This window comes from Scyliorhinus torazame, chromosome 17 (genome assembly GCF_047496885.1).
Source record: "Scyliorhinus torazame isolate Kashiwa2021f chromosome 17, sScyTor2.1, whole genome shotgun sequence".
Classification (NCBI taxonomy): domain Eukaryota; kingdom Metazoa; phylum Chordata; class Chondrichthyes; order Carcharhiniformes; family Scyliorhinidae; genus Scyliorhinus; species Scyliorhinus torazame.
In genome coordinates this window covers 136,844,056-137,815,055 of record NC_092723.1, presented here as the reverse complement: position 1 = coordinate 137,815,055, position 971,000 = coordinate 136,844,056, and the positions used below count along the sequence as shown (strand labels likewise).

Below are 971,000 nucleotides of genomic sequence, written 5' to 3'. Positions count from 1 at the left end.
TCCGTTCCCATTCCCTCCCTCCCTCCCCGTTCCCATTCCCTCCCTCCCCCTCCCCATTCCCTCCCTCCCCCTCACTGTTCACTCCCCCGCTCCCCCTCCCCGTTCCCCCTCCCCGTTTCCTCCCTCCCCATTTCCCCCCCCGCCCCCCCCCTCCGCTCCCCCCCTCACCGCTCCCTCCCTCCCTGCTCCCTCCCCGCTCCCTCCCTCCCCGTTCCCTCCCTCCCTGCTCTCTCCCTCCCTCCCCATTCCCTCCCTCCCCGCTCCCCGTTCCCTCCCTCCCCCGCTCCCTCCCCATTCCCTCCCTCCCCGCTCCCCGTTCCCTCCCTCCCCCGCTCCCTCCCTCCCTCCCCCGCTTCCTCCCCGCTTCCTCCCTCCCTCCCCCGCTTCCTCCCTCCCCATTCCCTCCCTCCCCCGCTCCCTCCCTCCCCCACCATTCCCCCGCTCCCTCCCCGTTCCCTCCCTCCCTCCCCCGCTCCCTCCCTCCCTCCCCCGCTCCCTCCCTCCCCATTCCCTCCCCCGCTCCCTCCCCGTTCCCTCCCTCCCTACCCGCTCCCCGTTCCCTCCCCCGCTCCCTCCCTCCCCGTTCCTTCCCCCGTTCCCTCCCTCCCCGTTCCCATTCCCTCCCTCCCTCCCCATTCCCTCCCTCCCCCGCTCTCCCCTCCCCGTTCCCTCCCTCCCGTTTCCCCCTCCCCCCACCCCCCCTCCCCGTTCCCTCCCTCCCTGTTTCCCTCCCCCCTCCCTCCCTCCCTCCCCCCCTCCCCGCTCCCTCCCTCCCCCCCTCCCCATTCCCTCCCCGCTCCCTCCCTCCCCCCCTCCCCATTCCCTCCCTCCCCCTCCCGCTCCCTCCCCGCTCCCTCCCTCCCCGCTCCCTCCCTCCCCGCTCCCTCCCTCCCCGCTCCCTCCCTCCCCCGCTTCCTCCCTCCCTCCCCATTCCCTCCCTCCCCATTCCCTCCCTCCCGCGCTCCCTCCCTCCCCGTTCCCTCCCTCCCCCGCTCCCTCCCTCCCCATTCCCTCCCTCCCCCTCCCCGCTCCCTCCCTCCCCATTCCCTCCCTCCCCCGCTCCCTCCCCATTCCCTCCCCCCCTCCCTCCCCCTCCCTCCCCGTTCCCTCACTCCCCGTTCCCTCATTCCCCCTCCCCCCTCCCCCTCCCTCCCTCCCCCGCTCCCTCCCCGTTCCCTCCCCCGCTCCCTCCCTCCCCATTCCCTCCCTCCCCGCTCCCTCCTCCCTCCAGCTTCCTCCCTCCCTCCCCATTCCCTCCCTCCCTCCCCGTTCCCTCCCTCCCCGTTCCCATTCCCTCCCTCCCTCCCCGTTCCCATTCCCTCCCTCCCCCTCCCCATTCCCTCCCTCCCCCTCCCTGTTCACTCCCCCGCTCCCCCTCCCCGTTCCCCCTCCCCGTTCCCTCCCTCCCCATTTCCCCCCCCCGCTCCCCCCCTCCGCTCCCCCCCTCCGCTCCCCCCCTCACCGCTCCCTCCCTCCCTGCTCCCTCCCCGTTCCCTCCCTCCCTGCTCTCTCCCTCCCTCCCCATTCCCTCCCTCCCCCCTCCCCATTCCCTCCCTCCCCGCTCCCCGTTCCCTCCCTCCCTCCCCCGCTCCCTCCCTCCCTCCCCCGCTTCCTCCCCGCTTCCTCCCTCCCTCCCCGTTCCCTCCCTCCCTGCTCTCTCCCTCCCTCCCCCTCCCCATTCCCTCCCTCCCCGCTCCCCGTTCCCTCCCTCCCCCGCTCCCTCCCTCCCTCCCCCGCTTCCTCCCCGCTTCCTCCCTCCCTCCCCCGCTTCCTCCCTCCCTCCCCATTCCCTCCCTCCCCATTCCCTCCCTCCCCCGCTCCCTCCCTCCCCCACCATTCCCCCGCTCCCTCCCCATTCCCTCCCTCCCTCCCCCGCTCCCTCCCTCCCCCGCTCCCTCCCTCCCTCCCCCGCTCCCTCCCTCCCCATTCCCTCCCCCGCTCCCTCCCTCCCCATTCCCTCCCCCGCTCCCTCCCCGTTCCCTCCCTCCCTACCCGCTCCCCGTTCCCTCCCCCGCTCCCTCCCTCCCCACCCGCTCCCCGTTCCCTCCCCCGCTCCCTCCCTCCCCCCGTTCCCTCCCCCGCTCCCTCCCTCCCCGTTCCTTCCCCCGTTCCCTCCCTCCCCGTTCCCATTCCCTCCCTCCCTCCCCATTCCCTCCCTCCCCCGCTCTCCCCTCCCCGTTCCCACCCTCCCGTTTGCCCCTCCCCCCACCCCCCCTCCCCTCCCTCCCTGTTTCCCTCCCCCTCCCTCCCTCCCTCCCCGCTCCCTCCCTCCCCCCCTCCCCGCTCCCTCCCTCCTGCCCTCCCCATTCCCTCCCCGCTCCCTCCCTCCCCCCCTCCCCATTCCCTCCCCGCTCCCTCCCTCCCCCCCTCCCCATTCCCTCCCTCCCCCTCCCGCTCCCTCCCCGCTCCCTCCCTCCCTCCCCGCTCCCTCCCTCCCCGCTCCCTCCCTCCCCCTCCCGCTCCCTCCCCGCTCCCTCCCTCCCCCGCTTCCTCCCTCCCCGCTTCCTCCCTCCCTCCCCATTCCCTCCCTCCCTCCCCGCTCCCTCCCTCCCCGCTCCCTCCCTCCCCCGCTTCCTCCCTCCCTCCCCATTCCCTCCCTCCCCCGCTCCCTCCCTCCCTCCCTCCCCCGCTCCCTCCCTCCCCGTTCCCTCCCTCCCCCGCTCCCTCCCTCCCCATTCCCTCCCTCCCCCTCCCCCGCTCCCTCCCTCCCCATTCCCTCCCTCCCCCTCCCCCGCTCCCTCCCTCCCCATTCCCTCCCTCCCCCGCTCCCTCCCCATTCCCTCCCCCGCTCCCTCTCTCCCCCTCCCTCCCCGATCCCTCCCTCCCCGTTCCCTCCTTCCCCCTCCCCCCCTCCCCCTCCCTCCCTCCCCCGCTCCCTCCCCCGCTCCCTCCCCGTTCCCTCCCCCGCTCCCTCCCTCCCCCGCTCCCTCCCTCCCCATTCCCTCCCTCCCCCTCCCCCGCTCCCTCCCTCCCAGCTTCCTCCCTCCCTCCCCATTCCCTCCCTCCCTCCCCGTTCCCATTCCCTCCCTCCCCCTCCCTCCCTCCCCCTCCCTGTTCACTCCCCCGCTCCCCCTCCCCGTTCCCCCCCCTCCCCATTTCGCCCCCCCGCTCCCCCCCTCTGCTCCCCCCCTCCGCTCCCCCCCTCCGCTCCCCCCCTCACCGCTCCCTCCCTCCCTGCTCCCTCCCCGTTCCCTCCCTCCCTGCTCTCTCCCTCCCTCCCCATTCCCTCCCTCCCCCCTCCCCATTCCCTCCCTCCCCGCTCCCCGTTCCCTCCCTCCCTCCCCCGCTCCCTCCCTCCCTCCCCCGCTTCCTCCCCGCTTCCTCCCTCCCTCCCCGTTCCCTCCCTCCCTGCTCTCTCCCTCCCTCCCCCTCCCCATTCCCTCCCTCCCCGCTCCCCGTTCCCTCCCTCCCCCGCTCCCTCCCTCCCTCCCCCGCTTCCTCCCCGCTTCCTCCCTCCCTCCCCCGCTTCCTCCCTCCCTCCCCATTCCCTCCCTCCCCATTCCCTCCCTCCCCCGCTCCCTCCCTCCCCCACCATTCCCCCGCTCCCTCCCCATTCCCTCCCTCCCTCCCCCGCTCCCTCCCTCCCCCGCTCCCTCCCTCCCTCCCCCGCTCCCTCCCTCCCCATTCCCTCCCCCGCTCCCTCCCTCCCCATTCCCTCCCCCGCTCCCTCCCCGTTCCCTCCCTCCCTACCCGCTCCCCGTTCCCTCCCCCGCTCCCTCCCTCCCCACCCGCTCCCCGTTCCCTCCCCCGCTCCCTCCCTCCCCCCGTTCCCTCCCCCGCTCCCTCCCTCCCCGTTCCTTCCCCCGTTCCCTCCCTCCCCGTTCCCATTCCCTCCCTCCCTCCCATTCCCTCCCTCCCCCGCTCTCCCCCTCCCCGTTCCCTCCCTCCCGTTTCCCCCTCCCCCCACCCCCCCTCCCCTCCCTCCCTGTTTCCCTCCCCCTCCCTCCCTCCCTCCCCGCTCCCTCCCTCCCCCCCTCCCCGCTCCCTCCCTCCTGCCCTCCCCATTCCCTCCCCGCTCCCTCCCTCCCCCCCTCCCCATTCCCTCCCCGCTCCCTCCCTCCCCCCTCCCCATTCCCTCCCTCCCCCTCCCGCTCCCTCCCCGCTCCCTCCCTCCCCGCTCCCTCCCTCCCCGCTCCCTCCCTCCCCCTCCCGCTCCCTCCCCGCTCCCTCCCTCCCCCGCTTCCTCCCTCCCCGCTTCCTCCCTCCCTCCCCATTCCCTCCCTCCCTCCCCGCTCCCTCCCTCCCCGCTCCCTCCCTCCCTCCCCATTCCCTCCCTCCCCCGCTCCCTCCCTCCCTCCCTCCCCCGCTCCCTCCCTCCCCGTTCCCTCCCTCCCCCCGCTCCCTCCCTCCCCATTCCCTCCCTCCCCCTCCCCCGCTCCCTCCCTCCCCATTCCCTCCCTCCCCCTCCCCCGCTCCCTCCCTCCCCATTCCCTCCCTCCCCCGCTCCCTCCCCATTCCCTCCCCCGCTCCCTCCCTCCCCGATCCCTCCCTCCCCGTTCCCTCCTTCCCCCTCCCCCCCTCCCCCTCCCTCCCTCCCCCGCTCCCTCCCCGCTCCCTCCCCGTTCCCTCCCCCGCTCCCTCCCTCCCCCGCTCCCTCCCTCCCCATTCCCTCCCTCCCCCTCCCCCGCTCCCTCCCTCCCAGCTTCCTCCCTCCCTCCCCATTCCCTCCCTCCCTCCCCGTTCCCATTCCCTCCCTCCCCCTCCCCCCCTCCCCCTCCCTGTTCACTCCCCCGCTCCCCCTCCCCGTTCCCCCCCTCCCCATTTCGCCCCCCCGCTCCCCCCCTCTGCTCCCCCCCTCCGCTCCCCCCCTCCGCTCCCCCCCTCCGCTCCCCCCCTCACCGCTCCCTCCCTCCCTGCTCCCTCCCCGTTCCCTCCCTCCCTGCTCTCTCCCTCCCTCCCCATTCCCTCCCTCCCCCCTCCCCATTCCCTCCCTCCCCGCTCCCCGTTCCCTCCCTCCCTCCCCCGCTCCCTCCCTCCCTCCCCCGCTTCCTCCCCGCTTCCTCCCTCCCTCCCCGTTCCCTCCCTCCCTGCTCTCTCCCTCCCTCCCCCCTCCCCATTCCCTCCCTCCCCGTTCCCTCCCTCCCCCGCTCCCTCCCTCCCTCCCCCGCTTCCTCCCCGCTTCCTCCCTCCCTCCCCCGCTTCCTCCCTCCCTCCCCCGCTTCCTCCCTCCCTCCCCATTCCCTCCCTCCCCATTCCCTCCCTCCCCCGCTCCCTCCCTCCCCACCATTCCCCCGCTCCCTCCCCGTTCCCTCCCTCCCTCCCCCGCTCCCTCCCCGCTTCCTCCCTCCCTCCCCCGCTTCCTCCCTCCCTCCCCCGCTTCCTCCCTCCCTCCCCATTCCCTCCCTCCCCATTCCCTCCCTCCCCCGCTCCCTCCCTCCCCACCATTCCCCCGCTCCCTCCCCGTTCCCTCCCTCCCTCCCCCGCTCCCTCCCTCCCCCGCTCCCTCCCTCCCCATTCCCTCCCCCGCTCCCTCCCCGTTCCCTCCCTCCCTACCCGCTCCCCGTTCCCTCCCCCCGTTCCCTCCCTCCCCGCTCCCCCGCTCCCTCCCCGTTCCCTCCCTCCCCCCCCGTTCCCTCCCTCCCTCCCCCCGTTCCCTCCCTCCCTCCCCCGCTCCCTTCCTCCCCGTTCCCTCCCTCCCTCCCCCGCTCCCTCCCCCCCGTTCCCTCCCTCCCTCCCCCCCGTTCCCTCCCTCCCTCCCCTGCTCCCTCCCTCCCTCCCACCCTGTTCCCTCCCTCCCTCCCCATTCCCTCCTTCCCCCGCTCCCCGTTCTCTCCCTCCCTCCCCATTTCCTCCCTCCCCCGCTCCCCCCCTCCCCCCTCCCCGCTCCCTCCCTCCCTGCTCCCCCCCTCCCCGTTCCCTCCCTCCCTGCTCCCCCCTCCCCGTTCCCTCCCTCCCTGCTCCCCCTCCCCGTTCCCTCCCCGTTCCCTCCCGTGCTCCCCCCTCCCCGTTCCCTCCCTCCCCGCTCCCCCCTCCCTCACCGCTCCCTCCTCGCTGCTCCCTCCCTCTCTCTCTCTCGCTCCCTCCCTCCCTCCCCGTCCCTCCCCACCCTCCCTCCCCCGCTCCCTACCCGCTCCCCCCGTTCCCTCCCTCTCCCGCTCCCTCCCTCCCCCGCTCCCTCCCCCGCTCCCTCCCTCCCAATGCCCTCCCTCCCCCCGCTGCCTCCCTCCCCGCTCCCCCCCCTCCCCACCTCCCCGCTCCCTCCCTCCCTCCCCGTTCCCTCCCACCCCATTCCCTCCCTCCCTCCCTGTTCCCTCCCTCCCCCTCCCGCTCCCTCCCCGCTCCCTCCCTCCCCGCTCCCTCCCTCCCCGCTCCCTCCCTCCCCGCTCCCTCCCTCCCCCGCTTCCTCCCTCCCTCCCCATTCCCTCCCTCCCCATTCCCTCCCTCCCCCGCTCCCTCCCTCCCCGTTCCCTCCCTCCCCCGCTCCCTCCCTCCCCATTCCCTCCCTCCCCCTCCCCCGCTCCCTCCCTCCCCATTCCCTCCCTCCCCCGCTCCCTCCCCATTCCCTCCCCCCCTCCCTCCCCCTCCCTCCCCGTTCCCTCACTCCCCGTTCCCTCATTCCCCCTCCCCCTCCCTCCCTCCCCCTCCCTCCCTCCCCCGCTCCCTCCCCGTTCCCTCCCCCGCTCCCTCCCTCCCCATTCCCTCCCTCCCCCGCTCCCTCCCTCCCAGCTTCCTCCCTCCCTCCCCATTCCCTCCCTCCCTCCCCGTTCCCTCCCTCCCCGTTCCCATTCCCTCCCTCCCTCCCCGTTCCCATTCCCTCCCTCCCCCTCCCCATTCCCTCCCTCCCCCTCCCTGTTCACTCCCCCGCTCCCCCTCCCCGTTCCCCCTCCCCGTTCCCTCCCTCCCCATTTCCCCCCCCCGCTCCCCCCCTCCGCTCCCCCCCTCCGCTCCCCCCTCACCGCTCCCTCCCTCCCTGCTCCCTCCCCGTTCCCTCCCTCCCTGCTCTCTCCCTCCCTCCCCATTCCCTCCCTCCCCCCTCCCCATTCCCTCCCTCCCCGCTCCCCGTTCCCTCCCTCCCTCCCCCGCTCCCTCCCTCCCTCCCCCGCTTCCTCCCCCGCTTCCTCCCCGCTTCCTCCCTCCCTCCCCGTTCCCTCCCTCCCTGCTCTCTCCCTCCCTCCCCCTCCCCATTCCCTCCCTCCCCGCTCCCCGTTCCCTCCCTCCCCCGCTCCCTCCCTCCCTCCCCCGCTTCCTCCCCGCTTCCTCCCTCCCTCCCCCGCTTCCTCCCTCCCTCCCCATTCCCTCCCTCCCCATTCCCTCCCTCCCCCGCTCCCTCCCTCCCCCACCATTCCCCCGCTCCCTCCCCATTCCCTCCCTCCCTCCCCCGCTCCCTCCCTCCCCCGCTCCCTCCCTCCCTCCCCCGCTCCCTCCCTCCCCATTCCCTCCCCCGCTCCCTCCCTCCCCATTCCCTCCCCCGCTCCCTCCCCGTTCCCTCCCTCCCTACCCGCTCCCCGTTCCCTCCCTCCCTACCCGCTCCCCGTTCCCTCCCCCGCTCCCTCCCTCCCCACCCGCTCCCCGATCCCTCCCCCGCTCCCTCCCTCCCCCCGTTCCCTCCCCCGCTCCCTCCCTCCCCGTTCCTTCCCCCGTTCCCTCCCTCCCCGTTCCCATTCCCTCCCTCCCCATTCCCTCCCTCCCCCGCTCTCCCCTCCCCGTTCCCTCCCTCCCGTTTCCCCCTCCCCCCACCCCCCCTCCCCTCCCTCCCTGTTTCCCTCCCCCTCCCTCCCTCCCTCCCCGCTCCCTCCCTCCCCCCCTCCCCGCTCCCTCCCTCCTGCCCACCCCATTCCCTCCCCGCTCCCTCCCTCCCCCCTCCCCATTCCCTCCCCGCTCCCTCCCTCCCCCCCTCCCCATTCCCTCCCCGCTCCCTCCCTCCCCCCCTCCCCATTCCCTCCCTCCCCCTCCCGCTCCCTCCCCGCTCCCTCCCTCCCCGCTCCCTCCCTCCCCGCTCCCTCCCTCCCCGCTCCCTCCCTCCCCCTCCCGCTCCCTCCCTCCCCCGCTTCCTCCCTCCCCGCTTCCTCCCTCCCTCCCCGCTTCCTCCCTCCCTCCCCATTCCCTCCCTCCCTCCCCGCTCCCTCCCTCCCCGCTCCCTCCCTCCCCCTCCCGCTCCCTCCCTCCCCCGCTTCCTCCCTCCCCGCTTCCTCCCTCCCTCCCCATTCCCTCCCTCCCTCCCCGCTCCCTCCCTCCCCGCTCCCTCCCTCCCCCTCCCGCTCCCTCCCTCCCCCGCTTCCTCCCTCCCCGCTTCCTCCCTCCCTCCCCATTCCCTCCCTCCCTCCCCGCTCCCTCCCTCCCCGCTTCCTCCCTCCCTCCCATTCCCTCCCTCCCCCGCTCCCTCCCTCCCTCCCTCCCCCGCTCCCTCCCTCCCCGTTCCCTCCCTCCCCCGCTCCCTCCCTCCCCCGCTCCCTCCCTCCCCATTCCCTCCCTCCCCCTCCCCCGCTCCCTCCCTCCCCATTCCCTCCCTCCCCCTCCCCCGCTCCCTCCCTCCCCATTCCCTCCCTCCCCCGCTCCCTCCCCATTCCCTCCCCCGCTCCCTCCCTCCCCCTCCCTCCCCGATCCCTCCCTCCCCGTTCCCTCCTTCCCCCTTCCTCCCTCCCCCTCCCTCCCTCCCCCGCTCCCTCCCCCGCTCCCTCCCCGTTCCCTCCCCCCGCTCCCTCCCCGTTCCCTCCCCCGCTCCCTCCCTCCCCCGCTCCCTCCCTCCCCATTCCCTCCCTCCCCCTCCCCCGCTCCCTCCCTCCCAGCTTCCTCCCTCCCTCCCCATTCCCTCCCTCCCTCCCCGTTCCCATTCCCTCCCTCCCCCTCCCCATTCCCTCCCTCCCCCTCCCTGTTCACTCCCCCGCTCCCCCTCCCCGTTCCCCCCCTCCCCATTTCGCCCCCCCGCTCCCCCCCTCTGCTCCCCCCCTCCGCTCCCCCCCTCCGCTCCCCCCCTCACCGCTCCCTCCCTCCCTGCTCCCTCCCCGTTCCCTCCCTCCCTGCTCTCTCCCTCCCTCCCCATTCCCTCCCTCCCCCCTCCCCATTCCCTCCCTCCCCGCTCCCCGTTCCCTCCCTCCCTCCCTCCCCCGCTCCCTCCCTCCCTCCCCCGCTTCCTCCCCGCTTCCTCCCTCCCTCCCCGTTCCCTCCCTCCCTGCTCTCTCCCTCCCTCCCCCCTCCCCATTCCCTCCCTCCCCGTTCCCTCCCTCCCCCGCTCCCTCCCTCCCTCCCCCGCTTCCTCCCCGCTTCCTCCCTCCCTCCCCCGCTTCCTCCCTCCCTCCCCATTCCCTCCCTCCCCATTCCCTCCCTCCCCCGCTCCCTCCCTCCCCACCATTCCCCCGCTCCCTCCCCGTTCCCTCCCTCCCTCCCCCGCTCCCTCCCTCCCCCGCTCCCTCCCCCGCTCCCTCCCCGTTCCCTCCCTCCCTACCCGCTCCCCGTTCCCTCCCCCGCTCCCTCCCTCCCCGTTCCTTCCCCCGTTCCCTCCCTCCCCGTTCCCATTCCCTCCCTCCCTCCCCATTCCCTCCCTCCCCCGCTCTCCCCTCCCCGTTCCCTCCCTCCCGTTTCCCCCTCCCCCCACCCCCCCTCCCCGTTCCCTCCCTCCCTGTTTCCCTCACCCTCCCTCCCTCCCCGCTCCCTCCCTCCCCCCTCCCCATTCCCTCCCTCCCCCTCCCGCTCCCTCCCCGCTCCCTCCCTCCCCGCTCCCTCCCTCCCCCTCCCGCTCCCTCCCCGCTCCCTCCCTCCCCCGCTTCCTCCCTCCCTCCCCATTCCCTCCCTCCCCCGCTCCCTCCCTCCCCGGCTCCCTCCCTCCCCATTCCCTCCCTCCCCCGCTCCCTCCCTCCCCATTCCCTCCCTCCCCCGCTCCCTCCCCATTCCCTCCCCCGCGCCCTCCCTCCCCGTTCCCTCCCTCCCCGTTCCCTCCTTCCCCCTCCCCCTCCCTCCCCATTCCCTCCCTCCCCCTCCCCCGCTCCCTCCCTCCCAGCTTCCTCCCTCCCTCCCCATTCCCTCCCTCCCTCCCCGTTCCCTCCCTACCCGTTCCCATTCCCTCCCTCCCTCCCCGTTCCCATTCCCTCCCTCCCCCTCCCTGTTCACTCCCCGTTCCCCCTCCCCGTTCCCTCCCTATTTCCCCCCCCGCTCCCCCCCTCCGCTCCCCCCCTCACCGCTCCCTCCCTCCCTGCTCCCTCCCCGTTCCCTCCCTCCCTGCTCTCTCCCTCCCTCCCCATTCCCTCCCTCCCCCTCCCCATTCCCTCCCTCCCCGCTCCCTCCCTCCCTCCCCCGCTTCCTCCCCGCTTCCTCCCTCCCTCCCCCGCTTCCTCCCCCGCTCCCTCCCTCCCCCACCATTCCCCCGCTCCCTCCCCGTTCCCTCCCTCCCTCCCCCGCTCCCTCCCTCCCTCCCCCGCTCCCTCCCTCCCCATTCCCTCCCCCGCTCCCTCCCCGTTCCCTCCCCCGTTCCCTCCCTCCCCGTTCCCATTCCCTCCCTCCCTCCCCATTCCCTCCCTCCCCCGCTCTCCCCTCCCCGTTCCCTCCCTCCCGTTTCCCCCTCCCCGTTCCCTCCCTCCCTGTTTCCCCCCCCCGCTCCCTCCCTCCCTGCTCCCTCCCCCTCCCTCCCCGTTCCCTCCCTCCCTGCTCTCTCCCTCCCTCCCCGTTCCCTCCCCCCTCCCTCCCGCCCCCTCCCTTGAAGACACAGGATTCTGCAATGTCTATGAGCTCTGACAAGATTCTGGCAATAGTACTGAAGACTTGTGCTCTAGAATCTTGAATACCCTACACAGCCCTGCACTTACCCAGCAATGTGACAAATCGGCCCCATCAGTCTACTGTTAATCATCAGTAAAATGACGAAAGGTGTCATCAAGTGGCACTTGCTTAGCAGTAAACTGCTCACTGACGCTCACTTTGGATTCGTCCAGGGTCACTCATCTCCTCCATGAAGCTACAATTCAGGACTACTTGCATCGCAAAGAGCATAAGCAGCAAGTGACACAACCTTGGTTCAAACATGAGTAAAAGAGCTGAATTCCAGAGTTGAGGGGAGAGTGATTGCTCTTGACATCAAAGCAGCATTTGATGAAGCATCAAGGAGCCCCAGCAAAACTGGAGTCAAGGGAATCAGGGATGGGAAACTCTCCATTGATTGGAGTCATACTACGCACAAAGGATGGTTGTGGTTGTTGGGGTCAATTATCTCAGTTTCAGGACATCACTGCAGAGTTCATCAGGGTAGTGTCTGTAGCACCATCGATCACACACGAGGCGAGACGTAAAGAACTTCAATCGAGGCTTTAATTGAGGAGACTTGTTCAGACACGTTCCCCCAGCAGCTCAGTCCCAGAATGCAGCTGCGGGGATTAAACCCAGGTTCTTATACCCCTATCTGGGTGGAGCCCAGTAGGTGAAGGATCCAATCGGGATCCAGCATCTGTCCTCCAATAGCTCCTCGGCATTCCTGGTGTACCGTATTACCCCTAATACATACCACCACATTCTCCCCTTGTTAAACAAGAACCCGGCCGGGTGGTAGGGGTTTACAGGGTCGGTACCTTAACCATTGAGCTATATACAACCATGCCGCTTTTACTGGGCCACCGAATTATTCACATTTTACCCGATTTGCAGCGTTAACTATTTACAACAATGCCGCTTTACTGAGCCACTGAATTATACACATCTTAAGTCGATTCGATGAGTCGAGATGGTGCTCTGGTCGCCCTTTCCGATCGTCTCAGCCCGGGTGGTGGTGGTGGTGCTAGCTCGGGTCCGGTCGACTCTGGGAGCATCGCGCTGTCCCTTTCTGTTTCCTTACTCCTGGATGGGCCTGGGAGGAGAACCGATCCCCCCTGGAAGGGGGTGGCTGTGGGATGCCCCGGCGGGAGTGAGGGGGAGGTGATGTGTGTTGGGTGGGGGTGGGGAGCTCCCGGCGGGCGGCAGGTCCCGCAGAGAGACCGTGTCCTGTCGGCCGTCTGGGTACGCCACGTAGGCGTACTGCGGGTTTGCGTGGAGTAGATATACCTTTTCCACCAGCGGGTCTGATTTGTGCGCCCGCACATGTTTCCGGAGCAGGATGGGTCCCGGGGCCGCCAGCCAGATCGGAAGTGACGTTCCAGAAGCGGACCTCCTAGAGAAGACAAGGAGGCGCTCGTGAGGCGTTTGGTTAGTGGTGGTACACAGCAGGGACCGGATAGAATGAAGGGCATCCGGGAGGATTTCCTGCCAGCAGGAAGTTGGGAGACTCCTAGACCGTAGGGCCAGAAGGACGGTCTTCCAGACCGTTCCGTTCTCCCTCTCTACCTGCCCGTTCCCCCGGGGGTTGTAGCTGGTCGTCCTGCTCGGTGCTATGCCCTTGCTGAGCAGGAATTGACGCAGCTCGTCACTCATGAAGGAGGACCCCCTGTCGCTATGGATGTAGGCGGGGAAACCGAACAGGGTAAAGACGGTGCCGAGGTCTTTAATGACTGTGGCCGCGGTCATGTCGGGGCAGGGGATGGCGAAGGGGAAGCGGGGGTATTCGTCAACGACGTTAAGAAAGTACGTGTTGCGATCGGTGGAGGGGAGGGGGCCTTTGAAATCCAAACTGAGGCGTTCAAAGGGACGGGAAGCCTTTATCAGGTGCGCTCTATCTGGCCTGGAAAAATGCGGTTTGCATTCTGCGCAGATTTGGCAGTTCCTGGTGACTATTCGGACGTCCTCGACGGAGTAAGGGAGGTTGCGAGCCTTTATGAAGTGGTAGAAACGAGTGACCCCCGGGTGGCAGAGGTCCTCGTGGAGGGCTTGGAGACGGTCCACTTGTGCGTTGGCACAAGTGCCGCGAGATAGGGCATCGGACGGCTCGTTCAGCTTTCCGGGACGGTACAAGATCTCGTAGTTGTAGGTGGAGAGTTCTATCCTCCACCGCAAGATCTTGTTTTTTATCTTGCCCCGCTGTGCATTATCGAACATGAAGGCTACCGACCGTTGGTCAGTGAGGAGAGTGAATCTCCTACCGGCTAGGCAATGCCTCCAATGTCGCACAGCTTCCACTATGGCTTGGCCTCCTTTTCTACTGAGGAGTGGCGAATTTCCGAAGCGTGTAGGGTCCGGGAGAAAAAGGCCACGGGTCTGCCCGCTTGGTTGAGCGTGGCCGCCAGAGCTACGTCGGACGCGTCGCTTTCGACTTGGAAGGGGAGGGACTCGTCGATGGCGCGCATCGTGGCCTTTGCGATATCCGCTTTGATGCGGCTGGAGGCCTGGCGGGCCTCTGTCGACAGGGGAAAAGTAGTGGACTGGATTAGTGGGCGGGCCTTGTCTGCGTACTGGGGGACCCACTGGGCGTAGTAAGAAAAGAAGCCCAGGCAGCGTTTCAGGGCTTTGGCACAGTGGGGGAGAGGGAACTCCATGAGGGGGCGCATGCGTTCGGGGTCGGGGCCTATCACTCCATTATGCACTAAGTAGCCCAGGATGGCTAAACGGTCGGTGCTAAACACGCATTTTTCCTCGTTGTAGGTGAGGTTGAGGGCGTTAGCGGTCTGGAGGAATTTGCGGAGGTTGGCGTCGTGGTCCTGCTGGTCGTGGCCGCAGATGGTGACGTTGTCGAGGTACGGGAACGTGGCCCGTAAACCGTGCTGGTCGACCATTCGGTCCATCTCTCGTTGGAAGACCGAGACTCCGTTCGTGACGCCGAATGGAACCCTTAAGAAGTGGTATAGCCGCCCGTTTGCTTCGAAGGCAGTGTACTTGCGGTCACCGGGGCGAATGGGGAGCTGGTGGTAGGCGGACTTAAGGTCCACGGTGGAGAAGACCTTGTACTGTGCAATCCGATTGACCATGTCGGAAATGCGGGGAAGAGGGTACGCATCTAGCTGCGTGTACCTGTTGATGGTCTGACTGTAGTCTATGACCATCCTTTGCTTCTCCCCTGTCTTCACTACTACCACCTGGGCTCTCCAGGGACTATTGCTGGCCTGGATTATGCCTTCCTTCAGCAGCCGCTGGACTTCGGACCTGATAAACGTCCGGTCCTGGGTGCTGTACCGTCTGCTCCTAGTGGCGATGGGTTTGCAATCCGGGGTGAGGTTCGCAAACAGGGAGGGCGGTTCGACCTTGAGTGTCGCGAGGCCGCAGATAGTCAGTGGGGGTATAGGGCCGCCAAATTTGAATGTTAAGCTCTGGAGGTTGCATTGGAAGTCCAACCCCAGGAGGGTGGGAGCGCAGAGGTGGGGAAGGATGTACAGCCGGTAATTTTTGAACTCTCTCCCCTGCACCGTTAGGTTTGTGATGCAGAACCCTTTGATTTCAACGGAGTGGGACCCCGCCGCCAGGAAAAATGTTTGGGTGCTTGGCCGTATTACAAGGGAACTGCGTCTTACCGTGTCCGGGTGAATAAAACTCTCCGTGCTCCCCGAGTCGATCAAACACGGCGTTTCATGGCCGTTCACCAGCACCTTTGTCGTTGTCGTCTGGAGCATCCGGGGCTGCGACTGGTCGAGGGTCACCGATGTCAAACGTGGTTGGTGTATCAGACCCTTGTCGTCAGGCAGTGTGGAGCCGTCCACGCCGGGGTCCTTGCCTGTCAGCCAAGATGGCGGCGTCCATGGATCGCACGCGGTTGGGGGTGGACAAAATGGCCGCTCCCATGAGTCGCACGTGGCTGAGGATGGACAAAATGGCCACTCCCATGGGTCGCACGCGGCCGGGGGTGGACAAAATGGCCGCTCCCATGGATCGCACGCGGCCTGTGGGTAGGAAGATGGCGGCGCCCGTCCCCCCCTCGTGGTGTCCGGGGTCCAAAATGGCGGTGCCCGTTGGCCACCCGTGGGTCGCTGGGGGGGGGTGGAGCCCATGGTCCCATTTGTTCCCCGGAGATAGCGGCGACCCCACGGGACTGGCACACCGCTGCGTAGTGCCCCTTTTTACCGCAGCTTTTGTGGGTGGCCGAGCGGGCCGGGCAGCGCTGGCGGGGGTGTTTTGACTGTCCGCAAAAATAGCAGCGGGCCCCCCCCCGGGTGGTTTGGGATTCTGGCTGCGCACGCTTGCGGAGGGGTTGCCGGGGGGTCGGTCGCGGCGGGGGTCCACGGAGCCCAAGGGGCTGCAGCGCGGTCGGGAGCATAGGCGTTTTGGGAGGCCACGTCGTGGGAGGCTGCGAGGGCCCATACCTCTGTGAGTCCGAGATAGTCTTTCTCTAAAAGTCTCTGGCGAATTTGCAACGATGCCAAACCTGCTACGTAAGCGTCTCTGATCAGGAGGTCCGTATGTTCGTTCGTCGTAACCGCTGGGCAGTTGCAGTTTCGTCCCAGGATCGTTAGAGCGTTGAAGAAATCGTCTAGCGATTCCCCGGGGATTTGTCGTCTCGTCGCGAGCTGGTAGCGTGCGTAGACCTGGTTGACGGGCTTAATGTAGATCTCCTTCAGCAAGTTGATCGCCTCTGGGAATTCTTCCGCGCCCTCGATGAGTGAGTAAATTTCGGGACTCACCCTGGAATGCAGGACCTGCATCTTCTGGTCTTCCGTTGGTCTGCCGGGGGCCGTTCGGAGGTAACCCTCAAAGCACACCAGCCAGTGTTTAAACGCAGATGTTGCGTTTGCTGCGTGGGGGCTGATTCGCAGGCACTCCGGGGTGATCCGGAGCTCCATATTCCTTTTTAAGTCTGCTCAATAAATTGTAGCACCATCGATCACACACGAGGCAAGACGTAAAGAACTTCAATCGAGGCTTTATTGAGCAGACTTGTTCAGACACGTTCCCCCAGCAGCTCAGTTCCAGAATGCAGCTGCGGGGATTAAACCCAGGTTCTTATACCCCTCCTATCTGGGTGGAGCCCAGTAGGCGGAGGATACAATCGGGATCCAGCATCTGTCCTCCAATAGCTCCTCGGCATTCCTGGTGTACTGTATTACCCCTGATACATACCACCACAGTGTCGTAGGCCCAAACATCTTCAGCTGCTTTATCAATGGCCTTCCTGCCATCATAAAATCAGAAGTGGGGATGTTTGCTGATGATTGCATGATGTTCAGCACCATTTGCAACTCCTCAGACAGTGAAGCAGCCATGTGCAAATGCTTGGATGTGGACAGTACCCAGGCTCAGGCTGACAAATGGCAAGTAACATTCACGCCACACAACTGCCAAACAATGACCATCTCCAACAAGAGTGAACCTAACCATTGTTCCTTGACATTCAAAAGCATTTCCATAGCTGCATCCCACACTATCAACATCCTGGGGTTACCATTGACCAGAAACTGAACTGGACTAGCCATATAGATACTGTGACTACAAGAGCAGGTCAGAGGCTAGGTATCATGCAGCGAGTAACTCACCACCTGACTCCCCAAGTCTCTCTACAATCTATTAAGTAAAAGTCAGGAGTGTAATGGAATACTGTCCACTTGCCTGGATGAGTGCAGATCCACCAACACTCAAGATATCGACACTATCCAGAACCAAGCAGCCTGCTTGATTGGTTCCCTCATCCACAAACATTCACCTCTATGGCCAAAAAGGAAAACTTTTTCCAATGTACCTGGGTCTTGGAACACCAGGCTCAGGGAGACACAAGAGTCCAGAAGGTAATCCGGTTTGAAGCAAGAAAACGCTGCAGAACCTGGTGCACGACATTGTTCCAAATGGGCCATTTGAAGAAATGCTTTCGCAGATTGCTGATGCTTTTGTTGCTGATGTGGTGAATGCTGCATGTAACTGGCTCGTCACCACTGGTTAAACACGCTGGATGTCACGGATGTTCAACTGCACCAGTGCCAGTGGAATATGTGGATGCCAGGATCTAGTTCAGGTGAGACTGGACCATTTGGGAGGGCCTGCACAGCTGCAGCTCCTGGATGGAGAATGGCACTGATACGTGGAACGAGTAACACATTGATGGACAGATCATTTCTACGGCAAAGTTCTGGACATAACACATTCTCAGGCTTTTCCTCCGTTTCTGTTGAGGAGGGGTGATACCGTGTGTTTGATTTTCTTGTGAAAATGAGCTGATAGAGCTTTGTATTGGTACCAATATGGAATGGTGATGTTTCCTAGTTGTTTGATGGTTAGTGTGACATGTGGAATGTTATGTAGTTGATTTTCAAATCTTTGTTACTGTTGATTGTTTAATAAACAATATTTCCACTGAAGCACAGTGGCAGCAGTATGCACCATCTGCAAGAAACCCTGCAGGAACTTACCAAGGCTCCTTAGTCAGCACCTTCCAAACCCACAACTGTGACAATCTAAGACATGGGCAGCAGATGCATGGGAAACATCACCAGGTGGAAGCTCTCCTCGAAGCCACACCATCCTGACTTGGGAATATATCATTTCTTCACTGTCACTGGGTCAAAATCCTAGAACTTCCTCCTAAACAGCATTGTGGGTGTTCCTACATCACATGGACTGCAGTGATACAGAAAGGCAGCTCATCACCACCTTCGCAAGGGCAATTAGGGGTGGCCTAACCGGCTATGCCCACATCCCATCACTGAATAAAAAATGTTTGATTATCCCTTTGATACAGACAAGTGCCACAACAATATCTTCGGAGACTTTCGGGTGACCAGTAGATATACGGAGAGATTAGCAGGCACCCTTGTAGACTATTACCCTTTTAAATTTAATTGAACACTGCAGTCTTATGGTTAGATGTCTGCAAAGCTGACAGTATTTGTATTGTCGAAGGCCACCTAGCAAGGTGACATGTTAAAAAGAATTCTGTCTTGGATGATAGAAAAGTAATATATGCATAGGAGTGTTAGAATACCTTTGCTAGTTCTTGAATTTATTTAGTGCTCTTCAGCTCAAGGGTTTGATTGACTGATCTATCAGGATGTGTAAAATAGAAGTCACTGAAAGGAATATTGGGAACTAAGAAAACGTGGCAATATTGGGAAAAACAATAGATATTTCTGGAACTGAGACTTCAGAATGCAATGTGGCGCTCACCTGTTTCCAATATTGTTGTTGAGATGTGGATTCAATGGTGACCGCACAGCATTTTGCTGTGCGTGTTGCTGTCAATAATAGTTATCACATTTTTAATAAATCTGTGACAATCTACACATTATAATGTGAATCCTATTATTTTGTGGTGTAACATAAGTAACTACATTCACCCTCAATCAGGTGCTCTCACTGGAACCAGTGTAACATTGGGAATATCTTTGTGCTTTGGACCTCTTTCGACAGGAGCTGGCTGAAACTGACCACAGCCTGAAGAGAGGAGACTTTAATTGCCTCAATATGCAGTCAAAGCTGAGGGGGAAATTATTTAACCAACACTGAGTGCTAACTTGTTACTCAGGTATATGGTGACCAATTTAGCCCGATTGCTTGTACCATTTGTGTAATATGCCTCGATTCATTGAGAGACAAAGTTAATTCAGCAGAAGTCATGTTAAAGCATTGCCATATTCAGACCAATACTGATGTCACGTGATTGTAGTTAGTCCCACCAGGTGAAGGCTCTCTACCTTGAGTGAATACTCCAGACTTTGTTGCAAATGTTTCATTATGGAATTTTATTTCATTGTTTGCGATAGAACTCAACATTTTGGAAGCATTCGTGCATGAACATTCTGCCAACAACAGAGACGGACACATAAGTCATGCAAATCAATTCATCCAGTAATTATTGCAATACATTTTTGTTTAATTTTTGGCAAGCTTCAAAACACATTAATTTATTTGCTATCAACTGTACGAACACTCTGTGATCCTGTGAAAAAGGAGATGCATAGACGTCACAATGAAAGAAACCTTCAAGGACATTACACTCCATGAGATGTAACTGAACAGAAAACATTTACATCCATAATATGGAAGACACTTCTTAAAACTTTAGACTTAATTCATCCATGGTTAACCTTGTCTCATTCTCTTTTCATTGCCCATTAATTTTTACCCCAAAGCTGTCCTTAGCACCAAGTCCCATACCTTAAGATTATCATAGAATTTACAGTGCAGAAGGAGGCCATTCGACCCATTGAGTCTGCACCAGCTCTTGAAAAGAGCACCCTACCCAAGGTCAACACCTCCACCCTATCCCCATATCCCAGTAACCCCACCCAACATTAAGGGCAATTTTGGACACTAAGGGCAATCTATCATGGCCAATCCACCTAACCTGCACATCTTTGGACTGTGGGAGGAAACCGGAGCACCCGGAGGAAACCCACGCACACACGGGGTGGATGTGCAGACTCCGCACAGACAGTGACCCAAGCCGGAATCGAACCTGGGACCCTGGAGCTGTGAAGCAATTGTGCTATCCACAATGCTACCGTGCTGCCCACATGATTGCTTGAATTTTCTCAATATTTGCACCCAGAGCCACACATAACCTATCTGGAAATCAATTATGAAGCCTCAAAGGCTGTGGAATTTTGAACATTGAATCAACTATGCTAATATCCTTTTAAAAAAATTGTTCCTTATTCAACATCTGAATGTATCTCAGCCCATAAACTTGCTTCATCCACACGTTCAGGGTAGGACTGATGGGAGAACCAGGTTCAATTCAGATAAGTGAAGATTGCATTGTGGAATCTTGAACTCTTGTACCCTGGATAATTAGTCCAAAGCATTGGTTTACTAGTCCGTAACATTGGCCATTATACTATTGTATCCAAATATAGGCTATAAACCAAAGAATTTGATTAAATTAAAATAAATTACAAGATCTTACAGAAAACATCTTTAATATTGGAGTTCTTTCTGCTGGTTGGTCTCAGTGGTAGTTAATGAAAGGAAGAGGGACTTCATTACACAATTATGGTAGTATCCAAGGAGGTGTGGGGGGGGGGGGAACACTTCAAATAACAATCAAGTATTTTAGGTGTAGGAGAACCAGACCTGCCATATCTTTTTATTAAAACAGTAAAAAATATACACAAGGCCAAACGCTACAAACACTAATTTTGTGTTGGAGAAACAGGGTACCCTCCCCTCAGTACGGGGACGGGGGTGGATACTAGACCGACCAGCACAATTTCATGGTTCAACAAATTGAGTGAAAATAGACAAATTATATGCAACACCTTTCACCTGTTACTGGCAGACCTCCCGATTAGCCATTGACTGATTGCCTTGTGTTTGATTCACATGTTTCCAGCCTTATTCTGATTTGCTGCTGTTTACTGGGTGGCAACCATCAAAGTGTGATGGCTGAAATGAGAGAAAAATAACCGTGATGCTAACAGGAAGTGCATACTCTTGGTAAAGTTTTAAATATATTTTTGCTTGATATAGCTGTAAATACAATATCAAAAATGTTTTTGAAATGTGAATTAATTCCCCCCCCACTTAAAGTGTCTTATGGGGTACAGTTGGCATTATTTGGGTGTTAGGCAGGCAGAAAGCACACGCTCATTACAAGTTGCAAGTGCGCCAGCTGCCATATTCGTGCAGGCATCCAAGGGCTCAGGCCCAAAACAGGCGTTAGCCTTTTACATATGCAAATAAGGGGTCTGAGGTCTGTTTGCCGCTCCCTGTGCAAGATTGAGCAGCTCTGAATGCAGTGGCTTGAAACCTCTTTGCCCACAGGGCCCCCTACCTGCCCCCCCCCCTCCCAAGTGGGCATTCACTGCTTTCATGTAAGTTGGGCGTGCGCCAGATATTGTTGTCTACACCCACTTTGCACTGGCCTGAATTTCTAGGTATGTTGCTTACAAGATCCTTCCAGAACGACTCTTCTTATTCCAGCTCCAACATTCACCTGGGCTCTGGAGATAGGTACCACTGCCAGTGCAGATCTCTCAATGTTCCATTGAACGGTGGCTACTTTAGAAATTAAAGTTTTGCATTGATTTTAGTCATCACCAGGCCCTGATTCTTCACCCTGCCTTCCCCTATTCTGCCTGTCGGGATTTGGGATCAGCAACAGGTCAGAATTCACGTTCCAATGTCCATTTGTTTATTTCACATGTCTCTGCGATTCTGGCCACTATCCGATTATTATTTACAATCACCGAGACAGAGAATCAGGTATAAAATGTCGAGTGGCGCTGTATTAAAACCTCATGTTGAACTCGGGGTCTGGAGGAAGGAAGATCGATATTTGAAAACATTTGTGTTCTGTGTTTCGGATTAAAAGTACAACTGCAGCTTTGAAGAAATAAGCCTTCACCCGATTCCTTAAACCTGAATAACAAATTCAGGATTCACATAAGAAAATCCTGCAAATTCATTCTGATCCAGGTTCATGATGAAGAGTTTGTCAGTGGGTGTGAGCTCCACAGGCTGGCGCGTGAATTCACGGTCAAAGTTGCCGGTGTCTCTGTGATTTTTCTGTCAGGAGAATAAAAAAAGAATTTTCAGTAAATGCGCTTTTGCAACATGTGTTTGGCAACAGGATTTACTGCTGTCTCACCGTCAGATGACAGTGTAATTCTCCACCGTTTATCCGTCGCTGCAGGAACCTCCCCTCATAAAGGGAGCCAGGGAGACCAGGACTCAAATAAACATCGACCTATAGACCAGGTGCAAGGCCCACTCTGCAAAACGACACAAACCAAGGTGGGTAACATCAAATTGCGCTATGAGTGACCATCTCTGTTAAAAAGGTGGTCTTATTATCCTCCCGAGCTCTCACCATAATTGCATCAACACCTTGCACGTGAAGAGCAGAAATGGGCCAATCGGTCCCTGGAGCCCCCCTCCCCCCATAACCTTTCACCCCCTTGCCTAACAAGAATCTATCTACCTCTGCCTTGATAATATTCAATGACTTCACTTCCACTGTCTTCTGAGGTAGAGAGTTCCAAAATCACACAACCCTTTGATTAGAAAGAATTATCCTGATCTCTGCCCGAGAAGGATGACCCCAAATTTTAAAACAGTGCCCCCTAACCCTGGGCACATCCCAAAGAGGAAACACCCTTTTCATAAGACCATAAGACATAGGAGCGGAAGGCCATTCGGCCCATCCAGTCCACTCCACCATTCAATCATGGCTGATTTCAACTCCATTTACCCGCTCTCTCTCCATAGCCCTTAATTCCTCGAGAAATCAAGAATTTATCAACTTCTGTCTTAAAGACACTCAACGTCCCGGCCTCCACCACCCTCTGTGGCAATGAATTCCACAGACCCACCACTCTCTGGCTGAAGAAATTTCTCCTCATCTCTGTTCTAAAGTGACTCCCTTTTATTCTAAGGCTGTGCCCCCGGGTCCTAGTCTCCCCTGCTAATGGGAACAACTTCCCTACATCCACCCTATCTAAGCCATTCATTATCTTGTAAGTTTCTATTAGATCTCCCCTCAACCTCCTAAACTCCAATGAATATAATCCCAGGATCCTCAGACGTTCATCGTATGTTAGGCCTACCATTCCTGGGATCATCCGTGTGAATCTCCGCTGGACCCGCTCCAGTGCCAGTATGTCCTTCCTGAGGTGTGGGGCCCAAAATTGCTCACAGTATTCTAAATGGGGCCTAACTAATGCTTTATAAAGCTTCAGAAGTACATCCCTGCTTTTATATTCCAAGCCTCTTGAGATGAATGACAGCATTGAATTTGCTTTCTTAATTACGGACTCAACCTGCAAGTTTACCTTTAGAGAATCCTGGACTAGGACTCCCAAGTCCCTTTGCACTTCAGCATTATGAATTTTGTCACCGTTTAGAAAATAGTCCACGCCTCTATTCTTTTTTCCAAAGTGCAAGACCTCGCACTTGCCCACGTTGAATTTCATCAGCCATTTCTTGGACCACTCTCCTAAACTGTCTAAATCTTTCTGCAGCCTCCCCACCTCCTCCATACTACCTGCCCCTCCACCTATCTTTGTATCATCGGCAAACTTAGCCAGAATGCCCTCAGTCCCGTCATCTAGATCGTTAATATATAAAGAGAACAGCTGTGGCCCCAACACTGAACCCTGCGGGACACCACTCGTCACCGGTTGCCATTCCGAAAAAGAACCTTTTATCCCAACTCTCTGCCTTCTGCCTGACAGCCAATCGTCAATCCACGTTAGTACCTTGCCTCGAATACCATGGGCCCTTATTTTACACAGCAGTCTCCCGTGAGGCACCTTATCAAAGGCCTTTTGGAAGTCAAGATAGATAACATCCATTGGCTCTCCTTGGTCTAACCTATTTGTTATCTCTTCAAAGAACTCTAACAGGTTTGTCAGGCACGACCTCCCCTTACTAAATCCATGCTGACTTGTCCTAATCCGACCCTGCACTTGCAAGAATTTAGAAATCTCATCCTTAACAATGGATTCTAGAATCTTGCCAACAACCGTTGTACATATTGGTACTAACGACATAGGCAGGAAGGGGCATGAGGTCCTGCAGCAGGAGTTCAGGGAGCTTGGCAGAAAGTTAAAAGACAGGACCTCGAGGGTTGTAATCTCGGGATTACTCCCTGTGCCACGTGCCAGTGAGGCTAGAAATAGGAAGATAGAGCAGCTAAACACATGGCTAAACAGCTGGTGTAGGAGGGAGGGTTTCCGTTATCTGGACCACTGGGAGCTCTTCCGGGGCAGGTGTGACCTATATAAGAAGGACGGGTTGCATCTAAACCGGAGAGGCATAAATATCCTGGCCGCGAGGTTTGCTAGTGTCACACGGGAGGGTTTAAACTAGTATGGCAGGGGGGTGGGCACGGGAGCAATAGGTCAGAAGGTGAGAGCATTGAGGGAGAACTAGGGAATAGGGACAGTGGGGCTCTGAGGCAGAGCAGACAGGGAGAAGTTGCTGAACACAGCGGGTCTGGTGGCCTGAAGTGCATATGTTTTAATGCAAGAAGTATTACGGGTAAGGCAGATGAACTTAGAGCTCGGATTAGTACTTGGAACTATGATGTTGTTGCCATTACAGAGACCTGGTTGAGGGAAGGGCAGGATTGGCAGCTAAACGTTCCAGGATTTAGATGTTTCAGGCGGGATAGAGGGGGATGTAAAAGGGGAGGCGGAGTTGCGCTACTGGTTCGGGAGAATATCACAGCTGTACTGCGGGAGGACACCTCAGAGGGCAGTGAGGCTATATGGGTAGAGATCAGGAATAAGAAGGGTGCAGTCACAATGTTGGGGGTTTACTACAGGCCTCCCAACAGCCAGCGGGAGATAGAGGAGCAGATAGGTAGACAGATTTTGGAAAAGAGTAAAAACAACAGGGTTGTGGTGATAGGAGACTTCAACTTCCCCAATATTGACTGGGACTCACTTAGTGCCAGGGGCTTAGACGGGGCGGAGTTTGTAAGGAGCATCCAGGAAGGCTTCTTAAAACAATATGTAGACAGTCCAACTAGGGAAGGGGCGGTACTGGACCTGGTGTTGGGGAATGAGCCCGGCCAGGTGGTAGATGTTTCAGTAGGGGAGCATTTCGGTAACAGTGACCACAATTCAGTAAGTTTTAAAGTACTGGTGGACAAGTATAAGAGTGGTCCTAGGATGAATGTGCTAAATTGGGGGAAGGCTAATTATAACAATATTAGGCGGGAACTGAAGAACATAGATTGGGGGCGGATGTTTGAGGGCAAATCAACATCTGACATGTGGGAGGCTTTCAAGTGTCAGTTGAAAGGAATTCAGGATCGGCATGTTCCTGTGAGGAAGAAGGATAAATACGGCAATTTTCGGGAACCTTGGATAACAAGAGATATTGTAGGCCTCATCAAAAAGAAAAAGGAGGCATTTGTCAGGGCTAAAAGGCTAGGAACAGATGAAGCCTGCGTGGAATATAAGGAAAGTAGGAAGGAACTTAAGCAAGGAGTCAGGAGGGCTAGAAGGGGTCACAAAAAGTCATTGGCAAATAGGGTTAAGGAAAATACCAAGGCTTTTTACACGTACATAAAAAGCAATAGGGTAGCCAGGAAAAGGGTTGGCCCACTGAAGGATAGGCAAGGGAATCTATGTGTGGAGCCAGAGGAAATGGGCGAGGTACTAAATGAATACTTTGCATCAGTATTCACCAAAGAGAAGAAATTGGTAGATGTTGAGTCTGGAGAATGAATACTTTGCATCAGTATTCACCAAAGAGAAGAAATTGGTAGATGTTGAGTCTGGAGAAGGGTGTGTAGATAGCCTTAGTCACATTGAGATCCAAAAAGACGAGGTGTTGGGTGTCTTAAAAAATATTAAGGTAGATAAGTCCCCAGGGCCTGATGGGATCTACCCCAGAATACTGAAGGAGGCTGGAGAGGAAATTGCTGAGGCCTTGACAGAAATCTTTGGATCCTCACTGTCTTCAGGGGATGTCCCGGAGGACTGGAGAATAGCCAATGTTGTTCCTCTGTTTAAGAAGAGTAGCAAGGATAATCCCGGGAACTACAGGCCGGTGAGCCTTACTTCAGTGGTAGGGAAATTACTGGAGAGAGTTCTTCGAGACAGGATCTACTCCCATTTGGAAGCAAATGGACGTATTAGTGAGAGGCAGCACGGTTTTGTGAAGGCAAGGTCGTGTTTCACTAACTTGATAGAGTTTTTCGAGGAGGTCACTAAGATGATTGATGCAGGTAGGGCAGTGGATGTTGTCTATATGGACTTCAGTAAGGCCTTTGATAAGGTCCTCATGGTAGACTAGTACAAAAGGTGAAGTCACACGGGATCAGGGGTGAGCTGGCAAGGTGGATACAGAACTGGCTAGGTCATAGAAGGCAGAGAGTAGCAATGGAAGGATGCTTTTCTAATTGGAGGGCTGTGACCAGTGGTGTTCCACAGGGATCAGTGCTGGGACCTATGCTCTTTGTAGTATATATAAATGATTTGGAGGAAAATGTAACTGGTCTGATTAGTAAGTTTGCAGACGACACAAAGGTTGGTGGAATTGCGGATAGCGATGAGGACTGTCAGAGGATACAGCAGGATTTAGATTGTTTGGAGACTTGGGCGGAGAGATGGCAGATGGAGTTTAATCCGGACAAATGTGAGGTAATGCATTTTGGAAGGTCTAATGCAGGTAGGGAATATACAGTGAATGGTAGAACCCTCAAGAGTATTGAAAGTCAAAGAGATCTAGGAGTACAGGTCCACAGGTCATTGAAAGGGGCAACACAGGTGGAGAAGGTAGTCAAGAAGGCATACGGCATGCTTGCCTTCATTGGCCGGGGCATTGAGTATAAGAATTGGCAAGTCATGTTGCAGCTGTATAGAACCTTAGTTAGGCCACACTTGGAGTATAGTGTTCAATTCTGGTCGCCACACTACCAGAAGGATGTGGAGGCTTTAGAGAGGGTGCAGAAGAGATTTACCAGAATGTTGCCTGGTATGGAGGGCATTAGCTATGAGGAGCGGTTGAATAAACTCGGTTTGTTCTCACTGGAACGAAGGAGGTTGAGGGGAGACCTGATAGAGGTCTACAAAATTATGAGGGGCATAGACAGAGTGGATAGTCAGAGGCTTTTCCCCAGGGTAGAGGGGTCAATTACTAGGGGGCATAGGTTTAAGGTGAGAGGGGCAAGGTTTAGAGTAGATGTACGAGGCAAGTTTTTTTACACAGAGGGTAGTGTGTGCCTGGAACTCGCTACCGGAGGAGGTGGTGGAAGCAGGGACGATAGTGACATTTAAGGGGCATCTTGACAAATACGTGAATAGGATGGGAATAGAGAGATACGGACCCAGGAAGTGTAGAAGATTGTAGTTAGTCGGGCAGCATGGTCGGCACGGGCTTGTAGGGCCGAAGGGCCTGTTCCTGTGCTGTACATTTCTTTGTTCTTTGTTCTAATCGAGGTTAGGCTAATTGGCCTATAATTTTCCATCTTTTTCCTTGTTCCCTTCTTGAACAGGGGGGTTACAACAGTGATTTTCAAATCCTCTGGGACTTTCCCTGACTCCAGTGACTTTTGAAAAATCATAACTAACGCCTCCACTATTTCTTCAGCTATCTCCTTTAGAACGCTAGGCTGTAGCCCATCTGGGCCCGGAGATTTATCAATTTTTAGACCTTTTAGTTTCTCTAGCACTTTCTCCTTTGTGATGGCTACCATATTCAACTCTGCCCCCGACTCTCCGGAATTGTTGGGATATTACTCATGTCTTCTACGGTGAAGACTGACGCAAAGTACTTATTTAGTTCCTCAGCTATTTCCTCGTCTCCCATCACAAAATTACCAGCGTCATTTTGGAGCGGCCCAATGTCAACTTTTGCCTCCCGTTTGTTTTTAATGTATTTAAAGAAACTTTTACTATCATTCCTAATGTTACTGGCTAGCCTACCTTCATATTTGATCCTCTCTTTCCTTATTTCTCTCTTTGTTATCCTCTGTTTGTTTTTGTAGCCTTCCCAATCTTCTGACTTCCCACTACTCTTTGCCACATTATAGGCTTTCTCTTTTGCTTTGATGCATTCCCTAACTTCCTTTGTCAGCCATGGCTGCCTAATCCCCCCTCTGATAACCTTCCTTTTCTTTGGGATGAACCTCTGTACTGTGTCCTCAATTACTCCCAGAAACTCCTGCCATTGTTGTTCTACTGTCTTTCCCACTCGGCTCTGCTCCCAGTCGATTTTCGTCAGTTCCTCCCTCATGCCCCTGTAGTTACCTTTATTTAACTGTAACACCTTTACATCTGATTCTACCTTCTTTCTTTCAAATTGGAGATTGAATTCGACCATATTATGATCACTGCCTCCTAAGTGCTCCCTTACTTTAAGATCTTTAATCAAGTCTGGCTCATTACATAACACTAAGTCCAGAATGGCCTGTTCCCTCGTGGGCTCCATCACAAGCTGTTCCAAAAAGCCCTCCTGTAAACATTCAATGAATTCCCTTTCCTTGGGTCCACTGGCAGCATTATTTACCCAGTCCACCTGCATATTGAAGTCCCCCATGATCACTGTGACCTTGCCTTTCTGACATGCACTTTCTATTTCGTGGTGCATTTTGTGCCCCCGGTCCTGACCACTGTTAGGAGGCCTGTACATAACTCCCATTATGGTTTTTTTGCCTTTGTGGTTCCTCAACTCTACCCACATAGACTCCACATCATCTGACCCTATGTCGTTTAGTGCTATTGATTTAATTTCATTCCTTATTAACAAGGCAACCCCGCCCCCTCTGCCCACCTCCCTGTCTTTTCGATAGGTTGTGAATCCCTGGATGTTTACATGCCAGTCCTGAACCCCCTACAACCACGTCTCTGTGATGCCTACCACATCATACCTGCCAGTCACAATCTGGGCCACAAGCTCATCTACCTTGTTCCGTACACTGCGCGCATTTAAATATAGCACCTTTAATTCTCTATTGACCGTCCCTTTTTGTTTTCTTAGTGTGGTGGACCTTGGTTTACTGAGCCTTTCCATACACTGTGTCATATTTTGTGGGATGGGGACAATCGTAACCACTCTTGAGTTTTGTCTGTTCGTGTTTTTTTGTATTCCTAAGCAGCTACGCTTCCCACTGATTACTTCACCTCTTGGTTCCCTGACTTTCCCTTCCCCCCCAATCTTTAGTTTAAAGTCCTCAGTTTAATGTTTCCCCATCCACCTCGTCAATAGCATTCAGAATCATATACACTTCAGTCAAGTCACCCCTCACTCTTCTGAACTTTAATGGAAACAAGTCCCTCTGCCTGCCCTCATTCCAGCTATCAATCTAGTAAACCTCCTCTGAACCGTCTAAAATGTATTTGCATCCTTCCTTAAATAAAGAGACCTAAACTGAACATAGTATTCAAGTTGTGGTGTCACCAATGCCATCGTCTAACATCCTTACTTTCATGTTCAATTCCTCTGGTGGTAAAGGATAACATCCCACTAGCCTTCTTGATCACACGCTGTACTTGCATACTATCTTTTCTGACTCATTCATGAGCATACCTAGATCCCTCTGCACCTCAGAATTCTGAAGTCATTCTTCATTTAAGTGGCTTAAATGATAATTTATCCAGATCGGCCATCGATATTCGGACAAACCCTCACAAAAATTCAGTCACAATTCGTGCAATACCTGTACTATTTAGAGGACAATATATCTGTCCTGTATTATGTCAAACGTCTTAACTGGTTGAAAATTACCGCATTTCTCATGAACTTGAATACAAACATAATTGATCCATATTCATGGCCAGTTCCGTCTTTGATTAACTTCTATTCCTGGGAGCAGTAGAGTTGAAAATTGGGCTTGCTAAACATTTCAGCACTGAGCCGCTTGGCAGTGGGCAGTACCTGAAAGTAACATTTCAGACTGCAATCAATTGAGTGTTTGTGTGAGTGCTAGTGGACCAACAAATTAACTGAGGAAATGAAATGAAATGAAAATCGCTTATTGTCACAAGTAGGCTTCAATGAAGTTACTGTGAAAAGCCCCTAGTCACCACATTCCGGCGCCTGTTCGGGGAGGCTGTTACGGGAATTGAACCGTGCTGCTGGCTTGCCTTGGTCTGCTTTTAGCCCTGTGCTAAACAGGCCCAAGGACTGGGGCAATGGGTCCCTCTGGAAACTAGCAAATACTGGGTAATGGGTTATCCGAGAGCCAACTAATGTGGTTATCCGGAAGCTGGCTCTGAGGTACTGTGATTGGTTGGGAGCTGATACCGAGTACTGTGACTTTCTGGGGACATTATTGGGTAATACGTCTGTCTGGGAGTGACACTGGGTAACGGGGCAGCCTGGTGGCAGACACTGGGTAACGGGACGGCCTGGTGGCAGACACTGGGTAACGGGACGGCCTGGTGGCAGACACTGGGTAACGGGAATGCCTGGTGGCAGACACTGGGTGACGGGAATGCCTGGTGGCAGACTCTGGGTAACGGGACGGCCTGGTGGCAGACACTGGGTAACGGGACTGCCTGGTGGCAGACACTGGGTGACGGGACGGCCTGGTGGCAGACACTGGGTAACGGGGCGACCTGGTGGCAGACACTGGGTAACGGGACGGCCTGGTGGCAGACTCTGGGTAACGGGGCGGCTGGCGGCAGACACTGGGTAACGGGACGGCCTGGTGGCAGACACTGGGTAATGGGACGGCCTGGTGGCAGACACTGGGTAACGGGACGGCCTGGTGGCAGACACTGGGTAACGGGACGGCCTGGTGGCAGACACTGGGTAACGGGACGGCCTGGTGGCAGACACTGGGTAATGGGACAGCCTGGTGGCAGACACTGGGTAATGGGACAGCCTGGTGGCAGACACTGGGTAACGGGACGGCCTGGTGGCAGACACTGGGTAACGGGACGGCCTGGTGGCAGACACTGGGTAATGGGACAGCCTGGTGGCAGACACTGGGTAACGGGACGTCCTGGTGGCAGACACTGGGTAACGGGACGGCCTGGTGGCAGACACTGGGTAACGGGACGGCCTGGTGGCAGACACTGGGTAACGGGACGGCCTGGTAGCAGACACTGGGTAACGGGGCGGCCTGGTGGCAGACACTGGGTAATGGGACGGCCTGGTGGCAGACACTGGGTAATGGGATGGCCTGGTGGCAGACACTGGGTAACGGGACGGCCTGGTGGCAGACACCGGGTAACGGGACGGCCTGGTGGCAGACACCGGATAACGGGGTGGCCTGATGGCAGACACTGGGTAACGGGACGGCCTGGTGGCAGACAATGGGTAACGGGACGGCCTGGTGGCAGACAATGGGTAACGGGACGGCCTGGTGGCAGACACTGGGTAACGGGGCGGCCTGGTGGCAGACACTGGGTAACGGGACGGCCTGGTGGCAGACACTGGGTAACGGGACGGCCTGGTGGCAGACACTGGGTAACGGGACGGCCTGGTGGCAGACACTGGGTAACGGGACGGCCTGGTGGCAGATACTGGGTAACGGGACGGCCTGGTGGCAGACACTGGGTAACGGGACGGCCTGGTGGCAGACACTGGGTAACGGGGCGGCCTGGTGGCAGACACTGGGTAACGGGACGGCCTGGTGGCAGACACTGGGTAACGGGACGGCCTGGTGGCAGACACTGGGTAACGGGAATGCCTGGTGGCAGACACTGGGTAACGGGACGGCCTGGTGGCAGACACTGGGTAACGGGACGGCCTGGTGGCAGACACTGGGTAACGGGGCAGCCTGGTGGCAGACACTGGGTAATGTGGCAGCCTGGTGGCAGACACTGGGTAACGGGACGGCCTGGTGGCAGACACTGGGTAACGGGACGGCCTGGTGGCAGACACTGGGTAACGGGACGGCCTGGTGGCAGACACTGGGTAACGGGACGGCCTGGTGGCAGACACTGGGTAACGGGGTGGCCTAGTGGCAGACACTGGGTAACGGGGCAGCCTGGTGGCAGACACTGGGTAACTGGACGGCCTGGTGGCAGACACTGGGTAACGGGACGGCCTGGTGGCAGATACTGGGTAACGGGACGGCCTGGTGGCAGACACCGGGTAACGGGACGGCCTGGTGGCAGACACTGGGTAACTGGACGGCCTGGTGGCAGACACTGGGTAACGGGACGGCCTGGTGGCAGACACTGGGTAACTGGACGGCCTGGTGGCAGACACTGGGTAACTGGACGGCCTGGTGGCAGACACCGGGTAACGGGACGGCCTGGTGGCAGACACTGGGTAACGGGGCAGCCTGGTGGCAGACACTGGGTAACGGGGCAGCCTGGTGGCAGACACTGGGTAACGGGATGGCCTGGTGGCAGACACTGGGTAACGGGGCAGCCTGGTGGCAGACACTGGGTAACGTGGCAGCCTGGTGGCAGACACTGGGTAACGGGACGGCCTGGTGGCAGACACTGGGTAACGGGACGGCCTGGTGGCAGACACTGGGTAACGGGACGGCCTGGTGGCAGACACTGGGTAACGGAACGGCCTGGTGGCAGACACTGGGTAACGGGACTGCCTGGTGGCAGACACTGGGTAATGGGACGGCCTGGTGGCAGACACTGCGTAATGGGACAGCCTGGTGGCAGACACTGGGTAATGGGACGGCCTGGTGGCAGACACTGGGTGACGGGACGGCCTGGTGGCAGACACCGGGTAACGGGACGGCCTGGTGGCAGACACTGGGTAACGGGGCGGCCTGGTGGCAGACACTGGATAACTGGACGGCCTGGTGGCAGACACTGGGTAACGGGATGGCCTGGTGGCAGACACTGGGTAACGGGACGGCCTGGTGGCAGACACTGGGTAACGGGGCAGCCTGGTTGCAGACACTGGGTAACGGGGCAGCCTGGTGGCAGACACTGGGTAACGGGACGGCCTGGTGGCAGACACTGGGTAACGGGACGGCCTGGTGGCAGACACTGGGTAACGGGACGGCCTGGTGGCAGACACTGGGTAACGGGACGGCCTGGTGGCAGACACTGAGTTACGGGACGGCCTGGTGGCAGACACTGGGTAACGGGACGTCCTGGTGGCAGACACTGGGTAAAGGGACGGCCTGGTGGTAGACACTGGGTAACGGGACTGCCTGGTGGTAGACACTGGGTAACGGGACGTCCTGGTGACAGACACTGGGTAACGGGACTGCCTGGTGGTAGACACTGGGTAAAGGGACGGCCTGGTGGTAGACACTGGATAACAGGACGCCTGGTGGCAGACACTGGGTAAAGGGACGGCCTGGTGGTAGACACTGGATAACAGGACGCCTGGTGGCAGACACATGGGTGACATTCTCCGGGCTCCCAGCCATGTGGTTCTCTGCGGCGGGAGTCAGCGCACCGTTCGCTGGCAGTAGGAGTCTTTGCTCCCGCCACTGTCAATGTGAATTCCCATTGAAGCTAACCCATGCCACTGGGAAACCCGCATGTGGGGTTGTGCTATCGGCAGAACGATTGAATCCCGACGCCAGTCAGTGGCCGGAAATACCAGCCTGGGTTATCGGACTGCCTTGCGGCAGGCCCTGGGTGGCGGGACGGCCTTGCGGCAGGCCCTGGGTGGCGGGACGGCCTTGCGGCAGGCCCTGGGTGGCGGGACGGCCTTGCGGCAGGCCCTGGGTGGCGGGACGGCCTTGCGGCAGGCCCTGGGTGGCGGGACGGCCTTGCGGCAGGCCCTGGGTGGCGGAACGGCCTTGCGGCAGGCCCTGGGTTGTGGGACGGCCTTGCGGCAGGCCCTGGGTGGCAGGCGGCCTTGCGACAGGCCCTGGGTGATGGGACTGTCTTGCGGAAGGCCCTTGGTGATGGGACTGTCTTGCAGCTGACCCTGGAAATTTACTTGGTTCTATTTCCAAGAATCGCACAGTATCACTGACTCATTAACCGTATGATCTCCCCGCACATCACACAAACATAGGAAATAGGAGCAGGAATAGGACATTTGACCAACCGTGCTGTACCATTCAACTAGGTAGTGGATGATCTTCTACCTCATTCTCACACTATTTCCTTTTCCTTTATATCTTTAACCTAATCAACCTTATATCTGGAATCAATTCACCGTGACCAATATTTGGTTTATCAGACAGGATCAGGAAATGTATATTCTCAGAAAAGAAATTTTCAATGCAAATGATTTCGTAAGGGAGACTAATTTAATTTCAGGTGATGCAAGATCAAATGCTTGTCCTATTCCTGCCCCCCAAAAACTTTAAATTATTCACTTACCTGTGCTGTTGTATTTCCTGCCCTAAATGTAGTCCTTGGTGCGACCCATTCTGTGGCTCAGCTTGAAGAGTTGGTGGAATTAGGGTCATACAACATGCACAGGACCTTGATTATGGAGGCACGGGCTGCCTGCAAACCAATGGGCCCTGATACACAGATACAGAATAGAGCCCCCTAATAAACACAGAGCAATGATGCTTCCAATAAGCAGATTAGAGAGCCCCTTCCCCCCAAAAGATAGGAATCCTCAAAAATGACTTGAGAGAACCACAAAGAACACAGAACTGACGCTTCTAACAAATAATCACCAAAGACTCCATTAAAAACAGACAGGAATCCCTAATACTGATGTACAAGAAAACCCTGATAAGCATAGAGTAGACACACCTCACAAATAACATCAGACACCCATTAAAAACATATTAGACATAGTGTGAAATGGCCAGCTGGAAAAGGAGGCGGAACTGGACAGCACAATATTATTCGTATCCACCTTCTTTTACGAGAACCCTGATGAATCATCCCACGCTCTTTCAGGGCTGCCATTTCATCCCTGACAAGTCATCAATTACAAAACGACCAGATATAGTCTCATAAAAACATACTGAACAGACCATAATAAAGGGACCACAGAAACCCCATACATACACAAGCTGGAGTGACATAAGAATGAAGATCTGCCACAGACTCAGGGCAAACACAGAAACACAGACGAGCCCCCAATCAATGCAAGTAAGCCACAATAATGTAGATTTTTAAAAAAACTTACAATAAACGTACACTAGAAATATTGCCAGTGAGGAAAAGATCAGAGCCTCCAAGAAAGAAAAATCAGTGCAATCAAAAAATGACCTAGCAGATAAACCCAACTAAATATCTCAATGGATAAAGGCCAGAGAATCCAAAAAAATAGACCAGGAACCACCCAATAATGACAAATGAATACCCCTAATATACAACTAACATGGGCGGCATGGTGGTGCAGTGGTTAGCACTGCTGCCTCACAGCACCGCGGACCTGGGTTCGATCCCGGCCCTGGGCCACTGTCCGTGTGGAATTTACACCTTCTCCCAGTGTCTGTGTGGGTCTCACCCCCACAAACCAAAGATGTGCAGGTTAGGTGGAATGGCCACGCTAAATTGCCCCTTAATTGGAAAAAAATAATTGGGTACCCCAAATTTAAAAAAATATATACATCTAACATATATCGACCAGAGACACCAAGATATACAGAGCAGAGACCCCCAAAAACACTGATTTGAAACCCAACATATAAAGGTGAGGGAGCCAGAGAAATATAGACCACACATCAACATAGACTGACTATACACCTCAACATATTTAGATTAGACACCTCAACAAATATATAGAATACAAGCCCCAAGATATATAGACCCAAAGATATACAGAGCAAAAACATCACAGATCAGAAATTCCATAACATGCAGACCAAATTTCTCAATAATTACAGATGACAAGCCCCAACATTTACAGACCAGAGACCCCGGGATATAGAATTGTGGAACCAAGGCGCCCAGATATAAAGGCCAGAGACACCAAGATATACATATGAGATCAGACGAGAGATCTCAACATACACAGACCAGAGATCCGAACACATACAGACTAGACATCCCCAGACCAGAGATCTCAACATACACAGACCAGAGATCCGAACACATACAGACTAGACATCCCCAGACCAGAGACACCTAGATATACAACAAGAGATACTTTCCTGATCTCAACATATACACATCAAAGACCCCAAAATATATACATCAGAGACACTGGATATAAGGACCAGAGATCCCAAGATATTAAACCCCAAGATGTACAGACACCAGAGATGTCAACATATACAGATCATAAATCCAAGATATACAGAACAGACCTCAAGATTTACAGATCAGAAATATCAACATATACAGATCAGAGACTCCAGGAGAATATCGATCAGAGACACAACATATATAGATTATACACCCAAGATAGATTAAATAAAAGCCTCAAAATATCCAGATCAGGCAGTCCAAGGTATGCCACCAGACCTCAAGATATACAGACAAATCAACGGATCCTTAGAAATACAAAAATCTCAACCATATATAGACTAAAATTCCCAAGATATACAAACCCAAAGTTATACACTCCAGAAACAGCAAAATGTACAAACTAAAGACTTCAGAAATTCAGACGAGATATACCAAGAATTACAGAACAGATACTCCAACAAGTACAGATTTCAGACCGTAACAAAGCCAGTTGAGGGATCCATTAAAATATAGCATACACTTCTCAACATATAGACTACAAACCTCAACATATACAGATCTGACACCTCAACATATACTGACCAGAGACCAAAAATATATAGAAAAATCAATGTATACAGACCAGAGACACCAAAAATATGTAGACCAGAGAACAGAACATGCACAGGCTACAAAAACCCACGGTATACTGATGAAACTTCTCAAGATATACACACCAGAAATCTCAACACATATATATCAGAGATCTGAACATACACAGACTAGACAACCCAAGATATACAGACCAAAGAATCCAATATACACAGTCCAGACACCCCAAGAAATACAGATGAGAGACAGTAAGATATACATACCTGAGATCTCAACATGTAAAGATCAAAGATCCCAAGAGACACAGACCATGGAAGTTCAACATATACAACATAGCCTAATATACATACAAGACCCAAGATTTACAGACCAGGGACCCCTAAGTGGACCAGAGAACTCAATATTTTCAGACCACCAACTTCAAGATATACAGAACAAAGAACCCAGGATATAAAGACCAGAGATCTCAACATACACAGACCAGAGATATCGAGAAATACACTCTAGAGTCACCTAAACCAGACAGAAAGAGATATATACCCAAGATCTCAACAGATATAACACAGAGATCCCAAAGGTATGAACACCAGAGATCCAAGATATCCAGACCAGAGACCCAAAAATACAGACCAGAAACATCAACATATACAGATAGCAGCCCCCCCCCCCCAATTTATATACACCAGAGAATTCAATATATACAGACCACACCCCCAAGGTGACCATGACCTATATAGATCAGTGGAATCAAGATAGATTAAAAGCTTCAGGGTATGCAAACAAGACAACCTAAAAAAAACCACCAGACTTCAAGATACATCCATATATACAGATCAAAGATCTCAAGATATACAGACCAGAGATCTCAACATGTACACACACCAGTGACCCCAAGACAGGCCTGACACCAAGATAAACGGACCAGAGACCCCAAGACATACACACCAGACACTGCACAAATTACAGGCCTAAGATTTCAACATATATAGACCAGAGGCATCAACATCACAGAGCCCTAGAAATACAGACCAGGACTCACAACATGTACAGCCACAGACCCCTAGATATATAGACCAATGATCTCAACATATAGACCCAAAACGGGCCAAGAGCTCTACATATATAGATTGCAAGACCCAACATATACAGACCAAGGATATCAACATAAAGAGACCAGAGAGATATATAGAGCAGACACTTCAACATATATAGTGCAGGATCATCAACATATATATACACCAGTGACCTCAACATATACAAACCAGAAATCCCCCAATGTACAGACCACAGGTCTCAACATATACATATCAGTGACATCACACAAACAAAATCTCTCTCAACAAATACGGACCACAATTCTAAAGAAATACAGGTTAGACCAGATCAGAGACTGCAAGAAATATAGACTAGAGGCTTCAACATACACAGATCAAGACCTGAACATGTACAGACCAGAAATTCCACTTCCAAAATACAGACTGGAGCAAGTGTTCCTCTGCAGTATCCATGAAAAGAAGGGATATTCATTCACGGTGTACTAGATTAAAAGGGGCATTGATGCATTGCTTCCTAAGAGGAGACAGTTAGTTATTACATGGTGCACTTCCACCTCTTCTCACACTCTTAGATGAGACATTGATAAATATGAGAGATAAAAGAAAGCATTTAAAATTCAAGATTGTTAAGAGGGGCATTCTTTTAGTGAACTTAGGTATGGTGATGTCCCTTACTGAGTAAGGAATGTAATTTGTTCTGTGTATTCTGGATAGCAAGTGGGATTCCTGGAGTGCATGCTGGGCATATAAGGATATAAACACAGAATAATGCATGTTGTGTCATGAAAAATTATTTATACTGTAGACATTAGTTAACAGTATATCCTGAGGGGGAGACTGTCAAATAGTGCAGATCAGGTAATATTATACCATTGGTGCCATTTGCACTAATTAATAACACAAACTAAATAATAAGAAATAACTAATACTGCATACACTTGAGAAACAGAAAATGGCCCATAATATACACAAAGTGACAATGCAAAGTACAGGAAATGCTTAATAATGTACATATGGTGTAATGAGAAACTATTAATACTGCATACACAAAATAATAGGGAAAATTGTGATAACATGCTCACAGTAATGATGCAAACTGAACAGGAAAGGATTAATACTGCATACAGGAAACTGTATGTACTGAATAACAATACAAAATGAGTAACAGAAAATAATATTGTACATGAGCAACAGGAAATTATTTTTGAAGTACCACAGACAGCAACACTGCAAATGGGCATCAGAAAATAATATTGTATAAAGCGGTAAAAAAAATGATTGATAACATACATATTGAGCAAAATTCAGTATAACATAAATTAATACTGTACATGAGTACAAGAAAAAATGATAATGTACGTATTAATAATACAAACTGAGTAACAAGATGTAATTGATACCATATATACGGTGTTAAATCAGGGTGAGGACATATTGTTACATTTGTGTTATATTTGTTAAAGTCTGGGTGAGGTAATTGAGGGTGTGGTAAGTTATTAAGGATGTTTACATCAATCAGACGTAAGTTATGTTTGTGTCAGTGTATTTTATATTTGAGTGATATCAGTGAGGGATGGTGTTACACAATTTAGGGTGTAGTCTTCATTGCTATGTCTATGAGAGTTTTCATGTTAATAAAGGAGTGCGTCATATATTCACTAGAACATTATGAAAGGGTTTTGAAAGGGTAAATAGTGACAGATTGCGTTGAGTTCATAACAAAGGCACAGATAATGGTTATCATTAGAAGAATGAAGACGGAAGTTTGAATAAACCTTTTCACAGAGAATGCTATTAGAGCACAGATTGATTTACCATAAGTGACCATTGAAAGGGAATTTGATATGTATTTGAAAAGGAAGGATACAGGAGGATAATGGAAAGGACAGGGAAATGAAATTAGAGTAAATGGCCCCAGTTGATGAACTCGTACTGGTACAGGTGGGATCACTGAATGGATTCTTCCAGCGCGGTAAATTCTGCAATGCAATGTAATACTTTGCATTATATGTATTAAATTTAATCAATTTTAATAACGCATGTGTACAGATGACTGCCTGCAAATTCTCATGGTCCAGAAAGGACCTCATTAGTTAAAGCATCTCCACTCAGTCGAAACTGCATTAGGCATTGGAGCCTATACTGCATTTGACATTGTTCTTTTGTGAGGTCCAGTTAGTTATGTCCATTGAGTAGATCCACCATCTGGAGTAGCTGTGCATCCTCTGCGCCTGGACTCTGGCATCACTGTCTCTTCAATGTCCCACTGTGTCCTTGTTACGAGGATAAAGGTCCATTGAAATATTCAGTGCTCTGTTCCAACTCTGGAATCTAGCCTTCCTTCAGAAGGCTATATTTTTCATGTCTGGAACGATCTGCCTGGACTGTATGCAGAACAATACTTTTCACTATATAAATCTAAATCTTATTCTCACTGTGAATAGGGAACTACTTGATAATCCCACGCCGAGCTAACATGCATGAGTTTAAGAGGAAATAGACTTTTAGAATGTTCTTTTAGCTCGGCATTCCATTCCTGGGTGAACCTTTACAATCACAGTATGCCTGAGTGTGCAAGACTTGATTGAAGTAGAGAAACTCACAAAAGGAAACATGTTCTTGATAAGTTTCTAACTTTTTTATGTTCTTTACCCATCTCTACCTCTTTAAACAAAGCTCTACCCTTACCTATCACACTGTTAAATTCTACGCTTCTTTATCCGTCTCTTTACCACTCTTCCCTTCCATCTCTATCCCTTCATGTGTTCCCCTCTCTATCTCATTCTCTACATTTTCTGCAGCATTGTCTACTTTCTCAACCACCACTCTACTGCTTACTCACCTGGTTATTAATCTTCACTGACAACATGATGTAACCCCAATCATTTCAGACTGCGCGGACGGACAGGAGCAAAAATATTTTTTAAATAGCGGCACATCACCATGAGGCTGTTTCTTTAGCGACTCCTTTACTAGGATGTTGGCGTCTACTGGAAACTAGGGGCGGCACGGTGGCTCAGTGATTAGCCGAGGACCCGGGTTCGATTCCGGCCCGGGGTCTTTGTCCATGTGGAGTTTGCACATTCTCCCCGTGTAGGGCCAACCCAAAGATATGCAGGGTATGTTGATTGGCCACGCTAAATTGCCCCTTTATTGGGAAAAAAGTGGGCACTTTAAATTAAAAAAAACGTGTACTAGAAACCAGAAACCAATGAAACGGTGCACACCGGGTAAAGGGTGTAATTTGTGTTGTGTATTCTCGATTGTCAGAGGTATTCCAAGCAGACTTCTGGTTGCGGCTATGCGGAGCTAAGCCGCACGATTTGGCAGCTCACGCTACTACGGACTTTCGGGCTCATTGGAGGAGCCCCAACGGAACTTTTTTGACGACAACACGTGGGGAAGTGAAGAGAGAAGTCCCCCTCCAACTTTTATGGACCGGACCAGAAGTGCAACGGCCAACAAAGCGGCATTGGAGCAGCAGGAGAAGCGAGGGAAAAAAACAAAATGGCGGTGGCCGGGGACAAAGCGGAGTGCGGGCCGGAGCTGCAGGAATTCATCAAGCGCTGCTTCGAGGAGCTGCGCAAGGAGATGCTGGCGCCTATGCTGGCGGCAATTGAAAGACTAGGGATAACCCAGAAGGCCCACGAGGTGAAGATCCAGGAGGTACAGAAAAGAGTGAGTGAGAATGAGGATGAACTCTTGGGCTTGGTGGTGAGAGTGGAGCGGCACGAGGCGCGACACAAGAAGTGGGCGGGAAGACTCGAAGACCTGGAGAACAGGTCGAGGAGAAATAATCTGCGGATCCTGGGTCCTGAAATGGGCCAAGAAGGAGCGAAGCAGGATGTGGGGCAATGCAGAGACCCGAATATACCCGGACTGGAGCACGGAGGTTGCAAAGCGGAGAGCGGGTTTCAACCGGGCCAAAGCGGTGCTGCATCGGAGTGAAATTTGGAATGCTGCAGCCAGCGCGACTGTGGGTCACATACAAGGGCCAATACTACTACTGCGAAACGCCTGAAGAGGCGTGGACCTTTATACAAACTAAAAAGTTGGACTCCAACTGAGGGTTTGTGAGGGTGGGGGGTGTTTGAGGGTTGATGTGTGATGGTTGTTGTATATAGGAGGTCAATCACGCGCAGGAAATGTTACATGGGCTGGGGGAGAGAGACAAGGCCACGACAGGAGCAGCGCCAGAGGGGGCGGGGCGGGCTTTGGAAAGCGCGGGGTTTTCCCCGTGCGCGGGAAGAAAGGCGGGAAGGGGAACAAAGGAACGTATATTGATTGGGAGACTACCACACGGGGGGGTCAAAGGCTCAGCGGGGGAAGCCGGGGTCAGCAGGTGTCAGCTGACTTACGGGAGTGATATGGGGGGAGCAAAAAAGCTAGACAGGGGTCTAGCGGGGGAGAGGGGAGGGAAAGGGGGGGGGGAAAAAGGGTTGCTGCTGCATTCGCCGAAAGGGAATGGGACACAGAAGATGTGGTCGGGACGGAGGTCCCCCGGCTGGGGGACTGGAGGGTGAGGGAGACGCGGACACGGGACTGGCCCAGAAAAGGAGATGGCTAGTCGGGGGTGGGGGGGGGGGGGGGGGTGAGAGCCCCTCCAATCCGGTTGATAACGTGGAACGTGAGGGCCGGTGAAGAGGGCTCGAGTGTTCGGGCGCTTGAAGGGACTGAAGGCGGACGTGGCCATGCTCCAAGAGACACACCTGAAGGTGGCGGACCAGGTCAGGTTAAGAAGGGGATGGGTAGGACAGGTATTCCACTCGGGACTGGACGCGAAGAATAGAGGGGTGGCAATTTTGGTGGGAAAGCATGTGTCATTTGAGGCTAAGACTATCGTAGTGGATAATGGAGGGAGATATGCGATGGTGAGCGGTAGGTTGCAAGGGACGTGGGTGGTGTTGGCAAATGTATACGCCCCGAACTGGGATGATGCTGGATTTATGAAGCGCATGTTGGGGCGCATTCCGGACCTGGAGGTAGGAGGCCTGATAATGGGAGGGGACTTCAATACAGTGCTGGACCCAGCACTGGACCGCTCCAGATCAAGGACGGGAAAGAGGCCAGCGGCGGCCAAGGTGCTTAGGGGGTTTATGGATCAGATGGGGAGAGTAGACCCATGGAGGTTTGCAAGACCGCAGGCCAGGGAATTTTCTTTCTTCTCCCACGTGCACAAAGCCTACTCCCAGATAGATTTTTTTGTTCTGGGCAGGGCGCTCATCCTGAGGGTGGAGGGGACGGAGTATTCGGCCATAGCCGTTTCGGACCACGCCCCGCACTGGGTGGAAATGGGGCTGGGAGAGGAGAGGGACCAACGCCCGCTGTGGCGGCTGGATGTGGGACTGCTGGCAGATGAGGTGGTGTGTGGGACGGTGAGGGGGCGTATCGAAAGGTACTTGGAGGCCAACGACAACGGAGCGGTGCGAGTGGGGGTGGTATGGGAGGTGTTGAAGGTGGTGATCAGGGGAGAGCTAATCTCCATCAGGGCTCATAGGGAGAGGACAGAGGGCATGGAAAGGGAGAGGTTAGTGGGGGAGATTTTGAGAGTGGACAGGAGATACGCAGAGGCCCCAGAGGAAAGATTACTTGGGGAAAGACGACGGCTCCAGACGGAGTTTGACCTGTTAACCACGGGGAAGGCGGAGGCACAGTGGAGGAAGGCGCAGGGGGCGACCTACGAGTACGGGGAAAAGGCTAGTCGGATGCTGGCACACCAGCTCCGTAAGAGGACGGCAGCGAGGGAAATAGGGGGAATCAAACATGGAAGGGGAGCCACAGTTCGGAGTGTAACGAAAATAAACAAGGTATTCAAGGCCTTCGATGAAGAGCTGTACAGATCCCAGCCCCCAGTGGGGGAAGGGGGGATGAGACGATTCCTAGACCAACTGAGGTTCCCGAGGGTGGAGGAGCAAGAGGTGGCTGGTTTGGGGGCACCAATTGGGTTGGAGGAGCTGAGCAAGGGTTTGGGGAGTATGCAAGCGGGGAAGGCCCCGGGGCCGGACGGGTTCCCGGTGGAGTTCTACAGAAAGTACGTAGACCTATTGGCCCCGCTACTAGAGAGGACCTTTAACGAGGCAAGAGAGGAGGGGACCTCTCTTGACAATGTCGGAAGCGACAATTTCCTTGATTCTAAAGCGGGACAAGGACCCACTGCAATGTGGATCGTACAGGCCGATTTCGCTCCTCAATGTGGACGCTAAGTTATTGGCAAAAGTGCTGGCCACGAGGATTGAGGACTGTGTCCCGGGGGTGATCCATGAGGACCAGACGGGATTCGTAAAGGGCAGGCAATTGAACACTAATGTGCGGCGGCTCTTAAACGTGATAATGATGCCATCGGAGGAGGGAGAGGCGGAGATAGTGGCGGCTATGGACGCGGAAAAGGCTTTTGACCAAGTAGAGTGGGAGTACCTCTGGGAGGTGCTGCGTAGGTTTGGGTTCGGGGGAGGGTTTATCAGCTGGGTTAAGCTCCTTTACAGAGCCACGGTGGCGAGTGTAGTGACGAACCGGCGGAGGTCGGAGTACTTTCGGCTGTACCGAGGAACGAGGCAGGGGTGCCCCCTGTCCCCCCTGTCGTTTGCATTGGCGATCGAACCCTTGGCCATGTCACTGAGGGAGTCTAATAAATGGAGGGGGGTGGTCCGAGGGGGAGAAGAGCATCGGGTGTCGCTATATGCGGATGACCTGTTGCTGTACGTGGCGGACCCAATGGAGGGGATGGTGGAGGTCATGCAGACTCTAAGGGAGTTTGGGGAGTTTTCGGGCTATAAGCTCAATGTAGGGAAGAGTGAGCTCTTTGTATTACAGGCAGGGGACCAAGAAAGAGGGATAGGGGACCTACCGCTGAGGAGGGCGGCGGGGGTTTTTCGGTATCTGGGGATCCAGATAGTCAGGAGTTGGGGGGCCCTACATCAACTGAATCTGACGAGGTTGGTGGAGCAAATGGAGGAGGATTTCAAAAGATGGGACATGTTACCGCTCTCGCTGGCGGGTAGAGTGCAGTCGGTCAAAATGGTGGTCCTTCCGAGGTTTCTGTTCGTGTTTCAGTGCCTCCCCATCGTGATCACCAAGGGCTTTTTTAAGAGAATAGGTAGGAGTATTATGGGGTTTGTGTGGGCGAATAAGACCCCGAGGGTAAGGAGAGGGTTCCTGGAACGCAGTAGGGACCGAGGAGGGTTGGCGCTGCCAAACCTAGGGAGCTACTACTGGGCAGCAAATGTGGCAATGATCCGCAAGTGGGTTATGGAGGGAGAGGGGGCGGCATGGAAGAGGATGGAGATGGCGTCCTGTAAAGGAACGAGCCTGGGGGCATTGGTGACGGCACCGCTGCCGTTCTCGCCGTCAAAGTATACCACGAGCCCGGTGGTGGCGGCAACGTTAAGGATCTGGGGCCAGTGGAATCGGCACAGGGGTGCAGTGGGAGCCTCGGTGTGGTCCCCGTTCAGGGGTAACCACCAGTTTGTCCCGGGGAAGATGGACGGGGGCTTCCAGAGCTGGCATCGGGCGGGGATTAGAAGAATGGGGGACCTGTTCATTGACGGGACATTTGCGAGCCTAGGGGCACTGGAGGAGAAGTTTGAGTTACCCCCAGGAAATGCCTTTAGATATATGCAGGTGAGGGCTTTCGTGAGGCGACAGGTCAGGGAATTCCCGTTGCTCCCGGCACAAGAAATTCAAGACAGGGTGATCTCGGGTGTATGGGTCGGGGAGGGCAAGGTGTCGGCAATACACCAGGAGATGAAAGAAGAGGGGGAAGCGCTGGTAGAAGAGCTGAAGGGTAAATGGGAGGAGGAGCTGGGGGAGGAGATCGAGGAAGGTCTGTGGGCTGATGCCCTAGGCAGGGTTAATTCCTCCTCCTCGTGTGCCAGGCTCAGCCTGATACAATTTAAGGTGGTTCACAGAGCTCACTTGACAGGGGCGAGGTTGAGCAGGTTCTTTGGGGTAGAGGACAGATGTGGAAGGTGCTCAGGGAGCCCGGCGAACCATGTCCTATGTTTTGGTCATGTCCGGCACTGGAGGGGTTCTGGAGAGGAGTGGCGGGAGCAATATCTCAGGTGGTGAAAGACTGGGTCAAGCCAAGCTGGGGGCTAGCAATATTTGGAGTAGTGGACGAACCGGGAGTGCAGGAGGCGAAAGAGGCCGGCATTCTGGCCTTTGCGTCCCTAGTAGCCCGGCGAAGGATCTTGCTAATGTGGAAGGAGGCGAAGCCCCCTAGCGTGGAGGCCTGGATAAACAACATGGCTGTGTTCATAAAGCTGGAGAGGATTAAGTTCGCCTTGAGAGGGCCTGCGCAGGGGTTCTACAGGCAGAGGCAACCGTTCCTAGAATATCTCGCGGAGCGTTAGAGGAAGGTCGGTCAGCAGCAGCAGCAACCCTGTGGGGGGGACGTCTTGGGAAGGGGGGGGGGGGGGGGGGGAGAGGGAATGGGGGATGTGCTTGGGTGGATGGATGAGCAGGAGATAACATGAAGGGTGGGGGAAACTGGCATGTGCGGGAGAGAGCCAGTGCATAAAGCTATGTAAATATACCATTTTGCCATGTATATATCTTGCTCAGTGCGATTTCGGGTTATTTTGTTACGGGGGGGGGGGGGGGGGGTTATTGTTTGTAAGGGGAAAAAATTGTGTTGTTAAAAAACTTTAATAAATATATTTTTTTTAAAAAGAGGTATTCCAAGCAATGGAGAGCTCAATAGATCAGAGCCAGATGAATAGTGTGCACTTTACTCAAAGCTATCAACCATTTTGTTTAGTCCATGTGAATTATTTTTGTAAACTTGGAAAGTGTGGGTTGATGAGTGACTCAGGCTCTGTAAATCAACTCTTAACCCCCATTTCTTCTTCAAAATAATGACTACTTAATGTACCACAGTGCAGTTTCTGTTTATTCAGCAGAGTAAGGATTACTTTGGGATTGTGCAGAGAGCTGCTATCTATTTAGTGGGCTCAGGGTTACAGAGGGTTACGTGGAATTGCTGGTGGCTGGTACTTGAATGCCTACGTCTTCTCACCGGGTTATTACTTCCTCTGCTGGTTGATGTATTTTGTAATTTATACTGGAGGTTGTGGGGCAGAGGATTAAAATTGAGTAACTGTTTAAAGAGACTGAAAGCAGCGTGTCAGTGGGCTGACCTGTTTGGAGCTGATAGGACTCAGAACTTCTGATAAGCACTCAGCGTCAATGTGAGACAGATTTAATTAATTTACTTCCTGGAAAAGCCCTGTGGTACGGAAAACATCCAAACAGAAAATATAAGCGGCTGTTAAATAGGTGACTAAAGTGATGCTGAGTTTTTTTTTCTTTTGGGTGCGATTTTCTTTATTGTATATCAATACTGGAAAAATGTTTGGCACATCAACTGCAGGTGTTGTTAGCAACATACTACAGACAACAGTCATGCATCACTTTATTTCTTTTAAAGATTTCTTGCAAGGTTTCATGATCAGTTAAAACATGCCAGTGCCCTCCTGAAAAATTCACCAACACCCAGGCCAGTCCAAGCAGGTTAGGAGGGGGGAGACTGGCCTTCCAAATATCATTCAGCCCAAAGAGAGAGGAGGTTACTGCTTCACAGCAACATGGAAAAGGACACAGTCACAATCACTTCTAGAACTGAGCAGATTTTACAAACACTACTTTTGATTCGAACAAACACGTCAACCGTCAGGATTACATTATATTGGGAATAAAACATTTAGAAAGGAGTTTGTTTGACACATTTTAGAACAGCTGAGATTGACATCCTAAATCTTTTGACAAAGATTTTCCTGGTTCGAATTTTGCACATGGCCACAGACAGATTTCGCGAGAAACATCAACCAGAGGAAACTTTCACCAGCATACTTGCGATGTCATGGCAAGTCTCACTCTGCAGTAACAAAGTGTTATGGGGGGGGGGGGGGGGGGAATTACCATTGTGTTTTGCAAAAAGTCAAGTGAAAGAAAAGCCACTGGGTTGAGGCAGTTACATAGTACAGCTTTTGGCAATCAGGCAGCAAATAATTTTGCAAAACATCTTCATACATACTGAATATAAAGGGAAGCACCTGCGATATGAACTGGTCAGCAGCACCTGTCACAGCCGCTGTGTGCACTCTATCTCGCTGTGTGATGAGGTGATGGATGAAATACCGCAATCCCAACACGCTTTGAGAGATTTTGCAAAGCAAACATGACGGCACAGTTAACAGCCTCTGAACATGCTGCACAACCCAGAATAAGGGCCCCTATTCTGAAGGGGACATCTGACCCCCCTCTCTTTTACCCCCCATTCTTCCTCAGGCGCTTTTTAACATGTAACATCAGGATTTAGAAATTCCGTGTTAATAAAGGAGAACCCCTCGAACTCTGCCTGGTCAATATTCATGATGACCTCTTGGTCAGGTGGAGTTAAGACTGGTGGATGACGGGTGAAAAATCGATCGAAGTTCTCGGCGTTGCGCCCGCACTGTGGGAGGAGAAAGAAAAAGGATGATGGGATGGAGTGCCGCGGATTTCAAAATGGGTTAGTTCCGTATAAAACAAACTAATCTTGGAGGGTGATTAATGCAATGGACACAGATGTCATCAATTATTAACATCCCACCGTCCCAGAATAATACCAGTTACACTCCCATTCACACTCCGCTCGATCACAGTTGTCAAACTGACCAGTTATCATTTGTATCTTTTTTGTTTCCAAACTATAGCTGAACATAGGACCAGGAGGTGGCCTTCCAGCCCCTCAAGACTGTTCGGCCATTCAACGCCATTTACCAAACTCCATTCGCCTGAAGGTCTCACTAGTTCTGGGTGGGGACAGTGCGATGGACATTCAGTGCCTCTGTCCAGTGACCAATCTTCATTTAAGGGTAGGGCAGTGGATATTCACATTATAACTTTAGATTTATGGAACTTACCATTCAGCATTTCTGACGAAAGGTCATCGACCTGAAACATTGATGCTTATTCTCTCCATAGGTGCTGCCGGATCTGAGGATTTCCAGCATTTTCTGTTTTTATTTCAGTAGTTCAAAACTTGTGGCATGAAGTGGACAAGGGGGAAGAAGAGTAAGGGGGAGGTTAAACTCCCCAGGGAATGAACTGGGATGAGCCTTCACTGGGATTGTGTTGCTCTTCTGGGGCAGCCAGTGGAATGGCATCTCGAGGTGATATCCATGCAAAGCAGAGCGTCTCCTCTGGGAGGGAGTTGTAAAGGCAAGGTCAATTGACAAATCACATTGGATGTGGAACTGAGAAGACATGTTGTAAAATGGGAGCAGAGGAAAATGGAATAATGGAAGACAGACTCAGGTAAACAGGAGATGATCTGAACAGAGGTAGAAACACAAGGTGTCCAAGTCTGCAATGATAATCAATTTACATGTTCTATCAGCATGTATTCCACATTCCACTGTATATATGTATATATAAAAAAATTATATATATTATACATGTGTATACATATATATCCCTCAATTTCTTACATTCTTAATATAAATCTTCCACTTTTCATATATTACACTTCTTCATCCCTTAAGAGTACAAAAGCAAGGAAGTTATGTCAAACCCATATAAAACACTGGTTTGGCCAACTACATTTGTCTCTCTGGTTCATCGAACCCATCTCAATCCTGCTCTCCATAACTCAACAGCACACTCATGCTCCCCTCGAACCCAACCACTCCAATGCCCTCTTTCATAGATTTTACAGTACAGAAGGAGGCCATTCGGCCCATCGAGTCTGCACCGGCTCTTGGAAAGAGCACCCTACCAAAGGTCCACACCTTCACCCTATCCCCATAACCCAGTAACCCCATCCAACACTAAGGGCAATTTTGGACTCTTAAGGGCAATATAGCATGGCCAATCCACCTAACTTGCACATCTTTGGACTGTGGGAGGAAACCGGGGCACCCAGAGGAAACCCACGCACACACGGGGAGAATGTGCAGACTCCGCAAAGACAGTGACCCAAGCCGGGAATCGAACCTGGGACCCTGGAGCTGTGAAGCAATTGTGCTATCCACAATGCTACTGTGCTTTCTCCCTTCTAACCTAACCATTTACACCTCTAAAACTATAAATTGCAGCTCCTTCACTTTTCTAACTGAACCGTTCCCACATCTCATTTACATCTTACTCCTGCTCCTCCCTAACCCAGTCACGTCTCTCACTTGCTCCTCTCAAGCCCAGTCACTCCTATCTCCTGCCTGCTCCTTTCTAATCCACTCACACCTAACTCCCTCAACGTTTCTCTCAAACTCAATTGCTCCCCTCTCCCTCCTGCTCCTAACTAACCAAACTGTTTCCATGTCCTGATACCTGGACATTGCCACTTTCTTCCTCATCCTTTAAGCCACTTTCAAATCTGTCGACTCTCTTCTGACCGAATCATAATAATCATGGCAGAGAACGAGAGAGAGAGACACACACGCACACACACACACACACAGAAGCGGACAAACATAACTGATAAAGATACTGATACAGGTCTAAACATTCCAAGCATGTGTTTAGATTTCACTATTGCCAACACAGATTCGGAAGCAGCTGTTGATGGGTGAAGTACTTTACTGCTGGAACCCACTTAGAAAATTACTCTTTAAGACACACACACACTAAGGTTATTATTCCTCTAGATTGTCCTGAAGCCTCCAGGAATTAAAGATTAGTACCCCTGGAAATAGCTAGGAAATGCCCAGGAGAAAATAAGTGTTTTAAATTTTCTTTGAACATTTTTGTTTATTAGTCACAAAAATATTGGAGATAGGGAAAAATAGTGAATGGGTAGGATGGCGGGGATGAGAGGTCATGTGATGAAATCTCCATGAATATGTCCATTAAAGTTGGCAACTGTAATGCATGCTCTTATACACAACACAGCCAGCAAGGCTGATCCAGGGATTCAGAATCTCAGTGAGGCCAGTACTCAGTTTAACATTCTGAGTGTTGGGATGATGTTATCCATTGTGCTGGAGCGAATTCAATGAGAGCAATGAGAGTTATTATAAAACTGCAGATTATATTTCACAGTGAACCTATGGTAAACATTCTGCTGAACATCCTAAAATCACACTGAAACATCAGGCAGATTTCAACCCATTTAGTGATTCGCTTCTACTATACGATCAGATTTTCTTCAGAACATTCAGGAACTCTCCATCCCTCCACGTCCTTATCAATTGCAAAGTATTTTAAACATACTTTGTAATTTTATATTTGTAAGACAATCGCACTGGTGTGTAAATGACTGAAATACAAAACCTTGTCCTCACAAGAGGTGTCTGCAATCACAAGTTGCAGACTCAGGTTCACACTGACCTTGAAAGCTTCAATGACTAAGCTGAGGGAATTCAAGGAAATCACAAGCCACTACAATAGGCTCTCAAATTCTATGAAATAACACATACTAGAAAGCCAGGTTTTCCTCATGTACTCACTTTCACCCAGCATTTTAAAACTGATGCTTAACTCAGTGTTCGACTTGCACAGAGAGTCCACACCTGGTGGCATGAGACAGTGGCATTACCAGGTTGTATGGTAATTTGGTGCTCTACAGTCTGTGGGGGGGTGTACGTTTGCTGGGGCATCTGCACTGGGTGCCTGTTTGTACAGGAGTCAACATGGGGTAGATGGTTATTGGGAATGGTACACTGGACTTCCGGTGGGGGCCATGGTGTGAGTGGTTGCAGGCATAGGAAAGAGCTCTTTTTACCCGATATTGGGTGTAATTTCAACAAAAAGGTGGAGTTGATGGTTGGAATAGTTTCCCCCAGGAGTGGTATGTCCGCTGGCTACCAAACCCGGCAGATGATGGCGAGAGACCTGGCCAAAGAGTTGGAGCAAACTAGTGGCGCAGAGGGGGAAGGATTGGTGCAAGGTGGAAAGCCCCAGATGGAGCAGTTGATGGCTTTCATTAAGGAGGAATTCCGCCAGCAGAGGAAAGAAATGCGAAGGCCATCGAAGGAGCTGTGGCACCCCTGAAGAGTTTGATGGAACGGGTGGAGAAATGCTTGGAGGTGCAGGGGTCACAGATTCGAGATATCGAAGGAGTGATCTTGGACCACAGCGATTATGTAGTGGCACGGGAGGCGGAGGTGGGGCTCTTGGGAAACCTTTGCAAAACATTGAGGGCAAAGATGGAGGAGCAGGAGAACACCTCGAGAAGGAGAACTTGCGAACTGAAGGAGTGGAACGTGTGAGTGCCATGAAGTACGTCTCGAGGATGCTGGCGGGGCTGGTGGTGGTGCTAGATAAGGCCCCTTAAGTGGACAGAGCACACAGGTCCCTGAGGCAGAAGCCTAGAGCTTGGGAGCTGCTGCGGGCAGTGATCGTGATACTCCACAAATTTGTGGAGAAAGAGAAGATCTTGCATTGGGCCAGGGAGAAGCGCACCTGCGAATGGGAGGGGAACAGGGTCCGAATATATCAGGACATTGGAGCCGAGTTGGCGAAACAGCAGGAAGGGTTCAACAAGGCCAAGGCGGTGCTGTACCAACGGCGGTTCAAGTTTGGGGTGCTCTACCCGGCAAAATTATGGCTGAATATTACTTCGGGACCCCAGAAGCGGCAAGGAGCATAAATTGGGGGAGAACTGAGTGGACAATGTTTGGGAACCAGGTTGCTTGTATTTTGTGATGGTTGGGAATACGTTTGAACTGGGGGTAGGGATTGGGGGATTTTCACTCCCTCCGGTTTCGAAGGGGTTCTTTTTTGGGTTTGCTGTTACTGTTGGGATTTAAGGGATGGTGGGGTGAAAAGTTTATGTGGGGATGGATGTTCCCATCCCCCTCCCTTCTGTTTTATGGGGCTATTTGTGTTTAGCGTTTGTTTGTTTGATGCAACGTGGCAGGGGGTGAGGCATGACATGGTCAGGGACGGATAAGGGGGCCATCTGGGATGGGCTAGGTACAGGGTGGAATTAATGGGGCTGGAGTTAAGTGGGGAAGATGACGGACGGTAGAGGGGAATGGAGGTGTAAGCCTCCAGTAAGGTTGGAAATGTGGAACATCCGGGGACTTAATGGAGCGGTTAAAAGATCCTCACGAGCTTGAAAGCGGAGGTGTTCTTTCTGCAGGAGACACACTTCTGAGTGAAGGACCAGGTTAGGTTAAGGAAGGGGTGGGTCGGGCAGGCTTCCCACTCCCGGTTTGATTTGAAATCGAGGGGAGTGGCAATTTTAATGACCAAATAAATAGGATTTGTGAGCGTGAAGTAAGTGAGGGATCTGGGTGGGAGATATGTGATTGTGAGTGGGGTATTGGAAGGGATGCCAGTGGTGTTGGTAAACGTGTATGTCACAATTTGGTGCAATGTGGGTTTTATGAGGGGGTTGCTGGCAGCGATCCTGGATTTTGCCACGCACCAGTTGATCATGGAAGGAGATTTTAATTGTGTCCTAGAGCCGAGGGTGGATAGGTCGAGCCCCAGGTCAATGGGTAGGGTACGAATGGCAAAGGAGCTGGGTGGGTTTATGGAAAAGATGGGTATGGTGGAACCCAGGGGGAAGAGAGTATTCCTTTTTTTCGCACGTTTATAAGGTGTATTCGAGGATTGATTATTTTGTGGTGAGTTGGGAGATTTTGGTTGGGGTGGAGGGAGCAGAGTACGCAGGCATAGTTAATTCGGATCATGCGCCCCACTAGCTGGAGATTCGGCTTAGACCGGGACGAGAGCAGAGGCCGGGGTGGAGGGTTGCTTGCGGATGTAAGATTTTGTGACAAGTGCGGGCGGTGATTAAGGAGTATGTGGAGTTGAATGAGAAAGGGGAGGTGTCGGCAGCCATTTTTTGGGAAGCGCTGAAGGCAGTGGTCCGGGGGGAAATTATCTCGTTCAAGACACGCATGAACAGGGAAAGGAGGGAAGAATATGACCGCCTAATGAGCGAGATAGTGGAGGTGTTGACGCCCTCCTTTCTCCCTCGCCCTCCTTTCTCCCTCGCCCTCCTTTCTCCCTCGCCCTCCTTTCTCCCTCGCCCTCCACAATGGGGAGGGCGGTTGGGCAACTACGTATGGCAAGAGGGGTGCAATGTGAGTATCGGGAGAAGCCGAGTCGCATGCTGCCACATCAGTTGCGGAGGCAGGTCGTGTCCAGGGAAATATTGAGGATACGGAATGGGGCTGGGGATGTGGGTCGGAGCCGGGGAAGATAAATGAGGCATTCAGGGAGTATTACCAGGGATTGTACAAGGCGGACCAGGGGGGAGAGGAGGGGGACATGGGACGGTTTCTGGACAAGCTGGAGTTTCCCCAGTTGGAGGAAGCAAAGAGGCATGTGTTGGAGGAGCCCCTGGGATTGAGGAAGGTGCTGGATAGTATCAAGGGTATGAAATCAGAAAAGACCCCGGGGACGGATGGGTATCCGGCGGAATATTGCAAGGAGTTTGCGACGGACTTGGCACCTCATCATTTGGGGGCATTTAATGAAGCATTGGAGAAGGGAAGCTGCCGGAGACGATGATGCAGGCAGTGATTACGTTAATCTCGAAAAAGGGGAAAGACTCGAGGAATGTGGGTCGTATGGGCTCATATCACTGTTGAACACGGATGTGAAAGTTTTGGCTAAATTGTTGGTGGGGAGGATGGAGGATTGTGTCCCGAGGGTGGTTGCAGAGGATCAGACAGGCTTTGTGAAAGGCAGGCAGCTTGTGAATAATATAAGAAGGTTATTGAATGTAGTTATGAATCCGTGGGGAACCCTGATACCGGAGGTAGTGGATGCATGGCGGCACTTGTTCGAGCTTTAGGTCTGGGCCGAGATTTGTGGCATGGGTGCGGTTGCTGTATGTGGCACCAAGGGCAAATGTGAGTACGAATGACGAGTGCTGCAAAGCTTTGAATTAAACGGGTACGAGGCAGGGGTGCCTGCTGTTCTTTGTGCTGGCCTTAGAAAGTTAGCGGAGTGGCAGGGGACTATGAGGGGACAGAGGGAACATCGGGTGTTGCTCTATGCTGATGACCTATTGTTGTATATTTCAGACGCGCTGGAGAGTATGGGAAGGATCGTGGGCTTGTTGGGAGGTTTGGGGAGTCTCGGGGTATAAGCTGAATGTATCTTCTATGTATCTATAGGCTATTGAGTTGGATGATCAGCCATGATTATGATAAATGGCGGAGCAGGCTCGAAGGGCCTAAAGGCCTCCTCCTGCTCCCATCTTATATGTATCTATGTAAGGAAAAGTGAAGTTTTCCTGGTGAATGAGCTGGGACAGCGAGCCAATTTAGGGGGGATGCCATTTAAGGTGGCGAGGGATATGTTCAGATATTTGGGGATTCAGGTAGCGAGGGAATGGACGGGGCTCCATAAGTGGAACTTAACGAAGCTGGTGGAGGAGATGGGATACACTGCAGTTGACTTTGGCAGGGGGGGGTCCAAGTGGTAAAAATGAATATTCCGAGGTTCTTGTTTATTTTTCAGACACTCACAATCTTTATACCAAAGGCCTTTTTTCGGAAACTGGACATGATTATTTCAGACTTTGTATGGAAGGGGAAGGTGCCGAGGGTCAGGAGGACAATGCTACAGAGGCAGCAGGAGGGGGGGTGCGGGGGGGCTGGCGTTGCCGAACATGCTTCATTATTACTGGCGGCGAATGTGGAAAAGGTGTGGCGATGGTGGGAAGGAGAAGGGGTAGAATGGAGGAGGAATCTTGTAGGGGGTCCAACTTAAGGGCCATGGGGATGGCAGTGTTGCCAATGATGCAGAGTAGATATTCAGGGAGCCTGGTAGGGCAGTTCACGGTGAAGATTTGGAATCAGTTGAGGAGGCATTTTAGGGTGGAGGGGATGTGGGTGTTAACATCGCTGTGCAAGAATCATGGGCTTGATGGATAGTGTATATAGGAGGTGGAGGAAAGTGGGGCTGACCAAGATGAGGGATCTGTATTTGGAGGAAGGGTTTTCCAGTTTGGAGGAGCTAAGGGAGAGGGTAGAGCTCCTGAGAGGGAGTGAGTTCAGGTATCTGCAGGTTAGGGACTTTGCGCGAAAGGTCTGGAAGGAGTTCCCTAGGTTGCCGAGATACACCCTGCTGGAGCAACTGTTGCTTCCGGAGGTGGAAGGGGAGGGAAGAATTGGGGATATATACAGGTGGCTGGGGGAACAGGGTGGTGAGCGGATGGTGAAGATCAAGGCAAAATGGGAAAGGGAGTTGGGAGGGGAGATCAATTGGAGAGTATGGAGTGAGGCACTGCATAGGGTGAACGGGACCTTCTCATGCGCAAGGATGAACCTGACACAGTTTAAGGTTGTACACAAGGGTACATATGACTTGGGCGAGAATGAGTGGGTTCTTCCAAGGGGTGGCAGATGTGTGAGAGAGGTGTGGGCGAGGGCCAGCGAATCACGTGCACATGTTCTGGGTTGTGAAAAATTGGAGAGATTCTGGGTGGGAGTGTTCCCAGTCCTAGCAAGGATAATGGGGGAGGAGGTAGATCCGGATGCTTTGCTGGCAATGTTCAGGGTTTCGGAGAAGCCGGAGCTCATGGAGAGGAGGAAGGCCAATGTCGTGGCCTTCGCCCTCCGATTGCCCGGCGGTGAATTTTACTGGAGTGGCGGTCGACATCGCCACCAGGTTAACAACATGGTTGGGTGACCTGTACGACTTCCTGTGCTTGGAAAAGATTAAGTATGAGCTAAGGGGCTCAATAGAGGGGTTTGAGAAAAGGTGGGGGATGTTCATAACCGTTCCTGAGGAGCTGTTCGTCACAGCGGGTGGTGGGTGAAAAAGGGGGAAAAGTTGTACAAATTGTATAGTTGACTGTTGGGAAGTATGTTTCCCAGGGTATTTATGTGCTGTAACCTGTTTTGATACACGTTTGTAATGAAATACATGTAAAAAATGGGAATGGTATTATAAGACAGTACCACCCGACAGGCAAGGAGGTGCTATTCCACCGTTGTTTTCTGTGCCTCTGTCACTATAAGTTAGGACAACTGTTCAATGTTTGCAGCGTCATCTCCTGGGACAGTGTCTGGAGAAGGGCAGCTAAATACAACTTACCGCCTTTGGTTTGAATGGAGGCTGAATCTCCATGCGTTCCAACTTTTCCCAATCAATCCATCGGAAAAAGGCATGTTCCTTGATGTCTCGCTCACCCTCAGGCCCACACCCCAGACGTTTCGCTGGATGTTTCGTTAAAAGCTGTGTCCAAAAAGTATATCACAAAATAAACACAGGTGAAAATTAGCCATCCCACACATCTTAGCATACCCATCCAGAATAACTTACATTAACAACCATGTGATCCAATATCTTGAATGACAGGGTTTCACCTCAATTACCCAATCTGAAAATCCCTTCAACAATTCTTCACTTTTTCTACGAAGAAATGAAATAGTACATAAATGTTCTTGTACCGGTTTTAAATCATGCTCATTCCTGCAAGGCCTTGTCATTCTTTGTCAGCTAACTTTTGGCTGAGACATTAAACCAAAGCCCCATCTGCTCTCTCGGGGGGGGGGGGGGGGGATGTAAAACATCCCATGTCATTATTTTGAAGAAAAGCAGGGACTTTTCCCAGGAGTCCTGACCAATATTTATCCCTCAACAAATATCACTAAGAAACAAATTATCTGGTCATTTGCTCTTTGCAGAGGCTTGCTGTGTGCAAATTTGCTGCCACACGTGCTACATTATAACTGTGACTATATGTAAAGTAATTTTTCAGCAGTAAAGCACTTTGGGCCATTTTAATAACTGGGGGAGGCCATCTATCCCCTCGTGCCTGTTCTACCATTGAATGAGATCGTGACTGATCTGCAACTCAATCCGTATACCTACCTTTTTACTATATTGGTAACACCTTCGGCTAACAAAAATCTGTCAATCTCCGTTTTTAAATCAACAAGTGATCTAGCATCAATTTCCATTTACAAAAGAGAGTTCCAAACTTCTAGCACCCTCGTGTGAGGAAGTGTTTCCTAAGTTTACTCCAGAAAGGTCTGGCTCTAATTTTTGACATGACACCTAGTTCTGGACTCCCCCAATCAGTGGAAATTGTTTTTTTCCCCAATCCACCCTATCTGCTCCTCGAAAGATCTTGAAAACCTCGATCAAATTACCTTCCATCTCTAAATTCCAAGGAATGCGACCCTAATTTGTTTACTTTCTTGCAGCTTAACCCTTGGGAGTGCAGATATAATTCTAATAAAACTACGTTGCACTCCATCCAAGGCTAATATATCATCTCTAAGTTGCAATTCCCAGAACTGCTCACAGTCCTCCAGGTGTGGTCAAAACAGGACTTTGTATATCTGAAACACGACTTATCCTGCCTTGTATTCTATTCCGCTAACTATAAAGACTATTAGCCTTTTTGATTATTTTCTATACTAATTCCTGACATATTAATGGTCTGTATACATGGACCCAAAGTTCTTTTATCTGCAGCTTCGAATTTTTCTCACCATTTAAGAAGTATCTTGTTCTGTCTGTTTTAGAAGCAGATGACATCATGTTTGCTACATTGAAAGCCATTTGCCACAGTTTTGCCCACTCACTTAATCTATCAATATCTCATTGTACTTTTATGCTTTCATCTACACAGCTTACAATACCCCCTCTTATGTCATCAGCAAATTTGGATATGTGGCTCTCTATCTCACCACCTAAGTCATTAATAAATACAGTGAATAGCTGAGGCCTTAACACAGATCCTGGCAGGATGCCACTAGTAACATCCTGCAATTACAGTTAATGTTCATTATCCCTATTCTCTGTCTCCTGCTCAATAATTTGCCTTCAGTTCCATAAGCTTCAACCATAGCTAGCAGTCTCTAATGAAGGACTTTTGGAAGCTCAATAATATAACATCCATAGACATTCCCTTATCCACCACTCATATCCTCACAAAATGCAATTATCTACATTTGTAAATGTACAAAACTATTGGTTTTCTCTGATCCACTGATAATTTTCAAGGCATTCATAAGACCAAAAGACATAGGAGCAGAATTAGGCCACTCGGCCCATCGAGTCTGCTCCACCATTCAATCATGGCTGATATTTTTCTCCTCCCCATTCTCCTGCCTTCTCCCCATAACCCTGATCCCCTTATTAGTCAAGAACTTATCTATCTCTGTCTTAAAAGACACTCAGTGATTTGGCCTCCACAACCTTCTGCGGCAACGAATTCCACAGATTCACCACCCTCTGGCTGAAGACATTTCTCCTCATCTCGGTTTTAAAGGATCGTTCCTTTAGTCTGAGACTGTGTCCTCTGCTTTTAGTTTTTCCTACAAGTGGAAACATCCTCTCCACGTCCACTCTATCCAGACCTCACAGTATCCTGTAAGTTTCAATAAGATCCCTTATAAACTCCAACGAGTACAGACCCAGAGTCCTCAACCATTCCTCATACGACAAGCTCTTCATTCCAGGGATCATTCTTGTGACACTTTCCAAGGCCAGCACATCCTTCCTTAGATATGGGGCCCAAAACAGCTCGCAATACTCCAAATGGGGTCTGACCAGAGCCTTCTATTGCCTCAGAAGTACATCCCTGGTCTTGTATTCCAGCCCTCTTGACATGAATGCTGACATTGCATTTGCCTTCCTAACCTGCACGTTTATCTTAAGAGAATCGTGAACAAGGGCTCCTAAGTCCCTTTGTGCTTCTGATTTCCTAAGCATCTCCCCATTTAGAAAATTGTCTATGCCTCCATTTCTCCTTCCAAAGTGCATAACCTCACACTTTTCCACATTATATTCCATCTGCCTCTTCTTTGCCCATTTTCCTAGCCTGTCCAAGTCCTTCTGCTGCCTGCCTGCTTCCGCAATACTACCTGTCCCTCTACAGATCTTTTTACATCTGCAAACTTAACAACAGTGCCTTCAGTTCCTTCTTCCAGATCATTAATCTATATTGTGAAAAATTGTAGTACCAGCACTGACCCCTGAGGCACACCACTAGTCACTGGCTGCCATGCTGCAAAAGATACTTTTATCCACACTCTCTGCCTTTTGCCAGTCAGCCAATCCTCTATCCTTACCCTTAACCCCATGAGCCCTTAACTTATTTAACAGTCTCCTATGCGGCACCTTGTCAAAGGCCTTCTGGAAATCTAAATGAATCACGTCCACTTGTTCTCCATTGTCAAACATCCTTGTTACTTCTTTCAAGAATTGTCAGACATGACCTCCCCCCTTGATGAAGCCGTACTGACTCAGTCCTATTTTATCATGCACTTCCAAGTACACCGCAATTTCATCTTTAATAATGGACTTTAAAATCTTACCAATGACTGATGTCAGGCTAACCGGCCTATAATTTCCCGTCTTCTGCCTCTCTCCCTTTTTAAACAGCGGTGTTACATTAGCCACTTTCCAGTCCTCTGGGATGCTTCCTGCCTCCAGTGATTCCTGAAAGACCACCAATGCCTCCACAATCTCCTCAGCTATCTCTTTTAGGGCCCTGGGGTGTAGTCCATCCAGTCCAGGTGATTTATCCACCTTCAGAACTTTCAGATTCCCCAGAAACTTCTCCTTGCTGATGGTCACTGCACTCACCTCTGCTCCCTGTTTCTCCTGGAGCTCTGGCATCCCACTGGTGTCTTCCACCATGACGACTGATGTAAAGTAACTATTCAGTTCCTCTGCCATTTCTTTGTTTCCCATTATTACTTCTCCAGCAACATTTTCCAGTGGTCCATTGTCTATTTTTGCCTCTCTCTTACCTTTTATATATTTGAAAAAAAATCTTCCTATCTTCCTTTATATTACTAGCTAGCTTGCACTCATATTTAATCTTCTCCCCACTTATTGCTTTTTTAGTTGTCCTCTGCTTGCTTTTAAAGGCTTCCCAATCCTCTGGCTTCCCACTAATGCTCACCACTTTGTATGCTGTTTCTTTTGCTTTTATGCTGTCCTTGACTTCTCTCATCAGCCATGGATGCCTTGTCCACCCCTTGGCATGTTTCCTCCTCCTTAGGATGAATTTCTGTTGTGCCTCCCGAATACCCCCCAAAACTCCTGCCATTGCTTTCCACTGTCTTCCGTGCTAGGCTCCTTTTCCAATCAACTCTGACCAGTTCCTCCCTCATGTCTTTGTAATTACCCTTATTTAATTGTAATACCATTACATCTGATTGCAACTTTCCCTCTCAAACTGCAGGGTAAATTCCATCATATTGTGGTCACTGCTCCCTAAGGGTTCCTTTCACCTTAAGTTCCCTAATCAAGTCTGCTTCATTACACATTACCAAATCCAGAATTGCCTGTTCCCTAGTCGGCTCTGCCACAGGCTGCTTCAAAAAACATCTCTTAGACATTCCACAAATTCCTTTTCTTGGGATCCACTACCAACCTGATTTTCCCAGTCCACCTGCATATTGAAGTCCCCCATGATTATATGCCTTTCCTATCTCCGGATTCATTTTCTGCCCCACATCCTGACTACTGCTAGGGGGCCTGTACATAACTCCCATCATGGTCTTTTTACCTTTTCCTCAACTCTACCCACAGAGATTCTATGCCTTCTGATCCTATATCGCTCCTTGCTATCGATTTAACTTCATTCCTTACTAACCACCCCCTTTGCCCATCTGCCTGTCCTTTTGATAGGAAACATCTCCTTGGATATTTAGATCCCAGCCCTGATCTCCTTACAGCCACGTTACTATGATGCCCACATTCAGTTACCATATTCTTAATTACAGCTTCAAGCAATTTCCTCACAACAGGATGTTTGGTTAACTAGCCTGAAGAAAACAGGGATCCTTAGAGCAGGAGGAAAATCAGGAAGAGGGTGTTGGCTAGAAGAGATAGAAACAGAAAGTTATGGGGTCTACATTTCCCCGATTTCTCCTCTCACCGTTTCTTTTTTTTTTAGAAAATATTTTATTGAGGCATTTATAATTTTAACATTTTAAACAGAGATCCAACACACACAAAAAACCCACAATAGCATACGCAACCCCCCTCCCCACCCAAGCATAGACCCTAATTACCCATACATTAGATTCCCTACCTTATTCGTCACTTCCATGCCTCCCCTCCCCCACCCCCCGCTGACAGTCAATTTTCCTTGAAGAAATCGATGAACGGCTGCCACCCCTGCAGTGAACCTCTTAAGGCGAACTTAATTTTCTCTAGCCTAAGAAACCCTGCCATGTCACTGACCCAAACACCAGACTTTGGAGGCTCCAAGTCCCTCCATCCCAACAAAATCCGTCTCCGGGCCACCAGGGAGGCAAAGGCCAAAATGTCAGCCTCTCTCCCCCTCTGGTCTCCTGGATCTTCCGACACTCCAACTATTGGCACCTCTGGACTTGGAGTCACCCTCTCTTCCAGGACCTCTGACGTGACATCTGAAAATCCCTGCCAAATTCCCCTCAGCCTTGGACACGCCCAAAACATATGTACGTGGTTCGCAGGACTCCCCCCCCCCCCACCCCCCCACCCACATCTGTCCTTCACCTCCTCAAAAAACCTACTCATCCGGGCCACAGTCGCTCTGTGGACCACCTTGAATTGGATAAACATAAGAACATAAGAACTAGGAGCAGGAGTAGGCCATCTGGCCCCTCAAGCCTGCTCCACCATTCAATGAGATCATGGCTGGTCTTTTGTGGACTCAGCTCCACTTTCCGGCCCGAACACCATAACCCTTAATCCCTTTATTCTTCAAAAAACTATCTATCTTTAGCTTAAAAACATTTAATGAAGGAGCCTCTACTGCTTCACTGGGCAAGGAATTCCATAGATTCACAACCCTTTGGGTGAAGAAGTTCCTCCTAAACTCAGTCCTAAATCTACTTCACCTTATTTTGAGGCTATGCCCCCTAGTTCTGCTTTCACCCGCCAGTGGAAACAACCTGCCCGCATCTATCCTATCTATTCCCTTCATAATCTTATATGTTTCTATAAGATCCCCCCTCATCCTTCTAAATTCCAACGAGTACAGTCCCAATCTACTCAACCTCTCCTCGTAATCCAACCCCTTCAGCTCTGGGATTAACCTAGTGAATCTCCTCTGCACACCCTCCAGTGCCCGTACGTCCTTTCTCAAGTAAAGAGACCAAAACTGAACACAATACTCCAGGTGTGGCCTCACTAACACCTTATACAATTGCAGCATAACCTCCCTAATCTTAAACTCCACCCCTCTAGCAATGAAGGACAAAATTCCATTTGCCTTCTTAATCACCTGTTGCACCGGTCAACCAACTTTTTGCGACTCATGCACTAGCACACCCAGGTCTCTCTGCACAGCAGCATGTTTTAATATTTTATCATTTAAATAATAATCCCTTTTTCTATTATTCCTACCAAAATGGATAACCTCACATTTATCAACATTTTATTCCATCTGCCAGACCCTAGCCCATTCACTTAGCCCATCCAAATCCCTCTGCAGACTTCCAGTATCCTCTGCACTTTTTGCTTTACCACTTATCTTAGTGTCGTCTGCAAACTTGGACACATTGCCCTTGGTCCCCAACTCCAAATCATCTATGTAAATTGTGAACAGTTGTGGGCCCAACACTGATCCCTGAGGGACACCACTAGCTACTGATTGCCAACCAGAGAAACACCCATTAATCCCCACTCTTTGCTTTCTATTAATTAACCAATCTTCTATCCATGCTACTACTTTCCCCTTAATGCCATGCATCTTTATCTTATGCAGCAACCTTTTGTGTGGCACCTTGTCAAAGGCTTTCTGGAAATCCAGATATACCACATCCATTGGCTCCCCGTTATCTACCGCACTGTTAATGTCCTCAAAAAATTCCACTAAATTAGTTAGGCACGACCTGCCCTTTATGAACCCATGCTGCGTCTGCCCAATGGGACAATTTCCATCCAGATGCCTCGCTATTTCTTCCTTGGTGATAGATTCCAGCATCTTCCCGACTACCGAAGTTAAGCTCACTGGCCTATAATTACCCGCTTTCTTCCTACCTCCTTTTTTAAACAGTGGCGTCACGTTTGCTAATTTCCAATCCGCCGGGACCACCCCAGAGTCAAGTGAATTTTGGTAAATTATCACTAGTGCATTTGCAATTTCCCTAGCCATCTCTTTTAGCACTCTGGGATGCATTCCATCAGGTCCAGGAGACTTGTCTACCTTTAGCCCCATTAGCTTGCCCATCACTACCTCCTTTGTGATAATAATCCTCTCAAAGTCCTCACCTGTCATAGCCTCATTTTCATCAGTCACTGGCATGTTATTTGTGTCTTCCACTGTGAAGACAGACCCAAAAAATCTGTTCAGTTCCTCAGCCATTTCCTCATCTCCCATTATTAAATCTCCCTTCTGATCCTCTAAAGGACCAATATTTACCTTAGCCACTCTTTTTTGCTTTATATATTTGTAGAAACTTTTACTATCTGTTTTTATATTCTGAGCAAGTTTACTCATAATCTATCTTACTCTTCTTTATAGCTTTTTTAGTAGCTTTCTGTTGCCCCCTAAAGATTTCCCAGTCCTCTAGTCTCCCACTGATCTTTGCTACTTTGTATGTTTTTTCCTTCAATTTGATACTCTCCCTTATTTCCTTAGATATCCACGGTCGATTTTCCCTCTTTTTACCGTCTTTCCTTTTTGTTGGTATAAACCTTTGCTGAGCACTGTGAAAAATCACTTGGAAGGTTCTCCACTGTTCCTCAACTGTGCCAGGCTAAGCCTGGCACACGATGAGGATGCATTGACTCTCCTCAGGGCCTCCTCCCATAACCCGACTTCCAACTCCTCTCCCAATGCTTGCCTCACCTTAAATAGCATTGTGACGTGTGCAATTTTCCAATCTATAGGAACATTTCCTAGGCTGAGAATACTTCGGAAGATTATCGTTGGAGCATCTAAAGCGTTCGCACCTACTTCTTTTAAAATCCCTGGACGGAAACCATCTGGTTCTGGGATTTGTATCTCTTTAGTGCCATTATCGTTTTCATTCGTTATCTTGCTTAAATTATTATTGTTCTGCCTCTGTCCCAATAACAGTTTCCATGCAATGGGGTAGCACAAGTGGATATCACTGTGGCTTCAGAGCGCCAAGGTCCCAGGCTCGATTCCCTGCTGGGTCACTGTCTGTGCGGAGTCTGCACGTTCTCCCTGTGTCTGCGTGGGATTCCTCCGGTTTCCTCCTGACACCATTCCTGACTGTTACTCTACACTCAGTTCGGCTTGCTTAAATACTATTCATATGACCTTTTTCACCCGAGCCAACTCTCTGAAACCTATTATTTAAAGCCCTATGCCTGTCCTATTTATCCTTTCTGTGAGGATCCTGGTCCAAGCATGGTTCAAGTGAGGCAATTGCAGTGATAGAGTTCCTTTCTGTCCCAATGTTAGTACCAGTGCCCCATGAAATGGAACCTTTGTTTTACGCCCCCCTTCAACCACATGTTTACTTGCATGATATATTTATCCCTCTGCCAATTTGCATGTGTTTAGGTGAGGTCCTTTTGTTGAGCTTCTAGTTCTGGGTATTCTCCTACATGGACCATAACAATTGGATCCTCCTCCCACTCTCCAATATTCTTTTCAGCTGCTACAAGATGTCCCTCAATCTGGCACCAGGTGGGCATAAATCATGCGAGACTCTCAATCCTGCCAAAGGGTTCTATTTGTCTCACTGAATACTTCACAACAGTTATATTAGGCTTCCCCCTCCTCCTGCCGTCCCCCACACTTGGCCAGCATGCTTGCTGTGCTTCTGACGGTCTTTATTCATATATTCACATGTAGCAAGTTAATTGTAGCTATTGATTAGAATAACTCTTGTGCTTCCTTATTCTCCAACTTACCGGGCTCCCCTATACACAGTTGGTCATAAGACATAGGAGTAGAATTAGGCCACTTGGCCCATCAAGTCTGCCCCACCATTCAATCATAGCTGATATTTTCTCATCCCCATTCCATTGTCTTCTCCCCATAACCCCTGATCCCCTTATTAATCAAGAACCTATCTATCTCTGTCTTAAAGACACTCAGTGATTTGGCCTCCACAGCCTTCTGCGGCAAAGAGTTCCACAGATTCACCACCCTCTGGCTGAAGAAATTCCTCCTCATCTCTGTTTTAAAGGATCGTCCCTTTAGTCTGAGATGGTATCCTCTGGTTCTAGTTTTTCCTACAAGTCGAAACGTCCTCTCCATGTTCACGCTATCCAGGCCTCGCAGTATCCTCAATAAGATACCCCCACATCCTTCTGAACTCCAACGAGTTCAGACCCAGAGTCCTCAACTGTTCCTCATACGACAAGTTCTTCATTCTAGAGATCATTCTTGTGAACCTCATCTGGACCCCCATACCAACCTAATTCTGAACCTATGCCTCTCTGCAACTTGTGACAGTCTGGATCAAATTGTTCAAATACCACTCCCCCTTCTCTTATATGTTGGTGTGTCTCCAACTCAATGATGCTGAGCTAGAGAGGTTAAAGACAATCTACTGCAGATATGTTCACTCGGGACAGTCTCGCTGTCCACAAACTCCGACAGGTCAAGACACATTATTTATAGAACATAGAACGATACAGCGCAGTACAGGCCCTTCGGTCTACGATGTTGCACCGAAACAAAAGCCATCTAACCTACATTATGCCATTATCATCCATATGCTTATCCAATAAACTTTTAAATGCCCTCAATGTTGGCGAGTTCACTACTGTTGCAGGTAGGGCATTCCACGGCCTCACCACTCTTTACGTAAAGAACCTACCTCTGACCTCTGTCCTATATCTATTACCCCTCAGTTTAAAGTTATGTCCCCTCGTGCCAGCCATATCCATCCGCGGGAGAAGGCTCTCACTGTCCACCCTATCTAACCCCCTGATCATTTTGTATGCCTCTATTAAGTCTCCTCTTAACCTTCTTCTCTCCAACGAAAACAACCTCAAGTCCATCAGCCTTTCCTCAGAAGATTTTCCCTCCATACCAGGCAACATCCTGGTAAATCTCCTCTGCACCCGCTCCAAAGCTTCCACGTCCTTCCTATAATGCGGTGACCAGAACTGTACGCAATACTCCAAATGTGGCCGTACCAGAGTTTTGTACAGCTGCAACATTACCTCCTGACTCCGGAACTCAATCCCTCTACCAATAAAGGCCAACACTCCATAGGCCTTCTTCACAACCCTATCAACCTGGGTGGCAACTTTCAGGGATCTATGTACATGGACACCTAGATCCCTCTGCTCATCCACACTTCCAAGAACTTTACCATTAGCCAAATATTCCGCATTCCTGTTATTCCTTCCAAAGTGAATCACCTCACACTTCTCTACATTAAACTCCATTTGCCACCTCTCAGCCCAGCTCTGCAGCTTATCTATGTCCCTCTGTAACCTGCTACATCCTTCCACACTGTCGACAACACCACCGACTTTAGTGTCGTCTGCAAATTTACTCACCCACCCTTCAGCGCCTTCCTCTAGGTCATTGATAAAAATGACAAACAGCAACGGCCCCAGAACAGATCCTTGTGGTACGCCACTTGTAACTGAACTCCATTCTGAACATTTCCCATCAACCACCACCCTCTGTCTTCTTTCAGCTAGCCAATTTCTGATCCACATCTCTAAATCACCCTCAATCCCCAGCCTCCATATTTTTTGCAATAGCCTACCGTGGGGAACCTTATCAAACGCTTTACTGAAATCCATATACACCACATCAACTGCTCTACCCTCGTCTACCTGTTCAGTCACCTTCTCAAAGAACTCGATAAGGTTTGTGAGGCATGACCTACCCTTCACAAAGCCATGCTGACTATCCCTGATCATATTATTCCTATCTAGATGATTATAAATCTTGTCTCTTATAATCCCCTCCAAGACTTTACCCACTACAGGCGTGAGGCTCACCGGTCTATAGTTGCCGGGGTTGTCTCTGCTCCCCTTTTTGAACAAAGGGACCACATTTGCTATCCTCCAGTCCTCTGGCACTATTCCTGTAGCCAATGATGACATAAAAATCAAAGCCAAAGGTCCAGCAATCTCTTCCCTGGCCTCCCAGAGAATCCTAGGATAAATCCCATCAGGCCCCGGGGACTTATCTATTTTCAGCCTGCCCAGAATTGCCAACACCTCTTCCCTACGTACCTCGATGCCATCTATTCTATTCGCCTGGGTCTCAGCATTCTCCTCCACAACATTATCTTTTTCCTGAGTGAATACTGACGAAAAATATTCATTTAGTATCTCGCCTATCTCTTCAGACTCCACACACAACTTTCCATCCCTGTCCTTGACTGGTCCTACTCTTACCCTAGTCATTCGCTTATTCCTGACATACCTATAGAAAGCTTTTGGGTTTTCCTTGATCCTACCTGCCAAATACTTCTCATGTCCCCTCCTTGCTCGTCTTAGCTCTCTCTTTAGATCCTTCCTCGCTACCTTGTAACTATCCATCGCCCCAACTGAAACTTCACACCTCATCTTCACATAGGCCTCCGTCTTCCTCTTAACAAGAGATTCCACTTCTTTGGTAAACCACGGTTCCCTCGCTCTATGCCTTCCTCCCTGCCTGACCGGTACATACTTATCAAGAACACGCAGTAGCTGTTCCTTGAACAAGCTCCACTTATCCATTTATCATCTGCATTTTTAGTTTGTTGTTTTTGCGATGCATTAACTTGAACTAAGCAGTGGACAAAATTTTAAGTACTGCTGCTAATTTCCATTGCATGTATTGGAGATTTAAAACAACAGTGGGCTAGATTCTCCTCTTTGCGACGCCAGAAGCAAGAATCACGATCGGGCGGAGAATCGCTCAAAATGGGAAAATAATCGTTTTTGTGCCTGTGCTGATTCAGACGCAAAGCTGTGGTCCCTCACTGGCGACGATATCGAAGTTTGTGCCCCCACGCCGGCAGATCCATGAAAAACCATCATTTGCATGGATTTTATCATTAATGGTTTGGACATTTCATGCTCCCCGCAATGCTCTGCCCCATTTAGGCGGAAGTCTTGCTGGTGTGAATTAGCGCAAGTATTTACAAGCAAGGTCTGGATATCATGGCTGCAGAGGGGCGAGTGGGAGGCTAACAGAACTGTGAAAAAGCCTCAAATATTTTCTGGCTTGCTGGCGGGTGGCTGTCTGGGTCGGGGCAGTATTAGGAACAACTTTGTGCCACGTCTATTCTCGGGGTGTCCACCTAGGGATTGGGATGGCCTGGCTCAGACCGTCATTGCTGCAGTACTTGTTTTAAAAGGAACCCTCTATTGCTACTTGCTGGCTCCCGGCTGCTCACACTGCTGAGTGCTCACTGCGTCCTATGAATGCTCAGAGAGCCTCTGGTCATTGCTGCAGTACTTGTTTTAAAAGGAACCCTCTATTGCTACTTGCTGGCTCCCGGCTGCTCACACTGCTGAGTGCTCACTGCGTCCTATGAATGCTCAGAGAGCCTCTGGTCATCTGGAAGCTCATCCAGGCCGCCCTTCTGGATACCCTCGGATCCCAGCTGCATCATCAAGGGGATAGGCGTGGCCAAGCTCAATCAGAGGCCCACCAGGTGCTGTCACTCCTCTGAAGTGCTGCCCCACTGCATAGGAAGCAGGGGATTAGCAGAGCTCACCCCAAACAAAGGCCACCTGCACCGTTACAGTAGATGATTTGGCCTTTAATCTCTTTGGAACCCTCCATGGTTCTCCTACCCCTCTCAAGGCAGAGGCTTTACCTGTGATCCCTACCCCTTAGGATCACCAGCTGTTTCCTCCTGGTGAGGCTGGCAGCCCTGACTGCCTCTGCTACCACCTCCCAGGCATTGTTCAGGAAGGCAGGTTTGGGTCTGCAGCCCTTCCTGGGGAAGGTGTCTCTCCTCACCGGTATGGAGCTGTGGGTCTACCTCGGACTCTCAAACTCAGGAGGCACATCTTCACTGAGCCACCTTCGCGGCTGCAGTGTGTGTGAGATAAGTGGTGCACTTAAAAACACAGCTCCATTTGTGAGCCTCTTTGGCGCTAATTCTGGCCCCAGCAGTTACAATGCCCGCAGGGCAGGGAGATATTTTCCTTTCGCTCCGGCAGAGTACTGACCCGTTTAAGTGTCGTGACTTGCTTACCGAACAGCACCCGCTACAGAAGTGAATCTCACACTATTCAGTCCTGTCGGGAACACTGGGTGCAATCGAATCGTAAAGGTTCACCAAAAAGCAGCACACCAAGGCACAACATGGCACATAGAAGCCAGGAGACCCCGCTTGCAGAATCTACTCGGATCACGTCTCGCGAAATTTAACGCAATCTCATAAGACGTTGCGATGTGAATCTCGCCCATTGTGTGCAGGATCACGTTTCGGCAAATATGCATATTGGAGCGAGACATCTGGTCACACTTTACTGTGCAGTTTCCTCAGGCACCTGAGGCATTCGGATCTATCCCCTTTACCACAGCGACCGCGGGTAAGCGCTGCTCAGTTCTCGACTCCAAAACGGCATCGTGGGGGTCTCCTAGGGGATCGGAGACCCCCAGGTGCTTGCCCTCTGGGCAGGGTGATATCCTTGCACTGCTGGTGCCACCTGGACACTGCCAGCCTGCCACTGCCAAGATGGCACTGCCAGTTGGCAGGGACATTGCCAACGTACCAGGTTGGCCGTGCCAAGCTGACATTTTACGCGTGGCGGAGATTGGGCTGGGGTGGCCTGAACAGGTGTTAGGGTAGGTGCGGGGTTCCCGGGGACCCCCTTAAAGTGAGTTGAGGCTTGGTGGGAGCATCCTGATCTCTCGATGCACTGATGTCCGGCGAGCGAAGCTCCTCAGTGCAGAAAACGAGGCTACGTGCAGCCTCGGCCGCGCATTACATGGCTAAACGTGCTCACTATGGGACTTATTCCATTTTAGTTAAATTGCGCCTGCTGTCTCCTAAACGGAGAATCCTGGCCAGCATCTTTATTTCTTTCTGCACCAAATTCTCACTTGTAACAAATTCCCATTCTATCTTGTCTACATTGGTGGGTGGAGGTGTTGAGTTTGGGTAGGGTGCTCTTTCCAAGAGCTGGTGCAGACTCAAGGGGCCGAATGGCCTCCTTCTGCACTGTAAATTCAATGATAATCTATGATTAATCTAGGACAAAGGTTCGGCACAACATCGTGGGCCGAAGGGCCTGTTCTGTGCTGTATTTTCTATGTTCTATGTCACAAAAATGTGCTTTTTGTCAAATAATGATTTTTAATTTGCTGGCTGGAAACCCAAATTGAACTTCTTAAAAGCAGTGACTAAAGGTGACTTGAGCTTACAGCAAAGATGGCTACCCAATTTGCATCACTGCATCTTTCACATTTCAATCCATTTAGATGAAGACACCATGACCGCAAAGACCCGACAAGGAAAATGAGCCAATGAATATATGAGTGAACCGCATACCCTGGGTGAAATTCTCCCCAAACGGCGCGATGTCCGCTGACTGGCGCCCAAAACGGCGCCAATCAGACGGGCATTGCGCCGCCCCAAAGGTGCGGAATGCTCCGCATCTTTGGGGGCCGAGCCCCAACATTGAGGGGCGAGGCCGACGCCGGAGGGATTTCCGCCCCGCCAGCTGGCGGAAACGGCCTTTGTTGCCCCGCCAACTGCCGCCGAAATGACATGTCGGGGCGGCGCATGCGCGGGAGCGTCAGCGGCCGCTGACAGTTTCCCGCGCATGCGCAGTGGGGAGAGTCTCTTCCGCCTCCGCCATGGTGGAGACCGTTGCGGAGGCGGAAGGGAAAGAGTGCCCCCACGGCACAGGCCAGCCCGCGGATCGGTGGGCCCCGATCGCGGGCCAGGCCACCGTGGGGGCACCCCCCGGGGTCAGATCGCCCCGCGCCCCCCCCCCCAGGACCCCGGAGCCCGCCCACGCCGCCTTGTCCCGCCGGTAAATAGGTACTCTAATTTACGCCGGCGGGACAGGCAATTTATCGGCGGGACTTCGGCCCATCTGGGCCGGAGAATCCAGCGGGGGGGGGGGGCTGCCAACCGGCGCGGCCCGATTCCCGCCCCCGCCGAATATCCGGTACCGGAGATTTCGGCAACTGGCGGGGGTGGGATTCACGGCGGCCAACGGCCATTCTCTGAACCCCTGGGGGGTCGGAGAATGACGCCCCCTGTCTCCATTAGCAAGGCATCAAGGCAATCACTTGAGATATTCAAGTGGTGAAGATGAGCCATTAAACCTAATAATCACTTCAACAATAGGACCCTAGCTGAGAGGGTTCTTAGACACTAACTCAACAAGCTTCAATGGGAATGCCTTAAACCCAATCACTTTAACAACGGTAACCTAACTGAGAGGGGTTTTTTCAAACATGAACTGATTAAGTTACAAGAGGGAATATACTGGGTGGTCATGTGACAGGCCCAGATGACGCTAATATGAGAGAACCTGAGTGGGGACCCTCCTCCTCTCTTCAACCCATCCTGTAAGCTTTTGAGACCTGTTTGCTGACTGCGACCATCTAGGAATGGCCCTAATGAAGTCAGATTTCTTGAAGGAAATCAACCCTGAACTACTGCCTCCAGAAGGACAGTCAAATCAGCTAGCTACATCTTTAAAATCACATCCGCAAGGGAACCAGCAGGACTACCAAAGTCATCCTAAAGCCACTCGTCACCAAACTATGGACTGTATTTCGCTGCACTCAAATTCATTTATCTATCTTTCTTGGTTCTGTAATCTACCCACGCACACACAAAGAGAGAAACCCAGAGTATATTTAAGATGGGGTTATGTATGATGAAGCTAACTTTTTTGTTAAAGAATAGAAAACCTGTCCAATTGGTTCTTTTATGATCAGAGTATGTAAGAGTTAAATACTCACTGAATTAGCAATTTTTTCACAAAAATCCTGTTACAATCCAATGAGGAATTGGAAACATGGCGAGTCATTCGACCCCCTCCTCACATGATCGTAACAATATGGTTGCAGATAGTGATTCTTTATATAAACCTTTGTGAATCACACCTAAATTATAGCTGCTAACTCAGTTTCCAGCGTCCAGTAATGAGCACCCACATCTTACAGTTGATTTGACAGTTTACTGCCACTGATTGGCAGTTTCTATAAACTAGGTAGTTTAAGGCTTGCAGTTTATGTTCACAAATTCTAAATGTTAAACTAAGTTACAAAATTCCTGACTTTAACATGGTGCTCATATCATGACCACTATGCTACCACTCTCAAGAAGTGCTCTATGAATGCATTTCTTGAAGTAATGTTCCCGATTATCTTATCTGTCCCATTTCATGTCTCGTGCACTTATATAAAGTGCTCTTTTAGTCATTTCCTTTAATATTTAAATAGTCCCAAGTTTCTCCAGTCTTTCCTTCCAATTCAGTTCTTTGTTACTCGAGATCAGCCTATTGACCATCTCCTGTCTGAATATTTCCCTTGGGTCTCTGATTTGCTGCATTTTTTTGGTGAGCTCTGGCAAAACACCTGGACCAGGTCCTCCAATGTAGCTTCCAAATTCCTGGACATCAAGACCACGCTTCTTGTGGTAAACCATTGTTGTACTTGTATTAGAGGATGTACGGTAGAACCTGCACTACAGGTTCGACTGTGGCCCCTGCCTGCTGGCTCCGCCCAGGAGGCGGGGTATAAATATGCGTGTCCTCCAGCTCGCAGCCATTTCGCCAGCTGCTGTGGGAGGCCACACATCTGATACCAATAAAGCCTCAGTTTGGATTCAACTTTCGTCTTTAGTCAAATTGATCGTGCCTCAATTTATTGCTATCAGTTTCTAAGGATGGACCTCCGTATTAAACCGGATCGCCTGCAGCTGGATCCGCACTCAAGCGACGCCAGAAAGGACTTCCAGCATTGGCTAGCTTGCTTTGAAGTGTATATCAACGCAGTGCCGACACCTGTTCCGGAACCTCAGAGGATCCAGATCTTATATTCCAGGCTGAGCTCCAAAGTCTTCCCACTGAGCCAAACTATGCCGAAGCCATGACTCGACTCAAGGACAATTACGAGCAGAAGACAAACACGCTCTTCGCCAGGCTCGCGCTCGCAACTCGTTCTCAACTACCTGGTGAGTCCATAGAAGACTTCTGGAGGGCCCTAATCCCACTAGTCCGGGACTGTGACTGCCAGGACGTTACAGCTAAGGAACACTCAGACCTCCTTATGCGGGACGCCTTTGTGACTCGAATTGGGCCAGACATCATACATCAGCAGTTCCTAGAAGGGGCCACGCGCGACCTCACAGAGACTAAAACGCTAGCGCTCTCCATGACGGTCGGCCTGCGCAATGTCCAGTCCTACGCCCCACCCCTCCTACGTTTCATGGAACTCACAGGTAGCCACCCCAGCGGGGGCGCTGCCTACCCAATACGCCTGCGCTACATGCCAGCCAGCAAACCCCGGGGGAACCCCGATGCTACTTTTGCGGCCAGCAAAAGCACCCCCGCCAACGCTGTCCGGCCCGCGCTGCCCTTTGTAAAGCCTGTGGGAAGGGCCACTTTGCTGCGGTGTGCCAGGCCCGCTCAGTAGCTGCAATCGCCCCCCCCCCCCCCCAAGTCACGGACAATGGGCGCCACTATCTTCACCTCTCCCCCAGACAATGTGCGACCAGTGGGCGCCGCCATCTCCACCTCCGTGCAACACGTGCGTTTCATGGGTGCTGCCATCTTGCTCCACCCCCGCAACGTGCGTTCCATGGGCGCTGCCATTTTGTAACCCCCAAGATCTTCGGGCGCCACCATCTTGTCTACCCCTCAGCACATGGACACCAGCAGCGTTCGAGGATCTGAACTCAACGGCCGCCCCATTACCCAACGACCAACCAAGGCTTGCCTCCATGTCACACGACCAGTCTCGCCCGCATAACCTGACCAACACATCCACCAGCGTGAAAGTCGACGGCCATGTGACCTCTTGCCTGCTGGACTCCGGGAGCACCGAGAGCTTTATACACCCAGATACGGTAAGTCGCTGCTCCCTCACGATACACCCCGCCAATCAAAAAATCTCCCTGGCCTCCGGATCTCATTGCGTAGCGATCCGGGGGTACTGTACGGTCACGCTCACGGTCCAGGGTGTAGAATTCCACGGCTTCTGCCTCTACTTTCTCCCTAACCTCTGCACTGCACGTATCCTCGGCCTGGATTTCCAGTGCAACCTCCAGAGCCTGACCCTCAAATTCGGCGGACCCTTACCACCCTGTGGTGAACCACTGTAATAGGAGATGTAAGGTAGGACCTACACGACAGGTTCGCCGGTAGCTTCTGCCGGCTGGCTCCGCCCACGGAGAACTGTATAAATATGCATGACCTCCAGTGCCCTGCCATTTCGCCAGCTGCAGCAGGAGGCCACGCATCTGACTAATAAAGCCACAGTTGTACCCAACTTTAGTCTTTGTGCAATTGATCGTGCATCAATTTATTACAGTCAGATTTTCCACAGAATGGATATCAGAATTAAGCCCGATCGCCTGAAGCTGGATCCGCACTCGCCAGACGCCAGAAAATACTTTACTCACTGGCTAGCATGTTTTGAGGCCTACATCAAGGCTGCGGACCCCGAGCCAACGGAGGCTCAGAAGATAAACGTCCTGTACTCCAGACTGAGGTCCAGCGTGTTCCCCTTGATCCAAGACGCCACGAATTACACAAAAAAATGGAACTCCTTAAGGAACAATACGCGCAGAAGGCGAACACGCTCTTCGCCAGGCGTGTACTCGCCACCCCAAAGGTGCCACCCGCTCGCAACTACCTGGTGAGTCCATCGAAGACTTCTGGCGGGCCCTAATTCCACTCGTCCGGGACGGTGACTGTCAGGCCTTCATGGCCGCCGAACACGCGAATCTCCTCATGCGCGATGCCTTCGTGACGGGGACTGCATCGGACCGCATCCGAGAATGATTACTGGGAGGAGCCATGCTTAAACTGGCGGAGACTAAAACCATTCCGCTCTCCATGACGGTCGCATCCCGTAAAGTACAATCGTACCCCTCCCGCCGCACTGCCCACCCTTCTACTTCCTACCGCTCCTGGACCCCGCCGATGACCTCCTCAGCCGGGGCCCTGCCTTCCCAATACGCCTGCACCGCACGCCGATCCGCGCACCCAGGGGGTCCCCGCTGCTACTTCTGCAGTCAGCAAAAGCACCCCCGCCAACACTGCCCGGCCCGCGCTGCAGTTTGTAAAGCCTGCAGTAAAAAGGGCCACTTCGCGGCGGTGTGCCAGGCCCGGGCAGTCGCTGCGATCGCGCCCGCTATCGCCCCCTCCCCCACGCCAGACGCACAACAATTGACCTGAAATCCGCCTACCACCAGCTCCCCATCCGGAAGTCGGACCGGCCATACACTGCCTTCGAGGCAGACGGTCGCCTCTACCATTTCCTTAGGGTCCCTTTCGGTGTCACAAATGGGGTCTCAGTCATCCAAAGAGAGATGGACCGAATGGTCGACCAGTACGGTTTGTGAGCCACCTTTCCATACTTCGATAATGTCACCATCTGCGGCCATGACCAGCAGGACCACGATGCCAACCTCGATAAATTCCTCCGCACTGCCACTCTTCTCAACCTGACCTACAACAAAGAGAAGTGTGTGTTCAGCACGACCCGGTTAGCCATTCGCGGCTATATAGCCCAAAACGGACTTCTCAGGCCCGATCCCGACCGCATGCGCCCCCTCATGGAACTTCCCCTCCCCCACTGCCCCAAGGCCCTCAAACGCTGCCTGGGGTTCTTTTCCTACTACGCTCAGTGGGTCCCAAACTATGCAGACAAGGCCCGCCCACTCATTCAGTCCACCCAATTCCCCCTCGCGGCCGAGACACAACATGCTTTTCGCCGCATCAGAGCAGACATCGCCAAGGCCGGGATGCGCGCAGTGGACGAGTCACTGCCTTTCAAAGTAGAAAGCGACGCTTCAGACGTCGCCCTTGCCGCCACTCTTAAATCAGGCAGGCAGACCCGTGGCATTCTTTTCCCGCACCCATCATGCCTCGGATATTCGACACTCATCCGTCGAAAAGGAGGCCCAAGCTATAATTGAAGCTGTGCGGCATTGGAGGCATTACCTGGCCGGTAAGAGATTCACTCTCCTTACGGACCAACGGTCGGTAGCCTTCATGTTCGATAATACACAGCGGGGCAAGATCAAAAATGATAAAATCTTGCGGTGGAGAATCGAGCTCTCCACCTATAATTACAAAATCTTGTATCGCCCCGGTAAACTCAACGAGCCCCCAGACGCCCTCTCCCGAGGTACATGTGCCAGCGCACAAGTGGACTAACTCCGGGCCCTACACGACAGCCTTTGTCCATGGGGGTCACTCGATTGTACCATCTGGTCAAAGCTCGCAATCTGCCCTACTCCGTCGAGGAAGTAAGGACAGTCACCAGGGGCTGCCACGTCTACGCGGAGTGCAAGCCGCACTTCTACCGGCCGGACCGTGCGTGCCTGGCGAAGGCTTCCCACCCCTTTGGACGCCTCAGCGTGGATTTCAAAGGGCCCCTCCCCTCCACCAACCGTAACACGTACATCCTCAGTGTGGTCGATGAGTACTCCAGATATCCCTTCGCCATCCCATGTCCCGATATGACGTCTGCCACCGTCATCAAGGCCCTCAGCACCATCTTCGCTCTGTTCGGTTTGCCCGCCTACATCCACAGTGACAGGGGATCCTCATTCATGAGCGATGAGCTGCGTCAGTTCCTGCTCAGCAGGGGTATAGCCTCCAGCAGGACGACCAGCTACAACCCCCGGGGAAACGGGCAAGTAGAACGGGAGAATGGGCCGTCCAGCTGGCCCTATGGTCCAGGAACCTCCCAGCCTCTCGCTGGCAGGAGGTCCTCCCTGACGCTCTGCACTCCATCCGGTCACTATTGTGCACCGCCACTAATAACACACCCCATGAACGTGTTTTTACCTTCCCCAGGAAGTCCACATCCAGGGTGTCGCTCCCTACTTGGCTCACTGCTCCAGGACCGGTCCTTCTCCATAGGCACGTCCGACTCCACAAGGCAGACCCCTTGGTGGACAGGGTTCACCTGCTCCACGCCAACCCTCAATATGCCTACGTTGAGTTCCCCGACAGCCGCCAAGATACTGTCTCACTCAGGGACCTGGCACCGCCAGGTTCCACCCCAACACCCCCCGAACCAATGCGCCCACCTCCCACCGCACCGCCAATATTGACCCCACCAGACCACCCCCCCTCCCCTTTTCCGCACAAGAGGACGAAGAGGACTTCTGCACGCTCCCAGAGTTCCCCGATGACTGGCCAGCATCAGCACCGCCACCACCGCCATCGGTGCCACCTCCACCACCGCCAGCACCGACTTCGCCGCCACCGTTACGCCGCTCCCAACGAAGCACCAAAGCACCGGACCGGCTGAACCTTTGACGGACTCCGGACCATCAACATGGACTTTTCTTTCCCTACCACTGTACATAATTGCACTAATTTTATATAGTTTCACGTCACCCCGCCGGACTCATTTTTAACGGGGTGAATGTGGTGAACCACTGTAATAGGAAATGTAAGGTAGGACCTGCACTACAGGTTCGCCGGTAGCTCCTGCCGGCTGGCTCCGCCCAGGGAGAACTGTCTAAATATGCATGACCTCCAGTGCCCTGCCATTTCGCCAACTGCAGCAGGAGGCCACGCATCTGACTGTAATAAAGCCACACTTGTACCCAACTTTAGTCTTTGTGCAATTGATCGTGCATCACACCCCTTACTGTGTGCGGTCTCGCGACCCTAAAGGTTGACCCACCTTCCCTCTTTGCTAATCTAACTCCAGATTGCAAACCCGTCACCACCAGGAGCAGATGGTACAGCACCCAAGATAAGACCTTCATCAGGTCCGAAGTCCAGCGGTTGCTTCGGGAAGCCATCATCGAGGCCAGCAACTGCCCCTGGAGAGCTCAAGTAGTAGTGGTTAAATCTGGGGAGAAACACCGAATGATCGTGGACTACAGCCAGACCATCAACATGTACACACACGCAGCTCGACACGTACCCCCTCCCACGCATATCTGACATGGTTAACCAGATTGCACAGTACCGGGTCGTCTCAACGGTGGACCTGAAATCCGCTTATCACCAGCTCCCCATCCGTAAATCGGACCGTCCATACACCGCCTTCGAGGCAGACGGCCGGCTATATCACTTCCTTAGGGTCCCCTTCGGCGTCACTAACGGGGTCTCGGACTTCCAAAGGGAGATGGACCGAATGGTCGACCGGTACAGTTTGCGGGCCACGTTTCCATACCTAGACAATGTCACCATCTGCGGCCAGGATCAGCAGGACCACAACGCCAACCTTGCTAAATTTCTCCGCACCGCTACTCTCCTAAACCTCACTTACAACAAGGAGAAGTGTGTGTTCAGCATGAACCACTTAGCCATCCTCGGCTATGTGGTCCAGAACGGAGTTCTGGGGCCCGACCCCGACCACATGCGCCTCCTCATGGAGCTCCCCCTCCCCCACTGCCCCAAGGCCCTCAAACGCTGCCTGGGGTTCTTCTCATGTTACGCGCAGTGGGTCCCAAACTATGCGGACAAAGCCCGCCCGCTCATACAGTCCATCCACTTTCCCCTGACGGCCGAGGCCCAACAGGCATTCGCCCGGATCAGAGCTGATATTGCCAAGGCCGGGATGCACGCAGTAGATGGAACATTGCCCTTCCAAGTAGAAATCGACGCATCAGACGTCGCACTTGCCGCCACCCTCAATCAGACAGGCAGGCCCGTGGCATTCCTTTCCCGCACCCTTCATGCCTCTGAAATTCGGCACTCATCCGTCGAAAAGAAGGCCCAAGCTATCGTTGAAGCTGTGCGGCATTGGAGGCATTACCTGGCCGGCAGGAGATTCACTCTTCTCCATGACCAACGGTCGGTAGCCTTTATATGTTGAACGAGCCCCCAGATGCCCTATCCCGAGGTACATGTGCCAGCGCACAGGTAGACCGACTCCGGACCCTGCACGACAACCTGTCACCCAGGGGTCACAAGGTTGTACCACTTCATTAAGGCACAAAATTTGTCCTACTCAGTCGAGGAAGTAAGGACAATCACCAGGGACTGCCAGGTCTGTGCAGAGTGCAAGCCGCACTTCTACCGGCCGGACCGTGCACGACTGGTGAAGGCCTCTCGCCCCTTTGAACTCCTCAGCGTGGACTTCAAAGGCCCCCTCCCCTCCACCGATCACACATATTTCCTCAGTGTGATCGACGAATACTCCCGGTTCCCCTTCGCCATCCCCTGCCCCGACATGACGTCTGCCACCGTCATTAAAGCCCTCAATTCGATCTTCACTCTGTTCGGTTTCCCCGCCTACATCCACAGTGACGGGATCCTCATTCATGAGTGATGAGCTGCGTCAGTTCCTGCTCAGCAGGGGCATCGCCTCCAGCAGAACGACAAGCTACAACCCCCGGGGAAACGGACAGGTAGAAAGGGAGAATGGGACGGTATGGAGGGCTGTCCAGCTGGCCCTACAGTCCAGAAATCTCCCGGTCTTCAGCTGGCAAGAGGTCCTCCCTGATGCACTACATTCCATTCGCTCATTACTCTACACTGCCACTAACAATACACCGCATGAACGTCTTTTTGCCTTCCCAAGGAAGTCCACATCCAGGGTGTCGTTCCCGACTTGGCTCACAGCTCCGGGAACCGTGCTTCTCTGTAAACATGTCCGACTCCACAAGGCGGACCCGTTAGTGGAGAGGGTACACTTGCTCAACGCAAACCCCCAGTACACCTACGTGGCGTTCCCCGACGTCCGCCAGGATACCGTCTCCCTCGGACCTGGCACCAGCAGGTTCCACCCCCACACCACCCCCGGCGCCACCCTCCTCTCCCCTGTCGATCACACCACCACCCCCCCCAGGACCGCCAGTTCCCCCCACCCCCCCCCCCCTGTCCACGCCCGTCGATGAAGAGGTTTTCGGCACGCTTCCGGAGTCACCTTCGACCAGGTCAGCACCAACATCGCCATCACCGCTTCGCCGCTCTCAAAGGACCATCAAGGCCCCGGACCGGCTGAACCTCTGACCGGTCCACCGGACGCCAAGGGACATTTGTTTTGCTGTGTAAATATTAAAATCATGGGCGGGATTCTCCGCAATCGGCGCGATGTCCGCCGACCGGCGCCAAAAACGGCATCGCGCCGCCCCAAAGGTGCGGAATCCTCCGCATCATGAGGGGCCGAGCCCGAACCTTGAGGAGCTAGGCCCGCGCCGGACAGATTTCCGCCCCGCCAGCTGGCGGGAAATGCCTTTGGTGCCCCGCCAGCTGGCACGAAACTGACTTTGCCATACGGCGCATGCGCGGGAGTGTCAGCGGCCGCTCACGGCATCCCCGCGCATGCGCAGTGGAGGGGTCTCTTCCACTTCCGCCATAGTGGAGACCATGGCGAAGGCGGAAGGAAAAGAGTGCCCCCACGGCACAGGCCCGCCCGCGGATCGGTGGGCCCCAATCGCGGGCCAGGCCACCGTGGGAGCACCCCCCGGGGCTAGATCGCCCCGTGCCCCCCCCAGGACCCCGAAGCCCGCCCACGCCGCCTTGTCCCGCCGGTAAGAGAGGTGGTTTGATTCTCGCCGGCGGGACAGGCATTCCAGCAGCGGGACTTCAGCCCATCGTGGACCGGAGAATCACCGGGGGGGGGGCCCGTCAACCGGCGCGATTCCCACCCCCGCCGAATATCCAGTGCCGGAGAATTCGGCAACCGGCAGGGGCGGGATTCACGCCAGCCCCCGGTGATTCTCCGACCCGGCGGGGGGTCGGAGAATCCCGCCCCAGGATTGTATATAGTTATCCACCACCCCCGCCAGACTCAATTTTAACAGGGTGAATGTGGTAAACCACTGTTGTACTTATATTATGATGTGGAGATGCCGGCGTTGGACTGGGGTGAGCACAGTACGAAGTCTTACAACACCAGGTTAAAGTCCAACAGGTTTGTTTCGATGTCACTAGCTTTTGGAGCGCTGCTCCTTCCTCAGGTGAATGAAGAGGTCTGTTCCAGAAACACATATATAGACAAATTCAAAGATGCCAAACAATGCTTGGAATGCGAGCATTAGCAGGTGATTAAATCTTTACAGATCCAGAGATGGGGTAACCCCAGGTTAAAGAGGTGTGAATTGTACCAAGCCAGGACAGTTGGTAGGATTTCGCAGGCCAGATGGTGGGGGATGAATGTAATGCGACATGAATCCCAGGTCCCGGTTGAGGCCGCACTCATGTGTGCGGAACTTGGCTATAAGTTTCAGCTCGGCGATTCTGCGTTGTCGCGGGTCCTGAAGGCCGCCTTGGAGAACGCTTACCCGGAGATCAGAGGCTGAATACCCTTGACTGCTGAAGTGTTCCCCGACTGGAAGGGAATATTCCTGCCTGGTGATTGCTGCGCGATGTCCGTTCATTCGTTGTCGCAGCGTCTGCATGGTCTCGCCAGCCTCTGATCTCCGGGTAAGCGTTCTCCAAGGCGGCCTTCAGGACCTGCGACAACGCAGAATCGCCGAGCAGAAACTCATAGCCAAGTTCCGCACACATGAGTGCGGCCTCAACCGGGACCTGGGATTCATGTCGCATTACATTCATCCCCCACCATCTGGCCTGCGAAATCCTACCAACTGTCCTGGCTTGGTACAATTCACACCTCTTTAACCTGGGGTTACCCCATCTCTGGATTTGTAAAGATTTAATCACCTGCTAATGCTCGCATTCCAAGCATTGTTTGGCATCTTTGAATTTGTCTATATATGTGTTTCTGGAACAGACCTCTTCATTCACCTGAGGAAGGAGCAGCGCTCCGAAAGCTAGTGACATCGAAACAAACCTGTTGGACTTTAACCTGGTGATGTAAGACTTCGTACTGTACTTATATTAGAGGATGTACGGTAGAACCTGCACTACAGGTTCGCCTGTGGCCCCTGCCTGCTGGCTCCGCCCAGGAGGCGGGGTATAAATATGCGTGTCCTCCAGCTCGCAGCAATTTCGCCAGCTGCTGTTGAAGGCCACACATCTGATACCAATAAAGCCTCAGTTTGGATTCAACTTTCGTCTTTAGTCAAATTGGTCGTGCTTCACTTCTGTGCTGTACTACATTGGCTACATCATTAGACTTCACTTCATACCTCTGCTGCTCAATTAATTTGCAGCCCTTCTGCCAACACTTCGGTGATTGAGAGACTTCAATCTCCTACTGAGTTTATGATAGGTCTCTGGCTATACTGGTTTTTCAGGTTCAATCAGTCACTTGGCCAGAGAATTACTCACCTGGACAGTACAAACCTTTGCAGCTTCAGGATTTTATGGTGACCTCCAACTTTGCCATCATCTTTCTGCCCTGAAACTGATTGTGTACACATCCTGGATCTTAATTCCCAAGGGAATACCTCCATCATTGCATCCTCTGATTCTCTATTTTGAAATAGCCTCATCTGGACTTAACTCGTGACATTTGTCTCTGAACTTCGACAACAATTCATCAATGATCCAGGCTGACTCCATCCTACCTAATTTAACGTTATCTTACCATGGTACCTGTTGAAACCAAAAAAGAAAACACTGGAAAATTTCAGCAGGTTTGGCAGCATCTGTAGGGAGAGAAAAGAGCTCACGTTTCGAGTCCAGATGACCCTTTGTCAAAGCTTAGTGTTGGACAATGTATTTACCTTACCAAGACTCGCTTCCACAGCCATATCTCCTTCCTTAGTGATTGTCTTCATCTCCGACTTACCCCACGAGGATTGACAAAGGGTCATCTGGACTTGAAACGTTAGCTCATTTCTCTCCCTACCGATGCTTTTAGACCTGCTGAGATTTTCCAGAATTTTCTTTTTTGGTTTCATGGGACCTATTGACTTCGGACCGGATTTTAGCTACATAGGCAGGTAGCTCAAGTCGAGAAATCCCCAGACTCATCTCAGTTTAAAAGGCCCGAATTGCATGAGTTTCCCTCCAAAAAGGTGGGTGCAGCATGGGACCGGATCTGCCAATCTCCGAAGTGGATCCTACATGGCCACAGGAAGTTGAGTGCCAAGGCTCACCTGGGTTCTTTGATCCAGTTGTAATTAAAGTAGTTGAGCCCCTATTCCTCATATCCCCCCAACAGCCACCTACTCCCATCTCCCATGGCCCCTCATATCCTCCATGTTAACCCAGTCCCTGCCAGCCATCTCCCAAAGCCACTCATTTTCTCCACACCAACTCATGCCTGCCCCCCCCCCCAACTACTCTTCATGGCCCCATATACTGTATGCCAACTCAATGCCCTTCCATGCTCAATTATCAAAAAATAATATACATATCAATGAGCCATTGAACAACAATGTGTGGAAATACTGAAAGAAAAACCCAACCGTTCAGAAATGGTTTGGCCAGACATCTGGGGTTCTACCTGTCCTCATTATGCACGCTTGACTGAGAGCCCAGACCAATAAAAACATGAGCTCATCAGGGATTCTGTTTTGACAAGTGAATTGTTGACTTCGCTTGATCAACATCTTTAAGTGGTTATGATAAGTTCTTTCTGTGATTTTTTTTTGTCAATATCTCTTTATGTTGACAAGATTGAGTTGTAAAGTATTTGAAGCGTCTCATTGATAATTTAATGGTCTATCTGACTGACACATTTATCGGATTGTAAGATTAAACACGTCATCCTTCAACTGTACAGAACCTTTCACTTGTATGTTGGCAGATAGTATTTGATACAGATAGGTTTCATCAAACACTTGTGCAGGTTTATGGTTTTGTCCAAATTAACTAGCCCAACCGTGAATCTGTCTGTTTTCTTAGAGTTTGTACCTGACTAAAAAGATAGAATGGAAGCAGTCAAGGGGCAGGATAGTCCCATGGGGTATCTCACTATCTGCACACAAACATAACTCTCCTAACAACAGTCAAATGCTGCATACCCCTTCTGTCAATTCCTTATGTACACCAGATTGAGAAACATAGGAAATAGGTGCAGGAGGAGGCCATTCAGGCCTTCGAGCCTGCTCCACCATTCATTATGATCATGGTCGATCATCCAACTCAATAGCCTGACTTCACCTTCCCCCGCCCCCCCCCCCCCCCCTGCCCGGCCATATCCTTTGATCCCCTTCGTCCCAAGTGCTTCTTGAAAACAAAATGTTTTGGCCTCAACTACTTTTTATGGTAACAAATTTCACAGGCTGACCACTCTCTGGGTGAAGAAATTTCTCATCTCAGTCCTATATGGTTTACTCCTACTGTGACCCCTGGTTCTGGTTCTGGACACCCCCTCCATCGGCAACATCTTTCCTGTATCTACCCGGTCTAGTCTGCTAAAATTTTACCCGTTTCTATGAGATCCCCCTCATTCTTCTGAGCTCCAGCGAATACAATCCTAACTGACTCAATCTCTCCTCATATGTCTGTCCTGCCATCCCAGGATTTGATTTGTCACATGTACCGAAGTACAGTGAAAAGTATTTTTCTGCGGCTGAGAGAACGTACACAGTACGTACATAGTAGACAAAAAGAATAATCAACAGAGAACATTGGTAAATGGTACTTCGACAAACAGTGATTGGTTACAGTGCGGAACAAGGAGCCAAACAAAGCAAATACATGAGCAAGAGCAGCATAGGGCGTCGTCAATAGTGTTCTTACAGCGAACAGATCAGTCCGAGGGGGAGTCGTTGAGGAGTCTTAAAGCAGTGGGGAAGAACCTGTTCCTATGTCTGGATGTGCGGGTCTTCAGACTTCTGTACCTTCTGCCTGATGGAAGGATCTGGAAGACGGTAATTCCTGGGTGGGAGGGGTCTATGATCATGCTGTCTGCCTTCCTGAGGCAGCGGGAGGTATATACAGAATCAGTGTGGGGGTGGCAAGCTTATGTGATGCGTTGGGCTGAGTTCACAACACTGCAGTTTCTTGCAAAAGTCTGGTAAACCTTCTCTGCACTCTTATGTATAGCAAGTACACCCTTCCACAGATAAGGAAACCAAAATTGCACACAATATTCCAGGTGTGGCTTCACCAAGGCCCCCGAATAATTGCAGCAAGAAATCCCTGCTCCTGTACTCTAATTTTCTTGCTATGAAGGCCAACATACCATTTGCCTTCTTTATCGCCTGCTACCTGCATACTTACCTTCAGAGACTGAGGACATGCACATCTTGTTGCACATTCCCCTCTCCTCCTTCCCATTTTTGCTATTAAGGTGGATAACTTCACACTTATTCAAATTATACTGCATCTGCCATTCATTTGCCCACTCAATCAACTTGTCCAAATCACACTGAAGGATCTCTGCATCTTCCTCACAGCTCACCCACCCACCCAGCTTTGTGTCATCTGCAAATTTGGAGATATTACATTTTGTTCCCTCATCTAAATCATTAATATATGTTGTAAGTATCTGGGGTCCCAGCACCGATCCGTGCGGTACCCCACCTAGTCACTGTCTGCCATTTGGAAAAGGACCCATTTATACCTACTCTTTGTTTCCTGTTTGTCAATCAGTTTTCTATCTATCTTAATACACTACCCCCAATCCCATGCACTTTAATTTTACACGCTAATCTCTTATGTGGGTCTTTGTTGAAAGCCTTCTGAAAGTCCAAATAAACCACATCACCGGCTCCGCTTCATCAACTCTACTAGTTACCTTCAGTTTAACTTGATTTTCAGTAGAATTTAAAAAAAACTTTCAACAGATCCCATGGAGTTGATTTAGTTTTTGATTAGTTTTGTTTTTAGCTTTTAACACTCCCTAAGCCTTGTAGAACCAGACTGCGTGTAGGAATTTCCAATCAGTAATATAGTGATGTTGAGATATAAATGTGAATAGCACTTTGGATTGGTAGAATGGACTCTTCTCAATGTGACCCATGAATTTGTGTGCTTTAACATCTTTTTTTCTCATTCTCCACCCTCCCAAGAAGCAGATTCTACCATATGATAGACAGTTGTGTTTGGTTAGGCTACTGTTGGCAACAAATAGGTTAAACTATCATGAATAGCTGCACCTTTCTCACACGGGATACATGGAAAAAAATGATGCGGCACTTTGGTTAGCAATACATTTCACTGGTCAGTTATTGACAGTTTTATTGGTCCAGACACAGGTACTTGGTAGATTGTTCATTTATCTTTCCCTTCATGCTTGAATGCATCTCCAATACCCTGCTTTGAAGCTAACTACAATGTTTATAAACACTCTTGCTATGACTGACAGCTCCTCACCACATCAAAAGCAGCTAAGTGATTTCTGCTCCTCACCACATCAAAAGCAGCTAAGTGGTTTCTGCTGTGAAAACGAGGAAGTGAAGCTACTTTGCTGCTTTTGATGTGGTGAGAAGCTGTCAATCATAGCAAGAATGTTTATAGACATTGCCTCTGAGACTTGTAACAGCTGCTGCTTTAAATAAGTTTGTCTGCAGAAGCAGGTGTTCGGAAAGGGTAAGTGAAAACGCAATGGTCTTTCACTATACTGCTTGGGCAGCTCATCAGCTTTCAGGCAGCAGTGACTGATGGGGGGGGGGAACCCACTCTCAGGACTCTTGTGGGACCCCTCCCTCTGCAGCCTGGCAGGAGCTGAGGGGTATTCCATCAGTGCCCTGACCTCCTTGATCCCCCCTCAGGCTCCATAGCACGTTGGCGCCAAACCTGCTTTCCAGGCTACTCGCCATTATCCACCCGATATCAGTGTCAGTTAACCTAACTCCCGTGTACAAGCTCTTAGTATTCAGGACTTTATAGCAAATCCCAAAAGTCACAACCATGGGTGATATTTTCCACGCACCCCGCAGTGTGTTTCGTGGAGGCAGCCTACCATTGGTTGGTGGTGGGACCTTCTGGTCCCACCGATGTCACTGGGGTTTTCTGTTGTTTGCTTGCACACACACACACACACACACACACACACACACTTCGCTGGGGAACCTGTGGCAGGGGTTTGCCGTCAGTAGATCCTGCTGGCAGGAATGGCCAGAAAATTCCGGCCCGAGAATTGCCCGAACCTTTTGGAATGATGAGCAGCTCTAGTGGTGAGGAACTGAATGGAGTGGTTTAATTCATACCATTTTGGGTAATGCTTCACTTTCACTCCGACACCATGGTGTAATATATTTGTCTGGTTGGAATAGTTACCAAGAGGAAAGAGTTGACAGCTGAAAGGGCTAATCCTAGAGCTGAGTGCACCTTCATAAGAAATGAATGAATAAGCCAGTGACATGTGTGACTAAAACAGGGATTCGACACAGACATTGCATGATGTTTAAAGAACTTGCAGCCAAGCGGACTAAAGTAACAGCTACAAACACGAGAATGCTTTCAGAGAGTGATTAATTTCTATTTGTTTCACATAACATACAATTATATGAAAGAAATCTTTATCTATTTGTGTCCTATGTTTAATTTTGTTGTAAGAATCAGTTTGTTAAAGAGTTGACAGTAAGTTTTTGATTTTTATATAGTGTTCAATATTACTCAAGAGTGAGTGTTTAAAGATTTCCCATGCCACACTTATCTACTTTCCTCCTACACTTCAACTTTAATAGACCTGCAAACACGAACTTGGCCAATTCACGAAGTTAAACTGCTGACTGTGCAACTTTTTTGTTTTATTTTTGCAGCAGCTGATTCTACAGCCATGTGAGAAGTCATTGCATTATGGATAACAGATGCTGCAATGATCATCTCTTTGTTGACAGCATTCTGCTTTCCGGTTTGAATGACACTATGGGAAATAAAGCTGACAGATAGGATTTAATGTTGTTCCAATTTGCAATGGCTTCTGGGCGATTATCCCAGAAGACCTGTGCCAAAATTCACTTCAGCCTAAGAGAGCAGCAAGCTACTTAGTGCTCCGATTTGCCAGCAGATGAGTAGAAGCAGATTGGATGCAAATCCCTGGCAAGTTGTCTATCCATGCTGGGTACTCCCTGATGTCTTCCATGTGCACAGCCCATGTGTGCACCTTGTTATGCAGATTGATGGCTAACCCATCTGGGATGTTTAAACCTCCAGATTTATTTCAGAAGATGCTGCTGTCTGCTGTAAATTGCACAGTATTATAATCTGTTGTATAAGAACATGAGTTGTATACTCTATAGTTTTATAACCTAATGTATAACATGTATTGGCTACTTATTGCATTGTATTAAAAACTATACAATAAATGTATCAGTATATATTACATAGCATTGTAGTGTATAATCACATATCCAATGTATCGTACACCTCCATAGCATACCCCATGAAAGCAAAAAACACGGCCAAGAAATTCTTCAGAGCTGCTTCTACTTTGAATCCTGATTCACAGTAGCAGGGAGGAGATGTCAATGAGAGTATTTATATAGAGCTGAGGGCTGACCTGGTTTGGATCTGGGTTGAAAATTGCAACCAGAATGATGAAGAGATTTTTTTGTTCAACGTTCATCCTGAACTTCATAACATTTATCACCTTGCTGAGCTACACCAATGGTTTCCTTCGACTGAATGTGGGACTCACTAGAGAGCAGTTTGAACCAGAGATCAATCAACACTTACTCCTTTGCAAATGGACACCGCTTCTTTGGACATCGATTTGGGGTAAGTTACGTTGTGCTCCATGATAGATTGGAAAAGTTCATCTTCATCCTCACCATCAAAAGGGGGCTGGAGAGAAGAGGAAAAATTAAAGTTAGTAATGTGTTTGTAAAGGGCATGAGTGGAGAAACATGGACCCAGACACACACACAGAATCATATACAAATGGATATGCACACTGACTGGGACAAATGGGCATGCACACACAAACCCAGACATGCACAAACACAGATCTCTATGCACCACCCAAATGTTTGATATAAAAGCCATTTAAAAAAAAAAAATTCTGTTCCTCCAGCAGTCTCTACTCCCTCCATCCGACTGCCATAAACATTTATTCCAATCACACAAACCATACTGAAGACTTCAACGAATTAAACATTACCTGTCCCGCCAGCATTTCATACAGTAACACTCCGTATGCCCACCAATCCACAGACTTTCCATATGGCTGATAGGCAATGATCTGGAAAGACAGAAATTATTGCAATAGTTTGCCAGATGGTGCAGCAACTACACAAAACAAATATTGATTTAAAACATAGGACTATCTGTCCATGCTCCAATAAACTGTGCCACCATGTGCCAAGACAAGGTACATTCCTGGAAGATATGTCAGGACAAGGTAATGAAGTGTTATCTCAAGTCGTTGATATGACCAGGCTGGGCTGTAGAAACATAGCAACTATTAGCAAGTTCGACAGGAAGTGACAGATGACACTACAATCTCCATCTTTTCTTTCTCCCAGTATGGTTGTATGGAAATAGTTTGAGCAGAAAGATGAGGCGTAATTCAAGAGAAACTTTTATATGAGAGACAAAGAAAACATACTCCAAATCAATGGAAATCAGCCAGGTAACAGCTAGAAGCTTGAGGTAGGCTGGTTAAGGTTTCATTTGTTCCATTGTGATAAGGCCCATTTCTGAATACAACACAGTCCAGGCCTCGGGCACCATCATTTGCTACTTCTGATCAGCAGATTTTGAATTTGCAGTTACAGCAGAAAAAAGGCTGTGGTATTATAGGTATTACGGTACCTGATAGACTAAAGCACCATTGGTTGAAACTGTATGCTTTCTATTGGTTGGAACGTATGATAGCTCCGCCCTGCTAGGTGGAGTATAAGAACCAGTGCCACCCCAGCAGCCTTCATTCTGTACCCGAGCTGCTGGGAGAAACATCTAGCTTATTAAAGCCTTCAGTTGGACTACAACCTTGCTTTAGTGGTCATTGATTGTGCATCAATTTAATAAGCTAGTTTTTTTAAGAAGAAAGGATGGAGCTCCGAATCAAGCCGGAGAGTCTGCAACTGAGCCCCCACGCGGCGAACTCAGCGGCAATCTTTAAGCACTGGCTGGCGTGCTTTAAAGGGTATCTCGGGATGGCCGAAAACGCACCCACGGCAGAGCAGAAACTGCACGTCCTGCACTCAAGGGTGAGCCTGGAGATTTACACCCTCATCGAGGAAGTGGAAGACTTCGATGCAGCAATAGAGCTGCTAAAAGGACACTATATTCGCCCGGTAAACCGGTCTACGCCCGGCACCTGCTTGCAACAAGGCGACAAACCCCTGGGGAAATCGCTGGAGGAATTCTACCATGCACTCCTGGTGTTGGGAAGAAGCTGCATCTGCCCGCAAGTTTCGGCAAGCGAACACACGGACGCTTTCGTGGCAGGTATGCTATCTTCACAAATCCGCCAGCGTCCGTTAGAAAAGGACACCCTGGGTCTCAGGAAGGCACAGGCCCTTGCAGGCTCCCTGGACATGGCCTCCAGAAACGCCCGCCCTTACGTTCCTGACCGCGTGGCAGCGCCCTGGGCAGCGTGGAACCCCTCCGCGGCTGACCCCGAGACTTCCCCCATTCCCCCACAGGCCTGCGCTGCAAGGCGGCCTGGCAATCCCGAGGGGCCCCGCTGCTACTTTTGCGGGCAGGCCAAGCACCCCCGCTAGCGCTGCCCGGCCCGCACATCCACCGGCAAGGGATGCAGCAAAAAGGGCCATTTCATGGGGGTATGCCAGGTCCGTGCGGTTGCCGCGGTCTCCGCCGGCGAATGCGGACTGCAACCACAAACTTCTCCACGGGCCTCGTGCGGCCAGTGGTCGCTGCCATCTTCATATTCCAGGGCCACGTGCGGACCCCGGGTGCCGCCATCTTGTTCCGCGGCCACCATTTTGTGCACCCCCAGCCATGTGTGACCAATGGGAGCTGCCATCTTGGATGAACCCCCAGGACCATAGCTCGGCTGACCACGCACTGCCCGAAGAGAACTCTCAACTACTGCGATTAGCCTCGGTGACTCTGGATCAGTCTCGGCCTCGAACACTCTCAACTGCTACGACGACCGCATTCATCAACGGGCACGAGACGTCCTTCCTAATCGACTCTGGGAGCACGGAGAGCTTCATACACCCTGACACGGTAAGGCGCTGTTCACACTCAGTGGAGATAAAGGGGTTTTGTGTAGCAAACCTCACAGTCCGGGGAAGGGTGTTCAAAAATTTCCGTCTCTGCGTCCTTCCCCACCTCTGCGCGGCTACACTCCTGGGTTTAGACTTCCAGTGTAACCTTCAAAGTCTGACCTTCAAATTCGGCGGCCCTATACCCCCCCCCCCCTTACTGTCTGCGGCCTCGCGACCCTTAAGGTCGACCCGCCTTCCCTGTTTGCGAACCTCACCCCGGATTGCAAACCTGTCGCCACCAGGAGCAGACGCTACAGTGCCCAGGACCGGATCTTTATTCGGTCAGAGGTCCAAAGGCTACTGAGGGAAGGGGTCATTGAAGGCAGTAACAGCCCCTGGAGAGCTCAAGTAGTGGTGGTAAAGACCGGGGAGAAGCATAGGATGGTCATCGACTCCAGTCAGACCATCAACAGGTTTACGCAGCTGGACGCGTACCCTCTCCCCCGCATATCCGACCTGGTAAACAGGATCGCGCATTATAAGGTCTTCTCCACGGTGGATCTCAAGTCCGCCTACCACCAGCTCCCCATCCTAGTGACCGCAAATACACTGCCATCGAGGCAGATGGGCGGCTCTATCACTTCTTAAGGGTTCCCTTCGGTGTCACCAACGGGATCTTTATTAGGTCTTCCAGTGTGAGATGGACCGAATGGTTGACCGGTACGGTTTACGGGCAACATTCCCGTATCTTGATAAAGTCACCATCTGAGGCCATGACCAGCAGGACCACGACACCAACCTCCGAAAATTTCTCCAGACCGTTAAAATCCTTAACCTTACATACAACAAGGATAAATGCGTGTTTAGCACCGACCGCCTAGCCATCCTCGGCTACGTAGTGCGAAATGGAGTTATAGGCTCCGACCCTGAACTCATGCGCCCCCTTATGGAGTTCCCCCTCCCTCACTGCTCCAAGGCCCTGAAACGTGCCTAGGGTGTTTTTGCTACTACGCCCAGTGGGTCCCCAACTACGTGGACAAGGCCCGTCCCCTGATCCAATACACAGCTTTTCCCCTGTCGATAGAGGCCCACCAGGCCTTCAGCCGCATCAAAGCAGACATTGCAAAGGCCACTATGCACGCCATCGACGAATCCCTCCCCTTCCAGGTCAAGAGCGATGCATCTGACGTAGCTCTGGCGGCCACCCTCAACCAAGCGGACAGACCAGTGGCCTTCTTCTCTCGTACCCTCCATGCTTCCGAAATCCACCACTCCTCAGTCGAAAAGGAGGCCCAGGCCATATTAGAAGCTGTGTGACATTGGAGGCATTACCTGGCCGGCAGGAGATTCACTCTCCTCACAGACCAACGGTCGGTTGCTTTCATGTTTGATAATGCACAGCGGGGCAAGATAAAAAACGACAAGATCTTGCGGTGGAGGATCGAACTCTCCACCTACAACTACGAGATCATGTATCGTCCCGGGAAGCTAAACGCGCCTCCTGATGCCCTGTCCCGCGGCACATGTGCCACTGCACAAGTGGACCGCCTCCGAGCCCTCCACGAGGACCACTGCCATCCGGGGTCACTCGCTTTTTCCATTTTGTCAAGACCCGCAACCTGCCCTTCTCCATTGAGGAGGTCAGGACAACCACCAGGGACTGCCAAATCTGCGCGGAGTGCAAACCGCACTTCTACCGACCAGAGAAAGCGCACCTGATAAAGGCTTCCCGTCCCTTTGACCGCCTCAGCATGGACTTCAAAGGCCCCCTCCCCTCCACCGACCGCAACACTTACTTTCTGAACGTGATTGACAAGTACTCCCGGTTCCCATTCACCATACCCTGCCCCGACATGACCGCAACCACCGTCATCAAGGCCCTCCATAGCATTTTTGCATTGTTCGGGTTTCCCGCTTACATACACAGTGATGGGGGTCCTCCTTTATGAGCGACGAACAGCGTCAATTCCTGCTCAGCAGGGGCATTGCCTCGAGCAGGACGACCAGTTACAACCCCCGGGGTAACGGACAGGTAGAGGGGGAGAACGGAACGGTCTGGAAGACCGTCCTACTGGCCCTACGGTCCAGGAACCTCCCAGTCTCCCGCTGGCAAGAAGTCCTCCCGGATGCCTTCCACTCCATCCGGTCACTGCTTTGTACGACCACCAATCAGACACCTCACGAACGCCTCCTTGTCTTCCCTCGGAAGTCCTCCTCTGGGACCTCGCTCCCGACCTGGCTGGCAGCACCCGGACCCATTCTGCTCCGAAAACACGTGCGGGCGCACAAGTTGGTTGAGAGGGTCCATCTGCTCCATGCTAACCCCCAGTACGCCTATGTGGCGTACCCCGACGGCCGACAAGATACGGTCTCCCTACGGGACCTGGCGCACGCCAGAACCCCAGGCACATCCCAGCCACCATTCTCACCCTCCCCTCCACCGCAGCGCCTTCCAGGAGGATCGGTCCTTCCGCCGGCCGCGTCTAGGCCCACCCACCCACCGACTCCCCCCGCAGGCGCTCCCTTCCCAGGTCAACCGTTTTCCCCACCAGCGCTGTCTAGGGATGCCGAAGCTGCCATGGAGATCGAAGCCATGCTCCCGGAGTCAAAGACGCCCGAGCCGCCACCGGAGTCACCACCGAAGCTCCGACGATCACAGAGGACGACCAGGGCCCCCAATCGACTGATTGCTTCATTTTAATTGTAAACTGTAAATATAAACCATCAAATGTACATAGCTAGCAGAATTGTAAATAGTTACTAAACACTGTACGGAGGTATTACGGTACCTCCATAACTAATTATACCACGTTGCCATGTTTTGTAGTTTCAGGCCACCACACCCGCCAGACTCTTTTTTAACAGGGGGTGAATGTGGTATTATAGGTATTATGGTGCCTGATAGGCTAAAGCACCATTGGTGGAAACTGTATGCTTTCGATTGGTTAGAATGTATGATAGCTCCGCCCTGCTAGGCAGGGTATAAGAACCAGTGCCGCCCCAGCAGCCTTCATTCTGTACCTGAGCTGCTGGGGGAAACATATAGCTTATTAAAGCCTTCAGTTGGACTACAACCTCGCTTTAGTGGTCATTGATCGTGCATCAAAGGCCTACAATCACAGACAGAGCCAACAGCTCACAGCAAGCACGACTCTATTGCCCATGTATCAGGTTAATTTCAACTGTATAATAATATCAGAGTGAGAGAATTGCTAATGAGGGAGCAAGAAAATGGAGCGGGGGACACACGAAAAAGGAAGGGCAGCGGGAAAGAGAAGATGCGAGCAAAAGAGGGAGAACGAGTGCAAGCGCACGAGAGAGGACATGCAAGGGAAAGGAGTTTAGTCACAAAAAGAACAAGGGAGAGAAAGAAAGAAAAAGAGACTTGGGTCTGCCCAATGAGCTACTGCTGTCAACCTGCTCTTTAACGCTTTGGATTTGGAACATGTAGAGTAATGGGACTCCATATTGGGCAGCAAATTCTACATCTATTTCCTTGGCCAGAGGTTTATATGGATCGGGCAGGCGGGTGGAGGTGCGCCAAACCCTGAAGCACCCAAACTTGTTGGAGAAAATAGCGGGTGTGCATCCTGCCACCATCGCGCACTATTTCAGTTGGCAAACACACACGAGTGTCGAAAGCATGCCTGCCAAAAATCAAGCAGGCAATTTAACATATTAAGGGGACAATCAAACACAATTCTACGTGGCCGTCTGCTTCTACGATTGGCAGGTGGGCCAATTGGCAAGGCGGCCTTTACATTTCAGCTGCAACCTCAATCCAGGGACAGGGTGAATTTTCAGGGTTGAAATAAAACTAACAAAGGGCAGCACGGTATCATAGTGGTTAGCACTGCTGCCTCACAGCGTCAGGGACTCGCGTTCAATTCCAGTCTCGGGTGACTGTGCGGAGTTTGCCCATTTTCCCCATGTCCGCGTGGGTTTCCTCCCACAATCCAAAGATGTGTAGGTTAGGTGGATTGGCCAATCTAAATTGCCCCATAGTCACCAAAGATTAGGTGGGGTTATGGGGATAGGGCAGGGATGTGGGCCTAGGCAAGGTGCTCTTTCAGAGGGTTGGTGCAGACTTGATAAGCCTAATGGCCTCCTTCTGCACTGTAGGGATTCTAGAATTCTATGAAATGTGTCCGGGGACTGAGCTTTGTGCTGCCGAGACACTCATGGCATAGTTTTGAAATCAATATTTATTTTTTACGGGTCAGCAGCTCCCCGAGACACATCCGCAGTGGTTCTCCCCCTGAGGGAGTGCATTAGAAACACCAGCTAGCCCCCTCCCTTTTCTTGGCACCCACCCTGAATCATGTCAACAATGGATGTCAAGTGGTGCTTGGTTCCTCTAGCCTTCTAAAAGGAAAATGGCAGCTTTTAATAATGGCAGTGCTTAGCCTTTCACAGAGAGCATTTCACACTGGGTGACCATTAATTGGCCAGCTAGTGTGAAATTACACTCCGGACTGACCAGCTTCCTGGTCCGCCGGGTACGCACCCTGACGGGCCAAAAATTCAGACCTTGTATATCAGATACCCAATTGATTCCATCTTCTCTAAATAAAATCTAGTTCTGAGTAAGCAGAAAGTGACTTCAACATTCCAAGCATAAAAATATCCAATCGCTGCATCTCTTCTGAACACTACTGGAACAAAGTCTGAAATAAGACCTTGAAATAAGTATCAAAACTCATTCAGTCAGATCAATGGTAAAACAAAACACACACACCCAGAAACTGGGCACTGATAGTTCAGCTGCAACTTGGATCTTGAGAGTGACGAGCTCCTTATCCTAGATATTGCACTTGTCCACAGGATAAACATACCCCATCTGATCCTCTTCCTGGTTAACACCTCACACTCTAGTGTTTGGTTGAATGCACAGATACTGGCATAATCAGCGAGATCTCAACCATGACAACCAGTCTATACAATATTGGTTCCCCAGCCACATCCAAGGGAGGGAGTAATAAAGATCTGCAATCACTCTTTCAGAGAGCAGAAGTTGTGCATGTCTAAGGAGAAAGACTGCTCAATATTGATTGTCCCATTTCCATTGTAATGCCGAAGGAATAAAAGTCAGCAGACATTTTTATACAAAGGGTAATGGAAGTCAAAATTGTCTTTTTCAAAAGCTGCAGAATCGAATCAATCGATAAATTTCATAATTAGGATTGATAATTTTTCTTGTTGGGTAAGGGTATTCAGGAATATGGAGCTAAAGTGGGTTAAAGGAATTTAGATACAGATCAATCATGATCTAATCGAATAGCAGAACAGGCTCAAGGAATTGAATGGCCTATTCCTGTTCCTAAGTAAGCCTTCTAATAATGCTCATATTCTTCGTATTGCTCACATGCAGGAGTCAGTACTTGTTCAAAGTTAGTGTGACGCCAATGGAAAAGTAAATATTAAGTTAATCCATACCTCAGGTGCGATGTAGTCAGGTGTACCACAGAAGGTTTTGGTTGTTACCGCATCCCACATGTTCTCCTTGCACATACCAAAGTCAGCTATTTTTATATGTCCTTCTGAATCCAGCATCACATTATCCAACTTTAGGTCTCTGTTAGGAAAGTAACAGCAGTTAAAGTGCAGATAGTCATCTGTAAACATATGCTTACGTTACTTGTACAGAGAGGACACATAGAGCATGCACCTTCCCTTCTGACCGTGCCAGAACTCGGAGACCTGCTGCCTTGGTTGAGGTTCTTCGTAGATACCTGATGGGCTGCCGACAGAATCCCCATTGCTGAGATGGAGCCTGCCGTTGCCCAGTAACAAAGATCTGGCGATACTGTATTAAAAACAGAAAATGTTGGAAATACTCAGCATGTTGCGCAACATGTGGAGAGAGAAGTAGAGTTAATGTTTTGAGTCCAATATGACTCTTCTTTTCCTGGTGATACTGTGGGGCGCCATCACATGAAGCGTCCTGGAAATTAAAGGGGCAGAAATACCTGGAAACTGGCAACTTAGTCTGCTTTGATGGAGATAGAGGTCTCAAAGACAGCGGGTTGGAATGGAGAGAGAAGCTGCTGTTAAGACCATCTCCCTCTACAGATGGACCTCTTGTGGTAGATTGCAGAGAAGAATTTGTCGCGCATAAACTAAAACTATGGCTTCTCTGGAAGGGGCTGTGGGATTGTCTATGCTACAGGAAGGAAGCCTGGCTAAAGGAGGGGCAAAATTGGCAGCTCAATATCCCTGGTTATATAATCTTCAGATGCGATGGAATGGGAGATAAAAAAGGGAGGAGTAGCACTAATGGTTAAATGATCAATTCCAGTTATGAGAAGGATAATATACTAAACTGCTCCACAAACAAGGCTTCATGGGTTGAGCTTAGAAATAAAACAGAGACAGTCACACGACTGGGCACATACTATAGATCCCCAAATAGTGAAAGGGAGATAGAAGATGAAATATGTTGGCAAATTTCTGCCTGTAAGAACAAGAGGGCAACAACAGTAAGAGACTTTAACTATTCCAATATCAACTGGGATTCAAACAATACCAGGAGAAATGAGGGAGAAAAATTCATGCAGTGTGCCCAGGAAAATGTTTTCAACCTATTCGTGACAAACCCAATGAGAGGACATGGAATTCCTGACCTAGTCTTGGGGAAAGAAGAAGGGCAAGTGGGCGAAGTGACAGTTGCCGACCATATCGGGGATAGTGATTGCAATTCAGTTAGATTCAGTGTTACCATGGAAAAGGACACAGATAAAGCAGGATTAAAAACTTTTAACTGGGGAAGGCAATGTTTTCAGAAATGAGAAGGGCCTTGACTGAGGTGAACTGGCCAACACTGAAGGAGGATAAATCAGTGGGAACCACTAAAAAACCTGATCCTAAATGTACAAAGTAGACATCTCCCCTCCAAAGATAAGACTGGTACTGCTAAATCTAGACCTCCCTGGTTTTCTAGAGAACTACAGGGGAAGATCAACAGAAAAAGAAAGCATACAATAGGCGTAAAGAACTAAGTACTGCAGATAGCTTAGATGAGTATAGGAAGTGCAGGGACAAAGTCAAAAAGAAAATAAGGAAATCAAAGAGAGGGCATGAAAAAAGATTCACAAGTAAAGTTAAAGAAAACCCAAAGATGTTTTACCAATGGTGAAAGGTTAGCTAAGGAAAAAGTGGGACCTATCAGAGATGAAGAAGTGAATTTGTGTGTAGATGCAGAGGCTGTTGGAAAGGTTTTAAATGAATATTTTGATGCCATGTTTACAAAGGAAATGGATGATGCCGATATAGTAGTACAGGAGGAAGTGACATATTGGATGGGATAATCATAAAGAGAGAGGAATTACTCGAAGGGTTGGAATCCTTTGAAAGTTGATAAGTCGCCAAGGCTAGATGGATTGTTTGTAAGGCTACTGGAGGAGGTCAGGGAGGAGTTTGCAGATGCTTTGAGGACGATTTTCCAATCCTCACTGGATACAGGGGAGGTACTGGAGGACTGGTGAAATGCAAATGTGGTTCCATTGTTTAAAAAGGGATCGAAGGAAATTACAAACAATTATAGGCCAGTTAGTCTTATGTCGGTGGTGGGCAAATTACAAGAATCAATCCTGAGAGAGAGGATTAACTGTCACTTTGAAAGGAATGGACTAATCAGGGATAGTCAGCATGGATTTGCTTAACAAAAGTCTTGCCTCACAAATTTGACTGAATTCTCCGAGGAAGTGACAAGAAGGGTTGATAAAGGAAGTGCAGTGGATGTTGTGTGCATGGATTTTAGCAAGGCGTTTGACAAAGTCCACATGGCAGATTGGTCAAAAACGTAAAAGCCCACCGGATACAGGGCAATGTGGCAAACTGGATAAAAAGTTGGCTTAGTAACAGAAAACAAAAGGTAATGGTCGATGCCTGCCCTTGCAAATGGAAAGTTGTTTCAAGTGGTGTTCCACAGGGCTTGGTGTTAGGACCCTTACTGTTTGTTGTTCTATATTTGGACGTGAAGTGGGGGGCACAATTGGGAAATTTGTAGACGAGTGGTGGACAATGTAGAGGATAGCTATAATCTCCAAAATGATATAGACAGGTTGGTGCAGTGGACGATAAAGTGACAGGTGGAAATTAACACACAGAAATGTGAGGTCACGCATTTAGGGAGGTCAAACCGTTATAGGGAATACACAATAAACTAAGTGGGGTAGATGAAGTGAGAGATCTTGGCGTACAAGTGCACAGGTCCCTCAAGGCAGCAGTTCAAGTAGACAAAGTTGTAAAGAAAGCGTATGGAATTCTCTCCTTCATTGGCAGAGGTATAGAACATAAAAGTAAGGACATAATGTTAGAATTGTATAAAACGCTGGTGATGCCACAACTAGAGTATTATGTGCAATTCTGGTCACCACATTAAAGGAAGGTTGTAATTGCTCTGGTGAGAGTGCAGAGGAAGTTTACAAGAATGTTGCTAAGGCGAGAAAAATGTAGCTACGAGGAGAGATTGGAAAGGTTAAGGTTATTTTCCTTGGAACATAGGCGGCTGAGGGGTGAACAAAATTATGAAGGGAAGAGATAGAGTGGACAGGATAAAATTGTTTTCCTTGGTGGCGAATTCTACAACTGGGGGCATAGATTCAAGATAAGTGGCAGAAGGGGTTAGAGGGGACATGAGGAAGAATGTTTTTATGCAGAGGGTAATGAGAGTCTGGAATTCACTGCCTGGGTTGGCAGTGGAGGCAGAGACCCTAAATCCTTTAAAAAAGCATCTGGATCTGCACCTTAAGTGCTGTAAGCTACAGGGTTATGGACCGGTGCAGGAAGATGAGATTAGAAAGGGCACCTGGGTGTCCCTGGGCTGGCATGGACAAGATGGGCCGAATGGTCTCCTTCTGAATTGTAACTTTTCTATGGTGAATGGAGTGATGGTCACTTTGACCATGATGGTTTTTAGTTTCTCTCTTTTTAAAAAAAAATATTTTTATTCAAGGCATTTTCATATACAGGAACCAGAAGAAAACAATTCAGTAAAAAAAAAACCACACCCCACCTGCTCCCTTGACGCCAACCCCACCTCATATCCCACCTTCCCCGTTTTAACCCCATTACCTCCCCCAAACCAACCCCCCCCCCCCTTGCTGACCCCTGAAACCTCCTCAAAGAAATTAATAAACGGCTTCCACCTCTGAGTGAATTTCTCTGCCGACCTCTTCACAGCGAACTTGACCTCCTCCAGCCTCAGAAATTTTGCCAGGTCGCTCACCCACACTCTCGCTTTCGGCGGCACCGAGTCCTGTCACCCGTGCAAAATTCGTCTCTGGGCTGTCATGGAGACAAAGGCCAAAATATCGGCGCCTCTCATCCCCTGGACTCCCGGGTCCTTCGACATCCCAAATATCGCCACCTCTGGACCCAGCACCTCGGACATCACATCTGGGAATCCCTGCCAGAACCCCCTCAGTCTCGGACACACCCAGAACATGTGGATGTGATGCGCGGCCCCCCCGTGCACCACCCACACCTATCCTCTACTGCCGCAAAGAACCTACTCATCCTCGCCACCGCCATATGAGCCCTGTGTACTACGTTAAACTGGATGAGGCTTAACCTCGCACATGACAAGGATGCGTTTACCCTCCACAAGGCCTCCACCCATGTCTTGGCCCCTACCTCCCCTCGCAGCTCCTTTCATTTACGTTTAGTATCCCCCACCAGGATTCCCTCCCACTCCATCAACTCCTTATAAACATCCAACACCTTTTCCTCCCCTATTTCGTCCTTCGACAGCACCTTGTCCTGCAACCCCAGGAGCAGCAGCCCAGAAAAGGATGGCAGCCCTCTCCATACAAAGTCCAGAACCTGCAGGTACCTAAAGCCATTCCCCTTGGGCAATTCATACACTTCCTTCAGATCCTGCAGCCCTGCAAAGCGCTCAATCCCTGCCTGCCGCCACCCCCAAACCACTCATCCAGCCCCGCCGGTGCAAACTCATGGTTATTACAGATCAGTTCCCACACCGAGGCACCATCCAGCCCCAGATGCTGTCTTCTTTGCCCCCACACCCTTCGGGCCAAGACCACTACTGGGCTTGCGGAGTACCTCGCCAGCGAAAATGGTAAAGGCTCCAACAACAATGCCATTTTGGGAGATCATAATTAGTCCCAGGGAGCATACTGACCCTGATTTATATCACAAGATACCGAGCTCTTGTACAAGGTGAACTCCGCTCTAGTCAGCTGAAGTCTGAAATGCAGATAAAGATCGGTTTGACAGCTGGTCCAGATTTATAAAGAGAAGTCAAAAGATGTGCTGCCAGCTTGATGTGAAAGTTGAGTCAGTGTGATCCAGACCCCTCTCAACCACAGTATGATGTTACTAGTGAAGGCAGTTGCACACATCAGTGATACATTGCATTCATCAGCTTTTGGTGAGGCTTCCTGGAGAATCTAAGCAGGTGAGACACAAATAAGTATTTTCTAAAGAGTCCCAACATGTGGGGGCGGGGGATTGGGAGGAGCTATCTGCTTCATCCATCTGGACTATGTGAATATTAAATGCCATCAAGATTCACAGTCATGCACACCTGCTCGTCTCCAATATCACGGTGGCACAGTAGTTAGCATTGCTGCCTCACAGCTCCAGGGACCGGGTTCAATTCAGGCCTCATGTGACTGTCTGTGTAGAGTTTGCACTTTCTCCCTGTGTTTGCGTGGGTTTCCACCGGTGCTCCGGTTTCATTCCACAGTCCAAAGATGTGCAGGTTAGGTGAATTGGCCACGCTAAATTGCCCCTTAAGAGTCCAAAGGTTAGGTGGGGTTACTGGGTTACGGGCATAGGGTGGAGGTGGGAACTTAAGTAGGGTGCTCTTTAAGGGCCGGTGTAGACTCGATGGGCCAAATAGCCTCCTTCTACATTGTAAATTCTATGATCATAAACGTAGCCCCGACCCTTGGGATTATTAGATGAATAGACCATCATTAGTGAAGACTTGCACATTTTTTTCAGTTAACTATTGATTAGCTGCTTAGTCAGCAATGATTTGTCATATGTTCCATTGGAATAAGCTGCTATCACACTCACCTATAAACGATTCCGTGACTGTGGAGAAAAAATAGACCAACAGCAATCTCAGCTGCATAGAATCTAAAAATTGAGAGACAAGTGTAAGGAATATTGCAAAGTAGACCAGTTTTTCCCAAACCTTTTCCCGATGTGACATCATTTTAACACCTAAGACTTTGCATGCTCCGCCCATCTCAGCTGTCCATCTTCACGCTCCCCCCATCTCCCCCATCCACCTTCACGCCCCCCCCCCCATCTCGGCCATCCACCTTCACGCTCCCCCATCTCCCCCATCCACCTTCACGCTCCCCCCCATCTCTGCCATCCACCTTCACGCTCCCCCATCTCCCACCACACTCCCCCATCTCGACCATCCACCTTCACGCTCCCCCCATCTCCCCATCCACCTTTACGCTCCCCAATCTCCCCACCACGCTCCCCCATCTCTGCCATCCACCTTCACGCTCCCCCATCTCCCCACCACACTCCCCCATCTCGACCATCCACCTTCACGCTCCCCCCATCTACCCATCCACCTTTACGCTCCCCAATCTCCCCACCACGCTCCCCCATCTCGCCCATCCACCTTCACGCTGCCCACATCTCCTCCATTCACCTTCATGCTCCCCATCTCCCCATCCACCTACACACTCCCCATCCACCTTCACGCTCCCCCATCTCCCATCCACCTTCACGCTCCCCATCTCCTCCATCCACCTACACGCTCCCCATCTCCCCACCACGCTCCCCCATCTCCTCCATCCACCTTCACGCTCCCCATCTCCCCACCACGCCTCCCCATCCACCTTCACGCTCCCTCATCTCCCCACCACGCTCCCCATCTCCCCATCCACCTTCATGCTCCCCCATCTCCCCATCCACCTTCACGCTCCCCCATCTCCCCACCACGCTCCCCCCATCTCCCCCATCCATCTTTATATTCCCCCCATCTCCCCATCCACTGTCACACTTCCCCCATCAGCCCCTCCACTTTCATGCTCCCCCCCACCATCACCTCCTCCCATCTCCCCTACCGTCACGCCTCCCCACCCCCCCCCACACCTTCACGCTCTCCCCATCTCCCACCCCCCCCCACCTTCACACTCCCCCATCTCCCTTCACGCTCCCCCCATCTTCCTCCCACCTTCACCCCCCATCTCTCTCCACCTTCACGCTCACCCATCTCCCCATCCACCTTCACCATCACCCCCCCCACCTTCACACTCCCCCATCTCCCTTCACGCTCCCCCATCTTCCTCCCACCACCCCCCATCTCTCTCCACCTTCACGCTCCCCCATCTCCCCCATCCACCTTCACCATCACCCCCCCCCCCACCTTCACGCTCCTCCATCTCTCCCATCCACCTTCACGCTCCCCCACCACCTTCACGTTCCCCCATCTCCCCCCTACGTGCACGCTCCCCCCCACCTTCACGCTCCCCCCATCACCTTTACGCTCCCCCTCACCTTTACACTCTCCCCTCACCTTTACGCTCACCCCTCCACCTTCACGCTCCCTCCCTCACCTTTATCCTCACCCCTCCACCTTCACGCTCCTCCCATCTCCGTCCCCACCTTCACGCCCCTCCCAACACCCCCGCCACCTTCACGTTCCCCCATCTCCCCCCACGTGCACGCTCCCCCCCACCTTCACGCTCCCCCCATCACCTTTACGCTCCCCCTCACCTTTACGTTCTCCCCTCCACCGTCACGCTCCCCCCCTCACCTTTATGCTCACCCCTCCACCTTCACGCTCCTCCCATCTCCGGCCCCACCTTCACGCCCCTCCCATCTCCGTCCCCACCTTCACGCTCCCCGATCCCCACCCCCCCTTCACTCTCCCCCTCCATCTCCCCAGTGACCCGAAAATCTCATCTAAAGACCACATTCAGGGACCAGGGCCCATATTTTGGGAAGCCACGAGGTAGCTATTCCGCGGTTAGGCACTCTCAGTCAACTGTAGCCACGGGAAAGCCATAGATTAGCTTTAAACGAGCTCTAACATTGAAGAATTATAATTCCATGATGTGGGCATTGCTGGAAAGGATGCCGTTTATTGCCTATCTCTAATTGCCTGAAGATATCACATTATTTTGCCAGGCCATTTCAGACAGTGATTAAGAACGACAATACTATGGGACTGGTATCATATATAGGCTAGACAGGGCAGCTCGGTAGGGGAGAACGACAGATTTCCTTCCCGAAAAGACGTTAGTGAGTAGCTTAGTTTATACAACAATCTGTATGGGTCACTTTTACTGATGCCAGTCTTTATAAAATTGAATTTAAATTCAATTTGGTGTGGGTCAGTGGGTATATATCTCGTCTAAAAGTCAGAATGGGTTTAAGTATCACTCTAGAGACTTCAGTACAAAATCACAACTGACACTTGTGTGCAATGCTGAGGCAATACTGTCCTGGAGGAGGTGCTGGGATTCAAACAGGACATTAAACCGAAGCCGTGTCTGCTTTTTTCAGCTGGACTATTTTGAAGAAGAGCAAGGAACGTCTCCCTGGATCCTGGCCAGTATTTATTTCTCAACTAATGTCACTAAAAATAAATGATCTGATCATTACCTCATTGCTGGATGTGAGATCCTGCGGTGCACAGTTTGGCTGCTATACTCCCCTAAATTACAACAGTGGCTACACACAAAATATTTAATTGGCTGTTAAAAATGCTTTGGGATATCCTGAGGTTGAGAAAGGCACTATAAAAATGCAAGTCTTTTTCTTTCTTCTCATACTGTCATAATGGAATTTGAACGCGCAAACTTTGGATTATCAATCCAGGCCCGTGGATTGCTAGGGCAAGGATGGCAAGTGGGAGCAGAAGATTGGCAGACAGGAGAGGGAACCAAGCACTGGAGAGGAGTAAAAAATTAAGGACTGGGAACAAGACACAACCCATGTGAACAACAACATATAGAATAGCAACTGACTCGCATTGTGCTGCAAGTCTGTAGCTACATTGCAATAAAGATTAGATTGCTTTTGTACAGCACATTCCACACAGACAGAGACTTCATTTCTATAACAGTTTACAACCTGTATGCCTCACAGGGTTTTACAGCCAATGAAGTGCTTTTTGGTGTAATCACTGCTGCAACATTGGAAACACAGCAGGCATTTTACGAATAGTCAGGTCGCACAAATAGCATTGTGATAATGACCAGATCATAAGTGACTCAGGTTGAGGGATAAATCTTTGCCAGGATAACTCCCCTCTCTTTGAATAGTGTCTTGGGATCTCTAATGTCTGCCGAAGAAGGCAGACATGGCCAGAGTTCAACAGCCCATCCAAAACATGGTGCCTCTTTTAGTACTGCCCTGGCTACACAAGGTGTCAGGCGGGATTATGTGCTCAAGTTTCTTTATTTTACAAGCTTCTCACTTAGAAGCATGAGTATTACCACTGAATCATGGCTGTGACTTTGCCTTAGGAGACTGATGGATGAAACTAGACAAATTCTGGGCTATCCATTCGGAAATGAAAAGCAAAGGGGTATTCTGCACTGAGGCAGATACTTACACCGCATGGGGCTCCTTGAATCTGCCAACCTGCTGGATCTGATACATGAGATCACCTCCATTAACATATTCCATTACAAAGTACAAACGCTCCTGATAGAGGAATAAAGAGACAGTGACAAATTAATTGTTTATACAGAAGGCAAGCTGATCATGAATTCATACATGGCTTTACAACGTAATACACTATGGGCAGAATTTAATGCTCTACCATGTGGTGTGTTTGGTGGCTGTGGCCACTTAATCAGGCAAGAGGGTGGAGACTCTACTGCCCTCGTGTCTCCAGCCCGTTTGAGGCCGTGGTGAGGAAGGTCTGTGGATGCTCTTCCCAACCCATTGCCAATTAATACCCATTACGTGGATCCCGGCCCTGGGCCACTGTCCGTGTGGAGTTTGCACATTCTCCCAGTGTCTGCGTGGGTTTCACCCCCACAACCCAAAGATGTGCAGGATAGGTGGATTGGCCACGCTAAATTGCCCCTTAATTGGAAAAAAAATAATTGGGTACTCTAAATTTATTTTAAAAATTAAAATAAAGCTGCCAGCCTCGGTTTGCACGGCAGCTCTTGTCAGGTGAAATTTCTGTCCCTGGGGTCCTTGATCCTAGGGAAAGGCCTGCCTGCCACTATTCAGTGGTACTTAATTTGGCAAATCTTTCCAAAAAGAGGGGACATGGAGCTCTCACTGATGCTCCAGCCAGCAGGTGAGATGCCATTGCTTCCACTGAATATCACCCTATGGCACCTTCAGCATTCATTGCCCAATTTCCATCTTCAGTTTGAACATGGGGTGGCACAGTGGTATAATGGTTAGCACTGCTGCCTCACAGCTGCAGGGATCCAGGTTCAATTCCAGCCTTGGGTGACTGTCCGTATGGAGTTTACATATTCTCCCAGTGTCTGCTTGGGTTTCCTCCGGGTGCTCCGGTTTCCTCCCACAGTCCAAAGATGTGCAGGTTAGGTGGATTGGTCATGCTAAATTGCCCTTTAGTGTCCACATGTTAGATGGGGTTAGGGGGATGGGCAGGGTGTTGACACTCTTCCGTACACTTCTTAGAAGCGCAGCCCGACTGCAGGGGGAGCAAGACATTCAAAGAGCTTACCCTAAACAAAGGACACATGCATCGGTGCCACTGGAACCCTCCCAAGCACATCGCCCCTTTCAGAGCCAAAGCCTCAGCAGTGACACTATCAACTCTTCCACTCCTGAGTATCATGAGCGATGAGCAAGCCACTGCGCCCCTGATCCCATCCAGCCCGCCCCAGCCAGGAAACATGGCCAGCTCTCTGTCACAACCTATGTGTAGAACCCAGGCTCCACATCACACTGCAGCTAAGATCCCAGCAAACACACACGCCCTCGCTCACCCCAATCTGTAGGACCTGCCTGCCTGCACACCAGTATCTTAAGCTTAGAGCCGTATGCCTGCACTATGAACGTTTCCACCATACAACCAGTTGCCACTATCTGACAGGACAGCTCAAGGCTCACCCAGTGAGGAGACCCACAGTAGACCCCACTGGGAGAAACAGGACAGGGGATGGGATTCTCCGCAATCGGCGCGATGTTCGCCGACCGGCGCCAAAAACGGCGTGAATCAGTCCGGCATCGCGCCGCCCCAAAGGTGCGGAATTCTCCGCATCTTGAGGGGCCGATCCCTCACCTTGAGGGGCTAGACCAGCGCCGGACTGAGTTCCGCCCCGCCAGCTGGCGGGAAAGTCCTTTGGTGCCCCGCCAGCTGGCGCGGAAATGACTTTGCCGGGCGGCGCATGCGCGGGAGCGTCAGTGGCCGCTCACGGCATCCCCGCGCATGCGCAGTGAAGGGGGTCTCTTCCGCCTCCGCCATAGTGGAGACCATGGCGAAGGCGGAAGGAAAAGAGTGCCCCCACGGCACAGGCCCGCCCGCGGATCGGTGGGCCCTGATCGCGGGCCAGGCCACCATGGGGGCATCCCCCGGGGCCAGATCGCCCGCGCCTCCCCCCAGGACCCCGGAGCCCGCCCGCGCCGCCTTGTCCCGCCGTTCAAAAGGTGGTTTGATTCTCGCCGGCGGGTCAGGCATTCCAGCAGCGGGACTTCGGACCACCGCGGGCCGGAGAATCGCCGGGGGGGGCCTCGCCAACCGGCGCGCCGCGATTCCCACCCCCGCCGAATATCCGGTGCCGGAGAATTCGGCAACCGGCGGGGGCGGGATTCACGCCTGCCCCCGGCGATTCTCCGACCCGGCGGGGGGTCGGAGAATCCCGCCCAGGAGCCTCAAAGCTTTGAAAAAGAATCATCCACGCTTGAAATGTTAGCTCCCCCTCTCTCCACAGATGCTGTCAGACCTGCTGAGATTGTCCAGTATTTTCTGTTGTTACTTCAGATGCTAGCATCCACTGTAATTTGCTTTTATACTAGCTGCCTACCTGGTCACTGCTGCCATCGTGGATGCATGGTGGTGAGAGCCCAGGGAAGAACCTGTATGGCAGGAGCCTGCCCCGGAGCAGCAGGGGCCAGCTGGTGAAGCTCAAGTGCTAGCTGGCCACCAGGCCAAAGAGACAATAAGTTGTCTTTCCATTTTTTTGACCAAAATGCATGACCGCACACTTATCCACGTTAAACTCCATCTGCCACATGTTGGCTCACTCGCCTAACCTATCTATATCCATTTGTAACATTCTTATTTCCTCATTACATCAATGTGGGCTGCATGCTGGCTCATTTTCAGAATATGAATTGATCCTCTATTTAAAAAAAATAAATTTAGAGTTCCCAATTCATTTTTTCCAATTAAGGGGCAATTTAGTGTGACCAATCCACCTACCCTGCACATCTTTGGGTTGTGGGGGCGAAACCCACGCAAACACGGGGATAATGTGCAAACTCCACATGGACAGTGACCCAGAGCCGGGATTGAACCTGGGACCTCGGCGCCATGAGGCAGCAATGCTAACCACTGCGCCACCGTGCTGCAGGAATTGATCCTCAATTGAGTCACCCTATATTGAGTCACGTATGTTCATCCTTTCCTGATAAGTATAACCTCACTGTTCTGGTTATCATCCTGGTCTCCATTGGTTCTAATGCAGTGACCAGCAATGTATGCAGTGCAGTCTAACCAAAATTCAATCCAAGTTTAGCATAAATTCTGTGCATTTTATCCTACTGGAAATAAAACAAGTGCTTGATCTGCTTTTATTTTTACTGGTCTTATTAAACTGTGTTGGTACTCCCAAGAGTAATTTATTTATTTGTACTCCAAGATCCCTTTTGTCTTCTAGCCCTTTAGGTAATTATTTTCCAATTAACATGTGACCTCCTTAGTTTGTTGATCGCTTCCCTCGTTTCCACAAGTTTACCAGGCTAAACTTCCTCTAAAGCTACCCCTGACCTGACCATGAACTTGTATCTTTCGCTGATTTCTCGCTATCCTCCTCTCAGGCCTTCTCCAAGCTCATCTAATCCATGAGAGCCACCTCCTGCTCCCTCGATTCTATTCCCACTCGGGTGCTAGCTATCCAACTTCCTTGGCTGGTCTCCCTTGTAGCTGATATTTTGTGGTTTACTCCCTTCAGCCACTGTCCCTCTTCTTCAAATGTCTCCTCAAAAATCCAAACCTTGACCTCACCGTCCTTACAAACTGTTGCCCCATCTCCAAGCTCCCTATTTTCTCTAATGTCCTTGAATGTGTTCCTGATCCCCAAATATCTCCCTAATTTCCAGGGATTTCACATATCAATCCCTCTGATCAGGTTTCTATCCCTGTCACAATACTGAAACTGCTATTATCCAAGCCGTAAATAACATTCTATGTCACTATGACAAGGTAAACTGTCCCACCTCATCTTTCTCAACATATTTTTAGCTATTGACATGGTTGACTACACTATCCTCCTTTCTTCTTTTTCTGTTGGGTAGAATGGTGCTCACCTGGTTCCATTCTTATTAATCTAATATAGCTATACAAACTCAGGCTATGGCTTCTTTTCCCTCTCCATTATGTCTGGTGCCCCTACGGAGGACCTATCCTTGACCCCACTCTATTTCCTATCTCCATGCTGTTCCTTAGGAACATCATCCAAAAACATTAGCTTTCACATGTGTGACCAGCTGTCTGAACTCCTCCACTATGGCTAAATTGTTAGACTGCTTGTTGACATACAGTACTGGATGAGCAGAAATATTTTCCTATTGAATATTGGGAAGACCAAAGTCTTCAGCCCAGCTCAAAATCTTTTCACTAGCCATGAACTCCATCTGGAGGCTGAACCAGACTGTTTTTCAACCTATGTGCCATATTTGACCCTGATGTGAATCTCTGATCACATATCCACACCATGAAAACCACCTATTTTCACCAACTGATTTGCCTGTTTTAGTGCATTTTCTCATGAAACTCTCATTCATGGCTTTACTACCTCTGTACCTGACTATCTTCCCTCCATACCTGACTATCTTCCCTCCATACCTGACTATCTTCCCTCCATACCTGACTATCTTCCCTCCATACCTGACTATCTTCCCTCCATACCTGACTTATCTTCCCTCCATACCTGACTTATCTTCCCTCCATACCTGACTATCTTCCCTCCATACCTGACTATCTTCCCTCCATACCTGACTATCTTCCCTCCATACCTGACTATCTTCTCTCCATACCGGACTTATCTTCCCTCCATACCTGACTATCTTCCCTCCATACCTGACTATCTTCTCTCCATACCTGACTTATCTTCCCTCCATACCTGACTATCTTCTCTCCATACCTGACTTATCTTCCCTCCATACCTGACTATCTTCCCTCCATACCTGACTATCTTCTCTCCATACCTGACTATCTTCCCTCCATACCTGACTATCTTCTCTCCATACCTGACTTATCTTCCCTCCATACCCGACTTATCTTCCCTCCATACCTGACTGCAGTTCACTGGTGGGCAGCCTTCCACTTTCTACTCTTGGTCACCTTGAGGTCATCCAAAACTCTGCTGCCCATGTCCTTACTCACACCAAAACCCTTTTAACCATCACCACTGTGCTTGATGACCTACACGGACTGTCAGTCAAGTAATGCCTCAATTTTAAAAGTCTCATTCTTAATTTCAATTCTCTCTGTGGTCTCATCCTTCCATATCTCAGTCATCTCCTCCAGCCCTATAATCCTCTGAGCAATCTGCACTCACCTAATTCTTGAACATTTCCGATTTCAATCGCTCCCGCATTGGTAGCCAGAATTTCAGCTGCTGAGGTCCTAAACTTTGAAATTCCCAACCTGAACCTTTCTGCCTCCCCTTTCCTCCTTTAAGATGTCCCTTAAAAGCCTACCTGTCTGACCAAGCTTTTCACCATCTATCCTAATGTCACCTTGTGGTTCGGTGACAATTAAGATATTTTATTATGGCAAAGATGTTATATAAAAACAAGTTGTCATTATTTCCCAAAATGTAATACCTCACACGTATCTGTGTTGACATTCATTTGCCAATAAAATGCCAATTCTTTTATAATAATAATCTTTATTGTGACAAGTAGGCTTACATTATCACTGCAATGAAGTTACTGTGAAAAGCCCCTAGTTGCCACATTCCAGCGCCTGTTTGGGTATACTGAGGGAGAATTCAGAATATCCAAATTACCTAACAGCACATCTTTCGGGACTTGTGGGAGGAAACCGGAGAACGTGCAGACCCCGCAGTCCGTGGCCCAAGCCGGGAATCGAACCTGGGACCCTGGGGCTGTGAAGCAACAGTGCTAACCACTGTGCTACCATGCCGCCCTGCACATTTATTGATATCTTGCAATTTGTTGCAGAACTCCTCAGTATTGACTACCTGCCACCAATTTGGGGTCACCTGCAAACTTAGAAATTATGTTTTAGACTGCTAAAGTCTAAGTCATGAATATAAGTCATAAACAGTGTTAGCTCCAGCACTGATCCTTGTGGAGCCCGTGTTCTATTTCTGTTACTTTGTATAGCCACTCAACACTCCAGCTATCCATTCTGCTACTTGTCCCCTGATTTCATTAGCTGTGATATTATTAATTGCTCTCTTATATGGTAAAGGCCTTTTTGGAAATCTAGATAAATTACATCCAGGACATAACTCTTGTCTACTTTCTCTCTTACTTCTTCAAAGAATTCAGGGGGTTGATCAAGTAAGACTTTCCCTTTTGAACTCCATGCTGACTGTTATATTATTTTGGTTTCTAGATGTTATCCTAAGGTGAAAACACTTTCACAATTGAAGGAGTTCCTTTGAACATTTCTTATCGCACTTAATCACGAGCATTTAATGTGGTACAGGAATAAAAATCATAGAAAAAGAAAGGGACATGGGAGAGTGAGAGATAGAGAAATAGAAACAGTGAGACATGGGAGGAGAGAAAGAGATGGAGGATGCGATGGGGGGGGGGGGGGGGGGGGGGACACAGGTGACTAGAGGTAGATGAAGAGAAGACAAAACAGTTAAAGTGTGGGTAGACAGCTAGAGGCAGGGATGAAAGAGGCAAAGGAATCAAGGGAAAGAGATGGTAGGAGAGAGACAGATAAATAGCAAGAGAAACAGAAAACCAAATAGAACGTAACGAGATAAGGCAAAATTGCATTTAATAGACCATGATATGAAGGGCCGGTTAAATTGGAGTGGTGAACTCACCCATTGATTTGCTGCACCTATCTAGCTGACTCAAATTTTAAGTTCTTCAACGTCAGGGCGTTCACTGAAACCTGCTGGCCCCACATTGGGTCTTCTCTGCTCAAAACCCCCAGAATGCTGGGGACAATTCCCCTGGCCCTAATAGCTGCCCCCTGTCACTTGATCTTCAAACCCAGGCAGATGCTATCCACCAGCAGCATGCTAATGAGGCTGATCATTAAAATCATAGAATTTACAGTGCAGAAGGAGGCCATTCGGTCCATCAAGTCGACACTGGCCCTTGAAAGAACACCCTACTTAAGCCCAGTAACCCCACCTAACATTTGGACACTAAGGGGCAATTTAACATGGCCAGTCCATCTAACCTGCACATCTTTGGACTGTGGGAGGAAACCAGAGCACCCGGAGGAAACCCACGCAGACACGGGGAAAAAGTGCAAACTCCACACAGTCACCTGAGGCCGGAATTGAACCGGGATCCTGGAGCTGTGAGGCAACAGTGCTAACCACTGTGCCGCTGGCTAGCTGGCCTCTCTGCTAAGCCAGGCTAATCTAGTGAAAGAGGACAAAGAACAAAGAATACAGCACAGGAACAGGCCCATCGGCCCTCCAAGCCTGCGCCAACCATGGTACCTGCCTGAAGTAAAACCGTCTGCACTTACAGAGTCCGTATCCTTCCATTCCCACCCTATTCATATATTTGTCTCGATGTCCCTTAAATGCTGCTATCGTACCTGCTCCCACCACCTCCCCAGGCAGCGCATTCCATACATTTACCACCCTCTGTGTAAAATACTTGCCTCGCACATCTGCTCTAAACTTTTCCCCACGCTTTAAACCTACGTCCCCTAGAACTGGACTCTCCTACCGAGGAAAGAGCATCTAACTATCCACTCTGTCTATGCCACTCATAATCTTGTAGACTTCTATCATGTCGTCTCACAACCTCCGTTGTTCCAGTCAGAACAGACAGAGTTTATCTAACCTCTCCTCACCGCTAATGCCCTCCATACCAGGCAACATCCTAGTAAACCGCATCTACACTCTGTCCAAAGCATCCACGTCTTTCTGGTAGCATAGCGACCAGAATTGTACACAATATTTCAAATGAGGCCTTACTAAGGTCCTGTACATCTGCAACATGACTTGCCAATTTTAATGCCCCGACCGATGAAGGCCAGCATGCCGTATGCCTTCTTGACCACCTTATCCTCATGCGTTGCCACTTTTCAGTGATCGGTGACATGCAAGCCCAGATCTCTCTGCCTGTCAGTACTCGCAAGAGTTCTACCATTTACTGTATTTCTTGGTATGAAGCGATCCAGAAAAGCAGGATCATTTATCACAGAATTATCTAGTACAGAAGGGGCCATTTGGCCCATCGTGCACGTGCCAGTCTTGGGTGGAGCCATCAAATTAGTCTTGCTATTTCCCTTTGTAGATTTTTTCCTTTCAAGTTTGTGAAGTTACAAATAATGTTCTTGTCCAAAGTAAAAATAAAAATGCTTTATCTCCAGCTCTAAAACAATGTTCAAGTGCTGAGACCTCCCCAGGTCCTGCCCTCTCAATATTCTGTAGTACTGCATATCTACCACCAGAGGTCCCCATGGTAGCTCAACAGATAACTCACAATTTGCCCTGGTGGATGAAACCTGGTACTGCATAGTTTAAATTTCATCTGCAATCCTGGATCTTGGGCCTCGACAAATTTTGTATCCTTTTCACAAACTAACAATTAAAAGATAAACACACATGTTTGATGGTCACAGGCAGTACAGGCAGTTTGAAGGCAAAACATTTTCCGAGTATAATTTCCACATCTGGAAGTTATGAATTTCACTTATGGACGATTGCAAGTTACAATCTGCAACTACCAGTAAATGTTTAATTTATACTTCATGTTCAGTTATTCTAGGAATCTGTTTTCTCCTCTTCTCTCCCCCTCTTGCTGAGGTGCAATTCTTTGATGTGCACAGCTAGTTAGTAAGCGTCAGCGAGCAATTCAATCATGGGAGGAACAGTTGAGACCAAAGCTGCTCTTACCTAAAGTGCACACTATTTCCTAAATAACATCAGACTGAGAAACCTCTCATTACCTCTCAGGAGCAGAGAGGGTAAATGTAGCATTTCCTCTGGCCTAGGTCAGTTAACATCTCATTGGCCAGGCAATGAACCCAGGACTACTGTTCTGTTTGACTTAACCAGGCACAGGTTTAACCAAACTAGACCTCAAGTATAGTCACCCTGGCATTCTTAATGCTGATGTATGAAGTGGGGAGAATGGACTAGATGATTTTCCTAGACTCAACGAGGAGTTCTTGTGGTAGCCTACCCGTAAACACACAGAACACTAGCAAAGTACACCTCAGCTTCAAATGTTTTGTCATTATGTAGTTAAAATGATCACAATGATCAGGTACTACATTGTCTTAGTTTATTACACAAAAACCAATGAGGTGCATACTGTGAATAAAATTGTTTCCATAATGATCACATGACTCAATGTTCAGACTCGATGTGCTGAATAGCCTCCTTCTGCACTGTAAATTCTATCATCTGTGACAAATTTGAAATGTAAATTTTATACCAGCTGAAATCTTTGAATGAAGCACTGGATACACTGTATTGTTCTGATGAGACACAGGCTCATTGAAACACATCACAACAGGTCAGGGATCAAGAAAGATGGATTGGTTAATTACCCACACTGCAGCCACTGGAGAGATGGGATTTGTTCAAGGTCATTTTGCAGCTGATTTAAGCGGATTAATTTGGTGCTGGTTAGAGGTAGCGCTGATGTAAATGAGTTGTCGTGTTTCCATTTAATGAAGTACGTGTGTGTGTAATGTTAGCAATAACTAATGACAACAATTATGTGACTCACTGCCACTGATGCGATCGTAACAGAAGCTCTGAAATGAATGCAAATTCGCATTTTACCAGCATCTGTTTTATGTCGGGTGGGTTTTTAGCGAGTGTTCAGTTCCCTCATTCTCAGAAGTGCATTACTGGGCCCTATCTACCCCGCTCTGCTCTAAGGAGTCATGTGATGACTCACACGCCCTTTGAACCACTACAGTTAATCTCAAAATGACTGCTGCCCATAAACATTGAACACTTTTGTAAGGCATTCACCAGCTACTAATGATACTAGTACATTCCACCTCAAATTTCTTTCTCCTTTAACGTTGATATTTTGCTTGATGTAAGGGTGTGGTGTGCAAATCATTAATAACAAAAATTAACAATGCCTCCCTCATCTGAAATAGTGGCAGAGCTAAAATTAATAAAGAAACAAGGAATGTGGGGTGCTGGAGACAATACTAAAAGGAGAGAGAATTATAGTGTGATAATCCTCATGAGGACCACGAAGGATCACTTACTGATCTCCCCGTGGGGCTTGTGGAGTACAAGATCCCATGGTAACGGGTGGAGGCCCGTCCGGCTGGGTCTTGCTAGCAAGCCTTTTAAATACCATCCCAGACTCGGATTGGGAGTTCCTGTTAGTCCTGGCTGGGACACTAGTGTTGTACAAGTTAAAATAAATGTTATCTTCATGTCTCCTGGATGACTACAGATAGCATGTGTTGGGACTCTTATGTTACCTTCTAATAAGAATCGGTAGTCTGGTGGTTGGTGGGAGATGTCAAAAATATGACTTTACTGTTAATTATTCATTGCTATACAATTGAATAAGAACCAAATTAGAAAATCTCGCAACAAAAAAATCAAACAATGCAATAAAAAAGTCAAGCACATGGAAAAAAGCATAAAGCACAAAAGAAATGACTGTAAGCACAAACAGATAGATGATTCAAGAATTCAGGAACAAAGAACCTCGGCCACGAGGTTCTATTTTTAAGGGCATTCCTATCTCTAGTTTAACCCCTCATTTATGTTCATTGGCTTCTAATTTTCAGTTGAGACCTCCTGGTTTGCTCAAATGAATGTCTGTTACTCAGAGGATGATTTGTTAATCAAACATTGGACATTACTTAAGATTGACTAGTGCCTATCAAAACTAGCTTAGCTTCTGCGTGCGCAGTCTTAGGAAAGTACTGGATGTGTTTCCTCACATTTTGCTATGTTTCATAGCTTGGCAGAGACCTAGCTAAAATTGATTAGTTGATTAGACAGAGAACAATACATTCTCAGCTCTGAATACACTGGAATACAATGGTTAATTCATTATATGAGAAAATGACTTGGTCCCCACAGTCAAGACACTTTTAATATTTGCTTCTTTAGCTATATGCATTCAATTAGCCCCTCAGTATGTCTGAAAGCAATGTTTCCACATAGAAGGGTAACAGCCAATCACCTCTACCCTGAGCCCTGATGTGTATGCAGAATGGAGCAGAGGACAGGACTGAGGTCAACATCATGTACAAATTCTGAAGGGCGTGAAGTATCCATGCCTGTTTGCAGTTTGTTCAAAAGGCTCCATGAAACCCTCAAAGAATCTTGACATGTCTGTGTTGGGGCAAAAGGAAGCAACTCCTATCTTCCCAGCCTTAACTGGCCCCATCCCCAGGATGTGTGGCTGCGTCCGGAGAGTGGGTTGTAAATTTCCCCTACAATGTTGTGAATCCAAGCAATGTAGCCTCTAAGATGTGCATGTGTGGTGTGCAGCAATCTGGAATACACCCCACTTTGAAATAAACAGGCACTCACAAATTTTGACAGTTTGTCTGGAGACATTTTCGGACTAAAGTCAGTCATGACCATTAAAATATAAAGTTCCAGTGTACAAAAAGGTAGAGAAAGAACTTTGTAGACCAGCCAGCACAAAGAAAATTTAGAGAACATATTGGACCCAATCAATGCAGTTCACTCCCAAAACTGTTATTTGCAATAATGCAACTAGTAAGGGCACATTGCTTCCTTCTGCCTCCCTGACTTACCATCGTCTGGAAGCAGGAGTGGAGTTGAGTCAGGAACTGGGGCTTTCCAGGAGCAGCCAGAACTCTCTTCTCCACCATGGTGCATTCCACATCATCATCCTGGATCACCACATCCTTCTTCAGGATCTTGATAGCATAGAGCTCATCAGTGCCTTTCCTTTCAGCCAGCATCACCTGCGAGGCACAGAGAGAACATACAAACATCCTGAGTCCATGTTGGCACACTGCTGGTGAACACTACTTATGCTGGGGAATGAATTAAACACGGTTGCCAATTTCCTCCCTCCCTTCACCTTATCTCTGAATTCTGGACACCTGCTTACTGCTTGGTACTTACTGGCCATACTTCACTGTGGAGCTAAGCACTGGGTGTCTTCAGCATTGGAGGATATTACAACTGAGCTTGAATTTGTCTTTACTTAACATTTACAGATCCAAAACTTGGCAGAGTGGGTTTCTAAATTATAAAGCAGGAATCCTGACACATTTTTCGAGACAGGAGCACAGAGATCAACAGTAACATTTGCACTGCTGCCCCATCTCTCAATGAGGCTATTGCAGCACAAACCAAAGATCAAACCTGGGACTTGCTGTGTTGTGTGGCTTTGTGCTACACCAGGCCACACCTTTGACCCTTGAAATACTAAGGTGAGCTACATTGTCTGACCTTGGTAAGAAGGGTGTGGTAGATTGGAGCGTGTGGCATACCAAAACAGATGCCGGAAGTAACTTCACTGCAGTGTTAATGTAAGCCTACTTGTGACAATAAAGATTATTATTAGTAGTATACAACATAAACACAGAGGGCTTGCAGGGTAGTCTGATTCAAATGTAGAGGCTGGCTGGATTTCTGCTTTTGGAAAATGCAATTATAAACTCTTCCCTGGAATGCTGTGAACTGTTTACACCAATTCTTTGGAGTTTCCCCAGATTTTCCATTGGGGTTACAGTAATGAAATTCCCCTCGATTGCTTAGCCATCAGAAACACATTTATCTTTGAACTTTCTACTTTTCCAGCAGTACTGAATCTGTGAACATGGTCCCCACTAAATGCATTTCTTTACACTGGTGTTCCAGCTCTGTTACCAGCAACACATCACACTGCAATACTATAACACTGCCACAAAACATAATATAGCATTATATCAGCAACATGACATTGAACAACACAAAATACCAGTGACACAGCAACAAATAAAATGCAATAGAGCATCAAGCCAGCACAAAATAAAAGACATGACATAATAAAATGTAACATTATGTAACTACATACAAAAATGGACCACAAACACATCAACTAATACCACAATAAAATGACTAGAATATAACAGAATAAAATATTAAAACCTCACCATATGACACTAGAATACGAGACCAGGGATGTACTTCTGAGGCTGCATAAGGCTCTGGATCAGACCCCATTTAGAGTATTGTGAGCAGTTTTGGGCCCCATATCTAAGGAAGGATGTGCTGACCTTGGAAAGGGCCCAGAGGAGGTTCACAAGAATGATCCCTGGAATGAAGAACTTGTCGTATGAGGAATGTTTGAGGACTCTGGGTCTGTACTCGTTGGAGTTTAGAAGGATGAGAGGGGATCTTATTGAAACTTATAAGATACTGCGAAGCCTGGATAGAGTGGACGTGGTGAGGATGTTTCCACTTGTAGGAAAAACTAGAACCAGAGGACACCATCTCAGACTAAAGGGACAATCCTTTAAAACAGAGATGGGGAGCAATTTCTTCAACCAGAGGGTGGTGAATCTGTGGAATTCTTTGCCACAGAAGGCTGTGGAGGCCAATTTGTTGAGTGTCTTTAAGACAGATATAGATAGGTTCTTGATTAATAAGGGGATCAGGGGTTATGGGGAGAAAGCTGGAAAACGGGGATGAGAAAATATCAGCCATGATTGAATGGTGGAGCAGTCTCGATGGGCCGAGTGGCTTAATTCTGCTCCTATGTCTTATGGTCTTATGGCACATCATCAATGCTGATTCTCAGAATCTGGACCATTTGCCACACACATAGCCCCTCTTGCCCCTGCACATATCATATGTTTTTTTTCCATTTACTGTTACCATAGACCTTTTATGATAATGGAAGAATGTCTGTTGAGGATAGCATTGTAATTTGCAATGAGTTTCAGTGAATCCACAAGTTTGTTCTTGGGACAGTGCAGAGGGAGCTTTAGTCTGTGTCCAACCTGTGCTGTACCTGCCCTGGGAGTGTTTGGTGGGAAAGTGCAGAGGGAGCTTTATGCTGTGTGTAACCTGTGCTGTACCTGCCCTGGGAGTGTTTGGTGGGAAAGTGCAGAGGGAACTTTATTCTGTATTTCAACAACACTGCTCCTTTTAATTCATTCATTGGATGTGAATGCCACTGGCAAGGCTATTTATTGCTATTCCCTACACTACTGAATAGTTTGCTCGGCATTTCAGAAGCAGGTGGATTTCTACAATAATCCAATAGTTTCATGTGGTGGGATTTTCCGGTCACAACAAAGTCGCTGGACTCTTGAGCGGCGCTCTCCCCCACCACAACAGAACTGGAAAATTCCACCCAAGTCACCATTCCTGATATTAGCTGCTTGATTGAAATTTATTTAATTAACGGAATTTAAAATTTCCCAGCTGCATTGGTGAACGCTGGATTATTAGCTCAAGCCTCTGTATTACTAGTCCATGAACTTAACAACTATGCTACTGGACAATGCAATAGTACACCACAAATACATCAACCAATACAATAACACAAAATAACTAGAACATGCAGAATAAAACATTAATATCTGATATATGATCAATGTTGATACTCAGAATTTGGACCATTCATCTGTACTCTTGCTCCCACAGGGCTGCTTTGGGGACTGTTTGATGGGATAATGTGAAGGGAAAGTGTTTGAATGGAGATTCATGAGCAGGCCTCTCAGCATTTGGTGAGCCTGACTCAGGATCTTGCCTTGGCTGATGCGAAAGCTACCCCCAAATTAACCAAAGTGTCATTTAATTTTCCGTTTTATTCAACAAAATGATTCTGTCCAATTTGTGAGTATAATATCTCAGGATCATCAAATCTAAAAACCAAAGAATCTGGAAATTAACCAGACGATTGACTTGTTTGATTATAGGGCATCAGTAGGACATTTGGGAAAAGAGACTGGCAGGTAATGAAAATATATTCATATCTGGATCAGAGTTAATGAGATTTTAGAACAGAGAACCCTGAAGCTCCTCCTGGGCACACTACTGATTACAAACATCAATTCAGAGCCATCTGCTTGGAACAAATGCGGTGGATGTGAATGATAAACTTGAGGCCCAACTCTTGTTCATCCAATTTGGATTCATACCCTCAGGATGTGGAGTGAATGTCATGAATCCAGCTATCGATGCAGAATGTGTACCTCATTCCTCACAAAACGCATTGGAAAGATTCGGTGAAACTCCCCACGGTGCACAAAAGGAGGCACTTTTCTCTTACACATTAAAACCTGAGAATGTACAAATTACTTTCAGCTATGTCACTGCCTCACAGCCCTCTACCAATTCATTGGCTTAATCAATGTTGTATCTATTAAATGATAGGTGGTACATGCACCATGACTTTTCTCCATCATTTCCCATCTGCCATATTGAAGGTCAGACATGATTCAGTGGGTAGCAGATTTCTGTCCATATCGGGCATTAATGAAACAGGTGGATTTTTACAATAATCCAATGGTTTTGTGTGGTGGATATTCTGGTCCTAACAAAGTTGATGGACTCTTGAGCAGTGCTCTGCATTTTCTGAATCTCTCCCCCCACCTCCCCCCCCCCGCAACAGGACTGGAACATTTCACCCAAATCACCATTCCTGATATTAGCTGCTGGATTGAAACTTATTTAATTAACAGAATTTTAAATTTCCCAGCTGTATTGGTGAACGCTGGATTATTAGCTCAAGCTTCTGTATTACTAGTCCATGAACTTAATAATTATGCTACTGTACAATGCAATAGTACACCACACACATCAACCAATACAATAATACAACACAATAAAATAACTAGAACATACAGAATAAAACATTAAAACCTGATATATGACCAGAGTCAAAAGCTTGCGGTTTCCAGGCCGACACACTGGCTCAGTACTACAAGGGGGTTACACAGTCGGCGGTGCAGTCTTTTGGATGAGACGTTAGACTGAGGCCCTGTTGGCTCCCTCAGGTAGATGTAAAAGATTCCACGGCACTATTTGGAAGAGAAGCAGCAGGTTCTCCCAATTTTTGACCAAACATTTATCCCTCAACCAATCATCACTAAAACAAAAGATCTGACTCCTGCTACAATTTGGGAATGTTCCCCCCATTTGTAACGCATTGGGGAGAGCTTGTGCAAGTGTATATTGGACAGGTTACTTCCTAAATACAATAGAAACTGAACCAATGGTGCAGTGTAACTCTTACTTTCCCAAAGCTGCCCTTCCCCAGCACCATCAAGAAGTTGAAGTCAGCCAGCTTCATCCGATCCCGATTGCCATTGTTGTCAATTTTGGACCACGAGCTGGATCGTTTCTCCTCGGCTGCCTTAGAACCTGGCCCAATTCTGGCTCTCTGCAAATAAAATAAAACAGCAGCTAAAACTAAAGCTGTGGGAGGCACTTGGGATAGCCCATAGAGTGAGGGTGGCTATTACAGACTCCCAAATGTAGAAGCAGTTGGGTGTGGAGCCAGTATAGTGTGGGGGCAGGGGGGTCGCGAAGATGGAGACACAGGAGTGGACCACAAGGATGGAAGTACAAATGGGAGGCGTTGGAACAGAGCTCCAAGAACTGCTGGAAAGATACAGCCCAAGATATACTGGGGGAGGGGAATACTGTTACATTAGTGACCGGCACTGGGGGCATAGCCTCAGGATAGGAGGCACCATGGAAAATGCTGAAGATGGAGGATCAGGAGTGGGCTGGTAATGTGTGAAATGGTTTTGTAGTGCTGCATGGGATCCAAGGAGTACGAATGGCTGCGATCCCAGAAGTGACATTGGATGGGACGGCTGGGAGTCACTGGATGCGTTTGTGAAGAGATGCCATCAGTAGTTCCGAGATTAAGCTCCAGGAACGATGGGGAAGAGGACGCATGTCGAAAGAAATGCTGAGGATGTGGGGATACCGAGAGTGGTTAGAAACCATTGTGTGAGGATGCAAGATGTACACTGTTAAAGTTACCCCAGTGCAACACCACAGACAGCAGGGTTATGCAAGCAATAAAATCAAAAATAAAACAATGAATGTTGCACAACTCAATAAGAATAACATTTTTAAATTATCCAAAACCTTTGATCAGCATCCATCAGACAAGCTCAGCACTCAATGCTGTTTCTCTCCTTCGCAGAATTTGAGTAACATAAACAACAGTGTCATCTTCCTGAATGTTTTACAGGAATTCTTCCTCATTCTTCCAGCGGAGTGGGCAGAGAGGGGAGCGATTTTTGGAGGGGAGAGCTGGAAGGTAAGCTGCGTTTTTGATTTTTAAACTTACTTTTTGGAGCTTTTTTTTTCTCAGAACAGCAGGAAGTTGGCCGTGGGGAGACCTGGGAAGGTTTGTATTACCCAATAAATTTGAACGGTGAGGAAACCCGACACACTACACGTGTAGTGTCTCCCACCCTCCCTCCTCCTCTAACCTAAAAAAAACTCAGTTCTGTGAGCAGGTAAGCTATTTACTTTTTTTTTTCTTCTCTTTCTTTTTTATTGGGAGACTAAGTCGAGGCGATGGCAGCTAGGGCAGTGGAATGTTCCTCCTGCAGAATGTTCGAGGTAAGGGAGACCACCGGTGTCCTTCCTTCCTGACATCACCTGCGGGAAGTGCAGCCATCTCCAGCTCCTCACAGACCGTGTTAGGGAACTGGAGCTGGATGAACTGAGGATCATTCGGGAAGCTGAGGGGGTGATAGATAGAAGCTACAGGGACATAGTTACACCTGAGAACAAAGGTAGCTGGGTAACAGTTAGAGGTGGGAAGAGGAGGAAGCAGTTAATGCAGGGATCCCTGTGGTCGTTCCTCTCAACAATAAGTATACCGCTTTGGATACTGTTGGGGGGATTACCTAGCAGGGGTAGGCTGCAGTGACCGGGTCTCTGGCACGAGGTCTGGCTCTGGGGTACAGAAGGGAAGGGGGGAGGTAGGAGAGCACTATTTATAGGGGACTCAATAGTTAGGGGTACAGAAAGGCGGTTCTGTGGGCACAGGCGAGACTCTCGGATGGTTTGTTGCTTCCCGGGTGCCAGGGTCCATGACGTCTCGGATCGTGTCTTCAGGATCCTTAAGGGGGAGGGGGAGCAGCCAGAAGTCGTGGTGCACATTGATGTAGGTAGGAAAAGGGGTGTGGATGTAATAAACTAGTTTAGGGAGTTAGGCTGGAAGTTAAAAGCCAGCAGACAGAGTTGTCATCTCTGGTTTGTTGCCGGTGCCACGTGATAGCGAGGCTAGGAATAGGGAGAGTGCGCAGTGGAACACTTGGCTGCAGGAATGCTGTAGGAGGGAGGGCTTCAGGTATTTGGATAATTGGAGCGCATTCTGGGGAAGGTGGGACCTGTACAAGCAGGATAGGTTGCATCTGAACCAGAGGGGCACTAATATCCTGGGAGGGAGGTTTTATAGTACCCTTCGGGAGGGTTTAAACTAATTTGGCAGGGGAATGGGAACCGGATCTGGAGTCCAGCAACTAAGGTAGCCGATGTTCAGGACACCCAAGCGTGTAGTGAGGTAGTGGGGAAGGTAACACTGACAAAGGAGAGTAACTTGCAGGCACGGAGATGGGTTGAAGTGTGTATACTTCAACACAAGAAGCATCAGGAATAAGGTGGGTGAACTTAAGGCATGGATCGATACTTGGGACTACGATGTTGTGGCCATCACGGAAACTTGGAAAGAAGAGGGGCAGAAATGGTTATAGATGTTTCAATAAGATTAGGAAGGGTGGTAAAAGAGGTGGGGGTGGCATTGTTAATTATAGATAGTATAACAGCTGCAGAAAGGCAGTTCGAGGAGGATCTGCCCACTGAGATAGTATGGGTTGAAGTCAGAAATAGGAAAGGAGCAGTCACCTTGTTGGGAGTTTTCTATAGGCCCCACAATAGCAGCAGAAATGTGGAGGAACAGATTGGGAAACAGATTTTGGAAAGGTGCAGAAGTCACAGGGTAGTAGTCATGGGTGACTTCAACTTCCCAAATATTGAGTGGAAACTCTTTAGATCAAATAGTTTGGATGGGGTGGTGTTTGTGCAGTGTGTCCAGGAAGCTTTTCCAACACAGTATGTAGATTGTCCGACCAGAGGGGAGGCCATATTGGATTTGGTACTTGGTAATGAACCAGAGCAAGTGATAGATTTGTTAGTGAGGAGCACTTTGGAGATAGTGACCACAATTCTGTGACTTTCACTTTAGTAATGGAGAGGGATAGGTTCGTGCAACAGGGCAAGGTTTACAATTGGGAAAAGGGTAAATACGATGCTGTCAGACAAGAACTGAAGTGCATAAGTTGGGAACGTAGGCTGTCAGGGAAGGACACAATTGAAATGTGGAACTTGTTCAAGGAACAGATACTACGTGTCCTTGATATGTATGTCTCTGTCAGGCAGGGAAGAGATGGTTGAGTGAGGGAACCATGGTTGACGAGAGGTTGAATGTCTTGTTAAGAGGAAGAAGGAGACTTATGTAAGGCTGAGGAAACAAGGTTCAAACAAGGCGCTGGAGTGATACAAGATAGCCAGGCGAGAACTGAAGAAGGGGATTAGGAGAGCTAAGAGAGGGCATGAACAATCTTTGGTGGGTAGGATCAAGGAAAACCCCAAGGCCTTTTACACATATGTGAAAAATATGAGAATGACTAGAGCGAGGGTAGGTCCGACCAAGGACAGTAGCGGGAGATTGTGTATTGAGTCTGAAGAGATAGGAGAGGTCTTGAACGAGTACTTGTCTTCCGTATTTACGAATGTGAGGGGCCATATTGTTGGAGACGACAGTGTGAAACAGACTGGGAAGCTCGAGGAGATACTTGTTAGGAAGGAAGATGTGTTGGGCATTTTGAAAAACTTGAGGATAGACAAGTCCCCCGGGCCTGACGGGATATATCCAAGGATTCTATGGGAAGCAAGAGCCGTTGGCAATGATCTTTTCGTCCTCACTGTCAACAGGGGTGGTATCAGGGGATTGGAGAGTGGCGAATGTCGTGCCCCTGTTCAGAAAAGGGAATAGGGATAACCCTGGGAATTACAGGCCAGTTCGTCTTACTTCGGCGGTAGGCAAAGTAATGGAAAGGGTACTGAGGGATAGGATTTCTGAGCATCTGGAAAGACACTGCTTGATTAGGGATAGTCAACACGGATTTATGAGGGGTAGGTCTTGCCTCACAAGTCTTATTGAATTCTTTGAGGAGGTGACCAAGCATGTGGATGAAGGTAAATCAGTGGAAGTAGTGTACATGGATTTTAGTAAGGCATTTGATAAGGTTCCCCATGGTAGGCTTATGCAGAAAACAAGGAGGCATGGGATAGTGGGAAATTTGGCCAGTTGGATAACGAACTGGCTAACCGATAGAAGTCAGAGAGTGGTGGTGGATGGCAAATATTCAGCCTGGTGCCCAGTTACCAGTGGAGTACCGCAGGGATCAGTTCTGGGTCCTCTGCTGTTTGTGATTTTCATTAATGACTTGGATGAGGGAGTTGAAGGGTGGGTCAGTAAATTTGCAGACGATACGAAGATTGGTGGAATTTTGGATAGTGAGGAGGGTTGTTGTCGGCTGCAAAGAGACATAGATAGGATGCAGAGCTGGGCTGAGAAGTGGCAGATGGAGTTTAACCCTGAAAAGTGTGAGGTTGTCCATTTTGGAAGGACAAATATGAATGCGGAATACAGGGTTAACGGTAGGGTACTTGGCAATATGGAGGAGCAGATAGATCTTGCGGTCTATGTTCATAGATCTTTGAAAGTTGCCACTCAAGTGGATAGAGCTGTGAAGAAGGCCTATGGTGTGCTAGCATTCATTAGCAGAGGGATTGAATTTAAGAACCGTGAGGTGCTGATGCAGCTGTACAAAACCTTGGTAAGGCCACATTTGGAGTACTGTGTGCAGTTCTGGTCGCCTCATTTTAGGGAGGATGTGGAAGCTTTGGAAAAGGTGCAAAGGAGATTTACCAGGATGTTGCCTGGAATGGAGAGTAGGTCTTACGAGGAAAGGTTGAGGCTGCTAGGCCTTTTCTCATTAGAATGGAAAAGGATGAGGGGAGACTTGATAAGAGGTTTATAAGATGATCAGGGGAATAAATAGAGTAGACAGTCAGAGACGTTTTCCCCCGGGTAGAACAAACCATTACAAGGGGACATAAATTTAAGGTGAATGGTGGAAGATATAGGGGGGGATGTCAGAGGTAGGTTCTTTACCCAGAGAGTAGTGGGGGCATGGAATGCACTGCCTGTGGAAGTAGTTGAGTCGGAAACATTAGGGACCTTCAAGAGGCTATTGGATAGGTTCATGGATTACAGTAGAATGATGGGGTGTAGATTAATTTGTTCTTAATCTAGGACAAAAGTTTGGCACAACATCGTGGGCCGAAGGGCCTGTTCTGTGCTGTATTTTCTATTTTCTATGAACAGGATTCCAGCCTCCAACTCACTCTTCAAGTATCCATTATTCTAAATGGAAGCACCTGACCCTGCAAATAGATTCCAGCATTTAATTCACTTCCAGGTATTTGTTATTCTATACATAAACTTTGCTGTAGTATTTCCGCAGCAGTGTGGTTCATATGGAGTGATAGATACAGTGGACTGTCAGGCTGAAGAATAATATCCTCACCTCTAATGAATAGAATTATTTGCATTGTCCCAACATTCCTGTCCCTTTGAATTGAGTACAGTCAGTTATCAGCAAGCAGCCAGCAGCAATCACGGAGCAACACCAGGGTAAATGAGAAGTGTGAGGCAGCAAGTACAGCAAATAAAGGTTACTTAGCAGACTGATAGACAGAGATGGGTGATGTGTGTGCAGACAGAATTTCAATTAATTGTATAGATAAATGCCGCAGGCCGCAAAATCCATTTGTCTGAAGTACTGACAATAAATGCTGCTCCTCTGGGTCATTCATTGGACAAACAGTCCATCATCAGCATTTTCGTACATTATAAATAACACAGGAAAGAATAACTTTAAACTGCTTGCAACATACACATTTTAAGAAGGGTTCTTTTCAAATGTCCCACTGATCCTTCTGGTCTTGAAATCCAACATCCTGCATGGTTTCCCTAGTGTCTCATATTTCCCACGTAATATATTGACAGTCCAACTTTGAACACCCATCAAACAGTTCAGTGAGAGTTATAGGTGGGAATGTAATTGAGAGGCACCTGTGGCCTATGTGTAAAATAATGGATACCCAGGAGTGAGTTACAGGCTGGAATCTAATTGATGGATTTGGCATGAGTTACAGGCTGAATGTTAAGATTGTGTACTTACATAATTCTCCATTTGCAAGACGGTCAGCTCTCTCTGCCTGTGTTAGTTATTTATTGTATGTTGTTAAAAGAACCACTTCATCCAGCTATCCTGAATCTGATTTGTCCTGAGACTTACCTCAAACTTCTGCCTGAGCTCCTCATTTCCTTCAGAGTCCTCTTCCGGTGGCACTGGCACATTGTAATATTCACCTTCCTCCTGGCTCAGCAACTTGTACCTGTGTAAGAGGGAATTTAGTTTCTTTTTGGAACTGGCTGCATATTTTTGAAGCATTCGCAATCCTGCAATCTCAGCTTTTGAAATATTTCATAGTGTGTGAAGGCAAATTCATATCTTGAATGTAAAACATTTAGTATTAATGCAATATTTCCTGATTGTGACTTTGGAGGCGATTTAACGAAAAAAACAACTGAGACCATTCTGGGCGGGATGCAACAGGAACGACTACGCTATTGAACGACATACGGTGCGAGTCAATGGAAAGATTTCGAAGTGAATTTGTGACGGGTTTTCAGGGAACCCGCTCTGCTGGCGGGTTCCCCACCACTATCCAAGGACATCTGGTCACTTTTTTAAAACTCTGGTTCCACCAGTTTCGCCCACACTTAGGGTGCGTTCCACCGGCCGCGTTGCACTCTTGCTCGAGCGCAGTGTGGCTGGTGAATCCCAGGAGAGGCCTCTTACGGGATTCCTGGCAGCCTTCATGCCTCGCGGGATCCACCCAAGTCCCGCGAGGTATCGGAGTCAGGATCCCACCCAAAAGGAGCAGGGCAAAACGGCACGTGCCAAAGTCGGTTTAAAACGGACTTCAGCAAATTTTACCGGCCTCCCAGGATCTACCGGCCTCCCCAGGAAAGCCGCAGCCAGATGCCATTCAGCACTGGTCCACACAAACGTGGACCAGGCGGAATGGCACCTGGGGGGTCGCCTTGGCTATCGAGATCCCTGGGGGATCAGGGTCAGTGCAGGGTAGCTCCCTGGCCCTCCCCCTGGAACGTGGGCACCTTAGCACTGCCACCCTGGGACTGCCAAGGTGCCCAGGTGACACTGCCAAGCTGGCAAGAACACTGCCAGCGTGGCAGTGCATGGGTGCCCGAGTGCCAGAGTGGCACTGCCAAGGTTCGGGGCCGAGGCGGGCCATGGCCGTAAAAGAAGGATGGATGGGGGTATGAATGGTTTTGGGGGGGGGGGGGTACCTGAAGAGTGGGGACCCTCAGGGACCCCATAGCGAGGTGTCCCCACTTGGGGGAAGTGCCCTTATGTGTGAGGGGTGACTTTACTCATGGTGGGGAGTATGGGGGACCCACAAGCTCACTTAGAGATCGGAGCACCCTTTCAAAATGGTGGCTCGATCTTGGGGTTCAGCTCCTATTATGGGCCAGGGCTTTGAGAACACCAAAGTATATCATGGAGTTCACCTGACCTACAACTTTTAATAGATTTTGGTTATGGGGAGCACAAGGCCCACATTACAGGTGTAATGCAACAGAGATCTAAAGTATTTTAAAAACAAAACAATGTTTTTTCTATGAATCCGGTTAACATTTTATAAACACACAGTAAACATCTTATCAACTACCAACACTGATAACTCCCCAAAAAGATACAGTACTCTATAGGTAACCCTTAGTAACTTTCCGAACAACATCCATAAGTCAAAAAACCCTTTTTAACAAAGACAGTAGGTTTGAATTCTCTACAGAAACAGGTATTACTTTGAAATCATCAAGTGATCTGGAAACATTCTTTCGAGAGAGACAGAGATATTCACCTTTTTGTTTGAATGCAGCTCTCCAACTGAAAACGAAACTAAAACACAGAGCCAAAAAGAGCTTCCAACTCAAAATGAAAGTAAAAAGCAAAATCACATTCTAGCTCCACCCACACAATGACATCACTGCAGCCATTTGATAAAACACACTTTTCTTAAAGGGACATTCACATGACACTTCCCAGTGCTGAAAAAAAATTGTCGATTCTCCGGAAAAATTTCTAAATTCATTTATGCCGAGTTTTTCAGGGAGTTTCCCATTCAGCCCATCAAGACTACACAAACCCTCTGAAAGAGCACCCTACAGGCCCACTCACGCACCCTATCCATGTAACCTCATTACCCCACCTACCGAACAATTTCGCATAGCCAATCCACCTAACCTGCATATCTTTGGACGGTGAGATGAAACCAGAGCACCTGGAAAAAACCCACGTAGACACGGGGAGAACATGTAAACTCCACACAGACAGTCACCTGAGGTTGGAATTGATCCCGGGCCCCTGGTGCTGTGAGGCAGCAGTGCTAACCACTGTGCCACCACTTAATTAATGTGAAAGTGCTCAGAAATATTCAACTGACATAGGCATCAAAAATTATATAGCTCTTAAGCAAAATCATTTCTGATCATTGAGCATCATTTTTTTGCCTTCAAAGCACTCAGAAGTACTCAACTGACTTCAAAAGTGATAATAAATTATTCTTCAATGTGATACCCCCATGAGATCCACCCGATTGACCTCCCGTGGGGCTCGTGGAATACGAGCTCCTTGCTGAGGGGCGGAGGCCTGAGAGTGGGACTGGTTAAAATCTGCCAATGAAGGACGACCAGGAAGGGAACCGGCATTTTCTGATGGCTCCGGCTGGGACTATTTGTACTCCCCGTCACTTTGCGGCTTGAATTGACTTTTGGAATAAAACAATCTGCTTTGAACCTCTTTGGAACTCTTGTGATTGTAACTGTCATAAACAAGTTCTAGTGATCACAACCGAATTTGACCAAGTTTCAGGCATCAGTTGATATAAACAATATCATACCATGGATTTTTTGAATTCCCAGCTGATGCAGTCTGTTATGCATGCATTGTGTAGATTGCATTCATCCAGAGCCCATTGAGGCACACTATAATTTCCGGGCTTTGGTTCAAGTGGGACTGCCGGAGGTTGCAGTGCTATTGTGACCCACCATGGCAGTGAATGTCTCAGCATTAACTACTTTTGGTAAAGGAAACTCAATGGGAAAAGCCATTGACAAAGATAGACCTCACTGAAATTAGGTTCTTGAGAGGCAACACCCCAAGATTAACACTGCCACCATCACAGCCACATTAATTCTCTATTATTTCAAAGTTAATTCGGGGATATAGATAATAGAATTTGGGTAAATAGAATTGAGCTTGAAGATCAGCCATGACGTAACTGAATTTCAGAACAGGCTTTTGAGGGCTGAATGTTCTCCTCCAATGCTAGGAACCAAAAAGGTGACTGCAAAATAACCTTGCCCCGGACTATGGCCGGTGTGGTTAAACCATTCTTTCTTAACTTCCAGTGGCAGCCATGCACGAGGCAGTTTTTTTGTCCTTTTCCCTGTTTGTTGGACAGATGTTTTGGTGGAAAAAGGTGTAGAGGTGGTCGAGGGAAGTTAAACTCCACTGGTGTGGCTGGTGGATGGATCCACGGACCAGAAGTGGGTCGAGAAGAAGGGAGCTGTTAGAGCAAGAAATTCTTTGTGCGCCACAGGTGAAGATGATGGAGGGTAAAGGGTCAGCCCTGCCTGCGCAGTGGTCAACAAAGCAGCTGGTGGACCTCTTAAATGAGATGTTCACCTGGCAGAGGAGCGAAGTCCAGGAGGACCTAGCCAAGGCAGTGGAACCACTACAAGCTGGAATTGATTGGGTGGAACAGATGCTGGAGTACTATGGCCAGGCTATTCAGAAGGTGGAGGAGGCGGTGGGAGAGCACGAGGGGCAGCTTGCCTCGTTGGCGGCAAAGATTGGAATGATGCGCGAGACCCATTAGCGGCTAAAGGACAAAAGGCGGAGGATCTGGAGAACCACACTTGGAGGCAAAACCTAAGAATTGTGGGATGCCTGAGAACATCAAGGGAGCGGATGCTGGCTCATATTTAGCCAAGATGTTGGAGAAGCTAATGGGGGAGTGGGCCTTTGACCGACTCCTGGAGGTCGACTGGGCGTATTGGGTGCTGATGAGGAAGCCGCATGCAAATGAGCTGCCGAGGTCGATGGTGGTATGGCTCCACCGATTCTGCGACAAGGAGAAGACATAGCGGTGGGCAAGGCAGACGAGGTGGTACACCGCGGAAGGTAATGAGCTCCGGGTGTACCAGGACTTGGGCACAGAACTGGCGAAGAGGGGAGCCGGGTTTAATCGAGTGAAGGCTGCCATCTTTAAGGGGGTGAAGTTTGGGATGCTGTACCCGACCTGCCTCTGGGTGACTCACAGCGGCCGATTATTTTGGTACACCAGAGGAGTCGATGGAGTTTGAAAGGAAAATGGACTGGCAGGAGGTGGTGTACATTGAACTGTGGAGGTGTGAGGAGATGTTGGTTTTTTTTTCTGCCTTCTTCGTTTTTGTTGCCTTTTATTTGTTGATTATGGGAAAACCTCTTTTTTGAGAGGTCTTGTTGGGTTCTGTGGCGGGGTCTTTGGGAAACATGGAGGATGAGTGCACCTTTTTCTTATTTGATTGTTGTTTTTGATATGGAGGTGTGAGAGCGGCGGGTGGTGAATCAGTGAGGCCTCGGAGGTTTGGCACCATGTGCGGGGTGTGCCAGGCTAGCTGGGCAGGCTAGCTAAAGCCAGGGCAGTGGGGGGTGAGCAGGTGTTAGTGCAGCAGAGGGAGATGGGATTATTGTTCTGCTTGGGGGGGGGGGGGGAGAGAAGAGGGGATGGGGGCTGCTGACAAAGGAGTGGTTGCTGTGGCACAGAAAGAATGGAGGTGGTGACAACAGATATCTGAGGATGGGCCTGGAGGATTGCATCATACGGGCTGGGGGCTGGCCCAAGAATGGATATTGTGGACTGGCGGCGGGTGGGGGGTGACCAGGTTGGTCACATGGACTGTGAGCGGGCTGAATGGGCCAGTCAAACGGTTGCGTGTGTTTGCTCACTTGAGGAGCTTGAACGCAAACATGACCTGTTTGCAAAAAACGCACTTGAAGGTCGGGGATCAGACTAGACTAAGGAAAGGGTGCATTGGGCATGTCTTTCATTCGGGATTAGATATGAAGACGCGGGGATGGCAATGCTGATAAACAAATGGGTGGCCTTTGAGGTGGGGATCATGGGAGGGAATTTTAACACAGTCATTGAGCGAGGGATGGACTGGTCAAACCAGAGGTCGGGGAGGGTGTCGGCGGTGGCGAAGGAGAGGAAGGGTTTCATGGAGTGCAAGGGGTGGAGGGGGTAGATTGGTGGAGGTGTCGGAGGTTGAGTGCGAAGAAGTTTTTGTACTTCTCCCATGTGCACAGGGTGTACTTGCGGATTGATTATTTTAGACCATAAGACCAGTAAGCATTGCGCAGGTCAAGGACACACAGCCTGAGTGAGAGAGATACAGACCGAGTGAGAATTTGGTAATTTGGTGCAGTGAGGTAATTCGGTGAAGAGTGGGAGAAGGTGCTTTTTCCCTACTGTTTTGTTCTCTCTCTTTCTTCGGGCCTAATTTCGGGAGCCGTTCGGAGGAGGAGGAGCAGTCTCTGTGAGTATAAAAACCTTACGGAAACTTCCTGTTTTCCAGTTTGTTTCCCAAAAGTGACGTCAGAGGGAAGCTGTGATCTGAGTGGTTGATAGCAAATCTGCCGCAAATTTTAAAAAAAACACAGCTAAACTCATAAACTTAAATTAAACTAATTAATTAATTAGTGATGGCTGGTCAGGTGATGTGCTTGAGCTGCTTGATGTGGGAGCTGGCAGATCCCATTGCGAGCTGCAGCGACCACATCTGCAGTAAGTGTTGGCTGCTCGAAGAGCTCCGGCTCAGAGTTGATGAGCTGGAGTCTGAGCTTCAAACACTGAGGCACATCCGGGAGGGGGAGACTTACCTGGACACTGTGTTTCAGGAGGCAGTCACACCTGTCAGAGTAAGTAGTTTAAATCCTGCCAGTGGCCAGGGACAGCAGGGTGTGACTGCAAGTCAGGCAGGTAAAGGGAACCAGCAGTCAGGAACTCAGGAGCCTCAGCCCTTGACTCTGTCCAACAGGTATGAGGCACTTGCTCCCTGTGTGGATGGCGAACAGGGCTGCAGGAAGGATCAGTCAGCTGACCAAGGCACCATGGTTCAGCAGGCCATTCAAGGGGAGGGAGTAAATAGGCAAGTTGTAGTTGTAGGGGATTCTATTATCAGGGGGATAGATAGTATCCTTTGTGAGCAGGATAAAGAGTCCCGCATGGTATGTTGCCTGCCCGGTGCTAGGGTTCGGGACATCTCTGACCGGCTTGAAAGGATGCTGGAGAGGGAGGGGGAGGATCCAGTTGTTGTGGTCCATGTCGGTACCAACAACATAGGCAAGTCTAGGAAAGAGGACCTGTTTAGAGATTATAAAGAGCTAGGATTCAAATTAAAAAACAGGTCCTCAAGGGTCATAATCTCCGGATTACTGCCCGAGCCACGTGCAAATTGGCATAGGGAGGCAAGAATAAGGGAAGTTAACACGTGGCTGAAAGAGTGGTGTGGGAAAGGGGGGTTCCTTTTCATGGGACACTGGCATCAGTTTTGGGACAGGGGGGACCTATACCGTTGGGATGGTCTCCACCTGAACCGAGCTGGGACCAGTGTTCTGGCGAAAAGAATAAATAGGGTGGTCAATAGGACTTGAAACTAAAGATTGGGGGGGGAAGGGAAAGTCAGGGAACCAAGAAGTGACGTAATCAGTGGGAAGCGTAGCTGCTTAGGAATACAAAAAAGCACAAAAAGACAAAACTCAGGAGAGGTTACGATAGTCCCCATCCCACAAAATATGACACAGTGTATGGAAAGGCTCAGTAAACCAAGGTCCACCACACTAAGAAAACAAAAAGGGACGGTCAACAGAGAATTAAAGGTGCTATATTTAAATGCGCGCAGTGTACGGAACAAGGTAGATGAGCTTGTGGCCCAGATTGTGACTGGCAGGTATGTGGTAGGCATCACAGAGACATGGTTGCAGGGGGATCAGGACTGGCATTTAAACATCCAGGGATTCACAACCTATCGAAAAGACAGGGAGGTGGGCAGAGGGGGCGGGGTTGCCTTGTTAATTAGGAATGAAATTAAATCAATAGCACTAAATGACATAGGGTCAGATGATGTGGAGTCTGTGTGGGTAGAGTTGAGGAACCACAAAGGCAAAAAAACCAAAATGGGAGTTATGTACAGGCCTCCTAACAGTGGTCAGGACCGGGGGCACAAAATGCACCACGAAATAGAAAGTGCATGTCAGAAAGGCAAGGTCACAGTGATCATGGGGGACTTCAATATGCAGGTGGACTGGGTAAATAATGCTGCCAATGGACCCAAGGAAAGGGAATTCATTGAATGTTTACAGGAGGGCTTTTTGGAACAGCTTGTGATGGAGCCCACGAGGGAACAGGCCATTCTGGACTTAGTGTTATGTAATGAGCCAGGCTTGATTAAAGATCCTAAAGTAAGGGAGCACTGAGGAGGCAGTGCTCATAATATGGTAGAATTCCATCTCCAATTTTAAAGAAAGAAGGTAGAATCAGATGTAAAGGTGTTACAGTTAAATAAAGGTAACTACAGGGGCATGAGGGAGGAACTGACGAAAATCGACTAGGAGCAGAGCCTAGTGGGAAAGACAGTAGAACAGCAATGGCAGGAGTTTCTGGGAGTAATTGAGGACACAGTGCAGAGGTTCATCCCAAAGAAAAGGTTATCAGAGGGGGGATTAGGCAGCCATGGCTGACAAAGGAAGTTAGGGAATGCATCAAAGCAAAAGAGAAAGCCTATAATGTGGCAAAGAGTAGTGGGAAGTCAGAAGATTGGGAAGGCTACAAAAACAAACAGAGGATAACAAAGAGAGAAATAAGGAAAGAGAGGATCAAATATGAAGGTAGGCTAGCCAGTAACATTAGGAATGATAGTAAAAGTTTATTTAAATACATTAAAAACAAACGGGAGGCAAAAGTTGACATTGGGCCGCTCCAAAATGACGCTGGTAATTTTGTGATGGGAGACAAGGAAATAGCTGAGGAACTAAATAAGTACTTTGCGTCAGTCTTCACAGTAGAAGACATGAGTAATATCCCACCAATTCCGGAGAGTCAGGGGGCAGAGTTGAATATCGTAGCCATCACAAAGGAGAAAGTCCTAGAGAAACTAAGAGGTCTAAAAATTGATAAATCTCCGGGCCAGATGGACTACATCCTAGAGTTCTAAAGGAGATAGCTGAAGAAATAGTGGAGGCGTTCGTTATGATCTTTCAAAAGTCACTGGAGTCCGGGAAAGTCCCAGAGGATTGGAAAATCGCTGTTGTAACCCCCCTGTTCAAGAAGGGAACAAGGAAAAAGATGGAAAATTATAGGCCAATTAGCCTAACCTCGGTTGTTGGCAAGATTCTAGAATCCATTGTTAAGGATGAGATTTCTAAATTCTTGGAAGTGCAGGGTCAGATTAGGACAAGTCAGCATGGATTTAGTAAGGGGAGGTCGTGCCTGACAAACCTGTTAGAGTTCTTTGAAGAGATAACAAATAGGTTAGACCAAGGAGAGCCAATGGATGTTATCTATATTGACTTCCAAAAGGCCTTTGATAAGGTGCCTCACGGGAGACTGCTGAGTAAAATAAGGGCCCATGGTATTCGAGGCAAGGTACTAACATGGATTGACGATTGGCTGTCAGGCAGAAGGCAGAGAGTTGGGATAAAAGGTTCTTTTTCGGAATGGCAACCGGTGACGAGTGGTGTCCCGCAGGGTTCAGTGTTGGGGCCGCAGCTGTTCTCTTTATATATTAACGATCTAGATGATGGGACTGGGGGCATTCTGGCTAAGTTTGCCGATGATACAAAGATAGGTGGAGGGGCAGGTAGTATGGAGGAGGTGGGGAGGCTGCAGAAAGATTTAGACAGTTTAGGAGAGTGGTCCAAGAAATGGCTGATGATATTCAACGTGGGCAAGTGCGAGGTCTTGCACTTTGGAAAAAAGAATAGAGGCGTGGACTAATTTCTAAACGGTGACAAAATTCATAATGCTGAAGTGCAAAGGGACTTGGGAGTCCTAGTCCAGGATTCTCTAAAGGTCAACTTGCAAGTTGAGTCCGTAATTAAGAAAGCAAATGCAATGTTGTCATTCATCTCAAGAGGCTTGGAATATAAAAGCAGGGATGTACTTCTGAAGCTTTATAAAGCATTAGTTAGGCCCCATTTAGAATACTGTGAGCAATTTTGGGCCCCACACCTCAGGAAGGACATACTGGCACTGGAGCAGGTTCAGCGGAGATTCACACGGATGATCCCAGGAATGGTAGGCCTAACATACGATGAACGTCTGAGGATCCTGGGATTATATTCATTGGAGTTTAGGAGGTTGAGGGGAGATCTAATAGAAACTTACAAGATAATGAATGGCTTAGATAGGGTGGATCTTGATGCCTCCCAGTGTGTCCGAAATATAAAGCAACGGGTCGTCCACATATAACGTCCACAAACAACTAGAGAAGTTGTTTCCATTAGCAGGGGAGACTAGGACCTGGGGGCACAGCCTTAGAATAAAAGGGAGTCACTTTAGAACAGAGATGAGGAGAAATTTCTTCAGCCAGAGAGTGGTGGGTCTGTGGAATTCATTGCCAGAGGGCGGTGGAGGCCGGGACGTTGAGTGTCTTTAAGACAGAAATTGATAAATTCTTGATTTCTCGAGGAATTAAGGGCTATGGAGAGAGAGCGGGTAAATGGAGTTGAAATCAGCCATGATTGAATGGCGGAGTGGACTCGATGGGCCGAATGGCCTTACTTCCGCTCCTATGTCTTATGGTCTTATGCTGGCCCACCAACTTAGGAAGCAGGTGGTGGTGAGGGAGATCAGAAAGGTGAAGGATGAGGGCAGCACGGTGGTGCAGTGGTTAGCACACCTCACGCGCCGAGGTCCCACGTTCGATCCCGGCTGTGGGTCACTGTCCGTGTGGAGTTTGCACATTATCCCCGTGTCTGCGTGGGTTTCGCCCCCACAACCCAAAGATGTGCAGGGTAGGTGGATTTACCACGCTAAATTGCCCCTTAATTGGAAAAAATGAATTGGGTACTCTAAATTTATTATTAAAAAAAGCAGGGTGAAGGATGGGAGGGGAAGGATGATTCTGGACCCGGTGGGGGTAAATGGGGTTTTTGAGGAGTTTTTTTAGGAGACTTTACGAATCGGCGGGGGGAGGGAATACGGTGGTTCCTGGACAGGTTGGAGTTCCCCAGGATGGAGGAGGACTTGGTGGAGGGGCCCCCATTGGACTGGGTTTCGTTATATGTGGACGACCCGTTGCTTTATATTTCGGACACACTGGGAGGCATCAGGGGAATTATGGGTGTTTTAGAGGAGTTTGCCCGGTTTTCCGGATACAAGCTAAACATGGGGAAGAGTGAGGTCTTCTCGATCGAGGCCAGGGGGCAGGAGAGGAGGTTGGGTGAGCTGCCGTTTAAGGTGGTGAGCTTCAAATATTTATCCAGGTAGCACAGGGATGGGAACAACTTCACAAATTGAATCTGGCACGGTTGGTGGAACAGATGAAGGGGGATTTTAAGAGGTGGGATATGCTGCCGCTGTCGCTGGCGGGGCAGGTGCAGACAGTGAAAATAACAGTGCTCCCGAGGCTTTTATTTGTTTTTCAGAACCTTCTGATCTTCGTCCCAAAGATCATTCTTTAGTAAAATGAATTTGTTGATCTCGGGGTTTGTGTGGGCGGGGAAAGTCCCACGGGTTAAGAAGGTTCTGTCGGAGCAGGAGAGTGCGGGCTGGCCATGCCAAACGTAATGAATTATTATTGGGCAACGAATATCGCTATGGTAAAGAAGTGCGTTGTGGGGGAAGGGTTGGCATGGGGGCGGGTGGAGGCAACCTCTTGCAGGGGTACAAGTCTGGGGGCATTGTTGACAGCGCCTCTGCCTTCCTTGACAGCCAAGTACTCCACGAGCCCGGTGGCAGGCGAGGAGACAGTGGCAGCAGCATTTGAGGTTGGAAGGTGCCTGGAGGTTGTGGGCACCAATTTGCGGTAATCATAGATTTGCACTGGGGGGCTGGATCGATTTGGAGACCTGTTTGTGGGGGGCAGCTTTTCGAGTTTAGAGAAATTGGACGAGGAATATGAGCTGCCCAGCGGGAGCAGGTTTAGCTACTTACAGGTACGGGACTATGTGAGGAAGCAGGTGACATCTTTTCCCATCTGCCATCCCGGGACTACAGGTCAAGGATGTGTCGAAGGAGGGTATGGGGAGGGCAAGGTGTCCAAGATTTACAAGGAGTTAACGGACTGGGAGGGAGCCCCGATAGGAGAGGTCAAGAGGAAATGGGAGGAAGAGCTGTGTGTGTGTGGGGGGGGGGTTTGGGCATGTCCGAAGCTGAAGGCGTTCTGTCAGGGCTTCGCGGACATCATGTCCGAGGTGCTGAAAAAGGAGACATGCTGTCGAAGCATTTTGTCTTGCACTCATCGCAAGAGTACAAAATGTCAAAGGGAACAATATATATTGCATAATAAGTGGGTGCGGATTGGTTGGCAAGTCCACTCTGATTAAGTGTTGTCATGGCGAATGCATCAGGGAACAGTTAAATGTCAAGCTTTTGTTGAAATTCAAACTAGACAGGTCGACTCTGATTGGTCAAGGCATTGCCATAGGGAGTGGACCAGAGAATGGCTGTCCCCCAAGCTTCTCTTCAGTTGGAAAAGACGTGTGGCCATGCTCCTTCTGTCTGCAAAGGGCTGTGTGTAAATATATGCACCTTTAATTTTAATAATCTTTATTGTCACAAGTAGGCTTACATTAACACTGCAATGATGTTACTGTGAAAAGCCCCGAGTCGCCACATTCCGGTGCCTGTTCGGGTACACAGAGGGAGAATTCAGAATGTCCAAATTACCTAACAGCATGTCTTTCAGGACTTGTGGGAGGAAACCGGAGCACCTGGAGGAAACCCAAGCATACACAGGGAGAACGTGCAGGCTCCGCACAGACAGTGACCCAAGCCGGGAGTCGAACCTGGGACCCTGGTGCTATGAATCAACAGAGCAAACCAGTGTGCTACCGTGCCATCCCTTTCTAGCATGTGTAAGTGGGCCACAGTGGGCCCAACTGATAATCTTAAATTGTTTTTCAGTGTAATTCTTAGTACAATCAGGATTGTTTAGCAAGTGTTGTCTGATCGTGGAATCACATCTAATGCTGGACACTATGGGTGGGATTTAGTGGCCATTCAAGCAAATTATGTAATGGCCGCTAAATCTCACGAGGGGCCAAAGATGGGATTTGCACCAGCGAGATTTCGGGACGTAACCTTTCTGTGCCCTTCTTGATAACGCGATCAAGTTCACGCCCAGGAAGGACGCAAACATGATTGTCATGAATCTGAATCCATTATAATATACTTAGCGTGGTTAATGTCACAACTTCAGCCCTCATTGAATCTTCCCATCCAACCGACTTGATGTCACGCTGGCTCAAATTCTACTGCTTTTTATAAACGGGAGCTAGGCACCATGATCTCTGAGAGGGAGTAAGGAGGTGAGCACTGTTTCCACCAGCACCAGGGGTCTGTTCCCCAGCTGTGGTATTACAATTATGGACACGTGGGTTTTTAAAACACAAAACAATGTTTATTCCATGAACTCAACTTAACCTTTTAAATAAACATTGGATCACTTAACACCCCTTACTGCAAAGATAACCCCGAAAATAATACAACACTAAATAATCTTTCAGTTATTGCTTTCAACATCCAAGAGACTGAACACCTTTAAACAGAAACACATCAGGTTAAAGGCATTACTATTATGAGTTTAAATCACCCAAATGATCCAGAGATAGTCTTTCATGGCAGAGATTACAGCAGATCCAGCTCACTGCAAACACAGACACACCCAAGCTCTTTTTCTCAGAACTGAAACTAAAACTGCAAAATGGCTGATCTAAAGCCCAGCTCCACCCACACTCTGACATCACTGCATTTCTTAAAGGTACATTGCATAAACATCCATTTCCTAAAGGCACTCTCACATGACAGCAGTCTGAGTAAGATGGGTGCCTCTAAGTATTTTCTATCCCTGAAGTAGAAAGCAATTATGCCCTCTACCGTCCGGATACTCGTGCTCGTCACACTAATTGGCCATCAAGAGTTAACGCTTAACAATGCCAGCTGGTGTGGCACGTGGCACAGTGGTTAGCACTGGGACTGCGGCGCTGAGGACCTGGGCTTGAATCCCAGCCTTGGGTCACTGACTGCGTGGAGTTTGCACATTCTCACTGTCTGCATGGGTTTCAGCCCCACAACCCAAAGGTGGATTGGCCACACTAAATTGCCCCTTAATTGGAAAAAAAGAAATAATTGGGTACTCTAAATTTATCCAAAAAAAAAAACCAATGCCAGCTGCCCACATTTTCAAAGTGAAGGGATTAGATGAATACTCGGGCTTCAAGGCTAAATGCTTGGGTGTACGGGATCAAGAGTCAATATAAATAGTTCCCTTTGAGATATGGTACTCTTGCAAATCTGCCCTGCTGAGTGCAAGTCATAAAGCTTTGACAGCATGGGCACAATCCAACCGTCACACTGCGCCTTAAAAATAGCTTGCTGTGGCGCAGCATGGTCGATAAAAGCCATGAGAACCCACTCCCGGTATCTACCCGGCTTGCAAAACCTACTGAGATCCAATGCGATCTCACGAGACATTGTGATATAAATCCTGCCCATTGTGGGCAGAATCACTTTTTAGCAAATCTGCATATTAAAGCAAGACTCACTTTCTAAAAAAAATATTTTTATTAAGGGTTTTTCAAATTGTACAGAAAAAAGGCAAGCGTGACCAGAACAAAAAAAACCAAACACATATCACATTATTTACATCAGTTAACGTTTGTTATTTACAATAGTTAAGGCTTCTCTTTTGACTTTCTCCAGTAGGCGTTAGTTCGAGCTGGGTCCCCTGCCTCCCTCTTCCCCTTTTCTTCCTGATCCCCCTCCCCTTCTGGTCTTCTGGCATGCCCTCTTCCTTGACCAGTTTTTATGTCTTATTCCTATTTAGTTGGCGTGACGCTGTGTATTATGTTGTTTGCTATGCATGTTTGGCCTCTATGTCTCTTTATTCACCCCCCTCCTCCCCACCTTTTGTTTGCGTTCATTGTTATACTGTGGCTTCCCTCTCCCTTCCTTTGGCTTATTGGCTGTTGGCTACAAACAAGTCTTGGAACAACTGGATGAATGGCTCCCATGTTTTGTGGAAGCCTTCTTTGACTCCCGGACGGCAAATTTAATTTTCTCAATCTGGAGAAATTCCGATAGGTCGGCCAGCCAGCCTGCAGCTTTGGGTTGTGCCGATTGCCAACCGAGCAGGATTTTCCGTCAGGCAATTAGGGAGGCAAAGGCAAGGGGTCGGCCCTCTTCCCCATGAAGTGATCTGGCTGTTCTGACACCCCAAAGATTGTCACTCTCGGGCATGGCTCTACCCTCATCCCGACGACCTTCGACATTGCCTCGAAGAAGGCTGTCCAGAACTCGACAAGTCTGGGGCAAGACAAGAAAATGTGGGTGTGGTTGGCCAGCTTCCTTGGTATCGTTCGCATTTGTCCTCCCCTTGTGGGAAGAACCTGCTCATTCGGGTTCTGATTAAGTGGGCTCTGTGTACCACTTTCAGCTGCATTAGGCTCTGCTTTGCGCACGTGAAGGTGGAGTTGACCCTGTACAGTGCTTCGCTCCAGAGTTCCCACCCCACTTCAAACCCTAGGTCTTCCTCCCACTTTTCCCTGGTCTCGTCCAGTAGTGTGCCTGCCCTTGCCCATACAGGTTGCAGCAGTCCCCCCTCCCCAGTATGTCCGCATCTAGGAAGTCCTCTAACAGCGATTGTTGCAGTGATTGTGGGTACGCTTTTGTTTCTCTATGTAGGATGTTTTTGGCTGCATGTATCTCAGCTCATTAACCCACATCAGCTGGACATTCTGCTAGTTCCTTGAATGTTGCCAGTCTGCTGTCAGCGTTGAAGTCCCAAACTGTCAACTACCTCCCATCTTGTCTCCACCTTTTGAAGGTGGTGTCCATTATGGCTGGCGCAAACCTGTGGTTGCTGCAGATGGGGGCTTTAACTGACATTTTGGTTAATCCGAAGTGCTGTCACAGTTGGTTCTACGAGCAGAGTGTTGCAATCATCACTAGGCTCGTTGAGTGTTTGTTTGGTGGGGATGGGAACGCAGCTGTGGCCAAGGCCCGAAGGGAGGCCCCGTGCATAATTCCTCCTCCATTCGCACCCACTTAGTCCCCCCCCCCTCCCCCGCGCCCCCCCCCCCCCCCCCCTGGCAAATGGTTCTCGTTCTCTAATGTACCTTTTTGGGGATCCTAGGATTCTTCCCCCCCGACACAAACGCCATGATCAGTTTTTCTAATGAGTTGAAGGTGGCCTTGGGGATGTAGATCGGTATGGATCTGAACAGGAAGAGGAACCTGAACAGTACGTTCATCTTGATCGTCTGCACTTTCCCTGCCAGGGAGCGTGTGAGTGAGACCCACCTCTGCGAGTCCTTTTTTACTTCCTCCACCAGAATGGTCAGGCTCCATTTGTGGATCAGTGCCCAGTCATGGGCGATTTGGATCCTCAGGTAGCTGAATTTGTATCGGGCTCGTTTAAATGGCAGCCCCTCCAGCTCTGCCCCACTTCTGATTGGTTCACGGGAAGATTTCACTTTTGCTCAAGTTGAGTTTGTCGCCTGAGAAGGCTCCAAACCCTTTCAGGAGCTTCACGATTCCGTCCATGCTGCTTTGCGGGTCCGGGATGTAGTGAAATGTAGAAAATAGGTGCAGGAGGTATCAACATGATCATGCAAATTCAGTATCCCACTCCCGCTTTCTCTCCATACCATTTGATCCCTTTAGCCACAAGGACCAGGTCCAGCTCCCTCTTGAACGAACTCTATACAACGAACTGACCCCAACAGCTTTCTGTGGTGGAGAATTCCACAGCTTCACATCTCTGAGAGAAAAGAGTTTCTTCCTTATCTCAGTCCTGAATGGTTTTCCCTTTATTCTTAGGCTGTGACCCCTAGTTCTGGTTGGCCCCAACATCGGGAACATTCTTCCCGCATCTAGCTTGTCTAGTCCCATCAAGATTTTATCAGTTTCTGAGATCCCCTCTCATTCTTCTAAACTTCAGTAAGTACAAGCCCAATCGATCCAGTCTTTCTTCATATGTCAGTCCTGCCATCCCGGGAACTAGTCTGGTGAACCTTCGCTGGACACCCTCAATAGCATGAATGTCCTTCCTCAAACTAAGAGACCAAAACTGCACACAATAATAAAGGTGTGGCCTTACCAAGGCCCTGTATAACTGCAGCAGGACATCCATACTCCGATACTCAAATCCTCTTGCTATGAAGGCCAGCATGCCATTAGCGTTCCTCATCGCCTACTGTACCTGCATGCCAACCTTCAGCGACTGTTCCATCATGACACCCAGGTCTCGTTGCATTTCCCCTTTTCTTGAACTGCCATCATTCAGATAATAACCTGCCTTCCTGTTTTTGCCACCAAAGTGGATAACCTCACACTTACCCACATTATATTGCATTTGCCAAGTATTTGCCCACTCAGCCAGCCTGTCCAAGCCACCCTGCAGCCTCTCTGTATCCTCCTCACAGCACACACTGCCACCCAGCTTAGTGTCTTCTGCAAATTTGGAGATATTGCATGCAATCCCTTCGTCCAATTCATTAATGTATATTGTGAACAGCTGGGGTCCCAGCACTGAACCCTGTGGTACCCCACGAGTCACTGCCTGCCATTCTGAGAAGGACCTGTTTATTTCCACTTTCTGCTTCTCGTCTGCCAACCAGTTCTCTATCCACGTCAATACATCACCCCAATACCATGAGCTTTAATTTTGCTCATTACTCTTGTGTGGGACCTTGTCAAAAACGTTTTGAAAGTCTAGGTACACAACATCTGCTGGTTCACCCTTGTCTACTCTACGGGTCACATCCTCAAACAATTCCAGAAGATTTGTTAAGTATGATTTCCCTTTAGTGAATCCATGCTGACTTGGACCGATCCCATCCCCACTTTCCAAATGCTCAGTTATTTCATTCTTAATAATTGACTCCAGCATTTTCCCCACTACCAATGTCAGGCTAACCGGTCTATAGTTCCCCATTTTCTCTCTCCCTCTTTTTTTAAAAAGTGGGGTTACATTAGCTACCTTCCAATCCATTGGAACTCTTCCAGAGTCTGTAGAATGCTGGAAAATGATCACCAATACATCTATTATTTCTAGGACCACTTAAGTACTCTGGGATGCAGAACATCAGGCCCTGGCGACTTATCGGGTTTTAATTCCATCAATTTCCCCAATGTAATTCCTGACTAATAACAATTTCCTTCAATTCCTCCTTCATGCTAGACCCTCTGTCCCCTAGTATTTCCGGAAGGTTATTTGTGTCCTACTTAGTGAAGACAGATCCAAAGGTGCAGGTCATCTGCATAGAGCGAGACTTTGTGGTCTCAGTCTCCTCTCCGGATCCAATTCTTTGACGCCCTGAGCGCAATCGCAAGTGGTTTGATCGCTAGGGAGAACAGCAGCGGGGACAATGAGCATCTCTGCTTTGTGCCTCTGTGCAGCTGGAAGTATTTAGAGCTGGTGGTATTTGTCCACATGCACGCTATGGGAGCACTATAAAGGAGTTTCACCAGGCGATGAACCCTGCTCCAAACACAAACCACTCCAGTACCTCTATGAGGTGCTGCCATTCAACTCTGTCGAAGGCCTTTTCTGCAACCAGGTAGATGATCACCTCTGGTGTTCTCTCCCCGATGGAGTCATTATCACATTCAGCAGGCGCCTGATGTTTGAGGTTAGCTGTCTACCCTTGACAAAGCCCATTTTGTCCTCTGCTACCACCTCTGGTATGCAGTCCTCCAATTGCCTGGTTAGGATCTTGGCCAATATTTTCACGTCGACGTTTATCACCACAATGGATCTGTAGGACCCACATTCTGTTGGGTCTTTGCCTTTTTTGGGTATCAGTAAGATTGAGGCTTGTGCTAGCACAGGTGTCCCTCGCCTGCGAGTTCGTGAACATCTCCCTCAAGTGCGGGGCCAGTAATGTAGAATTTATTTTTGTAGAGGTCCACCGGGAATCCATCTGGGCCCAGTGCCTTCCCCGCCTGCATGGAGTTGATACTCTCCATGATTTCTCCCAGTTCTAGTGGTGCCTCCAGCGCCCGTTTTCTGTCTTCCCCCACAACTGGCACGTGCAGTCCATCAAGGAACTGTCTCAACCCCAAGTGCCCTGCAGGGGTCTCGGAGGTGTACAGCCCCAGGTAGAATGTCTCCAATGCTTCGTTGACCTTTTCCGGCTCCGCTACTAGTTTGCCGTTGTTATTTCTAATCTGAACTATTTCCCTCATGGCTGCCTGCTTTCTCAGCTAGTGAGCCAGCAGCCGGCAAGCTTTGCCTCCATGCTAGTACAGCGTACCCCGTGCGGAGTTGGTGCACTGCATCCTTGTGGAGAGCAGATCAAAGTCCATTTGTAGATTTTTCTTCTCTGTCAGGAGCTCTACGGTCAGGGCCTTGGGGTGTCGCCGGTCTACCTCCAGTATGGAGTCGACTAGTTGTTGCCTAGCCATCCTCTCTTCCCTGTCTCTACATGCCTTGTAAACAATGTTCCTTCCCCTCATTGTTCCCGTTGCTGACGTGTACCCCCCCCTCTTTGCCAGGCGCTCTTTCCCTTGTGGGAGATGCGCCGCGGCCCCTCTCTTGCTCATACTTTCTGGTACTAGCTTTCCCGCTAGTGTGGTGGCCCCCCTCCCAGGGTCACCCGCTGTCTATTCTCCCTAACTGCTATTCTCCTCACCCTGTCCTGCACTCTGCTGCCCTCGCTCTTTCTTTCCACCGTTGCAATTTCCAGTCCCCAGAACGAGGCAGTACTTCGAGTGTCCTTCGAGAAAGTTAATTAAATAAAGAAAGTCTCTTTGGGTGTTCTTTTCATCGCTGTCCCTGCTGCTGTTTCTCCAGCCTATTCTCCGGTCTTGATACCAGTGCATTTTAGCGATTATCGCCCTTGGTTGTTCTCTAGCCTTGGATTTTGGATGGAACGACTGGGGGGCTCTGGCTATTTATGGTGGGTTGGGGAACCAATCCATTCCCACCAGATTGGCCAGCACTTGGGACACATAGTCCGTGGGGTCTCTGCCTTTGATCCTCTCCGGCAGGCCACCTATCCCCAGGTTTTGGCGCCTTGATAGTTTTTCCCGATCCTCTATCTTTCCTGTCAGTCTCCTCTGCATCGCAACCAACCTTGTTATCTCTTTCTCCAGGATGGCGATCCAGTCGCTCTGATCTGTTGTGGCCTTTTCTGGCTCTTTTATGGTGCTCTCCTGGGCTTCCAGCCACCTCTCCACCTTGTCCAGGGCTACCTGCGTGGTTACCAGAGCTCCCCAAGCTGCCGCCCTGACTGCAGCCTTAATATCGTTTTTTTGTCTCCTCTCTAGGTTCTCTCAGTTCCCTTGAGAGAAAAGCCCTCCATCCACCCTCTGGCTCCTTGTGCAGAGTCTCCTTGCAGGAGGGCCTCCTGCCAGTCGGAAGGTATATTGTAGCCCGCCTCTCCATCACGGCGTTCAACAAACTACCAAGGACCCCCTCAGTAAATCTAGGAGCTGGTTTCCTCACAACCACCCTCCTGGTTTGAATGAAAGTGCCGTGGAGCCGTTTAAATGCACTTTGTCATTTTTCTAAAGAAAATTCCACCCTATGTTTTGAGTTTTGCGAACATGAGTTGGGTGGGTATGGTCGGTTCTTTCCCTGTTGCAAACAACCAAAGAGATGTGCTGCTTGACATGACCAACCAGTCATTGAGACTTACAGCCTACATTCCTGGCATCACCCCGGCATTGAAATTCATATACCACATTACTCATTTGTGTGGTAGGCACAACGTCTTTGTGGCGTGTTGGCAGCATTTCTCTTTTCTCAGCAATACATTAAACAGAGTTTCGTAGTTACCATCACCTTCCGTCAGAGAGAAAGGGTGAACATCACAATGCATTAAAGGAACACTCATCCACCTACCAGCCATTGGCCCCAATTTTCTGCAGCTCTGAGATTCCAAAAGACAGGGATCCCATGAAATCATTTCTGGTGGTTAGATCCCAGTCCCATATCCCAATGGAAAGCCTCCGATCCTTATCAGAATCCTTTAGATTGCTGTTGGCGGCAAACAGACGTGAAGATTCAGTTAGAGGGAAAGGAAGTTATTGGAGGAACTGCAGAGAGACTAACTAGAGTACTAAATTTGGACCATGAACATAGAACTAGAGCAACACAGTCTGCAGTGAATAAATCTTTCACAAGATCACGACCATCAATTGTGGACGTAAAACTAATTCACACTTGGAAAGCAGTTGAGGCCAGGTTTAAAAAATAACTCAGACGTAGGTATAGCTGGAAATTCTGGCATTTATTGCCGATTGCTAGTTTCCCCATGGGAAGGTGATGGTGAGCTTTTGCCTTAAACTACTGTGGCTCATGTGCTCCCATATTGCTGTTAGGAATGGGGCTTCAAGATTTTGACCAGCCATGATCAAGGAACTGCCGATATGCCTCCAAGTCAGGATGGTGCAACTCCTTCTGGGCAGTAAAGGTCACAATTATCAAAGAAGCCTTGGTGAATTGCTCCATTACATCCAGTTGATGGGGTACCCTGCAGTCATGGTGTGCAGTTTTGGAAGGAGTGAATGTATAGATGGTGGGTTGGCTGCCAATCAAATGGACTGACTTAGACCTGGATGGATAATTTGATCAAAGAAAAGGGAGCCGGATAAATATTGAGTTAAGATTTGGACTAAGGTTGATAAATGAAGTGAGGACACCAACACAGTCAGGTTCAGAGCTCGGATGTTTTGGTGCAGTTCAGACCGGTATTCACCCACACTTAGTCATTTTTTGGAGCATGGGCAATTTCTCCACGGTAAAAGCCACACTTAGAATTTGTTTTCTGCAGTGGGGAACTAAAGACACCAGCTCCTCAGAGATCGGAGATCCGTTGTTAAAGGGTGGTCAGATCTCAAAGTGAGGTTAAGGGTCCCCCCCCCCCGCCTGTCAGACATAGGCAACATCCTCAACCCTTGACGCCGAGGGACAACTTCCTCCCCCACCATCACTCAGTCCATGTGAACCCCCCCCACCCCCATGAGGGTGACCCGGCCCCACAACCATCCATCCTCATGGGCATCGGGGCATGCCCCCCCCCCTCCCCACCCCCAAGTGATCAAACCTGCTATGTGGTGACTGAGGGACCCCCAGCTTTAGAGCCTCACATTCACCCACCCCACCCTTCATAACCACCCTTCACCCCTTTCATGGGCATGGCCCACTCAGGCACTGCCCTGGCACTGCCAACATGGCACCCCTGCATGTGTCACCAGGCACCCATGCAGTGCCAGGGTGGCAGTACTAGGGTGGCACTGTCAGGGTCCAACCGGTGAACTCCAATGGCCACCGAGCTCCCGTCATGGCCATAACGCCTGGTCTCAGTTTGTGGAGACCAGTACAATTCCGCGCCTAAGTGAGGCCTCACCGATGCAGCTGGTTACTACTGGGAGCATGTGGCCTCAAACGGACTGCACATATTTAAATGAGTCTAATGGTTCATTTGAATATGACTATCTGGATTATGCCCAGTGAGTGCATGATCCAGATCACAGCGGGGATAGTGAGCCGGGTACATCGCGGTCAGCTTGGCGCCTGGCACAAAACCAGTTTTGGGCTTCTCCAGCTATGCACCAGGCACAACAGGATCAACGCTGGGCACAATTGGGAGGGAAAATCGTGCCCAATTAACTCTCTTTATTTCTAAAACTTTGTATATAATTTGGATGGTTATGTCCTTACAATGTGAAACTCTCATTCCAGGCTGGATTCAAGGAGCATTTGATGGTCTTGGTTTTCTGTTTGCTCTCACTCTTAGGATCAGGGATCAGTTTCAGCTTCACATATGGATCAGAGAGACCATTGGGGTCCATTGGAACCAAGTTCTTAGCTTCCTTCACTGTTAAAAATACAATTCAAAGAGGAAGCAAAAGATTTAAAGTAAGATATAATTTATCTTAGTATTGTCAATGTTGTTTTATTTCAATAAATATTAACTTTAGACATCAGTTTGAATGTTAGGAACTATTTCCTCCACCAAACACCCAACGACAACAATCGTAGAACTGATAGCACAGAAAGTCACTATTCAGCCCATCAGCAAGTGCTGAATCAATTAGTTTAGAGACTGGGTTCCTAGCTTTCATTTATTCTAATCATTATGTCATATTATTTGAGATGTCAGCAGGACAATGTAGAGAGAGTTTAACTCTATCTAGCCCATTCAGTTCCTGTCCTGAGAATGTTTGATGAGGCAGTATAAGAGGGAGTTTATCTCTGTATCTACCCTAGAAATGTTTGATGGGATAGTACAAGAGGGAGTTCAACTCAGCATCTAACCCAGTGGTGGGAAACCTGTGGCCAGGGGGTCACATGTGGTGCATCTGGATTCTGAGTGTGGCCCACGAAACATTTTGTTGACCGTTGCCCAGGCACAGAGTAGCCACATTCCACTGGTTTCTATCCGGTATAAAGTGGAGTGATACGCACGTAAAGCAAGGGCGTCATGATAGCACAGTGGTTAGCACTGTTGATTCGCAGCTCCAGGGTCCCAAGTTCGATTGCCGGCTGGGTCACTGTCTGTGCGGAGTCTGCACGTTCTCCCCTTGTCTGTGTGGGTTTCCTCCGGGTGTTCCGGCTTTCTCCCACAGTCCAAAGATGTGCAGGTTAGGTGGATTTGCCATGATAAATTGTCCTTTGTGTCCAAAAAGGATAGGTGGGGTTACTGGGTTACGGGGATAGGGTGGAGGTGTGGACCTTGGGTAGGGTGCTCTTTCCAAGGGCCGGTGCAGACTCGATGGGCCGAATGGTCCCCTTCTGCGCTGTAAATGCTCTGAAAAGTGAAGTGAGGTACATGCTGATTGCGCAACATTGACAAAGAGCCATGCGCTCCCTCTGCATCCAAAGTGTAATTCGTTATTTGGTTTTCACCATTTGAAATTGATGACAGTTGCATTAATATATGAATGATTAAGCATTTTCTATAACTCATTATGAAATACTCGGTGTGTATTAAATTTATTTATTCATGGGGTCATGGTTAGTGAATTTGCCGATTTCAATCTTGTGGCCCACTGAGATGAAGGAGGGCCATTCATATGGCTCACCCACTAGCATAGGTTGTCCACTGATCTAACCCATGCAGTACCTAAACTAGGAATGTTTGATGGGGCAGTGTTGGGCAACCTGCAGCCTCTGGACCGTATGCAGCCCATCAGACATTTTGTTGACCATTGCCCATGCGCAATGTTGACAGATTCCACTGGTTTCTGATGGTGTGGCCTTTTTCCTATTGGTATTACCAAAGTGATATCTACTGAAATGAGGTGCAAGCTGCTTGCATACAACATTGACTGAATGCCATGCGCTCCCTGTGTGTCCAATCAGATTGCACTGTGCAAGTAAACATAAACTTTTCCTTTTAGAATCATATAATCATAGAGTTTCTAGAGTGCAGAAAGAGGCTATGCGGCCCATCAGGTCTGCACCGATCCTCAGAAAGGGCACCCTACCTAGGCCCTATCCCCAGCCCTATCCCCCTAACTCCATAACCCCACCTAACTTGTACATCTCTGGGCTGTGGGAGGAAACCTGAGCACTCGGGAGGAAAACCACGCAGACATGGGAAAAACATGGAAACTCCACACAGGCACCCAAGGTGGGAATTGAACTTGGTTCCCTGGCACTGTGAGACAGCAATGCTAACCCATTGTGCCACTCTGCCGCCATTTGAAGTTGGAAGGTTTTTACCATTTGAAGTTGATGACAGTTTGATTAATATATGAATGAGTAAGCATTTTCTATAACTCATTATGAAATATTCGACACGTATTAAATGTATTTAATCCTATTCACGGGGGTCACAGTTATTGCTCTTGCCCAATTTAAATCTTGCAGCCCACTGAGATGAAGGAGGTCCACTTATGTGGCCCGCTCCCCAGCCTAGGTTACTTATTATTGGTGTAGAGGGAAATTGTATCTAACCTATATTGTACCTGCCTGGGAGTAAAAACAGAAAATGCTGGATCAACTTAACAGGTCAGACAGCATCTGTGGAGCAAAACAGTTAACGTTTCGGATCTAAACGACCCTTCTACAGAAACTTGCCTGGGAGTGTTTGATGATTATGATGCTCTGATTTTTAAATTATTGTTCTACTGCTAGTATTAAAACACCATCAGTCAGAAGGCCTCAGGTAGCTGAAATGGAAAGTGTCTGGTCCAACATTGTCCATTTTAGAATGCACAACACAAATCACTAAAACAAGTATCACATTTTGCAGAATTTAAATAGTTAAATGATTATCTAGTTTGATAAAGAGCTGCTTGAAGAATCTGTCCCCATTTTGTTTCAAAACATTTTTCGAGGTTAAAATTCAAAAGCAGCAGAGGGAACGCATGTTGAAAAAGAGGCAAATGTGATACTGATGTCAGAGGCTCTTCATAAAAGACCAGCAAGCAAGCGGAATGGAATTATGAATCGGGAGATGGAGTTAAAACTCTGAAACACAGAGTGAAATCTTGTGACGGCCACGCTCAAACACATCCCAGAGACTCTGCATGCAGGTTCTATGCTGTTTGAACCTCTAGTGGTGGTTTTGGGACATAAGATGGAAATCTTCAGCAACAAACCCCAAAACATTAGGAAGCAGCTCATCACATCTCTCAGAAACATTCAACATATCTCCGACACAACAGGAATGTAGTGAATGACCCATTAATCGGTTCTCTGGAGGTATTAGATGAGAGGGGAACCCTGGATGAACTAACTCACTGTTGATTACCAATGCAGCAAATGGGACCTTTAACATTGACCTGAACCATCAGACACGACCTTGATTTCATTTCACAATCTGGTGTTGGAATTTTTTGCCACATCCAGATTCAGGAGCAGCTCAGCCCAACACCTATTCCAAAATGAAGCATTGCCATCTGCTGGCTAGTTTTCAAATTACACCACAAGAAATGTTTTCTTTAAATTACATCATAGAACATACAGTGCAGAAGGAGGCCATTCGGCCCATCGAGTCTGCACCGACCCACTTAAGCCTTCACTTCCACCCTATCCCCGTAACCCAATAACCCTCCGAACCTTTTTGGTCACTAAGGGCAATTTATCATGGCCAATCCACCTAACCTGCACGTCTTTGGACTGTGGGAGGAAACCGAAATACCCCTGAGGAAACCCACGCAGACGCAGGGAGAACGTGCAGACTCTGCACAGGCAGTGACCCAGCGGGGAATCGAACCTGGGAACCTGGCACTGTGAAGCCACTGTACTGCCCCATCTTTACAGCCTAACGGGTGATCAAATCATGAACTTTTTAAAGTGTAGTCAGGGTTTTGGAGCAGATGTCTCCTCTCACCCCAGGCCCATACAATTGTACACTCTTAATTAATCCCTTAATTTTAAACTATTAATTTTCAAATATATCCAATTAAATTTTGTGTGAGATTTCTTTGATCATTCCTGCAGGTCCGCCTCATTTGTTTACAGCTGGATAAATATTTCACTAACTATGAGTTAAAGGGAAAGACAGCTGATCCAACCTGATGTGGATCACTTGCTGATGGGAAGAGGTGCAATTGGCAGTATTGCAAGCTGCAAGACAAGATCCTTCAGCTTTTCTCAAATACCCTTCAGCTCGATTTTACTTGCATTTATTTAACTACCTGAAATAGTGTGAAGAGGAGTCCACAATGACACAGGTTGTTAGAGAGCAGAAGGTGGGGCGGGAAGAGGGAGCGAGAAAAGGAATGAATTTGGGGTCGAAAGATAGAAGGAAGAAAATGGAGGGGCAATAAGTGGAGGAGTGGGACATGATGTTAATTCTTTCAACTTAATGATGAATGCTTAATCTGTGAGCCAAACCTTCAACCCAGAATTGTAAATCTACTCATCATTCCAGGTTCAATAACAAAAAGCCTTTGCATTTATATTGCAACTTTCATGACCGTGGCACATTCCAAAGTGCTTTACAGTCAATAAAGTACTTTTTTTTACTGTTGTAATGTAGAGAAATGCAGCAGTTATTATGCATGTAGAAAGATCTTAATTGTGATAATTATCAGATCACTTGTTTCAGCAGTGCACTGAAATGTGCACCTGGATTTTGTGCTGAAGTCTATGAGGCGAGAATTGAACCCACCTTTTTTGATATTCACACTAACCCCACTCAGACACATCCCAAGAGTGGTGTCATAACCCCCATGAGGACCATGGGGAAACCACCATTGATCTCCTTGTGAGACTCTTGGAATACGAGCTCCCTAGGTAGGGGGCAGAGACCAACCACCTGGGGCTCATTAAGGTAGGCGACAAAAGCAGGCCCAACTCAGGGCCTGATCAGATCTGTCCTCCAGCAAGGTCTGTACTGGGAGTGAGATGCAGTACTAAGCATGTAATTGTAAATAAATTCACCTTCGTTTATGACAGCTTCCAAACTTATTATAAGTATCAGCATGCACAAACCTTTCTGACCGAGTCAGTACAGCCCACTGAGCCACAGCGGACAATGTAGGATGCCAGTTGAGGTTACCCCATGATCTAAAGATTATCATTTTCAGGACATGTGCAGGAATGGGGACATTGCACAGCTGACCCTGCAGGTATTTTCTGCACTGCTTATGAATGAGCACGATGTTTAGTTGTATTAATATATTTCTTCCACAAGATGGCACCAATACACCACCAGTTGCTATGGTCTATTAATGTGTGCAGGTCAGAAATCTATTTGCACTGATTCCAGATACAGATTGGGCCTGGTGTAAACAGGTCCGAAGGTCAGAAACAGATTCTAAACAGTCTATGATCCCAGAAAAACCATGTTGTACTTACCTAACACAGTGAGTAGATCTTTGACTATCTCAGCCTTAATGAAAATGCGGCCCCTTCGTTCAGTGTGATCCATCCCGCACATGCTGGGCACATTGGATACGCATCGCTTGTGCACATTCATCATACAGGCTGAAAAACAAAATCTCTTCAATTTTTTTACTTTCCTCTTTTTATCATCCATCAGTTTGCCTGGTTCTTTCCTGAGAGTGCCTACCTATGCTGGAGCCAGCTGTCCTCTGGGACCTCACAGAATTGCCAGTTCTCCATGTATGATCTTAAGTCAGCAGATGTGGGCTGTTGGATCGGATCTAGACCTCACCTAACTGGGACACATATCACTATCCAGCAGAGGTCACAGGGTAGTGATCAGGCCTGGTCATTAAACTACCTTTCCACAATGCACAGATAGTCATTACCCACCCTTCCCCCTGAATAGTTGCAACTCTCCATAAGCACTCAGGATAACTGCATTGGTCTGAATTCATTTGAGTGAACTTAGCTAACACAATACAGGCCTCAATGTGGGGCCCCGTGATCAGGACCCAAATCCCCAGAATACTGTTGCTTTTTTGTTTCTCTTCCCACACTTGGTGTTGCACAGGGCTTACTTTCTTCTGTTCCCATAGCCAGTTTTTCCTCAAAGGCTTATAGCTCGAGGGACATAGCTGATTCGGAGACTCTCTCACTCTTACCACCTGTCCACCTGTGTGTTGGAAGGATTTCAATGCTCGCCGCATTATGAACGCACCTTCAAGTCCTGGAGTCGGACTCGAATCTGGAGCTCCTGGCTCAGAGGCAGGGGCGCCACCCACTGAGCCACAAGACCTTTGTACAATTACGTAAATCCAGAATCTTAATCTTCCCTAAACAAGAATCCCAAATCCCCGAATATTAGCCACACATTAATCTAAAAATATTCATCTCCAACCACAGAAACATTACCATTTAAACCCAAAAATATTAACCCCAAAACATCAAACATATCCTTCTAAGGCCATTCGGCCCTAACAGATCAATCCCCAAATTCCCAAACATTAACACTCAAGCTCAAAAATATTAACCCCCTAAACCTCAGCAAAACCTTCTCATTGCTTTAGTGAACCTGTAGTTATTGTGTATTTGTAAAAACTCCACTGTACATTATGGCATGTTTGAGACAGGAGGCTCCATTGTTCCACCCAATTATCCTCATTCCCGGTGACCCCTGTACATTCTTCATTAAACATGAAGCTTTTCAGATGTAATTGTATGGTGGTGTAGTGGTTTATTACTGCTCTAATATTCTGAGAACATGAAAATTCATATCTCACCGTGGAGAATTTGAACATAGTTTAAAACAAATCTGGAAACACTTATAAAGGAAACTTGCCATCCTCATTGGTCTGGCCTATGTGATTCCAGACTGTACCAATGTGGTTGACCATTGACTGTCCTCTTAAGTGGCATAACAATGTACCCACTTATATCTAACAATTATCAACAGTTCAGGAAGCTGGTCCACCATCACCTGCCCAGCTCTAGGGATGGGCGATAAATGCTGGCCTTGCAAGTAATACTCACATTCTCCTTTGTAAAATCTTTGCATTTTCCGATCTCTATCTGCAGCTCAGTAAGCAAGAGTGATAGGACCTAAATTTCAACCTGAATTTTTGGCACTTACTGTCACATTTCATGCCCTGGTGAATGAGGCCATACAGCAGTGAACCACAGTGGTCACAGAACGTTGGGCTGGAATAGGTGTGAACCTTAAAACCATGTTTGTTCCGGGGATCCTGGAATCAAAAAAGAAAATCAAGAAATGGGGTTAGAAGTCAGCAACAAGTAAAAGGAGCCTTTGAGGGTGATGAATGGGGGGGGGCGGAGGTGGAGAAGAGGCATTGCAGGGAAGAACACATATATACTGTTGGCTCTGAACCCATTAAAACTCATGATCGATGTAACCTAAAGCTAAACATCACAGAAAAAACAAGAGCTTAAGGCAGTAAAAGCATTGACAGTTGGTTAACAAACTGGTTTGATAGACCAAACATTCCAGTGCTTCATAGGGAGAGGTCGGCATTGAGGGTGAGGAGTTCTAAAGATAGCTGCCAAACAAATGGCCAGCAAGCAGAGTTTTGAATGTGAAGAGAGAGGTAGCTTGACAATGAAAATTATGAAGCTTGCTCAAGAGACTGAATGGTTTGCACATGTTCATAAAGTGTAAGTCATCCTAGTCCCAGGTGACCATAGGCTGCTTTCCCTTTGAGGGAATTTAACTTCTCTTTCCAGAGTTCTTGAGCTTTTCTCAAGTCCACCATTATTGTAAGACCCTAATAAAGCTGCTGGTTTTATGGCCGTTACCATAGCGATTCCAGTCAGGTAGAGTAAATGGAAACATAGATTATGGAGTATAACTACTAACATAGATCTATTGGCTGAGTGGCTTATTTCTTTGCTGTATGTTCCAAATACTCTCTGGCCCCCGAGGATCTATCTTTGTCACTCTCCAATTTCTCCACCTCACCACCATCTTGCTTGCCTCCTCCGCTGTAACTAAATGATCAGACAGCTTATTCTACATCCATACTGGAAGAGCTGAAATTTCCTCCGATAAATATTGGGAAGACGGAGGCAATTGTTTTCGGCTCCACTCCAAATTCAATTCCTTAGCAACTGAATCCATGGCTTTCCGTGACAATAGCCTGCAATTTAGGCAGTCGATTCACACCTTTCGATGTCACATTTGACCCCAAGATGAGCTTCGTTTATATTCACTGTGGTAGTATGTATTAGGGGTCATGTGGGACTGGAAGCCCTAATGTCATTGGCTGACAGATCCCGGGTCCTGGTTGGCCGTTGACCTCTAGCTCCGCCCTGAAGGCGGAGTATAAGAAGCCGGAGTCCTCCCCCGCAGGCCATTCTACTATCGAGCTGCGGGGGAACAGACACGCTTAATAAAGCCTCATCGACTTCACTCTATTCGTCTCACGGAGTCTTTGTGCGCTACATTCACATCATCGCGATGACCACCTATTTCCACAACTTAATTCCTCCCTCATGTACTGAAACCCTCACTCGTCTTTGTTATCACTAGATGGACTATCCCGGTGTACTCCTGGCTGGCCTCCCACATTCTATTCCCTGTAAACTTTAAGCAATCCAAAGATTTGCTGCCCATGCCTCAACTTGCCCAAGTCCTGTTCCCCTACCACCTCGGTGCTCGCTGACCTACTTTGGCTTCCAGTAAAGCAACATCTTGATTGAAAAATTCTCATCCTTGTTTTCAAATCCCTCCGTGGTCTTGCTCCTTTTCTTTCCCATCTCTGTAATCTTTTTCAGCCCACAATCCTCCGAGGTATCTGAGCTTCACTTAATCTGGACACTTGAGTATCCTTGAATTCAATTGCTGCACCATTGGTGGCTGTGCCTTCAGCTTCCTAGGCCCCAAGCTCTGAAATTCCCTCCTTACACCTTTATCCCTTTCTTCATTTAAGACACTCCTTAAAACCTACCTCTTTGACCAAAGCTTTGGTCATCTGACCAAATATTTCCTCCTTGTGTTATACTTTGTTTTATAAACACTCCTGTGAAACACCCTGGAGGTTTTATTACATTAAAAAACACAAAGGTTGGTGGAATTGCGGATAGCGATGAGGACTGTCAGAGGATACAGCAGGATTTAGATCGTTTGGAGACTTGGGCGTCAAGATGGCAGATGGAGTTTAATTTGGTCAAATATGAGGTGATGCATTTTAGAAGGTCTAATACAGGTAGGGAATATACAGTGAATGGTAGAACCCTCAAGAGTATTGACAGTCAGAGAGATCTTGGTGTACAGGTCCACAGGTCACTGAAAGGAGCAACACAGGTGGAGAAGGTAGTCAAGAAGGCATAAGGCATGCTTGCCTTCATTGGCTAGGGCATTGAGTATAAAAATTGGCAAGTCATGTTGCAGCTGTATAGAACCTTAGTTAGGCCACACTTGGAGTATAGTGTTCAATTCTGGTTGCCACACTACCAGAAGGATGTGGAGGCTTTAGAGAGGATGCAGAAGAGATTTACCAGGATGTTGCCTGGTTTGGAGGGCATTAGCTATGAGGAGAGGTTGAATAAACTTGATTGGTTCTCACTGGAATAATGGAGGTTGAGGGGCGACCTGAGAGAGGTCGACAAAATTATGAGGGGGATAGACAGAGTGGATAGTCAGAGGCTTTTTCCCACGGTAGAGGAGTCAATTACTAGGGGGCATAGTTTAAGATGCGAGGGGCAAGGTTTAGAGGAGATGTGCGAGGCAAGTTTTTTTTACGCAGAGGGTAGTGGGTGCCTGGAACCTGCTGCCGGAGGTGGTGGTGGAAGCAAGGACGATAGTGACATTTAAGGAGCATCTTGACAAATACATGAATAGGATGGGAATAGAGGGGTACGGACCCGGTAAGTGTAGAAGATTTGTTTAGACGTGCTGCATGGTCGGCGCAGGCTTGGAGGGCCGAAAGGTCTGTTCTTGTGCTGTACTTTTCTTTGTTCTTATTATATAAATATAAGGTGCTGTATGACAGCTGACAAATGTGAGACAGAAAGAAAAATGGAGCGAGAGGAAGCGAATAAGGTGACTTAAAGAAAGAACAAGACACATTGTAGTCAGAGAGGTACCGACACAGAGACGACAAGGAGACATGGAGAGAAATGGAGAGAGACAGTGAAAGACAAAACTGTCAGAACAAATATGTGGATGGCGTTTTAATGGGATGGATGATCACCTCCTGATCCTCTCTGATAGTGGAGAGAGTTAAAGATATAGAAAGAAAGAGACTCTGAAAGACAAAGAGCAAAGACAGAGTAAGACAGAAAACAAGAATGTGCCAAAGACAGATGATAAAAAGGGGAATGGAGGTAGAGACAATGAAATAGCGGTCAAGAATTCACAAGAATGTGAAAGAAGGTGTGTATCTTTGTTCTGAAAGGGTTGGAGCTGAAATTGAAGGTTGAACCGTCGGTAATTTCAGAAGATATTTGAAACTGAAAAGCCCAATCATTGAAGAGCAGCTCTTTTGGTTCATTTCATTTCGGACTCAGTTGCTGTCTTTCTGAAAACAGATTGGTCAAAGGAGCAGCAACGTTACAGCACAGATTCACTCTCACACACACACATGCAAATGTATACGCACAGGTACAATTCCTAGCTTAACAGCAGATTACTTCTTGCTAGCCTGTGACTTGCAGCAAAGTCAGCCCTGTGAATACTAGAACAGAGTAAACCCGTGCAGTAGTGACAATCGGTGCTCAGACTGTGTGTTCATTGATATCTAAAACCAGTACAAATCGACTGGCAAGAAGTAAAATTGTACATTCTTGAGAACAATCACTGAGAATTGAGGGACAAATGATGTCTGGGAAAATAAAGCAGACATTGTTGACAGGGATCGCTCATGCAGCATAATATACTGTAGTAATATAATCAGAGCCTAGTTTTAAGGCCGATTAAATTGGATATCTTAAATCTTAAGTCCCACTTAAACAGCTAAATCGCTGGCTGTGAAAGCAGACCAAGGCAGGCCAGCAGCACGGTTCAATTCCCGTAACAGCCTCCCCGAACAGGTGCCGGATAGGGGCTTTTCACAGTAACTTCATTTGAAGCCTACTTGTGACAATAAGCGATTTTCATTTCATTTCATTTTCATTCAAGAATTGGGCACTTCAAAAACCAGAGTCTGCAGAATCCAAATATACAAAACTCAGACAGGTTGCCGGGGCTTATCTGAAGCCGCCCCTGAATAACTCATCAAGTAATTATCGCTGCTACTTGAGATGCATTGGCCTATTGTCCACAGCTCCTGATACCCATCAAGTGATTATCACTCCTACTTAAGGTGCATTGGCCTATTGTCCACAGTTCCTGATAACCCATCAAGCAATCATCGCTCCTCCCAGGGCAGGCTCAGTTGCCCTGTCAACAGGACCATTGGGCACTGAGACCCTGTGTAGCCACCTAAGTTGGCCAACTCCCGATTTAAAATGGCGAACGGCAAAGGCTGAAGGGAAATTCAGCCAACACAGGCAGAAACCAGCAGGTGCAGGTTTGCTGTGTATTAAAACTCTGCAAAAGCCCAGACAGCATCGATACCAGCGACCATCAGCATAATAATGTAGCAGCCATCTACATACTAATGAGTATTCCCCGGGGACAAGAGCAACATTTGGGACACACAAAATTAAGCCAGACTCCCCGGCGCCAGCAGGAGCCAACACAAAAGAGGTTAACGAACACTTCAAGACCGCCCATCGATCAGGGAACCGCTCCAGTATTGGAGAAATCGAACCAAGCGATTGGAACGGAGTCCAATCACCGAGAACCAGGTACAGGGTCCGCCCCGAAAGGCGGGAAGCCCCTGGGGACTATAAGGTTAAGCCCCCAAGTTCAACTCGCTCTCTTCTTCCTGCCCGGGTCACCCAGCAACGCGAACCAACCTTGACCGTGACCGGTGCAGTGACCGCCGAAAGACCGTAAGTCTTAATTCAACGCTCGCTACGAGATAGGCGCTCCTAGCTACCAATCCGTACCAACTTCGAATCCCGCAGACTCAGAACCCAAACGAAAGGCCATTTGTTCATCTGACCTGGTGGGCCAGTCCGAAGTTAAGTATAGGCCTGTTAGTTGTAGAAGTAGCTTAGATGTAGAATTTGTGCATGAGTAGCGATTACAGTGTATAATAAATGTGCTTTGATTTGAATCTTACTAATCGGTGTATTGAGTTATTGATCATTACTTGGACTTGAATCTCATGGCGGTATCATAAAGATACCTGGCGACTCGAGAGAAAAGGTAATAAAACAGAGCAATTGAACCAACCAAAAAGTTAGCAACATTATTTGGCGACTCTGGTGGGACCCGATCTAGAAGTGGCATAACCACTCCGGCAGAACCCAGAATCTGAATTAGCGATCCAATTGGGAACAGAAAACCACAAGCGTTCAAGCAGTTCTGATCAATCCTCATAATTCGCAAGTGTGTGTATGCATGCGTAACTAACAGGGCGATAAGGTAAAACTGATAGATTTTTTGATGCAACAAAACTGTTGGGAGTTTGTATTTCGGAAAGTAGCGAAAGCCGTACCCGTATTTACAGCACCGCCTTAATACCCCTGTCACAAATTTGAAGAGCAGCATTCAGATAGGAAAGATGGCAATGCAGGCAATGCAACGCCTCATGAACCCTGAGGAATTTGCGGTCTCAGCGAACAGCAGCAGTAGAGTGGGACAATGTCCCATTTGGGAAGAGGAGATCAGGAAATATCTGAAAGGGAAAGGATGGCCCCTTTGGAGAGAATTCTGTAACAATGAGGAAACAGGTCCCGGGAGTATAGGACATACTTGGTGGGAGAACCTGAGCGAGATCCACAAGAAGAGCTGAAGGAAAGCTCGCAAGCCACTGGCAATTGTGTCCTGCTTGGCACAATTCCGAGGCACAGAGGAGGTCGTTAGGACGCTCCGGAAAGAGGTAGAAGGCATACATCGATTGAGTAAGGTCGATGTAAGTGAGGTAGAAAGAGAGAACGTAGAGTTAAGGAGGAAGTTGGCAGCAAAAGACGGAGAGGTGGAGGATGCCAAGAGAGCACACCAGTCTTGTCTGGCGCACTTGAGCAGCTTCCAGTCCCAGTATGAAAAGGCCTATCAGGACACGCAACGTGCATTCCTGGTACGTGAAGAAACCGAAAAGCAGGCAGAGACATTGCAGAGGCAGTGTAGTGACCTGAAGGCAGCGTTAAGAGCACTCCATGCTGCCACCACAGAGCAAAGACAAAGCTCACGAGACCACACAAAGTGCCGGAAGCAGATTGCAGAACTGCAATCGCTGCTTTCAGTCCAGGAAACCAGGAAAGGATTCCAGGAAACCTTTGGAGCAAAATTAGATCAGGACGATGGCCCTGATTGGGAGGAATTAAATGAAACAGCGCAGAGACATGTTCAGGTAACATGTGCGCAGGGAAAGCCACAGAAGAGGAAAGCGCCCCAACCCCCCACAGAGCAGATAGTTCAGGCTCCAATGAACCCACTAACCACCCACCGCACAGCCATATCGGACGACGCGGAATTTCTATACACCCCCCCCTTAACAGTGACCCAATTACGGGATGCATGCGATAAAATCACACCGTTCCTCCCACCTCAGACCCCCACCATTTCTTGGCCAGAGAAAAGCAGGAGGCGACCATGTACAGCCTGGATGAGCGCGAGCATGTAAAGCTCACAGTTTTGAGTCCAGACCCTTCGGTTGTAGCAGCCCTTCCCAACCCACAGAATGTAGGAGGAGGCACCCTTGCAAAAATGCATACCGCGATCCTGGATGCGATCAGGTATAACCGGGGTGACCCCGTAGATGGCCTCAATAAAGGCAGGCAAAAGAAAACCGAGCACCCCACAGCGTTCGCTGGACGCCAGTGGATCCACTTTGCAGCAGTCTTTGGAGACGTAGACCGCACCCATTTGTCCCCAGACAACATGGTCAAATGGAACCGCATCTTTATCTCCCATGCCTCAGAAACAGGACAGAAAGCATGCGCAAATTATGATCCCTCAGAGGAGACTCATAACAAAAAATGGGTAGTAAAAAGATTGTCCCGCGCCTGGGAGCAGTCTGTACAAAGCAAACCCGCAGTTAAAAATCCCGAAGAAAAGCAGGCCGACGCAGATATACAGGCAGTTACAACACACCAGAACCCCGCATGGGTGAGTGAAGGAAAGAACAGCCCCCCACCCAAGTCACAGGAGTGTTACAACTGTGGACAGTTGGGACACTTTGCAAGAGAGTGCAATGCCCCACGAAAGCCACAGAGAGCCCAGCAGACGGGCACTCTGAGTAAGAAGAAGACAGAGCCCATACATAGTGTGAGCACCCGTTCAGATCCAACGGACCTGACCGGAACGGACTGACGGTGTTCGGGCTCCCCAAATTGGGTCTGCGACACCCTTTGGGATAGGTCCGGACGACCGGTAGTTGCAGCGAAAATTTGGGGACAGCCCATCGAATTTCTATGGGACACAGGAGGGTCCCGCACCACAATAAATTCCTCCACCCTGTTTCAAAAAGACACATGGCCCACTACAGCCACCATCACCCGCAGCAGCTTTACAGGCCACTCACAGCAGGGACACATCACAGCCCCTGTACCCATTCAAATCGGCAACATCACCACCAAGCACCCCGTGCAGAACGCATTCTAGGAATAGACTTCATGAATTCCCACAATCTTTCATTTGATCCAGTCAACCAGTGTGTCTGGAAAATGGCAAAGTCTGCAAGAGCCCCCGCAACGCTCAACATAGGAGAATACGCCAACAAAATTAGCGCAGTAGGCAAATTTTGGTTCAACCCGACCACGCTGAGCACGGACAAGCACGTTAGGGCAGTTCTGCAAAAGAACAGGGCAGCATTCGCGACCCACAAACACGACTGTGGCCAGATGACTGGCTCCGTGCAAATCACAGGACCTGACCCTAGACCCCAAAAACAATATGGATGTCCCCAAGAGGCAGAGGGAGAAAGCTTATTAGAGCAGTAGCCACCACTAATAATGCCACGATTTGGCCAGTGAGAAAGCCAGATGGATCATGGCGACAGACCATCGATTACCGGGAACTCAACAAAATCACCCCCGCAACAGCCCCCACAGTAGCCACAAGTCCCGAGACCATGCTCAAGCAGGGACTCAATTCCCGATTCTTTACGGTTTTGGATGTCAGTAATGGATTGTGGTCCATTCCATTGGCAAAGGCGTGTCAGTACAAATTTGCCTTCACTTTTAAAAAATCAGCAGTACACGTGGACATGTCTGCCACAAGGATTCCACAACTCCCCCTCCATTTTCCACAGACAGCTGGCAAATGGTTTAGCCAAATTCTCTCGCCCCGAATGTCTGGTCCAGTATGTAGACGACCTACTACTGCAGACAGACACCAAGGAAGAGCACATCGAGCTTCTGTCCGAACTCCTGGAACTCTTACACTCAATTGGTTGTAAAGTTAACCCCAAAAAGGCCCAGATTTTGGAAGACAAGGTGATATATTTGGGAACAATTATCACGCACGGTAAACGTGTGATCGAGCATAAAAGGATTGACTCGATTGCTAAATTGGCCCTTCCCCAGAACGTTTCAGCCCTCCGGTTGTTTTTAGGACTGGTTGGCTACTGCCGAAACCACATTGACGGTTTCGCCAGCAAGGCAGCACCCCTCTCAGACCTCCTAAAGAAAGGAGCCCCCTGGGAATGGCTTCCGCAGCATACGGATGCTGTGGACTCTTTGAAAAGAGCACTCATAGTAGCCCCCACACTACAAGTTCCAGACCCGCTTTCCCCTTACGCTATAGAGGTAGCAAGCACAGACCGCACCCTTTCGGCCATGCTCCTCCAGGAACGGCACGAACAGTTAAGGCCCGTAGCTTACGCCTACAGAATTTTAGATGCTGTGGAGCAGGGATTTTCAGCCTGTGAGAGGCACCTGCTCACAGTATTTTGGGCAGTTCAGTATTTTTCATACATTACCGGACTGAACCCCATCACAATCCTCACAGAACACACCCCCACCCAACTTTTACTGGACGGACGACTCTAGGACGGTACGGTAAGCCAAATAAGAGCAGCCAGATGGACCCTTCTTTTGCAGGGACGGGACATCACTGTTAAAAGGACAAAGACTCACACTTTTTAAGCCGACAACCTACAGTACCCCGGAACCCCCCATAAATGTGAAATTATCTCTCCACACCACAACACAGGCCCCTTTATTGCGAACCCCCCCCCAAAAAAGATAGGTAGTTCAACCCAGAGCCCCAAGCACACAGACACGTGCGAGCCCATAAAGATATATGTGGATGGATCTTCCACAGTATTGGAAGGCAAGCGCATAACAGGATGCGGTATTTATGTCGAGGACGCGCAGGGACGCGCCCTAGAGGAAATATCATTAAAACTTCCAGGCCACTTAGGCGCGCAGGCAGCAGAGCTTGCGGCCATCGCGTATATAGTGGAACACCCAGATTCCTTCCCCAGCCCAGCAGACATATACTCGGACAGCCTCTAAGTCTGCAACAGCCTTACGGAATTCCTGCCCCTCCCTTCAGCCCCATTGCTCTGTCACATCTTAGAGAGAGCACAGAACATGACTTTTGGTATAGTCAAAGTTCGAAGTCACCATCGTTCCGCCCCCCCTGGAAATGTAAAGGCCAACGCACTGGCTAAAGCAGGTTCCAGACATGGATATTTTTGGACACCCCCCGAAAGCGCACCAGTAATTGCAGTTCAGGTCTCGCAGACTAATATCGAGGATTTAGTGCAGGCCCAGAAGCAGGACAGCAATCTCAGGGAGATTTTGAAAGGAAACTATCCAGCACCCTACGAGAGGTTTAAAAATGCTCTGACCACACATGACGGTGTGGTGTTAAAAGACACCAATTATGTGGTTCCTGAACAGGACAGGAATCAACTGATTTGTTTGTTCCATGACGGTCATGAACATCAGGGTATCGATCCCACTACAGCCCACCTCAGGCAGCTTTGTTGGTGGCCGAATTTAAAGGATGATGTAAATCACTACATCGAGAATTGTCTTATCTGTGCCCAGAATAATCCGGACAGATATGCCAAAAAGGCTGAGCTTAGTCACACCCGACCCGTTAATGGCCCCTGGACTAACCCCCAGATCGATTTTATAGGACCATTGCCCCCTTGCAGGAATGGTTATAAATATGTACTCGTGGTGATAGACACGTTTACAAAATGGGTGGAAGCATTCCCATCCAGAACAAACACGGCAAAGACCACAGCCAAGATTTTAACCCACCACATCTTTACGAGATGGGGACTCCCCCGCAGCATTGAATCCGACCAAGGTTCCCATTTTACGGGACGTGTCATGAAGAACGTCCTCACGATATTTGGCATTACCCAAAAATTCCACATTGCATACCACCCACAGTCGAGTGGTATCGTGGAGCGCATGAATCGGACCCTAAAATCCACCCTCAGAAAAATGGTCCAACAAAACACCACTTGGGATTCAGTCCTCCCTTTTGTGCTGATGTTTTTGCGAAATACAGTTTCAACTTCCACAGGTTACACCCCACACAACTAGACACCACCTATTGGCACAGAGATAATTCGTGCAGACTCGTCCGGAATGACGAGAGCGATCCAAAATCACACCATGCAGCCCTATCAGCCCTGATACACTCGAGAGTTTGGCATCCGGGAGAAGATGACAACCTTGAGTCTGACTCCCAAAACGAGAACCCCTTTGCGACCCTGTTCGCAACCGATAACTGAGGTGTCCAGATGATGTTTTAAAAGGAACCGCTTGGGAGAAAACGGTGTCCTTTCTGATGGAACCTGTAGCATGTTTTATGTTGTTTATAGTGTTTTGTTACATGTTGTTTGTCAGACCGGAATTTTTTTTTCCACAGCCCCACGCCCTTTCAGCAGAAACCTCTGAGAACTTGCCCGCAGAGACTTGTTAAGGTCCCAGGCGCCAGTTCAGAGGAACTCGTCTGTCGACGGAAACACAGACCCCCGTTCACTGCCCTTCTGGTTCGAGGGAAGAACCACTACGGCAACCCCCCACGATGACTACATTTCTTGCCCGTTCTTGTCGGTTGCTCAGGCAGTGGAGAAACGGCTTGGGACCCGGCCTGCCTGGGAACCCCCCTCTGGTCAGCTACGCTTGGGTAGGGGACACACGACATTGGTCACCGTCCTACCCGGGGACTCCATCCAACTCTTACCCGTCGCAGCCCATACGCACCTCATTTTGGAAAGTTTTAGTTCAAAAAGTTTTGTTTTGTTTTAGATAACCCTTAGGTTGCCAACTACATGCTATTTACATCCTCAAACATTTGGATGGTAAATCGCACAGTCTGTGAGACGGCTCGCACTGGTTCATTATTTGTAAGTGTGTCTTGTCCTGAAATTCATTTTTTTTTTTTTTTAAATGAGGGAGTCACACATTGTGACCAATTATAAAGGGAGTAATTGGCACTAAAGGACAGACAGGCTATCATACGAGATGTTACACCAAGATATAAACAGACACTATGCTTGTTTCCACAGAACTCCAGAAACTCCAGGACCGGAGAAGAGAAGAGAAAAGAGAAGAGAAGTGAAAGAAGAAGAACCATGAGGACATCCTCCGCGTGGTTCATCGTTATAGTGGACATTTGGTTGCGCGTGACCGTGAACCCCATGACCTCAAGCCCCCCCCAGCCGTTAATGATTCACTTCCCCACAGTACCCAGAGCCCAGACACCAGCGACACCACACCATCTTGGTGAGCCAGGTTTATAACCTGGTACTCCCTGTCCTACTTGATAGAATCCCTATTGGTATTGGCGATACTCTGCTGCATCGTGCAGATTATTCATCTGAGAAAATGGAGAAGGAGAGCCTACCACACTCGCACCCCGGTATATAGGATCAGATCCCCTATTTTCGGATACGACCAGACCCCCGACCCCCGTAATTTATAATAAAGAGCATTCGTTTGCGTTTTTGTTGTAAATAAAGAAATGTTCATGAGCAATTGTACGATCCTGAGCTTGACTGCCAAGCCAGGAAAAATGTGTATAAACTGCTATGATTTTGTTTGGATGGTCGAGGAAGTTAGAGTGATGAAATGTTTAACTGAGTGTAGTGTATTAAGGATAGTTAGAGGTTCCCATTTTCTTGTTTTGTAATGCATGTCCCTGTTTGACATAGCGCCCCTTAGAATTGTCAGTTAAACATTTTTTGTATAGTTATGGTCAGTGCAGAGGCCATGAAAGAAGTGCTCACCGGGTCAGGGAATGAAGCCAACGCAGTTATGTGATCCTTCACGCTTCGCGTTAGGATCACAAGGAGGATGTGTAGCCACCTAAGTTGGCCAACTCCCGATTTAAAATGGCGAACGGCAAAGGCTAAGGGAAATTCAGCCAACACAGGCAGAAACCAGCAGGTGCAGGTTTGCTGTGTATTAAAACTCTGCAAAAGCCCAGACAGCATCGATACCAGCGGCCATCAGCATAATAATGTAGCAGCCATCTACATACTAATGAGCAATCCCTGGGAACAATAGCAACATTTGGGACACACAAAACTAAGCCAGACTCCCCGGCACCAGCAGGAGCCAACACAAAAGAGGTTAACGAACACCTCAAGACCGCCCATCGATCAGGGAACCGCTCCAGTATTGGAGAAATCAAACCAAGCGATTGGAACGGAGTCCAATCACCGAGAACCAGGTACAGGGTCCGCCCCGAAAGGCGGGAAGCCCCTGGGGACTATAAGGTTAAGCCCCCAAGTTCAACTCGCTCTCTTCTTCCTGCCTGGGTCACCCAGCAACGCGGACCAACCTTGACCGTGACCGGTGCAGTGACCGCCGAAAGACCGTAAGTCTTAATTCAGTGCTCGCTACGAGATAGGCGCTCCTAGCTACCAATCCGTACCAACTTCGAATCCCGCAGACTCAGAACCTGAACGAAAGGCCATTTGTTCCCCTGACCTGGTGGGCCAGTCCAAAGTTAAGTATAGGCCTATTAGTTGTAACAGTAGCTTAGACGTAGAATTTGTGCATGAGTAGCGATTACCGTGTATAATAAATGTGCTTTGATTTGAATCTTACTAATCGGTGTATTGAGTTATTGATCATTACTTGGACTTGAACCTCGTGGTGGTATCATAAAGATACCTGGTGACTCGAGAGCAAAGGTAATAAAACAGAGCCAATTGAACCAACCGAAAAGTTAGCAACACCTGCCTCCTGAGACTCCATTAGCCGAAGGCGAAGGGCAGGTGGAGAAAGGAGGTGGGTGGCGACCGGGGGATAGAAATAGGCATTCCAGACATCTAGGGAGCAAAAGACTGGAAGCAAAAGACTGGAAGCAAAAGTCTGGAAGCAAAAGACTGGAAGCAAAAGACTGGAAGCAAAAGTCTGGAAGCAAAAGACTGGAAGCAAAGGACTGGAAGCAAAGACTCGAAGCAAAGACTCGAAGCAAAGACTCGAAGCAAAGACTCGAAGCTTGGTGTGTGAGGTGACTTTGACCAGACCAGAAGGAAGGAAGCAAGCAAGCAAGCCAGTGAGAATCACCTTTACAAAGAGGAACCAGAGGAACTCAGGGATCGGATCTGCAGCTTACCAAATCACTGCGGGTAGCATAGTCAAATCCTGGGTGTTTCTTGTATGTATATGGGGTAATTTATGGGTTAACTATATTTAATAAAGAGTGTTGCATTATATCTGTGTCCTACTTTGTTCTACTCAGAAATAAAGACACCGGTGTAAACTTTAATTGAAGAGCTGGTTGAAGCATCTGAATTGGACAGATACAACAATGTATTTCCAGCCCTGCCTGGGCACCTTTCCCGAGTGGAACCTCAGCAGCATTGTGATGATATGCCTGTAGATAATATTACATGTACTCAGCAGTGTGACCTCCCACCAGCCAGTGGCCATGTACTCAGCAGGGTGACCTCCCACTAGCAGGTGGTGTCCGATATAAGTCAGGTGACTTCCGGCTACCAGCAGAAGGTTGTAGGATATACATGAGGACAGTCGTGCATAAGGGTAGTTCCAGGCGAGTCTAATGTAACTCTATGATAACTTGTTCTGTAACTGCTCATTACCTTAGCACGTGTGCATTAATAAATCCTACTTCTGGCTAAGTCACCAGCAGTTCTGTAGATTCATTGCTAGACAAGAACACAGAGCACAACATGGTACCAGAGTGAAGGTTTGAGGGTAACGTCGGAAGAGACAAAGTTGAACCTAACTGGTGAACTGCGCCCTTTGGTGACTCAGCGCAGTAGCAGATACCAAAGTTTGAGATGGACGTTTTGAAGCCACCCCACCAGCTTAAAGTATCAGCTAATGCAGACGGAAACCTGCATGTCTTCAAGCAGCAGTTTAAGCTCTATGTTTTGCCTCTTGGCCTGCAGGCACAGCCTGACGAAAGACGAATTGCATTGCTGCTCACGGTGGCGGGTCCGCAAGTAATTGAAATATATAATACTTTTGCTTTTGACAATGAGGAGGACACCAACAGATACAATGAAGTAATTTGGTACTTTGATCGACATTGCTACCCCAAAAAGAATGAGACACTTGAGAGATACATATTCCACGTGTGTACCCAGAAACCAGGCAAATCTTTGAACAGTTTTGTCACTGACTTGAGGTTGAAGCCCAATCCTGTAATTTCAGTAGCCCGAAATCGTCTATGATCTGCGACCAATTTGTGTTTGGTATATCAAATGATAGGCTACGTGAGAGGTTGCTGCGGGAAGAAGATTTGGTATTGGAACAAGCAATAAAGATTTGCCATGTGAGTGAGTTGGCTGCACATCAAATCAGCACACTCAGCTCAAAGCATTTTGGCGCTAACATAGAGGAAGACGCCAGCGCCATTAGCACGTCATAAAGAAACGTGGTCTCAGTGCGGGCGGACATTTTAAGCGGCCGAGCGAGCCGCCATCTTGTACCAGAAATGTGGCAATCGACATGGCCCACCACAATGCCCAGCCTTTGGAAAAGTTTGTTCCATGTGCGGCCATGTTGGTCATTTTGTAAGACAGTGTTTTGCACGTCCTACAGTGGATCAAATCAGATCAATCGACACGGTGGATGAGATTTCTCTGGACGAACAGTTTTTCATCGATCTCATCACAACCAAGGACCTGAACAGTCCGACCGATAAAGATGGAGCGATAATCTCAAAAAATAACAACCTTACTAAGGACAAACCTGAAGTCATCAAAACTAGATGGAAAACAATGGTGTTATTGAATGACTCATTACAATCTCGACATCGAACGAGAGCCAACCTCATCAGTTGGTCCGCTTTGCACAGGCTGGACGTGCAGCTGAAAGACTTTGATCGGCCACGACTGCCGATACACCACGGCACGAAAAAGATGGAGATGATCGGTGAATGTGAACTTGAGCTTTGCATAGAAGACACGACATACATGTTACCGTTTGATATAATGGGCATGAAAAATCAAGTCCATCATAGGAGTGGATGCATGTGAATCCCTGAACTTAGTTGAATGACTGTACATTCAAGGCGATGGGTGGCTAGCGAGTTCAACAGATCCCAGCGAGATATAATAGTGCAGTTATTCGATGATGATTCAGCAGAAATTCAGGCAGAAGACAACGAATCAGAAGAAGAAAAGGAAGAGCCAAAGAGCATTCCAGATTTCTGGTTAACAGTCTTCAAGAAGGTGTATGTACTTAGTGGCATGATACAGAAGCACGATGAGCCCATATTAAAATATCTACAAGACGTGAATGTTAAATGTTCAGAGCATGAAAAGCCGAGGAGCCTCACTCTGGAGTTTAAGTTCGAGCTTAATGAGTGCTTTACAAATGAGGTAATAACGAAAATATACCAGTTGGAATTGCAGCCTGACAAGCCTGAATCTTCATTCTTTGACAAACTGGAAATAATGGGGTGCACAGGCTGCAAGTTTGACTGGAAGAAAGGAAAAAATGTCATGCTGAAAACAATTAAAGCCAAGGCGAAGCACAAACGTCGAAGTACTTGCAGAACAGTTATGAAAACTGTACTAAATTACTCATTCTTTAATTTATTAGGTCCTCCTGAAGTTCCCCAGCGTGTAATGTTAAGTAAATGTTCGGCAGCAAACCTCTTTGAAATTGGTTGCCTTCTGCACGAACACAGAATACCGTCTGTGATGTTGTATTTTACAGGAGAAATCATTGCAGACGATGCTGAATCAGATGATGAATACTACAAAGACATATGATGACTTTGAAGATGATGCGCATATGAAAGACATGGAAGGTGAGCCAGACGAAGACGAATATGAAATGTTCGTAAATCTATTTTGCAGGAGCAATAATGGGAATGATGAGGTGGTCACAAGGGATGCCCAAACCATGCTGGACACGGAGAAGGGCGAGAGCTCTAAGATGGCGCACTCTAAAATAAAAAGCGAGATCACAGTGGCTGTTACCTCAGAGGAACAGCTTTTGAACAAGCTAGTAACAGACAACATCGTACCAATCTTAGAGAAGTTTGCTCCAGAGGCACTGGGTGAATCGTTTCAGGCCTCAGAAGTGGTTTCGATAGTCGACTCCCTGATCCTCGAGGTGACTCCACCGGAAGATGAGATGGAGGAGCTGATGACTATCTCACTATGCAGCTCGGCTGCTCACGTAAATAGTCAATCAAGACCATGGTGACCCAACGCCTGAATCATCAGGGCCAGAGAGTGTTTGCATCATCATTTCTAGTGATGATGAGCCATTGATCATTACTCCAACAAGCCAAGAAGGGACAGACCTGCTGTCGTCGATGTGACTTCCATCCAGTCACCATAGAGCGAGGCGCTCCAGCCTGCAGAGGAGGGTGCAGAATTGGGCGTGGCCACACAAATACATGGAGACACGCTGGCGCCTCAGGTCCCAGCTGAGGATCCGCATAATTCTATGCACAGGGTGCAGACCAGCACTGAAATAGGGGTTACCAAACCCAAACATAAAAAGAAAAGAATTTGCAAAATAATCGTTAAAGCAAAAAGGCGGAAGAGGAGAAGAGTGGGAGAGCTCGCTCATCCCACTAACACAAACAAACGAGAAGAACTTGATATTATGAGTGACAAGCCAGAGACAGAAAACTTACAATGAAGTGGCAAACAGCCTCATGGCAAGAAACAAAAAAAGGTGGTGACACACGGCTGACCATTAAGGAGGCATCCCTCCAAAAGGCATAATTTTCAAAGGAAATGAAGCAAGAGATCGGCGTGCAAACTGGTCTTTGGAAAGGCTGGCAACAGCCCAAATGATCACGGAGTGATCCCATAAGGGAGGCGAAAGTGATGGACTCTGACCAGACATATCATGTCTATGGAGACCCTAGTTAAATCTGTTTATATTGTTTATGCTTATCACAAATGTATAAAGTAAAGACCATAAGACATAGGAGCAGAATTAGGCCACTCGGCCCATCGAGTCTGCTCCGCCATTCAATCATGGCTGATATTTTCTCATCCCTGTTTTCCTGCTTTCTCCCCATAACCCCTGATCCCCTTATTAATCAAGAACCTATCTATATCTGTCTTTCAGACACTCAGCGAATTGGCCTCCACAGCCTTCTACTGCAGAGTTCCACAGATTCACCACCCTCTGGTTGAAGAAATTGTTCCCCATCTCGGTTTAAAAGGATCGTCCCTTTAGTCTGAGATGGTGTCCTCTGGTTCTAGTTTTTCCTACAAGTGGAAACATCCTCTCCACGTCCACTCTATCCAGGTCTCGCAGTATCCTGTAAGTTTCAATAAGATCCCCCCCATATCCTTCTAAACTCCAACGAGTACAGACCCAGAGTCCTCAAACGTTCCTCATACGACAAGTTCTTCATTCCAGGGATCATTCTTGTGAACCTCCTCTGGGCCCTTTCCAAGGTCAGCACGTCCTTCCTTAGATATGGGGCCCAAAACTGCTCACGATACTCCAAATGGGGTCTGATCCAGAGCCTTATGCAGCCTCAGAAGTACATCCCTGGTCTAGTATTCTAGTGTCATATGGTGAGGTTTTAATATTTTATTCTGTTATATTCTAGTCATTTTATTGTGGTATTAGTTGATGTGTTTGTGGTCCATTTTTGTATGTAGTTACATAATGTTACATTTTATTATGTCATGTGTTTTATATTGTGCTGGCTTGATGCTCTATTGCATTTTATTTGTTGCTGTGTCACTGGTATTTTGTGTTGTTCAATGTCATGTTGCTGATATAATGCTATATTATGTTCATTCTTGTGAACCTCCTCTGGACCCTTTCCAAGGCCAGCACATAAAGAGAGTAATCATGTCTGTATATAAACATCAATGTCTCCTGAGGAAGGGCGATGTGGTAATATGCCTGTGGATTATACTCAGCAGTATGACCTCCCACCAGCAGGTGGCCATGTACTCAGCAGGGTGACCTCCCACAGGCAGGTGGCATCCGATATAAGTCAGGTGACTTCTGGCTACCAGCAGAAGGTTGTAAGGCGTACGTGAGGGCAGTCGTGTATAAGGGTTATTCCAGGAGAGTCCAATGTAACTCAATGATAACTTGGTCTGGATCTGCTTGTTACCTTACCACGTGTGCATTAATAAATCTTAGTTCTGGCTAAGTCACCAGCAGTTCTGTAGATTCATTGCTAGACAAGAACACATAACATAACCAACCTCACTGCCACCAACCTCATAACATGGAGGTGGGGAGCTCAAGGGTTAGCACAAGTGAGTCACAGTGCACAGGTGAAGGAAAAAGCAAAAGGACAGTGGTCCAGAGGTTAGTTTGATTCCCTGTTCAGCTGCTGTACCTTGAGATTTGGATCTCAAAGGGGCTGCACAGAAAAGGTGATTTTGTAATGTACCTAACTGTAGGTATGTCTATGTATGTGAACAAGTTGTCATGCGAGAGTCCTTTTAAGAAAAGTGTGTTTTATCAAATGGCTGCAGTGATGTCATTGTGTGGGTGGAGCTGGAATGTGATTCTGCTTTTTACTTTCGTTTTGACCTGGAAGCTCTTTTTGGCTCTGTGTTAGTTTCGCTTTCAGTTGGAGAGCTGCATTCAAACCAAGCAGATGTATACTGGTCTCTGTTAAACAAGGTGTTTAGATAACTTGATAATTTAAAAGTGATAACTGTTCTCTGTCGTGAATTCAAATCTACTGTCTCTGTTAAAAAAGTGTTTGGGCTTATGGATGTTGTTCGGAAAGTTATTAAGGGTTACCTATAGAGTATTGAATCTTTTTGGTGGGTTATCAGTGTTGGTAGTTGGTAAGATGTTTACTGTTGGTTCATAAAATATTAACTGGATTCATAGAATAAACATTGTTTTGTTTTAAAAATACTTTAGATCTCTGTTGCATCACACCTGTAAAGTGGGCCCCTATGCTCCCCATAACCAAAATCTATTAAAGGTTGTGGGTCAGGTGAACTCCATGACATACTTTGGTGTTCTCTAAACCCTTGCCCATAACAAAGTACTTCTGCAAGCATGTGAGTCGACTGGTACGTGTGCATGTGTGTGAAACTGAGTAGTCTGTGACTACATGCATTTACATAACCACAGATACCTGGAGAATTGTTACTTCAATGTAAAGGCTTTCCCTGTAGATCTGACATTTAACTGGTGGTTACATTCCTCAAGATTCCCATCAGCCATCCTGCCTACAGCCATTCAAACCTCTAAAAATCCCCTTGCATTGCATATTCAACAAGCAATCATTTTCTGATTGAAAAAAGGCAGAATGGTCAGCATAAGTGCACTTAACACAATGGTTCATTCAAATGTGCCACTCAATAGAGTCTTGATGCACAGGTTTATAAATAAAAAGTCTAGCAAACATTGGGAGGGTTACTGGGAACTTTCAAATGTTTCTCATTATTTTTTCAGACTAGTTCTTGGTTGTAAAGAAACAACCTCACAGTAGCCAGGTATTGCTAAGACTACAGTAAGTCAACCAACACTGACAGATTCAATTATGCTTCTGTGATGTTCATTAGGGAGGTAGTGTATCTACCAACTGTTTGAAGAAGTGGGAAAAAATCCTAAGTTTTAAATGGCACAGCACACTAGAGGACTGAACCACTAGAGTTCGGTATTCATGAGCATATCACATTTTTTTAATGCATTAAGATAGAGAACCTCAAGCAGCTGCTCATAATTTCCCAAGGCTTCCCCAACTGCATGAACTCAGAAAACTGACCCGAATAATTGTTTTATTTTTATTAGTCCCGCTACATGTAGAATTGTGTCCTCATCTTGATTCACTGCCTTTGTTTCACATTTGCTCAGAGAATTCAAGACAATCAGAGACTTGTAATCTGACACAGCATTGAGAATTTTAGTAATGCACCCTAATCTCTAGCTTATTACTCAGTGCAAAAAAGTTTAGAATGAAAAAGGAGTGTTTCAACCATCAAACCCTTTCTCTCCTTCCACATCTGTCATTGGGAAAATGCTAGAATCTATTATTAAAATGATGGTAGAAGGACATTTAGAAAATTATAGTGCAATCAGGCAAAGGTCAACATTGTTTATGAAAGGGGAATCATGTTTGACAAATTTATCAGAGTTTTTTGATGATGTAACAAGCAGGGTAGATAAAGAAGAATCAGTAGATTTAGTATATTTATCTTTACAAAAAGCATTCAATAAAGTGCCAAAGATTACTGCATAAGATAAGACCTGATGGTGTTGGGGTGATGTATTATCATGGATAGCAGACTGGCTAACTAACAGGAAAAAAAGAGAGTTGGGATAAATGGGTAATTTTCACAATGGCAAACTGCAACTAGTCTGGCGCCTCAACTATTTGCAATCTATATTAATAACTTGGATGAAAGGACCGACTGTATGGAGCCAAATTTGATGATTATATGAAGATAGTAGGAAAGCAAATTATGAGGAGGGTACATAGAGTCCGCAAAAGGATATGGATAGGCTAAGTGAGTAGGGAAATAATTGGCAGATGAAATATAATGTGGGAAAATGTGAAGTTGTCCACTTTGGCAGGAAGAATAAAATAGCAGAATATTATTCAAATGGAAAAAGAGACTGAATAATGCTGTGGCACAGAGAGACCTGGGTGACCTTATACATAAATCACAAAAACTGAGTATACAGATAAAGCAAGCAGTAAGGAAGGCAAACATAATGTTGTGCTTTCTTGCAAGGAAGATGGAGTATAAAAAATAGGGAATTTGTGTCCCAACTGAACAGGGCACTGGTGAGGCCACACCTAGAGTACTATGTGTACTTTGCATTCTTTAATTAAAAACAGTTCAGAGAAGGTTCACTAGGCTCATTCCTGGGATAAGATTGGATTGGTTTACTGTCACGTGTACCGAGGTACAGTGAAAAGTATCATTCCATACATGAAAAGAAAATACATAATAGGGCAAACATAAAATACACAATGTAAATACATAGACACAGTCATCGGGTGAAGCACACAGGAGTGTAGTACTACTCAGTAGAGAAGACGTGTGAAGAGATCAGATCAGTCCATAAGTCCATCAGTCCCTGAGAGGGTCGTTTAGGAGTCTGGCAACAGCGGGGAAGACGCTGTTTTTTAATCTGTTACTGCATGTTCTCAGACTTTTGTATCTCCTGCCCGATGGAAGAAGTTGGAAGAGTGAGTAAAGCGGGTGGAAGGGGTCTTTGATTATGCTGCCTACTTTCCCAAGGCAGCAGGAGGTGGAGATAGAGTCAATGGATGGGAGGCAGGTTTGTGTGATGGACTGGGCTGTGTTCACGAGTCTCTGAAGTTTCTTGCGGTCTTGGGCCAAGCAGTTGCCATACCAGGCTGTGATGCAGCCAGATAGGATGCTTTCTATGGTGCACCTGTAAAAGTTGGTAAGAATCAAAGTGGACATGACAAATTTCTTTAGTCTCCTCAGGAAGTATAGGCGCTGTTGTGCTTTCTTGGTCGTAGCGTCGATGTGGGTGGACCAGGACAGATTTTTGGTGGTGTGCACACCGAGGAATTTGAAGCTGTCAACCATCTCCACCTCGGCTCCGTTGATGCAGACAGGGGTGTGTACAGTGCTTTGCTTCCTAAAGTCAATGACCAGCTCTTTGGTTTTGCTGACATTGAAGGAGAGATTAAGGGCATGGCTAAGGAGGAAAGATTGAGCAAGTTGTGCCTAATACTCGCTGGAGGTTAGGAGAATGAGAGGTGATCCTATGGAAACATAGGGTGGATACTGAGAGGATGTTTCCTCGCATGAGGGAATCTAGAACTAGAGGGGATAATTAAAAAATATAGGGTCTCCCATTTAACACAAATGAGGGGGGATTTCTTTTCCCGGGATCATTAGTGTTTGGAATTCACTTTCCCATTGAGGAACGAAGACTGGGTAGTGTGTGTATTCAAGGCTGAGTTACCAGAAAGGTGAGAGCCCACTCAACAGCAACTACGTCAACACAAACTGGGCCCCAGACCGGTCAACTCTGACCACCCCGAACAAACACGGATTTTAGCATTTTATCTCTAAAATGTAAATACTATCCATAAATTTTAGTAGAAGAGTTAATCCACCATTGGTATTCTAAATCCAACTCCAAAAATACTTACAATCTTACTTCTTCCTGACCGTAATAAAGCCATACCTTGCTTTCTCTTGAAGAATGAAGTAACTCAGTCCCACATTTTCACCTCATCCAGTTCAGACTCCACAAAAACAGGGGGATGATCAGACTTGAGAATTTACATCGAGCATCAGCCATTTTGAACCAGATGTTGATAGGAACAGAGCTTGGGCCCAAAGATAGAGACAAAAATTTCTTATTCAGCTCTCAACCACCAAAGCTCGATGTTCATCCTCTCTCCTGAAAGTCAATTCCACCCCCTTTGACTGTGAGCAGCCACCAGTTTCACAGGTGAAGGGTATTTCAAATGAGGACTTCACACTTCTGAACTCTCAAGTGCTTCCTTGAAGACCATGTCTCAGAGGATGATTAGTGCATTGTATGTTCAGCAACCTTGGATGCCTGAACAGTGTATCTGGATTCTAGGAGCGTCAGCACCATAGAGGCAGCTGCCAACAATCAAATACTAAAGTTCAGGACTTTACCACTGAGGACTCCCTAATATTCCCAGCAGAGGTCTGGGGTCTAGGGGCTCCTGATGTGGCTGGGGGCAAGTGCGCAGCGCACGGTTTGCCAGCACAACTGTTTGCTGGATGGCACTCGAGAGAAGGCGGGACCACATCTGCAGGGGGCTGCCCCACACCATGAAGACCTGGCCACCCATCAGGCAGAGGAGGGGGCCAGAAGGGGAGGCCAGCAACAGTCCAAGGTGTATAGGCATTGCTGGTCTTTCCATGAGCTGATGGACAGCATTTCCGGCATAAGACTTTGTCTCAGCAGGGAGACAGTGCAGCACCTGCGCAATGTCCTCACTGATATGGCATTCCAAGGAGGAGGATGACACCTGTTCCCGGAGGCCGTGATAGTCAGTACAGCACTAAACGTCTATGCCACCAGGTCATCCCAGGGCTTGAACAGGGACCTGTGTGGCATCTCGCAGTCTTCAGCCCACAGATACATCTGGGAGGTGACGGATGCTCTGTATGCCCGGGCATCAGACTATATCATCCTCAACCTGGACCAGGCCCACCAAGATCCCCGGGCTTCGATCGATGGCATGCATGTTACCCTGCAAGCACCGGGGCATTAGGGAGTGCCCATTATGAACAGGAAGGTTTCCACAGCCTGAATGTTCAGATAGTGTACGACCACCGCCTCAGAATTATACTACCCTGTGAGCATGCATGACAGCTACATCCTGGGGCATTCAGAAATCCCCGGTGTCTTAGAGGACAACCCCAGGATGACAGGTTGCCTCTGGGGGGACAAGGTATACCCTCTGAAGATATGGCTGATGATGCCGATGCAGAGGCCTGAGACCGTGATGGAGACCCAATACAATAAGGCCCACTTGCCACCCGTGTTGACATTGAGTAGTGTATCAGGCTGCTCAAAATGCAGTTCAGATGCCTGGACCATTAGGGCTGTGCCCTGCTGTACACCTTCCAGAGGGTCTCTCCCTTTTTGGTGGTCTGCTGTGCCCTCCACGATCTGGCACAGCATCTGGGCGACATGCTGGAGGAGGCAGACAGGGGGGTGACCAACAAGAGGAGCCGGAGGATGGAGGACATGCTGCAGCGAGGGTCTGCCATGCCAGGAGAACCAGGGAGGCCCTCATCATCTCCAGCTTCTCCCTGGACATGGCTGCGTCCACCAGCTTAACACCCCCCCCCCCATCACTATTCAAGGCAGGAGAGTGATGATTACTCGCTGTGAAGAAAGCTCTGGCGGTCTTGCTAAAGCCTGACTCCTGTCTTTTTGCTGACGGTGTAATCACACCCATCCTTATGACGGAGCCTGCATCGAGAGCATAACCTCGAACCCCGTAGCCGGGGTGGGGGGGACGTGCAGAGACTTTACATCTATCAGGTGTGACCAAGTTTTAATAGTGAACATTTTAATGTGACCGATTTCAATTCCCCCTAACCACAGTGACCTCACCAGTGCCCACTCGGTGCTCCCCACACTTCTTGATCTTCCATGGTCTCGTGCTGTGTCTAGATGTGTCCCTAGGATGCACATAAGAGATCGAGGCAGCCTTCTGCTTTCAGCACCCCGTGGACTTTGATTCCATTGGTGGATGTCTTCTGGAGAGCCTGGAGCTGGAGGTGCCAGCTGACTTACTGGTGTCACTGGCACCGCCGTGCCATCTGTTCTGCCTGCTGTCCTTGAGATGCTCCAGTGTCAGGAGGGAGGAGGGTGGGGAGAAATCCATAAGAACTGGACACCACCGTAGTCTCCTTGGTGGTAGTTCCCGGTTGGGCTCCAGTGCTACTCCTCCCAGAGGGTGCCCGTAGGGTCCTGGGTGACTCCATGGGATGGAGGGGCAGCTGGAGTGAGCTCCAGAAGCCTCAGAGTAATCTGGTTCTGCCAGTCCTGGAGGCTCCCCATTGCCTGCACCATGGTGTCGCGCTCTCAGCGATGGCCCTCAGTGACTGAGCCATGATCTGGAGTGCCTCGGCAATGTCCACCTGCAACTTCGATGTGTTTCTCATTGACTGGGTAATGACATCAAGGCCCTCAGCCATAGTCGTCACAGACTGCCCCATGCCTTGGACAGCACCACACAAGACAATGACCTTGTGCTCCAGGTTTCCCACGGTGGTCGGCATCCTAGCAGTGTTGGTCGGCATGACACACATTGCTGGCACCATCTCCTGTGCCTGAAGGCTTTGGGACTCCTCCAGTCGGCCTTGCAGTCGCTGTAACGACATCCCCTCCTGAATATTATGGCCCAGGCTTATTATCTGCATCAACTCTGGGAGAACCTTGTTCAGAGGCTCGACATCTAGCTGGGACCCTGCTGAGTCCTATGATCCAGCAGACCTCTGACTGCCGATTCCCTTGGATGTTCCTGTATCCTCCTTATGTGCATCAGCAACTGTGCGGTGCTTACCAGATAGTACCCTTGAAGCCTGCCCACTAATGTCACCACGGAGGTGTGTGTCTTTGCACTGGAAGGTGTGGGTGATAGCTGTGGCAGATCGCCAGTGTGCTCCTCGGAGCTCTCCTCCAAGATTTTCTCTTGGGTGACCGGGCATTGGGGGGTGCAACTCGAGATGGCCTGGCCTCATCAGATGGCGATCCTGCAAGACAATGCGCATGTGTTCAGTGAGAGGGAAGGATATTTTTGTGAGACATCAACAACTCACTTGGCACAGGTCATCTGGGTGAAGGAACAGTGGATCCTCACTTCTCTGCGGCAGGCCGACCTCGCTCTCGGTCACTGCTCTCTCCTTGGGTTGGGGGGATCTTTTGCAGGTGGCATGTTTGGGCACCACACCTAGACATGTGCGAGCACCACACCTAGACATATGCTGATGGGTGCCAGGGGGTTCTGAGGAACAAGATTGAAGATCAGATGTTGGGAGGGTGCGAGGTGTAGCTAGTTGATTGGGAAGTGAGGAGGGGGTTTGGAAATGAATGGGCAGAACTGATGCCAGGAGAGAGGTGGTAACTTACCCTTGCAGCTCGTTGGAGGTCATTCATTTTCTTCCTACATTGAACGACAGCCCTCCTGGTCATGCTGCCCGCACTCACTGCAGCTGCCACTGCCTCCCAGTTAGCATTGCTGACCCTGCTGCTGGTTCTCTGAGACCTTCAGGGGAACAGGGTGCACTGTCTGTCATCAACATTGTCAAGATGCCTGGTCAGATTGGCATCGCCAAAGCGAGGAGCAGGTCTGCACGCTTGTGTGTTGAGTGGGAGTCAGTGGTGGGGGGGGGGGCATTTAAAAGCAGCTCCCCCATGAGAGCAGCGAGCAGCTGAGGAGCAAGTCGGACAAATCAGATGGTGATGGAGTGAGGCATGTCGAGATTTTCATGGGGACCCATTTTTGGGATGCGGTTAAATACAGGCTGCGATCTCACCAATGCGGCCGATGTGAAAAACCCCGCCAAACCCGCCCAAAATGACAGGAAGTAGCATAAACAAGCCTTTTACAGATTCCTCCTGTCTACCAATAAACTTAGAACATGGTGAGAACTCCTCAGCAATTTTGGGTGCTATGAACCCTGCAGATACTCAATATGAAGGCATGTCAAATCCCAGAAGGGAAACTTGGAATGCTTGTTCTTAACTGTTTATTTTTATAATTTGGAAAAGATGTGAGGAAACAGATGAAACCTGGTGGGGGAAGGGGTCCGTCTTGTTGCAAATTATTCAAATAACAAAAGGTTTATGAAACTTTAAAATACACAAGAAAAGTGACAGTAACGAACCTCATTTACAATTAACTACAATAATGGTTACCCAGGCAGTATACTTAAATTACCACCCCCACCCAAATCTATCTACTTTCCTAAACTCCGAGAATACATCTTCCCAAAACAACACCCATGAGCCAAATCCAGCAAATAATTACCACAGTATCTGCAGCTTTCCTTTGGCAACCTTTATTTTAGTTTAGGGTAGAACTTATGGGGTGTCATGTGAGAGTACCTTTAAAAAAATAGGTATTTAAGAAATGTACCTTTAAGAAATGGGTGTTTATCAGTGATGTCAGAGTGTGGGTGGAGCTGGGCTGCCTGTCAGCATTTTACTTTTGTTTTAGGCTGTTTGCTGCAGGGTGTGTTTTAGTTTTGTTTTCAGAGCTGGATAGCTGCAGTCACTGCCAGAAGGTGTATTAGTCTTTCTCTCTGTAATCTAAAAACTGTAAATCGATCCTTTGGTGATTTAAAACTAATAACTGCTCGCAGTAGTGACTTTATCCTGATGCGCTTCTGTTAAAGGTTTTGTTTTTAAATCGTATGGCTGTTAAAAGGAAAGCTTAAAGGATTACTTAGTGTTGTAGTCTTTGGGGGTTGTATTTGAATTAATGGGTGCTTTTAAAAAGGTTAACTTGAGTTCATAGAATAAACATTATTTTTTTAAAGCAAAACACTTTTCCACTTCTGCTGTACCACACCTGTAGAGTGGGCCGTGTGCTCCCCATACCACAATCTATTAAAAGTTGTGGGTCAGGTAAACTCCACGATACACTTTGGGGTTCTCTAAACCCTCGCCCATAACAGGGGTTTCACACAGACAGACTTCTTCTGCTCTCCTTTTCTGCACACCAACTGGATTTTGAGAGAGCCCCACTTAGCAATTGGATACGGCTATGATCTAGGTCCTTAGACTGCTAGTCTCCACTTTGCTGAACAAAGTATCTGTATCACCCTGCTACCATGCTAATGTCCTCGGTTCAGCTAAATTCCTATCAGTTCCTTTGTCATCCAATTCTTTACTTTTCATTTCATCCCAACTTCTGAACGGGGTGAAAATATTTGTAACTTTCTTTGCCAAGTGGTTATTTTTGGTGTTTGAGCAATTGATTTATTGGAAGCACACTTTTCTCCTTTTCAAAAAAACATAGTCCCCCTTTCTTTCCTGAAGGAGCTTAACCCCTGCTGGGGTGGAGGTTCCACATCTAGCCATTAGACTCCGAGGAAAACTGTGCACCCAGTCATATCAAGGTGGATTAAAGGTAATAATTTTCCAAATCAGAGAATCTAACAGCATAGAAGGGGATCATTTGGCTCAACCATCATGCCTGGTAAAATATACATCATGGTTGGTGTCATAATATACACCAGTATATCATGGTGCAGACACACACTGATGGACACACAGCAAGACCAATCAACACACAGAACACCGCAGCCAATCACCAGTTAGAGCACACTCACTATGAAGCCAGGAGGCATCAGAGTTCCTGCTCATTCGGGATGTAGCCTCTCAGAAGGACAGAGCTCACAGCTTACAGCACAGATCTTCACCATGTGCTGAGTGCATAGATGGTCAGGACAGGCATAGGTCTTTAGTTTAATCTAACATCGTGTTAACCCACAGTGAAAGTATGTTCAACGGTTTCTAACTTAATAAAATAGTGTTGCACTATTTTAAGTGTTGGTGGCCTGTATGTGTTCCATGGATCCAGAGCACCCAACACATCAGTTGGGATTCTGTGATGGGAGTCCACCCCGCTATCAGTGACGATGGTGAATTTGGCACTCAGCCAAATCTTCCATTAACTGCAGTGGGACCGGAGAATCTCGCTGCTGTGAACGGATGGAGAATCCTGCCCCATATTCCTAACTTTCACAATACAGACTTTATTCAATGTAGAATCTTAGAAATTGATTTTTCCTTTAAAAAGTGGACAGTGTGCTGCAAAGATGGCTGCTGAGGTCAGGTGACTTTTTGCGACTGCTGGGCAGATGAGAATTCATTAATGTCCGAACGTGATTCTGGAAAGTCATTAAATGCAAATGACCATGGGTGGAGTGCCCTCCCTTGAATAGGTATGCTGGACATAAAACCAGCTGAAAATTTACACGCCCTATTGTCTGGGTGTTTACTGAAGCTCAAATCAATGGTCCTACCACTCCTACCACCCCCCCGCCCACTGCAACCCAGTTTTAAAAAAAGAGCCCTATAGCTCTTTCCTTACACCTCTTCATCTCCCCATACTCGCCATGCCCCATCCATGCCACCCCCACTCACCTCCCCAGCACATCAAACACTCCATACCGCCCTATATCTATCCACCCACCTTCCAGTGTCCTTCATACCCACAATGCAAAGTTATATCCTTCCACCCACCCCTATGGCCCTTTATAGCCCCATGCCAACTTGGTACCAAATCATGCCCTCCACCCTTAGCCCTTAACCGCCATGCCAACTCACCCAGTATCCACCATGGGCAGATCTCAGGATCCAGGCGGAGATGAAATGAAATAAATTCCTACTGTCAGAATTTTTACTACAATGAAGAACTTCCATTATAGTGAAAATGGCTGATGCGGCCAGAAATTGGAAGTCCCTCCTACGAGCACAGCACCTACTATTTGCACAGGAGTGGGAATAGGCCTGGATCCGGGCCTTTATGTATGTGTTTCATGGAGGCAGCTGCCTGCATAGATCAGCAGCTGTCTTCACCCACGTCAGATTTTGGTCCCTCAGGTGTTTAAAATACCATGGGCGGGATTCTGTGATCCGGAGGCTAAGTGTTGATGCCGTCGGAAACGCCGTCGCATTTCTCGACATCATCAACACGGCCTCGGTATCAGCAATTCTGGCCCCTTTCGGGGGCCAGCACGTCACTGGAGCGGTTCACGCCACTCCAGCTGCTGATCCCGGTGTGAACAGGACGTCACGGGCCCGTGCATGCGCAGTGGCACGCCACCAGCGCGCGCATGCGCAGCGGCTTCCTTCAACGCGTCGGCCCCAACACAACATAGCGCAGGACTAGAGGGGCCTGCGCGGAAGAAAGGAGTCCACCAGCCAGAGAGGCTGGCCTGCCAATCGGTGGGCCCCAATTGCGGACCATGCCACATCGGAGGCCACATCAGAGGCCAGCCAGCCCCCCCGCCCCCCCCCCCCCCCGGACCCTTGCACGCCGAGTTCCCGCTGGCTGAGAGCAGGTGTGGACGGTGCCGACGGCCGCTCGGCCCACCCCGGGTTGAGAATCGGTGGGCCGGCTGCGTAGAACGGCTCCCGGCCGGCGGCGCACCAACCACGCCGGCGCCAATGGCGCCGATTCTCCACTCTGCGGATAATCTCATGCCGGCATTGGGGCGGCGTGGCGCAATCCGTGCCGGTCGCGAGGATTCTCCGGCCTGGTTCCGGGCTGAGATAATCCCGCTCCATGTGTGTAGAGAAGACCTGGTAGGTGTAGGTTTGAACTTTGTGCATTTCCATGGATAGCCAGGGAATCCCCTTTGGAGAGATCAGGTACCCGTGTGGAATCAGCTTTAAACTTCTTTTAATTATTGAGTAATTGGCAAAAAACCCAGTTCGAGCTCTCTTACTTTAAGCCAAGAGTGCCGGAGGATGGATATGCTGGACTTGCAGGGCCATTTTATTTGCCCCAACTGACATGTACACCCAAGTACCTGGAAGAACCTCTGTTTGAGAAGGTTGCATTGTGCTTTGTGCAAAGGAAGATACAAGATGGGAATGGCACTCGTGCACATTAACGCCACAGAGCCAGCCGATGTGCGCAGCCCAGAGAGAGGGTAGACGGTCAGGAGGAAGAGGTAGCACCACCGGAATCAGAAAAGAGAGGCAGGAAAACCAGGCGCTACCCTATGGGAAGGGTGTACATTCCTAGGACGTCGTACTTCAATATGACGGTGAACCATTGCGGATGGTGAAATACAAAGGTAGCATGGTCCAGAAACAACTCAAGTCACATTCTATTGACCCCAGTGGCTATACAAGGTAACCATAACTCTCAGTTTTTATGCCTCCGGTTCTTTCCAGAGCTCAGCAGGGGAACTGTCTGGTACATCCCAGTTAACAGCACACATATGTATTAAGGTGGTAACTAATACCTTGTTGGCTCATGTGGAAGTTCACTTTAGTTTCCCTGTGGATTTGCTGTCTCAGATTCAAAGAGCCTTGACCTCTCGGGTGCTGGTGTAACTGACTGCACCCATATTGCCACAAAGGCTCCAACTGACTATGTAGACACCTTCATCAACCAAACGTCCTCCCAATCATTCAATGTACAGGTAGTTTACGACCACAACGAGGTCTTCTTTGAAGTGTATGCAAGGTCCCTTGGCAGCTGCCATGACTCGACATACTAAGGAATTCCTAACTCCTTCAGCTATTTCAGCCACACCGTGTAGGTTTGTGATTGGCTTCTGGCCTTCCCATAAGAACCTGGTATTATGGGCCAGGGTTTAGAGAACCCCAAAGTGTATCATGGAGTTCACCTGACCCACGACTTTTACTAGATTGTGGTATGGGGAACACACGGCCCACTCTACAGGTGTGGTACAGCAGAAATGGAAAAGTATTTTTTTAAGCAAAACAATGTTTATTTTCTGAACTCAAGTTAACGTTTTTAAAACAGTGAACATCTTAGCAACCATTAATTAAAATACAACCCCCAAAGAATACAACACTAAGTAATCCTTAAGCTTTCCTTTTAACATCCATAAGACTTTAAAAAAACTTTTCACAGAAGTACATCAAGTTTAAATTCACTACTGAGAACAGTTATCACTCTGAATTCACCAAATGATCAAGAGATAGTCTTTACATGGCAGAGAGAACAACATTACAGCTTCTGTGGCTGACTGCAGCTCCAACACTGAAACAAAAACCAAAAAAACAGACACACCCAAGCTTTTCTCAAAGTGAAACTAAAAGCTGACAGACAGCCCAGCTCCACCCACACTCTGACATCACTGCAATAATAAACACCCATTTCTTAAAGGTACACCCACTACAGTTATTCTATAAAAACACCCATTTCTTCAACGTACTTTCACATAACACTGAGGCAGAGCACGACTATAACAGCAACAATGTTGTCAAAAGGAATACAATCAAGCAGGAAATTGTCATTTAAAAAATGTGCTCCAGGTGCCTCTGTCACTCTAGTTGGGGCCTGAGGTACGCCCTACCAAGGATATCAAGAATAGTAGTGGTGTGCTGCATGCTACACAAAACTGTGCAGTTGAGGGGCCTAGAAATCAATAACAATGAATCCATGGGCATGGGAGGAATATTATTCTTTATTGTGTCCATGCATCACAGTACTCATTCCAACGTGTTCTCTGCACACCTACAGGAGCTGTGTACATACACAAGCCTCAATTCTGATGCCGAAATATGTACCAGGGTCGCACCTTAGTCGCAGTATGCAGATGTGACCCTTCTCTTGCACCTCTGCGTAGATATGCCAAGCTACTCACCTTGCCGGAGCGCACCAGGTCTTTGAACCTTTTCCTGCACTGAATCATGAACACTGATGGACTTCTGCTTGTGGTGTTCTTCGTGCTGCTGTACTCAGGGTGGATTTCATAGTGTACACAGAGACCACAAAATGCCAAGAGTAATAAACAATGCTAAATTTATTACACTACTTATTATACAGTTCAATCACAATTCTTAAAGCAAGCAACATTATAACTACAATCTACACTGTACTCACATCTGTCTCATGCACTCTATCTTAAATTGTTCTCTGAACTTCTTCTTTCAGAGAGTTGTGAAGTTTTGGAATTCTCTCCCACAGAAGATGTTGGGGCCAGTTTGTTGGATATATTCAAGAGGGAGCTAGATGTGGCCCTTGCGGCTAAAGGGAAAGGAATATGGAGAGAAAGTGGGAGTGGGATACAGAATTTGCATCATCAGCCATGATCATTATCATAGATTATCATAAAACAAAATCCAGGGGGGGGCTTGCCCTCCCAAACCTACAACTTTACCACTGGGCAGCGACGGCCGAGCGAATAAGGGGATGGATCAAGGAGCCAGAAGCCGAGTGGGTGCGCGCGAAGAGGCCTCCTGCATGGGGACCTCCCTCTGGGCCCTCGCCACGGTGGCACTCCCATCCCCATACAAAAAACACTCCAGCAGCCCGGTGGTAATAGCCACCCTCCAGTCCTGGAACCAACTACGGCAACAATTTGACCTGACCAGAATGTCGGGTAAAGCTCCCATCTGCAACAACCATAGGTTCACGCCAGCACTGACTGACGCCACCTTCAAAAGGTGGGGACAGGACAGAAGGACACTGACAGTCAGGGACCTATACACGGACGGCAGGATCGCAACACTGGGCGAACTGACAGAGAAATTCCAGCTAGCCAGGGGGAACGAGCTAAGGTACCTGCAACTAAAAATCTTCCTACGAAAGGAGACAGGGACATACCCACAACCACCATGACAGACACTACTGGAAGAGTTACTGGACCAAGCATACTAGATAAAGAAAACTGTAGTGACATGTATGACTGACTGGTAGAAGGGGCCGACACCGTATTGGACGCAACAAGAATGAAGTGGGAGGAGGACCTGGGGATCGAAATAGGGTGGGGACTCTGGGGCGAAGCACTGCATAGGGTCGACTCCACCTCCACGTGCGCAAGGCTCAGCCTGATGCAACTAAAAGTGGTACATGGAGCCCACTAAACAAGAACCCATATGAGTAGGTTCTTCCAGGAGGTGGAGGACAGATGTGAGCGGTGCCAAGGAGGCCCAGCCAACCACGCCCACATGTTCTGGTCCTGCTCCAGACTTGTGGAGTACTGGACAGCCTTCTTCGAGGCAATGTCCAAGGTGGTGGGGGTGAGGGTGGAGCTATGCCCGAAAGTGGCGGTCTTCGGGGTTTCAGACCAGCCAGATCTATTTCTGGGGAGGAGGGCGGACGCCCTTGCCTTTGCCTCCCTGATCGCCCGCCGTAGAATCCTGTCCGGCTGGCAGTCAGCAGCACCACCCAAAGCTGCAGACTGGCTGTCCGACCTCTCGGAATCTCTCCAAATGGAGAAAATCAAATTCGCCATCCGAGGGTCATACGACGGCTTTCACAGAACGTGGGAGTCATTCACCCAATTGTTCCGAGACCTGTTTGTGGCCAACGAACAAGCAGAAGAATAGCCAGGTAGCCAAGAAACAGGGGAGAGTAGCCAAAGCATGAGAGGGAGAGATAGACCGGGAGAGGGGGGGTGGGGGGGGGGGGGGGGGAAGACAGCTAAATTGCTGTTATATATTCTCTTTTTGCACTATGTTAATGTTCACTCTATTTTGCTGTGTTAGGATTATTACTATTTATTATGCAAAACTTTAATTAAATTTTTTTTTTTAAAGTCTGCACCGGCTCTTGGAAAGAGCACCCTACCCAAGGTCAACACCTTCACCCTATCCCCATAACCCAGTAACCCCACCCAACACTAAGGGCAATTTTGGACACTAATGGCAATTTATCATGGCCAATCCACCTAACCTGCACATCTTTGGACTGTGGGGGGAAACCGGAGCAAACCCACGCACACATGGGGAGGATGTGCAGACTCCGCACAGACAGTGACCCAAGCAGGAATCGAACCTGGGACCCTGGAGCTGTGAAGCAATTGTGCTATCCACAATGCTACCGTGCTGCCCTATAATAATTGCTTATTTCACAAGTAGGTTTCAATCAAGTTACTGTGAAAAGCCCCTGGTCGTCACATTCCGGTGCCTGTTCGGGGAATGGTGGTGCAAGCTCGAAGGGCCGAATGGCCTACTCCTGCACCTATTTTCTATGTTTCTATGTTTTTTTTTTAAATCAATGTCGACCCCTTTTTTTTCCACATTATAGTCCATCTTAAAAAATTTTGCCCATTATTTCACTTAACCCATCTATATTGTAAAAACTTACTTTCCTACCTATCTTCGTATCATCAGCAAATTTACTTAATACAATTGGTCCCTTCATCCAAGGCTGATGTGCCAGTTCTCTGAAAGAGCTATCCAATTTCTCCCATTCCCATGCTCTTCCCCCATAGCCCCGTATGCATTTTTGTTCCAGCATTTATCCAATTCACTTTTGAATGTTATTATTGAATCTACTTCCATCACCCTTTCAAACTGTGCATTCCAGATTTAAACAAATTGCTGCAATGGACGTTCTTATCTTGCCTCTGGTTCTTTTGCCAATTATCTTTAAACTGTGTCCTCGGGTTACCAATGCACTTGTCAGTGGAAACATTTTCCCCATATTTATTCGATCAAAAACCGTCTTAATCTCTACCATGTTATTGTGAGGTTTTCAATTCTTGCATTTGAGGAAAATAAACTTATATATGCAGATGACTAAATGACAGAGTACAATGTGTAAGAGTCATTCAGTAGGGTGCTTTGTGAATGTAGAGACCTCATAGTCGACAGTCCAATGTTGGGAAATCCGCAAAGTACGGAAATTGTCGCTTTAAACTTATTCTGCAACTCGGTCCTGCAACAACCCCTTTGGGGCTTGGGAGAAAGCAGCATGAGAGATTAAGCAGGAGTTTTCTAGATGGATCTTTAAATTGTTGTTTGTGAAACCTCTGACAGGTTGTGCAATTGAGCACCATGTTGGCTATGTCTTCATTAATACCAGGCCAATATACCGCCTCTCGGGCCCTTCGTCTGCATTTTTCGACGCCCAAGTGGCCTTCGTGTAGTTGATTAAGAATCATCTGGCGCATGCTGTGCGGAATAACGATCCTGTCTAATTTCATAAGGACCCCGTCTATGTTGGTAAGGTCATCTCGCACATTATAAAACTGGGGGCACTGCCCTTTGAGCCACCCTTCCGTCATGTGGCGCATCACTCGCTGCAGAAGGGGGTCAGTCGCCGTCTCTGCGCGTATGTGGGCCAGACTTGGATCATCAGCTGGCAGATTTGCTGCTGTCAGAGTCACGTGTGCCTCAATTTGACGCACGAACCCCTCCGCATCTGGTGGTGTGCTCACTGCTCGGGAGAGCGTGTCCGCCACGATGAGATCCTTCCCCGGAGTATAGATCAGTTCGAAATCATACCTCCTGAGTTTAAGTAAGATGCGCTGAAGGCGAGGGGTCATGTCGTTCAGGTCTTTGTTAATGATGTTGACCAGGGGGCGGTGGTCAGTTTCAACCGTAAATCGTGGCAGGCCATACACGTAGTCGTGGAACTTGTCCAGTCCAGTTAACAAGCCCAGGCATTCTTTTTCTATTTGCGCGTAGCGCTGTTCGGTAGGGGTCAAGGCTCGTGAGGTATATGCAACCGGGGCCCATGACGACGTGCTGTCTTTTTGCAGGAGTACCGCTCCAATACCAGATTGGCTGGCGTCTGTTGAGATCTTTGTAGGGCGAGTCGTGTCAAAGAACGCCAGCACTGGTGCCATGACCAGTTTGTGCTTGAGCTCCTCCCATTCCAGCTGATGCGATTGCTGCCAGTGGAATTCTGTTGATTTTTTTTACGAGATGGCGCATATTCGTTGTACGAGAAGCCAGGTTGGGAATGAACTTCCCAAGGAAGTTGACCATGCCCAGGAATCTTAGGACAGCCTTCTTGTCAGCCGGCCGTGGCATGGCATTGATGGCGCTAACTTTGTCTGCATCGGGACGGACCCCTGATCGTGAGATGTGGTCCCCGAGGAATTTCAGCTCCATCTGGCCGAAGGCAGACTTGGCGCGGTTGAGACGCAGGCCATTTTGTCGTATGCGGGTGAAGACACGTCGTAGACGATGCATGTGTTCCTGCGGAGTGGTGGACCAAATGATGATATCGTCCACATATACACGTACCCCTTCGATGCCTTCCATCATCTGCTCCATAATGCGGTGGAAGACTTCAGATGCTGAAATGATGCCGAATGGCATCCGGTTGTAGCAGAATCTGCCAAAAGGGGTGTTGAACGTGCATAGCCTTCGGCTGGCCGGGTCCAATTGGATCTGCCAAAATCCTTTGGACGCATCCAATTTGGTAAATATTTTGGCTTGCGCCATCTCGCTGGTGAGGCCCTCTCGTTTCGGGATGGGATAGTGTTCCCTCATGATGTTGTTATTCAGATCTTTAGGATCTATACATATGCGGAGCTCGCCAGAGGGCTTCTTTACACAGACCATGGAGCTGACCCATGGCGTGGGCTCCGTGACCCTGGATAGGACCCCTTGGTCCTGAAGATCCTGCAGCTGCAACTTGAGGCGGTCTTTGAGTGGCGCAGGAACCCTGCGAGGTGCGTGAACGACAGGGATGGCGTCCGGTTTGAGTCGAATCTTGTACGTGTATGGCAATGTCCCCATGCCTTCAAAAACCTCCTGGTTGTGAGCAAGGAGGGAATGGAGATTTGCGTGGAACTCAGCATCCGGGAAGTCGGATATCTCATCTGGAGAGAGAGACATAATGTGCTGTACCAGGTGAAGGACCTTACACGCCTGTGCGCCCAGTAACGAGTCTTTTGATGAGCCGACAACTTCGAAGGGGAGTGTGGCCGTGTGCATCTTGTGAGTTATCTGTAGCTGGCAAGATCCTATGGACGGGATGACGTTCCCGTTATAATCAACCATCTTGAGCCGGGATGGCGTGATGGGTGGTTTGACCTTCATGGCCTGGAATGCAGAATATGCAATCAGGTTGGCGGATGCGCCGGTGTCCAGACGGAAGGTGACGCGCGATCGGTTGACCGTCAGGGTGGCACACCACTCATCGGCTGGATTGATGGCATTGACCTTGTTGACATCGATGACGGAAACGCGGAAGGCATCCTGGTCATCTGCATCACTTAACTGGAAGTCTTGATGCGTGGGCTGGACGGTCCTGACTTGTCTGCGAGATTGTCGGGGATGTGCAGGATCCATGGGTTGAGCCGAACGACAGTGGGCAGCATAGTGGCCCATCTTGCCACATCTGAGGCACTGTCGGTTTTTAGCAGGACATTGCACTTTTAAGTGTACAGCTCCACAATTGGCGCACGTCATGACGTCACGGCGTTCGTTGCGCCACTGCGCAGTGCGATCTTGCGGTGGGCGCGCCTGCGCAGTGCGTCCCTCGATGTGGCCGTTATTTTTGGCGCGCACCAGCGCGGGAGACCGCGAAAAGCGGCCGCTGTATTCCGGGCCGTGGGTCGGGAAGTAATCGACGGCCTGGATGCGTTCGGCGTCGTGGGCGGCCTGGCTTGCCGATTCGACGGCTGGGGACCCCCTCTGTGCCAATTCGGACGCCTGAAATCGGGCAAAACGGCAGGTTGCATTCTCGTGGAGGACACAGGCTTCCACAGCAGACGCTAAGGTGAGGCTTTTTATTTTAAGAAGCTGCTGGCGTAGGCCACTAGAGGCGACGCCAAAAACAATCTGGTCCCTGATCATGGACTCTTCCAGACCCTTCCATCAGGCAGAAGATACAGAAGTCTGAAGACCCACACATCCAGACATAGAAAAAGCTTCTTTCCCACAACTACTAGACTCCTCAACGACTCTTCCTCGGATTGATCTGTTCCCTGTAAGAACACTAGTCATGTTGCCCTATGCTGCTCTTGTTTGGCCCTTGTTCCACACTGTAACCAATCACTATTTGTTTATGTACCATTTGCCAATGTACTCTGTCAATTATTCTTTTGTCTACTATGTACGTACTGTGTACGTTCCCTTGGCTGCAGAAAAATACTTTTCACTGTACTTTTGTACATGTGACAATAAATATCAATCAATTGTGACCAACTTTACAATAATACTGAAAAGTACAAAGTTCGACACTTGATAAAAGATATGGATAAAGTAGACGTGGAGCAGATGCTTCCTCTTGTGGGGCATTCTAGAACCATAGAGAGGTCATAGTCTTAGGAGAAGAGGTAGCAAATTTAAAACAGGGTTGTAAACCTGTGGAATTCGCTATACCAAAGTGCGGTGGATGCTGGAACAGTAAGTAAATTTGAGGAATTAGACAGATTTTTAATTGGTAATGGGTTGAAGGGTCATGAACAATGGGCAGGTCTGTGGAGTTATGGCCAGGAAGAGATCAGCCATGATCGAATGGCAGAGCAGACGTGCTGGGCCAAATGGCCTAATTCTGCTCCTATATCTCATGAACACTACAAGTTTTACAGACATTTTTTGAAAGGAGGTTAATAAAAAATGGAATGAAAGGAAATATAGGATTGTCAAGTCAGGTTGGATGTCTTCCTAAAGGTTTCATCACAAAACCTTCTGTCTCCAAAGCCCTGGATAATCAGTTTCATTTCCAATACTTATGTAACTCATAGACACAAGTATTCAAAGAAAAAAATAACAATGTCCCTGTGATTTTTCTCTTGACTTTTTCCACAGTCGTGTCCAGGAGATTAATCTTTAATTCCTGCGGATTTTAAGACAATTCTGGAGCGGTGGAAACATTACAGAGGAGATACACAATAAACTTTTTTCCACTGTTGGGAAAGGAAGAATTGAGGTTTGTTTTGAGAACAAGCATTTAAACAGTAGGAAACAGATGGGTCCAATGAGGTTAATGTGCAGACAACACACTTACAGGACAGTCTTAAATTATTCCTACCATTGCCTCTGCCAACACTTGGGATAAAGGTTTGGTGACTGAATCAGAATTGTGGGGGTAGTTTTGAGGCCACACTAGACATGGGTAGGATCGCCAGCAAAGGCGCAAATCCTGCGCAAACAGGGAAATGTGATTCTCAACAGCGATTGTGTTTCCCAATTTTCTCTGCCCCTCCCCATCGACGTAACATACATTTCCATCAATTTACATCTTATTAGCGGGCCCCCGCCACATAATACCCCCCTCACTGAACATTCATACTGTGCCAGGTTTGGCTAGACATAAGGCAGTCAAGGGAATGGATACCTCCAGGGGTGTAGAGGTAAATATATCCCGGGGGGGAGGGACATTAATGTGTGTGAGAGTGGGATGGGGGAGCACCAGCTATATCTCCGCGGTGTTGGTGGGGATGGAGGGGGTGGAATGCCGGCATTGAATACCGGGTGGGGAGAATGCCAGCAAGTATTGTCGGATTGGGGGGCCACTAGGCTATAGCACTGATTGGGGCACCCTTTAAAGATGGTGTCTCGATCTCTGTGGAGCTGCTTGCCGTCTGAGGCCCCACCAGAGTGACAGCATAAACCATGTCCACTCATATTTTTCTCTTTAAGAGGCTCAATATTTGGAGAGAAACCTGGTCTGTGCAACAGGAGGTTTACAGACTAGTTTTCAGTCTGAGCCTGACACTTGGCCAAATTCTAGCAAGATTCAGTCTCATTAGAAAATTATCACACAAGGAGGCCATCATGTTTGTGATGACTGGAAAAAAACTATCTTAATCCCACTTTTTAGACCTTGGTCTGCAGTCTTGTAGTTCTGGCACTTCCATGTTCATATTCAAGTACTTTTTAAATGCGACGAGGGATTTTGCCTCTACTATCATTTTAGGCTAAGTTCCGAACTCCTCTAACCACTGGGTGGAAAAAGCTTTCAACTTCCCTCTAATCCTTTTACCAATTACTTTAAATCTACGTCTCCCTGGTTACTAACTTGTGCCAACGGAAACTGGTCCGCCCTATCCATTCTCTCTTGGTCCCTCACAATCTTATACATCTCAATTAAAATCTCCTCTGAGCCTCACTGCATTCTAAGGAAAATGACCACAGTCTATGCATTTTCCATTCTCAGCAGCATCCTTGTAAATCTCCTCTGTACCCTTCCCAGTGCATGCTCATCCTTCCCATAATTCGGTTGTCGAAACTGTATGCGATACTCTAGCTGCGGTCTAATTAGTGTTTCATGCAGTTCTATCATAACCTGTCTGTTGTTAGACTCTATGCCTCGGACAATGAAAGAAAGTACTACATGTGCCTTTTTAACCAACTTACCTACGTGTCCTGCTACCTTCAGGGATTTGTGGTACTGCACTCCATGGTCCCTCAGTTCATCTGCACTTTTCAGTATCCTATCAATTATGGTGTGTTCCCTGGTCTTGCTTGCCCTCCCCAAATGCATCATCTCACACTTCTCCCAATCAAATTCCATTTCCTAATTTTCTGCCCACATGACGAGTTGATTGATAGCTTCCTCAGGCTGTAGCTTTATTCCTCATTGTAACAACAATGTCAATTTTTGTATCATCAATAAACGTCTTAATTATGCTGCTAGGTTCAAGTATAAATCATGGCTATAAGGCACAAAAAGCAAAGGACCTAGGTGCTGAGTCCTTCAAAATCCCAATAGAAACAGCTTTCCAGTCACAAAAACACGCGTCGACTAATACCCTCTGCTTTCTGCCAATGAGCCAATTTTTGATTCAACCTGTTCCTTCAAATCCCAGGGGTTTGTAATTTACTGATATTTCTGCCAAGCGGGATTTTGTCAAAGCCTTGTGAAAATCCAAATAGACTGCCTCAAAACGTGCTACTCTCTTGTTATCTTCGCAAAAAATCCAATCTACCTAGTCAGACACAACCTTCCTTTATCGAATCTGGTGCTGACTGTCCCAGATTAATCTGTGCCATTTTATATGCTGATTTATACTGTTCCTCATAATTTGTTTCTGATAATTTTCTCCTGACTGAGCTTAGGTTGATGAACCTGTAATTACTCAGACTATCCTTGCCTCCTTTTTAAATAATGACACAATGTGAGCAGTTCCCCAGTACCTAGTCAGAGAAAGTTGGAAAATGACGGTCAGAGCCTCCATTGTTTCTTCCCTTGCTTCTATTAGCAGCCTGGGTTACATTTCATCCAGACCTGAGAATTTATCCATTTTGAAAGATTCTAAACCCCTTAACATTTCCCCCCTCACTATGTTTATCCACTCCTTCTGGTGGTTGTGGGATGGAGTTGGGCCCATCATCCCCAGACACAGGTCAGAGTGGTTACAGGGGCTTCAGAGTGCCCAACAGGCTGGTTAACAGGCCGACCTTTGGTTTTCTGGAACTTTATCCCAGTTGTTTTCTGAAACATTAAGCCCTCTAGACTTCACCCCTCACATTCTCTCAAGCCCCACCCACACCCCATACATGCCAACTCCACTCATCCCCATGGTCTCTTCTAGCTCCTATGCCAACTTAGTGTCAACTTATGCCCTCAGTTACCCCCATGGCCCCTATTCAAATTTATGCAGTATCCACAATGGAGAGATCTCAGGAGCCATGCAGAGATGAAATAAAATAACGTTCTAAATATTTATTATGACTTCACTATATAAAAAACATTAATTAAGGCAATCCCATTTAATACATTAAAATTGTTTCAAGTACTTAATTCAAAAGAAAAGCAAACATTTGTATTCATAATCCCACAAAGACAGCTGAACCTTTCATAACTTCTTTTAACTGTGAATTTACACAATCCCCGACTGTGATCATGATAGTTCCTGGAAAGCAGTCAAGCAGTAATAATGCTACAATGATAGCACTTAGGGTTATATCAGCAAATATCTATTGAAAGTGCTAACATGGAGTGTTTTAACTCTCAGACACAGGCAGGCAGTTTTATTTTTCCATTTTTAAAAGGTAGGCCATTTAAATAATGGCCTTCTACACTTGACACTTCTACAGACCTTGGGCGGGATTCTCCCAGCCCTGGGCCGGGCCGGTGAATCCCCGTGAATGGGCCCCGATACGCGATTCTCCGCAGAGTGGAGACTCGGCGCCATTGGCACCGGCGTGGTTGGGGCGGCGCCGGTCGCGGCTGCACTACGCGGCCAGCCCGCCGATTCTCTGACTCATATGGGCCGAGCAGCCATAAGCAAAGAGCTGAGTCCCGCCGGCGCCGTTCTAACCTGCTCTGGGCCGGCTGGACCTCGGCATGTAAGGGTCGTGTGGCGGCCTTTGGGGGGTGGGGGGGGTCCGACCCCGGGGGGACCTCTGATGTGGCCTGGCCCACGATCGGGGCCCACCAATCGGCGGGCCGGCTTCTGTGGCTGGGGACCTCCTTTCCTTCGCGCCGGCCCCTGTAGTCCCGCGCCATGTTGCGTTGGGGCCGGCACGTTGAAGGAGGCCACTGCGCATGCGCGCGTTGGCGCCGGTGCCACTGCGCATGTCCTTGTTGGCGCCGGCGCAACTGCGCATGTCCTTGTTGGCGCCGGAGCAACTGCGCATATGCGGATTCCGCGGCGCACAGTTCGCGCCGGGATCTGCAGCTGGAGCGGCGCGAACCGCTGGCCCCCTGTAGGGGCCAGAATTAGTCATGGGAGCGGCCCGTTCACGCCATCGTAAAATGCGATGGCGTTTACGACGGCCTGGACACTCTGCCGCGGGATTGGAGAATCCCGCCCCTTGTTCGTCCTTCATAAGCATTTATGTCTCTTCTAAATATTTGTAACTCACAAACTGCAGGATACGGTCCTTACTCTCGTAAACATTAGGTCTGTTTGAACTCAGCACTGTGTTTAAATGGCCTTGAGTTTGGATTTCCCCATGTGTGAGACACATCCACCCCGTACCCACCTGGTGAAAATAGGATCTGCTAGAAATTGAGATGGGACTTTGTATCTGCGTCCTGCCTGCCATTTGTAAAGGGCCCGGAGTCTCCAAAACTCAGAAGATCTGGGCCTACATGTCCAACATATGCCCCACCTTTGTGAAAATAGATGCAAGTTATTCCTTCAGAACCTCTTCACGCCTTCTGCCCGGCACACAAGTTGCCTTTTTCATCTCATCAGTCTTACTTTCCTCAGTTATTCTCTATTTGTGTTTATAAACACATCTTTGGGCTTTCCTGAATTTTACTTGACAATATTTTTTAAAGTCCTCCTTGTCTTCCCGATTTCCTTTTGAATTTCATCTCTGCGCTTCCTCTCGGTTTTTTAGGGTGTTGCGCTTTTGGCATTTGACACATGCTTCCCTTTTTTACAATACAATAGACTTGGTTTCTTAGTGGAAATCAACGTGTTCTGAACCCTCCATCTGCTCCGTGAATGCCTTCCACTCCTGACATTGAAGGGCAAGAGAAAGCAACAAAAAGGCGGTTGCAGGATAAATTTAAACGATCAAAAGCGGTGGTAAAAGGATAAGTAAAGAAACAACAGATGGGTCTAGAGTAGCTATAAAATCTGGGTTATTAATTCAGTTTGTCTCTACACAGATGCTCCCTGACCAAGGAGTATTTTCAGCATTTTCTGTCTATATTGCCAGAATCCTCAGTATTTTGCCTGTTAGATTATGGTCTATTATCTGTACATTCCTCATTTGTTTCCCCAATTTAACAAACTTAATTGACACCTGCCCACATGAATCAGTAAGCAATTTACCAGGAATTTGTGGGAGAAAACATAGGGACAGGTTTAGGCAACTCAGCCCCTTGAGCCCGCTCAATTAGATTATAACTAATCTGAACCTATTTAGTGTCTTTGTTCTATATCCCTTACCTAACTTTTAAAAAACACGACTGATTGCTGTAATGATATGTATATATGTACATAACTAAAGGGTTAATTATAACATCTAGCTGTAACACTACCACTAGAGGGCATTACAAGATCCAGTATAAATAGCAGCTCCTAAAGGATTTTGGTCTCTTTCTATCCAGGAGTGTTTAGTAAGCAGTTGTGTATTTAGATAGCTCCCAGTATAGTTAGTATTGATAGTTGTGAATCAGTTAATTCAATCATATTCAATTAATTGATTTCTGGAGATAGTTCTGTAGAGTGTCGAACTCAGATATAATCAATTGTTACTTTAAATAAATTAGTTTGCTTAAGTTGAAGACTTGTGGTTTCTTCAGGATCACACTATCGGCATGAACAGCAACTAGTAATGATACATATTACTAGACCCAGTAATATAACATGGTACCAGGGTTGACTACAGTGAACTACCTAGAATAGATTAGTTAAGTTAGAAAGGAAGAAAAGATTTTTGCAACTTTCGGCAACAGAAGCATCACTTTCCGAAAAGATTTGATGATTCCCAGCTCGACGGACAGAACACAAGCTCCTCGACACCTGTAACTTAAGTGTAAACTGCCGTTTGTTTAAACAACAATTTCAGCTTTACTTAGAAGCTTCTGACTTAAATAACGCCACAGATGCTCGCAAAATAGCACTGTTACTAACTATGGCTGGTCCATACGCGATAGAGTTCTACAATTCATTTAATTACACAGAAGGTCAAAACAAAACAAAGTTTGAAGTAATCCTTGACAAATTCGATAGCCACTGTAAGATTCAAACCAATGAAACTTTTGAGCGCTACATATTGAAGAAGAGATTGCAAGGAAAAGATGAATCCTTTAACAGCTTTGTAACAGATCTTAGGCTACTAGCACAATCCTGTAACCTTTCTGCACTTCATGATTCAATGATTCGTGACCAAATAGTGTTTGGCATTACTGATGAACATTTAAGAGAAAAATTACTAAGGCAAAAAGCATTGACTTTAGAAATTGCAATAGAAATGTCTTTGGTTCATCAACAATAAAAAACTCAGTCCCAACAGTATTTTCTCCGTGAAAGGGCATGAAAATACCCGACAAGGCAGAGTGTGTAACGGCAGTGACGCAGATGGAGAAGATGCACATTTTGGATGGCAGCCATCTTGCGCGTGCGCATTCTAGCACCGCATATGCGCACTTCGCTCAGAAATGCGAGACGGCCGAAAACCAATCTGTGCATGCGCAAAGAAATATCATGCGTCATGACGTCAATGCAATGACGTGTACAGTGTGTGGAACCTCCCACTTTCAGAAAAAAATGCCCTGCCAGAGGAAAACAATGCTCACAATGTGGCAAATGCAATCATTATGCAGCACAGTACAGATCGACATTCGCATTTAAAACTTCCAAACCGATTTCAAGGCAGATAAATGTTAGGAGTGTACAATCAAAAGTAGAAGAGTTAGAGCAAAACTTTTCGACAGATTAAAATAGTTACTCCCTAGAAAATACATTCCTTGTAGGGATCATTGAAAAATATGAAAACTCCACAGAAGTAACTTCGCCTACCAAACCAAATAAATTCCATTACTTCAGATTCTGAATGGAACACAGTACTCAAAGTAAATGAATGCCCAATAAATTTTAAACTGGACACAGGCGGGTCAGCTCATTTGTTATCCAAGCTCGACCTCTCAAGACTCAAGTGACCTCCAAAAATTCTTTCAGCTGCCTGTAAACTTACAAACTATAATGGCAATGTTATCTCATCCATGGGATCGTGCTATTTACTTGTTTTCAACTAGGATATTGAAACAAAATAAGACTTGAGATTGTCAAGTCAGATAAATCGTTACTCTTAGGTGCACAAGCCTGCAAGGAGCCACGCCTAATTCAGCGTATTTATTCTGCAACCTCATCTCATCCTGATCTACAAAAGGATATCCAAACAGTCCTGTTTGTGTTCTGCTGCTTTTGTGTTCTGCTGCTTCATGTAGCATAAGCTGCTTCCTTGATGTATGCTTTGACAAAGGAAGTTCCAGACTATGAAATGAGTTCAACGTGTTTATTGAACTATTAACACAGTTCTTAAATGAGTTTGACTCTCTGCTAATCGAACTGTAGTAAGTCAGTCTATCTTTACAGCCTGCTCTAAGCCACGGGCTGGGTGTGATGCTGTTGATCAACCCTGATGTACTCTCTTGATGTCTGTCTGTGGAATGAGACAGAGCATGTGTGCCCTGTCCTTTTATATGGGTTGTGTAATGACCCCTTGTGGTAATGCCATCTCTGGGTGTCTTGACTGCTCATTGGTGGTGTCCTATTCTAAGTGTTCATTAGCTACATGTTTGCATATCATGACATCTCCGGTGCTCCCTCTAGTGTTTACTTAGTTGTAGTGTATTTACATTAACCCCTTGTGTATATACGATGATGCATATCACCACATCCCCCCTTTTTTCATGTTACATATTTTGTACTTTATTAAAGAAAATTGAACAAAACAGGTAGATAAGTGATGTAATGTACAAGTTATGACATTGATGAATATACAATACAAAATATTTATGAGTCCAAAATTTATGAATTGGTACAGTCGAGTGGCTTTCTTCTTTTGTTCCTGAAGTGGCGATGTTGATGTTGTCATTGCTTTGTGAACGCCGTCAGTGTTCCTGCGCTTGAGTAACCAAAAAGTCATCATGAGGTGTTCAAATGGACAAATCACTTCGTTGTCTGATTTGGACTCTTTTTTTTTTAATGCTTATGGTAGCGATTCTGTATGTCATCTTTCCTGAAAGCCAATTTGCTTGTTTGTAGTGGAGCAATCGTGAGGTTGTAAGATTCGTTGTCATGCCACGGTATTTTTGTGCTCTTGCCAGTGTTTTGAGCTGTGCAGTTACATTGTCCGTCATGTGCAGAGTTGTACCAGGGCGGACAAGCTGTTGTCCTATTGTTGTTGTTGCTTTTGTTGTTTTTGTCGTTCTGGCTGTTGCTGCCTTTGTTTCGCTTCTTGGTGTTGTTTTTGTTGTTGTTTTTGGAGGTTTGTTGTTGTGCTTGTTGCGCTCAATGACCATTCCGAGTGGAGAATTCGAGTCCTTCACAAAATTACTTGTGTTAGTGTCCTTTGTGGCATCTGCTGTTTCATTGAGCGTTTCGTCTTTGATTCCTCGGTGCTCCCCGTCTGGAGTCATGTCCGGTTCACTTGAATCATCTTTGGCTTGTTGATGCTCCCCGTCTGGAGTCCTGTCTGGTTCACCTAAATCATCTTTGGTTTCTTGATGCTCCTCGTCTGGAGTCAAAATGTTCAAAATTTCATTTTCTTGTGGAGAGGCTCGAGTGGATGAGGTTTTAATTGACGTGGTCTCACTGGACGCACTAGTAGTCTCACTTTGATCATCGAGTGCCTCTGTACATAGGAGCTGAGATCTGTCAGTCTCGCTGTGATGTTGCACACCTTGTATGGGAATTGTGAAGCCTTTGTCACTGTCTCACATACAGTGGGTAGACCTGCAGTGTCTTCTTGTTGGTTAGACAAGCTGGGTAGACTGTCAGAGTCTTCTTCTGGTGGCTCAAGTAATTTGGGTAGACTGTCATAGTCTTTCTGTTGTTCACGTGAGCGTGGCAGACTTGCATCATCTGCTACTGGTTGCTCAGATAAGGTGGATAGACCTTCATGGTCTTGTTCATGCATTGACTGCGCTTTGGAGTCTTGAGTTGCTCCCATTGTGGAGTCTGTCAACGATCTCGCTGTGGAGGCTTGTATCGCTCTGTCTGTGGAGTCTGGCATCGTTCCGTGTGTGGAGTTGTGCAGTGGTTGAGCAGTCAAGACACTCGGGTGGTATCTCACTATAGAAGGGATGAGGCACTCACACCCCGCGTCTTTCCACAGACCAATACCTACAGAGTGAGACAGGGTGTATCCTCAGCATCACACCCCAGCACGTGGCTTAGAGCAAGGCTGGTTCAGTTAGACCGAGTTACTACATTTAGATTAGCAGAGAGTCTAACTCATTGAGAACTGTGCTAATAGTTCAATAAAACACATTGAACCCACTTCAAAGCCTGGAGCATCTTTTATTCAAAACTGCATCAAGTTGCAGCTTGTGTTATTCCAAATTACACAACACAACATGATACCAGGAGTCTGTTCAATCTAGTTCGTTCAACTCAGCAAGATCCGTGATGACCAGCGAACATATACCGGCACAATGGAAAAGATTCAGGTTCCTCACCAGCTCAGGACCTCCGACAATCTCAGTGCCAACTGGTGGACATTCAAGCAGAAATTTCAGCTTTACGTCAAAGCATCAGACCCCAATGGTGCGTCTGATGCACGGAAGATAGCTCTTTTCCTCACCACAGCGGGTGATCACGCCTTGGAAATATTCAACTCCTTTCACTTCGCCGAAGACCAGGACAAGACGAAGTTTCAGACCATCCTGGACAAGTTTGACAGCCACTGTGAAGTGGACACCAACAAAATCTTCGAGCGCTACATATTCCAGCAACGATTGCAAGGTAAAGACGAATCCTTCAACTCATATTTAACTAACCTTAGACTGCTAGCGCAATCCTGCAACTTCAGTGATACCACTGACTCCATGATCAGAGACCAAATCGTTTTTGGAATTCACTCTGATCCTCAGAGAGCAGTTACTGAAGATCAAGCATATGACCCTGTCAGTCGCGAGCACGCTGAAAATCGCTATTCCCAATACAAGACGGCAGAAAATGATGGACAAGCCTCCCACGAGGCAGAGTGTGTGCAGGCCATCTCTCGGTTGTTGCGCCTCAACATTGACGAAAGCGGCCATTTTGCTGAATTGGAGTTTGGTTTGGGGGAATAAATAAAGAAAACAGTTAAAAGGGTTGGGTTAAAATGGATGCTTCAGGGGAACTTTGTGCAATTTTCTTCTGTGTCTTTATGGGAAGGACTGAAGAGTGCCTGTTATTTCTGATCTCTTTTTTTCTTGTTTAACTTGAATTGTGCTATTGTGGGGGCTGTTTATGACTTGTATAGAGTGTTTGCTTAAGTAGGGCTGATCTGGGGAAGTGGTGTGGAGGGGTCGGGGGTCGGGGTGACTGGGAACAATCGGTGGGAGACGGGCTGGAGCCGAGGCTGGGAGCCCCAGGCTCGGTGAGTGCAGCTAGTCAATGGGAGCCGAGGTGGGGGGTGTCCATATAGTTAGATTAGAGCAGGGGTTAGGTGATAGGATGGTGTTGTTGGGGGGGAGGAAAGAGAGAGTGTTGTTCTGCTGACGGGGATGGAAACTGGGCATGGTAACAGTGAGGAGGTCATGGGTGGAGCTGGCCAGGGGGCGGGCCAGAGGAAGCACGACACATGGCTGGGGGGTTGGCTGAGCAAAGGGGATGGCTGATCGGCAAAGGGCCCCCCAACCAGGCTGATCACCTGGAACGTTAGAGGGTTAAACGGGCCAGTGAAGAGGGCGCGTGTGTTTGCACATCTGCGGGTTCTGAAGGCGGACATAGTCTTGTTGCAGGCGACGCACCTGAAAGTGGCAGACCAGGTTAGGTTAAGAAAGGGCTGGGTCAGTCAGGTCTTTCATTCGGAGCTTGATTCTAAGTCGAGGGGGGTTGCGACCCTGATTAATAAAAGGGTACAATCGTGGATGGGGATGGCAGGTTCGTTATGGTGAGGGGTAAGCTCAAAGGGGTGAGAGTAGTCCTGGTCAGTGTGTATGCCCCTAATTGTGACGACATGGATTTTATTAGGAGGATGCGAGGGAAGACCCCTGACTTGGATTTGCGCAAGTTGATCATGGGCGGGGACTTTAATATGGTCCTGGACCCGAGCCTGGACCGGTCATGCTCAAAAACGGGCAGTTTGCCAGCAATGGCAAAGGAACTGAGAGGGTTCATGGAGCAAATGGGGGGAGCAGATCCGTGGAGATTTAGCCGGCCAACGGCGAGGGAGTTCTCGTACTACTCCCACGTCCACAAGGTGTATTCCCGAATTGACTACTTTGTTGTGAGTAAGGACCTGCTGGCCGGAATGGTGGGGGCAGAATATTCGGCAATTGCCATATCGGACCATGCTCCGCACTGGGTAGACCTGCAGTTTTGTAAGGACAGCTTTCAGCGCCCACCATGGAGGCTGGAAGTTGGACAACTCGCAGACGAGGCGGTGCGCGAGAGGCTGAGGAAATGCATGCAGGTGAACAATACTGGAGAGGTCTCGGCAGTGGTGCTCTGGTAGGCACTGAAGGCAGTGGTGAGAGGGGAGCTGATTTCAATCCGCGCGTACAGGGACAGGACAGATAGGGCACAGACGGACCGACTGATTAAGGAAATTCTACGGACAGACAGGAGTTATGCGGAATCCCCGAGGCCAGAGTTACTCAGAAAACGACAGAGGCTGCAGGCCGAATTTGTGGTGCTGACTACAGGCAAGGCTGTAGAGTAGCTGAGAAAGGTAAAAGGCACGATTTATGAGCATGGGGAGAAGGCCAGTAGAATGCTTGCGCAGCAACTGAGGAAGAGGGAAGCGGCTAGGGAAATAGGGAGGGTAGTGGATGGGGAAGGTAATCTAGTGGGTGATCCAGCAGGGCTGAACAAGATCTTTAGGGACTTTTATAGGAACCACCCGGGGGGGGGGGGGGGGGGGGGGGGGGGGGGAAAGAGAGAGGGGAGGAGGAATGAGGCGGTTCTTGGATGGACTGACCTTCCCAAGAGTGGGGAGGGGGTTGGTGGACGGACTGGGGCCCTGGTCAGGATCGAAGAGGCGTTGGGGGGCCTGAAGGTCATGCAGTCGGGTAAAGCCCCGGGGCTGGATGGGTATCCGGTGGAGTTTTACAAATGATTTGCCGGGATAGTGGGGTCGGTGCTGGTCAGGGTCTTTAACGAGGCAAGAGACAGAGGGAGTTTACCCCCCAACGATGTCGCAGGCCACCATCTCGCTCATTCTGAAACGGGATAAGGACCCGGAGGCCTGTGGGTGAATCTCTTTGATTAACATAGACGCCAAGTTACTGGCCAAAATTTTGGCGACCAGAATTGAGGACTGTGTACCGGATGTAATTGTGGAGGACCAAACCGGGTTTGTAAAGGGGAGGCAGCTGGTGGCCAACATAAGAAGGCTGCTCAACGATTATGATGCCCCCGGAGAGTAGGGAGGTAGAGATAGTCGTAGCCATGGATGCTGAAAAGGCTTTTGACTGGGTCGAGTGGGAGTGATCTGTGTGAGGTACTCGGACGGTTCTGGTTCAGGGGGGGGGGGAAATCATCGACTGGGTTAGGCTATTGTATCAGGCCCCGGAGGCGATTGTAAGGACGAACAGGACGACATCGGACTACTTTAGACTGCACCGTGGGACAAGACAGGGCTGCCCTCTCTCCCCACTGCTGTTTGCGCTGGCCAGAGAGCCGCTGGCAATTGCACTGAGAGCTTCTAGGGGCTGCAAAGGGCTGGTCTGGTGGGGAGTGGAACATAGAGTCTCGTTATATGCGGATGATCTGCTGTTATATGTATCGGACCCAATGGTGGGGATGGACAGTATTATGGCAACCCTGAGGGAATTTGGCCGGTTCTCCGGATACAAACTGAACATGGCTCAGAGCGAATTGTTTGTAATTCAGGTGAGGGGGCAGGAGAGTAGGCTGAAGGGGTTGCCGTTCAGGCTAGTGAGGGAGAGTTTCCGAATTTGGGGATTCAGGTGGCACGGGACTGGGGCAGGTTGCATAAGCTCAACCTGTTCCGACTGGTGGAACAAGTGAGGGAGGAGGTCCGGAGGTGGGATGCGCTCCCCGCTGTCATTGGCGGGGATTGGTGCAGACTGTTAAGATGACGATTCTCGGGCAGCACGGTGGCGCAGTGGTAGCACTGCAGTCTCACGGCGCCGAGGTCCCAGGTTCGATTCCGGCTCTGAGTCACCGTGTGGAGTTTGCACATTCTCCCCATGTTTGCATGGGTTTCGCCCCCACAACCGAAAGATGTGCAAGGTAGGTGGATTGAACACGCTAAATTGCCCCTTAATTGGAAAAAATTAATTGGGTACTCTAAGTTTAAAAAAATGACGATTCTCCCGCGGTTCTTGTTTGTTTTTCAGTGTCTCCCCATCTTTATCCCGCGGTCCTTCTTTAAGAGGCTGAATAAAATTATTCTGGGATTTGTATGGGCAGGGAAGTCCCAGGTGAAGAGGGTGATGTTTGAAAGGAACAGAGGAGAAGGGGGGCTGGCGTTGTCGAACTTCAGCAACTATTATTGGGCGGCCAACATAGCGATGATAAGGAAATGGATGGTGGGTGGGGGGTCGGCTTGAGTGCACGCCAGTTAGCACTGAGATTGCCGTGGTACCTGAGTCGATTAGGAACCAGAATCTCGATCATCGTGCCTGGGTTCGGTTGTCACAGATCTTGCTGAGTTGAACTAAATTGATGTCACAGGCACTCCTGGTATCATGTTGTGTTATGCTGCTTCGTGTAGCATAAGCTGCTTCCTTGATGTATGCTTTGACAAAGGACGCTCCAAACTATGAGTTCAACTTGTTTATTGAACTATTAACACAGTTCTTAAATGAGTTCGACTCTCTGCTAACCTAGCTGTAGTAAGTCAGTCTATCTTTACAGCCTGCTCTAAGCCACGTGCTGGGTGTGATGCTGTTGATCAACCCTGATGTACTCTCTAGATGTCTGTCTGTGGAATGAGACAGAGCATGTGTGCCCTGTCCTTTTATATGGGTTGTGTAATGCCCCCTTGTGGTAATGCCACCTCTGGGTGTCTTGACTGCTCATTGGTTGTGTCCTATTCCAAGTGTTCATGAACTGCATGTTTGCATATCATGTCATCTCCGGTGCTCCCTCTAGTGTTTACTTAGTTGTAGTGTATTTACATTAACCGCTTGTGTATATACAGTGATGCATATCACCACAAGTTCTTGATCAGTATCCAGATGTCTTCAAAGGAATGGGCACTCTACCATTTAAGTACAAAATTTTACTTTGATTGGATGCTAAGCCAGTAGTCCATCCGCCAAGGAGAATTCCTGCTCCACTAAGAGAAAGGTTGAAGTTGGAATTAGAAAGGCTACTGCAACAAGGTACACAATCAAGAGTCACAAAACCGACTGACTGGGTCAGTTTGATGGTTTGTGTGAAGAAACTGTCAGGTGATCTGCGGATATGTATTGATCCCAAGAATCTCAATGTGAACATAATGAGGGAACACTATCCCATACCGAAGAGAGAGGAAATCACCAGCGAAATGGTGAATTCTCGCATCTTCACCAAGTTAGATGCATCACAAGGTTTCTGGCAAATTCAATTGGAAGAGTCAAGCAGAAAGCTCTGCACTTTTAGTACACCTTTTGGCAGATTTTGCTACAATAGGATGCCTTTCAGAATTATCTCTGCATCTGAAATATTCCACCGCATTATGGAACAGATGACTGAGGGAATAGACGGTGTACGTGTCTACGTAGATGACATCATCATATGATCATCAACACCAGAAGAGCATGTCTCGAGACTGAGTAAAGTCTTTCAATGCATACATAAGTATGGCATCAAGCTTAATCAAACCAAATGCAGTTTTGACGTTTCTACTCTTAAGTTCCTAGGAGACCAAAATTCAGAAAAAGGCGTGTGACCTGACACTGACAAAATCGCAGCCATTCAAGGAATGAAAGTTTCGGAGGTCAAAAAAGCAGTTCTTCATTTTCTTGGCGTTGCGAACTTCCGAGGCAAATTAATCCCGAATTTGTCCAACCAAAAAACAGCTCTGAGAAACCGGATTAAGGAATCAACGTTGTTTGAATGGCAGGTGTGTACACCAAGTTGAAGTCACCATTGCACCGATCTTAGCATTCGTCGATCCAAATAAGGAGACAAAAATTTCGACTGACGCGTCAGAACAGAATTGGAGCAGTTTTGTTGAAGAAGGATGACAACTCGTCTTGGGTTCCTGTCGCATATGCATCGAGGGCGATGATGGCAAAAGAATGTTGCTACGCTCAAATCGAAAAATAATGTTTGGATCTACTAACCAAAATTTTAAAGTTCCATGATTACGTTTATGGACTACCCACTTTCACTGTGGAGACCGACCACAGACCATTGGTGCACAGTATAAAAAAGGATCTCAATGACATGTCTCCACGACGCCAAAGAATTCTAATGAAACTCTGCCGTTATGATTTCGACCTCATCTTCACACCTGGGAAGGATCTGATAATAGCAAATGCGTTATCACGCTCCATTACTTTGCAAAGTGAACCACTGGAATTCATTCAACACATTGAATCTCAGGTACAGATATGTGCAGACAACATTCCAGCATCAGATGAAAAAATCAATTTAATAAGACAGGAGACTAAAAAGGATGCATTGCTACAACATGTCATTCACCACATCAATAATGGGTGACCGAAAGGGCAATATCCATAATTTCACAATGTTCAAGCAGATTTAACGGTGATAAATGGTCTACTTCTGAGACTCAATAGGATAGTCATTCCACTGTGTCTCAGGCCCATGATACTAAGCCAGATTCATGAGGGACACCTTGGGATTGAAAAATGTAAGAGACAGGCTAGACAAGCTGTCTACTGACCAGGCATAAATCGGGACATCACTAACATGATTTTGGGATGTGAGACGTGTCGAAAGTTCCAGCCTGTGCAGTGCAAGGAGGCTTTGCAGCAACACGAGTTGGAAATCTCTCCTTGGGCCAAAGTAGGCATTGGCCTATTTCATTCCAATGGTCGTGACTCTGTGCTCATTATCGATTATTTCTCGAACTATCCAGAGGTATTGAATCTACTGGATCTAACCTCCAAACCGGTGATAAAAGCAAGCAAAGAAACATTTTCCAGACATGGAATTCCAACCACTGTCATGACAGACAATGGACCATGCTTCGATAGCAATGACTGGGCTGAGTTTGCAAGGCTCTACAATTTTAAACACATAACATCTAGTCCACATTACCCACAGTCGAACGGGAAAGTAGAAAAAGCAGTACATATTATTAAACAACTGATTAATAAAGCTCTGGATTCTGTATCAGACATCCATCTTGCACTGCTCTCTTACCGAGCAACTCCATTACAAACAGGTTTGTCACCAGCACAAATGCTCATGAGAAAACGTTACCTGCGTTACAGTTTCCAAATCCTGATCATCTTCCAGCACTACAAAAAATGCAACAGCTACATGATTGTCAAAGATTATATTATAACATGCATGCTACCTTCTGGACTCATTATCTCCAGATGACACCGTTAGGATAAAAATTCTTGATGGAGGTTGGTCTGCTCCTGCAAAGATCGTCAGACAAGTAGCACCCAGATCACACATAATCAAAACAACTGACAGTAACATTCTACGTAGAAATCGTAGACAACTCAAAAAGATTCAACCTCAGAAAATTTTTACGGATCTACATCTGAACGAAATCATCTTTCCAGATATGCTAATCAACACTCAAAAAAACACTGACACTCAAAGTAACATTGACATGCAAAGAACTGTCAAGAAATCAGAATCACCACCTTGTTTGCTCAGAAGGTCTACGAGAAGAAGAAAGATACCTACTAGACTTAACCTTTAAAGGCTCCATAGTCAGTTTGTGTATTTGTTACTCATTTTGCTCTGCACTACATTATACATATCATGCTTTGGTTTACTTACAGTTTTACATTTTTCCTTTGTTAAAACAAGTCAGAAATGTAAAAAAAAAGGGGATGAAATGATATGTATATGTGTATATAACTAAAGGGTTAATTATAACATCTAGCTGTAACACTACCACTAGAGGGCATTACAAGATCCAGTATAAATAGCAGCTCCTAAAGGATCTTGGTCTCTTTCTACCCAGGAGTGTTTAGTAAGCAGTAGTGTATTTAGATAGTCTCAGTATAGTTGGTATTTATAGTTGTGAATCAGTTAATTCAATCATATTTAATTACTTGATTTCTAGAGATAATTCTGTAGCGTGTCGAACTCAGATATAATCAATTGTTACTTAAATTAAATTAGTTTGCTTAAGTTGAAGACTCGTGGTTTCTTCAGAATCACACTATCAGACCATCGGCATCAACAGTAACTAGTAACGATACATATTACTAGACCCAGTAATACAACATTCTCGGTCTTGGAAATTTCAAATGGCCCCCAGCATTCACAGCTTTTTATGGGGAATGTGTTGTGGATTTCCATGACCCTCTTGTGAGAAAAAGTGCTTCCTGATTTTATTTCTGAACAACCTTGCTCCAATTTAAATTTTTATCCCTTCTTGATCTGTACTCCCCCCTCCAGAGAATATGGATTCTCTCCACCTCCCCTATTGAATCCTTTTGAACTCCTCAATAAGGAGCTATGTTTATGTGACCATGTCATAATTTAATCCTCTCAGTCCCAATTAATTCTGATGAACCTGTTGAGTTATGAATCCTTTGAAGAAGCCCTGACCATAAATTTAAAATATATTGTAATAAATGTTATTTACCCAAGAAGCCCAAGTTTACATGATTATTTATACTGAGCTAGAACAAAACTATGAATCAGGTTTTAATTCCAAGGAATTAGGCCCTTGGTTTGAGAGAGAAGTTACAAAATAACTACTAAACTTCAGTCAGGATTTAATGATTAAATGAGAGAGTGGGATTTAGAAATACTGAAAACACTCAAGTGTTTTTATTAACTAAAATGAAAATGAGGAGCATTGATGGTGGCAGATTGTAAAATATAATGTTCGAGCAGGGATGACCATCCTGCTGTCCTAAGGGAACCTCCTCATAAATCAGTGCAACATTCAATACTCTGCAAATCTTATCAGCAGCTACCATACAGGAAAACAAATGAATTACTGCATACAAGGAGCCTAGAATGGCTTCCCCTCAATCATTAATGCATCCTGACTCCAGTTACTGACCTCAGTTCCTGCCTCATGTTTTGCAGTCCCAGCCTCGGGATAGAGGCCCCTGTCTCTGCACCAGATGGTGTGCAATACAGAAGGATTCTGTATACTCCAATACAAGTCCTGAACTAAGCCAATACTTTCTTTTAAATGCTGAGTTTTCTGACAGTTTCACACTTCTATGTTCCAGTAACTTATATATTCTGGAAATGTTTCAATTTTTTTTCTAATTCTGCTTCATCTGTTATGAACAATACCCTGATCACACCTCCGCTCTGTTTTTAAACAAAGAGAATCATCCAAGTTCCCAAGCTTTTGAAGTAGCTGTGATTCTCTTCTGTTCCAAAATTCTAGTCAATCAAAACACTTCCAGAAATTATCTGAAGAAATGTCCTGGTTACTGGAATAGTAATTGTTTAGTGTTACTCCAGAAACCTGGACTATTGTTCCAAAAATGCAAATTCAAATTTCACCATGGCAGTTTGAGAATTTGAATTCAGTGTTTTAAGAATTTGGAAATAAGAATTTGGCATCTTTAAAATTGATCAGGAAGCTCTTGGATTGTCATTAAAAAACTAACTGGTTCACGAATGTCCATTAGAGGTGGAAATCTGTCATTCTTACCCTGTGTAGCCAATATGTGACTCCAATCCAGCTCTAAAATCGTTGATTCTTAATTGACTTAAGTGGCCTATCAAGATTCTCAGTTGTATCAAAACAGATTTTCAAGTGGCTCACGCACCATCATCTCAAGACATTCAGAAATGGCAACAAGTGCTGACCTTGCCAGCAACATCTACATCCTGTACATTAATTGCGGATTAAGTTCATTAAGTGACGAGCTCCAGCAGATGACAATCTAGCACAGTAACAGCAGAGACACCCACATCTTGGAGGTGGGTAGAGTGGAGGGCACAGGGCTCTACACGGGGACTGTGGAGGATAAGGGTTGATTATTTACTGAATGGAAGCAGGAACTGAAGTGGTAACTTCACATCTTATACTTAAGAGATAAAATTGGAATGCAAAGTGGCTGTACATTTACAGAGATATACAGTACAAAATTAAGATTGAAATGGCTGCTTCTGACACATGATAGCAACAACAGCCCTGACCGTGTAAGATATGCAGAGTTACACTGGGTGGAGCAGAGTTGGTGGACTTCTTGATTCTAGGCTAGATTTCCTATGGATACTTCAAATACCATGGGCAGGATCTGCATCAAAAAAGTCACCGTAAAGCTTGCCTCTGCTCTGGCAGGCCACCCGCTGTCATTTAATGCTCTGAGAGGGACATGGGTTCTCGGTCTGTGGCTGGAGGCGTGGACAACCGGTGAGAAAAGAGGGCCTGTGAAAGAGGATTTTCCCACCTGAAGCTCAAACAGGTTTACTTGCCTAGCTTTCCGTCCATCATAACCTCCTTCTACTGGACTGGAAGTAGGCATTAATTGGCCATTCAAGGGCGTCAATTGTCCCAATCGTAGACTGGCCACCCAATGCCTCATCCATCACCTGATAAATTGCATTCAGACAGGGGGAGGGATAGCAAAGGCACCCTCAAAGTTTTATGTACTGCCCAGTCTCCAAACCTGTCCACAGAGGATTTTAAATTCTGTTGCATTAATGCATATTGGAAAACAGAAGAAGAATTATAGGCAGCCAGTCTTTTGATGCTATGAGATTTCTGCGTCCCTCCAGTTCTGGCCTCTTGCCCTTCCTAGATTTCTTTTCAACTTCCATTAGCAGTTGTGCCTCAAGCAACCTGGCCCCAACATCCAGGACTTCCCTCTCTAAACCACTTCATGTCTCCACACCTTTTTCCTCCTTTAAGATGCCCCTCAGAACCTATGCCCATGATCTAACTATTAGCTGTCCGTCGTATTTGTCCCAATGTATAACTCAGTGTCAAATTTTTATCTGAGGTCCTGAGAAGTACATTTGGGACATTTCATTATATTAAGGTGTTTTACAAATGGAATTTGTTATTATGTTGAATTGATTATAAAATCCCCGAAACAAATTGTTTCCTTCATTGCTGGGGCAATAATCTGACAGGGTGGATCAGTGATTTTTACAGAACCTGCATTTCAATTGGAATCATAACCAGACAGTTTCTGTAAAGGGCAGGGGATCCATTATTAAAGGTGAACATTTACGTTGCTCACTCTAGAATGGAACCCACCTGTTATAGAAAGCAAGCTATGTAATAGTGTATCAGCCAATGGACATCTAGTACAGTTTTGACTTCACCACCTACTGGGAACAGCTTGTGTTTAACCCTTTTTTGATGGAGCTTCTGTCCCTCACACTTTAGGGGAAGAATCCAACAGGAAATTGCATTCAAATAGTACCTTTAACTTAGAAAACACCTGAATCTAGTTCATAGGGGAGAGAAGTGGACACCAAGCTGCAGTGAGGAAACTCAGAGAAGATTGAAAGCATGTTCAAAAGGACAAATCTTGAGGAAGGGAGAAGGAGGCAAAGTGACTTAGGGAGACTGTTGCATTACCAGTAGCAGCTCAGATAAAGGATATTTCATGTTGGTAACTCTGAGGAGCTAAAGAAAGCTCAAATGCAATAATGTCTGAGATTGCTAAAATCAGACGGCCCGACCTCCCAGCATTAATTAATAGGAGATAAAAACAGGAACTAATCAGAAAATGGGAAACTAGCAAATCAGAATGCCTGCCCTTCAGCCACTGCCTTTTCCATAGGATACATGTTTACCATTTGAAGACGAGTCAAGTAGATGTAACTAACCAGGTTATCGTAATGCCGGTTTATGAACCTTGAAACCACATTCTGCTTCCTAACTTTCCAACTAATTTCTTTTCCTAACCTTTCCATAACACTAGCTGGGGAACACTGCACAACAAAGCATGTCTAATGATGATGATGCTAATCAGTAACATTACAGAGGGAACCAATACTTGTCTCAAATAGATTCTCTGTCGGAACATGAATGTATGTATATCCTCTCCTTTCCTTCAGCTACCCCAAACATGGGCTGGTGGAAACCAATGAAATTTATGGACCAAATACAGAATTTCTAATGAACTGTTCATTAAACATGTCAGTGGGTACAGTACTAGGGTTTCTATGAGCTGGGGATCAACAATGTGATTAATTTTCACAACATCTGGCAACCAGTATCCATTCGAAATACAAATCTGTCTCAGTTGTATGCATGTACACTCATATATATGTAAACACACACAATTACATACACATAACTTGCATTTATACAGCGCTTTTAATGTAATAAAATGTCCCCAGGTACTTCACAGGAACATTACAAAGCAAAGTTTCAAACTGAGCCACAGAAGGAGCTATTAGGGCAGATGATTAAAAGCTTGGCCAATGCGTAAAGTTTTAATGGGGAAAGGAGATGGAAGGGCAGAGAAGTTTAGGAAGTAAGTTCCAGAGTTCTAGGATCTTGGCAGCTAAAGGCAACGCCACCAACAGCGGAGCGATTAAGATTTATAATATTCAGAAGACCAGAGTTAGAGGGCCATGGATATCATGGAAGGATGTAAGGTTGGAGGGAATTACAGAAATGCGGAGGATGAAAGTTTGGAGAGGTTTGAAAACAAAGATGAAATTTTAAAATCAAGGCACTACTTAACTGGGAGCCAGTGTTGGTCAGTGAGTAAATGGGTGAATGAGAACTGGTGAGAGTTAAGACGCAGAAAGCAGACCTTTGGGGGTTGGCCTTAAGCTTATGGAGGATAGAATGATGGAACAGAGATTGTCATGGGGATTGAGACATTGGATTCATTCCTCCCAATACTGCAAAGGCAATGGGCCCTGACAATGTCCCAGCAATAGGCCGTACCCCTAGCCAACCTCTTCCAGTACATCTACAACACTGGCATCTACCTGGCAATTATGAAAAATTGCCCAGGTGTGTCCTGTACACAGGAAACAAGACAAATCCAACCTAGCCAATTACCTAGTCTACTCTCCATCATCAGCAAGTGATGGAAGGAGTCATCAACAGTGCTATCAAGTGTCACTTACTCAGCAATAACCTGCTCAGAGATGCTCAGTTTGGGTTCCGCCAAGGTCACTCAGCTCCTGACCTCATTACAACCTTGGTTCAAACATGGACAAAAGAGCAGAATGCCAGAGGTGAGGTGAGAGTGACTGCCCTTGACATCAAGGCAGCATTTTACTGAGTGTGGCATCAAGGAGCCCTAGCTAAACTGGAGTCAATGGGAATTAGGGGGAAAACTCTCCACTGGTTGGAGTCATACCTGGCACAAAAGAAGATGGTTGTGGTGGTTTGAGGTCAATCATTTCAGCTCCAGGACATCACTGCAGGAGCTCCTCAGCGTAGTGGCCTAGGCCCAACTATCTTCAGCTGCTTCATCAATGACCTTCCTTCCATCATGAGGTAAGAAGTGGGGATGTTTACGGATGACTGCACAATATTCAGCACCATTCGTGATTCCTCAGCTAATGAAGCAGTCCATGTCCAAATGCAACAAGACCTGGACAATATCTGGGCTTGGGTTGACAATTGGCAAGTTACATTCGTGCCACACAAGTGCCAGGCAATGACCATCACCTTCAAGAGAGGATCTAACCACCGCCCCTTGAAATTCAATGGCATTACCGTGACTGAATTCCCCACTATCAACATCCTGGGAGTTACTACTGCTCGCTCAGAAACAGAACTGGACGAGCCATATTAATACTGTGGCTACCAGGGCAGGTCAAAGACTAGAAATCTTATGGCGAGTAACTCACCTCCTGACCCCACAAAGCCTGTTCACCATCTACAAGGCACAACTTGGGTCACTGTCTGTGCAGAATCTGCACGTTCTCCCGTGTCTGCATGGGTTTCCTTTGTGCACTCTGGTTTCCTCCCACAAGTCCTGAAAGAAGTGCTTGTTAAGTGAATTGGACATTCTGAATTCTCCCTCACCCGAACAGGTGCTGGAGTGTGGCGACTAGGGGATTTTCACAGTAACTTCATTGCAGTGTTAATGTAAGCCTACTTGTGATACTAATAAAGATTATTATTATTAATGGAATATGCTCCACTTGCCTGGGTGAGTGCAGCTCCAACTACACTCAAGAAGCTCGACACCATCCAAGACAAAGCAGCCCACGAGACTGTTCCCCCTTCCACAAACATTCAAAACCTCCAACAATGATGACCAGTGGCAGCCTAGTGTACCATTTACAAGATGCCTTGCAGTAACTCAACAAGGTTCCTTAGACAGCATCTTCCAAACCCACAGCCACTACCATCTAGAAGGACAAGAGCAGCAGATACCTGGGAACCCCGCCACTGGAGGTTCCCCTTCAAGTCACTCACCACCTCGATTTGGAAATATGTTGCCGTTTCTTCACTGTCGTTGGGGCAACATCCTGAAACTCCCTCCCTACCAGCCCAGTGGGTGTATCTGCACCTCAAGGACTGCAGTGGTTCAAGAAGACAACTCACCACCACCTTCTGAAGGGCAACCAGGGATGGGCAATGAATGCTGGCCTAACCAGCGACGCCCACATTCCGTAAGTGAATTAAAAAATACTCAATTGGAGGAAAATTCAGCTCATCGAGTATTAGATGCTGGGCAACCAGTCACATTCACAGAATTGTATGCACACATACTCATATATGTGTGCATACTCATATAGCTGCCATAGCAAACAGTTCCCCAGTCCTTATGCTCTCTAACAGGACATGAAATTCAGCAGCATTAGACAGAGATAAGAATCCAATCTCTACAGATCCAGGATAAATACCACTGAAGATACATGAGAATAATTAAAAATTCTACTACTAGAGTAGTTCCACTTGGATAGTTATGCTATTTTCACGTTCAGTACTTCTAAGAATCTGAAAGAAAAGCAGATTCAACAATCATAAGATTGTATCTGATTACAAGTATTTATTATGTAGCTTGAAACTTCAGCTGTGATTAGTGATAACATCCCATCACCAGCTAATTATAATATTTTACAAGGAGTCAGTTTAAGAACACACTTCCCTTTATATTCCCATGTGTCAGCACAGTTTTCTTGCAAGACGTTTTACTTTAACACACGAGCTTGTTGTCAGAAACAGATGGTGAAAGAGAGGCAGAACAACTTTTGCAATACTGACACACTAGACTGAGAACTTTGTGGATTTAGAAATGACAGTGTGGGAGGAATTCCTTAATAAAAGGAAAACATTCCCATCGAGTTTAAAACCATACTTGTCAATAACCCAATAGCTAATGGACATGACTGGATACACTAAGTGTGTTCAAGATGATGTTTTCCTCGGGTCTTCACACCCTCTGTGGGGTTCCATTTAACATCTACTTAACCCTCTGCGTAGTGGTTAGACTGGATGTGGCAAGGCTTCACATCTTTGATCTAATCTGTTGGTTGTGGGATTGCACAGCTGGCTACAGAATGCTGATCCATTGTTTAGACAATAAGACCATAAGTTATAGGAGCAGAATTAGGCCAGTTGGCCCATTGAGTCTGCTCCACCATTCCATTGTGGCTGATATTTTCTCATCCCTATTCTCCTGCCTTCTCCCCATAACCCCATATTAATCAAGAAATCTCCTTATTAATAAAGAACACCAGATTTGTGCTCGAGATGCTGTTACCTACAGGGTTACAGACCAAGAACTGGAAGATGGAATTAGACAGAATAGTTCTCTCTTAGAACATAAGATCTAGGAGCAGGAGTAGGCAATTTAACCTCTCGAGCCTGTTCCACCTTTCAATACGATCTCATTCTCCTTAACCCTTCAACCAATTACTAATTAAAAATCCGTCTAACTCGTCAAATTTACTCACTGTCCCAGCTTCCATTGTACTCTGGGTAGAGAATTCCACAGATTCACGACCCTTTGGGAGAAGTAGTTTCTCCTCATTTCGGTTTTAAATTTGCTACCCTTTATCCTGAGACGATGGGCGTGATTCTCTGGCCTCGTTACGGTCTTGCTCAAGCGAAACGAGGCTGGTGAATAGCGAGAAAGGCAGAAAATGAGAACTGCGACAGGCGGCAAACAGTTTGCGACGCAACCGGCCCGTTCTCCAAGGAAAAATCCGGACCTCGCCATAGCGAGGTGAGAAACCAATTATTACCACTTAAGCCCAATTTCCATACCATTAACAGGAGCCACCCCTTATCCTGAGGCCTCTCGTCATTCATCGGCCTTCCTTCAAGTAGTCACGCTGGCGCCGATTAATACTCCTTTTTAAAAATGTGAACCTGGCTGAAGGGCTTCTGTGGAGAGCCGAGGAGGTGAGTAGCTATCTTTGCTCGCAGGCAAAGAGCACGGGGGCACAGGGCTTACCGCTCCAGTGCTCACCAGGAGAGGGAGAACCTTCGGCTAGGGGTGGGCCGCCATGGGAAAGGGGGGGGGGGTGCAGGGGAGGTGCTGTGGGGTGCAACCGCTCGCCGCACCACCATGCCAACCCTTGGATTGTGTTTGTGGTAATATGCATTGATGCATATATGTATATAGCTGTAGAAATGTACAAAGTTGTTTATCAGTACATGCAATGATAGATATGACCTCCTGCCAGTGGATGGCGCCAGACATGCATCACGTGACTTCAAACAGCAGTTTGGACTCTTATGTCTTCGCCCTTGACATACAGGCACAGCCTGCTGCTCATGGTAGCAGGTTCTCAAGCAATTGAACTCTATAATATCTTAATTTTTGATGGCGGAGGGAACAGGACTTATGATGAAGTGATTAATTACTTCAATTGTCATTGCTCACCGATAAAAAACGAGACATCTGAAAGATACCTATTCCGTACATGTACCAAAAAAGCTAATGAATCATTCAATAGCTTTGCGACAGACTTGAGGTTGAAGGCCATGTCTTGTAATTTCGAAAATCTGCATTCATCGATGATCTCGGACCAAACAGTTTTTGAAACTGTTGAAACAAATCGAATGATAGACTTAAGAGAGAGATTGTTGCGGGGGACGGGACGGGGGGGGGGGGGGGACGGGGGGGGACACACAACCTCACATTAGAGAGTGCCATCAAGATCTGCCAGGCAAGTGAGTTAGCTGCGTAGCGGATCAGCATTCTCAGCTCAATAAATGTTGGCGCCAATCTCGGAGAAGACGCTGGCGCCATAAGCACTGAGACGCAGTCCGAAAAGAACCATGGTCTCCGTGTTGGCAGCCATTTTAAGGGCACTGTGACATAGTCAAAGAAGAACTGTGGTCTCAGTGCGAGTGGCCATTTTGAGCACACCATTTTGAGCATTACGCAGCATCCAAAAAAACAAGGTCTAATTGCGGGCGCCCATTTTGGCCAATAGACCAAATCCGCCATTTTATGTCAGTAATGTGGGAATGGACATTTGCCACAACGATGGCCTGTATTTAAGAAAGTTTATCACAAGTGTAGCAGAAAGGGTCATTTTCCAGGTGATGCACCCTCGGTCCGACAGTTCTCCGAACAGAAGCGAAGAGTTTAAGTAAGGATAAATGCATCGGTACAGGGGTGCTGGAGGGTAGGTTAGTGGCGCTGTTAAGTGTAAACAATTGGGACAATGTGGGATTCGCAAAGAAGGTGTTTGGGCCCATCCTCGACTTGGACACACACTAACTGATAGTGGGGGCGGGGGGGACTGGAACTTGGTGCAGGAGCCAAGGGTGGACAGGTCACGGCCATGCTCGCTGGTCCCACCAGGGGGGCAAAGGCGTTGGCTGGGCTAATGGTGGAAATGGGAGGGATGGACCCTTGGAGGTTTCTGCACCCGAGGGAACGGGGGTACTCATTTTTCTCAGCAGTCCATAAGGTATACTCGCAGATCGACGTTTTCGTGGTGGGGAAGGCTCTGCTGGCTGGGGTTAAGGGGTCGGAATATTCGGCAATTGCAGTGTGAGATCATGCTCCGCATTGGGTGGATATGGTGCTGGAGAAGGGGGTAGCTTAGAGGCCGGGGTGGAAATTAGATGTGGGACTTTTGGGGCACCAAGTGTTCTGTGACAAAATTGAAAAGGTAATTAAGGAATATGTAGGTTTCAACTGTATTGGTGAGGTGTCGAAGGCAGTTGTCTGGGAGGCTCTAAAGGCAGTGGTGAGGGGGGAGGTGATTTTGTTTAAGGCCATGGTGGACAAAGAGGAGAGGTTGAAGCAGCAGAGGGTAATAGATGAGATGTTGGAGGTAAATAGGAGTTATAAAGATGGGGGACCCAGCAAAGCTGTTAAAGAGGAAGGAACTATAGGCGAGCTTTGACCAACCATCTACCAGGAAGGCGGTGCGTCAACTGAGACGAGCAAGAGGTGCAGTTTACGAACATGGAGATAAGCTCCGGAGGGAAGCAGCAGCAAGGGAAATTGTGCAGGTGAGGGATAGGGCAGGGAAGTTGGTGGTGGCTCCGGATGTGATTAACAAAGATTTTGATGAATATTATGAGAGGTTGTACAGGTCAGAGCCACCTGGGGGAGACCGGGAGATGCAGGAATTTCTAGATGGGCTGGAGTACCCAAGGTTAGGGGAGGGGGACAGGGCTACATTAGATGGAGCGATTGTGGAGCAGGAGATAAAGGATGCGATTGGGAGGATTCAGTCGGGGAAGGTGGCAGGGCCGGATGGGGTTCCAGTGGAATATTCAAGGATAAGCTGGCACCCCTGATGGTGGGGATGTTTGAAGAGGCAATAAACCTTGGGGCAGGCATCGATTTCCCTGTTGATAAAAAAAGATAAGGATCTGACGGAGTGTGGGTTGTATAGGCCCATATCGCTTCTGAATGTGGACGCAAAGGTATTGGCGAAGGTACTGGCGAGTAGGCTGGAAAGTGCCTCCCAAAGGTGATAGGTGAAGATCAGACGGGGTTCATGAGAGGGAGGCAGCTCTTTACGAACGTTAGAAGGGTATTGAACGTCGTTATGGCACCGGCAGAGGGGAAGGAAACAGGTGGTTGTGGCTCGACGCTGAGAAGGTGTTTGACCGGGTAGAATGGGGTACTTGATGGCAGTTCTGGAGCGGTTTGGGATTGGAGCAAGATTTCTGGACTGGGTAAAGCTACTATACAAGGAGCCGAGGGCGAGTGTCCGTACAAACAACATCAGCTCGAGATACTTTTCTCTCCACCGTGGTACTAGGCAGGGATGTCCTATGTCCCCCTTGCTGTTTGCACTCGCGATTGAGCCGTTGGCCATCGCATTAAGAAGTTCGGGGGTATCGAAAGGAATAGTGCGGGAGGGGGGGCGGGTAGAGCATAGGGTGTCCTTATATGGTGTCTCAGCCGGGGGTGGGGGCAGCGGTGGGGGGGGGGGTGCTGCCATTCCGTAGGGCAGGGACTCACATTTGGTACCTGGGGATGCAGGTTGCCCGGGAGTGGGGGGGGACTCCGCAGGTACAACATTTCTAGTTTGGTGAGGAAAGCGAAAGCTGATCTGGCAAGGTGGGATGGTCTCCCTCCGTCACTGGCGGGTCGGGTACAGGCGGTTAAAATGAACGTGTTGCCGTGATTTCTGTTTATTTTTCAATGCCTGCCAATTTTCCTGCCAAAGGCTTTTTTCAGAGAGACTGAGGGAAGGATTATGTCGTTCATATGGGGAGGGAAGGTGGCCAGAGTTAGAAAGGTGCTGCTACAGAGGGGAAAGCAGGCTGGGGGTCTGGGTCTTCCGAACTTGATGTATTACTATTGGGCGGCGAAGTAGAGAAGGTGCGGAGCTGGGTCAGAGGGGTTGACTCCCAGTAGGTCAGAATGGAGGCGAGTTGGGCAGGAGGTCAGTATAGAAAGCGCTAGCAACAGCGCCACTCCAGATAGCCCTGGGGAAATACACAGGGAGTCCGGTAATAATAACTTCATTGGGAATTTGGAGGCAGTTTCGGCAACACTTCAGGTTGGGGCAGGATCAAGGGAAATGCCGATTCGGGGGAACCACAGATTTGAGCCAGGGAGGTGGGATGGAAATTTTCAGAAATGGGAGGAGAAGGGAATTAAGACACTGAAAGATTTGTTTCTTAGGGGTTGGTTTGCAGGACTTAAGGAGCTGGAAGCGAAGTATGGGCTGGAGCAGGGGAAAATGTTTAGATACATGCAGGTTCGAGATTTTGCCAGAAAGGAGATACATGGCTTCCCGGTGGAGCCGGCCTCCACATTGCTGGAGGAGGTGCTGACGACAGGGGGACTGGAGAAGGGATAGTGTCAGCGGTGTACGGAGCTATTTTGGAAGAGGAAAAGGCACCACTGGAAGGGATCAAAGCAAAGTGGGAGGAAGAGTTGGGAGAGGATATGGAGGAGAGGTTCTGGTGTCAGGTGCTCCGGAGAGTGAATGCCTCCACCTCGTGCGCGAGGTTGGGGTTGATACAGCTGAAGGTGGTATACAGAGCACACCTCACAAGGGCGAGGATGAGCCGATTCTTTGAAGGAGTAGAAGATGTGTGTGAACATTGCCGGGGGGGGGGGGGGCTAATCACGTTCATATGTTTTGGTCCTGTCCAAAGCTAGAGGATTACTGGAAGGAGGTTTTTAGGGTAATTTCTAAAGTGGTGCACGTGAAACTGGACCCGGGCCCCGGGAGGCCATATTCGGGGTATCGGACCAGCCAGGGTTGGAAACGGGTGCGGAGGCAGATGTTGTGGCCTTCTCCTCGTTGATCGCCCGAAGACGGATCCTGATGGGTTGGAAAGCAACCTCTCCACCCTGTGCCCTGGTGTGGCGGGGGGCCTTGTTGGAATTCTTGACTCTTGAGAAGGTTAAGTTTGAACTGGGGGGAAGGATGGAGGGGTTCTACAATTCATGGGCATTATTCATCATGCACTTTCAAGAACTGGATAACATCGAACATTAGTTGGGGGGTGGATGGGTGGGAGGGTTGGGGGTAGGGGGGCGGTGTGTGCTGATGGTTAGTATGGGTGATTTCGGTTTTCTTTTTGTCATTTGTTTATGTGAACATGCAGGCTAATGTTTGGGGTTTGGTGGGAGGATGGGATCGTTGTTATTGATATGGGGATTGACATATTTGTTACTGATTATTGTTTATTGTTGGTGGGTGTAAATTTGGGAGAAAATGTGAAAGAGGAGGAGAATAAAACATTGAAAAAAAAGGAAGCATCGACAACCAGGCTAATGTGAGCATGATTGTGGATAGCGACACAATCAGTTCGACCAGCCAAAACAAATACGTTTTTCTGGATATTTGCAGCCACAGTGAGGCAAATGCGGGGACCATTGAGGACATGTGGGTAATCCTACTAATGGTCAATGGCACAGGAGCAAGGGCCAAACTGATCCCATTAACGGAGGTGCAACGGCTAAATGTCAGGCCAAGAATCGTCCCATTACAATGGTCATCAGATCCTAACAAAAGGGGCATGCGAGCTCGAAATCGCCGTCAAGGATGCAACATGTAATATAGTATTCTCCATAGTGGAGACAGACCATGAATCTCTCATTGGAGCTGCAACATGTGAAGAACTGGGGCTCGTCAAGAGGGTGTATGCTGTAGCACACATGATGCCCCGCAGACACATCTCAGTGGAATCGATTTTGAAGACCTACTTGGAGGTGTTCCAAGGTTTTGGCATCCTGCCCTTTACATATTGCATCCAGCTAAAAGAGGATGCGAAGCCGGTCGTGCATGCACCCAGACAGGTGCCGGCTCCGCTCAGAGGCAAGCTGAAGGCTGAATTACAGAGAATGACAGCCTTAGGCGTCATTAGGCACATAGAAGTGCCCACTGACTGGGTCAACTCCATGGTGGGTGTAAAAAAGAGAAATGGCGACCTGAGGATATGTATGGGCCCCAAGAATCGCAACCTGAACATTAAGAGGGAGCACTACCTTATCCCGAAGAGGGAAAAGATCACGTCCAAAATGGCCGGAGCGAAGTGCTTCAGTAAACTGGATGCATCACGAGGCTTCTGGCAGCTTAAGCTCGATGGTGCAAGCACAAGATTGTGTACCTTCAACACACCCTTTGGGCGTTACTGCTTCCAACGAATACCGTTCGGCATAATCTCGGAGTCTAAAATTTTTTATCGTATCATGGAGCACGCAGTGGAAGGACTACCAAGTATTTGCGTCTAAGTAGACGATATTATAATCTGAGGGTCCACGCGTACGGAGCATGATGAAAGGCTTCTTCAAGTCCTCCGAAAGGTAAGCAAGGATGGCCTCAAGCTCAATCAGAAAAAATGTCAAATCGGAGTTGACGCCAGCACCTTTTTCGGGGATAGGCTCTCGGCAAAAGGTGCGCAACCAGATAATGAAAAAAATCAAAGCCATTCTAACGATGCCATGGCCCACGGACAAAAAGGGCAAAAATTAAACTGCAAAATGGCTGACCTGACCTCAGCCCCACCCACTCTCTGACATCACTGTTTTCTTAAAGGTACATTGCTTAAACATCCATCTGGCAGAGCAGAAACAGCTAAAGACGCAGTCCTGCAAAAGGTCGTCAAATGTCTCAGAGAGGGCTGGCCTGGAGGCTCCTTCTCTGCATACTACAATGTACGTTCCTAGCTTAGTGAGGCAGATGGTCTGCCGCAGACAGAATTGTCATCCCACATTCATTGAGGCGACTCGTACTTAAGAAACTGCACGAAGGGCACTTGGGCATTGAGAAGTACAAGCGCAGGGCCAGGGAGACGATCTATTGGCCGGGTATCACCCAACTCATTGCAGGCAAAGTCGACCACTGCGACATATGCCAGAAATTTTGCTGTAAACCAAGCAAGGAGCTGATGCATGTGGGTGACATCATTGCCAGTCTGTGGCAAAAAAGTGGGTATGGACTTGTTCCATTTCAATGGAAGTGACTACCCAGTTGTAATTGACTACTTCTCCAACTATCCAGAGGTGGCGCCGTTGGCGAACGCGACTGCTCGCTGTGTAATACAACATGCCAAAGCGATCTTTGCCCAGCCTGGCGTGCCATCTATTATCATGTCAGACAATGGGCTGTGTTTCAATAATTATGAATGGACTGAGTTTGCCCGCCTCTATGACTTCAGACACATCACCTCCAACCCGCTGTGTCCTCAATTGAATGGAAAGACGGAAAGGGTGTACACAACGTGAAGGAGTTGCTGACGAAGGCTCTTGATAGTAAGGGAGATATGTATTTGACACTACTCGGTTATCGCTCGGCAGTACATGTAAATAGACTGTCGGCAGCACAGCTGCCCATGAACAGACAACTGTGAACAACCCTGCCTTCCATGGTGGCTCCCACTGTAAATCGGTGATTCAAGGGGAAGCTGATCCTTCAGAAGTAAAGCAGAAAGGGATTTATGACAGGTCTACGAGGATGCTCCGGCCACTGCAGCTAAAGGATACCGTCAGAGCTGAAGACCCCAGTGGAAAGGGCTGGGCAAAACTGGTGAAGGTCGTGCGACAGGCAGGTCTGCACTCATTCATGGTGATCACGGAGGAGGTTCACTACTGCGTCGGAACCAATGAGCGCGATTAAAAGTACAACAACCTTTCGAGCCGAACCCAGTGGAAGAATTTGGGTGTAATCCTAAACTTGTGGAAGGCATCGACGGTCCAGCAGAGCCAAGAGTTAATGATGCATCTGCAGCGACGCATGGGGAGAGACCTGCAACAGATGAAAGTGGGGCACGCTCACCAGATCAGCCATTGCTCAGGAGGCCGACCAGAGTAAGGCGCAAAGTCTGACAGGCTGAACTTATGACACAATGTGTATCACATATGTTTGTAAATATCAATATCTCCAAAGGGGGTTGTGGTGATTATGCATACATGTCTGTAGCTGTATAAATGTACAAAGTGGTTTATCAGTACATGCAATGATAGATATGACCTTCTGCCAGCAGGTGGTGCCAGACATGCATCACGTGACTCGGCAGTTGGTAGTAGGATGTACAGTAGGACAGTCACACTTAGAGTAGCTCCCGAGGAACTGGAGTAAAATTGTTTGAATATAGAAGTGTTAGCTATCTTCCCACGTGTTTGACAATGAATCATCGTTCTGGTTGAACTATCATATGTTCTGAATGTGTCTTTATCATCGGGGGATCCATGGAACACAAGTGTTTACCCATTCCAGGGGCAACCTTTGTCCCTGCCAGTCAGGCCACTGTCCATCCATAACTCCCACCGACTACCGAGGCCTCTGGCCATGCGGCTGAAGGCTATTGCTAATAGGGAGTTGGCAATCGTTAAGTGAGCACTTCACACAACCCAAGTGGATTCCCATGGGTAGGTGGGCCATGTAGCAAGTGGGAGTCATTGCCTAGCATCCCAATCAGACCGTGATGCCTGGACACTGTGCCTGAACACTGCGGGAGGCAACATCACACACGCAACAGCCAACACCCAAACACCCAGGGAATGGAACACAGCTCCAGGGACATGTCCACGGGGAGCGAACCAGCGGTCCAGGTGGCGTTACGAGTGGGGTCCAGGGTCTGGAGTCCTGTGAGTAGGGGGCCCACTGCAACTGGAAGTGTGTGGGCAGGCCGTTCAGAGTTGGGAGGAGAGTGAGGGGAGGGATCAACGGGGCAAATAAAGGGTCCCGGGGTGGGAGCAACTGCTGTTTGTCAGTCTAACACCCTCTCCCAATTCCTTAGATATTGATTGCTATGGCAGGGATTTTGGACAGCAGAATTTTCCCTAGTGGTGCTGCTGCTTGGCCGTGTGGCCAGATGCTGGAGAGAGAGGCAACAGCAACGCCTGCAGATGCTCGGGGCGTTGGCCCATGTGCTGGATCCCGTTCTACATCCTGAGGATCCGGCCACTCATCAAGCCAGGGAGGGACCCAGAGGAGTCGTCCCGCGACGGCCCACGGTGCACAGACGTCGCTGGTCATTTGAATAGATGACAGACAGTGGTGCCGCAGGAGACTCCGCCTCAGCAAGGAGATGGTGTGGCACCTGTGTCATGTCCGTGTGGACCTGGAAACACATGAAGGAGGACGACACCTGCTCCATGTGGCCGTCAAGGTCACCGCAGTTCTGAACTTTTGTGTCTTGGGATCATTCCAGGGCTTGAGCAAGGACCTGTGTGGCATCTCGCAGGCCACAGTCCACAGGTGCAGCCGACAGGTCATGGATGCCCTATATGCTCTGGCGAAAAATTAAATAAACTTTGACAAGATGCCCAGCCAGCAGATTTCTCTGCCATCATTACGATGCCCCAGGCCCAGGGGGTCAGGATGGCACGCATGTTGCCCTGCGCTCACCGGGCCATCTGGGGGTGCCCGAAGTTAAGCGAAAGGGGTTCCACTCCCACAACCTACTGCTCATGTGCAACCACCAGATGAAGATCATGCATGTGTGCACACACTTCCCGGGGAGTGTCCGTAACAGCTACATTTTGTGGCAGTGGCTCATCCCCGGCCTCTTCTGGCGCACCCTCGGCTGGGCGGCTGGCTCTGGGTGTCTAAGGGATACCTGCTGAGCGAAGACATTGCAGGGTTTGTTGTGTTTGGTCCTTTGTACTTTACGAAGGAATCCACCAAACACTTTGACTTGTCCGAACCAGAATCTTTTATTGAGTCTCGTGTGGTAAGATAGCAATCTGATACAGAGTACGTTATCATGGAGTCTGCGAACTACTCCTCTGGAACTCGCACCTAGCACTGACTATTCACATGTACGTCGTATTACCCTTTCAATCTTCGTCTGAAGATGGCGGGATGTGTCTCCCCTTATATCGGAGCCTCAGGCCATGTGGCCTTAGCCTAAAGACCGCATGGTGCGCCTTTACCGCCACCTGCTGGTTGGAGGTCACACACCTTCCAACTATGATATAGTCCAAAGGTATATCACCACGGGGTTGACTAAGCTGCGTGAAACATTGTTGTGACTGCTGTCAAGGTTTGATATTGGGTGGTCCATTTGGTTTTATTCTTATTATAGTTTTGTGTTGCACTTTGATACAACAGAGTCGCTTGGTGGACCATTTCAGAAGGCAGTTCAGAGTCAATCACATTGCTGTGGGATTGGAGTCACTTGTAGGTCAGATCAGGTAAAGATTTCCTTCCCTAAACGACATTAGCAAATCAGATGGGGTTTTTGTATGACAATCCTATAGTTCGATGATCACCATGACTGGTGGTGGTTTAAAAAAAAAAGATACTTGTTTTTAATTAGGTGCATTGAAATTAAACAGCTGTCATGGTGAGATTTGAACTCATGTCACTAGATCATTAGTCTAGCCCAGAACATGACCAACATGCATTTTGAAATTATCTCGTCACTCCTACCCGCTGGGCCTACAATTCTTTGTCCATGTATACAAAATAACAGCAATCAACAGGAAGACACTAGAACCCTATCTGATACTCCTACCTGCTGGGACTTGGCAGTTTTTCTTTTTACTCTGGCCACTGCACATTGCGACAGTCTTGCTTTTCTTTAGCCTGACTTGTATTGGTCAGTGTTGAGTTACTGAACGGGTATATCCAATTAGCTCCATTGATGCAATAATGCTCCCAATATTGCAGCAGCTCAGTAACAGCAAGTAAGAAACACTGGCCCAATTGCCAGATACCCAGGATACCAAGTCAAGCTGCTATCAGATAGGGTTTTAGTGTCTTCCTGTTGATTGCTGTTAGTTTGTATACATGGACAAAGAATTGTAGGTCCAGTTAGCACCTTGTTTCAGCTTAGGTCCCCATGTTGATTACATTTGAGCAGAAGAGGAGGCTGGGAGAAGTGAAATGGTGGAGGAGGACAAGGCGAGGGGGACAAGAGAAGGTGAATGAGGGAGGGGGAGATGAATGAAGGGCGGAGGAGACTGTAGACCGTGTGCTTCTTACTCAGGCGCTGTACTGTAGGCGGCATTAAATTCTTGGTTTTACTCCAGCTCTGGGCCGTGGGAGTTTTTGATAATCAGGCTGAGAAACCTGCTGTCATTATCAAGAGAACATTTGCAATATTTGAGAGGAAGAGGGGCAGATGCATTAGAATGTCGGCTCGTGCCTATTTAATGATTTTCCTGAGGATTCTGACAGATCCTTTCTGTTCAGGAAATGTGGAGGCATCAGCTGCTCAGTCCCTGACTTGATGGCTTTTAACCAGACAAGAAAGGATTTATCTTTCCACTAGAACTCCTACAGATAAATATATAAAGGAATTATGAGTGGATTTCCTGTTCACTAATGTCCCACTTGTACTGGAGGTTTAAACTATCGCACAAACCCTGTCCCCCATGCTGCTGTGTCCTAGTACTGCTTGAGCCACTGCCATCCATGTGCCAGCAGAAACTTCTCAAATACTTTTTATTTTTCTCTCTTTAAAACTCAAAACGCAAGTTGGTGCAGAGAAAGAGGAGAAGCATTAATGTTCACCAATTCTCTTCTACAGACCCAGCTACAGTTTTCAAGCCTGATTATTTGGACCAGTATTTCCTTACTGAGGAGCTATTGTGCTTTCCACAAATAATGGCAATCTTTAATACATAGAAATTGCCCCTGTTTACCGCAGTCTCTCTAACCATCAGTGAAAACCAATTAACTTGCACAGCTTCACACCATCATGTGCCAGGGCAACAAGACTATTTTAAAACTTGAATCTTGCAGCCTTCTAACCCATTGGTTAGGTTTCCTTTCCAGATTGTGAAATGATTGTTATAATGTTTGCCAGCCCACTATGGATTCTCAGCCATTGTACGATGCTAATTGGACAGCTAGTAACAGAAAAAGAGCAGAGTTCAGTCGTGTGATTTCTCTGCCCACATTTTCAGCCTGGTGTTGTTTTTGCTGGGACAAGGCATCTGTGCTTAGTATACTCGGATTTGAAAATTCCTGTCTGTCACACAGCATTCAGTTCAGGACCCTACAATTCATGAAGGATATATGGATATTGAGGGGGTACAGTGCAGAATGCCCGAGAAAGTCCTGCTAGCCATAATTCTTGACCAAGAAGGTTTCAGTGAACCTGCAAGCCAGTCATGTTGTCCCTTTAAGAGCCCTTGTGTTTAAATGCTCAATCCCAGTTCTCACCGGATAGATGTACAACTCTATTCAAAGTGAGCAACTGATCCCCGATCAACTTTTTGAGAGTCTGCATCACATGCCTTCACTCGTGGAGTGAAATGCTCAAAATCAAATTTGTTTGGCTTTTGTATTTTGTAGATATGCCCCCAGATCCATACTCTCATTATTTTCAGGTTGAATTTCATATTTCAACCTCACCTGTACCAAATTAACTAAACGTGGGGTGGGATTTTCTGGTCCTTCCTGCTGGCGGGATTTACATGTGTCACTGAAGTCAATGGGCGGAATTTTTCCAAAATTGCACAAAGTGCTTGATCAGGTGATAAAAGCGGTGTGAAAGTCACTGGCTTCACAGATGCCTTTGGTCACTTGATGCAACAGCATTCTGTGCAATTTCAACGTGCTGGCAAAGATCTCACAGCAAGAATAGCAGGATGGCTGGCACTGCTGCCTCACTGCACCAGGGACTCGGGTTCGATTCCGACCTTGGGTGACTGTGCAGAGTTTGCACTTTCTCCCAGTGTCTGAGTGGATTTCCTCCAGATGCTTCGGTTCCTCACACAGTCCAAAGATGTGTAGGTAAGATGGATTGGCCATGATCAATTTACTGGTTATGGGGATAGATGGGTGGAGTGGGCCTCTTTTGGAGGGTGATGCAGACACAATAGGCTGAATGGCCTCTTTCTGCACTGTCGGGATTTTGCAGGCGGGGGGGGGGGGGGGGGGGGGGGGGGAACCTGGGCTGCCCCCTCACGCCTCGCTGTCATCAGGGCTCTCATCCTTTTCTCCCCCCCCCCCCCCCCCCCCGCCGAAAATGGAGGAGGGTTACCTCCCCTGCTAGAGCCCCCTTGACACTGCCCCTGGCACTGCCAGGGTTCCAGAGGGCAATGCCCAGCCTTTTTCCCTGAACCACTGAGGCCTCAAGGAAGCTTTCCGCCCTTGGCATGATCATCACAGATGTTGTCTGCTTTTGAAAACCAGTAGTGGTTTGCGCCACCATAATGTCTTGGAGGTGGGTGGGGAGATATGCTGTGGATGGACCCTATGACATAAACCTGTTTAATTATACTAAAGTTAATTCAAATTAATGGAAATAATGTTCTCATGATCACATCAGTGGTGCGTGGGGCTAGGAAGATCTCAAACCAATATTTCACTGGTGTAAATCCCATTTTGGCTCTCTTGAGAGTTTTAGCGGCCATAACGGGATTTGCGCCTGCAGCAAACAAGGCCGCTAGCTCTTGCCCAATGGATTTGAAGTTTCAACAGCTTCCAATATTATGTCAAACTAAGATATTAATTTGACTCATAGTATGATGGACGAATAATACAGCAGTTGGTCTTTTACCTTCAGCAAATTCTACATACAGCTTAGTAGAGATACAAACTCCTTATAACTCCCCCACCACAACTGTTTCGGCTGTGTCCATTTGTACTCTTTTGGAGGCTGATCCAATAATCATTACCTGTCATTAATAAGGCAATTTAGCTTAACAATGCACTTGCTGATACAGTGATAGCAGAGAACAACAAAACATTTGAGGCCAAAATGGTGGATCATAACTTCCAAGCTCCAGGGTGTCATCGCTAAGTGGGTACTTCAAAGATGTGCTAGAGAGGGAGTTTCCCTCAAAGATGTGCTGGGGAATCCCCCTACGCCACCCTGGGAGGTTCCAAACAATGTTTGCACAGTAATTGCCTGGACAATTGCCCCGCACCGTGAACCATCTGAAAATTGTGATTTCATTAACAAACTTTGGATGGTTTTGACTGTGTTACATCAATAGTTATCCAGGAAGAATTAAACCACTCAGGACAGGACATCCCATCCACATGGGACTTCCTCCAACCCCCAACTATGCCCCCATAAAAGACCTGGCCAGACTTCCCACGCCAAGGCCTGACCCCAACCCTCTTCCCCTTGAGGCCCGATCCAACATCCTCCCTCCAAACTCAAGGCCTTAGCTGACCTGGCCCAGACAGACCAGACCAACTCCCCACTCCAAAGCCTACCCACCTACCCAGTATACATTGTGTCAAAGACCTTTAACCTTGGCTGAATCTTTAAAATTACCTGGTTTATGTCATCTAGTGCTATGACTCCACAGCCCTCGATGCAAGGCCCTTGGAGCACATTGCGCTTCCCAGACCTTATCCAACCCGCGTTAGGAGTCAGGTGAGATAGGATTGCCTGGACTTCAAGGTAAGAACTTTAAAACAAGAGTGGCAACTTGACTCAAATGTCACCATTGGAAGTTACAGCAGTATCCTAATTGCAACAAATGCAAGATTCCAGTTAGTCTTTCACCAAAAACTTTAAAGGAATCAAAACTGCCCACCGTGGAACATGAATCCATACATGTAAGTGTCATTTTTGGTGAGTTTGGCGGGATGTTTCTCGCCGGCTTTTTCGGTGAGATCCAACCCAGTATTTATCCACTTGGGGGCCTTGGGGAGTTTCTCCCAATCTAGCCACACTTAGAAATTTTTTCAGCAATGGGGAGCCAAACTCACTGCGAGACCAGCTCCTCAGAGAGTGGACTGCCATTTTGAAAGGGTTCCCCAAAGTCGAAGTGAACTTGAGACTACCCCACACCCCATTGGCAATGGCACTCCATGCGCATATTTTGAAAAAATAAATTTAATGTACCCAATTCTTTTTTTTTCCAATTAAGGGGCAATTTAGAGTGGCCAATCCACCAACCCTACACATCTTTGAGTTGTAGGGGTGAGACCCACGCAGACACTAGGAGAATGTGCAAACTCCACACGGACAGTGACCCGGGGCTGGGATCGAACCCGGGTCCTCAGTGCCATGAGGCAGCAGTGCTAACCACTGCACCACTGTGCCCCCCAGCCTCCCCCCCCCCCCGCCCCCTGGGCATCACCCCACTACGGGATTGCTGAGGGGGGGGGGGGCCCCACTTTTCAGGCCTCCCAATCCCTTTTGGGCTCACCCTTTCAAGACCCCCAACCTTCAGGAGGACTGCCCTTCACCCCCCCCTCCCTTCACGCCCCCCTCATCCCCCTTTCACGGACATGACTCCTCTCACGCCCCAGCCCTTGGCAGTGCCACCCTTGGGAGTGCCACTCAGGCACCTTGAAAGTGCAGGGTAACAGTGCCAAGGTGCCTGGATGCCAGAGGGAAAGCTAGGGTGCTACCATACCCTGCCCATGACCATTCAGGGCCTCCATTGGGCTGGGAGACCCCCCCAGGTGCCGCTACCTCTGGCTCACATTTGTGTGGACCAGTGCTAAACAACACTGTGGCGAAGTCTCCCTGACATGGGCGTTAGTTCTTGAGCCACGGGAGAATCTGGGTGCGACATATTTAAATGAGCTTAATGGCTCATTTAAAAATGTATGGGCGTGATGTAACCAAAAATAATCAGAGTCTGTTCTGGGTGGGATTAGTGGGGTTGTTCCTGCTTTTTAATGGCACTCTGTTCCATCGGGTCCCAGAAAGAATGTTTCTCCCCCTCCCCCACTGCACTTTGGCGTAATTTCCTGCACTGAGCTCAGACGAGCGGAGCTCCTCAGTGCAGGAAAAGATCGGGATGCTATTTTTAAATGGCACCCCAATCTCGCGACCCCCTGGCACAACCCCCGGACTCCCCAACTCATCTGTAAGAGGGTCCTCAGGCCGCACGTACTCACATCATACGGGCAGGGCACCCCCGGGCCCGATCCTCAGCACTGGACCAGCAGCGCAAGGGTGCCAGCCTGTCCAGAACCCGATCACCCGGGGGTCTCCGATCACATGGGAGATTCCCCCAAGTGCCATTCTGCCTGGTCCTCGTTAGTGGGGACCAATGCTGATCGTCGCCCGGCTGTGGCGAGGCTGATAGATGCCGGGTCGCTATTCGACCCGGTGCTAGCACGCCCAAGTGGTTTTCCAAACACATTTAGCGGGTTCCAGATTGCGTCATTGCGTGAGATCTGATTAGATCTCGCAAGGTGTAATGGCTGTCGGGAATCCCGTGGAGACATCTCCCAGGGTCTACCAGCTGTATCCCGTTGATTCCGACCAGATGCAGCCAGTAAATCGCGTCCGAAATCTGGATCTCGTCCAACGAGGGTGAGATCCAGATTGTGAGATCTCGTTAGAGGCCGTTCGATCGCACCCATACATACTAATTTTGTTAAGAGTTTGGTGTTGTGATTGATTTATAGTTGTAGAATATAGAAGTCTGATTGGGAACACTTCCCTCCCGAATGGAAAAGATATGGGCTGAATGAGGACATTACAAGCAAGGTGGACAACGAGGAACAGGTGGATGTGGTGTATCTGGATTTCCAGAAAGCATTCGACAAGGTGCCACACAAAAGGCTGCTGCACAAGCTAAAGGTTCATGCGTTAGCATGGGTAGAGGATTGGTTAACTAACAAAAAGCAAAGAGTGGGGATGAATGGGTGTTTTTCTGGTTGGCGATCAGTGGCTAGTGGTGTGCCTCAGGGATCAGTATTGGAACTGTAATTGTTTACAATTTACACGGTTGATTTGTGTAATGTGTGAAAGTTCTCAGATGATACTAAGATGAGTGGTAGAGCAAACTGTGCAGAGGACACAAAGTCTGCAGAGGGATTGAGATAGTTTAACTAAGTGGGCAAGGATCTGGCAGATGGAGTACAATGTTGGTCATGTGAGGTCATCCATTTTGGTAGGAATAACTGTAAAATGGATTATGATTTAAATGGTAATTTTTTTTAGCATGCTGTTGTGCAGAGGGACCAAGGTGTCCTGTGCATGAATTGCAAAATGTTGGTTTGCAGGTGCAGCAGGTAATTAAAAAGGCAAATGGAATATTGTCCTTCATTGCAAGAGGGATAGAGTTTAAAAATAGGGAGATTATGTTGCAGCTGTAATAATCTTTATTATAATAATAATCTTTATTATTGTCACAAGGAGGCTTACATTAACATGGCAATCAAGTTGCTGTGAAAATCCCCTAGTTGCCACATTCCGGCGCATGTTTGGGTGCACTGAGGGAGAATTCAGAATCTCCGATTCACCTAACAGCATGTTGTTCGGGACTTGTGGAAGGAAACCAGGGGTGCTGGTGAGGCCACTCCTGGAATACGGTGTACAGTTTTGGTCTCCTTACTTGAGAAAAGATGTACTGTTACTGGCACTGGAGGAGGTGCAGAGGAGATTCACTCGATTGATTTCGGAGTTGAGAGGATTGGCTTATGAGGAGAGACGGAGTAGACTGGGACTATACTCATTGGAATTTAGAAGAATGAGGAGGGACTTTATGGAAACATATAAAATTATGAAGGGAATAGATGAGATAGAAGCCGGGAGGTTGTTTCCACTGGCGGGTGAAAATAGAACTACGGGCATAGCCTCAAAATAAGGGGGAGCAGATTTAGGACTGAGTTGACCTCTTCGCCCAAAGGGTTGTGAATCTGTCAAATTCCTTGTCCAGTGAAGCAGTTGAGGTCACCTTGTTGAATGTTTTTAAGGCAAAGATAGATACATTTTTGAACAGCAAATAAATTAAGGGTTATAGTGAGCAGGCGGGTAAGTGGAACTGAATACATGAAAAGATCAGCCACGATCGTATTGAATGGTGGAGCAGGCTTGAGGGGCCGGGTGGCCTACTCCTAGTTCTTATGAATATCATTGAAGGAATAAACATTCGATTGTCTTTGAGATTTTCCTGTTATAAGTCAGAATCTATCATTGAAGAAACAGCTTCCCAACTATATATTATTGTTAAAGGTCTTGATTAGAATTCAAGTTTCAGAGTGACATTTTAACTGTTCCTTTTGTGTTATGTTACATTGTGTAACATAAGCTGCTTCCTTGATGTAGTCTCTACGAAAGGATGCTCCAGACTATGAAATGAGTTCAACGTGTTTATTGAACTATTAACACAGTTCTTAAATGAGTTTGACACTCTGCTAATCTACCTCTCTAGTAACTCAGTCTAATTATACCAGCTTGCTCTAAGCCACGTGCTAGGGTGTGATGCTGCTGCTGATCGACCCTGTCTAACTCTCTAGGTGTCTGTCTGTTGTCATGTGAGAGTACCTTTAAGAAATGGGTGTTTAAGAAATGTGCCTTTAAGAAATGGAACTGCTTATGTTACTGAAGTGATGTCAGAGTGTGGGGGGAGCTGAGCTTTTTGAGTTTCAGTATGAGAGAGCAGCTTGGGTGTGTCTGTGTGTTTCCAGTGAGCTGCATGAAGAAAACAAAGGGGCTGTAGCTGAAGTATCCAAAAGCAGCAGCACGGTTGAACCCTTTCTCACTATATATATATTGAATGTAACCTAATGTGCTCCTGTTTGAAGGTTGGTTAAGTCTTTTGGCTGTTAAAAGGACAGCTGAAACGATTACTTAGTCTTTGGGGGTTATCTTTGAATTAATGGGTGTTAAGATATTCAATGGTTGTTTTAAAAGGGTTAATTTGAGTTGATAGAATAAACATTGTTTTGTTTTTAAAAACACTTGTCCATTTATGCTGTATCGCACCTGTAGAGTGGGCCGTGTGCTCCCCACACCACAATCTATTAAAAGTTGTGGGTCAGTTGAACTCCATGCTACACTTTGGGGTTCTCTAAACTCTGATCCATAAAACTGTGGAAGAGGCAGAGCCTGTGTGCCCTGTTCTTTTATATGGGTTGTGCAGTGCCCCCTTGTGGTACTGCCATCTCTGGGTGTCCTGATTACCCATTGGTTGTGTCCTGTTCTAATGATCCATTGGTTGCGTGTCTGCATGTCATGACATCTCTGGTGCTCCCTCTAGTGGTTACTTAGTTGTAGTGTATTTACATTAACCCCTTATGTATATGCAGTGATGCATATCACTACAGCTCCTTCCTTGAATCTTAGTTTACATGATGGCATTCTGATGACTCTGGACTGTTGTGATCATCTTCATCTATAGTATTGATCCTGATTTATTCACTTAACTTATCTGACAGCTTTAAAACAGAAAGTTCAGATAATTGTCCTGCCATTTTGCCACATTTAACCAATTACATTTATTACGATCCCAGACCAGACCCCAACAGTGACTAGTATACTGGACCAAACCCCCAATATTTTAGTTTATTTTAAGACTGATTTATGAAAATGATTGCATGAAAAAAAAAAAAAAAAATAGGGCTTCGATATGTCTAAAACAAAACTTAAAGGAGGCGGGAACCCTAAACCATGTATAGTTATCTGCTGTATAAAGTTGGCCGGTTTGGGTACCAGCGGGAGAGACTCTGCTGGGATATTTTGTGCTGTGTAAATAATAGTTATTGTAATAACCTTTATTTCTTCTTAACAACTCTGTGTGGTCTCCTTTGTGGTCTACAAAAGTCCAATAGCTGATGACATCACTGTGAGGCAAGAAGTAAATGAATCTTCAGGTAAGTTGGACCGTGTTCAGAAATTCTCGAATACCTACTTTAATTTAAGCAGCAATAACATTTTAAAGTGAGGAAAGGTGAACAAGTGAATAGCCTAGAGAAGCTGGTGAAACTTTCATAAACAAATTTTACAGATTGACCGAAGGCTGTGACTACAGCACCATGAAGTCAGAACTCATATGAGACTGAATAGTAGTCGGAGCGGCGTTGGCGAAAGAAAATCTGACTCTGGATAAGGCAGTCTGAAATTCAGCAAGAATGAGAGTCCATTTTAAGTAGTGAGGTGAAACCATGACATAGAAAATACCCAACTGTCCAGCTCATAAAGCAACATAAGGGCAGGTACACACCATGTCAAGGAAGGCAATACTCAAACAGACCACATGATGGTGAGAGACTATGTCAGAGTTGTGGAGCCAAAAGAGCAATGTCCAGCAATCTCAACTGCAATGTTTCAATTGCAACCAGCTGGAACACTTTGGAAAGTTGTGCAAGTCTAAGACATCGAGGTGTGGAGGATCCCAAAATGTTCATGCTAGGAGAAAACTGGACTAGCCTATGGTCTCGGAATAAAGCAGATGGATTGTTGATAAGGCAAAGTTCAACGCAAAGAGCACAAACAGTAAATCAGAGGGAGACAGTCAAGTGCTGGAAACACAGAATACGACGATTTCAACTCCAAATCATCAAAGTTTGCCCAAAGTAACCAAGACTATAACTCCTCAAAATGAGACCAGAATGACTGAATTTATAAAGTCAAAGACTTGAGGGTGAGAGAAGGGGTAGCACTAAAAGAAAGATTACACTGTAAACATGTTGGGTAAAGACTTGAGGGAAGTATAGTAGTGGGTGTTTGGCATAGCGAGGATAAGTTGGAGCTGGAGAACAGGAACACCCAGTATAATGGATTGGATTGGATTTGTTTATTGTCACGTGTAGCGAGGTACAGTGAAAAGTATTTTTCTGCGAGCAGCTCAACAAATCATTAAGTACATGGGCAACACAAGATATAAAATGAAACGACATAAAAGCACTGGCATCGGATGAAGCATACAGGGGTGTAGTGTTAATGAGGTCAGTCCATAAGAGGGTCATTTAGGAGTCTGGTGACAGTGGGGAAGAAGCTGTTTTTGAGTCTGTTCGTGCGTGTTCGCAGACTTCTGTATCTTTGCCCGATGGAAGAAGTTGGAAGAGTAAGCCGGTTGGGAGGGATCTTTGATTATGCTGCCCGCTTTCACCAGGCAGTGGGAGATGTAGATGGAGTCAATGGATGGGAGGCAGGTTCGTGTGATGGACTGGGCGGTGTTCACGACTCTCTGAAGTTTCTTGCGGTCCTGGGCTGAGCAGTTGCCGTACCAGGCTGTGATGCAGCCAGATAGGATGCTTTCTGTGGTGCATCTGTAAAAGCTGATAAGGGTTAATGTGGACATGCCCAATTTAGTAATCACATGATGAGGGACCTGGGTTAGTCTAAAAGTATGCAGATCATGTGTAGCATCATGGAGCTAGGTCATAGTTTGGGCTATATTGTATAGTTTGGGCTATATTGTGTACATACGTAAATAGTTGTGTTATTAATAAACAGTACCATTCAACTGTACAAACCTCTGAGACCTACAAAATAAATCCTTACAACAGAAAAGAGTGTGAGGGAGAAGAGGGAGAGAGATAATAGTGGGAGAAAATGGAAATAACAATCATGCGATATGTAAAATGAGTTGAAAACCCACTACAACTCATTTTACACCATCACATAATGTCATTTATCCTCCAGAAAGAGGCCCACAGATAAAAGCTATCTAGCTCTCTTTCTCAGAGACGCCTGACATTGAAACCAGGAATAAGCTCTACTGATGAGCAAAGATCCTCATGGGCTCTTGAGGTGGGTTTAAACAAAAAAGTTTAGGGGGATAACAGCAAACGGAAGTGGCATAGGCTGCTGGGAAGGGAAGGTAAGCTTTGGCTGTACAGGTAACTCCACATCAGTAGAAAGGTTGAATGAAAGGTTGAATGAAGTTAAAAAGGCAGGGTAGTAGAAAAGAAAATCAGAATGCGAGAAGATAAACAAGAGTTGTTAGCACATCGAGAAAATACAAAAAAAAACACAAAACACAATCAAAAGTATATAAATGCATAGATCAAATGAGGGAAATTGTGTTATTGCATGGGATTAACCATTTACTAGATGTCTGGTACAAAGTTGGTGTAGAGGGCTTTATTGCCTTTTCGTAGCTTTTTCTAAAGCCTTTTGCTGGTTTAGTCCTTTACAAATATATTTTGGTAGTTCTGCTGATTATACTGGGGACCCCCTTATGGGAAATAACTAGATGGCTTTGCTGCAAAACATTCTCCTGCAGCAGACTGAAGGCTGTGTGACCCAGCTAGACAGTGGTATGTAAGGGCCTCAAGAACCTTACTGCAAAACCTGACTGAGTGGGTATCAACCACAGTTGATTGTGCTCACTGGGGAGGATCATTTACATTTTAAACCCCCTGGATCCTTCTTCAAAATGGCTGCTACAGTCCAGGCTGTTGTGATGCCTTTAAACCCAGTCTCTACTTGAAGTCCCACCACCATTCCATCAGTTCTGACTGGCTGCCAAACCCACCCCCCCGTCAATTATCTCTGTCAAAATCTCAAACTGTGACAAATTTCCTCCTGAGGCTAGGACCTCAAAATGGCTCTGATGTTGGCTTCTTGAGTTTGAAGGCAAAATCCTGCCCAAGTCTCATCCACCAAAAATTAACCAACAATTACGTCGGGGCCTTTATCTTGGGTTTCATCAATGAGTCGGAAATAGGAATGGTAGAAACACAAGAGTGTGTAGTGTTGCTAACTTTTGGTTGGCTCTTAATTCGTTGCCCGTTGGGTCTTTACTGAATTTGCTCTGTTTCTATGACCTTTGCTCGAGAGTCGCCACGTATCTTTATGATACCGCCACGAGGTTCAAGTTCAAGTACTGATCAATAACTCAACACACCAATTAGTAAGATTCAAATCAAAACACATTTATTATACACAGCAAATCACTATTCATGCATAAACTCTACTTTCTAGACTATTCTCCATCACTAAAAGACCTATACTTAGCTTCGGAATTGGCCCACCAGGTCAGGGGAACAAATGGCCTTTTGTTTGATCTGAGTCTGCAGGATTCAAAAGCTGGTATGGACTGGTAGCTAGGAGCGCCTATCTCATAGCGTGCGTTGACTGGAGACTTACTTGGTTGATGCGGCAGCTTGGGAAGTTCACTCTCAAGGGTTGATTCGCGGCTGAGTGACCCTGCCAAGGAGGACGATTTGAGCTTGGGGACACTATTTTACAGTCCCCAGGGGCTTCCCACCCCTTTGGGCGGACCCCGTACCTGGTTCCAAGTGATTGGACTGCGTTCCGATCACTTGGATCGATTTCTCCAATACTGGAGTCATTCCCTGATCGCTGGGCGGTCCCCGAGTGTCCGTTGGCCTTCCTTTGTCTTGGCTCCTGCTGGCGCCGAGGAGTCTGGCTTGGCCTTATTCACCTTAAATGTTTTGATTGTTCCCGGGGATCGCTCATTAGTATGCAGATGGCTGTGAGTTTCAGTGCTGTCTGGGCTTTTGCAAGTTCTAATACACAGGATTTCTGCACTTGCTAGTTTTTGCCTGTGTTAGCTGAATTTCCCTGTAGTCTTTGCGTTTCTCCATTTTAAGTCGGGAAGTGGCCAACCCAGGTGGCTACAGTAGTGAAGGTTATTATTCTGGGAGAGTTGCTACTGAAGAGATTACTCACATTAAAGACAACTCACTGTAGCCTAGTGGTTTACAGCGGAGGACCCTGAGGTAAGCAAAAAAACCATGCAGGTCCTAATTATGACTCAAGCAAGATTTTGTGGAAAGGAACACAAGGCTAGAGAAGGGCAAATATGTTTCCTCTCGTCTAAAAGTGAGATTAGTTCTGGATCACCCGTCTTCAGCAATTGGCTAATTACTACATCTGGGATGTAATTATAAAATAAGGTATGAAATAGGAGTTGGAGTTAAAGAGAATGAGCTGGGTACTAAAAATGTAGGCCATTCTTCACCAACCTTGTTGAATTATTTGAGGGAACAGACAAAAGAGAAAAAGATAGGCCGGAATTTTCCGTCGGAATCTTCCAGTCTGGCTAATGGCGCACCCCTGCCGCAGGTTTCCCGACAGTGAGGGGTGCATTCAATGGAAAACCACCGTTGACAATGGTGGGGCCAGAAGATCCTGCTGCCAGCCAATGGCACACTGCCTCCACTGCCGTGAAACAGTCGGCAGGTTGCGCAGAAAATCCCTCCCGCAATTTGATACAGCTCACTAAGATTTTGAAGGGTTAAGATAAATGGTGGTAGATGGTTCCACTGTGAAAAGTCAGCAATGAGAGACCACAAATTTAAAATGATCTCAAAAACAAAGGAGAAATAAGAACAAAAATGTCTTTCTGCAGAGGGTAGCTAGAATGTGAAATTCTCTGCCACGTAAGGTTACTGAAATGGAATCCATAAATTCTCTTGAAATTTAATTCGGCAGTGCTTTAAAAAAAAAGGAATAAAAAGGAAATGGGTGCGCAGGAGAATGAGATTTGATTAGAGCTCCATGTGCTGAAACCAATGTTTAGTTTTTGTTGGATCCAATAAAATTTCAGCCTCTTTTGTGTTCTGAGTTAATGGAGACAGAAAACTGAAATGACAGCATCCTTGTGCAAACATTGCTGTGTTTGTCCAAGGTTAGTACTATTTCTTACAGTCAATTTCAGCAACTGATCTGTCATTCTCTGAAAGACCCCAGTGGGTCTGGAATTGATGTCTGGGAGAGGACTTTTTGCTAATATTATTTATGAACATTGAATACAGATTTGAGATTACAGCATTTAATTGGAGTTCGGTGCCACATGTAAAGAAAATTTAAGGAACAATCCTCTCGTGACAAAGCCAAAAAATTAATATTGACTTTGCTTCTGTGGTACATGGCTATTATAAATGCAAGGATTGTAAGCTGATCTCAGCAAATCAGTTCGGCACCAACCTCAGATTCTATTCAAAGGTGACACATTTGTATAGCTCTCTGCTGCTCCAGCACTGCCTAATTCAATTTCAAGAGGATTTATGTTTTTTGTTTTTGTAATCCTATGTGGCAGAGAACTTCACCAGTACACAACATCATAGTACATGTGGAATCATAGCACAGAGGGAAAATTGAAGGAGTATTTATGTGCCCTTGGCTATGATAAAGAAGGAGCCTGTCATAATATCCACTCATGTATATAATGAGATGCAGACAGGCAGTGATTGACACACAGGATGACCAGTAAGCACACACCACAGTGCAGCCAATCACCAGACAGGACACTACTACTATAAAGCCAGAGTGCATTAGGTTTCCCGCTCTCTCGCGACCCTGCCACTGAGACAGTCAGAGTCCACGAGCGAGCAAGTGCAAACGCCATGCGGTAGTTAGTAAGTCTGGTCAGGCTACTAACAAGGTCTCTAGTCAGTTCGGTATAGTGTCGACCCACAGCTGAATATGTATATCAGTTCTATTGTTGAATAAAACAGTGTTGGATCTTCTCCAGCATTAGACGTCCGTTTCTAGCTTCCCTGCATCGAGTGCAGTCCACATCGAACCTACCTGCCTAACACATCAGAGCCCACCATTTTTGGAATGGTGAGGAAGGTAGTTTTGATACTGTTGACTTAAGGTTGTAGACTGCAGCACGGAGAAATGTTTTAGCTTGATACTCACTGGTGTTCAAACTTGGAAGTGCCATCTCTCTTTGCTGCATTGCTGGGTTAGCACCAAATTTTCATAATCATTTTGAATTCTTTCTTTGCCACAGTTACCTTGATTTCCCAGAAACCATCTTTGCACTTTCTCTCTTCACATTCAGATAAGGATGACACAAAAGGCTGCCTTAAATGAATGGGCAGTGCGGTAGCACAGTGGTTAGCACAGTTGCTACACTGCTCCAGGGTCCCAGGTTCTATTCCCAGCTTGGGTCACTGTCTGTGCGGAGTCTGCACGTTCTCCCCATGTCTGCGTGGGTTGGTTCCGTGTTCTCTAGTTTCCTCCCACAGTCTGAAGATGCGCAAGTTAGGTGGATTGGCCATTCTAAATTGCCCTCAGTGTCCAAAAAGGTTGGGTGGGGTTGCTGGGATGGGGTGGATGTAGGGGCTTGGTAGGGTGCTCTTTCCAGGGGCCAGCGCAGACTCGATGGGCCGAATGGCCTCCTTCTGCATTGTAAATTCTACGATTCCATAAATGCTTCATTTCAGCTTCTAGGGAAGGCACTGTCCTGTGCAATTCTTTTAAAAAAAATTTAGAGTACCCAATTCATTTTTTTCCAATTAAGGGGCAATTTAGCGTGGCCAATCCACCTAGCCTGCACATCTTTGGGTTGCGGGGGCGAAACCCACGCAGACACGTGGAGAATGTGCAAACTCCACACGGACGGTGACCCAGAGCCGGGATTGAACCTGGGACCTCGGCGCCGTGAGGCAGCAGGGCTAACCTACTGTGCCACCGTGCTGCCCTGTGCAATTCTGTGCATTGTCATGTACCAGCCGGTGAGTGAATAATGTCCCTTTTGGTTCACATTCGGGATTGCTTTGCACAGGAAACTCTGGTGAGTGAAAGCAATAGCACCATGGATTTAGGGAGAGCCAGCAGCTGTCTTCTCTCAATTTGTTCAGTGGCAAACATGATAAAGATTTTGGCCCTGGTACGTGATACATCTGTCATCGCCTGACACAGCACATATCCCCATTATTAACAGCAAAAGGAGTTGGGTGCAAATTCAGCCTCTCTGAAGTATTTTTTTGAAGGAGATGGCACAGTTGCACAGCTAAACCTCAACCACTTTAAGCACACAATGTCCATAATTACTGGATGGCTGTACATGATGCACTAGGCCTCAATTGGATTCCTCTTAGTATTTTCCTGATCCTATAGAATTTCCTCCACCAATGGTGTGGCAAAGGGAGGGAGGTACATAAAGATCGGAGTTAAAGAAAGGAAGCAAGGATGAAGGAGGTTGTGAGATTGATTGGGGAGAGAAGGGTTGGCAAGTGGGTCTGGACTTATCCAATGACCCCAGTGGAAGAATATATCATTTTATAATATTTATCTCATCAAACCAACCAAAATCAACATAAATCAAGCATGAATTAACAGTCAAATTGTATTCAAGAGAAATGATAAATTACATTTTAAATAGCCCCAACAAAGATAGATCTCTGATTTACTGGCTGTCCCCTTAACACAGGCCACCACACTCAGCCACACAGTCCTTCAACATTGTCTTCCTCAGGTAGCTCAACTCCTCTTGATGAAAAAACTGATCATAGAGTTTCCTCTGACAACAGCCTTACTTCACCGGGATCCACGATACAGTCATCAATAAAAGAATGCACTTCTTAGTTCAGCTCACAGTTATTCTGACAGCAGGAGTTCACCAAAATAACTGAATCAGCACTCTCCCTGATACAAGATTCAGCCTTCAGGTACCACTCTTCTTAGCTGTCACACAGACACACCCACACACATACACAGACACACCCACACACATACACAGACACAGACACATGCCAGCCTGCTCTGACCGCCTGCTGAAATTTTATTTCTGAGCCCTGTGTTTTCTCCTTTTGGTTTCAATCAGCGTTCATTGCCTTGGCAAGCTGAGGTCATGGTCTGATTTCCCAGAAATCTGATGTCAGATAGGACACAAACTTTCAGGTCCAGAGTTTTGCTTCTGGGTCGGGTGCCGAGACAAAAGGACATTTCCCGACTCTGTAAACCCAATCTTTAAAAATGGTGGCCTGCAGTTCGATTTCTGTCTTGGGGGGGGGGGGGGGGGGGGATTTCCTCGTATCCCTTTATAATCCCTATGCTGATTTAGTGCCAACTTAATGCCAACCCATGCCCCCACCCACCATCCTTTCCCCTTGCCCCCCCCTCCATGCCAGCCCACCTGGTATCTACCATGGGCAAACCTCAGGAGCCATGCTGACATAAAATAATGTCCATTAATTACGCCACTATGTTAAACAAAAATCACTTGGTAGAATACATTCAATACACATATTATTTAAACGAATCTCTTCTAAAATCAAAAATTTCTATAACCACTTGGAGATGTCAATCAAACTAAGCTTAACAAACACCCTACTGTGATAATGTTAGTTTGTAAAATCAGTCATTGCAGCACTAATCTGATACGGAAACATCAAGCACTAATTTTTCTTTTGAACACCAGACATTTTTTTTTAATTTAAAGCCCAGAGTTAAATCCATTGACAGCTCCAATGAGTTTTCACAGTTCTAATGACTTTATGCACTTGAGTTTATGCACTTTTTACACACAATTATATTTACTTTAAATAATCCTAAAAGGGTACCTGACCTCTCCAAAAGGTTGCCTTTCCAAGGGTGTCCCAAGCCATATTCGAAGGTGTACCGGGCTATCCAAAGGAATCTTCCAAGATTAGATCACCAAAGTGGTCTAATCTGCACATGCCAGGTTTAACACTCCTGGGTTACCAAGATCCCACTTCAGTGGAGGCAGTTGATGATTTAAATGGCCAGCTGCCTCCACGAACCACGGGCGAGGTTTTCCGACCCCCCGCCGGGTCGGAGAATCGCCGGGGGCTGGCGTGAATCCCGCCCCCGCTGGTTGCCGAAGTCTCCGGCACCGGAGATTCGGCGGGGGCGGGAATCGCGCCGCGCCGGTTGGCGGGACCCCCGCTCGATTCTTTGGCCCATCCGGGCCGCTAAAATGCCTGTCCCGCCGGCGTAAATTAAACCACCTACCTTACCGGCGGGACAAGGCGGTGCGGGCGGGCTCCGGGGTCCTGGGGGGGGGGCGTGGGGCGATCTGGCCCTGGGGGGTGCCCACACGGTGGCCTGGCCCGCGATCGGGGCCCACCGATCTGCGGGCGGGCCTGTGCCATGGGGGCACTCTTTCCCTTCCGCCTCCGCCACGGTCTCCACCATGGCGGAGGCAGAAGAGACTCCCTCCACTGCGCATGCGCGGGAAACTGTCAGCGGCCGCTGACGCTCCCGCGCATGCGCCGCCCGGAGATGTCATTTCCGCGCCAGCTGGCGGGGCACCAAAGGCCTTTTCCGCCAGCTGGCGGGGCGGAAATTTGTCCGGCGCCGACCTAGCCCCTCAAGGTTGGGGCTCGGCCCCCAAAGATGCGGAGCATTCCGCACCTTTGGGGTGGCGCGATACCCGTCTGATTTGCGCCGTTTTGGGCGCCAGTCGGCGGACATCACGCCGTTTCCGGAGAATTTCGCCCCACATGTGCGTGAACACTGGCCCAACTCCAGTCTCACAAACTCTCTTCCCACCCCCTCCCCTCTCCCCAGTCTTACAATCAGAGGGTTTGATCACAATAGGATGCAATAAATTTACAGAGAGTGGAGAATGGGATGCTGTCACATGAAATATTGGAGGATCCAGTCAAAAGCTGACAGAAATATTATTGGGGGTTTCAGGGACAGAGGTGTCGAGGTAGGGTTCAAAGAGATCTATCTACATGATGGAAGCAATGTAGGGTTTGAACTAGAGCTCCAAGTCAAGCAAGGTCATTGTCATAATACTACAGCACAGAACAAAACCTTCTCTCAAAAGCAAAATGTAATGGGTAACCTATCAATATCACAGTAGTTGGGCTCAATGCAATAATAATTGACAGGTTTAAGTATTGAATTAATCTTATCAGATAATAAATCTATCAAGGACGAAGCGATAAAACTTCCACTGCAACTCTTAGAAGACTGTTTTAAACTCCTAAGACAAACTTTGATCTTCCTAAGACAACTTTGATCTTTCTAAGACAAACTTTGATCTTTCTAAGATAACAGTTTCTACATTTTGTTTCATATTCTGCAGAAACGTAGCTGTCCCAAATTATTCAGTCCACAAATCAACTTCCCACAGATGCCTCACTGGATTTTTTTTTTTCTTGATCACCTATTCATACACCTTACAGCGCAGCATACATGTTTACACACTATCCAGATCCTTTGGTGACACCAGGTTTAAATTGTTCGGCTGTTGCAACAGACCTCTACTCTAACCTCAGAGCAATGACCAGCTTACCTTGTCTTCAGTCTAGAGGGAGGCAAGCTGGACCATATTGACACTATGGAGCTCATTTCACCCTCGCCACCTGGGGGGTAGATCTAGTAGAACAAATCATCTGAACTGTTATAGATTGGGTTGATTTTCATCCCATTGGTTTCAGCTTTAGGGTTCCATAATGGGCAAACAATCTGCTCCACTAAATTTCCACTTCGGTGAAGGTAAAAACGATCCCTCCAGGGGTCTGGCGAGCTGAGATTGTGGAAACGTTTACATTGCAAAGCAACTAGAAGCAGCTGAATAGGCTGTAACATTTTAATAAGAGCTGGGACTTTGCAAGTTTAACACAGCATGGTGTCGTTTTATATTTTCTGCTGATTAATTAACCCTTTTATGATAAATAACCAAGCAGGATCTAATGCAAGGCAATTTACAAGCTGATAAGTTAAAGCCTTTTTCTGTTTCAGATTGACCCATCTTAACTTGTGATAAACTCAGCAATTATCAGGCAGCAAATATTGGTTATTTTTTCCACCAATTGTTAATTTAAGCGAAAACGTTGCTTTGAACATGTGATCATTCCACCCACACCTATGGTGGAATCATCCCAGAAATCAGCAACGTCCAATTTCGGGCAAGGAAAATGGCTCTTGACTCAGCTTCGATAATGGGGGCTCTTTTCCGGAATATTGTGCAACATATCGTAAAAAAAAAAATGAGCAGGCATGGGCTTCAAGTCAGATTGCTTGATTCGCCAACCTCACCATCACCGCAGTGTTCCAATCGCCCGGGAGCCATATTTAAATGCTGCCCCAACACACAGATGTCAGACTTCAGGAAGTCACTGTGAAGTTATGGCTGCCAAAGCTAAGAAACATACAGCCCCAAAATTCTCTGGAGCCTCCCTCAAGCACCTGCTACTGGATGCAGTTAAGGCCCGCCACGATGTTCTATTCCCACTCTCCAGGTGAAGACCCGCACCCAAGGTGATCAATCCAGCATGGGAGGTGGTGGTGGCAGTGGTCAGTGCCAACACAATGCAGAAGAGGATACCCAGCCAGTGCTGCAAGAGGATGAATGATCTCTGTTTTCATCACTCTTAACCCACACACACATCAAGGATTTCACTTAATGCCAGCTCAAGGGACACCACCACTTGTCCTCCCATACACATCTTCGCCTCTCTGTGGGTCACGTTCTCATCACCTCCATGATCCCACTCAACATCCACACGTACCAGGCACCCTTATCATTTGCCCTGGCACCCATTCGGTTTACACTTTCTCCAACTGTCTTCCTTCAGGACAAACTGGCACTCAACAAATGGGAAAGATGCCAGATGAGTCGAGGGATGCCAGTACTCAAGATCCTAACAGACTCTGAGAAAAGAGTCCTTTGGCTGGCCAATCAGGACGTGGACCGTTCCTGTGCTGATGGCGAGGTCGGCGGTGCTCAACCAAGTGAGGATCCAGCACTATAACATCCATCAAACAATCCTGCTAGGAGTGCTGGTACCGGTTTCCCAGGCCCCTGCATGCACTAAAGGACAGTACAGTAGCATAGTGATTAACACTGTTGCTTCACAGCACCAGGGACCCGTGTTCGATTCCCAGCTTGGGTCACTGTCTATGTGGAGTCTGCACGTTCTCCCCATGCCTGTGTGGGTTTCCTCCGGGTGCTCCCAGTTTCCTCCCACAAGTCCCAAAATTGAACATTCTGAATTCTCCCTCAGTGTACCCGAACAGGCGCTGGAATGTGGCAACGAGAGGATTTTCACAGTTACTTCATTGCATTGTTAATGTAAGCCTACTTGTGACACCAATAACATGGGATCTTTCCCATGTTTTCCGGTAGCACAAGTGGATAGTACTATGGCTTCACAGCGCCAGGGTGCCAGGTTCGATTCCCCGCTGGGTCACTGTCTGTGCGAAGTCTGCACATTCTCCGTGTGTCTGCGTGGGTTTCCTCCGGGTGCTCCGGGTTCCTCCCACAGACCAAAGACGTGCAGGTTAGGTGGATTGGCCATGCTAAATTGCCCTAAGTGTCCAAAAAGGTTAGGAGGGTTATTAGGTTATGGGGATAGGGTGGAAGTGAGGGCTTAAGTGGGTCGGTGCAGACTCGATGGGCCGAATGGCATCCTTCTGCACTGTATGTTCTATTATTATTAATGACCGCTCCTTTCTGTCGCAGGTACATATGGGAAGCAGCTCCATGAAGCAGGTCTCTGACTTCAGCCTCGAGAGCAGCAACAAATAAGACTTCACATACAATTAAGACCTGTCATAGCGCTCACCCACACCCTCCACCAGCGCAGAGACACACTGCTAGGTGGGACCTAGTTCTACAGTAGCCTCAGGGTCACAATCTGGTAAGCACATCACAATGGCTGATCCATAGCTGGCGGAGGCAGGGGCATCCAAGGATTTTGGTAATCGGAGGAGTAAGAGAGGCCAGGATTTTTCGGAGTTCATGTCAGATGACGTACCTGTGGACTCAATCATGTCTCAGTTGCTGGAGCTCCTAAGGCAAAGTATGGAAAATCAGGAAGGGTTAACTGTTGCACTCAAGGTTCCATGGAGGCGTTTGTCCACCTTCTGTCAGAGATGACAGGGTGGCAGGCCAATGGAATGAGGTCAACACTGATAGGCTGGTGGCCATCATGGAAAACCTGGCCCAAGATCTCTGTCCTGCACTGCTGCACTCCATGGCAGTAGCACTTGCTGGTGTCTATCAGTGTCAATGTCAGAGGGGGCAGGGCTGTTTGCGCTCATTCCAGCTGTCCCTCCCTCTCAAAGAGGCAGCCATAGACCCTCAGGCACCCATAGGGAGGAGGATCATCTGGTGCACCCCGTGGGGTCATCCATCCAGGTGACTCTGCGTGTCCCACCCATCCGAATAACCTATTCCTGTGACCGCTTCAGCTCCAGCTCTACAGGCCTAGGAGAGTGGCACTGTCACACAGGAACCTGAAAGCAGGCTAGGGCCCTCCAGGTCTTGGTCCTCCAGAGAATGCCCACCAATGGTTTAACAGACAACAGGACATGGCAGACAGCAAGCACCAGGATGTAACGGCAGGGTAATGGAAATGTAGTTGCACAGAATGGGCACAGGTGTTAAAACCACATCTACATAATATTCACTTCTGTAAATAAACTCCCATTAATTACACCCTTACTATGGCTCCTTGTTATTATGAGCTATGTTACTGCCAGTTTGAAGTGTAAACCTGATAGCTGCACAAGATAAAGGCAGGGGTGTTAGTCCAGGGCTTCTTCCCTGTGCTTTGTTCAACCTTCCCAGCACATCATGACATTCCTTCACAGTGACTGAACACATCAGCCATGCCTCAGTGGGAATTACGATTTCTTCCACAATGTCCTAGCCTGGCGTCACAGAGTTCAGTCGTTCTCCCAGTGTGCTCTCTGCACCTCTGAGGTGCAGCCGACACCCCCATCCCATTCGTTTCTGCCTCCAGTCACACTGTATTCCTGCAAGGTTCAGCTTATGAAGGATGCCATAGGATCAGGAGAGGTTAAACGTTCCCCACTGTATTGCCATTGAGAGCAAGCAAGCTGCCACCAGCCAGAGAGGAGTCAGACATTTACATAAGCACCGTGTGCCTCAATGGACTGACCCCACTGCAAGTCGTCATCGTCCTCCCGGAATGTAGAGACTATGGGCATTCGCTGTATCTCCATGACTGGAGCCTTAGAAGAGGGTGTGCAATCAATCAGATGCAAGTGTAATGCTCACAGATGCCATGTGAAGATAATGGGATGTCATCATTACCCTCCACAAATCTAGCAGCTATGAGCACATCTCAAGCTCATCTGCTCATCTGGACATCATCATGGCCTCAAGGCCGACATCCTGGAGGACCTCCTCAGCCTCATCCACATTGATGTCCTCCTCATCGGAGATGTGCTGCACTTCTGTGCCATTGCAGTGCCAGGTTGTTTTGGGCACAGCATGCGACAACGATGTGAGAGACACCATCTGCGAATTGTATTGCAGGACTCCACCAGATTGTTCCAGGCTTCAGAACCTTATCAGCATCCCTATGGTTTGCTCGATCAAAGTGTGAGCTACAGCATGTGCCTCGCTGTATCTAGTCTCAGCTGTACAGTGGCCACTGCACAGGCTTAATCATCAGTGCATAGCCCTTGTCCCTGAAGAGCCAACCCTGCAGCTTGTGTCGACCCTGAAGCATGTCAGGGATCTGAGCGCGGTTGAGAAGGTCGGAGTTGTGGACATTCTCGAGACTCGTGCACACACTTGCAGGATGCATTTGGTATGGTCGCAGACCAGCTGAACATTTGATGAAGCCCTTGCTATTCTCAATTGGCAGCTTGATGCCACGGTGTTCTGAGTGCTCTGTGAATGCAGTTAATGGCACCCTACACCTGTGGAAAACCAGAGATCTACACAAATCCTATTGTTCTTGCTGCCTGGCTTGCCTGATCCTGGTCACAATGTGTCCAGGATGTGTTTTCTATGGTCGCAAATCAGCTGAACATTCAGCGAGTGGAAGCCCTTGCTGTTTACATAGTTGACAGATTGATGCCACATTGCTGCCCACATGGGTGCAGTCGATGGCACCCTGCACTTGTTGAAAACTAGACGTGCTCAAATTCCATTGCTCTTGCTTTCTGACTTTCCTGATTCTAGTCGAAATGCATGGAGTTGTGCGCCCTCAAAAGATTTTGTCTGTGACCTCCTGGATGCAGTTGTGTGCAGAAGCTTGCAAAATCTCACAGTGGTCACCTGTGGAGTCCTGGAATGAGCCACTGGCCTAAAAATTGAGTGCCACAGTCACTTACAGTGACACTGGCAATAATCTCCGACAAGTTACCATGGCACTAAATCCTGCAGCAGGCGGCAGATGTGACTCACCAGTTTCCTGGACATGCAGTGACACTAGTTCTCAGACAACTGCAGGGCAGCATGGTGGCGTAGTAGTTAGCACAGCTGCCTCAAGAGTAAATAGTGTGGACACATTCCAGGGAAATACTACAGAATGAAATTGGTATTGTGTGCCACCCCACCACTCACTCCACCTGCCAGCTGTGGGAAACATGTTTGCATCATCATGTCCAGTAAACATCTAATCATTGTATGAAATGAATCACCCGGTCATTCAGGAAGAGCATAATGCTCAGCATTAATGAGAATGAATGCAGATTTTCTTTAAGAAAGCAAGAAAAAGAAGGTAGCCTCCTATTGCTCACTGGGTAGATTTAATAACCATTTCTTTTCTTTTTTAATGGACCTCTTATCTCTCTTGGTTTTTAAAAAAACAGTAGTGCACTCAAAAAGGGTGGGATTTTCCAGTCCTGACTGAAGTCAACAGATCTTTTCCTGGACCATCAAATTTTAGGTCCCGCCCGCGATGATTCCTGCAGCGAGGGAAGCAGAAAATACCGCCGTGAATAGAAGGGGCTAGGTGTTATTGATAGTAACACCAAGCCCCACACATTCCTAATTCCACTCCAAGCAGGCAAAAGTATGACCACTGTTCTCACCAAATCACAATCACTGCACACCTCTCAAATAGTTTATCTGGTGGTGAGCTCCTTAACACTGGAGAGAGATCTCAGTCAGATCTCCATTACCTGGAAGGAACAGAAAGATGAGGCAGCATCACAGCAAACAGAGGATGGCCTCAAAGAGGATACAAGAATTCTGAAGATAGGAATAATATTCTTATGGAATGATTGAATTGGTAAGCAGATGGAGGTGGGGTGGGGTAGGGGCAATACTAAGCCCTCGCCTCTGTAGAGTGGTGAGAACGATTGTCACCATTATCCAGGAGCTACTGAAACCCATCTCTTGAAAATGACAGTAGCAAAGGAAATCATGCAGAAGCCTGGGTACCACACTTCTGCTGTCATTAACATGTGGTGGATGAGGAAGAGATAGTGATGGCCTTCCTGGCACAGAAAGAAAATTATAGTTAGAGCCTAAAAGCAATGAATGGAAATTACTCATTTGAACAATCTACTACCCACTCCATTTGAGCATCCTCAAAAATCCATTACACTCCCACATTTATCACTACAATGCAAACATTACTGACAGTGCACCAAATCTCTACAACCTAGTCATCACTGAAGCTGCATTTTGAACTCCACACAATTCCATCGTAGCAATGCACCTTTTTCAACCCGGTGTCCTGTAGTTCAGCATTTATAAAACTAGTAGCACACTCACTCCTACACAATCATCAATGGATATACTTGAAATCTGTTGAGCATTGACGAAAATGTTCTTACCTCAGAGGCTGGTCCTATATCTGCACCTGGGCAGGAGAAGGTGACAAATTCATGACATCGTTTGTGGACTACAAAGGAGCAAACTGTAAATGAGAACATAGAATATTATCAGTGAAATGATACACCAATTAACCAGCCAACACCTATCCAAGTGCATCAACCGACACATCAATCAAAATATACAAACCAATCAATGCACATCAACCAATCAGTGGCATTAGAACAGATAATTGAGTGTTTACTGCACTTGGGATTCATATGACTCTGAAATGAAAATTTGAACTGATTTACACATGAAGTTGAAAATTGGCCTCAATGTTTGTGAAAGTGAAAGGGGGAGAAAAGGTGAGAAACATACTGCACCTTTTTCTCACTTTAATGCAAAATTGATTTTACTTGCATTGTTTAAGCTTTGCTCAATCCCCATCTTAACCATTTACAGTGCAAAATAACAATGAACACCAACAGAGCATCCAGAATATCTCTGCAAATAATGTGCATGAAATAATGGGTCCTCTTTGTGAGAGTTCAATTACAACTGAAACAAATTATTTCATTAAGCTGAAGAAACAATTGTACCCGTCAGCTTTTGACAAAGCTTGGAGAGCTCGGGATAATAACTACCAGCTGCATACACTGACTGCTTCTGAACCACCAGCCAATTCATTAGGTGCATTTGGCCAATTCATGAGGTGCATCGGGCTCATGACAATTCATCAGAATTGCCTCCCAGAGGACTTCCGGTGATGAGGATCTGCTGAGAAGTCGCACATCAGGTGGCTCTCCTCCCACAAATCTGAAAAGTAGGCTCGTCGCCCGAAAAAGCCTGCTGACACCAAAGAAACCATCCCCACACCACTACCAACAGCACGACGAGAAGAAAATGCCAAATAGCAGTCATTCCAGAAGACATGTAGAAACCAGGAGCGGAAAAAGCCTGGACAAACAAAAGACCGAACCAACTGACGCACGTGGCAGCGAAACCCGAGCCTTGCCAGAGCGAGGGGACCGGGCCACCGCTCAAGACTCCCCCGCACCAGGAGATGGGTGGAGAATGTTTCTCTCAAGAGAATTGAGAGAAACATCAGGAAGAGACAAAATCAGGCATCCAAGCTGCGGTCAAGGGTTTGGTTGGCGAGGCTCTGGTGACCATGCGGGCGGCCCTAGATAAAGCAGAGAGGCGACTGGAAGCCCAGGAGAATGCGATCAAAGAACTGGAAAAAGCTGCAACAGACCATGGTGACCGGATTGTCGCCCTGGAGAAAGAGGTGGCAAGGCTGGTCGGGACATGGGAATTTGAAGGGGAAAATCGAAGACCGGGAGAATCGATTGAGGCGTCAAAACCGACAGATCATGGGCCTGCCGGAGGGGACTGAAGGTAGGAACCCTATGTGGCCCAAATTCTGGGCAACCTGGTGGGAAGGGTTAGCTTCCCCAACCCACCAGAAATCAACAGAGTACATTGGTCACTTCGCACAAAGCTCAAAGCCAAGGAGCAGTCAAGGACAATAATCGCCAAAATGCACTGGTACCAGGGCCGGGGACGAATCCTGCACTGGGCGAGACAAACTGAAAACTGTAATTGGGAAGGCCACCAGATTCGGACATACAAGGACATTAGAGCTGACCTGGCCCAGCGCCGGGCAGAATTTAATAGGTCAAAGGCCGCGCTGTACAAAACGGTACAATGTTTGGGATGCTGTGCCCAGCCAATCTCTGGGTCATGCTGCTAGGCAGTGAGCACTTCCTCACGGCCTCTGCGGATGTGAACAAGTTCGTCACAGAGAACGGACTAGGGAAGATGCAGCAGGGACAGCAATGAACAGGACGAGACTCTTATTGTTTCTTTTCTACTTTCCGAATTGCCAACTGTGACCCATCATGTTGATCACTTAGTGTGGGATTGTACTGCCTCATTCTGGGGACGAGGGAGGAAAAAGAAGAAGATAAGAATGAGAGCAGCAGAGCACAGAAGGTGGTGAGGGGAATGGCAGACACGAAGCTCAGGGAACGGATGATGGGAGGATGCACAACTAGCCTCGGGAGAGGGGCCACAACACTGGTGGGGTAGCTAGCACTGGGAAGCATTCAGGAGAGGCCGCGGTGCATCTCCCGCAAGGGGGAAAGCGCCAGGTGAGCGGGGGGGGGGTCAGACATCGGTAACAGGGGGACAACTAGGGGAAGAAACAGAGGGAAGGGAGAAGGGGGGCAGCTACAGGGCGGGGGGGAAAGGAAGATGAGGGGGGGAAAGAAAACACAAGTGAAAAATGGGTAAAAATAGAGTGAGAGCATTAGGTTGGCTACAACAGGCCTCACATAGCAACCTGGAACAAAATGGCTCTGCAAGCAAACATTTTGCTGGGTTGCTGAACAAAGGGAAACGCTGGAGTGCAGGGGCTCACCTACATGGTGTACTCACAGTGGGCGGCCATGTTGGGTGCTACCGGGACAAAGGGAAACCCTGGAGCACAGGGACCCGACCTCACGGGGAGAACGATGCCCGTGGCTATCTTGGATGGCCCCTTAACAAAGGGAAACCACGGAGTGCAGGAGCACGTCCACAAGCTAAGTATGGTTGATCCTGCAGGAGCAGGGGCATAAACACCCCCCCTCCCGCAAATCAGGACAGTCACCTGGAACGTCAGAGGACTTAATGGCTCAGTGAAAAGATCCAAAGTCTTTGACCACCTGAAAAGTTTGAAAGCCGACATTGTCTTCCTCCAAGAAAATACACCTGAGGGAGAAGGACCGACTGCAAGTAAGGAAGGGCTGGGTGGGACAGACCTACCATTCCTGCTATGGGACAAGGGCCAGGGGGACAGCCATACTGTTAAATAAGAGGATGATGTTTACGGCGACAAGGACGGTTACGGATCCAGGGGAACGTGGTCAGAGGTTTTCTGGACAGGACACTCATACTGGTGAACGTGTACGCTCCCAACTGGGATGACACGGAGTTTATAAAGAAGACCATGGCAGGAATCCCCGACAGACCCACACCAAATCATCATGGGGGAGACCTTAACTGTGTACAGGACCCACGGACAGACAGGTCGAATCCCAAAATGGGGAAGACCACCAACATGGAAAAAGAACTTGGCAGCAGATGGGGGCAGTGGACCCATGACGGTTCACCCACCCAACGGAGGAGTTCTTCTTCGCCTCCCAAGTACACAAGGTATATTCACAGATCAACTTCTTTGTAGTGGGGAAATCTGTGCTTCCAGGGCTAGTAAAAGCCATCGTTATCTCAGTCCACGCTACATGGATGTGAGGTTGGAGTCGGGCTGTGTCCAATGCCCTCCATGGAGGTTGGACACGCCCTCCTGGCCGATAAGGCTTTCTGCGAGAAAATATCACAGGCTATAGACGGATATTACTAATAACCAGAATTGGGAGGTCTCACCCTGCACATTCTGGGATGTGCTGAAGGCTGTGATCAGGGGAGAAATTATCACATAGAAAGCATGGAGAGATGGGGAAGAGAAGGTGGCTAGGTAACAGTTAGTCGACTCCATACTGGAAGTAGTCCGGCGATACTCCAAGGCCCCGACCGTAGAAGTCCTAGCAGAGAGGGAAAAACTACAGATGGACTTTAACCTGCTCTACACAAGGAAAGCAGTGCACCAACTCCGCCAGCACGGTGGACCCTGTACAAGCACGGACACAAGGCTAGCAACCTGCAGGCTCATCAACTGAGAACGCAGGCAGCCACGAGGGAAGTTGCCCAGATTAGGGACAACAAAGGTAAATTAGTAGAGGAGCCGGATAAGGTCAATGAGGCATTCGAAACCGTCTACCGGGAGCTGTACAACTCCGAGCCACCAGCAAGGGACTTGAGGATGAAGCAGTTCCTCGATGGACTGGACATGCCAGTCGTGGGGGAGGATGGGAGATGGGGTCTGGAAGCACCGCTAGAACTGGGAGAAGTCATGGAGAGTATTAGCTTCATGCAGGCAGGGAAGGCGCCGCGACCGGACAGTTTCCCGGCAGATTTTTACAAAAGATTCACGATGGCACTGGCCCTAAACCAGCGGGAGATGTTCACCGACTCACTGACGAGGGACACCCTGACGCACAATCCTCAATCTCGCTGGTACCGAAGAAAGACAAAGACCCAACAGAATGCAGTTCCGACAGACCCATCTCGCTGCTAAACGCAGATGTAAAAATACTGGCCAAGATCCTAGCCAAGAGGCTGGAGGACTGCGTATCAGAGATGGTAGCAGAAGACCAAAAGGGCTTTGTCAAGGGTAGACAGCTAACATCAAACATTAGACGCCTGCTGAACGTTATGATCCCATCCAGGGAGAGAACACCAGAGGTGAGCAGGGAGACATGGAATCCAACCATGCCCAACAAAAAACACGAGACATAGCACCACACCAACGTAACTGGAGCAGGGTACAAGAACAGACGAGGGAAGAAGGCACGCCAGACAACTAGGGTTGTGGGGGATTGGGGGGTGGCGGGGTGGAGGAGAGAGAGAGAGAGAGAGAGAGAGAGAGAGAGAGAGAGAGAGAGAGAGAGAGAGAGAGAGAGAGGAGGACCCAGGAAGGAAAATGGGAGGGGGAACAGGGAAACCAGCCAGAATCAAAAAACTACTGGAAAACAAAAAGCAGGAAACCGTAGCCACTATTGTAAATAATGTAAGACAACTGATGTAAATGATCAAAACAGACCGATGTGCAAATATTTTTCTTTATCCTTTATCTCCTAATGTGTGTTCACACTTATCCTTGCTTTATATCCAAAAATCTCAAAAAGATATTTAGAAAAAAATTATATCCCAGTGGCAACCCAGGAATGAAATAAGGAAAGAATTATTTAAAATACTGTAATTGTTATCACTGCGCAAAAGGAGTATTCCAGGGCAATGGTTTTAGCAAAAGATGAGTATTGTATAATATTAAAGCTATGCCACTAAATAAAGAAGATGATAATTCTGGTTGGTATGCAAGAGGAAAATGGATGAAAGCAGCTGTAACTGACAACTGCTGAATGAAATGATTGTGCCCCCATTCCGCAACATCTGCTTGGGTAGTTTTAAAAACACAACTTGTTTAAATATGTTCTTTTTCCTAAAGTGTGTACCAATAGTACCAATATGGTAAACATTTCTAGTGATAACTTTGCAGAACTGAAAATCCCACCAAATCTATTTTAGCCCATGAAGGATAACCGAAACACAGAATGATTCTTCAACCAGTGGTTGGAGTTGCCTCTGCTATCATTCCTTACATACATTGGGATCTTTTACCTCTTCCTATTTCACCCTTAACCCATCATCCAAGTGCTGGGGACATTTATTTGAGGAAAATGTTCTGCCTTAACACTCACCATGTGTTACTCAACGGACAACTTTAAAAGTTGCTCAAAAGAAAATCCCCATCAAATAGAACAAACAATAATAGGATTTAACAAATGGAAAACATTGGATCTCAGGAGGTAAGAATAACAAAGCAATTCTGCCAGACACCCACCGTGGAAGATTGACACAATATTTAATGGATGCAACAGCAATTACTTACTGCTGCTCTGTGCTTTAAACATCTTCCTCTTACCTCTCAGAACCAGACAAAATAATTGCCTTCCTTATCATAAATAGGAATCTTTAAAATTAACTCATTGGGTTCAAAATTCAGAATCATAGTGCAGCTGGAGACCTTCCAAATCAGAGAAGGTCTCCAGTTTCCCTGCACTATGCCGGGAAGGATGAGCAGATATGCATCCACTGCTTGCGCCAGTAATCTCTGAACTAGTGCTATCTTGACATCACTCAGCCATTCTGGTTGATTTGGAGCTTTATAAAATAAAATATAAAATAAAGGATACACTTTTCAAGGTAGTGCAAGAACAGAGATTTAATGGGATATGTACAAAACTTGAAAGTGACAGGGAAGGTGGAGAAAGTGGTTAAAAGCCGTTCATGATCCTGGGCTTTATAAATAGAGGCATAGAACTCAAGACATCCATTACAATTGCCTCGATGAGTGCAGCTCCAATAAAACTCAAGAAGCTCATCATCATCCAGGACAAAGCAGCTGACTCATGTGGCACCCCATCCACTACTTTAAACTTTCATTCTCTCTACCATTGATGCACAGTGACAGAAATGAGTACCATCTACAAGATGCACTGCAGCAGCTCACCAATGCTCCTTTGACAGCACCTTCCAAAGCAGTGACCTCTACCACCTAGAATGACAAGGCAGCAGATGCGTGGGAACATCACCACCTGCAAGTCATACACTACTCATACTTGGAACTATATCGCTGCTCCTTCACTGTTGATGGGTCAAAATCCTAGAACTCCCTTCCTAACAGGAGTGTGGGTGTTCCTACAACACATGGGATGCAGCGGTTCAAGAAGATAGCACACCACACCACATTCCATGAATTAATCTAAAATAAGCTTAAGTGGTTTTGAAGGTTTGTGGTTTTTGATATTTTAAAGGGTCTGGATGATTGCCACTTGTATTGTCTTCCAAGTGAAATTACATATTTTTAAATAGCTAAAAGTTATGGATGCATTACTTTTTATAAAGCAAATTACAATGGATGCTTTGACAAAGTGATCTGAGTCGGAACATTAGCTCCCTTCTCTCTCTCCGCAGATGTTGTCAGACCTACTGAGATGTCCAGTATTTTCTGTTTTTGTTATTTTTTATAAAGCTTTTTTTACACATACTATGTAGGGTTCATTGATTTTGTACAGTGTATAGTGAGTGGGTCAATAGGCATGGAAGTGCCATAGCTTGGAATTGGGGACATGATGGGCCATAGTGGGTTGGGTGGAAGAGCAGAGCTCGGTATAGGGGCCATGTGGACGACCTTTTGAACTCGCCTTTTGAAAGATTTACTCATGCAGCCTGGGGTTCATAACGCCTCTGAGGGGCTGTGAACCATTACTCTTAAAACATGGCCTGAATTCATGAAAATTGCGAAGGAGTAGGACATGTTTATCTCTACAATGGAACCAGCCTACTACCTTAAAAGGCACTCCCGAAAATCAGACAACCTGGAAAAGGGGCCGGGAATCTGAGAATTTGGCCAGACCCCAATCAGACATTTTTACAGGACTCCTGAGTCATACATATCAACTTGGTGAAAGGCCAGGCTTTTGTATCCAGTTCTGAGCACCTGACTTTCAGAAGGATGTGAACGCTTTAGAAAGGGTTAAAAAAGATTCACGAGTCTGATTACAGGGATGAGGGACTTTAGTCAGGTGGGTAGAGTGGAGAAGCTTGGGTTGGTCTTCAAAGGTTGAAAGAGATATAATTGAGGTGTTCAAAATCATGAAGAACCTTGACAGAGTAGATGGAGAGAAACTGTTCATTTGGCAGGATAATTGAGAATCAGAGGACACAGTTTAAGATAATTGACAAACGAACCAACAACAGAAGGGACACTTTTTATGCATTGAATGGTTAGGATACGGAATCACTGCCTGAGAATGTGGTGGAGGCAGATTCAATTGTGCTATTAGACCTGGGGAAAACATTTAGAGGACTACATGGAATGGGCATGGAACTGGGACTAGCAGGGTTGCTCTCACAGAAAGCTGCCATAGACTGGTGTCAATGGTCTCCTTCTGTTGCAGCTATTCTATGATTCCATTTGCAAACGTAGACCTCACAGGATCTATCAAAGTATCTGCTCGTCAGTCACCTAACAAGATGTGTTTAGCAGCAAGAGGGTTCAGAACTGGTATTACTTAAAGGGTCAGGCACCCAACTTTCATGTTAGATAAATTAGAATAGCTTCTGCCAACTGTCTCTGGAAGTACAATGTTTTTGGAAGTGTTGTGTTTAGTTCCAGAGTTCTGTGAGAAGTGTTGCTGCATTCTCACAAGAAGGGAAGAGGATTTGGTAGCCTGTCCACATAAAGGCCTCAATATGTACAGAGGCCACAGTTGTAATTCATCAGGGTCTGCAACATGACAGGAAGACTGAGCAGAAGTGTGGAGAGCGGGTGTTCTATATATGATGGCAGAGCTGGATTCCTTCATGCTCCTCGACAGTGACAGGAGGCTGCAGGCAGGCCAGCCAATACACCCAACATCTCTACATGCATTCCATTGTCTGCTGCCCCATTGAGGCCTTTATCTGGGCTCACCATAACAGAACATAAATGTGATCTCACTCTTTGGTGGGCTTGCATACAAACGATCTATTTATCCTGGTCCAGCTACAGCCCAGTGTTTCACCAGGTACAAATTCCAACACTACTCGGTATGTGCTGTCCCAGTATCTGAGCTGATAGCTCTGTGTTTCACTGTTGCTCTGTGTTGCACTGTTGCTCTCTTCCTTCCTCCTGTGTGTGGTGGGCAGGCAGGCAGACAGTTTTTGTGTGTCTGAAAGCAGGAAATCTGAAAGGGAAAAGGTCAATATGAGGGAAAGGGGGGAGCAGAGGAAGGCAGGGGGTCCATGGTCACACCATCATGCCAGACAGGAGGATGTGGGCGAGCTGGAATTTGAGAAGGTTCATACAGCATGAACCGCCATCCTCAAATTTTCTTAGCATGAACCGCCATCCTCAAATTTTCTTAATGATATGATGCAGCTCTCCCCATTTTGCAGAGAACCATCTCCTCCATCGGACTTAGGGAGATAGATGCATTTTCTTTTTTATTCATTCAGGGGAGTGGGCGTCGTTGGCTAGGCCACCATTTATTGCCCATCCCTAATTCTCTGTAAACTGAATGGCTTGCTGGCCATTTCAGAGGGTATGGAGCCATGTGTAGGCCAGGTTAGGTAAGGACAGCAGATTTTCTTCCCTAAAGGACATGAGTGAACCAGGTGGATTTTTACCCCAATCGACAATGGTTTCTTGGTCAGATTTTTATTGAATTCAAATTTCACCATCTGCCATGGTGGGATTCAAAACCAGGTCCCCAGAGTAGTACCCTGGGTCTCTGGGTTACTAGTCAAGTAACAATACCACTTCACCACAACATCATTGTCTCCCAAGGATTCTGCTTTGTGCTCTTCTGTCGTGCGCTACCTTGTCCTGCAAGAAAGCGGGCAGAATGTCAGTAATTGTGTTGTACTGTGGTGATGTGTCAACCACGACAGCGGAGTAGTTGGATGTATGCACAAGCAGTGGGAACTGGGTGTGAAGTGAGTATCATTGGAATGTGTGTGAGGGTGGAATGAGGTGAGAGTCCTGAGTGTCAGAGAATGTTAATGTGTGAGTAATGGGAGTGTGATGCCATTGAGCAGGTGAGAGGTTTGTTGTGTGGTGAGTAGGAGGTGCTGTGCAAAGATGCATTCACTGACTCAAACACACTTGTTCTTTCGTTAAGCATCTTTTGGCACATCTGTCAGGTCCTCAGGTCAGACTTCCGAAATTCTGAGAGTGGTGTTTGAGGACTTCCTGCCACTTCCACCTGCCAATCCACACAGAACCATGGCATCTCTCCTTCTGTCCACCTCCATAGCTAAAGTCTCCGGCCTCGCAGCCATGTATCTGCCTGGCGTTTCATTTCAAAGTGCAATAAGAGAACTCCACAGGGTTCACTGGGTTTACACTTTTGCAAGTATTTCTCGTCAGTTATCACAACTTTGCCTTCTTCCCACTGGTTTTTTAAGGTTTGAGCATTCCCTAATAAGAAAGTTAGGCAGAAATGTTTGCACCACTAGGAGATGAGAGCCAAGACAAGCTGAATTGATTCACTGAAATTTCCTCTGCATCTTTGAGCATGACTAGCTGACCTTTCACGACTTGGCTGAGGTCAAAGGAACTAAAGGAATTGTGAACCGAGTGTTAGTATATGAATAGACTGCAGGGGCAGCACGGTGGTGCAGTGGTTATAAGTGCTGCCTCACGGCACCGAGATACCAGGTTCGATCCCGACTCATGGTCACTGTCCATGTGAAGTTTGCACATTCACCCCGTGTTTGCGTGGGTTTCGCCCCCACGACCCAAAGATGTGCCAGGTAGGTGGATCGGCCATGCTAAATTGCCCCTTAATTGGAAAAAATGAATTGGGTACTTTAAATTTATGGGGAAAAAGTATATTAATAGACTGCAATATCCCTGAAATGAAGAACTTGTCGTATGAGGAATGGTTGAGGACTCTGGGGCTGTACTCGGAGTTTAGAAGGATGGGGGGGGGGGAAATCTTATTGAAACTTACAGGATACTGCGAGGCCTGGATAGAGTGGACGTGGAGAGGATGTTTCCACTTGTTGAAAAAACTAGAACCAGAGGACACCATCTCAGACTAAAAGGGACGATCCTTTAAAACAGAGATGAGGAGCAATTTCTTCAACCAGAGGGTGGTGAATCTGTGGAACTCTTTGCCGCAGAAGGTTGTGGAGCCCAAATCACTGAGTGTCTTTAAGACAGAGATAGATAGGTTCTTGATTAATAAGGGGATCAGGGGTTACGGGGAGAAGGCAGGAGAATGGGGGTGAGAAAATATCAGCCATGATTGAATGGCAGAGCAGACGCGATGGGCCGAGTGGCCTAATTCTGCTCCTATATTATGGTCTTATTAGGCTGCACCAGAGTTAGTGCAGTTCAATGAGCAATAGTAGAAACTATTTTGGGTTTAAGTTCACAGAAATAGAACCTCTTAATATTTCTGCAGGAAGTCAAAGAGGAACTATGGGAGGTTCGGCCGTAATTTGTCAAACCTCCTTGGATATGGAAGTTGTGACAAGGTTGCCAATTTATTACCTCTATTCAGGAAGGGAGAAAGTCATGAACCAGATAATTATACATCAGTCAAGCTAACACCGTAGTGGGTTAGCTTCTCGAGATTATGACGTGATAAATGTAATCATCACTCAGAAAGACATAGGTTAATGAAGAACAGCTAGCACAGGTTAGATAAAGTCAAGTTACACCTGATAAATTCAATACAGTATAATGTGCTTACACAATGAAGACACAATAGTGTACTTGTACAATTGCGGTTGGTTTAGCTCAGTTGGTTGGACAGCTGGTTTGTGATGCAGAGCAAAGCCAACAACACGGGTTCAATTCCCGTACCGACTGAGGTCATTCACAAAGGCCCTGTCTTCTCAACCTGAGGTGCGGTGATCCTCAGGTTAAATCACCACCAGTCAGCTCTCCCCCTCAAAGGGGAAAGGAGCCTATAGTCATCTGGAACTTTGGTGACTTTACTTTGTACCTCATTTGGTGTAACATAAAAATTACAGTGTGGTATGTGGTATGATATACTTAGTACTAGGTAGTACATGGTACAACACAACATGTATACTGTGGGTACATAGTGGGCTATATATCATATATTATGATAATTTCTACACACAGTACATCATAGTATTGCATAAAGATCAATGTAGTACATGTTTCTGATTTCAGCCAGGTCTTTAAAGGCAAGCTAGTCATAACCACACATTTCCTGGGATAGAGGAAACATTGGCACAAATCTTCCGGTCTCCAGATTGTCAGATGCTGGAGATACGATGGAAGATGCACGTCAAGAACCGGTGGAAATTCTGATGCACAGACCTATGTGGGAATTGCCCAGGATGTTTAAGCTTCCGGTGGACAATTCTCCTGCTGCTTGGGACTCTCTGTAAATGTCTCAGACTTTGAGACTTGGGACAGGCACAGATCCATGCAATTTACCTTAAGAGTTATCCAGGATATGTTAAACAGATTAAAACCTAGTCTAACATCTGAGTAACTCTGCAATTGACACCTCCTCCCACTGCCTCCAATCACCTCCTTTTTCAAAAAATATTTTTATTCTCCTCCTTTTTCACATTTTCATCCAAATTTACACCCACCAACAAACAATCAACAATAACAAATACAATATCAATCCCCTGGCCAACAATTCCTTCCCCCACACCAACCCCCAAACAACCCTCAACATTTTAAATACAAACATCAAAGAAAAGGAATCAGGAATCCACCATCAACCCATACATAGTCACCAACAACATACACAGTCCAACCCTACACCCTAATGTTCAATGTCATCCAATTCTTGAAAGGGCATAATAAACAAAGCCCATGAATTGTAGAATCCTTCCAGCCTTCCCCTAATCTCAAACGTCACATTCTCAAGTGTTAAAAACGCTCAACAGATCCCCCCCGCCTCACCAGGGTGGGGAAACTGACCTCCACCCCAACAGGATCCGTCTTCGGGATCCCGCACCCACTTCCAACCCCGGCCGATCTGATACCCCAAATGTGGCCTCCCGAGGACCCGGCTCAAGCCTCACATGTACCACCTTCGAAATGACCCTGAACACCTCCCTCAATACCCCTCCAGCTTTGGGCAGGACCAAAACATATGAACGTGGTTTGCGGCCCCACCCCACCCGCCCCCGTAACATTCACAAACATCCTCTATCCCTCAAAGAGTCAGCTCATCCTCGCCTTTGTGAGGTGCGCTCTATACACCACCTTCAGCTGTATCAGCCCCAACCTCGCACACGAAGTTGAGGCATTCACCTTCTAGAGCACCTCACACCACAACCCCTCCTCCATGCCCTCTCCCAACTCTTCCTCCCACTTTGTCTCAATCCTCTCCAGCAGTGCCTTCTCATCTCCCAGCCGACACCACCCCCTTCTCCATCATCAACACCTCCTTCAACAGTTCGCCACTGGAAAGCTCTGTATCTCCTTCTTTGCAAAATCTCAGACCTGCCTATACCTAAACATTTCCCCCTGCCCCAATCCATATTTCACCCCAGCTCCTTCAATCCCGCAAACCGTCCCGCGAGAAACCCCGACTCCCTTCTCCCATCTCCGAAAACCCCCATCCCACTTCCCTGGCTCAAATCTGTGAATCCTCCGAATCGGCATTTCTCTTGACCCCACCCCCAGCCTAAATTGCTGGCACAGCTGCCTCCAGATTTTCAGCATCGCTACTACTACCAGATTTCCTGAATATTTCCCTGGAGGCGTCGGGAGCGGGGCTTTTGCCAACGCCCTCAGCCCCGACCCCTTATACACTCTCCTCCATTCTAACCCACTGGGAGTCTCCCCCCCCCCCCCCCCCTAACCCAGCTCTCTTACCTTCTCCGCTTTCACTGCGCTGTAATAATATAGTAAATTCGGAAGACCTAACCCCCCTGACTACCGTCCTCTCTGCAACAGCACCTTCCTCATCAAAACCACCACCACCAACCCCCCGCCCCCATATAAACAAGGTAATCATCTTTTCAACCTCCTTGAAAAATGCCTTTGGCAGGAAGATCGGCAGGCATTAAAAAATAATCAAGAATCGCGGCAACACGTTCATTTTAATTGCCTGCACCCGACCTGTCAGCGACAGAGAGAGACCATCCCACCTTGTCAGATCTGCTTTCACCCTCCCTAAGACTAGTAATGTTGTACCTGGGGAGCACCGCCCCCCCCCCCACAAATCACGTGCCACCTGTACCTCCAGATACTCCAATCACCTCCTTGATCAGATCTGACTACACCCCTGACCCAACACAACTACCTCCTGGCCCAGCTTGTAACTCCCACATGACCTGATTAACCTCCTTCATAATTGGACTACCCAGCACAACCTCACACCCCGTTGGATCTACTAACTGTTTGGGGTTCTTTAAAAAATCAACTAAACACATACTGGGAAATAAAATGATACTCAGAAATGCTGAGTCTGCAAAAGTATAGTCAACTTATTAAAAAACGAGTGAACTATTGAATCCTTAATGTCATGTCTACGGATTCTAACAATGTTTCAAAGGATGTACCATGTAAACCCTACTGAAAGAAACAATATGAAGCCATATTCAGCAAATTGCAACAAACTAGTAACATAGTAAGGCTAGACTAGTCATGTAGTAAAGACTTGAGCCGTGAGAGAGAGTACATGGGAAACTGTACTGTCAGGGGAATAATAATTAATCTTGTGATTACTGTCTAATTAACTAATTGTCTATTAAGTGATTGACACCTTTCTGAACGAATCAGGGAAGGGTCTCAGCTGAGAGGAAAAAAATAATGAAAAATGAATAAGGGACTAAACGATAGATAAGGATTTACTTAAGAATATGATCGTAAGAAATTTTTTTTTAGAAGAAAAGATTCGTAAGAATCATGTGCAGTGTAAAACAGGTTAATGATTCACCTTGAGCCCATTATGCACTCCTGTCCTGGAAATCTCACCCCATGAAGCCCATAGTAAACTTTTACTTGCAACAAAATAAACAGAACTGCAGCCATGATTCCACTTTTTGTTTGCAAGATAATTATGGACGCAAAAGCCATCTAACTCCATTCATCTCATCTATCCCAGAATGACATCCTGACATACATAGTTGGGGCAGGAGTAGGCCATTCAGTCCCTCAAGCCTGCTGTCAGTCAATAACATTGCTACATCATACCAGTCACTACAACCCAAAAGTACTTAATTGGCTGTAAAGAGATTTGGGACATCATGAAAGGTGCTGTCTAAACATAGGGACAGAATTCTCCCATCTGGGAATAAGTCTGTTGGCAGGAAAGGGAATGGAGAGTTTTCCCCAGTGCGGAGTCCGGTGAGAAACCACACCACATTTTCTGACATTAACCATATTAATTATGTAGCTGGGAATTTAGCGCCATATTCCATGGCAGGACAGGCATGATGCCGCAGGTCCAGCTGTCATGTCTCTGTGCCATAGGATCATAGAATCACTGCAGTGAAGAAGGCCATTCATCCCATCGAGACCACACCGACCCTCTGAAAGAGCACCCTATCCAGGTCCATGCCTCAATCCTATCCCCGTAAAGCAGTAACCCCACCTAACCTTTTTTATGAACACTAAGGGCAATTTAGCACAGCCAATCTACCTAACCTGCACATCTTTGGACTGTGGGAGGAAACCGGAGAACCCGGAAGTAACCCATGCAGACACAGGGAGAACTCACAAACTCCACACAGACAGTGAACCAAGGCTGGAATTGAACCCGGTCCCTGGCGCTCATGCAGCTGTGCTAACCACTGTGCCACTGTATTAAGAAGGCACTCATTATAACTGACCCAACATTGAAGAAAGAAGATGGACCTCCTGAAAAAGATGGATCTTCAGGAACACGAAGGCTGGAAGATGGCCCTCCTCAATGATACCGAACCTGAGTGATTCACCTGTCGATGCTCTCGCCCACTGCTGTGGAATTCCAGAGTCCAAGTTTACTGGCAGCCTCCATCCTGAACTCCAGGCACAACCCAAGCATTCTTCAGGTGAGCCCCGACTTCTGCATGTCTCGTTGTTTCAGACATGTTCTGGACTTTTTGCTCCCTGCTGATGTAGCAGAGAATTGGGTGTGGGTGGAAGATTCCGGTTGGGCCTTCATCTGCATCCCATTAAAAGGATAAGAATCATTCTAATGCCAGTTTCCAGCAGGTTTCATGGAGAATACTAGTGAAAGATCCCGTGGGAAATTCAACCAGCATAAAACCGATTTTTGGACCCCAGCTGAAATCACTCCGCCCCCCCCCCCCCTCCCCTTCATGGAACCCACCAGTGGCGACAGGGGAGAATTCCACTGTACGGTTCGTCTTTCTTTCATGACACCAGTGTGCAGTAGGCAGAGATTGTAACAATGGTGAAACTAGAGGCCTAATCCTGATTCTCCAAGGATAATTCATCACAGTGCAATTGACTGATGTTCGCAAAGTGGTGAAAAAGAAATAACTGAATTTACAAATCTTCAGTTAATCTCCCACCAAAGCCCCCAACCTCCTCCAAATCCCCCCCCTCCAACTTCCCCCCAAACCTATGACCCCCTTCAACTTTCCCCCAAACTCTCCTCCGACCTTCCTCCAGACTCCCCCAAACCACCCCACATAGCATCCAATTGGTTGCAAAATTACAGGGATTTGACTGATCATTTTTCAGGCAGGACCACTCAGTTACTGCTGCTGCTTGTCACCTTTAGGCAGCTGTGTGGTTTCCTAGCAGGCATTTAAAAAAAACAATTGCAAAACTGCCAGAAAGTCGGAAGCAACAGTAGCAACTAGTGAAATTGACCTGACACTGACAGGTCGGCATAGAAATATCGGAATTATCAATCGGACAGATCTATTCTAATGCCTGTCTTTCGGATTTGCAGCTCCGGCTGCTCAGCGTAGACGAGAAGCTGTTTGAAACATTTTTAGCCGCCGGACCCTGGTATTTGGCTGTACCCTCCCCATCTGGGTCCTGGAGCCAATTAGCCACTCACCCACCTATCCAATCATTCACCCGTTCACTAACCCACACTGAAAGACTTTAAATTTCCCTGGCTCTACTCCACTCAACGGAGCGCCATGACAGATGCTGCACTGCACATTTCTTTGACAGCTGGAATTGGAAGATCCCAGAAGAAATCCTCGCCATCAATGACAACTCTCATAGCATTGCTGCTGACTGGAGGATTCAGGCCATTGTGGTAGACAGGATACCACAATGTACCATGTACACGAACCATTTATTGCATATATTATATGCCATAATGTTCAGAAACTGTTTACTATATCACATACTACAATTCACTGTATGTACTGTATCTGTTGCACAATCGACTGCGCATACTTTACCACATGCAACAAAAAAAAGTTTCCATACAAGAATCATTCTCACCAGAGGGAAACAGAACCTCCACGTGGTAGTTCAACTTGAAAACATGCAAACTAATTCAGTGAAGTACCCCCAGTCTAAACACGGAAAACCTACTGAAAATTCTATCATGCAAAGTGATGCAAATAGATATTGATAAGTTCGGTGAGTAAGAAACAAGATGGAGGATAGGGTATAATGTAAGAAAATTTGAGTTACTGACTTTAGCAGTAAGAATAGAAAGCATAATGTGTTTACAAGGCGTGAAACTTTTAATGTTGATGTTTAGAGAGACATTGGCTGTACTCGCACAAGGAATACAGGTAAAGGTACAGCAAAAAATCAAGGCAAATAGAATGTTGGCCTTTACTGCGAGGTTTCCATATTGAAGGGAGGATATGCTTGCCTTGGAGGTAGCATAGTGGCACAGTGAAGGTTCCCTTGGTTGGTTACTGGGTTAAATAGGTTGTCCTTTGTTGAGAGGCTGTATAAATTGGGCCTATACTCTTCAGAGTTTAGAAAATGAAGATGGGATCTCATTGGAATATACAAGATTCTGAAGGAGCTCAACAGAGAAGGCACAGATATTATTTCCCTCGATGGCAGAACCTAGAATATGGGGGCACAGTTTTAGGATAAGGGGTTGAACTTTAGGAGCGAGATGAGGAGAAATGTCTTTCCCAAGAAGGTTGTGGATTCTACCCAAAGGGTCCATTACTGAGTACATTTAAAACTGATAGATTTCTGGTCTCAAAAGTATCCAGGAATATGGGGATCAGGCAGGAGAATGGAGGTTTTTTTTGAAAAATATTTGTATTCAAATTTTAACATAACACGCATAACATTTACCAAATAAAACCAACCCAAACTAAAACAAAACCCCCAGCCTCACTTCCTAAAGCCCCCCCACCATCTTCCCCACCTCTCCCCTCCCCCCTAGCAGCTGGCGACAACCAGCTCCCCACAATGTAATACAAACAAACGCCATCTCTTGTGGAACCCCTCACTCACCCCACTCAGAGCAAATTTCACCTTCTCCAAATACAAGAATTCCATTAGGACTCCAGCCGTGTAGACGCACAGGGTGGAGAAGCTGACTTCCACACCAACAGAACCTGCCCATGAGCGATCAACGAGACGAAGGCTAAATCACTGCCCCGGTCCTGTCTGCAACTCCAGCATGTCTCACACCTCAAGTATGGCCCCCAGGGCACTGGCTCCCAAGTCCACATGTAAAATTGCCGACATGGGGCTGAAGAACGACCCCTAAAACTTCTCCAACTTCGGGCAGGACCGAAACACGAGCACATAATGTTCCAGAAGATGGCGTCAGAGCGAGGCGACACTCTGCGAGCTCTCCCCAACAGATCCACTTTTTACTCAACTTATACTCGTTCTAATCTTTTAAAATTTAATTCCAAGACTAACATTATTACGAACCTCTCTCTTTTATCTTTTCTTGCAGGCTTGAACATCTTCCGAGGCCCGTGGAGACATTTTGACCCGACCCGACCTCTGCGACCTGGAAGTGGATTGGGCTCAAACCGGAAGTGAAGCCCTGACCTCGATTTGGAGCTGACACGGACCTCGGAGCTGCCATCCCGGCCTAACAACCGATGCCAGGCCCTGGATCGCCAGGCCCAGTCCTCGGAGCTCCCAACCCGACCCTCACCAACAAGACCCAGCCCAACTCGACCCCGAGAGACCCGCCCAGCAACCCGACCTACCTGGAGATGGAAGAAAGAAAAATCCACGTGGAGTCCCGACCGGGCCTACTTCAAGACCCGACCCCAGGAGCGCCCAGGGAGGGAACAGAACACGAGACTCAGCCCAACCTGCCCCAGGAAGCCCCTGCCCACGGCCCAGGACCCCCGAAATGGCAGAGACCCCGTGCAAGGACCCAAACGCGCTGCAAGGTATTCACGTGCCGCAGAACACCGGGACCCATCTGGATCGCAAACATGTCCCCCTAGCAACCCCTCTACCTCAACCATTGCCCGGGACCCTGCCAGACGCGACCCCGGAAACGTAACCAGCGCCCTGGTTCCCGCCAGCACCCTGGACTCCGCCAGACGCAACCACCTACCTTCCACAAGGTCAGACTTCTCACATCGGATCCCAGGATTATCCAGCCGCAGCCGCCGACCGTGGAAGCGAGGGAAACGTGGTGGTCTGCAGGTTAGACTGAAGCAACGCGGTTTCAAGACCCCTCTCCCCAGCATACTCCTGGCAAACGTCCAAGCGATCGAAAACAAGCTGAATGAACTTAATGCCAGACTTACCTCTCATAGGGAAGTAAGAGACTGCTGGGTGTTCTGTTTCACAGAGACATGGCTCACCCCCGCCTCACCAGACTGTGCCATACAACCTGAAGGCTTCTCAATTCACTGGGCGGTGGAGATTTCTCTGGGGACAAGCTTAATATGGGGAAGAGTGAGTTGTTCGTAGTGCACCCGGGGGACCAGGAGAGGGGGATTGGTGAGCTCCCGCTAAAAAGGGCGGAGAGGAGTTTCAAGTACTTGGGGGTCCAGGTGGCTAGGAGCTGGGGGTCCCTACATAAGCTTAACTTCACGAGGCTGGTGGAACAGATGGAGGAGGAGTTAATGGGGTGGGATGTGCTGCCACTCTCCCTGGCGGGTAGAGTGCAGTCAGTTAAAATGACGGTGCTCCCAAGGTTTTTGTTCCAGTTCCAATGCCTCCCCATCCTGATCCCTAGGGCCTTCTTCAGGCAGGTTAACAGGAGCGTTATGGGGTTTGTATGGGCGCAGAAGACCCTGAGGGTGAGAAGGGTGTTCCTGGAGCGGTGCAGGGATGGGGGGGGGGGGGGGGGGGTCGGCGCAGCCTTACCTCTGTGGGTATTATTGGGCCGCCAACGTGGCAATGGTGCGTAAGTGGGTGATGGAGGGGGATGAGGCGGCATGGAAGAGGCTGGAGATGGCGTCCTGTGTGGGCACGAGCCTGGAGGTGCTGGTGACGGCGCCGCTGCCGCTTCCTCCGACGAGGTACACTACGAGCCCGGTGGCAGCGGCTACCCTCAAATTTTGGGGGCAATGGAGACATCACAGGGGGGAGGTGGGGGCCTCGGTGTGGTCCCCGATTCGGGGGAACCACCGGTTTGTCCCGGGGAGGATGGACGGAGGGTTTCTGAGCTGGCACAGGGTAGGTATTAGAAGGGTGGGGGACCTGTTTGTGGACGGGAAGTTCGCGAGCCTGGGTGAGCTGGAGGAGACGTTCAGGCTCCCCCCAGGGAACACCTTCAGATATATGCAGGTAAGGGCGTTTGTTCGGCGGCAGGTGGTGGAGTTCCCACGGCTGCCGCCACGCGGGGTCCAGGACAGGGTGCTGTCAGGGGTGTGGGTTGGAGAGGGAAGGATCTCGGCAACATATCAGGTGATGCAGGAGGAGGAGGAGGCCTCGGTGGAGGAGCTGAAAGGTAAGTGGGAGGAGGAGTTGGGCGAGGAGATTGACGAGGGGACGTGGGCAGATGCCCTGGGGAGGGTGAACTCTTCCTCCTCTTGCGCGAGGCTCAGCCTCATACAATTTAAGGTGCTGCATAAGGCTCACATGACCGGGACAAGGATAAGCCGGTACTTTGGGTGCGAGGACAGGTGTGTTAGGTGCTCAGGGAGCCCAGCAAATCACACCCACATGTACTGGGCCTGCCCAGCGCTGGAGGACTTTTGGAAGGGTGTGGCGAGGACGGTGTCGAGGGTGGTAGGTTCCAGGGTCAAGCCGGGCTGGGGGCTCACAATATTTGGGGTGGCAGTTTAGCCAGGAGTGCAGGAGGCGAAAGAGGCCGGTATTCTGGCCTTTGCATCCCTGGTAGCCCGACGAAGGATTCTTCTTCAGTGGAAGGATGCGAGGCCCCCAAGCGTGGAATCCTGGATCAGCGATATTGCGGGGTTTATTAAATTGGAGAGGGTGAAATTCGCCTTAAGGGGATAGGTACAAGGGTTCGTCAGGCGGTGACAACCGTTCCTAGACTTCCTGGCAGAACGTTAGAAGATGGTCAGCAGCGGCAGCAACCCCGGAGGGCGGGGGGGCTGGTTTGTTTGTCTTGAGTGGGCGTGTATTTTTGCCTTTGTGTTGATGAAGGCTGTTAATTTATTATTTATGTATATGGGGGGGGGTTGTTCTTTTCTTTCTGTATTTTGTTGTTGATATTTTGTGAAAATTTGAATAAAAATTATTTTAAAAATAAAAAAAATCACCGGCCGGACCGCACTGCGTCATCAGGCAAAGCGAAGGGTGGAGGGTATGCCTCCTCATCAACTCCTCCTGGTGCTTGGATGTGGCGACCCTGGCGACCTACTGCTCCCTGGACCTGGAATACCTGACCGTGACGTGTTGCCCATACTATCTTCCACGCGAGTTAACTTCAGCCATTATCACAGCGGTCTACATCCCACCGCAGGCAGAAGTGAGGAAGGCGCTGGACAGACTGTACACAGTAATAAACAACTACGAAACAGAACTCCCGGAGACCTTGTTCATCGTGGCCGGAGACTTCAACAAGGCCAACTTCAAGAGTGTACTGCCAAAATTCCACCAGCACATCTCCTGTCCCACCAGGGACGACAACACTCTTGACCACTGCTACTCAAAAATCAAGGACGCCTACTGTTCCATCCCCCGACCGCACTTTGGGAAATCAGAACATAAGACGGTGCTCCTTCTCCCAGCATACAAGCAGAAACTCAAGCGGGAGAATCCAGCTAAGAAGGTCGTGCATGCTGGTCCGAGGAAACAGAAGAGCTCTTACGTGACTGCTTCGAGACAGTGGACTGGTCCATATTTAAGAACTCAGCGATCAACTTCAATGAGTATGCCACCATCGTCACAGACTTCATCAGCAAATGTGTGGACGACTGCGTGCCAAAGAAAGCAGTACGTACGTTCCCCAAACGGAAACCATGGCTCAATCGCGAGATTGACTCCCTACTGAAGGACAGATCGGAGGCGTTCAAGTCAGACACAGAACATAGAGTGCAGAAGGAGGCCATTCGGCCCATCGAGTCTGCACCGACCCACTTAAGACCTCACTTCCACCCTATTCACGTAACCCAATAACCCCATCTAACCTTTTTGGTCACAAAGGGCAATTTATCATGGCCAATCCAACTAACCTGCACATCTTTGGACTGTGGGAAGAAACCGGAACACCCGGAGGAAACCCACGCAGACACGGGGAGAACGTGTAGACTCTGCACAGACCGTGGCCCAGCGGGGAGTCGAACCTGGGACCCTGGCGCTGTGAAGCCACAGTGCTATCCACTTGTTCGGGCAGCTACCGTGCTGCCCGAACAGACGACCCTGACCTACACAAGAAATCCAGGTACGACCTCTGCAAAGCCATCCGAGATGCCAAGAGAGAATATCAAACCAAGCTAGAGTCACAGACTCTCGGCGATTGTGGCACGGACTAAACAACATAACGGGCTACAAAGCGAAGCCGAGCAGTAGCTCCGGCAACAGCGCACCCCTCCCCGATAAACTCAATGCATTCTATGCTCGGTTCGAGCAGGTAACGAACAATCCGCTGTTGAGTGCCCCAGCAGCCCATAACTCACCCATACCCACCATCACAGCTTCCAAAGTCAGATCGGCCTTCCTGAAAGTGAATCTTTGGAAGGCGACGGGCCCGGACGGGATCCTCGGTCGTGCACTCAGAGCCTCAAGAAGACCACCATCATACCGGTGCCAAAGAAGAACCAGGCAACGTGCCTCAATGACTACCATCCAGTGGCCGACTTCAGTCGTAATGAAATGCTTCGAGAGGTTGATCATGAAGCGCATCACCTCCATACTCCCAGAACGCCTTGATCCACTGCAATTCGCATACCGCCACATGCGGTCCACAGCAGACGCCATTTCCCTGGCCCTACACTCATCCCTAGAGCACCTCGACAACAAGGACTCCTACTCAGACTCGTATTTATTACCTACAGCTCCGCCGTCAACACCATAATCTCAGCCAAGCTCGTATCAAAGCTCCAAAACCTAGGACTTGGCTCCCCACTCTGCAAGTGGATCCTCGATTTTCTGACCAACAGACTAGAATCAGTAAGAATGAACAACAACACCTCCTCCACAATAGTCCTCAATACCGGGGTCCCGCAAGGCTGCGTACTTAGCCCCCTACTCTACTCCCTGTACACACACAACTGCGTGGCAAAATTTGGTTCCAACTCCATCTACAAGTTTGCTGAAAGCGAACCCTCAGAAGGCAACGGGCCCGGACGGGATCCTTGGTCGTGCACTCAGAGCCTGCGCGGACCAGCTGGCAGAGGTATTCGCGGACATCTTTAACCTGTCCCTACTCCACTCCGATGTCCCCACCTGCTTCAAGAAGACCACCATCATACCGGTGCCAAAGAAGAACCAGGCAACGTGCCTCATTACGACTGAAGTCAATTGCTGATACGACCACAGTGGGCCGGATCTCGAATAACGATGAGTCAGAATACAGGAGGGAGATTGGGAACCTAGTGGAGTGGTGTAGCGACAACAATCTCTCCCTCAATGCCAGCAAAACTAAAGAGCTGGTCATTGACTTCAGGAAGGCAAGTACTGTACACGCCCCTGTCAGCATCAACGGAGCCGAGGTGGAGATGGTTAGCAGTTTCAAATTCCTGGGGTGCACATCTCCAAAAATCTGTCCTGGTCCACCCACGTCGATGCTCCCACCAAGAAAGCACAACAGCGCCTATACTTCCTCAGGATACTAAGGAAATTTGGCATGTCCACATTAACCCATACCCACTTCTACAGATGCACCATAGAAAGCATCCTATCTGGCTGAATCGCAGCCTGGTATGGCAACTGCTCGGCCGAGGACCGCAAGAAACTTCAGAGAGTCGTGAACACCGCCCAGTCCATCACACGAACCCGCCTCCCATCCATTGACTCCATCCCGCTGCCTGGGGAAAGCGGGCAATATAATCAAAGACCTCCTCCCACCCGGCTTACTCACTTTTCCAACTTCTTCCATCGGGCAGGAGATACATAAGTCTGAGAACACGCATGAACAGACTCAAAAACAGCTTCTTCCCCGCTGTTACCAGACTCCTAAATGACCCTCTTATGGACAGACCCAATTAACACTGCACCCCTGTATGCTTCATCCGATGCCAGTGCTTATGTAATTACATTGTATATGTTGTGTTGCCCTATTATATATTTTCTTTTCTTCCCTTTTCTTCCCATGCACTTAATGATCTGTTGAGCTGCTCGCAGAAAAATACTTTTCACTGTACCTTGGTACACATGACAATAAACAAATCCAATCCAATCCATAATTGGCTGGGCCCCACCCACAAATATCCTCCACCCCCTCAAACAACCACCTCATCCTCGACTTCGTTAGGTGCACTCCGTGTACTACCTTTAGCTGCATCAACCCCAGCCTCGCGCACTAGGTTGAAGCATTCGCCCTTCGCAGCACCTGACACCACAGTCCTTCCTCCAGCGCCATCCCCCGCCATCTTCCCACTTGACCTTAAACCCGTCTCCAGGGAGGCCCTATCCTCCTCCAAAATCTTAATCCCTCCCTCCAACCCCATCCACCTCCCTCCAGCAAAAAGGAGGGCAGTGCAACCGGAAAGGTCGGACCATTTTCACAAAATCCCACACCTGCATGTACCCGAATCCCTCCACTCACCTCAAACTTTACCTCAGCTCCTCCAGACTTGCAAACCGTCCTTCTAGGAGCAGATCCTTGATTTCCACCACCCCTTACTCCTTCCATCCCCAAAATCTCGCATCCATCCTCCCAGACTCAAACCCATGGTTCCCCCGAATCACCATCAACTTCAAGCCCGCCCCCAACTTAAAAGTGCTGCAGAAACTGTCTCTATATTTTCAGCGTGGCCACGACCACCGGACTCCCTGTGGCAAACGGAAGCGGCACTGTTGCCAATGCCCGCAACCCCGACCATTTACAAAAACCTGCCTCCATCTTCATCCACAAAGCCTTCCGTTTCCCTACTCTACCTTCTCAGCGATCGCTGCCCAGTAATAGTATAATAAATTTGGAAGGGCCAAGCCCCTGAACTGTCGCCTTTTCTGGAGCACTGACCTCCTAATCCTTGCTACCTTACCTGCCCACACAAATGACAAAATCAGCCTCTCCACCCCCATAAAAAACATTTTGGGCAAAAAGACCAGAAGGCACTGAAACAGGAATAAAAACTGCGGCAAAATGTTAATCTTAACCACCTGCACTCAGCCTGCCAAAGATAGGGGAAGGCGCAAATCCGGCTTAACCCTGTCACCAAACCCGTGAAGTTCAATTTACGGAGCCGAACTTATTCCCAAGCCATTCTCAGCTACCTAAAGGGGGTTGTTGGCACCCAAATGGCAAACTCCCCGCCCCAACTCCCACCCTTGAAGATACCACAAAATACTCACTTTTTCCTAAATTTAACATGTAGCCTGAAAACACCCCAAATCTCCTAAGCAGTCCCCCACTGACGAGACCATATTTAAGATGTACAACAGATCATCACTGTAAAGGGACACCCCATGTTATGCCGCGTCCCCCCCCCTCCCCCTGCTCACTATTCCTCTCCATTTATCGGAGCACAGTGCAATGGCCAAGGGCTCTATTGCCAGTGTGAACAGAAGGGGTGAAATGGGCACCCCTGCCTCTTCCCCTGTGCTGAGGAAAGTATCCCAAATTCATCTTGATTGTACGCACATGGGCCATCGGGTCCTTATACAACAGTTTCACCCAAACCACAAACTTAGGCCCAATCCAAAACCTCTACAACACCACATGATCAAACACCGTGTCTGCACCCACGCCACCACCACCTCAAACTCCTTCCCTTCTGCCAGAGAAAGCATTCCACAGACACCGCACATTGAACGACAACTGTCTGTCCTTCACAAACCCGGTCTGTTCTTCCCCAATCACCTTCGGGAGGTACTCCTCCAACATAAGGGCCAACACCTTCAGCAGAATCTTGGCATCCACATTCAATAACGATATTGGCCTGTACGACCCACACTCTATCTGGGTCCTTAGCTTTTTTCAGCAGCAGAGAAATGGATGCTTGTCCCATAATCTCCGCATCCTCGAACATCCCCACCAGCAACGGCACCAACCCATCCAGAAACTTCTTATAAAACTCCACTGGAAAGCCATCCGTCCTGGTAAGTTATCTGTCTGCAACTTCCCTACCACCACACTAACTTCCTCCATCCCACAGACTCCTCCAACCCTACACTCTCCTCCTCTCCCACCTCAGGACATCCAACTGCCCCAGAAACTCCCTCATGTCTGGTTCATCCTCTGGAGACTCGGACTTATACAGGTTCTTCTAAAACTCTTCAAACACCACATTGACCTGCGCCACCAACTCCCATCCTGTCCTGAACCATCTCGCTCGCCGCCACCTGCCGGCGGAGCAGGCCCACCAAGAATGCATAAAGGCTGGCTTTCTCCCGATACTCATATACAACCCCCTTTGCCCACCTTAATTGCTGGGAGAGGTTGAATAAACTCGGTTTGTTCTCACTGGAATGATGGAGGTTGAGGGGCGACCTGATAGAGGTCAACAAAATTATAAGGGGCATAGACAGCTTGGATAGTCAGAGGCTTTTCCCCAGGGTAGGAGGGTCAATTACTAGGGGGCATAGGTTTAAGGTGCGAGGGGCAAGGTTTAGAGGAGATGTACGAGGCAAGTTTTTTTTTTTTACAAAGAGGGTAGTGGGTGCCTGGAACTCGCTGCCGGAGAAGGTGATGGAAGCAGGGATGATAGTGACGTTTAAGCGTCTAGACAAAGACTTGAATAGGATGGGAATAGAGGGATACGGCCTCTGGAAGTGTAGAAGATTTTAGTTTAGACGGGCAGCATGGTCGGCGCAGGCTTGGAGGGCCGAAGGGCCTGTTCCTGTGCTGTATTTTTCTTTGTTCTTTGATTGCCTTTCCCATGGATAGCAGGTTAAACCTTGCCCGCAGCTCCTTCCTCCTCACCTGAAGATCCGGAGTCGGATGCTCCACATACCTTCCATCCACCTCCACAATCTCCTCGACCTCCTGTTGCTGCTCCTCCCTTGCCTCCCTGTCAACCTGAGCCTTAAACAAGATAGCTTCACCCCTCACTACTGCTGTCTTACGCTTCCCACACCACTGACGGTGACACCTCTCCATTCCTGTTAAATCCTACATAATCCTCAATCACCTTTCCCATTTTGGTGCAAAAGTATGGGTCCGCCAACAACCCCACATCCAACCTCCAGGCAGACCTCTGTGCCAACCCCTTTTCCAGGTTCACATCTACCTAATGTGGAGCATGGTCCGAGATTACAATCACAGAATATTTTGCCTTCCTCGCCCCTGCCAACAGCGCCTTTCCCATAACAAAGTCGTCTATCCTCGATTACACATTGTGTACTGGCGAAAAGAATGAATACTCCCTCTCCTGTGGGTGCAGAAACCTCCAAGGGTCCAACCCCGCCCCCATCATCTCCCTCATGAACACAGTCAACATCAGCGCCGCTGGTGGGTTTCCAAATTTGGTATGGCAGCCAACATCACTTTTGTAAATCCTACATCATCACAATTTGGGGCATATATGCTAACCAGCATCACCGACCTCCCCTCCAAAGCACCCATTACTTTTACTATTACCCCCCTAATCCGCCACCACGTCCTCCATCTGGAACCTCACTCTTACCCACCAGTATTGTGTCATGTGAGAGTACCTTTAAGAAGTGGGTGTTTATAAATGGGTGTGGATATAAATATCTGTAGTGAGAGTACCTTTAAGAAATGGGTGTTTACTACTGCAATGATGTCAGAGCGTGGATGGAGCTGGGCTGTCTGTCAGCTTTTTACTTTCGTTTTAGGCTGTTTGCTGAAGGGTGTGTTTTAGTTTCGTTTTCAGAGTTGGATCTGAAGCCAGACCAAGCAGGTGTACTACTGTTCTCTCTGCCATCAAAAGACTATCTCTTGATCATTTGGTGAATTCAGATTTGTAAATGTTCTCAGTAGTGAACGTAAACCTAATGTGCTTCTGTTGAAAGGTGTTTCTTCTGTCTTCTGGATGTTGTTTGGGAAGTTAAAGGATTACTTAGTGTTGTATTTGAATTAATGGTTGCTACGATGTTCACTGTATGTTTTGAAAAGGTTAACTTGAGTTCAGAGAATAAACATTGTTTTGCTTTAAAAAACACTTTTCCATTTCTGCTGTGTCACACCTGTAGAGTGGGCCGTGTGCCCCCCATACCACAATCTATTAAAAGTTGTGGGTCAGGTAAACTCCATGATACACTTTGGAGTTCTCTAAACCCTGGCCCATAACAATTGCTATCCCCGGGCCTTGCTATCAAAGCCAGAGTGGAATTCCTGACTTACCGACCCTTCCGCAGCCTCACCTGATCCCTCACTCTCTTGCAACAACACGACGTCAGCTTACAAACTCTTCAAATGTGAGAAAACACTTGCTTGCTTTATGGGTCCCTCCAAACCTCGCACATTCCACGTCACCACCCAGATTGGGGGGGGGTCTCTCACCCCCCCTTCTGTCAGTCATAACCATCATCCCGGCCCCACCCGGGAAGCGGAACCCAGACCTTCCCCTACTCACCGTCAACTACCTGCCCCATCTCCTTCCCAGAAACCCCCCAGCGACTTCCTCTCAAAACCACCTCACCCAGCATCATGCCCATTCCCACCATTCACACCTTCCAGGCTCATAGAGACCTGTCCATACAGGTTTCAATGGCAGCGGCCCCTCCCCCACCTTGCTTCCCTTCACTAGCCGACTTGCGTCTGCTAGCACAGCGGCCCCTGTTAGAGCCTCCTCCCCCACATAGTAAAAACAAACCAACACCCTAACCCCCCACACCCAAACCTTCCAAACTCCCAACATAATAATCCCTCAAACCCAAAAGCAACAAATCCCAACCGATAAAACCCAAACCATCCCTTCCCAAACACCACTTAACAATAGAAAAAAAACAAAGAGAAAAAAACAGCAACAATGCCAAAAGAAGTAAAAGAAAAAAAGCATAACACCGACAAAGTCCAAACTCAAATCAGTCCCTGTTCTTCAGCTTTCAAGAACAAGTCCGCCTCCCCAAAAATAGTAGCCTTTGGAATTGTGTGTGACCCTCAGCCTCACCGAGTAGACCATCCCAAACCTCACATTGCTTTTATACAATGCCGCCTTTATACAACGCCGCCTTCTCCTGACCAAAGGCCATCCGTCTTATTGCCAGCTCCGCCGTGAGATCCTGTTATGTACGTATACCACTACCGTCCCACATCAGGGGCTGGTTTAGCACAGGGCTAAAGAGCTGGTTTTTAAAGCAGACCGAGGCAGGCCAGCAGCACAGTTCAATTCCCGTACCAGCCTCTCCGAACAGGCGCCGGAATGTGGGGACTAGGGGCTTTTCACAGTAACTTCATTTGAAGCCTACTTGTGACAATAAGTGATTTTCATTTCATTTCACCTCTAGTCTCAGCTTCGCCCATCTCAGCACCTTCTCCTTCACCTGATAGCTGTGGAGGCAGATGATCACAGCCCTTGGTGGCTCATTCACCTTTGCTTTCAGCTGGAGCGACAGGTGGGCGCTGTCCAAATAGTAGAGGGAGGGAGCCTCCTCCTCCCCCATCAACTTAGCGAACATCTCCACAAAGTACTCTGTCGGCTTCTGAACCTCCAGCCCCTCAATCAGTCCCACGATCCTTAGATTATGCCTTTGTGACCTGTTCTCCAGGGCCTCCACCTTAGCTCTTAGCCCTTTGTTACTTTCCACTACCCTCGGCAGCTCCTCTCCCATCGGGGCGAACTGATACTCCTCCACCCCCTCCAACACCTCTCCTTGCTCCCGCATTACCGTCAACATCTAGATGGATGGATTGATTTGTTTATTGTTGCGTGTGCCGAGGTACAGTGAAAAGTATTTTTCTGTTAGCAGCTCAAACAGATCATTAAGTGCATGAAAATAAAAGAAAAGAAAAAGAAAATACATAATAGGGCAACACAAGGTACACAATGTAAATACATAGACACCGGCATCGGGTGAAGCATACAGGAATGTAGTATTAATCAAGTCAGTCCATAAGAGGGTCGTTTAGGAGTCTGGTAACAGTGGGGAAGAAGCTGTTTTTGAATCTGTTCGTGCGTGTTCTCAGACTTTTGTATCTCCTGCCCGATGGAAGAAGTTGGAAGAGAGTAAGCTGGGTGGGAGGGGTCTTTGATTATGCTGCCCGCTTACCCCAGGCAGCGGGAGGTGTCTTTGCCAAAGCCTCCTTCATCGGAGTATTCCTTGAGCAAAGTCACCATCTACGTTTGATGCTGATCAAAGTGTTTCAAACTCCCCCATCATCACTTTGACCAGTTTGTCCACTGTAATGGGTGCGGCCCCACATGGCGAGTTCAGTCCTGCCATCTTTCCTCCCACTGAACTCCCCACCAAAAGTGCCGGTGGACTTTAGCTCACCCCCTTTCTCCCTGTATTCTTTTTCTGGATTTTCGGCATCCTTTAGTTGCCTTCAGCTCTCCCACGAATGATCAAATAAAATTCTCCCCAAAAACTGGGTACAAAGAGCCAAACAAAACATGGCTCCAGCTGGAGTCACCAAACGTGCGACCTCCACAGGAAGTCCCCAGAGAGTGGAGTTGAGGCAGAGGATAAGCTATGATCACATTTAATGGCGGAGTAGGCTCAAGGGGCCAGATGGTCTACTCCAGTTTCTGATGTACCACATTGTACTGGGTATACTATATCATGTTCCGCAATGTCCTGTGCATATTCCAGCACTAGAAATGATGCAGAGGGGATTCACCAGGATGTTGCCTGGGCTGGAGTGTTTCTGCTGTGAAGAAAGGCTGGAGTTGTTTTCCTTAGAACAAGAGAAGACCGAATGGGGACCTCATCGAGGTGTGCAAAATTATGAGGGATATAGACAGGAAGAACCTTTTCCCCTTCGTAGAGGGGTCAACAACCAGCGAGAATGTATTTAAGGGAAGGAGCAGAAGATTTAGAGGGGATTTGAGGCAAAGCTTTTTCAACCAGAGGGCGTTGGGAGTCTGGAACTCGCAGCATGACAGGCTGGTAGATGTGGGAACCCTCAACATTTAAGAAGCATTTAGCTGAATACTTGAAATATCATGGCATACAAGGCTATAGATCAAGTACTGGAAAATGGAATTAGAATAGATAGGTGTTTGATGGCCGGCACAGACATGATGGGCCTAAGAGCCTCTTCCTGTGCTGTAAAACCCTACATCTCTGTGACAAGGCACCATGTACATTATATCATATACCACAAGGTACTGTCTGACACGATATAGAACAAAGAAAATTACAGCACAGGAACAGGCCCTTCGGCCCTCCAAGTCTGCACCAACCATGCTGACTGTCTGAACTAAAAATCCCTACCGTTCCGGGGCCAATATCCCTCTATTCCCATCCTATTCATGTATTTCTGTTCTTCTCTTTTTAAAAATAAATAAATCTAAGAGTACCCAATAATTTTTTCCCAATTAAGGGGAATAATAATAATAATAATCTTTATTGTCACAAGGAGGCTTACGTTAACACTGCAATGAAGTTACTGTGAAAATCCCCTAGTCGCCACATTCTGGCGACTGTTCGGGCACTTAAATTCAGACTGTCCAAATTACCTAACAGCACATCTTTTGGGACTTGTGAGAGGAAACCAGAGCACCCGGAGGAAGCCCACGCAGAGAGAACATGCAAACTCCACACAGACAGTGACCCAAGCCGAGAATTGAAACTGGGCCCCTGGCGCTGTGAAGCAACAATGCTAACGACTGTGCTACCGTGCCGCCCATTAGCGTAGCCAATCCACCTAACATGCACATCATTGGGTTGTGGGGGTAAAACCCACACAGACACAGGGAGAATGTGCAAACTCCACACAGTGACCTGGGGCCGAGATCGAACCTGGGTCCTTAGCGCCATAGGCAAAGGTGCTAACCACTGCGCCACCGTGCCGCCCACGATTCATCTGTTTGTCAAGACGCCCTTAAACATCACTATCGTATCTGCTTCCACTACATCTCCCGGCAGCAAGTTCCAGGCTCCCACCACACTGTAAATAAAACTTGCCTCGTACATTTCTTATAACCTTGCCCTTCGCACCTTAAACCTATGCCCCCTAGTAATTGACTCTTCCACTCTGGGCAAAAAGCTTCTGACTAACCACTCTGTCCATGCCCCACATAGTCTTGTAGACTTCGTTCCACTGAGAATGAACCACGTTTATCCAACCTCCCCTGATAGCTAATGGCCTCCATACCAGACAACATTCTGGTAAATCCTTTCTGGACCCTCTGCAACGCCCCCACATCCTTGGGTAGTGTGGCGACCAGAATTGAACACAATATTCCAAGTACAGCCTAACTAAGGTTTTATAAAGCTGCAACACGACTTCCCGCTTTTTAAACTCAATGCCCCGGCCGACGAAGGCAAGCATGCCTTATGCCTTCTCCACCTGCATTGCAACTTTCAGTGACCTGTGTACCTGTACACCCAGATTCCTCTGTCCATCAATCCACTAGTAGGAAAAACTAGAACCAGAGGACACAATCTCACACTAAAGAGACAATCCTTTAAAACAGAGAGGAGGAGGAATTTCTTCGGCCAGAGGGTGGTGAATCTGTGGAACTCTTGGCCGCAGAAAGCTGTGGAGGCCAAATCACAGTGTCTTTAAGACAGCGAAAGATAAGTTCTTGATTAATAAGAGGATCAGGGGTTATGGGGAACTGACATGATTGAATGGCAGAGCAGACCCGATGGGCCGAGTGGCACAATTCTGCTCCTACGTCTTATGGTCTTATTGACTGTATATTTCCCATCTGTCCTTCTAAAATGCATTACCTCACATTTGACCGGATCAAACTCCATCTGCCATCTCTCCGCCCAAGTCTCCAACCGATCAATATCCTGCTGTATCCTCTGACGGTCCTTATCGTTATCCGCAATTCCACCAACCTTTGAGTCGTCCATAAACTTATTAATCAAGCCAGTTACATCTTCCTCCAAATCATTTATATATATTACACATTTTCCTCCAAATCATTTATATATATTACCAACAGCAAAGGTTCCAGCACTGATCCTTGAGGAACGCCACTACCACTGTTACTCTCTGTCTTCCATGACTGAGCCAATTCTATATCCAGCTTGCCAGTGTCATGATATGCAAACATGCAGCTAATGAACACATAGAATAGGACACGACCAATGAGCAGTCAGGACACTCAGGGGTGGTATGTCACTATAAAAGGGATGAAGCAGGGACTTCCGGGTGCGGCGATGACCAGCTGAGTCGCACGTTTCGGCAGCTCCCGGTGGAACGGACTTTTGGGCTCTTAATAAGAGCCCCAACGGCAATTTTAACGGCTAAAAGTACTGTGCGGTGAACCAGAAGGGAATCCCCCCTGGATACGGATGAAAAAAGGAGAGGAAGGTGGCCGGATTGCGGTGGATCCTTTAGAGCAGCGGCAAGGAAGGCAAGCAAAAACCAAGATGGCGTCGGAAGGTGGCAGTTTAATATGGGGCCCTGAACAACACGAGTTTTTGAAACGCTGCGTGGAAGAACTCAAAAAGGAAATGAAGAAGGAGCTGTTGGCCCCGATATTACAGGCGATCGAAGGGCTAAAGGAGGAGCAAAAGACCCAGGAACGAGAGCTTCGGGTCGTGAAGGCAAAGGCTGCTGAGAATGAGGACGACATACAGGGCCTGGTGGTGAAGACGGAGATGCACGAGGCACACCATAAACGATGTGTGGAAAGGCTGGAGGCGCTGGAGAACAACGCGAGGAGGAACAACCTAAGGATTCTTGGTCTTCCTGAAGGTGCGGAGGGAGCGGACGTCGGGGCATATGTGAGCACGATGCTGCACTCGTTAATGGGAGCGGAGGCCCCGGCGGGTCCGCTGGAGGTGGAGGGAGCATACCGAGTGATGGCGCGAGGACCGAGAGCAGGAGAAATTCCTAGAGCCATAGTGGTGAGATTCCTCTGTTTTAAGGACAAAGAGATGGTCCTTAGATGGGCAAAGAAAACTCGGAGCAGTAAGTGGGAGAACGCGGTGATCCGCGTATACCAAGACTGGAGTGCGGAGGTGGCGAGAAGGAGGGCGAGCTTTAATCGGGCCAAGGCGGTGCTTCACAAAAAGATAACATTCGGAATGCTGCAACCGGCAAGACTGTGGGTCACATATCAAGGGAGGCACCACTACTTTGAGACGGCGGATGAGGCGTGGACTTTTATCGTGGAAGAAAAATTGGAATGAGCGGGTTATTAAAAAAAGAACGTTTGAAACAAAGTGGTGGGGCGAGTATGGGGGGCGAAGAGGGGGGTAAAAAGGGGGGAAAGAGGAGTTTTATGTTATTAATCCTGCGATGTGGTAACTTTTCTCTCTTCCACAGGAGGTGGTGGGGGGAGGAAAGGAGGTGGAGGAGATGGGGCGTTGACCATTGGGGGCGGGGCCAAAGGGGAAGCGCGGGCTCGGTTCCCGCGCTATGATAATCATGGCGGGAATAGGGAAGCAGGAAGGAGGGGGCGTCGCACGGTGCGAGCCGAGGTCACGGGGGGAAGCCGAGGTCGGCCAGAGTTTGCTGACTTCTGGGAGCAACATGGGGGTGTAACTACGCTAGTGGGGGATCTAGCGGGGGGTGGGTGGGAGGGGGGAACTATTGGGCTGCTGCTGCTGGGGAGAGGGGGGAGCTGGTATGGGGTGGGATGGGCTCAGGGGCACCGCCTGGGGGGGACACAGCTGCGTGGGAACCGGGTGAGGAGCTGGAAAAAGGAGATGGCTAATCGACAAGGGGGGGGTAAAAAGCCCCCCAACCCGGCTGATCACGTGGAACGTGAGAGGGCTGAACGGGCCAATAAAGAGGGCACGGGTACTCGCACACCTTCAGAAACTTAAGGCAGACGTGGTTATGTTACAGGAAACGCACTTGAAACTGATAGACCAGGTGAGACTACGCAAAGGTTGGGTGGGGCAGGTGTTCCATTCGGGGCTAGATGCGAAAAACAGGGGGGTGGCTATATTAGTGGGGAAGCGGGTAATGTTTGAGGCAAAGACTATAGTGGCGGATAGCGGGGGCAGATACGTGATGGTGAGTGGCAAACTACAGGGGGAGACGGTGGTTTTGGTAAACTTATATGCCCCGAACTGGGATGATGCCAATTTTATGAGGCGTATGCTAGGACGCATCCCGGACCTAGAGGTGGGAAAGTTGGTAATGGGGGGAGATTTCAATACGGTGTTGGAACCAGGGCTGGACAGGTCGAGGTCCAGGACTGGAAGGAGGCCGGCAGCAGCCAAGGTGCTTAAAGATTTTATGGAGCAGATGGGAGGAGTAGACCCGTGGAGATTTAGCAGACCTAGGAGTAAGGAGTTTTCGTTTTTCTCCTATGTCCACAAAGTCTATTCGCGAATAGACTTTTTTGTTTTGGGAAGGGCGTTGATCCCGAAGGTGAGGGGAACGGAGTATACGGCTATAGCCATTTCGGATCACGCTCCACATTGGGTGGACTTGGAGATAGGGGAGGAAACAGAAGGGCGCCCACCCTGGAGAATGGACATGGGACTAATGGCAGATGAGGGTGTGTGTCTAAGGGTGAGGGGGTGCATTGAAAAGTACTTGGAACTCAATGATAATGGGGAGGTCCAGGTGGGAGTGGTCTGGGAGGTGCTGAAGGCAGTGGTTAGAGGGGAGCTGATATCAATAAGGGCACATAAAGGAAAGCAGGAGAGTAGGGAACGGGAGCGGTTGCTGCAAGAACCTCTGAGGCTGGACAGGCAATATGCGGAGGCACTGGAGGAGGGACTGTACAGGGAAAGGCAAAGGCTACACGTAGAATTTGACCTGCTGACAACGGGTACTGCAGAGGCACAGTGGAGGAAGGCACAGGGTGTACAGTACGAATATGGGGAGAAGGCGAGCAGGTTGCTGGCCCACCAATTGAGGAAAAGGGGAGCAGCGAGGGAAATAGGGGGAGTGAGGGATGAGGAAGGAGAGATAGAGCGGGGAGCGGAGAGAGTGAATGGAGTGTTCAAGGCATTTTATAAAAAATTATACGAAGCTCAACCCCCGGATGGGAGGGAGAGAATGATGGGCTTTCTAGACCGGCTGGAATTTCCCAAGGTGGAGGAGCAGGAAAGGGTGGGACTGGGAGCACAGATTGAAATAGAGGAAGTAGTGAAAGGAATTAGGAGCATGCAGGCGGGGAAGGCTCCGGGACCGGATGGATTCCCAGTTGAATTTTACAGGAAATATGTGGACCTGCTCGTCCCGCTACTGATGAGGACCTTTAATGAGGCAAAGGAAAGGGGACAGCTGCCCCCGACTATGTCTGAGGCATCGATATCGCTTCTCCTAAAGAAGGAAAAGGACCCGCTGCAATGCAGGTCCTATAGACCTATTTCCCTCCTAAATGTAGACGCTAAGATTCTGGCCAAGGTAATGGCAATGAGGATAGAGGATTGTGTCCCGAGGGTGGTCCATGAGGACCAAACTGGGTTTGTGAAGGGGAGACAACTGAATACGAATATACGGAGGCTGCTAGGGGTAATGATGATGCCCCCACCAGAGGAGGAAGCGGAGATAGTGGTGGCGATGAATGCCGAGAAAGCATTTGATAGAGTGGAGTGGGATTATCTGTGGGAGGTGCTGAGGAGATTTGGTTTTGGAGATGAATATGTTGGATGGGTACAGCTGTTGTATAGGGCCCCAGTGGCGAGTGTGGTCACGAATGGACGGGGATCTGCATACTTTCGGCTCCATAGAGGGACAAGATAGGGATGCCCTCTGTCCCCATTATTGTTTGCACTGGCGATTGAGCCCCTGGCAATAGCATTGAGGGGTTCCAAGAAGTGGAGGGGAGTACTTAGAGGAGGAGAAGAACACCGGGTATCTCTGTATGCGGATGATTTGTTGTTATATGTAGCGGACCCGGCGGAGGGGATGCCAGAGATAATGCGGACACTTCGGGAGTTTGGAGAATTCTCAGGATATAAACTGAACATGGGGAAAAGTGAGTTGTTTGTGGTGCATCCAGGGGAGCAGAGCAGAGAAATAGAGGACTTTCCGCTGAGGAAGGCAACAAGGGACTTTCGTTACCTGGGGATCCAGATAGCCAAGAATCGGGGTACATTGCATAGGTTAAATTTAACGCGATTGGTGGAACAAATGGAGGAGGACTTCAAGAGATGGGACATGGTATCCCTGTCACTGGCAGGGAGGGTGCAGGCGGTTAAAATGGTAGTCCTCCCGAGATTCCTCTTTGTGTTTCAGTGCCTCCCAGTGGTGACCACGAAGGCTTTTTTCAAAAGGATCGAAAAGAGTATCATGAGTTTTGTGTGGGCCGGGAAGACCCCGAGAGTGAGGAAGGGATTCTTACAGCGTAGTAGGGACAGGGGGGGGCTGGCACTACCGAGCCTAAGTGAGTACTACTGGGCCGCCAATATCTCAATGGTGAGTAAGTGGATGGGAGAAGAGGAGGGAGCGGCGTGGAAGAGATTGGAGAGGGCGTCCTGTAGGGGGACTAGCCTACAAGCTATGGTGATGGCCCCATTGCCGTTCTCACCGAAGAAATACACCACAAGCCCGGTGGTGGTGGTGGCTTTGAAAATTTGGGGACAGTGGAGACGGCATAGGGGAAAGACGGGAGCCTTGGTGGGGTCCCCGATAAGAAATAACCATAGGTTTGACCCGGGGAGAATGGATGGGGGATTTGGAATATGGCAAAGAGCAGGAGTAACGCAACTGAAAGATCTGTTTGTGGATGGGAAGTTTGCAAGTCTGGGAGCGCTGACCGAGAAATATGGGTTGCCCCAAGGGAATGCATTCCGGTATATGCAACTGAGGGCTTTTGCGAGGCAACAGGTGAGGGAATTCCCGCAGCTCCCGACGAATGAGGTGCAGGACAGAGTGACCTCAAAGACATGGGTGGGGGACGGTAAGGTGTCAGATATATATAGGGAAATGAGGGACAAGGGGGAGATTATGGTAGATGAGCTGAAAGGGAAATGGGAAGAAGAGCTGGGGGAGGAGATTGAGGAGGGGCTGTGGGCGGATGCCCTAAGTAGGGTAAACTCATCGTCCTCGTGTGCCAGGCTAAGCCTGATTCAATTTAAGGTGTTACACAGGGCGCATATGACTGGAGCACGGCTCAGTAAATTTGTTGGGGTAGAGGATAGGTGTGCGAGATGCTCGAGAAGCCCAGCGAATCACACCCACATGTTCTGGTCATGTCCGGCACTACAGGGGTTCTGGGTGGGGGTGACAAAGGTGCTTTCGAAAGTAGTGGGGGTCCAGGTCGAACCAAGCTGGGGGTTGGCTATATTTGGGGTTGCACAAGAGCCGGGAGTACAGGAGGCGAGAGAGGCCGCTGTTTTGGCCTTTGCGTCCCTAGTAGCCCGGCGCAGGATACTGTTGATGTGGAAGGAAGCCAAGCCCCCGGGTGTGGAGACCTGGATAAATGACATGGCAGGGTTTATAAAGCTGGAACGGATTAAGTTCGTCCTAAGGGGATCGGCTCAAGGGTTCACCAGGCGGTGGCAACCGTTCGTCGAATACCTCACAGAAAGATAGAGGGAATGGAAAAGAAGAAGGTAGCAGCAGCAGCCCAGGGGGGGGAGGGGCGGAACCAGAAGGCCTCTCAGGGTTGTTAATATATATGTATAATATGCATAGGTTGTTGCTATAAATAATTGTATATTGGACTGTTAAATCATATTTTTGGAGAGTGTTTATCCGAGACAAGGCAGTTGCCATTTAGTTTTAGTTTTCGTTTTTGTTATATATTATTTATTCTTTGTTTATAAAACAGGTCATTGTTATTTCTACGGTTATATTATTGTGTAAAGGATACACAATGTACTGTGATGGTTGACCAAAAATTTTCAATAAAATATTCTTTAAAAAAAAAGGGATGAAGCACTCACACCCCGCCTCTTTCCACAGACCAACATCTGAAGACTGAGACAGGGTGTATCCTCAACATCACACCCCAGCACGTGGCTTCGAGCAAGGCTGGTTCAGTTAGACTGAGTTACTACATTTAGATTAGCAGAGTCGAACTCATTGAGAACTGTGCTAATAGTTCAATAAAACACATTGAACCCACTTCAAAGTCTGGAGCATCTTTTACTCAAAACTACATCAAGTGGCAGCTTGTGTTATTCCAAATTACATAACACAACATGATACCAGGAGTCTGTTCAATCTAGTTAGTGCAACTCAGCAAGATCCGTGACGACCAGCGAATGTATACTGGCACAATGGAAAAGATTCAGGCTCCTCACCAGCTCAGGACCTCCGGCAATCTCAGTGCCAACTGGCGGACATTCAAGCAGAAATTTCAGCTTTAAGTCGAAGCATCAGACCTCAATGGTGGGTCTGATGCACAGAAGACAGCTCTTTTCCTCACCACAGCGGGTGATCACGCCTTGGAAATATTCAACTCCTTTCACTTCGCCAAAGACCAGGACAAGACAAAGTTGCAGACCATCCTGTACAAGTTTGACAGCCACTGCGAGGTGAACACCAACAAAATCAAGAGCGCTACATATTCAAGCAGCGATTGCAAGGTAAAGACAAATCCTTCACCTCATATTTAACTAACCTTAGACTGCTAGCGCAATCCTGCAACTTCGGTGATATCACTAACTCCATAATCAGAGACCAAATCGTTTTTGGAGTTCACTCTGATCCTCTGAGAGAGCAGTTACTGAAGACCAAGCATACGACCCTGTTGGTCGCGATTGAAACATGCACAGTGCTTGAGCATGCTAAAAATCACTATTCCCAGTACAAAATGGCAGAAAATGATAGACTAGCCTCCCACGAGGCGGAGTGTGTGCAGGCCATCTCCCGGATGCAGCGCCTCAACATTGATGAAAGCGGCCATTTTGCGCGCTCTTCCCGGGGCCTGATGCACTGCGCAGGTGCAGACTTCTGAGAACCGCACTGCGTATATGCAACGACGCACGGAGCGTCAGGACAGCGATGTCATGATGTGTTCAAACTGTGGCACTGCCCATTTAAAGAAACACTGCCCTGCAAGGGGCAGACGCCGTTTAAACTGCAGGAAGCCAGACCACTATGCAGCCCTGTGCAGATCTGCACCACCAGTCAGGAGCCAGCGCTCCCAATTCAGACGACGGCGCATCCGGAGTGTGCAACAAAGCCTACAGGATTCTGATCCCGGCAGTGCAACGGATCCAGATGATGAATGCCTGGACAACGCCTACCGTGTGGTCATTATTACAACATGTGAATATGCCACACCAGACATCGCAAGTCCAACCCATCCTAGGATTCCAAGGACGAATGGCGAGCAGTGATGAAAGTCAACCACTGCCCCATCCTGTTCAAGCTGGACACAGGTGCCTCTGCCAACCTCCTCTCACAGGCACTCTTCAGACGCATTAAGAAGCCCCCCACGGTCCTTCCAGCTGCCTGAAAACTCCTGGATTACAACGGGAATGCCATCACGGCACTGGGATCCTGCCATCTGCACGTATCCAACCGACGCACGGTTACGCTTTGAAATTGTTAAGCCGGACAGGGCATCCCTACTAGGTGCGCACGCCTGCAAGCAGCTGAACCTCATTCAAAGGGTTTACACTCGACATCCTCCCATGTGGATCTTCAGGCCGGCATCGACGACATCCTCGCCCAGGATCCAGATGTGTTCAACAGGATGGGCACGCTGCCATATCGATACAAGATTCTGCTACGGCCTGATGCCAAGCCAGTGGTCCATGACGAGTCCCTGCTCCACTGAGAGGGCGCCTGAAGGTACAGCTCAAGAATCTGCAGCAAAAAGGTAACAAGGTCACTGAACCGACTGAGTGGGTCAACTCGATGGTGTGCGTAAAGAAGCCTTTGGGGGCCCTGTGCATCTGCATTGATCCCAAGGATCTCAATAAGAATATCATGCGAGAACACTACCCCATCCCGAAGCGGGAGGAACTCACGAGTGAGATGGCACACGTGCGCTTCTTCACCAAATTGGATGCAAGACAGGGATTTTGGCAAATCCAGCTGGAAGAATCCAGCAGAAGGCTCTGCACCTTCAACACGCCTTTTGGCAGATACTGCTACAATCACATGCCATTTGGCATCATCTTGGCATCGGAGATATTCCATCGCATCATGGAGCAGATGATGGAAGGCATTGAAGGGGCTTGTGTGTACGTGGACGACATCATCATATGATCCACGACCCCTAAAGAACATGTGTCCCATCTCCAGAAGGTATTCCGCCATGTACATGCCAATGGCCTAAAGTTAAACGGGTCCAAATGTTGTTTTGGCACATCGATGCTCAAGTTCCTAGGCGACCAGATCTCACAGCATGGTGTGCGCCCGGACACAGACAAAATCAAGGCCATCGAGGCGATGAAGGTCCCGGAGGACAGAAATGGTGGTGCTGCGCTTCTTGGGTATGGTCAGTTTTCTGGGCAAGTTCATTCCAAACATGGCCACACACACCACGGCCCTACGCAACCTGGTGAAAAAGTCAACTGCCTTTGAGTGTAAGGCGGCACACCAGACAGAGTGGCTGGAGCTGAAAGCCAAGCTCACCACTGCACCAGTCCTGGCATTCTTCGACCCGGACAGGGAGACAAAGGTATCCACAGATGCGAGTCAGGATGGCATTGGTGCGGTGTTGGTTCAACGAGATGATACATCATCCTGGGCATCAGCAGCATACGCATCGAGGGCGATGACGCCCACTGAAACCAGATATGCACAGATTGAGAAGGAGTGCTTGGACCTTCTCACCGGCATCCTCAAATTTTATGATTATGTCTATGGCTTGCCGACATTCACTGTCGAGACGGATCATAGGTCTCTTGTCCACATCATCCACAAGGACCTGAATGACATGACGCCCCGGTTGCAGAGAATCCTGCTTAAACTTAGGAGGTATGACTTCAACTTGGTGTACACACCTGGCAAGGAGCTCAACATCGCTGATATATTGTCCTGCTCCGTCACCTCGCACAGTGAGCTGCTGGATATCATCCAGCACATCGAATCGCAGGTACAGCTGTGTGCTAGCACTCTCCAGGTGACAGATGAGAAGGTAGTTCTCATCCGTGATGAGATAGCCAAAGACCCCCTCTTGCAGCGCGTCATCCACAACCTCACCAATGGCTGGCAGAAAGGGCAGTGCCCACAATTCTACAATGTGAAGGATGACCTGACGGTGATTGATGGTACCCTCCTCAAGCTGGACAGGATTGTCATTCCACTCAGTCTCCAGAGCTTGGTGCTGCGCCAGATTCATGAGGGACACCTGGGTGTCGAGAAGTGCTGATGCAGAGCCCGGCAAGCTGTCTACTGGCCCGGCATCAGCCAGGACATCACGAACATGGTCCTGAACTGTGCTACCTGTCAGCGGTTCCAGCCAGTGCAGAGCAAGGAGACGCTCCAACAGCATGACATAGTGACCTCTCCGTGGTTCAAGGTTGGCATCGACCTCTTTCATGCGAATGGTCGCGACTACGTATCGATCATCGACTATTTCTCAAATTCTCTGAGGTGCTGAATCTCTCGGACCTCACCTCTCGGACTGTCAGCAAAGCCTGTAAGGAGACGTTCTCCAGGCATGGCATCTCAATCACCGTCATGAGCGATAATGGCCCGTGCTTTAGAAGTCGAGAATGGTCCACGTTTGCCAGGCCATACAATTTCCAGCATGTCACCTCCAGTCCGCACTATCCGCAGTCCAATGGAAAAGTCGAGAAAGGGGTGCACATTGTGAAACAGCTCATCTGCAAGGCCGCGGACTCTGCTTCCAACATACACCTTGCACTGCTCGCATACAGGGCGACTCCATTGTCCACTGGCATGTCACCAGCTCAACTCCTGATGAATAGGGACCTGCAGACGTCGCTTCTAGCCATACACCTGCCAAACCTGAATCACCTCCCAGTGCTGCAGAAAATGCAGCAGCTCAGAGACCATCAAAAGCAGGGCTATGATGCCCATGACACCGATCTGGCCGTGCTATCCCCAGCAGACACTGTCAGGATCAAGATACCGGATGGTGAGTGGTCTGCCCCGGCTGTCTTGTTCGACAGGCCGCGCCCCACTCTTATCTTGTACATATGGCTGATGGCTCCATCGTGCGAAGGAATCGACGGGCACTGGGCAATGTTGCCTGCCCGCAACCACTTTCTCCTCCATTTCCGTATGTTGAATTGCCACCTCCTGATACCTCGCACCATGAGACCACCAGTCAGGCTTCCATCCCGCCTGTCAAGGCGCTGTCGTCCCCTCCGCCACCTCTCCGGCAGTTGACCAGGTCAGACGCCAGCCTCAGAGACTGGACTTGTTGAATGTTTGTTTTGTTTACTCTGTTCTGTTGTCCTCCGTCAGTCACGTTAGACAGACTCATTCACATGTAAATACATTCACATATGCCAACAAAACATTAAAAAAAGGGGAGATGTCGTGATATGCAAACATGCAGCTAATGAACACATAGAATAGGACACGACCAATGAGCAGTCAGGACACTCAGGGGTGGTATCTCATTATAAAAGGGATGAGGCACTCACACCCCGCCTCTTTCCACAGACCAACATCTACAGAATGAGACAGAGTGTATCCTCAGCATCACACCCCAGCACGTGGCTTAGAGCAAGGCTGGTTCAGTTAGACTGAGTTACTACATTTAGATTAGCAGAGAGTCGAACTCATTGGGAACTGTACTAATAATTCAATAAAACACATTGAACTCACTTCAAAGTCTGGAGCATCTTTTACTCAAAACTGCATCAAGTGGCAGCTTGTGTTATTCCAAATTACATAACAACAGTCAGCTCACCTCTGATCCCATGCAACTTCACCTTCTGTACCAGTCTGCCATGAGGGACCTTGCCAAAGGCCTTACTGAAGTCGATGTGGACAACATCTCCTGTCCTACCTTTCATAAGTCATCTTTGCCATTTTCTCGAAAAACTCGATCAAGTTAGTGAGACACCACCTCCCCTTCACAAAACCATATTGCCTCTCGCTAATACGCCCACTTATTTCCAAGTGGGAGTTAATCCTGTCTCTAAGAAACATTTCCAATAATTTCCGTACCACTGACGTAAGGCTGACTGGCCTGTAATTACCTGGATTATCCTTCCTACCATTCTTAAACAAAGGAACAACACTGGCTATTCTCACATCTGGAGCTTTCCATGTAGCCAGTGAGGATACAAAGATTTCTCTCAAGGCCACACCAATTTCCTCCCTTGCCTTTCTCAGTATTCTGGGGTATCTCCCATCAAGTCCTGGGGACTTGTCTACCTTAATGTTTTTCAAGACCCCCAATACCTCCTCCTTTTTGACCTCAACATGACTCAAACTATCTACACACCCTTCCCCAGACTCATCATCCACCAAGTCCATCTCTTTACTCTTGAGCAAAATACTCATTTAATACCCCGCCCATTTCTTCTGGCTTCACGCATAGCTTCCATCCCCTGACCTTGAGGGGGACAACCCTCTCCCTGGCTACCCTCTTGCTCTTTATAAATGTGTAAAAAGCCTTGGTATTTTCCTTAATCCTGCTGGCCAATGACTTTTCGTGACCCCCCTTTAGCCCTCCTGACTCCTTGCTTCAGTTTATTTCTACTTTCCTTGTATTACACACTTGCTTTGTGTGTTCCCAGCCTCCTAGCCTTGACAAATGCTTCCTTTTTCTTTTTGACGAGGCTTACAATATGTCTCGTTATCCAAGGTTCCCGAATGCTCGAGTATTCTCTACCATATAGCTCAATTTGCTGTGTATATACAATGCATTTTGTATACTATGCCATGTACCACAATGTAGAGCAAATATCCCACGTACTGCATAAAGAGCAGCACGGTAGCAGAAGTGGCTAGCACTGTGGCTTCACAGCGCCAGGGTCCCAGGTTCGATTCCCCGCTGGGTCACTGTCTGTGAGGAGTTTGCACGTTCTCCCCGTGTCTGTGTGGGTTTTCTCCGGGTGCTCCGGTTTCCTCCCACAGTCCAAAGACGTGCAGGTTAGGTAGATTGGCCATGATAAATTGCCCTTAGTGACCAAAAAGGTTAGGAGGGATTACTGGGTTAGGGTGGAAGTGAGGGTTTAAGTGGGTCGGTGCAGACTCGATGGGCCGAATGGCCTCCTGCACTGTATGTTCTATGTTCTAACTACACCATGTACCACAACATACTGTGTATACCATTCCAGCATGCTAAACCTTAAAGGGTTGAAATCAAACAGCAATTGTAACAAAAGCAAATTGTGGAAAGCGAATGAAGAAGGCTCAAACCTGCACATATTTTGGACACACAGCAATGGACAAAGCAATGGCCAGAATAACATGTGGTTGAATCACTATGGGCTTCTCTGGCATACCTCCGGATGCCCTCTTCAGAGAGGCTGCATCACCATTGGTTGTTTTCAATTCAAAGAACCTCCACGTTTGGCAGTAAATACATTAAAGAGAGACAGCTGTAAGGACTGTGAAAACATTGGATGAAGGAAACTGTCAGGTTGGCAAATGGATATACTAAAGAAAATAGACAAGTTAAATGAACGGGAACTGACAAGAGGGACAGGAGGAAGAGTAGTTTTGCAGAAGAACGGTTATGGGAATAGAAAATGAAAACAATAAAAGAGATCATCAATTCTGCAACAGAGTTAATTACAACATTAACAAAATCTAGTCAAACAGTTAAAGCTGAAATAAATGGTAAAACAGCACGGGGTAAAGAAATAGCATATTAGTAAAACAGTAGTGCAGAATAAAATATACTGAGAACTGTGTGCTGGTGATCACTTTAAAGTACGTAACTTATACTCAACGGTGTCAGTCTTGGCATAACACACTTACCTTCTTAAGACATAGGAGCAGAATTAGGCCACTCGGCCCATCGAGTCTGCTCCGCCATTCAATCATGGCTGATATTTTCTCATCCCTGTTTTCCTGCCTTTTGCCCGTAGCCCCGATCCCCTTATTAATCAAGAACCTATCTATATCTGTCTTAAAGACACTCAGCGAATTGGCCTCCACAGCCTTCTACTGCAGAGTTCCACAGATTCACCACCCTCTGGTTGAAGAAATTGCTCCCCATCTCGGTTTAAAAGGATCGTCCCTTTAGTCTGAGATGGTGTGCTCTGGTTCTAGTTTTTCCTACAAGTGGAAACATCCTCTCCACGTCCACTCTATCCAGGCCTCGCAGTATCCTGTAAGTTTCAATAAGATCCCCCCTCATCCTTCTAAACTCCAATGAGTGGAGACCAGAGTCTTCAAACTTCCTCATACGACAAGTTCTTCATTCCAGGGATCATTCTTGTGAACCTCCTATAATAATAATATCTGGACCCTTTCCAAGGCCAGCACATCCTTCCTTAGATATGGGGCCAAAAACTGCTCACAATACTCCAAATGAGGTCTGACCAGAGCCTTCCACAGCCTTAGAAGTCCATCCCTGTTCTTGTATTCCAGCCCACTCGACATGAATGCTAACATTGCATTTTGCCTTCCTGACTGCCGACTGAACCTGCACGTTAACCTTAAGAGAATCTTGAACAAGGACTCTCAAGTCCCTATGTACTTCTGATTTCCTAAGCCACAGCCCCCTCTGCGTCCTCAATACTACCTGTCCCTCTACATACCTTTGTATCATCTGCAAACTTAGCAACAGTGCCTTCAGTTCCTTCTTCCAGATCATTAATGTATATTGTGAAAAGTTTTGGTCCCAGCACCGACCCCTGAGGCACACCACTAGTCACTGCCTGCCATCCTGAAAAAGACCCCTTTATCCAAACTCTCTGCCTTCAGCAAATCCTCTATCCATGCCAGGATCTTATCCTTAACACCATGGGCTCTTAACTTATTTAACAGTCTCCTAAGCGGGACCTTGTTAAAGGCCTTCTGGAAATCTAAATAAATCACCTCCCCTGGTTTTCCTTTGTGTGCAAATTGGTTTCCACATTTCATACATTTCAACAGTGATCACTTAAAAAAAAGTTGGTCTCAATCTTCCCAAAAAGGAACAAAGTCCCCTCATGGGTGGGGTCCTGGAAGGGGAGGGGCATGTAAGTGGCCGTGGGGGGTCCTGAAGAGGGGGGGTTCTAGAACGGGGTGTCCTCACTTGGGGGGGGGGGGTTGTGCCCATATGTGTGGGGGTCACATTGCTCAGCGGTGGGGGCTGTGAGGGACTCACAAACTCATCGGAGCACCCTTTCAAAATGGCGGTTCAATCTCCGAGTTCAGCTCCCCAGTGCTAAAAAAATTCTAAGTGTGGGCAAAACCGGTGAGAAACTGCCCAGGTCCCCAAAAAGTGACCAAGAATCATTGAATAGCGGTGGGGAGCTCATCGGCGGGGAACTCCTTGAAAAACCCACCACAAATTAACTTAGAACTTTTTTGGAAGAATCGCATCCACTATTTTTTTAGCAATTTTTTAAGCCTCTTTTAATCTAATACCAGCCTTAACCTCTTCAGTTAAATTCAGATGGATCACTTTTCCGATGGAATTTGTAATTTTTAATGAAATGTATAAGGCGGCTTGGTAGCACAATGGGCAGCATGATAGCACAGTGGTTAGCACTGTTGTTTCACAGCTCCAGGGTCCCAAGTTCGATTCCCAGTTTGGGTTACTGTCTGTGCAGAGTCTGCACGTTCTCCCAGTGTCTGCGTGGGTTTTCTCCGGGTGCTCCGGTTTCCTCCCACAGTCCAAAGATGTGCAGGTTAGGTGGATTGGCTATGCTAAATCACCCTTTAGTGTCCAAAAAGGTTAGGGGGGGTTACTGGGTTTAGGGGATAGGGTGGAGGTGTGGGCTTAAGTAGGGTGCTCTTTCCAAGGGCTGGTGCAGACTCGATGGGCCGAATGGGCCTCCTTCTGCACTGTAAATTCTATGACTCTATGATATTCGCATGAAATTCTGAAATATTTCTTTAACTGCTCACCATTGATTATCTACCGTAATAACTTTAAGGCACGATTTTCTGGCCGCGTCCACCCGGCAACCAGAAAATCCCGCCCAAGGTCAATGGATTTTTCCATCATCGGCGTCTCTCCTGTGGCGTTCTTGTGGTGGGCGTGGCGGGAGAATCCAGCCCTTAATTTCATTTCCCACCCTATCTTAACCCCTCATATCGGTGCAATTAGTTTAACTTAAGTCTAATAATGTTGTTTCGGACTAATGCCGGGCACTCTAAAATTCAAAATGCGAAGTAACACTTAGTTCCTAACCTCGGTAAATATGCAACCACATCTCTATAACAGCTATTAATTCAAACCCATTGTCTCTATTTGCACCAATTTATCCAACTTATTATCAACGCTTTGTGTTTTTAGATAAAGAGTCTTTACTTTTAAATTGTTACCATTTTCCTTGAGCTAAGATTACTCAATGATGCATTATCATTGTTAAACTTTGTCCCTTTGTTCCACAGTCTGCTTTTTAAAAAAAAAATGTTTATTCAAATTTTCCAGCAACATTTTTAACAAAACCCCCCCCCAATAACAAAAAGAAAGAAACGCAAACACAACAGTCAAAAATGATACAAAACTTTTACATTGGGTTTCCCCGTATACAGTAACCCCCCATATGACATTCAAAGATACCCGTAGGGAAGCCCCCCCCCCCCCACCCACCCGAATTCCCCCCTGAAAGAGACCCCCCCCCCCCCACCTTCGGTTGCTGCTGCTGACCTGCTCCTAACTCTCCACGAGGTAGTCTAGGAACGGTTGCCACCGCCTGAAGAACCCCTGCACAGACCCTCGTAAGGCAAACTTTATCGTCTCCAGCTTAATGAACCCTGCCATGTCATTTATCCAGGCTTCCACACTGGGTGGCTTCGCGTCCTTCCATAATAGCAAGATCCTCCGCTGGGATACCAGGGACGCAAAGGCCAGGATACCTGCCTCTTTCGCCTCCTGCGGCTCATCCGTTACCCCAAATAGTGCCAACCCCCAACTCGGCTTGACCTGGACTTTCACCACCTTGGACATAGTCCTCGCGAAACCCCTCCAAAACCCATCCAATGCCAGGCATGACCAGAACATGTGGACGTGATTCGCCGGGCTTCCCGAGCACCTCCCACATCCATCCTCCACCCCAAAGAACCTACTCATCCTCGCCCCCGTCATATGCGCTCTGTGAACAACCTTGAATTGTATTAGGCTGAGCCTGGCGCAGCCCACAGGGCATCAGCCCACAGGCCCTCATCTATCTCCTCCCCAAGCTCCTCCTCCTACTTGCCCTTTAACTCCTCTACCAAGGCCTCCTCCTCTTCTTTCAGCTCCTGGTAGATCACCGAAACCCTGCCTTCTCCAACCCTTACACCCGAAATCACCCTGTCCTGAGTCCCCTGTGCCGGGAGCAGCGGGAATTCCCTCACCTGCCACCTCACAAACGCCCTCACTTACATATACCTGAAAGCATTTCCCGGGGGTAACCCAAACTTCTCCTTCAGCGCCCCCAGGCTCGCAAACGTCCCATCCATAAACAGGTCCCCCATTCTTCTAATCCCTGCCCGATGCCAGCTCCGAAATCCCCCATCCATCCTTCCCGGGACGAACCGATGGTTTTCCCGAATCCGGGACCAAACCGAGGCTCCCACCTCGCCCGTGTCGTCTCCACTGCCCCCAGATCTTCAACGTCGCCGCCACCACCGGACTCGTGGTGTACCTTGTCGGCGAGAACAGCAGCGATGCCATCACCAGCGCCCTCAGGCTCGTGCCCACACAGGACGCCATCTCTAGCCTCTTCCACGCCGCCTCCTCTCCCTCCATTATCCACTTACGTATCATCGCCACATTGGCTGCCCAATAATAGTTGCACAAATTCGGCAGAGCCAGCCCTCCCCTGTCCCTACTACGCTCCAGAAACACCCTCTTTATCCTCGGGGTCTTATTTGCCCACACAAAACCCATGATACTCCTACCTACCCATTTGAAAAAAGCCTTGGGAATCATAATGGGAAGGCACTGGAACACAAAGAGAAACCTCAGGAGGACCATCATTTCAACCGACTGCACCCTGCCCACTAGTGAGAGTGGCAGCACATCCCATCTTTTGAAATCCTCCTCCATCTGCTCCACCAACCACGCCAAATTGAGTTTGTGCAGGGCCCCCCAACTCCCAGCCACCTGGATCCCTAAGTACCGAAAGCTCCTTTCCGCTCTCTTCAACGGCAGGTCGTCTATCCCCCTTCCCTGGTCCCCTGGATGCACCACAAAGAGATCACTTTTCCCCACATTCAGCTTGTACCCCGAGAAGTCCCCAAACTCCCTTAAGATCCGCATGACCTCCGCCATCCCCTCCACTGGATCTGCCACATACAGCAACAGGTTGTCCGCATACAGCGACACCCGATGTTCCTCTCCCCCTCGGACCAGTCCCCTCCATTTCCTGAACTCCCTTAGTGCCATGGCCAGAGGCTCAATTGCCAATGCAAACAGCAAGGGGGACGGGGGCACCCCTGCCTCGTCCCTCGGTACAGCCGAAAGTACTCCGACCTTCGCCGATTCGTAGCCACACTCGCCACTGGGGCTCTATATAGCAGCCTGACCCAACTGATGAACCCCTCCCCGAACCCAAACCTCCGCAACACTTCCCAAAGTTACTCCCACGCCACCCGGTCAAAGGCCTTCTCCGCGTCCATAGCTACCACTACCTCCGCTTCTCCCTCCACCGAGGGCATCATAATCACATTGAGGAGCCTCCGCACATTAGTGTTTAGCTGCCTGCCCTTTACAAATCCCGCCTGGTCCTCATGAATCACCCCCGGGACACAGTCCTCAATTCTCGTAGCCAGCACTTTTGCCAGCAACTTAGCATCCACATTGAGGATCGAGATCGGTCTATACGACCCACACTGCAGTGGGTCCTTGTCCCGCTTCAGGATCAGAGAGATCAGCGCCTTGGACATTGTCGCGGGCAAGGTCCCCCCCTCCCTTGCCTTATTGAAAGTCCGTACTAGCAACGGGCCTAGCAGGTCCACGCATTTCCTGTAAAACCCGACCGGGAACCCATCTGGACCCGGGGCCTTCCCCGCCTGCATCCTCCCCAATCCTTTAACCAGCTCCTCCAGCCCAATTGCCACCCCGAAACCAGCCACCTCCTGCTCCTCCACCCTCGGGAACCTCAGCTGATCCAAAAATTGTCGCATCCCCTCTTCCCCCGCTAAGGGCGCAGATCTGTACAGATCCCCATAGAAGTCCCTAAATACCTAATTTATTCTCACCGCACTCCGCACTGTATTCCCCCCCGCTATCCTTAACTCCACCTATCTCCCTCGCTGCCCCCCTCTTATGAAGCTGGTGTGCCAGCATCCGACTCGCCTTCTCCCCATACTCGTACGTCGCCCCCTGCGCTTTCCTCCACTGTGCCTCTGCTTTCCCTGTGGTCAACAGGTCAAACTCCGTCTGGAGGTTCCGCCGCTCCCCGAGTAGTCCCTCCTCGGGGGCCTCTACATATCTCCTATCCACCCTTAAGATCTCCCCCACCAACCTCTCCCTCTCCCTGCACTCTCGCTTCTCCTCGTGGGCCCTGATGGAGATGAACTCTCCCCTGACCACCGCCTTCAGCGCTTCCCAGACTACCCCCACCTGTACCTCCCCATTGTCATTGGCCTCCAAGTATCTTTCAATGCACACCTCCTCATCCGCCAATAATCCCACATCTAGACACCACAGCGGGCGCTGGTCCCTCTCCTCTCCTAACTCCAGCTCCACCCAGTGCGGGGCGTGGTCTGAGATGGCTATGGCCGAATACTCCGTTCCCTCCACTTTCGGGATTAGCGCCCTACTCAAAATAAAAAAATCTATCCGGGAGTAGGATCTGTGGACATGGGAAAAGAATGAAAATTCCCTGGCCTGGGGCCTGACAAACCTCCATGGATCCACTCCCCCCATCTGGTCCATAAACCCCCTAAGCACCTTGGCCGCAGCCGGCCTCTTACCCATCCTGGAACTAGAGCGATCCAGTGCTGGGACCAGCACCGTGTTGAAATCCCCCCCATTATCAAGCTTCCTACCTCCAGGTCCGGAATCCGACCCAGCATGCGTTTCATAAATCCGGCATCATCCCAACTCGGGGCATATACGTTTACCAGTACCACCTGCACCCCCTGCAACCTACCGCTCACCATCACATATCGACCTCCATTATCTACTACAATATTCATTGCCTCTAACAACACCTGCTTCCCCACCAGTATTGCAACCCCTCTGTTCTTCCAACCCTGAATGGAATACCTGTCCTACCCATCCCTTTCTCAGCCTAACCTGATCTGCCACCTTCAAATGTGTCTCCTGAAGCATAACCACGTCTGCCTTCAGTCCCTTTAAGTGCGCGAACACCCGGGCCCTCTTGACCAGCCCGTTCAGGCCCCTCACATTCCAAGTTATCAGCCGGATTGGGGGGCTGCTCACCCTCACACCCCCCCCCCCCCGGCCGACTAGCCATCTCCTTTTCTAGGCCAGCCACGTGCCCGCGCCTCCCACACCCCCAGTCCCCCAGACGGCAGTACCCGCCCCGACCACCTCTCCTACTTCCAGCACCCCTTTGGCCAATGCAGCAGCAACCCTATACCCCCCCCTCTCCACCCGCTAGATCCACATCGAGCCCTTTTGCTCCCCCATAACACTCCCATAAGTCAGCTGACTCCTGCTGACCCCGGCCTCTCCCGCCATTCCATCGATCCCCTCCAATGTGAGAATCCTCCCTCCCCCTCCCTGGCAGTCAGTGTGCACTCCTCTCCAGCACCACCCATCCCCCCCCCCCCCCCCCCCCCCCCCCCCCCCCCCCCCCCCCGGCCCCCACCCCCGTCCTTCCCTAGGGCGGGAAAAAGCCCGCGCTTTGCTGAGCCGGCCCCGCCCCCTCTGGCACAGCTCCTTTTGCGGCCTTACCCCAATTCCCCATCCCCGGGCCCCCACTCCCTTCATGGGGGTCTGCCCCTCCAACACCGACGCCCACACTCTCCCCATCCAATCCCTTCACCCATCCCCATCCAGCAATCAAACCAGAGGAACATTCCCTAAACGTAATAAACACTATATACACAGTAAACATCCAACAACAAACCCTCAATTTGAGTCCAACTTTTCAGTCCGTATAAAACTCCATGCCCAACTGGCGTTTCGAAATAGTGGTGCCGATCCTGGAACGTGACCCACAATCGCGCTGGCTGCAGCATACCGAACTTCACCCCCTTTCGATGGAGCACCGCCTTAGCCCGATTAAAACCAGCTCTTTTCTTAGCCACCTGTGCACTCCAGTCCTGGTAGATTCGGATCTCCGTGTTCTCCACCTGCTGCTCCGCTCTTTCTTTTCCCATCTCAGGACACACTCTGTCCGTAAAGCGGTGAAACCTCACCACTACAGCCCTTGGCGGCTCGTTGGCCTTGGATCTCCTTGCTAGGACCCGGTGAGCCCCATCTAGCTCCAGATGCCTCGGGAAGGCTCCCGTGCCCATCAGCGAATTGAGCATCGTGCTCACATATGCCCCAGCATCGGGCCCCTCCACTCCTTCGGGGAGACCCAGAATCCGAAGATTCTTCCTCCTCAACCTATTCTCCAGGTCCTCAAATCTTTCCACCCACCTCTTGTGCAGCGCCTCGTGCGCCTCCACCTTCACCGCCAGGCCCAAGATCTCGTCCTCATTCTCCGAGGCTTTTTGCGTTCCTCCCGGATCGCCACCCCTTGGACCTTCTGGGTCTCCACTAGCTTCTCAATCGCCGTTTTCATTGGCGCCAGCATTTCGGATTTCAGCTCCTCAAAGCAGCGTCTAAGAAACCCCTGCTGCTCCTGCGACCACTGCGCCCATGCTGCTTGGTCTCCACCTGCCACCATCTTATTTTTTCTCCCTCGCGCTTTTCGCTGCTCCAAGATCACTTTTTTCACCGCTCCACTCCTGGTCCAATCCATACAATGTTGGGGGGACCTTTCTGTCACCTTCCCACACTGGAAGTCGTCGAACAATTGCCATTGGGGCCCCTCAAGAGAGCCCAAAAGTCCGTTCCCGGCGGGAGCTGCCGAGCCTGCGATCTACCTATGCATAGCCGCAACCGGAAGTCTTCCACAGTCTGCTTATGTTTATTCAAATTGCAACACTGTTATATAGCATTAAGAATAATAAATTGGAAGTACGTTCCCTCGGCCGCAGAAAAATACTTTTCACTGTACTTCGGTATATGTGACAATAAATCAAATCAAAATCAGGACAAATTACCAATCGACTTTGTCACTAGAACAAGAAAGACACACTGTGTCCAGTCATCTCTACAAAGTCCTTCTCAGTAACATCTGGGAACTTATGACAAAATTGGGAGAGCTGACCACCAGTTTAGTCAAACAACATATAGAATATAAAACATAAAAACAGAAAATGCTGGATAAACTCAGCAGGTCTGGCAACATCTGTGGAATGAAATTAGCATAGAAGGTCATTTAGACTTGAAACATTAACTCTACTTCTCTCCACCGATGTTGTCAGACTTGCTGAGTTTATGCAGCATGTTCTGTTTTTATTTCAGATTTGCAGCATCCACCGTATTTTGCTTTTATTTGTCAAGCAACAGCCTACAGTCATACCCATGAATCATACCTTACAGTCAATGTCCCAGACTCCTCCATCACCATCCCTGAGCATGTTCAGTCCCAACAGCAAGGCTGACTCTGGCCCCATACAGTCAGGAGGGAGTGATCCTGGGAGTTCTCAACATTGACTCTGGACTCCATGAGGTTTCCGGATATCAGGTCAAACATGGGCAAGGAAACCTCTTACTATTAAATTACCACAATACACTCCCTCCAACTGATATTGGTGCTCCATCATGTTGAATGTCACTTGGAAGAAACACTGAGGAGAGCAAGGACACAGTATGTACTGTGAATGAGAGATTTCAATGTCTAAGTGGCTCTGCAAACCATGACTAACGGTGCCAGTCAAGTCCTGAAGGACATGTCGAGCCCGAAGCAGGTGCTGAATCAAAACAGTAGGAGAAACCGACTTGACCTCATCCTCCCCAATCCACTGGAGACTTATAATTGATGAAGTATTTGTAGGAGTGACCACTGCACAGTCCTCATGGAGAGGAAAAGCCATCTTGACTATCGTGTTGTCTGGCACTCCCTCGGTGCGAAATGGGATCGATTCAGAACAGCTCAAAATGGGCCATCAGCAGCAGCCATATTTTATTCAACCACAATCCGTAATTTCACGGTCTGCACATCATTAATATCAAGAAAGGGGATCAACCCCGAGGAGATCAATGTTGATTCAATAAGGAGTGCAGACGAGCATGCCAGGAGCAGCAACAAGGATACAAAAAATTGAGATGTCAACCTGGCGAAGCTACAACATAGGACTACATGTATGCTAAACAACAGAAGCAGCACGGTATAGTTAGAGTTAAGCAATCTCACAATCAACGGATCAGATCAATGCTCTGCAGTCCTGCCATATCTAGTCATGAATGGTGGTGGACAATTAAACAACTAACTAGAGGAGGAATAGCCCAGAACATCAGTGCAAAATACAAGACTGAAGGTTACGCAAAATATTCAACAATAAATGTCAAGTGGATGATCCATCTCAACCTCCTCTTGATGTCCTCAGCATCACAAATGCCTTCTTTACCCAACGTGATTCATTCCATGTGATAAATAAATGGCTAAATCCACTGGACACATCAAAGGGTGTGAGCCTCCACATCATCTCCTTGTAGTAGTGAAGAATTGCGCTTTCAAACTAATCGGACTCCTTGCTAAGTGAAATGAAATGAAATGAAATGAAAATGAAATGAAAATCGCTTATTGTCACAAGTAGGCTTCAAATGAAGTTACTGTGAAAAGCCCCTAGTTGCCACATTCCGACACCTGTTCGGGGAGGCTGTTACGGGAATTGAACCGTCCTGCTGGCCTGCCTTGGTCTGCTTTCAAAGCCAGCGATTTAGCCCTGTGCTAAACAGCGTGTTCGAATACAGCTACAATACTGCCATTGACTGATAATTTGTAAATTCCCCAGGTATATCCAGTCCACAAAAAGGACAAATTCAATTAATGCTCATCAGTTTTGTCTCAATCATCAGCAAGCTAACAGAAGGCAGTTTTTCAAATAGCACTTACTCAGCAATAATAACCAGCTCACCAATGCTCGGTTTGGGTTGGGTTAGCGAACGTCATACTGCCATGGTCCGAAAATGGAAGAAGAAGAGTTGAATTCCAGAGGTTACATGAGAATGATCGCCTTTGACATCAGGGCAGGATTTGACGGAGTGTGGCGTCAAAGAGCCTGAGAAAAACTGAAGTCAATGAGCATCATGGGGACAACTGTCCATTGGTTGGAGTCATTTTTAACATAAAGGAAGATAGCTATGATTATTGGAATCCAATCATCTCAGCCCCATGATATTGTTGTAGGATTTCCTCAGTGTAGTGTCCTCGGCCCAACCATATTTGGATGCTTCATCAATGACTTTCCCTCAGTTCAGAACTGGAAGCATTCAATAACGATTGCGCAGTATTCCATATCATTCATAATTTGTAAAATACTGAAGCAGTTCATCATTGCATGGAGCAAATCTATTATAACATTCAGCTTCCGCTGATAATTGTAAACAACATTCATAGAATCAAAGAATGGTTACAGCACTGGAGGCCAGCTGGCCAATCCTCTCCACATCGGTTCTCTGTAAGAGCAATGGGAATCAGGCGGCTAGACACGCTCGCTAGGGGACTTTGTTCCTTTTGGGAGAATCGAGCCCTATGTATTTGGCACATTAATGGTTAAAAGTCTGGGTTAGTGTGTGTATGACTGCTGCAGTGGTGTTTTTAAAATCCTGGTTTGCAAGACAGCTAGGCTTTTTGGGAACAAGAAGTGCAATTAAAGCATCATAAAAGCCTGGGCTAATGGATTTTTGTTTGTTTTAAGAGGGTTCCCTCTGGAATAGTCCGTGAGAGACATTAAGGAGAATTCCCCCCTGGCGTGGGGGTAGCTACAATGGGAAATCCCATTGGCCAGCGACAGAACTGAGTGTCCCACTGCCAGCGACAGTTCACTGCCGAGAAACACTCGGCTGGGGAGACGGAGAACTAATGGGAGAAGTTAGATTATCAAGCATTTTGCAGAAAAGCAGTTTAGCTTTAGATTGGGATGTGAACAGAAGTCAAGCATCTGCCTGTAGACAGACAAGGAGTTTCTTTCCAAACAATTCAGAGTTTAAGTTGGTTCCTGGAAGTCAAGCTATGAAGACAGTTTCTGAAGAAAGGCAGCCAGAGAGATCCTGCATTGTTCTGACAGGGTCATGTCTCTTTCTTCAAAACAGTCAACTAACTAGAGGAGGAATAGCCCAGAACATCAGTGCAAAATACAAGACTGAAGGTTATGCAAAATATTCAACAATAAATGTCAAGTGGATGATCCATCTCAACCTCCTCTTGATGTCCTCAGCATCTTTCCCAAAGTGGAGTATCCAGACATCTCTGTACAGCAGGTATTCCTGAGTGCTAACTGTATTTTAAAAAGTGGATTTGGGTCAGAGATGATTTTGTTGTTAGAGTGAAACAAATATAGCAGTTAGGGTTATTGTGTCACTGTATCGATTAGCATTGTTTAAGGGTTTTTTTCTGTGATCAAATAATAGAATCCCTACAGCGCAGAAGGAGTCCATGCAGCTCATCGAGTCAGCACCAACCCTCCGAAGGAGCACCCCACCTAGGTCCATGCCCTAACCCTATCCCCATAACCCCACATAACGTTTTTGGGGACACAAAGAGGCAATTTAGCTGGGCCAATTCACCTAACCTGCACATCTTTGGACTATGGGAGGAATCAGGAGCATCTGGAGGAAACCCACGCAGACATGGGGAGAACATACAAACTCCATAGAGAGTCATCCATGGTTGGAATTAAACCCAGGTCTCTTGCGCTGTGAAGCAGCAGTGCTGGCCCGTGCCACCATGCCACCCAATGTGATGTTAAAGATATTTTAATACTGTGTTGGTAATAAAGTTTGCTTTAATACACTATATCCGTATTTTGCATGAAATCACTCCTGGAGCAAGGTATCCTTTCTTCACAGTCTTATAAAATCAAAGTAAAATGTTGGGGTTTCTGTCCAGTGTCCGAGCCACTGTTGGGGTCTGGTCCGGGGTCGTAATATCGGAGCCTTCTCGTCTAAGGAGAACAGCCTGAGCTTTGCTATCTATCCACATAACTGAAGTGTCTCATTCCCAGGACCATTTTCATAAATCCTTTCTGCATCTTCTCCAATGCCATCCTTCCCAAGTGATGTCCAGAATTGGAAACAATGTTCTAGTTGAAGTGGAACTAGTGTTCACTATAACTTCATTGTTTTTGTATTGTATGGTCAAGATTTTCCGGCTCTAGCACGGCAGATGGATGTGGCAAGCCAGGCAAAAGGCCACCGACTTAGACTGGAAGATCCCACCAATGGGCGAGGCCAGAAAATCCCATCCTATGCTCTGTTTATAATGCCCAAGATTCAGTATGACTTAATAACAACTTATTCTAGCTGCCCCGCCATATTTAACCAAATCCCTCGACTCCAGCATTCCCTTTAGAATTTTACCCTTTACTTCATATTGTCGTTCCTCATTCTTCTTACCAAAATACATCAATGCCCACTTCTCTGCATTAAATTTCATTTACCATGTATCTATCCATTCCATCAGCTTGCCTCTATTCTCTTAAAGTCTATCATTGTTTGCCTCACAGTTCACAATGGCTCAGATTTTCACTCCCGGGTCAGGTGTGCAGGACAAGAGAATTCCCTGCTACATGAGCCTCACCTTTAAAAATGGCTGCCTGGATGTCAAGTTTTCAGTCTGAATATGTGAGCTGGATAGGAAGCCAGGGGTTGAGCAATCTGGGAAGAACTTAAAAAGATGACGGCTGCGGAGACAGTCTGGACAGAAGAACTGCTGCTGGGGTCCTACCTGTCATAATATACACACAAGTATATGATGGTGCACAGACAGACAGTGAGTGACACAAAGGATGACCAATGAACATACAGAACACATCAGCCAATCACCAGACAGCATACGGCCACTATATAACCAGGGGGCACTAGTTTTCCCGCTCACTTGGGATGCAGCCTCTGAGACAGTCAGAGCCTGTGAGCAACAACTAGAACATCCACCATGTGGTAATAAGATAGTCTGGTCAGGTTAGCCTCAGGTCTCCAGTCAACTCAGCATAGTGTCAACACACAGTTCAAGCAGGTTAATAGTTGAGTTTAATAAAATAGAGTTGCATTTCTTCAAGTGTTGGAAGCCTGTCTCTCTCTCTCTGCTACAGTAAACGCAGTCCTCGCAGACCCAGCTTACCCAACACATCACTACCCAGAGTCCAAAGTTTAAAAATAAAGATTAGAAAATGAAATATCCATCTAGTCGTCAGCCATTCCATGCCCCAGCCATGTAAATCCAGGACACCTGCTGCCTTCACACTGCATAACCTCTCATACCCCACATGTCAACCTCCACCTACCACCCATTGTCCTTTATAGCGCCTGTGCCAACCTATATCCCTCCATCCATGCCGATGGCTCTTCTTAGCCCCTATGCAGTGTTAATGTAAGCCTACTTGTGACACTAATCAAGATTATTATTGCCAATTTAATTAATCTATGCCTCCCATCCACCACCCTTTGCTCTTACTCATTCCAATTCACCTAGTATCTACCTTGAGCTGACCTCAGAGCCCATGCAGAGATGAGAGAGAAACTTATTTTATACAATTTCAGGAGGGGAATGTCTACTCCCATTTTCGTCTGGTGGGATCGGTGAGGGAAGTGGAAAGTCTGATGAGATTTCCAAACAGTGTTTCACTGCTCCATAAATGCGTGATGCAATTGTCCCTACCCCCCACCAGTAACATAACAGATTTCCATATATTTACATCTAATTATCTCATTACAACTGGGCAGGAAAACCACTTCAGGTGAACCGAAGAGTGTGGCAGTCAGAGCATGAAGGTATTCAGATAGAATGTGAAGGAACGTCTGTCAAACATTGCATCAAGGGCAGCACAGTGGCGCAGTGGTTAGCACTGCTGCCTCACGGCGCCGAGGTCCAGTTTCGATCCCGGCTCTGGGTCACTGTCCATGTGGAGTTTGCACATTCTCCCCGTGTTTGCGTGGGTTTTGCCCCCACAACCCAAAGATGTGCAGGCTAGGTGGATTGGCCACGCTAAATTGCCCATTAATTGTAAAAAAAAAAACGAATTGGGTACTCTAAATTTATAGAGAAAAAAAAGTTTGCATCAACATTTGAGATTTTGTTTTAGTCAAACGTGAAGATGAGCATCAACCACATACAGCTAAACTGCTAAAGTTGTTTGAGGATGGTAACCATTCCACCAATTTGCGGTGGTCCAGTGGTTTTCTCGTATTGAGGAAATACCCAAAACAAAGCAGAAGCTATTGGGAAGGGAGACTCACCCTAAGTCTTGTATGGAGTTGCAATGTATGGAGTCCCTGACTGTGGTGATCATATCAGTGCAGAAACCCTTGTTGAGGCTGTAAAGGTGTTCCAGATTGGTCTCAAGGAACCATTTCCTCCCATTGAACCTGATGATGATGTCATGTTTGTTAAATTAAACTGGGATGGAAAGAATTTTAACACCTTACCTAAAAATACATTCCTTGACAAGAAAGGCAATGATGACGATCATCACAAAAAGTTGGATTCCCTATGCATAAAAGAAGGTGGCTGATGTGAATTATTTTCCAAAGCAGACTATTGTTGGGAACTGCTGTGATTTAGTTTCACAGTATAGCTAATGGAGATGGAACACTTGGCAGAAATTCTATTAACCACAAGTGTCAAAATGGCATTGTCAAGATGATTACTGAAGGGAAATCTAACTATTCTGATTTTAAAATTCCAATGATAAGAGGATTACACAAATCATGAATGTGGAAAACGGCAAATCCAAAGTTCAGAGGAAACTTCCATTTTGTGATTCCAGCAAAACCTCCGAAAGTCAGCTGAGGAATGTTTTGTCAAAATTTTGAAATGATGCTGATGATGGTAATGTTTTTGCTAGGAAACGTTGTCAGGTGGTTGTGGTAGTCACCACTGATGTATATATTAGGTAATTTGTGGTAAGGCCCTGTACTACAGGTACGGGAGTAGTTCCCTGCCTGCTGGCATCGCCCAGTAGGCGGAGTATAAATGTGTGTGCTCCCCATACAGCAGCCATTTCACCAGCTGCTGTAGGAGGCCACACATCTTAGTGTAATAAAGCCTCAGTTGCATTCAACTCTCGTCTTTGTGTAATTGATCGTGCATCAATTTACTACACTAAGGTTTTCAGAAGATGGACACCGCATCAAGCCGGATCGCCTGCAGCTGGATCCGCAATCAGGCAACGTCAAAAAGGACTTTGAACATTGGCTAGCCTGTTTCGAAGCTTACATCAGGTCTGCAGCAGACTCAATTCCGGAAGCTCAGAAGATTCAGATCCTGAGCTCCAACGTCTTTCCGCTTATCCAGGGCGCGTCGGACTACGACGAAGCCATGGCGCTGAAAGAAAACTACGCTCAGCGGACTAACACGCTTTACGCGAGACACATCCTCTCCACGCGCTGTCAACTCCCTGATGAGTCAGTAGAAGACTTCTGACGTGCTCCAATTCCCTGAGTCAGAGACAGGGGCTGTTTAGCACACTGGGCTAAATCGCTGGCTTTGAAAGCAGACCAATGCAGGCCAGCAGCACGGTTCAATTCCCGTAACAGCCTCCCCGAACAGCCGCCGGAATGTGGCGACTAGGGGCTTTTCACAGTAACTTAATTGAAGCCTACTTGTGACAATAAGCAATTTTCATTGTGACTGTCAGGCTGTCACGGCCACGGAACACTCGAACTTGCTTATGAGGGACGCTTTTGTCATGGGGATAAGGTCAGATTACATTTTAGAAAGGGCCACGCTCGACCTCGCGGCAACCAAAAAGCTTGCGCTCTCGCTGACGATCACCTCGCGCAACATCCAGGCCTACACCCCCGGCCGCGTGGCCCACCCCTCCTACGCATCGTAGACTCCGCAGACGGCCGCCCCACCAGGGACCCCACTCAGCCAACTCCACGCCTGTGCCGCACGGCAGCCAACCAACCCCGGGGGCCCCAAATGTTACTTCTGTGGGCAGCCAAAACACCCCCGACAACGCTGCCTGGCCCGGAGTTCCCTTTGCACGGCCTGCGGCAAGAAGGGGCAATTCGCGGCGGTGTGCCAGGCCCGTTCAGTCGCCGCTATTGTTCCGAACCCCCCCCCCCCGTACGGCCAATGGGCGCCGCCATCTTCCCCTCCTCGGACCATGCACGGCCAGTGGGCGCCGCCATCTTCCCCTCCTCTGACCACATGCGGCCCGTGGGCGCCGCTATCTTGTTCAACCCCCACCACGTGTGGCCCATGGGCACCGCCATCTTGTCCTCCTGAGGAACATCAAACGCCGCCATCTTACCAGGACCCATGCCCTCCGGGCACCCCATCGTCTGCCACCATCGACAATCAGCCGCGTCTCGCCTCAGTCACAATTGACCAGACTCGCCCACACAACCGAGCAACCGCCTCTACAAACATGAAAATCAATGGGTATGAGATCCCCTGCTTGCTGGACTCCGGGAGCACCGAGAGCTTTATTCATCCCGATACGGTAAGGCACTGCTCCCTCGCGGTACACCCCGCCAATCAGAGAATCCCCCTGGCCTCCGGGTCCCACTCAGTGGCGATCCGGGGGTACTGCATAGCCACTCTCACTGTCCAGGGCGTGGAGTTTACCAGCTTCCGCCTCTACGACCTCCCCAACCATTGCGCTGCCTTACTACTTGGCCTGGACTTCCAGTGCAACCTCCAGAGCCTAACATTGAAATTCGGCGGGCCTCTATCACCCCTTACTGTGTGCGGCCTCGCGACCCTAAAGGTCGACCCACCTTCCCTATTTGCAAACTTAACCCCAGATTGCAAACCCGTTGCCACCAGGAGCAGACAGTACAGCGCCCAGGACAGGACCTTCATCAGGTCCAAAGTCCAGCGACTGCTACGGGAAGGCATCATCACGGCCAGCAACAGCCCCTGGAGAGCCCAAGTGGTAGTGCTGAAAACTGGGGAGAAGCACAGAATGGTCGTGGACTACAGCCAGACCATCAATAGGTACACGCAGCTCGACGCGTACCCCCTCCCACGCATATCTGATATGGTCAATCAGATTGAACAGTACCGGGTCTTCTTAACTGTGGACCTTAAATCCGCCTACCACCAGCTCTCCATTCGTAAGGCGGACTGCCCATACACTGCCTTCGAGGCAGATGGCCGCCTTTACCACTTCCTCAGGGTTCCTTTCGCCATCACCAATGGGGTCTCGGTTTTCCAACGGGAAATGGACCGAATGGTCGACTGGTACGGGCTGCGGGCCACTTTCCCGTACCTTGACAATGTCACCATCTGCGGCCACGATCAGCAGGACCATGACGCCAACCTTGCCAAATTTCTCCGCACCGTAACTCTCCTCAACCTCACTTACAACAAGGAGAAGTGTGTGTTCAGTACGAACCGCTTAGCCATCCTCGGTTATGTGGTCCAGAATGGAGTTCTGGAGCCCGATCCTGCCCGCATGCGCCTCCTCATGGAACTCCCCCTCCCCACTGCCCCAAGGCCCTCAAACGTTGCCTGGGGTTATTTTCTTACTACGCCCAGTGGGTCCCAAATTCTGCGGACTGGGCCCGCCCATTCATCCAATCCACTCTTTTTCCCCTAACGGCCAAGGCTCACCAGGCCTTCAACCGTATTAAGGCAGACATCGCTAAGGCTGCGATGCACGCGGTTGACGAGACACTCCCCTTCTAAGTCGAGAGCGATGCATCAGACGTCGCTCTGGCCGCCACCCTCAACCAGGCAGGCAGGCCCATGACATTCTTTTCACGAACCCTTCATGCCTCCGAAATTCGGCACTCCTCTGTCGAAAAAGAGGCCCAAGCCATCGTTGAAGCTGTGCAGCATTGGAGGCATTACCTGGCCGGCAGGAGATTCATTCTCCTCACTGACCAATGGTCGGTAGCTTTCATGTTTAACAACACACAGCGGGGCAAGATCAAAAACGATAAAATCTTGAGGTGGACGATCGAGCTCTCCACCTACAACTACGAGATTTTGTATCGCCCCGGTAAGCTCAACGAGCCCCCCGATGCCCTATCCCGAAGTACATGTGCCAGCGCACAGGTGGACTGAATCCGGTCTCTGCACGACAACCTTTGTCACCCAGGAGTCACACGTTTGTACCACTTCATCAAGGCCCGCAATCTGCCCTATTCCGTCGAGGAAGTCAGGGCAATCACCAGAGACTGCCAGGTCTGTGCGGAATGCAAACCGCACTTCTACCAGCCAGACCCTGCGTGCCTGGTGAAGGCCTCCCGCTCCTTTGAATGCCTCAGCATGGACTTCAAAGGGCCCCTCCACTTCACCGACCGTAACACGTACTTCCTCAGTGTGGTTGATGAGTACTCCAGATTCCCCTTTGCCATCCCATCCCCCGATATGACGTCTGCCGCCGTCACCAAAGCCCTCAACACCATATTCGCTCTGTTCGGCCCCCACCAACGTCCACAGCGACAGGGGATCCTCATTCATGAGCAAGTTCCTGCTCAACAAGGCTATCGCCTCGAGCAGGACGACCAGCTATAACCCCGGGGGAAACGGGCAGGTGGAGAGGGAGAATGGGACAGTCTGGAGGTCCGTCCAGCTGACCCTACGGTCCAGAAATCTCCTGGCCTCCCGCTGGCAGGAGGTCCACCCCGTCGCACTGCACTCCATTCGGTCACTCCTATGCACTGTGACTAATGACACACCCAATGAACGTCTCTTTGCCTTCCCCAGGAAGTCCACCTCCGGGGTATCGCTCCCGACTTGGCTGGCAGCTCCAGGACCCGTACTCCTCCGTAAGCACGTACGACTCCACAAGGCGGACCCGTTGGTTGAGAGGGTACAGCTACTCCACGTCAACCCGCAATACGCCTACGTAACGTACCCCGACGGCCACCAAGACACTGTCTCCCTCAGGGACCTGGCACCAGCTGGTTCCACACACGCACACACCCCTCCGACCCAGCGCCACCCTCCCCTTCCCCGGCGCACCCCACCGCAGCCCCCGCCCCAGGTCAATCCGTCCTCCCCCTGCCCACGCCCGAGGATGACGATGATTTCAGCACGCTCCCGGAGTCACCGAGGACCAGACCGACACCTGAATCGCCACCACCACTGCGGCGTTCCCAACGGCAGATCAGGGCTCCGGACCGACTGAACCTGTAACTTGATCGGGGCTCCATTTTTTTTTTCTGTAGTTAAAACATGTACTTGTATATAGTTCTCCACCACCCCGCCAGACTCAATTTTAACAGGGGGTGAATGTGGTAGTCACCACTGATGTATATATACGGTGATTTGTGGTAAGGCCCTGTACTACAGATACGGGGGTTGTTCCCTGCCTGCTGGCTCCACCCAGTAGGCGGAGTATAAATATGTGTGCTCCCCATACAGCAGCCATTTTGCCAGCTGCTGTAGGAGGCCACACATCTTAGTGTGATAAAGCCTCAGTTGCATTCAACTCTCATCTTTGTGTAATTGATCGTGCATCAGTGGCAAAAAGCTTTTAAATGGTATTTCAACTGATGCTTTTTCGCCCTGGAAGTTGCAAAATAAGACTACTGCAATTAATAGCATGTCTCCTCTCTGACCAGAGGCAAAGTGAGCGGCACAGTGGTTAGCATTGCTGCCTCACCGCGCCAGGATCCAGGTTCATTTCGGTCCTTGGGTGATTGTCTGTGTTTTCTCCCCGTGTCTCTCTGGGATGCCTCCCACAGTCCAATGATGTGCAGGTTAGTTGGAATGGTTGATGTGTAGGTTAGGTAGGATTATGCGGTTTCAGGGATAGGGTGGGGGATTGGTGATAGGGTGCTCTTTCACAGGGTTGGTGCAGACTTGATGGGCTGAATGGCCCTTTTCTGCACTGTAGGCGTTCTATGCCTGAATCACTCCCCACTGTAAGAAAGTCCATTCATGTCGGCATGAATTACAACCTGCCAGAGGAACTCAGGTGAGTACATTCCTCAGGAGAGGAAGAGGGTCATACTGGGACACCATCAAAGTAGTGTGTGGGGGTGGGTTGCATATGAACTTTGTGCATTGGGGCGGCCTTTAAAAACAACGCCCCGATCTTTATAAAACTAAGTTGCTGGTGGGGCTTGTTCTGATTGAGCCTGCTCCGCCAGTGTGGTGGTGTGGGACCTGCCCATTTACGTATTTTGCTCTCTGTTTGGGACGATACAACAGAGAAAGCTGTCATTTGTGCCAGCAGCCTCAACACTGCTTTTCCTGCCCTCTTTAGGCCTTTGCCAATATTCGGGACAATTCCACCCCAAGTGTCTCTTGCCAACTTCACTATATTGAAAAAAATCCATTCATAAAAACCCATTTACTGTATTTACATTCCTTCAACCAAAAAAAGCCTATAACAAACATTTCATTCAAGGGCACAATCCTTATAACAACAAGCATTGGAATTCATTGCCCCACAAGAGTCTACAACCAGACTTCCGGTTGCGGCTATGCGGAGCTAAGTCGCACATTCGGCAGCTCCCGCTAAAAACTGACTTTTGGGCTCTTTCAGGGTCCCCAACGGAAGCTTTTCGACGTTTCCCAGTGTGGGAAGGAGATTGCAATAGTTCCCCGACAGTGTATTGCTTGGACCAGGAGCGGAGCGACTAAAAAAGTGGTGGTGAACCCAAAGAAGGTGTGATTGTAGAAGAGCAAAATGGTGGCGGGCGGGGACCAGACAGCGTGGATGCAGTGGGCGCAGGAGCAGCAGGAGGTTATCCAGCGCTGCTTCAGAGAGATTAAAGCGGACCTGCTGGAGCTGATGAAGGCTTCTATAGACAAGCTGCTGGAGACCCAGATGGCCCAGGGGCTGGCGATCCGCGAGGTCCGACAAAAGGTCTCCGACAACGAGGACGAGATCTTAGGCCTTGCGGTAAAGGTGGAGGTGCACGAGGCGCTCCACAAGAAATGGCAGGAACGGTTCGAGAATATATTCCAGAATCGTCTTACTATATTATTACAGATCTATCAACCCCCTTCCCTATCGCCTTCTCAAACATCCCCACCAATCCTTGAATTTTTTATAATATTCCACCAGAAACCCAACAGGCCCTGCCACCTTGCCCGACTGCATCCTCCCAATCGCATCTTTTATCTCCTGCTCCACTATCGCTGCTTGTAATGTAGCTCTGTCCCCCTCCCCTAACCTCGGGTACTCCAGCCCATCTAGAAATTCCTGCATCTCCTGGTCTCCCACAGGTGGCTCTGTTGTTTCAAAGATTTAAAATGCCGAGAGAGCTCCCTTTAACTAGTGCTTCTGACAGTTTGACAACTCCCTTTGTCAGGTGTTTCTGACAGTTTGACATGTCTCTGTGACACATTCTTCTGACACTTTCAGACAGTTGATTTTGACATGTCAGTTGACAGTTCTAATCAGCATTTTCCACACATTTATGCCTACTTTAATAATTCCAAAGGCATCTGACCTCAACCAAAGGGCACTTTACCTCCACAAAGGTGTCCTGGCACCAGATTTAAAGGGGTACCATACCTCTCAAAAGGTTATCCTGGTTATCCAAACAAATCCACAAAGTTCAGACCAGCTCTTGCCTAATTTAACTTTCACATTCCTGGCCTACCAAGATCCCATTTCAATGGAGGCAATTGATTATTTACATGAGAAGAATCTTTAGTAGTATCACAAGTAGGCTTACGTTAACACTGCAATGAAGTCACTGTCAAAATTTCCTAGTTGCCACACTCTGGCACCTGTTCAGGTACACTGAGGGAGAATTCAGAATGTCCAATTCACCTAACAAGCACTTCTTTCGGGACTTCTGGGAGGAAACCGCAGCAACCGGAGGAAACCCACACAGACACAGGGAGAACAGACAGCGACTCAAGCCAGGAATCGAACTCGGGTCCCTGACACTGTGAAGCAACAGTGCTAACCACTTTGCTACCGTACTAATCAGCTGACTCTGTAAACCACGTATGCACGAAACATGCCCCATCTCCAATCCTGCCCCCGTGAAAATTGGAAGTGCTGTGTTCAGGGGATAGAGAGCTTCACTATCATGAATGAATAAAACAATTTTTATTGAACATTGAATGGCCTTATGGCATATTCTGATATGATCTCCTGGTGGCCAAGGCTTCTTGCTGTTACTGCAAGTTGGAGAATCAACCAAGTATGTATATGTATGTGACAGCGATATTTGAGTAATAATTATTCATGAAAAATTCAAAATTTGGTTATTTAAACATAGTTTAGGACTTCCGGTTGCGGCGATGACCAGCTAAGCCGCACGTTTCGGCGGCTCCAGCTCGAACGGACCTTCGGGCTCTTTTAAGAGCCCCAACGGGGAATTTTTTCGGGACGAAACCCGGTGTGGGGTGAGGCAACAGGGAGTCCCCCCCAGCGGAAAAGAAAAATATCGGCGGCGGCGGCCAGATCTCGGAGAATCCTCGAGGACAGGGGCAGAAGGAAAAAGGAGCAAGATGGCGGCGGAGGGAGCCCAGGCGACATGTGGGCCGGACCAAGACGGATTTTTGAGACGGTGCGTGGAGCTGCTTCAGGAGGTGCTGGCCCCGATGCTACAAGCAATTGAGGGGCTTAAGGAGACACAAAAGACCCAGGAGATGGAGCTCCGCGTAGTGGAGCAGAAGGTGACGGACAACGAGGACGAGATCCTGGGCCTGGCGGTCAAAATGCAGACGCACGAGGCGCTCCACAAAAAGTGCATTGAAAGGATTGAAGTCCTAGAAAACAGATCACGGAGAAAGAACCTTCGGATCCTGGGTCTCCCCGAGGGAGTGGAAGGAGCGGACGGCGGGGCTTACGTGAGCACGATGCTACGCTCGCTAATGGGAGCTGAGGCCCCCTTGGGCCCCTTGGAAGTGGAAGGGGCCCATCGGGTCCCTGCGAGGAGACCACAAGAGGGAGAACCACCTAGGGCAACGATCGTGCAATTTCATCGCTTCAATGACAGAGAGGTGGTTCTGAGATGGGCCAAAAAGGTACGAAGTAGTAGATGGGAGAATGCGGTCGTACGGGTGTACCAGGATTGGAGTGCGGAGGTGGCGAGAAGGAGGGCGAGTTTTAATCGAGCCAAGGAGGTGCTACACAAGAAGAAGGTGAAGTTCGGGATGTTGCAGCCGGCGCGACTGTGGGTCATGCACCAGGAGAGGCATCACTACTTCGAGACGGCGGAAGAAGCATGGACCTTTATTAAAAACGAGAAACTGGATCAGAACTGAGGGACTGATGTTGGAGGGGAAACGACAATGCTGATGTATATAGAGATGTAAACTGGGGAGGGGGGACACTGAGAAATGTGGGCGCCGGTGGGGGGGGGAAGAAGAAACATAGGCGGGGGATGGGGAATGGGAGTGGGGCGGCAGAGGGAGCTGCGCCACGAGGGGCGGGACGGCTCTAGAGAACACGGGCCTTATTGTTCTTGTTCCCGCGCCAGAAAGATGATGGCGGGAAGATAGGCGCAAGGTAGATGGGAGTTCCCCACACAGGGGGGTCAAGGAGAGAGCGGGAGAAGCTGGGGTCAGTTGACGTCAGCTGACGTTCGGAAGCAATATGGGGGGAGTAATCATGCTAGATGGGGATCTGGGGGGGGGGGGGGGGGGGAGGAGGATAACTGGGTTGCTGCTGCAGAGATCGAAGAGGAACTGGTAAAAGAAAAGGTGGTCGGGGCGGGAATGCGCCGCCTGGAGAACGGGTGGGTGCACGGAACCGGGACGTGGGACTGGCCTAGAGAGGGTGATGGCTAGTCGACAGGGGAGGGGGGCAGGCAGCCCCCCAGTTCGGCTGATCACGTGGAACGTGAGAGGCCTAAATGGGCCGATTAAAAGGGCCCGCGTGTTCGCGCACTTGAAAGGACTGAGGGCAGACGTGGCCATGCTTCAGGAGACGCACCTGAAGGTGGCGGACCAAGTTAGGTTAAGGAAAGGATGGGTGGGACAGGTGTTCCACTCAGGGCTGGATGCAAAGAACAGAGGGGTGGCCATACTGGTGGGGAAACGGGTGTCATTCGAAGCTAGGAACATTGTAGCAGACAGCGGAGGCAGATATGTGATGGTGGGTGGCAGACTGCAGGGAATGGAGGTCGTGTTGGTTAACGTATAGGCCCCGAATTGGGATGATGCGGGATTTATGAAGCGGATGCTGGGACGTATCCTGGACCTGGAGGTAGGAAACCTGATAATGGGGGGGGACTTCAACACAGTGTTGGACCCAGGTTTAGATAGATCTAGATCTAGGACCGGAAGAAGGCCGGCAGCGGCCAAGGTGCTTAGGGGTTTATGGACCAAATGGGGGGAGTGGACCCGTGGCGATTTGTTAGGCCGATGGCCAAAGAGTTCTCCTTCTTCTCCCATGTTCACAAGGTGTACTCCCGGATAGATTTCTTTGTTTTGGGAAGGTCACTGATCTCGAGGGTGGAAGGAACGGAGTACTCAGCCATAGCTGTTTCAGATCATGCCCCACACTGGGTGGACCTGGAACTAGGAGAGGAGAGGGAGCAGCGTTCACTCTGGCGACTGGATGTGGGATTACTGGCGGATGAGGGAGTCTGCGGAAGGGTGCGGGGATGTATCGAAAGGTACCTGGAGGCCAATGATGATGGGGAGGTCCGAGTGGGAGTAGTATGAGAAGCACTAAAGGCGGTGGTCAGAGGAGAGCTGATCTCCATCAGGGCCCACAAGGGGAAAATAGAGGCCAAGGAAAGGGAAAGACTACTGGGGGAGATTTTAAGGGTAGATACAAAATATGCGGAGGTCCCGGATGAAGGACTATACAGGGAGAGGTGACGACTCCAGACGGAGTTCGACCTGTTGACCACAAGGAGGGCGGAGGCACAGTGGAGGAAGGCACAGGGGATGAGATATGAATATGGGGAAAAGGCGAGTCGCCTGTTGGCCCATCAGCTGCGAAAGAGGACAGCGGCGAGGGAGATAGGGGGAATTAGGGATGAAATGGGAGCTACGGTACGGAGAGCAGGGAAGATAAACGAGGTGTTTAAGACCTTTTACGAGAGACTATATAGGTCCCAACCCCCGGAGGGAAAAGAGGAGATGCGGCAGTTTTTGGACCAATTAAGGTTCCAGAGGGTGGAGGAGCAGGAGGTGGAAGGCCTGAGGGCGCCGATTGGGGTGGACGAGGTTACCAAGGGGCTGGGGAACATGCAGGCAGGGAAGGCCCCGGGACCAGATGGATTCCCGGTGGAATTCTATAGAAAATATGTGGACTTGTTGGCCCCGCTGCTGGTAAGGACCTTTAACGAGGCCAGAGAAGGGGGGACCCTACCCCCGACAATGTCGGAGGCGACGGTATCGCTAATCTTGAAGCGGGATAAAGATCCGCTGCAGTGCGGGTCCTATAGGCCTATCTCACTGCTAAATGTGGACGCCAAGTTGCTAGCAAAGGTCCTGGCAACGAGGATAGAGGATTGTGTCCCGGGGGTAGTGCACGAAGACCAGACAGGGTTCGTAAAGGGGAGACAACTAAATGTCAACGTGCGACGGCTATTAGGGGTGATAATGATGCCCCCAGCAGAGGGGGAGGCAGATATAGTGGCGGCAATGGATGCAGAGAAGGCATTTGATAGGGTGGAGTGGGAGTATCTATGGGAGGTGCTGAGGAGGTTCGGGTTCGGGGACGGGTTTGTCAGCTGGGTTAAACTCCTCTATGGGGCCCCAACGGCAAGTGTGGTCACAGGTCGGCAAAGGTCGGAGTATTTTCGGTTACACAGGGGAACAAGGCAGGGATGCCCTCTGTCCCCATTACTGTTCGCGCTGGCAATTGAACCACTGGCCATAGCGCTGAGAGACTCCAGAAAATGGAGAGGGGTGATTAGAGGGGGAGAGGAACACCGAGTGTCACTCTACGCGGATGACCTACTGCTGTATGTGATGGACCCAGTGGGGGGGTTGACAGAGGTCATGCAGATATTGAGGGAGTTTGGAGATTTCTCGGGATATAGGCTTAACATGGGAAAGAGTGAGCTTGTTGTGATACACCCTGGGGACCAGAGTAGAGGGATAGATGGCCTACCGCTAAGGAGAGTGGAAAGAAACTTCCGATACCTGGGGATTCAGATAGCCAGGAGCTGGAGAACCTTACACAGACTCAATCTGACACGGCTGGTGGAACAAATGGAAGAGGATTTCATAAGGTGGGACATGCAGCCGCTGTCACTGGCGGGCAGAGTGCAGGCAATTAAGATGATGGTCCTCCCGAGGTTCCTATTTGTGTTCCAATGTCTCCCTATACTGATCACTAAGGCCTTCTTTAAAAAAAATAGATAGGAGCATCACGAGCTTAGTGTGGGCAGGGAAGGCCCAGAGGTTAAGGAGGGGGTTCCTACAACGTAGCAGAGACAGAGGGGGACTGGCGTTGCCGAATTTGGGCGACTACTGCTGGGCCGCCAACGTGGCGATAATTCGTAAATGGATGATAGAGGGAGAGGGAGCGGCGTGGAAAAGGTTGGAGATGAAGTCCTGCAAAGGGACGAGTTTAAAAGCGCTGGTGACGGCGCCACTACCGCTCTCCCCAAAAATATTTACCACAAACCCAGTGGTGGCGGCAACATTAAGTATCTGGGGGCAATGGAGGCGACAGAGGGGTGTGCTGGGAGCCTCGGTGTGGTCCCCGATCAGGAACAACCATAGGTTTGCCCCAAGGAGGCTGGACGGAGGATTCCAGAGCTGGCACCGGGTAGGAATCAGGAGAGTGGGAGATTTATTTATAGACGGGACGTTTGCGAGCTTGGGAGCGCTTGAGGAAAAGTATGAGCTGCCCCAGGGAAATTCCTTTAGATATATGCAGGTGAGAGCGTTCACGAAACAATTGGTGAGGGAATTTCCGCTGCTCCCGACACAAGGGATCCAGGACAGGGTGCTTTCGGGGGGGTGGATCGGGGAGGGCAAAGTGTCAGAGATATACCGGGAGATGAGAGAAGAGGGGGAGGAGCTGGTGGGCGAACTGAAGGGAAAATGGGAAGAAGAGCTCGGGGAGGAGATTGAGGAGGGTTTGTGGGCTGATGCCCTAAGCAGGGTAAATTCCTCTTCCTCGTGTGCCAGGCTTAGCCTGATCCAATTTAAGGTGCTGCATAGAGCACACATAACGGGAGCAAGGTTGAGCAGGTCCTTCGGAGTGGAGGACAAGTGTGGGATGTGCGGGGGAAGCCCGGCGAACCACACACATATGTTTTGGTTGTGTCCGGCACTGGAGGGGTATTGGAGGGGAGTGACGGGAGTAATCTCGAAGGTGGTGAAGGTCCGGGTCAAGCCAAGCTGGGGGTTAGCTATATTTGGAGTAGCGGATGAGCCGGGAGTGCAGGAGGCGAAAGAGGCCGATGTCATGGCCTTTGCGTCCCTAGTAGCCCGGCGTAGGATTTTACTCATGTGGAAGGAAGCGAAACCCCCCCGGACTGGAGGCCTGGATAAACGATATGGCGGGGTTCATAAAACTAGAGCAGATGAAGTTTGCTCTGAGAGGATCGGCTCAAGGGTTCACCAGACGGTGGCAACCGTTCCTCGACTACCTAGCGGAACGTTAGAGGGAAGATAGATGGCCAGCAGCAGCAACCCAGGGGGAGGGGGGGGGGGGGGGGGGGGGGGGGAAGGGAGGGGGGGGGGGGGTAAATTGTTTGGGTTTTTGGAGGGGGAGAGGGGGCGGGGGGAGGGGGGAGTATTACTTCGTGTTATTTGGTTAGTTTACCATGTTAGTTAAACAACGTTATATTGCAGTTATCATGTTACCTTTTTTTTTGATTTGTAAGGGAAATAATTGTGTTTGAAAACTTTAATAAAATATATTTAAAACAAAAATAAATAAAAATAGTTTAGACTGAGCTGAACAGACTACATGCTTTCACACCCCATATCCTATCTTTCCTGAACTACATAAGCTCATATGTTTGTTTGTATGCTCACTACAATCAACATGCCCCACTCTGCACTACGAAACAGTAAATCAGCTAGGGGTGCTGTTCCTGATTGTTATCCAGTGAACCCTGCTTAAAGTACATGCATGTGGGCCTCAAGTGAGGACAGGATTGGTGTCAGCTACAGTGCTCCTTGCAATCAAATACCATGCAATAATTATGGTGAAAGATCAACGGTGGAGAATGGTAATGGCCATTAAAGGGAGATACTGCTGGGTGCATATTGCGCATAGGAGAAGTCAAACACACCAGAAGGGAAGGGTGAATATTTCATAATGGAGTGATTTAGCACAGACCATCAGGTTTGGGTTGGGTCTCACCCACTGACCAACCTCATTGGGAAAAGGGTAGATCCAAAATTCCAAAGCTGGCTATAGCCATTTGTATTGGCAGGATTCTTAGGTAGTCTCTCATATTCTCAGCTGGAGCTTGAAGGGCGTCATGGGATAAAGAAGCAATGGCGCGGAGGTAAAATTGACTGAACGAGAATATTACTGGGCGGGATTATCTGGTCCGCCAGCCGTGTGTTTCTTGGTGGCCCGCCGTTCACTGGTGGCATGATTCTCACAGCCGATTGTCAATGGGATTGCCCATTGGAACCATCCCATGCCACCACGAAACCTGCTGGCGGGTTTGCATTCCGGTGGGAAAATTGAATCACAATGACCGGAGAATTCTGGCCAGTATTTGTACTGTGTATGAATTTCTCCAAGTCTGCTCCATCCAATTCCATAAAGTAATAATAATAATAATAATAACCTTTTATTGTCACAAGTATGAAGTTACTGTGAAAAGCCCCTAGTCGCCACATTCCGGCGCCTGTTCGGGTAAGTTGCTACAGGAAATGATGTTGCTTTGAAAGCCTGATAACTGCAGCATTTCATGGAGCTAAAGGTTGAATAAGGTTGAGTTGTTCCACCTGCTATGGGCATAATTGGTGGCTGCCAAATTTAGCTCACTCTGCAATCTCTATCTAGAGTGTTCTACTTAAGATTTGAAAGGTCTTAAAGCAGTCAGCAGTTGTTTTTTTTTGTAAAATATTTTTATTCTCCATTTTCACATTTTCTTCAAAATTTACACCCCAGCAACAAGCAGTAAATGGTAACAAATAAAAAGTCAATTCCCTTATTAACAACAACGATCCCATCCTCCCACCACTCCAAACAACGACCCACCTGACAATATAAGCATCAAATAAAACAAACCCTCCCATGGTGGGACAAACAAAGGAGAAAAAAAAAGAAAAAGGGGTCAGGAATAGTCTATGGTCACCGCTGACCAAAAGAGTCCCCCCCCCCTCCCCTCCCCCTAACATTCAATGCCATCCAATCCCCGAAAGAGTACCGTAAATGACACCCATGCATTGCAAGCCCCTCCCCCACTCCCCAAATTCTCCCCTCCACTTTCTCTTACAAAACTCCTTCCCCCAACCTCTAATTCCTTCCCCCCATTTTTCCACCCCGGCTAGTCTCATCGGAACCTGTTCTGCCGGGCTCCGATGGCCGCAGCCCCTCCCCCCACCTCACTGCCATTCACTGGCCGGCTTAAACCGGCCAGCGTGGAGGCCCCCGCCCGGGTCTCATTCCCCCTCTCTTGGTCCCAGGAAAACCAAGAAAAACCCCTTTAGCACACAAACTCCGCACACACACCCAAGCCCCAAAGAACCATCATTGCAAGCGAAAGTCCCATCTCTTCCCTTGTCCAAGTATACACAACATTAGCTCATTTAGCACATACACCTGCCGCAGTGAAAAAGTACAGCTACATGAGGCTACATTGGTACATGACCACTTCTCAATTCAGCCACAGTCCTTCTGCCTTCGCAAACTCCTCCACTGCTTCCGCCGTCCTGAAATAAAAGTCCTTGGATTTGTAGGTCACCCATAACTTAGCTGGGTATACTATGCCGCACTGCACCTTACTGATGTACAGTGCCTTCTTCACCCGGCTGAAAGCAGCACGCCTCCTCGCCAGCTCCACCGTATAGTCCTGATATGTGCGTATACCAGCTCCAGCGCACTGCATCTCCCGCTTCTGCTTTGCCCAGCACAGGGCCTTCTCCTTCACACTGTACCTATGAAAACACAAAGTTACTACTCTTGGCAGTTCACTCTCCTTTGGTACAGACATCCACGACTGATGAGCCCGATCCAGTTCATATCGGGAGGGATCACCCCCCTCCCCCAATAGCTTTGCCAACATCGTGGCAAAATAGTCAGTCGGCCTCGGGCCTTCCACTCCTTCGGGAAGACCCACAATCCTCAGATTCTGTCGCTTGGATCGGTTTTCCAAGTCGTCCATTTTGGCTCTCAAATCCTTGTTGATCTCTATCACCTTCCGCATCTCCTTCCCCATCGAGGTAATTTGATCACTGTGCTGCAATAATGTCTCTTCCACTTCCTTCAGCGCCTCCCCTTGCTCCCGAACCTCCGCCACTGCGCTCAATACCGCCACCCTCACCGGGGTAACCGCCTCCTCCACCAACACTTGCAATACCGCCCCCATCTCCTTGCTCATCGCCTCCATGTGCTTAGTGAACTGCCTTTCGAGTTCCGCGGCCATCACCTCAGTCATTTCTTCAGCCGTGGGCAATGCGGCCTCCCCTGGTGCCCCAGCCTCCACCTTTCTTGCCGTCCTCGCGGTGACCTTTCCACTCCCCGACGGACTTTCAGCTGCTTTTTTCACAGCCGTTTTTCTAACTTGTTTTTGACATTTTCCTTCACTGTACCTTCTCTCTGCTTTTGCCGCCTCTGTTGCCCCTGGGACCGGGCATTAAACCCTGAAAATGCCGTTCCTGCAAGAGATCCCTCCAATGTGCGGCTGCCTCCCGCCCGCCGTCACCGGAAGTCCCCCAGCAGTCAGCATTTGTTAAACGTACACAAGGGGCCAAAGTCACGAACGACATTGTCACGGTATCCACATTAGTATATCATGGTGCAATCACACACACACTGATGGACAGGTAGTTGGACCAACCAACACACACACAACATCGCAGCCAATCACCAGTGAGAGCACACGCACTATAAAACAGGGAACACCACAGTTCCCGCTCATTCTACCAGGAGATAGCTCAGAGCACAGAGCTCACAGCGTGCCACTCAGATATACACCATGTGCTGAGTGTCTCACCAAGATAGTGAAAGGGCTGGGTCCACAGGTTAGCTGGTGAAGCACGAAACTCAGCCAGCAGTTATTAGTTGTTATTGTTTAAGACAATAAAACAGAGTTGTACCATCTACAACAGTGTTGGATCATGTGTGTATCGGAACACCCAACACGACAGACATCTGTCAGACAATGACCTGGAATGTTTACACATGGCATCATGCTACATCTCCGTGCAATCCTGATTGTTAGATCCAGGATCACTGTAAAATAAAACAAACCTACAAATATTTATAATAATTCCCTGTGCGCTTTAGAATGTTTGCATCAGACAGATTTCCCAACAGCTACTAATACTGAATCATTTTTTCTGTTTTGCTAATTACAGGCAACAGTTTAAATTAACTTAGATTTCAAAATATCTAATTACATTCTAATTTAATAGAACACAACATAATTTACACATCTGATAAACATGAAATAGGGAAGAAAATGAGCCATTCAGTCACCTTGGTCACTTCGATTCATATGCTCGTTCCCTCCTACCTTAGTTTCACATTCATATCCCTAGATACCTGGTTTGATCAGGAAACCATTTAAGATGGGAATATTTCCAGTGAATCTGCATTCACAGTGTACATGAAAGTTCCATTATTTTAATGCTTAAGATGTTGTTTCTAAAGTTATCTTTAGAATGAGCTTCCCTTCATTTCTCATCATGTCCTCCACTCCTGGTTCAATGCTGAAAACTATCCCCTCCCTCCCAACTTTAAATGCTTGCATCATGTTGCCTCCCCAGTATCAGTTAGTTTGTTCATACCTTGGCCCCTTTATTGTACCACACTGTAACAACCACAGTTTGCATATAATGAACTTAATTAATGTAGTAAATAGAAGACTATTCATGAAACCGGAGCTGGAAAGGAGCGAAAGGTTGGCTAAAGGTTCTAAGTATGGTTTAAGGAGGTTTTTGAAGTGGGAGAGAGATGAAAGCAAGCTGGAGAGGTTTGAAAACAGTTCCAGAGTTTGGGGACATGAAGACTGTGATGCCAGTGGTAGAACATTGGGTCTGAGCCTTCCCAGAGTGGCAGACAGTGTCAGATTGCCACTCCGTCCCTAGCTTCTCACCCAAAATCCAGTCTCCCCCGACTTTCCAACTCGGGCTGGGTGAGTAGTGTACCCCATCCTGGGGCTAAGCATCAAAGGGACGCGGAGTCAAAAGGGCGGAAGCCACCACCCTTTTTGTACAGCACTAGAACATAGAACAATACAGCGCAGTACAGGCCCTTCGGCCCACGATGTTGCACCGAAACAAAAGCCATCTAACCTACACTATGCCATTATCATCCATATGTTTATCCAATAAACTTTTAAATGCCCTCAATGTTGGCGAGTTCACTACTGTAGCAGGTAGGGCATTCCACGGCCTCACTACTCTTTGCGTAAAGAACCTACCTCTGACCTCTGTCCTATATCTATTACCCCTCAGTTTAAAGTTATGTCCCCTCGTGCCAGCCATATCCATCCGCGGGAGAAGGCTCTCACTGTCCACCCTATCCAACCCCCTGATCATTTTGTATGCCTCTATTAAGTCTCCTCTTAACCTTCTTCTCTCCAACGAAAACAACCTCAGGTCCATCAGCCTTTCCTCATAAGATTTTCCCTCCATACCAGGCAACATCCTGGTAAATCTCCTCTGCACCCGCTCCAAAGCCTCCACGTCCTTCCTATAATGCGGTGACCAGAACTGTACGCAATACTCCAAATGCGGCCGTACCAGAGTTCTGTACAGCTGCAACATGACCTCCCGACTCCGGAACTCAATCCCTCTACCAATAAAGGCCAACACTCCATAGGCCTTCTTCACAACCCTATCAACCTGGGTGGCAACTTTCAGGGATCTATGTACATGGACACCTAGATCCCTCTGCTCATCCACACTTTCAAGGACTTTACCATTAGCCAAATATTCCGCATTCCTGTTATTCCTTCCAAAGTGAATCACCTCACACTTCTCTACATTAAACTCCATTTGCCACCTCTCAGCCCAGCTCTGCAGCTTATCTATATCCCTCTGTAACCTGCTACATCCTTCCACACTATCGACAACACCACCGACTTTAGTATCGTCTGCAAATTTACTCACCCACCCTTCTGCGCCTTCCTCTAGGTCATTGATAAAAATGACAAACAGCAACGGCCCCAGAACAGATCCTTGTGGTACTCCACTTGTGACTGTACTCCATTCTGAACATTTCCCATCAACCACCACCCTCTGTCTTCTTTCAGCTAGCCAATTTCTGATCCACATCTCTAAATCACCCTCAATCCCCAGCCTCCGTATTTTTTGCAATAGCCTACCGTGGGGAACCTTATCAAACGCTTTGCTGAAATCCATATACACCACATCAACTGCTCTACCCTCGTCTACCTGTTCAGTCACCTTCTCAAAGAACTCAATAAGGTTTGTGAGGCATGACCTACCCTTCACAAAGCCATGCTGACTATCCCTGATCATATTATTCCTATCTAGATGATTATAAATCTTGTCTCTTATAATCCCCTCCAAGACCTTACCCACTACAGACGTGAGGCTCACCGCGGTGTCTATAGTTGCCGGGGTTGTCTCTGCTCCCCTTTTTGAACAAAGGGACCACATTTGCTGTCCTCCAGTCCTCTGGCACTATTCCTGTAGCCAATGATGACATAAAAATCAAAGCCAAAGGCCCAGCAATCTCTTCTCTGGCCTCCCAGAGAATCCTAGGATAAATCCCATCAGGTCCCGGGGACTTATCTATTTTCAGCCTGTCCAGAATTGCCAACACCTCTTCCCTACGTACCTCAATGCCATCTATTCTATTAGCCTGGGACTCAGCCTTCTCCTCCACAACATTATCTTTTTCCTGAGTGAATACTGACGAAAAATATTCATTTAGTATCTCGCCTATCTCTTCAGACTCCACACACAATTTCCCATCCCTGTCCTTGACTGGTCCTACTCTTTCCCTAGTCATTCGCTTATTCCTGACATACCTATAGAAAGCTTTTGGGTTTTCCTTGATCCTTCCTGCCAAATACTTCTCATGTCCCCTCCTTGCTCGTCTTAGCTCTCTCTTTAGATCCTTCCTCGCCAACTTGGAACTATCCATCGCCCCAACCGAAACTTCACACCTCATCTTCACATAGGCCTCCTTCTTCCTCTTAACAAGAGATTCCACTTCCTTGGTAAACCACGGTTCCCTCGCTCGACGCCTTCCTCCCTGTCTGACCGGTACATACTTATCAAGAACACGCAGTAGCTGATCCTTGAACAAGCCCCACTTATCCAGTGTGCCCAACACTTGCAGCCTACTTCTCCACCTTATCCCCCCCAAGTCACGTCTAATGGCATCATAACTGCCCTTCCCCCAACTATAACTCTTGCCCTGCGGTGTATACTTATCCCTTTCCATCATTAACGTAAACGTCACCGAATTGTGGTCACTGTCCCCAAAGTGCTCTCCTACCTCCAAATCCAACACCTGGCCTGGTTCATTACCCAAAACCAAATCCAACGTGGCCTCGCCTCTTGTTGGCCTGTCAACATATTGTTTCAGGAAACCCTCCTGCACACACTGTACAAAAAACGACCCATCTATTGTACTCGAACTATATCTTTTCCAGTCAATATTTGGAAAGTTAAAGTCTCCCATAATAACTACCCTGTTACTTTCGCTCATATCCAGAATCATCTTCGCCATCCTTTCCTCTACATCCCTAGAACTATTAGGAGGCCTATAAAAAACTCCCAACAGGGTGACCTCTCCTTTCCTGTTTCTAACTTCAGCCCATACTACCTCGGAAGAAGAGTCCCCATCTAGCATCCTCTCCGCCACCGTAATACTGCTCTTGACTAGCAGCGCCACACCTCCCCCTCTTTTGCCTCCTTCTCTGAGCTTACTAAAACACCTAAACCCCGGAACCTGCAACATCCATTCCTGTCCCTGCTCTATCCATGTCTCCGAAATGGCCACAACATCGAAGTCCCAGGTACCAACCCATGCTGCCAGTTCCCCTACCTTGTTTCGTATTCTCCTGGCATTGAAGTAGACACACTTCAAACCACCTACCTGAACACTGGCCCCCTCCTGCTACGTCAAATCTGTGCTCCTGACCTCTAAACTCTCATTCTCCCTTACCCTAAAACTACAATCCAGGTTCCCATGCCCCTGCTGCATTAGTTTAAACCCCCCCAAAGAGCACTAACAAATCTCCCCCCCAGGATATTTGTGCCCCTCAGGTTCAGATGTAGACCATCCTGTCTGTAGAGGTCCCACCTTCCCCAGAAAGAGCCCCAGTTATCCAAAAATCTGAATCCCTCCCGCCTGCACCATCCCTGTAGCCACGTGTTTAAATGCTCTCTCTCCCTATTCCTCATCTCACTATCACGTGGCACGGGCAACAACCCAGAGATAACAACTCTGTTTGTTCTAGTTCTGAGCTTCCATCCTAGCTCCCTGAAAGCCTGCCTGACATCCTTGCCCCCTTTCCTACCTATGTCATTAGTGCCAATGTGGACCACGACTTAGGGCTGCTCCCCCTCCCCCCTAAGGACCCGGAAAACACGATCCGAGACATCACGTACCCTTGCATCTGGGAGGCAACATACCAAACGCGAGTCTCTCACGCTCCCACAAAATCTCCTATCTGTGCCCCTGACTATAGAGTCCCCAATTACTAATGCTCTGCTCCTCTCCCCCCTTCCCTTCTGAGCAACAGGGACAGACTCCCATAAGACTCCCACTAGCTCCCATAAAGCACATAAGGTAAAGGCCCAGTGAAGTTTAACAGTCCTTGACTGGCCAGGGAGAAGGTAAGTGCATAAAGGGATGAGGATAAGATTCCAGGGGGCGGTGGGGAATGTTGGGACTCAGGGTTGGGGATTAGGTGCTGAGTGTCAGGCCTGGTAGTTGTTGGTGGATGGGGGAAGTGTCCCCATGGGGATGGGGAGAATCCAGTGGTTTGGCATGTGTCATATCGCACACGGGACAGGAATGATCATCTTCTCTGTAGTTCCCGTGGAGTACGAGCTTCCTCACTGAGGGGCGGGGGAACTTCATGCAGCTTTGTATAAAAGGTCAGCCAGTAAGGCACCTTATTGTCCGTATCAAAGCATACTCGAGACTGAGGGTTCCATGGGAGTGAGGGGAGTCTTGTGTGTGTGTGTGTGCGTGTGTGTGGGGGGGGGGGGGGTGTTGGAGGGAGACCCCTGGGGGTCAACGGGTATCCCATGGGATTGTTGTGGGGAGAACGGTGGGGGTAATGGAGTCCTGTGTGAACGAGTCATGTGTGGGGGCGTGTTGGTCTGTACAAAGTTTCACAGAAATTTGAAGACGTTTTAATTCTAACTTTTTCGACGTAACTATTGGTGTAACCCAGTCGGAAACATCCAAAGTCCACGACTTAAGTTGCATTCTTAGATGGCTCCCAGTGCCAGGCAACTGCCCACGGGAGGTTTGTACTTGTGAGCACTGCTGTGCAAACCTTAGCTGTGAATTTCCAAAGGCATTTCTGTGGGATATCCTTCAACATTAGACTCAGCCCAAAGATAAAATACACACTGTAGACCTGTGTTAGGTTAGCAGAAAGTACAAGGACAAAATTGGAACAAATTAATTCAGTGAAATGATGTTGAACAGTTATGCTGTGGGAAAGGAGCCAATGCAAGTAACAGGATGTGTGTAGTTAAAAACCCAGATGTGTTGGAGCTCAGCTGTGTGGGAGAGGGGAAATAAACAGTAAATGGCAAAACCCTTCAGAATATAGAAAGTCAGAGAGATTTGGGCGTGCAGGTCCACAGATCTTTGCAAGTGGCAACACACGTGGACAAGGTAGTCAATTAAGCATACGGAATGTTCCAATGGCGACCAAGGAGTGAGCAGTCGTACATTTGGTGGCTCCCACTCGTGGTGGACTTTTTGGACCTTTTCCCCGGCTAACGGCGGAGCTGAGTGATGGTATAAGGTGCAGGAGAGGTGGAAGAAGAGAGTATCCCACCGGTTTATGGATTCATGGACCAGAAGTGGTCGAAAAAGGAGGAAACAACTGTTGAAAGCTGGTGTGGAGTCTGCGACACAGGGGAAGATGTGGAAGGTCAGGGTCCGAGCCTGCTTGCCCAGTGGTCGACAGAACAGTTAGGGACCTTTCTCCACAAGAGGAGAGCCCAACAGAGGAAGGAGACCTTGGCGAACCTGGCCAGGGTGGTGGATCCTATAAAGGTGGGGCGGGGGGGGGGGGGGGGGGGGGGGGGGGGAGGGAGAAGAGAGAGGAGGAATCAGTAGGGGGTAGGCTGCTTGACATCATGGGCAGGGGCTACCAGGCTAGCTGGGTGGGCTAGTTCACAAATGTGCCGTCAGGGGTGAGTAGGTGGTGAATGTGTTGATGGGGGGTTGGGATTGTTATTTTGTTATGGGATGGCGGAGAGGGAGGGGGAGGGATGAAAGGTGACAGGGTGAAGATCGGTGACGCTGGGCTTCCGAGTGCGGGCCTGATGAGGTGCGGGACGCGGGCTGGAGGCTCGCCGAGGAGGCTGATCACATGGAATGTGAGGGCTGAATGGGCCAGTCAAGAGGGCCGGTGTGTTCACGCATGTGAAAAGCTTAAAGGCGGCCGTGGCAATGATACAGGAGACACACCCAAGGGTGGTGGATCAGACTAGGCTGAGGAAGGGGTGGGTTGGGCAGGTATTCCATTCGGGGCTAGAATCTAAAACATTTGAAGTGGGAAGTATACTGGCGAACTCAGGGGGCACATACATTATGGTGAATGGGAAGCTGGGGGGGGGGGGGGGATGCCGCTGGTGCTGGTGAACATCTACGCACTGAACTGGGACGATGAGCAGTTATGAGGCGGAAGATCCCTGATCTGGGCTTGCACGGCTAACTATGGGGGGCGGGGGGGGGGAAATTTAATATGATCATGGATCCAAGGCTGGATCGGCCATGTTCAAAAACTGGGAGGGGGTCAGCGGCTGCGAAGGAACTAAATGGGTATATGGAACAGATGGGAGGGTAGATCCATGGAGGTATGGGCGGCCGAGAACGAAGGAATTTTCTTTTTTTTCCCCAAGTGCACAAAGTGTACTCCCAGATTGACTGTTTCGTTATGGATAGGACGTTGCTGGCGGGGGGTGGTGGAACATTGAGCACTCGTCGATGGTAGTGTCGGAACATGCCCCACACTGGATGGTTTATGGGTGAGCAAGGAGGGGGGCCAGCGCCCGCACTGGAGATTAGATGTAGGATTATTAGCAGAGGAGGAGGTGTGTATGCGGGTGAGGGAGGCCATCTGGAGATTAGATGTAGACTATTAGCGGAGGAGGAGGTGTGTATGCGGGTGAGGCAGGCCAGTCGGAGATATGTGGAGATAAACGATACGGAGGAGGTTTCGGCAGCTACAGTATGGGAGGCGTTGAAGACAGTGGTGAGAGGGGAGTTTATCTCGATACAAGCGCACAAGGGGAAGTTGGGGCGGCGGAGATGGATAGATTGGTGAGGGAGATCCTCCAGATCGACAGGAGGCATTCGGAGGCAACGGAGGCAGGGTTGTTGAAGGAGCGGCAAAAGCTGCAGCTGGAGATTGGGTTGCTATCTACAGGAAATGTGGTGCGGCAGTTGAGAAAGACGAGAGGGGGGATGTATGAATATGGGGAGAAGGCTAGCAGGATGCTGGCACACCAGCTAAGGAAACAGGAGGCCCGGTGCGGGTAAACAGGGTGTTTAGGGACTTTTATAGTAGGCTATACGAGTCAGAACCCCAGCCGGGGTGGAGGGTATGAGGCAGTTTTTGGAGGGACTGCAGTTCAGAGGGTAGAAGAAGAGCTGGTGGAGGATCTAGAAGCCCGATTGGGCTGTTTGAAGTGGTGATGGGGCTGGAGGCGATGCAGCGGGGCAAGGCCCCGGGGCCGGATGGGCACCCGGCGGAGTTTTATAAAAAGTTTCCAGGAGTGTTGGGGCCCTTGCTAGTAAAGGCATTTAATGAGGCAAGGGAGCGATGGGTACTCCCCCCAAATGATGTCACAGGCCTCGATATCTCTTATCCTGAAGCGGGATAAGGACCTGGAACAATGCGGGTCGTACAGGCCAATCTCCTTTCTAAATGTAGACGCCAAGTTGGTGACCAAGACCTTGGCCTCGAGAATAGATGATTGTGTGCAGGGGTGACCGGGAAGGACCCGACGGGGTTTGTGAAAAGGAGGCAGTTAACGGCTAACATCAAAAGGCTACTAAACGTGATTCTGATGCCCTCCGAGGGAAGGGAGGGAGAAATGGTGGTCGCCATGGACGCAGAGAAGGCCTTTGATCGGGTGGAGTGGGAGTGTCTGTAGGAGGTCCTGAGGCGGTTTGGGTTTGGGCAGGTTCCGATTGCTGTACCAGGCACCGGTGGGGAGCTCAGATTATTTTAGGCTACTCCAGGGGACGAGGCAGGGATGTCCACTGTTATAACCTGCCTGCTTACCATTGGCTGGGGACTAATGACAATCCCACAATCCTGTGGGAGTATGAGCTTCCCCAATGAGGGGGGCGGAGAAACCATTAGTAAACTCCTAGTATAAATAAAGGGGGCAAACAATATCACCGAAAACGAGCGGCAGGTGGTCATATTGCTCACCGCCTGCAGCCCGCATACGTTTGGGGTGATTAGGAGCCTTAGGTACCCAGCTGCGCCGGACACCAAAACGTTTGATGAACTTGTGAATATAGTGGGGTAACATTTTAACCTAACCCTGTCCGCAATAGTCCAGCGTTACCGGTTTAATACCGCTGAGTGGACCCCTGGAGGATCCCTTGACTATTTTCTATCCAGGCTACGCAGGATTGCGGAGTACTGTGACTATGGTGAGACCTTGTCAGAAATGTTACTCGACCATTTGGTTTGCGGTATTAACAATGCGGCCACCCAGAGAAAGTTGTTAGCTGAGCCAACATTGACTTTTCAACAGGCCATTCAAATAGTATTGTCCCGAGAGAGCGCAGAACGAGGAGTGCAGGAGATACAGGGAATGGAAGGGCATGCCTTGGGGCGCAACCCCTTCCATCCGAAAACGTCCCCCCGCACTCCTGCGGTACCTTGGGCGAGGCGACGTCCGGAACGACGCCAGTGGCCGTCGGACATTCCTCCCCGAAGGGAGCCTTCTCCAGAACCAATGGATGAGGAGCCATGTCCATGTCAGACTTGTAGGCGGCGACCCCGTCGCGGACGCCGGTCCTGGGGGCTCCAGAGGCGCCGTCGTTCTGACCGAAACTGGGACCAGCCCAGGGGCCGTACCCACCATGTGGGTGAACCTGCGGCGACTACTCCTGAGGACGTGGAGACGGAGGACGACTGCCTGCAGCTGCATTGTGTGGCAGCTCCCTATGTGGCCCCCATTAAGGTGACAGTACGGGTCAATGGTCACCCGCTTGAGATGGAGTTGGACACTGGCGCAGCGGTCTCCGTGATCGCCCAGAGGACATTCAACCGCATCAAGCAGGGTATACAGACCCTTACATTAACCAACTCACAGGCCAGGTTGGCCACCTACACTGGGGAACCACTGGACATTGCAGGGACTACAATGACCCCTGTTGTTTATGGACGCCAGGAGGAGCGTTTCCCACTTAGCGTGGTGCGTGGCCATGGGCCCAGCCTGTTGGGTCGGCACTGGTTGCGCCATTTGCGGTTGCAATGGCAGCACATCCTCCAAACAGTTTCTGAAGGGTTGACTGAGGTGCTAGGACGATACCCAGATGTATTCCAGCCTGGTTTGGGGAAAATAAAAGGGGCCGTAGCCCGTATCCAAGTCGAACCAGGAGCCACGCCGCGCTATTTCCGGGCGCGCCCAGTGCCTTACGCCTTGCTCGAGAAGGTAGAAGGGGAGCTCACTCGTTTGGAGAGTTTGGGTACTATCAGGTCCGTCCGTTTTGCTGACTGGGCAGCACCAATTGTACCTGTAATGAAGCCAGATGCCACAGTTCGCTTGTGTGGCAACTATAAACTTAGTGAATACGGCTTCCCGACTCGACCGATATCCAATGCCTCGCATAGAAGATCTCTACACGAAGCTTGCAGATGGACTCTCGTTCACAAAATTAGATATGAGTCACGCCTACCTGCAGTTGGAGCTGGACCCTGCCTCCCGACCATATGTAACGATTAATACACACCGGGGCCTGTATGAATATACACGGTTGCCCTTTGGAGTATCCTCTGCCTGCGCTATTTTTCAACGTGTTATGGAGGGCATTTTGAGAGGTTTACCCCGTGTTGCTGTCTACTTAGGTGACGTTTTGATTACAGGGACATTTGGAAAATCTGGAGGTTGTCCTTAGACGCTTTTCGGAGGCTGGAGTCCGTTTACGTCACACAAAGTGCGTATTTCAGGCTAAGGAAGTAGTCTACCTTGGTTATCGGGTGGACCGCGAAGGTTTGCACCCCGTCGCAGAGAAGGTGCGTGCGATTCAACAGGCAGACTGACACCTCGCATCTTCGTTCTTTTCTCGGTCTCGTAAACTATTACGGAAAGTTCCTCCCCAATCTGGCAACTACGCTGGCCCCGTTGCACCTTCCGGTAAAGAAAAATCACACCTGGGTTTGGGGTCAGCCGCAAGAAACCGCTTTCCGGCGGGGAAAGCAACAATCGTCGTCGGCTGGGTTACTAACCCACTATGATCCTGGAAAGCCTTTGCTCGTCACATGTGATGCATCCCCGTATGGTATTGGGGCCGTCCTGTCCCACAAGATGGAGAACGGGGCCGAGCGACCGATAGCTTTTGCCTCCCGCACATTAACTGCAGCGGAGAAAAAGTACGCGCAGATCGAGAAGGAGGGCCTGGCAGTGGTTTTTGCGGTGAAACGCTTCCACCAGTACGTGTATGGCCGCCATTTCACTATCGTGACTAATCATAAGCCTCTGCTGGGACTTTTCAGAGAGGATAAGCCAATACCGCCCATTGCTTCCGCACGGATCCAGTGCTGGGCTTTGCTGCTTGCTGCATACGAGTATTCTCTGGAGCACAAACCAGGAACGCAGATAGCAAATGCCGATGCACTGAGCCGATTGCCTTTATCGACCGGCCCCATGTCGATCCCCACGACCGGTGAGGTGGTTGCAACCCTAAATTTTATGGACACCTTGCCTGCCACGGTATCACAGATCCGTGAGTGGACCCAGACGGAGCCAGTCCTGTCAAAGGTTCGGCACATAGTCCTGTATGGTGGGCAGCATAGACAGCTCCCAGGCGAGTTGCGGGCATTTTCCTCCAAGCTGTCAGAATTCAGCATGGAAGACGGCATCCGCTTGTGGGGGACACGTGTGATTGTCCCGGAAAAAGGCCAGGAGCTGATACTAAGAGACTTGCACAATGGGCATCCAGGTGTGACCAAAATGAAAATGTTGGCCCGGAGTTATGTCTGGTGGCCAGGCCTCGACACCGACATAGAGAAGGTGGCCCAAAACTGCTCCATTTGCCAGGAGCATCAGGAGCTTCCGCCGGCCGTGCCCCTACATCACTGGGAATGGCCAGGGCGGCCTTGGGCACGCTTGCATGCAGATTTCGCAGGCCCTTTTCAAGGATCCATGTTCCTTCCATTAATCGACGCCCAGTCTAAATGGCTAGAGGTGCATAAGATGCAGGGGACAACATCCTGTGCAACAATTGAAAAGGTGCGTTTGTCTTTTAGTGTGCGTGGCCTCCCCGAGGTGCTGGTCACGGATAACGGCACTCCATTCACGAGTGAAGAGTTTGCGAGGTTCATGAAGATGAACGGCATACGCCATATCCGCACTGCCCCTTACCACCTGGCTTCAAATGGGTTGGCAGAGCGCCCTGTGCAGACATTCAAAAGAGGCCTAAAGAAGCAGTCTTCCGGATCAATGGACACGAGACTGGCTCGCTTTTTGTTTACGTATCGGACCACCCCCCCCCCCCCATGCGGTGACTGGGGTAGCTCCTGCAGAACTCCTAATGGGCCGGAGACTTCGCACCCGCCTCAGTATGGTTTTCCCGGACATTGGCGCAAAAGTACGCCACACACAAGAACGGCAGGGACAGGGATTTTCTCGTCATCGGCCGATTCGGCAGTTTGCGCCCGGTGACCCAGTGTTCGTTCGGAATTTTGCTGATGTTGCCCAGTGGGTTCCTGGCGTAATCTTTTGCCAAACGGGCCCTATATCTTACCAGGTGCAAGCCCAGGGTCCTCTCCAGCGCAAACATGTAGACCACGTTCAGTCCAGAAGACTATCCCCTCAAAAGATTCCCTGCCCCCGGAGATCATTTCGACAGCCGCAGAGACCTGAGACAAGGGAAGGTAGTCCTCACAATCTTCCACTGGTGCCTCACTCGAAGCCCGCGCAGGTCGTTACAGAACCGAATGGAGATAGAGACGCTGACATGATGGAGGCAGCAGACTCTGACTCCGAGATGGAGACACAGGACGCATCAGAGGGGGAATCCTCGGGTCCACGGGCCGTGAATGTACAACCGTTACGCCGTTCATCACGGAAGCGCCGGTCTCCGTCTCGTTACACGCCACCTGATCCAGCGCCGCGTGCAAATGGTGTCCGGCCTGCGGCAAAAAGAGTCCGACGCCCTCCTTCGCCAGGGTCTTCGGTGGATTCCTTGGACTTTGCGGGGGGGGGGGGGGGGGGGATGTTACAACCTGCCTGCTTACCATTGGCTGGGGTCTAATGGCAATCCCACAATCCTGTGGGAGTATGAGCTTCCCCAATGAGGGGGGCGGAGAAACCATTAGTAAACTCCAAGTATAAATAAAGCTGGCCAGTTTTGGAACCAGCAGGGAGGAGTGTGCAGCAAGGGAAGTTGCTGCTGCTTTTATATATATATGTTATTGTAAATAAATGTTATTACTTTGTATCCTTAAAACTCGAGCTGGATTCTTCGTGGCCCTCACAAAATCCACTCTCCCCACTGTTGTTTGCCTTGGCTACAGAACCACTGGCGATGGCGCTGAGAGCGTCAAAGGACTGACAGGTGATAGTACGGAGGAGGGGGGTGGAGCACAGGCTCTCGCTACTTTTGTATATTTCTGACCCGCTTGGTGGTGGTGGTGGTGGTGGTGGTGGTGGTGGTGGGGGGGGGGTAGTAGTGGAGAGATTATGGGGATCCCCGGGGAATTCGGCCGGTTTTCGGGATACAAATTGAATATTGGCTAAAGCGAGGTCTTTGCGATTCAGGTGAGGGGGCAGGACAGGAGGTTGTCTGGTATGCCGTTCAAGGTGGTGGGGGGGAGCTTTAGGTATTTGGGCATTCAGGTGGCACGGGAGTGGGAGCAGCTGCATAAGCTGAATTTGGCTCGGTTAGTGGAGCAGATGAAGGAGGACTTTAGAAGGTGGGATATGCTCCCGTTGTCACTGGCAGGGAGGGTGCAGATTGTAAAGATGACGGTTCTCCTGAGGTTTTTGTTTGTATTTCAGTGCCTGCCTATTTTTAATCCCAAAGGCTTTTTTCTTTTTTAAAAAGAGGGTGAACACGGTGATCTATGGGTTTGTATAGGCGAGTAAGGAATATGCTGCTGGAGCAGGGTCGGGTGCGGGGGGCGGGGGGGCGCTGGCCACGTCCAAATTTTAGGAACTACTATTTGGCACCGAACATAGTAGCAGCGAGCTGGGATTGAGCGGTTAGGGGACCTGTTTATTGACGGCAGCTTTCTGTGCTTGGAGGAGGGGTTTGGGCTGCCCGGTGAGAATGGGTTCCGCGACCTGCAGGTGAGGGACTTTTCACCGAGGCAGGTTTTGGTCTTTCCGCACCTACTGCCAGCACCTGTACTGATACAGGACAAGGTAGTGTCGAAAACGGGCGTGGGGGAGGGGAAGGTCTTGGAAATTTATAAAGAGCTCATGGAATAGGAGGGAACCCCGATAGGGGAGGTAATGTGAAAATGGAAGGAGGAACTGGGCAAGGAAATAGAGGTAGGATTGTGGGAGGATGCCCGGAGTAGGGTTAACGCATCCTCGTCGTGTGCCAGGCTGAGCTTGATACAATTCAAGGTGGTCCACAGAGCACATATGACTGTGGCCCACATAAGCAGGTTCTTTGATAGGGTGGAGGATAGGTGTGGGTGGTGTGCAAGAGGGCCTGCGAATCGTGTCCGCATGTTTTCGGCATGTCCGAAGCTTAGTGGATTCTGGCAAGGGTTTGCCGATGTCCTATCCATGGTATTGAAGATACGGGTGGTTCCGAGTCCAGAGGTGACGATTTCTGGTGTGTCGGAAGACCCGGGAGTCCAGGGGACGAGAGAGGCCAATGTTTTGGTCTTTGTCTCCCTGGTAGCCCGGAGACGGATCTTATTGACGTGGAGGGACTCGGAACCCCCGAAACCTAGTTAGTGTTGGCCGGGTTTCTCAGGCTTGAGGAGATCAAGTTCGCCTTGAGAGGATCAATGCAAGGGTTTGCCCAGAGGTGGCAGCCATTTATCGAATTCTTTGGGGAAAATTAAGCTGTCAGCAGATACAAAAGGATGGGGGGGGGGTTAAGGGAGGGAGGGAGGTAGAGGGACATTAGTTGAGGTGGGAAATAGTTAGTGGGGGAGGGGGACTGGGGAACTGTGTATGTAAACCACATTGGCTGGGTGGGGTTGTTGGCTGGGTGGGGGTCATTCACTTTGTTGTTTTTCCTCTTGAAAATTGCTGTTAAAAATTTATACATGCCTTAATAAAAATATTTTCAAAAAAAAAAAAGAAAGCATACGGAATGCTTGCCTTCATTGGACAGGACATAGAGTATAAAAACTGGTAAGTCAAGCTACTGTTGTATAGAACCTTGGTAAGGCCGCACTTGGAATATTGCGCACAATTCTGTTCACCACACTACCAGAAGAATGTGGAGGCTTTGAAGAGGCTGCAGAGGAGATTTACCAGGATGTTGCCTGCTCTGGAGGGTGTTAGCTATGTGGAGAGGTTGAATAGACTCGGACTGTTTTCATTAAAAACGTCGGAGGTTGAGGGGCGACCAGATAGAGGTCTACAAGATTATGAGGTGCATGGATGGAGTAGATGGGTCAGTCACCGGGGGCATAGGTTCAAGGTCCGTGGGGCAAAATTTAGAGGAGATGTGCGAGGCAGGTTTTATTTTTTTTATACAGAGAGGGTGGCAAGTGCCTGGAACGCGTTGCCAGGGAAGGATGTGGAAGCAGATACATTAACGCCGTTCAAAAGGCATCTTGACAAATGCATGGATAGGATGGGTATAGAGGGATACGGCATTAGGAAGTGCTGAGCGTTTTGACCAAGGGTGGCATCATGACCAGTAGAGGCTTGGAGGGCTGAAGGGCCTGTTCCTGTGCTGTATTGTTCTTTCTTAGGAGACTGGCAAAGAGGTGGTTAGGGAAGTCCACCTCAAAAAGTGATAGAGTTGTGAATGAGTGCTTCAGAGGCAGCATGGCTAACTTAAGGATTGAGACGGGAAATGTCTCTTAGATGAAATTGAGCAACCTTAGTGATGAACTGAGTGTGAATTTGAATCTAAAGTCAAGTTAAGGCAGGGCACTGAGACTGAGACAGGGTACATCATCAGCGAATCATGCGCACATGTTTTGGAGTTGCGAAAAATCGCAAAGATTCTGGGCAGGAGTGCTTGCGGTCTTAGCTAGGATAGTGGAGGAGGAGGTGGATCCAGACCCTTTGGTGACGATATTTGGGGTTTCAGACAAACCGGAGCTCATGGACAGGAGGAAGGTCGATGCCGTGGCCTTCGCCTCGGATTGCACGGCGACAAATTCTACTGGACTGGCGGTTGGCATTGCCACCGGGAGTGGCGGCTTGGTTGGGTGACCTGTGCGGCTTGCTGTGGTCATAGAAGATAAAGTATGAGTTAAGGGGCTCTGCAGGGGGGTTTGAGAAAAGGTGGGGGATGTTTGTGACCGTGTTTGAAGAGCTGTTCGTCGGGGGGGGGAGGGGGGGGGGTGTAGCCATGTAAAATGGCTGCGTTCCGATTAATGTGGCCAAAACCCAGTTTAAAACGGCTAACCCGAAAGACTGCTGGGAAAAGCAGCTAACAAGACACATGCAGGCAGCTGCAGACAGTTTTGCATATTCGGCTCTGGGAAGGTAGCCCAGATCGATACACAGGGCTATCAACAGCCCATCAACCCAGGTATTCGCAGTTGCATTCAGGACTGTTTGCAGCCAATCTATTCAGACATCCACAGTTAAATCAGATATCCCCGGGAACAATTGCAACATATTAGCAATTGAATACTGGACCAGACCTGTCGGCGCCTGCAGTGGCCGAAACAAAGACAGGTGAGCGACCACCCCCCGATCGAGGAATCGCCTCACCATTGGACACATCGACCCCAGAGACTGGGGACAGATCCAATCACTTGGGACTCAGGGTCAAGGGCCGCCCCGGGAGGCGGGAAGCCCCTGGGCCCTATAAAAGTGAGGGTCCAAGTTCAGAACTCGCTCTCTCTCCTCTTCGCCTGCTTGGGACCTTCGCAAGACCAGCCACCGGCAACTGTAAGTTTGAATCCAGCGATCGCTATCCGGTAGAGACATCTAGCCACCGACCTGTAGCAGCCTTTTGAATCCCGTGGGCCAGATTTGATTGGACAAGCCATTCGTTTCCCTGACCTGGTGGGCTCTTCCTAAGTTAAGTACTGGCCAGTAGTGATAGGTTTATTATATAGAAAGTAGTATTAGGGTATTAACATTGCTTGTTGTATATAATAAATGACCGTTGTTTTAATCCTTACTAAGCGGTGTGCTGTATTATTAATCATAACCTGAACTTGAACCACGTGGCGGTATCATAAAGATACCTGGCGACTCATGAGCAAAGGTGACGTAAACAGAGCAAATAGACCAAGGTTTAAAAAGAGCAACGGGAGGATCTGTATAGTTGATTGCTGGGAAATATGTTTCTCGGTGTGTTTATTTGCTGTAACCTGTTTTGATACATGTATGTAATAAAATATATATTTTTTTAAATAGGGACTGTACATCAGGTTAAGCTTGAATGGGAACCAAGAGAGTAATTAAAAAAAAAAAATGTATTGGGATCTAAATGCACTGGCAAGCCAATATTTATTGCCCATCCAGAATTGTCTTTGAGAAAGTAATGGTGAAGTGCTGTGTTCGAGGTACACGGAGTGGTATTAGAGAAGGAGTTGCAGGATTGAAGGGACAATTATATTGTTGTGACTGGGAGGGTAACTTGCAGTTAGTGATGTTCCCATCTGTCCATTTCCCTTGTCCTTCTAGGTGGTAGAGGTCATGGGTTTAAAAGGAGATGCTGAAGGAGCCTTGGAGCATTGCTGCAAAGCATCTTGTAGCTGGTACACACTGCCACTACTGTACACTGGTGGTGGATAGACTTGACAGGATGTAGGATTGATGGCAGGTTTGAACAAGATGCTTTTGCTCCTGCCAATAAATTCTGCACTGCAGAAATAAATCACCGATATGAAACAAGCAACACACTGGTTTAGCACAGGGCTAAAGAGCTGGCTTTTAAAAAGTAGACCAAGGCAGGCCAGCAGCATGGTTCAATTCCCCTACCAGCCTCCCCGAACAGGCGCCGGAATGTGGCAACTCGGGGCTTTTCACAGTAACTTCATTTGAAGCCTACTTGTGACAATAAGCGATTTTCATTTAATTTCATTTCACTGTTCACCTTGGGCTATTGCAGATCTGAGTCTATGTCATCTGAAGTATTTTCAACAACAAAACTAGTCTGAGTGTCATGAAAAGAATAAACTAGAGCTTCTGACAGGACCAGTCCATGGGTGGTAGAGAGGGAGCTGTCTTGTAATGAGAGACTTGAAGCAGTTAATAATAACCAGCTTCTATTGCATCACCCCTGTTGTGACATTAGCACCTCCACTGTCTTTGTGCAGCCTTCAGTTAAAATGAAAACATACGGCTTGATGCTGAATTTGCCACAGGTGCGTAGCAAAGTGGGTGTGTTAATTTTTATCATCGAAGATTCTATTAGCAGTTCAAATGCATCAAGCAGTATCACATAGCGTCTTCTCACTGCATGCTTTTTAAGGCGTCACTCATAATTGAATTATTAATAAATGCATTCAGTATTGATGGGATTAACACAAGCCTCTAAATGACACACTAGTGTGTTATTTTTGAATTTTAAAACTCACATGCCACATAGCAATTTAAATTTGCATTTCGTTGGAAATTTAAAAGGTTAGAAATAGATCCCACTGCTGTTCGGTTCAAAATGAATTTTATTGCATTACAGCAAGATTCAAGGAGGATATAAACCTAGCTTCTTACATAGAAGGAATAAGGGAGGGGATTGTTAACAGATGGACACCCTTAAGTTTAAAAGACCATACTGTACAGGACCATAAGAGATACTGAATTTCTAACTCTTCAAATTGTCAGCTGTAAAACACAGGGGCATACAGGCTAAATACTGCAACAAAATATCTCAATTATATATATATTTAATGGTTGGAGAAGAGATACAGGATTTTACATACCAGAGCTCTAAAGCTTTGCGCAGCATTGAGTTTCAGGCAGGAGAGAGACACACTAGCATGTATTATCAAGATGAAAATGAATTAAATCAAGATCAGAACAGGGTTGAATTAAATGTTGACACTCAAGGCCATTTACAGAGTTCACAAGCACATTTTAAAATCGATCAATTGGTCAATAGTTGATCAGGCAACTCAACTGTTACGCAAAGAAAAAGGGTAAAAACTTTATTTTGCCTGCCAGCTTTCCCTGGTGAAGACCTTGTTTCAAAGATGGAGGTATTTGCATCAAAGTGGCAGGCATACACAAACCCAGTCCACAGCAGTACGAGGACTTTGAAAGTCCACCTCAGCACGGAGGCAGGTGTGACCAGAACAGCTAATGTGCTCTATAGTTGATTTTCCACTTAACTTAAAATATTTGATTTCTGTTGAGTGCATCCCGATTGCAGTATTTGCACAGCAAGTGTGTCCACATCATTCACCGCCACTGACTATTTGCTGGAAGGGATTGGTAGATGTCTGGAGGCAAGGCAGTCCAACTTCCAAATGTGATGACAACATGGAGAGAACCGGTGGACTCACTATCCTTCCCTGCAAAACATTTACTTCTGACATGGTTCCCACCTCAAATTCCTCCCTTCTGCCTGGAATGCGCCATTCCCACACTATAAACAGGCAAGAAATTATAGTACAACATCTTTCAATCCTATCTTTGTTAAAGTTCACTGCCAAAAAGACAGGGTGCGATTCTCCAGAAGCGTGGAAGTGAGTGGGAACTGTCATGAGCTTCCCGGCTCTCTGCCCGGAAAGACCGGCAACGCTATTCAATGTTAATCTCTATAGCTATCATGACCTGAAGTTTTTTAAATGCCCCTTTTTCAAACATTTATAAAAGGCTGAAGCTATCAATAACAATTACAATTACAATTACACTGGACTGTTTTGATTAATAGGCCATCTGGTGTAGTTTATAAAAAACACTTCTGGTTTAGTCGAGGACTTTGTTGACATTCCTTCGAGGGTTATTATTATGGCATTATGGCCAGAAGGCCCACCTTGATTCTTTGTCTACAACTGCTGTAAACCAAACTAATCTAGGGTTATTTTTGTTCCCCTGATGGCATAAAGTGCAACTGTAAAATTGTTTAATGGTTAACATTAACCCAGCCATCGCCTGTTTGACTTCCCTCAATAACCTTGGCTGCAGTCATCAAGGTACAACCTCAGATTGATTCTCTGGGGCATTGTCCCAATTGTTTTACAAGCAGTTAGGCTTTCAAATGCTCACCCTTCACACACCCTTACCACTTGTCTTATAGCCTCTCAAACCCGTCATGTTAACGCATGCCCCCTTATCGTGCCCATTCCATCTCCATTGCCACTCACCACAGATCCACCATGTGCAGACCACGGGTGACGAGGCTGTTGAATCTCACGAGAGGCTGCTCGAGATGTCTTGCAAGATGCAACCAAACCTCGCAATCTGGATCTCGCCCGCACTGGGTGTGGTTTAATTACTGGTCCCCACAAATATGGACCAGGTGTAACAGCACCTGGAGAGTCTCCCAGGCCAGTAGTGACCCCTGGGTGGTCAGGAACAGGACAGGATGGCACCCTGGCTCTCCCTATGGCACCCGGGCACCTTGCACTGCCACTGCCAGGCTGGAGGGGGCACTGTCAGGGTGGCAGTTCCAGGATGCCCAGGTGACACTGCCAAGGGGCAAGGCCTGAGGGGGGGAAAGCTAATGGGGCTAAAGGTAGACATGTCTCCTGGCCCTGATAGAATGCATCCCATGCCCCAGGGTACTAAATGAGATGGCTAGGGAAACTGCAAATGCGCTCGTGATAATTTACGAACATTCACTAGACTCTGGGGTAGTCCCAGCGGATTGGAAATTAGCAAACGTGATACCACTGTTTAAAAAAGGAGGTAGGTAGAAAGCGGATAATTATAGGCCAGTTAGCTTAACTTTGGTAGTAGGGAAGATGCTTGAATCTATCATCAAGGAAGAAATAGTGAGGCACCTGGATGGAAATTGTCCCATTGGACAGATGCTGCATGGGTTCATAAAGGGCAGGTTGCATCTAACTAATTTAGGGGAATTTTTTGAGGACATTCCAGTGTGATAGACAACAGGGAGCCAATGCATGTGGTATATCTGGATTTCCAGAAAGCTTTTGACAAGGTGCCACACAAAAGGTTGTTGCATAAGATAATGATGCATGGCATTAAGGGTAAAGTAGTAGCATGGATAGAGGATAGGTTAATTAATCAAAAGCAAAGAGTGGGGATTAATGGGTGTTTCTCTGGTTGGCAATCAGTAGCTAGTGGTGTCCCTCAGGGATCAGTGTTGGGCCCACAACTGTTCACAATTTACATAGATGATTTGGAGTTGGGACCAAGTGTAATGTGTCCAAGTTTGCAGATGACACGAAGATGAGTGGTAAAGCAAAAAGTGCAGAGGATACTGGAAGCCTGCAGAGGGATTTGGATAGTTTGAGTGAATGGGCTAGGGTCTGACAGATGGAATACAATGTTGACAAATGTGACGTTATCCATTTTGATCGGAATAATAGCAAAAGGGATTATTATTTAAATGAAAAAATGCTGCTGTGCAGACGGACCTGGGTGTCCTGGTGCATGAGTCGCAAAACGTTGGTTTACAGTTTCAACAGGTGATTAAGAAGGTGAATGGAATTTTGTCCTTCATTGCTAGAGGGATGGAGTTTAAAACATGGGAGGTCATGCTGCTACTGTATAAGGTGTTAGTGAGGCCACACCTGGAGTAGTGTTCAGTTTTGGTCTCCTTACCCGAGAAAGGACGTATTGGTGCTGGAGGGTGTGCAGAGGAGATTCACTAGGTTAATCCCAGAGTTGAGGGGGTTGGATTATAGTGAGGGGGTTGGATTACGAGGAGTGGTTGAGTAGTCTGGGACTGTACTCGTTGGAATTTAGAAGGATGCGGGAGGGGATCTTATAGAAACATATAAAATAATGAAGGGAATAGATAGGATAGATGCGGTGAGGTTGTTTCCACAGGCGGGTGAAAGCAGAACTAGGGAGCATAGCCTCATAATAAGTGGAAATAGATTTAGGACTGAGCTGAGGAGGAACTTCTTCATCCAAAGGGTTGTGAATCTATGGAATTCCTTGCCCAGTGAAGCAGTTGAGGCTCCTTCATTAAATGTTTTCAAGATAAAGATAGATAGTTTTTTGAAAAATAAAGGATCATGGTGTTCCGGCGGGAAAGTGGAGCCGAGTCCACAAAAGGTCAGCCATGATCTCATTGAATGGCGGAGCAGGCTTGAAGGGCCAGCTGGCCTACTCCTGCTCCTAGTTCTTATGTTCTCATGCCCATGAAAGGGGGCATGAAGGGTAAAGGAACGGTATGAAGGGGCCTCAAAGGTTAGGGGGGGTTTAAGGGTGGGGAGGCCTGACCCAGGGGGGTGGAAGAACCTCAGCGACCCCATAACAGGGTGTCATCACTTTGGGGGGGGGGGGTGGGGGAGGAGAAGAGGGGTCCAATGCCATGTGTTCAGGGGGTGACAATATCCATGGATAGGGATGTGGGAGATCCTCAAGCTCACTTAGAGGTCAGGGCAGTCTTTCAAAATAGCAGGTCTCGCCGGTGAGTTCAGGTCCCCATTGCTGAAAACATTTCTGGGCTGGAATGGGGAGAATCTCCCCCAGTGGGAGGCACAATAGCACAGTGCTTAGCCCTGTTGTGTCACAGCACTAGGATCCCAGGTTCGATTCCAGGCTTGAGTCACTATGCGGAGTCTGCACTTTCTCCCCGTGTCTGCATGGGTTTCCTCTGGGTGCTCCAGCTTTCTCCCACAAGTCCCGAAAGACATACTATTCGGTACTTTGGTCATTCTGAATTCTCCCTCCGTGTACACGAACAGGCGCTGGAATATGGTGACGAGGGGCTTTTCACAGTAACTTCGTCGCTGTGTAAGCCTACTTGTGACAATAAAGATTTTTAAGGCCCAGAAAATTACTATGTATGGGTGAATACCGGTGTGGATCTCACCCAAAAAGCCAACGGAAAACACCTCGCCAAACCCGCCCAAAATGACACTTTGTGGTTGAATTCCGCCCTACATCTTTTGACTAGGCCCACCTGAGTCTCCAGATCTTCCTTTGTGCTGCCTAGTAGTGTGATGTTATCTGCTTACCTGATTTTGCATACACTATGACCTCCTATGATGCAGCCACACTTCACTGGTAACTCTGCTTGCACCATCCTCAGTACCTTCTCTCCCATAGCATCAAATGTATGGGTAACATAAGACACACTTGCCTGATTCTCTTCTCAAAGTGGAATTGGTTTATATGCTCGCTTCAATTAAGACCCTTAACGGCCACTTATGGGCATTTTCCTGCCCACCCTCATTTTTAGGGTTTGCAGGCAAATGATAGATCCTGGGGGGGGGGGGGGGGAACGGAAATGGTGCAGGGTGTTCCGTCCATCAAAAGCCCCCTCCTGATTGGGGGTGCCCTCACCTTAGGGCCCAGTAACCTCCAGACTTCCTTCCCGGCCTGAATGATCCTCAGTGACTCCGATTTCTCTGGTCATCCCTACCCCTCCAATCCTTGACCCCTGCCACAAAGCTTTCCTCTGGGTCCCAGCACTTTGTTCCACTCAGTCAGCTATAATGCCTCTTCTGACCACTACAGCACTGTTCCTGGAATGACTGGACAGCTGGAAACCAATGTGATTTTTGAACAATTCATTGACGGGATGTGGGCATTGCTGGCTAGGCAAGCATTTATTGCCCATCTCTCGTTGCCCTTAGGTGGTGGTGGTAAGGTGCATTCTTGAACTTCTGCTTCCACAAGGTGTAGGTACACCTACATGGCTTCTTTTAGGGAGGGAGTTCCAGGATTTTGGCCCGCAAACAATGAAGGAATGGCGATATATTTCCAAGTCGGAGTGGAGTGTGACTTGGAGGGGAACCTCCAGGTGGTGGGGTTCCCAGGTATCTGCTTCTCTTGTTAACTAGATGGTAGTGGATTTGAATTTGAAAGGTGCTGCCTAAGAAACCTTGGCAAGTTACTGCAGTGCATCTTGTAGATAGTAATAGTAATAATCTTTATTGTCACAAGTTGGCTTACATTAACACTGCAATGAAGTTACTGTGAAAATCCCCTAGTCGCCACATTCTGGCGACTGTTCCGGTACACAGAGGGAGAATTCAGAATGTCCAATTCACTCTCCCATAGTGCGTTGGGGCTTGGGGTTGGTCGGTGGTTGCTTTGAGGGCTCCAGAGATTGGGACACCATTTAAAAATTCTGGCGAGCGGAGCTCCTCAGCGCACAACAGGGCTATGTGCGGCCTTGGCCGTGCAGTCCCTGCTGAGGCCCCTTATCGAACGAGTATTATTTAATAGCGTTATTTTCTCAAGTGCTGTGAGCACTGGGAAACTCGCAGCTAGCCGTGCTCGTTATGGTACTTTTTTCTCATTTAGTTAAATCCCGCCCAATGTCAATGGTCCCACTAAGACTATGGTGAAAGTGAACGAACAAACTTGGGGACTGCCTGTAGTGATCCACTGTAATAGGAGATGTAAGGTAGGACTTGCACTACAGGTTCGCCGGTAGCTCCTGCCGGCTGGCTCCGCCCAGGGAGAACGGTATAAATATGTATGACCTCCAGTGCCCTGCCATTTCGCAAGCTGCAGCAGGAGGCCACACATCTGACTGTAATAAAGCCACAGTTGTACCCAATTTTAGTGTTTGTGCAATTGATCGTGCATCACTGCCGGAAACAAGCTAGTGATAAATCCTGGAATATTGGAGTAATACCCCGATATCGCTACTGGGAGGAATAGGCCTCTTCTTTTTCCAAGGCACGAAAAATGCCTAAAATCAAAACATTGGCTTGCAGTACAGGGGTCCCAAAAACTCCCAACAGTTTCTGCTCAGACTCCAGCAGTAGTGGTGGGCACCCTCTTTGCGATAAGGAATTCAATCCGTCAGGTCAGCTCTGTCCCAACAAAATGGAGGCAAATTTGTGCAGCAGATGCAAGTCCTTCATCACTACTATGTGCCAAGAGAAGATTCTGGCTCCTCCTACCTCTCAGTGGGTTTAGTCTTTCAAGTGAATCCCCCCTATTTTTTTCAAATTTTGAGTATCCAATTACTTTTTCCCAATTAAGTCACAATTTAGCATGGCCAATCCACCTAGCCTGCACATCTATGGGTTGTGGAATCCCCAGAATGTTTTTATATTTATAAACTCTCAAATGAAATCAATTAACTAATGCTCCACCGGGCTATTTGATTAATACCAGTGTAAAGAAAGGGTGAAAACATTTGATTACTTGCTGGAACAGAGAACTTTAAAAATGGCCAACTGAAGAAACACAGAATAAACAAACAGGTGTACAGTTACGAGGCAAGCTCAATGAACAGGTGGAGCAACAGATATCATTCTAGTCACTCGGAAGTAGAGATAAAGTTTCAAACTGTCCACACTCCCCACAAATTCAGCTGCCACAAGATGCCCAGTAACATTGCTTGCTAAATCTGCTTCCTTCTTCATGCCGAATTCCTAAGGCCAGGTTTTCACTGCTGAAGTGGATAAGCTCAAGTTGGGAAATCTCCTGGCTCACTAGACCCTCCTCAGTAGAATGGTACCCAAATGTCATAATCTTTGCTTTGGGGAGAAGGTGTGGGACAGAGTTGGGCGTGGCAACCCGGAAGCAGAGACGGACCCAGTGTCTGGAACACATCTCAGGCACAGTATAAAGAGCCTACCTGTAGGCAGTCCTCGCTGTGAGGCAGGAAGCTGGGGGGGGGGGGGTGCTGTTGGATCTTGCGAGGCCATCATGGGCCATGGAAAATAGAGATTAATGTTGCCTATTAGCCTTGAAGGAGAATACAGCAATAACTTAAGGCTGGCAATATTTCACAAGACCCAGCCATGGAGATGGCAGCATCTTGGCAGAATCAGCTGGTCCAGACACATGCATTAACTGATTAGCAAAATATCACAGGGCTGCAGAATTTTTACCCTTCCACTTTCTCTTTCACCACCCATCTATCAGGGTGTGGGCGTCCAATTGTGTCTTTCTCATTACCCTCAAAGCATCACACTATCATCAAGAGTGACGTAGAAGGAGAAAGATAGCAGGGTCTTGTGCACTCAGTAGCACAGCGTGCCATGGTGATGTGACAGCAACATCTGTCAGGCCACCCTGCATTCACACAACATCAGTCAGTGCTTAACTAGAGAATCAGGTTGCTGTAAAGGAGAGGATCTAGGTTATATGTGGTGACAAATGAAGCATACTTCTCCACATGCTTTCTTCATGCTAGAATGTCATAGAGGAGGCCAGCTGCTTCAGCTGCTGGAACCTCCAGATTCTGGTCAAAGAGGAGCAATGGAGGCGTGAGATTATATACTCTAGAGGAAGGAGGAATGTGCCTAGCTAGTGTGATGAAGAGAGCATGGCAAGAGATTGCATCCTTCATAAGCACAGTAGATGAACATCAATCCTCTAGGATCCAGGAGGTTCTACAAGCTGCTGCTGTGCTCCAGCAAGGCGAGTTGTTTGGCAGAAGCATACAGAGGTCTTCATGATGGATGACATCTAAATACTGAGCCAGTAGGGGCAAACTTGGCAGCAAACTTGGCACATACCTCTCCTACAGCATGGATTATTGTATGTCAAGGTACTAATGTAGGTCCAAACAGTTAAGGGTCAATGTGTGAATTGATCCTGGAGGCACAATTGAATGGGCTTACATTACTCAATGTTGTACTTACAAGAGGACCCACAGTGCCAGAGGGATGGCCCAGACTGGGGTCAGGTCTGCAAGGTTATTTGCACTGTCAAAAAGACAGCAATGGAAATAGCAAGGGGACAAGCCAGGCTTATTATAAGTAATGGACAATTGCCCACAGCAGGTGCCAGGCAGTGTCAGAGGCACATTTAAACATTGTGCTAAATGTGGAGGTGATGGTGTCGGAGCATTAAGCAGAAGGTGAAAGGGGGCGGGGTGGGGAGGAGAAGAGCGTGAATGTTAAGGATTCCACAAGAGAAGTTGCATGTTAAGGATTCCACAAAGATGATTGAAGACGATAACCTGATTCTACGCTAGGGCTTACTCGAATTACATTCTTTTGCATCTCAGATAGGTCCCAATGGCAATTGCCCCAAAACATCCCCACCCCAAGGCTGGTTCATCCCTCAGCATCAGGAGGAGGCAGAGCTGTCGGAGGGTGAAATGTCACACCTGGCCAATCAACTACCTATCAACACAAACATTAGCACTTCTGAGGGATGTGGTGTACGAGTCAGTGTCACTTGGTAAAGGGCACCACACCAGAGTGCATAAGGAGGTGTCAACATCAGAGCTACCTGTGCACAGAGCCTCTTGGAGAATGGAGGACAATGGCAATAACGCTTTAGTAGGAACTGAAATAAGGCTTCAGGAGTTATCTGATGGAGCACAGTAACTGGAGCATCAACAGATATCCGGTAGAGTTCACTGAAGCAATGCAAGCTCATACACTTCAATGGAGGAGCCCATTCTAGTGATAAACTTCATCTTATCTCAGGGTTTTGATAGCATGAACACCAACAAGGTGAGAATGGCCAATCTGATGGAGAGACACATTCAGCATCGTAGAATGCATGCAAAAGCAGTGTGATGCCCTGCGGACGGTTCCAGGTTCATCCAGTAGCCTGGAGAGGGCCATTCACAGCATGATCATGAATCAGTATGTGAGGAGCTGTGGACCTATAACAGGATGCTTAACTGGTAGAACAAATGTGGCTGGAAGGAATGGCTACTGCATCCCATCAACCAGCCCCACCTATCTAATGTGAAAGTCAGCCAGGTCTGTGAAGGTGGGTGAGAAAAATGAGGATACAGAGAACATCTAGGCCCCTCACCTTCTAGTGCTTCCCCATCCCCTCGGTGAGAGTCCTCTCCTGCAGTACATGTCCTAGCGTAACAGCTCACCATGAAGAAATGCAGAGTCTGCTGTCTCAGGTAGATCCCCATTGGATTATTGTATGATGAGGCCAGGCAAGATGCTCCTCAATACCATATTGCAGGAGAGGTGAGAAGCCCTCCTCCACCTCCTCAAGGCAACATAGGAAGCACTTTGTTAAGAGTGACGAGCACAGAACACCGTGGTGAATCGCTCAATGGTGCGTCCACTGTGGTGTTATTTAATACCACTATGTTAAAGGTAGTTTCAAGCACTTTTCAAATAGGCGCACTACCTTCAATGAGTGTTTTCATTTGACATTGTACATTAATAGCTTCAATTACCAGTTTAACAGAAAACAGCAGGTTCTTACCAGAGGCACTGGATACTGCTGACAGGGGTCATACAAGTAATAGTATGAGTGTCATACAAGTAATAGTATGAGTGTCAAGGGTGTGCCCAAGCATGTTCAGCATTGGAAGGTGGTTCATTATCTAGATGTTCAGAGAAGGTAGTTCCCCAAGGGGCATTGGATCTCCCGTGCAATTGAAGCCTTTTCCCATCCAGGTAGCAGAAGCCATTGACGGTGAGTTGCAGCACTGCAGGTTGTAGATGTCACATTTTGTATGTCAATGATGGATGGAATGTGCCAATGGCAGGTGGAACATGTGGAAGAATGTTAAAAGGTATATGTGTGGCTTATACATAGTTCCATTGACCTCTTGCACTCATATCTGCAAGTCTTATAACTTAACTCGTGCTGCTTACATGCATTCTTGACATAGGAGACATACTTTGGCAAAGCACAAGGTGAAGCCTCTGATTATTTGCCAGTCTTTAACAGAAATTTGCAGGCTTAGAATGTCTCAAGGTAAATTTGTGGACAATGTTGAAGAAAGGGTGATCAAGATGCTGGATTCAGCCATGCTGATGGCACTGTTTCCAGTTGGTATTTCCTCCTGTTGGGGTTGGGCATTTCCTTGAAAATATGTGGCTCCAATGTAGAACAGCAACTTTGTGGCTCACCAAGAACCTGCCGAGAGATTTGCTGCGAGATCTGAAAAACCGGTTAGGTGAATATCTTCTACATTAAGATATCTCTGGTGATAATGGCGCTCCATGTGGCTCACCCCTCAGGTTTCTCCCAGTGTCTCTCTCCTGCTCCATGCCATCTCAATCAGATTGTGTTGGGTGGGGTTACTGGGTTATGGGGATTAGGTGGAGGTGTTGACCTTGGGTAGGGAGCTCTTTCTAAGAGCCGGTGCAGACTCGATGGGCCAAATGGCCTCCTTCTGCACTGTAAATTCTATGATAATCTATGAAAAGAGGTGCTCCTCCTCCAATGAGATAGCTCTCTGGCCAGCTTCTGTCTACTTGATGTGGAGGTCCCCTCCAGTGCATCGTTTGTGTAACATGCAGCAAATGACTACTATTCACATGCAGATTCTGCCAATTATTCCTTCAGTATAGTTAAGGCTTCTAAACTGCAACTTCAGAAGCTCAATAGCCTGCCTAATGATGTCCCACATCTACATATGACTGTTGTTGTATTGACATTCAGGCCCCATCTCTGGTCACCTCAAGGGAGTCAGTAGTCAACTCCTTATGGGGTACCCTTTGTTGCCCAGAAGCCAACCCATGGACCGGTGTGTGGACTGGAATAGCTAGGGCAATCGTGAATGCCTCAGGGTAAAAAAAGTCTGCTGCCTAGAAAATGTGCACATTGGTGCCAGAAGGATTGGGGACAGGGACTAAATAAAATTAACCTAAGTAAAACATTGATAATGAGGAAACAAATGGAACTAAAAAGAATGACAAATTCCCAGGACCTGACTGTTTCCATCCACAGGTGTTAAAGGAAGTAGGGGAGCACATTGTAGATGCCCTGACTAATCTTTCAGAGTTCCTGAGATGCAGGACTCGTCCCCCTGGATTGGGAAATTGTTCATGTCACTCCACCTTTTAAGAAGGGCGAAAGAGGAAAACCAGGGAATTACAGACCAGTTAGCCTAACATCTGTGGTAGGGAAATTATTGGAGTCTATACATAATCAAGGATAGGGTACATTGGGTAAGTGAATACCTCAAAAATTTTCAGTTAATCAGGGAGAGTTAATCATGCATTCATGACAGATAGGTCATGCTTGACAAATCTCACTGAATGTTTTGAAGAGATGACTAAGGTATTGGACAGGGCAACATCTATGGATGTTGTTTATGTGGACTTCCTGAAGGCATTTGATAAAGTCCCACATAAGAGACTGCTAACTAAGTTGAGGCCCACAGAATTGAGGGCAAATTACTGACGTGGCAGGGAAGTTGTGAGTGGCAGGTGATAGAAACACGAGGATAAACTGTTTCCACTGGTTGGAGATTCGTGAATCAGGGGACATGGCCTAAAAATTAGGGCCAGACCATTCAGGAGAGATGTTGGGAACCACTTCTACACAAAGGGTGGTAGAGGTTTGTAACTCTCTTCCACAAATGCCAATTGATGCTAGATCAGTTGTTAATTTTCAATCTGAGATAGAGATAAATATTTGTTAAGCAGTGGTATTAAAGGATAGAGACTGAATAGTGGAGCAGGCTCGAGGGGCTGAATGGCCTACTCATGTTCCTATGTTTTAAGGCCTCGGCTTGATTGGATGGAAAGATTTCCTGTTTGTAGCGCACAAAGTCTCCGAGAGACGAATAGAGTGAAGTCGATGAGGCTTTATTAAGCGTGACTGTTTCCCCCGCAGTTCAGTAGTAGACTGCCTGCGGGGGAGGATTCCAGGTACTTATACTCCGCCTTCAGGGCGGAGCTAGAGGTCAACGTCCAACCAGGACCCGGGATCTGTCAGCCAATGACATCATGGCTTCACAGTCCCACATGACCCCTAATGCATACTACCACATTCACCCCTTGTTAAAAATGAACCCGGCGGGGTGATGCTTCGCATGGTGGTAAGGGTTTACAAGGCTGGTCCTGGGAGGAAAAACTTTTGCATGTTATTACAGTATGTACAAGGTTTTTTTTTCCTCAAACTATTTACAGTAATCGTCAGGAAAAGACAAAATGTTCTCGTTAAAAGTCCACATAGTGTACTGTTAGATCGACGCCACAAGTCGGTCGGGCGGTCTGGTCGTCTGTGTCGATCGCCTCGGCCCCGGTGGTGGTGGTGGTGCTTGTTCCGGTGTTGTCGTCTCCGGGAGCCTTACGGTTTCAGCTTGGGCTTCATTCCTGGTCGGGCCTGGGAGGAGGACTGATCCTCCTGGGAAGGGGGCGGTCGCGGGGTGCGGCGGTGGCAGGAAGGGGGGTGGTTGGGTGATTGGTGTCGGGGGGGGGGGGGGGTGTTGCCGGCGGGCGCCAGATCTCGCAGAGAGACCGTGTCCTGTCGGCCGTCGGGGTACTCCACGCAAGCGTACTGCGGGTTCACGTGAAGGAGGTGAACCCTTTCGACCAACGGATCCGACTTGTGCGCCCGCACGTGCTTTCGGAGCAAGATGGGTCCTGGGGCCGCCATGCATACTACCACACTGTTCACAAAGTTTCCAGCTGCTAAATTGGTGTCCTTATAGCCAAGTGTGTACAGTCAACCACTCCCTGAACTTGAGAATGCAGTTGTATCGGTAAAGTCCTTAGCTCATTGTATCTGTGATGCCGCATCTGTTGGAAAGTTGATGTGATCCCCATCTGAGAAATGGGCATATCCGTGATAGTGGAGATGCACCGGTGGGCGGTTGATTGGGAAATGCCAGAGTAAGCCTGGAAGGTGCCAGCTGCATAGAAATTGATATGTGCAGCTGGTAGTGCTTGGGGATGAGTTGCGTATGGCGCCAGATCTTGCTTCACCATGGCATATCTCTCTCCAATGACTTCCCTTGAGACTTGTAGCTTTTGCCTGCACTGGGTCAAGATAGAGCCTTACCTCAGGGTGATATGTCATGTTCCGCCTTCTTCCTACTGCACGCTGTGTTGACTGTGTCAACCTTTGGCTATGTCCTCTGTCTCTGGCAGCATGTTTACACTGCTTGGTCTGGCTCTAGGGTCTCTGTGTGGGATGATGCCATGTCCATTTTTTCCACTTCTTTCAGTATATCCTGCCTCAGGCAAGGAATTATTCTAATGGGCCACACAGATATGCTCTTCGAATTCCACAAGCCCCATTGCCCCTGGACACCACAATTCCCTTGGGACAAACCACAAACCTCTATCTGCGGTCGAAAACCGTGTTCAAACTTTAAATTCTCTGCACAAGGAAAATATACCTTTCTGGAGGCCTGCAGAAGCATTTACAACTTGTCAATGATGTTGCGAGTCACACACTACAGGTTCAGTGACTTCGAGCCACAAAACTCATCTGTTTGAACTAAATCTCCTGGCTGATTCGAGAAACTCGGTGTGTAACATTTTAGTAGGCCCCTTTCTCTCTCCGCAAAAATAGAGCACGGTTTAACAGAAATGGAACAGTCCTATGTCTAGTACCTTTAGCCGGGTGTTTCAAGTTGCTGGCAGTGCCGAGAACGGCTCCGCTATTAAACTGCTTCATTTCATGGCCTCAGCAAGGAACACCCCTCTGAGGCCACACTTAGTCCCATTTCCTGCACTAACAAGCTCCGCTAGCCAGTACAGGAAGAGATCAAATGGCGCCCCGATCTCTAGAACCCCCCCCACCCCTGCGGCCTGCGGCCACCGGATCTCCCCCCCCCACCCCCCCATGTCCCAATTTACGATTGAGGAGATCAAGCCTCCCCCGCATCCCACCTCATAAGGGCAGGGCATTCACGGACCAGATCCCCGGTATGGGCAAGATACCACTCAGACAGGTATCAGGGTGCCACTCTGTCCAGGGCTGAACCCTGTTATGTTCTTGTCGGGTGGTCTGATTTATAGTACAAGAACACTTGTAGCTAAAGCTATAAACGATGTATTAGCATTAACTGTGGGTCAACTATATACAAAACAACAAATAACAGTATGATCATGCGCAAGCCTCTTCCAGCTCTTCAGTCAATCTGAGGTCACCTGACTTTAACATTCACATATACTAATGAGACTCCTAGTGGTCAGTCGTAGAATTACAACACGATATCACCACACACCCAGGGGCCCCGCCAAGTTCTGAGCCTGACTGCACACTGGAATACGGAAGTCGGGATCCCGTCCTCAATGGGCAGGATCCAAATCGCAATGCTTCGCAAGGTCTCGCAAATCATTGAACTGTGAAGTGTAAAACCCATGTGAAACTTGGTTTTTGGGCCACTACATTTTCTCAGACAACACTGGCAAATACCAGCTGGTTACCAAATGAAAACAGTTTGGACCAGTATTATTATTTCGTAGATATTGCTGTTTTTTCCTTTGGGTAATCTGGTGTCAAAACCACATGTGCATGATCCTGTTTGCAATAAGTAATACAAAGAGTTACCCAAATAATCAGGGATCAGCTATTATTAGTATTCACGTCGCCTTCACCGATTCCACTCCAGACCTATACAATTGACTATGTTGTTCAATCCTACCACTGTTTCTGGAAAAAGGTTGTTGCCTTTCTATGTACCACTAAAAATATCCCTTAGCTACACATGTACTGCTCATTTAGGAAATGGGCAGCTTAAATTTCTATCTTTTTGGAACCTAACAATACAAAATTAATTATTGCAAGAATGTTTGTAATTTTAGGCAGGGTAACAAATTCCTCAAAATGCCACTTTTAAACATTAAGTCAAAAGGAGAACGTAATTTTGACTTTGGGTGTAAGTGTAAAATAGGCAAAATTAGATCAATTGTCAATTATACATCTTTCCTGATTTTCATTTCAATTGGTCAATTGTTTCACCCAATCACCCAAAGTCAAAATTATCCTCCAATGTCCGGTCCAGATTACGATGATCAAGCGTTCCTCAGAACAACATGATTCCGTTGTGTTGGGCTGACAAGTTAAACTTTCAGGCAGAAGGGGCAGCACAGTGGGTAGCACTGTTGCTTCACAGCTCCAGGGTCCCAGGTTCGATTCCCGGCTTGGATCACAGTCTGTGGAGACTGCACATCCTCCCAGTGTCTGCGTGGGTTTCTTCCTGGTGCTCCGGTTTCCTCTCACAGGTCCCGATAGACATGCTGTTATTTGGACATTCCGAATTCTCCCTCCGTGTACCTGAACAGGCACCAGAATGTGGCGACTAGGGGATTTTCACAGTAACTTCATTGCAGTGTTAATGTAAGCCTACTTGTGACAATGAAGATTATTATAATAATAGAGCTGTGAAGATGGATGACTATTCTTTAATGTTCCTTTACAAGTACTCTTTGATTCCAAAGACAATATAGAACTTATCCTCAAAAGACAAAATGGATGGGTAAAATAAATGGAGATTGTAAATGGGGAATGGAAGGTGATTCATTGGGTGGGTAGAGTCAATTATAGGGAAAATGTGCATGGAGTGTGAACGGAACAGGATTGAGGATTGACTGGTATCTTCTCATTTCATGTTTTCTTGTGTTAGGACTGAGAGATTAGGGACACATTAGGAGCAGGAGTAGGCCAGTCACCCTTTCAAGCCGGCCCCGGCTTTCAGTAGGAGCATGGTTTCTCTGACTGTGGTCTAAATGCCACTTTCTGGTCTTGCCCCATAATCCTCGACTCGCTTGCTATCAAAAATCTACTAAACACAAACTTGAATATATTCAAAAGACCCAGCCCCACAGATTTCTGGGGAAGAAATTCCACAGGCTAATGACCCTCTAGAGAAAAAAAAAAAACCCTCTTTCTCCCCAAGTTAAAAGACTGCTTATTCTTAAACTGTGTCCCCTAATTATAATCTCCCCAATAAGAGGAAACATTCTCCTTGTGTCGATCCCAGGAGCATCTTATATGTTTCATTAAGATCCACCTCCCATTCTTTGAACTTCAGTGTGCATAGGCCTAACCTGTTCAGCCTTTTTACATAAGATAAGCCCTTCATCTCAGGAATGAGTTCAGTGAACCGCCTCTGGACTACTTCCAAACACAATTATATATTAATTCAGTACTCTATGTATGGTCTCATAAGGCTCTGTCTGTACAGTTGCAGCAACTCTCTCCTACTTTTATATTCTATTCTCCTTGCAATAAACACCAGCATTCCATTTGCCTTTCTATTTTATTGAAAATATTTTATGAAGGCACATATAATTTCAACATCAATTTTCAAGAGGAAAACACAACAGAACAAATAACACCCACCCAACCAACATCCAAACCCAGCCAACGTGGCTTACATACACAGTTGCCCAGTCCCCCTTTCCTACTAACTATTTCCCACTTCAACCATAGCCCCATGTCTCCCTCTTTCCTTTTACACCCCCCCCCCCCCTTATATCTGTTAACAGCTTAATTTTCCCCAAAGCAGCCGATAAACGGCTGCTATCTCCGGGTGAACCTTGGCATCGATCCTCTCAGGGCGAACTTGACCTTATCAAGCCTGAGAAACCCGGCCATGTCAGTAACGCATACCCCCGATTTTGGGGGTTCCAAGTCCCTCCACACCAATATGATCCGTCTCCGGGCTACCAGGGAGGCAAAGGCCAAAACATCAGCCTCTCTCGCCCCCTGGACTCCCGGGTATTCCGACATACCAATAATTGCCACCTCTGGACTCTGAACCGCCCGTACCTGCAACACCGTGGACATGACATCGGCAAATCCTTGCCAGAATCCCCTAGCTTCGGACATGCCCAAAACATGTGGACATGATTTGTGAGCCCTCCTGAAAACTGCCTACACCTATCCTCCACCCCTTCAAAGAACCTGCTCATACGGGCACAGTCATATGTGCCCTGTGAACCACCTTGAATTGTATCAGGCTAAGCCTGGCACACGATAAAGACGCGTTAACCCTACTCAGGGCATCCTCCCACAATCCTGCCTCTAATTCCTTGCCCAATTCCTCCTCCCATTTTCACTTCACCTCTCCTATCGGGGTTCCCTCCCATTCCATGAGCTCTTTATAAATTTACGAGACCTTCCTCTCCCCCCACTCCTGTTTTCAACACTAACTTGTACCCCCTGGGGCAGTAGGTGTGGAAAGGTCGAAACCTGCCTCCGTGCAAAGTTCCTCACCTGCAGGTAACGGGACCCATTCCCCCCGGACAGCTCAAACTCCTTCTCCAAGTCTTCCAATCACGGAAAGCCGGCGTCAATAAACAGGTCCCCAAACCACTAGATCCCAGCTCGTTGCCACCTCCGAAACCCTCCATCCAGTTCCCCTGGTGTAAACTGGTGGTTGCCACAAATAGGTGTCCATACCGACACCCCCTCCAATCCCATGTGCTTCCGCAACGGTCTCCACACCCTCAAAGCTGCCACTACCACCGGGCGTATGGAGTACCGAGCCGGCGAGAACAGCAAAGGTGCCGTTACCAGTGCCCCTAAACTTGTGCTCCCCCCCACTACCCACTTCCTGATCATTGCTATGTTCGCCGCCCACTAGTAATTTCTAAAATTTGATTGGGCCAGCCCCCCCCTTCCCTTCGACCCTGCTCCAGCAGCACCTTCTTAGGGTCTTAGCTGCCCACACAAACCCTGAGATCACAGTGTTCACCCTCTTAAAGAAAGCCTTTGGGATAAAAATAGTCAGGCACCAAACTACGAACCAAAACCTCGGGAGAACTGTCATCTTTACCGTCTGCACCCTCCCCGCCAGGTGACAACGGGAGCATATCCCACCTTCTGAAGTCCAAACCGCCCCAGGATCTCCCACAAATACTCCCATTCCACTCGATAAAAGGCCTTCTCCGCATCCATGCCGGCCATCACCTCCACCTCCATTCCCTCAGAGGGCATCATAATCACATTTAGCAGCCTTCTAATGTTCGCCACTAAATGCCTCCCTTCACAAACCCCGTCTGGTCCTCCCCTATCACTCCTGCCCCACAATGCTCTATTCTCGAGGCCAATATCTTGGCGTCTACATTTAGAAGAGAGATTGGCCTGTACGGCCCGCATTGTTCCGGGTCCTTATCCCGCATCAGGGTGAGAGAAATCAAGGCCTGTGACATTGTTGGGGGTGCACCCCTCGCTCCCTAACCTCATTGAACCTCCTTACCAGCAGGGGCCCCAGAACTTCTTAAAACCTTTTATAAAACTCCACTGGTACCCCTACGGCCCCGAGGCCTTGCCCGACTGCATCGCCTTTAGCCCCTCCACCACTTCAAACAGCCCAATTGGGGCTCCTAGGCCCTCCACCAGCTCTTCTTCTACGCTTGGAAACTCCAGTCCCTCCAAAAACCGCATCATCACCTCCACCCCGGCTGGGGGTTCTGACTCGTATAACCTGCTGTGCAAGTTCCGAAACACCCTGTTCACCCCCACCGGATCGAAGATCGTATTCCCCCCTTTGTCCTTCACTTTCTCTATCTCCCTAGCCACCTCCTGTTTCCTTAGCTGGTGTGCTAGCATCCTGCTAGCCTATTCCCCATATTCATACACTGCCCCTCTCGTCTTTCTCAACTGCCGCACCACATTCCCTGTAGATAGCAACCCAAACTCCAGCTGCAGCTTCTGCCACTCCTTCAACAACCCCTCCTCCGGGGCCTCCTGTCCACCTGGAGAATCTCCCTCACTAATCTATTCATCTCCGCCCACTCCCCGTGTGCCCGTATCGTGATTATCTCCCCTTTCACCGCTGCCTTTAACGCCTCCCATACTGTAGCTGCTGAGACTTCCCTCGTATCATTCATCTCCACATACCTCCGAATGACCTCCCTCACAAGGGACTGGTTTAGCACATTGGGCTTAATCGCTGTCTTTTAAAGCAGACCAAGGCAGGCCAGCAGCACTGTTCAATTCCCGTACCAGTCTCCCCGAACAGGCGCTAGAATGTGGCGACTAGGGGCTTTTCACAGTAACTTCATTTGAAGCCTACTTGTGACAATAAGCAATTTTCATTTTCATTTCATTTCACCCGCATACACATCTGATCCTTCGCTAATAGTCCTATATCTAACCTCCAGTACGGGCGCTGGCCCCCCTCCTTGCTCACCTAAGTCCATCCAGTGCAGGGCATGATCCGACACTACTATCGCCGAGTACTCAACGTCCACCACCCCCGCCAGCAACGTCCTATCCAGAACGAAAAAGTAAATCAGGGAGTACACTGTGTACATGGGAAAAGGAGTACTCTTCCGCTCTCGGTCGCCCAAACCTCTACAGATCCACCCACCCCCATCTGTCCCATAAATCCCTTTAGCTCCTTCGATGCCCCCGGCACCCTCCCTCAAACTCGACCGATCCAGGTTTGGATCCATAACCGGATTAAAGTCTCCCCGCATAATCAGCCGATGGGTGTCCAGATCAGGGATCTTCCCCAATACCTGCCTCATGAACTCTACGTCATCCCAGTTCGGTGCATAAATGATCAGCACCACCGGCATCCCCTCCAGCTTACCACTCACTATAACATATCTGCCCCACCAAGTCAGCCACTATTCTTCCCACTTCGAACGCCTCCCGCTTATTAATCAGAATTGGCACTCCCCTTGTTTTGGAATCTAGCCCCGAATGGAATACCTGCCCTACCCATCCCTTCATCGGGTGTGTCTCCTGTATCATTGCGACATCCACCGTTAAGCTTTTCAGATGTGCGAACACACAGATCCTCTTGACTGGCCCATCCAGAGTTCAATGTCCTCTTTCTCCTGCCAGTTCATTGTCTCCAACAAATTCCATCGCCTCCTCTGGCGACCCAAAGTACAGTTCCCGGCCTTCATACGTTACCCACAAACGCGCTGGGTATAACATGCCGAATTTCACCCCCTTCTTAAAGAGGGCCGTCTTGTTGAAGCTCGTCCTCCTTTTGGCCAGCTCTGCACCCAGGTCCTAGTAGACACGCAGCTCACTGCCTTCCCAAGTAGAGTGCCTCGTTTGCCTGGCCCAACTCAAAATCCGTTCCTTATCCCGGAACCGGTGCAATCGCACCACCATCGCCCTCGGCGGCTCGTTTCCTTGCGGCTTCCTCATAAATGCTCTGTGCGCCCAGTCCACCTCCAAAGGCCGAGCAAATGCTCCTTCACCCAGCAGCTTCTCGAACATCCGCGTCATAAATGCACCGCCGTCAGCTCCTTCACTGCCCTCCGGCAGGCCCACGATCCTCAAGTTCTGCCTGCGCGATCTATTCTCCAGGTCCTCCACCTTGTCCTGCAGCCTCCTCTGTTGATCTCTCATCGACCCCATCTCTGCAGCCATCGAGGCAAGTTGCTCCTCGTGCTTCCCCACCATCTCCTCAACCATCTGGATCGCCTGGCCCTGGGCCTCTAACCTTATCTCCATGCGGTAGATCCCTGCCTTTATCGGATGGTCCACCCTGGCCAGGTCCTCCAAGTTCTCCTTCCTCTGCTGGAATTTATACTGTGGTGGAGGGTGGGGCTGGTTAGGGAGCCAGCAACAGGTGGAGATAGACAAAGATGTTGAGGACAGAAGAAAAAAAGAATGTAAATGGGGGTGATTAAGGCTAAGATGGATGATAGTGGCACATAGAGATTAAAGTGCTCTCCACCACCTTTACCCCATTGTTATTTCTATCAATTTATTTTAATTGTAATTTCTTCCATTGATCTGTTTTTCCCTCCCCATTGTTCCCCTCTCACCCCTTCCTTCCCCATTGTTCCCCTCTCACCCCTTCCCTCCCCATTGTTCCCCTCTCACCCCTTCCCTCCCCACTGTTCCCCTCTCACCCCTTCCCTCCCCACTGTTCCCCTCTCACCCCTCCCCTCCCCATTGTTCCCCTCTCACCCCTTCCCTCCCCATTGTTCCCCTCTCACCCCTTCCCTCCCCACTGTTGCCCTCTCACCCCTTTCCTCCCCACTGTTCCCCTCTCACCCCTTCCCTCCCCACTGTTCCCCTCTCACCCCTTCCCACCCCATTGTTCCTCTCTCACCCCTTCCCCCCCACTGTTCCCCTCTCACCCCTTCCCTCCCCATTGTTCCCCTCTCACCCCTTCCCTCCCCATTGTTCCCCTCTCACCCCTTCCCTCACATTGTTCCCCTCTCACCCCTTCCCTCCCCACTGTTCCCCTCCTCCCCACTCCACTTGGGCCAACTGTTCATTGTTGCCCTTTACACACTGCTCACCTTTGTCTGCCATTCACACATTCTAATCTCTTTATGTGACACCATCAACAGCCTTCTTAGCCTTAATCACCCCCTTTTACATTCTGTCCTTGATATCTTTGTCCATCAAGAGCCGGTGCAGACTCGATGGGCCGAATGGCCTCCTTCTGCACTGTAAATTCTATCTATCTCCACCGATCGCTGGCCCCTTATCTAACCCCACCGCTCCACCACAGTATAAATCTGACCCAATTTCCAGTTCTCTTTGGCTTTAACAAAGAGCCATCCAGACTTGAAACATTAGCTCCCTTTTCTTTCCGGATGCCGTCAGACATGCTGAGATTGTCCAGTATTTTCTGTTTTTGTTTCAGTAATCCAATGCAGTCTTGTTTCTTCATACTTGGTGATTAACTTTATTGACGACAGCATCACAAACAATTGGATACTTTTAATGAATGTTTGATAATCACATTCAAACCCTTTTCTTCTTCCTCGGTCAGTCGGTACTTATCCACTGTTCAGGCATGTTTCACATTTCATGAATCCATCCACATCACCTTACGTTTGTCCACATTGAATTCCATCTGCTATTTCTTAGCCCTACCTCTGGAATCCAGAACTCTTTGAATGCCATCATTCACCAACAGATCACTGACATTATTCAACAACAGCACAGGACCCAGAATATATCCCGAACTTAAATTGTTATTCCATATCAAAGTTTTCTGTATTAACCACCATCATTCCTTTCCATTGCAAAACTAATTTTCAAACCAGCAACCTAATGTACCATTACAATCATTAAGATATGATTTATATCTGCACTAAATGCCTTCAAAAAATTTAATTGTTCCTGCATCTTATTCCTCAAGCACCAGTGATTCATTCACCTGAGAAACGAGTCCGAAAGCTAGTGATTCGAAACAAACCTGTTGGACTTTAACCTAGTGTTGTAAAACCTCTTACTGTGCTCACCCACCCCAGTCCAACGCCGGCATCTCCACAACAGTTTAATAGAGGCGTTCTTCTAAAACACGGCTTCTTCTAAAATCCAAGCAACTGCTCCTACTCGATTAACAGGTACATTTCTTATGATTTCCACTCTACTGAGGTTGGACTAAAAAGATAATTTATAAGCTTGACCAACCCTACAGGAATCCTAATCGTTTGTGTAAAAGGTTAGTTTCAGCTGAATTAGTCATTAATAAAAGGAAGCAAGGGAGAGATGTCTAAACTGGTTCATTATTTGTGCTTTAGAAATTCTGAACTATCACAGACTAAAAATTGGATAACCCTTTTTCTCAGCAGAGGTTGTGATCTGAGATCAGCCCATGACCATTCACAGAGAGATGGGGAACAAAATATTTGGTGTGTCCATTTCATCTAAATCAGGCATTTTCAAAGTGGTGGTCGCAACCCGCGGATGGGTCGCAGGCGGGTGTCGGGATGGTCGCAGAGCCGTCCATCGCGCCGTTCCCAATCGCGTGAATTCACGCGCAACAGAAGCAGCAGCCGGCTTTTAACAATGCCGGCTGCCAGCGGCTTGGAAAGTGATAGCAGCGACCATATTAAAAAATGCGGCTGCATGGCGCCCACTCATCAGTGCGCATGCACGGAAACAAGCAAGAAGTACCGCTTCCTCCTGTCATCAGCGCGCTGCCGCAGGAGAAGATTTAAAAAAAAATTCAATGTAATCTTCCTGCCTGAAGCGAGGCAGAGAGCAGGTCACGCGGCCTGAATTCCCATGTCATATGATTTGGACACGATTGTGATTCCTCCATTTTATCAGCAGCAAACAATTAAAATTTAAAATGGATTGTTTTGTTATAAGGACGAGAGGGCAAGAGACACAAACAGGCCAGAATCTCACAACTAAACCTGCTGGAGAAAGTGGCTCAGGAGAATGCACAGCAGGACAAAGCAGTGGCGGTGTGAGCTGTTCAGGAGGGTCCACAACATGACAAAGCATTGTGAGCTCCAGGGCCACTGGTGAACAGCACGTTAAGAAGAAGCTGAAATCAGGCACAAAGCTGTATTATGATTTTTTTAAGGTATGGATTTATTAATTGTGCCAAGGTCGGCCGGCGTGGGTCACAAAGGTCGGCCGGCGTGGGTCACAGAGGTCGGCCGGCGTGGGTCACAGAGGTCAGCCGGCGTGGGTCACAGAGGTCAGCCGGCGTGGGTCACAAAGGTCGGCCGGCGTGGGTCACAAAGGTCGGCCGGCGTGGGTCACAAAGGTCGGCCGGCGTGGGTCACAAAGGTCGGCCGGCGTGGGTCACAAAGGTCGGCCGGCGTGGGTCAAAGGTCAGCCAGCGTGGGTCCCGAAAGTCGACTGGCGTAGGTCCCGAAGGTTGATTGGTTGGTAAAAATGGGTCCCCGGAAAAAAGGTTTTAAAAACACTGACCTAACGCTCCACGTTACTCTACTCTACTCTCCTAAGCACTGCCAGCAGCCTTTGTGCTTGCAGCGGAGCCAGGCAGCATTGTTAGCAAACCATGTTTCCCAACCAGCCTTCACTTATTAAAAGGTAAACTGACTTTCAAAGGGAAGTTGCACTGCTGAAGTGAAGACCAAGTCATTCGACTGGGAAGACGACATGAAGCAGAATGGCACAATAACAAGAGAGCACACAGTGGCTATGTACATTCAGCTTCTTGGGGGATTGGCTGACTGTGGTGATCCACTGTATTAGGAGATGTAAGGTAGGACCTGCACAACAGGTTTGCCGGTAGCTCCTGCCGGCTGGCTCCGCCCAGGGAGAACTGTATAAATATGCATGACCTCCAGTGCCCTGCCATTTCGCCAGCTGCAGCAGGCCACGCATCTGACTGTAATAAAGCCACAGTTGTACACAACTTTAGTCTTTGTGCAATTGATCGTGCATCACTGACATGCCAGACAGCCTCATGTCACAGTCAAGGGGCATGGCTGCTAGTTGGCATGGAGCATTGTGCAGACTTAGGAGACATCCTATGCAGCATGGAATAAGTGGCAACTAAATGAAAACACGAGCAGACCCATCCGAGAGGCAGAGCTCGATCGCTGCTGCACACCGCTTCCACTGGAGCACAAGCAGAATCCTCCTGACATCTCAGTATTGCCGTGGAAACTCTGCTTTGGAGGCTCTGGTGATCAAGGTGGAATCAGGTAGAGAGGTTATGTTTCCTTAGGTGGGCTGGAAGCTCGATGCAGTAACCTGATACGGTAATGGGAACACGTTGCCAGAGAGACCAATAGCTGAAGTCTGGAGTTGACATGAAAGCGATGCTGGCAAAAGTACAATGACCTCACATTGTTGGTCATGGTGAATAAAAGATTTCTCACATTACACTCCATGTCCATATTGTGATCAAGCGAGGGGAGTCCAACGAGTTTCTTAAAAGTCCTTTATTTCAGCAACAGCATCTTACATGCACAGGGCCCGGTTACCTTTCACCGGTTCCTCATTCATTTTTAGCTGGCTCTACAGCTGCCGGCCTTTTATGCTTGTGCCGGGTTAACTCAGTCCAATTGAGCACAGGGAACAATCATCTCCAGCTGGATGAGTCCTGTGCAGGTTATTAGACCCCTCCCCCGAAAGCCTAAAACCCTTCAGAAGGACGACCATTGAAGAGGAGAGGATAGGAGAGGACTAAACCGATGCAAACCCCAGACAACAAATGCAAAAAACCAAATTGGTTCGGATAAGGCACCACCGAACAGGGAAGCAGAACGGGCCGGCGTGTACTCCACCAAGCATTATGTCCGGCCCGACACCCTCACCATTCACACAGGGGGCAAAGCAGCTAACAGCCGAACCCGGGGACGGCGCGCACCATGGCATCGGACCATCAACCCAAGGCCCAATCGGCGTGGCATGCCTTCCAGCCACAGAGGGAACAGGTGGGGGGGCGGGAACATCAGACAAATCCACCTCAACGTCCCGTAACTCCCAAACACCCCTTAATTAAAAAAATTATCAGGCAGTCTAAATTTTACCTAAAATTAAAGCACCTACCAAACTTTTTATTTTTTATTTTGTTTTTTTTAAATAAATTTACAATACAGAATTTTTTTTTTCCCAATTAAGGGGCAATTTGGCGTGGGCAATCCATCTAATCTGCATATCTTTGGGTTGTGGGGGTGAAGCCCACGCAGGCACTGGGAGAATGTGCAAACTCCACACGAACAGTGACCTAGGGCCAGGATTCGAACCTGGGTCCTCAGTGCCGCAGTCCCAGTGCTAACCACTGTGCCACCCTAGCACCTACCAAAATGCCCAGGGAGCTGTCACCCCAATATTCTTACAGTACCTCAACACAGGCAAATAAACACACAGCACAAATTAAAAAAAACAGCAGGGCTCCATGTAAGCTGCCACAGGATCAGAAGTCACATATGGAATGCCCAGTCAATTCAACACCATCAGAGTCTCTAGGCACAAAACCTGCAGTTGTACAATAACTGTCAGCTCGCAGGCAAAACATCACTGTTGCAAATCCCACAGTCCGAGCAGCCTCAGAACAGTCTTCCAAACACTGCTGCACTCACAACCAGAATGATGTTCCAAAAGGGCAACTCGAGAACGGACTCCCCGGTGGACCACTCTGCCAGCATCGCGAAACGATGGCAGACAGACAGACGAAACGTGAAGTGCATATGTTTTAATGCAAGAAGTATTACGAGTAAGGCAGATGAACTTAGAGCTTGGATTAGTACTTGGAACTATGATGTTGTTGCCATTACAGAGACCTGGTTGAGGGAAGGGCAGGATTGGCAGCTAAATGTTCCAGGATTTAGATGTTTCAGGCGGGATAGAGGGGGATGTAAAAGGGGAGGCGGAGTTGCGCTACTGGTTCGGGAGAATATCACAGCTGTACTGCGGGAGGACACCTCAGAGGGCAGTGAGGCTATATGGGTAGAGATCAGGAATAAGAAGGGTGCAGTCACAATGTTGGGGGTTTACTACAGGCCTCCCAACAGCCAGCGGGAGATAGACGAGCAGATAGGTAGACAGATTTTGGAAAAGAGTAAAAACAACAGGGTTGTGGTGATAGGAGACTTCAACTTCCCCAATATTGACTGGGACTCACTTAGTGCCAGGGGCTTAGACGGAGCGGAGTTTGTAAGGAGCATCCAGGAAGGCTTCTTAAAACAATATGTAGACAGTCCAACAAGGGAAGGGGTGGTACTGGACCTGGTATTGGGGAATGAGCCCGGCCAGGTGGTAGATGTTTCAGTAGGGGAGCATTTCGGTAACAGTGACCACAATTCAGTAAGTTTTAAAGTGCTGGTGGACAAGGATAAGAGTGGTCATAGGGTGAATGTGCTAAATTGGGGGAAGGCTAATTATAACAATATTAGGCGGGAACTGAAGAACCTAGATTGGGGGCGGATGTTTGAGGGTAAATCAACATCTGACATGTGGCAGGCTTTCAAGTGTCAGTTGAATGGAATTCAGGACCGGTATGTTCCTGTGAGGAAGAAGGATAAATACGGCAATTTTCGGGAACCTTGGATAACGAGGGATATTGTAGGCCTCGTCAAAAAGAAAAAGGAGGCATTTGTCAGGGCTAAAAGGCTGGGAACAGACAAAGCCTGTGTGGAATATAAGGAAAGTAGGAAGGAACTTAAGCAAGGAGTCAGGAGGGCTAGAAGGGGCCACGAAAAGTCATTGGCAAATAGGGTTAAGAAAAATCCCAAGGCTTTTTATACGTACATAAAAAGCAGGAGGGTAGCCAGGGAAAGGGTTGGCTCACTGAAGGATAGGCAAGGGAATCTATGTGTGGAGCCAGAGGAAATGGGCGAGGTACTAAATGAATACTTTGCATCAGTATTCACCAAAGAGAAGGAACTGGTGGATGTTGAGTCTGGAGAAGGGCGTGTAGATAGCCTGGGTCACATTGAGATCCAAAAAGACGAGGTGTTGGGCGTCTTGAAAAATATTACGGTAGATAAGTCCCCAGGGCCAGATGGGATCTACCCCAGGATACTGAAGGAGGCTAGAGAGGAAATTGCTGAGGCCTTGACAGAAATCTTTGGATCCTCACTGTCTTCAGGTGATGTCCCGGAGGACTGGAGAATAGCCAATGTTGTTCCTCTGTTTAAGAAGGGTAGCAAGGATAATCCAGGGAACTACAGGCCAGTGAGCCTTATGTCAGTGGTAGGGAAATTACTGGAGAGAATTCTTCGAGACAGGATCGACTCCCATTTGGAAGCAAATGGACATATTAGTGATTGGCAGCATGGTTTTGTGAAGGGGAGATCACGTCTCACTAACTTGATAGAGTTTTTCGAAGAGGTCACTAAGATGATTGATGCAGGTAGGGCAGTGGATGTTATCTATATGGACTTCAGTAAGGCCTTTGACAAGGTCCCTCATGGTAGACTAGTGCAAAAGATGAAGTCACACGGGATCAGGGGTGAGCTGGCAAGGTGGATACCGAACTGGCTAGGTCATAGAAGGCAGAGTAGCAATGGAAGGATGCTTTTCTAATTGGAGGGCTGTGACTAGTGGTGTTCCGCAGAGATCAGTGCTGGAACATTTTCTGTTTGTAGTATATATAAATGATTTGGAGGAAAATGTAACTGGTCTGATTAGTAAGTTTGCAGACAACACAAAGGTTGGTGGAATTGTGGATAGCGATGAGGACTGTCATCCTCAGGAGGGCATACAGCAGGATGTAGATTGTTTGGAGACTTGGGCGGAGAGATGGCAGATGGAGTTTAATCTGGACAAATGTGAGGTAATGCAGTTTGGAAGGCCTAATGCAGGTAGGGAATATACAGTGAATGGTAGAACCCTCAAGAGTATTGAAAGTCAGAGAGATCTAGGTGTACAGGTCCACAGGTCACTGAAAGGGGCAACACAGGTGAAATGAAATGAAAATGAAAATGGCATATTGTCACAAGTAGGCTTCAAATGAAGTTACTGTGAAAAGCCCCTCGTCGCCACATTCCGGCGCCTGTTCGGGGAGGCTGTTACGGGAATTGTGGAGAAGGTAGTCAAGAAGGCATACGGCATGCTTGCCTTCATTGGCCAGGGCATTGAGTATAAGAATTGGCAAGTCATGTTGCAGCTGTATAGAACCTTAGTTAGGCCACACTTGGAGTATAGTGGTGGTGGTGGAAGCAAGGACGATAGTGACATTTAAGGGGCATCTTGACAAATACATGATTAGGATGGGAATAGAGGGATACGGACCCAGGAAGTGTAGAAGATTGTAGTTTAGTCCGGCAGCATGGTCGGCACGGGCTTGGAGGGCCGAAGGGCCTGTTCCTGTGCTGTACTTTTCTTTGTTCTTTGTTCTTTGCTATGCGATCATCACCAGAAGTCTCTCAGAAGATACCGCATCCGGTAGTGCCGGACACTTCAGACTCCAGATCACTCCCAACGGACACACTTCACAAGCCGGCGATAAAAACTCGACCCGGCGCTTGCCTTCCATAACATTACAAGCTCCGAAAAAAAAAACAACAAAAAAAAAAAAAAAAAAAAACTGTGTACCGTCGTCCACTCGTGAAGAAAAAATTCCGGGGATGTAGCTCAGTCGAACAAGCAGCACGCCGACAGCTCCAATTCATCATCGTCGCCAATGTGATCAAGCGATAGGAGTCCAACGAGTTTCTTAAAAGTCCTTTATTTCAGCAACAGCATCATACATGCACAGGGCCCGGTTACTTTTCACCGGGTCCTCATTCCTTTCTCACTGGCTCGACAGCTGCCGGCCTTTTATGCTGGTGCTGGGTTAACTCAGTCCAATTGAGCACGGGGAACAATCATCCCCAGCTGGATGAGTCCTGTGCAGGTTACAGGTTTATACACATATCACGGGATCTAGTAACAGCAGCAATATGAATTTAACACGGCATGATAATTAAAAAGTAATTAAATTAAAATTGCTTATTGTCACAAGTAGGCTTCAAATGAAGTTACTGTGAAAAGCCCCTAGTTGCCACATTCCGGCGCCTGTTCGGGAAGGCAGGTACGAGAATTGAACCGTGCTGCTGGCCTGCCTTGGTCTGCTTTAAAAGCCAGCTCTTTAGCCCTGTGCTAAACCAGATAGGATGCGATTTGTCGAGCAACAGGTAGAAATCTGCTCGTAATAGCGGTAGCCAGTATTAAAGGCATGGCGAGATGCAATTTTCCCAGTAACAAGATTAGCAGGCATCTAGCATCTGGTGTAAATTGTCTATTAGTAGGAAGAACCTACCTGGACGATTGAAATATCAGTGGAGGTATACACATGCTAATTTCTAGAGTCAAAGAATTTTAGAGAGGCAGACAGCCAAATACACAGAATGAAGATTTAAAGGGGATAAAATAGTATAATTTCCAGCACCCTCAGAAGCAGATAAGCCAGTTCACATTTAACAGCTGAGAGGCCAGCCCAAAATTCAGGGGACTAGGCCCACATCAAACTCTTAGAACCATGCTAACGCAGAAACCTTTATAAAGGCAGTTTTGACTTACAGATTTACCTAATTTGGCTGCGCAGGCCATGCAGGAAGCATCTGGTAGTGCACTGTGCCCCATAGAAGGGGCATTAGGTATGTTTAAGCATCATTCAAGATGGCATTACACCAAATTTCTAGTTTTATATATCTTACAGAATGGTGAGTATGTTATTTATGTCAAATATATGTTATGGTTCAATGAGCACTATATCCTGGGGCTTGCTTCTGTATTCCCCACGCAGGTCCCTGGAAATGGCGGCAACAGAGGAAGATTGAAGAAATGGGGAGAAAGTACAAACTCCGCACATGGACAGTCACCCAAGACCAGAATCTTAATAACAGAAAAACCTGAGTGGTTCAAGGCAAGGTGGTATGTTATGGTATGTCAATTGTATCTCATGGTTTGGCGCGTATGCATTAAAGAGAAGAGAAAGCAGCAACAGGACTAATTCAGTGTAACAGTAACAATCTCTAGAATCGACAGAAGGTTTAATGGAAGACCTACTGAAGGACGGAAATGGGATGGTTAAGGGAGGCCTTGAGTGTTGCTGCAGAGTAAATTAGAAAGATAGGAGTAGAAATAAATGGAACTCAATGAAAAGCAAATTTAGAACTCAATATTAGTCTGACATGCAGCAGACAATAAGGGAGAGTGTCAGAAGTGACATCAGCTGTCATGTCATGTCACTATCCAAACTATACCACTCCTATCACTCACTCCCTGGTCAAGATGCTATTGATCTCTTCTTTCTCATCTGCCACAAGTAAAACATTTTTCTTCAATCTTCCTCTGTTGCCGCCATTTCCAGGGACCTGCGTGGGGAATACAGAAGCAAGCCCCAGGATAGAGTGCTATTGGACCATAGAATTCCTGGAGTGTAAGAGGCCATTTGACCCATTGAGGCTGCACCAATCCTGTGAAAGAGCACCCTACCTAGGCCCATTCCCCTCTATACCAATAACCCCACCTAACTTGCACATCTTTGGGCGCCTTTGGAATGGTCAATCCACTGTTTTAATGGTCTGTGGGAGGAAACTGGAGGAACCGGAGGAAACCCATGCAGACACGGGGAGAAAGTGCAAATTCCACACATTGACAGTCACCCAAGGCCGGAATTGAACCCGGGTCCCTGGCGCTGAGAGGCAGCAGTGCCTTAGGCTGAACGGTAACAGTGGTTAGAACTGTTGCTTCACAGCTCCAGGGTCCAGGTTCAAATGCCAATTTGGATCACTGTCTGTGTGGAGTCTGCACATTCTCCCTGTGTCTGCGTGTTCGGGTGCTCTATTTTCCTCCCACAAGTCCCGAAAGACGTGCTGGTAGGTAATTTGGACATTCTGAATTCTCCCTGTGTATCCAAACAGGTGCCAGAATGTGGCGACTAGGGGCTTTTCACAGTAACTTCATTGCAGTGTTAATGCAAGTCTACTTGTGACAATAAAGATCATTATATTATGAACACTGTGCCGCCTAATCCACTGAGACACCATGGGCTGAAAATATTTTGAAGCAGCCTCCTCTCCCTCCAGTTACTTACCCCTGCAATTTGTATTTATAAAGAATCTTAATAATAGAAAAATCTGAGTGGTTCAAGGCAAGGTGGTTTGAAGGTCACATAAAATTTGACATCAAGCCAAAGGAGATATTCTAACTATTGATCAAAAAGATAGAGATTGGCAAGAGATAGAAATATTAAGGAGTATCTTAAAAGAGGATAGAGAAGTTGAGGAAGGGAGTTCAAAGGTTTAGGGCCTAAGACAGCAGAAGGCATGGCTATCAATGGCTGAACAAAATTAGTTGGGGATGCAATAGGCCAAAATTGGAACAATAGAGATGCGAGAGGGCTGTAGGGCTGGTAGAGGTTACAGTAAGAGGGGTAAGGCCGTAAATGGACTTGAAAATCAGAAGCTCAGGTATACAGAGCTGTAAAATAAAATGCGAGGAACAGGTAATAATAATGTGCTGTCTGAATAGTGTAAACTCAGAGCAATAGAACAGGATTACAGCCCTAATCAAAGCGGTGATTATTAAAGAGTGAACGTGACAGGATACCAAGCAGGGTGTGTGTGACTATTGCAATCAGGTTCAGCCATTTTCTCAACACGGAGTTGTTTTATCATTTTTATGATGACTAATTATTGAAGGTCTGCAGAGCAAATGAATATGCACATACACAACAACTGCAGACTGTATAAAACGGTGTTTACACAAAAGGTTTAAGAAGGCAGCCTTGCCTCAATTTGTTTACAAGAATGGACATCATGTCGTCCATTCTGGATGCTACTGCTTTAAGGAACAATTAGTTTCCTTTCCTGCAGTTGTTATTTGTATGACTATATTGGCTTTAACATGATTACTAGGCAGTGGAATATTTCACTCAATTTCAATTCTAGAAAATTTAACAATGGAACAAAAACAAAGGGAAAAAAAGTAATTATCCAGTTGTGGCATTTTCTCTATTTAAATAAAAGAGCAAAATATTGGTGGAAAATGTGTTGTTTCTCAGCAGAGGTTTGTGTGGATGTGAAGAAAATGAGAAAAGGTTTATATTTGGAATATTCTCTCAGGAGAATTCACATTCAAAAAATTTCATATGTACAATGGTATTTTCTTGAGACACAGCCAGAGGCAATCTCTCAGAACGTAGGCAAGAGCAGGCAGAATTACGGAAAAGGTCCACACTGCACTTCACAATGAAGGGCCACAGCTCAGCGCTGTGGAGGCCAGAAACCTTGACATAAAAGGGGGGTGCAAACAAAGTAGAGGGAACATCAAGCCCAAGAACCTCACTGGTGCCAACAGGAAAGCAAATATTGCATAGGTGGAAATCTGAAATTAAAACAGAAAATGCTGAAATGCTCAGCAGATCAGACAGCACTTGAGAGAAACAGAGTTAATGATTCAGGTTGTGAATTATCCTGAGACTTGAGGCTTCAAGTGGTAAGAAGATGGTTGGCGAATTGAAAATTATTGGAGAAAAGGTCAATGAGAATTTCTTCTTTACTATGCTGAATTGATTAAAACCCCATCAAAAAGGTATAGATTGTTCTTAGTCATGAGGACACAAGGGGAATCACAGTTTGGGATAGTCACACATTTTTTATTTTGCTGCTTAGTTGGAATGGCGCATATCTGTAGCACTGACTAAACTGGTAAATCAACACCGGTCATGTCTTTCAAGCACAGTTGATTAGGATTCAGAAAAGCCATGTTCCTGAGAGAACGAAGGATAAGTATGGGAAGTTTAGGGAGCCTTGGATAACGAGGGATATGGTGAACCTCGTCAAAAAGAAAAAGGAGACTTCTGTGGGAAAGTTCTCCATGTCACTATCACCCAGTAGCAGGGAAGATGATTGGATTGCATTTGTTTTATTGTCAAGTAACCGAGGTACATTGAAAAATATTGTTCTGTGTACAGTCCAGATAGATCATTCCATACATGAAAAAAAAACATAGGACAGACATAAATACACAATGTAAATATATAGGCACAGGCAATGGGTGAGCATACGGAGTGCAGTACTACTCAGTAGAGAAGATGTGTGAAGAGATCACTTCAGTCCATAAGAGAGTCATTCAGGAGCATGGTAACAGTGGGGAAGAAGCTGTTTTTGAACCTGTTAGTGCTTGTTCTCAGAATTTATCTCCTGCCCGATAGACGAAGTTGGAAGAGTGAGTAAGCCAGTGGGGGAGCCGCCGAGGGCAATGGTGGTCCAGCTGCATCGCTTTTTGGATAAGGATAAGATCAAGATCCTACATTGGGCGAGGCAGACCAAGAAGTGTGCCTGGGAAGGGAGTGGGCTGCAGGTCCATCAAGACCTGGGTGCGGAGGGCTGGGTTTAACCAGATAAAGGCGGCCCTCTTTGAGGAGGGTGAAGTTTGGAGCTTTATACCTGACCCGCCTGTGAGTGACATTCCAACATATCAGAGGAAGTGACGGACTTTATGAGGGACAATGGACTGGGAGGACATTGAACTGCAAAGCGCACAAATCTCCTCTTAAGTAGCTGGGGGGGGGGGTACTCTGGGATAGGTGTTGGCAGGGGAGTAGTGACGGTGAGTGTGCCTTTTGTTACTCTGTGTGTTGGCGGTTGGGATAATTGGGGAGAACTGGTTTGTTTGATTGCGGGGGGCGGGGGGTTGCTGACAAGGGTGTGGTTGGTGTGGCCCAGTTAGGAAGGGATTGATGGCAGTGGACATCTGAGGGTAGGCCTGGACGGGCACATGACGTGGGCCGGCTCAAAAAGGGGCAAGGTTGATTGGCAGGGGAAGGGGGTGGGGAGGGTGAGGCAGGGTGGGCCCCCCTGAATGTGAGGGGGTTGAATGGGCCATTAAACGATCGCGGGTGTTGACGCATCTGAGGAGTTTGAAGGCGGATATGGCATTTTTGCAGGAGACACATCTGAAGTTGTGGGATCAGACGAGGCGGAGAAAGGGATCGGCTGGGCATATGTTTCATTCGGGGCTAGATATGAAGACGAAGTCGGTGGCAGTGTTGGTCAATAAGAGGTTTGCTTTTGAGTGGGGAGCATTGTGGCCGATCTGGGGGGTAGGGATGTGCTGGTCAGTGGGATGTTGTAGAGGATGCCGGTGGTTCTGGTAAATGTTTATACCCCAAATTGGGGCAATGTGGATTTTATGAGGCAGGTGTTGGGGAAGATTTCTGACCTGGACTCGCATCACTTGATTATGGCGTGAGTTCAATACGTTTATAGATCTAAATTTGGGCTGGTCGAGTCCCAAGTCGTTGAGGGTATCACCAGTGGCGAGAGAGCGGAGGGGGTTCATGGAGTACATGGGGGGCAGCAAGTGGACCCATGGAGGTTTGGGAGGCCGAGGGCAACGGAGTTTTCATACTTCTCCCATGTGCACTGGGTGTACTCCTGGATTTACATTTTTTGTGATGGACAGGGCGCTGCAGGTGGGGGTGGCCGACCTGGGAGCATTCAGTGATTGTGGTTCTCGACCACTCGCCACATTGGCTGGATTTGCGGGTGGCTTAGGGGGCGGCCCAATGCCCGCAGTGGAGGCTAAACGTGGGGCTTGCTGGTGGTGTCTGAACATATGTGGGTTGCCATTTGGGGCATTGTGGAGTTGAAAGACACATGGGAGATCACAGCCACCACATTGTGGGGGGCAAGACTGTAGTTGGAGGGAGTTTTGATTTGGGCGCACAGGGAGAAGGTGGAGTGGAAGGAGAAGGCAAGGTTGCTAGATAAAATGTTGAGGGTGGACAGGAAGTATTCAGAGTTGAAGAAGAAGCAGAAGCTCCAGGTGGCGTTTGGGCTCGTCTCCGCGGGGAAGGCGGTGGGACAGTTGCGGAGGGCCAGAGGAGCAATGTATGAGTACGGGGAAAAGGTGAGCAGGATGTTGGCCGAACAGTGAGGAAACGGACAGCGGCGAGGGAGATTGGTACAGTGAGGGATGATAAGGGTAAAGTGGCGATCGACCCGGAGGGGATGAATTGGGTATTTGAGGCCTTTTATAGGAGGCTGTATGAGTCTGAGCCCCTGACCGGGGAAGAGGGGATGCAGTGGTTCCTGGATGGGTTAGGGTTTCCCAAGGTGGTGGAGGGGCTGGTTCAGGGCCTGGAGACTGTGGGAAGTGAGAGATGGTGTGGGGGCGGTACAGACAGGGAAGGCCCCAGGACCAGACGGGTTCCCAGTGCAGTTTTATAAAAGGTTTGGGGCGAACCGTGGCCACTGCTGATTAGGGCATATAATGAAGCGGGGGAGGGGGTGTGGCGGGAGCTCCCCCTACATTGTTGCAGGTTTTCATCTTCCTGATTCTAAAGAATGATAAGGACTCCGGAGCAGTGTGGGTCATACTACCCGATATTGTTATTGACGTAGATGCCAAGTTATTGGCGAAGGTGCTTGCATTGCGAATTGAGGACTGTGTGCCGGGGTGATAGATGAGGATCAGATGGGGTTTGAAAAGGGGAGGTAGTTGTCGGCGAATGTGCGGAAGCTACTCAATGTAATTATGATGCATTCGGAGGGGCAGGAGGTAGAGATGGTGTTGGCAATGGACGCAGAGAAGGCTTTTGATCAGGTGAAGTGGGTGAATTTGTTGGAGGTGCTGGGGCGGTTTGGGTTCGGGCAGGGTTTTGTAGATTGTGGCTATATAAGGCACCAGTGGCGAATGTGTGGACAAACCAAATGAGAGAGTTTGGGTGACTTGGGGTACACTGTGGCACAAGGCAGGGATGCCCACTCTCCCCATTGCTTTTCGACTTGGCGATAGAGCCATTGGCAGTGACACTTAGGGCTTCGGGGGACTGGAGGATTAAGCCCCAGAAGTGGGGGGGGGGGAAACATAGGGTATCGCTTTTCTTATTCTCCTTTGTGTTTTCTCTTGTTCACGATTCCCCCTACTCGAAATCCTTAGATAGGTTCCCATTCCCCTGCCATATCAGTTTAAACCCTCCCCGCCCCCTGTCATATTAATTTAAACCCTCCCCGCCTCTGTCATATTTTAAACCATCCCCACCGTTGTAGCAAGACCCCCTGCAAGGACATCAGTCCCAGTCCTACCAAGTTTGTACAGGTTCCACCTCCCCAGAACTGGTCCCAATTCACCAGAAATCTGAAAGCCTCCCCCTCACACCATCTCTTCAGCCACATATTCATCTGATCTATCCTGCTAGTCCTACTCGGACTAGCATGCGGCACTGGTAGTTATCCTGAAATCACTACCTTTGAGGTCAGACTTCTCAACTTTTTTCCTAACTCCCTATATTCTGCTTTCAGGACCTCATCCATTTTTTAAAAAACCTATACCAACTCGTTTATACCAATGTGTACCACGACCACTGGCTGTCCACCCTACAGAATATCCTGTAACCGCTCCGAGACATCCTTGACCCTAGCACCAGGGAGGCAACACACCATTCCGGAGTCTCATGTGTGACCACAGAAACACCTATCTATTCCCCTCACAATTGAATCCCCCATGACTATTGCATTCTCACAATTTTTACTCCTCCCATCTGCAGCAGAACCAACCATAGTGCACAAATTTGGTTGTTGCTGCTTTCCCCGGAGTGGCCATTCCCCTCAACAGTAACCACCAAGTGGAAGATCTGCTTTGCAGGGGAATGGCCAGAAGAGATTCCTGCACTGCCCGAATAGCTCTCTTGCACTGCCTAGTGGTCAACTATGCCCTTCCTGCCTGTGGAGTCGGAGCCTGCGGTGTGCCCACCTCTCTCCGTGCTATCCACGATACTCTCAACTCACTCCAGTGTCCCCAGCCGCTGCTCCAGCTCTGAAATGCGGGGTTCCTGGAGCTGCAGCTGGAGACATCTCCTGCACGCATGGTGGTCCTGGGAACTGGAAACAGTCCTGGTCTCCCACATGGAGAAGGAAGAGCAGACCACGGCTTGGGAGCTCTGCTGCCATGTCTTACCCTTTAAATTATTATTATTTTTTTAATATCAAATAATATCAACTAGTATTAGCTAATATTAACTAGTGCCCTCCTTTTCTGCTCCTTGTTATTATAGAATATATAAATGTACTCATCCAATCAGCTCTTCTGATTTCCTGGTTCTACTTTCAGATTCACTTTGCCTTTATCCTCCAAGTTTGGTCCCCTAACTATTAGTTTGAAAAATTATTTAAGTTTCAGCTATTTAGACAGTCCCTAATATCAGTTACCACTTTCCTGTGACGTCACTGTTGATTGTTCTCTACAAACACAGCACGCTGCTTGAACGGCTCCTGAGTTTTGAGAAAGCTGTCCCTCACAGGTCAAAGGTCCGGTAACCGGCTTTCTGCTGCCTGAAGGGGAGTCAGCAGAACCAAAAGATCTGCTGCTGGGAAGAGGCAGAAAATCATGCTCTATATTTTTGTCAGAATGTCTTACTCTCATGCAAGGAGAAACTAAAATTAATTTAATTGACATATTTCTTGTCCAACTACAATCAATCTGGGATCATCTGCATTACAGCACAGGAACAAACCTCGTGGGTGAAGATATGGGACTGGGAAGTCTGAATTTAAAAAAATAATTTAATTGGATGTGGATGTTACTGGCAAAGCAAGCATTTGCTGCCCATTCCCACATCACCTTGAATTGAGTGGTTTGCAAGGCCATTTCAGAGATGCTGATTCTTATCAGCTTTGTTAATACTTCCAAAGTCCATTCGGCAATCTAGAGAAACATGGATTTCAACATAATTAATCAAAATCAATATAATTGAATTCTGACTGTAGGTCAAAATACAGTCAACCAGTATGTGGGATTTCAAACATCTGTTCTTCATGCACCAGACTCCTCGAGAGTGGGTGTGGCAGGGTGCAAGGGTGGGAGAGGGTAACAAAAAACAAAAATCAGCCTTCGAGAGCTAATAAAATAGGATGAAATTAGTGAGCACTTACAAAGTAAGGGGCCATAGAAATGGATTTTTAACAGGCTTGTTATGCTAGACTTACTTAATTTTTGAGGTAGCCAGACAATAGGAATGTAGAGTATTCTGTCAATGATCAAAGGTGAGCAAGAACAAAACTTGCAAGTGTGCTATGTGCCTGCATGCCAATCCAATGTAAAGGTGCTGAGCAGAGCAAGGGTTAACATGGAACTGGAGAATAGCATCACCCATGATATAATGGATAAAGTCAAATGGGAATAGGCTCATAATAATAATAATCTTTATTGTCACAACTAGGCTTACATTAACACTGCAATGACGTTACTGTGAAAAGCCCCTAGTCGTCACATTCCGACGCCTGTTTGGGGACACTGAGGGAAGAATTCATAATGTCCAAATTATCTAACAGCACGTCTTTCGGGACTTGTGGGAGAAAACCCACGCAAAACACAGGGAGAGCGTGCAGACTCCGCACAGACAGTGACCCAAGCCAGGAATCGAATCCGAGATCCTGGAGCTGTGAAGCAACAGTGCTACCCACTGTGCTAGAGTTTCAGAGAACACTCTAGGAGCCTACCTGCATGGAGAAGCAGCACCATGCATGATGATATCTGGGATTAGTAAATAGTTGAAGATTAACAATAAATGTTTCATGTTTACCCATACAAAGTCTCAAGGTCTCATCATGAGTTATCTACAGAATCCATATTACAACAGTAGGTACAGTTCAATACAGAAGAATGTAAAATACTTTGGGGATGCTTTGGGAAAAGAAGAATGAAAGAAAAGATCCTAAAGTACAATGAAAGAAAGGATCCCATAACTGGTAATATCCTGGCAGAGTAGAGGGGCATACTGGGAGCAATTTTAATGGTACTCACTGGGCATAAAACCTACACGGGTGAAGGGAAACACCAATTTTACCCCGGCCAATATTGTTCTGCACTAGGGTAGGTTAAAACTTGCCCAATTGATCTTTACCCTACATCATCAGTGCTCTCCTCAAATAAAAACTCAACCTGGACCCTCCATTCTTGCAAACTATCACTCCATCTTCGACCTTTCGTTTCACTCCAAAGATCTTGAATGTGTTGTCAACTCCCAAATCTAGCCTATCGATTTCCCAATCTATGTTTGAATCCCTCCATACTGTTTCCCTTAAGTGTACCAAAATTGCCCCACATCCTATTGACAAATGAAGAGTTAGCACTGTCCAAATACAATGGGGCAAATTCTATGCTGCAATTCTGTAGCTTTAACACAGACCAGGGAAACACGAGCCTATTGAGTGTGTGAAAATTCCGCTCATTCACCAGCCGTATCTACTCGAGCGCAATTTCCTTGCACGTTCCTCAACTTCATATTCTTCTGCAAACGTTTACTGAATTTCATTTCAAATGCAGTTACTTGAGTGAACCTCAGTAGTCTTTTAAAGCAACTTACTCCAATTTCTAATTACCATTCACATAGAAGAAATTGTTTTAAGCCCCCCACCCCCACCCCCCCAATCAAGTGCACCTAGTACTTTTCCTAAATGTGTATTGACTCACATAATTCACAGGGAAATAATGCTTCCCTGTTTATCCTCTCAAATCATCTCATATTTTAAACACTTCTATTTGTTCCTCTGTAACCTCCTCCCCCCCACCACACCCAGTGTTGTGCCCGGTTCACATCCTGCTATTCCTGGAGTATAGCAGGTGAACCCCGAAACGGGTTTCATGCCTGGCACCAATGGAGCATGATTTTCCCAGCCTGCGGCATTGGACTCAATCTGGTTCATGCCCTCCCTGGGTGTGAACTATATTTAATGAGATTTAAATCCACTCAGTCCGTTTCAAACGAGAGTCTCCCGGCTCCCGGTATTCTCCGCCACTGCCAGCAAAGCGCACACCTGGGGCGGGATGCTCCGACCCCCCGCCGGGTCGGAGAATCGCTGGGAGCTGGCGTGAATCCCGCCCCCGCCGGTAGCCGAATTCTCGGGCACCGGATATTCGGCGGGGGTGGGAATTGCGCCGCGCCGGTCGGCGCCCCCCCTCCCCCACCCAAGGCGAAGTCCCGCTCTGGAATGCCTGTCCCGCCGGCGAGGATCAAACCACCTCTCTTACTGGCGGGACCTGGTGACGCGGGCGGACACGGGACGATCTGGCCCCGGGGGGGGGGGGGGGGGGGGGGGGTGGGTGCCCCCACGATGGCCTGGCCCGTGATCGGGCCCCACCGATCGGCGGGCGGGCCTGTGCTGTGGGGGCACTCTTTTCCCTCCGCCTCGGCCACAGCATTTACCATGGCCGACGCGGAAGAGACACGCGGACTCGCGCCGGCTGGCAGAGTCCTTTCGGTCCCGGCTGGCATGGCGCCAAAGGCCTTCCACGCCAGCCGGGGGAGCGGAAACCAGTCCGGTGCGGGCCTAGCCCCTCAAGGTTCGGTTTCTCCGCACCTTTGGGGCGGCCTGACGCCGGAGTGGTTCCCGCCGCGACCCCCTGCCCGGCTGGGTAGGGGAGAATCCCGCCCCTGGTGTCAATCACAACTTGTCTCCCATCAACAGAGACCATGCATGATGACCATGCCAGGGAGCTCAGAGGCCATTGGAGCCCCCCGTTGATCGGGGATAGGGCAGGGTGCCCCCAACAACCTGCCACTGCCAGTGCACTAAGGAGCACCAGCAAGGGGCAGGGTTTGTTAAGGGGGTGCGGCCATGAATGGGGCAAGAGGGTGGGGGAAGAAGTGCAGGGTTATCTGGAGATCAGGGTGCCATTTTTAAAAGGCACCCCAATCTCGGAGGAGCCAACCTGGCCTGCGTCTTTGGGTCCTGCACATCACTTTCCCAGCAGAAATCACTCCAACAAGAGTGGATGGATTGCGATTTGGATCACACCAACCCACCCAGTGATCTCACCAATTTTCCCACCGAGGACAACACTTACAAATTTTTGGGGAGAGTATAAGGGGCATCTTGACAAATATATGAACAGGATGGGAAGAGGGATATGGTCCCCGGAAGTGTAGAAGATTTTAGTTTAGACGGGCAGCATGGTCGGCGCAAGCTTGGAGGGCCGAAGGGCCTGTTCCTGTGCTGTGCTTTTCTTTGTTCTTTGATCTAGTTCTACCCTAAGGAATTACAATTGTAGCTTTCAAATACACAATTGAAACCCAACAAATTAAAAGTACAAAATGAAACAGCTCCACATAGTGCAGGGGGTGGGGTAGTGCAGGGGGTGGGGTAGCGCAGGGGGTGGGTAGAGGGTTTGTGACCTATTTAATTTCCAGTGGCAGTTGGTTGGTGTTTGGTACATTTTGATTTGTTTGAATCACAACAATCTTTCTACAAGTCTCAAAGGTCAGTGCAAAGCTCATGGCCGGGATTCTCGGAGCCTGTGCCGAAATCGCGCTCGGCGCGGGGGTGGAAAATGGGGCGTCGGACTGGAGAATCAGCGCCAGTCGGGGGCCATTGAAAGAGGCCCCCACAGCGATTCTCCACAGTCGACCGGCCGAGTTCCCACCGGCGTGATTCCCGTATAGTTCCACCCAGTGGGAACTCGGCATCGCAGCTGCGGTAGCCGCCCTGGTGGGGAGGGTGGATCAGTCTCCCGGGGTGGGGGTGGGGTGGCCTCCACGATGGCCAGGCCCGCGATCGGGGGTCACCGTTTGGCGGATAGGCACGATCGGAGAGGCTACCTTCTTCCACGCTGGCCCGCTGTGTGGGTCCGCCATGTCGCGCGGAAGCAGCCGCCGTGCGCATGTGCGGACCTGTGGCCAGCAGTGCAGGGCCGCGTATCGGCAGCTGGACCAGCGCGGAGCACTCCGGCGTTGAGCTGGCCCCGTGGGCCACAGAATCACTGGGCCAAGAGACCCGTTGACGCCGGCGTCAACACTTAGCCGCGTTTTTGGAGAATCCCGGCCCATATCTGTGACTCTACATTGATTATACAGCACAGAAACAGCCCATTTGGCCCAACTATGCCAATGCATATGCTCCACACGCGCCTTTTCCAATTCTGTTCATTTGGTTCCACCGTAACGTTTTCTCCTATTCCTCTCTCCCATCTACTTATTTAGGTTTCTGTGATGAATGTAGGAATTTCAGATACATTCTATTTCAAGTATTTGGTGAAGTAAGGGTTAAAAACCTGGGCTGGAGTGTGTTTGACTGCTGATGTTTTAAAATAATCTTGGTTTAAAATGCAAAGATTTTAGGAGCCAGTGGTGCAATCTGCCACCATAAAAAGCTTGGGATAATGCAATTTTGTTTTGATTAAGGGGATTCCCTGGGGAGTTAATTCGTTTTCAACTTGGTGAGATGATGTCATTGCTGGGTGGAGCTAAGGCATCAGCGTTTTTGAGAAACCATTTTCAGTTCAGTTCTGATCTGGCTGAAGCTGTGGGCACAGTGAAACAGTTCTGTTCTCACTATGTTAGTTAGAAGAAATGAACAGTATTTAAAGCAGTGCAGACCTGTCTGTGGACAGGGGGCAGATGAAACAAGCCAGTTGATACAGCTTTTGAAGACATATAGACAAAGTTCCTGCATGGTTTTGACCAGAGTTGTAAAAGTATCAAAAGATCTTTTCTCAAAGAACTCTGTAAAGCAAGTATTCCTCTGTGCCATTGGTATTTAAGGTGGATTGAGAGCAGAGATGGTTATTTTCTGGTTGTCAAGTGAGAATAAAGATAGCAATTAAGGGTATTGTATTCACTATAAGTAGTAGTATTGTTTAACGGATAATTGCAAGCTATTGGGTGCGATGTTAAAGCTTTTAATAGTTCGTAATAAGTCTGCCTTTAATATATCACATCCCTAGTTCTTCATTCAATCATGCCTGGAGCGAAGTATCCTTTCCTCACAGTCTTACAAAATTAAAATTAAATATTGGGGTTTCTGTCCATTATCCTAGCCACTGTTGGGGTCTGGTCTGGGATCATAATAATTTCCCTGAAATGCAGCCGACTCTGACCATTTAGACAGGTTATTGATAAAGCAAACATTTAGTAACACCAGTTTTGTGCCACATCAGTGTACTTCTCCACATTGATGATCACTTTGCCTGTAGCAGTGACCTGTTAGGACAATAAACCACGTGTCGCAGAATTTGATTGCCACAACAACAAATATACTTGTAATTAAATTTAAGGATCGATTTTCAAAGCTTTCTTCGCTGCAGCTCAGAGGTCCAGCTGCTTTGTCCTGGAGTTTTGAGGCTTCCTGACATGCTTGATTAACATGCAGTAAAACTTTCCAAATACATCAAAAGTTTCAAACAACAGCAGATTGAAGACCAGACAAAAAACCAAGCAACATCCCAAGTTGTTTGTGTGTACCTTCCCTGGGAGTTTTATTTTGAGAACCCAAGTTACAAGACTAAATAACTTACTGTAGTACACTACAAAAGGCTGAAAGAAAACCCTGCATTCATATAACATCTCAGGAACATCTTTGGAAATGTTTGACAATGCATTGCATAAATTACTTATGAATTGTAGGTGTAGGTGTTTTTTTTTTTTTTTTTGAGTGTACCAACATCAATGAGAAAAACAAGTTATTTTTGATTGAAGGATGAATGTTAACCAGGACACCAGATGAGTGGTTCTCAAACTGGGATTGCAGCACCAGGTTGAGGATCGTAGACACTTTTCATGGGACCTGTGAAAGAATCTCTTGAGAAATATGGGCATGAGAGAGAGGGAGAGCGAGAGATGCCCACTTTGAATAAATCAATGGTAGTTTGTGTTAGTAGTCTTGCATGAGTAGCTGATTAAGATGTCGACTCACATCTCCCGAATGCCCAGCCTTCTTTGCAGTGATATGCATCCCATTTTCAGGACATGGTTTTCACACTCGTATTTGCTTTTGAAGGGAAATGGAAAGTCAGCAGCTGCTGTGTTATTTCAGTGCATTCAACTTGGACTCACACAATGAACAAGTGTCATCATAACGCTTTCTGGCCTGCTGAGTATTTCCAGCATTTTGTTTATTACATGTTGGTTTAATTTTTGAAATAGTGGAAAAGCTGTCAATTGGACTTTCTTAAATCTTCCACTGTGTTGCCTGATTAAATAACACTAAAAAACTGGATGTGGTTGTACACTCTCTCTTCAGGTTGCCATTGTCGAAGGGTTGTTAATCATGGTTCTTCACACATCACAATGCCATGATGTCACAATAGGACAAAAGAAAAAGGAGGCAGGTCCCAAGGGCTACCTCAACCAGTACAGGGGCTGAACCCACACCATCAATGTCAATAAATACCACTCTCTAGCCAACTGAGACTCTGCTGAGCTTGAATGGATCTGTAAAATACTTATGTTTTTTTAAAACGTTTGTTTATTGGAATTTTCAGTTTTTACACAAAAATTGCACAAAACAACACAAGCAAGTTGGCTTTTGTGTTTTTCTTCCTTGTTTTTCTTCCTTGTTATGTATATATTTAAAAATGCCTCCAATAAAATGTTTTTTTTAAAAATACACACAAAGCTCAAGAAGATAGCTACAGGTGTCTATGTATAACAGTTATCACAACGTTGGGAATTAGGCCGGATAAATCAGGGTCAAAATCCCTAGCAAGTTTCCTCCCACAGATAAATGACCCATCTGCACCCAAACAGGATACATGCAACAATTCAAATCTTCATCACAGCCAGAGCTTGAAAGTAGAATGACAGAAGGGCAAAACAATAGCCGAGAGCACCAGTACCAAGGGATTTCGCCTACTCTTACAGCACAACTTGAACTCTCTTCCAGAGCCAGACTGGAACAGGGAGCCACCCACATTCTTGAGATGACAAAAGATAAAGACAAAATCAAGAAGAACTGGGAAAAACCAGACCCATGTTAACAATCCATGATCTGCCATATTATGATAAAACAAAGATCAGCCAACCAACTACCACGTGGGAATTAACTAAGGATAAAGATTGGGTCCTGTCGTGTTAATCACCCTGGGGTAACACGGACTGCAACTGCATGCAGTTGTACTGGAAAGTAGACTCAAACATTGATGGCCATTCAACATGTTTTATTGAACCTGCTAAGCAGTGCACACAGTTCGCTGTGGGTTTGACACTACTAACCTAAGCGTGCTTACTATCACTTTAGATCAGACTAGCTCTGAGCCACGTGTAGAAGGTGTTAACTGATATATAACACCTGATTGTCACTACGTTGTCACTTGTGGAAAGAGGCAGAGTGCTGATGCCTCGTGTGTTTTATAGTGGGAAACCCTCTTCCAGTGTTCTGCCTGGTGATTGGTTGTGTTCTGTCCTGTGTGTTGATTGGTTGTACTGAGTGTCTGTCACTGCCTGTCTGTATCTCATTATGTGCATGAGTGCATATTATGACAAGTCCTACCTTCAGACCTACCCAATCTCAATGTCTTTCCAAATGTGCATTGGCCTGCCCTAGCCCAGCACCGTCACAATGCACGAACTAGCCCCAGGACTATTATAACTCCACTAGCCTCCCCCTTAAAGCGGAGCTCAACAAAACCGTCTGCAATTGGATCAAACATAGTCCGGTTGGGCCCGAAGAATAAGTGCAGGCAAAAAAGATACAACTCACACGGGAAGGACCTTCCTCGGACATAGCGAGGACAGAACTAATGCTATTAACCTCTCCCCTCCACCCCTCGTCCCCCCACAAGGGATACATTAGGATTAAGAAACTATGCACACATCCCAAACTCAACACGTGGCACAGCATGATATAAATCATGATACCCAACGGTACAGGACATCATACCCATACATTCCATCTCCCTTCAAGCAAATATGTGGACAATAGTGACATCATCAACAAATAACAACATGATTATCAGAGTGAAGTCCGGGATAAGAATTGAGATGCGAGGCCTTCAACAGGATCAAACATGTCCACTGGTGCACAAAGGAAGTAGAATCAAGGATAAAAGCAGGATCGAAAACAGTGAGCAAACTTGAGGAAACTCCATGGATTCCAATGATCGAAGCATGAAACCTCATTGTTTCCGACATGCTGCCTCACCCAAACCCAGGCAGCCCACAACTTAGGTTCCAGCAGGAAGTGGGGGGGGGGGGGGGGGGGGCCTCAGGAAAACACAGGGGCTCCTGCGCTCATGTCACGTGACCCTCCAGTGACAAATTATTTTTTAAAAATAGTAACCTACTTTAAGCTTGTTGAACATCTAAATATAGGCTGACAGCTGTTGATTGATTTGCCTAAAGGCTGTCTGTATTGGATGTCACCAAAAGGCCAATAAATACCCAATTATGTTCACTGGAGCCTAAAGCGAATAAGCAATACCAAGTAGCCCTGTACCATACACCCGAAGAATATTTTGCAATGCAAAGCTTCCAGCATCTTCCTGTACAATTATTTTCTCAGAGACATTGAGCTAAAAATTCTGAAGTTAAATTTGTGGTCAAATTATGTGAACAGGTAACAGAAAAAAAATGATTTGTGGCACAGTTAAAACTCTAAAAGAAAATAAAAAAATTTCCTGCATCTTTCTTGCATAGTTTCTGCTGAGCAGGATTGAAGGTAGATTAACACTCTTTATCCTATCCTCGGTTCAACGAGTGCACGCAGAGTCAGCCGTGGTTCAATTGGTAGCATTCTCACTTACAGGTATGGGTTCAGATCTCAGTACAGGGCTTGGGTACAAAAATCAAAGCTGGCAATTCTCTGCAGTAGTGGAGAAAAGCTGCACGGCGAGGAGTGGCTGTCCTTCAGGTGAGATGTTAAATTGAGGTCCTGTCTAAACTCAGGTGGACATAAAAGATCACAGTACTATTTTGAAGAGGATAACATATATCCCACTCTCCTCAATATTTATCCCTCAAATCAACATCATAAAATCAGATTGGTAATACTTTGATGGAATTTGCTGTGCACAAATTGGCTGTCGCATTTCCTACATTACAACAGCGATTATAGTCCAAAAGTACATAATTTTATGTAAGGTGTTTGAAGGCATCCTGTGGTTGTGAAAGAGGCTATGAAAGGGTCTTTCTAATATGGCAGGAACCATATTCTGTTGCCTGATCTTTTTCCTGGTAGAGAATATAGATTGCAGGGAACCGAAGCAGGTTGACAATTTAAGTAGCTGAAAAGCAAGTCTTTAAGCTTCTCTTCTGCAATGAATACTTGCTGATTTCAGGGCTGTCTAATGTGATTAGAGCAGAGGGATCCAATATCACAGCAACACTGACAGCGACTGTAGACTGTGGTGATAAATTTCTCTCTACACAGGCTTTCTGTGAAATGCTGTTAGATTATACTGTGATAACATCAAGATCACTTCTTTCTCGGTCTTTCTCCCCCTCTCCCTCCTTCAGATTGCTGCCTGGAAATCTGCCAAACTCACAAGCAGCATAGAACAATTACTCCGCATTCAGTTGTCTAGAAAAGATTTTCTTTCTTCCTCAGCAGAACAGATGCAAATAGACGTTCTGAATCAAATCTCATCATTAACATTTTCATCCCTTCGAGTACAGTATAGCCGCAATACTTTACTTACCATGGTTTTGATTATTCTCAATGTTTCGAACAATCCATTGTTTTCAATAATCCTGCTACATTTCAGGAGCTTTTCTGAACATTTTCCCCACTGAATAGATTTGAGGAAAGAAATTATGTTTAATGCTCAGCTGCTAAAAACAATGGAATCAGTTTTGATGCCTGGTGTTAAGAGGGCAGTATCAAACCTCAAAATGGGTTTGATAGCCTTACCATCCTGTTAACACTGACAGAGGGCTAGTTAACAAAGTGACATATCGCTTGGTGCCCAAAAGACCTGCCCGTCTCAGGCTGAACAAGTGTATGTTACAGTACTGCCTCACTGCTAAAATTTCAAGCTGAACTAATTACACAAACCAATTATTTTGCATTGGTATTCACTTTCCTTTTTACAGTTAACTGAAGCAATTTTGCCATCAATGCAACATCCTCTAAAAGGATACAGTTAAGAATTTAAATCTGAAAATAAAACCTCACTGTCTCAAGGTTTAATGGTAAGGCCAGGCATGTAGGATGCCAACAATTCACAGTTGATACAGCCTACCTCGGAGGAATTATGGAATTTTCAAAAGCTTCCAATGGTTTCCCTGGACACTCCTGTTTGTGTTGAACCAACATTTTCCCGATTCCTTAACATCTCACTGTATTCCCAAATTTCCAATTACTGCTTTCAAGAGTAGAACTTCTCAGTGAACATTGATCAAAACATAAGTGGGAAACCAAAAATCCTGCTCTTCAGGACGACTGTACCACAATGAAAATTTTGAACAAAGAGGATTTCTTAAATCTCAATTCGAAGTTATTTTCTGTAGCATTGATCCTGGGGCAAAATAAAACAAAACCATGGGCGGAATCTTATCATTTTTTTTAGTGTTAGTTCTGGTGAGAAAACTAGGGAAAATTCTGCCAGCATCAATGGCGGGAAACCTCACTAAACATTCAGCCTCTTTAATTAAATGATTTTTTCCCCCCCTCACGCGAAACAGGCAGCGCTCGTGGTGGCTTGCCTCTGATATGATCACCCTAAGAAAGCTTAATCTCTGTAGGGTGCTCTTTTAAACACACCCCAGCATGTGATTCAAGTCCAGTTGGGGGATGGCTGCCAAGGAGGTAGCGCCACAATTCAAGGAGGGAGTAGTCACCAAACTCCAGGATGGTGTGAAACAGAGACGTGACATCCTCTACCCGCGATTGGGCAGACGTCCATTCCCCCCCCCCTCACCACCCCCCCTCCAACCCCACCCCACCCAATAGATAATCTGCTCCTCACATCCCTGCTCCCATTCCCAACCCAAGCATGCCAGCCTTCATCATCATCTGATCCGGCAGGACACCTGCCTACACCCTCCCACCTGTCCCATTGCAGGACAAACTAGAGCACAACAGGCACGAGCAAGCACAGCCTGCTGGAGTCATGCTTGAGCTGAGAACCCTAATGCTCTTTGAGGAGAGCGCCCTTGAGTTGGCAGGTCAAAGACCAGGACCACACCTGCGCAGAGGGCAAAGTGGGGGCAACAGGTAAAAAAGTGAGAACCCTCAAGACATGCAGCAATGGTGCAAGCCTCACACAAGTTAACTTTCTCCCATCATTCATCCCTCATGATGCGATAATGCCATCTTGCTTTGCTTTCAGATCAATCAGTCGACCAGCCCAGACCATTCTCGCACCCTCTGGAGATCACAGACCAGGGTAGCTCGGAGGGAGACATCTCAAAGGCATCACAGGAGGCGTCCCAGCTGTCACCTGTACCGTCCACCAGCACAGATAATCACACCTCGGTGGGATTATCTAGTAGGCAGGCTTCTGGGTCACTCACTGGTGCGCATTTCACAGCTGAAGATATACAGCAACAGCACGCAGAGAAATGAACATTCCAGGGACCTGGCATTTGGAGGGATGCCGGAGCCCAGGATTCTGTTGAGTCCCAGGCAAATGATGTGCCCCTGGGTCCAGTTATCCCAGAGCTACCATAGCTACAAAGGCAGAGTCGCAAGCATCAGGGAGGGATGGCAGCATCCATCCTAGGACGACAAGACTGGCTGAAGGATTCCCATCGCCTTCTGCCGAAGGAGATGGTGCCGTCACTCCAATGCAACGAGGCAAACACTGAGGCGTTGTCTGCAGTAGAGATCTTGGCGCAGAACGTGCATTCCATGGCAGGGTATGTCCTTTCCATGGATCATGACCTCCATGGCTGAGGGCCCTAGCTCCATGGTGCAGGGCTTCAAATGCATGGTGCAGGCATTAGTGGAAATCCACGAGTGTCAGCGCGGGAGGACAGCGGGGTTCTGGATCTCACTCCAGCTCCCTCTCTATCCCACGCAGGAGCCCAGGGACTCCCGGGGACCCAAAGGAAGAAGGACAGGCAGGAACACCAAACTGGGCCTTCTAGGAGACACTGGAGGTGACCAGCCCATTGACATCTCCAGCCCCGGACACAGAAGAGGGCAGCACTGCAACACCCATGTAGCCTGAAAATAAAGTAAGCCTCAAGGTCCAGGCCACCCAGGAGACGTCCGCCAAGGGCATCTCGGGCAACTGGGCATGGAAGGCAGCAGGCCACCTCAATCTCAGCCGTGGATCCTGGGGATAAACCTAGACAAAGCGAGGGTGAGGAAGAGTAAGAAACTGTAGGCATCTCGTGGGCACAGGTGAACCAAAGCGCAAGTAGATATAAGTGATTGGTGTAATATCGCACTTATTAAAAAAATCACTTTGTTCATCATACAACTCCTCCACGCCGTCATGTCATGGCGCCATGCTCCGCAAACCACACGCACTTGGTGCTTCATCCCTGTTGGATGAGAATGGCAGCGCTATATCTCCCACATCCCCCACACGGAACGACTCAGTAAAGACATGCCACTGCTGGCACAGGGCCCCCTGCCCCAGAGAGAGAGGTCTTCACACCTGGACGTCGCCAAATTGAGAGTCAATGTGAGCCCTGGCCATTACCTGAAGTCATTCCTCCTCCACAGGCTGCCCCTCGCCACCCTCTTAGACAACCTCATCTGAGGAAATGTGGTACTCGTCATGTCCTCTTGGTCCAGCTGCTCTCCTGTGTGCAGTGTCAGGTTGTGCGGTTGTGCAAGACCATATGATGCAGGGTTATCCTCTGGGGGCTCTAATGGAGGGCTTCCCCTGACCGGTCCAGGCACTGGAACCACATCTTGAGGAGTCCAATTGCCTGATCAACCAGCGGCATGTTGATGCATGGACCTTGTTATAGCGAGTCTCAGCGGTGTTTGTGGCCTCCTCACTGGCGTCATCTGCCACCCAGAGTGGGTATCCTTTGTTCCTGAGGAGCCATCCCTCCAGCTGCTGCTCTCCATCAAAAGCAACTGGATCTGCGAACGCCTCAAGATGTAACTATCATGGGTGCTCCTCAGTAAACGGGCGCATACCTGCATCTTGAGGATCGAGTGGTCACAGGCGATCTGGACATTGATGGAATGGAATCCCTCGTGTTTCAAAAATGGTGCCCCATGCTGCTATGGGGAGTGCAGCACCATGTGGGTGCACCTGGAGCATGCCTGCTATGCGGGCAAAGTTAAAGAGTTGTGGCTCACCTGATCCTGGTTGATGTACATATGGGCCCTCGCAAATAGCGCATCTGGGGACCTCCCTTATGAATTAGCGCACTGCTGACTGGGGTATGTTGCACAGGTCACCGGTGCAGTCCTGTAATGAACCGCTGGCATAGAGGTACAGAGCGGCAGTAACTTTCAGGACAACAGGCAATGGGTGACCTCTCCGTCCATGTAGTGCCAACTCCTGCATCACCTGGCACATGTAGTCCACCATCCCCAGGACAGACGCAATCTTCTCTGGCACTGGACCCCTGACATTTGGAGGTAGGAAATTCTACGTTGGAATACCCATGGTCAGTAGTCTTCTCTGAGGCTCTGCTCCTGGAAGATCAATGGGCTCTGCCTCCCCCTCCTCTGGAAGGCACTGTTCCTGATACATCAAAGACGCTAATGCTGGTCGGTCACAATCAAAAGAATTGCTGGCTCAACTGGTTTGATGGGTCTCCAGAATCAAAAACTGGAAGGAAGAGAACATGCCAGCGATGAGGAGTCCTGACAATGCCCTGACTCACTGCCCTCTCAGGGTCTGGAACATCCAACAATGCACATTCCCCAATGTGAGCACCACTCCCTCCCCTGTTGGACACTAGCTACTTCCCCATAGTTGTTGCTCCCATCACACAATAGCTACTTCCCCACAGTTGTTGCTCTGAACTCCACACTTTGACCATCGAGAACCTCAGCGGGCCCGTAACTCCCCCAAAGGTGAGGATTTAGGACAGTTGAGTGCATTCAATGGACCTGCGTTCTAACCTCATGGGGGAACAAGACACTGCCCCCTCCACAACCTCCCAGTCATCCCTTGAATCACTTAACCATAATGCCTTGCATTGGGAATCACATCCGTGGCACCTCTCTGTTATGCAGATGCAGGTATCAGCCTTGGAGTTCAATGCTTGGGTGCTAGCCATCTAAAGGGCTAAATATTGGGCGCCAATCAGTAGCAGACTCGTGCATTACAATGCTGACTAAATTGATACAATTGACTCATCGAGGGAGGGTGAGGGAACTAATTAGGTAACTGGCATCCCCTTGTAGCAGGCAAGGCACACCTGATGAATGAGAAGTCTGTAATTAGCATGTCAACATCATCCTTGGAGGACAGCCTCATTCCCCCAGTCCTGATGGGCTGCAGATTAAACAAGTCTTCCAACTTGACAGTTAGCCATTCAGATACTATCCCGGACAGCCTGGCCTCCGTAAACAATGGCTTAAACTTCCATTTAGCTCTTGCCTAGTGGCTTCATAGTGCTGCCTGAAGTGGGGATTCATTATAACTGCAGTTCACCTGACCGAGGTGAGGGTCTTAAGGCCTCATTAGGCTGGAAAACACCCCTTGCCACAGAGTCCCCACTCTGCTCATTCAGCCTTGCCTCTCATGGGAACCTCAGTCACTCCTGCTCCCACCCACAATCCAGCTGCCACTCTGGAAGGGCAATCCCTCAGCAGATATATTGCCACAAGCCCAGCAGGACACGGGAAGCACTGCCTGCATACCAGCCACGCGGCTCCTTTAAACTGATGAATATTAATCGAGGGGAAAGTTGGCTCTCTAATTATATTATGTATTAAAATGAGGTTCCTGGCCTTCTGTGGCATTTTTCTCGATAGGGGCCTGGAAAAAAAACCAAAATCGGAAATCGCAACCTTGCCGGCAAGAACCATGTTTTCTGATTCTCGCCGAATTTTCCACCTGCAATGCCATTCTTGTTGACTGCGAATGTGGGATCAAAATTGTCCCCCATATATTATGCAGCTGACTTAGAAATCCGAATAGTATGGCAAATCTGAATCCTTGCCTAATTTTGGCTACATGGAACAGGATTTCAAACATCAGTATTTCCATGAAATATAAAAAGGTGAAATACAAGAGTTATAGAGAAAGTGAAAGCTAACACCGTGGAATTGCACAATCAGGAATATGAAATCCTGGGTAACTTCCTGGTTACAAATATTTCTGAGATAAACTACCTATGAGATAACCTCTCAATAACCTAATCTTCCACAACAGCACAGTAGGTTTATCAATTCTCTAGAGTCTTCAGCAATGAAAATCTAATCCTCTGAACATTGCTGTGAGAAACCAGGGAGAATAAAAATCACTGTGGCATTAAAAAAGGAAGAATTTCATTTAATGGTTATAAAAATATGGGAAATGAAGAAAAACAATCGAATGGGAAGGTTGGAGACCATACAATGTTTACAGCACAGAAGGGCGCCATTTGGCAAACCAACTCAGCTTGTCCTATTCCCCTGCCTTTTCCTCATAACCCTGCAAATTATTCTTTTCAGATAACCATCCAAATCCTTTTGAAAGCCACAACCAAATCTGCCACCACAACACTCAAGGCAGTACATTCCTGATATTAACCATGCACAGTGTCAAGCAGTTTTTCTTCATGCCACCTCTCGTTCTTTTACCAATCACCTCAAATAGGTGTCCTCTGGCTCTCGACTCTTACATCAATGAGCAAAGTTTCTCTCTATCTTCTCTGTCAGCTCCAGTTTCACCAATCTATCCACATAACTGGCGTCTCTCATCTGCAAACCTAGCTCGTAAAACTTTTCAGCACCCTTTCCAATGCCTTCCTTTCCTTCCTAAAGTGGAGTGCCAAACCAGTATTTTATAAATGTTCATCATCCAGGGTCATAGGTTAAATGTTTTCTCAACCTGTCCTATCAACTTCAATGATTTGTTTACATTTGCCCCACATCCCTTTGCTCTGCACTCCCTCTGGAACTGTAACCCTTTGATTTACATTTCTTTCCTCATCCTTACAACCAAAATCTTTCACTTCACACTTCTCTGTATTAAATTCCAATTGTCACCTGTCTACCCATTTCACCAGGCTCGTTATGCCCTCTTGAAGTTTATCACTGTTCACAACATCTTTGCCATCCTCAAACTTTGAAACTGTACCCTCCCATTATGCTTACCACCTATCTGCCTCCGCTGGTATTGTATTGGTGCAGGGGTAAATTCTGAGTTGCCTCACTGCCTTGGGCCAATTGAGGTCCTTAAGTTGCCAATTAATGGTCATTTAAGGGTCTCCTCCCACTCCACTGGTATCATGATATCTGGCATACACCATCTGTCCAAGCATCCTGTGACTAATTGAGGCCCCACAACAGAATTAAGGCCCCTGTTTGCTCACCTCAGGCCTTCTGATCACTGCCTTCTCCTGTACCTCATCGCTGGGGCCTGCCTGACTAGCCCGGATGAGGCCATTCCACACTGCTCACCATTGGGGACTGACTACGGACCCAGCAGTGGCCACCACTCCTGGTGGCACTGCTGGGACTGGAGAGCTACAGGTCATCTGATTGCCCAGCAGCTCTTGGAGTTGGATACTCTCCCTCATGAAGGCAGAAGCCATGACCCAAGGCAGTTAACAATTGGACTGCTGCAAAATATGGCCGTACCTTACTAAGCTAGTGGAGGCAAGCCTCATATCCGAAGAGGATTAAAAGATTATGACCATTGTCTCCCAATGTTAACCCTTACTTCCTTCAATATCTTCGGATGCATCTGATCCGGTCCTGGTAACTTGTCAACAATCAGGGTATTATCAATTTTAGGTCATTCTGTGTCTCAACTACCTTCTCTTTCATTATTTACCAAGGAAGAAGATGCTACCAAAGACATCATTTAGTACCTCAGCCATACCCTCTGCCTCAAAGAATAAATCCCCTTTTTAGTCTCTAATTGGCCCTACTTTTTCCTTCTTTTACCACCTTTTCACTGTGCACAAGTAATGATGAAACTTCCTGTAATACATCCAGGGCTGGTAACACCACAGCATTGGAAGGTTTGGCTCAAGTGGGGTCAATGAGAAACATGAAAAAAAAACCTGACCCCACAAGACACATGGGGCGTCATTCTCTGACCCCCCAGCGGGTGGGAAAATGACTGTTGGCCGCCGTGAATCCCGCCTCTGCTGGTTGCCGAAGTCTCCGGTACCGGATATTCGGCGGGGGCGGGAATCAGGCCGCGCCGGTTGGCGGACCCCCCCGCTCGATTCTCCGGCCCGGATGGGCCGAAGTCCCGCCAATAAATTGCCTGTTCCGCCGGCGTAAATTAAAGTACCTATTTACCGGCGGGACAAGGCGGCGTGGGTGGGCTCCAGGGTCCTGGGAAGGGGGGGCGCGGGGCGATCTGACCCCGGGGGGTGCCCCCACGGTGGCCTGGCCCGCAATCGGGGCCCACTGATCCGCGGGCGGGCCTGTGCCGTGGGGGCACTCTTTCCCTTCCGCCTCTGCCACGGTCTCCACCATGGCGGAGGCGGAAGAGACTTACCCCACTGCGCATGCGCGGGAAACTGTCAGCGGCCGCTGACGCTCCCGCGCATGCGCCGCCCCGACATGTCATTTCCGCGGCAGTTGGCGGGGCAACAAAGGCCGTTTCCGCCAGCTGGCGGGGCAGAAATCCCTCCGTCGTCAGCCTAGCCCCTCAATGTTGGGGCTCGGCCCCCAAAGATGCGGAGCATTCCGCACCTTTGGGGCGGCGCGATGCCCGTCTGATTGGCGCCGTTTTGGGCGTCAGTCGGCAGACATCACGCCGTTTGGGGAGAATTTCGCCCCTGGTGTCTTCTTCCTGGGATAAGATAAGCCACATTGGGACAGCAGCTGGGAAAAGAATGAAATGGAGACAACAAATTAAACAACATGCAGGACTATCAGAGTGCAAATATGTTCAGCTCCAAGCCCATCTGAACACCAGCTCGTCGCCGGCTTTTAATCACAGGCCTTTCAGTGGATGAGCATATCTTTTCCCTCTTGTATCACTTTTGTTATTCCATTTCTTTTTCACTATTCAACTCTTCTACTCTTCGGTTTCTTGCTACACCACAGGCCCAATCCCTCTCACTCAGTGAAATGCTGTCCGTGACAGTGCAGCATCCATGTGCATTGCTGACACTATTGCCATGCACAGGGAGGTGATTCTTTGTACTAAGTTTTAATACCAATGCTATTTTAGAATTTAATGTTACAAAGTTTAATTATGTTTGAAAAGCAATGTTGATGTATTGAAATGGTGACAGAGCAAGGAATCATATTTAAGTCCCTTGGACACCAAACTGTACTGGGCAAAACTGAAAGGATCAGCATATGTACAGAACAAAGTTTCAGACAAATATTCTTAATTAGATTAATGTTGATAGTCACACAGACACACTTTAAGGCAGTTCAATTAAAACCTCAAGACCTCGCTTACAAGAACCAACAGTAACAATGGTCACTACCATTATGTTAAAAGCCACTCTGCACTGCTAAATTACAGGTATTTGCATATTTTGCAACAAAGAGACAGAAATTATGATGATTGGAAGTTGGATAACACCACAGCTGACAACAAATGCACAGATCTGGCCATTTGAGATTTACTGTCCCTGGTACTCGAATATGATTCATTGCTCTGTCACCATTTCAATACAGCAATATTGCTTTTCAAACATAATTATCTGAACAATTGTCGCCTCCACGGAGGAGATAATTGCCTTCAAAATAAAACATACTTTTCCATCTATGTTTTAAATTCTAGAGATCTGAAACCTGTCAAAGTAATAAGGGGAGAGACTGACAGAACGCAGCATTCCACGCAACCCACTGAATGGTTTTCATCCTAAAAGTGATGAAGAGAAAATTGAGAGCAGCGGGGGTGGAGTGGGAGGTCTTCTTATAATGTACAATATCTCAATGCTGTATTACTATTGTGGAGGTGGGGGCAAGGGGAGTCAAGTTGAAAGTCAATTCTACTGAAATAAATTAAAATATTAAAAGTTTCCATTAAATGCACCCAGATATCAAATCATCACTGTTATAGCCAAACCCCATTCAATACTGGGTCCTGTTGCAATCAAACCCCATTTAACAGGGTCCTAATGCAGCCACACTCAAATCAATACTGGATCCCATTACACCAAAACATTGGTTTGGGTGGCAAGGTGGCTAGCACTGTTGCCTCAGTGCCAGGGACCCAGGTTCAATTCTGGCCTTGGGTGACTGTGTGGAATTTGCACATTCTACCTGTGTATGCGTGGGTTTCCTCTAGGTGCTCCGGTTTCCTCCCACAGTCCAAAGATGTGCAGGTTAGGTGGATTGGCCATGATAAATTGCCCTTAGTGTCCAAAATTGCCCTTAGTATTGGGTGGGGTTATTGGGTTATGGGGATAGGGTGGAGGTGTTAACCTTTGGTAGGGTGCTCTTTCCAAGAGCCAGTGCAGGCTCGATGGGCCGAATGGCCTCCTTCTGCACTGTAAATTCTATGATAATCTATGAATCCAAAGATGTGCAAGTTAGGGGGATTGACCATACTAAATTGCCCCTTCGTGTCCAACGGTTAGATGGGGTTACAAGGATACGGGGATAGGGAGGAGAAGTGGGCCTAGGTAGGGTGCTCTTTCAGGGGGCCGGTGTAAATTTGATTGGTTTTGCCTCCTTCTGCATTGCAGGAATTCTATGATTCTTCTATGATTAGTCACAAGGACCTATCACACCCAAAACTTCTATCATCAATGAGCCTTGTATTACAACAAAATCCCATTTGAGACTGGATCCTATTGCAACAAAACCTCATTCAAAAATGGATCCGATTACAGTAAAACCCAATTCAACATTGGATCCTATCACAGTATAACCCTATTCTTCACTGAGCCCCATTACAGTAAAACACCAGTCATCGGTGCATTCAAACTCCATTGGTGACTGATACATTACAGTCACATCCTAGTTTAGAATTGGCTTTATTAGTTCACTGCCATGTTATTATTCCTTGCATCTGCAGTAATTTAGGACAAGTGCACACCAAGACAATTCCCTGCAGCACCACGGACTTTAAAAACACACAGCTCTGCAGTACACAGTGTCCGACATTTGACCATTCCTACTGAGGCAAATGTAGATAAATGTCAACTTGTGTACATTTACAGTATGCAACAGTTGAGAGAAAATAAACGGTCTGGTACTGTTTGCCTGAGGGAACAAATCCATACCTGTACTACTGTATTACTGCTATGGAGGCTTATAATTAGCTTCTATGCATGTACACCAGGCACTAGGTAATAAATAAAAACATTTCACTCCCACCTTTGTATTTTACAATTTCTGTGGTCCTCAGCATTTAGTAGTTTTGCATGCCATTGAAAATAATGCCCTTGGAGAGGGATAGTTTATGTTAGTGTAAGTGAACACAAGAACCATGAGAGGTTCTTGAAGAAGGTTGAAGACCGTGGGCTGAACTTTCATTGTCCCAATTGGTACCAAAATGAGGCAGGGTATGGAAACATTGGCAGCCAGATTCCGGATCTGGCAGTCCTGCCTCCATTCCCAGTGCTAGACTATTTTCAGCAGCACAGGAAAGCAGGCAGGTTGTGACCCTCGGTTACCTGTTGTTTAAATTTGCGGCCCTGTTTTAAAGATAGCCAGTTCAGATCACCCATGATTTTTATGGCGACGACTACTTTCGGAAAGGCCTCCTGATTTACATCTGATAAGTGAAGTCATAAACGGTGATCTTGAGATAAGAAGAATGTTTCCCGCTATTACGATCCAGGTCCAGACCCCAGCAGTTGCTAGGATACCAGACAGAAACCCCAATATTTTATTTAATTTGTAAGACTGAGGAAAGAATACTTCAGGAGTAATTCCACGCACAAATCGGGGTATGGTATTAAAAACAAACTTTATGCAGTATTACTAACTTAAGCATAAAGAAAATAGCTTACAATTATCCATGAAACAATGAAAATGAAACACTTAACTCCTGTTATCTTTCTTCCCCACTCAAGCCAAAATCCGCTTTTAAAATACAGTTAGCCAACCCAGGAATACGTGCTGTAAATGATGTCTTGGATAAACTAATATGAGAAAGAGATCCTTCAGGACCCAGCATACAGATTCTTGGCCGTCAAACCACTGATTAATCTGCCAGCTTTGTCAGAAACTGCTATTCTGTTTGCAGGCAAAGCTGCTTTGAGAGAAACTGCTGGTCTGTTCAGAGACAGATGAAAACTCATTGTTTCTCCAGAAATTACTAGTCTGTTCACAGACGGATCTAAACTGAACTCAACACTGACTGCTTCAGCCCCTGGCTCCACCCTCTACCTACATCATCTTGCTAAACTCACAATGGGCATGATTGAAAGGAAACATTTCTAAATGTCTTTTGGGCACGATTGGTGGGGTGCTTCCTGACAGACGCATTGGCGAGATCGTGACCCGTATTTAACGGCATTTAGTGCTGGAAATGATCTCTCATGAGCTTCTCGTCATTACTGACTGTCTCGCCTGACTCGCACCTCAGCGCCTCGTCGCTAACAGGGGGGGGGGGGCTGCTTTTAAACACTCCCTCACCACTCATTCCCAGTCAACACACCAGCATGGTAGTGTGCAAACCTGCTCCTCACTTCGAGGATGCCAACCTGGCCAGGCTTCCTGATGCGAGACGAGACATCTTGATCACCCGAGAGGGTCGGAGGCAGAGCAGCAGGGTCACCAATACCACCTTGGAGTCAGTGGCAGTGGCTGCAAATGCAGGCAGCATGACCAGGAGGACCGCCGTATAATGTTGGAAGACCAACGACCCCCACCGAGCAACGGTGAGTTACCACCTCCCTCCTGGCATCAATTCTACCTGCCATCCCTCAGATTCCCAACCTGCACCCTCACAAATCACTGCTTGACACCTCGCACCCTCTCCACATCTGATCTTTGTACTTTCTCCTCAGAACCCACTAGCACCCACCAACATAACCCCTTCACGTCCAGGTGTGGTGCCTACACATGGCACATGTATAGGCCTCCCCCCCCAACCTATCAAGTATGCCGCTCACAATGTCCTCTGTCCCTGCAGTAGCAGATAGCCCATAATAAGCAGGAAAGGGCCAGGATCGTGGTGGGAGCGGAGTAGCAGAGATTAGAATCCTCACCCCCTATGAGGAATGAGCCATGGAAATCGAGGGGGTTGGCCGAGGAGAGGAGTCATCATCAGCGAGGTTGGCCTGTGCCGCAGAGGTGAGGCTCCACTATCTCTTCACCCAGGTAACCTGTCTCAAGTGAGTTGTTCATGGCAGACAAAATGATCCCTCTCACTGACCACCATCTCGCAGGATCTAGATCTGATGGGGACGGGCCACGATTTGGACCCAACCCAACCCTTGGAGCACCCGGTCCGGCCAAAGAACTGATGCCAGCTCCCGGTTCTAACTGATCCAACCGCCGGGGCACCCGGCCCGGCCCAACCCGGAGAGTCCCGCCCAGTGACCCAACTTACCGAAGGATGGAAAAAAGAATCCATCTGGAGGCCCGACTCCAGGAAGGGCAGCACGGTAGTATAGTGGTTAGCACAGTTGCTTCACAGGGTCCCAGGTTCAATTCCCGGCTGGGTCACTGTCTGTGCGGAGTCTTCACGTTCTCCCCATGCCTGCGTGGGTTTCCTCCGGGTGCTCCGGTTTCCTCCCACAATCCAAAGATGTGCGGGTTAGGTGGATTGGCCATTGTAAATTGCCCTTAATGTCCAAAAAGGTTAAGTGGGGGTTACTGGGTTACGGGGATGAGGTAGATACATGGGCTTGAGTAGGGTGCTCTTTGTCAGGGCCGATGCAGACTCGATGGGCCCAATAGCCTCCTTCTGCACTGTAAATTCTATGATCTATGATCTTTGACTCCAGGAACACTCGACCAGATGACCAACGTTGGAGCAGAAGACGTGACCCGGCCCAACCTGACCCAGGAAGCCGCTGCCTATGACCCGGCCCCGGATTAAAGACCCCCGAAACGGCGGCGACCCATGAAACGGCAGAGACCCCATGCGAGGACTCAAACACACAAGGGCGACTGCCCTCGCAGAATGCCGGGACCGACCGGATCGCAAACATGCCCCCCTCCCAGCAACTCCAAAATCGCAACCAGCACCCAGGATCCTGCCAGACACGACCCCCAAAACAAAACCAGTGCCCCGGCCCCCACCACGTGCAACCACCTACCTTCCACAAGGTTAGACTTCTCTCATAAGATCCCGGGAATATCTAGACGCAGCCGCCGATTGAGGAAGCAGGTGAGACGAAAAGAACGTGGTATCAGGACTCCTCTCCCCAGCAAACATCCAAGCGATCGAAAACAAGCTTGACAAACATAACGCTAGACTTACCTTGAAGTAAGGGACTGCTGTGTGCTCTGTTTCACAGAGACATGGTTCACTCCTGCTTCACTGGACAGTGCCATATAACCTGATGGCTTCCCAATACACTGGGCAGACTGCACGGCATCATCAGGGAAAGTAAAAGGATGTGGTGACCCTGGCGACCAACTGCTCCTCGGACCTGGTATACCTGACCGTGAAGTGCCGCCCGTACTACCTTCCACGTGAGTTCACTTCAGTCATTATTTTATTTATTTTCTTTATTACTTTTATTCTCCTCCTTTTTCACGTTTTCATCCAAGTTTACACCCACCAACAAACAATCAACGGTAACAAATACAATGTCAATCCCCTAGCCAACAATTCCTTCCTCCCACCAACTCCCAAACAATATTCAGCATTTTGAATACAAACACCAAAGAAAAGGATTCAGGAATCCACCATCCATCCATACATGGTCACCAACAACAAACACAGTCCAACCTCATTAATATTATTATTATTACAGCAGTCTACATCCCACCCCAGGCAAAAGTGAAGAAGGCACTGGACGAATTGTACACAGCTATAAATAACAATGAAACAGAAAACCCGGAGGCCTTATTCATCGTAGCTGGGGACTAACAAGGCCAACCTCAAGAGTGTACTGCCAAAATTCCACTAATGCATCTGCTGTCCCATCAGGGGCAACAACACTCTCGACCACTGCTACACAAAAATCAAGGGCGCCTACTGATCCATCCCCCAACTGCACTTCGGAAAATCGGGCCATAAGACGGTGCTCCTTCTCCCGACATACAAGCAGAAACTTAAGGGAGAATTTGGTTAAGAAGGTTGTGCAGTGCTGGTCTGATCAACAGAAGAGCGCCTACGTGACTGCTTAGAGTCAGTGGACTGGTCAATGTTTAAGAACTCGGCGACCAACCTAAATGAGTATGTTACCACTGTCACAGACTTTATCAGCAAACGTGTAGACGATTGCGCGCCAAAGAAAGTAGAACGCATGTTCCTCAACCATGGCTTAAGTCGGGAGATTGACTCCCTACTGAAGGCCAGGTCCGAGGCGTCAGGCGACCCTGACCTATACAAAAAATCCAGGTATGACTTCCGCAAAGCCATCAGGGATGCCAAGAGACAATCAGACCAAGCTAAATCGCAGACTGTCGTCGGCTGTGGCAAGGCTTAAACGCCATAATGGGCTACAAAGCGAAGCAGAGCAGAATCCCCTGCAGCAGCGCACCCCTCCCCAATGAATTCTATGCTCAATTCGAGCAGGAAACCATCAAACCACTGTCGACTGCCCCAGCAGCCCTGGACACACCCATACCCACCGTCACAACTTCCGAAGTCAAGTCGGCCTTCTTGAAAGTGAACCCTCGGAAGGCGACTGGTCCGGACCTGGTTCCTGGTCGCGTACTCAGATCCTACGCAGACCAGCTGGCAGATGTGTTCGCAGACATCTTCAACCTATCCTTACTCCGTTCAGAGGTCCCCACCTGCTTTAAGACGACCACCATCATACCGGTGCCAAAGAAGAACCAGGCAACGTGCCTCAACGACTATCTTCCGGTGGCCTTGACATTGATCACAATGATGTGCTTCGAGGGGTTGGTCATGACGCACATCAACTCCATATTTCCAAAATGCCTTGATCCACTGCAATTCACGTAACGCCACAACCGGTCCATGGCAGATGCCATCTCTCTGGCCCTACACCCATCCCTGGAACATCTCGACAACAAAGACTCCTATATCAGACTCCCATTTATTGACTACAGCTCCGCCTTCAACACCATAATCCCAGCCAAGCTCATATCAAAGCTCCAAACCTAGAACTTGGCTCCTCACTCCAACTGGATCCTCAACTTTCTCACTCATAGATACAATCAGTAAGGATAAACAACAACATCTCCTTCACGGTAGTCCTCAATACCGGGGCCCCGCAAGGCTGCATACTTAGCCCCTACTATACTCCCTATACATGCACGACTGCGTGGCAAACATTGGCTCCAATTCCATCTACAGGTTTGCTGACGACACAACCATAGTGGGTTGGATCTCAAACAACGACGGGTCAGAATACAGGAGGGAGACAGAGAACCTAGTTGAGTGGTGTAACAACAACAATCTCTCCTTCAATGTCAGCAAAACTAAAGAGCTGGTCATTAACTTCAGGAAGCAAAATATTGTACACATCCCTGTCTGCATCAACAGGGCAGAGGTGGAGATGGTTGACAGCTTCAAACTCCTAGGGGTGCATATCACCAAAAATCTGTCCTGATCCACCCACGTCTATGACCAAGCAAGCACAACAGCACCTATACTTCCTCAGGAAACTAAGGAAATTCAGCATGTCCACATTAACACTTACCAACTTTTACAGATGCACCACAGAAAGCATCTTATCTGGCTGCATCACATCCTGGCATGGCAACTGCTCGGCTCAAGACTGCAAGAAACTTCAGAGAGTCATGAACACAGCCCAGTCCATCACACAAACCCGCCTCTCATCCATGACTCTGTCTACACTTCCCACTATCTTGGGAAAGCGGGCAGCATAATCAAAGACTCCTCCCACCCGGCTTACTCACTCTTCCAACTTCTTCCATCGGGCAGGAGATACAAAAGTCTGGAGAACACGCACGAACAGGTTCAAAAACAGCTTCTTCCCCGCTGTTGCCAGACTCCTAAACGCCCCTCTGATGGACTGATCTGATCTCTTCACACCTCTTCTCTACCTAGTAGTACAGTATACTTCAGAAGCTTCACCTGATGCCTGTGTCTATGCATTTACATTGTGTATTAAAAAAAAACATTTTATTAAGGCATTTATGGTTTTATAACAACAAAAGATACAAATTGTGGTACGTAACACCGCCCCCAACCAACAACCAGCCAACATAGCTTATATACACAATTCCCAAGTCCTTCCATCTCCTCTCGCTGAACTAGCATCCCCTACCCCCCTCCTTTATTGTATCTGCTAACAGTTTAGTTATCCCTGAGGAAGATGGTTCTTCCTGAAGATGGCGCCGGAGCGAGGCGACTCTCTGCGAGCTCTCCCTAACAGATCCTCTTTTTATTCATTCATCTTATAATCGTTCTCATCTTTTCAAATTTAATTCTAAGACTAACATTATTACTAACCTCTCTCTTTTATCTTTTCTTGCAGGTTTGAACATCCTCCGAGGCCCGTGAGACCATTTGACCCGACCCGACCTGACCTCCACGACCTGGAAGCGGATCGGGCCCAAACCGGAAGTGAAGCCCCGACCTCGATTTGGGCCTGACCCGGCCTACCTGACGCCAGCCCCTGGATCGCCCAGGCCCAGTCCCCAGAGGCCCTGATGTGGCCCAACTCGACCCTGACAGGCCCATCCAGCGACCCGAACCGTAGAGGCGTGCCCAGCAACCCGACCTATCTGAAGATGGAAGAAAGAAAAATCCACATGGAGGCCTGACCGGGCCTACTCCAAGACCTGACCCCAGGAGCGCCCAGGGAGAGAACAGACCACGAGACCCAGCCCAACCTGCCTCAAGGGGCTGGTTTAGCTCACTGGGCTAAATCACTGGCTTTTAAAGCAGACTAAGGCAGGCCAGCAGCATGGTTCAATTCCCGTACCAGCCTCCCCGAACAGGCGACGGAATGTGGCGACTGGGGTCTTTTCACAGTAACTTCATTGAAGCCTACTCGTGATAATAAGCGATTTTCTTTTTTTTTTCAGGAAGCCCCTGCCCACGACCCAGGACCCCCAAAATGGCGGACCTGAATGCGCCGCAAGATATTCCCTTGCCCACGGAACGTCGTGACCCGACCGGATCGCACATATGCCCCCCTAGCAACCCCTCTACCTCAACCAGTGCCCAGGACACTGCCAGAGGTGACCCCGGAAACGTAACCAGCGCCCTGGTCCCCGCCAACGCCCTGGACCCCGCCAGACGGAACCACCTACCTTCCACAAGGTCAGACTTCTCCCATCAGATCTCGGGACCATCCAGCCGCAACCGCCGACCGAGAGTGAGGGAAACGCAGTGGTCTGCAGGTGAGAGTGAAGCAACGCGGTTTCAAGACCCCTCTCCCCAGCATACTCCTGGCAAACGTCCAAGCGATCGAAAACAAGCTGGATGAACTTAATGCCAGACTTATCTCTCATAGGGAAGTAAGAGACTGCTGGGTGCTCTGTTTCACAGAGAAATGGCTCACCCTCGCCTCACCGGACTGTGCCATACAACCTGAAGGTTTCTCAATTCACTGGTCGGACTGCACCGCATCATTAGGCAAAGCAAAGGGTGGAGGGGTTTACCTCCTCATCAAATCCGCCTGGTGCTTGGATGTGGCGACTGACTGCTCCCCGGACCTGGAATACCTGACCGTGAAGTGCCGCCCATACTATCTTCCATGCGAGTTCACTTAAACCATTGTCACAGCGGTCTACATCCCACCCCAGGCAGAAGTGAGGAAGGCGCAGGACGGACTGGACACAGTTATAAACAACTACGAAACAGAACTCCCTGAGGCCTTGTTCATCGTGGCCGGGGACTTCAACAAGGCCAACCTCAAGAGTGTATTGCCAAAATTCCACCAGCACATCTCCTGTCCCACCAGGGGTGACAACACTAATGACCACTACTAGTCAAGGGCACCTAACGTTCCATCCCCTGACCGCACTTTGGGAAATCAGAACATAAGACGGGGCTCCTTCTCCCAGCATACAAGCAGAAACTCAAGCGGGAGAATCCAGCTAAGAAGGTCGTGCATGCTGGTCCGAGGAAACAGAAGAGCTCCGACGTGACTGCTTCGAGACAGTGGACTGGTCCATATTTAAGAACTCAGCGACCAACTTAAATGAGTATGCCACCACCGTCACAGACTTCATCAGCAAATGTGTGGACAACTGCGTGCCAAAGAAAGCAGTACGTACGTTCCCCAACTGGAAACCATGGCTCAATCGTGAGATTGACTCCCTACTGAAAGACAGGTCTGAGGCGTTCAAGTCAGACGACTCTGACCTATACAAGAAATCCAGGTACGACCTCCGCAAAGCCATCCGAGATGCCAAGAGACAATATCAAACTAAGCTAGAGTCAGAGACAGACTCTCGGCGGTTGTGGCAAGGCCTAAACAACACAACGGGCTACAAAGCTAGGCCGAGCAGTATCTCTGGCAGCAGCGCACCCCTCCCCAATGAACTCAATGCATTTTATGCTCGGTTCGAGCAGGAAACCAACAATCTGCTGTTGAGTGCCCCAGCAGCCCATAACTCACCCATACCCACCATCACAGCTTCCGAAGTCAGATCGGTCTTCCTGAAAGTGAACCCTCGGAAGGCAATGGGCCCGGACGGGATCCCTGGTCGTGCATTCAGAGCCTGCGCGGATCAGCTGGCAGATGTGTTCGCAGGCATCTTTAACCTATCCCTACTCCACTCCGAGGTCCCCAATTGCATCAAGAAGACCACCATCATACCGGTGCCAAAGAAGAATCAGGCAACTTGCCTCAATGACTACCGTCCGGTGACCCTGACTTCAGTCATAATGAAGTGCTTCGAGAGATTGGCCATGAAGCGCATCACCTCCATACTCCCAGAACGCCTTGATCCACTGCAATTCGCATACCGCTGCAACCGGTCCACAGCAGAGGCTATTTCCCTGGCCCTACACTCATCCCTCGAGCATCTTGACAACAACAAGGACTCCTACATCAGACTCCTATTTATTGACTACAGCTCCACCTTCAACACCATAATCCCAGCCAAGCTCATGATCAAAGCTCCAAAATCTAGGACTTGGCTCCTCACTCTACAAGAGGACCCTCGACTTTCTGACCCACAGGCCACAATCAGTAAGAATAAACAACAACACCTCCTCCACAATAGTCCTCAATACCAGGGCCCAGCAAGGCTGCATACTTAGCCCCCTACTATACTCCCTGTACACACACGGCTGCGTGGCAAAATTTGGTTCCAACTCGATCTACACGTTTGCTGACAATACGTCATAGTGGACCGGATCTCGAATAATGACGAGTCAGAATACAGGAGGGAGATAGAGAACCTAATGGAGTGGTGCAGCGACAACAATCTCTCTCTCAATGCCAGCAAAACTAAAAAGCTGGTCATTGACTTCAGGAAGCAAAGTACTGTACACACCCCTGTCAGCATCAATCGGGCCGAGGTGGAGATGGTTAGCAGTTTCAAATTCCTAGGGGTACACATCTCCAAAAATCTGTCCTGGTCCACCCACGTCGACGCTACTACCAAGAAAGCATAACAGCGCCTATACTTCCTCAAGAAACTAAGGAAATTCGGCATGTCCACATTAACTCTTACCAACTTTTACAGATGCACCATGGAAAGCATCTGGCTGCATCACAGCCTGGTATGGCAACTGCTCGGCCCAGGACCGCAAGAAACTACAGAGAGTCGTGAACACCGCCCAGTCCATCACACAAACCTGCCTCCCATCCATTGACTCTGTCTACACCTCCCGCTGCCCGGGCAAAGCGGGCAGTATAATCAAAGACCCCTCCCATCCGACTTACTCACACTTCCAACTTCTTCCATCGGGCAAGAGATACAGAAGTCTGAGAACACGCACGACCAGACTCAAATCAGCTTCTTCCCCGCTGTTACCAGACTCCTAAATGACCCTTTTATGGACTGACCTCATTAACACTACACCCTCTATGCTTCATCCGATGTCGGTGCTTATGTAGTTACATTGTGTACCTGGAGTTGCCCTGTTATGTAATTTCTTTTGTTTCCTTTTCTTTTCATGTACATAATGATTTGTTGAGGGCTCGCAGAAAAATACTTTTCACTGTACCTCGGTACACGTGACAATAAACAAATCCAATCCATCCAAGAAGTCGAAAAACGGCAGCCACCTCCGGACGAATCCTAACATTGATCCTCTCAGGGCAAACTTAATTTTCTCAAGCCTGAGAAACCCGGCCATGTCGCTAACCCATACCCCCGATTTCAGGGGCTCCAAGTCCCTCCACGCTAATAAGATCCGTCTCCGGGCTACCAAGGAGGCAAAGGCCAAAACGACCGCCTCTCTCGCCCCCTGGACTCCTGGGTCTTCCGACACTCCAAGATCACCACCTCTGGACTCGGCACCACCCTCGTTTTTAGCACCGTGGACATGACATCAGCAAATCCCTGCCAGAATCCCCTAAGCTTCGGACATGCCCAAAACACATGATTTGCGTGCCCTCCTGCACATCTCGCACACCTGTCCTCTACCCCAAAAAACCTGTTCATCCAGGCCACCGTCATGTGTGCCCAGTGACCACCTTGAATTGTATCAGGTTGAGCCTGGTACATAATGAGGGCGTGTTGACTCTATTCAGAGCATCCTCCCACAGACCTGCCTCTCGCTCCTTATCCAGCTTATCTTCTCACATGCACTTCACCTCCCTTTCTGGGTTCCCTCCCACTTGCGCTTCACCTCCCTATCTGGCTTCCCTCGCGCTTCACCTCCCTATCTGGCTTCCCTCCCACTTGCGCTTCACCTCCCTATCTGGGTTCCCTCCCACTTGTGCTTCACCTCCCTATCTGGGTTCCCTCGCGCTTCACCTCCCTATCTGGCTTCCTCGCGCTTCACCTCCCTATCTGGCTTCCCTCCCACTTGCGCTTCACCTCCCTATCTGGGTTCCCTCCCACTTGCGCTTCACCTGCCTATCTGGGTTCCCTCCCACTTGCGCTTCACCTCCCTACCTGGGTTCCCTCATAGTCTATAAGCTCTTTATAAGTTTCCGAGATTTCCCCTCCCCCACCCCCATTTTCGAAACTACCTTATCCTGTATCTCCTGTGGCGGTAGAAGCAGAAAGATCAAAACCTGCCTTCGTACAAAGTCCTTCACCTGCAGATAGCGATACCCATTCCCAACCGGCAATTCAAACTCCTCCTCCAAGTCCTCCAAACAAGGAAAGTTCCCATCGATAAACAGATCCCCCAGCCCCTCAATACCTGCCCCCTGTCACCTCCGAAACCCCCCATCCAACCTCCCCGGGACAAACTGGTGATTACCACAAATTGGAGCCCACACCGACGCTCCCTCCACTCCCATACGCTTCCGCCACTGCCCCCAGACTCTCCGAGCTGCCACCACCTCTGGGCTTATGGGGTGGCTGGCGAGAACGAAGTGCAGTTACCAGTGCCCCTAAGCTTGCCCCTCACCCCCGCTCCCCACCCCATTTCCTGATCATGTCTATATTTGCTGCCCAGTTGTAATTTCTAAAGTTCGGCAGGGTCAAACCCCCCGCCCCACCCCGCCTCGGCTCTTCAACAGCACTTTCCTTTTTACCCGCTCACACAAATCGCATTAACCCGCTTAAAAAAAGGCCTTTGGTATAAAAATAGGGAGACTCTGGAAAACAAACAAATATCTCAGGAGAACCGTCATCTTTATGGTCTGTACCCTCCCCACCAGTGACAGCGGAAGCATGTCCCACCTCCGAAAGTCCTCCTTCCAATTGTTCAACTAACCAAGCCAGATTTAATTTATGCAACTGCTCCCATCCCCGTGCCACCTGAATTCCCAAGTATCGAAAACTCCCTCAGCCTCCTCTCCTGCCCCCTCGGCTGGATCACAAAAACCTCACTTATACCCATATTCAATTTGTACCTCGAGAACCAGCCAAATTCCCTCAAGATCCACATAATCTCTCCCATTTCCCCCGAGCGGGTCAGAAATATACAGGAGTAGCTTGCCCGCATACAACGAGACCCTGTGTTCCACCCCCCCCACCCCCGGACTCGCCCCTTCCATCCCTTTGGCGCTCTTAGCGCCATCGCCAATGGCTCTGTAGCCAAGGCAAACAACAGCGGGGAGAGTAGACATCCCTGCTAAGGCATGGCCCAGTCACTGAGGGTCATCACCGGCTCCGTCAATGCCATGTTGCAGACAATGAGGAGCCACCAGTACTGAGAGCCAGGTGACTCAGAGGCCTCGGGAGCTCACTCCAGCTGGCCCTCCATCCCACGGAGACTCCCAAAGCCCCCGTCAAGGAGGAGGAAGTGCTGGAGACCAACCGGGGCCTGCCACTAAGCAGACAATGGTGGTCCCCAGTTCTTCCGAATCCCCCCCTTCCTAACACCAATGCATCTCAAGGACAGCAGGCAGAACAGGGGTGGCACAGTGATGTCAGTGACACCGGTAAGCTGGCCAAAGGGCCCCCCATCTCCAGAGGATGTCCACCGAGGGCAAAAAACCACAGGGCACGGAAAACTGCAGGCTGCATCCACCTCTGCTTTTTTACTCTGGGGACACACCTAGACCTGGCTGTAGGTCACGAAAGATTCAACAAGAGAGATCACTGAATGAGTACGGGAGCACTACCTGTAGCTAGGGGGAATGGAAATGTTCAGAATTCAAACATGTTACATCCGATACATCGGATGCCTGTCATGTTAATCTTCACAACAGACGAGCCTGCACATCTATCCCCGTTTCCCCCCCGCAGTGGTCCAAGATCAAATGTCCCAGACGCAGACACCGTTCAGAGGATGGGTGTGAGGTCGCTGTCACTAGAAAGTCAGGATTCAGGCTTTAGCATAATCTGAGGAGCACCCGACCTAACCACATAGTGAGTTATCACTCTACTGCCTTCTATATTGAAGCGCTGATAGTGCCGACACAGGGCCATGATGTTGGGACAGTCCCTTGGAGGGTGAAACAGAATAGTCGGGGAGAGAGGGAAGGAAGTGAGGGGAATGGGAGGAGTGGAGTGATTAGGGTAAAGAGGGGGGTGGTGAGCTGATGGACACGCCTTATCCTCTGAGAATCTGCTACTCACCTCCTTAGTTCCCCTCAGCAGCCATTGCGCCAGCTTCAGGTTTGTAAAAAGGAGTACTAAACGGCGTCCACGTGATTTCTCGCTGGGGAGTCGTTAATTCCCAGGAAGCCATTGCATTTGAGTTCAATCTCGCAAATGTGATGGAAATGAATGAGAATGAGGGTTAATGATATGCTCAACATATTTGGGCATGATCTGGAATTTGTTTTCGGGAGCAGTTAAACAGCAAACTGATTTGTGTCTGTCCTGAATCTTGATTTTGGCCTTTCCTGCTATTTAACCAGGGTGCCCAAATCTGCACCAGTTGCAACACGCTGGTTAAATTGCACCCAATGTCTCTACTCCCCAGGGAACACTCTTTATATAAAGAAAATTCCATTAGCCCAACTTTTACAATGCTTTAATTGCACCGTTCTCCAAAAAGCCATCTGTCTTTCAAAACCCGGATTTTAAAAAAAAAAAAAGAGGACTGCAGCAGTCACACACACACACACCAATCCAGGAATTTAACCCTTACTGCACCAAATACATATCATACAATATATCTGAAATTCCTGCATTCACAGTGCATCAGGGAATGCTGCAACCTGTGGTGTATCCCTATTCAGATGTGCAAAGGCTTTGTAGAGCGGACGTATTTTCCCCCCCCAATGGTTTATTTGCTTTTTATTTTGACAGCTCTGTGGGCATTTGAAGGGATTGCAACATGTTATTATGGGAGCAACGGTGAATATTTGGGTGAGTTTGTTTGGTTGGGAGGGGGGGGGGGGGGGGGATGGCAGCATAAAACTGATCAATCTGCATTGTTTTATTGATCAAGCTGATCTTCTCATCCATGAAGACAGGCCTTGAAACCAGGCTTCATCAACATGGACCCACTTTGGTTTCTGGGCCAATTTCTTCTTCCGACCTTTTGAGGTGGCAGGCTCAACTCCAGCTTATGCCCGCCTCCTTGACACAAAAATGAGGCAGGTGGCCTCCCTCCAGGGACAGGGTTGTGTGGTAGGGAAAATTCCTATCTCCCTATCAATTTCACCCACAAAACCCCAGACCAATGTGTCACAAATGTCTACTAAAATTGAGCCCATCATTACTTTTATATATTAATTAACGAAAATCATGGTTTGCATTAAATATCTTTTGGTGGAATAACAGCATGTGTCACCTTAGACTCGAGGAGGAAAGCAGGAAGCCCAAAATAAAAACCAATAATGCAACAGTAGAGACAGCTGTCAGGGTCCTAACCGAATGCCCTGGGATCAGCGGCACTGCGATCCAAGTAATTATACTCTTCTCTCAGAGATTTACTCCAGCTGGCAATTGAAACTGTCAGATGCGTATCTTCAAACAGCAATTAATTCAACAAGTTAATGTCTGGGTCACATCTTAAACAATATAGCATGTGGGTCGTCTTCAATGCAATACGATATCCATCTGGTTTGAAGGATGTGAGTAGGTGGCAGAGGGAAGAAATACTGAGCCCAAAATAATCCCCAAGATATAGCAACTAAATTGGTTATAAATGAATACACATTAGGAGGAGCTAAAGCTCCATATCCATGATATTGTAAATGTTTAAACCTTTCTGAAGCCATTATTCATGAATGAAACCCGGTGGTAAAGGTCAAATTACAACAAGAATAAGGAGCTTGTTGATGTCCAGTCTTGATTTCTCAATTTTCGGTAATATTCATGTAAATAAACAACGTTTGGTTGGATTAGAAGAGTTAGATATTATAAAAAGAGAAAGAGGGTGTCAGTAAAATTAAGAGGAACGGATTGTTGTGGTTTTACAATGATAAGTTACCAATTGCTCATATGGGATTGGATAAGCACATTGCGAGTCCATTTATTGAGACCAGGTACATTACAACAGATACAGATTGGAAGCTTGAAAACTGCAACGGCAACGGCGGGCATCCCTGCCTCGTACCCCTGTGAAGTCAAAGCTTTGTGAGCTCATATCATTTGTCCTCACCCTTGCCCTTGTTGCCACATACAAACAACCACACCCATGCCACAAGTCTCAGCCCAAACCCAAACCCTCGAACAAGTACCGCCACTCCACGTCCATGGACACCACCGCCTCCAGTACCAGAGTTCCCGACAGATTCATCACCACATTCAACAGCCGTCTTATATTACTCGCGAGCTGCCTGCCCTTCACGAAACCTGTTTGATCTTCTGCAACCAACCCCGGGACACACTCCTTCATTCTCCCCGCCAACAACTTAGCCAATACTTTCACACTCAATACTTTCACATCCGTGTTCAATAGTGATATGAGTCGATGTGACCCATATTCCACCGGGTCCTTCCCTATTTTGGGGATTAGTGTGATTACTGCCTGCGTCATCGTCTCCGGCAACTCCCCCTTCTCCAGTGCTTCATTAGCCTGCTTCATCATCTATGGCAACTCCCCCTTCTCCAGTGCTTCATTAGCCTGCTTCATCGTCTCTGGCACCTCCCCCTTCTCCAGTGCTTCATTAGCCTGCTTCATCGTCTCTGGCACCTCCCCCTTCTCCAGTGCTTCCTTAAACGCCCCCAACATATGTGGTGCCAGGTCAGTCGTAAATTCCTGATAAAATTCTGCCGGGTACCCATCCGGCCCAGGGGCCTTCGCCAGCTTCATACCCCTGATACTATCCAGCAACTCCCTCAGCCCCAGGGACTCCTCCAACACCTGCCTCTTTGCTTCCACCACGTGGCGAAATTCCAGCTCATCCAAAAACCTCCCCATGTCCCCCTCCTCTCGCTCTCTCTCATATTGCACCCCTCTTGCCCCTACGCAGTTGCCCTACCGCCTCCCTGTTGTCAGCCGGTCAAATTGCCCCTGCAACTTTTTCCTCCTCGCCAATCCCTCCACGGTGGGCACCCGTGAATATTCCCTGTCCACGTCCACTATCTCGCTCATTAGGCGGTCATGTTCCTCCCTCCTTTCCCTATCCGCACGAGCCTTAAACAAAATAATTTCCCCCCGGACCACTCCCTTCAGTGCTTCCCAAAATTGGTCGCCGTCACCTCCCCATTCCAGTTCAATTCCTCATACTCCTGAATCGCCACCCGCCCTTATCACAAAAACTCCATCCGCCAACACCCCCGAGCCAAACCTTCACCCGGCCTTTGCTCTCGTCCCGTTCGAAACAGAATCTCCAGCCAGTGGGGCGCATGGTCAGAGATAACTATCCCTACATACTCTACCCTCTCCACCCCAACCAAAATCTCCCAACTCACTGCAAAATAATCAATCCTTAAATACACCTTATGGACGTGTGAAAAGAAGGAATACTCCCTTCTCCCTGGGTTCTGAAAGCACCATAGATCCATGATACCCATCCTCGCCATAAAATCCTCCAGCTCCCTCGCCATGTGTATCCTACCCATCGACCTGGGGCTCGACCTATCCACCCATGGCTTCAGGACACAGTTTAAAATCTCCTCCCATGATCAACAGGTGCGTGGCCGAATCCAGGATCGCTGGAAGCAACCCTCTCATAAGACCCACATCATCCCAATTTGGGGCATACTCATTTACCAATACCCCACTCACAATCACATATCTCCCACCCAGATCCCTCACCTCCTTCGCACTCACAAATACCATTTTTCTGCTCATTAAAATCGCCACTCCACTCAATTTCAAATCAAACCCCGAGTGAAAGATTTGCCCGACCCAGCCATTCCTTAACCTAACCAGGGGCGAAATTCTCCCCAAACGGCGCGTTGTCCGCCGACTGGTGGCCAAAACGGCGCCAATCAGACGGGCTCCGCATCTTTGGGGGCCGAACCCCAACATTGAGGGGCTAGGCCGGCGCCGGAGGGATTTCCGCCCCGCCAGCTGGCGGAAACGGCCTTTGTTGCCCCGCCAGCTGGCGTGGAAATTACATCTCCGGGCGGCGCATACGCGGGAGCGTCAGCGGCCGCTGACAGTTTCCCGGGCATGCACAGTGGGGAGAGTCTCTTCCGCCTCCGACATGGTGGAGACCGTTATGGAGGCGGAAGGGAAAGAGTGCCCCCACGGCACAGGCCCGCCTGCGGATCGGTGGGCCCCGATCGCGGGCCAGGCCACCGTGGGGGCACCCCCCGGGATCAGATCGCCCCACGCCCCCCCCCAGGACTCCGCCCACGCCGCCTTGTCCCGCTGGTAAATAGGTACTCTAATTTACGCCAGCGAGACAGGCAATTTATCGGCGGGACTTCGGCCCATCCGGGCTGGAGAATCCAGAGGGGGGGCCCGCCAACCGGCGCGGCCCGATTCCCGCCCCCGCCGAATATCCGGTACCGGAGACTTCGGCAACCAGCGGGGGCGGGATTCACGGCGGCCAACGGCCATTCTCCGACCCGCTGGGGGGGTCGGAGAATGACGCCTCTGGTTCTTCACACAGGAGGTGCGTCTCCTGCAGAAAGACCACCCCCGCTTTCAAGCTCGTGAGGTGCGTGAACACCAGTGACTTTAAAAAATAAAAAAAAATTATTCTCCTTTTTCACATTTTCTCCCAAATTTACACCCACCAATAAACAATAATCTGTAACAAATGTAATGTTAATCCCCATATCAATAACAACGATCCCATCCTCCCACCAAACCCCAAACATTAGCCCGCATGTTAACATAAACAAATTTTTTTAATGGATCAGGAATCACCCATAGACACCTTTAACACACAGTCCCCCACCCCCAATGCTCCTTCCCCGCACCCCCCTAATGTTCGATGTGATCCAATTCTCGAAAGTGCCTAATGAATAACGCTCATGAATTGTAGAACCCCTCCATCCTTCCCCCTCAGTTCAAATTTGACCTTTTCAAGCGTCAAGAATTACAGCAGGTCCCCCCACCACGCCAGGGCACAGGGTGGAGAGGTTGATCTTCACCCTAACGGGATCCGCCTTTGGGCGATCAACGAGGCGAAGGCTACAACATCTGCCTCCGCGCCCGTTTCCAACCCCGGCTGGTCCGACACGTAAGGCCTTCCGAGGGCCCGGGTCCAGTTTCACATGCACCACTTTAGAGATTACCCTAAAAACCTCCTTCCAGTAATCCTCCAGCTTTGGACAGGACCAAAACATATGAACATGGTTTGCGGGGACCCCCCCGCCGCCCCCCCCTTTTTTTAGTGTCCTAATTCCTTTCTCCTCCCATCTCCAAAAATTTCCTTCCCACTCCCCTGGCTCAAATCTATGGTTCCCCCGAATTGGCATTTCCCTTGATCCTGCCCCCAACCCGAAGTGCTGTCGAAATTGCCTCCAAATTCTCAACAAAGCTATTACTACCGGACTCCCTGAGTATCTCCCCGGGGCCGTCGGGACCGGCGCTGTCGCTAGCGTCTTCAATCCTGACCCCCTACCCAAACTCTCCTCCATTCTGACCCATTGGGAGTCAACCCCTCTGACTCAGCTCCGTATCTTCTCCATATTCACCGCCCAGTAATAATACAGCAGGTTCGGAAGACCTAAACCTGCCTTCCTCTTTGTAGTAGAATCTTTTTAATTCTGGCCATCTTCGCTCCCCATATGAACGTGGTAATCATCCCTTCAATCTCTCTAGAAAATGCCTTCGGCAGGATAATCGGCAGGCATTGAAAAATAAACAGGAGTCGCGGCAGCACATTCATTTTAACCGCCTGTACCCGACCCGCCAGTGACAGAGGGAGACCATCCCACCTTTTATCCTCCCCACCAAACTACGGAGTCCCTCCCAATCTCGAGCAACCTGCACCCCAGATATCTAAAGTGAGTCCCTGCCCTACAGAATGGCAGCACCCCCACCCCTGGCCGAGACACCACAAAATACTCACTCTTGTCTATATTTAATTTGTACCCCGTGAAAGACCCAAACACCCGAAGCAGCTCCAGTATTCCCCCTATTACCCGTAACCTTTTAACCGGCCCATTCAGTCCCCGGACGTTCCACATTATCAGCCTTACCGGAGGCTCATGCCTCCAATCCCCTCTAGCGTCCGTCATCTTCCCCACTTAACTCCTGCACCCTTAATTCCACCCTACACCTAGCCCATCACAGATGGTACCTTCCTCCGCCCCTGACCATGTCATCCCTCACCCCTGCAATGTCACAACAACCCCCCCCCCTCCAACGGCCTTCTCCCCCACCTCACTTACGTTCACCAGCATCACCTGCCAGTGCGACAGCCCGTCCAAAGGCACCACCCACTGGCCTCCCCTTCCCCCCACCCCAAAACTCCTCAGTTCAAGGAGGAAGGCTCCCTGCTGATCTTACCCTCCCCCACCCAAACAAGGACTTCTCCTGAACTCCAGGCAGCCTTCTCCAAAAGCAAACAAACAAATGTTAAACACAAACAGTCCCATAAAACAGGAGGGGGGTGGGGGGTGGGAACATCCATCCCCACATAAACTGTTCACCCCTACAACCCCTTACAATCTCAACATTAAACAGCAACCCCCTTCCCCCAAAAAGCCAAAAATCCCCCAATCCCTACCCCCACTTCAGACATGCTCCCAACCATTACAAAGTGCCAGCACCCCAGTTCCCAAGCATTGGCTGCTCCGCTCTCCTCCCATTTATGCTCCTTAATGAAGTCTTCGGCCACTTCTGGGGTCTCAAAATAATAGTCCCGGCCTCCGAACGTCACCCATAATTTCGCCAGTCGAGCACCCCAAACCTGATCTGCCGCCGGTACAGCACCGCCTTGGCGAAGCCTGCCCACCGCTTTGCCAACTCAGCTCCGATGTCCTGATAAATTCACACCTTATTCCTCTCCCAGTTGCAGTTACCCTTCTCCCTGGCCCACCACAGAATTTTCTCTTTCTCCACAAATTTGTGGAGTCTCACGATCATCCCCCGCGGCGGCTTCCCAGCTCGAGGCTTCTGCATCAGGGGCCGATGCGCTCGGTCCACTTCATGCACCTTATCCAGCACCCCTTCTGCCACCAGCATCTTTGAGACGTACCTCATGGCACTCTCACCCTCCACTCCTTCAGGCAGGCATTCTCCTACTCCTCCACTTTTGCCCTCAACGTTTTACACAGGCCCTCTATGTGCCTTCAGACCCACCATACGGTTGCTGCGTTCAGAGGTCACTCCTTTGATTTCCCGAATGTGCGAACCCTGCACCTCCAAACACCTTTCCACCCGTTCCAGAGAACTCCTCAGGGGTGCCATAGCTCCTTCGATGACCTTTGAGCGATCCTCACACATTTCCCTCCTCTGCAGGCAGAATTCCTCTTCAATAAACGCCATTAGCTCCTCCATCTGGGGCCTTCCAGCTTGCATCAACCCTTCCCCGGCCTGCATGTTTACAGTGGGTGCCGCAGCAAAGGCTCCCTCCAATGTTTCAGCCAACTCTCTCACTGTTTTGCCAGCAGACATACCACTCCCGGGGGAAAACTACTCCTCCAACATTCTCCTATGCCTTTTCATCAAATTTTCACCCAGTATTGGGTAAAAAGAGCTCTTTTCTATGCCTTCAAGCAGGAGCCGCCCAGTGTGTGACCACTCACTCCATGGACATAACTGGAAGTCCATGCTGCTATCTCTTAAAGACATATCACAACTCCCTTTTATTTAAAGATATAGGGCGAGATTCTCCACTCCCGCGCCGGTTGGGAGAATCGCCTGGGCCGCCAAAATTTCCCAGGGCGCCGATCCGACGCCCTCCCGCGATTCTCACAAGCGGCGGGAACGGCCCCGTCTCGTTCCGCGGGCCGGCAAATCGGCGGAGACAGCCAAAATGGCGATTCTCCGGCACCCCCGCTATTCTCAGGCCCGGATGGGCCGAGTGGCCAGGCCAAAACGGCAGGTTCCCCCCGGCGCCCTCCACACCTGATCGCTGCCGTCGGGAACACCACGGGAACGCTGGGGGGGGGGGGGGCGGGATCCTGCACCGGGGGTACCTCAAATGTGGCATGGCCCGCGATCGGTGGCCACTGATCGTCGGGCCGTCCTCTCTGGAGGAGGACCTCCTTCCTTCCGCGGCCCCGCAAGATCCGTCTGCCATCTTCTTGCGGGGCGGACTCAGAGAGGACGGCAACCACGCATGCGCGGGTGATGCCAGTTATGGGGTGCCGGCCGCGTCATCTATGCCTTTACGCGGCGACAAGGCCTGGCGCATGTAGATGACGTGGCCCCAATCATAGCCCATTGTCGGGGCCGGAATCAGTCGGGATCGGGGCCATTTTGCGCCGTCGTGAACCTCGACGGCCTTCACGACAGCGTGGGCACTTCGGCGCGGGAGTGGAGAATCCCGCCCATGTTCTCCACTTCCAAAGAAGTATAACTATTTACAGTACATGCTCATGTTTAGTTACCATTACATGTACAATCAAAGTGGAGGTACAGAATTGCCAGGTTTAGAGTTGATGCCATAAGTTCGCAACCAGAATCCCAGCTGAGATGACAAGGATTTGTATAGTGTCATGATATCCAGATCAGCATATCATGGTGCAATCACACACACACTGATGGACAGGCAGTTGGACCAACCAGCACACACATAACATCGCAGCCAATCACCAGTGAGAGCACACGCACTATAAAACAGGGAACACCACAGTTCCTGCTCATTCTACCAGGAGATAGCTCAGAGCACAGAGCTCACAGCGTGCCACTCAGACTTAGACCATGTGCTGAGCGCCTCACTAAGATAGTGATAGGGCTGGGTCCACAGGTTAGCTGGTGAAGCACGTACCCAAGCCAGCAGTTAGTTGTCACCGTTGTTTAGACAATACAACAGAGTTGTACCATCTACAGCCATGTTGGATCATTTGTGCATCAGAACACCCAACACGACATATAGAACTGATGCATCTGAGGGCTGGGACACCTGTCCACTTGTCGGAGGCTTATTTAATTGTTCACAGTATCTGTGGGATTGTCATTCTTAAATGTTGTTCCTGTTTCCATCTTTCCCTAAATGCAATAGGACTGTTCAGTGGTAGGGCAGCATGGAAGCGCAGTGGTTAGCACCGCTGTCTCACGGCACCAAAGTCCCAGGTTCGATCCCAGCTTTGGGTCACTGGCCATGCGGAGTTTGCACATTCTCCCCGTGTTTGTGTGGATTTCACCCCCACAACCCAAAGATGTGCAGGGTAAGTGGATTAGCCACACTAAATTGTCCCTTAATTGGAAAAAAGGAATTGGGTACTAAATTTATTATTAAAAAAAAGGACTGTTCAGTAGTTGAGGAAGTGGAATGGATCCGATTTGTCCTCGGTTGCACCTCACCATTGCTCCAATGTCTGTGCTGCCTGCATAGGTCCTTAGCTCCAAACAAATCCTTGTCATCTCAGCTGGGATTCCGGTTGCGAACTTATGGTATCAACTCTAAACCTGGCAATTCTGTACCTACACTTTGATTGTACATGTTGGTCACCTTCTCTTGCTCACTAGTTTCTGAGAGCAGATGGGTAAAATGTAGGCAAATTGGTGCTCATTGGTCTGCCAAACATGAGCTCTGCCGGTGATGAAATAGTTGTACTTAAAAGGCGTCCCTCTCAGATGTAACATTTCAATGTGTAGATCTTGTCTGGTACATTTCAGAATTAGGGATTTCACCATGCGAATCATTTGTTCAGTTAGGCTGTTAGATTGAGGGTAATGAGGAAAAAATGTAATACGACTGATATTCCACTTCTTGCATGTACCCTGAAATAGTTCGATAAATTGCACTCCGTTATCCATAATGATCTGTCCAGCCACACCAAATAAACTCAATTTAGCACTTGAGTGCATGACAATTGTGCTTGATGTATTGTGCAATTGCCGAATAATGAGGTACTTGATAAAGTAGTCAACGAAGGTGAAGAAATCAGTTCCATAGGCATGAAAGAGGTCAAATGCAATTTTGGGTGAAGGATGGGTAGAACTTCATGTGGAATCAGTGGTTCTTTGTGCTGACTTGGCACATGCTCTTGACATGTTTCACACTTCTTGACAATGGCCTCAATGCCATTGTTCATATCTGGCCAATAGACTATCCTCTTGCAAGTCTTTTTGTTTGCCACTTTTTCTTGTAGCTACTAGCATTTGCGTTGTACAAAATGCACCATATCAGATGACAGACTTGCATTCACTTGCAAGTGTAACATTGCAACTCCCCAGAAACAGCCAATTTTGTTGAAACAGTCTGGATAGTTCGATGTTAGGATAAGGAACCGAGGTAATAGAGGTAATTTGAGGTTGATCTGCCATACGAGATCTAACTGATACCATGGACTATTACTTGTGAGAGATCATGCTATGCCAGTAGGCCTGCGATTGCTGGGCCTTAGATTCCACATTACAGAACATCCACGACACCCAGAAGGATTGATTGTACTTGCACTTCAGGACTGTGGATCCTGCACATGTATTAGTGAACCATTGTACATCAAAAGTTGCACAATGGTAGGATTTGCCATGGCCTTCCATGTCTGTGGAAACATGTCTTTTAGAATCCACAAAAGTAGTATGTTGGCACTTGCTCCTGTGTCAATCTCGACTTGGTCAATAATGAATAGTTATCAACTTCCTTAGATCAAATAATTCAAATCTTGGCAAACAATTCAGATGGTGTGACAGCATCTATGTTTTCCACTAGATTGACAGTGTGAAACTAGTGTTCACTGCTCATCTTGTCATGCACATTATCATAATTTTCTGGTTCATCAATCACCTCATGTAAATGTTGGTGATGGGATACCAGATGGTCATTTCCATTGCTTGAATGTACCAGTGTTGTACAGTCTGCTTGGATTAGTGCATGGCCCTTTCCCCCACATGCCTTGCAGAATTGATGGAAAGCAGGACATTTCCTTGTTACAAGCAGAAGGCCATGCCATCCATAGGTCTTGCTAGGTTTGGGTATTCTAGTGAGTACCTCAACAATTGAGGACCTGTAAACTTAATTGATTTGCAAAGATCACTTTATACATATTTCCATTCTTGACTAGCATTCTTGATTCAGGGCTGGTTTAGTACAGTGGGCTAAATAGCTGGCTTGTAAAGCACACCAAGGCCAGCAGCACGGTTCAATTCCCGTACAAGCCTCCCCGAACAGGCGCCGGAATGTGGCGCCTGGGGGCTTTTCACAGTAACTTCATTGAAGCCTACTTGTGACAATAAGCGATTTTCATTTTCAAGCAGTAAGGGTACAACTGTAATCATGGGTAACTTAAATTTACATATAGATTAACACACAAACTAGCAATGGTATAGTGGAGAAGGGGTTCCTGAAGTGTGTACATGATGGTTTTTAGAATAATCTGTTGAGGAACCAACCAGAGAACAGGTTATTCTAGACTGGGTGTTATGCAATGATTAAAATCATGTTGTGCAGGGCTCGTTGTGGAAAGGCACATAATACGCTAGAATGACCTCATTAAGATGGAGTTGAATAGTTGAATCTAGGATCCCGAATCTAAATAAGGGGAACTATGAGGGTGTAAAACACGAATTGGAAGGATAGATTGGGGAACCTTACTAAAGGGGTTTACGGTGCATAGGCAACGATGCATATTTAAAGAACATGTGCATGAATAACAATTATTCATTCCTGGCTGGCACAAAAATAAAAGAGGTAAAGTGGCTCAACCATGGCTTACAAAAGCAAGGGATAATATTTAGTCCAAAGTGGAGACATATAAAATTGCTGGAAAAGCAGCAAGCCTGAGGTTTGGGGGCATTTTAGAATTCTGCAAAAGAAAACAAGAAAATTGATCAAGGGGGAAAAAAAAATAGAAAACTGGAGTAAAATTGCAGGGAACATAGAAACTGATCACAAAAGCTTCTATAAATATATGAAGAAAAAAGATTAGAAAAGACAAAACCTCAGAAGCCGGGGAAATTATAATGGGGAACAAAGAAATGACAGAAGAATTGAACACATACTTTGGTGCTGCCTTCACAAAAGAGGGCACAAATAATGTCCCAGAAATGTTAGGGAACACAGGTTCTAGAGAGAAGGTAGTAAGAAGTCTTACAACACCAGGTTAAAGTCCAACAAGTTTTCGAATCACTAGCTTTCAGAGTACAGCTCCTTCCTCAGGTGAATCCTGAGGTCAAGGAGCTGTGATTCGAAACAAACCTGTTGGACTTTAACCTGGTGTTGTAAGACTTCTTACTGTGTGTGGTAAACCACTGTAGTATGTGTATTGTGGTAAACGGCTACTGTATTATATGTAATGTGGTAAACCACTGCCCAATGACTCCACCTCCCCTCGGGCCCGGTATAAAGGTGGCTGGTCTCCGCCTCTGATCCAGTTCGGGATCAGAGGCCAGGAGGCTTTCTGTTTAGTTTATTAAAGCCTCAGTTACGTTCACTACTCGTCGTGTGTTCATTGATGGCATATCACTGTGCTCACCCCAGTCCAACGCCGGCATCTCTACATTATAGAGAGAAGGTGGAATTGAAGGAAATCAGTATTGGTAAAGAAATGGTACTGTCATGAGAATGTCGCTTTAAAAAATGGTTAGGTGCTCATGTTACTGCAGTGATGTCAGAGTGTGGGTGGAGCTGAGCTCTGGTTCTGCTTTTAGTTTCACTTTGAGAAAAGCTTGGGTGTGTCTGTCTTTTTGGTTTCGTTTTTCAGTGTGAAGTCAGCCAATGCAGCTGTACTGTTGATCTCTCTGCCATGAAGGACTATCGCTTGATCATTTGGTGAATTCAGAAATTTAAATATTTTCAGTATTGAATGTAAACCCTGATGTGTTTCAGTTTAAAGGTTGTTAAGTCTTTTGGATGTTAAAAGGACAGCTTAAAGGATTACTTAGTGTTGTATTCTTTGGGGGTTATCTTGGAATTAATGGTTGCTAAGATATTCACTTGAGTTCATAAAATGAACATTGTTTTGTTTAAAAAAATACTTTTCCATTTCTGCTGTACCACACCTCTAGAGTGGGCCGTGTGCTCCCCATAACCACAATCTATTAAATGTTGTGGGTCAGGTGAACTCCATGATACACTTTAGGGTTCTCTAAACCCTGGCCCATAACAGTACTGGGAAATTAATTGGGTTAAAGGTTGACAAATCACCAGGGCCTGATAACCTACTTCCCAGAGTATTAAAACGAAGTTGTCCTGGAAATACGTAGCAATGCTTCAGAAGACACATCTAAAGATTATTGACCAGACGAGGGAAAGGGGTGGGTTGGTCAGGTCTTTCACTCGGGGCTGGACTCAAAGACCAGGGGGGTAGCGATATTGATCAGTAAGCGGGTGGCGTTTGAGGCTGGAAGAATTGTGGCAGATAAGGGGGTAGATATATAATGGTGAGTGGGAAGTTGGAGGGTGTACGGGTGGTGTTTGTGAACGTATATGCACCGAACTGGGACGATGTGGGATTTATGAGGCGGGTGTTAGGCAGGATCCCGGACTTGGAGTCTCATGGCCTGACTTTAACACGGTCATTAATCCCGATCTGAACCGATCAATATCTAGGACTAGAAGGAGGCCTGCCGTAGCAAAGGAGTTGAGGGGTTTTATGGAGCAGATGGGGAGTGTAAACCCATGGAAATTCGAGCGGCCGAGGGCGAAGGAGTTTTCGTTTTTTTCCCCATGTCCATAAAATTTACTCCAGTATTGATTTTTTTTGTTCTAAGCAGTCCGCTAATTCCGAAGGTGGCGGGGACGGAATATTCGGCGATTGCAGTCTCTGATCATGCCTCGCATTGGGTGGATTTGCGGTTGAATGAGAGAGGGCCGCGCCCGTTGTGGAGATTAGATGTGGGATTGTTAGCGGACAAAGAGGTCTGCGGGCGGGTGGGGGGGTGGATGAACAACGTTTTAAAATAATTTTATAGCAAATTATATGAGTCGGAACTCCCAGCTGGAGCAGAAGGGATGAGGCAATTCCTAGATCAGTTGAGGTAGACAGATTATAGAAAAATATAGGAGAAATAGGGTGGCCTTGATGGGAGATTTTAACTTCCCCAACATTGAATGGGACTCATGTAGTGTTGGAGGCATAGATAGAGCAGAATTTGCAAGGACCATCCAGGAGAGTTTTTTTTAAGAGCAGTATGTAAATAGTCCAACTCGGGAAGGGGCCATACTGGACCTGGTATTGGGGAATGATCCCGGCCAGGTGGTTGAAGTTTCAGTCGGTGATTACTTTGGGAATAGCGATCACAATTCTGTTAAGTTTTAGAATACGCATCGACAAAGACGAGAGTGGTCCTAAAGGAAGAGTGCTAAATTGGGGAAAGGCCAAGTATAACAAAATTCGGCAGGAGCTTGTAGCCATGCAAAATGGCTAACTCCCGATTAGAATGGCCAAACCCCGATTTAAAATGGCGAACTGAAGAGGCTGATGGAAAAATCAGCCAACAGGACTCAAACAGATAGCTGCAGGTAAAACAGTGTATTCGCCTCTGGGGAGTCCAGACAGAATCGATACCTGCAGCCATCAACATAACACACCAGCCATCTGCATATAAATTAGCAATCCCCGGGAACAATATGCTACAAATTAGACACACAAAGCCAACCCAGACTTTTTGGCGCCAGCAGGAGATTACACAAAGAGAGGTGAATGACCACCTCGAAACCGCCCATCGATCAAGGAATCGCTCCAGCATTGGAGAATATCGAACCAAGTGATTGGGACCAAGTCCAATCACTTGGAATCAGGTACAAGGTCCGCCCAGAGAGGCGGGAAGCCCCTGGGGACTATAAGAATAGGGGCCAAGTTCAAATCGACCCCTCTTCTCCTCTCCGCACCCTTTGAGACCCTTCTGCTGACCCTCTACAACAGCCGTAAGAAACAGTAAGTTTTACTCCAATGCTCGCTACGAGATAGGCACTCCTGACTATTGGCCTGTACCAGCTTTGAATCCCGCAGGCTCAGAACCCATACGAAAGGCCATTCATTTCCCTAACCTGGTGGTCCATTTCCAAAGTTAAGTATTGGCCTGGTAGTTGTAGGAAGTAGCTTAGAAGTAGAATTAATGTATAAGTATTGATTACTGTATATAATAAATGTGCGTTGATTTAACTCTTACTAAGCGGTGTGTTGGATTACTGATCATTACTCGGACTTGAACCACGTGGCGGTATCAGAAAGATACCTGGCGACTCAAGAGCAAAGGTGATAGAACAAGAGCAATTAAACTAAGGCTAAAACGAGCAACAAGCTAGGGAATGTGGATTGGGAGCAGCTGTTTTAAGGGTAAATCCGCATTTGAAATGTGTGAGTCTTTTAAGGAAAGGTTGATTAGAGTGCAGGACAGACATGTCCCTGTGAAAATGGGGGATAGAAATGGCAAGATTAGGGAACCATGGATGACGGGTGGAATTGTGAGACTAGCTAAGATGAAAAAGGAAGCATACATAAGATCTAGGCGACTTAAAACTGATGAAGCTTTGGAGGAATATCGGGAAAGTAGGACAAATCTCAAACGCGCAATAAAGAGAGATAAAAGGGGTCATGAAATATCTTTGACTAACAGGATTAAGGAAAATCCCAAAGCCTTTTATTCGTATATAAGGAGCAAGAGGGTAACTAGAGAAAGGATTGGCCCACTCAAAGACAAAAGAGGGAATTTATGCGTGGAGTCAGAGGAAATGGGTGAGATTCTTAATGGGTACTTTGCATCGGTATTCACCAAGGAGAGGGACATGACGGATGTTGAGGCTAGGGATGGATGTTTAAATACTCTAGGTCAAGTCGGCATAAGGAAGGGGGAAGTTTTGGGTATTCTAAGAGGCATTAAGGTGGACAAGTCCCCAGGTCCGGATGGGATCTGTCCCAGGTTACTGAGGGAAGCGAGGGACGAAATAGCTGGGGCCTTAACAGATATCTTTGCAGCATCCTGGAGCACGGGTGAGGTCCCGGAGGACTGGAGAATTGCTAATGTTGTCCCTTTGGTTAAGAAGGGTAGCAGGGATAATCCAGGGAATTATAGACCTGTGAGTTTGACGTCAGTGGTAGGCAAACTGTTGCAGAATATACGGAGGGATAGGATTTATTCACATTTGGAAGAAATTAGACTTATCAGTGATAGGCAGCATGGTTTTGTGCAGGGAAGGTCATGTCTTACAAACCTAATAGAATTCTTTGAGGAAGTGACAAAGTTAATTGATGAGGGAAGGGCTGTAGATGTCATATACATGGACTTCAGTAAGGCGTTTGATAAAGTTTCCCATGGCTGGCTGATGGAAAAAGTGAAGTCGTATGGGGTTCAGGGTGTACTAGCTAGATGGATAAAGAACTGGCTGGGCAACAGGAGACAGAGTGGTGGTGGAAGGGAGTGTCTCAAACTGGAGAAAGGTGACTAGAAAGGTGAGAGGAGGAAAGTTTAAGGGAGATGTGCGTGGGAAGTTTTTTTACGCAGAGGGTGGTGGGTGCCTGGAATGCTTTGCCAGCGGAGGTGGTAGAGGCGGGCACGATAGCATCATTTAAGATGTATCTAGACAGATATATGAACGGGCGGGGAACAGAGGGAAGTAGATCCTTGGAAAATAGGCGGCAGGTTTAGATAAAGGATCTGGATCGCACAGGCTGGGAGGGCCGAAGGGTCTGTTCCTGTGCTGTAATTTTCTTTGTTCTTTGTTTCCGAGGGTGGAGGAGGACCTGGTGGAGGGGCTGGGGGCCCCGTGAAGAAATTGGCAGGGGCTGGTTCGGGGGGGGGGGGGGGGGGGGCCCACTGGGGTTCGCTGTACGCGGACGATCTGCTCTTGTATATCTCGGACCCGGTGGAGGGGATGGGGGAGGTTATGCAGATCTTGGGGGAATTTGGCAGGTTTTCGGGGTATAAATTGAACATGGGAAAAAGTGAATTGTTCATGATCCAGGCAAGGGGGCAGGAGAGGAGACTGAAGGAGCTGCCGCTCAGGGGGGTAGAGGAACTTTCGTTACCTGGGAATACAGGTGGCTTGGAAATGGGAGGCATTACACAGGCTCACCTAACCCAGCTGGTAGAGCAAATGCAAGGGGACTTTAAAGGATGGGATATGCGCCCGCTTTCGCTGGCGGAGAGGGTACAGACAGTGAAAACGACGGTCGTCCCCAGATTTCTGTTGGTCTTCCAGCGCCTCCCCATCCTCATCCCCAAGGCCTTTTTTAAGCGGGTGAATAAGATTATTTCAGACTTTGTGTGGGCGATTAAACCCCACGAGTGAAGAAAATGTTGTTGGAGCGCAGTCGGGGGAGGGTGGGTTGGCGCTGCCGAACTTCTGCAACTACTACTGGGTGGCGAATATAGCGATGATTAGGAAGTGGTTGGTGGGAGAGGGGTCGGCATGGGAGCGGATGGAGGCGGCGTCATGCAAAGGCACCAGTTTGGGAGCACTGGTAACGGCACCTCTGCCGTTCTGTTACTCCACGAGCCCGGTGGTGGTGGCAGCATTGAGGATCTGGGGGCAATGGAGGAGGTACAAGGTGGTGGAGGGTGCATCTGTCTGGACCCCGATTTGCAATAACCACAGGTTCGCACCGGGCAGGATAGATGGTGGGTCCCAGAGCTGGCAAAGAGCAGGGATTAGACGGATGGGGAATCTATTCATAGACCGGAGTTTTCCCAGTCTGAAGGCGCTGGAGTACAAGTTCAAGCTGCCGCCAGTGAACAGTTTCAGATATTTGCAAGTGCGGACTTTCTGAAGAAACAGGTGTTGGCTTTCCCGCTGATGCCGCCACGGGGGATACAGGATAGAGTGTCCGGTACCTGGGTGGGGGAGGGGAAAGTGTTGGATATCTATCAGGAGTTGGAGGCAGAGGAAACCCTGGTGGAGGAACTGAAGGGCAAGTGGGAGGAGGAGTTACGTGGGGAGATGGAGGCGGGTCTGTTGGCGAACGCCCTAAGCAGGGTTAATTCCTCCTCATCATGTGCCAGGCTCAGTCTAATACAGTTTAAAGTGGTACACAGGGCACACATGACGGCAGCGAGGATGAGCACGTCTCGGGGTAGAAGATAGATGTGCGAGGTGTGCGGGAAGCCCAGTAAACCACGTCCACATGTTTTGGGCATGCCCGAAGCTTGGAGGGTTCTGGCAGGGGTTTGCCAAGGCAATGTCCAAGGTGCTAGGTACCCGGGTGGTGCCAAGTCCAGAGATGGCGATCTTTGGAGTGTCAGAAGACCCAGGAGTTCAGGGAGTGAAAGAGGCCGACGTTCTGGCCTTTGCCTCCCTGGTAGCCCGGAGAATGATCCTTTTAATTTGGAGGGACTCGAAGCCCCCGAATGTGGAGACTTGGGTCAGTGACATGGCTGGGTTTCTCAAGCTGGAGAAAATAAAGTTTGCCTTGAGGGGGTCAATGCTGGGGTTCTCTCGGAGGTGGCAGCCGTTCGTCGACTTTCTCAGGGAAAATTAAATTGTCAGCAGAAGCAGCATTCTGAAGGGCGGGTTGTTGCAATATGGTTAAGGGATGTACAGAAGGGGTTGGGTGGGAAATGTCTATTTTACCATGTTGTTGTTTATGTCATTACTATTTCGTTTGTTATTGTTATAAAAAATTTTGCAAATACTTCAATAAAAATATATATATTTTTTTAAATGAATAGCAACCTTCTCTGGTGCAATTTCTATGATGGCACGGTTTGCTTTTTTTTGGTTCGATTCTCTATTGCTCATTTTTTGTCTGGCCCAGACCTCGGGTCACTTGCCTCTCCAATTGAGCTAACCCCATGCTGACCCTCTTGATGTGCTGTCCCACTCACAGAACTGGCAGGATAAGTGCTGCACTCTCACAACAAGGGACCACATGGGGCAGCACGGTGGTTCGCACTGTTGCCTCACAGCGCCAGGGACCCGGGTACAATACCAGCCTTGGGGGATAGTCTATCTGGAGTTTGCACATTCTCCCCGTCTGCGTGGGTTTCCTCCGGGTTGCTCCCACAGTCCAAAGATATACAGGATAGGTGGATTGGCTGCGCTAAAATAGCCCCTTAGTGTCCAGGGTTATGGGGATAGGGTGGGGGGAGTGGAGCAAGTTAGGGTGCTCTTTCAGAGGGTCAGTGCAGATTAGATGGGTTGAATGGCCTCCTTCTGCACTAAGGGATTCTATGATTCTACTTGCCGGCTCTTTACTTTAACACTATCTCTGCATGGTGTCTTCAAAGCTTTTCTTTGCAGTCACTGCAACTTCAATACTGTCGGAGGCTGAAATTCTATTGCAGTCTGACCAGGACATCAAGGGCAGTCTCATGTCATGTAGCATGCTGAGATAGTGAAAGAAGAAATCAAGAGGCAGTGAAAAAGAGGCAATAGGGGCGATTCTCCTGCCGCATTGCTCCCGGCGGGAGAATTCTGGTAGAGGCCCGAAACAGAATTTGAGCCCAGCACCAAAAGATTTCCAATACTCTGGCCCGCTCCAACTGGCATGATCTGGTTCACGCCCCCACTGGTTATGAACCAGATTAACGTATTTAAATCTTCATTTAAATATGTAGGATCTATTTCAAGCTGGATTCTCCCAGCTCCTGCAATTCTCACACTCACTGGCACAAATCACTACTGGTCTCCACAAATGGAGACCAGACATGATGACCACACCGAGGGGGTGGCTCCGAGGCAATTGTAGCCCCCTGGGTGTTCGAGGACATGACAAGTTACATTCTCGCCAGTCAATGACCATCTCCATTACGAGAGGTCTAACCATCTCCCTTTGACATTCACTGGCATTACCATCGCTGAATCCTTCACAATCAACATCCTGAGGGTTACCATTGATCAGAAACTGAACTGGACTAGCCATGTTAATACTGCGGCTACTAGGACAGGTCAAAGGCCGAGAAGCCTATGGTGTAAGCAGCAAGTAATAGACAGCTAAGCGATTCCGCAACGAATGCATCAGATCCAAGTTCTGCAGTCCTGCCACATCCAGAAGTGAATGGTGGTGGACAATTAAACAACTCACTGGAAGGAGGAGGCTCCGCAAATATCCCCATCCTCAATGATGGAGGAACCCAGCACATATGTACAAAGACAAGGCTGAAGCATTTGCAACTATCTTCAGCCAGAAGTGCTGAATGGATGATCCATCTCTGCCTCCTCCGGAGGACCCCAGCATCAAAGATGTCAGTCTTCAGCCAATAAATTCACTCCACAGGATATCAAGAAATGGCTGAAGGCACTGGATACTGCAAAGACTATGGGCCCTGACAATATTCCCGCAATAGTACTGAAGACTTGTGCACCAGAACTTGCCGCACCCCTAGCCAAGCTGTTCTAGTTCACTTACAACACTGGTATCTACCTGGCAACGTGGAAAATTTTCCAGGTGTGTCCTGTACGCAAGAAACAGGACAAATTCAACCCAGCCATTTACCACCCTCTCAGTCTACTCTCCGGCATCAGCAAAGTCGTGGAAGGAGTCACCAACACTGCTATCAAGTGGCACTTACTCAGCAATAACCTACTCATGGAATCTCAGTTTGGGTTCCGCCAGGGTCACTCAGCCCCTGACCTCATTACAGTCTTGGTTCAAACATGGACAAAAGAGCTGAATGCCAGAGGTGAGGTGAGAGCGACTGCTCTTGACATCAAAGCAGCATTTGACCGAGTATGGCATCAAGGAGCCCTAAGAAACACGAGGTACATGCGGACCTGGATAAGGCTGATCGCAGTGGTTCCGGGAGACTAGGGGATGGATTCTCCGTTGCCCTAATCTGGTACTGAGTCGGATGGAGAATGGAGCTTGGAGGGTTCCCCTGCCAGTGGCCTCAGCGCACTACCTGCCTCGCGCCAGCAGGAAGATGCAAATTAAGCCTCTGGAAAAGGTGATCCCATCACTGGTCAAGATGCAAATGCAGAGCCAGGCTTTCCACGAGGGGGTGTCAGCGACATTCCAGCAAATGCCAGGCCAACTGGAGGAGCCCAGAAGCCTGCTTTCACAGGATTGAGTGGCACCAGGCCAAGACTACAAGGATGGGTCCACAGTGGAGAGCCTGGCGCAAGGCGTCAGAGCAAAGTCTGATGATGTCCAAGGCTTGGCTCTTTCTGTGATGTCCATGGCTGAGGCCAACAGCAGACATGTCCCAGGCACAGATAACGGTCCTCCCGGCCCACTTGCTGAGGGGCATGCCCCAGTCACAGAGGACTATTGTGGAGGGCTTCAGCACTGTGGTTCAGACAATGGCGGTCTCCAGGACTTTAAAAAAAATATTTTTATTCTCCTCATTTTCATCAAATAAACCGAAGAGAAGAAAAACAGTGCCAATCCCACAAACAGCATCCCATTCAGTACACAGACCAAAACATCAACCGTACATTCCAAGTAAAAAACAAAATTAACAATCAGTAAACAGTGTACTCAAGAACAATAACTCTAACCCCAACCCCTTTTTGTTTGATGGCAACCAATTCTCCAAAGTGCACAATAAACAGTCCCCATGAATTGTAGAACCCTTCCTTCATCCCCCTCAGCTCAACCTTCACCTTCTCGAGAGTCAAAAATTCCAGTAGATCCCTCCAAGCCGAGGCACAGGGCGGAGAAGCTGACCTCCATCCCAACAGGGCCCGCCTTCGGGTAATCAGCGAGGCGAAGGCTAAAACATCTGCTCCCGCACCCGGCTGCAGCCCGGGCTGGTGCGACGCCCCCAAAATGGTTTGGTTCCAAGTTCACGTACACTACCCCAGAGATAACACTGAAAACCTCCCTCCAACACTTCTCCAGCTTACGACAGGACCAAAACATATGTACGTGGTTTGCAGGGCCCCTCCCACATCACTCACATACGCCCTCTACTCCCTCAAAGAGTCGGCTCATTCTCACCCTCATGGTGTGCTCCCTATACACAACCTTCAGCTGTATCAGCCCTAACCTCGCACACGAGATTGAGGCGTTCACCCTCCAGAGCACCTCATATCACAACCTCCCCCAAATCTTCCTCCCATTTGGCTTTGATCCCTTCCATGCGCTTCCCGTGCTCCCCCAAAATCCTCCCATAGATGGCCGACACCACCCCATTCCCCCTGCCATCGATACCCCTTCCAACAAAGAGGGGGTGGCACTATCAGGAAGCTCTGAACCTACTTCTTAGCGAAGTGTCAGAGATGTAGGTACCTAAACCTTTCCCCTTGCCCCAGTCCACATTTCTCCCCCAACTTGGCAAAACCCCCCAGTAACAGGTCGTTTAATACCATAACCCCTTCTCCTCCCATCTCCGAAACCTCCCGTCAGCTTTCCCTCGCTCAATCATATGGTTCCCCTCAATCGGCATCTCCCCTAACTCAGCCCCCAGCTTAAAGTTCTGCCTTAACTGCCTCCAAATCTTCCGCGTTGCCTCCACCACCAGGGCCTTCAGGACTCCAGCTGCCCTGCATCATGGCACCTTCCACCAGGGAAACTCTTGCAATCGCCAGCCCTTTTGAAGCCCCTCTCCTGACACCTGCACATCTCCTCGGCAGCAGTCAGAACAAGGTGACACCATGACTTCCAGTTATCAGGGGCAGGTCTAGATCCACCAGAGGATGCCCACCAAGGGCATCACAGGCCAGATGAGGCAGCTTGCTCTGTATTCTGCACCATGACAAATGTGCATTCTGGTTTGCGGGGGCGGGGTTGTGAGATAGGAAAAAAGATTGATGGGAAAGGGAGGCAAGCTAAGGTTTGAGGATGTGGTGGTGGTTGGGGGGGGGGGGGGGGCAGATTAGGTTTCTGGCAGGGGCGAGTATAGAATAGAACAAGAGAAATGGGATGGGGGGGGGGGGAAAAACAAGGGATCAGTCAAGGCAGGGTTTGAGGATAATGGGGGTGGTGGGGTTAGACGTGCCAGACAAAGACCCTCCCAGTTGCTCAATCAGGATGCTATGAGGCTTTCCTTGGTCCTGTAGGACCCTAATTACTGTTTGTCCAACGTCCTCCAGGTCCTCCTCGACCCCATCCTGGACCTCCTCCTCCATCATGTCACCTCTCGACTGTGCCAGGTTGTGGAGGACACAGCATGTGACCAAGGTCTGCGAGAGCCTCGCCAGAGCAGTCGAGGCATTGGAACCGCATCTTAAGAAGACCCATGCACCGCTCAATGATGCTCCTGGTGGCAGAGTGGTCTTTACTGTAAATCAGGTTTGCACACCAGTTTGGGCCACCACACTGGCGTTATTAGCCATGACATTAGCGGGTAAGCCATGCCCCCCACTAGCCAACCTCAGCCGAAAGTGACCCTTGAAAACGCCGGGTACGTAGAATGTGCCAGGATGCAAGCATCACAGACATGGGCGAACGCGACCTGGATGTTAAGGGAGTGGAACCTCCTTCCAGTTAACAAAGGGCTCCCCCTGGCAAGACAGTGCTCCAAGGGCACCCTGGATCACCCCCTGTATCTGGGGCATTCCGTCAATGGCAGATAATCCTGCTGCCCGGAGGTTCCGGTGAGTCTGGTCCAGGTCAAATGCAAGATAGTCTGATGCCTGGGCAATCTGATGTCTGGGCATACAGGGCATCAGTCACGTCGCGGATGAACCTGTGGACTTGTGGGTGATATACCGCACAGGTCACCGATCGAGCCCTGGAAAGAGCCAGAAACACAAAATTCATGGCAGCCAAGGGTTTCATGGCCACCGGGAGTAGGTGTCCTCCACAAGTCTGTGAGAACCTAGCTGAGGCACGACCCATTTGACTGGAGACGAAGTTGAATCCAAACTGAGGCTTTATTAGTATCAGATGTGTGGCCTCCCACAACAGCTGATGAAACGGCTGAGAGCTGGAGGCCACGCATATTTATAACCTGGCTCCTGGGCGGAGCTAGCATGCAAGGGCCCAGGTGAACCTGTAGTCCAGGTTCTACCGTACAACCCTGAATATAACACACTGGTTTACCATACTAGCACTGGTGCCTCAGTCTCTCCCTGTGAAGCCTGAGTCTGCGTCAGCACATGTTGTCTGACAGCTCGTTAAAAGACCAGCGGCTCTTGTAGACATGTGGCCTACAGTAGTGCGGTCTTCTAACCCACTCCTAGGCCTGATGGGAGGCCAGCACTTGAGCCTCAGCGGAGCCCCCTCATGTTCAGGTGCAGGCTCAAGCCTAGACTTGCTCTGGCGCTCTTGCCACCGTGTATCTGCCTCGGCAGCAGTTATCAGGAATATTACTAGCTAGACTGGCTGTAATCCAAAATTCATCTTTAATCTGTGAGGCAGTGGAGGAGAGTTTGAGACAGTCAGCAAGGTCATCCATCCCTTGGCCCTTATGTCCTCCCAAATCCCCAAGTCATGCTGCCTGTGAAGGAGGACCAACCCTCACCATTTCCACCATCCAGCATAGTCTTAAGGGGCTGCTGTCCAGAGCAGTTAGCTTGTATGATCATGGACATTAACCAATGTCCCTATATTTTCATCCATGGCCCTCCGGTCCGGATGATCCCTCCCTTCACTTCAACAGTAATGGTGTTCATCATGTTTTGCGAGAATGACCCAGCTTATGACTTCCTCTTCCCCTGAGCCAAACTGAATATTGAACCTGGGGGGATAGCTGGTTTATCATTGATGATGGACAGTTGATAGGAGGCTCAAGGTTAGCAGCAATGTGAGATGGCACATGTGCTCTCAGAGGCAAAGCAGGATACCTAGTCAATAATCAGGATTGAACATCACGTCATCTTCTTCCTAGCAGGTAGCCACACTCCAAATGGCAGGGCAACTACTGTAGGACCTGACATATTAAGAACGAATAGCAGCCCATTATGCAGACTCGATAGCCTGAATGGCATCCTTCTATACGGTAGGGATTCTATGCTTTCTATTCGAAAGCAGTTCTGCTCTGTAGTAAGGGTCCAAGATTTTTTTTAAAATGCAGTGACATGGACTGTCTGCCCAAAATGCTGACAGCAGCTACTGGTGCACCTGTTCCTTGCGGAAATGAACCTATGCTAATGCCATCCCTCATCTTCTCTAGAGCTGTCAATCAAAGGTGATCAATGAGGTCTGCCAACACCTGGGGTTCCTGAAATTAACCAAGATGTCCCACTCTTTAAATGGAGTCTTGGGACAACTATGAAGGTTTCCAGATGTTCAGAGTGCATGGAATTCTAAGTGAACAGGAGACCTCACAGCTCTTACGTGAAACAGACAGGAATCAGCACCATCACTGGTCAGGTTCCTGAAAGTAACACCCAAGGACCGAGACTGAGCTTTAACCGTACAAGGAAGAATGGCCCCCCCCCCCCAAAGTCATGGCCCCCCCCAAAGTCAACCCCTACTCACCAGCACCAGCACCCCCACCTAGCCCCAGGTCACTTGATAAATCTCCTTCCACACCCCAGAGTACAGTTCAGAATGTCACTTAGCTCCTTGCTCCCCCTTGGGAATCCTTGACATCTAGTCGCCGCTTTTCAGGACCTGCACCAAATTGCGCCATCGTGACTTCTGACTGGGGGAATGGAGGCATTGGGCTTAAGACCATAAGGCCATAAGATATGGGAGCTGAATTATGCCACTTGGCCCATCGAGTCTGCTCCGCCATTCAATCATGGCTGATATTTTCTCATCCCCATTCTCCTGCCGTCTCCCCATAACCCCTGATCCCCGTATGAAATCAAGAACCTATCTATCTCTCTTTTAAAGACACTCAGTGATTTGGCTTCCACAACCTTCTGCGGCAAAGAGTTCCACAGATTCACCACCGTCAGGCTGAAGAAATTCCTCCTCATCTCCGTTTTAAAGGATCATCCCTTTAGTCTGAGATGGTGTCCTCTGGTTCTAGTTTTTCCTACGTGGAAACATCCTCTCCACGTAGGAAGGGCAGCACGGTAGCACAAGTAGATAACACTGTGGCTTCACAGCGCCAGGCTCCCAGGTTCGATTATCTGCTGGGTCACTGTCTGTGTGGAGTCTGCACGTTCTCCCAGTGTCTGCGTGGGTTTCCTCCAGGTGCTCCGGTTTCCTCCCACAGTCCAAAGATGTGCAGGTTAGGTGGATTGGCCATGCTAAATTGCCCTTAGTGTCCAAAAGGTTAGGAGGGGTTATTGGGTTACGGGGGATAGGATGGTAGTGAGGGCTTAAGTGGGTTGGTGCAGACTCGATGGGCCGAATGGCCTCCTTCTGCACTGGATCCTTAAGGGAGAGGGGGAGCAGCCCCAAGTCGTGGTCCACATAGGTACCAACGACATAGGGAGGAAAAGGGATGGGGTTGTAAGGCAGGAATTCAGGGAGCTAGGGTGGAAACTTAGATCTAGGACAAACAGAGTTATTATCTCTGGGTTGTTACCCGTGCCACGTGATAGCGAGACGAGGAATAGGATGAGAGAGGAGTTGAACACGTGGCTACAGGGATGGTGCAGGTGGGAGGGTTTCAGATTTCTGGATAATTGGGGCTCATTCTGGGGTCGGTGGGACCTCTACAAATGGGATGGTCTGCATCTGGACCAGAGGGGTACCAATATTCTGGGGGGGGGAAATTTGCTAATGCTCTTCAGGGGGGTTTAAACTAGTTCAGGAGGGGCTTGGGAACCTGAATTGTAGCTCCAGTATACAGGAGGTTGAGAGTAGTGAGGTCATGAGTACGGTTTCAAAGTTGCAGGAATGTACTGGCAGGCAGGAAGGTGGTTTAAAGTGTGTCTTCTTCAATGCCAGGAGCATCCGGAATAAGGTGGGTGAACTTGCGGCATGGGTTGGTACCTGGGACTTCGATGTTGTGGCCATTTCGGAGACATGGATAGAGCAGGGACAGGAATGGTTGTTGCAGGTGCCGGGCTTTAGATATTTCAGTAAGCTCAGGGAAGGTGGTAAAAGAGGGGGAGGGGTGGCATTGTTCGTCAAGGACAGTATTACGGTGGCAGAAAGGACATTTGATGAGGATCGTCTACTGAGGTAGTGTGGGCTGAGGTTAGAAACAGGAAAGGAGAGGTCACCCTGTTAGGGGTTTTCTATAGGCCTCCGAAAAGTTCCAGAGATGTAGAGGAGAGGATTGCAAAGATGATTCTGGATAGGAGCGAAAGCAACAGGGTAGTTGTTATGGGGGACTTTAACTTCCCAAATATTGACTGGAAACGCTATAGTTCGAGTACATTAGATGGGTCCGTTTTTGTCCAATGTGTGCAGGAGGGTTTCCTGACACAGTATGGAGATAGGCCAACGAGAGGCGAGGCCATATTGGATTTGGTACTAGGTAATGAACCAGGACAGGTGTTGGATTTGAAGGTAGGTGAGCACTTTGGTGATAGTGACCACAATTCGATTACGTTTACTTTAGTGATGGAAAGGGCTAGGTATATACCGCAGGGCAAGAGTTATATCTGGGAGAAAGGCAATTATGACGCGATGAGGCAAGACTTAGGATACATCGGATGGAGAGGAAAACTGCAGGGGATGGGCACAATGGAAATGTGGAGCTTGTTCAAGGAACAGCTACTGCGTGTTCTTGTAAAGTATGTACCTGTCAGGCAGGGAGGAAGTGGTCGAGTGAGGGAACCATGGTTTACTAAAGCAGTCGAAACACTTGTCAAGAGGAAGAAGGAGACTTATGTAAAGATGAGACATGAAGGTTCAGTTAGGGCGCTCAAGAGTTACACGTTAGCTAGGAAGGACCTAAAGAGAGAGCTAAGAAGAGCCAGGAGGGGACATGAGAAGTCTTTGGCAGGTAGGATCAAGAATAACCCGAAAGCTTTCTATAGATATGTCATGGAATAAAAGAATGACGAGGGTAAGAGTAGGGCCAGTCAAGGACAGTAGTGGGAAGTTGTGCTGGGAATCCGAGGAGATAGGAGAGTTGCTAAATGAATATTTTTTGTCAGTATTCACACAGGAGAAAGACAATGTTGTCGAGGAGAATACTGAGATTCAGGCTACTAGACTAGAAGGGCTTGAGGTTCATAAGGAGGTGTTAGCAATTCTGGAAAGTGTGAAAATAGATAAGTTACCTGGGCCGGATGGGATTTATCCTAGGATTCTCTGGGAAGCTAGGGAGGTGATTGCTGAGCCTTTGGCCTTGATCTTTAAGTCATCTTTGTCTACAGGAATAGTGCCAGAAGACTGGAGGATAGCAAATGTTGTCCCCTTGTTCAAGAAGGGGAGTAGAGATAACCCCGGTAACTATAGACCAGTGAGCCTTACTTCTGTTGTGGGAAAAATCTTGGAAAGGTTTATAAGAGATGTATAATCATCTGGAAAGGAATAATTTGATTAGAGATAGTCAACACGGTTTTGTGAAGGGTAGGTCGTGCCTCACAAACCTTATTGAGTTCTTTGAGAAGGTGACCAAACAGGTGGATGAGGGTAAAGCAGTTGATGTGGTGTATATGGATTTCAGTAAAGCGTTTGATAAGGTTCCCCACGGTAGGCTACTGCAGAAAATACAGAGGCATGGGATTCAGGCTGATTTAGCAGTTTGGATCAGAAATTGGCTAGCTGGAAGAAGATAGAGGGTGGTGGTTGATGGGAAATGTTCAGACTGGAGTCCAGTTACTAGTGGTGTACCACAAGGATCTGTTTTGGGGCCACTGCTGTTTGTCATTTTTATAAATGACCTGGAGGGCGTAGAAGGATGGGTGAGTAAATTTGCAGATGACACTAAAGTCGGTGGAGTTGTGGACAGTGCGGAAGGATGTTACAGGTTACAGAGGGACATAGATAAGCTGCAGCGCTGGGCTGAGAGGTGGCAAATGGAGTTTAATGCAGAAAAGTGTGAGGAGATTCATTTTGGAAGGAATAACAGGAAGACTGAGTACTGGGCTAATGGTAAGATTCTTGGCAGTGTGGATGAGCAGAGAGATCTCGGTGCCCATGTACATAGATCCCTGAAAGTTGCCACCCAGGTTGAGGGTTGTTAAGAAGGCGTACGGTGTGTTAGCTTTTATTGGTAGAGGGATTGAGTTCAGGAGCCATGAGGTCATGTTGCAGCTATCCAACACTCTGGTGGGGCCGCATTTGGAGTATTGCGTGCAATTCTAGTCGCCGCATTATAGGAAGGATGTGGAAGCATTGGAAAGGGTGCAGAGGAGATTTACCAGAATGTTGCCTGGTATGGAGGGAAGATCTTATGAGGAAAGGCTGAGGGACTTGAGGCTATTTTCGTTAGAGAGAACAACAACAAACAAAGAACAAAGAAACGTACGGCACAGGAACAGGCATTTCGGCCCTCCAAGCCCGTGCCGACCATACTGCCCGACTAAACTACAATCTTCTACACTCCCTGGGTCCGTATCCCTCTATTCCCATCCTATTCATGCATTTGTCAAGATGCACTTAAATGTCACTATCGTCCCTGCTTCCGCAGCCCGTACCGGTCAACCATTTGGTCCATTTCCCGTTGGAAGACAGAGACCCAGTTGGTGCCAGATCCCTTAGGGTTCCTTTTGGCATCTTGGTCTTCCAACGTGAGATGGACCGGTCCGGTCTGTGGGCCACTTTCCCGTACCTGGACAACGTCACCATCTGCGGCCATGACCAGCAGGACCACGACGCTAACCTTTCCAAATTTCTCCGCTCCGCCACACTCCTCAACCTAACTTACAACAAGGAGAAGTGTGTTCAGCACAAACCAATTAGCCATCCTCGGCTATGTGGTTCAGAACGGAGTTCTAGGGCCCGATCGCATGCGCCCAATCATGGAACTCCCCCTCCCCCACTGTCCCAAGGCCCTCAAACGATGCCTGGGGTTGTTTTCGTATTACGCCCAGTGGGTCCCAAACTATGCGGACAAGGCCCGCCCACTCATTCAATCCACCGCTTTCCCACTGACGGCCGAGGCTCACCAGGCCTTCAACCGTATCAAGGCCGACATCGCCAAGGTCGCGATCGATGAGACGCTCCCCTTCTAAGTCGAGAGCGATGCATCAGACGTCGCTCTGGCCGCCACCCTCAAACCAGGCAGGCAGGCCCGTGGCATTCTTTTCCCGCACCCTCCATGCCTCCGAAATTCGGCACTCCTCCGTCGAAAAGGAGGCTCAAGCGATCGTTAAAGCTGTGCGGCACTGGAGGCATTACCTGGCCGGCAGGAGGTTCACTCTCCTCACAGACCAACGGTCAGGTGCCTTCATGTTTAACAACACACAGCGGGGTAAGATCAAAAATGATAAAATCTTGAGGTGGAGGATTGAGCTCTCCAGCTACAATTACGAGATTTTGTATCGCCCCGGTAAGCTCAACGAGCCCCCCGATGCCCTGTCCCAGGGTACATGTGCCAGCGCACAAGTGGACTGACTCCGGACCCTGCACGACGATCTCGGTCACCGGGGAGTCACCCGCTTTTACCACTTCATTAATGCCCGCAATCTGCCCGACTCCATCGAGGAAGTCAGGGCGATCACCAGAGACTGCCAGGTCTGCGCGGAGTGTAAACCGCACTTCTACCAGCCATACCGTGCGCGCCTGGCGAAGGCCTCCTGCCGCTTTGAACGCCTCAGCGTGGACTTCAAAGGGGCCCTCCCCTCCACCGACCGCGACACGTACTTTCTTAATGTGGTCAACGAGTATTCCCGATTCCCCTTCGCCATCCCATGCCCCAATATGACGTCTGCCATCATCATCAAAGCCCTCAACACCATCTTCGCTCTGTTCGGTTTCCCCGCCTACGTCCACAGCGACCGGGGATCCTCATTTATGAGCGAGGAGCTGCGGCAGTACCTGCTCAACAGGGGCATTGCATCGAGCAGGACGACCAGCTACAACCCCTGGGGAAACAGGCAGGTGGAGCGGGAGAATGGGACCGTCTGGAGGGCAATCCAGCTGGCCCTACGGTCCAGAAATCTCCCGGCCTCCCACTGGCATGAAGTCCTCCCCGACGCACTTCACTCCATTCGGTCGCTCCTGTGCACCGCGACCAATAAAACGCCCATGAACGTCTCTTTGCCTTCCCCAGGAAGTCCACCTCCAGGGTTTCGCTCCCAACGTGGCTGGCAGCTCCAGGACCCGTTCTCCTCCGCAAGCACGTACGGCTCCACAAGATGGACTCGTTGCTTGAGAGAGTACAGTTACTCCATGCAAACCCGCAGTACGCCTACATAGCGTACCCCGACGGCCGCCAAGATACAGTCTCCCTCAGGGATCTGGCACCAGCTGGGTCTTTTCTCCCCGCCCCCCCCCCCCCGCCCCCCCAGGGCGCCACCCTCCCCTCCCCCGGCCATCCCACCGCAGCCCCTGCTCCAGGACAATCCGTCCTCCCCTTGCTCCCACCCGGGGATGAAGATAATTTTGACACGCTCCCTGAGTCACCGAAGACCCCCGAGTCGCCACCAGCACTGCGGCGCTCTCAACGACAGATCAAGGCGCCCGATCGCCTAAATTTATAACCTTCTCTGTCATTTTAAAACCAACCTGTACGTATCTAGTTTTCCACCAGCCCCGCTGGACTCATTTTTAACAGGGGGTGAATGTGGTAGTCACTACTGTTGTATTATATTGTATATATGGGTATTACGGTAAGGCCCCTGTACTACAGGTACAGGGGTAGATCCCTGCCTGCTGGCTCCACCCAGGAGGCGAAGTATAAATGTGTGCGCTCTCCGAACAGCAGCCATTTCGTAAGCTGCTGTACGAGGCCACACATCTCTGTGTAATAAAGCCTCGATTACATTCTACTCTCGTCTTGTCGTAATTGATAATGCATCAGGGAATAGATAGGAGATTCTGTGGTGGGGAGCGAGTCTCCCGGAAGGTATGTTGCCTCCCGGGTGCCAGGGATGTCTTGGATCGTGTCTTCAGGATCCTTTAGGGGGAGGGGGAGCAGCCAGAAGTCGTGGTGCACATTGCTACCAATGACGTAGGTAGGAAAAGGGGTATGGATGTAATAAACGAGTTTAAGGAGCTAGGCTGGAAGTTAAAAGCCAGGACAGGCAGAGTTGTCATCTCTGGTTTGTTGCCGTTGCCACGTGATAGCGAGGCTAGGAATAGGGAGAGAGTGCAGTTGAACACGTGGCTGCAGGAATCGTGTAGGAATGGCTTCAGGTATTTGGATAATTGGAGCACATTCTGGGGAAGGTGGGACCTGTACAAGCAGGACGGGTTGCATCCGAACCAGAGGGGCACCAATATCCTGGGAGGGAAGTTTTCTAGTACTCTTCGGGAGGGTTTATACTAATTTGGCAAGGGAATGGGAACCGGATTTGTAGTCCAGCAACTAAGGTAGCCGATGTTCAGGACGTCAAAGCGTGTAGTGAGGCGGTGGGGAAGGGAACACTGACAAAGGAGAGTACTTGCAGGCACGGTGATGGGTTTAAGTGTGTACACTTCAACGCAAGAAGCATCAGGAATAAGGTGGGTGAACTTAAGGCATGGATCGATACTTGGGACTACGATGTTGTGGTCATCACGGAAACTTGGATAGAAGAGGGGCAGGAATGGTTGTTGGAGGTTCCTGGTTATAGATGTTTCAATAAGATTAGGGAGGGTGGTAAAAGAGGTGGGGGGTGTCATGATATTCAGATAAACATCATGGTGCAAACATACATACACACTGATGGACAGATCAACGGACCAATCAATACACACACAACATCACAACCAATCACAGGCAAGAGCATACACACTATAAAACGGGGAACACGACACTTCTCGCTGATTCCAGCAGGAGTCAGCTCAGGGCACAGAGCTCACAGCAAGTCACTCAGACATTCACCATGTGCTGAGTGCTTCTCCAAGATAGTGTTCGGGCTAGGTCCACAGGTTAGAGGGTAATGAACGAACCACAGTAACCAGTTTACAGATGTTGTTATTGTTAGTAATAAAACTGCGTTGTACCATCCGCAACCGTGTTGGTTTGTCTATGTAACAGAGCACCAAACACGACATGGTACCAGGTTTGGAACCCAGTAACTGTGAGACATATCTACGCATCTTAAGGAATCCGCCATCCTGCGCCATGGACACCAGCAGCCCAACGCAGCCGCTCCAAATCGCTGGTAACCTCGGCGTCAACTAGAATCTGTTTAAACAGCGCTTCCAGTTCTTCCTAGAAGCCACAGAAAGGGAGAACGCTTCGGACACCAGGAAAATCGCCCTCCTCCTCTCCACGGCAGGGCAACACGCCATCCACATCTACAACTCCCTGGTGTTCGCGGAATGTGAGGACAAGACGAAGTACAAGATGGTCCTTCTCAAACTCGGGCAACACTTCAGCGTCGAAGTAAATGAGAGTTTCAAGAGGTACTTCTTCCAGCAGCACCTTCAGGGCAAGGATGAGCCCTTTCAATCTTTCCTAACACACCTCCGTATCCTCGCGCAGTCCTGCGGTTACGAGGCCACCTCCGATTCCATGATTCTGGACCAGATTGTTTTTGGGGTCACCTCGGGCACCCTACGCCAGCAGCTCCTCAAAATTAAAAGCCTCACCCTAGCCACCGCCATCGAAGCCTGCGTCCTCCGTGAAAACGCAACCAGCCCTCTGGCGAACTCCGGATCTGCATCGACCCGAAAGACCTGAACAACAACATCATGAGGGAACACTACCCCATACCCAAACGGGAAGCGATCACGAGCGAAATGGCCCGGGCTAAAATTTTCACAAAGCTTGATGCCTCGAAGGATTTTTGGCTGATCCAACTGGATCAGTCCAGCAGGAAGCTGTGCACCTTCAACACTCCTTTCGGCAGGTTCTGCTGTAACAGAATGCCGTTTGGCATCATCTCTGCATCAGAGGTATTTCACAGAATCATGGAACAGATGATGGAGGGCATCGAAGGGGTGTGCGTCTATGTTGACGACGTCATCATCTGGTCCACCACACCACAGGAGCACATCAGTCGTCTCCAGCGTGTCTTTGCGCGGATACGGGAACACGGCCTGCGCCTCAACCGAGCCAAGTGTTCTTTCGGCCAAACTGAGCTAAAGTTTCTGGGGGACCACATAGCCTGGTCAGGAGTGCGTCTGGATGCAGACAAAGTGAGCGCCATTACAGCCATGCCGCAGCCGGCAGGCAAGAAAGCAGTGCTGCGCATTCTAGGCATGGTCAACTTCCTGGGGAAATTCATTCCCAACCTTGCCTCCCACACAACGGCTCTTCGCCACCTAGTCAAGAAGTCCACGGAGTTCCAGCGGCTGCCCGCACACCAGAAGGAATGTGAGGAGCTCAAAATTAAGCTCATCACAGCCCCGGTATTGGCGTTCTTCAACACCTCTCGTGATACGAAGATCTCGACTGATGCCAGTCAGTCAGTCATTGGGGCGGTACTCCTGCAACAGGATGACACTGCATCATGGGCCCCGGACGCCTATGCCTCGCGGGCCATGACTCCCACAGAACAGCGCTATGCGCAGATCGAGGAGAGCCTGGGTTTGTTAACCAGCATAGACAAGTTCCACGACTACGTGTATGGTCTCCCCCAGTTCACCGTGGAAACCGACCATCGCCCCCTGGTCAGCATCATACACAAGGACCTGAACGAGATGACCCCGCGCCTCCAGCGCATCCTGCTCAAGCTCCGGAGGTATGACTTCCAACTGGTCTACACCCCAGGAAAGGACCTCATCATTGCGGATGCCCTATCCAGAGCAGTGAGCACACCGCCCGATTCGGAGAGGTTCGTCTGTCAGGTTGAAGCGCAGGTGGCCTTCACATCAGCAAATCTGCCAGCTGATGATTCAAGTCTGGCCCGTATTTGCTGGGGGACTGTGGCTGACCCACTTCTACAACGTGTGATGCGCCACATGATGGGAGGGTGGCTCAAAGGACAGTGCCCACAATTCTACAATGTCCAGGACGACTTGGCCGACATTGACGGTGTCCTCCTAAAGCTGGACCGGATTGTGATTCCACACAGCATGCACAAGCTGGTCCTCGACCAACTACACAAAGGCCATTTGGGGGTTGAGAAGTGCAGATGGAGGGCCCGAGAATCTGTATACGGGCCGGGCATCAGTGATGACATTGCCAACATGGTGCTCAACTGCCCCACCTGCCAAAGGTTTCAGCCAGCGCACCCCCGAAGATGCTTCAGCCCCATGAGTTGGTGACGTCCCCCTGGGCGAAGGTGGGTGTGGACCTCTTTCATGCACTTGGCAGGGACTAAGTCATCATCATAGATTACTTTTCGAATTATCCAGAGGTCATACGCCTGCACGATTTGACATCGTCCGCTGTCACCAGGGCATGCAAAGACACCTTCGCTCGCCATGGCATTCCGCTTACTGTCATGTCGGACAATGGGCCCTATTTTGCAAGCCAAGAATGGTCTTCTTTTGCTGCTTCTTATGGCTTCACACACGTAACGTCCAGCCCTCTGCATCCCCAGTTAAATGGCAAGGCGGAAAAGGGCGTTCACATCGTCAAGCGGCTCCTCTGCAAGGCTGCTGATGTTGGATCGGATTTCTGCTAAGCCCTGCTGGCATATCGCTCGTCCGCACTAGCCACTGGCCTCTCACCAGCCCAGCTATTGATGGGTCACGCCCTCAGGACCACTGTGCCATCCATTCTGGTCCCTACACCCAACTATGCTCCAGTACTGCAAAGGATGCGACAGCAGCGTGCTCAGCAGAAGGTGGCACATGACACTCGGGCAACTGATCTTCCTGCCCTGGCGCCTGGAGACAACGTCCGCATCCACCTACCAGAGGGTGGCTGGTCGGCAACTGCCGAAGTTCTCAGACGGGTGGCTCCCTGCTCGTTTCAGGTTCGCATGCCTGATGGCTCCATTCACCGGTGCAATCGTCTGGCTCTTCGCCTGTTTCCGCGCTCGCTACGTGATCATACACCAGTGCCACGTCCTCCTGTTGTTCCTGATGTCAACTTTGTGGAGCTTCCTGCCACCATGCCCATTCCTCTGTCGCCTGTGGCCAGGCCCATTCCTCAGCCGGTGGATCCTGACCCACCCTTGAGGCGGTCAACCCAAATTCGTCGCCCTACTACTAGGCTGGACTTATGAGCCTGTTTGAACATTGGACTCACTGATGTATTATGCCACAATGTTAATATGTTTCCCTTTTTGTCGTTACACGAGTTTGTTTTGATGCTTGATGTTTACACTTGTTTTGTTTATGGTACAACCTCGTTGCTATGTTGCACCTGACACCTTCCTATGTATATAGTTTAGCCTCATGTACATGTTGTAGATATTGCACACACACATTCAGCTGCACTCAGTACACATCTATATTTATTACCACATAGGCACATATTCTTGTAAAAAAGGGGGGGGGATGTTATGATATTCAGATAAACATCATGGTGCAAACATACATACACAACGGACCAATCAATACACACACAACATCACAGCCAATCACAGGCAAGAGCATACACACTATAAAACAGGGAACACGACACTTCCCGCTGATTCCAGCAGGAGACAGCTCAGGGCACAGAGCTCACAGCAAGCCACTCAGACATTCACCATGTGCTGAGTGCTTCTCCAAGATAGTGTTCGGGCTAGGTCCACAGGTTAGAGGGTAATGAACGAACCACAGTAACCAGTTTACAGATGTTGTTATTGTTAGTAATAAAACTGAGTTGTACCATCCGCAACCGTATTGGTCCGTCTATGTAGCAGAGCACCCAACACGACAGGGGGGTTGCATTGTTAATTAGAAATAGTATAACAACTGCAGAAAAGCAGTTCGAGGAGGATCTGCCGACTGAGGTAGTATGGGTTGAAGTCAGAAATAAGAAAGGAGCAGTCACCTTGTTGGGAGTTTTCTATAGGCCCCCCAATAGCAGCAGAGATGTGGAGGAACAGATTGGGAAACAGATTTTGGAAAGGTGCAGAAGTCACAGGGTAGTCGTCATGGGTGACTTCAACTTCCCTAATATAGAGTGGAAACTCTTTAGATCAAATAGTTTGGATGGGGTGGTGTTTGTGCAATGTGTCCAGGAAGCTTTTCTAACACAGTATGTAGATTGCCCGATGAGAGGGGAGGCCATATTGGATTTGGTACTTGGTAATGAACCAGGGCAAGTGATAGATTTGTTATTGGGGGAGCATTTTGGAGATAGTGACCACAATTCTGTGACTTACACTTTAGTAATGGAGAGGGATAGGTTCGTGCAACAGGGCAAGGTTTACAATTGGGGGAAGGGTAAATACGATGCTGTCAGACAAGAACTGAAGTGCATAAGTTGGGAACATAGGCTGTCAGGGTAGGACACAATTGAAATGTGGAACTTGTTCAAGGAACAGATACTACGTGTCCTTGATATATGTATGTCCCAGTCAGGCAGGGAAGAGATGGTCATGTGAGGGAACCATGGTTGACAAGAGAGGTTGAATGTGTTGTTAAGAGGAAGAAGGATATTTATGCAAGGCTGCGGAAACAAGGTTCAGACAGGGCGCTGGAGGGATACAAAATAGCCAGGCGAGAACTGAAGAAAGGGATTAGGAGAGCTAAGAGAGGGCATGAAAAATCTTTGGCGGGTAGGTTCAAGGAAAACCCCAAGGCCTTTTACACATATGTGAGAAATATGAGAATGACTAGAGCGAGGGTAAGTCCGATCAAGGACAGTAGCGGGAGATCGTGTATTGAGTCTGAAGAGATAGGAGACGTCTTGAACGAGTATTTCTCTTCAGTATTTACGAATGAGAGGGGCCATATTGTTGGAGAGGACAGTGTGAAACAGACTGGGAAGCTCGAGGAGATACTTGTTAGGAAGGAAGATGTGTTGGGCATTTTGAAAAACTTGAGGATAGACAAGTCCCCCGGGCCTGACGGGATATATCCAAGGATTCTATGGGAAGCAAGAGATGAAATTGCAGAGCCGTGGCAATGATCTTTTCGTCCTCACTGTCAACAGGGGTGGTATCAGGGGATTGGAGAGTGGCGAATGTCGTGCCCCTGTTCAGAAAAGGGAATAGGGATAACCCTGGGAATTACAGGCCAGTTCGTCTTACTTCGGTGGTAGGCAAAGTAATGGAAAGGGTAGTGAGGGATAGGATTTCTGAGCATCTGGAAAGACACTGCTTGATTAGGGATAGTCAGCACGGATTTGTGAGGGGTAGGTCTTGCCTCACAAGTCTTATTGAATTCTTCGAGGAGGTGACCAAGCACGTGGATGAAGGTAAAGCAGTGGATGTAGTGTACATGGATTTTAGTAAGACATTTGATAAGGTTCCCCATGGTAGGCTTATGCAGAAAGTAAGGAGGCATGGGATAGTGGGAAATTTGGCCAGTTGGATAGTGAACTGGCTAACCGATAGAAGTCAGAGAGTGGTGGTGAATGGCAAATATTCAGCCTGGTGCCTAGTTAGCTGTGGAGAACCGGAGGGATCAGTTCTGGGTCCTCTGCTGTTTGTGATTTTCATTAATGACTTGGATGAGGGAGTTGAAGGGTCAGTAAATTTACAGACGATACAAAGATTGGTGGAGTTGTGGATAGCGAGGAGGGCTGTTGTCAGCTGCAAAGAGACATAGATAGGATGCAGAGCTGGGCTGAGAAGTGGCAGATGGAGTTTAACCCTGAAAAGTGTGAGGTTGACCATTTTGGAAGGACAAATATGAATGCGGAATACAGGGTTAATGGTAGGGTTCTTGGCAATGTGGAGGAGCAGAGAGATCTTGGGGTCTATGTTCATAGATTTTTGAAAGTTGCCACTCAAGTGAATAGAGCTGTGAAGAGGTCCTATGGTGCGCTAACGTTCATTAGCAGAGGGATTGAATTTAAGAGCTGCGAGGTGATGATGTGCAACTGTACAAAACCTTGGTACGGCCACATTTGGAGTACTGTGTGCAGTTCTGGTCGCCTCATTTTAGGAAGGATGTGGAAGCTTTGGAAAAAGTGCAAAGGAGATTTACCAGGATGTTGCCTGGAATGGAGAGTAGGTCTTATGAGGAAAGGTTGAGGATGCTAGGCCTTTTCCTAGGAGAAGGATAAGCGGCGACTTGATGGAGGTTCATAAGATGATCAGGGGAATAAATAGAGTAGACAGTCAGAGACTTTTTCCCCGGGTAGAACAAACCATTACAAGGGGACATAAATTTAAGGTGAATGGTGGAAGATATAGGGGGGGATGTCAGAGGTAGGTTCTTTACCCAGAGAGTAGTGGGGGCATGGAATGCACTGCCTGTGGAAGTAGTTGAGTCGGAAACATTCGGGACCTTCAAGCGGCTATTGGATAGGTGCATGGATTACGGTAGAATGATGGGGTGTCGATTAATTTGTTCTTAATCTAGGACAAAAGTTTGGCACAACATCGTGGGCCGAAGGGCCTGTTCTGTGCTGTATTTTTCTATGTTCTAATACTCCAAATGGAGTCTGACCAGAGCCTTGTACAACCTCAGAAGTACATCCCTGGCCTTGTATTCTAGCCCTCTTGACATGAATGCTAACATTGCATTTGCCTTCTTACCTGCTGACTGAACCTGCACGTTAACCTTAAGAGAATTGTGAACAAGGACACCCAAGTCCCTTTATGTTTCTGATTTCCTAAGCATTTCCCCATTTAGAAAATAGTCTATGCCTAAATTCATGTTTCCAAGGTGCACTTTTCCACATTGTATTTCATTTGCCACTTCATTGCCCACTCTCCTAGCTTGTCCAAATCCTTGCATCCTCAATAGTACCTGTCCCTCTACAGATCTTTGTATCATCTGCAAACTTAGCAACAGTGCCTTCAGGTCCTTCTTCCAGATCATGAATGTATATTGTGAAAAGTTGTGGTCCCAGCACAGACCCCTGAGGCACACCACTAGTCACCGGCTGCCATCCTGAAAAAGACCCCTTTATCCCCTATCTGCCTTCTGCCAGTCAGCCAATCCTCTATCCATGTCAGGATCTTACCCTTAACGCCATGGGCTCTTAACTTATTTAACAGTCTCCTATGCGGCACCTTGTTAAAGGCCTTCCGGAAATCTAAATAAATCACGACCACTGGTTCTCCTTTGTCTAACGTCCTTGTTACCTCCTCAAAGAACTCTAACAGATTTGTCAGACATGACCTCCCTTTGACAAAGCCGTGCTGACTCGGTCCTATTTTACCATGCACTTTGCGATCTCATCTTTAATAACAGACTCTAAAATCTTACCAATGACCGAAGTCAGGCTAACTGGCCTATAATTTCCCGTCTTCTGCCTCCCTCCCTTCTTAAACAGCGGTGTTACATGAGCCACCTTCCAGTCCTCTGGGACCGTTCCTGCCTCCAGTCATTCCTGAAAGATCACCACCAATGCCTCCACAATTTCTTGAGCTATCTCTTTTCGGGCCCTGGGGTGTAGTTCATCCAGTCCAGGTGATTTATTCACCTTCAGACCTTTCAGTTTCCCGAGAACCTTCTCCTTACTGTGGCCACTGCACTCACCTCTGCCCCCTGGTTCTCCTGGAGCCTTTCACCGTGAAGACTTATGCAAAGTAACTACTCAGTTCATCTGCCATTTTTTTGTGTCCTATTAATACTTCTCTAGCCACGTTTTCCAGTGGTCCAAAGTCTATTTTTGCCTCATATATTGAAAGAAACTCTTCCCATCTTTTATGTACTAGCTAACTTGCACTCATATTTTATCTTCTCTCCCCTTATTGATTTTTTTAGTTGTCCTCTGCGCGCTTTTAAATGATTCCCAACCCTCTGGCTTACCACTAATCCTTGCCACTTTGTAAGCTTTTTCTTTTGCTTTTATGTGGTCCTTGACTTCCCTCATCAGCCATGGATGCCTCGTCCACCCCTTAGTCTGTTTCGTCCTCCTTCGGATGAATTTCTGCTGTGCCACCCATATAACCCCCAAAAACTCCTGCCATTGCTGTTCCACGGTTTTCCCTGCTAGGCTCCTTTTCCAATCAACTCTGGCCAGCTCCTCCCTCATGTCTTTGTAATTACCCTTATTTAACTGTAACACCACTATATCTGACTCCAGCTTCTCCCTCTCAAACTGCAGGGTAAATTCCATCATATTGTGGTCACTGCTCCCGAAGGATTCCTTCAGCTTAAGATCCCTACTCAAGTCTGCCTCAATACACATCGCCAAATCCAGAATTGCCTGATCCTTAGTGGGCTCTACCACAAGCTGCTCCAAAAAATCTCTTAAACATTCCACAAATTCCTTTTCTTGGGATCCACTCCCAACCTGATTTTCCCCGTCCACATTGAAGTCGCCCATGATTATTGTGATATTGCCTTTTTTACATGCTTTCTCTATCTCCGGATTTATTTTCTGTCCCACATCCTGACTACTGCTAGGGGGCCTGTACATAACTCCCATCAGGGTCATTTTACCTTTGCGGTTCCTCAACTCTACCCACAGTGATTCTATATCGCTCCTTGCTATCGATTTAACTTCATTTCTTACTAAGAATGCAACCCCACCCCCTTTGCTCATCTGCCTGTCCTTTTGATAGGACACATATTCTTGTATATTGAGATCCCAGCCCTGATGCCCTTGCAGCCACGTCTCTGTGATGCCCACAACATCGTACTGGGCAATTTCAATGTGCGCAACAAGCTCATTTACCTTGTTCAATATACTGCGCACATTAAGGTACAATACTCTCAGTCCTGCATTAACCACCTCCCTTCTCACACTGGTCACCTTTTTTGTTCTTCCTGATGGTGATGTTCTATTATTTTTGTTCTCTATATCCCCTTCAGTTATGACACCTTCTAAGCCAACACTCTGGTTCCCACACCCCTGCCATATTAGTTTAAATCCTCCCGAGGGACACTAGCAAACCTCCAAGTCAGGATATTGGTGCCCCTCGAGTTTAGATGCAATCCGTCCTTCTTGTACAGGTCACACCTGCCCGGAAGAGATCCAATGGTCCAGAAATTTGAAAGCCTCCCTCTTACACCACTGGTTTAGCCACGTGTTTAGCTGCATTTTCCTCCTATTTCTAGCCTCATTGGCACATGGCACAGGAAGTAATCCTGAGATTACAACCCGAGAGGTCCTGCTTCTCAGCTTACTGCTCAACTCCCTGATCTCCTTCTGCAGGACCTCATCATTCTTCCTGCCTATGTCATTAGGACCTATGTGTACTACGACCTCTGGCTGTTCACCCTCCCCCTTCAGGGTGTCCTGTGTTCGTTCAGAGACATCCTTGACCCTGGCTCCAGGGAGTCAACACACCATCTTGGAGTCTCTTTCACTTCCACAGAAGTGCCTATCTGTGCCCCTTACTATCGAGTCCCCTATAACTATCGCTCTCCTGCACTTTGCCCTCCCCTGCTGAGCAACAGAGCCAGTTGTGGTGCCACTGTTCTGGCTGCTGTTGTTTTCCACTGCAGTATCCAAAAAGGTATACCTGTTAAAGAGGGCGTCAGCCACAGAGGATTCCTGCACGGACTGCCTGTCCTTTTTCACAGTCACCCATCTGTCTGCTTGCACCTTGGTTGTGACCACATCTCTAGAACTCCAATCTATGACGCTTTCCGCCACCTGCATGCTCCCAAGTGCATCCAACTGCTGCTCCAACCGAACCACGCGGTCTGTGAGGAGCTGCCATTGGTTACACTTGCTGCAGATGTAGTCGACCGGAACGCTGGAAGAGTCACAGATCTGCTACATCTCACAGTTGGAGCACTACACCCCACTGAGTGACGTCTTGACCGATAATGACATTCAAATGAATGTAAATTCATGGTCTGCATCTCCTTGACTGCTTTGGGCCAGCAGACTCACGAATGGCAGGAATCCTTTTTGGCCCTCTTGATTCCTGCCTGGGGCTAGCAGCCCTGGAGAGTCTCTCCCATGGTGTGTTTCTGTGATCAATACTGGTTGATCATGCTCCTGTATATTGGATACATTAGAAATTGTCAAAATACAGATTGTTTGATAATGGACCCTATGGTTGTGTTCCTTTAATGGAAACTCTTAGCACAAGACTGCTTAGGTGAAAAGTTAACGGTTTTCAAATCTCCATTTCAATTTCTCCTATCTTGGTCCTCTGGGTCAAATGCTTGCTTCCAGCTTTTTGCCGATGTTGCCCTCAAGAGGATTTGCTCTTAGAACTCCTGACTCACTCATCTTCCTATAATCCTCAGCGCCTCAACCGAACAGGTTGCCATGCATCCTACTCATCCAACCCCACAATGAGGCAGGAACATACTTCTACTTTATCTCAAAAGCAAAATGCTGGAAATCTGAAATAAAAATAGAAAATGTTGGAAAAGCTCAGCAGGTCTGGCAGCATCAGTGGTATAAAGCGTGCGGCAGTGGTTAGCACTTGTCACTTCACAGTGCCAGAGTCCCAGGTTCAATTCCCAGCTTGGGTCACTGTCTGTGTGGTGTCTGCACATTCTTCCAGTGTCCACGTGGGTTTCCTCCCACAAGTCCCGAAAGACGTGCTTGTTAGCGAATTGGACATTCTGGATTCTCCCACAGTGTACCCAAACAGGTGCCAGGATGTGGCGACGAGGGGATTTTCACAGTATCTTCATTGCAGTGTTAATGCAAGCTTACTTGTGACACTAATATAGATTATTATAATATAAGGAAGATAATATATCAGGCATGCCAGAAACACTCCTGGATCACGTTTTTGCCTTCATTCCCCAATCTACCAATTTTCATAAGAGCGAAGGGGGGGGGGGGCGGGCGGAGAGAGAGGAGAGGAGAGTGGGTGGGTTGAACGTAGGAGGAATAGCAAAGTCGCCCACATCATTAATTAGGCACCAATGTGAAGTGTCAAGCTGAACAGTTCCAGCCTGTCTGAACGGGGTCAGCAATGTGGTTTTATTTTGATTGAAAAAAGTGAAGTGTTTCAGAAAATATATTCTACAGCAATGACATTTTAATAAACATGAACATTTCTTTACCTGGGTTACAGATCTCCATCTGCCCATGTCAATTTGAAGATTTGAATGCCTTCATATTTTGCAAATCATGCACAAATGGCTGCCACAGCAATGGCTTCCGAGTCAGGCCAGAATGCCACCCACTTCTTTGGTGTCCCACCTCTACTTCCAAACCCCTGGCTGCTAACTGACCACCACTGCTGATCTCTCAACAATCAACCCCTTGCCTCCACCAAAATCAGAAGCTTTGTGATTCCCATTGGGGATGGGTTGAAGATCCATTGTGAACATCTCTTGAATCCTCTTTCCTCCTTCAAAATTCAATCCTCTGTTTATCTCTCTACAGATGTTGCCAGACCTGCTGAGTATTGTTCATCAAATTAAAAGTTATATGAATAAGAAATCTTGCAGACCTTTATTCCACAGAATTGTAAGGAGTCATAACATAGTCCATATTACTGTAAGAGGCTGACCAGAAAGAAAATGATGAAAATAAGCAAGAAATAAGGGAAGCTTGAGAAGCAGAAGTTGTTTAACAACAAATGCACTACATTAGGTTGCTACAACAAATTTAACATTCTTTTAAGATCAACCCTCTCATAATGCAAAGTGTTTACAAGTGGCTTATACCTCAAATTGTTCCCAAGTTGCCAGTGTCCTCCAATGAGAATATTTATTGCATTGCACCCTTGTAAAATGAAAGTATCTTCACAACAGTGGTAGCTACAGTAAATTCAAATGTTAATTATGTCCTGGTTATAATGGATTCCTTATTAGATTTACAAAGGTTTTCATTATATTACTAAATCAATATGGTGTCATCCCACTGTCAATGGATTGTTGGATAAGATCAGAGATCTAGCTGCAGCCCATCTCCAACTGGTATCTATTCAATGTAAGATATCATTCACAGGAACAGCTTCCGCTGGGGATGAAATGCACAGATCGAGTGTTCAGAGCGCTGGATGTGCCTAAAGATTTATGAATACATTTCCTCCATTTACTAATACTAGCAAAAGTTGCTTTATATTCACAGTGGCTTTTGCTAATGGAACAAATGGAGGAGACTATTAAATGTCAAGGATACAAACATTTTGCTTATGAATTTACTACATTGCAATGGGAAGTCTTTAACATCACTACTTTGACATTTTTGGCACAAGCTATGTTGTCAGTGTTAGATAATGCACCAAAGCGGAAGGCAACAAAACGAAAACATATTTTAAAGACTTTCTGCAGATGGTATACATAACTTACATTTATATAGTGACTTTTGTGATCTCAGGATATCCCAAGACATTTTACAGCTAATTAAGTACTTTTGAAGTGTAGGTCACTATTGTAATGGAAAAAATGTGGTAGCCAATTTGTGCACAGCAAGGCCAAACAAATATGATAATGACCAGCAAATCTGTTTCAGTGAGGTTAACAGAGAGATAAATGGACACTTCCGGTGGCAGCTATAAAGGAGTAGGTCGCACATTTGGTGGCTCCCGCTCGGGTCGGATCTTTTGACATTTTCCCCCGATTTTTTACCGGACTGGATTTGGAAAATTGATGGGAGGGACAATTGTTGATTGGATTCCCACATCGGTGCATGTAGAGGTGGACTAGAAGTGTTCGCAAAGGAGAAACAGACAAACAGAGAAGGCTTGGGCTGAAGCAGGAGAAAGCATGGCGGATGACCGGAGTTCTGGCTTGTCGACCAGTGGTCAATGGAGCAGCTGATGCAATTTATCCAGGAGGGCTTCGCCAAGCAGAAGCAGGAATGCTTGGGACCTGATTAAAGGATCAATTGCACGGCTGGAGCTTAGATTGGATGCCCAAGATCGGGCGATCCAGAAAGAGAAGGCGCTGGCTGAGCAGGCGGAACATCAAATTGCGGTGGAGTCGGAGGTGGGGGTGCTGAGAGACCAGTAGAAAAGGCTCCTGGGGAAGGTGGAGGACCTAGAGAACAGAACCTGAGAATCGTCAGTCTCCTGGAGGGGTCCGAAGGAGCGGACGCTGGGGCACACATAGCGGGCATGTTCGAGAATTTTCTGGGGGATGGGACGTTCTCCCGATCCTTGGAGGTGGACAGGGCTCACAGAGCGCTCGCGAGGAAGCCGCAAGTGGGGGACCCCCGAGGTCAATGGTGGTGAGATTCCACAGGTACTTGGACAAGGGGCGTATTTTACAGTGGGCCAGGCAGACACGGAGTTGTAAATGGGAGAACAGTATCCTGTGGATCTATCAGGACCTGAGTGCAGAGGTGGCCAGGAGAAGAGTGGGGTTCAACCAGATAAAGTCAACCCTTTTTAAGAAAAAGGTGAAGTTTGGACTGCTGTATCCGGCCCGTCTCTGGGTCACGTATGAGGAGCAACATTTTTATTTTGAGTCGCCCGAGGGAGCGATGGACTTCGCGAAAAGGAAAGGATTGGTGGCGGACTGAGGACTGCGAGCTTTGCTGCAACGTTCATGTTAAAAACGTTTCTTGTTCTTCGGATGTTATTTGTAATGCCTTCTGTATTGATTTGAGGCCAGTTGCAGAGCTGAGTGAGTTAAAGTTTACATTTGCACTGATGGGGAATGGAGGTGTGAATGTTAGATGTTGGATCTTCTGTTTGATCTTTTCTTTGTTTATCGTTTTTTTTCTGGGGCAATTGTGTTGGGACTGGTTTTTCGTTTGAATGCGTGTGAATGAGCGGGAGGGGGGAACAATAGGTGGGAGAATGTCTGGTGCCATGGGCAGGGGTCACCAAGCGAGCTGGGCGGGTTAGCTCACGGAAGCGCAGTGGGGGGTAAGCAGATGTTATGCTTATCGAAGGGGTCGGATTACATTGTACTGTTACTAGGGGGGGGGGGGGGGAATGCTGTGCTGATGAGGGAGGGACTTTTGCTGAGGGACAGAAAGCGGAAGCTGCCTGGGGGCAGGCCAGTGGATGCGTGGGGTGGGGACTGGCCAGAGAAAGGCGATGGCTGATCACCGGGGGGGTGGGGGGATGAGCCCCCCCCAGCTCGGCCAACCTAGAATGTAAGAGGGCTAAATGAGCCGGTTAAGAGGGCACGTGTGTTCGCACATCTGAGAGGACCGAAGGCGGACGTGGTAATGCTACAGGAGATGCACCTTAAAGTAGCTGATCAGATCAGATTAAGGAAGGGATGGGTCGGACAGGTTTTTCCACTCGGGCTGGTCTCGAAGACTAGAGGCGTCAAGATCCTGATTAATAAGTGAGTGGTGTTTGAGGTGGGAAGAATAGTTACGGATGTGGGAGGCCAGTACATTATGGTCAGTGGGAAACTGGAGGGGGTGCAGGTGGTACTAGTAAATGTGTATGCGCCAAATTGGGATGATGTGGAGTTTATAAAGAGGATGCTGGGGAAGACCCCAGACCTAGATTCGCACAAGTTGGTCATGGGAGGGGACTTCAACAGTTATTAACCCTGGTTTAAACCGGTCGAGCTGATGGGCAGGGTGCCAGCAATGGCAAAAGAGCTAAAGGGGTTCATGGAGCAGATTGTGGGGAACGGGGACGACCCATGGAGATTTGGGCAGCTGAGAGTGAAGGAGTTTTCCTTCTACTCACACGTGTATAAAGTGTACTCCCGGTACGATTTTTAAAATTTTGAACAGGGCTCTACTGACGGGGGTGGTGGACACAGGATATACAATCACAATCTCAGATCATGCCCCGCACTGGGTTGACCTACAGGTTAGCAAGGAGAGTAGCCAGCGCCCGCCCTGGAGGCTGGACATGGGACTTTTAGCTGACGAAGTGGTGTGCGAGCGGCTGAGGAAATGTATTCAGAACTACCTGGAAGTCAACGACACGGGTGAAGTTTCGGCAGCGGTGGTGTGAGAGGCATTGAAGGCGGCGGTTAGAGGGGAGCTGATCTCGATACGGGCCCACAGGTAGAAGGTAGACATAACAGAGACGGACCGACTGATAAAGGAGATATTGCAGGTCAACAGGAGGTAGGCGGAGACCCAAGAGGCAGGGCTTTTAAGGAACCACGGAGGTTACAGGTGGAGTTTGGCTTGTTATAATAAGAATAATCGCTTATTGCCTTCAATGAAGTTACTGTGAAAAGCCCCTAGTTGCCACATTCCGGCGCCTGTTCGGGGAGGCCGGTACGGGAATTGAACCCGCGCTGCTGGCCTTGTTCTGCATTACAAGCCATCTGTTTAGCCCACTGTGCTATACCAGTTCAGATTTGGGCGGGGCTTTATTGACTGGTCAGGTTCTTGTATCAGGCTCCTGTTGCGAGCGTACGGACGAATAGGACAACATCAGACTATTTCAGGCTGCATCGGGGGACGAGACAGGGATGCCCCCTCTCCCCACTGTTGTTTGCGTTAGCCATAGAGCCGCTGGCAATTGCGCTGAGAGCCTCAAGGGGCTGGTCCGGAGGGGAAGTGGAACACAGTCTCGCAATACGCAGACGACCTGCTCCTATATGTATCGGACCCATTAGAGGGGATGGAAGAAATTGAGGATTCTGGGGGAATTTGGCCGGCTTTCGGGGTATAAACTTAATATGGGGAAAAATTAGATGTTTGTGGAGCAGGCAAGGGGGCAGGAAAGGCGACTGGGGGAACTGCCGTTTAGAGTGGTAGGGGGAAGCTTTCGGTACCTAGGCATCCAGGTGTCACGGGAATGGGAATGGCTGCACAAGCCAAATCTGGCCCGACTAGTAGACCAAATGAAGGACGATTTTCGGAGGTGGGATGCGCTCCCGTTGTCACTAGCTGGGAGGGTGCAGTCAGTGAAAATGACTGTCCTCCCGAGATTCCTGTTTGTGTTTCAGTGTCTCCCCATCTTTATTCCGCGGTCCTTTTTTTAAATGGGTCAATAAGGTAATCACTGGCTTTGTTTGGGCGGGTAAGACCCCGCGAGTAAAAAAAAGGGGATGCTTGAGCGGAGCGGGCGCTACCGAATTTCAGTAATTTCTATTGGGCGGCGAACATAGCCATGATCAGGAAGTGGGTGCTGGGGGGGGTTGTGTGTGTGGTATGGGAGCATGTGGAGGCGGCTTCATGCAAGGGCACCAGCTTGGGGGCATTGATAACAGCGCCTTTGCCGTTCCCGCCAGCACGGTACTCCACCAGCCCCGTGCTAGTGGCGGCCATGAGGGTCTGGGGGCAATGGAGGAGGCATGTGGGAGCATTGGTGTGGTTTCCAATCTGTAATAATCACTGGTTTGCTCCGGGAAGGATGGAGGGTTTCGGAGATGGCAGAGAGCAGGGATTGAGAGGATGGGGGATATGTTTATAGAGGGGAACTTTCCTAGCCTGAGGGAGCTGGAGGAGAAATTTGGATTGGAGAGGTGAAACAAATTTAGGTATAATGCAGGCAGGTTTCAACCTTCCCGCTCCTACCACCAAGGGGGCTACAGGACAGGGTAGTTTCTAGAGTGTGGGTGGGAGAAGGGAGGGTCTCTGACATTTACAAGGAACTCATGGGGTCAGAGGAGACGCAGACTGAGGAGCTGAAGCACAAGTGGGAAGAGGAGTTGCAAGGAGAGATAGAGGATGGTCTCTGGGTGACATGATGAGTAGAGTCCACAACATGTGCCAGGCTCAACCTGATACAATTCAAGGTCGTTCATCGGGCTCACATAACGGTGGCCCAGATGAGCAATTTCTTTGGGGTAGAAGATAGGTGCGCAAGGTGTGCGGTGCGCAAGGTGTGCGGGAAGCCTGCAAACCATGTCCACATGTTCTGGACATGCCCAAAGCTTAGGGTATTCTGGCCGGGGTTTACAGATGTCATGTCCACGATGTTAAAAACAAGGGTGGCACCGATGTCCAGAGGTGGCGATTTTTGGAGTGTCGGAAGATCCAGGAATCCAGGGGGAGAAAGAGGCAGACGTTCTGGCCTTTGGTTCCCTGGTAGCCCGGCGACGGATATTATTAGCTTGGAGGGACTCAAAGCCCCCGGAGACCTGGCTATCCGACATGGCTAGCTTTCTTTGCTTGGAGAAAATCAAGTTCGCCTTGAGAGGGTCAATGTTAGGGTTCACCCGGAGATGGCAACCGATCGTCGGCTTCTTTGTGGAAAATTAACCGTCAGCAGAAAGGGGGGGGGCTGGGGTTAGGTCAGTTTAGAGTAGGGGGTTAGTAAAGGTGGGACCTATAAGGGAGGAAGACGGCTTTTGCACTATGATTATAATTCATGTACATTGTTTATTTTGTTGTTGTTGTAAAACCATAAATACCTCAATAGAATGTTTATAAAAAAAAGAGGGATAAATATTGGCCAGGACACCAGAGAGAATTCCCCTGCCGCTATTACATAATGTTCAAATTGATGTCCACCAGTGAGTGTAGATGAGACCTCAACGTAAACCTCATTAGGGCATTTCTGGCTAAGATGCAATCCCTCTTTTTACTACTATACGGAGGTGCCATCCTAGATTTTGTGCTCGAGTCTCGAGGAGTGGGATTTGAATCGACCACCTCCTGATCCATAAGAATATAAAAGAGTACATGGATAAGGAGTAGGCCATTTGGCCCCTCCACAATTCAATAAGATAATGGTTGATTGTGGCCTTAACACCACATTCCTGCCTGCCTGCATCCAACACTTTCCCTCCTCCTCCTCCCCACAACCACCGCCACCATCTCCCACCCCATAACCCTCAACTCCCTCGTAGATCAAAAATCTGTTCAACTCAAACTTGAATATATTCAATGGGGCAGATTGCATTAATACCTGGGATAGAGAATTCCAAAGATCCATGACCCTCCGAGAAGAAATGTGTCTTTGTCGCCATCTTAAATGGGAAACTCCTTGTACCCCTAGTTGTACATTTCCCCCATGAGGGAAAACAGCCCCTCAACATCTACCTTGTCAAGCTTCATCAGAATCTTGCATGTTTCAGTAAGATTACCTCTCATTCTTCTATAGGTCCAAGCTTATCAACCTTCCCTCATTAGACAACCATTTCATCCCAGGAATCAATCTTCTCTGAACTGCTAGTGCCTTAACTAATGGCCAATACCGTGCAGAGTATTCTAGGTATGGACACAACAATGCTCTGTATATTTGTAGCAAGACTTCCCTACTTTTGTACTCTCCTTTGCAAGTAAGGCATTCCATTTATTTGCTGTATTTGGATGCTAAATGTTTGTGACTCACGCATAAGATCATGCTCTGTACCACAGCATTCTGTAATCTCTCTCTATTTAAATATTCAGCTTTTCTATTCCCCCACCAAAATGAACATCTCACATCCCCACATTAAATATCTGCCAGGTTTTGCCCACTAATGTATCTGTAACTTTTTTCAAACTCTTTTGGCCAGATTTTGGCTGCTGAAGAAGTAGCTACAAATCACTCGACTCACCAGACCCATCTCAGTAAAAAGTACCCTGAAACCCACAATTTCCCCTCCAGAGTTTGGAACGTCAGCCACGCCCCACCTGAGAATCGGAGCATAGACAGCCATAGATTGGCTGTGCCAAGGTAGTCTGGTTATATGGCTTGTCTAGGTTCTCTGGGTTTTCATTCCAATTGTTCTAATTCTCATCCTTCACACCTCATGCCCCACCCATCTCCCATGGCTCCTCAAACCCTTAATGTCAACTTATGCCCCACCCACCCTACTCATGGCTCCTCATATCCTCCTTGCCGCCTCCACAGCTCCTCACCCAGTATCCACTATGAGCAGACCTTAGGAGCCTTGTGATGTGGAAGAAAATTTACAGAATCCATAGGGCAGAAGGAGGCTATTCAGCCCATCAAGTCTGCACCAGCCCTCTGAAAGAGCACTCTACCTAGGCTCATTCCCCACCCTATCCCATAACCTCACCTAACTTGCAGCTCTTTGGACAATAAGGGGCAATTTTCTGTGGCCAATCCATCTAAAGTGCACATCTTTTGGCTGTAAGAGGTAACCGGAGCACCCGGTGCAAATCCACGCAGACACAGGGAGAATATGTAAACTCTACAGACAGTCACCCAAGGCTAGAATCGAACCCGGGTCTCCAACCCGGAGCCACCATGCTGCCCTGATTCTAACAATCTAATATAGTTCTCACTCCTACACACTTGATAAGTGAAACTCGTAGAACCCGCTGTTACCTCTGCTCAAGTGGTTAATTTATTTTAAAAACAAACAAACATCTATCCAGACCCCACAAAGACAGCTAATCCTTTAATAGACTCTAAACTTTCAAACTGAACTCCGAACACCCCTTGCTGAGATAATTGCAACATTTGAAACTTGGCCAGGCATTCATAATGACATTATAATAATACAGTAAGAAGTCTTACAACACCAGGTTAAAGTCCAACAGGTTTGTTTCGAATCACTAGCTTTCGGAGCACTGCTCCTTCCTCAGGTGAATGAAGAGGTGGGTTCCAGAAACATATGTATAGACAAAGTCAAAGATGCGATACGATACTTTGAATGCGTTCAGAATGCATCTTTGACTTTGTCTATAAATGTGTTTCTGGAACCCACCTCTTCATTCACCCAAGGAAGGAGCAGTGCTCCGAAAGCTAGTGATTCGAAACAAACTGTTGGACTTTAACCTGGTAATGTAAGACTTCTTACTGTGCTCACCCCAGTCCAACGCCGGCATCTCCACATCATTATAATAATGGCCCTTGGGGAAATGTCAACAAAGAGCACTATTGAAACTGCATGACCAGATGCTGCATTTTTCTAACTTATGCCTGTCAACCAAAGCCGTCCAGCAAAAGATTTTTTAAAAAACTCTTACTGACAGCAAAAGCCTGTTTTTTTTTTAAAGTTTAAAGAGGGGCATTTTAAAAAAAACTTCAGGGCAGCTATACAGGTGTTGTCTACCCTTCAGAGCATTTGCATCTACTAAACTCCATCAATTTGGGACTTCCAAATTGCAGGTTATGTATGCCTTTGTAATAGCCAAAAGTGTGTGTGTTTGAACTCAGCATTAAGTTCAAATTGCCCTGCTGAGTTCAGATTTCCCCCCTCAAGACCCATATCCTATCCCATTTTCTCTGTTGACAAAAATGGGATCTTCCACATCCAGACCCCGCCCATCATTTTTAAAAGGCCAGAGAGTTCCTGTATCCTTCTCAGAACTTGCTTTCCTACCTTTGTATTGTCATAACATTTTCTTACAATACACGGTCTTTTCATCCAGATCATTAATATAGATCATAAATAGTTGGAAGGTCCAACACTATATCCTGTGGCGTATTACAGTTGGCCAATTTGAAAATGACCCAATTATCCCAAATCCGGCCAAAACTTTACACTCCCACTCCTCCTCTGCCTTTCCCCACCCCACCCCCCCTCCGGCCCACCTTCTTGCAGGTTCTGAGGTGGGGGAGGGGAGCATAAAAAAGAGCATGGACGGGATTCCCTCTGGGATCCCATCCGCCCTGGTTCAGACACGATTTTGCAGTGGGGCGACAAGGAATTGGATAGGAGGCGCACGCATGCCCCAAGGCCATTTAAGGGCCTTTTCCCACCTAGCATCAATTTTTAGGTTGATGACGAGGATGGGAAGAAGCAAAAAAGAGACATATGCCAAGCGCTCTCCATCCTGAAAATTCAGGCTTTTATATTAAAACAAACTTTAATTTATAAACAGTTCTTAAATAAAAGGAAAAACTTGAACTTACTATATGGACCTGCCAATAATTCCAATTAAGCAACCCAATACAGTTCAGATGTCACTTACGAATAAAGTTAAACATTTTGACTTGCTTAGCTGTGCAGACTTTTGTAGAGAGTTCCTTTCAAGAGCAGACCCAGTATACTTCTGCTCAGCCTAACAGCATTTGGCAAAACCGCTGTTCAACTTAAAATTCTATAACAGACTGCAAAACTATAGAAATACCTGGCCCCTCCCATTAATTACATAATCTGTATCAAGTTCCATGACCTACTTAGCTAGGACTAAACACAATCCCTCAAATCAGCTACACTCCAGGGAACCTCCAGCAATCAAAACACTATTCCATTAGCCCTTTATCTGCAGAGGAGTAACTGCTTGGAATGAGTGATCACCTCACCTTTCATACTCCTTAATTACAGCTTTAGCAGACATACTGACTATATGTATTTTAAACCAGGGTTTACTGCAACAGAATACAAAATATAATATATAACAATTTCTACATTCATCACACCACATGGACTCGGATTGATTGGTCTATAATTTCCTGCTATCTACCTCCTTTCTTTAGTGTGTTACATTTGTGGTTTTCTAATCCACCGGGGTCTTTTCAGAATCTAGAGAGTTTTTGAACATGCAACGAACACATCCACTAAAAGAAAGACCCGAAGATGCAGGCCACCAGGCCCAGGGGTCTCATAGTTCTCTCTAGTGAAAAGTTCCTCCCTCCCCTTTGCCCTCTGATCTACTATTTTTGGGATGCTATTTGTGTCTTCTGCTGTGAAGGCAGAATTCTGGTATTTCTTGGTTTTTCATTAATTCCCCAATGTCATCCTCTAAATGACCAGCATTTATGTTAGCTACTCTTCCTTTATACACTTGTAGAAGCTCTTACTGCCTTTTTACATTTCTTGCCAGCTCTCTCTCATATTCTAATTTCTCCATTTTTTTTTTAAGTCATCCTTTGTTGGTTTTTAAAATATTCCCAATCTTTTGGCCTACAACTAATCTTAGCAGGTTTTTATGACTATGCTTTAAATTTGACACAACCCTTAAATTTCCTTGACTAGCCATAGATGGTGCATCCTTCTGGTGGAGATTTTCTTTCTCAGTGGAATATATTTACGAACTATCCCTTTAAATATTTGCCATTACTTTGCGACCATCTTATCTTTTAGCCGATACCCCCAGTCCACTGTCTTCATACCTTTGGAATTACCTTTTAAGTTTAAGGCACCAGTTTTATGCCCAGGTTTCTCACCCTTAAACTGAATGTGGAATTCTGTCATGCTATCGTCCTTTCTTGCCTCGAGGATCCTTTACTATGAGATCTCATTACACCATTCGGTCTCATTACACCTTACCAGATCTAAAAAGGCATATTCCCTGGTTGATTCTGGAACATACTGTTCCAAGGAACTTATTACATGAACACATCCTCAAGGCTACCGTTGGCAATTTGATTTGTCAAATCTCCAAGAAGATTAAGATCAGCCTCGACTGTTGCAGCACGTTTCTTACAAGTCCCCGATAATTCTTGATGTATACTCTGTCATACATGGCGCAATCTGACCAAAAACAGAATCTGCTCTGGGCAGTGTTAGCAGGGTCCTTCTTGGCACTTGCAGTGTCGGGAACAACCCTGCTATCTAACGGCACTCTGGGGGAGGCGGTGGGGGGGGGGGCGGTAAGAGAGAAGAGAGTTTGGCCCTTAGCGGGGAACACCCTGTCGAGGTTGCACTCAAGTCGTATTTCCTGCACTGAGGAGCTCCGCTCGGCAGTGCAGGAAGAGATCGGGGTGCCATTTTTTACACAACACACAACCCTCCTGACACAACCCCTGGATCCCCCAATGCCCCAACTTGGCTGTTGGGGAGTCCTTGAGCCCCCCGTACACCACCTTACACGTGCAGGACCCCCCCCACCCGGGTCAGGTACTCAGCATGGGCAAAATACCACCTGGGCACCTTGGCACTGCCCACCTGACAGTGCCCGTGCCAACCTGGCAGTGCAATCTGGGCACCCAGGCAATGTCAGTCTGGCACCTGGATGGCACTGCCAAGGGTGCCCAGCTGGCATCAACAGTGCTTGGGTGCCACCCAAGGTAGATACCAGCCGCCCAGGAGCCTCCAATCGCCTTGGAGGTGCCACCCTCATTCCACCCGATCCCCGTTTGTGGAGACCAATGCAAACTGGCACCTGGCTGCCGTCTCCTTGTCGATGCCGAAGATCCCAGGCGCTGGTGCGATCTGGCGTCAGCAGAGTTAACTCTGCAAGTCTGTGTCCCGCCCATTTTGAGCAGAATCCAGATCACAACGTTGTGAGGTCTCATTATATCTCGAGGCCTAACAACCATTGAGAATCCTGGAAGAGTTCTCCCGTGATCTAACAGCCGCGTCCCGTCGGGATGCTGCCGGTAAATCGTGCCCACAGCGAAGCAACTATTAGAGGCCTATAAACTATTCCCACCAGTGACTTTATTCCCTTACTAGCCCTCTTCATTCAAATGGATTCTACATCTTGATCTTCCAAGCCAAGATTACTTCTCACTACACTATCCTATCCTTTATTTCAGAGCTGCCCCACTCACTTTTCCTTTCTTCGTACCTTTTTAAAATGTCAAAAATCCTGCAACATTCAGTTCACAGCCTTGGTCCTTTACAACAAAGTACAAGTGATAGCCATCACAGAGTCAATCAATTCATTCATCTTGTTTTGAAAGCTGCTGCATTCAGATAAACAGCCTCCGATTCTGCCTCATCATTTTTCCCGTCTCCAACCTTAGTTGCTGGTGCATTCTTATACGAGCACACTTTGTCCCTTCCTGTAACATTCTGGTTATTATCCATATTGCTACCCTGCACAGTTATCTTGTTAACTTCTAAAACATCCCTCAAGTGAACCCCCCCCCTCCACCCTCACTATTTAGTTTAAAAACCTCAAGAGGCCAACAGTACTGCCAATGAGCCACTGCTTGCAGCAGAATAAACAGTGAATGACTCAGAATCACATCACATTTGGAACTGGATTGTTCACTAACACCACATAACAGGGCAGAAGAACCTTTGTACATAATCAGTATCTTTTATGTACCATAGGGACTGATATCTGATAGGGGGCTGTGACAGTGGAGCTAGTATTTGTTTTATTGGATTTCTGACATGCACCACAATCGTGTAACTGGGACTCCCTTTCAGCACAAATCTCTCGTAGGACAGGCGTAATAGTGTCAGTTTTCACACACCCTGCACTGTATCCCAAAACCACATCTACTATCAGCCATGGGTTATTTTTTACCTACTTCAGTATGAGCCACTTGTCACTCAGGGATGACTTAAACTGAAGGTACATGGACACCAGCTGACATCTGAGAAGGTTCCCAAGGCAGGAGTTGTAAAACATAGTAATACGTGCTGTAATTCATACGATGCCTCAATGACGTGTATTAAATTTAAAACCGTAGCAAAAAATTAGACCTTCTGCACTTTCAACACTTTACCCACAGAAATAAAGTTTGGAGCTTTTAATGTGGATCCAAGTACACACTTGCTTGTTGCATGCACACCTTTGTTTATTTTATACACTTCCTCTTTTTTATGGAGATATCCAATTGAAGGGTTCAAACCCGTAGTGCACGATGACACCAAAACTGAAGGATAAGACAAAATAAATCAAGTAGCATTAATCATGCCTCACCAAGATCAAGTTCTAAAAGCATGTAGGTTGCAGGAAGAAAGGAAGGGTGAATGAGAAGAGTAAAGAAACCCATAGTTCTGATGTTGAGACAAAAATGTATTGGAGTCGGAACAGTATGACAAGCCTCAATACCAATACAATGGGGGTTCAAGCAGTGGTATCATGTGTCTTTGTACCTGAAGGAAAACAAGAGAGTTCCATTCAATGGAGCAAAATCAAATAAATATATCAATAAAAGGAAGAAAGATTGAGGCAAGGGAAGACTGATTTGTCACCAAATGGTTAGCAGAAAAGGGGAATCCCAAGGTTTTCTATAAGCATATAAATAATAAACAGAGGGTAAAAAGTAGGGCCAATTAGAGAAAGAAAGGGAACTTTCAAGTGGAGGCAGGAGAAACAGCGGAGTATTAAACAGGTACTTTGCATCTGTCTTTGCAAAGGAAGATGCTACCCAGGCTGAGGGGAGAGAGGAGGTAACTGGTACACTTGAAGAATTTACAATTGAGGAGAAGGAGGTGTTAGAAAGGCTATCTTTACTTAAAATTGGCAAGGTACTAATTCCAGTTGAGATGCATCCAAGGATACTGGAGGAAATGAGTGGACATTGCAGAGACACCAGGGATAATCTTCCAGTCTTCCTTGGACACTGGGTGGTGTCAGAGGGCTGGAGTGTCATGATATGCAGATATGCAGATAATGATATACAGACAGGCAGATAATAAACACAGAGAACAGGACATGATCAATGAGCAGGCAGGACACACAGGGGTGGTATCTCACTCTAAAAGGTTTGAGGCACTCACACTCCGCCTCTTTCCACTGATGAACATCGACAGAGTGAGTCAGGGTGTATGTACAGTATCACACCTCCAGCACGTGGCTAAGAGCTAGTCTGGTTCAGTCAGACAGAGTAACCACACTTAGGATAGCAGAGAGTCGAACTCAGCAAGCCAGTGATGCCAGCCGGGTCCCGGCTCCGCTGAAGGAGCGCCTGAAGGAACAGCTCAAGGAGCTGCAGCAGCAGGGTATCATTTCCAGGGTAACTGAACCGACTGACCGGGTCAGCTCAATGGTGGTGGTTAAAAAACCCTCTGGAGACCTGCGCATCTGCATTGATCCCAAGGATCTCAACCAGAATATAATGTGTGAACACTACCCCATCCCGAAGCGGGAGGAACTTACCAGTGAGATGGAACATGCACAGTTTTTCACAAAGTTAGATGCGTCACATGGATTCTGGCAAATCCAGCTGGAGGAGTCCAGCAGAAGGCTCTGCACCTTCAACACACCGTTTGGCAGGTACTGCTATAACCGTATGCCGTTTTGCATCGGAGATATTTCATCGCATCATGGAGCAGATGATGGAGGGCATCGAAGGGATTCGTGTGTACGTGGACGACGGTCGTGATTACGTGTTAATCATTGATTACTTTTCCAATTACCCTGAAGTCGTGAAGCTCTCAGCCCTCATACCTCGGACCGTCATCAAGGCCTGTAAGGAAACGTTCCCCAGGCATGGTATCCCACTCACTGTCATGAGTGACAATGGCTCGTGCTTCAGCAGCCATGAATGGGCTCTGTTTGCCCAGTCATATCAGTTCAAACACATCACTTCCAGCCCACACTATCCGCAGTCAAACAGAAAAGTTGAGAAAGGGGTGCACATAGCGAAGCAGCTCATCTGCAAGGCCGCGGATTCTGCATCTGACATTCACCATGCGCTGCTTGCGTACGGAGCGACCCCACTGTCCACTGGCATGTCGCTGGCTCAACTCCTGATGAGCAGGGACATGCGAACGACACTTCCACCCAACAGGGCTATGATGCTCATGCCACCGATTTGCCCGTGTTATCCCCGTCAGACACTGTTCGGGTCAAGATCCCTGATGGAGGCTGGTCAGCTCCAGCTGTCGTTGTTCAACAGGCTGCCCCCCGCTCGTATGTTGTGCGTCTGGCTGATGGTTCTGTTGTGCGACGAAACAGACGGGCACTGAGCAAAGTTGCCTGCCCGCAATCACATTCTTCTCCGTTTCCTTCTGTTGTTTTACCACCTCCTGATACCTCGACTCACAAGGCCACCAGTCAGGCTTCAATCCCACCCCATCAATGCGCTGTCGTCCCCACCACCACCTCTCCAGCGGTCGACCAGGATCAGACGCAAGCCACAGAGACTGGACTTATGAACATATGTTCTGCTTGCTATGTTCTGTGTTCTCGCATTAGACAGCTGTTTTCACATGTACATATGGTCACATCCACTGCATGTATATATGTTAATATTGGCCTATTCTTGTACATACGTTCACGTATGTCATCCAAACATTAAAAAAAAGGGGAGATGTCATGATATGCAGACACACACAATGATATACAGACTAATATCAAGCAGCTAATGGACACAGAGAACAGGACATGACCAATAAGCAGGCAGGACACTCAGGGGTGGGATCTGACTATAAAAGGCATGAGGCACTCACACTCCACTTCTTTCCACTGATGAACATCTAGAGAGTCAGTCAAGGGTGTGGTTATAATCTCACACCTCCACCACGTGGCGAAGAGCTAGTCTGGTTCAGTCAGACAGATTAACCACACTTAAGTTAGCAGAGAGTCGAACTCACAGAGAACTGTGCTAACTGTGCTATTAGTTCAAAAAACCTGATTGAACTAACTTCAAGGTCTGGAGTATTTTTCTGATCCAAGCTGCATCCAGTTGCAGTCAGTGTTAGACCAGTGTACCTAACACGACAGGCACTAATTCCAGTTGAGATGCATCCAAGGATACTGGAGGAAGTGAGTGGACATTGCAGAGACACCAGTGATAATCTTCCAGTCTTCCTTAGACATGGGGTGGTGTCAGAGGACTGGGGAATTGTGAATTTGACAAAGGGGTGCAAGGATAAAGCCGACAGCCAAAGACCAGTCAGTTTAACTTCAGTCTGAAATAAACTTTCTGAAAAGGGTGGTAGAAGTAGGTTTCATAGAGGTATTCAAAAGGGAATTGGATTGACATCTGAAAAGAAAGAACGGGCAAGGTTATGGGGATAATGCAGGGGAGTGCAACCTGGCAGAACTGCTCTTTCAGAGAGTCAGTGCAGACTTCATGGGCTGATGACCTCCTTCGGCACTGTAAAGATTCTGTAATTCTGTTGAGCACGAACATGTCATAGACATGCATGGCTCTTTTTCGCAACTTGAAACCAATTATTGCACTAACCAGATTGCAGATTCACACAAAAAAGAAAAATTACATAGATGACAAAGATACCACATCATGTAAATGGAGGAATCTCAAATATCTTTTGTTCAGAACTAACTCAGCTCAGGTTGGTAGCAAAAATATCCTTTGAAATGAGAACATTTGAAAATTGCTAGTCTAGTTTTTAAAATGGTAAAAATTGTGAGCACAGAAACCAGCTGCTATTAAACAAATCTCAGGAAGAACATTCATGAAAGCAATAATTTCTTTTTTAGAAAATCAATATGTACAATGACCTATATGTCCTCCTGCATTTGTGATGTGCTGTTCCTAATTCCTGCAAACATAAAAGTTCTGGCGCAACCTTTAAAGGGCAACCCCATTTCTCAAAAAGACGGTAGAAGGTGCAATAAAGCTTGTGGTAAGTGTCAGTGTGCATGGAGTTGCTGCTAGGCCAAGAAAGAATGTCCACTGGGTACTGAGGTTAGAGGTCCCTTCAGCAGGTAATACAAGCCATCTGAACAAGGTGGCAATGGCAAAAATGCAACCTTCTCTACCCACAAACTGCGAGAGAGCATAGAAAAGGATTCAATTATCTCTGGAAGCGAAGGTTCTGCTGAAAGTGCACATCCTCTTTACAACTCACAGCTTTGCTCCCCTCCATATTTACCGCATTATTTTTCTCTCAGCACGTGGATAGCACAGAACCTTCCATCTGTGAAGAGTAACCTCTCCCAAACGCTTTGGGCTCGATTTATCCCCAACAAAGTCATGGAGCGGTGGAGATTTGCTGGGTGTTTCCTGGCGCTAGGAGCACTGAGAAACATCCCGCTATCCAATACGTACCCGGGATGAAAGGGGGCCTCAGCAGGAAAATCCTCCATAGCCCCATTTTTTACACTGAGGAACCCTGCTCACCAGAGCTCCTCAGTGCAGCGATGGATCGGGATGCCACTTTCAAATGGCTTCACGATCTCGAGCCCCCAATGCAACCCACGTATCCCAATCTGTAAGGAGGTTTCTAGGTTCCATCACCCCTCCGACCTGATCACCACTGCGCAAAAATTGCCAGCTTGTTACCTTGACAGTGCCAGCCAGGCACCCTGGCAGTACCCCTGCCAGCACCACCTGGGCACCTTGGCAATGCCAGGTGGGCACTCATTTGGCACAGCCAGGGTGTCAGGCTGGCAGTGCTAGGGTGCCACCCTGCCCAGAGAACATGCACCTGTGGACCTCCAGTCCCATGGTGATCCCCCATGACTGCTGTTCTGTCTGGTCCCATTTGTGGTGCATGCCCTCTGGGCAGGGTGGCACCCTGGCTGTGTCAAATGAGTGCCCTCCTGCACTTGGCCAAGGTCTCTAAAGCAAGGGGGGTTAGATCTCATGCCTTGGTTAGATCTCGGGAACACATATTAAAGTGAGACTAGCTCCAAAGATGTGCAGATTAGATGGATTGGCCTTGCTAAATTGGGTGTCGTGTCCAGGGATGTGCAGCTTAAGTGGGGTTACAGGGTTGCAGGGTAGAAGGCGGGAGCCTGGTTAGTGTGTTCTTGCAGAGGATCGGTGCAGATTTGATGGGACAAATGGCTCTCTTCTGCATTGTAGTGATTCTATGATTCAAGATGTCTCACTAATATGCAGATTTGCCAGAAAGTGATCCCGCCCACAATGGACAAGATTCATACAAGTGCCTCAGCACTGCACTTGAATGTCATATTTTTTAACGTTTATATTCAAAATGTGAAGATTACAATGGAGATGCATGTGCAGAGAATGGAGAAATCCAGAAGTCCTTCGGTGGCCCTGTTGAGTGAGCACTGTCATCAGGAAAGACAGACATCATACAACCAGACATCGTGCATGCAGGACAAGGAGGATTTGAAAACCAGTGACTCAGAATTTCAGTTCAAATTTCTGCCAGAAACTGTTATCTACATTTTTTTTTAAGCCAGCAATATCAACTGAGAGGTTGCAGAAGTTAAACAGGAACTTAAAACAAGAATGTGGTTGAACAGCTGTGAAATCTGCAGTTGTATCTTACCTCGTGGGTAAGCAGCATTGCAATGCAAATTGGGTTGCTGTACGGGTTAGATTGCAACTTTTTCTGACCAGATATTTTGACATGAAAACAAAATTTAAATAAAGGCTAAGGCTAAATAGCCAAATGCTGCGAGAGCTCAGAGATGACAATGGGTCAGTTAAGAGCTCTGACATGTGATAGCTGCTACGAAACGGATACTCAGTTCTTCCCCACAGTAGGTTATTATAGGGGACTCTTTTTGTCTTTTTAACATGTAATTTAGTTTCAGGATTAGAAGTGTCCCTAGCAAGCCCAACAAAATTGTTGCCTTTAAAAAGAATTAATTTACGGGACGTGGGCATCGCTGGTTAGGTCAGCATTTATTGCCCACGGCAAGTTGCCCTTCAGAAGGTGGTGGTGATCTGCCTTCTTGAACCGTTCCAGTCCATGAGGTGCAGGTACTCCCACAGTGCTGTTAGGAATGGAGTTCCAGGATTTTGACCCAGTGACATTGAAGGAACGGCGATATATTTCCAAGTCAGCCCGAGTGGCTTGGAGGGGAATCTCCAGGTGGTGGGTATCGACTGCTCACCCTTCTAGATGGTAATGGTTGTGGGTTTGGAAGGTGTTGCTGAACGAACTTGGTGAGTTCCTGCAGTGAATCTTATAGATGGTACTCATGGCTGCCACAGTTCAAAGAAACAGAAAATAGGTGCAGGAGTAGGCCATTCGGCCCTTCGAGCCTGCAGCACCATTCAATATGATCATGGCTGATCATGCAAATTCAGTATCCCATTCGCACCTTCTCTCCATACCCCTTGACTCCTTTAGCCACAAGGGCCATGTTAAGCTCCCTCTTGAGCATATCCAACAAATTGGCCCAACAGCTTTGTGGTAGAGTATTCCACAGCTTCACAACTCTGAGAGAAGAAGTTCTTCCTTATCTCAGTCCTGAATGGCTTCCCCTTTATTCTTAGGCTTGACCCCTCGTTTTGGACGTTCCCAACATTGGGAACATTCTTCCCACATCTAGCCTGTCCAGTCCCATCAGGATTTTATATGTTTCTCGTAAACTCTAGTGAGTACAAGCACAGTTGATCCAGTCTTCCTTCATATGTCAGTTCCACCATCCCAGCAATTAGTCTCGTGAACCCTCGCTGGACACCCACAATAGCAAGAATGCCCTTCCTCAAACTAGAAGACCAAAACTGCACACAATACTAACGGTGTGGCCTCACCAACTGTAGAATTGCAGCAAGACATCCTTACTCCTCTCCACAAATCCTCTCGCCATGAAGGCCAGCATGCCATTAGATTTCCTCACCGCCTGCTGTACCTGCATGCCAACCTTCAGCCACTGTTCCACCACAACACCCAGGTCTCGGTGCACTTCCCCTTTTCATAAACTGCCACCATTCAGACAACAATCGGCCTTCCAGTTTTTGCCACCAATGTGGATAATTTCACACTTACCCACATTATATTTCATTTGCCAAGTATTTGCCCACTCAGCCAGCCTGTCCAAGTCACCCTGCAGCCTCTCTGCATCCTCCTCACAGCACACATTGTCACCCAGCTTAGTGTCGCCTGCAAATTTGGAGGTATTACATGCAATCCCATCGCCCAAATTCTTAGCGTATATTGTGAACAGCTGGGGTCCCAACACTGAACCCTGCGGTATCCCACGAGTCACTGCCTGCAACTCTGAAAAGGACCCATTTATTCCCACTCTCTGCTTCCTGTCTGCCAATTAGTTCTCTATCCACGTCAATACATTACCCCAATACCATGAGCATTAATTTAGCTCTCTAATCTCTTGTATGGGATCTTGTCAAAAGCCTTTTGAAAGTCTACATTCAGAACATCCGCTCGTTCACCCTTGTCCACTCTACGGGTCACATCCTCAAACAATTCCAGAAGATTTGTTAAGTATAATTTCCCTTTAGTGAATCCATGCTGACTTGGACTGATCCCACCCCCACTTTCCAAATGCTCAGTTATTTCATCCATAATAATTGACTCCAGCACTTTTCCCACCACCGATGTCAGGCTAACCAGTCTATAATTCCTTGTTTTCTCTTTCCCTCCTTTTTTAAAAAGTGAGGTTACGTTAGCTACCCTCCAATCCATTGGAACTCTTCCAGAGTCTATAGAATGCTGGAAAATGATCATTATTTCCTTAAGTGCTCTGTGATGCAGAGCATCAGTCCCTGGGGACTTATCGGGTTTGAATCCCATCAATTTCCCCAATACAATTCCTGACTAACAAGTATTTCCTTCAGTTTCTCCTTCATGCTAGACTCTCTGTCCCCTAGTATTTCCGGAACCACTTGTGTCCTCCTTAGTGAAGATAGATCCAAAGTATTTGTTCAACTGATCTGCCATCTCTTTGTTGCCGATTATGAATTTATCTGATTTTAACTGTAATGGACCTACATTTGTCTCCACGAGTCTTTTTCTCTTCACATATCTATGCAAGCTTTTGCAGTCAGTTTTTATGTTTTCTGCAAGCTTACTCGCATATTTTATTTTCCCCTTCTGAATTCAACCCTTGTCCTCCTCTGCTGAATTCAAATTTTTTCCCAGTCCGCATTTGCTGCTTTTTCTGGCCAATTTAGATGCCTCCTCTTTGTCTTTAACACTTTCCCTTATTAGCCCAATCAATATGCAGATTGAAGTCACCTGTAATAACTGCTGTACCCTAACTGCATGCATCTCTAATTTCATGCCATCCCCAACCCGACAACGACTGTTTGATGGTCTGTACATAATTCCCACTAACATTTTTTGTCCTTTGGTGTTCCGCAGCTCCACCCATACAGATTCAACATCGCTTAGGCGAATGTCCTTCCTTACTATTGTGTTAATCTCCACTTTTTAAACAGCAACGTTAGCCCACCTCCATTTCCTTTCCTTCGATCATTCCTGAATATTGAATACCCCTGAATGTTGAGCTCCCATCCTTGGTTACCCTGCACCCAAGTCTCTGTGATCCCAATTACATCATAACCGGTAATGATAGTCAGCGCAGTTAATTCATCAACCTTATTACAGATGCTCCTTGCATGGAGACTGTAGCCATCTGGGATGGCCACTTCCACCTAGGTACAGAGAAACTCGCAAAGCCTGGCGGGTAAAATGGACAAGCCAAGACTCAGGCAGGCTCAGAGCCTGAAATGCATATTTGTCAGCAAAAAGTCCAGACAATATCGAAACTCCGTCCAATCAGCATGTTAATCAGGCTGATTAACATTTGATGGCCCATCTTCACCAAAACAAAGGACTGGTACTCAAGCAGCCGGGACAGTCCCAGACATTTCAGTGCCACTCCCTGTTCAAGGGAAAAGCAAACAATGGGGTCAGTGACCGCTTGGGACATGCCCAGCCATCCCCCCCCCCCCGAGTATAAGAAGAAGAGTTTGCCATATGTTCGCTCTCTCTTGGCCTTGGTACCCCGGTCACGGCCATCTCCAATTGCAGCAACACCAGAAGCGAGTCCAAGTTCAACACCCGCTACCAGACGGATGAGCCCAGCTGAGCAGCAGTTACCCCTTCGAACCCGAGAGATCCAGAATTGAACAGCGGTCACTGTTTTCTGACCTAAGCCAGGTGCCCGAAATTAAGTACAGCTTAGTCGATAGGTGTAGTTAACAAGTAGTGTTTATGTTGCATGACTAATTGTGTGTAAATAAAGTACCCTTGACCTTGAACTACCTAACTGGTGTTTTGCTCTTTGAGTGATAGCTAATTGAAACTTGTGGTGGTATCATTCGATACCTGCCGACTCCAAGTATTTGGGCATAGATGACATAAAAAGTGCAAACTCACTGATTGCCATAATTGGAACAGAGCTACAGAAAAAGACAGAGTAAAAGAAACTCACACTTGGTGACATCTGACGAGATTCGACCCAGAAGTGAGCGTGTCACTCCGAGAGAACCCACAAAAGCATTAGAATTAGAATCCAAATTGGCAAAATAAAAGAAACCACAAGCGAAACCAGTATCAATCAAACCTCCAGAATTCGGAAGTGTGTAATTTGCATGCGTACTAACAAAGGGCTATAAGGTAAACTTGATAGATTTTATTGTGTGAAACTTTCGGGAGTTGCGTAAACCGGAAAATAGCTTGAGCCGTACCCGTGTTTGCACCACCGCTTTATTCCCCCTTGTTCCAAATTTCCAGGAGTCAGAAGTATTTGTAGGGTTGGCCATGAAGGCAGTGGAACGCCTTATGCATCCACAAGAGCCCGAGGTCGCAGCGATCAATAGATCATAATAGTGTGCCTTATGGGAAGAAGAGATTAGGAGGTACCTAAAGGGGAAAGGATGGTCCCTATGGTCTGAGTTTTGCACGAGTGAAGAGACAGGTCCTGGCAGCATAGGACAGACTTGGTGGGACAGCCTGACCGAGATCCATAAAAAGAGTTTGACTAAGGTTCGTAAGCCGATGGCAATTGTGTCCTGTCTGGCACAGTTGCGAGGCACAGAGGAGGTTGTGAGGGTGCTCCGCAAGCAGCTAGAGAAGGAGAAAGAGAAAAGTAGAGAGGGAGATTTACGTGAAAGCGAGAGATTAAATGTACAGCTCTGGGAGCAGTTAGCAGCGAAGGCCAAGGAAATGGATTATGTCAAGAGGGCACATCAATCCTGTCTCGCCCACCTTTGCAGCTTCCAAATCATATATGACAATGCCTACCAGGACACACAGCGTGCTGTAATGGTAATAGAAGAGACAGAGAATCAGGTACAGCAGTTAAAGAAACAGTGCGATGATCTAAAAGTAGCCCTCCGAGCACTCCACAGTTCCATCACGAAACAGAGACAGAGTTCGGTGGACCACGTCAAATGCAGCCAGCAAATTGCAAGGTTGCAATCCCTGCTATCAGTTCAAAATGGGTTTAGAGACACCTTTGGCCCACAGCTAGACCAAGACGGCCCCGATTGGCAGGAACTCAGTGAAACGGCCCAACGGTACGCAAGCGAGACTGAGAATCAAAATAAAGCCCCCCAGGCCCCGAAAAGAAAAGCACCCGCACCAGCATCCAACCCAATGAACCCCATTACCACACTGCGCAGTGTTACCATGGAAGGCCAACCCGATTTAGTGTACACCCCCCATTAACGATCACCCAGTTACGAGATGCCCGCGAGAAGGTAGATATTTTCCACCCCACATCGGACCCACATCACTTTTTCGAGTTGGTGAAACAACAAACCCTCACGTATGGTTTAGATGAGCCAGAACAGGTTAAGCTCATAGTTATGTGCTTAGACCCCTCAGTTAGTTCAGCCCTTCCCGACCCACAAAATGTAGGAGGAGGTAGCCTCCAAGAAATGAAAACGGCCATTTTAGACGCCATCGGATATAACAGAGGAGATCCGGTAGACGGACTCAACCGGTGCAGGCAGAAAAAGGGAGAGCATCCAACAGCGTTTGCTGGACGCCTTTGGATCCATTTTACTGCTGTATTTGGCGAGTTAGCCCGCGCCGTTTATCAGCAGACAATACGGCCAAATGGACCCGTACGTTGGTATCCCATGCCACAGAAGCAGGACAGAAGGCATGTGCCAGTTACGACCCCTCAGACCCAGCACACAATGAAGTGTGGATTCTGAAACGATTGTCCAGAGCTTGGGAACAGTCTGTACAGAAAAAGACAGAGCATGAGAGTAGACGCAACAATGAATCCAGTAAGGGCACACCAAGACCCCGCATGGGTAAATGAAGGCAGAGGTACAGCGCAGCACCCCAAGACACAGGAATGCTATAATTGTGGACACTAAGGACATTATGCCCGAGAATGCAATGCCCTGCCAAAGCAGCAAAGGAATCAGCACCCAAACGCCCCCCAGAAACAATGCCCGACCCATTCACAGAGTTAGCGCCCAACCAGATAATTTGGCCATGAGTGGCACCGATTGATGGTGTTCGGCTCCCCAACTTGGGTCTGCGACCATTTGGGATAGGTCCGGAAGACCGGTAGGTGCAGGCACTCCGAGAACACCCCGTAGAGTTCCTTTGGGACATAGGAGGATCCCAAACCATGTTAAACTCCTCCACCATGTACCAGAAAGAGATATAGCCCACTACGGATACCATTACCCTTAGTGGCTTTACAGGTCACCTCCAGCAGGGACACATCACAGCCCCTGTGGACGTACAGCTTGGTAATATTAGGACAAAACATTCGGTTGTTTTAGTAGACTTGCCCCAGGCAGCAGAACTCATCCTAGGCATCGATTTCATGAGCGCACACGACCTTTCATGGTCGTGGACGTGCCCAGTCAACCGATGCGTATGGAAAATGGCTAGAGCGGCGTGAGCCTCCGCCATGCTCACAGTAGGAGATTATGCACATTGAATCAGCTCGGTAGGAGAGCACTGGTTTGATCCACAAACCATTACCACAGACAAAGTGGTTATAGAGGTCTTGAAAAGACATAAAAGAGCACTTGCCCAGCTCAAGCATGGCTGCGGCAAAATCCCAGTAGTAGTAAACATTACAGGTCCCGATCCCAAGCCCTAGAAACAGTACGGCTTCCCCCAGCAAGCCGAGGGAGAGATAGCCAAGGTAATTCAAAATTTATTTAATCAAGGCGTGAATCAACCCGTTGCATTGATAAATAATGCCCCGATTTGGCCAGTAAGAAAACCCGATGGATCATGGAGACTGACCATCAACTACAGAGAACTGAACAAAACGAGTCCCCTAGCAGCTCCCACTGTTGCCACAAGTCCCGAGACATGTTGAGACTGGGACTACAGTCAAAAAAAAATTTCGGTATTAGATATCATTAATGGCTTTTGGTCCTTTCCACTGGACAAAGCATGCCAGTATAAATTTGCGTTTACTTTCCAGGGACAGCAGTACACGTGGACGTGCCTTCCACAAGGCTTCCACAACACCCCCTCCATTTTACAGACAATTGTCAAACGGATTATCTAAATTTTTCCGCCCTGAATGCCTTGTTCAGTATGTGGACGGACACCAAGGAAGAACACATCTCACTTCTTTCATAATTACTAGAACTCCTTACAACGATTGGATGCAAAATTAACCCGAAGAAAGCCCAAATCCTTCAGGAAAAAGTCACATAGTACGGTCATCACGCATGGGAAGCGTGAAATAGAACTCAAACGCATTGATTCCATTGTAAAATCACCCTTGCCCCAAAACATCACAGCACTCCGGTCATTTTTAGGACTGGTGGGATATTGTCGGAACCATGTAGACGGATTCGCCACAAAAGCAGCCCCACTTTCCGAGCTACTAAAGAAATAGGCCCCATGGAAATGGCTTCCACAGCACACGGATGCAGTGGATGCATTGAAATGCGCCCGGAGCACAGACCCCGCTTTGCAAGCTCCAGATCCCCATTCCCCATACGCAATAGAGGTAGCGACCACAGACCGAACCCTTTCAGCCGTACTCTTGCAGGAAAAGCACGATCGTCCAGAACCCGTAGCCTATGCCTCATGAGTCTTAGATCCGGTGGAACAAGGATTTTCAGCTTGCGAAAGGCACCTGTTAGCAGTTTTCTGGGAGGTACAGTACTTCCCATACATAACCGGACTCAACCCAGTAACCATTTTGATCGAGCACACCCCAACACAGCTTTTATTGGACGGCAGACTAAAAGACGGCACAGTAAGGCAAACCCGATCAGCATAATGGACCCGACTCCTACAGGGACGCAACATCACTGTAAAACGGACAAAAATGCACACGTTTCTGGCCGATAATTTGCACTACGCAGGAACCCCACGAGTGCGAGCTTATAGCCCCAACGCACAGCACAGGCCCCTTTGTTCTCAAGTTGGTACCAAGAAAGACAGGTATCGAACCCCAGCCCACAGACAAAGCACTGAGAATTTACGTAGTTGGCTCCTCCACAGTCCTTGAGGGAAAAAGGATAACAGGCTGTGGTATTTATGTAGAGGAAGCGCAGGGCGCGCTTTAGAAGAGATAACTAAAGTTGCCTGGACACTTAGGTTCGCAGGCAGCCGAGTTAGCGGCCATTGCTTACATTGTCCAGCACCCCGATTCATTCCCGAACCCTGCAGACATATATTCGGACAGTTTGTACGTCTGCAACAGCCTAACGGAATTCCTACCCCTGTGGGAATCGAGAGGATATATTTCCGGTGACGGAAAACCTGTACCATCAGCCCTACTGCTCAAACATATCCTTCAGACAGTTAAAGACAGGAAATTTGGCATCGTCAAAGTAAGAAGTCACCATCGTTCCTCCCCACCCGGTAATGTGAAAGCTGGCGCCCCAGCGAACGCAGGCTCACGACATGGCCACTTTTGGCAAACCGCCCCCCCCCCCCCCCCCCCGAGAGTGCCCCAGTACACGCAGTTCAGGTCTCACAGACCAACATCCAAGGCCTAGCCCAGGTACAGAAAGAAGACGAAGCGTTAAAAGACATTTTAAAAGGTAACTTCCCAGCTCCCTATGAAAAGTTTAGGAATTCTTTGACGGTCCATGAGGGAATCATTTTAAAAGATGGAATTTATGTAGACCCCACCCAGGACAGGAATGAGATAATTTGTAAGTTCCATGATGGACATGGACACCAAGGGATTGAATCCACCCTTGCCCACCTCAGACCCCTCTGCTGGTGACCTGATTTGAAAACCGACATGTCTCATTACGTCCAAAACTGGTTAATTTGTGCTCATAACAACCCCGATAAGTATGTGAAAAAAGCCCAGCTACGCCACACCCGCCCTGTAAATGGCCCGTCGACAAACCTTCAATTGGATTATATTGGTCCCCTCCCCACCTGCAGAAACGGTTACAAGTATGTGTTCGTGGTGATATACACATTTACAAAATGGGTTGAAGCGTTTCCCTCGAGAACAAACACAGCCAAGTCCACGGCAAAGATCTTAACAGAGCAAACTTTTACGAGATGGGGACTCCCCTGTAGTATTGAGTCGGACCAAGGTTCCCACTTTATGGGAAGGATCATGAAAAATGTGATGACGATATTTGGGATTAAACAAAAGTTAGGTAAATTAGGTAAATGTTTTTGACCCATTGGACAGAGTAGACTAGAAAATGTCCTTGGTTAAGGGTACCCGGCATTTCAGAGAACAAAGAAGACCCAGTATTGTAATCTTTCACACTTCGCGTTGAGGATCAAGAGGACGGAGTGTAGCCATCTGGGATGGCCACTTCCAACAAGGTACAGAGAAACTCGCAAAGCCTGGCGGGTAAAATGGACAAGCCAAGAATCAGGCAGCTCAGAGCCTGAAATGCATATTTGTCAGCAAAAAGTCCAGACAATATCGAAACTCCATCCAATTAGCATTTTAATGGGGCCGATTAACATTTGATGGCCCATCTTCACCAAAACAAAGGACTGGTACTCAAGCAACCGGGACAGTCCCAGACATTTCGGCGTCACTCCCTGTTCAAGGGAAAAGCAAACAACGGGGTCAGTGACTGCTTGGGACACGCCCAGCCATTCAGATCCCCGCCCACTTATTGGCTAAGGAATCGAACGGAGTGATCAGGGATCACCCAATTAGTAAGGCCCAAATCGAAGGACTGCCCAAAACAGCACGAACCCCCCCCCCCCCGAGTATAAGAAGAAGAGTTTGCCATATGTTCGCTCTCTCTTGGCCTTGGTACCCCGGTCACGGCCATCTCCAATTGCAGCAACACCAGAAGCGAGTCCAAGTTCGACGCCCGCTACCAGACGGATGAGCCCAGCTGAGCAGCAGTTACTACTTCAAACCAGAGAGATCCAGAATTGAACAGCGGTCACTGTTTTCTGACCTAAGCCAGGTGCCCGAAGTTAGGTACAGGTTGTCTTAGTTGATAGGTGTAGTTAACTAGTAGTGTTTATGTTGCATGATTAATTGTGTGTATAAAGTACCCTTGACGTACCTAACTATGTTTGGCTCTTTGATCGATACTGGTTGATACTTGTGGTGGTATCATTCGATACCTGGCGACTCTAAGCGTTCGGACATAGATGACATAAAAAGGGCAAACTCACCGATTGCCATAATTGGAACAGAGCCACAGAAAAAGACAGAGTTAAAAAAAACTCACAACAAGACAGAGCCTTCAGGCTTGTTTTCTTTACATCATAACTCTAAAAAGGCAATAAATGTCATGTGGCCCTTTTTGATTTTTGTTTTTGGTTTCTCTGCCTTCCACTTTTCTCTTTGCTGTCTTTTATTTCTGTCCCCACATTACTTCCCTCCAACCTCCTGCTTCGGTTCCCGTCCCCCTGCAACTAGTTTAAACCCTCCCCAACAGAACTAGCAAACACTCCCCCTACAACACTGGTTCAGGTCCTGCCCAGGTGCAAACAGTCCATTTTGTATTGGTCCCACCTCCCCCAGAACCGGTTCCAATGTGCGAGGAATTTGAATCCCTCCATCTTGCAGCATCTCTCAAGCCATATATTTATCTTATCCATCATGACATTCCCACTCTGACTAGCACTTGGCATTTGTAGCAATCCTGAGGTGACTACCTTTGAGATCCTACTTTTTAGTTTAAATCCTAACTCCCTAAATTCAGCTTGTAGGACCTTATCCATTTTTTACCAATATCTTTGGTGCCTATATGCACCACGACAGCTTGCTGTTTATCTTCCCCCCTCCTGAATGTCCCACAGCTGCACTGAGGCATCCTTGACCCTTGCACCAGGGAGGCAACACACCATCCTGGAGTCTCGTTTGCGGCCGCAGAAACGCCTATCCATTCCCCTCACAATTGAATCCCCCATCACTATAGCTCTGCCCTCCTGTGCAGCAGAGCAAGCCCCGGTGCCATGAACCTGGCTGCTGCCACCTTCCCCTGGTGAGCCATCTCTCCCAACAGCATCCAAAACGGCATATCTGTTTTGGAAGGAGATGACCACAGGAGACCCTTGCACTGCCTTTCTACTCTTCCTCTGTCTGGTGGTCACCCATTCCCCATCTTCGTCAGTAATGTTATCTGCAGTGTGACCAACTAACTGAACTTGCTATCCATGATTTCCCCAGCATTGTGGATGCTCTGAAGTGAATCCACCTGCAGCTCCAAAGCTGTTAAGCTGTCTGACAGGAGCTGCAGTTGGACGCACTTCCTGCACGTGAAGGAGTCTGGGACACCAGAAGGGTCCCTGAATTCCCATTTCGCACAGGAGGAACATAATATGGGTCTGGGATCTCCTGCCATGTCTTAACCCTTAAATTCAATTTACAACAACACCAAGAGAGAATAAGAGAAAATAAAATAAAAAACAAAAATAACTACTAACTAGTCACCAGCCAATCAATCACTTACCTGCTGGCCATTATATTCTTCTTTACCCTTGCTTGACCTTGTCACAGTGCCTTTTTTGGGGGGTTAGAGGAGGATGGAGGGAGGGAAACACTAATGTAGTGATTTGGGCTTAACCGCTGCTTGACACCAGTTATTTGGCTCACAGTACAGTCGAGGTGAATGAGTTGACTTCTCCAAGAATACTCTTCTGCCACCTCTACTCAATGAACTTCCTCCAGTTTGTCTCTGGAGAGGCTCTTCGGCTATCCACAGTACTGTCGAGGTGACTGAGTTGACTTCTCCCATAAGCATCTTCTGCCGCCTCTACTGGATTGTCGATGGTGGAGGAATTAAATGTTTGTGGAAGGGGTTGGAATCACACGGGTTGTTTTGTCCTGGATGGTGTTGTTGAGTGTTATTGGAGCTGCACTCATCCAGGAAAGTGGAGAATATTCCATTACACTCCAGACTGGTGTCTTGTAGATGGTGGACAGGCTTTGAGGGGTCAGGAGGAGAGTTACTCGTGTAGGATTGGGTCAGCCTAAGCTTGGATATTGTCCAGGTCTTGTTGCATTTCGACATGGACTGCTTCATTATCTGAGTCGTGAATGGTGCTGAACATTGTAAGAACTCCAGTGGAGGTGATTGGCCTCCAACCACCACAACCATCGTCCTTTGTGCCAGGTTCGACTTAAAACCAATGGGGAGTTGCCCCCCTCCCCCCGATTCTCATTGACTCCAGTTTAGCTGGGGCTCTTTGATGCCATACTCTGTCAAATGCTGCTTTGATGTCAAGGACAGCCACTTTCACCTTATCTCTGGCATTCAGCTCTTTGATACATGTTTGAACCATGGCTGCAATGAGGTCAGCAGCTGAGTGACCCTGGCGGAGTCCAAACTGAGCATCGGAGTAGATTATAGCTGAGTAATTGCCATTCCTTCCATTACTTTGCTGATGGAGAGTAGACTGATAGGGAGGTAATTGGCTGGGCTGGATTTGTCCTGTTTGTGTGCAGGACATACCTGGGCAATTTTCCCCATTTCCAGGTAGATGCTAGCATTGTAGCTGTACTGGAACAGCTTGGCTGGGGTTACTTCAGTACTATTGATGGAATATTGTCAGGGCCCATAGCCTTTGCAGTATCCAGTGCCGTCAGCCATTTCTTGATACCATGCAAATCCTATTGGCTGAAGACTGACATCTGTGATGCTGGGACCTTCAAAGGAGACCGAAATGGATCATCCATTCAGCACTTCTGGCTGAAGATTATTGCAAATGCTTCAGCCTGGTCTTTTACACAGATGTGCTGGGTTCCTCCATCATGGAGGATGGGGCTATTTGTGGAGCCTCTTCCTCCAGTGAATTGTTTAATTGTCCACCACCATTCACGGCTGGATGTGGCAGGACTGCAGAGCTTAGAGCATTTGTTGTGGAATCGCTTAGCTGACTATTACTTGCTGTAGGCGGTTTGGCACTGTAATCCTGCATTATAGCTTCACCAGGTTGACACCTCATTGTTAGATATACCTAGTGTTGCTCCTGGCATGCCCTCCTGCACTCTTCATTAAATAGGGTTGATCCTCTACTTGGTAGTGGTAATCATAGAGTGGGGGATATGCTGGGCCATGAAGTTGGTTGCGTATCATTCTGCTGCTGCTGGTGGCTCACAGAGCATCGTGGATACCCAGTCTCGAGTTGTTAGATCGGTTCGACATCGATCCCATTTAGCACAGTGGTAGCATCACACAGCATAATGGAGGGTATCGTCAATGTGAAGACAGGACTTTGTCTCCACAGGGTGGCCACTTCTACCGATACCGTCATGAATAGATGCTCTGCAGAAGGCAGGTAAGTGAGGACGAGGTCAAGTATGTTTTTCCCTCTTCCCTCACCACCTGCTGCAGTCCCAAGTTGGCAGCTATGTTCTTTAGGACCAGCCAGTCTGTGGGGGTGCTATCTAGCCACATTGAAGTTCCCTACCAGAGTATATTGTGCACCCATGTCATCCTCAGTGCTTCCTCCAAGTGGTGTTCAACATGGAAGAGTGCTGATTCATCAGCTGATGGTGCTGGTACATGGTAACCAGTAGGAGGCTTCCCTTCCCATGTTTAATCTAAAGCCAAGAGACTTCATGGGGTTTAAAGTCAATGTTGAGGACTCCCAGGGCAACTCCCTCCCGACTGTGTACCTCTGGTGAAGCTACCTTTGCTGGATCTGTCCTACTGGTGAGAAAGGACAGACCCAGGAATGGTGATAGTAGTGTCTGGGGCATTTTCTGTCAGGTATGATTTGGGAGTATGATTATGTCAGGCTGTTGTCTGTCAGGTATGATTTGGGAGTGTTGCTGGACTTGTCTGTGAGACGGTTCTCCCAACTTATGGCACAATCCCCCAGATGTTAATATGGAGGACTCTGCAGAGTCGAAGGGCTGTTGTCATTTCCGGTCAATGTTAGTTGGTCCATCCGGTTCCATTCCTTTTTGTGTTTTCGTAGCTGAATAAAACGGAGTGGCTTGCTAGGCTATTTCAAAGGGCATTTAAGAGTCAGCCACATTGCTGTTGGTCTGGAGTCACATGTAGGCCAAACCATGTACGGATGGCAGATTTCCTTCCCTAAAGGACATTAGTGAACCAGATGGGTTTTTACGACAATGGTTTCATGGTCATTATACTTTTAAACCAGATATTTTATGGAGTATAAATTCGACCACCTGTCATGGTGGGGATTCAAAGCCTGGTACCCAGATCATTACCCTGGGTCTCCAGTCCAGCTTCACAGAGGTCCGGGTGCCCTAGGCACCTCCCGAACATGGAATGCTGGTCAAATTGTTTCCCCTCCGAACCGCCAGCATCAAGGTCCTCCCAATAGGTAGCTCTTGATGCCTTATCCCCGTTGGGCCTCACTCTGCCCTGCCATGTCCCCGACCACCCAGGGATATAATGGCCTCTGGCACTCCCTCCCCCGTCATTACATCTGGTCTAGGTTTGTGGAGATCAGTAGTGATTCGCCGTGGCTTCACGCTGCGCCGATGGGTGAAGCATTACAGGAGCCAGGAATACCTGGGGTAAAACAGATCCTGCATGCTTAAATGAACAGCATGGGCATGGACCAGATTAAATCTGCTGGGAGAGCCCGGGAACATCATGCATTGTTTGGCTCCTGCGCAAATCCAGTTTCTAGGTTCACCAGGTATTTTCCAGACATAGGAGACCTTGTGCTGGGCACAAGTCGTAAAATTGCCCTCAATATATCTAATCGGTCAAAGTTGTAACCAGATTATGAAACAGTCCTTCTATTTGCACGATTGAAGACCTTTTAGCTAAAAATGTGGAAGGAAGCCATCTGGCTTATGGTTTAAATGTTGGCGCAAGAATCAAGACTTCTTGCTCAGCACCGGCAGTAAAGCTTCACATTAAGTAAATAAAACAAAAATAATGTTTCATTGTGCAACTAACTCATATGCAGAATATTTATATTTATGGGGGTCTGTGAACCTTAATTTGGAGGTGAGCTTCCAAAGCAGAAAGTAGAGGACCTCTGCCTTATATGGTCTTATTGAAAATAATTCTTACCCTTCCTTCCGATTATATACAGATAGAAATCAACAAAACTAGATTCATCTTTGCCCATTCCCGCTGTGTTTGCCTTTCTTACTGATCACATATTGTAGATGGCCACTCAACAGTCACAGCAACAATTAATGCCTTATTGCTAAGGATAAGTAAATGCAGCAAAATCCATCTATTTCCCATGTTGCCAGCATGCAATAGAAAGTGAGACGTCGAAGGGTGAGCAAAAGAGGAGAAATTTTTGCCCAAGTGATGTGCGTGTGCTACATACCACATTAACATAGGAAAAGTGAAACATTTCCTTCTGAAGAACTGCCTGCATTCCATCGAGTTATCAAACTGTTGTGTTTGGTCCCTTGTATGATTATGAAGAACTCACCAAACACTTCAATCTGTCCAAACCAAGATCCTTTTATTGTGTCTCATGTAGTAGGATAGCACTTGTATATAGTAGGAACATGACATGAAGCTGCAAGTGCCTAGTCTCTACCATTGTTATGGACATAGAAGTTTACTTTTGAAATTTGGGAGAAAATAATGAAAAAGCAAACAGAAATTCAGCAACACTGGAGTGCTGTGTAAACAGGCATTTATTGAACGACATTACATTTCCCACACTACTGCCTCATGATAGTGGAACACAACTTTTAAATCTCCATACTCCATTCAATTACTGATCTCAGCTGCAGAGTTGAAGACATGAAAAAGGCAAAAATCAGAGGCTTGGCCAGTTACTTTACCGATCCTCATACCTTGTTTAACGGCAATATTGTCAGAGACTGTGAGCATGTCAGCAATTAGCTATTTACCTATAATCAGTCTACAGCCCAAGGTGAAGAGAAAAATATCAGAAAAATATACAATAGGAACTAACATTTGACTTCTGTGTATGCTTCCCCATTGCCCAAGAGCAGGTATTATGTTGTCCTTCAATCATTAAAATCAGGGGAATCAAAAATTATAAGTAACAACAACGGAGTCGGGTTGAGATGAACAGAGGCAGTTATGTTGAGAACACTCCAATGTCTCATTATGTAACTTTCCCAGCCAATTCTTTACAAAGTGGCAGAAAACAGCTTATTGCTGCACTACAAATGAGATTCAGTGTTTGAAAGGGTTAGATTTCCACCCACACTAACTCATGTATTTGCCTCTCACTCAGCACCCAGATGCAATTAACACGCCTACTGAATTCTAATCGATCAAACCAAGAATAAAGAGTGATTGTTCAATTACATTCTGGCCGCCCCCCCACCGCCTTACTATCCTTTAACATTTTTTCCCAGTATTCCTCCCTTCTATATGATAGCCATACTGCAGGAGTACACCTCGGAGGGCTCATACAAGGAGGCAATCTGGGTAGAGCTCAGGAACAGGAAGGGGGCAATCACAATGTTGGGGATTTATCACAGTCCCCCCCAACTGTCAGCGAGAGATAGAGGAGAAGATAGATAGAGAGAGCTTGGATAGGTGCGAAAGTAACAGGATTGTTGTGGTAGAGGATTTAATTTCCTCTATATTGACTGGGACTCACTTACTGGTAGGGACTTGGATGGGATAGAGTTTGTAAGGTGAATCCAGGAAGGCTTCTTGATGCATATGTAGATAGTCCAACTCGGGAAGTCGCAATTATGGATCTGATATTGGGGAATGAGCCTGGACAGGTGGTTGAGGTTTCAGTAGGGGAACATTTTTGGAGTAGTGACCACAATTCTGTAAGTTTTAGGGTACTTTTGGATAGGGATGAGGTGCTAAACTGGGGAAAGGCAAAGTATGATAACATTAGACAGGAATTGAAGAATTTAGATTGGGTATGGCTATTGGGTGGTAAATCAAAATTGTACATGTGGGAGTCTTTCAAGCGACAGTTGATTAGGATTTAGGAAAGTCATGTTCCAGAGAGAACAAAGGATAAGTATGGGAAGTTTAGGGAGCCTTGGATAACGAGGGATATTGTGAACCTTGTCAAAAAGAAAAAGGAGAATTTTGTACGGTCTAAAAGGGTGGGGACAGTCGAAACCCTTGAGGAGTATAAAGAAAGTAGGGAAGTACTTAAGCGGGAAATTAGGAGAGCTAAGTGAGGTCATGAAAAGTCCTTGGCAAGTAAGATTAAGGTGAACCCCAAAGCTTTTAATTTATTTGTAAAATGCAAGGGAAAAGACCACTTAAGGACAGTGGGGTGGGGGGGGGGAAAAAGAGAATCTGTGCGTTGAGTCAGAGGAAGTGGGCAAAGTACTAAATGAGTACTTTGCATCAGTGTTCACCAAAGAAAAGGAATTTGTGGAAGATGATTCTTGGACAGTCTGGATCATGTTAACATCGAAAAGGAGGAGGTATTGGGTCTTTTAAAAGATATTAAGGTAGATAAGTCGCCTGGGCCGGATGGGATTTACCCCAGAATACTGAGGGAAGCAAGGAAGGAAATTGCTGGGGCCTTGACTGACATCTTTGTATCCTCATTGGCTACAGGTGAGATCCCAGAGGACTGGAGAATAGCTAATGTGGTACCGCTCTTTAAGAAAGATAGCAGGGATAATCCTGGAAACTATAGGCCAGCAAGCCTCACGTCAGTAGTAGGTAAATTATGGGAGAGAATTCTCAGGGTCAGGATTTATACCCATTTGCAAACAAATGTACTCATTAGCAATAGTCAGCGTGGTTTTGTGAAAGGAAGGTCGTGCATCACTAACTTGATCGACTTTTTGAGGAGGCGATAAAGATGATTGATATGGGGAGGGCAGTGGATGTTGTTAACATGGACTTCAGTAAAACCTTTGACAAGGTACCTCATGGCAAACTGGTACAAAAGGTGAAGTCACACGGGATCAGAGGTGAGGTGATAAGATGGCTCGGTCAGTGAAAGGGTGTTTTTCTGAATGGAAGGTTGTGACTAGTGGTGTTCCACAGGGATCTGTGGCTGGGGGTTTGGTTGTTAATATACATAAACGATTTGGAGAAAAATGCAGCTGGTGTGATTAATAAGTTCGCTGATGACACCAGGGTTGGTGGAGTGGCAGATAGTGTTGAGGATTGTCAGAGGATACAGCAGGACTTAGATAGGTTGGAGACTTGGGCAGAGAAATGGCAAATGGAGTTTAATCCAGACAAATGCGAGGTAATGTATTTTGATAGGCCTAACATAGAGGGGAAATATACCGTAAATGGCAAAACTCTTAGGAATATAGAAAGTCAGAGATCTGGGTGTGCAGGTCCACAGAGCTTTGAAGGTGGCAACACAAGTGGACGAGGTAGTCACGAAAGCATACAGAATGCTTGCATTAATTGGACGGGGCATCGAGTATAAAAACTGACAAGTCATGCTCTAGTTGTATAGAACCTTGGTACGGCCGCACTTGGAATATTGCGCACAATTCTGGTCGCCACACGACCAGAAGGATGTGGAGGCTTTGGAGAGGGTATAGAGGTGGTTTACCAGGATGTCGCCTGGTCTGGAGCATGTTAGCTATGTGGAGAGGCGGAACAGACTCAAACTGTTTTCATTAGAACGACGGAGGTTGAGGGACGACCTGATAGAGATTTACAAGATTATGAGGGGCATGGATACAGTGGATGGGCAGGCACTCTTTACCAGGGTGGAGGGGTCAGTCACTAGGGGCATAGGTTTAAGGTCTGTAGGGAAACGGTTAGAGGAGATGTGCAAGGCAGGTTTTTCCTTTTTTTTTTTATACACAGAGGTTGAGGAGTGCCTGGAACGTGCTGCCAGGGGAGGTTGTGGAAGCAGATACATTAACAGCGTTCAAAAGGCATCTTGACAAACACTTGGATAGGAAGGGTATAGAGGGATACAGAACTAGGAAGTGCTGAGGGTTTTGGCCAAAGGTGGTACTATGACCGGTACAAGCTTGGAGGGCCGAAGAGCCTGTTCCTGTGCTTATTGTTCTTCGTTCTTTCTTTTGAATAGTCGTTTGGCACATAGATCCACTACTGAACGTTTTCCCACATTCTACGAAAGCTCGACCTATGGCTGGATGATTTTTGCTTCTCGGTCTACTCCCAAGACAGACTACTTCATTCAAATTGTCCACAGGTTTTTTGCTCATAGGATCCTCTAGTTATTTCACAGAGCAAGCATGCTGGTACATGTTTCGGTTTGTTTGAGCCCACGCAACATAAAACCTGGCCAATCACAATGATTAAAAGCAGTGAATACACAATACTAAAAACATGATTACAAGCAGTACTGGGCGGCACAGTAGTACATTGGTAGCACTGTTGCTTCACAGCGCCAGGGTCCTAGGGTCGATTCCCGACTTGGGTCACTGTCTGTGCGGAGTCTGCACGTTCTCCCTGTGTCTACATGGATTTCCTCCAGGTGCTCCAGGTTCTTCCCACACGGCATTGCGAGTCGCGTAGATCCTGGGAGCGGGGTCTCCCGGCTTTCATGGGCCGTGCTGCACCGCAGCGAGCTGCTTTCCTGGTGCAGCATGGCTAGTAGATCACACCCAGAGTATAAAGTCGATCTGTGAAGTATGTTTTCAATTGTGCTATAAGGTGACTATACTGTTCTGTGGTTTAAAGTATAAGTTCCCTATAAAGATAACGGTTTCAGCAATGTTTGTTACAGTAAAAGTCTTAAAACATGAAACCTTGTGCTAACCTTAAGTTATCAACTGGGAGTTTGAATTTCTGTTAAAAAAAGGTTAATAGTCTCGACGGGGTTCTTAACATTTGCTGTCATTTACAGGTCCTCTAGCCCCAATTTATTTATTTATTTTACTTGACCCCATTACAACCCCTTTTGTTATTATATCAAGCTCTGTAGTCCTGCCTTTCATCTTATTCTGGACCTTCTCATTCATCTCTTCTTCCCCTCCACATTTCCTCTCCGTTGTCCTTGCTCTTCCCCTTCTTTGTACTCGTTTAAAATTTGTTACACCTGTAACATCTTCCAATTCCGATGCAAGTTAGATCAGTTTTGGTCTGCACAGATGCTGCCTAATATGCTGAGTATTTACAGCACATTATATTTATAATAATAATCTTTATTATTGTCACAAGTAGGCGTACATTAACACTGTAATGAAGTTACTGTGAAAATCCCCCTAGTCGCCACACTTCGGGCATGCTGCTCCATAAAAATAGCTCGCCGCGGTGCAGCATGGCCCATGAAAGCCGGTACACTGAGGGAGAATTCAAGACGTGCAGACTCTGCACAGACAGTGACGCAAGCGGGAATCGAAGCTGGGACCCTGCCGCTGTGAAGCAAGTGTTAACCACTGTGCTACCAAATTATTTCTTGATGTAGATGGAGTGAGTTGGGATCACCATGTTCATGTGTGTACTTAAACTTTATTGAATAACGGACTTCCGGTGGTGCCATGGAGTGAGTGGTTGCTTATTTGGTAGCTCCCGCTCATGGTGGACCTTTGGGACCCTTTCCCCCCCGATTTACGGTGGATTTGACCGACAAAACAGGAGACTGGTGAAGTAGAGGAAAAGGATTCCCCACCAGTGTATGGATTTGTGGACCAGAAGAGTCTGCAGCACTGGAGAATACGGCGGAGGGTCAGGGACCGAAATTGCCGGCCCAGTGGTCAACGGAGCAACTGGTGGCCTTTCTCCAGAGAGCTTTGCTCAGCAAAGAAAGGACTACCACCTTCAGATTAAGACGGAGATTGACCATGCGGAGCAGAGATTAGAAGCTCAAGGCCAGGTGATCCAGAAGGTGGAAGAAGCGGTTGCTGAGAACGATGAGCAGCTAGCCGCGGTGGAGATGGAGCTGATGAAGGACCACCAGAAGAGGCTGCAAGAGAAAGTGGAGGATTTGGAGAACACATCGTGCAGGCAGAACCCGAGACTTGTTGGCCTCCCGGACCAGGGCAGTGAGGGATCGGACACAGGGGCATATGTGGCACATATGTTCAAGAAGATGCTGGGGGAAGGTGCGTTTGCTCGACCCTTGGAGGTGATCAGGGTGCAAAGAGCACTGATGAGGAAGCGCTGAGGAATGAGCCGCCGAGGGCAATGGTGGTACGAATGCACTGGTTCGTGAACAAGGAACAGATCTCGAGGTGGGCCAGGCAGATGAGGTGCCGCATATGGGAAGGCAATGAGCTGCGTATTTACCAGGGCTTGGGTGCGGAACTGGCCAAAAGGGAGAGTTTCAAAAAGGTGAATCGGCCCTCTTCAGAACAGGGTGAAGTTTGGTATGCTGTACCAAGCGCGTTTGTGGGTCACCTATGAGGGCCAGGAACGTTATTTCGGATCGCCAGATGAGGCTCTGAACTTTAAGGATAGGGGACTGGCAGGTGATGGAGGACATTGAACTTGGGGCGAGTAGTTGTGTTCTTGATATGTTGCTAAATTTCTTTTCTCTTTTGGTTTTGTATCTATTATTTTGCACTAAGTTTGGGGTGTTGCTCCATTTTGTTTGTTCTTAATGGGGGATGGTGGGTGGAATTTTCTTCTTCGTTATTGATCATAGAATTTACAGTGCAGAAGGAGGTCATTCGGCCCATCGAGTCGGCACCGGCTGTTGGAAAGAGCAACCCACCCAAGGTCCACACCTCCACCCTATCCCCATAACCCAGTAACCCCACCCAACACTAAGGGCAATTTTGGACACTAAGGGCAATTTAGCATTGCCAATCCACCTAACCTGCACATCTTTGGACTGTGGGAGGAAACCGGAGCACCAGGAGGAAACTCACGCACACACGGGGAGGATGTGCAGACTCTGCATAGACAGTGACCCAAGCCGGAATCGAACCTGCGACCCTGGAGCTGTGGGGGATTGTGATGTTTTGCATATGTATGTTCGAGTGGGAGTCAGTGGGAGGTAGGATGCTTGGCGCCATGGGCGGGGGCTACCAAACTAGCTGGGCGTGCTAGCTCACGGAGGCGCAGTGGGGGGCGAGCAGATGATCAGCTTGTTGAGGGGGGATGGTATTGTTGTTGTTTTGTTATGTGGGGGGGGGGGATTTGATCTGCTGACAGGGGAGGGACTGGCGCTTGGAGACAAATTGGGGGTCGATGATGGTGGGCGCCTGAGGGCGGGTATGAGATGGTGCGGGATGCGGGTTGGAGGCTGGCCTAAAAAGGGTTATGGTTGATTGGCCCGGGGGGGGGGGGGGGGGGGATGCGGGGTGCCCCCCGACCAGGCTGAATAGGCCGGTCAAGAGGACTCACGCGTTTGAAGGCGGACGTGGCAATGCTACAGGAGGCACACCTGAGTGTAGTGGATCAGACTAGGCTGAGGCAGGGGTGTTTGGGCAGGTATTCCATTCAGGGTTGGACTATGAAACTAAGGGGTGGGGGTAGGGATCTTGATCAATAAGCGGGTGTCATTTGAGGTAATGACTTTAGTGGGAGACTTGGGGGGGGGGGGGGGGTAGGTACGCTATGGTGAGGGGGATTGGAGAATATCTATGCACCAAACTGGGACGACGTGGAGATTGAGGTGGGTGTTGAGGAGAATCCCGGACTTGGGCTCACATTGGCTGATCATGCGGGGGGGGGGGGGGCATCCAGAATTATTTGGAGATAAATGACACAGGGGAGGTTTCGGCAGCAACGGTATGGGAGGCACTGAAAGCAGTAGTTAGGGGAGGGGGGGGGGAAGGAACTGATTTCAGTACGGGCTCATATGGAGAAGGTGGAGCGGGCAGAGATGGATTGGCTGGTTAGGGAGATCTGTCAGGTGGATAGAACGTACTTGGAAGGCCTGGAAGCAGGGTTGTTGAAGGAGCGGCAGAAGTTGCAGATGTAGTTTAGCCTGATATCCACAGAGAGGCGGTGGGGCAGTTGAGGAACGTAAGAGGGACGGCATAAGAGTATGGGGAGAATGCTAGCACACCAGCTCAGGAAAAGGGAGTCAGCCAAGGAGATAGGAAGAGTGAAGGATAGAGGGGGAAAACACTATTTTGAACCTCACAGGAGTGAACAGGGTGTTCAAGGAATTTTACAGTCGACTGTATGAGTCGGAGCCCCCAGCTGGGGTGGAGGGGATGAGGTCATTCTTGGAGGCTTTGGAGTTTCCGCAGGGTTGGCGGAGGGGTTGGGAGCCCCGATCGGGATTGTGGGAGTAGTAGAGGGATTGGAGGCTGTGCAGTCGGGCAAGGCCCCGGGACCGGATGGATACGCAGTGGAATTTTATAAAATGTTTTCTGGGGTGCCGAGTCCGCTGCTGGTGAGGGCATTTAATGAGGCTAGGGAGCGGAGTGTTCTTCCCCCAACTATGACACAGGCTTTGATCTCATTGATCCTTAAGCGGGATAAGGACCCAGAACATCGTGCGGGTCAGACAGACCAATCTCCCTACTAAATGTTGCACCAAATTGCTGGCCAAGATTCTGTCCTTGAGAATGAGGATTGTGTTCTGGGGGTGATAGGGGAGAACCAGACGGGATTTGTCAAAGGTAGGCAGTTAATGGCCAACGTTAGAAGCTCGAATGTCATCATGATGCCCTCCAAGGGGAAGGAGGTGGCGGTTGTGGTCACTGTGGACGCAGAGAAGGCCTTCGACCGGGTGGAGTGGAAGTATTTGTGGGAGGTCCTGGGGCAGTTTGGGTTTGGGTCCGGTTGCTGTATCAGGCGCCAGTGGAGAGTGTGCGGACGAACCGGGTGAGCTCGGATTATTTCAGACTGAGCCGAGGGATGAGGCAGGGATGTCCACTCTCCCCATTGTTGTTTGCAATGGCGCGGAGAGCGTCAAAGGACTGGAAGGGGCTAGTTCGGGGGGGCGGGGAGGTGGAGCACAGGGTCTCGTTATATGCGGACGACCTACTCATGTATATTTCTGACCCGCTGGGGGGACGGGCGAGATTAAGCGGATGTTAGAGGAATTTGGCTGGTTCTCAGGGTATAAATTGAATATGGAAAAAAGTGAGGTTTTTGTGATCCAGGCGAGGGGGCAAGGGACGAGGCAAGGGGAGTTGCCGTTTAAAGTGGTGGGAGGAAATTTTCGATACTTGAAAATCCAGGTGGCACGGGGATGGGAGCAGTTGCATGAATTAAATCTGGCCCAGTTAGTTGAGCAAATGAAGGAGGTGGGACATGCTCCCCTTGTCACTGGCGGAGAGGGTGCAGACTGTAAAGATGACCGTTCACCGGAGATTTTTGATTATTTTCCAGTGTCTCCCTATTTTTATATCAATCAAAGGCTTTTTTAAGCAGGTTAATGCGGTGATCTCTGGGTTTGAGTGGGCTGGTAAAACCCCACGAGTCAGGAAAGTGCTGCTGGAATGGAGCCGGGGGGGGGGGTTTGGCCCTGCCGAACATTAGGAATTACTATTGGGCGGCAAATATAGCCATGATTTGGAAGTGGGTAGTGGGGAGGAGTCAATATGGGAGCGGGTAGAGGCAGCATCATGCAGGGGCACAGGTTTAATGAAGCGCAAGTGCGAAGGTGAGCTGGTCAAGGAGCTGGAGGCGGGTCTGTGAGAGGTCATGTGCCATGCTCAGCCTGATACAATTCAAGGTAGTTCACCGGGCACACATGACAGTGGCCCGGATGAGCAGGTTTTTGGGTGGAGGAAAGGTGTGTGAGGAGTGGAGGAGGGCCCGCAAATCATGTGCACATGTTTTGGGCATGTCCGAAGCTTAGGGGATTCTGGCAAGGATTTGCCGATGCCATGTCCACGGTGCTAAAAACGAGGGTGGCGGTCTTTGGAGTGTCGGAAGACCCGGGAGTCCAGGGGGCGAGAGAGGCGGACGATCTGGCCTTTGCCGCCTTGGAGACGTATCTTATTCGCGTGGAGGGACTCGGAGCCCCTGAAATCAGGGGTATGGGTTAGCGACATGGCCAGGTTTCTCGGGCTTGAGAAAATTAAGTTCGCCCCGAGAGGATAAATGTTAGGATTCGTCCGGAGGTGGCAGCCGTTTATCAACTTCTTCGGGGAAAACTAAACTGCTGGCAGGTACAATAAGGGGGGGGGGGGGGGGGCGGGGTAAGGGGGGAGTTAGTTTACTTTAGTTCAGTTTAGGTGGGATCAGTGAGGGGGACTTGGAAATTGTGTGTATAAGCTTGTTGGAGGGGTATGGTTGTTGGTTGGAGGGGTGTTACGCACTGAATTATGTTTCCATTTGTATCTTTTGTTGGTATAAAACCATAAATGCTGTCATTTTTTGAAAAAAAATATTTTGATTCTCCATTTTCACATTATCCTTCAAAATATACACCCCACCAACAGGCAACAAACGGTAACAAATACAAAGTCAATGCCTTTAACATCAACAACGATCCCATCCTGCCACCACCCCACCCAACTGTCAATATATGCCTCAAATAAAACAAACCCTCCCACGGTGGGAGAAAAAAAAACAAAAGCAAAAAAGAAAAACGAGTCCGGAATCACCCATGGCCACAATTAACCGATAGGGTGCCCCCCCCCCCCCCCCTCCCTCCCCCCACAACGACAACACTATCCAACCTCCAAAAGAGTACCTTAAATGACACCCAAGAGTTGTAAACACCCCCCTCCCCAACTCCTCCCCCCAACCTCTGTTCCATCCCCCCAACTTCCACCCCGGCTAGACCACTCGCCTTGTTCTGCCAGAGTCCGATGGCCGCAGCCACTCCCACCCCCCACCTCGCTCCCGTTCACTGGCCGGCTTAAACTGACCAGCGTGGAGGCCCCCGCCCGGGTCCCTTTCCCCCTTGCCTGGCCCCAGGAAAAACCCAGAAGTCCCCTTTTAGCACACAAACCCCGCATATCCATACCTATACCCCAAAGAGCCCTCATTCCGACTGGAAGTCCCATTTCTTCCCTTGTCTAAATATACACAACGTTGGCTCCTATTGCCCATACACCAGCACGCAGTGAAACAAGAAAGACAAAAATACAGTCATGAGGCTACATTGGTACATGACCATCTCTCAATTCTGCCACAGTCCTTCTGCCTTCGCAAACTCCTCCGCTGCTTCTGCCGTCCCGAAATACAAGTCCTTGAACTTGTAGGTCACCCTCAGCTTCACTGGATATACAATGCCGCACTGCACCCTGCTAATGTACAGTGCCCTCTTCACCCGGTTGAAGGCAGCCCGCCTCCTCGCCAGCTCCACCGTAAATTCCTGATATACGCGTATACCAGCTCCAGCCCACTGCACCACCCGCTTCTGCTTGGCCCAGCACAGGACCTGCTCCTTTTTCCTGTACCTACGGAAGCACAGAGTCACTACTCTTGGCAGCTCACTGTCGTTTGGTACAGGCCTCCACGACCGATGTGCCCGATCCAGCTCATATTGGGAGGGATCCTCCCCCTCCCCCAATAGTTTCGCCAACATCGCGGCAAAATACTCAGTCGGCCTCGGTCCTTCAACTCCTTCAGGCAGCCCCACAACCCTCAAATTTTGTTGCCTGGATCGGTTTTCCAGGTCTTCCATTTTGCCTCGCAGATCCTTGTTGATCTCCATCACCTTCCGCATCTCCTTCCCCATCGAGGTAAGTTGACCACTGTGCTGCAGTACTGTCTCTTCCACTTCCTTCAGCGCCTCCCCTTGCTCCCGCACCTCCGCCACTGCGCTCGCCACCGCCGTTCTCACCGGGGTAATCGCCTCCTCCACCAGCACGTTCAAAATCGCCCCCATCGCCTTCCTCATTGCCTCCATATGTTTCGTAAACTGCCTTTCGAATTCCACGGCCATCACCTTAGTTATTTCTTCAGCCGTAAGCAATGCGGCTTCCCCTTCCATTTTCTTTACTGACCCCGCGGTGACCTTTTCACTCCCCGACGGACTTTCAGCTGCTTTTTCCCACGGCCGTTTTTTTTTTGCCGGTCTTCGACATTTCCCTTCTTTGTGCTGTCTGCCGACTTTCACTGCCTTCGCTGGCCCTAAGACCGGGCGTTAACCCCCGACAATGTTGTTCCCGAACGGGAGCCCTCCAACGCACAGCTGCCTCCCGCCCGCCGTCACCGGAAGTCCCACAGAGAGGGAATCCTTTTGGCAATGTTCTCTTCACCAATCTACCCCAAAACGTCTGTGAAAACTCCTGAAAAAGGTCTGAGAGTCTGTTCCAGACGAGAGCTGCCGAATGAGTGACCTACTCCTCCATGGCCACCATCGGAAGTCTTGTCCCCGCTTCTTCAATGGCCTTGGTGAGATCTTTACACAGTTGTTCCCTCTGCTGCTAGAATTCACCTTTAATAAAGGCCCTCAAGTCAGCTTGAAGCCTTTAAGCTTGCCCTTCCCCTGCCTGCATGCTGGAAGAGGCTTTTGTCTTTACTGCAGCTCCAGCCAAATCTTTTACTGTTTCTGCCGGGTCTGGTAACCAAGAGACATACCATTCCTGGGGGAAAGTACCCCTCCAACATTCACCTACGTCTTTTCATCAAAATTCCACCCCGTTTTGATTTTTTTAAAAAAGAGCTCTTTTCTGTAACCTTGGGCAGGAGCTGCCTTGTGTGTGACCACTTACTCCATGGTCCACACTGGAAGTCTATAAATGCTGTCATAATATGCACCCATGCACATCATGAGGTAAAAGCAGGCAGTGACAGACACCCAGGTGAGCCAATCAACATACAGAACAGAACACGACCAATCACCAGACAGAACACCAGAGGGGGGCTTCCAACTATAAAACACACAAGGCATCAGCACTCTGCCTCTTTCCACTGGTGACAACTGTAGTGACAGTCAGGGTGTGCAAATCATTCAACACCTTCTACATGTGGATCAGAGCTAGCCTGGTCTAGATAGTTAATGTTAGTTTACTTAGAGTAGAGAGACAGGCAGCTGTGTGCTTCGTTACTGAAGTTCAATAAATCTTATTGAACCAACGTCTATGTTTGGTGTATGCTTGATCATTTAACTGCACCGTGTTGCAGTCCGTGTTACCCCAGGGTGAATAACACGACAAATGCCTTAATAAAATGTTTGATAAACTTTATGTAATAACCATAACCCTTCCTCCAGTCACCAAAATAACTTCAGAAGGCTCAAATTTCAATTTCAAATAGAATCATTTAGCATCAAACTAGCCGAATGTTTCAATAAAAAATAGAATGTGAAACTTCACTGATCAATACCATTTAATATGGTGGACTCAATTACATTTCTATGTATCTCACAGCAGTTTGGGAAAGAACCATAGCACAGATGAAAAGCACTTTTAAGCCTATCACAGCTTCTATTTTGAGTTACTAGTAAAAATGATCGAAACCGACACTGAAACAGGTCATGTGACTAATCAATCAAAATCCCCCATGGCTTCTCTATAAAGAAATGGAGCTTCAAGTTGTAAACACACATTTGATATTCTAAAAGGCATCATTCAGTTGGCATGTGACGGGAAATGACTCCACAGCAATTTATCACCATAAGATGATAAGCAGCTCAAAGAACGATAAGCTAACAGGGTTCTCCTACATTTAAAGTCACTAAGTCCCCAGCATTTACATTCATCAGAGGTCTTTCTTTCTATATTCACCGCACCTCCCACATTTATAGTTTACAGCACTTAATGGTCAAATTAGAATTGCACAGTTTACGCAATTACCAGAGCCTACAGCATTTAGTCATCGGAGCTTCCACAATTTAATCAAAGCTCTCACCATTTCCACAACCAGAGTTCATAATTTACACAATCATCAACATGCATTTAATTCACTCAAATCACCTGGATCACTTAATTATCAAGTTGCCATATTAGTTACATAATTGTCGGGCCCTCATCATTTATATAATCCCTTGAGCTCACATAATTTACACAATCAGCAGAGCCTACATTATTGACAGACACCAAAGTCTTGACCATAAACACAATTGCCATTGGCACCACCATTACAATGGTGTCTTTCATGTATTTAGTCAGCACAGAATTCACCACTTTCATCAGTGCCCTCACTATTTGCATCATTCACAGCCTAATCAGAACTCCTGTCATTTATGTAATCAAATCGCTCAATATGTACAAAAACCTATAGATCACACCACTAATGGTTACCATAAGACAGGACCATGCAAAATTACTGGAGCCACTCCATTCAGAAGCAACTGAGGTTCTACCATTTTTAACTCACCATTTACTGTTACAACTCAACAGTTATAAACATCAGAACTGTCACTATTTACACTAGAGATCTATCATTTAGTTGCCAGAAACCCACTAGAGCTTCTTCTATTAATAGAACCAGAGCCCTCGCCATTTACTTAAATCACAAAACCATCAACATTTACATACTAGAATACTGGGTGGCATGGTTGCACAGTGGTTAGCACTGCTGCTTCAGTGCCAGGGACCCAGGTTCAATCCCGACCTTGGGTGACTGTCTGTGCGTGTAGAGTTTGCACATTCTCCCAGTGTCTACATGGGTTCCTTACGGGTGCCCCGGTTTACTCCCACAGTCCAATGATGTGCAGGCTAGGTGGAGTGGCTATGATAAATTGCCCCTAGGTGTCCAAAAGTTAAGTGGGGTTCCAGGGATGGGGTAGGGGAGTGGACCTAGGTGGATGTTCTTTCCAAGCGTCAGTGCAGACTCTATGGACCGAATGGCCTTCTTCTGCACTGCAGGGGCTCTAATCTACTCAGCACTGAAGACCACTGGAGCCCCTTCCACCATTTGCAATAACAGCTGCTTTTATAAGAAAGCAAAAAGCATCTAAAAATGGTGGAAAATCAGAACAATGGGAAAAATCATTTATTTTTCCAAGGAGGTTTTTAATGATATGATGAGATGATGCAAGGTGGAGGGGTTTAGGGAGATAATTCTAGATTGTAGGGCCATGATGAATGAAGTCTCAGCTACCAATTATGCAGTGACGGGAAATGTTCACAAAGGTCAGGGATGATTGGAGCTCACTAACGGGAAAGATGTGAGCAGTATATTTCAGGTTGACCTGGAACTCGTATGGAGCTCAGGATAGTGAACACATCAGAGAAATTATGCCTGGAAGTGACCAGATCCTCCACTACTCCCTACCAACAGCCCCTCGATATGAAATCAATTTCTGTTTCTAATTTAGAAATATATTATAGTGAAGATCACTAAGTTCCCTCAGATTTCCAGTTTGAGGAAGTCAACCATTATTCAAATCTAACTCTTATATAATCAGTGTATATGAGCAACTAGTTGAGGTCACTATGCTTCAGGTCCTGGAGGTCCAGAGACACTCCAGTAACATTCTGCGATAGCAAGATAAAATTTGCTTTTGATCCCCAAAATTAGTCAGTTTCAAGGAAATGCCATACTACGCACTCTAAATGAACCCCTTGAAGTCTTAGAGGGACTGTGGAGAGGATAGCACTCATCAGCACATACTCAGAGTAATGTTTTTTTAATCTGAGGTTTGAAATCAGCCACAAAATGCAAGACAGTACGCCAAGGTTTATTCTTCCACTGACCAATATTTTTCTTTGATCAGGCTATGGGGACTATTAGTTTCCATATTTATACTAGAGTTGAGAATAGAATCACAAATGTTACATTGCTAAAATGTGTTTGGTTTTCATTTGATAGTTACTGTAACTGTTCTTCCATGCCTCTAGTGAAGAGAAACAACAGCAAGTGGCCTATTCTAAAAAGGTAGAAACAAAAGTCTCTGTTCACCATTTTCCGGTTCACCATAATTAGATTAGGAAACAGAGCATAATGAAATACAACCTATCTTTGGCATATTCCATTTTTCTCATGAATGCTCTGATTGTTGCTATGGTTGCTTTTGAGTTCAAGGTTCCATCCAGTTAATCGAGGCTGCATCAACCCACACAGAAATGATTACAAATAACAAAGGGAAGGAATTCTGACACCTGCATGCCCAGTGTTCTTTACACAGATCAAGTTGGCAGTCATTTAGCACTCCACAAACAAATGCAGACATTGCTTCTGAAAACTCAAAAAAGGAGTTCTGTTAAAAAAAAAGTTGTATCAGGATTCACCACAGAAACAAACTGGAGGCTTGTTGAACCCCTTGAAGCTGAACAGTTCACTGCTTCCGGAGATTAGGATAGATTGGAGAAGTTGAATTGTTCTCCTTCAAGAGGGTTTAGAGGATTTCAGAAAGTTGAAGAGGAACAGCGAATTTAAGGTTTTAAGAACAAAGAATACTTTTAAGATAGAGACCATGACAATATGGTTTTTTAAAAAAATATATTTTATTGAAGTTTTTCAAACAAAGATTTTCCATTTTTACAACTTAATAAAGGAATATACATTAAACGTTATTTAAATAATATATTAAACTAACAACAGATGGAAAAAGAAACAAAAAGCAAATATCAACAACTAAGAAAAAAAAACACGGAATAATACTCCCCCCCCCCCCAAACCCCCGCCCCGGGTTGCTGCTGCTGTCTTTTCTCTTTTTCCATTATCGTTCCGCGAGATAGTCAAGGAACGGTTGCCACCGTCTGGTGCACCCCTGAGCCGATCCTCTTAACGCATATTTTATTCGTTCCAGTCTTATGAACCCTGCCATGTCGTTTATCCAGGCCTCCACGCCCGGGGGCTTCGCTTCTTTCCACAGAAGTAGAATCCTTCGCCAGGCTACTAGGGACGCAAAGGCCAAGACGTCGGCCTCTTTCGCCTCCTGCACTCCCGGTTCTTCTGCAACCCCAAATATAGCCAACCCCCAGCTTGGTTTGACCCAGACCCCCACCACCTTGGAGATCACTCTTGCCACACCCTCCCAGAACTCATGCAGTGCCGGACACGACCAGAACATGCGAGTGTGGTTCGCCGAGCTTCCCGAACACCTCCCACACCTGTCCTCCACCCCAAAAAACCTGCTCAGTCTTGCTCCAGTCATATGCGCTCTGTGTAGAACCTTAAATAGAATCAGGCTAAGCCTGGCACACGAGGACGAGGAATTTACCCTACTTAGGGCATCTGCCCACAGCCCCTCCTCAATCTCTTCCCCTTACTCCTCTTCCCATTTTCCCTTCAGCTCCTCTACCATCACCTCCCCCTCGTCTCTCATCTCCCTGTATATTTCGGAGACTTTACCTTCTCCAACCCATGCCCCCAAAATCACTCTATCCTGGACCCCTTGCATCGGGAGCCGCGGAAATTCCCTCACCTGTTGCCTCGTAAATGCCCTCACTTGCATGTATCGGAAAGCATTCCCTGGTGGCAACTTATATTTTTCTTCCAATGCTCCCAAACTCGCAAACGTCCCATCCACAAATAGGTCCTTCAGCTTCCTAATTCCTGCTCACTGCCAACATTGAAATCCCCCATCTATCCTCCCCGGGACGAACCTGTGGTTATTCCTTATCGGGGACCACACCGAGGCACCCGTCACTCCCCTATGTCGTCTCCACTGCCCCCAGATCTTCAAGGTCGCCACCACCACTGGGTTTGTGGTGTACCTTTTCGGGGAGAACGGCAGCGGCGCTGTCGCCAGCGCTTTTAGGCTCGTTCCCTTACAGGACGCCATCTCCAGCTTTTTCCACGCCGCACCTTCTTCTTCCCTCATCCACTTACAGACCATTGACACATTGGCGGCCCAACAGTAGTCACTCAGACTCGGCAGTGCCAATCCCCCTCTGTCCCTACTGCGCTGCAGGAACCCCCTCTTTACCCTCGGGGTCTTTCCCGCCCACACAAAGCTCATAATGCTCCTGTCTATTTTTTTGAAGGCCTTTGTAATCAGGATGGGGAGGCACTGTACACGAAAAGAAACCTCGGGAGGACCACCATTTTAACCACCTGTACTCTGCCCGCCAATGACAGGGGCACCATATCCCACCTCTTAAAGTCCTCCTCTATCTGCTCTACCAATCGCGTCAGGTTATGTTTATGTAGGGTTCCCCAGTTCCTGGCCACCTGAATCCCCAGGTATCGAAAATTCCTTGCTACTCTCCTCAGCGGTAGAGCGTCTATCCCCCTGCCCTGTTCCCCGGGGTGCATCACAAAAAGTTCGCTCTTTCCCATATTTAATTTGTATCCCGAGAACTCTCCAAACTCCCTGAGTATCTGCATTACCTCTGGCATCCCCTCTACCGGGTCCGCCACATATAGCAGTAAATCATCTGCATATAGTGACACTCGATGTTCCTCTCCCCCTCTAAGCACCCCCCTCCACTTCTTAGAGTCCCTCAGCGCTATGGCCAATGGTTCAATTGCCAATGCGAACAGTAACGGGGACAGGGAGCACCCTTGTCTTGTACCCCTATGTAATCAAATGTATCCCGATCTTTGCCGGTTTGTAACGACGCTTGCCACCGGGGCCGCGTACAAGAGTCTAACCCATCTGATGAACCCCTCCCCGAACCCAAATCTCTTCAGCACCTCCCACAAATAGTCCCACTCCACCCTATCGAATGCCTTTTCTGCATCCATCGCCACCACTATCTCTGCCTCCCCCTCCGGTGGGGGCATCATCACCCCCAGCAACCTTCGTACATTGGCATTCAATTGTCTCCCCTTAACAAACCCTGTCTGGTCGTCATGTACCACCCCTGGGACACAATCCTCTATCCTTGTCGCCATCACTTTGGCCAGCAGTTTGCGTCTACGTTTAGGAGGGAGATAGGCCTGTATGACCCGCACTGCAGCGGGTCTTTGTCTCGTTTCAGAATTAGCGATATCGTCGCCTCCGACATTGTTGGGGGTAGTGTCCCCCTTTCCTTAGCCTCATTAAAGGTTCTCGCCAAAAGCAGGGCCAACAGGCCCATATATTTCCTATAAAATTCCACCGGGAACCCATCTGGTCCCGGGGCCTTCCCTGCTTGCATGTTCTCAATTCCTTTGATCACCTCATCCACCTCAATCTGCACCCCCAGACATGCCACCTCCTGCCCCTCCACCCTCGGGAACTCTAGCTGGTCCAAAAAGTGTATCATTCCCTCTTTCCCCTCCGGGGGTTGGGACTTGTACAGCCTCTCATAGAATGTCTTGAACACCTCGTTCACTTTCCCTGCTCTCTGCTCCATCTTTCCCGTTTCGTCCCTAACTCCTCCGATCTCTCTCGCCACCCCCCTCTTCCGAAGTTGTTGGGTCAGCAGCCGGCTTGCCTTTTCCCCATATTCATATTGTATCCCCTGTGCCTTCCTCCGCTGTGTCTCTGCCTTTCCCGTGGTCAGCAGGTCAAACTCAGTCTGTAATCTTCATCTTTCCCTGTATAGCCCTTCGTCTGGGGCCTCCGCATACTTCCTATCCACCCTCAAAATTTCCCCCACTAATCTCTCTCTTTCTTTACCCCCTTGTTTCCCCTTGTGGGCTCTGATGGAAATCAGCTCTCCTCTAACCACCGCCTTCAGCGCTTCCCACACTACTCCCACCTGGACCTCCCCATCGTCATTGACCTCCAGGTATCTTTCGATACATCCCCTCACCCTTCCGCATACCCCCTCGTCTGCCAGTAGTCCCATGTCTAATCGCCAGAATGGGCGCTGGTCCCTTTCCTCTCCTAGTTCCAGCTCCACCCAATGTGGGGCGTGATCTGAAACGGCGATGGCCGAGTACTCCGTTCCTGCCACTTTCGGGATCAGTGCCCTTCCCAAAACAAAAAAGTCTATCCGGGAATATACCTTGTGGACGTGGGAGAAAAAGGAAAACTCTTTACCCATCAGTCTGGCGAATCTCCACGGATCTAATCCCCCCATTTGCTCCATGAATCCCTTAAGCACCTTGGCCGCTGCCGGCCTTCTCCCGGTCCGGTCCAGCCCTGGGTCAAGCACTGTGTTGAAGTCCCCCCCCATTAACAAGTTTCCCACCTCCAGGTCCGGGATACGTCCCAGCATTCGCTTCATGAATCCCGCGTCATCCCAGGTCAGGGCATATACGTTCACCAGCACAACCGCCTCACCCTGCAATCTGCCACTCACCATCACATACCTGCCCCCACTATCCACCACGATGGTCTTGGCCTCGAACGATGCACGTTTCCCCACCAGTATTGCCACCCCTCTGTTTTTCGCATCCAACCCGGAGTGGAATACCTGTCCCACCCATCCTTTCCTTACTCTAACCTGATCCGCCAACTTCAGGTGCGTCTCCTGGAGCATAAAGAGACTGAAGGCGGACGTAGTTAAGTGTGCAAACACCCTTGCCCTCTTAATCGGCACATTTAAACCTCTCACATTCCACGTGATCAGTCGGGTTGGGGGGCCATTTACCCCCCCCCCCCCTCGTCGACTAGCTATCCCCTTTTTTAAACCATCTCCTCACCTAGGTCTCACGCATCCGTCTGTCCCCCAGACGGCACCCTCCCGTTCCGACCACCTCGTCTTGTATCAGCTCCCCCTTACTCTCAGCAGCAGCAACCCAGTTAATCCCCCCCCTACCCCCACCTCCCCTAGATCCCCCTCTAGCTAGATTACTCCCCCCATATTGCTTCCGGAAGTCAGCTAACTCTGGCTGACCTCGGCTTCCCCCGTTCATCCTTTGACCTCCCTGCGTGTGAGGCTCCCTTCCTTCCTGCGCCCTTTTTCCCGCCACAGTTTCCATAGCGCGGGAAAATACCCACACCTTCCTCTCGGCCCCGCCCCTAATGGCGCAGTTCCCTCATTCCCCTTCCCTGTCCCCTTTTCCACCGGCGCCCACATTTCTTCATGTCCCCCACATCGGGGGGAGAAAAATTCCCCGTCCAACATTATTATACATTAGCCCTCCCCTCTTGACATTTCTATGCCACCACCTCGCTACCCCGCTCCGGGCATCAATTTCTCAACTCTAGTCCAATTTCTCTTCCTGAATGAATGTCCATGCCTCCTCCGCCGTCTCAAAGTAGTGGTGTTTGCCCTGATGTGTGACCCACAAGCTCGCCGGCTGCAGCATTCCAAATTTGACTTTCTTCCTATGGAGCACCACCTTGGCCCGGTTGAAACTCGCCCTCCTTCTCGCCACCTCCGCACTCCAGTCTTGAAACACGCGTATCACTGCGTTCTCCCACTTGCTACTCAGTGTCTTCTGAGCCCAGCTCAGGACCATCTCCCTGTCCCTGTAGCGATGGAACTTCACCACTATTGCTCTTGGCGTTTCCCCTGCCTTTGGTCTTCTCACGAGGACCCGGTACGCTCCCTCCACTTCCAGGGGGCCCGTTGGGGCCTCAGCTCCCATTAGAGTATGGAGCATCGTGCTCACATACGCCCCAGCATCAGCTCCCTCTGTTCCTTCGGGGAGACCTAAAATCCGTAGGTTCTTCCTCCTCGAGCTGTTCTCTAGGGCTTACAGCCTTTCTATGCACCTCTTGTGTAGTGCCTCGTGCGTCTCCGTTTTTACCACCAGGCCCTGTATCTCGTCTTCGTTCGCGGCTGCCTTTGCCTTCACTCCACAAAGCTCCATCGCCTGGACCTTTTGTGTTTCCTTTAGTCCCTCGATTGCCAGTAACATCGGCGCCAGCACCTCTTTTATGAGCTCCTCCACACATCGTCGGAGGAACTCCTGCTGTTCCGGGCCCCATACCATCTGGGCTCCCTCAGCCGCCATCTTGCTTCTCCCTTCTCTTCTCTGCCGCTGCTCCAAAGGATTCTCCACAATCTGGCCACTACTGTCGCTCCTTTCCATCCACACCCAGGGGGACTCCTTCCTTTGTCACCTCACACTGGGTTTGGCCGCAAAAAATTTCCGTTGGGGCTCCCGATAAGAGCCCAAAAGTCCGTTGAAATGGGAGGTGTTGAAACGTGCGGCTTAGCTGGTCATCGCCGCAACCAGAAGTCGACAATATGGTTTTAAGTTAGTTTTAAGTATTTGAAATGGTAAAACATAAGGAGGTTGGGTTCGGGGAAAGTGTGAGGAAATTGGGTTTGAATAAACAGGTCCAGGCAAAATGTTTGTCACAGCATGATCGATTGAAGAGAGAATGACTTGCATTTGTACAGTCCCTTCCATGGCCTCAGTATGTCCATATTGCTTCACAGCCAATTAAGTACTTTTGAAGTGTAGACACTATAACAATGGAACAGCCAATTTACATGTAGCAAGGACCCAGAAACAGCAATGTGATAATGACCAAATAATCTAGCGTGTGTGATGTTGATGGAGGAATAAATATTGGCTAGGTCACCGGGAATAACTTCCCTGCTCTTCTTTGAAATAGTACATTTTACACCCACCTAAGAACACAAGATGGGAACTTGGTTTACTGTCTCATTTGAAAGACAGCAGCTCTGACAATGCAGCATTCCCTTGTACGGAATTAAGATTGTTAACATTGAAATTAAAGAGCAGGAGAACATTAAAACTAGAGTAGAAAATCAAAGGACTCTAGACGGTAACTTCTTTCTATGACTTGGTACAGTGATATCCCACGAATGGGGGAAAAAGAGCAGAAGGCTGTATAAATCAAACTCCCCCACCAACTGAGTCAGAGGCCGGGTAGTTTGCTATTTCACAATCATTGAATCAAACAGCATGAAAGAAGACTGTTCAGTCCAATATAACTGTGCCAGCTCTTTAGAAGATCAATCCAATTAGTCCCACTCCTCAGGTCCCCATGCGTCCTGTATTTTTTCTTTTTAAAATATATATTCAATTCCATTTTGAAAGATGCGCTAGCTAATTGTGTGCGAATGGACGGCCACTCTGTATCAACAATTAGAAAATAAAATGTGTTAAATTATCAAGGGTTGAATAAATAAATATTGATATCAATATTGCAGTGTGATGTGACATACTGGAAAGCTATTTCTCCTTTTCCAGTCTTTGCTGTAATAATAATAATCTTTATTGTTACAAGTAGGCTTACATTAACACTGCAATGAAGTTACTGTGAAAAGTCCCTAGTCGCCACATTCCTGTTCGGATACACTGAGGGAGAATTCAGAACGTCCAAGTTACCCAATAGCAAGTCTTTCGGTACTTGTGGGAGGAAACCGGAGGAAGCCCACACAGACACGGGGAGAACGTGCAGACTTCGCACGGACAGTGACCCAAGCCGGGAATTGAACCTGGGACCCTGGCACTGTGAAGCCATAGTGCTAACCACTATGATACTGTGCTGCGCAAGTTCAAGTTTTCCGATGTGCTGCATTTCACCGTTCGGAGTGGAGGCCCCTGTAGGCCTGGATGAAGTGGGTTGGCGGTATAATGCATGGCGGCTGCAGCACCTCCACTTCACCCTTGTTGCCAGTGTAGAAACTGACAGGAGACACAACAAGAACGCATGGTAGGGTAGAAATGAACAACTGTTTTATTACGATGTACCCAAATACCAAAACTGCAACTCCTCTCCCCAAAGAGCCACCCCCCTGACCTGCACCCAGGACAGGGTTTTTATACAGAGTGGTTCCCCCTTGTTAAGGGGAAACCCCACCCCCAATTACCAGAAGCATTCATATTCAGGTGTGTAAGGGGGCAAAATTGTATAGAGCACAGTCCTTGTCCCCCAAAGAGGTCCTAACAATTTTGCTTTTTCACGACCTCCTGATGTTTCAAAGTGCTTTATGCCAATGAAGGGGTGAGAAACAGTTAATCTTGGAAGTCTATGATCTTTGCATTTGAACCAATTTCTGATGCTCCTCAAATCCTGGCCAACCTGCTGAGTATTTCCAGCATTTACTGCTTTTATTGATGTTATAGTGTTCTTTGATGCCAGCAGTCACACTCCCAGTACCCAATGTATATAACGGTTGCAAAAATCTTGTTTTTTGTTTACAAACATAGGCAAACTTGGCAATATATTCTAAATTATCACCAATGCAATCTATTGCAAGACTAAATATCCATCCAGCTTTAAAATTTACTGGTTCAAATGAGGCTCAAAAGATATTCGATGGTTTTGGGGAGACATGGTGTAGGCATCTGTGAATGTCTTATTGTACTGAACCTAACTGAATCAGAGAGAGCATTATCCTAGCTAAACGGATAGAGACTGCGACACAAACCTCCAGAGCTCCCAGTCTCAGCATGAATGGATGAGATAGGGTGAAAAACAGAGTCAACCAAATATTGTCCTCCGCTCATGTGCAACCTCGAAAGTTCATTTGAAGACATAGGATTCATGGGTATATTTAGCTACAGGCAAATATCTCTGTAGGTATTAAAAAGGAAAACTGCAATGCAGCTAAAGCTTGTTAAATTAAACCTCTGTTCTCCACAGACTGTCCTCTAGATTGGCACAATATTCCAGTCGTCCAACATGCTCCATCACTACCTTTTTAAAAATAAAGCTCCAGTTGGCATGAAACAAACTGCCCGTCTGGTCATTCACAGACACAAGAATGGGTATGAATTTAAAACAGGCCAAAGTATTTGAAAAGACATCCCATGGACATGGACCAGGTTATACAAGTGGTGATTTATCCCAACACTTCCCTCAGTGACAGGAATAGCCATTCAATGTCAGTTTGATCACAGGGGCACATTACAAGGCATTAATGCTTACTAGATTTGATTATAGTCATTTGAAGCCAGTTATAACTCTTGACATGGTCCAAAGTGGGATATGTTATCACCATAGAATCATCAGCATTTACAGCACAGGAGGCAGCTGTTTGGCCCATCATGTACCTGCTGGCACTCTGCAAGAGAAATTCACCTAGTGCATCCTCCCTCTCGCAAATTTTCTTCTTTTCTGATAAAAGCCTGATCCCCTTTTGAATTCTGACAGTGGTGTAGATAGATTCACTCAGGCAGTGCACTCAGACCATATAACCATACACTGAATAAAAAAAAGTTCTCTTTGTGTCACCATTGCTTCTTTTGCCAATTACTTTATCTTGAACCCTTTGGTTCTCCTTTTGATATCTATTAAATGTGCTCTAAACCTTCTCTTCTCCAAAGAGAATAGTCCCAGCTTCTGCAATCTGATGCAACTAAAACCGCACCTCGGGTATCCTAGCAGTTCGTTTATTCTACAGGCAATTCTGAATCTCTTCAGAAACATGATGGACAGGTGGCATAATCAAGACTTCAAATAGAAAACCTAAAAAGCCTTGTTGGGTCTGTGAGCATCCAAACAATAGGGCTTGGTGACACAGGAGCTTCCTTCCACAGCTGTGCTCGAACACAGGACCTTTCTACTTTAATGTCGCCAATATGGGGCGAGGTATCAATCGAAGACATCAAATGTACAGGAAAGAGAGCCAGTTTAGTTGCTTCTGTACTGTAATAATATCATAGTTATCATAGAATTTACAGTGCAGAAGGAGGCCATTTGGCCCATCGAGTCTGCACCGGCTCTTGGAAGGAGCACCCTACCCAAGGTCAACGCCTCCACCCTATCCCCACAACCCAGTAACCCCACCCAACACTAAGGGCAATTTTGGACACCAAGGGCAATTTATCATGGCCAATCCACCTAACCTGCACATCTTTGGACTGTGGGAGGAAACCGGAGCACCCTGAGGAAACCCACGCACACACGGGGTGGATGTGCAGACTCCGCACAGACAGTGACCCAAGCCGGAATCGAACATGGGACCCTGGAGCTGTGAAGCAATTGTGCTATCCACAATGCTACCGTGCTACTGCTGGTAAAGAATCAACCATGAAACAGCTAGAGGACAGGCAAAGAAAACACGATCAGCCAGAGCATTATTCTACCATACAACACTAAACTTTATTTGGAAAGCGGACAATTGTAGCTGGAAGGTCTGCTCCTAGCTACACAAAAGAAGTTGTTCGGCTGTACAGCGGCATTCTTGGATTTTTCACTAAGGTCCCAGTATTGGGTGACATATTACCCCATATGATTCCTGAACTTCACAACAGGCCCATCCTAGCAGCTGGTTCACAGCAAAAGGACTGAAAGGCAAGGCAAGATCTCAACCCCTGGACACCAGAGTGGGGGGGAAAAAATGTACAGAACCAGAAATGAATACACACAGGAGAGGATACACAGACACTGTGGTTGTGGTACAATTTTGAGCCAAATGTCCAGTCTACAAGGACTGCATTTGGAGGAGCCTACCTCTACAGCAGCGTATTTTCCAAGTAGCTAGCAAACTCTGCTCCAAGATAAAATGTCATTTGAGTGTTAATCGGGTATTCCCATTTATTAATATACATCCAGCAGCCGATCACTCATTGGTAGTTGTCAATATGTGCAGCACGGTAGCATAGTGGTTAGCACTGTGGCTTCACAGCGCCAGGGTCCCAGGTTCAATTCCCGGCTGGGTCACTGTCTGTGCGGAGTCTGCACGTTCTCCCAGTGTCTGCGTGGGTTTCCTCCGGGTGCTCCGGTTTCCTCCCACTGTCCAAAGATGTGCAGGTTAGGTGGACTGGCCATGCTAAAATTGTCCTTAGTGTCCAAAAAATGTTAAGAGGGGTTATTGGGGTTTGGGGGATAGGGTGGAAGCAAGGGCTTCAGTGGGTCGGTGCAGACTCGATGGGCCGAATGGCCTCCTTATGCACTGTATGTTCTAATATATTTATGACGTGGAGATGCCAGCGTTGGGACTGGGGGGGGGGGGCACAGTAAGAAGTCTTACAACACCAGGTTAAAAGTCCAACAGGTTTGTTTCAAATCACTAGCTTTCGGATCACCCGAGGAAGGAGCAGTGCTCTGAAAGCTAGTGATGTGAAACAAACCTGTTGGACTTGAACCTGGTGTTGTAAGATTTCTTACTGTAATATATTTATGGAACTGGCTAATACAGGGAATATTTATCAGAATGACTACATTTCAAAATGTATTTGACTGGAAAGCATCCTGGGCCATTCCGAATAGCGCCCATAAATACAAGTCTTTCTTTTTTCTTCCGTTGAATTGTGACATGGACGTGCCAAATTTGTAGAGACTTGAACAAATTATTGGGAATTTTAGGCAGTTTGAACAAAGATCGGCATTGGCCCAGAAACTGCAAATGAAAGTACCACCTGGATAATGTGGGATGGTTTGGTGGTTTGAGGGTGCAAGCTGCATAAGCGTGAGACAAACAGCATCGATGAAGAATAACCCCACTGCAGTGAGGATGAAAAAAACAACCTGAGAATTCACCAAATGGCTCTGTGCAAAGTGCTTCTTCCAGGTACACGATATAGTTTTTAAAAAATGAGCCAACAAACCAAAGTGTAATTGTTTTTAAATGGGAGGCACGATGTCAGTGGTTGGCACTGCTGCCTCACAGTGCCAGGGATCGGGTTCACTTCTGGCCTCGGGTGACTGTGAAATTTGTACTTTCTTCCGGTTTCCTTTGTCAGTCCTAAGATGTGCAGGTTAGATGAATTGGCCATGCTAAAATTGTCCCTTAAATATCCAAAAAGTTAAGTGGGGTTACTGGGATAGGGTTGGGGTGTGGGCCTAGGTAGGGTGCTCTTTCCAAGGGTTGGTGCAGACTTGATGGGCTGAATTGCCTCTCTTTGCACTGTAGGGATTCTATGATTCTATGAAACCACTGCACCAGGACTCCACAAAAACATCTGGTAGGATCACACCATTAGCAGGTTCTTAAATATGAAATGGGTTTTTGTGAAGCTCAATGTCATGAAGAGTATTATTTTCTTAATTAAAAATTTACAGCCCTGGAGATGAGGAAAATAATAGCAAGCATTTCAACTAAAGACAAGACTGTTCCACCGTAATGAATTCCTGCTCTCTAGCTCAGAGCTACAAGTCTATGAATCATAATAGTGGGACTATGGGATAGAGCAGGGTTAGTCTACATTTGATCTCAGTCTAAAGTTTAGTTCAATGGGTATTAACTTATAACATGTGCAAAGCATTTCCATTTCAGAATAATTAACTCCAAATGATTCAACAAATATCACATATATGCCACCCGCTTCAACAAGCTGTGATCAGAGAACCATTTCTGGCATAAGGATGGCTCCAGAAATGTTCAGAATGCAAATTAAACACAAATAACATGCGTCAACTGGATTTCAAATCAGCAATCTCATTCTGCTGTTCAAAAGTCAATGACAAACCACACAAATCTATTCTCAAAAGTCATTACAACACTGTAATCCACCCCCCACCCCCGGGGCAGCACAGTGGCGCAGTGGGTAGCATGGCACCAAGAGCCCAGGTTCGATCCGGGCTCTGGGTCATTGTCCACGGGGAGTTTGCACATTCTCCCAGTGTTGGTGTGGGTTTCACCCCCACAACCCAAAAGATGTGCAAGTTAAGTGGATTGGCCACGCTAAATTGCCCCTTAATTGGAAAAAAAATGAATCGGGTACTCTAAATTTATTTATTTTTTAAAAACATTGCAATCCCCGGATTAAATTATAAATGGTAACTCAATCCTGGGTGTCGTTCTGCACATAAACCACTCTAACCCCTCGGTTAACTCACAACCTGGAATTTTCCTCATGTTCAAATCATTTAAACCTATTAAATCTCAAACTGTAACTCACTCCCTGGTATCATTTTATATGTAAACCACCCAAATTCCTTCATTGTTCTGATTAATTTGATCTTGGGAGGTATATATTTCTGTCTGGACTTGCATTTATTGCCATCCACACATACCCAGAACCTCGGACATAACATCTGAGAAACCCTGTTGGAGCCCCATCAGCTTTGGGCACGCCCAAAACTGGTAGACATGATTCGAGGGCCCTCCCCCGCACACCGCCTATACCCATCTTCCACCCTCACAAAGAACCATCTCATCCTCACCAGCATCATGTGAGCCCTATTCACCAGCTTAAACTGGATGAGGTGTAGCCTCGCACACAACGAGGATGAGGTTTGCAGCCTCGCACACAACGAGGACGCGTTCACCCTCTGCAAGGCCTCCACCCCACCTTCCCTTCACCCAAATCCCAGCCCGCACCTCCCCTCCCAGCTCCTCCTCCCATTTACGCTTAATCCCCTCCACCGGGGCACCCTCCTTCTCCATCAATTCTTTGTAGATATCTGGCACCCTCCCCTCCCCCATATCCTCCTCCGACAACAACCTGTCCTGCAATACTGGAGGCGGCAGCCCCGGGAACAACAGCACCTCTATCCTAACAAAATCTTTCACCTGCAGGTACCTAAAGCCGTTCCCTTTGGGTAACTCATACAATTTCTCCAACCCCAGTTCTCCAACTCCAACAGCCCTGCAAACTTGTCCCCGATGAACAAATCTCTAAAGTACTCCATCGCCACCTGCTACCATCCCCGGAACCTCGCATCCAATCCTGCCGGCACAAACCTATGGTTGTCATATATTGGCGCCCACAACAACATGCCCTCCAGCCCAAAACATTGCCTGCACTGGCTTCACACCTGTAACACCAAAACCACCACTGGATTCACAGAGTCCCTTACCGGCAAGAACGGAAGAGATGCCAACAACAGTGCCCTCAAATTCTTCCCCTACAAGGCACCACCACCATTCCTCCAATCCTGCCCACTGGGTCGGAGATATATAATAACAAATCGTCCGCATATGGCAAGACTCTAGGCATGGCAACCCCAGTCCCCGCCACAATCCCTCAACATCCATAAGTGCCATAGCCAACGGCTCTATCACCAAAGCAAAAATCAACCTGGAGAGCAGGCACCCGTCTTGTCCCACGACGTAACCCCGAACTCATCCGGTTCATCCGCACACTCGCCACCCTGTACAACAGCCAAACCCAATCCACAAACTCCTGCCCAAGCCCCAACCGCCCTAGCACCTCCAACAAATATGCCCAGTCCCCCCGATCAAAGGCCTTCTCCACGTCCATTGCCACTAGTACTTTTACCTCCTGCTCTTCAGAGGGCATCATAATTACATTAAGCAGCCTGTGCCATTCGCCAACAGCTCCTGTCCATTCACAGACCGTGTCTGGGCCTCCCCATCACAGTCCTCTATTTGCAATTCCAACACCTTCGCCAACAACTTTGCATCGACATAGTGTGCTACGACCCACACTGCTCCAGGTCTTTATCTTTCTTTTAAGATCAGGGAGATGGAAAGCCTGCAACATATGGGGGAGGGGGAGAGGGGGGGAAAACTTCCTATAAAGCTCTACTGGGACCCCATCCCGGCCCAGGGACCGCCCTGCCTGCATCACACCCATGCTGCCCATCACCTGCCTCGGCCCAATCGGGCCCCCAGCCCCTGCACCCTCTCCCGCTCCACCTTATGGAACTCCAACCTGGAATCATCTCATCCCCTCCTCCCTGGCCGGAGGCCTTATAGAAGGCCTCAGATGTCCCATTCACCCCACCCCCCCCCGGGTCCATCACCACCCTACCCCTCTCATCCCTCACCCTCCCAAACTCCCTCTCCGCTGCCTCCTTCCCCAGCTGATGGGCCAGCAGCTTGCTCACCTTTTCCCCGTACTTAGAAACTGGCCCTCTGCAACTGCCTCACCACCTTCCCTGTGGACACCAACACAAACTTCATCTGGGGCCTCTGCCTCTCCTTCAATAACTACTCCTCCAGTGCCACCGAGTACCTCCGATCTACCCTCAATCTCCTCTACCAGCCTCACCTTCGCCTCTCTCCCTGTGTGCCCGGATCAAAATAAATTCCCCCCTAACTACAGCCCTAAGTGCCTCCCATAGCATGGCGGCTGTGACCCCCCCCCCCTCCCCCCCGTATTGTAGTACAGGGGTTAACGCTGTTGCTTCACAGTGCCAGGGTTGATTCCCGGCTTGGGTCACTGTCTGTGCGGAGTCTGCACGTTCTCTCAGTGTCTGCGTGGGTTTCCTCCGGTTGCCTCCCACAAGTCCTGAAAGACATGCTTGTTAGGTGGATTGGACATTCTGAATTCTCTCTCGGTGTACCCGAACAAGTGGAGTGTGGCGGCTAGGGGCTTTTCACAGTAACTTCATTGCATAGTTAATGTACGTCTACTTGTGACAATAAAGATTATTATTATTGCGCACCGGGTGTATTCCCAGATCAACATTTTTGTTTTGGACAAGGCACTGCTGCAGACGGTGGCAGACTCGGAATACTCGCAATTGTGGTTTACGACCATGCGCCACATTGAGTGGATTTGCGGGTGGTGCAGGTAGCGGCCGAACGGCCGCAGTCAAGGTTAGATGTGGGACTGTTGCCGGTTGAGGGGGGGGGGGGGGGGGTGAGCAGGTGAGGGCTGCCATTCGGGGTGGATGAGGGCATGTGTGAGCGGGTGGGGGCTCCAGAGATGATATAGTATAATATATAATCATCTTTATTGTCACAAGTAGGCTTACATTAACACTGCAACCAAGTTACTGTGAAAAACCTTAGTCGCCAAATGACCAAACAGCATGTCTTTCGGGACTTGTGGGAGGAAACCGGAGCACCTGGAGGAAACACACACAGACACAGGGAGAACGTGCAGACTCCACACAGACAGTGACCAAAGCTGGGAATCGAACCTGGGACCCTGAAGCTGTGAAGTAACAGTGCTACCCACTGTGCTACCGTACATGGGTGAAGTATAGGAACTCCTTCGCCTTCCCAAACAGTTCTGGCCCCCGTGCGCTCCATGAACCCTCTCAACTCTATATCGCCACCGCGACACCCTCGCCGACTTTGGACTCAACCAGTCCAAACTCTGATCTGGGACCGTATTGAAATCACCACCCATAATCAGCTGATGTGTGTCCTGCTCCGGGATCCTTTCCAACACCCGGCTCAAAGTCCATGCCTTCCCAACTGTGCTCCAACCAAAGAAAGAACCAACCCAAAACCACCATCCCCCAACCTCACTCACATTAACTAGCCCACACAGCTATCATGGTGTCCCCCGCCCAGGGTCTCAGCCTTCCCCATACCCTTCCATTCCACCCCTCCCCCAAACCTTCCCAATCAACAACAAAAAGAGAAACAAAAGGCACACACCATCACCGCTCCGCCATCGAAACAGACCCCCAATTCTCCCAACCAATGTACCCCACAATTCACACAAAACTCCTCCCAAAGGTCAATGTCCACACACTTTCCCAGTCCATGGTCCCTCAAGTCCACCGCCTTCTCCGGGAAGTCAAAATAAAATTCCTGTTTTTGAAGAGTCACCAACAAGCGGGCAGGGTACAAATCCCCAAACCTCACCCCCTTCTTGCAGAGAGCAGCCTTTATCCGATTGTATCCGGCCCTCCGCTAAGCCAGCTCCGGACCCAGGTCCTGGTAAATCCGCAACTCACTCCCTTCCCAGGTGCACTTTGTTTGCCTCGCCCACCTCAGAATCTTTTCTTTATCCAGAAATCGATGCAGCCTCAACACTATCGACCTCGGCGGTTCCCTTACCTGCGGCCTCCGTCTCAACGCCCTGTGCGCCCGATCCACCTCAAGGGGTCAGTGAAAGGCCCCCTCCCCCATCAGCTTCTCCAGCATGTTTGCCACAAACTTGGAGGGTTCCGTTCCTTCGATGCCTTCAGGCATCCTAACAATCCTCAAATTCTGCCTCCTTGCTGGCTCTTCGGCTCCTCCAATTTCTCTCTCTGGCTGCCTATTGCCGTCCCCTATCTCCACCGCAGCGAGGTCAGACGATCCTCATGCTCCACCACAGAATCCCCAGGCCTCGAGCCTCCTGCCTCTGCTCCATTCACTCAATCACCACCCTAAGCGGCTGTACAACCTTGGCCAAATCCTTAGGCCTCTTTCCTCTGCTGCTGAAATTTGCAATTTAAAAACTCCACCAGCTGCTCCATCGACCACTGGGCACGTAGTGCTGCCCCCTTGCCCTCCGTCACCTTCACCTGTGTCACACCACAAAAACCTTCCTGCTCCAACTGGTCTCTTTTACTCGTGGCGCTTCTCACCCTCTGATCCATACACCAACCTCACCAGAGGATTATTACACCTTCCCTCGGCACTCATACATCTTTTGCCCTCAAACATCACAACATTCGGGAGGAAAGGACCAGAAAAATCCACTTGAGCGGGAGCCATCAAATTGTGCGACCACTCACTCCATGGCCGCCACCAGAAGTCCCGTTCCCCAGGATGTTCTTAATGTGGGATTTGACAATGGCAACGTCATTGAAACGAGTGGGGAAATGGTTAGATTGCCTTTTGAAGATTTTCACTGCGGGGCATGTGTGGGTGAATGTTACTTGCCACATATCAAGCCAAGCTGGACTGTTGTACAGGCCTTGCTGCATGCAGTATGGACTGATTCAGTATCGGAGTTGGAATGGTACTGAACATTGTACATACAGCAGCAAATATCCTCACTTTATTATTCTTTCATGCCATGTGGGAATGGCTAGCAACTCCATCCCTAATTTCCCCATGCGGAGGGGTGGAGTTACACCTGCATTGTGAGGAAGTTTTGGGATTTTGATCCAGTGACAGTGAAGAAATGGCAATATAGTTCCAAGTCAGGGTGGTGCATGGCTGGACGGGAACTTTCATGTAGCGTACAAGCATCTGCTGCCTTTATCCTTCGAGGTGGTGGAGGTCACAAGTTTGGAAGGTGTTGTTGAAGTTCATCTTGTGCACCAATGGTGGAGGGAGTGAATGTTTAATTTGGTGAATTGAGTGCCAATTAGTGGACTGCTTTGTCCTGGATGATGTCAAGTTTCTGGAATGCTGTCGAAGCCACATTCATTCAGGCAAGCACTCCTGACTTGGGCCTTGTAGATGTTGAACAGGCTTTGGAGAGTCAGGAGGAGAGTTTCTCACCTCAGAATTCCCAATCTCTGATCTGCTCTTGCAGCCACAATATTTATATGTCAGTCCTGTTAAATTTCTGGTCGATGGTCACCCCAGGAGGATAATAGTGGGGGAATTCAGCAATGGTAATGCTATTCAATGTTGATGAGTGATCCCAATCTCTGACCTGTTCTTGTGGACACAATACTAATATGGCAGGTTCAGTTACATTTCTGGTCAATGGTAACCCCAGGATGTTTATAGTGGGGGATTCAGCAATGGTAATGCTATGGAGTGTTGACAGGTGATGTCAAGGCAAGATGCTAGATTCTCGCTTGTTGGACAGTCATTGTCTGGCACTTGTGTGGCATGAATAGAACTTGCCACTTATCAACTCAAGCCCGAATATTGTGCATCATGTGGATACTGATTGCCTCAATATCTGAAGGGTTGCAAAGGGCACTTACGAGCACAATCAACTGACCTTAAGATGGAGGGAAGGTCATTGAAGCAGCTGAAGATTATTGGGACTCGGACACTATCCAGAGGGACTCCTGCAGTAATTTCTAGTGGATGAGGTAATTGGCCTCCGATTACAATCACCTTCCTTTGAATTAGGTGTGAAGTCAATCAGTGGAGAGTATTCCCTTGATCCCAATGGTTTCAATTTTGCTTGGGTTGTTCTGATGTCATACTTAGTAAAATGCTGCCTTGATGTGAAGGACCACTCTCACATATCCTGTGGAATTCAACTCTTTTGTCTGTTTTGGACCAGACTGCAATGGGGTCTGGGAGTGGTCCTAGTGGAGCTCAAATGGAGCATCAGCAAGCAGATTATTGTTGCGTAAACACTGCTTGATTCTCAATGCATTCTCAATGACAGCTTTGGTTAGAGCTCTTCGATTAACAGATTGACAGGGCAATATTATTATTTGCTCTGCTTTTTGTGGACTGGACCTATGTGGGCAATTTTTCATATTGTCGGGTAGGTTCCAGTATTTTTCCTATACTTGAATAGGTTGTCTTGGGGGAAGGCTAGTTCTGGAGCACAAATCTTCAGTACCACAGCCAAGATGTTGTTTGGGCTGTACCCAGTGCCTTTGGCCATTTCTTTAAAAAAAAAAAAAAAATTTAGAATACCCAATTAATTTTTTCCAATTCAGGGGCAGTTTAGCGTGGCCAGTCCACCTATCCTGCACATCTTTGGGTTGTGGGGGTGAAACCCACGCAAACACGGGGAGAATGTGCAAACTCCACACGGACAGTGACCCAGAGCCAGGACCTCGGCGCTGTGAGGCAGCAGTGCTAACCACTGCCACCATGCTGCCCCACCTTTGACCATTTCTTGATATGGCATGGAATATATTGCATTGACTGAAGACCAATATCTCCGATGCTGGAATCCTTATGAAGCAACTGAGATGGTTCATCCAGGGAGAGGGAGTGGTTTTGAGAAGAGATGGCTGTGGGGTCTCTGGGAAGGCAGGGTAGGGGGCTAATGGGGACTAGGGCCAGGGCTGAGTCCCACCTGTTGGGCAGAGACAGGAGTAGAAGCAATGATTGATAGGAGGAGCAAGGAGGTGAGAGACCTCCAGTCCGGGCGGTGATGTGTGCGGGCTCGGGAGACCAATGAAGCGAGCAAGAATTTTCTTGCATTTCAAGAGCTTGAAAGCTGACGTAGTGCTGCCACAAGAGACCCACCTGAGGGTGAAGGACCAAGTGATGCTTCGGAAGGGCTGGGTGAGTCAGGTGTTCCACTCGGGCTCTGATATTAGGACCCGGGAGCTCGCGATTCTGGTGGGTAAGAGGGTGATGTTCCAGATGGCGGTGTTGGTGCTGATCAGGGGGGGTTCGGCAGTTTACGCAGGCTTGGGGGTCAGTGTAGGAGTATGGAGAAAAGGCCAGCCTCTTGTTGGCGGGCCTGCTCCATTGGTAGGTGGCTGCGAGAGAGATTGTTCAGTTCCGGGATGAGACAGGGGAGCTGGTGGTGGCACTGGAGCAGGTGAACAAGGCATTTGAAGAGTTCAACAAGGATTTGTAGAAGTCAGAGCCTCCGGGGGATGAGTCAGACATCAGGCAGTTTTTGAGGCGATTGGAGTGTCCTGAAGTAGGAGAGGGTAGGGTTGGAGGAGCCAGTAAGGCTGTAAGTAGCACAGCTAGCGATGGGGAAAATGCAGACAGGTAAGCCACCGGGGCCGAATGGCTTTCCGTTTTAAAAATTGTTTATGTATAAGTTGGCGCCGCTGTTGGTGGAGATGTTTGAGGATGCGGTGGCCAAGGGGGCATTGCCAGAGACAATGGGACAGGCATCCATATCATTACTGCTTAAAAAGGACAAGGTCCTGTACAATACTCCCAAAGCGAGCATCCAAACTAACACCACCGCTCTGAGTACTTTCAGCTGCAGAGAGGAACAAGACAGGGCTGCCCCCTGTCCCCACTCTTGTTCGCGCTAGCGGTCGAATCCCTGGCGATAGTCCTGCGGGATGCAAAAAGCTGGAAGGGAATCCAGAGAGGAGACAGAGCACAGAGTCTCACTCTATGCAGATGACCTGCTCCTCTATGTCTCGAAACCACAGGAGGGACTGAAGGCAATACTGCAAATACTGAAAGAGTTTGGAACCTTCTCGGGCTACAAACTTAACCTGGTCAAAAGAGGCATTCCCAGTGAATCCAAACGGGGGAAGGAAGAGAGCTGGAGGGGCTCCCGTTCAGAACGGCCCAGGACAGATTCCATTACCTGGCGATCCAGATAGCCAGAGACTGGACACAGATCCACAAGTGGAACCTGACCAGCCTGGTGGAGGAAGTAAGAAGAGACCTTCAAAGGTGGGGCTCACTCCCACTCTCCCTGGCGGGGAGAGTGCAGACGATCAAGATGAACGTACTGCCAAGGTTCCTCTTCCTGTTTAGATCCATTCCGATTTTCATCCCCAAGGCCTTTTTCTAAAACATAAGACAGGCTAATCATGGCGTGTGTGTGTGTGTGTGTGTGTGTGTGTGTGTGTGTGTGTGTGGTAAGAACCCAAGAATTCTCATAGAGACACTTCAAAGAAGGAAATCAAAGGGGTCTTGGCCTTACCAAACCTACAATACTACCACTGGGCAGCAACGGCAGAAAGAGTGAGGGGATGGATACAAGAACTCAACACAAATTGGGTACAAATGGAGGAGGCATCCTGCAAAGGAACAACCCTCCGGGCCCTAGCCACAGCAGCACTCCCATCCTCTTCAACAAGATACACAACGAGCCCAGTGGTAGCGGCCACGCTAAGAACGTGGACCCAGCTGAGACAACACCTCGGGATAACCAAAATGTCCCCACGGCTCCCATATGCGGCAATCACAGATTCCCCCCAGCCATGCTGGATACCACCTTCAAAAGATGGAGGCGGGACGGGGGCACACTGATGGTTGGGGATTCTACGTAGGGCACAGACTGAAAACACTGGACGAACTGACGAGAAAGTGGAAACTAGCAAAAGGACAGGAAACGAGACACCTCCAAATAAAACACTTCCTCCGCAAAGAGACAGTAGGGTACCCCGGGGTCCCAGAAACCACACTAGTAGAGGTCCTTGTGCCTATGTAGGAAAATATACGGACAGAGCCCGGACTCCACTGGACAAGTCCACACAAAAATGGGAGTGTGAGACCACGGTGTTCTGATATTAGAGGTTGTACGGTAGAACCTGCACTACAGGTTCACCTGGGCCCCTGCATGCTAGCTCTGCCTGGGAGACAGGGTATAAATATGAGTGGCCTCCAGCTCGCAGCCATTTCACCAGCTGCTGTGGGAGGCCACACATCTGATACTAATAAAGCCTCAGTTTGGATTCAACTTCGTCTCCAGTCAAATTGATCGTGCCTCAATTTATTAGTATCAGATTCAGAAGATGGACTTCCGTATTAAACCAGATTGCCTACAGCTGGATCCACACGCAAGCAATGCCAGAAAGGACTTTCAGCACTGGCTAGCTTGTTTTGAAGCGTATATCAACGCGGCGCCGACCCCTGTTCCAGAGGCTTAGAAGATCCAGATCTTATTCTCCAGGCTCAGCTCCAAAGTCTTCCTGCTGATTCAGGAAGCGCCAAACTACGCCGAAGCCATGACTCGACTCAAGGACAATTACGAGCAGAAGATTCATTGTAAATTCAATGATAATCTATGATTAATCTAGGACAAAGGTTCAGCACAACATCGTGGGCCGAAGGGCCTGTTCTGTGCTGTATTTTCTAAGACAAACACGCTCTTCGCCAGGCACGCACTCGCAACTCGTGTTCAACTACCTGGTGAGTCCATCGAAGACTTCTGGAGGGCCCTAATCCCACTAGTTCGGCACTGTGACTGCCAGGATGTTACAGCTAAGGGAGCACTCTGATCTCCTTATGCGGGACTCTTTTGTGACGGGGATTGGATCCGATATTATCAGGCAGCGGCTCCTAGAAGGGGCCACGCGCGACCTTGCAGAGACTAAAACACTAGTGCTCTCCATGATGGTCGCCCTGCACAATGCCCTACGCCCCCAACCGCGTGGCCCACTCTTCCTCTGCTTCATGGGCCCCACACGCAGCCGCCACAGCGGGGGCGCTACCCACCCAATATGCCTGCGCTACGCGCCAGCCAGCGATCCCCGGGGGGCCCCAATGCTATTTCTGCAGCCAGCAAAAACACCTCCACCAACGCTGCCCGGCCCGCGCTGCCCTTTCTAAGGCCTGCGGGAAGAAGGGCCACTTCGCTGCGGTGCGCCAGGCCCGCTCAGCGGCCGCGGTCACCCCCATCCCCCCGCCACGGACAATGGTCACCGCCATCCTCCTCTCCTCCCAGGCCATGTGCGACCATTGGGCGCCGCCATCTTCTCCTCCGCACAACATGTGCATTTCATGGGCGCCGCCATCTTGCTCCTACCCTGCAACGTGCGTTCCATGGGCGCCGCCATTTTGTAACCCCCAGGATCTCCGGGTGCCGCCATCTTGTCCACCCCGCAGCACATGGACACCAACGGCATTCCAGGACCTCAACTCAACGGCCGCCTCACTACCCGACGATGAACCACGGCTCGCCTCCATGGCACTCGACCAGTCTCGACCACATGGCCTGGCCAACGCATCCGCCAGCGTGAAAGTCAACGGCCATGTGACCTCCTGCCTACTGGACTCTGGGAGCACAGAGAGCTTTGTACACCCAAATACGGTAAGGCGCTGCTCCCTTAAGATACACCCTACCATTCAAAATATCTTCCTGGCCTCTGGACCCCATCGCGGAGCGATCCGGGGGTACTGCACGGTCACGCTCAAGGGCATAGAATTCCACAGCTTTCACCTCTACCTCCTCCCTAACCTCTGCGCTGCACTTATCCTTGGCCTGGACTTCCAGTGCAACCTCCGGAGCCTGCCCCTTAAATTCGGCGGACCCTTACCACCTCTCACTGTGTGCGGCCTCGCGACCCTAAAGGTCGATCCTTCTTCACTCTTTGCCAATCTAACTCCAGATTGCAAACCCGTCGCCACCAGGAGCAGATGGTACAGCACCCAGGATAAGGCCTTCATCAGGTCCGAGGTCCAGCGGTTGCTTCAGGAAGGCATCAGAGGCCAGCAACAGACCCTGGAGAGCTCAAGTGGTAGTGGTTAAATCTGGGGAGAAAAACCGAATGGTCGTGGACTCCAGCCAGACCATCAACAGGTACACGCAGCTCGACACGTACCCACTCCCACACATATCTGAAATGGTTAACCAGGTTGCACAGTGCCGGGTCTTCTCAACGGTGGACCTGAAATCCACTTACCACCAGCTCCCCATCCGTAAATCGTCCATCCACCGCCTTCGAGGCAGACGGCCGGCTATATCACTTCCTTAGGGTCCCCCTTTGGCGTCACCAAAGGGAGATGGACCGAATGGCCGACCGGTATGGTTTGCGGGCCACGTTTCCGAACCTAGACAATGTGACCATCTGCGGCCATGACCAGCAGGACCACGACGCCAACGTCGCTAAATTTCTTCGCACCGCCACTCTCCTCAACCTCACGTATAACAAGGAGGAGTGTGTGTTCCGCACAAACTGCCTAGCCATCCTCGGCTACGTGGTCCAGAACAGAGGTCTGGGGCCCGATCCCGACCGCATGCGCCCCCTCATATGGAGCTTCCCCTCCCCCACTGCCCCAAGACCCTCAAACATAGCCTGGGGTTCTTCTCATATTACACGCAGTGGGTCCCAAACTATGCGGACAAGGCCTGCCCACTCACTTCCCCCTGACGACCAAGGCCCAACAGGCCTTCGCCCGGATCAGAGCTGATATTGCCAAAGCGGGAATGCACGCTGTAGACGAAACACTTCCCTTCCAAGTAGAAAGCGACGCATTGGACGTCGCCCTTGCCGCCACCCTCAACCAGGCAGGCAGGCCCGTGGCATTCTTTACCCGCAGCCTCCATGCCTCTGAAATTCGCACTCGTCCATCGAAAAAGAGGCCCAGTCTATCGTTGAGGCTGTGCGACATTGGAGGCATTACCTGGCCGGCAGGAGATTTACTCTCCTCACTGACCAACGGTCGGTAGCCTTAATGATCAACACACAGCGGGGCAAGATCAAAAATGATAAAATCTTGCGGTGGAGAATCGAGCTCTCCACCTATAATTACGAGATTAAGTATCGCCCTGGCAAACTCAACGAGCCCCCAGACACCCTATCCTAAGGTGCATGTGCCAGCACACAGGTAGACCGACTCCGGACCCTGCACGACAGCCTTTGTCACCCAAGGGCCACTCGGTTGTACCATTTCATTACGGCGCAAAATTTGCCCTTCTCCGTCGAGGAAGTAAGGACAATCACCAGGGACTGCCAGGTCTGTGCAGAGTGCAAGCCGCGTGTGCCTGGTGAAGGCCTCCCGCCCCTTTGGAAGCCTCAACGTGGATTTCAAAGGCCCCCTCCCCTCCACCGATCGACACACACATTTCCTCAGTGTGATCGATGAATACTCCCGGTTTCCCTTCGCCATCCCAGGCCCCGACATGACGTCTGCCACCGTCATTAAAGCCCTTAATTCTATCTTCACCCTGTTCGGTTTCCCCGCCTACATCCAGTGACAGGGGATCCTCATTCATGAGTGATGAGCTGCGTCAGTTCCTGCTCAGCAGGGGCATCGCCTCCAGCAGAACGACGAGCTTCTCCCCCCGGGGAAACAGACAGGTAGAAAGGGAGAATGGGACGGTATGGAGGGCCGTTCAGCTGGCCCTGCGGTCCAGAAATCTCCCGGCCTCCCACTGGCAAGAGGTCCTTCTTTGTGCACTACATTCCATTTGTTCATTACTCTGCACTGCCACTAACAGTACACCACATGAACGTCTTTTTGCCTTCCCCAGGAAGTCCACATCTGGGGTATCGCTCCCAACTTGGCTTACAGGTCCGGGAACCGTGCTTCTCCGTAAACATGTGTGGCTCCACAAGGCAGATCAGTTGGAGGAGAGGGTGCACCTACTCCACGCAAACCCACAGTACGCCTACGTGGCGTACCCTGATGGCCGCCAGGGTACCATCTCCCTCAGGGACCTGGCACCAATAGGTTCCACCCCCACACCACCCCCGTCGACCTGGCGCCACCCTCCCCTCCCCTGTCCATCCTCCCCCTGCCCACGCCCGTCGACAAAGAGGATTTTGGCACGCTCCCGGAGCCAACTTCGACCACGACAGCGCCAACATCGCCGTCACCACTTCACCGATCTCAAAGGACTATCAAGGCACCGGACCGGCTGAACCCCTGACCGGCTGCCGGATGCCAAGAGACATTTTTTTTGCTGCTCTGTAAATATTTCTAATTGTATATAGTTATCCACCAACCCCACCGGACTCAATTTTAACAGGGGGTGAATGTGGTAAACCACTGTGTTCTGATATTAGAGGTTGTACAGTAGAACCTGCACTACAGGTTCACCTGTGGCCCCTGCATGCTAGCTCCGCACAGAAGGTGGGGTATAAATATGCGTGGCCTCCAGCTCGCAGCCATTTCGCCAGCTGCTGTGGGAGGCCACACATCGGATACTAATAAAGCCTCAGTTTGGATTCAACTTAGTCTACAGTCAAATTGATCGTGCCTCAGGGAAGACGAACTGGGGACAGAGGTAGGGCGAGGACTCTGGAGCGAAGCACTGAGCAGGGCTAACTCCACCTCCTCCTGTGCAAGGCTAAAAATGCAGCTCAAAGTGGTGCACAGAGCGCACCTGACCAGAACCTGAATGAGCAGGTTCTTCCCGGCGGTGGAGGACAAATGTGAATGGTGTCAAAGGGGCCCGGCCAACCACACCCACATGTTTTGGGCTTGTCCCAAACTTCCTGCGTTCTCGGCAACCTTTTTCGAGGCAATGTCCAAGGTTATGAGGGCGAGAGTGAAGTCGTGCCCAAGAGGGGCAATCTTCAGAGTATCAGAGCAGCCAGAGATACACATGGGGAAGGGGGCCCAGAAGGCACCCCCTTTTTCATTTTTTTCTCCATTCGGTCCAGAAAATAAAAGAAAAGCACAGGCGAAGTCGGTTGGGGGGGGGGGGGGGGGGTGCGTGTAGCATAGTGTGGCTTTGGCTTTGTATGCTGATGGGCTGTTGCTATGCATCTCTTACCTGGGTTCTTCACTGGGAGATATAAATGGGATTGCTTAAGAGATTTGGGGCTTTTTCAGGCTAAAAGTTAAATTTGTGATAAAGAGAGTGTTTTGTGGTGTCTTCTCCAGGGGCGGGAGTTGACATTTGGGGTGGCAATAACCCATTTTAGGTATTTGGGAGTGCAGGTGGTTTGGGACTGGGCTCGGCTCTGTAAGATTGAACTTTACGAGTCTGGCAGCCAGGGTCAAGGCGGATCTATTGAGGTGGGATAGTCGTCCCCTATTGTTGGTAGGTCGTGTGCAGGCAGTTAAGATGAACATTTTGCCACGGTTTTTATTTTATTTCAGTGCTTACCGGTCTTTTTGCTGAACGTTTTTTATGGGGTTGGATGGGTTGGTTTTGTGGTTTGTGTGGATAGGGAAGGATTAGGAGGACGGTACCTCAGAGGGCGACAGTCAGGGGGCTTGACCCTTCCGAACCTGTACTACTATTATTGTGCGGCGACGGTGCAGGGTTGGAGCAGGGAGACAGAGGCTTTGTGGGGGAGGATGGCAGGCTCTTGCAAGGGGTCGGTGTTGCAGGCGCTGGCAACAGTGCTGCTCCCATTTGCCCCAGGGACGTTCTGGAGCAGTCCTGTGGTGGCGGCCACTCTAAAAATATGGATGCAATTTGGGCAGCACTTTAGGTTTGGGGCGGGATCGAAGTTGATGCTGATCCAGGGAACCATGGGTTTGAGCCAGGGTGGATGGATGCGAGGCGCAAGGGGTGATGGAGCTGAAGGACTTGTTTTTGGAAGGGTGGTTTGCTAATTTGGAAGTGTTGGGGATGAAGTTTGGGGTCCCATGTAGGCGCAGGATTTAATGAAAAAGGTTTATTTGATCTTTCCAGTGGCACCACCCTCCTCATTGCTCGAGTGGGTATTGTCAGTGATGGGGTTGGAGGGAGGGGTCAACTCGGCAATCTATGGGTGGATTTGAGGAGGATAAGGCATCTCTGGAGGGGGTTAAGGCCAAGGGGGAGCAGGAGCTGTTTGAGGGGGTGGAAGATACTTGTCAGCAGTGTGGGAGGGGCCGAGCCAATCATGTTCTGGTCATGCCCAAAAGTGGAAAAATTTTGGAGGCTGTTCTTCAGCACCATGTCGCCGATCGTGCATGTCGATTTAGAGCCCAATCTCCTGGGGGCCATACCGGGGTGTCAAAATTGCCGGAGTTGCGGACGTAAGCGGGGGCAGACTTCGCCTCATGGATCACTTGCAGGTTCTGTTGGGGTGGAGGTCAGCTTCTCCACGCTGTGCCCAAGTGTGGCTGGGGGATTAAATGGAGTTCTTGCACTTAGAAAAGGTGAAATTCGGGCAGCACGGTGGCGCAGTGGTTAGCACTGTTGCCTCACGGCACCGAGGTCCCAGGTTCGATCCCAGCTCTGGGTCACTATCCATGTGGAGTTTGCACATTCTCCCCGTGTTTGCAGGGGTTTTGCCCACAACCCAGAGATGTGCAGAGTAGACGGATTGGCCACACTAAATTGCCCCTTAATTGGAAAAAATTAATTGTGTACTCTAAATTTATAGAAAAAAAAATAAATGGTGAAATTCACTCGGGCGAGTAAGGGGTTCCGTAAAAGATGTGGCCTGTTTATACTATATTTTGGGGAGCTGATTGCCGTCAGCTGCCAAGGGGAGGGGAGAGGGCAGGTTTGGCATTGTGTTGGGTTTATTTTCTTTTGCAACGTTGTGTTCTAAATGTTAAAATTTGAAGAAATATGTTTTTTTTCAAATCTGCACCTCAGGCTGAAGATGGTTACAAATGTTTCAACAGACACTTTCCCATCATGGAGGATAAGGATGTTTGTAGGGCCTCTTGCTCTGGTTAGTGGTTTAATAATGTACTACCATTCATGACTGGATACAGCAGGACCAGCTGGGCTTTGACCCGATACGTTGGTTGTTGGGTGCCCTCTCTTATTTGCCCAAATAACTATTAGCACACTAAAGTAAGTCCAAAATTGGTTAGGTATAGATAAAGAAAATCTTTCAGTCCACCTGATCTACTCTTTCACGTTCCCAGCACAACATTCTATCATGTCTGGATAGGTTTTTCTACAACTGGCTCACAGGCATGGCACAACTTAACAGCCTTGCTCACTGCATTAACAAAGATTCATTTTTTCTTGATGATAATCCTTACTGAAAGATGTTCCCTGGGCCAGAAGTGTGAAATTTTATCCACAAATCCAGACTCCGACTTTCAGCTGTACGACCAATTTAGCAACGGGAATTCATTTTTATTTAAGCAAATACTCATCTGCTGATGAATTCTACACAAGAACAAAAACAGAAAATACTGGACAATCTCAGCAGGCCTGACAGCATCTGGGGAGAGAGAAGGGAGCTAACATTTTGGGTATGGATGACTCTTGTCAAAGTCATCCAGACTCAAACGCCATCTCCCTTTTCTCTCCAGATGCTGTCAGAACTGCCAAGATAGTCCAGTATTTTCTGTTTTTGTTTCAGATTCCAGCATGTGCAGTAATTTGCCTTAATTCTAATCAATATATTAATTTCCTTCATCAATGTCACATTTTATAACAAAGTTTAGATTTAGCTGTGCAGTTAGCTTGAAAGCAGTACAGGAAATAGTCAGCTCTGGTGGCAATTTGGCTCAGTAGATAGCATGTCAGGAGACTGAAGAATAATCTCAGGACATCATATGGTTAGACTGCAAGTGTAACATTGAAAGTGTGCTGCATTACCAGCAGTGCAGTCATTTGGGTGAGCTGGTGAAAGTGCAGTGATTCTGGTGCTATCCTCTCTGGTATCTGTTAAAGATCTCACAGCATCGCTTGAAAGAGAACAGGAAGTTCTCCGTGAAGTCTCAATTAACATTACCAAACAATGGTTATTTATCTCACTGCTGTTTGTGCAATAGGCTGTTATGTGTGTACATAACAGTTACTGCACTTCAAAAAATAACTTCTTATCCGTGATGATTTGGAGGCTTTTCGGGGATTTGAAAAGGAGTTTCATTAATGAAACTTATTAATCCTAAAATAATGACTTGCAGTGTTAAAATGGACAGCGGCCTGAATTTTAAACCCAATATAAAATTGGACACTAAATTAAGAATTGGACATTGATGTGTTGGGTGTTCTGGATCACAAACAGGTCACCAACACTGGAAGTGGTGCAACTCTATTTTATTATAAGGTTAACTATATTAACATACTTGAACTGTGGGTAAATGCGATACGAGCTTTAACTGTTGACCCTTGCCTAGTCCTAACCAGGTGATGCACTCAGCACATGGTGAATGTCTGTGTTGCAGGTGTGAGCTGTGCTCTGAGCTGGCTGCTACTAGAATGAGCGGGAACTCTCCTGTCCCCTGTCTTTATAGTGCGTGTGCTCTCACTGGTGATTGGTTGCGGTGTTGTGTATGCTGATTGGTCCCACTGCATGTCTATCAGTGTGTGCGTGTGTCTGCACCATAATATACTGGTGTATATTATGACAGACATTTTAAATTAAACCCACAGTCATCTCCAGGCAGGCCTGCTGGGATTTCGAACTTGGACAAGATCAGACGGCCAGGACATGTCTGGGCCTGCCCTGTCAACAACACATCAGGAGATAATTGGTCCTATTCATATGGATCGATCGTTTTGGGTTCCTAGATAGAGCTAGACATCCTGACACCCAGTTCTCCCACCATTACCATATATGGAGTAAGGTTACATGCAAACAATACACCTAGAAACGGATCCCTGGGGGTGAGTTCCTGGTGTGCTGCAATCGGCTACACCATTGCGTATTACAATCCCACCCAGAGACATAATTGGCTATGGGGAAAGGTGCAAAGAGGGGGATAAAGGTCGATACCAGACCCTACCCAAAGAAGACTTGGCACAGAGGTTGCAGAGGGGATTGGATGACCGACCAGAGATGAAGGAAGCAACGTGCAACAAAGACAAACTCACACTGTCAACCTGCAAAGTCCTTCTTACTAACAGCATTGGGAGGGGGGGGTGGGGGGTTGTACAAAAATTGGGAGTGCTGTCCCAATGACAGTCATACTCACGGAATCATACCCGAATGACAAGGTTCCAGACACCATCATCCCCATCCCTGGGTATGTTCTGTTCCATTGTCAGGTAAAAATCTACATTGCCATAGTCCCAAATGACCATAGGCTACCTTTTCCTCTTTTGGGAGGGGGAAAAGAGATTTGACTGGTGATGGTGATTTAACCCAAGGATCACCACACCTCAAGCGAGGGGTAAGGTTGAGAAGGCAGGCATTCAGGAGTAGTCTCAACTGGTATGGAATTGGACCTATGCTGCTAGCGTTGCTCTGCACCATGGCCCAGCTGCCTAGCCTACCGCGCTGACCCAGCAGAGGTGGAAGCACAGTGGTTACATAGTGGGGAGGCAGTTGCGCTGGAAATCCTCAACATCGAAGTCTCATGGCATCAGGTCAAATATGGGCAAGGAAAGCTCCTGCTGATTATCACCTCGGGATGGGGGGGGGGGGGGGGAAAGAGAGAGAAGAGACTCTCCGCTGGTTGGAGTCATATCTGGCACCAAGGTGTTGTGGTTGCTGGCAGTCAATCATCTCAGTTCCAGGACATCACTGCAGCAGTCCCGACTATCTTTCCACCATAGGTCAGAAAAGGGGATGTTCGTTGATGTTGCACCAGCACCATTTGTAACTCCTCAGATACTGAAGCAGTCTATGTCCAAATGCCACAAGTCATAGACAATATCTAGGCTTGGCTGATAAGTGGCAAGTAACATTCGCACCACACAAGTGCCAAGCAATGACCATCTCCAAGAAGAGAGAATCTAACCATTGCCCCTTGACATTCAATGACATTACCATCACTCAATCCTCAACTATCAACATTCTGCGGGTTACTATTGACCAGAAACTGAACTGGACTAGTCATATAAATACAATGGCTACAAGAGCAGATCAGAGGCTAGGAATCCTGCAGTGAGTAACTCACCTCCCGATTCCCCAAAGCCTGTCCAATATCTACAAGACACAAGTCAGGAGTGTGATGGAATACTCTCCACTTGTCTGGATGAGTGCAGCTTCCTCACTGAAGTAGTTAGACACCATTGAGGCCAAAGTAGCACATTTGATTGGCACCCCATTCACAAACATTTACTCCCTCCACCACCAACGCACAAGGGCAGTGCGTATCATGTACAAGATGCACTGCAGGAACTCACCAAGCTGCCAAACCATCTAGAAGGACAAAGGCAGCAAACAGATGCAAATACCACTACCTGGAAGTTCCCCTACAAGCCACCCACCATCGCGACTTGGAAATTTATTGCCATTCTTTCACTGTCCCTGGGTCAAATTCCTGGACATCCCAAACAGCACTGTGGGAGTTCCTAAATCACATGGACTGCAGCAGTTAAAGGCAGCAGCTCATTGCCACCTTTTCAAGGGAAATAAGGATGGGCATTAAATGTGCGGCCATGCCCACAGCCAGGAATGAGTAAAAAACAATGGGATAAATGCATTTGGTCACAGATCAACTATGATTTCATTGAATGGTCGGCGAGGCTCAAAGGGCTGAATGTTTCTTAAATACAGTATGGCAAAACTGTTAAATCAGAACGAGCAACTAGTCTAACTCATCTCCATTCGCTTTTCATAATACATGTAACAAGACTAGTCTTTTGAAATATCATTCTACACATATTAGCCCATATTTGATTAATATACAGCTCCGCCTTCAACACCATCATCCCAACAAGACTAATAACCAAACCCCGCAACCTTGGACTTGACCCCTCCCTTTGCAGCTGAGTCCTCGACTTCCTCACCAACAGACCACAATCTGTCAGGATAGGTAACAGCACCTACTCCACAATAGTCCTCAACACCGAGGCCCCGCAAGGATGTGTACTCAGCCCTCTCCTGTACTCCCTATACACTCACAACTGTGCGGCAAGATTCAACTCCAATTTAATCTATAACTCTGCAGATGATACGACTGTGGTGGGTCGTATCTCAAACAACGACTGATCAGACTACTGAAGGGAGATAAATCACTTGGTTGCAGTGTACCGAAAACAACCTCTCACTAAATGTTGGAAAGACCAAGGAACTGATCATTGACTTCAGGAAGTGTAGTATGACCCACCCCTCCCCCTCTCTACATCAATGGCTCCGAAGTGGAGATGGTCGATAGCTTTCCTGGGGGGTCACCATCACCAACAGTCTGTCCTGGTCCATTTACATTGATGCAACAGTCAAGAAAGCCCAACAACGTCTCCACTTCCTACGGAAGCTAAAGAAATTGGGCATGACTGCATCAACAGTCACAAACTTCTACTGATGTGCCATAGAGAGCATCCTATCCGGCTTCATTACAGTTTGGTATGGCAACTGCTTGGCCCAAGATCACAAGAAACTGCAGAGTGTGGTGAACTCAGCCCAGCGCAGCACACAAGCTTGCCATCCTCCCATTGATTCGGTCTACACCTCCCGCTGTCTCAGGAAGGCAGACAGCATTGTCAGAGATCGCTCACACCCAGGCTTTGCCCTCTTCCAGACCTTTCCATCAGGCAGAAGATACAGACGTCTGAAGACCCGCACATTCAGACATAGGAACAGCTTCTTCCCCACAACTACTATACTCCTCAATGACTGTCCCTTGGACTGATCTCTTCCCTGTAAGAACACTATTCACGACACCCTATGCTGGTCTTGTTTGGCCCTTGTTCTGCACTGTAACCGATCACTATTCGTTGATGTGCCATTTGTAAATGTACTCTGTGGATTATTCTTTTGCCTACTATGTACGTACTGTGTACGGTCCCTTGGCCGCAGAAAAATACTTTTCACTGTACTTGTGACAATAAATATCAATCAATATCAATGTCAAAAAAAAAGAGGTGGAGAGAATCCGGGACTATAGGCCAGTTAGCCAGACATAGTAGGGAAAATGCTGAAACCTTTTATTGCGGACGTGATAACAGAGCATTGAGAATAACAACACGATTGGGCAGAGTCAACATTAATTTACTGAAGAAAGATGATATTTGACAAACCTGTTAGCGTTTTTTTATTTTATAATTAGCAGGGCCGATAGTATATTGGACTTTCAAAAATTACTCGCTAATATGCTAATAGGTTTTATTACACAAAATTAGGGTTCCCGGTATGAGGGGTTAATATATTTGAATAGATTGAGGGCTGGTTAAAAAGATAATAACTGATTCAGGATAAATAGCTGTAAGTTGTGCCATGCCAGTGAGTCAATTACAGAAACACCTGTCAGGACAAGACAGGATATTGTACTGGTAACATGAAAGGATAATCAGATGGACCATAAGGCCTCCCTTATCTATAATTCAGCATTTATGGACTTACTTTTGTGCATCAGTGACTATTTGGGCAGGTACAGTGCAAGAGGAGGGACATCCCACAGCCAAATTTTCAGGTTAGTAGGCTGTAACAAGTGAAGTACTGCAAGGATCGGTGCTTTAGCCTCAGCTGTTTACAATCTATATCAATTACTTAGATGAAGAAACGGAATGCAATGCAATATAGAGTTTTCTGATGATACAGAGTTGGTGGGAAAGCAAGCTGTGAGGAGAATGCAAAGAGCTTGCAAAGGAATTTAAGTGAGTGGGCAAGAACATGACAGGTGCAACATAAAATGTGGGAAGTATAGAATTATGAATTTTAAATGAGAATAAAAACAGAATGTTATTCAAGTGGTAGGAGACAGGGATATGTCGGTATTCAAAGGGATCTGTATGTCATTGCACACTGATCACAGAAAGTTAACATGAAGGTACAGCAAGCAATTAAGAAAGCAAATGGTATGTTATCCTATACTGCTTATGGATTGGAGCACAAGAGTCCAAACGTCTTACTGCAATTTTATAGGGCATTTGTGAAAGAACATTTGGCGTACCATTTATAGTTTTCTCTCTCGGAAGGCTAAATAATAATAAATCGCTTATTGTGACAAGTAGGCTTCAATGAAGTTACTGTGAAAAGCCTCTAGTCACCACATTCCGGCGCCTGTTTGGGGAGGCCGGTACGGGAATTGAACCCGCGCTGTTGCCTTGTACTGCATTACACGCCAGCTGTTTAGCCCACTGTGCTATACTTGCTTTGGAGGGAGTGCAACAAAGTTTCACTGGACTGATTCCTTGGATGAGGGGACTGTTTTATAGACTAAACTTATATTCCCTAGAAATATAAGATTGAAAGGCAATCCAATTAAACATGCCTCTTAGATCAGGTAGATTCTCAGAGGATCTTTCCCTTGTTTGGGGAATCTAGAACGAGGGATCATAGACTCAGAATAATGAGTTTACCATTTAGGAATCAGATGAAAATTTCTTGACTACCAGGGTTATGAATCTTTGGGATTCTTTACTCCAGGAGGCTGTGGGCACTCAGTCATTGAGCGTACTAAGGACAGAGATTGATAGATGTTTGGAAACTAAAGCAGATGGGAACAGCGCAGGTATGTTGAGTTGAAGCAGAAGATCAACTATTATACTGAACAACATAGCAGGTGCAAAGGGCCAAAAGGCCTATGCCTGTACCAACTTATGTTTTTATATTCTTGCTCTGAAGAATTATTTAATAACGTGAATAACAAGAAATTTCAAAACAGCAGAATTTTGTTGCTCATTACCAACTTCACGAGTGAAAATAAAACTCCCAGAGGTTTGTGGCCAGAGGGAATTACAAATTGCAATTTGATCCATTCTATTTTGGAGTTCTAAAGGGATTAAAATGTCAATATTTTATAAACAAGAACACACCACGTCTGTTCACACAGAGTCTGTGAAGCATATACAAATGAATAGCACCATGACATCACTCACTCACAGTCAGAATTAGCCTAAACAGATGGAGAAATCTCCTGCAGAAAGAGTATAAATTTCAGCACAAGAAAAAAGGTGTAATCTTTCTTTACCGAGTATAATTCCCCTTCCCTCTATCATCTTGATGATGGCATGATTGGGAATTGATGTTAATCTAAAGTATTTGCCACCCGAGAAACAATGCAGTATACCTCCTCTGTAATGTCAGCCATGTTGATAACACTTTGATAGCATCTTGCCTCTGAGTCAGAAGGTTGCAGGTTTAAATTCCATTCCCAAGACTAGAATACAAAAATCCAGGCTGACACAAGTGCAGTACTGAGGGAGGTGCTGTCTTTTACACGAGATGTTAAACTGAAGCTCCACCAGCCCTCTCAATGGAATGTAAAGATGCTATGGCACTATTTTGAAGAGCGGGGGAGTTATCACCACAGTCCTAGCCAATACCTAGCCCTCAAACAACAGGACAGGGGCGGCATGGTGGCGCATTGGTTAACACTGCTGCTTCATGGCACCAGGGACCCGGATACGTTCTCTCATAAATCACCAGATGCTCAAAGTAATTCCAACATATATCGCAAACTCATCCTCACATTTTGAAGGAAAGTCCCTCCTCCCAGATGATGACCAAGTTGAAATTGTGACAGTTACACCTCAAAGGTCTCAGAAATACCTTCGGTTCATCTACATCAGTTGCCGTTCTGCTACTGAACATGTGCAGAGGGCTCTATTCTCAAGCCTCTTGCCAATTTCACTCTACCACAATGCTAGTTGACTCCCCATCTTTCCAGTACAGACCTCACCTGTGCCACCAACTGTACAGGGTCAACTTGATTTTCAAAAATGTCTTTAGAAAGTGTAGAGAAGAGCAGGGATCCAGTGTAATCTGTAGTGATGATTGCACACTCACCAACCATCTTGTCAGCCAAACTGGAAAGCTTCTCCCATAGAGTGGGAAAGCAGATAATGTGGGAAATAGATTTAAAGCCAAGGATATAGGAGCCAGCCAATTCTAGACACACGTGGGATGCGAGATGGTTATCTGTCCCTTAGTTAGCTGTGGACCCGTCCATATTCCATTACCAGCACCACCATCTAATGATGACACCCCTCTTCAGAACGTGAGGTACGAAACTAACTTCTCTATTTTTATGTATCAGGCACACTTGACGTTTCCGCTCAAAGACGGGAAAGGGTGGGGTTAAGAAATAGACTTTTGACAACCGTCCTCGCAAAAAAATGGTTGCACGTTGTTACAAAAAAAGAAAGTGAGGCGGTTCAACAACTGATATTTGTAAAATGGGCAGAAAGACAGTAAAGAAAAATTAAAACTGAAGGAACATTATAAGTGGATTCAACTTTCATAAAACACGCGCCAATATGAATTCGGAAGGAAGCATCACAACGGGAGAGGTACACAGACACTCGAGCGAGAAGGCTGCCTTATTAAGACTGTAACTAGGATAACTATGTTCAGATTAGGAGTCACTGAGGAACTGTCTTTTTTTTTTGCTTACACGCGGCTCCACCTGGCGGGTTCGGAAAATTGTCAAGTAAAGGACCCCCACCTGCATCCGGCTGATTAACGAAAATACAACACAATCTTCAGTTAATCTGTCTGCCAGTATGTACAAAGGTTTTGCACTTGATATTAAACAACCAAGGGACGTTCCGACACAGATATTACTTCAAAATTGATATCGATAAAACAGGTTACAGCAAATCGCCTAATGGCTACCATTTGAATTTATTAAGTTACTCAGATTTGTAATGCTGGAGTTCTCTCCATCTGAGCAAACTGCATCGCCGCTCAATCCTCACAAAGCATCACGTGAGCGCCGACTAAACTATTCGTGATTTTGGTGCAGATAGTGTCCCGAGGACAAAACTGCCCAAAAACACCAAGTTGACACTTAAGACACTGTTGCTACTGTACCCGAGGGAACGCCCACCTTGACATTGGAATCCCTGTTTCCCGAATCCCCTGTTAAAACAAACAGAAACCAAATTAATATTAGAAGCGATACATTTTAGGCATGATAATGCTATAATGTGGCAGCATCGAGACTGTGCTCTCACCAGATAAAGTCGGTGCAGTGGCTGCAGAATGTGGGCTGCTTGAAGAAGCGAGCGGTGAATTTGTGGTCCTTCACTTCGTGAACGTTTTTCTGCCTCAAAGCGCCTTTGCGGGCGAAGCGAACGGTGGTCTCCTCGCTCTCCATCGCATACACAGTATCGGACATCCTTCCAACGCCGAGACACTGCTCAATGGTCACAGCGACAATTAATCGCGAATCAACTCCTTGCTGGACTTCTCCGGCTTTTGGTGAGCCCACCGGTCAACGAACCAAGCGAACAGAAAGCTAGCAGCAGAGTGATGAGCTGAGGCTGCGCCTTCTCTACACAAACATACAACGTCAGCACGCCCCGCCTCTTCTAAATCGACCCACTTTCTATTCACATAACCATACCTAGCTACCATTTCTATCAACGGCACAACATCTGCATTCTTTACACGCTTTTATCTATTATATAAACCCCTAAATCACCACGAGAATAGCAGCTGAAGACCCGGCTCACAGCAAAGCGCTCAACAGGTTTGCTAATGTGGATAGTTGCTGGTGAGAAGTGGATTAGTCACAGTGCATTTCAGCCTCGACCACAAGGAAACGGCGTATCTATGATCTGATTAGTCGCAGCAGCCAGTGAGAGTGGCAATCTTGCAAGGTTCTTCCATTTTCAGTTCTATAAAGATTTGGCAGTTCAGCCACACACTCGCTCTATTTCTGAAAGCTTGCTCTGTTTACTGTAAATAGGGCGAAGTAAAGAAAGATTAATAGAAACCCCAGAATCATTGCATCGGTGCAAAACAATTAAGAGACTGAGTTGACAAATTGTCAGTGTGATATTTCAGGCGTTTTTAATGACCATGTGAACTTCGGCATGGATTAAATGCTGGAACTATTTTAATGTATCCATATTTTATATTTTAAAAATTGATATAGACCTAAGAAAAGAACCATTGTGGCTACTCCTGACAGCTATATGTATACATTACATTATTTTATATCTATTTGCATAGATGTATTAATTCCCTATTAAATAATAATGTATGGGCTTAGAGTTGCCTCCGTGGGTGCAATAGGGAAATCGGGAATAGGAAACAGGAATATTCTCACAAATAAATCATCACAAAGATGGAGTGTAAAATCAGTGCAATATCCGTGTGGAGTTGAAGCGTAATTGGAACTGAATCAAAAGGCTTCTTCTAGTAGCTCGGATTTTGGGGGAGAGGCTGTAAAAGTGCAGGGGAAACATTTTCGGATTGAGATTGAAGACGGCAAGGCGCACTCGGGTCTCCCGCAGATCCATTTTCATTAATTTTAACTGTTCTGCTGCGAATTTGAACTGTCTCAATCTTTTCCATTTTTTCAAACGAATAACTGTCTGGACACATGTGCATGGAAGAGGGAGATATTACTTTTTTGGGAATGAACTTCAATCCCTGTCGGATCAGGAGAAGGCGAACCAACAATTCCTCATTGACTCCTTGATATCCCAGTCTTCGTCCTCATGTACAGTGGAGTAAACGGTGGCAACAGATATGCTGTGTTCCTTTTAATTATCTCAAGCATGAAAGGCCTGACAACAGCTGGTAAATTCATGATAAGAGGCAATCCTGGTGATATGAAGGATATGGAGGATGATTGGTGTTGTGTTCGGTGTTCAATGTCTAGCAAGGAATCTACCAAATGACGTGACTTGTCCAAACCAGCATCTTTATTGAATCAGACATGGTAAGATAGCGATCTGAGACAGAGCAAGTTATCATGGAGTTTTGTTGTACCCTTCTGGAACTACACCTAGCACAACGGTTCACTTGTACGTCCTACAACCATCTCCTGATGGCTGGATGTGTCCCCCACTTATTTAGCACAGTGGGCTAAATAGCTGGCTTGTAATGCAGAACAAGGCAGCAGCGCAAATTCAATTCCCGTACCAGCCTCCCCGAACAGGCGCCGGAATGTGGCGACGAGGGGCTTTTCACAGTAACTTCAGAGAAGCCTACTTGTGACAATAAGCGATTATCATTATTATACTGGAATGCCTTGTGACATGACCACTGTCCTGAGACCGCATGGTGTTTGTACCACCAGCTGCTGGTTGGAGGTCACACTACTACCCATCTATGATATTGTTTACAGGCATATCACCACATCCCCCTTCCTTAGAAAACATTAAGAATTGTTTACAACCAGCATTGATTTTTTTAACTTTATACATTGATGATATGCCTAACAAGGTGAATATTTTTAACTAGGGTGTCCATAAACATGATATGCCTGGCCAGTGTCTGTCTCTTTCGCACAGGTCATTGTGCCTCCCTCATGGGATCACTTCTGTGGTCATTTGGGCTGTTGCCAGCCTCTTCGAAGACTGGTTTATGTGCCGGCCTGTTGCTTCTTCTCCTCTTTGCTTTGTGCCTTTGGAAGGCCTGTTTCCATGATTGCCATGCTTGCGTTGACAATATTGAATTCTTTACCTGTCAGTCTGGCCTCAATAAAACTCGAGATGGATTTGTAGGTATAGTATTATTTATTTTAACCAACGTTCAAGGCTGACTCGCTTCACAGAGACTCAGAACACAGAAGCTGTCTCCTGGACCCCTCGAAAACGAATGAGGTCGGCGACAAAGAGATCTCTGCAAATACATTCAAATGGCATCAAGTTTCACATACATGATTCCCATAGGTCATCCTACACGCCTCCTGACCTGGCCATGCATCCTGATTGGCTCACTTCGCATTCGTTCGCATTCCTTAACCCTGGGCCTCTTGTTACCCAGCATCCTTTTCCCCATCTTCCTTGCCATGCTTTCTGAATTCCTTTGTCCTTTTTGAACTCACTAGAATTAAACTGGCCCACATCTACATTACTGTAACTAATATTTGAACTAACTATTTTATATCACATTCGTCATTCCTTCCTTTTATCATGTCATGATAACCTATCTATTCAATCCGTAGCTACCGCCCCTCATCTAAGGAGATTCGTCGCTGCATTTCCAATTCCTGTTGCAGTACCCCATCATCTGCTGCACCCTCGTGGATCCTAACAGCCAAGATTCTAGGGGCGTCAATCTGTTCCAGTGCACCCTGCATTCTACCCATCACGCATTTAAGGATGGCCAGGCCCACAAAGATGCAGCCGAGTGCCACTGCTAAATACATGGCCATATTTATCAACCAGTCCTTCCAACCTCCGTATCCCCAGTTACCCCAAGTGCCAGGGTCCTGCATACCGTCCAGGTCATCCCGTATGCGATCCATAAATTTAGTGATGTTAGCGGTTAGGTCTTGAACTCCCATGATTCGCTTGCCCTGCACTATGGCGCATACCCCACCCTCACGGTCCAGAAGATAGTCAAGAGCATACCGGTTCTGCATTGCAAACAACCGCAGCTGAGACAATTCCTTGGTTATTGCCCCGAGGGCTCCCAAGGTTTCGTTTCTCAGGATGGTAAGGCCACAAATAAAATAATTCCTATCGCTGACCGCCAAGGAACCCCCCACACCTCCCAGTGTCAAGACGCTCAGAATTCCCTATCCGGCTGAGTGGCCCCGGTTGGGTGCGAGAACTTGAGGTTTTTTCCAGTTCTCGCAGAATTCGGCTGAGACTGCCCGGCGTGCCAACTGATTGTGCAGTATCCACGCCAAGGGGCAGGGGACTGTGGTAGGGACTAGAGTCCCGATAGCAATTTGGCGGGGAAATGGGAGTGACAAAACATTGGTCGCTGTGCCATTAAAAAAAAAAGTAGTATCCTTGCTCCGTGTACAGGCTAGCATCACAATCAGTATATCGGCTGCGTAGGGATCCCCCAGTAGCCCAGTTTATCCAGCTTTGGAACGTCCATTCGGGCCTCCCAGCAATGCGGAAAGCCCTAGTCCCAACAGTGATGTGAGAGACATTCGCCCAGCCACAAAGGAGCTGGTGGCCGGCGTTCAATGGAACGCAGGTGGTGTTGTAACAGACGCAGTGGCCGGATGCCTGAGTGATATGACATCTCTTGTCCGTACAGGTGGGGAACAGACATGTTATATTCGTTTCCACCTCTACCAGCAAACAGCCGTACCCGTCACTGCTGAAACAATTCTCGTACGACCGGGAGTCTCTATTGGGAGTGAAATGGCTAGGTATGTACGCCCTCCACCTTTTGCAGCCTATCATACTGTGAGTGGGAATTATCCCGAGGAAGGGGAAGGAAATAGCCGATGGTGCTTAACCCGGATCGTAAGGAAGAGTGACTTGCTCGGGCGGTGGCTCGGAACGCTGACAATGAACCACCGTTTGGGGAGTGCCCCAAAGCGGTGAAACAGAAAATAACCTAGACACCGCTGCGGGGTTCGGGTAGCAGACAACCCGTCCCTGGCCATACAAGCGGTGGTAGATCTGGTAGAAGAAATTCATACTACCCAGGTTTTCCTCATTCTGGGTCCTAAATGAATTAAGTATATCTCCTGATAACCTACGTTCTAGTTGTACTCCCCTTCTCACACGCTCCGTCCTCTCTCTAGTCCCCCTCTCTCTCTCACAACCTCTTCCTACCCTCTCCTGACGGTCTGACTTTACCTTTATGGCACCAATCTTAGCACATCCAAAATCAAATTTACATGCATTCCAAAAACAAGGCAATGTCCATGTAATGTTCCCTTCCCATCGCCGGGACCGGTGCAATTGCTTCATGAGTCCTGCATTGTCCGTTAACCTGATGACCTTCCATGAGTCGTTACCATGTCCTCGTATATGGGGACAGCGAAGAACGTCACCTCTGCATAAGTGAAATGTCCTTATAGTTTGGTTGGGGTTACAGATGTAGATGATATTTCCCTTTTCCATGTCCATCGCTGATGTCACTCCAAGCGAGGCGAGGCCGAAGATTACACAGGCGGTGCGTAGCCACACCATCATGCTTCACACCTGTAAAACAGCACTGGGGAAGGGAGGCAGGTTAGTGACCGATCTTTTTACAGTGGTGGAGGTGGACCCAAGCACTCTGCCCCTCCACTTTAACTGCAGTGGGGGTGGTAAGGAGAACTTGGAAGGGCCCCTCCCATCGTGGCTCCGACCCTTTCTGAGTCCAATTTTTGACCATGACATAACTACCAGGCTGCACTGAAAGTGAACTAGGTAATGGGGACGGTGGCGGGTGAGCCGCGCAGACCTGGCCATGGAGCTCCTTGAGGGCCTTAGTGAGGGCTAGAACATAGGTGGTAATTTCTTCAGTCATATGGTGAAACTGAACCAGTCTGGGAACATGCAGGCTCCAGGGAGTTCTAAGGGGCCTGCCATAAAGGATCTCGGCAAGAGAGAGCCGGGCCGGTCCCGCAGGTGTAACCCACAGCTGGAAGAGGGCAACGGGGAGCAACTTAAGCCATGTCAGTCCCGTGTCTGCTCTTAATTTAGCCAATTTAGTTTTGAGGGTCTGATTGTGCCTCTCAACCAACCCGGCCGCCTGCGGTCTGTACGCACAGTGTAACTGCTGGCGTATGCCCAACTGGGAGCAGAACTCTTTGTTAATCGGTCCAATAAAATGAGGCCCATTATCAGAACTTAACTGAGCTGGTATACCGTACCGGGGAATGATTTCCCGCATCAGAACTTTAACCACAGTAGCAGCCTTATTATCGGTAGTCGGATACGCCTCAACCCATCTGCTGAACACATCCACAATGACCAAAACATATTTATAACATTGACACCTTTCTAACTCAATGTAATCCATTTGGAGCGTCTCAAAGGGACCACTGGGCAACGGGGTTTGCCCCATACCACAAGGGTTATATTGCCGGTGTTGTATTGCTGACAAATCAAACACCGATTACTGATACTCTGGGCCAGCCCCTGCATTTTAGGGTGCCACCAAGTGTCCAGCAACAAATCACTAGTCCCCCGACCCCACAATGAGTTGCAAAGTGTACACATTCGATGACCCATAAAGCCAGTACATCAGACATACAAGTCTGAGGTGCTGGCGTGGTCCATAAAGAGGAAACAGAATCATATGTACAACCTAACCTTTTCCACATTTGTTTATCACTCTCAGGAGCGTCCTCACGTAACCTTATGATGTCTTGGATGGTTGGCATTGGCTTGTCAGAAGCAGACCTATTTATAGCAGATCGTTTAGTCTGACTTAACATTTTAGGCACCATCACTTGCTGAATTTGCGCGGCAAACTGCTCGTTCATTACCAACGTCAACTGGGGTCTTACCGTTTGTATGGGCAGCGCATTTAATGACGGAAATCTGCGCGGGCATAAGGAGAGCCTGCAGTAGGTCAATAACTAAACCCCGGTGGGATATTTCTGTGCCGGCTGAGGTAATGAATCCCCTATTCTTCCAGAGCTGTCCGAAGTCATGAACTACCCCGAAGGCGTATCGGGAGTCAGTATAAATATTTACTCGACGATCTACCCCAAATATAAATGCACGGGTAAGGGCAAAAAGTTCGGCTTGTTGGGCTGAATAAGGGGTCTGAAAAGCAGCCGCTTCTAGAATCAGACCATCCTGATCTACGATTGCGTAACGGACAGTCTCCGGCCAGTGGGGCTTATTAATGCACGACCATCAACATACATAACCATGTCAGGTTGTTCTAACGGAATATCGCTCAGATCTTCCCTTATTGTGGTAGTTTCCTGAATCAAGGCTAGACAGTCGTGGCCAGGTGCGTCTTCATGGTCAGGGGGACCGTTAAGAAAACAGGCTGGATTGATAATGGTACAGTATTTAAATGTCAGACGTGGATTGTTCAAAAGGTATATTTCATACCTATTCTGACGAGCTGCGGTAAGATGCTGAGTCTGCAGTTGCCCCAGTAGTGCAATGACCGAGTGGGAGCTATACACCGTAATATCCTGTTGGAGAGTGATATTGGCAGCAGCCTGCAAACTATTGTATATCGCTGCCAAGATCTGGGTGCAAACAGGGTGACCCAACGCCACTGGATCAAGTTTGGAAGAGTAATATGCCACGGGCCGGTGCTTATCCCCATGTTGCTGGGTGAGTACCGCTGTTGAACACCCTTCCAGAACAGTACAGTATATCTGGAACGGTCGGTCGTACAGGGGCCTACCGAGGGCCGGTGCTTGTAACAAGGCCTGCTTTAGGCAATGGAAGGCTTTGAGTGCCTCGGTGGTGAGAGTAAAATTCCCCCTTCACTAGTGTAAGGCGTCAGCAGCTTTGTATAGACAGCGATGTTTGGTATCCACTGCCTACAATAATTCACCATACCCAACTAATGACGGACCTCCTTGGCTGTGGTAGGGGCGGGGAATTGGCATATTGGTTCAATCCTTTTTAAAAAAATATATATTTATTAAAGTTTTTTAACACAATTTTTCTCCCTTACAAACAATAACCCCCCCCTCCCACGGTAACAAAAAAAAATGAGAAATCGCGCAGAGCAAGATATATACATGGCAAAATGATATATTTACACAGCTATGTACACTGGCCCTCATCCGTACGTGCCAGTTTCCCCAACCCTTCATGTTATCTCTTGCTCATCCACCCTCCCAGGCAGTCCCCCCTCTCCCACACCCCCACCCACCCCCTAAGGTTGCTGCTGCTGCTGACCGACCTTCCTCTAACGCTCCGCGAGATAGTCTAGGAACGGTTGCCACCGCCTGTAAAACCCCTGCGCAGACCCTCTCAAGGCAAACTTAATCCTCTCCAACTTTATGAACCCAGCCATATCATTTATCCAGGCCTCCAGGCTGGGGGGCTTCGCCTCCTTCCACATTAGCAAGATCCTTCGCCGGGCTACTAGGGACGCAAAGGCCAGAATGCCGGCCTCTTTCGCCTCCTACACTCCCGGTTCGTCCACTACTCCAAATATTGCTAGCCCCCAGCTTGGCTTGACCCAGGCTTTCACCACCTGAGATATTGCTCCCGCCACTCCTCTCCAGAACCCCTCCAGTGCCGGGCATGACCAAAACATATGGACATGGTTCGCCGGGCTCCCTGAGCACCTTCCACATCTGTCCTCTACCCCAAAGAACCTACTCAACCTCGCCCCCGTCAATTGCGCTCTGTGGACCACCTTAAATTGTATCAGGCTGAGCCTGGCACACGAGGAGGAGGAATTAACCCTACCTAGGGCATCAGCCCACAGACCTTCCTCGATCTCCTCCCCCAGCTCCTCCTCCCATTTACCCTTCAACTCTTCGACCAGCGCTTCCCCCTCTTCTTTCAACTCCTGGTATATTTCCGACACCTTGCCCTCCCTGACCCATACACCCGAGATCACCCTATCTTGAACTTCTTGTGCCGGGAGCAACGGGAATTCCCTCACCTGTCGCCTCACAAAAGCCTTCACCTGCATATATCTAAAGGCATTTCCCGGGGGTAACTCGATCTTCTCCTCCAGTGCCCCGAGGCTCGCAAACGTCCCGTCGATGAACAGGTCCCCCATTCTTCCAATCCCCGCCCGATGCCAGCTCTGGAACCCCCCGTCCGTCTTCCCCGGGACAAACCGGTGGTTACCCCTGATCGGGGACCACACCGATGCTCCCATTGCACCCCGGTGCCGTCTCCACTGGCCCCATATCCTTAGCGTTGCGGCCACCACCGGGCTCGTGGTATACTTTGTTGGCGAGAGCGGCAGCAGTGCCGTCACCAACGCCCCCATGCTTGTTCCTTTACAGGACGCCATCTCCATCCTCTTCCATGCCGCCCCCTCTCCCTCCATAACCCACTTGCGGATCATCGCCACACTTGCTGCCTAGTAGTAGCTCCCCAGGTTTGGCAGCGCCAACCCTCCTCGGTCCCTACTGTGTTCCAGGAACCCTCTCCTTACCCTCGGGGTCTTATTCGCCCACACAAACCCCATAATACTCCTACCTACTCTCTTAAAAAAGGCCTTAGTGATCATGATGGGAAGGCACTGAAACACAAACAGAAACCTCGGAAGGACCACCATTTTGACCGACTGCACTCTACCCGCCAGCGAGAGCGGTAACATGTCCCATCTTTTGAAATCCTCCTCCATTTGCTCCACCAACCTTGTCAGATTCAGTTTATGTAGGGTCCCCCAACTCCTGGCTATCTGGATCCCCAGATACCGAAAGCTTCCCTCCGCCCTCCTCAGCGGTAGGTCCCCTATCCCTCTTTCTTGGTCCCCCGCCTGTAATACAAGGAGCTCACTCTTCCCTACATTGAGCTTATAGCCCGAAAACTCCCCAAACTCCCAAGAGTCTGCATGACCTCCACCATCCCCTCCATTGGATCCGCCACATACAGCAACAGGTCATCCGCATTTCGCGACACCCGATGCTCTTCTCCCCCTCGGACCACCCCCTTCCATTTATTAGACTCCCTCAATGACATGGCCAATGGTTCGATCGCCATTGCGAACAACAGGGGGGACAGGGGGCACCCCTGCCTCGTCCCTCGGTACAGTCGAAAGTACTCCGACCTCCGCCGGTTCGTCACTACACTTGCCATCGGGGCTCTGTAAAGGAGCTTAACCCAATTGATAAACCCTACCCCGAACCCAAACCTGCGCAGCACCTCCCAGAGGTACTCCCACTCTACTCGGTCAAAGGCCTTCTCCGCGTCCATAGCTGCAACTATCTCCGCCTCTCCCTCCTCCGATGGCATCATTATCACATTTAAGAGCCGCCACACATTGGTGTTTAGTTGCCTGACCTTTACGAATCCCGTCTGGTCCTCGTGGATTACCCCCGGGACACAGTCCTCAATCCTCGTGGCCAGCACTTTTGCCAGCAACTTTGCATCCACATTGAGGAGCGAGATCGGCCTGTACGATCCACATTGCAGTCGGTCCTTGTCCCGCTTTAGGATCAAAGAAATTGTCGCTTCCGACATTGTCGGGGGCAGGTTCCCCTCCTCTCTTGCCTCATTAAAGGTCCTCACCAGTAGCGGGGCCAACAGGTCTGCGTACATCCTGTAGAACTCCTCCGGGAATCCGTCCGGTCCCGGGGCTTTCCCCGCCTGCATGCTCCCCAAACCATTGCTCAGCTCCTCCAACCCAATTGGTGCCCCCAAACCAGCCAGCTCTTGCTCCTCCACCCTCGGAAATCTCAGCTGATCTAGGAATTGTCTCATCCCCTCTTCCCCCGCTGGGGGCTGGGATCTGTACAGCTCTTCATAAACGGCCTTGAATACCTCGTTTATTTTCGTCGCACTCCGAACCGCGGCTCCCCTTCCATCTTTGACTCCCCCTATTTCCCTCGCTGCCATCCTCTTACGGAGCTGGTGTGCCAGCATCCGACTAGCCTTTTCCCCAGACTCGTAGGTCGCCCCCTGCGCTTTCCTCCACTGTGCCTCCACCTTCCCTGTGGTCAACAGGTCAAACTCCGTCTGGAGCCGTCGTCTTTTCCCAAGTAATCTTTCCTCCGGGGCCTCTGCGTATCTCCTGTCCACTCTTAAAATCTCCCCCACTAACCTCTCCCTTTCCATACCCTCTGTCTTCTCCCTATGAGCCCTAATGGAAATTAGCTCTCCCCTGATCACCGCCTTCAACGCCTCCCATACCACCCCCACCCGCACCTCCCCGTTGTCGTTGGCCTCCAAGTACCTTTTGATACACCCCCTCACCTTCCCACACACCACCTCGTCCGCCAGCAGTCCCACATCCAGCCGCCACAACAGGCGTTGGTCCCTCTCCTCTCCCAGCTCCAGTTCCACCCAGTGTGGGGCATGGTCCGAAACGGCTATAGCCGAATACTCCGTCCCCTCCACCCTCGGAATGAGCGCCCTACCCAGAACAAAGAAATCTATCCGGGACTAGGCTTTGTGTACATGGGAGAAGAAAGAAAATTCCCTGGCCTGCGGTTTTGCAAACCGCCATGGGTCCACTCCCCCCATCTGATCCATAAACCCCCTAAGTACCTTCGTGCCGCCGGCCTCTTTCCAGTCCTTGATTTGGAGCGGTCCAGTGCTGGATCCAACACTGTATTGAAGTCCCCTCCCATTATCAGGCCTCCTATCTCCAGGTCCGGAATGCGCCCCAACATGCGCTTCATGAATCCTGCATCATCCCAGTTCGAGGCGTATACGTTTACCAACACCACCCACATCCCTTGCAGCCGACCGCTCACCATTACATATCGCCTTCCATTGTCCGCTACAATAGCCTTGGCCTCAAATGACACCCGCTTTCCCACCAATATTGCCACCCCTCTATTCTTCGCGTCCAGTCCCGAGTGGAATACCTGTCCTACCCATCCCTTTCTTAACCTGACCTGGTCCGCCACCTTCAGATGTGTCTCTTGGAGCATGGCCACGTCCGCCTTCAGTCCCTTTAAGTGCTCGAATACCCGAGCCCTCTTCACCGGCCCATTCAGGCCCCTCACATTCCACGTTCTCAGCCGGATTGGAGGGGCTCTCTCTCTCCCCCCACGCCCCGCCGACTAGCCATCTCCTTTTCTGGGCCATTCCTGTGTTCACGCCTCCCTCACCCTCCAGTCCCCCAGAGGGGGGATCCCCGTCCCGACCACCTCTTCTGTGTCCCATTGCCTTTCGGCCAGTGCAGCTGCAACCCTTTTTTACCCCCTTCCCCCCTCCCCTCCCCCTGCTAGACCCCTGTCTAGCTTTTTTGCTCCCCCCATGTCACTCCCATAAGTCAGCTGACGCCTGCTGACCCCGGCTTCCTCCGCTGTCCCATTGACCTCCACGCGTGGGAGTCTCCCAATCCATATGCATTCCTTCGTTCCCCTTCCCGCCTTTCTTCCCGCGCGCGGGAAAACACCCCGCGTTTCCAAAGCCCGCTCCGCCCCCTCTGGCGCAGCTCCTGTCGCGGCCTTGTCTCTCTCCCCCAGCCCATGTAACATTTCCTGCGCGTGATTGACCCCTATATACAACAACCATCACACATCAAACCTCAAACATCCCCCGTACCCTCACAAACCCTCAGTTAGAGTCCAACTTTTCGGCTTGTACAAAGGTCCACGCCTCTTCAGGCGTTTCGAAGTAATAGTGTTGGCCCTTGTCTGTGACCCACAGTCGCGCTGGCTGCAGCATTCCGAATTTCACTTCTTTCCGGTACAACGCCGCTTTGGCCCGGTTGAAACCCACTCTCCGCTTTGCAACCTCCGTGCTCCAGTCCGGGTATATTCGGATCTCTGCATTGTCCCACTTACTGCTCCGCTCCTTCTTGGCCCATCTCAGGACCCACTCTCTGTCCGTGAACCGGTGGAACCTCACCACCATCGCCCTTGGCGGCTCATTTTCCTGGGGCTTCTTCGCCAGCACCCGATGTGCCCCGTCCAACTCCAGCGGCCTCGAAGGGGCCTTCGTGCCCATCATCGCCTCGAGCATCGTGCTCGCGTATGCCCCGGCATCAGCCCCCTCCGCTCCCTCAGGGAGACCCAGGATTCTCAGATTCTTTCTCCTCGACCTGTTCTCCAGGTCTTCGAGTCTTCCCGCCCACCTCTTGTGTAGCGCCTCATTCTGCTCCACTCTCACCGCCAGGCCCACGAGCTCATCCTCGTTCTGACTGACTCTTTTCTGTACCTCCTGGATCTTAGCTTCGTGGACCTTCTGGGTGATGCTGAGTCCTTCAATTGCCAAAAGCATAGGCGCCAACATCTCCTTGCGCATCTCCTCGAAGCAGCGCTTGATGAACTCCTGCAGCTCCCCTTTGTCCCTGGCCGCCGCCATTTTGTTTTCTTTCCCTCGCTTCTCCCGTTGCTCCAGTGCCGCTCCTTTGGCCGTTACACTTCTGGTCCGTTTAAAAAGTCTATGGAAACTCCTGAAAAAGGCCTGAGAGTCAGTTCCAGACGGGAGCTGCCGAATGCGCAACCTACTCCTCCATGGCCGCCACCGGAAGCCTCGTCCCTGCTTCTTCAATGGCCTTGGTAGATCTTTTCACAGTTGTTCCTTCTGCTGCTAGAATTCACCTTTGATAGAGTCAAGTCAGATTGCAGCTTTAAGCTTGCCCTTCCCCCGCCTGCATGCTGGAAGAGGCTTTTGTCTAAACCTGCAGCCAAAGCCAAATCTTTTACTGTTTCTGCCGGGTCTGGTAGCCAAAAGACATAACATTCCTGGGGGACACTGTCAGGGGAATGCTGCAGTCTTCTTGCCACACCGGGAAATGTCAAACAAATGCCGTGGGGGCCCTGTAAAAGAGCCCAAAAGTCCATTCCAAGCGGGAGCTACCGAATATGCGACCTAGCTCTGCATAGCCGCACCCGGAAGTCGCCTATTGGTTCAATCCTACTGGCTTTGAGACTTCTTTCTGTGGCTGTAAGTAAAACTCCTAAGAACTTGACCTTTGTCTGAGCCACCAGGACCTTTGATTGTGAAACAACATAACCCAACGAGGATAGGTGGTTTAATAACTGGATCACATCATCCCTGTGTAGCCACCTGGGTTGGCCACTTCCCGACTTAAAATGGAGAACCGCAAAGACTGAAGGGAAATTCAGCCAACACAGGCAAAATTGAGCAAGTGCAGAAATCGTGTGTATTGAAACTTGCAAAAACCAGACAGCACTGAAACCAGCAGCCATCTGCATAGTAATGAGCAATTCCAAGGCACAATTGCAACAGTTAAAGTGAATAAAGCCAAGCCAGACTCCTCGGCGCCAGCAGGAGCCAAGACAAAGGAAGGCCAACGGACATTTACAGACCGCCCAGCGTTCAGGGAACAACTCCAGTATTGGAGTAATCGATCCAAGTGATCGGGACGCAGTCCAATCACTTGGTACCAGGTACGGGGTCCGCCCCGAAGGGCGGGAAGCCCCTGGGGACTATAAAGTAAAGCCCCCCAAGTTTAAATAGTCCTTCTTTGGAAGGGTCACTCAGCAACTTGAATCAACCCGTGAGAGTGACCTGTCCAAGCTGCCGCATCAACCAAGTAAGTCTCCAGTCAACGCTTGCTACGAGATAGGCGCTCCTAGCTACAAGTCCATACCAGCTTTTGAATCCTGCAGACTCAGGACCTGAACGAAAGGCCATTTGTTCCCCTGACCTGGTGGGCCAATTCTGAAGCTAAGTATAGGCCTTTTAGTGATAGGAATAGTCTAGAAAGTAGAGTTGATGCATGAGTAGTGATTTACTGTGTATAATAAATGTGTTTTGATTTGAATCTTACTAATTGGTGTGTTGAGATATTGATCATTACTTGAACTTGAACCTCGTGGCGGTATCATAAAGATACCTGGCGACTCTAGAGCAAAGGTTAAACAAACAGAGCAAATTATGATTTAAGAGCCAACCAAAAGTTAGCAACACCTGTTATTGGGCTCGTCGGGACTCGCTACCAATATGTCATCTACATACTGCACTAGAGTGGAACCATGCTCCAATGTCAAGGCCTGGAGTTGGGTCTGCAGACATCTGGAGAAGAGCGTAGGTGAGTTGACGAACCCCTGAGGCAGTCGGGTCCAGGTATACTGCTGTCCATTGTAAGTGAAGGCAAACAAATATTTGCTTTCAGATGCGAGTGGAAGGGCAAAGAAAGCATGCTGGAGGTCAACTATGGTGAAGACCCGGGCTCGAGCTGGAATTTGAGCCAGTATGTGGGCAGGATTAGGGACAAGAGCATGTAACGACTGTGCAATGGTATTGATTGAACGTAAATCCTATACTGATCGGTACTGGTCTGGTTTGGCTGGTTTAGGCACAGCAAGTATGGGGGTGTTACATTCTGATTGGCAAGGGACCAGAATTTGTCGATAGACGGGGCAGCTTGGGGTTTCAGGGGGTATTGCCGAATGGAAGGCAGCTTTATATGGTCCTTAATCGTTACCTTAATGGGTGTAACATTTGCCTGTCCCAATTGTGGTGGGTATTCCGCCGAGACCTGTGGGTTGACATATTCCAAAACGTCACGTCCCAGGTGATGCTGAAGTCGAGTGTTAATCGTTTCAGGGACCTCAAAATATTTTATGGAAGTGCCGTCTGGCATGACTTGAAGTGCGTACTCTGTTGGATCTGAATGATCCACTGCCCTCCTTACCATAGGCCCCAGATCCTTGGCATGGTACTGGTCGTGGACCTGACGTGTAATATGAGGGCCTACAGATGCTGACTGTGGCCATAAATGTGGTGGTATTGTAACAAAATCGGCTGTACCTTTTTTTCCCGTGACTGTGGCTGTAATCTTGACTGGTCATTCGGTCCCAATTAATGGCCGGTATTTGTCCTCCAACTCCCTGTTTTGTCCGGTTCTGTCATAGGCCAGGGTAACGTGGTGCAGTGAATGTTCAATGTCTAACGTCCACCACTGGTGGGCGATAGAAATATAGCACTGTTGTCTCATCCTCCATGATTGAACCGTTATCCCTTCGTCTCTGCACTCTATCTGTAGCTGGAAGATACACAGTAAATCTCTGGCCAACAAGTTACAGTCCAATCCAGTAGTCACCACAAACTGATGACCTGCAGACGTATTCTCATCAGTGACTGTCACAGGTTCAGAAATAGGATACTCACACAGCTGTCCTTAGAACCCCGACAAATGCTGGGTGTGGTCAGATAGTGGTAGCCGAAGTTCTGATTGCACCGAAGACATGGCTGCTCCAGTGTCGATTACAAATGGGCAGTGTTGATCTCCTATTTGCTAACCTATATATGTCTCTTTGCAGTTTCTTGCAATTTCTCTCTGTGTCACACCTTTAATTTGGTATCATCAGCAAAGTTTAATATTATTCCTCTTGTATCAATATTCAAATAATTTATATAAATGGAAAATTAAAGTCTCAAGACAGATCCTTGGGGCACAGAACGTAACACATCCTACCAATCCAAAATAATTCTGTTTATTTTCCATGCAGCTACATTCCATTGAACACCATGTGCGGGATTCTCCGTCGGTCGACGGCAAAATCAGGAAAGGTGATTGGGCAGAGAATCGTTTTTGATGGCGAAATTGTGGCGGGTGCCGGGTTCATGCCAAATTCTACGGTGCCTCGACAGCAGCACGTACAGTAAGCGCGTTTGCATACAATTAGCAGGTATGACCGGTATTCTTCGGGGCCTCCTTGATGCTTTGCCCCCACTGGGGGGAACTCCGAATGGTGAGGTTTACTTGTCCTTTTAAAAAATCGGTAAACAGGTACTGTGGCGGACGAGGGAGAGACAGGAGTTAGGACACGGAGAGGCGCAGCCATGGGCTGCCGGTCCTGACACTGGCCGGGCTGTCCGTGGGAGGGGGTGCTTGCCAAGGTCGGGGGGGGCGAGGGGGGCAATGGGCCATGGGGTCAGGGTGACCCCCATGCGACTGGGCAGTGTCCAGGCACAGACCGCCATTGCCATCGCCTGCAAGACGGCCATCCCGCCGACAATGTCGAGTGCCCTCTGCTCAGCCACAGTGAGGGTACGCAGGTCATCCGGTCCTTCTCCGGTCTTCTCCCGCTCCCGACGGTTATGCGCAGACATCTCCTGGGGGTGGGTGGGGCAGGGTTGCAAACACAAACAGCAACAGTGTTAGATGGTCCGACGCATGCAGACCAGGGGTTGGGTCTCTGATGGCATTAGTGCACAGGGCACCCAGCCATTGCTGCTGGCATGGGTGGGTGTAGCCATGTGGGTCAGGATGGGGGCGGGACCATCCCCCTTGGGGAGTGGGGGCCGTGTCACATGTGTGTGGGGGTAGGGGGTGGTGCCAGCAGCAGTGCTGAGTACTCACCCTGGCTGCCCTGAGGAGGTCGTGCAGCATCTTTCTGCAGTTCGGGCCACCACCCCAACGGCGTTGACGGCGTCTGCCACCTCCGCCCAGGCACGGCGAATGATGGCACCTGCTGTCCTCCGTCCCAGCCCGGGGGTACAACACCAGCCTCCTTTCCTCCACAGTGTCCAGGAAGGTCTCGAGTTCGCCATCCCAAAATCGCGGCACTGCTCTCCTGGTGGCCATCTTGCCTGCGACGCTGTGTGTGTGGGGGGAGAATACTAAGTTCAGCGGCGGCGGCGGGTCATTGATGGAACCGGCGAATCGGCGGCTGGTCCGTCGTGCATTACACGATGCGCCCATGCTAGCCCCTTGTGGACCGTTGAATAGCTCCACCTGGGGCCCCTTGACGCCGTCGTGATACTCTCATTTTGGGAGAATCCAGCCCAGTGTGTTTGGTTTTCTTTGTACAAATGAACTGTTTGATGCACAATCAATTAAACAAAGACGAGAGTAGGATGTAATCGAGGCTTTATTACACTGAGATGTGTGGCCTCCTACAGCAGCTGACGAAATGGCTGCTGTACTGGGAGCACACATATTTATACTCCGCCTACTGGGCGGAACCAGCAGGCAGGGATCTACACCGTACCTGACGTACAGGGGCCTTACCGTAAAGCACCTATATCAACATCCTATATATACATCAGTGTTGACTACCACACTGTTGTAGCTTTGTGCTTGTATTGATACTCTGTAACGGAAAGGTACTTGTTTATGGCACAATGTCTTTCCCTTGTTGATTAATGGTTAGTGTGATTTATGAAATGTTAAATAGTTGGTTTCCATCGTTTTGTATAAAGATCCTGTTCACCGTTTAATAAAAAGAATATTCTCAAGTGCATTTGCATGAATACACCTGCCATGTCTCAGGCGTGTGTTATTGCCGACATTCCAATCATATTGTGAGGTCTGGACACTTTGCCTGAACACTGGAGGCATCAGCACCACATAGGTAGCAGCCAATAATCAAACACTCTTCAGCTGGGCTTCAGCACTGGGGATATCCCCGCAACCAGAGAGTGAGTGTGTGGATCGGGGAGGGCACCTAATCACAGTCTCCCCAATGTTCCCGGCAGGGGTCTAGAGTCCAAGGCCTCATGCTGTGGCCGGAGGCGTGTGTGTGTAGAGCAGGGACCTCCGGGAGAACTGGCTGGGTGGATGGCACCCTGAAAGAAGGAGGGGCATGTAAGGGTGGGGGGGAAGGGCCTGTGGATGTGTGGGTCCCGGGGTTGAAGCCCCAACTGATTGTTGGTCTTTCTCCTTCTCCAGTTCCTTAAGGCAACCAAGATGAATGGTGTTGTTGACCCCGCAGTGGCAGGCCTCAAAATGCTGGTGGCAGCCCAGGTGTCCAGATGCCGGGGAAGGCAATAGTGTCGACGCCTTCTGGAGGGAGCACACTTCGTGCAGGGGGTCAGCGCATACCCTGCAGACTCGGCCACCCATCAGGCCAATGAAGAACCCAGAGGGGGTCACCAGCGACGTTCCCAAGGTGTACAGGCATCGTTGATCATTTGAGAAGGTGACAGACAGTGTGTGCCGGAGGAGGCTCCGACTCAACAAGGAGAATGTGCAGCACCTGTGCGTGTCCTTGTGGACGTGTCACTCCATGGAGGGGAACACCTGGTGTCTGTCACCGTAGGTCACCGCAGCCCTGAACTTTTATGCAATGGGTTCATTCCAGGGCTCGAGCAGGGACTTGAGCGGCATTTCCCAAGAAACAGTCCACAAGTGTATCCATGAAGACACGGATGCCCTGTATTCCTAACCAGCTGACTATATTAACTTTGAGCTGGACCAAGCCTATCAAGAGGCCCGGGCAGCAGGATTCTGCACCATCGCCGGGATTCCGCAGGTCCAGGGGGTAATAGACAACCCGCATGCCGTTTTGCACACACCGGGGCCTCTGGGAGTGACCTTCTTAAATAGGAAGGTGTTCCACTCCCTGAATGTTCAACTCATGTGCGACCACCACCTCCTGATTATGCACGTGTGTGCATGCTTCCCAGGGGCCGGGCATCACAGCTACATCCTGGGACACTCGGAGATCCCCGGTGTCTTTGAGGACCACCCCAGGATGCCAGGTTGATTCTTGGAGAATATGGCGTGCCCGCTGAAGTTCGAGCTGTGGCGCCAGTGTGGAGGATGGAAACCGATGTCGAGACTCGATATAACGAGGCCCATGTTGACCGCCTGTGCTGTCATTGAGTGGTGCATCAGACTGCTCAAAATGTGGTTTCAATGCCTGTATTGCTCTGATGGCACCCCCCCCAGAGGGTCTCTCATTTTGTGGTGATCTACTGTGCCCTACACAAACTGACACAGCAACAGGGTGATGTGCTGGAGGAGGAGGAGGAGGAACATGCAGCCGCATCTCAGGAGGGGCCGGAATAGGAGCGGCTGGAAGACGAGCCCAGGGAGGACAGGCAATGGCGAGGATCCGGCTTGCCCAGAGGGTCACAGAGGCCCTCATCCTCACTGGCTTCTCATAGGGTGAGGCTTTGTCAGTCAGTTCACCCCCTTTCTGGATGTGCAGGCAGGTCCACGGTTAAGAATAACGTGACAGAAGCTTCACAAGTATCAGGCATCAAGTATCATAACAAACATTCAAAACCCCCATTTTCCCTAGCTACAGATGATGAACCCCCCCCCCACACACCTCCAGTGCCTGCTCACTGATTGTTATAACCTGCCTACTTACCATTGGCTGGGGACTAATGACTATCCCACAATCCTGTGGGAGTATGAGCTTCCCCAATGAGGGGGGCGGAGAAACCACTAGTAAACTCCCATTATAAATAAAGCTGGCCAGTTCAGGAGCCAGCAGGAAAGAGTATGTAGCAAGGGAAGTTACTGTTATGTATATATGTTATTGTAAATAAATGTTATTACTTTGTATCCTTAAAACTCGTGCTGGATTCTTTGTGGCCCTTACAAAACTGGCGATGAAGGTTAAAGTGAATAGCTGTCTACACTGCTGAAGCCACCTCCCTGGATTTTTGTTGGATACAGGTTGGAAGTTGTTTTCTATTATACCATGCCTCTGTACGGACGTTTGGATGTTTTTGATGCTGCGCTGGAAAGCTGGAACCAGTACACACAACGGATGCGTTACTATTTCAGGGCAAACAATATCACTGAAAACGAGTGCCAGGTGGTCATATTGCTCACCACCTGCGGCCCGCATACGTTTGGGGTGATTAGGAGCCTTGCGTACCCAGCTGCGCCGGACACCAAAACGTTTGATGAACTTGTGAATATAGTGGGGCAACATTTTAACCCAACCCTGTCCACGATAGTCCAGCGTTACCGGTTTAATACCGCCGAGAGGACCCCTGGAGAATCCCTTGCCGGTTTTCTATCCAGGCTACGCAGGATTGCGGAGTACTGTGACTATGGTGAGACCTTGTCAGAAATGTTACGCGACCGTTTGGTTTGCGGTATTAACAATGCGGCCACCCAGAGAAAGTTGTTAGCGGAGCCAACATTGACTTTTCGACAGGCCATTCAAATAGTATTGTCCCTAGAGAGCGCAGAACGAGGAGTGCAGGAGCTACAGGGAATGGAAGTGCATGCCTTGGGGCGCAACCCCTTCCGTCCAAAAACGTCCCCCCGCACTCCTGCGGTACCTTGGGCGAGGCAACGCCCGGACCGACGCCAGTGGCCGTCGGACATTCCTCCCCGAAGGGAGCCTTTTCCAGAGCCAATGGATGAGGAGCCATGTCCGTGTCAGACTTGTAGGCGCCGACCCCATCGCGGACGGCGGTCCTGGGGGCGCCAGAGGCGCCGTCGTTCCGACCGAAACTGGGACCAGCCTAGGGGCCGTAACTGGGACCAGCCCAGAGGCCGTACCTTTCATGTGGATGAACCTGTGGCGACTACTCCTGAGGACGTGGAGACGGAGGACGACTGCCTGCAGCTGCATTGTGTGGCAGCTCCCCGTGTGGCCCCCATTAAGGTGACAGTACGGGTCAATGGCCACCCGCTTGAGATGGAGTTGGATACTGGCGCAGCGGTCTCCGTGATCGCCCAGAGTACATTCGACTGCATCAAGCAGGGTATACAGACCCTTACATTAACCGACTCACAGGCCAGGTTGGCCACCTACACGGGGGAACCACTGGACATTGCAGGAACTACAATGACCACTGTTGTTTATGGACGCCAGGAGGGGCGTTTCCCACTTATCGTGGTGCGCGGCCATGGGCCCAGCCTGTTGGGTTGGGACTGGTTGCGCCATTTGCGGTTGCAATGGCAGCACATCCTCCAAACAGTTTATGAAGGGTTGACTGAGGTGCTAGGACGATACCCAGATGTATTCCAGCCTGGTTTGGGGAAAATAAAAGGGGCCGTAGCCCGTATCCAAGTCGAACCAGGAGCCACGCCGCGCTATTTCCGGGCGCGCCCAGTGCCTTACGCCTTGCTCGAGAAGGTAGAAGGGGAGCTCACTCGTTTGGAGAGTTTGGGTATTATCAGGTCCGTCCGTTTTGCTGACTGGGCAGCACCAATTGTACCTGTAATGAAGCCAGATGCCACAGTTCGCGTGTGTGGCGACTATAAACTTACAGTGAATACGGTCTCCCGACTCAACCGATATCCAATGCCTCGCATAGAGGATCTCTACGCGAAACTTGCAGGTGGACTCTCGTTCACAAAATTAGATATGAGTCACGCCTACCTGCAGTTGGAGCTGGACCCTGCCTCCCGACCATATGTAACGATTAATACACACCGGGGCCTGTATGAATATACACGGTTGCCCTTTGGAGTATCCTCTGCCTGCGCAATCTTTCAACGTATTATGGAGGGCATTTTGAGAGGTTTACCACGTGTGGCTGTCTACCTAGATGACGTTTTGATTACAGGGACGTCGGAGCAGGAACATTTGGAAAATCTGGAGGCTGTCCTTAGACGCCTTTCGGAGGCTGGAGTCCGTTTACATCGCACAAAGTGCGTATTTCAAGCAAAGGAAGTAGTCTAACTAGGTTATCGGGTGGACTGTGAAGGTCTGCACCCCGTCGCAGAGAAGGTGCGTGCAATTCAACATGCCCCCGCCCCGACTGACACTTCGCATCTTCGTTCTTTTCTCGGTCTCGTAAACTATTACGGGAAGTTCCTCCCCAATCTGGCAACTACGCTGGCCCCTTTGCACCTTCTGCTAAAGAAAAATCACACCTGGGTTTGGGGTCAGCTGCAAGAAACCGCTTTCCGGCGGGTAAAGCAACAATTGTCGTCGTCTGGGTTACTAACCCACTATGATCCTGGAAAGCCTTTGCTCGTCACATGTGATGCATCCCTATATGGTATGGGGCCGTCCTGTCCCACAAGATGGAGAACGGGGCCGAGCGACCGATAGCTTTCGCCTCCCGCACATTGACTGCAGCGGAGAAAAAGTACGTGCAGATCGAGAAGGAGGGCCTGGCAGTGGTTTTTGCGGTGAACCGCTTCCACCAGTACGTGTACGGCCGCCATTTCACTATCGTGACTGATCATAAGCCCCTGCTGGGACTTTTCAGAGAGGATAAGCCAATACTGCCCATTGCTTCTGCACGGATCCAGCGCTGGGCTTTGTTGCTTGCTGCATACGAGTATTCTCTGGAGCACAAACCAGGTACGCAGATAGCAAATGCCGACGCACTGAGCCGATTGCCTTTATCGACCGGCCCCATGTCGACCCCCACGACCGGTGAGCTGGTTGCAACCCTAAATTTTATGGACACCTTGCCTGTCACGGCATCACAGATCCGTGAGTGGACCCAGACGGAGCCAGCCCTGTCAAAGGTTCGGCACATTGTCCTGTATGGTGGGCAGCATAGACAGCTCCCAGGCGAGTTGCGGGCATTTTCCTCCAAGCTGTCAGAATTCAGCGTGGAAGACGGCATCCTCTTGTGGGGGACACGTGTGATTGTCCCGGAAAAAGGCCAGGAGCTGATACTAACAGACTTGCACAATGGGCATCTAGGCGTGACCAAGATGAAAATGTTGGCCCGGAGTTATGTCTGGTGGCCAGGCCTCGACACCAACATTGAGAAGGTGGCCCAAAACTGCTCCATTTGCCAGGAGCATCAGAAGCTTCCGACGGCCGCTCCCCTACATCACTGGGAATGGCCAGGGCGGCCTTGGGCACGCTTGCATGCAGATTTCGCAGGCCCTTTTCAGGGATCCATGTTCCTTCTACTAATTGACGCCCAGTCTAAATGGCTAGAGGTGCATAAGATGCAGGGGACAACGTCCTGCGCAACAATTGAAAAGATGCGTTTATCGTTTAGTACGCATGGCCTCCCCGAGGTGCTGGTCACGGATAACAGCACTCCATTCACGAGTGAGGCGTTTGCGAGGTTCACGAAGATAAACGGCATCCGCCATATCCGCACTGCCCCTTACCACCCAGCTTCAAATGGGTTGGCAGAGCGCGCAGTGCAGACATTCAAAAGAGGCCTAAAGAAGCAATCTTCCGGATCAATGGACACGAGACTGGCTCGCTTTTTGTTTACGTACAGGACCACCCCCCATGCAGTGACTGGGGTAGCTGCCACAGAACTCCTAATGGGCCGGAGACTTCGCACCCGCCTTAGTATCGTTTTCCCGGACATTGGCGCAAAAGTACGCTGCACACAAGAATGGCAGGGACAGGGATTTTCTCGGCATCGGCCGATTCGGCAGTTTGCGCCCGGTGACCCAGTGTTCGTTCGGAATTTTGCTGGTGGTGCCCAATGGGTTCCTGGTGTAATCTTTCACCAAACGGGCCCTATATCTTACCAAGTGCAAGCCCAGGGTCGTCTCCAGCGAAAACATGTAGACCACGTTCAGTCCAGAAGACTATCCCCTCAAAAGATTCCCTGCCCACGGAGCTCATTTCTACAGCCGCAGAGACCAGAGACAAGGGAAGGTAGTCCTCACAATCTTCCACTGGTGCCTCACTCGAAGCCTGCGCAGGTCATTACGGAACCGAATGGAGATAGAGACGCTGACATGACGGAGGCAGCAGACTCTGACTCTGAGATGGAGACACAGGATGCATCAGAGGGGGAATCCTCGGGTCCACGGGCCGTGGATGTACAACCGTTGCACCGTTCATCACGGAAGCGCCGGTCTCCGTCTCGTTACACGCCGCCTGATCCAGCGCCGCGTGCAAATGGCGTCCGGCCTGCGGCCAAACTAGTCCGCCGCCCTCCTTCGCCAGGGTCTTCGGTGGATTCCTTGGACTTTGGGGGGGGGTGGGATGTTATAACCTGCCTACTTACCATTGGCTGGGGACTAATGACTATCCCACAATCCTGTGGGAGTATGAGCTTCCCCAATGAGGGGGGGCGGAGAAACCACTCGTAAGCTCCTAGTATAAATAAAGCTGGCCAGTTCAGGAACCAGCAGGAAGGAGTATGTAGCAAGGGAAGTTACTGCTACTGTTATGTATATATGTTATTGTAAATAAATGTTATTACTTTGTATCCTTAAAACTCGTGCTGGATTCTTCGTGGCCTTACAAAACTGATCCTCAATCTTCTTCATCTTCCGTGCTCTACCACTACGTCTAGATGGATCTCCAGAATGCACACTGGAGGAGGTGGCAACCTGCTGTTCCGCACACCCTGTGTCCTTTGATGCCCTGGGTGGGAGTCCTCGGGGGGGGGTTCTGGAGCTGTAGGGGTCCCCACCGACTTACTAGTGTCACTGGCATTGCCGTGCCACCCTGTTCTGCCTGCTGACCTTGAGACACGCCAGTGTCGGGGTGGGGGGGGGGGGGGGGGGGGGAGGGTTTCAGTCGAGGTAGAGACAGCTGTCGTCTTCCTGGTGGCAGCCCCGGGTTGGCCACCAATGCTCCCTCCTCCTGGACAGTGCCCGCAGGGCCCTGGGAGTCTCCATGGGATGGAGAGGATGCTGGAGTGAGCTCCAGAGGCCCATGCATCATCCAGCTTTGTCAGTCCTGGTGCTTCACTGTTGTCTGCACCATGGTGTTGATGCCCTCGGCAAAGCTCCTCAATGACTGGGCCACGCTTCGCAGTGCCCTGGAAATGTCCACTTGCATCTGGGACACATTCCTCAGTGACTTGGACATGCTCTTCTGTGCCTCGGCAATGTCCACCTGCAACCGGGACACATCCCTCAGCAACTGGGACATGATGGTGATTTTGATTTGATTTATTGTCACATGTACCGAAGTACAGTGAAAAGTATTTTTCTCTGGCCGAGGGAACGTACACAGTATGTACATATTAGACAAAAGAATGATCAACAGACAACATTGGCAGATGGTACATCAACAAACAGTGATTGGTTACAGTGTGGAACAAGGGGCCAAAATGTGTGGAACAAAGCAAATAAATGAGCAAGAGCAGCACAGGGCGTCGTGAATAGTGTTCTTACAGGGAACAGATCAGTCCGAGGGGGAGTCGTTGAGGAGTCTAGCAGTTGTGGGGAAGAAACTGTTCCTATTTCGAGACCCTCAACCATGGTCGTCGCTGACTGAGCCATGCCTTGGACAGCACCACTCATGATGCAGACGCTGTGCTCCAGGCTTTCCATTGTGGTCGCTACTCTAGCAGTGTTGGGCATGGTGCCACGCATTGCAAAGACCATCTCCTGTGCCCGTAGTCATTAGGACTCTTCCAATCAGTTATACACTTGCTGGAGTGTGGTTGATATTCCCTTCCTGAATCTCACAGCCGTGTCCTAGCATCTGCATCAGCTCTGGGATAACCTTACCCAGAGGCTTGGTGTCTGACTGGAGCCCAGCTGATTCCTGGGATCCAGCAGACCACCAATTGCTGACACCTTTGGATGTTCCTGCTTCCACCTGATCTGCATCAGCAACTGTGCGGTGCTCACCAGATTGTGCCTCAGAAGCCTGTCCTCTCATGTCACCCACCGAGGTGTGTGCCTTTGTCTGGTGGAAGTGATAGCTGTGACACGTTTATGGTGGTCTCCTCGGAGCTGTCCTCTGAGGTGTCCTATTGGATGGTGGGGCGGAGGGGACACACCGGATGGCCCAGTCCCTTCAGGTGGAGATCCAGTGAGAGAATGGACATGTCGTCATTGAGAGGGAAGAATAATTTCTGACATGAACATCTGGGTGAAGGGGCAATGGATCCTCACCTTTGCGATGCAGATCAGCCTTGTTGTCGGTGACAGCTCTCTCCTCAGCCAACCCATGATCTCCAGGGCCTGTTCCCCATAGCGGGTGAGGACTGTGATGTCCGGAATCCCTCCGTCCGTCAATATCCTTTCCTGCCTGTTATGGGCCAACTTCACCTGCGGGAACAGAGGGGAAATTGTGAGCCGCACGCTTGATGCATCGTCAAACTGGCGCCGCCCCCGATTTGGGCATCAGAAAGGATTCTCTGCCCAATCGCCGATTACGATATCGGTGTCGGGCAGCAGAGAATCCCGCCCATTAAATCAGGCACACAGCTAATACCAAACAAGAAGACCCAAGATGGCCACAGAGCCAAGCCAGATGACTCGATAAAGAGAGACCAGCAGACACTGTCAGCAAGCTAAAACTAAAACTCATCCCACTCCCTCTCCCCACCCCAAAGACATCATCACAGTTGAGTATAACCACACCCAAAAGTAAATGGAACAGTGGCAAACAATAACTTAACCTAAAGCCTACAATTAACAAAACCTAAATAAAGACAACTTTAAGCTCATTTAAAAACTATTGCTATGAGCTGCAGAAAACCCTCTAATATCACTCCTGTTAACTAACACACCTAACTGGAGTGAAAACTTATTTAACTTATAACACCACGCTGACAACTAAAAGTTACGCCAAATGATAAAAATTAAAAAAGGAAAAGGAAAGATGGGTTAATGTAAGGAACAAACAGCAGAAATCTGTCAAATATAATTAAGGACATCAAGAATACACCCAAACAATGACCATGAAAAGAAGTGAAATACAAAGGACGGGATTCTCCTGTCGCCAATGCCGAAATCGCGTTCGGCGATCGGCCGGAGAATCCCTGTTCACGACCGAATCTGGGGCGGCGGCGCTTTCACGATGATCCGCCGTCTCCAAACAAGAACAACAACAAGAATGTATCGACGGCCTCAGGACAATGCCTGAAGCCCACCCCCCGATACTCCACACCCGACCGGCCAAGTTCCCAACGGCGTCTGTCGCGTGTGGTCTCATCCTTCGGGAACTCGCCGTGGCAGCATGCTGACTCAGGCCAGCACCACAACAGTCGGGGGAGGGCTGATCCGCGGGCAGGGGGGACTTTGCCAGGGGCTCGGGGCACTGTTGGGTGGTCGGATCCACCCCGCAGGCCAGGTCCGCGAGCGACCACCTTGCTGCGCACGACGCGGCCGCTGCAGACTTCTGGCATGCGCATGCGCAGCCACGGACCCGGAAATTCTCCGGGCTGTATCGGCAGCTAGAGCCGAGTGCTCTACGCTACTTTGATGCTAGCCCTCACCCAAACGGAGGATCGCTGACCATTTTACGCCATTTGTTCTGTCGTAAAACGCCACCGTTCCCACGCCGGCGTGGGGACATGGCCTCAAAACCAGAGAATCCAGCACAAAGTGCCCAAATACAGAACCAAATAACAGATTAAACAGAGCGTAACTTGTGCCTTTGGACAAAGGAATCAGCATCTCCTCGTGAGTGAAAAAGTGCTCTTTTTCTTGGAACGTAATTACTTTTTTAAGGGGCAGTTTAGCGCAGCAAATCCACCTACCCTGCACATTGTTGGGTTGAGGGGGTGAGACCCACGCAGACACGGGGAGAATGAGCAAACAGTGATCCGGGGCTAGGATGAAACCAAGGTTCTCGCCGCCATGTCCAACGTTACTCAAAGGCGAGCAGGATAAACCATCTCAAGCTTGATTTCACCAGATACAGGATGGACTTCACTCCATCAAAAGCGGTGTAGAAGGGACTTTAGTTGGTGGATTAGCTGCCTTAAATACCTTGTATTATTTTAATCGGCTGCTTGACTATATTTCATGGAAATAGGCACTTAGTGAAGCATGATGGATATATAGCCTTATTTTTAGTTTAAAAGTTTGAAGTTCTGTATGAAACAGTCGGAAGGTCACACCATGTAAATAGGCGTACAGCTGCACATTGTTTTGCTTCGGCGAGGAACTCAAGGCCTGTTATTAAACTTTGCTCGCTTTCTGTCTCCTTGTTTAATCTCAAGAATGCCTCTCTGTCCTAGATATTACTTACGATATTATAGAAAGAACTCGCCTTACCTTTGTAAAGCAGGGACATTTGGAAAGACTGCAGTCATTCTAATTCCCTCCACGATCTTCGTGTTAAATAAAGGACCTTTTGCGAAAACTCGAAGTGCTGACTATTTTTTTCTGCAACAATTGGCGGAGTCGTTGCAGTTTCCCTAATTTAACGGGAAGTGAACCCCGAAAGGAATCTCTAAACAGGACTCTCTCAGCTGAAAGGGAGAGAGCCATAGCACGATCCCAGCTGAAAGGGGGGGTCTGCGGCTCGGCAGCCTTAATTACTGGCCAGTGACTCATGCTAGGAGAGTTATCTTAATGAATAAATTAATGCATGCTGCATGAGAAGATAAAGGTGCCTGAGAGAAAAAAAAAAAAACTGAACAATAAACAGGCTTCGAGATTCGCAAAAGGGCTAACACCAGTGAGCGCTCATTATAGTCTTTGTTAATAATTTGCCGCGGCCCTTGTTGTTACTTGTGTGTGCTTTGAAGTGTTTTCCAGAGGCCACGATGGGCAACGAACTCGGTCGCCCCCTTACAAGTCACTCCAAAGCCATGGTACAGACTTCCGGGGCGATAAGGAAGGCGGACTCTGCCAACGAGATGGATAAGGGAGTGAAAATGAGTAAAATAACAGAACAGCTGATAAAAACAATTGTAAGGCAACAGAGAAAGGTAGGAGATCCCCTTGTCCCGCCGGGATCACCAGCTGACACTGTGAGAAGAGAACCCGGAGAACTTCGATATGCGGTAACATTCAGTAGCGATTTGTATGGGTGGTCCCACAGAGCTTGGCCGTATGGGGGTAGTTTTAAAATACTGCTGATTGAAACGTGGGAAGCTTTGACAAGAAATGGGAGTGGAGTGAGTAAAGGATCAGTAAAAAATGAGAACCCAAAGATCAAATGTAAGAATAGTGGAGAGAGTAGAGATACAGTAAAGAATGAAAATATCAATAATCAAGGAGGGTTAAAGTGGGTGAAACAAGATGAAGGAGGGTTAACAAGAGTGAAACAAGATGAAGGAGGGTTAAAGAGAGCGAAAGAAGGCGAAGGAGGGTTAAAGAGAGTGAAACAAGATGAAGGAGGGTTAAAGAGAGTGAAAAAAGACGAAGGAGGGTTAAAGAGAGTGAAACAAGATGAAGGAGGGGTAAAGAGAGTGAAATAAGACGAAGGAGGGTTAAAGAGAGTGAAACAAGACGAAGGAGGGTTAAAGAGAGTGAAACAAGATGAAGGAGGGTTAACGAGAGTGAAACAAGAGGAAAGAGGGTTAAAGAGAGTGAAACAAGATGAAGGAGGGTTAAAGAGAGTGAAACAAGACGAACGAGGGTTAAAGAGAGTGAAACAAGATGAAGGAGGGTTGAAGAGAGGGAAACAAGATGAAGTAGGGTGAAAGAGAGTGAAACAAGATGAAGGATTGTTAAAGAGAGTGAAACAAGATGAAGGAGGGTTAAAGAATGTGAAACAAGACGAAGGAGGGTTAAAGAGAGAGATACAAGATGAAGGAGGGTCAAGGAGAGTGAAACGACGAAGGAGGGTTAAAGAAGTGAAACAAGGGGAAGGAGGGTTAAAGAGAGTGAAACAAGATGAAGGAGGGTTAAAGAGAGTGAAAAAAGACGAAGGAGGGTTAAAGAGAGTGAAACAAGATGAAGGAGGGTTAAAGAGAGTGAAACAAGATGAAGGAGAGTTAAAGAGAGTGAAACAAGATGAAGGAGGGTTAAAGAGAGTGAAACAAGATGAAGGAGGGGTAAAGAGAGTGAAACAAGATGAAGGAGGGTTAAAGAGAGTGAAACAAGATGAAGGAGGGTTAAAGAGAGTCGAACAAGATGAAGGAGGGTTAAAGAGAGTGAAACAAGACGAACGAGGGTTAAAGAGAGTGAAACAAGATGAAGGAGGGTTGAAGAGAGGGAAACAAGATGAAGTAGGGTGAAAGAGAGTGAAACAAGATGAAGGATTGTTAAAGAGAGTGAAACAAGATGAAGGAGGGTTAAAGAATGTGAAACTAGACGAAGGAGGGTTAAAGAGAGAGATACAAGATGAAGGAGGGTTAGAGAGAGTGAAACAAGATGAAGGAGGGTTAAAGAGAGAGAAACAAGATTAAGGAGGGTTAAAGAGAGTGAAACAAGATGAAGGAGTGTTAAAGAGAATGAAACAACATGAAGGAGGGTGAAAGAGAGTGAAACAAAATGAAGGAGGGTTAAAAAGAGTGAAACAAGTTGAAGGAGGGTTAAAGAGAGTGAAACAAGATGAAGGCGGGTGAAAGAGAGAGAAACACGAAGAAGGAGGGTTAAAGAGAGTCAAACAAGATCAAGGAGGGATAAAGAGTGTGAAACAAGATGAAAGAGGGTTAAAGAGAGTTAAAAAGATGCAGGAGCGTTAAAGGGAGTGAACCAAGATGAAGGGGGGTTAAAGAGAGTGAAACAAGATGAAGGATGGTTAAAGAGAGTGAAACAAGATGATGGAGGGTTAAAGAATGTGAAACAAGATGAAGGAGGGTTAAAGAGAGAGAAACAATATTGAGGAGGGTTAAAGAGAGTGAAACAAGATGAAGGAGTGTTAAAGAGAGTGAAACACGATGAAGGAGGGTTAAAGAGAGTCGAAGAAGATGAAGGAGGGTTAAAGAGAGACAAACACGATGAAGGAGGGTTAATGAGAGTGAAACAAGATGAAGGAGGGTTAAAGAGAGTCGAAGAAGATGAAGGAGGGTTAAAGAGAGACAAACAAGATGAAGGCGGGTTAATGAGAGTGAAACAAGATGAAGGAGGGTTAAAGAGAGTGAAACAAGATGAAGGAGGGTTAAAGAGAGTGAAACACGATGAAGGAGGGTTAAAGAGAGTCAAACAAGATGAAGGAGGGTTAAAGAGAGTCAAACAAGATGTACGAGGGTTAAAGAGAGTGAAACAAGATGCAGGAGGGTTAAGGGGAGTGAACCAAGATGAAGGGAGGTTAAAGAGAGTGAAACAAGATGAAGGTGGGATAAAGAGAGTAAAACAAGATGAAAGAGGGTTAAAGAGAGTGAAACAAGATTAAGAAGGGTTAAAGAGAGTGAAACAAGATGCCGGAGGGTTAAAGGGAGTGAAACAAGATGAAGGATGGTGAAAGAGAGTGAAACAAGATGAAGGAAGGTTAAAGAGAGTCGAAGAAGATAAAGGAGGGTTAAAGAGCGACAAACAAGCTGAAGGAGGGTTAATGAGAGTGAAACAAGATGAAGGAGGGTTAAAGAGAGTCGAAGAAGATGAAGGAGGGTTAAAGAGAGACAAACAAGATGAAGGAGGGTTAATGAGAGTGAAACAAGATGAAGGAGGGTTAAAGAGAGTGAAACAAGATGAAGGAGGGTTAAAGAGACTCGAAGAAGATGAAGGAGGATTAATGAGAGTGAAACACGATGAAGGAGGGTTAAAGAGAGTCAAACAAGATGAAGGAGGGTTAAAGAGAGTGAAACAAGATGAAGGAGGGTTAAAGAGAGTGAAACAAGATGAAGGAGGGTTAAAGAGAGTGAAACAAGATGAAGGAGGGTTAAAGAGAGAGAAACACGATGAAGGAGGGTTAAAGAGAGTCAAACAAGATCATGGAGGGATATAGAGAGTCAAACAAGATGAAAGAGGGTTAAAGAGAGTGAAACAAGATGAAGGAGGGTTAAAGAGAGTGAAACAAGATGCAGGAGGGTTAAAGGGAGTGAACCAAGATGAAGGGGGGTTAAAGATAGTGAAACAAGATGAAGGACGGTTAAAGAGAGTGAAACAAGATGAAGGCGGTTAAAGAGAGTCGAACAAGATGGAGGGTTAAAAAGAGTTAAACAAGATGAAGGAGGGTTAAACAGAGTCAAACAAGATGAAGGAGGGTTAAAGAGAGTCAAACAAGATGAAGGAGGGTTAAAGAGAGTCGAACAAGATGAAGGAGGGTTAAAGAGACTCGAAGAAGATGAAGGAGGATTAATGAGAGTGAAACACGATGAAGGAGGGTTAAAGAGAGTGAAAAAAGATGAAGGATGGTTAAACAGAGTCCAACAAGATCAAGGAGGGATAAAGAGAGTCAAACAAGATGAAAGAGGGTTAAAGAGAGTGAAACAAGATGCAGGAGGGTAAAAAGGGAGTGAACCAAGATGAAGGGGGGTTAAAGAGAGTGAACCAAGATGAAGGACGGTTAAAGAGAGTAAAACAAGATGAAGGAGGGATAAAGAGAGTCAAACAAGATGAAAGAGGGTTAAAGAGAGTGAAACAAGATGAAGGAGGGTTAAAGAGAGTGAAACAAGATGCAGGAGTGTTAAAGGGAGTGAACCAAGATGAAGGAGGGATAAAGAGAGTGAAACAAGATGAAGGACGGTTAAGAGAGTGAATCAAGATGAAGGAGGGTTCAAGAGAGTGTAACAAGATGAAGGAGCGTTAAAGGGAGTGAAACAAGATGAAGGATGGTGAAAGAGAGTGAAACAAGATGAAGGAGGGTTAAAGAGAGTCGAAGAAGATGAAGGAGGGTTAAAGAGAGACAAACAAGATGAATGAGGGTTAATGAGAGTGAAACAAGATGAAGGAGGGTTAAAGAGAGTTGAAGAAGATGAAGGAGGGTTAAAGAGAGACAAACAAGATGAAGGAGCGTTAATGAGAGTGAAACAAGATGAAGGAGGGTTAAAGAGAGTGAAACAAGATGAAGGAGGGTTAAAGAGAGTGAAACAAGATGAAGGAGGGTTAAAGAGAGAGAAACACGATGAAGGAGGGTTAAAGAGAATCAAACAAGATCAAGGAGGAATAAAGAGAGTGAAACAAGATGAAGGAGGGTTAAAGAGAGTGAAACACGATGAAGGAGGGTTAAAGAGAGTCAAACAAGATGAAGGAGGGTTAAAGAGAGTCAAACAAGATGTACGAGGGTTAAAGAGAGTGAAACAAGATGAAAGAGGGTTAAAGAGCGTGAAACAAGATGCAGGAGGGTTAAGGGGAGTGAACCAAGATGAAGGGAGGTTAAAGAGAGTGAAACAAGATGAAGGTGGGATAAAGAGAGTAAAACAAGATGAAAGAGGGTTAAAGAGAGTGAAACAAGATTAAGAAGGGTTAAAGAGAGTGAAACAAGATGCCGGAGGGTTAAAGGGAGTGAAACAAGATCATGGACGGATAAAGAGAGTCAAACAAGATGAAAGAGGGTTAAAGAGATTGAAACAAGATGAAGGAGGGTTAAAGAGAGTGAAACAAGATGCAGGAGGGTTAAAGAGAGTCAAACAAGATGAAGGAGGGTTAAAGAGAGTGAAACAAGATGAAGGAGCGTTAAAGAGAGAGAAACACGATGAAGGAGGGTTAAAGAGAGTCAAACAAGATCATGGAGGGGTAAAGAGAGTCAAACAAGAAGAAAGAGGGTTAAAGAGAGTGAAACAAGATGAAGGAGGGTTAAAGAGAGTGAAACAAGATGCAGGAGGGTTAAAGGGAGTGAACCAAGATGAAGGGGGGTTAAAGATAGTGAAACAAGATGAAGGACGGTTAAAGAGAGTGAAACAAGATGAAGGCGGTTAAAGAGAGTCGAACAAGATGGAGGGTTAAAAAGAGTTAAACAAGATGAAGGAGGATTAAACAGAGTCAAACAAGATGAAGGAGGGTTAAAGAGAGTCAAACAAGATGAAGGAGGGTTAAAGAGAGTCGAACAAGATGAAGGAGGGTTAAAGAGACTCGAAGAAGATGAAGGAGGATTAATGAGAGTGAAACAAGATGAAGGCGGGTTAAAGAGAGTCGAACAAGATGAAGGAGGGTTAAAGAGAGTGAAACAAGATGAAGGAGGGTTAACGAGAGTGAAACACGATGAAGGAGGGTTAAAGAGAGTCAAATAAGATAAAGGAGAGTTAAAGAGAGTGAAACAAGATGAAGGAGTGTTAAAGAGAGAGAAACACGATGAAGGAGGGTTAAAGAGAGTCAAACAAGATCAAGGAGGGATAAAGAGAGTCAAACAAGATGAAAGAGGGTTAAAGAGAGTGAAACAAGATGAAGGAGGGTTAAAGAGAGTGAAACAAGATGCAGGAGTGTTAACGGGAGTGAACCAAGATGAAGGAGGGATAAAGAGAGTGAAACAAGATGAAGGAGGGTTAAGAGAGTGAATCAAGATGAAGGAGGGTTCAAGAGAGTGTAACAAGATGAAGGAGCGTTAAAGGGAGTGAAATAAGATGAAGGAGGGTTAAAGAGAGAGAAACACGATGAAGGAGGGTTAAAGAGAGTCAAACAAGATCATGGAGGGATAAAGAGAGTCAAACAAGATGAAAGAGGGTTAAAGAGAGTGAAACAAGATGAAGGAGGGTTAAAGAGAGTGAAACAAGATGCAGGAGGGTTAAAGGGAGTGAACCAAGATGAAGGGGGGTTAAAGATAGTGAAACAAGATGAAGGACGGTTAAAGAGAGTGAAACAAGATGAAGGCGGTTAAAGAGAGTCGAACAAGATGGAGGGTTAAAAAGAGTTAAACAAGATGAAGGAGGGTTAAACAGAGTCAAACAAGATGAAGGAGGGTTAAAGAGAGTCAAACAAGATGAAGGAGGGTTAAAGAGAGTCGAACAAGATGAAGGAGGGTTAAAGAGACTCGAAGAAGATGAAGGAGGATTAATGAGAGTGAAACACGATGAAGGAGGGTTAAAGAGAGTCAAACAAGATGAAGGACGGTTAAACAGAGGCAAACAAGATCAAGGAGGGATAAAGAGAGTCAAACAAGATGAAAGAGGGTTAAAGAGAGTGAAACAAGATGCAGGAGGGTTAAAGGGAGTGAACCAAGATGAAGGGGGGTTAAAGAGAGTGAAACAAGATGAAGGACGGTTAAAGAGAGTGAAACAAGATGAAGGAGGGATAAAGAGAGTCAAACAAGATGAAAGAGGGTTAAAGAGAGTGAAACAAGATGAAGGACGGTTAAAGAGAGTGAAACAAGATGAATGAGGGATAAAGAGAGTCAAACAAGATGAAAGAGGGTTAAAGAGAGTGAAACAAGATGAAGGAGGGTTAAAGAGAGTGAAACAAGATGCAGGAGTGTTAAAGGGAGTGAACCAAGATGAAGGAGGGATAAATAGAGTGAAACAAGATGAAGGAGGGTTAAGAGAGTGAATCAAGATGAAGGAGGGTTCAAGAGAGTGTAACAAGATGAAGGAGCGTTAAAGGGAGTGAAACAAGATGAAGGATGGTGAAAGAGAGTGAAACAAGATGAAGGAGGGTTAAAGAGAGTCGAAGAAGACGAAGGAGGGTTAAAGAGAGACAAACAAGGTGAAGGAGGGTTAATGAAAGTGAAACAAGATGAAGGAGGGTTAAAGAGAGTCGAAGAAGATGAAGGAGGGTTAAAGAGAGACAAACAAGATGAAGGAGCGTTAATGAGAGTGAAACAAGATGAAGGAGGGTTAAAGAGAGTGAAACAAGATGAAGGAGGGTTAAAGAGAGTGAAACAAGATGAAGGAGGGTTAAAGAGAGAGAAACACGATGAAGGAGGGTTAAAGAGAATCAAACAAGATCAAGGAGGAATAAAGAGAGTGAAACAAGATGAAGGAGGGTTAAAGAGAGTGAAACACGATGAAGGAGGGTTAAAGAGAGTCAAACAAGATGAAGGAGGGTTAAAGAGAGTCAAACAAGATGTACGAGGGTTAAAGAGAGTGAAACAAGATGAAAGAGGGTTAAAGAGCGTGAAACAAGATGCAGGAGGGTTAAGGGGAGTGAACCAAGATGAAGGGAGGTTAAAGAGAGTGAAACAAGATGAATGTGGGAAAAAGAGAGTAAAACAAGATGAAAGAGGGTTAAAGAGAGTGAAACAAGATTAAGAAGGGTTAAAGAGAGTGAAACAAGATGCCGGAGGGTTAAAGGGAGTGAAACAAGATGAAGGATGGTGAAAGAGAGTGAAACAAGATGAAGGAGGGTTAAAGAGAGTCGAAGAAGATGAAGGAGGGTTAAAGAGAGACAAACAAGATGAAGGAGGGTTAATGAGAGTGAAACAAGATGAAGGAGGGTTAAAGAGAGTCGAAGAAGATGAAGGAGGGTTAAAGAGAGACAAACAAGATGAAGGAGGGTTAATGAGAGTGAAACAAGATGAAGGAGGGTTAAAGAGAGTGAAAAAAGATGAAGGAGGGTTAAAGAGACTCGAAGAAGATGAAGGAGGATTAATGAGAGTGAAACACGATGAAGGAGGGTTAAAGAGAGTCAAACAAGATGAAGGAGTGTTAAAGAGAGACAAACAAGATGAAGGAGGGTTAATGAGAGTGAAACAAGATGAAGGAGGGTTAAAGAGAGTCGAAGAAGATGAAGGAGGGTTAAAGAGAGACAAACAAGATGAAGGAGGGTTAATGAGAGTGAAACAAGATGGAGGAGGGTTAAAGAGAGAGAAACACGATGAAGGAGGGTTAAAGAGAGTCAAACAAGGTCATGGAGGGATAAAGAGAGTCAAACAAGATGAAAGAGGGTTAAAGAGAGTGAAACAAGATGAAGGAGGGTTAAAGAGAGTGAAACAAGATGCAGGAGGGTTAAAGCGAGTCAAACAAGATGAAGGAGGGTTAAAGAGAGTCAAACAAGATGAAGGAGCGTTAAAGAGAGTGAAACAAAATGAAGGAGGGTTAAAGAGAGTGAAACAAGATGAAGGAGGGTTAAAGAGAGTCAAACAAGATTAAGGAGGGTTAAAGAGAGTCAGACAAGATGAAGGAGTGTTAAAGAGAGTGAAACAAGATGAAGGAGGGTTAAAGAGAGAGAAACACGATGAAGGAGGGATAGAGAGAGTAAAACAAGATGAAAGAGGGTCAAAGAGAGTGAAACAAGATGAAGGAGGGTTAAAGAGAGTGAAACAAGATGCTGGAGGGTTAAAGGGAGTGAAACAAGATGAAGGATGGTGAAAGAGAGTGAAACAAGATGAAGGAGGGTTAAAGAGAGGGAAACAAGATTAAGCAGGGTTATAGAGAGTTAAACAAGATGAAGGAGTGTTAAAGAGAGTGAAACAAGTTGAAGGCGGTTAAAGAGAGTCGAACAAGATGGTGGGTTAAAAAGAGTTAAACAAGATGAAGGAGGGTTGAACAGAGTGAAACACGATGCAGGAGGGTTAAAGAGAGTCAAACAAGATGAAGGAGGGTTAAAGAGAGTCAAACAAGATGAAGGAGGGTTAAAGAGAGTGAAACAAGATGAAGGAGGGTCGAAGACAGTGAAACAAGATGAAGGAGGGTTAAAGAGAGTCGAACAAGATGAAGGAGGGTTAAAGACACTCGAAGAAGATGAAGGAGGATTAATGAGAGTGAAACACGATGAAGGAGGGTTAAAGAGAGTCAAACAAGATGAAGGATGGTTAAACAGAGTCAAACAAGATCAAGGAGGGATAAAGAGAGTCAAACAAGATGAAAGAGGGTTAAAGAGAGTGAAACAAGATGCAGGAGGGTTAAAGGGAGTGAACCAAGATGAAGGGGGGTTAAAGAGAATGAAACAAGATGAAGGACGGTTAAAGAGAGTGAAACAAGATGAAGGCGGGTTAAAGAGAGTCGAACAAGATGAAGGAGGGTTAAAGAGAGTGAAACAAGATGAAGGAGGGTTAAAGAGAGTGAAACACGATGAAGGAGGGTTAAAGAGAGTCAAATAAGATAAAGGAGGGTTAAAGAGAGTGAAACAAGATGAAGGAGGGTTAAAGAGAGTGAAGCAGAATGAAGGAGGGGGAAAGAGAGTGAAACAAGATGAAGGAGGGTTAAAGAGAGTGAAACAAGACGAAGGATGGTTAAAGAGAGTGAAACAAGATGAAGGAGCGTTGAAGAATGTGAAACAAGATGAAGGAGGGTTAAAGAGAGAGAAACAAGATTAAGCAGGGTTATAGAGAGTTAAACAAGATGAAGGAGTGTTAAAGAGAGTCAAACAAGATTAAGGAGGGTTAAAGAGAGTCAGACAAGATGAAGGAGTGTTAAAGAGAGTGAAACAAGATGAAGGAGGGTTAAAGAGAGAGAAACACGATGAAGGAGGGATAGAGAGAGTAAAACAAGATGAAAGAGGGTCAAAGAGAGTGAAACAAGATGAAGGAGGGTTAAAGAGAGTGAAACAAGATGCTGGAGGGTTAAAGGGAGTGAAACAAGATGAAGGATGGTGAAAGAGAGTGAAACAAGATGAAGGAGGGTTAAAGAGAGGGAAACAAGATTAAGCAGGGTTATAGAGAGTTAAACAAGATGAAGGAGTGTTAAAGAGAGTGAAACAAGTTGAAGGCGGTTAAAGAGAGTCGAACAAGATGGTGGGTTAAAAAGAGTTAAACAAGATGAAGGAGGGTTGAACAGAGTGAAACACGATGCAGGAGGGTTAAAGAGAGTCAAACAAGATGAAGGAGGGTTAAAGAGAGTCAAACAAGATGAAGGAGGGTTAAAGAGAGTGAAACAAGATGAAGGAGGGTCGAAGACAGTGAAACAAGATGAAGGAGGGTTAAAGAGAGTCGAACAAGATGAAGGAGGGTTAAAGAGACTCGAAGAAGATGAAGGAGGATTAATGAGAGTGAAACACGATGAAGGAGGGTTAAAGAGAGTCAAACAAGATGAAGGATGGTTAAACAGAGTCAAACAAGATCAAGGAGGGATAAAGAGAGTCAAACAAGATGAAAGAGGGTTAAAGAGAGTGAAACAAGATGCAGGAGGGTTAAAGGGAGTGAACCAAGATGAAGGGGGGTTAAAGAGAATGAAACAAGATGAAGGACGGTTAAAGAGAGTGAAACAAGATGAAGGCGGGTTAAAGAGAGTCGAACAAGATGAAGGAGGGTTAAAGAGAGTGAAACAAGATGAAGGAGGGTTAAAGAGAGTGAAACACGATGAAGGAGGGTTAAAGAGAGTCAAATAAGATAAAGGAGGGTTAAAGAGAGTGAAACAAGATGAAGGAGGGTTAAAGAGAGTGAAGCAGAATGAAGGAGGGGGAAAGAGAGTGAAACAAGATGAAGGAGGGTTAAAGAGAGTGAAACAAGATGAAGGAGGGTCGAAGACAGTGAAACAACATGAAGGGGGGTTGAAGAGATTGAAGCAGAATGAAGGAGGGTTAAAGAGAGTCGAACACGATGAAGGAGGGTTAAAGAGAGTGAAACAAGACGAAGGAGGGTTATGAGAGTGAAACAAGACGAAGGAGGGTTAACGATTGCGAAACAAGATGAAGGAGTGTTAAAGAGAAAGAAACACGATGAAGGAGTGTTAAAGAGAGTGAAACAAGATCAAGGAGGGATAAAGAGAGTCAAACAAGATGAAAGAGGGTTAAAGAGAGTGAAACAAGATGAAGGAGGGTTAAAGAGAGTGAAACAAGATGAAGGAGCGTTAAAGAATGTGAAACAAGATGAAGGAGGGGTAAAGAGAGGGACACAAGATTAAGCAGGGTTATAGAGAGTTAAACAAGATGAAGGAGTGTTAAACAGAGTGAAACAAGATGAAGGAGGGTTAAAGAGAGTCAACCAAGATGAAGGAGGGTTAAAGAGAGTCAGACAAGATGAAGGAGTGTTAAAGAGAGTGAAACAAGATGAAGGAGGGTTAAAGAGAGAGAAACACGATGAAGGAGGGATAGAGAGAGTAAAACTAGATGAAAGAGGGTCAAAGAGAGTGAAACAAGATGAAGGACGGTTAAAGAGAGTGAAACAAGATGCTGGAGGGTTAAAGGGAGTGAAACAAGATGAAGGATGGTGAAAGAGAGTGAAACAAGATGAAGGAGGGTTAAAGAGAGGGAAACAAGATTAAGCAGGGTTATAGAGAGTTAAACAAGATGAAGGAGTGTTAAAGAGAGTGAAACAAGATGAAGGAGGGTTAAAGAGAGTCAGACAAGATGAAGGAGGGTTAAAGAGAGTGAAACAAAATGAAGGAGGGTTAAAGAGTGAAACAAGATGAAGGAGGGTTAAAGAGAGTCAAACAAGATGAAGGAGGGTTAAAGAGAGTCAGACAAGATGAAAGAGGGTTAAAGAGAGTGAAACAAGATGCTGGAGGGTTAAAGGGAGTGAAACAAGATGAAGGATGGTGAAAGAGAGTGAAACAAGATGAAGGAGGGTTAAAGAGAGAGAAACAAGATGAAGGAGGGTTAAAGAGAGGGAAATAAGATTAAGCAGGGTTATAGAGAGTTAAACAAGATGAAGGAGTGTTAAAGAGAGTGAAACAAGATGAAGGAGGGTTAAAGAGAGTGAAACAAGATGAAGGATGGTGAAAGAGAGTGAAACAAGATGAAGGAGGGTGAAAGAGAGTGAAACAAGTTGGAGGAGGGTAAAAGAGAGAGAAACACGATGAAGGTGGGATAAAGAGAGTAAAACAAGATGAAAGAGGGTTAAAGACAGAAACAAGATGAAGGAGGGTTAAAGAGAGTGAAACAAGATGAAGGAGGATTAAAGAGAGTGAAACAAGATGATGGAGGGTTAAAGAATGTGAAACAAGATGAAGGAGGGTTAAAGTGAGAGAAACAAGATTAAGGAGCATTAAAGAGAGTGAAACAAGATGAAGGTGGGTCAAAGACAGTGAAACAAGAGGAAGGATGGTCAAAGAGAGTGTAACAAGATGAAGGTGGGTTAAAGAGTGAAACAAGATGAAGGAGGGTTAAAGAGAGAGAAACAAGATGAAGGAGGGTTAAAGAGAGTGCAACAAGCGGAAGGATGGTTAAAGAGAGTGAAACAAGATGATGGATGGTTAAAGAATGTGAAACAAGATGGAGGAGGGTTAAAGAATGTGAAACAAGATGAAGGGGGGTTAAAGAGAGTGAAACAAGATGAAGGACGGTTAAAGAGAGTGAAACAAGATGAAGGACGGTTAAAGAGAGTGAAACAAGATGAAGGCGGGTTAAAAAGAGTCGACAAGATGAAGGGGGGTTAAAGAGAGTGAAACAAGATGAAGGAGGGTTAAAGAGAGTGAAACACGATGAAGGAGGGATAAAGAGAGTCAAACAAGATGAAGGAGGGTTAAAGAGAGAGAAACAAGATGAAGGATGGTGAAAGAGAGGGAAACAAGATGAAGGAGGGTTAAAGAGAGAGAAACAAGATGAAGGAGGGTTAAAGAGAGGGAAACAAGATTAAGGAGGGTTAAATAGAGTGAAACAAGATGAAGGAGTGTTAAAGAGAGTGAAACAAGATAAAGGAGGGTTAAAGAGAGTTAAAAAAGATGAAGGGGGATTAAAGAGAGTCGAACACGATGAAGGAGGGTTAAAGAGAGTGAAACAAGACGAAGGAGAGTTAAAGAGAGTGAAACAAGATGAAGGAGTGTTAAAGAGAGAGAAACACGATGAAGGAGGGTTAAAGAGAGTGAAACAAGATGAAGGCGGGTTAAAGAGAGTGAAACAAGATGAAGGACGGTTAAAGAGAGGGAAACAAGATGAAGGCGGGTTAAAGAGAGTCGACAAGATGAAGGGGGGTTAAAGAGAGTAAAACAAGATGAAGGAGGGTTAAAGAGAGTGAAACACGATGAAGGAGGGATAAAGAGAGTCAAACAAGATGAAGGAGGGTTAAAGAGAGTGAAACAAGATGAAGGATGGTGAAAGAGAGGGAAACAAGATGAAGGAGGGTTAAAGAGAGAGAAACAAGATGAAGGAGGGTTAAAGAGAGGGAAACAAGATTAAGGAGGGTTAAATAGAGTGAAACAAGATGAAGGAGTGTTAAAGAGAGTGAAACAAGATAAAGGAGGGTTAAAGAGAGTTAAAAAAGATGAAGGGGGTTAAAGAGAGTCGAACACGATGAAGGAGGGTTAAAGAGAGTGAAACAAGACGAAGGAGAGTTAAAGAGAGTGAAACAAGATGAAGGAGTGTTAAAGAGAGAGAAACACGATGAAGGAGGGTTAAAGAGAGTCAAACAAGATCAAGGAGGGATAAAGAGAATCAAACAAGATAAAAGAGGGTTAAAGAGAGTGAAACAAGATGAAGGAGGGTTAAGAGAGTGAATCAAGATGAAGGAGGGTTCTAGAGAGTGTAACAAGATGAAGGAGCGTTAAAGCGAGTGAAACAAGATGAAGGAGGGTTAAAGAGAGTGAAACAGGACGAAGGAGGGTTAAAGAGAGTCAAACAAGATCAAGGAGGAATAAAGAGATTGAAACAAGATGAAGGAGGGTTAAAGAGAGTGAAACACGATGAAGGAGGGTTAAAGAGAGTCAAACAAGATGAAGGAGGGTTAAAGAGAGTCAAACAAGATGTACGAGGGTTAAAGAGAGTGAAACAAGATGAAAGAGGGTTAAAGAGCGTGAAACAAGATGCAGGAGGGTTAAGGGGAGTGAACCAAGATGAAGGGAGGTTAAATTGAGTGAAACAAGATGAAGGACGGTTAAAGAGAGTGAAACAAGATGAAGGCGGGTTAAAGAGAGTCGAACAAGATGAAGGAGGGTTAAAGAGAGTGAAACAAGATGAAGGAGGGTTAAAGAGAGTGAAACACGATGAAGGAGGGTTAAAGAGAGTCAAACAAGATGAAGGAGGGTTAAAGAGAGTCAAACAAGATGTACGAGGGTTAAAGAGAGTGAAACAAGATGAAGGAGGGTTAAAGAGAGTGAAATAAGTTAAAGGAGGGTTAAAGAGAGTGAAACAAGATGAAGGAGGGTTAAAGAGAGTGAAACAAGATGAAGGAGGGTCAAAGGCAGTGAAACAAGATGAAGGATGGTCAAAGAGAGTGAAACAAGATGAAGGTGGGTCAAAGACAGTGAAACAAGAGGAAGGATGGTCAAAGAGAGTGTAACAAGATGAAGGCGGGTTAAAGAGTGAAACAAGATGAAGGAGGGTTAAAGAGAGAGAAACAAGATGAAGGAGGGTTAAAGAGAGTGCAACAAGCGGAAGGATGGTTAAAGAGAGTGAAACAAAATGAAGGAGGGTTAAAGAGAGTGAAACAAGATGAAGGATGGTGAAAGAGAGTGAAACAATATGAAGGAGGGTGAAAGAGAGTGAAACAAGATGAAGGAGGGTAAAAGAGAGAGAAACACGATGAAGGTGGGATAAAGAGAGTAAAACAAGATGAAAGAAGGTTAAAGACAGAAACAAGATGAAGGAGGGTTAAAGAGAGTGCAACAAGCTGAAGGAGGATTAAAGAGAGTGAAACAAGATGAAGGAGGGTTAAAGAATGTGAAACAAGATGAAGGAGGGTTAAAGTGAAAGAAACAAGATTAATGAGCGTTAAAGAGAGTGAAACAAGATGAAGGAGTGTTAAAGAGAGTGAAACAAGATGAAGGAGCGTTAAAGAGAGTGAAACAAGATGAAGGAGGGTTAGAGAGAGTGAAACAAGATGATGGAGGGTTAAAGAATGTGAAACAATATGGAGGGTTAAAGTTAGAGAAACAAGATTAAGGAGCGTTAAAGAGAGTGAAACAAGATGAAGGGGGGTTAAAGAGAGTGAAACAAGATGAAGGAGGGTTAAAGAGAGTGAAGCAGAATGAAGGAGGGGTAATGAGAGGGAAACAAGATGAAGGAGGGTTAAAGAGAGTGAAACAAGATGAAGGAGGGTTAAAGCGAGAGAAACAAGATAAAGGAGGGTTAAAGAGAGTTAAAAAAGATGAAGGGGGGGTTAAAGAGAGTCAAACAAGATGAAGGAGGGTTAAAGAGAGTGAAACAAATGAAGGAGGGTTAAAGAGAATGAAACAAGATGAAGGAGGGTTAAAGAGAGGGAAACAAGATTAAGCAGGGTTATAGAGAGTTAAACAAGATGAAGGAGTGTTAAAGAGAGTGAAACAAGATGTACGAGGGTTAAAGAGAGTGAAACAAGATGAAAGAGGGTTAAAGAGCGTGAAACAAGATGCAGGAGGGTTAAGGGGAGTGAACCAAGATGAAGGGAGGTTAAATTGAGTGAAACAAGATGAAGGACGGTTAAAGAGAGTGAAACACGATGAAGGAGGGTTAAAGAGAGTCAAACAAGATGAAGGAGGGTTAAAGAGAGTCAGACAAGATGTACGAGGGTTAAAGAGAGTGAAACAAGATGAAGGAGGGTTAAAGAGAGTGAAATAAGTTAAAGGAGGGTTAAAGAGAGTGAAACAAGATGAAGGAGGGTTAAAGAGAGTGAAACAAGATGAAGGAGGGTCAAAGGCAGTGAAACAAGATGAAGGATGGTCAAAGAGAGTGAAACAAGATGAAGGTGGGTCAAAGACAGTGAAACAAGAGGAAGGATGGTCAAAGAGAGTGTAACAAGATGAAGGCGGGTTAAAGAGTGAAACAAGATGAAGGAGGGTTAAAGAGAGAGAAACAAGATGAAGGAGGGTTAAAGAGAGTGCAACAAGCGGAAGGATGGTTAAAGAGAGTGAAACAAAATGAAGGAGGGTTAAAGAGAGTGAAACAAGATGAAGGATGGTGAAAGAGAGTGAAACAATATGAAGGAGGGTGAAAGAGAGTGAAACAAGATGAAGGAGGGTAAAAGAGAGAGAAACACGATGAAGGTGGGATAAAGAGAGTAAAACAAGATGAAAGAAGGTTAAAGACAGAAACAAGATGAAGGAGGGTTAAAGAGAGTGCAACAAGCTGAAGGAGGATTAAAGAGAGTGAAACAAGATGAAGGAGGGTTAAAGAATGTGAAACAAGATGAAGGAGGGTTAAAGTGAGAGAAACAAGATTAATGAGCGTTAAAGAGAGTGAAACAAAATGAAGGAGTGTTAAAGAGAGTGAAACAAGATGAAGGAGCGTTAAAGAGAGTGAAACAAGATGAAGGAGGGTTAGAGAGAGTGAAACAAGATGAAGGAGCGTTAAAGAGAGTGAAACAAGATGAAGGAGGGTTAGAGAGAGTGAAACAAGATGATGGAGGGTTAAAGAATGTGAAACAATATGGAGGGTTAAAGTTAGAGAAACAAGATTAAGGAGCGTTAAAGAGAGTGAAACAAGATGAAGGGGGGTTAAAGAGAGTGAAACAAGATGAAGGAGGGTTAAAGAGAGTGAAGCAGAATGAAGGAGGGGTAATGAGAGGGAAACAAGATGAAGGAGGGTTAAAGAGAGTGAAACAAGATGAAGGAGGGTTAAAGAGAGAGAAACAAGATAAAGGAGGGTTAAAGAGAGTTAAAAAAGATGAAGGGGGGGTTAAAGAGAGTCAAACAAGATGAAGGAGGGTTAAAGAGAGTGAAACAAATGAAGGAGGGTTAAAGAGAATGAAACAAGATGAAGGAGGGTTAAAGAGAGGGAAACAAGATTAAGCAGGGTTATAGAGAGTTAAACAAGATGAAGGAGTGTTAAAGAGAGTGAAACAAGATGTACGAGGGTTAAAGAGAGTGAAACAAGATGAAAGAGGGTTAAAGAGCGTGAAACAAGATGCAGGAGGGTTAAGGGGAGTGAACCAAGATGAAGGGAGGTTAAATTGAGTGAAACAAGATGAAGGACGGTTAAAGAGAGTGAAACAAGATGAAGGCGGGTTAAAGAGAGTCGAACAAGATGAAGGAGGGTTAAAGAGAGTGAAACAAGATGAAGGAGGGTTAAAGAGAGTCAGACAAGATGTACGAGGGTTAAAGAGAGTGAAACAAGATGAAGGAGGGTTAAAGAGAGTGAAATAAGTTAAAGGAGGGTTAAAGAGAGTGAAACAAGATGAAGGAGGGTTAAAGAGAGTGAAACAAGATGAAGGAGGGTCAAAGGCAGTGAAACAAGATGAAGGATGGTCAAAGAGAGTGAAACAAGATGAAGGTGGGTCAAAGACAGTGAAACAAGAGGAAGGATGGTCAAAGAGAGTGTAACAAGATGAAGGCGGGTTAAAGAGTGAAACAAGATGAAGGAGGGTTAAAGAGAGAGAAACAAGATGAAGGAGGGTTAAAGAGAGTGCAACAAGCGGAAGGATGGTTAAAGAGAGTGAAACAAAATGAAGGAGGGTTAAAGAGAGTGAAACAAGATGAAGGAGGGTAAAAGAGAGAGAAACACGATGAAGGTGGGATAAAGAGAGTAAAACAAGATGAAAGAAGGTTAAAGACAGAAACAAGATGAAGGAGGGTTAAAGAGAGTGCAACAAGCTGAAGGAGGATTAAAGAGAGTGAAACAAGATGAAGGAGGGTTAAAGAATGTGAAACAAGATGAAGGAGGGTTAAAGTGAGAGAAACAAGATTAATGAGCGTTAAAGAGAGTGAAACAAGATGAAGGAGTGTTAAAGAGAGTGAAACAAGATGAAGGAGCGTTAAAGAGAGTGAAACAAGATGAAGGAGGGTTAGAGAGAGTGAAACAAGATGATGGAGGGTTAAAGAATGTGAAACAATATGGAGGGTTAAAGTTAGAGAAACAAGATTAAGAAGCGTTAAAGAGAGTGAAACAAGATGAAGGGGGGTTAAAGAGAGTGAAACAAGATGAAGGAGGGTTAAAGAGAGTGAAGCAGAATGAAGGAGGGGTAATGAGAGGGAAACAAGATGAAGGAGGGTTAAAGAGAGTGAAACAAGATGAAGGAGGGTTAAAGAGAGAGAAACAAGATAAAGGAGGGTTAAAGAGAGTTAAAAAAGATGAAGGGGGGGTTAAAGAGAGTCAAACAAGATGAAGGAGGGTTAAAGAGAGTGAAACAAATGAAGGAGGGTTAAAGAGAGTGAAACAAGATGAAGGAGGGTTAAAGAGAGTCAAACAAGATTAAGGAGGGTTAAAGAGAGTCAGACAAGATGAAGGAGTGTTAAAGAGAGTGAAACAAGATGAAGGAGGGTTAAAGAGAGTGAAACAAGATGAAGGATGATGAAAGAGAGTGAAACAAGATGAAGGAGCGTTAAAGCGAATGAAACACGATGAAGAAGGGTTAAAGAGAGTGAAACAAGATGAAGGAGGGTTAAAGAGAGTGAAACAAGATGAAGGAGGGTTAAAGAGAGTCAGACAAGATGAAGGAGGGTTAAAGAGAGTGAAACAAAATGAAGGAGGGTTAAAGAGAGTGAAACAAGATGAAGGATGGTGAAAGAGAGTGAAACAATATGAAGGAGGGTGAAAGAGAGTGAAACAAGATGAAGGAGGGTAAAAGAGAGAGAAACACGATGAAGGTGGGATAAAGAGAGTAAAACAAGATGAAAGAAGGTTAAAGACAGAAACAAGATGAAGGAGGGTTAAAAGAGTGCAACAAGCTGAAGGAGGATTAAAGAGAGTGAAACAAGATGAAGGAGGGTTAAAGAATGTGAAACAAGATGAAGGAGGGTTAAAGTGAGAGAAACAAGATTAAGGAGCATTAAAGAGAGTGAAACAAGATGAAGGAATGTTCAAGAAAGTGAAATAAGATGAAGGAGGGTTAAAGAGAGTCAAACAAGATGAAGGAGGTTTAAAGAGAGTCAAACAAGATGAAGGAGGGTTAAAGAGAGTGAAACAAAATGAAGGAGGGTTAAAGAGAGTCAAACAAGATTAAGGAGGGTTAAAGGGAGTCAGACAAGATGAAGGAGGGTTAAAGAGAGTGAAACAAGATGAAGGAGGGTTAAAGAGAGAGAAACACGATGAAGGAGGGATAAAGAGAGTAAAACAAGATGAAAGAGGGTCAAAGAGAGTGAAACAAGATGAAGGAGGGTTAAAGAGAGTGAAACAAGATGCTGGAGGGTTGAAGGGAGTGAAACAAGATGAAGGATGGTGAAAGAGAGTGAAACAAGATGAAGGAGGTTTAAAGAGAGGGAAACAAGATTAAGCAGGGGTATAGAGAGTTAAACAAGATGAAGGAGTGTTAAAGAGAGTGAAACAAGATGAAGGAGGGTTAAAGAGAGTGAAACAAGATGAAGGATGAAGAAAGAGAGTGAAACAAGATGAAGGAGCGTTAAAGCGAGTGAAACACGATGAAGGAGGGTTAAAAAGAGTCAAACAAGATGAAGGAGGGTTAAAGAGAGTGAAACAAAATGAAGGAGGGTTAAAGAGAGTGAAACAAGATGAAGGAGGGTTAAAGAGAGTCAAACAAGATTAAGGAGGGTTAAAGAGAGTCAGACAAGATGAAGGAGGGTTAAAGAGAGTGAAACAAAATGAAGGAGGGTTAAAGAGAGTGAAACAAGATGAAGGAGGGTTAAAGAGAGTCAAACAAGATGAAAGAGGGTTAAAGAGAGTGAAACAAGATGAAGGATGGTGAAAGAGAGTGAAACAATATGAAGGAGGGTGAAAGAGAGTGAAACAAAATGAAGGAGGGTAAAAGAGAGAGAAACACGATGAAGGTGGGATAAAGAGAGTAAAACAACATGAAAGAAGGTTAAAGACAGAAACAAGATGAAGGAGGGTTAAAGAGAGTGCAACAAGCTGAAGGAGGATTAAAGAGAGTGAAACAAGATGAAGGAGGGTTGAAGAATGTGAAACAAGATGAAGGAGGGTTAAAGTGAGAGAAACAAGATTAATGAGCGTTAAAGAGAGTGAAACAAGATGAAGGAGTGTTAAAGAGAGTGAAACAAGATGAAGGAGGGTTAGAGAGAGTGAAACAAGATGAAGGAGGGTTAAAGAATGTGAAACAATATGGAGGGTTAAAGTTAGAGAAACAAGATTAAGGAGCGTTAAAGAGAGTGAAACAAGATGAAGGAGTGTTAAAGAGAGTGAAACAAGATGAAGGGGGGTTAAAGAGAGTGAAACAAGATGAAGGAGGGTTAAAGAGAGTGAAGCAGAATGAAGGAGGGGTAATGAGAGGGAAACAAGATGAAGGAGGGTTAAAGAGAGTGAAACAAGATGAAGGAGGGTTAAAGAGAGAGAAACAAGATAAAGGAGGGTTAAAGAGAGTTAAAAAAGATGAAGGGGGGGTTAAAGAGAGTCAAACAAGATGAAGGAGGGTTAAAGAGAGTGAAACAAATGAAGGAGGGTTAAAGAGAGTGAAACAAGATGAAGGAGGGTTAAAGAGAGTCAAACAAGATTAAGGAGGGTTAAAGAGAGTCAGACAAGATGAAGGAGTGTTAAAGAGAATTAAACAAGATGAAGGAGGGTTAAAGAGAGAGAAACACGATGAAGGAGGGATAAAGAGAGTAAAACAAGATGAAAGAGGGTCAAAGAGAGTGAAACAAGATGAAGGAGGGTTAAAGAGAGTGAAACAAGATGCTGGAGGGTTAAAGGGAGTGAAACAAGATGAAGGATGGTGAAAGAGAGTGAAACAAGATGAAGGAGGGTTAAATAGAGGGAAACAAGATTAAGCAGGGTTATAGAGAGTTAAACAAGATGAAGGAGGGTTAAAGAGAGTGAAACAAAATGAAGGAGGGTTGAAGAGAGTGAAACAAGATGAAGGAGGGTTAAAGAGAGTCAAACAAGATGAAGGAGGGTTAAAGAGAGTCAGACAAGATGAAGGAGGGTTAAAGAGAGTGAAACAAAATGAAGGAGGGTTAAAGAGAGTGAAACAAGATGAAGGATGGTGAAAGAGAGTGAAACAATATGAAGGAGGGTGAAAGAGAGTGAAACAAGATGAAGGAGGGTAAAAGAGAGAGAAACACGATGAAGGTGGGATAAAGAGAGTAAAACAAGATGAAAGAAGGTTAAAGACAGAAACAAGATGAAGGAGGGTTAAAGAGAGTGCAACAAGCTGAAGGAGGATTAAAGAGAGTGAAACAAGATGAAGGAGGGTTAAAGAATGTGAAACAAGATGAAGGAGGGTTAAAGTGAGAGAAACAAGATTAAGGAGCGTTAAAGAGAGTGAAACAAGATGAAGGAGTGTTAAAGAGAGTGAAACAAGATGAAGGAGGGTTAAAGAGAGTGAAACAAGATGAAGGAGGGTTAGAGAGAGTGAAACAAGATGATGGAGGGTTCAAGAATGTGAAACAATATGGAGCGTTAAAGTTAGAGAAACAAGATTAAGGAGCGTTAAAGAGAGTGAAACAAGATGAAGGAGGGTTAAAGAGAGTGAAACAAGATGAAGAATGGTCAAAGAGAGTGAAACAAGATGAAGGAGGGCTAAAGAGAGTGAAACAAGATGAAGGAGGGTTAAAGAGAGTGAAACAAGATGAAGGAGGGTTAAAGAGAGTGAAACAAGATGAAGGAGGGTTAAAGAGAGTCAAACAAGATGAAGGAGGGTTAAAGAGAGTCAGACAAGATGAAGGAGGGTTAAAGAGAGTGAAACAAAATGAAGGATGGTGAAAGAGAGTGAAACAAGATGAAGGATGGTGAAAGAGAGTGAAGCAAGATGAAGGAGGGTGAAAGAGAGTGAAACAAGATGAAGGAGGGTAAAAGAGAGAGAAACACGATGAAGGTGGGATAAAGAGAGTAAAACAAGATGAAAGAAAGTTAAAGACAGAAACAAGATGAAGGAGGGTTAAAGAGAGTGCAACAAGCTGAAGGAGGATTAAAGAGAGTGAAACAAGATGAAGGAGGGTTAAAGAATGTGAAACAAGATGAAGGAGGGTTAAAGTGAGAGAAACAAGATTAAGGAGCATTAAAGAGAGTGAAACAAGATGAAGGAGTGTTAAAGAGAGTGAAACAAGATGAAGGAGGGTTAAAGAGAGTCGAACAAGATGAAGGAGGGTTAAAGAGACTCGAAGAAGATGAAGGAGGATTAATGAGAGTGAAACACGATGAAGGAGGCTTAAAGAGAGTCAAAAAAGATGAAGGAGCGTTAAAGAATGTGAAACAAAATGAAGGAGGGTTAAAGAGAGAGAAACAAGATTAAACAGGGTTATAGAGAGTTAAACAAGATGAAGGAATGTTCAAGAGAGTGAAATAAGATGAAGGAGGGTTAAAGAGAGTCAAACAAGATGAAGGAGGGTGAAAGAGAGTGAAACAAAATGAAGGAGGGTTAAAGAGAGTCAAACAAGATTAAGGAGGGTTAAAGGGAGTCAGACAAGATGAAGGAGGGTTAAAGAGAGAGAAACACGATGAAGGAGGGATAAGGAGAGTAAAACAAGATGAAAGAGGGTCAAAGAGAGTGAAACAAGATGAAGGAGGGTTAAAGAGAGTGAAACAAGATGCTGGAGGGTTGAAGGGAGTGAAACAAGATGAAGGATGGTAAAAGAGAGTGAAACAAGATGAAGGAGGTTTAAAGAGAGGGAAACAAGATTAAGCAGGGGTATAGAGAGTTAAACAAGATGAAGGAGTGTTAAAGAGAGTGAAACAAGATGAGGGAGGGTTAAAGAGAGTGAAACAAGATGAAGGATGATGAAAGAGAGTGAAACAAGATGAAGGAGCGTTAAAGCGAGTGAAACACGATGAAGGAGGGTTAAAGAGAGTGAAACAAGATGAAGGAGGGTTAAAGAGAGTGAAGCAGAATGAAGGAGGGGTAAAGAGATTGAAACAAGATGAAGGAGGGTTAAAGAGAGTGAAACAAGATGAAGGAGGGTCGAAGACAGTGAAACAAGATGCAGGAGGGTGAAAGAGAGTCGAACAAGATGAAGGAGGGTTAAAGAGACTCGAAGAAGATGAAGGAGGATTAATGAGAGTGAAACACGATGAAGGAGGGTTAAAGAGAGTGAAGCAGAATGAAGGAGGGTTAAAGAGATTGAAACAAGATGAAGGAGGGTTAAAGAGAGTCAAACAAGATGAAGGAGTGTTAAAGAGAGTCAAACAAGATGAAGGAGGGTTAAAGAGAGTGAAACAAGATGAAGGAGGGTTAAAGAGAGAGAAACACGATGAAGGAGGGTTAAAGAGAGTCAAACAAGATCAAGGAGGAATAAAGAGAGTGAAACAAGATGAAGGAGGGTTAAAGAGAGAGAAACACGATGAAGGTGGGATAAAGAGAGTAAAACAAGATGAAAGAGGGTTAAAGAGAGTGAAACAAGATGAAGAAGGGTTAAAGAGAGTGAAACAAGATGCAGGAGGGTTAAAGGGAGTGAAACAAGATGAAGGATGGTGAAAGAGAGTGAAGCAAGATGAAGGAGGGTTAAAGAGACTCGAAGAAGATGAAGGAGGATTAATGAGATTGAAACAAGACGAAGGAGAGTTAACGAGAGTGAAACAAGATGAAGGAGGGTTAAAGAGAGTGAAACAAGATGAAGGATGGTGAAAGAGAGTGAAACAAGATGAAGGAGGGTTAAAGAGAGTGAAACAAGATGAAGGAGGGTTAAAGAGAGAGAAACACGATGAAGGTGGGATAAAGTGAGAGAAACAAGATTAAGGAGCATTAAAGAGAGTGAAACAAGATGAAGGAGTGTTAAAGAGAGTGAAACAAGATGAAGGAGGGTTAAAGAGAGTCGAACAAGATGAAGGAGGGTTAAAGAGACTCGAAGAAGATGAAGGAGGATTAATGAGAGTGAAACACGATGAAGGAGGCTTAAAGAGAGTCAAAAAAGATGAAGGAGCGTTAAAGAATGTGAAACAAAATGAAGGAGGGTTAAAGAGAGAGAAACAAGATTAAACAGGGTTATAGAGAGTTAAACAAGATGAAGGAATGTTCAAGAGAGTGAAATAAGATGAAGGAGGGTTAAAGAGAGTCAAACAAGATGAAGGAGGTTTAAAGAGAGTCAAACAAGATGAAGGAGGGTGAAAGAGAGTGAAACAAAATGAAGGAGGGTTAAAGAGAGTCAAACAAGATTAAGGAGGGTTAAAGGGAGTCAGACAAGATGAAGGAGGGTTAAAGAGAGAGAAACACGATGAAGGAGGGATAAGGAGAGTAAAACAAGATGAAAGAGGGTCAAAGAGAGTGAAACAAGATGAAGGAGGGTTAAAGAGAGTGAAACAAGATGCTGGAGGGTTGAAGGGAGTGAAACAAGATGAAGGATGGTGAAAGAGAGTGAAACAAGATGAAGGAGGTTTAAAGAGAGGGAAACAAGATTAAGCAGGGGTATAGAGAGTTAAACAAGATGAAGGAGTGTTAAAGAGAGTGAAACAAGATGAGGGAGGGTTAAAGAGAGTGAAACAAGATGAAGGATGATGAAAGAGAGTGAAACAAGATGAAGGAGCGTTAAAGCGAGTGAAACACGATGAAGGAGGGTTAAAGAGAGTGAAACAAGATGAAGGAGGGTTAAAGAGAGTGAAGCAGAATGAAGGAGGGGTAAAGAGATTGAAACAAGATGAAGGAGGGTTAAAGAGAGTGAAACAAGATGAAGGAGGGTCGAAGACAGTGAAACAAGATGCAGGAGGGTGAAAGAGAGTCGAACAAGATGAAGGAGGGTTAAAGAGACTCGAAGAAGATGAAGGAGGATTAATGAGAGTGAAACACGATGAAGGAGGGTTAAAGAGAGTGAAGCAGAATGAAGGAGGGGTAAAGAGATTGAAACAAGATGAAGGAGGGTTAAAGAGAGTCAAACAAGATGAAGGAGTGTTAAAGAGAGTCAAACAAGATGAAGGAGGGTTAAAGAGAGTGAAACAAGATGAAGGAGGGTTAAAGAGAGAGAAACACGATGAAGGAGGGTTAAAGAGAGTCAAACAAGATCAAGGAGGAATAAAGAGAGTGAAACAAGATGAAGGAGGGTTAAAGAGAGAGAAACACGATGAAGGTGGGATAAAGAGAGTAAAACAAGATGAAAGAGGGTTAAAGAGAGTGAAACAAGATGAAGAAGGGTTAAAGAGAGTGAAACAAGATGCAGGAGGGTTAAAGGGAGTGAAACAAGATGAAGGATGGTGAAAGAGAGTGAAGCAAGATGAAGGAGGGTTAAAGAGACTCGAAGAAGATGAAGGAGGATTAATGAGATTGAAACAAGACGAAGGAGAGTTAACGAGAGTGAAACAAGATGAAGGAGGGTTAAAGAGAGTGAAACAAGATGAAGGATGGTGAAAGAGAGTGAAACAAGATGAAGGAGGGTTAAAGAGAGTGAAACAAGATGAAGGAGGGTTAAAGAGAGAGAAACACGATGAAGGTGGGATAAAGAGAGTAAAACAAGATGAAAGAGGGTTAAAGAGAGTGAAACAAGATTAAGAAGGGTTAAAGAGAGTGAAAAAGAATGAAGGAGGGTTAAAGAGAGTCGAACACGATGAAGGAGGGTTAAAGAGAGTGAAACAAGACGAAGGAGGGTTAAAGGGAGTGAAACAAGATGAAGGATGGTGAAAGAGAGTGAAACAAGATGAAGGAGGGTTAAAGAGAGTCGAAGAAGATGAAGGAGGGTTAAAGAGAGACAAACAAGATGAAGGAGGGTTAATGAGAGTGAAACAAGATGAAGGAGGGTTAAAGAGAGTCGAAGAAGATGAAGGAGGGTTAAAGAGAGACAAACAAGATGAAGGAGGGATAATGAGAGTGAAAAAAGATGAAGGAGGGTTAAAGAGAGTGAAACAAGATGAAGGAGGGTTAAAGAGAGTGAACCAAGATGAAGGGGGGTTAAAGAGAGTGAAACAAGATGAAGGACTGTTAAAGAGAGTGAAACAAGATGAAGGCGGGTTAAAGAGAGTCGAACAAGATGAAGGAGGGTTAAAGAGAGTGAAACAAGATGAAGGAGGGTTAAAGAGAGTGAAACACGATGAAGGAGGGTTAAAGAGAGTCAAAGAAGATGAAGGAGGGTTAAAGAGAGTCAAACAAGATGAAGGAGGGTTAAAGAGAGTGAAAAAGAATGAAGGAGGGTTAAAGAGAGTCGAACACGATGAAGGAGGGTTAAAGAGAGTGAAACAAGACGAAGGAGGGTTAAAGGGAGTGAAACAAGATGAAGGATGGTGAAAGAGAGTGAAACAAGATGAAGGAGGGTTAAAGAGAGTCGAAGAAGATGAAGGAGGGTTAAAGAGAGACAAACAAGATGAAGGAGGGTTAATGAGAGTGAAACAAGATGAAGGAGGGTTAAAGAGAGTCGAAGAAGATGAAGGAGGGTTAAAGAGAGACAAACAAGATGAAGGAGGGATAATGAGAGTGAAACAAGATGAAGGAGGGTTAAAGAGAGTGAAACAAGATGAAGGAGGGTTAAAGAGAGTGAACCAAGATGAAGGGGGGTTAAAGAGAGTGAAACAAGATGAAGGACTGTTAAAGAGAGTGAAACAAGGTGAAGGCGGGTTAAAGAGAGTCGAACAAGATGAAGGAGGGTTAAAGAGAGTGAAACAAGATGAAGGAGGGTTAAAGAGAGTGAAACACGATGAAGGAGGGTTAAACAGAGTCAAAGAAGATGAAGGAGGGTTAAAGAGAGTCAAACAAGATGAAGGAGGGTTAAAGAGAGTGAAATAAGATAAAGGAGGGTTAAAGAGAGTGAAACAAAATGAAGGAGGGTTAAAGAGAGTGAAGCAGAATGAAGGAGGGGTAAAGAGAGTGAAACAAGATGAAGGAGGGTTAAAGAGAGTGAAACAAGATGAAGGAGGGTCGAAGACAGTGAAACAAGACGAAGGAGGGTTATGAGAGTGAAACAAGACGAAGGAGGGTTAACGATTGCGAAAGAAGATGAAGGAGTGTTAAAGAGAGTCAAACAAGATCAAGGAGGGATAAAGAGCGTCAAACAAGATGAAAGAGGGTTAAAGAGAGTGAAACAAGATGAAGGATGGTTAAAGAGAGTGAAACAAGATGAAGGAGCGTTGAAGAATGTGAAACAAGATGAAGGAGGGTTAAAGAGAGAGAAACAAGATTAAGCAGGGTTATAGAGAGTTAAACAAGATGAAGGAGTGTTAAAGAGAGTCAAACAAGATGAAGGAGGGTTAAAGAGAGAGAAACACGATGAAGGAGGGATAAAGAGAGTAAAACAAGATGAAAGAGGGTCAAAGAGAGTGAAAGAAGATGAAGGAGGGTTAAAGAGAGTGAAACAAGATGCTGGAGGGTTAAAGGGAGTGAAACAAGATGAAGGATGGTGAAAGAGGGTGAAACAAGATGAAGGAGGGTTAAAAAGAGGGAAACATGATTAAGCAGGGTTATAGAGAGTTAAACAAGATGAAGGAGTGTTAAAGAGAGTGAAACAAGATGAAGGAGGGTTAAAGAAAGTGAAACAAGATGAAGGATGATGAAAGAGAGTGAAACAAGATGAAGGAGGGTTAAAGAGAGTTAAACAAGACGAAGGAGGGTTAAAGAGAGAGAAACACGATGAAGGTGGGATAAAGAGAGTAAAACAAGATGAAAGAGGGTTAAAGAGAGTGAAACAAGATTAAGAAGGGTTAAAGAGAGTGAAACAAGATTAAGAAGGGTTAAAGAGAGTGAAACAAGATGCCGGAGGGTTAAAGGGAGTGAAACAAGATAAAGGATGGTGAAAGAGAGTGAAACAAAATGAAGGAGGGTTAAAGAGAGTCGAAGAAGATGAAGGAGGGTTAAAGAGAGTCGAACAAGATGAAGGAGGGTTAAAGAGACTCGAAGAAGATGAAGGAGGATTAATGAGAGTGAAACACGATCAAGGAGGGTTAAAGAGAGTCAAACAAGATGAAGGAGGGTTAAAGAGAGTGAAACAAGATGAAGGAGGGTTAAAGAGAGTGTAACAAGATGAAGGAGGGTTAAAGAGAGTGAAACAAGATGAAGGAGGGTTAAAGAGAGAGAAACACGATGAAGGAGGGTTAAAGAGAGTCAAACAAGATCATGGAGGGATAAAGAGAGTCAAACAAGATGAAAGAGGGTTAAAGAGAGTGAAACAAGATGAAGGAGGGTTAAAGAGAGTGAAACAAGATGCAGGAGGGTTAAAGGGAGTGAACCAAGATGAAGGGGGGTTCAACAGAGTCAAACACGATGAAGGAGGGATAAAGAGAGACAAACAAGATGAAGGAGGATTAAAGAGAGTCAAACAAGATGAACGAGGGTTAAAGAGAGTAAAACAATATGAAGGAGGGTTCAAGAGAGTGAAATAAAATAAAGGAGGGTTAAAGAGAGTGAAACAAGGTGAAGGAGGGTTAAAGAGAGTGAAGCAGAATGAAGGAGGGGTAAAGAGATTGAAACAAGATGAAGGAGGGTTAAAGAGAGTGAAACAAGATGAAGTAGGGTTAAAGAGATTGAAGCAGAATGAAGGAGGGTTAAAGAGAGCGAAACAAGATGAAGGAGGGTTAAAGAGAGTGACACAAGATGCAGGAGTGTTAAAGGGAGTGAACCAAGATGAAGGATGGTGAAAGAGAGTGAAACAAGATGAAGGAGGGTTAAAGAGAGGGAAACAAGATTAAGCAGGGTTATAGAGAGTCGAACACGATAAAGGAGGGTTAAAGAGAGTGAAACAAGACGAAGGAGGGTTAAAGAGAGTGAAACAAGATGGAGGCGGGTTAAAGAGAGTCGAACAAGATGAAGGAGGGTTAAAAAGAGTTAAACAAGATGAAGGAGGGTTAAACAGGGTGAAACACGATGAAGGAGGGTTAAAGAGAGTCAAACAAGATGAAGGAGGGTTAAAGAGAGTCAAACAAGATGAACGAGGGTTAAAAAGAGTGAAACAATATGAAGGAGGGTTCAAGAGAGTGAAATAAAATAAAGGAGGGTTAAAGAGAGTGAAACAAGATGAAGGAGGGTTAAAGAGAGTGAAACAAGATGAAGGAGGGTCGAAGACAGTGAAACAAGATGAAGGAGGGTTAAAGAGAGTGAAACAAGATGAAGTAGGGTTAAAGAGATTGAAGCAGAATGAAGGAGGGTTAAAGAGAGTGAAAAAAGATGAAGGAGGGTTAAAGAGAGTCGAACACGATAAAGGAGGGTTAAAGAGAGTGAAACAAGACGAAGGAGGGTTAAAGAGAGTGAAACAAGACGAAGGAGGGTTAACGAGAGCGAAACAAGATGAAGGAGGGTTAAAGAGAGTGACACAAGATGCAGGAGTGTTAAAGGGAGTGAACCAAGATGAAGGATGGTGAAAGAGAGTGAAACAAGATGAAGGAGGGTTAAAGAGAGGGAAACAAGATTAAGCAGGGTTATAGAGAGTTAAACAAGATAAAGGAGTGTTAAAGAGAGTGAAACAAGATGAAGGAGGGTTAAAGAGAGTGAAACAAGATGAAGGATGATGAAAGAGAGTGAAACAAGATGAAGGAGGGTTAAAGAGAGTGAAACAAGATGAAGGAGGGTTAAAGAGAGAGAAACACGATGAAGGTGGGATAAAGAGAGTAAAACAAGATGAAAGAGGGTTAAAGAGAGTGAAACAAGATTAAGAAGGGTTAAAGAGAGTGAAACAAGATGCCGGAGGGTTACAGGGAGTGAAACAAGATAAAGGATGGTGAAAGAGAGTGAAACAAGATGAAGTAGGGTTAAAGAGATTGAAGCAGAATGAAGGAGGGTTAAAGAGAGTGAAACAAGATGAAGGAGGGTGAAAGAGAGTCAAACAAGATGAAGGAGGGTTAAAGAGAGTGAAACAAGGTGAAGGACGGTTAAAGAGAGTGAAACAAGATGGAGGCGGGTTAAAGAGAGTCGAACAAGATGAAGGAGGGTTAAAAAGAGTTAAACAAGATGAAGGAGGGTTAAACAGAGTGAAACACGATGAAGGAGTGATAAAGAGAGTCAAACAAGATGAAGGAGGGTGAAAGAGAGTCAAACAAGATGAACGACGGTTAAAGAGAGTGAAACAAGGTGAAGGAGGGTTAAAGAGAGTGAAGCAGAATGAAGGAGGGGTAAAGAGATTGAAACAAGATGAAGGAGGGTTAAAGAGAGTCAAACAAGATGAAGGAGGGTTAAAGAGAATCGAACAAGATGAAGGAGGGTTAAAGAGAGTGAAACAAAATGAAGGAGGGTTAAAGAGAGTGAAACAAGATGAAGGAGGGTTAAAGAGAGTCAAACAAGATTAAGGAGGGTTAAAGAGAGTCAGACAAGATGAAGGAGGGTTAAAGAGAGTGAAACAAGATGAAGGAGGGTTAAAGAGAGTGAAACAATATGAAGGAGGGGTAAAACGAGTCGAAGAAGATGAAGGAGGGTTAAAGAGAGTCAAACAAGATGAAGGAGTGTTAAAGAGAGTGAAACAAGATGAAGGAGGGTTAAAGAGAGTGAAACAAGATGAAGGAGGGTTAAAGAGAGAGAAGCAGAATGAAGGAGGGGTAAAGAGAGTGAAATAAGATGAAGGTGGGTTGAAGAGAGTGAAACAAGATGAAGGCGGGTCGAAGACAGTGAAACAAGATGAAGGAGGGTTAAAGAGAGTGAAACAAGATGAAGTAGGGTTAAAGAGATTGAAGCAGAATGAAGGAGGGTTAAATAGAGTGAAAAAAGATGACGGAGGGTTAAAGAGAGTCGAACACGATAAAGGAGGGTTAAAGAGAGTGAAACAAGACGAAGGAGGGTGAAAGAGAGTCAAACAAGATGAAGGAGGGTTAAAGAGAGTCAAACAAGATGAACGAGGGTTAAAGAGAGTGAAACAATATGAAGGAGGGTTCAAGAGAGTGAAATAAAATAAAGGAGGGTTAAAGAGAGTGAAACAAGGTGAAGGAGGGTTAAAGAGAGTCGAACACGATAAAGGAGGGTTAAAGAGAGTGAAACAAGATGAAGGAGGGTCGAAGACAGTGAAACAAGATGAAGGAGGGTTGAAGAGATTGAAGCAGAATGAAGGAGGGTTAAAGAGAGAGAAACACGATGAAGGAGTGTTAAAGAGAGAGAAACACGATGAAGGAGTGTTAAAGAGAGTCAAACAAGATCAAGGAGGGATAAAGAGAGTCAAACAAGATGAAGGAGGGTTAAAGAGAGAGAAACAAGATTAAGCAGGGTTATAGAGAGTTAAACAAGATGAAGGAGTGTTAAAGAGAGTGAAACAAGATGAAGGAGGGTTAAAGAGAGAGAAACACGATGAAGGAGGGATAAAGAGAGTAAAACAAGATGAAAGAGGGTCAAAGAGAGTGAAACAAGATGAAGGAGGGTGAAAGAGAGTGAAACAAGATGCTGGAGGGTTAAAGGGAGCGAAACAAGATGAAGGCTGGTGAAAGAGAGTGAAACAAGATGAAGGAGGGTTAAAGAGAGGGAAACAAGATTAAGCAGGGTTATAGAGAGTTAAACAAGATGAAGGAGGGTTAAAGAGAGTCGAAGAAGATGAAGGAGGGTTAAAGATAGTCGAACAAGATGAAGGAAGGTTAAAGAGACTCGAAGAAGATGAAGGAGGATTAATGAGAGTGAAACACGATGAAGGAGGGTTAAAGAGAGTCAAACAAGATGAAGGAGGGTTAAAGAGAGTGAAACAAGATGAAGGAGGGTTAAAGAGAGTGAAACAAGATGAAGGAGGGTTAAAGAGAGTGAAACAAGATGAAGGAGGGTTAAAGAGAGAGAAACACGATGAAGGAGGGTTAAAGAGAGTCAAACAAGATCATGGAGGGATAAAGAGAGTCAAACAAGTTGAAAGAGGGTTAAAGAGAGTGAACCAAGATGAAGGGGGGTTAAAGATAGTGAAACAAGATGAAGGACGGTTAAAGAGAGTGAAACAAGATGGACGAGGGTTAAAGAGAGTCGAACAAGATGAAGGAGGGTTAAAAAGAGTTAAACAAGATGAAGGAGGGTTAAACAGAGTGAAACACGATGAAGGAGGGATAAAGAGAGTCAAACAAGATGAAGGAGGGTTAAAGAGAGTCAAACAAGATGAAGGAGGGTTAAAGAGAGTCAAACAAGATGAACGAGGGTTAAAGAGAGTGAAACAATATGAAGGAGGGTTCAAGAGAGTGAAATAAAATAAAGGAGGGTTAAAGAGAGTGAAACAAGGTGAAGGATGGTTAAAGAGAGTGAAGCAGAATGAAGGAGGGGTAAAGAGAGTGAAACAAGATGAAGGAGGGTTAAAGAGAGTGAAACAAGATGAAGGCGGGTCGAAGACAGTGAAACAAGATGAAGGAGGGTTAAAGAGAATGAAACAAGATGAAGTAGGGTTAAAGAGATTGAAGCAGAATGAAGGAGGGTTAAAGAGAGTGAAAAAAGATGACGGAGGGTTAAAGAGAGTCGAACACGATAAAGGAGGGTTAAAGAGAGTGAAACAAGATGCAGGAGTGTTAAAGGGAGTGAACCAAGATGAAGGAGGGATAAAGAGAGTGAAACAAGATGAAGGAGGGTTCAAGAGAGTGTAACAAGATGAAGGAGGGTTAAAGCGAGTGAAACAAGATGAAGGAGGGTTAAAGCGAGTGAAACAAGATGAAGGAGGGTTAAGGAGAGTGAAACACGATGAAGGAGGGTTAAAGAGAGTGAAACAAGATGAAGGAGGGTCGAAGACAGCGAAACAAGATGAAGGAGGGTTAAAGAGAGTCAAACAAGATGAACGAGGGTTAAAGAGAGTCAAACAAGATGAAGGAGCGTTAAAGAGAGTGAAACAGGATGAAGGAGGGTTAAAGAGAGTGAAGCAGAATGAGGGAGGGGTAAAGAGAGTGAAACAAGATGAAGGAGGGTTAAAGAGAGTGAAACAAGATGAAGGAGGGTCGAAGACAGCAAAACAAGATGAAGGAGGGTTAAAGAGAGTGAAACAAGATGAAGGAGGGTTAAAGAGATTGAAACACGATGAAGGAGGGTTAAAGAGAGTGAAACAAGATGAAGGAGGGTTAAAGAGAGTGAAACACGATGAAGGAGGGTTAAAGAGAGTCAAACAAGATGAAGGAGGGTTAAAGAGAGTGAAACAAGATGAAGGAGGGTTAAAGAGAGTGAAATAAGATGAAGGTGGGTTAAAGAGAGTGAAGGAGAATGATGGAGGGTTAAAGAGAGTGAAACAAGATGAAGGAGGTTTCAAGTTAACGTAACAAGATGAAGGAGGGTTAAAGAGAGTGAAGCAGGATGAAGGAGGGATAAAGAGAGTGAAACAAGATGAAGGAGGGTTAAAGAGAGTGAAACAAGATGAAGGAGGGTCGAAGACAGTGAAACAAGATGAAGGAGGGTTAAAGAGAGTGAAACACGATGAAGGAGGGTTAAAGAGATTGAAACACGATGAAGGAGGGTTAAAGAGATTGAGACACGATGAAGGAGGGTTAAAGAGACTGAAACAAGATGAAGGAGGGTTAAAGAGAGTGAAACACGATGAAGGAGGGTTAAAGAGAGTCAAACAAGATGAAGGAGGGATAAAGAGAGTGAAACAAGATGAAGGAGGGTTAAAGAGAGTGAAATAAGATGAAGGTGGGTTAAAGAGAGTGAAGGAGAATGATGGAGGGTTAAAGAGAGTGAAACAAGATGAAGGAGGTTTCAAGATAGTGTAACAAGATGAAGGAGGGTTAAAGCGAGTGAAACAAGATGAAGGAGGGTTATAGAGAGTCAAACAAGATGAAGGAGGGTTAAAGAGAGTGAAACAAGATGAAAGAGGGTGAAACAAGGTGAAGGAGGGTTAAAGAGAGTGAAGCAGAATGAAGGAGGGGTAAAGAGAGTGAAACAAGATGAAGGAGGGTTAAAGAGAGTGAAACAAGATGAAGGAGGGTCGAAGACAGTGAAACAAGATGAAGGAGGGTTCAAGAGAGTGAAACACGATGAAGGAGGGTTCAAGAGAGTGAAGCAGAATGAAGGAGGGGTAAACTGAGTGAAACAAGATGAAGGAGGGTTAAAGAGAGTGAAACAATATGAAGGAGGGGTAAAACGAGTCGAAGAAGATGAAGGAGGGTTAAAGAGAGTCAAACAAGATGAAGGAGGGTTAAAGAGAGTGAAACAAGATGAAGGAGGGTTAAAGAGAGTGAAACAAGATGAAGGAGGGTTAAAGAGAGAGAAGCAGAATGAAGGAGGGGTAAAGAGATTGAAACAAGATGAAGGAGGGTTAAAGAGAGTCGAACAAGATGAAGGAGGGTTAAACAGACTCGAAGACGATGAAGGAGGATTAATGAGAGTGAAACACGATGAAGGAGGGTTAAAGAGAGTCAAACAAGATGAAGGAGGGTTAAATAGAGTCAAACAAGATGAAGGAGGGTTAAAGAGAGTGACACAAGATGAAGGAGGGTTAAAGAGAGAGAAACACGATGAAGGAGGGTTAAAGAGAGTGAAACAAGATGCAGGAGGGTTAAAGGGAGTGAAACAAGATGCAGGAGGGTTAAAGGGAGTGAACCAAGATGAAGGGGATTGAAAGAGAGTGAAACAAGATGAAGGACGGTTAAAGAGAGTGAAACAAGATGAAGGAGGGTTAAAGAGAGTGAAGCAGAATGAAGGAGGGGTAAAGCGAGTGAAACAAGATGAAGGAGGGTTAAAGAGAGTAAAACAAGATGAAGGAGGGGTAAAAAGAGTCGAAGAAGATGAAGGAGGGTTAAAGAGAGTCAAACAAGATGAAGGAGGGTTAAAGAGAGTGAAACAAGATGAAGGAGGGTTAAAGAGAGTGAAGCAGAATGAAGGAGGGGTAAAGAGATTGAAACAAGATGAAGGAGGGTCGAAGACAGTGAAACAAGATGAAGGAGGGTTAAAGAGAGTCGAACAAGATGAAGGAGGGTTAAACAGACTCGAAGACAATGAAGGAGGATTAATGAGAGTGAAACACAATGAAGGAGGGTTAAAGAGAGTCAAACAAGATGAAGGAGGGTTAAAGAGAGTCAAACAAGATCAAGGAGTGATAAAGAGAGTCAAACAAGATGAAAGAGGGTTAAAGAGAGTGAAACAAGATGAAGGAGGGTTAAAGAGAGTGAAACAAGATGCAGGACGGTTAAAGAGAGTGAAACAAGATGAAGGAGGGTTAAAGAGAGTGAAACAAGATGAAGGAGGGTTAAAGAGAGTGAAACAAGATGAATGAGGGTTAAAGAGAGTCGAACAAGATGAAGGAGGGTTAAAGAGAGAGAAACAAGACGAAGGAGGGTTAAAGAGAGTGAAACAAGACGAACGAGGGTTAAAGAGAGTGAAACAAGACGAAGGAGGTTTGAAGAGAGGGAAACAAGACGAAGGAGGGTTAAAGAGAGAGAAACAAGATGAAGGAGGGTCTAAGAGAGTGCAACAAGCTGAAGGATGGCTAAAGAGAGTCAAACAAGATGAAAGAGGGTTAAAGAGAGTGAAACAAGATGAAGGAGGGTCTAAGAGAGTGCAACAAGCTGAAGGATGGCTAAAGAGAGTGAAACAAGATGAAAGAGGGTTAAAGAGAGTGAAACAAGATGAAGGAGGGTTAAAGAAAGTGAAACAAGATGAAGGAGGGTTGAAGAGAGTGAAACAAGATGAAGGATGTTTAAAGAGAGGGAAACAAGATGCATGAGGGTTAAAGAGAGTGTAACAAGATGAAGGACGGTTAATGAGAGTCAAACAAGATTAAGGAGGGTTAAAGAGAGTGAAACAAGATGAAGGAGGGTTGAAGAGAGTGAAACAAGATGAAGGAGGGTTCAAGAGAGTGAAACAAGATGAAGGAGGGTTAATGAGAGTGAAACATGATGAAGGAGGGTTAAAGAGGGTGAAACAAGATAAAGCAGGGTTAAAGAGAATGAAACAAGATTAAGGAGGGTCAAAGAGAGTGAAACAAGATGAAGGAGGGTCAAAGAGAGTGAAAGAAGGTGAAGGAGGGCTAAAGAGAGTGAAGATGGATGAAGGAGGTTAAAGAGCGTGAAACTAGATGAAGGAGGGTTAAAGGGAGTGAAACAAGATGAAGGAGGGTTAAAGAGAGTGAAACAAGATGAAGGAGGGTTAAAGAGAGTGAAACAAGGTAAAGGAGGGTTAAAGAGAGTGAAACAAGATGAAGGAGTGTTGAAGAGAGTGAAACAAGATGAAGGAGGGTTAAAGAGGGTGAAACAAGATAAAGGAGGTTTAAAGAGAGTGAAACAAGATGAAGGAGGGTTACAGAGAGTGAAAGAAGGTGAAGGAGGGTTAAAGAGAGTGAAGCAGGATGAAGGAGGGGAAAAGAGAGTGAAAGAAGATGAAGGAGGGTTAAAGAGCGTGAAACAAGATGAAGGAGGGTTAAAGAGGGTGAAACAAGACGAAGGAGGTTTGAAGAGAGGGAAACAAGACGAAGGAGGGTTAAAGAGAGAGAAACAAGATGAAGGAGGGTCTAAGAGAGTGCAACAAGCTGAAGGATGGCTAAAGAGAGTCAAACAAGATGAAAGAGGGTTAAAGAGAGTGAAACAAGATGAAGGAGGGTCTAAGAGAGTGCAACAAGCTGAAGGATGGCTAAAGAGAGTGAAACAAGATGAAAGAGGGTTAAAGAGAGTGAAACAAGATGAAGGAGGGTTAAAGAAAGTGAAACAAGATGAAGGAGGGTTGAAGAGAGTGAAACAAGATGAAGGATGTTTAAAGAGAGGGAAACAAGATGCATGAGGGTTAAAGAGAGTGTAACAAGATGAAGGACGGTTAATGAGAGTCAAACAAGATTAAGGAGGGTTAAAGAGAGTGAAACAAGATGAAGGAGGGTTGAAGAGAGTGAAACAAGATGAAGGAGGGTTCAAGAGAGTGAAACAAGATGAAGGAGGGTTAATGAGAGTGAAACATGATGAAGGAGGGTTAAAGAGGGTGAAACAAGATAAAGCAGGGTTAAAGAGAATGAAACAAGATTAAGGAGGGTCAAAGAGAGTGAAACAAGATGAAGGAGGGTCAAAGAGAGTGAAAGAAGGTGAAGGAGGGCTAAAGAGAGTGAAGATGGATGAAGGAGGTTAAAGAGCGTGAAACTAGATGAAGGAGGGTAAAAGGGAGTGAAACAAGATGAAGGAGGGTTAAAGAGAGTGAAACAAGATGAAGGAGGGTTAAAGAGAGTGAAACAAGGTAAAGGAGGGTTAAAGAGAGTGAAACAAGATGAAGGAGTGTTGAAGAGAGTGAAACAAGATGAAGGAGGGTTAAAGAGGGTGAAACAAGATAAAGGAGGTTTAAAGAGAGTGAAACAAGATGAAGGAGGGTTACAGAGAGTGAAAGAAGGTGAAGGAGGGTTAAAGAGAGTGAAGCAGGATGAAGGAGGGGAAAAGAGAGTGAAAGAAGATGAAGGAGGGTTAAAGAGCGTGAAACAAGATGAAGGAGGGTTAAAGAGGGTGAAACAAGTTGAATGAGGGTTAAAGAGAGTGTAACAAGATGAAGGAGGGTTAAAGAGAGTGAAACAAGACGAAGGAGGGTTAAAGAGAGTGAAACAAGACGAACAAAGGTTAAAGAGAGTGAAACAAGACGAAGGAGGTTTGAAGAGAGGGAAACAAGACGAAGGACGGTTAAAGAGAGAGATACAAGATGAAGGAGGGTTAAAGAGAGTGCAACAAGCTGAAGGATGGCTAAAGAGAGGGATACAAGATGAAGGAGGGTCAAAGAGAGTGAAAGAAGGTGAAGGAGGGTTAAAGAGTGTGAAGATGGATGAAGGAGGCTAAAGAGTGAAACAAGATGAAGGAGGGTTAAAGTGAGTGAAACAAGATGAAGGAGGGTTAAAGAGAGTGAAACAAGATGAAGGAGGGTTAAAGAGAGTGAAACAAGGTAAAGGAGGGTTAAAGAGAGTGAAACAAGATGAAGGAGGGTTAAAGAGAGTCAAACAAGACGAAGGAGGGTTAAAGAGAGTGAAACAAGACGAACGAGGGTTAAAGAGAGTGAAACAAGACGAAGGAGGTTTGAAGAGAGGGAAACAAGACGAAGGAGGGTTAAAGAGAGTGAAACAAGACGAACGAGGGTTAAAGAGAGTGAAACAAGACCAAGGAGGTTTGAAGAGGGGGAAACAAGATGAAGGAGGGTAAAAGAGAGTGAAACAAGATGAAGGAGGGTTAAAGAGAGTGAAACAAGATGAAGGAGGGTTCAAGAGAGTGAAACAAGATGAAGGAGGGTTCAAGAGAGTGCAACAAGATGAAGGAGGGTTAAAGAGAGTGAAACAAGATAAAGGAGGGTTAAAGAGGGTGAAACAAGATAAAGGAGGGTTAAAGAGAGTGAAAGAAGGTGAAGGAGGGTAAGAGAGAGTGAAGCAGGATGAAGGAGGGGTAAAAAGAGTGAAACGAGATGAAGGAGGGTTAAAGAGAGTGAAACAAGACGAAGGAGGGTTAAAGAGAGTGAAACAAGACGAAGGAGGGATAAAGAGATTCAAACAAGATGAAAGAGGGTTAAAGAGAGTGAAACAAGATGAAGGAGGGTTAAAGAGAGTGAAACAAGATGAAGGAGGGTTAAAGAGAGCGAAACAAGATGCAGGAGGGTTAAAGGGAGTGAACCAAGATGAAGGGGATTGAAAGAGAGTGAAACAAGATGAAGGACGGTTAAAGAGAGTGAAACAAGATGAAGGAGGGTTAAAGAGAGTGAAGCAGAATGAAGGAGGGGTAAAGCGAGTGAAACAAGATGAAGGAGGGTTAAAGAGAGTAAAACAAGATGAAGGAGGGGTAAAAAGAGTCGAAGAAGATGAAGGAGGGTTAAAGAGAGTCAAACAAGATGAAGGAGGGTTAAAGAGAGTGAAACAAGATGAAGGAGGGTTAAAGAGAGTGAAGCAGAATGAAGGTGGGGTAAAGAGATTGAAACAAGATGAAGGAGGGTCGAAGACAGTGAAACAAGATGAAGGAGGGTTAAAGAGAGTCGAACAAGATGAAGGAGGGTTAAACAGACTCAAAGACAATGAAGGAGGATTAATGAGAGTGAAACACAATGAAGGAGGGTTAAAGAGAGTCAAACAAGATGAAGGAGGGTTAAAGAGAGTCAAACAAGATGAAAGAGGGTTAAAGAGAGTGAAACAAGATGAAGGATGGTTAAAGAGAGTGAAACAAGATGCAGGACGGTTAAAGAGAGTGAAACAAGATGAAGGAGGGTTAAAGAGAGTGAAACAAGATGAAGGAGGGATAAAGAGAGTGAAAGAAGATGAATGACGGTTAAAGTGAGTCGAACAAGATGAAGGAGGGTTAAAGAGAGTGAAACAAGACGAAGGAGGGTTAAAGAGAGTGAAACAAGACGAACGAGGGTTAAAGAGAGTGAAACAAGACGAAGGAGGTGTGAAGAGAGGGAAACAAGACGAAGGAGGGTTAAAGAGAGAGAAACAAGATGAAGGAGGGTCTAAGAGAGTGCAACAAGCTGAAGGATGGCTAAAGAGAGTCAAACAAGATGAAAGAGTGTTAAAGAGAGTGAAACAAGATGAAAGAGGGTTAAAGAGAGTGAAACAAGATGAAGGAAGGTTAAAGAAAGTGAAACAAGATGAAGGACGGTTAAAGAGAGTGAAACAAGATGAAGGAGGGTTAAAGCGAGTGAAACAAGATGAAGGAGGGTTAAAGCGAGTCGAACAAGATGAAGGAGGGTTAAAGAGAGTGAAACAAGACGAACGAGGGTTAAAGAGAGTGAAACAAGACCAAGGAGGTTTGAAGAGAGGGAAACAAGATGAAGGAGGGTAAAAGAGAGTGAAACAAGATGAAGGAGGGTTAAAGAGAGTGAAACTAGATGAAGGAGGGTTCAAGAGAGTGAAACAAGATGAAGGAGGGTTCAAGAGAGTGCAACAAGATGAAGGAGGGTTAAAGAGCGTGAAACAAGATAAAGGAGGGTTAAAGAGGGTGAAACAAGATAAAGGAGGGTTAAAGAGAGTGAAACAAGATGAAGGAGGGTTACAGAGAGTGAAAGAAGGTGAAGGAGGGTAAGAGAGAGTGAAGCAGGATGAAGGAGGGGTAAAGAGAGTGAAACAAGACGAAGGAGGGTTAAAGAGAGTGAAACAAGACGAACGAGGGTTAAAGAGAGGGAAACAAGATGAAGGAGGGTTAAAGAGAGTGCAACAAGCTGAAGGATGGCTAAAGAGAGGGATACAAGATGAAGGAGGGTTAAAGAGAAGGATACAAGATGAAGGAGGGTTAAAGAGAGTGAAACAAGATGAAGGAGGGTTAAAGAGAGTGAAACAAGATGAAGGAGGGTTCAAGAGAGTGAAACAAGATGAAGGAGGGTTAATGAGAGTGAAACAAGATGAAGGAGGGTTAAAGAGGGTGAAACAAGATAAAGCAGGGTTAAAGAGAATGAAACAAGATAAAGGAGGGTCAAAGAGAGTGAAACAAGATGAAGGAGGGTCGAAGAGAGTGAAAGAAGGTGAAGGAGGGTTAAAGAGAGTGAAGATGGGTGAAGGAGGTTAAAGAGAGTGAAACTAGATGAAGGAGGGTTAAAGGGAGTGAAACAAGATGAAGGAGGGTTAAAGAGAGTGAAACAAGATGAAGGAGGGTTAAAGAGAGTGAAACAAGGTAAAGGAGGGTTAAAGAGAGTGAAACAAGATGAAGGAGGGTGAAAGAAAGTGAAACAAGATGAAGGAGGGTTAAAGAGAGTGAAACAAGATGAAGGAGGGTTAAAGAGAGTGAAACAAGATGAAGGAGGGTTGAAGAGAGTGAAACAAGATGAAGGAGGGTTAAAGAGGGTGAAACAAGATAAAGGAGGTTTAAAGAGAGTGAAACAAGATGAAGGAGGGTTACAGAGAGTGAAAGAAGGTGAAGGAGGGTTAAAGAGAGTGAAGCAGGATGAAGGAGGGGAAAAGAGAGTGAAACAAGATGAAGGAGGGTTAAAGAGCGTGCAACAAGATGAATGAGGATTAAAGAGAGTGTAACAAGATGAAGGAGGGTGAAAGAGAGTGAAACAAGACGAAGGATGGTTAAAGAGAGTGAAACAAGACGAACGAAGGTTAAAGAGAGTGAAACAAGACGAAGGAGGTTTGAAGAGAGGGAAACAAGACGAAGGAGGGTTAAAGAGAGAGATACAAGGTGAAGGAGGGTTAAAGAGAGTGCAACAAGCTGAAGGATGGCTAAAGAGAGTGAAACAAGATGAAGGAGGGTTAAAGAGAGTGAAACAAGATGAAGGAGGGTTGAAGAGAGTGAAACAAGATGAAGGAGGGTTCAAGAGAGTGAAACAAGATGAAGGAGGGTTAATGAGAGTGAAACATGATGAAGGAGGGTTAAAGAGAGTGAAAGAAGGTGAAGGAGGGCTAAAGAGAGTGAAGATGGATGAAGGAGGTTAAAGAGCGTGAAACTAGATGAAGGAGGGTTAAAGGGAGTGAAACAAGATGAAGGAGGGTTAAAGAGAGTGAAACAAGATGAAGGAGGGTTAAAGAGAGTGAAACAAGGTAAAGGAGGGTTAAAGAGAGTGAAACAAGATGAAGGAGGGTTGAAGAGAGTGAAACAAGATGAAGGAGGGTTCAAGAGAGTGCAACAAGATGAAGGAGGGTTAAAGAGAGTGAAACAAGATAAAGGAGGGTTAAAGAGGGTGAAACAAGATAAAGGAGGGTTAAAGAGAGTGAAACAAGATGAAGGAGGGTTACAGAGAGTGAAAGAAGGTGAAGGAGGGTAAGAGAGAGTGAAGCAGGATGAAGGAGGGGTAAAAAGAGTGAAACAAGATGAAGGAGGGTTAAAGAGAGTGAAACAAGACGAAGGAGGGTTAAAGAGAGTGAAACAAGACGAAGGAGGGTTAAAGAGAGTGAAACAAGACGAACGAGGGTTAAAGAGAGGGAAACAAGACAAAGGAGGGTTAAAGAGAGGGAAACAAGACGAAGGAGGGTTAAAGAGACAGAAACAAGATGAAGGAGGGTTAAAGAGAGTGCAACAAGCTGAAGGATGGCTAAAGAGAGGGATACAAGATGAAGGAGGGTTAAAGAGAAGGATACAAGATGAAGGAGGGTTAAAGAGAGTGAAACAAGATGAAGGAGGGTTAAAGAGAGTGAAACAAGATGAAGGAGGGTTCAAGAGAGTGAAACAAGATGAAGGAGGGTTAATGAGAGTGAAACAAGATGAAGGAGGGTTAAAGAGGGTGAAACAAGATAAAGCAGGCTTAAAGAGAATGAAACAAGATAAAGGAGGGTCAAAGAGAGTGAAACAAGATGAAGGAGGGTCAAAGAGAGTGAAAGAAGGTGAAGGAGGGTTAAAGAGAGTGAAGATGGATGAAGGAGGTTAAAGAGAGTGAAACTAGATGAAGGAGGGTTAAAGGGAGTGAAACAAGATGAAGGAGGGTTAAAGAGAGTGAAACAAGATAAAGGAGGGTTAAAGAGAGTGAAACAAGGTAAAGGAGGGTTAAAGAGAGTGAAACAAGATGAAGGAGGGTGAAAGAAAGTGAAACAAGATGAAGGAGGGTTAAAGAGAGTGAAACAAGATGAAGGAGGGTTAAAGAGAGTGAAACAAGATGAAGGAGGGTTAAAGAGGGTGAAACAAGATAAAGGAGGTTTAAAGAGAGTGAAACAAGATGAAGGAGGGTTACAGAGAGTGAAAGAAGGTGAAGGAGGGTTAAAGAGAGTGAAGCAGGATGAAGGAGGGGAAAAGAGAGTGAAACAAGATGAAGGAGGGTTAAAGAGCGTGCAACAAGATGAATGAGGATTAAAGAGAGTGTAACAAGATGAAGGAGGGTTAAAGAGAGTGAAACAAGACGAAGGATGGTTAAAGAGAGTGAAACAAGACGAACGAAGGTTAAAGAGAGTGAAACAAGACGAAGGAGGTTTGAAGAGAGGGAAACAAGACGAAGGAGGGTTAAAGAGAGAGATACAAGATGAAGGAGGGTTAAAGAGAGTGCAACAAGCTGAAGGATGGCTAAAGAGAGTGAAACAAGATGAAGGAGGGTTAAAGAGAGTGAAACAAGATGAAGGAGGGTTGAAGAGAGTGAAACAAGATGAAGGAGGGTTCAAGAGAGTGAAACAAGATGAAGGAGGGTTAATGAGAGTGAAACATGATGAAGGAGGGTTAAAGAGGGTGAAACAAGATAAAGCAGGGTTAAAGAGAATGAAACAACATTAAGGAGGGTCAAAGAGAGTGAAACAAGATGAAGGAGGGTCAAAGAGAGTGAAAGAAGGTGAAGGAGGGCTAAAGAGAGTGAAGATGGATGAAGGAGGTTAAAGAGAGAGAAACTAGATGAAGGAGGGTTAAAGGGAGTGAAGCAAGATGAAGGAGGGTTAAAGAGAGTGAAACAAGATGAAGTAGGGTTAAAGAGAGTGAAACAAGGTAAAGGAGGGTTAAAGAGAGTGAAACAAGATGAAGGAGGGTGAAAGAAAGTGAAACAAGATGAAGGAGGGTTAAAGAGAGTGAAACAATATGAAGGAGGGTTAAAGAGAGTGAAACAAGATGAAGGAGGGTTGAAGAGAGTGAAACAAGATGAAGGAGGGTTAAAGAGGGTGAAACAAGATAAAGGAGGTTTAAAGAGAGTGAAACAAGATGAAGGAGGGTTACAGAGAGTGAAAGAAGGTGAAGGAGGGTTAAAGAGAGTGAAGCAGGATGAAGGAGGGGAAAAGAGAGTGAAAGAAGATGAAGGAGGGTTAAAGAGCGTGAAACAAGAGGAAGGAGGGTTAAAGAGGGTGAAACAAGTTGAATGAGGGTTAAAGAGAGTGTAACAAGATGAAGGAGGGTTAAAGAGAGTGAAACAAGACGAAGGAGGGTTAAAGAGAGTGAAACAAGACGAACAAAGGTTAAAGAGAGTGAAACAAGACGAAGGAGGTTTGAAGAGAGGGAAACAAGACGAAGGACGGTTAAAGAGAGAGATACAAGATGAAGGAGGGTTAAAGAGAGTGCAACAAGCTGAAGGATGGCTAAAGAGAGGGATACAAGATGAAGGAGGGTTAAAGAGAGGGATACAAGATGAAGGAGGGTTAAAGAGAGTGAAACAAGATGAAGGAGGGTTAAAGAGAGTGAAACAAGATGAAGGAGGGTTCAAGAGAGTGAAACAAGATGAAGGAGGGTTAATGAGAGTGAAACAAGATGAAGGAGGGTTAAAGAGGGTGAAACAAGATAAAGCAGGGTTAAAGAGAATGAAACAAGATAAAGGAGGGTCAAAGAGAGTGAAACAAGATGAAGGAGGGTCAAAGAGAGTGAAAGAAGGTGAAGGAGGGTTAAAGAGAGTGAAGATGGATGAAGGAGGCTAAAGAGAGTGAAACAAGATGAAGGAGGGTTAAAGTGAGTGAAACAAGATGAAGGAGGGTTAAAGAGAGTGAAACAAGATGAAGGAGGGTTAAAGAGAGTGAAACAAGGTAAAGGAGGGTTAAAGAGAGTGAAACAAGATGAAGGAGGTTTAAAGAGAGTCAAACAAGATGAAGGAGGGTTAAAGAGAGTCAAACAAGATCAAGGAGCGATAAAGAGAGTCAAACAAGATGAAAGAGGGTTAAAGAGAGTGAAACAAGATGAAGGAGGGTTAAAGAGAGTGAAACAAGACGAAGGAGGGTTAAAGAGAGTGAAACAAGACGAACGAGGGTTAAAGAGAGTGAAACAAGACGAAGGAGGTTTGAAGAGAGGGAAACAAGACGAAGGAGGGTTAAAGAGAGAGAAACAAGATGAAGGAGGGTCTAAGAGAGTGCAACAAGCTGAAGGATGGCTAAAGAGAGTCAAACAAGATGAAAGAGGGTTAAAGAGAGTGAAACAAAATGAAGGAGGGTCTAAGAGAGTGCAACAAGCTGAAGGATGGCGAAAGAGAGTGAAACAAGATGAAAGAGGGTTAAAGAGAGTGAAACAAGATGAAGGAAGGTTAAAGAAAGTGAAACAAGATGAAGGAGGGTTGAAGAGAGTGAAACAAGATGAAGGATGTTTAAAGAGAGGGAAACAAGATGCATGAGGGTTAAAGAGAGTGTAACAAGATGAAGGACGGTTAATGAGAGTCAAACAAGATTAAGGAGGGTTAAAGAGAGTGAAACAAGATGAAGGAGGGTTAAAGCGAGTCGAACAAGATGAAGGAGGGTTAAAGAGAGTGAAACAAGACGAACGAGGGTTAAAGAGAGTGAAACAAGACCAAGGAGGTTTGAAGAGAGGGAAACAAGATGAAGGAGGGTAAAAGAGAGTGAAACAAGATGAAGGAGGGTTAAAGAGAGTGAAACAAGATGAAGGATGGTTCAAGAGAGTGAAACAAGATGAAGGAGGGTTCAAGAGAGTGCAACAAGATGAAGGAGGGTTAAAGAGAGTGAAACAAGATAAAGGAGGGTTAAAGAGGGTGAAACAAGATAAAGGAGGGTTAAAGAGAGTGAAACAAGATGAAGGAGGGTTACATAGAGTGAAAGAAGGTGAAGGAGGGTAAGAGAGAGTGAAGCAGGATGAAGGAGGGGTAAAGAGAGTGAAACAAGATGAAGGAGGGTTAAAGAGAGTGAAACAAGACGAAGGAGGGTTAAAGAGAGTGAAACAAGACGAACGAGGGTTAAAGAGAGGGAAACAAGACGAAGGAGGTTTGAAGAGAGGGAAACAAGACGAAGGAGGGTTAAAGAGACAGAAACAAGATGAAGGAGGGTTAAAGAGAGTGCAACAAGCTGAAGGATGGCTAAAGAGAGGGATACAAGATGAAGGAGGGTTAAAGAGAGGGATACAAGATGAAGGAGGGTTAATGAGAGTGAAACAAGATGAAGGAGGGTTAAAGAGGGTGAAACAAGATAAAGCAGGCTTAAAGAGAATGAAACAAGATAAAGGAGGGTCAAAGAGAGTGAAACAAGATGAAGGAGGGTCAAAGAGAGTGAAAGAAGGTGAAGGAGGGTTAAAGAGAGTGAAGATGGATGAAGGAGGTTAAAGAGAGTGAAACTAGATGAAGGAGGGTTAAAGGGAGTGAAACAAGATGAAGGAGGGTTAAAGAGAGTGAAACAAGATAAAGGAGGGTTAAAGAGAGTGAAACAAGGTAAAGGAGGGTTAAAGAGAGTGAAACAAGATGAAGGAGGGTGAAAGAAAGTGAAACAAGATGAAGGAGGGTTAAAGAGAGTGAAACAAGATGAAGGAGGGTTAAAGAGAGTGAAACAAGATGAAGGAGGGTTGAAGAGAGTGAAACAAGATGAAGGAGGGTTAAAGAGGGTGAAACAAGATAAAGGAGGGTTAAAGAGAGTGAAACAAGACGAAGGATGGTTAAAGAGAGTGAAACAAGACGAACGAAGGTTAAAGAGAGTGAAACAAGACGAAGGAGGTTTGAAGAGAGGGAAACAAGACGAAGGAGGGTTAAAGAGAGAGAGACAAGATGAAGGAGGGTTAAAGAGAGTGCAACAAGCTGAAGGATGGCTAAAGAGAGTGAAACAAGATGAAGGAGGGTTAAAGAGAGTGAAACAAGATGAAGGAGGGTTCAAGAGAGTGAAACAAGATGAAGGAGGGTTAATGAGAGTGAAACATGATGAAGGAGGGTTAAAGAGGGTGAAACAAGATAAAGCAGGGTTAAAGAGAATGAAACAAGATTAAGGAGGGTCAAAGAGAGTGAAACAAGATGAAGGAGGGTCAAAGAGAGTGAAAGAAGGTGAAGGAGGGTTAAAGAGAGTGAAGATGGATGAAGGAGGTTAAAGAGAGTGAAACTAGATGAAGGAGGGTTAAAGGGAGTGAAACAAGATGAAGGAGGGTTAAAGAGAGTGAAACAAGATGAAGGAGGGTTAAAGAGAGTGAAACAAGGTAAAGGAGGGTTAAAGAGAGTGAAACAAGATGAAGGAGGGTGAAAGAAAGTGAAACAAGATGAAGGAGGGTTAAAGAGAGTGAAACAAGATGAAGGAGGGTTAAAGAGAGTGAAACAAGATGAAGGAGGGTTGAAGAGAGTGAAACAAGATGAAGGAGGGTTAAAGAGGGTGAAACAAGATAAAGGAGGTTTAAAGAGAGTGAAACAAGATGAAGGAGGGTTACAGAGAGTGAAAGAAGGTGAAGGAGGGTTAAAGAGAGTGAAGCAGGATGAAGGAGGGGAAAAGAGAGTCAAACAAGATGAAGGAGGGTTAAAGAGCGTGAAACATGATGAAGGAGGGTTAAAGAGGGTGAAACAAGTTGAATGAGGGTTAAAGAGAGTGTAACAAGATGAAGGAGGGATAAAGAGAGTGAAACAAGACGAAGGAGGGTTAAAGAGAGTGAAACAAGACGAACGAAGGTTAAAGAGAGTGAAACAAGACGAAGGAGGTTTGAAGAGAGGGAAACAAGACGAAGGAGGGTTAAAGAGAGAGATACAAGATGAAGGAGGGTTAAAGAGGGTGCAACAAGCTGAAGGATGGCTAAAGGGAGTGAAACAAGATGAAGGAGGGTGAAAGAGAGGGATACAAGATGAAGGAGGGTTAAAGAGAGTGAAACAAGATGAAGGAGGGTTAAAGAGAGTGAAACAAGATGAAGGAGGGTTCAAGAGAGTGAAACAAGATGAAGGAGGGTTAATGAGAGTGAAACAAGATGAAGGAGGGTTAAAGAGGGTGAAACAAGATAAAGCAGGGTTAAAGAGAATGAAACAAGATAAAGGAGGGTCAAAGAGAGTGAAACAAGATGAAGGAGGGTCAAAGAGAGTGAAAGAAGGTGAAGGAGGGTTAAAGAGAGTGAAGATGGATGAAGGAGGTTAAAGAGAGTGAAACAAGATGAAGGAGGGTTAAAGGGAGTGAAACAAGATGAAGGAGGGTTAAAGAGAGTGAAACAAGATGAAGGAGGGTTAAAGAGAGTGAAACAAGGTAAAGGAGGGTGAAAGAAAGTGAAACAAGATGAAGGAGGGTTAAAGAGAGTGAAACAAGATGAAGGAGGGTTAAAGAGAGTGAAACAAGATGAAGGAGGGTTGAAGAGAGTGAAACAAGATGAAGGAGGGTTAAAGAGGGTGAAACAAGATGAAGGAGGGTTACAGAGAGTGAAAGAAGGTGAAGGAGGGTTAAAGAGAGTGAAGCAGGATGAAGGAGGGGAAAAGAGAGTGAAACAAGATGAAGGAGGGTTAAAGAGCGTGAAACAAGATGAAGGAGGATTAAAGAGGGTGAAACAAGTTGAATGAGGGTTAAAGAGAGTGTAACAAGATGAAGGAGGGATAAAGAGAGTGAAACAAGATGAAGGAGGGTTAAAGAGAGTGAAACAAGACGAACGAAGGTTAAAGAGAGTGAAACAAGACGAAGGAGGTTGAAGAGAGGGAAACAAGACGAAGGAGGGTTAAAGAGAGAGACACAAGATGAAGGAGGGTTAAAGAGAGTGCAACAAGCTGAAGGATGGCTAAAGGGAGTGAAACAAGATGAAGGAGGGTTAAAGAGAGTGAAACAAGATGAAGGAGGGTTCAAGAGAGTGAAACAAGATGAAGGAGGGTTAAAGAGGATGAAACAAGATAAAGCAGGGTTAAAGAGAATGAAACAAGATGAAGGAAGGTTAAAGAGGGTGAAACAAGATGAAGGAGGGTTAAAGAGAGTGAAACAAGGTAAAGGAGGGTTAAAGAGAGTGAAACAAGATGAAGGAGGGTGAAAGAAAGTGAAACAAGATGAAGGAGGGTTAAAGAGAGTGAAACAAGATGAAGGAGGGTTAAAGAGAGTGAAACAAGATGAAGGAGGGTTGAAGAGAGTGAAACAAGATGAAGGAGGGTTAAAGAGGGTGAAACAAGATAAAGGAGGTTTAAAGAGAGTGAAACAAGATGAAGGAGGGTTACAGAGAGTGAAAGAAGGTGAAGGAGGGTTAAAGAGAGTGAAGCAGGATGAAGGAGGGGAAAAGAGAGTGAAAGAAGATGAAGGAGGGTTAAAGAGCGTGAAACAAGATGAAGGAGGGTTAAAGAGGGTGAAACAAGTTGAATGAGGGTTAAAGAGAGTGTAACAAGATGAAGGAGGGTTAAAGAGAGTGAAACAAGACGAAGGAGGGTTAAAGAGAGTGAAACAAGACGAACATAGGTTAAAGAGAGTGAAACAAGACGAAGGAGGTTTGAAGAGAGGGAAACAAGACGAAGGACGGTTAAAGAGAGAGATACAAGATGAAGGAGGGTTAAAGAGAGTGCAACAAGCTGAAGGATGGCTAAAGAGAGGGATACAAGATGAAGGAGGGTTAAAGAGAGGGATACAAGATGAAGGAGGGTTAAAGAGAGTGAAACAAGATGAAGGAGGGTTAAAGAGAGTGAAACAAGATGAAGGAGGGTTCAAGAGAGTGAAGCAGGATGAAGGAGGGGAAAAGAGAGTGAAACAAGATGAAGGAGGGTTAAAGAGCGTGCAACAAGATGAAGGTGGGTTAAAGAGGGTGAAACAAGTTGAATGAGGATTAAAGAGAGTGTAACAAGATGAAGGAGGGTTAAAGAGAGTGAAACAAGACGAAGGATGGTTAAAGAGAGTGAAACAAGACGAACGAAGGTTAAAGAGAGTGAAACAAGACGAAGGAGGTTTGAAGAGAGGGAAACAAGACGAAGGAGGGTTAAAGAGAGAGAGACAAGATGAAGGAGGGTTAAAGAGAGTGCAACAAGCTGAAGGATGGCTAAAGAGAGTGAAACAAGATGAAGGAGGGTTAAAGAGAGTGAAACAAGATGAAGGAGGGTTGAAGAGAGTGAAACAAGATGAAGGAGGGTTCAAGAGAGTGAAACAAGATGAAGGAGGGTTAATGAGAGTGAAACATGATGAAGGAGGGTCAAAGAGAGTGAAACAAGATGAAGGAGGGTCAAAGAGAGTGAAAGAAGGTGAAGGAGGGTTAAAGAGAGTGAAGATGGATGAAGGAGGTTAAAGAGAGTGAAACTAGATGAAGGAGGGTTAAAGGGAGTGAAACAAGATGAAGGAGGGTTAAAGAGAGTGAAACAAGATGAAGGAGGGTTAAAGAGAGTGAAACAAGGTAAAGGAGGGTTAAAGAGAGTGAAACAAGATGAAGGAGGGTGAAAGAAAGTGAAACAAGATGAAGGAGGGTTAAAGAGAGTGAAACAAGATGAAGGAGGGTTAAAGAGAGTGAAACAAGATGAAGGAGGGTTGAAGAGAGTGAAACAAGATGAAGGAGGGTTAAAGAGGGTGAAACAAGATAAAGGAGGTTTAAAGAGAGTGAAACAAGATGAAGGAGGGTTACAGAGAGTGAAAGAAGGTGAAGGAGGGTTAAAGAGAGTGAAGCAGGATGAAGGAGGGGAAAAGAGAGTCAAACAAGATGAAGGAGGGTTAAAGAGCGTGAAACAAGATGAAGGAGGGTTAAAGAGGGTGAAACAAGTTGAATGAGGGTTAAAGAGAGTGTAACAAGATGAAGGAGGGATAAAGAGAGTGAAACAAGACGATGGAGGGTTAAAGAGAGTGAAACAAGACGAACGAAGGTTAAAGAGAGTGAAACAAGACGAAGGAGGTTTGAAGAGAGGGAAACAAGACGAAGGAGGGTTAAAGAGAGAGATACAAGATGAAGGAGGGTTAAAGAGAGTGCAACAAGCTGAAGGATGGCTAAAGGGAGTGAAACAAGATGAAGGAGGGTTAAAGAGAGGGATACAAGATGAAGGAGGGTTAAAGAGAGTGAAACAAGATGAAGGAGGGTTAAAGAGAGTGAAACAAGATGAAGGAGGGTTCAAGAGAGTGAAACAAGATGAAGGAGGGTTAATGAGAGTGAAACAAGATGAAGGAGGGTTAAAGAGGGTGAAACAAGATAAAGCAGGGTTAAAGAGAATGAAACAAGTTAAAGGAGGGTCAAAGAGAGTGAAACAAGATGAAGGAGGGTCAAAGAGAGTGAAAGAAGGTGAAGGAGGGTTAAAGAGAGTGAAGATGGATGAAGGAGGTTAAAGAGAGTGAAACAAGATGAAGGAGGGTTAAAGAGGGTGAAACAAGATAAAGGAGGTTTAAAGAGAGTGAAACAAGATGAAGGAGGGTTACAGAGAGTGAAAGAAGGTGAAGGAGGGTTAAAGAGAGTGAAGCAGGATGAAGGAGGGGAAAAGAGAGTCAAACAAGATGAAGGAGGGTTAAAGAGCGTGAAACAAGATGAAGGAGGGTTAAAGAGGGTGAAACAAGTTGAATGAGGGTTAAAGAGAGTGTAACAAGATGAAGGAGGGATAAAGAGAGTGAAACAAGACGATGGAGGGTTAAAGAGAGTGAAACAAGACGAACGAAGGTTAAAGAGAGTGAAACAAGACGAAGGAGGTTTGAAGAGAGGGAAACAAGACGAAGGAGGGTTAAAGAGAGAGATACAAGATGAAGGAGGGTTAAAGAGAGTGCAACAAGCTGAAGGATGGCTAAAGGGAGTGAAACAAGATGAAGGAGGGTTAAAGAGAGGGATACAAGATGAAGGAGGGTTAAAGAGAGTGAAACAAGATGAAGGAGGGTTAAAGAGAGTGAAACAAGATGAAGGAGGGTTCAAGAGAGTGAAACAAGATGAAGGAGGGTTAATGAGAGTGAAACAAGATGAAGGAGGGTTAAAGAGGGTGAAACAAGATAAAGCAGGGTTAAAGAGAATGAAACAAGATAAAGGAGGGTCAAAGAGAGTGAAACAAGATGAAGGAGGGTCAAAGAGAGTGAAAGAAGGTGAAGGAGGGTTAAAGAGAGTGAAGATGGATGAAGGAGGTTAAAGAGAGTGAAACAAGATGAAGGAGGGTTAAAGGGAGTGAAACAAGATGAAGGAGGGTTAAAGAGAGTGAAACAAGATGAAGGAGGGTTAAAGAGAGTGAAACAAGGTAAAGGAGGGTTAAAGAGAGTGAAACAAGATGAAGGAGGGTGAAAGAAAGTGAAACAAGATGAAGGAGGGTTAAAGAGAGTGAAACAAGATGAAGGAGGGTTAAAGAGAGTGAAACAAGATGAAGGAGGGTTGAAGAGAGTGAAACAAGATGAAGGAGGGTTAAAGAGGGTGAAACAAGATAAAGGAGGTTTAAAGAGAGTGAAACAAGATGAAGGAGGGTTACAGAGAGTGAAAGAAGGTGAAGGAGGGTTAAAGAGAGTGAAGCAGGATGAAGGAGGGGAAAAGAGAGTGAAACAAGATGAAGGAGGGTTAAAGAGCGTGAAACAAGATGAAGGAGGGTTAAAGAGGGTGAAACAAGTTGAATGAGGGTTAAAGAGAGTGTAACAAGATGAAGGAGGGATAAAGAGAGTGAAACAAGATGAAGGAGGGTTAAAGAGAGTGAAACAAGACGAACGAAGGTTAAAGAGAGTGAAACAAGACGAAGGAGGTTGAAGAGAGGGAAACAAGACGAAGGAGGGTTAAAGAGAGAGACACAAGATGAAGGAGGGTTAAAGAGAGTGCAACAAGCTGAAGGATGGCTAAAGGGAGTGAAACAAGATGAAGGAGGGTTAAAGAGAGTGAAACAAGATGAAGGAGGGTTCAAGAGAGTGAAACAAGATGAAGGAGGGTTAAAGAGGATGAAACAAGATAAAGCAGGGTTAAAGAGAATGAAACAAGATGAAGGAAGGTTAAAGAGGGTGAAACAAGATGAAGGAGGGTTAAAGAGAGTGAAACAAGGTAAAGGAGGGTTAAAGAGAGTGAAACAAGATGAAGGAGGGTGAAAGAAAGTGAAACAAGATGAAGGAGGGTTAAAGAGAGTGAAACAAGATGAAGGAGGGTTAAAGAGAGTGAAACAAGATGAAGGAGGGTTAAAGAGAGTGAAACAAGGTAAAGGAGGGTTAAAGAGAGTGAAACAAGATGAAGGAGGGTGAAAGAAAGTGAAACAAGATGAAGGAGGGTTAAAGAGAGTGAAACAAGATGAAGGAGGGTTAAAGAGAGTGAAACAAGATGAAGGAGGGTTGAAGAGAGTGAAACAAGATGAAGGAGGGTTAAAGAGGGTGAAACAAGATAAAGGAGGTTTAAAGAGAGTGAAACAAGATGAAGGAGGGTTCAAGAGAGTGAAACAAGATGAAGGAGGGTTAAAGAGGATGAAACAAGATAAAGCAGGGTTAAAGAGAATGAAACAAGATGAAGGAAGGTTAAAGAGGGTGAAACAAGATGAAGGAGGGTTAAAGAGAGTGAAACAAGGTAAAGGAGGGTTAAAGAGAGTGAAACAAGATGAAGGAGGGTGAAAGAAAGTGAAACAAGATGAAGGAGGGTTAAAGAGAGTGAAACAAGATGAAGGAGGGTTAAAGAGAGTGAAACAAGATGAAGGAGGGTTGAAGAGAGTGAAACAAGATGAAGGAGGGTTAAAGAGGGTGAAACAAGATAAAGGAGGTTTAAAGAGAGTGAAACAAGATGAAGGAGGGTTAAAGAGCGTGAAACAAGATGAAGGAGGGTTAAAGAGGGTGAAACAAGTTGAAAGAGGGTTAAAGAGAGTGTAACAAGATGAAGGAGGGTTAAAGAGAGTGAAACAAGACGAAGGAGGGTTAAAGAGAGTGAAACAAGACGAACAAAGGTTAAAGAGAGTGAAACAAGACGAAGGAGGTTTGAAGAGAGGGAAACAAGACGAAGGACGGTTAAAGAGAGAGATACAAGATGAAGGAGGGTTAAAGAGAGTGCAACAAGCTGAAGGATGGCTAAAGAGAGGGATACAAGATGAAGGAGGGTTAAAGAGAGGGATACAAGATGAAGGAGGGTTAAAGAGAGTGAAACAAGATGAAGGAGGGTTAAAGAGAGTGAAACAAGACGAAGGAGGTTGAAGAGAGGGAAACAAGACGAAGGAGGGTTAAAGAGAGAGACACAAGATGAAGGAGGGTTAAAGAGAGTGCAACAAGCTGAAGGATGGCTAAAGGGAGTGAAACAAGATGAAGGAGGGTTAAAGAGAGTGAAACAAGATGAAGGAGGGTTCAAGAGAGTGAAACAAGATGAAGGAGGGTTAAAGAGGATGAAACAAGATAAAGCAGGGTTAAAGAGAATGAAACAAGATGAAGGAAGGTTAAAGAGGGTGAAACAAGATGAAGGAGGGTTAAAGAGAGTGAAACAAGGTAAAGGAGGGTTAAAGAGAGTGAAACAAGATGAAGGAGGGTGAAAGAAAGTGAAACAAGATGAAGGAGGGTTAAAGAGAGTGAAACAAGATGAAGGAGGGTTAAAGAGAGTGAAACAAGATGAAGGAGGGTTGAAGAGAGTGAAACAAGATGAAGGAGGGTTAAAGAGGGTGAAACAAGATAAAGGAGGTTTAAAGAGAGTGAAACAAGATGAAGGAGGGTTCAAGAGAGTGAAACAAGATGAAGGAGGGTTAAAGAGGATGAAACAAGATAAAGCAGGGTTAAAGAGAATGAAACAAGATGAAGGAAGGTTAAAGAGGGTGAAACAAGATGAAGGAGGGTTAAAGAGAGTGAAACAAGGTAAAGGAGGGTTAAAGAGAGTGAAACAAGATGAAGGAGGGTGAAAGAAAGTGAAACAAGATGAAGGAGGGTTAAAGAGAGTGAAACAAGATGAAGGAGGGTTAAAGAGAGTGAAACAAGATGAAGGAGGGTTGAAGAGAGTGAAACAAGATGAAGGAGGGTTAAAGAGGGTGAAACAAGATAAAGGAGGTTTAAAGAGAGTGAAACAAGATGAAGGAGGGTTAAAGAGCGTGAAACAAGATGAAGGAGGGTTAAAGAGGGTGAAACAAGTTGAAAGAGGGTTAAAGAGAGTGTAACAAGATGAAGGAGGGTTAAAGAGAGTGAAACAAGACGAAGGAGGGTTAAAGAGAGTGAAACAAGACGAACAAAGGTTAAAGAGAGTGAAACAAGACGAAGGAGGTTTGAAGAGAGGGAAACAAGACGAAGGACGGTTAAAGAGAGAGATACAAGATGAAGGAGGGTTAAAGAGAGTGCAACAAGCTGAAGGATGGCTAAAGAGAGGGATACAAGATGAAGGAGGGTTAAAGAGAGGGATACAAGATGAAGGAGGGTTAAAGAGAGTGAAACAAGATGAAGGAGGGTTAAAGAGAGTGAAACAAGATGTAGGAGGGTTCAAGAGAGTGAAGCAGGATGAAGGAGGGGAAAAGAGAGTGAAACAAGATGAAGGAGGGTTAAAGAGCGTGCAACAAGATGAAGGTGGGTTAAAGAGGGTGAAACAAGTTGAATGAGGATTAAAGAGAGTGTAACAAGATGAAGGAGGGTTAAAGAGAGTGAAACAAGACGAAGGATGGTTAAAGAGAGTGAAACAAGACGAACGAAGGTTAAAGAGAGTGAAACAAGACGAAGGAGGTTTGAAGAGAGGGAAACAAGACGAAGGAGGGTTAAAGAGAGAGAGACAAGATGAAGGAGGGTTAAAGAGAGTGCAACAAGCTGAAGGATGGCTAAAGAGAGTGAAACAAGATGAAGGAGGGTTAAAGAGAGTGAAACAAGATGAAGGAGGGTTGAAGAGAGTGAAACAAGATGAAGGAGGGTTCAAGAGAGTGAAACAAGATGAAGGAGGGTTAATGAGAGTGAAACATGATGAAGGAGGGTTAAAGAGGGTGAAACAAGATAAAGCAGGGTTAAAGAGAATGAAACAAGATTAAGGAGGGTCAAAGAGAGTGAAACAAGATGAAGGAGGGTCAAAGAGAGTGAAAGAAGGTGAAGGAGGGTTAAAGAGAGTGAAGATGGATGAAGGAGGTTAAAGAGAGTGAAACTAGATGAAGGAGGGTTAAAGGGAGTGAAACAAGATGAAGGAGGGTTAAAGAGAGTGAAACAAGATGAAGGAGGGTTAAAGAGAGTGAAACAAGGTAAAGGAGGGTTAAAGAGAGTGAAACAAGATGAAGGAGGGTGAAAGAAAGTGAAACAAGATGAAGGAGGGTTAAAGAGAGTGAAACAAGATGAAGGAGGGTTAAAGAGAGTGAAACAAGATGAAGGAGGGTTGAAGAGAGTGAAACAAGATGAAGGAGGGTTAAAGAGGGTGAAACAAGATAAAGGAGGTTTAAAGAGAGTGAAACAAGATGAAGGAGGGTTACAGAGAGTGAAAGAAGGTGAAGGAGGGTTAAAGAGAGTGAAGCAGGATGAAGGAGGGGAAAAGAGAGTCAAACAAGATGAAGGAGGGTTAAAGAGCGTGAAACAAGATGAAGGAGGGTTAAAGAGGGTGAAACAAGTTGAATGAGGGTTAAAGAGAGTGTAACAAGATGAAGGAGGGATAAAGAGAGTGAAACAAGACGAAGGAGTGTTAAAGAGAGTGAAACAAGACGAACGAAGGTTAAAGAGAGTGAAACAAGACGAAGGAGGTTTGAAGAGAGGGAAACAAGACGAAGGAGGGTTAAAGAGAGAGATACAAGATGAAGGAGGGTTAAAGAGAGTGCAACAAGCTGAAGGATGGCTAAAGGGAGTGAAACAAGATGAAGGAGGGTTAAAGAGAGGGATACAAGATGAAGGAGGGTTAAAGAGAGTGAAACAAGATGAAGGAGGGTTAAAGAGAGTGAAACAAGATGAAGGAGGGTTCAAGAGAGTGAAACAAGATGAAGGAGGGTTAATGAGAGTGAAACAAGATGAAGGAGGGTTAAAGAGGGTGAAACAAGATAAAGCAGGGTTAAAGAGAATGAAACAAGATAAAGGAGGGTCAAAGAGAGTGAAACAAGATGAAGGAGGGTCAAAGAGAGTGAAAGAAGGTGAAGGAGGGTTAAAGAGAGTGAAGATGGATGAAGGAGGTTAAAGAGAGTGAAACAAGATGAAGGAGGGTTAAAGGGAGTGAAACAAGATGAAGGAGGGTTAAAGAGAGTGAAACAAGATGAAGGAGGGTTAAAGAGAGTGAAACAAGGTAAAGGAGGGTTAAAGAGAGTGAAACAAGATGAAGGAGGGTGAAAGAAAGTGAAACAAGATGAAGGAGGGTTAAAGAGAGTGAAACAAGATGAAGGAGGGTTAAAGAGAGTGAAACAAGACGAACGAAGGTTAAAGAGAGTGAAACAAGACGAAGGAGGTTTGAAGAGAGGGAAACAAGACGAAGGAGGGTTAAAGAGAGAGACACAAGATGAAGGAGGGTTAAAGAGAGTGCAACAAGCTGAAGGATGGCTAAAGGGAGTGAAACAAGATGAAGGAGGGTTAAAGAGAGTGAAACAAGATGAAGGAGGGTTCAAGAGAGTGAAACAAGATGAAGGAGGGTTAAAGAGGATGAAACAAGATAAAGCAGGGTTAAAGAGAATGAAACAAGATGAAGGAAGGTTAAAGAGGGTGAAACAAGATGAAGGAGGGTTAAAGAGAGTGAAACAAGGTAAAGGAGGGTTAAAGAGAGTGAAACAAGATGAAGGAGGGTGAAAGAAAGTGAAACAAGATGAAGGAGGGTTAAAGAGAGTGAAACAAGATGAAGGAGGGTTAAAGAGGGTGAAACAAGATAAAGGAGGTTTAAAGAGAGTGAAACAAGATGAAGGAGGGTTACAGAGAGTGAAAGAAGGTGAAGGAGGGTTAAAGAGAGTGAAGCAGGATGAAGGAGGGGAAAAGAGAGTGAAACAAGATGAAGGAGGGTTAAAGAGCGTGAAACAAGATGAAGGAGGATTAAAGAGGGTGAAACAAGTTGAATGAGGGTTAAAGAGAGTGTAACAAGATGAAGGAGGTTTAAAGAGAGTGCAACAAGCTGAAGGAGGGTTAAAGAGAGTGAAACAAGATGAAGGAGGGTTAAAGAGAGTGAAACAAGATGAAGGAGGGTTCAAGAGAGTGAAACAAGATGAAGGAGGGTTAATGAGAGTGAAACAAGATGAAGGAGGGTTAAAGAGGGTGAAACAAGATAAAGCAGGGTTAAAGAGAATGAAACAAGATAAAGGAGGGTCAAAGAGAGTGAAACAAGATGAAGGAGGGTCAAAGAGAGTGAAAGAAGGTGAAGGAGGGTTAAAGAGAGTGAAGATGGATGAAGGAGGTTAAAGAGAGTGAAACAAGATGAAGGAGGGTTAAAGGGAGTGAAACAAGATGAAGGAGGGTTAAAGAGAGTGAAACAAGATGAAGGAGGGTTAAAGAGAGTGAAACAAGGTAAAGGAGGGTTAAAGAGAGTGAAACAAGATGAAGGAGGGTGAAAGAAAGTGAAACAAGATGAAGGAGGGTTAAAGAGAGTGAAACAAGATGAAGGAGGGTTAAAGAGAGTGAAACAAGATGAAGGAGGGTTGAAGAGAGTGAAACAAGATGAAGGAGGGTTAAAGAGGGTGAAACAAGATAAAGGAGGTTTAAAGAGAGTGAAACAAGATGAAGGAGGGTTACAGAGAGTGAAAGAAGGTGAAGGAGGGTTAAAGAGAGTGAAGCAGGATGAAGGAGGGGAAAAGAGAGTGAAACAAGATGAAGGAGGGTTAAAGAGCGTGAAACAAGATGAAGGAGGGTTAAAGAGGGTGAAACAAGTTGAATGAGGGTTAAAGAGAGTGTAACAAGATGAAGGAGGGATAAAGAGAGTGAAACAAGATGAAGGAGGGTTAAAGAGAGTGAAACAAGACGAACGAAGGTTAAAGAGAGTGAAACAAGACGAAGGAGGTTGAAGAGAGGGAAACAAGACGAAGGAGGGTTAAAGAGAGAGACACAAGATGAAGGAGGGTTAAAGAGAGTGCAACAAGCTGAAGGATGGCTAAAGGGAGTGAAACAAGATGAAGGAGGGTTAAAGAGAGTGAAACAAGATGAAGGAGGGTTCAAGAGAGTGAAACAAGATGAAGGAGGGTTAAAGAGGATGAAACAAGATAAAGCAGGGTTAAAGAGAATGAAACAAGATGAAGGAAGGTTAAAGAGGGTGAAACAAGATGAAGGAGGGTTAAAGAGAGTGAAACAAGGTAAAGGAGGGTTAAAGAGAGTGAAACAAGATGAAGGAGGGTGAAAGAAAGTGAAACAAGATGAAGGAGGGTTAAAGAGAGTGAAACAAGATGAAGGAGGGTTAAAGAGAGTGAAACAAGATGAAGGAGGGTTGAAGAGAGTGAAACAAGATGAAGGAGGGTTAAAGAGGGTGAAACAAGATAAAGGAGGTTTAAAGAGAGTGAAACAAGATGAAGGAGGGTTCAAGAGAGTGAAACAAGATGAAGGAGGGTTAAAGAGGATGAAACAAGATAAAGCAGGGTTAAAGAGAATGAAACAAGATGAAGGAAGGTTAAAGAGGGTGAAACAAGATGAAGGAGGGTTAAAGAGAGTGAAACAAGGTAAAGGAGGGTTAAAGAGAGTGAAACAAGATGAAGGAGGGTGAAAGAAAGTGAAACAAGATGAAGGAGGGTTAAAGAGAGTGAAACAAGATGAAGGAGGGTTAAAGAGAGTGAAACAAGATGAAGGAGGGTTGAAGAGAGTGAAACAAGATGAAGGAGGGTTAAAGAGGGTGAAACAAGATAAAGGAGGTTTAAAGAGAGTGAAACAAGATGAAGGAGGGTTAAAGAGCGTGAAACAAGATGAAGGAGGGTTAAAGAGGGTGAAACAAGTTGAAAGAGGGTTAAAGAGAGTGTAACAAGATGAAGGAGGGTTAAAGAGAGTGAAACAAGACGAAGGAGGGTTAAAGAGAGTGAAACAAGACGAACAAAGGTTAAAGAGAGTGAAACAAGACGAAGGAGGTTTGAAGAGAGGGAAACAAGACGAAGGACGGTTAAAGAGAGAGATACAAGATGAAGGAGGGTTAAAGAGAGTGCAACAAGCTGAAGGATGGCTAAAGAGAGGGATACAAGATGAAGGAGGGTTAAAGAGAGGGATACAAGATGAAGGAGGGTTAAAGAGAGTGAAACAAGATGAAGGAGGGTTAAAGAGAGTGAAACAAGATGTAGGAGGGTTCAAGAGAGTGAAGCAGGATGAAGGAGGGGAAAAGAGAGTGAAACAAGATGAAGGAGGGTTAAAGAGCGTGCAACAAGATGAAGGTGGGTTAAAGAGGGTGAAACAAGTTGAATGAGGATTAAAGAGAGTGTAACAAGATGAAGGAGGGTTAAAGAGAGTGAAACAAGACGAAGGATGGTTAAAGAGAGTGAAACAAGACGAACGAAGGTTAAAGAGAGTGAAACAAGACGAAGGAGGTTTGAAGAGAGGGAAACAAGACGAAGGAGGGTTAAAGAGAGAGAGACAAGATGAAGGAGGGTTAAAGAGAGTGCAACAAGCTGAAGGATGGCTAAAGAGAGTGAAACAAGATGAAGGAGGGTTAAAGAGAGTGAAACAAGATGAAGGAGGGTTGAAGAGAGTGAAACAAGATGAAGGAGGGTTCAAGAGAGTGAAACAAGATGAAGGAGGGTTAATGAGAGTGAAACATGATGAAGGAGGGTTAAAGAGGGTGAAACAAGATAAAGCAGGGTTAAAGAGAATGAAACAAGATTAAGGAGGGTCAAAGAGAGTGAAACAAGATGAAGGAGGGTCAAAGAGAGTGAAAGAAGGTGAAGGAGGGTTAAAGAGAGTGAAGATGGATGAAGGAGGTTAAAGAGAGTGAAACTAGATGAAGGAGGGTTAAAGGGAGTGAAACAAGATGAAGGAGGGTTAAAGAGAGTGAAACAAGATGAAGGAGGGTTAAAGAGAGTGAAACAAGGTAAAGGAGGGTTAAAGAGAGTGAAACAAGATGAAGGAGGGTGAAAGAAAGTGAAACAAGATGAAGGAGGGTTAAAGAGAGTGAAACAAGATGAAGGAGGGTTAAAGAGAGTGAAACAAGATGAAGGAGGGTTGAAGAGAGTGAAACAAGATGAAGGAGGGTTAAAGAGGGTGAAACAAGATAAAGGAGGTTTAAAGAGAGTGAAACAAGATGAAGGAGGGTTACAGAGAGTGAAAGAAGGTGAAGGAGGGTTAAAGAGAGTGAAGCAGGATGAAGGAGGGGAAAAGAGAGTCAAACAAGATGAAGGAGGGTTAAAGAGCGTGAAACAAGATGAAGGAGGGTTAAAGAGGGTGAAACAAGTTGAATGAGGGTTAAAGAGAGTGTAACAAGATGAAGGAGGGATAAAGAGAGTGAAACAAGACGAAGGAGTGTTAAAGAGAGTGAAACAAGACGAACGAAGGTTAAAGAGAGTGAAACAAGACGAAGGAGGTTTGAAGAGAGGGAAACAAGACGAAGGAGGGTTAAAGAGAGAGATACAAGATGAAGGAGGGTTAAAGAGAGTGCAACAAGCTGAAGGATGGCTAAAGGGAGTGAAACAAGATGAAGGAGGGTTAAAGAGAGGGATACAAGATGAAGGAGGGTTAAAGAGAGTGAAACAAGATGAAGGAGGGTTAAAGAGAGTGAAACAAGATGAAGGAGGGTTCAAGAGAGTGAAACAAGATGAAGGAGGGTTAATGAGAGTGAAACAAGATGAAGGAGGGTTAAAGAGGGTGAAACAAGATAAAGCAGGGTTAAAGAGAATGAAACAAGATAAAGGAGGGTCAAAGAGAGTGAAACAAGATGAAGGAGGGTCAAAGAGAGTGAAAGAAGGTGAAGGAGGGTTAAAGAGAGTGAAGATGGATGAAGGAGGTTAAAGAGAGTGAAACAAGATGAAGGAGGGTTAAAGGGAGTGAAACAAGATGAAGGAGGGTTAAAGAGAGTGAAACAAGATGAAGGAGGGTTAAAGAGAGTGAAACAAGGTAAAGGAGGGTTAAAGAGAGTGAAACAAGATGAAGGAGGGTGAAAGAAAGTGAAACAAGATGAAGGAGGGTTAAAGAGAGTGAAACAAGATGAAGGAGGGTTAAAGAGAGTGAAACAAGACGAACGAAGGTTAAAGAGAGTGAAACAAGACGAAGGAGGTTTGAAGAGAGGGAAACAAGACGAAGGAGGGTTAAAGAGAGAGACACAAGATGAAGGAGGGTTAAAGAGAGTGCAACAAGCTGAAGGATGGCTAAAGGGAGTGAAACAAGATGAAGGAGGGTTAAAGAGAGTGAAACAAGATGAAGGAGGGTTCAAGAGAGTGAAACAAGATGAAGGAGGGTTAAAGAGGATGAAACAAGATAAAGCAGGGTTAAAGAGAATGAAACAAGATGAAGGAAGGTTAAAGAGGGTGAAACAAGATGAAGGAGGGTTAAAGAGAGTGAAACAAGGTAAAGGAGGGTTAAAGAGAGTGAAACAAGATGAAGGAGGGTGAAAGAAAGTGAAACAAGATGAAGGAGGGTTAAAGAGAGTGAAACAAGATGAAGGAGGGTTAAAGAGGGTGAAACAAGATAAAGGAGGTTTAAAGAGAGTGAAACAAGATGAAGGAGGGTTACAGAGAGTGAAAGAAGGTGAAGGAGGGTTAAAGAGAGTGAAGCAGGATGAAGGAGGGGAAAAGAGAGTGAAACAAGATGAAGGAGGGTTAAAGAGCGTGAAACAAGATGAAGGAGGATTAAAGAGGGTGAAACAAGTTGAATGAGGGTTAAAGAGAGTGTAACAAGATGAAGGAGGGATAAAGAGAGTGAAACAAGATGAAGGAGGGTTAAAGAGAGTGAAACAAGACGAACGAAGGTTAAAGAGAGTGAAACAAGACGAAGGAGGTTGAAGAGAGGGAAACAAGACGAAGGAGGGTTAAAGAGAGAGACACAAGATGAAGGAGGGTTAAAGAGAGTGCAACAAGCTGAAGGATGGCTAAAGGGAGTGAAACAAGATGAAGGAGGGTTAAAGAGAGTGAAACAAGATGAAGGAGGGTTCAAGAGAGTGAAACAAGATGAAGGAGGGTTAAAGAGGATGAAACAAGATAAAGCAGGGTTAAAGAGAATGAAACAAGATGAAGGAAGGTTAAAGAGGGTGAAACAAGATGAAGGAGGGTTAAAGAGAGTGAAACAAGGTAAAGGAGGGTTAAAGAGAGTGAAACAAGATGAAGGAGGGTGAAAGAAAGTGAAACAAGATGAAGGAGGGTGAAAGAAAGTGAAACAAGATGAAGGAGGGTTAAAGAGAGTGAAACAAGATGAAGGAGGGTTGAAGAGAGTGAAACAAGATGAAGGAGGGTTAAAGAGGGTGAAACAAGATAAAGGAGGTTTAAAGAGAGTGAAACAAGATGAAGGAGGGTTACAGAGAGTGAAAGAAGGTGAAGGAGGGTTAAAGAGAGTGAAGCAGGATGAAGGAGGGGAAAAGAGAGTGAAAGAAGATGAAGGAGGGTTAAAGAGCGTGAAACAAGATGAAGGAGGGTTAAAGAGGGTGAAACAAGTTGAATGAGGGTTAAAGAGAGTGTAACAAGATGAAGGAGGGTTAAAGAGAGTGAAACAAGACGAAGGAGGGTTAAATAGAGTGAAACAAGACGAACAAAGGTTAAAGAGAGTGAAACAAGACGAAGGAGGTTTGAAGAGAGGGAAACAAGACGAAGGACGGTTAAAGAGAGAGATACAAGATGAAGGAGGGTTAAAGAGAGTGCAACAAGCTGAAGGATGGCTAAAGAGAGGGATACAAGATGAAGGAGGGTTAAAGAGAGGGATACAAGATGAAGGAGGGTTAAAGAGAGTGAAACAAGATGAAGGAGGGTTAAAGAGAGTGAAACAAGATGAAGGAGGGTTCAAGAGAGTGAAGCAGGATGAAGGAGGGGAAAAGAGAGTGAAACAAGATGAAGGAGGGTTAAAGAGCGTGCAACAAGATGAAGGTGGGTTAAAGAGGGTGAAACAAGTTGAATGAGGATTAAAGAGAGTGTAACAAGATGAAGGAGGGTTAAAGAGAGTGAAACAAGACGAAGGATGGTTAAAGAGAGTGAAACAAGACGAACGAAGGTTAAAGAGAGTGAAACAAGACGAAGGAGGTTTGAAGAGAGGGAAACAAGACGAAGGAGGGTTAAAGAGAGAGAGACAAGATGAAGGAGGGTTAAAGAGAGCGCAACAAGCTGAAGGATGGCTAAAGAGAGTGAAACAAGATGAAGGAGGGTTAAAGAGAGTGAAACAAGATGAAGGAGGGTTGAAGAGAGTGAAACAAGATGAAGGAGGGTTCAAGAGAGTGAAACAAGATGAAGGAGGGTTAATGAGAGTGAAACATGATGAAGGAGGGTTAAAGAGGGTGAAACAAGATAAAGCAGGGTTAAAGAGAATGAAACAAGATTAAGGAGGGTCAAAGAGAGTGAAACAAGATGAAGGAGGGTCAAAGAGAGTGAAAGAAGGTGAAGGAGGGTTAAAGAGAGTGAAGATGGATGAAGGAGGTTAAAGAGAGTGAAACTAGATGAAGGAGGGTTAAAGAGAGTGCAACAAGCTGAAGGATGGCTAAAGAGAGTGAAACAAGATGAAGGAGGGTTCAAGAGAGTGAAACAAGATGAAGGAGGGTTAATGAGAGTGAAACATGATGAAGGAGGGTTAAAGAGGGTGAAACAAGATAAAGCAGGGTTAAAGAGAATGAAACAAGATTAAGGAGGGTCAAAGAGAGTGAAACAAGATGAAGGAGGGTCAAAGAGAGTGAAAGAAGGTGAAGGAGGGTTAAAGAGAGTGAAGATGGATGAAGGAGGTTAAAGAGAGTGAAACTAGATGAAGGAGGGTTAAAGGGAGTGAAACAAGATGAAGGAGGGTTAAAGAGAGTGAAACAAGATGAAGGAGGGTTAAAGAGAGTGAAACAAGGTAAAGGAGGGTTAAAGAGAGTGAAACAAGATGAAGGAGGGTGAAAGAAAGTGAAACAAGATGAAGGAGGGTTAAAGAGAGTGAAACAAGATGAAGGAGGGTTAAAGAGAGTGAAACAAGATGAAGGAGGGTTGAAGAGAGTGAAACAAGATGAAGGAGGGTTAAAGAGGGTGAAACAAGATAAAGGAGGTTTAAAGAGAGTGAAACAAGATGAAGGAGGGTTACAGAGAGTGAAAGAAGGTGAAGGAGGGTTAAAGAGAGTGAAGCAGGATGAAGGAGGGGAAAAGAGAGTCAAACAAGATGAAGGAGGGTTAAAGAGCGTGAAACAAGATGAAGGAGGGTTAAAGAGGGTGAAACAAGTTGAATGAGGGTTAAAGAGAGTGTAACAAGATGAAGGAGGGATAAAGAGAGTGAAACAAGACGAAGGGGGGTTAAAGAGAGTGAAACAAGACGAACGAAGGTTAAAGAGAGTGAAACAAGACGAAGGAGGTTTGAAGAGAGGGAAACAAGACGAAGGAGGGTTAAAGAGAGTGAAACAAGACGAAGGAGGTTTGAAGAGAGGGAAACAAGACTAAGGAGGGTTAAAGAGAGAGAGACAAGATGAAGGAGGGTTAAAGAGAGTGCAACAAGCTGAAGGATGGCTAAAGAGAGTGAAACAAGATGAAGGAGGGTTAAAGAGAGTGAAACAAGATGAAGGAGGGTTGAAGAGAGTGAAACAAGATGAAGGAGGGTTCAAGAGAGTGAAACAAGATGAAGGAGGGTTAATGAGAGTGAAACATGATGAAGGAGGGTTAAAGAGGGTGAAACAAGATAAAGCAGGGTTAAAGAGAATGAAACAAGATTAAGGAGGGTCAAAGAGAGTGAAACAAGATGAAGGAGGGTCAAAGAGAGTGAAAGAAGGTGAAGGAGGGTGAAAGAGAGTGAAGATGGATGAAGGAGGTTAAAGAGAGTGAAACTAGATGAAGGAGGGTTAAAGAGAGTGCAACAAGCTGAAGGATGGCTAAAGAGAGTGAAACAAGATGAAGGAGGGTTAAAGAGAGTGAAACAAGATGAAGGAGGGTTCAAGAGAGTGAAACAAGATGAAGGAGGGTTCAAGAGAGTGAAACAAGATGAAGGAGGGTTAATGAGAGTGAAACATGATGAAGGAGGGTTAAAGAGGGTGAAACAAGATAAAGCAGGGTTAAAGAGAATGAAACAAGATTAAGGAGGGTCAAAGAGAGTGAAACAAGATGAAGGAGGGTCAAAGAGAGTGAAAGAAGGTGAAGGAGGGTTAAAGAGAGTGAAGATGGATGAAGGAGGTTAAAGAGAGTGAAACTAGATGAAGGAGGGTTAAAGGGAGTGAAACAAGATGAAGGAGGGTTACAGAGAGTGAAAGAAGGTGAAGGAGGGTTAAAGAGAGTGAAGCAGGATGAAGGAGGGGAAAAGAGAGTCAAACAAGATGAAGGAGGGTTAAAGAGCGTGAAACAAGATGAAGGAGGGTTAAAGAGGGTGAAACAAGTTGAATGAGGGTTAAAGAGAGTGTAACAAGATGAAGGAGGGATAAAGAGAGTGAAACAAGACGAAGGGGGGTTAAAGAGAGTGAAACAAGACAAACGAAGGTTAAAGAGAGTGAAACAAGACGAAGGAGGTTTGAAGAGAGGGAAACAAGACGAAGGAGGGTTGAAGAGAGTGAAACAAGACGAAGGAGGTTTGAAGAGAGGGAAACAAGACTAAGGAGGGTTAAAGAGAGAGAGACAAGATGAAGGAGGGTTAAAGAGAGTGCAACAAGCTGAAGGATGGCTAAAGAGAGTGAAACAAGATGAAGGAGGGTTAAAGAGAGTGAAACAAGATGAAGGAGGGTTGAAGAGAGTGAAACAAGATGAAGGAGGGTTCAAGAGAGTGAAACAAGATGAAGGAGGGTTAAAGAGAGTGAAACAAGATGAAGGAGGGTTCAAGAGAGTGAAACAAGATGAAGGAGGGTTAAAGAGAGTGAAACAAGGTAAAGGAGGGTTAAAGAGAGTGAAACAAGATGAAGGAGGGTGAAAGAAAGTGAAACAAGATGAAGGAGGGTTAAAGAGAGTGAAACAAGATGAAGGAGGGTTAAAGAGAGTGAAACAAGACGAACGAAGGTTAAAGAGAGTGAAACAAGACGAAGGAGGTTTGAAGAGAGGGAAACAAGACGAAGGAGGGTTAAAGAGAGAGACACAAGATGAAGGAGGGTTAAAGAGAGTGCAACAAGCTGAAGGATGGCTAAAGGGAGTGAAACAAGATGAAGGAGGGTTAAAGAGAGTGAAACAAGATGAAGGAGGGTTCAAGAGAGTGAAACAAGATGAAGGAGGGTTAAAGAGGATGAAACAAGATAAAGCAGGGTTAAAGAGAATGAAACAAGATGAAGGAAGGTTAAAGAGGGTGAAACAAGATGAAGGAGGGTTAAAGAGAGTGAAACAAGGTAAAGGAGGGTTAAAGAGAGTGAAACAAGATGAAGGAGGGTGAAAGAAAGTGAAACAAGATGAAGGAGGGTTAAAGAGAGTGAAACAAGATGAAGGAGGGTTAAAGAGGGTGAAACAAGATAAAGGAGGTTTAAAGAGAGTGAAACAAGATGAAGGAGGGTTACAGAGAGTGAAAGAAGGTGAAGGAGGGTTAAAGAGAGTGAAGCAGGATGAAGGAGGGGAAAAGAGAGTGAAACAAGATGAAGGAGGGTTAAAGAGCGTGAAACAAGATGAAGGAGGATTAAAGAGGGTGAAACAAGTTGAATGAGGGTTAAAGAGAGTGTAACAAGATGAAGGAGGGATAAAGAGAGTGAAACAAGATGAAGGAGGGTTAAAGAGAGTGAAACAAGACGAACGAAGGTTAAAGAGAGTGAAACAAGACGAAGGAGGTTGAAGAGAGGGAAACAAGACGAAGGAGGGTTAAAGAGAGAGACACAAGATGAAGGAGGGTTAAAGAGAGTGCAACAAGCTGAAGGATGGCTAAAGGGAGTGAAACAAGATGAAGGAGGGTTAAAGAGAGTGAAACAAGATGAAGGAGGGTTCAAGAGAGTGAAACAAGATGAAGGAGGGTTAAAGAGGATGAAACAAGATAAAGCAGGGTTAAAGAGAATGAAACAAGATGAAGGAAGGTTAAAGAGGGTGAAACAAGATGAAGGAGGGTTAAAGAGAGTGAAACAAGGTAAAGGAGGGTTAAAGAGAGTGAAACAAGATGAAGGAGGGTGAAAGAAAGTGAAACAAGATGAAGGAGGGTGAAAGAAAGTGAAACAAGATGAAGGAGGGTTAAAGAGAGTGAAACAAGATGAAGGAGGGTTGAAGAGAGTGAAACAAGATGAAGGAGGGTTAAAGAGGGTGAAACAAGATAAAGGAGGTTTAAAGAGAGTGAAACAAGATGAAGGAGGGTTACAGAGAGTGAAAGAAGGTGAAGGAGGGTTAAAGAGAGTGAAGCAGGATGAAGGAGGGGAAAAGAGAGTGAAAGAAGATGAAGGAGGGTTAAAGAGCGTGAAACAAGATGAAGGAGGGTTAAAGAGGGTGAAACAAGTTGAATGAGGGTTAAAGAGAGTGTAACAAGATGAAGGAGGGTTAAAGAGAGTGAAACAAGACGAAGGAGGGTTAAATAGAGTGAAACAAGACGAACAAAGGTTAAAGAGAGTGAAACAAGACGAAGGAGGTTTGAAGAGAGGGAAACAAGACGAAGGACGGTTAAAGAGAGAGATACAAGATGAAGGAGGGTTAAAGAGAGTGCAACAAGCTGAAGGATGGCTAAAGAGAGGGATACAAGATGAAGGAGGGTTAAAGAGAGGGATACAAGATGAAGGAGGGTTAAAGAGAGTGAAACAAGATGAAGGAGGGTTAAAGAGAGTGAAACAAGATGAAGGAGGGTTCAAGAGAGTGAAGCAGGATGAAGGAGGGGAAAAGAGAGTGAAACAAGATGAAGGAGGGTTAAAGAGCGTGCAACAAGATGAAGGTGGGTTAAAGAGGGTGAAACAAGTTGAATGAGGATTAAAGAGAGTGTAACAAGATGAAGGAGGGTTAAAGAGAGTGAAACAAGACGAAGGATGGTTAAAGAGAGTGAAACAAGACGAACGAAGGTTAAAGAGAGTGAAACAAGACGAAGGAGGTTTGAAGAGAGGGAAACAAGACGAAGGAGGGTTAAAGAGAGAGAGACAAGATGAAGGAGGGTTAAAGAGAGTGCAACAAGCTGAAGGATGGCTAAAGAGAGTGAAACAAGATGAAGGAGGGTTAAAGAGAGTGAAACAAGATGAAGGAGGGTTGAAGAGAGTGAAACAAGATGAAGGAGGGTTCAAGAGAGTGAAACAAGATGAAGGAGGGTTAATGAGAGTGAAACATGATGAAGGAGGGTTAAAGAGGGTGAAACAAGATAAAGCAGGGTTAAAGAGAATGAAACAAGATTAAGGAGGGTCAAAGAGAGTGAAACAAGATGAAGGAGGGTCAAAGAGAGTGAAAGAAGGTGAAGGAGGGTTAAAGAGAGTGAAGATGGATGAAGGAGGTTAAAGAGAGTGAAACTAGATGAAGGAGGGTTAAAGAGAGTGCAACAAGCTGAAGGATGGCTAAAGAGAGTGAAACAAGATGAAGGAGGGTTCAAGAGAGTGAAACAAGATGAAGGAGGGTTAATGAGAGTGAAACATGATGAAGGAGGGTTAAAGAGGGTGAAACAAGATAAAGCAGGGTTAAAGAGAATGAAACAAGATTAAGGAGGGTCAAAGAGAGTGAAACAAGATGAAGGAGGGTCAAAGAGAGTGAAAGAAGGTGAAGGAGGGTTAAAGAGAGTGAAGATGGATGAAGGAGGTTAAAGAGAGTGAAACTAGATGAAGGAGGGTTAAAGGGAGTGAAACAAGATGAAGGAGGGTTAAAGAGAGTGAAACAAGATGAAGGAGGGTTAAAGAGAGTGAAACAAGGTAAAGGAGGGTTAAAGAGAGTGAAACAAGATGAAGGAGGGTGAAAGAAAGTGAAACAAGATGAAGGAGGGTTAAAGAGAGTGAAACAAGATGAAGGAGGGTTAAAGAGAGTGAAACAAGATGAAGGAGGGTTGAAGAGAGTGAAACAAGGTAAAGGAGGGTTAAAGAGAGTGAAACAAGACGAACGAAGGTTAAAGAGAGTGAAACAAGACGAAGGAGGTTTGAAGAGAGGGAAACAAGACGAAGGAGGGTTGAAGAGAGTGAAACAAGACGAAGGAGGTTTGAAGAGAGGGAAACAAGACTAAGGAGGGTTAAAGAGAGAGAGACAAGATGAAGGAGGGTTAAAGAGAGTGCAACAAGCTGAAGGATGGCTAAAGAGAGTGAAACAAGATGAAGGAGGGTTAAAGAGAGTGAAACAAGATGAAGGAGGGTTGAAGAGAGTGAAACAAGATGAAGGAGGGTTCAAGAGAGTGAAACAAGATGAAGGAGGGTTAATGAGAGTGAAACATGATGAAGGAGGGTTAAAGAGGGTGAAACAAGATAAAGCAGGGTTAAAGAGAATGAAACAAGATTAAGGAGGGTCAAAGAGAGTGAAACAAGATGAAGGAGGGTCAAAGAGAGTGAAAGAAGGTGAAGGAGGGTTAAAGAGAGTGAAGATGGATGAAGGAGGTTAAAGAGAGTGAAACTAGATGAAGGAGGGTTAAAGAGAGTGCAACAAGCTGAAGGATGGCTAAAGAGAGTGAAACAAGATGAAGGAGGGTTAAAGAGAGTGAAACAAGATGAAGGAGGGTTCAAGAGAGTGAAACAAGATGAAGGAGGGTTCAAGAGAGTGAAACAAGATGAAGGAGGGTTAATGAGAGTGAAACATGATGAAGGAGGGTTAAAGAGGGTGAAACAAGATAAAGCAGGGTTAAAGAGAATGAAACAAGATTAAGGAGGGTCAAAGAGAGTGAAACAAGATGAAGGAGGGTCAAAGAGAGTGAAAGAAGGTGAAGGAGGGTTAAAGAGAGTGAAGATGGATGAAGGTGGTTAAAGAGAGTGAAACTAGATGAAGGAGGGTTAAAGGGAGTGAAACAAGATGAAGGAGGGTTAAAGAGAGTGAAACAAGATGAAGGAGGGTTAAAGAGAGTGAAACAAGGTAAAGGAGGGTTAAAGAGAGTGAAACAAGATGAAGGAGGGTGAAAGAAAGTGAAACAAGATGAAGGAGGGTTAAAGAGAGTGAAACAAGATGAAGGAGGGTTAAAGAGAGTGAAACAAGATGAAGGAGGGTTGAAGAGAGTGAAACAAGATGAAGGAGGGTTAAAGAGGGTGAAACAAGATAAAGGAGGTTTAAAGAGAGTGAAACAAGATGAAGGAGGGTTACAGAGAGTGAAAGAAGGTGAAGGAGGGTTAAAGAGAGTGAAACAAGTTGAATGAGGGTTAAAGAGAGTGTAACAAGATGAAGGAGGGATAAAGAGAGTGAAACAAGACGAAGGAGGGTTAAAGAGAGTGAAACAAGACGAACGAAGGTTAAAGAGAGTGAAACAAGACGAAGGAGGTTTGAAGAGAGGGAAACAAGACGAAGGAGGGTTAAAGAGAGAGATACAAGATGAAGGAGGGTTAAAGAGAGTGCAACAAGCTGAAGGATGGCTAAAGGGAGTGAAACAAGATGAAGGAGGGTTAAAGAGAGGGATACAAGATGAAGGAGGGTTAAAGAGAGTGAAACAAGATGAAGGAGGGTTAAAGAGAGTGAAACAAGATGAAGGAGGGTTCAAGAGAGGGAAACAAGATGAAGGAGGGTTAATGAGAGTGAAACAAGATGAAGGAGGGTTAAAGAGGGTGAAACAAGATAAAGCAGGATTAAAGAGAATGAAACAAGATAAAGGAGGGTCAAAGAGAGTGAAAGAAGGTGAAGGAGGGTTAAAGAGAGTGAAGATGGATGAAGGAGGTTAAAGAGAGTGAAACAAGATGAAGGAGGGTTAAAGGGAGTGAAACAAGATGAAGGAGGGTTAAAGAGAGTGAAACAAGATGAAGGAGGGTTGAAGAGAGTGAAACAAGATGAAGGAGGGTTAAAGAGGGTGAAACAAGATAAAGGAGGTTTAAAGAGAGTGAAACAAGATGAAGGAGGGTTACAGAGAGTGAAAGAAGGTGAAGGAGGGTTAAAGAGAGTGAAGCAGGATGAAGGAGGGGAAAAGAGAGTGAAACAAGATGAAGGAGGGTTAAAGAGAGTGTAACAAGATGAAGGAGGGATAAAGAGAGTGAAACAAGATGAAGGAGGGTTAAAGAGAGTGAAACAAGACGAACGAAGGTTAAAGAGAGTGAAACAAGACGAAGGAGGTTTGAAGAGAGGGAAACAAGACGAAGGAGGGTTAAAGAGAGAGACACAAGATGAAGGAGGGTTAAAGAGAGTGCAACAAGCTGAAGGATGGCTAAAGGGAGTGAAACAAGATGAAGGAGGGTTAAAGAGAGTGAAACAAGATGAAGGAGGGTTCAAGAGAGTGAAACAAGATGAAGGAGGGTTAAAGAGGATGAAACAAGATAAAGCAGGGTTAAAGAGAATGAAACAAGATGAAGGAAGGTTAAAGAGGGTGAAACAAGATGAAGGAGGGTTAAAGAGAGTGAAACAAGGTAAAGGAGGGTTAAAGAGAGTGAAACAAGATGAAGGAGGGTGAAAGAAAGTGAAACAAGATGAAGGAGGGTTAAAGAGAGTGAAACAAGATGAAGGAGGGTTAATGAGAGTGAAACAAGATGAAGGAGGGTTGAAGAGAGTGAAACAAGATGAAGGAGGGTTAAAGAGGGTGAAACAAGATAAAGGAGGTTTAAAGAGAGTGAAACAAGATGAAGGAGGGTTACAGAGAGTGAAAGAAGGTGAAGGAGGGTTAAAGTGAGTGAAGCAGGATGAAGGAGGGGAAAAGAGAGTGAAAGAAGATGAAGGAGGGTTAAAGAGCGTGAAACAAGATGAAGGAGGGTTAAAGAGGGTGAAACAAGTTGAATGAGGGTTAAAGAGAGTGTAACAAGATGAAGGAGGGTTAAAGAGAGTGAAACAAGACGAAGGAGGGTTAAAGAGAGTGAAACAAGACGAACAAAGGTTAAAGAGAGTGAAACAAGACGAAGGAGGTTTGAAGAGAGGGAAACAAGACGAAGGACGGTTAAAGAGAGAGATACAAGATGAAGGAGGGTTAAAGAGAGTGCAACAAGCTGAAGGATGGCTAAAGAGAGGGATACAAGATGAAGGAGGGTTAAAGAGAGGGATACAAGATGAAGGAGGGTTAAAGAGAGTGAAACAAGATGAAGGAGGGTTAAAGAGAGTGAAACAAGATGAAGGAGTGTTCAAGAGAGTGAAACAAGATGAAGGAGGGTTAATGAGAGTGAAACAAGATGAAGGAGGGTTAAAGAGGGTGAAACAAGATAAAGCAGGGTTAAAGAGAATGAAACAAGATAAAGGAGGGTCAAAGAGAGTGAAACAAGATGAAGGAGGGTCAAAGAGAGTGAAAGAAGGTGAAGGAGGGTTAAAGAGAGTGAAGATGGATGAAGGAGGTTAAAGAGAGTGAAACAAGATGAAGGAGGGTTAAAGTGAGTGAAACAAGATGAAGGAGGGTTAAAGAGAGTGAAACAAGATGAAGGAGGGTTAAAGAGAGTGAAACAAGGTAAAGGAGGGTTAAAGAGAGTGAAACAAGATGAAGGAGGGTGAAAGAAAGTGAAACAAGATGAAGGAGGGTTAAAGAGAGTGAAACAAGATGAAGGAGGGTTAAAGAGAGTGAAACAAGATGAATGAGGGTTGAAGAGAGTGAAACAAGATGAAGGAGGGTTAAAGAGGGTGAAACAAGATAAAGGAGGTTTAAAGAGAGTGAAACAAGATGAAGGAGGGTTACAGAGAGTGAAAGAAGGTGAAGGAGGGTTAAAGAGAGTGAAGCAGGATGAAGGAGGGGAAAAGAGAGTCAAACAAGATGAAGGAGGGTTAAAGAGCGTGAAACAAGATGAAGGAGGGTTAAAGAGGGTGAAACAAGTTGAATGAGGGTTAAAGAGAGTGTAACAAGATGAAGGAGGGATAAAGAGAGTGAAACAAGACGAAGGAGGGTTAAAGAGAGTGAAACAAGACGAACGAAGGTTAAAGAGAGTGAAACAAGACGAAGGAGGTTTGAAGAGAGGGAAACAAGACGAAGGAGGGTTAAAGAGAGAGATACAAGACGAAGGAGGGTTAAAGAGAGAGATACAAGATGAAGGAGGGTTAAAGAGAGTGCAACAAGCTGAAGGATGGCTAAAGGGAGTGAAACAAGATGAAGGAGGGTTAAAGAGAGGGATACAAGATGAAGGAGGGTTAAAGAGAGTTAAACAAGATGAAGGAGGGTTAAAGAGAGTGAAACAAGATGAAGGAGGGTTCAAGAGAGTGAAACAAGATGAAGGAGGGTTAATGAGAGTGAAACAAGATGAAGGAGGGTTAAAGAGGGTGAAACAAGATAAAGCAGGGTTAAAGAGAATGAAACAAGATAAAGGAGGGTCAAAGAGAGTGAAACAAGATGAAGGAGGGTCAAAGAGAGTGAAAGAAGGTGAAGGAGGGTTAAAGAGAGTGAAGATGGATGAAGGAGGTTAAAGAGAGTGAAACAAGATGAAGGAGGGTTAAAGGGAGTGAAACAAGATGAAGGAGGGTTAAAGAGAGTGAAACAAGATGAAGGAGGGTTAAAGAGAGTGAAACAAGGTAAAGGAGGGTTAAAGAGAGTGAAACAAGATGAAGGAGGGTGAAAGAAAGTGAAACAAGATGAAGGAGGGTTAAAGAGAGTGAAACACGATGAAGGAGGGTTAAAGAGAGTGAAACAAGATGAAGGAGGGTTGAAGAGAGTGAAACAAGATGAAGGAGGGTTAAAGAGGGTGAAACAAGATAAAGGAGGTTTAAAGAGAGTGAAACAAGATGAAGGAGGGTTACAGAGAGTGAAAGAAGGTGAAGGAGGGTTAAAGAGAGTGAAGCAGGATGAAGGAGGGGAAAAGAGAGTGAAACAAGATGAAGGAGGGTTAAAGAGCGTGAAACAAGATGAAGGAGGGTTAAAGAGGGTGAAACAAGTTGAATGAGGGTTAAAGAGAGTGTAACAAGATGAAGGAGGGATAAAGAGAGTGAAACAAGATGAAGGAGGGTTAAAGAGAGTGAAACAAGACGAACGAAGGTTAAAGAGAGTGAAACAAGACGAAGGAGGTTTGAAGAGAGGGAAACAAGACGAAGGAGGGTTAAAGAGAGAGACACAAGATGAAGGAGGGTTAAAGAGAGTGCAACAAGCTGAAGGATGGCTAAAGGGAGTGAAACAAGATGAAGGAGGGTTACAGAGAGTGAAAGAAGGTGAAGGAGGGTTAAAGAGAGTGAAGCAGGATGAAGGAGGGGAAAAGAGAGTGAAACAAGATGAAGGAGGGTTAAAGAGCGTGAAACAAGATGAAGGAGGGTTAAAGAGGGTGAAACAAGTTGAATGAGGGTTAAAGAGAGTGTAACAAGATGAAGGAGGGATAAAGAGAGTGAAACAAGATGAAGGAGGGTTAAAGAGAGTGAAACAAGACGAACGAAGGTTAAAGAGAGTGAAACAAGACGAAGGAGGTTTGAAGAGAGGGAAACAAGACGAAGGAGGGTTAAAGAGAGAGACACAAGATGAAGGAGGGTTAAAGAGAGTGCAACAAGCTGAAGGATGGCTAAAGGGAGTGAAACAAGATGAAGGAGGGTTAAAGAGAGTGAAACAAGATGAAGGAGGGTTCAAGAGAGTGAAACAAGATGAAGGAGGGTTAAAGAGGATGAAACAAGATAAAGCAGGGTTAACGAGAATGAAACAAGATGAAGGAAGGTTAAAGAGGGTGAAACAAGATAAAGGAGGGTCAAAGTGAGTGAAACAAGATGAAGGAGGGTTAAAGAGAGTGAATGAAGGTGAAGGAGGGTTAAAGAGAGTGAAGATGGATGAATGAGGGTTAAAGAGAGTGAAACTAGATGAAGGAGGTTTAAAGAGAGTCAAACAATATGAAGGAGGGTTAAAGAGAGTGAAACAAGATGAAGGAGGAGGGTTAAAGAGAATGAACCAAGATGAAGAAGGAGGGTTAAAGAGAGTGAAACAAGATGAAGGAGGGTTAAAGAGAGTGAAGCAAGATGGAGGGAGGGTTAATGATACTGAAACAAGATGAAGGAGGGTTTATGAGAGTGAAACAAGATGAAGGAGGGTTAAAGAGAGTGAAACAAGATGAAGGAGGGTTAATGAAAGTGAAACAAGATGAAGGAGGGTTAAAGAGAGTGAAACAAGATGAATGAGGGTTAAAGAGAGTGTAACAAGATGAAGGAGGGTTAAAGAGAGTCAAACAATATGAAGGAGGGTTAAAGAGAGTGAAACAAGATGAAGGAGGGTTAAAGGGAATGAAACAAGATGAAGGAGGGTTAAAGAGGGTGAAACAAGATGCATGAGGGTTAAAGAGAGTGTAACAAGTTGAAGGAGGGTTAAAGAGAGTGAAACAAGATGAAGGAGGGTTAAAGAGAGTGAAACAAGACGAAGGAGGTTTGAAGAGAGGGAAACAAGACGAAGGAGGGTTAAAGAGAGAGAAACAAGATGAAGGAGGGTTAAAGAGAGTGCAACAAGCTGAAGGATGGCTAAAGAGAGTGATACAAGATGAAGGAGGGTTAAAGAGAGTGAAACAAGATGAAGGAGGGTTAAAGAGAGTGAAACAATATGAAGGAGGGTTAAAGAGAGTGAAACAAGATGAATGAGGGTTAAAGAGAGTCGAACAAGATGAAGGAGGGTTAAAGAGAGTGAAACAAGATGAAGGAGGGTTAAAGAGAGTGAAACAAGACGAAGGAGGGTTAAAGAGAGTGAAACAAGATGAAGGAGGGTTGCAGAGAGTGAAAGAAGGTGAAGGAGGGTTAAAGAGGGTGAAGCAGGATGAAGGAGGGGTAAAGAGAGTGAAACAAGATGAAGGAGGGTTAAAGAGCGTGAAACAAGATGAAGGAGGGTTAAAGAGGGTGAAACAAGATGAAGGAGGGTTAAAGAGAGTGAAACAAGATTAAGGAGGGTTAAAGAGAGTGAAACAAGATTAAGGAGGGTTAAAGAGAGTGAAACAAGATGAAGGAGGGTTAAACAGAGTGAAACAAGATGAAGGAGGGTTAAAGAGAGTGAAACAAGATGAATGAGGGTTAAAGAGAGTTAAACAAGATGAAGGAGGGTTAAAAAGAGTGAAACAAGATGAAGGAGGGTTAAAGAGAGTGAAACAAGATGAAAGAGAGTTAAAGAGAGTGAAACAAGACGAAGGAGTGTTAAAGAGAGAGACACAAGATGAAGGAGGGTTAAAGAGAGTGCAACAAGCTGAAGGATGGCTAAAGGGAGTGAAACAAGATGAAGGAGGGTTACAGAGAGTGAAAGAAGGTGAAGGAGGGTTAAAGAGAGTGAAGCAGGATGAAGGAGGGGAAAAGAGAGTGAAACAAGATGAAGGAGGGTTAAAGAAAGTGAAACAAGATGAAGGAGGGTTAAAGAGAGGGAAACAAGATGAAGGAGGTTTAAACAGAGGGAAACAAGATGCATGAGGGTTAAAGAGAGTGTAACAAGTTGAAGGAGGGTTAAAGAGAGTCAAACAAGATTAAGGAGGGTTAAAGAGAGTGAAACAAGACGAAGGAGGTTTGAAGAGACGGAAACAAGATGAAGGAGGGTAAAAGAGAGTGAAACAATATGAAGGAGGGTTAAAGAGAGTGACACAATATGAAGGAGGGTTCAAGAGAGTGAAACAAGATGAAGGAGGGTTCAAGAGAGTGAAACAAGATGAAGGAGGGTTAAAGAGAGTGAAACAAGATGAAGGAGGGTTAAAGAGGGTGAAACAAGATAAAGGAGGGTTAAAGAGAGTGAAACAAGATGAAGGAGGGTTACAGAGAGTGAAAGAAGGTGAAGGAGGGTTAAAGAGAGTGAAAGAAGGTGAAGGAGGGTTAAAGAGAATGAACCAAGATGAAGAAGGAGGGTTAAAGAGAGTGAAACAAGATGAAGGACGGTTAAAGAGAGTGAAGCAAGATGGAGGGAGGGTTAAAGATACTGAAACAAGATGCAGGAGCGTTTATGAGAGTGAAACAAGATGAAGGAGGGTTAAAGAGAGTGAAACAAGATGAAGGAGGGTTAATGAAAGTGAAACAAGATGAAGGAGGGTTAAAGAGAGTGAAACAAGATGCATGAGGGTTAAAGAGAGTGTAACAAGTTGAAGGAGGGTTAAAGAGAGTGAAACAAGACGAAGGAGGGTTAAAGAGAGTGAAACAAGACGAAGGAGGTTTGAAGAGAGGGAATCAAGACGAAGGAGGGTTAAAGAGAGAGAAACAAGATGAAGGAGGGTTAAAGAGAGTGCAACAAGCTGAAGGATGGCTAAAGAGAGTGATACAAGATGAAGGAGGGTTAAAGAGAGTGAAACAAGATGAAGGAGGGTTAAAGAGAGTGAAACAAGACGAAGAAGGGGTAAAGAGAGTGAAACAAGACGAACGAGGGTTAAAGAGAGTGAAACAAGACGAAGGAGGTTTGACGAGAGTGAAACAAGATGAAGGAGGGTTAAAGAGAGTGAAACAAGATGAAGGAGGGTTAAAGAGAGTGAAAGAAGGTGAAGGAGGGTTAAAGAGAGTGAAACAAGACGAAGGAGGTTTGAAGAGAGGGAAACAAGATGAAGGAGGGTTACAGAGAGTGAAAGAAGGTGAAGGAGGGTTAAAGAGAGTGAAGCAGGATGAAGGAGGGGTAAAGAGAGTGAAACAAGATGAAGGAGGGTTAAAGAGCGTGAAACAAGATGAAGGAGGGTTAAAGAGGGTGAAACAAGATGAAGGAGGGTTAAAGAGAGTGAAACAAGATTAAGGAGGGTTAAAGAGAGTGAAACAGGATGAAGGAGGGTTAAAGAGAGTGAAACAAGATGAAGGAGGGTTAAAGAGAGTGAAACAAGATGAATGAGGGTTAAAGAGAGTTAAACAAGATGAAGGAGGGTTAAAAAGAGGGAAACAAGATGCATGAGGGTTAAAGAGAGTGTAACAAGTTGAAGGAGGGTTAAAGAGAGTCAAACAAGATTAAGGAGGGTTAAAGAGAGTGAAACAAGATGAAGGAGGTTTGAAGAGAGGGAAACAAGATGAAGGAGGGTAAAAGAGAGTGAAACAAGATGAAGGAGGGTTAAAGGGAGTGAAACAATATGAAGGAGGGTTCAAGAGAGTGAAACAAGATGAAGGAGGGTTCAAGAGAGTGAAACAAGATGAAGGAGGGTTAAAGAGAGTGAAACAAGATGAAGGAGGGTTCAAGAGAGTGAAACAAGATGAAGGAGGGTTCAAGAGAGTGAAACAAGATGAAGGAGGGTTAAAGAGAGTCAAACAAGATGAAGACGGGTTAAAGAGAGTGAAACAAGATGAAGGAGGGTTAAAGAGAGTGCAACAAGCTGAAGGATGGCTAAAGGGAGTGAAACAAGATGAAGGAGGGTTAAACAGAGGGATACAAGATGAAGGAGGGTTAAAGAGAGTGAAACAAGATGAAGGATGGTTAAAGAGAGTGAAACAAGATGAAGGAGGGTTCAAGAGAGTGAAACAAGATGAAGGAGGGTTAATGAGAGTGAAACAAGATGAAGGAGGGTTAAAGAGGGTGAAACAAGATAAAGCAGGGTTAAAGAGAATGAAACAAGTTAAAGGAGGGTCAAAGAGAGTGAAACAAGATGAAGGAGGGTCAAAGAGAGTGAAAGAAGGTGAAGGAGGGTTAAAGAGAGTGAAGATGGATGAAGGAGGTTAAAGAGAGTGAAACAAGATAAAGGAGGGTTAAAGGGAGTGAAACAAGATGAAGGAGGGTTAAAGAGAGTGAAACAAGATGAAGGAGGGTTAAAGAGAGTGAAACAAGGGAAAGGAGGGTTAAAGAGAGTGAAACAAGATGAAGGAGGGTGAAAGAAAGTGAAACAAGATGAAGGAGTGTTAAAGAGAGTGAAACAAGATGAAGGAGGGTTAAAGAGAGTGAAACAAGATGAAGGAGGGTTGAAGAGAGTGAAACAAGATGAAGGAGGGTTAAAGAGGGTGAAACAAGATAAAGGAGGTTTAAAGAGAGTGAAACAAGATGAAGGAGGGTTACAGAGAGTGAAAGAAGGTGAAGGAGGGTTAAAGAGGGTGAAACAAGTTAAATGAGGGTTAAAGAGAGTGTAACAAGATGAAGGAGGGATAAAGAGAGTGAAACAAGATGAAGGAGGGTTAAAGAGAGTCGAACAAGATAAAGGAGGGTTAAAGAGAGTGAAACAAGATGAAGGAGGGTTAAAGAGAGTGAAACAAGACGAAGGAGGGTTAAAGAGAGTGAAACAAGATGAAGGAGGGTTGCAGAGAGTGAAAGAAGGTGAAGGAGGGTTAAAGAGGGTGAAGCAGGATGAAGGAGGGGTAAAGAGAGTGAAACAAGATGAAGGAGGGTTAAAGAGCGTGAAACAAGATGAAGGAGGGTTAAAGAGGGTGAAACAAGATGAAGGAGGGTTAAAGAGAGTGAAACAAGATGAAGGAGGGTTAATGAAAGTGAAACAAGATGAAGGAGGGTTAAAGAGAGTGAAACAAGATGAAGGAGGGTTAAAGAGCGTGAAACAAGATGAAGGAGGGTTAAAGAGGGTGAAACAAGTTAAATGAGGGTTAAAGAGAGTGTAACAAGATGAAGGAGGGATAAAGAGAGTGAAACAAGATGAAGGAGGGTTAAAGAGAGTGAAACAAGACGAACGAAGGTTAAAGAGAGTGAAACAAGACGAAGGAGGTTTAAAGAGAGGGAAACAAGACGAAGGAGGGTTAAAGAGAGAGAAACAAGATGAAGGAGGGTTAAAGAGAGTGCAACAAGCTGAAGGATGGCTAAAGAGAGTGATACAAGATGAAGGAGGGTTAAAGAGAGTGAAACAATATGAAGGAGGGTTAAAGAGAGTGAAACAAGATGAATGAGGGTTAAAGAGAGTCGAACAAGATGAAGGAGGGTTAAAGAGAGTGAAACAAGATGAAGGAGGGTTAAAGAGAGTGAAACAAGACGAAGGAGGGTTAAAGAGAGTGAAACAAGATGAAGGAGGGTTGCAGAGAGTGAAAGAAGGTGAAGGAGGGTTAAAGAGGGTGAAGCAGGATGAAGGAGGGGTAAAGAGAGTGAAACAAGATGAAGGAGGGTTAAAGAGCGTGAAACAAGATGAAGGAGGGTTAAAGAGGGTGAAACAAGATGAAGGAGGGTTAAAGAGAGTGAAACAAGATGAAGGAGGGTTAATGAAAGTGAAACAAGATGAAGGAGGGTTAAAGAGAGTGAAACAAGATGAATGAGGGTTATAGAGAGTGTAACAAGATGAAGGAGGTTGAAAGAGAGTCAAACAATATGAAGGAGGGTTAAAGAGAGTGAAACAAGATGCATGAGGGTTAAAGAGAGTGTAACAAGTTGAAGGAGGGTTAAAGAGAGTGAAACAAGACGAAGGAGGTTTGAAGAGAGGGAATCAAGACGAAGGAGGGTTAAAGAGAGAGAAACAAGATGAAGGAGGGTTAAAGAGAGTGCAACAAGCTGAAGGATGGCTAAAGAGAGTGATACAAGATGAAGGAGGGTTAAAGAGAGTGAAACAAGATGAAGGAGGGTTAAAGAGAGTGAAACAATATGAAGGAGGGTTAAAGAGAGTGAAACAAGATGAATGAGGGTTAAAGAGAGTCGAACAAGTTGAAGGAGGGTTAAAGAGAGTGAAACAAGACGAAGGAAGGTTAAAGAGAGTGAAACAAGATGAAGGAGGGTTAAAGAGAGTGAAACAAGACGAAGGAGGTTTGACGAGAGTGAAACAAGATGAAGGAGGGTTAAAGAGAGTGAAACAAGACGAAGAAGGGGTAAAGAGAGTGAAACAAGACGAACGAGGGTTAAAGAGAGTGAAACAAGACGAAGGAGGTTTGACGAGAGTGAAACAAGATGAAGGAGGGTTAAAGAGAGTGAAAGAAGGTGAAGGAGGGTTAAAGAGAGTGAAACAAGACGAAGGAGGTTTGAAGAGAGGGAAACAAGATGAAGGAGGGGAAAAGAGAGTGAAACAAGATGAAAGAGGGTTAAAGAGAGTGAAACAAGATGAAGGAGGGTTAAAGAGAGTGAAACAAGATGAAGGAGGGTTAAAGAGAGTGAAACAAGATGAAGGAGGGTTACAGAGAGTGAAAGAAGGTGAAGGAGGGTTAAAGAGAGTGAAGCAGGATGAAGGAGGGGTAAAGAGAGTGAAACAAGATGAAGGAGGGTTAAAGAGCGTGAAACAAGATGAAGGGGGGTTAAAGAGGGTGAAACAAGATGAAGGAGGGTTAAAGAGAGTGAAACAAGATTAAGGAGGGTTAAAGAGAGTGAAACAGGATGAAGGAGGGTTAAAGAGAGTGAAACAAGATGAAGGAGGGTTAAAGAGAGTGAAACAAGATGAAGGAGGGTTAAAAAGAGGGAAACAAGATGCATGAGGGTTAAAGAGAGTGTAACAAGTTGAAGGAGGGTTAAAGAGAGTCAAACAAGATTAAGGAGGGTTAAAGAGAGTGAAACAAGATGAAGGAGGTTTGAAGAGAGGGAAACAAGATGAAGGAGGGTAAAAGAGAGTGAAACAAGATGAAGGAGGGTTAAAGAGAGTGAAACAATATGAAGGAGGGTTCAAGAGAGTGAAACAAGATGAAGGAGGGTTCAAGAGAGTGAAACAAGATGAAGGAGGGTTAAAGAGAGTGAAACAAGATGAAGGAGGGTTAAAGAGGGTGAAACAAGATAAAGGAGGGTTAAAGAGAGTGAAACAAGATGAAGGAGGGTTAAAGAGAGTGAAACAAGATGAATGAGGGTTAAAGAGAGTCGAACAAGATGAATGAGGGTTAAAGAGAGTCGAACAAGATGAAGGAGGGTTAAAGAGAGTCAAACAAGATGAAGGCGGGTTAAAGAGAGTGAAACAAGATGAAGGAGGGTTAAAGAGAGTGCAACAAGCTGAAGGATGGCTAAAGGGAGTGAAACAAGATGAAGGAGGGTTAAAGAGAGGGATACAAGATGAAGGAGGGTTAAAGAGAGTGAAACAAGATGAAGGAGGGTTAAAGAGAGTGAAACAAGATGAAGGAGGGTTCAAGAGAGTGAAACAAGATGAAGGAGGGTTAATGAGAGTGAAACAAGATGAAGGAGGGTTAAAGAGGGTGAAACAAGATAAAGCAGGGTTAAAGAGAATGAAACAAGTTAAAGGAGGGTCAAAGAGAGTGAAACAAGATGAAGGAGGGTCAAAGAGAGTGAAAGAAGGTGAAGGAGGTTAAAGAGAGTGAAACAAGATAAAGGAGGGTTAAAGGGAGTGAAACAAGATGAAGGAGGGTTAAAGAGAGTGAAACAAGATGAAGGAGGGTTAAAGAGAGTGAAACAAGGTAAAGGAGGGTTAAAGAGAGTGAAACAAGATGAAGGAGGGTGAAAGAAAGTGAAACAAGATGAAGGAGGGTTAAAGAGAGTGAAACAAGATGAAGGAGGGTTAAAGAGAGTGAAACAAGATGAAGGAGGGTTGAAGAGAGTGAAACAAGATGAAGGAGGGTTAAAGAGGGTGAAACAAGATAAAGGAGGTTTAAAGAGAGTGAAACAAGATGAAGGAGGGTTACAGAGAGTGAAAGAAGGTGAAGGAGGGTTAAAGAGAGTGAAGCAGGATGAAGGAGGGGAAAAGAGAGTGAAACAAGATGAAGGAGGGTTAAAGAGCGTGAAACAAGATGAAGGAGGGTTAAAGAGGGTGAAACAAGTTAAATGAGGGTTAAAGAGAGTGTAACAAGATGAAGGAGGGATAAAGAGAGTGAAACAAGATGAAGGAGGGTTAAAGAGAGTGAAACAAGACGAACGAAGGTTAAAGAGAGTGAAACAAGACGAAGGAGGTTTAAAGAGAGGGAAACAAGACGAAGGAGGGTTAAAGAGAGAGAAACAAGATGAAGGAGGGTTAAAGAGAGTGCAACAAGCTGAAGGATGGCTAAAGAGAGTGATACAAGATGAAGGAGGGTTAAAGAGAGTGAAACAATATGAAGGAGGGTTAAAGAGAGTGAAACAAGATGAATGAGGGTTAAAGAGAGTCGAACAAGATGAAGGAGGGTTAAAGAGAGTGAAACAAGATGAAGGAGGGTTAAAGAGAGTGAAACAAGACGAAGGAGGGTTAAAGAGAGTGAAACAAGATGAAGGAGGGTTGCAGAGAGTGAAAGAAGGTGAAGGAGGGTTAAAGAGGGTGAAGCAGGATGAAGGAGGGGTAAAGAGAGTGAAACAAGATGAAGGAGGGTTAAAGAGCGTGAAACAAGATGAAGGAGGGTTAAGGAGGGTGAAACAAGATGAAGGAGGGTTAAAGAGAGTGAAACAAGATTAAGGAGGGTTAAAGAGAGTGAAACAAGATGAAGGAGGGTTAAAGAGAGTGAAACAAGATGAAGGAGGGTTAAAGAGAGTGAAACAAGATGAATGAGGGTTAAAGAGAGTTAAACAAGATGAAGGAGGGTTAAAAAGAGTGAAACAAGATGAAGGAGGGTTAAAGAGAGTGAAACGAGATGAAAGAGAGTTAAAGAGAGTGAAACAAGATGAAGGAGGGTTAAAGAAAGTGAAACAAGATGAAGGAGGGTTAAAGAGAGGGAAACAAGATGAAGGAGGTTTAAACAGAGGGAAACAAGATGCATGAGGGTTAAAGAGAGTGTAACAAGTTGAAGGAGGGTTAAAGAGAGTCAAACAAGATTAAGGAGGGTTAAAGAGAGTGAAACAAGACGAAGGAGGTTTGAAGAGACGGAAACAAGATGAAGGAGGGTAAAAGAGAGTGAAACAATATGAAGGAGGGTTCAAGAGAGTGAAACAAGATGAAGGAGGGTTCAAGAGAGTGAAACAAGATGAAGGAGGGTTAAAGAGAGTGAAACAAGATGAAGGAGGGTTAAAGAGGGTGAAACAAGATAAAGGAGGGTTAAAGAGAGTGAAACAAGATGAAGGAGGGTTACAGAGAGTGAAAGAAGGTGAAGGAGGGTTAAAGAGAGTGAAAGAAGGTGAAGGAGGGTTAAAGAGAGTGAAACAAGATGAAGGAGGGTTAAAGAGAGTGAAACAAGATGAAGGAGGGTTGAAGAGAGTGAAACAAGATGAAGGAGGGTTAAAGAGGGTGAAACAAGATAAAGGAGGTTTAAAGAGAGTGAAACAAGATGAAGGAGGGTTACAGAGAGTGAAAGAAGGTGAAGGAGGGTTAAAGAGAGTGAAGCAGGATGAAGGAGGGGAAAAGAGAGTGAAACAAGATGAAGGAGGGTTAAAGAGCGTGAAACAAGATGAAGGAGGGTTAAAGAGGGTGAAACAAGTTAAATGAGGGTTAAAGAGAGTGTAACAAGATGAAGGAGGGATAAAGAGAGTGAAACAAGATGAAGGAGGGTTAAAGAGAGTGAAACAAGACGAACGAAGGTTAAAGAGAGTGAAACAAGACGAAGGAGGTTTAAAGAGAGGGAAACAAGACGAAGGAGGGTTAAAGAGAGAGAAACAAGATGAAGGAGGGTTAAAGAGAGTGCAACAAGCTGAAGGATGGCTAAAGAGAGTGATACAAGATGAAGGAGGGTTAAAGAGAGTGAAACAATATGAAGGAGGGTTAAAGAGAGTGAAACAAGATGAATGAGGGTTAAAGAGAGTCGAACAAGATGAAGGAGGGTTAAAGAGAGTGAAACAAGATGAAGGAGGGTTAAAGAGAGTGAAACAAGACGAAGGAGGGTTAAAGAGAGTGAAACAAGATGAAGGAGGGTTGCAGAGAGTGAAAGAAGGTGAAGGAGGGTTAAAGAGGGTGAAGCAGGATGAAGGAGGGGTAAAGAGAGTGAAACAAGATGAAGGAGGGTTAAAGAGCGTGAAACAAGATGAAGGAGGGTTAAGGAGGGTGAAACAAGATGAAGGAGGGTTAAAGAGAGTGAAACAAGATTAAGGAGGGTTAAAGAGAGTGAAACAAGATGAAGGAGGGTTAAAGAGAGTGAAACAAGATGAAGGAGGGTTAAAGAGAGTGAAACAAGATGAATGAGGGTTAAAGAGAGTTAAACAAGATGAAGGAGGGTTAAAAAGAGTGAAACAAGATGAAGGAGGGTTAAAGAGAGTGAAACGAGATGAAAGAGAGTTAAAGAGAGTGAAACAAGATGAAGGAGGGTTAAAGAAAGTGAAACAAGATGAAGGAGGGTTAAAGAGAGGGAAACAAGATGAAGGAGGTTTAAACAGAGGGAAACAAGATGCATGAGGGTTAAAGAGAGTGTAACAAGTTGAAGGAGAGTTAAAGAGAGTCAAACAAGATTAAGGAGGGTTAAAGAGAGTGAAACAAGACGAAGGAGGTTTGAAGAGACGGAAACAAGATGAAGGAGGGTAAAAGGGAGTGAAACAATATGAAGGAGGGTTCAAGAGAGTGAAACAAGATGAAGGAGGGTTCAAGAGAGTGAAACAAGATGAAGGAGGGTTAAAGAGAGTGAAACAAGATGAAGGAGGGTTAAAGAGGGTGAAACAAGATAAAGGAGGGTTAAAGAGAGTGAAACAAGATGAAGGAGGGTTACAGAGAGTGAAAGAAGGTGAAGGAGGGTTAAAGAGAGTGAAAGAAGGTGAAGGAGGGTTAAAGAGAATGAACCAAGATGAAGAAGGAGGGTTAAAGAGAGTGAAACAAGATGAAGGACGGTTAAAGAGAGTGAAGCAAGATGGAGGGAGGGTTAAAGATACTGAAACAAGATGCAGGAGGGTTTATGAGAGTGAAACAAGATGAAGGAGGGTTAAAGAGAGTGAAACAAGATGAAGGAGGGTTAATGAAAGTGAAACAAGATGAAGGAGGGTTAAAGAGAGTGAAACAAGATGAATGAGGGTTATAGAGAGTGTAACAAGATGAAGGAGGTTTAAAGAGAGTCAAACAATACGAAGGAGGGTTAAAGAGTGAAACAAGATGCATGAGGGTTAAAGAGAGTGTAACAAGTTGAAGGAGGGTTAAAGAGAGTGAAACAAGACGAAGGAGGGTTAAAGAGAGTGAAACAAGACGAAGGAGGTTTGAAGAGAGGGAATCAAGACGAAGGAGGGTTAAAGAGAGAGAAACAAGATGAAGGAGGGTTAAAGAGAGTGCAACAAGCTGAAGGATGGCTAAAGAGAGTGATACAAGATGAAGGAGGGTTAAAGAGAGTGAAACAAGATGAAGGAGGGTTAAAGAGAGTGAAACAATATGAAGGAGGGTTAAAGAGAGTGAAACAAGATGAATGAGGGTTAAAGAGAGTCGAACAAGATGAAAGAGGGTTAAAGAGAGTGAAACAAGACGAAGGAGGGTTAAAGAGAGTGAAACAAGATGAAGGAGGTTTAAAGAGAGTGAAACAAGACGAAGGAGGTTTGACGAGAGTGAAACAAGATGAAGGAGGGTTAAAGAGAGTGAAACAAGACGAAGAAGGGGTAAAGAGAGTGAAACAAGACGAACGAGGGTTAAAGAGAGTGAAACAAGACGAAGGAGGTTTGACGAGAGTGAAACAAGATGAAGGAGGGTTAAAGAGAGTGAAACAAGATGAAGGAGGGTTAAAGAGAGTGAAAGAAGGTGAAGGAGGGTTAAAGAGAGTGAAACAAGACGAAGGAGGTTTGAAGAGAGGGAAACAAGATGAAGGAGGGTAAAAGAGAGTGAAACAAGATGAAAGAGGGTTAAAGAGAGTGAAACAAGATGAAGGAGGGTTAAAGAGAGTGAAACAAGATGAAGGAGGGTTACAGAGAGTGAAAGAAGGTGAAGGAGGGTTAAAGAGAGTGAAGCAGGATGAAGGAGGGGTAAAGAGAGTGAAACAAGATGAAGGAGGGTTAAAGAGCGTGAAACAAGATGAAGGAGGGTTAAAGAGGGTGAAACAAGATTAAGGAGGGTTAAAGAGAGTGAAACAGGATGAAGGAGGGTTAAAGAGAGTGAAACAAGATGAAGGAGGGTTAAAGAGAGTGAAACAAGATGAATGAGGGTTAAAGAGAGTTAAACAAGATGAAGGAGGGTTAAAAAGAGGGAAACAAGATGCATGAGGGTTAAAGAGAGTGTAACAAGTTGAAGGAGGGTTAAAGAGAGTCAAACAAGATTAAGGAGGGTTAAAGAGAGTGAAACAATATGAAGGAGGTTTGAAGAGAGGGAAACAAGATGAAGGAGGGTAAAAGAGAGTGAAACAAGATGAAGGAGGGTTAAAGAGAGTGAAACAATATGAAGGAGGGTTCAAGAGAGTGAAACAAGATGAAGGAGGGTTCAAGAGAGTGAAACAAGATGAAGGAGGGTTAAAGAGAGTGAAACAAGATGAAGGAGGGTTAAAGAGGGTGAAACAAGATAAAGGAGGGCTAAAGAGAGTGAAACAAGATGAAGGAGGGTTAAAGAGAGTGAAACAAGATGAAGGAGGGTTAAAGAGAGTGAAACAAGATGAATGAGGGTTAAAGAGAGTCGAACAAGATGAAGGAGGGTTAAAGAGAGTCAAACAAGATGAAGGCGGGTTAAAGAGAGTGAAACAAGATGAAGGAGGGTTAAAGAGAGTGAAATAAGATGAAGGAGGGTTAAAGAGAGTGAAACAAGATGAAGGAGGGTTAAAGAGAGTGAAACAAGATGAATGAGGGTTAAAGAGAGTCGAACAAGATGAAGGAGGGTTAAAGAGAGTGAAACAAGACGAAGGAGGGTTAAAGAGAGTGAAACAAGACGAAGGAGGTTTGAAGAGAGGGAAACAAGACGAAGGAGGGTTAAAGAGAGAGAAACAAGATGAAGGAGGGGCAAAGAGAGTGCAACAAGCTGAAGGATGGCTAAAGAGAGTAAAACAAGATGAAGGAGGGTTAAGGAGAGTGAAACAAGATGAAGGAGGGTTAAAGAGAGTGAAACAAGATGAAAGAGGGTTAAAGTGAGTGGAACAAGATGAAGGAGGGTTAAAGAAAGTGAAACAAGATGAAGGAGGGTTAAAGAGAGTGAAACAAGATGAAGGAGGGTTAAAGAGGGTGAAACAAGTTGAATGAGGGTTAAAGAGAGTGTAACAAGATGAAGGAGGGATAAAGAGAGTGAAACAAGATGAAGGAGGGTTAAAGAGAGTGAAACAAGTCGAACGAAGGTTAAAGAGAGTGAAACAAGACGAAGGAGGTTTGAAGAGAGGGAAACAAGACGAAGGAGGGTTAAAGAGAGAGATACAAGATGAAGGAGGGTTAAAGAGAGTGCAACAAGCTGAAGGATGGCTAAAGGGAGTGAAACAAGATGAAGGGGGGTTAAAGAGAGTGAAACAAGATGAAGGAGGGTTCAAGAGAGTGAAACAAGATGAAGAAGGGTTAAAGAGGGTGAAACAAGATAAAGCAGGGTTAAAGAGAATGAAACAAGATGAAGGAAGGTTAAAGAGGGTGAAACAAGATAAAGGAGGGTCAAAGTGAGTGAAACAAGATGAAGGAGGGTTAAAGAGAGTGAAAGAAGGTGAAGGAGGGTTAAAGAGAGTGAAGATGGATGAATGAGGGTTAATGAAAGTGAAACAAGATGAAGGAGGTTTAAAGAGAGTCAAACAATATGAAGGAGGGTTAAAGAGAGTGAAACAAGATGAAGGAGGGTTAAAGGGAATGAAACAAGATGAAGGAGGGTTAAAGAGGGTGAAACAAGATGCATGAGGGTTAAAGAGAGTGTAACAAGTTGAAGGAGGGTTAAAGAGAGTGAAACAAGATAAAGCAGGGTTAAAGAGAATGAAACAAGATGAAGGAGGGTTAAAGAGAGTGAAACAAGATGAATGAGGGTTAAAGAGAATGTAACAAGATGAAGGAGGTTTAAAGAGAGTCAAACAATATGAAGGAGGGTTAAAGAGAGTGAAACAAGATGAAGGAGGGTTAAAGGGAATGAAACAAGATGAAGGAGGGTTGAAGAGGGTGAAACAAGATGCATGAGGGTTAAAGAGAGTGTAACAAGTTGAAGGAGGGTTAAAGAGAGTGAAACAAGATGAAGGAGGGTTAAAGAGAGTGAAACAAGACGAAGGAGGTTTGAAGAGAGGGAAACAAGACGAAGGAGGGTTAAAGAGAGAGAAACAAGATGAAGGAGGGTTAAAGAGAGTGCAACAAGCTGAAGGATGGCTAAAGAGAGTGATACAAGATGAAGGAGGGTTAAAGAGAGTGAAACAAGATGAAGGAGGGTTAAAGAGAGTGAAACAATAGGAAGGAGGGTTAAAGAGAGTGAAACAAGATGAATGAGGGTTAAAGAGAGTCGAACAAGATGAAGGAGGGTTAAAGAGAGTGAAACAAGATGAAGGAGGGTTAAAGAGAGTGAAACAAGACGAAGGAGGGTTAAAGAGAGTGAAACAAGATGAAGGAGGGTTGCAGAGAGTGAAAGAAGGTGAAGGAGGGTTAAAGAGGGTGAAGCAGGATGAAGGAGGGGTAAAGAGAGTGAAACAAGATGAAGGAGGGTTAAAGAGCGTGAAACAAGATGAAGGAGGGTTAAAGAGGGTGAAACAAGATGAAGGAGGGTTAAAGAGAGTGAAACAAGACTAAGGAGGGTTAAGGGAGTGAAACAAGATGAAGGAGGGTTAAAGAGAGTGAAACAAGATGAAGGAGGGTTAAAGAGAGTGAAACAAGATGAATGAGGGTTAAAGAGAGTTAAACAAGATGAAGGAGGGTTAAAAAGAGTGAAACAAGATGAAGGAGGGTTAAAGAGAGTGAAACAAGATGAAAGAGAGTTAAAGAGAGTGAAACAAGATGAAGGAGGGTTAAAGAAAGTGAAACAAGATGAAGGAGGGTTAAAGAGAGGGAAACAAGATGAAGGAGGTTTAAACAGAGGGAACCAAGATGCATGAGGGTTAAAGGGAGTGTAACAAGTTGAAGGAGGGTTAAAGAGAGTCAAACAAGATTAAGGAGGGTTAAAGAGAGTGAAACAAGACGAAGGAGGTTTGAAGAGACGGAAACAAGATGAAGGAGGGTAAAAGAGAGTGAAACAATATGAAGGAGGGTTAAAGAGAGTGAAACAATATGAAGGAGGGTTCAAGAGAGTGAAACAAGATGAAGGAGGGTTCAAGAGAGTGAAACAAGATGAAGGAGGGTTAAAGAGAGTGAAACAAGATGAAGGAGGGTTAAAGAGGGTGAAACAAGATAAAGGAGGGTTAAAGAGAGTGAAACAAGATGAAGGAGGGTTACAGAGAGTGAAAGAAGGTGAAGGAGGGTTAAAGAGAGTGAAAGAAGGTGAAGGAGGGTTAAAGAGAATGAACCAAGATGAAGAAGGAGGGTTAAAGAGAGTGAAACAAGATGAAGGAGGGTTAAAGAGAGTGAAACAAGATGAACGAGGGTTAAAGAGAGTGAAACAAGACGAAGGAGGTTTGAAGAGAGGGAAACAAGACGAAGGAGAGTTAAAGAGAGAGAAACAAGATGAAGGAGGGGCAAAGAGAGTGCAACAAGCTGAAGGATGGCTAAAGAGAGTGAAACAAGATGAAGGAGGGTTAAAGAGAGTGAAACAAGATGAAGGAGGGTTAAAGAGAGTGAAACAAGATGAAAGAGGGTTAAAGTGAGTGGAACAAGATGAAGGAGGGTTAAAGAAAGTGAAACAAGATGAAGGAGGGTTAAAGAGAGTGAAACAAGATGAAGGATGTTTAAAGAGAGGGAAACAAGATGCATGACGGTTAAAGAGAGTGTAACAAGATGAAGGACGGTTAATGAGAGTCAAACAAGATTACCGAGGGTTAAAGAGAGTGAAACAAGATGAAGGAGGGTTAAAGAGAGTGAAACAAGATGAAGGAGGGTTAAAGAGAGTGAAACAAGACGCACGAGGGTTAAAGAGAGTGTAACAAGACCAAGGAGGTTTGAAGAGAGGGAAACAAGATGAAGGACGGTAAAAGAGAGTGAAACAAGATGAAGGAGGGTTAAAGAGAGTGAAACAAGATGAAGGAGGGTTCAAGAGAGTGAAACAAGTTGAATGAGGGTTACAGAGAGTGAAAGAAGGTGAAGGAGGGTTAGAGAGAGTGAAGCAGGATGAAGGAGGGGTAAAGAGAGTGAAACAAGATGAAGGAGGGTTAAAGAGAGTGAAACAAGATGAAGCAGGGTTAAAGAGGGTGACACAAGTTGAATGAGGGTTAAAGAGAGTGTAACAAGATGAAGGAGGGTTAAAGCGAGTGAAACAAGATGAATGAGGGTTAACGAGAGTGTAAGAAGATGAAGGAGGGTTAAAGAGAGTGAAACAAGATGAAGGAGGGTTAAAGAGAGTGAAACAAGATGAAGGAGGGTTAAAGAGAGTGAAACAAGATGAAGGAGGGTTAAAGAGAGGGATACAAGATGAAGGAGGGTTAAAGAGAGTGAAACAAGATGAAGGAGGGTGAAAGAGAGTGAAACAAGATGAAGGAGGATTCAAGAGAGTGAAACAAGATGAAGGAGGGTTAAAGAGGGTGAAACAAGATAAAGCAGGGTTAAAGAGAATGAAACAAGATAAAGGAGGGTCAAAGAGTGTGAAACAAGATGAAGGAGGGTCAAAGAGAGTGAAAGAAGGTGAAGGAGGGTTAAAGAGAGTGAAGATGGATGAAGGAGGGTTAAAGAGAGTGAAACAAGATGAAGGAGGGTTAAAGAGGGTGAAACAAGATAAAGCAGGGTTAAAGAGAATGAAACAAGATAAAGGAGGGTCAAAGAGAGTGAAACTAGATGAAGGAGGGTTAAAGGGAGTGAAACAAGATGAAGGAGGGTTAAAGAGAGTGAAACAAGATGAAGGAGGGTTAAAGAGAGTGAAACAAGGTAAAGGAGGGTTAAAGAGTCAAACAAGATGAAGGAGGGTGAAAGAAAGTGAAACAAGACGAAGGAGGTTTGAAGAGAGGGAATCAAGACGAAGGAGGGTTAAAGAGAGAGAAACAAGATGAAGGAGGGTTAAAGAGAGTGCAACAAGCTGAAGGATGGCTAAAGAGAGTGATACAAGATGAAGGAGGGTTAAAGAGAGTGAAACAAGATGAAGGAGGGTTAAAGAGAGTGAAACAATATGAAGGAGGGTTAAAGAGAGTGAAACAAGATGAATGAGGGTTAAAGAGAGTCGAACAAGATGAAGGAGGGTTAAAGAGAGTGAAACAAGACGAAGGAGGGTTAAAGAGAGTGAAACAAGATGAAGGAGGGTTAAAGAGAGTGAAACAAGACGAAGGAGGTTTGACGAGAGTGAAACAAGATGAAGGAGGGTTAAAGAGAGTGAAACAAGACGAAGAAGGGGTAAAGAGAGTGAAACAAGACGAACGAGGGTTAAAGAGAGTGAAACAAGACGAAGGAGGTTTGACGAGAGTGAAACAAGATGAAGGAGGGTTAAAGAGAGTGAAACAAGATGAAGGAGGGTTAAAGAGAGTGAAAGAAGGTGAAGGAGGGTTAAAGAGAGTGAAACAAGACGAAGGAGGTTTGAAGAGAGGGAAACAAGATGAAGGAGGGTAAAAGAGAGTGAAACAAGATGAAAGAGGGTTAAAGAGAGTGAAACAAGATGAAGGAGGGTTACAGAGAGTGAAAGAAGGTGAAGGAGGGTTAAAGAGAGTGAAGCAGGATGAAGGAGGGGTAAAGAGAGTGAAACAAGATGAAGGAGGGTTAAAGAGCGTGAAACAAGATGAAGGAGGGTTAAAGAGGGTGAAACAAGATGAAGGAGGGTTAAAGAGAGTGAAACAAGATTAAGGAGGGTTAAAGAGAGTGAAACAGGATGAAGGAGGGTTAAAGAGAGTGAAACAAGATGAAGGAGGGTTAAAGAGAGTGAAACAAGATGAAGGAGGGTTAAAGAGAGTGAAACAAGATGAATGAGGGTTAAAGAGAGTTAAACAAGATGAAGGAGGGTTAAAAAGAGGGAAACAAGATGCATGAGGGTTAAAGAGAGTGTAACAAGTTGAAGGACGGTTAAAGAGAGTCAAACAAGATTAAGGAGGGTTAAAGAGAGTGAAACAAGATGAAGGAGGTTTGAAGAGAGGGAAACAAGATGAAGGAGGGTAAAAGAGAGTGAAACAAGATGAAGGAGGGTTAAAGAGAGTGAAACAATATGAAGGAGGGTTCAAGAGAGTCGAACAAGATGAAGGAGGGTTAAAGAGAGTCAAACAAGATGAAGGCGGGTTAAAGAGAGTGAAACAAGATGAAGGAGGGTTAAAGAGAGTGAAACAAGATGAAGGAGGGTTAAAGAGAGTGAAACAAGATGAAGGAGGGTTAAAGAGAGTGAAACAAGATGAATGAGGGTTAAAGAGAGTCGAACAAGATGAAGGAGGGTAAAAGAGAGTGAAACAAGACGAAGGAGGGTTAAAGAGAGTGAAACAAGACGAACGAGGGTTAAAGAGAGTGAAACAAGACGAAGGAGGTTTGAAGAGAGGGAAACAAGACGAAGGAGGGTTAAAGAGAGAGAAACAAGATGAAGGAGGGGCAAAGAGAGTGCAACAAGCTGAAGGATGGCTAAAGAGAGTGAAACAAGATGAAGGAGGGTTAAAGAGAGTGAAACAAGATGAAGGAGGGTTAAAGAGGGTGAAACAAGTTGAATGAGGGTTAAAGAGGGTGAAACAAGTTGAATGAGGGTTAAAGAGAGTGTAACAAGATGAAGGAGGGTTAAAGCGAGTGAAACAAGATGAATGAGGGTTAACGAGAGTGTAAGAAGATGAAGGAGGGTTAAAGAGAGTGAAACAAGATGAAGGAGGGTTAAAGAGAGTGAAACAAGATGAAGGAGGGTTAAAGAGAGGGATACAAGATGAAGGAGGGTTAAAGAGAGTGAAACAGGATGAAGGAGGGTTAAAGAGAGTGAAACAAGATGAAGGAGGGTTAAAGAGAGTGAAACAAGATGAAGGAGGGTTAAAGAGAGTGAAACAAGATGAATGAGGGTTAAAGAGAGTTAAACAAGATGAAGGAGGGTTAAAAAGAGGGAAACAAGATGCATGAGGGTTAAAGAGAGTGTAACAAGTTGAAGGAGGGTTAAAGAGAGTCAAACAAGATTAAGGAGGGTTAAAGAGAGTGAAACAAGATGAAGGAGGTTTGAAGAGAGGGAAACAAGATGAAGGAGGGTAAAAGAGAGTGAAACAAGATGAAGGAGGGTTAAAGAGAGTGAAACAATATGAAGGAGGGTTCAAGAGAGTCGAACAAGATGAAGGAGGGTTAAAGAGAGTCAAACAAGATGAAGGCGGGTTAAAGAGAGTGAAACAAGATGAAGGAGGGTTAAAGAGAGTGAAACAAGATGAAGGAGGGTTAAAGAGAGTGAAACAAGATGAAGGAGGGTTAAAGAGAGTGAAACAAGATGAATGAGGGTTAAAGAGAGTCGAACAAGATGAAGGAGGGTAAAAGAGAGTGAAACAAGACGAAGGAGGGTTAAAGAGAGTGAAACAAGACGAACGAGGGTTAAAGAGAGTGAAACAAGACGAAGGAGGTTTGAAGAGAGGGAAACAAGACGAAGGAGGGTTAAAGAGAGAGAAACAAGATGAAGGAGGGGCAAAGAGAGTGCAACAAGCTGAAGGATGGCTAAAGAGAGTGAAACAAGATGAAGGAGGGTTAAAGAGAGTGAAACAAGATGAAGGAGGGTTAAAGAGGGTGAAACAAGTTGAATGAGGGTTAAAGAGGGTGAAACAAGTTGAATGAGGGTTAAAGAGAGTGTAACAAGATGAAGGAGGGTTAAAGCGAGTGAAACAAGATGAATGAGGGTTAACGAGAGTGTAAGAAGATGAAGGAGGGTTAAACAGAGTGAAACAAGATGAAGGAGGGTTAAAGAGAGTGAAACAAGATGAAGGAGGGTTAAAGAGAGGGATACAAGATGAAGGAGGGTTAAAGAGAGTGAAACAAGATGAAGGAGGGTGAAAGAGAGTGAAACAAGATGAAGGAGGGTTCAAGAGAGTGAAACAAGATGAAGGAGGGTTAAAGAGGGTGAAACAAGATAAAGCAGGGTTAAAGAGAATGAAACAAGATAAAGGAGGGTCAAAGAGAGTGAAACAAGATGAAGGAGGGTCAAAGAGAGTGAAAGAAGGTGAAGGAGGGTTAAAGAGAGTGAAGATGGATGAAGGAGGGTTAAAGAGAGTGAAACAAGATGAAGGAGGGTTAAAGAGGGTGAAACAAGATAAAGCAGGGTTAAAGAGAATGAAACAAGATGAAGGAGGGTTAAAGAGAGTGAAACAAGACGAAGGAGGGTTAAAGAGAGTGAAACAAGACGAACGAGGGTTAAAGAGAGTGAAACGAGACGAAGGAGGTTTGAAGAGAGGGAAACAAGACGAAGGAGGGTTAAAGAGAGAGAAACAAGATGAAGGAGGGGCAAAGAGAGTGCAACAAGCTGAAGAATGGCTAAAGAGAGTGAAACAAGATGAAGGAGGGTTAAAGAGAGTGAAACAAGATGAAGGAGGGTTAAAGAGAGTGAAACAAGATGAAGGATGTTTAAAGAGAGGGAAACAAGATGCATGAGGGTTAAAGAGAGTGTAACAAGATGAAGGACGGTTAAAGAGAGTGAAACAAGATGAAGGAGGGTTAAAGAGAGTGAAACAAGATGAAGGAGGGTTAAAGAGAGTGAAACAAGACGCACGAGGGTTAAAGAGAGTGAAACAAGATGAAGGAGGGTTAAAAAGAGGGAAACAAGATGCATGAGGGTTAAAGAGAGTGTAACAAGTTGAAGGAGGGTTAAAGAGAGTCAAACAAGATTAAGGAGGGTTAAAGAGAGTGAAACAAGATGAAGGAGGTTTGAAGAGAGGGAAACAAGATGAAGGAGGGTAAAAGAGAGTGAAACAAGATGAAGGAGGGTTAAAGAGAGTGAAACAATATGAAGGAGGGTTCAAGAGAGTGAAACAAGATGAAGGAGGGTTCAAGACAGTGAAACAAGATGAAGGAGGGTTAAAGAGAGTGAAACAAGATGAAGGAGGGTTAAAGAGGGTGAAACAAGATAAAGGAGGGTTAAAGAGAGTGAAACAAGATGAAGGAGGGTTAAAGAGAGTCGAACAAGATGAAGGAGGGTTAAAGAGAGTCAAACAAGATGAAGGCGGGTTAAAGAGAGTGAAACAAGATGAAGGAGGGTTAAAGAGAGTGAAACAAGATGAAGGAGGGTTAAAGAGAGTGAAACAAGATGAAGGAGGGTTAAAGAGAGTGAAACAAGATGAATGAGGGTTAAAGAGAGTCGAACAAGATGAAGGAGGGTTAAAGAGAGTGAAACAAGACGAAGGAGGGTTAAAGAGAGTGAAACAAGACGAACGAGGGTTAAAGAGAGTGAAACAAGACGAAGGAGGTTTGAAGAGAGGGAAACAAGACGAAGGAGGGTTAAAGAGAGAGAAACAAGATGAAGGAGGGGCAAAGAGAGTGCAACAAGCTGAAGAATGGCTAAAGAGAGTGAAACAAGATGAAGGCGGGTTAAAGAGAGTGAAACAAGATGAAGGAGGGTTAAAGAGAGTGAAACAAGATGAAAGAGGGTTAAAGTGAGTGGAACAAGATGAAGGAGGGTTAAAGAAAGTGAAACAAGATGAAGGAGGGTTAAAGAGAGTGAAACAAGATGAAGGATGTTTAAAGTGAGGGAAACAAGATGCATGAGGTTTAAAGAGAGTGTAACAAGATGAAGGACGGTTAATGAGAGTCAAACAAGATTACCGAGGGCTAAAGAGAGTGAAACAAGATGAAGGAGGGTTAAAGAGAGTGAAACAAGATGAAGGAGGGTTAAAGAGAGTGAAACAAGACGCACGAGGGTTAAAGAGAGTGAAACAAGACCAAGGAGGATTGAAGAGAGGGAAACAAGATGAAGGACGGTAAAAGAGAGTGAAACAAGATGAAGGAGGGTTAAAGAGAGTGAAACAAGATGACGGAGGGTTCAAGAGAGTGAAACAAGATGAATGAGGGTTACAGAGAGTGAAAGAAGGTGAAGGAGGGTTAGAGAGAGTGAAGCAGGATGAAGGAGGGGTAAAGAGAGTGAAACAAGATGAAGGAGGGTTAAAGAGAGTGAAACAAGATGAAGCAGGGTTAAAGAGGGTGAAACAAGTTGAATGAGGGTTAAAGAGAGTGTAACAAGATGAAGGAGGGTTAAAGCGAGTGAAACAAGATGAATGAGGGTTAACGAGAGTGTAAGAAGATGAAGGAGGGTTAAAGAGAGTGAAACAAGATGAATGAGGGTTAAAGAGAGTCGAACAAGATGAAGGAGGGTAAAAGAGAGTGAAACAAGACGAAGGAGGGTTAAAGAGAGTGAAACAAGACGAACGAGGGTTAAAGAGAGTGAAACAAGACGAAGGAGGTTTGAAGAGAGGGAAACAAGACGAAGGAGGGTTAAAGAGAGAGAAACAAGATGAAGGAGGGGCAAAGAGAGTGCAACAAGCTGAAGGATGGCTAAAGAGAGTGAAACAAGATGAAGGAGGGTTAAAGAGAGTGAAACAAGATGAAGGAGGGTTAAAGAGGGTGAAACAAGTTGAATGAGGGTTAAAGAGGGTGAAACAAGTTGAATGAGGGTTAAAGAGAGTGTAACAAGATGAAGGAGGGTTAAAGCGAGTGAAACAAGATGAATGAGGGTTAACGAGAGTGTAAGAAGATGAAGGAGGGTTAAAGAGAGTGAAACAAGATGAAGGAGGGTTAAAGAGAGTGAAACAAGATGAAGGAGGGTTAAAGAGAGGGATACAAGATGAAGGAGGGTTAAAGAGAGTGAAACAAGATGAAGGAGGGTGAAAGAGAGTGAAACAAGATGAAGGAGGGTTCAAGAGAGTGAAACAAGATGAAGGAGGGTTAAAGAGGGTGAAACAAGATAAAGCAGGGTTAAAGAGAATGAAACAAGATAAAGGAGGGTCAAAGAGAGTGAAACAAGATGAAGGAGGGTCAAAGAGAGTGAAAGAAGGTGAAGGAGTGTTAAAGAGAGTGAAGATGGATGAAGGAGGGTTAAAGAGAGTGAAACAAGATGAAGGAGGGTTAAAGAGGGTGAAACAAGATAAAGCAGGGTTAAAGAGAATGAAACAAGATGAAGGAGGGTTAAAGAGAGTGAAACAAGACGAAGGAGGGTTAAAGAGAGTGAAACAAGACGAACGAGGGTTAAAGAGAGTGAAACGAGACGAAGGAGGTTTGAAGAGAGGGAAACAAGACGAAGGAGGGTTAAAGAGAGAGAAACAAGATGAAGGAGGGGCAAAGAGAGTGCAACAAGCTGAAGAATGGCTAAAGAGAGTGAAACAAGATGAAGGAGGGTTAAAGAGAGTGAAACAAGATGAAGGAGGGTTAAAGAGAGTGAAACAAGATGAAGGATGTTTAAAGAGAGGGAAACAAGATGCATGAGGGTTAAAGAGAGTGTAACAAGATGAAGGACGGTTAAAGAGAGTGAAACAAGATGAAGGAGGGTTAAAGAGAGTGAAACAAGATGAAGGAGGGTTAAAGAGAGTGAAACAAGACGCACGAGGGTTAAAGAGAGTGAAACAAGATGAAGGAGGGTTAAAAAGAGGGAAACAAGATGCATGAGGGTTAAAGAGAGTGTAACAAGTTGAAGGAGGGTTAAAGAGAGTCAAACAAGATTAAGGAGGGTTAAAGAGAGTGAAACAAGATGAAGGAGGTTTGAAGAGAGGGAAACAAGATGAAGGAGGGTAAAAGAGAGTGAAACAAGATGAAGGAGGGTTAAAGAGAGTGAAACAATATGAAGGAGGGTTCAAGAGAGTGAAACAAGATGAAGGAGGGTTCAAGACAGTGAAACAAGATGAAGGAGGGTTAAAGAGAGTGAAACAAGATGAAGGAGGGTTAAAGAGGGTGAAACAAGATAAAGGAGGGTTAAAGAGAGTGAAACAAGATGAAGGAGGGTTAAAGAGAGTCGAACAAGATGAAGGAGGGTTAAAGAGAGTCAAACAAGATGAAGGCGGGTTAAAGAGAGTGAAACAAGATGAAGGAGGGTTAAAGAGAGTGAAACAAGATGAAGGAGGGTTAAAGAGAGTGAAACAAGATGAAGGAGGGTTAAAGAGAGTGAAACAAGATGAATGAGGGTTAAAGAGAGTCGAACAAGATGAAGGAGGGTTAAAGAGAGTGAAACAAGACGAAGGAGGGTTAAAGAGAGTGAAACAAGACGAACGAGGGTTAAAGAGAGTGAAACAAGACGAAGGAGGTTTGAAGAGAGGGAAACAAGACGAAGGAGGGTTAAAGAGAGAGAAACAAGATGAAGGAGGGGCAAAGAGAGTGCAACAAGCTGAAGAATGGCTAAAGAGAGTGAAACAAGATGAAGGCGGGTTAAAGAGAGTGAAACAAGATGAAGGAGGGTTAAAGAGAGTGAAACAAGATGAAAGAGGGTTAAAGTGAGTGGAACAAGATGAAGGAGGGTTAAAGAAAGTGAAACAAGATGAAGGAGGGTTAAAGAGAGTGAAACAAGATGAAGGATGTTTAAAGTGAGGGAAACAAGATGCATGAGGTTTAAAGAGAGTGTAACAAGATGAAGGACGGTTAATGAGAGTCAAACAAGATTACCGAGGGCTAAAGAGAGTGAAACAAGATGAAGGAGGGTTAAAGAGAGTGAAACAAGATGAAGGAGGGTTAAAGAGAGTGAAACAAGACGCACGAGGGTTAAAGAGAGTGAAACAAGACCAAGGAGGATTGAAGAGAGGGAAACAAGATGAAGGACGGTAAAAGAGAGTGAAACAAGATGAAGGAGGGTTAAAGAGAGTGAAACAAGATGACGGAGGGTTCAAGAGAGTGAAACAAGATGAATGAGGGTTACAGAGAGTGAAAGAAGGTGAAGGAGGGTTAGAGAGAGTGAAGCAGGATGAAGGAGGGGTAAAGAGAGTGAAACAAGATGAAGGAGGGTTAAAGAGAGTGAAACAAGATGAAGCAGGGTTAAAGAGGGTGAAACAAGTTGAATGAGGGTTAAAGAGAGTGTAACAAGATGAAGGAGGGTTAAAGCGAGTGAAACAAGATGAATGAGGGTTAACGAGAGTGTAAGAAGATGAAGGAGGGTTAAAGAGAGTGAAACAAGATGAAGGAGGGTTAAAGAGAGTGAAACAAGATGAAGGAGGGTTAAAGAGAGGGATACAAGATGAAGGAGGGTTAAAGAGAGTGAAACAAGATGAAGGAGGGTGAAAGAGAGTGAAACAAGATGAAGGAGGGTTCAAGAGAGTGAAACAAGATGAAGGAGGGTTAAAGAGGGTGAAACAAGATAAAGCAGGGTTAAAGAGAATGAAACAAGATAAAGGAGGGTCAAAGAGAGTGAAACAAGATGAAGGAGGGTTAAAGAGAGTGAAGATGGATGAAGGAGGGTTAAAGAGAGTGAAACAAGATGAAGGAGGGTTAAAGAGAGTGAAAGAAGGTGAAGGAGGGTTAAAGAGAGTGAAACAAGATGAAGGAGGTTTGAAGAGAGGGAAACAAGATGAAGGAGGGTAAAAGAGAGTGAAACAAGATGAAGGAGCGTTAAAGAGAGTGAAACAAGATGAAGGAGGGTTTAAGAGAGTGAAACAAGATGAAGGAGGGTTCAAGAGAGTCAAACAAGATGAAGGCGGGTTAAAGAGAGTGAAACAAGATGAAGGAGGGTTAAAGAGAGTGAAACAAGATGAAGGAGGGTTAAAGAGAGTGAAACAAGATGAAGGAGGGTTAAAGAGAGTGAAACAAGATGAATGAGGGTTAAAGAGAGTCGAACAAGATGAAGGAGGGTTAAAGAGAGTGAAACAAGACGAAGCAGGGTTAAAGAGAGTGAAACAAGGCGAACGAGGGTTAAAGAGAGTGAAACAAGACGAAGGAGGTTTGAAGAGAGGGAAACAAGACGAAGGAGGGTTGAAGAGAGAGAAACAAGATGAAGGAGGGTCAAAGAGAGTGAAACAAGATGAATGAGGGGCAAAGAGAGTGCAACAAGCTGAAGGATGGCTAAAGAGAGTGAAACAAGATGAAGGAGGGTTAAAGAGAGTGAAACAAGATGAAGGAGGGTTAAAGAGAGTGAAACAAGATGAAAGAGGGTTAAAGTGAGTGGAACAAGATGAAGGAGGGTTAAAGAAAGTGAAACAAGATGAAGGAGGGTTAAAGAGAGTGAAACAAGATGAAGGATGTTTAAAGTGAGGGAAACAAGATGCATGAGGGTTAAAGAGAGTGTAACAAGATGAAGGACGGTTAATGAGAGTCAAACAAGATTACCGAGGGCTAAAGAGAGTGAAACAAGATGAAGGAGGGTTAAAGAGAGTGAAACAAGATGAAGGAGGGTTAAAGAGAGTGAAACAAGACGCACGAGGGTTAAAGAGAGTGAAACAAGACCAAGGAGGATTGAAGAGAGGGAAACAAGATGAAGGACGGTAAAAGAGAGTGAAACAAGATGAAGGAGGGTTAAAGAGAGTGAAACAAGATGAAGGAGGGTTCAAGAGAGTGAAACAAGATGAATGAGGGTTACAGAGAGTGAAAGAAGGTGAAGGAGGGTTAGAGAGAGTGAAGCAGGATGAAGGAGGGGTAAAGAGAGTGAAACAAGATGAAGGAGGGTTAAAGAGAGTGAAACAAGATGAAGCAGGGTTAAAGAGGGTGAAACAAGTTGAATGAGGGTTAAAGAGAGTGTAACAAGATGAAGGAGGGTTAAAGCGAGTGAAACAAGATGAATGAGGGTTAACGAGAGTGTAAGAAGATGAAGGAGGGTTAAAGAGAGTGAAACAAGATGAAGGAGGGTTAAAGAGAGTGAAACAAGATGAAGGAGGGTTAAAGAGAGGGATACAAGATGAAGGAGGGTTAAAGAGAGTGAAACAAGATGAAGGAGGGTGAAAGAGAGTGAAACAAGATGAAGGAGGGTTCAAGAGAGTGAAACAAGATGAAGGAGGGTTAAAGAGGGTGAAACAAGATAAAGCAGGGGTAAAGAGAATGAAACAAGATAAAGGAGGGTCAAAGAGAGTGAAACAAGATGAAGGAGGGTTAAAGAGAGTGAAGATGGATGAAGGAGGGTTAAAGAGAGTGAAACAAGATGAAGGAGGGTTAAAGAGAGTGAAAGAAGGTGAAGGAGGGTTAAAGAGAGTGAAACAAGATGAAGGAGGTTTGAAGAGAGGGAAACAAGATGAAGGAGGGTAAAAGAGAGTGAAACAAGATGAAGGAGCGTTAAAGAGAGTGAAACAAGATGAAGGAGGGTTTAAGAGAGTGAAACAAGATGAAGGAGGGTTCAAGAGAGTCAAACAAGATGAAGGCGGGTTAAAGAGAGTGAAACAAGATGAAGGAGGGTTAAAGAGAGTGAAACAAGATGAAGGAGGGTTAAAGAGAGTGAAACAAGATGAAGGAGGGTTAAAGAGAGTGAAACAAGATGAATGAGGGTTAAAGAGAGTCGAACAAGATGAAGGAGGGTTAAAGAGAGTGAAACAAGACGAAGCAGGGTTAAAGAGAGTGAAACAAGGCGAACGAGGGTTAAAGAGAGTGAAACAAGACGAAGGAGGTTTGAAGAGAGGGAAACAAGACGAAGGAGGGTTGAAGAGAGAGAAACAAGATGAAGGAGGGTCAAAGAGAGTGAAACAAGATGAATGAGGGGCAAAGAGAGTGCAACAAGCTGAAGGATGGCTAAAGAGAGTGAAACAAGATGAAGGAGGGTTAAAGAGAGTGAAACAAGATGAAGGAGGGTTAAAGAGAGTGAAACAAGATGAAAGAGGGTTAAAGTGAGTGGAACAAGATGAAGGAGGGTTAAAGAAAGTGAAACAAGATGAAGGAGGGGGAAAGAGAGTGAAACAAGATGAAGGATGTTTAAAGTGAGGGAAACAAGATGCATGAGGGTTAAAGAGAGTGTAACAAGATGAAGGACGGTTAATGAGAGTCAAACAAGATTACCGAGGGCTAAAGAGAGTGAAACAAGATGAAGGAGGGTTAAAGAGAGTGAAACAAGATGAAGGAGGGTTAAAGAGAGTGAAACAAGATGAAGGAGGGTTAAAGAGAGTGAAACAAGACGCACGAGGGTTAAAGAGAGTGAAACAAGACCAAGGAGGATTGAAGAGAGGGAAACAAGATGAAGGACGGTAAAAGAGAGTGAAACAAGATGAAGGAGGGTTAAAGAGAGTGAAACAAGATGAAGGAGGGTTCAAGAGAGTGAAACAAGATGAATGAGGGTTACAGAGAGTGAAAGAAGGTGAAGGAGGGTTAGAGAGAGTGAAGCAGGATGAAGGAGGGGTAAAGAGAGTGAAACAAGATGAAGGAGGGTTAAAGAGAGTGAAACAAGATGAAGCAGGGTTAAAGAGGGTGAAACAAGTTGAATGAGGGTTAAAGAGAGTGTAACAAGATGAAGGAGGGTTAAAGCGAGTGAAACAAGATGAATGAGGGTTAACGAGAGTGTAAGAAGATGAAGGAGGGTTAAAGAGAGTGAAACAAGATGAAGGAGGGTTAAAGAGAGTGAAACAAGATGAAGGAGGGTTAAAGAGAGGGATACAAGATGAAGGAGGGTTAAAAAGAGTGAAACAAGATGAAGGAGGGTTCAAGAGAGTGAAACAAGATGAAGGAGGGTTAAAGAGGGTGAAACAAGATAAAGCAGGGTTAAAGAGAATGAAACAAGATAAAGGAGGGTCAAAGAGAGTGAAACAAGATGAAGGAGGGTTAAAGAGAGTGAAGATGGATGAAGGAGGGTTAAAGAGAGTGAAACAAGATGAAGGAGGGTTAAAGAGAGTGAAAGAAGGTGAAGGAGGGTTAAAGAGAGTGAAACAAGATGAAGGAGGTTTGAAGAGAGGGAAACAAGATGAAGGAGGGTAAAAGAGAGTGAAACAAGATGAAGGAGCGTTAAAGAGAGTGAAACAAGATGAAGGAGGGTTTAAGAGAGTGAAACAAGATGAAGGAGGGTTCAAGAGAGTCAAACAAGATGAAGGCGGGTTAAAGAGAGTGAAACAAGATGAAGGAGGGTTAAAGAGAGTGAAACAAGATGAAGGAGGGTTAAAGAGAGTGAAACAAGATGAAGGAGGGTTAAAGAGAGTGAAACAAGATGAATGAGGGTTAAAGAGAGTCGAACAAGATGAAGGAGGGTTAAAGAGAGTGAAACAAGACGAAGCAGGGTTAAAGAGAGTGAAACAAGGCGAACGAGGGTTAAAGAGAGTGAAACAAGACGAAGGAGGTTTGAAGAGAGGGAAACAAGACGAAGGAGGGTTGAAGAGAGAGAAACAAGATGAAGGAGGGTCAAAGAGAGTGAAACAAGATGAATGAGGGTTAAAGAGAGTGAAAGAAGGTGAAGGAGGGTTAAAGAGAGTGAAACAAGACGAAGGAGGTTTGAAGAGAGGGAAACAAGATGAAGGAGGGTAAAAGAGAGTGAAACAAGATGAAAGAGGGTTAAAGAGAGTGAAACAAGATGAAGGAGGGTTAAAGAGAGTGAAACAAGATGAAGGTGGGTTACAGAGAGTGAAAGAAGGTGAAAGAGGGTTAAAGAGAGTGAAGCAGGATGAAGGAGGGGTAAAGAGAGTGAAACAAGATGAAGGAGGGTTAAAGAGCGTGAAACAAGATGAAGGAGGGTTAAAGAGGGTGAAACAAGATGAAGGAGGGTTAAAGAGAGTGAAACAAGATTAAGGAGGGTTAAAGAGAGTGAAACAGGATGAAGGAGGGTTAAAGAGAGGGATACAAGATGAAGGAGGGTTAAAGAGAGTGAAACAGGATGAAGGAGGGTTAAAGAGAGTGAAACAAGATGAAGGAGGGTTAAAGAGAGTGAAACAAGATGAAGGAGGGTTAAAGAGAGTGAAACAAGATGAATGAGGGTTAAAGAGAGTTAAACAAGATGAAGGAGGGTTAAAAAGAGGGAAACAAGATGCATGAGGGTTAAAGAGAGTGTAACAAGTTGAAGGAGGGTTAAAGAGAGTCAAACAAGATTAAGGAGGGTTAAAGAGAGTGAAACAAGATGAAGGAGGTTTGAAGAGAGGGAAACAAGATGAAGGAGGGTAAAAGAGAGTGAAACAAGACGAAGGAGGGTTAAAGAGAGTGAAACAAGACGAACGAGGGTTAAAGAGAGTGAAACAAGACGAAGGAGGTTTGAAGAGAGGGAAACAAGACGAAGGAGGGTTAAAGAGAGAGAAACAAGATGAAGGAGGGGCAAAGAGAGTGCAACAAGCTGAAGGATGGCTAAAGAGAGTGAAACAAGATGAAGGAGGGTTAAAGAGAGTGAAACAAGATGAAGGAGGGTTAAAGAGGGTGAAACAAGTTGAATGAGGGTTAAAGAGGGTGAAACAAGTTGAATGAGGGTTAAAGAGAGTGTAACAAGATGAAGGAGGGTTAAAGCGAGTGAAACAAGATGAATGAGGGTTAACGAGAGTGTAAGAAGATGAAGGAGGGTTAAAGAGAGTGAAACAAGATGAAGGAGGGTTAAAGAGAGTGAAACAAGATGAAGGAGGGTTAAAGAGAGGGATACAAGATGAAGGAGGGTTAAAGAGAGTGAAACAGGATGAAGGAGGGTTAAAGAGAGTGAAACAAGATGAAGGAGGGTTAAAGAGAGTGAAACAAGATGAAGGAGGGTTAAAGAGAGTGAAACAAGATGAATGAGGGTTAAAGAGAGTTAAACAAGATGAAGGAGGGTTAAAAAGAGGGAAACAAGATGCATGAGGGTTAAAGAGAGTGTAACAAGTTGAAGGAGGGTTAAAGAGAGTCAAACAAGATTAAGGAGGGTTAAAGAGAGTGAAACAAGATGAAGGAGGTTTGAAGAGAGGGAAACAAGATGAAGGAGGGTAAAAGAGAGTGAAACAAGATGAAGGAGGGTTAAAGAGAGTGAAACAATATGAAGGAGGGTTCAAGAGAGTCGAACAAGATGAAGGAGGGTTAAAGAGAGTCAAACAAGATGAAGGCGGGTTAAAGAGAGTGAAACAAGATGAAGGAGGGTTAAAGAGAGTGAAACAAGATGAAGGAGGGTTAAAGAGAGTGAAACAAGATGAAGGAGGGTTAAAGAGAGTGAAACAAGATGAATGAGGGTTAAAGAGAGTCGAACAAGATGAAGGAGGGTAAAAGAGAGTGAAACAAGACGAAGGAGGGTTAAAGAGAGTGAAACAAGACGAACGAGGGTTAAAGAGAGTGAAACAAGACGAAGGAGGTTTGAAGAGAGGGAAACAAGACGAAGGAGGGTTAAAGAGAGAGAAACAAGATGAAGGAGGGGCAAAGAGAGTGCAACAAGCTGAAGGATGGCTAAAGAGAGTGAAACAAGATGAAGGAGGGTTAAAGAGAGTGAAACAAGATGAAGGAGGGTTAAAGAGGGTGAAACAAGTTGAATGAGGGTTAAAGAGGGTGAAACAAGTTGAATGAGGGTTAAAGAGAGTGTAACAAGATGAAGGAGGGTTAAAGCGAGTGAAACAAGATGAATGAGGGTTAACGAGAGTGTAAGAAGATGAAGGAGGGTTAAAGAGAGTGAAACAAGATGAAGGAGGGTTAAAGAGAGTGAAACAAGATGAAGGAGGGTTAAAGAGAGGGATACAAGATGAAGGAGGGTTAAAGAGAGTGAAACAAGATGAAGGAGGGTGAAAGAGAGTGAAACAAGATGAAGGAGGGTTCAAGAGAGTGAAACAAGATGAAGGAGGGTTAAAGAGGGTGAAACAAGATAAAGCAGGGTTAAAGAGAATGAAACAAGATAAAGGAGGGTCAAAGAGAGTGAAACAAGATGAAGGAGGGTCAAAGAGAGTGAAAGAAGGTGAAGGAGGGTTAAAGAGAGTGAAGATGGATGAAGGAGGGTTAAAGAGAGTGAAACAAGATGAAGGAGGGTTAAAGAGGGTGAAACAAGATAAAGCAGGGTTAAAGAGAATGAAACAAGATAAAGGAGGGTCAAAGAGAGTGAAACAAGATGAATGAGGGTTAAAGAGAGTCGAACAAGATGAAGGAGGGTTAAAGAGAGTGAAACAAGACGAAGGAGGGTTAAAGAGAGTGAAACAAGACGAACGAGGGTTAAAGAGAGTGAAACGAGACGAAGGAGGTTTGAAGAGAGGGAAACAAGACGAAGGAGGGTTAAAGAGAGAGAAACAAGATGAAGGAGGGGCAAAGAGAGTGCAACAAGCTGAAGGATGGCTAAAGAGAGTGAAACAAGATGAAGGAGGGTTAAAGAGAGTGAAACAAGATGAAGGAGGGTTAAAGAGAGTGAAACAAGATGAAGGATGTTTAAAGAGAGGGAAACAAGATGCATGAGGGTTAAAGAGAGTGTAACAAGATGAAGGACGGTTAAAGAGAGTGAAACAAGATGAAGGAGGGTTAAAGAGAGTGAAACAAGATGAAGGAGGGTTAAAGAGAGTGAAACAAGACGCACGAGGGTTAAAGAGAGTGAAACAAGATGAAGGAGGGTTAAAAAGAGGGAAACAAGATGCATGAGGGTTAAAGAGAGTGTAACAAGTTGAAGGAGGGTTAAAGAGAGTCAAACAAGATTAAGGAGGGTTAAAGAGAGTGAAACAAGATGAAGGAGGTTTGAAGAGAGGGAAACAAGATGAAGGAGGGTAAAAGAGAGTGAAACAAGATGAAGGAGGGTTAAAGAGAGTGAAACAATATGAAGGAGGGTTCAAGAGAGTGAAACAAGATGAAGGAGGGTTCAAGACAGTGAAACAAGATGAAGGAGGGTTAAAGAGAGTGAAACAAGATGAAGGAGGGTTAAAGAGGGTGAAACAAGATAAAGGAGGGTTAAAGAGAGTGAAACAAGATGAAGGAGGGTTAAAGAGAGTCTTACAAGATGAAGGAGGGTTAAAGAGAGTCAAACAAGATGAAGGCGGGTTAAAGAGAGTGAAACAAGATGAAGGAGGGTTAAAGAGAGTGAAACAAGATGAAGGAGGGTTAAAGAGAGTGAAACAAGATGAAGGAGGGTTAAAGAGAGTGAAACAAGATGAATGAGGGTTAAAGAGAGTCGAACAAGATGAAGGAGGGTTAAAGAGAGTGAAACAAGACGAAGGAGGGTTAAAGAGAGTGAAACAAGACGAACGAGGGTTAAAGAGAGTGAAACAAGACGAAGGAGGTTTGAAGAGAGGGAAACAAGACGAAGGAGGGTTAAAGAGAGAGAAACAAGATGAAGGAGGGGCAAAGAGAGTGCAACAAGCTGAAGGATGGCTAAAGAGAGTGAAACAAGATGAAGGAGGGTTAAAGAGAGTGAAACAAGATGAAGGAGGGTTAAAGAGAGTGAAACAAGATGAAAGAGGGTTAAAGTGAGTGGAACAAGATGAAGGAGGGTTAAAGAAAGTGAAACAAGATGAAGGAGGGTTAAAGAGAGTGAAACAAGATGAAGGATGTTTAAAGTGAGGGAAACAAGATGCATGAGGGTTAAAGAGAGTGTAACAAGATGAAGGACGGTTAATGAGAGTCAAACAAGATTACCGAGGGCTAAAGAGAGTGAAACAAGATGAAGGAGGGTTAAAGAGAGTGAAACAAGATGAAGGAGGGTTAAAGAGAGTGAAACAAGACGCACGAGGGTTAAAGAGAGTGAAACAAGACCAAGGAGGATTGAAGAGAGGGAAACAAGATGAAGGACGGTAAAAGAGAGTGAAACAAGATGAAGGAGGGTTAAAGAGAGTGAAACAAGATGAAGGAGGGTTCAAGAGAGTGAAACAAGATGAATGAGGGTTACAGAGGGTGAAAGAAGGTGAAGGAGGGTTAGAGAGAGTGAAGCAGGATGAAGGAGGGGTAAAGAGAGTGAAACAAGATGAAGGAGGGTTAAAGAGAGTGAAACAAGATGAAGCAGGGTTAAAGAGGGTGAAACAAGTTGAATGAGGGTTAAAGAGAGTGTAACAAGATGAAGGAGGGTTAAAGCGAGTGAAACAAGATGAATGAGGGTTAACGAGAGTGTAAGAAGATGAAGGAGGGTTAAAGAGAGTGAAACAACATGAAGGAGGGTTAAAGAGAGTGAAACAAGATGAAGGAGGGTTAAAGAGAGGGATACAAGATGAAGGAGGGTAAAAGAGAGTGAAACAAGATGAAGGAGGGTGAAAGAGAGTGAAACAAGATGAAGGAGGGTTCAAGAGAGTGAAACAAGATGAAGGAGGGTTAAAGAGGGTGAAACAAGATAAAGCAGGGTTAAAGAGAATGAAACAAGATAAAGGAGGGTCAAAGAGAGTGAAACAAGATGAAGGAGGGTTAAAGAGAGTGAAGATGGATGAAGGAGGGTTAAAGAGAGTGAAACAAGATGAAGGAGGGTTAAAGAGAGTGAAACAAGATGAAGGAGGTTTGAAGAGAGGGAAACAAGATGAAGGAGGGTAAAAGAGAGTGAAACAAGATGAAGGAGGGTTTAAGAGAGTGAAACAAGATGAAGGAGGGTTCAAGAGAGTCAAACAAGATGAAGGCGGGTTAAAGAGAGTGAAACAAGATGAAGGAGGGTTAAAGAGAGTGAAACAAGATGAAGGAGGGTTAAAGAGAGTGAAACAAGATGAAGGAGGGTTAAAGAGAGTGAAACAAGATGAATGAGGGTTAAAGAGAGTCGAACAAGATGAAGGAGGGTTAAAGAGAGTGAAACAAGACGAAGCAGGGTTAAAGAGAGTGAAACAAGGCGAACGAGGGTTAAAGAGAGTGAAACAAGACGAAGGAGGTTTGAAGAGAGGGAAACAAGACGAAGGAGGGTTGAAGAGAGAGAAACAAGATGAAGGAGGGTCAAAGAGAGTGCAACAAGCTGAAGGATGGCTAAAGAGAGTGAAACAAGATGAAGGAGGGTTAAAGAGAGTGAAACAAGATGAAGGAGGGTTAAAGAGAGTGAAACAAGATGAAAGAGGGTTAAAGAGAGTGGAACAAGATGAAGGAGTGTTAAAGAAAGTGAAACAAGATGAAGGAGGGTTAAAGAGAGTGAAACAAGATGAAGGATGTTTAAAGAGAGGGAAACAAGATGCATGAGGGTTAAAGAGAGTGTAACAAGATGAAGGACGGTTAATGAGAGTCAAACAAGATTACCGAGGGTTAAAGAGAGTGAAACAAGATGAAGGAGGGTTAAAGAGAGTGAAACAAGATGAAGGAGGGTTAAAGAGGCTGAAACAAGATAAAGGAGGTTTAACAAGAGTGAAACAAGGTGAAGGAGGGTTACAGAGAGTGAAAGAAGGTGAAGGAGAGTTAAAGAGAGTGAAGCAGGATGAAGGAGGGGAAAAGAGAGTGAAACAAGATGAAGGAGGGTTAAAGAGCGTGAAACAAGATGAAGGAGGGTTAAATAGAGTGAAGATGGATGAATGAGGGTTAAAGAGAGTGAAGCAGGATGAAGGAGGGGAAAAGAGAGTGAAACAAAATGAAGGAGGGTTAAAGAGAGTGAAACAAGATGAAGGAGGGTTAAAGAGAGTGAAACAAGATGAAGGAGGGTTAAAGAGGGTGAAACAAGATGAAGGAGGTTTAAAGAGAGTCAAACAATATGAAGGAGGGTTAAAGAGAGTGAAACAAGATGAAGGAGGGTTAAAGGGAATGAAACAAGATGAAGGAGGGTTAAAGAGGGTGAAACAAGACGAAGGAGGGTTAAAGAGAGTGAAACAAGACGAAGGAGGGTTAAAGAGAGTGAAACAAGACGAACGAAGGTTAAAGAGAGTGAAACAAGACGAAGGAGATTTGAAGAGAGGGAAACAAGACGAAGGAGGGTTAAAGGGAGAGAAACAAGATGAATGAGGGTTAAAGAGAGTTGAACAAGATGAAGGAGGGTTAAAGAGAGTGAAACAAGACGAAGGAGGGTTAAAGAGAGTGAAACAAGACGAAGGAGGGTTAAAGAGAGTGAAGCTAGATGAAGGAGGGTTAAAGAGAGTGAAACAAGACGAAGGAGGGTTAAAGAGAGTGAAACAAGACGAATGAGGTTTGAAGAGAGTGAAACAAGATGAAGGAGGGTTAAAGAGAGTGAAACAAGATGAAGGAGGGTTAAAGAGGGTGAAACAAGATAAAGCAGGGTTGAAGAGAATGAAACAAGATGAAGGAGGGTTAAACAGGGTGAAACAAGATAAAGGAGGGTCAAATAGAGTGAAACAAGATGATGGAGGGTTAAAGAGAGTGAAAGAAGTTGAAGGAGGGTTAAAGAGAGTGAAACAAGACGAAGGAGCTTTGAAGAGAGGGAAACAAGATGATGGAGGGTGAAAGAGAGTGAAACAAGATGAAGGAGTGTTCAAGAGAGTGAAACAAGATGAAGGAGGGTTCAAGAGAGTGAAACAAGATGAAGGAGGGTTAAAGAGAGTGAAACAATATGAAGGAGGGTTCAAGAGAGTGAAACAAGATGAAGGAGGGTTCAAGACAGTGAAACAAGATGAAGGAGGGTTAAAGAGAGTGAAACAAGATGAAGGAGGGTTAAAGAGGGTGAAACAAGATAAAGGAGGGTTAAAGAGAGTGAAACAAGATGAAGGAGGGTTAAAGAGAGTCGAACAAGATGAAGGAGTGTTAAAGAGAGTCAAACAAGATGAAGGCGGGTTAAAGAGAGTGAAACAAGATGAAGGAGGGTTAAAGAGAGTGAAACAAGATGAAGGAGGGTTAAAGAGAGTGAAACAAGATGAAGGAGGGTTAAAGAGAGTGAAACAAGATGAATGAGGGTTAAAGAGAGTCGAACAAGATGAAGGAGGGTTAAAGAGAGTGAAACAAGACGAAGGAGGGTTAAAGAGAGTGAAACAAGACGAACGAGGGTTAAAGAGAGTGAAACAAGACGAAGGAGGTTTGAAGAGAGGGAAACAAGACGAAGGAGGGTTAAAGAGAGAGAAACAAGATGAAGGAGGGGCAAAGAGAGTGCAACAAGCTGAAGGATGGCTAAAGAGAGTGAAACAAGATGAAGGAGGGTTAAAGAGGGTGAAACAAGATGAAGGAGGGTTAAAGAGAGTGAAACAAGATGAAAGAGGGTTAAAGTGAGTGGAACAAGATGAAGGAGGGTTAAAGAAAGTGAAACAAGATGAAGGAGGGTTAAAGAGAGTGAAACAAGATGAAGGATGTTTAAAGAGAGGGAAACAAGATGCATGAGGGTTAAAGAGAGTGTAACAAGATGAAGGACGGTTAATGAGAGTCAAACAAGATTACCGAGGGTTAAAGAGAGTGAAACAAGATGAAGGAGGGTTAAAGAGAGTGAAACAAGATGAAGGAGGGTTGAAGAGAGTGAAACAAGACGCACGAGGGTTAAAGAGAGTGAAACAAGACCAAGGAGGATTGAAGAGAGGGAAACAAGATGAAGGACGGTAAAAGAGAGTGAAACAAGATGAAGGAGGGTTAAAGAGAGTGAAACAAGATGAAGGAGGGTTCAAGAGAGTGAAACAAGATGAATGAGGGTTACAGAGAGTGAAAGAAGGTGAAGGAGGGTTAGAGAGAGTGAAGCAGGATGAAGGAGGGGTAAAGAGAGTGAAACAAGATGAAGGAGGGTTAAAGAGAGTGAAACAAGATGAAAGAGGGTTAAAGTGAGTGGAACAAGATGAAGGAGGGTTAAAGAAAGTGAAACAAGATGAAGGAGGGTTAAAGAGAGTGAAACAAGATGAAGGATGTTTAAAGAGAGGGAAACAAGATGCATGAGGGTTAAAGAGAGTGTAACAAGATGAAGGACGGTTAATGAGAGTCAAACAAGATTACCGAGGGTTAAAGAGAGTGAAACAAGATGAAGGAGGGTTAAAGAGAGTGAAACAAGATGAAGGAGGGTTAAAGAGAGTGAAACAAGACGCACGAGGGTTAAAGAGAGTGAAACAAGACCAAGGAGGATTGAAGAGAGGGAAACAAGATGAAGGACGGTAAAAGAGAGTGAAACAAGATGAAGGAGGGTTAAAGAGAGTGAAACAAGATGAAGGAGGGTTCAAGAGAGTGAAACAAGATGAATGAGGGTTACAGAGAGTGAAAGAAGGTGAAGGAGGGTTAGAGAGAGTGAAGCAGGATGAAGGAGGGGTAAAGAGAGTGAAACAAGATGAAGGAGGGTTAAAGAGAGTGAAACAAGATGAAGCAGGGTTAAAGAGGGTGAAACAAGTTGAATGAGGGTTAAAGAGAGTGTAACAAGATGAAGGAGGGTTAAAGCGAGTGAAACAAGATGAATGAGGGTTAACGAGAGTGTAAGAAGATGAAGGAGGGTTAAAGAGAGTGAAACAAGATGAAGGAGGGTTAAAGAGAGTGAAACAAGATGAAGGAGGGTGAAAGAGAGTGAAACAAGATGAAGGAGGGTTCAAGAGAGTGAAACAAGATGAAGGAGGGTTAAAGAGGGTGAAACAAGATAAAGCAGGGTTAAAGAGAATGAAACAAGATAAAGGAGGGTCAAAGAGAGTGAAACAAGATGAAGGAGGGTCAAAGAGAGTGAAAGAAGGTGAAGGAGGGTTAAAGAGAGTGAAGATGGATGAAGGAGGGTTAAAGAGAGGGAAACAAGATGAAGGAGGGTAAAAGAGAGTGAAACAAGATGAAGGAGGGTTAAAGAGAGTGAAACAAGATGAAGGAGGGTTTAAGAGAGTGAAACAAGATGAAGGAGGGTTCAAGAGAGTCAAACAAGATGAAGGCGGGTTAAAGAGAGTGAAACAAGATGAAGGAGGGTTAAAGAGAGTGAAACAAGATGAAGGAGGGTTAAAGAGAGTGAAACAAGATGAAGGAGGGTTAAAGAGAGTGAAACAAGACGAAGGAGGGTTAAAGAGAGTGAAACAAGACGAAGGAGGGTTAAAGAGAGTGAAACAAGACGAACAAGGGTTAAAGAGAGTGAAACAAGATGAAGGAGAGTTAAAGAGAGTGAAACAAGATGAAGGAGGGTTCAAGAGAGTGAAACAAGATGAAGGAGGGTTAAAGAGGGTGAAACAAGACGAAGGAGAGTTAAAGAGAGTGAAACAAGACGAAGGAGGTTTGAAGAGAGGGAAACAAGACGAAGGAGGGTTAAAGAGAGTGAAACAAGATAAAGCAGGGTTAAAGAGAATGAAACAAGATGAAGGAGGGTTAAAGAGGGTGAAACAAGATAAAGGAGGGTTAAAGAGAGTGAAAGAAGGTGAAGGAGGGTTAAAGAGAGTGAAGATGGATGAAGGAGGGTTAAAGAGAGTGAAACTAGATGAAGAAGGGTTAAAGGGAGTGAAACAAGATGAAGGAGGGTTAAAGAGAGTGCAACAAGATGAAGGAATGTTAAAGAGAGTGAAACAAGATTAAGGAGGGTTTAAGAGAGTGAAACAAGATGAAGGAGGGTTAAAGAGAGTGAAACAAGATAAAGGAGGGTGAAAGAGAGTGAAACAAGATGAAGGAGGGTTAAAGAAAGTGAAACAAGATGAAGGAGGGTGAAAGAGAATGAACCAAGATGAAGAATATGGGTTAAAGAGAGTGAAACAATATGAAGGAGGGTTAAAGAGAGTGAAACAAGATGAAGGAGGGTTCAAGAGAGTGAAACAAGATGAAGGAGGGTTAATGAGAGTGAAACAAGATGAAGGAGGGTTAAAGAGGGTGAAACAAGATAAAGCAGGGTTAAAGAGAATGAAACAAGATGAAGGAGGGTTAAAGAGGGTGAAACAAGATAAAGGAGGGTCAAAGAGACTGAAACAAGATGAAGGAGGGTTAAAGAGAGTGAAAGAAGGTGAAGGAGGGTTAAAGAGAGTGAAGATGGATGAAGGAGGGTTAAAGAGAGTGAAACTAGATGAAGGAGGGTTAAAGGGAGTGAAACAAGATGAAGGAGGGTTAAAGAGTGCAACAAGATGAAGGAATGTTAAAGAGAGTGAAACAAGATTAAGGAGGGTTTAAGAGAGTGAAACAAGATGAAGGAGGGTTAAAGAGAGTGAAACAAGATAAAGGAGGGTTAAAGAGAGTGAAACAAGATGAAGGAGGGTTAAAAAAAGTGAAACAAGATGAAGGAGGGTTAAAGAGAATGAACCAAGCTGAAGAAGGAGGGTTAAAGAGAATGAACCAAGCTGAAGAAGGAGGGTTAAAGAGAGTGAAACAATATGAAGGAGGGTTAAAGAGAGTGAAACAAGATGAAGGAGGGTTAAAGAGAGTGAAACAAGATGAAGGAGGGTTAAAGAGGGTGAAACAAGATAAAGGAGGTTTGAAGAGAGGGAAACAAGATGAAGGAGGGTAAAAGAGAGTGAAACAACATGAAGGAGGGTTCAAGAGAGTGGAACAAGATGAAGGAGGGTTAAAGAGAGTGAAACAAGATGAAGGTGGGTTCAAGAGAGTGAAACAAGATAAAGGAGGTTTAACGAGAGTGAAACAAGATGAAGGAGGGTTACAGAGAGTGAAAGAAGGTGAAGGAGGGTTAAAGAGAGTGAAGCAGGATGAAGGAGGGGAAAAGAGAGTGAAACAAGATGAAGGAGGGTTAAAGAGCGTGAAACAAGATGACGGAGGGTTAAAGAGGGTGAAACAAGTTGAATGAGGGTTAAAGAGAGTGAAACAAGACGAAGGAGGGTTAAAGAGAGTGAAACAAGACGAACGAAGGTTAAAGAGTGAAACAAGATGAAGGAGGTTTGAAGAGAGGGAAACAAGACGAAGGAGGGTTAAAGAGAGAGAAACAAGATGAAGGAGGGTTAAAGAGAGTGCAACAAGCTGAAGGATGGCTAAAGAGAGTGAAAAAAGATGAAGGAGGGTTAATGAGAGTGAAACAAGATGAAGGAGGGTTCAAGAGAGTGAAACAAGATGAAGGAGGGTTAAAGAGAGTTCAACAAGATGAAGGAGGGTTAGAGAGAGTGAAACAAGATGAAGGAGGGTTAAAGAGAGTGAAACAAGATGAAGGAGGGTTAAAGAGGGTGAAACAAGATAAAGCAGGGTTAAAGAGAATGAAACAAGATGAAGGAGGGTTAAAGAGAGTGAAACAAGACGAAGGAGGTTTGAAGAGAGGCAAACAAGACGAAGGAGGTTAAAGAGCGAGAAACAAGATGAAGGAGGGTTAAAGAGAGTGCAACAAGCTGAAGGATGGCTAAAGAGAGGGATACAAGATGAAGGAGGGTTAAAGAGAGCGAAACAAGATGAAGGAGGGTTAAAGAGAGTGAAACAAGATGAAGGAGGGTTCAAGAGAGTGAAACAAGATGAAGGAGGGTTAAAGAGAGTGAAACAAGATGAAGGAGGGTTAAAGAGGGTGAAACAAGATAAAGCAGGGTTAAAGAGAATGAAACAAGATGAAGGAGGGTTAAAGAGGGTGAAACAAGATAAAGGAGGGTCAAAGAGAGTGAAACAAGATGAAGGAGGGTTAAAGAGAGTGAAAGAGAGTGAAAGAGGTTGAAGGAGGGTTAAAGAGAGTGAAATAAGATGAAGGAGGGTTAAAGAGAATGAACCAAGATGAAGAAGGAGGGTTAAAGAGAGTGAAACAATATGAAGGAGGGTTAAAGAGAGTGAAACAAGATGAAGGAGGGTTAAAGGGAATGAAACAAGATGAAGGAGGGTTAAAGAGAGTGAAACAAGATGAAGTAGGTTTAAAGAGAGGGAAACAAGATGCATGAGGGTTAAAGAGAGTGTAACAAGATGAAGGAGGGTTAAAGAGAGTCAAACAAGTTTAAGGAGGGTTAAAGAGAGTGAAACAAGATGAAGGAGGGTTAAAGCGAGTCGAACAAGATGAAGGAGGGTTAAAGAGAGTGAAACAAGAGGAAGGAGGGTTAAAGAGAGTGAAACAAGACGAACGAGGGTTAAAGAGAGTGAAACAAGACGAAGGAGGTTTGAAGAGAGGGAAACAAGATGAAGGAGGGTTAACGAGAGTGAAACAAGATGAATGAGGGCTAAAGAGAGTCGAACAAGATGAAGGAGGGTTAAAGAGAGTGAAACAAGACGAAGGAGGGTTAAAGAGAGTGAAACAAGACGAAGGAGGGTTACAGAGAGTGAAAGAAGGTGAAGGAGGGTTAAAGAGAGTGAAGCAGGATGAAGGAGGGTTAAAGAGAGTGAAGCAGGATGAAGGAGGGGTAAAGAGAGTGAAACAAGATGAAGGAGGGTTAAAGAGGGTTAAACAAGATAAAGGAGGTTTAAAGAATGTGAAACAAGATGAAGGAGGGTTACAGAGAGGGAAAGAAGGTGAAGGAGGGTTAAAGAGAGTGAAGCAGGATGAAGGAGGGTTAAAGAGAGTGAAGCAGGATGAAGGAGGGGTAAAGAGAGTGAAACAAGATGAAGGAGGGTTAAAGAGGGTGAAACAAGATAAAGCAGGGTTAAAGAGAATGAAACAAGATGAAGGAGGGTTAAAGAGGGTGAAACAAGATAAAGGAGGGTCAAAGAGAGTGAAACAAGATGAAGGAGGGTTAAAGAGAGTGAACGAAGGTGAAGGAGGGTTAAAGAGAGTGAAACAAGATGAAGGAGGGTTAAAGAGAGTGAAACAAGATGAAGGAGGGTTAAAGAAAGTGGAACAAGATAAAGCAGGGTTAAAGAGAATGAAACAAGATGAAGGAGGGTTAAAGAGGGTGAAACAAGATAAAGGAGGGTCAAAGAGAGTGAAACAAGATGAAGGAGGGTTAAAGAGAGTGAAAGAGAGTGAAAGAGGTTGAAGGAGGGTTAAAGAGAGTGAAACAAGATGAAGGAGGGTTAAAGAGAGTGAAACAAGATGAAGGAGGGTTAAAGAAAGTGGAACAAGATGAAGGAGGGTTAAAGAGAATGAACCAAGCTGAAGAAGGAGGGTTAAAGAGAGTGAAACAAGAGGAAGGAGGGTTAAAGAGAGTGAAACAAGACGAGCGAGGGTTAAAGAGAGTGAAACAAGACGAAGGAGGTTTGAAGAGAGGGAAACAAGATGAAGGAGGGTAAAAGAGAGTGAAACAAGATGAAGGAGGGTTCAAGAGAGTGAAACAAGATGAAGGAGGGTTAAAGAGAGTGAAACAAGATGAAGGAGGGTTAAAGAGGGTGAAACAAGATAAAGCAGGGTTAAAGAGAATGAAACAAGATGAAGGAGGGTTAAAGAGGGTGAAACAAGATAAAGGAGGGTCAAAGAGAGTGAAACAAGATGAAGGAGGGTTAAAGAGAGTGAAAGAGAGTGAAAGAGGTTGAAGGAGGGTTAAAGAGAGTGAAATAAGATGAAGGAGGGTTAAAGAGAATGAACCAAGATGAAGAAGGAGGGTTAAAGAGAGTGAAACAATATGAAGGAGGGTTAAAGAGAGTGAAACAAGATGAAGGAGGGTTAAAGGGAATGAAACAAGATGAAGGAGGGTTAAAGAGAGTGAAACAAGATGAAGTAGGTTTAAAGAGAGGGAAACAAGATGCATGAGGGTTAAAGAAAGTGTAACAAGATGAAGGAGGGTTAAAGAGAGTCAAACAAGTTTAAGGAGGGTTAAAGAGAGTGAAACAAGATGAAGGAGGGTTAAAGCGAGTCGAACAAGATGAAGGAGGGTTAAAGAGAGTGAAACAAGAGGAAGGAGGGTTAAAGAGAGTGAAACAAGACGAACGAGGGTTAAAGAGAGTGAAACAAGACGAAGGAGGTTTGAAGAGAGGGAAACAAGATGAAGGAGGGTTAACGAGAGTGAAACAAGATGAATGAGGGCTAAAGAGAGTCGAACAAGATGAAGGAGGGTTAAAGAGAGTGAAACAAGACGAAGGAGGGTTAAAGAGAGTGAAGCAGGATGAAGGAGGGGTAAAGAGAGTGAAACAAGATGAAGGAGGGTTCAAGAGAGTGAAACAAGATGAAGGAGGGTTCAAGAGAGTGAAACAAGATGAAGGAGGGTTAAAGAGGGTTAAACAAGATAAAGGAGGTTTAAAGAATGTGAAACAAGATGAAGGAGGGTTACAGAGAGGGAAAGAAGGTGAAGGAGGGTTAAAGAGAGTGAAGCAGGATGAAGGAGGGTTAAAGAGAGTGAAGCAGGATGAAGGAGGGGTAAAGAGAGTGAAACAAGATGAAGGAGGGTTAAAGAGGGTGAAACAAGATAAAGCAGGGTTAAAGAGAATGAAACAAGATGAAGGAGGGTTAAAGAGGGTGAAACAAGATAAAGGAGGGTCAAAGAGAGTGAAACAAGATGAAGGAGGGTTAAAGAGAGTGAACGAAGGTGAAGGAGGGTTAAAGAGAGTGAAACAAGATGAAGGAGGGTTAAAGAGAGTGAAACAAGATGAAGGAGGGTTAAAGAAAGTGGAACAAGATGAAGGAGGGTTAAAGAGAATGAACCAAGCTGAAGAAGGAGGGTTAAAGAGAGTGAAACAAGAGGAAGGAGGGTTAAAGAGAGTGAAACAAGACGAGCGAGGGTTAAAGAGAGTGAAACAAGACGAAGGAGGTTTGAAGAGAGGGAAACAAGATGAAAGAGGGTAAAAGAGAGTGAAACAAAATGAAGGAGGGTTAAAGAGAGTGAAACAAGATGAAGGAGGGTTCAAGAGAGTGAAACAAAATGAAGGAGGGTTCAAGAGAGTGAAACAAGATGAAGGAGGGTTAAAGAGAGTGAAACAAGATGATGGAGGGTTAAAGAGAGTGAAACAAGATGAAGGAGGGTTAACGAGAGTGAAACAAGATGAAGGAGGGTTAAAGAAAGTGAAACAAGATGAAGGAGGGTGAAAGAGAATGAACCAAGATGAAGAATATGGGTTAAAGAGAGTGAAACAATATGAAGGAGGGTTAAAGAGAGTGAAACAAGATGAAGGAGGGTTCAAGAGAGTGAAACAAGATGAAGGAGGGTTAATGAGAGTGAAACAAGATGAAGGAGGGTTAAAGAGGGTGAAACAAGATAAAGCAGGGTTAAAGAGAATGAAACAAGATGAAGGAGGGTTAAAGAGGGTGAAACAAGATAAAGGAGGGTCAAAGAGAGTGAAACAAGATGAAGGAGGGTTAAAGAGAGTGAAAGAAGGTGAAGGAGGGTTAAAGAGAGTGAAGATGGATGAAGGAGGGTTAAAGAGAGTGAAACTAGATGAAGGAGGGTTAAAGGGAGTGAAACAAGATGAAGGAGGGTTAAAGAGTGCAACAAGATGAAGGAATGTTAAAGAGAGTGAAACAAGATTAAGGAGGGTTTAAGAGAGTGAAACAAGATGAAGGAGGGTTAAAGAGAGTGAAACAAGATAAAGGAGGGTTAAAGAGAGTGAAACAAGATGAAGGAGGGTTAAAAAAAGTGAAACAAGATGAAGGAGGGTTAAAGAGAATGAACCAAGCTGAAGAAGGAGGGTTAAAGAGAATGAACCAAGCTGAAGAAGGAGGGTTAAAGAGAGTGAAACAATATGAAGGAGGGTTAAAGAGAGTGAAACAAGATGAAGGAGGGTTAAAGAGAGTGAAACAAGATGAAGGAGGGTTAAAGAGGGTGAAACAAGATAAAGGAGGTTTGAAGAGAGGGAAACAAGATGAAGGAGGGTAAAAGAGAGTGAAACAACATGAAGGAGGGTTCAAGAGAGTGGAACAAGATGAAGGAGGGTTAAAGAGAGTGAAACAAGATGAAGGTGGGTTCAAGAGAGTGAAACAAGATAAAGGAGGTTTAACGAGAGTGAAACAAGATGAAGGAGGGTTACAGAGAGTGAAAGAAGGTGAAGGAGAGTTAAAGAGAGTGAAGCAGGATGAAGGAGGGGAAAAGAGAGTGAAAGAAGGTGAAGGAGAGTTAAAGAGAGTGAAGCAGGATGAAGGAGGGGAAAAGAGAGTGAAACAAGATGAAGGAGGGTTAAAGAGCGTGAAACAAGATGACGGAGGGTTAAAGAGGGTGAAACAAGTTGAATGAGGGTTAAAGAGAGTGAAACAAGACGAAGGAGGGTTAAAGAGAGTGAAACAAGACGAACGAAGGTTAAAGAGTGAAACAAGATGAAGGAGGTTTGAAGAGAGGGAAACAAGACGAAGGAGGGTTAAAGAGAGAGAAACAAGATGAAGGAGGGTTAAAGAGAGTGAAACAAGATGAAGGAGGGTTAAAAAAAGTGAAACAAGATGAAGGAGGGTTAAAGAGAATGAACCAAGCTGAAGAAGGAGGGTTAAAGAGAATGAACCAAGCTGAAGAAGGAGGGTTAAAGAGAGTGAAACAATATGAAGGAGGGTTAAAGAGAGTGAAACAAGATGAAGGAGGGTTAAAGAGAGTGAAACAAGATGAAGGAGGGTTAAAGAGGGTGAAACAAGATAAAGGAGGTTTGAAGAGAGGGAAACAAGATGAAGGAGGGTAAAAGAGAGTGAAACAACATGAAGGAGGGTTCAAGAGAGTGGAACAAGATGAAGGAGGGTTAAAGAGAGTGAAACAAGATGAAGGTGGGTTCAAGAGAGTGAAACAAGATAAAGGAGGTTTAACGAGAGTGAAACAAGATGAAGGAGGGTTACAGAGAGTGAAAGAAGGTGAAGGAGAGTTAAAGAGAGTGAAGCAGGATGAAGGAGGGGAAAAGAGAGTGAAACAAGATGAAGGAGGGTTAAAGAGCGTGAAACAAGATGACGGAGGGTTAAAGAGGGTGAAACAAGTTGAATGAGGGTTAAAGAGAGTGAAACAAGACGAAGGAGGGTTAAAGAGAGTGAAACAAGACGAACGAAGGTTAAAGAGTGAAACAAGATGAAGGAGGTTTGAAGAGAGGCAAACAAGACGAAGGAGGTTAAAGAGCGAGAAACAAGATGAAGGAGGGTTAAAGAGAGTGAAACAAGACGAAGGAGGTTTGAAGAGAGGCAAACAAGACGAAGGAGGTTAAAGAGCGAGAAACAAGATGAAGGAGGGTTAAAGAGAGTGCAACAAGCTGAAGGATGGCTAAAGAGAGGGATACAAGATGAAGGAGGGTTAAAGAGAGCGAAACAAGATGAAGGAGGGTTAAAGAGAGTGAAACAAGATGAAGGAGGGTTCAAGAGAGTGAAACAAGATGAAGGAGGGTTAAAGAGAGTGAAACAAGATGACGGAGGGTTAAAGAGGGTGAAACAAGATAAAGCAGGGTTAAAGAGAATGAAACAAGATGAAGGAGGGTTAAAGAGGGTGAAACAAGATAAAGGAGGGTCAAAGAGAGTGAAACAATATGAAGGAGGGTTAAAGAGAGTGAAACAAGATGAAGGAGGGTTAAAGAGAGTGAAACAAGATGAAGGAGGGTTAAAGCGAGTCGAACAAGATGAAGGAGGGTTAAAGAGAGTGAAACAAGACGAAGGAGGGTTAAAGAGAGTGAAACAAGACGAAGGAGGGTTACAGAGAGTGAAAGAAGGTGAAGGAGGGTTAAAGAGAGTGAAGCAGGATGAAGGAGGGTTAAAGAGAGTGAAGCAGGATGAAGGAGGGGTAAAGAGAGTGAAACAAGATGAAGGAGGGTTCAAGAGAGTGAAACAAGATGAAGGAGGGTTCAAGAGAGTGAAACAAGATGAAGGAGGGTTAAAGAGGGTTAAACAAGATAAAGGAGGTTTAAAGAATGTGAAACAAGATGAAGGAGGGTTACAGAGAGGGAAAGAAGGTGAAGGAGGGTTAAAGAGAGTGAAGCAGGATGAAGGAGGGTTAAAGAGAGTGAAGCAGGATGAAGGAGGGGTAAAGAGAGTGAAACAAGATGAAGGAGGGTTAAAGAGAGTGAAACAAGATAAAGCAGGGTTAAAGAGAATGAAACAAGATGAAGGAGGGTTAAAGAGGGTGAAACAAGATAAAGGAGGGTCAAAGAGAGTGAAACAAGATGAAGGAGGGTTAAAGAGAGTGAACGAAGGTGAAGGAGGGTTAAAGAGAGTGAAACAAGATGAAGGAGGGTTAAAGAGAGTGAAACAAGATGAAGGAGGGTTAAAGAAAGTGGAACAAGGTGAAGGAGGGTTAAAGAGAATGAACCAAGCTGAAGAAGGAGGGTTAAAGAGAGTGAAACAAGAGGAAGGAGGGTTAAAGAGAGTGAAACAAGACGAGCGAGGGTTAAAGAGAGTGAAACAAGACGAAGGAGGTTTGAAGAGAGGGAAACAAGATGAAGGAGGGTAAAAGAGAGTGAAACAAGATGAAGGAGGGTTAAAGAGAGTGAAACAAGACGAGCGAGGGTTAAAGAGAGTGAAACAAGACGAAGGAGGTTTGAAGAGAGGGAAACAAGATGAAGGAGGGTAAAAGAGAGTGAAACAAGATGAAGGAGGGTTAAAGAGAGTGAAACAAGATGAAGGAGGGTTCAAGAGAGTGAAACAAAATGAAGGAGGGTTCAAGAGAGTGAAACAAGATGAAGGAGGGTTAAAGAGAGTGAAACAAGATGATGGAGGGTTAAAGAGAGTGAAACAAGATGAAGGAGGGTTAACGAGAGTGAAACAAGATGAATGAGGGCTAAAGAGAGTCGAACAAGATGAAGGAGGGTTAAAGAGAGTGAAACAAGACGAAGGAGGGTTAAAGAGAGTGAAACAAGACGAAGGGGGGTTAAAGAGAGTGAAACAAGATGAAGGAGAGTTAAAGAGAGTGAAGCAGGATGAAGGAGGGTTAAAGAGAGTGAAGCAGGATGAAGGAGGGTTAAAGAGGGTGAAACAAGTTGAATGAAGGTTAAACAGAGTGTAACAAGATGAAGGAGGGTTAAAGAGAGTGAAACAAGACGAAGGAGGGTTAAAGAGAATGAAACAAGACGAACGAGGGTTATAGAGAGTGAAACAAGACGAAGGAGGTTTGAAGAGAGGGAAACAAAACGAAGGAGGGTTAAAGAGAGAGAAACAAGATGAAGGAGGGTTAAAGAGAGTGCAACAAGCTGAAGGATGGCTAAAGAGAGTGATACAAGTTGAAGGAGGGTTAAAGAGAGTGAAACAAGATGAAGGAGGGTTAAAGAGAGTGAAACAAGATGAAGGAGGATTCAATAGAGTGAAACAAGATGAAGGAGGGTTAAAGAGAGTTAAACAAGATGAAGGAGGGTTAAAGAGAGTGAAACAAGATGAAGCAGGGTTAAAGAGAGTGAAACAAGACGAAGGAGGGTTAAAGAGAGTGAAACAAGACGAAGGAGGGTTAAAGAGAGTGAAACAAGACGAAGGAGGTTTAAAGAGAGTGAAACAAGACGAACGAGGGTTAAAGAGAGTGAAACAAGACGAAGGAGGTTTGAAGAGAGGGAAAAAAGACGAAGGAGGGTGAAAGAGAGTGAAACAAGACGAAGGACGGTTAAAGAGAGTGAAACCAGATGAAGGAGGGTTAAAGAGGGTTAAACAAGATAAAGGAGGTTCAAAGAATGTGAAACAAGATGAAGGAGTGTTACAGAGAGGGAAAGAAGGTGAAGGCGGGTTAAAGAGAGTGAAGCAGGATGAAGGAGGGTTAAAGAGAGTGAAGCAGGATGAAGGAGGGGTAAAGAGAGTGAAACAAGATGAAGGAGGGTTAAAGAGGGTGAAACAAGATAAAGCAGGGTTAAAGAGAATGAAACAAGATGAACGAGGGTTAAAGAGGGTGAAACAAGAGAAAGGAGGGTCAAAGAGAGTGAAACAAGATGAAGGAGGGTTAAAGAGAGTGAACGAAGGTGAAGGAGGGTTAAAGAGAGCGAAACAAGATGAAGGAGGGTTAAATAGAATGAATCAAGATGAAGAAGGAGGGTTAAAGAGAGTGAAACAATATGAAGGAGGGTTAAAGAGAGTGAAACAAGATGAAGGAGGGTTAAAGGGAATGAAACAAGATGAAGGAGGGTTAAAGAGAGTGAAACAAGATGAAGGAGGTTTAAAGAGAGGGAAACAAGATGCATGAGGGTTAAAGAGAGTGTAACAAGATGAAGGAGGGTTAAAGAGAGTCAAACAAGATTAAGGAGGGTTAAAGAGAGTGAAACAAGATGAAGGAGGGTTAAAGCGAGTCGAACAAGATGAAGGAGGGTTAAAGAGAGTGAAACAAGAGGAAGGAGGGTTAAAGAGAGTGAAACAAGATGAGCGAGGGTTAAAGAGAGTGAAACAAGACGAAGGAGGTTTGAAGAGAGGGAAACAAGATGAAGGAGGGTAAAAGAGAGTGAAACAAGATGAAGGAGGGTTAAAGAGAGTGAAACAAGATGAAGGAGGGTTCAAGAGAGTGAAACAAGATGAAGGAGGGTTCAAGAGAGTGAAACAAGATGAAGGAGGGTTAAAGAGAGTGAAACAAGATGAAGGAGGGTTAACGAGAGTGAAACAAGATGAATGAGGGCTAAAGAGAGTCGAACAAGATGAAGGAGGGTTAAAGAGAGTGAAACAAGACGAAGGAGGGTTAAAGAGAGTGAAACAAGATGAAGGAGAGTTAAAGAGAGTGAAGCAGGATGAAGGAGGGTTAAAGAGAGTGAAGCAGGATGAAGGAGGGGTAAAGAGAGTGAAACAAGATGAAGGAGTGTAACAAGATGAAGGAGGGTTAAAGAGAGTGAAACAAGACGAAGGAGGGTTAAAGAGAGTGAAACAAGACGAACGAGTGTTATAGAGAGTGAAACAAGACAAAGGAGGTTTGAAGAGAGGGAAACAAAACGAAGGAGGGTTAAAGAGAGAGAAACAAGATGAAGGAGGGTTAAAGAGAGTGCAACAAGCTGAAGGATGGCTAAAGAGAGTGATACAAGTTGAAGGAGGGTTAAAGAGAGTGAAACAAGATGAAGGAGGGTTAAAGAGAGTGAAACAAGATGAAGGAGGATTCAATAGAGTGAAACAAGATGAAGGAGGGTTAAAGAGAGTTAAACAAGATGAAGGAGGGTTAAAGAGAGTGAAACAAGATGAAGGAGGGTTAAAGAGAGTGAAACAAGATGAAGGAGGGTTAAAGAGAGTGAAACAAGATGAAGGAGGGTTAAAGAGAGTGAAACAAGACGAAGGAGGGTTAAAGAGAGTGAAATAAGATGAAGGAGGTTTAAAGAGAATGAAACAAGACGAACGAGGGTTAAAGAGAGTGAAACAAGACGAAGGAGGTTTGAAGAGAGGGAAACAAGACGAAGGAGGGTGAAAGAGAGTGAAACAAGACGAAGGAGGGTTAAAGAGAGTGAAACAAGACGAACGAGGGTTAAAGAGAGTGAAACAAGACGAAGGAGGTTTGAAGAGAGGGAAAAAAGACGAAGGAGGGTGAAAGAGAGTGAAACAAGATGAAGGAGGATTCAATAGAGTGAAACAAGATGAAGGAGGGTTAAAGAGAGAGAAACAAGATGAAGGAGGGTTAAAGAGACTGCAAGAAGCTGAAGGATGGCGATAGAGGGGGATACAAGATGAAGGAGGGTTAAAGAGAGTGAAACAAGATGAATGAGGGTTAAAGAGAGTGAAAGAAGGTGAAGGAGGGTTAAAGAGAATGAACCAAGATGAAGAAGGAGGGTTAAAGAGAGTGAAACAATATGAAGGAGGGTTAAAGAGAGTGAAACAAGATGAAGGAGGTTTAAAGGGAATGAAACAAGATGAAGGAGGGTTAAAGAGAGTGAAACAAGATGAAGGAGGTTTAAAGAGAGGGAAAAAAGATGCATGAGGGTTAAAGAGAGTGTAACAAGATGAAGGAGGGTTAAAGAGAGTCAAACAAGATTAAGAAGGGTTAAAGAGAGTGAAACAAGATGAAGGAGGGTTAAAGCGAGTCGAACAAGATGAAGGAGGGTTAAAGAGAGTGAAACAAGAGGAAGGAGGGTTAAAGAGAGTGAAACAAGACGAACGAGGGTTAAAGAGAGTGAAACAAGACGAAGGAGGTTTGAAGAGAGGGAAACAAGATGAAGGAGCGTAAAAGAGAGTGAAAAAAGATGCATGAGGGTTAAAGAGAGTGTAACAAGATGAAGGAGGGTTAAAGAGAGTCAAACAAGATTAAGAAGGGTTAAAGAGAGTGAAACAAGATGAAGGAGGGTTAAAGCGAGTCGAACAAGATGAAGGAGGGTTAAAGAGAGTGAAACAAGAGGAAGGAGGGTTAAAGAGAGTGAAACAAGACGAACGAGGGTTAAAGAGAGTGAAACAAGACGAAGGAGGTTTGAAGAGAGGGAAACAAGATGAAGGAGCGTAAAAGAGAGTGAAACAAGATGAAGGACGGTTAAAGAGAGTGAAACAAGATGAAGGAGGGTTCAAGAGAGTGAAACAAGATGAAGCAGGGTTAAAGAGAGTGAAACAAGATGAAGGAGCGTTAAAGAGAGTGAAACAAGATGAAGGAGGGTTAAAGAGAGTGAAACAAGATGAATGAGGGCTAAAGAGAGTCAAACAAGATGAAGGAGTGTTAAAGAGAGTGAAACAAGACGAAGGAGGGTTAAAGAGAGTGAAACAAGATGAAGGAGGGTTAAAGAGAGTGAAACAAGACGAACGAGGGTTAAAGAGAGTGAAACAAGATGAAGGAGGGTTAAAGAGAGTGAAAAAAGATGAAGGAGGGTTAAATCGAGTGAAACAAGATGAAGGCGGGTTAAAGGGAGTGAAACAAGATAAAGGAGGGTTAAAGAGAGTGAAACAAGACGAACGAGGGTTATAGAGATTGAAACAAGACGAAGGAGGTTTGAAGAGAGGGAAACAAAACGAAGGAGGGTTAAAGAGAGAGAAACAAGATGAAGGAGGGTTAAAGAGAGTGCAACAAGCTGAAGGATGGCTAAAGAGAGTGATACAAGTTGAAGGAGGGTTAAAGAGAGTGAAAAAAGATGAAGGAGGGTTAAAGAGAGTGAAACAAGATGAAGGAGGATTCAATAGAGTGAAACAAGATGAAGGAGGGTTAAAGAGAGTTAAACAAGATGAAGGAGGGTTAAAGAGAGTGAAACAAGATGAAGCAGGGTTAAAGAGAGTGAAACAAGACGAAGGAGGGTTAAAGAGAGTGAAACAAGACGAAGGAGGGTTAAAGAGAGTGAAACAAGACGAAGGAGGTTTAAAGAGAGTGAAACAAGACGAACGAGGGTTAAAGAGAGTGAAACAAGACGAAGGAGGTTTGAAGAGAGGGAAAAAAGACGAAGGAGGGTGAAAGAGAGTTAAACAAGACGAAGGACGGTTAAAGAGAGTGAAACAAGATGAAGGAGGGTTAAAGAGGGTTAAACAAGATAAAGGAGGTTCAAAGAATGTGAAACAAGATGAAGGAGGGTTACAGAGAGGGAAAGAAGGTGAAGGCGGGTTAAAGAGAGTGAAGCAGGATGAAGGAGGGTTAAAGAGAGTGAAGCAGGATGAAGGAGGGGTAAAGAGAGTGAAACAAGATGAAGGAGGGTTAAAGAGGGTGAAACAAGATAAAGCAGGGTTAAAGAGAATGAAACAAGATGAAGGAGGGTTAAAGAGGGTGAAACAAGATAAAGGAGGGTCAAAGAGAGCGAAACAAGATGAAGGAGGGTTAAATAGAATGAATCAAGATGAAGAAGGAGGGTTAAAGAGAGTGAAACAATATGAAGGAGGGTTAAAGAGAGTGAAACAAGATGAAGGAGGGTTAAAGGGAATGAAACAAGATGAAGGAGGGTTAAAGAGAGTGAAACAAGATGAAGGAGGTTTAAAGAGAGGGAAACAAGATGCATGAGGGTTAAAGAGAGTGTAACAAGATGAAGGAGGGTTAAAGAGAGTCAAACACGATCAAGGAGGGTTAAAGAGAGTGAAACAAGATGAAGGAGGGTTCAAGAGAGTGAAACAAGATGAAGGAGGGTTCAAGAGAGTGAAACAAGATGAAGGAGGGTTAAAGAGAGTGAAACAAGATGAAGGAGGGTTAACGAGAGTGAAACAAGATGAATGAGGGCTAAAGAGAGTCGAACAAGATGAAGGAGGGTTAAAGAGAGTGAAACAAGATGAAGGAGGGTTAAAGAGAGTGAAACAAGATGAAGGAGAGTTAAAGAGAGTGAAGCAGGATGAAGGAGGGTTAAAGAGAGTGAAGCAGGATGAAGGAGGGGTAAAGAGAGTGAAACAAGATGAAGGAGTGTAACAAGATGAAGGAGGGTTAAAGAGAGTGAAACAAGACGAAGGGGGGTTAAAGAGAGTGAAACAAGACGAACGAGTGTTATAGAGAGTGAAACAAGACGAAGGAGGTTTGAAGAGAGGGAAACAAAACGAAGGAGGGTTAAAGAGAGAGAAACAAGATGAAGGAGGGTTAAAGAGAGTGCAACAAGCTGAAGGATGGCTAAAGAGAGTGATACAAGTTGAAGGAGCGTTAAAGAGAGTGAAACAAGATGAAGGAGGGTTAAAGAGAGTGAAACAAGATGAAGGAGGATTCAATAGAGTGAAACAAGATGAAGGAGGGTTAAAGAGAGTTAAACAAGATGAAGGAGGGTTAAAGAGAGTGAAACAAGATGAAGGAGGGTTAAAGAGAGTGAAACAAGACGAAGGAGGTTAAAGAGCGAGAAACAAGATGAAGGAGGGTTAAAGAGAGTGCAACAAGCTGAAGGATGGCTAAAGAGAGGGATACAAGATGAAGGAGGGTTAAAGAGAGCGAAACAAGATGAAGGAGGGTTAAAGAGAGTGAAACAAGACGAAGGAGGTTTGAAGAGAGGGAAACAAGACGAAGGAGGGTGAAAGAGAGTGAAACAAGACGAAGGAGGGTTAAAGAGAGTGAAACAAGACGAACCAGGGTTAAAGAGAGTGAAACAAGACGAAGGACGTTTGAAGAGAGGGAAAAAAGACGAAGGAGGGTGAAAGAGAGTGAAACAAGATGATGGAGGATTCAATAGAGTGAAACAAGATGAAGGAGGGTTAAAGAGAGAGAAACAAGATGAAGGAGGGTTAAAGAGACTGCAAGAAGCTGAAGGATGGCGAAAGAGGGGGATACAAGATGAAGGAGGGTTAAAGAGAGTGAAACAAGATGAATGAGAGTTAAAGAGAGTGAAACAAGATGAAGGAGGGTTCAAGAGAGTGAAACGAGATGAAGGAGGGTTAAAGAGAGTGAAACAAGATGAAGGAGAGTTAAAGAGGGTGAAACAAGATAAAGCAGGGTTAAAGAGAATGAAACAAGATGAAGGAGGGTTAAAGAGGGTGAAACACGATAAAGGAGGGTCAAAGAGAGTGAAACAAGATGAAGGAGGGTTAAAGAGAGTGAAAGAAGGTGAAGGAGGGTTAAAGAGAATGAACCAAGATGAAGAAGGAGGGTTAAAGAGAGTGAAACAATATGAAGGAGGGTTAAAGAGAGTGAAACAAGATGAAGGAGGTTTAAAGGGAATGAAACAAGATGAAGGAGGGTTAAAGAGAGTGTAACAAGATGAAGGAGGGTTAAAGAGAGTCAAACAAGATTAAGAAGGGTTAAAGAGAGTGAAACAAGATGAAGGAGGGTTAAAGCGAGTCGAACAAGATGAAGGAGGGTTAAAGAGAGTGAAACAAGAGGAAGGAGGGTTAAAGAGAGTGAAACAAGACGAACGAGGGTTAAAGAGAGTGAAACAAGACGAAGGAGGTTTGAAGAGAGGGAAACAAGATGAAGGAGCGTAAAAGAGAGTGAAACAAGATGAAGGAGGGTTAAAGAGAGTGAAACAAGATGAAGGAGGGTTCAAGAGAGTGAAACAAGATGAAGCAGGGTTAAAGAGAGTGAAACAAGATGAAGGAGCGTTAAAGAGAGTGAAACAAGATGAAGGAGGGTTAAAGAGAGTGAAACAAGATGAATGAGGGCTAAAGAGAGTCAAACAAGATGAAGGAGGGTTAAAGAGAGTGAAACAAGACGAACGAGGGTTAAAGAGAGTGAAACAAGATGAAGGAGGGTTAAAGAGAGTGAAACAAGATGAAGGAGGGTTAAAGAGAGTGAAACAAGATGAAGGAGGGTTAATGAAAGTGAAACAAGATGAAGGAGGGTTAAAGAGAGTGAGACAAGATGAAGGAGGGTTAAAGAGAGTGAAACAAGATGAATGAGGGTTAAAGAGAGTGTAACAAGATGAAGGAGGTTTAAAGAGAGTCAAACAATATGAAGGAGGGTTAAAGAGAGTGAAACAAGATGAAGGAGGGCTATAGAGAGTGAAACAAGATGACGGTGGGTTAAAGAGAGTGAATCAAGATGACGGAGGGTTAAAGAGAGTCAACCAAGATGAAGGAGTGTTAAAGAGAGTAAAACAAGACGAAGGAGGGTCAAAGACAGTGAAGCAAGACGAAGGAGGGTCAAAGAGAGTGAAACAAGATGAAGGAGGGTTGAATATAGTGAAACAAGATAAAGGAGGTTTAAATAGAGAGAAACAAGATGAAGGAGGGTTAAAGGGAGTGAAACAAGATAAAGGAGGTTTAAAGCGAGTGAAACAAGATAAAGGAGGGTCAAAGAGAGTGAAACAAGATGAAGGAGGTCTACAGAGAGTGAAACAAGATGAAGGAGGGTTAAAGAGAGTGAAACAAGTTGAAGGAGGGTTAAAGAGAATGAAACAAGACTAAGGTGAGTTAAAGAGAGTCAACCAAGATGAAGGAGAGTTAAAGAGATTGAAACTAGATGAAGGAGGGCTAAAGAGAGTTAAAGAAGATGACGGTGGGTTAAAGAGAGTGAAACAAGATGGAGGAGGTCTAAAGAGAGTGAAACAAGATGAAGGAGGGTTAAGGAGATGAAACAAGATGAAGGAGGGATGAAGAGAGTGAAACAAGACGAAGGAGGCTTAAAGAGCGTGAAACAAGATGAAGGAGGGTGAAAGACAGTGAAACAAGATGAAGGAGGGTCAATGAGAGTGAAGCAAGACGAACAACGGTCAAAGAGAGTGCAACAAGATGAAGGACGTCTAAAGAGAGTGAAACGAGACGAAGGAGGGTTAAAGAGAGTGAAACAAGATAAAGGAGGGCTAAAGAGAGTGAAATAAGATGACGGTGGGTAAAAGAGAGTGAAACAATATAAAGGAGGGTTAAAGAGAGTCAACCAAGATGAAGGAGAGTGAAAGAGTCAAACAAGACGAAGGTGGTTTAGAGAGTGAAACAAGATGAAGGAGGGTTAAAGAGAGTCAAACAAGACGAAGGAAGGTGAAAGAGCGTGAAACATGATGAAGGAGGGATAAAGAGAGAGAAACAAGATGAAGGAGGGTCAAAGACAGTGAAACAAGTTGAAGGAGTGTCAAAGACAGTGAAGCAAGATGAAGGAGGGTTAAAGAGAGTGAAACACGATGAAGGAGGGTTAAAGACAGTGAAACAAGATGAAGGAGGGTTGAAGAGAGTGAAACAAGATGATGGAGGGTTAAAGAGAGTGAAACAAGATGACGGTGGGTTAAAGAGAGTGAATCAAGATGAAGGAGGGTTAAAGAGAGTCAACCAAGATGAAGGAGTGTTAAAGAGAGTCAAACAAGATAAAGGAGGGTTAAAGAGAGTGAAACAAGATGAAGGAGGGTCAAAGAGAGTGAAACAAGATGAAGGAGGGTTAACGAGAGTGAAATAAATGAAGGAGGGTTAAAGACAGTGAAACAAGATGAAGGAGGGTTGAAGAGAGTGAAACAAGGTGAGGGAGGGTTGAATATAGTGAAACAAGATAAAGGAGGGTTAAAGAGAGTGAAACAAGATGAAGGAGGGTTAAAGACAGTGAAACAAGATGAAGGAGGGTTGAAGAGAGTGAAACAAGGTGAGGGAGGGTTGAATACAGTGAAACAAGATAAAGAAGGGTTAAAGAGAGTGAAACAAGATGAAGGAGGGTCAAAGACAGTGAAACAAGATGAAGGAGGGTCAAAGACAGTGAAGCAAGATGAAGGAGGGTTACAGAGAGTGAAACAAGATGAAGGAGGGTTGAATATAGTGAAACAAGATAAAGGAGGTTTAAATAGAGAGAAACAAGATGAAGGAGGGTTAAAGGGAGTGAAACAAGATAAAGGAGGTTTAAAGCGAGTGAAACAAGATAAAGGAGGGTCAAAGAGAGTGAAACAAGATGAAGGAGGTCTACAGAGAGTGAAACAAGATGAAGGAGGGTTAAAGAGAGTGAAACAAGTTGAAGGAGGGTTAAAGAGAATGAAACAAGACTAAGGTGAGTTAAAGAGAGTCAACCAAGATGAAGGAGAGTTAAAGAGATTGAAACTAGATGAAGGAGGGCTAAAGAGAGTTAAAGAAGATGACGGTGGGTTAAAGAGAGTGAAACAAGATGGAGGAGGTCTAAAGAGAGTGAAACAAGATGAAGGAGGGTTAAGGAGATGAAACAAGATGAAGGAGGGATGAAGAGAGTGAAACAAGACGAAGGAGGCTTAAAGAGCGTGAAACAAGATGAAGGAGGGTGAAAGACAGTGAAACAAGATGAAGGAGGGTCAATGAGAGTGAAGCAAGACGAACAACGGTCAAAGAGAGTGCAACAAGATGAAGGACGTCTAAAGAGAGTGAAACGAGACGAAGGAGGGTTAAAGAGAGTGAAACAAGATAAAGGAGGGCTAAAGAGAGTGAAATAAGATGACGGTGGGTAAAAGAGAGTGAAACAATATAAAGGAGGGTTAAAGAGAGTCAACCAAGATGAAGGAGAGTGAAAGAGTCAAACAAGACGAAGGTGGTTTAGAGAGTGAAACAAGAAGAAGGAGGGTTAAAGAGAGTCAAACAAGACGAAGGAGGGTGAAAGAGCGTGAAACATGATGAAGGAGGGATAAAGAGAGAGAAACAAGATGAAGGAGGGTCAAAGACAGTGAAACAAGTTGAAGGAGTGTCAAAGACAGTGAAGCAAGATGAAGGAGGGTTAAAGAGAGTGAAACACGATGAAGGAGGGTTAAAGACAGTGAAACAAGATGAAGGAGGGTTGAAGAGAGTGAAACAAGATGATGGAGGGTTAAAGAGAGTGAAACAAGATGACGGTGGGTTAAAGAGAGTGAATCAAGATGAAGGAGGGTTAAAGAGAGTCAACCAAGATGAAGGAGTGTTAAAGAGAGTCAAACAAGATAAAGGAGGGTTAAAGAGAGTGAAACAAGATGAAGGAGGGTTAAAGGGAGTGAAACAAGATGAAGGAGGGTCAAAGAGAGTGAAACAAGATGAAGGAGGGTTGAAGAGAGTGAAACAAGGTGAGGGAGGGTTGAATATAGTGAAACAAGATAAAGGAGGGTTAAAGAGAGTGAAACAAGATGAAGGAGGGTTAAAGACAGTGAAACAAGATGAAGGAGGGTTGAAGAGAGTGAAACAAGGTGAGGGAGGGTTGAATATAGTGAAACAAGATAAAGAAGGGTTAAAGAGAGTGAAACAAGATGAAGGAGGGTCAAAGACAGTGAAACAAGATGAAGGAGGGTCAAAGACAGTGAAGCAAGATGAAGGAGGGTTACAGAGAGTGAAACAAGATGAAGGAGGGTTGAATATAGTGAAACAAGATAAAGGAGGTTTAAATAGAGAGAAACAAGATGAAGGAGGGTTAAAGGGAGTGAAACAAGATAAAGGAGGTTTAAAGCGAGTGAAACAAGATGAAGGAGGTCTACAGAGAGTGAAACAAGATGAAGGAGGGTTAAAGAGAGTGAAACAAGTTGAAGGAGGGTTAAAGAGAATGAAACAAGACGAAGGTGAGTTAAAGAGAGTCAACCAAGATGAAGGAGAGTTAAAGAGATTGAAACTAGATGAAGGAGGGCTAAAGAGAGTTAAAGAAGATGACGGTGGGTTAAAGAGAGTGAAACAAGATGGAGGAGGTCTAAAGAGAGTGAAACAAGATGAAGGAGGGTTAAGGAGATGAAACAAGATGAAGGAGGGATGAAGAGAGTGAAACAAGACGAAGGAGGCTTAAAGAGCGTGAAACAAGATGAAGGAGGGTGAAAGACAGTGAAACAAGATGAAGGAGGGTCAATGAGAGTGAAGCAAGACGAACAACGGTCAAAGAGAGTGCAACAAGATGAAGGACGTCTAAAGAGAGTGAAACGAGACGAAGGAGGGTTAAAGAGAGTGAAACAAGATAAAGGAGGGCTAAAGAGAGTGAAATAAGATGACGGTGGGTAAAAGAGAGTGAAACAATATAAAGGAGGGTTAAAGAGAGTCAACCAAGATGAAGGAGAGTGAAAGAGTCAAACAAGACGAAGGTGGTTTAGAGAGTGAAACAAGATGAAGGAGGGTTAAAGAGAGTCAAACAAGACGAAGGAGGGTGAAAGAGCGTGAAACATGATGAAGGAGGGATAAAGAGAGAGAAACAAGATGAAGGAGGGTCAAAGACAGTGAAACAAGTTGAAGGAGTGTCAAAGACAGTGAAGCAAGATGAAGGAGGGTTAAAGAGAGTGAAACACGATGAAGGAGGGTTAAAGACAGTGAAACAAGATGAAGGAGGGTTGAAGAGAGTGAAACAAGATGATGGAGGGTTAAAGAGAGTGAAACAAGATGACGGTGGGTTAAAGAGAGTGAATCAAGATGAAGGAGGGTTAAAGAGAGTCAACCAAGATGAAGGAGTGTTAAAGAGAGTCAAACAAGATAAAGGAGGGTTAAAGAGAGTGAAACAAGATGAAGGAGGGTTAAAGAGAGTGAAACAAGATGAAGGAGGGTCAAAGTCAGTGAAACAAGTTGAAGGAGTGTCAAAGACAGTGAAGCAAGACGAAGGAGGGTCAAAGAGAGTGAAGCAAGACGAAGGAGGGTCAAAGACAGTGAAACAAGATGAAGGAGGGTCGAAGAGAGTGAAACAAGATGAAGGAGGCCTAAAGAGAGTGAAATAAAGTGAAGGAGGTTTGAAGAGTTTGAAACTAGATGAAGGAGGGCTAAAGCGAGTTAAACAAGATGACGGTGGGTTAAAGAGAGTGAAACAAGATGGAGGAGGTCTAAAGAGAGTGAAACAAGATGAAGGAGGGTTAAAGAGAGTGAAACAAGATGAAGGAGGGATGAAGAGAGTGAAACAAGATGGAGGAGGTCTAAAGAGAGTCAACCAAGGTGAAGGAGAGTTAAAGAGAGTCAAACAAGACAAAGGTGGTTCGAGAGAGTGAAACAAGATGAAGGAGGGTTAAAGAGAGTCAAACAAGACGAAGGAGGGTGAAAGAGCGTGAAACATGATGAAGGAGGGTTAACGAGAGACAAACAAGACGACGGAGGGTTAAAGAGAGTGAAACAAGATGAAGGAGGGTTAAAGAGAGTGAAACAAGATGAAGGAGGGTTAAAGAGAGTGAAACAAGATAAAGGAGGGTTAAAGAGATTGAAACTAAATGAAGGAGGGCAAAAGAGAGTTAAACAAGATGACGGTGGGTTACAGAGAGTGAAACAAGATGAAGGAGGGTGAAAGACAGTGAAACAAGATGAAGGAGGGTCAAAGAGAGTGAAGCAAGACGAACAACGGTCAAAGAGAGTGAAACAAGATGAAGGACGTCTAAAGAAAGTGAAACAAGGCGAAGGAGGGTTAAAGAGAGTGAAACAATATAAAGGAGGGTTAAAGAGAGTCAACCAAGATGAAGGAGAGTTTAAGAGAGTCAAACAGGATGAAGGATGGTTAAAGAGAGTCAAACGAGACGAAGGAGTGTGAAAGAGTGTGAAACATGATGAAGGAGGGTTAAGGAGAGTCAAACAAGACGACGGAGGGTTAAAGAGAGTGAAACAAGACGGAGGAGGGTTAAAGAGAGTGAAACAAGAGGAAGGAGGTCTAAAGAGAGCGAAACAAGATAAAGGAAGGTTAAAGAGAGTGAAACAAGTTGAAGGAGGGTTAAAGAGAATGAAACAAGATGAAGGTGAGTTAAAGAGAGTGAAACAAGATAAAGGAGGGTTAAAGAGAGTGAAACAAGATGAAGGAGGGTTAAAGAGATTGAAACTAGATGAAGGAGGGCTAACGAGAGTTAAACAAGATGACGGTGGGTTAAAGAGAGTGAAACAAGATGGAGGAGGTCTAAAGAGAGTGAAACAACATGAAGGAGGGTTAAAGAGATTCAACCAAGATGAAGGAGAGTTAAAGAGAGTCAAACAAGACGAAGGTGGGTTCGAGAGTGAAACAAGATGAAGGAGGGTTAAAGAGAGTCAAACAAGACGAAGGAGGGTTAAAGAGAGAGAAACAAGATGAAGGAGGGTCAAAGACAGTGAAACAAGTTGAAGGAGTGTCAAAGACAGTGAAGCAAGACGAAGGAGGGTCAAAGAGCGTGAAACAAGACGAAGGAGGTCTAAAGAGAGTCAACCAAGATGAAGGAGTGTTAAAGAGAGTGAAACAAGACGAAGCAGTGTGAAAGAGAGTGAAACACGATGAAGGAGGGTCAAAGAGAGTGAAACAAGACGAAGGAGGGTGAAAGAGAGTGAAACACTATGAAGGATGGTTAACGAGAGTGAAACAAGATGAAGGAGGGTCAAAGAGAGTGAAACAAGATGAAGGAGGGTTAACGAGAGTGAAAAAAATGTAGGAGGGTTAAATAGAGGGAAACAAGATGAAGGAGGGTTAAAGACAGTGAAACAAGATGAAGGAGGGTTGAAGAGAGTGAAACAAGATGGCGGTGGGTAAAAGAGAGTGAAACAATATAAAGGAGGGTTAAAGAGAGTCAACCAAGATGAAGGAGAGTTAAAAGAGAGTCAAACAAGACGAAGGTGGGTTAGAGAGTGAAACAAGATGAAGGAGGGTTAAAGAGCGTGAAACATGATGAAGGAGGGTTAAAGAGAGAGAAACAAGATGAAGGAGGGTCAAAGACAGTGAAACAAGTTGAAGGAGTGTCAAAGACAGTGAAGCAAGACGAAGGAGGGTCAAAGAGCGTGAAACAAGATGAAGGAGGTCTAAAGAGAGTGAAACAAGATGAAGGAGGGTTAAAGAGAGTGAACCAAGATGAAGGAGGGTTAAAGAGAATGAAACAAGATGAAGAAGGTCTAAAGAGAGTCAAACAAGACGAAGGAAGGTTAACGAGAGTGAAAAAAAATGAAGGAGGTTTAAATAGAGGGAAACAAGACGAAGGAGTGTTGCAGAGAGTGAATCAAGATGAAGGAGGGTGAAAGAGAGTCAACCAAGATGAAGGAGTGTTAAAGAGAGTAAAACAAGACGAAGGAGGGTGAAAGAGAGTGAAACAAGATGAAGGAGGGTTAAAGAGAGTGAAACAAGACGAAGCAGTGTGAAAGAGAGTGAAACACGATGAAGGAGGGTTAACGAGAGTGAAACAAGGTGAAGGAGGGTTAAATAGAGTGAAACAAGATAAAGGAGGGTGAAATAGAGTGAAACAAGATAAAGGAGGGTTAAATAGAGTGAAGCAAGACGACGGAGGGTCAGAGAGAGTGAAATAAGATGAAGGAGGGTTAAAGAGCGTGAAACATGATGAAGGAGGGTTAAAGAGAGAGAAACAAGATGAAGGAGGGTCAAAGACAGTGAAACAAGTTGAAGGAGTGTCAAAGACAGTGAAGCAAGACGAAGGAGGGTCAAAGAGCGTGAAACAAGATGAAGGAGGTCTAAAGAGAGTGAAACAAGATGAAGGAGGGTTAAAGACAGTGAACCAAGATGAAGGAGGGTTAAAGAGAATGAAACAAGATGAAGAAGGTCTAAAGAGAGTCAAACAAGACGAAGGAAGGTTAACGAGAGTGAAAAAAAATGAAGGAGGGTTAAATAGAGGGAAACAAGACGAAGGAGTGTTGCAGAGAGTGAATCAAGATGAAGGAGGGTTAAAGAGAGTCAACCAAGATGAAGGAGTGTTAAAGAGAGTAAAACAAGACGAAGGAGGGTGAAAGAGAGTGAAACAAGATGAAGGAGGGTTAAAGAGAGTGAAACAAGACGAAGCAGTGTGAAAGAGAGTGAAACACGATGAAGGAGGGTTAACGAGAGTGAAACAAGGTGAAGGAGGGTTAAATAGAGTGAAACAAGATAAAGGAGGGTGAAATAGAGTGAAACAAGATAAAGGAGGGTTAAATAGAGTGAAGCAAGACGACGGAGGGTCAGAGAGAGTGAAATAAGATGAAGGAGGGTTAAAGAGAGTGAAACAAGACGAAGGAGGGTGAAAGAGAGTGCAACACTATGAAGGATGGTTAACGAGAGTGAAAAAAATGTAGGAGGGTTAAATAGAGGGAAACAAGATGAAGGAGGGTTAAAGACAGTGAAACAAGATGAAGGAGGGTTGAAGAGAGTGAAACAAGGCGAGGGAGGGTTGAATATAGTGAAACAAGATAAAGGAGGGTTAAAGAGAGTGAAACAAGATGAAGGAGGGTCAAAGACAGTGAAACAAGATGAAGGAGGGTCAAAGACAGTGAAGCAAGACGAAGGAGGGTTACAGAGAGTGAAACAAGATGAAGGAGGGCTAAGGAGAGTGAAACAAGATGACGGTGGGTTAAAGAGAGTGAATCAAGATGAAGGAGGGTTAAAGAGAGTCAACCAAGATGAAGGAGGGTGAAAGAGCGTGAAACATGATGAAGGAGGGATAAAGAGAGAGAAACAAGATGAAGGAGGGTCAAAGACAGTGAAACAAGTTGAAGGAGTGTCAAAGACAGTGAAGCAAGACGAAGGAGGGTTAAAGAGAGTGAAACATATTGAAGGAGGGTTAAAGACAGTGAAACAAGATGAAGGAGGGTTGAAGTGAGTGAAACAAGATAAAGGAGGGTTAAAGAGAGTGAAACAATATGACGGTGGGTTAAAGAGAGTGAATCAAGATGAAGGAGGGTTAAAGAGAGTCAACCAAGATGAAGGAGTGTTAAAGAGAGTAAAACAAGATAAAGGAAGGTTAAAGAGAGTGAAACAAGTTGAAGGAGGGTTAAAGAGAGTGAAACAAGACGAAGGTGAGTTAAAGAGAGTGAAACAAGATAAAGGAGGGATAAAGAGAGTGAAACAAGATGAAGGAGGGTTAAAGAGAGTGAAACAAGATGAAGGAGGGTTAAAGTGAGTGAAACAAGATAAAGGAGGGTTAAAGAGATTGAAACTAGATGAAGGAGGGCTAAAGAGAGTTAAACAAGATGACGGTGGGTTAAAGAGAGTGAAACAAGATGGAGGAGGTCTTAAGAGAGTGAAACAAGATGAAGGAGGGTTAAGGAGAGTGAAATAAGATGAAGGAGGGATGAAGAGAGTGAAACAAGACATGGGAGGCTTAAAGAGAGTGAAACAAGATAAAGGAAGGTTAAAGAGAGTGAAACAAGATGAAGGACGTCTAAAGAGAGTGAAACAAGACGAAGGAGGGTTAAAGAGAGTGAAACAATATAAAGGAGGGTTAAAGAGAGTCAACCAAGATGAAGGAGAGTTAAAGAGAGTCAAACAAGACGACGGTGGGTTAGAGAGTGAAACATGATGAAGGAGGGTTAAAGAGAGAGAAACAAGATGAAGGAGGGTCAAAGTCAGTGAAACAAGTTGAAGGAGTGTCAAAGACAGTGAAGCAAGACGAAGGAGGGTCAAAGAGAGTGAAGCAAGACGAAGGAGGGTCAAAGACAGTGAAACAAGATGAAGGAGGGTCAAAGAGAGTGAAACAAGATGAAGGAGGTCTAAAGAGAGTGAAATAAGGTGAAGGAGGGTTAAAGAGATTGAAACTAGATGAAGGAGGGCTAAAGCGAGTTAAACAAGATGACGGTGGGTTAAAGAGAGTGAAACAAGATGGAGGAAGTCTAAAGAGAGTGAAACAAGATGAAGGAGGGTTAAAGAGAGTGAAACAAGATGAAGGAGGGATGAAGAGAGTGAAACAAGATGAAGGTGGGTTAAAGAGAGTGAAACAAGATAAAGGAGGGTGAAAGAGAGTCAACCAAGATGAAGGAGAGTTAAAGAGAGTCAAACAAGACAAAGGTGGTTCGAGAGAGTGAAACAAGATGAAGGAGGGTTAAAGAGAGTCAAACAAGACGAAGGAGGGTGAAAGAGCGTGAAACATGATGAAGGAGGGTTAACGAGAGACAAACAAGACAACGGAGGGTTAAAGAGAGTGAAACACGATGAAGGACGGTTAACGAGAGTGAAAAAATGAAGGAGGGTTAAGTAGAGTGAAACAAGATAAAGGAGGGTTAAAGAGAGAGAAACAAGATGAAGGAGGGTCAAAGTCAGTGAAACAAGTTGAAGGAGTGTCAAAGACAGTGAAGCAAGACGAAGGAGGGTCAAAGAGAGTGAAGCAAGACGAAGGAGGGTCAAAGACAGTGAAACAAGATGAAGGAGGGTCAAAGAGAGTGAAACAAGATGAAGGAGGTCTAAAGAGAGTGAAATAAGGTGAAGGAGGGTTAAAGAGATTGAAACTAGATGAAGGAGGGCTAAAGCGAGTTAAACAAGATGACGGTGGGTTAAAGAGAGTGAAACAAGATGGAGGAGGTCTAAAGAGAGTGAAACAAGATGAAGGAGGGTTAAAGAGAGTGAAACAAGATGAAGGAGGGATGAAGAGAGTGAAACAAGATGAAGGTGGGTTAAAGAGAGTGAAACAAGATAAAGGAGGGTTCAAGAGAGTCAACCGAGATGAAGGAGAGTTAAAGAGAGTCAAACAAGACAAAGGAGGGTTAATGAGAATCAACCATGATGAAGGTGGGTTAACGAGAGTGAAACAAGACGACGGAGGGTTAAAGAGAGTGAAACAAGACGAAGGAGGGTTAAAGAGAGAGAAACAAGATGAAGGAGGGTCAAAGACAGTGAAACAAGTTGAAGTAGGGTCAAAGACAGTGAAGCAAGACGAAGGAGGGTCAAAGTGAGTGAAACAAGATGAAGGAGGTCTAAAGAGAGTCAACCAAGATGAAGGAGTGTTAAAGAGAGTCACACAAGACGAAGGAGGGTGAAAGAGAGTGAAACACGATGTAGGAGGGTTAACGAGAGTGAAACAAGGTGAAGGAGGGTGAAATAGAGTGAAACAAGATAAAGGAGGGTTAAATAGAGTGAAGCAAGACGACGGAGGGTCAGAGAGAGTGAAATAAGACCAAGGAGGGTTAAAGAGAGTGAAACAAGACGAAGGAGGGTTAACGAGAGTGAAAAAAATGAAGGAGGGTTAAATAGAGGGAAACAAGATAAAAGAGGGTTAAAGAGAGTGAAACAAGATGAAGGAGGGTTAAAGAGAGTGAAACAAGATGAAGGAGGGTTAAAGCAAGTGAAACAAGATGAAGGAGGGTTAAAGACAGTGAAACAAGATGAAGGAGGGTTGAATATAGTGAAACAAGATAAAGGAGGGTTAAAGAGAGTGAAACAAGATGAAGGAGGGTCAAAGACAGTGAAACAAGATGAAGGAGGGTCAAAGACAGTGAAGCAAGACGAAGGAGGGTTACAGAGAGTGAAACAAGATGAAGGAGGGCTAAGGAGAGTGAAACAAGATGACGGTGGGTTAAAGAGAGTGAATCAAGATGAAGGAGGGTTAAAGAGAGTCAACCAAGATGAAGGAGGGTGAAAGAGCGTGAAACATGATGAAGGAGGGATAAAGAGAGAGAAACAAGATGAAGGAGGGTCAAAGACAGTGAAACAAGTTGAAGGAGTGTCAAAGACAGTGAAGCAAGACGAAGGAGGGTTAAAGAGAGTGAAACATATTGAAGGAGGGTTAAAGACAGTGAAACAAGATGAAGGAGGGTTGAAGTGAGTGAAACAAGATAAAGGAGGGTTAAAGAGAGTGAAACAATATGACGGTGGGTTAAAGAGAGTGAATCAAGATGAAGGAGGGTTAAAGAGAGTCAACCAAGATGAAGGAGTGTTAAAGAGAGTAAAACAAGATAAAGGAAGGTTAAAGAGAGTGAAACAAGTTGAAGGAGGGTTAAAGAGAGTGAAACAAGACGAAGGTGAGTTAAAGAGAGTGAAACAAGATAAAGGAGGGTTAAAGAGAGTGAAACAAGATGAAGGAGGGTTAAAGAGAGTGAAACAAGATGAAGGAGGGTTAAAGTGAGTGAAACAAGATAAAGGAGGGTTAAAGAGATTGAAACTAGATGAAGGAGGGCTAAAGAGAGTTAAACAAGATGACGGTGGGTTAAAGAGAGTGAAACAAGATGGAGGAGGTCTTAAGAGAGTGAAACAAGATGAAGGAGGGTTAAGGAGAGTGAAATAAGATGAAGGAGGGATGAAGAGAGTGAAACAAGACATGGGAGGCTTAAAGAGAGTGAAACAAGATAAAGGAAGGTTAAAGAGAGTGAAACAAGATGAAGGACGTCTAAAGAGAGTGAAACAAGACGAAGGAGGGTTAAAGAGAGTGAAACAATATAAAGGAGGGTTAAAGAGAGTCAACCAAGATGAAGGAGAGTTAAAGAGAGTCAAACAAGACGACGGTGGGTTAGAGAGTGAAACATGATGAAGGAGGGTTAAAGAGAGAGAAACAAGATGAAGGAGGGTCAAAGTCAGTGAAACAAGTTGAAGGAGTGTCAAAGACAGTGAAGCAAGACGAAGGAGGGTCAAAGAGAGTGAAGCAAGACGAAGGAGGGTCAAAGACAGTGAAACAAGATGAAGGAGGGTCAAAGAGAGTGAAACAAGATGAAGGAGGTCTAAAGAGAGTGAAATAAGGTGAAGGAGGGTTAAAGAGATTGAAACTAGATGAAGGAGGGCTAAAGCGAGTTAAACAAGATGACGGTGGGTTAAAGAGAGTGAAACAAGATGGAGGAAGTCTAAAGAGAGTGAAACAAGATGAAGGAGGGTTAAAGAGAGTGAAACAAGATGAAGGAGGGATGAAGAGAGTGAAACAAGATGAAGGTGGGTTAAAGAGAGTGAAACAAGATAAAGGAGGGTGAAAGAGAGTCAACCAAGATGAAGGAGAGTTAAAGAGAGTCAAACAAGACAAAGGTGGTTCGAGAGAGTGAAACAAGATGAAGGAGGGTTAAAGAGAGTCAAACAAGACGAAGGAGGGTGAAAGAGCGTGAAACATGATGAAGGAGGGTTAACGAGAGACAAACAAGACAACGGAGGGTTAAAGAGAGTGAAACACGATGAAGGACGGTTAACGAGAGTGAAAAAATGAAGGAGGGTTAAGTAGAGTGAAACAAGATAAAGGAGGGTTAAAGAGAGAGAAACAAGATGAAGGAGGGTCAAAGTCAGTGAAACAAGTTGAAGGAGTGTCAAAGACAGTGAAGCAAGACGAAGGAGGGTCAAAGAGAGTGAAGCAAGACGAAGGAGGGTCAAAGACAGTGAAACAAGATGAAGGAGGGTCAAAGAGAGTGAAACAAGATGAAGGAGGTCTAAAGAGAGTGAAATAAGGTGAAGGAGGGTTAAAGAGATTGAAACTAGATGAAGGAGGGCTAAAGCGAGTTAAACAAGATGACGGTGGGTTAAAGAGAGTGAAACAAGATGGAGGAGGTCTAAAGAGAGTGAAACAAGATGAAGGAGGGTTAAAGAGAGTGAAACAAGATGAAGGAGGGATGAAGAGAGTGAAACAAGATGAAGGTGGGTTAAAGAGAGTGAAACAAGATAAAGGAGGGTTCAAGAGAGTCAACCAAGATGAAGGAGAGTTAAAGAGAGTCAAACAAGACAAAGGAGGGTTAATGAGAATCAACCATGATGAAGGTGGGTTAACGAGAGTGAAACAAGACGACGGAGGGTTAAAGAGAGTGAAACAAGACGAAGGAGGGTTAAAGAGAGAGAAACAAGATGAAGGAGGGTCAAAGACAGTGAAACAAGTTGAAGTAGGGTCAAAGACAGTGAAGCAAGACGAAGGAGGGTCAAAGTGAGTGAAACAAGATGAAGGAGGTCTAAAGAGAGTCAACCAAGATGAAGGAGTGTTAAAGAGAGTCACACAAGACGAAGGAGGGTGAAAGAGAGTGAAACACGATGTAGGAGGGTTAACGAGAGTGAAACAAGGTGAAGGAGGGTGAAATAGAGTGAAACAAGATAAAGGAGGGTTAAATAGAGTGAAGCAAGAGGACGGAGGGTCAGAGAGAGTGAAATAAGACCAAGGAGGGTTAAAGAGAGTGAAACAAGACGAAGGAGGGTTAACGAGAGTGAAAAAAATGAAGGAGGGTTAAATAGAGGGAAACAAGATAAAAGAGGGTTAAAGAGAGTGAAACAAGATGAAGGAGGGTTAAAGAGAGTGAAACAAGATGAAGGAGGGTTAAAGCAAGTGAAACAAGATGAAGGAGGGTTAAAGACAGTGAAACAAGATGAAGGAGGGTTGAAGAGAGTGAAACAAGGTGAGGGAGGGTTGAATATAGTGAAACAAGATAAAGCAGGGTTAAAGAGAGTGAAACAAGATGAAGGAGGGTCAAAGACAGTGAAACAAGATGAAGGAGGGTCAAAGACAGTGAAGCAAGACGAAGGAGGGTTACAGAGAGTGAAGCAAGATGAAGGAGGGCTAAAGAGAGTGAAACAAGATGACGGTGGGTTAAAGAGAGTGAATCAAGATGACGGAGGGTTCAAGAGAGTCAACCAAGATGAAGGAGTGTTAAAGAGAGTAAAACAAGACGAAGGAGGGTTAAAGAGAGTGAAACAAGAGGAAGGAGGGTTAAAGAGAGTGAAACAAGACGAAGGAGGGTTAACGAGAGTGAAACAAGACGAAGGAGGGTTAAAGAGAGTGAAACAAGATGAAGGAGGTCTAAATAGAGTGAAACAAAATGAAGGAGGGTTAAAGAGAGTGAAACAAGATGACGGTGGGTTAAAGAGAGTGAAACACGACGAAGGAGGGTTAACGAGAGTGAAAAAAATGAAGGAGGGTTAAATAGAGGGAAACAAGATAAAAGAGGGTTAAAGAGAGTGAAACAAGATGAAGGAGGGTTAAAGAGAGCGAAACAAGATAAAGGAGGGTTAATGCGAGTGAAACAAGATGAAGGAGGGTTAAAGAGAGTCAACCAAGATGAAGGAGTGTTCAAGAGAGTCAAACAAGACGAAGGAGGGTTAAAGAGAGTGAAACAAACTGAAGGAGGGTTAAAGAGAGTCAAACAAGACGAAGGAGGGTGAAAGAGAGTGAAACAAGATAAAGGAGGGTTAAAGCGAATGAAACAAGATGAAGGAGGGTTAAAGACAGTGAAACAAGATGAAGGAGGGTTGAAGAGAGTGAAACAAGGTGAGGGAGGGTTGAATATAGTGAAACAAGATAAAGGAGCGTTAAAGAGAGTGAAACAAGATGAAGGAGGGTCAAAGACAGTGAAACAAGATGAAGGAGGGTTAAAGCGAGTGAAACAAGATGAAGGAGGGTTAAAGAGAGTCAACCAAGATGAAGGAGTGTTAAAGAGAGTCAAACAAGATAAACGAAGGTTAAAGAGAGTGAAACAAGATGAAGGAGGGTTAAAGAGAGTGAAACAAGATGAAGGAGGGTTAAAGAGAGTGAAACAAGATGAAGGAGGGATAAAGTGAGTGAAACAAGATAAAGGAGGGTTAAAGAGATTGAAACTAGATGAACGAGGGCTAAAGAGAGTTAAACAAGATGAAGGAGGGTTAAGGAGAGTGAAACAAGATGAAGGAGGGATGAAGAGAGTGAAACAAGATGAAGGAGGGTCAAAGAGAGTGAAGCAAGACGAACGACGGTCAAAGAGAGTGAAACAAGATGAAGGACGTCTAAAGAGAGTGAAACAAGATGAAGGAGGGTTAAAGGGAGTGAAACAAGATAAAGGAGGGCGAAAGAGAGTGAAACAAGATGACGGTGGGAAAACGAGAGTGAAAAAATATAAAGGAGGGTTAACGAGTGAAACAAGACGACGGAGGGTTAAAGAGAGTGAAACAAGACGAAGGAGGGTTAAAGAGAGAGAAACAAGATGAAGGAGGGTCAAAGAGAGTGAAACAAGATGCCGGTGGGTTAAAGAGAGTGAAACAAGATGAAGGAGGGTTAAAGAGAGTCAACCAAGATGAAGGAGTGTTAAAGAGAGTCAAACACGACGAAGGAGGGTTAAAGACAGTGAAACAAACTGAAGGAGGGTGAAAGAGAGTCAAACAAGACGAAGGAGGGGGAAAGAGAGTGAAACACGATGAAGGAGGGTTCACGAGAGTGAAAAAAATGAAGGAGGGTTAAATAGAGGGAAACAAGATAAAAGAGGGTTAAAGAGAGTGAAACAAGATGAAGGAGGATTAAAGAGAGTGAAACAAGATAAAGGAGGGTCAAAGACAGTGAAACAAGATGAAGGAGGGTTAAAGCGAGTGAAACAAGATGAAGGAGGGTTAAAGAGAGTCAATCAAGATGACGGAGGGTTCAAGAGAGTGAAACAAGGTGAGGGAGGGTTGAATATAGTGAAACAAGATAAAGGAGCGTTAAAGAGAGTGAAACAAGATGAAGGAGGGTCAAAGACAGTGAAACAAGATGAAGGAGGGTTAAAGCGAGTGAAACAAGATGAAGGAGGGTTAAAGAGAGTCAATCAAGATGACGGAGGGTTCAAGAGAGTCAACCAAGATGAAGGAGTGTTAAAGAGAGTAAAACAAGACGAAGGAGGGTTAAAGAGAGTGAAACAAGACGAAGGAGGGTTAACGAGAGTGAAACAAGACGAAGGAGGGTTAACGAGAGTGAAACAAGACGAAGGAGGGTTAAAGAGAGAGAAACAAGATGAAGGAGGGTCAAAGACAGTGAAACAAGTTGAAGGAGGGTCAAAGACAGTGAAGCAAGACGAAGGAGGGTCAAAGAGAGTGAAACAAGATGAAGGAGGTCTAAATAGAGTGAAACAAGATGAAGGAGGGTTAAAGAGAGTGAACCAAGATGAAGGAGTGTTAAAGAGAGTCAAACACGACGAAGGAGGGTTAAAGACAGTGAAACAAACTGAAGGAGGGTGAAAGAGAGTCAAACAAGACGAAGGAGGGGGAAAGAGAGTGAAACACGATGAAGGAGGGATAACGAGAGTGAAAAAAATGAAGGAGGGTTAAATAGAGGGAAACAAGATAAAAGAGGGTTAACGAGAGTGAAACAAGACGAAGGAGGGTTAAAGAGAGTGAAACAAGATGAAGGAGGTCTAAATAGAGTGAAACAAAATGAAGGAGGGTTAAAGAGAGTGAAACAAGATGACGGTGGGTTAAAGAGAGTGAAACACGACGAAGGAGGGTTAACGAGAGTGAAAAAAATGAAGGAGGGTTAAATAGAGGGAAACAAGATAAAAGAGGGTTAAAGAGAGTGAAACAAGATGAAGGAGGGTTATAGAGAGCGAAACAAGATAAAGGAGGGTTAATGCGAGTGAAACAAGATGAAGGAGGGTTAAAGAGAGTCAACCAAGATGAAGGAGTGTTCAAGAGAGTCAAACAAGACGAAGGAGGGTTAAAGAGAGTGAAACAAACTGAAGGAGGGTTAAAGAGAGTCAAACAAGACGAAGGAGGGTGAAAGAGAGTGAAACAAGATAAAGGAGGGTTAAAGCGAATGAAACAAGATGAAGGAGGGTTAAAGACAGTGAAACAAGATGAAGGAGGGTTGAAGAGAGTGAAACAAGGTGAGGGAGGGTTGAATATAGTGAAACAAGATAAAGGAGCGTTAAAGAGAGTGAAACAAGATGAAGGAGGGTCAAAGACAGTGAAACAAGATGAAGGAGGGTTAAAGCGAGTGAAACAAGATGAAGGAGGGTTAAAGAGAGTCAACCAAGATGAAGGAGTGTTAAAGAGAGTCAAACAAGATAAACGAAGGTTAAAGAGAGTGAAACAAGATGAAGGAGGGTTAAAGAGAGTGAAACAAGATGAAGGAGGGTTAAAGAGAGTGAAACAAGATGAAGGAGGGATAAAGTGAGTGAAACAAGATAAAGGAGGGTTAAAGAGATTGAAACTAGATGAACGAGGGCTAAAGAGAGTTAAACAAGATGAAGGAGGGTTAAGGAGAGTGAAACAAGATGAAGGAGGGATGAAGAGAGTGAAACAAGATGAAGGAGGGTCAAAGAGAGTGAAGCAAGACGAACGACGGTCAAAGAGAGTGAAACAAGATGAAGGACGTCTAAAGAGAGTGAAACAAGATGAAGGAGGGTTAAAGGGAGTGAAACAAGATAAAGGAGGGCGAAAGAGAGTGAAACAAGATGACGGTGGGAAAACGAGAGTGAAAAAATATAAAGGAGGGTTAACGAGTGAAACAAGTCGACGGAGGGTTAAAGAGAGTGAAACAAGACGAAGGAGGGTTAAAGAGAGAGAAACAAGATGAAGGAGGGTCAAAGAGAGTGAAACAAGATGCCGGTGGGTTAAAGAGAGTGAAACAAGATGAAGGAGGGTTAAAGAGAGTCAACCAAGATGAAGGAGTGTTAAAGAGAGTCAAACACGACGAAGGAGGGTTAAAGACAGTGAAACAAACTGAAGGAGGGTGAAAGAGAGTCAAACAAGACGAAGGAGGGGGAAAGAGAGTGAAACACGATGAAGGAGGGTTAACGAGAGTGAAAAAAATGAAGGAGGGTTAAATAGAGGGAAACAAGATAAAAGAGGGTTAAAGAGAGTGAAACAAGATGAAGGAGGATTAAAGAGAGTGAAACAAGATAAAGGAGGGTCAAAGACAGTGAAACAAGATGAAGGAGGGTTAAAGCGAGTGAAACAAGATGAAGGAGGGTTAAAGAGAGTCAATCAAGATGACGGAGGGTTCAAGAGAGTGAAACAAGGTGAGGGAGGGTTGAATATAGTGAAACAAGATAAAGGAGCGTTAAAGAGAGTGAAACAAGATGAAGGAGGGTCAAAGACAGTGAAACAAGATGAAGGAGGGTTAAAGCGAGTGAAACAAGATGAAGGAGGGTTAAAGAGAGTCAATCAAGATGACGGAGGGTTCAAGAGAGTCAACCAAGATGAAGGAGTGTTAAAGAGAGTAAAACAAGACGAAGGAGGGTTAAAGAGAGTGAAACAAGACGAAGGAGGGTTAACGAGAGTGAAACAAGACGAAGGAGGGTTAACGAGAGTGAAACAAGACGAAGGAGGGTTAAAGAGAGAGAAACAAGATGAAGGAGGGTCAAAGACAGTGAAACAAGTTGAAGGAGGGTCAAAGACAGTGAAGCAAGACGAAGGAGGGTCAAAGAGAGTGAAACAAGATGAAGGAGGTCTAAATAGAGTGAAACAAGATGAAGGAGGGTTAAAGAGAGTGAACCAAGATGAAGGAGTGTTAAAGAGAGTCAAACACGACGAAGGAGGGTTAAAGACAGTGAAACAAACTGAAGGAGGGTGAAAGAGAGTCAAACAAGACGAAGGAGGGGGAAAGAGAGTGAAACACGATGAAGGAGGGATAACGAGAGTGAAAAAAATGAAGGAGGGTTAAATAGAGGGAAACAAGATAAAAGAGGGTTAAAGAGAGTGAAACAAGATGAAGGAGGGTTAAAGAGAGCGAAACAAGATAAAGGAGGGTTAATGCGAGTGAAACAAGATGAAGGAGGGTTAAAGAGAGTGAAACAAGACGAAGGAGGGTTAAAGAGAGTGAAACAAACTGAAGGAGGGTTAAAGAGAGTCAAACAAGACGAAGGAGGGTTAAAGAGAGTGAAACAAGAGGAAGGAGGGTTAAAGAGAGTGAAACAAGACGAAGGAGGGTTAACGAGAGTGAAACAAGACGAAGGAGGGTTAAAGAGAGTGAAACAAGATGAAGGAGGTCTAAATAGAGTGAAACAAAATGAAGGAGGGTTAAAGAGAGTGAAACAAGATGACGGTGGGTTAAAGAGAGTGAAACAAGATGAAGGAGGGTTAAAGAGAGTCAACCAAGATGAAGGAGTTTTAAAGAGAGTGAAACACGACGAAGGAGGGTTAACGAGAGTGAAAAAAATGAAGGAGGGTTAAATAGAGGGAAACAAGATAAAAGAGGGTTAAAGAGAGTGAAACAAGATGAAGGAGGGTTAAAGAGAGCGAAACAAGATAAAGGAGGGTTAATGCGAGTGAAACAAGATGAAGGAGGGTTAAAGAGAGTCAACCAAGATGAAGGAGTGTTCAAGAGAGTCAAACAAGACGAAGGAGGGTTAAAGAGAGTGAAACAAACTGAAGGAGGGTTAAAGAGAGTCAAACAAGACGAAGGAGGGTGAAAGAGAGTGAAACAAGATAAAGGAGGGTTAAAGAGAGTGAAACAAACTGAAGGAGGGTTAAAGAGAGTCAAACAAGACGAAGGAGGGTGAAAGAGAGTGAAACAAGATAAAGGAGGGTTAAAGCGAATGAAACAAGATGAAGAAGGGTTAAAGAGAGAGAAACAAGATGAAGGAGGGTCAAAGACAGTGAAACAAGTTGAAGTAGGGTCAAAGACAGTGAAGCAAGACGAAGGAGGGTCAAAGTGAGTGAAACAAGATGAAGGAGGTCTAAAGAGAGTGAAACAAGATGAAGGAGGGTTAAAGAGAGTGAAACAAGATGAAGGAGGGTTAAAGAGAGTCAACCAAGATGAAGGAGTGTTAAAGAGAGTCACACAAGACGAAGGAGGGTGAAAGAGAGTGAAACACGATGTAGGAGGGTTAACGAGAGTGAAACAAGGTGAAGGAGGGTGAAATAGAGTGAAACAAGATAAAGGAGGGTTAAATAGAGTGAAGCAAGACGACGGAGGGTCAGAGAGAGTGAAATAAGACCAAGGAGGGTTAAAGAGAGTGAAACAAGACGAAGGAGGGTTAACGAGAGTGAAAAAAATGAAGGAGGGTTAAATAGAGGGAAACAAGATAAAAGAGGGTTAAAGAGAGTGAAACAAGATAAAGGAGGGTTAAAGCAAGTGAAACAAGATGAAGGAGGGTTAAAGACAGTGAAACAAGATGAAGGAGGGTTGAAGAGAGTGAAACAAGGTGAGGGAGGGTTGAATATAGTGAAACAAGATAAAGCAGGGTTAAAGAGAGTGAAACAAGATGAAGGAGGGTCAAAGACAGTGAAGCAAGACGAAGGAGGGTTACAGAGAGTGAAGCAAGATGAAGGAGGGCTAAAGAGAGTGAAACAAGATGACGGTGGGTTAAAGAGAGTGAATCAAGATGACGGAGGGTTCAAGAGAGTCAACCAAGATGAAGGAGTGTTAAAGAGAGTAAAACAAGACGAAGGAGGGTTAAAGAGAGTGAAACAAGAGGAAGGAGGGTTAAAGAGAGTGAAACAAGACGAAGGAGGGTTAACGAGAGTGAAACAAGACGAAGGAGGGTTAAAGAGAGTGAAACAAGATGAAGGAGGTCTAAATAGAGTGAAACAAAATGAAGGAGGGTTAAAGAGAGTGAAACAAGATGACGGTGGGTTAAAGAGAGTGAAACAAGATGAAGGAGGGTTAAAGAGAGTCAACCAAGATGAAGGAGTGTTAAAGAGAGTGAAACACGACGAAGGAGGGTTAACGAGAGTGAAAAAAATGAAGGAGGGTTAAATAGAGGGAAACAAGATAAAAGAGGGTTAAAGAGAGTGAAACAAGATGAAGGAGGGTTAAAGAGAGCGAAACAAGATAAAGGAGGGTTAATGCGAGTGAAACAAGTTGAAGGAGGGTTAAAGAGATTCAACCAAGATGAAGGAGTGTTCAAGAGAGTCAAACAAGACGAAGGAGGGTTAAAGAGAGTGAAACAAACTGAAGGAGGGTTAAAGAGAGTCAAACAAGACGAAGGAGGGTGAAAGAGAGTGAAACAAGATAAAGGAGGGTTAAAGCGAATGAAACAAGATGAAGGAGGGTTAAAGACAGTGAAACAAGATGAAGGAGGGTTGAAGAGAGTGAAACAAGGTGAGGGAGGGTTGAATATAGTGAAACAAGATAAAGGAGCGTTAAAGAGAGTGAAACAAGATGAAGGAGGGTCAAAGACAGTGAAACAAGATGAAGGAGGGTTAAAGCCAGTGAAACAAGATGAATGAGGGTTAAAGAGAGTCAACCAAGATGAAGGAGTGTTAAAGAGAGTCAAACAAGATAAACGAAGGTTAAAGAGAGTGAAACAAGATGAAGGAGGGTTAAAGAGAGTGAAACAAGATGAAGGAGGGTTAAAGAGAGTGAAACAAGATGAAGGAGGGTTAAAGAGAGTGAAACAAGATGAAGGAGGGATAAAGTGAGTGAAACAAGATAAAGGAGGGTTAAAGAGATTGAAACTAGATGAAGGAGGGCTAAAGAGAGTCAAACAAGACGAAGGAGGGGGAAAGAGAGTGAAACACGATGAAGGAGGGTTAACGAGAGTGAAAAAAATGAAGGAGGGTTAAATAGAGGGAAACAAGATAAAAGCGGGTTAAAGAGAGTGAAACAAGATGAAGGAGGATTAAAGAGAGTGAAACAAGATAAAGGAGGGTCAAAGACAGTGAAACAAGATGAAGGAGGGTTAAAGCGAGTGAAACAAGATGAAGGAGGGTTAAAGAGAGTCAATCAAGATGACGGAGGGTTCAAGAGAGTGAAACAAGGTGAGGGAGGGTTGAATATAGTGAAACAAGATAAAGGAGCGTTAAAGAGAGTGAAACAAGATGAAGGAGGGTCAAAGACAGTGAAACAAGATGAAGGAGGGTTAAAGCGAGTGAAACAAGATGAAGGAGGGTTAAAGAGAGTCAATCAAGATGACGGAGGGTTCAAGAGAGTCAACCAAGATGAAGGAGTGTTAAAGAGAGTAAAACAAGACGAAGGAGGGTTAAAGAGAGTGAAACAAGACGAAGGAGGGTTAACGAGAGTGAAACAAGACGAAGGAGGGTTAACGAGAGTGAAACAAGACGAAGGAGGGTTAAAGAGAGAGAAACAAGATGAAGGAGGGTCAAAGACAGTGAAACAAGTTGAAGGAGGGTCAAAGACAGTGAAGCAAGACGAAGGAGGGTCAAAGAGAGTGAAACAAGATGAAGGAGGTCTAAATAGAGTGAAACAAGATGAAGGAGGGTTAAAGAGAGTGAACCAAGATGAAGGAGTGTTAAAGAGAGTCAAACACGACGAAGGAGGGTTAAAGACAGTGAAACAAACTGAAGGAGGGTGAAAGAGAGTCAAACAAGACAAAGGAGGGGGAAAGAGAGTGAAACACGATGAAGGAGGGATAACGAGAGTGAAAAAAATGAAGGAGGGTTAAATAGAGGGAAACAAGATAAAAGAGGGTTAAAGAGAGTGAAACAAGATGAAGGAGGGTTAAAGAGAGCGAAACAAGATAAAGGAGGGTTAATGCGAGTGAAACAAGATGAAGGAGGGTTAAAGAGAGTGAAACAAGACGAAGGAGGGTTAAAGAGAGTGAAACAAACTGAAGGAGGGTTAAAGAGAGTCAAACAAGACGAAGGAGGGTTAAAGAGAGTGAAACAAGAGGAAGGAGGGTTAAAGAGAGTGAAACAAGACGAAGGAGGGTTAACGAGAGTGAAACAAGACGAAGGAGGGTTAAAGAGAGTGAAACAAGATGAAGGAGGTCTAAATAGAGTGAAACAAAATGAAGGAGGGTTAAAGAGAGTGAAACAAGATGACGGTGGGTTAAAGAGAGTGAAACAAGATGAAGGAGGGTTAAAGAGAGTCAACCAAGATGAAGGAGTTTTAAAGAGAGTGAAACACGACGAAGGAGGGTTAACGAGAGTGAAAAAAATGAAGGAGGGTTAAATAGAGGGAAACAAGATAAAAGAGGGTTAAAGAGAGTGAAACAAGATGAAGGAGGGTTAAAGAGAGCGAAACAAGATAAAGGAGGGTTAATGCGAGTGAAACAAGATGAAGGAGGGTTAAAGAGAGTCAACCAAGATGAAGGAGTATTCAAGAGAGTCAAACAAGACGAAGGAGGGTTAAAGAGAGTGAAACAAACTGAAGGAGGGTTAAAGAGAGTCAAACAAGACGAAGGAGGGTGAAAGAGAGTGAAACAAGATAAAGGAGGGTTAAAGAGAGTGAAACAAACTGAAGGAGGGTTAAAGAGAGTCAAACAAGACGAAGGAGGGTGAAAGAGAGTGAAACAAGATAAAGGAGGGTTAAAGCGAATGAAACAAGATGAAGAAGGGTTAAAGAGAGAGAAACAAGATGAAGGAGGGTCAAAGACAGTGAAACAAGTTGAAGTAGGGTCAAAGACAGTGAAGCAAGACGAAGGAGGGTCAAAGTGAGTGAAACAAGATGAAGGAGGTCTAAAGAGAGTGAAACAAGATGAAGGAGGGTTAAAGAGAGTGAAACAAGATGAAGGAGGGTTAAAGAGAGTCAACCAAGATGAAGGAGTGTTAAAGAGAGTCACACAAGACGAAGGAGGGTGAAAGAGAGTGAAACACGATGTAGGAGGGTTAACGAGAGTGAAACAAGGTGAAGGAGGGTGAAATAGAGTGAAACAAGATAAAGGAGGGTTAAATAGAGTGAAGCAAGACGACGGAGGGTCAGAGAGAGTGAAATAAGACCAAGGAGGGTTAAAGAGAGTGAAACAAGACGAAGGAGGGTTAACGAGAGTGAAAAAAATGAAGGAGGGTTAAATAGAGGGAAACAAGATAAAAGAGGGTTAAAGAGAGTGAAACAAGATAAAGGAGGGTTAAAGCAAGTGAAACAAGATGAAGGAGGGTTAAAGACAGTGAAACAAGATGAAGGAGGGTTGAAGAGAGTGAAACAAGGTGAGGGAGGGTTGAATATAGTGAAACAAGATAAAGCAGGGTTAAAGGGAGTGAAACAAGATGAAGGAGGGTCAAAGACAGTGAAGCAAGACGAAGGAGGGTTACAGAGAGTGAAGCAAGATGAAGGAGGGCTAAAGAGAGTGAAACAAGATGACGGTGGGTTAAAGAGAGTGAATCAAGATGACGGAGGGTTCAAGAGAGTCAACCAAGATGAAGGAGTGTTAAAGAGAGTAAAACAAGACGAAGGAGGGTTAAAGAGAGTGAAACAAGAGGAAGGAGGGTTAAAGAGAGTGAAACAAGACGAAGGAGGGTTAACGAGAGTGAAACAAGACGAAGGAGGGTTAAAGAGAGTGAAACAAGATGAAGGAGGTCTAAATAGAGTGAAACAAAATGAAGGAGGGTTAAAGAGAGTGAAACAAGATGACGGTGGGTTAAAGAGAGTGAAACAAGATGAAGGAGGGTTAAAGAGAGTCAACCAAGATGAAGGAGTGTTAAAGAGAGTGAAACACGACGAAGGAGGGTTAACGAGAGTGAAAAAAATGAAGGAGGGTTAAATAGAGGGAAACAAGATAAAAGAGGGTTAAAGAGAGTGAAACAAGATGAAGGAGGGTTAAAGAGAGCGAAACAAGATAAAGGAGGGTTAATGCGAGTGAAACAAGTTGAAGGAGGGTTAAAGAGATTCAACCAAGATGAAGGAGTGTTCAAGAGAGTCAAACAAGACGAAGGAGGGTTAAAGAGAGTGAAACAAACTGAAGGAGGGTTAAAGAGAGTCAAACAAGACGAAGGAGGGTGAAAGAGAGTGAAACAAGATAAAGGAGGGTTAAAGCGAATGAAACAAGATGAAGGAGGGTTAAAGACAGTGAAACAAGATGAAGGAGGGTTGAAGAGAGTGAAACAAGGTGAGGGAGGGTTGAATATAGTGAAACAAGATAAAGGAGCGTTAAAGAGAGTGAAACAAGATGAAGGAGGGTCAAAGACAGTGAAACAAGATGAAGGAGGGTTAAAGCGAGTGAAACAAGATGAATGAGGGTTAAAGAGAGTCAACCAAGATGAAGGAGTGTTAAAGAGAGTCAAACAAGATAAACGAAGGTTAAAGAGAGTGAAACAAGATGAAGGAGGGTTAAAGAGAGTGAAACAAGATGAAGGAGGGTTAAAGAGAGTGAAACAAGATGAAGGAGGGTTAAAGAGAGTGAAACAAGATGAAGGAGGGATAAAGTGAGTGAAACAAGATAAAGGAGGGTTAAAGAGATTGAAACTAGATGAAGGAGGGCTAAAGAGAGTTAAACAAGATGAAGGAGGGTTAAGGAGAGTGAAACAAGATGAAGGAGGGATGAAGAGAGTGAAACAAGAAGAAGGAGGGTGAAAGACAGTGAAACAAGATGAAGGAGGGTCAAAGAGAGTGAAGCAAGACGAACGACGGTCAAAGAGAGTGAAACAAGATGAAGGACGTCTAAAGAGAGTGAAACAAGATGAAGGAGGGTTAAAGGGAGTGAAACAAGATAAAGGAGGGCGAAAGAGAGTGAAACAAGATGACGGTGGGTAAACGAGAGTGAAAAAATATAAAGGAGGGTTAACGAGTGAAACAAGACGACGGAGGGTTAAAGAGAGTGAAACAAGACGAAGGAGGGTTAAAGAGAGAGAAACAAGATGAAGGAGGGTCAAAGACAGTGAAACAAGTTGAAGGAGTGTCAAAGAGAGTGAAGCAAGACGAAGGAGGGTGAAAGAGAGTGAAACAAGTTGAAGGAGGTCTAAAGAGAGTGAAACAAGATGAAGGAGGGTTACAGAGAGTGAAACAACATAAAGGAGGTCTAAAGAGAGTGAACCAAAATGACGGTGGGTTAAAGAGAGTGAAACAAGATGAAGGAGGGTTAAAGAGAGTCAACCAAGATGAAGGAGTGTTAAAGAGAGTCAAACACGACGAAGGAGGGTTAAAGACAGTGAAACAAACTGAAGGAGGGTGAAAGAGAGTCAAACAAGACGAAGGAGGGGGAAAGAGAGTGAAACACGATGAAGGAGGGTTAACGAGAGTGAAAAAAATGAAGGAGGGTTAAATAGAGGGAAACAAGATAAAAGAGGGTTAAAGAGAGTGAAACAAGATGAAGGAGGATTAAAGAGAGTGAAACAAGATAAAGGAGGGTAAAAGCGAGTGAAACAAGATGAAGGAGGGTTAAAGACAGTGAAACAAGATGAAGGAGGGTTGAAGAGAGTGAAACAAGGTGAGGGAGGGTTGAATATAGTGAAACAAGATAAAGGAGCGTTAAAGAGAGTGAAACAAGATGAAGGAGGGTCAAAGACAGTGAAACAAGATGAAGGAGGGTTAAAGCGAGTGAAACAAGATGAAGGAGGGTTAAAGAGAGTCAACCAAGATGAAGGAGTGTTAAAGAGAGTCAAACAAGATAAACGAAGGTTAAAGAGAGTGAACCAAGATGAAGGAGGGTTAAAGAGAGTGAAACAAGACGAAGGTGAATTAAACAGAGTGAAACAAGATAAAGGAGGGTTAAAGAGAGTGAAACAAGATGAAGGAGGGTTAAAGAGAGTGAAACAAGATGAAGGAGGGATAAAGTGAGTGAAACAAGATAAAGGAGGGCTAAAGAGAGTGAAACAAGATGACGGTGGGTAAAAGAGAGTGAAAAAATATAAAGGAGGGTTAACGAGAGTCAAACAAGACGACGGAGGGTTAAAGAGAGTGAAACAAGACGAAGGAGGGTTAAAGAGAGAGAAACAAGATGAAGGAGTGTCAAAGACAGTGAAGCAAGACTAAGGAGGGTGAAAGAGAGTGAAACAAGATGAAGGAGGTCTAAAGAGAGTGAAACAAGATGAAGGAGGGTTAAAGAGAGTGAAACAAGATGAAGGAGGGTTACAGAGAGTGAAACAACATAAAGGAGGTCTAAAAAGAGTGAAACAAGATGACGGTGGGTTAAAGAGAGTGAAACAAACTGAAGGAGGGTTAAAGAGAGTCAAACAAGACGAAGGAGGGTGAAAGAGAGTGAAACAAGATAAAGGAGGGTTAAAGCGAATGAAACAAGATGAAGGAGGGTTAAAGACAGTGAAACAAGATGAAGGAGGGTTGAAGAGAGTGAAACAAGGTGAGGGAGGGTTGAATATAGTGAAACAAGATAAAGGAGCATTAAAGAGAGTGAAACAAACTGAAGGAGGGTGAAAGAGAGTCAAACAAGACGAAGGAGGGTGAAAGAGAGTGAAACAAGATAAAGGAGGGTTAAAGCGAATGAAACAAGATGAAGGAGGTCTAAAAAGAGTGAAACAAGATGACGGTGGGTTAAAGAGAGTGAAACAAACTGAAGGAGGGTTAAAGAGAGTCAAACAAGACGAAGGAGGGTGAAAGAGAGTGAAACAAGATAAAGGAGGGTTAAAGCGAATGAAACAAGATGAAGGAGGGTTAAAGACAGTGAAACAAGGTGAAGGAGGATTAAAGAGAGTCAACCAAGATGAAGGAGTGTTAAAGAGAGTCAAACACGATGAAGGAGGGTTAAAGACAGTGAAACAAACTGAAGGAGGGTGAAAGAGAGTCAAACAAGACGAAGGAGGGTGAAAGAGAGTGAAACACGATGAAGGAGGGTTAACGAGAGTGAAAAAAATGAAGGAGGGTTAAATAGAGGGAAACAAGATAAAAGAGGGTTAAAGAGAGTGAAACAAGATGAAGGCAGGTTAAAGAGAGTGAAACAAGATAAAGGAGGGTAAAAGCGAGTGAAACAAGATGAAGGAGGGTTAAAGACAGTGAAACAAGATGAAGGAGGGTTGAAGAGAGTGAAACAAGGTGAGGGAGGGTTGAATATAGTGAAACAAGATAAAGGAGGGTTAAAGAGAGTGAAACAAGATGAAGGAGGGTCAAAGACAGTGAAACAAGATGAAGGAGGGTCAAAGACAGTGAAGCAAGACGAAGGAGGGTTACAGAGAGTGAAACAAGATGAAGGAGGGCTAAAGAGTGTGAAACAAGATGACGGTGGGTTAAAGAGAGTGAATCAAGATGAAGGAGGGTTAAAGAGAGTCAACTAACACGAAGGAGGGTCAAAGAGAGCGAAACAAGATGAAGGAGGGTCAAAGACAGTGAAGCAAGACGAAGGAGCGTCAAAGAGAGTGAAACAAGACGAAGGAGGTCTGAAGAGATTGAAATAAGATGAAGGAGGGTTAAAGACAGTGAAACAAGATGAAGGAGGGTTGAAGAGAGTGAAACAAGGTGAGGGAGTGTTGAATATAGTGAAACAAGATAAAGGAGGGTTAAAGAGAGTGAAACAAGATGAAGGAGGGTCAAAGACAGTGAAACAAGATGAAGGAGGGTGAAAGACAGTGAAGAAAGACGAAGGAGGGTTAAAGAGAGTCAACCAAGATGAAGTTGTGTTAAAGAGAGTAAAACAAGACGAAGGAGGGTTAAAGAGAGTGAAACAACATGAAGGAGGGTTAAAGAGAGTGAATAAAGATGAAGGAGTGTTAAAGAGAGTGAAACAAGATGAAGGAGGGTTAAAGAGAGTGAAACAAGACGAAGGTGAATTAAAGAGAGTGAAACAAGATAAAGGAGGGTTAAAGAGAGTGAAACAAGATGAAGGAGGGATAAAGTGAGTGAAACAAGATAAAGGAGGGTTAAAGAGATTGAAACGAGATGAAGGAGGGCTAAAGAGAGTTAAACAAGATGACGGTGGGTGAAAGAGAGTGAAACAAGATGGATGAGGTCTAAAGAGAGTGAAACAAGATGAAGGAGGGTTAAGGAGAGTGAAACAAGATGAAGGAGGGATGAAGAGAGTGAAACAAGACGAAGGAGGGTGAAAGACAGTGAAGCAAGATGAAGGAGGGTCAAAGAGAGTGAAGCAAGACGAACAACGGTCAAAGAGAGTGAAACAAGATGAAGGACGTCTAAAGAGAGTGAAACAAGATGAAGGAGGGCTAAAGAGCATGAAACAAGATGACGGTGGGTAAAAGAGAGAGAAAAAATATAAAGGAGGGTTAACGAGAGTCAAACAAGACGACGGAGGGTTAAAGAGAGTGAAACAAGACGAAGGAGGGTTAAAGAGAGAGAAACTAGATGAAGGAGGGTTAAAGAGAGTGAAACAACATAAAGGAGGTCTAAAGACAGTGAAACAAGATGAAGGAGGATTAAAGAGAGTCAACCAAGATGAAGGAGTGTTAAAGAGAGTCAAACACGATGAAGGAGGGTTAAAGACAGTGAAACAAACTGAAGGAGGGTGAAAGAGAGTCAAACAAGACGAAGGAGGGTGAAAGAGAGTGAAACACGATGAAGGAGGGTTAACGAGAGTGAAAAAAATGAAGGAGGGTTAAATAGAGGGAAACAAGATAAAAGAGGGTTAAAGAGAGTGAAACAAGATGAAGGCAGGTTAAAGAGAGTGAAACAAGATAAAGGAGGGTAAAAGCGAGTGAAACAAGATGAAGGAGGGTTAAAGACAGTGAAACAAGATGAAGGAGGGTTGAAGAGAGTGAAACAAGGTGAGGGAGGGTTGAATATAGTGAAACAAGATAAAGGAGGGTTAAAGAGAGTGAAACAAGATGAAGGAGGGTCAAAGACAGTGAAACAAGATGAAGGAGGGTCAAAGACAGTGAAACAAGATGAAGGAGGGTCAAAGACAGTGAAGCAAGACGAAGGTGGGTTACAGAGAGTGAAACAAGACGAAGGAGGGTCAAAGAGAGTGAAACAAGATGAAGGAGGTCTGAAGAGATTGAAATAAGATGAAGGAGGGTTAAAGAGATTGAAGCTAGATGAAGGAGGTCTAAAGAGAGTTAAACAGATGACGGCGGGTTAAAGAGAGTGAAACAAGATGAAGGAGGTCTAAAGAGAGTGAAACAAGATGAAGGAGGGTTAAAGAGAGTGAAACAAGATGAAGGAGGGATGAAGAGAGTGAAACAAGATGACGGTGGGTTAAAGAGAGTGAAACAAGATGAAGGAGGGTTAAAGAGAGTCAACCAAGATGAAGGAGTGTTAAAGAGAGTCAAACACGACGAAGGAGGGTTAAAGACAGTGAAACAAACTGAAGGAGGGTGAAAGAGAGTCAAACAAGACGAAGGAGGGTGAAAGAGAGTGAAACACGATGAAGGAGGGATAACGAGAGTGAAAAAAATGAAGGAGGGTTAAATAGAGGGAAACAAGATAAAAGAGGGTTAAAGAGAGTGAAACAAGATGAAGGAGGGTTAAAGAGAGTGAAACAAGATAAAGGAGGGTAAAAGCGAGTGAAACAAGATGAAGGAGGGTTAAAGACAGTGAAACAAGATGAAGGAGGGTTGAAGAGAGTGAAACAAGGTGAGGGAGGGTTGAATATAGTGAAACAAGATAAAGGAGGGTTAAAGAGTGAAACAAGATGAAGGAGGGTCAAAGACAGTGAAACAAGATGAAGGAGGGTCAAAGACAGTGAAACAAGACGAAGGAGGGTTACAGAGAGTGAAACAAGATGAAGGACGGCTAAAGAGAGTGAAACAAGATGACAGTGGGTTAAAGAGAGTGAATCAAGATGAAGGAGGGTTAAAGAGAGTCAACGAAGATGAAGGTGTGTTAAAGAGAGTGAAACAAGACGAAGGAAGGTTAAAGAGAGTGAAACAAGACGAAGGAGGGTCAAAGACAGTGAAACAAGATGAAGGAGGGTCAAAGACAGTGAAGCAAGACGAAGGAGGGTCAAAGAGAGTGAAACAAGATGAAGGAGATCTGAAGAGATTGAAATAAGATGAAGGAGGGTGAAAGAGAGTGCAACAACATAAAGGCGGTCTAAAGAGAGTGAAACAAGATGACGGTGGGTTAAAGAGAGTGAAAGAAGATGAAGGAGGGTTAAAGAGAGTCAACCAAGATGAAGGAGGGTTAAAGACAGTGAAACAAACTGAAGGAGGGTGAAAGAGAGTCAAACAAGACGAAGGAGGGTGAAAGAGTGAAACACGATGAAGGAGGGATAACGAGAGTGAAAAAAATGAAGGAGGGTTAAATAGAGGGAAACAAGATAAAAGAGGGTTAAAGAGAGTGAAACAAGATAAAGGAGGGTAAAAGCGAGTGAAACAAGATGAAGGAGGGTTAAAGACAGTGAAACAAGATGAAGGAGGGTTGAAGAGAGTGAAACAAGGTGAGGGAGGGTTGAATATAGTGCAACAAAATAAAGGAGGGTTAAAGAGAGTGAAACAAGATGAAGGAGGGTCAAAGTCAGTGAAACAAGATGAAGGAGGGTCAAAGACAGTGAAACAAGACGAAGGCGGGTTAAAGAGAGTCAAACAAGACGAAGGCGGGTTAAAGGGAGTGAAACACGATGAAGGAGGGTTTACGAGAGGAAAACAAGATGAAGGAGGGTTAAATAGAGTGTAACAAGATAAAGGAGGGTTAAAGAGAGTGAAACAAGATGAAGGAGGGTCAAAGACTGTGAAACAAGGCTAAGGAGGGTTAAAGAGAGTGAAACAAGATGAAGGAGGGCTAAAGAGAGTGAAACAAGATAAAGGAGGGTAAAAGCGAGTGAAACAAGATGAAGGAGGGTTAAAGACAGTGAAACAAGATGAAGGAGGGTTGAAGAGAGTGAAACAAGGTGAGGGAGGGTTGAATATAGTGAAACAAGATAAAGGAGGGTTAAAGAGAGTGAAACAAGATGAAGGAGGGTCAAAGACAGTGAAACAAGATGAAGGAGGGTCAAAGACAGTGAAGCAAGACGAAGGAGGGTTACAGAGAGTGAAACAAGATGACGGAGGGCTAAAGAGAGTGAAACAAGATGACGGTGAGTTAAAGAGAGTGAATCAAGATGAAGGAGGGTTAAAGAGAGTCAACTAACACGAAGGAGGGTCAAAGAGAGCGAAACAAGATGAAGGAGGGTCAAAGACAGTGAAGCAAGACGAAGGAGGGTCAAAGAGAGTGAAACAAGACGAAGGAGGTCTGAAGAGATTGAAATAAGATGAAGGAGGGTTAAAGACAGTGAAACAAGATGAAGGAGGGTTGAAGAGAGTGAAACAAGGTGAGGGAGTGTTGAATATAGTGAAACAAGATAAAGGAGGGTTAAAGAGAGTGAAACAAGATGAAGGAGGGTCAAAGACAGTGAAGAAAGACGAAGGAGGGTTAAAGAGAGTCAACCAAGATGAAGTTGTGTTAAAGAGAGTAAAACAAGACGAAGGAGGGTTAAAGAGAGTGAAACAAGACGAAGGAGAATTAAAGAGAGTGAAACAAGATAAAGGAGGGTTAAAGAGAGTGAAACAAGATGAAGGAGGGATAAAGTGAGTGAAACAAGATAAAGGAGGGTTAAAGAGATTGAAACGAGATGAAGGAGGGCTAAAGAGAGTTAAACAAGATGACGGTGGGTGAAAGAGAGTGAAACAAGATGGATGAGGTCTAAAGAGAGTGAAACAAGATGAAGGAGGGTTAAGGAGAGTGAAACAAGATGAAGGAGGGATGAAGAGAGTGAAACAAGACGAAGGAGGTTGAAAGACAGTGAAGCAAGATGAAGGAGGGTCAAAGAGAGTGAAGCAAGACGAACAACGGTCAAAGAGAGTGAAACAAGATGAAGGGCGTCTAAAGAGAGTGAAACAAGATGAAGGAGGGCTAAAGAGCATGAAACAAGATGACGGTGGGTAAAAGAGAGAGAAAAAATATAAAGGAGGGTTAACGAGAGTCATACAAGACGACGGAGGGTTAAAGAGAGTGAAACAAGACGAAGGAGGGTTAAAGAGAGAGAAACAAGATGAAGGAGGGTCAAAGACAGTGAAACAAGTTGAAGGAGTGTCAAAGACAGTGAAACAAGATGAAGGAGGGTTAAAGAGAGTGAAACAACATAAAGGAGGTCTAAAGACAGTGAAACAAGATGAAGGAGGATTAAAGAGAGTCAACCAAGATGAAGGAGTGTTAAAGAGAGTCAAACACGATGAAGGAGGGTTAAAGACAGTGAAACAAACTGAAGGAGGGTGAAAGAGAGTCAAACAAGACGAAGGAGGGTGAAAGAGAGTGAAACACGATGAAGGAGGGTTAAAGAGAGTGAAAAAAATGAAGGAGGGTTAAATAGAGGGAAACAAGATAAAAGAGGGTTAAAGAGAGTGAAACAAGATAAAGGAGGGTAAAAGCGAGTGAAACAAGATGAAGGAGGGTTAAAGACAGTGAAACAAGATGAAGGAGGGTTGAAGAGAGTGAAACAAGGTGAGGGAGGGTTGAATATAGTGCAACAAAATAAAGGAGGCTTAAAGAGAGTGAAACAAGATGAAGGAGGGTCAAAGTCAGTGAAACAAGATGAAGGAGGGTCAAAGACAGTGAAACAAGACGAAGGCGGGTTAAAGAGAGTCAAACAAGACGAAGGCGGGTTAAAGGGAGTGAAACACGATGAAGGAGGGTTTACGAGAGTAAAACAAGATGAAGGAGCGTTAACGAGAGTGAAACAAGATGAAGGAGGGTTAAATGGAGTGTAACAAGATAAAGGAGGGTTAAAGAGAGTGAAACAAGATGAAGGAGGGTCAAAGACTGTGAAACAAGACTAAGGAGGGTTAAAGAGAGTGAAACAAGATGAAGGAGGGCTAAAGAGAGTGAAACAAGATGACGGTGGTTAAAGAGAGTGAAACAAGATAAAGGAGGGTTAAAGAGAGTGAAACAAGACGAAGGAGGGTTAGAGAGAGTGAAACAAGACGAAGGAGGGTTAAAGAGAGTGAAACAAGGCGAAGGAGGGTCAAAGACAGTGAAACAAGACGTAGGAGGGTCAAAGAGAGTGAAACAAGACGAAGGAGGGTTAAAGAGAGTGAAACAAGATGCAGGCATGTTAAAGAGATTGAAACAAGATGACGGATGGTTAAAGAGAGTGAAACAAGACGAAGGAGCGTTAAAGAGAGTGAAACAAGACGAACGAGGGTTAAAGAGAGTCAAACAAGATGAAGGAGGGTTAAAGAGAGTGAAACAAGATGAAGGAGGGTTAAAGAGGTGAAACAAGATGAAGGAGGGTTAAAGAGAGTGAAACAAGATGAAGGAGGGTTAAAGAGAGTCAAACAAGACGAAGCAGGGTGAAAGAGAGTGAAACACGATGAAGGAGGGTTAACGAGAGTGAAACAAGATGAAGGAACGTTAAAGAGAGTGAAACAAGATGCAGGCGTGTTAAAGAGAGTGAAACAAGATGAAGGAGCGTTAAAGAGAGTGGAACAAGATGAACGAGGGTTAAAGAGAGTGAAACAAGATGAAGGAGGATTATAGAGAGTGAAACGAGATGAAGGAGGTTTAAAGAGAGTGAAACAAGATGAAGGCGGTTTAAAGAGTGAAACAAGACGGAGGAGGGGGAAAGAGAGTCGAACCAGGTGAAGGAGGGTGAAAGAGAGTGAAACAAGATGAAGGAGGGTTAAAGAGAGTGAAACAAGACGAACGAGGGTTAAAGAGGGTGAAACAAGATGCAGGAGGGATAAAGAGAGTGAAACAAGATGAAGGGGGGATAAAGCGAGAGAAACAAAACAAAGGAGGGTTAAAGGGAGTGAAACAAGATGAAGGAGGGTTAAAAAGAGTCAACCAAGATGAAAGAGTGTTAAAGTGAGTCAAACAAGACGAAGCAGGGTGAAAGAGAGTGAAACACGATGAAGGAGGGTTAACGAGAGTGAAACAAGATGAAGGAGGGTCAAAGAGAGTGAAACAGGATGAAGGAGGTCTAAAGAGAGTGAAACAAGATGAAGGAGGTCTAAAGAGAGTGAAACAGGATGAAGGAGGTCTAAAGAGAGTGAAACAAGATGAAGGAGGGCTAAAGAGAGTCAAACAAGATGACGGTGGGTTAAAGAGAGTGAAGCAAGATGAAGGAGTGTTAAAGAGAGTCAAACAAGACGAAGGAGAGTTACAGAGAGTGAAACAAGATGAAGGAGGGTTAAAGAGAGTCAAACAAGGCGAAGGAGCATGAAAGAGAGTGAAACAAGATGAAGGAGGGTTAAAAAGAGTCAACCAAGATGAAGGAACGTTAAAGAGAGTGAAACAAGATGCAGGCGTGTTGAAGAGAGTGAAACAAGATGAAAGAGCGTTAAAGAGAGTGGAACAAGATGAACGAGGGTTAAAGAGTGAAACAAGATGAAGGAGGATTATAGAGAGTGAAACGAGATGAAGGAGAGTTAAAGAGAGTTAAAAAAGGAGAAGGAGGGTTAAAGAGAGAGAAACAAAGCGAAGGAGGGTCAAAGAGAGTGAAACAAGATGAAGGAACGTTAACGAGAGTGAAACAAGATGAAGGAGGGTCAAAGAGAGTGAAACAGGATGAAGGAGGGTTAACGAGAGTGAAACAAGATGAAGGAGGTTTAAAGAGAGTGAAACAAGGTGAAGGCGGGTTAAAGAGTGAAACAAACCGAAGGAGGGTTAAAAAGAGTCAACCAAGATGAAAGAGTGTTAAAGTGAGTCAAACAAGACGAAGGAGGGTTGAAGAGAGAGAAACACGACGAAGGAGGGTTAACGAGAGTGAAACAAGATGAAGGAACGTTAACGAGAGTGAAACAAGATGAAGGAGGGTCAAAGAGAGTGAAACAGGATGAAGGAGGTCTAAAGAGAGTGAAACAGGATGAAGGAGGTCTAAAGGGAGTGAAACAGGATGAAGGAGGTCTAAAGAGAGTGAAACAAGATGAAGGAGGTCTAAAGAGAGTGAAACAAGATGAAGGAGGGCTAAAGAGAGTGAAACAAGATGACGGTGGGTTAGAGAGTGAAGCAAGATGAAGGAGGGTTAAAGAGAGTCAAACAAGACGAAGGAACATGAAAGAGAGTGAAACAAGATGAAGGAGGGTTAAAAAGAGTCAACCAAGATGAAAGAGTGTTAAAGAGAGTCAAACAAGACGAAGGAGTGTTGAAAAGAGAGAAACAATCTGAAGGAGGGTTAAAGAGAGTCAAACAAGACGAAGCAGGGTAAAAGAGAGTGAAACACGATGAAGGAGGGTTAACGAGAGTGAAACAAGATGACGGAACGTTAAAGAGAGTGAAACAAGATGCAGGCGTGTTAAAGAGAGTGAAACAAGATGAAGGAGCGTTAAAGAGAGTGAAACAAGATGAAGGCAGGTTAAAGAGTGAAACAAAACGAAGGAGGGTTAAAGAGAGTGAAACAGGATGAAGGAGGTCTAAAGAGAGTGAAACAAGATGAAGGAGGGCTAAAGAGAGTGAAACAAGATGACGGTGGGTTAAAGAGAGTGAAGCAAGATGAAGGAGTGTTAAAGAGAGTCAAACAAGACGAAGGAGAGTTAAAGAGAGTGAAACAAGATGAAGGAGGGTTAAAGAGAGTCAAACAAGACGAAGGAACATGAAAGAGAGTGAAACAAGATGAAGGAGGGTTAAAAAGAGTCAACCAAGATGAAAGAGTGTTAAAGAGAGTCAAACAAGACGAAGGAGGGTTGAAGAGAGAGAAACAAGATGAAGGAGGGTTAAAGAGAGTCAAACAAGACGAAGCAGGGCGAAAGAGAGTGAAACACGATGAAGGAGGGTTAACGAGTGTGAAACAAGATGAAGGAACGTTAAAGAGAGTGAAACAAGATGCAGGCGTGTTAAAGAGAGTGAAACAAGATGAAAGAGCGTTAAAGAGAGTGGAACAAGATGTACGAGGGTTAAAGAGTGAAACAAGATGAAGGAGGATTATAGAGAGTGAAACGAGATGAAGGAGAGTTAAAGAGAGTTAAAAAGGAGAAGGAGGTTTAAAGAGAGAGAAACAAAGCGAAGGAGGGTCAAAGAGAGTGAAACAAGATGAAGGAGGGTTAAAAAGAGTCAACCAAGATGAAAGAGTGTTAAAGTGAGTCAAAGAAGACGAAGGAGGGTTGAAGAGAGAGAAACAAGATGAAGGGTGGTGAAAGAGAGTCAAACAAGACGAAGCAGGGTGAAAGAGAGTGAAACACGACGAAGGAGGGTTAACGAGAGTGAAACAAGATGAAGGAGGTCTAAAGAGAGTGAAACAGGATGTAGGAGGTCTAAAGAGAGTGAAACACGACGAAGGAGGGTTAACGAGAGTGAAACAAGATGAAGTAGGTCTAAAGAGAGTGAAACAGGATGAAGGAGGTCTAAAGAGAGTGAAACAGGATGAAGGATGTCTAAAGAGAGTGAAACAAGATGAAGGAGGTCTAAAGAGAGTGAAACAAGATGAAGGAGAGTTAAAGAGAGACTGTAACAAGATGAAGGAGGGTGAAAGAGAGTCAAAAAAGATGAAGGAGGGTTAAAGAGAGTGAAACCAGATGAAGGAGGTTTAAAGAGAGTCAAACAAGATGAAGGAGGTTTAAAGAGAGTCAAACAAGATGAAGGAGGGTGAACGAGAGTGAAACAAGGTGACGGCGGGTTAAAGAGAGAGAAACAAAGCGAAGGAGGGTCAACGAGAGTGAAACAATATGAAGGAACGTTAACGAGAGTGAAACAAGATGAAGGAGGGTCAAAGAGAGTGAAACAGGATGAAGGAGGGTTAACGAGAGTGAAACAAGATGAAGGAGGTTTAAAGAGAGTGAAACAAGGTGAAGGCGGGTTAAAGAGTGAAACAAACCGAAGGAGGGTTAAAAAGAGTCAACCAAGATGAAAGAGTGTTAAAGTGAGTCAAACAAGACGAAGGAGGGTTGAAGAGAGAGAAACACGACGAAGGAGGGTTAACGAGAGTGAAACAAGATGAAGGAACGTTAACGAGAGTGAAACAAGATGAAGGAGGGTCAAAGAGAGTGAAACAGGATGAAGGAGGTCTAAAGAGAGTGAAACAGGATGAAGGAGGTCTAAAGAGAGTGAAACAGGATGAAGGAGGTCTAAAGAGAGTGAAACAAGATGAAGGAGGTCTAAAGAGAGTGAAACAAGATGAAGGAGGGCTAAAGAGAGTGAAACAAGATGACGGTGGGTTAGAGAGTGAAACAAGATGAAGGAGGTCTAAAGAGAGTCAAACAAGACGAAGGAGAGTTAAAGAGAGTGAAACAAGATGAAGGAGGGTTAAAGAGAGTCAAACAAGACGAAGGAACATGAAAGAGAGTGAAACAAGATGAAGGAGGGTTAAAAAGAGTCAACCAAGATGAAAGAGTGTTAAAGAGAGTCAAACAAGACGAAGGAGTGTTGAAAAGAGAGAAACAAGATGAAGGAGGGTTAAAGAGAGTCAAACAAGACGAAGCAGGGTGAAAGAGAGTGAAACACGATGAAGGAGGGTTAACGAGAGTGAAACAAGATGACGGAACGTTAAAGAGAGTGAAACAAGATGCAGGCGTGTTAAAGAGAGTGAAACAAGATGAAGGAGCGTTAAAGAGAGTGAAACAAGATGAAGGCAGGTTAAAGAGTGAAACAAGACTTCCGGGTGCGGCGATGACCAGCTGAGTCGCACGTTTCGGCAGCTCCCTGTGAAACGGACTTTTGGGCTCTTGATAGGAGCCCCAACGGCAATTTTAACGGCTGAAAACACCGTGCGGTAAACCAGAAGGGTGTTCCCCCTGGACACGGATGGAAAAAGGAGAGGAAAGTGGCCGCATTGCAGCGGATCCTTTGGAACAACGGCAAGGAAGGCAAGCAGAAACCAAGATGGCGTCGGAAGGTGGCAGTTTCATATGGGGCCCTGAACAACAAGAGTTTTTGAAACGCTGCGTGGAGGAGATAAAAAAGGAAATGAAGAAAGAGTTGTTGGCCCCGATATTACAGGCGATTGAAGGGCTGAAAGAGGAACAAAAGACCCAGGAGCAGGAGCTTCGGGTCGTGAAGGCGAAAGCAGCAGAGAATGAAAACGACATACAGGGCCTGGTGGTGAAGTCGGAGATACAGGAGGCACAGCAGAAACGATCTGTGGAGAGGTTGGAGGCACTGGAAAATAACGCAAGGAGGAACAACTTGAGGGTTCTTGGCCTTCCTGAAGGTGTGGAGGGGGCGGACGTCGGGGCATATGTGAGCACGATGCTGCACTCGTTAATGGGAGTGGAGGCCCCGACGGGTCCGTTGGAGGTGGAGGGAGCATACCGAGTTATGGTGCGAGGACCGAGAGCAGGAGAAGCTCCCAGAGCCATAGTGGTGAGATTTCTCCGTTTTAAGGATAGAGAAATGGTCCTTAGATGGGCGAAGAAAACTCGGTGTAGTAAATGGGAGAACGCGGTGATCCGCGTCTAGCAAGATTGGAGTGCGGAGGTGGCGAGAAGGAGGGCGAGCTTTAATCGGGCCAAAGCGGTACTTCACAAAAAAAAGATAAAGTTTGGAATGCTGCAACCGGCAAGACTGTGGGTCACATATCAAGGGAGGCACCACTACTTTGAGACGGCGGATGAAGCGTGGACTTTTATTGTAGAAGAAAAATTGGAATGATTGGACTACGAAAATGAACGTTTGGACAAAGTGGTGGGACGAGTGGGGGGGGGGGGCGAAGAGGGATTGTATGATTAATCCTGCGGTATGGTAACTTTTCTTTCTCCCACAGGTGGTGATGGGGGGAGGTGGGGAGGGAGAGGAGATGGGGCGTTGGCCATGGGAGGCGGGGCCGAGGGAGAGGCGCGGGCTTGGTTCCCGCGCTATGATAATTATGGCGGGAATAGAGAAGCAGGAAGGAGGGGGCACCGCACGGGGCGAGCCGTGATCACGGGGGGAAGCCGAGGTCAGCCAGAGTTTGCTGACTTCTGGGAGCAACATGGGGGGAGTAATTACGCTAGCGGGGGGTCTAGCGGGGGGGGGGGGGAGGGGGGAATTACTGGGTTGCTGCTGCTGGGGAAAGGGGGGAGTGGGTGCGGGAAAGGATGGGCGGGGGGGCACCGTCTGGGAGAAATACAGCCGCGTGGGAACTGGGCGAGAAGCTGGAAAAAGATGATGGCTAACCGGCAAGGGGGGGGGGTGGGAAGCCCCCCAACTCGGCTGATCACGTGGAACGTGAGGGGGCTTAACGGGCCGATAAAGAGGGCACGAGTACTCGCACACCTTAAGAAACTTAAAGCAGATGTGGTCATGTTACAGGAAACGCACCTGAAACTGATAGATCAGGTTAGGTTGCGCAAAGGATGGGTAGGGCAGGTGTTCCATTCGGGGCTGGATGCGAAAAACAGGGGGGTGGCTATATTAGTGGGGAAGCGGGTAATGTTCGAGGCAAAGACTATAGTGGCGGATAACGGGGGCAGATACGTGATGGTGAGTGGCAAATTACAGGGAGAGATGGTGGTGTTGGTAAACGTGTATGCCCCGAATTGGGACGATGCCAATTTTATGAGGCGAATGCTAGGACGCATCCCAGACCTAGAGACCGGAAAGCTGATAATGGGGGGAGACTTTAACACGGTGTTGGAACCAAGGCTGGATAGGTCGAAGTCCAGGACTGGTAGGAGGCCGGCAGCAGCCAAGGTGCTTAAGGATTTTATGGAGCAGATGGGAGGGGTGGACCCGTGGAGATTCAGTAGACCTAGGAGTAAGGAGTTCTCGTTTTTCTCCTATGTCCATAAAGTCTATTCACGCATAGACTTTTTTGTGTTGGGTAGGGCATTGATCCCGAGGGTGAGGGGAACGGAATATACGGCTATAGCCATTTCGGATCATGCCCCACACTGGGTAGACTTGGAGATAGGGGAGGAAACAAGAGGGCGTCCACCCTGGAGAATGGATATGGGACTAATGGCGGATGAGGGGGTGTGCTTAAGGGTGAGGGGATGCATTGAAAAGTACTTGGAACTCAATGACAATGGGGAGGTTCAGGTGGGAGTGGTCTGGGAGGCGTTGAAGGCGGTGGTTAGGGGGGAGCTGATATCAATAAGGACACATAAAGGGAAGCAGGAGAGTAAGGAACGGGAGCGGTTGTTGCAAGAACTTTTGAGGGTGGACAGACAGTATGCGGAAGCACCGGAGGAGGGACTGTATAGGGAAAGGCAAAGGCTGCATGTGGAATTTGACTTGCTGACCACAGGCACAGCAGAGGCACAATGGAGGAAGGCGCAGGGTGTACAGTATGAATATGGAGAGAAGGCGAGCAGATTGCTGGCACACCAATTGAGGAAAAGGGGAGCAGCGAGGGAAATAGGGGGGGTGAGAGACGAAGATGGAGAGACGGAGCGGGGAGCGGAGAGAGTGAATGAAGTGTTCAAGACATTTTATAAAAAATTGTATGAAGCTCAACCCCCGGATGGGAGGGAGAGAATGATGGAGTTTTTGGATCGGCTGGAAATTCCCAAGGTGGAAGAGCAGGAAAGGATGGGATTGGGAGCACAGATCACGGTAGAAGAAGTGGTGAAAGGAATTAGGAACATGCAGACGGGAAAGGCCCCGGGACCGGACGGATTCCCAGTTGAATTTTACAGAAAATATTTGGACTTGCTCGCCCCGCTACTGACGAGGACCTTCAACGAGGCAAAGGAAAGGGGACAACTGCCCCCGACTATGTCAGAAGCAACGATATCGCTTCTTTTAAAGAAGGAAAAGGATCCGCTACAATGCGGGTCCTACAGACCAATCTCCCTCCTCAATGTAGATGCCAAGGTCTTGGCCAAGGTAATGGCAATGAGAATAGAGGAATGTGTCCCGGGGGTGGTTCATGAGGACCAAACTGGGTTTGTGAAGGGGAGACAGCTGAACACGAACATACGGAGGTTGTTAGGCGTAATGATGATGGCCCCACCAGAGGGTGAAACGGAGATAGTAGTGGCGATGGATGCCGAGAAAGCATTTGATAGAGTGGAGTGGGATTATCTGTGGGAGGTGTTGAGGAGATTTGGGTTCGGAGAGGGGTATGTTAGATGGGTGCAGCTGTTGTATAGGGCCCCAGTGGCGAGTGTGGTCACGAATGGACGGGGATCGGCATATTTTCGGCTCCACAGAGGGACAAGGCAGGGATGTCCTCTGTCCCCATTACTGTTTGCACTGGCGATTGAGCCCCTGGCGATAGCGCTGAGAGGTTCCAAGGGATGGAGGGGAATACTTAGGGGAGGAGAAGAACACCGGGTATCTTTATATGCGGATGATCTGCTACTATATGTGGCGGATCCAGCGGAGGGGATGCCAGAAATAATGCGGATACTTGGGGAGTTTGGGGATTTTTCAGGGTATAAATTGAACATGGGAAAGAGTGAGCTGTTTGTGGTGCATCCAGGGGAGCAGAGTAGAGAAATAGAAGACCTACCGTTGAGGAAGGTAACAAGAGACTTTCGTTACCTGGGGATCCAGATAGCTAAGAATTGGGGCACATTGCACAGGCTAAATTTGACGCGGTTGGTGGAACAGATGGAGGAAGATTTCAAGAGATGGGACATGGTAGCATTGTCAATGGCAGGGAGGGTGCAGGCAGTTAAGATGGTGGTCCTCCCGAGATTCCTTTTTGTGTTTCAGTGTCTCCCGGTGGTGATCACGAAGGCTTTTTTCAAAAGGATAGAAAAGAGTATTATGGGTTTTGTTTGGGCCGGGAAGACTCCGAGAGTGAGGAAGGGATTCTTACAGCGTAGTAGGGATGGGGGGGGCTGGCACTACCGAGCCTAAGTGAGTATTATTGGGCCGCTAATATTTCAATGGTGAGTAAGTGGATGGGAGAGGAGGAAGGAGCGGCGTGGAAGAGATTAGAGAGGGCGTCCTGTAGGGGGACCAGCCTGCAGGCTATGGTGACAGCCCCATTGCCGTTCTCACCAAGGAACTATACCACGAGTCCGGTGGTGGTAGCTACACTGAAGATTTGGGGACAGTGGAGACGACATAGGGGAAAGACCGGAGCACTGGGGGGGTCCCCGATAAGAAACAACCATAGGTTTGCCCCGGGGGGAATGGATGGGGGATATGGAATGTGGCAAAGAGCAGGTATAACGCAATTGAAAGATCTATTTGTGGATGGGAAGTTTGCGAGTCTGGGAGCGCTGACCGAGAAATATGGGTTGCCCCAAGGGAATGCATTCAGGTACATGCAATTGAGGGCTTTTGCGAGGCAGCAGGTGAGGGAATTCCCGCAGCTCCCGACACAAGAGGTGCAGGACAGAGTCATCTCAAAGAAATGGGTGGGGGACGGTAAGGTGTCGGATATATATAGGGAAATGAGAGACGAAGGGGAGACTATGATGGACGAACTAAAAGGGAAATGGGAAGAAGAGCTAGGGGAGGAGATTGAGGAGGGGATGTGGGCAGATGCCCTAAACAGGGTAAACTCGTCGTCCTCGTGCGCCAGGCTAAGCCTGATTCAGTTTAAGGTATTACACAGGGCACATATGACTGGAACACGGCTCAGTAAATTTTTTGGGGTGGAGGATAGGTGTGCGAGGTGCTCGAGAAGCCCAGCGAATCATACCCATATGTTTTGGTCATGTCCGGCACTACAGGGGTTTTGGATGGGGGTGACAAAGGTGCTTTCGAAAGTAGTAGGAGTCCGGGTCGAACCAAGCTGGGGGTTGGCTATATTTGGGGTTGCACAAGAGCCGGGAGTGCAGGAGGCGAAAGAGGCCGATGTTTTGGCCTTTGCGTCCCTAGTAGCCCGGCGCAGAATATTGCTAATGTGGAAAGAAGCCAAGCCCCCGGGGGTGGAGACCTGGATAAATGATATGGCGGGGTTCATAAAGTTAGAGCGGATTAAGTTCGTCCTAAGGGGGTCGGCTCAAGGGTTTACAAGGCGGTGGCAACCGTTCGTCGAATATCTTGCGGAAAGATAGATAGGGGAGAACAAAGAAGGCAGCAGCAGCAGCCCAGAACTTGGGGGGTGGGGGGTGGGGGGGGGGGGGGGGGGGGGGGGTGGCCTGAGACAAGGCAGTTGCCAATTAGGGCTAGTTTTTTTTTATTTTTGTTATTTAATATTTATTTATTTGTTGTTGTTTTCTTTTGTTCTTGTTTAAATAAAAAAGGTCATTATTATCTGTATTGTTATAATGTTGTGTAAAGGATGCACAATGTACTGTGTTGGTTGACCAAAAATTTTCAATAAAATATTATTTAAAAAAAAAAAGAGTGAAACAAAACGAAGGAGGGTTAAAGAGAGTCGAACCAGGTGAAGGAGGGTTAAAGAGAGTGAAACAAGATGAAGGAGGGTTAAAGAGAGTGAAAGAAGAGGAAGGAGAGTTAAAGAGAGTTAAAAAAGGTGAAGGAGGGTTAAAGAGAGAGAAGCAAAGCGAAGGAGGGTTAAAGAGAGTGAAACAAGATGAAGGAGGGTGAACGAGAGTGAAACAAGGTGACGGCGGGTTAAAGAGAGTGAAGCAAGATGAAGGAGTGTTAAAGAGAGTCAAACAAGACGAAGGCGGGTTAAAGAGTGAAACAAGACGGACAAGGGGGAAAGAGAGTCGAACCAGGTGAAGGAGGGTGAAAGAGTCAAACAAGATGAAGGAGTGTTAAAGAGAGTGAAACAAGGTGAAGGAGGGTTAAAGAGAGTGAAACAAGACGAACGAGGGTTAAAGAGGGTGAAACAAGATGCAGGAGGGTTAAAGAGAGTGAAACAAGATGAAGGGGGGATAAAGCGAGAGAAACAAAACAAAGGAGGGTTAAAGGGAGTGAAACAAGATGAAGGAGGGTTAAAAAGAGTCAACCAAGATGAAAGAGTGTTAACGTGAGTCAAACAAGACGAAGGAGGGTTGAAGAGAGAGAAACAAGATGAAGGAGGGTTAAAGAGAGTCAAACAAGACGAAGCAGGGTGAAAGAGAGTGAAACACGATGAAGGAGGGTTAACGAGAGTGAAACAAGATGAAGGAACGTTAACGAGAGTGAAACAAGATGAAGGAGGGTCAAAGAGAGTGAAACAGGATGAAGGAGGTCTAAAGAGAGTGAAACAAGATGAAGGAGGTCTAAAGAGAGTGAAACAGGATGAAGGAGGTCTAAAGAGAGTGAAACAAGATGAAGGAGGGCTAAAGAGAGTGAAACAAGATGAAGGAGGGCTAAAGAGAGTGAAACAAGATGATGGTGGGTTAGAGAGTGAAACAAGATGAAGGAGGTCTAAAGAGAGTCAAACAAGACGAAGGAGAGTTAAAGAGAGTGAAACAAGATGAAGGAGGGTTAAAGAGAGTCAAACAAGACGAAGGAACATGAAAGAGAGTGAAACAAGATGAAGGAGGGTTAAAAAGAGTCAACCAAGATGAAAGAGTGTTAAAGAGAGTCAAACAAGACGAAGGAGTGTTGAAAAGAGAGAAACAAGATGAAGGAGGGTTAAAGAGAGTCAAACAAGACGAAGCAGGGTGAAAGAGAGTGAAACACGATGAAGGAGGGTTAACGAGAGTGAAACAAGATGACGGAACGTTAAAGAGAGTGAAACAAGATGCAGGCGTGTTAAAGAAAGTGAAACAAGATGAAGGAGCGTTAAAGAGAGTGAAACAAGATGAACGCAGGTTAAAGAGTGAAACAAAACGAAGGAGGGTTAAAGAGAGTCGAACCAGGTGAAGGAGGGTTAAAGAGAGTGAAACAAGATGAAGGAGGGTTAAAGAGAGTGAAAGAAGAGGAAGGAGAGTTAAAGAGAGTTAAAAAAGGTGAAGGAGGGTTAAAGAGAGAGAAGCAAAGCGAAGGAGGGTTAAAGAGAGTGAAACAAGATGAAGGAGGGTGAACGAGAGTGAAACAAGGTGACGGCGGGTTAAAGAGAGTGAAAGATGATGACGGTGGGTTAAAGAGAGTGAAGCAAGATGAAGGAGTGTTAAAGAGAGTCAAACAAGACGAAGGCGGGTTAAAGAGTGAAACAAGACGGACAAGGGGGAAAGAGAGTCGAACCAGGTGAAGGAGGGTGAAAGAGTCAAACAAGATGAAGGAGTGTTAAAGAGAGTGAAACAATATGAAGGAGGGTTAAAGAGAGTGAAACAAGACGAACGAGGGTTAAAGAGGGTGAAACAAGATGCAGGAGGGTTAAAGAGAGTGAAACAAGATGAAGGAGGGTTAAAGTGAGAGAAACAAGATTAAGGAGCGTTAAAGAGAGTGAAACAAGATGAAGGAGTGTTAAAGAGAGTGAAACAAGATGAAGGAGGGTTAAAAAGAGTCAACCAAGATGAAAGAGTGTTAAAGTGAGTCAAACAAGACGAAGGAGGGTTGAAGAGAGAGAAACAAGATGAAGGAGGGTTAAAGAGAGTCAAACAAGACGAAGCAGGGTGAAAGAGAGTGAAACACGATGAAGTAGGGTTAACGAGAGTGAAACAAGATGAAGGAACGTTAACGAGAGTGAAACAAGATGAAGGAGGGTCAAAGAGAGTGAAACAGGATGAAGGAGGTCTAAAGAGAGTGAAACAAGATGAAGGAGGTCTAAAGAGAGTGAAACAGGATGAAGGAGGTCTAAAGAGAGTGAAACAAGATGAAGGAGGGCTAAAGAGAGTGAAACAAGATGACGGTGGGTTAAAGAGAGTGAAGCAAGATGAAGGAGTGTTAAAGAGAGTCAAACAAGACGAAGGAGAGTTAAAGAGAGTGAAACAAGATGAAGGAGGGTTAAAGAGAGTCAAACAAGGCGAAGGAGCATGAAAGAGAGTGAAACAAGATGAAGGAGGGCTAAAGAGAGTGAAACAAGATGACGGTGGGTTAAAGAGAGTGAAGCAAGATGAAGGAGTGTTAAAGAGAGTCAAACAAGACGAAGGAGTGTTAAAGAGAGTCAAACAAGACGAAGGAGTGTTGAAAAGAGAGAAACAAGATGAAGGAGGGTTAAAGAGAGTCAAACAAGACGAAGCAGGGTGAAAGAGAGTGAAACACGATGAAGGAGGGTTAACGAGAGTGAAACAAGATGACGGAACGTTAAAGAGAGTGAAACAAGATGCAGGCGTGTTAAAGAAAGTGAAACAAGATGAAGGAGCGTTAAAGAGAGTGAAACAAGATGAACGCAGGTTAAAGAGTGAAACAAAACGAAGGAGGGTTAAAGAGAGTCGAACCAGGTGAAGGAGGGTTAAAGAGAGTGAAACAAGATGAAGGAGGGTTAAAGAGAGTGAAAGAAGAGGAAGGAGAGTTAAAGAGAGTTAAAAAAGGTGAAGGAGGGTTAAAGAGAGAGAAGCAAAGCGAAGGAGGGTTAAAGAGAGTGAAACAAGATGAAGGAGGGTGAACGAGAGTGAAACAAGGTGACGGCGGGTTAAAGAGAGTGAAAGATGATGACGGTGGGTTAAAGAGAGTGAAGCAAGATGAAGGAGTGTTAAAGAGAGTCAAACAAGACGAAGGCGGGTTAAAGAGTGAAACAAGACGGACAAGGGGGAAAGAGAGTCGAACCAGGTGAAGGAGGGTGAAAGAGTCAAACAAGATGAAGGAGTGTTAAAGAGAGTGAAACAATATGAAGGAGGGTTAAAGAGAGTGAAACAAGACGAACGAGGGTTAAAGAGGGTGAAACAAGATGCAGGAGGGTTAAAGAGAGTGAAACAAGATGAAGGAGGGTTAAAGTGAGAGAAACAAGATTAAGGAGCGTTAAAGAGAGTGAAACAAGATGAAGGAGTGTTAAAGAGAGTGAAACAAGATGAAGGAGGGTTAAAAAGAGTCAACCAAGATGAAAGAGTGTTAAAGTGAGTCAAACAAGACGAAGGAGGGTTGAAGAGAGAGAAACAAGATGAAGGAGGGTTAAAGAGAGTCAAACAAGACGAAGCAGGGTGAAAGAGAGTGAAACACGATGAAGTAGGGTTAACGAGAGTGAAACAAGATGAAGGAACGTTAACGAGAGTGAAACAAGATGAAGGAGGGTCAAAGAGAGTGAAACAGGATGAAGGAGGTCTAAAGAGAGTGAAACAAGATGAAGGAGGTCTAAAGAGAGTGAAACAGGATGAAGGAGGTCTAAAGAGAGTGAAACAAGATGAAGGAGGGCTAAAGAGAGTGAAACAAGATGACGGTGGGTTAAAGAGAGTGAAGCAAGATGAAGGAGTGTTAAAGAGAGTCAAACAAGACGAAGGAGAGTTAAAGAGAGTGAAACAAGATGAAGGAGGGTTAAAGAGAGTCAAACAAGGCGAAGGAGCATGAAAGAGAGTGAAACAAGATGAAGGAGGGTTAAAAAGAGTCAACCAAGATGAAAGAGTGTTAAAGAGAGTCAAACAAGACGAAGGAGGGTTGAAGAGAGAGAAACAAGATGAAGGAGGGTTAAAGAGAGTCAAACAAGACGAAGCAGGGCGAAAGAGAGTGAAACACGATGAAGGAGGGTTAACGAGTGTGAAACAAGATGAAGGAACGTTAAAGAGAGTGAAACAAGATGCAGGCGTGTTAAAGAGAGTGAAACAAGATGAAAGAGCGTTAAAGAGAGTGGAACAAGATGTACGAGGGTTAAAGAGTGAAACAAGATGAAGGAGGATTATAGAGAGTGAAACGAGATGAAGGAGAGTTAAAGAGAGTTAAAAAAGGAGAAGGAGGTTTAAAGAGAGAGAAACAAAGCGAAGGAGGGTCAAAGAGAGTGAAACAAGATGAAGGAGGGTTAAAAAGAGTCAACCAAGATGAAAGAGTGTTAAAGTGAGTCAAAGAAGACGAAGGAGGGTTGAAGAGAGAGAAACATGATGAAGGGGGGTGAAAGAGAGTCAAACAAGACGAAGCAGGGTGAAAGAGAGTGAAACACGATGAAGGAGGGTTAACGAGAGTGAAACAAGATGAAGGAGGTCTAAAGAGAGTGAAACAAGATGAAGGAGGTCTAAAGAGAGTGAAACAAGATGAAGGAGGGCTAAAGAGAGTGAAACAAGATGACGGTGGGTTAGAGAGTGAAGCAAGATGAAGGAGTGTTAAAGAGAGTCAAACAAGACGAAGGAGAGTTAAAGAGAGTGAAACAAGATGAAGGAGGGTTAAAGAGAGTCAAACAAGACGAAGGAGCATGAAAGAGAGTGAAACAAGATGAAGGAGGGTTAAAAAGAGTCAACCAAGATGAAAGAGTGTTAAAGAGAGTCAAACAAGACGAAGCAGGGTGAAAGAGAGTGAAACACGATGAAGGAGGGTTAACGAGAGTGAAACAAGATGACGGAACGTTAAAGAGAGTGAAACAAGATGCAGGCGTGTTAAAGAGAGTGAAACAAGATGAAGGAGCGTTAAAGAGAGTGGAACAAGATGAACGAGGGTTAAAGAGAGTGAAACAAGATGAAGGAGGATTATAGAGAGTGAAACGAGATGAAGGAGGGTTAAAGAGAGTGAAACAAGGCGTAGGAGGGTCAATGACAGTGAAACAAGACGTAGGAGGGTCAAAGAGAGTGAAACAAGAGGAAGGAGAGTTAAAGAGAGTTAAAAAAGGTGAAGGATGGTTAAAGAGTGAGAAACAAAGCGAAGGAGGGTTAAAGAGAGTGAAAAAAGATGAAGGAGGGTGAACGAGAGTGAAACAAGGTGACGGCGGGTTAAAGAGAGTGAAAGATGATGAAGGAGGGTAAAAGAGAGTGAAACAAGATGAAGGAGGTCTAAAGAGAGTGAAACAAGATGAAGGAGGGCTAAAGAGAGTGAAACAAGATGACGGTGGGTTAAAGAGAGTGAAGCAAGATGAAGGAGTTTTAAAGAGAGTCAAACAAGACGAAGGAGAGTTAAAGAGAGTGAAACAAGATGAAGAAGGGTTAAAGAGAGTCAAACAAGGCGAAGGAGCATGAAAGAGAGTGAAACAAGATGAAGGAGGGTTAAAAAGAGTCAACCAAGATGCAAGAGTGTTAAAGAGAGTCAAACAAGACGAAGGAGGGTTGAAGAGAGAGAAACAAGATGAAGGAGGGTTAAAGAGAGTCAAACAAGACGAAGCAGGGTGAAAGAGAGTGAAACACGATGAAGGAGGGTTAACGAGAGTGAAACAAGATGAAGGAACGTTAAAGAGAGTGAAACAAGATGCAGGCGTGTTAAAGAGAGTGAAACAAGATGAAAGAGCGTTAAAGAGAGTGGAACAAGATGAACGAGGGTTAAAGAGTGAAACAAGATGAAGGAGGATTATAGAGAGTGAAACGAGATGAAGGAGGGTTAAAGAGAGTGAAACAAGGCGTAGGAGGGTCAAAGAGGGTGAAACAAGATGCAGGAGGGTTAAAGAGAGTGAAACAAGATGAAGGGGGGATAAAGCGAGAGAAACAAAACAAAGGAGGGTTAAAGGGAGTGAAACAAGATGAAGGAGGGTTAAAAAGAGTCAACCAAGATGAAAGAGTGTTAAAGTGAGTCAAACAAGACGAAGGAGGGTTGAAGAGAGAGAAACAAGATGAAGGAGGGTTAAAGAGAGTCAAACAAGACGAAGCAGGGTGAAAGAGAGTGAAACACGATGAAGTAGGGTTAACGAGAGTGAAACAAGATGAAGGAACGTTAACGAGAGTGAAACAAGATGAAGGAGGGTCAAAGAGAGTGAAACAGGATGAAGGAGGTCTAAAGAGAGTGAAACAAGATGAAGGAGGTCTAAAGAGAGTGAAACAGGATGAAGGAGGTCTAAAGAGAGTGAAACAAGATGAAGGAGGGCTAAAGAGAGTGAAACAAGATGACGGTGGGTTAAAGAGAGTGAAGCAAGATGAAGGAGTGTTAAAGAGAGTCAAACAAGACGAAGGAGAGTTAAAGAGAGTGAAACAAGATGAAGGAGGGTTAAAGAGAGTCAAACAAGGCGAAGGAGCATGAAAGAGAGTGAAACAAGATGAAGGAGGGTTAAAAAGAGTCAACCAAGATGAAAGAGTGTTAAAGAGAGTCAAACAAGACGAAGGAGGGTTGAAGAGAGAGAAACAAGATGAAGGAGGGTTAAAGAGAGTCAAACAAGACGAAGCAGGGCGAAAGAGAGTGAAACACGATGAAGGAGGGTTAACGAGTGTGAAACAAGATGAAGGAACGTTAAAGAGAGTGAAACAAGATGCAGGCGTGTTAAAGAGAGTGAAACAAGATGAAAGAGCGTTAAAGAGAGTGGAACAAGATGTACGAGGGTTAAAGAGTGAAACAAGATGAAGGAGGATTATAGAGAGTGAAACGAGATGAAGGAGAGTTAAAGAGAGTTAAAAAAGGAGAAGGAGGTTTAAAGAGAGAGAAACAAAGCGAAGGAGGGTCAAAGAGAGTGAAACAAGATGAAGGAGGGTTAAAAAGAGTCAACCAAGATGAAAGAGTGTTAAAGTGAGTCAAAGAAGACGAAGGAGGGTTGAAGAGAGAGAAACATGATGAAGGGGGGTGAAAGAGAGTCAAACAAGACGAAGCAGGGTGAAAGAGAGTGAAACACGATGAAGGAGGGTTAACGAGAGTGAAACAAGATGAAGGAGGTCTAAAGAGAGTGAAACAAGATGAAGGAGGTCTAAAGAGAGTGAAACAAGATGAAGGAGGGCTAAAGAGAGTGAAACAAGATGACGGTGGGTTAGAGAGTGAAGCAAGATGAAGGAGTGTTAAAGAGAGTCAAACAAGACGAAGGAGAGTTAAAGAGAGTGAAACAAGATGAAGGAGGGTTAAAGAGAGTCAAACAAGACGAAGGAGCATGAAAGAGAGTGAAACAAGATGAAGGAGGGTTAAAAAGAGTCAACCAAGATGAAAGAGTGTTAAAGAGAGTCAAACAAGACGAAGCAGGGTGAAAGAGAGTGAAACACGATGAAGGAGGGTTAACGAGAGTGAAACAAGATGACGGAACGTTAAAGAGAGTGAAACAAGATGCAGGCGTGTTAAAGAGAGTGAAACAAGATGAAGGAGCGTTAAAGAGAGTGGAACAAGATGAACGAGGGTTAAAGAGAGTGAAACAAGATGAAGGAGGATTATAGAGAGTGAAACGAGATGAAGGAGGGTTAAAGAGAGTGAAACAAGGCGTAGGAGGGTCAATGACAGTGAAACAAGACGTAGGAGGGTCAAAGAGAGTGAAACAAGAGGAAGGAGAGTTAAAGAGAGTTAAAAAAGGTGAAGGATGGTTAAAGAGTGAGAAACAAAGCGAAGGAGGGTTAAAGAGAGTGAAAAAAGATGAAGGAGGGTGAACGAGAGTGAAACAAGGTGACGGCGGGTTAAAGAGAGTGAAAGATGATGAAGGAGGGTAAAAGAGAGTGAAACAAGATGAAGGAGGTCTAAAGAGAGTGAAACAAGATGAAGGAGGGCTAAAGAGAGTGAAACAAGATGACGGTGGGTTAAAGAGAGTGAAGCAAGATGAAGGAGTGTTAAAGAGAGTCAAACAAGACGAAGGAGAGTTAAAGAGAGTGAAACAAGATGAAGAAGGGTTAAAGAGAGTCAAACAAGGCGAAGGAGCATGAAAGAGAGTGAAACAAGATGAAGGAGGGTTAAAAAGAGTCAACCAAGATGAAAGAGTGTTAAAGAGAGTCAAACAAGACGAAGGAGGGTTGAAGAGAGAGAAACAAGATGAAGGAGGGTTAAAGAGAGTCAAACAAGACGAAGCAGGGTGAAAGAGAGTGAAACACGATGAAGGAGGGTTAACGAGAGTGAAACAAGATGAAGGAACGTTAAAGAGAGTGAAACAAGATGCAGGCGTGTTAAAGAGAGTGAAACAAGATGAAAGAGCGTTAAAGAGAGTGGGACAAGATGAACGAGGGTTAAAGAGTGAAACAAGATGAAGGAGGATTATAGAGAGTGAAACGAGATGAAGGAGGGTTAAAGAGAGTGAAACAAGGCGTAGGAGGGTCAAAGAGGGTGAAACAAGATGCAGGAGGGTTAAAGAGAGTGAAACAAGATGAAGGGGGGATAAAGCGAGAGAAAGAAAACAAAGGAGGGTTAAAGGGAGTGAAACAAGATGAAGGAGGGTTAAAAAGATTCAACCAAGATGAAAGAGTGTTAAAGTGAGTCAAACAAGACGAAGGAGGGTTGAAGAGAGAGAAACAAGATGAAGGAGGGTTAAAGAGAGTCAAACAAGACGAAGCAGGGTGAAAGAGAGTGAAACACGATGAAGTAGGGTTAACGAGAGTGAAACAAGATGAAGGAACGTTAACGAGAGTGAAACAAGATGAAGGAGGGTCAAAGAGAGTGAAACAGGATGAAGGAGGTCTAAAGAGAGTGAAACAAGATGAAGGAGGTCTAAAGAGAGTGAAACAGGATGAAGGAGGTCTAAAGAGAGTGAAACAAGATGAAGGAGGGCTAAAGAGAGTGAAACAAGATGACGGTGGGTTAAAGAGAGTGAAGCAAGATGAAGGAGTGTTAAAGAGAGTCAAACAAGACGAAGGAGAGTTAAAGAGAGTGAAACAAGATGAAGGAGGGTTAAAGAGAGTCAAACAAGGCGAAGGAGCATGAAAGAGAGTGAAACAAGATGAAGGAGGGTTAAAAAGAGTCAACCAAGATGAAAGAGTGTTAAAGAGAGTCAAACAAGACGAAGGAGGGTTGAAGAGAGAGAAACAAGATGAAGGAGGGTTAAAGAGAGTCAAACAAGACGAAGCAGGGCGAAAGAGAGTGAAACACGATGAAGGAGGGTTAACGAGTGTGAAACAAGATGAAGGAACGTTAAAGAGAGTGAAACAAGATGCAGGCGTGTTAAAGAGAGTGAAACAAGATGAAAGAGCGTTAAAGAGAGTGGAACAAGATGTACGAGGGTTAAAGAGTGAAACAAGATGAAGGAGGATTATAGAGAGTGAAACGAGATGAAGGAGAGTTAAAGAGAGTTAAAAAAGGAGAAGGAGGTTTAAAGAGAGAGAAACAAAGCGAAGGAGGGTCAAAGAGAGTGAAACAAGATGAAGGAGGGTTAAAAAGAGTCAACCAAGATGAAAGAGTGTTAAAGTGAGTCAAAGAAGACGAAGGAGGGTTGAAGAGAGAGAAACATGATGAAGGGGGGTGAAAGAGAGTCAAACAAGACGAAGCAGGGTGAAAGAGAGTGAAACACGATGAAGGAGGGTTAACGAGAGTGAAACAAGATGAAGGAGGTCTAAAGAGAGTGAAACAAGATGAAGGAGGTCTAAAGAGAGTGAAACAAGATGAAGGAGGGCTAAAGAGAGTGAAACAAGATGACGGTGGGTTAGAGAGTGAAGCAAGATGAAGGAGTGTTAAAGAGAGTCAAACAAGACGAAGGAGAGTTAAAGAGAGTGAAACAAGATGAAGGAGGGTTAAAGAGAGTCAAACAAGACGAAGGAGCATGAAAGAGAGTGAAACAAGATGAAGGAGGGTTAAAAAGAGTCAACCAAGATGAAAGAGTGTTAAAGAGAGTCAAACAAGACGAAGCAGGGTGAAAGAGAGTGAAACACGATGAAGGAGGGTTAACGAGAGTGAAACAAGATGACGGAACGTTAAAGAGAGTGAAACAAGATGCAGGCGTGTTAAAGAGAGTGAAACAAGATGAAGGAGCGTTAAAGAGAGTGGAACAAGATGAACGAGGGTTAAAGAGAGTGAAACAAGATGAAGGAGGATTATAGAGAGTGAAACAAGACGTAGGAGGGTCAAAGAGAGTGAAACAAGAGGAAGGAGAGTTAAAGAGAGTTAAAAAAGGTGAAGGATGGTTAAAGAGTGAGAAACAAAGCGAAGGAGGGTTAAAGAGAGTGAAAAAAGATGAAGGAGGGTGAACGAGAGTGAAACAAGGTGACGGCGGGTTAAAGAGAGTGAAAGATGATGAAGGAGGGTAAAAGAGAGTGAAACAAGATGAAGGAGGTCTAAAGAGAGTGAAACAAGATGAAGGAGGGCTAAAGAGAGTGAAACAAGATGACGGTGGGTTAAAGAGAGTGAAGCAAGATGAAGGAGTGTTAAAGAGAGTCAAACAAGACGAAGGAGAGTTAAAGAGAGTGAAACAAGATGAAGAAGGGTTAAAGAGAGTCAAACAAGGCGAAGGAGCATGAAAGAGAGTGAAACAAGATGAAGGAGGGTTAAAAAGAGTCAACCAAGATGAAAGAGTGTTAAAGAGAGTCAAACAAGACGAAGGAGGGTTGAAGAGAGAGAAACAAGATGAAGGAGGGTTAAAGAGAGTCAAACAAGACGAAGCAGGGTGAAAGAGAGTGAAACACGATGAAGGAGGGTTAACGAGAGTGAAACAAGATGAAGGAACGTTAAAGAGAGTGAAACAAGATGCAGGCGTGTTAAAGAGAGTGAAACAAGATGAAAGAGCGTTAAAGAGAGTGGAACAAGATGAACGAGGGTTAAAGAGTGAAACAAGATGAAGGAGGATTATAGAGAGTGAAACGAGATGAAGGAGGGTTAAAGAGAGTGAAACAAGGCGTAGGAGGGTCAAAGACAGTGAAACAAGACGTAGGAGGGTCAAAGAGAGTGAAACAAGATGAAGGAGGGTTAAAGACAGTGAAACAAGAGGAAGGAGAGTTAAAGAGAGTTAAAAAAGGTGGAGGAGGGTTAAAGAGAGAGAAACAAAGCGAAGGAGGGCTCAAGAGAGTGAAACAAGATGAAGGAGGGTTAAAAAGAGTCAACCAAGATGAAAGAGTGTTAAAGTGAGTCAAACAAGATGAAGGAGGGTGAAAGAGAGTCAAACAAGACGAAGCAGGGTGAAAGAGAGTGAAACACGATGAAGGAGGGTTAACGAGAGTGAAACAAGATGAAGGAACGTTAACGAGAGTGAAACAAGATGAAGGAGGGTCAAAGAGAGTGAAGCAGGATGAAGGAGGTCTAAACAGAGTGAAACAGGATGAAGGAGGTCTAAAGAGAGTGAAACAAGATGAAGGAGGTCTAAAGAGAGTGAAACAGGATGAAGGAGGTCTAAAGAGAGTGAAACAAGATGAAGGAGGTCTAAAGAGAGTGAAACAAGATGAAGGAGGGCTAAAGAGAGTGAAACAAGATGACGGTGGGTTAAAGAGAGTGAAGCAAGATGAAGGCGTGTTAAAGAGAGTCAAACAAGACGAAGGAGAGTTAAAGAGAGTGAAACAAGATGAAGGAAGGTTAAAGAGAGTCAAACAAGGCGAAGGAGCATGAAAGAGAGTGAAACAAGATGAAGGAGGGTTAAAAAGAGTCAACCAAGATGAAAGAGTGTTAAAGAGAGTCAAACAAGACGAAGGAGGGTTGAAGAGAGAGAAACAAGATGAAGGAGGGTTAAAGAGAGTCAAACAAGACGAAGCAGGGTGAAAGAGAGTGAAACACGATGAATGAGGGTTAACGAGAGTGAAACAAGGCGTAGGAGGGTCAATGACAGTGAAACAAGACGTAGGAGGGTCAAAGAGAGTGAAACAAGATGAAGGAGGTTTAAAGAGAGTGAAACTATACGAATTAGGGTGAAAGAGAGTGAAACAAGACAAATGAGGGTTAAAGAGAGTGAAACAAGATGCACGCGTGTTAAAGAGAGTGAAACAAGATGAAGGAGGGATAAAGAGAGAGAAACAAAGCGAAGGCTGGTTAAAGAGAGTGAAGCAAGATGAAGGAGGGTTAAAGAGAGTGGAACAATACGAATTAGGGTGAAAGAGAGTGAAACAAGACAAATGAGGGTTAAAGAGAGTGAAACAAGATGCACGCGTGTTAAAGAGAGTGAAACAAGATGAAGGAGGGATAAAGAGAGAGAAACAAAGCGAAGGCTGGTTAAAGAGAGTGAAAAATGATGAAGGAGGGTAAAAGAGAGTGAAACAAGATGAAGGAGGGTCAAAGACAGTGAAACAAGATGAAGGAGGTTTAAAGAGAGTGAAACAAGATGAAGGCGGGTTAAAGAGTGAAACAAACCGAAGGAGGGTTAAAGAGAGTCGAACCAGGTGAAGGAGGGTTAAAGAGAGTCAAACAAGATGAAGGAGGGTTAAAGAGAGTGAAACAAGATGAAGGAGGGTTAAAGAGAGTGAAACAAGAGGAAGGAGAGTTAAAGAGAGTTAAAAAAGGGGAAGAAGGGTTAAAGAGAGAGAAACAAAGCGAAGGAGGGTTAAAGAGAGTGAAACAAGATGAAGGAGGGTGAACGAGAGTGAAACAAGGTGACGGCGGGTTAAAGAGTGTTAAAAAAGGTGAATGAGGGTTAAAGAGAGAGAAACAAAGCGAAGGAGGGTTAAAGAGAGTGAAACAAGATGAAGGAGGGTGAACGAGAGTGAAACAAGGTGACGGCGGGTTAAAGAGAGTCAAACAAGATGAAGGAGGGTTAAAAAGAGTGAACCAAGATGAAAAAGTGTTAAAGTGAGTCAAACAAGACGAAGGAGGGTTGAAGAGAGAGAAACAAGATGAAGGAGGGTGAAAGAGAGTCAAACAAGACGAAGCAGGGTGAAAGAGAGTGAAACACGATGAAGGAGGGTTAACGTGAGTGAAACAAGATGAAGGAACGTTAACGAGAGTGAAACAAGATGAAGGAGGGTCAAAGAGAGTGAAACAGGATGAAGGAGGTCTAAACAGAGTGAAACAGGATGAAGGAGGTCTAAAGAGAGTGAAACAAGATGAAGGAGGTCTAAAGAGAGTGAAACAAGATGAAGGAGGTCTAAAGAGAGTGAAACAGGATGAAGGAGGTCTAAAGAGAGTGAAACAAGATGAAGGAGGTCTAAAGAGAGTCAAACAAGACGAAGGAGAGTTAAAGAGAGTGAAACAAGATGAAGGAAGGTTAAAGAGAGTCAAACAAGGCGAAGGAGCATGAAAGAGAGTGAAACAAGATGAAGGAGGATTATAGAGAGTGAAACGAGATGAAGGAGGGTTAAAGAGAGTGAAACAAGGCGTAGGAGGGTCAATGACAGTGAAACAAGACGTAGGAGGGTCAAAGAGAGTGAAACAAGATGAAGGAGGTTTAAAGAGAGGGAAACAAGATGAAGGCGGGTTAAAGAGTGAAACAAACCGAAGGAGGGTTAAAGAGAGTCGAACCAGGTGAAGGAGGGTTAAAGAGAGTGAAACAAGAGGAAGGAGAGTTAAAGAGAGTTAAAAAAGGTGAAGGAGGGTTAAAGAGAGTGAAACAAGATGAAGGAGGGTGAACGAGAGTGAAACAAGGTGACGGCGGGTTAAAGAGAGTGAAAGATGATGAAGGAGGGTAAAAGAGAGTGAAACAAGATGATGGAGGGTTAACGAGAGTGAAACAAGATGAATGAGTGTTAAAGAGAGTGAAGCAAGTTGGAGGTGGGTTTAAGAGAGTGAAACAAGATGAAGGAGAGTTAAAGAGAGACTGTAACAAGATGAAGGAGGGTGAAAGAGAGTCAAAAAAGATGAAGGAGGGTTAAAGAGAGTGAAACCAGATGAAGGAGGTTTAAAGAGAGTCAAACAAGATGAAGGAGGTTTAAAGAGAGTCAAACAAGATGAAGGAGGGTTAAAGAGAGTGAAGCAAGATGAAGGAGGGTTAAAGAGAGTGGAAAAATACGAATTAGGGTGAAAGAGAGTGAAACAAGACAAATGAGGGATAAAGAGAGTGAAACAAGATGCACGCGTGTTAAAGAGAGTGAAACAAGATGAAGGAGGGATAAAGAGAGAGAAACAAAGCGAAGGCCGGTTAAAGAGAGTGAAACCGGATGAAGGAGGTCTAAAGAGAGTGAAACAAGATGAAGGAGGTCTAAAGAGAGTGAAACAAGATGAAGGAGGTCTAAAGAGAGTGAAACAGGATGAAGGAGGTCTAAAGAGAGTGAAACAAGATGAAGGAGGTCTAAAGAGAGTGAAACAAGATGAAGGAGGGCTAAAGAGAGTGAAACAAGATGACGGTGGGTTAAAGAGAGTGAAGCAAGATGAAGGCATGTTAAAGAGAGTCAAACAAGACGAAGGAGAGTTAAAGAGAGTGAAACAAGATGAAGGAAGGTTAAAGAGAGTCAAACAAGGCGAAGGAGCATGAAAGAGAGTGAAACAAGATGAAGGAGGGTTAAAAAGAGTCAACCAAGATGAAAGAGTGTTAAAGAGAGTCAAACAAGACGAAGGAGGGTTGAAGAGAGAGAAACAAGATGAAGGAGGGTTAAAGAGAGTCAAACAAGACGAAGCAGGGTGAAAGAGAGTGAAACACGATGAATGAGGGTTAACGAGAGTGAAACAAGATGAAGGAACGTTAAAGAGAGTGAAACAAGATGCAGGCGTGTTAAAGAGAGTGAAACAAGATGAAGGAGCGTTAAAGAGAGTGGAACAAGATGAACGAGGGTTAAAGAGAGTGAAACAAGATGAAGGAGGATTATAGAGAGTGAAACGAGATGAAGGAGGGTTAAAGAGAGTGAAACAAGGCGTAGGAGGGTCAATGACAGTGAAACAAGACGTAGGAGGGTCAAAGAGAGTGAAACAAGATGAAGGAGGTTTAAAGAGAGTGAAACTATACGAATTAGGGTGAAAGAGAGTGAAACAAGACAAATGAGGGTTAAAGAGAGTGAAACAAGATGCACGCGTGTTAAAGAGAGTGAAACAAGATGAAGGAGGGATAAAGAGAGAGAAACAAAGCGAAGGCTGGTTAAAGAGAGTGAAGCAAGATGAAGGAGGGTTAAAGAGAGTGGAACAATACGAATTAGGGTGAAAGAGAGTGAAACAAGACAAATGAGGGTTAAAGAGAGTGAAACAAGATGCACGCGTGTTAAAGAGAGTGAAACAAGATGAAGGAGGGATAAAGAGAGAGAAACAAAGCGAAGGCTGGTTAAAGAGAGTGAAAAATGATGAAGGAGGGTAAAAGAGAGTGAAACAAGATGAAGGAGGGTCAAAGACAGTGAAACAAGATGAAGGAGGTTTAAAGAGAGTGAAACAAGATGACGGCGGGTTAAAGAGTGAAACAAACCGAAGGAGGGTTAAAGAGAGTCGAACCAGGTGAAGGAGGGTTAAAGAGAGTCAAACAAGATGAAGGAGGGTTAAAGAGAGTGAAACAAGATGAAGGAGGGTTAAAGAGAGTGAAACAAGAGGAAGGAGAGTTAAAGAGAGTTAAAAAAGGTGAAGGAGGGTTAAAGAGAGAGAAACAAAGCGAAGGAGGGTTAAAGAGAGTGAAACAAGATGAAGGAGGGTGAACGAGAGTGAAACAAGGTGACGGCGGGTTAAAGAGTGTTAAAAAAGGTGAAGGAGGGTTAAAGAGAGAGAAACAAAGCGAAGGAGGGTTAAAGAGAGTGAAACAAGATGAAGGAGGGTGAACGAGAGTGAAACAAGGTGACGGCGGGTTAAAGAGAGTCAAACAAGATGAAGGAGGGTTAAAAAGAGTGAACCAAGATGAAAAAGTGTTAAAGTGAGTCAAACAAGACGAAGGAGGGTTGAAGAGAGAGAAACAAGATGAAGGAGGGTGAAAGAGAGTCAAACAAGACGAAGCAGGGTGAAAGAGAGTGAAACACGATGAAGGAGGGTTAACGTGAGTGAAACAAGATGAAGGAACGTTAACGAGAGTGAAACAAGATGAAGGAGGGTCAAAGAGAGTGAAACAGGATGAAGGAGGTCTAAACAGAGTGAAACAGGATGAAGGAGGTCTAAAGAGAGTGAAACAAGATGAAGGAGGTCTAAAGAGAGTGAAACAAGATGAAGGAGGTCTAAAGAGAGTGAAACAGGATGAAGGAGGTCTAAAGAGAGTGAAACAAGATGAAGGAGGTCTAAAGAGAGTCAAACAAGACGAAGGAGAGTTAAAGAGAGTGAAACAAGATGAAGGAAGGTTAAAGAGAGTCAAACAAGGCGAAGGAGCATGAAAGAGAGTGAAACAAGATGAAGGAGGATTATAGAGAGTGAAACGAGATGAAGGAGGGTTAAAGAGAGTGAAACAAGGCGTAGGAGGGTCAATGACAGTGAAACAAGACGTAGGAGGGTCAAAGAGAGTGAAACAAGATGAAGGAGGTTTAAAGAGAGGGAAACAAGATGAAGGCGGGTTAAAGAGTGAAACAAACCGAAGGAGGGTTAAAGAGAGTCGAACCAGGTGAAGGAGGGTTAAAGAGAGTGAAACAAGAGGAAGGAGAGTTAAAGAGAGTTAAAAAAGGTGAAGGAGGGTTAAAGAGAGAGAAACAAAGCGAAGGAGGGTTAAAGAGAGTGAAACAAGATGAAGGAGGGTGAACGAGAGTGAAACAAGGTGACGGCGGGTTAAAGAGAGTGAAAGATGATGAAGGAGGGTAAAAGAGAGTGAAACAAGATGATGGAGGGTTAACGAGAGTGAAACAAGATGAATGAGTGTTAAAGAGAGTGAAGCAAGTTGGAGGTGGGTTTAAGAGAGTGAAACAAGATGAAGGAGAGTTAAAGAGAGACTGTAACAAGATGAAGGAGGGTGAAAGAGAGTCAAAAAAGATGAAGGAGGGTTAAAGAGAGTGAAACCAGATGAAGGAGGTTTAAAGAGAGTCAAACAAGATGAAGGAGGTTTAAAGAGAGTCAAACAAGATGAAGGAGGGTTAAAGAGAGTGAAGCAAGATGAAGGAGGGTTAAAGAGAGTGGAAAAATACGAATTAGGGTGAAAGAGAGTGAAACAAGACAAATGTGGGTTAAAGAGAGTGAAACAAGATGCACGCGTGTTAAAGAGAGTGAAACAAGATGAAGGAGAGATAAAGAGAGAGAAACAAAGCGAAGGCCGGTTAAAGAGAGTGAAAAATGATGAAGGAGGGTAAAAGAGAGTGAAACAAGATGAAGGAGGGTCAAAGAGAGTGAAACAAGATGAAGGAGGGTTAAAGAGGGTCAACCAAGATGAAGGAGTGTTAAAGAGAGTCAAACAAGACGAAGGAGGGTTAAAGAGAGTCAAACAAGACGAAGCAGTGTTAAAGAGATTGAAACATGATGAAGGAGGATCAAAGACAGTGAAACAAGATGAAAGAGGGTCAAAGACAGTGAAACAAGACGAAGGAGGGTCAAAGAGAGTGCAGCAAGATGAAGGAGGTCTAAAGAGAGAGAAACAAGATGAAGAAGGGTCACAGAGAGTGAAACAAGATGAAGGAGGTCTAAAGAGAGAGAAACAAGATGAAGGAGGGTCAAAGAGAGTGAAACAAGATGATGGAGGGTTAACGAGAGTGCAACAAGATGAAGGACTGTTAAAGAGAATGAATCAAGTAGAAGGTGGGTTTAAGAGAGTGAAATGAGATGAAAGAGATTTAAAGACAGTGAAACAAGATGAACGAGGGTTAAAGAGAGTCAAACAAGACGAAGCAGGGTGAAAGAGAGTGAAACACGATGAAGGAGGGTTAACGAGAGTGAAACAAGATGAAGGAACGTTAACGAGAGTGAAAGAAGATGAAGGAGGGTCAAAGAGAGTGAAACAGGATGAAGGAGGTCTAAAGAGAGTGAAACAAGATGAAGGAGGTCTAAAGAGAGTGAAACAAGATGAAGGAGGGCTAAAGAGAGTGAAACAAGATGACGGTGGGTTATAGAGTGAAACAAGATGACGGATGGTTAAAGAGAGTGAAACAAGACGAAGGAGCGTTAAAGAGAGTGAAACAAGATGAACGAGGGTTAAAGAGAGTCAAACAAGATGAAGGAGGATTAAAGAGAGTGAAACAAGGTGAAGGAGGGTTAAAGAGAGTGAAACAAGATGAAGGAGGGTTAAAGAGGTGAAACAAGATGAAGGAGGGTTAAAGCGAGTGAAACAAGATGAAGGAGGGTTAAAGAGAGTGAAACAAGATGAAGGAGGGTTAAAGAGAGTGAAACAAGAAGAACGAGGGTTAAAGAGGGTGAAACAAGATGCAGGAGGGTTAAAGAGAGTGAAAAATGATGAAGGAGGGTAAAAGAGAGTGAAACAAGATGAAGGAGGGTTAAAGAGAGTCAACCAAGATGAAGGAGTGTTAAAGAGAGTCAAACAAGATGAAGGAGGGTTAAAGAGAGTGAAACAAGACGAAGGAGGGTTAAAGAGAGTGAAACAAGACGAAGGAGCATGAAAGAGAGTGAACCAAGATGAAGGAGGGTTAAAAAGAGTCAACTAAGATGAAAGAGTGTTAAAGAGAGTCAAACAAGACGAAGGAGGGTTGAAGAGAGAGAAACAAGATGAAGGAGGGTTAAAGAGAGTCAAACAAGACGAAGCAGGGTGAAAGAGAGTGAAACACGATGAAGGAGGGTTAACGAGAGTGAAACAAGATGAAGGAACGTTAAAGAGAGTGAAACAAGATGCAGGCGTGTTAAAGAGAGTGAAACAAGATGAAGGAGCGTTAAAGAGAGTGGAACAAGATGAACGAGGGTTAAAGAGAGTGAAACAAGATGAAGGAGGATTATAGAGAGTGAAACGAGATGAAGGAGGGTTAAAGAGAGTGAAACAAGGCGTAGGAGGGTCAATGACAGTGAAACAAGACGTAGGAGGGTCAAAGAGAGTGAAACAAGATGAAGGAGGTTTAAAGAGAGTGAAACAAGGTGAAGGCGGGTTAAAGAGTGAAACAAACCGAAGGAGGGTTAAAGAGAGTCGAACCAGGTGAAGGAGGGTTAAAGAGAGTCAAACAAGACGAAGGAGAGTTAAAGAGAGTGAAACAAGATGAAGGAGGGTTAAAGAGAGTCAAACAAGACGAAGGAGCATGAAAGAGAGTGAAACAAGATGAAGGAGGGTTAAAAAGAGTCAACCAAGATGAAAGAGTGTTAAAGAGAGTCAAACAAGACGAAGCAGGGTGAAAGAGAGTGAAACACGATGAAGGAGGGTTAACGAGAGTGAAACAAGATGACGGAACGTTAAAGAGAGTGAAACAAGATGCAGGCGTGTTAAAGAGAGTGAAACAAGATGAAGGAGCGTTAAAGAGAGTGGAACAAGATGAACGAGGGTTAAAGAGAGTGAAACAAGATGAAGGAGGATTATAGAGAGTGAAACGAGATGAAGGAGGGTTAAAGAGAGTGAAACAAGGCGTAGGAGGGTCAATGACAGTGAAACAAGACGTAGGAGGGTCAAAGAGAGTGAAACAAGAGGAAGGAGAGTTAAAGAGAGTTAAAAAAGGTGAAGGATGGTTAAAGAGTGAGAAACAAAGCGAAGGAGGGTTAAAGAGAGTGAAAAAAGATGAAGGAGGGTGAACGAGAGTGAAACAAGGTGACGGCGGGTTAAAGAGAGTGAAAGATGATGAAGGAGGGTAAAAGAGAGTGAAACAAGATGAAGGAGGTCTAAAGAGAGTGAAACAAGATGAAGGAGGGCTAAAGAGAGTGAAACAAGATGACGGTGGGTTAAAGAGAGTGAAGCAAGATGAAGGAGTGTTAAAGAGAGTCAAACAAGGCGAAGGTGCATGAAAGAGAGTGAAACAAGATGAAGGAGGGTTAAAAAGAGTCAACCAAGATGAAAGAGTGTTAAAGAGAGTCAAACAAGACGAAGGAGGGTTGAAGAGAGAGAAACAAGATGAAGGAGGGTTAAAGAGAGTCAAACAAGACGAAGCAGGGTGAAAGAGAGTGAAACACGATGAAGGAGGGTTAACGAGAGTGAAACAAGATGAAGGAACGTTAAAGAGAGTGAAACAAGATGCAGGCGTGTTAAAGAGAGTGAAACAAGATGAAAGAGCGTTAAAGAGAGTGGAACAAGATGAACGAGGGTTAAAGAGTGAAACAAGATGAAGGAGGATTATAGAGAGTGAAACGAGATGAAGGAGGGTTAAAGAGAGTGAAACAAGGCGTAGGAGGGTCAAAGACAGTGAAACAAGACGTAGGAGGGTCAAAGAGAGTGAAACAAGATGAAGGAGGGTTAAAGACAGTGAAACAAGAGGAAGGAGAGTTAAAGAGAGTTAAAAAAGGTGGAGGAGGGTTAAAGAGAGAGAAACAAAGCGAAGGAGGGCTCAAGAGAGTGAAACAAGATGAAGGAGGGTTAAAAAGAGTCAACCAAGATGAAAGAGTGTTAAAGTGAGTCAAACAAGATGAAGGAGGGTGAAAGAGAGTCAAACAAGACGAAGCAGGGTGAAAGAGAGTGAAACACGATGAAGGAGGGTTAACGAGAGTGAAACAAGATGAAGGAACGTTAACGAGAGTGAAACAAGATGAAGGAGGGTCAAAGAGAGTGAAGCAGGATGAAGGAGGTCTAAACAGAGTGAAACAGGATGAAGGAGGTCTAAAGAGAGTGAAACAAGATGAAGGAGGTCTAAAGAGAGTGAAACAGGATGAAGGAGGTCTAAAGAGAGTGAAACAAGATGAAGGAGGTCTAAAGAGAGTGAAACAAGATGAAGGAGGGCTAAAGAGAGTGAAACAAGATGACGGTGGGTTAAAGAGAGTGAAGCAAGATGAAGGCGTGTTAAAGAGAGTCAAACAAGACGAAGGAGAGTTAAAGAGAGTGAAACAAGATGAAGGAAGGTTAAAGAGAGTCAAACAAGGCGAAGGAGCATGAAAGAGAGTGAAACAAGATGAAGGAGGGTTAAAAAGAGTCAACCAAGATGAAAGAGTGTTAAAGAGAGTCAAACAAGACGAAGGAGGGTTGAAGAGAGAGAAACAAGATGAAGGAGGGTTAAAGAGAGTCAAACAAGACGAAGCAGGGTGAAAGAGAGTGAAACACGATGAATGAGGGTTAACGAGAGTGAAACAAGGCGTAGGAGGGTCAATGACAGTGAAACAAGACGTAGGAGGGTCAAAGAGAGTGAAACAAGATGAAGGAGGTTTAAAGAGAGTGAAACTATACGAATTAGGGTGAAAGAGAGTGAAACAAGACAAATGAGGGTTAAAGAGAGTGAAACAAGATGCACGCGTGTTAAAGAGAGTGAAACAAGATGAAGGAGGGATAAAGAGAGAGAAACAAAGCGAAGGCTGGTTAAAGAGAGTGAAGCAAGATGAAGGAGGGTTAAAGAGAGTGGAACAATACGAATTAGGGTGAAAGAGAGTGAAACAAGACAAATGAGGGTTAAAGAGAGTGAAACAAGATGCACGCGTGTTAAAGAGAGTGAAACAAGATGAAGGAGGGATAAAGAGAGAGAAACAAAGCGAAGGCTGGTTAAAGAGAGTGAAAAATGATGAAGGAGGGTAAAAGAGAGTGAAACAAGATGAAGGAGGGTCAAAGACAGTGAAACAAGATGAAGGAGGTTTAAAGAGAGTGAAACAAGATGAAGGCGGGTTAAAGAGTGAAACAAACCGAAGGAGGGTTAAAGAGAGTCGAACCAGGTGAAGGAGGGTTAAAGAGAGTCAAACAAGATGAAGGAGGGTTAAAGAGAGTCAAACAAGATGAAGGAGGGTTAAAGAGAGTGAAACAAGATGAAGGAGGGTTAAAGAGAGTGAAACAAGAGGAAGGAGAGTTAAAGAGAGTTAAAAAAGGGGAAGGAGGGTTAAAGAGAGAGAAACAAAGCGAAGGAGGGTTAAAGAGAGTGAAACAAGATGAAGGAGGGTGAACGAGAGTGAAACAAGGTGACGGCGGGTTAAAGAGTGTTAAAAAAGGTGAATGAGGGTTAAAGAGAGAGAAACAAAGCGAAGGAGGGTTAAAGAGAGTGAAACAAGATGAAGGAGGGTGAACGAGAGTGAAACAAGGTGACGGCGGGTTAAAGAGAGTCAAACAAGATGAAGGAGGGTTAAAAAGAGTGAACCAAGATGAAAAAGTGTTAAAGTGAGTCAAACAAGACGAAGGAGGGTTGAAGAGAGAGAAACAAGATGAAGGAGGGTGAAAGAGAGTCAAACAAGACGAAGCAGGGTGAAAGAGAGTGAAACACGATGAAGGAGGGTTAACGTGAGTGAAACAAGATGAAGGAACGTTAACGAGAGTGAAACAAGATGAAGGAGGGTCAAAGAGAGTGAAACAGGATGAAGGAGGTCTAAACAGAGTGAAACAGGATGAAGGAGGTCTAAAGAGAGTGAAACAAGATGAAGGAGGTCTAAAGAGAGTGAAACAAGATGAAGGAGGTCTAAAGAGAGTGAAACAGGATGAAGGAGGTCTAAAGAGAGTGAAACAAGATGAAGGAGGTCTAAAGAGAGTCAAACAAGACGAAGGAGAGTTAAAGAGAGTGAAACAAGATGAAGGAAGGTTAAAGAGAGTCAAACAAGGCGAAGGAGCATGAAAGAGAGTGAAACAAGATGAAGGAGGATTATAGAGAGTGAAACGAGATGAAGGAGGGTTAAAGAGAGTGAAACAAGGCGTAGGAGGGTCAATGACAGTGAAACAAGACGTAGGAGGGTCAAAGAGAGTGAAACAAGATGAAGGAGGTTTAAAGAGAGGGAAACAAGATGAAGGCGGGTTAAAGAGTGAAACAAACCGAAGGAGGGTTAAAGAGAGTCGAACCAGGTGAAGGAGGGTTAAAGAGAGTGAAACAAGAGGAAGGAGAGTTAAAGAGAGTTAAAAAAGGTGAAGGAGGGTTAAAGAGAGAGAAACAAAGCGAAGGAGGGTTAAAGAGAGTGAAACAAGATGAAGGAGGGTGAACGAGAGTGAAACAAGGTGACGGCGGGTTAAAGAGAGTGAAAGATGATGAAGGAGGGTAAAAGAGAGTGAAACAAGATGATGGAGGGTTAACGAGAGTGAAACAAGATGAATGAGTGTTAAAGAGAGTGAAGCAAGTTGGAGGTGGGTTTAAGAGAGTGAAACAAGATGAAGGAGAGTTAAAGAGAGACTGTAACAAGATGAAGGAGGGTGAAAGAGAGTCAAAAAAGATGAAGGAGGGTTAAAGAGAGTGAAACCAGATGAAGGAGGTTTAAAGAGAGTCAAACAAGATGAAGGAGGTTTAAAGAGATTCAAACAAGATGAAGGAGGGTTAAAGAGAGTGAAGCAAGATGAAGGAGGGTTAAAGAGAGTGGAAAAATACGAATTAGGGTGAAAGAGAGTGAAACAAGACAAATGAGGGATAAAGAGAGTGAAACAAGATGCACGCGTGTTAAAGAGAGTGAAACAAGATGAAGGAGGGATAAAGAGAGAGAAACAAAGCGAAGGCCGGTTAAAGAGAGTGAAACCGGATGAAGGAGGTCTAAAGAGAGTGAAACAAGATGAAGGAGGTCTAAAGAGAGTGAAACAAGATGAAGGAGGTCTAAAGAGAGTGAAACAAGATGAAGTAGGTCTAAAGAGAGTGAAACAAGATGAAGGAGGTCTAAAGAGAGTGAAACAAGATGAAGGAGGGCTAAAGAGAGTGAAACAAGATGACGGTGGGTTAAAGAGAGTGAAGCAAGATGAAGGCATGTTAAAGAGAGTCAAACAAGACGAAGGAGAGTTAAAGAGAGTGAAACAAGATGAAGGAAGGTTAAAGAGAGTCAAACAAGGCGAAGGAGCATGAAAGAGAGTGAAACAAGATGAAGGAGGGTTAAAAAGAGTCAACCAAGATGAAAGAGTGTTAAAGAGAGTCAAACAAGACGAAGGAGGGTTGAAGAGAGAGAAACAAGATGAAGGAGGGTTAAAGAGAGTCAAACAAGACGAAGCAGGGTGAAAGAGAGTGAAACACGATGAATGAGGGTTAACGAGAGTGAAACAAGATGAAGGAACGTTAAAGAGAGTGAAACAAGATGCAGGCGTGTTAAAGAGAGTGAAACAAGATGAAGGAGCGTTAAAGAGAGTGGAACAAGATGAACGAGGGTTAAAGAGAGTGAAACAAGATGAAGGAGGATTATAGAGAGTGAAACGAGATGAAGGAGGGTTAAAGAGAGTGAAACAAGGCGTAGGAGGGTCAATGACAGTGAAACAAGACGTAGGAGGGTCAAAGAGAGTGAAACAAGATGAAGGAGGTTTAAAGAGAGTGAAACTATACGAATTAGGGTGAAAGAGAGTGAAACAAGACAAATGAGGGTTAAAGAGAGTGAAACAAGATGCACGCGTGTTAAAGAGAGTGAAACAAGATGAAGGAGGGATAAAGAGAGAGAAACAAAGCGAAGGCTGGTTAAAGAGAGTGAAGCAAGATGAAGGAGGGTTAAAGAGAGTGGAACAATACGAATTAGGGTGAAAGAGAGTGAAACAAGACAAATGAGGGTTAAAGAGAGTGAAACAAGATGCACGCGTGTTAAAGAGAGTGAAACAAGATGAAGGAGGGATAAAGAGAGAGAAACAAAGCGAAGGCTGGTTAAAGAGAGTGAAAAATGATGAAGGAGGGTAAAAGAGAGTGAAACAAGATGAAGGAGGGTCAAAGACAGTGAAACAAGATGAAGGAGGTTTAAAGAGAGTGAAACAAGATGACGGCGGGTTAAAGAGTGAAACAAACCGAAGGAGGGTTAAAGAGAGTCGAACCAGGTGAAGGAGGGTTAAAGAGAGTCAAACAAGATGAAGGAGGGTTAAAGAGAGTGAAACAAGATGAAGGAGGGTTAAAGAGAGTGAAACAAGAGGAAGGAGAGTTAAAGAGAGTTAAAAAAGGTGAAGGAGGGTTAAAGAGAGAGAAACAAAGCGAAGGAGGGTTAAAGAGAGTGAAACAAGATGAAGGAGGGTGAACGAGAGTGAAACAAGGTGACGGCGGGTTAAAGAGTGTTAAAAAAGGTGAAGGAGGGTTAAAGAGAGAGAAACAAAGCGAAGGAGGGTTAAAGAGAGTGAAACAAGATGAAGGAGGGTGAACGAGAGTGAAACAAGGTGACGGCGGGTTAAAGAGAGTCAAACAAGATGAAGGAGGGTTAAAAAGAGTGAACCAAGATGAAAAAGTGTTAAAGTGAGTCAAACAAGACGAAGGAGGGTTGAAGAGAGAGAAACAAGATGAAGGAGGGTGAAAGAGAGTCAAACAAGACGAAGCAGGGTGAAAGAGAGTGAAACACGATGAAGGAGGGTTAACGTGAGTGAAACAAGATGAAGGAACGTTAACGAGAGTGAAACAAGATGAAGGAGGGTCAAAGAGAGTGAAACAGGATGAAGGAGGTCTAAACAGAGTGAAACAGGATGAAGGAGGTCTAAAGAGAGTGAAACAAGATGAAGGAGGTCTAAAGAGAGTGAAACAAGATGAAGGAGGTCTAAAGAGAGTGAAACAGGATGAAGGAGGTCTAAAGAGAGTGAAACAAGATGAAGGAGGTCTAAAGAGAGTCAAACAAGACGAAGGAGAGTTAAAGAGAGTGAAACAAGATGAAGGAAGGTTAAAGAGAGTCAAACAAGGCGAAGGAGCATGAAAGAGAGTGAAACAAGATGAAGGAGGATTATAGAGAGTGAAACGAGATGAAGGAGGGTTAAAGAGAGTGAAACAAGGCGTAGGAGGGTCAATGACAGTGAAACAAGACGTAGGAGGGTCAAAGAGAGTGAAACAAGATGAAGGAGGTTTAAAGAGAGGGAAACAAGATGAAGGCGGGTTAAAGAGTGAAACAAACCGAAGGAGGGTTAAAGAGAGTCGAACCAGGTGAAGGAGGGTTAAAGAGAGAGAAACAAAGCGAAGGAGGGTTAAAGAGAGTGAAACAAGATGAAGGAGGGTGAACGAGAGTGAAACAAGGTGACGGCGGGTTAAAGAGAGTGAAAGATGATGAAGGAGGGTAAAAGAGAGTGAAACAAGATGATGGAGGGTTAACGAGAGTGAAACAAGATGAATGAGTGTTAAAGAGAGTGAAGCAAGTTGGAGGTGGGTTTAAGAGAGTGAAACAAGATGAAGGAGAGTTAAAGAGAGACTGTAACAAGATGAAGGAGGGTGAAAGAGAGTCAAAAAAGATGAAGGAGGGTTAAAGAGAGTGAAACCAGATGAAGGAGGTTTAAAGAGAGTCAAACAAGATGAAGGAGGTTTAAAGAGAGTCAAACAAGATGAAGGAGGGTTAAAGAGAGTGAAGCAAGATGAAGGAGGGTTAAAGAGAGTGGAAAAATACGAATTAGGGTGAAAGAGAGTGAAACAAGACAAATGTGGGTTAAAGAGAGTGAAACAAGATGCACGCGTGTTAAAGAGAGTGAAACAAGATGAAGGAGAGATAAAGAGAGAGAAACAAAGCGAAGGCCGGTTAAAGAGAGTGAAAAATGATGAAGGAGGGTAAAAGAGAGTGAAACAAGATGAAGGAGGGTCAAAGAGAGTGAAACAAGATGAAGGAGGGTTAAAGAGGGTCAACCAAGATGAAGGAGTGTTAAAGAGAGTCAAACAAGACGAAGGAGGGTTAAAGAGAGTCAAACAAGACGAAGCAGTGTTAAAGAGATTGAAACATGATGAAGGAGGATCAAAGACAGTGAAACAAGATGAAAGAGGGTCAAAGACAGTGAAACAAGACGAAGGAGGGTCAAAGAGAGTGCAGCAAGATGAAGGAGGTCTAAAGAGAGAGAAACAAGATGAAGAAGGGTCACAGAGAGTGAAACAAGATGAAGGAGGTCTAAAGAGAGAGAAACAAGATGAAGGAGGGTCAAAGAGAGTGAAACAAGATGATGGAGGGTTAACGAGAGTGCAACAAGATGAAGGACTGTTAAAGAGAATGAATCAAGTAGAAGGTGGGTTTAAGAGAGTGAAATGAGATGAAAGAGATTTAAAGACAGTGAAACAAGATGAACGAGGGTTAAAGAGAGTCAAACAAGACGAAGCAGGGTGAAAGAGAGTGAAACACGATGAAGGAGGGTTAACGAGAGTGAAACAAGATGAAGGAACGTTAACGAGAGTGAAAGAAGATGAAGGAGGGTCAAAGAGAGTGAAACAGGATGAAGGAGGTCTAAAGAGAGTGAAACAAGATGAAGGAGGTCTAAAGAGAGTGAAACAAGATGAAGGAGGGCTAAAGAGAGTGAAACAAGATGACGGTGGGTTATAGAGTGAAACAAGATGACGGATGGTTAAAGAGAGTGAAACAAGACGAAGGAGCGTTAAAGAGAGTGAAACAAGATGAACGAGGGTTAAAGAGAGTCAAACAAGATGAAGGAGGATTAAAGAGAGTGAAACAAGGTGAAGGAGGGTTAAAGAGAGTGAAACAAGATGAAGGAGGGTTAAAGAGGTGAAACAAGATGAAGGAGGGTTAAAGCGAGTGAAACAAGATGAAGGAGGGTTAAAGAGAGTGAAACAAGATGAAGGAGGGTTAAAGAGAGTGAAACAAGAAGAACGAGGGTTAAAGAGGGTGAAACAAGATGCAGGAGGGTTAAAGAGAGTGAAAAATGATGAAGGAGGGTAAAAGAGAGTGAAACAAGATGAAGGAGGGTTAAAGAGAGTCAACCAAGATGAAGGAGTGTTAAAGAGAGTCAAACAAGATGAAGGAGGGTTAAAGAGAGTGAAACAAGACGAAGGAGGGTTAAAGAGAGTGAAACAAGACGAAGGAGCATGAAAGAGAGTGAACCAAGATGAAGGAGGGTTAAAAAGAGTCAACTAAGATGAAAGAGTGTTAAAGAGAGTCAAACAAGACGAAGGAGGGTTGAAGAGAGAGAAACAAGATGAAGGAGGGTTAAAGAGAGTCAAACAAGACGAAGCAGGGTGAAAGAGAGTGAAACACGATGAAGGAGGGTTAACGAGAGTGAAACAAGATGAAGGAACGTTAAAGAGAGTGAAACAAGATGCAGGCGTGTTAAAGAGAGTGAAACAAGATGAAGGAGCGTTAAAGAGAGTGAAACAAGATGCAGGCGTGTTAAAGAGAGTGAAACAAGATGAAGGAGCGTTAAAGAGAGTGGAACAAGATGAACGAGGGTTAAAGAGAGTGAAACAAGATGAAGGAGGATTATAGAGAGTGAAACGAGATGAAGGAGGGTTAAAGAGAGTGAAACAAGGCGTAGGAGGGTCAATGACAGTGAAACAAGACGTAGGAGGGTCAAAGAGAGTGAAACAAGATGAAGGAGGTTTAAAGAGAGTGAAACAAGGTGAAGGCGGGTTAAAGAGTGAAACAAACCGAAGGAGGGTTAAAGAGAGTCGAACCAGGTGAAGGAGGGTTAAAGAGAGTCAAACAAGATGAAGGAGGGTTAAAGAGAGTGAAACAAGAGGAAGGAGAGTTAAAGAGAGTTAAAAAAGGTGAAGGAGGGTTAAAGAGAGAGAAACAAAGCGAAGGAGGGTTAAAGAGAGTGAAACAAGATGAAGGAGGGTGAACGAGAGTGAAACAAGGTGACGTCGGGTTAAAGAGAGTGAAAGATGATGAAGGAGGGTAAAAGAGAGTGAAACAAGATGATGGAGGGTTAACGAGAGTGAAACAAGATGAATGAGTGTTAAAGAGAGTGAAGCAAGTTGGAGGTGGGTTTAAGAGAGTGAAACAAGATGAAGGAGAGTTAAAGAGAGACTGTAACAAGATGAAGGAGGGTGAAAGAGAGTCAAAAAAGATGAAGGAGGGTTAAAGAGAGTGAAACCAGATGAAGGAGGTTTAAAGAGAGTCAAACAAGATGAAGGAGGTTTAAAGAGAGTCAAACAAGATGAAGGAGGGTTAAAGAGAGTGAAGCAAGATGAAGGAGGGTTAAAGAGAGTGGAACAATACGAATTAGGGTGAAAGAGAGTGAAACAAGACAAATGAGGGTTAAAGAGAGTGAAACAAGATGGACGCGTGTTAAAGAGAGTGAAACAAGATGAAGGAGGGTTAAAGAGGGTCAACCAAGATGAAGGAGTGTTAAAGAGAGTCAAACAAGACGAAGGAGGGTTAAAGAGAGTCAAACAAGACGAAGCAGTGTTAAAGAGATTGAAACATGATGAAGGAGGATCAAAGACAGTGAAACAAGATGAAAGAGGGTCAAAGACAGTGAAACAAGACGAAGGAGGGTCAAAGAGAGTGCAGCAAGATGAAGGAGGTCTAAAGAGAGAGAAACAAGATGAAGAAGGGTCACAGAGAGTGAAACAAGATGAAGGAGGTCTAAAGAGAGAGAAACAAGATGAAGGAGGGTCAAAGAGAGTGAAACAAGATGATGGAGGGTTAACGAGAGTGCAACAAGATGAAGGACTGTTAAAGAGAATGAATCAAGTAGAAGGTGGGTTTAAGAGAGTGAAATGAGATGAAAGAGATTTAAAGACAGTGAAACAAGATGAACGAGGGTTAAAGAGAGTCAAACAAGACGAAGCAGGGTGAAAGAGAGTGAAACACGATGAAGGAGGGTTAACGAGAGTGAAACAAGATGAAGGAACGTTAACGAGAGTGAAAGAAGATGAAGGAGGGTCAAAGAGAGTGAAACAGGATGAAGGAGGTCTCAAGAGAGTGAAACAGGATGAAGGAGGTCTAAAGAGAGTGAAACAAGATGAAGGAGGTCTAAAGAGAGTGAAACAAGATGAAGGAGGTCTAAAGAGAGTGAAACAGGATGAAGGAGGTCTAAAGAGAGTGAAACAAGATGAAGGAGGTCTAAAGAGAGTGAAACAAGATGAAGGAGGGCTAAAGAGAGTGAAACAAGATGACGGTGGGTTAGAGAGTGAAACAAGATGAAGGAGTGTTAAAGAGAGTCAAACAAGACGAAGGAGAGTTAAAGAGAGTGAAACAAGATGAAGGAGGGTTAAAGAGAGTCAAACAAAGCGAAGGAGCATGAAAGAGAGTCAAACAAGACGAAGGAGGGTGATAGAGATTGAAACAAGATGACGGATGGTTAAAGAGAGTGAAACAAGACGAAGGAGCGTTAAAGAGAGTGAAACAAGATGAACGAGGGTTAAAGAGAGTCAAACAAGATGAAGGAGGATTAAAGAGAGTGAAACAAGATGAAGGAGGGTTAAAGAGAGTGAAACAAGATGAAGGAGGGTTAAAGAGGTGAAACAAGATGAAGGAGGGTTAAAGCGAGTGAAACAAGATGAAGGAGGGTTAAAGAGAGTGAAACAAGATGAAGGAGGGTTAAAGAGAGTGAAACAAGAAGAACGAGGGTTAAAGAGGGTGAAACAAGATGCAGGAGGGTTAAAGAGAGTGAAAAATGATGAAGGAGGGTAAAAGAGAGTGAAACAAGATGAAGGAGGGTTAAAGAGAGTCAACCAAGATGAAGGAGTGTTAAAGAGAGTCAAACAAGATGAAGGAGGGTTAAAGAGAGTGAAACAAGACGAAGGAGGGTTAAAGAGAGTGAAACAAGACGAAGGAGCATGAAAGAGAGTGAACCAAGATGAAGGAGGGTTAAAAAGAGTCAACTAAGATGAAAGAGTGTTAAAGAGAGTCAAACAAGACGAAGGAGGGTTGAAGAGAGAGAAACAAGATGAAGGAGGGTTAAAGAGAGTCAAACAAGACGAAGCAGGGTGAAAGAGAGTGAAACACGATGAAGGAGGGTTAACGAGAGTGAAACAAGATGAAGGAACGTTAAAGAGAGTGAAACAAGATGCAGGCGTGTTAAAGAGAGTGAAACAAGATGAAGGAGCGTTAAAGAGAGTGGAACAAGATGAACGAGGGTTAAAGAGAGTGAAACAAGATGAAGGAGGATTATAGAGAGTTAAAGAGAGTGAAACAAGGCGTAGGAGGGTCAATGACAGTGAAACAAGACGTAGGAGGGTCAAAGAGAGTGAAACAAGATGAAGGAGGTTTAAAGAGAGTGAAACAAGGTGAAGGCGGGTTAAAGAGTGAAACAAACCGAAGGAGGGTTAAAGAGAGTCGAACCAGGTGAAGGAGGGTTAAAGAGAGTCAAACAAGATGAAGGAGGGTTAAAGAGAGTGAAACAAGAGGAAGGAGAGTTAAAGAGAGTTAAAAAAGGTGAAGGAGGGTTAAAGAGAGAGAAACAAAGCGAAGGAGGGTTAAAGAGAGTGAAACAAGATGAAGGAGGGTGAACGAGAGTGAAACAAGGTGACGTCGGGTTAAAGAGAGTGAAAGATGATGAAGGAGGGTAAAAGAGAGTGAAACAAGATGATGGAGGGTTAACGAGAGTGAAACAAGATGAATGAGTGTTAAAGAGAGTGAAGCAAGTTGGAGGTGGGTTTAAGAGAGTGAAACAAGATGAAGGAGAGTTAAAGAGAGACTGTAACAAGATGAAGGAGGGTGAAAGAGAGTCAAAAAAGATGAAGGAGGGTTAAAGAGAGTGAAACCAGATGAAGGAGGTTTAAAGAGAGTCAAACAAGATGAAGGAGGTTTAAAGAGAGTCAAACAAGATGAAGGAGGGTTAAAGAGAGTGAAGCAAGATGAAGGAGGGTTAAAGAGAGTGGAACAATACGAATTAGGGTGAAAGAGAGTGAAACAAGACAAATGAGGGTTAAAGAGAGTGAAACAAGATGCACGCGTGTTAAAGAGAGTGAAACAAGATGAAGGAGGTCTAAAGAGAGTGAAACAAGATGAAGGAGGGCTAAAGAGAGTGAAACAAGATGACGGTGGGTTAAAGAGAGTGAAGCAAGATGAAGGAGTGTTAAAGAGAGTCAAACAAGTCGAAGGAGAGTTAAAGAGAGTGAAACAAGATGAAGGAAGGTTAAAGAGAGTCAAGCAAGGCGAAGGAGCATGAAAGAGAGTGAAACAAGATGAAGGAGGGTTAAAAAGAGTCAACCAAGATGAAAGAGTGTTAAAGAGAGTAAAACAAGACGAAGGAGGGTTGAAGAGAGAGAAACAAGATGAAGGAGGGTTAAAGAGAGTCAAACAAGACGAAGCAGGGTGAAAGAGAGTGAAACACGATGACGGAGGGTTAACGAGAGTGAAACAAGATGAAGGAACGTTAAAGAGAGTGAAACAAGATGCAGGCGTGTTAAAGAGAGTGAAACAAGATGAAGGAGCGTTAAAGAGAGTGAAACAAGATGAACGAGGGTTAAAGAGAGTGAAACAAGATGAAGGAGGATTATAGAGAGTGAAACGAGATGAAGGAGGGTTAAAGAGAGTGAAACAAGGCGTAGGAGGGTCAATGACAGTGAAACAAGACGTAGGAGGGTTAAAGAGAGTCGAACCAGGTGAAGGAGGGTTAAAGAGAGTCAAACAAGATGAAGGAGGGTTAAAGAGATTGAAACAAGATGAAGGAGGGTTAACGAGAGTGAAACAAGAGGAAGGAGAGTTAAAGAGAGTTAAAAAAGGTGAAGGAGGGTTAAAGAGAGAGAAACAAAGCGAAGGAGGGTTAAAGAGAGTGAAACAAGATGAAGGAGGGTGAACGAGAGTGAAACAAGGTGACGGCGGGTTAAAGAGAGTGAAAGATGATGAAGGAGGGTAAAAGAGAGTGAAACAAGATGATGGAGGTTTAACGAGAGTGAAACAAGATGAATGAGTGTTAAAGAGAGTGAAGCAAGTTGGAGGTGGGTTTAAGAGAGTGAAACAAGATGAAGGAGAGTTAAAGAGAGACTGTAACAAGATGAAGGAGGGTGAAAGAGAGTCAAAAAAGATGAAGGAGGGTTAAAGAGAGTGAAACCAGATGAAGGAGGTTTAAAGAGAGTCAAACAAGATGAAGGAGGTTTAAAGAGAGTCAAACAAGATGAAGGAGGGTTAAAGAGAGTGAAGCAAGATGAAGGAGGGTTAAAGAGAGTGGAACAATACGAATTAGGGTGAAAGAGAATGAAACAAGACAAATGAGGGTTAAAGAGAGTGAAACAAGATGCACGCGTGTGAAAGAGAGTGAAACAAGATGAAGGAGGGATAAAGAGAGAGAAACAAAGCGAAGGCGGGTTAAAGAGAGTGAAAAATGATGAAGGAGGGTAAAAGAGAGTGAAACAAGATGAAGGAGGGTCAAAGAGAGTGAAACAAGATGAAGGAGGGTTAAAGAGGGTCAACCAAGATGAAGGAGTGTTAAAGAGAGTCAAACAAGACGAAGGAGGGTTAAAGAGAGTCAAACAAGACGAAGCAGTGTTAAAGAGATTGAAACATGATGAAGGAGGATCAAAGACAGTGAAACAAGATGAAAAAGGGTCAAAGACAGTGAAACAAGACGAAGGAGGGTCAAAGAGAGTGCAGCAAGATGAAGGAGGTCTAAAGAGAGAGAAACAAGATGAAGGAGGGTCACAGAGAGTGAAACAAGATGAAGGAGGTCTAAAGAGAGAGAAACAAGATGAAGGAGGGTCAAAGATAGTGAAACAAGATGATGGAGGGTTAACGAGAGTGCAACAAGATGAAGGACTGTTAAAGAGAATGAATCAAGTAGAAGGTGGGTTTAAGAGAGTGAAATGAGATGAAAGAGATTTAAAGACAGTGAAACAAGATGAACGAGGGTTAAAGAGAGTCAAACAAGACGAAGCAGGGTGAAAGAGAGTGAAACACGATGAAGGAGGGTTAACGAGAGTGAAACAAGATGAAGGAACGTTAATGAGAGTGAAACAAGATGAAGGAGGGTCAAAGAGAGTGAAACAGGATGAAGGAGGTCTCAAGAGAGTGAAACCGGATGAAGGAGGTCTAAAGAGAGTGAAACAAGATGAAGGAGGTCTAAAGAGAGTGAAACAAGATGAAGGAGGTCTAAAGAGAGTGAAACAGGATGAAGGAGGTCTAAAGAGAGTGAAACAAGATGAAGGAGGTCTAAAGAGAGTGAAACAAGATGAAGGAGGGCTAAAGAGAGTGAAACAAGATGACGGTGGGTTAAAGAGAGTGAAACAAGATGAAGGAGTGTTAAAGAGAGTCAAACAAGACGAAGGAGAGTTAAAGAGAGTGAAACAAGATGAAGGAGGGTTAAAGAGAGTCAAACAAGGCGAAGGAGCATGAAAGAGAGTGAAACAAGATGAAGGAGGTTTAAAGAGAGTCAAACAAGACGAAGGAGGGTGAAAGAGATTGAAACAAGATGACGGATGGTTAAAGAGAGTGAAACAAGATAAAGGAGGGTTAAAGAGAGTGAAATAAGATAAAGGAGGGTTAAAGAGAGTGAAATAAGACGAAGGAGGGTTAAAGAGAGTGAAACAAGGCGCTGGAGGGTCAAAGACAGTGAAACAAGACGTAGGAGGGTCAAAGAGAGTGAAACAAGATGAAGGAGGGTTAAAGAGAGTGAAACAAGATGAAGGAGGGTTAAAGAGAGTGAAACAAGATGAAGGAGGGTTAAAGAGAGTGAAACAAGATGAAGGAGGGTTAAAGAGAGTGAAACAAGACGAAGGAGCGTTAAAGAGAGTGAAACAAGATGAACGAGGGTTAAAGAGAGTCAAACAAGATGAAGGAGGATTAAAGAGAGTGAAACAAGATGAAGGAGGGTTAAATAGAGTGAAACAAGATGAAGGAGGGTTAAAGAGGTGAAACAAGATGAAGGAGGGTTAAAGCGAGTGAAACAAGATGAAGGAGGGTTAAAGAGAGTGAAACAAGATGAAGAAGGGTTAAAGAGGGTGAAACAAGATGCAGGAGGGTTAAAGAGAGTGAAACAAGATGAAGGAGGGATAAAGAGAGAGAAACAAAACAAAGGAGGGTTCAAGGGAGTGAAACAAGATGGAGTGTTAACGAGAGTGAAACAAGATGAAGGAGGGTTAAAGAGAGTCAACCAAGATGAAGGAGTGTTAAAGAGAGTCAAACAAGACGAAGGAGGGTTAAAGAGAGTGAAACAAGACGAAGGGGGGTTAAAGAGAGTGAAACAAGACGAAGGAGGGTTAAAGAGAGTCAAACGAGAGGAAGGAGGGTCAAAGACAGTGAAACAAGATGAAGGAGGGTCAAGGACAGTGAAGCAAGACGAAGGAGGGTTAAAGAGAGTGAAACAAGATGAAGGAGGGTTAAAGAGAGTGAAACAAGATGAAGGAGGGTTAAAGAGAGTGAAACAAGATGAAGGAGGGTTAAAGAGAGTGAAACAAGATGAAGGAGGGTTAAAGAGGTGAAACAAGATGAAGGAGGATTAAAGAGAGTGAAACAAGATGAAGGAGGGTTAAAGAGAGTCAACCAAGATGAAGGAGTGTTAAAGAGAGTCAAACAAGACGAAGGAGGGTTAAAGAGAGTCAAACAAGACGAAGGAGGGTGAAAGAGAGTGAAACGAGACGAAGGAGGGTGAAAGTGAGGGAAACGAGACAAAGGAGGGTGAAAGCGAGTGAAACGAGACGAAGGAGGGTGAAAGCGAATGAAACGGGACGAAGGAGGGTGAAAGCGAGTGAAAGGAGACGTAGGAAGGTGAAAGCGACTGAAACGAGACGAAGGAGGGTGAAAGTGAGGGAAACGAGACGAAGGAGGGTGTAAGCGAGTGAAACGAGACGAAGGAGGGTGAAAGAGAGTGAAAGGTGACGAAGGAGGGTGAAAGCGAGTGAAACGAGACGAAGGAGGGTTAACGAGAGTGAAAGAAGTTGAAGGAGGGTTAAAGAGATTGAAAGAAGACAAAGGAGGGTGAAAGAGAGTGAAACAAGACTGAGGAGGGTGAAAGAGTGTGAAACAAGATGAAGGAGGGTTCAAGAGAGTGATACAAGATGAAGGAGGGTTCAAGAGAGGGAAACAAGATGAAGGAGGGTTAAAGAGAGTGAAACAAGATGAAGGAGGGTTAAAGAGAGTCAACCAAGATGAAGGAGTGTTAAAGAGAGTCAAACAAGACGAAGGAGGGTCAAAGACAGTGAAGCAAGACGAAGGAGGGTCAAAGAGAGTGAAACAAGAGGAAGGAGGTCTAAAGAGAGTGAAACAAGATGAAGGCGGGTTAAAGAGAGTGAAACAAGATGAAGGAGGGCTAAAGAGAGTGAAACAAGATGAAGGAGGGCTAAAGAGAGTGAAACAAGATGAAGGCGGGTTGAAGAGAGTGAAACAAGATGAAGGAGGGTTAAAGAGAGTCAACCAAGATGAAGGAGGGCTAAAGGGAGTGAAACAAGATGACTGTGGGTTAAAGAGAGTGAAACAAGATGACGGTGGGTTAAAGAGAGTGGAACAAGATGAAGGGGGGTTGAAGAGAGTGAAACAAGATGAAGGAGGGATAAAGAGAGTGAAACAAGATGACGGTGGGTTAAAGAGAGTGAAACAAGATGAAGGAGGGTTAAAAAGAGTCAACCAAGATGAAGGAGTGTTAAAGAGAGTCAAACAAGACGAAGGAGGGTTGAAGAGAGAGAAACAAGACGAAGGAGGGTTAACGAGAGTGAAACAAGATGAAGGAGCGTTAACGAGAGTGAAACAAGATGAAGGAGGGCTAAAGAGAGTGAAACAAGATGACGGTGGGTTAAAGAGAGTGAAACAAGATGAAGGAGGGTTAAAGAGAGTGAAACAAGACGAAGGAGGGTTAAAGAGAGTGAAACAGGACGAAGGAGGGTTAAAGAGAGTGAAACAAGGTGAAGCAGGGTCAAAGACAGTGAAACAAGACGAAGGAGGGTCAAAGAGAGTGAAACAAGATGCAGGCGTGTTAAAGAGAGTGAAACAAGATGAACGAGGGTTAAAGAGAGTGAAACAAGATGAAGGAGGGTTAAAGAGAGTGAAAGGAGACGAAGGTGGGTGAAAGCGAGTGAAACGAGACGAAGGAGGGTGAAAGTGAGGGAAACGAGACAAAGGAGGGTGTAAGCGAGTGAAACGAGATGAAGGAGGGTGAAAGAGAGTGAAAGGTGACGAAGGAGGGTGAAAGCGAGTGAAACGAGACGAAGGAGGGTGAAAGAGAGTGCAACGAGACCAAGGCGAGTGAAAGGAGACGAAGGAGGGTGAAAGCGAGTGAAAGGAGACAAAGGAGGATGAAAGCGAGTGAAACGAGACGAAGGAGGGAGAAAGCGAGTGAAACGAGACGAAGGAGGGAGAAAGCGAGTGAAACGAGACGAAGGAGGGTGAAAGCGAGTGAAGCAAGACGAAGGAGGGTGAAAGAGTGTGAAACGAAACGAAGGAGGGTGAAAGAGAGTGAAAGGAGACGAAGGAGGGTGAAAGAGATTGAAAGGAGACGAAGGAGCGTGAAAGCGAGTGAAAGGAGACGAAGGAGGGTGAAAGCAAGTGAAAGGAGACGAAGGAGGGTGAAAGAGAATGAAAGGAGACGAAGCAGGGTGAAATAGAGTGAAACGAGACGAAGGAGGGTGAAAGCGAATGAAACGAGACGAAGGAGGGAGAAAGCGAGTGAAACGAGACGAAGGAGGGAGAAAGCGAGTGAAACGAGACGAAGGAGGGAGAAAGCGAGTGAAACGAGACGAAGGAGGGTGAAAGCGAGTGAAGCAAGACGAAGGAGGGTGAAAGAGTTTGAAACGAGACGAAGGAGGGTGAAAGAGAGTGAAAGGAGACGAAGGAGGGTGAAAGAGATTGAAAGGAGACGAAGGAGCGTGAAAGCGAGTGAAAGGAGACGAAGGAGGGTGAAAGCGAGTGAAAGGAGACGAAGGAGGGTGAAAGAGATTGAAAGGAGACGAAGCAGGGTGAAAGAGAGTGAAACGAGACGAAGGAGGGTGAAGGCGAATGAAAGGAGACGAAGGAGGGTGAAAGCGAGTGAAAGGAGACATAGGAGGGTGAAAGAGAGTGAACGGAGACGAAGGAGGGTGAAAGCGACTGAAACGAGACGAAGGAGGGTGAAAGTGAGGGAAACGAGACGAAGGAGGGTGAAAGCCACTGAAACGAGACGAAGGAGGGTGAAAGTGATAAAAACGAGACGAAGGAGTGTGAAAGAGAGTGAAACGAGATGAAGGAGGGTGAAAGAGAGTGAAACGAGACCAAGGAGGGTGAAAGAGAGTGAAAGGAGACGAAGGAAGGTGAGAGTGAAACGAGACGAAAGAGGGTGAAAGAGTGTGAAACAAGACGAAGGAGGATGAAAGTGAGTGAAACGAGACGACGCAGGGTGAATGCGAGTGAAACGATACGAAGGAGGGTGAAAGCGAGTGAAAGGAGACGAAGGAGGGTGAAAGCAAGTGAAGCGAGACGAAGGAGGGTGAAAGCGAGTGAAACGAGACTAAGGAGGATGAAAGAGTGAAACGAGACGAAGGAGGGTGAAAGAGAGTGAAAGGAGACGAAGGAGGGTGAAAGCGAGTGAAACGAGACGAAGGAGGGTGAAAGCGAGTGAAACGAGACGAAGGAGGGTGAAAGAGAGTGAAACGAGACGAAGGAGGGTGAAAGAGAGTGAAACGAGACGAAGGAGAGTGAAAGCGGGTGAAACGAGACGAAGGAGGGTGAAAGCGAGTGAAAGGAGACGAAGGTGGGTGAAAGCGAGTGAAACGAGACCAAGGAGGGTGAAAGAGATTGAAATGAGACGAAGGAGGGTGAAAGCGAGTGAAAGGAGACGAAGGAGGGTGAAAGAGAGTGAAACGAGACGAAGGAGGGTGAAAGCGAGTGAAAGGAGACGTAGGAAGGTGAAAGCGACTGAAACGAGACGAAGGAGGGTGAAAGTGAGGGAAACGAGACGAAGGAGGGTGTAAGCGAGTGAAACGAGATGAAGGAGGGTGAAAGAGAGAGACAGGAGATGAAGGAGGGTGAAAGCGAGTGAAACTAGCCGAATAAGGGTGAAAGAGAGTGAAAGGAGATGAAGGAGGGTGAAAGCGAGTGAAACGAGACGAAGAGGGTGAAAGAGAGTGCAACGAGACCAAGGCGAGTGAAAGGAGACGAAGGAGGGTGAAAGCGAGTGAAAGGAGACAAAGGAGGATGAAAGCGAGTGAAACCACATGAAGCAGGGTGAGAGTGAAACGAGACGAAGGAGGGTGAAAGCAAGTGAAACGAGACGAAGGAGGGTGAAAGCGAGTGAAACGAGACGAAGGAGGGTGAAAGCGAGTGAAACAAGACGAAGGAGGGTGAAAGAGTGTTAAACGAGACGAAGGAGGGTGAAAGAGATTGAAAGGAGGCGAAGGAGCATGAAAGCGAGTGAAAGGAGACGAAGGAGGATGAAAGCGAGTGAAACCACATGAAGGAGGGTGAAAGAGAGTGAAACGAGCCGAAGGAGAGTGAAAGCAAGTGAAATGAGACGAAGGAGGGAGAAAGCGAGTGAAACGAAACGAAGGAGGGTGAAAGCGAGTGAAACGAGACGAAGGAGGATGAAAGCGAGTGAAACGAGATGAATGAGGGTGAAAGCGAGTGAAACGAGACGAAGGAGGGAGAAAGAGTGAAACGAGACGAAGGAGGGTGAAAGAGTGAAACGAGACGAAGGAGGGGGAAAGCGAGTGAAAGGAGACGAAGGAGGGTGAAAGCGAGTGTCACGAGACGAAGGAGGGTGAAAGAGAGTGCAACGATACGAAGGAGGGTGAAAGTGAGTGAAACGAGACGAAGGAGGGTGAAAGTGAGTGAAAGGAGACGAAGGAAGGTCAAAGAGAGTGAAACGAGACGAAAGAGGGTGAAAGCGAGTGAAACGAGACGAAGGAGGGTGAAAGAGTGAAACGAGACGAAGGAGGGTGAAAGAGAGTGAAACGAGAGGAAGGAGGGTGAAAGAGAGTGAAACGAGACGAAGGAGGATGAAAGCGAGTGAAACCACATTGAGGAGGAGGGTGAGAGTGAAACGAGACGAAGGAGGGTGAAAGCGAATGAAAGGAGACGAAGGAGGGTGAAAGCGAGTGAAAGGAGACATAGGAGGGTGAAAGAGAGTGAACGGAGACGAAGGAGGGTGAAAGCGACTGAAACGAGACGAAGGAGGGTGAAAGTGAGGGAAACGAGACGAAGGAGGGTGAAAGCTACTGAAACGAGACGAAGGAGGGTGAAAGTGAGGGAAACGAGACGAAGGAGGGTGTAAGCGAGTGAAACGAGATGAAGGAGGGTGAAAGAGAGAGAAAGGAGACGAAGGAGGGTGAAAGAGAGAGAAAGGAGATGAAGGAGGGTGAAAGCGAGTGAAACTAGCCGAATGAGGGTGAAAGAGAGTGCAACGAGACCAAGGCGAGTGAAAGGAGACGAAGGAGGGTGAAAGCGAGTGAAAGGAGACAAAGGAGGATGAAAGCGAGTGAAACCACATGAAGGAGGGTGAAAGAGAGTGAAACGAGACGAAGGAGGGTGAAAGCAAGTGAAACGATACGAAGGAGGGTGAAAGAGAGTGAAAGGAGACGAAGGAGGGTGAAAGTGATAAAAACGAGACGAAGGAGTGTGAAAGAGAGTGAAACGAGACCAAGGAGGGTGAAAGAGAGTGAAAGGAGACGAAGGAGGGTGAGAGTGAAACGAGACGAAGGAGGGTGAAAGAGTGTGAAACAAGACGAAGGAGGATGAAAGCGAGTGAAACGAGACGACGCAGGGTGAATGCGAGTGAAACGATACGAAGGAGGGTGAAAGGAGACGAAGGAGGGTGAAAGCAAGTGAAGCGAGACGAAGGAGGGTGAAAGCGAGTGAAACGAGACGAAGGAGGATGAAAGAGTGAAACGAGACGAAGGAGGGTGAAAGAGAGTGAAAGGAGACGAAGGAGGGTGAAAGCGAGTGAAACGAGACGAAGGAGGGTGAAAGCGAGTGAAACGAGACGAAGGAGGGTGAAAGAGAGTGAAACGAGACGAAGGAGGGTGAAAGCGAGTGAAACGAGACGAAGGAGGGTGAAAGAGAGACAAACGAGACCAAGGAGGGTTAAATGGAGCGAAACAGGAGGAAGGAGGGTTAAAGATAGTCAAACAATACGAAGGAGGGTTAAAGAGAGTCAAACGAGATGAAGGAGGGTGAAAGAGAGTGAAACGAGACGAAGGAGAGTAAAAGCGGGTGAAACGAGACGAAGGAGGGTGAAAGCGAGTGAAACGAGACGAAGGAGGGTGAAAGAGTGAAACGAGACGAAGGAGGGTGAAAGAGAGTGAAACGAGACGAAGGAGAGTGAAAGCGGGTGAAACGAGACGAAGGAGGGTGAAAGCGAGTGAAAGGAGACGAAGGTGGGTGAAAGCGAGTGAAACGAGACGAAGGAGGGTGAAAGAGATTGAAATGAGACGAAGGAGGGTGAAAGCGAGTGAAAGGAGACGAAGGAGGGTGAAAGAGAGTCAAAAAAGATGAAGGAGGGTTAAAGAGAGTGAAACCAGATGAAGGAGGTTTAAAGAGAGTCAAACAAGATGAAGGAGGTTTAAAGAGAGTCAAACAAGATGAAGGAGGGTTAAAGAGAGTGAAGCAAGATGAAGGAGGGTTAAAGAGAGTGGAACAATACGAATTAGGGTGAAAGAGAATGAAACAAGACAAATGAGGGTTAAAGAGAGTGAAACAAGATGCACGCGTGTGAAAGAGAGTGAAACAAGATGAAGGAGCGATAAAGAGAGAGAAACAAAGCGAAGGCGGGTTAAAGAGAGTGAAAAATGATGAAGGAGGGTAAAAGAGAGTGAAACAAGATGAAGGAGGGTCAAAGAGAGTGAAACAAGATGAAGGAGGGTTAAAGAGGGTCAACCAAGATGAAGGAGTGTTAAAGAGAGTCAAACAAGACGAAGGAGGGTTAAAGAGAGTCAAACAAGACGAAGCAGTGTTAAAGAGATTGAAACATGATGAAGGAGGATCAAAGACAGTGAAACAAGATGAAAAAGGGTCAAAGACAGTGAAACAAGACGAAGGAGGGTCAAAGAGAGTGCAGCAAGATGAAGGAGGTCTAAAGAGAGAGAAACAAGATGAAGGAGGGTCACAGAGAGTGAAACAAGATGAAGGAGGTCTAAAGAGAGAGAAACAAGATGAAGGAGGGTCAAAGATAGTGAAACAAGATGATGGAGGGTTAACGAGAGTGCAACAAGATGAAGGACTGTTAAAGAGAATGAATCAAGTAGAAGGTGGGTTTAAGAGAGTGAAATGAGATGAAAGAGATTTAAAGACAGTGAAACAAGATGAACGAGGGTTAAAGAGAGTCAAACAAGACGAAGCAGGGTGAAAGAGAGTGAAACACGATGAAGGAGGGTTAACGAGAGTGAAACAAGATGAAGGAACGTTAATGAGAGTGAAACAAGATGAAGGAGGGTCAAAGAGAGTGAAACAGGATGAAGGAGGTCTCAAGAGAGTGAAACCGGATGAAGGAGGTCTAAAGAGAGTGAAACAAGATGAAGGAGGTCTAAAGAGAGTGAAACAAGATGAAGGAGGTCTAAAGAGAGTGAAACAGGATGAAGGAGGTCTAAAGAGAGTGAAACAAGATGAAGGAGGTCTAAAGAGAGTGAAACAAGATGAAGGAGGGCTAAAGAGAGTGAAACAAGATGACGGTGGGTTAAAGAGAGTGAAACAAGATGAAGGAGTGTTAAAGAGAGTCAAACAAGACGAAGGAGAGTTAAAGAGAGTGAAACAAGATGAAGGAGGGTTAAAGAGAGTCAAACAAGGCGAAGGAGCATGAAAGAGAGTGAAACAAGATGAAGGAGGTTTAAAGAGAGTCAAACAAGACGAAGGAGGGTGAAAGAGATTGAAACAAGATGACGGATGGTTAAAGAGAGTGAAACAAGATAAAGGAGGGTTAAAGAGAGTGAAATAAGATAAAGGAGGGTTAAAGAGAGTGAAATAAGACGAAGGAGGGTTAAAGAGAGTGAAACAAGGCGTTGGAGGGTCAAAGACAGTGAAACAAGACGTAGGAGGGTCAAAGAGAGTGAAACAAGATGAAGGAGGGTTAAAGAGAGTGAAACAAGATGAAGGAGGGTCACAGAGAGTGAAACAAGATGAAGGAGGTCTAAAGAGAGAGAAACAAGATGAAGGAGGGTCAAAGATAGTGAAACAAGATGATGGAGGGTTAACGAGAGTGCAACAAGATGAAGGACTGTTAAAGAGAATGAATCAAGTAGAAGGTGGGTTTAAGAGAGTGAAATGAGATGAAAGAGATTTAAAGACAGTGAAACAAGATGAACGAGGGTTAAAGAGAGTCAAACAAGACGAAGCAGGGTGAAAGAGAGTGAAACACGATGAAGGAGGGTTAACGAGAGTGAAACAAGATGAAGGAACGTTAATGAGAGTGAAACAAGATGAAGGAGGGTCAAAGAGAGTGAAACAGGATGAAGGAGGTCTCAAGAGAGTGAAACCGGATGAAGGAGGTCTAAAGAGAGTGAAACAAGATGAAGGAGGTCTAAAGAGAGTGAAACAAGATGAAGGAGGTCTAAAGAGAGTGAAACAGGATGAAGGAGGTCTAAAGAGAGTGAAACAAGATGAAGGAGGTCTAAAGAGAGTGAAACAAGATGAAGGAGGGCTAAAGAGAGTGAAACAAGATGACGGTGGGTTAAAGAGAGTGAAACAAGATGAAGGAGTGTTAAAGAGAGTCAAACAAGACGAAGGAGAGTTAGAGAGTGAAACAAGATGAAGGAGGGTTAAAGAGAGTCAAACAAGGCGAAGGAGCATGAAAGAGAGTGAAACAAGATGAAGGAGGTTTAAAGAGAGTCAAACAAGATGAAGGAGGGTGAAAGAGATTGAAACAAGATGACGGATGGTTAAAGAGAGTGAAACAAGATAAAGGAGGGTTAAAGAGAGTGAAATAAGATAAAGGAGGGTTAAAGAGAGTGAAATAAGACGAAGGAGGGTTAAAGAGAGTGAAACAAGGCGTTGGAGGGTCAAAGACAGTGAAACAAGACGTAGGAGGGTCAAAGAGAGTGAAACAAGATGAAGGAGGGTTAAAGAGAGTGAAACAAGATGAAGGAGGGTTAAAGAGAGTGAAACAAGATGAAGGAGGGTTAAAGAGAGTGAAACAAGATGAAGGAGGGTTAAAGAGAGTGAAACAAGACGAAGGAGCGTTAAAGAGAGTGAAACAAGATGAACGAGGGTTAAAGAGAGTCAAACAAGATGAAGGAGGATTAAAGAGAGTGAAACAAGATGAAGGAGGGTTAAATAGAGTGAAACAAGATGAAGGAGGGTTAAAGAGGTGAAACAAGATGAAGGAGGGTTAAAGCGAGTGAAACAAGATGAAGGAGGGTTAAAGAGAGTGAAACAAGATGAAGAAGGGTTAAAGAGGGTGAAACAAGATGCAGGAGGGTTAAAGAGAGTGAAACAAGATGAAGGAGGGATAAAGAGAGAGAAACAAAACAAAGGAGGGTTCAAGGGAGTGAAACAAGATGGAGTGTTAACGAGAGTGAAACAAGATGAAGGAGGGTTAAAGAGAGTCAACCAAGATGAAGGAGTGTTAAAGAGAGTCAAACAAGACGAAGGAGGGTTAAAGAGAGTGAAACAAGACGAAGGGGGGTTAAAGAGAGTGAAACAAGACGAAGGAGGGTTAAAGAGAGTCAAACGAGATGAAGGAGGGTCAAAGACAGTGAAACAAGATGAAGGAGGGTCAAGGACAGTGAAGCAAGACGAAGGAGGGTTAAAGAGAGTGAAACAAGATGAAGGAGGGTTAAAGAGAGTGAAACAAGATGAAGGAGGGTTAAAGAGAGTGAAACAAGATGAAGGAGGGTTAAAGAGAGTGAAACAAGATGAAGGAGGGTTAAAGAGAGTGAAACAAGATGAAGGAGGGTTAAAGAGGTGAAACAAGATGAAGGAGGATTAAAGAGAGTGAAACAAGATGAAGGAGGGTTAAAGAGAGTCAACCAAGATGAAGGAGTGTTAAAGAGAGTCAAACAAGACGAAGGAGGGTTAAAGAGAGTGAAACGAGACGAAGGAGGGTGAAAGTGAGGGAAACGAGACAAAGGAGGGTGAAAGCGAGTGAAACGAGACGAAGGAGGGTGAAAGCGAATGAAACGAGACAAAGGAGGGTGAAAGCGAGTGAAAGGAGACGTAGGAAGGTGAAAGCGACTGAAACGAGACGAAGGAGGGTGAAAGTGAGGGAAACGAGACGAAGGAGGGTGTAAGCGAGTGAAACGAGATGAAGGAGGGTGAAAGAGAGTGAAAGGTGACGAAGGAGGGTGAAAGCGAGTGAAACGAGACGAAGGAGGGTTAACGAGAGTGAAAGAAGTTGAAGGAGGGTTAAAGAGATTGAAAGAAGACAAAGGAGGGTTACAGAGAATGAAACAAGACTAAGGAGGGTGAAAGAGAGTGAAATAAGACTGAGGAGGGTGAAAGAGTGTGAAACAAGATGAAGGAGGGTTCAAGAGAGTGATACAAGATGAAGGAGGGTTCAAGAGAGGGAAACAAGATGAAGGAGGGTTAAAGAGAGTGAAACAAGATGAAGGAGGGTTAAAGAGAGTCAACCAAGATGAAGGAGTGTTAAAGAGAGTCAAACAAGACGAAGGAGGGTTAAAGAGAGTGAAAGAAGACGAAGGAGGGTTAAAGAGAGTGAAACGAGACGAAGGAGGGTTAAAGAGAGTGAAACGAGACGAAGGAGGATCAAAGACAGTGAAACAAGACGAAGGAGGGTCAAAGACAGTGAAGCAAGACGAAGGAGGGTCAAAGAGAGTGAAACAAGAGGAAGGAGGTCTAAAGAGAGTGAAACAAGATGAAGGCGGGTTAAAGAGAGTGAAACAAGATGAAGGAGGGCTAAAGAGAGTGAAACAAGATGAAGGAGGGCTAAAGAGAGTGAAACAAGATGAAGGCGGGTTGAAGAGAGTGAAACAAGATGAAGGAGGGTTAAAGAGAGTCAACCAAGATGAAGGAGGGCTAAAGGGAGTGAAACAAGATGACTGTGGGTTAAAGAGAGTGAAACAAGATGACGGTGGGTTAAAGAGAGTGGAACAAGATGAAGGGGGGTTGAAGAGAGTGAAACAAGATGAAGGAGGGATAAAGAGAGTGAAACAAGATGACGGTGGGTTAAAGAGAGTGAAACAAGATGAAGGAGGGTTAAAAAGAGTCAACCAAGATGAAGGAGTGTTAAAGAGAGTCAAACAAGACGAAGGAGGGTTGAAGAGAGAGAAACAAGACGAAGGAGGGTTAACGAGAGTGAAACAAGATGAAGGAGCGTTAACGAGAGTGAAACAAGATGAAGGAGGGCTAAAGAGAGTGAAACAAGATGACGGTGGGTTAAAGAGAGTGAAACAAGATGAAGGAGGGTTAAAGAGAGTGAAACAAGACGAAGGAGGGTTAAAGAGAGTGAAACAGGACGAAGGAGGGTTAAAGAGAGTGAAACAAGGTGAAGCAGGGTCAAAGACAGTGAAACAAGACGAAGGAGGGTCAAAGAGAGTGAAACAAGATGCAGGCGTGTTAAAGAGAGTGAAACAAGATGAACGAGGGTTAAAGAGAGTGAAACAAGATGAAGGAGGGTTAAAGAGAGTGAAAGGAGACGAAGGTGGGTGAAAGCGAGTGAAACGAGACGAAGGAGGGTGAAAGTGAGGGAAACGAGACAAAGGAGGGTGTAAGCGAGTGAAACGAGATGAAGGAGGGTGAAAGAGAGTGAAAGGTGACGAAGGAGGGTGAAAGCGAGTGAAACGAGACGAAGGAGGGTGAAAGAGAGTGCAACGAGACCAAGGCGAGTGAAAGGAGACGAAGGAGGGTGAAAGCGAGTGAAAGGAGACAAAGGAGGATGAAAGCGAGTGAAACGAGACGAAGGAGGGAGAAAGCGAGTGAAACGAGACGAAGGAGGGAGAAAGCGAGTGAAACGAGACGAAGGAGGGTGAAAGCGAGTGAAGCAAGACGAAGGAGGGTGAAAGAGTGTGAAACGAAACGAAGGAGGGTGAAAGAGAGTGAAAGGAGACGAAGGAGGGTGAAAGAGATTGAAAGGAGATGAAGGAGCGTGAAAGCGAGTGAAAGGAGACGAAGGAGGGTGAAAGCAAGTGAAAGGAGACGAAGGAGGGTGAAAGAGATTGAAAGGAGACGAAGCAGGGTGAAATAGAGTGAAACGAGACGAAGGAGGGTGAAAGCGAATGAAACGAGACGAAGGAGGGAGAAAGCGAGTGAAACGAGACGAAGGAGGGAGAAAGCGAGTGAAACGAGACGAAGGAGGGAGAAAGCGAGTGAAACGAGACGAAGGAGGGTGAAAGCGAGTGAAGCAAGACGAAGGAGGGTGAAAGAGTTTGAAACGAGACGAAGGAGGGTGAAAGAGAGTGAAAGGAGACGAAGGAGGGTGAAAGAGATTGAAAGGAGACGAAGGAGCGTGAAAGCGAGTGAAAGGAGACGAAGGAGGGTGAAAGCGAGTGAAAGGAGACGAAGGAGGGTGAAAGAGATTGAAAGGAGACGAAGCAGGGTGAAAGAGAGTGAAACGAGACCGTGGAGGGTGAAGGCGAATGAAAGGAGACGAAGGAGGGTGAAAGCGAGTGAAAGGAGACATAGGAGGGTGAAAGAGAGTGAACGGAGACGAAGGAGGGTGAAAGCGACTGAAACGAGACGAAGGAGGGTGAAAGTGAGGGAAACGAGACGAAGGAGGGTGAAAGCCACTGAAACGAGACGAAGGAGGGTGAAAGTGATAAAAACGAGACGAAGGAGTGTGAAAGAGAGTGAAACGAGATGAAGGAGGGTGAAAGAGAGTGAAACGAGACCAAGGAGGGTGAAAGAGAGTGAAAGGAGACGAAGGAAGGTGAGAGTGAAACGAGACGAAAGAGGGTGAAAGAGTGTGAAACAAGACGAAGGAGGATGAAAGTGAGTGAAACGAGACGACGCAGGGTGAATGCGAGTGAAACGATACGAAGGAGGGTGAAAGCGAGTGAAAGGAGACGAAGGAGGGTGAAAGCAAGTGAAGCGAGACGAAGGAGGGTGAAAGCGAGTGAAACGAGACTAAGGAGGATGAAAGAGTGAAACGAGACGAAGGAGGGTGAAAGAGAGTGAAAGGAGACGAAGGAGGGTGAAAGAGAGTGAAACGAGACGAAGGAGGGTGAAAGCGAGTGAAACGAGACGAAGGAGGGTGAAAGAGAGTGAAACGAGACGAAGGAGGTTGAAAGCGAGTGAAACGAGACGAAGGAGGGTGAAAGAGAGACAAACGAGACCAAGGAGGGTTAAAGGGAGCGAAACAGGAGGAAGGAGGGTAAAAGATAGTCAAACAATACGAAGGAGGGTTAAAGAGAGTCAAACGAGATGAAGGAGGGTGAAAGCCACTGAAACGAGACGAAGGAGGGTGAAAGAGAGTGAAACGAGACGAAGGAGAGTAAAAGCGGGTGAAACGAGACGAAGGAGGGTGAAAGCGAGTGAAACGAGACGAAGGAGGGTGAAAGAGAGTGAAACGAGACGAAGGAGGGTGAAAGAGAGTGAAACGAGACGAAGGAGAGTGAAAGCGGGTGAAACGAGACGAAGGAGGGTGAAAGCGAGTGAAAGGAGACGAAGGAGGGTGAAAGAGATTGAAATGAGACGAAGGAGGGTGAAAGCGAGTGAAAGGAGACGAAGGAGGGTGAAAGAGAGTGAAACGAGACGAAGGAGGGTGAAAGCGAGTGAAAGGAGACGTAGGAAGGTGAAAGCGACTGAAACGAGACGAAGGAGGGTGAAAGTGAGGGAAACGAGACGAAGGAGGGTGTAAGCGAGTGAAACGAGATGAAGGAGGGTGAAAGAGAGAGACAGGAGATGAAGGAGGGTGAAAGCGAGTGAAACTAGCCGAATAAGGGTGAAAGAGAGTGAAAGGAGATGAAGGAGGGTGAAAGCGAGTGAAACGAGACGAAGAGGGTGAAAGAGAGTGCAACGAGACCAAGGCGAGTGAAAGGAGACGAAGGAGGGTGAAAGCGAGTGAAAGGAGACAAAGGAGGATGAAAGCGAGTGAAACCACATGAAGCAGGGTGAGAGTGAAACGAGACGAAGGAGGGTGAAAGCAAGTGAAACGAGACGAAGGAGGGTGAAAGCGAGTGAAACGAGACGAAGGAGGGTGAAAGCGAGTGAAACAAGACGAAGGAGGGTGAAAGAGTGTTAAACGAGACGAAGGAGGGTGAAAGAGATTGAAAGGAGGCGAAGGAGCATGAAAGCGAGTGAAAGGAGACGAAGGAGGATGAAAGCGAGTGAAACCACATGAAGGAGGGTGAAAGAGAGTGAAACGAACCGAAGGAGAGTGAAAGCAAGTGAAATGAGACGAAGGAGGGAGAAAGCGAGTGAAACGAAACGAAGGAGGGTGAAAGCGAGTGAAACGAGACGAAGGAGGATGAAAGCGAGTGAAACGAGATGAATGAGGGTGAAAGCGAGTGAAACGAGACGAAGGAGGGAGAAAGAGTGAAACGAGACGAAGGAGGGTGAAAGAGTGAAACGAGACGAAGGAGGGGGAAAGCGAGTGAAAGGAGACGAAGGAGGGTGAAAGCGAGTGACACGAGACGAAGGAGGGTGAAAGAGAGTGCAACGATACGAAGGAGGGTGAAAGTGAGTGAAACGAGACGAAGGAGGGTGAAAGTGAGTGAAAGGAGACGAAGGAAGGTCAAAGAGAGTGAAACGAGACGAAAGAGGGTGAAAGCGAGTGAAACGAGACGAAGGAGGGTGAAAGAGTGAAACGAGACGAAGGAGGGTGAAAGAGAGTGAAACGAGAGGAAGGAGGGTGAAAGAGAGTGAAACGAGACGAAGGAGGATGAAAGCGAGTGAAACCACATTGAGGAGGAGGGTGAGAGTGAAACGAGACGAAGGAGGGTGAAAGCGAATGAAAGGAGACGAAGGAGGGTGAAAGCGAGTGAAAGGAGACATAGGAGGGTGAAAGAGAGTGAACGGAGACGAAGGAGGGTGAAAGCGACTGAAACGAGACGAAGGAGGGTGAAAGTGAGGGAAACGAGACGAAGGAGGGTGAAAGCTACTGAAACGAGACGAAGGAGGGTGAAAGTGAGGGAAACAAGATGAAGGAGGGTTAAAGAGAGTGAAACAAGATGAAGGAGGGTTAAAGAGAGTCAACCAAGATGAAGGAGTGTTAAAGAGAGTCAAACAAGACGAAGGAGGGTTAAAGAGAGTGAAAGAAGACGAAGGAGGGTTAAAGAGAGTGAAACGAGACGAAGGAGGGTTAAAGAGAGTGAAACGAGACGAAGGAGGATCAAAGACAGTGAAACAAGACGAAGGAGGGTCAAAGACAGTGAAGCAAGACGAAGGAGGGTCAAAGAGAGTGAAACAAGAGGAAGGAGGTCTAAAGAGAGTGAAACAAGATGAAGGCGGGTTAAAGAGAGTGAAACAAGATGAAGGAGGGCTAAAGAGAGTGAAACAAGATGAAGGAGGGCTAAAGAGAGTGAAACAAGATGAAGGAGTGTTAAAGAGAGTCAAACAAGACGAAGGAGGGTTAAAGAGAGTGAAAGAAGACGAAGGAGGGTTAAAGAGAGTGAAACGAGACGAAGGAGGGTTAAAGAGAGTGAAACGAGACGAAGGAGGATCAAAGACAGTGAAACAAGACGAAGGAGGGTCAAAGACAGTGAAGCAAGACGAAGGAGGGTCAAAGAGAGTGAAACAAGAGGAAGGAGGTCTAAAGAGAGTGAAACAAGATGAAGGCGGGTTAAAGAGAGTGAAACAAGATGAAGGAGGGCTAAAGAGAGTGAAACAAGATGAAGGAGGGCTAAAGAGAGTGAAACAAGATGAAGGCGGGTTGAAGAGAGTGAAACAAGATGAAGGAGGGTTAAAGAGAGTCAACCAAGATGAAGGAGGGCTAAAGGGAGTGAAACAAGATGACTGTGGGTTAAAGAGAGTGAAACAAGATGACGGTGGGTTAAAGAGAGTGGAACAAGATGAAGGGGGGTTGAAGAGAGTGAAACAAGATGAAGGAGGGATAAAGAGAGTGAAACAAGATGACGGTGGGTTAAAGAGAGTGAAACAAGATGAAGGAGGGTTAAAAAGAGTCAACCAAGATGAAGGAGTGTTAAAGAGAGTCAAACAAGACGAAGGAGGGTTGAAGAGAGAGAAACAAGACGAAGGAGGGTTAACGAGAGTGAAACAAGATGAAGGAGCGTTAACGAGAGTGAAACAAGATGAAGGAGGGCTAAAGAGAGTGAAACAAGATGACGGTGGGTTAAAGAGAGTGAAACAAGATGAAGGAGGGTTAAAGAGAGTGAAACAAGACGAAGGAGGGTTAAAGAGAGTGAAACAGGACGAAGGAGGGTTAAAGAAAGTGAAACAAGGTGAAGCAGGGTCAAAGACAGTGAAACAAGACGAAGGAGGGTCAAAGAGAGTGAAACAAGATGCAGGCGTGTTAAAGAGAGTGAAACAAGATGAACGAGGGTTAAAGAGAGTGAAACAAGATGAAGGAGGGTTAAAGAGAGTGAAAGGAGACGAAGGTGGGTGAAAGCGAGTGAAACGAGACGAAGGAGGGTGAAAGTGAGGGAAACGAGACAAAGGAGGGTGTAAGCGAGTGAAACGAGATGAAGGAGGGTGAAAGAGAGTGAAAGGTGACGAAGGAGGGTGAAAGCGAGTGAAACGAGACGAAGGAGGGTGAAAGAGAGTGCAACGAGACCAAGGCGAGTGAAAGGAGACGAAGGAGGGTGAAAGCGAGTGAAAGGAGACAAAGGAGGATGAAAGCGAGTGAAACGAGACGAAGGAGGGAGAAAGCGAGTGAAACGAGACGAAGGAGGGAGAAAGCGAGTGAAACGAGACGAAGGAGGGTGAAAGCGAGTGAAGCAAGACGAAGGAGGGTGAAAGAGTGTGAAACGAAACGAAGGAGGGTGAAAGAGAGTGAAAGGAGACGAAGGAGGGTGAAAGCAAGTGAAAGGAGACGAAGGAGGGTGAAAGAGATTGAAAGGAGACGAAGCAGGGTGAAATAGAGTGAAACGAGACGAAGGAGGGTGAAAGCGAATGAAACGAGACGAAGGAGGGAGAAAGCGAGTGAAACGAGACGAAGGAGGGAGAAAGCGAGTGAAACGAGACGAAGGAGGGAGAAAGCGAGTGAAACGAGACGAAGGAGGGTGAAAGCGAGTGAAGCAAGACGAAGGAGGGTGAAAGAGTTTGAAACGAGACGAAGGAGGGTGAAAGAGAGTGAAAGGAGACGAAGGAGGGTGAAAGAGATTGAAAGGAGACGAAGGAGCGTGAAAGCGAGTGAAAGGAGACGAAGGAGGGTGAAAGCGAGTGAAAGGAGACGAAGGAGGGTGAAAGAGATTGAAAGGAGACGAAGCAGGGTGAAAGAGAGTGAAACGAGACCGTGGAGGGTGAAGGCGAATGAAAGGAGACGAAGGAGGGTGAAAGCGAGTGAAAGGAGACATAGGAGGGTGAAAGAGAGTGAACGGAGACGAAGGAGGGTGAAAGCGACTGAAACGAGACGAAGGAGGGTGAAAGTGAGGGAAACGAGACGAAGGAGGGTGAAAGCCACTGAAACGAGACGAAGGAGGGTGAAAGTGATAAAAACGAGACGAAGGAGTGTGAAAGAGAGTGAAACGAGATGAAGGAGGGTGAAAGAGAGTGAAACGAGACCAAGGAGGGTGAAAGAGAGTGAAAGGAGACGAAGGAAGGTGAGAGTGAAACGAGACGAAAGAGGGTGAAAGAGTGTGAAACAAGACGAAGGAGGATGAAAGTGAGTGAAACGAGACGACGCAGGGTGAATGCGAGTGAAACGATACGAAGGAGGGTGAAAGCGAGTGAAAGGAGACGAAGGAGGGTGAAAGCAAGTGAAGCGAGACGAAGGAGGGTGAAAGCGAGTGAAACGAGACTAAGGAGGATGAAAGAGTGAAACGAGACGAAGGAGGGTGAAAGAGAGTGAAAGGAGACGAAGGAGGGTGAAAGCGAGTGAAACGAGACGAAGGAGGGTGAAAGCGAGTGAAACGAGACGAAGGAGGGTGAAAGAGAGTGAAACGAGACGAAGGAGGTTGAAAGCGAGTGAAACGAGACGAAGGAGGGTGAAAGAGAGACAAACGAGACCAAGGAGGGTTAAAGGGAGCGAAACAGGAGGAAGGAGGGTAAAAGATAGTCAAACAATACGAAGGAGGGTTAAAGAGAGTCAAACGAGATGAAGGAGGGTGAAAGCCACTGAAACGAGACGAAGGAGGGTGAAAGAGAGTGAAACGAGACGAAGGAGAGTAAAAGCGGGTGAAACGAGACGAAGGAGGGTGAAAGCGAGTGAAACGAGACGAAGGAGGGTGAAAGAGAGTGAAACGAGACGAAGGAGGGTGAAAGAGAGTGAAACGAGACGAAGGAGAGTGAAAGCGGGTGAAACGAGACGAAGGAGGGTGAAAGCGAGTGAAAGGAGACGAAGGAGGGTGAAAGAGATTTAAATGAGACGAAGGAGGGTGAAAGCGAGTGAAAGGAGACGAAGGAGGGTGAAAGAGAGTGAAACGAGACGAAGGAGGGTGAAAGCGAGTGAAAGGAGACGTAGGAAGGTGAAAGCGACTGAAACGAGACGAAGGAGGGTGAAAGTGAGGGAAACGAGACGAAGGAGGGTGTAAGCGAGTGAAACGAGATGAAGGAGGGTGAAAGAGAGAGACAGGAGATGAAGGAGGGTGAAAGCGAGTGAAACTAGCCGAATAAGGGTGAAAGAGAGTGAAAGGAGATGAAGGAGGGTGAAAGCGAGTGAAACGAGACGAAGAGGGTGAAAGAGAGTGCAACGAGACCAAGGCGAGTGAAAGGAGACGAAGGAGGGTGAAAGCGAGTGAAAGGAGACAAAGGAGGATGAAAGCGAGTGAAACCACATGAAGCAGGGTGAGAGTGAAACGAGACGAAGGAGGGTGAAAGCAAGTGAAACGAGACGAAGGAGGGTGAAAGCGAGTGAAACGAGACGAAGGAGGGTGAAAGCGAGTGAAACAAGACGAAGGAGGGTGAAAGAGTGTTAAACGAGACGAAGGAGGGTGAAAGAGATTGAAAGGAGGCGAAGGAGCATGAAAGCGAGTGAAAGGAGACGCAGGAGGATGAAAGCGAGTGAAACCACATGAAGGAGGGTGAAAGAGAGTGAAACGAGCCGAAGGAGAGTGAAAGCAAGTGAAATGAGACGAAGGAGGGAGAAAGCGAGTGAAACGAAACGAAGGAGGGTGAAAGCGAGTGAAACGAGACGAAGGAGGATGAAAGCGAGTGAAACGAGATGAATGAGGGTGAAAGCGAGTGAAACGAGACGAAGGAGGGAGAAAGAGTGAAACGAGACGAAGGAGGGTGAAAGAGTGAAACGAGACGAAGGAGGGGGAAAGCGAGTGAAAGGAGACGAAGGAGGGTGAAAGCGAGTGACACGAGACGAAGGAGGGTGAAAGAGAGTGCAACGATACGAAGGAGGGTGAAAGTGAGTGAAACGAGACGAAGGAGGGTGAAAGTGAGTGAAAGGAGACGAAGGAAGGTCAAAGAGAGTGAAACGAGACGAAAGAGGGTGAAAGCGAGTGAAACGAGACGAAGGAGGGTGAAAGAGTGAAACGAGACGAAGGAGGGTGAAAGAGAGTGAAACGAGAGGAAGGAGGGTGAAAGAGAGTGAAACGAGACGAAGGAGGATGAAAGCGAGTGAAACCACATTGAGGAGGAGGGTGAGAGTGAAACGAGACGAAGGAGGGTGAAAGCGAATGAAAGGAGACGAAGGAGGGTGAAAGCGAGTGAAAGGAGACATAGGAGGGTGAAAGAGAGTGAACGGAGACGAAGGAGGGTGAAAGCGACTGAAACGAGACGAAGGAGGGTGAAAGTGAGGGAAACGAGACGAAGGAGGGTGAAAGCTACTGAAACGAGACGAAGGAGGGTGAAAGTGAGGGAAACGAGACGAAGGAGGGTGTAAGCGAGTGAAACGAGATGAAGGAGGGTGAAAGAGAGAGAAAGGAGACGAAGGAGGGTGAAAGAGAGAGAAAGGAGATGAAGGAGGGTGAAAGCGAGTGAAACTAGCCGAATGAGGGTGAAAGAGAGTGCAACGAGACCAAGGCGAGTGAAAGGAGACGAAGGAGGGTGAAAGCGAGTGAAAGGAGACAAAGGAGGATGAAAGCGAGTGAAACCACATGAAGGAGGGTGAAAGAGAGTGAAACGAGACGAAGGAGGGTGAAAGCAAGTGAAACGATACGAAGGAGGGTGAAAGAGAGTGAAAGGAGACGAAGGAGGGTGAAAGTGATAAAAACGAGACGAAGGAGTGTGAAAGAGAGTGAAACGAGATGAAGGAGGGTGAAAGAGAGTGAAACGAGACCAAGGAGGGTGAAAGAGAGTGAAAGGAGACGAAGGAGGGTGAGAGTGAAACGAGACGAAGGAGGGTGAAAGAGTGTGAAACAAGACGAAGGAGGATGAAAGCGAGTGAAACGAGACGACGCAGGGTGAATGCGAGTGAAACGATACGAAGGAGGGTGAAAGGAGACGAAGGAGGGTGAAAGCAAGTGAAGCGAGACGAAGGAGGGTGAAAGCGAGTGAAACGAGACGAAGGAGGATGAAAGAGTGAAACGAGACGAAGGAGGGTGAAAGAGAGTGAAAGGAGACGAAGGAGGGTGAAAGCGAGTGAAACGAGACGAAGGAGGGTGAAAGCGAGTGAAACGAGACGAAGGAGGGTGAAAGAGAGTGAAACGAGACGAAGGAGGGTGAAAGCGAGTGAAACGAGACGAAGGAGGGTGAAAGAGAGACAAACGAGACCAAGGAGGGTTAAATGGAGCGAAACAGGAGGAAGGAGGGTTAAAGATAGTCAAACAATACGAAGGAGGGTTAAAGAGAGTCAAACGAGATGAAGGAGGGTGAAAGAGAGTGAAACGAGACGAAGGAGAGTAAAAGCGGGTGAAACGAGACGAAGGAGGGTGAAAGCGAGTGAAACGAGACGAAGGAGGGTGAAAGAGTGAAACGAGACGAAGGAGGGTGAAAGAGAGTGAAACGAGACGAAGGAGAGTGAAAGCGGGTGAAACGAGACGAAGGAGGGTGAAAGCGAGTGAAAGGAGACGAAGGTGGGTGAAAGCGAGTGAAACGAGACGAAGGAGGGTGAAAGAGATTGAAATGAGACGAAGGAGGGTGAAAGCGAGTGAAAGGAGACGAAGGAGGGTGAAAGAGAGTGAAACGAGACGAAGGAGGGTGAAAGCGAATGAAACGAGACGAAGGAGGGTGAAAGAGAGAGACAGGAGATGAAGGAGGGTGAAAGAGAGAGACAGGAGATGAAGGAGGGTGAAAGCGAGTGAAACTAGCCGAATAAGGGTGAAAGAGAGTGAAAGGAGACGAAGGAGGGTGAAAGCGAGTGAAACGAGACGAAGAGGGTGAAAGAGAGTGAAACGAGACCAAGGCGAGTGAAAGGAGACGAAGGAGGGTGAAAGCGAGTGCAACGAGACCAAGGCGAGTGAAAGGAGACGAAGGAGGGTGAAAGCGAGTGAAAGGAGACAAAGGAGGATGAAAGCGAGTGAAACCACATGAAGCAGGGTGAGAGTGAAACGAGACGAAGGAAGGTGAAAGCAAGTGAAACGAGACGAAGGAGGGTGAAAGCGAGTGAAACGAGACGAAGGAGGGTGAAAGCGAGTGAAACAAGACGAAGGAGGGTGAAAGAGTGTTAAACGAGACGAAGGAGGGTGAAAGAGATTGAAAGGAGACGAAGGAGCGTGAAAGCGAGTGAAAGGAGACGAAGGAGGGTGAAAGCGAGTGAAAGGAGACGAAGGAGGGTGAAAGAGATTGAAAGGAGACGAAGGAGGGTGAAAGCGAGTGAAAGGAGACGAAGCAGGGTGAAAGAGAGTGAAACGAGACGAAGGAGGGTGAAATGAGGGAAACGAGATGAAGGAGGGTGAAAGAGAGTGAAAGGAGACGAAGGTGGGTGAAAGCGAGTGAAACGAGACGAAGGAGGGTGAAAGAGATTGAAACGAGACGAAGGAGGGTGAAAGCGAGTGAAAGGAGACGAAGGAGGGTGAAAGAGAGTGAACGGAGACGAAGGAGGGTGAAAGCGACTGAAACGAGACGAAGGAGGGTGAAAGTGAGGGAAACGAGACGAAGGAGGGTGAAAGCGACTGAAACGAGACGAAGGAGGGTGAAAGTGAGGGAAACGAGACGAAGGAGGGTGTAAGCGAGTGAAACGAGACGAAGGAGGGTGAAAGAGAGTGAAACAAGACGAAGGAGGGTGAAAGCGAGTGAAACGAGACGAAGGAGGGTGAAAGCGAGTGAAACGAGACCAAGTCGAGTGAAAGGAGACGAAGGAGGGTGAAAGCGAGTGAAACCACATGAAGGAGGGTGAAAGAGAGTGAAACGAGACGAAGGAGAGTGAAAGCAAGTGAAACGAGACGAAGGAGGGAGAAAGCGAGTGAAACGAAACGAAGGAGGGTGAAAGCGAGTGAAACGAGACGAAGGAGGATGAAAGCGAGTGAAACGAGATGAATGAGGGTGAAAGCGAGTGAAACGAGACGAAGGAGGGTGAAAGAGTGAAACGAGACGAAGGAGGGTGAAAGCGAGTGAAAGGAGACGAAGGAGGGTGAAAGCGAGTGACACGAGACGAAGGAGGGTGAAAGAGAGTGAAACGATACGAAGGAGGGTGAAAGTGAGTGAAACGAGACGAAGGAGGGTGAAAGTGAGTGAAACGAGACGAAGGAAGGTCAAAGAGAGTGAAACGAGACGAAAGAGGGTGAAAGAGAGTGAAACGAGACGAAGGAGGATGAAAGCGAGTGAAACCACATGAAGGAGGAGGGTGAGAGTGAAACGAGACGAAGGAGGGTGAAAGCTAGTGAAAGGAGACGAAGGAGGGTGAAAGAGTGAAAGGAGACGAAGGAGGGTGAAAGCGAGTGAAAGGGGACGGATGGTGAAAGCGAGTGAAACAAGATGAAGGAGGGTGAAAGAGTGAAAGGAGACGAAGGAGGGTGAAAGCGAGTGAAACGAGACGAAGGAGGGTGAAAGATTGTGAAACGAGACGAAGGAGGGTGAAAGCGAGTGAAAGGAGACGAAGGAGGGTGAAAGCGAGTGAAAGGAGATGAAGGAGGGTGAAAGCGAGTGAAAGGAGATGAAGGAGGGTGAAAGAGTGTGAAACGAGACGAAAAAGGGTGAAAGCGAGTGAAAGGAGACGAAGGAGGGTGAAAGAGAGTTAAACGAGACGAAGGAGGGTGAAAGAGTGTGAAACGAGACGAAGGAGGGTCAAAGCGAGTGAAAGGGGACGGATGGTGAAAGCGAGTGAAACAAGATGAAGGAGGGTGAAAGAGTGAAAGGAGACGAAGGAGGGTGAGAGCGAGTGAAAGGAGACGAAGGAGGGTGAAAGCGAGTGAAACGAGTCGTATGAGGGCGAAAGAGAGTGAAAGGAGACGAAGGAGGGTGAAAGCGAGTGAAACGAGACGAAGGAGGGTGAAAGAGTGTGAAACGAGACGAAGGAGGGTGAAAGCGAGTGAAACGAGACGAAGGAGGGTGAAAGAGACTGAAACAAGATGAAGGATGGTGAAAGCGAGTGAAAGGAGACGAAGGAGGGTGAAAGCGAGTGAAAGGAGACGAAGGAGGGTGAAAGCGAGTGAAAGGAGACGAAGGAGGGTGAAAGAGAGTGAAACAAGATGAAGGAGGGTGAAAGAGAGTGAAACGAGACGAAGGAGGGTGAAAGAGAGTGGAACGAGACGAAGGTGGGTGAGAGAGTGAAACGAGACGAAGGAGGGTGAAAGAGAGTGAAAGGAGACGATGGAGGGTGAAAGCTAGTGAAAGGAGACGAAGGAGGGTGAAAGCGAGTGAAAGGGGACGGAGGGTGAAAGCGAGTGAAACAAGACGAAGGAGGGTGAAAGAGTGAAAGGAGACGAAGGAGGGTGAAAGCGAGTGAAAGGAGATGAAGGAGGGTGAAAGAGAGTTAAACGAGATGAAGGAGGGTGAAAGAGAGTGAAAGGAGACGAAGCAGGGTGAATGCGAGTGAAAGGAGACGAAGGAGGGTGAAAGCGAGTGAAAGGGGACGGAGGGTGAAAGCGAGTGAAACGAGACGAAGGAGGGTGAAAGAGTGTGAAACAAGATGAAGGAGGGTGAAAGCGAGTGAAAGGAGACGAAGGAGGGTGAGAGTGAAACGAGACGAAGGAGGGTTAAAGAGAGTGAAACGAGACGAAGGAGGGTGAAAGAGAGTGAAACGAGATGAAGGAGGGTGAAAGAGAGTGAAACGAGACAAAGGAGGGTGAAAGAGAGTGAAACAAGATGAAGGAGGGTGAAAGCGAGTGAAACGAGACTAAGGAGGATGAAAGAGTGAAACGAGACGAAGGAGGGTGAAAGAGAGTGAAAGGAGACGAAGGAGGGTGAAAAAGAGTGAAACGAGACGAAGGAGGGTGAAAGCGAGTGAAACGAGACGAAGGAGGGTGAAAGAGAGTGAAACGAGACGAAGGAGGTTGAAAGCGAGTGAAACGAGACGAAGGAGGGTGAAAGAGAGACAAACGAGACCAAGGAGGGTTAAAGGGAGCGAAACAGGAGGAAGGAGGGTAAAAGATAGTCAAACAATACGAAGGAGGGTTAAAGAGAGTCAAACGAGATGAAGGAGGGTGAAAGCCACTGAAACGAGACGAAGGAGGGTGAAAGAGAGTGAAACGAGACGAAGGAGAGTAAAAGCGGGTGAAACGAGACGAAGGAGGGTGAAAGCGAGTGAAACGAGACGAAGGAGGGTGAAAGAGAGTGAAACGAGACGAAGGAGGGTGAAAGAGAGTGAAACGAGACGAAGGAGAGTGAAAGCGGGTGAAACGAGACGAAGGAGGGTGAAAGCGAGTGAAAGGAGACGAAGGTGGGTGAAAGCGAGTGAAACGAGACGAAGGAGGGTGAAAGAGATTGAAATGAGACGAAGGAGGGTGAAAGCGAGTGAAAGGAGACGAAGGAGGGTGAAAGAGAGTGAAACGAGACGAAGGAGGGTGAAAGCGAGTGAAAGGAGACGTAGGAAGGTGAAAGCGACTGAAACGAGACGAAGGAGGGTGAAAGTGAGGGAAACGAGACGAAGGAGGGTGTAAGCGAGTGAAACGAGATGAAGGAGGGTGAAAGAGAGAGACAGGAGATGAAGGAGGGTGAAAGCGAGTGAAACTAGCCGAATAAGGGTGAAAGAGAGTGAAAGGAGATGAAGGAGGGTGAAAGCGAGTGAAACGAGACGAAGAGGGTGAAAGAGAGTGCAACGAGACCAAGGCGAGTGAAAGGAGACGAAGGAGGGTGAAAGCGAGTGAAAGGAGACAAAGGAGGATGAAAGCGAGTGAAACCACATGAAGCAGGGTGAGAGTGAAACGAGACGAAGGAGGGTGAAAGCAAGTGAAACGAGACGAAGGAGGGTGAAAGCGAGTGAAACAAGACGAAGGAGGGTGAAAGAGTGTTAAACGAGACGAAGGAGGGTGAAAGAGATTGAAAGGAGGCGAAGGAGCATGAAAGCGAGTGAAAGGAGACGAAGGAGGATGAAAGCGAGTGAAACCACATGAAGGAGGGTGAAAGAGAGTGAAACGAGCCGAAGGAGAGTGAAAGCAAGTGAAATGAGACGAAGGAGGGAGAAAGCGAGTGAAACGAAACGAAGGAGGGTGAAAGCGAGTGAAACGAGACGAAGGAGGATGAAAGCGAGTGAAACGAGATGAATGAGGGTGAAAGCGAGTGAAACGAGACGAAGGAGGGTGAAAGAGTGAAACGAGACGAAGGAGGGTGAAAGAGTGAAACGAGACGAAGGAGGGGGAAAGCGAGTGAAAGGAGACGAAGGAGGGTGAAAGCGAGTGACACGAGACGAAGGAGGGTGAAAGAGAGTGCAACGATACGAAGGAGGGTGAAAGTGAGTGAAACGAGACGAAGGAGGGTGAAAGTGAGTGAAAGGAGACGAAGGAAGGTCAAAGAGAGTGAAACGAGACGAAAGAGGGTGAAAGCGAGTGAAACGAGACGAAGGAGGGTGAAAGAGTGAAACGAGACGAAGGAGGGTGAAAGAGAGTGAAACGAGAGGAAGGAGGGTGAAAGAGAGTGAAACGAGACGAAGGAGGATGAAAGCGAGTGAAACCACATTGAGGAGGAGGGTGAGAGTGAAACGAGACGAAGGAGGGTGAAAGCGAATGAAAGGAGACGAAGGAGGGTGAAAGCGAGTGAAAGGAGACATAGGAGGGTGAAAGAGAGTGAACGGAGACGAAGGAGGGTGAAAGCGACTGAAACGAGACGAAGGAGGGTGAAAGTGAGGGAAACAAGACGAAGGAGGGTGAAAGCTACTGAAACGAGACGAAGGAGGGTGAAAGTGAGGGAAACGAGACGAAGGAGGGTGTAAGCGAGTGAAACGAGATGAAGGAGGGTGAAAGAGAGAGAAAGGAGACGAAGGAGGGTGAAAGAGAGAGAAAGGAGATGAAGGAGGGTGAAAGCGAGTGAAACTAGCCGAATGAGGGTGAAAGAGAGTGCAACGAGACCAAGGCGAGTGAAAGGAGACGAAGGAGGGTGAAAGCGAGTGAAAGGAGACAAAGGAGGATGAAAGCGAGTGAAACCACATGAAGGAGGGTGAAAGAGAGTGAAACGAGACGAAGGAGGGTGAAAGCAAGTGAAACGATACGAAGGAGGGTGAAAGAGAGTGAAAGGAGACGAAGGAGGGTGAAAGTGATAAAAACGAGACGAAGGAGTGTGAAAGAGAGTGAAACGAGATGAAGGAGGGTGAAAGAGAGTGAAACGAGACCAAGGAGGGTGAAAGAGAGTGAAAGGAGACGAAGGAGGGTGAGAGTGAAACGAGACGAAGGAGGGTGAAAGAGTGTGAAACAAGACGAAGGAGGATGAAAGCGAGTGAAACGAGACGACGCAGGGTGAATGCGAGTGAAACGATACGAAGGAGGGTGAAAGCGAGTGAAAGGAGACGAAGGAGGGTGAAAGCAAGTGAAGCGAGACGAAGGAGGGTGAAAGCGAGTGAAACGAGACGAAGGAGGATGAAAGAGTGAAACGAGACGAAGGAGGGTGAAAGAGAGTGAAAGGAGACGAAGGAGGGTGAAAGCGAGTGAAACGAGACGAAGGAGGGTGAAAGCGAGTGAAACGAGACGAAGGAGGGTGAAAGAGAGTGAAACGAGACGAAGGAGGGTGAAAGCGAGTGAAACGAGACGAAGGAGGGTGAAAGAGAGACAAACGAGACCAAGGAGGGTGAAAGAGAGCAAAACAGGATGAAGGAGGGTTACAGAGAGTCAAACAAGACGAAGGAGGGTTAAAGAGAGCGAAACAAGATGAAGGAGGGTTAAAGAGAGTCAAACGAGACGAAGGAGGGTGAAAGAGAGTGAAATGAGACGAAGGAGGGTGAACAGAGTCAAACGAGATGAAGGAAGGTGAAAGAGAGTGAAACGAGACGAAGGAGGGTGAAAGAGAGTGAAACGAGACGAAGGAGGGTGAAAGAGACTGAAACAAGATGAAGGAGGGTGAAAGAGTGTGAAACAGCAGAGGACAGTAGAGCAGAGCTGCTGATTGGCTGTTGCAAGGGAAATTTGCATACCTCCAATGTGGTCACCCTAACTTGAAGTTGGTTTGTGGAGGAGCCGTTGTCTTAAACACTTAAACCCGAAACACTTCTTCAGTGTTTCCCTCCCTACCCTCTCCTCGAACCAAAAAAAAAACAACCGCTGTAAAGATCAAGATGAAGGCTCGAGGTCAGGTAGAAGTAGAAAGAAGTTGAACCGTGACACCACAGCCTGCAGGTAAGGGATTGGCTGGTGACTGGAAAGTAGTTTTTATTTTATTTTCCCTCAGGTGCAGGGTGCAGAGGTTGCTGAGTGAGTGCTTGCTGAGAAGGGGAGTGAATAACAGGTAAGCTCTTTCTTTTTTTATCGAGAGGGGATGGCAGGGAAGGTAGTGCAATGTTCCTCCTGCAGAATGTTTGAGGTGAGGGATGCCGACAGTGTCCCTGCTGATTTCATCTGTGGGACGTGCACCTATCTCCAGCTCCTCAGAAACCGCGTTAGGGAACTGGAGCTGGATGAACTTTGGATCATTCGGGAGGCAGAGGTGGTCATAGGTAGAAGCTTCAGGGATGTAGTTCCTCCGAAGAATAAAGATAGATGGGTAACGGTGAGATGGGCTGGGAGGAAGCAGTCAGTACAGGGATCCCCTGTGGCCGCCAACAACCCCGAGCCAAATCTCCACTCTGGCCCTGATCGAAACCGAATCTCCAGCCAGTGGGGCGCATGGTCCAAGATAACTATCCCCGCATTCTCTGCCTCCTCCACCCCAACCAAAATCTGCTGAATCATACAAGGTAATCAATCCTCGAATACATCTTCTCGACATGTGAAAGAAGGAATACTCCCTTCCCCCTGGGTTCCGAAAGCGCCATGGATCCACCATACCCATCCTGTCCATAATCCCCCCCAGTTCACTTGCCATTCGTACCCTACCCATCGACCTGGTGCTCGACCTATCCACCCTCGGCTCTAGGATACAATTAAAATCTCCTCCCATGATCAACTGGTACGTGGCCAAATCCGGGATCGCTGTCAGCAACCCCTTCATAAAAACCACATCATCCCAATTTGGGGCATACACATTTACCAACACCACCGGTGCCCCTTCCAATACCCCACTCATAATCACATCTCTCCCACCCGGATCCGTCACCTCCTTCGCACTCACAAATCCCATTTTTCTGCTCATTAAAATCACCACTCTGCTCGCTTTCGAATCAAACCCTGAGTGAAAAACCTGCCAGACCCACCCCTTCCTTTACCTAACCTGGTCCTTCACACGGAGGTGTGTCTCCTGCAGAAAGACCAGCCCCGCTTTCAAGCTCCTGAGGTGCGTGAACACCTGCGGCCTTTTAACCGGCCCATTCAGTCCCCGGACGTTCCATGCTCCCAGCCTTACCGGAGGCTTATGCATCCAATCCCCTCTGCCGTCTGTCCTCTTCCCCACTTAACTCCTGCCCCTTTAATTCCACCCTGTACCTAGCCCAGCCTAGATGGCCCCTTTCTCCAGCCATGACCATGTCATCTCCCACACCCTGCCACGTCGCAACCTCCCCCCCGCCACCCCCCCCCCCCCCCCCCGCAAACGGCCTTTCACCCTCCCCCGGCCACCCGTCTCGGCTGTCGACCCCACCACCTCACTTCCGTTCACCAGCATAACCTGCTAGCGCAGCAACCTCTGCCCAAAGGCACTTACCAATGACCTCCCGCCCCCCCTCCCCCCCCCCCCCCCCCCGCCCACTCATCAGCTCCAAGAGGAAGGCTCCCTGATGACCTTACCCTCACTCACACAAAGACTTCTCCTAAACTCCAGGCAGCCTTCTTCAAAAGCAAACAAACAAATGTTAAGCATTATCAGTCCCAGAAAACAGGAGGGTGGGGCGGGAACATCCACTCCCACATAAACTTTCCACCCCTTACAATACCAACAGTAAACAGCAAACCTCCTCCTCCCCCCCCAAAAAAAAGTGAACATTCCCCAATCCCTACCTCCACTTCGAACATGCTCCCAACCATTACAAAGTGCCAGCACCCCGGTTCCCAAACATTGTCCACCCAGTTCTCCCCCAGTTTATGCTCCTTAATGAAGACTTTGGCCGCTTCAGGGGTCTCGAAATAAAACTCCCGGCTTCCGAACGTCACCCATAATTTCGCCAGGTAGAGCAACTCAAACCTGATCTGCCGCCGGTACAGCACCGCCTTGGCCTTGTTGAAGCTTGCCTGTCACTTTGCCAACTAGGCTCCAATGTCCTGATAAATCCGACCTTATTCTCCTCCCAGTCGCAGGTACGCTTCTCTCTGGCTCAACGCAGAATCTTCTTTCTCTTCAAATTTGTGGAGTCTCACGATCACCGCTTGCGGCGGCTCCCCAGCACTAGGCTTGACTCAGGCCCCGATGCACTCTGTCCACTTCAGGCGCCTTATCTAGCATCCCTTCTGCCACCATCTTAGAGACACACGTCGTGGCACTCCCACTTTCCACTCCTTCAGGCAGGCTCACTATTTGCAGGTTCTGCCTTCTGGAGGCATTCTCCTACTCCTCCACCTTTGCCTTCAACGTTTTCCAGAGGTCTCCTTCGGAGCCCCACCTCCGCCTCCAGAGTCACCACACAATCGCTGTGGTTGAAGATCACTCCATCAATCTCCTGAATCTGTGACCCCTGCACCTCCAAACACGTCTCCACCCGTTCCAAAGAACACTTCAGGGATGCCACCACTTCTTCAGTGGCCTTTGCGCGATCCTCTTGCATTTGTTCTCTCTGTTGCTGGAATTCAGCTTGAATAAAGGTGAAGCCTTCCAGCTTACATCAGCCTTTCCTCCGCCTACATGCTTAAAGTGGCTTTCGTTGTTGCTGCAGCAGCAGAAGCTTGTTCCAGCATTTCACCCAAATCTCTCTGTTTTCTGCCGGGTCTGGTAAACAGCAGACATACCACTCCTGAGGGAAATTACTACTCCAACATTCACCTACGTCTTTTCATCAAAATTCCACCCAGTACTGGCTAAAAAGAGCTCTTTTCTGTGACTTTGAGCAGGAGCCACTCTGTATGTGACCACTTACTCCATGGCCCACACCGGAAGTCGTGTTTTACCATTTTCTTGCCTTTAATAATTAATAAACTTACTCCATGTTTAACTCGAGAAAGCCTGGTTAAATTGGCTCCTTTTCACACATAACTCTTGGGTCTGAGAAAAAGTTGTGTGTGAAAATGGATCCTCTAGATTAATTTTTTGTTGCGACAGAAGTGGGTGAATAAAGACAATGAGCCAGTTCATCCAAACCTCAACTGGAATTATCACAATTTAGGAGCATTCCAATTGGATGGTGACTAATTGAGGGGGTCTCACCCAGAACAGTGACTTTGGGGAACCTCACCTGGGGCGGCTTTTAACAATATTTTATTTTTCCTTCAGGCTTATGTTTTTTGGAGACAACTTTAATTTTTTTTTCTCCCAATTACGATCCATGGGCTCTGGAAGAACTTCAACCATATGTTCATTCTTTATTCATGTATTTAGGCATTAGAGCCTGTAAGCTATTCAACTTTAAAGGACATCCGAACGGCAGCATGGTAGCACAGTGGGTAGCACTGTTGCTTCACAGCTCCAGGGTCCCAGGTTCGATTCCCGTCTTGGGCCACTGTCTGTGCGGAGTCTGCACGTTCTCCCCGTGTCAGCGTGGGTTTTCTCCGGGTGCTCCAGTTTCCTCCCACAGTCCAAAGATGTGCAGGTTAGGTGGATTGGCCATGATAAATTGCCTTTAGTGTCCAAAATTGCCCTTAGTGTTGGTGTGGCTGCTGGGTTATGGGGATAGGGTGGAGGTGTGGACTTGGGTCGGGTGCTCTTTCCAAGAGCCGGTGCAGACTCGATGGGCCGAATGGCCTCTTTCTGCACTTTAAATTCTATGATAAGTAGACATGAGGCGCTCGGGATTATATACCATTAGCCAGTTTGTTCAAAATGTTTATTGTGTACAAGTAAGAAGATGATGTTAGCTTTATAAATGCAAGTCTCAGAAATTAGCATTCATGTACAATGTGTTTTTAAATGGCATCGGATGGTACTCAACATTGCTAATCAATGTTCCTGCTTAGCAACATTTGCCACCAAGACACCAGAAAAACTTCCTGCTCTCCTCAGTATAATTTGATGGGATCTGTTCATCCAATGTAACAACAAAATGGTAGGGAAATTTTAAACTCTTGGCTGAAAACCCAGTGGGATGTACACGCTACTTACCCATGAGCTTAAGTGGGAGGTCTGCTCCATTTAACTGACAATTTTATGAACATTGCACCATCCAACTGCCTACTTGAATGAGTGTACAGAGGAAGCTCAGCAGTTATGCCACCTATCCCCAAGTCTATTGTGAGTGCATACTGAGAAGAACAATAGTTCCAACAATAATCTCCATATCAAACATACAAACAGCCCAAAACATTCAACAATCATTACTCGTTTTAATCCTTTAACCAACATCCTAACCATGCTGCCATATTTAAATACGAAGCACGTTAGTTTTATCAACATGCTTCCTACAGGAAACCTTATAAATAGCAGCTCATTACCATTGTGTGTTTTCCCCGAAGGCAGGTCCTTGGTTCATCATCTTCTTCAGTCTCAGTCCTGCACTAGTCTTTTCATTTTACAACTTTACTCAATTTTCAAGCCATCCAACACAGATATTCTCTTCCTCTTCTTGAAATCTTCCCTGAAATTTTCCTTCCATAACATTCCTTACCAATCTGATTCTTCTGTGCCCTGCCCAGTCTTTGCCTTTTTCTAATTACCTTAAGCAAATTCCTTTGTTCATTTATTCCTCATTTGTTACTTCTTTTTGCCCAGGTGATCCTTTCCATTCTCCTTCAAGCTCAAACCCAGTGTGATGAATATGATTGATCACTTACGAAGGAATGAGTGATGAACTGATCACATTAGTAAAAACTGACACTAATACAGGAATTAATTATAAAGACCACATTTATGCAGTAAAGAATAGACAACTATTCAGTCAGATTAATTTACTAAAAAGGCAATATCAACTGTCTAATTACATTACTGTAAATATTAAATTTATCAGTTTAAACTCCCATTTATTCAGTTTGGACATAGTCCAAATAAAATTGCATTTTAATAATCAACAATTCTGAAAATCAATGTCTTAAGTTAGGCATTTGTGGAAAATTCTACTTGTGTACTGATGATTAAAAAGACAACTCATTGTCTATTGTTTTGGTGAACACATCCATCTCAAATAAGAATTTTATTAAATATAACAAATTAAAACAAATCAATCTTTCTGATGCAAAACAAGTAGTTTGCCAAGTTAACAAACTACAGGCTGCAAGTTCACAAAATGATGCAAGTTCAGCCTTTTCTGGTGCTTATACATAGCAAAACAGCAACAAACATTTAATCACAAAGGAAGTGTCCTGTTAAAGTTTTCCATGGATTTCCCTTTTCATGCAGAGATTGATTGCTGGACTCATTATTTCAGACTTTACTTCACAATGGAAATTAAATGTTCCCAAACATAATGTCACGGATACCTGAAAACAAACAGGATATTACATGTGAAGGTACAGTGGGTAATTAGGAATAGGTAGTTGGTTGATTTCATCCCACTACTTCCACATGTCCATTTTTTCTCCCAAGGTTAAAAAGGAAACTTATATGAAAGTGGATTTGAATTTAGTTTTATGGCACTACACTCGAAGTCCAGTCCTCAGAAATGACATTTCACTTGAAACAGGGGAAAAACAGGCAACCCACACCCCTCCTATGAAGGGAAGAACACCTTAAAAAGGGAATTTCATCATTTGGAGCCACTGCTTTAAAAAGTAACTTGATTCTATTCATTGTTTTCTTAAACGGTTACTTTGCAAAGTGGCTTGGAGGAGAGTACCTGGGAGTAATTCAGAAATAAACCATTCAAATAAATGGATCTGCTGCTGCTAATCCTTCACAGTAGTAGTTGCCTAATGCTATCCCATTATCTCCCCTTGCCCTTTTCCTTCAACCACCAATTTTTAAAAGAATTGGTATCTGGATGCTGCTGGTCAGGCTCGCATTTGTTGTCCATTCCTAAATGCCCTCAAGAAGGTGATGATGAGCTGCCTTCTTGAACTGCTGCAGTCACATGGGAACACATGACTTAGGAGTAGGCCATTCAGCCTTTCAAAACTGCTCCACCATTCAATACAATCATGGCTCACCTGGTTGTGGTTTCAACTTCACTTTCCTGTCTCCACTCCTCAACCTTTGACTACTTTGTCTATCAAAAATATGTCCCAAATCTGCCTTCAATAAATTCAATGACCCAGCCTCCAATGCTCTCTGGTGAAGAGAATGCCATTTGCTAACAACCCTCAAGAAAAAATTCTCCTCACTTCAGTCTTAAAAGGGAGACCTCATATTCTTAAAATGTGTTCCACAGTTGTAGTCTCCCCCACGACTGGAAACATCCTTCGAGTATGCACCCTATCAAGCCCTCGGGATCTTGTTTTGCAATATCATCTCTAAACGCCAACGGGTCTAGGCTCAACCTTTCTTCATAAGATAAGCCTTCATCCCAGGAATGAGTTGAGGGCCCCTTTCCTCGGCAGCTTCTAACGCATTGTATCATTTTTCAAATAAGGAGACCAAAACTGTACGCAGTGCTCCAAATGTGGTCTCACCAATGCCCTGTTCAGCTGCAGTAAGACGTTCCTCCTGTTATATTCCATTCCCCTTGTTATAAATGTCAACATTCCATTTATTTGTCTTCCTAACCATTTGCACTGCCAAAGTGCCCAGATTGCAGTGCAAAGCCAGCAGGAGCACTGTCTGGATGCCAGGGTGGCACTGCCAAGGGCTGGGGCGAGGGGGCCATGCCCATAAAACAAGGCCGATTTGGGGGGGGGGGGGGGGGGGGGGAGAGAGGGGTTGAACGGTGAGAGAGTGCAGGGCAGGTAGATAGGGGCCTCTGGGAGCTTAGATCGGTGATGGGTGGGGGTCCTGGAAGGGAGGGGGTGTTGTAAGGAGGCTTGGGGGGGTGGGGTAGTGTCCATGTGTGTGGGGGGTGACTTTGACGATTGGGAGGTGGGGGGGTAAGCTCACTTAGGGCACCCTTTCAAAATGGCGGCTCGATCTCGGAGTTCAGCTCCCCAGTGCTAAAAAAATTCTAAGTGTGGGCTAAACCGGTGAGGAACACCCCAGGACCCCAAAAAATGACTAAGTGTCATTGAATAGAGGTGGGAAACCCGGCAGAGTCGGTGGGAAATTCCCTGAAAAACGAAACCTGTTGTGAGGCTCGCTGTTGGCCTTTCCCGGGATTCTCCGGCCGTGTTGTGCTCTCGTCACAAATTAACTTAGAATATTTTGGGGAAAATCGCGCCCATCACCTTTCAGTCAATCCACACAGAAGTTTCCTTTTCACATTGTTATCTATAGGGTGTCAATACAAAGCATAAAAAGATTACCAAAGTCACCACTATCCTTTGTGGCCCAGCAGATGCAATAATGTTGCAGTAGTTGTTGCAAAAGCTCCTTCTCATCCAAGAATTCAAGATGTTCTATCCTGGGGGGAACCAGTAAATTAATATTAGAGAAAGGGATGAGCTAGCCCATGGTGACAGTCGTGTTGCACTGCCACTAGATACACACAAAATAACACAATAATTATAAAGAGTCATCAAGTCTGCTCCGTCATTCAACATGATCATATGTGATAGACATAGTGGCAATATTTAGTGTCAACACATCGTAAAAATCAAAAGCTCAGGAAATTCAAAAAATAGCTCAGCCTTCAATATAAATCTCTAAAATTAGGGAATTAACTTTGGAAAGTTTATTCCAGTATATTCCTGCATTTGTGGCCTTTAAACCTATATTTTTGTTAGTTATTCTGGCTGACATGACAACCATAAATTGCTATTATTACTCATCTAGATAGGTCAGAAAAAAGTTGACCTACAAAATGGCCTAACAGACTTAATTTGACAATTGCCCTGACACATAAATTCATACACTGCTTTGATTTGTAATGTTAGCAGCAGGGGAGTACTGAAAATCACAATCAAAATTAAAAGTACCTCTGAATGTCTGCTTGTGGCAAACTGTTATAAACTGTCATCATGTCCATAGTATTCGCATGATCCCAGCCATTCAAAAGAAACCGATCTTTCTGTTAAGTAATAAGCCCAAACAATTTGAAAAGAGAAACAATTAACTACCATACTTATAAATCTGTACAATATTCAGGAACCATTGCAATCCTATTTGAAATTCAATTTAAATAGAAGAAAACAAATGTTTGTATTTAACTAGCACCTCATCATGTCTCAATGTGCTTAATGTTTTTTTCCTAGAGTGCAGTGACTGGTTATATAATTTAGGTAATTTGGACATTCTGAATTCTCCCTCTGTGTAACCGAACAGGCGCCATGTGGTGACTAGGGGCTTTGCACAACATCGAGGGCTGAAGGGCCTGTACTGCTCTGTAATGGTCTATGTTCACAGTAACTTCATTGCAGTATTAATGCAAGCCTACTTGTGACAATAAAGATTATTATTATAGACAACTGTAGCTGTTCAGTACTATCAAACAACAAGATGAATGGCTACTTAATCTGATTTTAGTGTTGGAAAGAAGCAAAACTGGAAAATGAAAGCAGAAAATTAAAAAGAGCTTGTGGAAGGCAGAGAAAACAAAACTGACAGTAAAGGAGTTGTTCAGTGATTAGTTGGATGTACTTCAATGTGAGGAGTCTAGTGAATAAGGCAGATGAGCTGCGGGCACAAGTAGACATCTGGAAGTCTGGTACAATGTTGCTATCATTGAAACATGGCTTAAAGAAGGGCAGGAAAGGCAGATTTAGAGTTTTCAGATCAGATAGAGATGGAGATAAAAAAGGAAGGGGTGGGAATGTTGGTCAAACAATGTACAGTTCTGAGGAGGAAAGATGTATGAGGAGTATGAAGCTGTATGAGGGCGGAAGAGAGTCAGGCACACTGCTGGGAGTATACTTATAGATTTCCAAGCAGTCAGAGGAATTATAGAAGAGCAAATATGTAGGCAAATTTCTGAGACATGCAAAAGCAATAGTAGTGGATTTCAACTATTCAAATATTAACTGGGATAGAATCAGTGTAAAGGTACGGAGGGTACTGATTTAAGAAAAACAATCTCCTGAATGCTTTTCAAGCCAGTACATACACAGGAAGAACCACAAGGGAAGGGGATGTTCTGGACTTAGTTTTAGGGAATTGCACTGGCCAGATGAAAAAGGCTATCAGTGGGAGAGCAGTTAGGTGGTAGTGATATTAGTTCAGACAGATTCAGTGTAGTTATGGAAAAGGACAGAGAAAGACTAGGAGCAAGAGGTCACAATTGGGGATAGGTAACCTGTGATTAGCTTAAGTGGACTGGAAACGCAAATATAAATCACAGGCCCTGCAGTGGTAGGAGGAGGAGATACAAATTTCAGAACAAATATGTTGCAAAAAAGAAAAAAGATGGGTTGGAACCTCAAATCCAGAGCTCCTTGGATGTCAAGTAGCATTGTAGAATAAGGCAAAAAGGGAAACTTAATGTCTCAGAGAATCCCTACTGCACAGAAGGAAACCATTCAGATCCTGGAGTCCGCACCGACACTCTGAAAAAGCACCCCACCCCGGTACCCCCTCTGCCCTATCCCCTTAACTCCAACTAGCCTTTGGTCACTAAGGGGAAATCCACCCAACGTACACAGCATTGGACTGTGAGGAAACCAGAGCACTCGGAGGAAACTCACACAGACACGAGAATAATGTACAAACTCCACACAGTCATCAGAGGTCGAAACTGAACCTTGGATCCCTGGTGTTGAGGCAGCAGTGTTAACCACTATGCCGTCCTTATGCTATGTTATAGCAGGAGTTCAATAATATAGAAAGCCTACAAGAATATAGAAAGTGCAGGAGTGAAGTTACATAGGAAATTAGGAAAGTTAAGGAGGGCATGAAAAAATATTGTCAAGAAGAATTAGGGAAAACCCAAAGATATTTTGTAAACACAAAGAACAAGAGAATGACTAAGCAAGAACAGGGCAGATGAGAGACAAATGAGCATGGTACTTTATGAATAATTTGTTTCTGTGATCACAAAAGAGGGGGAACAATACTGACAGTTTGATGAAGAAGTTTGCAGATGATATAAAAACTGGCTATGTGGTTGATCGTGAGGAAGAAACCTGTAGATTGCAGGAAGCTACCAATGGACTAATCAAGTGAGTGGAATAAAGGTCGGCATGGTAGCACAGAGATTAGCACTGTTGCTTCACAGCACCAGGGACCCGGGTTTGATTCCCAGCTTGGGTCACTGTCTGTGCGGAGTCTGCACGTTCTCCTAGTGCCTGCGTGGGTTTCCTCCAGGTGCTCCAGTTTCCTCCCACAGTCCAAAGATGGGCAGGTTTGGTTGATTGTACATTCTGAATTCTCCCTCTGTACCCGAACAGATGCAGGAATGTGGTGACTAGGGGATTTTCACAATAACTTCATTGCAGCGTTAATGTAAGTCTACATGTGACACTAATAAAGATTATTATTAAAGTGGCAAATGGAATTCAATCTGGAGTAACTGGAGGGCATGCATTTGAGGAGGAAAAACAAGACAAGGAGATACACAATAAATGGTAGGATACTGAGAAGTACAGAGGAGCTGAGGTACTACGAGTTTATATCCACAGATTCCTGAACGTAGCAGGATAGGTAGATGAGGTAGCATACAAGATACTTTCCTTTATTAGCCAGAGCATAAAATACAAGAGCATGGAAGTTATGCTAGAACTATGTAGGACACTGATTCGGGCATACATAGGTAGAGCATGTGTACACTTCTGGCCACCACATTACAAAAATTATGTGATCACACTCGAGAAGGTACAGAGATTTATAAAGATGTTGCCAGAACTGGAACATGTTAGCTATGAGGAAACACTGAATAGGCTGGAATTATTTTCTTTAGAAAACAGGAGGCTGAAGGCCGATCGAATTGAGCTTTGTAAAACGATGATGGACCTATTTCCCTTAGCAGTGCAGTCAATGACATGGGACATAGATAAAGTACTTGTAAGAAGAATTAGAGGGAAGATAGGAGACACCACCCAGGCAGTGGTGCAGGTCTGGAGCTCACTACCTGAAAAGTGTGGAGAGCTAGAAACCCTCACTGCATTTAAAAGTATTTAAAAATGTGCTTAAAGAGCCATAACTTAAAGCTATGGGCCAACAGTGGTAAAGTGCGATTAGTCTTAATTGCTCTTTCTCATCCAACAGAGTGATTGGCTTCCTTCTGTGCAGCAAAATTCAATGACAAGTAAAATTCCCCTTTAAAAAAACAAATGAAAAACTAATATAAATAATGCAATTGTGACAAAAGTATACACAACCTGGGGGCAGTACAGTGGTTGCATGGCGTAGAGGACCCGGGTTCGATCCCAGCTCCGGGTCATAGTTCATGTGGAGTTTGCACATTCTCCGTGTCTGTGTGGGTCTCACCCCCACAGCCCAAAAGGATGTGCAGGGTAGGTAGATTGGCCATGCCACATTGCCCCTTAATTGGGAAAAAAAAGAATTGGGTACTCGAAAATTCAAAAAAAAAGTATACACAACCTGCGTTTCCAGAGTCTGACAGATGTCTACTCCAGCAAGGTTACACTGCCGTCGCTGCAAGTTTTCTATCATCACCTGGCCAAAACGATCAGTCATGTTCACCTGAAAAATGCACAATCATTCGAATGTTTCCATTAGCTGATAGACTGAAAGATCGCAAAGAACAATGGTGGTCTGTCTGGGATATGTTGAGCTGCTCAGGAAGAAAAGCCAGTCATCTGTTAAAACTGAAATTACACACAAAAACTAGTATATCTCACATAAAAACGATGCAAAGTGTTAGATTTTTTTGGAACAGTGTCTATTGTTACGGTGGCAAACACCGCTGCCTTTTTGCCTTCAGTTTCCCCAAAACAGAAAAAGACAAGAAGTCAATCTGACATTAGATGACATGGGTTAAAGGAAAACTGTTGGTTTGAATCTCAGGAGATTCCTTGCTTTTATAGTAGCGAGACATGATGCACAATGCCCTCAATTATCCCAATGCCCGAGACTTCCGGGTGCGGCTATGACCAGCTGAGTCGCACGTTTCGGCAGCTCCCTGTGAAACGGACTTTTGGGCTCTTGATAGGAGCCCCAACGGCAATTTTGACGGCTAAAAACACTGTGCGGTAAACCAGAAGGGAATCCCCCCTGGATACGGATGGAAAAAGGAGGAGAGAGTGGCCAGATTGCAGTGGATCCTTTAGAACAGCGGCAAGGAAGGCAAGCAAAAACCAAGATGGTGTCGGAAGGTGGCAGTTTAACATGGGGCCCTGAACAACAAGAGTTCTTGAAATGCTGTGTGGAAGAGATCAAAAAGGAAATGAAGAAAGAGCTGTTGGCCCCGATACTACAGGCGATCGAAGGGCTAAAGGAGGAACAAAAGACCCAGGAGCGGGAGCTTCGGGTCGTGAAGGCAAAGGCAGCCGAGAATGAGGACGATATACAGGGCCTGGTGGTGAAGACGGAGACGCAGGAGGCACATCAGAAACGATGTGTGGAAAGGTTGGAGGCACTGGAAAACAACGCAAGGAGGAACAACCTGAGGATTCTTGGTCTTCCTGAAGGTGCGGAGGGAGCGGACGTCGGGGCATATGTGAGCACGATGCTGCACTCGTTAATGGGAGAGGAGGCCCCGGCGGGTCCGTTGGAGGTGGAGGGAGCATACCGAGTGATGGCGCGAGGACCGAGAGCAGGAGAAATTCCCAGAGCCATAGTGGTGAGATTCCTCCGTTTTAAGGATAGAGAAATGGTCCTTAGATGGGCGAAGAAAACTCGGAGCAGTAAATGGGAGAACGCGGTGATCCGCGTATACCAAGACTGGAGTGCGGAGGTGGCGAGAAGGAGGGCGAGCTTTAATCGGGCCAAGGCGGTGCTTCATAAAAAGAAGATAAAATTTGGAATGCTGCAACCGGCAAGACTGTGGGTCACATATCGAGGGAGGCACCACTACTTTGAGATGGCGGATGAAGCGTGGACTTTTATTGTGGAAGAAAAACTGGAATGAGCGGGTTATTAAAAAGAACGTTCGAACAAAGTGGTGGGGCGAATGTGGGGGGCAAAGAGGGGTTTTATGTACTAATCCTGCGATGTGGTAACTTTTCTCTCTCCCACAGGTGGTGATGGGGGGAGGAGGGGAGGTGGAGGAGATGGGGCGTTGGCCATTAGGGGCGGGGCCAAGGGAGAAGCGCGGGCTTGGTTCCCGCGCTATGATAATCATGGCGGGAATAGAGAAGCAGGAAGGAGGGGGCGTCGCACGGTGCGAGCCGAGGTCACGAGGGGAAGCCGAGGTCAGCCAGAGTTTGCTGACTTCTGGGAGCAACATGGGGGGAGTAATTATGCTAGCGGGGGATCTAGCGGGGGGGGGGTGGGAGGGGGGAATTACTGGGTTGCTGCTGCTGGGGAGAGGGGGGAGCTGGTATGGGAGAGGATGGGCGGGGGGGCACCGCCTGGGGGAGATACAGCTGCGTGGGAACCGGGTGAGGAGCTGGAAAAAGGTGATGGCTAATCGACAAGGGGGGGGGGGGGGGGTAGGAAGCCCCCCAACTCGGCTGATCACGTGGAACGTGAGAGGGCTGAACGGGCCGATAAAGAGGGCACGGGTACTCGCACACCTTAAGAAACTTAAGGCAGATGTGGTTATGTTACAGGAAACGCACCTGAAACTGATAGACCAGGTTAGGCTACGCAAAGGATGGGTGGGGCAGGTGTTCCATTCGGGGCTAGATGCGAAAAACAGGGGGGTGGCTATATTAGTGGGGAAGCGGGTAATGTTCGAGGCAAAGACTATAGTGGCGGATAACGGGGGCAGATACGTGATGGTGAGTGGCAAACTACAGGGGGAGACGGTGGTTTTGGTAAACGTATATGCCCCGAACTGGGATGATGCCAATTTTATGAGGCGGATGCTAGGACGCATTCCGGACCTAGAGATGGGAAAGCTGATAATGGGGGGAGATTTTAATACGGTGTTGGAACCAGGGCTGGATAGGTCGAAGTCCAGGACTGGAAGGAGGCCGGCAGCAGCCAAGGTACTTAAAGATTTTATGGAGCAGATGGGAGGTGTAGACCCGTGGAGATTTAGCAGACCTCGGAGTAAGGAGTTCTCGTTTTTCTCCTATGTCCATAAAGTCTACTCGCGAATAGACTTTTTTGTGCTGGGTAGGGCATTGATCCCGAAGGTGAGGGGAACGGAGTATACGGCTATAGCCATTTCGGATCACGCTCCACACTGGGTGGACTTGGAGATAGGGGAGGAAACAGGAGGGCGCCCACCCTGGAGAATGGACATGGGACTAATGGCAGATGAGGGGGTGTGTCTAAGGGTGAGGGGATGCATTGAAAAGTACTTGGAACTCAATGATAATGGGGAGGTCCAGGTGGGAGTGGTCTGGGAGGCGTTGAAGGCGGTGGTTAGAGGGGAGCTGATATCAATAAGGGCACATAAAGGGAAGCAGGAGAGTAAGGAACGGGAGCGGTTGCTGCAAGAACTTTTGAGGGTGGACAGACAATATGCGGAAGCACCGGAGGAGGGACTGTACAGGGAAAGGCAAAGGCTACATGTAGAATTTGACTTGCTGACTACAGGCACTGCAGAGGCACAATGGAGGAAGGCACAGGGCGTACAGTACGAATATGGGGAGAAGGCGAGCAGGTTGCTGGCACACCAATTGAGGAAAAGGGGAGCAGCGAGGGAAATAGGGGGAGTGAGGGATGAGGAAGGAGAGATGGAGCGGGGAGCGGAGAGAGTGAATGGAGTGTTCAAGACATTTTATAAAAAATTATATGAAGCTCAACCCCCGGATGGGAGGGAGAGAATGATGGGCTTCTTGGATCGGCTGGAATTTCCCAAGGTGGAAGAGCAGGAAAGGGTGGGACTGGGAGCACAGATCGAGGTAGAAGAAGTGGTGAAAGGAATTAGGAGCATGCAGGCGGGAAAGGCCCCGGGACCGGATGGATTCCCAGTCGAATTCTATAGAAAATATGTGGACTTGCTCGCCCCGGTACTGACGAGGACCTTTAATGAGGCAAAGGAAAGGGGACAACTGCCCCCGACTATGTCTGAAGCAACGATATCGCTTCTCTTAAAGAAGGAAAAGGACCCGCTACAATGCGGGTCCTATAGACCTATTTCCCTCCTAAATGTAGATGCCAAGGTCCTGGCCAAGGTAATGGCAATGAGAATAGAGGAATGTGTCCCGGGGGTGGTCCACGAGGACCAAACTGGGTTTGTGAAGGGGAGACAGCTGAACACGAATATACGGAGGTTGTTAGGGGTAATGATGATGGCCCCACCAGAGGGAGAAACGGAGATAGTAGTGGCGATGGATGCCGAGAAAGCATTTGATAGAGTGGAGTGGGATTATTTGTGGGAGGTGTTGAGGAGATTTGGTTTTGGCGAGGGGTATGTTAGATGGGTGCAGCTGTTGTATAGGGCCCCAGTGGCGAGCATGGTCACGAATGGACGGGGATCTGCATATTTTCGGCTCCATAGAGGGACAAGGCAGGGATGCCCTCTGTCCACATTATTGTTTGCACTGGCGATTGAGCCCCTGGCGATAGCGTTGAGGGTTTCCAAGAAGTGGAGGGGAGTACTTAGGGGAGGAGAAGAGCACCGGGTATCTTTGTATGCGGACGATTTGCTACTATACGTGGCGGACCCGGCGGAGGGGATGCCAGAAATAATGCAGATACTTGGGGGGTTTGGGGATTTTTCAGGGTATAAATTGAACATGGGGAAAAGTGAGTTGTTTGTGGTGCATCCAGGGGAGCAGAGTAGAGAAATAGAGGACCTACCGTTGAGGAAGGTAACAAGGGACTTTCGTTACCTGGGGATCCAGATAGCTCAGAATTGGGGCACATTGCATAGGTTAAATTTAACGCGGTTGGTGGAACAGATGGAGGAGGATTTCAAGAGATGGGATATGGTATCCCTGTCAATGGCAGGGAGGGTGCAGGCGGTTAAGATGGTGGTCCTCCCGAGATTCCTCTTTGTGTTTCAGTGCCTCCCGGTGGTGATCACGAAGGCTTTTTTTTTTTTTTTTTAAAAGGATTGAAAAGAGCATCATGGGTTTTGTGTGGGCCGGGAAGACCCCGAGAGTGAGGAAGGGATTCTTACAGCGTAGCAGGGATAGGGGGGGGCTGGCACTACCGAGCCTGAGTGAGTATTATTGGGCCGCTAATATTTCAATGGTGAGTAAGTGGATGGGAGAGGAGGAGGGAGCGGCGTGGAAGAGATTAGAGAGGGCGTCCTGTAGGGGGACTAGCCTACAGGCTATGGTGACAGCCCCATTGCCGTTCTCACCGAGGAACTACACCACAAGCCCGGTGGTGGTGGCTACACTGAAGATTTGGGGACAGTGGAGACGGCATAGGGGAAAGACTGGAGCCTTGGGGGGTCCCCGATAAGAAACAACCATAGGTTTGCCCCGGGGGGAATGGATGGGGGATATGGAATGTGGCAAAGAGCAGGAATAACGCAACTGAAAGATCTGTTTGTGGATGGGAAGTTCGCGAGTCTGGGAGCGCTGACCGAGAAATATGGGTTGCCCCAAGGGAATGCATTCAGGTATATGCAACTGAGGGCTTTTGCGAGGCAACAGGTGAGGGAATTCCCGCAGCTCCCGACACAAGAGGTGCAGGACAGAGTGATCTCAAAGACATGGGTGGGGGATGGTAAGGTGTCAGATATATATAGGGAAATGAGGGACGAAGGGGAGACTATGGTAGATGAACTAAAAGGGAAATGGGAAGAAGAGCTGGGGGAGGAGATCGAGGAGGGGCTGTGGGCAGATGCCCTAAGCAGGGTAAACTCGTCGTCCTCGTGTGCCAGGCTAAGCCTGATTCAGTTTAAGGTATTACACAGGGCACATATGACTGGAGCACGGCTCAGTAAATTTTTTGGGGTGGAGGATAGGTGTGCGAGGTGCTCGAGAAGCCCAGCGAATCATACCCATATGTTTTGGTCATGCCCGGCACTACAGGGGTTTTGGATGGGGGTGACAAAGGTGCTTTCAAAAGTAGTAGGAGTCCGGGTCGAACCAAGCTGGGGGTTGGCTATATTTGGGGTTGCACAAGAGCCGGGAGTGCAGGAGGCGAGAGAGGCCGATGTTTTGGCCTTTGCGTCCCTAGTAGCCCAGCGCAGGATATTGCTGATGTGGAAAGAAGCCAAGCCCCCGGGGGTGGAGACCTGGATAAATGACATGGCGGGGTTTATAAAGCTAGAGCGGATTAAGTTCGTCCTAAGGGGGTCGGCTCAAGGGTTCACCAGGCGGTAGCAACCGTTCGTCGAATACCTCGCAGAAAGATAGACGGAATGGGAAAAAGAAGGCAGCAGCAGCAGCCCAGGATCGGGGGGGGGGGGGGGGGGGAGGAGGAACCAGAAGGACTGTCAGGGTTGTTAATATATACTGTATAGTATGTATAGGTCGTTGCTACAGATAATTATATATTAGACTGTTAAATTATATTTTTGGAGAGTGTTACTTGTGATAAGGCAGTTGCCAATTAGGGCTAGTTTTCATTTTTGTTATTTATTATTTATTCATTTTTTTGTTTTTGTTTTTTGTTTATAAAATAGGTCATTGTTATTTGTGTTGTTATAATATTGTGTAAAGGATGCACAATGTACTGTGTTGGTTGACCAAAAATTTTCAATAAAATATTTAAAAAAAAAAAAAAAATTATCCCAATGCCCCACTTGTGAGAGACACCAAATGCCTAGAAACAAAAAACAATTAATCTTTATAAAATTAAAATACAAGAAATAAAATCTCAAACGATAAACAAATTATTTTCCAATTTTACAGTTTGTATGGCATTTTTGTAATCTCTTCACCAAATGATAACATTACTGAATTAAAGTTACTCAAAGCCAGTTTTACGAAAGCCAAAAAGTACATGCCTCCATCACAAGTAAGCCATTGCTTGGGAAAATTGAAATGGATTTTACCTGCTCATAATTGATAAACATGGTTGTATTAAAAGTACTTGACGCCCACTTGATTAGTTCTGCAGATTTCTCTGGGGTGATATAAACAAGAACACATTCTGCCAGCAGCAATGTTGGTAATCTACAAGAAACATAATGGGAGGGTTATATTCCTGCGGTTTGAAACATTGGACATTCTAGATGACAGCAAATCATATGTTAGATATTTTTAAACATCATAATATACATTTTATTCATAACATCATCAGTTACAACATTACCTCAGTTATAAATCCCAACCATGAAAGGAAATCAGAAGCATAGATTTAAGTAAGACAGGGAATTGGAGAAAAAGATGTAGAAGAAAAGGGGATGGTAACCCGAAACAACTAAGGGAGGGCGAAGGTAAAATGAAAGAGGCATAAATGAAAATTAGTCAACAACATTGTGCTTTTTCATACGCCAACCTTCTGGTTCTGTTTTGTTTTTTGTTACTGAATCAGTTGGGGGTTAGAAACACTGCGGTCATAAAATACATTATCACTAGAATACAGTATTTGCAGTTACTAGAAAAAAAATCTGTGCCAGCACATAAGAGGTAGGTAGAGTGAGGTAAGCAACATTGCTAGGAGTACAACTAATGGAATTACATTAAGGATTTATGTACTTGCATTACATTCTATACTCAGAACAAAAAAAAGAGTAGGCAGCATTCACTTTAAAAAGACTGTCACCAGTATAACAGAAATATATCATAGTAAGCAGAGTAATTTCAGTTATTTGCTTAAAAGCCATGAATAGCTTAACACTGGACCTGAGCAATTTCTTCATTATAAGCTGTGATCAAAGTGTATGCATTACTTATTCATCATGACCAAACACTAAAATTAAGGAAACATTTCAACATTCAATCAAGTGCATTTTGTCTTAAAGTTTGTATCTGTTTCAGACAGTGTTCGAGAGTTAAAATAACATACTGCAATAGGTTAAAACAAGTCAAACTTGTACAACTGGTGAACTGCAGAATTCACCTGATTAAATACAAAGGATATATTAAAAAACACACACAAAGAAATCAAAATTAAGGTCTCTGAACCCTTAAAGTCAACAACAGCATACCAAATCCATTGGAGCAACATAGAAAAAAGTAAAAGCAAATTACCGTGAATGCTGAAATCTGAAACAAAAACAGAAAATGCTGGACAATCTCAGCAGGTCTGACAGCATCTGTGGAAAGGGAACGGAGCGAATGTTTTGAGTCTTGTGACTCTTTGTCAAAAAGTAATTTGTCTTGGAAGCAAAATTGTCTGCGTTTGAAACTTGGCCCAAATTCTCATCAGTCTCATTAAAGAGTTACTGGAAGCCAAAAGATTTCCAGGCAGCTCACTACTGATAAATATAGAATTATACAAGTATGGGAAGTTAGCATGGATTTGCTGAAGTCAAATTGTGTTTAGCAAACTTGATTTCATTCTTTGAAGCAAGATAGCTTAAGGAGGGTAATGCTGTTTGTGTTGCATATGTGGACTTTCAAAAGGTGTTCGACAAAGTACTACAGATAGAACTATTAGCAGAATTAAAGGGACAGTGGATGAAAACAAACTTGGCTCAGGGACAGAAAACAGATGGCAGTTGTGAACGTTTGTTTGTAAAGCTGGGATGAAATACATAGTGGTGTTTTCCCAGTGGTCAGTTTTGGGGCCACGGTGCTTTTAGATAGATATTGATAACCTGGTCTTGGGTAAACTTGCCTGTGACATGAGCCTTGGAATATAGCAGCTAGCAGTCAAATCTTCTCTAAACCTTCCCTGCTCAATGGAGTACAATCCCAGTTTCTTCTTTTCATTGAAGTTCTTCATTTCTGGTACCATTCTAGTAAATATCTTTTGCACACACACAATCTGTATTTGATATCCTTCCTAAAGTGTGGTGTCCAGAAATGAACACCATACTCCAGCTGAGGCCTAACTGGTATTTTACAATGTTTTGTACAACTTCCTTGCTTTTGTACCCTCTGCTTCTATGAATGAAACAAAATAAATGTCTTCTTTTTAGTTCTCTGCCCAAGGGCAGGTCCTTGGTGATTATTTGCCAAACCAATGTGTAGGACGAGGCAACAGACCCCCCCCCCCCCCCCCCCCAAGTCTATTTCAGCTGGTACGAGGATCGAACACTGGCATTAATCTAATGCACACACCAGCCATCTAGTCAACGGAGCTAACCTCCTTCCAGATGATATAAAACAGTGAAATGTAACAGTGAAATGTTAAGTGATAGATTTGGTAGGAAAAATAAGCAGAGGCTAAATTATTTAAATAATCAATTTGAAGAGGGTACATACAAGGGGGTGTATGCACACAAATAACATAAGAACATAACATAAGAACTAGGAGCAGGAGTAGGCCATCTGGCCCTTCGAGCCTGCTTTGCCATTCAATGAGATCATGGCTGATGTTTTGTGGAATCAGCTCCACTTTCCCACCTGAACACCATAACCCTTTATTCTTCAAAAAACTATCTATCTTTATCTTGAAAATATTTAATGAAGGAGCCTCAACTGCTTAGTGGGCAGGGAATTCCATAGATTCACAACCCTTTGGGTGAATCTTTGAAGGCAGCACAAGTTGAGAGGGTGGTTTCAAAAAAAAAAAAGGCACGTGAAATATGGTCATGGATTTGGAAAACAAATTCATATATTAAAAGGGAAAATAATATAGGGTGGTAGTTTGATAGTACATATGGGTCAAGTGTAGGATATTTGATGAAGGGATGATGATAGCAGTTTTCAAAAGGAAGGAAACAGTTCATCCATGACTCTGATTAGAGATAATGCTGTAATGGAAGAGTAACAAGATTCAAATCGAATTTAAAGACAACTTAAGAAGAATAAACTTACTTTGTATTTAGGCCAAATTTCTTCAATCTTTCCATTAGCACGGGCAGATCACGGAGATCTTGCCCAATAATAGTGTAACGATCGGAGTCCATGCTACAGCCATCTGGTAAATTTGCAAAAAAAACTTTTGAAGTAAAAACCATCATTTATAGAAATCTACAGTTGTGAAATGAAATTAAAAAGCAAATTATTTTGAATTACAGTGTTCTCAAAATGAAAGGGCTGGGAGATGACCCTTTTAAATACTTTTGTTGTAATCCTGAAAGATAGACACCAATACCAAATTTTCCAGGCATTTATTTCCAAGAGATACATATCACAAACATGCACCTTTTAACCCAATTACCACAGTTTGTCAGTTCAAGTGTCCCATTTGAAAGAAAAATATTACAAATTGTAACAAAACTAAATCAAAACTTCAAAGGAAACTTAATAATGGGTGGCACGGTAGCACAGTGGTTAGCATCATTGCTTCACAGCGCCAGGGATCCAGGTTTGATTCTTGGCTTGGGTCACTCTGTGCGGGGTCTGCATGTTCTCCAGTGTCTGCGTGGGTTTCCTCCGAGTGCTCGGGTTTCCTCCCACAAGTCCCAAAAGACGTGCTTGTTAGGTGAATTGGACATTCTGAATTCTCTCTCAGTGTACCCGAACAGGCGCCAGAGTGTGGTGACTTGGGGATTTACACAGTAACTTCATTGCGGTGTTAATGAAAGCCTACTTGTGACACTAATAAGGATTATTACCAAATCAAATTAAAATGCAATTCCCAGGGTTGATGGTGCACTCCAGCAATACCTCATCCCTCCCTCCTGGTACACACCAATCATGGAAGATGTTCCTATTTATAGGAACACAAGTAAATCTCTTTTTTTCCCCATACATTTAGAGTATCCAATTCATTTTTTCCAATTAAGGAGCAATTTAGCATGGCCAATCCACTACCCTGCACATCTTTGGGTTGTGGGGCCAAAACCCACGCAAACACGCGGAGAATGTGCAAACTCCATACAGTGACCCAGAGCCAGGATTGAACCTGGGACCTCAGCGCCATGAGGCAGCAATGCCAACCACTGCACCACCGTGTTGTCCTGTAAATCTCTAGTTAATGCCCACATATGCATACAATTAACTCTTTGCTAGATTAAAGAGGTAACACAAATTTTGGAGGTTCCTACCTTATTACGTTGGGCATAGTGGAAGCCTGACACCCATTAGGCACAACATGAACAAGATTTATCAGACTATGAATTCTAAGGGCATATAACTCATGCACCTGGCCACAATGGTGGTTCATAGAGTACCAATGGTTTAGAGTGCCAATGGTGGGCAGCACGGTAGCATTGTGGATAGCACAAATGCTTCACAGCTCCAGGGTTCCAGGTTCGATTCCGGCTTGGGTCACTGTCTGTGGGGAGTCTGCACACCCTCCCAGTGTGTGCGTGGGTTTCCTCCGGGTGCTCCGGTTTCCTCCCACAGTCCAAAGATGTGCAGGTTAGGTGGATTGGCCATGATAAATTGCCCTTAGTGTCCAAAATTGCCCTTAGTGTTGGGTGGGGTTACTGGGTTATGGGGATAAGGTGGAGGTGTTGACCTTGGGTAGGGTGCTCTTTCCAAGAGCCGGTGCAGACTTGATGGGCCGAATGGCCTCCTTCTGCACTGTAAATTCTATGATAAAATTCTATGATAGCTCATCAGCCTCAGTGGGCTTGCAATGTGGTTCTCAAAAAGGGTCATTAGCCCAGCTAAGCTCAAGGAGAAATTATCATTGGACCAAAGATCAGGCCATTTCAGTCATTATTTTACTTCATAAGCCCCATTAAATTTTGAGAGACAAACAACACAAGTATAATTTTTCTTTCTCACCTATCAGCAGGCTACTACTTGAATGTGTTTCTATAATTGGCTTTGACAATGGAGGCTTTGTTCTGTAGCAAAGAGCAAATAGTTACACATTGTTTCTAAGCAATCTTCTGGTGCTTTTCAACTGATTTAGGGTAAAAAGGAGGAATTTTAATTGTAAATCATTCATATAAAAATATTAAAAGACCAATTTTAATAAAAGTGTATCCCATATTTTCACACATCATTGAATATAACAAAACAGATCCTTACTTAAAATATCGAACTAACATTCTGCGAGATGAGATCTAATTCCACCACGAGGCTCATGGCATTTAAATTCAATTAATTAATACATCTGGAATGATAAGCTGGTTTCAGTAATATTGGCCAAAATACCATTCTGTCATTAAAGACCCAACTGGTTCACTAATATCCTTCAGGGAAGGAAAGGTGCCATCCTTGCCTTGATTGACCTGTATGAGTCCAAACCTACGGCAATGTGCTTGACTCTTTGGTCTTAATGGCCCAACAAGTCACACAGTTGTCACAAACCGCAACAAGAAGTAAAATAATACAACGGAGTAGATCATCCGGTATCAATGCAAATACCAGAAACAAAAGAAGTACACTTGGCCCAGTCAAACCTGCAAAGGCCTTCTCAGTAGCATCTGGGCACTTTCTCAATATTGAGAGCTGTCCAACAGACGAGTCAAGTCCTCCCTGACATAGTCATACTTACGGATTTATCCAATTCAATTATCTAAAGAGAAGGCAAGAGAGTGGGACTGGCTAAGTTGCTCTAGCAGAGTTAGCACAAACACCATCAACTGAATGGCTTCCTTCTGTTGTAACCATTCTATGATTCTACCTTACAACCAATGTCCTAGACTCCTCCATCACCATCCCTGGGTATGTCCTGTCCCACTGACAGGACAGACAACCAGAGGTGGCAGAACACTGGTCTACAATCAAGACATGGTGACCCAGGGAGTTCTTAACATTGCTTTTGGATCCCATCAAGTCCCATGACATCAGGTCAAACATGGGCAAGGAGGCCTTCTACGGATTACCAACTACTACCCTCCCTGAACTGATGAATCAGTGCTGCTATGTTGAGTACCACCTGGAAGAAGCACTGGGGTTAACAAGGACACAGAATGTACTTGGCGGGGGGAGGAGGCACTTTAAATGTTCAAGAGTGGCCTGGTACCACTGAGCTGGCTGAAAGGATATTTTTGCCAGATTGGGCCTGTGACAGGTGGAGAGAACACCAACAAGAAGGAAAAACCTGCTGGATCTCATCCTCACCAGTCGAGCTGTTGCAGATATATCAGTCAATGGCAGTATCTACCCGTTGCATGTATCTGTTGATGGCAGTATTGGGAGGATTGCTGGACATCCATGAGACTTTGTGGGCCAGCAGCAGAGTTGTATTAAATCACAATCTGTAACCTTGTGGTCCAACATATCCCTCACTCTACAATTACATCCAAGTCAGGGGACCATCCTGGTTTAGTGAGTAGTGTATGTCAGGAGCAGTACCAGGTATACCTAAAAATAAGTTGCTAATCTGGTGATACTTCAACATAACTACATGTTTGTTATACAGTGGAAGCAGCATGCTATTGACAATCTTGAGCAATCTCACAACCAACAACCAGATCAAAACTTTGTTATGCCCACCCACATCCAGTCATGAATGGCGTTCGACAACTAACTGAAGGAGAAGGCTCCACAAACCAGCCCATCCTTAATGACAGAGTGCTTCGATGAAAAAAGACAAGGGTAAGCATTTGCAACCACAAGTGCCATGTGGATGATCCATATCAGTCTCCTTTATCATAAGTCCCAGTCTTCTGCCAATTTGATTAATTCCATGTGATATCAAGAAATGGATGAAGACAGTGGATACCAGAAAAGGTCCTGACAATATTCCATTTGTATAACTGAAGACTTGTGCTCCAAAACTAGCCGTGTCCCTGCCAACTATTCTAGAACAGCTTCAACACTGGTATCTACCTAACATTATGGAAAGTTACCCAGTTAAGTCTTGTCCATAAAAAGCAAGACAAATCCAATCTGGCCAATTATTGCCCTAGTCGATCCTCAAATCATGAACAAAAAGATGGAAAGTATTATGCACAGTGCTATCAAGTAGCACTTCTGCAGCAATAACCTGCTTGTCCATACTCATTTTGGGTTCCACCATAGTTACTCAGCTCCAGACATTATTACAGCCTTGATATAAATACAGCGAGAGCCAAATTTCAGAGGGGAGACCAGAGGGACTGTCGTCACTAACATCGAAGTAGCATTTGACTGAATGCATTATGAAGGAGCCGTTGCAAATCTGAATTCAACAGAAATTGTGTGGGAAAATATTCCACTCGTTGGAGCCTTACTAAGTACAAAGGAGACTGGAGGCCACATCTTAGCCCCAGAACAGGAGTTCTTCAGGGTAGTGTCCGAGGCCAACCCTCTTCATTCAGCAGCTGCATCAATGACCGTCCCTCCAATGAGGTCAGATGTGAATGCATTGGAGAGAATGCAGAAGAGGTTTACAAGAATGTTCCAGGGATGAGAATCTTCAGTTATGAAGATAGGTTGGAGAAGCTGGGACTCCTCTCCTTGGATGAGAGAAGGCCAAGCGGAGATTTGATAGAGATGTTCAAAATTATGAGGGGGTTGAACAGAGTAGATAAGCAGAAACAGTTCACGTTCATAAAAGGCTCAGGTATGAGAGGGCACTGACTTAAAGTGATTTGCAAAAGAATAAATGCAATAGGAGAAAAAATGTTTTTACACGGTGACTGGCTCGAGTCAGGAACGCAGTACCTGAAGTGTGGTGGAGGCAGGTTCAATTGTGGCATTAGTTAATTATTCAAATAGAAATAAAGTGCAGGGTTACGGGGAACTAAGTCGGAACACTTATTCGGAGAGCCGGTGCAGACACGATAAGCTGAACGTGCACTCTAACAATTATGTGGTATGTGGGAATGTTCAACTCCTCAAATACTGACGCAATTTGTGTCCTCAGGCAGCAAGATCTGAACAACATTCAGGCTTCAGCTGATAAGTAGCAAGTATCAATCGCACACACAAGTGCTAGGTAAAAACCCTCTCCCTATCCAACAGCAGATAATCTGAAAATCTGTCCTTGACATTAAATGGCATTGCCATTTTTAAATAACCCCGCCATCAACAACTTGGGCGTTAATGCAGAAAACGTACAAATATGAAGCCATATAAATACATCAACTTCAAATGCAGGAATTAGAGGCTGGAAAGTCTACAGTAACTAACACTTCCCGTCTCCCCAAAACCTGTCCTCTATCTGCAAGGGAGAAGTCAGGACTCTCATGGAATAATCTCCAATTGCCTGGATGAATGCAGCTCTTACAACATTAAAGAGGCTGAACACTATCCAAGAAGAAGCAGCCTACTTGATCAGCATCCCACCTTAAAACATTGACTCCCTCCAGCCCAATGGCAGTAGTATGTACCAAGACTCACCAAGACTTCTTCAACCGCACCTTTCAAACCTATTGCCTCTACCACCTGGGAGGCCATGGCAGCAGATGCATAGAAACACCATTACTTGGAAATACCCCTCCAAGCCACACATCACACTGACTTGGAATTCTATCGCCCCCCTCCTTCACGGTCACGCGTCCAAGAATTGAAATTCCAGCACTGTGTGGGTGTCCCTATACCTCATGGAGTGATTCAAGCAGGCAGCTCACCAGCACTTTCTGATGGGCAATAAATGCTGGCCTTGCCAGCAATGTTCACTTCTTATGAATGAATTAAAAACATTGAAATGACTTGCCTGAATAAAACTATACTGCAAACTGAAAGATTGTTAAATTAATTTCCATTTAGTCAGGAACTATATTTATTCATATGCCACCTCGATACTTTGCAGCCATTTCCAGTTCACCAATTATACTGGCCAAAGTGATGCTTGCTTTCCGAAAGAATATGTAATAACCATAGGAAATGGCGGTTCAGCTGTAGGCAATAAATTAACAAAGTATGTTAGTTTAATGTAATCTGTCCCTCTGATATGTAGGCTGAGGTTGGCCACACACCCCAATAATGTAAATCACTGTTTCCCCCCTCCCCCAACTACAAGTTACTTGGGCAATGGGGACAGGCTTGCTGCCAGCTACAAGTCACAAATATTTTGTATTATAATCTTAAAATTTGGCTTTATTTTACTTACACATTAACAAGCAACTACTGCCATAGTCAAGTGCAGCAAGAATTTATCCAGATTCAACAATCCACAAAATTATATTCAAGACGCAGGGCTACAAATGATTATAGCCTATTATGAATTATGTAGGAAATTAAAAAACTACTGGAGAAGTCATAACAGATATGAATAAATAATCCAGAATCAGCATGCCTGCTGCAAAAGTGCAGATGACTCAAGACTAGCTCCACATAGTAGACATAGCCTATGGACGGAATTTTCCGTTTTGCAGATTAAGTAGCAGCAGGACAGTCTACAAGTTTCGCAATGATTAGCATGGCGGGTTCTCATGCCCGAACTTGAAAACGGATTAATTATGCATTGCCTAGCTGCTTGCCAAATCACGTGAATGGGCAGGCACTTATTTGTCTGCCTACCATTACCTCATGTGGTCAAAGTTCCTGCCACCATATTTAAGATGCACATTCACTCTGTGCAGACCAGTTGTTTGGTGTGGCCAAATTATATGTCCTCCAGGAGAAGCAAGCCATGAGAGCCTCAATTCAGCTACAGTTCATGGAATCATAGTGAATCTCCTCAGGCCGTGCACAAATGCAGAGACGTCCTCTTCCCAAGTGATAGAAGGACAAGCAACCTAAACCTGCTGACCAGGGAGGAGGTCACCAGGGAGGTCTGTGGCACACAGAAAAGAATAGCACTGCAGTGCAGGAAGAGGATGAATAATTTCATCCGCTCTGCCAGGATAAGTCTACCTTCTACTCACTTGAGACCCACACTCTCATAAGGGCATTGGGCACTCTTAAGCGTTATTCTACATGGATCTTGAACACGATGAGCAGAAGGGACATTTGCACTGAATGTCTCACACACACTTCAACATCAACACCATTGTATATATCATCATGCACACTCAACATCTTCTGCCTTTACCTGGGAGAGCACAGTACAGTTTCCAGTACGTCTTCTTCGTTACATCCGAAGTTGCGTCAGTCACCTGCACGGGATGGGTCTCAGCTCCTGGGTCTCCTTGGGGGGAGGGGGGAGGGTGGGTACTGGCCAGAGACAACAATAGACTCCTCTTCTTCTCCTTATTTTGAACAGAGTCATCAAGTAGGCAGCACTGTCTGCAGCCTCCATTCTGCACCCCTCCTTCTTCCTCGGTACAGATAGATCAAACATATGAATCCAGCTTGGTCTGCAATGATCAACCTCCCACTCCAAGACTGAAAACTCGGGCTGCACTCATAATGAATGCCATTCCCAGTTTCACCCTTGCACCCGAGGAGCGAACTCAACATACGAACATAGTAATTTGGAGCAGGAATAGGCCACTTATCCCCTCGTGTCTGCTCCACCATTCAATAAGATTATGGCTGATCAGATTGTAACTTCAGCCTCACATTCCTGCCTACCCCCGATAACTTTTCATCCTCTTATTTATCAAGAATCTACCCAGCTCTGTCTTAAAAGTATTCAAAAACTCTGCTTTCACTGCCTTTTGAGGAAGAGAGTTCCACAGACACACGACCCTCAGAAGAAAGTTCTCCTCATTGCCATCTTAAACAGGCGACCCTTATTTTGAACAGTGACCTCCTAGTTCTAGGTTCTCCCACAAGAGGAAACATCCTCTCCACATTCACTCTGTCAATACTCCTCAGGATCTTACAGGTTTTGATCAAGTCGCTTCTTACGGTTCTAAACTGTAGTCACTACAAACCTACCCTCCCCAACATTTTCTCATAAGAAATCCGCCCATTCCTTCTTTTTTAATAAACTTAAGAGTATCCAATTATTTCTTCCAATTAAGGGGCAATTTAACGTGGCCAATCCACCTATACATCTTTTGGGTTGTGGGGGTGAAACCCACGCAGACATGGGGAGAACGTGCAAACTCCTCACGAACAGTGACCCAGGGCCGGGATTTGAACCCGGGTACTCAGCGCCGTAGGCAGCAATGCTAACCACTGTGCCACCGTGCTGCCCTCGAAATCCACCCATTCCTGGTATTCGTCTAGTAAACATTATCTGACCTACACCTAACGCATTTACATCATTTCTTAAATAAAGAGACCAGTGCTGTAACACCAATGCCCTGTGCAACTGAAGCATAACCTCCCTACTTTTGTAATCATTTCCACTCACAATAAATTAACACATTCTATTAGTTTTCCTAATTACTTGCGATGCCCGTATAGTAGTTTACTTTTGTGATTCATGCACTAGGAGAGGGTTTTGCCAAATTCAGGGTCGTGACCGACAGGTGGGTCGCGGGCGGATGTCGGGAGAGTCGTGGAGCAATCGGTTGCGCCGCTCCTGATTGCGGCTGAAGTGCCCAACGACTGTGACCGGCTTTTAGGTTGAGAGTACCGGCCGCGTCTACCAGCAACCGCAGTATTTTACCTTGCTCCATCCGATTGGCACACAGCTTATCTAATGGGTGATTAACTTTCCTAACGTCACATCCAGCACCTCATTGTTCTGCTGACCAATAGGAGGAGGATGGGGCGGTACTTCCAGCAGTAGAACTGTTGGAGCTCAGGGCTGTGAAGGACACAAGAGTGGCCGAGTGAAGTTTGTGTGAGGGGTGAGAATGGCAGGTCAGATGCTGGCGGTCGCTATTTAAGACAAAATGCCTAACAGCTAAGTGTACCTACAGAAGACTTGCGGTGACTGTGATGTGCTGAGCAGGTGCACATCAGGTGGCACTCCTCCAAACCAGGACAAAAAAAAGGCACTTTTAGTCCAAATTTCAAAGGAAAAAAATACCTCAACTGCAAAAGGAGGGCAATCGAGAAAAGATGCCAGCAAACGGGAGCTTGAGGGGCCGAATAGACAGCAGAAATGGCGGAAAGAGCCAGGACTAGCAGGCGGACGAGACAGCGTACCCACAAGGCGAAGGGACCCCGGCCACCTAGGAGAGAGGGTGGCCAATGACCCAGACATCAGCCCCCCATAACCCAGAGACAGGTGGAAGAGCTTCCATGAAGGAGGCGATCAGATAGAAATCTGAGTGGTGGTGGCAGAGGCAATGGCCACCATACAGAAGGCAATCGATGGGCTGGGGAAGAAAGTGGCGATTCAGAAGAGGACGATCCTCGACCTAGAAAAGGCCTCGACGAACCAAGCGACAGAATCATTGCCCTGGAGGCAGAAGTAAAAAGGTTGGTGGCGGTCCAGGGGAACTTAAGGGGGAAAAGGAGAGGATCAGGAGAACACGTCACGAAGACAAATGATCTGGATCGTGGGCCTGCCAGAAGTTATCTCGGACTACATTGCCCAAATGCTAGACAACTTAGTTGGGAGAGGCAGCTTCCCCAAACCCCCAGAGCTCGACAGAGCACAGAGATCGCTCAGACCAACACCCAAGGCCGGGGAGCAGCCGAGGGCGATTATTGCAAAGCTCCACCGATATCAGGACCGTGAGAAAATCCTGCAACAGGCAGGCCAGACGAAAGTGAGCACCCGAGAAGAACACAAAATCAGAATCAACCAGGACATTGGGCAGACTTAGCAAAACGCAGGGCCAAATTTAACCAGGCGAAATTGTCCCTGTCCAAGAATGGGGTATGCTTCGATATGCTGTTTACAGCTAGGCTCTGGGTCACATACAAAAAAAAAGATACTACTTTAACTCCCCGGAAGAAGCAAATTAATTCATCAGAACCAACAGCCTGTACAAGGGACAGGCAAGCAACGATGAGAGTTGTGCAGGGAAAGACTGTGAAAGAGCAAAAGACTCATTGGACTGTGAGCGTGTTTGCACGGGACCGTTCCAATCATAAAGGGAAGACTGGGTCACAGGAACAAGCGAAGACAGGGGAAGGCCGGTGAGGGTTTAAACAGGGAAACGGGCAGTCAGGGGCAAGACCAGCCACGGGAGGGGAGCCACCACACCAGCAGAAAAAGCTAGCGCGGGAAGTCAGAAAGCAAGGGGGAACGCGGCGCACCTCCTGGCAGGGAGGGAGTGCCTGGGGGGAGGAGGGGGGGGGGGGGGAGGGGGGAGGGGAGGGGGGGAGGGGACGGGAGGGGGAGGGGGAGGAGGGGAGGGGAGGGGGAGGAGGGGAGGGGAGGGGGGGGCGCGCGCACAGAGGGAGACGGGAAAAGGCCGATGGGGGAGGGAAGAGAACACAAAAAAAGGAACAGAGCAGGAAGAGTTGGGTTTCATACGGGCTTCGACAAGGGAGGAGCAGGCTGAAGAAACAAGATGGCGCCGCAAGCAGCCACTTTGGAGTGTCCCTAAACAGGGAGGCCCCGGAGTGCAGGGGTGCACCCACATGGCGTACACACAGTTGGCAGCCATGTTGGGTGCCCCCTGGAGAAAAGGAAGCTCCGGAGTGCTGTGTCCGTCAGGTAAGTATGGTTGATCCTGCAGGGGCGGGGGGGCAACCACCACCACCACCACCAGGATTATCACCTGGATTGTCAGGGGACTTAACAGCCCGGTGAAAAGATCCAGAGTCTTCGCCCCCTGTAAGAAGCCTGAAAGCCGACATGGTCTTCCTGCAGTAAACACACCTGAGGGAGAAAGGGCTGGGTGGGACAGACATACCATTTATGCTACGGGACGAGGGCTAGGGAAGTAGCCATATTGATTAGTAAGAGGATGAGGTGCACTACGACAAGCACAGTTAGGACAAGGTGCACTACGACAAGGACAGTTATGAACCAAGGGGGACGGTACTTCATGGTCAGCGGTATCCTAGATGGGGCACCGGTAGTCCTGGTAAATGTGTACACGACCAATTGGGACGACACAGGCTTCATTAAAAAAATCCATGGCGGAAATCCCCGACATTGACACATGCCGACTAATCCTGGGAGGGCGACTTCAACTGTGTACAGGACCCACTGACAGACTGATCAAACCCCAGATCAGTTAAAAGGACCGGTATGACTAGGGTTCCTACACCCCAGTAAGAAGGAATTCTTGTTCTTTTCGGTGGTCCACAAATCATACTCAAGGATAGACTTCTTTGCAGTGGGGAAAGCAGTGCTTCCAGGAATAATAAGAGCGGAATACTCCACGATTATTATCTCTGACCACACTCCACATTACATGGATGTGAAGTTGGAGACAGGCCGTGCCTAGAGTCCCACTTGGGGTTAGACACTGCACTACTAGCCGACAAGGTCTTCAGCGAGAGAGCTGTGACTCTATAAAAAAAATAGTAATAAAAATATTTTTTTAAAAGATACTGGCAGTCAGCGCCAGTTCACTGGTTTCCACAAGTACTTCAGTGCCTGCGCCATCACAGTGAGAACTTATATCAGCTGAAGCCCTTCGCAGAAATGTAACACTGAATGACAAAGCAAGTGAGGTTGTGAAGACCAAGCAGGCTCACCTGTTGCATTAAAGGTAAGCAGAAAAGTCGGTCGCGAAGTTCAGGCGGCGTTGGTTGCGAAGGTCGGCCGGCCGGCATGGGTCCAGAAGGATGGCCGGTTGGTAAAAATGGGTCCTGGGCAAAAAAAGTTTGGAAAACACTACAGTAGAACACCCAGTTCCCCCCGTCCCTCAGAGCTCTGCAATCTCTCATCATTTAGATAAGCTGCTTTTCCTGCCCAAATGGACAATTTCATACTTGCCCACATTATACTCCAATTTTGTGCCCACTCACTTAACCTATCTATGTCCCTTCGTAGTCGCCTCATGTGCTCCTCACAATTTACTTTCCTACCTATCTTTGTGTCGTCAGCAAATTTTGCAACCATACCTTCAGTTCCTTCATCCAAGTCATTTATATAAATTGTAAAAGGTTGAGGCCCCAGCACTGATTCCTGTGGCACACCACTCGTCACATCCTGCCAACCAGAAAAAGACCCATTTATGCCAACTCTGTTAACTAGCCAGCAATCAATCCGTTCATTATATTCTTTCCAATCTTGACCTGTCATGCACCTTTGCGCAAACACATGCATTTTCTTTTTAAGTTTAATACTGTCCAATGTTTTTAGTGAAGCACAAATGATCCCCCCCCCCCCCTCCGCCCCCCCCCAACCTGGACTTTTAATTCTTTGAGGAAGTGACAACGTTAATTGATGAGGGAAGGGCTGTAGATGTCATATACATGGACTTCAGTAAGGCGTTTGATAAAGTTTCCCATGGTAGGTTGATAGAAAAAGTGAAGTCGTATGGGGTTCAGGGTGTACTAGCTAGATGGATAAAGAACTGGCTGGGCAACAGGAGACAGAGTAGTGGTGGAAGGGAGTGTCTCAAAATGGAGAAAGGTGACTAGTGGTGTTCCACAGGGATCCGTGCTCAGACCACAGTTGTTTGTGATATACATAAATGATCTGGACGAAGGTATAGGTGGTCTGATTAGCAAGTTTGCAGATGATACTAAGATTGGTGGAGTTGCAGATAGTGAGGAGGACTGTCAGAGAATACAGCAAAATATAAATAGATTTGAGTTGTGCAGAGAAATGGCAGATGGAGTTCAATCCAGGCAAATGCGAGGTGATGCATTTTGGAAGATCTAATTCAAGAGCGGACTATACGGTCAATGGAAGAGTCCTGGGGAAAATTGATGTACAGAGAGATCTGGGAGTTCAGGTCCATTGTACCCTGAAGGTGGCAACGCAGGTCGATAGAGTGGTCAAGAAGGCATACGGCATGCTTGCCTTCATCGGACGGGGTATTGAGTACAAGAGTCGGCAGGTCATGTTACAGTTGTATAGGACTTTGGTTAGGCTACATTTGGAATACTGCGTGCAGTTCTGGTCGCCACATTACCAGAAGGAAGTGGATGCTTTAGAGAGGGTGCAGAGGAGGTTCACCAGGATGTTGCCTGGTATGGAGGGTGCTAGCGATGAAGAAAGGTTGAGTAGATTAGGATTGTTTTCGTTGGAAAGACGGAGGTTGAGGGGGGACCTGATTGAGGTCTACAAAATTATGAGAGGTATGGACAGGGTGGACAGCAACAAGCTTTTTCCAAGAGTGGGGGTGTCAATTACAAGGGGTCACGATTTCAAGGTGAGAGGGGGAAAGTTTAAGGGAGATGTGCGTGGAAAGTTTTTTACGCAGAGGATGGTGGGTGCCTGGAACGCTTTGCCAGTGGAGGTGGTAGAGGCGGGCACAACAGCATCATTTATGATGCATCTAGACAGATATATGAACGGGCAGGGAACAGAGGGAAGTAGATCCTTGGAAAATAGGTGAGAGGTTTAGATAAAGGATCTGGATCGGCGCAGGCTGGGAGGGCCGAAGGGCCTGTTCCTGTGCTGTAATTTTCTTTATTCTATTCTTTCTCACTGGGACTCAAGTATCATATGTGCCTATTAATCTCCCAGCCACCTGACAGCAAAATCACAAATAGAATTAGAGAGGGTTTGAGCACAACCATGTGATTTCAGACTCTCATCCGAGGCACTGTCAGGCTGCCGCATTAGGATTTGAATTCACACCCACCTTGCACTCCTGGAATCTTTGGAAGTCTTGTGTCCTGGAAACCATGTCTATTTCACAATGAAATGTACAAGATCTTACCGACAATCTTGCATCTGGCATATGTCCTGCCGCTGTCGTCCCTTAATGATGTGAGCCTGCATACCTTCTCACATTCCTCTGATAGCAAAAGGATCAATGAGACCTTTTCAAATGTGACCCAAAGCCCTAGAATGTTATTGGGTCAGAGCGCAGCATGATTTAGTGTTCCCAATTCATTACCTTTTTAACATGTTTAAATTACTGTTTTCAGCTGAACCTTCTCAATGCTCTAATGCACAAAAGATTAAGAGTGCCATTCACTGAATGGGCCCATGGGTCCAGCCGTCGACTCTTCCACTCAGCCTCTGACCCTTCCCCGGCAATCTTTTTCTCAGGGCCTTTTTTTAAAAAAACTGCGTCATTCCATCACACAGTCAACACGGTGTTGCTGCATTTTTACTTGAGACCAACTTCCAGCTTCCCCGCCACTATGGAAGTTTCTGCAACATCCCAGGACTCCAAGATGTGCAGGTTCACCTCCCCCAGTCACTCTCCTGCTTCCCTCAGTAGCCGTGAACCCCATTGTAATCGTGAAGGACATTCCTGCCGTCCCCACTGAACATGCCATGGCTAAATGAGTACCTGCCACTTACCCTCCCGTTTCCATCAAACTGTCCCCTCCCCCAGTCAAGGGTCTGTGTGCACCCCCTCCCTCTCATCCAAAACTAAGCACCACCCAACCCCCTCAGGAGTCTACCTCCACCGTTTCCATGTCGGACTCCAGTTCCCCAGTTTCAATCATTCCTCTGCATGCCAGGCCTCCACTGTTCCTCATAACTGCACCCGCACACAGTCATTCCTCTGCCTGCCATTATCTCACACTCTCCCTTGGTCATCTGAAACCTACACCCCCCACCTACCTTGGCAGGTTTCAGGCAGAGTGCAGCCTTGTTTGTGCCCCACAACAGATGCTCAGGTAGAATTCAGCCCTGCCTGTGCCCAACAATAATCTCTCTGGGTAGAGTGCAGCACTGCTGGCACACACCATCCTGGTCTTGCCGCAAACAGCAGCTTTGCCAGCGGTGAGGAGTTGGGGCAGCAGCGAAGGATGGCAGCAGCACAGTGAAAGGAAAATGCTACATACACGCAGTTCAAAGTCATGTGTGAAAAGGTGGGCAGGTGCACACCACTTTTATCTGGTTGTAAATCAGACCAGTCTAATTACTCATTTAAGTGCCACTAATTTAGGAGGGAGAATGTGATTCCGGTGATCTCAATGAGTATTCATGACATGCTAATATATGCAGATAGAATCCCCAACATGGATCAGCAGGAAAATCACGCAACCATTAGGCTGGCATGAAAACCTGGAGGGGAAAATTCCAATTCCCCACTGGCAGATACTTGACATTACTGACACAGTCAGCCTTCACTGCATCCTTGAGTGTCCATTCCATACATTGATCAACCTCAACAAAATTGTAAAATCTATGTTTTCATTCTCTCTGCTCTCAGTTCAAGGCAATGCTTTTCTGTTCTTTAATCATCATTTCCTGTCTGTCTATCCATATGCATGTTGCCCAAGTACTGCTCTTTTATTGTTTTGCAGAACTCAGTGACTACGCTTAAATACAGTGCTTGTGAACTGCGGTCCTTAAAATGCAACTGATTTTGGTTAAAATATATTGGTTGTATCTAACTGTAGTTCTTTCCAGTGTAATTAGTCCCTCACTGCAACCAACACTTACATCAGACTGAAATAGACTGTGTGATGACATTCTACAAATTGGGTCATGTGTCTTTTCATGCTAATCTCCAATGCCTACAGCCTCTGGTCCTAAAAACCTGTGCAAATTCACTTTGTTTCAAAACATAACACTTGAAAAGATTTTTTAAAAGAAAATATCACAAATCTACATACATAACAGGGAATCTTTCCTTGGGTTATGGACGTTATGTCAGAGGTTGTCAATATGATATCTCTTGTTCAAAAAGAGCAGGAAGAAATCAAGTAGCTACAGACCAATCAGCCTAACATTGAAGCTTCCCTGTTGTCAAGGTCATAATATGGAAAATAAATTCTCACCTACAAATACATGGACTAATTAAGGGCAGCCAGAATGGATTTGTAAAAGGCAAGTTGGTTCGTCATGAATTTGGTAGAGTTGTTTGAGGAAATTAGGTGGGGGTGTACACAAGGCAATTAATAATGTGCCAAATGGAGGCCTGGTGATAAAGGTTAAGGTGCATAATTTTACAGTGAGCGTGGTAGTATGGATATGAAGTTTATACAAGTAGATTAGAAAACAGCAATGATTGACAGATGTTTTTCAGACTGGGGAGATGTAATTGCCGGTGTCTCCGAGATACCAGTTCTGGGCCCAATATATATGTATATTAAAGATCTTTCATCTGTGTTAATTTCCTACAGAATTGTTCATTGTAAATTCCCACAATTAAGGGCAGCACAGTGGCACAGTGGTTTGCATTGCTGCCTCACGGTGCCAAGGTCCCAGGTTTGATCCCGGCTCTGGGTTACGGTCTGTGTGGAGTTTGCACATTCTCCCCGTGTTTGCGTGGGTTTCGCACCCACAACCCAAAAGATGTGCCCGGTAAGTGGATTGATCACACTAAATTGTCCCTGATTGGAAACTCTAAATTTAACAACAATTCCCACAATGAACATTGCTGATATAAACTTGTCATTTTGTAATGACAGCCTCTCTTGAGTGGTGATGCTCCTTGCAGTACGACCACTGCTGGAAGCATATTGGCAGCATGGTAGCACAGTGGTTAGCACTGTGGCTTCACAGCACCAGGGTCCCAGGTTTGATTCCTGGCTTGGGTGACTGTCTATCCGAAGTCTGTACGTTCTCCACGTGTCAGCATGGGTTTCCTCCGGGTGCTCCGATTTCCTCCCACGAGTCCAGAAAGACATGCTTGTTCGGTGAACTGGACATTCTCAATTCTCCCTCAGTGTACCCGTACAGGCGCCGGAGAGTGGCGACTAGTGGCTTTTCACAGTAACTTCATTACAGTGTTAGTGTAAGCCTACTTGTGGCAATAGTAATAATAATTATTATTATTATTGAAGCAAAACAAGTTCACACAGGCAGTTTCCATTTTAAATTTGGAATTGGGAATTTATGACAGGAATATAAAAGTAAGAGCAGAATGTATGACTTTAAAATGGATATCAAATTACATCTTCAAACCATGTTTTAATAACTCCTCACCCTGCAACTTGGAAAAGAGGAGAACCAGGTTACATCACTCCATGACATATCACATTAATACATTGAAGAAATTTGAAATTGCAATTGAAGCTGGTGATTTAATAATCAAAGGAACTTACTTGATCAAGTGTATTTTTCTCAAGACAATCATTGGAAAGTCAATTTCAAAGTATTTTTTTGGAAGCAAGTTTTGATCCTGGAAAATAATTATGCCAAGTAAACAGAAAATTAATATGGGAAATAGAAAACAGGCAAACACTGTTACAATTCAATTTGAGCTTTTTCCCCAACGTTTATAAACTCTCGTTTTAGAGCAGGCTCAGGATCACCATCAGGTGAGCACAATACACATTCTGTTCAAAGCAGGCGGAGTCAGGGACACCAAACCCATAGGACCTCTGGCTTTTGCTGAGCCCAATGACGAGCCTCTGGACTTGGCCCTTATTGTTTCAAAGACATACAGGGGCACATCAAGCAGGGTTGTCAGAGGCCATCACCAGATTAGAATGGAGGATGGAGGAGTCTATGTTCTGTCAGATGTCTTGACCCCGACATAGGAATGCGTAGAAAAACATGGAAAATAGGAGCAGGCAGAGGCTAGTTGGCCCTTCGAGCCTGCTCTGCTATTCATTATGATCATGGCTGATGATCCAACTCAATAGCCTAATCTCCCACCCCCCCGCCCCCCCATATTATTTGATCTCCTTCGCCCCAAGTGCTATATCTAACTGAGTCTTGAAAACATACAATGTTTTGGCCTCAACCATTAACAGTTGCAACAGATTCCACAGCCTTATGACACTCTTGTGAAGAAATTTGTCCTCATCTCTGTCCTAAATGGTCTACTCCATATCCTCAGGTTGTGACCCCTCATTCTGGACAACCCCACCATCAGGAACATGCTTCTTGTACCTACCGTGTCTAGTCTTATTAGAATTTTATAGGTTTCTAGATGATCGCCCCTCATTCTCTGAACTCCACCGAATACAATCTTGGCTATCTCAATCTCTTCTAATACGCCCATCCTGCCACCCCAGGAATCAGTCTGGTAAACCTTCGCTGCACACTCTCCAGAGCAAGAACATCCTTCCACAGATAAAGAGACCAAAACTGCACACAATATTCCAGATGTGGCTTCACCAGGGCCCTCACAGCAAGACATCCCTGCTCCTGTACTCAAATCCTCTTACAATGAAGACCAGCATACCATTAGCCTCCTTTACTGCTTGTTGTACATGCATGCTCACCTTCATCGAATGGTGTAAGAGGACACCCAGCTCTCGTTGCACATTCCCCTCTCCTAATTTATGGCCATTCAGATAATAGTCTGCCTTCCCGTTGTTGCACCCAAAGTGGGTAACCACACATTTATCCAAATTATATGGCATTGACCATTCATTTGCCCACTCACTCAACTTGTCCAAATCAAACTGGAGGATCTCTGCATCCTCCTTCACATCCAACTTTGTGTCATCTGCAAATTTGGAGACATGACATTTTGTTCCCTCATCTAAATCATTAATATACATTGTGAATAGCTCAGGTCTCAGCACCAATCCCTGTGGTACCCCACTAGTGACTGCCTGCCAATTTGAAAAAAGCCTTCTGAAAGTCCAAATAAACCACATCCACTGGCTCCCCCTCAACTCTAATAATTACATCTTTGAAGAATTACAGTGGATTTGTCAAGCATGATATCCCCTTCATAAATCCATGCCAACTCTGTCTGATCCTGCCACTGTTTTCCAAGTGCTCTCCTATAAAATCCTTGATAATGGATTCTAGAATTTCCCCCCCTACCAACATCAGGTTTACTGGTCGATAATTCAGTTTTCTCCCTCCGTCCCTTTTTAAATAGTGGGGTGACATTAGCTACCCTCCAAACTGTAGGAACTGTTCCAGAAACTATAGAATCTTGGAAGATGACCACTATTTCTAGAGCCACTTCCTTAAGTACTCCGGTATGTAAATTATCAGGCCCTGGATATTTATCAGCCTTCAATCCCATCAATTTCCCCAACACCATTTCTCTACTAATATTGATCTCGTTCAGTTCCTCCCTCTCACTAAACCCTGCATTCCCCAACATTTCTGGTATCTTGTTTGTGAAGACAAAATCAAAGTATGTGTTTAGTTGCTCAGCTTTTCTTTGTCCCCCATTATAAATTCCTGTTTCTGACTGCAAGGGACCGTCATTTGTCTTCACCAATCTTTTTTTCTTCACATACCGAGCTTTTACAGTCAGCTTTTTATGTTCCCTGCAAGCTTACTCTTGTACTCTATTTTCCCCTTCATCAGTCCCTTGGACCTTCTTTGCTGAATTCTAAACTGCTTCCAATAATGAGACCCTTTCTTGGCCAATAGCTATGCTTCTTCCTTGGATCGAATACTATCTCTAATTTCCCTTGTAAACCATGGATTGTCCATCTTTCCCATTTAATTTTTGTGCCAAGGTCACCATTGAAAGGATCACTAGTGAAAAGGGTGGCGAGCGCCATGGAGACCTTGGTTCATAGATTTCTGTCAGATATGCGGGAGGAGCACCACACCATCACTTCACCATGAGAATGTTTTAGCCTGGCTAGGCGGGAGGGGTGGCAGGGCCCCTATATCTTCTTCCAGGAGCCTTTTCTCTTCAAGGTAAAGAGAGGGGCCCTCAGGCACTCACAATTGGGAGTGTCAGTTAGACACCCTGGGCTAACCACCCAGAACTCTTCTGGGCTGCCTGATATTCCAAGCCCCTCTGCCTGTCACCCAATCATCTCAAACTCCTCAGGCTGAAGAGGGTGCACAGTGGGAGCCCTTCAGGCCTTGGCCCTCCAAAGGACACCGGCCAAGGCCATCACAGACAACAGTCATAGCATTCAGCAAGCTGCCTCCACCTCTGATGTGGACATCAGGGTTGCAAGGTTAAGAACAATGAAGAAATTGAGATCACAAAGGTGGCACAGATGTTCACAATCTGTATATGCTATGCGCATAAAACCATATAATCCCGACAGTGAAGAAGGGGGCCATTCAGTCCATTGAGTCTGCACCGACCCTCTGAAAGAGTACCCTACCTAGGCCCAACTCCCCCGCCTATCCCTGTAACCCCATGACTTGCACATCTTTGGACTGTGGGAGGAAACTGGAGCAACCAGAGGAAACCCATGCAGACACTGGGAGAAAGTGCAAAGTCCACCACACAGTCACATAAGCCGGAACTGAACCCGGGCGATGTGAGGCAGCAATGCTAACCACTATTCCAATATGCCGCCGTGGGGCAGCATGGTAGCACAGTGGTTAGCACTGTTGCTTCACAGCGCCAGGGCCCTTGGTTCGATTCCCGGCTTGGGTCAATGTCTGTGCGGAGTCTGCGCGTTCTCCCTGTGTCTGCGTGGATTGCCTCCGGGTCCCTCCCACAAGTCCCGAAAGACGTGCTTGTTAGGTGAATTGGACATTCTCAATTCTCCCTTGGTGTACCCGAACAGACGGCGGAATGTGGCGACTAGGGGCTTTTCACAGTAACTTCATTGCAGTGTTAACGTAAGCCTATTTGTGACAATAAAAATTATTATATATTTTGCTTCAGTGAACTTCTCATCTGGTGAATAGCTCTTCGACCCGATGCAATATTTCAAAGTCGTACAGTGCAGCAGAGGCTGTCCCTCATGTGCTCCAGGGTTGAGTGTGGGTTACATATCTGCCAATATTCTGGGATCTTATGTGTTCCTGGTGTCCTGCAGTGTTATGTTGTGTTTACAGCTATATATCAGCTCTTTAGCAGTCCCCAGTTGTTAACCTGCATAATGAAGAACTGTGAACCTAGCTAACACTCAATGACTCCTGAATTGGCTGCTGGTGGGCAACGACTATGCAAGAACAGTGGTGTATGTCAAGGCCTCAAATGCCAGACTATTATATGGAAGGATGCTGTTCTGGACCTGATGGTGTGGCTAGCCCAAATTCCTGAGACAGCTCTCCAATGGGCAACCAACATGATTCTTTATTCGTGAGGATGCCATTAGTATGCCTGGTTTCCATGTGGACAGCGGAGACTTGTGGAATGGAAATGTTGCGATGTCGAATAGAGCAAAGTTCCACCTGATATACGTGCTTATTTATCAAAGCATTAACTAATTAATGCTCAAGTTAGGATACTCCAGATGAAGGCATGGTCATGAGTGATCGTCAGTCATCAGACAGAGCTGCTGCAGAAGCTTTCAGTGCACACAAAGGTGACCTGACTCATAGGCTTGCATCCATCACTGAGAGTGACAGGTGACTGGGTCATAGAAAACGGTCTCCTCATATGGACTCAGTATGATGATAAGGCCCGAGCATTAATCTTGCATGAGGGATTGCCTGTGGAGAGTTCCCACAGTCCTAATTCGGATTAGATTTCAGACATCAAATTGAGAATCAGAGAGTGTAGACCAGTGTTTTTCAAACTTTGTTTCCGAGGGACCCATCTTTACCAACGGGCCAACCTTCTGGACCCACGCCAGCGACATTTGTGATCCACCATTTTCTTACCTTTAATGCGAGTGGTGAGCCTGCTTGGTCCTCACGATCTCATTCCAATCAGGTTCACAGGAGGAGAGGGCTATGCACATATTGGGTGCAGGATTCAGCCGGTTCCTTTGTGCCGTCTTCATCTTTCATGAGGACGGAAAATCTAACCTCACACATGTAGGGCGTTGTGAAGGACAAAGGCAACAAAATACTTATTTTACTCAGCTCTGGATACTCCTCAGAGACGTTACTCCAGAATGCTGACAGTTTCATTGACTTTTGCCATGTTTTTAATGTGCTGTCAAAGCTGAGGCGCAGAAGTTCAGTCAGCTTCACTTGGAGTCAGGCTTGCCAGTCCATTGACAGTTTCCTTACAAATGCTGTTTTCTTCGATGTGCCGTAGCAATGTGGGGAACATGGAGTAGTTTTGGCTTTGCACTCGTAATTGCCAAACTTCCAACGACTTTTGGAAAGCTGCGATTTCTTCACAGTGCCAAAAGCAATCATCATCCTTCCTTTGCAATTTGAGGTTCAGTTCATTGAGAATTGAAAAGATGTCTGCAAGGTAAGACATAATTAGCATCCAAGTTTCATCAGCAAACGAATCAGCCAGAGAGGACAATTTCTTGAGGAGGAAAGCATGGATTTCGTACCCTAGTTCGTAAATTCTGAGTAGCTCCCTGTTGACTGACCATTACAGTAACTCTTCAAGCCAATGAAGTCCACCATCATAGGGATTGACTGGACACTGTTTCAATTCAATGCTTTAATGTAGTCTAAAAGGTCAGCAAAAAACTTATAGCTACCCTTCAGTGTACACAGAGGGTGACAATGTTATGATTTCCCATGGCTTTCATTATATCCCTTGCCAAATGTTCAGTTTTGTCCATGATTAAACAATGAGGAATATAATATACCCTCTCCAGTTCATTTGAGTAATGTTTCGGGATGCAAAACAGATAGAGGTCATAGCCTTGTTCATCATCGATGATCACCACACAGTCAGCCGCCGCCATGCTGCGGTCACACTTTGACCCCGGGTTCAGGTCCCAACACTCGCGGGCCGCATGCACTGATGAGTGGACACGCATGCGCAGTGCGCCCGCATTTTTTAGCTGGTTGCGGCTACCATTTGTAAAGCTGCTCGCAGCCGGCATTGTTAAAAGCCGGCTGCTGCGGCTGCTGTGCGTGAATTCCCGCGATCGGGAACGCCGCAATGGCTGGCTCTGCGACCCACCCCGCAGGTTGCAACCCCCACTTTGAAAATGCCTGGTGTAGATGGTCTTCCTGGAGGCACCTAGCAACATTCAAGGCATAGTGCTGCAAGTGCATTAAGGTTAGCAATCTGCCCGCCTCTTGATGGCTGCCATAGGTAGTATGTTGGTGGCATGCTTAAAGAGACTACACCATGTCTACTCTGTCACGTTGGTGGAGTTATGACCCCAGAAAAAAACTGCCACATACTCCAGAGGCTGCCTCGCATTCAAAGGATGAGGCCATCATCACGCAAGATTGTAACTACTCATTCTGAGATTGATGTCCTTCATTGAGATGCTGAGGATAGCAAAAGAGTAGTGAATGTCGAGGCAGCATGGAGAAAATGGGTGAAAAAGGCTGGTCTGAACAAATCAGCGGCATCATCATCCTGGAACCTTGTGGCTATAAGCATCACATGCACACGTCTGCCATGTGCTATGGCCTCCTCCTATGGATTCTCAGCTTCCTTGTCCTCATGGAGTGCAGCCCTCTTCATGTCCTCCTCATCAGAGGAGACATGCAGCTGCTCCATCTGCAGCATCAGATTGTGTAGCATGCAGAAAACCACAATGATGCGGTTGACCCTCTGGGGAGTGCTGGAGAGCCCTGTCTGACCAATCCAGACATCTGAAATATATCTTCAGTATGCCAATGGTCTGCTGAGTCAAGGAGCGCATCACAGAATGAGCCCCATCGTACTCTTCTGAAGCAGTTTGTTGCTGCCTAATGGGTGCCATTAGCCTCGTATTTTGTGGGTAGCCTTTGTCTTGGAGGAGCCAATCCTGTATGCATGAGGGCTCTCTAAGATCTCTGACACCTGCATGTGACTATGTGTTGAGAGAGCTCCCAGGGTATCTTGCACAGACCTGCATAATCTTCCTCTGGTGGTTACTGATCAGCTGAACGTTGGTCATTGAAACACATTGAAAATCTGGACCCAGAGTAGAATGGAGTTTCACAAGAATGTGCACCATGAGTTAAAGTGCCCAAATCCATCAGTTAGCATTTGAGTGTTTCTAACATGTTTCAGCTATGCAATGATCACCATTTGGCAAAATGCAAATTAGCCCAAAAGTGCAATGTTTGACTACTCCCACATGCCTATGGACCCCTCCCCTGGCAATTTTTTTCCATAGCTTATTTTTGTCCTGCATCCTTGGAGAGGCTTGCAAAATGGTGGTGTTTAGGTTTTACTGTGAGACCAACTTCCAAGCCCCCTTCCTGTCACTGTAGAAGTTCTTCCCATCGTGCAGTAAGAGCACAATGTGCCGATAACCCTCCCTCTGATCACTCGCCTTCTTTTGTCTCTAATCCAAGATCACATCTTGACTGCTTTTGATATTCCTGTCCACCCTGCCTGGACCATTTGATGTCAATATCCTTTTCCTTTTTATAAAAAGAGCACCAATTATTTTTTTCCAATTAAGGAGCAATAAAGTGTGACCAATGCACCTACCCTGCGCATCCTTTTGGGTTGTGGGAGAATGTGCAAACTCCACACGGACAATGACCCGGGGCTGGGGTCGAACCCGGGTTCTCGGCGCCATGAGACTGCAATGCACACCACTGCGATACCGTGCCGCCCTGATGTTGATGTCCTGATACCCCATGTCGACCTGACCCCTCCTCATTATGTACAGTGACATACCAAGACACTACACCTCCCCCCCCCCCCCCCCATGAGACCGAGTGCCCCCCTGCCTATGAGACCGAGTGCCCTACATTGTATTTATTACCTGTTCCCCAAATACAGGCTGCAGATGCCTCCCTAACTGTGACTGTGCCATCTGCAGCACAGTACCAATTCCACAACCACCAGGACCAACATGTGCAAGGGACTGACCATGCCCTGAACACCAGGGTGGGCACAACTGACAACAGGACAGATAGGCCCTTCCTCTCCCTATACTGGGCCCAGGACAGTCTTGCCAAGCACAGCTATTGAAGTTCCTACACTATTGCCCAGGACAGTCTGTGATTTCTAGCCCTGACTACCTATTGCACTATTGCCAGGATAATGTGCTTTCTGACCCTGATGACCAATTGCTCTATTGCCCCGGACAGTTTATGCTTTCTGACCCTGACTACGTATTGTTCCATTGTCCATAGTTTATCATAGAATTTTCAGTGCAGAAGGAGGCCATTCGGCCCATCGTGTCTGCACCGGCTCTTGGAAAGAGCACCCTACCCAAGGTCAACACCTCCACCTCCTATCCCCATAACCCAGTAACCCCACCCAACACTAAGGGCAATTTTGGACACTAAGGACAATTTATCATGGCCAATCCACCTAACCTGCACATCTTTGGACTGTGGGAGGAAACCGGAGCACCCGGAGGAAACCCACGCACACACGGGGAGGATGTGCAGACTCCGCACAGACAGTGGCCCAAGCCGGGATCGAACCTGGGACCCTGGAGCTGTGAAGCAATTGTGCTATCCACAATGCCACCGTGCTGTCCAGGATAGTCCATGTTTCGTGGCCCTGATTAACTTCACAGCCGTCCCCCCACCCACTCGTGTGTTTCTTTTAAAAATCAAAGAATTCTGATTGAGATTATATATCCAATCTAGTAATTTTTGCTTTGAGTACTAATGACATAATTGAGCTGTCAATAGGGCTATTGTGAAAAGTCTACTTCATAATTTCTAAGAGGACAGTCATATGTGCAGGGACAATTCAATGTGAAGAGTCTATGATTCAACCTCATCATACAAACAGTTCAAGAATCGTTCCTAACCCATCCATCGCAATAACTCAAAGCTCATTGCAAGTTAAAAAAATTTCAGTGTGCCCCAGTAAAAGTGCAATTCCCACCACCTGCAAGTTCAGAAATAAAAGTTGACATTTAACAACCTCACAAGACCCATGGGGATGACCCAATTATCGGAGGCCTAGCAGCTGGGGCTTGTTAACCAGGCACTTAAATGCCAGCCAGGATTGAAACTGGCAGATCGATAGTCCCGGCTGGGACTGATGTACTGCACGCCACATTGAGGTCTTATTTTTCTTTGATTAAATAAACCTTTATGGTTAAACCTTCTTCAGGACTCCTGTGGATATTATATAAATGAACCTTGCTGTGACATACAATTATCATGCATTTTTATTTTTAATTTGTCAGCAATGTATTGTTATTTAAAATATCTTTATGGCTCACTATAAAATGAATTTTACTTGAAGGACACCCATTAAATGTTTAAAATTTAACTCCACTTCTGGATAAGGGATTTGAACCCACGGCAAGTTAGTTTGGGATTAGAAAGTCCATATGTAAAACAAGAGCATTGAAGTTAAGGAGAAGCAAAGTCTGTGAATCCTGAAAAAGAAACATAATATGCTGGAAAAATTCACCAAGTCTGACAGCATCAGAACAGATGAAAGGTCACAGATCTGAAATATTAATTTTGTATTTCTCAAGGTGCTGCCTGACCTGAGTATTTCCAGCATTATAGGTGTGCTACCCCCACATAGTCCACTTTACAATTACTGCTATAAATTTCATTTTAGCCTTCAAAATAAAAGGATAGATCATTTGCCCTGGCTATAAATCATATACAAGCTATCTGGTGCAAAACTGGTGTATTAGTGTATTGATAAGCTTATGCGCCAAAGGTTCAACATATTCCAATATTCTTGAAACAAAAAAAAAAAAAAAAAATTTTAGAAAGATTCAAAGACTTGGTAACATTTTCAATAGGGCTCTGTCAAATTTCAAGCATAAGATGCAGATTCAGGTAAGCCAGGTATTACGATTCCATACCAAATGCCAATACTGGGCCGGATCCCCAATATTTTAGCGTATTTGTAGGACTGTGCAGAAAGAATGATTCCAGGAGTGATTGCAGAAAGAAATAGGGATTTGGTATTTTTACAACAAAACTTCACACCCGAAGAAAACATCTAACAACTACCCCTTAAATACTTAAATTCCCCATTAAACAACAAGAAACATACAGCTCTCAATCCATCTTAAAAATCAGCACTCTACTTGCTTTGCAGAACAGATGTGGCTCCTGTTAGAACTCCTTCAGAATCTGCCTTAACGTCTTCATAAAACTGGTTCACCTGGTCTGTTTCAGCTTCTTCCTTGTCCTCAGATAAGACTGCTCTGCTTTAAATATTATTACTCTTTTTCTAACTGTCCTACTGTGAGAGAATTATCAGAAGATCAGACTTCAACTCCTCTCCAAAGCTTTTCCCAAAATGTCTCTCCTTCCATTAGCACCACCCAGCAATGATATCACCTCCCCAAGCTGAAAACCAAATTAACTTTCCAGGCTGAAAGCACATGAACTTCACAGGGACTTTCCCTTGTCAAATCACAGTGCATTAGTCCAGACTGAAAAACACATTCCTCTGGTCAATTTCACCTTCTGGCTCCTAAAAGCTCCCAGGCACTGCAAAACAGAATCTTTTTTTAAAAAATATGACCACTGCAGTCAAACACACTACAGCCACAGGCATTAAACCCTTAAACTGCCCCGATATTTAACAGCCATTATTTCTAAAATCCTCCATTCATCATGCAGAATCACATGGAGATACCATAATGAGGCCTTTTTTAAGAACAGAAAAATCAACACATTCACAGCAAATATCAATTTAGAACATCTATGTATCTACTAAGTATTTAAATTAGGTATGTGTCCCGAATAAGAATTTAACAGATTCTGCTGGGAATACGGGCAGCACGGTAGCCTTGTGGATAGCACAATTGCTTCACAGCTCCAGGGTCCCAGGTTCGATTCCGGTTTGGGTCACTGTCTGTGCGGAGTCTGCACGTCCTCCCCGTGTGTGCGTGGGTTTCCTCCGGGTGCTCCGGTTTCCTCCCACAGCCCAAAGATGTGCAGGTTAGGTGGATTGGCCATGATAAATTGCCCTTAGTGTCCAAAATTGCCCTTAGTGTTGGGTGTGGTTACTGGGTTATGGGGATAGGGTGGAGGTGTTGACTTTGGGTAGGGTGCTCTTTCCAAGAGCCGGTGCAGACTCGATGGGCCGAATGGCCTCCTTCTGCACTGTAAATTCTATGCTATTCTAATAGCTGACTCTAAAAATTCACCTCTGGAAATTAAAGTCAGTATTTAAAGTGAACAGGACTGACATATGTTTGCCCAAGGTAGAACAGTGACTGTTTTATTATATTATATTTTTGTACAGTATTATTAGTCAATATTACCTTGAGTCTCCAGAAAGTTGTGTCCAGGCCAGCACCAAGGTTTATAACCTGGCAATTACAGCTAGTTTTCTTTATAAAAGCATCCATCAATATATTCACTGCCTTGACACGGGCATAATATCCTACAAGTGAAAAAACACCAATAACAATGACTCAAAGTTTCCCCCATGACTCAGTGGATAAACACAACCTCTCTCTCTAACCCCGCCCCCCCCCCTCCCCCGTGCAGACCAGAAATGTTTTATGCGAATCACAATTTGCTCTGATTTATCTGTTCTCAGGCAGGAAAGCAATTATACTGCTTGAAGTAGCCTGTGTACCCATAGGCTAAGGAAAAGAAAGATTAGCTTGGCTCTCAGAGAAACTGTGATTTGCAGAGGCAAATTTTTGCTACATTCCATGGCCAAGTAGTTGGTGACACTCACTATTTAGGTGTGCACAAAAGTGCCACTGGGTGTGATATCAGAGGTCGCCCATACAACCATATAATGCTGACAGTATAGAAGGTGTCTCCACGAGTTTGGACGGTATGGCAAAAGATTGGAAATTAAAAGCAAAACACACAAAGTAAAATTCAAAATTACTATGACACAATATATGAAGCCCTTTTCTGTTTCCACACAATTAAAATATCTTAGTTTCAAGTAGCCTATATAGTAATTGAAAAAAAATAACATATTGGATTGCATGAGGGTTCCTCACATGTTGAATTCTTAACGTTAAATGCCTTCAGTATTGAAGCCAGACATATTCCTTAGGAAGCAAAAGTAAAAATGAGGACCACTGAGCTACCTATCATAGATATCATAGGCCTGCAGACATAAATTTTTTCACTTCGTATTTTTGCATTTTATTTTTGCTTTGCTCTTGCTTTCAAGTATGGGTGCAGGGTCTTTGGTTAACCTCCTCAATATCGGAGACACCAAACCCAGACTGGGTGATCGCTTTGCTGAGCACCTTCAGTCTGTGCATATTCAGGACCCTGACCTTCCCGTTGCTTGCCATTTTAACACAAGACCTTGCTCCCATGTCCACATGTCTGTCCTTGGTCTGCTGCAATGTTCCAGTGAAGCTCAACGCAAACTGGAGGAACAACATCTCATCTTCCGGTTAGGCACGCTACAGCCTTCCGGTCTCAACATCGAATTCAACAACTTCAAATGATCAGCTCTACTCAACCTCGACCCATTTGTTTTTATCCCATTTCTTTTTAACTGTCTTTTACCATTTCTTTCTTTCTTAATATATATTAACCCTCCCCCACCCCCACCCCCCATCGATTCCACCTTGCCTTAACCCTTCTCCCCTTTGCTTCCCCCTTTCTCTCCCCCCACATCTACATCGGTCACATCTACATCTGATGTTAGTTTCTCTGCCGTTTGGCCTCTCACACCTTTTGCTCTCTCTGGGGACTGCCATTAGCACACTTTCCCCTTGGTTTCTGTGGCTATTAGCACCTGGTTTCCCTGGGTTTCTGTGGCTATGACTCATCTTTCATTCTCACTCCACAGGATAAATATTTCCCACTTTTTTTGTCTGTCAGCTTTGACAAGGGGTCACCTGGACTCGAAACGTTAGCTCTTTTCTCTCCTACAGATGCTGTCAGACCTGCTGAGATTTTCCAGCATTTTCTCTTCCCTCTCCCTTCTGCCATGCCCTGTATCAGTGTGTCCTTTTCCGGTGGTCTGCGCTACTCGTTTGGGTGCCTTTCCACCGATGTGGGGACACCATAGGAGGGCGGGGGAAGAGAGAGAAGTGGCCGTATACCGGCTTTGTGGCTGGTGGATTGAACTGTGGCCCCTTCGTGGGAGAGGAGAGGTTTTCCCACTCTCTCTCTCTCACACTGCCCTATATCGGTGTGTCCTTTTCCGGTAGTCTGTGCTGCTCGTAGGGCACCTTTCCGCTGATGTGAGGCTGCCATTGAGGACAGGAGGTGGTTGTGTGTGCTGGTGGTTTTTGTATCTTGTAACTGCTGTTGGCATGTTACTGTTCTTTTTTTTTTTGACTATGCTGTTTCTGCATGTTGCTGTATTATTGAGTTGTCAATAAACTAAAATATAGAAACTTCCGGTGGTGACCATGGAGTGAACGGTCGCACGTTTGGCAACTCCCGCTCTTAGTGGTTTTTTAACAGCTTTTAAGCTGGATTTCTGTGGGGAATTTTGCAACATAAGTGGATAAAAGGGAGAGGAGAAGGAGGCGATCCCTATTTTATGGCGCTGCGCCCAAGAAACAATTGTAAAAGAGAAATCAAAAGTTGGTTGGGAGTGAAGTTCAGAGTTTTGTGGATGCAATGGCAGAGAAGCAAAGTTCGACCACACCAGCTCAATGGCGAAGGATCAGTGGGTTAAATCCTTGGACGAGAAGTTCGCCCGGCATCGTAAGGAGTGTGCGGAGGACCTGACCCGGGCGGTGGCCTCGATTAAGGAGGTGGTCGATCGGGTGGAGGAGAAAGTGACGACCCAGGGACAAGCCATACAAAAGTTGCAGGAGCTGGTGGCGGAACAAGAGGAGCAGTCCACTGTGATGGCATCGGAAATTAATATCTTACAGGATCGGCAGAAATGGTTGTTGGAGAAGGTGGGGGACTTGGAGAATCGTTCTCGCAGGCAGAATATCCGGATCGTCGGACTGCCGGAGGGAAAGGAGAGATCGGATGCCGGTGCATATGTGCGGGAGATGCTCGGGGAAGATGCGTTTGACAGGCCGTTAGAGGTGGACCGGGGTCACAGGGTGCCCAGGCGAAAGCCCCAGGATCGTGAGCCCCCGAGGGCGATGGTTGTGAGGCTGCATCGGTTCCTGGACAAGGAACACATTATGAGGTGGGCCAGGCAGACAAAACAGTTCATGTGGGAAGAGGCAGAGATTCGGGTGTATCAAGATTTGGGAGCAGAACTCACAAAGAGGAGGGCGAGTTGCAAAGAGGAGGGCGAGTTTTAATAAGATTAAGGTGGCCCTGTATGCGAAGGACATAAAATTCGGACTGCTCTACCCGGCCCGTCTTTGGGTGACCTACGAGAACTGGGAACTGTATTTTGACTCGCCAGAAGAAGCGGCGGCCTTCAGGAAAGACAATAGTCTGGTAGAGGCATAATGACTTTAAAATCTAGATGGTAGTGGGCTGAGGTAAAAGTTTTGTGTTGCTTTGCATTTATAGAATCTCAGCCTTTCACTGTATCCGAAGTTGTATTGATCGGGAAAAGAAGGATGTCTCTAATTGATTTGATTTTGATTCGTTGTTATATGTACCGAGATACAGTAAAAAGGTTTCAAGTTGCGATGTTCTAGGGAACAAAAAGAAAAGATGTTCGAGTTCCTGCATGCATAATCTTTTCTTCTCCTGTTTGATTTTCCTTCCAATGTTTTTGGCTCTGTTTGAAGGTGATGGGACTGATAAGATGTTGTAAAGGGAGGAGGGATGGGCCTCTGCGCCCAGACCTTGGAGGATTGTTTGTTTGCTTTCTGTGTTTGATGTTATTGGTTTTTTTTAAATTTAGGGTACCCAATTATATTTTTTTCCAATCAAGGGACAATTTAGCGTGGCCAATCCACCTAATCTGCACATCTTTGGGTTGTGGGGATGAAACCCACGCAGACACGGGGAGAATGTGCAAACTCCACATGGATAGTGACCCAGGGCCGGGATTCAAACCCGGGTCCTCAGCGCTGCAGTTCCACTGCCATCCACTGCGCCACATGGCGTCCTTGATGTTATTGTTTTGAGAACTTGCGGTAAGAGTGTTGGTAAGGGAATCCAGCAGGTGGTAGGATACTAGGCGCAGGGGGCTGGAGCTGCTAGGCTAGCTGGGAGGGCTAGTTCACAGAAGCAAAGTGGGGGGTGGGCTGAAGAGTGATGGAGTGGGGGGGGGGTGGGAGTGGTCTGCTGACAACTAGGGGACTTTTAGGCGATTGGAGATGGAGACCAGATGGCAGTGGCTGCAGAGGGGCAGGCCAGGGGAGGTGCAGGGCATGGGCTAAGGGCTGGCCTAGGAAAGGTCATGGCTGATCAACAGTGGAGGGGGCAAGAGCCTACAACCAAACTAGTTACATGGAATGTTCGTTGACTGATTGCGCCGGTCAAAAGAGCCCGCGTCTTCGCACACTTGAGACAGCTAAAAGCAGACATGGCCATGTTACAGGAGACACACTTGAAGCTGGGAGACCAGGTTAGACTGAAAAAGGGATGGGTCGGACAGGCATTCCATTCGGAACTGGACTTTAAAACAAGGTGGGTGGCCATCCTGATTAACAAAAGGGTGGCATTTGAGTTGGGGAAGATAGAGGCAGACCCGGGAGGTAGATTTATTATGGTTAGCGGGAAACTGGAGGGAATGGCATTGGTGTTGGTAAATATATGTGCCCCCAACTGGGATGATGTCGCGTTTGTTAGGAAGGTGCTGGGAAAGATCCTGGACCTTGACTCATACCGGTTGGTTATGGGGGGTGTGACTTCAACGCGGTCCTGGATCCGAGAATGGACCGGTCGAGTTCTAGGTCAGGGAAAGTATCAGCAATGGCGAAAGAACTGCGGGGGTTTATGGAGCGCATGGGAGGAGTTGATCCGTGTAGATTCAGGAGGCCAAGGAGCAAGGAATATTCATTTTACTCCCATGTGCACAAGGTATACTCCAGGATAGATTTCTTTGTACTGGATAAAACACTGTTAGCGGGGGTGGAGGACACCGAGTACTCAGCAATTGTGGTGTCAGACCACGCGCCACTTTGGATAGACCTGCGGGTAAGCACAGGAAAGTCCCAGCGCCCACAGTGGAGATTAGATGTAGGGCTGTTAGGGGACAACGAGGTCTGTGAGCGAGTGAGGGAGGCCATTCGGGGGTAAATAAAGAACAACGACACGGAAGAAACCGCAGCTGGGGTGGTGTGGGAGGCATGGAAGGCGGTTATTAGAAGGGAATGTATTTTGATTCGGGCCCATAGGGAGAAGACAGAACGGGCGGAGCTGGACAGGTTGGTAGGAGAAATCTTACAGGTGGACAGGAGAAATGTGGAATCTCCGGATGAGGAGCTCCTGAAGGAGCGTCAGAGACTCCAAATGGAATTTGGGCTCCTGTCCACAGCTAAGGTGGAGGGACAGCCGAGGAGGGTAAAAGGGGCAATATATGAATATGGGGAGAAAGCTAGCAGGATGCTGGCACATCAGCTGAGGAAGCAGGAGGTGGCGAGACAAATAGAGAAAATAAAGGATATGAGGTGGAAGGTAGTGATGGACCTGGGGGGCGGTTAATGACATGTTCCGTGAATTCTATCGTCGACTATATGAGTCGGAACCCCTGGCCGGGGAGGAGGGTATGAATCAATTCCTGGAGAGGCTCGAGCTCCCGAAGGTAGATGAGGAGCTAGTGGAAGTCCTGGGAGGCCCAATTGGGCTTGGGGAGGTGATCGATGGATTGGGGGCGATGCAATCGGGTAAGGCCCCGGGACCTGACGGATTCCCAGTGGAATTTTATAAAACGTTTTCTGCGTTACTGGGGCCGCTTCTGGTTAGAGTTTTTAATGAGTCCAAGGAGCTGGAAGTGCTTCCCCCAACACTATCACAGGCATCAATTTCTCTCATCCTGAAGCGAGACATGGACCCGGAGAGCTGTGGATCATGTAGGCCAATTTCCCTTTTGAATGTAGATGCTAAACTGCTGCCAAATCTTGGCCACCCGAATAGAGGATTGTGTCCCGGAGGTAATCGGGGAGTATCAGACGGGATTTGTGAAGGGCACCTGACATCTAATATTAGACGGCTTCTTAATGTTATAATGATGCCAGCCAAGGGGTGCAAGGTTGAGGTGATCTTAACCATGGACGCGGAGAAGGCCTTCGACTGAGTGGAGTGGGAGTACCTATGGGATATTTTAGGCAGGTTTGGATTTGGGCAGGGATTTTTGGATTGGGTCTGGCTGTTCTATCAGGCACCGGTGGCAAATGTAACAACCAACCGAGTCCGGTCAGAATACTTCGGTCTCTGTAGGGGGACAAGGTAGAGATGCCTGTTCTCCCCATTACTGTTTGCCCTGGCCATAGGGCCCTTAGCAATGGCCCTTAGATCATTGCATGTCTGGCAGGGGATAGTGGGGGGGGGGGGGGGGGGGGGGGGGGGGGTGGTGGATGGAGCACAGGGTCTCTTTCTATGCGGACGGTTTGCTGCTCTATGTCACAGATCCAGTGGGGAGGGGTGGCCGAAATCATGGAGGTACGAGGAGAATTTGGGCGATTTTCAGGCTACAAGTGAAATATGGGAAAGAGCGAGATGTTCGTGATCCAGGCACGGGGGCAGGAAAGGAGACTGAAGGAGTTACCTTTTAAAGTGGTTGAGAGGAGTTTTGAACATCTGGGGATTCAAGTGGGTAAGGATTGGGGGCAGCTTCACAAGTTAAATCTGGGCAAAGCAGTCGATTAAATGAAAAGGGTCTTCTGCAGATGGAACATGCTCCCGCTGGCGCTGGCAGGGAGGGTCCAGGCGGTAAAGATGACAGTCCTTCCGAGACTGCTCTTCTTTTTTCAATGTCTCCCGATTTTTGTCCCAAAGGCTTTTTTCAGGAAAATGAACGCGGCGATATCGGGTTGTGTGTGGGCGGACAAAACCCCCGAGACTAAAGAAGACACTCCTGGAACAGGGTCACGGAGAAGGGGGCTTGGCCCTCCTGAGCTTCATTAACTATTACGGGGCGGCCAACATATCGATGGTCAGGAAGTGGGTAGTGGGGGAGGGATCGGTTTGGGAGCGAGTGGAAGCGGTATCCTGCAAGGGTACAAGTTTGGAGGCTTTACTAACGGCGCCTCTGCCGTTCTCGTCGGCTCAGTACTCTACAAGCCCTGTGGTGGTAGCAGCCCCAAGAGTGTAGGGGCAATGGAGGCAGCACATGGGACTGGAGGGGGCGTCAGTCTGGTCACCGATCTGTGACAACCACCGGTTTGCCCCGGGGGGGCTGGATGGGGGCTTTAAGAGATGGCAGCAGGCAGGGATTGAGAGATTTGGGGACCTATTCATCCAGGAGGGCTTTCCGACCTTGGAGGCACTAGAGGAGGAGTTCGAGCTGCCGGGTGGGAATGGGTTTCGGTACCTTCAGTTGTGGGCTTTGTACGGAGGCAGGTTCCAAGCTTTCCGTGCCTCCCCCTGAGGGGACGACAGGATAAGGTGATGTCAAAAACAGGGGTTGGAGAGGGGGGGGGGGGGGTTTGGAGATATACAAGGAGTTGATGGAGTGGGAAGGGGCCCCTACCAGGGAGGTGAAGAGAAGCTGGGAAGAGAGTTGGAAATTGAACTGTGGGGAAAAAGCCTTGAAGAGAGTCAATTCATCCTTGTTGTGTGCCAGACTTAGCTTGATCCAGTTCAAGGTGGTCCACAGGGCCTACATGACAGTAGCCCGTATGAGCAGGTTCTTTGAGGAGGTGGAGGATATGTGGGCGGTGTGGCAGTAGCCCGGCAAACCATGTACATATGTTTTGGGCATGTCCGAAATTATGGGGATTCTGGCAGAGATTTGTGGATGTTATGTCAGAAATCCTGGAATGGAGGGCAACTCCGAGACCAGAACTGGCAATATTTGGGGTATCGGAAGATCCGGGGGCCAAGGGGGGGTGGGGGAAAAGGGAGGCTGATGTCCTGACCTTCTCCTCCCTGGTGGCCCGGAGATGGATTTTGATGGAGGGAGTCGGAGCCCCCGAAGTAGGGAGTGTGGGTCAGTGATATGGCAGGGTTTCTCAGTCTGGAAAAAAAATCAAGTTCGCTTTGAGAGGATCAATTCAGGGGTTCGCCCGGCGATGGCATCCGTTCCTCGATTTCTTCAAGGAAAATTGAACATCAGCAGTAAAGGGGGGAGAGGAAAAGGGGGGGTTTGGGGAGGAAAACAGGAGGCATGGCAATGTTCGATAAGGACAGGGAACTTAGTATACGGGTAATTAGGGGATAGGGCGGGGGTAGTAGAGGACGGTGTTTACTGTTTTGCGTGTGTCGGCCCGCACGGTTGTTTAAGAAATGTGAATGTGTCAAACTGTGAAAATTACAAATGTTTCAATAAAATATATTTTTTTAAATAAATAAACTAAAATATATTGCCATTAGTCCCCCAGCCAATAATAATCTCGCAGGTTATAACATGAGGGCAAGGTGGAGGGCTGCCTTGTGACACTTTAATCTGCTGACACTTGTTGTTTAGGCACACCCATGGAACTGTATCCACACAAGGACTCAACATCTTCAGGAAATGAGCAGAGACAATTGGAAATAGTAATTAGAGGGATAATAGCAAAGTATAAAAGAATTTAGCCAAAATCATCAGTGTGCTGAAAGCACACTTGTGTTGTGATACATGCATGAGACACATCTATTATTTTGCCACTTTGTGACGTAATTATCCAGGTTTTCAGCCCGACTCTCAACAGATTACTCTGTAAGCTATTAAAGTATTTAAAGTATTAATTAAAGTATTACTCTGAAAAAACAGTTTGACAAAAGGGCGTTTAGCTATTGTTATTTGAAGTGTACAAATGTACAAACTCCTAGGTAACTATACCACTGACTACCAAATGGCATCACCCCATGCGCCCCATCCCACAACCCACAAAGGGACTCCGCCCACCCCCCCACCCACTTCCCCCACGACTGCCCCTCCCAGACTACCCACTCCACAGATACTGACCATCCCCCACTCCCAATCCTACCCACTGACCTTCGCCCTGGCTTCTCAAAGTGGCTGGACATTTAAACCTACCTGCTTTACAGCAGCTAGTGCCTTAAAAAGGGAGCATGACTTTCTTACCTTGTCACAGCTGCATTGACACAAGGCCTTGAGAACCTGCTGCACTGCACTTTTCTCACCTGACCGGAGTTGGAAGGTTGGGCGAGAAATTGCAGCTGCATTTTAGGGCGAGTACATAGGGACAGATCGGCAATCAGACAGTGATTGACACTCCACGGAAGTTCTAGCCCTATATTTGGCCTCAACACTTCTGGGTAAGAATACAAAAATCTACCAGGTTTTTCAATCCTGATCACAGCAGTAACTACTGACAAATGTGTGCACATTGATGAGGACGGAATAGGCTATGATGCTGTTCACAGTTGAATAGACAGGCATTTATTGTCTGGGCTCACACATAAAAACAGCCGCTTATGATATTGAAAAAACCCTGTACCCAGGGAAATGGTCTTCAGCAAAAAGAGATGGGAAAGATATTAGAAAAGAGGAGAAGAAATGAAGAATGGAAGGAGAAAGCAAACTGCAGCAAAGATGCAGGGAATTACCTCTGTTGATTTCAGGAGCTTTCCTTTCATTTGGCTGTTTTATAAAATACTGTATGTATGGGTCCTTCCAATAGTTCATACTCACTGCAAACCTGTGAAACAGAAGAGATAATCAATGAGAAACTGGAGTTAAACTGACAGTAATTTGGCCTGTCTTGCTGATTCTGCTACTGCAGTGTTAACAGACTGCAACAACAATTGAGCAAATTGTTTATTTAGGTTCCAAGATAAGCAGAACGATTGCACTTCTTGCGAAAATTGCTTGTCTTTAAATTTTAATAAAGCCATCTCTAAACCGTGTTCAATGTAACAAAGATTTTGGGTGTTAAAAAGTATTACGTTCTGGATAGAAATCCTCAAATGGCCAGGCTCATCTACCATATCACCCAACGATCATGGATTGCTGTGCTAGAGACTTTATAACATGTCAGATGTACATTTGCAGATCCTTATCTTTTGAAATGCCCAACCTCAAAAGTTGGTGTAGCCTAGTGGGTCAGCACAAAAAGCAAGTTTGAAGCACCTGTAACCATCTTCAGCCAGTAGCACCACAAGGATGATCCATCATGCCTCCTTCTGAGGTTCCCAGATGCCTGTCTCCAGCCAAATTGATTCACTCCATGGGATATCAAAAGGTGGCTGAACACACTGGACACAACAAAAGCTTTGGGCTCTGACAACATTCCAGAGGCTTGCGCCTCAGAACAAGCCAAGCCAGGTTGTTCCAGTAGAGCTACAGCACTGGCATCCATGTGACAATGTGGATAATTGTCCAGGTCGGTCTTGTCTCCAAAAGGCAGGACAAATTCAATCTGGTCAATTATCACCCACCAGTCTATTCTCATTCAACACGAGTGGTGGAAGAGATCATGGATAGTTTTGTCAGACAGCACTTACCCATGGTCAATTTAGGTTAGAATCACTCAGCTGCTGACCCCACTACTGCATGGGCTCAAATATGAACCAGAGGTGAATTAGAAAGGTGATGACCCTTGATATCAAGGCAGTGTTTGATAAGTGTGCCATCAAAGAGTCAACAAAATTAAAGTCAATGGGAATCAGGGGAAAGATTCTCCAATGACTGGATTCATACCAAGCACCAAGGAAGATCATGGTGGTTGTTGTCATGGTGGTTGTTGTGATCAATAAACTGCGCTCCAAATCATCATGGTAGGACATTCTCAGGTCAAAGTCCGAAGCCAACCATCTTCAGCTGCTTCATCCTAGGTTTTCTCTCCATCTTAAGATCGTATGTGGGGATTGTTTGTGGAATGTTTAGTACCATTTGTAACTCCAGTAAGTCCAACCACATGCGGCAAGACTGGACAACATTCAGGCTTGGGTTGATAAGTAACATTTATGCCATAAGTGCTGTGCAATAACCATCTCCAATAAGAAACAGTCTAACCATCTTCTTTGACATTCAATGGCATTATCAACACAAAATCCTCCGCTATCAACATCCCAGATGGTACCATTGACTAGAACTAATTTGGATCAGCCATATAAATGCTGTGGCTGCAAGAATATGTCAGTGGTTGGAATTCTGTGACAAATAAACTCATCTCCTGCATCACCAAAGCCTGACCATCTACAAAGCATCAAAGTGTGATAGAATACTCCCACTTTCCTGAATGAGTGCAGCTTCAACATTCAAACTGAACACCATTCAGGACAAGCAGCCTGCTCGAGTGGCACTTCACCTGTCTTTTTACACATTCACTCCCTCTACCACCGGCACACATCGATAGCAGTGTATACCATCTACATGATGCTCTGCAGCAAATTGCTAAGCCTCCTTCGATGACAACTTCCAAATTCATGACCCCTACCACCTAGGAGAACAAGGGAAGCAGGCATATGGGAACACCACTAACTGCAAGTTCCCCTACAAATCAGGTCAAATGGGCAACACGGTGGTAGCGGTTAGCACTGCGGCCTCACAGCTCCAGGAACCCAGATTTAATTCCGGCCTTGGGTGACAGGAGTTTGCACTATCTTCCAGTGTCTGTGTGGCTTTCCTCCGGGTACCCTGGTTTTCTCCCAGTCAAAATATGCAGGTTAGGTGGATTGGCATAATAAAATTGCCCCTTAGCATCCAGGGATATTCACATTAGGTGAGGTTACAGGGATGGGCTTAGGTGTGGAGGCTCATTCAGAGGGTCGGTGCAAATTTGATGGCCTGAATGACCTCCTTGCACTGTAAGGATTCTATGAAATCACACACCATCAAGGAATTATAATTGTTATTCCTTCATTGTTGTTTCATCAAAATCCTGGAACACCCTTCATAATTACTGTAGATGCACCAACAGTACAAGGACTACAGCAGTTTCATACCTTTGCAAGGGTAGTTAGGGAGAGGCCGAGCAACTGATGCCAAAATAAATGAATGAATAAAAAATGCTCACTATGGACATCATATGAACTATTTCCTGCAACAAGCATCACACACATTATCACACCCATGTCAGTTTACAGACGCAACCTGTCCCAAAGCTCCATCTGCAATTCCTACCTTTTACAAACTGTTGCATCATCACATGTGGAGCGGACTGCTTCATCTGCTGTGTCATCGGAGCCAGTGAAAGAATGGTTGGCAGCCATTATATTCTCACACTATGGGGGTAGAAAGTATTATACCGGTATTGATTTTGAGAAGATTGTCAACCTTCTACGAACTCATCCCCAACTTCCCGAAAACCAAAAACATTGAGTACAGTATCAGGTAATTACTTTAACTCTCTGAATTGACAGCATTTAATCTGTACATTTATCATTTCTGTTTTCCTAGATTTAAAAAAATATAAAGGCTGCATTCCCTACAATCATCAAAATGCAGTTTCTTCAAATCACTCAAGAATTATTTTTAAAAGATTGCTTTGACACAAAGAGAGTTTATAAATATGTACATTTAGAAATTAGTTGTCCTAAAGTTTACATTTCTGCTATTAAACTGAGATTGCAAACGATTCTAGATCAAGTTAATGAAACTGCACTGTTATATTACTAACATAACATAAGACAAATTATTCTGAGGTTAGACAGTGCTGTGTGAGGAGCTTAAAACTCAATTCGTGATATGTGCCCGAGGATCGCCAGCAAAGTGCACCGAAAGATGTATATCAGGGCAAGCAGGAGCGAACCCCGAATGCTGAGACACTCCGCGCGGGGACCCTTACGTTCCTTTCCTTGAACCTTTGCTGGTAACATGGGAAAACAACACCGAGTTCCGGCTACGTAACGCTGTTACCTCTGACAATGCAACAATACGGCTCCCGATTGGCTCTCGCAGCCAAATGATAGGAGCAGTTCATTGGCCGGCTCGCGCCGCATTGATTGGTTGTCGACCAGAAGACCGGAAGAGCAGCTGCTATTCAGGAAGAAGGGACGCGCTTCCGGGATTAATTTAGAAAACATGACGTGCGATAGCGGTGTACGTCCTTTGGAAGAAATTTACACTAGCCGGTCCCGAGTTCATAATGTCACTGGGAATTTGGGACTTATACGTGATATGCATCACACTTGGCTGCATAGCTTCGCCGATGGGACAATTGTAAACTTCATGGCCCCCCACCCCCACACCATAACAGAAGCTACAACTAAGTAGGACGTACTAAAGTCTTAAAAGGCGCTATATAAATATCCTTCATTCTATCTCCATAACCTCCCCCAACATAATTTTCCCCAGAATTCTGCAATCTTCTGCTCTCCTCTACGTTCCCACCTCATCATTTACTGCTGTGTCTTCTGCTTTCTAGGCCTCATGTTCTGGAAGGTTCAGCCTCAGCACCTCTCTCCCCCTTTAAAACCTTCCTTAAAATCCATTTCTTTGACCAACCCTTCAGCTTGTGATCTCTCCTTTAGCTCAGTTTGAGTTAAGGTCCTTAAGCAATAGTGATAGGGGATTCTATAGTTAGGTCAGTTAGATTGTTGGTGTCTCAGGGAATCAAAGAATGTGGGGAGATGGCATGAAAGTGGAGTTGAAGCCGAAGTTCAGCATGATCATATTGAATAGTGGAGCAGGCTCAGCAATGTGATCCACTCCTACTATTTCCTGTTCCGATGGGACAGGCATTAAGCATGCCCCATGCTGCTAATCAGATCCACGCTCAACTGCACCCCTGCCCCCCATCCCACTATCATGTATGACATGTCAGGTTTATAAGCTGAGAACCATGCTGTTCGCTGAGTTCCGAGGGGAAGTGGTAAAAGAAATAAGAGAAGTAAAGAAAGGATCTGACAAGAGACTGTCACCCAGCCAAAATGCATATAAATAGTAAAAGGGTAGTGAAAGGAGAAGTGGGGCCAATTTGGGATCAAAAAATGAGATTTACACATGGAGGCAGAGGACATAGTTGAGGTACAAAATCATATTCACATTTGTCTCGACCAAGGAAAAAGGTGATGCCAAAGTCATAGTGAAAGAGGAAGTAGTTGAGATACTGGATGGGATAGAAATTGATAAAGAGGAGGTATTACTTAAAGTTGATAAGTCACCAGGGCTAAATTAGATGAATCCGAGAAGTAAGGCGAATTGGAGGTCCTGGCCAGAAACTTTGAATCCTTAGAAACAGGAATGGTGCCAGAGGACTGGAGAATTGCAAATGATGCACCCTTGTTCAAAAGAGAGTATAAGGACAAGCCCAGCAAGTACAGGCCAGACAGTTTAACCTAATAGAGGGCTGATGAGACTCAAAGATTGTTATCAGGAGCACTGCTTCTCTTGATCCATATAAATAACAGACGTGAATGCGCAGACCACCATTTCAACATTTCTGATGGTACTTGGAAATGTTGTGAACTGTGAAGAGGCTAGTGATGAACATCAAGAGGACAGACAGGCTGACGCCATGGGTGATACATGGCAGAGGAAATGAAATGACACATTTTGGTAGGAAGAATGAGGAGAGTACGACAATGCTGTCCACTGTCCAAAATTATTCAATCTGTACACAGAATAAATATTCAGAGAATCAGATGTACTTTCAGGGGTACATGGTAGCATAGTGGTAATGCCATTGGACTAATAATCGAGAGACTGAGGTTAATGATCTGGAAACATGGGTTCAAATTCCACCATGACATAAATAAATTAAATCTACAATATAAATGGTAACCCATGAAACTATCACCAATTTTCATTAAAAATCTGATTCACGAATGCCCTTTATGGAAGGAAATCTGTCATCCTTACCTGGTCTGGCCTACATGTGATTCCGGAACCACAGCAACGTGGTTGTCACTTAATTTCCGTCTGAAATGGCCTTGCAAGCCTCTCTCCTCAAGGACAATTAGGGATGGGCAACAGTTGGTAGCCTTGCCAGTGACAGCCATGTCCCAACAAAAAATTGGAGGTATGCTGATGTTCTACTTACAGGATCAGAAAATATTGTGGATAGAATATGGATTGAGTCTGCACTCCAAAAAGATAAAAACAATGATTTTCAGAAGGAATACATTGGAAGAATGAGGATTTAAGTTGATGGTGTCACACTGGAACAAATAGATAAGTCTGCCGAATTAGGACAAATAATAAGATGGTAGATGCAATGCTGAAGGATAGAGATAGCCAGAAGTAATTTCATGATGATGCAGGATGTGTTACAAACCAGAAAACTGAAGTTTGAAACAAGGAAAGACCTGATCCTATCAGGTCACCTTCCTATATGCCTCAGCAACCCAGACAATAAATAAAGATCTGTGGGAGAAAATAAAGGTCATTGAAATGTAAATGCTCAAAGTTTGCTTAAAATTAATATGCTGACCATAAGATGAAAAATGAAATGAAAATCGCTTATTGTCAGAAGTAGGCTTCAATGAAGTTACTGTGAAAAGCCCCTAGTCGCCACATTCCGGCGCCTGTTCGGGGAGGCTGTTACGGGAAGAGGTGCTTGAAATCGCAAAAGCAAAAAAGCTCTGAAAGGTGATATCCAGAAAAAAGATGTCAGTATTTTGACTATTTGATCTAAGCTGAAAAGCTGAAGAGATCTCTTTTCGAGGGCAAAGAAGAGAGCAGCAGAAAGAGGGGTTAATCTAGGAGTAGTTGGATGACAACGTCACAGAGCGGTTGCATATGAGCTCCAGTGGATGTGCAAGTCAGACAATTGTGACACACATGACAACAAATCACCTGGTAGTAGTAGATACAAGTAGGACAGGACAGGGATCTCAAATTATTCCTCTAAATTCATTGTCCCACCACCAACCCCTTGGTGTTATTTCCAAATTGTACAGGAATGACTGAGATTGCATATCGAGGTCATTTATAAATGCCTGAAACAAGAGTGGCTCTAAAACACACTCTTTGGGCATGTGACTCATATTCTAATTCTACAGCTTTGCTTCAGAAAATCTATTGTTTCTTTCGCTTGGCTGGTTATGAATCAGTGTTCATGTTACTTACACTACCAAGCACAGGCAACAATTAGTAATTTTCATTGGTCGATCAGGCACCCCCCATATAGGTGAAACTGTTTTGATAGAGTTGGGGATGCTTGTACTCTGAACTTTTTTAACTCTATGTGATGCCACTTAGTACCATTAGATGGCAGGAAAGGCAACTGTCAAATTTTAACATATTGATCAATGATAAGTCCTTTGGCATTACAATTTTTATGAATATTTATTTGATGGTTTCCATTTTTCTACATGCTTAAAAATGGTCAAAAAAGTTTGTAAAAATTTCCATTTGCTAAATATTAAGACATAGATCTGCACATACCAACATTCCTACATTCATTGCAGGGACAGCAAGTCATAGAAAATAATCCTGAAAATTGGACTTTGTTGAGCTTTTGGTGCACATGGATTATATTGACGCTGAGGTATGTGAAACATGCTCAGAACCCTTTGAAATAGAATGCTTATAATGGTTAGAAGACACTGGGTGACGACTGGCATGGTTCCTGTGTTATATGTGGTTTAGTTTGTACGTTGTGAGCTTCAAATATTTTAATACAGGTGCTAATGTTGGGAATTGAAGTGAGGGGATCTGCAGTATAGAAAAATGCTACATCCCCATAGGGTAAAATATAGTGCTCTGTCACTTGCATGGTGATCTCTATTTGATTTCTATTGTGAGTGCTGCTATAGCGGGGAAAATTTAAATATCTGCTGATTTTACTTTTTGAGGTTGAAGGATGGGGTAATTCAGCTGCTCATGGTTACTGTGGATGCAGGGTTTGAGTAGTGGAGGCTGATTCATTTGGTGAAGACCTGTCCCTTTCACGTAGACTTACCCTACTCTCCTCAACAATTTTTCATCACCAAGGAATACAGCAGGCCAATCAGTCTCTTTGGATGTATAGCACAATGGATAGAGCACAAGTTCCAGGGAGGAAGGGGATTTCCCTTCCGTGTCCTCTGAGTATCTCAAAGTGCTTCACATATAATAATAAGTTATTTTTCATATGTTTTTGATATGAACCAAACATGACAGCTGAAATATGCCCAATAAATCCTAAAAGCAGCAATGAGGTGAATGACAATGCAGTTTTGTTTTTGGTTGAAGAATGGAAATTGGCCATTTGTGTAAGTCTTTACCAGAATTCCTGGGCTTTTTTTGAAAAAAAGTGTCAATGGATATTTATATTCATCTCAATAGACAGATGGAATCTTGGTTTAATATTTGATTTGAAAGAAGGCATTTTCAGCATGAGGCATGAAGTTGTACACAGAACAATCAATATGCTCAATTCCCAGAATTAGGGCTTGGACTCACAACCTTCATATCACAGAATCCCTACAGTGCAGAAGTTGGCTATTTGATCCATTGGGTCTGCACTGACCCTCCGAAAGAGCACTAGGCCTACTATCCCACCCTATTCCCATAACCCCGTAACCCCACCTAACCTTTGGACACAAATGGGAAATTTAGCGTGGCCAATCCACCTAACCTAAATCTTTAGACTGTGGGAAGAAACCAGAGCACCCAGATAAAACCCACGCAGACACGGGGAGAATGTGTAAACTACACACAGACAGTCAACCAAGGCCAGAATTGAACCAGGATCCCAGGCATTGTGAGGCAGCAGTACTAACCACTGTGCCACTGTGCTGCCTCTTTCTGACTTAACTTGAGAATGCCACCACAAACCAAGATGACACCTAAACTGTGACACTTGCACTGGTTTATCTCCGTCTTGATAATGCACTTGGTTCAAAGCACTGTACTTCATGAGATATTCTGGCCTTGGAGGAAGTACAAAGAAGTGCAACAGAGTTGATAAAATCAGAGTAGGCAACAATGCTATGAGGAAAATCTAAAAATAATGTAGATGTTTACACAGGAAGAAAGGTGTTCTTGTTGTTACATTTAACGTCTTCAAGGGACTAGATACGCTGGATCACGGAGTGATGTTCAAATGTTACACAAAACGATTTCTGACAGGCAAAATGTTTTTATTTGTTCATGGGATGTGGCCATCACTGGCTCGGCCAGTACTTATTGTCCATTCCGAATTGCCCTTAAGATAGTGGTGAGATTACTTCTTGAACCGCTGCAGTCCATGCGATATAGGTATACTCACAATGCCATTAGGAAGGGAGTACCAATATTTTGATCCAGAGACAGTAAAGGAATGGTGATACATTTTCAAGTCAGGATGGTGTATTGAAGTATATCAATGATGAAATGGCAGAACGTCTCTGACCTTTAGAACTAATTGGATGGCTGGAGATGGTTGTTTCTGGCTATATTAATAAACAAATTGACATGTAGCTGAGAGAGAAGGAATGCTCAAAAAACGATGAGGAATTTTTTTTAAAACTCAGGCAATTGCAGCATTTGATTAGTCAGAAGTACAAATTATGTCATTCTGCTTGTGGAATGGACACACCCTTAGTTATTCTTTCGATTTTCACTCTTACTAATCATCCATAATTACACTCCTTGTCACGAGTACAGATTTCACTTTATTTTTGAAAAAATAGTATTTTTAGAAGATGAAAAACATATATGTATTTACACACATACGGAACATTACCTGAACGTCTCCATTCTGCACACTGTTGTGAAAATGTTGACAACTATGGATGTTCTCTTAACTCTGGCAAAATATGGACAGACTAAGGATTTTAATCTCAAGACTTTGATGTTAAAGTGAATGTGCCCTCCTCCTGCCCAGCTTTGTTGTTGTTGTTTACCCGCCCCCCTGGTAACGGAAGTGGGCGGGAGAGGAACTTCCGGCTGGCCCTCAGTCGGGTGGCGTTGTCTCTTTACTGTGAGCGAGTGGGGGAAGTTCAGTTTCGTGCATCGGAGAGAACGAGAGAAAAGCCGCTGAGGGTCACAGTGAAGAGGCGGCAGACGTTCAAAGTTATTCGGCGGATGGGCAGAGGCTGAGTGGGAATCTCCGGATTGAGTTGCTGGCGAGCGCCCGGGTATCCGCGGGACTGATAAGGCAGCCCCACAAACCATGATGTGCAGAGCGGCCTGGACACAAGCTCACTAAAATAAATCACTTTTAAGAATAAACTTAAAAGGAACCAACCAACCAGAAGGAACAATGAAGAAGCAGTTTAATCGGATGCGACAGCTCGCCAACCAGACTGTCGGCAGGCAAGTACCGTCCCGGAACTCCTCACAAGAGGACGGAGCAAGTTTTGGGGGTGCGCTGGAAAGTTGGGTGGGTGTGGTGCTGGTGGAGGTGAAATCTTCTGTCTGGTTTTAGGGGGGAGGAACTCATCGACAAGTTTCAGCTGCTTTGTTTCGTTGATCTCTGCGTTTTCTTGGGAAGGTGCCGGCTGGAATCCAAAGATGTGCAGGTTAGGTGGATTGGCCGTGATCAATGTGCGGAGTTACGGGGAAAAGGGCGGGGTAAGTGGGCCTAGGTAGAGCTCTCTTTCGGAGGGTCGGTGAAGGTTCGATTGGATTCTACTCTCTGGAGTTTTTGTGGTCGCACCCAGGTGGCTTCGTGCATCGGTTTTGATTCTTATCTCAGCTCGAAGTTCCCTTCCGGAGGGTGGGGGCGCAGGGCCTCGGCAGACTTTGGATTTAAAGGATGATGCTTATCTGCTTTCGCGTTTTCCATATATTATGCTGTGGCTTTATGTAAAGCAGTAGGGTGGCGGCAGATCAAATGGTAACTTTTAATGCAAATCCTGCTATTAAGTAAAGTAACTGGTTTGCCACTCGTGTAGCTCAGCCCTGTTGTCTTTTCGTTGAGGTGATTATGCATGTCTGCTAATTAAAACTGTCTCCAGTGTTAATGGGCGCACATTGCTGAGAGTCTCGGATGCTGGAGGTGTACAAAGTGAGGCCGACACTGAGTTGGGCAGCATCACAAAACAATTTTGCAGGAAGTGACTGCGGGGTTGGGTTTGTATCTAGTGGCTCACATGTTGTGGTGCACTTTTTGAGGGAGTGGTTTGTTTCCATTATTCGGATGCTGAAATGTTGGGACTTTGGAATTAAACTTCCGACACGCACCGTTGTGACTCGTAAAGCGCTGACTCGCCTCGGGTGGAAGCAATGATACACGGACCTCTCGCGTGTCGTCCGCGCCCTAAACAGCAGGCCATATCCCTTTTGACCGCAGCCCGCTCTCAGCTCCAGACTCTGAGTGTGTCTGGTCCTGGATTCTGACTCCTTTATAGGAACCCAGCCAGAGTTGGGTACCTTCCTGTTTGTTCAGTCTGAGACCTTCCTGTTTGTTAAGTCTGAGACAGGGTTACCCAAACAACTCATGACTCGCCCCATGTCATTATTGATTTTGCACGGTTTCGGTAACATTTGAGTGTAAGCGATCTACAAAGAAATCCGATTCCTTTCAGTTAACTTGAGGTGAATTTCATTCTAATATAAGATTGAGCTGGAATTTCTCAACAAAACTCATTTATTGCCGTTGGTAGTGGAATGCAAATTGTACAGGGTCGCATGTGCAATACACTACATAACTTCTGTTGCCTTCCAGTTTACGAATCTGAAGGATGAAAATTAAAGGGAAACAAAATGGAGAATTGAGCAGTGCTCCGAAAGCTAGTGATTCAAAACAAACCTGTTGGACTTTAACCTGGTGTTGTAAGACTTCTTACTGTGCTCACCCCAGTCCAACACAGGCATCTCCACATCATGATCCGAGTTAATTTTGTGAATGCGTATTCTTCAGAACTGGGAATTGAAATGCATCATTGGCCTGTATATAGTGTCATTCTGATGTTGTCATGTATGAAGGGGAGGAGAAATAACCGAGTTGTGTAGGGGATAATTGTTTAATCAGAGTTACAAATTGAGAGTTAAAATGAGACTTTAAAATGCCTTGTGTCATGAACCTAAAATTAAGTTGCATCTATTTTGATATGTTTTACAGGAACATTAAAGCATATCGTTACAGAGAATCTGCTTGCAGTAGATTTTTTTTGTAAAAATAATCTCTATTGGTAAAATATCTGAAAGAACATTGCAAACATTTCAAAATGACCATCACAGAGAGTGCTATTCCCGAAAAACATGCTTGTTAGGTGAATTGGACAATTTAAATTCTCCCTCGGTGTACCTGAACAGGCGTGTGGTGACTAGGTTTTTTTTTTGCAGTAACTACATTGCAGTGTTAATGTAAGTCTACTTGTGACACTAATAAAGATTATTATTATAATCGTGTTTTCTACCAAGATTATGGGTGGGTTTTTTTGAGCACCCTGCCACTTGATGTTTCATGGCAGCTGAGGCAGCCTGCCGTTGTCAACGGAGTTTCCCGTTGAATGTATCCCCCCCCAAATGTTGCTGGGAGAGATGCACCTTTGGAGGGACCAAAAGATTCCACCAGCAGAATGGCTGGAGAATTCTGTCCCATGTTGCCGAAGGTAAGAGATGAACAGGATCTGTCTGGAGGAAACCAGTCAATGGGAGCAGATCTGCTCATCGTGGTGTGATTCCAACTGGTTTGCACGTTTGACTCTCAATTTGTCTCAAATGGATTTGTTTCACTTATAATCATGAGTTGTGTGTTGCATAGGTTGACTCTGTAATTTGAGACAAAATCTTGTGTTGGCCATTATTATTTTGTCAGGAAGATTGTCATAATAGTAGCAGCAAAACAGCTATAAACCACAATGTTGGGTGCTTCGTAAAGGATGTGAACTGTGTAAATAGGAGACTTTGGCAACCTGTATTTGATTTTGTATCTGTTCCATAGTCAGATGGACTGGTTTTTATTTTTTGTGACTCTGATTGAGCAACTTAATTAGGCCGGTTTTTCTGCAGCATACTTTTCTGAGCCTTGGCTATAATCACACTGACACACCAATTTGAGGTTGTCTATTGACTTCACCATTACAGCAGAATCATAATATATATAATTTTCAAAAAGGACAAGAGACCTAGAAGCTTGGATCTATATAGGAGAAAAAAGTTATCCATTATCTGTTTAAATACAGACATTTGACCTGATTGAGGGCTGAAAATGTTAGATTGTTCCACCTACCTACATTGGGTTAATATGTATCAACTGCATTAACAGGATGTATTTGGGCACCACTGTACAAAAACGTTTGACATCTCCGATTTTACCCAGATGATTTGGTAATCACTTTGTTGGCCCAACTTCACAAACGTTCTACATGTACCTCATCCAAGAGGTTATGACCCATCATTTTTTAAATTGGGATTGTGAGTGGATATCTGCTAGGATGGGATGTGGCTTGTCCAATACAGAAGTGACTTGTTTGACTGGTACTCTGAAATTAATAGATAGGAAAAAAAATCCTGCTTTTGGGCATTTCTTGTTGATTTTGTCCTGCAGGAGAAACCCTTATGTTTAATATTACTTTCAAAATACTGATGAGAAGTGTTTGAAAAATGACCAAGTACCAGAGAACCACAGAAAGGTAACAGCACAGAAAGAGGCCATTTAGTCCATTGTGTCTGCGCCGGGCAAAACAGAGGGAAGAGAAAACTCACCGCTCATTTTAATCCCACTTTCTAGCACATGGTCTGTAGGCACTTTAGATGCGGATCCAGGTACCTTTTTAAATGAGTTGAATGTTTCAGCCTCCTCCCACCATTTTGGGCAGTGAATGGCGCACACTCACCATCCTCTGGGTGAAAAAGGTTTTCCTCATGCCCCCCCCCCCCCGACCAATCCGTCTATTAATCACCTTAAATATGTGCCCCCTGCTAGTTGATCTCTTAGATAGGGAAAACAGATCTTGCTGGTCTAGGCACCTCATAATTTTGTGCACCTCAATTAGGTCATCTCTCAGCCTCCTTTGATTTAAGGGAAACAACACGAGCCTATCCAACCTTTCCTCATTGCTGCAATTTTCAAGCCCTGGCAATATTCTTGTAAATCTCCTCTGTATCAGGGAAACAACCCCAACCTATCTAACCTTTCCTCATAGCTGCAATTTTCAAACCCTGCAACATTCTTGTAAATCTCCTCTGCACTCTCCAGAGAAATGATGCCCTTCCTGCAATGTGATGAGCAGGACTGTACGCACAATTCCAGCTGTGGTATAGAGTTCCGCATTCACATCCCTGCTTTTGTATTCAGTAACCCGTTCAATGAATGAAGGCATTCCATATGCTTTCTTTACCATCTTATCCACCTGTCCTAACATATGAGGAGCGGTTGGGTCTGTCCTTGTTGGAGTTTGGAAGGGTGAGGGGGGATCTTATTGAAGCTTACAGGGTACTGAGAGGCCTAGATAGGGTAGACGTGGAGAGGATGTCTCCATTAGTAGGAAAAACTAGAACCCGAGGGCATAGCCTCAGATTGAAGGAACGGTCCTTTAAAATAGAGATGAGGAGGAATTTCTTCAGCCAGAGGGTGATGAATCTGTGGAACTCGCTGCGCAGAAGGCTGTGGAGGCCAAATCACTGAGTTTCTTTAAGACAGATATAGATAGGTTCTTGATTAATAAGGGGATCAGGGTTGATGGGGATGTGAAACATATCAGCCATGATTGAATGGCAGAGCAGACTCAAATGGCTGTGTCTTTTGGACTCCTTCAAGGAACTGTGGACATGCACTTCAAGGTCTCTCACTTTCTCAATACCCTACTGTTTATTTAGAATTCCCTTGCTTTGTTTGCCCTCCCTAAATGCATTAACCTTGCAGTTCTCCAATTGAATTCCATTTGCCACTTGCTGCAAGTAGTAGTCAACTAACATCTGAAAAATCCTCAAACTATATTTGTCCATTGTGGCCATATGTCCCACCCGGGACAGGAAGGCGAGGGTATTTGTTCGTGTATCTATACTGTATTTTAAAATCCTGAATCTTCTATTAAAAAGGCTTTGTTTTCAGTCTCTGATGCAAACTCTACCTATGCATAAATGCTCTCTGCCCCTCTGGCTATCATTTCAGACTAAACCAGTAAGTTGCACTTTTATTTACCCCCTGAGCAGAACTTTCAACTGTCATTTATTCTCTGCATCACAAAAGCCGCAGAGGGGAGCCGCGTACCTCCCTATCGGGGACACGCACCACCGACCGGCGACTCCGAGCCGGTGTGTCCCGAGGGTCTTGGCAGCTTGACCACCACGATCGTGCTCACCACCTTTACCTCTGACAATATCTATCTCTCCCTCCTCCCACCTAGCTCTGAAATCCATATCCGTATCATTCCACTTTCGGAATCAATACTGATGCGACTGGAGATTGACTGATGTAATTGTTACAACAATGGAACATCAAGCAATAACTTCCAAATACAGTGATTTTAATTGTGTAACATCGTCTTTCCAAGACACTTCACAGGAGCATTATTAGCATTAATTTCCTGTTCATCAAGCTTCTCTCTCATGGGCAGCTCGGTACACAGTGGTTAGCACAGTTGCTTCACAGCTCCAGGGTCCCATGTTCGATTCCCGGCTTGGGTCACTGTGCAGAGTCTGCATGTTCGCCCGTGTCTGTTTGTGTTTCCTCCGGGTGCTTCAGTTTCCTACCACAGTCCAAAGATGTGCAGGTTAGGTGGATTGGTCATGATAAATTGCCCTTGGTGTCCAAAAAAAAAGGTTAGGTGGGGTTATGGTGGAAATATGCCCTTAAGTGGGGTGCCCTTTCCAAGGGCCGGTGCAGACTTGATGGGCGAATGGCCTCCTTCTGCACTGTAGATTCTACGATTCAATGTTGCATGCCCCATTTAAAGATAAGAAAATAATAAAGAAGCAAATCAAAAAGTCAGAAACACTATAATATGCTGGATGTATTCATTGGTTTCTGTACTGAACTCATCATCTTAATTATCTTCTGTTTGAGCCCAGTGTTTACTAAGCATAAGTTCAAGGGATACAGAGCCACACTTTATATAGTATAATCCTAGAATCCCTACAGTACAGAAGGAGCTATTCGACCCATCGAGTCTGCACCGACACTTGGAAAGAGCACCCTACCTAGGCCCACACCCCCACCCCATCCCAGTAACAAATGTAAGTTCCTTACATTTAGAATCAGATGAATTCATAATGGGCAGCAAAGAGATGGCAGGCCAGGTTGAACAAATACTTTGGATCTGTCTTCACTAATTAAATAACCTCTGGAAATACTAGGGGATAGAGAGTCTAGTATAAAGGAGGAATTGAAAGAAATCCTTATTGTATTGGGAAAATTGATGGGATTAAAACCCGATAAATCCCCAGGGACTGATGCTCTGCATCCCAGAATACTTAGGAAATAATGGACGTATTGATGATCATTTGCCAGCATTCTATAGACTCTGGAAGAGTTCCAGTGGATTGAAGGGTAGCTAATGTAACCCCACTTTTTAAAAAAGGGAGAGAGAAAACAGGAAATTATGGACCGGTTAGCCTGACATCAGTGCAGGGGAAAATGATGGAGTCAATTATTAAGGTTGAAATAACTGAGAATATGGAAAGCGGGGACAGGATTGGTCCAAGTCAGCATGTATTCACTAAAGGGAAATCATGCTTGACAAATCTTTTGGAATTGTTTGAGGATGTGTCCAGTAGAGTGGACCAGTGGATGTTGTATATCGAGACTTTCAAAAGGCTTTTGACAAGGTCCCACACAAGAGTAATGAGCAAAATTAAACCTCCTACTAGTGGGGTACCGTAGGGTTTGGTGCTGGGACTTCAGCTGTTCACAATTGACATTAATAATTTGGGTGAAGGAATTGCATGCAAATTTCATGAATGTCTCCAAATTTGCAAACAACGCTAAGCTGGGTGGCAGTGTGTGCTGTGAGGAGGATGCAGAGAGGCTGCAGGGTGACTTGGACAGGCTGGCTGAGTGGGCAAATACTTGGCAAATGCAATATAATGTGGGTAAGTGTGAAATTATCCACTTTGGTGGCAAAAACAGGAAGGCAGGTTATTATCTGAATGGTGACAGTTTATGAATAGGGGAAGTGCAAACAAGACCTGGGTGTCATGGTGGAACAGTCGCTGAAGGTTGGCGTGCAGGTACAGCAGACGGTGAGGGAAGCTAATGGATTTGAGTATAGGAGTTGGGATGTCTTGCTGCAGTTCGACAGGGCGTTGGTGAGGCCACACCTTGATTATTGTGTGCAGTTTTGATGATCTAGTTTGGGGAAGGACATTCTTGCTATTGAGGGTGTCCAGTGAAGGTTCACCAGACAAATTCCCGGGATGGCAGGACTGATATATGAAGAAAGATTGGATTGACTGGGCTTGTACTTATTGGAGTTTAGAAGAAAGAGACAGGATTTCATAGAAAAGAATAAAATCCTGATGGGACTGACAGGCCAAATGCGGGAAGAATGTTCCTGACGTTGGGGATGTCCAGAACTAGGGGTCACAGCCTAAGAATAATGGGTAAGCCATTCAGGACTGTGATGAGGAAGAACTTCTCTCAGAGAGTTGTGAAATTTTCTCCCACAGAAAGCTGTTGGGGCCAGTTAGTTGGCTATATTCAAGAGGGAGCTGGACGTGGCTCTTGCAGCTATAGGGATCAAGTGGTATGGAGCGAAAGCAGGAGTGGGATACTGATTTTGCATGATCAGCCATGATACTGAATGCTGGTGCAGGCTTGAAGGACTGAATGACCTATGTTTCTATGTAACCCCACCTAACCTTTTGGACACTAAGAGACGATTTAGCATGGCCAATCCACGTACATATCTTTGTACCATGGGGGGAAACTGAAAGACCCGGAGGAAGCCCACACAGACACGGGGAGAAAGTGAAAACTCCACACAGTCACCCGAGGCCAGAATTAAACCTGGCCCCTGGTGCTGTGAGGTAGCAGTGCTAAGCACTGTGCTCCTGATCTTATATTGTAACCTTATTAACCAGTAGATTTTTATACTACTTTGTGTAATATGGCAGTAGATTTTTATGTCTTATAATATGGTAAAGGTTTTGTAAATAGTAAACCTTTCCTGAAGTGTAATTTACTTTCTATAACATTTGCTGATCACATTTTGTTGATTTGCTCAAAGTAAAATAAGAGCAAATCATAAGAAATAGGGATGTACATTTCAAAAATTGTCTAGAATACTGCCACTGAGAACTTTCAAAGGGTTACTGAAAAGAATACCTCTCAAATGACTAGTCAGGAAAATATACCAATGAAAGAGTAGTTGAATACTTTTCGAAAATACATACCTATCTTTTCCTGATGGTTGAAATTTATAATTCGCAAAATAAGGTTGAAAACATATCAACCTCCAATGATTGTATTTCACCAAAATATGTACAAACTTATCCAGTGTTGTCTTCTGTCTTTTCATGCCTCCACTAAAGTTTTTGCTTTTAGGCTTCAACTAGATATTTTGCCTTCCAAGAAGGGGAGAATAAACTTGACAGAAAGTTTAATGTTGGGAGTGGGGAACATTTTAGGAACTCTGAAGCAAGGTCATACGACTCTTTTTTTAAAAAAATATTGTTATTGCAAAATAAATTCACACTAAACAGCAAATACATAAAGGTATAATACCTGAAGAACGCAATCAAGAATTATCAACCCCACTACACCCAACCATTCAAAGATTAATAACCCCCACCAACAGCTGACGGTGCTTAACTCTGAAAAAGGAAATGAATGGCTGCCATTTTGAGAAGAACTCTTCTACTGGATCTCTAATGGTGTACTTGACCATCGCTAAAAATAGGAGCTCCATTAAATCACGAACCAGGTTGAGGCACTGAGCGGAGTAGGAGATCTCCACCCCAACAGAACACTGCGGCTATCAACGAGGCAATGGCGAGAAGATCCGTCTTCATCCCCGTCGGTAGCACCAGCATCTCTGAAATCCCGAAAATAGCCACTAGCAGGCAAGGCTCCAGCTCGATATCAATAATCACTGACATGGTGTTAAAGAAGGAGACCCAGAGATTCCCAAGCTCAGGACACGACCAGAACATGTGGGTATGATTTGTTGACCCCCGAGTACAATGTTCGCATTTATCCTCCATCCCTGAGAAAAAAGACTCATCCTTGTCTTGGTCAGATGCGCACTGTACACCACCTTGAACTAAATCAAGCTGAGTCTAGCATAGGAGGAGATAGGGTTGACCGGGTAAGAGCCTCAATCCACAGCTCCCCCCCCCCCCCCCCCCCCCCCCCCCCAATCCCCGTCTCCCAATCAAAAATCAGACCCAGCTCATCCTCTTACTTCCTTCTCTCCTCATCCAGTGGAGCCTGCTCGGCTGACAGGATCTGACCACAAATGTCCCAAATCTTTCCCTCGTCCACCTTGGCTAGAGATGTTCAAGAGGGAGGGTGAAGGCGCAAGGGAAATGAAGCGATCTCCTTATGCAAGAAATCACGCACCTGAAAATAATTGAATAAATTAAACCTTGGGGGTTGGAATTTATCCAATCTGCCCTCCACAAATAGATCCCCAAACCTTTCCAGCCCCTCCTCTCCCGACTTGAACTTCGAGGTGGCGGCAAGAGGTTACTACACAAAAGCCCCAACAATGACATGTAGCTGAGCTTAAAATATTGCCTAAACTGCCTCCAAGTCCTCAGTGGATACCATGACTGGACCTGAGCTAGATTTTGCAGGGGAAAATGGAAGCGTGGCAGTTACCAAGGCTCCCCAAGCTAGAATCATTACAAGAACCCACCTCCATTTGCCCCCATAGGAAATTTGAATCTTTGAGCCGCCCCATTATTTTCTCAATATTAGCTGCTCACTTATAAAATAAATTAGGGAAAAGGCCAAGCCACAAGACACTCTCTCCCGCTCTCTCTGAAGAAATGCCCCATGAATCGGGTCTTGCCCACCCAAATGAAGGAAGCTATCATCTTGTTGACTCTAGCAAAGAACAATTTGGGGAGAAAAATGGGGAGACACTGAAAAATAATTAACTTGGAAGAACATTATTTTTTAACGTCTGAACACTGCCCGTCAAACTACAGGTAGAGGTTATCCCACTTCTGTAAATCCGTTCTAATCCCAATAACCAGGCTAGCACTTAATTTATGAAGCGAGGCCCAATCATGGGCCACCCGGATTCCGAGATAACGAAAGCTAAATCTGGCAAGGCGAAAAGGCAACATCCCAAGATGAGCTCCCCTCCCTGCAGAATTCACTGGAAAGTATTCGCTCTCATCCAAATTCGACTTATACCCCCAAGAAGGAATCAACACTCATAAGGAGCTTCATTGTCTCATTCATGGTGTAGACTTTATACATGATATAAAGGAGCAGATAATTTGAATAAAAGGGCACCTTGTGCTCCCTCACCTCCCTGCTTTAACCCCCTTCACCAGGTGGAAGATCTTAACACTATGACCAGTGGTTCAATTGCCAAAGCAAACAAAGGTGGAGACAATGGATAACCCTGTTTCGTGCCTTTATTTAACTGAAAGTAACCTGAGCCCAAGTCATAGAATCATAGAATTTACAGTGCAGATGTAGGCCATTCGGCCCATCGAGTCTGCACCGGCTCTTGGAAAGAGCACCCCATCCAAACCCACACCTCCACCCATCCCTGTAACCCAGTAACCCCACCCAACACTAAGGGCAATTTAGCATGGCCAATCCACCGAACCGGCACATCTTTGGACTGTGGGAGGAAACCGGAGCACTCGGAGAAAGCCCACGCACACACTGGGAGAACGTGCAGACAGTGACCCAAGCCGGGAATCGAACCTGGGACCCTGGCGCTGTGAAGCAATTGTGCTAACCACTATGCTACCGTGCTGCCCATCGTTTTGCCATTCATTCACTGTTTCTGGATCAAAATCCTGGAGTTCCTCACAAAACTGTTGGTGTGCCAATACCAGATGGACTGTAGTGGCTCAAGGAAGCAACTTACAACCCCCCTATCAAGGCCAATTAGTGATGGGCAACAAATGCTGGCTTATCCAGCAACATCCGCACCACATGAAACTTTTTAAAAAAAAAAGTTTTTGATGAGGTAACAGATTGGTGACGGACATGCAGTTAATGTTGCATTTATTTTAAAAAGGTTTTTGATCCATTTTGTCTGGAAAGATCAGCAGAGGTAGATAATACAAGCTAAATGGTACATTTGAAAGGAATATAAGGAGAGAGAGACATGGGGATGCTTCTGTTGGATAACCAAATATGCAAAGTCAACAAATTTGGGGGCAAATTAAAAAAGCAGCTCCAGAAAGGGATACTGCATCAAAGTAAACCAGAATCTCAAATGAAATTTAAAACATTGAAACAAAATGTGATTAAAGGAGTCAATAATACTGCAGCTGCAAGAGTAGGTTAGAGGCTGGTAATTCTGCAGAGGGTAAGTTGCCTTCTGTCTCCTCAGGGTGCACTTTCACTGCCTCCAAGGCGGCCAGGTCGATGGGGACCCAACGCCCACCTGCTCGGCATAGTGTCCCTTGCGCAGCAGCTTGTGGATGCGGCTGATGGGAAATGAGACCGGTCCTGGAGAAGCGGGTCTTGACTTGGCATGCCCTTTGCCTCCGGTTTTACCGCAACCCGACACATTGCTGCTGTCAAAAACATCACTGATCCAGTTTTTGCTGAATTAATTCATGTATATTCCTCTTTCTTTGCACAGTTAGATCACTTAATGTCAGCAATTACTTTAAATGGAAGTATTGTGGGGAAAGAAACTTGAAATTAGCAGAACAAACTCAAAGAACGTTGGAGTGTGCTAATTGCTTGTAATTAATTTTTCAAAGGGGCAGCAGATGTGAGACTTATTTCCTATAAGTTACTTTGTGCCCAGTAGTCAGAATATTCATTTTAGATACAGAGCATGTGAGATTTATTTAAATATTCCAGGTTAAAATATTTGATATATAGTATGTATACAATCTTTGGTATTTGTGTTATCTCAAAAATTCAACACGACACGAATACAGCAGGTAATGTTGCTGCATAACTGCATCACCGAACAAAGTAGCCACGAAGGAGCCCCCTGAAAACCACAAAGTAGCCCTGGAGAAATTAATACAAAGAACCTTTAAAACTTTTTGACCCCTTGCTAAACCTAGATAAAATACTAGTTCAGTCCCAGATAGAGAATTTTGCCCCCATTCTGGGTATCAGGTTAGGAAGGAGAATAAAGCTTTAGAGAGGGAGAGAAGACATTTACTGGAATGATTCTGGCATTGGTTGATTAGTTACATGGATAAACCGGTGAAGTTTGGAGCGGTGAAGGTTCAGATGAGATTTGATAGAGGTGTTTACAATCATCAAGGTTCAGATCAAGGAAATAAAGAAATAACTTTTTGACGTTTAATGGTTTGATAACCAGCGAGCACAGATTTAAGGTGATTGAGAAAATAACTCGAGGCAACATGAGGAAAAGTTCTTGAATGTAGCAATTGATTAGGGTTCAAAATATATTGCTTGATAGAGTGGTGGATACAGATTCAATAATATTTTAAATAATAAAAGGAGAAAAAAATTACAGGCATATTGGGAAAGAGCGGGAGGTTGGGACTGAACAGGATTGCTCTTTGAAGGAACTAGTGCAGATCTGATGGGCTGTCTTGGATACCATAGTGCCCTCTAATTCTTTAACAGTTGAAGGGAGATACCAGTCAAACTTGTGGATTCTGAGCATATGCATTTTGCAGAAGTTCCCATCATGCTTTGTAGGCTTCTGAATTGAAGTAGCAGATTATTACTCCTCATTGTTTGTGAAATTGTTTGCAACTGCCCCTTGATTATACTGTACTCTTGCAAATATTAATGAAACCTTCTCCAATTCTATAATCTCTAAATGTTCACTTTCACGTGCTGCCAACATGAATTCTGTCACCAGTAATTAGTCGCCACCATATGTTTCTTCAATACACTCTCCTTGACCCCTGTTCCTGTTACTTCTGCAGTTTCTCAATGCTTTCATATTCCAGTTTTAACTGATCTTCTCAAACGACTCATTACTCTCTACAATTCCTGACCCAAACAGCAATTAAATTCCATAACCCTCCTTAGAAGCATTTTCCATTTTACTCACAATTGAACTCTGATTCCCATCTTTGTTTACTTAATAATTAGTGTTCATGACTTTGAAGGAATGCACAGTTCTACCCTATTAGCATATGTGGACTTGGTGCACGGGAGGAGTTTTTATTGAAACTGCATTGTACTGCTGTCATAGTTAGTTAATGGTGGCTTGAGTCACTGTCCGTACGGAGTCTGCATGTTCTCCCTGTGTCTGCGTGGGTTTCCTCCGGGTGCTCTGGTTTCCTCCCACCAGTCCCGAAAGATGTGCGGTTAGGTAATTTGGACATTCTGAATTCTCCCTCTTGTGTACCTGAACAGGTGCCGGAATGTGGCAACTAGGGGCTTTTCACTATGACTTCACTGCAGTGTTAATGTAAGCCTATTTGTGACAATAAATATTATTATTATATAATTATTATGTTTCACAATCATTTTTATTGTGAAATTGGTGTTGCATTTGCACTTTATAATTGGATATTGTAATCTGCCATTAGTAGAGGAAAAACAACAAGTCTGTCCTGTCACTGCTATTCCGAGTTTTTTATGTTGATGTCCTACATACAATATTGCGATCTGGTATTTATGGCATTTAATAGTTGGTGTATAAAAATATTGCCTATTTTTGTTACTGAAGTTCACTGTTTTAATCAGCATGTTGACACTATTTGCTTCAACTGTCATCAGGTTCAGTTGTTAACTAGACAGGTCAGTAGCCAGCGCTATAAACTGCCGAGTGTATTGTCGTGATATCATGGTTGTGTTATAATTCACCGACTGACCACTAGGAGTCTCATTAGTATATAAGTGCATGTTAGAGTCAGGTGTCCTCTGACTGATTAGGGAGCTGGGAAAGAGGTTGCTTGTGTGTATTCACACCGTTATTCATCTGTTGTTTTGTATATATTTGACCACAGTTAATATTAATAAATTGTTCATAGCTTTAGCTAAAAGTATTCTTGTAATATAAATCAGGACATTCAACAAGAACATTACATGTACTATTTTCAGTGATTCTTTATACCTGCAGTATTTAGTTAATTAATGGACACTTCCACCCATGGTGGCAGTGCTGTGTGTTATTGTTTAATATAGTAACCTGCTTCTCTTGGGATGATTTCCACTTAAAGCATATCAAAGTTAAAATAACATGAGAGGAAAAAATTGCCCCACAAGAAATGTGAACAGGAGTCGACCATATAGTACTTTAAGCTGCTTTGCCAATCAATAAGATCATCACTGATTTGCTTTTGGCCTCCATTCTACGTCTGTTCCCCATGACCCTTGACTCCCTTATAAGTTCAAACAATCTGTCTATCTCAGCCTTGAATATATCCAGCGACTCGGCCTTTAAACCTCTCTGGGATAGATAGAGAATTCCAAAGGTTCACAACGTTCTGAGAGAAGAAACTCATACTCATCTCTGTTTTAAATGAGTGATGCCTTATTCTGAATCAAGCCTCCTCGTTCTAAGTTCCTCCATGAGAGAGAACATTCTCTCCGTATCTATCCTGTCAGGCTTTCTTTCAATAACCTCTCATTCTTCAACATTCTTGTGGCGGGGAAGAGGCTTGGTTCTATTCACAGTTATAGATTGTAGATCGCTTGCAAGTCTTCTGCCAGTTTTATCACTTCCTTTCCAGGAAGCAGTGCTTTTATTGGGGGTTCAGGTTCACATCCAGTGATTAACTCTCTACTACCATAACCACTTCCCTATAGTGGACTATTCAAGAATGTACCCAACTTGACCTGATGATGTTGCCTTTATTTGAGAGTCACTAGAGTGTGAAAGCTGACCAATTTTTTTAAAATTCACTGACCCATACAAAGCCAATTTCATCATCCCACTACTCCTCTGATCAGCAAACTTAGCATAAACTAGGACTCAAAAGCAGGGATCTTTGGCTCTATCATGGTACTTGACTTTCTAGTTAGTTTTGAAGAGAAAGCCCCCCCTGCCAAAAGGCCACCGGATGCAACGAGATCTCCATTAATTCGGTGGGACTGCAATATCTGCTGGGCAGGAAGAGTCATAGAAATCCTGGTGATAATGTTAGGTATTTTAGAAATTATGTGATTTGAAATTTTTCCGTATTATCATAGAATTTACAGTGCAGAAGGAGGCCATTCGGCCCATCGAGTCTGCACCGGCTCTTGGAAAGAGCACCCTACCCAAGGTCAACACCTCCACCCTATCCCCATAACCCAGTAACCCCATCCAACACTGAGGGCAATTTATCATGGTCAATCCACCTAACCTGCACATCTTTGGACTGTGGGAGGAAACCGGAGCACCCGGAGGAAACCCACGCAGACACGGGGAGGATCTGCAGACTTGGCATAGACAGTGATCCAAGCCGGAATCTAACCTGGGACCCTGGAGCTGTGAAGCAATTGTGCTATCCACAATGCTACCGTGCTGCCCGCACGGTAGCATTATGGAGGGCTGGCTGAACCAACAGTTTGGTATTGTACACTACATGTTATTTATTTCTCTCTGTTTATTAAGTTAAATAAACCAGACTTCCAGGTGTGGCAATGACCAGCTGAGTCACACGTTTCGGCACCTCCCGTTGGAACGGACTTTTGGGCTCTTAATAGGAGCCCCAACGGCAATTTAAACGGCCAAAAACACTGTGCGGTAAACCAGAAGGGAATCTCCCCGGACACGCATGGAAAAAGGAGAGGATAGCAGCCGGATTGCAGAAGATCCTCTGGAGCAGTGGCAAGGAAGGGAAGCTCGAAGCAAGATGGCGTCGGAAGGTGGCCGTTTGTTATGGGGCCCGGAGCAACAAGAATTCCTGCGGTGCTGTGTGGAAGAGCTGAAGAAGGAGTTGAAGAAGGAAGTGTTGGCCCCGATATTACAGGCGATTGAAGGGCTAAAGGAGGAGCAGAGGACCCAGGAGCTGGAGCTTTGGGTCGTGAAGGCAAAGACTGCTGAAAACGAGGATGAAATACAGGGCCTGGTGGTGAAGGCAGAGACGCACGAGGCACAGCATAAAAAAGGTGTGTGGAGACGTTGGAAGTACTGGAGAATAACTCGAGGAGGAAGAATTTAAGAGTCCTGGGTCTTCCCGAAGGCGCAGAGGGGGCGGAAGTCGGGACATATGTGAGCACTATGCTTCACTCGCTAATGGGATCGGAGGCCCCGACGGGCCCTTTGGAGGTGGAGGGAGCCTATCGAGTTCTGGCGCGAAGACCAAAAGCTGGAGAAATATCTCGAGCTATAGTGGTGAGGTTTCTCCGCTACAATGACAGAGAGACGGTCCTCAGGTGGGCGAAGAAAACTCGGAGCTGTAGGTGGGAGAACGCGGTGATCCGCGTATACCAGGATTGGAGTGTGGAGGTGGCGAGAAGGAGGGCAAGTTTTAATCGGGCTAAGGCGGTGCTTCACAAAAAGAAGGTTCAATTTGGAATGTTGCAATCGGCGAGACTGTGGGTCACACACCAAGGGAAGCACCACTACTTTGAGACGGCAGAAGAGGCGTGGACATTCATTGTGGACGAGAAGCTGGAATAGTCTGGCGAGAGAAAGAGCTTCTGGGACAAAGTGGTGGGGTGATTATGTGGGGCGAGGAAGGGGAGGGGTGGGGGGGGTGGAGATGATTTTTCAATTTGTTAATTCTATGATCCTGTAACTTTTCTAACTTTTCTCTCTCCCCCATGTTGGGCGGGGGCGGGGTGTGTATGAGGAACTGTGGGCGCCGGTGAGACGGGAAGGAGAAGGGAAATGCGCCATTAGGGGCAGGGCCGAGTGGGAAACGCGGGCTTTGCTCCCACGCTATGGTAATTGTGGCGGGAACAGGGACACAGGAAGGAGGGGGCCTCGCACAGTGGGGGCCGAGGGCAAGGGGGGAAAGCCGAGGTCAGCCAGAGTTCGCTGACTTCTGGGAGCAACATGGGGGGTGCAACTACGCTAGAGTGGGATCTAGCGGAGGGGGGGGGGGGGTGGTTAACTGGGTTGCTGCTGCTAAGGAGAAGGGGGAGCTGTTATGGGACGGGGTGGTCGAGACGGGGGCGGGCACCGTCGGTGGGATATACAGGTACGTGGGAACCGGGTGAGGAGCTGGATTAAAAAAGGGGATGGCTAGTCGACAAGGGGGGGGGGGGTAAAGAGCCCCCCAACCCGGCTGATCACGTGGAACGTGAGAGGGCTGAACGGGCCGATTAAAAGGGCACGGGTACTCACACACCTAAAGAAATTAAAGGCAGATGTGGTTATGTTGCAGGAGACGCACCTGAAACTGACAGACCAGATCAGATTACGTAAAGGATGGGTGGGGCAGGTGTTTCATTCGGGTTTAGATGCGAAGAATAGGGGGGTGGCTATCTTAGTGGGGAAACGGGTACTGTTTGAGGCAAAGACCATGGTGGCGGATAGTGGGGGCAGATATGTGATGGTGAGTGGCAGATTGCAAGGGGAGGTGGTGGTTCTGGTGAACGTATACGCCCCTACCTGGGATGATGCAAATTTTATGAGGCGTATGTTGGGACGTATCCCGGACCTGGAGGCGGGAAAGTTGGTAATGGGGGGGAGACTTCAATACGGTGCTTGATCCAGGGCTGGACCGGTCGAGGTCCAGGACCGGGAGGAGGCCGGCAGTGGCCAGGGTGCTCAAGGACTTCATGGAGCAGATTGGAGGAGTAGACCCCTGGAGATTTATTAGGCCTAGGAGTAAGGGGTTCTCATTTTTCTCCCATGTTCACAAGGTATACTCACGGATAGACTTTTTTGTCTTGGGAAGGGCACTGATTCCGAAGGTGACAGGGACGGAGTATACGGCCATAGCCATTTCGGACCACGCTCCACATTGGGTAGACCTGGAGGTAGGAGAGGAAAAAGAACAGCACCCACTCTGTAGAATGGATATGGGCTTCTTGGCGGATGAGGGGGTATGTCTAAGGGTGAGGGGGTGTATCGAAAGGTACTTGGAGCTTAATGACAACGGAGAGGTTCAGGTGGGAGTGGTCTGGGAGGCGTTGAAGGTGGTGGTCAGAGGGGAACTGATATCCATAAGGGCACATAAAGGGAAGCAAGAGGGTAAAGAAAGGGAGCGATTGTTGAGAGAACTTCTGAGGGTGGACAGGCAATATGCAGAGGCACCGGAGGAGGGACTGTACAGGGAAAGACAAAGGTTACATGTGGAATTTGACCTGCTGACCACAGGTAAGGCAGAGGCACAGTGGAGGAGGGCACAGGGTGTACAGTATGAGTATGGAGAGAAGGGCGAGTTGGCTACTGGCCCACCAATTGAGGAAGCGGGGAGCGGTGAGGGAGATAGGTGGGGTGAGAGATGAGGAGGGAGAGATGGAACGGGGAGCGGAGAGAATGAACGGGGTGTTCAAGGCATTCTATGAGAGGTTATATAAGGCTCAGCCCTCGGAAGGGAAGGAGGGAATGATGTGTTTCCTGGATCAGCTGGAATTCCCGAAGGTGGAGGAGCAGGAGAGGGCGGGACTGGGAGCACAGATTGAGATGGAGGAGGTCGTAAAGGGGATTGGGAGCATGCAGGCGGGGAAGGCCCCGGGACTGGATGGATTTCCGGTGGAATTTTATAGGAAATATATGGGCCTACTGGCCCCGCTTTTGACGAGAACCTTTAATGAGGCCAGGGAAAGGGGGAAGTTGCCCCCGACTATGTCTGAGGCGACGCTATCGCTACTTTTGAAGAAGGAAAAAGACCCGCTGCAGTGTGGGTCCTACAGGCCCATTTCCCTTTTAAACGTAGATGCTAAGCTCCTGGCCAGGGTGATGGCGACGAGGATTGAGGACTGTGTCCCGGGGGCGGTCCACGAGGATCAAACTGGGTTTCGTTAAGGGGAGACAGCTGAACACGAACACATGGAGGCTGCTAGGGGTGATGATGATGCCCCCACCAGAGGGGGAGGCGGAGATAATGGTGGCGATGGACGCCGAGAAAGCATTCGACAGAGTGGAGTGGGACTATCTGTGGGAAGTGTTGAGGAGATTTGGTTTTGGAGAAGGGTTTATTGGATGGGTACAGCTGCTAGATAGGGCCCCGGTGGCAAGTGTGGTCACGAACAGGCAGAGGTCTGACTACTTCCGTCTTTATAGAGGGACGAGACAGGGGTGTCCCCTGTCTCCGTTACTGTTTGCATTGGCAATTGAGCCCCTGGCCATAGCACTGAGGGGCTCCAGGAAGTGGAGGGGAGTACTCAGGGGAGGAGAAGAACACCGGGTATCATTGTATGCAGATGATTTATTGCTGTATGTTGCGGACCCAGTGGAGGGTATGCCTGAGATAATGCAGACACTCAGGGAGTTTGGGGAATTCTCGGGGTACAAATTGAATATGGGGAAGAGTGAGTTGTTTGTGGTGCATCCGGGGGAGCAGAGCAGGGAAATAGATGATTTACCGCTGAGGGAGGTAACAAGAGATTTCCGGAACTTAGGGATTCAGATAGCCAGGAGTTGGGGAACCTTACATAGGCTTAATCTAACACGATTGGTGGAACAGATGGAGGAGGATTTTAAGAGATGGGACATGGTGCCCCTGTCACTGGTGGGTAGGGTGCAGGCGGTCAAAATGGTAGTCCTCCCGAGGTTCCTTTTTGTGTTTCAGTGCCTCCCGATGATGGTCACGAAGACTTTTTTCAAGAAAATCGAGAAAAGTGTCATGAGTTTTGTGTGGGCTGGGAAGACCCCGAGAGTGAGGAGGGAGTTTTTGCAGCGTAGCAGGGATGGGATGGGGGGGGGGGGGGCTGGCACTACCGAGCTTAAGTGAGTACTCCTGGGCCACCAATATCTCAATGGTGTGTAAGTGGATGGGAGAAGGGGAGGGAGCGGCGTGGAAGAGATTGGAGATGGCGTCCTGCAAAGGAACCAGCCTACAAGCACTGGCGACGGCGCCGTTGCCGTTCTCCCCGAAGAAATACACCACAAGTCCAGTGGTGGTGGCAACACTGAAAATTTGGGGGCAGTGGAGCCGGCATAGGGGAAGGACGGGAGCCTTCGAGAAGAAATAATCATAGGTTTGTCCCAGGGAGAATAGATGGGGGATTTGGAGCATGGCAGAGAGCTGGGATTGTGCAACTGAGAGATCTGTTCTTAGACGGGACGTTTGCGAGTCTGGGAGCGCTGACGGAAAAATATGGGTTGCCCAAAGGGAATGCATTTCGGTACATGCAGCTGAGGGCTTTTGCGAGGCAACAGGTGAGGGAATTCCCGCAGCTCCCGACGCAGGAGATTCAGGATAGAGTGATCTCAGGGACATGGGTGGGGGATGGTAGGGTGCCGGATATATACAGGGAAATGAGGGACGAGGGGGAGATCATGGTGGATGAGCTGAAGGGAAAATGGGAAGAAGAGCTGGGGGAAGAGATTGAAGAGGGGCTGTGGCAGATGCCCTACGTAGGGTAAACTCTTCGTCCTCGTGCGCCAGGCTAAGCCTGATACAATTCAAGGTTTTGCACAGGGCACATATGACCGGAGCAAGGCTCAGTAAATTTTTTGGGGTAGAGGATAGGTGTGGGAGATGCGCGAGAGGCCCAGCAAACCACACCCACATGTTTTGGTCATGCCCGGCACTGCAGGGGTTCTGGGTGGGGGTGGCGAATGTGCTTTCAAAGGTGGTGGGGGTCCGGGTCGAGCCAAGCTGGGGGTTGGCTATGTTTGGGGTTGCAGAAGAGCCGGGAGTGCAGGAGGCGAGAGAGTCTGATGTTTTGGTCTTTGCGTCCCTAGTAGCCCGGCGAAGGATATTGCTTATGTGGAAGGAAGCCAAACCCCCGGGTGTGGAGACCTGGATAAACGACATGGCAGGGTTTATAAAACTAGAACGGATAAAGTTTGTATTAAGGGGTTTGGCTCAAGGGTTCACCAGGCGGTGGCAACCGTTCATTAACTACCTTGCAGAACGATAAAGGAAATGGGAAGGTAACAGCAGCAACCCAGGGGGGAAGGGGGGGTGGGCTCGGGTGTTTTTGTATAGATATTTGTACTTGGCTATGTATATTGGACTGTTTGATTTTATTATTTGGGAGAGTTATTATTTTTGTTATGGCAGTTGCCATTTAGTTTATATTTTATTTATTTTTTTAAAACGGTCACTTATTTATATCGTTTTATTGTTGTAAAAAGGGAAAAACCTTTGTATTTTGTTTGGCTGAAAAATTTGAATAAAATATATATATTTTTTAAAAGTTAAATAAACCCAGATTATTGTCTCCTGGTCAACACATGATCGAGTCAAGCTGCATGTCTGCTGCTCATTGTTATCAGACTTCCAATACTCAACATTTTAACTAGGGGAATGTATTGTGTCTACTTCACTTAACTATTAAACAATTGGAATTTACATGTCTGGCAGTTAAAGGCAAAGTGTGTTATGAATCATAAGCTCTCGCAAGTGTTCAACACACACAGTTTTGACATTTTGGTTAAAACAGTACATCTGACTGACTGAGGTGGGTTAATTCTTGAAGATGAGCAATCTCCTACATGCTCACCCTGAGACGGTAGAACATGGTGTCATTACAGCATACAAGGAGACAACTTGTTCATCAAGTCCATGCAGGCTCTTTGTAGAGCAATTCAATCAGTCCCATTCCTCCACATTATATGTAGCCCTATAAGTTTATTTCCCTCAAATGCTCATTGAATTTTCTTTTGAAAAAACTCTATCTGTGCATCCACCTTGTAGTCAGTGAGTTCCAGTCATTTCCACTTAGTGCATCAAAAGATTCCCATTCCCCTGTATCTTTTCCTAGACCTTTTCCAAGATATTTAAGCGATGTGGATTGTTAAACAATGGGGAGAGATTTTCTTTGTCTACCTTATCTAAACAGTCATAATCTTGTATACATCTATCAGATCTCCTCCCCTCAATTTCTTTTGCTCCAAAATACAATGATTTATTGTGAGTGCGAGCTATACTCTTATGTACATTTCAAAATTGCCCCTGGCCATTGTGCATATTAATGTTTTGCATGCACCTATTTCTGGTTCTTTGCCTGCCCCAACTCATTTATTGCTGAAAACCTCATTTCTGAGTTTGTTACTTCTTGGCTTGATTGTTGCCAGCCAGGAGAGTATTGACTAATACGTTTCAACTTCATAAACCTGAATTTATAAAAAATCTTTAAAATATTAATTGGCATCACCTCAGGAAGGATATATTGACCTTAAGTGTGTGTAGATTTACCATCAGGATTTTCAGATCCCTCCATGTCCTCCACTCTGTAATCTCCTTCAGTGCTATAATCCTCTGAGAGCTTTAATCTTCAATTCTGGTTTCTTGTGCATCATTATTTTAAATGTTTTATCTTTGGCAGCTGTACCTTCTGCTGCCCAGGCCCTGAGAATTGAAATTCCCTCCCTAAGCCTCCCCCTTTAAGATACTTGTTAAAACTAAAAGCTTTTGGTTACCTATCCTAATGTCTCCTCCTGTGACTTTCAAGCAAATGCTCCTGTGAGTGTTGGGATGTTTTGCTACGATAAAAGTGCAAAATAAATGGAAGTTGTTGTTTACCTTGATCCTTTCCTTGCAGGAGAGCTGACATTTTGGACTCGGCAAAGGAATGCTGAACTCATAAACCAGATGACGATTCCGGTCTAGGGTGGGGATTGACTTCCTGTTCAGCTCTGGTTGCTGATTACTGCATTGATGTATTTTAAAAGTTCACAGTTTATGATGAAAAGCACTTAATTTGCTTCAACCCCCTTCACCCTTTCTGAGGAAGACACATGGGGAAACCAAGTGAGACTGGAACATCAGACAGGAAGTATTCAACTGTTCAAAGTTTTTTGTTCAGGCCGTTCCATCTTCCCCTCAAGCATCAATTCCCTTCCTAGTTTGCTTGAGTAGTCTTCAGAGACTAAGAACCTGCTGAGAAACAAAATGGAGCAATTTTGATCCTTCAGAACTGCATGGCTACTTAGCTCAGTTGATAGGTTGGTGTGAAAAGGTTGCACACTCAACACTTGATCTAATCTAGGCTGATGTTCCAGTACACTACTGTGGGAGTGTTGTATTGTTGGAGGTAAAGGCTCTTCCATCCAGTCCTTCAGATGGGAATGTGTTTCTTCAGATGTGACATTTGACCACTATCACCTGCCAGTTACTGTCAATCAGATTGCCTTTGTTTGAAATATTTTTGAGACATTCCAATGTGATAATGTGCCGTATAAGTGCGATTCGATTTCAAAAATGCAAGTCCAAGCAACTGATCCCCATTTTAAAATTATGGCAAGATTTGGAGATGCCGACTTCATAGCATTGATACTCCCACCAAAATGTCTTTGGTTTATATAGAAGTGTGGCAGTCCTACCTTCATTCTTAGAAATTAAATGAAAGCATCACTTTTTACTAAACTGTTCATTTGGGCGAATCCTGGCATTGGCTCCCTTGCTGTCTATTAAATATGGCAGGGTGAAATTTGCAAACGTAAGAAAGAATAAGAAAAACCACTGAGCTGATGAAACTTACCCTGATGGAGGAGATAGAAGAAGGCAGCCTAAATACAAACATACGGAGTAGGAGTAAGCCATTCAGCCCCTTGAGCCTGCTCCACCATTTAATAAGATCATAGCTGATCTAATTTTAACCTCAACCCCACAGGTTCTGAGTGGTCTGGCATGCTTAAAATTAGATAAATCTCCCGGACCAGATGAAATGTATCCCAGGCTGTTGAGTGAGGCAAGGGAGGAAATGGCAGGAACATTGGCAATAATTTTCAATTTCTCTCTGGCATTGGACGGGTGCCGGAGATCTGGAGGATAGCCAATGTGGTACCATTATTCAAGAAGCAAGGAAGGGATAAACCAGGAAACTACCGGCCAGACAGTCTAACATTAGCAGTGGGGAAACTATTGGAAGCAATTCTGAGAGACCGAATTAATCTGCATTTGGAAAGGCAGGGATAAATCAAAAAAAGTCAGCATTGTTTTGTTAAGGGGAGGTCATGTCTGACCAACTTTATTGAATTTCCCGAAGCGTGGTATATTGGCGGGACCCTGCAGATGCTGCGACAACGGAGGAACGGACATCGCACGACAATCGCTAGGCAGGAATGTTCCCTTCCAGTCGGAGAACCTATCAGCAGTCAAGGGCATTCAGCCTCTGATCTCCGGGTAAGCGTTCTCCAAGGCGGCCTTTAGGACGCACGACAACGCAAAATCGCTGAGCAGAAACTTATAGCCAAGCTCCGCACACATGAGTACGGCCTCAACCGGGACCTTGGATTCATGTCGCATTACATTCATCTGGCCTGGGCTTGCGAAATCCTACCAACTGTCCTGGCTTCAGACAATTAACACCTCTTTAACCAAGGGTAACCCCTATCTCTGGATATGTAAACACTTAATTAACTGCAAATACTCTCATTCTAAGCATTGTCTTGCATCTTTGAATTTGTCTGTATATATGTTTCTGGAGCATACCTCATTCACCTGAGGAAGGAGCAGTGCTCCGAAAGCTAGTGTTTGAAACAAACCTGTTGGACTTTAACCTGGCGTTGTAAGACTTCTTACTGTACTTTATTAGCCGAGGCATAGAGTCTTAAGAGCAAGGAGGTTTTGCTGGAACTGTATAAAACATTGTTTAGGCTACAGCTAGAGTGTTGTGTGTATTTCTGGAATCCACATTATTGGAAGGTTGTGATAGCACTGGAAAGGCTGCAGAGGAGTTTACCAGGATGTTGCCCGGGCTTGAGAGAGGGAGATTGGATAGACTAGGGTTGGCTTCCTTGGAGCTGAGGAGACTGAAGGGGAACATGAAGGGCATAGATAGATAGGAAGAAACATTTTCTCTTTGATGAGGGATCGATAACCAGGAGGCATCGATTTAAGGTAAAGGGCAGGAGCTTTAGAGGTTCTGAGAAAAATAGTTTTCACCCAGAGGGTGATGGGAGTTTGGAACTTACTACGTGAAAGGGTGGTGGAAGCAGAGACCCTCATAGCATTTAAGAAGTATTTAGGTGCGCACTTGCAATGCCAAGGCATACAAGGATATGGGCCAAGTGCTGGAAAATGGGATTAGTATAGTTAAGTGGTTATCTTTGACCAGTGCAAACATGAGGGGCTGAAGGGCCTTTTCGAACAAAGAACAAAGAAAATTACAGCACAGGAACAGGCCCTTCGGCCCTCCAAGCCTGCACCGACCATGCTGCCCGTCTGAACTTAAATCCCATACCCCTATCTCAATCAGACTGCCTTTGTTTGAAATATTTTTGAAACATTCTATTGTGAGACCATATCCCTCTATTCCCATCCTATTCATGTATTTGTCAAGACGCCCCTTAAAAGTCACTATCGTATCTGCTTCCACTATCTCCCTCGGCAGCGAGTTCCAGGCTCCCAACACCCTCTGTATAACCTCGCACCTTAAACCTATGCCCCCTAGTAATTGACTCTTCCACCCTGGAAAAAAGTGTCTGACTATCCACTCTGTCCATGGCCCTCATAATCTTGTAGACTTCTCTCAGGTCTCCCCTCAACTTCCGTTGTTCCAGTGAGAACAAACCAAGTTTATTCAACCTCTCCTCATAGCTAATGCTCTCCATACCAAGCAATATCCTGGTAAATCTTTTCTGTACCCTCTCCAAAGCCTAACCAGGTTCTTTCAAGCTGCATCATGACTTGCCAATTTTTAAACTCTGTGTTCTGGCTGGTGAAGGCAAGCATGCCTTATGCTTTCTTGACTACCTTCTCCACTTGCGTTGTCACTTTCAGTGACCTGTGTACCTGTACTCCCAGATCCCTCTGCCTGTCAATACTCTTGAGGGTTCTGCCATTTTCCTAACATTTCCCATCTGAATTAGACCTCCCAAAATGCATTCCCTCACATTTGTCCGGATTAAACTCCATCTGCCATCTCTCCACCCAAGTCTCCAACCGATCTATATCCTGCTGTATCCTCTGACGGTCCTCATAGCTATCCGCAGTTCCACCAACCTTTCTGTCATCCGTAAACTTACTAATCAAATCAGTTACATTTTCCACCAAACCTTTATCTCCATATATGTACTGATCCCTGAGGAACACCACTAGTCACAGCCCTCTATTCAGAAAGGCACCCTTCCACTGCTACCCTCTGACTTCTATGACCGAGCCAGTTCTGTATCCATCTGCCAGCTCATCTCTGATCCCATGCGACTTCACCTTCTGTACCAGTCTGCCATGAAGGACCTTGTCAAAGGCCTTACTGAAGTCCATATTGACAACATCCACTGCCCTACCCTCATCCATCATCTTCATCACTTCCTCAAAAAACTCTGTGCTCTAGACCTTTATGACTATGAATATAGCACTGAGGAAGGTTGGCATTATTTGGGCTGAAAATTCTTTAGGGGCATGCAAATCACAGAACAAACAGGAATAGGCCATTCAGTACCCTGAGCTGTCCTGCCATTTAATGAGATCATGGCTGACCTGCGGCCTAACTCCATCTACCATATGGGCTTGGCCCACATCCCTTAATATCTTTGCTTAACAAACATCTACATCTCAGATTTACTCCACTCCCTCCTCTCTGCAGTGAAAAATAATTAGTATCTTAGATATTTCATAGGTCTGCATATGCAGAGCTGTATTGGTTGGGAAAAGGGGAAGAAAAGTTCCATCAAGAGCATCTTTTACAACTATTCCTGTCATTACTGTATCAGCATTCACCATCCTGAAATATGATCCTTGACTAATCCTGAGTTAGACTGATGGAAAGTGACTGTTCAATGGTTCTGCCATTTGCCCAACTCCTAGTACCTTGCAACCATTTTAGATGTTCAATATTTTTGTTCGCCCATTATCTGAAAAGTATTACTTTTTTACTGTTGACATTTTCTGCAATTTGACTGCAATTCTTTTTACTTTGCTAATTAATCTTTAATTTTATTTATATTTTTCCCAATCCCTCCTCTCCACTTTTTCATTGAATTTTGAGTGCTGTCTGTTTATCATTCCTGTTTGAATTCTTATTTAAAGGGGAAGGGCAGCTCAGGAAACGTAATTTATTTTATTGACAAATTAGGATTCTGTATTTTGAACAAATGTCAAACAGACTCTTGAATCTGGTCTCCCTCCATGGTGGCTGTTTAACTAAAGTAATTGATGACAAGTGTCTCCCATTCTTCCAGAGTAACTTCATAGGATCAGTGGGTTGTGCCCATGAATCACTCGGGGACTTGTCAACCCAAGGAAACCATGCCACTGCCTGGAAATGCAGAGTATCAACTATGTCTAATAAACACTGACATCGTTTAGTTGGTCAAATTATTTGGGTTTTGTTAGGACTTTGCTTATCTTAACATATATTTTTGTCTGATTGGAGCATATATTAGTTTCTTCTGTTGAACGTGCTCTTAAATGGACATCTTCAGCACTGGGGCACTCAGTGTCACCTTCATTAGTCTATCAAAATAGACCCACAAAGCAGCATGGTTTCCTGGGGCCAAGCACCTTCTCACTCAGCCTTGTCCCCAGTTGTAGTGCCTTTCATTTTCTTTGGAGATGTGTTTGGATGAATGAGGAAACTTGCTTTTGGTGTCACTGATCAACTTAGGAGGGGAGGACCCTGAATTATGGGTCTGCATGCTGAATGAAAATTGAAATTTGTTTTAAATAAATCCAATCTTATTTTCATAAATTACAAACTTTCCTATAAAATGAGTATTCTAAATATTAAAAAAAGGCTTTCTCTTTAACTGCTATAGCCTCTAATAGTTTTTGTGAATGTTTTCCACTTTTCTAATGGTAGATATTGTGGTCATTTTTGGGTTCTGATCAAATCTGCCACATCAAGAACCTCCTATTACTGTAAAGTAACAATCTTTGTCCCTATTGGAATATTGATTTGTTTAATATTTTGGCTTTTGAGTGAATGGCATTCTAAATTCCTGGGGTGCTCTGCATTTTGTTTCAGTTCTGCTGAACAAGATGCAACTAATACTTGTAATGACATCAGGCCTCTGGATTCTTGAATATTCATCATTGTACAGTGTAATCTTAACGATATGCTGCATACATGCAGGTAGATATTTGAATTATTTCTGGCTTCTTGAATTCATTCTGTGGCGACTTCCTATTCTTTTGCGGATATGATTTTGTACTCCTCAAATCTGAAGCCATCTGTTGAGAAAGGAACACTTTGCTGCCCAGAGTTGATGTCAGGACTCCTTGGTCAAATGCCGTAAGCAGTATAGCTTAGAAGTAATGATCCCTCTGATTTCCATCAAACGCTTGTATGTTGCTTACAGTATGTATTAGATGCAGAATAAAATTACCTCTACGCTGTACCGTTAAGGAGTCCATGGTCAATTAGAGTACAAGTTTGCTCCTTCTACACTACAGCAACATTGTACCATACAATTTCAGATGAACATTCCCTCGTGCAGTGTACTTTAAAAATAAATTCACTGAATATCCCTCTGGAATCTTGAATATTCTGTGCTGTACAATTTTGTTCTCCAGGAGCAAGGCCGCTTAAAGTTGTTTCCAGGATGTTTACATTTGAATAAAATATGGGCCCCCAGTCCTGCAACACATCAAATCTCTCTCTCTCTCTCTCTTTCTCTCTTTTCAAATGTCCTCCTTGGTCAAGCTTTTGATCCTTCAGCCTTCTATCTCCATTTGACTTGACCATATTTTATCTGCTATTGCTTCTGCGAAGCATCTTGGGGCACTTTACTACAGCAACTGTTTATGTAGGTCCTTCAAAGTAATGAAGTGTCCAAAGGCACTTCCCAGGAGCGACCTAAGGCGATGTTAGGTCTAATCACCAAGAGCTTGGCCAAATAATTTTCAAGTAGTGCTTGAGAGAAGGGTTTCTCAAACTGTGGGTCGTGACCTGTAGGTGGGTCGCAGAGCGATTGGTCGTGGCATTCCCGATCGCAGGCAAAGCGGCCAATGGCCACGGACATTTTTTAAGAATGCCAGCCGCGACAGGCTTTTGAAGTTGAGAATGCTGGCCACGAGGGCTTCTGGTCACGTGCAGGTGATTTCCTTGCTCCGGTGCTGAGCGCCAGGCTCTCTTCTCCTCCGCCATGTCTATGGCGCTGAATGCCCTCAGCAGTAACTCTGACATACAGCTGAGACAATATTGAGACCAGAACTTAAGGGAAGCTGACATGAGCAAGAGAAATTACTGAGATACGGCTGCACACTCAATGTTGGGAATCTATTATTTTGCACTACCGAGGAACAGATCTATGAACTCTTGTCAAAAAGCAGTGATGTGGACAAAATCAAGAAAACGTCATGCGGATTCTGTTTTGCAGAATATTACACACATACTGATGCTGAACAGTGCATGAGATGTAATAATGGAACACGTTTGGAAGATCGAATTATCAAAATAGATTGGGATGTAGGCTTTAAAGAAAGCACAGTTTGGGCGAGGGTAATTGGGGGTCAGTTACATGATGAATAAAGGACAGAAATGGCGCGGGCAGAGATGGATTTGGAAAATTGGACCAGATGCAGAGTCCTAGAAACAAGATAAATTTTAGACATTCACCAGCTGTACATTTGAGATAATAAAGCTAGAATCTTCATAGAAACCTGAGTTTGAAGAATGCAGCTGAACTGTTGAATACCTATAGCATTGTGTTGTTCATTCTTTCATCGGCCCAATTAACTCTTTTTCACAGTTTCAAAAAAGAAGCGCCAAGTTTCTGAGGTGCAATCATTGTGTCCAATTTTGGTTCCTTCTAAGGTTGTAATTTTTTCCACTGCTAATAAAAACAGAATAAAAACCTGAAAAAAAAAATGCTGGTCTTGACTGGGTTTTAAATGCTAATGATGCAGTCTTCCTGCCAGAAGTGGTGGCAGAGAGCAGGTCTTGCGCCCAGCAGTTACACTGATGTCACGTGCCCTGCACGTTCGTGCTTTTGACGTAAAATCATGACGGAGATTCCTCCATTTTCTAGCTGCGAGCAAACAAGGCAACAAGACTGTGAAGAAATGAAAATGGGTCATTTTGTTATAAGGACGAGAGAGCCAGAGACACAAACAGGCCAGGATCTCAAAAGTGAATCTGCTGGAGGGAGCTGCAAAGGAGAGTCCACAGCAGGATAAAGCAATGCTGGTGTGAACTGTATTCTGAGCTCCAGTGCCTCTTTGTGAACAGCCTACTAGGAAGAAACTGAAATCGGGAAGAAAGCAGTGTAAAGATGATTTCTTGAGTAATGGCTTTGTTAATTTGTTAAGTCAGGATGCAAAGCCCATGTGTGTTATATGCAGAGAAGTACTGGCATGTTAAAATTTAAAATCCTCAAAACTTCAAAGGCATGGCGAGTGTGAGGGCAAACCACTTAGAACATAGAACATTACAGTGCAGTACAGGCCCTTCGGCCCTCGATGTTGCGGTGACCTGTGAAACCACTCGTATGCCCATCTACTCTATTCCCTTATCGTCCATATGTCTATCCAATGACCATTTGAATACCCTTAGTGTTGGCGAGTCCACTACTGTTGCAGGCAGGGCATTCCACACCCTTACTACTCTCTGAGTAAAGAACCTACCTCTGACATCTGTCCTATATCTATCTCCCCTCAATTTAAAGCTATGTCCCCTCGTGCTAGACATCACCATCCGAGGAAGAAGGCTCTCACTGTCTACCCGATCCAATCCTCTGATCATCTTGTATGCCTCTATTAAGTCTCCTCTTAACCTTCTCTCAAACGAAAACAGCCTCAAGTCCCTCAGCCTTTCCTCATAAGATCTTCCCTCCATACCAGGCAACATTCTGGTAAATCTCCTCTGCACCCTTTCCAATGCTTCCACATCCTTCCTGTAATGCGGCGACCAGAATTGCACGCAATACTCCAAATGCGGCCGCACCAGAGTTTTGTACAGCTGCAGCATGACCTCATGGCTCCGAAACTCAATCCCTCTACCAATAAAAGCTAACACACCGTATGCCTTCTTAACAACCCTCTCAACCTGAGTGGCAACTTTCAGGGATCTATGTACATGGACACCGAGATATCTCTGCTCATCCACACTGCCAAGAATCTTACCATTAGCCCAGTACTCAGTCTTCCTGTTATTCCTTCCAAAATGAATCACCTCACACTTTTCTGCATTAAATTCCATTTGCCACCTCTCAGCCCAGCACTGCAGCTTATCTATGTCCCTCTGTAACCTGCTACATCCTTCCGCACTGTCGACAACACCACCGACTTTAGTGTCGTCTGCAAATTTACTCACCCATCCTTCTACACCCTCCTCCAGGTCATTTATAAAAATGACAAACAGCAGTGGCCCCAAAACAGATCCTTGTGGTACACCACTAGTAACTGGAATCCAGCTAGGCAATTTCTGATCCAAACTGCTAAATCTCCCTGAATCCCATGCTTCCGTATTTTCTGCAGTAGCCTACTGTGGGGAATCTTGTCAAATGCATTACTGAAATCCATATACACCACATCAACTGCTTTACTCTCATCCACCTGTTTGGTCACCTTCTCAAAGAACTCAGTAAGGTTTGTGAGGCACGACCTACCCTTCACAAAACCGTGCTGACTATGTCTAATCAAATTATTCCTTTCCAGATGATTATACACCCTATCTCTTATAAACCTTTCCAAGATTTTGCCCACAACAGAAGTAAGGCTCACTGGTCTATAGTTACCGGGGTTGTCTCTACTCCCCTTCTTGAACAAGGGGACACCATTTGCTATCCTCCAGTCTTCTGGCACTATTCCTGTTGACAAAGATGACTTAAAGATCAAAGCCAAAGGCTCAGCAATCTCCTCCCTCGCTTCCCAGAGAATCCTAGGATAAATCCCATCCGGCCCAGGGGACTTATCTATTTTCACCCTTTCCAGAATTGTTAACGCCTCCTGATGAACCTCAAGCCCTTCTAGTCTAGTAGCCTGAATCTCAGTAGTCTCCTCGACAACATTGTCTTTTTCCTGTGTGAATACTGACGCAAAATATTCATTTAGCACCTCTCCTATCTCCTCGGACACCAAGCACAACTTCCCACTGCTGTCCTTAACTGACCCTACTCTTACCCCAGTCATTCTTTTATTCCTGACATATCTATAGAAAGCTTTAGGGTTATCCTTGATCCTACCTGCCAAAGACTTCTCATGTCCCCTCCTGGCTTCTTATTGCTGCATCGTTTGAAAAAAAAAATCAAGAACTTAAATCGTCAGCTTAAGTCCTTAGCCAAAATATAAAATTGAATTAAAAACCAAGTGAGATCATGAGGACCAAGCAGGCTCAATTGTCGCAATAAAGGTAGGCAAAAATGGTGTGTCGCGGAAGGTCGACAGGTTGCTGGAAAAATGTTTGAAAAAGACTGCTTTAGAGGAGGACAGCAAGGTGGAAGGTATCGGGAGGATGTTCCAAAGCTTGAGGCTGACACAGCTGAAGAAACAGCCACCAATGGTGGAGCAATTAAATTCAGGGATGCCCCAAGAGGCCAGAATTAGAGGACCGCAGATATGATGGACTGGGCTGTGTTCACGAGTCTGTAGTTTCTTGCGGTCTTGGGCCGAGCAGGTACCATACCAGGCTGTGATGCAGCCAGATAGGATGCTTTCTGTAAAAGTTGGTAAGAGTCAGTGTGGACATGCCGAATTCCCTAAGTTTTGCTGAGTAAGTATAGGTGCTGTTGTGTTTAATTAGTGGTAGCATCGACGTGGGTGGACCAGGACCACTTCGGTGATGTGCACCCTAGGAATTTTAAGCTATTAACCATCTCCACCTTGGCCCCATTGATGCAGACAGGTCTGTGTACAGTACTTTGCTTTCTGAAGTCAATGACCAGCTCTTTAGATTTGCTGGCATTGAGGGATAGATTGTTGTCGTTGCACCACTCCACTAGGTTCTCTATCTCCCTCCTGTATTCTGACTCCTCGTTATTTGGGATCCGCCCCACTATGGCCGTGTCGTCAGCAAACCTGTAGATGGAGTTGGAACCAAATTTTGCCACGCAGTTGTGTGTGTACTGGGATTACAGAAGGGGGCTAGGTACGCAGTCTTGTGGGGCACCAGTATTGAGGACCGTCATGGAGGTGTTGTTTATTCTTACTGATTGTGGTCTGTGGGTCAAAAAGTCGAGAGTCAGTTGCAGAGTGAGGAGCCAAGTCCTAGTGTCATGTGAGAGTGCCTTTAAGAAATGGGTTATCAAATAGCTGCAATGATGTCAGTGTGTGGGTGGAGCTGGGCTCTGCTCTGCGTTTTACTTTTGGTTTGTGCTGAAAGCTGGTTTTGGCTCTGTGTTTATAGATTTCATAGAATTTACAATGCAGAAGGAGACTATTCGGCCCATCGAGTCTGCACCGACCCTTGGAAAGAGCACCCTACTCAAGCCCCACGCCTCCACCCTATCCCTCTTTATCCCTGTAACCCAGTAACCCTACCTAACCTCTTTTGGACACTAAGGGCAATTTAGCATGGCCAATCCACCTAACCTGCACACCTTTTGGACTGTGGGAGGAAACCGGAGCACCCGGAGGAATCCCACGCAGACACTGGGAGAACGTGCAGACTCCGCACAGACAGTTAACCATGCCGGGAATCAAACCTGGGACCCTGAAGTTTCGCTTTCAGTTGGAGAACTGCATGTGAACCAAGCATATGTGTGTATTGATCTTTCTGCAAGCTAAAGAATATCTTCAGCTCATTGATGATTTCAAAGTAATACCTGTTTCTGTAGCGAATGTAAGCCTGCTGTCTTTATTTAGAGAGGGTTTAACTTATGGATGTTGTTTGGAAAGTTATCAAGGATTACCTATATAGTATTGTATCTGTGGGGATTATTTATGTGTTGGTAGTTGATTAAACTGTTTACTGTGTGTTTATAAAACGTTAACTGGATTCATAGAATGAACATTGTTTTGTTTTAAAAATACTTTAGATCTCTGTTGCATCACACCTATAAAGTGGGTCCTTATACTCTCCATAACCAAAATCTATTAAAAGTTGTGGGTCAGGTGAACTACATGATATACTTCGGAGTTTTCTAAACTCTGGCCCATAATACTATGTTTTGGAACTATGATATGGAGCTAGGGGCTGGTTTAGCACACTGGGCTAAATAGCTGGCTTTTGAAGCAGACCAAGGCAGGCCAGCAGCACGGTTCAATTCCAGTAACAACCTCCCTGAACAGGCGTCGGAATGTGGCGACTAGGGGCTTTTCACAGTAACTTCATTTGAAGCCTACTTGTGACAAGCAATTTTCTTTTCATGCTTGTCTGGGATTATGGGGTTGAAGGCGGAGCTGTAGTCAATAAATAGGAGTCTGATGCAGCAGTCCTTGTTGTCAAGATGCTCTAGGGATGAGTGTAGGGCCAGGGAGATGGTGTCTGCTGTGGACGGTTGTGGCGATATGAGAATTGCAGTGGATCTAGGCATTCTGGGAGTATGGAGTTGATGTGCTTCATGACCAACCTCTCGAATCACGATTGATGTCAGGGTCACCTGGTGGGAGTGTTTGGAATTCATTCATAGAATTTGGGTGTTGCTGGTTAGGCCAGCACTTGTTACCGCTCCCTGGTTGCCCATGAACTAAATGTAGAAAATAACTGGAATATAATGCAAGCCAGTCAACTTCAGAAAGAGAGAGGTTAATGTGTTTCGCAAAATCCTTCATCAGGGCATAAATCCTGAGCAACCAGAATATTGGTATCCTCCCTGTCTATGCATGATGTCAAATCACCCTAATGTCATAGCACTAACAAGTACCATTTCTTTAGTTGTCTTGTTATGTTGTCATAATAAACACTGGAATGATTGGAAGCTGGAAGTGTGCAATGTTAGGAAATAAAACAATACATATTTATTTTGAATTGTGTGCTTCTGATAACAGACCACACTCCCATCTTGTTTTATGTTTAGGCTCAATGCAAATGGTGTAGTTTCTGTCATGTACCGTTGAATAATCCAATTTAGGATCGGTTTATATTGCCCATTTGTACTTTTGTGTTGTGGAAAGCAAAGGTTGTGCAATGCATGCTTGAGCGCATGCACAGAGTTCTGTTCACTGACTACGACTTAAATTTCTAACAATGACAGGAGAGCTAAAAATTTAAAGATCATTCAAAGGCTAATTGAATATTTTGATGAAGTAACAGAGAAGGTTGATGCAGGGAATGCAGTGGATGTCGTCTAATGTTATGATCCTGGACCAGACCCTCTGGTATTATTCAGGACCTGTCACCTTTTGTTTAAAGTAGACAAAGTTTGAGACTCAAGACACTAGTTAAGAGAATAAAGCCGCACAATTCCACAGATTTTGAACAAACAAAAATAAACGTGACGATGCAAAGTCAAAAGTTTACAATATCCATCTCAAATTCTTACATATCATAGGTTATCATAGAATTTACAGTGCAGAAGGAGGCCATTCGGCCCATCGAGTCTGTACCGGCTCTTGGAAAGAGCACCCTACCCAAGATCCACACCTCCACCCTATCCCCATAACCCAGTAACCCCACCCAACACTAAGGGCAATTTTGGACACTAAGGGCAATTTATCATGGCCAATCCACCTAACCTGCACATCTTTGAACTGTGGGAGGAAACCGGAGCACCCGGAGGAAACCCACGCGCACACTGGGAGGATGTGCAGACTCCGCACAGACAGTGACCCAAGCCGGAATCGAACCTGGGACCCTGGAGCTGTGAAGCAATTGTGCTATCCACAATGCTACCGTGCTGCCCCTTCAGGGTTAATGAGGTGCTTGTGAATTAACAGGCTATCTGTGGTCGAACACCACCTTGCATAATAAATGGCAGATGGGACAAAGCGATTCAATGGATTTCTCAGCAACTCGCCCAGACGTCAGTGAACAAAATCCACCAATCTCATTGAAATTCTGGCTCCCACAAGAGGTTTTTCAGTCTTCACCTTTTGAAGATTTCATCTTGAAATCCTCCAAAAGTCTCTCCAACTGTGACAACCTCGCTGACGGCGCACCTTTCAGGGTTTCAGTCTTGTTCCTTTGGATTTCTGAGTCTGCACATCCCAATCACAACTTCAGCTCTTTGACTACACCAAGCAGAATACTACTGCTCCAAAGTGTACCGTGGCCCAACAACGCCCAGCTTAGAATCACCCAATATTCTGCTGCATCTTTGGATTGCCTAGGCTTCTCCTGAGCCTCGAATCTCCAAGGCTTCACCTGAGCCCCTCCCATTGAACGTCTGCTACCCGCAGCTTATTTTTGGCTTGTAGGCCTTTCTCTGCTCTGCTTAACTTGGACATCTCACTATCCCCTAACTGGCACACTTCTGGGAAGCTTCTGGAGGGTCGGCTAGTGAGAATGGGGCCAGCGGAAGGATCATGAATAGGAGGGTTGATGAGAGGAGAGGCAGCCAATGGGAATGTCGGCAAAGGCTGGGATCAGGTGGGTTAGAGCACAATTGACGGTGAGGCAGAGGGCGGGGAAGCGGGAGAGGAGAGCAAAAGAGGCAGCCAATCGGAGGTTAATGCTTGTAGAAAAAGTTAACTTTTAAATATAGAAGCTGCTTTGTTTTTGAATATAATAATTTAGCAATGTACATTATTAAATTTGGAGGGCTAACTTTGAGCAAATTTCTTTGACAAGAAATGTCCTACAGCATGGTGGCACTGTGCTTTGCACTGTTGCTTCACAGCACCAGGGACCCGGGTTTGTTTCCTGGCTTGGGCCACTGTCTGTGCAGAGTCTGCACGTTCTCCCCGTGTCTGTGTGGGTTTCCTCCGGATTCTCCGGTTTCCTACCACATTCCAAAGATGTGCGGGATAGGTGGATTGGTGATGCAATAATTGCCGCGTCGTGTCCAAAAGTTAGGTGGGGTTGCTGAGTAATGGGTGTAGGGTGGAGGTGTGGGCTTAGATAGGTTGCTCTTTTCAGACTCGATGGGCCGAATGGCCTCCTGCACTGTAAATTCGATGAGAACATAAAAAAAGCTTTTACATTAATTAGTATGGAAAATCTGATTCACTTAATGTTGTCTCATTTAAAATTGGACTTTTCAGGATCGCAACTGCAACTTTAAGCGAGGAATTACTGGACAGAAAAGTGTGAAGTGATGCACTTTGGCAGAAGGGATAAGGAAAGGCAATGTAGACTGTATGACACAATTCTACAGAGTATCCAGGAACCAAGGGAGCTGGCAGTGCAAGTGCATTGATCTTCGAAGGTGGCAGGACATGTTTAGTGAGTGGTTAGCAAAGCATGGTATTTTCAGATTCATAAATAGAGGCAATGGGTATACAGGCAAGGAAGTTATGCTGAATCTTTATAAAGCTCTAGTTAGGCCCCAGCTAGAGTATTGCATCCAGGTCCGGTCACTACACGTTAAGAAAGATGTGCAAGGTCCTTGAGAGGTTGTAGAAAATATTTACTCTAATAGTTCTAGGGATGGCTATTTCATTTAAGAGGTTAGGTTGGAAAAGTTTGGTTTGTTTTCCTTGGAGTAAAAAGAGATTGAGGGGAGATTTGATAGCAGTGTACAAGATTATGGCAGATTTGGATATGGTAGGCGAGGAAGAAGTGTTCCCATGAGCTTATCATGAAGGGAACCGAATTGGCTGAAGACTGGCATCTGTGAGTTACTGTGAGCTACTGTATCAACTAAATGAGTCAGAGTCGATTACAGCACAGGAGCTGACCATTCGGTACATTGAGTCCGTACTTGCTCTCTGTGGAGCAATTTAGTCAGTCCGGCTCTCCCACTCTCTATCCTCAGTCCTGTAAGTTTATTTCCTTTCATATGCCCACCCAAACCCTTTTTCAAATCATCAACTGTTTTCTTTCCCACCACCCACATGGGCAGTGAGTTCCAGATCATTACCATTTACTGCGTGGAAAAAAGCTCCTCCTCCCATTCCTCTTGCATCTCTTTCCCAAAACCGTAAATCTGTGTTCTTGGATGCTTTAGCTTAATTCTTGTACTAACATGAAAGTAGAGGAATGAACTTGATTCTCTTTCCAACAGGATGCAGACTTGTTTTCCAAACAGATGTGTTCAGTTGATAACTGAACAGACACTTGTCTAGACTGCTTCACCACAGAAGTACTAGAGCTGTTCGCTATTCTGCTGACATGTCTCAAGTCAGAGATCATGTCATAAATAGTAGGCCATGGATTGCTCTCATCAGCCACCACAGTAACGACTAAGATAATTTTTTTAAAGAACTCCTTGCATTGGCAACCTTCTATTCTGACATGGGCAGAGGAAGTTACTCTCAATGTGCCTATTAACATTTCTGGAAAATAGAAAATTACTGCAGTGGCAACATTTTACTTTAAAACATTTTAAACTGCTGTTTTTGCTGAAAATGAACTTTTACTTTGAGTAATATCACATCACTGCGTTGCAAGTGATGATTGTTAGGTACACATTTGGGGAATTCACAAAGAATGTTGGAAAAAGTAGTCTTATTACACCTCCAATTTATCACTTCCCTACCTCTTACAATAGTGTTGAGTATGCATACATGGAACAAGTCCTTTACAGGGTAAACTCTACTTCATCCTGTGCCAGACTGAGTTTGGTTCAGTTCAAAGTGCTACATGGGACACATTGGACAAAGGCAAGTGAGTGGATTCTTTCAAGACATGGAAAACAAGTGTGACCGCCGTTCACTTATACCAGCTAACCATACGTACGAGTTTTAGTCTTGTCCTAAGCTTGCTGGAAACTGCCTCCTTTTTCGACACAACATCCAAGATTCTGCAGGCAACCCTAGAACCTTGCCTTCTGTTTGCAATATTTGGGGTTTTCGGACTTCCCGTCTTTCTACTCTGGAGCGATGGTGGATGTTATTGCCTTTGCTCCCTCAATAGCCAGGAGGCGAATATTACTCAACTGAAGTTCTCCCTCACCACCCAACGCATCTGCCTGGATGGAAGATTTGATATTGGCTTTGCATCTAGAAAAAGTCTAGTGTATCATCAGAGGCTTAGTGGCGAAGGTTCTACCAGAGATGGTGGCCATTAATTTCTTTGTTTAAGGATCTGGACACGGTACAGAGTTAGGGGGGATAGGTTAATAATAGGGGCTCCTGGTTCCATTGCACTCTTTAACTGCCCTCCTACTTTTGTTTTGGTTGTTTGTTTCTTATTTTACTTGGTTGTTTATGAAAGTTATATTGTGTGTATTTTTTTGGCTATATGCATATTACTGTTTCTATTTGATAATTCAATAAAATGTTTATTTAAAAAAAGAATCTTCTGCATGTCGATAGTGAATGTTGTATCGGTCCAAATTGATGCAAATCTGTTTGTTCCCTTGCAGACAGATCACACTAAAAATTGTAACATTCAATGGATCGTTTAAGCCGGATTGTTATGTTGGTGATATGTTGGCACCACTGAGAATTGATGTTGATTGTGAGTTTGTAAGGGCAGCACGGTGGCGCAGTGGTTAGCATTGCTGCCTCATGGCGCCGAGGTCCCAGGTTCGATCCCGGCTCTGGGTCACTATCTGTGTGGAGTTTGCACATTCTCCTCGTGTTTGCGTGTGTTTCACCCCCACAACCCAAAGATGTGCAGGGTAGGTGGATTGGCCATGCTAAATTGCCCCTTAATTGGAAAAAATAAATTGGGTACTCTAAATGTATATTTAAAAAAAATTGTGAGCTTGCCACCTGACTGAAATCCCTGAAATGAGAGTTACATTTTATCTTGTGCATACAGTACATGAGGCAGAGCCTGCAGTGACTGATTTCAAGAGGGTGAAAGTACTGTGTAAGTAAAGTCTGTCATTGTTGACTGAAGTCATGTGGTCCTTAAGATGAACTTCATTACAGTGCAGAAGAATGAGGGATATTAGTGAGGGACATTGCTGTAAATACCATGTTCCATGAGTGCGAATGGCCTATGAAACTCCAGTTGTATAAGCTTCATTCACTGGTGCACAGTCACAAAGATGTGCAGGTTAGGTGCACTGGCCATGCTAAATTGTCCCTTAGTGTCCAAGGATGTCCAGGTTACGAGGATAGAGCAGGGCAGTGGCCTCGGTAGGATGCTCTTTCAGAGGGTCGGTGCAGACTTGATGGGCCGAATGGCCTCCTTCTGCACTGTAGGAATTCTATGAACTTAGATGATCAATTAATGTCCTGGATGGACGTGATCCTTCGTAATCCGAAGTAGACCCCAGTAGGGGATGGTTTCACGACTGTTATGTTACTAGGTGCAGAGGCTGTGTTGCTCTTGGTGTGAAGCTTTTCTTGTTTATTTTACTTTGGTAGTATCTTTAGAATGTTTTCTCATGGCTGAGAGCTGTAGCATCAGCAAAATATGATTCCAACTCTTGTTGTTGGTCCATAGTACTTTCGGGAAGTCTTGGCCAAATTTATACTGATATACTGGGGTAGTAGTTGGTAAGAAAATAATACTTTTATGAATTAATTTAACCCTGTCTTCTCTCTCAATATTTGAGAAATTAAATGAATCTCTATTTTATTATAAATCCATTATTTCTGTCCACTCAATTGGCCTTCTCTGGCTTCCAAATTGTCAAAGAAGGCCATTGTTTCTCTTGGATATTGCTGAGTTTTTATCAATCCGCGAGGACAGCTGTTTATAATTGAGATTAAACATGCTAACAATATGGGAGTCATTTTTGATTGTTGCAGTAAGTATATTTGAATGTCACAAATTTCTATAATTTTTTAAATATACTTTAAATGTATGTAATCAAGTGTTTTATAATCAATGTTTCAAAACTTTCGAGGAATTTTACTAAAATGTTGATTTTTTTTTTTTCCAGTACATCGTTTTATATTTTGATAGTTACGCAATCAAGTGAATGTTCACCATTTTAAGATTTACAAGATGGCTAAAATGAATAGGAAGTGCCTCAAGTGATAGGTTAGCAATTTTGACCAAGGGGCATTGGAGCTAACATACCACACATTGCTATTTATTTATATTCAAGTCGATTTGAAATAATATAGAGTTTCTATTCTAATTATGCATTTCTGATAACACAGCACATGTGGTCAGAGGAGTTAAATGTAAGTAATTTTATCTAAGCAAGAGGGATATGGCCTCCTATAACTAAGTGAAAGATTAACTCAGCAGCTTAAGTTGACGCTGGTGCATGAACAATACTGTAGAATTATAAACATTTTGACAGCATATTGATTGCAGAAAAGCAAGTGAAGAGTATTCCATCACACTCCTGACTTGTGCCTTTTTAGATGGTGGTCAGGCTTTGAGGAGTCGGGAAGGAAGTTGCCCATTATCGAATTCCCAACGTCTGACTTGCTCTTGGTTGATCCAGCTCAGTGTCTGGTCAATATTAATCCCAGGATGTTGAAAATGGGAGATTCAGGGATGGCAATGATAATGACTGTCAAGGGGCATTGGTTCGATTCTCTCTTGTTCGAGGTGGTCATTGCCTTGCATGGCTGTGACGCGAATGGTGCTTGCCGCTGATCAACCCAAGCCTCGATATTGTCCAGGTCTTACTACACATGGACATGGACTGCTTTAGTACCTGAGGAATTGCGAATGGTGATGAACATTGTGCAATCGTCAGCAATTATGCACACCTCTGACCTTGAGATGGTAGAAAGTTCATTGATGAAACAGTTGAAGATGGTTGACCGTAGGACACTACCCTGAGGAACTGAAATTATGTCCTGGAACTGAGATGGTTGCTCTCCAACAATAATAACTATCTTCTTTCATGCTAGGTTTGACTCCAGCCAGTGGCAAGTTTACCCCCTGATTCCCATTGAAACTAGTTTTGTTACGGCTCCTTGATGTCACAGTAGGTTAAATGCTGCCTTGATGCCAGTTCAGCTCTTTTGTCCATCTTTTGTCCCAAGGCTATAATGAGGTCAGGAGCTGGGCGGCCCTAGCGGAACCCTAACAGAGCATCCAGGAGCAAGTTATTGCTGAGCAAATGCTGTTTGACGGCACTGTTGATGACTCCTTCCATTCATTACTTTACTGATGATCAAGAGTAGACTGATTGGGTAGTAATTAGCTAGGTTGGATTTATGCTGTTTTTTGTGAACAGGGCATTTTTCATTTTTCAAAATTGTCAGGTGGATGCCAGTGTTGTCGCTGCATATTATGGCCTAATTTAGACAATAACTTCTGCGAGTGTCCGTGTGCAATTAAACATGGCATTTCAGAAGTTGCTGTCTGAGTAACCTTGCTTCTTCACATGTTGCATAATGCTGGTACCTTAATGATGGCCTCAGCTTTGAAATCCATGCAATGGTACAAAATTGTTATACTTGCCTACTAGTTACCAGTTAAATACAGTTTAAAAAAAAAAGTTGGGGTTGTGCGTTTGGGCATAAACTAATTTGTAATGATGTGCTCTGTCATACTACTGTTAACCTCTCTGAATCTGAATTTAACTTTACAAACATGGGATCTTGTTCATCCTTCAGAGTTATATAGTATTGGAGATTTTTTTCATAATTCACTTTCCTTAACTTTAACATTTTGTCTCCTTTCTCTCAATCCAATCTTTCTTCCTGTGTTTTGCTTTCTATACCTGATTTAAATCCCATACCTGATTTAAACCTCACTTGTGCATCCGAGTTTAGACTGTATCTTTCACTCGACGATTCATCAATCTGATTGATTAGCTTGTCCGGATGTCACAAATGTCTTGTAGAAGCACCATGTTGGAAAATATACCAGATGAGAGAAAATCTCTGCTGATAAGTGTACCTTGTCAGCATCGAAAATGACAAGTATTGTACCATTGCACAATCTGGGCCATAATCTAGGCTGATGATTCAGTGCAGAACTGGGGAAGTTTTGCATTCAAGAAGTTGCCTTGTTTTGGATGAGACATTAAACCAAGGCCTTCTCTGAAAGCTGAGGTGGATGTGGAAGTAATCCATTGGCAGTAAAGCCCTTTTAGACACCCTTAGGATATAAGTACAAGTTTTTTTTGTAAATAATTAATTTGTTCTGAGTTACTTAAAATGACTAGACATGCACTGTTTGTCACAAATAACATTTCAATATGTTCAAACTACAATGCTACCAGAAGTTTCTCATGAAATTTGGTTTATTTATTGAGCTGTGTTCGTGCTTCTTTGTTAGGTTTTATAAATTTAGAATACCCAATTCATTTTTTCCAATTAGGGGCAATTTAGCGTGTTCAATCCACCTACCTTGCACATCTTTGGGTTGCGGGGGCAAAACCCACGCAAACACGGGGAGAATGTGCAAACTCCACACGGATAGTGACCCAGAGCTGGGATCGAACCTGGGACCTCGGCGCCATGAGACTGCAGTGCTACCACTGCACCCCCGTGCTGCTCTCGTGCTTCTATGTTTACAGATCCACTTGTACTTGTAGGGAAAAGAAGTATGATAAGTACTGTATCTGAGAAGAACTCGCAATAACTGTAAAAATCCAAATCATTCACTGATGTCTTTGATTCAGAGCTTTTGTGTGAATTTTTTTTTTGCTAGTCCATTATTTTAATATATTAGATTTGTTCAATATGAAACGCATCTACACATCACGCGTATTCTTTTGTGCCATATTCCTTTTACCAGTTTTTAGCTATAGAAATTTAAGTAATCTCAATTATGTTATTGTTAAGGCAGTATTCTTGTGTAAGTTAGGTAAACACTAGGCTGTGGTGCTTAATGCAGGAACAATTCTAATTGTTTTCTCTGGGAAGGAACAGTGTTTTACTCTTGATAGGGCCTGTGTGCCTTTTGTTAACCAGTCTCTCTCTCTCTCTCCAAGAACTTACTGAGCCTCGCGATCGCCACCCATGGCGTGCGCCCTCTCTCCCTCTCTCTCTCTCTCTCTCTCGTTCACTCCCAGTTTATGCTCCTTGATAAAAGCATTGGCTGCTTCTGGGGTCTCCATGTGGAAAGAAGTGCCAACTTTCCACGAGCTTCTACACCACAGGTCTCTTACAACTCCTTGGCCAGGTCCTTCACCTTCTGCCCGATTTGGTAACCAGAAGATGTGCCACCGTCAGGGTGGGGGGACATCCCCTCCGACCTTGAGTTACATTTTCCGTCCAAGTTGCACCCGATTTAGGGTAAAAGAAGCTCTTTTCTACATCTTCAAGCAGGAGCTGCCCTGTGTGCGACGACTCACATCATGGCCGCCACTGGAAGTCTCCCACGGAGTCCGTTACATTTGTATAGCAGCCAATGTGCAGTCATACCAGTGTAATCACCTCTTCTGGATAATTGCACTCGTGTCCATGTTGAAATTTGCACTTGCTTAACAGCTAACTGTCCAAGATGCTGAAAAATTAACAATAGTTAAAGCAATAATGCGGTACATGCGATATTTATCTCGCTGTAATCAATGCAAAAATATATTGAGACGAGGATCATAGAGCACTGAGCAATATTTCTGATCTGTAACTTGAAATTATTTTTCTCTAAAATACTCTTGGGGTTACTGCTGTTCCACACTACCAAGAGTGGCTATTTAAAGCATGTGAATGCAAAAGCATGGTGTTGGGATGAATGCCAATGCATTTTTTTCTTCAAACCATCTGTGCTCCGAGTTTACACCAAAACAGAACCAACCATTTAAAAGCTGCAGTTTCATTTTGCACAAGAGTATTTTCAGTTGCATGCTAATATATCCTGAAGTCTAAAAGTGCTTCCTTTTTATTTAGTTCAGTTTCAATTGGGCAAAGAAGCTATGTTTAGAAGTGCATGGTCGTGGCCCAACCATTGATAGACCACTGCACATACCATGTTCTGCTTCAGAATGATTGCCTTTGTCTTTTCAATTACTTCACATTTGTCTTTGTTCAGTAACTTATTTTTTGACTCCCTCCAGGTGGCATATATACGAGTGCACTACTGAAAGTTCTGCAAGATTGACTAGTTCAGGCTAACTTCATATGTTTTGGCTGAGCTGCTTTAGATGTTATATGCATTAGTAAAATGGCCTATTTCAAAAACAATGTTTCATTACAATTAGAACATTGCGCTTTAGAAGCTAGTAACTAGATTTAGGTATATATAGCCTATAGTGTGTACTAGGGAAATACAATGGAGCTATTGAGTCTTTGACCTGAAGATAATGGTCCTCTTGTTACAGTCCTTTTTAGGCTTTCTATTTCGTCAATTCCTGCTTCTCCCCCTCCCTGAACACACAAAAATTGGAGAACAGCATTCGAGTTTACAAAATTAAGTTTGTTGTGACATGAATTCAGGTAGAAATTAAAAATGGTCTGGAGAAGCAATGTTGTTGATGCTGCAAGTTTATCCAGATGTTTTTCTTTGAAATGTTAACTATGATATTTCCCTGATCTTTGTGTTGCTTGCAGAACTATTTGTTGCGATTCCCCAGTATTGACTTCACAAGTTGAACTTGTTAGACTCAAAATTGCTAACGGTTCCCAGGTGATGTAATAACTTGTAAGAACTATTTAACAATACTTTATCATTGATCCACTCTTAATTTGTCAGTTGATATGATCTTAGCTGCAATTTCAACTATCAATTATTTTTCCAAATTCTTCTTGTTTCCTTAATTATGTGAACACATTTCACCAAATTGGATCCTCACCTTCTGAATTATGTTTGTAAAGGAAATGTTTAAAAGTGGAGCATATTGAACTACTGTTATTGAGTGATTTAATTTTCAGTGCCCGTATATACCACTTGCATTAAAAGTACAAAGGAGGTATAATAAACTTACCACTGACGTGTTTGTTGGATTCACAGTATTGACTAACATTTCACCCGCAGCTTTCCACCACGTTGGATCAGTGAAATCAGCCTGGAATGAAGTGCACTCAAGTGAGCATCCGAGTGGGATATATGGAAATGAAGGGTGAAATGTCATTCATACATACAATTTATTGCACATAGGAGTTTACTCATGGTGTGATTGAAATGATGGGCATAGTCTTTACCCAGTGTGATTAGCATGGGTGACAAAAAGCGTGTGCTGTAAGAACAAATATAACTGATGCAGTTTTCTCCTCATGCAGCTTTTTTTAGGGATATGCTCTTTTACATTGTTCAATCTTAGTCTGGTTACATAAGATAGATGCTCATTCGTAGATGACAGCATGCCTAGATTGTGTTTTAAAGCTGGCGAGAGCACATTGGCAAATTGAGCCCAGTATTTTGATGAGAATGAATTTGGTATTTTAGACAAATATAGCTTCCTGACACCATACACACTCTTAGGAACAGGACTGGACCATTAAGGATGTTGAAACTGTGCCATGGTTCAGTGAGATCACAGCAGCTTTCCTGATTTCATATCTGAAAAGTTTAGCTCTAGTTTATGTTCCTGTGCTATACTCCCCAACAAGTGGAAGTACTTTCTTCCAGTCTACTCTACCTGTTCCCTTTTGCATCTTGAAATCTTAAATCAAATCACCCTTCAAACCATAGGGAATACAACACTAGTTTGTGTAATCTCTGCTTGTAATTTTGATCTTGAGTGTCATTCTGATAAATCTATGCTCCAATGTCTCCAAAGCCAAAAGATCCTTCCTAAGGTATCGGACGCAGAACTGTTCAGGTGTAATCTGACAAGAGCTTGCTACAGCTGAAGCAGGACACTTTATTCTAGTCCTCTAGACTATTCATCAGCCTGTTTGAAGATCTTCGCAGTCAATAGCAACTAGGAAGAAACACGGTGGTGGGGGGGGGGGGGGGGGGGGCAGAGGGAAGGAATGTGTATAAAGGCCAGCATTCCTTATTGCTTAGAACAGTTTACCTGAACCAAAAGTCTCTTAGTATCCCCAATGTTTCCACCTTTTGAAAAGCACCCTGTAAAATCCATTTAGGTACATGCCGAGGTGGCCTCCCATTTGCCCAAATTGAAATCCAGGTAATTATCAAGAATAGGCGTCAGATGCTCAGTTTCCAAAAGGGGTGTAGGCAGAGATTAACTCTGGTAAAAAGTAGCAATTGAATTGACCTAGTTCTATCTCTTGTTTGCTGTAGTGCCAACTCGTGATATCAAGTGAAAGTGGCACTAGTACTTTATTTCACTTTTACTTCGCTGAAACTTTACAAGATCAATCTGAAGTGACAAGTTTCACCTTGAACAGGCAAATTTGGCATTCACTCATGGTGTTACTGAAATGATGGGCGTAGCCGTAGTGTTATTTTCCAGTGTGAGTGGCATGGGTGATAAAAAGCATTGTATAACTGAAGCAGTCTTTTTTCTCATGCAGCTTTTTTAGGGGGAGGGGACTGAAAAGGTTATTTTACATTTTACAATCCTAGTCTGGCTGCATAACACAGATGCTCATTTGTGGATGATAGCAATTCTAGATTTTGTTTTAAAACTGGTCAGAGCACATGGACAAATTGAACCCACAGTTTTAATGTGATTGTCTAAAGTACAATATTATAGCCTTGCATATAATGTTTACCGTAATCTACAAAATTAAAAGGATGGCTTTTGAAATCAATATCTCCTGTGATATATTTGTCTTTCTCTTTACAAAGACTGACTTTTTCTTTTTTTTTAAAAAAAATATATTTATTAAATTTTTTTAACACAATTTTTCTCCCTTACAAACAATAACCCCCCCTTGTAACAAAAAAAAACGAGAAATCGCGCAGAGCAAGCTATATACATGGCAAAATGGTATATTTACACAGCTTTGTACACTGGCCCTCACCCGTACGTGCCAGTTTCCCCAACCCTTCATGTTATCTCTTGCTCATCCACCCTCCCAGGCAGTCGTCCCCCCCCCTCCCAAGGTTGCTGCTGCTGCTGACCGACCTTCCTCTAACGCTCCGCGAGATAGTCTAGGAACGGTTGCCACCGCCTGTAGAACCCCTGCGCAGACTCTCTCAAGGCGAACTTAATCCTCTCCAACTTTATGAACCCAGCCATATCATTTATCCAGGCCTCCAGGCTGGGGGGCTTCGCCTCCTTCCACATTAGCAAGATCCTTCGCTGGGCTACTAGGGACGCAAAGGCCAGAATGCCGGCCTCTTTCGCCTCCTGCACTGCCGGTTCGTCCACTACTCCAAATATTGCTAGCCCCCAGCTTGGCTTGACCCGGACTTTCACCACCTGAGATATTGCTCCCGCCACTCCTCTCCAGAACCCCTCCAGTGCCGGGCATGACCAAAACCGGCATGGTTTGCCGGGCTCCCTGAGCACCTTCCACATCTGTCCTCTACCCCAAAGAACCTACACAACCTCGCCCCCGTCAAGTGCGCTCTGTGGACCACCTTAAATTGTATCAGGGAGACTGACTTTTTCAATGGGAGCACAATTCTATGATTGTGTACTGAGCATTTTTAAGGACATAACCTTTAATTTAACCACTATTTACAAAAAAGAGATCCAGCTTACTGGCTGATTCTTGGCCAGTTTAAGTTCAAAGTTCATCTAGTGTTACGATCCCAGTTGATGTCTTAATGGACAGGAAGATCCCAGACTGGAACCCTTGCTTAAAAGATCATAACTTTTACTTTTCTTTTAGAAATTGTGGGGGAACAGAGTCACCGGAATGCCAATTGTCTTTTAACAACAAAGAAATTTATTAAACATAAGTTTAACGAGAATACAATATTCCTTCACTCCCCTTTATCTTCACAAATGTACACTGATTTTAAGGCTAACACAGGTTACACATTATATCTTATGCTATAATGTTCTCAATATAAAAACAGTCCCTGTAACCCAACAGACTGCCTGTGATCAGACAACATCCTACTCTGAAACCAAGTGGCGGATGCCACTCAGTCTATCTTCCATCCTCAAATCCACCCCCCCCTCCAGATGATTGTCACACGAGTGTTTCCAAATTCCACTATCCCAAGACACACTTTAAAATCTTCCTCCGCCATTGCTTTCCAACAGCTGTTTTCATCAAGGATCCACATCCAGGTTTTTCAACTATCCTTTCAAGCAACCCTTTCTCAGCTGTTTAGCAAGGATCCACTTCCAGGTTTCCCAACTCTCCTTTCAGCATTACTTTGTCTTGAATGCTTTTACAGAAATTGACATCCAGCCACTGATTTTTACACAATTACTTCAACTATCGCTTAACAGGGTGTAGTAAGATATCACAAACCTTAGAATCAGTTCAGAAATATTTAATAAAGGCGAGGGGAATCAGAGCTCGCTTGGACCTCACTGGGTCCTCTCTGTCCTATCTGGCTGACGTTTTAAACAACATTTTATACAACCTTTTATGCATCCTTTTATACAATCTTTTATACCATAGAATGCATCCTATCTGGCTGCATCACAGCCTGGTATGGCAACTGTTCGGACCAAGACCACAAGAAACTTCAGAGAGTCGTGAACATAGCCCAGTCCATCACACAAACCTGCCTATCATCCATTGACTCTGTCTACACCTTCCGCTGCCTTGAGAAAGCGGGCTGCATAATCAAAGACCCCTCCCACCCGGCGTACTCACTCTTCCAACTTCTTCGATCGGGCAGGAGATATAAAAGTCTGAGAACACCCATGAACAGACTCAAAAACAGCTTCTTGCCCGCTGTTGCCAGATTCCTAAACGACCCTCTTATGTATTGACCTGATTAACACGACACCCCTGTATGCGTCACCCGATGCCAGTGTTTATGTACTTACATTGTGTACCTTGTGTCGCCTTATGTATTTTCTTTTTTCTTGTGATGTACTTCATGATCTGTTGAGCTGCTCGCAGAAAAATACTTTTCACTGTAACTCTGTACCCATGACAAACAAATCCAAATCCAACATGGTATCAGCCCCGTAGTTAGTGGGGGAGCTCATACTCACCGAGTCACATGGGGAAAAACAATCAACCCCGCCCCATGTGTTCCATGCAGGGTATTACAATATCTTTCTGGCTTCTCACTAGCCAACTGCTTCTCAGCTCTGCCTGTGGCTTCAATGAACAGTATTCTGTGCCAGGTGCCTCTGTTCCTTTAACTTCAGGCTTACTAGAAACTTCCCATTTCTCTAATTTAATTAAAAAGCTATTCTTTAGATTTCTGGCACTTGTTTCCTTTCCCCTTACTCCATTGTGTGGCTTTTCTTCTAGCAAATCTGAGAGACCCCCCCCCCTCGCTCACGACTTAATTCCTTCTACCCTGGCTTCCAACTGAAAGTTGCCCCTGGTTGCTAAGCAACATCTCATTCTTTCCAGAGCTCACGTGTACTTTTCTTGTCATAAACTACTCCGCTTAATAGAAAGACAGCTTGAACTAAACTCAAAACTCCCATACATGCAAACATCTTTGTTTAACATGAATCAAAACTAGAGTTGTACCCTGTTTTACACCAAAAACACTAAATTAAACCCACTTAAATCTATCCCTTATTCTAAGATTTAACAATACAAATAGAGATCACTTAAAACCTATCTCTGTGGACCATATAATGTGTCAGTGGCAGTTTCACTTTCTGTGATACTAAGATTGCAGAAGTCTGGGTAACCTCTGGAAAACTAAACTGTGTGACAGTTGTGGGTTGGCCCACTGACCGCACACTGGTATGATATGCAGAACTCTAATCCTGATGCAATTTCAAATTCAGTTAGTTGTGGAAGATGTTTTTTTTTAACTATCTCACTCCTGGAGAAATGAACTATTTTATTCCCAGGGTGAATTATCTGTTCTGATTCCTGTGAACTTGTATTGATTGAACAGTGAATTTCTTAAGAACCATAAAATCATACAATCCCTACAGTACAGAAGGAGGCCAAATGACCCACTGAGTCTGCACCGATCCTCCGAAAGGGCACCTTAACTAGGTTCAATCCCCCGCCGTATCCCTGTAACCCTCACCTAACCTTTGGACACTTCGGGGCAATTTAGCATGGCCAATCCACCTAACCTGCACATCTTTGGACTGTGGGAAGAAACCGGAGCACCTGGAGGAAACACATGCAGGCAGTCACCGGAGGTTGGAATTGAACCCAGGTCCCTGTGCTGTGAGGCAACAGTGCTAACCACTGTGCCACCCTGCTGACCACCTTGGTATAAATGGATTATTACAGTATGCCTTATTAAAGGGCAGTTTAATTTTTTTTGAGTTCATCAGACGTCGGCATCGCTGGCTAGGCCAGCATTTATTGCTTACCTTTAAGGCCATTGAAAAAATGGTGATGGCCTATTTTCTTTAACTGTTGCAGTTATTGTAACGTAGATACAGCCGAAGTGCAGTTACGAAGGTAGCTCCAGGATTTTGACCCAGCGACAATGAAGGAACAGTGATATATTTCCACAAAAGGGTAGTGTATGACTTGGAGGGGAACTTGCCAGTGGTTGCGTTTCCATTTATCTGCTACCCTTGTCCTTCTAGATGGTAGCGGTCCTGAGTTTGGAAGATGTTGCCTCAGGAGGCTTGGTGAGTTCCTGCAATGCATCTTGTAGATGGTACAAACTGCTGCCACTGGACATCGGGTGTGGGAGTGAATGTTTATGGGTGGGATATCAATCAAGCTGACTGCTTATCCTGGATGGTGTCAGCTCCTTGTGTTGTTGGAGCTGCACTCATCTACACAAGGAGAGTGTATACCATCACAGTCCTGACTTGTGCCTTGTTGATAGTAGGCTTTGGGGAGTCAGGAGGTGAGTTACTCGCCACAGAATTCCTAGCCTCTGACCTACTCTTGTAGCCACAGTGTTTAGAAGGCTAGTCCAGTTCAGTTTCTGGTCAATGGTATCAACCAGGTGGTGTTATGGGGGATTCCGTAATGGCAATGGTCAGATTATATCTTGTTGGAGATGGTTATTGGCTGGCATTTGTGTGACGCAAATATTATTTGCCACTTATCAGTCCTAGCCTGGATATTGTCCAGGTTTTGATGAACATGGACTGCTTCAGTATCTGAGGAGCTGTGAATTATGCTGCAGATTGTACAATTGGATCTAGGATACTACATAGAGAAACTCCTGCAGTAATGTCCTGGAACTGAAATAGTTGATCTCCAACAACCACAAGCATCTTTCTTTTTAATAGGTATGGATCCAATAAGTAGAGTTTCCCCCCGATTCCCATTAACTCAAGTTTTGTTCGGCCTCCTTGATGCTGCACTTGATGACTTGATGTCAAGGACAGTCAGTCTCACCTCATCTCTAAAATTCAGCTCTTTTGTCCAAGGTAGAACCATGGTCGTAATTAACCCCATTACTGCGTTGTTGCCGGTGTCGTAGCTGTACTGGAACAGTTTGACTAGGAGTACGGCAAGTTCTGGAACACAAGTCTCAAGTACTATTGCTGGAATATTGTCAGGGCCCATAGCCTTTACAGTAACCAGGGTCTTCGGCCGTTTCTTGACATCATGTGGAGTGAATGAAATCGTCTGAAGACTGACATCTGTACTGCTGGGACCCTCTGGAGGAGGTCGAAATGCATCATCCACTTGGCACTTCTGGCTGATTTGTGTTTCAAATGCTTCAGCCTTGTCTTTTGCACTGAAATGCTGGGCTCCCCCATAATTGAGGGTGGGGACATTTGTATTTTACCTTTTTAAATGTTTCCAAATTTAGCAGTACAACAGTTTAACATATAATGCACCTAATATTGTATTTTATCCTTTTAAATGTTTCCAAATTTTGCAGTACAACAGTTTAACATATAATGCACCTGATATTTACGCGGTATTTACAAATTTTACACACATTGCTTCCGTCTGCTCTCTTTCTTCCCCCCCCCCCCCCCCCCCCCCCACTCCTTCCTAGTCGCTATTGGCTTTGAACATCGTGAAACAGGCTGATGAATAGCCCCCAGGCTTTGTGGAAGCCCTTGTCCGACCCTCAGATAGTGTACTTGATCTTCTCCAGGTGTAGGTCTGCCAGCCAGTCTACAGCTGATGGCGGTGCTGCTGATCGCCAGCCCAGCAGGATTCTCTGGCGTGATTAAGGAAGCAAATGCCAGGGCGTCAGCTCTCTTCCCCATATGTAGTTCTGGCCACTCTCAGGCACAGCTCCACCCTCACCCCCACAACCTTGGGCATTGCCTCAAAGAAGGCTGTCCAAAACACGACCGGTCTGGGGCAGGCAAAGAACATGTGGGCGTGGTTGGCCGGGCCTCCCTGGCCCCCATGCAAAAGCCATGATTGTTTTGTCTATCCCTTTGAAAAGCCTTGGGGATAAAGATCGTATGGATCTGAACAGGACGAGGAACCTCGGCCGTCGATTCATCGTAACCCTTTGCACCCTCCCCGCCAGGGAAAGCAGGAGTGCATTCCATCTCTGCAGGTACTTTCTTTACTTCCTCTGCCAGACTGGTGAGATTCCACGTAAATCTGTGTCCAGTCAGGGCTACCTGGATTCCCAGGTAGCAGAATTTACTTTGGGCTAGTTTGAATGGTAGATCCCTGAACTCTATCCCTCCCCCATTCGGGTTAACGGGGCGTGCCTCACTCTTGTCCAGGTTGAGTTTGTAGCCCAAGAAGGCTCCAAACTCTTCCTGGAGCTGCAGAATTGCTTTCCGGCCATTCTGTGGGTGTAAGATGTAGAGGAGCAGGTCATCTGCATAGAATGAAACTCTGTGCTCTCTGCCTCTTTTGCGTCTTGCAGAGCGATCGGCAGGCGTTGGATTGCCAGGGCGAACAAGAGTGGGGACAGTGGGCAACCTGCCTTGTGCCTCTATGCAGCTGGAAGTATTCAGCGCTGGTGGCATTGGTCCGAATGTTCTCCTTGGGAGCATTGTACAGGAGTTTCACCCATGAGGTGAGCCCCCTCCCTAGCCCAAATTGCTCCAGTACCTCAATGCGAAGGCCTTTTCTGCAGCCAGGGAGACGATCACTTCTCTCCCCGGATGGGGTTATTCTTACATTCAACAGCCACCTGCTGTTCGCAGTTAGCTGTCTACCCTTGACAAAACCTGTCTGGTCCTCTGCGACCACCTCTGGTACGCAGTCCTCCAGTCTCTTAGCCAGGACTTTTCGCATCCACATTGAGCAGCAAAATGGGTCTATATGATCAGCATACGGGGAGACAGGGAGGGGCGACACAGTGGGGCGGGGGAGCGGTCTTTGTTTTTTTTGGGTATCAGCGATATCGTGGCCGGTGTTAGTGTTGGAGGCAGGGTGCCTCTTGCTAATGAATCCACAAACATTTCCCGTAGGTGTGGCGCCAGGGCTGGTGGGAATTTTTTGTAGAAGTCCGCTGGGAACCCATCGGGTTCTGGCGCCTTTCCAGCCTGCATGGAATTGATACTCTCCATGATCTCTCCCAGACCTTTTGCTCTAAGGTCGGGGGCTCAGAGTACTTTGTATCGATCTCCGGATGGAGTCGACCAGTTGTTGCCATGCTGCCCTCTCTTCTCTACCTCTATGAGCCTTGTAGGCTATCTCTACCTCTACGAGCCTTGTAGGCTATAACCTCTTCACTAATCAATGCCTTGAGTGACTCCCAGACCGTGGACAAAAGGTCCATGTGCACCCTCCACATGGGGCATTGGGCACGGCCCGTCTCCCACCTCAAATCCATGTAATGTGGAGCATAGTCGGAGATGACTATCGCAGAGTATTCCGTCCCTACTATTTCTGGAAACACCGATTTCCCCACTGCAAAGAAGTCAATAGTGTGTATACTTTGTGCACCAGCGAAAATAATGAAAATTCCTTCTCATCGGGGTGCAGGAACCATAGGTTCAGTGCCCTCATCTGCTCCATGAAAGATCCCAACTCCCTAGCCATGCCTGTCTTTTTCCCCGTCTTGGGGTTTAATCAGTCCATCAGTGGGTCCTGTACACAGTTGAATCCGCACCGCATGATCAGTCGGTGTGTGTCGATGTCGGGGACTTCCGGCATGGTCTTCTTTATAAAATCCATGTCATCCCAGTTGGGCGCATACACATTTACCAGAACTACAGATGCCCTTGGGTCCGTAACCGTCCTTGTTGCCGTAAACACCGTCCTCTTGCTAATCAGCATGGCGACTCTCCTCGTCCCATAAAATGAGTGATACATCTGTCCCACCCAGTCCTTCCTTAACTGCAGGCGGTCCTTCTCCCTCAGGTGTCTCTTGCAGAAAGACTCTGTTGGCTTTCAAACTTCTTAAATGGGCCAAGACTCTGGATCTTTTCACTGGGCTGTTAAGTCCCCTGACATTCCAGGTGATAATCCTGGTGGAGGAAGTTTTGTCCCTCCCCACTTCCTGCAGGACCAACCATACTTACCTAGTGGACGCGCCCCTGCACTCCCCGTGGGGTTTCCCTTTGTTAGGGGGCAGTCCAAAACAGCAGCTGTCACTTTATGATAAGGTCCGCCCCCTGCGCTCCGGTGTTTCTCTTTGTGCAGTGGGCGCCCAACATAGCCACCATATGCTACATGGGTGCGCCCCTGCATTCCGGGGTTCCCCTTTGTTTTGGACCCTCCAAAGTGGCTGCGTGCGGCGCCATCTTGTTTCTCAGCCTGCACCTCACCTGCCGAAGCCAATCTGAAAACCAACCCTTTCTTCCTTTTGTGTTTCCTGTGTGTTCCTCCTCCCCCTGCCCCCCCGCCCATTTCCCCTTGTGCGTGCCCTGTCCCTGTCCCTCTCTTTTCCCCCCCCCCCCCCCCCCCCCCCAACCCCGTCCTCCCTTGCTGTCTGTCTTCCTGTGCTAGTTAGCCCTGGTAGTGTGGTGGCCCCCTCTCTTGGGGCTGATCTTGCCCTTGTCCCATGCCCGCTGTCTGTCCGCTCCATCTGCCTATGCCTCACCCTCCCCTGCATCCCGCTGCCCTCGCCCTTTCCTGTGACCCAGTCTTTCTGATCAGAGCGAGGCAGCACAGTCCCGCACAAACATACCATGTGTTCATGATGTCTCTTTTCCTCTCTCTTTCCACCTCTGTTCCGCCTTCACCGCTGCCTCGCCTACCCCTTGTCGAGGCTGTTTGACCGAACAAACTCGTTTGCCTCAGCCGGGGTGTTGAAATAGTGTTCCTTGTTCTGGAACATTACACAGAGCCTGGCTGGAAACAGCATTCCAAATCTTACCCCGTTCTTGTACAGGGGCAATTTGGCTTGATTAAATTAGGCCCTGCATGTTGCCAAGTCCGCCCCAATGTCCTGAGATACCCAGATTTTGTGTCCTTCCCAGGTTCTCTCCTTGGTCTGTCTCGCCCATTTCAGGATGCTCTCACGATCCTGGTATCAATGTAGCTTCACAATGATCGCCCTCCCTTGTTCCCCCGCTTTGGGTTTCGGTCGGAGCGACATGTGCGCTCTGTCGATGTCTGGGGGGGGGTTGGGGAAGCTGTCTTTCCTGACTAGGTTGCCCGGCATTTGGGCAACGTAACCTGCCGGGTTCCTGCCCTCGATCCCCTCTGGCAGGCTCACAATTCAAATGTTACGGCATCGGGACCTGTTCGTTTGGTCCTCGATTTTCCCTTTTAAGCTCCCCTGGGCCGCCACCAACCTTTTGACTTCTGCCTCCAGGGCGATGATCCTGTCGCTCTGGTCTGCCAATGCTTTCTTCAATTCGTGGATCGTTTTTTCCTGCGCTTTCACCTTCTTCCCCAGCCCATTGATCGCTTTTTACATGGAGGCCATCACCTCTGTCACCCTCACCTTGATCGTGACCTGAATTTTGGCCTTTATCGCCTCTCTCATTGCGGTCAGTTCCTTCGTAAGGAATGTCTTCCATCCGTCTCCAGGTGGTGGGGGAAGCCTGATGCTCGGGTTGTCGATCTCCCTCTCTCTTGGGTGGCCGGGGCCCCCTCGCCTTGTGGGTCTGCTGGCTCGTTAACCTGTTGCTGGTGACCTTTTCCACCGCTTCTGCTGTTCCTTCGAAACTTCGAGCTCCAATTCGCTGGCATGCTGGTTCTATTCCTTTCTCAGTTAAGGGTGAGTTGCGTTCGAATTTTCGGGCGAAATTCGCCCAAAAGTGCCTATTTGGTTATGGTGTGGAGGAGAGCCACCTGATGTCTGTCTACTCAGCACATCACCATCACCGGAAGTCCCAGGATGGGGACATTTGTGGTGTCTTCTCCTCCAGTGAGTTGTTTAATTGTCCACCACCATTTATCATTGGATGTGGCAGGACTGCAGAGCTCAGATCTGATACATTTGCTGTGGAATTGCTTTGCTCTGTCTTTACTTGCTGCTTATGTTGTTTGGCACACAAGTAATCCAGTGTTGTAGCTTCAGGTTGGCACCTCATTTTTAGGTATGTCTGGTGCTGCTTTTGGAAAACTCACTTGCACCCTTGTGGAACCCCTAGCATGGTGGTAATGGTAGAATGGGGGACATGCTGGGCCAGATTGTGGTTGAGTACAATTCTGCTGCTGCTGATTGCCCATAGCGCCCCAGCGCCTCATGTAAACCCAGTCTGAGTTGCTGGATCTGTTCACGTTATCCTCCATGTGAAGACGGGACTTTGGTTCCACAAGGACTGTGTGGCAGTCACTCTTACTCATACTGTCATGGACAGATGCATCTGTGGCAGATTGATGAGGATTTGGAATCACGTGGGGCCAGATCTAGTAAAATCTGCAGATTCCACACTAGTGAACCACGGGTTTTTACGACAATTAACAAAGATTTAGTGATCATTATTAGTCTTTTAATTCTACATCTTTTTTGATTGAAATTCAATGTGGGATTTGCGCCATGGTCTCCAGAGCGTTACCCTAGTTTTCTGGATTACTAGTCCAGTGACAGGACCAATATCCCACAGCCTCACCTTAATGACACATTTCAGCAAACTACAGTAGCACTTGATGACCAGAGCTCGGTCGCACAGCGGTTAGCACTGTTGCTTCACAGTGCCAGGGACCCAGGTTCGATTCCCGGCTTGGGTCATCGTCTGCGTGGAGTCTGCACGTTCTCCCCGTATCTGCATGAGTTTCCTCTGGGTGCTCTGGTTCCTCCCACAAGTCCCAAAGATGTTCTTGTTAGGTGAGTTGGACATTCTGAATTCTCCCTCCGTATACCCGAACAGGCGCCTGATTGCAGCGACTAGGGGCCTTTCACCGTAACTTCATTGCAGTGTAATGTAAGACTACTTGTGACAGTATTAATATAAGCCTACTTGTAATAATAATAAAGATTATTATTGAATAAGTCGATTAATTTCTTATTGTTTCCATGAAAACCCAAATCATCAGCTTTGGCAAATTCTTGCATATTTCCTGTATTCGATTCAACTTTTTTCAGTTGTAAAGTATATTCTTGTCAGCTTATCTGTTGTACCTAAAAGAGTTCCATCAAGTATATTAAACAAATATCTGATCACAAATCAGTTACCAGAACATTGGGATAATGATTAGAAAGTGACTAAAATGTGTACTGCTCTGTGAAATTCCAGATTAATCAGAGGGCTCTTTGCGCTATTTGTGTGGGACCGAGAGGATTTCCTTTGTACTTTCTGCATCTTGTGCGGATCCCTGTGAGAGTTTAGACAATAACTGGAAGCTTAGTAATTGTTAAAAGGTTTTTTGATGTCAGAGGTTTGGGAGTAGGCTCAAAAATACTTCCCTTCTGCCTGGCCCAATAAAGTTGACCATTTGGAAGTGTTAGCATTAGCTGGGAATTCACTTCTCCTGTAAATAAGAGTGGACTGGAACCGTGGTTATTTGGATTGGGGGGACTGGTTTGTAATGTTTACCTCTAAATAAATGCTTATAAAAAAGGTTTTTAAAATTTGGCACCAGTTCCTTTACGGAAGTAACTAGCTTTCTGGAATAGAACATGGTAGCAGAGAACAGCTCTGAAGCATTGAAAGGGGCAAAATAACTTAACATGAAAGATACTTATTTATGTTTTGGAGAAGTTGAGTTCAAAGAGGTGTTTGAGGACAATGGAATTAAAGAGAAAAAGATATTTGAGGGAAAATGTTCAGCTGGGTTGTGGTGCCTGTGTGGGGGAAATGTCTTGGAGATTGGATCCATGTGGGGAGAAGGTGGTGAATGTTTTTAATTTAAAGCAGCCAGCCAGTTTCAAGCCCAAAAGTTTTCTTTGTTTTGTTTTCAGGACACAAATTGTTTCTTAACCTTCACATTGAATTTGGAGGAGTTCCAATTCTTTTCTCGCATCTAGTGGTGCACTAAGGCAGGTTTTTATCTGTTTCTACAGGTAGTAATTCCCAGAACAAGTCGCTGGTCTGTCGCCAGGGGCTTATAGCTTGAGGAGCACCATTTCACATCAAAGTGTGGCTGACCGGGAGGCATCTCTTACTGCCAGCCATGGCATGTTTGGAAGGATTGCAGATTGACATACTCAAATTGTTTGAACGCACCTACTTTGGCCATCAAGTCCTGGGTGACACCCGATCCTGGAACCTCTGGCTCAGGGGCAGGGATGCTATCCAAAGTGAAAATAATTATTTGTTTTGGGTAATACTGGATTTTTATAGTTAAAATCTATAAGGGGGTGGTTGCCAAGCATGTAGTTTACTTGTGTAATTTGACTAAGTGAGTTTTTTGGTGGTTGTTCTGCAAGACTGTTTTAACTGTGTAACTTTAATCTTCTGTGTGTAAGTTGTTTTTTTGTTCCTAAATTATTAATTTTTTAAAAACCTAATGGTGTTCCTGGAGTTTTATGCTTTTGAGGTCAGTAGCTTTTTCCTCCTCATTTCCAAAATACAAGAAAAAGGTTTATAACAGTAAGACCGTTTTCCCTCTGGAATTAACATCTGTGATCCTCACAATTGCTTGGGTTGTCATGTCAAGATCTAGTTGGCTTACGACGAATTACCAGAAATGGTGCTGCCAGTCAAGTCTGTCCTCTGTGCTATAAAGACTCAGAGCACGAGCAAGGATGGAAACCAAATCAAGTTGCCTGTTCAAGGTGTCTAAAGGTGGAGGACCATGAGTGATTCTGCTTCTCCCAACAATGGGGCGGGGGGGGTGGGGGGTGGGGTGGGGGGGGGCGGGGCCGGGGGGGGGGGGCGGGGGCAGTGGTAGGTGATGGTTGCACCACACTGCATGTAGACAAGTATAGTCAACCTCTATATTAACGGCAACACCGAGATATTTAACAGATTTCTCAACTTCTTGTTAGGAAAGGGAAGTATATCGTGTGCTCCAACAGAAAGCCCATATAGTTCTGGCAGACAAGGCTACATGGTGCCTGGAGTGGCAAGGAGGAGCCTGGAGGAGGCAACTTTCCTCCAATTCTGTCCGATTGGTACCTTGCAGGATCCCTATTTTCAGCCAGAGATCTTTATGGTCAAGGACCTTGTGCCAGGCCCTTTACCCCATCTCCATTTCTGACTGAGGCCATGCCACTTCAATGTGTACACTTTCGGGACTTGTGTGGAGCATGCACACCTCTTTACAGAAGTGTTTTCTCTCTCAACGTTATCTTCAGTGGTATGATGGATTTCAACTACATCTTCAAGTTAAGGGACTGGATAGGGTCCTTTGACTTGGTGGATGTCTGGCAGAATCTCAACCTCAATTCTATCACTTCCACTTCCTTGAAAGGACCAAAGGAGGAGGGTCCAGAATTGACTGCCTTGTGAGTCCTTGGGGAAAAGGTTGGTGGTTGGGTAGATGGCCCTTGGAGCAAGGTTGTCATTGATCTGCCCAAGAGGGGTTATCTCTGGTTGCCTGGCTTTTCCCCTCCGCACAGACCACAAAACCTTTCCAATGGTCATGTCTTCTCAGCTTGGCATTTTTTTTTTATTCGTTCATGGACATCACTGGCTGGGTCAGCATTTGTTGCACATCCCCGAGGGCATTTAAGAGTCAACCACATTGCTATGGGTCTGGAGTCACATGTAGGCCAGTTCAGGTAAGGATGCCAGATTTCCTTCCCTAAAGGACATTAGTGAACCTGATGGGTATTTACAACATTCAACACTGGTTTCATGGTCACCTTTTAGACTTTCCATTCCAGATTTTTATTGAATTCAAATTCCACCAACTGCCATGGCAGGATTTGAACCCGGGTCCCCAGCGCATTACCCTGGGTCTCTGGATTGCGAGACCAGTGACAATACTATCACGCCACTGCCTCCCCCTGCATTGTAGTGGTCCAACCCACCCAGTCCGACATAGTCCCATGCCAGTTGATGCAGACTGTGAAAGCACTTGGGTACAGGCTCATTTTGTTACCCAGATCCAACTTCTGTGCACGGCTATGACGTCTGATTAAGGTTGATGGACCTTTGATAGCAGCCTTTTTGGTGTAAGCTCAAGAAACCCAGGATTTCCCTTTTCCCAAACCCAATAAAATCTACCACATGGGAGTATTAATTGTTTGCTGGTGATGACATTAATTGGGGATTCGCCTGTGTTCCTAGAGATGGGAACAGACTGATTAATGATCTCATAGTTCGGGATCCTCTTGGAAGGAGCGACCACAATATGGTGGAATTTAAAATACAGTTGGAGGATGACCAGGTAAAATCAAACACTAGTGTTTTGTGCTTAAACAAAGGCGATTACAATGGGATGAGAGAAGAACTACCTAAGGTAGACTGGGAGTAAAGACTTCATGGTGAAGCAGTTGAGGAACAGTGGAGAACCTTCCGAGCGATCTTCAACAGTGTTCAGAAAAGGTTCATACCGACAAAAAAGAAAGATGGTAGAAAGGGGAAAAATCGACCGTGGATATTTAAGGAGGTGAGGGAGAGTATCAAATTGAAGGAAAAAGCATACAAAGTAGCAAAGATTAGTGGGAGACTAGAGGACTGGGAAGTCTTTAGGGGACAACAGAAAGCTACTAAAAAAGCCATAAAGAAGAGTAAGGTAGACTATGAAAGTAAACTGGCTCAGAACATAAAAGCAGATAGTAAAAGCTTCTACAAATATATAAGACAAAAAAGAGTGGCTAAGGTAAATATTGGTCCTTTGGAAGATGAGAAGGGAGATTTAATAATAGGAGACGGGGAAATGGCTGAGGAGCTGAACAGGTTTTTTGGGGCAGTCTTCACAGTGGAGGACACAAATAACATGCCAGTGACTGATGGAAATAAGGATATGATAGGTGAGGACCTTGAGATGATTGTAATCACTAAGGAGGCAGTATTGGGCAAGCTAATGGGGCTAAAGGTAGACAAGTCTCCTGGCACTGATGGGATGCATCCCAGAGTGTTAAAAGAGATGGCTAGGGAAATTGTAAACGCACTAGTGATAATTTATCAAAATTCACTAGACTCTGGGGTGGTCCCAGAGGATTGGAAAGTAGCAAACGTGACACCACTGTTTAAAAAAGGAGGTCGGCAGAAAGCGGGTTATTATAGGCCGGTAAGATTAACTTCGGTTGTAGGGGAAATGTTGGAATCTATCATTAAGGAGGCAATAGCGGGGCACCTGGAGGAAAATTGTCCCATTGGGCAGACGCAGCATGGGTTCACAAAGGGTAGGTCGTGTCTGACTAATTTGGTAGAATTTTTTGAGGACGTTACCAGTGCAGTAGACAACGGGGAGCCAATGGATGTGGTATATCTGGATTTCCAGAAAGCTTTTGACAAGGTGCCACACAAAAGGTTGCTGCATAAACTAAAGTTGCATGGCATTGAGGGTAAAGTCGTAGCATGGGTAGAGGATTGGTTAACTAACAGAAAGCAGAGAGTGGGGATAAATGGGTGTTTCTCTGGTTGGCAACCTGTAACTAGTGGGGTCCCTCAAGGATCAGTGTTGGGCCCGCAGTTGTTCACAATTTACATAGATGATTTGGAGTTGGGGACCAAGGGCAATGTGTCAAAGTTTGCAGACGACACTAAGATGAGTGGTAAAGCAAAAAGGGCAGAGGATACCGGAAGTCTGCAGAAGGATTTGGATAGGTTAGGTGAATGGGCTAGGGTCTGGCAGATGGAATTCAATGTTGCCAAGTGTGAGGCTACCCATTTTGGGAGGAATAACAGCAGAATGGATTATTATTTAAACGGTAAGATGTTAAAACATGCTGCTGTGCAGAGGGACCTGGGTGTGCTGGTGCACGAGTCGCAAAAAGTTGGTGTGCAGGTACAACAGGTGATTAAGAAGGCTAATCGAGTTTTGTCTTTCGTTGCTAGAGGGATGGAGTTCAAGACTAGTGAGGTTATGCTGCAATTGTATAGGGTGTTGGTGAGGCCGCATCTGGAGTATTGTGTTCAGTTTTGGTCTCCTTACCTGAGAAAGGACATATTGGCACTGGAGGGAGTGCAGAGGAGATTCACTAGGTTGATCCCAGAGTTGAGGGGATTAGATTATGACGAGAGGTTGAGTAGACTGGGACTGTACTCATTGGAGTTTAGAAGGATGCGGGGGGATCTTATTGAGACATATAAAATTATGAAGGGAATAGATAGGATAGATGGGGGCAGGTTGTTTCCACTGGTCGGGGAAAGCAGAACTAGGGGGCATAGCCTCAAAATAAGGGGAGGTAGATTTAGGACGGAGTGTAGGGGGAACTTCTTCACCCAAAGGGGTGTGAATCTCTGGAATTCCTTGCCCAGTGAAGCAGTTGAGGCTCCTTCTTTAAACGTTTTTAAGAAAAAGATAGATGCCTTTCGAAAGAATAAAGGGATTCGGGGATATGGTGTATGGGCCGGAGAGTGCAGCTGAGTCCACAAAGATCAGCCATGATCTCATTAAATGGCAGAGCAGGCTCGAGGGGCCAGATGGCCTACTCCTGTTCCTAGTTCTTATGTTCTTATGAAACAGGCTGTTGGATTAAGAGGCACATGTTTGTAATATGTTTCTGTTTGTAAATAAATGCCCATAAAAGTTAGTAAAATATTGACTCCAGTTATTTCTTTACCAGCTTGGGTTATAATAGGATGCGTTGTGCTATGTTTGTGGGAGCATAGGTGATTTTAATGGATCATTTTTGTCATTTATTTGAAGTGTCCTGGCTTCTGGTGATGTGCAGGAGGATTTAAAGCATTGTACACCAGCCTCTCAGGCAAATGGAAGAAAAAATTATCACTAGGATCAGTTTGAATATCTCTTGGTAGTAAAGTGTGGCACTAAAACCATCACAGAATCATAGAAATTTACAGTGTGGAAGGAGGCCATCCTACCAATGGTGGCCATGCCGGTTAACAAGGTGTCAACCAGCCGTATGTGACATTTTGGCTCTTAGTCCATGGTCTTGTAGGTTACGGCACTGCAGATGCATATTCAAGTACATTTGAGGTATTATGAGGGTTTCTGTCTCCACCATTCTTTAAGGCAGTGAATTCTAAATCCACACCAACTTCTGGATTAATTTTCTTCTTCATGAATCCCCTCTAAGTCTCCTATCTCTTACCCTAAATCTATGCCCCTGGCCCTGGACCCGTCCACCGAAGGGAATGGGGCCACCTTATCTACTCTTATCTGGACACCTCATAATTTTGTATGCTTCAATTAGATCTTCCCTCGGCCTTCTCTGCTCCAAAGGAACCAACCCTGGTCGATCCAACCTTACCTTTAAATTCTCCAGTCCAGGCAACGTCCTCTCCTGTGCAATCACACTTTTCTTATAGTTTTATTACCAAAACATGGCTTTTGTGAGATACTGAAACTTGGGGGCACAGTTTAAAAATTAAGGGATCTCCCATTTAAGGCAGAGGGAGGAGAATTCTTTTTCTCTGAGGATCATCTGTGGAATTCTCTTCCCCAGAGAGCCATGGAGGCCGGATTATAGATTATTTTTAAGGCTGAGTTAGATTCTTAATCGACAAGGGGGTCAAAAGTTGTAGGAGATGCACCGGAAAGTAGAGTTGAGGCCACAATCAAATCATCATGATCTTAACAAATGGCGGAGCAGACTCGAGGGCTGAATGACCTGTATGTACATATGTTCTTGTCCACGTAATACTCCAGTTTCAATGTAACCTCCCTTCTCTTAGATGCAGTATTATTGCTGAGAGATAGAATATATCTGCCCACCCACCATCGAGGATCTTTGGCCATACATTCCAAGGTCCTGCCATACTTTTTGTATCCTACTCTTTGTTTTGTATTGGCTTGCCTTGTTAGCCTACCGCAAATGCATTTCCTCACATTCTCCAGATTGAATTCACTTGACATCTTTGTGTAGTCTAAGCTTTCTTCAAATGTTATAAACCATACAGCCAATTTATCATTTGCAGACTTCTTAATCATACCCCCTATATTCAAGTCCAAATCATTGCTATTGACCACACAGTGTGACTGATTATTATCGATACTGACCCGACTGGTTGAAGATTTGGTGAATGTGGTTGATGATGGGATTTTCATTTCCATTAATGATAATTGGAAAGGAGACGAGAGTTATTTTGGTAATTGAATACTTTGAGACTTGTACAGCTAAAGGTGTGTTATTAGATGCTTTGTGGATGGATTTAATTCCTGCAACAGCCTCCTGCAGAGTGTTGAATACGCTCCAGGGAGCCCCTTGTTCTGCAACAGCATTTTCTTTGTAAATTTGAAAGCCAGTTTTCAACATTATCTGAGTGATTGGCAGCTTAGTGCTCAGTGTATTTAGGAAATTTATTTTACAGGGCTTTTACAGACTGCACAGTAAGTATTCCTTCGTATAAAGAGATCAATGTAGCTTAAACAATACTTTTTCTAGACATTCTCATTCTCCAGTGTGACAGTGGCAGTTTTGCTGATGTCATCACAGGAAGCAGTTTATGGATTTGACCACGGGTAACGTGTGGAAGCTTAGTGTCTTGACACAAAACTGACTCCGAGGCGTAATTACCCCTAGAACAAAACTTGGTCAATGTCTATCAAGAAGGAGAATCAGGAATTTCCAAATATCAAGGGATTGGGGTGAAAGCATGAATGTCATAGGCGGAGGGGGGAAATGTCGGTGTTTGAGGAAGACTTGCATGTAAAGTGAAAAGGAGGACTTTTTGTGTAATTCCGTATGATCTTGGAAATTTAAAGACCATTCTAATCACGCATGCTTCTTCTATTTCAGGGCTGAGAAGACCGAGGTACTGAGTGAGGACCTTCTGCAGGTAAAGGATCTCATTTTGATTGCTTTTGAGGATTAGCATTCCATACATCAGGCAGTTGAAGATAGTTGCCCAGCATTGTGAATAGCATAAAAGCTTGTTGAATGTGAAGGAAGCGCCTCCGTATAGATCCAATCATGACGAAGCACACTCGTCATGATTTTTCTATGTCAACATTGTGTGTGTGTATATGTTTAAAGCATAATTAAATATGAGCGAGAAATTCTTCTGTCATGGAGGAAGACCTGGATTCTGGATACTTTGAAGTATTGACCCCTTTGGCAGACTGAGTTAGGACAACAAATAGTTTTTAATTTTATTACCAATTTTATCATTCCATTTACAGTAGTAGATGTGCAGCCTCGACATTGCCCGTACGTGGTTGGTGGTCCTTAATGTCATGGTAAAAGTCCAGGTGAACAGCAGCTGACTATAAATGTAATGCAACATCTGAAGAATGTAGAGATTACTGGGGGGTAAGCAAATATACTGGGTGAAGGGATGTTGCTGTAATTAGTTGAATGCATTCTTCCAGGTATCGCAGTTCCCAACCTAGAAATTAACCAAAAGCTGGAAGGCCTCTCATTTGGTTTTGTTATGAAACCCAAGTTACCTTAATCTTGAGTGCGGATATCGGGAATTCCAAGTCCCGATGGATCTCTGACAGGAAGAGGCCCCAAGAAGAGGCCGGCCATGTGCTTAAGATGTCAGAGTCCCGATTGCAAAAGCAAATCTTCTTTGCCCAGCTCTAGGAAGGCTTGTGGACAAGACGAGGACAAAGGAAGCGTTTCAAAGACACCCTGAAGGCTTACCTCGGGAAATGCAACATATATATCAACACCTAGGAGACCCTTGCTCAGAAGAGACCTACTTGGTGAACCCCCTGATTGAAGGGACTGAATTCTTTGAGGACACCCAACAACAAGAGGAGGCCTGGAAAAGGAGCCAGAGAAAGGAATACCAGCGATCTAGAGTCCAAGGACCGATCCCACTTTGCAGAGACACCTGCCAAGTGTGCGGTCGAAGATGTGGCACGCGGATTGGGCTCATCAGCCATGCAGGAACCCATGACTAGTAACACTGAGTTTTAAAAAATTAATTTATGGGATGTGGACATCACTGGTTACGCCAGCATTTAGTGCCCATCCCTAGTTGTCTTTCAGAATATGTTGGTGAGTTGCCTTTTTGAACTGCTGCGGTCCTTGAGGTGTAGGTACACCCACTGTGCTATTAGGGAGGGAGTTCCAGGACGTTGCTCCAGTGACGGTGAAGGAGCGGCGGTATGTTTTCAAGTCCGGGTGGTGAGTGACTTGGAGGGGAACCTCCAGGTGGTGGGGTTCCCGGGTATATGCTGCTCTTGTCGTTCTAGATTGTGGTGGCCGTGGGTTTAGAAGGTGCTGTTGGAGGAAGGTTTGAATGTTTGTGGAAGGGGAACAATTAAGATGACTGCTTTGTCCTGGATGGTGTCAAGCTTCTTGTGTGTTGTTGGAGCTGCACTCATCCAGGCAAGTGGCGAGTATTCCATTACACTCCTGACTTGTGCCTTGTAGATGGTGGACAGGCTTTGGGGAGTCAGCAGCTGAGTTAATCACTAGGATTCCTAGCCTTTGACCAGCCCTGGTAGCCACGGTATTAATGTGGCTAGTCCAGTTCAATGATAACCCCGAGGATGTTGATTGCAGTGGATTCAGCAATGGTAATGCCATTGAATGTCAAGCGGTGGTGGTGGTTCAATCCTCTTTTGTAGGAGATGGTCATTCCCTGTCAATTGTGTGGCACGAATGTTCCTTGCCACTTGTCAGCACAAGCCTGGATATGTCCAGGTCTTGCTGCATTTGGACATGGACTGCTTCATTATCTGAGGAGTCACGAATGGAGCTGAACATTGTACAGTCATCCACTAACATGCCCACTTCTGACCATATGATGGAAGGGAGGTCATTGATGTAGCAGCTGAAGATGGTTGGGCTTAGGGCACTACCCTGAGGAACACCTGCAGTGATGTCCTGGAGCTGAGATGATTGACCTCCAACCACCACAAACATCTTCCTTTGTGCCAGGTATGACTCCAACCAATGCAGAGTTTTCCCCCTGATTCCCATTGACTTCAGTTTAGCTAGGGCTCCTTGATGCCATAGTAGGTCAAATGCTGCCTTGATGTCAAGAGCTGTCACTCTCACCTCGCCTCTACTGTTCAGACTCGTTGGTGAGTGATTGACGAAGAAGAATTCAGCCTGGTTTTCATTTGTATTGCAACCTGAGATCTGTCGTAAGCATCTTTTTTATTGTGTTTCATCTTCCCTCTCTTGACATTCAGGGAGTTTTGGGTTTGTTTGGCCTATCTTTCCTTGTCGTTTGAATGTACCTTGACTGTACCATCTTTTTTATCTTTATACAATTAGGGAACTGAAAGAAGGAGTGTAAGATGATAACATTTTCCTTGGGCTCAGATGATTTTTGTTTTTGAAAAACATTTATTAAGGCATTTAAAATTTTATAATAGTAACTGTAACCAGTACAAATATAAACATAATGCAAGGATCGCCTCCCTCCCTCACAAGTCCCACCGCCTCGAAACCGTAATCTAAACCCCCCCCCCCTCCACACCTCTGCTGACAGTTTTCTCCAAAGAAGTCGACAAACGGCTGCCACCTCTGGACGAACCCTAGTATTGACCCTCTTGGGGCGAACTTAATTTTCTCAAGTCTGAGAAACCAAGCCATGTCACAAAGCCAGATCTCTGAATTTGGGGGCTTCGAGTCCCTTCACACTAGCAATATCCGTCTCGGGGCTGCCAAGGAGGCAAAGGCCTCTCACCCACTGGACTCCCGAATCTTCCGACACTCCGAAAATCTCTGGACTTCTCTCTTTCTCCCCCCCCCCCCCCCAACCACCACCACCACCAGCTCATCTTCCCATTTGCGCTTTAGCTCCTCTGCGTTTTCTCCGACTCTTCGTAAATAAATATCCGAAAACTTCCTCTCTCCCACCCCCTTTCTGGAAAATACCCTCTGTATCCCCCGTGGCGGTAGGAGCGGAAAGGTCGACACCTGCCGTTCCAAAAAATCCAGTACCTGCAGATATCTGAATCCATTTCCTGCTGGCAGTTCAAATTTCTTCTCTAAATCCTTCAAACAGGGGAAGATCCCATTTGTAAATAGGTCCCCCATCCTCTCAATCCCTGCTCTCTGCCATCTCCAAAATTCCCCATCCAGCCTTCCTGGTACAAGCCAATGGTTATTGCCGATTGGAGCCCAGACTGATGCTTCCTCCACTGCCCCCAGACTCTCAGGGCCGCCACCACTACTCGTTTAAAAAAGCCCCTTGGGATAAAGATGGGGAAAAACAAACAGAAACCTCAGGAGGGTCATTTTCATGGTCTGTACTCTCCCTGCCAGTGACAGCAGGAGCATGTCCCACCTTTAAAAGACGTCCTTCATCGGTTCTACTAGCCGGGTCAAATTTAGTTTAAGTAACAGCCCCCCAGTCCTGTGCCACCTGGATTCCCAAATAACAAAAGCTCTCTCAATCTTTGAATAGCAGCTCTCCCAATCTCCTCTCCTGCCCCCTTGCCTGGATCGCAAACACCTCACGTTTCCCCATATTCAATTTGTACCCTGAAAACCGGCCAAATTCCCCTAATCCTCAATCTCTCCCATCCCCCCCTAACAGGTCAGAAATATACAGGAGCAGGTCGTCGGCGTACAGTGAGACCCTGTGTTCTAACCCCCTCGGACCAAACCTTTCCAGTCCCTTGAAGCTCTTAGCACCATCGCCAGTGGCTCTATGGCCAAAGTGCACAGCAGTGGAGAGAGGGGGCATCCTTGCCTAGTCCCCCGTGCAATTTAAAATAGTCCGACGTCAACCGATTTGTTCGGACACTCGCCACCGGTGCGTGGTGCAACAACTGGACCCGATCAATAAAGCCTCGCTCAAACCCGAACCGCCCCAACACCTCCCACAAATAGTTCCATTCCACCCTGTCGAAGGCCTGTTCTGCATCCATCGCGACCACTACTTCCACCTCCCTCCCCTCTGGGGGCATCATGATCACGTTTAAGAGCCTTCTAAAGTTGTCCGTTAGCTGTCTGCCCTGAACAAACCCCGCCTGGTCCTCCCCTATCACCTCTGGGACACAATCTTCTATCCTTGAGGCCAAGATTTTAGCCAACAGTTTGGCATCAACATTCAATAGGGAAATTGGCCTGTATGACCCGCATAGCTCAGGGTCCTTGTCCAGCTTCAGGATCAGTGAGATCAAGCCCTGTGATATTGTCGGGGAAAGAGCCCCCCCCCCCCCCCCCCCCGTTCCCTTGACTCATTAAATGTCCTCACCAGCAGTGGGCCCAGCATCTTGGAGAACTTTTTGTAAAATTCCACTGGGTAGTCGTCCGGACCCGGGGCCTTACCTGACTGCATGGCCTCTAGCCCCTCTGCTATTTCTTCAATCCTGATCAGGGCTCCCAGCCCATCTACCAACCCTTCCTCCACTCTCGGAAACTCCAGCCCTCCCAGAAACTGCCTCATCCCTTCCACCCCAGCTAACGTTTCTGACTCATAGCCGGCTGTAAAACTCCTTAAACGCCTCGTTCACCCCTGCTGGGTCCAAGACCATGTTCCCAGTTCTGTCCTTCACTCTACCTATCTCCCTGCCCGCCTCCCTTTTCCTTAGCTGGTGTGCAAGCATTCTGCTTGCCTTCTCTCCATACTGCTATATCGCCCACCTCTACTTCCTCAGCTGCTCCATCGCCTTCCCCGTGGACAACAGGCCAAACTCCATCTGTTGCTTCCGCCGCTCCTTCAATAACCCTGCGTCCGTGGCCTCCGCGTATCTCCTGTCTACCTGGAGTATTTCGCCAACCAATCTATCTACTTCTGCTGTCTCCACCTTCCTCTTGTGGGCCTTTATTGATATTGCTCCCCTCTAACCACTGCCTTCAGCGCTTCCCAAACCATTGCTGCCGTGACTTCCCCTGTGTTGTTTATTTCCAGATAGTTCTGGATGGACTCCCTCACAGGCCCGCACACCCCCTTGTCTGCTAACAGTCCTACGTCCAATCTCCATTGCGGGCCCCCCTCCTTGCTCACCTGTAAATCCACCCAATGTGGGGCATAGTCCGACACAGCAATCGCCGAATACTCGGTATCAACCACCCCCGCCAGTAGAGCCCTGTTCAGGATTAAAACATCAATCTGGGAGTATGCTTTATGTACATGCGAAAAGAAAGAAAACTCCTTCGCTCTTGGCTGACCAAACCTCCATGGGCCGCCCCCACCCATCTACTCCATAAACCCCTTTAGTTCCTTGGCCATTGCTGGCACCCGCCCCGTCTTTGAGCTCGACCGGTCCAACCTTGGATTAATGACCATATTAGAGTGTGTGTCTCTTTCCCCCCCCCCCCCCCCCCCCCCCAATGATCCGGGATCTTCCCTAACACCCGTCTTCTAAACTCCGCATCATCCCAGTTTGGTGCGTAGACGTTCACGGGCACCACCGGTGTCCCCTCCAGCTTCCCGCTGACCATGATATACCTGCCCCCCCATATCCGCAACTATTTTCCCCGCCTCAAATGACACCCGTTTATTAATCAGGACTGCGACACACTATTCTTGGAGTCCAACCCCGAATGAAATATCCGCCTGACCCACCCCTTCCTCAATCTGGTCTGATCTGTTACCCTCAGGTGTGTCTCCTGTAGCATTGCCACGCCTGCCTTCAATCCCCTCAAATGTGTGAACACATGAGTCCTCTTAACTGGCCCATTCAGCTCTCTAACGTTCCACGTGATCAGCCTGACCGGGAGGCATCTCGCACCCTCTTTCTCCTCTCTTTCCCCCCCCCCCCTGCCGATCACCCTTCTTAGGCTAGCCTCCAGTTCACACCCCTGCAGGCCCGCCCTTCGGCACCCTCCGCCCTCGACCTCCCATTTGTCTCCCAACAACAATCCCTCCCCTGTCAACAGAGCAATTTACCCCCCCCCCCCCATTAACAGGAGAACAATTCCAACCCCCTTTAGCAAACTTATCATCTGCTCACCCCCCACTGCGCTTCCGTGAGCTAGCCTGCCCAGCTAGCCTGGTAGCTCTCCCCCCCCCCCCATGGCGCCAAGCATACTACCCACTATTGTTTCCCCCCCCCCCCCCCCCCCCCCCCACCCCCACTCGGACATATATATTAAAAAAACACAGTTCCAACCAAACACAAAGAAAAGAGAAAGAAGATCCATCCACCCTTCCCCCACTAGTACCAGGTTAGCTTTCAAAACTGAGCAACAGCCCAAGAATCAATATTAAAAAAACATTTCACATACAGGTCAAAAGCGAGAATAACTTTAACAAAATCGATACAGCATTACCCGTCCCAAGAGTTCAGTGTCCTCAGTCACCTGCCAGCTCTTTACTTTTAATGAAGTCCATCGCCTTGTCCGGCGACAGAGTTCCTGATCTTCAAAATTGACCCATAAACGAGCTGGATATAGCAGCCTGAATTTCACATCTTCTTGAAAAGGGTCGATTTTACTCTGTTGAATCCCGCGCAGATCCACACCCAGGTCCTGCTAGATGCGCAGCATGCTGTTCTGCCACTTGCAGCTGCGTGACTGCTTGGCCCACCGCAAATCTGTTCCGTATCCAGGATCCGGTGCATTCGCATCACCCATTAGCTTCTCAAGAATATTCGCCACATATGCCCTTTCATCCGTTCCCTCGCAGCCTTCAGGGAGGCCGACGATCCTCAACTTCTGTCGATGGGACCTATTCGCCAGGTCCTCCACCTTCTGCAGCCTTTTCTGCTGATCCCTCATCAACCCCCCCTGTAACTTCAGCTCAGTTAGGTGTTCCCCGTGCTTGACCACCTTGTCCTCAACCTTCTGGATCGCCCGACCTTGGCCTTCCAGCCCCTGCTCCACCTGGTCGATCAATGCCTTGATGGGGTCTAGACCTTCCTCCTTTAGCTTGCCGAAACACTCCTGAATAACCAGCTGTTCCGTTGACCACTGGGCTGCATCTCCGCCATATTTTTCTGTGCTATGGGTTTTACACGTGCCTTCTCTGCTCAATTTTGTTCTTCTTATACAACCACTTCTGGTCCACGTCTCCATATACTGATGTGGGATTCCTGTTCACTATCCCATCCGCTCCCGATTTTTCAAATCAAATTCAAAAAAAGTCAGGGGAAAAGGTCCAAAAGATCCGGCACGAGTGGGAGCTACCAAATGTGCGACCTCCTACTCCATGGCAGCCACCGGAAGTCTCCGGCCCAGATGATTTTAACACTAATTAAAATTTTGATGCAGCTTTTTAATATTGTTAAAATATGTCTCTGTGATTCTCTGGAAATTTTGGTATAACTTAGTAACTGGAGGATCAATGTAAAGTTCAGCATAATTGCTGCTTTTGCTCGTTTGGAACACTCGGGGTGGCTTTATCAAATACAGTACTGTGGAAGAACCTGTAAAATCGCTTTAATTTCTCTGCATGGTAGAGACATTTAAAACCAGCTTCTCCATAACTATAGTCCACCAGGGATTGTCCTGTGGAAAATGTATGTTATACATGTTTTCCAGGCAATCATTTTTGTGGACTTCTGACAAAACCATTGTTTCATTTAGTTCTGTATTGTTCTGAAAACTTGTTTTCATTTATAATTATAGTTTACGAGAATCCTCACTGTTCCTCACAGTACAAATTGCTCTTACCCTGGCTGCACTTTTATTTCACAGATTGAAGTGAAAAGTCTACACAATGTTCTGAAAATTCTACTTGAGTTAGAGTCATGAGCACAGAAACGGGCCCTTCAGCCCATTGTGCTGTGGCGATTTAAGTGCTTGTACAGATGCTTCTTAAATGCTGCAAGAGTACCTGCTTCCACCACCCCCTCAGGCAGTTCATTCTATGTTTCCTCCACCCCTCTGGAGGAAAAATCTTTTCTTTGTTTCCCCTCTAAACCACTTACTCCTCACCTTGAACCTATGCCCTCTGGTCTTAGACGCCTCTGCCATTGGGAAAAGATGATTACGATCTACCCTATCTATGCCACTCATAATTTTGTGTACCTCGATCAGATCCCCCCTCAGCCTCATCTGCTCCAGTGAAAACAAACCCAGCCTATCTAGTCTCTCCTCATAGCTGAAACTTTCCATCCCAGGCAATATCATGGTGAATCTCCGCTGCATCGCCTCCAGTGTAATCACATCCTTCCGATGGTGTGGCAACCAGAACTGCACACAATATTCCATCTGTGGCCTAATGAATGTTTTGCAAAGTTGTACCAAGACCTCCCTGCTCCTATATTCTATGCCCCGGCTAATGAAGGCAAGCATTCTGTATGCCTTCTTCACCACCCAATTTGCCTGTGCTGCCACCTTCAGGGATCCATGGACTTGTACACCAAGGTCCCTTTGTTCCTCAACACTCCCTAGGGAGCTACCATTCATTATGTATATCCTATCCTTGTTAGACCTCCCAAAATGCATCACCTCACTTGTCAAGATTAAATTCCATCTGCCATCGCATTGCCCAATTTAGACCGGCTGATCAATATCAGTCTGTAGCCTTCGACTATCCTCCTCACTATCAACGTGACCACCAATTTTCATGTCATCTACAAACTTACTAATTATACCTTGTACACTCACCACCAAGTCATTAATGTATATAACAAACCGCAAGGGTGATCCCTGTGGCACACCTCTGATCACAGGCTTCCAATCACAAAAGCAACCCTCCACCATCACGCTTTGCTTCCTATTAACAAGCCAATTTAGGATCCAATTTGTGAGCTTGCCTTGGATGCCATTGGCTCTAACCTTCAATGTGAGACCTTGTCAAAGGCCTCAGTGAAGTCCCTATTGTTGCTCGTATTAGCCTTAGTTTTATTAGCTCTAATTCTGTCACCTTTGCTCACGAGTCGCCAGGTATCTTTCTGATACCGCCACGTGGTTCAAGCTGTAGTTATGATTAATAAGACAGCACACAGCTTAGTAAAATTAAAATCAACGGTCATTTATTATGTACAGCAATAAATACTTACACAATAATCCTACTTTCTAGATTACTACCTACCACTACTGGCCAATACTTAACTTTGGGAATGGCTCACCAGGTCAGGGAAACAAATGGCTTATCGAATTGGGTCTGGCCTGCGGGATTCAAAAGGCTGATACAGGTCGATGGCTAGGAGTCTCTATTGGGTAGCGATCGCTGGAGTCAAACTTACGGTTGCTGGTCGATGGTTCTTGCGAAGGTTGCGAGCAGAAGAAGAAGGGAGAGAAGGGCCGATCTGAACTTGGCCCCTATTTTTATAGGGCCCAGGGGCTTCCCGCCTCTCAGAGCGGACCTTGACCCTGAGTCCCAAGTGATTGGACTTGTTCCCAATCACTGGGTTCGATATGCTCCAATAATGGGGCGATTCCTCGATCGGGGGGGGTGGTCGTGCACCTGTCTTTGTTTCGGCCACTGCAGGCGCCGACAGGTCTGGCCCGGCATTCAATTGGTAATATGTTGCAATTGTTCCCGGGGATAGCCGATTAAACTGCAGATATCTGGGTTGATGTGCTGCTAATGGTCGCAGGTATCGATCTGGGCGGACTTCCCCAGAGCCGAATACGCTAATCTGTCTGCAGCTGTCCGTTTGTGCCCTGTTGGCTGCTTTTCCCTTCAGCCTTTTGGGTTAGCCATTTTATATCGGGTTTTGGCCAAATTAATCGGGAATCAGCCATTTTAGGTGGCTACACTATAAACCACATCAACTGTGCTACTTTCATCAATATATTTAGTAACCTTTTCAAAAACCTCAATTGAGTTAGTTAGACAGGGTCTCCCAGCAACAAATCTGTGCTGACTATCCCTGATCAATCCCTGCTTTTCTAATGTTGATTAATCCTGTGCCTCAGAATTTATTCCAATGATTTCCCTACCACTGACGTTAGACTAACTGGCCTGTAATTACCTGGATTATCCCTGCTGCCCTTTTTGCATAAAGGTAGCACATTTGCTATTCTCCAATCCTCTGGCACTTCACCTGTGCCGAGCGACTATTCAAATATCTCCGTCAGGGCTCCAGTAATCTCCTCCCTTGCCTCCCATAGTGGCCTGGGATACATAAAATCATAGAATGTACAGTGCAGAAGGAGGCCGTTCGGCCCATCGAGACTGCATCGCCCTTGGAAAGAGCACCGCACTTAAGCTCATACCTCTACCCCATCACCTTAACCCAGTAACCCCACCTAACCTTTTTGGACACTTGAGGGCAATTTTAGCATGGCCAATCTACCTAACCTGCACATCTTTGGACTGTGGGAGGAAACCGGAATACCCGGAAGAAACCCACGCAGACAGGGAGAACGTGCATCTCATCAGGCCCTGGGGATTTATGCGCCTTTATGCCTGCTAAAACATCTGGTGTGGCTCGCCCCACCGGCAGCGGATTCTCCGTCCAGCCAGCCAATGGGGTTTCCCATTGTGGGCAGTCACACGTCGTCGGGAAATCCCTGGGCTTGGGTGCGCTGCCAGCGCAACGGAGAATCCCGCCAGTGGAGAATCCAGCCCCTGATGCCTCATTCTTATTAATCTTAACGTGCTCTAGAACTTGACCGTCCCAACTGAAATCTCCAGCTACCCTGTCTTTCTCCTTAGTGAATACAGATGAAAGATATTCATTTCCAAACTCACCCACGTCCTCTAGATCCACGCACAGATGACTCCTTTGGTCCCTAATGCACCCACTCTTTCCCTCTTTTTGCTCTTAATATATTTATAAAACACCTTGGGGTTTTCCTTAACCCTATATGCCTATGATATTTCATGGCCCCTCTTTGTCTTCCTAATTTATTTTTTTAAGCACCCCCCCCCCCCCCCCCCACACGCGCACACTCTGTATACTCCTGAAGGACCTTCCCTGTTTTCATTGCTCTATACTTGCCATATGCATTTTTTTCTCTTAATCAAACCCTCAATATCCCTTCACATCCATGATTCCCTGGTCTTGCAACCTTTGCCCTTCACTCTTAGAGGAACACATTGGCCCTGAACTCTCACTCTTTTAATACTACCGCTTCTCAAATGTAGATTTACCTGCATATAGCTGCTCCCAGTCTACGTTTGCCAGATACTGTCTAATGATATTGAAATTGGCCATCCTCCAATTCAGACACTTGATTTCTATTCCCAAAATGCTTGTCCACTGAATTTTGACTACTTGACTGGCTTCATTTCCTAGAATTAAGTCTAGCATTGCCCCATCCCAAGGAGCACTACCCACATACTGGCACAAAAAACTCTCCTGGATGCACTTTAAAAATTCCACTCCGTCTAATCTTTCACACTAAAATAATTCCAGTTAATATTGGTGAAGTTGAAATCCCCTACTAATATAACATTATTCCTCTCGTACCGCTCTGTGATTTGCCTGCATATCTGGTCCTCTGCCTCCTTCTGACTGTTGGAGGCCTGTAGTATAATCCCAGCAAAGTGATTGCCCTTTTCCTTTTTCTAAGCTCGACCCAGAGGGCCTTATTTGAAGAGTCTTCAAAGACATCCTCTCTCATTACTGCAGTGATGGGCTCTTCCTATTAAATAAAGCAATGCCGTGCCGCACCACCCCCACCTCCCCCACTGTTACAATAATGTGGATGGGACAGAGAGTAGCTGACTCTGGAAAGGCCGCAGTTGGGTTTTACCAAATAATCTCAGAGACCTAAAATACAGATGTGGGGCATTATTTGGTTCTGGTTTTCAGAATCACAGTTTGAAAGTGCTGACTTATATGGAAGTTCCATTTATTAAAAAATGTGCCAATATAAATGAAAACTGTGCAGTTATGTATGAGCTGTCTCCAGAATGTTCGCTAAATGTCTTTTTGAAAATAAGGTTGAGAGTAAGGTGTGTTTTCAAGGTGCTCAATGTCTTCAATGCACAGAATAATCTCAAGTAAGTGTATTGAACATTTTCTTTTCCTCCCTGATCCTAAAACTGCAGTCTATTGCTATGGTTCATTTCAACAGGCACAAATGCTGTATATCCTCCACCTTGGTGACCATTCTCATGCATAGACTCTTTTTAACATAGAATTAAATAGTTGTTGATGAAAGGAAAACATTCAAGAACACAAGAAATGAGCAGAAGTGTTCTACTGGATTGGATGAAGAAAGCACTTGAGCAGATCTGATGGGCAGAATGGCCCAGTCTGTGTTGTAATAGTCTGTGATCTGATTTTTATTTGTTCTTGGGGTGTGACCATTGCTGGTAAGGCCAGCACTTATTGCCCATTGCTACTTGCCCTTGAGAAGGTAGTGGTGAGCTGCAGCTTTGCACTGCTGCAATTCATGTGGTGAGAGTGGACCCACAGTGGTATTAGGTAGTGAGTTCTGGGATATTGACCCAGCAATGGTGAAGGAATGGTGACATATTTCTAAGCTAGAATGTTGAGTGACTACTGTGTGTTAAAAATGCAAAGATCAGTAGGGCAATGAAGCATAGAGGATGTCATAGCTGGCAAACACCCAACGGATCAGGAACTTTGACAGAATGTTTTTTTCCCCCATTCCCCAACCCAGGTTAGGGGAATTGAAATTAATCATATTTTCTGCAGAAGCTGACCTGCCAGAGGTGACGGAACACCACATTGGATAGGAATAGAGTCAGGGACCAGATTCTCATTTCCCCCCGCAGAATTCCTTTGCTAAAATCCTGTTTGACAAATAATAAAGGGCTACATAAAACAAATTAATTTTTCTTTTACCATCCTTTTTCTTTCAGAAGATTAAAAAAGTAAAGACTTGCATTTGTGTAGAGTCTTTCATGATCTCAGGCCACCCTAAGGGGCTAGTTTATCACAGTGGGCTAAACAGCTGGCTTGTAATGCAGAACAGGGCAGCACGGTAGCATTGTGGATAGCACAATTACTTCACAGCTCCAGGATCCCAGGTTCGATTCCGGCTTGGGTCACTGTCTGTGCAGAGTCTGCACATCCTCCCCGTGTATGCGTGGGTTTCCTCCGGGTGCTCCGGTTTCCTCCCACAGTCCAAAGATGTGCAGGTTAGGTGGATTGGCCATGATAAATTGCCCTTAGTGTCCAAAATTGCCCTTAGTGTTGGGTGGGGTTACTGGGTTATGGGGATAAGGTGGAGGTGTGGACCTTGGGTAGGGTGCTCTTTCTAAGAGCCGGTGCAGACTCGATGGGCCAAATGGCCTCCTTCTGCACTGTAAATTCTAAGGCCAGCAGTGCGGGTTCAATTCCCGTACCGGCCTGTCGAACAGGTACCGGAATGTAGCGACTAGGGGCTTTTCACAGTAACTTCATTGAAATCTACTTGTGACAATAAGGCGATTATTATTATTATTAAATAGTTGAAGCCCCTGCACTGATCCTTGAGGCACTCCACTAGTCCTCCCTCCATGTCCCAAATGTAGCGTCTATCCTTGCTGGTGTGAACCTACAGTTGTTGCAGGCGGAGACCTCTATAGACATCTCGCCAAATTTGAAATGGTACCAAACTGGATCCATGTCCTTAGTGTGGCCACTACCACGGGCTCCTGGAGTTTGTGTGTAGGGGAGGGAGCGGAGCGCTCGGAGAGATGTTCCCGTGCAGGAGGGCTCCTCCATTCGGACCCAGTCCACCTCTGGTTCCCTTAGCCACCTCCTCGCCCTATTGCATTGCCACCCAGAAGGCCATAACAAACTAGTCGATCCTGGTGAAGAAGGAATTGGGGATGAAGATCGGCAATGGTCTGAATAAGGACAGCACGGTGGCGCAGTGGTTAGCACTGCTGCAACACTGCGCCGATGACCCGGGTTCGATAATTTTCACACTCACCCTATGTCTTCACCCACAACCCAAAAGGATGTGCAGGTTAGGTGGATTGGCCATGCTAAATTGCCTCTTAATTGGAAAAAAAACAATTGGGTACTCTAAATTAATAAATAATTCTTTTTTTTTTTTTAAATGATCTGAATATGAACTGGAACCGAGGCAGCACATTCATTTTGCCAGTCTGTATCCCTCTTGTGAGAGAGGGAGTGAGTCCCATTTTGCAGGTCCCTCTTCACCTCTTCCACCAGGCTGGAGAGGTTCCATTTGTGGAGTCTCGTCCAGGTGTAGGCCACTTGGATCCCCAGGTACCTGAGCTTGGTTTGGGTCACTTTAAACGGTAGTTTTTCCAGCTTTGCTCCTCCCTCTTATTAATAATAATAATAATCGCTTATTGTCACAAGTAGGCTTCAATTAAGTCACTGTGAAAGGCCTCTAGTCGCCACATTCCGGTGCCTGTTCGGGGAGGCCGGTATGGGAAACCCCTCTGGGGGTTCACTGGAAAGATTTTGCTCATTCCCAGGTTGAGTTTGTAATCTGAGAAGACACCAAATTCCCTGAGGAGTCCTCTTATCTTTCCCATGCTGGCTAGGGGGCTCGACACGTAGAGGAGCAGACATCCACATAGAGTGAGACTCCATGTTCTCTGTCCCTCTTCGAATGCCCGTCCACCAATCCGTCGATCAAAGGGCGATGGCCAGTGGTTTAATTGTCAGTGCGAGGAGTTAGGATAGTGGGCATCCCTGCCTCGCTCATGTGTGCAGTCAAAACTGTTCGGAGCTGGTGGCGGTCATACAGGAGTGCTGTACAGGTGCTTCAACCACACTATGAACCCTGTTCCAAACCCAAACCATTCAAGTATCTCCATGAGATACCTCCAGTCTACTCAATCAAAGGCTTTCTTAGTGTCCAGGGAGACTTCAAGTGGCTTCTCCCCGGATGGAGTCATTATTACATTCAGCGGGTGTCTGATGTTCGCTTTTAGCTGTCTGCCCTTGACAAACCAGGTCTGATCTTCAGCGATCACTTCTGGCAGGCAGCTCTCCAGGCATCTCATCAGTGCTTTCTTGAGGACTTTTGCATCAGTGTTTAAGAGAGAGATAGTCTGTGTGCTCCACACGCTGTCGGGTGTTTGTCCTTTTTGATGAGTGAGATCGAGGTCTGGGCCAGCGTGGGTGGCAGGTCCCCTTCCACAGCAAGTCGTTGAATATCTCCTGCAAGTGTGCAGCCAACTCTGCTACAAATCTTTTATTAAAAACCAGTCCCGATGGTTTCCCTGACTGCATGGAATGAATGCATTTCACGATTTCACCCAGCTTTAGCGGTGCTTCCAATCCTTGTTTCCTGGTCCTCCCCCACCACTGGTATGTCCAGTCTGTCGAGAAACCAGTACATCACCGAGTCCCCCTCTGGGGGTTCGGAGGTGTATAGCCTTCGGTATAAGTTTGCAAAGGCCTCGTTAACCTTGTTTGGGTCTGCTACCGTTTCTGTCCCAAACTTGCGCTATCTATTTCGCGGTTTCTCAACAGGTGTGCCAGTGTGCGGCTTGCCTTGCCTCCGTGTTCGTAGAAGGCCACCGTGCCTGGCGAATGATGGACTGCCTTCTTGTGGAGAGAAGATCAAATTCCATCTGCAGCTTTTTTCTCTCTGCCAGCAGTTCACGGTTTGGGCCATGGAGTACCGCCCATCCACCTCCAGAATGGAGTCGCTCAGCCACTGCTTGGCTGCCATTTCTTTCCTGTCCCGAAGGGCAGTATAATCTATGATTTTGCCCCTAATCACCGCATTTAGTGCTTCCCAGAACGTGGAAGGTGAGGTCTCCATCTTGGTTGCAGGTAAAGTACCGTTGATGGCTTGGAATATCTTGGGAAAGAGCATTTGACTAGCCACTCTGTCCATTCCACTCATAATTTTGTAGACCGCTATCAGGTCGCCTCTCAACCTCTGTAGTTCCGGTGAGAACAGACAGAGTTTATCTAATCTCCTTTTTGTTTCCCCCAACCTAAATGGCATCCTGCACCATGGGGATTGGTCAGTTTTCTCATCCACACAGGTAGCAAGTACCGTCTTGCTGTTGGTCAAAGTAAAGGGCTGAGGCTCCTCCATTACTTCATGCTGGTTTTCATACCTGTTCGATTCACAGCCACATTCTCCTGTCCCTGACCATTGATCAACTGGAAAGTTCTACTTAATATAGAGAATATGACTATGACTGCCTCGGGGCCAGGTAGCGCTTTCCCTTCTTTCTGATGCCCCACAATATCTGAAACTCAGCCCTGGCCAGCAGCTCTGAACTGAAGTTGCTGAAGCTGCAGACACTTATCGCAGATATGGTTGTTTGAGACTAGAAGCATTCATTAGATTCTCACATTTTGCAGTCACTCACATTTTGCAGTCACTAAGCATTATCATCCCTGCCATGTCTGTCTGCCTTTATTTAATTAGTGTTACCAATTAAGTAAGTAAGGTAATACCAAGTTGCAATCTCTAAGCTTGGAAACAGAAGAAGAGCACTTGTTGAAGAAAATAATAAATAATAGCACCTTCATGTTCTCCGCCGAATTACCAATTTGGCACTTGGCTCACAAAGCACTCTGTTCTTTGTCACTCTGTGGTGTATTACGATCCTAGACCAGACCCCAACAGTGGCTAGGATACTGAACCTATAGCCCAACATTTTGGTTTACCTTGTAAGACTGTACGGCAAGAATGTTTCACTCCCAGAGGGTTTGCATGAAGAAATAGGGATTCGGCATTTTTAAAGCAAAATTTTATTATGAATGCAACTCTTTAACTTCACACCCAAAATGAACAGCTTACAATTCCCCATTAAACACTACTCAATTCTTCGTTAAACAACAAAAAAATAACAGGCAGCTCTCAATCCATCTTAAAATCAGCATGGCATAAAGTAATACTTGGTTTACAGAACAGATTAGGACTTCTGTTAAAACCCCTACAAACTCTGGCTGGATGACTTCAAAAAGCTGTTTCAACTGGCTTGTTTCAACTTCTTCCTTGTCTTCAGACAAGACTGCTCTGCTTTAAATATTACTCTTTAACTATTCTAATGAGAGAGAATTGTGGACCCAGTGTCAGACAGATCAGCCTTTGATTCCTCTCCAAAGTTTTCTCAACTGTCCCTTTGAATCCCTTAGCTCCACCCAGCAATTACATTATCTCCCAAGCTTAAAACAAATTAACTTTCCAGGCTGAAAGCACATTAATTCCACAGGAACTTTCCCCAGTCAAACCACCATGCATTAGCCCAGACAGAAAAACACATTCCTCTGGTCAATTTCATCTTCTGGCTACTAAAACCTCCTAGGCCCTGCAAAACATGATTCTTTTCTTTAAAAACATGACCACTAGGTCAAAGTCAAACAGACGATAACCCCAGGCGTTTAATCGTTACATTGCCCCAATATGTAGAATTCCATGTTCCTAAAATCCTCCATTCTTCGCAGTTAGCAAAACCTGTCAACTTTTATAGAGAGCTTACGATTTGCACACAAGTTACAACTGCAAAGTTAGTTTCTGGCCACAGTAATTAACACTTATTCAGGCAGCCACTTTCAGTTGATTGACATAATTGCTCTGCCAAGACTTACCTCTGTTAACGTGGTAAGTCTGTCTTACCAGAGAGATCCCAATTAACCAAATTTGTGACTTTGCATTTGGTTCATGAAATCTGTTCTCGGTCACTTTGCACTTCCCCACTAACTTCAGCAGGCAGGCTGCTAGAATGCCTGGATACATGGAAGATAAAATATAACGCATGAGAATTGTGAAGTAGTACATTTTGCTGGGAAGAATGAGAGTAGTCAATATAAAATAAAGCATGCAATTCTAAAGAAGATGCAAGAACAGAGTAAATGTGCAGAAATCCTTGATGGCAGTAGGGCAGGTTGAGAATGTCGCTATAAAGGCTTTATGAATTGAGGCAAAGGGTACAAAAGCAAGAAAGTTATGATCAACCTCTATCAAATGCTGGTTCAGCTTAAACTTCTGTAATGTACTGCTGGACTTCACCGCATTTTAGAAAGGATGCAAAAGCTTTAGCGAGGATGTAGGAAGTAGTTCAAGAGGTAAGGACTTCAGTTACTTGGATAAAATGACACAGATGGGGTTTTTCTCAAATTTGAAAGATTTGATGTTTTCAAAATCATGAGATGCCTCAATAGAATGTTCCCATTGTCAGAAGGGCTGAGAATCCGAGGATACCATCTTAAAAGTGATTGTGAAATGGTGAGAGGAGGAAAACATTTTTGTGCAGGGAGTTATGACTACCTAGAACTCACTGCCTAAGAGTGAGATGGCAGCAGATAGCATCATGGCTTTCAAAAGGGAAGTGGATAAACATTTGAAGAAAAAATACTTGCTGGGCTACCAGAAAAGCTTTAGGGGAGTGAGAGTAGCTGAGTTGCATCTGCAGAAAGCCAGCAAGGAACAAATTACCTCCTTATGTGTTGTAACCATTCTATTTTTAAGAATTGCAGAAGAGGAAATTAAGTGATTAAAATGTGTTGTCTGTTTTTTGTTTCTGGTTTAGATTGAGAAGCGCATGGATGCAATAAGAATCATTTCCCACAATACCCACAAAAGACTGGCTGCATGTTTGCAGGTTCAACAGGGCACAGAAGTGGAGAAACGACATGTAAGTAATAATGTCACACTGAACAACAGGAGTATGGCAGAAGTATGGTATTTTGCCGCAATTATAATGAACAGAATTTAGAAATTGTTGATGAACATGGGGGGCTGTATTTCAATCTTCTATTTAAATATCTTTAATTCCTCAGTAAACAGGAACCCAATGCAGTTATACAGTGAGTTATCCTTAATTCACTGATTACTGGCCAAAGATCATGGCCGGAACATTCTTGCCATTCAAGGTGGCGGGATCTTCTTGTCCTGCCAACGGTGCACCCCCACCACGGATTTCATGGCGTGAGGGGTGCAGTCAACGGGACATTGGCAAGACCAGAAGATCCCGCCGCCAGCCAATGATGGGCCGCCCTTTGCAGTGGATTGCGTGGAAAATCCCACCCAATGTATTTACTCATTCTAATGTTGAACGGTAGGAAATGTAACCTATCCTAGGATTGGATGCCAGATGAGTAGTCTAAAAACAGACAGTGGAGGGGTTGAGAGAGGTGATGAGGTAGAGTTGTGTATGATCAACATGCTTGTGCAATCTGATAGTATACCATTGGCTGATGTTGCTCAGGGAAGCATGAGATTGGGAGGAACTAAATAATAGATCTTTGAGGGACTCCATAGTAATTATACAAAGGTGAAAAGCTGAGCTATTGCAAGAGATCTCACACAGCTAAGTAATAGATTAGAAGGCCAATTTCACACAGTTGGGCAATGGAGGAGAGGTGTTGAAGATGGATGGTGCAATCAACTGTGTCCAGTGCTGCACACATGTCAAAAACGATGAGGAAGGATATTGCAGCATGGTCACAGGCACAGGGGATATCATTTGTGCCTTTTTAAGAGCATTTCAGTGCTATGCTCATGGCAGAGACTAAATTGAAGAGTTTCATTGGAGCTGCGTGAAAGAGGGAAAGGACAGGGGGGGACATTGACAGTCAGGGACCTATACACTGATGGTACGGTCACAACACTGGACGAACTGGCGCAGAGATTCCAACTAGTGAAAGGCAACAAACTCCAATACCTGCAGCTTAAAAACATCCTACGGAAGGAGACGAGGACATCGCAACCACCACGACAGAAACTATTCGAAGAGCTACTGGAGGCAGACATCCTAGGCAGAGGGAACTGTAGTGACATGTACGAACGACTGCTAGAGAGGGCCGACGCCGAACTGGACACGACAAGGAGGAAATGGGAGGAAAACATGGGGTTCGAAACAGGGTGGGATTCTGGAGCGAAGCACTGCACAGGGTAAATTCTACCTACACATGCACGAGGCTCAACCTAACGAAGCTAAAAGTGGTACGTAGAGCCCACTTGACTAGAATCCGAATGAACAGGTTCTTCCCTGAGGTGGCGGATAGTTGTGACGGTGCCAAGGAGGCCTGGCCAACCATGCCCACGTGTTCTGGTCTTGCCCCAGACTTGCTGGGTACTGGACAGCCTTCTTCGAGGCCATGTCCAAAGTGGTGGGCATGAGGGTGGAGCCATGCCCGAAAGTGGTGGTTTTCAGTTGATCAGGCCAGCCAGATTTCTTCATGGGGAGGAGGGCAGACACCCTTGCCTCCCTGATTGCCCGCTGTAGAATCCTGTTCGGCTGGTGGTCAGCACCACCTCAAGCTGATGACTGGCTGACCGACCTATCGGAAGTTCTCCAAATGGAGAAAATCAAATTCGCCGTCCGTGGGTCTGAAGAGGGCTTCCACAAAACATGGGAGCCATTCACCTGACTGTTCCGGGACCTGTTTGTGGCCAACAGATAAATAAATCCGTAGCCATGGAAAAATAGCCAGGACAAGACAGAAAGAGGAAAGTGAGGGAGGACCTGGGAGTGCAAGGTGAAGTAGCAAAACCCAGTAAGAAAGAATGGGGGGCAGTAGTGAAGAAGGGGGGAGAACAAAAAAGGGGAGCCAGAAGGGGAAAGAGATAAGAGAATAAAAACGGGGGAAGAGCACAGGGGAAGACAACAGTGGCAGCAACCACAGCACGGCGAGAGACCACAAAGAAAGCGGGAAGGGGAAATGAGCAATGGTAGATGCCGAGGCAACTGCACAAAAGAATGTAAAAAGCATTAGGAGGCACCACTCGAATGCCCCTCCACCCTAGTTAGATGATCTGTAAAAAGGAGAGAATAGGAGAAAAGGGAGGAAAATCTCCTCCCATCTGGTTATATTTCCTAGAGCCTATGTGTTTTGCTTGATATACCTGTATCCATAACTTGTACAAAACCCCATAAAAAAACATTTAGTAAAAAAAACAAAGCAATTGATCTCAAATGTTCTTCCTCAATGATTTGAATTTTTTGTTGACAGAAAAAGTTGCAGTTGATGGCTCTCTCCCAAAGCATGCAGGAAGGAATTACCTCCTTGGGAGATGACTCTCTCATTGTGTAAGTAACTTAACCACATTGCTGAAACATCACACCTTAAAATAAAGAGAAAAGTCTATAAATTCTGGAAGTCTGAAACGAGTTGCTGTAAAAACATACATGATCTAACGAGAAAAGACAGGTGGATATTTCGGGCTCTTGATGAAGGACACATTCATGCACTGTCCGTCCCCTGCAAAGAAATCAGGATGTCATTTTTTTTCTTTATAAATGCTGTTTGATCTACAATGTATTCCAGTTTCATTTTGATTTTATTTGAAGTCTCTTTCCTGTGACGCATGCATACAAGTATACAAATTAGGAGTATGCCATTTGGCCCCTAGAGTCTGTACTGCTATTTGATAAGGTTATGACAGATCTGATTGTGACCTCAATTCTACTTTCCTGTCTATCCCCGATAGCTCTTGACTCCTTAGAATCTATCTAATTCTGCTTTAAAAACATTCAGTGATCCTGCCTCCACTGCTTTCTGGAGAAGAGAATTCCACAGATTAATGACCCTCAAGAGAAAAGATTTCTACTAATCTCCATCTTAAATAGGAGACTCCTTATTTTTAAACTATGCCCTCTTTTTCTGGTGTCTGCCAATAGGGGAACATCCTTTCAGTATCCACCCTGTCAAGTCTCTTCAATCTTATGTTTCAATGGGCAGCATGGTGGCACAGTGGTTAGCACTGGTGCCTCACAGCACTGATCCAGGTTCGATCCAGGCACCGGGTCACTGTCAGAGTGGAGTTTGCACATTCTCCCAGTGTCTGCGTGGGGTCTCACCCCCACAACCCAAAATGATGTGCCGGGTAGGTGAATTGGCCACACTAAATTGTTCCTTAATTGGAAAAAAAAAATTGGGTACTCTAAATTTATATATTTTTTTAAATCTTATTTTTCAATAAGATCATCTCACATTCTTCTAAACTCAATGGATAAAGGCCCAATTTTTCCTCATAAGATAGCCCTGGTGTTAAAGCACTGAGTGCATGTTGTACTGCTAAGTGCCGTTTTTGCTATAAATGCTGTGATCTGGTGTAGCCTGCAGATTAAATTAATATTTTACTCCAGTTTATTTACACAAGGTGCTGACCTGTTCTTGGAATTTTTTTCCACCTCCTGAAAATGTTTGGTGGTTGCTGGAACATAGTGGTACCAACAACTGGCTAGTATCTCGCCCAAATGACAAATGGTTTTACTGGATCAGGAAGGTTACCTGCATTGACAATTATATAGTAACAGGGAGTGGAAATAATTATTTGATTATCATTTCCCTGGTCAGGACCTGAGACTAATTATAGAGTCTTGCTGCCAAAGAGTGACTTTAGCTGACTTCACATTGGCTAACAGTTGAACACACTATCTTTTGATCAGCTTGGCTTTGTTACATATTGCATGAGCCATCACTGGAACCCCACTGTTCCAATTTTGGATTAAAAGTGCGTGCCCTTAATTAGATTTTGCTACTGTAAATTAAATTTCTAATATTCTTCAGCCAGTAATCCTAGAATATTTGGTATGTGTATGCATGAAAGTTAGGATGTAACTCATTCATTACTTAGAATAAGTAACAATTCCTACTTGGGCTCGGATTATCTCTGTTCAGGTTGCAAATGGGTATTGCTTAACTTCGAACAGAATCTGTAGTGTAGAATTAAATTAACTACATAAAGTTGTTCTATAAACCTTTACTCCTTTCTACAGGTACCAAATTTTAGTATTGCTAGCCTCTGCGAAAAGGGAGGGCACTCCCTTCCATATGTTCAGTAACTGGAGTAAAGAACTGCCAAACTCCCCAAAACCAGGTGTGGGATTGCAGTGAACAATTAACCCTGTCTGTTCTTTGCGCTCTATCTATCCTGTTAAATTTGTGCTCTTTGCCTTTTTAAATGATTGCATGCAGCCAGCATAGCCACCTGAGCTGTTGGTTGGCTACATGATCAGTAGGAGTCTAGATATTGCTAGCATTACTTAAAGGCAGCTTACCCTGTAAAAGGGAGGAGCATTGTGATTGCGAGAAGTGGTGAGATCGATTTGTAACATGAGTCTGTGATCTGTTCAAGATGGGGAGAGGTGTTGAGATAACATTTCCCCCTTTTTATCACCTCCGTTGTTTGCAACAAAATGTATGTTTTAGAAGAAGTGTTTTAAACCTTTTGAGTATTGTGACTTTAAAGAATGGACACGAATCAGGTTTTCTGGCAAGTTTAAATCAAAAGAAAATATAAACATTGATTCAAACCATAACCCCCCCCCCCCCCGGGCGGCTGCTGCTGCTGCTGCTGACCATTGTCTACCGTTCTGCCAGGAAGTCCAAGAACGGTTCCCATCGCCTGAAGAACCCTTGTACAGATCCCCTTAAAGCAAATTTCACCCTCTCCAATTTAATAAACCCTGCCATATCGTTGATCCAGGATTCCACACATGGGGGCCTCGCATCTTTCCACTGAAGACGAATCCTTCGCCGGGCTACCAGGGACGCAAAGGCCAGAATACCGGCCTCTTTCGCCTCCTGCACTCCCGGCTCCCAAGCAACCCCAAATATTGCGAGCCCCCAGCCCGGTTTGACCCTGGATCCTACCACCCTCGACACCGTCCTCGCTACGCCCTTCCAAAATTCCTCCAGTGCTGGGCATGCCCAGAACATATGGGTGTGGTTTGCTGGGCTCCCTGAGCACCGAACACACCTGCCCTCACTCCCAAAAAAACGGCTCATCCTTGTCCCGGTCATGTGTGCCCTGTGCAGCACCTTAAACTGTATGAGGCTGAGCCTCGCGCACGAAGAGAAAGAGTTCACTCTCCCTAGGGCATCTGCCCACGTCCCCTCCTCGCTCTCCTCCCCCAACTCCTCCTCCCACTTACCTTTCAGCACCTCGACCGAGGCCGCCGCCTCCTCCTGCATCACCTGGTATGTTGCCGAGATCTTCCCCTCTCCAATCCACACCCCCGAGAGCACCCTGTCCTGTACCGTGCGTGGTGGCAGCAGCAGGAATTCCACCACTTGCCGCCTGGCAAATGCCCTTACCTGTAGCCCGCAATTCTCCTCCAGCTCACCCAGGCTTGCGAACTTCCCATCCACAAACAGGTCCCCCAACCTTCTTATCCCTGCCCTGTGCCATCCCGCAAATCCTCCATCTATTCTCCCTGTGACAAACCGGTGG

The 971,000-nt window shown here is 46.6% G+C and overlaps 3 protein-coding genes, 1 long non-coding RNA gene and 1 pseudogene across 9 annotated transcripts; 3 read left to right on the top strand and 2 right to left on the bottom strand.

The window, feature by feature from the left end:
• Nucleotides 1-18,428: 18,428 nt before the first annotated feature.
• Nucleotides 18,429-551,357, bottom strand: LOC140394178 (protein kinase C beta type). 2 transcript variants are annotated; one of them, XM_072481132.1, is made up of 17 exons: nt 551,032-551,357; nt 550,905-550,936; nt 255,364-255,446; nt 155,813-155,924; nt 154,153-154,281; nt 149,059-149,215; nt 147,238-147,372; nt 127,328-127,427; nt 121,165-121,311; nt 116,720-116,893; nt 105,182-105,273; nt 101,668-101,730; nt 96,058-96,196; nt 88,605-88,685; nt 88,181-88,288; nt 55,772-55,912; nt 18,429-21,210 (listed from the first exon to the last, which is right to left on the bottom strand). In XM_072481132.1, the coding sequence occupies exons 1-17, from the start codon at nt 551,193-551,195 to the stop codon at nt 21,058-21,060; spliced, it is 2,010 nt and encodes a 669-aa protein (XP_072337233.1). In that variant the 5' UTR covers nt 551,196-551,357; the 3' UTR covers nt 18,429-21,057. The 2 variants fall into 2 exon arrangements, with proteins under 2 accessions (XP_072337233.1, XP_072337231.1); XM_072481130.1 differs by lacking the exon at nt 18,429-21,210 and adding an exon at nt 46,184-47,240 and having other exon boundaries at nt 551,032-551,350.
• Nucleotides 372,556-394,774, top strand: LOC140394180 (uncharacterized). Its single transcript, XR_011935827.1, has 3 exons — nt 372,556-372,637; nt 380,236-380,373; nt 394,457-394,774. It is a non-coding gene; the product is annotated as an uncharacterized lncRNA (long non-coding RNA).
• A 267,784-nt stretch (nt 551,358-819,141) lies between the features above and the next one.
• On the bottom strand, nt 819,142-875,283 carry LOC140394176 (leucine carboxyl methyltransferase 1-like). Of its 4 annotated transcripts, none has more exons than XM_072481125.1 (12): nt 875,208-875,283; nt 874,544-874,644; nt 872,026-872,117; nt 862,770-862,891; nt 851,955-852,031; nt 836,979-837,040; nt 835,116-835,218; nt 832,241-832,361; nt 825,808-825,909; nt 822,252-822,343; nt 821,640-821,737; nt 819,142-819,728 (listed from the first exon to the last, which is right to left on the bottom strand). In XM_072481125.1, the coding sequence occupies exons 2-12, from the start codon at nt 874,630-874,632 to the stop codon at nt 819,697-819,699; spliced, it is 990 nt and encodes a 329-aa protein (XP_072337226.1). In that variant the 5' UTR covers nt 874,633-874,644; nt 875,208-875,283; the 3' UTR covers nt 819,142-819,696. The 4 variants fall into 4 exon arrangements, with proteins under 4 accessions (XP_072337226.1, XP_072337225.1, XP_072337227.1 ...); XM_072481124.1 differs by having other exon boundaries at nt 875,172-875,253; XM_072481126.1 differs by lacking the exon at nt 875,208-875,283 and adding an exon at nt 875,040-875,184.
• A 5,916-nt stretch (nt 875,284-881,199) lies between these two features.
• On the top strand, nt 881,200-967,874 carry LOC140394177 (rho GTPase-activating protein 44-like). 2 transcript variants are annotated; one of them, XM_072481128.1, is made up of 4 exons: nt 881,200-881,584; nt 946,953-946,992; nt 965,350-965,454; nt 967,775-967,874. In XM_072481128.1, exons 1-4 carry the CDS (start codon nt 881,532-881,534, stop codon nt 967,853-967,855), a joined length of 279 nt encoding a protein of 92 aa, XP_072337229.1. In that variant the 5' UTR covers nt 881,200-881,531; the 3' UTR covers nt 967,856-967,874. The 2 variants fall into 2 exon arrangements, with proteins under 2 accessions (XP_072337229.1, XP_072337230.1); XM_072481129.1 differs by lacking the exon at nt 881,200-881,584 and adding an exon at nt 881,701-881,790.
• LOC140394541 (nuclear cap-binding protein subunit 2 pseudogene) lies at nt 910,333-910,825 on the top strand (annotated as a pseudogene).
• Nucleotides 967,875-971,000: the final 3,126 nt, after the last annotated feature.

Excerpts from the sequence above, each read along its gene's own strand:
- LOC140394176 (XM_072481125.1), bottom strand. The coding sequence starts at position 874,632 with ATGGCTGCCAACCATTCTTTCACTGGCTCCGATGACACAGCAGATGAA. Across the intron at positions 832,362-835,115 it reads AAATTTGGCCTAAATACAAA|ATTACCAACATTGCTGCTGG; the intron begins GTAAGTTTATTC and ends TGTTTCTTGTAG. Across the intron at positions 822,344-825,807 it reads GTCAGACTCTGGAAACGCAG|AAAGATCGGTTTCTTTTGAA; the intron begins GTTGTGTATACT and ends ATTACTTAACAG.
- LOC140394178 (XM_072481130.1), bottom strand. The coding sequence starts at position 551,195 with ATGTCCGATACTGTGTATGCGATGGAGAGCGAGGAGACCACCGTTCGC. Across the intron at positions 147,373-149,058 it reads TGGAATGAGAGTTTCACATT|CAATCTAAAGGATTCTGATA; the intron begins GTAAGGACATAA and ends TGCCGCCAACAG. Across the intron at positions 116,894-121,164 it reads GGAAGGGCAGCTTTGGGAAA|GTGATGCTGGCTGAAAGGAA; the intron begins GTAAGAGTTACA and ends TGTGCCTCGCAG.
- LOC140394177 (XM_072481128.1), top strand. The coding sequence starts at position 881,532 with ATGAAGAAGCAGTTTAATCGGATGCGACAGCTCGCCAACCAGACTGTC. Across the intron at positions 881,585-946,952 it reads GCCAACCAGACTGTCGGCAG|GGCTGAGAAGACCGAGGTAC; the intron begins GCAAGTACCGTC and ends CTTCTATTTCAG. Across the intron at positions 965,455-967,774 it reads CAGAAGTGGAGAAACGACAT|AAAAAGTTGCAGTTGATGGC; the intron begins GTAAGTAATAAT and ends TTTTGTTGACAG.